General features: G+C 50.6%; 2 protein-coding genes, 1 long non-coding RNA gene and 1 other non-coding gene across 6 annotated transcripts; 2 read left to right on the top strand and 2 right to left on the bottom strand.

Annotated features, from left to right (window-relative positions):
* Positions 1–78884: 78884 nt before the first annotated feature.
* dlgap5 (discs, large (Drosophila) homolog-associated protein 5) lies at positions 78885–129219 on the bottom strand. Its single transcript, XM_072492172.1, has 18 exons — positions 128912–129219; positions 125969–126153; positions 119843–119953; positions 119472–119598; positions 111142–111216; positions 108842–108915; positions 106287–106585; positions 104648–104772; positions 104147–104243; positions 101800–101888; positions 99784–99944; positions 97862–97963; positions 96668–96887; positions 90884–91100; positions 89338–89380; positions 87106–87385; positions 82524–82618; positions 78885–80743 (listed from the first exon to the last, which is right to left on the bottom strand). Exons 1-18 carry the CDS (start codon positions 129120–129122, stop codon positions 80624–80626), a joined length of 2631 nt encoding a protein of 876 aa, XP_072348273.1. The 5' UTR covers positions 129123–129219; the 3' UTR covers positions 78885–80623.
* Positions 129220–188953: 59734 nt separating this feature from the next.
* Positions 188954–683230, top strand: LOC140403922 (protein phosphatase 1 regulatory subunit 29-like). Of its 3 annotated transcripts, XM_072492170.1 has the most exons (6): positions 188954–189170; positions 191696–191883; positions 437315–437493; positions 450622–450764; positions 556538–556599; positions 676441–683230. In XM_072492170.1, the coding sequence occupies exon 6, from the start codon at positions 676718–676720 to the stop codon at positions 679052–679054; it is 2337 nt and encodes a 778-aa protein (XP_072348271.1). In that variant the 5' UTR covers positions 188954–189170; positions 191696–191883; positions 437315–437493; positions 450622–450764; positions 556538–556599; positions 676441–676717; the 3' UTR covers positions 679055–683230. The 3 variants fall into 3 exon arrangements, with proteins under 3 accessions (XP_072348271.1, XP_072348269.1, XP_072348272.1); XM_072492168.1 differs by lacking the exon at positions 450622–450764; XM_072492171.1 differs by lacking the exons at positions 450622–450764; positions 556538–556599.
* LOC140403923 (uncharacterized) lies at positions 428411–461806 on the bottom strand. The gene is made up of 3 exons (XR_011938437.1): positions 461745–461806; positions 432290–432336; positions 428411–428639 (listed from the first exon to the last, which is right to left on the bottom strand). It is a non-coding gene; the product is annotated as an uncharacterized lncRNA (long non-coding RNA).
* A 201759-nt stretch (positions 683231–884989) lies between the features above and the next one.
* On the top strand, positions 884990–885071 carry trnas-gcu (transfer RNA serine (anticodon GCU)). Its single transcript has one exon. It is a non-coding gene; the product is annotated as a tRNA-Ser (tRNA).
* The last annotated feature ends 268362 nt before the right edge of the window (positions 885072–1153433 follow it).

The following is a 1153433-nucleotide window of genomic DNA, read 5'->3' as shown; positions in this document are numbered from 1 at the left end:
GAGCATCCCATTATTCTGGAACTGTGCCCTCTGCTCCTACATGTCCCCATGAGTGAAAAAACCTCCCAACATTGGAGGCTGGATGAGGTACTAGGAAGGCGATCAATGGGGGAGTAAATACTGGGGGTGTTGGATGGGTGGCATGAATAGCTTATAGATCCTACATACTCAAATGGCACAGAAAGAGGTCATTCAGCCCATCCTGCCTGTGTTAGCCCTTTGAAAGAGTTATCCAATTTACTCCCACTCTTCTCCACAGTGATGAGAAATGTTCCTTTTGAGATCTATTCGATGGCCTTTTGAGTTCCACAAAAATTTAATTCCACCATCTGCTGTAGTGGGATCCAAAGCCAGGGTCTCCAGAGCATGGTCCAGGGCCTCTGGATTACCAGTAACAATACCACTGCGCCAGTGCCTTCCCCATGTTCCATCCACGTGAGAGCACCATCGAGTGTTCAGCAGGGTAGAGGGGTCAATTACTGGGGGGGGGGCATAGGTTTAAGGTGCGAGGGGCAAAGTTTACAGGAGATGTACGAGGCAAGTTTTTTTACACAGAGGGTAGTGGGTGCCTGGAACTCGCTGCCGGAGAAGGTGGTGGAAGCAGGGACGATAGTGACGTTTAAGGAGCAGCATGACAAATACATGAGTAGGATGGGAATAGAGGGATACGGACCCCGGAAGTGTAGAAGATTTAGTTTAACGGGCAGCATGGTCGGCACAGGCTTGGAGGGCCGAAGGGCCTGTTCCTGTGCTGTACTTTTCTTTGTTCTTTGTCCTTCAGGAGCTGCACTGAAGCGTCAGCCGAGATTTGGGACTCAAAGCACAGACAGTCAGAAATGGAGCGTTCCATTGCTCCACCTGCCCAAGGGTAATGAAAAATGCTGGCGTAGCCAGCGACCCCACGTCCGATGAAAGAATGAAAAGAAACCCACCAGGTTGAAGAGTCAAAGGCCACAGTGCAGAGTAGAACATGAGGGGACAATGAGGAGATTGTGATTATTTGACACCGCGATTGGGTTGAAGATTATAGGATTGAGAAAGGAAGGTAAACGGGTGTTAGGCCAGGGGGGGAACAAATGAGCGAAAGTCGGAGCCAGTGCAAGGGATTTTAGGGGCACAATACCATAGTGGTTATGTTACTGGACCGAACAGGGCGCATGTGGTACAGTGGTTAGCACTGGGACTGCAGCGCTGAGGACCCGGGTTCGAATCCCGCCCTGGGTCATCCGTGTGGAATTTACACATTCTCCCCATGGTCTGCATGGGTTTCACCCCCGCAACCCAAAGATGTGCAGGTTAGGTGGATTGGCCATGCTAAATTGCCCCTTAATTGGAAAAGAAAAATAATTGGCTACTCTAAATTCTTTAAAAAATAGAAAAGAATGTTACTGGACCATAACTTAGAGGCTTGAACTAATCAATGCAGAGATAGGAGTTCAAATCCAACATAGGTAATTTAAAAACATATAACATAAAGGCTAGTCACAGTGATCATAAAACTACTAGATTGGGGTCAACTCATTTTGATTCACTCATTTCCCTTCGTGAAGGAAATCTGCCATCCTTACCTGGTCTGGACTCTGTTGTTTTATGTTATTTCGCCGTCGTCGGAATGGGAATGCTGGCTCCTGACTAGTGGTGCAGATCTGCACAGGGCTGCATAGTGGTCCTGGCTTCCCACACCTTTAAACAACGTCTGCCTCTTGCAGGGCAGTGTTTCTTTAAATGGGCGGTGCCACAGTTCGAACACGTCATGACGTCGGCGTCCTGATGCTCCGTGCGTCGTTGCACATGCGCAGTGCGGTTCTCAGACGTCTGCACCTGCGCAGTGCGGGTTTCGGCCGCTTCATTATCCCGTCCACATCACGCATGCGTCGGGCCCCGGGAAGAGCGCGCAAAATGGCCGCTTTCGTCAATGCTGAGGCGCTGCATCCGGGAGAGGGCCTGCACACTCTCCGCCTCGTGGGAGGCTAGTTTATCATTTTCTGCCGTTTTGTACTGGGAATAGCGATTTTTAGTGTGCTCATGCACTGTGCATGTTTCAATCGCGACTGGCAGGGTCATATGCTTGATCTTCAGTAACTGCTCTTCCAGACGATCAGAGTGAACTCCAAAAACGATTTGGTCTCTGATCATGGAGTCAGTGATATCACCGAGTTGCAGGATTGCGCCAGCAGTCTAAGGTTAGTTAAATAGGAGTTGAAGGCTTCGTCTTTACCTTGCAATCGCTGCTTGTATATGTAGCGCTCAAAGATTTTGTTGGTGTCCACCTCACAGTGGCTGTCAAACTTGTCCAGGATGGTCTGAAACTTTGACTTGTCCTGGTCTTCGGCGAAGTGAAAGGAGTTGAATATTTCCAAGGCGTGATCACCCGCTGTGGTGAGGAAAAGAGCTATCTTCCGTGCATCAGTCGCATTGAGGTCTGATGCTACGACGTAAAGCTGAAATTTCTGCTTGAATGTCCGCCAGTTGGCACTGAGATTGCCAGAGGTCCTGAGCTGGTGAGGAGCCGGAATCTCTTCCATTCTGCCAGGATACATTCGCTGGGCATCACGGATCTTGCTGAGTTGAACTAACTAGATTGAACAGACTCTGGTATCATGTTGTGTTATGTAATTTGGAACAACGCAAGCTGCCACTTGATGCAGTTTTGAGTAAAAGATGCTCCAGACTTTGAAGCGAGTTCAATGTGTTTTATTGAACTATTAGCACAGTTCTCAATGAGTTCGACTCTCTGCTAATCTAAATGTAGTAACTCAGTCTAACTGAACCAGCCTTGCTCTAAGCCACGTGCTGGGGTGTGATGCTGAGGATACCCCCTGTCTCACTCTGTAGATGTTGGTCTGTGGAAAGAGGTGGGGTGTGAGTGCCTCATCCCTTTTATAGTGAGATACCACCCCTGAGTGTCCTGACTGCTCATTGGTCGTGTCCTATTCTATGAGTTCATTAGCTGCATGGCTGCATATCATGACAGACTCTAGGTGTTATATGTGGTTGAGGGGGGCCACTTTTAGCTCAGCTAGGTGGGTAGCTGGTTCCTGATACCGAGCGGGTTCAACTCCCGTACCGGCTGAGGTTATTCATGTTAGTCCTTCTCAACCTCGCCTGAGGTGTGGCGACCCTCAGGTTAAATCACCACCAGTCAGCTCTCCCCCCTCAAAGGGGAAAGCAGCCTATGGTCCTCTGGGGCTTCACAATTTTTACAGATGCACCATAGAAAGCATCCTATCCAACTACGTCACAGCCTGGTTTGGCAACTGCTCGGACCAAGACCGTTAAGAAACTAAAGAGAGTCGTGAACACCGCCCAGTCCATCTCACAAACCCGCCTCCCATCCACTGACTCAGTCTACACCTCCCGCTGCCTGGGGAAAGCAGGCAGCATAATCAGAGACCCTTCCCAACGGGCTATTCTCTCTTCCAACCTCTTCTGTCGGGGCTGGTTTAGCACAGTGGGCTAAATAGCTGGCGTGTAAAGCAGACCAAGGCTGGCAGCGCGAGTTCAATTCCCGTAGCAGCCTCCCCGAACAGGCGCCGGATTGTGGCGACTAGGGGCTTTTCACAGCAATTTAATTTGAAGCCTACTTGTGACAATAAGCGATTTTCATTTCATTTCCATCGGGCAGGAGATACAACAATCTGAGAAACACGCACCACCAGACTCAAAAACAGCTTCTTCCCCGCTGTTGCACGGTAGCACAAGTGGATAGCACTGTGGCTTCACAGTGCCAGGGTCCCAGGGTCGATTCCCCGCTGGGTCACTGTCTGTGCGGAGTCTGCACATCCTCCCAGTGTCTGCGTGGGTTTCCTCCGGGTGCTCCGGTTTCCTCCCACAGTCCAAAGACGTGCAGGTCAGGTGGATTGGCCGTGATAAATTGCCCTTAGTGTCCAAAAATGTTAGGTGGGGTTATTGGGTTACGGGGATAGGGTGGAAGTGAGGGCTTAAGTGGGTCGGTGCAGACCCGATGGGCCGAATGGCCTCTACTGCACTGTATGTTCTATGTTCCCAGACTCCTAAACGACCCTCTTATGGACTGAACTGATCTCTCTAATCATCTTCTCTCCCAAGTAGCTCTACACCCAGTGTGCTTCACCCAATGCCTGTGTCTATGTATTTATATTGTGTATTTATCGTATGTCCTTTGTTTTTCTTGTATGGAACAATGTGCCTGGACTGTACGCGGAACAATACTTTTCACTGTACCTCGGTACACGTGACAATAAATCTAAATCTAAAGTGGTCGACTCTTAACCGCCCTTTGAAATGACCCTAGCAAATCACGCAGTTGCTGAACTGGTCAAATGGCAACCTATGTTGCTAGATTCCTGTCCCGGGCAACAAATGTTGGCTTTTCAGTGATGCTGTTATATTGTTCCACGAATGATTTAAAACAAAGTTGAATTAGGATGAGGTCATAGAATTTATGATCATAGAATTTACAGTGCAGAAGGAGGCCATTCGGCCCATCGAGTCTGCACCGGCTTGTGCAAGAGGTCTGGATTTCAATTTGTCTCCTCGCTCAATTCAAAAAATATATAATTTTCGAATTTTATTTTATTTTTATAAATTTGAGGACCCAATTATTTTTTTTTCCAATTAAAGGGGCAATTTAGCGTGGCCAATCCACCTACCCTGCGCAATCTTTGGGTTGTGGGGGCGAAACCCATGCAGACACGGGGAGAACATGCAAACTCCACACGGACAGCGACCCAGGGCCGGGATTGGAACCCGGGTCCTCAGCGCCGCAGTCCCAGATCATTTTTGAATTGAACACGTGACATTTTTCTACACGATGCTTGACAAAGTCGATGCCTGCCAGACTCGGAGCGGTTGTCTGGAGGTTTCCCTTGTGTGACTGAAGTACGGTGGCGACACAAATCAATTGGTCGTGTACTTATTAGTGGTAGAGGCCTGATGAACAGGCCTGCATTCCCCCCCCCCCCCCCCCCCCCCCCCCCCCCCCGATTCCTCATATTTCTGGGCAATAGTGTCCTTGTTTATGTTACCGCGATGGAGCTGGAGAAGCAAAGCTGGCAGGTCGTTAACTTTTTGTGTGCGCAGATTCATGGAGAAGGGGACATGAAGATTAACTCATAGACCTGGGAATTGGCACCTGAGCGATGACATAATTTAGGTCAAACTTGTTTTGCTCAGGTGTCGTAACCAAGGAGAGAGAGTGAGAGAGAGAAGAATCCACAAGTGGATTTACACAGCAGCGCTCACAGGTCTAAATATATTATATATATATAAAAACACAGAATAAAAATTACTTCAGCCCTCCCCTGAAGGGCCTGATCCCATAAGCACCCCACATCCTCTGGTATCTCATCCACGTGCCAAACACATTGGCAAGCTGTGCTCTACCACTAACGTCAACAACAACAACTCATACTAACGTGGTGCCTTTCACGAAATAGAACATCCCGAGCTACCCCCCCCCCCCCCCCCCCCCCCCCCCCCCCCCCCCCCCCCCCCCCCCCCCCCCCCCCCCCCCCCCCCCCCCCCCCCCCCACTCGCTGGCAACGAACAAGCCTCCATCTGTCATAATATACACCAGTATATCATGGTGCAGACACACACACTGATGGACACACAGCAAGACTAATCAACACACACAACACCGCAGCCAATCACCAGTTAGAGCACATTCACTATATAGACAGAGGGCATCAGTTTTCCCGCTCATTCGGGATGCAGCCTCTCAGAAGGACAGAGCTCACAGCTTACAACACAGATCTTCACCATGTGCTGTGTGCATAGACTGGTTAAGACAGGCATAGGTCTTTAGTTTAATCTAACATCGTGTTAACCCACAGTGAAAGTGTGTTCAACAGTTTCTAACTTAATAAAATAGTGTTGCACTATTTTAAGTGTTGGTGGCCTGTATGTGTTCCACGGATCCAGAGCACCCAACACATCACCATCTAGCCCAGAACCCCCCTCCTCCGAGCCCCGAAGGGTGAACTTAATCTTCACCAGCTTAAGGAATTCCGCAACGTCCCCCCACACCCTCGGTGGCTCCTCCGACCTCCACTCCAGTAGAGCTCATCGCCGGGTGATTAGCGTGGCAAAAGCCATTACATCAGCACCCCCACCCCTCCAACAAGTCCGGCAGCTCCGACATCCCAAAGATCGCCAGCAGAGGGCCCGGCGACATCTCCGACCCCCCACAATCTTCTATAATGTTTCAAACATCCAGCCCCAGCAATTGCAGACATGATGATTCGCAGCTCCCCCCTCCCCCACTCCCATCTCCTACCTCCGCAAAGAAACCACTCATCTGCACCCGCGTCATATGGGCCTTATGCACCACCTTGAACTGTACCAAGCTCATCCTGGCACAGGACGATGTTACATTGACCCAGTGCATCAGCTCATCCCCAAACCCCTCATCCCAATTCCATGCCCAGCTCCTCCTCCATCAGTGTTTGCCCGGTGCCCACCAGCCAATCGTAAATATCCGTGATCTCCCCATCCCCCCCAACACATCTGGCGGTAGCAACCTGTCCAGCAGAGTGCGCTCGGAACTGGGTGGTTTGCTGGGCCATTCCAGAGGGGCAGATAAGAGTCAGCCACACCTGTGGATATGGAGTCACATGTAGGCCAGACCAGGGTAAGGGCAGCAGGCTGCCTTCCCTAAAAGGGCGTGACTGAAACAAATGAGTTTTGACAATAATCGACAATGGTTTCATGGTCATCTGGATTTGTCATTTCAGATTGTAGTGGATTCTTTCATCAACCACCATGGTGGGCATTACCCCTGGTTTCTGGATGACTAGTCCAGTGACACCACCACCTCTCCTAGGGGATATTAGGCCAGGTGATCAAAAACATGGTCAATATGAGAGGAGAAGGGGCAGCACGGTGGCGCAGTGGATAGCAGTGCTGCCTCACGGCGCTGAGGTCCCAGGTTCGATCCCGGCTCTGGGTCACTGTCTGTGCGGAGTTTGCACATTCTCCCCGTGTCTGCGTGGGTTTCTCCCCCACAACCTAAAGGTGTGCCAGCTAGGTGGATTGGCCACGCTAGATTGCCCCTTAATTGGGAAAAAAAAAATTGGGTACTCTAAATTTATATTGAAAAAAAAAAGAGGTGTATATCACATGGTGGTGCAGACTCGATGGGCCGAATGGTCTATTTCTGCTCCTATGCCTTATGGTTTAGGGAGGGAATTCCGGAGCGGAGGGCCCACACAACTAAAGTCATGGCCAGCAATGATGAGGCGATTATAATCAGGGATGCAAGGGGCAGCGCGGTGGCGCAGTGGGTTAGCACTGCTGCCTCACGATGCCGAGGTCCCAGGTTCGACCCCGGCTCTGGGTCACTGTCAGTGTGGAGTTCGCACATTCTCCCCTTGTCTGCGTGGGTTTCGCCCCCACAACAGAAAGATGTGCAGGGTAGGTGGATTGGCCACGCTAAATTGCCCCTTAATTGGAAAAAAAACAACTTTTTAATTAAAAAAAGTAATCGGGGTGCACAAGAGATAATGGGCGGCACAGTGGTTAACACGGTTGCTTCACAGCGCCAGGGTCCCAGGTTCGATTCCCAGCTTGGGTCACTGCCTGTGCAGATTCTCGGAGGGTTTCGGGGCTGCAGGAGGTTGCAAAGACCCGAGTTCGATTCCGGCTTTGGGCAGCTGTGTGGAGTTTGCGCGTTCTCCCCGTGGTTTTCCTCCGGGTTCTCCGGTTTCCCCCCCACAGTCCAAAGATATTTTCAAATAAATTTAAGAGTACCCAATTAATTGTTTCCTAGAAAGGGGCAATTTAGCCTGGCCAATTCACCTAACCCGCACATCTTTAGGTTGTGGGGGTGAAACCCACGCAGACACTGGGAGAATGTGCAAACTCCACACAGATAGTGACCCAGAGCCGGGATCGAACCTGGGACCTCGGCGCCGTGAGGCTGCAATACTAACCCCGCAGTCCAAAGATGTGCAGGTTGGGTGGATTTGCCATGCCAAAAATTACCCTTTAGGTGTCCAATAATGTGCCGGTTAGGTGGGGAATAGGGCAGGGGAGTAGGCCTAGGTAGGGTGCTCTCTCGGAGGGTCGGTGCAGACTCAATGGGCCGAATGGCCTCCTTCTGCACTGCATGGAGCGGGAACCCTGGCTGATCTTGGTACAGTTTTGGTCTCCTTCTCTGAGGAAGGATGTTCTTGCTCTCGAGGGAGTGCAGCGAAGGTTTACCACACTGATTCCAGGGATGGCGGGACTGTCATATGAGGAGAGATTGACTAGGTTGGGATTGTTCTCGCTGGAGTTCAGAAGAATGAGGGGGGATCTTATAAAATTCTAACAGGACTGGACAGGGTAGATGCAGGGAAGATGTCCCTGATGGTGGGTGTGTCCAGAACCAGGGGTCACAATCTGAGGATTCAGGGTAAACCATTTCGGACAGAGATAAGGAGACACTTCTTCACACAAAGAGTGGTGAGCCTGTGGAATTCATTACCACAGGAAGTAGTTGATGCTAAAACTTTGAATATATTCAAGAGGCGGCTGGATATAGCACTTGGGGAGAATGGGATAAAAGGCTATGGGGAGAAAGCAGGATTAGGCTATTGAGTTGGATGATCAGCCATGATCGTGATGAATGGCGGAGCAGGCTCGAAGGGCTGAATGGCCTCCTCCTCCTCCTATCTTCAATGTATCTATGTATCTTTCTCTTCCGGCTTCTCACTCAGCTTCTGCGAATTGCTGTACTCACAAGTGGTGGCCTTGGCTGAGAACAGCTCAGGAAATAGTTAAGACGCATTTATAAAGTGCCATACCATGACCTCAGAACCTCACGGCCAATCCGGAGACACATTCTCTGTGGTCATATTGTCAGGCACGGCAACCAATCTGCGAGCAGCAAGATCTCACAAGCCACAATTGCCCCGTTTTTAAAAAAAAAAAGACAAATTTTCTCCCTGCGTTCAAGGAAAATTCAAATGCCCAGAAAGGTTCCCCATGGCAACCATTTATTAAAGGCTTATCTGCCCATTCCCGGGGCAGTCTCTCAGGAAATCTCAGTTCGGAGCCAATCCCATAACTCTCCAGAGTTTATTGGGTTCCTTGTGGTGAATGTATTATGCCAATAATCCACCATTGTATTTGTATCTGTGCTATGCTGTTGCCCTTGTGGGCTCCTCCTATGGGCCATTGTATGGCATTATCCATGGGGACCATGTTGGGGCCTGTATGGGCTCCGCTCATGACTCCTCCCCTTGAAGGAAGGTATAAAGAGCAGTCGACCTGTAGGCGGTTCTCAGTATTGGATCAGTCGCAGGCAGGCACTGTTCTAAGTTGATTAAAGCCACAGTTTACTTCTACTCCCGTCTCGAGTGAATTGATGGTCGCATCAATTTAATCAACTTAAACGCAACTATGGAATCGGCCCTCAAACCTGACCGACTGAAACTCGATCCGCAGGCCGCGGAGGCAAATTTTTTTTTTTTTCCGCACTGGCTCCGCTGCTTCAAGGCCGATCTCGCAGCCTCCTCCTCGCCTTCCGTCACCGACGAACAGAAGCTGAGCCTCCTCCACGCACGGGTGAGCATCGAATCCCTGTTCAACTCGACGAGGCCTCCTCCTACACAGATGCCCTCGCGATGCTCGAACGCCTCTATGTACGGCCCGTGAACGAGGTCTACGCGCGACACATCCTCACCACTCGCCGCCAGCGCCCCAGGGAATCGCTAGAAGACTACCTACGCGACCTCAAAGTACTCACACGCAGCTGCAACTACCAGGCCGTTACGGCCACTCAACATATGGAACTCGCCGTCCGAGACGTCTACGTGGCGAGAGTCCGGTCCAAATGCGTGAGACAGCGCCTACTCGAAAAGGGGGCCCTGGATCTGGATCAGACGGTAAAATTAGCATCCTCTCTGGAAGTAGCGTTCCAGAGCCTTAACGCGTTCCCGGCTGACCCCCTTGTGGACCCCCGACCAAAGACTACCCCAGGCCTGTGCCGCGCGGCCGCCCGCCCACCATGGGGGGCTACCCTGCTACTTCTGCGGCCAGTCACAACACCCCCGGCAGCACTGCCCGGCCCGTAACGTGAACTGCAGCAGCTGCGGGAGAAAAGGACATTTCGCCAAAGTCTGCCTGGCCAGGCCCAAGAACTCTAACTCACAGGCCCTATCCTCTGACTCACAGGCCCGCAGACCCCGCAGTGTGGCAGCGTGTCTGCCGACTCCGCCCCCTGTAGACGCATCATCAGCCTCGTGCTATCCGTGGGGGCAGCCATCTTCCAGCCCTCACAGCACGTGCGACTCACGGGGGCCGCCATCTTGGCCATCCTCCCCCACGCGGCCGGCCACGTGCGATCCATGGGGGACGCCATCTTGGATGCCATCTTCCTCACAGCCCGCCACGCTCGACCAACGGGGGCCGCCATCTTGGCCGCCATCTGCTACGCTGCTCGACGCGTATGATCAACAAGGGCAGCCAACGCGGAACCGCCCCAGCACCTCCGACCATGCCGGCTACCCGTAACTCAGCGCGGTCACCCTGGACCAGTCGCGACCCAAGCACCTCCGGAGCTCCATGATGACCGTCCGGGTAAACGGGCACGAGACGCCCTGCCTTTGCGACTCCGGGAGCACAGAGAGCTTCATTCACCCGGACATGGTAAGACGCTGTTTGCTCCCAATATTCCAGGCGCACCAAACCATCTCCCTCGCCTCCGGGTCGCACTAGGTGCAGGTCCGGGGGTGCACTACCGCAACCCTAGCAATGCAGGGCGCCGAGTACGCCAATTTTAAATTATGTGCTCCCAGACCTCTGCGCTCCTCTCCTATTGGGACTAGATGTCCAATGCAACCTCAGGAGCCTAACCCTGAAGTTCGGGGGCCCCTACTCCCACTCACCATATGCAGCCTCGCGACCCTAAAAGTCGACCTTCCCCCGCTCTTCGCAAACCTCACCGCCGACTGCAAACCAGTCGCCACCAGAAGCAGGCGGTATAGCTTACAGGACAGGACTTTTATCAGGTCCGAGGTCCAGCGACTCTTGCGGGAGGGAGTCATCGAGGCAGCAATAGCCCCTGGAGAGCGCAGGTGGTGGTCGTCAAGACCGGGGAAAAGAACCGGATGGTTGTAGATTACAGCCAAACCATTAACCGGTTTACGCAACTCGATGCGTACCCCCTTCCCCGGATTGCAGACATGGTAAACCAGATCGCACACTACCGGGTGTTCTCCACGGTGGATCTGAAGTCTGCGTACCATCAGCTCCCAATCCGGCTGGAGAACCGCAACTACACGGCTTTTGAGGCAGACGGCCGCCTTTTCCACTTCCTCCGGGTCCCCTTTGGCGTCACAAATGGCGTTTCGGTGTTCCAAAGAACAATGGACCGAATGGTGGACCGGTACGGGCTGCGGGCCACATTTCCGTACTTGGACAATGTCACCATCTGCGGCCATGATCAGCAGGACCACGATGCCAAACTCCACAGATTTCTCCAAACCGCCCAAACCCTAAACCTCACGTACTAAAAGGAGAAATGCGCTTTCCGCACAACCAGACTAGCCATCCTCGGCTACGTCGTGGTAAACGGGGTTCAAGGACCCTACCCTGACCGTTTGCGCCCCCTCCTGCAACTCCCCCTCCCCCACTGCCCCAAGGCCCTAAAGAGGTGCCTCGGGTTCTTTTCATATTATGCCCAGTGGGTCCCCAATTATGCGGACAAAGCCTGCCCACTAATCAAGGCCACCATCTTCCCACTAGCGACTGAGGCCCGCCAGGCCTTCAGCTGCATCGAGGCGGACATCACCAAAGCCGCGATGTGCGGGGTGGACGAGTCCGTTGCCTTCCAGGTGGAGAGCGATGCATCAGAGGTCACTCTCGCCGCTACCCTCAATCAGGCAGGCAGACCGGTAGCGTTTTTTTCGTGCATCCTCACCACCTCCGAAATTCGGCACTCCTTAGTCGAAAAAGAGGCCCAAGCCATCGTGCACTGGAGGCACTACCTCGCTGATAGGAGGTTTACCCTCTTCACCGACCAACGATCGGGAGCCTTCATGTCCGATAATACGCTGCGGGGCAAAATCAAGAACGATAAGATCTTGAGGTGGAGGATCGAACTCTCCACATATAATTACAATATAGTATATCGTCCTGGGAAGCTCAACGAGCCCCCAGATGCCCTGTCCACATGCGCCAGCGCGCAAGATGACCGACTACGGGCTATCCACGCTGACCTCTGCCACCCGGGGGTCACCCGGCTTATCCACTATATCAAGGCCCGCAACCTGTGCGGAGTGTAAACCGCACTTCTATCGACCGGATAAGGCAAAACCTGGTAAAGGCATCCCGGCCCTTTGGGCGCCTCAGTATCGATTTCAAAGGGCCCCTCCCCTCCAATAACCGCAATACATATTTCCTCAATATTATTGATGAGTTCTCCCGCTTCCCCTTTGCAATCCCCTGCCCCGACATGACCACGTCCACCGTCATTAAAGCCCTAAATAGTGTCTTCACCCTGTTTGGTTTCCCCAATTATGTTCCCAGTGACCGGGGCTCGTCGTTCATGAGCGATGAACTGCGTCAGTACCTGCCCAGTAAGGGCATCCCCTCGAGCAGGACTACCAGTTATAACCCCAGGGGAAACGGGCAGGTGGAGAGGGAGAACGCGGCGGTCTGGAAGACCGTCCTACTGACCCTGCGGTCCAGGAATCTCCCAGTTTCTCACTGGCAGGAGGTCCTCCCCGATGCGCTCCACTCTATTAGATCCCTACTTTGCATGGCCAGAAACGAGACCCCTCATGACCGCCTATTTGTTTTCCCTCGGAGATCCACCTCAGGGGCCTCGCTTCGGTCCTGGCTGAAGACACCGGGGCCCGTCCTACTCAGAAAACACGTCAGGAGCCACAAGTCCGATCCTCTGGTAGAGAGGGTCCAGCTCCTACACTCCAACCCCCAGTATGCTTATATCGAACACCCCGATGGCCGACAGGATACGGTCTCCCTCCGGTCGCCCGCCAGTTCCACCACCACCACCACCACCGCCGCCCCTCCACCATATCCCGCCCAACCTACCATGACCTGCGCCCCCGCCCCTATATGGCTCCCGCGCTCCCTCCCGCCCGCCATGCCCCCTTCATCGATCCACAGGAATGAAGCTCCAGAAGAGACGCTCCCCGAGTCCATGTCTGTACCCGCACTGGCGCCCTCACTACCGATGCCAGCACGGACGAGCTCAACACCCGGGCCAGCAACAATGCCAGAGCTTCGGCGATCACAGCGCACAATCCATGCGCTGGATCGGCTAAACGTATGAACCCGTCACCCCCGCCGGACGTCATTTTTTTTTTTTTTTTTTTTTTTTTATAAACAGGGGGTGAATGTGGTGAATCCACCATTGTATTTGTATCTGTGCTGTTGCCCTTGTATTCGTATCGGTGCTATGCTGTTGCCCTTGTGGGCTTCTCCTTTGGGCCATTGTATGCCATTATCCATAGAGGAACATGTTGGGGCCTGTATGGGCTCCGCCCACGGCTCCTCCCCTTGAAGGGAGGTATAGAGAGCAGTCAACCTGTAGGCAGTTCTCAGTATTGGATCAGTCGCAGGCAGGCACTGTTCTAAGTTGATTAAAGCCACAGTTTATTTATACTCATGTCTCGAGTGAATTGATGGTCGCATCATTCCTCCTGCTATGTTCACCTCCAGGCGCCGCCACCATGCCAAAGACAACATAACAAAAACTGCCACAGGGTTGAAAAGAATGGCGGGAGAAGGCCCAATCCCAAAATCTTTTTTCCCTGCCACGCTCACACCAAGGACAAATCACTGAGGCCAGAAACGAGTTAACACCGACGACATACAATGTGGTTTCTTTCGGACCTAAGTCCCTAAGTCACTGAATAGATGGGAGAATATTCACAGGAATTTGGGGAATAGGATTAATTGGATAGTTCTTTTCAAAAGCGACCATCAGTGCGATGGGCCAAGTGGCCTCCTCCTCCTCTATCATTCTGTTCTTCTTTGAGAAAGAAATAGCTTACATTTGTATAGCCCCTTTTGTGACCTGTGAACATCCCAAAAACATTTTTACAGCCAAACAGTGTAGGCACGATGGTGGTAATATAGAGAAAAATGTCAGCCAATCTGTGCACAGCAAGTTCCCACAAACAGCAACAAGATCATGGCCGAGCAATCTGTTCTTCGTTAGCACTGTTGGTCGTGGGGTACATATTGGTCGATACATCGGCAGGTCGGAGGCTTGGAATTCTGTGATGAGTAACTCACCTTCTTGATTTGTTATGTTGTAGGTGTAACATAAGCGGCTTCCTTGTGGTGCACTTGACAAAGGAAGGTTCAGACGTGGAGATAACTTCAAAACGTTTATTAAACTATTTACTCTTCTATTACTCGGGTTCGACACTACTGCTAATCCTACTATAGCTACCCAGACTGACTAACCAGTTGCTGCAATCCACGTGGTGGGTGTAATATTGAATCAGCCCGGTGTCTGTCCTCACTGACTGTCTCCACTGGAAAGAGGCAGATCACGTGTGTGGTGTCCTTTATATATGGGTTGGTGTAATGCCCCCCTGTGGTCGTGTCACCTCCGTGTGCATCGTTAATGTCCATTGGTCGGTCCTATCTACCTGATCTATTGGTTGAGTGTGTGTGTTTGATGTTTCTGGTGCTCCCTCTAGTGACTAGCTAGCCTACATTCATTTACATTGATGGACATCACAACACTCCTGACTCCCCAAAGCCTGTCTCCCCATCTACAAGGCACAGGTGAGGAGTGTGATGGAATATTCTCCACTTGCCTGGATGAGTGCAGCTCCAACAACATTCAAGAAGCTCGACACCGCTTGATTGGCACCCCATCCACCACCTTAAACATTCCCTCCGCCCACCATCGACGCACAGTGGCAGCCGAGTGTACCCTCTACAAGATGCACCGCAGGAACTCACCAAGGCTCCTCCAAGGTTATCTTCCAAACCCATTACCTCTACCCCCGGACCGGGCAGCAAGACGCACGGGGACACCACCACCTGCAAGTTCCCCTTCAAACCACTCACCATCCTGACCTGGAAATATAATCGGCCGTTCCTTCACTGTCGCTGGGTCAAAATCCTGGGACTCCCTCCCTAACAGCACTGTGGACGTACCTACACCACATGGACTGCAGCGGTTCAAGAAGGCCGCTCACCACCACTTTCTAAAGAGTATGGGCAATAAATGCTGGCTTAGCGACGCTCACATCCCAAGAATGAAGATGCAAATGAAAATCAGGAACTCCCACAAATCTTTTAAGATTGATTGAAAACTCAGTTCAGTCAGTATTTTTGCTTGCCGAGGCTATTAAGACTTAGACATCCACAGAGGGTAAATTAAGTAGTTGAGTAACAGTAATAATCGCTAGCCAAGCAATTGAGGGACCCAGTCCTGGGGACATGGGTTCAAATCCCACTATGGCCCCTGGTGGAACACAAGTTCACTAATAAAATCTTGAATCGAAAACTAATCTCAGTTATGGCGCCTGTAAAAACCCATCTGGTTCACTGGCGTTTTTTTTCAGGAAGGAAACCTGCCATCCTTTGCCCGGTCTGGCCTACATGTGACTCCCGACTCACAGCAACGTGATTCACTCTTCGTAGAATTTACAGTGCAGAGGGCAGCACGGTGGCGCAAGTGGTTAGCACGGTTGCCTCACGGTGCCGAGGTCCGATCCCGGCCCTGGGTCACTGTCCGTGTGGAGTTTGCACATTCTCTCCGTGTTTGCGTGGGTTTCGCCCCCATAACCCAAAAGATGTGCAGGGTAGGTGGATTGGCCACGCTAAATTGTCCCTTCATTGGAAAAAATGAATTGGATATTCTAAATTTAAAAAAAAGAATTTACAGTGCAGAAGGAGGCCATTTGGCCCATCGAGTCTGCACCTGCCCTTGGAAAGAGCACCCGTACTTAAGGCCACACCTCCAACCTATCCCCGTAACCCAGTAACCCCACCTATCTTGGAAATTAAGGGCTATTTAGCGTGGCCAATCCACCTAACCCGCACACCTTCAGACTGAGGGAGGAAACCGGAGCACCCGGAGGAAACCCCCGCAGACACGGGGAGAACTTGCAGACTCCGCACAGACAGTGACCCAAGCCGGGAATCGAACCTGGGACGCTGGGGCTGTGAAGCAACAGTGCTAACCACTGTGCTACCGTAGCCGCCCTCGACTCCCTCCCCTCTGAAATGGCCTCGCAAACCATTTAGTCCAAGGGTAGTTAGGGACGGGCAACAGATGCCAGCCTTGCCAGGGGTGCCTCGAAAGAAAATATAGTTCAGCCTTTGTAGTTCTCAATTTGTTGGAGGGACGGAATGACGCACATTCTGTATTCATGTCGGGTGGTCGTGGAAGGGCCTTAATGGGTGAACGTTGACCACAAGGCGCAACTGTGAAATTGACCTGGGTTTGGGCAAGCGGATTCCCAGGGAGAATCCCGTCCATTCAATTTTGATGCCCCTCCCTCACCTCCCTGCCTCAGATCGTCTCCCCTGGGGGTGAGGAATGGGGGGGGGGGGGGTTGGGGGTAGCCTAACATTCTGCCCGGTGACTTGGATCTGAACCCGGCGGTTTTTTTTGGCCACACTCCAGCCAAGCGCGGTCTCTTGCGCATTTTCCATTTCACACCGGACAGCGCGGGGACGCCGAGTTCACAAACCGTGCCATCTTTCTCCTTGACGTTGGTGGCGAACCTGGTTAAGGAGCTGGAGAGGCTGGGCAGCAGCCTGAACATGGTGGTGTGCCAGTAGATTGATGAGCCTCACATTGTGACACCTCTACCCAAGGCAAAAGGTGTCCCGTGATTCACAATGGGAGGTTGTTAGGTCATCTTGCCCTCGGCTATTACAGACTTTTGCCCTGCCACAGAGTTATATGCTTGCCTCGTGTGGGCGCACTGTTGGAACATAGCGGGCGTGGAATTTTCCTCCCCACGGGATCTCTTTGCTCTCTCCGATGTGGGATGCTAGCACCAATAATGGCTGGCATTCTAAGAATGAAGGAACACACATGCAGGCCAGTTAAGACCATAAGGAATAGGAACAGGAAGAGGCCAGTCAGCCATTTGAGCCTGCTCCGCCCTTTATTAAGATCATGGTTGATCCAACACTCATTAGATCCACTTTCCTACACTTAATTCCCCAACTGATTAAAAACCTATCGATCCAAGGGCCGCACGGTGGCACAGTGGTTCGCACTGTTGCCTCACGGCACCAAGGATCCGAGTTCAATCCCAGCCCCGGGTCACTGGAGTGTGCTAGTATCAGGTATTGCAGTACCCGAGAGGCTATAGACCATTGGGTAAGCCTAGCAGCTTACCATTGGCTGTTTGGTATGTGGCTCCGCCCTGACAGGCGGGGTATAAGAACAGTTGCCGTCCCAGCAGCCCTCATTCTGTACCGAAGCTGCTGGGGAACAGATCTAGTTATTTTTAAAAAAAAAATATATAGTTTTTTAACACAATTTTTCTCCCTTACAAACAATAACCCCCCCCCAGTAACAAAAAAAAAACCCGAAAAATCGCGCAGAGCAAGATATATACATGTCAAAATGATATATCTACACAGCTTTGTACACTGGCCCTCACCCGTACGTGCCAGTTTCCCCTAACCCTTCATGGTATCTCTTGCTCATCCACCCTCCCAGGCAGGCCCCCCTTTCCCTCCCCCTCCCCCCCTCCCAGGACGTCCCCCCCCGCCCCCCCCAAGGTGGCTGCTGCTGCTGACCGACCTTCCTCTAACGCTCCGCGAGAAAGTCTAGGAACGGTTGCCACCGCCTGTAGAACCCCTGCGCAGACCCTCTCAAGGCAAACTTTATCCTTTCCAACTTGAAAAACTCTGCCATATCATTTATCCAGGCCTCCAGGCTGGGGGGCTTCGCCTCCTTCCACATTAGCAAGATCCTTCGCCGGGCTACTAGGGACGCAAAGGCCAGAATGCCGGCCTCTTTCGCCTCCTGCACTCCCGGTTCGTCTACTACTCCAAATATTGCTAGCCCCCAGCTTGGCTTGACCCGGACTTTCACCACCTGAAATATTGCTCCCGCCACTCCTCTCCAGAACCCCTCCAGTGCCGGGAATGACCAAAACATATGGACATGGTTCGCCGGGCTCCCTGAGCACCTTCCACATCTGTCCTCTACCCCAAAGAACCTACTCAACCTCGCCCCCGTCAAGTGCGCTCTGTGGACCACCTTAAATTGTATCAGGCTGAGCCTGGCACATGAGGAGGAGGGAGTAACCCTACCTAGGGCATCAGCCCACAGACCTTCCTCGATCTCCTCCCCCAGCTCCTCCTCCCATTTACCCTTCAACTCTTCTACCAGCGCTTCCCCCTCTTCTTTCAACTCCTGGTGTATTTCCGACACCTTGCCCTCCCCGACCCATACACCCGAGATCACCCTATCTTGAACTTCTTGTGCCGGGAGCAACGAGAATTCCCTCACCTGTCGCCTCACAAAAGCCCTCACCTGCATATATCTAAAGGCATTTCCCGGGGGTAACTTGAACTTCTCCTCCAGTGCCCCTAGGCTCGCAAACGTCCCGTCGATGAACAGGTCCCCCATTCTTCCAATCCCCGCCCGATGCCAGCTCTGGAACCCCCCCGTCCATCTTCCCCGGGACAAACCGGTGGTTACCCCTGATCGGGGACCACACCGATGCTCCCATTGCACCCCGGTGCCGTCTCCACTGGCCCCAGGTCCTTAGCGTTGCCGCCACCACCGGGCTCGTGGTATACTTTGTCGGCGAGAGCGGCAGCGGTGCCATCACCAACGCCCCAGGCTCGTTCCTTTACAGGACGCCATCTCCATCCTCTTCCATGCCGTCCCCTCTCCCTCCATAACCCACTTGCGGATCATCGCCACATTTACTGCCCAGTAGTAGCTCCCCAGGTTTGGCAGCGCCAACCCTCCTCAGTCCCTACTGCGTTCCAGGAACCCTCTCCTTACTCTCGGGGTCTTATTCGCCCACACAAACCCCATAATACTCCTGCCTACTCTCTTAAAAAAGGCCTTAGTGATCACGATGGGAAGGCACTGAAACACAAACAGAAACCTCGGAAGGACCACCATTTTGACCGACTGCACTCTACCCGCCAGCGAGAGTGGTAACATGTCCCATCTTTTGAAATCCTCCTCCATTTGCTCCACCAACCTCGTCAGATTCAGTTTATGTAGGGTCCCCCAACTCCTGGCTATCTGGATCCCCAGATACCGAAAGCTCCCCTCCGCCCTCCTCAGCGGTAAGTCCCCTATCCCTCTTTCTTGGTCCCCCGCCTGTAATACAAAGAGCTCACTCTTCCCTACATTGAGCTTATAGCCCGAAAACTCCCCAAACTCCCTTAGAGTCTGCATGACCTCCACCATCCCCTCCATTGGATCCGCCACGTACAGCAACAGGTCATCCGCATATAGCGACACCCGATGCTCTTCTCCCCCTCGGACCACCCCCCTCCATTTATTAGACTCCCTCAATGACATGGCCAATGGTTTGATCGCCAATGCGAACAACAGGGGGGACAGGGGGCACCCCTGCCTCGTCCCTCGGTACAGTCGAAAGTACTCTGACCTCCGCCGATTCGTCACTACACTCGCCATCGGGGCTCTGTAAAGGAGCTTAACCCAGCTGATAAACCCTCCCTCGAACCCAAACCTATGCAACACCTCCCAGAGGTACTCCCACTCTACTCGGTCAAAGGCCTTCTCCGCGTCCATAGCTGCCACTATCTCCGTCTCTCCCTCCTCCGATGGCATCATTATCACGTTTAAGAGCCGCCGCACATTGGTGTTTAGTTGCCTGCCCTTTACAAATCCCGTCTGGTCCTCATGGATTACCCCCGGGACACAGTCCTCGATCCTCGTGGCCAGCACTTTTGCCAGCAACTTTGCATCCACATTGAGGAGCGAAATCGGCCTGTACGATCCACATTGCAGTGGATCCTTGTCCCGCTTTAGTATCAAAGAAATTGTCGCTTCTGACATTGTCGGGGGCAGGGTCCCCTCCTCTCTTGCCTCATTAAAGGTCCTCACCAGTAGCGGGACCAACAGGTCTGCGTACCTCCTGTAGAACTCCACCGGGAATCCGTCCGGTCCCGGGGCCTTCCCCGCCTACATGCTCCCCAAACTCCTTGCTCAGCTCCTCCAACCCAATTGGTGCCCCCAAACCAGCCACCTCTTGCTCCTCCACCCTCGGGAATCTCAGCTGATCTAGGAATCGTCTCATCCCCTCTTCCCCCGCTGGGGGCTGGGATCTGTACAGCTCTTCATAAAAGGCCTTGAATACCTTGTTTATTTTCGTCGCACTCCGAACCGTGGCTCCCCTTCCATCTTTGACTCCCCCTATTTCCCTCGCTGCCATCCTCTTACGGAGCTGGTGTGCCAGCATCCGACTAGCCTTTTCCCCATACTCGTAGGTCGCCCCCTGCGCTTTCCTCCACTGTGCCTCCGCCTTCCCTGTGGTCAACAGGTCAAACTCCGTCTGGAGCCGTCGTCCTTCCCCAAGTAATCTTTCCTCCGGAGCCTCTGCGTATCTCCTGTCCACTCTCAAAATCTCCCCCACTAACCTCTCCCTTTCCATACCCTCTGTCTTCTCCCTATGAGCCCTAATGGAAATGAGCTCTCCCCTGATCACCGCCTTCAACGCCTCCCATACCACCCCCACCCGCACCTCCCCATTGTCGTTGGCCTCCAAGTACCTTTCGATACACCCCCTCACCTTCCCACACCACCTCGTCCGCCAGCAGTCCCACATCCAGCCGCCACAACGGGCGTTGGTCCCTCTCCTCTCCCAGCTCCAGTTCCACCCAGTGCGGGGCATGGTCCGAAACGGCTATAGCCGAGTACTCCGTCCCCTCCACCCTCGGGATGAGCGCCCTACCCAGAACAAAGAAATCTATCCGGGAGTAGGCTTTGTGTACATGGGAGAAAAAAGAAAATTCTCTGGCCTGCGGCCTTGCAAACCGCCATGGGTCCACTCCCCCCATCTGATCCATAAACCCCCTAAGTACCTTGGCCGCCGTTAGCCTCTTTCCAGTCCTTCATTTGGAGCAGTCCAGTGCTGGATCCAACACTGTATTGAAGTCCCCACCCATTATCAGGCCTCCTATCTCCAGGTCCGGAATGCGCCCCAACATGCGCTTCATGAATCCTGCATCATCCCAGTTCGGGGCGTATACGTTTACCAACACCACCCACGTCCCTTGCAGCTTACCGCTCACCATTACATATCGCCCTCCATTGTCCGCTACAATAGTCTTGGCCTCAAATGACACCCGCTTTCCCACCAATATTGCCACCCCTCTATTCTTCGCGTCCAGTCCCGAGTGGAATACCTGTCCTACCCATCCCTTTCTTAACCTGACCTGGTCCACCACATTCAGATGTGTCTCTTGGAGCATGGCCACGTCTGCCTTCAGTCCCTTTAAGTGCGCGAACACTCGAGCCCTCTTCACCGGCCCATTCAGGCCCCTCCCATTCCACGTTATCAGCCGGATTGGAGGGGCTCTCACCCCCCCCCACGCCCCGCCGACTAGCCATCTCCTTTTCTGGGCCAGTCCCGTGTCCACGCCTCCCTCACCCTCCAGTCCCCCAGAGGGGGGACCCCCGTCCCGACCACCTCTTCTGTGTCCCATTCCCTTTCGGCCAGTGCAGCAGCAACCCTTTTTTTCCCCCCCTTCTACCCCCCCGCCCCCCGCTCCCCTCCCCTCCCCCCCGCTAGACCCCGTCTAGCTTTTTTGCTCCCCCATGTCACTCCCGTAAGTCAGCTGACGCCTGCTGACCCCGGCTTCCCCCGCCGTCCCATTGACCTCCCCGCGTGGGAGTCTCCTAATCAATATGCATTCCTTTGTTCCCCTTCACGCACGCGGGAAAAAAACCTGCGCTTTCCAAAGCCCGCTCCGCCCCCTCTGGCGCAGCTCCTGTCGCGGCCTTGTCTCTCTCCCCCAGCCCATGTAACATTTCCTGCGCGTGATTGACCCCCTATATACAACAACCATCACACTTCAAACCCCAAAACATCCCCCCCACCCTCACAAACCCTCAGTTAGAGTCCAACCTTTCGGCTTGTACAAAGGTCCACGCCTCTTCAGGCGTTTCGAAGTAATAGTGTTGGCCCTTGTATGTGACCCACACTCGCGCTGGCTGCAGCATTCCGAATTTCACTTCTTTCCAGTACAACGCCGCTTTGGCCCGGTTGAAACCCGCTCTCCGCTTTGCAACCTCCGTGCTCCAGTCCGGGTATATTCGGATCTCTGCATTGTCCCACTTACTGCTCCGCTCCTTCTTGGCCCATCTCAGGACCCACTCTCTGTCCGTGAACCGGTGGAGATCTAGTCTATTAAAGCCTTCAGTTATGATACAACCTCGTCTTTGCGTTTAATTGATCGTGCATCAATTTAATAGGCTACTCTTAAGGTGAAAGAATGGATCTCCGAATCAAGCCGGGGTGTCTACAACTCAGCCCCCACGCGGAGAACTCGGCGGCGATATTTAAGCACTGGCTGGCGTGCTTTAAAGGCTACCTCGAGACGGCCGGAGGCACCCCCTCAGGAGAACAGAAACTGCATCTCCTGCACTCGAGAGTAAGCCCTGGAATCTTCTCCCTCATCGAGGAGGCGGAGGACTATGATGATGCGATCGAACTGTTAAAGGGACATTATATATGCCCTGCAAACCAGGTCTACGCACGTCACCTGCTTGCAACTAGACGGCAAAGCCCCGGGGAAATCGCTGGAGGACGTCTACCGTGCACTACTGGTGCTGGGCAGAAACTGTGGCTGCCCGCAAGTTTCGGGCAGCGAGCACACAGAACTTCTAATCCGGGATGCATTCGTAGCAGGTATGAGCTCTTCAGAGATCCGCCAAAGACTTTTAGAAAAGGAGACCCTGGGACTGAGAGAAGCACGGGCCCTGGCAGGGCCCTGGATGTTGCCTCCAGAAACGCGCAGTCCTATGCGCCCGACCGCGCAGCGGCCCCCTGGGCTGCGTGGCATCCCTCAGCGGCAGCCCCACTGACCTTCCCCGTGTCCCCGCAGGCCTGCTTTGTAAGACGGCCCGCTAACTCCGTTGGGCCCCGTTGTTTCTTCTGCGGGCAGGTGAAGCACCCCCGCCAGCGCTGCCCAGCCCGCACCTCCACCTGCAAAGGGTGCGGCAAGCAGGGCCATTTTGTGGGGGTCTGCCAAGCACGGGCCGTGGCCGCGGTCTCCAACGACTCCGGACCGCCGCGGCAACCTTCCCTTTGGGCCCCAGGCGGCCAGCACTCACCGCCACCCCCCTATCCTAGGGCCACGTCCGACCCACGGGCACAGCCATCTTGCCCCTCGGACGACACGCTGGACGAATGGGCGCCGCCATTTTGTCCATCCCCGATCACCATGTGCGATCCATGGGAGACGCCGTTTTGGATGGGGCCCCCAGCGCGGCCAACTCCATGCTGCCCGATCACAGCCCACAACTGCTCCATCTGGCCTTGGTGACGCTGGACCAAAATCGACCTCGGACACTCGCGACTGCAACGACGACGGTGTTCATCAACGGCCACGAGAGGTTTTGCCTGATCGACTCTGGGAGCACGGAGAGCTTTATACACCCCGACACGGTAAGGCGTTGTTCACTTGTTACCCACCCTGTAAACCAAAGAATCTCCCTGGCACCGGGTCACACTCGGTGGAGATAAAGGGGTTCTGCCTAGCAAACCTCACTGTCCAAGGCAGGAGATTCAACAATTTCCGCCTTTATGTCCTGCCGCACCTCTGCGCGGCTACACTCCTGGGGTTGACTTCCAATGTAACTTGCAAAGCCTGACTTTTAAATTTGGCGGCCCTATAACCCCCCTTACTGTCTGCGGCCTCGCGACCCTTAAGGTCGACCCGCCTTCCCTGTTTGCGAACCTCACCCCGGATTGCAAACCCGTCACCACCAGGAGCAGACGGTACAGTGCCCAGGACCGGACCTTCATCAGGTCAGAGGTCCAAAGGCTACTGAGGGAAGGGGTCATTGAAGCTAGCAACAGTCCCTGGAGAGCTCAAGTAGTGGTGGTAAAGACCGGGGAGAAACATAGGATGGTCATTGAATACAGCCAGACCATCAACAGGTTTACGCAGCTGGATGCGTTACCCTCTTCCCCGCATATCCAACCTGGTAAACAGGATCGCGCAATATAAGGTCTTCTCCACAGTGGATCTCAAGTCCGCTTACCATCAGCTACCCCCCCGCACTAGTGACCGCAAGTACACTGCCTTCGAAGCAGATGGGCGGCTCTACCAATTTTTAAGGGTTCCCTTTGGTGTCACTAATGGGGTCTCGGTCTTCCAACGCGAGATGGACCGAATGGTTGACCGGTACGGCTTACGCACGACGTTCCCGTATCTTGATAACATCACCACCTGCGGCCATGACCAGCACGACCACGACACCAACCTCTGAAAATTTCGCCAGACCGCGAAAATCCTTAACTTAACGTACAATAAGGATAAATGCGTCTTTAGCACCGACCGCCTAGCCATTCTCGGCTACGTAGTGCAAAATGGAGTTATAGGCCCCGACCCTGAATGCATGGAGTTCCCCCTCCCTCACTGCTCCAAGGCCCTGAAGCGCTGCCTCGGGTTTTTCAGCTATTACGCACAGTGGGTCCCCAACTACGCAGACAAAGCCCGACCCCGAATCCAGTCCACAACCTTCCCCCAGTCGACGGAGGCCCGCCAGGACTTCTGCCGCATCAAAGCAGACATTGCAAAGGCTACGATGCGCGCCATCGATGAGTCCCTCCCCTTCCAGGTCGAGATCGACACGTCCGACGTAGCTCTGGCCGCCACTCTCAACCAAGCAGGCAGACCCGCGGCCTTCTTCTCCCGTACCCTCCATGCTTCCGAAATTCGCCATTCCTCGGTCGAAAAAGAGGCACAAGGCATAGTAGAAGCTGTGCGACACTGGAGGCATTACCTGGCCGGCAGGAGATTCACTCTCCTCACTGACCAACCGTCGGTGGCGTTCATGTTTGATAATGCACAACGGGGCAAGATAAAGAACGACAATATCTTACGGTGGAGGATAGAACTCTCCACCTACAACTACGAGATCTTGTACCGTCCTGGGAAACTAAACGAGCCCTCCAATGCCCTGTCCCGTGGCACGTGTGCCACCGCACAAGTGGACCGCCTCCGAGCCCTCCACGAGGACCTCTGCCACCTGGGGGTCACTCGCTTTTTCCACTTCATTAAGGCCCGCAACCTGCCCTACTCCATCGAGGAGGTCAGGGCAGCCACCAGGGACTGCCAAATCTGCGCAGAGTGCAAACCGCACTTCTACCGGCCAGAGAGGGCGCACCTGATAAAGGCTTCCCGTCCCTTTGAACGCCTCACTATGGACTTCAAAGGCCCCCTCCCCTCCACCGACCGCAACACGTACTTCCTGAACGTGATTGTCGAGTACTCCCGGTTCCCATTCGCCATCCCCTGCCCAGACATGACCACAACCACTGTCATCAAGGCCCTCCAGGGTATCTTTACACTGTTCGGTTTCCCCACGTACATACACAGTGATAGGGGGTCCTCCTTTATGAGCGATGAACTGCGTTAATTCCTGCTCAGCAAGGGCATCGCCTCAAGCAGGACGACCAGTTACAACCCCCGGGGAAATGGGCAGGTAGAGAGGGAGAACGGAACGGTCTGGAAGACCATCCTACTGGCCCTGCGGTCCAGGACTCTCCCCGTCTCCCGCTGGCAGGAAGTCCTCCCGGAGGCCCTCCATGCCATTCGGTCGCTGCTCTGCACAACTACCAATCTGACACCTCATGAACGTCTCCTCGTCTTCCCCAGGTAGTCCTCCTCCGGGACCTCGCTCCCAAACTGGCTAGCGACACCCGGACCCATCCTGCTTCGGAAGCACGTGCGGGCGCACAAGTCGGACCCGTTGGTCGAGAGGGTCCACCTGCTGCAAGCTAACCCCCAGTACGCCTACGTGGCGTTCCCTGACAGCTGGCAAGATACAGTCTCCCTCCAGGACCTGGCGCCCGCCGGAACCCAACGCGCACCCAAACCATTACCCCCCCCCCCCCCCCCACACAGCACCTCACTGGGGGGGGGGGGGGTTGGTGCACTCGCCGCTCCTACCTAGGCCATCCCACCCACCGACGCCCCCTGCAGGCACCCCCCTCTCGTGTCAACCGTTTGCTCCACCAGCGCCGTCTCGGGGTGACGAAGCTGCCATGGACGACGAAGCCACGCTCCCAGAGTCACAGACGCCCGGACCCCCACCAGAATCACCACAGAGGCTCAGACGATCCAGGAGGACGACCAGGCCACCCGACCGACTGATTGCTACACTGTAACTGTAAATGAACACTGACTGTATATATCTTCCACGCTTGTAAATACTCACGGTACCTCCATATCTGATCATACCATGTTAAATGCAATTGTAACCACTGGCCACCACCCCCGCTGGACTCTTTTTTAACAGGGGGTGAATGTGGTAGTATCAGGTATTGCAGTACCCGAGAGGCTGTAGACCATTGGGTAAGCCTAGCAGCTTACCATTGGCTGTTTGGTATGTGGCTCCGCCCTGACAGGCGGGATATAAGAACAGGTGCCGTCCCAGCAGCCCTCATTCTGTACCGAAGCTGCTGGGGAACAGATCTAGTCTATTAAAGCCTTCAGTTATGATACAACCTCGCCTTTGAGTTTAATTGATCGTGCATCATGGAGTTTGCACATTCTCCCCGTGTCTGCGTGGGTTTCCTCCGGGTGCTCCGATTTCCTCCCACAGTCCAAAGGTGCAAGGATAAGTGGAATGGCCGCGCAGGTTGGCTTACAGAGTTGGGGGGATAGGGTGGGGTGGAACAATGGACCTGGGTAGAGTGCTCTTTCGGAGGGTCGGTGCAGAGTCGATGGGCCGCATGGCCTTCTTTAGCACTATAGGGATTTTATGAAAACTGCACACCATTTTATAAATGCGGCCTCACTGGTATCTTACACAGTTGCCGTTAGCTAACCACAGTTAGCCCCTCGATTCAGTTCCTTCATTCAGTGGTTGATCTCCGACTTAATGCCACATAACCCACCACACATTTCAGAGAATCATAGAATTTACAGTGCAAAAGGAGACCATTCGGCCCATCGAGTCTGCACCAGTCCTTGGAAAGAGCACCCCACTTAAGCCCACGCCTCCACCCTATCCCCGTGACCCAACTTAACCTTTTTTTTTTACACCAAGGGCAATTTAGCACGGCCAATCCACCTAACCCGCACATCTTTGGACGGTGGGAGCTAACCACTGTGCTACCATGTTGCCCATTTGGTTGATAAAAAAATCTCTCAATCTCGTTACAATCACTGTGGGTTTAACTTTAAACCAAAATTGCCGAATGACCCACCCCCACCAACTGAAGGAATTAAGAACAAGATTGCACTTTTGGTAAGGTGGGAAGTGGTAGCATTGTGGTATTGTCACTGGGATATTCATCCAGCGACCCGGGATAATGGTCTGGGAACCTGGGTTCGGATCCCACCCTGGAAGAATTCCAATAAAAATCTGGAATTAAAAGTTTAATGAAGACCACAAAACGATTGTCGTAAAAACCCATCGGGTTCACCAATATCCTTTAGTGAAGGGAAGTTAATCTGCGGGATGGAGTTTAAGACTGCAATTATGCTGCAATTTTACAAGGTATTAGTGAGGCCACGCCTGGAGTATTGTGTTCAGTTTTGGTCTCCTTACTTGCGAAAAGACGTACTGGCACTGGAGGGTGTGCAGAGGAGATTCACTAGGTTAATCCCAGAGCTGAAGGAGTTGGATTACGAGGAGAGGTTGAGTAGACTGGGACTGTACTCATTGGAATTTAGAAGGATGAGGGGGGAATCTTACAGAAACATATAAAATTATGAAGGGAATAGATAGGATAGATGCGGGCAGGTTGTTTCCACTGGCGGATGAAAGCAGAACTTGGGGGCATAGCCTCAAAATAAGGGGAAGTAGATTTAGGACTGAGTTTAGGAGGAACTTCTTCACCCAAAGAGTTGTGAATCTATGGAATTCCTTGCCCAGTGAAGCAGTAGAGGCTCCTTCATTAAATGTTTTTAAGATAAAGATAGATAGTGTTTTGAAGAATAAAGGGATTAAGGGTTATGGTGTTTCGGGCTGGAAAGTGGAGCTGAGTCCTCAAAAGATCAGCCATGATCTCATTGAATGGTGGAGCAGGCTCGAGGGGCCAGATGGCCTACTCCTGCTCCTAGTTCTTATGTTCCTATGTTCTTACCCGAACCAACACAAAATTACACATGAATCAATAGGCAAATGATACTGCAAATAAAAATGTTAATTTAACTTTAAACAATCAGGATAACAAGGGTCATATGCATCCACAAGCATTTGCAACACCACCCCACGCACACATACTACATAGTTGCACAGTTATAATAATCTTTAATGTTGCAAGTAAGCTTACATTAACACTGCAATGAAGTTACTGTGAAAAGCCCCTAGTCGCCACACTCCGGCACCTGTTTGGGTACACAGAGGGAGAATTCAGAATGTCCAATTCACCTAACAAGCACGTCTTTCGGGACTCGTGGGAGGAAACCGGAGCACCCGGAGGAAACCCACGCAGACACAAGGACAACATGAAGACTCCACACAGACAGTGACCCAAGCCGGGAATCGAACCTGGGACCCTGGAGCTGTGAAGCAACAGTGCTAACCACTGTGCTAAAGGGCCGTCCCAAACAAAAATGGTGCAATGGCCGGGACCACAATAGGCTGTTATTTGTCCATGCAGGCAGCTCAGGAGTCCTATCCGACACCTGCTGTCACCTCTGAGTTTTTGCAATTCTCATCGGCAAGGCACACCACCATGCACCTTTTCTCTCTCTCTCTCTCTCAGTTCACGACATCCCCGATGGTGTAACTTTCCAGAGTTCCTTCCCAACCGGCCAACCAATCACACCTCAGTGCATGGTTTGGCTATTTCTGGGAGAACCTCCAGCTCTTTAGCATCAGAGTTGGTTACACAGTTTTCCAGGTTTTGGACCTTTTAAGCCAGCTCGCACATTGCCTCTAAGAGCTCCTGTCTCCTTTCCTGCCAAACACAAAAACTAACCTCTTCCTGGGAGTGAATTGTTTCTTTTCCTTACAAGAATTTTGTTTTGCTCTTTCTGTCTCCGTCCTCTTTGTGTCTGCAGCTGTGTCTTTACCTTCCAGCCCCTCTGCTCATAGCCCTCCTTTGTGACTGCCAAAACAACCTCGTTCTTAATTGCCTTCCTGTGGGTACTGCTTCCAGGTCAAGGGTCTCCTGGTCACATGGACCATTATTTCTTAATAGTCAAGCAAATTACTATTGGTCCCTTTATAACTGATTCAAGCTCTTAAATGTCCTCTTCAAATATTCTCAAAAACAATTACAGATTCCCAGATATTTTAAAGAAATTACACATTTCCCTTACTCTACTGCTTCCCAGTCAAAGGTCATTACAATCTCAGTTTTAAAACTAACACTTGATCTAACCTGAATTGTGTTTTGTAGAAGTTCTAAATCCCTTTGGGTGTAGAAGTCTTCATTTTACCCAGGAAGGTTCTTTTTATAAGTGTGATGATAAGTAGATTGTCATCTGTATCATCATCTGTATGTAAATAATAATATGTGTAACTGTTGCAGTTCCAGCATCCGACCACCAGGTGGTGGGAGTATGCAGACACGTGACCTGGACACACCATGTGTTCCAGCAGAAGGTGTTAGTTAGGAGTTTGTAGCAGTCGCATGTTAGAGTCGTTCTGTACTGAGGGCAGCACGGTGGCGCAGTGGTTAGCATTGCTACCTCATGGTGCCGAGGTGCCAGGTTCGATCCCGGCTCTGGGTCACTATCCGTGTGGAGTTTGCACATTCTCCCCGTGTTTGCGTGGGTTTTGCCCTCACAACCCAAACATGTGCAGGGTAGGGGGATTGGCCACGCTAAATTGCCTCTTAATTGGAGAAAATTGGGTGCTCTAAATTTAAAATAAAACAAAGTCTAGAACATAGAACATAGAACAATACAGCGCAGTACAGGCCCTTCGGCCCACGATGTTGCACCGAAACAAAAGCCATCTAACCTACACAATGCCATTATCATCCATATGTTTATCCAATAAATTTTTTAATGCCCTCAATGTTGGCGAGTTCACTACTGTAGCAGGTAGGGCATTCCACGGCCTCACTACTCTTTGCGTAAAGAACCTACCTCTGACCTCTGTCCTATATCTATTACCCCTCAGTTTAAAGTTATGTCCCCTCGTGCCAGCCATTTCCATCCGCGGGAGAAGGCTCTCACTGTCCACCCTATCCAGCCCCCGGATCATTTTGTATGCCTCTATTAAGTCTCCTCTTAACCTTCTTCTCTCCAACGAAAACAACCTCAAGTCCATCAGCCTTTCCTCATAAGATTTTCCCTCCATACCAGGCAACATCCTGGTAAATCTCCTCTGCACCCGCTCCAAAGCCTCCACGTCCTTCCTATAATGTGGTGACCAGAACTGTACGCAATATTCCAAATGCGGCCGTACCAGAGTCTGTACAGCTGCAACATGACCTCCCGACTCCGGAACTCAATCCCTCTACCAATAAAGGCCAACACTCCATAGGCCTTCTTCACAACCCTATCAACCTGGGTGGCAACTTTCAGGGATCTATGTACATGGACACCTAGATCCCTCTGCTCATCCACACTTCCAAGAACTTTACCATTAGCCAAATATTCCGCATTCCTGTTATTCCTTCCAAAGTGAATCACCTCACACTTCTCTACATTAAACTCCATTTGCCACCTCTCAGCCCAGCTCTGCAGCTTATCTATATCCCTCTGTAACCTGCTACTTCCTTCCACACTATCGACAACACCACCGACTTTAGTATCGTCTGCAAATTTACTCACCCACCCTTCTGCGCCTTCCTCTAGGTCATTGATAAAAATGACAAACAGCAACGGCCCCAGAACAGATCCTTGTGGTACTCCACTTGTGACTGTACTCCATTCTGAACATTTCCCATCAACCACCACCCTCTGTCTTCTTTCAGCTAGCCAATTTCTGATCCACATCTCTAAATCACCCTCAATCCCCAGCCTCCGTATTTTCTGCAATAGCCTACCGTGGGGAACCTTATCAAACGCTTTGCTGAAATCCATATACACCACATCAACTGCTCTACCCTCATCTACCTGTTCAGTCACCTTCTCAAAGAACTCAATAAGGTTTGTGAGGCATGACCTACCCTTCACAAAGCCATGCTGACTATCCCTGATCATATTATTCCTATCTAGATGATTATAAATCTTGTCTCTTATAATCCCCTCCAAGACTTTACCCACAACAGACGTGAGGCTCACCGGTCTATAGTTGCCGGGGTTGTCTCTGCTCCCCTTTTTGAACAAAGGGACCACATTTGCTGTCCTCCAGTCCTCTGGCACTATTCCTGTAGCCAATGATGACATAAAAATCAAAGCCAAAGGTCCAGCAATCTCTTCCCTGGCCTCCCAGAGAATCCTGGGATAAATCCCATCAGGTTCCGGGGAAATGTTCATTGTTCACACTGCAATATCAAGATTCAACATCAGCCCAATAAAAGAACATTACAATAAGGACGCAGCGAGTCTGAGTAAAATAACTTTGTTTTATTAACAATACGATATACACTGCCTGGTAGATCCCTACCGCGTTTCTCCCTGTATGGTCGGTGCCTTACTGGCGAAACCTTTGTACACCAGTCAATAGACGTCCCCTGCCCCTAGCGGGGGCGGGGGGCCCCATATTCCACAAGGACCACGAGGAAGTCAATCATTCCTACCCCATAGGTCCCGTGCAGGATATTACATTCCTCTCTCCCCCCCCCCCCCCCAAAGTCTGGAGACCCCCTCGACAACCAATGAGGAGGAACAGGTGGAGGACGTCGATCTCTCTTCGTTTCCGGCAAATCGTTATGTCCTTGATGCGTTGGTTCGGTCGGCGTATACTTCGCCGGTGAATGTCATCTGCAGCAGGGACGCCTTGGCAGATGATCGGCAGGATGGTGGCTGAACTGTCGAATCGGTAAGCATCTCCAGTTCAGAGTCGGAAGATACGACGTCGGGCATGTCGATGTCAAGAGAGACTGGAGGGCACATCCAGTGCTGGTTCGGGAATGGAGTCGGAGGATCCAGCACAGGTTTCTTCCGATGAACCTCAGGAGGGAGCAACCTCTATGAGGGAACGTGATCCAAAGGCCATCTCATTGGTTGACCCCAGACCCGAACTTGGTAAGGGACTGGTCCTGTCTGACGAACGACAATCGCGGAGAGACAGCGAGCACCGTTATTGAAGTCGCGTATGCACACCCTTGGAAACAGTACCCTACCTAGGCCCACACCTCCACCCAATCCCCGGAAGCCGACCTAACCGTTTTTTGGACACTAAGGGCAGTTTAGCATGGTCAATCCACCTACCCTGCACATCTTTGGATTGTGGGAGGAAACCCACACACACACGGGGAGAATGTGCAAACTCCGCACAGACAGTGACCCAGAGCCGGGAATCAAACCTGGGACCCTGCAGCTGTGAAGCAGCAGTGCTAACCACTGTGATACCTATGCTGTTTTGAACGAACACTGCGTCGTCAGGTGGGGAATGCCGAAGAGGTCGATGTCAAACTCGGCAGTGCCGTTGCAAATCTTTTTTAAAAATATATATATTTATTAAGAATTTTTAACAGAATTTCCAACCATATAAACAAACCCACCTCCCCCCGTAACAAAAAAGAAGAAAAAACTTGCATAGCAAGACATAAACATGGCAAATCAATATGATACAGAACTTTGTACATTGGATTCCTCCAGTACATATCAGTTTTCCGAATCGTTTATGTTTTTCTTGCTCAAATGCCCCCCTGAAGAACCCCCCTTCAATATCCCCCCCCCGAAAGAGATGTTCCCCCCCCCCCTCCCCCTCCCTGGGTTGCTGCTGCTGTCGACCGAACTCCATCTAACGCTCCGCGAGATGGTCTACGAACGGTTGCCACCGCCTGGAGAACCCCTGCGCAGACCCTCTCAGGGCAAGCTTTATCCTTTCCAACCTGAGAAACCCTGCCATGTCATTTATCCAGGCTTCCACACTGGGGGGCTTCGCATCTTTCCACACTAACAAGATCCTTCGCCAGGCTACTAGGGATGCAAAGGCCAGAATGCCGGCCTCTTTCGCCTCCTGCACTCACGGCTGGTCCGCTACTCCAAATAGTGCTAGCCCCCAGCTTGGCTTGACCTGGACTTTCACCACCTTAGATACTGTTCCCACCACTCCCCTCCAGAACCCCTCCAGTGCCGGACATGACCAAAACATATGGACATGGTTCGCCGGACTTCCTGAGCACCTCCCACATCTGTCCTCCACCCGAAAGAACCTACTCAGCCTCGCCCCCGTCATATGCGTTCTGTGAACTACCTTAAACTGTATCAGGCTGAGCCTGGCACACGAGGAAGAGGAATTAATCCTACTTAGGGCATCAGCCCATAGACCCTCCTCAATCTCCTCCCCCAGCTCCTCTTCCCATTTACCCTTCAGCTCCTCTACCAAAGCCTCCCCATCTTCTTTCATCTCCTGGTATATCGCCGACACCTTGCCCTCCCCGACCCATACGCCCAAAATCACCCCGTCTTGAATCCCCTGTGCCGGGAGCAGCGGGAATTCCCTCACCTGCCACCTCATTTGCATGTACCTGAAGGCATTTCCCGGGGGTAGTCCAAATTTCTCCTCCAGCGCCCCTAAGCTCGCAAACGTCCCATCGATGAACAGGTCCCCCATTCTTCTAATCCCTGCCCGATACCAGCTCTGAAACCCCCCGTCCATCCTTCCTGGGACAAACCGATGGTTATCTCTGATCGGGGACCACACCGAGGCTCCCATCGCGCCCCTATGTCGTCTCCACTGCCCCCAGATCTTTAGCGTTGCCGCCACCACCGGACTCGTGGTGTACCTTGTCGGCAAGAGCGGCAGCGGTGCCATCACCAGCGCCCCCAGATTCGTTCCTTTGCAGGACGCCATCTCCAGCCTCTTCCATGCCGCCCCCTCTCCCTCCATCACCCACTTACGGATCATCGCCACGTCGGCTGCCCAGTAGTAGCCACCCAGATTTGCAACGCCAGCTCTCTATCTCTACTACGCTCCAGGAACCCCCTCCTTACCCTTGGGGTCTTGCTCGCCCACACAAATCCCATAATGCTCCTGCCTACCCTCTTAAAAAAGGCCTTGGTAATCACAATTGGGAGGCATTGGAATACAAAAAGAAACCTCGGGAGGACCACCATTTTAATCGACTGTACCCTGCCCACTAGCGAGAGTGGCAACATGTCCCACTTTTAAAGTCCTCCTCCATCTGTTCCACCAGCCGCGTCAAATTAAGTTTGTGCAGTGACCCCCAGCTCCTGGCTACCTGGATCCCTAAGTATCGAAAGCTCCTTTCCGCCTTCCTCAACGGTAGGTCGTCTATCCCTCTTCCCTGATCCCCTGGCTGCACCACAAAGAGCTCACTCTTTCCCACGTTGAGCTTATAGCCCGAGAAGTCCCCAAATTCCCTTAGGATCTGCATGACCTCAACCATCCCCTCCACTGGATCCGCCACATACAGGAACAGGTCGTCTGCGTACAGCGACACTCGATGTTCATCTCCCTCTCAGACCACCCCCTTCCATTTCCCCGACTCCCTTAACGCCATGGCCAAAGGTTCAATTGCTAATGCAAACAGCAGGGGGGACAGGGGGCACCCCTGCCTCGTCCCTCGATACAGCCGGAAATACTCCGACCTCCACCGGTTCATGACCACACTTGCCACCGGGGCTCTATACAGGAGCTTGACCCAACTAATAAACCCTCCCCCGAACCCAAACCTCCTCAACACTTGAGATACTCCCACTCTACTACCGAGGCCTTCTCCGCGTCCATGGCTGCCACTATCTCCGCCTCTCCCTCCACCGACGGCATCATAATCACATTCAGTAGCCTCCGCACATTGGTATTTAGCTGCCTGCCCTTTACAAATCCCGTCTGGTCCTCGTGAATCACCCCCAGGACACAGTCCTCAATCCTCATAGCTAACACTTTTGCCAGCAACTTAGCATCTACGTTGAGGAGTGAGATTGGTCTATACGACCCGCATTGCAGTGGGTCCTGATCCCGCTTCAGGATCAAAGAGATTGTCGCCTCCGACATTGTCGGGGGCAGGGTCCCCCCCTCCCTTGCCTCATTGAAAGTCCTTACCAGCAACAGGGCTAACAGGTCTACATACTTCCTATAAAACTCCACCAGGAACCCATACGGTCCAGGGGCCTTCCCCGCCTGCATGCTCCCCAGTCCTTTAACCAGCTCCTCCACCCCAATTTGCGCCCCCAAACCAGCCACCTCCTGCTCCTCCACCCTCAGGAATCTCAGTTGGTCCAAGAATCGTCGCATCCCCTCTTTTCCCCCTGGGGGCTGGGACCTATACAGCTCCTCGAAGAAGGCCTTGAATGCCTCATTCATTTTCACCGCACTCCGCACCGTAGTTCCCCTTCCATCCTTGACTCCACCTATTTCCCTCTCTGCCATCCTCTTACAGAGCTGATGTGCCAGCATCCGGCTCGCTTTCTCCCCATATTCATACATCGCCCCCTGTGCCTTCCTCCACTGTGCCTCTGCCTTCCCTGTGGTCAACAGGTCAAACTCCGTCTGGAGACTTCGCCTCTCCCTGACTAGTCCCTCATCAGGGGCCTCTGCATATCTCCTGTCCACTCTGAAAATCTCCCCCACTAACCTCTCCCTTTCCCTGTCCTCTCTCTTCTCCCTATGAGCCCTGATGGAGATTAACTCTCCCCTAACCACCGCCTTCAGCGCCTCCCATACTACTCCCACCTGCACCTCCCCGTTGTCATTGGCCTCCAGATACCTTTCGATACACCCCCGCACCCTCCCGCACACTTCCTCGTCTGCCAGCAGTCCCACATCCAACCGCCACAGCGGGCGTTGGTCCCTCTCCTCCCCCAGCTCTAATTCCACCCAGTGCGGGGCGTGGTCTGAAATGGCTATGGCTGAATACTCCGTTCCCTCCACTTTCGAGATCAATGCCCTGCCCAGAACAAAGAAATCTATCCGGGAGTAGGCTTTGTGTACATGGGAGAAAAAAGAAAATTCTCTGGCCTGCGGCCTGGCAAATCTCCATGGATCTACTCCCCCCATCTGATCCATAAACCCCCTGAGCACCTTGGCCGCAGCCGGCCTCTTTACGGTCCTGGATCTGGAGCGATCCAGTGCTGGGTCCAACACCGTGTTGAAGTCCCCACCCATCATCAAACTTCCTACCTCCAAGTCCGGAATACGCCCCAACATACGTTTCATGAATCTAGCGTCGTCCCAATTCGGAGCGTATACATTTACCAATACCACCCCCGTCCCCTGCAACCTACCGCTCACCATCACTTATCGGCCCCCGTTGTCCACCACTATGTTCTTGGCCTCAAACGACACCCGCTTCCCCACCAGTATTGCCACCCCTCTATTCTTCGCATCCAGCCCCGAATGGAACACCTGTCCCACCCATCCCTTTCTTAACCTGACCTGATCTGCCACCTTCAGATGTGTCTCCTGAAGCATGACCACGTCTGCCTTCAGTCCCTTTAAGTGCGCGAAAACTCGGGCCCTCTTAACCGGCCCATTTAGGCCTCTCACATTCCACGTGATCAGCCGGATTGGGGGGCTACCCCCCCACCCCCCCCGGGGCTATCCCCCCCCCCCCTGCCGACTAGCCATCTCCTATTTTAGGCCAGGCCCGTGCCCGTGTCTCCCGCACCCTCCAGTCCCCCAGACGGGGAACACCTGCCCCGACCACCTCTTCCATTTTCAGTTCCCCCTCGGCCATTGCAGCAGCAACCCTAATTTCCCCCCCTCTCCCCCCCTCCCCACCTCCTGCTGACCCCGGCTTCCCCTTGACCCCCCCCGTGTGGAAATCCCTCCTCCTCCTTGCGCTCCTCCATCCCCCCCCTCCCCCGCGCTTTCATAAGCCAGCCCCGCCCCCTGTGGCGCAACTCCTGTTGCGGCCTTATCCTAATTCCCCCATCCCCGAGTCTCACCTCCCTCCAGCACCGATGCCCACATTCCTCACTGTCCCCCCATCAAAAACTCTTCCCCCATCCCCATCCATCGTCCCACCCGTAAAACATTCTTTACCCATATTTACAACCCTGTATACAGTCAACATCTCCCCCACTACCACAGCCCCTCAGTTCGAGTCCAATTTTTCCGTTTAGATAAAGGTCCAGGCCTCTTCTGGCGTTTCAAAATAGTGGTGTCGATCCTGATACGTGACCCACAGTCGCGCTGGCTGCAGCATTCCGAATCTCACCATTTTTTTATGCAGCACCGCCTTGGCCCGATTGAAGCCAGTTCTCCTCTTTGCCACCTCCGCGCTCCAGTCCTGGTAGACTCGGATCACCGCATTCTCCCATCTCCTGCCATCTTCTTGGTCGATCTCAGGACACTCTCTCTGTCCGCGAAACGATGGAACCTCCCCACTATCGCCCTTGGCGGCTCGCCGGCCTTGGGTCTCCTCGCCAGGACCCGGTGAGCCCCTCCTAGCTCCAGGGGGCTTGGGGAGGCCCCCGCACCCATCAGCGTATCGTATCAGGAGTATCGTGCTCACATACGCCCCAGCATCAGCCCCCTCCACTCCTTCGGGGAGACCCAGAATCCGGAGATTCTTCCTCCGCGACCTGTTCTCCAGGACTTCGAATCTCTCGGCCCACCGCTTGTGCAGCGCCTTGTGCGCCTCCATCTTCACCGCCAGGCCCAAGATCTCGTCCTTGTTCTCATTAGTTTTTTCCTTCACCTCTCGGAGCTCTATCGCCTGGGCCTTCTGGGTCGCCTTCAGCCCCTTGATTGCCAACAGCATTGGCGCCAGCACCTCCTTTTTCAGCTCCTCCACGCAGCGCCTGAGAAACTCCTGCTGGTCCGGCCCCCATGCTGCTCGATCTCCGCCCTCCGCCATCTTGTTTTCTCCCCCTCGTTCCTGCCGCTGCTCCAAAGCCTCTTTTTCCGTCCCTCCACTTCTAGTCCCCTCCATACACGACCGAAGGGGGACTTTACTGCACCTTCCCACACGGGATTAGATCAAAAAAGTTCCGTTGGGGCTCCTCCGGAGAGCCCAAAAGTCCGTTCTAGCGGGAGCTGCCTAAATGTGCGGCTTAGCTCCACATCGCCGCAGCTGGAAGTCTGCCGTTGCAAATCTTGGTTCCGGCTCACCTTTGCGCTGATGAGAATCAAACTCAATCAGGTATGAAGTGTACAACCCATTAACACTGCCTGGTGGATCCCTATCGGGTTCCTCTCTGTCTGGTTGGTGCCTTACTGTTAATAGAGATCCCCTGCCCTCAAAGGGGAGCCCGTACTCCCCAAGGATCATGGGAAAGATAATCATTCCCACCCCATAGGTCCCTTGCGGGATATTACAGTTCTCGTTTTTCCTCTATGCCGCCCATGGTCCGAGAGTTCACACACAATCACAGAACGGTCGAAGTTCTGAGGGAAAGAAGGAAGTACCTCTCACAGCCTCAGGATGTCCCCATGCGCTTTACAGCTCGTCAAGTATTTTTGAAGCATAATCATTGTAATGTAGGGAATGCATTCACTAATTTGCAAAGAGGAAGCACCAAGAAATGTTAACTTGGTGAGTTGTGGTTTTGCTAGTGATGGTTGAGGGATAGATATCAGCCTGGCGATTGCGAAGTCCGCTGCTCGTCTTTGCAATTAGAATCGTAGAATCCCTACAGTGCAGAAGGAGGCCATTCAGCCCATTTTCTCGGCGCCAACTCTCCAAGAGAGTACCCTACTCGGATCCACTCTACCAGCCACCCCGCTCTATCCCCTCAACCCAACCTGCACATCCCTGGACACTAAGGGGCAATTGATCATGGCCAATCCACCTAACCTGCACATCTTTGGATTGAGGGACGAAACCCACGCAGACACGGGGAGAACGTGCAAGCTCCGCAGAGTCAAGGCCGGAATTGAACCCGGGTCTCTGGCGTTGTGAGGCAGCAGTGCTAACCATAGATACATAGAAGATAGGAGCAGGAGGAGGCCTTTTGGCCCTTCGGGCCTGCTCCGCCATTCATCACGATCATGGCTGATCATCCAACTCAATAGCCTAATCCTGCTTTCTCCCCAGAGCCTTTGATCCCATTCTCCCCAAGTGCTGTATCCAGCCGCCTCCTGAATATATTCAAAGTTTTAGCATCAACTACTTCCTGTGGTAATGAATTCCACAGGCTCACCACTCTTTGTGTGAAGAAATGTCTCCTTATCTCTGTCCAAAATGGTTTACCCTGAATCCTCAGGCTGTGGCCCCTGGTTCTGGACACACCCACCATTGGTAACATCTTCCCTGCATCTACCCTGTCTAGTCCTGTTAGAATTTTATATGTCTCTATGAGATCCACCACCGTGCCTCCCTGCCACCCTATTAGCGCCCAGGAATATAGAGGTACCACAGGGATCAGTGCTGGGTCCTCTGCTATTTGTGATTTTTATCAATGACTTGGAGGAGGGGGCTGAAGGGTGGGTCAGTAAATTTGCTGATGACACCAAGATTGGTGGAGTAGTGGATGAGGTGGAGGGCTGTTGTGGGCTGCAAAGAGAAATTGATAGGATGCAGAGCTGGGCCGAAAAATGGCAGATGGCGTTTAACCCTGATAAGTGCGAGGTGATTCATTTTGGTAGGATAAATTTGAATGCAGATTACAGGGTCAATGGCAGGGTTCTGAGGAATGTGGAGGAGCAGAAAGATCTTGGGGTTCATGTCCACAGATCTCTGAAGGTTGCCACTTAAGTGGACAGAGCCGTGAAGAAGGCCTATAGTGTGTTAGCGTTTATTAACAGGGGGCTTGAGTTTAAGAGCCGTGGGGTTATGCTGCAACTGTACAGGACCCTGGTGAGACCACATTTGGAGTATTGTGTGCAGTTCTGGTCAACTCATTATAGGAAGGACGTGGAAGCATTGGAAAGGGTGCAAAGGAGATTTACCAGGATGCTGCCTGGATTGGAGGGTAGGTCTTATGAGGAAAGGTTGAGGGAGCTAGGGCTTTACTCATTGGAGTAAAGGAGGATGAGAGGCGACTTAATAGAGGTTTATAAGATGATGAGGGGGATAGATAGAGTGGACTTTCAGAGACTATTTCCTCGGGTGGATGTATCTGTTACAAGGGGGCATAACTATAAGGTTCAGGGTGGGAGATATAGGAGGGATGTCCGAGGTAGGTTCTTTACTCAGAGAGTGGTTAGGGTGTGGAATGGACTGCCTGCTGTGATAGTGGAGTCGGACACTTTAGAAACTTTCAAGCGGTTATTGGATAGGCACATGGAGCACACCAGAATGACAGGGAGTGGGATGGCTTGATCTTGGTTTCGGACAAAGCTCAGCACAACATCGAGGGCCGAAGGGCCTGTTCTGTGCTGTGCTGTTCTATGTTCTATGAATCTTTTACGCCCAGTTTAATGCCTCACCAGAAAAAAAGCACCTCCAACAGTGCAGGGCTGCCTCAGTACTGCCGCTGGAATGGCTGCCTGGACTTCGTATTCAGGTTTATGGAGTGAGTATTGAACCCTTTGTTTTTGGACTCAGATGATAATGTTACCCACACTTTGTTAAACTTTGGACTTCAGGATTTCAAACTCGTTTATGGGTGGGATCTGGACTTCCCTATAGCCAAAACCTTTCTGGAGATCTTCCAACCCAACTTCAAAAGGGCGGTCCCAAGGTACGTTAAGAAAACCAGCCCCTAAGATACAGATTTAAACAAAAGTGCTTTACAACAAAGCTTTTTTAAATTTAGAGTACCCAATTTTTTTTTTTCCAAATAAGATGCAATTTAGTGCGGCCAATCCACCTCACCTGCACATCTGTGGGTTGTGGGGCGAAACCCACGCAGACACGGGGAGAATGTGCAAACTCCACACGGACAGTGAGCCAGGGCCGGGATCGAACCCTGGTCCTCAGTGCCGTAGGCAACAGTGCTAACCACTGCGTCACCGCGACGCCCAACTTTACAATAAAGTTAACGGGTGAATCACGTCTAAAGGTGTTCAGATTAGGTGGAGTTATGGGGATAGGGTGGGGGAATGGGCCTAGGGAGGGTGCTCTTTCAGAGGGTCAGTGCAGACTCGATTGGGCCGGATGGCTCCCTTCTGCAGATTCTATGCAATGAATAAACACAGACTTCTAAAAGGGAAGTTAAGCACATAAATAGGCAATTGGCCAAGGGGCCTATTTTCATCTTGCAGTTTCTGTGTTGTTCTGGGAAGTTAATAGAATTCCGATGACCTGCAAATGTCTACTGGTGAGGAATCCCCAATAGGAATAAGGTCAGGGTCCGTGTGCTTTCGTAATCTTTCAGCGCACACACACACACACACAGATCAAGACACCGAAACAGTCACCTAGTCATAAACCACGTACATATAAAGACTTATTAATTCTGCAATTATAATCCGACAGAATTTAACACTGCTGTCTCACGGCGCCGAGGACCCGGGTCCGATCCCGGCCCCGGGTCACTGTCGAGTTTGCACATTCTCCCGTGTCTGCCTGGGTCTCACCCCCACAACCCAAAAGATGTGCAGGCTAGGTGGATTGGCCACGCTAAAATTCTCCCCGTGTCTGCGTGGGTCTCACCCCCACAACCCAAAGATGTGCAGGCTAGGTGGATTGGCCACGCTAAAACTGACCCCTTAATTGGAAAAAATATAATTGGGTACTCTAAATTTACTTTAAAAAATATAAAATAATCCTACAGAATTGACATGCACGTGCTACTTGCCTTTTCCCCCCAAAACAACTTTAATTCTATATGACTTGTTACCCAAATTCTTCATATTCTCGCTCCTTTTTAACTTTAATGTTTTAACTACTTGATTTTCTTTGGGACGTTCAAATACTTTCTTTTAAAAGTGTGTCCGTTCCAGGAACTGTGTGCATGTTTCCTTTTCCCGTCTCTCTGACGCTCTGATTTTTTTCTCTCCTCTTACTATCTGTCCCTCTCTCTCTCTCTCCTCTCATCCTTTGTCGCCCTCTCTCTTATTCACCCACACTCTCCCTATCCAATGCCCACATTTTCCCTCCATCTCATCCTCCTCCTTCTCCCTTTGTTACATCTCTTTCTTACTCACCCACGCTCTCCCTAACCCATGCACACATTTTCCTTCCTCTCTCTCTCGCCCCTCACAACCTTTGTTCCTCTCTCTTTTGTTCACCCACACCCTGTCTCTCCCACCTGTCATGATATTCAGGTAAACATCACGGTGCAAACATACATACACACTGATGGACAGATCAACAGACCAATCAATACACACACAACACCACAGCCAATCACAGGCAAGAGCATACACACTATAAAACGGGGAACACGACACTTCCCGCTCATTCCAGCAGGAGACAGCTCAGGGCACAGAGCTCACAGCAAGCCACTCAGACATTCACCATGTGCTGAGTGCCACTCCAAGATAATGTTAGGAATAGGTCCACAGATTCAAGGGTTATGATCGAACCACAATAACCAGTTTACCATTGTAAATATATGTTAGTAATAAAACTGAGTTGTACCATTCGCAACCGTGTTGGTTCGTCTGTGTAGCAGAGCACCCAACACAACATAGTACCAGGATTGGAACCCGGTAACTGTGAGACCTACCTACGCATTCTAACGAATCTGCCATCCTGCGCCATGGACACCGTCAGCCCGCCGCAGCCGCTCCAAATCGCTGGAAACCTCGGCGTCAATTGGAAGCTGTTCAAACAGCGCTTCCAGTTCTTCCTGGAAGCCACCGAAAGGGAGAGCGCTTCGGACACCAGGGAAATCGCCCTCCTCCTCTCCACGGCAGAGCAACACGCCATCCATGTCTACAACTCCCTGGTGTTCGCGGAAGGTGAGGACAAGACCAAGTACAAGACGGTCCTTCTCAAACTCGAGCAACACTTCAGCGTCGAGGTACATGAGAGCTTTGAGAGGTATCTCTTCCAGCAGCGCCTGCAGGGTAAGGATGAGACCTTGCAATCTTTCCTTACACACCTCCGTATCCTTGCGCAGTCCTGCGGTTACGACACCACCTCCGATTCAATGATTCGGGCCCAGATTGTTTTTGGGGTCGCCTGTGGCGCCCTACGCCAGCAGCTCCTCAAAATTAAAGGCCTCACCCTAGCCTCCGCCATCGAAGCCTGCGTCCTTCATGAAAACGCGACCAGCCGCTACGCCCAATTTCAAGCGGCCGAATCGGCGCGGCAGGGGTCCTACGCGGCCGAATCGGCAAGGCAGGAGTCCTACGAGGCCGAGCGGGTCCAAGCGATCGAGTTCCTCCCGGCCCGCAGCCTGGACGAGGGCGGCCATTTCGCGCCCTTTCCGCGGCCTCCCGCGTTTGTGCGCGCCAAAAAAGACGTCGACGCAGAGGGACGTGATGCGCAGGCGTGCCCGACGCAAGACCGAACTGCGCATGCGCGGTGGCGCAACGAACGGCATGACGTCACGACGTGCGGCAACTGTGGAGCCGCACATTTAAAGCGGCAATGTCCGGCAAAGAACCGACAATGCCTCCGCTGTGGCAAGATGGGCCACTATGCTGCCTGCTGTCGAGCAGCTCAACCTGCCAACGCTCCGCAATTCCGACAGCCTCGCAGGGACGTGCGGACCATTCAGCCTCCGTACTACGAGTCGTGCCCAGACGATATCCAAACCAGTGACACAGACGACCGGGACGCGTTCCGTGTTGCGGTCATTGACAGGAACCGGATGTCTCCAAGCAGGACCCACCAGCCGATGCCAGTGAACAGTGTCAATCCGGGTGATGAATGGTGTGCCACCCTAATGGTCAACCCGAATTTGTCGCCCACCTACTAGGCTGGACTTATGAGCCTGTTTGAACATTGAACTCACTGACGTATCATACCACTGTGCTAATATGTTTCTCATTTTTTCTCTTGTCGTTACAGGAGTTTGTTTTGACGTTTAATATTTCCACGTGTTTTGTTTATGGTACAACCTCGTTGCTATGTTGCACCTGACATCGCCCCTTGTATATAGTTTAGCCCCATGTACATGCTGTAGATATTGCACGCACACACATTCAGCTGCACTCAGTACACATCTCTATTTATTACCACATAGGCACATGTTCTTGTAAAAAAGGGGGATATCATGATATTCAGGTAAACATCATGGTGCAAACATACATACACACTGATGGACAGATCAACGGACCAATCAATACACACACAACATCACAGCCAATCACAGGCAAGAGCATACACACTATAAAACGGGGAACACGACACTTCCCGCTCATTCCAGCAGGAGACATCTCAGGGCACAGAGCTCACAGCAAGCCACTCAGACATTCACCATGTGCTGAGTGCTTCTCCAAGATAGTGTTAGGGCTAGGTCCACAGGTTAGAGGGTTATGAACGAACCACAGTAACCAGTTTACCATTGTTAATATTGTTCGTAATAAAACTGAGTTGTACTATCCGCAACCGTGTTGGTTCGTCTATGTAGCAGAACACCCAACACGACACCACCCAAACATTTTCCCTATTTTCTCCCTCCTCCTTCACCCTCTGTCACAGCTCTCTCTTACTCACCCACACTCTGTCCATCCCACACACACACACTTTCCCTCCCTCTCTCCCTCCCCATCACACTTCGACTCTTCTCTCTCTTGGTCACCCACACTCTCTCTATACTACATACACACATTCCCTCCCTCTCTCCCTCGCCCCTCAACCTTTGTCCCCCTCTTCCTCTTATTCGCCCACATGCTCTCTTTCGCCCACACACATATACACTCCCTCCCCCTCTCTATGTCTCTCTCACACTTCCTGCCATTACATCCTCAGATCTTTTTATCTATGACTCCTGTTCCAGTTTCCAACTGTGGTGAATGTATTCATCTAATGCATGTATGATACTGCAACCTATGACCTATGACCTGGAAGTGGTGATACGAGCTGCTTCCAGGTACTGTACTGTAACCCCGGTGGGCTCCGCCCCCACCGGGGCCATATATAGACCGGCCGCCTGTGGGCGGCATTCATCTGTACAACCGACTCTGGCTAGGCAAGTTCATGATTAATAAAGCCTAATGTTCACTCGCTTTCTCTGCCTCTCGGTGAATTGAAGGTATACCACCAACCTTCCTCCTTTTCCTGTGAGAAAGAGATGCACTGTGTTTTTTTTTAAAGACACCACAGTGTAGATGATTGTCTCCATATCTCCTCAATAATGTTGGGCAAGATGGGCTGCCTGCCAGCTATTTGGAAAGAGCTTGATTTTCATTCCATTCAAATCAGTGGAATGAGAACTAGCAGGTTCCCCAATGGATGATCCTCACAACCAGTTACTACCCAGGAAAGCAAAACGAAATCTATCCCATCATATTTAACATAGATTAACATAGAATTTACAGTGCAGAAGGAGGCCATTCGGCCCATCGAGACTGCACCGGCTCTTGGAAAGAGCACCCTACCCAAGGTCAACACCTCCACCCGATCCCCATAACCCAGTAACCCCACCCAACACTAAGGGCAATTTTGGACACTAAGGGCAATTTATCACGGCCAATCCACCTAACCTGCACATCTTTGGACTGTGGGAGGAAACAGGAGCACCCGGAGGAAATCCACGCAGACACGGGGAGGATGTGCAGACTCCGCACAGACAGTGGCCCAAGCCGGAATCGAACCTGGGACCCTGGAGCTGTGAAGCAATTGTGCTATCCACAATGCTACCGTGCTGCCCCTTTAAATTAAAAATAAATAAATACATGACCTTCCGCCTTATCTAGTTATCGGGGAACTCACAGGGCCGGGTCAGACCATTCGGCCCAGTTAGTAAATGCTCAACACAACCTCCTCCCACCATCTCTTCATCTAACCCTTTCTGCCTCTCTCTGACTTTCTCTCTCGCGCTGTGTAGCTGACTTGCAATTCAGGACAGAGTATGATCTGTATCAGCAAAAGAAAGGAAAATGCATATTCATTTCATAAATTGTGTTTCTACCTGAAATCATTCGAGTATTTCTAGCTGGCCCATTTCTAATTGCTCTTGACCCAGAAGCAAAGGAAAGAGAGAGGGCAGAGAAAGAAAAAAAGTGAGCCAATGACAAGACAAAAGAGATAATTTGAACTTCACAAATGGAATTGAAAGAGACAGAGTTGGAAAACCAAAGAGAATATCAACTTAAAATATTGGAGTTGAAGGCAGTAATTGAGGCGAGTTCAGAGGAAGGAATAGTGGTGATATTTTAAAAATACATTCAAGGTCTGCCAAGGTTTGAGAAGAAAGACATAGAAGCTTTTAAAAAAATCTAATTTGAGAAAGTAGCTAAACAATTGAAGTGGCCAAAAAACCACGTGGGTAATGTTGCTTCAAACAAAGTTGGTAGGTGGAGTTAGTGAAGTGTTTGCATAATTTTCAGAGGAGGTATCTAGGGATTATGATGAGGTGAGAAAAGCCATTTTAAGTGCACATGAACTAGTGCCAGAAAGTTTCAGTCTGAAGTTTAGAAATCTGGGCAGCATGGTGGCGCAGGGGTTAGCACTGCAGCCTCACGCGCCGAGGTTCCAGGTTCGATCACGGCTCTGGGTCACTGTCCGTGTGGAGTTTGCACATTCTCCCCGTGTTTGCATGGGTCTCGCCCCCACAACCCAAAAAGATGTGCAGGGTAGGTGGATTGGCCACGCCAAATTGCCCATTTGTTGGAAAACAATAAATTGGGTACTCTAAATTTATTTTAAAAATAAGACATTTAGAAATCTAAGGAAAGATCCAGGTCAGACTAATAGAATTTGAAAGAATCAAACTAAATAATTTTGATCGGTGGACGAGGGCATTGATAATAGGCCATAGGTATGAAACTCTTAAAGAAAGGGTTATTTTGGAGGGATTTAAAGAATCAATTCCTATAGTAGTGAGAACTCACGTGGAAGAACAAATGGTTAAAACTGCTAGAATGGCAGCAGAAATGGCAGATGATTTTGAATTAAGTTCAGAAATCAATGGTTTGGTTTTCGACATCAATTTCAATCTGTGAAGGATAGAAATTGTGAAATCCAGAGGTGGTCAATACAAAGGAGATCTAGTTGGAAATATTAAAGAGATTTTCCCTCAGGTTATAAAGGAAACTTATGAGGGTGGAAGAGGGATAAGAAAACTTAAATGTTTACATTGTATTAAGGTTGGACACAAAGTCACGGTGGTTGGTGGCTTAAGAAAAGTACGGGGACGACAGACTCTTTGAAACAGGATGAGTCAGTGTGGTATATTAAAGTGGGGAAAAATACAGCTGAAGAGGTGGAAAAGAATGTAAAGTCGGTTCAGAGGTTGGTTGGTAATAAGGTTTCAGATCATTTTAAAGATTTTATGTGTGAGAGTAAGGTTTATTCATGTGTACAGGGCAGAGGAGGAAAGGAAGTTAAGATCTTAAGAGCACAGGAGCAAGTCAATCTTCAATGGTGAGTGATAAGGAGACATGTTGTCCAGAAGGAGTATTGCCAGAACAGGTGGTAATATGTGGGATTACTGGTAAAGTGAGTAGTATTCCATTATATAAGGTCAGGTTAGAGAGTCTGGTGAAAAGTGGTGAAGTGGTGGTAGGAGTAATAGAGAAATTACCTTTTTCAGGAGTATAGTTTTCCCTGGGTAATGATATGGCTGGATCAGAGGTGGGAGTGATGCCTACTGTGGTTGAAAAGCCAGTGGAAAGTCAAACAACTGAGGTGTTGCGAGAAGCATATCCTGGGGGTTTCCAGATTGTGTGGTAACAAGATCACAAAGCCACAGGTTGAGACAGGAGAAGCATAAATCAAGGGGTAAAGATAGAAAGGCTGAGTTCAGTTATCAGAAACAGTCTTTTACTAAATGGTTGATAACGAACAAGAGCAGGTGGAGGATGAAGCTGATGTGGGCGGCTTGGTAGCACGGTGGTTAGCACTGTGCTTCACAACGCCAGGGGCCCGGGTTTGATTCCCGGCTTGGGTCACTGTCTGTGCGGAGTCTGCACGTTCTCCCCGTGTCTGCGTGGGTTTCCTCCGGGTGCTCCGGTTTCCTCCCACAAGTCCCGAAAGACGTGCTTGTTAGGTGAATTGGACATTCTGAATTCTCCCTCAGTGTACCCAAACAGGCGCTGGAATGTGGCGACTAGGGGCTTTTCACAGTAACTTCATTGTAGTGTTAATGTAAGCCTACTTGTGACACTAATAAAGATTATTAAATTATTATTATATCTTTAGTTCAGGAACATTGATAAAATTACAGCAGGGGGATTCAGACAAAGCAGTTGTATCGGAGAGCATCCACAGAAGTTGAATTTGAGTGTTATTACATTAGAAATAATATATTAATCAGGAACTGGAGAGCTTTACATATTCAAGCAGATAAGAAATGGGCAGAAGTTCATCAAGTTGTATTACTGGTGAGTTATAGTAAGCAAGTTTTGCAGGTAGCACATGAGGTTCCAGTCAATGAGGAGTAAGGAAAACTCAAGCAAAGACGCAAAAACACTTTTATTGGCCTGGGCTGCACAAGGACGTTGTTGAATTTTGCCGTTCATGTCACACATGTCAGGTAATAGAAAAGCCTCAAGGGGCAATCAAACCCTTTATGAAAATGAAAATGAAATGAAAATCGCTTATTGTCACAAGTAGGCTTCAATGAAGTTACTGTGAAAAGCCCCTAGTCGCCACATTCCGGCGCCTGTTCGGGGAGGCTGGTACGGGAATTGAACCCGCGCTGCTGGCCTGCTTTAAAAGCCAGCGATTTAGCTCTGTGCTAAACCAGCACCTCTGGCATTCTGGCATTTGAGGAACCTTTTATCTTTTACCCTTCCTTAGGCGAAAAGTGGGATTCAGTGTTTGGTGACCATAATGAAAATCGCTTATTGTCACAAGTAGGCTTCAATGAAGTTACTGTAATAAGCCCCTAGTCACCACATTCCGGCACCTGTTCGGGGAGGCTGGGATGTATCTACTAGATTTCTTTCTCTAAAATATAAATTTAGAGTATCCAATTCTTTTTTTCCCAATTAAGGGGCAATTTAGCGTGGTCAATCCACCCACCCTGCACATCTTTTGGGTTGTGGGGGTGAGACCCGCGCAAACACGGGAGAATGTGCAAACTCCACACGGGCAGTGACCCGGGGGCGGGATCGAACCCAGGTCCTTGGCGGTGTGAGGCAGCAGTGCTAACCGTTGCTCCACCGTGCTGCCCTGTGTCTACTAGATGTCTGCAGGCAATTCCATTACATTCTCATCTGTAATCACCTCCCTCTCTCTCGGTCTCTCCCTCATCTCTAATCACCTCTCTCTCTCCCTCTCTCTCTCTCTCTCTCTCAATGTCTCTTCATGATCAAAGTTTGGCCCAGCTAATAATTGCCTGAGATACACCACTCACCTGAGTTTATGTGTTGCTGTGGCGCAACATGTTGCCAGTTAATGACTGGATTGAGAATGCCACACGCTTAATTGACTATTTCTTTATGAAGCTACGATCAGAGAAGGAAAGACTTTGCATTTATATAGCAGCATTCACAGTCACAAAAGCACCCCAAGCTCTTTACAACCATTCTGATATATAGCCACTGTTGTGATGTAGCAAATGCTAATTTGTCCTTCACAATCTCCCACAAGTAGCGACACGACAGCGACCAGCTGGTCTGCTTTTCGGGCGCGGAATAAATATTGGCCAAGAGGCCAGAAATAGTGCCAGGGATCTGTTATATTGACCTGAGAGGGCAGACATACGAGAAATACAGCACCTCAGACAGTGCAGCTCTCCACTGGAGTGAACCCATAGGCTTCTTGACACAGAGGCAAGAGGACTAATCATAGAGTCATAGCCACATTAACACATCGTACCCAAAATTATGGCACTCACACATCCTGTAATGCACCTTTCCAGTCCGTGCGCCATAGAGAAACACAGTAATATTTCAGGTGGCAATTCATTCTGCGCATAATGTCAGATAATTGAAGACATTCCGATGGAATATAGAACCATAGGATTGTGACAGTGCAGGTGGAGGCCATTCGGGCCATTGCAACGACCCTCTGAAAGAGCACCCTACCTAGGCCCACTCCCCCGCCCCACCTCCACAACCCTGCACTCCTTTGGACTGTGGGAGGAAACCGGCGCACCCGGAGGAAACCCACCGTGCCAGCTCTGATGTCTAGCTTAAACATACTATTTAATATTCAGTCAGCCAATCAGTTTTCTCAGCAAGAAATACAGAACAGGCTGGAAATATGCATCCACAATCCATAGAGCGCGAGAGACAGGGTTTCACGTTGATTGTTTTTGAACCCGAAATATTAACTCCGTTTCTCTCCCCACAGATGCTGCCCGACCTGCTGGGAACAAAGAACAAAGAAAAATTACAGCACAGGAACAGGCCCTTCGGCCCTCCAAGCCTGCGCCGATCCAGATCCTCTATCTAAAACTATATTGAGGTTTGGAAACATTTTCAGGTTTTGTTTTCACCTGTAGGCTTTGGCCTTCGCACGAGCTTTCTCACTCACTCAAGGTACGCGGTTTTTGTCTTTCACCCATAACAGACTTCTTTTCTGATTTACATTACCTGTCCCATCGTCTTGAAACTCGGGGGGGGGGGGGGGGGGGGGGAACAGCTTCAAAGATTCCACTCTTTCCTTCCTGTTGGCCCGGGCTGGCAAACATCTAAACACAGAAGTGAGTGCCAAGCGACTGGAGTCATGAGCGGCATCGATAGTAAACTCCTCCCGGTGACTGGAAAAGCTAGTGTTGCATGCCAATCTAATTAGCTCAATGACAGCTGTGTTACCTTTGAGTCATAAGATTGTGGGTTCAAACCTCACCACAAGGTTTGAATTTGTAATGGAGTTGTGGAGTTGCACAGCACAGAAAAGGCTATGCACCGGTCAAAAACATCACGTAACTATTCTAATCCCATTTTCCGGCACTTGGCCCATCGCGTTGTGTGCCTTGGCATCGCAAGTGCACATCACATGGGGCGACACGGTGGCACCGTGGTTAGCGCTGCTGCCTCACAGCTCCAGAGTCCCGGGTTCAATTCCGGCCTCAGGTGACTGTGCGGAGTCTGCACGTTCTCCCCGTGTCTGCGTGGGTTTCCTCCAGGTGCTCTGGTTTCCTCCCACGGTCCAAAGATGTGCAGGATAGGTGGATTGGCCGCGCTAAATTGCCCCTTGGTGTCCAAACATTTAGGTGGGGTTACTGTGTTACGGCGATAGGGTGGAGGCGTGAGCTTAAGTAGGGCGCTCTTTCCAAGGGCCGGTGCAGACTCGATGGGCCGAATGGCCTCCTTCTGCACTGTGAACTCTATGATTCCAAATACATGTTACAAGGGTCTCTGCCTCCATCTTTCAGGCCAGACTCCCACCGCCACAGACAGTAGTGTAGTGGTAATGTCACAGGACTAGTCATCCAGTGGCACAGGCTAATGCTCTGGGACACAGGTTCACACCCAAAGAAGGTTCACTAGGTTGATCCCGGGAATGGAGGGATCTTCTAATTGTCATGTGAGAGTACCTTTAAGAAATGGGTGTCAGTACTGCAGTGATGTCAGAGAGTGGGTGGAGCTGGGCTGTCTGTCAGCTTTTCACTTTCGTTTTAGGTATTTGCTGCAGGGTGTGTTTTAGTTTCATTTTCAGAGCTGGATAGCTGCAGTCACAGCCAGAAGGTGGATGAATCTCTTTCTGTAATCTAAAGACTGTAAATCGATCCTGGTGATTTAAAACTAATAACAGTAGTGACTTTAACCTGATGTGCTTCTGGTAAAAGGTGTTTTAAGTCTTATGGATGTTAAAAGGAAAGTTTAAAGGATTACTTAGTGTTGTATTCTTTGGGGGTTGTATTTGAATTGATTGTTGCTAAGATGTTCACTGTATGTTTAAAAAAAGTTAACTTGAGTTCATAGAATAAACATTGTTTTGCTTTAAAAAATACTTTTCCATTTCTGCTGTACCACGCCTGTAGAGTGGGCCGTGTGCTCCCCATACCATAATCTAATAAAAGCTGCGGGTCAGGTGAACTCCGTGATTACACTTTTGGGTTCTCTAAACCCTGCCCCATAACATAATGAGGAGAGGTTGGGTTGGTTGGGCATGTACCCATTGGAGTTTAGAAGAATGAGAGGTGATCTTATTGGTTATCACTGTTGCTTCACAGCGCCAGGGTCCCGGGTTTGATTCCCGGCTTGGGTCACTGTCTGTGTGGAGTCTGCACGTTCTCTTCGTGTCTGTGTGGGTTTCCTCCGGGTGCTCCGGTTTCCTCCCACAAGTCCCGAAAAACGTGCTTGTTAGGTGAATTCGACAATCTGAATTCTCCCTCCGTGTACCCGAACAGGCGCCGGAATGTGGCAACGAGGGGCTTTTCGCAGTAACTTCATTGTAGTGTTAATGTAAGCCTACTTTGTATAATAATCTTTATTGTCACAAGTAGACTTAGATTAAATGAGTGGGAAAAGAGTTGCTCGTTTGTTTTGAACCTCAATTTCAATTGAACGGTGGAGGGGGAAAACTGGCATAGGCGAGTGATTTACGAGACAAACTTTAGGTTTTCGATGCTACTGGTGCGAACGAGGATGGCGGATTTGGTACGCAGTTCGCTGGTGGTGGGATTATCTACTCCTGCTGTTTGTCAATGGGACTTCCTGCTGAAGGCATCCTGCGGCCCCAGGAAATCCACGGGCAGGGGCTCACTGTCGGGGAGGGACCAGAGAATTCCGCTGCCGGCGTACAGCCAGAGAATCCCACCAACTGTCTTTGAAATGGGTGTACTTTGGGGAATAAGCTGAGAAGGATGGTTGGCCCAACTCGCTCTCTTCCTGCCTTGCCTGAAACTCCACGTGTGGTTATCAACCTCCAGCCAGAGGATCCTCATTGGAGTAGAACTTGGCTGCATATGGAAAACCTGCAAAGTTGGGAGACAAAAAAAATAATTGATCCAGCTCCATGCCCAAGCTACATTAGTGAGACCCTCCGGGCATCGATTGGGACCAGCAGCCTGTTTTCATATGCGGGAGATCCAGATTGGTCGCATCGAAACCTGCAAACTTTTTCTAACCACGCACCTTTGCAGACTACATGCGTGTCCTTTGTTTGTCTGTGCGTGTAGGTTGGGACAATTTAAAGAAAAGATAAACAGATCTTTTTCCAGATTACAATTGTGTGTTAACAGTTTCTTGCAACTTGTTATAAAGGGTCATCAATTGTTGAGTTTATTGAAAGAATCCTAATTAAAGTGTCTTTTATTCTGGGTACCAGAAGTGAAGGTAAACAATTGGCCATTTTGGCGAGCGAATTAAACTTTTCAACCAATGGTACGACCTGTGGGGCTAGATAATCCACACACACACCCCTATCCCGGTTGCAACAGTAACAGAGGGTGTTTACCTTTGCTCCCGATTCTCGCATCCTCTGATCCTGCCACACTTTTATTCCCATGCAAACAGCGAGGCCACATGGGCCAGTGTTCACCCAGATTATGGGTTTTTACACCCTTTTAAAGGCTGGGATACCACCTCGCCTGTTATTGCGGCACGGTAGCACAGTGGTTAGCATTATCGCTTCACAGCTCCAGGGTCCCAGGTTCGATTCCCGGCTTGGGTCACTGTCTGTGTGGAGTCTGCATGTTCACCCCGTGTGTGCGTGTGTTTCCTCCGGGTGCTCCGGTTTCCTCCCCCAGTCCAAAGACGTGCAGGTTAGGTGGATTGGCCATGATAAATTGCCCTTCGTGCTCACAGGGGTTGGGTGGGGTTGCTGGGTTATGGGTATGGGGCGGTGTTGTGGGCTTAGGTAGGGTGCTCTTTCCAAGGGCCGGTGCAGGCTCGATGGGCCGAATGGCCTCCTTCTGCACTGTAAATTCTATGTTCTATGATTGTAGGTTGAGTGCTGCCCCCCTCCCCCTCACACCCATCATTTAGTTAGCTTGTGCAAAGCCAGTAGTTGATCTTCTCCCAGTTTCCTTCCGGACTGATTATGGCCTATGCTGATGGCTCAGCAAGGGCTTCCACCACTGCCCTTCTCTTCCTTCTTCCTGGATTTCCACAGGCTTCTGGAACCAATGATACAATCACAGGTGGGCGACAAAGGTGAGCAACATGGGGAAAAACTTTCCATATAATCCCTACAGTGCAGCAGGAGGCCATTCGGCCCATTGAGCCTGCACCGACCCATGGGAAGAGCACCTTGTCAATTCCCACTCTCTTGCCCCATTCCTGTAACCCCATATAACTCTTTTTGGACACTTGGGTGGGGGGGGGGGGGGGGGGCAATTTTAGCATGGCCAATCCACCCAACCCTGCACATCTTTATGCAAATGAGTGGTTGTGGTTAGCACTGCTGCCTCACGGCCCCGAGGTCCCGGGTTCGATCCCGGCCCCCCTGTGCGTGTGGCGTTTGCACATTCTCCCGGTGTCTGCGTGTGTCTCACCCCCACAACCCAAAGATGTGCAGGGTAGGTGGATTGGCCACGCTAAATTGCCCCTTAATTGAACAAAAATAATTGAGTACGTAAAATTTGTAAAACAAATAAAAGCAATGAGTGGTTAGGGAGTGGAACACACGATAGTTGATATAGATTCAGTAGCAGCCTTTAAAAGGAAGCTGGAAAAATACGTGAAGGAGAACAAATGTAAGAGATTTGGGAGTGGGGGTGGGGGGTGGAGAGCAGGAAAGGAATGGAGGTAGACTAACCAGGCCGCCCTTCAAAAGGTGTGGTGCATTACTCTACAATTGTGAAAGTTACTGCAGGGTTGGTTTTCTTAAAACTTCAAAATATACCACCTCAGGTTTCTCAGCTTAGAATAAACAGTTTCCAACTGAAATATTATTTCCTGCACTGGAGTTAGTTAACATTCCAGCTGGGTTCTTTGGACTGTTGTTTGCGTGGTAACTTTTACTCCAAGTGAAAATAATGATAGCAGCGTGACTGGACATACACAAGGCAGCTGACTAGACTGTAGGAGGCTTTATTCTCTGTGCATGTCCCATTATGTAATATTTATATTTAAAACACGGTGGTCCAGATACAAACTGCACATTGAACACAATTGAACCAATTTTCCTTGGTTCCCCGACCCATAAAAAGGTTCACAATGTCCTCCCCCTCCCCACTTTTCAAATACAAATTTAGCATTAGTAATTGCTACATCCAGATATGCTTAGATTTTGTTCTTAACCATGATAACGTCCAGATCTGCAGACACCGGCCTCTCTCCTGGATTCCTAAAATTGATAGGAACAAGGTAACAACGGTTTACAATTTTACAGGCAAGTAACAGGATAAAAGGGCAGCACAGAGGGTTAGCCCTGCTGCCTCACGGCGCCGAGGTGCCAGGTTCGATCCTGGCTCTGGGTCACTGTCCGTGTGGAGTTTGCACATTCTCCCCGTGTCTGCGTGGGTTTCGCCCCCACAACCCAAAGATGTGCAGGGTAGGTGGATTGGCCACGCTAAATTGCCCCTTAATTGGGGAAATTAATTTGGTAGTCTACATTTATTTTTAAAACGTAAGAGGATGAAACAAATGACACACACGCACACACACACACACAAACCCCACCCAACACGAAGGGCAATTTTCACTAAGGGCAATTTAGCGTGGCCAACCCACCTAACCTGCACATCTTTGGACTGTGGGAGGAAACTGGAGCACCCGGAGGAAACCCACGCACACACGGGGAGAACGTGCAGACTCCGCACAGGCAGTGACCCAAGCTGGAATCGAACCTGGGACCCTGGAGCTGTGAAGCAACCATGCTACCGTGCTGCCCAAAATATTTTTAATTTTATTAGTGTCACAAGTAGGCTTACATTAGCACTGCAATGTTAAATCCCCTAGTCACCACACTCCGGTAGACTTGCCAAGGAAGTTGAGCCAAGAGGAAGATATTCACCCTCTGCTTAACACAAGCTTCTAATCAATAATTAATTGGGGGAAAGATAGTTCAAATAATAAGGGATCTCCCATTTAAGACGGAGATGAGAAGAATGTTCTTCTCTGAGGAATGTGCCTTTGGAGCTCTCTTCCCCAGAGTGATGAAAGCAGGGTCATAGAATTTACAGTGCAGAAGGAGGCCATTCGGCCCATCGAGTCTGCACCGGCTCTTGGAAAGGTCAACACCTCCATCCTATCCCCATAACCCAGTAACCCCACCCAACACTAAGGGCAATTTTGGACACTAAGGGCAATTTATCACGGCCAATCCACCTAACCTGCACATCTTTGGACTGTGGGAGGAAACCGGAGCACCCGGAGGAAACCCACGCACACACGGGGAGGATGTGTAGACTCCGCACAGACAGTGACCCAAGTCAATGAATATATTTTTTAAACATTTCTTTTTTCCAATTAAGGGGCAATTTATGATGGCCAATCCACCTACCCTGCACATCTTTGCGTTATGGGGGCGAAACCCACACAAATATGGGGACGAATGTGCAAACTCCACATGGACGAACATTTTTTGATAAATTTAGAGTACCCAATTATTTTTTTCCATTTAAGGGGCAATTTAGCGTGGCCAATCCACCTACCCTGCACATCTTTAGGGTTGTGGGGGTGAGATCCACGCAGACACGGGGCGAATGTGCAAACTCCACACGGACAGTGACCCGGGGCCGGAATCGAACCAGGGACCTCGGCTAACTGTGCTAACCACTGCGCCACCATGATGCCCTACAATTAATATTTTTAAAGTTAGAGGAAGATGTTGACTAACAAAGGAGCCAAAGGTCATTGAGGGTAGGTAGGGTGGATTGGAGGACACAATCAGATCAGCTTTGATCTTATTGACTGGCAGAGCAGGCTCGAGGGGTCAAATGGCCGACTGCACGATTGTAGATTGTTATGGGCCAGGGTTTAGAGAACCCCAAAGTGTATCACGGAGTTCACCTGACCCACAACTTTTAATAGATTGTGGTATGGGGAGCACACGGCCCACTCTACAGCTGTGGTACAGCAGAAATGGAAAAGTATTTTTTAAAGCAAAACAATGTTTATTCTATGAACTCAAGTTAACCTTTTTGGAACATACAGTGAACACCTTAGCAACCATCAATTAAAATACAACCCCCAAAGAATACAACACTAAGTAATCCTTTAAACTTTCCTTTTAACGTCCATAAGACTTAAAACACCTTTTATCAGAAGCACATCAGGTTAAAGTCACTACTGTCATTAGTTTTAAATCACCAGGATCGATTTTCAGTCTTTAGATTACAGAGAGAGATTCATACACCTTCTGGCTGTGACTGCAGCTATCCAGCTTTGAAAACGAAACTAAAACGCACCCTGCAGCAAACAGCCTAAAATGAAAGTAAAAAGCTGACAGACAGCCCAGCTCCACCCACTCTGACATCATTGCAGTGGTAAACACCCATTTCTTAAAGGTACTCACACTACAGATATTTATATACACACCCATTTATAAACACCCATTTCTTACAGGTAGATTTCTTAAAATCCATTTCTTAAAGGTACACTCACATGACAATATGCATGTGGAATTGTGTCCTGGGTTTAGATCGTCCCACGAGGGGAGACAATCTCCCAGCATCGACCCACTCAAGCCCCCTCAGGAATCTTGTTTCAATAAAACCACCTCTTCATCCTTCGAAACTCCAATGAGAGTAGGCCCAACCGGCTCACCCTTTCCTCAGAAAGACAATTCCTTCATCCCAGGAGTCAACCTAATGAACCTTCTCTGAATGACCGTCAATGAAAGCATATTCTTCCATAGGCAAGGAGACCAGCACAATACCCCAGGTGCAGTGTCACCCACTAAATTGCCCCTTAATTGGAAAACAAATAATTGGGTACTCTAAATTTATTAAAAAAACAAAGTATCTGGATGAGTACTTGACGTGTCATAACATTCAAGACAATGGGCCAAGTGCTGGCAAATGGGATTAGGTAGGCGGCTCAGGTGTCTTTCATGCGTTGCTGCAGATGCGATGGGCCGAATGGCCTCTTCTGCACTGTATCATTTGGTGAAAAGGGTGGCAGAAGTTTGGAACTCTGCAGAATCAGTTGTTAAAATAGTACGTTAGATTTTCTGTTAAGGTATTAAGGGGAGAAAGTAAAGGTTATGGAGTCGGGCCACAGATTAGCCAGAACCCAATTGAATGGTAGAAAAGGGTTGATGGGCTAAATTGCCAACTCCTGTTCCTATCGTTATCCTTGTCTGGCCAAAGCAGAGCAACACTTGCAGAGGCCAAGGCATGGACAAGTTTCACTCCCAGCTGAACTTTGTCCTTTAGAGTATGGCACAACCTAGAAAGTAGCAGCGTGGCTGTCTGTATTTGTATCAACAAGAGGTATTCTGGGCTCACGTCAATGAGCGGAAGGGGTCACATTGCTTCACTCTTTAATATCGATTGGTGCATACTTACGGGCTGGCAGAGTTGGTACATGGTTTACGTAATAGAATGTAATTACCAATCAGGGGTATGCCTAGATATGCAAACAGGAAGATTCAAATTTAGAATCATGGAATCTTAACAGTGCAGAAGGCCATATGGCGCATCGAGTGTGCACCGTACTGTTGCTAACTTTTGGTTAGTTCCATTGGTTCTGTTTTTTAACCTTTGCTCTCGAGTCGCCAGGCATCTTTATGATACCGCCACAAGGTTCAAGTTCAGGTAATGAGCAATAACTCAATACACCAATTAGTAAGATTCAAATCAAAGCACATTTATTTACAGTCAAATCTACTGATGCATAAACGCTACTTTCTAAGCTACTTCTACAACTAACAGGCCTATGCTTAGCTTCGGACTGGCCCACCAGGTCAGGGGAACAAATGGCCTTTCGTTCGGGTTCTGAGTCTGCGGGATTCAAAAGCTGGTACGGACTGGTAGCTAGGAGCGCCTATCTCATAGCGAGCGTTGACTTGTGACTTGCGGTCTTTTGGCGGCAGCTGAACAGGTCACTGTCAAGGGTCAGTTTGCGTTGCTGAGTCACCCTGTCAAGAAGGACGATTTGAACTTGGGGGTTTTACTTTATAGTCCCCAGGGGCTTCCCGCATTTCGGGGCAGACCCCGTACCTGGTTTCAAGTGATTGGACTGCGTTCCAATCGCTTGGTTCGATTTCTCCAATACTGGAGCGGTTCCCTGATCGTTGGGCGGTCTTTAGGTGTCCGTTAGCCTCTTCTGTGTTGGCTCCTGCTGGCGGCGAGGAGTCTGGCTTGGCCTTGTTTATCTCAAATGTTTCGATTGTTCCGGGGATCGCTCATTAGTATGTAGATGGCTGCTACATTATTATGCAGATGGCGGCTTGTATCGATGCTGTCTGGGCTTTTGCAGAGTTTAATACACAGTAAACTTGCACCTGCTAGTTTCTGCCTGTGTTGGCTGAATTTCCCTTCAGCCTTTGCGGTTCTCCATTTTACATCGGGAATTGGTCAACCCAGGTGGCTACACGCCCTTCTTGTGATCCTAACATGAAGCGGGAAGGATCACATAACTGCGTTGTTCTTCATTCCCTGACCCAGCGAGCACTCTGGTATGGCCTCGACATTGACCATAACTATGCAAGAAATTTTTAACTGACAATTCTGAGAGGCGCTATGTCAAACAGGGACATGCATTACAAAATAAGAAGATCGGTACCTCTAACTATCCTTAATAAACTACACTCACTCAAACATTCAATCACACTAACTTCCTAAACAATACACACAAAATCATAGCAGCATTATACACATTTTTCCTGGCTTGGCAGTCAAGCTCAGGATTGTACAATCGCTCATGCAACATTTCTTTATTCACAAAAAATGCAAACGAATGTTCTTTACTATAGATTGCGGGGGTCGGGGGTCTGGTCATATCGAAAATAGGGGATCTTATTCTATATACCGGGGTGTGAGCACGGTAGGCTCTCCTTCTCTATTTCCTCAGACGAATAGTCTGCACAATGCAGCAGAGTATGGCCAATACCAATAAGGATTCTATCAAGTAGGACAGGGAGTACCAGGTTATAAACCTGTCACACCAAGATGGTGTGGTGTCGCTTGTGATTAGGCTCTGGGTACTGTGGGGAAGTGAATCATTAACGGCTGGGGGGGTTGAGGTCAGGGGGTTCGCGTTCGCGCGCAACCAAATGTCCATTATCACGATGAACAATCCGGAGGATGTCCTCATGGTTCTTCTTCTTTCTCTTCTCTTCTGTTCTGGTCCTGGAGCTTCTGGAGTTCTGTGGGATCAGGCATAGTGTCTGTTACTATCTTGGTTTAATATCTCGTATGATAGCCTGTCTGTCCTTTAGTGCCAATTACTCCCTTTATAATTGGTCACTATGTGTGACTCCCTCATTTTATTTTCTTCCAAAAACCGAATTTCAGGACAGGACACACTTACAAATACTGAACCAGTGCGAGCCGTCTCGCAGACTGTGCGATTTACCATCCAAATGTTTGAGGATGTAAATAGCAGAGGGTTGGCAACCTAAGGGTTACCTGAAAGCAAAACAAAAATTTTGAATGAAATTTGCCGGAATGAGGTGCGTATGGGCCGCGACGGGTATGATTTGGATGGAGTCCCCGGGTAGGACGGCGACCAATGCCGTGTGTGCTCTACCCGAGCGTAGCTGACCAGAGGGGGTTCCCAGGCAGGGCGGGTCCCAATGCCGTTTCTCCACTGCCTGAGCAACCGACAAGAACGGGCAAGAAATGTAGCCATCGTGGGGGGCTGCCGTATTGGTTCTTCCTTCAAACCAGAAGGGCAGTTACGAACGGGGGTCTGTGTATCTATCGACAGACAAGTTCCTCTGAACTGGCGTCCGGGACAAACTAGTTTCTCCGACTGCCAGTGGGCGTCAGAAGGTGGTGGCGTGGGGCCGTGGAAATGTTTTTCCAGTCTAACATACAACATTAAACACGCTGCAGGTTCCATCAGAAAGGACACCGTTTCTCCCAAGCGGTTCCTTTTTAAAACATCATCTGGACACCTCAGTTATCAGTTGCGACAGGGTCGCAAAGGGGGTTCTCGTTTTGGGAGTCAGACTCAAAGTAGTCATCTTCTCCCGGATGCCAAACTCTCGAGTGTGTCAGGGCGGATAGGGCTGCTTGGTATGATCTGGGATCGCTCTCGTCATTCCGGACGAGTCTGTATGAGTTATCTCGGTGCCAAAAGGTGGTGTCTAGTTCTGTGGGGACGGAATCGGGTGTCGACATTGTAGGTCGGTGGTGGGGTTTGTTTAGGAACGTGATCATGAAGGGATCACTCGAATCGTGGTCAGATGCGCTGGGTGTGGGTCCTGTTGCATGGGGATAGTAGGGAGGCGTGCTGTGTCAGTGTCACAGTCGCTGTCGCTACTGCTGCAGTCTGTGGGCGGTCCGGGGCGGAGTGTATAGGTCAGGGGTGGAGTCGGGGTTGAGTCCGTGGCTGGGCTGGACGTGTTGGGGGAGGGTAGGGTTACGTTGGCTGTGGGCGGGTCTGCTGCGTCGAGCATGACGTGGTGTGCGTGGTTAGACTGTGTTCCATATGCCTTCAGCTGGTTGATGTGGAACCACGCAGTCTTTCCGTTGGGATACTTTATTTTGTAGACGGAAGGGCTTACTTTGTCCGCAATGGAGTACGGACCCGAATACTTAGGTGACAGGAATGTGCTGGGGTTGTATACGGAGAGCATGACTTGCTGTCCTACACTGAACTCCGTCGCATGCACCGTCTTATCGAAACAAGCCTTGCTCGGTTTCTTTCTTGTGCCCAATTTCACTGCGGCTGCTAGCTGAGGGGTTTTAACATTCTGTACCAGTTGTTCCACAGCTTTCTCGTGTGTGAGGGCCGTAACTTTGGGGCTGGTCAAGTCTAACCCTAATAAAAATTCTGTGCCTTTCATGGGGCGTCCGGTCATGAGAGTGTGGGGTGTAACCTGTGGATGTTGAAACTGTATTTTGCAAAAACATCAGCGCAAAAGGGAGGACTGAGTCCCAAGTGGTGTTATTTTGCTGGACTATTTTTCTGAGGGTGGATTTTAGGGTCCGATTCATGCGCTCCATGGTACCACTTGACTGGGGGTGGTATGCGATGTGGAATTTTTGGGTAATGCCAAATATCGTGAGAACGTTCTTCAGGACACATCCCGTAAAATGGGAACCTTGGTCGGATTCAATGCTGCGGGGGAGTTCCCATCTCGTAAAGATGTGGTGGGTTAAAATCTTGGCTGAGGTCTTTGCCGTGTTCTTTCTGGATGGGAATGCTTCCACCCATTTTGTAAACGTGTCTATCACCACGAGTACATATTTATAACCATTCCTGCAAGAGGCCAATGGTCCAATATAAATCAATCTTGAGGTTAGTCCAGGGGCCATTAACGGGTCGGGTGTGACTGAGCTGAGCCTTTTTGGCGTATCTGTCCGGGCTGTTCTGGGCACAGATAAGGCAATTCTCAATGTAGTGAGTTACATCGTCTTTTAAACTCGGCCACCAACAGAGCTGCCTGAGGTGGGCTGTAGTGGGATCGATTCCCTGATGTCCATGACCGTCATGGAACAAACAAATGAGCTGATTCCTGTCCTGTTCAGGAACCACATAAAGGGTGTCTTTTAACACCACACCGTCATGTGTGGTCAGGGCATTTTTAAACCTATCATAGGGTGCTGGATACTTTCCTTTTAAAATCTCCCTGAGATTACTGTCCTGCTTCTGGGCCTGCACTAAATCCTCGATATTAGTCTGCGAGACCTGAACTGCATTCACTGGTGCGCTTTCGGGGGGTGTCCAAAAATATCCGTGCCTGGAACCTGCTTTTGCCAGTGTGTCGGCTTTTACATTTCCAAGGGGGGAGGGGGGGGGGGGGGAAACGATGGTGGCTTTGAACTTTGACTATTCCAAAAGTCCTGTTCTGTGCTCGCTCTAAAATGTGACGGAGCAATGGGGCTGAAGGGAGGGGTTTTCCGTCTGCGGAAACAAATCCTCTTGCTTTCCACAGGGGCAGGAATTCCGTAAGGCTGTTGCAGACATAGAGGCTGTCCGAATATATGTCTGCTGGGCTGGGGAAGGAATCTGGGTGTTCCACTACGTATGCGATGGCCGCAAGTTCTGTCACCTGCGCGCCTACGTGTCCTGGAAGTTTTATTGCTATTTCTTCTAGGGCGTGTCCTCGACGTAAATACCGCATCCTGTTATGCGCTTCCCTTCTACTATTGTGGAAGATCCATCCACATATATCCTAATGGGTTCGCACGTGTCTGTGTGCTTGGGGCTCTGGGTTGAACTACCTATCTTTCTGGGGGGTGGTTTAGCAATAAAGGGGCCTGTGTTGTGGTGTGGAGAGATAATTTCACATTCATGGGGGGTTCCGGGGTACTGTAGGTTATCGGCTAAAAAAGTGTGGGTCTTTGTCCTTTTAACAGTGATATCCCGTCCCTGCAAAAGAAGGGTCCATCTGGCTGCTCTTATTTGACTGACTGCACCGTCCTGGAGTCGTCCGTCCAGTAAACGTTGGGTGGGGGTGTGTTCCATCAGGATTGTGATGGAGTTTAGTCCGGTAATGTAAGAAAAATACTGTACTGCCCAAAAAACTGCGAGCAGGTGCCTTTCACAGGCTGAAAATCCCTGCTCCACAGCATCTAAAACTCTGGAGGCGTAAGCCACGGGCCTTAACTGTTGGTGCCGTTCCTGAAGGAGCACGGCCGAAAGGGTGCAGTCTGTGCTAGCTATCTCTACAGCGTAAGGGGAAAGTGGGTCTGGAACTTGTAGTGCGGGGGCTGCTGTGAGTGCTCTTTTCAACGAGTCCACAGCATCCACATGCTGCGGAAGCCATTTGCAGGGGGCTCCTTTCTTTAGTAGGTCTGGGAGGGGTGCAGCCTTGCCGGCGAAACCGTCAATGTGGTTTTGGCAGTAGCCAACCAGTCCTAAAAACGCCGGGAGGGCTGAAACGTTCTGGGGAAGGGGCAATTTAGCGATCGAGTCAATCCTTTTATGCTTGATCTCGCGTTTACCGTGCGTGATAATTGTACCCAAATATATCACTTTGTTTTCCAAAATCTGGACCTTTTTGGGGTTTACTTTACATCCAATTGCTTGTAGGAGTTCCAGGAGTTCAGACAGAAGCTCGATGTGCTCTTCCTTGGTGTCTATCTGCAGTAGTAGGCTGTCTACGTACTGGACCAGACATCAGGGGCGAGTAAATTTGGCTAAACCATTTGTCAGCTGTCGGTGGAAAATGGAGGGGGAGTTGTGGAATCCTTGTGGAAGGCATGTCCACGTGTACTGTTGGTTTTTAAAGGTGAAGGCAAATTTGTACGGGCACGCCTTTGCCAATGGGATGGACCAGAATCCATTACTGATGTCCAAAACCGTAAAGTATCGGGAATTGAGTCCCTGCTTGAGCATGGTCTCGGGACTTGTGGTTACTGTGGGGGTTGCTGCGGGGGTAATTTTGTTGAGTTCCCAGTAATCGATGGTCAGTCGCCATGATCCATCGGGCTTTCTCACTGGCCAAATCAGGGCATTATTAGTGGAGGCTACTGATCTAAGTACGCCCTGTTCTAATAAGCTGTCGATAACTTTTGCGATTTCTCCCTCTGCCTCTTGGGGAAATCCATATTACTTTTGGGGTCTAGGGTCAGGTCCTGTGATTTGAACTGAACCAGTCATCCGGCCACAGTAGTGTTTGTGGGTCGCGAATGCTGTCCTGTTCTTTTGTAACACTGCCCTAAACTGCTTGTCCGTGCTAATCGTGGTCGGGTTAAACCAAAATTCGCCTACTGCGCTAATCTTGTTTGCATATTCTCCTATGGTGAGTGTTGCGGGGGCTCTTGCAGATTCTCCAGCCACATTGGTTGACTGGATCAAAGGACAGGTTGTGGGAATTCATAAAGTCTATGCCCAAAATGTGTTCTGCTGTGTGGCGCAGGTCGACTAAAACTACGGGGTGCTTGGTGGTGATGTTGCCGATTTGAATGGGTACAGGGGCTGTGATGTGTCCCTGCTGTGAGTGGCCTGTAAAGCCGCTGAGGGTGATGGTGGCTGTAGTGGGCCACGTGTCCTTTTGAAACATGGTGGAGGAATTTATTGTGGTGCGGGACCCTCCTGTGTCCCAGAGAAACTCGATGGGCTGTCCCTGTATTTGTGCTGCAACTACTGGTCGGCCGGACCTATCCCAAAGGGTGTCGCAGACCCAACTGGGGGAGCCCGAACACCGTCAATCCATTCAGGTCCATCTGATCTGAACGGGTGCTCACATTATGTATGGGCTCTGTCTTATTCTTATTCAGGGTGCCTGCCTGCTGGGCTCTCTGTGGCTTTCGTGGGGCATTGCATTCTCTTGCAAAGTGTCCCAACAGTCCACAGTTGTAACACTCCTGTGACTTTTGTGGGGAGCTGTTCTTGCCTTCATTTACCCATGCGGGGTTCTGGTGTGCCTTAACTACGTGTATGTCTGCTTCTGCCTGCTGTTCTTCGGGATTTTTAACTACGGGTTTGTTTTGTACAGACTGCTCCCAGGCACGGGACAATCTTTTTACGACCCATTTCTCATTGTGAGCCTCCTCTGAGGGATCATAATTCGCACAAGCTTTTTGTCCTGTTTCTGTGGCATGGGAGATAAGGGTCCATTTGGCCATGTTGTCTGGGGACAAATGGGCACGGTCTAAGTCTCCAAAAACTGCTGCAAAATGGATCCACAGGCATCCAGCAAACGCTGTGGGGTGCTCCGTTTTCTTTTGCCTGCACTTATTGAGGCCATCTACGGGGTCACCCCGGTTATACCCGATCGCGTCTGCGTTTCTGCAAGGGTGCCTCCTCCTACATTCTGTGGGTCAGGAAGGGCTGCTACGACCGAAGGGTCTAAACTCAAAACTGTGAGCTTCACGTGCTCTAGATCATCCAGGCCGTACATGGTCGCCTGCTGCTTTACTCTGGCAAAGAAATGGTGGGGGTCTGAGTTGGGGAGGAATGGTTTGATCTTATCGCACGCATCCCGTAATTGGATCACTGTTTTTTAAAAAAAATATGTTTTATTGAAATTTTTTTCCAAAACAACAATTTTTCCCCTCTTACAAAGCAAACGCAACAATAACAATACAGAAATTTTTAACAATACACAAGTAACAAAACCCCTTTATCTTTGACCTAAACTAAACTCCCCCCCCCCCCCCTCCCCCTGGGTTGCTGCTGCTGGTCATCTGTCTTCCCTCTAACGTTCCCCTAGGTAGTCGAGAAATGGCTGCCACCGCCTGGTGAACCCTTGAGCCGATCCTCTCAGGGCAAACTTTATCCGCTCCAGTTTAATGAACCCCGCCATATCATTTACCCAGGCCTCCAGTCCGGGGGGTTTCGCCTCCTTCCACATGAGTAGGATCCTGCGCCGGACTACTAGGGACGCAAAGGCCACAACGTCGGCCTCTTTCGCCTCCTGCACTCCCGGCTCTTCCGCAACTCCAAATAGAGCTAACCCCCAGCCTGGTTTGACCCGGGCCTTCACCACCTGCGAAATCACTCCCGTCACTCCCTTCCAGTGCCGGGCACGCCCAAAACATATGTGCGTGGTTTGCCGGGCTCCCGCCACACCTCCCACATTTGTCCTCCACTCCAAAGAACCTGCTCAATCTTGCTCCCGTTATGTGTGCTCTATGTAGCACCTTAAATTGAATCCGGCTAAGCCTGGCGCATGAGGAAGAGGAATTTACCCTGCTTAGGGCATCAGCCCACATACCCTCCTCTATCTCCTCCCCTAGTTCTTCTTCCCACTTTCTTTTTAGTTCGCCCACCGACTCCTCCCCCTCTTCCCTCATCTCTCGGTAAATCTCTGACACCTTGCCCTCTCCGACCCACACCCATGAAAGCACCCTGTCCTGTATCCCCTGTGTCGGGAGCAACGGAAATTCCCTCACCTGTTGTCTAGTAAACGCCCTCACCTGCATATATCTCAAGAAATTTCCCCGGGGCAACTTATACTTTTCCTCCAATGCTCCCAAGCTCGCAAAAGTCCCATCTATAAATAAATCTCCCACCCTCCTAATTCCCAACTGGTACCAGCTCTGAAATCCTCCATCCATTCTTCCTGGGGCGAACCTATGGTTATTCCTGATTGGGGACCCCACCAGGGCTCCCCGCACCCCTCTCTGTCGCCTCCACTGTCCCCAGATATTCAATGTTGCCGCCACCACCGGGTTTGTGGTAAACGTTTTAGGTGAGATCGGTAGCGGCGCCGTCACTAGCGCCTCTAAACTCGTCCCTTTACAGGACTTTCTCTCCAGTCTTTTCCACGCCGCTCCCTCACCCTCCATCATCCATTTACGTATCATTGCCACATTGGCGGCCCAATAGTAATCGCCCAAGTTCGGTAGTGCCAATCCTCCTCTGTCCCTACTACGCTGAAGGAACCCCCTCCTTACTCTCGGAACTTTCCCTGCCCACACGAAGCTCGTGATGCTCCTGTCTATTTTATTAAAAAAGGTCTTGGTGATTAGTATAGGGAGACATTGAAATACAAATAAGAACCTCGGGAGGACCATCATCTTAATTGCTTGCACCCTGCCCGCCAGCGATAGAGGCTGCATGTCCCACCTCTTGAAGTCCTCCTCCATTTGTTCTACCAACCGTGTCAGATTAAGTCTGTGCAAGGTTCCCCAACTCCTAGCGATCTGAATCCCCAGGTATTGGAAGTTTCTTTCCACTTTCCTTAGAGGCAAGCCTTCTATCTCTCTACTCTGGTCCCCTGGATGTATCACAAATAATTCACTCTTCCCCATGTTTAGCCTATACCCCGAATTGGATCACTGTTAAGGGGGTGGTGTACAGAAATTCCGTGTTGTCCGATGTGGCTGTGCAGTGGGTGGTTACTGGGTTCATTGGAGCCTGAACTATCTGCTCTGTGGGGGGTTGGGGCGCTTTTCTCTTCTGGGGCTTTCCCTGCGCACATGTTCCCTGAACATATCTCTGCGCTCTCATTTAACTCTTCCCAATCAGGGCCGTCTTCCTCATCTAACTGTGATCCAAAGGTTTCCTGGAATCCTTTTTGAACTGAAAGCAGAGATTGCAGTTCTGCAATCTGCTTCCGGCACTTTGCGTGGTCTAATGAACTTTGTCTTTGCTGCGTGGTGGCAGCATGGAGTGCTCTTAACGCTGCCTTCAGGTCACTACACTGCCTCTGCAATGCCTCTACCTGCTTCTCGGTTTCCTCTCGTACCAGGACTGCATGTTGCATGTCCTGATAGGCCTTTTCGTACTGGGACTGGAAGCTGCTTAGGTGCGCCAGACAAGACTGGTGTGCCCACTTGGCATCATCCACCTCAGTCTTTTGCTGCCAACTCCCTCCTCAACTCTACGTTCTCTCTTTCTACCTCACTGACATCGACCTTGCTCATTCGATGTATGCCTTCTCTCTCTTTCCAGAGCGTCCTAACAACCTCCTCTGTGCCTCGCAATTGTGCCAAACAGGACACTATTGCCATCGGCTTGCGAGCTTTTCCGAAGCTCTTCTTGTGAATCTCGCTCAGGTTCTCCTGCCAAGTATGTCCTATACTCCTGGGACCTGTTTCCTCATTGTTACAGAATTCTCTCCAAAAGGGGCCATCCTTTCCCTTTGATGTACTTCCAGATTTCCTCTTCCCAAACGGGACATTGTCCCACTCTACTGCTGCTGGTCGCTGCGACCACAAATTCTTCGGGGTTCATGAGGCGTTGCATTGCCTGCATTGCCACCTTTCCTCTGAATACTTTCTTAAAATTTGGAACAAGGGGTATTAAGGCGGTGCTGTAATTACGGGTACGGCTTTCGCTATTTTCCGGAATACAAACTCCCGACAGTTTTGTCGCAACAAAAAAGTCTATCAGTTTACCTTATCGCCCTGTTAGTTACGCATGCGTTTAACACACTTCCGAATTACGAGGATTGATCAGAACTGCTTGAACACGTGGTTTTCTGTTCCCAATTGGATCTTTAATTCAAATTTATGGGTTCTCCCGGAGTGGTGAAACCACTTCTAGATCGGGTACCGGCGGAGTCGCCAGTAATATGTTGCTAACTTTTGGTTGGTTCAATTGGCTCTGCTTTATAACCTTTGCTCTTGAGTCGCCAGGTATCTTTATGATACCGCCACAAGGTTAAAGTTCAAGTAATGATCAATAACTCAATACACCAATTTTTAAGATTCAAATCAAAGGACCCCGTACCTGGTTTCAAGTGAATGGACTTTGTTCCAATCACTTGGTTCGATTTCTCCAATACTGGAGCGGTTCCCTGATCAATGAACGGTCTTGAGGTGTCCGTTAGCCTCTTTTGTATTGGCTCCTGCTGGCGCTGAGGAGTCTGGCTTGGCCTAGTTTATCTCAAATGTTTTGATTGTTCCGGGGATCGCTCATTAGTATGTAGATGGCTGCTACATTATTATGCAGATGGCTGCTTGTATCGATACTGTCTGAGCTTTTGCAGAGTTTAATACACAGTAAACTTGTCCCTGCTAGTTTCTGCCTGTGTTGGCTGAATTTCCATTCAGCCTTTGCTGTTCTCCATTTTACGTCGGGAATTGGCCAACCCAGGTGGCTACAGTACTGAGGCCCACTCCCTTGCAACCTCACCAAACCGGTGGACACCAAGGGGCAATTTAGCACGGCCAATCCACCGAACCTGCACATCTTTGGACTGTGGGAGGAATCCGTAGCACCAGGAGGCAACCCACAGACACGGGGAGAACATGCAAACTCCACGCTGTCTCACAAAGCCAGAATCGAACTTGGGTGCCTGGCACTGTGAGGCAGCAGTTCTAACTCGTGCCCAACTCACTCACACTTTGCCCAACTCACTCACACTCCATTTAAAATAAATTGGTTGAATGCTCCATCTAAATGGAATTTACACAAGCAAAAAAAAAAAAACCAACAACTAAGTTTCCGAGGAAAATCCAAAAACATGGAACATAAGAACATAAGAACTAGGAGCAGGAGTAGGCCATCTGGCCCCTCGAGCCTGCTCCACAATTCAATGAGATCATGGCTGATCTTTTGTGGACTCAACTCCACTTTCCGGCCCGAACACCATAACCCTTAATTCTTCAAAAAACTATCTATCTTTATCTTTAAAACATTTAATGAAGGAGCCTCTACTGCTTCACTGGGCAAGGAATTCCATAGATACACAACCCTTTGGGTGAAGAAGTTCCTCCTAAACTCAGTCCTAAATCTACTTCCCCTTATTTTGAGGCTATGCCCCCTAGTTCTGCTTTAACCTGCCAGTGGAAACAACCTGCCCGCATCTATCCTATCTATTCCCTTCATAATTTTCTATGTTTCTATAAAATCCACCCTCATCCTTCTAAATTCCAACGAGTACAGTCCCAGTCTACTCAACCTCTCCTCGTAATCCAACCCCTTCAGCTCTGGGATTAACCTAGTGAATCTCCTCTGCACACCCTCCAGTGCCAGTACGTCCTTTAAGGAGACCAAAACTGAACACAATACTCCAGGTGTGGCCTCACTAACACCTTATACAATTACAGCACAACCTCCCTAGTCTTAAACCCAATCCCTCTAGCAATGAAGGACAAAATTCCATTTGCCTTCTTATTAACCTGTTGCACCTGTAAACCAACTTTTTGCGACTCATGCACTAGCACACCCAGGTCTCTCTGCACAGCAGCATGTTTTAATATTTTATCATTTAAATAATAATCCCTTTAAAAAAATATATATATTTTATTCAAATTTTTCAGTCAAACAAATACAGTACAAAATTCTCCTTTTGCAACTTTAAAACAATATAAATAATGATGATGACCGTTTTTTTTAAAGAATAAATAATATATTAACTAGACAGCAACTGCCAGCAACAAAAATAAAAACTAGCCAATATCCAAAATAATATAGTCACAAAAACCAATATAAATAACTCATACAAACACCTGTACAAAACCCCCGAGGGCCCGGATGGGCCCTCCCCTCCCCCCCTGGGTTGCTGCTGCTACCTTTCCCATTTCCCTTAGCGTTCTGCGAGATAGTCGAGGAACGGTTGCCACCGCCTGGTGAACCCTTGAGCCGAACCTCTTAGTGCGTATTTTATCCGCTCCAATTTTATAAACCCCGCCATGTCGTTTATCCAGGCCTCCACGCCTTGGGGTTTAGCTTCTTTCCACGTAAGTAATATCCTTCGCCGGGCTACTAGGGACGCAAAGGCTAAAACATCGGCCTCTCTCGCGTCCTGCACTCCCGGCTCGTCCGCAACCCCAAATATCGCCAACCCCCAGCCTGGCTCGACCCGGACCCCCACCACTCTTGAAAGCACATTCGCCACCCCCACCCAGAACCCATGCAGTACCGGGCATGACCAAAACATGTGGGTGTGGTTCGCTGGGCTACCTGCGCATCTCCCGCACCCATCCTCCACTCCAAAAATCTACTTAACCTTGCTCAAGTCATGTGTGCCCTATGTAGAACCTTGAATTGTATCAGGCTGAGCCTGGCACACGAGGACGAAGAGTTTACCCTACTTAAGGCATCTGTCCACAGCCCCTCCTCAATCTCCTCCCCTAGCTCCTCTTCCCATTTTCCCTTCAGCTCCTCCACCATAGTCTCCCCCTCGTCTCTCATTTCTCTGTATATATCTGACACCCTACCATCCCCCACCCATGCCCCCGAAATCACTCTGTCCTGAATCTCTTGCGCCGGGAGCCGCGGAAATTCCCTCACCTGTTGCCTCGCAAAAGCCCTCAGTTGCATATATCGAAATGCATTCCCCGGTGGCAACCCATATTTTTCTGTCAGTGCTCCCAGACTCACAAACGTCCCGCCTAGGAACAAATCCTTCAATTTCACAATCCCTGCTCTCTGCCAATTTTAAATCCCCCATCTATCTTCCCCGGGACGAACCTGTGGTTGTTCCTTATCGGGGACCTCGCCGAGGCACCCGTCACTCCCTTATGCCATCTCCACTGCCCCCAAATTTTCAGCGTTGCCACCACCACTGGACTTGTGGTGTATTTCTTCGGGGAGAACGGTAAAGGCGCCGTCGCTAATGCTTTTAGGCTGGTTCCCCTACAGGACGCCATCTCTAGTCTTTTCCACGCCGCTCCCTCCCCTTCCCCCATCCACTTGCATACCATTGATATGTTGGCGGCCCAATAATAGTCACTTCAACTCGGCAGTGCCAGTCCCCCCCCCCCCTATCCCTACTACGCTGCAGGAACCCCCTCTTCACTCTTGGGGTCTTCCCAGCCCACACAAAACTCAATGCTCTTATCCACTTTCTTGAAAAAGGCCTTTGTAATCATCACAGGGAGGCACTGGAACACAAAAAGAAACCGCGGAAGGACCACCATTTTAACCGCCTGCACCCTACCCGCCAGTGACAGGGGCACCATGTCCCATCTCCTAAAGTCCTCTTCCATCTGCTCCACCAATCTTACTAAATTAAGCTTATGCAAGGTTCCCCAGTTCCTGGCCATCTGGATCCCTAGGTACCGAAAATCCCTTGTTACTCTCCTCAATGGCAAATCATCTATTCCCCTGCCCTGTTCCCCAGGGTGCATCACAAACAGCTCACTCTTCCCCATATTCAATTTATATCCTGAAAATTCCCCAAACTCCCGGAGTGTCTGCATTATCTCGGGCATCCCCTCCACTGGGTCCGTGACATACAACAACAAATCATCCGCGTATAGTGACACCCGGTGCTCTTCTCCCCCCATAAGTACTCCCCTCCACTTCCTAGAGCCCCTCAGCGCTATGGCCAGTGGCTCAATTGCCAACGCAAACAGTAACGGGGACAGAGGACATCCCTGTCTTGTCCCTCTGTATAGACGGAAGTGGTCAGATCTCTGCCTATTTGTAATCACACTTGCCACCGGGGCCCTGTATAGAAGCTGAACCCATCCAATAAACCCCTCTCCAAATCCAAATGTCCTCAACACTTCCCACAGGTAATCCCACTCCACTCTATCAAATGCTTTCTCTGCATCCATCGCCACCACTATCTCTGCCTCCCCCTCCGGCGGGGGCATCATCATTACACCCAGCAGCCTCCGTATGTTAGTGTTCAATTGTCTTAATAATAATCCCTTTTGCTGTTATTCCTACCAAAGTGGATAACCTCACATTTGTCAACATTGTATTCCATCTGCCAGACCCTAGCCCATTCACTTAGCCTATCCAAATCCCTCTGCAGACTTCCAGTATCTTCTGCACTTTTTACTTTACCACTTATCTTAGTGTCGTCTGCAAACGTGGACACATTGCCCTTGGTCCCCAACTCCAAATCATCTATGTAAATTGTGAACAGTTGTGGGCCCAACACTGATCCCTGAGGGACACCACTAGCTACTGATTGCCAACCAGAGAAACACCCATTAATCCCCACTCTTTGCTTTCTATTAATTAACCAATCCTCTATCCATGCTACTACATTCCCCTTAATGCCATGCATCCTTATCTTATGCAACAACCTTTTGTGTGGCACCTTGTCAAAGGCTTTCTGGAAATCCAGATATACCACATCCATTGGCGCCCCGTTATCTACCGCACTGTTAATGTCCTCAAAAAATTCCACTAAATTAGTTAGGCACGACCTGCCCTTTATGAACCCATGCTGCATCTGTCCAATGGGACAATTTCCATCCAGATGCCTCGCTATTTCTTCCTTGATGATTCCATCAGGTCCAGACTAGTCTACCTTTACCCCCATTAGCTTGCCCATCACTACCTCCTTGGTGATAACAATCCTCTCAAGGTCCTCACCTGTCATAGCCTCATTTCCATCAGTCACTGGCATGTTATGTGTCTTCCACTGTGAAGACCAACCCAAAAAACCTGTTCAGTTCCTCAGCCATTTCCTCATCCCCCATTATTAAATCTCCCTTCTCATCCTCTAAAGGACCAATATTTACCTTAGCCACTCTTTTTTGTTTTATGTATTTGTAGAAACTGTCACTATCTGTTTTTATATTCTGAGCAAGTTTACTCTCAGAATCTATCTTACTCTTCTTTATAGCTTTTTTAGTAGCTTTCTGTTGCCCCCTAAAGAGTTCCCAGTCCTCTAATCTCCCACTAATCTTTGCCACTTTGTATGTTTTTTCCTTCAATTTGATACTCTCCCTTAATTCCTTAGATATCCATGGTCGATTTTCCCTCTTTTTACCATCCTTCCTTTTTGTTGGTGTAAACCTTTGCTGAGCACTGTGAAAAATCACTTGGAAGGTTCTCCACTGTTTCACCATAAAGTCTTTGCTCCCAGTCTACCTTAGCTAGTTCTTCTCTCATCCCACTGTAATCTCCTTTGTTTAAGCACAAAACACTAGTGCTTGATTTTACCTTCTCACCCTCCATGTGTATTTTAAATTCCACCATATTGTGATCGCTCCTTCCGAGAGGATCCCTAACTATGAGATCCTGAATCAATCCTGTCTCATTACACAGGACCAGATCTAGGACCGCTTGTTCCCTCATAGGTTCCATTACATACTGTTCTAGGAAACTATCGCGGATACATTCTATAAACTCCTCCTCAAGGCTGCCTTGACCGACCTGGTTAAACCAATCGACATGTAGATTAAAATCCCCCATGATAACTGCTGTACCATTTCTACATGCATCAGTTATTTCTTTGTTTATTGCCTGCCCCACCATAATGTTACTATTTGGTGGCCTATAGACTACTCCTATCAGTGACTTTTTCGCCTTACTATTCCTGATTTCCACCCAAATGGATTCAACCTTATCCTCCATAGCACCAATGTCATCCCTTACGATTGCCCGGATGTCATCCTTAAATAACAGAGCTACACCATCCACTCTGTCCTTCCGAATAGTTTGATGCCCTCGGATATTTAACTCCCAGTCGTGACCATCCTTTAACCATGTTTCAGTAATGGCCACTAAATCATAGTCATTCACGATGATTTGCGCCATCAACTCATTTACCTTATTCCGAACACTGACAAACTTTCAGTTTGGAAGTGGGTTGACTGTTGAGGTAGGGAGACTGAAATGGCCTGCCAAATCTTCTTTATTAAAACAGGAAAAAATTGAGACAAGGCCAAACGGTACAACACTAATTTTGCATTGGAGAAACAGGGTACCCTCCCCTCGGTACTAACATACGTGGAGGTGGGGGGGGGGGGGGGGGGGGGGGGAAGATACTCTGATTATTAAAACAGATCACAATACAATCCACTGCCAGGTAGATCCCGCCCACTGCGAGACCTTTTTCCAGGGCGAGGTGGACCGCCCGCTCAGCTCTTAAGACGATTGCGTTGCCATACACCTTCGAGGCTGCAACTATGGTCTAAGGGCCAACAACTTCGGCCACAGTACGGACACAGACCTCGATTGACATGGTGGGGTGGGCGTTAAGACTTTACCCCAAATTTTTGGGTCATGAGGGGACACGGTGACCTAGCCCCAGGAACAGTGGGGAGAGTGGAAGCGGTCATAATATCCACTTATATATATATACTACCACTATAAAGCCAGAGGGCACTAGGTTTCCCGCTCTCTCGGGACACAGCTACTGAGACAGTCAGAGTCCACGAGCTAGCAAGCAGAAACACCATGACGTAGCTAGTAAGTCTGGTCAGGCTACTACTAGTCTCGGCCCACAGCTGAATATGTACAGCAGTTCATCTAGTTGAATAAAACAGTGTTGGACCTTATCCTGTTAGACGTCTGTTTCTAACTTCCCTGCAGCGAGTGCAGTCCACATCAAACCAACCTAACACATCAGAAGCCACCACTCCCACATGGGTGGCTGTAAAGGGCTCCACCACCTGCATTGCTGTCATCCGGTCAGTGGTGGCCCGTAGGGGAGAAAGAGAGTAACTGAAGGGGAGGGGGAGGCACAGGAGGATGGGGAACAGAAAGGGGGGAGGGAGGAGCAGGAAGCTAAGGCACAAAAGGACAGGCCAGTGGCAAGGAAAGTCGAGCGGGCTGGTCCCCCAAAAGATCTTCAATCCAGCAGCGGGTGGGTGGGGGACAGGGCCTTCAGGCTAGCACAACAGTCCATGGATATTACTCCATCTCAGCACAATCGGCAGATGAAACATAAAGTCCAGATGCACCAACTTTCCTCTCTTTTTCGTCCAAGTGTTGCAGCCACCTCCTGTTTGCTGGGAGGCCTCAGGCCCTAGGGCTCTGCAGATGAAACAGGCAGCAAACAGTCCCAGCCCCTCCTCCTGCTGCAGAAATCAGAGAGGCAGGCATTGTGTAAATCCAGTCACAGGCTGGAGCTCTATGCAAGCCAGGCCAATCCTTAACCTGTGAAGGCAGCGTTCCCTCTCTTGCAGCTCCCTGGAACATCCATTGAGCTTCAGATAAAACAGGCCGCAGCAAATCTCTTCCCTCTCCAGGCAATTCAGCAGCAATCAGCACAGGAAACCGCAGCAGCTACAGCCACTCTAGGTGGATTGGCCATGCTAAATTGCCCCTTAGTATCCGATGGCTCGGTGGGGTTATGAGGATAGGGCCAGGGAGGGTGGGCCGAAGAAGGGTGCACTTTCAGAGGGTCGGTGCAGAATCAATGGGCTGAAGGGCACCTCTGTGTGCACTGTAGGGATTCTACATTCTCCAGAAACGAGAAGGCGGAGTGCTGACTGAATAGGTTTTCAAAATTATGAAGAGGCTCGACGGGAGATGTCTCTCTCTATCTCCCCTCCCCCCCCCCCCCCCCCCCAGAGCACATTCAAAACTTGGGGGGCAATTTTATTCCAACATTGGTGCATTTTGGGAGTAATTTAATCCAATAGTGATGCAGTCAAGGGAAAATGGGATAACTGAGGGAGAAAAGCAATAGAAGGAAAGGACAGCAGTCCTGGCAGCATTGACAGAGGGAAGAGTTCATGGTCCAGGCAGATGATCATTCAGAGTCCTGACAAAAGGTTGCCAACCACCAAGGTCAGCAGTTTCTCCCTCCACATGTGCGGTACAGTAGCACAGTGGTTAGCACTGTCGCTTCACAGCACCAGAGTCCCAGCTTGGGCCACTGTCAGTGCGGAGTCTGCACGTTCTCCCCATGTCTGCGTGGGTTTCCTCCGGGTGCTCCGGTTTCCTCCCGCAAGTCCCGAAAGACGTGCTGTTAAATGAATTGGACATTCTGAAATCTCAGTGTACCCGAACAGGCGCCGGAATGTGGAGACTATGGGATTTTCACAGTAACTTCATTACAGTGTTACTGTAAGCCTACTTGTAACACTAATAAAGATTATTAAAGACACTGCCTGAAATGTTTCCAGCATTATGTTATCATTTTCAGATTGATGGGGCACAATGAAGTAGGTGTGGGACAAGGCAGTTCAAACATAAACAGCAGTTCAGAACAATTGGGCCAAAGTTTAGCTTGCACGCTCAATTCAATGCAACACATCTGCAAAGTCAGTTTCAGGAGACAACGGGAACACTCTCACCCCAAGTCGAAGTTGATTTTAAAAAAAAAAATCAAACCTCAAAAAAACCGATCACCTAGTGAAGCAAATGTTACACAAACTTTGCAGCATTTAGAAATAGTTAGGCAACCTTAATTCAGGAAGACTTGAATGCCAGACTCAACAGCATTACAAAATGGTCAAATGTACTCCACTAATTTGTTGTGTTCATTTGTAGTCTTTCTTAAAAGGCTTCTGGTTTACCTACCTCAACCTGCCACCTAAAGTGATCATAGAATAGAATCATAGGAGTGCAGGAGGCCATTCGGTCCATCGAGTTTACCCCTACCCTCTGAAAAAGCACACAGCCTAGGCCCATTCCCCCCGCTATCCCCATAAATCTATAGCCCCATCTAACCTTTTGGGCACTAAGGGACAATTTCAAATGGTCAATCCACCTAACCTGCACTTCTGTGGACTGTGGGAGAATGCCGGAACAAACTCATGCAGACACTGGGAGAAAGTGCAAACTCCACACAGACAGTCGCACGAGGTTGGGACGGAGCCCTGGTCTTAATAGCCCTAGAGTGCAGAAATCTTAGAAACTCTGGCCATTTTCCAAGTTTGCCACCTTTCCACTGTCAAGCATCTGTGGCATTGCCTGGAGGTTCGAAGGGCTCGAGACCCCCCCCACCCAGGACACAAGCAAGTCCAAGGTCCCAGTCTGAGGCTGCTACACTACCCCTCACCTCAGGCAATACTCCATCTCCAAACTCACCATGCTGCTGAGAGACATTGCAGGTGGATCTGTCCCATTTGCCAACATAGTCGTTGTAGTGCTACGAAATAATTAATTGTGCACAAGTGAAATTTGAGTTCCTCAATAAGATATATTGCAATTAGGACAGCATGTGGCCCAGTGGTGAGCACTGGAACTACGGCGCTGAGGACCCGGGATCGGATCCCGGCCCTAGGTCACTGTCCATGTGGAGTTTGCACATTCTCCCCGTGTCTGCGTGGGTTTCACCCCCACAACCCAAAGATGTGCAGGTTAAGTGGCTTGGTCACTTAAATTGCCCTTAATTGGAAAAAAATAATAATTGGGTACTTGAAATTTATTTAAAAAAAGATATATTGCAATCGAACTTCATGCACTTCTGCACAAATTGCAAGACGATGGATGAAAAACAATCCCGTAAGCAACTGGGGAGATTAGAACTCAGACCGCCCCTCACCTGCAGTCATGCAGGTACAACAAACCTCCAGCAGCAAGTCAAATGGATGCTGGACAAAACACTTCTCGCTTACTGGATAAAACAAACACAATAAATTCAAGATTTCAAAGCCAACTCTTGCAACACACAAATTTAAGGCTTTTCTGGCAGAGCTCATTGCAGATCATCAAGATGTTTTAAAAAGAAGAGCACATAGGCAAGTCTTGTCCACGTCTCCTGGATTACATACGAATTCAAGGTTCCAGAAAGGATGACAAGACAATCCAACAGTGCCCAGCTCTGGGGCTGTTCAATTAAAAACACTTCCAAAACTGGAACTATGCAGTTTTATTTTGGGTCAATAGACATACAAAATTAATAATGTAGGCAAGAGGGTCCTCACCAATGTAATAAGAAATTGGTAACTGCATAATTTTCAACTTATCGTTTTTTAAATTTCTATACAGAAATAGTATAATAAACATCCATTGCATCTGCCACCGCTGGGATTAGCAAGTTAGGACAGCAGAGATGAAAAGAAGCATGTCACGTTGGTTTTAAACATGCAATCACTCAAAGGCATAACTTTCCAAATTGGGAAACAGACAGGGAATATGTACACATCACTCAAAAGTTTCAAGACGATAAAATCTTCCAGTACAGGAAGATAGTGTAGCAGTTTGGCAGGCTCAGTTTGGAGAACCTCGGTTTATTTATGGCCAAGGGATTGGATGGCACCTGCCGCGACACAGGATTTTTACCCTTGGTAAGGGCTGACAGCTTATAGTTCCAACAATAGCTTCAGCATCAATCAGGCAGATTTAATACTTCAGGAAGACTCGTACAAGTCCAGACTTTGATAAAACACTTTCATTTAAGGGCAATATCTTGTAATAACAAAAGGGGAGGTTAGTTAAAGTTCAAATTGAGTTGATAAGAATCACATCAATTATACTATGGATGGGTACTTGACAGGAGATGTGCTTGCAACTCAAGAAGCCTTGGTCACATTTGTAAATACGAACAAATGGCAGACATCAGACACTTTATGCGAGAGGGATCCTGAAGACAGCATTAAAAAAAAGTGCTCAGGCAGTCTGCTACACAGCTCACTTGCCTGAAAAGCACCCTTTCCAGAACTAGACTGCTCCTGAAATGGAGTTTGTTCAAAAACTGAATTGAATGGTAACTGTCAAGTGTTTGCGGGTTGTGCAATGATCCATATATTAATCTTAAAAAAAAAAAAAGCAGTGTTTCAGATGATTAAATTCACCAATTCCTCCAGCTCCCAGGATACCACACAAGTTTACCAATTTATTCAAACTTTCACGGAGCTATCAATGAAGTCTTCCACCCCATTTCTCTGGAGCTGTTCATTCAGTGCAGCTAAGGGTGGGTCACTGGCCTGCTGATGCCTTCAAAACCTGGATGAAGTGGCACTTGGGGCATGGGTGGCGAGGAGAAATTAACGGCTCCCACACTTGGCATTTTCTCCCTTCCTGCAAGTAACAGCCTGCCATTTGACAACGTAATTTGGAGGGCCTGTAGGGTGGGGACGGACAGGAATTAAACCTACAGCCCCACCACTCATGCACAATACTGCTTTCCTTTTATATCCTTCACATTTACTCGAGAATAATTCATGCATCCACACCCATCATAAAAAGGGACATGCCAATGTCAAAAAAGATTGATAAATGGAAAACTAACCAAGTCAGTGCATAAATGTCACTGAACGTTGACATATCGCCACCGCCCAATAGCAATAAACACTCCCTGAATTTTTAATGCCAGCAAGTGACCATAGAACAGCCAGAACAACTCTGTTGAGTTGGGGCCCCAAGAGAACGAAATTTGAAGCTTCATAGTCAATGGCATCAGGCACCAAATATGGCTTTGATCTTTGGCATTCAGTGCTTTTCTTCATTGAAGAGAAGATTCTCCATTCAGCTAGAGTTCATAATATTGCAATCAGTTATGAGGCATTTCGCGACAAGTCCTTCATGGTGTAGAAAGTGAAAGAAAGGGCAGTAGCTTCAATGGGCTTCCCCTCGCAGGTTTTCTAGTCTTCATTATTGAGGTGTTCCACTGGGACTGAATGACATCAAATCCTGAAGGGCTACTTGATGTGGAAGCACTCGCTGGTCTCCTCCCCCAACCATTGTTTCAAAGGGACTCATTGCTGTAAGTTTCTTAAAAACACAAAACAAAGTTATTAATTTTTTAAAAATACATTCACATTAGCCAAGTTAAAAATATCCAAAAAGGAGGAAATTCGAGACCCAAGAGCTTTAAAAGCAAAAGGCACCTGCAGTGGTAATCAAACTATAGGAACAATGCATATGGAGCAGAAAAAGGTCCACTCCACCATTCAAATGTCCCCCACTCCCCCAAAACTCCAAGTGAAAATCTTGCCTTGTAGAAGGGCGCAAGAACTAAAACTGCCTCAGCACACTGGCAATGAGTCACACATACTAATCACATTCCAACTTTAAAACAAACAGTTGAGCAATTTCAGGTAGGAGGGCAATTTTTCAAAACCTTCCTGGTCATCTCCAGGCTAGGGAGGGGGAAAGAGGAAGACTTCACAAAGCTGCAATCTACACCTCTGACACTCACCGCCATTTCAAATGCACTCAGGGGAATCCCATGCAAATATAGTCTGACTAAATAGTGAAAATCCACTTCCCAGGCTTGAAAAAAGGGTAACCTGGACGAGTTACTAAACTTGTTAACCATGACTATAAATATGGGAAAGAATCTTTAGGCAAACAACAAAGGATGGAATCGAAGCCAGGTCCCTGTGAAGTAACAGTGCTAACCACTGTTACCGTACTGCCCCGACACAAGGAGCAGATTCTTCACAGAATGGCGGCGCAGTAGTTAGCACTGCAGTCCAAAGATGTGCAGGTTAGGTAGATTGGCTATGCTAAATTGCCCTTCGTGTCCAAAAAAGGTTAGAAGGGTTTACGGGGATAAGGTGAAGGTGTGGGGAAAGGGTGGAGGTATGGGCTTAGGTAGGGTGCTCTTTCCAAGGGCTGCTGCAGACTAGATGGGCTGAATAGCCTCCTTCCGCACTGTAAATTCTATGAAATCCACTGCTGCCTTACGGCACCAAGGACGCGGGTTCGATCCCGGCTCTGGGTCACTGCCAGTGTGGAGTTTGCACATTCTTCCCGTGTTTGCGTGGGTTTCACCCCCACAACCCAAAGATGTGCAGGGTGGGTGGATTGGCCACGCCAAATTGCTCCTTAATTTGAAAAATGATTGCGTACTCTCAATTTTAAAAAAAAAACAAAGATGGGAAGAATATTGAAAGTATGGTAGGGGCAGCAAAGAAAGGAATAAAGATCATTCAGGCTCTCGGGTGGTTTTTGCCTTTGTTAGATCATAGCAGATTCGTATCTTACCCACCTTGATTCAGCAACTCAGAATTTAAAAAAAATAATCTATGCATCTTTTTTTCCCCCGACTCCCCCATCAGAGGAAATCTTCTATACTCGGGTAAACACAAGTCTAGTCTAACAATCGGTCCTCTTAATAGGAGCGAGCCAGAGATGATAAATCAGGTTGAATGTTGCGGAAACGGGATGAGATGAGCAAAAGTGTGATCCATGGTTGGAGTCACAAAGGCGATTCTGAAAACGGAGGGGTTTGGGAGGGAAAAGATAGTTATGGGTTGAATTGTGACAACACATTCAAGGATTTTAAGAGGAAATTATCTATGTGTCACATTGCATGAAGCCATCATTCACTCTAAGACGTAGCTTTAAGGAAAGGGAAGAATTCCGGAAGGATGGAAAACAGCAACAATCCAGGCCACTGACCGATACTCGATGACTGCTATCAGAGCAGCATTTGCCGAGATTTGAAGATGAGTCATCTACTGAATGCCTGGGCAGTGATGAGCAACAGTTGGGGGGGGGGAAAATAAAAAAATCAATTTAATTACTGCAGTGATCATTTCCTTACCACACTATGAAGAATAGTTCCTGCAGTCAATGAATCATTAAGTGAATTAAAGGATGGAGTCCCTCGTGTGGCTGAAATGGAACTAGAAGCGAGACCTAGGAAAGGACAAAGTGAACAAGAAATGAAGAGCAATATGAAGCAGAACGATAAAAGATATTCCGACTCCTAGTGGACACAGATGAAATGTTTCCCGTGAACACAGCAAACAACGAAGGAAGCAGAATTAGCTACATGTCACTGTTGCAGAAGGGCTGAATTAAAGCTGACAACCGATCTGACAGGTTCATTGAAGCACGGCAGGTTAATGAATTTCTTGGACGTTAAGGAGTCGAGTCAAGAAAGAAGTTAAAATTTATAATCCACATAGAGAGGTTTGTTACAACACAGAAGTGTTGCATTAGGGCCCAAGTAACATTCAATTACTGATGTTATAAAAAATTAAGTCTAGTGCCCACATTTTAAACAAAGCCGTAAATGAATCGAAAGGTCACAAAAGATAGTTTCAATCATCGTTGCAGGAGCTCCCAAGGGAATTGTCTAGGTATAACTATCTTTTATTTATTTTTTTTTTTTAATTTAGAGTACCCAATTCATTTTTTTTTCAATTAAGGGGCAATTTAGCGTGTTTGATCCACCTACCCTGCACATCTTTGGATTGTGGGGGCAAAATCCACGCAAACACGGGAAGAATGTGCAAACTCCACACGGACAGTGACCCAGAGCCAGGATTGAACCTGGGACCTCGGCGCCGTGAGACTGCAGTGCTACCACTGTGCCACCGTGCTGCCCTAAGGTACAACCATCTTCTAACTGCTTCAATGATCTTGCCTCCATCAAAAAAGGTCTGAAGCAGGGATATTTCACTGATGATTGCAATTCCTCATATACTCAAACAGTATGTACCATCATCAGCAAGACTTGGACAACATGCACGTTTGGGCTGATAAGTGACAAGGAACATCTGTGCCAGGCAATGACCATCTCCAACAAGAGAAATTAACCATCTTTTCTTGATGTTCAACAGCATTACCGTTGCTGAATCAACGACCAGGAACCTCCTGAGGGTTAGAACTTAACTGGACCAACCAGATAAAAACCATGGCTACAAGAGTAGATCAGAGGCTGGGAATTTTTCACAGGTGGAATACTCTCCACTTGCTGGATGAGCGCATTTCCAACAACAATCAAGAATCTCAGCACCATCCTAGACAAAGAGCTTAATAAGCACCTCAGATATCACCTTCATTCAAAACAATCCCCCCCCCCACCCAACAGATGGTGCAATGTACACCATTGACAAGACAGTGCAGCAAATCGGCAAGCTGTCTTGAATGCCACCTCCAGACCAGTGACCTCCAACACCTAGCAGAGTAGGGGCAGTGAATGCAAGAGAACACCACCACTTCCAAGCCACACACTACCCCGACCTTGGAAATACATCTCCTAAAAAAGCCATAAAGAAGAGTAAGGTAGACTATGAAAGTAAACTGGCTCAGAACATAAAAGCAGATAGTAAAAGCTTCTACAAATATACAAGACAAAAAAGAGTGGCTAAGGTAAATATTGGTCCTTTGGAAGATGAGAAGGGAGATTTAATAATAGGAGACGGGGAAATGGCTGAGGAGCTGAATAGGTTTTTTGGGTCAGTCTTCACAGTGGAGGACACAAATAACATGCCAGTGACTGATGGAAATAAGGATATGATAGGTGAGGACCTTGAGATGATTGTAATCACTAAGGAGGCAGTATTGGGCAAGCTAATGGGGCTAAAGGTAGACAAGTCTCCTGGCCCTGATGGGATGCATCCTAGAGTGCTAAAAGAGATGGCTAGGGAAATTGTAAACGCACTAGTGATAATTTATCAAAATTCACTAGACTCTGGGGTGGTCCCAGAGGATTGGAAAGTAGCAAACATGACACCACTGTTTAAAAAAGGTCAGCAGAAAGCAGGTAATTATAGGCCGGTAAGCTTAACTTCGGTTGTAGGGAAAATGCTAGAATCTATCATTAAGGAGGAAATAGCGGGGCACCTGGAGGGAAATTGTCCCATTGGGCAGACGCAGCATGGGTTCACAAAGGGTAGGTCGTGTCTGACTAATTTGGGAGAATTTTTTGAGGACGTTACCAGTGCAGTAGATAACGGGGAGCCAATGGATGTGGTATATCTGGATTTCCAGAAAACTTATGACAAGGTGCCACACAAAAGGTTGCTGCATAAACTAAAGAGGGATGGAGTTCAAGACTAGTGAGGTTATGCTGCAATTGTATAGGGTGTTGGTGAGGCCGCATCTGGAGTATTGTGTTCAGTTTTGGTCTCCTTACCTGAGAAAGGACATATTGGCACTGGAGGGAGTGCAGAGGAGATTCACTAGGTTGATCCCAGAGTTGAGGGGATTAGATTATGACGAGAGGTTGAATAGACTGGGACTGTACTCATTGGAGTTCAGAAGGATGCAGGGGGATCTTATTGAGACATAGAAAATTATGAAGGGAATAGATAGGATAGATGCGGGCAGGTTGTTTCCACTGGTCGGGGAAAGCAGAACTAGGGGGCATAGCCTCAAAATAAGGGGAGGTAGGTTAAGGACGGAGTGTAGGAGGAACTTCTTCACCCAAAGGGTTGTGAATCTCTGGAATTCCTTGCCCAGTGAAGCAGTTGAGGCTCCTTCTTTAAACATTAAGAAAAAGATAGATGCCTTTCTAAAGAATAAAGGGATTCGGGGATATGGTGTACGGGCCGGAGAGTGGAGCTGAGTCCACAAAGATCAGCCATGATCTCACTAAATGGCGGAGCAGGCTCGAGGGGCCAGATGGCCTACTCCTGTTCCTAGTTCTGATGTTCTTTTCCTTCATTGGCGTTAGGTCAGAAACCCAGAACTCCCTTTCCAACAGCCCTGAGTATGCCTACACAGCACTGCAATGATTCAAGACAGGGGCTCATCAAACCTTTCAAGGGCAATTAGGGATGGTCAACAAACATTGGCCTGGCCAGCAATGCTTGCATCCGATGAACGAAAAAGCCCTACTGGTATTTCAAACTCCTCCGGACCATCTTCAGTTATTGTTTACTGAGGCCGAGCTAAATACAGTTAGGCCTGGTCTGCCCGGAACCAACTGATCCAAGGGACAAAGGCTGAATTTCAATCTCAAATTCAAATGGCACAACGGTTTTTAAATTCGGAATTGGATTGTTTCTTCTCTGAAGGCACACTGGGCCAGCCAAAGTCCAATAAGATTACACATTCACTTCCTATGCTTAATTAAACACTGACTGGAGCTCAGTTGATAAGCACACCTAGAACAAGGCACAAAGGCATCAGACTAGGGAGGTGCAATGTTTAACCAATCCATATCTATGGAGCTGGCCATTGCTGGCCTTCACAAACAGAAAGTTTATGGTTTCTAAGGAAAGGGTGGGTATGGATATTAACTGGCTCAGGACTGGCCTCGGCTGTGGCATTACATTTGCCAGGAGCAAGAGACCCAGTCTAGAGCCATACTGGAAAAATGGACATTTAGTGCCAAAGAGGACCCATGAAACCGAAATCAGTTCCTAGAGGGAAGAAAGCATGACATCTACTGCCAAGCAAAACCATGAAGACCGACTTGTTAAAACTTGTTTGTGCTGTCAGACACCAAAAAAACTCAATTTTTAAATGTTATTAATTCACGGAAGGTGGGCGTCGCTGGCTAGGCTGGCATTTGCTGCCCACCGCAATTGTCCTCGAGAAGATGGTGGTGAGCCTTCTTGAACTGCCGTAGTCCATGTGGTGTAGATACACCCACAGTGCTGTTACGGAGAGAATTCTGACCCAGCAACAGTGAAGGAACGGCAGATATACTTCCAAGTCAAAACGGTGTATGGCTTGGAGGGGAACTTCCAGGTGGTGACGTCCCCCCCGTGTCTGCTGCCCTTGGTCCTTCTAGCTGGCAGTGATTGCAGGCTTGGAAGGTGCGGCCTAAGGAGCCTTGGTGAGTTCTTGCAACGGAAGTCTTCACCAGTGGGTGACCAACGTGGCGAATGGGACTCCACCCTGCCCTCTGTACTAGTCACCTGTTGTGTCAGGAACTTGAATCTCAAATAAATCTGAAATGCTAAATCTCATCCCAACAAATCTGGCTGGGATTCAGATTCAAATGAGATGCACAGATTGTGTTCATATTTTTATCAATTAGCCTTGAATATAGTTCTGCATCAGGTGAACAAGGTATTCTTCAAAAGCAGACTAAAAACAAAGGCTTAATCTGCAGTGACGATATTCATATATTCTGCAGAGAATAAAGCACAGCTGCAATAGTCAGTTACAACTTGTGTACACGAGGTTACTATTGTAAATAACTATGATCTACAGGCCAGGACTGTTGCAAATTTCAAGCCAACGTGACGCTGAATTTTTAACCTTTTAATAAGATCTTAACCCCTACAGTATAATGGACACGGCACCAGACACAGGACTTTCTAGATAGTGTTCAAATTAGATTCACAACCCCCCAAACTGCATTTTTATCTAAATAATTCTAGCCGTTTCTGTTTGACACACACCAACTCCCAGCTAGAGGAGCATGCAACAATTTCACTTACCCAAACTAATTCTCTGTTGAAGCATTTCCCCTTGTGGAATTGGGTGGGCACCAGTTGGCGAAGATCGCTCACTCACTGGACTCTTCATTTCCACATCCTCACAATCCAATGGAGGTGACGACAGCTCCGATATCCCAACACCAGGTGTATCATTTGTCTCAGTGCAAACGGGCTTGGCATCGCACCCATGATCATGAAGCGAAGGCTGTAGCACTTCTGACAAGTCACCGACACAGCTCCCGGGCTGGAAATACTTGGTAAAGTCCAATGAAGCATTCACCTAGGGCATACAAGACAAGGTCTTAGAAATGCAGCTCTTGAATTGCCCCAATTAACCTCTTCCAGATAGCAGACAGCTGTAGAACCAAAAATCAATACAAGAATAGCTTCCATCTCGCCCAGAATTTCCCATCTGAGCAACTTAATTTTCTCAAGCTTCAGGAATTCCACAAGATCCCCCAACCATGACGATATATTTTGGCGGATCAGATCTTTGGATTTTCATTCTAATAAAATTCACCTCCAGGCAATCAAGGCCACCAGATCAGCTCTTTTCCCTTCTAATAGTCCAGGCAATATTTCCACCTCCACAATTTTAGATGTTTTAAACACGGACGTCCAAAAACCTCACTAATCATGGACATGACCAGAACAAATGGCCGTGATTAGCTTGTTGAAATGAAATGAAAATCGCTTATTGTCACAAGTAGGTTTCAATGAAGTTACTGTGAAAAGCCCCTAGTTGCCACATTCCAGCACCTGTTCGGGGAGGCTGTTGCGGGAATTGAACCGTGCTGCTGGCCTGCTTTCAAAGCCAGCGATTTAGCCTAGTGTGCTAAACCAATCCCTGCTGGTTCTCTTTATCCCTCACATTTATCTTCTACCTCTGAAGAATCTTTGAAAATATTTTCCCCCAATTAAGAGGCAATTTAGCTTGGCCAGTCCACCTACCCTGAACAACTTTGGATTGTGGGGGTGAGACCCATGCAAACACGGACACTGACCCAGGGCCGGGATTGAACCCAGGTCCTCGGCACTAACCACTGCGCCACCTTGTTGCCATTTTGTGAAGAATCTGCTCATTCTGGTGATGGGGCAGTACGGTAGCACAGTGGTTAGCACGGTTACTTCACAGCAGCAGGGACCAGAGTACCATTCCCGGCTTGGGTCACTGTCTGTGTGGAGTCTGCACGTTCTCCCAGTCAGCTTCCTCCGGGTGCTCCGGTTTCTTCCCACGAGTCCTGAAAGACGGGCGGTTAGGTGAATTGGACTTTCTGAATTCTCCCTCCGTGTACCCGAACAGAAGATGAAGTATTGACTCGGTGTATAATTCTTGTCTCGATTTACAGATCTATTTGTTGCCAGCAGGTTAAAAAAAAAAAAAGGGGGGGGGGGGGGGGAGAAATGGTTTAATAGAAGAGGAAAAAAATCTCAAATTAGGAGGATTGTATTTTGTTTATTTTATTATTGATTTATATGTATATTCTTTATTTGAATAAAAATATTTAAAAACAAATCAATGAGATCAAACTGTAACAATTATGATAGATAGTTTTTGACGAATAAAGGGATTAAGGGTTGTGGTGTTTGGGCCGAAAAGTGGAGCAGAGTCCACAAAAGATCAGCCATGATCTCATTGAATGGCGGAGCAGGCTCGAGGGGCCAAATGGCCTACTCCTGCTCCTAGTTCTTATGTTCTTAATTAGGGCTGGATGAAGTGGTTTCATCTGAAAGAGGGTGTAATTCCACCTGTCCAAGGCAGAAATCATCCAGCGCTAGGCTCTTTAAACTTGTACAGATTTGTCCCATCCTTGCTCAGCAAGATACAAAGGACACCAGCCAATTGCTCTAAGTGTCTGCACTCTAAAGCTCCTTATTCTAATCCAATACCCACAATATATTCCCACCTCCCACATTCTTCCTTTCAAATTAATTATCAATCCAGGTTTCTATTTGAATGGCTTCTTGAATGACAAATCATTCCATGTCCTGGTATGATTTTTTTTTTCATTTGGCAAAAGGCTGGTTGTTTATGTTCCACATCCTCCATCTTTATGTAACCCCAGCCAAGAGTGAGCAACTTCCTCCCAGCCCTCTTCCAATATCAAACTTTCAAGTGGCAGTGGATTCTCACTCGCAGCATAGTTGACAATATGTTTGGCACTCGATTAAAATGAGAAAACTTTTTAAAAAGCTAGTTAAGAAATAAAGTCACCGATTATTTCACCCTACCTCTACAGGGCTCTTTCCAGGAGAAACAGCCTCTTGTGCAGTGCTAGGCAGAGAAAACGGTCATTAGTAATCACGCAAGGGGGGAGAAAAGAGTCATACATTGAACTAGCGAGGCAGCACATTTGCTCCATTTCACTTCCTTCTAATTTTCAGGATGTTCTTTAAACTATTCAGTGCTCTCTGCAGCTGAAAAGTTGAACTGTTGATGAACTACATACACAAATCTGCATCCTGCCACCGGGGAGCACAATTTAACAAAACAAGTGGTGGAAAGCGAACACGAGATGATCTCACTCAAAAATCAAAATATGAATGTTTGAGAGAGCCCTTATTTTTGTAATAGAAATTTAGAGTACCCAATTCAGTTTTTTCCAATTAAGGGGCAATTTAGGGTAGCCAATCCACCTAGCTTGCACATCTTTGGGTTGTGGGGGCGGAACCCACGCAGACACAGGGAGAATGTGCAAACTCCACACAGACAGTGACCCAGGGCCGGGATCGAACCTGGGACTTCGGCGCTGTGAGGCAGCAGTGCTAACCACTGTGCTGCCCCCGAGAAAGCCATTATTAACTAGGAGCAAATGTGATAACTATAGTTTAACAGTTTACGCATTAAAAAAAAAACTGAAAGAGCAGTGGACATAACAGCTATAAGAGAAAAATGCATCCATCACGCAGTACTGGTGAAGAGGGGTCCTCTGGTAACTAGATGTAAGCAATTAAGTTGTTCAGAGATCAATGAACCAAGTTTAACCAGACCAAAATATTGTTACCAGTTCCAGAGAGAATAAGCTATATTCCTGCAATTGTTACTTGAAACAAGAATAGCCTCCAAGCTATCCATTCATTCTAATTGAAGCTCACACAAAGGGTAAGAATACAACAGTCGGTTCAGTGTTTATTCACACCCCACACACACACACACACAGACGGCCCCTGCTTGGTGTGCTGTGCAATAGATGGACACAAGACATTCTCTGCAAAGGCCATTTGGATCATTTTGTTTAAAAGAAGCAAAGTCTTGAGAATACTTTCAGTACAAAGCAACCTTCACCTGTACCAAGTACTTAAAAATATATATAGTTTAAGAATAAATAGTACCCAGAGTTACTCATGCACATCCCTGGATGCCTCCATTCAATAGAATTTGATCTTTCAGACTGGTCATGAGCATGAGCCCAGGTATTATTGGTTTGGCTCCTACTGTTAGCCACCAGGCAATGGCTGAATTTTAAAAGAACATGTCACAGTGGAAAGATTAAAATTCACAAAAGCAAAGCAGTTTCATTAATGCAAATGATTGAAATTTTAGTAACACCAATGGAAGTCAAGATGATAGTACAACGTGTTTAGTTGAGATGGTAACTATCAGGAGTCAAGACTAAGGGAAGTTATACAGTCAGGCAAGTCATATTATGGCCCAGCATCACTTGTTGCCAGAGACCGACATAGTTCCAGAGACTGAAAATAAAAACCAGCATAAATATTAATCTCCAGTTTTAAAAAAAAATATAGAAACAAACTGCAGCAGCTAAGCAAGACTCACCTCTCTCCAGCCATGGAATGGTGAAAGCTTTTCATTGTTACAGGTGATTCAGTCTCTGACAAGACTTCCGAGGTCTCTCTTTCTGAAGTCTGTTGATCTGGGCTGTCATCTATACAGGGCACGGGAGGGGCAGCATTGCACACACCTCTTGCAGGGGGACAATGTTCTTTCTGCTGCTGCCTTGATGCCAGATTGATCACAGAAGTATTGGGAGATGCTGTACAAACATTAGTTAAAAAGGAGCCCATTTGACATCTCGGAAATACATCAGTCACTTCAAATCTCTACACAGCAAACAACTTGCATTCAAGACTAAAAACTTTGTTGCAAATTTGCTACTTGGAAAAACCGATACCATTCTTGTTTTGATATAGAGGTCCCAGAATGACGAGATCAGTGATGAGATTGATCTGATCTGCATTGGATATAGTTCCAGATGGAATTTCAGATCCTGTTCCAATTAATGAACATCTTTAAACATAGGAGATTGTTGATATCAACTGGTTCATTCAAGCGGATTTAAAGCACGTCAGAACTAGATAAGGCGGGGAGGGAAGGTTAGAGCCAGATTTAGTGGTTCGCAGTGCACATATCGGAGGCAATTTTCAATGAGTTGTTGATTTGGCTTGCTCATTTGGTATTAGTCCCAAAGTTATGAATCGAAAGTTTACAAACACAATTTTTCCTCTTCACCTTCTTTATCTGGTTTAGTTTGTTCAATATTAGTTACAGCTGCATGCTTGTGATAAGTTGGTTGGCTATTCCTCGGCATGAATGTATTTAGCGTTATTGTCATGTGACAGGATAAGTGAACTAAGAGGACAAGATCACATTCCATCATGGCAATCGGAATTCAGTTGAACTTTCTAATGCCCACTGACGTAGGAAATTTGCCATTCTAATCTGGTCTATATGCAACTCAGTCCCTCACCAGCCTAGTTAATAGGCCACACCAAGCTCACACCCCACTACATGGGGTGACGGTGGAGGGGAGGGGGGCACCCAGAACACTCACAAATCTCACTAATCTGCACGTGACCTGGACGTCACCACTGCCAAGGACCAGGCATTAAGCTCATTAAATATCCAAATCAGACCCCTTGATGTATGTAGATTCCCAGGTGCATGGCTATTTGCATCCAAAACACCCATGTTCCATCCAGTTGCATCGGGCTGTGAGCTCCCTCAGGTGCTAAAAAGAAAAAAAAGTGGCCACTCAAAAATGAATCATCCCTACTTTGAGGTAGCACCCATCGGCTGGTGATCTACAATAAGGTTCCTCCAGAATTGAAGCAGAAATACAACTGTATTTTGCTCACCTCTTAGAAGCTGCCGGAAGATTTATCCTACCTTGACTTTCATGGGTGTATAAAGAGCGGAGAGGGAGAGGGGAGAGAGAGAATTGAAAAAACCCGGTAAAGTGACGTCACACAAAACTGTGACCTGATTGGCTGAAAGGCCGACTGGGCTAAATTTGAATATCTGTGGAGTTACAGATTTAAATACTAGTTTTGATTTGACTTCGATTATTATTTTAAGTTGATTTGAATTAGTATTTTTTCCATTTGACTTAAATAACTTTAATTTGTTGTCAGATCAAGAGGGATAAATACTCAGTTTCTAAAAATAAAAGCTAATTAAATAGTATAGGGGGATTGGATTTAATCTGACACAAAAACATCTTTCTAAAGTTTAATTTCAAAGATTTAATTTAAAGGAATAAATCATGGCAGGACAACTCCAAGGCGTGGTCTGCTTCTCTTGCTCCATGCGGCAGACTGGGGAGGGTTCCAGTCCCCAGGGTCAGCATGGGTGCAGGAAGTGTCTCCAGTTACAGCTCCTGGAAGCTCAAGTTTCAGAGCTGGAGCTGGAGACACAGTGGAGCATCAGCGAGTATCGTGGATAGCACGTAGAGAGAGGTGGTCACACCGCAGAGAGGTGGTCACACCGCAGGCTCAGACTCCGCAGGCAGGAAGGGAATGGGTGATCACCAGACAGAGCAAGAGAGCGAGGCAGGAATCTCCTGTGGCCATTCCCTTGCAGAACAGATATACCGTTTTGGATACTGTTGAGTGGAATGGCCTCAGGGAAAAACAACAGCCAAACCTGTGGCACCACGGTTGGTTCTGCTGCAGAGGGGAGGAGTAATAAGTGTGACAGTGCAATAGTTATAGGGGACTAGACAGGCGTTTCTGTGGCCGCAAACGAGACTCCAGGATGGTATGTTGCCTCCCTGGTGCTAGGGTCAAGGATGTCTCGGAGTGGGTACAGGGCATTCTGGAGGTGGAGGGTTACACATCGGTACAAACGATATAGGTTTAAAAAAAAAAAAAAAAAGGGATGAGGTCCTAAAGGCAGAATACAGGGAACTAGGAAGCAAGTTAAGAAATCGGACTTCAAAAGGTAGTGATCTCAGGATTACTACCGGTGCCACGTGCTAGTCAGAGTAGAAATGACAGGATATATAGGATGAATACGTGGCTGAAGAGATGGTGTCAGGGGGAGGGTTTCAGATTCCTGGGGCTTTGGGACCGGTTCTGGGGGAAGTGGGACCTGTACAAACTGGACAGGTTACACCTGGGCAGGACTGGAACTGATGTCCTGGGGGTCTATTTGCTAGAGCACTTGGGGAGGGTTCAAACTAAAATGCCAGGGGGGTGGGTACATATGCAAGGAGTCAGAGAAAGAGGGAGGACAAAAGCAAAAGGTAGAAAAGTGAATAAGAAAAGTGATAGGTGTAGAAACCAAGGACAAAATTCAAACAGGGCAGCAGAGAAAAATATTGGGAGCAAGACAAGCATTGTGAAAAAGACAAACTTAAAGGCTCTGTGCCTTAATGCACGGAGCATTTGCAATAAAGTGGATGAACTAATCGTGCAGATGGATATAAATTGGTATGATATAATTGGGATTACGGAGACATGGCTGCAGGGTGAACAGGGATGGGAACTGAATGTCCCAGGGTTTTCAGTATTTAGGAAGGACAAGCATAAAAGAAAAGGTGGTGGCGTGACACTGCTGGTTAAAGAGGAAATTAACACAATAGTGAGATAGGATATTAGCTCTGACAATGCGGAATCTGTATGGGTGGAGTTGAGAAATACCAAGGGACACAAAACATTAGTGGGTGTCATATATAAACCCCCAAACTGCACTGGTGAGGTTGGGAATGGCACTGAACAAGAAATTAGTGATGCATGTGATAAGGGAATATTGGTGATCATGGGTGATTTTCACCTTCACATAGATTGGGCAAATCAAATTAGCCACAATGCCGTAGAGGAGGAATTCCTGGAGTGTATGCGGGATGGTTTTCTTGACCAATATGTGGAGGAACTAACTAGAGAGCTGGCCATCTTAGAAAGGGTACTGTGTAATGAGAAGGGAATTATTGCCAATCTGGGTTTATGAGACCCCTTGGGAATGAGCGACCATAAGATGCTAGAATTTTTTATCAAGATGGAGAGTGAAGTAGTTGATTCGGAGAGTAGGGTGCTGAATCTTAATAAAGGGAACTATGAGGATACGAGGCGCAAGTTGGCCTTGATAGATTGGGGAGAGTTACTTAAAGGGATGACAGTGGGTAGACAATGGCAAACATTCAAGGAACGCAGGGAGGAACTACAGCAACTGTTCATTCCTGTCTGGCACATAAGCAAAGGGGGTAAGAGGGCCAATCCATGGCTCACAAAAGGAAATTAGAAATTGTATCCGATCCAAGGAAGAAGCATACAGATTGGCCAAGAAAAATAATAGGTCTGAGGATTGGGAGCAGTTTAGAATTCAGCAAAGGAGGACGAAGGGATTGATTAAGAAGGGGAAAGTACAATACGAAAGGAAGCTTGCAGGGAACATAAAGACTGACACTAAGAGTTTCTACAGATGTGAAGAGAGAGAGATTGGTAAAGAGAAATGTAGGCCCACTGCAGACAGAAACAGGGGAATGCAAAATAAGGGACAAAGAAATGGCTGAGTAATTAAATACGTACTTTGGTTCTGTCTGCACAAATGAGGACACAAATCAAATCCCAGAAATGTTGGAGAATGAAAGGTTTAGAGAGAGGGAAGAACTGAGGGAGATCAACATTAGTAGAGAAATGGTGCTGGGAAAACTGATGGGATTGAAGGCGGATAAATCCCAAAGTGCTTAAGGAGGTGGCTCTGGAAATAGTGGATGCATTGGTGGGCATCTTCCAGGATTTTATAGACTCTAGAACTGTCCCTGCAGATTGGATGGTAGCGCACTTCACTCCGATATTCAAAAAGAGAGGTAGAGAGAAAGCAGGGAATTATAGACCAGTAAGCCTAACATCGGTAGTGGGGAAAATGCTTGAATCCATTATCAAGGACTTTATAGCGGAACATTTAGAAAGCAGTGGCAGGAAGTCAGAGTCAGCATTGATTTATGAAGGGAAAATCATGCTTGACAAATTTGTTGGAATTCTTTGAAGAGGTAACCAGTAGTCGACAAAGGGAGCCAGTCGATGTGGCATATTTGGACTTTCAGAATGCATTTGACAAAGTCCTGTATAAGAGATTTTGTGCAAAATTAAAGCGGATGGGATTGGGGGAAATGTATTGAGGTGGATAGAAAACTGGTTGGCAGAGAGGAAACAAAGAGTAGGGATTAATGGGCCCGTTTCAAATTGGCAGGCAGTAACCAGTGGGGTTCCACAGGGATCGGTGCTGGGACCCCAGCTATTCACAATATATATTAATGATTGGATGAGGGAACAAAATGTAAAATCTCGAAGTTTGCAGATGATACCAAATTAGGTGGGAGGGTGAATTGTTACGAGGATGCAGGGATCCTACAGCAAGATCTGGACAGGTTGGGCGAGTGGGCAAATCAATGGCAGATGCAGTATAATTTGGATAAGTGTGAGGTTATTCATTCCGGAAGCAAATACAGGAAGGCAGATTACTACCTGAATGGTTGTAAATTGGGAGGAGAGTGTGCAGCGTGACCTAGGTGTCCTTGTGCACCATTCGCTGAAGGTAAGCATGCAGGTGCAGCAGGTGGTAAAGAAGGCCAATGGTATGTTGGCCTTCATTGCAAGAGGTTTCGAGTATAGAAGCAGGGGTGTGGTGCTGCAATTGTACGGGGCCTTGGTGAGGCCACACCTGGAGTATTGTGTGCAGTTTTGGTCTCCTTCTCTGAGGAAGGATGTTCTTGCTCTCGAGGGAGTGCAGTGAAGGTTTACCAGACTGATTCCAGGGATGGCGGGACTGTCATATGAGAGAGATTGACTAGGTTGGGATTGTTCTCGCTGGAGTTCAGAAGAATGAGGGGGGAATCTCAGACTTATAAAATTCTAACAGGACTAGACAGGGTAGATGCAGGGAAGATGTTACCAATGATACCTGTCCAGAACCAGAGCGCACAGCCTGAGGATTCAGGGTAAACCATTTCGGACAGAGATAAGGAGACACTTCTTCACACAAAGAGTGGTGAGCCTGTGGAATTCATTACCACAGGAAGTAGTTGATGCTAAAACTTTGAATATATTCAAGAGGCGGCTGGATGTAGCACTTGGGGAGAATGGGATCAAAGGCTATGGGGAGAAAGCAGGATTAGGCTATTGAGTTGGATGATCAGCCATGATCGTGATGAATGGCGGAGCAGGCTCGAAGGACCAAAAGGCCTCCTCCTGCTCCTATCTTCTACGTATCTATGTATAAACAAGTTGGTTTTGTTGGCACTTCAAAAATTTTTTTTTTTTTTTTTTTTTTTAAATTGGGCACTTGCAGCCACTTAACTGGATTGCGTGGAATAAGTCTTACCAATAAAGCTTTTTGCAGGACTCTCCACTCTGAAGAATCCAGCATCAAATACAATAACGTTATCGTTTTGAGCTTCTTTACTACTGGAGCCGGTCATTTCCTGTTTCAGCTTGGCTTTCATAGATGCCTTCAAGGCCGCAAGACGGCTCTTCGGGGCAGTTGTAGTTTTGTTGGTTTTAATTACAAGGCCTTCTGTGGGTTTTGGGATGGCAACCTTTTTCTAAAAAAAAAAAAGAGAAGCTAGCAAACTTAGACAAAGCATGCCTGATCAGAACTACAAGAGATTTGCTACACTTTAAGGAGCTTATATGTTGCCACCTTAACCCCATCTCAAACTCAACAAGGCTTCTCAGACAACACCATCCAAACCCATGACCACTACCATATAGAAAGACAAGGGCAATAGACACATGGGAACACCACTACCTGGAAGATCCCCTCCAAAGCACTTGGAAATATATCGGCAGTTCCTTCACTGTTGCTGGATCAAAATCCAGGATCTCCCTCCCCAATAGCACTGCGGATGTAACTACACCTCAGGGACTGCAGCGGTTCAAGATGACAGCTCACCACCACCTTCTCAAGAAATTAAGAATGGGCAATAAATGCTGGCCGAGCCAGTGAAGCCCACATCCCCTTGAAAGGGGGAAAAATAAATAAAATCAGTGCTACGTGATGAAGCTACTTTAGAGATAAAACTACCAAAGGGTTCGCACATTTATTACAGGAATAAGACTGGAGTGTTATATTTAAACAGCTTCCTTCTAATGTCTGGCTGACTCCTCAAACTCCATTCTAACCTCTGCTTGGACACACACTATCTCTTTTAGAGGCTACTTCACCAAAGTGTGCTTGGCAACTTTTATATTCGTTGTACAATATTTAAAAATATATATATTTTACGAACACATTGATGTATAGAGGGTGTAAGCAGCTTAAAGAGGAGATTTCTAAAGAAAAGGATGAATTTACTGATTCGCAAGAGCAGTCATTGCTGGGTCCTGGTCTGATGATCAGGATACTGGTTTTGGGTACATACAAACTTGCCATACCATTACAATGTTTTGTCAAGTTGGATCAGTCGGGAGCGATCACCAATATCGTTTCTGCCCATTTAAAGACACTGCAGAATGAAGACCCAAGTGGCAGCCGTGCTGGGGGAGAGTGATCAATTCCCAATCTCTTGCCCCTTACCTTGACCACCTTTTTGGGCAATGATGGCAACACATTCTGCTCCTGCCAGTTATTCTCCTGGCGCTTCTTCAAACGCTCAAATTTTTTGTTCACATCTTCAACCTGGAGAAGGAACAAAGCCAGAAAGAACATATGAGGAACAGCAACAAAGGCAGCACACCAGGATCCCCAAGCCAATTGGGATATTGTATTCCAGTAGCATCTTTTAATGTTTATAAGGAGATTCCTTTTCCTGATTGATTCCTTTCTCTCCAGGTGGCGTTGGTTCCAGGCTCACACTCTGCGACTGTCAGTTGATCAGAAATTGAGGTTTCACCAGTCACTTTATAGTAGCTACCTGGTCTTTGATAACCCCTTCTGTTTTTTGTGTGCAAGCTGGCAAAGGAAAAAGATTACACACTTCTCCCATCACTACAACTGACTGAAACCTCAGAGCAAGCTAATGCAGTTTCCTCAAATTTGTTTCTGGCCAATCTCGAGTTAGCCTCATTTGCTGTCAGAAATCACTGGTTGACCCCCAGGCTGTGCTGAGCTAGTGGATCGCCGGGTCCAGTCTCTGTGCCTTGCGGAGCGGAAATGGGAAGCCACTGTGGATTGCTGCTGATGACTAACATGTGCATATGTATGAATGATGGGAAAGGATTTTGTCCAATTCCTCATCACTGGTTAGCACCGCTGCCTCACGGCGCCGAGGACCCAGGTTCGATCCAGGCCCCCTGTCGAGTTTGCACATTTCCCCAGTGTCTGCTCGGTCTCACCCCCACAAACCAAAATGGTGCAGGGAAAGATGAATTGGCCACCTAAATTGGAAAAAAAAAAAAAGAATTGGGTACTCTAAAATTTATTTATTTATTTTTTTAAAAATCTATCCCGGACTAAATATTCAGTGCCTTACTTCCTCCGCCTTCTCAGACAGTGTTCCAAAGTCATATAACACTCAAGGGAAAACATTTCTCCTAATTTCTGTTCTATAATGGTGATACAACAGTGCCCCCTAGTTCTGGAGTCACCCACAAGAAGAAACATCCTATCCACATCCACCTTGTCAAGACCATTCAGGACCTTGCCTACATCAATCAAGTCACTCCTCACTCGTCTAAGCTTCAATGGAAATAAGCCGTGTCTGTCAAACCTTTCCTCAGAAGACAGCGCACTCATTCCAGGTGTCAATCTAGTAAGCCTACTCTGAAGGAGACCAAAACTACATACAGTATTTGATATGTGGTCTCACCAACATCCTGTCGATGTGTTAGTCAGAAGGCATTGGAGGGTGGCTGTTGCTCATGAATCTATACGCCAAGCCAATCCCTTCAGGAAAGTATTGCAGAACGAGGGGAGTTAGGCGACACGGTAGTTAGCACTGTTGCGTCACAGTGCCAGGGTCCCAGGTTTGATTCCCAACTTGGGTCACTGTCTGTGCGGAGTCTGCACGTTCTCCCAATGTCTGCGTGGGTTTCCTCCGGGTGCTCCGGTTTCCTCCCACAAGTCCCGAAAGACGCGCTTGTTAGGTGAATTGGACATTCTGAATTCTTCCGCTGTGCACCCAAACAGGTGCCGGAGTGTGGCGACTAGGGGCTTTTCGCAGTAACTTCATTGCAGTGTTAATGTAAGCCTACTTGTGACACTAGGGTTTTGAAAAATCTAAATTTAGAGTATCCAATTAAAGGGCAATTTAGCATGGCCAACTCACTTATCCTGCACATCTTTTGGGGCTGTGGGGCGAGGCCCACGCAGATAAGGGGAGGATATGCAAACTCTGGGTCCTCCGTGCCCTGAGGCAGCAGTGCCAACCACTGCGCCATCGTGCCGCCCGAGAGGGTGGTATAGTTAATGCTCAGCAACCGATTAAAATCTACTATTTAGTTCGAACACTCGAAGGGAAAAATCAGTGAATGGTGCTCAATGAACCCTTTGGCTCGTACCTGAAAATAGACCATGTCCCAGAATCCTTCCAGATCCGTGCAGGTTACTTCCTTGTCGCTTGTCTTGAACTCACAGTTGTCAACAAGCCCGTTAAACTGTTTGAATCGCTCAGATATCAGAAGACGCGCTTGGCCCACAGTTGTGCGAACTAGGTCCTTAACTGGACAAAAATATAATTTTATGCAAAGCAGATTGTGTTTTGAGATGATCGCTTTAGTTGGGACATGTTGTTCAAAAGGAAAATAGGATAATTTATTTGGTCAATGGTGCCACACAGAGGAACTGTCAACTTTGATTATGGCAAGTTATTCACAGGAGCAAACGATTCAAATAGAACCTTAAGTTTACAGGGCTTTCGTCCAATTTTTGCTGACTGGGATGCACAAGTGAAAAGCCAGTACGTTGGGTGGAAACTACTTGCAGATTAAGTCCAGGAAAAACTACAATAAATCATAGAAACAGTAGCCCATCAAGCCAGCATTCGACAGGTCGCGACTGAAGGGATCCCAGCAAAAAATAGGGATCAAAAGGAACAAAGCCCTTTACAATGTCTGGAGTCTTTTTCCCCATACAAAAGGAAGATGGCTGCATTTGCCAGTGTTGCTCATGCACTAACTCTGGAGACGAGGGGGAAAAGAGGCAAAAAAGATCACCTTCTAGGAGGAAAGAACGAGAATTTTCATGAGATATTCCTGTATTTTAATTACCAAAAACTCTCAAAGCCCATCCCCTCTCTGGCAACAGGACAGTTTGGCCGATCAATTTTCTGTGCATCAAATGCCAAAGTGACCTTTTGGTTGGGACTGACCATTTGGTGCAGAGTAACTAATAGAATCCAATTATGCTGATTGCCGATTAAATTTAACTGACATCCAACCACAAGTTGAGACAGCAGACTTCAAAAAGACAGAGTTGCGTGGCAAATCACATCACCTGGCACATGTTCGGACTAGAAATTCACACACTTCACAGAAGATTTGCGAAAGACAAGCTCATCCAACGGTTCTGTCACTCGGAATGCAATTTTAAGAATACTGTGCAAGAATACTTTAGCCTTTTATGGCTTGATTAGAGATTCATTTCAAATGCCAACGAGTAGCATGTCGCACAGTGCCACCCAGTGGTTGCGAAAGGCGGGGAAATAATGGATGAATTTACCTGACATCAAGCCAAGAATATAAACATTAAAATTTAAGGGATATCAAATGAAAGCCCGAAATGTGATAAGCTTATTTTTCTGTATCGAATAAATTATAACATACAAATTTATGCTTTCCCTAATCTCTCCTGCCATCTGGAATGCAATAGTCAGCTCTGAAAAAAGATGTTTAATCATTTTTGCCTACATGTCAAAGGAACGCACATTAAAATTTAATAATAATTCTGCGTGGGTTTCCTCCCACAAGTCCCGAAAGACACACTCGTTAGGTTAATTGGACATTCTGGATTCTCCCTCAGTCTACCCGAACAGGCGTCGGAGTGTGGCGACGAGGGGATTTTCGCAGTAGTTTCATTGTTAATGTAAGGTGACTTGTGACACTAATAAAGATGATTAATATTATAATATAGTGTCACAAGTAGGCTTGTATTAACACTGCATTGAAACTGTGAAAATCACGTAGCCGCCACATTCCGGCGCCAGTTCGGGTACACAGAGGGAGAATTCAGAATGTCCAATTACCTAACAGCACGTCTTTCGGGATTTGTGGGAGGATACTGGAGCACCTGGACGAAACCCACGCTACCTACACAATTTATACAAATGATAAGCATTTGATGTTGTGTGTCACATTTAGCATGCTTAAAATCAGCAGCTTTCATTCTCATTAATATACTGACCCAGTGAGAAAGGTAATGCAGGAAGTACAAACAAGTCAGACTCATGAAATTTTAAACTGGAGCCTTTTTGTTGTGATATGAAATTGAAACCATAATCACTGCTAAAAATTACAGCCAACACCAGCTTGTGCAAATTACTTTAAGACAGTGGGACTTATTGAGAAAGTTCATCTTACCACCATCTGGAACCTCTTCAGAAGTAGCCCACCCCTCCCACTGCTGGCAGAGCCCAGTCAAACTCTCAGTCTCAGACACGACAATTCCTCTGCAAAAGAACACGTTCACATTTTAAAAAACATCCACCTCGTCTTTCCTAGGCGCCCAAGCTAATTCTGGTTCGGCATGGCACCCATTACAGTGCTACAAGCACTTGTTGACTTAAATTGTAAGAAACAAGATAATATTGTTGTACACGCACGCCTTCCAGTGTGGACGGCCCTTTAAAAACTATTAACCATGCTTACTTTTGTCCACCTAAATGCACTTTGAAAGGGGGTGTCCGGAGATGAGACCCCTTAAAACTAAATGGCTAGGATAACACTAGAATAGTTCTACATAAGTTAGTTTGAGGATTGAGACTAATCATAGAACGTATACCCAGTAATTATTACCTATTAAACATGTATTTTTAGAACATAGCAGTAACAAGTATTCAAACTCTTGTTAAAAGCAGTGGCCGCAATGCATGATGGAATTTAAGTTAGCTGACTTGTCCATGTTTTTAAGACAAACAGAAATAGTGTGGTCAGCAACAAGTCAGCTCAGTAAGCAAATCTCCGACCCCAGCATTCTGTTTCAGACAATCCATGGTGTAAAGAGGAACCAACTTCAACATCCTGCACCCAGACGAACAATGAGGTGGGCAGGAACTGGTTGAGATAAGTAACAGGGGAATGGCAGCAAAACAAAACATAACAGATAAAGCATCCTGGTAAACAGCAGGATGGAGTTAAATAGAGTTGATCCCAGGCATCATGCTGCTTAAAGTAAACTTCATTGGTCAATATAAAATTCACAGCTCCAAGGATTGGATCAAGTCCAACTGGGGTGGGCTATTGATTTTTGGAAAATTGTATAAATAGAAGTGTAGAGTGGTTTTGGCATTTATCCATATCACTCCCCTTCATATGTTGACCAATCTTGGAAAAATAAAGTCGTCTTAACCAGAGTTGGTGTCTGCAGGTCTTTGTGTTCAGCTGAGCTGTAACTAAGAGGGAGAAACCCCACGTAAAAGCCAGCTCAATACGCACGTCCTTGAAAACGCTCCTACACACTTCACAACAAAGATCACCGGATGGCCATCAGGGCTAGCCGATTTGTTCCTTGTATAAGCCGCCACATTGAGTCAGTTGCAGCAGCCCTACTGCAATCCAGTTCAGCTTCAACTGGGGCACAGGTTTATGGCTCATGTACATTCCAACTTAGAACCACCCAACAACTAGCAGAATGGAAAACTAATCCCACCACTTTTCATTCATTGGGATTTGCTGAATGTATTCCATTCGGATATCTATTAGCAGGTAATAAGAATTCATAAAATGCTCAGTTAAGCCAGACATTTCATTTTCAGACAACATAAAGGGATTTGCATCCTTGTTGCAACGCCATGAGGCACACAGGACTTCCACAGTCAATTGGCACTGCAGAAGAAAACAACCTTTTAAAAAGCCTGTTCACGGCTGATGGTAACCTTCTCAGATCTAAAGATCTGCTGCAAATATTTAAGCCCTGCAAATATATACGCTTTTTTAAAAGTACATATGAAGCAAGTAATGATGGCTTTGAGCTAGTACACAAGCAGCAGGCCAACCAGCATCTATTCACAGGCCTGTGTGCAACTTTTATTAAAAAAAGAAAACAAATCCAATTTGTGACTGATATTTTGGGCATACATTGAGACTATCCAAATCACCATCCTCCGACTGCCCTACAGAAAAGCAGAGACATAAATGCACGGCAGAATCAGACCCCCCCCCCCCCCCCCCCGCTGAAAAGGGAGGTTTAAAAAAAAAGTCAAAATAAATTCAGTCAAACCACTCAATTTGCAATAGGTCTCCTCTTGGTTTTTGGAATATGGAGGACGCTCATTAATAATTTTAAATTAAAAAAAAAAAATTGTCACAAGTAGGCTTACATTAACACTGAAATGAAGTTACTGTGAAAAGCCCCTAATCGCCACATTCCGATGCCTGTTCGGGTACACTGAGGGAGAATTCAGAATGTCCAATTTACCTAACAGCACGTCTTTCGGGAGGACAAACCGGAGGAAACCCACGCAGATACGGGGATAACGTGCGGACTCCGCACAGACAATGACCCAAGCTGGGAATTGACCCTGGGACCATGGCGTTAAGCGACAGTGTTAACCCGCCATTTTGCCTCCACATGGATGTCTTCTGACTGATATTAGAAAGATATGAAGTTAATCTTTGAAAATTAATTTGACAAGTTGAAATGATACATCTAGTTCAGCCTACTGCTTCAGTATCATTACTATATGCTAATATCAAACCTGTGGCAAACCTGAAATAAGCAACATCATGCACTGGTCCACTGACATCGGCTGTAGAGCTTGCTGAAGAGTCTTGGGGTTTGATAGGCCCTGGTATTTCTTCGATCACTAATGAAAGGGGGGAAAAAAAGGGAAAGATGTACAACAGTTAATGGAAAACAGACATGGGAATTGTCAATAAACAAACCCAGACACAATTTAAAATGACCAGATTAACTGTGGTAAAGACAAATAAGAGCAATTAAAAAAATATGGTTTTGGTTTAAATCAATAATTCCACGAATTTAGAAGACAAAGTTCGAGCAGTTGTTGAAAATTAAAGGCCAGTAGACTAATTTCTAAGTCCCTTGAGTAATAAACCTCAAATTTAATTGCGGCGTCTCATTCAGTCTTTAGTCAGCTCCATCATGCTCAAAGGATGCTGTAGGAGATTTTACAGCACGTATGACAGAAGCACAAGGATTATAGAATGAATTATTCACTTGTCTAGGCCCAGCAGAACGATTGCTTACCAGCACTAATAGTGTCTTCATTTTTTGCTTCAGGGAGACTTTCAGATTCAATTTCTGGTGCAAACTTATTTCTCCTCGTTCTGCTTTGCAAATTCTTTGTTGTGGAAGAGACAACATTACTTTTCCTGGACAAGGAAAGAGAAATCAAATTAAGCATTTCTGTTGGCAGGATCAGGACAGAGTATGAGAATTTAGGATTGAAGTCTGACTAAACTGGTAAAAAAAAAAAAGGCAGTCTCTAATCAATTGGATCAGATAAAACAACACTACTATGGATAGCCAGCAAATAGCAGGGCAGACTGCGTGGAAACATCAATATCTGCCACCCATACAGAATGTAATTAAGACATTAAAAGGATGTTTATGCAGGAATAAAGGGCAATAAGGTTTTAGAGAGGACAGCAAAAGGAAATGGACCAGAGATCGCTAACAAATTGGCACAGCTGGGTAGATGGTAGTGGAACAAAATACGGGAGCTTCGAATTGAAGGCAAACAGGGCAGCACGTGCAGTGGTTAGCACTGCTGCATCACGACGTCAAGGTCGCAGGTTCGATCCTGGCTTTGGGTTACTGCCCGTGTGGAGTTTGCACATTCTCCCTGTGTTTGCATGGGTTTCGCCCCCACAACCCAAAGATGTGCTGGTTAGGTGGATTGGCCAGGCTAAATTACCCCTCAATTGGAAAAAAATTATTGGGTACTCCAAATTTATTTAAAAACAAAAAGAATTGATGGCAAACATTACAAGTCTTTTGGGGGTTAATTCTTTTTGCCGTAACACCGGAGGTACCCACGGCAAAGCAACATTAACAGATGCTACTTTGCTGGCAATATTTTGATAGAGGGCCACCACACAAATGCAAACCCTAAAGAAATGCTAATTGCAAGATAATGAAATCATTGCTCAGCTCCTCCTCCTCATTCAATAAACACCCTCAAGCTTATTTCTGAACACAGCAAAAATCTTATAAAAGCCTTAATGCAATATGGCAATTTTAATTCCATCGTCCTCTCTGCTGCATGCAGGGTACAGCTCCACAAGCATTCTCCAGTACTTCACCCACATGGCACGCATTCACGTGCAAGAGAGAGTCTCGACGTGGAGTTCAGTCTATTTGACAACAGGGTGCACCCACAGCTGGACCCGATTTGCTCCTGCAAAACATACGCAATTCCAGCAGGGGAGACTGGACGCTGATCAGGAATTGCTAAAACCACAGCCAAAATTCCAGTACCTCATCCAAATTGGGCCGAGACCAAATAAGCCCAACTGCAAACCTAACAGCAATCAGTTAACTTGGCATGGATGGCCGAACCATGGCCCTTCGCCAGTGTGACATCACTATTTTGACTAAACTTGACAAACAAAAGGGAAGGAAAACAACAGGCAGCCTACGTCTCTCTCCCGATTGTTAGCCAGCACGCCCTAGTGGGACGACCTGTGGATGTTGTGCAAGAGGTTAGGATAGGACAAATATGGTTTAAATTGAAAAGAGCGTTTAACAAGGGTGTGCTATGTCGATTTGCTCAGTATGCTGGTCAAGGGTCATTAGCATACAGTAGAAACTGCAGAATTCTTACCACGGCAGGAGGAAGAAAAGTAAGAAACTGTTTACGTAGAGGCATAAAGTAATAACTTACAATTTATGGTCAACAGGACTCCAAGAACAAGGTCCAAAGAAATGATCGACACTGTGGGGGCTGAGTGGGGGAAATTTGAATTGGGGCAATCCCACCACAGGTGCAAAGGCATAGTTTTCAGGCGCAAAGGAGACTCTCTTGCTCACACGCCGAGTGTGCAGGACTGGTGGCATTTGATGCCCATCGTCATTTTCAGTAGGTGGAATCGGCTCCTCACAATTTTCTGGTTCATCTTTCTCACTGATGGCTTCCATTTCTGGTTCTTCACAAAGGACCGACTCCAGTTCATCAACGGCAACCTGCAAAACAAGTTTGATCAAAAACACTGAATACTTAAACATCACTTAACTGCCTTTAACTGAACTACTTTAGGCGAGGTGCAAGGTGACGGCAATACATTACAGTTTTATGGCACACATGCAGCGATGACTGAAATGTTGAATTGTCAAGGGACAGTTTATATTTTCCACATAACACAGACATTAAAATGCCAGTTCATTCATTCGCAACACAAGCAAATTACAACTGAACTATAGAGATTAATAATAATCAGCTTTATTAGTTCACAAGTAGGCTTACACTAACACTGCAATGAAGTTACTGGTAAATTCCCCTGTCGCCACACTCAAGCGCCTGTTCGGGTACACAGAGGGAGAATTCAGAATGTTCAATTCAGCTAACGAGCACGTCTTTCGGGACTTTTGCGGGAGGAAACTGGAGCACACGGAGGAAATCCACGCAGGCACGGGGGTTTCCTCGCACAAAAGTCCCAAAAGATGGGCTTGTTAGGTGAATTTAAAAAAAAAAGGATGTTGTTCTGGAACCAACACCATCCCAACAAGCTTTATCCATCCATATAACAATCCAGGAACTGGAGGCTCATCCTTCACCAACCAAGCAATATAGGGTTCCTTGGTCTTTTCCTTACCAGGACATGACGGTATCTCTATCTACATTGTTCAACATTTTAATCGTACTTTTTGTATGAAATATGAAAACTCAAAGCTTCTATTGAATGGAGGTAACTTGATCCACTGGCTTGCTCATTGACGTAACTGCAGCTGTGAAGCGAGGGGTTTGTCTGCTTATAAATGTAGAAAAGCACTTAATACAGGTTTCAGTCTCACTGAATTCTCAGTTGTGCACCCCCCCCCCCCCAACAACTTAAGCTATGCCAAGAAAGATTTGCGAACAGTATACGCATGCGGACAGTAACGTTATATAAATGCAGAAACAGTAACCAGGCGTACAACCCATTTTGCAAGATTTCTTGTATCATATGCTGGACCAACAAAATGGCCAGCTTAAGAGTGGCCCTTTCCCCCAATATCACAGTGTCATTGTTTCAGAGAATACCAAGGGCGCAAACAAACCAATTAGAATGACAAAGGGGGAGACATTCCATCTGGAATAAAAAGACAACATTCACCACGATAGAATGGATTTAAAAGCCACACAAAATTGCACATTGCTGGGTTTTTTTTAAAAACAAGAATGCTGTGTCAGCACACTGCCCCTAGAAAACAGTGCATGGGTTCGCCTATTGGCCGTTCTCATATAGAACAGGAGATACACTTGTATAAGAATACAAGAATAGGAGTGGACCATACATCTCTCAAGCCAGTCTGGTCATTAAATGTGAAGCATCAAACCCTTCGCGATAGAAAATTCCAAAGATTCATAACCCCTTTGGGTGAAGACGCTTGTCCTCAGTCCAAAATTCTCACCCCCTTATTGAGACTATGTTCTTGGTGTCTGAGTGTACCCAGTCACGATCCTTTAGAATCTTTAAAAAAAATAACTTTTAGAGTACCCACTTCATTTTTTCCAATTAAGAGACAATTTAGCATGGCCAATCCACCTAGCTTGCACATTTTTGGGGGCGAAACCCTCGCATACAAGGGGAGAATGTGCAAACTCCACACGGACAGTGACCCAGAGCTGGGATCGAACCTGGGACCTCGGTGACGTGAGGCCGCAGTGCTAACCCACTGCGCCTCCGTGCTGCCCTGATCCTTTAGAATCTTATGTTTCAACTAGATCACCTCAATTCTTCCCCAGAGGCCCAATTTACTCAAGCTGATCATAGATCAACCCCCTCACCCCAGGAACCAACCTAACAAAACTTCATAGTAAAACATCCATTGCCAAGTACATCCTTGCACAAATACAGAGGCCAAAACTGCGCACAGCCCTCCAGGTGTGGCATCGCTGTACAATGTTAGCAAGCCTTTTGCTCTTGTACCCAAATTCACTTGCAATGAATGGCAACATGCCATTTGCCTTCCTGATTGCTTGCTGTGCCTCTCCCTCCGAATATACATAAACTTGTGAATTAATCTATTTTCCGCCATGGGATGGTAGGCAAATTTTACTCCCGAGAGAAATTTTCAATTTTGAAAACAAAGACATCAGAATTGTTCGTGAAATATGGGTAATAGCACAATTGCAGTAAATTAAAAATTCAATTTTATACGGGAAAACAGAAATACTATTCCCAAAGAGTTTGATCTTGAAGGAATTGCAATTCCAGTGAAATATAGGGTAGTTCTCACCAGTTTGCAGTTAGATTTCTCCCATGATTTCCCTGGTTTCTTTGCTTTGTTTACAGCTGTTTGAGGCTTAGGGGCTAAATAAAAAAAATAAAGAAATTAGTCTTAAAAAAAAAACAAGAACACCAATTGTCAATCATAATCAAACTTGTCAACTGGCAGCCAGCACGCGAGTATAGAGTTCTTGACATCCAGACGTACAAATGGCAATTGGGCATCGAACTTCCCGTAACAGCCTCCCCGAACAGGCGCTGGAATGTAGCGACTAGGGGCTTTTCAGTGACATCATTTGAAGCCTACTTGTTACAATAAGCAATTTTCAGGTCATTCAAATTCACCTGCTGCTTCTGAATAAAAGTGGGATTGGGTATGAAGGGTTGTTCTTCCACTGGGCACTTATCTCCGAGTGAAACAGGATTCTCCTTCCTCAAGAGTAAATTCGAACCAGGCAATTTTACAAAAAGTGCAATTTGCACCATGTGGGGTCACTGGAAGTCTAACGTCATGGCCCAGTCATTTATGGACAACCACTTTAATATCTGGCTCCAATACTAGAATTTACAGTGTAGGAGGCTATTCGGCCCATCGAGTCTGCAGCGGCCCTTGGAAAGAGCATCCTACCCAAGCCCACACCCTATCCCCATAACCCCATCCAACCTTTTTGGACACCAAGGGCAATTTAGCATGGCTAATCCACCTAATCCACACATTTTTGGACTGTGGGAGGAAACCGGAGCACCCGCATGAAACCCACACAGACACGGGGAGAATGTGCAAACTCCGCACAGACAGTGACCCAAGCCGGGAATCGAACCTGGGACCCTGGAGTTGTGAAGCGACTGTGCTAACCACTATGCTACCATGTCCCCCTACCCCAGTGTGCTCTTGAACCCAGTGGCCTGGAGGAGGATTTCTAAACTTTATTTTAATTTTATTTTTTTAAATAAAAGGTACCAGTATATACAGCAGCACAATGGTTAGCACTGTTGCGTCACAGCACCAGGGACCCGGGTTCAATTCCCAGCTTGGGTCACTGTCTATGCGGAGTCTGCACAGTCTCCCGGTGTCTGAGTGGTTTCCTCCAGGTGCTCCGGTTTCCTCCCACAATTCCCAAAAGACGTGCCGTTAGGTGAATTGGACATTCTGAATTCTCCCGCTGTGTATCCAAACAGGCACCGGAGTGCAGCGACTAAGGGATTTTCACAACTTCATTGCAATGTTAATGTGAGCCTACTTGTAACATTAATAAAGATTTATTCCAATTAATATTTAAATTCTTCCGATGATAAAATGGTTGGTCAAAACTCTTCATCATACACATGAAAGATGAAATTGCAAAAAAATCTATTGTTATTTCTTCTCAACTCCTGTTCATCAAAAAAAAAAAAACCTGATGTAATGTATTATACATATCATGGGTTGCTTCCCGAAACCTACTATGGATTGCTTCCCAAACGGTATACACTGTTTTGAAGGGGGTATTTAATAGGAAAGCAAATGCAGCAGCTAAATTTTAAGCAGAATACCACCATTATTACTCGTGGATGTTAGGTGGGGTTACGGGGAAAGGGAGGGCGAGTGGATCTGGGTAGGGGGCCCCTTCAGAGGGTCGGTGCAGTCGATGGGCCGAATGAAATGAAAATCGCTTATTGTCACAAGTAGGCTTCAAATGAAGTTACTGTGAAAAGCCCCCAGTCACCACGTTCTGGCACCTGTTCGGGGAGGCTGGTACGGGAATTGAACCGTGCTGCTGGCCTGCTTTAATTGAGCCCAGTGTGCTAAACCAGCCCCTTATGGTCTCCTTCTGCACCGTAAAGATCTATAAAATCTAGTCACAAAGGCATCAGGAATGGGAAAAGACAACGTTGTGTCCATTTTTTCTTATTTACTGATGTGTTACAACCCAATTATAAAACTGCTCCAGATCCAGTTATCACAGCGTAGATTGAATATTTATCAAGCATGTAACTAATTTATCACTCCGGCACAGGGAGCTGAATGGGACCATTTACTGAAGCAACAGGACCCGAGCTGATAAAGATAAAAACAGGGCTATTTGCATTTGAGCCAGTGGCATTTGTTTTTAAGGCTGCTCAATTGCAGAAGGCACCCCAGTAAAAAAACTATGCTGGATAGTAACAGGATTCCCGAGCAGATTTTTTTTGCCCTCCCCTAACTTGGGATTCGCAAGAGGAAACTTTATTAACCCCACTACACAAGCTATCGGTTACCAGCTTTCGGTTCAACTGCTCATATTTAAGCAGCTGAGCCAGTGTGCACCATGGCTTACAAGTTGAACTTACCCTGTACAGGTTTCACAACTTTTGGTTCAGGCCGGCCTCTTGTATGTGTTGGTTTGACGGATGTAGCTGGGACACCTAGTATTTTTTTGGGGGGGGGGTGGGGGCGGAAAGAGGCGAAATGAAAGATCAGCTATTGTAATAACACGGCAACAGCAAATTCAAACATTTAAAAGGATAGAAAGTCCATAAGCTATAGCCTGGAGGGTATACCTTTATTGAAAAGACAATTTAAAACATTTCTAGCTTGCATTACAATGAATCACGACAAACATGTTGCGCAAAATACAAGAGCTTGAATGGAGATCAGGACACCAAGTCGAGGAACAGAACTCTAGAACAATATTTTAACATGTACTCTTCAGGAATCAAAATGGGTCACTGATGCACGATCAATAACTACTAAAACGAGGTTGTAGTACAACTGAAGGCTTTAATAAGCTACAAGTATTCCCCAGCAGCTCACGTACAGAATGAGGGCTGCTGGGACGGCCAGAGTTCTTATACCCTGTCTATCGGGGCGGAGCTACCATACTCTACAGCCAATGGTAAAACCCCTAGGTTTAACCAATGGTACTTCAGCCTCTCAGGTACCGTAATACCTGATAATACCAGTCACACTGGATCACAATTTACATTAAAAAGCTGCAGTTCTCAATTTTCTTAAAGGCAGTAAATTTTAAAATTCTGATTCTATTAAACATTAACGCTCGACAAGGGGCTTTAAAAAAAAAAAAGCTTTTAAGAGCTCTACTGTATTATTTATAAACCCAGTACCCTCGTAGATTTCAGGCACATGAATCAAGCCTGCTGCTAAACTGTGATCTGTAGCTATTTATTGACACCAGCATCATCTGAAACCTACAGCTGTGTTATTTGTTTTTATAAAAAGCTCCATCAGATAGCAGTTTTTCAACATAGTTCCAATTTTACCACTCTAACCGATTTGTCCCAAAATCTGCTTTCATAAACTAGTCCATATTCTGACGAAGCTCTAGGATAAACACCCCCCCCCCTCCCCGCCCTTCAACCCATGTTAATCTTCAAAGCATAGAATGATCCACCACTCGGCCCATCATGCCTGTCAGGTTTTAAAGAACCAATCAAGTTGATCACACCACCCCCTGCTCGCTCCTCATCCCGGCCCCCGCAAACGTTTTCATTCCAAGTCTTAGGATCTCTCAAACCTTCTCTTAACCGATTTCAGGGAGAGCCAATTCAACTTTTCTAGTTTTTGGATGCAACACCCGGTCCCAGTCTAGTAAATAATGTCTGTACCCTTGGGGCCTTGGCATCCTTCCTGAAAAGTGTAGTGCCCAGGCACAAACACCACACTTATTCAGGTCTTCTGGTTCTCAAGACGTGACCAATTAAAATTTTGCACTTATCCAGTTGAAACCTCGCTTCCCTCCTCCCCCAACATCCAGGCCTGGTCCTTTTGCTCTATCCTCACGTTGTTATCTCGCCAGCACATGTAAATTTCAGTACATCTAGTTTAATACTTCCTGCAGCATGTTTTAGAAATGCACAAAATGCTCTGTAATAGATCGAAAAAAGTAATCTCATTATGCTGTGCAATCCAATGTCCCATCCTTTCCGAACTGCAGCCACTGACTTGATATCCTAAGGGACTTTATCTACCATAACGCCACAATTGCTTTTCTGATCTTTTGGTCAACCCCTTTCCAACAAGAGCCTAAATATCTCCTCCAGTGGTGTTCACAGCGAATCCCACATGGCTCAGATGTTTTGCTTAACTGAATCTAATTCAAAGATCCACCAATGAGTTACAGTCCGACTCTCTTGGAACATCCACACTGCTCCGAAACTGCCACTCATTGCTAACTATAACCTTTATAATAAGAAGTCTTACAACACCAGGTCAAAGTCCAACAGGTTTGTTTCGATGTCACTAGCTTTCAGAGCGCTGCTCCGAATGAGCGGACATCGCGCGATAATCACCAGGCAGGAATGTTCCCTTCCAGTCGGGGAACACTTCAGCAGTCAAGGGCATTCAGCCTCTGATCTACAGGTAAGCATTCTCCAAGGCGGCCTTCAGGACGTGCGACAACGCAGAATCGCCGAGCAGAAGCTTATAGCCAAGTTCCGCACACATGAGTGCGGCCTCAACCGGGACCTGGGATTCATGTCGCATTTCATTCATCCCCCACCATCTGGCCTGCGAAATCCTACCAACTGTCCTGGCTTGACACAATTCACACCTCTTTAACCTGGGGTTACCCCATCTCTGGATCTGTAAAGATTTAATCACCTGCTAATGCTCGCATTCCAAGCATTGTCTGGCATCTTTGAATCTCTCTATATATTTGTTTCTGGAACATACCTCTGCATTCACCAGAGGAAGGAGCAGCGCTCCAAAAGCTAGCGACATCGAAACAAACCTGTTGGACTTTAACCTGGTGTTGTAAGACTTCATTACTGTGCTCACCCCAGTCCAACGCCGGCATCTCCACATTATAACCTTTATGCCCATGTCCACAATGACAAATCTTAGCACTTCTGACATTGGTGACACTGAACACAACACCCACCCCTCCTAATATGCGTCAGAATCTATTTATCACATTTTTCATTATGCTCGCTTTTCAACAGCCGTTGAGTTTTTCTCCTAATAGTGATCTGCGCTTTCCATTCGGATAGATACTCCTTGGTATCAAAATGCTTTTAATTTACCCGTATTAGCTTTCATTACTTGAGTCGTCAAATCGAGGCAGCACAGGGCGGCTCCTTCAATTCCTCACCAAGCAGCTGCATGAGAAAATCAGTTCCAAATCTTTCACATAAAATGTCGTTTTAGGTCTAAGCACTTTTGCCTGATCAATGCAGCCATTTTTTTTTTGCAGGATAACAAATATTAGGTAGTGTCTAAGAGCCATGGTCCTTTCAACCGTTGCATTTAGTTTGTTGCTTCCGTATAAAGAAAGAAAGTCGATAATGTTGGCCTAAGTCGTACTGCAGGATATAGTTTGCTTCCAGGGCTGCTTTCTAGGCGCTCAAAATAAAAGATTACTAGTTGGAGGTTAGTCAGTTAGATTAACCTCTTAATAGATTTTCTATCAGTTAGTTCATACTTCAATAGGTTTTCGATAGGTTGCATGTAAACACTTTTAGGCAGTTCCGTACAACACATTGGGACATTGCTAAATTTCAAAGTGCCAATCAGGTTTTCAAGACTGCTTTGTTAAAATGCTTCAGTTGGGTTGGAGATTCTGCAATAAAACAAGTGCCTGACCTCCAAATCATTTAGCGCTCACATGTATAACAAAAATTAATCTACAATAGCACTAAGATTCAGGGTGCCAAGCAATTAACAAATTATTTGTCTCCCCTCTACATTTTAATCCCGGTTAATCGGTTTTGGTTGGCCCCTTGCCAATTTCAGATATACAGAGCTCAATTTTGCAAAGCCACAGCCTGCGGCATAGTGGTTAGCCAGGGACCTGGGTTCAATTCCGACCTTGGGAGTGTGGAGTTTTCACTTTCTCCCCGGTTTCCTTCCACAGCACAAAAATGTGCTGGTTAGGTGCATTAGCCGGGCTAAATTTCCCATTAGTGTTCAGAGATGTGCAGGTTAGATGGGGTTAAAGGGATAGGATGGGAGTATGGGCTGACGTAGGGTGCTCCTTCAGGCGGTCTGTACAGATTTGATGGGCCAAATGGCCTTCTGCACTGCAGGGATTCTATGAATCCAAGGACACCTGGAAAATGGCCAATGCCATTTTGGGGCAGGCAACACTCAGGCCACTTTCAAGAGGGCAATATGCACCTTGCAAGCGTTAATAAGGGATCCAGTCCTCTGTTTTAAGGACTTTTCTCAGAAAATCAGAGCTCAGGCATTCCTGTCCTTGATGTGGCCAAACCAATTTTCCTTAAAAAGCAGCGGCTACCAAAAACAAAGCCCAAGTTTCAGTAAAAATATAATACAAAACAACATTTCAGTTTTTCCCCATACAGTTCTTGCGTGCAAGACTGGACAGACTGGACAAAGTCCACACGAATAAAAAGACAATTTTGCTGAATTATATACATTATTGATCTTTCAATAAGGGGACAAGATGTCACAATCAACAAGTTAAAGTTGCCATCTGAAAAGTCTCAATTCATCACGGAAGGGGACATAGTGATTTAGTGCCAGTCATTCAAAGCAATTAACAGGAGATCAGGATACCACTTTTGTTTAGCTCCTTGGTATTTTCTCTCAAATTTGGATTCCAAACGCAATTCCCAATTTACAATATCAAATCAGGATCAGATTAATCTCAAATTCCAACTATTTGATGCAATGAAACAGAAAACAGATAGACATAAGCAGTTTATGTACGCAACTAACAGACCAAATCAATTTCTGCATGGTCGATCATTTCTCTTCTCACTGGTCACTGCTGCCCCACTCAACCCCACCACAGATTTATTTACTTAAAGGTAGCAATCAAGATCCGAACGGTCTAGCAATCTATCCATTAGCCAGGAGTACCTAGGTGCAATCTCTGCTGAACTGACGGAATAGAATTTCTACAGTGCAGAAGGCCATTCGGCCCATTGAGTCTGCACTGACCCTCTGAAAGAGCACCCTCCCTAGGCCCACTCCCCTTCACTGTCCCCTAATCTAAACATTAAGGGCAATTTGCGTGGTCAATCCATCTCCGTACAGTCCCAGCCCCGCCACTATTTGCAGACTTGTACTCAATGTTGTATTGTACATACTGATGTGGAGATGCCGGTGTTGGACTGGGGTGGGCACAGTAAGAAGTCTTACAACACCAGGTTAAAGTCCAACAGGTTTGTTTTGAATCACTAGCTTTCGGAGCATTGCTCCTTCCTCAGGTGAATGGAGAGTTAGGTTCCAGAAACACACATACATACATACACATATACATACACATACAGACAATGTCAAAGATGCAATATGATACTTTGAATGAGAGTCTTTGCAAGTAATTTACCTGGTGTTTTAAGACTTCTTATTTTACATTGATAGCCAAGCCTGCTCACCTTTCAACAAAATTATGGCCTAAATTCTACTTTCCTGTCCGTCACCCATAACCCTCAATTCTCTTTCCTGATCAAAAAAATCTGTCTAACTAGGCCTTGAAGATATTCAATGACCCAGCCTCTGCAGCTTGCTGAGGGAGAGAATTCCAGATAACGACCCTCGGGAGGTATTTTCTCCCTACCTCAGTCTTAATTGGGGAGACCCCTTATTTTGAAATTGTGCCCCTTAGTTCGAGTTCCAGAAATGCAAGAGCCTCTCAGCATCTACCTTGTCAAGCTCCCTCAAGATCTTGGATGTTTCAATAAAGATCAATGAGTACAAGCCTAACCTGCTCAACCGGTTGTCAAAACAAATCCCCAAGCCCAGGAACCAGCCTAGGTGAGCCTTCTTTAAACGGTTTCCAATGCAAGTAAATCCCACTTTAATGGTGATCAAAACTACACAGTACTCCAGGTGCAGTCTCACCAACACCCGGGACAAATGCAGCAAAATGTCCCGATCTTTATACGCCCCCCCCACCCGCAATAACTGGCCAGCAATCCATTTGCCGTACATACATGCTGACTTTGATTCAAGAACACGGACATCCAGATCTCTTGCTCTTCATGTAAACATTCCATGTAAACATTACACTTTTCTATTCTTCCTGGCAAAATGGACAACTCCCATTTTCCCACATACTTCATCTGCCAATTTTGCTCATTCGCTTCACCTATCGGAATAACTTTATATCCTCCTCACAACTTGCTTTCCTACCTATCTTTGTATGATCAGCAAATTTGGCTACAAGGCTGAATTGTTCAAATCATTATTTTAGATCATAAATAAAGTGGAGGCCCCAGCATTATCCCTGCAGCAAACTCCTAGTTTGCCAACCTGAAAATGACCCATTTATCCCTATTGTTTCTTTTCATTAGCCAATCAACCCATGCTACTATATCACAACACGGGGCGCAGTGGTTAGCACTGGGACTACGGCGCTGAGGACCCCGGTTCAAATCCTGGCCCTGGGTCACTGTCCGTGTGGCGTTTGCACATTCTCCCAGTGTCTGTGTGGGTTTCACCTCCACAACCCAAGGGTGTATAGGTAAGGTGGATTGGCCACACTAAATTGCCCCTTAATTGGAAAAAAATATTACATCACAACACACACCATGAGCATTCATCGTATGCGACACCGTATCAAATGCCTTTTGGAAAGCCAATATATTACGTCTACTAGTTTGCCATTATCTATCTTGCTCGATGCCTCTTCAAAAAAATACAGATAAATTCGGCAAACATTATTTCCCTTTCACAAAATCATGATTGCAGCATTTCCCCCCCAATGACGGACGTTAGGCTAACTGGTCTATACCTTTTTACTTGATCTCCCTCCTTTCTTGAATAAAGGTTTTAAATTTCCAGCTTTCTAATCTCCTTGGGCCATTGGAAGATTACAACCAATGCATCCCTTATCTCTCGACCAACCAGGATGCAAGCCATCAGGCCCTGGGGACTTTGTAGCCTAAAGTAAGAGGATCATTATAATCAGCCTCAGTCCATTACCTTTGCTTCAGTGATAGTGAAAGTGTCCCCTGTGCAATAATTGGTGCCCAGGGACTAACAACAATAAAAGATTTATTGATAATACTGAGCAGCTCTTATGTGCAGTGTCTGCCCTTGCCCAGGGGAGAACGCCTGCCCTTCCCGACCGCTTTTGTATCCACATCATCTAAGCTTCCATATGACCACCCGGGCTACACATCCTTCCCATTTCCCTCTATGTTGTGTTCTTGGGATGTTTTGTGTGACTTCTACTATGAAACAGAAACGAAATACTTGCTCAAAGCCCCCATTTTCTGGTTTCCCTTCAATTCCACAGTCACAAGCGCTAAGGCCAAGGGGCTAATGCTCCTCTTACTTTCCTTTTTATGCACTTGTAGAATCTTTTACTGCCTGTTTTTATATTTCTTTTCTCTCAGTCTAATTTCTCCATTTAAGTCTTCCTTTGCTGTTTCCAAAACTTGCCCATTCTTCTGGGCTACCACTAATCTTTGCAGTTTTGTACATCTTTCAATTTGATACCATCCAAGGCTTCCTTAGTTAACCACAGATGGTGCATATTTATGGCACATTTATTAAGAGCCTTTTTTGGAGCTGCTGCCATGAAGCAATAGCTACCCAGGTCTGTTCCTGGCAGAGATTTATCGGGCTAAGATTCCTGCCTCTCAGCTCCAGTGGTGTTGGAAGCGGCAGTGGCTGACACTTTTTTTATTTAGTCTTGTCTTCAGCGTCATGGAGGATGTTGAAAGGGATAGGATTGGTCGTCGAGTTTCTGGTCAAAACAATTGGTGATGGTGCAGCCAAACATCACCTGCTGTCACTGGCTCCTTGACCTCCAATCACAAGTTCCCTGCTTCGTCCCCTCGATGCTCCTCCAATCAGAGTCTACAGGAGCAGCAAGAGCAGGCAGTAAGGAACCAGTATTGGAAGAGGTGGTGCGTCTAGCATGGAAAAGACATAAGCGAACACAGATTCCGTTTCCACCCCCATACCCATTGTTACTACAACTGCATTATTTTCTCCCCCACTGACGCTCATATTTTCGATTGCTCAGTCCCGAGGCTGCAGGGGTCAGAGTCATAATTAGAACAGAGGAATTCCAAAACTTAAATGTAGGAAATCTGCCAAAGAGCGGAAATTTCTCACCCCTGATTAAAGTAAGTGGATCATTATAATGCAAGCATCCTACTTGGCTCATTGATGCTGACACCAGGCACTTAAAATGCATCAGCTCAATTTATTCTAGTGCAGAAAGTAAGCATTAAGAGCTTCATAGTCACTGGATTTCTGCAGCATTTCATACAGAACTCGTCGTCAAGGGACAGTCAATTGCATCAGAAACTCAGTGTATTCTCCCTTTAATTCCAAGTCCAGAATACACAAGGCACCTCTCTACGTTTGTGCTGTTAAGCTAGTCTACCATACTCTATGTTCCCAAGGTGAAACATTTTAACGAGCTGAGCTTTTGGGATCCTCTTGGATTTGCAGAATCATGACAGTCCAGTTCATACATTCACCTAACTGCCATATTAAGCAGATAAACGTAAACTTTATTTACCTTTATTCAGTGGAGCTTGTATCTGTAAATCCCAGAGGCGGCCAGAAATTCTGCAGAACATTTCAGTTTACCTAGACAACATTGATTACTTAAAAATCAGAATCCTCTTCCCACTATAGTTCTTTGGATGCTAAACCTCTGTTCTTCCTCCAAAGGGAAAAAGTAAACCAACATCTCCAAACTATCGTCACGGTGTTATCAATGAAATAAAGTTACCTCTTTTCTCCCTTGCAGCTGGCACTTTGGGTCCTGCAGTTTGAATGGCTTGGTGCTGACTCCTTGTCCCAGTGGACATCGTGGAACCTCTTTGATTAGAAATCACACTGCTTTTGACAGGACCTACCTGCAACACAATAACAAGTTCAAACTTGGTAATTCATTGCTTTATAGATAACAAAACAAACATCCCCAGGGCAGTAGGCAATTTTGTTCCTTCAAAAAATGTTACTTACTGAAAAATAATCCATGATATGGAGATGCTTTGGCAACATTTGTTTACAACTAGCCAGGGAATTTCTAACTAAGCCATAATTTACTGCCATCGTAATTACTCAGGATACTACAGCCCTGCCTTTTGAAGTCATTACCTTTGCAGGGGCTGTGAATTTGGGTTCACTGGGTGTCTTTGTCACGAGCAGCTCTTGTTTCTTGGACATTGATCTCGTCACCCTCAACTCTGAGGCAGAAGGCACAACAGCCTAGAATTAAAAAAAGGAAGAACAATTACAGTTCACATATTGCTGCAGAGCAAGATGTATGCAATATAAAAGCAAATTACTGTGGATGCTGGAATCTGAAACCAAAGAGAAAATGCTGGAAAATCTCAAGCAGGTCTGGCAGCATCTGTAGGGAGAGAAAAGAGCTAACGTTTCGAGTCCAGATGACCCTTTGTCAAGATGTATTTAATATGCTTATTAAACCACTTTGGATAAGGTGCAAGTCACAAATTGCAAACTAAGTGTTTACCAAGTTCCTACGAATTTAACTAGAATGCTTTGAAACTCCAATCTATTTCTGCTTCCTCACTTGGAACTCAACTATAATTTTATAACTAGCAACATGCACCAGGCCTACAACCCACACATCGTGACAGATATTCTGCAAACCTGCAGAACTTCTGCAGTATCAGAGAAGCTGTCATCATCTCCCAGTTAGCACCTCTCAACTCATTCACATGTTCCATGATAGGAACAAGACAGTGGTTGGAGCTCCAAGATAGCATTGGTCTCAAATTCTCTTTCAGCCACCATCGGTCTTGTTCTATCTCCAAATTTCACCTAAAAAATGTTTGATGCACAAGATTTAAAACAGGAGGCGCTTACTTGGTCCACTCAGTCTTACAGCAATTAAACTAAATGCACTTCTTGTTCCCTCTGGCACTGTGCTTCCAATGTGACCCCATTTTAACAGTTAAAAATTGCCATGACTCATGGCAATGAGTCGTAACAGCCTCCCCGAACAGGCGCCGGAATGTGGCGACTAGGGGCTTTTCACAGTAACTTCATTTGAAGCCTACTTGTGACAATAAGCGATTTTCATTTCATTCATTCATTGACTGCAGGCACAAATTGTGTCTTCGGACAATTTCAGCCAAGCTCTCCACATTCCCTGATGACAGAAAACTATTCGCTCCACAGTAACGGCATAGCACGTCTCACCACCCAAACACACTGCTCTTGATTTGGTCAGCGATGCCTGTGAAATAACTGTTCGGTTATTCGCTCACTCAGTCAATGACTTGCACCAAGCCAGACAGACACATCCAGTCCACTTACCACAGGATTGGAGTCTGACAAGAAGGATTCTCAGATTGTTGCTGAAACGGCCCCTTAGCCAAAGGTCTGAGCAGATAAGCAAGCAACCCTGATTGTTAACTTTATTCATAAGTGACATTTGAACTGTATTGGGTCGCTTAATTGGAATATAGTGGCAGGTGTAGATAGGGAGTTTATTTTAAAAAAAAAGTAAAAATTTTTTTTTATAAGGTATTTGAAAATTTTATAACAGTAACAAAAACAATGACGTTGTATCAACATGGTAAAATAAACATTTCCTCCCCCCCCCCCACCCAGCCCAATCTTCACACACCTCAACCAAACAACAATCCCCCCCCCCCCCCCCCCCCCGCAGGAATACTGCATCTGATGACATTTTCCCCGAGAGAGTCGACGAACTGCTGCCACCTCCGGGAGAACCCCAATACTGACTCTCTTAAAGCAAACTTTATTTTTTCAAGACTGAGAACCCCAGCCATGTCACTAACCCCGGTCTCGACACTCAGGGGCTTCGAGTGCCTCCACATTAATAAGATCCGTCTCCGGGCTACCAGGGAGGCAAAGGCCAGGACGTCGGCCTTTTTCGCCCCCTGAAATCCCGGATCTTCCAACACTCCAAAAGATCACTACCTCTGAACTCGGCACCACCCATGTTTTTAGCACTGTGGACATTGCCTTAGCGAAACCCTGCCAAAACCCGCTAAGCTTCGGGCATGCCCAAAACATGTGGACATGATTTGCTGGGCTTCCTGCACATCTTGCACACCCATCCTCTACCCCGAAAAACTTGCTGATCCTAGCCAGTCATGTGTGCCCGGTGGACTACCTTAAATTGTATCAGGCTAAGTCTGGCGCAAAATGAGGTGCTATTGACCCTGCTTAGGGCATCCGCCCATAGACCCACCTTTATCTCTCCTCCTAGTTCGTCCTCCCACTTGCCCGCAAGCTCCTCCACCGGAGTTTCCTCCGCCTCCGAAAGCTCCTGTTAAATATCAGGTACCTTCCCCTCTCCCATTCAGGTACTGGAAACTACTCTATCCTGTATCCCCCGTGGCGGCAGCAACGGAAAGGCCGGCACTTTTCTCAGGAAGTCACGTACCTGCAAATACCGAAAACCATTCCCTGCTGGCAATTTAAATTTATCCTCCAAAGCATTCAAGCTGGGAAAGCTGCCATCTATAAATAGATCCCCCATCCTTCTAATTCCTGCCCTCTGCCAATTCCGGAACCCACCATCTAGCAGATAGGGAGTTAAGTGTTTCCACCCTCCTTTTATGCAGATAGGGAGTTAAGTGTTTCCACCCCCCTTTTATTTAAGAACTGTTTTAACTTATTTGGAAGGCTGTTGCTAATGTGAAATTGCATTTGGTTTTAACATAAAATGCACTTATTGGCCAGTGTTATCACTCCTATGGTTTAGGAGACTTGCATAGATTGTAAATTGTTGGAATGCTCGTCTGGGAGGTGAACACATATTGAGCATCAGTTTGGGAATTGCAGGTCTAGTATGATCTTGCTCAACCGCAAATCGGCATTTCATTTTTCTTCAAAAGCTATTGCCTGCCTCTGCTTGTACTCAAGAGTACTGGAAGCTCTCCATCTCCTGGTCAGTAAGGTCCCAGAGTAGAATGGGCTCAATGAATCCCAACTTTTATTTTTTGTTTAGAGACTTGGGTGAATGGAGTCACAGGCCTGCAAATAACCTTTTAACAAAATAATAAAGCATTTATTGAACAAGTATAATACGATACTCCTTCATCCTAGCTATACCTTTACAGGCATGAACAGCTCTGTAAGGATAACACAAGGTGCCCAATTTGACTTATACTTAATCTTAGTGGACCAATAGGAAAAATGTGGTCAGACACCGCCCACAGGATACACCTCCAGAATTTCACCCACTATCCACATTATGCGCGGGATCACCGCACAATCTCTCAGGTACCCAGCCACGCCAACAGAACACTACTGCCTCACCAGGCTTTATGAAAGCATCACCATCCTCAGGATCACCATGGATATCAGGTTTCTCGCTAGCTGACACCTTCAGGGTCTGCAACCCGCAGCCATGTTTTTAAACTGAGTTCCTCTCTGCCCCTTTCCGAAACGTCAGTGAGCAGTATCCATAGATATCCACACAGTGCAGGAGGCCATTCAACCCATCGAGTCCTCACCGAACCTCCGAAAAAGCACCTTACTTAGGCCCAATTAAGCATGGTCAAGCCACCTAACCTGCACATATCTGGACTGTGGGAGGAAACCCACACAGACATGGGGAAAAGGTTGCAATCAAACCCAGGTGCTTGAGGCAGCAATGCTAAAAGTACCAAATCCAGATCACAGTTATTTGTCCCTTCAACTTTAGCCTACCTGGGACATTCCTCTTTTCATTCTCTTCGTTGTGTATCTGGGATATGCTTTCTGTTCCTCTGTACTGTCCTGCCTGCACTGGGTAGTCTGTGGACTGCTTCTTGCCTCTGCGTTACCTGGATCCAAAAGTGCTGCTGCTTTTCAGTGCGCGTCTCTGGTAGTGGAGCAACAGCTTAGTTTTTTCTCACCCCCTGTAATTGCTTTGACATTTTAAAACTTTAATTATAACGCAGGCAAAGTTTAAAGCACTGGGGGGGGGGGGGGGGGGGGGGGGGCAACCTGCAGCCTGGGGGGAGGGGGCCATACAGCCCATCTAGGTTCCTTTGTTGACTGTTTTCCATGCGCAGTTGCCACATTCCACCAATTTCCCTCGGTGTAGTTTTTTTCCCCCTACCAGCATGACTGAAGTGATTGGCATGTAAAACAAGGGCAATGAAGTGTGGTGCATGCTGATTTCTCACAGCATTGACTTGGAGCAGTGTTCTCCCCGGTCCAAAGTATAAATACTTTTTTTGTTTTTACCATTTGAAGTGGATGACACTTCTATTAATATAGAAATGAAGCATTTTCGGTAACTCATGAAACATCTGCCATGTATTAAATGTGTTTAATCTTATTCACAGGGCCATGGCTCGTGAACGAGCTCCATTTCAATCTTGTGGCCCACTCAGATGAAGGACGGTCACTCATGTGGCCCACTTACTGTCCTATCAGTCATCCATCACTGGTTTAAAGTGAAACTAAAACCTTCAGACTTGCGGGCACTTTTGTTTAACATGCAGTTAAACTGAAGTTTGAATGTTTTCTTAATACACAAACAAAATTAAACTTGTACCGTATTTAAAAAATATATATCTAGAGTACCCAATTCATTTTTTCCAATTAGGCAATTTAGCGTGGCCAATCCAACTGCACATCTTTGGGTTGTGGGGCCGAAATCCACGCAAACACGGGGAGAGTGAGCAAACTCCACAGGGTCAGTGACCCAGAGCCAGGATCGAACCTGGGCCTCAGTGCTGTGAGGCAGCAGTGGTAACCACTGCGCCACCGTGCTGCCCTTAATTGTACCTTATTTCTATGCACAATACAAATTACTTAAACTATCTCTATTTCCACTCACCTGACACAACAGAATTTGACAGCACAGCTGCAGAGCTATGAACACAAGAACAAAAATGGGCAGGAATACCCCATTCAAGTGTGTTCTGTCATGGAATAAGGTCATGGCGATAGGCGGCCCAGAGGACCTGGGTTCGATCCCAGCCCCGAGTCACTGTCTGCGTGGAGTTTGCACATTCTCCCCGCGTCTCACCCCCACAACCAAAGATGTGCAGGCTAGGTCAACTGGCCACACTAAATTGCTCCTTAATTGGGAAAACAATTGGTTATTCTAAAATTTATATTTTAAAAAATAGTCATGGTTGAACTTCGATATCAACTCCGCTTTCACACTTTATGCCAATGTTGATGTTCCACAAAGACCTCACAGCCCAGTCCATCACACGAACCTGCCTCCCATCTACACCTCTTGCTGCCTGGGGAAAGCGGGCAGCATAATCAAAGACTCTTCCCACCCGGCTTACTCACTCTTCCAACTTCTTCCACCAGGCAGGAGATACAAAAGTTGGAGAACACACATGAACAGATTCAAAAACAGCTTCTTCTCCGCTGTTACCAGACTCCTAAACGACCCTCTTATGGACTGACCCGATGTAATACTTCACTCCTGTATACTTCCCTCAATGCCAGTGTCTATGTATTTCGTACCGTATTTTCTTTTTATTTTATTTTCATGTACTAAATGATCTGCTCGCAGAAAAACTTTTCACTGTACCTCGGTATACATGACAATAAACAAATCCATCCACTTCATCTCACCTCATCCTCTCCTGTAACTTGGCCTGAAGGAAATGTCCACAAATCAGCCCTCAATCCTGAAAGTCTACCATCAGTGTAACTCAAAAATAAACCTCTTTTCTCGCACTTATTTCGTCAGTTGTGGAAATGGTCCAACATATCTGGAGTCTTTTCTAACAACTTTTGAGTTCCTTATACCCAGTATCCAGAGGAAGCTGGCTGCTCTCTGGGTCTAGTGTCCTTTACATACGCACAATAGCTTATGACCCAACTACTGCACCGTGTAAACCAGCGGTTCCCAACCTTTTGCTTTATGTGGAACATGGAGTCATCAAAAGCTTTTACGGACCACAATGTAGACGTTCTGTAAGTTCTTTAAACACAGTCCACGGCCGATGGGAGTCAAACTTGTGTATTAACGGGCATTAAAAACAGCTATTTCTAATCATCTATGGAGCAGACACAAATACATGACAGATTGCATTACACAAGAAGACTTGTGAAGAAAATTACTTTTAAAAGAACAGAAGATCCATGAAGTGCCTGCAATGATCACCTGCAGTACTCTCGCAGACCACAGATTGGGAACCACTGGAGTAAACATATTTCTGACCATCTCCAGCTGGTAACAGATCAGCTTCTTATTTTCTTTTGCATAATCTCCACTCAGAACAGAAACAATGTCATGCAGAGCCATTACAAACACTATACCGTAGCTTTTGGTTTCACTGTATTTTGTGACTGAAACAGAGTCGCATCCGGTCTGTAAATCCCAACTTTGAAGACTTGCTTGGGTTTCTCACGCTCTGCCTTCAATTTCCGCAGTAACTTTTCCTCCTTATAACGCTGTAACATCTCCAAACGCTGTACCGGTTGTGGTGCGGCCCTCGAAGATTCTGAAACGGTCAGGAAGAACGGATGTTGATGGCAAAGGAAATGCCCTCCCCGACCCTCTTACCACACCTCCTCCCGCATCTCTTTCTCCCTTTAGCACCCTTGTATCCTCTCCCCCCATATCAAGCTTTCCCTCCCACAATATCATATCTCTCCCGTCCCCTCCCCCATATCCCTCCCGTCCCCTGCCCCATATCCCTCCCGTCCCCTCCCCCATATCCCTCCCTTCCCCTCCCCCATATCCCTCCCTTCCCCTCCCCCATATCCCTCCCTTCCCCTCCCCCATATCCCTCCCTTCCCCTCCCCCATATCCCTCCCTTCCCCTCCCCCATATCCCTCCCTTCCCCTCCCCCATATCCCTCCCTTCCCCTCCCCCATATCCCTCCCTTCCCCTCCCCCATATCCCTCCCTTCCCCTCCCCCATATCCCTCCCTTCCCCTCCCCCATATCCCTCCCTTCCCCTCCCCCATCATCTCTCCCTTCCCCCCATAAAATCCTCTCTCCCCCTCCCCCCCCCCCCCCCCCCCAATCTCACACCCTCACCCATCACAGCATCTCTCTCCCTCCCCCACCCATCTCTCCTACCCAGACCACCTCTCCCTCCCCCCATATCTCTGGGGCTGGTTTAGCACAGGGTTAAAGAGCTGGCTTTTAAAGCAGACCAGCAGCTCGGTTCAATTCCCGTACCAGCCTCCCCGAACAGGTGTCAGAATGTGGTGACTAGGGGCTTTTCACAGCAACTTCATTTGAAGCCTACTTGTGACAATAAGCAATCTTCATTTCATTTCTAGCATAAGATAAAGATGCATGGCATTAAGGAGAAAGTAGTAGCATGGATAGAGGATTGGTTAATTAATAGAAAGTAAAGAGTGGGGATTAATGGGTGTTTCTCTGGTTGGCAATCAGTAGCTAGTGGTGTCCCTCAGGGATCAGTGTTGGGCCCACAACTGTTCACAATTCACATAGATGATTTGGAGTTGGGGACCAAGGGCAATGTGTCCAAGTTTGCAGACGACACTAAGATAAGTGGTAAAGCAAAAAGTGCAGAGGATACTGGAAGTCTGCAGAGGGATTTGGATAGGCTAAGTGAATGGGCTAGGGTCTGGCAGATGGAATACAATGTTGACAAATGTGAGGTTATCCATTTTGGTAGGAATAACAGCAAAAGGGATTATTATTTAAATGACAAAATATTAAAACATGCTGCTGTGCAGACGGACCTGGGTGTGCTAGTAGTGCACGAGTCGCAAAAAGTTGGTTTGCAGGTGCAACAGGTGATTAAGAAGGCAAATGGAATTTTGTCCTTCATTGCTAGAGGGATGGAGTTTAAGACTATGGAGGTTATGCTGCAATTGTAGAAGGTGTTAGTGTGGCCACACCTGGAGTATTGTGTTCAGTTTTGGTCTCCTTACTTGAGAAAGGACATACTGGCACTGGAGGGTGTGCAGAGGAGATTCACTAGGTTAATCCCAGAGCTGAAGGGGTTGGATTAGGAGGAGAGGTTGAGTAGACTGGGACTGTACTCGTTGGAACTTAGAAGGATGAGGGGGGATCGTATAGAAACATAGAAAATTATGAAGGGAATAGATAGGATAGATGCGGGCAGGTTGTTTCCACTGGCAGGTGAAAGCAGAACTAGGGGGCATAGCCTCAAAATAAGGGGAAGTAGATTTAGGACTGAGTTTAGGAGGAACTTCTTCACCCAAAGGGTTGTGAATCTATGGAATTCCTTGCCCAGTGAAGCAGTAGAGGCTCCTTCATTAAATGTTTTTAAGATAAAGATAGACAGTTTTTTGAAGAATAAAGGGATTAAGGGTTATGGTGTTCAGGCCAGAAAGTGTAGCTGAGTCTACAAAAGATCAGCCATGATCTCATTGAATGGTGGAGAAGGCTCGAGGGGCCGGATGGCCTACTCCTGCTTCTAGTTCTTATGTTCTCCCTTCCCCCCATATCACATCTCTCTCCCTTCCCCCATATCATATCTCTCTCCCTTCCCCCATATCATATCTCTCTCCCTTCCCCCATATCATATCTCTCTCCCTTCCCCCATATCATATCTCTCTCCCTTCCCCCATATCATATCTCTCTCCCTTCCCCCATATCATATCTCTCTCCCTTCCCCCATATCATATCTCTCTCCCTTCCCCCATATCATAGCTCTCTCCCTTCCCCCATATCATAGCTCTCCCTTCCCCCATATCATAGCTCTCCCTTCCCCCATATCATAGCTCTCCCTTCCCCCATATCATATTTGGGCAGCACGGTAGCATAGTGGTTAGCATAATTGCTTCACAGCTCCAGGGTCCCAAAGACGTGCAGGTTAAGTGGATTGGCCATGCTAAATTGCCCTTAGTGTCCAAAATTGGCCTTAGGGTTGGTTGAGTGGGGTTACTGGGTTATGGGGATAGGGTGGTGTGGGCCGCGGTAGGGTGCTCTTTCCAAGAGCCGGTGCAGACTCGATGGGCCGAATGGCCTCCTTCTGCACTGTAAATTCTATGATATCTCTCCCTTCCCCATATCATCTCTCCCTCTCCCCATGTCTCGGGGGCTGGTTTAGCACAGGGTTAAAGAGCTGGCTTTTAAAGCAGGCCAGCAGCACGGTTCAATTTCCGTACCAGCCTCCCCGAACAGGTGCCGGAATGTGGTGACTAGGGGGCTTTTCACAGTAACTTCATTTGAAGCCTACTTGTGACAATTCATTTCATTTCTCCCTCCCCCACATATCATATCTCCCCCCCCCCCCCCCCCAGGGACACTCACTGAGCCGCCCGGGAATCTCGGCCTCCCCCTCGGCGGCGACTCCGGGGCCCAGTAGCGGCGCCTCCAGGCGGCGGCTCTTGCGGAGCTGCAGGTCGCGGTTCTCTTTCTGGCAGCGGGAGCGACTGCGGGCCTGCTTCACCCGCAGCGCCTGCACGTCGAGTCCGGCCGCCGCCTTATAGCGCTGGCTGAAGCGGCTGCCCAAGGGCTCCATGGCGGCGGTGAAGACACAGATCCGATGCAGATACCGATCCTGATCAGCCGCCGCTCCAGAACCTTCCAGTGCTCCCGAGCGTTAGCCGTTCAAATAACCCGCCCGCCCGCTGATTGGACCAGCCGCCCTCGTTCCGTCATAAATGGTCATGAAACGTCGCCATTGTTTGGCCGCGCCAGGTGATGGCCCCGCCCACTCGGTTTCAGCGCTCCAGTCCGATTGGTCCAGCCGACGTCAGAACGTGAGGACCGCCCCGCCCATTCCAAACCCCCGTTCCCCATTGGCGGCGGTGACATCGGCCGCGTCCAATCGCATCCCACGTCGAACCTCCGCTTCCCATTGGTGCAGCGGGTCACCTCAGGTCGAACGTCCATTCCCATTGGCGGAAATGAACGCCAGCAGCGTCCAATCGTGTCCCCCCCCCCTGCCTGCAGCGTCCATTCCCATTGGTGCAGCGGCGTTCCCAGCGCGTCGAATCGGGTCCCGCCTCGGGTCGGACGTCCGTTCCCATTGATGGATTTGAAGCTGGGAGCTGGGTTCTGATTGGTGGAATTCAAGGCGGGAGATTTGAATGGAAGGCCGGGCGCCATCTTCCCTGGCTCCACCAGGGGTGTGGGGTGGGGGGAGAGGGGGCACAGACCCCAATGTTGGGCCTCCCATTTCTTCCTTTTCCTCAGATTGCAATCATTTAGACAAGTGCTTGAAACGCCGTCTCGTACAAGGCTGCGGGCCAAGTGCTCTGGAAAATGGGGTTAGAATAGATGGGCGCTCGATGGCCGGTGTAGACACGATGGGCCTCTTTGCCCGCTGTTAAAAAAAACTCTTCGATGACTTTATCGTTATCACAGCCTCTGGTCACTGTCCGTGTGGGGTTGGCACATTCTCCCCCCATGGCCGGCACGGTAGCACAGTGGGTAGCACTGTGGCTTTACAGCTCCAGGGACCCGGGTTCGATTCCCGGCTGCGTCCCTGTCTGCACGTTCTCCCCGAGTCTGCGTGGTTTTCCTCCGGGTGCTCCGGTTTCCTCCCACATCCAAATAATAATAATCTTTATTATCACAAGCAGGCTTACATTAACAATGAAAAGACGTGCAGGTCAGGTGGATTGCTCATGAAAAATTGCCCTTAAGTGTCCAAAAATGTTAGGTGGGATTACGGGGATAGGGTGGAGGTGTGGGCTTAAGTCGGGTGCTTTTTCCAAGGGCCGGTGCAGACTCGATGGGCCGAATGGCCTCCTTCGGCACTGTAAATTCTATGATTCTTAATTCAGAAAAAAAAAGAATTGGCCACTTGGAATTTATTTTTAAAAAAAAGACTTCTCAGGGATGCATACAGGACAAATATCAGAAATTAGTCAGAGCAACAGAAACTACAACAGACATAAAAACAGAAAATGCTAGAAAAGCGCTGGCAGCATCTGAGAGAGAAACAGAGATAACCTTTTGAGTCCAATATGACTCTTCTTTGGAACTACAGTAGATATGATGGCTTCACACTATGAGGTCAGAGTATCACTGGTGGGCAAGAACAATGGATCTGGAATTGTCCTTTGCAATGGTCGAGTCTGAAATTCTGACGAGAAGGTGCCGAGCTTCAATATGCACCCTGACATTGTGTGATATGATTTACAAACTAGGAGGAAGCTAATCAGCAAGTAGACCTCTTGAGTTCAGAACTCATGATACGATCAAAAGATCAACATCTACGGGGGCCGTGTTTGGTCACCTTGGGCCTGCAGGAAACCCAGGTTGTATTTTACATGAGTCTATTGTATAACCATAATAGGACTCCGAGGGAGTAACAAACTTGCATTTGAACAACAGGCTTGAGCCGAAATCACAAGAAATAATTTACTTGCGTTTCACCAAACACTCGCCTTATGTCACGAGCAGCATCTTTGCTACCATTAACATTCCCTTTGTCTTGTGTCCATGACAATTTTGTCAATATCTCCTTAATTCCGACCTACTGCTGACCTGTTCAGATCCGCCTCTTCCACCCCCACCCCCCCCACTACATAATCACGTTTCTATCCACCTTCAGCTCTGAAGAGTGATAAGGACGTGAAACGTTAACTCTCTTTCTCACTCCACAGATACTGCCAGACCTGCTGAGTTTATCCAGTATTTTCTGTCTTTATTCCAGCAGTGTTTTGCTTTTATTGCGTGCCTGTGACAGGATTGGTACATGACATTGGCGGGTTCCTGGCAAGACCTGCATTCCGGCAGACCCTTGTGCTGGATTGGGACTTGGTAGTAGTCTAGTTGCAGGTGTGAGGAGTCTGTAGTTTTTGTAATGATATGCATATAGTCAGTATAGTGAAGGGTTAATAATTACATCTATGTGTAAATTAAACACTAGAGGGCATTACTAATTCACTGTATTTAAGACAGCCTCTCAAGGAATTCTGGGAGAAGCTGAAGAGATAGAGAGAGCAGAGTGAAAGTTAGTTAAAGATATATAGCACGAGGTCAAGTCATAGTGTAGTTAGTAGTTAGTGTGGTGAATGTATTTCACCTAATGCATGAGCTGTCTGTACTGTCTGTATAATGACGTGACCCATGACCTGGAAGTGATGATACGGGCTACTTTCAGATACTGTACTGGAACCCAGGTGGGCTCCGCCTCTGGCTCCACCCTCACCGGGGCCATATATAGTCCAGCACTCATTTGTACAGCCGACTCTGGCAGGCGAGTTCATGGATATTAAAGCCTAATGTTCACTCGTTCTCACGGTCTCACAGTGAATTGACGGTATAACAATTTAATATCCATCGACAGCATCATGGAAGCCGCTCTAAAGCCAGATGAGCTTGAACTCGACACGCGTGCGTCAGAAGCCAAGGAGATCTTCGAACATTGGCTTCGCTGCTTCGAGGCCTACCCCGACTCCTCCACAACGCCTCCCACTGAAACCCTCAAGCTGCGACTCCTCCATGCTCGGGTGAGCCATCGAATCTCCGTGATGATTGAGAAAGCGGCCACGTAGGAGGTGGTTGTCGCAATCCTCAAGGCGCATTTTGTGAAGCCTGTAAACGAGGTGTACGCCCGACATCTCCTCCCGACTCGCCGTCAATGCGCTGGGGAATCGCTAGATGAGTACCTGGAAAGACTGACCCTACTTGTGAGGAACTGCAGCTAACGGGATGTGACGGCGGAGGAACACATGCACCTACAGATACGGGACACCTACGTGGCCGGGGTCCGATCGAACTACATCAGCCAGCGCTTGCTAGAAAACGGGAGCACTGACCTGCGGGACACGGTAAAGCTAGCTACCTCGTTAGAGGTGGCCTACCAGAACCTCAGTGCGTTCCCCGCGGACCAGGCGAACCCCTAGTGGACACCATCGTCGCGACCCCCGTCGGACCCGACTATGTCGCGGGCCTGTGCCGCGCGGCTGCCAGTCCAGCCCGGGGAACCGCAGTGCTACTTCTGCGGTCAGGGTCAACACCTCCGGCAGAGTTGCCCAGCACAGTGACGTGCAGCAACTGTGGGAAAAAGATACACTTCGCCAGAGTCTGTCTGGGCCGACCTAAAGCCCAGAAATCGGACACTCACCAGGCCCGACCCGTGGACCCACAGGCCCGTAGACCCCGCAACGTGAACAAAGAACAAAGAACAAAGAAAGGTACAGCACAGGAACAGGCCCTTCGGCCCTCCAAGCCCATGCCGACCATGCTGCCCGACTAAACTAAAATCTTCTACACTTCCTGGGTCCGTATCCCTCTATTCCCATCCTATTCATGTATTTGTCAAGATGCCCCTTAAATGTCACTATCGTCCCTGCTTCCACCACCTCCTCCGGCAGCGAGTTCCAGGCACCCACTACCCTCTGTATAAAAAACTTGCCTCGTACATCTCCTCTAAACCTTGTCCCTCGCACCTTAAACCTATGCCCCCTAGTAATTTATCCCTCTACCCTGGCTATCCACTCTGTCTATGCCCCTCATAATTTTGTAGACCTCTATCAGGTCGCCCCTCAACCTCCGTCGTTCCAGTGAGAACAAACCGAGTTTATTGAATCGCTCCTCATAGCTAATGCCCTCCATACCAGGCAACATCTTGGTAAATCTCTTCTGCACCCTCTCTAAAGCCTCCACATCCTCCTGGTAGTGTGGCGACCAGAATTGAACACTATACTCCAAGTGTGGCCTAACTAAGGTTCTATACAGCTGCAACATGACTTGCCAATTCTTGTACTCAGTGCCCCGGCCAATGAAGGCAAGCATGCCGTATGCCTTCTTGACTACCTTCTCCACCTGTGTTGCCCCTTTCAGTGACCTGTGGACCTGTATACCTAGATCTCTCTGACTTTCAATACTCTTGAGGGTTCTACCATTCGCTGTATATTCCCTACCTGCATTAGACCTTCCAAAATGCATTACCTCACATTTGTCCGGATTAAACTCCATCTGCCATCTCTCCGCCCAAGTCTCCAAACAATCTAAATCCTGCTGTATCCTCTGACAGTCCTCATCGCTATCCACAATTCCACCAACCTTTGTGTCGTCTGCAAACTTACTAATCAGACCAGTTACATTTTCCTCCAAATCATTTATATATACTACGAACAGCAAAGGTCCCAGCACTGATCCCTGCGGAACACCACTAGTCACAGCCCTCCAATTAGAAAAGCACCCTTCCATTGCTACTCTCTGCCTTCTATGACCTAGCCAGTTCTGTATCCACCTTGCCAGCTCACCCCTGATCCCGTGTGACTTCACCTTTTGTACCAGTCTACCATGAGGGACCTTGTCAAAGGCCTTACTGAAGTCCATATAGACAACATCCACTGCCCTACCTGCATCAATCATCTTTGTGACATCTTCGAAAAACTCTATCAAGTTAGTGAGACACGACCTCCCCTTCACAAAACCGTGCTGCCTCTCACTAATACGTCCATTTGCTTCCAAATGGGAGTAGATCCTGTCTCGAAGAATTCTCTCCAGTAATTTCCCTACCACTGATGTAAGGCTCACCGGCCTGTAGTTCCCTGGATTATCCTTGCTACCCTTCTTAAACAAAGGAACAACATTGGCTATTCTCCTGGCCCGGAACGCCCCCTTCAGACACGTCATCAGCCTCGTGCGACTCATGGGGGCCGCCATCTTGCCTGCCGGCTCCAACACCGACCGACACGTGTGACCGATCGGGGCGGCCATCTTGGTCGCCATCTTCGACCCGGCCCGACACGTGCGACTCGTGGGGGCGGCCATCTTGGTCGCCACCTTCGACCCATCCCGACACGTGCGACTCATGGGGGCTGCCATTTTACGACCACGACTCCGCCGACCACGCTATCTACCCGCAGCTGGGCACACACAGTCACTCTCGACCAGTCTCAGCCGAAGCACTTGAAAAGCTCAATGATGGTCGTCCAGGTCAACGGGAAGAGACCCCCTGCCTTTTCGACTCCGGGAGCACGGAGAGCTTTGTTCACCCTGACACGGTAAGGCGCTGCTCCCTTCCCATATACCCCGCATCCCAAACCATCTCCCTTGCCTCCGGATCCCATTCGGTCCAAATCCGAGGGTACTGTATCGCTAACCTCGCGATGCAGGGCGCCGAGTACGCCAGTTTTAAGTTGTATGGCCTCCCTCACCTCTGCGTCCCCCCACTGCTTGGATTAGACTTCCAATGCAATCACCAAAGCCTGACCCTACAGTTCGGTGGACCCTTACCCACCCTCACGGTATGCAGCCTCGCGACCCTCAAGGTCCCCCCCTTCGCTCTTTGCGAACCTCAATCCTGACTGTAAGCCCATCGCCACCAGGAGCAGGCGGTACCGTTCCCAAGATATGGCTTTTATCAAGTCTTAGGTCCAGCGACTGTTGAGTGAAGGGATCATCGAGGCCAGCAACAGCCCCTGGAGAGCGCAAGTGGTGGTCGTCCAGACCGGGGAAAAGAACCGACTGGTTGTAGACTAAAGCCAGACTATTAACCGGTTCACGCAACTGGATGCGTACCCCCTCCCCCGCATTGCGGAGATGGTCAATCAGATTGCACAGTACCGCGTGTTCTCAATGGTCGATCTGAAGTCGGCCTACCACCAGCTCCCAATCTGCCTGGATGAACGCCACTTTACTGCTTTTGAAGCAGCCGGCCGACTCTTCCACTTCCTCAGGGTCCCCTTCGGCGGCACTAACGGAGTCTGAGTCTTTCAGAGAACGATGGACCGAATGGTGGACCAGTAAGGTTTGCGGGCTACATACCCGTACTTGGACAATGTCACCATCTGCGGCCATGATCAGCAGGACCATGGCACCAACCTTCAGAGGTTCCTCCAGGCCGCCCAATCCCTCAACATCACGTACAACAAAGAGAAGTGCGTTTTCCGCACTACACGACTGGCCATCCTCGGCAATGTCGTGGAGAACGGAGACCTAGGGCCCGACCCCGACCATATGCGCCCCCTCACGGAACTCCCCCCTCCCCACAGCATCAAGGCCCTCAAACGATGCCTGGGGCTGTTCTCCTACTATGTTCTCCAACAACTATGCGGACAAATCCCGCCCACTTATTCAAACCACCACTTTTCCCCTGACGGCTGAGGCCCGCTCGGCCTTCAGCTGCATCAAGGCCGACATCACCAAGGCCGCAATGCACGCGGTGGACGAGTCCGTCCCCTTTCAGGTAGAGAGTGATGCGTCAGACGTCGCCCTGGCCGCCACCCTCAACCAGGCGGGCAGGCCAGTAGCATTCTTCTCCAGGACCCTCCACGCTTCCGAAATCCGACACTCCTCGGTCGAGAAGGAAGCACAAGCAATATGGAAGCCGTGCGGCACTGGAGGCACTACCTAGCCGGTAGGAGGTTCACCGACCATCGGTCGGTCACCTTCATGTTTGACAACGTACAACGGGGCAAAATAAAAAATGACAAAATCCTGAGGTGGAGGATCGAACTCTCCACCTACAATTACGATATCAAATATCGTCCTGGGAAGCTCAACGAGCCCCCAGATGCCCTGTCCTGCGGCACATGCGCCAGCGCGCAAGATGACCGACTTCGGGCTATCCACAATGACCTCTGTCACCCGAGGGTCACCCGGCTTACCCACGTCATTAAGGCCCGCAATCTGCCCTTCCCCACCGAGGAGGTCAAGGCAATGACCAGGGACTGCCAGGTCTGCGCGGAGTACAAACCGCACTTCTACCGGCCAGACAAGGCCCGCCTGGTAAAGGCCTCCCGGCCCTTTGAGTGCCTAAGTATGGACTTCAAAGGGCCCCTCCCCTCCACCAACCGTAATATATACTTTCTAACCGTCGTCGACGAGTACTCCTGCTTCCCCTTCGCAGTCCCCTGCCCCGACATGACTTCGACCACTGTAATAAAGGCACTGCACAGCATCTTCACACTGTTTGGTTTCCCTGCTTACGTCCACAGCGACCGGGGCACATCATTCATGAGCGATGAGCTGCGTCAGTACCTGCTCAGCAAAGGCATTGCCTCGAGCAGGATTACGAGATATAACCCGCAGGGAACCGGGCAGGTGGAGAGGGAGAACGCGACGGTATGGAAGGCCGTCCTTCTGGCCCTCCGGTCTAGAAGTCTCCCCATCCCCCGCTGGCAGGAGGTCCTCCCTGACGCCCTCCACTCCATTAGATCACTCCTCTGCACAGCCACGACCGAGACCCCTCACGACCGCTTGTTTCTCTTCCCTAGGAAGTCCATCTCCGGGGTCTCGCTTCCACCTTGGCTGACAACTCCGGGACCTGTCCTTCTCCGGAGGCACATGAGGAGCCATGAACCTGACCTAGAGGGTCCAGCTGCTGCACGCCAACCCCCAGTACGCCTACATCGCGCACGAGGACGGACGGCACGATACGGTCTCCCTACGAGATCTGGTGCCAGCTGGTTTGCCTGCCAACGCGGCCCCCTCCCCGCTGCCTACAGCCAGCCCCTGCACCCCTTACGCCCCCCTGGGTCTCCTGTCTTGGCCCGTGCCGGCACTGCCGCCACCTGCCACCCCCTTGCCTACCCCCACCCCCAACCGTCTCCGACACGTTGACTGAGGCTCAAGCTCCAGACACAACGCCCCCGGAGTCACCATCGGCAATGACCGTGCCCGCCGCATCACCAGAGCTGAGGAGGTCTAAACGAACGATCCGGTCTCCAGACAGACTGAATCTCTAATGACCCCACGTCACCTCCGCTGGACTTGATTTTTTTAACAGGGGGTGAATGAGGTGAATGTATTTCACCTAATGCATGAGCTGTCTGTACTGTCTGTATAATGATGTGACCCATGACCTGGAAGTGATGATACGGGCTACTTCCAGGTACTGTACTGGAACCCCGGTGGGCTCCGCCTCTGGCTCCGCCCTCACTGGGACCATACATAGTCCGGCCACCTGTGGGTGGCACTCATTTGTACAGCCGACTCTGGCAGGCGAGTTCATGGATATTAAAGCCTAATGTTCACTTGTTCTCATGGCCTCACAGTGAATTGACGGTATAACAGTTAGATAGAATATTGAATACTGTAGTACAGATTCAATATCATTTGTAATCATCTATAACTCAGGAGAGTGTGCGAACCTCATTTAATTAATCGTGTAATAATAAATTAGTTTTGTTTCAATCTTTTGATTGGTGAATTCTTTGTCAACATCGGGTCATTCTGGAAGAAAAGACAGAGAATACAGCACATTACCAGCCGTGGTAATATAACAGTTATATCATTAGCTCCGGGGAATCTTTCTGCTTTTGAACAGCAATGGTAAAGTCTACTGACACGTTCTCCTTCCCGAGAGCTCTTTAGGATCTACGTGTCCAAATTCTGCCCTCTTAAGCAGCTCCGCCGCAGCTGTGCAGATGCTGTGAGCTCAGACACTTTCTCCCCAAGCCTTTCCGCCTCGCGACCTTTAAGATGCTCCTTAAAACCTGGCTCATTGACTATCAGCATCCTGGGGGATGCCATTGACCAGAAACTGAACTGGACCAACCATATAAATACTGTGGCTACCAGAGCAGGTCAAAGGCTAGGAATCCTACAGCGTGTAACTCACCTCCTGACTCCCCAAAGCCTGCCCACCACCCGGAAGGCACAAGTCAGGAGTGCGATGTGAAACTCTCCACTCGCCTGGATGAGTGCAGCTCCAACAACACTCAAGAAGCTCAACGCCATTCAGGACAAAACAGCCCACTTGAGTGGCAAACATTCACTCCCTCCACCACCAATGCACAGTGGCAGCCGTGTGCACCGTCTACAAGATGCACTGCCGGAGTTTACCAGGACTTTTTAGACAGCATCTTTCATAGAATCATAGAATTTACAGTGCAGAAGGAGACCATTCGGCCCATCGAGTCTGCACCGGCTCTTTGAAAGAGCACCCCACCCAAGGTCAACACCTCCACCCTATCCCCATAACCCAGTAACCCGACCCAACACTAAGGGCAATTTTGGACACTAATGGCAATTTAGCATGGCCAATCCACCTAACCTGCACATCTTTGGATTGTGGGAGAATACCGGAGCACCCGGAGGAAACCCACGCACACACGGGGAGGACGTGCAGACTACGCATAGACAGTGAACCAAGCCGGGAATCGAACCTGGGACCCTGGAGCTGTGAAGCAATTGTGCTAACCACTCTGCTACCGTGCTGCCCACTTTCGAACCCAAAGCTGCAATCATCTAGAAGAACAAGGGCAGCCGACATGTGGGAACACCACCAACTTGACGTTCCCCTCCAAGTCACTCACCATCCTGACTTGGAAATATATCTGCCGTTCCTTCACTGCCGTTGGGTCAAAATCCTGGAACTCCCTCCCTCACAGCACTGCGGGTGTACCTACACCACATGGACAGCAGCGGTTCAAGAAGGCGGCTCACCACCAGCTTCTCAAGGGGCAATTAAGTATGGGCAACAAATGCAGGCCTAGCTAGTGATGTGCACATCCCATAAGTGAATTAACAAAATTGAGTGCCACGTGGGACAAATTAAAGGAAGGGGGTGTCATCTGTATTGCCAAGCTGGGCCCACAGTTATTCGAGGCAAAGACCCAGGTTCAGAGATTTTAAGGAATCCCTGGAAATCCAAAAAGAACTATATAAATGCAAGTTCTCTCTCCTTCAAATGTTTGGATGAGAAGATCAGAGGTGACTATATTTGACGGAAACAGCAGATGGTGCCATTGCTTTACTTATGAGAAAGATGAGCCAGGTCTTAGAAGGGAATGTTTTCTAATGTTGTTTTCGATGCAGTGAAGACTGTTTATTTTTTAAACAATCTCCCATTTGACCTCAGATCTCATGTCTGCGTCACTCTAACGTCCAGGCTGCACTGGCATCAACAGCTAGGGTCCCGAGGACCCAGGTTCGATCCCAGCCCCGGGTCACTGTCCGTGTGGAGTTTACACATTCTTCCAGTGTATGCGCGGGCCTCACCCTCACAACCCAAAGATGTGCAGGGTCGGTCAATTGGCCATGCTAAATTGCCCCTTAATTGGAAGAAATCCCCCCCCCCCCCCAATTTTTTTTTAAACTGCTCGGGTCATTAACACATGTCTATGTCGAGGGGAAATTGTTATCCCCCACCTCAGCATATCCCGCAAAGGGAACACACTCTTAGAGTTCTTTGGATTACAAGGGTCAATGGCGCTAATGCAATGATTGAGGAATAGCTGCAGGCTGGAGAATAGTTAAACAAGAGGTAGACAGCAGTCCTTTAAAAAAAAATTCATCAATGGGATTTGGGCGTCAATTATTGCCCCGAAACTGAGTGATTTTCTGAGCTCACATGTAGGCCAGGCCAGGTAACGGCAGCAGATTTCCTTCCCGAAAAAAGACACTAGTGAAGCCAGATGGGATTTGACACATTCAACAATGGTTTTATCATATTCCAGGTGTCAAATTCCAATTTCACCATCTATCTTGGTGGGATTTAAACACAGACCATTATCCTGGGTCTTGGAATTGTTAATCCAGTGGTGATAACATTGCACCATCACCGCCCTTTTGTTCTCAGAGTAGAAGCTTTTTCAAACAAGATGCTTGAACATTCTGAACCACACTAAAACATAAAGCCATTCTTTAATTGGGAAGAATTGCTTACTCTCTGTAGCAATATTGTACAGAGAGTATTTACAGTGCAGAACGTGGCCATTCGGCCCCTCGAGTCTGCACCAGCCCTTGGAAAGAGCATCCTATTCAAGCCTACACCTCCACCCCATCCCCGCAACCCAATAACCCCATTGAACCTTTTGGACACTACGGGACAATTTAGCGTGGTCTATCCACCTAACCTGCACATCTTTGGACTGCGGGAGGAAACCGGAGCAGCCAGGAGAAACCCACGCAGACACGGGGAGAATGTGCAAACTCCGCACAGTCAGCCACCCAAGGTCTGAATTGAACCCGGGATCCTGGGGCTGTGAGGCAGCCGTGCTAACCACTGTGCACTTTGGAAACACAACTAAAGAGCTGGAAATCATTCCTATCTCCAAAAATCTGTGTTGTTTCATTCATATCGATATTTTACTTTACAGAAAAGAACATTCTGAGACACAGTACAGGGTGTACTCACTTGAAGTGGTGGTGGAAATTATTACTTTAATTGAAACCCCTTTAAATGTGAAGTATGGTTTCCCATTGGAATCATAGAATCCAAACAGTGAAGAAGGAGGCCATCTGGCCTGTCAAATCCAGACTGACCCTCTGAAAGAGCACCCTAACTCGGTCTATGTCCTCGCCCTATCTTTGCAACCTCGCACATCAATGCTAAAGCCAGAGTTAGGTTCCTGATGACAATTGTTTGGAGCAATGGTCCCCAAAGCGCTCCACCACCGGGGGTTTTTCCTTTTTTCATGCCTGGGTCTGTTGTAGACTCCCGATTAGGGATGGATTGCGGTGATTGGTCAACAATTCTATTATCATTACAGGAGGATAGAAAATGAAGCAGGCATATTTTTAATCATCCAGCAATTCCGATGTTCCAAAGTGACAACGTCAGTGGACTATAATATGACGTGACTTGATGTTCACCTGGGTTTCATTCAGTTCCACATGAATGGCACTTAATGAACCTCAAACTTGGAATGCAATGGAAAAATGCGTATCCCAATAGCCCATAATTTCCTCTCTCCAGCCGTTGACGTGGACTGAAAATAAGGAATGTGGGGTGTAGGCAGAAAAATGGGGATGAAGCCCAAGATCAGTGATGGCCGCAACGAATGGCGGAGCAGACCCTATTGGCCGTGGGGTCTACTCCTGCTCCTCGTTCTGGTGTTCAACACAGTGGACTTGGTGCGAGCCTGCCTTTCCACTTACACTGCATGCACCCCCCCACCTCCCTAACCCCCCAGGAACAAATTCAGGCTGAAAATTATTATATTACTATTTTGTAATATATATATAATTACTCTTTTTGTCTAGCCGAGTTGTTGAAATATAGGCGTAGTCTTCCAGTGATGACAAAATAATTGAATGAGCAATATTAAGACCATAAGACCATAAGACATAGGAGCGGAAGTAAGGCCATTCGGCCCATCGAGTCCACTCCACCATTCAATCATGGCTGATTTCAACTCCATTTACCCGCTCTCTCTCCATAGCCCTTAATTCCTTGAGAAATCAAGAATCTATCAACATCTGTCTTAAAGACACTCAACGTCCCGGCCTCCACCGCCCTCTGTGGCAATGAATTCCACAGACCCACCACTCTGGCTGAAGAAATTTCTCCTCATCTCTGTTCTAAAGCGACTCCCTTTTATTCTAAGGCTGTGCCCCCGGGTCCTAGTCTCCCCTGCTAATGGAAACAACTTCCCTACATCCACCCTTTCTAAGCCATTCATTATCTTGTAAGTTTCTATTAGATCTCCCCTCAACCTCCTAAACTCCAATGAATATAATCCCAGGATCCTCAGACGTTCATCGTATGTTAGGCCTACCATTCCTGGGATCATCCGTGTGAATCTCCGCTGGACCCGCTCCAGTGCCAGTATGTCCTTCCTGAGGTGTGGGGCCCAAAATTGCTCACAGTATTCTAAATGGGGCCTAACTAATGCTTTATAAAGCTTCAGAAGTACATCCCTGCTTTTATATTCCAAGCCTCTTGAGATGAATGACAACATTGCATTTGCTTTCTTAATTACGGACTCAACCTGCAAGTTTACCTTTAGAGAATCCTGGACTTTGCACTTCAGCATTATGAATTTTGTCACCGTTTAGAAAATAGTCCATGCCTCTATTCTTTTTTCCAAAGTGCAAGACCTCGCACTTGCCCACGTTGAATTTCATCAGCCATTTCTTGGACCACTCTCCTAAACTGTCTAAATCTTTCTGCAGCCTCCCCACCTCCTCCATACTACCTGCCCCTCCACCTATCTTTGTATCATCGGCAAACTTAGCCAGAATGCCCCTAGTCCCGTCATCTAGATCATTAATATATAAAGAGAACAGCTGTGGCCCCAACACTGAACCCTGCGGGACACCACTTGTCACCGGTTGCCATTCCAAAAAAGAACCCAACTCTCTGCCTTCTGCCTGACAGCCAATCGTCAATCCATGTTAGTACCTTGCCTCGAATACCATGGGCCCTTATTTTACTCAGCAGTCTCCCGTGAGGCACCTTATCAAAGGCCTTTTGGAAGTCAAGATAGATAACATCCATTGGCTCTCCTTGGTCTAACCTATTTGTTATCTCTTCAAAGAACTCTAACAGGTTTGTCAGGCACGACCTCCCCTTACTAAATCAATGCTGACTTGTCCTAATCCGACCCTGCACTTCCAAGAATTTAGAAATCTCATCCTTAACAATGGATTCTAGAATCTTGCCAACAACCGAGGTTAGGCTAATTGGCCTATAATTTTCCATCTTTTTCCTTGTTCCCTTCTTGAACAGGGGGGTTACAACAGCGATTTTCCAATCCTCTGGGACTTTCCCTGACTCCAGTGACTTTTGAAAGATCATAACTAACGCCTCCACTATTTCTTCAGCTATCTCTTTTAGAACTCTAGGTTGTAGCCCATCTGGGCCCGGAGATTTATCAATTTTTAGACCTCTTAGTTTCTCTAGCACTTTCTCCTTTGTGATGGCTACCATATTCAACTCTGCCCCCTGACTCTCCGGAATTGTTGGGATATTACTCATGTCTTCTACTGTGAAGACTGACGCAAGGTAAATAAACGAGTGAGTTCTTTTTACTTCAATACTAAACTAGCAAACAAACAAATAACTATAGATTAAATTATTAAATAAGACTAAGCTATATACTAAAATCTACAACTTCTCTCTCTAGCTGGTTTCCCTTCTGTACTCTCCACACTCCTAACACACTCTCCTTGAGGAAAGAACGGGAAAACCTTTTTATAGGTCTTGATAGTGTGGCCAGCTAGTGTTCATTTGCCTGTAATTGCTTAGCATTACTTGACCATGTATTAGTACATACAGAGATCACTACAAAGTTCACATCTCTTTCATCTTCCTGCCACTTCTGTTTGAGGGGCTTTCAAGAGATGGATAGAACATGGACGCTGCGATTGTTGTCCTTTGTGTTGAGTAGACGAGGGAGATTTTAATTCAAAATTGAAGGGCATGGATGGAGTTAACAAGGGGAAACTGAACTAGAGTGTAAATAAAGCGATGGTTCTAAGGAGTGATTTAATTGAGGCGTTCAAAATTCTGAAGGGTTTTGAAGGTGGAGAAACTTTCCACTGGCAGTAGATTGGTAAGCAGAAGACATAGAATTAAGACGACTGGCAAAGGAGCCAGAGGGGTATAACTTTTACACAGTGGCTTGTTATAGTCTGGAATGCATTGCCTGCAGGGGTTGTAGAAGCAGATTTAATAATAACTTCCGAAGAGGAAAAATGGTTGAAGGGAGAATATCTTGCAGGACTGTGGAGAAAGAGCAGGGTGTGGGTCTAATTGGACAGCTCTATTAAAGAGCTGGCACAGCTGAGGTGGGCTGAATGGCCTCCTACCATGCTGTAAGAATCTTCCCTCCACAACAGTCAACATTTTCATTCCTTTAGGTCAATGATGGGCAACCTAGACTAGTGAGTGGGCCACATGAGTGGCCTCTTTCGCCTCGGTGGGCCACAGGATTGAAACCGAGCTTGTTCACTAACCATGAGCCCTTGAATAAGATTGAATTGGGGCAGCACGGTGGCGCAGTGGTTAGCACTGCAACCTCATGGCTCCGAGGTCCCAGGTTTGATTCCAGCCCCGGGTCACTGTCCATGTGGAGTTTGCAAATTCTCCCCATGTTTGCGTGGGTTTCACCCCCACAACCCAAAGATGTGCAGGGTAGGTGGATTGGCCACGCTAAATTGCCCCTTAATTGGAAAAATGTATTTAGAATAAGATTGAATACATTTAATACATAAAGAATATTTCATAATTTGTTATAGACGATACTTAATTATTTATATATTGATACCAGTGTCATCAACTTCAAATGGTAAAAACAAACTAAATATTGACACTTTGGACACAGAGGGAGTGCACGGCTCTCACAGTCAATGTTGCGAGCAATCGGCACGCCCCTCACTTCACTCGCCCTCGCTTTACGCGCGAATCACTTCAGCCATACCGGCAGGAAAAAAAACCTACATGGCTAGGAATCAGCGGAATGTGGACCCTGCGCGTGGGCAACGGTCAACAAAATGTCTCGGGGGCCGCACTCGGAACCCAGATGGGCCGCGTGTGGCCTCTGCACTGTAGGTTGCCCATCACTGCTTTAGAGGGTCTGTCCTTTCTACATTCAGGCAGCCGTTATGCACAACAGAAGCATTATGACCTAGGAAACAGAGACGCACACTCTTGCTCATGTTAAGTCATTCCAGAACTTAAATTGCCTGAGATAAGAGATATCAAATTTGATTTTGAGTGTGAGGAGAGATTGTTATTTTTTTGTGTCCAGCATGTTAGAATTTACAGATTGGAGTTTATACACTCCGAATGCACTTCTATTTAACCCTTTCCCAGGAAATTTTGACCTTTTTTCTTTTAACGCCCGCCCGCCCCAACCATCCATTCACTCTCGGTCCTTCCAAACTACTGGATTTAGCACTTATTTTCGAACTTCCTGCTGGTGATTGCCCCTCTGACAGCACCTTTTGGGAATTTTCCACGGTTTTCCGACTGTTTGAAATAATATTTGAAAACTACGAGGTTGAAATTGGAGCTTTGTGATTTGGCCTGCAGAGACGGCATCATCGCCAGGGTTTTCACTTTTTAAAACTCCCGATTTCCATTTCCTGTCGTGTGTTTTTTAACGGCCATGTCTGTGAAGAAGGTGCCCACCAGCCACACATCCAAATTGTCACGCAGGACAATTGAATCCACCTCATCCTGTTTAAATTCAGCATCGCTTTCATCTTTAAGTTTGTTTCCGCAATTTTGATACTCCTTTTTCGTCAGTCCGCAAATCCTTGTCACTTTTCTTTCTCCCGCTCAGTTTGAGCTTTCTCTGATTATCTTTGAGCAAGAAGAACTGTTTCGCCCTTTTGAAGTTTTGATTTACATTCTGGAACACAAATCCTTCCTCACAGCTCTATGGTGTCGGTGTCGGCGGCAGCTGTGCCCCTTTTCTCGGAGCCCTTCTTTCCTTTGTTTCATCATTAGCTTCCAGTAAAGCTGCTATCGGCTTTGTCACACCTTGGCCATGTTTTCCCTGTATTTCTAATACAGACAGGTTCAATTCGTCTCCCACTGTCATTAACCCCGTTTCCAGTCTAATGCTCCAATGTCATGTTCAAATCAGCACACTGAGTTTCTGATTTTTTGGGACACATCTTTCATTGAAGCATTAATTTTCACAGCAGAGTTACAGGAAAGTATTGATTCTTTTAAGTCACTCGATTTTTCTGGTACAACGTCTGTTTCAACAGCCTGAGTGGGTACATCACCTCACCTTGGCTAGTTAGCTCAGTCTGGCCCTTGAAGTGGAGAAGGGATTTATCTGTCAAGGTTTCTGCTCTTAAGGCACTCCAGTAACTCTTACTGCTGTCTCTGCGTGTTTTTTAAATAATAATAATCTTTATTGTCACAAGTAGCACAGTGGGCTAAACAGCTGGTTTGTGATGCAGAACGAGGCCAGCAGCACGGGTTCAATTCCCGTACCGGCCTCCCCGAACAGGCGCCGGAATGTGGCGACTCGGGGCTTTTCACAGTAGCTTCATTGAAGCCTACTCGTGACAATAAACGATTATTATAAGTCGGCTTACATTAACACTGCAATGAAGTTACTGTTAAGCCCTTAGTCGCCACACTCCGGTGCCTGTTCGGGTACACGGAGGGAGAATTCAGAATGTCCAATTCACCTAACAAGCACGTCTTTCGGGCCATGTGGGAGGAAACCGGAGCACCCGGAGGAAACCCACGCAGACACGGGGAGAACGTGCAGTGTCCGCGCAGACAGTGACCCAAGCCGGGAATCGGACCTGGGACCCTGGCGCCTGTGAAGCAACAGTGCTAACCACTGTGATACCATGCCGTTTGGGTGCAATGCGTTAACGCGTCTCGGTTTGATGCACCCTTGATTAGATATCCCATTGAAGCCCCTGCACAGGTTTTCGCATGAAGCACGACCTCTTGGGTGAGGTACGGATCAGCTAATTGGCAAAGGAACCAGAGGGTAGATAATGAGCATCTTTAATTTATCCAGTTATTTATAACAATTTGGGATGCAATGTATGAAAGGGCAATGGAGGCCGACCCCACTATCAAAAGGGAATTGAAAGTTGAATAATTGACAGGCTTTGGAGAAAAAGCAGGGGAGAAGGACTAATTGGACAGTTCGTTGATAGAGCTGGGACTGGGATGACAGAATGAATAGCCTCCTATTCTGTATGATTCTATGATTTGCTAGTGAATGACTGGCACCATACTTGAACCTGTGTGTTCAGGAGCCAGAGGGGGGACTTGGGATGGACCTTTACAGTAGGCAGCCGTCATCTCCATAGCAACAGAATCAAAGCGACAACTCAAGGCGGGTTTAATCCTCCATTCCGAAGCAGGAAATGAGGTGACATGAAAATGGCAGAGGGAGATATCCAATAGATGGTGCTGTAGCCTTTAGGATGTGGGCTGTGTTTTGTTATCCAGCTTCTGTTATTTAAGCCGCGTGTGGTTTAAAAGCCATTCATCACCATGTGCCAAGTTAGTGCAAAGGAAAAAAGCAAAAAGATTTATTTGTCTAACTGAACCTCTACTCTCATGGAATCAGAAATCAATGGATATAAAAGCAACTAATAGCTTGTCCAAGCACAGAGGGAAACTCTGTCTAAGTATGTATCACCGAGCATACTTTCTGGCCAAAACAAAATGTTCAACATCTGCTTCAGGTGTGAGTAAAGGATGTCCCTTATTTTTCCTTATCCGATATGGTGACCACAGACTTCTTGTTTAAATTGCGCACACATTTCATGCCATACTGGTAGTACCAGCAGCTTGAAAAGCAGGTGCATCACAAACCAATTTTTAAGGCAACGTATGTTATGTTATTTCAATAAGTCAGTCGAATTTAGGCATGTTTTTAGAAAGCTGGCAGGGGCGATATAAAGACAATTAACTGGGTCGCACTGTTGCTTCACAGCTCCAGGGACCAGGGTTCGATTCCCGGCTTGGGTCACTGTCTGTGCGGAGTCTGCACGTTCTCCTCGTGCCTGTGTGAATTTCCTCCGGGTGCTCCGGTTTTCTCCCACAAGTCCCGAAGGACGTGCTTGTCAGGTAATTTGGACAATCTGAATTCTCCCTCTGTGTACCCGAACAGGTGCCGGAGTGTGGCGACTAGGGGCTTTTCACAATAACTTCATTGCAGTGTTAATGTAAGCCTACTTGTAAAAATAAAGATTATTTTTTTTTTAAATTAAAAATTATCAGTAAGGGTAATTAGCTTTAGGGTTGTTACTTGATTTGGATTTTTGTATTTATCTATTCATAAAATGTTCAATATAAATATTTTTTAAAAAGGGTAAGTGGGTCTCACCTCCAAGTTCTCCTCCGTCCTCCTCCAAGTCCTAACCTTGGGCGGCGCGGTGGCATGATGGTTAACACTGCTGCCTTACAGCGCCAGGGACCCAGGTTCAATTCCGGCCTGTGTGGAGATTGTGCATTCTCCCCGTGTCTGTGTGGGTTTCCTCTGGATGCTCCCTAACCCCGTAACCCCACACCTTTGGACACTAAGGGGCAATTCAGCATGGCCGATCCACCTAAACTGCACATCTTTGGTTGGTGGGAGGAAACCGGAGCACCCGGAGGAAACCCACGCAGACACGGGGAGAACGTGCAAACACCACACACACCTAAGGTCAGAATTGAACCTGGGCCCCTAGCACTGCAAGGCAGTAGTGCTAACCACTGGTAACCATGATGAAAAACCACTGGCAATCATGATGAAAAAACTTGGAAATGGAAATTATCTAAGGATGGCTGTTGAAGATTATAAGTGATGGGGCTGTGACTATTCCCTTTGGCAACTTTTTCTGTTGTGGGATTGTCCTTGGACAGAAAAGCTATTGATATGGTGTCTTGGAGACAAACGGTCTATGTCACTTGTGGGGATGGCTATCTCACATTTTGTCATTGCCAGAGGGTATGCTTCTGTCAACTCTAGCCCATCTATTGCATGTCTTCTAGAACCTTTCTCCCTCATTTGCTGCAATGATTCCCACGCCAAATCTTTCAGCGATGCGTGGCGAGCTAACTGGGTGCGACCAGGCTGCCGCTGGGAGAGATTCCAGAGCAGGATAGGGGTGAGGCCACAGAGGCATTTAAAGGTTGGCAACTGTCAGTAGTAACCAACGAAGAGGAATGGGAGCCAATGTGGACCACTGAGGACGCGGGCATCCGGAGATCGCCCATTGGTACGGGACGCGATACCGGCGGCAGAGTTTTACAGGAGCCAAATCACCCTTTCCCAAATTCACCATCAAGTACCTATTTTGCCAGGAGGTAAAGTTGAAAATGACCGGCCTGTTGGTGATTGTGGACTTTGATGAAATGCCCGTCCAGTATAGTAATCTATCTTCTGTTTCTAGATAATGAAAAATCTGATGTGTGTTCTCAGAACCCCCACTTCTTTCCATCTTATCTATACTTCCTCTCTGTCTAGCTACCGAGTTACACATTAATCCATCATGTGCCTATCTTTCACTCCATCTACCTCAATCTATCTCTCTATCCATCTTTCTATCTATCCATCCATTTGCCTGTGACAAAGCAGCAGATAGTTAAGCGTCAACTGCAGCTGATATTATGAGTGGAATTCAAATGCCTGGACATTTTTAATCTTTGACCTTTTATAGGCCTCACTTCTACATATTTAAGCTCGTGTTTCACCGGGGGAATAGTTGACGAACCTGGTTAACAAGGATAATCCAGCTGTGTCACTGTGTCAGTTATTCTGTAAAGACTGTACACAAAATATGCTACTTATGGATTAGCATTTTGTCTGATAAATAATGTATTTTTCATTAATAGTTGACGTTCCCACAGAGCCCAGGAGACTCACCGGCTCTGAGTCTCTCTCTGATATGCCTATTATAATGCAGTTCCCTATCAAATTTTGTTCCAGAGCTTTTGTGTATGGAGCGAGTCTGTGTAATAGGCCCTAGGCCCCTAAGTGCAGCTTGAAAAGAGTTAGAGAAACAGGTAGATAAAAGCAAATTACTGCAGATGCTGGAATCTGAAACAAAAACAGAAAATACTGGATAGTCCAAGAAGGTCTCTCTGAGGGTGGTGAACCTTTGGAATTCTCAGTCCCAGACGGCTGAGGAAGCCCAGTCATTGAGTATGTTCAAGGTAGAGACTGATACATTTATAGGCACTAAAGCATCAAGGGATATGGGGATAGTGTGGGGCGATGGCATTTGGGTAGATCAGCCATGATTTAATTGAATGGTGGAGCAGTATCGGGGGAGGGCCGAATGGCCTACTCCTGCTCCTATTTCCTATGGCCTCATTCTCTGCTTCTTCAGGACCAGTATGTGACTGGTTCTGGACCTCCGGCAGGGAATCAAGAGATGTGGGGGTTGGGTGGGGATGTGGAGTTGAGGTAGAAAATCAGCCAAGATCCTATTGGTTGGTGGACCAGGCCCGAAGGGCCGAGAATGGCGCCACTCTTTCTTATGGTGCTAATTAAGAGATAGCCCAGCCCAATTGTCCTGATTCCAGGGCATAGCACATCTGGAGTGTCCATTCATGGCCCAGGTGTAAGTAGAGACCAGCGTTTGCTATTTAGGGTTGGAGAGGGTGGGGGGAGGGGGGGGGGGCGGATTATTGCGAGGGCAGGGGGCATTTTTAGCATGGAGGGGAAATGAATCATTGGTTGATCGGTGGCGCTGGCTACCTCAAGGAAAATCACTTGCAGTGCTGATCCCAAATGGATGTTACGGCCCAAATACAGAGCCGAACACTTGCTTTAGGCATTGTAAAGGACGCATCTTGATTGTCCTCACCCAACATGGTGGGTGGTGCAGTTCCAACTGTAAACACGCACTTTCCCGGATAGGTATGGACTACGTGACCCAATTTTGAGGTCCATGATGTCTTCTTGTCGACAAGAAGATGGTCGTAGTGAATCTAGCCTGATGATGGAATGATTTATCCTGCCTGATGCTCAGTTGGCAGCTCATCTCTGAGTTGCAAGGCCCTGGGCCCTGGTCCCAATCCAGGACTTGAGCACAAATTTCAAGGCTGCCACTCTGGTGCAGTACCATGGGAGTGCTGCACTGCCAAAGGCACAGTCACTCGCGTGAGCTTGGGCCCACCTGCCTTCTTGGGTGAACGTGAAAGATCCCCTGGCACTGACCCAAAGAGGAGGTCAGCCTTCCCCAGTGTCCCGGCTAATATTGGCCCCTCAATCAACGTCACAAAAGCAGATGATCTCGTTGTTATCAAACTGTTGTTTGTGGGAGCTTGCTGTGCACAAATTAGCTGCCGTATCTCCTACATTCCAATAGTAACTACATGCCAAAGGTAATTCATTAGGTACTTTAAAAAAAAGAAATTTAGAGTACCCAATTCTTTTGTTTTCCAGTTAAGGGGCAATTTAGCGTGTGGCCAATCCACCTACCATGCACATCTTTTTGGGTTGTGGGGGTAAACCCACTCAGAGAATGTGCAAACTCCACATGGCCAGTGACCCGGGGCCGGGATCGAACCGGGTCCTCGGCGCCGTGAGGCAGCAGCGCTAACCACTGCGCCACCGTGCCGCCCCCAGTCGTAAAGTACTTTGAGGGGTTTGGTGGTTGTGAAAGGTGCTATATGTCATGTTAAGCACACTGAGATAACACGGGCTGCAACTGGATGCAGCTTTAACTGAAAGATACTCCAGACCTTGAAGTTAGTTCCATCTGATTTATTGAACCTGTCACACGGTGAACACAGTTCTCTATGAGTTTGACTCTCTGCTAACCTAAGTGTGATTACTCTGTCTGACTGAACCAGACTAGCTCTTAGCCACGTGCTGGAGGTGTGATACTGTACATACACCCCGACTCACTCTGTAGATGTTCATCAGTGGAAAGAGGCGGAGTGTGAGTGCCTTGTGTCTTTTATAGTGGGAAACCACCCCCAAGTTTTCTGCCTGCTGATTGGTTATGTCCTGTTCTCTGTGTTCATTAGCTGCCTGTCTGTATCTCATTATGTGCATGTCCGCATATCATAACACGATACAAATGCAAGTCCCTCACATACTTTTTTAACTCTTCTACTTTTCCTGTTCCCTCTTGTCGTTTTGTCCGCATCCTTGTTCCCCCGCCCCCCCCCCCCCCCCCCCCCCCCCCCCCACCCACCACACACACACACACACACACACACACACACGCACAAATGAATACTCAGGTTTTCAATCTGCTGAAACAGGCAACACAGAAGATCGAAACCAATACCTTTAACAGGCACCCTCCCTCCTCATGGCAGTCCGTATCATTTGTTTTTCCCTGTGAAGTTCATCACTGGCCTCTTTTTTTTAAACTCAGAGGAGAGTTTTGCCACCGATCAGAAACGGCTGTCAGAATCAGTCAGGATGGGATCACTAAAAATACACTCCATTCAGTCAGGGAATGTTGAAATATTAAACAGGAGAGATCAACTGCGTGGAAAGGTTTACTGATGCTCTTCAAGCAACTTTGTTCACCGAATAAACCATTGATTTTTTTTTTCACAGAATAAAAATGAACAACTCCATGTTGAGTCGCTGACGATGGCATTTCTGTTCCAACTTTTTTCCCTCCCCTCCTGTCGTGTTAAGTACACTGGTCTAACACTGGCTGCAACTGGATGCAGCTTAGATCAGAATGATATTCCAGACCTTGAAGTTAGTTCAATCAGGTTTATTGAACTAATAGCACAGTTAGCACAGTTCTCTGTGAGTTCGACTCTCTGCTAACTTAAGTGTGGTTACTCTGTCTGACTGAACCAGACTAGCTCTTAGCCATGTGGTGGAGGTGTAAGATTGTAACAACACCCTTGACTGACTCTCTAGAGGTTCATCAGTGGAAAGAGGCGGAGTGTGAGTGCCTCGTGTTTTTTATAGTCAGATCCCACCCCTGAGTGTCCTGCCTCCTTATTGGTCATGTCCTGTTCTCTGTGTCCATTAGCTGCTTGGTCGTATATCATTATGTGTGTATCTGCATATCATGACAGCCCCAACGGCTGGTTTGAATGTGGGCGCCACCATTACATTGGAATGGTTGGATTAGAGGGCAGCACGGCGGCACAGTGGTTAGCACTGCTGCCTCACGGCGGCAGGGACCCGGGTTTGATTCTGGCCTCGGGTGACTGTCTGCGTGGAGTTTGCACTTCCTCCCCGTGTCTGCGTGGGCTTCCTCCGGGTGCTCTGGTTTCCTCCCACAGTCCAAAGATGTGCAGGTTAGGGGGATTGGCCGTGTTAAATTGCCCCTTAGTGTCCAGGCATGTCCAGGTTGCCTTACAGAATTACGGGTATAGGGTGGAGTGGATCGGTGCAGACTCGATGGGCCAAATGACCTCCTTCTGCACTGTAGGGATTCTCTGATTCGCATTGAAAAGGAAAGCTAAATAAACATTTGAGGTAGAAAGGGATAGGGTATAGCAATAGAATGAGATGAAGAAGAATAGAAGGAATGTTGTGTTGAGCATTGACGTCAGCATGGACCAATTGGGCTGAATGGCCTTTTTGTGTGCTGTACCTTCGACGCAGTTCTATCAATAGAAACCTTGTGCTGTTTCGTGTGTATGCTTGCTTTCTGCTCATATGCTTTTCCCATTAGTCTTGCATCCCCATATCTTCATTTGACCCTTAGTCAAAGAGGAAGGGCACAAGGCCAGCTTGTCAGAGCTGGGTGCCACAGACCTGATTCCAAATCTCTTCCTGCACTTTGTGGCGAACTGAGGCAGACTTTCGTCCGTTTCTATAGCTAGTAATTCAAGGCACAGGTCACTAGGCTGTCGCCACGTGCTTATTACTTGAGGGGCGCCACTCCGTATCAAGCGTGGTTGACCAGGAGTCTCTCCCGTTCTGACCGCCAACCATTGGCGTGTTTGGAAGGATTTGCAGGTTGACGCTCAACCTATTTTGGCCGCGTTATGGACGCACCTTCCTCGGGCATCAAGTCCTGGGGTGGGACTCGAACCCGGTGCTTCTGGTTCAGAGGCAGGGGCGCTAACCCACTGCGCCACAAGACCACATGCCTGATACTTACCTTCAAATCTTCCTTCTCCCTGTTTGGTGCTGTCTCGCTCGCTTGGAAGTTCAGCGAAGCAGGGCTTTATCCTGCATTCAGCACTGGTCAGGGAATACTGGTGTGTTAAGGCCAGTGCAAGTGTTTAAATATCTAATATGTTCTTTGCACTGCAGGAACCCAAGCTATAATTGGGGCAGGAGGTATAAGCTCAGTGGGCAACACTTTTGCTTCTGTGCCCAGAAAGGTGGTGGGTTCAAGTCCCACTCCAAAGACACTTCACTACCAGGAGTAGCACGGTAGCATTGTGGATAGCACAATTGCTTCACAGCGCCAGGGTCCCAGGTTCGGTTCCCGGCTTGGGTCACTGGCTGCGCGGAGTCTGCACGTTCTCCCGTGTGTGCGTGGGTTTCCACTGGGTGCTCCGGTTTCCTCTCACAGTGTCCAAAGTGTCCAAAATTGCCCTTAGTGTTGGGTGGGGTTACTGGGTTATGCGGATAGGGTGGAGGTGTGGACCTTGGGTAGAGTGCTCTTTCCAAGAGCCGGTGCAGACTCGATGGGCTGAATGGCCTCCTTCTGCACTGTAAATTCTATGTAAGGAGTGAGAAAGGGTGCTAGGAGTGCTATCTTTCAGATGAGGTGTTGAACCAAGCCCCTGTTTCCCCTCTCTGGTGGACCTAAAAGACACCTTTGACTTTACAAAGAAAAACAACAGAGTTCTCCTTGCGGGTGTGCCCAATATTTTGCCTGCAGTCTAGGGGTGAAATCTTCCGTTCTCAGCGGAGCATCTCGCTCGCTACCTGATAAAGGTGGCTAGAAAACCGTGCTGACTCTGAGGGCGAAGGTCCGCCATATCTGCTGCTAATCCGGCAGTTAAGTAGACAGCAGCAGGCCTTCCTCCAGACTGAGGACCGTGGAAGGTGACTTCCTGCCAATCCAGAGGCCAGCAGCTCTTGCGCTCGGCAGCGCCATGGAGGAGGCTGTGGCTGGTGCCGGAACAGCATCACCCGGAGTCTAAGGATCGTGGAGTGACCCAGCAGAAAGATTGGTGCCATTTGTTGGCGAGGGGGAGGGGGGGTTGCTTCGCGGGGGGCATATGGGGCCGGCGGCAAGGGCAGCAGGGTGGCCGTCAGTGGCCACCCCTCTGCCCCATGTTCGTGCCTTTGACTATGCATAGATTAGTGCACACCAAACCACACCACCTACCCCATCCCCCCCTCATTCCAGCTGACACCCAGCCTGCATGGTTTTGCCAATCAGAGTCCACCTGCCTGGTTTGAATTTAGACAACAGCTTGGCAGTTGATTGTTCCCTGGTGTATTCTCTATGGCAACGCCTCGACCAGTCAAGAGTCCACTTGCCAACCAGTCAGCATATTCTTTTAATGCAGTGCAAATTGTTGTTCCCTTTGAGATTTTGTAATCATGCAAATTAGTCCTGCTGCATGCAAAGTAAAAAACTTTGACAGCATGTCTCTTTTTTCCAACAATACTCAAGTCCAAGCAACTGTAAGATTATTACCTTGTTGCTGTTTGTAGGACCCGTTTGTCTGGAAATTGGCAAGCATGTTTCCTGCGTTACAGCAGTAAGCATACTGCAAAAGTACTTAATTTTGTTTGCGAAAGGGGACATGGGGATAGGAGCAGACATGACGGGGTGTTTGGCCTGCTACTGCGCCGATTTATGATGTACCCACCGGCTGTGGAGTGCTTTGGGACAGGGCAGGCGCTACGGAAATGCAAGTCTGTGGGAATATTCAGCTTTTCATCCGAAATCTCACATTTTCTTATGTTTTGACAGAAAGAGGTTCAATGAAGCTTTCTGTGTAGGTTAAGTGCCAGATGACAGTGATAAATGGTGAATTAGCACATTGTGGAGTATTATAGCAATGGAAATGACTCTTAATAGTTACATATGGTGACTCTGTCTGTCTGCTCTTGTTATTCCAAAATACTCCTGGCTCTCCTCCTACAGTCTGCACTCCATAAAATTGAGCTCATTCAATAATCTGTTGTCCCACGTGTAATTCACACTTATTTTCCTGTCAGCTCTGTGCTTGACAACCGATATTGGCTTCCGAGTCAAGCAATGTTTTAATTTTCAAAATCTCATTCGTGTTTCCGGATCCCTACAGTACAGAATAAGGCCATTCGGCCCATCGAGACTGCGCCGACCCTCTGAAAGAGTACCCGACCTAGGCCCACTGACCGGTGACCCCACCTAACCTTTGGACACCAAGGGGTCATTTTAGCCTGGCCAATCCACCCAACCTGCACGTCTTTCGGACTGTGGGAAGAAACCGGAGCAACCCGGAGGAAATCCACGGCAACACCGGTGCAAAACCACCCCCATTCAAAAAAATGGCAAAGTGTGGGAAAATCTCGTCAGGAAACCTGCCTGTTTCTCTGAACGTGCCAGGATTGTGATAGAACCCTGATGCGTTACCATTTTGGGGGGGGGAAATCCGCCCATAGAGCTTTACAGCACAAAAAGAGGCCTTTCATAGAATCCCTACAGTACAGAAGGCGGCCATTCGGCCCATCATGTCTGCACCGACCTTCAGGTACTTAATCTTCGGCAGGTGGAGAAATTCCGAGAGGCCAGCGAGCCAGTCTGCAGCTGTGGGTGGTGCTGCCGATCGCCAGCCCAGCAGGATTCTCCGGCGTGCGATTAGGGAAGCGAGAGCAAGGGCGTCGGCCCCCTTCCCCAAGTGTAACGCTGGCCTCTCCGATACCCCGAAGAGTGCCACTATTGGGCATGGCTTCACCCTCACCCCCACAACCCTGGACATTGCCTCGGAGAAGGCCGTCCAGAACCCAGCCAGCTTGGGGCAAGCCCAAAACGTGTGGGTGTGGTTGGCCGGGCCCCTCTGGCACCTCTCACATTTACCCTCCACCTCCGGGAAGAACCTGCTCATTCGGGTTCTGGTCAGGTGCGCTCTGTGCACCACTTTGAGCTGCATTAGGCTCAGCCTTGCGCAGGAGGAGGTGGAGTTCACCCTGCTCAGTGCTTCGCTCCAGAGTCCCCACCCTACCTCTGTCCCCAGTTCGTCCTCCCATTTATGTCTGGTCCCGTCCAGTGGTGTTCGAGCTCTGTCCAGTAGCTGTCCGTATATTTTCCCACATAGCCCCCCCCTTCTCGCTGCTTGTGCCTATCAGGTCCTCTAGTAGTGTGCTTTCTGGGGCTTCCTCTCTTTGCGGAGGAAGTGTTTTGTTGGAGGTGTCTCAATTCATGTCCTTTTGCTAGTTTCCACTTCCTCGTCAGTTTGTCATCGACATGTTCTAATCCCAATTTACAGCACATGGTCCATACCATTTTGTAACCTGAGCATGTACCTTGGGTATTTATCCAATTCACTTTTGAACTCTACTGTTGAATCTGTATCCACCACCCTATCAGAGAGTATATTCCAAATGCCGATCAACCAATGCATTGATAAAAAAGATTTTCCCCCTATCGGTTATCAAACCCTTGGGCGTTTCTATATCTTAGGTCTTGTATAAGAATGAACACGAACAGGATATAATTGGATTTCATCGAAATGGAGAATGTAATGGAAGGAGAAGTGTGTATTTTTTCCTTTATTCTTTCCTGGGATGGGGCCTCCATTCCTAATTGCCCTTGACCTGAGCGGCCTGGGTCATTTCAGAGGGGGCAGTTAAGAGTCGGCCGCATTGCTGTGGGTCTGGAGTCACATGTAGGCCAGACCGGGTGAGGGTGGCAGATTTCCTTCCCTGAAGCGTCTTGATGAACCAGATGGGCCTTGACAGAAATCTTTGGATCCTCGCTGTCTTCAGGGGATGTCCCGGAGGACTGGAGAATAGCCAATGTTGTTCCTCTGTTTAAGAAGGGTGGCAGGGATAATCCCGGGAACTACAGGCCGGTGAGCCTTACTTCAGTGGTAGGGAAATTACTGGAGAGAATTCTTCGAGACAGGATCTACTCCCATTTGGAAGCAAATGGACGTATTAGTGAGAGGCAGCACGGTTTTGTGAAGGGGAGGTCGTGTCTCACTAACTTGATAGAGTTTTTCGAGGAGGTCACTAAGATGATTGATGCAGGTAGGGCAGTAGATGTTGTCTATATGGACTTCAGTAAGGCCTTTGACAAGGTCCCTCATGGTAGACTGGTACAAAAGGTGAAGTCACACGGGATCAGGGGTGAACTGGCAAGGTGGATACAGAACTGGCTAGGCCATAGAAGGCAGAGGGTAGCAATGGAGGGATGCTTTTCTAATTGGAGGGCTGTGACCAGTGGTGTTCCACAGGGATCAGTGCTGGGACCTTTGCTCTTTGTAGTATATATAAATGATTTGGAGGAAAATGTAACTGGTCTGATTAGTAAGTTTGCAGACGACACAAAGGTTGGTGGAATTGCGGATAGCGATGAGGACTGTCTGAGGATACAGCAGGATTTAGATTGTCTGGAGACTTGGGCGGAGAGATGGCAGATGGAGTTTAACCTGGACAAATGTGAGGTAATGCATTTTGGAAGGGCTAATGCAGGTAGGGAATATACAGTGAATGGTAGAACCCTCAAGAGTATTGAAAGTCAAAGAGATCTAGGAGTACAGGTCCACAGATCACTGAAAGGGGCTACACAGGTGGAGAAGGTAGTCAAGAAGGCATACGGCATGCTTGCCTTCATTGGCCGGGGCATTGAGTATAAGAATTGGCAAGTCATGTTGCAGCTGTATAGAACCTTAGTTAGGCCACACTTGGAGTATAGTGTTCAATTCTGGTCGCCACACTACCAGAAGGATGTGGAGGCTTTAGAGAGGGTGCAGAAGAGATTTACCAGAATGTTGCCTGGTATGGAGGGCATAAGCTATGAGGAGCGATTGAATAAACTCGGTTTGTTCTCACTGGAACGAAGGAGGTTGAGGGGCGACCTGATAGAGGTATACAAAATTATGAGGGGCATAGACAGAGTGGATAGTCAGAGGCTTTTCCCCAGGGTAGAGGGGTCAATTACTAGGGGGCATAGGTTTAAGGTGAGAGGGGCAAAGTTTAGAGTAGATGTACGAGGCAAGTTTTTTACGCAGAGGGTAGTGGGTGCCTGGAACTCACTACCGGAGGAGGTAGTGGAGGCAGGGACGATAGGGACATTTAAGGGGCATCTTGACAAATATATGAATAGGATGGGAATAGAAGGATACGGACCCAGGAAGTGTAGAAGATTGTAGTTTAGTCGGGCAGTATGGTCGGCACGGGCTTGGAGGGCCGAAGGGCCTGTTCCTGTGCTGTACATTTCTTTGTTCTTTGTTCTTTGTTCACCACAATCATTGTCAGTCAATCAATGATCGTTGTCATGGCCGCCCTTGTTGAGATTAGTTTCCTAGTCCAGGTTTAGTAATTGAATTTAAATTCCACCAGCTCCCAGTGATGGGATTTGAACCCATGTCCTCAGAGCATAACTTGCACCTCTAGTGTTGTGAAATGACCACTAGGCCACCATCTTGGAGTTTATGAAGTAACAACATTCTAACTCAGTGCCGAGAGGGCTTCCTTGTGCTTCATATGGCTAGGTATAGAGCCAACAACAGCAGTTTTACGTCAAGGTTGTCAAGCCAGGATATTACATCAGGAGACACGGTGCTATGGCGGCATGGTGACACAGTGGTTAGTAATAATAGTAATCTTTATTAGTGTCACAAGTAGGCTTAGATTAACACTTCAGTGAAGTTACTGTGAAAATCCCCTAGTCGCCACATTCCGGCGCCTGTTCGGGTACACGGAGGGAGAATTCAGAATGTCCAATTCACCTAACAAGCACGTCTTTTGGGACTTGTGGGAGGAAACCGGAGCACCCGGAAGAAACCCACGCACACACGGGGAGAACGTGCAGACTCCGCACAGACAGTGACCCAAGCCGGGAATTGAACCTGGGACCCTGGAGCTGTGAAGCCACAGTGCTACCCACTGTGCCACTGTGCCGCCCATTTCATTGTCTTTATATCACCCTGCCAGCTTTCTAAAAACAGTGCTAACCACTGTGCTACCATGTCGCCCTAGTACTGCTGTCTCACACTCCAGGGACCCGGGTTCAATTCTGACCTTTGGCGACTGTGGAGTTTGCACATTCTCCCAGTGTCTGTGTGGGTTTCCTCTGGTTTCCTTGCACAGTCCAAAAATGTGCAGGTTAGGTCGATTGACCATGTAAAATTGCCCCTTAACATCAAAAGATGTGCAGATTAGGTAGATTGCTCATTCTAAATTGCCCCTTAGTGTCCAGAGATGTGCAGGTTAGGTGGATTGGCCATGCTAAATTGCCCCTTAGTATCCAAAGATGTGCAGGTTAGATGGGGTTTCGGGACTGGGGTGGGGGAATGGGCATGGGTGGGGTGCTCTTTCAGAGGGTCGGTGCTGACTCGATGGGCCGAATGGCCTCCTTCTGCACTGAAGGAATTCTATGGTTCTATGGAGTGGAGGTTTGTATCACCATACCTGTTTCATATTTATGAGTTGGGCTTTGAGTCGTTATGTGTGCCATGACCACAATCGCACACAGGGGAGTTTTTGATTTTCCATTTGTGCTTCTTATATCCGCATCTGCCATGGTTTGTATGGATGTAGTTTAGGGACGTCCATGAACCTTGCAGGAGGGATCTCCTCTGTTGGGTTTTTCATGAGGTGTTTGATCGTAACGTCTTGTGAGAACCATTCATTTTTCCAAGCTTCAAAAGGACTTCAAGCAGAGGTGAGTGTCGATGGTGAGGTCTTGATGAACAGGGAGGCGAGAGGGCTAAAAGTAGGGAAAGCCGGAGTTCCCAGCCCATCACTATCCAGTGACCTTCGCTAGAGTGTTGAGTGAAGGAAAAAAATTGAGCGTTACTACGATTAGTCTCAAAGCCGGCAAACGCTGCCACGCCGCACGCGTGCAAAATGGTCTCGGGTAAACTAAGGGCGGGATTCTCCAGCTGTTCGCTGGCAGCGGGATTCTCTGGTCCCGTGGGCAGCGCACCCCCGCGCGTGGGTTTCCCGGCCACGTGGGCTGGTTTCAATGTGAAATCCCATTGACAAGCCGCGGGAATCCCGGGAGAATCACCGACAGCGAACGACGCTGCCAAATTCTCCGTCCTCGCCAGCAGCAGTAACGGGGGGAGGGGCGGGGACTCGCAAGGGAGAATCCTGTCCTAAACACCAAAGAGATGTTGAAAGTCAGGAACCACATCCCAACAAGTGTCAGCACTTTTAAGATGGAAGAGGAGAATATTGGTGGAGATAAAAGGTGAGGTTCTTAGGATCACAGGAAGCCACCCCATCAATCTCACTACCAATAGTGTTGTATTTTATGCAGTGTGTTGTGTTATTCACCCTGGGGTAACACGGACTGCAACTGGATGCAGTTGTACTGGAAAGCAGACACCAAACTGAGACGTTGGTTCAATACGATTTATTGAACTTCTGTAACAGTGCACACAGCTTTCTGTGGGTTGACACTCTACTACTCTAAGTGTACTAACTACAACTAACTAGACCAGACTAGCTCTGAGCCACGTGTAGAAGGTGCTAACTGATATATACACCCTGACTGTCACTACAGTTGTCGCCAGTGGAAAGAGGCGGAGTGCTGATGCCTCGTGTGTTTTATAGTAGGAGGCCCCCCTCTAGTGTTCTGTCTGGTGATTGGTTGTGTTCTGTCCTGTGTGTTGATTGGCTAACCTGGGTGTCTGTCACTGCCTGCCTTTACCTCATTATGTGCATGAGTGCATATTATGACACAGTGCATTTTCTGGCTGTAGACTTATGATTCACTAAGATAGAAAGTTTAGTTGGGAGGGAAAATCAGAGAAATTGGGGTTCTTTCCAAAGTTTAGAAAAAAAACAGAAGTGTTCAAAATTAAACAAAAATTGATTAAGCAAATCAAGAAATATTGGGCACGATTTAACTAGATGGGAACAAAGTCCCACAGCGAGCGCGGTGAGCCACGTGTTTCCCGGGGCTCACAGTGCAGATAGATCAACGCTATAAAACGTTACTCGGGTTAGATAGGGGGGACTCAGCGGGGAACGCAGAGCCGACGCCGTACATAGCCCCGTTTTGTGCTGTGAGGAGTTCTGCTTGCCGGAACTGCTCAGTGTAGCGAGAGACCGGGACGTCATTTTTAAATGGCGTCCGGCCTGAACTCAGTATGAGGGCCCCCCCCGCCCCCAACACCCGCACAGGGCACCCCCAGCCTGATCACCGCCATGCAGAAAATGCCAGCATGGCACCTTGGCAGTGCCCTTGCCAGCTGGCAGTGCCACCCAGGAATCTTGGTGGTGCCAGCTTGGCACCCAGGTGGCACTGCCAGGGTGCCAGGTGGCACCAGCAGTGCCAGGATACCACCCTGCCCAAAGGGCATGCACCTGGGGGCCTCCGATCCCCTGGGAGACTCCCACGAATGCCGTTCCATCTAGTTCCATTTGTGGAGACCAGTATTGAACGATGCCCGCCTGTGGTCCCCAGGACGCAGGGGATGGATCCCAGTGCCTCGGGAAACTGCATAGTACAGTGAGACTAGCTCGCTCTAATATGCAGATTTGCCAAAGAGTGATCCCGCCGACAAGGGTCACATCACGTTAGATCTCGCGAGGCATTGCAAGCCGAGTAGATCCCTGGAGCAAGGTCTCCTGGCTTCTATCGGCCATATGCGTCGGGGTGCGTGCCTTTTCGGGCGCAGTGTGACCATTTGGTCACGCCCATGGCTTCCATTGATCAATGAGCAAAACTGGAAGCATTTCTTTAAATATAAAGTGAGAGGCAGCTTTTAATTGCCCCATCATTGACGGGCCTTCAACAGCCTAGACCACCTTCAACTACCTAGACTCCAAACTCTGGAATTCCCTACCTAACCTTTTCCACTTCTCTCTCTCTCTCTTTGTTCTTTTTAAAAAATATATATTTTATTCAAAATTTTTGGCCAACCATAACAGTACATTGTGTATCTTTTACACAGTAATATAACAATATAGATAGCCATGGCCAGTTTTTTAAACAAGAAATAAATAATATATAAACAACATCAAAATTAAAAAACAAAACTAAATGGCAACTGCCTTGTCCCAAATAAATACTCTCCAAAAATACAATTCAGCCGTCCAGTATACAATTACCTATAACAACAACCTATACATATTATACTTTTACACTAACATCCCTGAGAGTCCTTCTGGTTCCTCCCCCCCCCCCCCCCCCCTCCCCTCCCTGGGTTGCTGCTACTGTCTTCTTCTTTTCCATTCCCTCTATCTTTCTATGAGGTATTCGACGAACGGTTGCCACCGCCTGGTGAACCCTTGAGCCGATCCCCTTAGGACGAACATAATCCGTTCCAGCTTTATAAACCCTGCCATGTCATTTATCCAGGTCTCCAGACCCGGGGGCTTGGCTTCCTTCCACATCAACAATATCCTGCGCCGGGCTACTAGGGACGCAAAGGCCAAAACATCAGCCTCTTTCGCCTCCTGCACTCCTGGCTCTTCTGCAACCCCGAATATAGCCAACCCCCAGCTTGGTTCGACCTGGACCCCCACCACCTTCGAAAGCACCTTTGTCACCCCCACCCAAAACCCCTGTAGTGCCGGACATGACCAGAACATGTGGGTGTGATTCGCTGGGCTTCTCGAGCATCTCGCACACCTATCCTCTACTCCAAAAAATTTACTGAGCTGTGCTCCAGTCATATGCGCCCTGTGTAACACCTTAAATTGTATCAGGCTTAGCCTGGCACACGAGGACGATGAGTTTACCCTACTTAGGGCATCAGCCCACAGCCCCTCCTCAATCTCCTCCCCCAGCTCTACCATAATCTCCCCCTCGTCCATCATTTCCCTATATATGTCTGATACCTTACCGTCCCCCACCCATGTCTTTGAGATCACTCTGTCCTGCACCTCCTGCGTCGGGAGCTGCGGGAATTCCCTCACCTGTTGCCTCGCAAAAGCCCTCAGTTGCATATACCGGAATGCATTCCCTTGGGGCAACCCATATTTTTCGATCAGCGCTCCCAGACTTGCAAACGTCCCATCTACAAACAGATCTCTCAATTGTGTTACTCCTGCTCTTTGCCATGTTCCAAATCCCCCATCCATCCTCCCCGGAGCAAACCTATGGTTATTTCTTATCGGGGACCACACCGAGGCTCCCGTCTTTCCCCTATGCCGTCTCCACTGCCCCCAAATTTTCAGAGTAGCCACCACCACCGGGCTTGTGGTGTATTTCTTCGGTGAGAACGGCAACGGCGCCGTCACCATAGCTTGTAGGCTAATCCCCCTGCAGGACGCCCTCTCCAATCTCTTCCACGCCGCTCCCTCCTCTTCTCCCATCCACTTACATACCATTGAGATATTGGCAGCCCAGTAGTACTCACTTAGGCTCGGTAGTGCCAGCCCCCCCCTATCCCTACTACGCTGCAAAAATCCCTTCCTCACTCTCGGGGTCTTCCCGGCCCACACAAAACTCATGATACTCTTCTCAATCCTTTTGAAAAAAGCCTTCGTGACCACCACCGGGAGGCACTGAAACACAAAGAGGAATCTCGGGAGGACCACCATTTTAACCGCCTGCACCCTTCCTGCCAGTGACAGGGATACCATGTCCCATCTCTTGAAGTCCTCCTCCATCTGTTCCACCAACCGCGTTAAATTTAACCTATGCAATGTATCCCAATTCTTGGCTATCTGGATCCCCAAGTAGCGAAAGTCCCTTGTTACCTTCCTCAGCGGTAAGTCCTCTATTTCTCTGCTCTGCTGCCCTGGATGCACCACAAACAACTCACTTTTCCCCATGTTCAGTTTATATCCTGAAAATTCTCCAAACTCCCCAAGTATCCGCATTATCTCTGGCATCCCCTCCGCCGGGTCCGCCACATACAACAACAAATCGTCCGCATACAGAGATACCCGGTGTTCTTCTCCTCCCCTGAGTACTCCCCTCCACTTCCTGGAACTCCTCAATGCTATTGCCAGGGGCTCAATCGCCAGTGCAAACAATAATGGGGACAGAGGACATCCCTGCCTCGTCCCTCTATGGAACCGAAAATACGCAGACCCCCGTCCATTCGTGACCACGCTCGCCATCGGGGCCCTATACAGCAGCTGTACCCATCTAATATACTCATCTCCAAAGCCAAATCTCCTCAACACTTCCCACAAATAATCCCACTCCACTCTATCAAATGCTTTCTTGGCATCCATCGCCACCACTATCTCCGCTTCCCCCTCTGGTGGGGGCATCATCATTACCCCTAGCAGCCTCCGTATATTCGTATTCAGCTGTCTCCCCTTCACAAACCCAGTTTGGTCCTCATGGACCACCCCCGGGACACAATCCTCTATCCTCATTGCCATTACCTTGGCCAGAATCTTAGCGTCTACGTTCAGGAGGGAAATAGGCCTATAGGACCCGCATTGCAGCGGGTCTTTTTCCTTCTTTAGGAGAAGCGATATCGTTGCCTCTGACATAGTCGAGGGCAGCTGTCCCCTTTCCCTCGCCTCGTTAAAAGTTCTCATCAGTAGTGGGGCGAGCAAGTCCACATATTTCCTGTAAAATTCAACTGGGAATCCATCCGGTCCCGGGGCCTTCCCCGCCTGCATGCTCCTAATTCCTTTCACTACTTCCTCCATTTCGATCTGTGCTCCCAGTCCCACCCTCTCCTGCTCCTCCACCTTAGGAAATTCCAGCTGATCCAGAAAGCACATCATTCTCTCCTTCCCATCCGGGGGCTGAGCTTCATATAATCTTTCATAGAATGCCTTGAACACTCCATTCTCTCTCTCCGCTCCCCGCTCCATCTCTCCCTCCTCATCCCTCACTCCCCCTAGTTCCCTCGCTGCTCCCCTTTTCCTCAATTGGTGGGCCAGCAACCTGCTCGCCTTCTCCCCATATTCGTACTGTACACCCTGTGCCTTCCTCCACTGTGCTTCTGCAGCACCCATTGTCAGCAAATCAAATTCTACGTGTAGCCTTTGCCTTTTCCTGTACAGTCCCTCCTCCGGTGCCTCCGCATATTGCCTGTCCACCCTCAGAAGTTCTTGCAGCAACCGCTCCCGTTCCCTACTCTCCTGCTTTCCTTTATGTGCCCTGATTGATATCAGCTCCCCTCTAACCACTGCCTTCAGCGCCTCCCACTCTTTGTTCTTTTAAGACACTCCTTAAAACCTACCTCTTGCACCCACCTAATATCCCCTTCTGTGGATCAGTGCCAAATTATATTTGATAACGCTCCTGTGAAGTGCCTTGCATGTCTTACTACGCTAAACGTTCTATATAAATGCGAATTGTTGTCGATATATCATGGAATGTCCCTACCAGAAAGCTTGGTGGCAGCAGAATCCTTAATAAACCTAAAAGGAAACCTGGCGGTGTATTTGAAGATGCATTTTGGGAAGTGTTTGGGGGAAAGAGGAGTGGACTGGGACTAATTGAATATGATTGTTGGAGAGCCAACACAAATGTGAAGGCTGAATAGGTTTGTTCGGGATCGTAAAAGAAACAATAATCTTTATTTGGTGGTATTTAGTTCAGCAACGAGATCACACCTGGCAAAGGTTAATGGAAACAATTGAAAGTACTGCAGAAGTCATCAAAGTAGGAGTACTAAGCTTGGATTAGTCATTAGGGGGAGGTGATGGCGTAGTGGTATTGTCACTGGCCTCAAGGCAATACTCTGGGGACCCCGAGTTCGAATCCGAATCCCACTAGGGCAGATGGTGGAAATTCAATCCAATAAATATCTGGAATTAAAAGTAATGATGACCAGGAAGCCATTGTCAATTAGAACATACAGTACAGAAGGAGGCCATTCGGCCCATTGTGTCTGCACTGACCCACTTAAGCCCTCACTTCCATCATAACCCTTCCTAGTCTTTTTGCTCACTAAGGGTAATTTATCAAGGCCAATCCACCTAACCTGCACGTCTTTGGACTGTGGGAGGAAACCAGAGGAGACACGGGGAGAATGTGCAAACTCCGCACAGATAGTGACCCAGCAGGGAATTGAACCTGGGACCCTGGTGCTATGAAGCCACAGTGCTAGACACTTGTGCTACCGTGCTGCCGTAATAAATTGTTGTAATAAACCCCCCCCTCCCCGGGTTCCTTTAGGGAAGGAAATCTGCCGTCCTCACCCGACCTGGCCGACATGTGACTCCAGACTCACAGCAATGTGGTTGACTCTTAAATGGCCCAGCAATTGTCTACAACTGCTGCAAATAAAAAGGAAAGAAGCTGAATGGGCCACAGCATTAGAAATGGCAAAGCCCTGCAACGTCCTCCTTACTAACATCTGGGGGCTCGGGCCAAAATTGGGAGAGCTGTCTCACAGACTAGTCAAGCAACAGCCTGACATAGTCATAGTCATAGGGCGACACGGTAGTACAGTGGTTAGCACTGTTGCTTCTCAACGCCAGAGTCCCAGGTTCCTGGCTTGGGTCGCTGTGCGGAGTCTGCACGTTCTCCCCGTGTCTGCGTGGGTTTCCTCCGGGTGCTCCGGTTTCCTCCCACAGTCCAAAGATGTGCAGGTTAGGTGAATTCGACATTCTGAATTCTCCCTCCGGAATGTGGCGCTGGCGGGACTCGGCTCCTTTCTTACTTGGTGCTGGCGCAAATGGTCCTGCCCCAGATTCCCAAATCAGGTCCTCTTCTTCCAGCTCAGTCAGGGCAGATGCACCCAAGGAGGATGGAAGTAGTGCTTCCAGGATGAGCTAGTAGCTGACCTGAAGAAATGCAAAGTTGGCATCAGCGTCCCGGGACACCGTTGCCGAGGTCAGAAGCAGATGGTGGCAGAGTCTGCGGGACGGATCCCAGCCTATTGAGACCAAACAACGACAAAATGGAGAGGAAAAGGGAGATCGGCGAAAGGAATGCCCCAAGATCCGAACGACTAACGCAACTACCAGACTCTCCAAGTGACAACAAACACCCGACATGCCATTGAGCCTGTGGATGCCAAATTGGCCTCATCAGCCATCTTTCAACTCATTGAAGACATTCATCCTCACTAGCGGGGATTAGCCTATAATAATATTAATATGAACATAAAGAAAGACCTTTATATCCTCTGCCTGAGCCATAGGCCATCAAAATTAGACCTTACCATGAAATACAGCACGGAGTGCAGCAGGCACGGTAGCACAGTGGTTAGCACTGTTGCTTCACAGCGCCAGGGACCCGGGTTCAACTCCCAGCTTGGGTCACTGTCTGTGCGGAGTCTGCACGTTCTTCCCGGGTCTGCATGGGTTTCCTCCGGGTGCTCCGGTTTCCTCCGACAAGTCCCGAAAGACGTGTTTCTTAGGTAAATTGGCCATTCTGAATTCTCCCTCTGTGTACCCGGACAGGCGCTGGAATGTGGCGACGAGGGGATTTTCACAGTAGCTTCATTGCAGCGTTAATGTAAGCCTACTTGTGACACTAATAAAAGATTATTATTATTAGCAGTATATTTGGCTCCTTTTCATCTGATCAAGAGGTAGAAGATTAAGCCTGGGCTGCTGCAGCAACTTGTAAAAAATGTGCACTTTTGAATAAGTCATGTGATCCACATAAGTTCCAGCAGAGACTATTATTGCGATTCAACGATTCTTACTATTTCCCCACGGTAACTCCATCTGCTTCTCTGCAGCATCTTAGCTGTTAGCATCAGTCACATACGCTTGGGTTCCCTGCACGATCTTCTCGGCCTACTCGAGCCACGGACGAGAATGCCGACGGTCCGTACCTTGTGTGGACAGCCATTCTCCCCGTGTCTGCGTGGGTTTCCTCCGGGTGCTCCGGTTTCCTCCCGCAAGTCCCGAAAGACGTGCTTGTTAGGACATTCTGAATTCTCCCTCCGTGTACCCAAACAGGCGCCAGAATGTGGCGACGAGGGGATTTTCACAGTAACTTCATTGTATTGTTAATGTAAGCCTAGTTGTGTGACAATAATAAAGATTATTATTATTACCTGGAGCAATAATTTCCTTTAATTAAAATTGCATCTTTATTGGACAGGCCCAATAACGATGAGGAACAGCTTAGTTCAATTTAGCTGGTGCAATTTTAATAATGTTCTTTTTATTATTCCATTTGATATTCCCACACTGATATTTATTGTAATTTATTAAAAATAAGTTAATTTAATGAAGTGGAGATTAATTTCAGCTGGGCTGACATGAGTTCAACTCTATATTGTTGAGGTAGCAATCTGTATTCTCACCTTCCTTTTCATCCAGTACTTATCTTTGCTCAGCGTTTGTTGCTATTCAGTAGTGGCTGCCTTAGTGGCAGCTACGTCTCTGAATCCACAGGTTGTGGGTTCAAGTGCTGCTTCCGCACGATAATCTACGCTGACATTTCACTGAGGGGTGTGATGCTCTGATGGATTCAACGGCAGGCAAGGGGCATTTGACGAGGAACGCCATGTTATGGGCCAGGGCTTAGAAACTTAGAATGTAGAATCCCTACAGTGCAGAAGGATGGCATTCGGCCCATCGAGTCTGCACCGACCCTCTGAGAGAACACCCTACGCAGGCCCACTCCTCCACCCTATCCCCATAACCCCACATTACCTGCACATCCCTGGACACTAAGGGGCAATATAGCACAGCCAATCCACCTAACCTGCACATCTTTAGACTGTGGGAGGAAACCGGAGTGCCCGGCGGAAACCCATGCAGACACGGGAAGAACGTGCAAACTCCGCACAGACATTCACCCGGCCCGAAGCTGGGTACCTGACGCTGTGAGGCAGCAGTGCTAACCACTGTGCCACCGTGCTGCCCACATATATATAAACATAACAAGAATTGGTATCAATTACAAAGATAGAAAACACTATCTATGTTTGTAACTCTTACTAAATTCCCCTTAGCTGTTCCAATTCAATAACAAAATCCAATAAACCAAAAACCTTTTCCGGGGCATGGCCCAACACACTGTGTTCTCACTTAAATGAGACTGATGCTGTCCCTGAGATTCTGATCCAGTTCCAACCAGCAGATTCAAACTCTTTCTGGAAAACATCATACAGTTTAAAGTTACCAAGGCAGTTTGCCGCACTCAAGTGCTTTTTTTCACTGGAACAGCTTTTAAAATGAAAAACAGGGAAAACTGCTTTTTTCCTTCTGCAGTCAAAAGCAACCAAACCCGAACTGAAACCCCCTCTCACCTCACAGCCACAGCCCAATGTGTTACAAGTCACACGATAAGAGACTAAGGGGGCGATTCTCCGAGCCCCGCGCGGGGCCGGAAAATCACCGCAACCGCGCCCCGACGCCGGCGCGCGATTCTTCGAGGTGCGGAGAATCGGTGCCATTTGCGCGTTTGGCGCGACGCCGGCCGCGGGCCGCTGGAATCGGCGGGGCCGCCGATTCTCCGGCCCGCATGGGCCGAGCGGCCACGCGGATACGACAGAGTCCCGCCGGCACCGTTCACCCCTGGTCGCTGCCGGCGGGAACTCTGCGCGAACGGTCGGGGGACGGCCTGTGGGGGGAGGAGGGGTCTCCGTCCCCAGGGAGTGCCTCTGATGCGGTCTGGCCCGCGATCGGGGCCCACCGATCGGCAGGCTGGCCTCTCCCCCCTGGGCCTACTTTTCTGCGCCGCCGGCCCCTGAACACCGACGGCATGTTGAGTCGGGGCCGGCGCGCTAAAGAAGTCCCCCGCGCATGCACAGGTTGGCGTGGCCCAACTGCGCATGCGTGGGTTGGCGCGGTGCCCATTTGGCACCGGGAAGGGAGGCTGGAGCGGCGTGTACCGCTCCAGCGCTGTTCTGGCCCCCTGTGGGGGACAGAATTGGTGGTCCCCGTGCCTGTTTCGCGCCGTCGTGAAACGTGACGGCGTTCACGACAGCGCGAACACTTGTGCTCCATTTGGGAGAATCGCCCCCATAAGCTTTCTTAAAGGGTCACTCACATGACACCCAAAAAATTGGTTTTCACGCAGGTGTGAATTTCCTGCGAGATGGTGTCCGCCACTGATGGATGGGGAAACCCGCTGGTGGTCAGCATGAATCTGCCCTGTGTCCTGCTAACGGGTTGCAAATGAAGGCCCGACCGTTATCCTCCCCCCCCCCCACCCCCCTGATTCTCCACGGCGCCAGAGAGAAAACATGCCCGGTCCAGAACACGCCTGGAACAAAATGACGTGCAGAAGACGGGACTTACCTAAAGAATGCCTCCGGAATTTGGAATGGAGTCCGCCAGTGACCCTGCAGCCCGAAACACCACAGGAGAGCGTGTGGGAGGGGGAACATACATCAGGTGCACCTTGCAGCCTCAATGTCATCAAAGACTTCCATATTCCAGCGTTTGAGTGCTCCTGGAGATCCATCTTATTTCTTCAACGGTTGGTCAGGGATGTCGGGCACCTTTTAAATGTGGCACTCAGATACGGCGGCGGCACGCGGGCGGCCAAGCCCACCTCACTATGAAACATGGCACTGAACCCCCGGATGCATAATTCATAGATTATCATAGAATTTACAGTGCAGAAGGAGGCCATTCGGCCCATCGAGTCTGCACTGGCTCTTGGAAAGAGCACCCTACCCAAGGTCAACACCTCCACCCTATCCCCATAACCCAGTAACCCCACCCAACAGTAAGGGCAATTTTGGACACTAAGGGCAATTTATCATGGCCAATCCACCTAACCCGCACATCTTTGGACTGTGGGAGGAAACCGGAGCACCCGGAGGAAACCCACGCACACACGGGGGAGGATGCTCCCGCACAGACAGTGACCCAAGCCAGAATTGAACCTGGGACCCTGGAGCTGTGAAGCAATTGGGCTATCCACAATGCTACCGTGCTGCCCCAAATTAATGAGGTGTTTGCAGAAACACGTGACTTGGTTTCCTGTTGGCCTACAGAACTGGGGAACACTCCCTGTTCTCGACGTAGGACTTTGTCCCAGATGGGAAAAAGTCATCTTTTGGGTGAGATGTTAAATTGGGGTCCTGCTCGCCCTCCTGGGGGACTGTGAAAGATCCCATGGCACTATTGGAAGACGAGCAGGGGACCTTTCTCATATGTCTGATGTAATTCATCGCTTCAAAAAAATTAACTGGCCGGTTATCACATCTTGTGATCGTAGGAGCTCAAACTCTGTGTAAACATGGCTGCCAGACGTCCTACATTGGAACGGCAATTAGGCTTCATTGTCTGGTGAGCACCTTGTGAGCTTGAGGAAGGCGCTGCATGAATTCAAGATTTTTAACCCCATACATGGCAATGTGGGGCTCCCCGTCAGGGTGGGAGACCACCAGTCATCCTGTCCAGAGTTAAGATGGGTTCCGGCTCTCGATTCCAGCTATACCCAGCTACAACTGGTTAGCAACCCAGTAGGCACTGCTGCCTGAAGGCGCCAGGAGCCCGGGTTCAATTCCGGGTGACTGTCCATGTGGAGTTTGCCCATTCTCCCGTATCTGCGTGGGTTTCGTCCGGGTGCTCCAGTTTCCCCCCACAGTCCAAAGATGAGCAGGTTAGGTGGATTGGCCGTGATAAATTGCCCCTTAGTGTCCAAAGATGTGCGGGTTGGATGGATTGGCCATGTTAAATGTCCTGGGATGTGTAGGTTAGGCTTCAGGGTTACGGGAATAGGGTGGGGGTGATCGGGGGAGTGAGCAGGGGTACGGCGCTCTTTTGGCGGGTTGGAGCAGACTCGATTGGCCGAATGGCCTCCTTGTGCATTGCAGGGATTCTATAGCGATCCTGGGGAAGTGAACCGCTGAAATTGTGGTGTAAATTCTTCCCTCATTGACCTCATTCTTTCTCGGGAGGCGGGTTTAGTCTGGCCACTCCATGTTGGCGACATCGTGCGCACAGCGGGAGGATTTCCACCGGTGGTGCTCTCCAGAGGAAATCCTTCCCGCTCTTTACAAAGTTCCCAACACAAAGAGGGCGATCCCTTCTGTGTGCAAAGAAATCGAGATCTGGGAGCAGAGGAAGGCCATTCGGCCCATCGAGCCTGATCTGCCAGTCAATGAGATCATGACCGGTCTGATGTGATCATCCTCAACTCCACTTTCCCGCCTTCTCCCCATAACCCTTGATCCCCTTACTGATTAAAAATCTGTCTCTCTCAGTCTTGAACATACTTAATGACCCAGCCGCTACAGCTCTCTGCGGTAAATAATTCCACAGATTCACTACCTTTTGAGAGTAGAAATCCCCTCTCACCTCTGTCTTCAATGGGCGACCCACTTACTCTGAGATTTGCCCCATGGTCCTTGACTCTCCCACAAGGGGAAAGAAAATCCCATCAATACCAGCAGAGAGTTCAATTCCAGCCAAGAGTTCTGTACCTGGAGAAAGTTCAGTACCAACAGAGAGTTCAGTACCAGCATAGAGTTCAGCGCCAGCAAAGCGTTCAATACGAGCGGAGAGTTCAATTCTAGCCGTGTTCAGTAGCAGTAGAGTTCAATTCCAGCAGCTAGTCCAATACCAGCAGAGAGTTCATTATCAGCAGAGAGTTCATTACCTGGAGAGAGTTCAGTATCTGGAGAGTGTTCAGTACCTGGAGAGAGTTCAGTATCTGGAGAGTGTTCAGTACCTGGAGAGAGTTCAGTACCTGGAGAGAGTTCAGTACTTGGAGAGAGTTCAGTTCTTGGAGAGAGTTCAGTACCTGGAGAGAGTTCAGTACCTGGAGAGAGTTCAGTACCTGGACAGAGATCAGTACTTGGAGAGAGTTCAGTACCTGGAGAGAGTTCAGTACCTGGAGAGAGTTCAGTACCTGGAGAGAGTTCAGTACTTGGAGAGAGTTCATTACCAGCACAGAGTTCAGTACCTGGAGAGTGTTCAGTACCTGGAGAGTGTTCAGTACCTGGAGAGAGTTCAGTACCTGGAGAGAGTTCAGTACTTGGAGAGAGTTCAGTACCTGGAGAGTGTTCAGTACCTGGAGAGAGTTCAGTACCTGGAGAGAGTTCAGTACTTGGAGAGAGTTCATTACCAGCACAGAGTTCAGTACCTGGAGAGAGTTCAGTACTTGGAGAGAGTTCAGTACCTGGAGAGAGTTCAGTACCTGGAGAGAGTTCAGTACTTGGAGAGAGTTTATTACCAGCACAGAGTTCAGTACCTGGAGAGAGTTCAGTACTTGGAGAGTGTTCAGTACCTGGAGAGAGTTCAGTACCTGGAGAGAGTTCAGTACCTGGAGAGAGTTCAGTATCTGGAGAGTGTTCAGTACCTGGAGAGAGTTCAGTACCTGGAGAGAGTTCAGTACCTGGAGAGAGTTCAGTATCTGGAGAGTGTTCAGTACCTGGAGAGAGTTCAGTACTTGGAGAGAGTTCAGTACCTGGAGAGAGTTCAGTACCTGGAGAGAGTTCAGTACCTGGAGAGAGTTCAGTATCTGGAGAGTGTTCAGTACCTGGAGAGAGTTCAGTACTTGGAGAGAGTTCCGTACCTGGAGAGAGTTCAGTACCTGGAGAGAGTTCAGTCCCTAGAGAGAGTTCAGTACCTGGAGAGTGTTCAGTACTTGGAGAGAGTTCAGTACCTGGAGAGAGTTCAGTACCTGGAGAGAGTTCAGTACCTGGAGAGAGTTCAGTACTTGGAGAGAGTTCAGTACCTGGAGAGAGTTCAGTACCTGGAGAGAGTTCAGTACTTGGAGAGAGTTCAGTCCCTGGAGAGAGTTCAGTCCCTGGAGAGAGTTCAGTACTTGGAGAGTGTTCAGTACCTGGAGAGAGTTCAGTACTTGGGGAGAGTTCAGTACCTGGACAGAGTTCAGTACCTGGAGAGAGTTCAGTACTTGGAGAGAGTTCAGTACCTGGAGAGAGTTCAGTACTTGGAGAGAGTTGAGTACCAGCAGAGAGTTCAGCAGTAGCACGTTTAATACCAGTAGAGAGTATAATACCAGCAGAGAGCTCGGTACCCCAGAGAGCTCAATACCATCAGTACCAGCAAAGAATTCTATACAAGCACAGCTCTGTACCAGCAGAGTTCAGTATCAGCAGAAAGTTCAATACCAGCAGAGTGTTCAGTATGAGCAGAGCGTTCAGTTCCAGCAGATAATTAATTGCCTGCAGAGAGTTCAGTACCAGCAGCGAGTTTCACCAGTTCTTCACCAGTATTGAGTTCAATACCAACAAAGAGTTCAACTCCAACAGAGGTCATTACCAGCAGAATTCATTACCAGCAGAGATATCACTACCAGCAGAGAGTTCAAGACCAGCACAGAGTTCAATACCAGCAGGGAGTTCAGCACCAGCAGAGTTTGATACCAGCAGAGAGTTCAGTATGACGAAAGAGTTCAGTACCAGCAGAGAGTTCGATACCAGCAGCGAGTTCTTTACCAGCAGAGAGTTCAAGAGCAGCAGAAAGTTCAATAGCAGCAGAAAGTTTAGTACCAGCAGATGTTTCAATACCAGCAGAGTTCATTACCAACCAAGAGTTCATTACTGGCAGAAAGTTCATTACCAGCAAGGAGTTACATACCAGCATAGAAGTCAGTACCAGCAGAGAGTTCAATACAACAGAGGGTTCAATACCAGTAGGGAGTTCAGTGCCAGCAGAAAGGTCAATACCAACAGAAATATCAGTGCTAGCAGAGAGTCAAATACTTGAACAGAGTCAAATATCAGGAGAGTTCAATACCAGCAGAGACCTCAATACCAGCAGAAGGTTCAATAGCAGCAGAGACCTCAATACCAGCAGAAAGTTCAATAGCAGCAAAGATCACTACCTGCAGAGACCTCAATTCCCGCAGAAAGTTCAATAGCAGCAGAGGTCAATACCAGCAGAGACCTCAATACCAGCAGAAAGTTCAATAGCAGCAGAGATCAATATCAGCAGAGACCTCAATACCAGCAGAAAGTTCAATACCTCAATACCAGCAGAGACCTCAATACCAGCAGAAAGTTCATTACCAGCAGAGACCTCAATACCAGCAGAAAGTTAAATACCAGCAGAGACCTCAATACCAGCAGTAAGTGCAATAGCAGCAGAGACCTCAATACCAGCAGAAAGTTCAATATCAGCAGAGATTAATACCAGCAGAGACCTCAATACCAGCAGAAAGTTCAATAGCAGCAGAGATCAATACCAGCAGAGTCCTCAATACCAACAGAAAGTTCAATACCAACAGAGACCTCAATACCAGCAGAAAGGTCAATACCTGCAGAGACCTCAATACCAGCAGACCTCAATACCAGCAGAAAGTTCAATAGCAGCAGAGATCAATACCAGCAGAGTCCTCAATACCAACAGAAAGTTCAATACCAACAGAGACCTCAATACCAGCAGAAAGGTCAATACCTGCAGAGACCTCAATACCAGCAGACCTCAATACCAGCAGAAAGTTCAATACCAGCAGAGACCTCAATACCAGCAGAAAGTTCAATACCAGCAGAGACCTCAATACCAGCAGAAAGTTCGACACCAGTGCAAGTCAATGATGAGTTCAGCATAGGTGCAGTGAAAACGGTGGGAAAATTATGTAACTGCTGCCCACCACGTTTTGCATGGATTTGTGGAGAACTCTCACACCACCAGGATCCCCCTCCCCCCCCCCCCCCCCAACCACCCCCCACCCCCGCTACCCCCCAATTGTACCCCCAACCCGCCCCAGTCCATGAGAGGCAGATATTAATTCTCTCCATTTTGGGTGCGGGAGCAACTTTGAAAAGGGAAAGGGTGATGATTTTATTTCCTAACCCGAGCTGTGAGAAGGCAGAAGAGTGAAGATTGACAAAACTGCTGCTGGGATGGCAACCTTCTCGGTTTTTCCACCGGGACAGAAACAATGCAATATAAGTGGCACTTAGAAACGTTCGCTCGGATGTGTAAAACGTTCCATGACAGCTTTCTGTCTGGGTAGGCCTTATTGGCATACTTAACTCATCCCGACTGCACTTTGCAGGTCATTTATAAATTATCACAATCGCAAAGCCAAGCGGAGTGTGCAAAGATATTGGGCCCCATTTGCAAGTAAATACAAGTAAGATATTATTTAAATAGAATTTGCAGCGTTAAGAAAGCTCACAATTTCTGAATTGTCAATATTATGTGAATGGAGGAGACTTAGGTTGTCTCATCTGGGTTAAGCTTCCTCATGTTTAAAAAAAAATGCTTATGGGATGCGGGCGTTGACGTCTGGGCCATCATTTATTGCCCATCCCTGAGGGTAATTAAGAGTCAGCCACGTAGGGCGGCACGGTGGCGCAGTGGTTAGCACTGTTGCCTCACAACACCCAGGACCCGGCCCTGGATCACCTTCCGTGTGGAGTTTGCACATTCTCCCCGTGTCTGCGTGGGTCTCACCCCCACAACCCAAACAGATGTGCTGGTTAGGTGGATTGGCCACACTAATTTGCCCCTTAATTGGAAAAATATATAATTGGGTACTCTAAATTTATAAAATAACAAGAGTCAACCACATTGCTGTGGATCTGGAGTCACTTGTAGGCCAGACCAGGTAAGGACGACAGATTTCCTTCCCTAAAGGACATTAGCGAACCAGATGGGTTTTTAACGACAATCGACAATGGTTTCATGGTTATCATTAGACTTTTAGAGGGTGGCATGTAGCGCAGTGGTTAGCACTGGGACTACGTCGTTGAGGACCCGGGTTCGAATCCCGGCCCTGGGTCACTGTCCGTGTGGAGTTTGCACATTCTCCCCGTGTCTGCGTGGGTTTCACCCCCACAACCCAAAGATGTGCAGGCTAGGTGGATTGGCCACGCTAAATTGCCCCTTAATTGGAAAAAAAAAAAATTGGGTACTCTGAATTTTTTTTAAAAATCATTAGACTTTAATTTCCAGATTTTTTCTTGAATTCAAATTTCACCATCTGCTGAGGTGGGTTTCGAACCAGACCATTACCTAAGGTCTCTAGATTACCAGTCCAGTGACAATACCACTACGCCACCGCCCCCACCTAATTCAAAATGGCTGCCGGCAGTTGTCAGAAAATGACGGATGTGCTATTGGCCCAGGCCGGGGTTGACAAGTTTAAACAATTTCCCTTGATTTTAGTCTCCCCTACTAGAGGAAATATCCTTCGGGTATCCAGCGTATCAAGTCACCATTTGGTGAAATACTCGCTGTGTTTCAGCAGGGGAGCAATATTGGCAGAAAATGGCAAACGTTCCATCTCTAGGTTTCTGAGTCTCACTCTGAGCTTTATTGATAGGGGCATAGGTCGTAAGAGGAAGTTGAACTTGTTTTAACCAATGGGTTCGGCCTTAGCTAGAGTATTGCGTCCAGTTCTGGGCGCCACACCTTTGGAAAGTGGTGAAGACGTTGGAGAGAGTGCAGAAAGGGTTCATGAAAATGGTTGAAGGGATGAGTCAGTCACGTAGATAGATTGGGAAAGTTGGGACTGTTCTCTTTGAAGAAGGTTGAGATTGATGGATGTATTTAAAATCATGAGGGGCCTGGACAGAGCAAATAAGGAAAAACAGAGGCATGTGAGTGGCCTCTCGTGAGCTTCGCTACGCTTAAGATGTCTCGTAAGATTCACCCGAACCTAGCGCGACGTCGCAATCTGGATCTCGCCCAGTGAGGGTGAGATCTAAATTAGCATATTTAAATAGTCCATATGGCTCATTTAAATATGCATATGCCGGTGCCCAGGAAGTAATGGCCCTCCCAGCGAGGGCTTGACCAGATGCCGTTTAGTACTGGCCCGCATAGATGTCGACCAGGCGTAATGGTACCTCGGGGGTTTCCCAGGCCATTAGAGACACCTGGGTGGCAGGGGACAGGGAACGGTGGCCCCCTGGCTCTCCCCCTGGCATCCGGGCGCCTGGGCACTGAGAGACTGGCACCTTGGCACTGCCAGGGTGCCCGTGTGACACTGCCAGAGTGGCACTGCCAAGGATTGAGGCCTGAGGGAGGCCATGCCCATGAAAGGGTGGGATGACAGAAGTTATGAAGGGTGGTAAGTGCATTGAAAGCACTAAGTGCTCACAAGCACTCAAGCGGGTGATTGCACTGCACTTACCTCTCTTTGATGTGGTCAATGTTTCCAAACATTGGGGTTTCACCACTTAGGCCACTGAACCATGAAGGGAGATGAATGAATCAAAGCTGCAGATGGGTTGTAGAAGCTGTCAATCACAGACCATTACTAGAAAGCTATGAATGGCTTGCAGCTGATGGATCTGTGGGAACCAGCTGCAGGGCAGGTCACTGCAGCTCACCTTCCATTAATGGACATGTGGAGCTTCAAGGTAAGTGTTACAGCTGTAATTCCTCACATTGCCCCTATCTGGATGATTGGATTTGTTTATTGTCACGTGTCACGAGGTACAGTGAAAAGTATTTTTCTGCGAGCAGCTCAAACAGATCACTAAGTACATGAAAGAATATAAAATAAAAAGAAAATACATAATAGGGCAACACCAGGTACACAATGTAAATACATAGACTCTGGCATTGGGTGAAGCATACAGGGGTGTAGTGTTAATGAGATCAGTCCATAAGAGGGTCGTTTAGGAGTCTGGTGACAGCTGTGTCTAGACAGATTCCAGACAGGGATCTCTTTACCAGAGGGGGGAGGGGCGGTCTCTGGGGGATGGGTCCCTGTGGGGGTTCCCTTTTGGCAGGGATCCCTGTGGGAGTCCCCCTAGTACAGCAGTCCCTGTTGGGGGTCCCTTTGGTCAGGCGGTCCGTGGGTGGTTCCCCTATTGCAGGGGTCTCTGGGGGGGTCTCCCTATTACAGGAGTCCCTGTGGGGATCTTCCTATTACAGGAGTCCCTGAGCCTCCCTATTACAGGGGTCTCTGGGTGGGGTCTCCATATTACAAGGGCCCCTGTGGGGGTCTCCCTATTACAGGGGTCCCTGAGTCTCCCGATTACAAGGGTTGTCTGGTTGAGGAGGAGTAAACAGGTAGTGCGTTATGGGGAGGGGGCCCTCGGTAGGGCTCGGATGTCCTCTGTCAGCATGGCCCTGCGTGCAGGACCTTGCATTGGGACAAGGGGGTCACTCCCCCCCTTTGCCCACCACGAGGTCTACCACACCAGGGCCACACTGGTAGAGACCACAAGTGCTCCATGCCATGTGATTCCTTGCCGCGGGGATTGGAGAATCACGGAGGCTGGAGCATTGGATGCCAGTCCCGTTAAATGGATGGAACTGGGTCACCAAGAACTATTTGCATTCATTTCCATGCTCCCGCTGGCGCGTGGCCGTGGACCTCGATCCCGTCGCCAGTGGGAGGTCGGAGCATGACGATTGGGTTGGCGCCCGCCGTCGTTCCCAATTTTGCCCCAATGCCGGATTTTCTGTCCCATCGGGGAATGCGATCCGGGCAGCCCAGGGCTGATAAGCCCACACACAATATTTTGGTCTCAGCTACTTCCTGTGATAGCGAATTCCCCCTCTCTGGCTGAAACAATTTCTCCTCATCTCAATCCTAAATGGTCTACCCCATATTGTCAGACTGTGACCCCTTCTGGACACCCCACCCCCCGCTTCACAGCACCAGGGTCCCAGGTTTGATTCCCGGCTTGGGTCACTGTCTGTGCGGAGTCTGCTCGTTCTCCCCGTGTCTGCGTGGGTTTCCTCCGGCTGCTCCGGTTTCCTCCCACAAGTCCCGAAAGATGTGCTGTTTGGTGATTTGGACATTCTGAATTCTCCCTCTGTGTACCCAAACAGGCGGCGGAGTATGGCGACGAGGGGATTTTCACAGTAAATTCAGTGCAGTGTTAATGTAAGCTTACTTGTGACAATAAAGATTATTATAAAAATAAAGATTATTATTACACGCTAGCTCTTGATTTTTAAAAAATCCTGTCATCTCCAGGAATTGGGGAGAAAGTGGTGGAGCGGTAAAGTCACTAGTAATCCTGAGACACAGGGTAATGTTCTGGGGACATGGGCTCAAATCACACCCAACAACTGAAGGAACTTAAATTCAATGAATAAAATATGGAATATAAAGCCAGCCTCAGTAATGTTGACCAGAGGGCAGCATGGTGGCGCAGTGGGAGTTTGCACATTCTCCCCGTGACTGCGTGGGTTTCACCCCCACAACCCAAAGAGGTCCATGGATTGGCCACGCTAAATTGCCCTTTAATTGGAAAAAAATAATTGTTGGTCTATAAATTTATTAAATAAAAAATTGTTGGAAATATCGATCTGGTTCACTAATGCGCCTTACGCGCTCCAGCCTACATGTGACTCCAGACCCGTGGAAATGTGGTTGACTCCGAACTGCCCTCTGAACAGACTCAGCACACCATGCAGAAGGGAAAAATCAGTTCGGACCAGTGGGCGGGATTCTCTCAGCCTGGGGCCGGGCCGGAGAATCCCCACAACTGGCGCGAATCGAGCCACGCACCCCCCCCCCCCCGACGCCGGGACGCGATTCGCCGCAGAACGGAGAATCGGCGCCATTGGCGCTGGCGTGGCTGGCACGGCGCCAGTCAAGCGGCTCCCCCGCCGATTCTCACCCCGGGATGGGCCGGGCGTCCATCGTAAAAAACCCGAGTTCCGCCGGCGCCGTTCACACCTGCTCTCTGCCTGCGGGACATCGGCGTGGAAGGATCCGGGGGCGGCCTGGTGTGGGGGAATGGGGGGTCCGACCCTGGGGGGGGGGGGTTTGCCTCCGTTGTGGCCTGGCCCGCGATCGGGGCCCACTGATCGGCGGGCCTGCCTCTCTGGCTGGGGTCCTCCTTTCTTCTGGGCCGGCCCCTGTAGCCCTGCGCCATGTTGCGTCAGGGCTGGCGCGTTGAAAGGAGCCACTGCGCATGCGCACATTGGCACCAGTGCCACTGCACATGCGCGGATCTTGCGGCACCCACTTCATGCCAGGATCAGCAGCTGGAGCGGCGTGGTCTGCTTCAGTGGCCTGCTGGCCCCCTGTAGCGCACGCCACCAAATGGCACGCCACCGAGAACCCCGTGGCTGGCCGTCTGGGAACCCCCACCCCTTATATTCCTTTTTTGCTGTTTTCTTTCCTTCTGGGCACTCAGTTCAAGGCAATTAGCGCTCGCCACTGTCTGTGTGGAGTTTGCACATTCTCCCCGTGTCTGTGTGGGGCGCACTCCCACAATCCAAAGATGCGCAGGGTAGGTGAATTGGCCACGCTAAATTGCTCCTTAATTGGAAAGAAAAAATGATTGGGCATTCTAAATATTTAAAAAAAATAGAGGTGGCTAGGTTCTTGATTAATCAGGGGTTACGGGGAATAGGCGGGAGAATGGGGATGAGAAACATATCAGCCGTGAACGAAAGGCAGGGCAGACTTGACGGGCCGAATAGCCTAATTTTAATCCTATATTTTATGAAGTTATGGTCTCAAAGAGATGTAGGGATGAGATTACAGAATAAAGCAGGTCATGGAGGGATTTCTAAGCAAGGATGAGAATTTTAAAATCAAGATGTTGCTTAACTGGGAGCCAATATTGGCCCAGGAGCTTAGGGGTGATGGGTGGACCTCATGTGAGTAAAGACAGGTCTATGGCACACTCATTTCAATCACATTCCCTACATTTCCCACGGAGCCGTCTTCTCTGTGCAAGTTCTCACCAGATTAACAAACTTTCATTGGCTCATTTCCGCTTGGTAGAGGAATAAGCATTTTGAAAGCCAACATAGGATAAATATTTTCATATCGGAACAATTTGCAGGGCTGTGAAAGAAGGAGCGACGTGCATTTATCGAGCAACTTTCATGAACTTTAAGATGTCCCAATTTACAGTCAATGAAGGACTTACCTTTTGAAGCATGAGCACTTTGTAATGTCGGAAAAGATCCGGGTAGTGGGATTAAATGGATAGTTCTTTCGAAGGGGCGTGGTGAACCAAACGGCCTCTTTTGGCACCGCAGGATTCAACTAGCATTCTCTACTTTCACGGCCTGGGGTGGCCATAGCGGATTGCCGGGTCCAGAGGTGGGTGTGCCGCTTATGTGGTGTGTCCCCCCCCCCCCCCCACCCCACCCACCCCCGGCTTTCAACTATTTGGTTGATTCGGTGGAAATACAGGTCGGCTGCTTCAAGGGCGGTATGGGCACTTCAGATATCATCGGTCAATATTCTGTCATTGCCGCTGATGGATTTCTGCGCTAAAATTGCATCCCTTGGGGATAACTGTGAATTCATCAAGAATGAAGTGGTGGTGGGGGGTTGGGAGGGGCGGGGGGTCCAGTATAGAAACATAGAAAATAGGAGCAAGATCAGGCCATTCGACCCTTCGAGCATGCTCCGCCATGCATTATGCTCATGGCTCATCACCCAACTCAAGCCCGTTTCCCCCCATATCCTTTGATCACCTTCGCCTTTTGGCCTCAATTACTTTCTATGGTAGCGAATACCACAGGTTGACCACTCTCTGGGTGAAGACCTTTCTCCTCACCTCTGTCCTAAATGGTCTATCCCGTATCCTCAGACTGTGACCCCTGGTTCTGGACACACCCACTGTCGGGAACAACCTTCTTTCATCTACCCTGTCCAGTCCTGTTCGAATTTTATCGGTTTCTATGAGATTCCCCCCTCAGCCTTCTGAACTTCAGCGAATAAAATCCTAACCGATTCAATCTCTCCTCATACGTCAGTCCCGCCATCCCAGAAATCAGTCTGGTAAACCTTCGCTGCACTCCCTCGAGAGCAAGAGCATCTTTCCTCGGGTAAGGAGACCAAAACTGCTCACAGTATTCAAGGCGTGGCCTCACCAAGGCCCTGTGTAATTGCAGCAAGGCACCCTGCTCCTGTACTCGAATCCTCTCGCTGTGAAGGCCAACATGCCATTTGCCTTCTTTACCGCCTGCCGCACCTGCACGCTTACCTTCAGCCAGGACACCCAGGTGCCACTGCGCATTCCCCTCTCCCAATTTATGCGGCCGATCCGACAACATCGCCCAGTTGATGCCATCCACCAAAATGAACAGTATTCCATTGGCCTTTCACGTTTCCAGGGAAAAAGTGGGAAGAGAGGAGGGATTTGAATTGGCCTCAGCACCCGTGATTCAGGGAGGAGAGGGAGATCCTGTTTGCCCATTTCCGGTCACGATCTAACAGCTTTTGCCGGGCAAGGACTTGAGATTGGAACGTGATTAGCTCCCAATGATCCCCACCCCCCCTCCTCCCACAGCACAGACATAGCTTGAAAACACTAATGGACGCGCACACGTGAAGCGTTTGGGAGATGGCACCCAAGGAGCAGTCTCCTAAAAGCAATCACGAGGAGAGGGGCCGAAGTGCCTCACTTCTTCACCTTCAACATCGTGCATTCTTTCACTGGCCCTGCTTTTGGTTTTCTGCAAAGCTAACTTCCATTTGACAGCTTGTCATGAATGCACACCAGCTAGATACAATGGCTACGAAATGTCACCTCAATGCCTTTAGCTTTTTAATGGTTGGAAAATTATGGGTTGGGAATGTGCAATTTTCTGATATTGCTGGATGTGTGTGTAGGTGCCAGGTGCACTGAAGGGGAAAATCCCGGCCTGCGTCTCTGAGAAGCAGTTCTATTGGCAAACCATGTAAAGAATCTATTTCAACACCTAGGCAGCCCCTAACAATTCCAGAACATTTGGATCTTTGCGTTGTGCGATTACCAATAATCTTACAAAGGACATAGAACATAGAGGGGGATAACAAAACTAGCAGCAAAGAAGTACACCCTTTCGTGTGACAACAGTTTGAAGCTTCAAATCTCTTATCATCCCACACAACCAGATCTCAAAATCAAGGGAACTGCAGAACGCAACTTTTCTCCTGCAGATAGGGTTAGATGAAGCAGGATGGGAGGAGGTGGTGTATGTTATATTCCAGGCAGCCAGGCGCTGAGGGATAGCATGCGAGCTAATTTTTGCACACTTTTATATGCATTTATTTACAGAGATACTCATTACAAACATGTTTCTTCTTCTTTGGCAGTTCTTTGGGATTGAGGCTGACTTCAACTCCCATTCTATTGGTTCTGAGATGGCGGATAAGTCCATGGTGTTATATTACCCTTTGTGGTAATATGTGGTGTTCTTTGTCTTTTCTTCCAGAATGATCCGATGTGTTGTTGACAAAGAATCCACCAATCAAAAGATTAAAACAAAACTAATTTATTGTAAAACTATTTATTAAATGAAGTTTTGCACACTCTACTGAGCTACAGTTGATAATTAAGTAATATTGAATCTGTCTAGCAGTGCTCAATAATCTAAATAGTCATTAACTATACTATGATCTAACCTCGTGTTAACTCTGTCTAATCTAATTTTCTCCTACTTGCTGTCACTATGCTTTCTCCTTCAGTTACTCCTTACACAATACCCAGAATTCCCTCAGGGTCTGATTTATATATAGAGAAGTGCTGGTGCCCTCTTGTGTTTGAATTACACAGAGATGTAATAATTAATCCTTCACTAACCTGACTATATACATATTACACATAGAAACATAGATAAAGAAGCATGTCATGTGAGATTATCTTTAAGAAATGGGTGTTTATAAATGGGTGTGTATATAAATATCTGTAGTGAGCGTACCTTTAAGAAATGGGTGTTTATAAATGGGTGTGTATATAAATATCTGTAGTGAGAGCACCTTTAAGAAATGGGTGTTTACTACTGTAGTGATGTCAGAGAGTGGGTGGAGCTGGGCTGTCTGTCAGCTTTTTACTTTCGTTTTTGAGCAGGCTGCAGGGTGTGTTTTAGCTTCGTTTTCAGAGCTGGATAGCTGCAGTCACAGCCAGAAGGTGTATGAATCTCCCTCTGTAATCTTTTTAAAAAATATATGTTTATTAAAGTTTTTTAACACAATTTTTCTCCCTTACAAACAATAACCCCCCCCCTTAACAAAAAAAAAACGAGAAATCGCGCAGAGCAAGATATATACATGGCAAAATGATATATTTACACAGCTTTGTACACTGGCCCTTACCCGTACGTATCAGTTTCCCCAACCCTTCATGTTATCTCTTGCTCATCCACCCTCCCAGGCAGTCCCCCATTCCCCCCCCCCTCCCAGGACGTCCCCTCCACCCCCCCCCCCAAGGTTGCTGCTGCTGCTGACCGACCTTCCTCTAACGCTCCGCGAGATAGTCTAGGAACGGTTGCCACCGCCTGTAGAACCCCTGCACAGACCCTCTCAAGGTGAACTTAATCCTCTCCAACTTTATGAACCCAGCCATATCATTTATCCAGGCCTCCAGGCTGGAGGGTTTCGCCTCCTTCCACATTAGCAAGATCCTTCACTGGGCTACTAGGGACGCAAAGGCCAGAATGCCGGACTCTTTCGCCTCCTGCACTCCCGGTTCGTCCACTACTCCAAATATTGCTAGCCCCCCAGCTTGCTTTACCCGGACTTTCACCACCTGAGATATTGCTCCCGCCACTCCTCTCCAGAACCCCTCCAGTGCTGGGCATGACCAAAACATATGGACATGGTTCGCCGGGCTCCCTGAGCACCTTCCACATCTGTCCTCTACCCCAAAGAACCTACTCAACCTCGCCCCCGTCAAGTGCGTTCTGTGGACCACCTTAAATTGTATTAGGCTGAGCCTGGCACACGATGAGGAGGAATTAACCCTACCTAGGGCATCAGCCCACAGACCTTCCTCGATCTCCTCCCCCAGCTCCTCCTCCCATTTACCCTTCAACTCTTCTACCAGCGCTACCCCTCTTCTTTCAACTCCTGGTGTATTTCCGACACCTTGCCCTCCCCGATCCATGCGCCCGAGATCACCCTGTCTTGAATTTCTTGTGCCGGGAGCAATGGGAATTCCCTCACCTGTCGCCTCACAAAAGCCCTCACCTGCATATATCTAAAGGCATTTCCCGGGGGTAACTCGAACTTCTCCTCCAGTGCCCCTAGGCTCGCAAACGTCCCGTCGATGAACAGGTCCCCCATTCTTCCAATTCCCGCCCGATGCCAGCTCTGGAACCCCCCGTCCATCTTCCCCGGGACAAACCAGTGGTTACCCCTGATCGGGGACCACACTGATGCTCCCATTGCACCCCGGTGCCGTCTCCACTGGCCCCAGATCCTTAGCGTTGCCGCCACCACCGGGCTCGTGGTATACTTTGTCGGCGAGAGCGGCAGCGGTGCCGTCACCAACGCCCCCAGGCACGTTCCTTTACAGGACTCCCTCTGTAATCTAAAGACTGGAAATCGATCCTGGTGATTTAGAACTAATAACAGTAGTGACTTTAACCTGATGTGCTTCTGGTAAAAGGTGTTTTAAGTCTTATGGATGTTAAAAGGAAAGCTTAAAGAATTACTTAGTGTTGTATTCTTTGGGGGTTGCATTTGAATTGATGGTTGCTGAGATGTTCACTGTATGTTTTAAAAGGTTAACTTGAGTTCATAGAATAAACATTGTTTTGCTTTAAAAAATACTTTTCCATTTCTGCTGTACCACACCTGTAGAGTGGGCCAAATGCTCCCCAATCTATTAAAAGTTGTGGGTCAGGTGAACTCCATGATACACCCTGGCCTATAGCAAGCAAGAGTAGTCCATTCGGCCCTTCTTGCCTGTTCCACCATTCAATATGATCACGGCTGATCCTTTATCTCAATTCGATACTTCTGCGCTCTCCCCATAACCCGTGACGCCTTTTGAGTCTAGGAATCTGTTTCCTTTGTAGGCATATTCAGTGACTCGGCCTCCACAGCCTTCTGTGATAGTGAATTCCACAGGTTCACCATCCTCTGATTGAAGAAGTCACTTCCCATCTCAGTCCTAAATGGCCTACTCTGTATCCTGAGGCCGTGACCCCTTCTTCCAGACCCCAACGCCCAACCAGAGGAAACAAGGTCCCTGTATCCGATCTGTCCAGCCTTATCAGAATTTTACGTTTCAATTAGATCCCCTCTCGTTCTTCTAAATTCCAGTCAATACAGGCTTGGTGGAACCAATCCCTCCTCATAGTCCAATACGCAATCTGCAGACTCTATCACATGCAGACCATGTGGTACGAAGTCCAACATGCACCTACTGACCCAACAACCATATTTTCAACCCGTTCCTACTTACAGGCTCATCTCCAGTTGATCCCACCTACTGTTAATATACAGTTAACAGACTAGTCCACTAGAGTTGAATGGCCTATTTCTATGAGGTACCTTCTATGCAATTCCAGTTCCCGTCTGCATGAGTTCCTAATCTTAACCGTATCCATCCAGATCCAGGGCGGCACGTTGGCAGAGTGGTTAACACTGCTGTCTACGGTGCTGAGGACCCGGGTTTGATTCTGACCCCAGGTCACTGTCCGCGTGCAGTTTGCACATTCTCCCCGTGTCTGCGTGGGTCTCACCCCCACAACCCAAAGATGTGCAGGTTAGGTGGATTGGCCACGCTAAATTGCCCCTTAATTGGGAACAAAATAATAATTGGGTACTCTAGATTTATGTTTCAAAATCCATCCATATCCAGAGTCAGACCGGGCTAGATCAAGGATGGACTGATGGCTTGAGCTCTGAATTATTCATGTCTCGGTGATAAAAAAAAGAATCACAAAGCTTAACTATCTCAACGGGATCGTGGAGCACAGTGGATAACGTTGGACTTGCAGCTTAATGCTGGGTGGCTTTGCACTGCAGATGTATCTGGGAATCCCTCGCAAAAACTAGACTGATTCGAAACTGCTTTGTTTGGAACCCACCCGGTCGCTGGGAGGTGCCAGGCGGGAGATTTGGGGAGACGGAACAATATGGCGGGGTTAATCAGCCTTGGGCTATTCCTGAAAGCCCCGGGCTCGAGGTCAGGGCAGAGGCCTGGAGGAAAGTTTTCACCCCCTCTTCCCGCCCCCCCCCTCCCCCCCCCAGCAAGACCACTCGGCCCATCGAGTCTGCGTTGGCCATCAAACACCAATCTCGTCTAATCCCATTATTCAGCCTTGTGTTGCTTGTCCAGAACAAGTGAAATGAAAATCGCTTATTGTCACAAGTAGTCTTCAAATGAAGTTACTGTGGAAAGCCCCTAGTCGCCACATTCCGGCGCCTGTTCACGGAGGCTGGTGCGGGAAGTAAAGACTTTCTCCCAGTTGTCATGGCTGGGGACATAATTATGGATGTAGATCTGTAACTACACGTTATGCATCTATTCCTTTCAATATTCCACACTGTTCCCCTTCAAGCTAGCTGTCTAGAAAAATCCTACTCCAGCTGGGAGCGACATGTTGCAGTGCTAAAAGCTGAACCTTTTTCAATCAAGCCAGCCTTGAATTAATCAGCTTCTTTCGAGTAGTAATAAAATTCCAGCCTGGTGCAGGAGCTCTGAGCATCAGCAGTGGGCTTCCCACCCTCTCTCTTCTTTTCCCTCTGTCTATGTGTGTGCGTTTGCTTGTGTGGATGTGTGTGTATACAAGAGAGGGAGTCAGTGTGAGAGAGGGAGAGAGCAAACCAGTCAGCGAGAGACTATGTGGGGTTAGCTGTCCACGCACACACACACACACCAACCCACGGCATTGCAGAACTCACAGCGGCTATTATCCATTTAATCCTCGAAATTTCACTGAAAGGGGATTTTTTTCCCCTTCACATATTGGCAAGTCGAGTCATCTGTGGTCCAACCTTGGAGCTGGAAGCAGCCTTTCTGTCTAAGGTATGGAACGTATTTACCCTTGCTGCCTGGGAAAGAGAAATCTCTATAATTCCTTATTTTTTGCTGTTGCATGCATTGGAAGTGTCTGTGTGTGTGAGAGGGGGAGAGAGAGACAAGCTGCAAGTTAGCTTTTTTTTGTAAAAGGGTGGGGGGGGGGGGGGGCGGAAGGATGGTTTGTGCTATCAAGGATCTGGTTTAAAAAATAATAATAAAAGCCTTCAGTCTTGGGTGAAGGGGAAATGGATTTTCAAAAAATATAACATATAGAGTAGGTAGCTTGAAGCAGAAATAGCAGAGCAATAAATTATCAGCTGGGAGAGGAGGTGTGGTGAACACAGAAAATAAAAGCAATATAAATGTGTGTCTATTATCTGATGTGAGATCTATTTGGTAACGCTGACTTATGCCTCAGTCAGTAGATTCACAGAGGCTTGCGTTGGTTGCTGGATTGTGTGGCACCCTAATGAAATTTGCAAGTCTTCAGCGCTTCCTGAAACTGAGTTACTGCACCTTAGCAAAGAAGTGATTTGTGTGTGTGCGTGTGTGTGTGAGAGACTTTGATTAAATGGAGCATGAGTATTATTACGTCGCATTGCCAGCAAAGTAAAAAAAAAAATCTCATAATACTTAATTCAGGGGCTTGACTGATGATTGCATGGGTGATATATATTGCAGCAATCTTTTACTTGGTAATGAAGGGGCATAGCCTTGCAATGAAACTGTGCATTGAAAAAGAAAACACTCGGATACATTGAGTTGGAATCTCCTGCACAGGGATCTTACATTTCTGACTCAATGCCTGGATGTAAGTTTCGGTAACAATGGATGAAATGACCCCCTGATCCACACAATGTCGAGATCCGCTGACATGTACTGTAACATGGGAAAGATGTGTGCTAATGATTCCTATTTTCAGTCATCCTGTTCCTGACAATAAGCCTTTGAATAGGTGATTGTGAAAATGGAACAATTGCTACCTTGGACTAAATAACAGTCTTTGCAATAGCCACACATCGCTGTATGCGGTAACGTTTAGCAAATGCTGTGGGTAGGCGATTGCGTGCATGGGCATATAACTACATACTGTTGCATATAGGAGATTGCATGTTTTGTCTAGAAATCTATCGTAAATCATAACTAGTTGGAGTAGGCAGAGGAAATGCTGGAGCGGGGATGATGGGGGAATATGTTCCAGAAGTCATGTGCAAAAAATAATATGAATGGGTGGGCAGTTAACCGGATGAGTGTATCAATGCATGTACACAAACAGGTTAAATGGAAAGTTTATGTAAAATTATTTTGACTTCAGGAACTCCTGCTGTTAGCATCCCTTGAGATATGGTGCGGGAGTCTTGTTGGCATTCTGCTTTGGTTACCAGATGTTGAAGGTCTCTGATCTGAGACTGTTAAACAAATTTGCAAAGCTGTACACGGCTGAATGAGGAGAGTCTTGATTTGAGCATTCTGATCTATAATGCATGAACTATGTGAATCAGACTGCATAGACATAACTATCTGTTTGTTTATACATGTACGTCTGTACCTCTATCTACTTTGGGATGTATAAATGATGGGCCTTAATGTATATTACAGATTGCCGCACAAACGTGTTAAGTGTGTGCCGTCTCAGATGTGTTCGGCATTATTTGCATTGGGTTTAGATTGTGTTAGATGTGATATATACAACACAGAATAGTTCTGCATATATTCTGTGACGCCTATCAGCCATCAATAAATATATGTGTATTAAAAATATCTGCTTGTCAGTTTGTTTCAAAGTCTATATGGCTACATAAATTATATCTATATTCATTGCAGTGCTAATGTAAGCCTACTTGTGACAATAAAGATGATTATATCTCTTATCTAACCATCATCTACCTCTGAGAATTACTTTTTAAAATCTTTCTATTTATCTATCTATCTATCACTCACTCACTCCATCTTTCTCTCATTCACTTTATCTATCTATCTATCTATCTTTCACTCACTCACTCTATCTTTCTCTCACTCATTTTATCTATCTATCTTTCTATCTATCTATCTTTCTCGCACTCACTCTTTCTTTCTCTCACTATCTATCTATCTATCCATCCATCCATCCATCCATCTATCTATCTATCTATCTATCTATCTATTTATCGATCTATCGATCTATCTATCTATCTATCTTTCACTCACTCTATCTCTCCATCTCGCTCTTTATCTAGTATATATCCGTTATCTATCTCTGTATCATTTGTATCCATATACATTTGTGTCAACCCACTTTTTTTTGCTGCATGTATCTAAATATATTCTCTCTCTCTATGCCTGTGTCCATTTATTTTTCTCTCCCTCCCTCTGTCTATTTCTATTCATCTATCTGTTTAAATCCCTTTCTCCCGCAAAATGCACGTACGTATCATCTTTCTAATTTGCTCTCCGTGTTGTACTGTTGTAACAGCTGAGTTGCTGTTGGGTGGGCAGGAGGTATGTGTCTCTGCGATTTCATCAATGTTTTGTAAAATGTATTTCTATCGCAGGGTTCGAACCCCAGCCCCTGGAACTGAGACTCAAGTGCATCCTACAAGGACCAACGAAAGGAAATCGAATACCTTGGTTTTTAATTCAACATAATAGACATTAAGAGGACCAGGGGATTTTATTCGGCTGGGATAGAAGAGGAAAAGTCCAAGGATATAATCGGTTTTGAACTGAAATCATCGAGACGGTAAGACATGTTTTCATATCTTATCCATGAGAACCCCTTCTCTGTGCTTTTTGTGCACAGATGTTTCCTTGTGAGTGAGGAAAGCATCAAAACACATCAAATACTGTTTTATTGCACAGGCGTTGATTAAAATGTCTTTTACTGATCACCTCTGGAGATGTAACATGCAGATAATGTGTGCCAGGGTTACAAGTTGACTGGAGATGCTCCTTCGTGGTGTGGCTTGAGATGAAGTTATGATTGGCTAGAACGGTGGGAAAGCACAATTTTTCTTCGAGCTTTGGACCCTCTTGAGTTACATCTGAGGCAAGAGTGCGAACTGAATTTCTTTTTGCTCCTTCATGTTAAAAAGAAATGACATTAACGCGACGCTATGGTTTAGCAAACGAATGCAGCATCTGCAGGCTTCAGAGGGGGCATCGGCAAGTATGGATTGTTCACAACTATGAGGGATTTTGATCGAGTTAAATAGGGAGGAGCTGTCTCCATTGGCTGCAGAGTTGGTCACCGAAGGACACATTTAGTTAACTGACCAAAGAACCAGGTAGGAGGAAAGATAGAAAGAGTTTATTTTAATGCATCGTAGTAATCTAGAACTCAATGACTGAAAACATGTTGGATTCAATAGGATGGTTTTGGATATATGCTTGAAAAGGACATATTTTCAGGGATACAAGGAGAGGACAGACGATTGGGATCAAGTGGATAGCTCTTTGGATGGGCTGAATGGTCTCCTTCAGTGTTGGAGGACCCCTTAACTGGGATCTGGAGATAGCTGCCTCTGTGTTTGGCTTTCGCTGTCATACCCTAGCTCATGTCTTTTAACTGCCTGCTTCTAATTGGGACGTCCCAGCAAAACAAGATCACTGCACATAAGCGCCTCAGTTCGGCCGAGATAGATTAACGCTGTAAATCATTTTGCACAACGGCGGAGAGTTGATGATTTCACAGTGCGGAAGGAGGCTATTCGGCCCATCGGGTCTGCACCGACCCTCTGAAAGAGCTCCCCACCTAGGCCCAATCCCCCGCCCTATCCCCGTAACCCCACCTAGGGGCAATTTAGCGTGGTCAATCCACCTAACCGCATCTTTGGACTGTGGGGAGGAAACCGGAGCACCCGGAGGAATCCCACGCAGACACGGGGAGAACGTGCAGACTCCGCACAGTCACCGGAGGTCGGAATTGAACCCGGGTCTCTGGCGCTGTGAGGCAGCGGTGCTAACCACTGTGCCACCGTGCCGCCCCTGATTTGCCCTGCTTGCCCCGATAGCCTTTGCAAAACTTGCAAACCACTTGTTCTGTGCTGGCGGAGGAACCAATGGCTGACTGAGCACCTCCACAGTCTTGCCTTCCAAACCTCCCTTGAACCCTCCCCCCTCCCTCCGAAGGAGCGTATCTCACTCACATCATTCCACTGGTCCACATGGCGCTTTCGCGAGGAACGGGGGGTCCCCGGGGACACGGAAAGCTTATTAACATGGGTTTAATTGGTTAAGCAAATGGGGGATAATAGGTGGCCGGCAATGATTTGCGAGGCAGCGGTTTAATTGAATAGTTCTGACTGTGACATCAACTCAATTGCTGCCTCAAACAGACTTGACAGATATTACTGAGGCTCTATCAAATATAGCTGTTGTTTACCAAGCCTTGGCATTTACATATTGTACCATTACATGGCAGGCGTGCTGGGTGTGGAAAGCAAAGAGTGTGACTTTCATGAAGGAAGCAGTGATAAGGACACCAGCAGCCCATCATTCCTTTAACTCCCGCATTAGTAAACTGCATTACTGTCTAATCCTACATATGTTATATGAGAGACACATTTGAGGATTACCTATCCTTTACAATGTGTAGACATGTACAGATTTCTTGTGGCATTCTGCTGTTTTCCTTTTTTCTGTGCTTTCTTGACCTGAGGGGTTTCATGGCAGACAGTGACAGTCAGCGCTCACTGGCGATGTGTTACATTGTCTCAGGAGCCAGAGAAGTTAGGTTTTAGCTGTATCGTCTTTCTCCCCCCCCCCCCCCCCCCCACCCTTCCTCCTCCCCCCCTTCCTCCTCCCCCTTTCCTCCTCCTTCCCCGTCTTACGTTGCACACAGCACAGTTCAGATCCTGCTGCTGTAAGCTGATCAGCCACACCGACTGTGGGGCAGCCATAGAATTCACAGCACAGCCACAGACCATTTGGCCCAACTAATTCTATCAATCCATAGAATCCCTACAGTGCCGAAGAAGGCCATTTGGCCCATCGCCTCTGCACCGACCTTCTGAAAGAGCACCCCCCACCACGCCCTAGGCCCACTCCCCCACCCTATCCCTGTAACCCCATCTAACCGTCACGTCTTTGGACACTAAGGGGCAATTTAGCACGGCCAATCCACGTAACCTGAACATCTTTGGACACGAAGGAGCAGTGCACGTCTCTGGACAGTGGGAGGAAGTCGGAGCACCCGGAGGAAACCCACGCAGACACAGCTAGAACATGCAAACTGGGCTAAGGGACAGATTGGAGGTTGGGGGCGATGGCTGCCTGTGGGCGGACCGGTGGAGGCACGGAGCATGGGCTGGTGGCGGGCCCAAAAAAGGGGATGGCTGATCGGCGGATTGGGTGGGGGGGGGGGGCAATGAGCCCCCCAACTAGGCTGATCACCTGGAATGTTCGAGGGTTAAATGGGCCGGTCAAGAGGACACATGTGTTCGCACACCTTAGGGGACTGAAGGCGGACGTGGTAATGTTGCAGGAGACGCACCTTAGAGTAACTGACCAGATTAGATTGAGGAAAGGCTGGGTCAGTCAGGTCTTTCACTCGGGACTAGACTCAAAGACTAGAGGGGTCACTATCCTGATCAATAAGCGGGTGGTGTTTGGGGCGGGTAGAATAGTCTCGGCTGTGGGAGTTCGGTACATTCTGGTCAGTGGGAAACTGGAGGGGGTGCAGGTGGTATTAGTAAATGTGTATGCGCCAAATTGGGATGAAGTGGAGTTTATAAAGAGGATGCTGGGGAAGATACCGGACCTGGACTTGCACAGGTTGGTCATGGGAGGGGACTTCAACACAGTTATTGACCCAGGCATGGACCGGTCAAGCTCTAAAACGGGCAGGGTGCCAGCAATGGCAAAGGAACTAAAAGGGTTCATGGAGCACATGGGGGGGGGTGGATCCATGGAGATTTGGGCAGCCGAGGGTGAAGGAGTTCTCCTTCTACTCACACGTGCATAAAGTGTACTCCCGGATTGATTTCTTTATTTTGAGCAGGGCCTTACTGGCAGGGGTGGTGGACACGGGGTACTCGGCGATCACAATCTCAGACCATGCTCCGCACTGGGTCGACCTGCAGGTTAGTAAAGACTTTAACCAGCGCCCGCACTGGAGGTTAGATGTGGGACTTTTGGCTGACGAAGGGGTGTGTGAGCGGCTGAGGAAATGTATTCAGAACTACCTGCAGGTCAACGACACGGGGGAAATTTCAGCAGCGGTGGTCTGGGAAGCACTGAAGGCGGTGGTCAGAGGGGAGCTGATCTCGATACGGGCCCATAGGGAGAAGGTGGACAGGGCAGAGACAGACCGACTGGTAAAGGAGATACTACAGATTGATAGGATGTATGCGGAGACCCCGGAGGCAGGGCTTTTAAGGGAACGGCAGAGGCTACAGGCGGAGTTTGGCTTGTTAACCACAGGGAGGGCGGTGGAGCAGCTGAGAAAGGCGAGGGGGGCGATCTAGGAGCATGGAGAGAAGGCTAGCAGAATGCTTGCACAGCAGCTCAGAAAGAGGGAGGCAGCCAGGGAGATAGGGAAAGTAAATGATGGAGATGGGAACCTGGTTGGAGATTCGGCAGGGATGAATAAGGCGTTTAGGGATTCCTACAGTAGGCTGTATAGGTCGGAACCCCCTACAGGGCCGGAGGGGATGAGGCACTTCTTGGAGGGGCTGAATTTCCCAAAGGTGGACGGGGAACTGGTAGAAGGGCTGGGGGCCCCGATTGGGTTGGAAGAGATAGTGGAGGGTCTGAAGGCTATGCAGTCGGGTAAAGCCCCGGGGCCGGACGGGTACCCAGTGGAGTTTTATAAAAGGTTCTCTGGGATATTGGGGCCGGTGTTGATGAGGATGTTCAATGAGGCAAGGGAAAGAGGGATGTTGCCCCCGACATTGTCACAGGCAACGATTTAGCTGATTCTGAAGCGGGACAAGAACCCGGAGCTGTGTGGGTCCTCCAGGCCGATATCCCTGTTGAATATGGATGCCAAAATGTAAGAAGGTTGTTAAATGTGATCATGATGCCCCCCGAAGGTAGGGAGGTGGAGGTAGTGATCGCAATGGATGCAGAAAAGGCTTTTGATCGGGTAGAATGGGATTATCTGTGGGAGGTACTGGGACGGTTCGGATTTGGGCGGGGCTTTATCGACTGGGTCAGGTTGCTGTATCAGGCTCCTGTGGCAAGCGTACGGACGAATAGGACTACATCGGACTATTTTAGACTGCACCGGAGGACGAGACAGGGTAGTCCCCTCTCCGCACTGTCGTTCGCGCTAGCTATAGAGCTGTTGGCAATTGGGGGGGGGAGAGAGAGAGAGTGAGAGAGAGGGGGTGGCACACAGAGTTTCGCTCGATGCAGATGATCTGCTTCTGTATGTATTGGACCCAATAGAGGGGATGGAAGAAATCATGCGGATTCTAGCGGAATCTGGCCGGTTTTCTGGGTATAAGCTAAATATGGGGAAAAGTGAGATGTTTGCGGTCCAGGCGAGGGGACAGGCGATTGGAGGAGCTGCCGTTTAGATTAGTAAGGGGAAGCTTTAGGTATCTAGGCATCCAAGTGGTGCGGGAATGGGACCGGCTGCGTAAATTAAATCTGGCCCGACTGGTAGACCAAATGAAGGACGATTTTCGGAGATGGGACGCTCTTCCGTTGTCACAGGCTGGAGGGTGCAGGCGATGAAGATGACGGTTCTCCCGCGATTCCTGTTTGTATTTCAGTGTCTCCCCATCTTTATTCCACGGTCCTTTTTTAAACGGGTCAACAAAGTGATCACGGGCTTTGTCTGGGCGGGCAAGACCCCGCGAGTAAGGAAGGTAATGCTTGAGCGGAGTCGGGGAGAGGGCGGGCTGGCGCTGCCAAATTTTAGTTACTATTACTGGGCGGCGAATATAGCCATGATCAGGAAGTGGGTGGTGGGGGTGGGGTCGGCATGGGAGCGTGTGAAGGCGGCTTCATGCAAGGGCACCAGTCTAGGGGCGTTGGTAACTGCGCCTCTGCCGTTCCCGCCGGCACGGTACTCCACCAGCCCCATGGTGGCGGCGGCCCGGAGAGTCTGGGGGCAATGGAGGAGACATGTGGGAGCAGAGGGAGCATCGGTCTGGTCCCCAATCTGTAATAATCACAGGTTTGCCCCGGGAAGTATGGATGGGGGGGTTCCGGATATGGCGGAGAGAAGGGATTGAAATGATGGGGGATATGTTTCTGAGGAGAGCTTTCCGAGTATGAGGGCGCTGGAGGAGAAGTTTGGGTTGGCGAGGGGAAACTAATTCAGGTATCTGCAGGTGCGGGACATCCTATGTAAACAGGTGTCAACCTTCCCTCTCCTACCGCTAAGGGGGATTCAGGACAGGGTAGTTTCCAGAGGGCGGGTAGGAGAAGGGAGCGTCTCTGACATTTACAAGGAACTTATGGGGTCAGAGGAGACGCAGACCGAGGAGCTGAAGCGCAAGTGGGAGGAGGAGCTGGGAGGAGAGATAGAGGATGGTCTATGGGCGGACGCGTTGAGTAGAGTCAACGCGTCCGCAACATGTGCCAGGCTCAGCCTGATACAATTCAAGGTCGTTTATCGGGCTCACATGACAGTGACCCGGATGAGCAGATTATTTGGGGTGGAAGACAGGTGCGCAAAATGTGTGGGAGGACCAGAGAACCATGTCCGCATGTTCTGGACATGTCCGAAGCTTAGGGGGTTTTGGCAGGGGTTTGCAGATGTCATGTCCACGGTGTTAAAAACAAGGGTGGCACTGAGTCCAGAGGTGGCGATTTTCGAGGTGTCGGAAGACCCGGGAATCCAGGAGGAGAAAGAGGCAGATGTTCTGGCCTTTGCTTCCCCGGTAGCCCGGAGACGGATACTATTGGGTTGGAGAGACTCAAAGCCCCGAAGTCGGAGACCTGGCCATCGGACATGGCTAGCTTTCTCTGTTTGGAGAAAATCAAGTTCGCCTTGAGAGGGTCACTGTTAGGGTTCACCCGGAGGTGGCAACCGTTCGTCGACTTCTTCGCGGAAAATTAATCGTCAGCAGAAGGGGGGGTGGGGGTTAGGTTAGCTTACAGTAGGGGGTTAATAAAGGTGGGACCTGTAAGGGAGGGAGACGGCTTTTGCACTTTGTTTATAGTTTCATGTACATTGTTTAATTTGTTGTTGTTATAATACCCAAAAAATACCACAATAAAATGTTTATTAAAAAAAAAAGAACATGCAAACTCCACACAGAATTTGAAATATTTTTTTTTATAACCGGCACATGATGTCAGACTGTTGATCTGTACGGCGCGATTCTGCAGCATTTCATGGGATTGAATTAATCATACAATCCCTACAGTGCAGAAGGAGGCCATTTGGTCCATCGGGTCTGCACCGACCCTGGGGTAGCATTGTGGCGCATTGGTTAGCACAGCTGCTCATGGCGCCAAGATCCCAGGTTCGATCCCGGCTCTGGGTCACTGTCCGTGTGGAGTTTGCACATTCTCCCCGTGTTTGCGTGGGTTTCACCCCCACAACCCAAAGATGTGCGGGGTAGGTGGATTGGCCATGCTAAATTGCCCCTTAATTGGAAAAAATGAATTGGGTACTGTAAATTTTTAAAAAAAGGAAAGAGCTCCCTACCCAGACCCACTCCCTCGCCCTCATCCCGTAACGCCACCTACCCTGCATATCTTTGGATGCCAAGGAGCAATTGTAGCATGGCCAATCCACCTAACCTGCACACTTTTGGACTGCGGGAGGAAACCGGAGCACTCGTAGGAAACCCATGCCGACAGGGGGGAGAACGTGCAAACTCCACACAGACAGTCACCCAAGGCTGGAATTGAACCCGGGTTCCTGGCGCTGTGAAACAGCAGTGCTAACCACTGTGACACCACGCCGCCCGGAATCGTTTGATTCCCTCGTTTGGATATCTAGCTTTCCCTGAAAGAACTTCATGCTATTTGCCATAACTACTTCTTGTGGTATTGAATTACACATTCTAAGCACTCTCTTGGTAAAGCTGAATCTGCTGTATTCCCTATTAGATATATTAGGGACTATGTTATAAGCTTTAGCCCATAGTTTTGAACTCCCTGACAAGTGAAGCATTTTCTCTCTCTCTACCTTATCAAACTCTATCATAATCTTCAAGCCCTCTTCAAGAATTGCTATGAATGGTTGTTTGGGTTGCACGGGAAGGGTCACAAGAGTTAGTTATCTGCATCCATCTCTCTGTGTGGCCTTTAGGAACATGGGGAACAGGCGTGAAGCCTTCAGCCTGTTCTGCCACTCGTTTCGATCATGGCCGATCTCCACATCAATTCCATGTATTCGCCCTATCCCCCTAACCCAGTGTTCTTCAAACTTTTTTTCCGGGCACCCACTTTTACCAACCGGCCAACCTTCGGGACCCAACCCAGCCGACCTTCGGGACCCAACCTGGCCGACCTGCGCGACCCACGCCGGCCAACCTTCGCAACCCACCATTTTCTCTTACCTTGTTTGCTGCTGATAAAAATGGAGAAAGTGGTTTTGGGTCCCTTTGGCCCTCGTACACGCTCCTCCAATGGAACCTGTTGGATGAAGGTGAAGCCTTCCTGTGTCGGAAAGTATGGAGTCTCCATTTGTTTTACATGTTCGTGGCCATTTTAAAGGCCGCTTGCAGCTGGCGTTATTAAAAGCCGGCTGCTGCGCGGGGATTTGCGCGATCGGGAAGGACGGCTCCGCGACCCTCCCGACACCCGCCCGTGACCCACCCGTGGGTCGTGCCCCCGAGTTTGAAGAACACTGCCCTAACCCCACCTAACCATTGGACACTATGGGGCAATTTAGCATGGCCAATCCACCCAGCCTGCACATCTTCGTGTCTTGCCTATTTTCCCACCAATGTTTCCTTTCAATATGCGGAGACACAGCTGACAGGTAAAACACCTCAGCGTAGGACATCATTTAGGTTGAAAATAGGGTTGCCAACCCTCCAGGATTGCCCAGGAGTTTCCAGGAATAAAAGGTGAATCTCCAGGACACTGCTGAGAGGAACCCAGAAGAAAAATCAGTGGGACTTTGCCTTATCTTTCAATTGTTAAGTTTATTAGTCATAAAAACATTGGAGATGTGGGGCTGGGGAAGGCATCTTTTCTGGTTAGGGCAATTGACGTTTGAAGGCCATGTGATGAAACCTCCAGGAATAGGTCCATCCAGAGTTGGCAACCCTAATTGAAAATATGGATACATTTGACCATGAAGTACCGATTTGACGACGTTAGACTTGGTTTTTGACTTGAGATTGCAGAAGTCTGAGGGAGTTAAGGGGTTGAGGAATTTAAATCATGGCAGCACAGTGGTTAGCACAGTTGCTTCGCAGGGTCCCAGGTTCGATTCCCCACTGGGTCACAGTCTGTGCGGGGTCTGCACATTCTCCCCGTGTCTGCGTGGGTTTCTTCCCCCAGTCCAAAGATGTGCAGGTGAGGTGGATTGGCCACGCTAAATTGCCCCCTGAGGGTCCAAAAAGGTTTGGTGAGGTTACTGGGTTAGGGGGATAGGGTGGGGAGGCGTGGGCTTAAGTAGGTTGCTCTTTCCAAGAGCCGGTGCAGACTCGATGGGCCGAATGGCCCTCTCCTGCACTGTAAATTCTATGATTCTATAAGATTATTGATAATAGTAATGTAAAACCAAGAGTGGGCCATCCCCCCCCTCACCCTCCCCCACATCGAACATGTTCTGCCATTCGATTAGGTGATGGGGTGTTCTGTATCTTAAACTTCACCCATACGCCTCGGGCGCAATTTTCCGGCCCTTCCCACCGGTGGGATCTTCCATCCTGCAGAAGGTGACACCCCCCCCCCCCCACTCCATGATGGCGAGTTCCCCGGTGGCAGGGCGGGCGCGCCAGGCAAAACGGCGTAGACATCGGCCAGAACGGAAGATCCCGCCAGCTGTCTCTGCTGCGGGTGGGGAATCCCCCCCATCAGTTCCATGGCCCCGAATAAAAATGAACATTAGTTTTGAATTTGGCAATTTACCTTCAGCCTCAGTCGCGTTTCTGGATTGGTTCCAGGTTGTCACTACCCTTTATATGGACAAGTGCTTCCTGGCATCATCCTCGAACAACGCTTACTTTAAGATTATGCCCCTTTGTTCTGGTCTTTTCCACCGGAGGAAATATTTTCTCTCTATCAACCCTTTCAAATCCTGTATTCATCATCTATCTAGGCACCAGTGGCTGGTTTAGCACAGAGCTAAATCGCTGGCTTTTAAAGCAGACCAAGGCAGGCCAGCAGCACGGTTCAATTCCCATACCAGCCTCACCGAATAGGCGCCGGAATGTGGCGACGAGGGGCTTTTCACAGTAACTTCATTGAAGCCTACTTGTGACAATAAGCGATTTTCATTTCACCATCCATCAGATCACCCCTTAATCTTCTGCATTCAAGGGGACACAAGTCTCGCCTATGCAATGCTATCAAACTGGTGGCAGAGTCGACTCAGGAGGCTGAATCTCTTGCCCTAACCCTCTCAGTAACCTCTTAGACTTTTAAAATCTACAGTCAAACCCAAAGCCTAACGTCGTTCAAAATCCTCCTGCACGAAAATAATACTGGGTACCGTGTTTGTGCGGAAGAAGTTGCAAGGCTTGTATTCCTTCGGTATAAGACCATTAGACATAGGAGCAGAATTAGGCCATTCGGCCCATCGAATCTGCTCCGCCATTCAATCATGGCTGATATTTTTCTCATTCCCATTCTCCGGCCGTCTCCCCATTACCCCTGATCCCCTTATTAATCAAGAACTCTGTCTTAAAAAGGCACTCAGTGATTTGGCCTCCACAGCCTTCTGCGGCAAAGAGTTCCACAGATTCACCACCCTCTGGCTGAAGAAATTCCTCCTCATCTCTGTTTTAAACGATCGTCCCTTCAGCCTGAGGCTGTGTCCTCTGGTTCTAGTTTCTCTTGCTAGTAGAAATGTCCTCTCCACTTCCACTCTATCCAGGCCTCGTAGTATCCTGTAAGTTTCAATGAGATCTCCCCTCATCCTTCTAAACTCCATCGAGTAGAGACCAAGAGTCCTCAACCGTTCCTCATAAGACAAGGGGCGGGATTCTCCGACTCCCCGCCGGGCCGGAGAATCGCCGGGGGGCGGTGTGAATCCTGCCTCGCCGCCGGCTGCTGGATTCTCAGGCGGCGTTTTTTGGCGAAGACGGGAATCGCGCTGCGCTGGTCGGGGGCCGTTGGCAGCCCCCCCCCCCCCCCCACGGCGATTCTCCGCCCCGCGATGGGCCGAAAGGCTGCCCGTTTTCGGCCAGTCCCGCCGGCGTATATTACACCAGGTCCGTACCGGCGGGACCTGCTCTGCGGGCGGCCTGCGGAGTCCTCGGAGGGGGCGCGGGGGAATCTGGCCCGGGGGGGGGGGGGGGGCCTAGCCCGCGATCGGGGCTCACCGATCCGTGGTCGGGCCTGTACCGTGGGGGCACTCTTTCCCTCCACGCCGGCCGGTGTAACGGTCTGCCACGGCCGTCGCGGAGAAGAACCCCCCTGCGCATGCGCTGCGATGACGCCGGTACACGCTGGCGCTCCCGCGCATGCGCCAACTCGCAGCAGCCGGCGGAGGCCCTTCGGCGCCGGTTGGCGCGGCGCAAAGCCCTTCGGCGTCGGCTGGCGTGGCGCCAACCCCGCCGGCCTAGCCCCTGAAGGTGTGGAGGACTCCGCACCTTCCGGGTGGCCCGATGCCGGAGTGGTTCAAGCCACTCCTCGGCGCCTGTACGGCCCGCCCCGCCGGATAGCGGAGAATCCCGTTATTCATTCTGGGAATCATTCTTGTGAACCTCCTCTGGACCCTTTCCAAGGTCAGCACATCCTCCCTTAGATACGGGGCCCAAAGCTGCTCACAATATTCTAAATGGGGTCTGACCAGAGCCTTATACAGCCTCAAAGGTACATCCCTGCTTTCGTATTCTAGCCCTCTCGACATGAATGCTAACATTGCATTTGCCTTCCTAACTGCCGACTGAACCTGCGCGTTAACCTTACGAGAATCCTGAACTAGGACTCCTAAGTCCCTTTGTGCTTCTAATTTCTGAAGCCTATTCCCATTTAGAAAATAGTCTATGCCTCTATTCTTCCTACCAAAGTGCACAACTTCACACTTTTCCACATTGTATTCCATCTGCCACTTCTTTTCCCACTCTCCTAGCCTCACCATAGAATTTACAGTGCAGAAGGAGGCCATTCGGCCCATCGAGTCTGCACCGGCTCTTGGAAAGAGCACCCTACCCAAGGTCAACACCTCCACCCTATCCCCATAACCCAGTAACCCCACCCAACACTAAGGGCAATTTTGGACACTAAGGGGCAATTTAGCGCGGCCAATCCACCTAACCTGCACATCTTTGGACTGTGGGAGGAAACCGGAGCACCCGGAGGAAACCCACGCACACACGGGGAGGATGTGCAGACTCCGCACAGACAGTGACCCAAGCCGGAATCAAACCTGGGACCCGGGAGCTGTGAAGCAATTGTGCTATCCACAGTGCTACCGTGCTGCCCAGATCTTTCTGCAGCCTCTCTGTTTCCTCAACACAACCTGTCCCTCTACAGATCTTTGTATCATCTGCAAACTTAGCAGCAGTGCCTTCAGTTCCTCCTTCCAGTTCGTTAATGTATATTGTGAATAGCTGTGGTCCCAACACTGACCCCTGCGGAACACCACTAGTCACCGGCTGCCATCCTGAAAAGGACCCCTTTATCCCCACTCTCTGCCTTCTGCCAGCCAGCCAATCCTTTATCCATACCCCTAACACCATAGGCTTTTATCTTATCCAGCAGCCTCTTGCACCTTGTCAAAGGGTCTTCTGGAAATCCAAATAGATCATGCCCATGTATACACACGATGTCTCTCTGTAGACACCGTGGGCACTCGCTCATCAATTAGTGCTCACAGTTGTATGTGCGTTCAAGCCTAATCTTTCTGCCTCATGCCTGTGCATGTAGTATTGCAATGGGGTGGTGCAGAGCTGATTAAAATGCATTTTCCTATCACCCTGCCTCACATAGTAGTAGATGCTCAATATGTAAACACTCCTGAGTTTAAGAATCTAGGTGGCATCCCTCAGTGATTTATTTCTCGGAACAGGGTGCACTGGCAGCTTGGCAAAAAGGCTCCATATCTGTGCTGTCAGTAGGGTTGTCTAAATGTCTCCATTTCCTCGGACTAGGGAAAGAAAATACCAATCAGGAATCCCGCTCCTGATTGCTGCCGAATGGCCCCTAACCTGGGTGTCATGGTGGAACAGTCGCTGAAGGTAGGCGTGCAGGTACAGCAGGCGGTGAGGAAAGCTAATGGCACGCTGGCCTCCATAGCGAGAGGATTTGAGTAAAGGAGTAGGAATGTCTTGCTGCAGTTAGACAGGGCCTTGGTGAGGCCACACCTTGAGTATGGTGTACAGTTCTGGTCTCCTAGTTTGAGGAAGGACATTCTTGCGATTGAGAGTGTCCAGCGAAGGTTCGCCAGACTAATTCCCGGGATGGCATATGAAGAAAGACTGGATCGACTGGGCTTGTACTCACTGGAGTTCAGAAGGAGAGGGGATCTCATAAAAACATATAAAATCCTGATGGGACAGGCTGGATGCGGGAAGAATGTTCCCGACATTTGGGACATCCAGGACTAGGGGCCACAGCCTAAGAATAAGGGGTAAGCCAATCAGGACGTAGAAGAGGAAGAACTTCTTCCCTCAGAGTGTTGTGGAATTCTCTACCACAGAAAGCTGTTGGGGCCAAGCCGTTGGATATATTCAAGAGGGAGCTGGACGTGGCCCTGCAGCTAAAGGGATACACCCACAGTGCCATTTCCAGAGTGGTTTGGTGCAACGGAACAGTTTGCTCGGCCATTTCAGAGGGCAGCTAAGAGTTATCCAGATGATTGAGGATCTGGAGTCACGTCTGGGCCAGACCGGATAGGAGTGGTAGGCATCCTTCGCAAGAGAGTCAACCAGATTATTTTTGTTTTCAGGAACCACCCGGTGGCTTGGCAAGCATTATTAACAGGTCTGGCATTTTACTCAAGATCGATGAATTAATTGAATTTCCCTGTAGTTGCCAAGGTGGGATTTGAACTCGTGCCTCTGGATTACTGGTCTAATAACATGACCTCTATGCTACCATTTCCCCTTGAAGCAAACAGCCTCTGCACATTCACTGTCTGGTTTTACACAAAGGGATTAAATGCTGGGTTGAGATACTGAGGCCAGTGGAGCCAGTGTAAAACCAACATCTTCAAAAGAGAAGGGTGGAAAATTGATGCATAAGACGAGACTGTGTAAATAAATATATATGTAGTGTATTAGAAAAAAAATTCATTGACTGGGAGTGCCTCAGAAGCCTGTAATTCAGTCTGGCACTGCTGATTGTGAGAGATTGCATGAATTTCAGACTTGTAGTTAATTACATCATCAGAACCCCTTGATTGAATTACAGCCTTGCAGTTGGCTCCGAGGTACCTGCAACTTGGAATATCGTACACACAGCGGAAATGAGAGAGGACACACAGCGGAGATGGGCTAAGGCATCAGATCCCTTCATGGCTTAGCAGGTTTCCGGTGCGCAGCTGGGTCAGACACAGTGGGGAGGTGCCCGGTTCAAACCGTGGGCTCTGCTGGGTCACCTAGCCTCAGCTGGGCTGCCGATAGGCAACCGTGGTTAGGAAACTTACGTTTGCGTGGCGCCAATGACGCTGGGAGATGCCGGCTTCAAGAGGGTAGCTCATGAACGCAATCGAAAACTGTATGAGGATAGGTGACGGGTCAGAGAGTTGGATTTAACAGGCATCATAAAGCTGGGCGAGAAATGAAAATCACTTATTGTCACAAGTAGACTTCAATGAAGTTACTGTGAAAAGCCCCTAGTCGCCACATTCCGGCGCCTGTTCGGGGAGGCTGGTATGGGAATTGAACCGTGCTGCTGGCCTGCCTTGGTCTGCTTTAAAAGCCAGCTATTTAGCCCAGTGTGCTAAACCAGCCCCTAAGAGAGTAGAGAGGTTTAGGCAGCTTAAGGTCGAAACAGCTGAAGGCACGGCTGCCAATGGTGGAAGTATTAGAAACAAGGGATGTGCAAGATGGTGGAGCATAAAGATCTTGTAGGCCTGAGGCCTGCAGGAGGTTACAGATCCCTGGTTTCCAGCTCATAAGTTATAGAATCTCTCCAGCGCAGGAAGAGGCCATTTTGCCCATCGGGTCTGCATCGACCCCTCGAAAGAGCACGCTGCCCAGGTCCACTCCCCCATCCAGCCCAACCCCGTAACCGAGCCTGCCCTAAGGGGCTATTTAGCACGGCCAATACACCTAACCTGCACAACTTTGGGAGGAAACCTGAGGAAACCCACGCAGTCACGGGGAGAACGTGCAAACCCTGCACAGATAGTGACCCAAGGCCGGAATTAAACCCGGGTCCCTGGCATTGTGAGGCAGCAACGCTAACCACTGTGCCACGTGTTCCCCTAGTGGAAGGAGGCTATTTGGCCCATTGAGCCCATGCTGGCTCGCTGCAGAGCGATACAGTCAGTCTCTTTTCGGCGCTCTCTTCCCGTATCCCTGCAAGTCCATTTCCCTTCAAATTGCCCATCCAATTTCCTTTTGTAATTATTGTCCTTCTTTATCGAGGGGTAGATGGGAATGTGGAACTCGAAACACAAACAGATTAGCTATGGCCTTATTGAATGGCGAAGCAGACTCGTGGGCCCGAATGGCCTAATCCTGCCTCTATTTCGCACGTTCGTCTGACTCCACTGCCACCACTGTCTAGACAGCAAGTTCCCAAGTCATTTCCACTCACTGTGTAAAAAATAGTCTTCCTCACATCCCCCATGTCCTCTTGCCCCCAACCTCCACCCGTGTCCCCCTATAGTCCTGGTACTATGAAACAGGGAACTTTCTTTGTCTACTTTATCTAAACCTGTCCCAATCCTGCGCACTACTATCAAGTAGAATTAAGTAGGTGAAACAGGATTAGGCTGTGGAAGGTTGAAAGCGTTGCGCAGTTCAATAGCTCGCTGACATTCACTGTCAAGGCTCATGTATAATGGGCTCCTGGTTGAAGTGATGGTGTGATCCTGGAAGTGTGGATTCAACTAAGGATCTGTGCCTTCGGGGGAGGAGAAAGTTAGCCGAAAGGTTGTGTAGCAGACACATAATGATGTGTTTCTAATTTAGTCAGTGACTTTCAAAAGAATAATGAATTCAAGTAAGACGGCAAGGCAGATAATTTTTGTTATACTCATTCATGGGATGTGGGAGTCACTGTCCAGGCCCAGTTTTTGATTCCCATCCCTAATTGCCCATTAGAAGGTGGTGGTGAGCTGCAATCTAGAACCGCTGCGGCCCCTGTGGTATAGCTATGTCCACAGTGCAGTTCAGGAGGGAGCTCCAGGATATCGGCCCAGCGACAGCGAAGGAACGCCCGATGTATTTCCAAGTCAGCATGGTGAGTGACCTGGAGGGGAACCTCCAGTTGGTGGCGGGGGGGTGCAGAGGCGATTCACCAGGATCTTGCCTGGGATGGAACATTTAAGCTATGAAGAGAGGTTGGGATGGGCTTGGGTTGTTTTCGCTGGGGCAGAGAAGACTGAGGGGCGGCCTGATCGAGGTGAACAAGATTATGAGGGGCATGGACAGGGTGGATAGGGAACAGCTGTTCCCCTTAGTTGAAGGGTCATTTACGAGGGGACACAAGTTCAAGATGTGGGGTAGGAGGATTAGGGGGAATTGAGGAAAATGTTTTTTAGCCAGAGGATGGTGATGGTCTGGAACGCCCTGCCTGGGAGGGTGCTAGAGGCGGGTTGCCTCACACCCTTTAAAAAGTACCTGGATGAGCACTTGGCGCGTCTTAATATTCAAGGCTATGAGCTGGCAAATGGGATGAGGTAGGCAGGTCAGGTGTCTTTCATGCATCAATGCAGACTCGATGGGCCGAAGGGTCTCTTCTGCCCTGTATTATTCTGTGATTCTGTTCCCATGAACCTGTTGGTGCAGCACATCTTGCAGATGGTGCACCTGGCTGCCACTGTGCATTGATGGTGGAGGGAGTGAATGTGTAAGGTGGTAGATGGGGTGTCCATCAACCTCAACTTGTCCAAAACTTAAAAGGAGCACGATGAGTTTGGGGGAATCGGCCTGGAATTTCTGTGGGAATTCTCTGGTGGGAAATTGATGGGAAGATGGGAAAACCAATGTCAGTGGTTAAAAATAACAGCCAAAGCCATTTCTTTGGGTTGCTATGGCTTCCCACCACGGTTACAGCAAGACATTGGGAGGCCTCCTCAGGGGCATTGTCCTTTTCAGTGAGGTGTAGGGTGAAGTCACCATTCTCTTTCTGGTGCACCTTGTAGACCGTACACACTGCTTCGTCTGTGGGTCGGTGCTGGTGGGAGTGAATGACGATGATGGTAGATGAGGTGCCAATCAAGCGGGGCTGCTTTGTCCTGGATGGTGCCGAGCCTCATTGAGTGTTGTTGGAGCTGCGCTCATCCAGGCAAGTGGGGAGTATTCCATCACACTCCTGACTTGTGCCTTGTTGATGGTGGACAGGCTTTGGGGAGTCAGGAAGTGAGATACTCGCCGCAGGATTCCCAGCCTCCGACCTGCTCTTGCAGCCACAGTATTTATATGGTTGGTCCAGTTTAGTTTCTGGTCAATGGTAACCCCCAGGATTTTGAGAGTGTCAGGCAGCACGGTAGCAGAGTGGTTAGCACAGTTGCTTCACAGCTCCAGGGTCCCAGGTTCGATTCCCGGCTTGGGTCACTGTCTGTGCGGAGTCTGCGCGTTCTCCCCGTGTCTGCGTGGGTTTCCTCCGGGTGCTCCGGTTTCCTCCCACAGTCCAAAGATGTGCAGGTTAGGTGGATTGGCCATGTTAAATTGCCCTTAGGTTAGGTGGGGTGACTGGTTTACGGGGATAAGGTGGAGGTGAGGGCTAAAGTAGGGTGCTCTTTCCAAGAGCCGGTGCAGACCTGATGGGCCGGATGGCCTCCTTCTGCTCTGTAAATTCTATGATCTATGATTCAACCATAGTAATGCCATTGAATGTCAAGGGCAGATGATTAGACTCATGAACGTGAGGTTTACCTGAGCAATCAGTAGCTCTCCAGCTATGCAGGAAGATATCTCGAGAGAAATCCTGTTCAGAATCAAACAAGGGGTTGGTTGCAACAACAGAAAATGTTAACCCTGGGCTGAGTTCACCAGCCCTTCCCATTGGTGGAATTCTTCCCGCCACAGCTGACCCCAACGCGGTCGAGAAATGCAAATCGCCACTGACCTCGACGGGACAGGTCTCGCTGCCAGCTGATGGCAAGCTGTGTGCGCTGGGGGAAAACTCGCCGCGGTGGAGGGGTGAGGGGTTGGAGAATTCCGCCCTCTGTTTCTCCCTCCACAGATTCTGCCACCGTACTGCAGTATTTTGCCTTGGTTGCATGAGGCTTTGGACGATGAGCAGCAAAAGTCGAACTGTGCGTTGAAAGCGCGTTCTGGAAGCAGCAGGAGGCGTGGCCAGTCATACCACCATAGAAATGACACATCACAGAAGGGGCCATTCGGCCCATCTTGCCTATCCTGCATGTGCCTGCATGGGCGGCACGGTAGCACAGTGGTCAGCACTGTTGCTTCACAACGGCAGGGTCCCAGGTCCGATTCCTGGCTTGGGTCACTGTCTGTGCGGAGTCTGCACGTTCTCCCCGTGTCTGCGCGCGTTTCCTCCGGGCGCTCCGGTTTCCTCCCACAAGTCCCGGTGAATTGGACATCCTGAATTCCCCCTCAGTGTACCCGAACAGGCGCCGGAATGTGGCGACTAGGGGCTTTTCACAGTAACTTCATTGCAGTGTTGTTGTGAGCCTACTTGTGACACTAACGATTATTATTATTATGTTGACTTGCAGAGCTGCTTTGATGAGGTCAGATCAGGAAACCACTTGCCCCAGATTCTTCTAGTGAATCATTTCTAACCTGGAAACCTGGTTGAAGGTTCGAGACTTTTAGTACAGGCCATCACGCAAAGAGTAGCTAATGGCTCCTTTCAGCCGAGGCCTGGCACTAGGCTAGTTACTTGCCATCTCCGTTCCAAATGAAGTGATGCATTGGAGACTGGGGAATTATAGCACACCGCAGCACAGCTTAAGGTGACTCAAGTTATCGAGACTGTGCTGGCTCTTTCGGACAGCAATCCTGTTAGTCCCATCCCCCACTCTTTTACTACAGCTGCGGGATTCTTGGTTTCTTCAAGTATTTATCCACTTCCCCTTTGAAGGCTACAATTGAATCTGTGACCATCAAACCCATCAGCTTAGTGTTGCCAACTGTGATTGAATGGGCTGGTTTAGCTCACTGGGCTAAATCGCTGGCTACCAAGGCAGGCCAGCAGCACGGTTCAATTGCTGTACCAGCATCCCCGAACAGGCGCCGGAATGTGGCGACTAGGGGCCTTTCACAGTAGCTTCATTGAAGACTACTTGTGACAATAAGCGATTTTCATTTCATTTTCAATTTATTCCTAGAGGTTTCATCACATGACTTGCCCCCAAGCCCCAGCCATTAGTCAGCCAACACACCCGTCCTTGTGACACACGGCCTTCCAACGCCAATCTGAAAGTAAAAGGACTCATTACCCATTTGGATGATGCTTGACTATCAACCAAGTAGATTTTTTTTGGAGGTCCATTTTCGATATTTATATATTGGTAAAGAGAAACGAACAAAAAAAAAAAATGTTTTTTAATGCTCCAATGGTTTTTCGCCAAGGTCACACACAAAGCAGTGTCCGTCGAGATTGATCTTCAATTCCTGGAGTCTGCAGGATAATCCCGGAGGGCTGGAATCCCTGGCCGCGATTCTCCGCTCTCGCGACTAAGTGCCCACGCCGTCGTGAACGCCGTCGAAATTCACGATGGCGCGAAACGGCCCCGATCTCGGCCGATTCAGGGCCCGAAAATGGGCTAGGATCGGGGCCGCGAGAAACTTGCGTGGGGGGGCGTGTCACGAAAGCAGCGTCGTCAGCGCGCGCCGGGCATTGGCGCCGCATAAAAGCGGCGCCGCGTCGTCCACCGCGTAACTGGCGTCACCCGCGCATGCGCGGTTGCCGTCCTCCCTGAGGCCGCCCCGCAAGAAGATGTCGGATGGATCTTGTGGAGCGCGGAGGAAAGGAGGCCCTCCCACCGATCGCGGGCCAGACCCCTTTTGAGTCCTACCCCGGTTAAGGAACCCCCCTCGCACCCCCACAAGCCGCCCCCCCCCAGCGTTCCCACGCTGTTCCCGCCGACAGCGACCAGGTGTGGATGGCGCCGGCGGGAAGCCGTCATTTTAGGCAGGCCGCTCGGCCCATCAGGGCCGGAGAATAGCGGGTGTAGCGGAGAATTGCCATTTTGGGTGTCCCGGGCGATTCTCCAGCCTGCGCCGCGCAGAACCTGACGGGGCCGTTACTCGCCGCTTGGGTGAATCGCGGGAGGGCGTCGGACCGGCGTCGCGGGGATAAATGGCGCGCCAGGCGATTCTCCCAACCGGCGCGGGAGCGGAGAATCGCGCCCCCTATATCAGACGGTACACTCCAAATCCTAAGCACTCGTTGCATAAGAACAAAGAACAAAGAACAAAGAAAAGTACAGCACAGGAACAGGCCCTTCAGCCCTCCAAGCCCGTGCCGACCATGCTGCCCGTTTAAACTAAAATCTTCTACATGTCCTGGGCCCGTATCCCTCTATTCCCATTCTATTCATGTATTTGTCAAGATGCCCCTTAAATGTCACTATCGTCCCTGCTTCCACCACCTCCTCCGGTAGCTAGTTCCAGGCACCCACGGCCCTCTGTGTAAAAAACTTGCCTCGTACATCTCCTCTAAACCTTGCCCCTCGCACCTTAAACCTATGCCCCCTAGTAATTGACCCCTCTACCCTGGGGAAAAGCCTCTGACTATCCACTCTGTCTATGCCCCTCATAATTTTGTAGACCTCTTATCAGGTCGCCCCTCAACCTCCGTCGTTCCAGTGAGAACAAACCGAGTTTATTCAACCTCCCCTCATAGCTAATGCCCTCCATACCAGGTAACATCCTGTTAAATCTCTTCTGCACCCTCTCTAAAGCCTCCACATCCTTCTGGTAGTGTGGCGACCAGAATTGAACACTCTACTCCAAGTGTGGCCATAGAAAGAGCTTTTTCTCATGCCGCCTCTGACGCCTTTGCCAATCGCTTCATATCTGTGCCATTTGGTTGCTGAGCCTTCAAATCCACTGGGAGACAGAGAAGTGTGGATAATCCCCTCCAAGAAAAAGATGAGATGGGCATATCGAGAGACAGAAGCCACTCGGATCAATAATCTAAACGCAGTGCTCATAAAAAAAAAAGTTTAATGCGAAGCTTGGCCTTCGAGGCTTCCCATCAATCAGCAAGTCTCAAAAACCCACCGCACTTGCATTTTCTGCTGTTATTTCTGATATCACAGAGCTGTCCAAACTGGTACTCAAAATGATGCATCATGAAATGCATTGCTATAGTAACAGGGTAGGCTACTCCAAGCTATTACCATAATCACCAGCGGTGATGTGCAAACCGGGACAGTTCTCCGAATCTCCCCAGGTTTGGCCACTTTCCCAGCACAATGGACCTCCATTCGCTCATTTCTTCATTTTTTAATGGAGGTGGGTCAAACTAAATGCCAGCTGGTACATTGCCCGAGCTTCCCAAGCTGGCATCAAGCAGGAGCAGAGAGCCCCACTTCAATTGGGTTGAATCAGGTTTGGCTGTGTTGCTTCAGCACAGATGGAAGCACAGGGCGGCACGGTACCACAGTGGTTAGCACTGCTGCTTCACAGCACCAGAGTCTCAGGTTCGATTCCCGGCTTGGGTCACTGTCTGTGCGGAGTCTGCACGTTTCCCCTGTGTCGACGTGGGTTTCCTCCGGGTGCTCCGGTTTCCTCCCACAAGTGCTGAAAGGTGTGCTGTTAGGTGAATTGGACATTCTGAACTCTCCCTCCATGTACCCGAACAGGCGCCGGAATGTGGCGACGAGGGGATTTTCACAGTAACTTCATTGCAATGTTAATGTAAGCCTACTCGTGACAATAAAGATTATTACTAATTACATTCAATGGCATAATAAAGATTATGATTACAAAAGAGCTTTAATGGTCAACTGTCCTTCATGACATTGAAGTCAAAGGTCTCTCCCTTCCCCCCGCACCCCCTCCCCGAGCAATCTCACGTCCGCATGGGGACTTTTAACCTTTTCATTGCAGTCAGGCTGTCAACATTGGACGAGTTTGACGAGATTGACTGCGGGGTTGAGAACCTTCAGCTGTGAGGATCGATTGGAGAGGTTGGGGCTCTTCCCCCTCGGAGAGAAGAAGGCTGAGAGGAGATTTGATAGAGATGCTCAAAATCATGAGGACGGGGGGGGGGGACGGGGGGGGGGGGGGGGGGGGGGGGGGCGGCGGACGGGGGGCTGCTGGACAGAGTAGACGGGGAGAAATTGTTCCCCCTCGCCAAAGGATCGAGAACGAGAGGGCGCAGATTGAAGATGATGAAAGGAGCAAAGGTGATGCGAGAACAAACGCTTTCACACAGCGAGTGGTTTGGCGTCTGGTGGGGGCCGCTTTAGCTCAGTTGGCTGGACGGCTGGTTTGTGATGCGGAGCGAGGCCAACAGCGCGGGTTCAATTCCCCGTACCGGCTGAGGTTATTCATGAAGGCCCCCGTCTTCTCAACCTTGCCCCTCGCCCGAGGTGTGGTGACCCTCAGGTTAAATCACCCCCAGTCAGCTCTCCCCCTCAAAGGGGAAAGCAGCCTATGGTCACCTGGAACTATGGTGACTTTACCTTACTTAGGTTGGGGTCCAGAATGCGCCGCCCGGAAGTGTGGTGGAGGCGGGTTCAATCGAGGCAGTGGAGAGGCCATTAGATGATTATTTGAATCGAAACAATGTGGAGGGGTTCGGGGAAAAAAGCAGGAGAATGGCACTGAATCATGATGCTCATTTGCAGAGCAAGTATGATGGGCCAAATGGCTTCCTTCTGCACTGTAACATTTCTGTGATTCAAATCTCAGGCGTGAGCATTTTATATTTGATGTGGTGTTCCTAAGACTTGGGCAAGACAAAAAATGTGTCTTCGAAACGGCAAGGCGGTCTGCCAAGTTAGCCACATGATGTTGCACAAGAACATAAGAAATTGGAGCCCTGCTAGCCTATTTGGCTCGGTGAAGCCGCTCTGACATTCAATGTGATCACAGCTGATCCTCTGCCTGAGCTGCACCTACGTGCCTGCTCCCATATCCCTGGATTCCCGTCGTCTTCAGAAATCTGTCGCTCTCTGTCTGGCCTGAACGTACTCAGGATCTGCGGCATCTCTCTGGGGCACAGAACCCTCCCAAAGGTTCACAACCCTTTAAGGTTGAAATGAAAAATGAAATGAAATGAAAATCGCTTATTGTCACGAGTAGTCTTCAATGAAGCTACTGTGAAAAGCCCCTAGTCGCCACATTCCGGCGCCTGTTCGGGGAGGCTGGTACGGGAATTGAATCGTGCTGCTGGCCTGCCTTGGTCTGCTTTAAAAGCCAGCGATTTAGCCCAGTGAGCTAAACCAGCCCCTGTTTCTCCTCCATCTCAACCCTCAGTGGCCAATTGACCCCTTATTCTAAAACGGTGCCCCCCACCCCCTAGTTCCAGCCTTCCCAGCCGGAGAAAGCATATCCCCGGCACCAAGGGTTGCCGACTCTCCGGGATGATCCTGGAGTCTCCAGCAATCGAAGGTTAATCTCCTACACGCTGCTGGCCCCTAGGAAAATCATGATTCCTTTTTCTAAAAATTGCTTTTAAGTTACTAAAATATTGATAAAAACAAGCTTGAGATGGCAGGGTGATTGGAGGTTGAAGCACACTTGACGGAATCTTTGAGCATATATTGAAACGGTGCCAGAGGATCTTTTAAGCCCACCTCAGAAGTGTTATGGGCGAGGCGTTTTCAGAACCCCAAAATGTATCATGGAGTTCAACCAACCTCCCCTTTAATGTATTTGTTGCTTTTGAAGCACAGTGCTTGTTCCCCAGGTGTGGTCTTGCAATTATGAACACGTGGTTTTTAACACAAAATAATGTTTATTCCATGAACTCAACTTAACCTTTTAAATAAACATTGGGTCACTTAACACCCCTTAGTTCAAAGATAATCCCGAAGATATTACAACACTAAATAATCCTTCAGTTATTCCTTTCAACATCCAAGAGACTTAACATCTTTAAACAGAAGCACATCAGGTTAAAGGCATTACTTTTGTGAGTTTAAATCACCCAAATGATCCAGAGATAGTCTTTCATGGCAGAGATCACAGCAGATCCAGCTCACTGCAAACACAGACACTCCCAAGCTCTATTTTTCAAAACTCGAACTAAACTGCAAAATGGCTGATCTGAAGCCCAGCTCCACCCACACTCTGACATCACTGCATTTCTTAAAGGTACATTGCTTAAACTTCCATTTCTTAAAGGCACTCTCACATGACAGAAGACACAGAACATTGGTTTGTGTCTCATCTGGAAGACATTTCTGACAATGCTGCCCTCCCTCAGTAGCGCACTGGAGTGTCAGTCTTCATTTTGGTGCTCAAAACAGTGTGATGATTTATCTCAGATTGCTACTCAAATCGGACCGAATATGTTGGCGTTTTTATTATTCTTCAGTGGGATGTGGCCGTCGCTGGCTGGGCCAGCATTATTATTGCCCATCCCTAATTGTCCCTTGAGAAGCTGGTGGTGAGCTGCCATCTTGAACCGTTGCTGTCCATGCGGTGTAGGTACACCCAGAGTGCTGTTAGGGAGGGTGTTCCAGGATTTCGATCCAGCGCCAATGAAGGAACGGCCGATGTACTTCCAAGTTGGGATGGTGCGTGGCTTGGAGGGGAACTTACCGGTGGTGGTATTCCCGTAGTTCCTCTTGTCCTTCCAGGTGGTAGAGGTCGGAGGTTTGGAAGGTGCTGTCGGAGGAGACTTGGCGAGTTGCTGCAGTGCGTCATGGCGATGGTATGCACTGCTGCCGCCATCCATCGGCGGTGGAGGGGGTGGATGTTGAAGGTGGTAGATGGAGTGCCAGCCAAATGAGCTGCATTGTCCTGGCTGGTGTTGATCTTTTTTTTTTAATTTAGAGGACACAATTCATTTTTTCCAATTAAGGGGCAATTTAACGTGGCCAATCCACCTACCCTGCACATCTTTGGGTTGTGGGGGCGAAACCAACAGAAACATGGGGAGAATGTGCAAATTCCACACGGACAGTGACCCAGAGCCGGGATCGAACCTGGGACCTCGGCGCCGTGAGGCAGCAATGCTAACCACTGCGCCACCGTGTTGCCCCCGGTGTTGACCTTCTTGAGTGTTCTCAGAGCCGCACTCAACCAGGCAAATGGAGGGTATTCCACCACACTCCTGACTTGGGTCTTGTAGAAAGACGGTGGCCACCTCTGCGGAGGCAGGAGGTGAGTTGTATCGCCTCATACCCAGAATTCATACTGGACAGCGTTCTTTCCTGCCCGACCCTCAAAGGCTTGACAATGGCCGCCTTGATGGTTTAACAGCAGTTAAGCAGTTCGTATCATGAAAGGAACTGGCTGACCTAGATAATCTCAAATAGTTAAGTGATACTGCTTAGAGTCATAGAGTCACAGAGGTTTACAGCATGAAAACTGGCCCTTCGGCCCAACTTGTCCATGCCGCCCAGTTTTCCCATATGCTTTTAAAAAGACAAAATTGTACCCGCCTCTACTACTGCCTTTGGCAGCTCGTTCCAGACACACTACCCTCTGTGTAAAAAAAATTGCCCCTCTGGACCCTTTTGTATTTCTCCCTTCTCACCTTAAACCTATGCCTTCTAGTTTTAGACACTCTTACTTTTGGGAAAAGCAGTTGACTATCTACCTTATCTATGCCTGTGGTAAACCACTGTAGTATATAACATGTGTATTGTGGTAAACTTACTGTATTACATGTAATGTGGTAAACCACTGCCTGATGGCTCAGCCTCCCCTCGGGCTCAGTATAAAGGTGGCAGGTCTCCGCCTCTGCCCCAGTTCGGGATCAGAGGCCAGGAGGCTTTCTGTTTAGTTTATTAAAGCCTCAGTTACCTTCGCTATTCGTCTTGTGTTCATTGATGGCACATCAATGCCCCTCATCGTCCTAGCCAATACCCGATACTACATGACTTAGCATGTAGCCAACATGAAAGCCATAGCTTCTACTCCCATTGTTCTGCTCAATAACGTATGTAAACTCAAAGACAAGTTTGATAATTATAGGAGTCAGGCAGATTCTAAGATCTTCACCATCTCGTCCAAATTCTCTCGCTCGTTCCATTGTGTGGTGGTATGTATTAGGGGTAGTAAGGTACAGGCACTGGGTCCTGGTTGGATCTGCCGCCTACTGGCTCCACCCAGCAAGGCGGAGTATAAGAGCCCGAGTTCTCCCAGCAGCCACATTCTGTAACTGAGCTGCTGGGGAACAAGTCTTGCTTAATAAAGCCTCGATTGACTTCATCACTTCTCGACTTGTGAGTAATTGTTGCGCTACACATTGCAACAGGACTTTCGTCACGTAATTAATACCATTAACTCCAGTGTTCCTCTGAACGTTCTCCTCTTGATCCTTTTGGGCTCCAAATATCTTACACGCTCTTTCTCCTAACTGCATCAAGCAACGACGAGTTGTTCTATTTACACCAGAGAACGGTTCAACTCCCTGTACTACCCTTCCCTCAACCAGATTTTATAACTCAGACTTGGCAGGATTTAAGTATGACTCCTTAATTCGTCTCATCTCTTTACAACCTTGATGGTGTCCAACATGCAGGGATTGACACTTCTTCCAGTTTTCAAATTAAAAAATGCAAATGTGCAGCTTTAAGGCGATGGATATCTAAGTTTCAGGAACAGGGGGCCGAGTGCAGCTTATTTGATTTTCCCTTTTCATTGCAGATGAGGTGATAATTTAGTAAGAATTAAATCTGCTTTCAAAAGTTTTAGTAAATCCCTGATCTTCGTTTCATGCCAGACGTTGACAGCGTCTTGAAAATGATGAATCTCCTTATTAAAATTACAGTGCTCAAATGGTTCACGATCTTAAATGTGAAACTTATTACAAAGTTTTTCTTTGCTTCAAGTGTGGTCTTCACTGGTGAGCACTTGGTTGGAGATTGAGGCAAGTTGTTCATATTAACTGTTCCATAGCAGGGGGGTCCTGTGAGTCTCTGAGCCAGGTGGTCGTGGCTCAAGAAACCAACCCAAGACTTGATGGCCAAGGAAGGAGGTGGCCAAGGGTCAACGTGCAAATTCTTCCAATATATGGCAGGAAAAGGACGCGAGATATTCCTGGGGTGGGATGTTAGGGATGACAAGTGATCGATGTCGATTGGCAGTGGGAGGGCGGGACTTCCATCTGACCTTTGACCTTCAACCCGGCCAGGCACCTGGAGTGGCCAGAGATGTCACTGCAGATCTCTGCCTGGGACTAAGTACCATGGGGCAGGAGGGTAAGGGGGTCGGGGAGGTGGAAGATTGCTCTGTGTCATGGGTGGGCAGGCCTGGGGGGGGAGGGGGGGCGGGGATGTGAGCGCCAGCATTCTTGGTGGTGGTGGGGGGGGGGGGGGGGGGGGGGGGGGGGAAGGGGGGGCCTGAAAGATGAATGGGTGGGTTTCCCGTTTCCCGCCCAAGGTCCTGCCTCCCCAATGTGAAATTGCGCCTAGGTTTGAGCGGGCGGGTTCTCGGGTGTAGGGGGAATGGGAAATCCCATCTCAGGGCAGCACGGTAGCACAGTGGTTAGCACAATTGCTTCACAGCTCCCGCGTCCCAGGTTCGATTCCCGGCTTGGGTCACTGTCTGTGCGGAGTCTGCACGTTCTCCCCGTGTGTGCGTGGGTTTTCCTCCGGGTGCTCCGGTTTCCTCGCACAGTCCAAAGCTGGATTGGCCATAATCAATTGTCCTTCGTGTCCAGAATTGCCCTTAGTGTTGGGTGGGGTTACAGGGTTATGGGGATAGGGTGGAGGTGTGGGCTTGGGTAGTGTGCTCTTTCCAAGAGCCGGTGCAGACTCGATGGGCCGAACGGCCTCCTTCTGCACTGTAAATTCTATGTTCTATTCAATTTTACCCTCCCCACCCCCCGCATCCCCCAACCTTAGAACCTGCCTTAGGGGGAGGGTCAATTACAGTCCCTGGTCAACCATGTGATAGAATCTATAGCAAAGTTACAGGGGCCAAAAGAGGCCATTCAATCCACCGTGTCTGTGCCGGCCAAAAAACAGAAACTCGCCGTTCCATTTAATCCCACTTTCCAGAATATTGGAGCCCCCACCACCATTCTCCATGGCTCCACATGCATGTAAAAGCACATGTTGCCACAGCAACCCAGACTCTCTGATTGATCTGTAACCTACCAGCATCGCCAAGATAACCTGGGTACAGAGCAACAGTGGTGATGCTACTGGACATGTGAACCTAATGATCTTAAGACTGAACTGAAGTCCCATCTTAGTTATTGGGTAAATTAAAATCAATTAATTAAACACATTTGGCATTAAAAAATCTGTAATGGTAACCATGAAACTAATGGAGTGTTTATAAAAACCTATTTGGTCCACGAATGACTTTTAAGGAAGGAATTTGATGTCATTACCTGGCTTGGCCTATATGTGACCACACAGAGCTACTCATAGAATCATAGAATTTACAGTGCAGAAGGAGGCCATTCAGCCCATCGAGTCTGCACCGGCCCTTGGAAAGTGCACCCTAACTCAAGCTCACTCTTCCACCCTGTCCCCGTAACCCAGTAACCCCACCTAGTGGCTTTCAAGAAGGTGACTCAAAGCCTTCCAACTCAAGGGCCTCGCCAGTGACGCATACATCTCACAGATGTGTGAAGAGGAAAGCCACTAGGAAGTGAATCTGAGTAAGTAAATGGGCATCCAGGCATGACCAAAATGAAAATGTTGGCCCGGAGTTATGTCTGGTGGCCAGGCCTCGACACCGATATTGAGAAGGTGGCCCAAAACTGCTCCATTTGCCAGGAGCATCAGAAGCTTCCGCCGGCCGCGCCCCTACATCACTGGGCACGCTTGCATGCAGATTTCGCAGGCCCTTTTCAAGGATCCATGTTCCTTCTACTAATTGACGCCCAGTCCAAATGGCTAGAGGTGCATAAGATGCAGGGGACAACGTCCTGCGCAACAATTGAAAAGATGCGTTTATCGTTTAGTACGCATGGCCTCCCCGAGGTGCTGGTCACGGATAACGGCACTCCATTCACGAGTGAGGAGTTTGCGAGGTTCACGAAGATGAACGGCATCCGCCATATCCGCACTGCCCCATACCACCCGGCTTCAAATGGGTTGGCAGAGCGCATAGTGCAGACATTCAAAAGAGGCCTAAAGAAGCAGTCTTCCGGATCAATGGACACGAGACTGGCTCGCTTTTTGTTTACGTACAGGACCACCCCCCATGCAGTGACTGGGGTAGCTCCCGCAGAACTCCTAATGGGCCGGAGACGTCGCACCCGCCTTCGTATGGTTTTCCCGGACATTGGCGCAAAAGTATACCGCACACAAGAACGGCAGGGACAGGGATTTTCTCGGCATCAGCCGATTCGGCAGTTTGCGCCCGGTGACCCAGTGTTCGTTCGGAATTTTGCTGGTGGTGCCCAATGGGTTCCTGGTGTAATCCTTCGCCAGACGTGCCCTATATCTTACCAAGTGCAAGCCCAGGGTCGTCTCCAGCGAAAACATGTAGACCACGTTCGGTCCAGAAGACCATCCCCATAAAAGATTCCCCGCCCCCGGAGCTCATTTCAACAGCCGCAGAGACCAGAGACAAGGGAAGGTAGTCCTCACAATCTCCCACTGGTGCCTCACTCGAAGCCTGCGCAGGTTGTTACGGGACCGAATGGAGATAGAGACGCTGACATGACGGAGGCAGCAGACTCTGACTCCGAGATGGAGACACAGGATGAATCAGAGGGGGAATCCTCGGGTCCACGGGCCGTGGATGTACAATCGCGCCGTTCATCACGGAAGCGCCGGTCTCCGTCTCGTTACACGCCGCCTGATCCAGCGCCGCGTGCAAATGGTGTCCGGCCTGCGGCCAAATGAGTCCGACACCCTCCTTCACCAGGGTCTTCGTGGATTCCTTGGACTTTGGGGGGGAGGGATGTTATAACCTGCCTACTTACCATTGGCTGGGGACTAATGACTATCCCACAATCCTGTGGGAGTATGAGCTTCCCGAATGAGGGGGGGGCGGAGAAACCACTAGTAAACTCCTAGTATAAATAAAGCTGGCCAGTTCAGGAACCAGCAGGAAGGAGTATGTAGCAAGGGAAGTTACTGCTACTGTTATGTATATATGTTATAGTAAATAAATGTTATTACTTTGTATCCTTAAAACTCATGCTGGATTCTTCGTGGCCCTTACAAAACAGTGCTAACCACTGTGCTATCGTGATAGATAGGTGCTTGATAGCCAGTGCTGACATGATGGGCCGAAAGGCCTCTTTCTGTGCCATTAGGGTCTATGACGACAAGGGATTTGCAGATATGCTGGAGAAGGTAACTCGACAGAGGCATTTCAAATCATGGAAGGCTTAAACAGAGTAATTAAGGAGTAATTTGAGTAATTTCCAATGGCTGAAGGGTTAGTAATCAGAGGGCACTGATTTAAGGTGAGTGGCAAATGAACCAGGGGATCCATGAGGGAAAATCTTTTTTTTTTTTGGTGATAAGTGGTTAAGATTGGAAGGCACGGGCCGATAGGGCGGTGAGTACAGATTCAACACAAGCTTTCCAAAGGGAATTGAATAAAGACTTGGAGGAGAAAAACAATTGCAGAGATATGGAGGAAGAACAGGGCAGTGGGACTAACTGGATTGTCTTCGAAAGAGCTGGCGTAGGCTCAATGGGCCGAATGGTTGGGTTGCCAAACCTCCAGGACTGGCCTGGCATCTCCAGGAATTGGAGATCAATCTCCAGGACACTGGTCTGGGGGAAAATGTTCGGGATATTAAAACTGATTTCTTCTTTTCCCATTTTACTTTGAACACCCTTCTTTACTGGAAATAAGAATATTGCAAATGGTGTGGAAAAGAATAAGTTACTCGGCCAACAGTCAAGCATCATTCAATTGGGTAATGGGTCCTTTTGCTATCCAGTTGGGTTGGGAAGGCCGTGTGTCACAGGGTGTTGACTGACTAATGGCTGGAGCAAGGAGGAAAGTCATGTGCTGAAGCCTCCAATCACAGTTGGTAAACCTGCCAAATTGTCTCTGCCTGTGTGGCACTATTTTTGGATGTTGGAACCAGGAGCTGGGGCTGTTTCCCTGTCTCTAATCTGCCCCCAAGGTGGCCTTGCGGCTCAGTGGGTTAACACCCCTGCCTCTGAGCCAGAAGGCCCGGGTTCCAATCCTACCCCAGGACTTGTTGGCCAAGGAAGGTGCGTCCATAACCCGGCCAAACAGGTGCGTCAGCCTGCAATTCCTTCCAAACACGCCAATGGCTTGCGTTAAGAGCGGGAGAGACTCCTGGTGAACCAAATGTGGAGCGGCGCCCCTCAAGCTATAAGCCCCCTGTCGACAGACTAGCGACCTGCCCCGGGAATTACTAGCTGTGGAAACAGATGAAAGTTAACCTTAAGGCACAGGGAGCAAATTGGATCAGGACTCCTTCCCCATGGTGGATAGTTACTGGTGAAATTTTAACTGGGGTGCCCCTTAACCCGCACGGAGACTGCTTCCAAAGTTCCGGGCCTGGATTCTCAAAAATGGGGCTATGTCCCCACACTGGCGTTTTACTCCAGACTTTCCTGAAAAAAATAGAGAGCAATTCACTTACCTGCAAGGGGCGAGCAGGGACCCGTCGTGAAGCTCGCAGTTTTGGCTGCGATTGCGGGCCCCCGCACTTCCGGTTCCGATTCCGCGCATGGCGGCGGCCCCCAGCAGCTGCGCCGAGCGCCATGGCGGACTCGGACCGCGGACCATCGGCAAGAAAGAAGGACCCCCCCCCGATCAGCCCTGTGCCGCTTCATCTGACCCGCCCGATCACTGCCCCGGCCGCCCATAAACCCCCCTCCCCCCAACCAGGGCGGCCGTGGACTGAGTCCCCCATGGCGCTCGGCGCGGGGGCGGCGCTGCACTCGATTCTCGCGTAAAAGTTGATTCTCCGCCCCCGCCTCAAACACAATTTCGGCATGGGGCTGCAGAGAATCCAGCCCCATGTTCCTGTTCAAAGTTCAAGGGCCACTTAAATGCCTTCCAGCTTCATAGGAGCTGCAGTAAGGGGCCAATAACTGCACCATCCACGTAAAAAAAAAGGAAAGGAACCACTGGGGGTTGGGGGGGGGGGGGGGTGGGGGGGGGGAGAGGGGGGTGATGGGAGGAGCTCATCTACTGGGGCCCCTTTGCAGCTACACAACGCCCATAAAGGGGGGGGGGCCTTTATGCCTGCCATAGACCATAGCTCCAGTGCCAGCCTCCAAGGAGTCGATCTGCTCTCAGTCTCAAATTTAACAAGGTTCTTAATGCCTCATGGGCCCGAATATGAATCTATAACAGTGTTAGCTTTCGTGTCCAAGGCACAGCATTCTGACTCTCTGCGCGTCGAGATTGAGGCAGCCATGGGTGTCCCGGTGAATTACGCAGCGCAATATTATTGTTTAATCAGTCAGAGCCAAGGACGGTTCAGTGAGCCTTGATTGAGGTGAAGGAGCCTTTGGGTTGATGTATTGGGGCTTTCCAGGGAGCGAGAGTTTCAGATGCCGGAGATGGCATTGTCAATTAAATCGGAAATGACAAAAAAAGAAAGATTTCCAAAGGCTGATTGCAAGGCTGATGATGAGAAGAAGATTGCCTGTAAGATGGCAAGTATTTTCTTGTATTCTGTCCAGGAGTTTGATAGAGGTGCTAGATAAGGGAACAGTGTTCAAGTCTTGAGACGCGGCAAATTCCTTTGTTGATATTCTAACAGAGATATCGACTAGTTTTGTCTAAGCTTCTTAACACCTCCATTATAACAGCACACCGAGGAGTTTATTGTAGATGCCTTAATACCACACAGCAATGGATTTTAAGAAGTTACCTGCCCGTCAGAATTTCAGAGACTTAAGACCCTGTACACTGAAGGATGAAAAGATGTCAAAGGATGAGGTTTGCGACACCCGTGGATGGTTTGGCAAGGAGTCAGCCGGATAAAGAATACAGTGTAAAGAAGTAACAGTAAGCAAATAGGGACTAACAGGCAGTTGAGCACACAGCGGTGGATAAACTCTGTCCCTGAATGTCATGTGAGAGTACCTTTAAGAAATGGTGTGTTTAAGAAAGGTACCTTTAAGAAATGTTTGGCTGCTCATGTTACTGCAGTGATGTCAGAATGTGGGTGGAGCTGAGCTCTGGTTCTGCTTTTTAGTTTCACTTTGAGAAAAGCTTGGGTGTGCCTGTCTTTTTGGTTTCGTTTTTCAGTGTGTTGCAGCTGAAGTCAGAAAACGCAGCTGTACTGTTGAGCTCTCTGACATGAACATGACATGACTATTTATTAATCATTTGGTGAATTCAGAATCATAAATGTTTTCAGTATTGAATGTAAACCCTGATGTGTTTAGAGGTTTGTTAAGTCTTTTGGATGGTAAAAGGACAGCATACAGGTTACTTAGCGTTGTACTCTTTGGGGGTTATCTTTGAATTAATGGTTGCTAAGATATTCACTGTTTGTTTTAAAAAGGTTAACTTGAGTTCATAGAATAAACATTGTTTTGTTTTTAAAAATACTTTTCCATTTCTGTTATACCGCACCTGTAGAGTGGGCCGTGTGCTCCTCCTACCACAATCGATTAAAAGTTGTGGGTCAGGTGAACTCCATGATACACTTTGGGATTCTCTAAACCCTGACCCATGACACTGAATGTCAACAACATCAAGAGAAACAACAGCAACCGTTTGGCAGTGCCGAACCTGACCATCAATAAAAAAGAGAGACGCGGTGCCAGGACCTTCCGTCTCGCGCTCATCAGGGCAAACGCAAGAATGTCAAATTCCGCAAACAAAAGGAATACCTTCAAGCCGTGCACTTTTTTTTTGTTTGGATTACCCGGGAGCTTGGGGAGCCTATAGTTTCCCCTGTTGCTTTCCTCCACAGCAACACCTTGGCCAATCAGAGCCGACCTGCCAAGCAACCTTTTCTCCTGTCGGATAAATTGTTGCAATTGTTTGAAATTTGGCATTCTTGCATCTGTCCGGGTGAGTGTAAGGTGAAAAACTTCAGCAACATGTCTCTCCGTCCCGTAACAACAACTTGTGTCTATTTATTTATGTAGCATTTTTTGACGTAATAAAATGTCCCACAGAAGCATTATAAAGCAAAATATGATACTGAGCCACAAAAGGAGATTAGGTCAGATTGGTAAGGATTGGGTAGGTTTTGAGGGCTGTCTTTAAGCAGGAGAGCGAAGTAGAGATTTGGAGATGAATTGGGAGAGTATTCCACGGGCTGGCACCCAGGTAATTGGAAACACGGCGACCAAAGCTGGAGTGCTTAAAATTGGGGAAGCTCCGCAGGCCAGTGTTGGTGGAGCACAGGCATCTTGGAGGAGGTTACAGGGATGGTGAGGGGGGGAGAGGGAGGTGGGCGAGGCTCAGAGAGGAGTTTGACAACAAGAACGGGATTTGAAAAATCAAGATGTTGCCTAACTGGCCACCAGGGGCAGCACAGTAGCATTGTGGATAGCACAATTGCTTCTCAGCTCCAGGGTCCCAGGTTCGATTCCGGCTTGGGTCACTGTCTGTGCGGAGTCTGCCCATCCTCCCCGTGTGTGCGTGGGTTTCCTCCGGGTGCTCCGGTTTCCTCCCACAGTCCAAAGATGTGCAGGTTAGGTGGATTGGCCATGATAAATTGCCCTTAGTGTCCAAAATTGCCCTTAGTGTTGGGTGGGGTTACTGCGTTATGGGGATAGGGTGGAGGTGTTGACCTTGGGTAGGGTGCTCTTTCCAAGAGCCGGTGCAGACTCGATGGGCCGAATGGCCTCCTTCTGCACTGTAAATTCTATGATCTATGATCTATGAGTGTAGGCCAGAGAGCAACAGGGGTGCGCCCTGAAAATGGGAGTGATAGTGCGCTGCAAGATATGCCAGTAATGTTTTCTCCTCGCCAACACAAGAATGTTAGCGTTATTGTCAGTTCTTGTGATGGTGTTGGGGGGGGGGGCGGGGGGGGGGGGGGGGGGGGGGGGGGGCGGCGGGGGGGGGGTGTGTGTGCCATGGATAAGGGTAGTCTATTGGTAGGGAGTGAGGTGCGGCCTTGCAATACCAATTGGAGAGCACTGGGCACCAATCTCTAGCTGAATTTTCATTTGGAGCACGCGTCCAGGCCACTGTCCTGTTCGCCTGTTTTTTTCTTTCTCAGGGCACTAAGTTTAATTATTCTCTTCACTCCTGATGAGTTGCGCCAACATCAGGACAAAACACAGCTTTTATTTCTGCATTTGGGCGGCACGGTAGCACAGTGGTTAGCACCGTTGCTTTACAACTCCAGCGTCCCAGGTTTGGTTCCCAGCTTGGGTCGGGGTCTGCATGTTCCCCCCGTGTCTGCGCGGGTTTCCTCCGGGTGCTCCGGTTTCCTCCCACAGTCCAAATATGTGCAGGTTCGGTGGATTGGCCATGCTAAATTGTCCTTAGTATCCAAAAAGGATAAGTTGGGTTACGGGGATAGGGTGGAGGCGTGGGCTTAGGTAGGGTGCGCTTTGCAAGGGCGGGTGCAGACTTGATGGGTCGAATGGCCTTCTTCTGCACGATAAATTCTATGATTCTATGATCAGAAGGTGTCCCATAAAAACACTGGATAACGGAAACTTCAATTCCTTTTTTAAAAGTAATTTTAAAATGCCCCATTCTTTTATTTCCGATTAAGGGACAATTTAGTTTGATCAATCCACCTACGCTGCACATCTTTGGGTTGTGGGGGTGTGTCTTTCATTGGCAAAGATGCCGCAAAGTGCCTCTCGGCCAATGAAATACTTTGGAAGTCGCTGTTGTAATGTGGGCAACTTCAGCAGCCAATTTGTGTTTAGCAAGCTCTCACAAGGTTGACTACAAATTAAAAGCAGATGCGAGCCGTTTGACCCCTCGAGCCTGCTCCACCACTCAGTAAAGGTCATGTCTGACCTGGTGGCCTGAATGTCACTTTCCTTCTTGCCCGCCATGACCCTGACTCTTCTGCCGATCGAAAATCTGTCTAACTCAGCCCTGAATACTGGCCCATCAACTCACTGTTCCCTGTTAAAATGAATTCCAAAGAATTTTCCAATTTTAAGCGCTCCACCTTTGGTAGCCATGTTTCCAGTTGCCTGAGGACTTTGGACTGTGGGAGGAAACCGGGGCACCCGGAGGAAACCCACGCAGACATGGGGAGATTGTTCAGCACAGACAGTGACCCGAGGCTGGAATGAAACCAGGTCCCTGCACTGGGAAGCACCAGTGCTAACCACCGTGCCGCCCTCAAAATTAACTTGGAAAACAAGTGGCTGATCCAAGATATTTTCAGAAAGGACACAGCCTGCTAGAACAAAAAGGGTCCTGGACAAATATTCCTTCCACGACAGACAATGGAATGCACAATGTTAACAGGATGGCGAGGGTGTCTACAAACACATGGCAAGCGTCAATACGAAAGAAGATTTTAAACTAAAAATAACAAGGACAGAAACATCGTAGAATCCCTACAGTGCAGAAGGAGGCCATTCAGCCCATCGGGTCTGCACTGGCCCCTTGGAAAGAGCACCCTACTTTCTATTTATAAATTTAGAGCACCCAATTATTTTTTCCCACAATTAATCAGCACATCTTTGGGTTTTGCGGGTGAAACCCATGCAGACACGGGGAGAATATGCAAACTCCACACAGACAGTGCCTCGGGGGGGGGGGGGGGGGGGTAGCAGCACGGTGGCGCAGTGATTAGCACTGCGCCTCACGGCGCCTGGGTCCCAGATTTGATCCTGGCTCTGGGTCACTGTCTGTGTGGAGTTTGATGAAGAAAGCACGTGTGAAAGTTGCCATGGAAAATAACACGGCCACCATATTTGGAAAAACCGTGGACTTACAACTTACACAGTTTGGACACAATTTAATGCGGATAAGTGTGAGGTTTTCCATTTTGGCCGAAGGCAAATTATTATCTAAATGAAAAGCAGATTCAAAATACGACTGGGCAGAGAGATCTGGGTGTCTTAGTTCATGAATCACAGAGAGTTGGTGTGCAGGTACAGCATGTAATTAAAAAGGCAAATGGGGCAGCACGGTGGCGCAGTGGGTTAGCACTGCTGCCTCACGGCGCCGAGGTCCCAGCATCGATCCGGCTCTGGGTCACTGTCCGTGTGGGGTTTGCACATTCTCCCCGGTGTTTGCGTGGGTTTCGCCCCCCACAACCCAAAAGATGTGCAGGGTAGGTGGATTGGCCCCGCTAAATTGCTCCCGAATTGGAAAAATGAATTGGTACTCTAAATTTATATTGCAACTGGAAATTTAGCATGTTTGCAAAAGGGCTGGAGTATAAAAGTAGAGAAGTGTTGTGTAATTGTATAGGGTGTTGTTGAGACCACACCTGGAGTATGGTGTCCAGTTTTGGTTTCCTTATTTGAGGAAGGATGTGGTGACATTGGAGGCAGTTCGGAGGAGATTCACCAGATTGATTCCGGGGATGAACGGGTTGACGTATGAGGGAGAGATTGAACAGTTTGGGCTCATACTCGCTGGAGTTTAGAAGGATGAGAGAGGGTCTGATCGAGGTATATAAAATACTAAATGGGATGATAAAGTAAACGTAGACCAATGCTCCCCCTGGTGGAGAAATCAAGAACAAGAGGTCACGGATATAGGCTGAGAGCTGTAGATTTAATAATAATAATAACAAATGTTTATTATTGTCACAAGTAAGCTCACATTAACACTGCAATGATGTTACTGTGAAAAGTCCCGAGTCGCCACACTCCCGCGCCTGTTTGGGTACACAGAGGGAGAATTCAGAATGTCCAATTCACCTAACAAGTATGTCTTTCGGGACTTGTGAGAGGAAACCGAGCACCCAGAGGAAACCCATGAGACATGCACAGACTCCGCTCAGACAGTGACCCGAAGCCGAAATCGAACCTGGGACCCCGGCGCTGTGAATCAACTGTGCTAACCACTGTGCTACGCTTAGAACTGAGATGAGGAGGAACTACTCCTCGCAGAGGGTGGTGAATTTGTTGGACTCGCTGCCCCATAGTGCTGCGGAATCTGCGTCATTAAATGGTTTCCATAAAGGGAGAAATATATTTTTGATTAAAAAAACGGGTTAAAGACATCAGGTGGGGAGGTGGATTTGAGACCGGGAAGAGATCAGCCATGATCTGATTGAATGGCTGAGCAGACTCGAAGGACCGAATTGCCCACTTCTGCTCCTAGTTCCTATGACATTATTGTATTCCGTTAATGAATCCTAATTTTTCTTGTAAAGAAATTAAGGAAGCACTGTGAGCATCAGAGAAAAGGAGTCTAGAAAACAAAATTGATTGTATTAAATTTGCATTGGCAATGTGCCCAACCATCTTACCAATGAGTAAAAATTTTGCTCAGGGATGTGTATACACCAAACCTATAAAACAGATAAGTGATAGATGTGATACATGTAAGAAATATAGAGGAACACCGTCACCACTCACAGTGTATGCCCTTCGCGACAGATTTTAATGAAGTTGTGGCTATGAATCTTAAGGTGTGGGATAAAGAAAAGAACATTTTCATTTTACACTTTGTAGACTTGACAGTGAGGTTCAGTCAGTTGCTGATTATACAGAGTAAAGAAAAGAAAGAATTCTGGAACAGTTAATGGGAAAATGGCTAGGGACTGACAAGGCACACTAACAAAGGTTCCTCACTGATAATGGGGGGGGAATTTGCTAACAATGAATTTCGGGATACGTGTGACAACATGAACATAATAGTTATGAATACAGCTGCAGAAAACCCATTTAGTAACGGTGTGTGTGAGAGAAGTCATGTTGTGATGGATGAAATGCTTTGAAAAATCGTGGCAGATAGGCCAAATTGTAAATCAACTTCGGCTTCAGCATGGGCTGCCCCTGCGAAGAATTCCCTGCAGATGGTTGGGGGCTACAGTCCATACAGCTGTATTTTTTTGAGAAATCCGCAAAATTCTTTTGGTCACAAATGATCACCCTCCAGCTTGGGAAGGGACTACGATTAGCTCGACCTTTTCTGAGCATTCATAATCATGACACGCAGAAAAGCATTCCTGAAAACAGAAATCTCAGAAAGAAGTTGGTGAGGTCTGAGGCACAATATACAGCCTTCAGAAATGATTTTTTTTAAACAGGGAGACATGGCATAGTAAAGAAGAGATGGTTTTAATTCGATGGGCCGAATGGCCTAATTCTGCTCCTATGGCTTCTTATGGTCTTATGGAAAGACCCAGGAAAGGTTATCGGTAAAACAGTCATTTCGCAGCATGGAAACCAGAGTGTTTGGGTACACTCGTCAAGATTAGTGCCTGCCGAAAAGGCGCCGGAATGTGGCGACTAGGGGCTTTTCACAGTAACTTCATTGAAGCCTACTTGTGACAATAAGCGATTTTCATTTCATTTCATTCATGTTACTATTTGGTGGCCTCTCGACTACCCCTATCAGTGACTTTTTCGCCTTCCTATTCCTGATTTCCACCCAGATGAATTCAACCTTATCCTCCATAGCATCGATGTCATCCCTTACTATTGCCCGGATATCATCCTTAAATAAGATAGACCATAGAACATACAGTGCAGAAGGAGGCCATTCGGCCCATCGAGTCTGCACCAACCCACTTAACCTTCACTTCCACCCTATCCCTGTAACCCAATAACCCCTCCAAAATTTTTTAGTCACTAAGGGCAATTTATCACGGCCAATCCACCTAACCTGCACATCTTTGGACTGTGGGAGGAAACCGGAGCACCCGGAGGAAGCACACGCACACACGGGGAGAACGTGCAGACTCCGCACAGACAGTGACCCAGCAGGGAATCGAACCTGGGACCCTGGCGCTGTGAAGACTCAGTGCTATCCACTTGTGCTACCGTGCTGCCCTAAAGAGCTCCACCACCTCCCTTACCATCCACACTGTCCTTCCGAATAGTTTGATAGCCTTGGATATTTAACTCCCAGTCGTGACCATCCTTTAACCATGTTTCAGTAATGGCCACTAAATCATAGTCATTTACCTTAGAATCATAGAAGTTTACAGCATGGAAACAGGCCCTTCGGCCCAACCAGTCCATGCCGCCCAGTTTTTTACCATTAAGCTAGTCCCAGTTGCCCGCACTTGGCCCATAACCCTCTATACCCATCTTACCCATGTAACCATCTAAATGCTTTTTGAAAGACACAATTGTACCCGCTTCTACTACTACCTCTGGCAGCCCATTCCAGACACTCACTACCCTCTGAGTGAAGAAATTGCCCCTCTGGGCCCTTCTGAATCTCTCCCCTCTCACCTTAAACCTATGCCCTCTAGTTTTAGACTCCCCTACCTTTGGGAAAAGATGTTGACTATCTACCTTATCTATGCCCCTCATTATTTTATAGATCTCTATAAGATCACCCCTAAGCCTCCTACGCTCCTTATTCCGAATGCTACGAGCATTCAGGTAAAGTACACTTATGTTGGCTTTTATACCTCTGTTTTGAATCTTAACACCTCGATCAGTAACCTCTCCTAAGTTATTTTTCCTCGTAACCTTTCTCCTAATTTTCCTTGTCGTTGAACCCATATCTTCATGTAACAACGTGCCGCATTGCTTTCCATTCATGTTTTTACTTCCCGTTTTATTCCTTTTAGTATTCCTGGTCCTATTCACTGAGCTCCCCTCAGTCACTGTACCTTGGACTGTCGCCCTTTTACATTTTTGACTATGGCTTCTCTGCCTTACACTTTCCCCCTTACTGCCTTTTGTTTCTGTCCCTGTTTTACTACCTTCCGACTTCCTGCATCGGTTCCCATCCGGCTGCCACATTAGTTTAAACCCTCCCCAACCACTCCAGCAAATAGGACAGCAGTTCCAGTCCTGCCCAGGTGTAACCCGTCCAGATTGTACAGGTCCCACGTCCCCCAGAGCCTGTCCCAATGCCCCAGGAACCTGAAACCCTCCCCGACGCCATCCCTTCAGCCACGCATTCATCCTATATATCCTGTCATTTCTACTCTGACTAGCACGTGGCACCGGTAGTAATCCTGAGATCACTACCTTCGAGGTCTGATTTCTTAACTTCCTTCCTAGCTCCCTGTATTCTGTTTTACGACCTCATCCTTTTTTTACCCATGTCGTTGGTACCGATGTGTAGCGCGACCACTGGCTGTTCACCCTCCCCCTTCAGAATGTCCTCTACCCATTCCGAGCCATCCTTGACCCCAGCACCAGGGAGGCAACATGCGGCCACAGAAACGCCTGTCTATTCCCCTTGCAATTGAATCCCCTATAACTATTGCCCTGTCACACTTATCCCCCCTCCCCTCTGCAGCAGAACCAACCGTGGTGCCACGAGTTTGGCTGTTGCTGCTTTCCCCTGAGAGGCTGTTCCCCTCAACAGTATCCAAAGCGGTATATCTGTTCTGCAGGGGAATGGCCACAGGAGATCCCTGCGCTACCTGCCTCGCTCTCTTGCTCTGGTGGCCACCCAGTCCCTTCCTGCCTGTGGAGCCTGAGCCTGCTGTGTGACCACCTCTCTATACGTGCTATCCACGATGCTCTCTGACTCGTGTATGCTCCACTGTGTCTCCAGCTCCAGCTCTGAAACTCAAGCTTCCAGGAGCTGTAACTGGAGACACTTCCTGCACCCATGCTGACCCTGGGGACTGGAACCATCCCCAGTCTGCCACATGGAGTGAGAGGAGCAGACCACGCCTTGGAGCTGTCCTGCCATGATTTATTCCTTTAAATTAAATTTTTGAAATAAAACTTTAGAAAGCTGTTTTTGTGTCTCTGCTCTGTTCCCTCTACTGTGTAACTGTGCTCTCTGCTGTGGAACTGTGCTCGCTGCTATGTAATTGTGCTCTCTGCTGTGTAACTGTTCTCTCTGTCATGGAACGGTGACTCTAAAAAAAATAAATTAGTGGACACAGATTACAAGTTTGCTGACTCAAAAGGGGTTATTGAATGTGCCGAGGAACCAAGGGCTGGATTGTCCGGTTTTGAGGCTATGTACGGAGGAAGTGTCTAGTTCTACGCTGAAAAACATTGGTGAGGCCCCAGCAGCGCCACGTAAAACACACGGCCTTTACGAAATAAACAGACGGGTCCGTGGCCGCACATCATGGTGATGACATGCAGCAGTCGTGCCATACAACGTGGCACCGGCCGCGTGCGGACCCGACCTGCCGGATAGTGCCCCCCCCCCCCCTTGACACCCCATCGCCAGCCCCGGACTACCTCCCACTAGTCTCCGCAGCCCTCACCGAAGCCCCCCCCCGGCCAGTGGCACGGCTCCCCCCCCCCCCCACCCCGACTGTGGCGGCGCTGGAAACAGTCCACAGCGGCCACGCCGGGTTCACGAAAACTGAGAGCACACGTGTCCCGCGCCGTCGGGAACTCGGCCCATCGGGGGCGAGCATCAGGGGGAGGGCCAACTATGATCCTAGCAAAGAAGGGTCCTATGTCATACACCGTACAGACGGACGATGAAAAAGTTTGGCGACAATCATGTCGGTCAGTTACCTGTTGCACAAAGTGAGTTTGCAGAAACTTCTCAAGAGTTTCCTACCTTGTAAAATCTAGGAAGTGATACTTAGGAACAGAGGCCAGAGACAGTGATGAGATCAGATTCCGTGTCTGAGGACTTTCCAATGTCTATAGTGACAGATACTGAAATAACTACCCAAGAAGCACCATCGACAGAAAGGAATGAGGACACTTCTGAAGTCGCAAGTAGCCAGGTTCAAGAACATCAAATTCTACCAAAAAGGAATAGGTGTCCCCCACAAGGACTGTCTTATTGAATTGTATATATGTACAGAAATAATGGGGAGAATTCTCTGACCCCCCGCCATGCGGAGAATCGGCGCCATCGGCAGCGGCGTGGTCGGCGCGGCGCCGGTCGGGGTATGCGCCGACTCTCCAGCCCGGGCCGGTGTGCCGATTCTCCAGGCCGGATAGGCCGAGCAGCCGTCCACAAAAAGCTGAGTCTCGCCGGCGCCGTTCTAACCTGCTCTGGGCCGGCCGTACCTCAGCGTTGAAGGGTCCAGGGGTGGCCTGTGGGGCCTCCGTAGTGGCCTGGCCCGCGATCGGGGCCCACCAATCGGCGGGCCTGCTTCTCTGCCCCCCCGGCCTCCTTTCCTCCGCGCCAACTAGCGCATGCGCAGTTGGGCCGGCACCAACTAGCGCATGCGCAGTGGCCTTCTTCCTGCGGCTCTTGTAGCCCTTCGCCATTTGGCATCGGGGCCGCTGCGGGGAAGAAGGCCACTGCGCATGCGCTAGTTGGCGCCGGCCCATGCGCGGACCCCTTGGCGCCGGGTTCAGGCCGGGATCGACAGCTGGAGTGGCGGAGGCCGCTCCAGCGCTGTCCTAGCCCCCTGTGGGCCACAGAATGGGGTCCCGGAACGGGTGCCGACGCCGGAGTAAAACACTCCCGTTTTTGGTCCGGCGTCAGCACTTAGCCGCCCGTTGGGAGAATCCCGCCCCTCATATTAGGGGGCCTGTTGTATAAATGTTAATTGTTGTTGTTTCACTAATGATGTCAAGTGGGAGGGGTAATATGTATCAGGGAATACATTCCTGCAGGTTCTGCATCATGTGATGTGTAGTGACATCAGCAGAGTGTTTGCTGAGGCTTTGAGCAAATCACCACTGTTGTTCGTTTTAGCCTTAGTTTATTTCATTCTTATTCTGTCCCCTTTGCTCATGAGTCGCCAGGTATCTTTCTGATACCGCCACGTGGTTCAAGTCCAAGTAATGATTAATAATGCAACACACCGCTTAGTAAGAGTTAAATCAACGCTCATTTATTATATACAGCAATAATTACTTATACAATAATCCTACTTCTGGACTACTACCTACCACTAAAGGCCAATACTTAACTTTGGAAATGGCCCACCAGGTCAGGGTAACGAATGGTCTTTCGAATTGGTTCTGGCCTGCGGGATTCAAAAGCTGGTATAAGTCGATAGTCAGGAGCGCCTATCTGGTAGCGATCGCTGGAGTAACACTTACAGTTTTCTTTGTCGAAGGGTCTCGAAGGTTGCGAGCAGGAGAAGAAGGGTCGATTTGAACTTGGCCCCTATTCTTATAGTCCCCAGGGGCTTCCCGCCTCTCGGGGCGGACCTTGTACCTGGTTCCAAGTGATTGGACTTGGCCCCAATCACTTGGTTCGATATGCTCCAATAATGGGGCGATTCCTTGATCGGGGGGGGTGGTCGTTTACCTTCCTTTGTGTCAGTCCCTGCTGGCGCCGAAAGGTCTGGGTCGGCTTTCAATTGCTAATTTGTAGCAATTGTTCCCGGGGATGGCTGATTACTATGCAGATGGCTTTGTTGTTGTGATGTTGATGGCTGCAGGTATCGGTCTGGGCTGACTTCCCCAGAGGCGAATACACTGTTTTACCTGCAGCTGTCCGTTTGAGTCCTGTTGGCTGATTTTCCCATCAGCCTCTTTCGTTTGCCATTTTAAATCGGGGTTTTGACCATTCTAATCGGGAAGCAGCCATTTTACGTGGCTACACCACCTTGATTGTTTGAGCAACACATTTAATAAACCTCTCATTGTGTTTTACAAGAATCCAGAGAGTGGGCACCTTTTGTCCTTGCGGGCAACAAAAAAAATATCCAGTGCAGACTCGATGGGTCAAGTGGCCTCCTTCTGCGCCGTAACATTTCTGCGATTCCGAGAATGAATACCAGCCCAAACTGCCCGATCTTTCCTCGTGTGGAATGAGGGCCTGCCAATCTGTTTTCAAGTGTGCACTCACATCTCTGTAATGGGCCTGGAATGCATCATCGGCTAACAGTATAAATATCCAACTTACACCTCCCCCGTTGCCAGGACTGGAACTACAAATCTGCTATTCCCCAGCCGCAAATCGGAAGAGCCACAGCGTTGGTAATGAAAATAACGGTTCTATAAAACAGGCATAGGAGACACATGATCAAAGGATTAACCCTTCCTCTTCTCGGTTGAAATGAAGTCTCTCGTTGGACAGTGTGAATATAATGTTGGAGATAGTGGAGATGTCTTGAGTACTGAGATCACAAAACATTGCCGCGATTCAGTGTGCTTCAAGAAACAGGGAGTTGTTTATTCATAGAGTATAATTTCAAGGGCAAAACTCCAATATTTCAGCATTCCCTAAAGGAATTATTTCCAGGACACACCCTTTGGTATGTGTTGAGTTGAATGTCAATTATAAAATTCTCATTAAGGATTATCAAATTGCGGTGTGTCCCAGCTGGGCTTTGTATTCTATAAATAAGGGAATTACTGAGGTTTCTGGTAATGCGTCGCTCTTAAGCGTTCTCCTCGAGGACCTGGGTTAGAATCTAGCCCAAAACATTTGGATGAAGGTCTTAGAACATGGAACATAGAACATTACAGCGCAGTACAGGCCCTTCGGCCCTCGATGTTGCGCCGACCTGTGAAACCACTCTAAAGCCCATCTACACTATTCCCTTATCGTCCATATGTCTATCCAATGACCATTTGAATGCCCTTAGTGTTGGCGAGTCCACTACTGTTGCAGGCAGGGCATTCCACGCCCTTACTACTCTCTGAGTAAAGAACCTACCTCTGACATCTGTCCTATATCTATCTTCCTCTTGTCCTTTGTTGCTCTCTCTGCTAACTGCAAGGTCCTGCATGAACTAATCTAGCTAGTGCCAATCCCAGTGGAGTCTGCAGCACTTGAGTTGACATCTATGAACAGTTAAGGCAGAAAACATTGCGTTTTCGTTTTATGAAAAATAGCAGAGAAATGCTTAAAGCAGATGAAAATGTGGCACAGCAGTGGGGCTAGTTTGGCGGTTGCTCCAGCATAGGGATCCCACAGATGAGATGATCGAATCATCTCCTTCCGTGGGGTGAACGTGCATTGATATTAAATTGCTAATCTCATTCAGCAAGCTTGCAAGGTGACCCAGTGTGGGAAATGCGTAGAATCCCGCACGGTAGGTGCGCTGTTATAATGCTGATGACTGAGGATCTTTGAAGGCACAGCGAGGGTGGGAAGCTTTAGTCTTTATCTGACCGTGTTTCCTCTGACTTGGCAGCCAGGGCTCAATTTCCGTTCCCAGTCCCTGAGCCCACTTTCAGTTGTAGCGCACCGCCCGAATGCCTGAGCCAACCCAGAGGGCAATTCTTGAGGAGGTGACCGATTAAGTAGCCTGTCTCTGGGAGCTCCATCACATTAATGGGGGGCCAATGGGGATTGGGGAGGGGGGAGGGGGTGGGAGGGCTTCTGAGGCTGGAGGACAAATTGGAGGCACCTCCATCACTGAAAGGTTGACAGCCCCATCGGCAGAGGTGGGAGTTGTCTATGCGAGCATAGAACATAGAACATAGAACATTACAGCGCAGTACAGGCCCTTCGGCCCTCGATGTTGCGCCGACTTTTGAAATCACTCTAAAGCCCATCTACACTATTCCCTTATCGTCCATATGTCTATCCAATGACCATATAAATGCCATTAATGTTGGCGAGTCCACTACTGTTGCAGGCAGGGCATTCCACGCCCTTACTACTCTCTGAGTAAAGAACCTACCTCTGACATCTGTCTTAGATCTATCTCCCCTCAATTTAAAGCTATGTCCCCTCGTGCTAGACATCACCCTCTGAGGAAAAAGGCTCTCACTGTCCACCCTATCTAATCCTCTGATTATTTTGTATGCCTCAATTAAGTCACCTCTTAACCTTCTTCTTTCTAACGAAAACAGCCTCAAGTCCCTCAGCCTTCCCTCATAAGATCTTCCCTCCAGACCAGGCAACATCCTGGTAAATCTCCTCTGCACCATTTCCAATGCTTCCACATCCTTCCTATAATGCGGCGACCAGAATTGCACGCAATACTCCAAATGCGGCCGCACCAGAGTGTTGTACAGCTGCAACATGACCTCTTGGCTCCGAAACTCAATCCCTCTACCAATAAAAGCTAACACACCGTACGCCTTCTTAACAACCCTCTCAACTTGGGTGGCAACGTTCAGGGATCTATGTACATGGACACCGAGATCTTTCTGCTCATCCACACTGCCAAGAATCTTACCATTAGCCCAGTACTCTGCCTTCCTGTTATTCCTTCCAAAATGAATTACTTCATATTTTTCTGCATTAAACTCCATTTGCCACCTCTCAGCCCAGCTCTGCAGCTTATCTATGCCCCTCTGTAACGTGTTACATCCTTCCGCACTGTCCACAAGGATGGGGGGGGGAGAAATAAAAAGTAGCAACATTGCAGAGGACAGCAGGTCCGCCAGACGCTGTTGTTGGCCCTCTGGCAATCGCAGCCTGGTGCAGGACAGAGGAATTCAACCAAGCATCGCTGGCTCATGGTCTCTCGGCAGGAGGCCACCTCAATTGAGCGGGCCGAGTTCCGGCCTCAGCGGCGGGGACCTGCCCGCAGTCTGATGAGTGCCCTCAATATGCAACTTATTTGGCCTCATTGACTACCCAAAGCTGGCGGGTAGATAGCCATCCCCGTCTCCCCCCCCCCCCCCCCCCCCCATCCCAACCCCTCCCCACAATGATCCAACCTCAATGATAGTTGTTGGGAGGCAGCAGGATGGCATTTCGGCTGCCCAGGGAAATCATGGCCTCGCCTGTATCCTTCACCACCTCGGCTTCCTGTCAATAATTCAGTCACAAATTCTTATAGAGGGAAGCTCTTTCTTGAAGGAATGCATTCCCAAGCATTCTTAACGAGCACAACATTTCACTGAAGCCAGAAAAAAATATATCCAAGGACTCTGCTTCACAACTGCTTCAACAAGGAGACAGATGCTTTCCGACAGGACAATTCCACATTGAGTTCAACTTGGATCCATGGTGTCGACTGAATTGACTAATGTGTGCCATTAGGCCGGACAGGCGGGAAACGATCGGCAGGTTCAGCAAGTTAAAAGCAAGTGACTGCGGACGCAGGAATGTGAAACAAAAACAGAACATGCTGGACAATCTCAGCATCTGTGGAGCGAGAACAGAGCTTAGGCCCGAGCCTGGATGAGCAGGTTCATCAAGCCTGCCTGACCTGATAGCCCGACCCATCATGGCTAAACTTCTCTTTATTCCCAACCCCAATCCCACAACAATGGAAAATCCTGGGAAGGGACGAAAAAATACACCAGAAAAAGACCCAGGACCAACATTGGGAAATATATTCTGGAAAATTTTGATCTCAGTAGATTTGGTGGATTGTACATAGGCTAAGGGGGTAACCTCTATGCTGCAATCTTTCTTAGTTAATGGTCCAGATACATTATTTTTAAAAGTCTTTCAGGGGATGTGGGGGCCACTGGTTAGCCCAGTGTTTATTGCCCATCCCTAATTGCCCTTGAGATGGTGGTGGTGAGCCGCCTTCTTGAACCCGCTGCAGTCCATGAGGTGTAGGTACACTCACAGTGTTGTTAGGGAGGGAGTTCCAGGATTTTGACCCCAGCGACAGTGAAAGAACAGTGATAGGCTTCCTAGTCGGGATGGCAAGTGGCTTGGAGGGGAACTTGGTGGTGTTTCCATGTATTTCTGCATTTGTCCTTTTGGGTGGTAGAGGTTGCAGGTTTGGAAAGTGCTGTCGAAGGAGCCTTGGTGAGTTGCTGCAGTGCATCTTGTAGGTACGGCTGTGTCAGTGGTGGAGCAAGTGAATATTAACAGTAGTGGATGAGGTGTCAATCAAACGGGCCTGCTAAGTCTTGGATGGCATCAAACTTCTTGAGTGTTGTTCGAGCTGCATTCTTCAAGGCAAGTGGTTGTTATTCCATCACACTCTTGACTTGTGCCTTGTTGATAGGGTCAGGCTTTGGGGCATCAGGAGGTGAATTACTCGCCACAGAATTCCCAACTTCCGACCTGCTCTTGTAGCTACAGTATTTATCTGATAGGTCCCATTAAGTTTCTGGTCAATGATTCTATCTATGATTCAATCTGGAATCAATCTATGATTCTATGAATGGTGACACTCAATATGTTGATAGTGGTGAATCCAATAATGGCAATGCTATTGATTGTAATTAGTAATAATCTTTATTGTCACAAGTAAGCTTACATTAACACTGCAATGACGTTACAGTGAAAATCTCCTAGTCGCCACATTCCGGCGCCTGTTCGGGTACACGGAGGGAGAATTCAGAATGTCCAATTCACCTAACAGCACATCCTTTGGGACTTGTGGGAGGAAACCGGAGCACCCGGAGGAAACCCACGCAGACACGGGGAGAACGTGCAGACTCCACACAGACAGTGACCCAAGCCGGGCATCGAACCTGGGACCTGGAGCTGTGAAGCAACAGTGCTACCCACTGTGCTACCGTGCTGCCCTATGTCAAGGGGAGATGGTCAGACTCTCCCTTGGAAATGGTCATTGCCTGTGACTTGTGTAGCACACTATGTGAAAGGACGTGACCCCCCCTCTCTATGTTACAATGGGGAATGAAATTTGCCATAGTCCCCGAGGGCCATAGGCTGCTCTCCCGAGGCTGAGAAGGCGGGTCCTTCATGTGTAGCATCAGCCAGTAGGCGAATTGAACCCGTGCTGTTGGCATTGCTCCGCATCACGAACCTGCCCTCCAACCAACTGAGCTAACCAATTGAAATAGTACATTCAAAATGTAGGCTCATGTATGAAAAATGATACCAGAAGAGAAAATGCTGGAAAATCTCATCAGGTCTGGCAGCATCTGTAAGGCGAGTACAGAGCTAACGTTTCAAGTCCAGATGACCCTTTGCCAAAGCCAAAATGCATAGAAAGTGGGAGGTATTTATACTGTGGAGTGAGGGAATGAAAGAGGAGTCATAGCCACATAAATCAAGGGAAAAGAGTGCCAATGACAGTCCCCAGGGAGAATAAAAGGTGTGAAAGGCCAAACAGCAGAGAAATTAAATTCAAAGGGTAAACTGTGACAGATGTAGATGTGGGGGGAGGGGGGGGGGCATGGGTGGGAGAGAGGTAAAATGAGAAAAAGGGGGGGAAAGGGGAAAGTAAAAATAAGAAAAGGTAAGGAAAGGGGGGATAAGGTAGGGGAAAGAGTTGGGGGGAAATATATATATAAAGAAAGACAAGAAAGAAATAAAAGGTAAAAGACAGTTAAAATGAAATGGAATGAAAACAATGGGGTTGAGGTGGGGTAGAGTGAATCATCTGAAGTTGTTGAATTGGATGTTGAGACCGGAAGTTGTGATGCTGTTCCTCCAGTTTGCGTTGAAATGAAATGAAAATCGCTTATTGTCACAAGTAGGCTTCAAATGAAGTTACTGTGAAAAGCCCCTAGTCGCCACATTCCGGCGCCTGTTCGGGGAGGCTGGTACGGGAATTGAACCGTGCTGCTGGCCTGCCTTGGTCTGCTTTAAAAGCCAGTGATTTAGCCCTGTGCGAAACCAGTCCTGAGCTTCACTGGAACCATTGCAGCAGGCCAAGGACCCGGGGAGCAGGGCCTTGTGTTAAAATGGCAAGCAACGGGAAGGTCAGGGTCCTGAATGCGCACAGACCTGAAGGTGCTCAGCAAAGCGATCACCCAGTGTGCGTTTGGTCTCTCCGATATAGAGGAAACCACATGGGGAGCAGCGAATACAATGGACCAAATTGAAAGAGGTGCAAGTGAAACGCTGCTTAACCTGGAATGAGTGTTTTGGGCCTGGGATGTCCGCAGTAACTTATGCGATGTGAAATGATCACTTGGCTGAGATGCTGGATGGCTGTCAACACCTAGGGAACCACACCCCGGCACGAACGCGTATAAAGAAAGTCCATCAGACATTTCGATCTCATCCATTCCTATCGCTGGCGCAAGCAACCAATACTGTTTGGCCTTCACACACCCTCCTGGATGAGCCAGAAACCTCAAAAAGAGAAAGAAAGGAGAGAACGGGAATGAAAAGCTGTCCCTGGGGTGGTAGTTGCAGACTGTATAATGAACGGTAATTATGGGCTTGCCCTCCATGGGTATTTGTTCAGCTCCGTTCTGCTAATGCGTGGGGACCGAGCGACATCGCCACATCCTGAGGTCGTGCACAGTGGGGCGAATTGCTCCTGTAAAACCAATAGCATGTTCTGCGTCTAACTGCAGCCGAACTTTATGGGAGTTCAATGATGGCTGACTGTTTTACAAGTGAATTGTTAGTGGTCAATAAAATAATGCATCAGGTAGAGCAGTTGAGAAAATAAAACCTTGGCGTGTTTCCTTTTACAGGCCCACATAATCCTCCATACCTATACAAGGTTTTGCATCTGTCAGATCTCACAATTGAGTTGCAGGCGAGTGCTTAATTTTTGTTTGAAAGTGTATCTTCACACACTGTTTTTACCCTGGGGGAATAGTGCAGGAAGGATTCCCGGCCTGTTAAACCGCTTTATGAATGCTCCTTCCATGACCAGCAAATCCTGGTGCTGGACTTAACCCTGGAGCTTCTAGTCCAGGGATAGGGAAGCTAGCATGGCACCACAGGATCTTCTATTGGGCTTGTTGATAACACTTCGCATTGTCGGGGTGTTTCCAGTGCAGTCAATAATGAAATCCAAATTCTTTACTTTCCCCTCTTGCTACTGGGTGCCTCATCATTGCTTAATTGTTTTATATTTCCTTTCCTAATCGGTTTTCCGTTTAATCTAGCTCACCAACCCTGCAATTAGATGAAGAATGTTTTGTTTTATTATGGACGTTCTAGCATAGGGCAGCATGGTGGCACAGTGGTTAGCACTGCTGTCTCAGGGCGTCGAGGTCCCAGGTTCAATCCCGGCTCTGGGTCACTGTCCGTGTGGAGTTTGCACATTCTCCCCGCGTCTGCGTGGGTTTCGTCCCCACAACCCCAAAAGATGTGCAGGGTAGGTGGATTGGCCACGCTAAATTGAACCTTAATTGGGAAAAAAATGAATTGGGTCCTCTAAATTAAAAAAAAAAATGGACGTTCTAGTATAAACCTCTGGCACATATAGTGATTTTTAAAATAAATATTTTTATTCCCCTCCTTTTTCGCATTTTCATCCAAATTTAAACCCACCAACAAACAAACAAACAATCAGGCACATATAGTGTTAATGTGGGACTGAGTACCGTCCACACAGTGATGTAAGAAAGCACATGACCCACACTGAGAGGTCCAGCTGTCGTGTCGGACAGAGCTGTGCGTAGAAGCAAGCATGGAGACAGCTCCTAGCTTGAAACCTTTCCTGCATATACGCACACAGTTCCTGCATTTAATCAATACTGTTATAATAATAATAAATATAACCCGCACAAGACCCACAGGGATGGATTAATTAGCCTCCACATGAGCCTCGTTGAATACAAGCTTCCCCCTGAGGGACGGGGGCCCATCAGCGGAGTATTCGGACTCCAGAATAAGAATCAGCCCAGATAAGAGCTGAGCATGTGTCGTCCCGGCTGGGACCTGTGTGTATTTGTTTAATAACCCTATCTATGCCCTTCTTGAAAACATACAACGTTTTGTCCTCAACTCCTTTCTTTGGTAGTTAACCTACTTACGGCTACAAGGATTTCATTAAGACTTACCGAACAATATCCAACACCCCACAACAGATGCCAGGAGGCCTGTCTTTACATAGAGAATGATCAATGGCTGAATCAGATTGCTTGGAAAAATTCAGGGGGCTGATTTAGCACAGGAGGGGGCTGGTTTAGCACAGGAGGGGGCTGGTTTAGCACAGGAGGGGGCTGGTTTAGCACAGGGCTAAATCATCGCTGGCTTTGAAAGCAGACCAAGGCAGGCCAACAGCACGTTCAATTCCCGTACCAGCCTCCACGAACAGGCGCCGGGTTGTGGCGACTAGGGGCTTTTCACAGTAACTTCATTTGAAGCCTACTTGTGACAATAAGCCACTTTCATTTTCATTTCATTTCATTCAATTGGTTCTGACCAGGAACCCAAACTGATTTGTAACACAGCAATTTAAAAAAAAATTGTTCATGGGACATGGGTTTCGCAGGCTTCACCGGTATTAATTGCCTGTCCTTAATTGCCATTGAGGGAGCAGTTAAGAGTCAACCACATTGCGGTGGGTCTGGAGTCACATGTAAGCCAGACCGGGTAAGGACGGCAGATTTCCTTCCCTAAAGAACATTAGTGAACCAGATGGGTTTCTACGACAATCGACAATGGTTTCCTGGTCATCATTGGACTTTTAATTCCATATTAAGGTTGGAATTCTGGAAAGATCAGGCTAAATGGGCTGAGGGCCTTTTCCGACCCAATCCATCTTCTTAGATGCTAATTGAAAGTATGTTACTCTAATTCTAGTCTTCTGAGTATCCCAGGTTTTTATTTCCATTGATGCCCATGCCTTAGACCCTAAGCTCTGAAATTCCCTCTCTGCCCATCCACCTCTTTTTCCACCTTTAAGAGTCTCTTTGACCAGATTTCTGGTCGTCCGCCCTCGTATCTCCTTTTGGGATTCAGTGTCAGGTTTTGTTCATCCTGCTCCTGTGAAGGGTCTTGGAGATGTTTTATGGCATTAAAGGTGCTATATAAATACCGGTTGTTGTTGTCTAAGGCAGGGTGTCCAGGTTTGTGGGTCACATAGACCAGGGCCGTGGGACTTCATAACACGCAGGATGGTGGAGTTGAGGCCAGGATGAGATCAGCCATGGATCATATTAAACGGTGGAGCTGGTTCGAGAGGCTAAATTGCCTCTTCCTGCCCCTGGTTCTGATGTTCTAAGAAAGAACTATTCAGTCTAATTCCACCCGCCAGCTCTTGTTCTGTAACCCTGTAGCTAACAACACCTCAAGCACAAATCTGGTGTCCTTGATTAATAAGGGGATCAGGGGTTATGGGGAGAAGGCAGGAGAATGGGGGTGAGGAAGTTTCTGCCATGATTGAATGGCGGGGCAGACCCGATGGGCCGAATGGCCTAATTCTGCTCCTTAGTCTCATGGTCTTCTGTGCAAAGTTTAAATAAATGTTCTCGTGCTGCCTCATGTTTCACGGCGCCAAGGTCCCTGGTTCGATCCCGGCTCTGGGTCACTGTCCGTGTGGAGTTTGCACTTTCTCCCCCTGTTTGCGTGGGTTTCGCCCCCACAACCCAAAGATGTGCAGGCTAGGTGGATTGGCCACGCTAAATTGCCCCTTAATTGGAAAAAATGAATTGGATACTCTAAATTTATTTTAAAAAAGAAATGGTGGAAGTTGCTAGATAAACTCAAGTTCTTTCTTGCCGTAAATGTCTCTCTGCTTCACTCACTCTCCAATTCCTTCTGTTACCCTCTCCGTGTTTGTCTTCCTCTCCTTCCGTTTCCCCTCTATTAGGTCCTATGCAAGTTCCTCGTTTACCTCTGCGTGTAACCTGCACAGATCCTATTGGGTAGGGACAGTTTGTTACCCCATGGACCTTGGGGAATACGAGCTCTTCCGATAAGGGGGCAGGGGCAGTTGTTAACTTCTCTGTTGTATAAACAGAGCTGGACAATTTTTAAATAATCTTTATTATTGTCACAAGTAGGCTTACGTTAACATTGCAATGAAGTTACTGTGAAAATCCCCGAGTCGTCACAAGGTCGCAGGAGTGTACCAGCAGGCAGGAAGGTGGTTTGAAGTGTGTCTACTTCAACGCCAGGAGCATCCGGAATAAAGTGGGTGAACTTGCAGCATGGGTTGGTACCTGGGACTTCGATGTTGTGGCCATTTCGGAGACATGGACAGAGCAGGGACAGGAATGGTTGTTGCAGGTTCCGGGGTTTAGATGTTTCAGTAAGCTCAGGGAAGGTGGTAAAAGAGGGGGAGGGGTGGCATTGTTAGTCAAGGACAGTATTACGGTGGCAGAAAGGACGTTTGATGAGGACTCATCTACTGAGGTAGTATGGGCTGAAGTTAGAAACAGGAAAGGAGAGGTCACCCTGTTGGGAGTTTTCTATAGGCCTCTGAAAAGTTCCAGAGATGTAGAGGAAAGGATTGCAAAGAGGATTCTGGATAGGAGCGAAAGTAACAGGGTAGTTGTTATGGGGGACTTTAACTTTCCAAATAGTGACTGGAAACGCTATAGTTCGAGTACTTTAGATGGGTCAATTTTTGCCCAATGTGTGCAGGAGGGTTTCCTGACACAGTATGTAGATAGGCCAACAAGAAGCGAGGCCACATTGGATTTGGTACTGGGTAATGAACCAGGCCAGGTGTTAGATTTGGAGGTAGGTGAACACTTTGGTGATAGTGACCACAATTTGGTTACGTTTACTTTAGCGATGGAAAGGGATAGGTATATACCGCAGGGCAAGAGTTATAGCTGGGTGAAAGGCAGTTATGATGCGATTAGGCAAGACTTAGGATGCATAGGATGGGGAAGGAAACTGTAGGGGATGGGCACAATTGAAATGTGGAGCTTGTTCAAGGGACAGCGACTGCGTGTCCTTGATAAGTATGTACCTGTCAGGTAGGGAGGAAGTGGTCGAGCGAGGGAACCGTAGTTTGCTAAAGTAGTTGAATCACTTGTCAAGAGAAAGAAGAAGGCTTATGTAAAGATGAGACGTGAAGGTTCAGTTAGGGCGCTTGAGAGTTACAAGTTAGCCAGGAAGGACCTAAAGAGAGAGCTAAGAAGAGCCAGGAGGGGACATGAGAAGTTCTTGGCAGGTAGGATCAAGGAAAACCCTAAAGCTTTCTATAGGTATGTCAGGAATAAAAGAATGACTAGGGTAAGAGTAGGGCCAGTCAAGGACAGTAGTGGGAAGTTGTGCTTGGAGTCAGAGGAGATAGGAGGGGTGCTAAATGAATATATTTAGTCAGTATTCACACAGGAAAAAGACAATGTTGTCGAGGGGAATACTGAGATACAGGCTACTAGACTAGACAGGATTGAGGTTCATAAGGAGGAGGTGTTAGCAATTCTGGAAAGTGTGAAAATAGATAAGTCCCCTGGGCCAGATGGGATTTATCCTAGGATTCTCTGGGAAGCAAGGGAGGAGATTGCAGAGCCTTTGGCTTTGATCTTTATGTGTTCATTGTCTACAGGAATAGTGCCAGAAGACTGGAAGATAGCAAATGTTGTCCCCTTGTTCAAGAAGGGGAGTAGAGACAACCCCGGTAACTATAGACCAGTGAACCTTACTTCTGTTGTGGGCAAAGTCTTGGAAAGGTTTATAAGAGATAGGATTTATAATCATCTAGAAAGGAATAGTTTGATTAGGGATAGTCAACATGGTTGTGTGAAGGGTAGGTTGTTCCTCACAAACTTTATTGAGTTCTTTGAGAAGGTGACCAAACAGGTGGATGAGGGTAAAGCAGTTGATGTGGTGTATATGGATTTCAGTAAAGCGTTTGATAAGGTTCCCCACGGTAGGCTATTGCAGAAAATACGGTGGCATGGAATTGAGGGTGATTTAGCGGTTTGGATCAGAAATTGGCTAGCTGTAAGAAGACAGAGGGTGGTGGTTGATGGGAAATGTTCAGCCTGGAGTTCAGTTACTAGTGGTGTACCACAAGGATCTGTTTTGGGGCCACTGCTGTTTGTTATTTTTATACATGACCTGGAGGAGGGCGTAGAAGGATGGGTGAGTACATTTGCGGATGATACTAAAGTCGGTGGAGTTGTGGACAGTGCGGAAGGATGTTGCAGGTTACAGAGGGACATAGATAAGCTGCAGAGCTGGGCTGAGAAGTGGCAAATGGAGTTTAATGCAGAAAAGTATGAGGTGATTCATTTTGGAAGGAGAGTACAGGAATACAGAGTACTGGGCTAATGGTAAGATTCTTGGTAGTGTGGAGGAGCAGAGAGATCTCGGTGTCCATGTACATAGATCCCTGAAAGTTGCCACCCAGGTTGATAGGGTTGTTAAGAAGACGTACAGTGTGTTAGCTTTGGGATTGAGTTTCGGAGCCATGATGTCATGTTGCAGCTGTACAAAACTCTGGTGCGGCCGCATTTGGAGTATTGCGTGCAGTTCTGGTCGCCGCATTATAGGAAGGATGTGGAAGCATTGGAAAGGGTGCAGAGGAGATTTACCAGGATGCGTCCTGGTATGGAGGGAAGATCTTATGAGGAAAGGCTGAGGAACTTGAGGCTGTTTTCGTTAGAGAGAAGAAGATCAAGAGGTGACTTAATAGAGGCATACAAGATGATCAGAGGATTAGATAGGGTGGACAGTGAGAGCCTTTTTCCTTGGATGGTGATGTCTAGCACGAGGGGACATAGCTTTAAATTGAGGGGAGATAGATATAGGACAGATGTCAGAGGTAGGTTCTTTACTCAGAGAGTAGTAAGGGCGTGGAATGCCCTGCCTGCAACAGTAGTGGACTCACCAACACTAAGGGCATTCAAATGGTTATTGGATAGACATATGGATGATAATGGAATAGTGTAGATGGGCTTTGGAGTGGTTTCACAGGTCGGCGCAACATCGAGGGCCGAAGGGCCTGTTCTGCGCTGTAATGTTCTATTATGACTGAGCAACTGAGGAAGTTCATAGTTCCATCTATTCTGTTTTCCTTTTTGTAAAACGCTCACGTCACCCGCTGTGATAGATTGTCTAAATCGTTCTCTCTCCCCTATCTCTCATCACTGCTCTCTGGAGGTTAACAACTTGTGCTTTCCATCTGCCAGTATATATCAAAATATTTAAACACCTCAAATGATCGCAGCCCCTAATCACAAAACTCACTCTGTCTCGCCAAACTCCCCCCCTCGGCTTCCCACTGTTTCTAGGATACGACAATATGGTGTTTGCAATATTCTTTAATGGGAGGGGTACACTCGGCAGTGAGAGCAGTAAATCCATCAAACGCATCAAGCAATCCAGCTTTTAAGAAAGGTGACTGCTAATTTTTCGGCAGCGGGAATCCGTCGAAATTGAAAGCACAATAATCTGGGGTTTTAATTGGTTTTAGGCTTCACATTCATTTCAAAATCGGCCTCAGGAAGATCAGTAGAACCATTACTTATCTCACATCCGATTGACTATTCAGCAACCGTTAAGATAGTTACGGAGGAAGCTTATTCTATCTCAGTAGCAACTTTCAACATGCACACCTTGCACTTTAGCCCTCGCATTCTGCCACATAGGAACATTTCTGTGTCACATTTAAGCTAATGCATAAGCGGAAAGACAGGAGGGAACGCTTTCTCTCTGAGAGGGAGATCTGATGATTTTAGAAACAGCTGCCAAACTACGGCACTCCTATCTCACTAATCAGCAGAGGCACCAACACCAAGGTACAATTATATCGCGCAGCTAACATAGCACAACGCCTCAAGGCGCTGAGCGAGAGTTTGTTATCAGCAATAAAATTTTTCTGACACCGTTACAGAAGGGGGCATCAGGACAGATGACCAAAAGCTCAGTCAGGGAGGTAGGTTTTAAGGAGTTTCGAGAGAAGGAGGGAAAAGGAAAGTTTCTGTGAGGGAATTCCAAAACTTTGGGGCGGGGCAGCCAAAGGAATGGCTGCCAATGGTGGAACCCCGACAGTGCAGAAGGACGTCATTTGGCCCATCGGACCCCCCTGAAAGAGCACCCTACCTAGGCCACTCCCCCCCCTATCCCCGTTACCCTACCTAATCCTTTAAAAAAAATAATAAGAGTACCCAATTAATTTTTTTTCCCCAATTAAGGGCCAATTTAGCGTGGCTAATCCACCTACCCTGCAAATCCTTTGGGTTGTGGGGGTGAAACACACGCAGATACGGGGAGAATGTGCAAACTCCACACAGTCAGTCGCCCGAGGCCAGAATTGAACCCGGGTCTCTGGAGCTGTGAGGCAGCAGTGCTGACCACTGTGCCACCTCCGGGTCTCTGGACTACGGGTTCAGTGAACAATACCATTGCGCAACCGCTTCTTCATACCTCTGACAAGTCCAACCCGCAGTAATCCTCTTCTTGCTTTTGACGCCTCCACCCTACATTCTCATTCATCACCTGTCATTTATACAGAATAGGATAATTCTGTGCAGACAGGACGGGCCGAATGGCTTCCTTCTGCACTGTAGAAATTCTATGTTTCTAGAAGGGGACCTTTCCGCCCTCCGTTTTTGTACAGACTCTTTGACGAAACTATCCCATTAATCCCATTTGCCCCCTGCCCTTTCTCAACAACCCTGAAAATCTTTTCCTTTTAAAACATTTGTCCAATTCATTTGAGCCCGCATTTTGCGACCCGTCTGGAGAAGGGCCACACGGACTCGAAACGTTAACGCTGTTTCTCGCTCCACAGATGCTGCCAGACCCACTGAGTTTATCCGGATTTCCTGTTTTTATTCCATATTTCCAGTATCCGCAGTTATTTTGCCTTTACTATCGGGACTTAGGGATATAGGAGCAGGAGTGGGCCATTCAGCCCTTCAAGCCTGCTCCACCGTCCAATAAGATGATGGCTGATCCAGTTGTGATCTCAACTCCACTTTGCCATCTGGCCCCTTGACTCCCTTGTCAATCACAAATCTGTCCAACTCTGTCTTGAAGGAATTCAATGATCCAGATTCTCCCAGCCCCGCGTCGGGCCGGAGAATCGCGGCAACCGCGCCATGCCGCCCTCACGCCGGCGCGCGATTCTCCGAGGTGCGGAGAATCGGCGACATTTGCGCCGGCGCGCTTGCCGCGGTGCCGGTCGCGGGCCGCCGTATGAGGCCAGGCCGCTGATTCCCCGGCCCGGTTGGGCCGAGCGGAAAAAGCCGAGTCCCGCCGGCGTCGTCCACACCTAGTTGCTGCCGGCGGGAACTCTGCGGGAAGGGTCGGGAGGCAGCCTGTGGGGGGGGGGGTCGGGGGGGTCTCCGTCCCCGGGTGGGGGCCTCCGATGGGGTCTGGCCTGCGATCGGGCCCCACCGATCGGCGGGCCGGCCTCTCCCCCCCCCCCCCCCCCCCCCCCGGGCCTACTTTGTTGCGTGTCCGGCCCCAGAACCCCTGCGCCATATTGCGTCGGGGCCGGCGTGTTCCGTAAAGCCACAGCGCATGCGCAGGTTGGCGCGTCGCCACTGTGCATGCGCGGGTTGGCGCCGCCCCCAGTGCGCGCCAGGAAGTGAGGCTGGAGCTGCTGAACCGCTCCAGCGCCGTGCTGGCCCCCCGTGGAGGCCAGAATCGCTAGTGCTTGCGCCCGTTTCGGCATTCCCGACGGGACGGACACTCTGTCCCATGATCGGAGAATCGCGCCCCCAATCTCCACAGCTTTCTGGGGAAGACACTTCCAAGGCCAAGTGACCCGCTCTTCTTTAAGCAGTGCTGTAGAATTTCCCATGTCCACCTCATAGGGTGGAAATGGACTCGATTTCCTGTTTCAGCAAAGAGCTCTTCCTCGGTGTAGGCCCACGTTCTGTGCTCCAGGCTCTGGGTGGCACCGTGATCTTTTGACTTTGGACTTAGAGACACAAGAACAGACACTTGAACGAAACATAATGTACTCTGCTAAAATGGAGCATGCATGGCGAAGCGTATCTGGATCTTACTGAAGTGCAGTAACCTGCGAGGGTATGGACCAGGTGCTGGAAAAGTGGGATTGAAATTAGCGGCTAATTTCTTTCTTCTGTTTTTTTTTGTCCAGCACAGACAAGATGGGCTGAATGGCCACCTTTTGCACCGTAATTTGTCTACGGTTAAGGCCAGAATGTCTAATTGCTATAGTACCTTCAGGTACATTAGCGATAAATTTATCTTAGGGACCTATTGAGGTCAGTGAGAGGCTGATGGAGATATCTGTGCCCCTCTGATTCTGGTCTCTTACCCCCCATGTTAGGCACGGTGGCACAGTGGTTAGCACTGCCGCCTCACTGTGCCAGCGACTTGTCTCTGTGGAGTTTGCACGTCCTTCCCGTGTCTGCGTGGGTTTCCTCCGGGCGCTCCGGTTTCCTCCCACAGTCCAAAGGTGTGCAGGTTAGGTGGATTGGCCGTGCTAAATAGCCCCTATAGTGTCCAAAAGTTTAGGCGGGGTTACAGGGATAGGTTGGAGGCGTGGGCTTAAGTAGGGTGGTCTGTCAGGCATGTCAGTGCAGACTCGATGGACCGAATGGCCTCTTTCTGCACAGTACATTCTATGATTCTAATGTCCTGGGGTCACGGGTTTAATCCCATCCTGGCAGACGGTGAAATTTGAAGATGACCATGAAATGATTGCCATGAAAGGCCCATCTGGCTTGCCAATGCCCTTCAGGTAAAGAAATCTGCTGCCCTTACCTGGTCTGGCCTACATGTGAGTCAATGTGGTTGAGCCTTAATTGCCCTCTTAAATAGCCTAACAAGTCATCCAGTTCGAGTGCAACTGGGTGGGGGGGGGGGTTGGGAAATAAATGCTAACACCCACATCCCACGCACACATTTTTTGAAAGAAAAGCAACGGCCTTTAATGAACTGAAATAAATTCAATGCGATTAAAGATTGCCCCAGGGTTTTTTTTTGTAATACATATTAGATCACGCTGGTGTTAAGAAAAAAAAAATCAATAGTCATAATGAACCTCTTTCAGAAAAATCAGTATTTTAAGAATCTCGTGAGCTGAGATCACACGTTGCGGTATCAGTGGAGAATGTGTCAGCACAGTGGAATTCCTCTGACTGCTCTTTTAATGGAAGCGTTGACCCATTTTGAATAAATAGGTTAGCACCTTTGTTAAACAGAAGTGGGTGGAGGAATTTCACAGAGGCGAGTTGAAGGTTTTGTTGACAAAAGTACGTTTTTTTTTCTCACATGCGCGGAAGCAAAATGGCGAGAGGCTGCGGACAACCTGCTCGGCTGCATCACCCACTGGCCAGTGCTTGAAACTGCCCCACAGAATCAGAATCTTGCAATAGTGGAGGAGGCCTTTTGGCCCATTGAGTCTGTGGTGGCTCATGCAAAGAACAATCATAGACTCACATAATTTACAGTGCAAGAGGAGGCCATTCGGCCCATCGGGTCTGCACCGGCCCTTGGAAAGAGCACCCTGTTTAAGCGCACACCTCCACTCTATCCCTGTAACCCAGTAACCCATTTTTTAGACATTAAGGGCAATTTAGCATGGCCAATCCACCTAACCCGCACATGTTTGGACTGTGGGAGGAAACCGGAGCACCCGGAGGAAACCCACGTAGACACGGGGAGAGCGTGCTGACTCCGCACACACAGTGACCCAAGCCGAGACTCGAACCTTGGGACCCTCTAGTTAGTCCTGCTTTTCCCATTCATCCCCCAATTTCTTTCTCCTTCAAGTATTTGTCCAATTCTCTTTTCGAAGGCTGCTCTTCCGTATCAGATGGTGCATTTCAAACCCGTGGAAAACGATTTTCCTCTTGCCCGCTGCAAGTTATTTGACTGGTCACATAAAATCCGCGGCCTCTGGCTATTGATCTCACAGCCGGTTCTCTTTTATTTTTATCCAAACCCGTTATGATTTTAAACAGCTCAATCAAATCTCCTCCGGGCCACGTTTCCATTGTTCCTGGCCTCTTTTGGATAGTGGTGGGTTAGTCTAGGGCGAAGGGTATAGAGCTGAGCACAATCCTCCCTCTACCGACGCCCACACAATCAGCAGCTTGGATTCCCCCCGCGCCCTCGGTTCAGAAGTACTCAGTCTGATTGTAGCACTGAGGCACGATCAATTGAACAAAGACTAGAGTTGGATACAACTGAGGCTTTATTGCTCTAAGATGTGTGGCCTCCCACAGCAGTTGGCAAAATGGCTGCTGAATGGAGGACACGCATATTTATACTCTGCCTACTGGGCGGAGCCAGCAGGCAGGGACTACCGGCGAACCTGTAGTACAAGTCCTACCTTACATCACCTAATACAGGTGCAACAGTAGTTTACCACAAGCACCTCGTGCAAAATTCTCCAGTATCGGCGCGATGTCCGCCGACCGGCGCCAAAAACGGCGCAAATCAGTCCGGCATCGCGCCGCCCCAAAGGTGCGGAATCCTCCGCATCTTGGGGGGCCGAGCCCTAACCTTGAGGGACTAGGCCCGTGCCGGACTAATTTCCGCCCCGCGGAAATGGCCTTTGGTGCCCCGCCAGCTGGCGTGGAAATGACACCTCTGGGAGGTGCATGCGCGGGAGCGTCAGCGGCCGCTCACGGCATCCCCGCGCATGCGCTGTGGAGGGAGTCTCTTCCGCCTCCGCCATGGTGGAGACCGTGGCGAAGGCGGAAAGAAAAGAGTGCCCCCACGGCACAGGCCTGCCCGCGGATCGGTGGGCCCCGATTGCGGGCCAGGCCACCATGGGGGCACCCCCCGGGGCCAGATCGCCCCGCGCCCCCCCCCCAGGACCCCGGAGCCCGCCCGCGCCACCTTGTCCCGCCGGTAAGAGAGGTGGTTTAATCCACGCCGGCGGGACAGGCATTCTAGCAGCGGGGGCGGGATTCACGCCAGCCCCCGGCGATTCTCCGACCCGGTGGGGGGTCGGAGAATCTCGCCCCTCCATTGTAGCGATGTTTGGATGATTTTAAAATGCGCTCATTTTTCATTTCCCCACCTGAATCTACAGCTTGGCTTAATTGACAACCCTGTCGTAATAGTTCTGACCTACTTTCTGGATTACCACACGAAGAACCCCCTCCCATTGGTGATGGGTGAGGTGAGCCATTTCTCTCAGTACCGTGAGTCATCTCAAACCTTTGCTCGAATTTTAGCCCTGGGGCTGAATTCTCTGTTTTTGGGACAGAAAAGCTGTCGTGAAAGGACCCCTGCAGGGGGCTAACAGGGACCCGGCGTAGATCTAGCAGCTTTGACGCAGATACGGGGCCCCCGCACTTCCGGGTCGGAGGCCGCGCATGCGCATGATGACGGCCTCCAGCGGCCATGCCGTGCTCCATAGCGGACTCAGACTGCGGAGCTGGACACTAAAAGTAGAACCCCCGAAGCTGATCGCCCACCCAAATATTGCCCGGCCGTGTATAAGGCCCCCACCCAGCCCTCCGATTGGCCCGCCCCTGACCAGGGCGGCCGCGGTCGTGAGTGGTCCACGCCGTCGGGATTTCGGCCGATCGGAGGCGGAGAATGGCGGAGCGGGTCTCCAGCAAAGGCCCCAGGTGGGTGCTCTGCGGCGCGGCGTACGCTTTTCGGGTCCCGCAGAATCGGGGGACCGGCGCTGGTCCTGATTCCGTGCCGGTCGCGATTTTTGCGTCGGGGTTTGGAGAATCCAGCCCACTCTCTAGAAAAGAAAGGGGGAAAAAAAGAAAAGCTTGCATTTAAATAGCACCTTTCGCGACCACTGAACGTCACTAAGTGCTATACAGCCAATTAAGTACTTTTTATATTTACTGGGGTGCATCCCTACTACTAGAGTCATAGATGTTTACAGCATGGAAACAGGCCCTTCGGCCCAGCTTGTCCATGCCACCCAGTTCCTATCACTAAGCTAGTCCCACTTGCCTGCATTGGTCCCATATCCCTCTATACCCACCCTGCCCAGGTAACTGTCTAACTGCTTTTTAAAGGACAAAGTTGTCCCCGCCTCTACCACTGCCTCTGGCAGCCCGTTCCAGATGCTCACCACCCTCTGTGTGAAGAAATGTCCCCTCTGGTCTCTTTTGTATCTCTCTCCTCTCTCACCTTAAACCTATACCCTCTAGTCCTAGGCTCCTCCACCTTTGGGAAAATATGTTGACTATCTACCTTATCTATGCTCCTCATTATTTAATAGTCACCCCTAAGCCTCCTATGCTCCAGGGAAAAAAGTCCCAGCCTATCCTGCCTCTCCTTATAACTCAGACCATCAAGTCCTGGTAGCATCCTCGTAAATCTCTTCTGAACTCTTTCTAGTTTAACAATAGCCTTCCTATAATAGGGTGAGCAGAACTGAACACAATATTCCATGTGTGGCCTTACCAATGTCTTGTACAACTTCAACAAGACGTCCCAACTCCTGTATTCAATATTCTGACCATTAACACCTAGCATGCTGACTGCCTTCTTCATCACCCTGTCCACCTGCGACTCCACCTTCAAGGAGCTATGAACTGTACCCCTAGATCTCGTTGTCCTGTAACTCTCCCTAACTAACTTCTCACTAACTCCAGTAGCTCTGGGTACAAGTCCCACTCCAGGACTTAATGGCCATGGAAGGTGCATTCAAAACTGGTTGACCATCAGCCGGGAAATCCTTCCAATGCATCCGATGGTCGGTGGGACGAGCCGGAGAGTTCCCTAGTCAACCATGCTGCAGAAAGCAATGGCAAATCACTGTAATACTCTGCCAGGCATAATCATGGACCTAAACAATGGTCGTCCTGATGCACGATCAATCACTCCTGAAGCGAGATTGTAGTCCAATTGAAGGCTTTAATGAACAAGTAGTTACCCCAGCAGCTCCGGTATAGAATGACTGCTGTGGGTGAAACACAGACTCTTATGCTCCGCCTGCTGGGCGGAACCGGCAGGCAGGTTCCACCACTCATACTACAGTATAAGGTACATCCCACCCAGGTACCGCGATACCCCTAATATAGCCTACCACACGTCCATGGTCACTAATGCCCGCTTAGGACAACGGTACCTGAGTGAGTGAGGGAGTCACTGTCATAATGTACAAAATATAGGAGCCACTTTGTGTTCAGGAAACTCCTGCAAGCAGAATAAATGGTCAGATAATGTGTTCTTTATGAGGTTGATTCCGGCATTGAGAAGATTGGCTTATGAGGAGAGACTGAGTTAACTGGGACTAGAGCATACAAAATACAGCACAGAACAGGCCCTTCGGCCCACGATGTTGTGCTAAACTTTTATCCTAGATTAAGAACAAATTAATCTACACCGCATAATTCTACCGTAATCCATGTACCTATCCAATAGCCGCTTGAAGGTCCCTAATGTTTCCGACTCAACTATGTCCACAGGCAGTGCATTCCATGCCCCCACTACTCTCTGGGTAAAGAACCTACCTCTGACATCCCCCCTATATCTTCCACCATTCACCTTGAATTTATGTCCCCTTGTAATGGTTTGTTCCACCTGGGGAAAAAGTCTCTGACTATCTACTCTATCTATCCCCCGATCATCTTATAAACCTCTATCAAGTAGCCCCTCATTCTTCTCCGTTCTAATGAGAAAAGGCCTAGCACCCGCAACCTTTCCTCGTAAGACCTACTCTCCATTCCAGGCAACATCCTGGTAAATCTTCTTTGCACCTTTTCCAAAACTTCCGCAAAATGAGGCGACCAGAACTGCACACAGAACTCCAAATGTGGCCTTACCAAGGTTTTGAACAGCTGCATCATCACCTCACGGCTCTTAAATTCAATCCCTCTGTTAATGAACGCTAGCACACCATAGGCCTTCTTCACAGCTCTATCCACTTGAGTGGCAACTTTCAAAGATGTATTTTAAAAAAAATATATATTTTATTCAAGATTTTTTTGGCCAAACATAACAGTACGTAGTGTTTCTTTTAAATAACAATAAAGCAATATAAATAACAGTGGCCAGTTTTAAACAAATAAATAAATAATATATGAACAGAAACAAAAACAAAACTAAATGGCAACTGCCTTGTCAAAAATAGATACTCTCCAAAGATACAATCCAACAGTCCAATATACATTATCTAAAACAAATGCCTATACATATACAATAACATCCCTGAGAGTCCATCCGATTCCTCCCCCCCTGGGTTGCTGCTGTTGTCTTCTTCTTTTCCATTCCCTCTATCTTTCTGTGAGGTAGTCGACGAACGGTTGCCACCGCCCGGTGAACCCTTGAGCCGAACCCCTTAGTACGAACTTAATCCGTTCTAACTTTATGAACCCTGCCATGTCGTTTATCCAGGTCTCCACACCCGGGGGTTTGGCTTCCTTCCACATTAACAATATCCTGCGCCGGGACGCAAAGGCCAAAACATCAGCCTCTCTCGCCTCCTGCACTCCCGGCTCTTCTGCAACCCCAAATATAGCCAACCCCCAGCTTGGTTCGACCTGGACCTCCACCACCTTCGAAAGCACATTTGCCACCCCCACCCAAAACCCCTGTAGTGCCGGGCATGACCAGAACATGTGGGTGTGATTCGCTGGGCTTCTCGAGCATCTCGCACACCTATCCTCTACCCCCAAAAATTTACCGAGCCGTGCTCCAGTCATATGCTCCCTGTGTAACACCTTAAATTGTATCAGGCTTAGCCTGGCACACGAGGACGATGAGTTTACCCTACATAGGGCATCAGCCCACAGCCCCTCCTCAATCTTCTCCCCCAGCTCTTCTTCCCATTTCCCTTTCAGCTCATCTACCATGATCTCCCCCTCGTCCCTCATTTCCCTATATATGTCCGACACCTTACCATCCCCCACCCATGTCTCTGAGATCACTCTATCCTGCACCTCCTGCGTCGGGAGCTGCGGGAATTCCCTCACCTGTTGCCTCGCGAAAGCCCTCAGTTGCATATACCGAAATGCATTCCCTTGGGGCAACCCATATTTTTCCGTCAGCGCACCCAGACTTGCAAACGTCCCATCTACAAACAGATCTCTCAATTGTGTTACTCCTGCTCTTTGCCATGTTCCAAATCCCCCATCCATTCTCCCCGGAACAAACCTATGGTTATTTCTTATCGGGGACCGCACCGAGGCTCCCGTCTTTCCCCGCTGCTCCCCTTTTCCTCAGTTGGTGGGCCAGCGCCTTCTCCCCATATTCGTACTGTACACCCTGTGCCTTCCTCCATTGTGCCTCTGCATTACCCGTAGTCAACAAGTCAAATTCTACATGTAGCCTTTGCCTTTCCCTGTACAGTCCCTCTTCCGGTGCCTCCGCATATTGTCTGTCCACCCTCAGAAGTTCTTTCAACAACCGCTCCCTTTCCCTACCCTCCTGCTTTCCTTTACGTGCCCTAATAGATATCAGCTCCCCTCTAACCACTGCCTTCAGCGCCTCCCAGACCACTCCCACCTGAACCTCCCCATTATCATTGAGTTCCAAGTACCTTTCAATACACCCCCTCACCCTTAAACACACACCCTCATCTGCCAATAATCCCATGTCCATTCTCCAGGGTGGAGGCTGTTCTTTTTCCTCCCCTATCTCCAGGTCCACCCAATGTGGAGCGTGATCCGAAATAGCTATAGCTGTGTACTCCGTCCCCGTCACCTTCGGGATCAGTGCCCTTCCCAAAACAAAAAAGTCTATCCGTGAATAAACTTTGTGGACATAGGAGAAAAACGAAAACTCGTTACTCCTAGGTCTACTAAATCTCCAGGGGTCTACTCCTCCCATCTGCTCCATAAAGTCCTTAAGCACCCTAGCTGCAGCCGGCCTCCTTCCGGTCCTGGACCTCGATCTGTCCAGCCCTGGGTCCAGCACCGTATTAAAATCTCCACCCATTACCAACTTCTCCACCTCTAGGTCCGGGATACGTCCTAACATACGCCTCATAACGTTGGCATCATCCCAGTTCGGGGCATATACGTTCACTAAGACCACAGCCTCGTGCATCTCTGTCTTCACCACCAGGCCCTGTATGTCGTCCTCATTCTCGGCAGCCTTTGCCTTCACGACCCAAAGCTCCTGCTCCTGGGTCTTTTGCTCCTCCTTTAGACCTTCAATCGCCTGTAATATCGGGGCCAACAGCTCCTTCTTCATCTCCTTTTTAAGTTCTTCCACACAACGCCGCAGGAACTCTTGTTGGTCAGGGCCCCATATTAAACTGCCTCCTTCCGACGCCATCTTGCTTTGTGCCTGCCTTCCTGGCCGCTGCTCTAGAGGATCCACCGCAATCCGGCCACTTTCCTCTCCTTTTTCCATCCGTGTCCAGAGGGGATTCCCTTCTGGTTTACCGCACAGTGTTTTTTGCCGTTAAAATTGCCGTTGGGGCTCCTATTAAGAGCCCAAAAGTCCTTTCCACCAGGAGCTGCCGAAACGTGCGACTTAGCTGGTCATCGCCGCACCCGGAAGTCCACTTTCAAAGATGTATGAACATAGACCCCAAGATCTCTCTGCTCCTCCACATTGCCAAGAACCCTACCGTTAACCCTGTATTCCGCATTCATATTTGTCCTTCCAAAATGGACAACCTCACACTTTTCAGGGTTAAACTCCATCTGCCACTTCTCAGCCCAGCTCTGCATCCTATCTATGTCTCTTTGCAGCCGACAACAGCCCTCCTCACTATCCACAACTCCACCAATCTTCGTATCGTCTGCACATTTACTGACCCACCCTTCAACTCCCTCATCCAAGTCATTAATGAAAATCACAAACAGCAGAGATCACTCATTGGAGTTTAGAATTTAGAAGAATGGGGGGGTGGGGGGGGAGGCGGGATTTGATAGAAACATAAAATTATGAAGGGAATAGTTAAGATAGAAGCACAGAGGTTGTTTCCACTGCCGGGTGAAACTAGAACCAGGGGGCATAGCCTCAAAATAAGGGGGAGCAGATTTAGGACTGAGTTGAGGAGGAACTTCTTCACCCAAAGGGTCGTGAATCTGTGGAATTCCCTGCCCAGTGAAGCAGTTGAGGCGACCTCATTGGAAGTTTTTAAGGCAAAGATAGATAGATTTTTGAACAGTAAAGGAATTAAGGGTTATGGTGAGTGGGCAGGTAAGTGGAGCTGAAGATCAGCCACGATCTTATGGAATGGCGGAGCAGGCTCGAGGGGACAGATGGCCGACTCCTGCTACTTGTTCTTATGTTCTTATGGTTGAAGGGATGAATATTGGCTGGGTCACACCCATGTACCTCTTCGAATTTGATTTTTATGCGGGGGTCTTTAAATTTATGAAGGGGCTCCAGAGGGCAGACGTAGAGAAGATGCTTGGCGAGGAGTCCAAACCCAGAGGATATCAATAAAAGATGGTCGCTAAAAAATCCAATAGTGAATTCTGGAAAAGCTTCTTTATCCAGGGAAGTGGAACCTGCCACCACGTGGAGTGGTTGAGGTGATCATGGAGACGTTTAAAGGGAAGCTGGAGAAGTACATGAGGTGAGATATTGTGGGGAGAGGCCCGGATGGAGCATGAACACGGCATGGACCAGTTGGGCTGAGTGGCCTGATTGATATTCTACCTAATTTCACTGTCGCTAGCCCATGGGAATGTGGGAATATCAAATGGAATTCTTCACATGAAAGGTAACAATGTTGAGGAACGTAGGACCAGGAGTGGGCCATTCAGCCCAACAGGCCTACTCCAGCATTCAATGAGATCATGGCTGATTGATTTGTCAGAAATCTATCAATCTCTGCTTTAAACACACTCAATGACTGAGCTTCCACAGCCCTCTGGGGTATAGGATTCCAAAGATTCAGAACCCTCCACGACAAGAAATTTCTCCTCAGCAGGCCCGAAGGAGCTGCCCCCTTATTTCGAAATTGTGCCCCTGGTTCCAGACTCCCCGACCAAGGGATACATTTTACCCGCATCTACCCTGTTTGTTCCTTTAAGTATTTTGTAGCTTTCAATGAGAGCACCGCTCATTCTTCAAACCTCTGGAGAATACAGGCCCAGTTTGCCCAATCGCTCTTCTCATCCCCGGAACAAGTTTGGTTGACCTCCGTTACACTCCCTCTCTCTCAATAATATCCTCTCTGAGGTAAGGGGGCCAAAAGCAAGACCTCACGGCCCCTGAACTCAAATCCTCTTGTGATGAAGGCGAACATTTCATTAGCCTTCTTCTTAATATCTTGCTGCCCCTGCATGCTAGCCTTCACTGACCTCTTATGGACCAGCTCCCTTTGTACATCCACACGTTCTAATTTCTTACCATTTAGGAAATACTGTGCACATCTGTTGCTTTCACCAACAGGAATATAAGAATAATCATCAGTCAAGATTATACTAATGCACTGTGGCGGTTTCGAGGTTTGAGAGATTTGGCGAAGAACAGCTGAGAATCGGATGGACTTATTTGAGTCTAATGTGGCCGTGTCCCATTTTTTTTTGTTGTAAATACTATCTTTTAATGGACATTTAAATCGATGTGCTTTTATCAGCAGAAAATGTTTTTCATGGTAATTTCCTCAAGGATGGAGGATATCTATTAGCCAGTTACCAGCTCAATAATTCCCTCAAGTAAATCCAGTTCCTTTGCAATTGTGGTTCGGTTATTGGAACGGGGGAAGAAAAATCTCATTGATAAGAGCAAACACTTGGAGGATGTTCAAAGGCAGAGAACTGTTGCGCTTTCCAGGAATTTGATTTACATCCATAAAGAACAGCTGTGTCTATCTCTTGGCCTTTCGTTGTGTCTCTAACTAGCACTCTTCTATAATTCATATGTCAAAGTCTAATCCATCAAAGTATTCAGCTCCACAGATAAATGCACGCATTCCACACTCCCAAGTTTACAGGCTTGTGGGAGAGGGAGCCTTTTCAGAGATAGGACTGCAATAATGTGACATGGGGATGATTACAAAATGGAAAAGTTATTACCTATCATAAGAGAAAGAGAAGGCCGGAGGTCTTCTCTCCGGCAAAGTCTAATGGGTGGACTGGTCGAGGCAGTTAAGATAATGAAAGCGTTTGCTAGCCCAGAAGTAGAGAATGTACTTTAAAATCTGCAGATCACAAATATATCGGGCTATCGGGCTGCATCACAGCCTGGTATGGCAACTGCTCGGCCCAGGACCGCAAGAAGCTTCAAAGAGTCGTGAACATCGCCCAGTCCATCACACAAACCTGCCTCCCATCCATTGACTCCATCTACACCTCCCACTGCCTGGGGAAAGTGGGCAGCATAATCAAAGACCCCTCCCACCCGGCTTACTCACTCTTCCAACTTCTTCCATCGGGCAGGAGATACAGAAGTCTGAGAACATGCACGAACAGACTCAAAAACAGCTTCTTCCCCACTGTCACCAGACTCCTAAATGACCCTCTTATGGACTGATTTCATTAACACTACACCCTGTATGCTTCATCCGATGCCAGTGCTTTTGTAGTTACATTGTATATGTTGTGTTGCCCTATTATGTATTTTCTTTTCTTCCCTTTTCTTCCCATGTATTTAATGATCTGTTGAGCTGCTCGCAGAAAAATACTTTTCACTGTACCTCGGTACACGTGACAATAAACAAATCCAATCCAATACAAGGTGTAATGATATGGCTATAGGTATGCCAGTGAAGGGTTAATTATTAAATTTCAATGTAACTCAAACACTAGAGGGCACCACCAATTCCCAGTATAAATATCAGACCTCCGGGAATGTTGGGTAGTAGTTATTGCTCAGTAGTGTGTGCAAACTTTATTTAATTAATCGTTATTCAATAAATTAGTTTTGCTTCAACCTAAAGATTGGTGGTTTCTTTATCATCAACTCATCAGACTACTCTGGATCAAAAGGCAAAGAATAACGATATATTACCACAAAATGTAATATAACATGGTACCAGGTGTGCCTACTGCAGCTATGATATGTATATAGGTATATGAAGGGTTAATTATTACATCTCAATGTAACTCAAACACTAGAGGTCACCACCAGTTCCCAGTATAAATAATAGACCTCAGGGAATGCTGGGCAGTTAGTGGAGAGTTAGCAGAGGAGACAGATTGATCACCACACGAGTAATTTGTTTAGATTAGAGAGAGAGTTAACACAAGGTCATTGTCATGATATTCAAACACACACATCATGATAGACACACCAACAGACAAATCAGAACACACAACACCACAACCAATGACAGAAAGATATAAAAGCACAGACACGACCCCCGGTGGTCAGTATTAGCTGCAGAGGAGGACCAGGACACATCTGCCACCAAACACACTCAGGGAGACAGCACATGCAGAGTATCCAGAACGAACTGTATTATAAGAGTTAAAATAAAATAGAGTTGTACCACATACAACTGTGTTGGCTCATCTGTGCACCAGAGCACCCAACACCACATGGTACAGGAGTGGATCGATACCTGCAGGCATACCTCAGTGTACAGAGACAACCAGCAGTGCCCAGGCAAAATGATAGAGCTCCCGGTTCCGCAGCCGCTCCAGTGCTACGGCGACCTCCGCGAAAACTGGCGGCGATTCCGGCAATGGTTCGAATTGTTCCTGGTGGCAGCTGAACTCCAAGACCTGGATGATAGCGAAAAAATTGAATTTCTCCTCACCATCGCCGGTGCAAGGGCAAGAGAAATATTCACAAGGTTCAGGTTCTTCAGGAGGCAGCAAAGGTACGATTACCAGGCAGTCCTGGACAAATTCTCCAAGTACTGTGAAGAAAACGCAATCCAATCGGCAAGTAAAGGTAAGAAAAGCTGCAGTACTCACCTCGTGGCTGGGATCCCGGAGCCCGAATTCCCAGAGGCCGAAATCCCGGGCCTGAGAGAGGGCTGGGTCGAGGTCGGCGGCCATCTTGCTAAAGGTATCACGCTAGCACAGTTGCGCGAGCAGTGCGCAGAACCGGAAGTATCGTTTGCGCATGCGCGAGATGCTGCGCATGCGCAGTCAAGAAAACGGCCATCGGTAAAGGAACAGCGATCTGAGCATGCGCAGTCGCTTCCTACGTGCTACATACCGAGCGTCAGGATGTCAGAGGCCCCAGACTGCACCAATTTAAAGGGGAAATGTCCCAAATCCAATTTAAAAGGGAAACGTCCCAAATCAAAAAAACAAAAATCTGTTAAAGCTGTAAAACAACCTTCCCTCACCTGGAATGACAGCACAGTGCCGCAAATTGACCCAGGAGATGAATTTGACCTCCGAAGAACCCTCCGACAAGCAGTTACCTACGCACAAGCCGATGATTCCGACCTCGAATACTTCGATGACGATCTTTACAGTGTTTCCGGACCTCGCGAGCCCAATGATAGCTCCGTGGTCCTATATGACTATGACTCGGACGAACCTTTCGTGTTGCACATTGGCGGCCCCCACATTGAATCCGACGCAGATGCGGATTCATTTTTCGGATTTGAGGATCTTCAATCCAGCAGATATGACGTTCCAACTTATCAGTACCGAATGATGCTGCAGCCTGACATTAACAGACAGGGAGCGGTGCAAGCACACGGAGAGCGCCCTGCTGCCACACAGAGCGTGGTCCACGTCCCGCTCAACGTTCCCGACTCTATGAAAGAAGACATGCAAGACTCCAGAGCGCAGTCCTCGCATGAACCAGAAGTGACTCCAGTGTCACAAGCCTCCACAGCAAGCTCGTGGACAGACTCCACAATTGCAGAAATGCAAGACTCCAGAGCGCAGTCCTTGCACGGACAAGAAGTGACTCCAGTGTCACAAGCTTCCACAGAGAGCTCGTGGACAGCCTCCACGATAGAAGCAACGCAAGACTCCAGGGCGCAGTCCTTGCACGAACAAGAAGTGACTCCAGTGTCACAAACCTCCACAGAGAGCTCGTGGACAGCCTCCACGATAGAAGCAACGCAAGACTCCAGAGCGCAGTCCTTGCACGAACAAGAAGTGACTCCAGTGTCACAAGCCTCCACAGAGAGCTCGTGGACAGCCTCCACGATAGAAGCAACGCAAGACTCCAATGTGCAGTCCTTGCAGGAACAAGACCATGAGGGTCTAGCAACCTCTCCTGACCAACCAGCGGCAGATGATGCAAGTCTGCCATGCTCACGTGAACAGCAAGAAGGCTATAACAGCCTACCATGCTCCACTACACAGCAGCATGACCATGAAGGTCTCTCATGCTACAATGAAGGGCACAGCGCTGATGACTGTTCAAGCCCAACTGAAGACAAGCCAAAGGAATCGCCTCGTCCAAGCCCGAAGAAAAAAGGTTTATGCGCTGACCTTCAGGATCATTATAGCCGAACAGAGATTAATAATGCTGCACGGCCACAGAAGGATGCTGAGGATTTGCTAAAGAAATTTATTGAATGTTTAACTTGCAAGGAGCAGACTGAGAATTGCCAGTGTTTTAGTACGGATCGAAAAAATGGACAAGACATTGATCCTCAGGTAATGGAAATAACACAACCTGAATCATATCTACAGCAGTCTCCCTTCAACACAACGCCGCAAAATCCCAACTTCGGAGACCAGCAGTTAGTCAGTAATGACTCTTCAAACCTTGAGGGGAACATTAATTGCGTTGAACCTATACACACTCCACTGATAAATGAGCAGAACATTGGAGCAAGAATCCTGAGGACACCGACATCGAGTAGCCAGATAACGAATTTAAAACCCACAGCAGTTTCAAGTGAACCAAGTGTGCTTTCCACTAATGGTGAAGATGCAGATAAGGTCGACCCGATTATCCATTGTACCACACTAACCCCAGTGATTAAGCAGTTATGTATGGGGAGTATAATGTGGGCAATTGAGAACAGTAAAAGAGAGACTGTGACCATGCCAGTCCCAGCAAAATCAGACCCAGAGACCATGAAGGCATGTACATTAGACAAAGATACATATGAGGTACCTGAGAAGAAAAGTGAAACGGAATGTTCTTTGGAAAATAGTACAATGTCGATAGAAACATTGGATCCTATATTCGAGACCATACATATGGGAGAATTTGGGGGTAATAAACAAGGTTCTGCAATGTCTGGGGGAAGATTTAAAATTCCAAAGAAGAAAAGCCCAAATGAAGGACAACGGCAAGACAATGACAGTCCACCGACATGGTGTGCACCACCAGATGAAAACTCTGACAATTTATCCAACCCTAGTGAACAGCAAGCTGCTAATGAGGATCTATCCACGGGATGTGAGACGAGTGACGACAGCATCCCACTTCCCATGCAAAAGGTGCAAGGTGACAGACCTCGCCTAGTGCGTACCGAGGCACTCGACGATCACGGTGGGACCACTGACGACTGCGGTGGCGGCGCACCGCTTCCACCCTCGATGGCTCGAGCCTCACCACTGGTTGGTGCATTCCTGCATGTTCCGACTCCAGAAGTGCAGCTTCAGGGAATCTCGGCTGCCTCCAGTGAACCTGTTGGGACTCCGGACGGGGGGCATCGACGGAAGGCAGACCGGACTCCAGATGGGGAGCAGCCAAGCGCCGACTCTGATTTGCGCACGCCAGACCTTGCTCCGGACGGGCGGTGTCGCGGCCTCGGTGATGGCACGCTCAGGGTGACGGCGGATGCCACGGCGACAGGGAATGGATCGCGTGGCAGTCCCACTGGGTCGGCAGTGGCAACCAGCACCGGCGGTCCAAGATGGACACACCAATTCGCGCCATCGCCAGACGTTGATGCGAGCAACAATTCTCTCTCCAAGGCGACATGCTTCGACGTTTCTCTGCGGAGTCGCCCTTCCGGCACAGCAGGTGGCCGGAACCAGCGTGCACGGTCTCGGCCAACTTCCACATCTGGCACAGTCATCGCCTTGCATGATATTAGTGATGGTGCTACTTCGATGGCAACGACCCATCGGCTACAAGATGCCGTCCACCACAAACATAAAAAGAAAAAAGACTCCACCTTGTTCCTGGCATGCAGGGCGGATGGATTGGTGCGTAGGCGCAATCAGCGAGCTTTGCGCCGCCTTCCACGCTCGCAACTGAACCGTACGCACACGCCGGATCCTCCACTGGTTCCCAAGGATGACTTCGTGGAGATGCCACGGATCATGCCCCTTCCATCGCCACCAGAACCAAACCACAGCCAAGGCACCACTAACAAAGATGTTGAATGTTATATTTGCACGAATGAAAACCCAAGCACTGCACGAAGTACAACAAATGGTAAAGTAGAGACTTCGGCAACGGCATCACCTCCAACAGTCCAAGGTGAACCAGTGTGACCCCAAATCTCCACAGCTGAACCGGCTTGAGGACCAGCCCATTCTTGAGGCGGTCACCCATTAGACTGGACTTATAACGCTGTTCATACGTTCAAAAAGTCAAACACTTCTGTATTATAACCTGTTGTTGTTTATTGTTCCAGATATTGTCTGACCGGACCAATGTTCAAGTTTTTTTTTTTCTCTCGCATCCAAGTTTTGTTATGGTACAACCTTGTTAGTGTGACGCACCCGACATCGCCCCATGTAAATAGTTACGTCATATACACACGCTGTACACAACACACACACACACACTCTTAGATGCACTCACGACACAATTATATTTATAACCACGTAGGCACATATCTTTGTAAAAAGGGGGGATGTCATGATATTCAAACACACACATCATGATAGACACACCAACAGACAAATCAGAACACACAACACCACAACCAATGACAGAAAGATATAAAAGCACAGACACGACCCCCGGTGGTCAGTATTAGCTGCAGAGGAGGACCAGGACACATCTGCCACCAAACACACTCAGGGAGACAGCACGTGCAGAGTATCCAGAACGAACTGTATTATAAGAGTTAAAATAAAATAGAGTTGTACCACATACAACTGTGTTGGCTCATCTGTGCACCAGAGCACCCAACACCACAGTCATAATTAGTTAATACTAGATTATAGATTACTGTTTAACAGATTTAACCTTACTTTATTAGTAGTTATTGCTCAGTAGTGTGAACTTTATTTAATTAATCGTTATTCAATAAATTAGTTTCGCTTCAATCAAAAGATTGGTAGTTTCTTTATCATCAACTCATCAGACTAAAGCAAGGCAAAGAATAATGACATATTACCACAGAGTGTAATTTTAAAAAATAAATAAATTTAGAGTATCCAATTCATATTTTCCAATTAAGGGGGAATTTAGCGTGACCAATCCACCTACCCTGCACATCTTTGGGTGGTGGGGGCGAAACCCACGCAAACACGGGGAGAATGTGCAAACTCCACACGGACAGTGACCCAGAGCCGGGATCGAACCTGAGACCTCGGCACCGTGAGGCAGCAGGGCTAACCCACTGCGCCACCGTGCCGCCCTCACAGAGTGTAATATTACAAGGTAGTCACTCCTCTCAGAGGGTGATGAGTCTTTGGAATACCTCTGCACAGCGCGGAGTGGAGGCTGTGCCATTGAGGGTGTGGTTAGACAGATTTTTGATCCACAAGGGAGTTATCGGCCGCGGGGCTTTCCGTCCGTTCACAGGAGTGGGATTTTCCGGTCCCCCCCCCACCCCGGGCAGTGAATGGGAGATTTGGACGAACGCCAAATTCTCCGCCCTTGCTGGCAGCGGTAGTGGGGCGGCCCCGCGACGGAGAATCCCAGCCAATGACAACAGTGCGTGCACCATATTATACAAGATGCACCGCATCAACTTAGGGGAACCTCTTGTTTGTCTCCAAGTCACACACAATCATGAATTGCACATATATCACTGCTCCCACTGTGTGCCGATGGTGGAGGGAGCGTATTTTTCAGGTGATGTATGGGGTGCCAATCAAGCAAGTAGCCTTTTGCCCTGGATGGGGGTCGAGCCTCTTGAGTGTTGTTGGAGCTGCGCTCATCGAGACAAGTAGAGAGTATTCCATCACAGTCCTGACTTGAGCCGTGTAGATTGCGGACACACTTTGGGAAGTCAGGAAGTGAGTTACTCGCCGCAGAATTCCCAGCCTCTGACCTGCACTTGTAGCTACAGTTTTTTATATGGCTGGTCTAATTAAAGTTTCTGATTAATAGTAACCCTCAGGATGTAGATAGTGGGGGCTAGTGATGGTAATGCCATTGAATGTCAAGAAAGGGAGGATGGTGCGAATCTCTTGTCCAGGGGTGGTGTTGAGGCCATAATCAGATCAGCAGTGGCCTTATTGAATGGCGGAGCAGGCTTGAGGGTTTGAGTGGTTACTCCTACTCCGAGAACCAGGGGCTACAGTCTGAGGATACAGGGTAGACCATTTAGGACAGAGATGAGGAGAAATTTCTTCTCCCAGAGAGTGGTCGACCTGTGGAATTCATTACCACAGGGAGTAGTTGAGTCCAAAACATTGTATGGTTTCAAGTAGCAGTGAGCTATAGCACTTAGGGCGAAGGGGATCATAGAATCATAGAATTTACAGTGCAGAAGGAAGCCATTCGGCCCATCGAGTCTGCACCAGCCCTTGGAAAGAACACCCCACTTAAGCCCCACACCTCCACCCTATCCTCGTAGCCCAGTCACCCCACCTAACCTTTTTGGACATGAAGGGCAATTTAGCCTGGCCAATCCACCTAACAAGCACACCTTTGGACTGTGGGAGGAAACCGGAGCACCCGGAGGAAACCCACGCAGACACGGGGAGGACGTGCAGACTCCGCACAGGCAGTGACCCAAGCCAGGAATCGAACCTGGGACCCTGGCGCAGTGAGGCAGCAGCGCTAACCACTGTCCTACCGTGCCGCCCACATGGATGAACGGAGATGGGGGAAAAGCGGGATTAGGCTATAGAGTTGGATGATCAGCCACGATCATAATGAACGGCGGAGCAGGCTCGAAGGGCCGAATGGCCTCCTCCTAATCCTAATTGTTCTATGTTTCTAATTCTTACGATCGCATGGTCTTAATAGTGAATTCAGGAGAAAGTTTTTTACATAAGGAGGGGTAAGAAAAGAAGGCAATACTCTGAGGGAGAAAGGAATAGGAGATTATGCTGATAGGATGGGACAATGGAAGGCAGGCGGAGGCGCACTAATGGATAAATAACATCAGAGATCTGTTTACTTTTTATTGATACATTCATGTGAGATTGATGTTGGAGGTATTTATTGTCCATCCCTAATTACCCTTGAGAAATTGAAAGCGAGTCACCATTAATCACTGCAGTCTACCCAGAGTGGTGTTAGGGAGCTGCAGGAATTTTTCATTCAGGAATTCTGGAGCAGCAGTGATATATGTGCAATTCATGATTGTGTGTGACTTGGAGACAAGCAAGAGGTTCCCCTTAGTTGATGCGGTGCATCTTGTATAATATGGTGCACGCACGGTTGACATTGGCCTGGATCGTCCTTCGCGGGGCCGCCCTACTACCGCTGCAAGGGCAGAGAGTTTGGCGCTTGTCCAAATCTACCATTCACTGCTGGGGGGGGTGAACCCGAGAATCCCGCTGCCGTGAACGAATGGAGAATCCCGTCCCACTGTGTGCGGATGGTGGGGGGAGCATATTTTTCAGGTGATGTATGGGGTGCCAATCAAGCAAGTAGCCTTTTGCCCTGGATGGGGGTCGAGCCTCTTGAGTGTTGTTGGAGCTGCGCTCATCGAGACAAGTAGAGAGTATTCCATCACAGTCCTGACTTGAGCCGTGTAGATTGCGGACACACTTTGGGAAGTCAGGAAGTGAGTTACTCGCCGCAGAATTCCCAGCCTCTGACCTGCTCTTGTAGCTACAGTTTTTTATATGGCTGGTCTAATTAAGTTTCTGGTTAAAAGTAACCCTCAGGATGTAGATAGTGGGGGCTAGTGATTGTAATCCCATTGAATGTCAAGGAAGGGGGGATGGTTAGGGGGGGGGGATTCTCCGAGCCCCGTGACGGGCCGGAGAATCGGCGCAACTGTCAAAGCCAATATTTTCCCGCTTCTGTGGTAGAAAAATTCAACACACTCGTTCAGACAGAATAACAAGCTTTATTTTCGAAAACAACTGCTTGCAGTAATGGCTGGAACTTGAAGTCAGAGGGCAGTCAACAAAACTGCTCAGTCTGTCACCATGGGCGAAATTCCCCTACCCGCCCCGCCACATTTCTGCCCCGACCGGCCGGCGGGAGTCTCCGTAACACCGGCCGGTCAATGGGGTTTCCCATTGTGGGGCAGCCCCACGCCGTCGGGAAACCCCCGGGCGCCGGCAAAACGGAGACTCCCGCCGGCGGAGAATGACGCCCAAGTTCCGCGCTATTCGCGGAGAATTAGCTCAATATTTATACATTAACTTTATCAACATTATGTGACAACAGTATGGTCAGGAGTTTGATTGTAAATACAAACGGAAGCAAAGACCAGACCATGTTTGGTCAGATCACTCATACCATTATTTAGTCCTTGGAGGGAACATTGAAAGGTCGGAATAGACTTGTTTCTTCCTGAACTTATCTTGTTTTAAATTCCTACGGCCCTGGGTTATGACGAGTTAGTTTTATCAGGAGTTGCCGAGGTCCGGTGTTTTGGAATGGCTCGACCTACGCTGATCTTTTCAGACTTCAAGTTATGCAGAGTTGGCCTACGGACATACTAGTCTGAAAATGGTTAGGGCAGCATTCTTTACACGGGCCTGGTGAGCTGGAATGAGTAGTTACAGTCTTTCTGGTATTGTATGAAACCTTTTGACCAGTCTTCCCATTGACCAGTTTTCCCATCATGCCATTATGTAATTTGTACCATACCACACAACGCGCCACAACACTCCGACGCCGGCGCGCGATTCTGTGAGGGGGCGGAGAATCGGCGCCATTTGCGGTGGCGCGCTTGGGGCGGCGCTGGCCTGGATGGGCCAAGTGGCCGCGCCGATACGACAGAGTCCCGCCGGCGCCGTTCACCCCTGGTCACTGCCGGTGGGAACTCTGCAGGAACGGTTGGGGGGCGGCCTGTTTGGGGGGGGGGGGGGGGGGGGGGGGCGGGAGGCGGGATGGACCCTCCGATGGGGTCTGGCCTGCGATCGAGGCCCATCGATCGGCGGGCCGGCCTCGCCCTCCCCCCCCCCCCCCCCCCCCCCCCCCGGGCCAACCTTCTGGCGCGGCCGGCCCCTGACCATCGACTCCATCTTGAGTCGGGGACGGCGCGCTAAAGAAGTCCCCTGCGCAGGTGCAGGATTGAGCTGGCCCAACTGCGCATGCGCGGGTTGGCTCGGCGCCCTTTGGCAACGCAAGAGGAGGCTGAAGCGGCATGAACCGCTCCAGCGCCGGGGGCCAGAATCGGATGTAACCGGGCCCCGTTTGCGCTGTCGTGAAACGCGTCGGCGTTCACGATGGCACGAACGCTTGGGACCAATATTGGAGAATCGAGCCCAGGATCTCTCTTGTTGGAGATGGTCATTGCATGGCACATGGGTAACACAAATGTTGCTTGCCACCTATCAATCTGAATGTTGTCCAGACCTTGCTCCATGGGGACATGAACTGCTTCCATTATTTGAGGGGTTTTGAATGGTACCTAACACTGTGCAACCATCAGCGAACAAACCATTTTCCTTTGTGCTCAGAATGAGTCAAACCTGTGGCAGCATTTCCCATTCCCATTCCCATTCCATTTCCCATTTCCCATTCCCATTCCCATTCCATTTCCCATTTCCCATTCCCATTGGCTTCCGTTTTGCCTGGGCCTGGGTCAAAGGTTGCCTTGACATCGCTGAAAACCACTCTCTTCCCATGTTGGAAATCAGCTCTTTTCCCCACGTTTGGACCAAATCTGTCATTGAGGTCAGGAGCAGAGTGACCTTGGAGTTGCCCAAGTGAAGCCTTGGTGAGCAAGTGAACAAATGCAATTTGGCGACACTGTTGATGATGCCTCTCAGGTTACCAATCCAGTAACATAGGCCAAAATGTTCCGTCTGTTCCCTCCGGTGGGATCTGCTGGTCCCACCAACGGGATCCATCCCCCACTGCGGGTTCTCTGGCGGCGGAGGGTGTGAACAACGGGAAAACCCTTTGACAGTGACAGGACTGGAAGATCCCATTGCCCGCCAAAGGCAGGCCGCCTCTGCCACCGTAAAACATGCCACAAGGTGGGGGGTAATGGTGGAAACTCTCGCCCACAACCACAATGTGACCAAAACACAGTTGTGCTGAATGGCATTGTTCTATCCTGTAACCTTGTTGGAATTCTCCAACTCACAGTCACTTTGTATATGATCCACAATAACTGCATGGGATTGACGAATTTGCCAAAAAGGCCTTTCATTTGTCTCTCCATATCCAGCTGATATATAATTCCCTTTAACTTTATATCTCATGTAGCCAAATAGAGAGGAGGACATCTGTGATCCTTTTTTAAACTTCTCTCTATATATTTCTTCTGGCCTCTTTATTTCTCATTTCCTATCTATTGAATAGCATTTATTTATTCTTCCATGATCTGCTGACAGTTCCAATGATTTTGGCAGTTCACGCATTTATGCACTTTTTACGCCCATTTAGGCCTCATTTTAACAATTCCAAAGCACATCTGTCCTCCCTCAAAGGGCATGTGACCTCCTCCAAAGATGCTTTGGGATCATACTGCCATCTGGGGCTATGGCGACTTTACTTCCCTTACCTCTACAAATCTACAAAGTTCAGACCTCCTCTTACTAGGCCTAACCTGCACACGCTGGGCCTCACATTCCTGGGATACAAAAATACGACGACAGTGGAGACACTTTTTTTCTGTATTCGTTCCTGGGGTGTGGGCCTCGCTGGCCGGGCCAGCATTTGTTGCCCATCCCTGAGAGGTTTTAAGAGCCAACCACATTGCTGTGGGTCTGGAGTCACATGTAGGCCAGACCAGGGTAAGGGCGGCAGAGTTCCTTCCCTAAAGGGGCATTAGTGAACCAGATGGGTTTTTACGACAATCGACAGTGGTCATCGTTACCGACTTTCTTTTTTAATTTCTGATTTTTAAAAATTGAATTCAGATTCCACTATCTGCCGTGGCAGGATTCGAAACCCGGGTCCCCAGAGCATTACCCTGGGTCTCTCAATTATCAGGCCAGTGACACTACCACTACACCACTGCCTCCCCTTCTGGTGATTTGAATGGACAGCTACCTACGTGACGCGCGAGCTGCCCATGTTCTCGCCTCGCGAAAATGCAAAGTGCTGTGTTCGGGGGTGCGGGGGGTGGGGGGGGGGGGGGGGGGGGGGGGCGGTGTTGGGATTTACGATTTTCTGACATTTTCACCACAGTGAAAAGGTTCTCCATCGTTTCAAAATTCCGGGCTGTGTCTTGCTGAGCAGGGAGTGTGGCGAGACATTTGTTGGTATATCTCTGCTCATTGACCTGATAAATCTGTTTACATTGTATCTGACTTGTGATAAATTATACTTGCATAAATATTTCTGACGAACTCTCTCTCTCTAGCTTCATCTCCAGCTACCGCTATGTGTCCAGTTGTTTGACTGTCTTCCAACTGTTTTTGTCACATACTGCATGTGTGAGTGTCCATGTGTGTGTGTTTCTGTTCATACCTGTGCACACCAAGAGATATATTGGGGTACATGCCCGTGTATATGTATTGTGTGTGTTTCTATGTGTGTGTGAGGGGATACTTATTTTTTAAAATAAATTTAAAGTACCTCATTTTGTTTTTCCAATTAAGGGGCAATTTAGCGTGGCCAATCCATCCACCCTGCACATCTTTGTGTTGTGGGGGCGAAACCCACGCAGACACGGGGAGAATGTGCAAACTCTACACAGACAGTGACCCGGGGCCGGGATCGAACCCGGGTCCTCGGCGCCATGAGGCAGCAGTGCTCCCTCCTGTGGGGGTACGTCTGTCTGTGTTTGAGTGTGTATTTGTCTGCTTGTGTGTGAGGATGCGTGTGAGAGTGTGTCTGTGCAAGTGTCTGTGAATGTGTGCTACTCGTGTTTGTTTGTGTGCACGCATGTGTGTCTGTTTGAAAGTCTCTGTTGTTCTCTGTGTGACAGTGTCTGTGTATTTGCCTTTGTGTGTGTGCATACGTCTGTGTGTGTGTGAGCGTGGTGTATTTTCATGTGTGTGTGAGAGTGTGGTGTATTTGCACGCGCGTGTGTGTGTGACCGTGGTGTATTTGCACACATGTGTGAGCGTGGTGTATTTGCACGTGTGTGTGAGCATGGTGTATTTGCATGTGTATGTGAGTGTGTTGTATTTGCGTGTGTGTGTTTAAATGTGATGTATTAGCATGTGTGTGTGTGTGTGTGAGCATGGTGTATTTGTGTGTGTGTGTGAGCATGGTGTATTTGTGTGTGTGTGAGCATGGTGTATTTGTGTGTGTGTGTGAGCATGGTGTATTTGCATGTGTGTGTGTGTGTGTGAGCATGGTGTATTTGCATCTTTGTGTGTGTGTGTGAGCATGGTGTATTTGCATGTTTGTGTGAGCGTGGTGTATTTGTGTGTGTGTGAGCGTGGTGTATTTGTGTGTGTGTGAGCATGGTGTATTTGTGTGTGTGTGCGTCTGTGTGTGAGCATGGTGTATTTGGGTGTGTGTGTGAGCATGGTGTATTTTTGTGTGTGGTATATTTGCGTGTGTGAGTGGGGTGTATTAGCATGTATGTGTATGTGAGCGTGGTGTATTTACATGTGTGTGTAAGCATGGTGTATTTGTGTGTGTGTGTGAGCATAGTGTATTTGTGTGAGTGTGTGTGTGTGTGAGCGTGGTGTATTTGCATGTGGGTGTGTGTGAGCGTGGTGTATTTGCATGTGGGTGTGTGTGAGGATGATGTATTTGCGTGTGTGTGTGAGCGTGGTGTATTTGCGTGTGTGTGTGTGAGGATGATGTATTTGCGTGTGGGTGTGCGTGTGTGTGGTGTATTTGCATGTGGGTGTGTGTGTGAGTGTGGTGTATTTGCGTGTGTGTGTGGAGCATGATGTATATGCATGTGTGTGTGAGCGTGGTGTATTTGTCTGTGTGTGTATGAACGTGGTGTTTTTGTCTGTGTGTGTGTGTGAGCGTTGTGTATTTGTCTGTGTGTGTGTGTGAACGTGGTGTATTTGTCTGTGTGTGTGTGTGAGCATTGTGTATTGGTATGTGTGTGAGTTTGTGGGTGCATATTTGACTGTGTGAATGTTTGCTTATATTCCTCTGCCTGTCTTTATACACCTGTTTTCTTTCCAGTGTGTGCCGAGCCCTGACTGGCTCTGTCTGTGTGTGACTGTTTCTGTCTGGCTCTGCCTGTGTGTCTTGCCTTGTCTGGCTCTGCCTGTGTGTGCCTAGTCCTGTCTGGCTCTGCCTGTGTGTGACTGTTTCAGTCTGGCTCTGCCCGTGTGTGACTGTTTCTGTCTGGCTCTGCCTGTGCGTGACTGTTTCTGTCTGGCTCTGCCTGTGTGTGACTGTTTCTGTCTGGCTCTGCCTGTGTGTGACTGTTTCAGTCTGGCTCTGCCTGTGTGTGACTGTTTCTGTCTGGCTCTGCCTGTGTGTGACTGTTTCAGTCTGGCTCTGCCTGTGCGTGACTGTTTCTGTCTGGCTCTGCCTGTGTGTGACTGTTTCTGTCTGGCTCTGATGTGTGTGCCTAGCCCTGCCTGGCTCTTCCTGTGTGAGACCGTTTCTGTCTGGCTCTGCCTGTGTGTGCCTTGCCCTGTCTGGCTCTGCCTTAGTGTGACTGTTTCTCTCTGGCTCTGCCTGTGTCTTACTGTTTCTGTCTGGCTCTACCTGTGTGTGTCTGTTTCTGTCTGGCTCTGATGTCTGTGCCTAGCCCTGTCTGGCTCTGCCTGTGTGTGACTGTTTCTGTCTGGCTCAGCCTGTGTGTGCCTGTTTCTGTCTGGCTCTGATGTCTGTGCCTAGCCCTGTCTGGCTCTGCCTGTTTCTGACTGTTTCTGTCTGGCTCTGCCTGTGTCTGACTGTTTCTGTCTGGCTCTGCCTGTGTGTGACTGTTTCTGTCGGGCGCTGCCTGTGTGTGTCTTTCCCCGTCTGGCTCTGGCTGTGTCTGACTGTTTCTGTCTGGCTCTGATGTGTGTGCCTAGCCCTGCCTGGCTCTTCCTGTGTGAGACCGTTTCTGTCTGGCTCTGCCTGTGTGTGCCTTGCCCTGTCTGGCTCTGCCTTAGTGTGACTGTTTCTCTCTGGCTCTGCCTGTGTCTTACTGTTTCTGTCTGGCTCTACCTGTGTGTGTCTGTTTCTGTCTGGCTCTGATGTCTGTGCCTAGCCCTGTCTGGCTCTGCCTGTGTGTGACTGTTTCTGTCTGGCTCAGCCTGTGTGTGCCTGTTTCTGTCTGGCTCTGATGTCTGTGCCTAGCCCTGTCTGGCTCTGCCTGTTTCTGACTGTTTCTGTCTGGCTCTGCCTGTGTCTGACTGTTTCTGTCTGGCTCTGCCTGTGTGTGACTGTTTCTGTCGGGCGCTGCCTGTGTGTGTCTTTCCCCGTCTGGCTCTGGCTGTGTCTGACTGTTTCTGTCTGGCTCTGCCTGTGTCTGTCTGGCTCTGCCTGTGTGTGGCTGTTTCTGTCTGGCTCTGCCTGTGTGTGTCTTTCCCTGTCTGGCTCTGGCTGTGAGTGAGTGTTTAGGTCTGGCTCTGCCTGTGTGTGATTGTTTCTGTCTGGCTCTGCCTGTGTCCGACTGTTTCTGTCTGGCTCTGCCTGTGTGTGCCGACCCCTGTCTGGCTCTGCCTGTGTCTACTTTTTCTGCCAACCCGATCAGCCTCTTGCCCAGAGAGCGGTCGGGAGAAGCTAGGACCATGGGAACTGGGAGCTGAGAACATAGAAAATACAGCACAGAACAGGCCCTTCGGCCCACGATGTTGTGCCGAACTTGGCGCCGGGTTCGATCCCGGCCCGGAATCACTGTCCGTGTGGAGTTTGCACATTCTCCCTGTGTCTGCATGGAATTCGCCGCCACAACACTAAGATGTGCAAGGGAGATGGATTGGCCACGCTAAATTGCCCCTTAATTGGAAAAAAAAAGAATGGGGTACTTTAAATTTATTTTAAAAAATAAGTATAAGTATCCCCTCACACATACATAGAAACACACACAATACATATACACGGGCATATACCCCAATATATCTCTTGGTGTGTGTGCACAGGTATGAACAGAAACACACACACATGGACACTCACACATGCAGTATGTGACAAAAACAGTTGGAAGACAGTCAAACAACTGGACACATAGCGGTAGCTGGAGATAAAGTTAGAGAGAGAGAGTTCGTCAGAAATATTTATGCAAATATAATTTATCAGATACAATGTAAACAGATTTAGCAGGTCCTGGAACTGAAAACGTGCAGCCCAGCAATAGGTTAAAACATCACATTCCGATATCAAATACAGTAATGCGTTTTCAGCAGCTCTCTGGAACACACTATTGATACAGAAATGGTGACATATTTACACTTCTGACTGATGCTTCGAACCACAACACTTTGCTTACGGATTGAGAATTCCCTGCTTCGAATTACACGGCTGGACTCAAATTCCTGTGAAACAAAACCCGTAATTGTGTTGCGAGCCTCGAGCCTTCAAACTAGACGGCCGACAGGGAGAGGGAAATGAGATAAATTCAGGCCTGGCAGAAGGTGCTGCGGGGACGGTGGAGCAGTTTATTCTGGACACTGCCAAAAAAAGCACCGGCCATCAGGAATTTCATTTTGCTTTTTCCCAGTTTTTCCAACTCCTTCCGTGGGAGGGTTGGAAACAGTCCGAAGCTCATACCTTTGCTGAAGTGACCAGGTGCCGCACCTTGACTAGTGCATGCTTTGTCAGGATTGGGTGGGGCATGTCGACAGAGAGGAGAAGGTGATCTGGGATCGGACGTGCACTTTTTGGCTATACGGATAGTCGCTTAGGGCTGACAACTGTGTTCAAATGTATTTCTTTTGAAAAAAAATTTAGAGCACCCAATTCGTTTTTTTCCAATTAAGGGGCAATTTAGCGTGTCCAATCCACCTACCTGGGACATCCTTTTGGGTTGTGGGGAGGGGAGGCCCACGCAGACAAGGGGAGAATGTGCAAACTCCACACAGACAGTGACCCGGGGCCGGGAGCGAACCCGGGTCCCTGACGTCGCGAGTCAGCAGTGCTAACCACTGCGCCACCCTGCTGCACTTTAAATGTATTCCTGAAGGGTTCATCACATGACTCGCCACCCCCCCCCCCCCCCCCCCTATGCTACAGCCATTAGTTGGCCAACATATCCATCCTTGTGACGTGTTATGGGCCAGGGTTTAGAGAATCCCAAAGTGTATCATGGAGTTCACCTGACCCACAACTTTTAATAGATTGTGGTATGGGGAGCACACGGCCCACTCTACAGGTGTGGTACAGCAGAAATGGAAAAGTATTTTTTAAAACAAAACAATGTTTATTCTATGAACTCAAGTTAACCTTTTTAAAACATACAGTGAACATCTTAGCAACCATCAATTCAAATACAACCCCCAAAGAATACAATACTAAGTAATCCTTTAAGCTTTCTTTTTAATATCCATAAGACTTAAAACACCTTTTACCAGAAGCACATCAGGTTAAAGTCACTACTGTTATTAGTTTTAAATCACCAGGATCGATTTACAGTCTTTAGATTAGAGAGAGAGATTCATACACCTTCTGGCTGTGACTGCAGCTATCCAGCTCTGAAAATGAAACTAAAACACACCCTGCAGCAAACAGCCTAAAACGAAAGAAAAAGCTGACAGACAGCCCAGCTCCACCCACTCTCTGACATCACTGCAGTGGTAAACACCGATTTCTTAAAGGTACTCTTACTACAGATATTTATATACACACCCATTTATAAACACCCATTTCGTAAAGGTACTCTTACATGACAGACGCCAGTCGGCAAGCAAAGAGACTCATTACGCAACTGTAAACAAAATCATTCCTGTGATGTGAATCTCACTAGCTAGGCCAGCATTTATTACCCATCCCTAATTCCACTTGGTTGTGGTAAGCCGCCTTCTTGACCCGCCGCAGTCCATGTTGCATAGGTACACCCACCGTGCTGTTGGGGAGGGAGTTCCAGGATTTCAACCCAGCGACAGGGAAGGATCGGCCGATGTATTTCCGAGTCACCATTCCCAGGGAATTGGATGATGCTTGGCTCTCTGTGCTACCGTGGGCCGCGTGGTAGCACAGTGGTTAGCACAGTTGCTTCACAGCGCCAGGGTCCCAGGTTCGATTCCTGGCTTGGGTCACTGTCTGTGCGGAGTACGCACGTTCTCCCCGTGTGTGCGTGGGTTTCCTCCGGGTGCTCCGGTTTCCTCCCACTGTGCGTCAAGGTCGGTTGAATATGCAGACGGGGGCATCCGGAAGGATCGCACCACCATGAGGGAGCCTGGCACCGGTGAGGAAGTGGGCAGGTGGTGGGTGGGGAGGAGGGGCGATGCGCCCCTCTGAAAATGTGAAGAAACGGGGTAGCACGGTAGCACAGTGGTTAGCACTGTTGCCTCACAGCGTCAGGGTCCCGGGTTCGATTCCGACTTCGGGTGACTGTCTGTGTGGAGTTTGCACGTTCTCCCCGTGTCTGCGTGGGTTTCCTCCGGGTGCTCCGGTTTCCTCCCACAAGTTCCGAAAGACGTGCTTGTTAGGTGAATTGGACATTCTGAATTCTCCCCCAGTGTACCTGAACAGGAGTGTGGCAACTAGGGGCTTTTCACAGTAACTTCATTGCAGTGAATTTTGTTTTGTTTTGTAAATTTAGAGTATCCAATTAAAGGGCAATTTATCGTGGCCAATCCACTTCACCTGCACATCTTTGGGTTGTGGAGGCGATACCCATGCAGACACGTGGAGAATGTGCAAACTCCACACGGACAGTGACCCAGAGCCAAAAGGTTAGGTGAGGTTGCAGGGATAGTGGACCTGGGTGCGGCGCCCTTTCGAAGGGCCAGTGTGAGCCAGATGGGCTGATAGGCTTCCTTCTGCATTGTAGGAATCCTACAGTTCTATAATTGGACTGAGACAAAGTCCAAAGAACGGGTTTGTTTTCTGGTTTCGAACGCGGGGCGGAGATCTGTCCCGTGCTAGTGTCCTCTACGTCCAACCAGGTCTCCAGTAGGCCTTCTGTCGCTGCTCGACCCCGCACTGCACCAAAAGTGAGGTGAAATCCACCCCATTCAAGTCCCAGTCCCTAAGCTTATCGCAAAGACACTCCACCCAGCAAAGCAATATAATACATTGATGTTTCTCACATGTCGACAAAACTGAAAGAACAAATAGAAAACAGAATTGAACACTAATTCCCCGCAGCTGCATTTTTTATAAGGGGTTCCAGCCTCCTTTAATATTCAGCCTAACTTCTTTGGGCTTCATCGGGAAATGGGTACGAGCTGATTCTGAAGCTAAACGGGAATTAATTTGTTTTTCTCCGAAAAAGAGGCATGCCCTCGCCTTTGTGGACGCATCTCCCTCTCTCAATCTCTCTCCAGCCTCAGAAAGCAAAATAAAAAGCATGCAGATTAAATCAATGTAGCTACCTCGCATAACGTAACAGCCAGATTTGTGGCGGCGTTTCTTTTGTTCACTTAAACCTTTCTTCCCCCCTCCCCCACACATCGCTAAACCACTGAGCCAAGGGGTTCTTTTTGTTGCGTTTTTTATAAAGGGTAGTGTTTTTATTATTAAAAGATAATGCAGCTTAGTGTATCCAGCTCTGGGTATTAAGCTCATTCTGGCTATCTGCACCGAAGGATTTGCATCAGAGGATATTAAAAAAAGAAAAGTGCTTGCTGAAGCATTCAGAGGAAAGAAAAAGCACAGTGTCAGGTGCCAAAGGAGAGGTTCGGCTGCCACAGTAGGTGTGTGTGTGTGTGTGTGTGGTTTGTGTGGTGTGTGTGTGTGGCATGTGTGGTGTGTGTGTGTGGCGTGTGTGTGTGTGATATGTGTGTGTTTGTGGCGTGTGGTGTGTGTGGCATGTGGTGTGTGTGTGTGGGGCGTGTGTGTGTGGTGTATGTGTGTGTGGCGTGTGTGGTGTGTGTGTGGGGGGGCGTGGTGTGTGTGGCATGTGGTGTGTGTGTGGGGCGTGTGTGTGTGGTGTATGTGTGTGTGGTGTGTGGTGTGTGTGTGGGGGGGGCGTGGGGTGTGTGAGTGGTGTGGCCTGTGTGTGGTGTGTGTGTGTGGGGGGGCGTGTGTGGTGTGTGTGTGTGTGTGGTGTGTGTGTGTGTGTGTGTGTGTGGCATGTGGTGTGTGTGGTGTGTGTGTGGAGTGACTGTGGTGTATGTGTGTGTGTGGTGTGTGTGTGGTGTGTGTGTGGCGTGTGGTGTGTGTGTGTGGTGTGGCGTGTGTGTGTGGTGCGTGTGTGGCGTGTGTGATGTGTGTGTATGTGTGACGTGTGTGTGGGGCATGTGTGTGGCCTGTGTGTGGTGTGTGTGCATGTGTGGCGTGTGTGTGTGGTGTGTGTGTGGTGTGTGTGTGTGTGTGTGGCGTGTCTGTGGTGTGTGTGTGGTGTGTGTGTGGCGTGTCTGTGGTGCGTGTGTGGCGTGTCTGGTGTGTGTGCGTGTGTGGCGTGTCTGGTGTGTGTGTGTGTGGTGTGTGTGTGGCCTGTGTGTGGTGTGTGTGTGTGTGTGGCGTGTGTGTGGTGTGTGTGGTGTGTGTGGCGTGTCTGTGGTGTGTGTGCGTGTGCGTGTGAGTGCATGATGCACCGCAGTACCTTTGCAATAATTTTTTTATTTTGGGCTCCGTGACACTTCCTACTCCGAATCTTCCGGCTGCAGAATTGACCACGGATTTTTGTTTTCAAGAACATTGGTTGCGTCGGGTGCCAAGCGCGGGTTGCCAAACCCCCCCTGGACTCGCCAGAAGTTGGAGATGAATCTGAGGCAAGCAGCAGCTGGGAGAGGGGAAAACAAAAATCGCAAGAGAGTTAAAGACAAATGTGTTTCTTTTCATTTTCTTTGAGTATTTTTTTATTTTATTGATTGTAAAGATATTGGAGAATGGGTAAGAGTGGGCAATAAAGGCTGATTTATTGGGCAGGGCACTCAAAAGCAGGAGGTCTTGTGCTGAAAACCCCAGGAATTTGTCCGACCAGATTCGGCCACTCGAGAGTCAGTGCGCTCGACGCTCTGGTAGTTTTGTACCCGTGGGACTGCTCGATATGGGCCCAAAAGAGAAGAAGGTACAAGGCTAGGGGGAAGAGAGTGGCAGATTGGGCACAATGGGTTGTGGTGTCTCATTCTGTGAGGTAAATATTTTTGTTGCACTGGCCTGAGCTGTAAGGAAGGAAGAAAGAAAGAACGCGCATTTAAGAACAAAGAACAAAGAAAAGTACAGCACAGGAACAGGCCCTTTGGCCCCCCAAGCCTGTGCCGACCATGCTGCCCCTTTAAACTAAAGTCTTCTACACTTCCTGGGTCCGTATCCCCCTATTCCCATCCTATTCATGTATTTGTCAAGATGCCCCTTAAATGTCACTATCGTCCCTGCTTCCACCACCTCCTCTGGCAGCGAGTTCCAGGCACCCACTACCCTCTGTGTAAAAAACTTGCTTCGTACATCTCCTCTAAACCTTGCCCCTCGCACGTTAAAGCTATGCCCCCTAATAATTGACCCCTCTGCCCTGGTAAAAAGCCTCTGACTATCCACTGTCTATGCCCCTCATAATTTTGTAGACCTCTATCAGTTCGCCCCTCAACCTCCGTCGTTCCAATGAGAACAAACCGAATTTATTCAACCGCTCCTCATAGCTAATGCCCTCCATACCAGGCAACACCCTGGTAAAGCTCTTCTGCACCCTCTCTAAAGCCTCCACATCCTGGTGGCGACCAGAATTGAACATTATACTCCAAGTGTGGCCTAACTAAGGTTCTGTACAGCTGCAACATGACTTGCCAATTCTTATACTCAATGCCCCGGCCAATGAAGGCAAGCATGCCGTATGCCTTCTTGACTACCTTCTCCACCTGTGTTGCCCCTTTCAGTGACCTGTGGACCTGTACACCTAGATCTCTCTGACTTTCAATACTCTTGAGGGTTCTACCATTCACTGTATATTCCCTACCTGCATTAGACCTTCCAAAATGCATTGCCTCACATTTGTTATATAGCAGCACACCCAGGTGGCACTGACAGGTCACACTTCAGTGACTGTAGGACGCTTTGAGTCATCCAGCGGCCATGGAGGGCGCTTGACAAATGCAAGTCGTTCTTTCTTCGCTGGGTCGGCTGCAGGGAGGGTAGGTTAAGGGAGGGAAGGTGTGCCACAGGTTTGAGATCCGAGTGCAGGCCAGGTGGCCGCGAGCCACCTTTTCTGCGTGTGCTGGAGGATTGTTAGTGTCTGGATGAGGATAAATATTCCGGATTTTGCCGTTTCAATTGGATTGTGGAGTTTTTATGAAAAAAAGTGCAGGATCAGGCTGTCATCAACTCTCGGAACTAATCTCCTGCCGATTGGTATTGGCTGCAGGCTCGCAAAGCAATGGGCTCAAACAATCATTTGAAGTTGACTCCTCTCAGCAGAGGTGGAGAGGGAGAGAAAATAAAAGAGAGAGAGAAAAGGGGAGAGAGAGAAAGAGACAGAGCGAAGCTTTCCGTCTGTGTGGGCCGAATTTAATGTGAGGCTGCAAAGATTGTATTTAATTCAAGAGATTGACACAAAACATTGGGCGGCACGGCGGTTAGCACTGCTGCCTCGCTGCGTCAGAGACCCGGATTCGATTCCAGCCTCGGGTGACTGTCTGTGTGGAGTTTGCACTTTCTCCCCCCTGTGTGCGTGGGTTTCCTCCGGGTGCTCCGGTTTCCTCCCATAGTCCAAAGATGTGCAGGTTAGGGGGATAGGGCCTTGATAAATTGTCCCTTAGTGTCACAAAGATGTGTGGGTTAGGTGGGGTTGTGGGGATAGGGCGTGCACCTGGGTGGGGTGCTCTTTCCAAGGTTCGATGCAGATTTGATGGGCCGAATGGCCTCCTTCTGCACCGCAGGGATTCTACGATTAGGCGGTCTTGTGGCGGGGTGGGGAGTATCCCTGCCTCCATGCCAGAAGCTCCAGGTTCAAGTCTCTCGTCGAGGGCGTGATGGCCGAGGAAGGAGATGAAACAGGTTGCGTATCGACCTGCAATTCCTTCCAACGTGTGACAATGGCGGGTGGTAGGGTGGCAGCGATTCCTGGTCGTTCCCTTGGTGAAACGAAAGTCGGAGCCTTGTCATGTGAGAGTATCTTTAAGAAATGGGTGTTTATAAATGGGTATGTATATAAATATCTGTAGTGAGAGTACCTTTAAGAAATGGGTGTTTACTACTGCAGTGATGGCTGCCTGTCAGCTTTTTACTTTCATTTTAGGCTGTTTGCTGCAGGGTGTGTTTTAGTTTCGTTTTCAGTGTTGGAGCTGAAGCCAGACAGAGCAGGTGTACTGTTGATCTCTCTGCCATGAAAGGCTATCTCTTGATCATTTGGTGAATTCAGAATTATTAATGTTTTCAGTCGTGACTTTAACCTGATATGCTTCTGATAAAGGTGTTGTTTTTCTGTCGTATGGATGTTAAAAAGGAAAGCTTAAAGGTTTACTTAGTGTTGTAATATTTGGGGGTTGTATTTGAATTAATGGTTGATAAGATGTTCACTGTATGTTTTAAAAAGGTTAACTTGAGTTCACAGAATAAACATTGTTTTGCTTTAAAAAATACTTTTCCATTTCTGCTGTACCACACCTGTAGAGTGGGCCGTGTGCTCCCCATACCACAATCTATTAAAAGTTGTGGGTCAGGTGAACTCCATGATACACTTTGGGGTTCTCTAAACCCTGACCCATAACAGCCTCGATCGTCACCATCCATGGCCCCAGGAGATGTGCAGCCAATCTCCTCGTCCAGCTGAAGTCCCTTTTTAAATATAGGGTGACCCAATCCTTTTTTTTTAGCATGGCCAATCTACCTACCCTGCACATGTTTGGTTTGTGGGGGTGAGACCCACTCAGACGCGGGGAGAATGCGCAAACTCCACACGCGGACGATGGTCCGGGTCCTCGACGGCGTGAGGCAGCAGTGCTAACCGCCGTGCCCAGGGTGGGAGGGGTGGGGGGGGGTGCGGTGCCACTAATGAGATCGGAAGGGCAGGAAAATATTGGCCAAAGATTTCCAATTTATTATCATTCAAACACTGTCACGGTGCACGGAAACCTGAAAGGCTGACCCCCCCCCCCCCCCCCCCCCCCCACATAGTATCCAGTAAAATCATTGTGTGAAAGCTGTGTGAATTATTAATAGTGATTCAATGGCATTTCAACTAAGACAGGCTCTTAAAATATTAAACGCTGTGCTAAATTGTGATCAAAATGTGACATTTTGACCGTGAAATTTAAAAAAAGGGTAATTAATGGCAGAGAAGGCCCCAGGGCCAAACCGGCCGACTTGCTTTCTTAATGTTCCTATACCCACATGTTACTAAGGAGCAGGTTGGGCTGCTTTGGGGACTTACCAGACATGTTATTGAACAGAAGCTTTACCACTCGTATAGTAATAGGATTTAATGCAGAGTACACATGGGTAACTGTCCTCCACTTACTATGTTTTGCAGGTGAAAAATAACCCTGCTCCCACTGGGAGACTGCAGTAGTTTAAGTCACCAGCTCAATTGACCTTTTGCTGTGTTGGATTGTTTAAATAGACTCTGTTTGCTGTTTGGTACAAAATAGACTCTGTTTCCTGTTTGGTGGTAAATAAACTCTGCTCGCTGTAAGTCCTGCATCTACCGCCGCCCAGCCCCACTCACCCCCACCTCACTCATTGGCTGTCTAGTGGCATCAAAAGAGACAAGAACCTTCCACTCTCGTTTCTGTCAATCTCTTCAAGCGGAGGTAGTTGTAGATGTCGGAACTGCTGCAGTAAAAGCAACTCTCCCTGAGGTGCCGTCATGGGGCCTTTTGCCTGCCTCACCTCGGTGAGTTTGGCAGCAGGCAGGGGGGGGGGGGGGGTGCATTTAATCAGGTGAGTAGCTGGCAGTCGAGATGGCACCACCCGGATTAAATTGATGGTGGGAAGGTCTGTGGAGGGCCTTTCTGCCCTGACGCAAATTGAGGCCCTTAGAATGGGCAATGAATGTCCCCTTAGGGGTCTCATCTCGCCGCTGCTCTATTCACCCAGTGGTGGGTGGGGGGGGGGGGGGCACATCATCCGAGAATCTTGAAAAGTAAACACTAGCGTGTTGGCTTATAGGGTTTTGGAGGGGGAGGGGGGGGTGTGGATGGGAGGAGGGCCTCTTTTAAAGTCACTCAGAGCCTGATCATGGGATCTGACATTGTGAACTGGGAGGGTGGGGGTGGGAAGGTGGGGGGTGCAGTAGGGAGCTGAGAGCCATCCCCCCCAGCCTCCCACGCTTGCTGCTGACGTCTTTCAGACCCCTCCCTCCGTAACTCCCAGCCTGCGACCCCCCCCCCTCTCCCTCATCTGTGCCTGAGTCCTTTGCCGACCCTGGGGCCTTGGGTGAGTGTCGTAGCAGCAGCCACTGCCTCAGCAGTTCTTAGTGGGTATGACTTGACTCCCCCCCCCCCCCCCTTCCCGGGGGGTGTCCTTCACCCTGGGGAAGGCCCACCTCTGCCCAGTTAAGTGCCTGATAGGTCGTGGGCCTTCCCGCAAAGAAGTGACACGGGACTCTTGCTGGCTCTCCAGTGGTTGGGCGAGACCCCAATCACCCCCATTAAATATCACCCCCAGTTACTGTCCGTGCGGAGTCTGCACGTTCTCCCCGTGTCTGCGTGGGTCTCCTCCGGGCGCTCCGGTTTCCTCCCACAAGCCCCAAAAGACGTGCTGTTAGGTGAATTGGACACTCTGAATTCTCCCTCTGTGTACCCGAACAGGCGCCAGAGTGTGGCGACCAGGGGATTTTCACAGTAACTTCATTGCAGTGTTAAGAGTAACATGGCCCATAAACAGTTGCTTCTCTTGGCCTCCCTATTCCGCCCCTCCCCCCTGCCCAAATCTTAAATCTGTGGATTTCAGTGCAATACTGAAGGGAGTGCGGCACTATTAAAGGGGCACTCCTTCAGATAAGTCCTGTTCTGTCTACTCAGGTGACTTAAAAGTAACCATGGCACTAGCCAGCCAGCACTCATACATGTCTGTGATGCTCTCTGTGGTGATTGTCCCTTTAAGGGCAGAGGAGGTTTGCCTGGCGTGAGGGACCAATTGGGACTGAGAGTGGGTAGCCCCAGGGGGTGGGGTCTTACCTTAGGCAGAAGAGGGCCAGAAGACTGCTGCAGGCGGTGGGGCTGCGGCGGGCAGCCGGGGCCCTACCGGCCTCTGTACAGTTCTTCCCCATTAATAAATAACCTTTGCCTTCCTGGCGAAGTCACTTAGCGTGCAATTATTCCACGCCCATTCTCTGATTCTAAGGCTGACGCCCCCGTGCAGTGCAGAGGGAGTGCTGCACTGTCACAGGCGTCGTCTTTCAGATGTGACGTGAACCCAAGGTCCTGTCTGCCCCCTCTCAGGGGCACGTAAAAGACCCCGCGGAGCAGGGGAGCTGTCCCCATGGTTCTAACCGATATTTATTCCTCGATCAACGTCATGAAAAGAGAGTCATTATCACATTGCTGTTTATGGGAACTTGCTGTGCACAAACTGGTCTGCTGTGTTTCCCACATTATTGGCTGCATTTCAACATGACTTAATTGGCTGTAAAGGCGCTCCCTGTATGTCAGTCTTGCTTTCTTTTTTTGTATGGTATTATAAGGGGCTAGTTTATGTCATGTGAGGGTACCTTTAAAAAATGGGTGTTTAGAAATGGGTGTGTATATAAATATCTGTAGTGAGAATACCTTTAAGAAATGAGTGTTTGCTACTGCAGTGATGTCAGAGAGTGGGTGGAGCTGGGCTATCTGTCAGCTTTTTACTTTCATTTTTGAGCAGGCTGCAGGGTGTGTTTTAGTTTCGTTTTCAGTGTTGGAGCTGAAACCAGACCAAGCAGGTGTACTGCTGTTCTCTCTGCCATCAAAAGACTATCTCTTGATCATTTGGTGAATTCAGAATGATAAATGTTCTCAGTTGTGACTTTAACCTCATGTGCTTCTGTTAAAAGGTGTTTCTTTTGTCTGTGTTATAACCTGCCTACTGACGATTGGCTGGGGACTAATGATTATCCCACAATCCTATGGGAGTATGAACTTCCCCAATGAGAGGGGCGGAGAAACTCCTACTATAAATAAGCTGGCCAGTCCAGGAACCAAGAGGAAGGAGAAGGTAGCAAGGGAAGTTACTGCTATGACTATGTATATATTGTTATAGTAAATAAACTTTATTATTTTGTATCCTTAAAACTCGTGCTGGATTCTTCGGGGCCTTTACAAAAGTCTGGATGTTGTTTGGGAAGTTATTAAGCATTACTTAGTGTTGTATCTTTGGGGGTTGTATTTGAATTAATGGTTGCTAAGATGTTCACTGTATGTTTTTAAAAGGTTAACTTGAGTTCATAGAATAAACATTGTTTTGCTTTAAAAAATACTTTTCCATTTCTGCTGTACCACACCTGTAGAGTGGGCCGTGTGCTCCCCATACCATAATCTAGTAAAAGTTGTGGGTCAGGTGAACTCCATGATACACTTTGGGGTTCTCTTAACCCTGGCCCATAACATTTAACACAGTGGGCTAAATGGCTGGCTTGCAATGCAGAACAATCATAATAATAATAATAATCACTTACTGTCGCAAGCAGGCTGTAATGTAGTTACTGTGAAAAGCCCCAAATCGCCACATTCCAGTGCCTGTTTGGGGAGGCCGGTACAGGAGTTGAACCTGCGCTGCTGGCCTTGTTCTGCATTACAAGCCAGCTGTTTAGCCCACTGTGCTACACCAACCACTATGCCAGCAGCGCAGGTTCAATTCCCGTACCGGCCTCTCCGAACAGGCGCCGTAATGTGGCGACTAGGGGCTTTTCACAGTAACTTCATTGAGGCCTACTTGTGACAATAAGCGATTATTATTATTATATTATTATTCAAAGGCGAGCAAGGCCCAAGCAACGTTGATCGTAACTAAAAACAGATTAACTGGCGGGATCTTGTTGCGTGCAAATCAGTTGCAAAAACAATAGTGCTTGCACAGTGCTGGGACTTCAGAAGTGACGCGTTGGCGATATCGTGCTTTGGCATGCGCACAGAACGCGAAGCTAGTTGCAGAAATGCAAGCTCTTTTTTCTTCTTCAACTCCCTCAATTCCTCCAAACCTGCTGTTGCTCCGTGATGGCCTCTTGACACACGCCGCCTGCAGCTCCCAACCGTTCCATGACCTTGGTGATAGATGAGGAGATGCCGGCGTTGGACTGGGGTGGGCACAGTAAGAAGTCTTACAACACCAGGGTAAAGTCCAACTTGTTTCGAATCACTAGCTTTCGGAGGGAGCACAGCTCCTCCATCAGGTGAGTCTCACCTGAGGAAGGAGCAGCGCTCTGAAAGCTAGTGTTTCGAAACAAACCTGTTGGACTTTAACCTAGTGTTGTCAGACTTCTTACTTGGTGATAGAAGCACTGAATCATTGCAGAGTGCAGCAGGGTGGGTGGCACGGTAGCACAGTGGTTAGCACTGTCGCTTCACAGCTCCAGGGTCCCAGGTTCGATTCCCGGCTTGGGTCACCGTCTGTGCGGAGTCTGCACGTTCTCCCCGTGTCTGCGTGGGTTTCCGCCGTTTGCTCCGGTCTCCACCCACAAGACCCCAAAGACGTGCTTGTTAGGTGAATTGGACATTCTGAATTCTCCCTCTGTGTACCCGAACAGGCGCCGGAGTGTGGTGACTAGGGGCTTTTCACAGTAACTTCATTGCAGTGTTAATGTAAGCCTACTTGTGACAATAAAGATTATTATACTGAAGGAGATCATCCAGCCTTGCCCCTTTACTGGGATTGCTCCACTTATAAACCCCCCCCTCGCCCCCCCCCCCCCCGCCCCGCCCCCCCTCCCCGCCCCGCCCCCCCTCCCTCCCTCCCCCGCCCCCGACACTTCACTATCACTAGTCCAAAAATGTGCAGGTTAGATGTATTGGGCCATGCTAAATTGCCCCTTAGGATGGAGTTGCAGGAATAGGGTGGGGGATTGAGTCTAGGTGGGGTGGTCTTGCGAAGGGTCGGTCCAGGGCCGATGGGCCGAATGGCCTCCTTCTGCACTGTCAGGATTCTCTGATTCTATGAGTATTCTAAAATTCCACCGTGGCACTTAGTGTCCAGTCCTGTTAACGTCTTCCACAATCATCCCTCGCCACCCCCTCCCCCCATCACCCTTGAGATTGACTTCAGCACCATTTGAAGTGAATGAGATTGATGCCAGGGTTTATAGTGCGAGCTGCCCTGAGTCAGCTCATGCGCCTCGAGATTAAAAAAAAATTAAATTTAATTACCTTCTCGGAGCATGTGCCGACTTTTAATTTCCAGTTCAAGTCCTGAGGAGATTCATATTGAGTGCTTCGCTCGGTCCGAGTCACATCTGCTTCATGATCCGAACCGAGACCAGAGGCACAGAGATAGGAGGTGACTCCATTATAATAACCTGGGGCAGCCATTCCCGTGTCGGAAGGTTTGATGGCCAGCTTGACGTCCTGGTTAATGTGTTCCCTTCACAACCCCAAACTTATTAACCCATTGAATAGAATCATCGAATAGTTCCAGCGCAGGAAAAGGCCACTCGGCCTGTCATGTCCGTACCGGCCCTCTGCGAGTGTAACCGAGCTTGTCCCAGTCCCCCTCTCGCCCCCCCCCCCCTCCCTTTCCCTGTAGTCCTGAACTTCATTCCTCCTCAGATAATTTTCCCTTTTGTAAGCCGCAATTCAATGCGCCTCCCTCGCACTCTCAGGCAGCGCATTCCCAGATCGTGGCCGCTCCCTGCGTACAAAGTTTAAAAAAAAAAAAATTTAGAATAGCCAATTATTTTTCTTTTCCAATTCAGGGGCAATTTAGCGTGGCCCAGCCACCTAACCAGCACATCTTTGGGTTGCGGGGGTGAAACCCGCGCAGACACGGGGAGAACGTGCAAACTCCACACGGACAGTGACCCAGGGCCGGGATTCGAACCTGGGTCCTCAGCGCCGCAGTCCCAGTGCTAACCACTATGCCAAATACAAAGTTGACATCACGTCACCTCTGGTTCTTTTGAAAAATCACCGTAAATCTGCGTCCTGTCCCTTCTGCCAATGGGAAGAACTCCTCTCAATCGACTCTGCCCGGACCCCTCATGAGTGTGAACACCTCCATCAGATCTCCTCTCGCCCTTCTTTTCTCTTCGATCTTCTGAACAGGCCTAGTTTCTCCGAATCTCCTCTCCGGAGCAATTCCTCATCGCTTGGACTGTTCTTGTGAATCTTTTCTGTGCCCTTACTGAAGCATTTGAATCCTTCCTCAAGTGGGGTGCTCAGAATTGCACACAAGTCTCTCGTTGAGGCTAGACCAGTGTTCTATATATCTTGACCATAAATTATTTGGTTTGTATTGTATCCCCCTACTTGTGAATTCAAGGATGCCCTTTTAACCATGTTCTCAGTGTCCCCTGAATAATTCAGGGGAAGGATTGATCAAAGAGTTAAAAATAATGGACCAACCCCATTACATGCACTGGAGTGTCAATCTGGAATATGCACTCAAATTAGACGAGGCAGTGTCATTGTGGTATCGCCACTGGTCCAGTAATGCAGAGACCCTGGGAAATCTGTGGATTCGAATCCCACCACAGCAGATGGTGAAATTTGAATTCAATAAAAATCTGGAATGAAAAAAGTCTGGTGATGAGCATTGTCGAATGCGGGAAAAAACCCATCTCGTTCACTAATGCCCCTTGGGGACGGAGGAAGTCTGCTGTCCTGACCCGGTCCGGCCTACATGTGGGGCGAGATTCTCCGACCCCCCGCCGGGTCGGGGAATCGCCGGGGGCGGGCGTGAATCCCGCCCCCGCTGGTTGCCGAATTCTCCGGCACCGGATATTCGGCGGGGGCGGGAATCGCGCCGTGCCGGTTGGCGGCCCCCCCCCCCCGCGATTCTCCGGCCCGGATGGGCCGAAGTCCCGCCGCTAAAATGCCTGTCCCGCTGGCGTAGATTAAACCACCTACCTTACCGGCGGGACAAGGTGGCGCGGGCGGGCTCCGGGGTCCTGGGGGGGCGCGGGGCGATCTGGCCCCGGGGGGTGCCCCCACGGTGGCCTGGCCCGCAATCGGGGCCCACCGATCCGCGGGCGGGCCTGTGCCGTGGGGGCACTCTTTCCCTTCCACCTTCGCCATGGTCTCCACCATGGCGGAGGCGGAAGAGACTCCCTCCACTGCGCATGCGCGGGAATGCCGTCAGCGGCCGCTAACGCTCCCGCGCATGCGCCGCCCGGAGATGTCATTTCCGCGCCAGCTGGCGGTGCACCAGAGGCCTTTTCCGCCAGCTGGCGGGGCGGAAATTCGTCCAGCGCGGGCCTAGCCCCCCAAGATGCGGAGCATTCCGCACCTTTGGGGCGGCGCGATGCCCGACTGATTTGCGCCGTTTTGGGCGCCAGTCGGCGGACATCGCGCCGATACCGGAGAATTTTGCCCGTGGTTCCAGATCCACAGCAACGTGGTTGAATCTTAAATGGCTTAGCAAGGTTAATTAGGGATGGCCATAAATGCTGGACCGGCCAGTGATGTGCACAATGAATATTAGAAGAAAAATCTACAGGATGTGACGACTAGGGCGGGACGGTGGTGCAGTGGTTAGCACTGCTGCCTCACAGCGCCTAGGTCCGGGGTTCAATTCCGGCCTTGAGTGACTGTCTCTGTCGAGTTTGCACTTTCTCCGCGTGTCTGCGTGGGTTTCCTCCAGGTTTTTTAATAATAATCTTCATTGCCAGGTAGGCTTACATTAACACTGCAATCTCCGGCAGCAGCGCACCCCTCCCCGATGAACTCAATGCATTCTATGCTCTGATCGAGCAGGAAACCAACAATCCGCTGTCGTGTGCCATAGCAGCCCATAACTCACCCATACCCACCATCACAGCTTCCGAAGTCAGATCGGCCTTCCTGAAAGTGAACCCTCGGACGGCGATGGGCCCGGACCGGATCCCTGGTCATGCACTCAGAGCCTGTGTGGATCAGCTGGCAGATGTGTTTGCGGACATCTTTAACCTGTCCTACTCCACTCCGAGATCGCCACCTCTTTCAAGGAGACCACCATCATACCGGTGTCAAAGAAGAACCAGGCAACGTGCCTCAATGACTACCGTCCGGTTGCCCTGACTTCAATCGTAATGAAGTGCTTCGAGAGGTTGGTCATGAAGCGCATCACCTCCATACTCCCAGAATGCCTTGATCCACTGCAATTCGCATACCGCTGCAACCGGTCCATATCAGACGCTATTCTCCTGGCCCTACACTCATCCCGAGAGCACCTCAACAACAAGGACTCCTACATTAGACTCCTATTTATTGACTACAGCTCTGCCTTCAACATAATCCCAGCCAACCTCATATCAAAGTTCCAAAACCTAGGACTTGGCCCCTCACTCTGCAACTGGATCCTCGACTTTCTGACCCACAGACCACAATCAGTAAGAATAAACAACAATGCCTCCTCCACAATTGTCCTCAATACCAGGGTCCCGCAAGGCTGCGTACTTAGCCCCCTACTCTACTCCCTGTACACACATGACTGCGTGGCAAAATTTGGTTCCAACCCCATCTACACGTTTGCTGACGATACGACCATAGTGGGCCGGATCTCGAATAACGACGAGTCAGAATACAGGAGGGAGATAGTGAACCTAGTGGACTTGCAGTAACAAGAATCTCTCCCTCAATGCCAGCAAAACTAAAGAGCTAGTCATTGACTTCAGGAAGCAAAGTATTGTACACACCCCTGTCAGCATCAACGGGGCCGAGGTGGAGATGGTCAGCAGTTTCAAATTCCTAGGGGTACACATCACCAAATATCTGTCTTGGTCGACGCTACCACCAAGAAAGCACAACAACGCCTATACTTCCTCAGGAAAGTAAGGAAATTCGGCATGTCCACATTAACTCTTACCAACTTTTACAGATGCAGATACAGTTTTGGTCTCCTTACTTGAGAAAGGACGTACTGGTACTGGAGGGTGTGCAGAGGAGATTCACTAGGTTAATCCCAGAGCTGAAGGGGTTGGATTACGAGGAGAGGTTGAGTAGACTGGGACTGTACTCGTTGGAATTTAGAAGGATGAGGGGGGATCTTATAGAAACATATAAGATTATGAAGGGAATAGATAGGATAGATGCGGGCAAGTTGTTTCCACTGGCGGGTGAAAGCAGAACTAGGGGGCATAGCCTCAAAATAAGGGGAAGTAGATTTAGGACTGAGTTTAGGAGGAACTTCTTCACCCAAAGGGTTGTAAATCTATGGAATTCCTTGCCCAGTGAAGCAGTAGAGGCTCCTTCATTAAATGTTTTTAAGATAAAGATAGATAGTTTTTTTGAAGAATAAAGGGATTAAGGGTTATGGTGTTCGGGCCGGAAAGTGGAGCTGAGTCCACAAAAGATCAGCCATGATCTCATTGAATGGTGGAGCAGGCTCGAGGGGCCAGATGGCCTACTCCTGCTCCTAGTTCTTATGTTCTTATGTTCTTATGTTCTATGCACCATAGAAAGCATCCTATCTGGCTGCATCACAGCCTCGTATGGCAACTGCTCGGCCCAGGACCGCAAGAAACCTCAGAGAGTCGTGAACACAGCCCAGTCCATCACACAAACCTGCCTCCCATCCATTGACTCCATCTACACCTCCCGCTGCCTGGGGAAAGCAGGCAACATAATCAAAGACCCCTCTCACCTGGCTTACTCACTCTTCCAACTTCTTCCATCGGGCAGGAGATACTGAAGTCTGAGAACACGCACGAACAGACTCAAAAACAGCTTCTTCCCCGCTGTTACCAGACTCCTAAATGACCCTCTTATGGACTGACCTCATTAACACTACACTCTGTATGCTTCATCCGATGCCGGTGTTATGTAGTTACATCGTGTACCTTGTGTTGCCCTATTATGTATTTTCTTTTATTTCCTTTTCTTTTCATGTTCCTAATGATTCTGTTGAGCATCTCGCAGAAAAATACTTTTCACTGTACCTCGGTACACGTGACAATAAACAAATCCAATCCAATCCAATCCAATGAAGTTACTGTGAAAAGCCCCTAGTCTCCACGCTCCGGTGCTGTTCGGGTACACAGAGGGAGAATTCACAATGTCCAGTTCACCTAATAGCATGTCCTGAAAGAAAAGCAGTACCTCTGACAGTGACGCACGCCCTCGGTCCTGCGCTTAACCCGTCAACCTTGAGTTTCATGCTCAATTCCTGGGGTGAGAATTGAACCCCAAATCTTCACCTTCAGAGGGGAGAGTGCTGCCAACTCAGCTAAGGTTGACATTTTGAGTTTTGGAGCATAGATTCATGTTTGAATTCTAAATAACTTCTCGTCGAGTAACTGCCAAGCATACTTATCACAGTTTTAAATATATTTATGCTCCGCAGCTCACTTAGGTATTCCATCTCGCACACTGACTGAATGCAACATTAACGTGGTGCCAGCAGGGGTGAAGGAGCATCATTCTCCTGCTTTTCAATTTCAGGAATAAGGGAAAAATCGAGGAGTTGAGTAGCTCCGAGGAAGAATCTTAGGGTAGGAGATGGCGCAATCGATTTTGACCTCAGCTGGTGGGGGCGGGGGGGGGGACCCCTTACCTGAGACCGTAGAATCACGGAGTCGCTACATGCAGAAGGAGGCCATTCAGCCGATCGAGTCTGCACCGACCCACTGAAAGAGCCCCCACGTCCCCACCCTATCCCCAAAACCCAGTAATCGATCCTCACCTTTTGGATACTAGGGGAAATTTGGCAATGGCCAATCCACCTAATCTGCGCATCTTTGGACTGTGGGAGGAAACCGGAGCACCCGGAGGAAACCCACGCAGATACTGGGGGAACGTGCAGACCCCGTACGGACAAGGCTGGAATTGAACCCTATCCCTAGTGCTGTGAGGTAGCAGTGCTAACCACTGTGTCATCGTGCCCCCTTAGTTTTCAACTTTCAGTCTCTACCCTGTCAAGCTCCTTCAGAATATTCCATGCTTCCAACCTCCAGAAGGTACAGGTCTATTCTATTCAGGGGCTGGTTTAGCACAGTGAGCTAAACTGTTGGCTTGTAATGCAGAACAAGACCAGCAGCGCGGGTTCAATTCCCGTACCGGCCTCCCCGAACAGGCGGCGGAATGTGGCAACTAGGGGCTTTTCACAGTAACTTTATTGAAGCCTCCTTGTGACAGTGAGCGATTATTATTATTCAATCTCTAATCATCAGATGACTCTCTCATCCCTGGAATTTGCTGCTAAATGAGTGTTTCTTGTAACTTACCCATGGATGCAGCACAGCTGTTAGAGGAATCTCTCCCTGACATGGGAGCACTGTTCGGATGTTGGACAGATTTAGACCCTGTAGAGAGTTCAGGGGAAAAGTGTCATAAGTCTGTTGTTGGCACGGTTACCAGATGTCTTTAAGGGAGTGCAGCAGGGCATCACCGGAAGGAAGTGTGTCATGCAAATCAGTCTTAGTTTCATTTTTGCTTTCAGCAGAGCACTTACGCATGCAGCTCTGCTGATGTGTCTTCAAGCATCCCATCCATGCATGTCTGCTCCCTTGTTCCATGTTCCCACCTGATCTAAAAGCAGGTAGGGGAGGGGTGTCAATTCAAGACAGTTTAAAAAGAGCAACTTGTAAACTCACTCCCAGTGAGTTCTCCCAGTGAGCCAGAGAGAAGACAGCCAGAGTGAGACAGCAAAGAGTGAGTTTGGGAATTGGAACCTAGGTGGGAATTGAATTGAATTGAATTGAATTGAATCAGTAAGGCAGCTCCTTTTAAATTTCAGGAGTTGAAATTAATTTAAATTAAGCTAGTATTGTGCAGTGTGGGTTAACAAGGGCTGCCCCATCCACTCACATAACTGGTTGGCAGTTAAGTGTCAGTCACTTAAATCTACCTTGATCTAAAATCAGGTGGGGGAGGGGAGTCAATTCAGGACAGTTTAAAAAGAGCCACTTGTAAACTCACTCCCAGTGAGTTCTCCCAGTGAGCCAGAGAAGAAAGAGCCAGGAGTGAGACAGCAAAGAGTGAGTTTGGGAATTTGAATCGAGGTGGGAATTGGAAGCTAGGTGGGGAGGAAGTGCTTTTCATCCCTGGTAAGTGACTGGTAAGTAGTGTTTCTGTTTTTCTGTTTCTTTTCATTGGTATATTTATTTATTTTTTCTTTGTTATTTTTTGTTGAAATTGTAGTTGTTGAAGTTAACCGAAGGTTTAAGACATGGCAGGAGATCTCAGACCCGTGTCATGCTCCTCGTGTGCGATGTGGGAGCTCAGGGACACGTCCACTGTCCCTGGCTCCTTCACGTGCAAGATGTGTGTCCAGTTGCAGCCCCTGTTAGACCACTTGACGGCTCTGGAGCTGCGGATGGACTCACTTTGGAGCATCCGCGATGCTGAGGACGTCGTGGATAGCACGTTTAGCGAGTTGGTCACACCGCAGGTGAAAGTTACTGAGGGAGATAGAAAATGGGTGACCAAAAGACAGAGCAAGAGTAGGAAGGCAGTGCAGGTGTCCTCTGCGGTCATCTGGCCTGCAAAACAGATATACCGCTTTGGATACTGTTGAGGGAGATGGCTCACCAGGGGAAGGCAGCAGCAGCCAGGTTCATGGCACCATGGCTGGCTCTGCTGCGCAGCTGGGCAGGAAGAAGAATGGCAGGGCTATAGTGATAGGGGGCTCAATTGTAAGGGGAATAGACAGGCGGTTCTGCGGACACAATCGAGACTCCAGGATGGTATGTTGCCTCCCTGGTGCAAGGGTCAAGGATGTCTTGGAGCGGCTGCTGGACACTCTGGGGGGGGGGGGGGGAGGGTGAACAGCCAGCTGCCGTGGTGCACATAGGCACCAACGATATAGTAAAAAATGGGACGAGGTCCTACAAGCTGAATTTAGGGAGCTAGGAGTTAAATTAAAAAGTAGGACCTCAAAGTTAGTAATCTCATGATTGCTACCAGTGCCACGAGCTAGTCAGAGTAGGAATGTCAGGATAGAGAGGATGAATACATGGCTCGAGAGATGGTGCAAGAGGGAGGGATTCAAATTCCTGGGACATTGGAACTGGTTCTGGGGAGGTGCGACCAGTACAAACCGGACGGTCTGCACCTGGGCAGGACTGGAACCGATGTCCTAGGGGGGTGTTTGCTAGAGCTGTTGGGGAGAGTTTAAACTAATGTGGCAGGGGGATGGGAACCGATGCAGGAAGTTGGAAGGTAGTAAAACAGGGACAGAAATAAAAGGCAGTAAGGGGGAAAGTGTAAGGCAGAGAAGCCATAGTCAAAAATCAAAAAGGGCGACAGTACAAGGTACAGTGACTGAGGGGAGCTCAGTGAATAGGACTAGGAATACTAAAAGAAATAAAACGGGAAGTGAAAACTTGAATGGTAAGCGACGCGGCAGGTTGTTACATGAAGATATGGGTTCGACGACAAGGAAAATTAGGAGAAAGGTTAAGAGGAAATATAACTTAGGAGAGGTTACTGATCGAGGTGTTAAGATTCAGAACAGAGGTAAAAAAGCCAACATAAGTGTATTTTACCTGAATGCTCGTAGTATTCGGAATAAGGTAAATGAGTTGATGGCGCAAATCATCGTGAATGACTATGATTTAGTGGCCATTACTGAAACATGGTTAAAGGATGGTCATGACTGGGAGTTAAATATCCAAGGGTATCAAACTTTTCGGAAGGACAGAGTGGATGGTAAGGGAGGTTGTGTAGCTCTGTTATTTAAGGATGACATCCGGGCAACAGTAAGGGATGACATTGGTGCTATGGAGGATAAGGTTGAATCCATTTGGGTGGAAATCAGGAATAGTAAGGCGAAAAAGTCACTGATAGGAGTAATCTATAGGCCACCAAATAGTAACATTATGGTGGGGCAGGCAATAAACAAAGAAATAACAGATGCATGTAGAAATGGTACAGCAGTTATCATGGGGGATTTTAATCTACATGTTGATTGGTTTAACCAGGTCGGTCAAGGCAGCCTTGAGGAGGAGTTTATAGAATGTATCCGCGATAGTTTCCTAGAACAGTATGTAATGGAACCTACGAGGGAACAAGCGGTCCTAGATCTGGACCTGTGTAATGAGACAGGATTGATTCAGGATCTCATAGTTAGGGATCCTCTTGGAAGGAGAGATCACAATATGGTGGAATTTAAAATACACATGGAGGGTGAGAAGGTAAAATCAAGCACTAGTGTTTTGTGCTTAAACAAAGTAGATTACAATGGGATGAGAGAAGAACTAGCTAAGGTAGGCTGGGAGCAAAGACTTTATAGTGAAACAGTTGAGGAATAGTGGAGAACCTTCCAAGTGATTTTTCACAGTACTCAGCAAAGGTTTATACCAACAAAAAGGAAGGACGGTAAAAAGAGGGAAAATCGACTGTGGATATCTAAGGAAATAAGGGAGAGTATCAAATTGAGGGAAAAAACATACAAAGTAGCAAAGATCAGTGGGAGACTAGAGGACTGGGAAATTTTTAGGGGGCAACAGAAAGCTACTAAAAAAGCTATAAAGAAGAGTAAGATAGATTATGAGAGTAAACTTGCTCAGAATATAAAAACAGATAGTAAAAGTTTCTACAAATACATAAAACAAAAAAGAGTGGCTAAGGTAAATATTGGTCCTTTAGAGGATGAGAAGGGAGATTTAATAATGGGAGATGAGGAAATGGCTGAGGAACTGAACAGGTTTTTTGGGTCGGTCTTCACAGTGGAAGACACAAATAACATGCCAGTGACTGATGGAAATGAGGCTATGACAGGTGAGGACCTTGAGACGATTGTTATCACCAAGGAGGTAGTGATGGGCAAGCTAATGGGGCTAAAGGTAGACAAGTCTCCTGGACCTGATGGAATGCATCCCAGAGTGCTAAAAGAGATGGCTAGGGAAATTGCAAATGCACTAGTGATAATTTACCAAAATTCACTCGACTCTGGGGTGGTCCCGGCGGATTGGAAATTAGCAAACGTGACACCACTGTTTAAAAAAGGAGGTAGGCAGAAAGCGGGTAATTATAGGCCAGTGAGCTTAACTTCGGTAGTAGGGAAGATGCTGGAATCTATCATCAAGGAAGAAATAGCGAGGCATCTGGATGGAAATTGTCCCATTGGACAGACGCAGCATGGGTTCATAAAGGGCAGGTCGTGCCTAACTAATTTAGTGGAATTTTTTGAGGACATTAACAGTGCGGTAGATAACGGGGCGCCAATGGATGTGGTATATCTGGATTTCCAGAAAGCCTTTGACAAGGTGCCACACAAAAGGTTGTTGCATAAGATAAAGATGCATGGCATTAAGGGGAAAGTAGTAGCCTGGATAGAGGATTGGTTAATTAATAGAAAGCAAAGAGTGGGGATTAATGGGTGTTTCTCTGGTTGGCAATCAATAGCTAGTGGTGTCCCTCAGGGATCAGTGTTGGGCCCACAACTGTTCACAATTTACATAGATGATTTGGAGTTGGGGACCAAGGGCAATGTGTCCAAGTTTGCAGACGACACTAAGATAAGTGGTAAAGCAAAAAGTGCAGAGGATACTGGAAGTCTGCAGAGGGATTTGGATAGGCTAAGTGAATGGGCTAGGGTCTGGCAAATGGAATACAATGTTGACAAATGTGAGGTTATCCATTTTGGTAGGAATAACAGCAAAAGGGATTATTATTTAAATGATAAAATATTAAAACATGCTGCTGTGCAGAGAGGACCTGGGTGTGCTAGTGCATGAGTCGCAAAAAGTTGGTTTTCAGGTGCAACAGGTGATTAAGAAGGCAAATGGAATTTTGTCCTTCATTGCTAGAGGGATGGAGTTTAAGACTAGGGAGGCTCTGCTGCAATTGTATAAGGTGTTAGTGAGGCCACACCTGGAGTATTGTGTTCAGTTTTGGTCTCCTTACTTGAGAAAGGACGTACTGGCACTGGAGGGTGTGCAGAGGAGATTCACTAGGTTAATCCCAGAGCTGAAGGGGTTGGATTACGAGGAGAGGTTGAGTAGACTGGGACTTTACTCATTGGAATTTAGAAGGATGAGGGGGGATCTTATAGAAACATATAAGATTATGAAGGGAATAGATAGGATAGATGCGGGCAGGTTGTTTCCACTGGCGGGTGAAAGCAGAACTAGGGGGCATAGCCTCAAAATAAGGGGAAGTAGATTTAGGACTGAGTTTAGGAGGAACTTCTTCACCCAAAGAGATGTGAATCTATGGAATTCCTTGCCCAGTGAAGCAGTAGAGGCTCCTTCATTAAATGCTTTTAAGATAAAGATAGATAGTTTTTTGAAGAATAAAGGGATTAAGGGTTATGGTGTTCGGGCCGGAAAGTGGAGCTGAGTCCACAAAAGATCAGCCATGATCTCATTGAATGGCGCAGCAGGCTCGAGGGGCCAGATGACCTACTCCTACTCCTAGTTCTTATGTTCTTATTAAATGAGCAGACAATGTGTTTCCCCAATCCCTGATGATGGGTTGGTACCTTGAGATCATTGACAAAACATGACAAGTACTGACTGCAGACCAGGCATTTTGGAAGTGTGGGCACTTCATTTCTCAGCAGGCTGATATATATCTCAGCTCTATGCGGAAATAACACTAGTTTCTCTCACGAGTTTTATTTACAATGCTTTGAAATGTCCGCTCCATTTTTCCAGTGCTGGCTTCCAGCTCTTTCCACAGTCAATTTGCTTTTCTCTAAGACCACACCCAGGCTTAACAAATCAAGAACAGTGAACGGATTCACATAATCAAACTCAAAACAGTTTAATGCTAGAAGCATCGGGGGGGGGGGGGGGGGGGAGGGGGGAGGACGGTAGCACAGTGGTTAGCACTGTTGCTTCACTGCGCCAGGGTCCCAGGTTCGATTCCGGCTTGGGTCACTGTCTGTGCGGAGTCTGCACATCCTCCCCGTGTGTGCGTGGGTTTCCTCCGGGCGCCCCGGTTTCCTCCCACAGTCCAAAGATGTGCAGGTTAGGTGGATTGGCCATGATAAATTGCCCTTAGTGTCCAAAAAAATTGCCCTTAGTGTTGGGTGGGGTTACTGGGTTCATGGGGATAGGGTGGAGGTGTTGACCTTGGGTAGGGTGCTCTTTCCACGAGCTGGTGCAGACTCGATGGGCCGAATGGCCTCCTTCTGCACTGTAAATTCTATGATTCTATGATTAATGTAAGCCTCCTTGTGACACTAATAAAGATTATTAAAAGCGACAAAGGGTGGAAAATGAAAACTGCCACACGAAGGGGTTACGTGAAATCCGAGCCTTGTTGCATTTGTTCTGACAACACTGACTGTACGGAACAGGAGTAAAAAGAATAATCCATTCGCCATCACTGACATTCATCATTATCAAGGAGCGTGAGAGCCACTAAGAAATGCATTAAAACTGTCTGGTATCGAGACTTGTTGGACAACTGTACTGATGATTTTGGAGATATCCACACAGGCAGTTGTTAGGATATATGAAAGGTGCGTGAACCAAGGCAAGGGAAAGGTTTTGCGTTGTAAATCTTACTGCGATTTCCCAGTCTTTTCTACAGCTTTCATGCCGAAAGCGGCATAATGCTGCGGATACTGGAGTTCCGAACATACGAAATAGGAGCGGGAGACGGCCACTCGGCCCCTCGAGCCTCCTCCACCGTTTAATAAGATCATGGTTAATCTCATAGAATCCCTACAGCGTACAAGGAGACCAGTCGGCCCATCGAGTCTGCGCTGGCCCTCTGAAAGAGCACCCTACCTAGGCCCAAGCCCTGCACTATTCCCGTAACCCCACCTCGCGCCAATTTAGCGTGGCCAATCCACCTAAACGTGCACATCTTTGAACTGTGGGAGGAAGCCAGAGCACCCGGAGGAAACCCGCGCAGACACGGGGAGAACGTTCAGACTCCGCACAGACAGCCACCTGAGGTCGGAATCGAACCGGGTCCCTGGCGCTGTGAGGCAGCAGTGCTAACCGCTGTGCCGCCGTGCCACCCCAGTTTGTGCTGGTTTCTGCATTCTCCATCCCCCCCCCCCCCCCCCCCCCCCCCCCAGCCCCTCCTCCACCTCCACCGCCTTCTGAGGCACAGAGTCGCACAGCCCTCGGAGAGAGAAAAATGTCCCCTCATCTCTGTCCCAAGAAGGGCAACCCCTAATTTCAAAAGAGGGTCCCCGAGTTCTGGAGTCCTTTCCACGTCCACATTGTCACGGACCGTCCAGGATCTAGTTTACTCCAGACAAGTCCTCAAATCTGTAATGGAAACACAAAAACCGAGCAGATTTGGCAGCCCCCGTGGAGAGTGACGGCGAGTTAATGTTTCGAGTCCGACATGACTTCTTCAGAACACCAAAGACCACTGAAGAAGGTGGTGAGTTTTTTTTCACTGCTTTCTCTTTTTATTGAATTTAGGTGGTGCCTTTAACACGTTGAAATGCCTGGATGTGCTCGCTGCTATCTGCCTCTCTCTCACACAGATGCCAGATGTTCTTGTGCTTTGCCTTCAAGGGTAATTAATTACCAGCTACAACCTGCTTGCATTCCGTTACCCTGGATTCAATTTTCTTTTACTTATTTTGCCTGATTGCTGTTTAATTAAATTTTAGTGTTTGGGAGCTGTAATCCTTCCCTTTTCCCTTTCACTTCTTAAATGTTTCCCGATAACCATCTTTCTGTTTTGAAGAACGCAGCCCGATTTGTTTACGCTGAAATCTTCACTCTCTTTCTCCACGCCTCTCTCCCTCTCTGATCGCGTGCCCTCTCTCTCTGTGGCTGTGCTACGTGTTAGGGTCCTTATTGCAATGGACTGGCTGGTGTCTCCATCTGCCACCAAGTGGGCACGATTCCATGGCCTCAATTTGCCACTAATTGAAGCCTAATTTTCAATCTCAACTGGAGAAACCGCAGAACAGATTGACATTTCTTGGGTCGGACATTTTAGTCAAAAAGAAAAACAGTCTGGATTTCATGAATGGGCGATGATAAGTGAAGACGGTTGCCAGTGGGCACACGGCTGGCACGTTTTCCAATGGGCACTGACACTGCCACCAGCTTACAATGTTCCTCGTCGTTGGTGCATAGATAGGTTGCCAGCCCTCCTCGATTGTCCAGGAATCTACCGAATCCGTAGAACCCTTACAGTGCAGAAGGAGGCCACTGGGTCCATCACGTCTGCTCTGAGTCTCCGATAGAGCACTCTACCTCGGCCCACTCCCCCCACCCTATCCCCGCAACCCATTCAATGGCCAATCCACTTAACCTGCACATCTTTGGACTGTGGGAGCACCCGGAGGAAACCCACTCAGGCACAAGAAGAACGTGCAAATTCCACACCGTCACCCAAGGCCAGAAACGAATCCTGGCCGCTGGCGCTGTGAGGCAGCTATGCCAACCACAGTGCCACCCATACTGTGCCAAATTAAAGCTTATCAGAGCTTTAATTTAGGAATTAAAGCTGGTGATGAATGTAGGAAATTGTGATATATATTGTATTATACATGTGTTGCAGTGATATTTTATACATCCTGGTTTAACATGCAGGCAGGCAGCATGGCTGCAAAAGATGCAATTAAGATATCGTAAAAGTGGCATATTCATTAGAATCATAATAATAATCATTTATTGTCACAAGTAGGCTTCAGTGAAGTTACTATGAAAAGCCCCTCGTCGCCACATTCTGGTGCCTGTTCGGGGAGGCTGTAACGGGAATTGAACCCACGCTGCTGGTCTTGTTTTCCATTGCAAGCCAGCTGTCTTAGCCCACTGTGCTAAACCAGCCCCTCTCTACAGTGCACAAGCAGGCCATTCGGTGCATCAAGTCTGCAACGACCCTCTGAAACAACACCCGACCTAGGCACACTCCCTGCCCTATCCCCATAAGCCCATTTAACTTATCATTGATTATAGCCATTTAATTGTTTACCTATATCGGGCTAATGGACTTTTGTTTATAGAAAGAAAGTTCCCTAGGGTGTAGATAATTGAGGGGCTGATTTAGGCTTAGACAGAGTCATAAGACAGTTAGTAGGATAGAGATGATGTAATTAACGGGAAGAGTCAGGTCTGTAGAAGGCACTTTCACTATTAATCTGCCAAAGGTAGAAGGACTTGCAGCTTGTGTCTGAAAGGGTTTCTCTCCTTTGTTGAAATCAACTCTCTACTCAGAGGACATCACATATCCCTGTGTTTGCTAACTTTATTTATAAGTGGCTTTTGACTAGCTTTGCTTAATTGGAGATAGAGAAGGTATCAGTTAAAGTGCTTCCTTCTTTTGTTAAGAATTGTTTAACTGTTAATTGTAAGCTATTTTCTGTGAGGTTAATGTTGTTGGTCCTGTGTTAAGAATAAAGTTTGTTTTAATGTAAGAGAACCCTGGGCGGGATTCTCCCATCGGGCGGCTAAGTACTGATTCCGGAGTTAAAACGGGAGTGTTTTACTCCGGCGTCGGCGCCTGTTCCGGGACCCCATTCTGCGACCCACAGGGGGCTAGCACTGCGCTGGAGCGGCCTCCGCCACTCCAGCTGTCGATCCCGGCCTGAACCCGGCACCGCGCGGTCCGCACATGCGCAGTTGGGCTGGCGCCAACTAGTGCATGCGCAGTGGCATTCTTCCCCGCGCCGGCCCTGACGTCAAATGGCGCAGGGCTACAGGAGCCGGCGCGGAGGAAAGGAGGCCAGGGGGCTGAGAGGCTGGCCCGCCGACCGGTGGGCCCCGATCGCGGGCCAGGACACTACGGAGGCCCCCCCCAGGGTCCCCCTCCTCCCCTCCCCACAGGCCGCCCCCGGCCCCTTCAACACCGAGATCCCGCCGGCTCAGAAGATGTTAGAACGGCGCCGGCGGGACCTCGGCTTTTTGACGACGGCCGCTCGGCCCATCTGGGCCGGAGAATCGGCGCGCCGGCCCTTGCCGGCCCGGGCTGGACAGTCGGCCCATACCCCGACCGGCGCCGCGCCAACCACGCCGGCGCCAATGGCGCCGATTCTCCGCACTGCGGAGAATTGCGTCCCGGCGTCGGGGCGGCGTGGCACGATTCACGTGGTGCCGTGCCGATTCTCCAATTCGACGGGGGTTCGGAGAATTCCGCCCCCTATTTGTCATTGGAATTACTCCTGGGGCGAAGTACCCTTTCCTTACAGTGTATAAATTGCAACATGTTTGAGGTTTCTCACCTAGTTTCCTAACATACATGGCGGTCTGGCCCAGCGTCCTAACAAGCTTAATATCCAGGTCACTGCTGTGAGCCACATCCAAGAGAGAAACCAGTGGCTGCAAAAGATGCAATTAAGGTGCCCTAAAAGTGGGATAATCATTAGAATCACAGAATCACGACAATGCAGAAGGAAGCCAATTAAATGTGGGAAGCTGGCGGCATATTGATAGTGTTATTGGACTCGCAACGTAGATGCCCAGGCCATTGCTCTGAGGACATAGGTTCAAATCTCTCCACGGCAGCTGGATTTAACCAGTAAAAATTTCAGTAATGGTGGTCATGAAGCTTTCAGAAATGTCGGTAAAAGCCCATTTCCTTAATACAATGTCTTTTAAGGCAAGGAAATCTGCCGTCCTTAGCTGGCCTGGGCTACACGTGACTCCAGAACCACAGCAATGTGGTTGACTCTACGGGAAGGGGATAGCAACCCTTCACACCAGCGTTTTGGAAGTGTTGGTATGAAGGGTTGCAAATCCGAACAGATGTGATAGGGCTGGAGACATTGGGAGGATGGAATAGATTAGTGTCCCCAGTCTCGAGGAGACAACACTGTGACTATACAGCAATTAGAGTATGCTAAATTGAAAGAAGGATACGTTAATTGTTGCTTCCCTTGGATTGTCCCAGCGACGGCAGTGAAGAAAGACACGAGTCAGTGTGGTGTGTGTGTTGGGAGGCGAGCCTACAGGTGGTGATGTTCCCATGTGTCGGCTGCCTTTGTTTAGTTTAGATTTATTTACAGTCTCTGAGTAGCATGGTAGCACAGTGGTTAGCACTGTTGCTTCACAGCTCCAGGGTCCCAGGTTCGATTCCCGGCTTGGGTCACTGTCTGTGCGGAGTCTGCACGTTCTCCCCGTGTCTGCGTGGGTTTCCTCCGGGCGCTCCGGTTTCCTCCCACAAGTCCCGAAAGACGTGCTGTTAGGTGAATTGGACATTCTGAATTCTCCCTCCGTGTACCCGAACAGGCGCCGGAGTGTGGCGACTAGGGGATTTCACAGTAACTTAATTGCAATGTTAATGTTAGCCTATTTGTGACAATAAGAAAGATAAGGGGTGGAATTCTCCGACTCCCTGCCGGGTCGGAGAATCGCCGGGGGGTGGCGTGAATCCCGCCCCTTCCGGCTGCCGAATTCTCCGGCGCCGGGGATTTGGTGGGGGCGGGAATCGCGCCGGTTGGCGGCCGCTGGCAATTGACCCCCGGCGATTCTCCGGTCCGCGATGGGCTGAGTGGCCGCCCGTTTTTTGCCGGTCCCGACGGTGTAAATTACAGTAGGTCCTTACCGGCGGGACCTGGAGGCGCGGGCGGCCTCTGGGGTCCTCGTGGGGGGGGGGGGGGTGGCGCGGGGGGATCTGGCCCCGGGAGTGCCCCCACGGTGGCCTGGCCTGCGATTGGGGCCCACCGATCTGCGGGCGGGCCTGTGCCGTGGGGGCACTCTATTGTTCCGCATCGGCTGCCGTGGCCCTCCGCGATGGCTGACGCGGAGAAGATCCCCCCTGCGCATGCGCTGGGATGACGCCAGCACACGCTGGCGCTCCCGCGTATGCGCCAACTCACGCCGGCTGGCAGAGGCCCTTTGGCGCCGGTTGGCGTGGTGCCAAGCCCCTTCCCCGTCTTCCGGCGCAAACCACTCCGGGGCCGGCCTCGCTCCTGAAGGTGAGGAGGATTCCGCACTTTTGGGGCGGCCCGACGCTGGAGTGGTTCACGCCACTCCTCGGCGTCGGGGCCCCCAGCCCCACCGGGTAGGGGAGAATCACGCCCAAGATATCGGCACCTGACTGAGATGAGCAATGGGGCTTTCCTTTCGGAGTGGAACGAGGGATGCTGTCACACCTGGGATGGGAAATAGAGTCGGTTTCGCTGACAGAGTTGGGGGACTCCTGCACTGAGATGAGGCTGCTTTTTCTTTCGGGGGAGAGCAGGAGGAACGTCGCTGCCGAGGCTGCGCGGGCTTAGAGGCCAGGGACGGGCGCGAACGATGAGGAAAAAGCCTTCCATTTGTCAGCCCTGTCGACCATCAGAAAAAAAGGGCACATAATGAATTAAAACTTTAAATTGAGGCGAGAGCTATATTTAATACTCCCTGGCCTCCACATTCTGCTGCTCCATTTCCTCCTGGCAGATTCTAACCTAATTCCGCAGACGTTTATCCATTTGCTCTTCCTACTTTTCGGCCACACACACAAGGAAACACCTTTCTCTGCCTCTGAGTCGCTGTCACTGTAGCTTCTTGACTGCACAATTTTCAGGAATTTCGGAAACTGTGGAAGATGGTGGCCTAAGTGGTAACGCCACCGGACTGGTAATCCAGTGGATCAGACCCTGCACACACACACACACACGCACACACGTGATTTACACTCAACGAATAGAAAAGCCTAGAATCGCTGATGAGTGTGAAGCTGTCGTTGAATGTAATGAAAAACCCACCTGGTTCACTAATGCGCTTTTTTTTCATAGAATTTACAGTGCAGAAGGAGGCCATTGGGCCCATCGAGTCTGCACCGGCCCTTTGAAAGAGCACCCCATTTATGCCCACGCTTCCAACCTATCCGCGTAACCCAGTAACCCCACCCAACCTGCACATCTTTGGACTGTGGTAGGAAACCGGAGCACCCGGAGGAAACCCACGCAGACACGGGGGAGAACGTGCAGACTCCACGTAGACGGTGACCCAAGCCAGGAATCGAACCTATTTAGGGAAGGAAATCTGCCGTCCTTACCCAGTCTGGCCTACACGTCACTCCACGACTGCCCCTCCGAAATGGCTCGGGCATGGTTCTGAATCCCACTGCTGCAGCTGGTGGAATTTTAAATTCGGTGAATAAAATCTGGCGGAAAGCCAGCCTCGGTAATGGTGACCAGGAAGCTACCATCCCAATATCGTAAAAAAAAACCCCATCTGGTTCACTGATGCCCTTGGTGTCAGGAAATCTGCCATCCTTACCTGGCCTGGCCATACTTACGATTGCAGACCCCTGATTGACTCTCATCTTCCCTTCCGAAACGGTTGCGCAAGCCACTCAGTTCAAAGGTCAACTAGGGATGGGCAACAAATGCTGGCCTTGTCCAGTGACGCCCACTTCTCATGAAAGAAGAGAGAGGGGAAAAACTTTGGCTGTCCTCATCAGATGCAAAAACCTGCATTCCTGATATCGGGAATGAGGAATTTTCGATACAAAGGAAACATTAGAGAAATTGGGCTAGTTCTCCTTAGAGAAGACCGAGAGGTGGCCTTATTGAGGTGTTCAAATTGTGAACAATTTTGACAGAACATAGAACAAGAACATAGAACATACAGTGCAGAAGGAGGTCATTCGGCCCATCGAGTCTGCACCGACCCACTTAAACCCTCACTTCCACCCTATCGCCCTAACCCAATAACCCCTCTTCACCTTTTTGGACATTAAGGGCAATTTAGCATGGCCAATCCACCAAACCTACACGTCTTTAGACTGTGGGAGGAAACCGGAGCACCCGGAGGAAACCCACGCAGACATGGGGAGGACGTGCAGACTCTGCACAGACAGTGACCCAGCGGGGAATCGAACCTGGGACCCTGGCTCTGTGAAGCCACAGTGCTAACCACTGTGCTACTGTGCTGGCAGGGTACATAAACAGGGATATTCTGTTTCTACTAATTGGCAAGTCAGTGAGTAGGGGTCACAATTTCAAGATGGTCAGCAAGAGAGTTAGGAGTGAGGTGGGCAGCACGGTGGAGCAGTGGGTTAGCCCTGCTGCCTCACGGCGCCGAGGTCCCAGGTTCGATCCCAGCCCTGGGCCACTGTCCGTGTGGGGATTGCACAATCTCCCCGTGTCTGCGTGGGTTTCGCCCCCACAACCCAAAGACGCGCAGGGTAGGTGGATTGGCCACGCTAAATTGCCCCTTAATTGGAAATAATGAATTGGGTACTCTAAATTTATTTTTTATAAAAGGAGTGAAATGAGGAGGAACTTCTTTAGAACCTTAGATTCACTACAGTGCAGGAGGAGGTCATTCGGTCCCTCCTAGAGCACCCTACCTAGGCCATCGCCTCCGCAACCCGGTAACCCCACCTGACGTTTTAGGGGGGGACTAAGGGACAATTTAACATGGTCAATCCACCTAACCTGCACACCTTTGGACTCAGAGAGTTGTTGGGATTTGGAGTGCGCTGCCTGGGAGAGTGGCAGAGACGGATTCCATCGGAGGTTTCAGAAGAGAGCTGGGTATGGATTTGAAAGTGATTAATTCAGAGGGCTGGGGAATGGGACTAGCGAGGTGGCTCTTTCGGGAGCTGGTGCAGACATGATGGGTTGAATGGCCTCCTTCTGTGCTGTAAAACTCCACGGTTGTGCGATCCTATTTTCTTCAAACAGCACCGCACACTCTTTAATAAGCTCGGTTTGACCATTTTGACTCAAAGATGCCTGTTTTTTTCCCAGTGCTGTCAGCCCGGGCTATGTGCTCTGGAGTAAGGTCTGAATGTACTACCTTCTGACTCGGAAACGAGCATGTGACCAACTAAGTCAATCTGACACTTGGATGTGTCCCCTCGAGAGAAAGAGAGGAGCTTGACTATAATAGCAGGACTATCAGGACTGAGAATGCAATATAAATTGAACAATGAACCTGAGGGTTCATACATAAGATTCGAAACTGGTGCACTAGCTATCCTTTTAATAAGAGATCTGTTGCTTGTCATCATCTTAAAATTAGCCATTAGTCACTTTGGTTGTGGATTCACAATCACTGAATACCAATGACAAAAAAGCAAAGGCATCCTTTTTCTTTCTGCGCTGTGCTGTCAACTTGCTCGGAGACATCCCACAGGAACAGTCTGTTACCTGTTCTTGTAGTTTGCTTTTGCAGAGTGCTGTTCCTTGTTCTGCTATTAGCACATTCTGCTATCTGACCTTTATGCCACCATTAGCATCTGCTTTAGTCTTTAACGTTACCTCTACCACTCTCTCTTTCTTGTGCCCATGACGTCCTCGTCCGATCTCTCCCGAGCTCCTGCCTTTTCCCCGATCCGTCTATTTCGGCCCACTTGCTCCAACCTCCTCTCCCCCAGCCCAACGGAATAAAAAACCCATCGCACTTCCACCTGAAGAGGAGTCATACGGACTCGAAACGTTAACCCTCTTTCACTCTCCACGGTTGCCGCCAGACCTACTAGGTTCGCCGAGCTTTAATTGTTTGTATTCCTCTGAAACAGTTCCCAGTTTTGCAACAGCCCCCCCCCTTCCCCCGCCAGCATGTCCCTCAACACCGTTGCATTCTGATTTACGGGCACGATTTTCCAGTCCCACCTGACTGGAAATTCCCGCCCGATGCCAACGGGCCTTCTTTCAATGGTTTGTTAAATTGTCCACCCCACCTGCGACACTTTCTGCGGTGGGCAGGTTTGGAAAATTTACCCCCACACTTTTATCGTCTTAGGGTGTGATTTCATAATACCCGCCCCCCCGCCCCCACCTCCCGCCCCTCAAACTTCGATTTCTGCGATTGGGGTCTTTAACCTCTGAGGCATGATCAATTTGACTGGAGACGAAGTTGAATCCAAACTGAGGCTTTATTAGTATCAGATGTGTGGCCTCCCACAGCAGCTGGCGAAATGGCTGCAAGCTGGACAACACGCATATTTATACCCCGCCTCCTGGGCGGAGCTAGCATGCAGGGGCCCAGGTGAACCTGTAGTGCAGGTTCTACCGTACAACCTCTAATATCAGAACACAGTGGTTTACCACAACTTCCACATCGCCTGAGCATTGGCAGCTCAATGTTGATGTCCTTCTCGGCCTTCTCCCGGGCTCTGTCTCCTTGATATTCCAAAAATGGCTTTCTTCACCCTTCAACAATAAGCTGCTGACAGTCTGTCATTTTCCTTGGCCCAGATAAACCACCATGGCTACAAATGCAGCTTTTGACGTTTGTGACCATCTCTCACAGAATTTCTGGGCCTAGCCAGGAAGCTATCTTAACTCTATCCTCATCCCTTATCCCCTCCACAGTCTGAAGCGAAAATAATACCTGGTGAATTTGCTCAAACCTCCCAGAATTCATACGTGGGGCAGTAACGTTTGATGGAACTGTGTACTATGCTTTGTTAATATTGTGTCCAAATTCTACTTTTTGAACGAACGAGGCTGTCTATCCCATTCTTTCAGTTTTCTTTAAAACATAGAACATAGAAAAATACAGCACAGAACAGGCCCTTCGGCCCACGATGTTGTGCCGAACCTTTGTCCTAGATTAATCATAGATTAACATTGAATTTACAGTGCAGAAGGAGGCCATTCGGCCCTTTGAGTCTGCACCGGCTCTTGGAAAGAGCACCCTACCCAAACTCAACACTTCCACCCAACACCAAGGGCAATTTGGACATTAAGGGCAATTTATCATTGGCCAATTCACCTAACCCGCACATCTTTGGACTGTGGGAGGAAACCGGAGCACCCGGAGGAAACCCACGCAGACACGGGGAGGACGTGCAGACTCCGCACAGACAGTGACCCAAGCCGGAATCGAACCTGGGACCCTGGAGCTGTGAAGCAATTGTGCTATCCACAATGCTACCGTGCTGCCCTTGAGAACAAATAAATCTACACTATCATTTTACTGTAATCCATATACCTATCCAATAGCTGCTTGAAGGTCCCTAATGTTTCCGACTCAACTACTTCCACAGGCAGTGCATTCCATGCCCCACTACTCTCTGGGTAAAGAACCTACCTCTGATATCCCTCCTATATCTTCCACCTTTCACCTTAAATTTATGTCCCCTTGTAATGGTTTGTTCCACCCGGGGAAAAAGTCTCTGACTGTCTACTCTATCTATTCCCCTGATCATCTTATAAACCTCTATCAAGTCGCCCCTCATCCTTCTCCGTTCTAATGAGAAAAGGCCTAGCACCCTCAACCTTTCCTCGTAAGACCTACTCTCCATTCCAGGCAACATCCTGGTAAATCTTCTTTGCACCTTTTCCAAAGCTTCCACATCCTTCCTAAAATGAGGCGACCAGAACTGTACACAGTACTCCAAATGTGGCCTTACCAAAGTTTTGTACAGCTGCATCATCACCTCACGGCTCTTAAATTCAATCCCTCTGTTAATGAACGCGAGCACACCATAGGCCTTCTTCACAGCTCTATCCACTTGAGTGGCAACTTTCAAAGATGTATGAACATAGACCCCAAGATCTCTCTGCTCCCCCACATTGCCAAGAACTCTACCGTTAACCCTGTATTCCGCATTCATATTTGTCCTTCCAAAATGGACAACCTCACACTTTTCAGGGTTAAACTCCATCTGCCACTTCTCAGCCCAGCTCTGCATCCTATCTATGTCTCTTTGCAGCCAACAACAGCCCTCCTTACTATCCACAGCTCCACCAATCTTCGTATCGTCTGCAAATTTACTGACCCACCCTTCAAAACCCTCATCCAAGTCATTAATGAAAATCACAAACAGCAGAGGACCCAGAACTGATATCTGCGGTACACCACTGGTAACTGGGATCCAGGCTGAATATTTGCCATCCACCACCACTCTCTGACTTCTATCGGTTAGCCAGTTCGTTATCCAACTGGCCAAATTTCCCACTTTCCCATGCCTCCTTACTTTCTGCATAAGCCTACCATGGGGAACTTTATCAAATGCTGTGTTAGAATGTGTTAAACAATGTGTTAAAAATGGAAACGTCCAAAACCCCTTCACTCTGGAGAACGTGCCTGCTCTTATTTGAAATAGTAGGAAGTCTGACAACACCGGGTTAAAGTCCAACAGGTTTGTTTCGAATCACTAGCTTTCGGAGCCCAGCTCCTTCCTCAGGTGAATCTCTTGAAATAGTGGGCGGGGTTTGCCGGCCGCTCCCCACCGGCATTGGGTCGGGGCCGGGAAGCGGCCCGTAGATCCCGCGAGAGGCCTCTTCCGGGTTTCATGGCAGTTTAAATGTGTGCAAGAGGAGTTTTATTCAATGCTTTAAAATGTCCGTTCTCATGCGTACAGCAGCTTGCCTCCAGTTTAGTTTATTTATTAAGTGACCACATCCAGGCCTAACTGATCGTACACAGTGAACAGTCAACAGTGAACAGACACACAGAATCAAACAATGAACAATTGAAGACTACACCCAGTTTGATGTCTCATCTGAAATATGCCATCTTCAAACTGTGTGAACATGTGTGTGCATGTGTATGCGCATGTATGTATGCGAGCAGGTGTGTAGGTCTGTGTACTCTGCGTGTGCATGTGCATGTATGTGTGTGGGCATGTGTATGTAGGTGTGCATACATGTGTATGTGTGTATGTGTGCATGTTGTGTATGCGTGAGTGGGTGTGTCTGTACGTGTGTGTGTAAGGTCAAGAATATCCATGTACATTTAGAGCAACAACTGATGTTCAATGAGTAGCAGTTACATATCAGCAACGATCGAATGGCGGTCAGACTCGATGGGCCGAATGGCCTAATTCTGCTCCTATATCTTATGGTCTTACTCAACCTCAGTGAGAATGCTGTGGTCTTAAGTCTTACTCCAGAGACTTGAGCGTAAAATCTAGACTGTCGAACTGGAGGCGAGCTACATTGCCAGGAGTGCATCTTTCTGATCTCCTTGCTTACTTAGTCAGATGTAAAAGATGGTGTGGGGCCACTTTCACGGTAGGCAGTGGAGCCCTCCCTAATTTCCTGGCCATTATTTATTCTTCAAACAGCATCCCCTAAACACAATACGTGGTCATTAGCACATTGCTGTTTGTGGGAGCTTCCTGTGCACCGATTGGCTGCCACGCTTCCTACATTCCAACAGTGGCTCCACTTCATAAGTGCTTTGGGGTCGTGAAAGATGCTATATAAATGCAAACATTTATTTTTAGCTTTCCTTACTACAATGCACCTATAATTAACACTGAATCAGTGTTCATTGATATGCTCATGATTCATCAGAGGTTATATTATTTTAGAATTTTAATATATTATATATTATTCCTCTTCTCTGTCATTATTATTGATGGATAAAATGGATCCTATTTTTAGTCTATGTGGAAACAATTCCTAATTGTGTTACTAAATAGGAATAACCTATATTTATAGAAGAAAATATCCTTAGAATAGAATCCCTACAGTAGAGAAGGAGCCCATTTGGCCCATCGGTTCCACCCCCCCGACCCTCTGAAAGAGCACCCTACCTAGGCCCATTCTCTTGCCCTATCCCCGCAACCCCACCTAACCTGGACACTAAGGGACAATTTTTTTGTAGCCTGGCCAATCCACCTAACCCACACATCTTTGGACTGTGGGAGGAAACCGGAGTACCCGGAGGTAACCCATGCAGGCAGGGGGAGGATGTGTGAACTCCACATGGACAGTCATCCGAGGGCGGAATCGAACCCGGAGCCCTGGCGCTGTGGGGCAGCAGTGCCAACCGCTGTGCCACTGTGCCGCCTCAGAATAGTTTTAATGGAGATTCCAGTGGGTAAAGGGCTGCTGTTTTCTTAATTAAATTGACAGACATTGCCTTGACGTTCCTTCTGTCATCTGTTTGATAGAATTAATTTAGTGCAGTGCTGAACCCTCGCAGCTTGCTTAATATGAAAATTATAAGTATCTTCACGACAGATGTCTGGTGCGTTAATTGAAATTGCACCTAACTTTTCATCAGAAGTATTGTAATTGCACAAAGGTAAAGCAAATAAGTTGACTAAAGACTCAATCAAAATTTAAAAAATTCACCTGAGGAAGGAGCTGTGCTCCGAAAGCTAGTGATTCAAAACAAACCTGTTGGACTTTAACAAAAGAGAAAATGCTGGAAAATCTCAGCAGGCCTGGCAGCATCGTAGGGAGAGAAAAGAGCTAACGTTTCGAGTCCAATGACTCTTTGTCAAAGCTCTTTTTTCTCCCTACAGATGCTGCCTGACCTGCTGAGATTTTCCAGCATTTTCTCTTTCGTTTCAGATTCCAGCATCCGCAGTAATTTGCTTTTATCCATTGTTGGACTTTAACCTGGTGTAGTAAAACTTCTTAAATAAAAAAAACCAATCTTCACTCCTTTTAGGCGTCAGAATTCAGTGGGTAAAGTCTTGATTAATATTCAAAGCCTCATCTGTGGGTGTGAAAGATGTGTGTGTGAGGTACCCTCAATAAAGACGCTTAGAGTGTGAACGGTAAAGAAGGCTTTATTAGACTAAGAACTATGCTAGAGCTGAGACATGTGTTAACTGCTGCACAGCCCACTAGGCAGCCCCTTATATATGGCTCACAGATGGGCGGAGCCAGAGGCGGAGTCCCCAGGGTTCCAAGCCCGGTCTTAAAGGGGACATCACCTTACATGATGACAAGGCAGTAACCGTTCATCACAGTGTGTATATGTGGGTTTGCATGTATGTAGATACACAAACTCACTCATTTGTACACAACACAAACACACACACACACACAGTCATCTCAGTCCATGGATATCACTGCTGGGCTTCATCAAGGGACTGTCCTAGGCCCAACCATCTTCAGCTGTTTCATCAATGATCTTCGTGGCGATGTTCGCTGATGACTGCACAATGTTCAACACCATTCACGATTCATCAGATACTGAAGCAGTCCGTGTCCAAATACAGCAAGACCTGGACAATAACCAGGCTTGGGCTGACAAGTGGCAAGTAACACTTGCACCACACAAGTGCCAGACAATGACCATCTCCTACAAGTGAGAATCTAACCACCGCCCCTTGACATTCAATGGCGTCACCATCATTGATTTCCCAACTATCAACATCCTGAGGATTACCATTGACTAGAAACTGAACTGGCCTAGCCATATAAATACTCTGGCGACGAGAGTAGGTCAGAGGCTAGGAATCCTGCAGCAGGTAACTCACCTCGACTCCACAAAGCCTGTCCACTATCTACAAGGCACAAGTCAGGAGTACAATGGAATACTCTCCACTTGCCTGGATGAGTGCAGCTCCAACAACACTCAAGAAGCTCGACACCATCCAGGACAAAGCAGCCCCGCTTGATTGGCACCCCTTCCACAAGCATTCAATCCCTTCAACACCGACGCACAGTGGCAGCCGTGTGTACCATCTACAAGATGCACTACAGTAACTCACCAAGGTCCTTCGACAGCACCTTCCAAACCCACGACCACGACCATTTAGAAGGACAAGGGCAGCAGATACATGGGGACACCACATCACCTGGAGGTTCCCCTCCAAGTCACTCACCACCCTGACTTGGAAATATATCGGCCGTTCCTTCACTGTCGCTGGGTCAAAATCCTGAAACTCCTTCCCTAACAGTACAGTGGGTGTACCTACAACACATGGACTGCAACCGTTCAAGAGGGCAACTCACCACCACCTACTCAAGGGCAATTAGACATGGGCCACAAATATTGGCCTAGCCAGCCCGTCCACATCCCCAAAAATGAATTAAAAAATTACTGAAGTACACAGTGAATTACTGAAGTGTAGCACAAGTGGCTAGCACTGTGGCTTCACAGCGCCAGGGTCCCAGGTTCGATTCCTCGCTGGGTCACTGTCTGTGCGGAGTCTGCACGTTCTCCCCGTGTGTGCGTGGGTTTCCTCCGGGTGCTCCGGTTTCCTCCCACAGTCCAAAGACGTGCAGGTTAGGTGGACTGGCCGTGCTAAATTGCCCTTAATGTCCAAAAGGTTAGGAGGGGTTATTGGGTTACGGGGATAGGGTGGAAGTGAGGGCTTAAATGGGTCGGTGCAGATTCGATGGGCCGAGTGGCCTCCTTCTGCACTGTATGTTCTATGTTCTATGTACGCGCGCACACACACGCATGCGTGCACACATACGTACACATACGCATATTACACTATTTTAAAGAGGATCAGGGAAGTTATCCTCGGTGTCCTAGTCAACATGTATCTCTAAACAAGCAACGCCAAAATTATCATTCTCACACCCCTATTTGTGGGAGCTTGCTGTGCAATAACTGGCTATAGTGACGACATCTCAAAGCTGCTTTATTGGCTGTCAAGCACTTTGGGACAGCTGGAGGTCACAAAAGGCGCTATATAAATGCAAGTCCCTGCTTTCACTAGGAGCAGGAGTAGGCCATTCGGCCTCTCCAGCCAGCTTTACCATTCAATTTGATCGTGGCTGATCTGTATTTTAGCCTCATCTACCTGCCTTGATTTTGTAACCCTTAATGCCACAACCTAAGTCTTAGTTGAAAAGCTTTCACCCGAGTCCCCAGTCTCAATAGTTGTTTGCGGGAGGGGCCTCCATGTCTCCCTAAATCTTTGTATGACAAGAAATGCTTCCTTTCGTTGCTCGTTGAATACCTAACTTTAACGTTAAAGGTGAGAGGTGACCTTATTGAGACGTATAGGATTCTCAGGGGGCTTGCTGAGAGGTTGTTTCCCCTTGTGGGAGAGTCTAGGGCCAGAGGGCTTAACCTCAGAGTAAGGGTTTGCCCATTGTTATGGGCCAGGGTTTAGAGAACCCCAAAGTGTATCACGGAGTTCACCTGACCCACAACTTTTACTAGATTGTGGTATGGGGAGCACACGGCCCACTCTACAGGTGTGGGACAGCAGAAATGGAAAAGTATTTTTTAAAGCAAAACAATGTTTATTCTATGAACTACAGTTAACCTTTTTAAAACATACAGTGAACATCTTTTTTTTAAAAAGTATTTTTATTAAGGTTTTGCAGAATTTTTCATAATAAAATAGTAGTAACAATTAGGGCAGCACGGTAGCCCTAATTGGAGCACAATTGCTTCACAGCTCCAGGGTCCCAGGTTCGATTCCCGGCTTGGGTCACTGTCTGTGCGGAGTCTGCACATCCTCCCCGTGTGTGCGTGGGTTTCCTCCGGGTGCTCCGGTTTCCTCCCACAGTCTAAAGATGTGCAGGTTAGGTGGATTGGCCATGATAAATTGCCCTTAGTGTCCAGAATTGCCCTTAGTGTTGGGTGGGGTTACTGGGTTATGGGGATGGGGTGGCGGTGTTGACCTTGGGTAGGGTGCTCTTTCCAAGAGCCGGTGCAGACTCGATGGGCAGAATGGCCTCCTTCTGCGCTGTAAATTCTATGATAATCTATGATAATAACAAAACGAACTAGAGTGAACATTAACATAGTGCAAAAAGAGAACATACAATAACAATTAAATAGACATTACCCCACTCGACGCAGTCTTCCCACACCATCCCAATGAAGCACTCACCCCCCCCCCAACCCCCCACCCCCTCCCCTACGGATTGCTGCTGCTGCTGACATTTTAATTTTCCCCGAGAAAGTCGACGAACGGCAGCCACCTCCGAGAGAACCCTAGCGTAGACCCTCTTAAGGCAAACGTTATTTTCTCGAGGCTGAGAAACACAGCAATGTCATTAACCCAAGTCTCTACACTCGGGGGCTTCGAGTCCCTCCACATTAATAAAATCCGTCTCCGGGCTACCAGGGAGGCAGAGGCCAAGACGTTGGTCTCTTTATACAGTGAACATCATAGCAACCATCAATTCAAATACAACCCCCAAAGACTACAAAACTAAGTAATCCTTTAAGCTTTCCTTTTAACATCCATACGACTTAAGAAAAACCCACCTCTAACAGAAGCACATCAGGTTAAAGTCACTACTGAAAACATTTATAATTCTGAATTCACCAAATGATCAAGAGATAGTCTTTTGATGGCAGAGGGAACAGCAGTACACCTGCTTGGTCTGGCTTCAGCTCCAACACTGAAAACGAAACTAAAACACACCCTGCAGCAAAAAGCCTAAAACAAAAGTAATATGCTGACAGACAGCCCAGCTCCACCCACTCTCTGACATCACTGCAGTAGTAAACACCCATTTCTTAAAGGTATTCTCACTACAGATATTTATATACACACACCCATTTATAAACACCCATTTCTTAAAGGTACTCTCACATCACACCAGTGGCTGGTTTAGCACAGGGCTAAAGAGCTGGCTTTTAAAGCAGACCAAGGCAGGCCAGCAGCACGGTTCAATTCCCATGCCAGCCTCCACAAACAGGTGCCAGAATGTGGCGACTAGTGGCTTTGCACAGTAACTTCATTTGAAGCCTACTTGTGACAGTAAGCGATTTTCATTCATTTTCATTTTCATTTCTGCTTCTACGTCTTATGGGTTCCCCCCCCCCCCCCCCCCCCCGCCCCACCCCTTGCCCTTGATTTGGACTCATCCACCAGAGGAAGCACTGGTTTAGCTTAGTGGGCTAGACAGCTGACTTGTAATGCACAACAAGGCCAGCAGTGCAGGTTCAATTCCCGTACCGGCCGAGAGAATTCTCAATTCTCCCTCAGTGACCCCGAACAGGCCCCGGAATGTGGCGACTAGGGGCTTTTCACAGTAACTTCGTTGCAGTGTTAATGTAAGTCTACTTGTGACAATAAAAGATTATTATTAAGTAGTTTCTCATCATCTACCCAGTCAAATCCTTTATTCATCTTAAACACCTCAATTAGATTGCCTCTTAATCCCCAATGCTTAAGGGAATACCAGCCTTATTTATATAACTTGTCATCATATAATTTAACCCTTTAAGTGAACAGAACATTTTTGTTTTTTCTGTATTGAAATGGTGCTGGAAACACTGAGCGGGAAGAGATAAGTTGTCAGACATCTGAAATGGATGCTAGAGCTGTTTTTTCGCAAAAGTAATCGGGAAAAGGGAGCAAAGTACAGAAGGTGGAATGTCAGATTGGTCAAGGACGGATTAGGGCGAGAGAAATTGCTTTAGCCTGAGGGGTAATATCACAGCCTGGCACACATCTGGTTGAAAAGAATCAAGGCCATTGGCCACAATCTGAGGTGGCCCTTCGTTGCCTGTCTCTTTGCTCTGCTGCGGTGCGTTGCTCCTGGCAACTGAGGCAGGATGGCCCTAACATTGGCCACGGGGAAGGTGAGGCCATCATCCAGAGGATAGAGGGGCAGGTCAGGCACGTGGAAAAACAAAATGGAAGCCGTTGACTGGCAATGCTAGAGGTTGCAATGGGTTCCATCTACTTCTTTTTGGAGCGCTGGACAGCTCCAATTTGCCCATTGTTAAGATGCACTGTAAATGCTCCTGAGAGACAGGTGGCTAAGACGCCAACTATATCACTATGTGCTAATAAGTAACACGTAACCGGGGGGGGGGGGGGGGGGCAACAGCGCCAATTCAATTCCCTGCACCGGCTGACGCTACTCATGAAGGCCCCTCGCCTGAGGTGTGGTGACCCTCAGGTTAAATCACCACCAGCCAGCTCTCCCCCCTCAAAAGGGAAATGCAGCCTTTGGTCATCTGGGACTACGGTCACTTTCCCTACTGACTAGCTGTGAGAGAAAACACAATCTACAAGCTCGCCAGCAATGCAAATAAATCAGGAGATCGCCTCCTTGGGTGTGTTGCAACAGCCCGACACAAGTTTTTAAAAGGATCCGGCAGCAACCATTGAAAAGCAGCATAGGGGGCTAAACACAAAAAGGTACTTTAATGAACGCCCTGTCAATCTCCTGTTGATAGGTGCGGGCTGGAGAAAATACATGATGACCGATTCCCTCCCTCAGTCCACTCAATATGCAACCACTGATTCTCGCACTGGTGAGGTTAGTTAAATAAAGGCTGCACGCACGACACATATACAATGACCCTTCAGCAATCCGAATACATCATGAGTACATCAACAGTGTGAACACATCAGGATGGGTCTGGGTGGAGTAAGTTAAGAGAAGCAGTTTCCAATGGCTGAAGGGTCGCTAACCAAAGGGCATTGTGGGCAACCCCGGGAAGTCCGACGGCGTGAGTGCGCTTCTGGCCAAGCGGAGGATCCCGCCGACGGAGAATCCCGCCCGTTGCCCGAGAGAGTGGCGGAGGCGGACTCAATCTAGGCCGTCGAAAGGAAATTGGGTAAAGACCTGAAGGAGAAGCATTGCAGAGATTTGGGAAATGAGCGGAACGGGATTCTCTTCTCTCTTCCAGGAGGAGTGGGCCTCGCTGGGCGGGTAGCCTTTGTTGCCCAGCCCTAATTGCCCTTGAACTGAATGGTTGAAGAGCTATGGAGAACGGGCAGGACGGTGGAGTTGAGGCCAGGATGAGCCATGATCGAATGGCGGAACAAGCTCGATGGGCCGGATGGCCTAATTCTGCTCCTATATCTTACGAACCTATGAACAGCTGCCATCGTGGGATTTGAACCCATGTCCATCTGGAGATCTGTATAATATCTTAGCCTGGCAAACATCAGGTTGAAAAGAATCAAGGCCATTACCACAATCTGAGCTGGTTAGAAGCCTGGGCCTCTAGATTACTGGCCCAGAGTTGCCACCATAGAATCATAGAATCCCTACAGTGCAGTAGGAGGTCATTCGGCCCATCGAGTCTGTACTGAACCTCTGAAAGAGCATGCCTACCTAGGCCCATCCCCCCTCCTATCCCCGTTACCCCACCTCACCTTTCGACACTAAGGGCAATCTATCATGGCCCATCCACCTAACCTGCACATCTTTGGGCTGTGGGAGGAACCCGGAGCGCCCGGAGGAAACCCGCGCAGACACAGGGGAGAACGTGCAGACTCTGCACAGACAGTGACCCAAGCCGGGAATTGAACCCCTGTCCCTGGCCCATCACCCCACGGCTCTTTGAACGAGCTGGGCCAGACTCGATGGGCTGAATGGCCTCCCTCCATGCTGTACTATTCTCAGACTCTAACATCTTACCAAATCTACAGTGCAGCTGAGCAACAATATATTCTGAGCTGCATGAGAACCGCGAAGTGCTGAATGCTAAAGTAATAAATTGTCAGCTTTGGCTCAATTCTGCTGCACACAAAAGGAAGTTGAAGTGACAGGAGTGTGAGCCATGCAGTATCAGATGTGAATAAATCATTACTTATTACCTCGAGTTTGCTCTACACACAAAGGATCATCACGATAAATGTACCAGCAACACAGTACAAGATGTGAAAGAGCTGTTGACTTTCATTGTGCTGTGGGCCACGGAGTTAGTGAGGAGTCATACATGAGTCACGTGGCACAAATGAATTGGCAGCCTTTGCTCTGAGCTCCTGCTCAATCTGATAAAACTGAAATGCAGCAACCCTGGCATCTTGCACTTCTCGCCTCACCAGATCTGGCCCGTGCCTTCAGCCACCTGGGCTCCTAGGCCTGAGCTTACTTCACCCTTGGCCACGCACACTCGGCGGGCCCAGCAGCGAAACGCCCCTCCAGGCCGGGCGGACGACCCCGGAGCGCTGGCCAATTAACGGGCAGCCCCTGCGAAATAGGCACTACGTTAGGCAGAGCGCTGTCGGGGAGGGTGGAAAGAAGGTGGGCGATGGGACGCATGGCTTGGGAGGGTGGTAGAGGCGGGTTGCCTCACATCCTTTAAAAAGTACCTGGATGAGCACTTGGCACGTCGTAACATTCGAGGCTATGGGCAGCACGGTAGCATTGTGGATAGCACAATTGCTTCACAGCTCCAGGGTCCCAGGTTCGATTCCGGCTTGGGTCACTGTCTGTGCGGAGTCTGCACATCCTCCCCGTGTCTGCGTGGGTTTCCTCCGGGTGCTCCGGTTTCCTCCCACAGTCCAAAGATTTGCAGGTTAGGTGGATTGGCCACGCTAAATTGCCCTTAGTGTCCACAATTGCCCTTAGTGTTTGGTGGGGTTACTGGGTTATAGGGATAGGGTGGAGGTGTTGACCTTGGGTAGGGTGCTCTTTCCAAGAGCCGGTGCAGACTCGATGGGCCGAATGGCCTCCTTCTGCACTGTAAATTCAATGATAAGTCCCGAAAGACGTGCTGTTAGGTGAATTGGACATTCTGAATTGGACATTCTCAAGTGCTGGCGAATGGGATTAGGATTGGCAGATCAGGTGCCTTTCATGTGGTGGTGCAGACCCGATGGGCTGAAGGGCCTTTACTGCTCTGTATTTTTCCGTGATTCTGTGGAAAGGGAGGGTGTGGGCTGCCGTTTCCATGGTGCTCCCTCGGGGGGACAGCACCTGCGGAGCTGCCCAAGGAGTTGCTGACCCGTGCAAATAAATATGTACGAAAAACTGCCAGGGGTGTGAAGTTAAAAACTCACCACTATTCCCCCTATACCAAAAAGGGTCGATATTCTAAATGGTGAACAGGGATTCTCACTCCCTGACTCCGATGCAGGCTTCGGTGGGTGCTATTCAGGTCAAACTATATTTTCAAGTTATCCCCCGGTATAACCCATACCTTCACCGAAGAATTTTACCTACTTACCCCTTAGTAGCATCGATATCCTGGGTCCTGCGTTGCTAAATAAGTAAAGTAGGCTAATAACCACTGTTTCAGGTTAAAACTTTTAAGTTATTTTATTATTATATTTTTTCTTTTAAAAGATGCAATTACTGTCTTTACAGAAAGGTGAAAAGATCTTGCTTCTGGATCCTTCTGGTTGGTTGAAGGGACCTTCAGGCCCAACTTGACAATCAATCTTCTTTAAAGTCTGGTCTTCTTTAGATGTATTCACTGTTCTGCTTGGTTGCTATGTCCTATCTTTCCCATGTACCGAGCTGTGAGAGCTGGCTCTGCTGGCTATCTCTGAGCTGACTCTGCCTACTCTTTAAATTCTAGTCTTCCTTACATGTATTAGCTGTCTTAGCTTGGCTGCTATGTCTTATCTTTCCCATGACCGAGCTGACTGTAAGCTGACTCTGCTTGCTTCTCTTGTTCCTTCTCTGCTTCTCTCTGAGTTCTGGTAGTTCCTGCTCTGGTCTCTGGGTTTATATTCTCTTTCTAACAGTTGTTACGTTTTTATGACTTTATTGTAAAAAGTATCTTTGATCTAAACTTTTCTAATACAACTAAGTATTCATTTTGACATGACTTCATCTCATAGATCTGATTACATTGTTTCCTTTGTGATGTTCAAAGTTCCTTTGTGATATTCAAAAATGCTTCGGTTTCAAGAGGGGTGTGAATTTTGGTTTGGTTCCTGTCATTTCTATAGTTTTATTTTCCAATTGTGTCCTCAACTCATAATTTTGACTTTGATTTTGGCTCTAAATTATGTTTCTTGTAGACTGATAGTCTCCAATTTTCTTTAATTTACCTGGTATTAGAAAAATTTCACACCTAGAATTGTCACCAAGTTCAACTGAACCTCATCCTTTCCTTTTCAGATGCTTACTGAGATAGTTAATTTCAATGAAGGTGTGAACCATTGTTTTTAGCTCCATACAAAAGTCCTGTTTGGGAGAAGGAATCTGCATTTTATGATCCTGCTCTTTGCAGCTGCTGTTAACCCTTCGTGGGATCTTTCCCTGTATCCTCTCATGTTTCTCACAGACCAGATATTGCCAGACTTCCATGTTTCAAATGACACATCTTTCCATATTTTCAATTACAGGTGACAAGGTAGCGCAATCGCACTCAGACCTCAGTCCCCAAATATATTTGCTGATTTTATTTGAGCCCTGACCATTCACCTTGCCCTGGACCTAGGATGCAGCCTGAACGTAAAGGCCGTCTTGCCAACTGTAAAGACAGGCGGGAACGGTAAAGGCAGGGCGGCAGTGTAGCACAGTGGTTAGCACAGTTGTTTCACAGGTTTGATTCCCGGCTTGGGTCGCTATCTGCGCGGAGTCCGCACGTTCTCCCCGTGTCTGCGCGGGTTTCCTCCGGACGCTCCGGTTTCCTCCCACAAGTCCCGAAAGACGTGCTTGTTAGATGAATTGGACATTCTGAATTCTCCCTCTGTGTACCAGAACAGGCGCCGGAGTGTGGCGACGAGGGGATATTCACAGTAACTTCATTGCAGTGTTAATGTAAGCCTACTTGTGACAATAAAGATTATTATTATAAAGAAAAGTAAAATTCCCTTTGATTGGCGTGAAAAATAATTTGATTAGGCCTCTTGAGTATTGGCGTGTGCGCGTCTGACCCTGGCGCACCGAAATATCGGCGACAAAAATAATCGCGCGAGTGTGTGATGATGTCAGGATACGTGCCGGTGTCGTCTCGTACGATTTCCCGAACGTCCGGACTGGGTGCGCACCCAAAATATGTAAATAAGGTTCTGGACCCAGAGTTTCTCACAGAATCTACGGCACGGAGGTAGGCCATTTGGCCCAACCTGATCAATGCCAACCGAAAAACCAATCTAAGCAAAACCCATTTGCCTGCATTTGGCCCAGATTCCCCCTCAACCTTTCCTATCCATGTATCTGCCCAAATGCCTTTGAAATGTTGTCAATGCCCCTGCCTCAACCACTTCCCCCAGCAGCTCATTCCGCATATGTACCACCCTCTGTGTAAAAACTTTGCTCCTCAGGTTCCCGTTAATTCTTTCCCCTCTTAACTTAAGCCCTCTAGTACTTGAGTGCATTCACCCTATCCATGCCTCTCATGATCTTATACACCTCTATAAGATCACCCCTCAGCCTCCTATGCTCTAAAGAAAAAAGTCCAACTTCTCCCGAGAACCCAGTCCCTTGAGTCTTGGCAACATCCTTGTAAATCTCTTCTGCACTCTCTCCAGTTAAATACCACCTTTCCTACAGCAAGGTGAGCAAAACTGAGCACAATACCCCAGGTGCGGCATCACCAACGTCCAGTACAGAAGGTAAGGGCTTCATACAACACTAGTAGGCAGGATACAACCAGGTTTATTTACTCTACCACAAATAATTCAATCACGCTACTCCCCACCCTGCAGGGTCACCCTCCCGGACCTGCTCCCAGGCAGGATTTTCTATCCTGTGAGGTTGCTCCCAATTAGGGCCCCTCCCAATCACTTGGCCAGTTCGTACTCCAAGGTGTAAGAGCGGAACCGTGGACCATATAGGGATTGGCCCCTGAGGGGGTCGTAACACCTTCCTTAACCTCTCCGCCTCTCTATCTCACCCTCCACCTTTATGATGCTTCTTAGAACCTCTTTCTAATATCTCCTGATGTGGCTCAGTGTCACGTTTTATCTGCCAACGCTGCTGTGAAGTGCTTCTGGCTGCCTGATTATGCTAAAAGCACCGTGTATTTTCATTACCCAATTTTTAATTCAGAAAATTGCACTTTTAGATATAGGGCAGCTCAGCACAGCTCAGGAAGTCTTACGGATTTACGCTACAGCCGTGTGTCTGGCGGAAAACCTGTGGTGGCAAATAAAACTAAGTGGGACGTATTCATCACAAACGTTCGGGAGGTCTAGTGTTGGCTGCAGTGCTAAATCCAAGGTGTGCGGCGGGATTCTCCAGTTTTCTCTGACGGCACGTACCCACCGGCCGCGGGATCCTCCGTCCCGGCAGCCGGCCAATGGGGCCTCCCCTTGTGGCCAACCCCACGCCGTCGGGAAATCCGCAGGCGCTGCCGGCTAAGCGAAGAATCCCGCCGACAGAGAATCCCGCCCAACAGATTTACGAATCAGAATTGCCGTCCTTTGGACGAGACGTTAAACTGAGGCCCCAACTGCCCGCTTAGGTCAACATAAAAGACCCCACAGAAGAAACGTCCAGAATACTGAAAGGCCTGGATTGAGTGGACGTGGAGAGGATGTTTCCACGAGTCGGAGAGTCGAGAACCCGAGGGCACAGCCTCAGACTAAAGAGAAGATCCTTTAAAACAGAGATGAGTAAGAATTTCTTCAGCCAGAGGGTGCTGAATGTGTGGAACTCTTTGCCGCAGAAGGTTGTGGAGGCCAATTCACTGAGTGTCTTTAAGACAGAGATAGATAGGTTCTTGATTAATAAGGGAATCAGGGATATGGGATGAGAAAAATATCAGCCATGATTGAAGGCGGAGCAGACGCGATGGGCCGAATGGCCTAATTCTACTCATGTCTTATGGTCTAAGATTGGTGGAGCACTTCTTATCATAGAATTTACAATGCAGAAGGAGGCCATTCGGCCCATCGAGTCTGCACCGGCTCCTGGAAAGAGCACCCTACCCAAGGTCAACACCTCCACCCTATCCCCATAACCCAGTAACCCCACCCAACACTAAGGGCAATTTTGGACACTAAGGGCAATTTATCATGGCCAATCCACCTAACTTGCACATCTTTGGACTGTGGGAGGAAACCGGAGCACCCGGAGGAAACCCACGCACACACGGGGAGGATGTGCAGACTCCGCACAGACAGTGACCCAAGCCGGAATCGAATCTGGGACCCTGGAGCTGTAAAGCAATTGTGCTATCCACAAGGCGACCGTGTTGCCTTCTGGTGCTTGGCAACCATTTATTCCTGAGCCAATGGTCTGCGGTGGCTCAACATCACCTTCTCAAAGGCAATTAGGGATGGGCAATAAAAATGCTGACCTTGCCAGCGACCACCCACATCCCCTGAAAGAATTTTTTAAAAATCACTTAAACCAGGCTTTATCTTGTTGCACTTTCTAGCTGCTCACCACGTGCAAATTGGCTGCCATGTTTTCTACTTTATAACAGTGACAGCACCTCGAGTAAGTGCTTCAATTACTGTAAAACCTGGGAGGTCTGAAAGAGGCCCATGAAAGCGTTCCCCTTGAAAAGAGAAGGTCACCTGGTTGTGGTTTTTCAAAAAGGCGGAAGGTTTTAATAGAATGGACAGTGAAAACCGCTTGCCCCGGCGAGTGGGTCAATAATCAGAGGTCACAGATTTTAAAATCATTGGCGAAAGATCTAGAGGGAAGATGAGGGGTGATTTAGTTTAAGAGAGTTGCTGCGATCTGGAATGCCCCATCTGAAAAGGTAGCGGGAGTTGATTCCATAAATAGTTTTACATTAGAGAGTTGGATAATTGAGGATGAGGAACTTATAGGTGTGAGGGCTGGAGGACTTTAGAAATATTAGGTTCTAAGTATTGAGCAATTTAAGGGTTGAAAGCCTGGGGTTAGGATTCGGGAATGTGTTTTTCAATCTGGGCTAATGGACCATGGTTTGACTGGGGAAGTCCCCGGGGAGTTAATGAGCTTTTCAGCTTGCAGCGATCATTTGTTTTTCAGTTTGGGGAGATGAGGTCATCGCTGGGTGGAGCCAAGGAAGGCAGAGAGATCTTTTGAAAAGCTTCAGAGAGGCCGTTTTTGGAGAAATCTTTGGAAGGAGGAGTTGAATTCTGATCTGCCTGACGCTGAGTCCAGAATTCCCCCACAGTAAGATAGATTGAGAGCTGTATGCTTCTTTTCTTGTTGTTTAATAGGAAATTAAGTCGTAGTGTTTAAGGGATAGTTGTAAGCTGTTCTTTTTGGGTGTGAGGTTAAAAAAGTTTAATATTGTATTGATAATAAAGTTTTGTTTTTTAAAAGTACCAAATCCCTATTTCTTCATGCACTAACTCCAGGAGTGAATCGTTCTTTCCGCACAATCTTACAAATAATCTAAAAGATTGATGTTTAGAGCCACTGGTGAGGTCTGGGATCATAATACTCGGTTACCAGCAAAATAAAAACATGGGGTGCGGGGCTAAGCACGATTGCTCCTTCCAAGAGCCAGCACACAGTACCGACAAGCCAAACGGCTGTATGTAAGTCTTTTTCGCAGTGTTAAGCTGCGCTCTCCATGCAGCTCAAGGTAAGCATTCTGCCCATTGCTTTTATTTCCCACCTCCTCTATTGATGGTATGGATCGCTGCCTGGGACTTGATTGTACGGATATCGCCCGTCGCCCATTCCCTTGCGTAGGTACCTGGGGCGCGATTCTCCGACCCCCCACCGGGTCGGAGAAACACCGGGCGTCGGCGTGAATCCCGCCCCCGCCGTGTCCCGAATTCTCCGCCACCAGAGATTCGGCGGGGGTGGGAATTGCGCTGTGCCGGTCGGCGGAAATCCCCCGCCTATTCTCCAGTCCGCGATGGGCCGAAGTCCTGCCGCTGTCAACCCACGCCAGCCGGCGTGGATTGAACCACCTTTCGAACGGCGGGGCAAGGCGGCGCGGGCGGGTTCCTGGGGGGGGGGTGCGGGCCGATCTGGCCCCGGAGGGTGCCCCCACAGTGGCCTGGCCCGCGATCGGGGCCCACCAATCGGCGGGCGGGCCTCTGCCGTGGGGGCACTCTTTTCCTTCCGACTCCGCCACGGTCTCCACTATGGCGGAGGCGGAAGAGACCCCCTCCACTGCGCATGCGCGGGGATGCCGTGAGCGGCCGCTGACGCTCCCGTGCATGCGCCACCCGGCAAAGTCATTTCCGCGCCAGCTGGCAGGGCATGAAAGGCCTTTCCCGCCAGCTGGCGGGGCGGAAATCAGTCCGGCGCGGGCCTAGCCCCTCAAGGTGAGGGCTCGGCCCCTCAAGTTGTGGAGAATTCCGCACCTTTGGGGCGGCGCGATGCCGGACTGATTCGCGCCATTTTTGGCGCCGGTCGGCGGACATCGCGCCGATTGCAGAGAATCCCACCCCTGTTTTTAATATCTGAGCCCAGACCAGCCCTCTCGGTTGATGAGGTGGGGTGGGGGAGTGGAGGCGGGTACTTGGGTGGGCACACAAGCGGGTCTGACGCTGCCCTCAGCACAAGCGCTGCGCGGCAATTCTCACTTGATAATGATAGTTTATAAAATTATTAGGGGTTTAGATAGGGTGAACAGTTGGTGGCTTTTTCCTGAAGGGCAGAATTGAAAAATACAAGGGGGCAAAAGTTCAAGGTAAGGGTGGAAAGGTTCAGTGGAGATGTGCAGGGAACGCTTTTTACACAGAGGGTGGTGGTGGCCTGGAATGCACGGCCAAGTGAGGTGGTTGAGGCAGATTAGCGACCTTTAAGACTTATCTGGATAGGCACATGAACAGACGGGGTATAGAAGGACACAGACGGTTGGTTTAGATAGGACACGTGATCGGCGCAGGCATGGAGGGCCGAAGGGCCTGTTCCCGTGCTGTATTGTTCTTTGTTCTTTGTATGAGCGCAATTTCAAGTCTTGGGTGATTGATCCATTTTCCATAGTCCTGGCTGTTTTAATTTATCCTAGGCCAGAGGCTGAATCTGCAGTTGACCACTTCCGAACGGCACAGTCCCACGCAGGCATTGTTCCTCCTGACAAAGGTGGAAGAGTTAGCATTGCATGCTCAAAATTCCACTTCAAAATGGCCAATTTGTATTCGGCGAGAATCCAAGTGCACCTTTACAACAGGGTTTTCGAGTGAATGTTGCCCTTTGGCAGCTGCTCATGGCGTCCAAACTGAAGTGAGTCTTGTTCAGTCGTAAATCAATTCCTATTTGCTGTGATTCCATTTCACAAACTTGTCCGTAAATTGACATCGAACTACTAACCTTGCCCCTGGGAGACCATATCAGGGTGGTTGACTTGGATCATTGAAATAGCAGGCTGGTGTAGCCCAGGCATATTTTGTCCCATTTGTTCATGGAATATCTTGCTGGCTGGTATGTATTAGGGGTATTAAGGTACCCTGTGATGCCGAGAGGCTATTGGCGGATAGACGCTGGGTCCCGATTGGATCAGCCGCCTGCTGGCTCCACCCAGTAAGGCGGAGTATAAGAGCCCAGGTTCTCCCAGCAGCCGCATTCTGTAACTGTGCTGCTGGGGAACAAGTCTGCGTAATAAAGCCATCGTTCGACTCCTGCTCATCTCGTCTCGTGAGTGATTGATTGTGCTACATTGCCCATCCCTAATTGCCTCTTGAGAAGGTGGTGGTGAGCCGCCTTCTTGAACCGCTGCTGTCCATGTGGTGTAGGTACACCCACAGTGCTGTTAGGGAGGGAATTCCAGGACTGTGGACCCAGCGGCAGTGAAGGAACGGCCGATATTGTTCCAAGTCGGGGGGGGGGGGGTGCGGCTTCCAGAGCAATTTGCAGGCGGTGGTGTTCCCATGCGTCTGCTGCCCTTGTCTTTCAAGGTGGTAGAGGTCGCAGGTTTGGAAGGTGCTGTTGAAGTGAGGTTTGGTGGGCTGCTACAGTAGATGGCACACACTGATGCTACCGTGTGCCAATGGACGAGTGAGTTAATTGCTTAAGGTGGTGGATGGGGTGCCAATCAAGTGGCCTGCTTTGTCCCGGATGGTGTTGAGCTACTCGAGTGCTGTTGGAGCTGTACTCCTCCAGGCAAGTGGGATATATTTCATCACACTCCAGCTTTGTATCTTGTCGATGGTGGACTGGCTTTGGGGAGTCAGGAGACGAACCACTGTTCGTAGAATTCCCAGCCCCTGTCCTGGTCAGTATTTATATGGCTGGTCCAGTTTCTGATCAATGCAAACCCCATGGCCGATGACATCTGAAAGATTTTGAGCTGCTCACTTTAAAATAGGGTTGAGTCTGTCCAGAAACATTTCCGTACAGCTCCGACAACTTGTATTTATGTAGCACCCTGCTTAACATAGTAAAATGTCCCAAAGCCCTTCACAGTATTACAAAGCAACAAGAAGATATTAGGACAAGTGGTCAGAGGGCTAGACTTTAAAAGGAGAAAGGTAGAGAGGTAGCTGCAGGAACACCGACCAATGGTAGAGGGGCTGGCACTGAAGAAGGGTCATGTGCGACTCAAATCATAACTCCGTTTCTCTCTCCACAGACGCTACCAGGCCTGCTGAGAGTTTCCAGCACTTTCCCCTTTCTATTTTATATTAATGGGGGGATTAATATTGGGGGTTGCTCATACAGACCAGAATTTGCAGTGCGCAGAAATCCAGGGTGATGCTAGAACATAGAATTTACAGTGCTGAAGGAGGCCATTCGGCCCATCAAGCCTGCACCGGCCCTTGGAAAGAGCACCCCATTTAAGCCCAGAACTCCACCCCATAACCACCAACCCCTTTGGGCACTAAGGGCAATTTACCATGGCCAATCCACCTAACCTGCACGTCTTTGGACTGAGGGAGGAACCGGAGCACCCTGAGGAAAACCACGCAGACACGGGGGGGGGGGGGGGGCATGCAGACTCCGCGTAGACAGTGACCCAAGACGGGAATCAAACCTGGGACTCTGGGGCTGTGAAGCGACAATGCTAACCACTGTGCTACCGTGCCGCCTAAGGCTAGAGTACCGAGGTAGGGATAAGTAACAAGGCCACCCAGTGGGGGGGGGGTCGAAAACATGGATGATAATTTCACGAATGATGCGTCGCTCAACCGGGAACTTAGGACAAGGAGCACAGAGGGGAGTGGGACGAGCTAGGACACGGGCAGCAGAGTTTTGAACAAAAATGTCCACGCATATGCACGGAGAGATTCTTACGCATGAGTACACATCACCGCCTCCCAGCACCCCCCTGCCCCCGATGTTTTTTTTCCCAATGACGGATGTGGCTCCCCATTGGTCGTCACCAGGATCGTCTGGTCCCGTTGAAATCAATTGCGTTGCTCACCAGCTGCACCATTGGGTAACCCACCACATGGGGGGGGGGGGGGGTCACCTTCGGCGGGACGTGAAAATCCCACCGGTGGTAGGGCCGGAAAATCCGGCCTAAAGTATGCTCACAGATGCTTTTTAAAAAAGGTTTAGAGTACCCAATTCATTTATTCCAATTAAGGGGCAATGTAGCATAGCCAATCCACCTAGCCTGCACATTTTTGGGTTGTGGGGGCGAAAGCCACACAAACACAGACAGTGACCCGGAGCCGGGATCGAACCTGGGGCCTCGGCACCGTGAGGATGCAGGGCTAACCCGTTGCGCCACCGTGCTGCCCCTCACAGGTACTGATAATAATGCACACACATTCATGCATGCACAGATTAGTGCCTGTTCCTGTGTATCGTTCTTAGGGTTTTGGCCAAGGGTGGTATCATGACCGGTACAGGCTTGGAGGGCCGAAGGGCCTGGTCCTGTGCTGTATTGTTCTTTGTTCACATGCAGGAGAAACAATTGAATGATCTATTAAGTCCTCAAGTAGAAATGAGGAAATGGTCCATTGTCAGAAGCTGGGGACAGCAGGAGATACGGTGTGAAAAGTCAAAGGAATTGGAAGATATATATAAGATACAGAGGTGTGTGTGTACGTGTGTGGGGAGGAAGACAAGCAGGGAAGGTAGCAGGAAAACTAAAAGTTCCACAAACTCTCCTGGCTCTGGGACATCTGAAAAGAAAAAGATGTGGGTCGACAGCGAGGGTTTGTACCACCCTGCCAGCACAGTACCAATGACTGAACCCTTCCTCAAACATCAAAGCGGCCTTCTCCAAAATCCCGCACAGCGCCAACACTAACTGCCAAAGAGAAAGAAGGTACAATAGTTAAGTTCTGTATTCTTAAAAGTCACTAGGAGGCCTCGTGGTGCGGTGGGTGGAACCCTTACCTCTGGGCTCAAGTCCCCACCAGGGCTTGTTGGTCACAGAAGGAGTGTCGGTGACAGACATTGTTCAACGGGCTGATAATCATCCCGCGAATCCTTCCGCCACTATTCCCCAAATGGCAAAATGCGAGTGTGACGATGTGCAGAGCAGCAGATTGAAGTTGCTTTGAAGGCCAGAGGGCTCCGGAGAGCCTTTCTCAGTTACAATTGTCTCTGGGCTTCACAAATGGTGACATGACCAGCTATGCACCGTGATAAACATTACATTTCTCATCAAAGTAGTTTCGTACAAGTTCGGAGAGCATATGCTTCCTTCAGCTGTCACAATTCAAAGCGTCAAAAGTGTGTTTAAAGCGAGAGTGACCATCATTTTGTAGTGTTTTGTCCCTGGGCTGGAGGCAGACAGTTTCCATAATGTAGGAAGTACCCCCAGGGCAGAAAGCAATTGAACTCCGCATGACCCACCTCCAGCGAATTAGGGGAAGCTGTTTCCACTGGCAGGATAAGTTTGTTACCAGACGACAAGGACTTATGATGTTTGGCAAAAGGGAAAATGAGGAGCATTCTTTTTTCTTTTACATAGCGAGTTGTGCTGAAATGTGCTGATGGAAAGGGTGTCAGAGGCAGATTCAATGGTAACAGTTAAAATAAATTGGATCAAAGGGGGGAGGGGGTGGCGATCCTGAAGGGTGGAAAAGAATTGCAAGATTCCTGGGGCGAAACAGGAGAGTGAGACTGATTAAATACGTCACTCAAAGAGCCTGCACAGTAAGATTCTCTTATTTAATTCTGGGCTGCTCAAATACATTGCACATACTTTTTCACAATGGAACAGAGTTTTTCACCTACTTAACGACACAGGAGGTCAGTACGTTTCTTGACTAACAAAAAGAGGAGTAGCCATATATTGACTATTGCTGAAAAAGACGCATGTTGTCGAAGCTTTCCATCTTGTGCTCATCAGGACAAATCGCAAAAATACCAAACCATGAAGGGAACAACAATTTATACTGCATGAGGAGAAGAAGAGCTGATTGGAGAATGCCGCCATGGCAATGCCTCTACCAATCAGAGTCCATTTGCCCAGCAAGCAGCACTCTCTTCCCGTGCAATATAAATTGCTGTTCCCATTACAATTTGGTGCTCTTTCGATTTGTCCTGATGAGTGCAAGACGGAAAGGTTCAGCAGCGTGTGAACTTTCTCAGCAACACTCAAGTTCTGTAGTACCAAACGCCTCGTTAGCAGTTTTTGGTCTTTCGTAGGCCTATGGAATCATCAGATTTTCAGTGCAAAGCCATTCTGCCCTTATTGATCGCGCTCATATCGGAGAAACCTACTCTAAACTGGTTTAGCTCAGTGGGCTAGACAGCTGGTTTGTGATGCAGAACAAGGCCAGCAGCGCGGGTTCAATTCCCGTACCAGTTTACCCGAACAGGCGCCGGAATGTGGCGACTAGTGGCTTTTGACAGTAACTTCATACTTGTGACAATAAAAGGTTATTATTATTATTTACAAACCCATTTTCCTGCTCATTTTTCATATTAATTGTGTTTAATTGTATGTAGTTGGTGGACATTAACTGGGGATTTACTTGTGCCTGGATGAATAGACATTTCCTTTGAAGACTGACAGACATGAAGGGATTTTGAATGCATCATCATCCCCAATAATTACATATTAATGTAAGTTTCCTTTAAAGGTTTTCTTTTCTTTACAGTGGGTTGATAGTGCCCCTTAATTGGTTTATGCGTGCAAAAATATTTTAGAAAGGGACTTCCCCTTTCAAATAGGGCACTTAATTAGTGTTAGGGTCAGAAAAGAGCTATAGATAGTCTTACGATCCTGGACCAGATACCAACATTTGCTATGATACGGGACAGAAACCCCACTGTTTTATTTAACTTGTAAGACTGTGAAGAAAGGATACTTCGCTCCAGGAGTGATTCCATGCACAAATAGGGATATGAAGTTTTAAAACAAACTTTATTGCAAACACAGTATTACTAACTTTGATATGAACAAAGACAAGAGCTTACAATGACCAGTTAAACAATGCTTAACAATACAATTAAACTTGTAATTAAATGACTCCTAACAATTAAATGACTCCTAACTGCTGTCTTTATCTCCACTCAAACAACACCCATCTCAGGTCACAATCCACTTTTAAACACAGTTAGCAGACTCAGGAATACTTGCTTAATAGAGATGTCTTGGATACCTTGCTTTAAGAAAGAGCGATCCTTCAGGAACCAGCTTGCAGATTCTTGCCTGTCCCAAACTACTGTTTAACCTGTCAGCCTTTGAGAAACTGCTCCTCTGCTGTTCAAAGGCAAATTTTTAACTCGCTGTTTGGAGAGAAGTTGTTCCTGTTCACAGACAGATCAAAAATCACTGTTTTCAGCGAAGCTGCTTGTCTGTTCTCATGCCAATCTAAAACTAATTTCAAAACTGAAAACTTAACACCTGACTGCTTCAGCCCCTGGTTCCTCCCATAAACTACATCATCTTACGGGTTCTCCGGGCCGCCAACCGTGTGTTCCTCGGTGGCATGCCCTCCCGGCAGCAGAATTCTCCTTTCCCAACACCTGCCAATGGCATTTCCCCCTGGGTGTGGGTGTGCTGCCGGCGTAACGGAGAATCCTGCCAGCAGAGACTCCTGCCCAATGTCTCTAATTATCTACTCCCCAGGGAATCTTCGTTTGATAAACAAAATTCCATGAGCCCAACTTTTACGAGGCTTTAATTGCACCGGTGTCTCCAAAAATCCTGTTGCCTTTCAAACCAGGATTTAAAAAAACCTGACTGCAGCACTTGCACACACTAACACAGGCTTTTAACCCTCCCTGCACCAAATACATATAATACAATGTATCTGAAATTCCTTCATTCATCTCAATAGTCACTGTAGTTGTTGGTTAGGGGGCACTTGCTTGTAATGTGTAACTCTGTACAATGCTGAGAATCTGTGTGGAGATTGGCTCCAGTTTTATCCTTCATCAACTGGCTCTCTAGAGTAAAACACTCATCACTAAATAATCCTTCTTTTATCCAACAGGATATTGTGGAATGGCAGGCTAGAGGGGCTGAAAGGCCTCCTCCTGTTCCCAGGGGCTGGGACCCCCATCCACCGGCAGGAACTTCTGGCCCTGCCGAAGGCGATTACTGCTAGCGGGTTCACTGGCAGCAGGACAGACGAACCACAAAAAAATGGCATAAACCTCAGCAGACTGGAAGTTCCCGGTGATGGCAAATGGAGAACAGCCTTCACTGCCGGTGAACGCACCACTGAATTGGGGGGTGGGGGAGGGGAGACTGAAAACCCTGCCCTACGTTCCTAGACTCATTTTAATTGCCTCTATTTTCAAATCACTCATAGGAATGCACTCTATGTTCTAATATCTATGCGTGAAAAATGGATTCTGCCTCTATTATGCATTGATGTTTCCTTGTTCCCAATTCGCGGACCATTGGAGACTGTCTTTCACCATTCATACTGTGAAACATTTTCACGAGAACCTTTTGTGCTCAATTATATTGAGCACTGGGATTTCAAATCTCATCATGACTCTATCTTCTGATTGTTGCCAACCTGTATCCAGTGAACCTGCCTCTTTTCAATGGGTCTAATACCTTCTCCGTACAAGACTTCCTAAAATGCTCCTATGTTCTTCCAAAATAATAATCTTTCTTGTCACAAGTAGTCGTACATTAACGCTGCAATGAAGTTACTGTGAACATCCCCTAGTCGCCACACTCCGGCGCCTGTTCGGGTACACAGAGGGAGAATTCAGAATGTCCAATTCACCTAACAAGCACGTTTTTCGCGACTTGTGGGAGGAAACCGGAGTGCATAAACATTTTGCAGCTGTACATTTAGCAATCTATCAAGAAGATAGCAAACATAATGCAGACACGGGGAGAAAGTGCAGACTCCACACAGATAGTGGCCCAAACCAGGAATCGAACCTGGGACCCTGGCGCTGTGCAGCGACAATGCTAACCACTGTGCTACCGTGCCACCCGACAGAGCTCCAACCAAAATCCATCATGCTAAATTACCCTCAGTGTCCAAAAAAAGGTTAGGTGGGGTTATTGGGTTATGTGGATAGTGTGGAGGCGTGGGCTGGGGTGCTCTTTCTAAGGGCCGGTGCAGACTCGATGGGCCGAATGGCCTCCTTCTGCCCTGTAAATTCTATGACATGACATGGCTATTAAATGCACAAGTTTCCATAAATGTAACAATGAGAAGTTTATGGATTTTATTTAACAATCTCCACTTCAAGTCCCATAGCTATAACTGTGTGAGCCGGGAATACACAGCCAGTCGCGAGAGAGAGTCTGCACATAATCGTCCATCACAGCTGTGGATGGGGCATTTTATATGCTGGAGTTAGCACCATTGGCAGACTCTTTCACCAGCTGTTCTAATCTAGTTCACTTCCTCTCTTATTTTCATGGTGTGTACATGGGTAGGGCCTTGCAAGAAGCAAAATAAATAACAATGATGCTGATCCTTCAAGTGAAAATTCCCTGTTAAAGCCAAAGAAGAACTCTTTACCTTCTCCAGAGGGCCAGCGTGATGGTTAGCCCCTTTGGCCTTTTGTCTTTCGTGCCCTGATTTCAATCCGAAGTCAGGCTGATTGGATAAGAGTGTCCCCCCCACCCCGTCTCCGAGCATCATTACGGCCGTCAATCGGGATCGGCCCTCAGGCGCTCTCAATACAGCGCCAGGTGTTCACGGGTCTGTAGCACAGAGCTGCCCAGATACAGGCAGCCTCCCACACCCCAACCCCAAGCCCAACGCCCCCCCTCCCCCTCACCCAAGGGAGGTCGCAAGGCTTTGTCACCACCTCAGAAAACTCGATCAAGTTAGTGAGGCACGACCTCCCCTTCACAAAATCATGCTGCCTATCACTAATGACTCCATTTGTTTCCAAATCCTGCCCCCGAGGATTCTCTCCAATAATTTACCTACGACCGACGTGAGGCTCACCGGCCTATAGTTTCCTGGATTATCCCAATACCTTTCTTTTGTTTGAAATTTAGAGTGCCCATTTCATTTTTTTCTCTTACCTTTCTTAAACAGCGGTACCACATTAGCCATTCTCCAGTCCTCTGGCATCTCACCGATAGCCAATGAGGATACAAAGATGTCAGTTAAGGCCCCAGCGATTTCCTCCCTTGCTTCCCTCAGTATTCTGGGGTAAACCCCATCCGGCCCAGGTGACGTATCTACCGTAATATTTTTTAAAAGACCCAATACCTCCTCCTGTTCGATGTCAACGTGACCCAGACGGTCCACACACCCTACCCAAGAATCATCTTCCACAAAGTTATTTTCTTTGGTGAACACTGATACAAAGTACACATTTAGTACCTCAGCCATTTCCTCTGGCTCAACACATAGATTCCCCCCACTGTCCTTAAGTAGTCCAATCCTTTCCCTGGTCCCCCGTTTGCTTTTTACATATGAATAAAAAGCTTTGGTATTCACCTTAATCCTATTTGCCAAGGACTTTTCATGACCCCTCCTAATTTCCCGCTTAAGTACCTCCCTACTTTCTGTATACTCTTCAAGGGTGTCAACTGTCCCCACCCTTCTGGACCGTGCATTGTGGGAGTTTCCATGGGTTTCCTCCGGGTGCTCTGGTTTCCTCCCACAGCCCAAAGGTTCGGTGGACTGACCATGCTAAATCGTCCCTTAGTGTCCGAATGGTTAGGTAGGGTTACTGGGATAGGATGGGATCGTGGGCCTGTGTAGGGTGCCCTTTCCAAGAGTCAGTGCAGACCCGATGGGCCGATTGGCGTCCTTCTGCACTGTAGGGATTCTATCTCAATTGCCTCCTTTTGTTGTTTCATTCTATGTCGGAATGTACTCTTTGTCCTGTTGTACCTCTTTCAGATAATTATGTGTTTTTTAAATACCCCATGTGAGTCATTCCTTCTAGGTATAAGCTGGTTCCTTTAACAGCCAGTAAAATACTTGCATCTTTCTCTCATGGGGTTCCTATAGAGAGAACGATTTCTCAGAGGGAGTACATTGCAGGACACATTTGGTCTGTATTGTTCACCCGATTCACAGATGTACTTTGATTAGACATTGTACATTTAGGGTTAATATTGGTTTATAGCCTGAAAAGTTTTAAGACACAGGTAATAGTTTTCTGCTATAATTGTGACCTTCGCTGACCTTGTGAGGTCATTAAGCTCCTTCCTGCACCAGAGAGAGTGGCCCCCATGGTTCGTCTGCAAGTTTTCACCCCATCAAGGGGGAATGGGCGGATAATTGTGGGCTGATCAACAAGAGATGTCCGATGTCCCCAGCTGAGTTGATTGAATATTGGCTATTAATAAAAGATTATTTAGCATTCCGTGCAATATTTAAAATGCAAAGTCTTTGCTGATGGCTTTATATAAAGCAATAATAATAGAGGCGGAGATCTCCAAGGGTGGGACAGGCAGTCATTCAAGAAGTCAAGCTCGGGACTGGAATGGCTAATCTAAAGTTTGACTGTCTTGAAATCTATTAAAAGTTGCATGAACACGGCGGAGGGCTGTGGTGGGGTGGGTGGCATTCTTCCTGTGCACGTGAGCTCCGAATCGTGACCGTATTTTCAGAGATAGGAGTCTTGCTACAGGGAAGGAAAGAGAGATTGGCAGCAAACTCATCCCGATCTTTACTCCCACTATGGCAATCACTGCCCTTCTCCATTCAGTAAGCGCATTCCCTGCGTTAAGCAATGAAGCATTGCAGAGATAGAGTCATAAAACACAAATAAAATTGGGATGGGGAGGAAGTCTGTAAAAAGACACAATATTTATCAATAAACTTCAGGGTACTGCCAATTGTGGCACTCAATCAAACAGAGTGTAAAGACCTTAGTTTCAATCTAAAAAAAATAAAATCCATTCTCAGGATATTACCCAGCCTTTATGGCTCATCCTTCGATGCCCTTGAGAAGGTGGTTTCAGCATCTTCGTCTCTTGCTATAATCTCTGCGGTGAAGGTACCCCTCACAGAGCCATTGAATAGACAGTTCCAGGATTTTGGCCCAGTGACAATTATGATGCTACGCACAAGGCAAGTTTGTACATAAATGTTATGCGCGACCTCTGACCATCACGTGACCCTGTGGTCTGGCAGTTGGGAGTAGGTCGTGCTGGGTGATAGACGTACTTGCAGTAGCTCCACAATAGTTTAGTGTTGGCTGTTTGTTATTTTATTTATCCTAGTTATCTTACCACACAGTTGTTCATAGAATCATAGAATTTACAGTGCAGAAGGAGGCCATTCGGCCCATCGAGTCTGCACCGTCCCTTGGAAAGAGCACCCCACTTAAGCCCACTCCTCCACCCTATCCCCGTAACCCAGTAACCCCACCTAACCTTATTGGACACTAAGGGCAATTTAGCATGGCGAATCCACCTAACCTGCACAGCTTTGGACTGTGGGCGGAAACCTGGGTTACTGAAGGAGAAATATCGAACTGTGTTCCTGCTCCTGACCCCTGTTTATTGAACTCTTGCTGGCAAATGCACAGACGGAATAAGGACACATTTGGGCGTGGCTATTTTGCTCTCCATGCTGCCTACCTGTGGTGGAGGCATGGACATAAAGAATGGCCCCGATCGCGGGCCAGGTCACTGTGGGAGCCCCCTGGGAGCCCCCCCCCACCTCCCCCCCCGGGGCTGGATCTCCCCGTGCACCCCCCCCCCCCGAGGACTCACCTAGCCAGCCTACAAGCCAGGCCCCGCCGTGAAGGACCATGTCCATTTCACGCTGGCGGGACTGGCCAGGAAACAACGGCCGCTCGGCCCACTAGGTCCCGGAGAATTGCCGGGGGGGCCGCTGTCAACGGTCGGAGGACCCGCGCCCTGGATGTTCATCTGATCGGGATGAATGGTCTGTCTTAGGAGAAAACGATAATCAGTTTGGACCTATATTGGAGTCACGGAGAATGAGAGTGGACCTTTTTGAAATATAATATTCTGAGCGGGTTTGCTGGATGGATACTGGGATGATGTTTCCCCTCGTGAGGGAGTCTAGAACTAGAGGGCACAGTTTACAAATGGGAGATCTACCATTTAAGATGGAGATGATGATAAATTTCTTCTCCCAGAGGGTCGTTGGTCTTTGCAATTCTCTACCCAGAGAGCAGTGGAGGCTGGACCATTGAACCTAAGGCTGAGTTAGACAGACATTTGATTGACAATGATAATCCTGCTCGGTACGAGAGGAATGGCAGATTTGGCATTTGGTGTAGGGCAGCACGGTAGTACAGTGGTTAGCACTGTTGCCTCATAGCGCCAGGGACCCGGGTTCGATTCCCGGCTTGGGTCGCTGTCTGTGCAGAGTCTGCACGTTCTCCCCGTGTCTGCGGGGGTTTCCTCCGGGTGCTCCGGTTTCCTCGCACAAGTCTCGAAAGATGTGCTTGTTAGATGAATTGGACATTCTGAATTCTCCCTCTGTGTACCCGAACAGACACCGGAATGTGGTGATGAGGGGATTTCCACAGTACCTTCATCGCAGTGTTAATGTAAGCCTACTTGTGACACTAATAAAGATTATTAATATTATTATGTACTCAGTTGGGTTGCCAACTATGTGAAGTTACCGCTTGTAGGATTATGATTGAACAGCAACTGAAACCTAAAAGGGGCAGACAGTCAGGTGGTAAGGTCACATCAGATTAACCATGATCTTATTGACTAGGGAGCAGGCTCAAGGGGCTGAATAGTTTACCCTTGCTCCTATTTCTTATGTTCTTATGGTGTTGATTCTCATTGCCTGAGCGCTGAGCGGTCCCGTGGTGTAAATATATAATCGCAAAGTAGAAGATAGGCCAACCCTAAGGTTTTCCAATGAGCATTAAAAGGCTGTCAAATTTCATTAAATATTCCTGATTTCCACCCAGGGTAACAAAGGGGTGAGACCAGACTAATCACTCTCCTTCTCCCCCGAGAGACGAAAGAGTTCCTCAAGTCTTTCTTCACCATCCTAATAAATGGTCCCTCTTGGTACATAACTAGGCCCGACCTAATAAAACTCTCATTGTATTATGCCACAGTGCGAAAATGAGACAAGCCTTCAAGCATAACAGTCTAAGCACGATTAGGGAGTTTTGCTTTCATCTTGTGATTTATGTGATTGGTGCAAGAAGGCTCCCGACACGAGAAACCTATCTAATGTGGTCTCAGTATAAATGAGAGCGGAAATCTCTATTCTAGAATGCCAGCACTCGTAACCTTGGAAGAAACCTATTGTGTGAATCTTGGCAGGGAAACAGATGCAATAATGTTCGGCATTTCAAATTGGATGAAGTGACGTTTGGTGCTTGCAGGTCATTCTAATAAGCGTTGGGTGGGTGGTGACGGCCAAGTTTTGGAGTGGGGGTGGAGGGGGTGGGGGGGGGGGGGTAGGGGGGAGAACTCATGTTCCCAGTCAGTCGGGATCATAACAGGGTATGTGGGACAATGCATCTGAGATTACATAGCGGAGAGCAAAATCCTTACTATTGTGTGCGTGAATACTTAAGCTATGTTGGGATGGAGCTGGGGGGGGGGGGGGGGGGGGCGGGTGCACAGGGCAGGGTGGAGTGGGGGGGGGGTTGCGGTGGTGCGAGGGGGGTGGGGGTGGGGGGGGGGGGGGTTAAGCGTCGAGGACAGGACATGTGCTCCTGAATAAGAGAGTAATTAAAAATGGGGTGCCGTGCTATTCGCATGTGTTGCACCATGTTGTGTATGCATTGCTCGCTCTTCCTAGTTACTGCCGTCTGTGATTCTATAGGAAAGATCATTACTTAAATTGAATAAAGCTCATCAGTACATCTTCATGAGTTATTAGGTAGCCTAATGACCATCCAAAAGACAATTATTCATAATGAAATGGGTTGCCTTTTTGCAGAGAAACAAAATGGAAAATCCCTCCTCGCCTACCTTGATCTTCCACACTTGATCAGGCGCTCCCAGTGGTGGGAACAATGGAACATCAGTCAGGAGCAGGCCATTCAGCCCCTCAAGCTTGTTGTGCCATTCGATGAGATCATGATTGACCTATACCTTAACTCCAAATACCTCCCCCGTTTCCGCATCCCTTCGTATTTAGGCTCGGAAAAGTTCATTGATCTGAGATTCGTAATTATTGAATTGAGATTGCGTCTCCTGCTTTCTGTGGGAGAACGTTGCACGTGTCTACCAACCTTTGACGGAAGAAATGTTACCTAACATCTCTCCTGAGCGGCTTGGCTTTGAATCATAGAATGCCTACAGCGCCCATCGAGTCTGCACTGACCCTCCAAAAGGGCACCCTACCTAGACCCACTTCCCCACCCTATCCCTGTAACCCCACCCAACCTTTGGACACTGACGGGGAATTTAGCATGGCCAATCCACCTGACCTGCACATCTTTGGACTGTGGGAGTGATGCAACCATCAATTCACTCGAAGACACGTGGAGAAGTAAACCGTGGTTTTAATCAGCTTAGAACTGTGCCTGCCTGCGACCGGTACAATACTGAAGGTGGCCCCGCAGGTCAGCTGCTCTTATACTTCCTCTAAAGGGGTAAAGCCATGGGCGGAGCCCGTGCATGCCCCAACATATCCCCCTGTGGGTGAAGCCACACAATGGCCCATAGGTGGAGCCCACAGGGTTAATATCATAACATAACATAATACAGTGCACTGGTGAATTATCGGTAATTATAAATTCACCACACGAGGAAACGGGAGCACCCGGAGGAAACCCAAACTGACATGGGGAGAATGTGCAAAGCCCATACAGGCAGTCACTCGAGGTGGGTATCGAAGCCAGTTCCCTGACGCTGAGGCAGCAGTGATAACCATTATGCCACCTGGCTGTGCCATTTAAGGTGATGTTCCTTTGGTGGACTTTTCCCAACAATCGGAACGGTTTATCTTTATCGACCCATTTAAATCTATTCAAGGCCATAAAATTCATCAAATCACCCCCTAACAATCTAGATTCCAGGGAATACAAAGCCAGATTATGAAATCTCTCCTCACCACCTTATCATAAGACCATGGGCGGCATCTCCGGTCTTGTCCGTGGCGGGACCTTTCGTGAGCGAGAACGGAAAATTTGGCGTTCCGGCGTTCCCTTTTGGTAGCACCGGAAAATCCCAGCTGCGAACAAGTATGGAAGAGTTTGGCCTGTAAGACCAAAAGACGCAGGAGCAGAAGTAGGCCATTTGGCCCATCGAGTCTGCTCCCCCATTCAAAGAGATCATGGCTGGTTTGACACAATCCTCAACTCCACTTACCCGCCTTATCCCCAGAAACTTTGACTCCTTTACTGATTAAAAATCTGTCCATCTCAGCCTTGAATATATTTAACGACCCGGCCTCTACAACCTTCTGCAGTAAAGAATTTCATTACCCTCCGAGAGAAGAAATTCCTCCTCATCCCTGTCTTAAATGGGTGACCCCTTACTCTGAGATTATGCCCTCTGATCCTCGACTCTCCCACAAGGGGAAACAACCTCTCAGCATCTACCCTCTCAAGTCCCCTGAGAATCCAATATGTCTCAATAAAGTCGCCTTTCATTCCTCTAAACTCCAGACCCAACCTACTCAACCTCTCCTCACAAGAAAATCCCGGGATCAACCGAGTGAAACTTCTTTGGACTACATCCAATGATGATATATCTTTCCTTAGGTAAGGGGACCAAAACTGTTCACAGGTATTCCAGATGTGGTCAGCTGACATATTGTCGAATCTGCTTTTTCTAAATCCAAGACATCCTTCCTAAGTGCAGTGTTCGAATCTGTACAAATCTTGTAAAATCTGAACTCGGGCTTCCGGATCATTAGTCCAGGCTTCTGGATTGCTAATAGGACAGAAAGATCAGGCGGCATGGCGGCACAGTGGTTAGCACTGCTGCCTCACAGCGCCGAGGACCCGGGTTCGATCCTGGCCCCGAGTCACTGTCCGTGTGGAGTTTGCACATCCTCCTTGTGTTCGTGTGGGTCTCACCCCTGCAACCCAGAAAGATGTGCTGAGTAGGTGGATAGGCCACGCTAAATTTCCCCTTAATTAAAAAAATAAGAAGAATGTGCGAGAAAAGCTCGGCAGGTCTGGCAGCATCTGTGGAGAAAAAGAAACAGAGTTGACGTTTTGAGTCCAACATGGTTCTTCTTCATAACCAAAATGTGGTCGGTTTAATGGGGAGGGGAGGATTAAGTGGAATGAAAGAGAAGGTCAGGATAGGTTAGAGGGTGGGGGAGCTTAAAAAACAAAGATGTTATGGAACACAAGGCAAGGGGGGGGGGGGGGTTGGCACTTGCAGTCGTAAAGAATCACAACATTGGTCCACGCAGGTATTAATAGCGGAATTCTCAATCCGAAAGCAAAACCACGAAGGCAAGATACAAATGGGCACTTTGGGGCAAATATTGTTTTAAATTTGTTATAACCTGCCTGCTCACCATTGGCTGGGGACTAATGACAATCCCACAATCCTGTGGGAGTATGAGCTTCCCCAATGAGGGGGGCGGAGAAATCATTAGCAGACTCCCTGTATAAATAAAGCTGGCCAGTTTGGAACCAGCAGGAAGGAGTAAGCAGGAAGCGAGGTTGCTGCTGTTGTATATGTATATGTTATTGTAAATAAATGTTATTTCTTTGTATCCTTGAAACTCGTACTGAATTCTTCATGGCCCTCACAAAACTGGCGACGAGGGTTAAAGTGAATAGCTGTCTACACTGCTGAAGCCACCTCCCTGGATTTTTGTTGGATACAGGTTGGAAGTTGTTTTCTATTCCACCATGCCTCTGTACGGACATCTGGATGTTTTTGATGCTGCGCTGGAAAGCTGGAACCAGTACGCACAACGGATGCGTTACTATTTCCGGGCAAACAATATCACCGAAAACGAGCGCCAGGGGTCATATTGCTCACCGCCTGCGGCCCGCATACGTTTGGGGTGATTAGGAGCCTTATGTACCCAGCTGCGCTGGACACCAAAACGTTTGATGAACTTGTGAATATAGTGGGGCAACATTTTAACCCAACCCCGTCCACGATAGTCCAATGTTACCGGTTTAATACCACTGAGAGGACCCCAGGGGACTCCCTTGCCGACTTTCTATCCAGGCTACGCAGGATTGCGGAGTACTGTGACTATGGTGAGACCTTGTCAGAAATGTTACGCGACCGTTTGGTTTGTGGTATTAACAATGCGGCCACCCAGAGAAAGTTGTTAGCTGAGCCAACATTGACTTTTCAACAGGCCATTCAAATAGTATTGTCCCGAGAGAGCGCAGAACGAGGAGTGCAGGAGCTACAGGGAATGGAGGTGCATGCCTTGGGGCGCAACCCCTTCCGTCCGAAACCGTCCCCCCGCACCGCTGCGGTACCTTGGGTGAGGCGACGTCCGGATCGACGCCACTGGCCGTCGGACATTCCTCCTTGAAGGGAGCCTTCTCCAGAATCAATGGATGAGGAGCCATGTCCGTGTCAGACTTGTAGGCGCCGTCCCCGTCGCGGACACCGGTCCTGGGGGTGCCAGAGGCGCCGTCATTCCGAACGAAACTGGGACCAGCCCAGGGGCCGTACCTTCCATGTGGATGAACCTGCGCCGACTACTCCTGAGGACATGGAGACGGAGGATGACTGCCTGCAGCTGCATTGTGTGGCAGCTCCCCGTGTGGCCCCCATTAAGGTGACAGCACGGGCCAATGGTCACCCGCTTGAGATGAAGTTGGACACTGGCGCAGCGGTCTCCGTGATCGCCCAGAGGACATTCGACCGCATCAAGCAGGGTTTACAGACCCTTACACCTTGCTCGAGAAGGTAGAAGGGGAGCTCACTCGTTTGGAGACTTTGGGTATTATCAGGCCCGTCCGTTTCACTGACTGGGCAGCACCAATTGTACCTGCAATGAAGCCAGATGCCACAGTTCGCTTGTGCGGCGACTATAAACTTACAGTGAATACGGCTTACCGACTCGACCGATATCCAATGCCTCGCATAGAGGATCTCTACGCGAAGCTTGCAGGCGGACTCTCGTTCACAAAATTAGATATGAATCACGCCTACCTACAGTTGGAGCTGGATCCTGCCTCCCGACCATATGTAACGATTAATACACACCGGGGCCTGTATGAATATACACGTTTGCCCTTTGGAGTATCCTCTGCCTGCGCTATTTTTCAACGCGTTATGGAGGGCATTTTGAGAGATTTACCGCGTGTCGCTGTCTACTTAGATGATGTTTTGTTCACAGGGACGTCGGAGAAGGAACATTTGGAAAGTCTGGAGGCTGTCCTTAGACGCTTTTTGGAGGCTGGAGTCCATTACGTCGCACAAAGTGCATTTCTCAGGTGAATGAAGTAATCTAGCTGGGTTATCGGGTGGACCGCGAAGGTTTGCACCCTGTCGCAGAGAAGGTGCGTGCGATTCAACAGGCCCCTGCCCCGACTGACACTTCGCATCATTGTTCTTTTCTCGGCCTCGTAAACTATTACGGTAAGTTCCTCCCCAATCTGACAACTACGCTGACCCCGTTGCATCTTCTGCTAAAGAAAAATCACCCCTTGGGTTTGGGGTCAGCCGCAAGAAACTGCTTTCCGGCGGGTAAAACAACAATTGTCGTCGTCTGGGTTACTAACCCACTATGATCTTGGAAAGCCTTTGCTCGTCTCATGGATATGGTATTGGGGCTGTCCTGTCCCACAAGATGGAGAACGGGGCCGTGCGGCCGATAGCTTTCGCCTCCCGTACATTGACTGCAGTGGAAAAAAGTACGCGCAGATCGAGAAGGAGGGCCTGGCAGTGGTCTTTGCGGTTAAACGTTTCCACCAGTATGTGTATAGCCGCCATTTCACTATCGTGACTGATCATAAGCCTCTGCTGGGACTTTTCAGAGAGGATAAGCCAATACCGCCCATTGCTTCCGCACGGATCCAGCGCTGGGCTTTGTTGCTCGCTGCATACGAGTATTCTCTGGAGCACAAACCAGGAACGCAGATAGCAAATGCCGACGCACTGAGCCGATTGCCTTTATCGACCAGCCCCATGTCGACCCCCATGACCGGTGAGGTGGTTGCAACCCTAAATTTTATGGACACCTTGCCTGTCACGGCATCACAGATCCGTGAGTGGACACAGACGGAGCCAGCCGTGTCAAAAGTTCGGCACATAGTCCTGTATGGTGGGCAGCATAGACAGCTCCCAGGCGAGTTGCGGGCATTTTCCTCCAAGCTGTCAGAATTCAGCGTGGAAGACGGCATCCTCTTGTGGGGGACGCGTGTGATTGTCCCGGAAAAAGGACAGGAGCTGATACTAAGAGACTTGCACAATGGGCATCCAGGTGTGACCAAAATGAAAATGTTGGCCCGGAGTTATGTCTGGTGGCCAGGCCTCGACACCGACATTGAGAAGGTGGCCCAAAACTGCTCCATTTGCCAGGAGTTTCAGAAGCTTCCGCCGGCCGCGCCCCTACATCACTGGGAATGGCCAGGGCGGCCTTGGGCATGCTTGCATGCAGATTTCGCAGGCCCTTTTCAAGGATCCATGTTCCTTTTATTAATCGACGCCCAGTCTAAATGGCTAGAGGTGCATAAGATGCTAGGCACAACGTCCTGCGCAACAATTGAGAAGATGCGTTTGTCTTTTAGTATGCATGGCCTCCCCGAGGTGCTGGTCACGGATAACGGCACTCCATTCACCAGTGAGGAGTTTGCGAGGTTCATGAAGATGAACGGCATACGCCATATCCGCACTGCCCCTTACCACCCGGCTTCAAATGGGTTGGCGGAGCGCGCAGTGCAGACATTCAAACGAGGCCTAAAGAAGCAGTCTTCCGGATCAATGGACACGAGACTGGCTCGCTTTTTGTTTACGTATAGGACCACCCCCATGCGATGACTGGGGTAGCTCCCGCAGAACTCCTGATGGGCCGGAGACTTCGCACCCGCCTTAGTATGGTTTTCCCGGATATTGGCGCAAACGTACGCCGCACACAAGAACGGCAGGGACAGGGATTTTCTCGGCATCGGCTGATTCGGCAGTTTGCGCCCGGTGACCCAGTGTTCGTTCGGAATTTTGCTGGTGGTGCCTAGTGGGTCCCTGGCGTAATCTTTCGCCAAACGGGCCCTATATCTTACCAGGTGCAAGCCCAGGGTCATCTCCAGCGCAAACATGTAGACCACGTTTGGCCCAGAAAACTATCCTTTCCAAAGATTCCCCGTCCCCGGAGCTCATTTCTACAGCCACAGAGACCAGAGACAATGGAAAGTAGTCCTCACAATCTTCCTCTGGTGCTTCACTCGAAGCCTGCGCAGATCGTTACAGAATGCCGTGGAGAGAGAGACGCTGAGATGACAGAGGCAGCAGACTCTGACTCCGAGATGGAGACACAGGACGCATCAGAGGGGAAATCCTCAGGCCCACGGGCCGTGGATGTACAACCGTTACGTCGTTCATCGCGGAAGCGCCGGTCTCCGTCTCGTTACACGCCACCCGATCCAGCACCTCGTGCAAATGGTGTCCAGCCTGCGGCAAAAAGAGTCCGACTCCCTCCTTCGCCAGGGTCTTCGGTGGATTCCTTGGACATTGGGGGGGGAGGGATATTATAACCTGCCTACTTACCATTGGCTGGGGACTAATGACAATCCCACAATCCTGTGGGAGTATGAGCTTCCCCAAAGAGGGGGGGGCGGAGAAATCATTAGCAGACTCCTGGTATAAATAAAGCTGGCCAGTTTGGAACCAGCAGGAAGGAGTAAGCAGCAAGTGAGGTTGGCAAGGCCCCCCCGGCAATTCTCTGAGCCCCGATGGGCCGAACGGCCGCCCGTTTCTGGCCAGTCCCGCCAACGTGAATTGGACATGGTCTCGCACAGTGGGACCTGGCTGGTAGGCCGGCTGGTGCGGTCCTCGGGGGTGCGCAGGGGGGTTCGGCCCCGGGTGAGGGGGGGCCACAGTGGCCTGGCCTGTGATCAGGGCTCACCAGTCTGCGGGCGGGCCTGTGCCATGGGAGCACACCTTCTTTCCGCACCGGCCTCTGTAGGGTTCTGCCGTGGCTGGCGTGGAGAAGACAACCCCGCGCATGCGCCAGAACACGCCGGCCGGTCTGCGCATGCGCGGAACCACGCCGGCGGTTCTGCGCATGCGCTAACTCGCGCCAACCGGCGCCAGCCTAGCCCCCGGAAGTGCGGAGGATTACGCAAATTCCGGTCGGCCCGACGCCAGAGTGGTTCGCGCCGGACTTTACGCTGGTGTTGGGCCATCGCGGGGATTCGGAAAATCCTGCTTGTGGTGTTGTTCTTCCAGCCTGCGTTGGGCTTCACTGGAACATGACAGCAGGCCTGTAACAGAACCACTAAGCCAGGTACAGTGAAAAGTATTTTTCTGCGAGCAGCTCAACAGATCATTAAGTACATGAAAAGGAAAGGAAATAAAAGAAAATACATAATAGGGCAACACAAGGTACACAATGTAACTACATAAGCACCGGCATCAGGTGAAGCATACAGGGGTGTAGTGTTGATGAGGTCAGTCCATAAGAGGGTTGTTTAGGAGTCTGGTAACAGCGGGAAAGAAGCTGCTTTTGAGTCTGTTCATGCGTGTTCTCAGAATTTTGTATCTCCTGCCCGATGGAAGAAGTTGGAAGAGTGAGTAGGCCGGGTGGGAGGGGTCTTTGATTATACTGCCCGCTTTCCCATGCAGCGGGAGGTGTAGATGGAGTCAATGGATGGGAGGAAGGTTTGTGTGATGGACTGGGCGGTGTTCACGACTCTCTGAAGTTTCTTGCGGTCCTGGGCCGAGCAGTTGCCATACCAGGCTGTGACGCTGCCAGATAGGGTGCTTTCTATGGTGCATCTGTAAAAGTTGGTAAGAGTTAATCTGGACATGCCGAATTTCCTTTGTTTCCTGAGGAAGTATAGGCGCTGTTGTGCTTTCTTGGTGGTAGCATCGACGTGAGTGGACGAGGACAAATTTTTGGAGATGTGTACCCATAGGAATTTGAAGCTGTTAACCATCTGTTAACCCTGTTAACCTGTTAATCCATTTGGGGCTGGTTTAGCACAGGGCTAAATCGCTGGCTTTGAAAGCTGACCAAGGCAGGCCAGCAGCACAGTTCAATTCCCGTACCAGCCTCCCCGGATAGGTGCTGGAATGTGGCAACGAGGGGCTTTTCACAATCACGTCATTTGAAGTCTACTTGTGACAATAAGTGATTTTCATTTCATTTCATTTCGTTTCATCTCCACCCCGGCCCCGTTGATGCTGACAGGGGTGTGTACAGTACTTTGCTTCCTGAAGTCAATGACCAGCTCTTTAGTTTTGCTGGTATTGAGGGAGAGATTGTTGGCGCTGCACCACTCCACCTGGTTCTCCATTGACACTGTCTGACCTACAACGGATTCCGAACATGTGCTGATTCCCAGCATGCACTGATTCTCTGCTCTTTAGTTGCCTTGGCAATGGGTTGCTTTCCTTCGGCAATGCTTTTTGAACACAGGGAAGAGATTTTTGACCTGCCGAACATGCTTGCACTTGTGAAGCAATACAAAACCTGCGGGCTATGAGTGTAAGTTAGTCTCCAAAAAAATCCATAGAAGAATTCATGAGCAATATCTTTACCCAGAGAGTGGGTAGATGTGGAAATTGCTATTACATGGAGGAGTTGAGGTGATTGGGGAAGATATCTTTAAGAGGAATCTGGATAAGAGGTATGAGAGGCTAAGGATTGAAGGGTTGTGTTAGATAGCATAAACTTAGCATTGGTTAGTTAATAAGTGACAATCAAATTGTTTTATAGATGTGCTGACAAGGGTGTGTATATATTTTCCATTTGTTCATTATTAGTGACAATATCTGCAAGGAAACATTGCCTGCTGTTCAAGCTGTACCCTGAGGTGTTTCGACATGAAGGTGTTCAATGGCGTTCTGACTTCCTGCATATCCTTGGTTTTCATTGATAGCCGTCATCGACCTAGGCCCTAAGCCCTGGAATTCTCGCCCTAAATCTCTTGACCTCACCCACCTCTATTAAGATTCTCCTTGTAGTGTTCAAAGGTTTAATTGATCTGTGCTTGATTATGAGAGTCCGGTAACTGATCTAAGCTTCCTGCGTTTGATTGGTTAAACCTAGGTGTTTATTCAGATGATAGTAAACAGGTATCATAGAACGGTACAGCGCGAATCAGGACCTTCGGCCCTCGATGTTGTGCCGAGCCATGTCCGAAACCAAGATCAAGCTATCCCACTCCCTGTCATTCTGGTGTGCTCCATGTGCCTATCCAATAACCGCTTGAAAGTTCCTAAAGTGTCCGACTCCACTATCACAGCAGGCAGTCCATTCCACACCCTAACCACTCTCTGGGTAAAGAACCTACCTCGGACATCCCTCCTATATCTCCCACCCTGAATCTTATAGTTATGCCCCCTTGTAACAGTTACATCCACCCGAGGAAATAGTCTCTGAACGTCCACTCTATCTATCCCCCTCATCATCTTATAAACCTCTATTAAGCCACCTCTCATCCTCCTTCGCTCCAAAGAGAAAAGCCCTAGCTCCCTCAACCTTTCCTCATAAGACCTATCCTGCAAACCAGGCAGCATCCTGGTAAATCTCCTTTGCACCCTTTCCAATGCTTCCACATCCTTCCTATAACGAGGTGACCAGAACTGCACACAATACTCCAAATGTGGTCTCACCAGGGCCATGTATAGTTGCAGCATAACCCCACGACTCTTAAACTCAAGCCCTCTGTTAATAAACGCTAACACACTATACGCCTTCTTCACGGCTCTATCCACTTGAGTAGCAACCTTCAGAGATCTGTGGACATGAATCCCAAGATCTCTCTGTTCCTCCACATTCCTCAGAACCCTGCCGTTGACCCTGTAATCCGCATTCAAGAAGTTATTAGCAGCTGTGCTTCAAAGCATGAATGGTTGCAGAAATGTTTTAAAACTCCTGTGAATAAACCTTTTGCACAGTCAGAAAGAAGTGTCATCTCCGCATGGCTCTCAGACAGATAGTGTGCACAGCACATCTTCAAACCGACCCTTTTTTTACCAAGCCCTGGTCTCCTGCCCTAATATCTCCTTACATGGCTAAATGTTCAATTCCACCTGTTAAACCTTCCAAGAAGTGTCTTGAGGATAGTTACCGTAGGTTGTTGTTGTACGTTCTGGCACCTGTGTTGGTCTGAACAGCCAACTGCCATTGTAACAATCTACCAGACGATAAGCGAGTTCTCCATGCCAACGTGAGTAAGGTGTCACATAAGTGTGAAGATGCAGTTTTTGTCTTGTTTAGGGTTTGGCACTTAACGTCAATGGCCTGTTCCAAATTGGGAGGGTGGTGGTGGTGGTGGTGGTGGTGGTGGTGGTGGGGGGGGGGGGTGGGGGGGAGCGAGGAGGGGGTGGACATAGGGGGAGAGAAATTGAACTCAATCCCACCTCTGATTAGGGTTGCCAATTCTGGCTGCATGAATCTCTGCCGGCTTCATCACGTGACCTCCCTCCTCCCACCCCCAACCCCTACCGATTGGCCACCATCATGCCCAGCCTCTTGACGCTCTGCCTTCACAGGCCAAATAAAACTCTTTGTCACTTGAAGAGAGGATTCTTGACTGTCAGCCGAACATCCCCTTCTTCCCCATCTCCAACGCTTCTATAATTCATCAGTTTTGGACAATACTTTCGATTTTCCACCTGGTCGTTGCCCCCAGGAATGTCCCGCAGGTCAAACCTCAGTCCCTGGGGACTCCATTCCCTGAGGGCTGAATTTCTTCCAGTGTTTGATAAATATTAACTACTTCGATCATGTGCTCCAATATGGTGTCAGCTGTGGCCCAAATAGGTAGCATGCATGTCGCCGAATCCATGGTTTGGGGTTCAAATCCCACCTGGGGGGCTGGAGCACAACTCTCAAGTCTGTAGCTTCAGTGCAGTACCGAAGGGGTGTAGCATTGTCAGGGGTGTCATCATGGCTGAGATCTCAATCCAAGGCCCCATCGGCTTACTTGTGATGGATGTAAGAGATCCCTTGGCACTATTTCAAAGAAACGCAGAGGAGTTAATCCTGGCCAATAGTGAACCCTCAATCAACATCACAGAAAACAGATTATCTGGTCATTACCAAGTAGTTGTTTGCGGGATCTTGCTGAGCACGAATTGATTGCTGTGTTTTCTACGTTACCATCGTAACTACACTTCATAAATGCCTAATCGGTTATAAAGCACTTTGAGATGTGTTGTGAAGGCAAATTGGATAAATGCAAGTCATTCATTTTTATATGATATTGTCCTGGTATCATTTGCAGCTGCCCCCTTGCACTTTGGCGATGATGTTTTGGCTGACATGCTACTTTAAGTTATGTCTGGTTGTTGCATAGTTAACAGGCAGGTTTTTAAAAAGTATATATTTTATTGAAATTTTTCAAACAGAAATTTTCCATTTTTACAACTTAATAAAGGAATATACATTAAACGTTATTTAAATAATATATTAAACTAACAACAAATGAAAAAAGAGATAAACCAAAAAGCAAATATCTACAACTGGCAAAAAACAAAAACACGGGATAATACTCCCCCCGCCCCCCCCCCCCACCCCCACGCCCCCCCCCCCCCCCCCCCCCCCCCCCCCCCCCCCCCCCACACCCCGGGTTGCTGCTGCTGTCTTTTCTGTTTTTCCATTATCGTTCCGCCCGATAGTCAAGGAACAGTTGCCACCGCCTGGTGAACCCCTGAGCCGATCCTCTTAATGCATATTTTATTCGTCCCAGTCTTATGAACCCTGCCATGTCGTTTATCCAGACCTCCACGCCCGGGGGCTTCGCTTCTTTCCACATGAGTAGAATCCTTCGCCGGGCTACTAGGGACGCAAAGGCCAGAACGTCGGCCTCTTTCGCCTCCTGCACTCTCGGTTCTTCTGCAACCCCAAATATAGCTAACCCCCAGCCTGGTTTGACCCGGACCCCCACCACCTTTGAAATCACTCTTGCCACACCCTCCCAGAACTCATGCAGTGTCGGACACGACCAGAACATGTGAGTGTGGTTCGCCGGGCTTCCTGAGCACCTTCCACATCTATCCTCCACCCCGAAAAACCTGCTCAGTCTTGCTCCCGTCATATGCGCTCTGTGTAGAACCTTAAATTGAATCAGGCTAAGCCTGGCACACGAGGACGAAGAATTTACCCTACTTAGGGCATCTGCCCACAGCCCCTCCTCGATCTCTTCCCCCAGCTCCTCTTCCCATTTTCCCTTCAGCTCCTCTACCATCGCCTCCCCCTCGTCTCTCATCTCCCTGTATATTTCGGGCACTTTACCTTCTCCAACCCATGCCCCCAAAATCACTCTATCCTGGATCCCTTGCGTCGGGAGCTGCGGAAATTCCCTCACCTGTTGCCTCGTAAATGCCCTCACTTGCATGTATCGGAAAGCATTCCCTGGTGGCAACTTATATTTTTCTTCCAATGCTCCCAGACTCGCAAACGTCCCGTCTACAAACAGGTCCTTCAGCTTCCTAATTCCTGCTCGCTGCCAACATTGAAATCCCCCATCCATCCTCCCCGGGACGAACCTGTGGTTATTCCTTATCGGGGACCACACCGAGGCACTCGTCACTCCCCTGTGTCGCCTCCACTGCCCCCAGATCTTCAAGGTCGCCACCACCACTGGATTTGTGGTGTACCTTTTCGGGGAGAACGGCAGCGGCGCCGTCACCAGCGCTTTTAGACTCTTTCCCTTACAGGAAGCCATCTGCAGCTTTTTCCACGCCGCAAATTCCTCTTCCCTCATCCACTTACAGACCATCGACACATTAGCGGCCCAATAGTAGTCACTCAGACTCGGCAGTGCCAATCCCCCTCTGTTCCTACTGCGCTGCAGGAACCCCCTCTTTACCCTCGGGGTCTTTCCCGCCCACACAAAGCCCATAATACTCCTATCTATTTTTTTGAAAAAGGCCTTTGTAATCAGGATGGGGCGGCACTGAAACACGAAAAGAAACCTCGGGAGGACCACCATTTTAACCGCTTGTACTCTGCCCGCCAATGACAGGGGCACCATATCCCACCTATTAAAGTCCTCCTCCATCTGCTCTACCAGTCGCGTCAGGTTAAGTTTATGTAGGGTTCCCCAGTTCCTGGCCACCTGAATCCCCAGGTATCGAACGTTCCTTGCCACTCTCCTCAGCGGCAGAGCATCTATCCCCCTGCCCTGTTCCCCGGGGTGCATCACAAAAAGCTCACTCTTTCCCATATTTAATTTGTATCCCGAGAACTCTCCAAACTCCCTGAGTATCTGCATTACCTCTGGCATCCCCTCTACTGGGTCCGCCACATATAGCAGTAAGTCATCTGCATATAGTGACACTCGATGTTCCTCTCCCCCTCTAAGCACCCCCCTCCACCTCTTAGAGTCCCTCAGCGCTATGGCCAATGGTTCAATTGCCAACGCGAACAGTAACGGGGACAGGGGTCACCCTTGTCTTGTACCCCTATGTAATCGAAAGTATCCCGATCTTTGCCTGTTTGTAACGACGCTTGCCACCGGGGCCCCGTACAAGAGTCTTACCCATCTAATGAACCCCTCCCCGAACCCAAATCTCTTCAGCACCTCCCACAGATAGTCCCACTCCACCCTATCGAATGCCTTCTCTGCATCCATCGCCACCACTATCTCTGCCTCCCCCTCCGGTGGGGGCATCATCATCACCCCCAGCAGCTTTCGTACATTGGCATTCAATTGTCTCCCCTTTACAAACCCTGTCTGGTCGTCATGTACCACCCCTGGGACGCACTCCTCTATCCTTGTCGCCATCACTTTGGTCAGCAGTTTGGCATCTACGTTTAGGAAGGAGATGGGCCTGTATGACCCGCACTGCAGCGGGTCTTTGTCTCGTTTCAGAATTAGCGATATCGTCGCCTCCGACATTGTCGGGGGTAATGTCCCCCTTTCCTTAGCCTCATTAAAGGTTCTCATCAAGAACGGGGCCAGCAGGTCCATATACTTCCTATAAAATTCCACCGGGAACCCGTCTGGTCCTGGGGCCTTCCCTGCTTGCATGTTCCCTATTCCTTTGATCACCTCATCCCCCTCAATCTGCGCCCCCAGACCTGCCACCTCCTGCCCCTCCACCTTCGGGAACTCTAGGTGATCCAAAAAGTGTATAATTCCTTCTTTCCCCTCCGGGGGTTGGGACTTGTACAGCCTCTCATAAAATGTCTTGAACACCTCGTTCACTTTCCCTACTCTCTGCTCCATCTTTCCCGTTTCATTCCTAACTCCTCCGATCTCTCTCGCCGCTCCCCTCTTCCGAAGTTGTTGGGCCAGCAGCCGGCTCGCCTTTTCCCCATATTCATATTGTATCCCCTGTGCCTTCCTCCACTGTGTCTCTGCCTCTCCCGTGGTCAGCAGGTCAAACTCCATCTGTAATCTTCGTCTCTCCCTGTATAGCCCTTCGCCTGGGGCCTCCGCATACTTATCCACCCTCAAAATTTCCCCCACTAATCTCTCTCTTTCTTTACCCTCTTGTTTCCCCTTGTGGGCTCTGATGGAAATCAGCTCTCCTCTAACCACTGCCTTCAGCGCTTCCCATACTACCCCCACCTGGACCTCCCCATCGTCATTGACCTCCAGGTATCTTTCGATACACCCCCTCACCCTTCCGCATACCCCCTCGTCTGCCAATAGTCCCATGTCCAATCGCCAGAGTGGGCGCTGCTCCCTTTCCTCTCCCAGTTCCAGATCCACCCAATGCCGGGCGTGGTCTGACACGGCTATAGCCGAGTACTCCGTTCCTGCCACCTTCGGGATCAGTGCCCTTCCCAAAACAAAAAAGGCTATCCGGGTGTATACCTTATGGACGTAGGAGAAAAAGGAAAACTCTTTACCCATCGGTCTAGCGAATCTCCATGGATCTACTCCCCCCATTTGTTCCATAAATCCCTTAAGCACCTTGGCTGCTGCCGGCCTTCTCCCGATCCTGGATCTCGACCGGTCCAACCCTGGGTCCAGCACTGTGTTGAAGTCCCCCCCCATTAACAAGTTTCCCACTTCCAGGTCCGGGATACGTCCCAGCATTCGCTTCATGAATCCCGCATCATCCCAGTTCGGGGCATATACGTTCACCAGCTCAACCGCCTCACCCTGCAATCTGCCACTCATCATCACATATCTGCCCCCACTATCCACCACTATGGTCTTAGCCTCGAACGATACACGTTTCCCCACCAGTATTGCCACCCCTCTGTTTTTCGCGTCCAACCCTGAGTGGAATACCTGTCCCACCCATCCTTTCCTTAGTCTAACCTGATCCGCCAACTTCAGGTGCGTCTCCTGGAGCATAACTACGTCCGCCTTCAGTCTCTTTAAGTGCGCAAACACCCTTGCCCTATTAATCGGCCCATTTAAACCTCTCACATTCCACGTGATCAGCCGAATTTGGGGGCCATTTACCCCCCCCCCGCCTCGTCGACTAGCCATCCCCTTTTTTAAGCCATCTCCTCACCCAGGCCCTCCCGTCCCGACCACCTCGTCTGTATCAGCTCACCCTTACCCCCAGCAGCAGCAACCCAGTTAATCCCCCCCCCTCCCCTCCCCCACTAGATCCCCCTCTAGCTTGATTGCTCCCCCATATTGCTTCCGGAAGTCAGCTAACTCTGGCTGACCTCGGCTTCCCCGTTCATTCTTTGACCTCCCTGCGTGTGAGGCTCCCTTACTTCCTGCGCCCCTTTTCCCACTATAATTTCCATAGCGCGGGAAAATACCCGCGCTTTCCTCTCGGCCCCGCCCCTAATGCCGCAGTTCCCTCATTCCCCTTCCCTGTCCCCTTTTCCACCGGCGCCCACATTTCTTCGTGTCCCCCCCATCGGGGGGAGAAATATTCCCTGTCCAACATTATTATACAGTAGCCCTCCCCTCTCCCCACTTTACATTTCTGTGCCACCACCTCGCTACCTCCCTCCGGACATCAATTTCTCAAGTCTAGTCCAATTTCTCATCCTGAATAAATGTCCATGCCTCCTCTGCCGTCTCGAAGTAGTGGTGTTTGCCCTGATGCGTGACCCACAGTCTCGCCGGCTGCAGCATCCCAAATTTGACTTTCTTCCTATGGAGCACCGCCTTGGCCCGGTTGAAACTCGCCCTCCTTCTCGCCACCTCCGCACTCCAGTCTTGATACACGCGTATCACCGCGTTCTCCCATTTGCTACTCCGTGTCTTCTTAGCCCAGCTCAGGACCATCTCTCTGTCCCTGTAGCGATGGAACTTCACCACCATTGCTCTTGGTGTTTCCCCTGCCTTTGGTCTTCTCACGAGGACCCGGTACGCTCCCTCCACTTCCAGGGGGCCCGTTGGGGCCTCAGCTCCCATTAGAGTATGGAGCATCGTACTCACATAAGCCCCAACATCAGCTCCCTCTGTTCCTTCGGGGGGACCTAAAATCCGTAAGTTCTTCCTCCTTGAGCTGTTCTCCAGGGCTTCCAGCCTTTCTATGCACCTCTTATGTAGTGCCTCGTGCGTCTCCGTTTTTACTACCAGGCCCTGTATCTCATCTTCGTTCTCGGCTGCCTTTGCCTTCACTCCACGGAGCTCCATCGCCTGGACCTTTTGTGTTTCCTTTAGTCCCTCGATTGCCAGTAACATCGGCGCCAGCACCTCTTTCTTGAGCTCCTCCACACATCGTCGGAGGAACTCCTGCTGTTCCGGGCCCCATACCATCTGGGCTCCCTCGGCCGCCATCTTCTCCCTTCTCTTCTCTGCCGCTGCTCCAAAGGATCCTCCGTAATCTGGCCGCTACTGCCGCTCCTTTCCATCCACCCCCGGGGGGACTGCTTCCTTTGTCACCTCACAGTGGGTTTGGCCAAAAAAAGTTCCCGTTGGGGCTCCCGATAAGAGCCCAAAAGTCCGTTGAAATGGGAGGTGCCTAAACGTGCGGCTTAGCGATGCATCGCCGCAACCGGAAGTGACAGGCAGGTTTTTAATGATGCCCTGACTTCCTTGGCACGGTAGTACAGTGGTTAGCACAGTTGCTTCACCGCTCCAGGGTCCTGGTTCAATTCCCGGCTTGGGTCACTGTCTATGCGGAGACTGTACGTTCTCCCTGTGTCTGTCTGCGTGGGTTTCCTCCGGGTGCTCCGGTTTCCTCCCACAGTCCAAAGGTGTGCAGGTTAGGTGGATTGGCCGTGATAAATTGCCCCTTAGTGACCAAAAAAAAAGGTTAGGAGGGGTTATTGGGTTATGGGGATAGGGTGGAAGTGAGGGCTTGGGTGGGTCGGTGCAGACTCGATGGGCCTAATGGCCTCCTTCTGCACTGTATGTTCTATGTTCTATACCACCATACGCACAAAGATTAGATACAAATCCAATTACAATTTATGTTTGTCCCAGTGGCTTTCCGTGGCAGGCCTGTGGGGTTTCTTAGACAAAATGAAAAATGAAATTAAATGAACAAGCGCCGGAATGTGGCGACTAGGGGCTTTTCACAGTAACTTCATTTGAAGCCTACTTGTGACAATAAGCGATTTTCATTTCATTTTTCTTTCATATCATAGAATTTACAGTGCAGAAGGAGGCCATTCGGCCCATCGAGTCTGTACCGGCTCTTGGAAAGAGCAGCCTACCCAAGGTCAACACCTCCACCCTAGCCCCATAACCCAGTAACCCCACCCAACACTAAGCGCAATTTTGGACACTAAGGGCAATTTATCATGGCCCCTCCACCTAACCTGCACATCTTTGGACTGTGGGAGGAAACCGGAGCACCCGGAGGAAACCCACGCACTTACGGGGAGGATGTGCAGACTCCGCACAGACAGTGACCCAAGCCGGAATCGAACCTGGGACCCTGGAGCTGTGAAGCAGTTGTGCTATCCACAATGCTACCGTGCTGCCCTCATCTTTGAAACCATTGCGTCTTTTTGTGAAACCCGGCCACAGCTAATTGCTATTGGGCTGATGCTTTCCAAATAAGATTGCTGACGTAAAGTTGCCCCTAACTTAGTCTGTCCGATTTCCAGTCCAATATATTTAAATGCACCGGAAGCCTGACTTCCGACCCTGAATTCTTTCCTCAAACCAGAGATTACAATAGCTTCAAAATCACTAGTCCCACCCCACAAAAAATCATCGACATGCATCATAAAGATGCCAGAAAGATTTCCTTTATATTGCCAGTAAAACATTGCCGGATCTGCTTTCAACTGGCAACAGCCTAACTGTTAGCTGCCTCTTTAGGAGGACGGAGAAAAATGTCTCTCTGGAGCTGATGCCCCTGCCAGAAGGCAGCTTTTATATCGAGAGATTTGCATTCCCATGCCTTTGTGGCTAATAGAGCAAAGAAGATTATTAAAATAACCTTTCCTGCCGTAGGTGAATTTCCCTTAAATCCTGATCTTCTAAGTTTTCTTCAAATCCCCTTGCCACAAGCCTGGCCTTTGCCTTATAAGTTCCACCCGGAAGAACCTTTTCCGTGCAAATCCATCTGTGGGATAGAGCTCTTTGTCCCCTATCCGGTACTTCCGTGTATACCCCAAATTCACTCCAACTATGCAGTTCTTGCTGTTTGGCATCTTTGATAACTTTTTCATCTAACTTATTGGAAGCCACCAAATCTCACGTGCATGTGGGCTCCTACTCCTATTAGTATTCGTAGTTTTCCTCATGTTCCGAGACCTTGATAAACTACGTCCCCCCTCCCACCTGGTATCTCGTTCTGTACTGCTACTGCTTGAACTTTCCCTTCTGCTGTGGGATGTCCTTTCAATAGTTCTCAACCTTTTCCTGCGGACCTGTTCACTATCCGATGTACTATCTGAACTGGTACTGCGTTTCTGCACCCTCCATTTTTGAACTTCTTGTTCCCAATCCATTGTCTTGACTTCCTCCCCTGAATGCTGTACATTCAACCAATGTTTATACCCTTCCCTGCTCTACTAATAACAGTTGCATCCTCCCATTGACTAGACCCTTCAAGCAAGTATGGCACTTTTGTACCAACTTTTGGCAGTTGGCCTTTTGGAAAAATGGCTTGTTCTAAATCATCAGAAGTGTTGTGTTCCTCTACAGAAACCCTGTCTATATCAGTTAATTGGTCCTCATAGTTCTGTAACACGTGCGTACCAGATGACTCTGGTTCCTCGTCATGTCTGTCTGCTCTGTCTAAATTTGAAAATTTGTAATCTGTACCCATTATCCTTGATGAATGTATCCTAACAGTTTGATTGCCATGTTGCAAAATAATTGTTTTGCCATCTATGCCTATGATCTTCCCTGGGCCTTTCCATTCATTAAAATTGTCTCTCTTATAGCATACTATGTCTCCTTGCTGAAAAATGGTATTTGATGGCCGTACATTATGCCTCAAAGCTCTGCAAATTCTTTCAGAGACTTCTGCTTCCAAAAAAGCTTTTCTACTGCTATGTAATGCATTTAAATGCTCAGCAAAGGCAGAGCTTATTGTAGTCCCTTCCCAAGCTGGAGGCTGGTCATCCAAAATGGATTGGAATTTTAGGATTCCCACCAAACACTAATTGATAGGGACTATAGCCCCCAACCATCTGCAATGAATTCTTTGCATGTACTGCCCATGCTAAAGCTGAATTTAGCTTGCAGTTGGTCTATCGGCCAAAACTTTCCGGAGCACGTCATCTATTACCGCATAGTTTCTTTCACACACACCATTACTAAATGGGCTTTCTGCAGCCGTATTCAGAACTGTGATATTCACTTTTTCACACATATCCCTAAACTCATCATTAGCAAATTCTCCCCCATTATCCGTAAGGAATCTTGCCGGTGGGCCCATTCCTGTCCCTATCTGTTTTTCCACGATTTGATCCAGAATTACTCTTTTTTCTTTACTTCGAACAATCGCTAATTGACTAAATCTGGTTGCTAAATCTACAAAATTAAAAATAAATATATTATTGGCATTATCCCAGATCTTAAGGTCCATGGCCACAATGTCATTAAAATCCCATGCCAAAGGTAGGGTTACTATCGGTCATGCTGGTGTCCTGGCTGGTGTCCTTCTGTACTTCCTACAAACTTCACAGCGATCACTAACCTGTTCTATTAGCTTAGTATAGTCGTCATCCCTTACCCCTGCATCCTATAATAAATTTTTCAGCCTCCGAGGAGGCGGATGTGCAAATTGCCTATGCAGTTTTAATACAACAAGCTTTTTATCAGCTAAAGTCCCATTTTCAACAGCCATTAACACATCCTTAACCACTCTACTTGAAATATTATTTGTCAGTAATGGAATACAATAGTGTCCCGACTGTGTAAATTGTAAGTCCACCGTCTTTCCAAAAACTGTTGCCTTATCTTGTTCCACATCCAGTTTCACGTGTGCTTTCTTCATCGACAGTCTGCTCAGATCCATGCTAATGAAATGATTCACTCGGGCAATATTGCAAGGGATCACCACTCTTTTTAGCGACTTCAGAGTATTATCATCCCCAAACCTGAAACTTGTGGAACTTTCAAATTCCTTAACCTTGTTACGATTTTCAGCATTCAAAGGGTCCAGGTAACATTTTAACCAGTCAATTCCACACACAGTCGATGTGCAGCCACTGTCCAATACAGCACAATTAAAAGATTCTGCAACCAACACCCTCATTACTGGTGTAAAACTGCTTGTCAATAGGACAATGCCTTCTTTCTGGTCACTACCTTTTTCCTCTTCTGACTCTTCCGTGTCATGTGTTGCTTCAAACACTCTATTTTAATGTGTTGGACAGTTGAAAGCATAATGGTTTTGAGAGTCACATCGAAAACATGGATTTATCATGCCCCGTGCATTTCTGGGGTTCATCTTCCTATTGTAGGTTCTAACTGGGTTTCTGTCTTCATAATTTAAGGGTCCCGATCTCCTTCTGTAGTCTTGGAACCTGTTCGTAGCCGTACGATTTCACCATCCTATTAGTAGTGTATCTTCCATATTCTGCTTTATTGCAGGCTGACCTATTTGAGTCATCAGAGCCATCGGAATCGAATGTTTCCCCGGAAACTTTTTTAAAGCTTCTGTCATCTGATCGAATAAGGTATCCTTTTCCGCAAACTGAACTCCTGTCAAAACCAGGAGCCTATCCATGTTGTTCACTCTAGCACAGTCAAGTAAATTAAAGTCCAACACAGACTGTGGAAATTCTAGGTTGTGTTTCTGCAGCCTTTTATAGAGTCTGCCAAATTCCATTATATAGTCTTCAATGGAGAAATCCTCTATTTTCCGGAACCTATCAAAATCCGACCGTGCTTCATATGCACTTAACAAGTCATCCTTCTTATAAATCTTATCCATATAACATAATAGAGTCTCCAGACCTTCTTCTGAGTCCAACTCTTCCAATTCCAGCTCAGAAAGCACTTTGTTTCGGATTTTACTGTCATAAGGTAGAGAAAGAGCCAATGCCATACCTTGTTTTCTCTTTCCCAAGGCAGTTATCCCTTAGGCCACATAACCACTGCACTTCTCCATTGGTCGTACGATCCCCTTTCAGAAAATAAGAGGGGGGGGTAGTCATATCCGGCCACCTTTATCCTAGATTCAGCCATATATCTTTGGGGTTTTTTTTCTTCTCACTCACTTCTTGGTTTGGTCTGGAAAAGTTGTATCTTTCAACCCTTCACATTTGGACAGCAACCATCCTCTGCCACCATTTGTTAGACGTTTAGCTGCTGTTGTCTAAAGAGTCAAAGGTTCTGCTCCTTTTCCACAAACACCTTTAATTTACTTCAACAGACTCTGCACAAAACTCTAACATCACATCACCTGACACAAAGGCCCCTTGAAGCCCCTTTACATATCCGTGTCAATTACTGGATACTTAACATAAATGATAGTAAGTGTTCCCCAACTAGAAGGGAACATTCCTGCCTATAGCCCCCAACCATCTGGCAGGAATGTTCCCTTCCAGTCAGGGAACATTTCAGCAGTCAAGGGCATTCAGCCTCTGATCTCCGGGTAAGCGTTATCCAAGGTGGCCTTCAGGACGCGCGACAACGCAGAATCGCCGAGCAGAAGCTTATAGCCAAATTCCGCACACATGAGTGCGGCCTCAACCGGGACCTGGGATTCATGTCGCATTACATTCATCCCCCACCATCTGGCCTGCGAAATCCTACCAACTGTCCTGGCTTGACACAATTCACACCTCTTTAACCTGGGGTTACCCCATCTCTGGATCTGTAAAGATTTAATCACCTGCTAATGCTCACATTCCAAGCATTGTCTGGCATCTTTGAATCTGTCTATATATATGTTTCTGGAACATACCTCTTCATTCACCTGAGGAAGGAGCAGCGCTCCGAAAGCTAGTGACATCGAAACAAACCTGTTGGACTTTAACCTGGTGTTGTAAGATTTCTTACTGTGCTCACCCCAGCCCAACGCCGGCATCTCCACATCATAACATAAATGAGACAACTAATTGGAATGCCTCTTAACCCATTACTTAACAACTGGTTCTCTGGATTGCTAGTCTAATGACATTGCCACTCTATACCATCAGCTCTCCATGATGACATCTAACCTCACCGCTAAACCTGTAGAAGTGTCAACAGTGTAGACACAGAACGTGATGACATACTGTGCCCATGTATGTCCTACGTAATCGAACCTATAAAAGATAAGCTCACTTGAACTCCTGAGGAACTTCAAACTAGTCTTACTTGAAGATAGCATATGTAGTCATTGCAAAGATGCTTGCAGGTTGCTAAGGAGCTTTCCCCACATGAGTAGTAATGTTATAATTGGTATCTATCTCACATGTGTCATAAGTAAGGCATTGTGTTTTAATATCTTCATTGACTTGATTTAATTATATGTTTCAATGTTTCCTGGTTTTTAAACATGCATTGGAGCTAAAGGGTGAATGGTAATACCCTATAACACCTCAACATGATAATATTCAACATAGGCGTGCTTGTTAGGTGAATTGGACATTCTGAATTCTCCCTCAGTGTACCTGAATAGGCGCCGGAGTGTGGCGACTAGGGGATTTTCACTGTAATTTCATTGTAGTGTGAATGTAAGCCTACTTATGACACTAATAAAGATTATTATTGCTCCATTTCCAAGGCCTGACACCTCTTGTTCAAGGTTCGACCTCACCTCATTGAGGCTGTTGGGGTTCCCAAAGTGAAGGGAAGGGATAGAAATGGTGCTAATCTAGACACCTCTAATTGTCCTATTGCTGTGAGGTTGACTCAGAAACAGGGCACCCATCTGTACTCTTCAGGAGCATTGCATGCGGCAGGGATCTAACGAAAAGAAGAACGAACAGTATAGAAACAAGAAAACAAAGGACAACTGATTTCAAGGCTAATGCTCTGGGTACAAGAGTTCAAATCCCGCCACGGCAGCAGGTAGTATTTAAATACAACTAATAAATAATGGAATTGAAAGCTCGTCTCAGTAATGGTGACCGTGAAATTATTGTGGTAAAAAAACATCTGGTTCACTAATGCCTCTTTAGCGGAGGAAATCTGCCATCCTTACCTGGTCTGTCCAACATGTGACTGCAAAGGACTGAAAGTGGGTTCAATGTGTTGGATAGTTATTGGTGTTCACATATCTGATCAAAAAAGGTCATTAAAAGACAGACTACTTGCGCTCATTTTCACCTTTGTACGGTGAACTTTACAACTCCAGAGACGAGTGCTAGAATGTAAGCCGTGAATGGCTTGTCTCTTCCCCGAGGACACGGATAATTTGTCACTTCTTTTTCTGTTTGGAAACAATATCTGAAGCCGAAAGAAGCCCCTCTGGTACCCTCATGAATATTCATCGATGAGGTTTCTCTGATATGCAAATTAAGGCACTTCACTCGACTAAACAGCCTCATTATCCACAGAGCTTGAGAGAAGAGATTAGACCGTCTAATAACAGTGGCACAATAATCCCAGGAGACGCTAATCACATTGTCACCAGAGTTGTATTTTTCTGAAGTGTACAATTAACTTCTTGCATTTTCTTGGAAGTCGCCGCGTTCCTTGGGGTCGCCTGGGGCCAAACCACAGTTTTTTCTCCCTGCCTGCGAAAGAATCTAAGCTCCGTCGTGAAGCGGGTTAGCGGGGTCCCTCATTAGGAGCCTTCAGAAGTTTCTGGAACCTTCTAAGTTTGCGTCCAGCAGAAGGGCAAGATCTTTAGCGCGCCAACATCTCGGACTGCAGCGGTCGAAGGAGGCACCTCACTCCCTTCCCATGGCAACCAGGAATGGACAATGATCTTGCCCTACCAGCTAAGCCCACAACCTGAGAACAAACAAGCAAATTAAAAGATTATGGAAGGAGATTGACAGGGGCTGGTCCATGTTTATTTTTTATTCTACCAGTGGGTTCAAATATCGAGGGGGTAAAGCTTAGAAATGCCCTTTTGTAATTTGGGAATCTATGCTCAATGGGCCAAGACCCACAGGAGGCACAGCAGCAAAGAAAATATATGGCATGGCGTGGGCCATTCAGTCCATCTTCTCTCCTCCTGCCCAGGGAAAGACCTATCCAGCCTGATCGCACTTGCTAGCTGTTGGTCCATTGTCCTGTCAGAAAATCCTGCCCTTGAAATTTACATAGCGAGGCGACCTGCCATTGGCTAGGGGGGGGGGAACCTTCCAGTCCTGCCACTGTCGATGCGGTTTCCTGTTGTTCACACACCCACGGTTGGCGGGGCTGGAGAACCCCGTCGGGGGGAACAGCCGTAAAATCCTGCCTTGTGCCCCTGGGTTATTGAAATCGCTGCTGAACGGCAGCATGGTGGCGCAGTGGGTTAGCCCTGCTGCCTCACGGCGCCGAGGTCCCAGGTTCGATCCCGGCTCTGGGTCACTGTCCATGTGGAGTTTGCACATTCTCCCCGTGTTTGCGTGGGTTTCGCCCCCACAACCCAAAGATGAGCAGGGTAGGTGGATTGGCCACACTAAATTGCCCCTTAATTGGAAAAAATGAATTGGGTACACTAAATTTATATTAAAAAAAAGAAATCGCTGCTGAGGCAAATACGGTCCACCCTATGAATTCCTTTCATGATTTTATTACACCGTAGACATATCTGGCATGAAAGAAGATAAGATAAATCAGGAAATGGTGACAAGGCGATGCCAAGAACATATTTCAAAAGCTTAAGGAACGAGGGATGAAGAAAACCACGTGTTTTTTAAAGATTTAGAGTACCCAATTCATTATTTCCAATTAAGGGGCAATTTAGCGTGGCCAATCCACCTACCCTGCACATCTTTTGGGTTCTGGGGGTGAGACCCGCGCAGACACGGGGAGAATGTGCAAACTCCACACGGACGGTGACCCAGAGCCGGGTCGAACCTGGGACCTCGGCACCGTGAGGCAGCACTGCACCACCGTGCCGCCCTTGAAGTAAACTATGTATGTGCGCAAAGTCTGGAGTTTTAACAATGTGTTGAGTGAAGAGTGGAGGGAGAGTTGTCGGCAGGACGCAGTACAAAAGGTTGGCGGATGGAGGTTGGTTAACAGTGAGAAGTGAGCGGGTTTCCAGTCAAGTTAGGAGTAAGAAAGAGAAGCCAGGTGGTATTTATGCATCTGAGTTGCAATAGACTTGTTTATGGAATGTAGAGTCTGGGGGATACGTTAATGAAGTGAGTTAAAATGGATCGTTCTTGCTAGACCGAGTAATGGTTTTTCCTATCACCAAATTATGCTAATCTATTCATTCCATTTGATTATTTCCAAGTCCACGATGAGTCTGTTGTGCGTTTTCGCAATGACGTACAACAAGGCGAATGTACAAAACTGTGACATTGAGGCAGGCCAGAAATCCTATTCTATCCCATATATCCGACAGGATGATGTTGGGAATTGAACAGATAATGTGCACGAGCCAGGTTGGGAGTCAATTTATGATGCCGCCAGTGGATTAGTCCATTGAATGCAGGGGAATTTGTTCTTGGGATATGGCTTCCACTGGCATTGGTGCATTTAGTACCCATTCCTTTACACCCCATCCCCACCTGATTAGTAGCTCCCGCATCTAGAGACACACTGTTAGGATTCCGGACGAGATCCAAATGTATGTTTGAAATCTAGAAGAGAAACCCCCAACAATTTTGCCATTTACAATCTGTGAGGAAACGATACCTCACGCCCAGGAATAATTCTGCTGACAAACAAATTTTAAAAAAATAAAAATAAACTTTATTCTTGACATGGGACCAACCACCCAGAAAATAGCTTACAATTAACAGTTAAACAATTCTTAACAATTAAAGATATACTTTAACTTCTAACTGTTACCCTTTTCTATCTCCAGTTAAGAAAGGCCCATTACAGGTCAAAAGCCACTTGTAAATAAAGTTAGCAAACACAGGGATACCCACTGTGCTCTGTGTAAAGAGTAGGAGGGAGACCCTTTCAGACACAACATTGCAGTGTTAAGGTAAGCTTACTTGTGACATTAAAGATTATATATAAAAAGTTCTTTTGTAGACTAAAAGCTAAACTGCCTGCTACATACCTGGCTCCTCCCATTAATTATATCATCTCTATCCCACTCATGACCATCTTATTAAGGCTAAGCACAACCCCCCAATTATCTAAATCCCAGGGAACCTTCTTTCTCAAAACAAAAGTCCATTAGCCCGAGATAGGTAAACAATTAAATGGTTATAATCAATGATGATCCTAGTTTTACAACATCGTAAGTGCACTGTTGCAGACACACTGCCTGCCTGTATGTTAAACCAAGATTTATAAAAATATTAACACAACAAAAAAAATAATGCAATACATGTAATAATTTCCTCACAACATGAGGAAGACTAAGTCCTCCATGCCCACAGCCAATGTCCTTTTGTCACTCTAACGTCGGTTGACTAGGTGGAGATCTCTGCCAACAATCTGGGCATTAAAAGCCAACCACGTATATCAGCAATTGAGTCACACATGGGTCATGCTAGGTAGGCGTGACATTTCTTTCGTCAAAAGGACATTAGTGGGGCAGCACGGTGGCGCAGTGGGTTAGCCCTGCAGCCTCACGGCGCCGAGGTCCCAGGCTCGATCCCGGTTCTGGGTCACTGTCCGTGTAGAGTTTGCTCATTCTCCCCGTGTTTGCGTGGGTTTCGCCCCCACAACCCAAAGATGTGCAGGCTAGGTGGATTGGCCATGCTAAATTGCCCCTTAATTGGAAAAAATGAATTGGATACACTAACTTTTAAAAAAAAGGACATTAGTGAACCAGTCGAGTTTCTTGTTATGGGCCAGGGTTTAGAGAACCCCAAAGTGTATCATGGAGTTCACCTGACCCACAACTTTTAATAGATTGTGGTATGGGGAGCACACGGCCCACTCTACAGGTGTGGTACAGTAGAAATGGAAAAGTATTTTTTAAAGCAAAACAATGTTTATTCTATGAACTCAAGTTGACCTTTTTAAAACATACAGTGAACATCTTAACAACCATCAATTCAAATACAACACCCAAAGAATACAACACTAAGTAATCCTTTAAGCTTTCCTTTTAACATCCATAAGACTTAAAACACCTTTTCCCAGAAGCACATTAGGTTTACATTCACTACTGAGAACATTTATAATTCTGAATTCACCAAATGATCAAGAGATAGTCTTTTGATGGCAGAGAGAATAGCAGTGCGCCTGCTTGGTCTGGTTTCAGCTCCAACACTGAAAACGGAACTAAAACACACCCTGCAGCAAACAGCCTAAAATGAAAGTAAAAAGCTGACAGACAGTCCAGCTCCATCCATTCTCTGACATCACTGCAGTATTAAACACCCATTTCTTAAAGGCCCTCTCACTCAGATATTTATATACACACCCATTTCTTAAAGGTACTCTCACATGACATTCTGTAACAGGGCTGCAACCGCCATGATTATTTTCCTGGCAAGAAATGTGAAGGTTTACCGTGCCTCACAATAGGGTCGTAAACTCAAAGCCTCTGAGTTGCTGACCCAAGTCCCATGAGCTCTCGACCAGCTTAATTCGAAACGGAGCGTTTTACACTTAATTTAGATCCGGCAACTAGATTTAACATGATGTACTGGGTGACTGAACAGAGGACGCCACAGGACCTGCCTGTCGGAATTTAGTATCATGCTTTGAAGATTTCATGTTTATCAACGGGCATTTTCCAACTCATTTAGAAGTTGAGGCTTTCTCGAGGCTGATGAAAGAAATCTAGGTGCCCCAAAAAGATGGCTGGACAATGAATGGGATTCAAAATGAGATCCAGTGGTTCTTCGCTGATCCCCCTCTTCACGTTTCTGATCTGTCAAGCCTCTTCTGAAACCTTCATCCCGCCAGTGGGGGCAGTACCTTCAGCTGTCTTGGGCCTAATCTCTGAAATTCGCTCCCTAGACCTCAGCACCTGTTTACCCTACCCACTCCTACTTTAAGACACATCTTAAAACCAACCTCTTTGACCAACCCTTTGCCCACGTATTGAGATCCGTCATAATTCCGTGTGTACCATCTACAAGATGCACCATTGAAGCTCACCAAAGGCTCCATAGGCGGCGCCTTCCAAACCCACGACCCCTGCCATCTAGAAAGACAAGAGCAGCAGGTAACTGGGAACCCCACCACCAGGAGGTTCCCCTCCAAGTCACTCACTGTCCTGACTTGGAAATATATCGGCCATTCCTTCACTGTCGCTGGGTCAAAATCATGAAATTCCCCCCCGCCCCCTAACAGCACTGTGGGTACCTACATCTCAGGGACTGCAGCCGCTCAAGAAGGCAGCTCATTACTGCCTTCTCAAGGGCAACTAGGGAGAGGCAAGTCAGCTGGCCAAGTCAGCGATGCCCACATCCCCTAAATGAATAATAAATAAATAAATCTCTTTGGGTGTCAAATTCCTTTTGCCAGTTCCACCCTGTTAAAGGTGCCATGTTTAATAAGGACATGGGGAGTCCACACTGAGTGAGAATAAAGACCTTTGGTTTATTTACAGTTACGCTAGATACAAGTCCTGGTAGTTGTGGATAGCACAATTGCTTCACAGCTCCAGGGTCCCAGGTTCGATTCCGGCTTGGGTCACTGTCTATGCGGAGTCTGCACGTTCTCCCCGTGTCTGCGTGGGTTTCCTCCGGGTGCTCCGGTTTCCTCCCACAGTCCAAAGATGTGCAGGTTAGGTGGATTGGCCATGATAAAATTGCCCTTCGTGTCCAAAATTGCCCTTCGTGTTGGGTGGGGTTACTGGGTTATGGGGATAGGGTGGAGGTGTTGACCTTGGGTAGGGTGCTCTTTCCAAGAGCCGGTGCAGACTCGATGGGCCGAATGTCCTCCTTCTGCACTGTAAATTCTATGATAATCTATGATAATCCCTACCCGATCTCTTCATGGTTGAGGAAGCCAACCATTCCCAGCCCGCAAGTCCCGTGCAGAATATGACACTATATCAATGCAATTTAATGTTCTTGTACCATGGGAAATAATTCATAAGATATTAGATTCAAACCTTTGGAAGCCACTGGGGAATATTTCATGCAGGCACAAATGTTCATCCTTCATGATTTGTGTGATTTTACAGCCTGCTCTATGTGCACAGATCTACCAGTAAGAGAGGCTGATGATTTGGCTATGGGCAAGTGTAAACACAAAGTATAATAACGCTCTGTTTTATAAGCTGCCTTTATCATGTCAAAACATTTCAGGAGGCTCACACGCCAAATTACTTTCGAAGCGCAGTCTTTGTTGTTATAACAACCTCAAGCTGAATTTCCATCTGGAAACTTTCTCCCCTCTTCTCTCCTTTCGGCTGGCTTTGTGCAATGTAAAATCCTGCTTGCAGCCTTTTGAATTTGACCCCCTCCAGCTTCGAACCTGAAGCTGGATTTCACGAGCTCTCTCGGTAAGGGCCTGCTAACTCAGCCTCCACCATCAGAGCAGCTGAATCCTGGCAAGCTCTTTTCTGATTCCCTTTCTTCTGATGGGGCGTGGGCATCGCTGGCAAGACCGGCATTTGTCGCCCATCCCATGTTTGGATTGGATTGGATTGGTTTATTGTCACGTGTACCGAGGTACAGGGAAAAGTATTTTTCTGCGAGCAGCTCAACAGATCAGTAAGTACATGAGAAGAAAAGGGAATAAAAGAAAATTCATAATAGGGCAACACAAGGTACACAATGTAACTAGATAAACACCGGCATCGGGTGAAGCATACAGGGGTGTTAGTGTTAATGAGGTCAGTCCATAAGAGGGTCGTTTAGGAGACTGGTGACAGTAGGGAAGAAACTAATTTTGAGTCTGTTCGTGCGTGTTCTCAGAGTTCTGTATCTCCTGCCCGATGGAAGAAGTTGGAAGAGTGAGTCAGCCGGGTGGGAGGGGTCTTTGATTATGCTGCCCGCTTTCCCCAGGCAGCGGGAGGTGTAGATGGAGTCAATGGATGGGAGGCAGGTGCGTGTGATGGACTGGGCTGTGTTCACGACTCTCTGAATAAGTTCCTTGCGGTCCTGGGCCGAGCAGTTGCCATACCAGGCTGTGATGCAGCCAGATAGGATGCTTTCTATGTTACCCCTGAACGGAATGACTCGCTCTGTCATTTCAGTGGGCGTTTTAATAGTCAACCACATTGCTGTGGACCTACATTCATTCACATGGAGGCCAGACCGGGTAAGGATGGCAGATTTCCCTTTCCCAAAGGGCATTAGTGAACCAGGTGTTTTTTACAGCAGTCGGTGATAGTTGTCACTGGACTAGTAATCCAGAGACCCAGCGGAAAGCTCTGGGGACCAGGATTCGAATCTCACCACGGCGGATGGTGAAATTTTAATTCAATCAAAATCTAGAATTAGAAGTCTAACGATGACCATGAAACCATTGTCGATTGTTGTAAAAACCCATTTGGTTCATCAAGGTCCTTTAGGGAAGGAAATCCGCCGTCCTTACCCGGGCTGACCTACATGTGACTCCAGACCCACAGCAAGAGGTTGACTCTTAAATGCCCTTTGAGATGACCCAGCAAACCACTCAGTTAGGGATGGGCAATGGTGGAGGGGGTCTTTTGGCACAGTGGGGTAGTGTCTCTGCCTCTGAGCCGGAAGCTCCGGGTTTGTGTCCCAACCCAGGATCTGATGGCCAAGGAAGGTGACTTCGTAATGCGGCCAAAGAGGTTGAGTATGCCAACTTGCAAATACGCCAATGGTTGGCAGTAAGCGTGGAAGCGACTCCTGGTCAGCCCGTTTGATGTGAAGATCGCCACTCAAGGTATAAGACTCTGGCGCCAGACTAGTGGCCTGTTCTGGAAATTACGAGCTGTGGAAACAGACCAAAGTCTGACTTAATGCCCCACTAGGTGCGGGAAGAGAATTGGTTTAGGGAATATGCTGGGCCCAGTCAGAGACGCCCTGGATGAATTAAAGAAAAAGTCACCATTACTGAGACTACGGGTGGGATTCTCCGACCCCCCGCCGGGTCGGAGAATCGCCGGGGGGCGGCGTGAATCCCGCCCCCGCTGGCCGCAGAATTCTCCGGCACCGAAAATACGGCGGGGGCGGGAATCGCGCCGCGCCGGTCGGCGGGCCCCCCCGGCGATTCTCCAGCCCGCGATAGGCCGAAGTCCTGCTGCTGTCATGCCAGTCCCGCCGGCGTGAATCAAACCACCTACTTTCCCGGCGGGACTGGCGGCGCGGGCAGGCTCCGGGGTCCTGGGGGGGGGGGGGGTGCGGGGCGATCTGGCCCCGGGGGGGGGTGCCCCCACACTGGCCTGATCCGCGATCAGGGCGCACCGATCCGCGGGCGGGCCTCTGCCGTGGGGGCACTCTTTTCCTTCCGCCTCGGCCACAGCCTCCGTGATGGCCGATGCGGAAGTGACCCCCCCCCTCCCCCTGCGCATGCGCGGGGATGACGTCAGCAGTCGCTGATGCTCCCGCTCATGCGCGGATTCCGCCGACCGGCGCAGTCGGTTCGGCCCCGGCTGGCGTGGTGCCAAAGGCCTTTCCCCAACCACTCCGGCGCGGGCCTAGCCCCTCAAGGTGAAGGTTTGGTCCCTAAAGGTGCGGAGAAATCCGCACCTATGGGGCCGCCCGACGCCGGAGTAGTTCCCGCCACTCCATCCCGCCGGGACCCCGCGCCCCGCCGGGGAGGGGAGAATCCCGGCCCATCTTTCTATTCCAGATTTATTGACTGTACTTAGTTCTGCCAGCTGTCGTGATGTGATTTGAACCTGTATTCTCTGGATTACTAATCCGACGTCATAACAGCACAACCATCTCTCCAGACCAGCAGTAGGAAACAGTGTTAATTCGCTCAACTAACGGTACGGTGGCACAGTGGTTAGCACTGCTGCCTCACAGTGCTAGGGACCCGGGTTTGATTCCAGCCTTGGGTGACTGTCCGTGTGGAGTTTGCACGTTCTCCCCCGTGTCTGCGTGGGATTCCTCTGGGCGCTCCAGTTCCCTCCCACAATCCATAGATTTGCAGGTTAGGTGGAGTGGCCATGATCAATGCGTGGAGTTGCGGGGGTAGGGCGGGGGGGAACAGGCGTAGGTATGCTCTTTCAGAGGGTAGGTGCAAACTCGATGGGCCAAATGGTCTCCTTCTGCACTGTAGGGATTCAGTGGATTCTATGACGACTGCACGGAAGACGTTTAATGGACCGAAAAATAATGACCTGTGTTGATATTGTGCCATTCACAACCTCAGAATGTCCCAAAGTGCTTTAGGATTGAAACACGGCAGCCAATCTGGGCACAGCAAAATCCCACAAAAAAGAAGTGTGGAAAATAAACAGACTTTAAAAAAAATTGGTTCATGGGTGTCGAGGCTGTGCCAGCAATTATTGCTCATCCCTAATTGCCCTTGAGGGGGCAGCTAAGAGTCAACCACTTTGCCAGACCAGGAGCCGGATTCTGCCGGCGGGAAGGAGAGGCGTGAACCACTCCGGCGTTGGGCCGCCCCAAAGGTGCGGAATCATCCGCACCTTCACGGGCTAGGCCTGCCCTGGAGTGCCCTGCCCCTCCAGCCGGCAGGAGAAGGGGCTTGGCGCCGCGCCAACCAGCACCGAAGGGCCTCCGCCGGCTGGCGCATGTTGGCGCATGCGCAGGGGTGCATGCGTGTGCTGGCGCAATCCCGGTGTATGCGGTGGAGGGTTCGTCCCCGCATCGGCCATCGCGGAGGAATAGAGTGCCCCCACGGCACAGGCCCGCCTGTGGATCGTTGGGTCCCGATTGCAGGCCAGGCCACCGTGGGGGCACCTCCCGGGGCCAGACCCCCCCCGCGCCCCCCCAAGAACCCCGGAGGCCGCCCGCGCAGCCAGGTCCCGCCGGTAAGGACCTACTCCAATTTACACCGGCGGGGCTGGCAAAAGACGGGCGGGACTTCGGCCCATCGCGGGCCGGAGATTTCGAGCGGCCCCCAGGGCCCATTGAGTCACGCCGGTCCCCGCCATTCTCCGAGGCGGGCGGCGCGATTCACGGCGGGACGATTTTTGGGGGGCCGGAGAATTCGGAGGACGGCGGGGACGGGAGTCACGCCGACCCCTGGCGATTCTCCAACCCGGCGGGGTGTCGGAGAATCCCGCCCCAGGTAAGGATGGCAGATTTCCTTCCCTAAAGGACATTAGTTGCCCAGATTTCATCGTTAGACTTTTAATTCCTGAGTCTTATTCAATTCAAATTTCACCGTCTGCAGTGGGGGGGATTTGAACCGGGGTCCCAACAGCATTGCTGTGGGCTACTAGTCCAGTGACCGCTCATCTGAAATGAAGGCATTTCCGACAGTGCTGCACTCCCTCGGGACTACACTGGACTGCGCTCGGGCTCCCTGAGTAAGACTCGAACCCAATACCTCCGGCCCACTGAGTCTCCGCTGGCAGAGGGTGGAAAAGGCAGAGAACCTGATGTTTAACAACCGGAATCAGAAAAATAAATGTCACATCTTCCTCCCAAATGACAGGGTTCATCACTGGCCAGATGCTTTGATAAATGCTTCTCCGACAAATGATCACGTTGTGGCTTGAGCAGTGTGTTACTGTGAAGTCAGAGTGTATTGCAAAGCTCACCATCAAACTCTCTGTTATCTTTGAGGAAACACCGATGATTGGTGCTATCCAGATGAAAGAAAGGAAAGTTGTGCAGTAACGTGCTCGGAGCTGCTTTCGTCCCCCGCTCCCTGTGACAGACAATCCAGCTCATACCCAGCAGGGGCAGAAAACAGATTACCATGAATTTAATCAATTCAAATAGCACCTTACTTTCTTTAAAAAAAAAATCTTTATTGTCACAAGTAGGCTTACATTGACTGCAATGAAGTTACTGTGAAAATCCCCTCGTCGCCACACTCCGGCGCCTGTTCGGGTACACTGAGGCAGAATTCAGAATGTCCAATTCACCTACCAGCCCGTCTTTCGGGACTTGTGGGAGGAAACCGGAGCACCCCGGAGGAAACCCACGCAGACACGGGAAGGACGTGCGGACTCCGCACAGACTGTGACGCAAGCCGGGAATTGAACCTGGGACCCTGGCACTGTGAAGCAACAGTGCTAACCACTGTGCTACCATGCCACCTATGCTTCCGGGCGCGCTGTGGTGGGGGGGCTGGGGGAATGCCGGCGATGATGGATGGAGTGGGTCTCGATCTCCATGGTGAGGGGAGGAGGGGCCTGCTCTTAACTTTGAGATCGGGACGCTATTTATCAACAGCACCTCTTATGCCCCCATCTTTAAACCCTGCCCCTCAAGAATGACAGCGCAATACACTCCCCCTGCTTTTTTGTTGACAAACTGCCAGAAGATCTGGAGGGAGAACTTGGCTGTCGGCGGTTTTTAGTCAGAATCTGACATGGGGGAGGCAGTGGCGCAGTGGTATTGTCGCTGTACTAGTAACCCAGAGACCCAGGTAATCCTCTGGGTACCTGGGTACCTGGGTTCAAATCCTACCACGGCAGATGGTGGAATTTGAATTCAATGAAAAGAAATCTGGAATTAAAAGTCTAAATGAGTCGATTGTTGTAAAAACCCATCTGGTTCACTAATGTCCTTTAGGGAAGGAAATTTCTCATCCTTACCTGTTCGAGCCTGCAGGTGACTCCAGACCCACAGCTCTTAAATGCCCTCAGGGCTGGGCAATAAATGCTGATCCAACCAGTGACGCCCACATCCCAACACTGAATTAAAAAAACATTTGCAATTTGGGGGAAAATTCCAACTTCTACAACTCCAAGTGCCAAAACAAAATGCACCTCCCCCTTAATTCTTTACCCCATTATCAGCTCTATCAAAACTCCTCGTCATTATTAACATGTCCACTAAATCTCCGCTAAACCTCTGCTCTAAGGAGAACAATCCCAGTTTCCCCCGTCCTTCAATGTAACCGAAACCCCTCTCCCCTGGTACTGTTCAAATACATCTCCAAAGTCTCCAATGAACTGTGTGGAATTCTTTTGCTTTGCTAACGTAATGGAGGGCCGTGCATCACCCATGATCATCACTAGAATTACACCATGGACTGCTAATTTCTCGGATTGGATTTCTGCCTTTGTCCCTTCCTGATTCCGTAGACTTCCGAAAATCGTGCAGGCAGAGGAAAAGTGTGGAATGACGAATCTGCTCTTCCCAAAGCTTTGTGTGTTTTCCATTGTTCGACAACAATGTTCCCCAAGGTAAATTTGCAACATCTCTAATTTGCTGCTCTTCTTCCCTGTGTTGCTCTCAGTTCCTGCTTCTTTCTCTTCTCTGCGTAGTAACCCATCTGACCTCCTTTTTTTTCTTCTCCCCATCATCCCACTTTTCCTCCATCCTCTCCCATCTGCCTCCTCTTTTTTTCCCTCCTTTCTTCTTTTCTCTCCAGTGTTCTGTCCTTTTCTCTCCTATATCCTCTTAACTCTCTCCTCTCCTTTCTCCTCTTCACTCTTCTCTTCAACCTCTCCTTTCTCCTCTTCTCTCTCTCCTCTCTTCATTCTCTCCCCTCCTTTCTCTTATTCAGTCTCTGCTCTCCTTTATCCCCTTCACGCTCTCCTCTTTCTTCCCTCCCAGCTCTCCCTTATCCTCGTCACTCTTTCCTTTCTCTCCGCTCCCCCCTCTCCTTTCTTTTCACTCTCTCTCTTCACCCTCTCCTCTTTTCTTTCCTCTCCTACTCTTTTCTCCTTCCTCTCCTCCATGGTTTTCTCTTTTCCTCTCCCCCTTTCCCCTTCATATCTTTTCCCACTCTTCTTTCTCCGATTCTCACATTCAGTCAGCGTTTTTCCGCCTTGCTTTGCCTCTCTTTTCTTTGTCGCTCTCGCTCGCTTGCCGCTTTTCTCCCTGCTGGTCTGAATAAACCCTCAGCAACATCTAGCAGTGTTTCATATGAAAAATAGAAAGCAGCAGAGCTGAATGATAAAGATAAGTTAATATGAACCTTCTCTCCCTGGCAGGTGCTTTAGGCCTCCTGTGCATTTCCAGCATTAATGGGTTTTATATCAGATTGCCAATATTTATAGTTTACTCTTTAGAAAGTTGTGATCTAATTGTGCAGAACTTTGATCTGACTGCAGTTTTAATACTGTGTATAGCTCTGCTTTTTTATGAAACAAGGGAGTTTTTTAAAAATAAACATTTTATTGAGGTATTTTTGGTATAACAACAGAATAGACAATGTACATGAAACTATAAACATAGTGCAAAAGCCGTCTCCCTCCCTGACAGGTCCCACCTTTATTAACCCCCTACTCTAAGCTAAACGAACCCCCTTCCCCTTCTGCTGACGATTAATTTTCCGCGAAGAAGTCGACGAACGGTTGCCACCTCCGGGCGAACCCTAACAGTGAACCTCTCAAGGCGAACTTGATTTTCTCCAAACAGAGAAAGCTAGCCATGTGCGATAGCCAGGTCTCCGACTTCGGGGGCTTTGAGTCCCTCCATACCAATAGTATCCGTCTCCGGGCTACCGGGGAAGCAAAGGCCAGACTGTCTGCCTCTTTCTCCTCCTGGATTCCCGGGTCTTCGGACACCCCGAAAATCGCCACCTCTGGACTCGGTGCCACCCTTGTTTTTAACACCGTGGACATGTGTCCGCAAACCCCTGCCAAAATCCCCTAAGCTTCGGACATGCCCAGAACATGCGGACATGGTTCGCTGGTCCTCCCGCACATGTTGCACACCTGTCTTCCACCCCAAAGAATCTGCTCATCCGGGCCGCTGTCATATGAGCCCGATAAACGACTTTGAATTGTATCAGGCTGAGCCTGGCACATGTTGCAGATGCTCCCTTCTCCTACCCACCCTCTGGAAACTACCCTGTCCTGAATCCCCCTTAGCGGTTGGAGTGGGAAGGTTGACACCTGTTTACGTAGGAAGTCCGCACCTGTAGATATCTGAATTTGTTTCCTCTCGCCAACCCAAACTTCTCCTCCAGCGCCCTCATACTTGGAAAGCTCTCCTCTATAAACATATCCCCCATCCTCTCAATCCCTGCTCTCCGCCATATCCGGAACCCACCATCCATACCTCCTGGGGCAAACCGGTGATTATTACAGATTGGGGACCAGACCGATGCTCCCTCTGCTCCCACATGTCTCCTCCATTGCCCCCAGACTTCAGGGCCGCCACCACCATGGGGCTGGTGGAGTACCGTGCCGGCGGGAACGGCAGAGGCGCAGTTACCAACGCCCCCAGACTGGTGCCCTTGCATGAAGCCGCCTCCATACGCTCCCATGACGACCCCTCCCCCACCACCCACCCACTTCCTGATCATGGCTATATTCGCCACCCAGTAATAGTAACTAAAATTTGGCAGCGCCAGCCCGCCCTCTCCCCGACTCTGCTCAAGCATTACCTTCCTTACCCGCGGGATCTTGCCCGCCCAGACAAAGCCCGTGATCACTTTGTTGACCCGTTTAAAAAAGGACCGCAGAATAAAGATGGGGAGACATTGAAACACGAACAGGAATCTCGGGAGGACCATCATCTTCACCGTCTGCACCCTCCCAGCTAATGACAAGGGGAGGGCGTCCCATCACCGAAAATCGTCCTTTATTTGGTCCACTAGTCGGACCAGATTTAATTTGTGCAGCCGGTCCCATTCCCGCGCCACTTGAATGCCTAGGTACCTAAAGCTTCCCCTTACTAATCTAAACGGCAGCTCCACCGATCGTCTCTCCTGTCCCCTCGCCTGGACCGCAAACATCTCACTTTTCCCCATATTTAGCTTATACCCCGAAAACCTGCCAATTTCCCCTGGAATCCTCATGATTTCTTCCATCCCCTCTATTGGGTCCAATACATACGGCAGCAGGTAGTCTGCATAGAGCGAGACTCTGTGCTCCCCCGCCCCCCCCGGGACTAGGCCCTTCCACACCCTTGAGGCTCTCAGAGCAATTGCCAACGGCTCTATAGCTAGCACTACAACAGTACGGAGAGGGGACCACCCTGTCTCGTCCCCCGGTGCAGTCTAAAATAGTCCGATGTTGTCCTATTCGTCCGTACGCTTGCCACGGGAGCCTGATACAGCAACCTGACCCAGCCAGTAAAGCCCCGCCGAATCCGAACCGTCCCAGTACCTCCCACAGATAATCCCATTCTACCCGATCAAAAACCTTTCTGCATCCATTGCGATCACTACCTCCACCTCCCTACCTTCCGGGGTACCATGATCACGTTTAACCTTCTTACATTGGCCACCAACAGCCTACCCTTAACAATCCCCGTCTGGTCCTCCCCAATAAAGTCCGGAACACAATCCTCAATCCTGGAGGACATAATTTTGGCCAGCAATTTGGCATCCACATTCGTCAGGGTTATCGGCCTGTAGGACCCTCACAGCTCCGGGTTCTTGTCCCGCTTCAGGATCAGCGAAATCGTGGCTTGTGACAATGTCGGGGGCAACACCCCTCTTTCCCTTGCCTCATTGAACATCCTCATCAACACCGGCCACAATATCCCAGAGAACCTTTTATAAAACTCCACTGGGTACCCGTCCGGCCCCGGGGCTTTACCCGACTGCATGGCCTTCAGACCCTCCACTATCTCTTAAACCCGATCGGGGCCCCCAGCCCTTCTACCCGCTCCCCGGCCCCGCTCAAAATAAAGAAATCAATCCGGGAGTACACTTTATGCACGTGTGAGTAGAAGGAGAACTTCTTCACCCTCGGCTGCCCAAATCTCCATGGATCCACCCCCCCCCCATGTGCTCCATGAACCCTTTTAGTTCCTTTGCCATTGCTGGCACCCTGCCCGTTTTAGAGCTTGACCGGTCCATGCCTGGGTCAATAACTGTGTTGAAGTCCCCTCCCATGACCAACCTGTGCGAGTCCAGGTCCGGTATCTTCCCCAGCATCCTCTTTATAAACTCCACTTCATCCAATTTGGCGCATACACATTTACTAATACCACCTGCACCCCCTCCAGTTTCCCACTGACCAGAATGTACCGAACTCCCACATCCAAGACTATTCTACCCGCCCCAAACACCACCCGCTTATTGATCAGGATAGTGACCCCTCGAGTCTAGTCCCGAGTGAAAGACCTGACTGACCCAGCCTTTCCTCAATCTAATCTGGTCAGTTACTCTAAGGTGCGTCTCCTGCAACATTACCACCTCCGCCTTCAGTCCCCTAAGATGCGCGAACACACGTGCCCTCTTGACCGGCCCATTTAACCCTCGATCATTCCAGGTGATCAGCCTAGTTGGGGGGCTCATTCCCCCACCCCCCCTCTCGCCGATCAACCATCCCTTTGTTTGGGCCCGCCTCCAGCCCATGCTCCGTGCCTCCACCGGCCCGCCCCCAGGCAGCCTCCGCCGCCATCCTCCTCTCTGTCCCTTAGCACAAGTCCCTCCCTCGTCAGCAGAACATTTTCCCTCCCCCCCCCACCAGTAACAACACTCTGTAACTCAACCCCTTTAATAAACCGAACATATGCACACCCCCCACTGCGCTTCCGTGAGCTAGCCCGCCCAGCTAACTTGGTGGCCCCCATCCCTGGCGCCGGATAGTCTCACACCTATTGTCCCCCCCCCCCCCCCCCCCGCTCACACAAACATACTCCAACATCAAACAATCCCCGCACAATTGCCCGACAGAAAAGCACCAAAATCTAAACAAGCACACCTCCATCCTCCAACAGTGCAAATGAAAACCTTAACTCACTCAGCTCTGCCACTGGTCCCAAATCAATACAGAAGGCATTACAAACAGCTTCCACAAAACGAAAAACGAGATACTTTTTTTAAAGAACAGAAAACAAAAACCATGAATGTTGCAGCAAAGTTCAAAAGTTCTCAGTCCACCACCAGCCCTTTCCTTTTCACAAAGTCCAGCGTGTCCTCAGGCGACTCGAAATAAAAGTGCTGTTCCTCGTGCGTGACCCAGAGACGGGACGGATACAACAGTCCGAACTTCACCTTTTTCTTAAAAAGGATCGACCTAATCTGGTTGAAGCCTGCTCTTCTCCTGGCCACCTCCACACTCAGGTCTTAGTAAACCTGCAGGATACTGTTGTCCCACTTACAGCTCTGTGTCTGCTTGGCCCACTGTAGAATGCGCTCCTTATCCAAGTACCTGTGGAATCTCACCACCATTGCCCTGGGGGGGTCTCCCGTTCGCGGCTTCCTCGCGAGTGCTCTGTGGGCCCTGTCCACCTCCAAGGGTCGGGAGAATGCCCCATCCCCCAGCAGCTTCTCAAACATGTCTGCGATGTTTGCCTCAGCGGCCGCTCCTTCGGACCCCTCCGGGAGCCCAACGATTCTCAAGTTCTGCCGGCAGGACCTATCCTCTAGGTCCTCCTCCTTCTCCAGGAGCTTCTTCTGCTGGTCTCTCAGCATCCCCACCTCCAACTCCACCGCAGTTTGATGTTCCTCCTGCTCAGCCAGCGCCTTCTCTACCTTCTGGATCGCCCGATCTTGGGCGTCCAATCTAAGCTCCAGCCGCTCAATTGACTCTTCCTGAACAACTTGCATCAGCTGCTCCGTTGACCGCTGGGTCGACAAACCAGGGGTCCGGTCCTCCGCCATGCTGTCTCCCGCTGCAGCTTCAACCCAAGCCTTCTCTGTCTTTCTGTTCCTGCCTTTATGAGCACTTCTAGTCATTCTCTCCATGCACCGATGTGGGAATTCAGTACACAATTGCCTCTGTCATCAGTTTTACAAATCAAGTCCGGTAGAAAATCGGGGGAAAAAGTCCAAAAGACCGACCTGAGCGGGAGCCACCAATTGTGCGACTTACTCCTTCATAGCCGCCACCGGAAGAAACAAGGGAGTTATTGAAGTGCTGGAGGCATCTCAATATCAGCTGTGTCTCGATGGTAGCTCCCCCATCCCCCGAGTTCTGGATCCAACAGAAAACAAATTTACATTGTGCCTTTCGCAACCTCAGAATGTCCCAAAGCGCTTTATCGCCGCAAGGTGCTTTGTTGAAGTGTGGTTCTTGTTGTTCTGTAGGAAATGCCATGATGTGGACTGGGGTGAGCACAGTAAGAAGTCTTACAACACCAAGTTAAAGTCCAACCTGTTTGTTTCGAATCACTAGCTTTCGGAGCACAGCTCCTTCCTCAGGTGAATGAAGAGGTAGGTTCCAGAAACATATATGTAGACAAATTCAAAGATGCAAGACGCAGGAAATGCAGATGTAGGAAATGCAGTCGTCAATTTTCGCTCAGCAAGATCCCACAAAGAGCCATGCGATAACAGCTAAATAACTTAGGCGGGAATTTCAACGCCCCCCCCCCCCGGCGGGCGGCATATTTTCGGAGGGCTGACGGCGGGAGTTTTCAGTCCCGCCAATATCTCTGGGGTTTTGCGTGCCCCGCTCCCTCCTCTGCCGGGGTAGTCACCACGGGGGCGGGGGGGGGCACCTTCGCAGACGGGAAGATTCCGCCGGCAGGAAGGGCCATTGTTTGGCCTTTGTTTTGCTGATGGTGGTTGAGAGACAGACATTGGTGAGGACGCTGGGGAAGATCTCTCCTGCTCTTCTATGAAACAAGGCCGCGGGATTTCTATGGCCGATGGAGAGGGCAGGCAGGGCCTTGGTTTAAAGGCTTCTGTGAAAGTTCGCAGGCCAACACTGCAGCACTCCCTCAGCCTGGATTTCGTACTGCAACCTCTGGAGTGCGGCCGAAACCCACAACCTATTATAATCTTTACTATTGTCGCGCAAGTATGCTTACATTAGCGGCTGGTTTAGCTCACTGGGCTAAATCGCTGGCTTTTAAAGCAGACCAAGGCAGGCCAGCAGCACGGTTCAATTCCCGTACCAGCCTCCCTGAACAGGCACCGGAATGTGGCGACTAGGGGCTTTTTCACAGTAACTTCATTGAAGCCTACTCGTGACAATAAGCAATTTTCATTTTCATTCATTAACACTGGAATGAAGTTACTGTGAAAATCCCCTAGTCGCCACATTCCGGCGCCTGTTCGGGTACACAGAGGGAGAATTCAGAATGTCCAATTAACCTAACCAGCACGTCTTTTGGGACTTGTGGGAGGAAACCGGAGCACCCGGAGGAAACCCACGCAAGACACGGGGAGAACGTGCAGACTCCACACAGACAGTGACCGCAAGCCGGGTATCGAACCCGGGACACTGGCGCCGTGAAGCAACAGTGCTAACCATTGTGCAACCATGCTGCCCTCCGGTTTCGGCGAGAGAACAACTGATTGAGCCACAGCTAAAACCTCGGATGGGATTTTCCACGTCGCTGGCGGCTGGGGAATATCCCATTGGTAGGAATGGCTGGAAAAATTTGGTGTATGGTCAGCTGCAAGCTGAACCTTGATGCATTGTGATACTCACTGACGCATCAATAATAACCTCCATTAATAGCCTGAAGACAAGCAAAAATTCAACACGTGCAAGGGATAAAAACAGGAGACCAGTAGTGGTCGTTTTTGAAATAACTGAGACTTAAGTAAACGGACTGCATGAAGATTATAAAACAAGCTTCATTTATTCCACTGGCATCAAAGCAGTTTTAACTCTCAAGAGAAATCTAATGGCAAGAAACAAATTATTTACATAAAATATTCTCTGCTGATGCTGTAGATCTGTTTAATTCGGGGTCTTGGCTCTTCAACCTGGCTCCTTAGCCACCTTGCGAGGCTTCAAGCTGCCCTTGCCCCCAGACACACTGTCACCTTCAAGTCCTGGCTTTGTCCTGGCTGATTTGACCCTTGCCTCATGGTCTCGAGCTCAGCTTCTCAAAGGCACTGTTCCCTGCAGGGAGGGCCTCACAGGGGCCAACCAGTTCCTATGCTTGGCGCTCTCCCCCAACATCGCCACCTGCTGCCAGAGGCCCTGTTACCACACCAAAACAATGGTGGGCAACTGATAGCTGGAGGATGTTTCACAAGTTGACTCCACTGTGCCCCCTAGTGAGAAGAACCTGCAACTACATGGTGACTGTTGACATAGCTATATTGAATGGGAAATGCTGAGATGCAATTGAAATTGTGAGCAGAATTTGTCACGTTAGTTTTGGTTTACAGATTTCGAACTGTGCAAGATTCCCAACCATACAACCGCATTTGGTGCACAGCCCCAAGAGAGCTGTAAGAATCCACAAACCACGTCAGAAAAAAAACCCAATGAAAGATAATGACATCATACGTAAGTGTTGTATTCACAAACAAGACGGGACCATGCAGGGTGTGACAATCATGGCACAAAGAGATAGCAAGCACAGATGTGGGTTCCAATGAAAGTGACGTGAGCGAAAGAGTTTCAGAGCAGTTTCAAATCCTGAACGAGGGGGGTAAATTAAATTCCTCTTCCGATGTAAAATGTGTCATTAATGACTCATCGCCACTCCTACCAATATGACGGAAGCACGCAGGATTGAATTGTAGAATATTTTTGATTGAAGAAGTCCGCTCCCCAGTGAGGGCTCGATAGGGAAATGTTCTAATGAGTAAAACTCTGAAGGCGGTGACACCAACATTTAATGATTATATTTGAGAAGGAAAAACAACATTAAAACGTCACCGCTCTCGCAATTCACCGGGCCACAGGCTAAAACTGGCTGTCTCACCAGACGCCTCAACTAATCTGAGAGGGTGCCTGAGGTCCAGCCTAGTAAACTAAATCCAATATTGCCTTCCCTTGCCAAATTGTAGCTGCCATTAACTCCACAAGTTAGTGCAGACTCCTTCCCTCCTCACTCTCAGTTACTGCTGTCGCTCACCCTCCCTCACTCCCTCAGTTACTGCTGTCAATCTCTATCCCTCACTCCTCCGTTAAAGTTGTCACTCTCACTCCCTCAGTTGATGCCGACACCCTCCCCCCTCCCTCAGTTAATTCTGTTACTTCTGCTCCCTCACGCCCTCATTTACCGCTGACACCCTCTTTCCCTGATTCCCTCAGTTACCGCTGACACCCTCCTCCCCTCACTCCCTCAGTTACCGCTGTCACCCTCCTTCCCTCACTCCCTCAGTTGCCGCTGACACCCTCTTTCCCTCACTCCCTCAGTTACCGCTGACACCCTCCTTCATCACTCCCTTAGTTACCTCTGACACCCTCCTCCCTCATTCCCTCAGTTACCGCTGACACCCTCCTTCCCTCACTCCCTCAGTTACCGCTGACACCCTCCTCCCGCATTCCCTCAGTTACCGCTGACACCCACCTTCCCTCACACCCTCATTTACCGCTGACACCCTCTTTCCCCGATTCCCTCAGTTACCGCTGACACCCTCCTCCCGCATTCCCTCAGTTACCGCTGACACCCTCCTCCCGCAATCCCTCAGTTACCGCTGACAACCTCCTTCCCTCACTCCCTCAGTTACCGCTGACACCCTCCTTCCCTCAGTTACCGCTGACACCCTCCTTCCCTCTCTCCCTCATTTACCGCTGACACCCTCCTTCCCTCACTCCCTCAGTTACCGCTGACACCCTCCTTCCCTCACTCCCTCAGTTACCTCTGACACTCTCCTCCCTCATTCCCTCAGTTACCGCTGACACCCTCCATCCCTCACACCCTCAGTTACCGCTGATACCCTCTTCCCTCACTCCCTCAGTTACCGCTGACACTCTCCTTCCCTAACTCCCTCATTTACCGCTGACACCCTCCTTCCCTCACTGCCTCAGTTACCACTGACACCCTCCTTCCCTCACTGCCTCAGTTACCTCTGACACCCTCCTCCCTCATTCCCTCAGTAACCGCTGACATCCTCCTCCCCTCACTCCCTCAGTTACCGCTGACACCCTCTTTCCCTCACTCCCTCAGTTACCACTGACACCCTCCTTCATCACTCCCTTAGTTACCTCTGACACCCTCCTCCCTCATTCCCTCAGTTACCGCTGACACCCTCCTTCCCTCACTCCCTCAGTTACCTCTGACACCCTCCTCCCTCATTCCCTCAGTTACCGCTGACACCCTCCTTCCCTCACTCCCTCAGTTACCGCTGACACCCTCCTCCCGCATTCCCTCAGTTACCGCTGACACCCTCCTTCCCTCACTCCCTCAGTTACCGCTGATACCCTCCTTCCCTCACTCCCTCAGTTACCACTGACACCCTCCCTCATTCCCTCAGTTACCGCTGACACCCTCCTTCCCTCACACCCTCAGTTACTGCTGACACCCTCTTTCCCTCACTCCCTCAGTTACCGCTGACACTCTCCTTCCCTCACTCCCTAATTTACCGCTGACACCCTCCTTCCCTCACTCCCTCAGTTACCTCTGACACCCTCCTCCCTCATTCCCTCAGTTACCGCTGACACCCTCTTTCCCTCACTCCCTCAGTTACCGCTGACACCCTCCTCCCCTCACTCCCTCAGTTACCGCTGACACCCTCCTTCATCACTCCCTTAGTTACCTCTGACACCCTCCTCCCTCATTCCCTCAGTTACCGCTGACACCCTCCTTCTCTCACTCCCTCAGTTACCGCTGACACCCTCCTCCCATGTTCCCTCAGTTACCGCTGACACCCTCCTACCCTCACTCCCCCAGTTACCGCTGACACCCTCCTCCCTCATTCCCTCAGTTACCGCTGACACCCTCCTCCCGCGTTCCCTCAGTTACCGCTGACACCCACCTTCCCTCACTCCCTCATTTACCGCTGACACCCTCTTTCCCTGATTCCCTCAGTTACCGCTGACACCCTCCTCCCGCATTCCCTCAGTTACCGCTGACACCCTCCTCCCGCATTCCCTCAGTTACCGCTGACACCCTCCTTCCCTCACTCCCTCAGTTACCGCTGACACCCTCCTTCCCTCACTCCCTCAGTTACCACTGACACCCTCCCTCATTCCCTCAGTTTCCTGCTGACACCCTCCTTCCCTCACTCCCTCAGTTACCGCTGACACCCTCCTTCCCTCACTCCCTCAGTTACCGCTGACACCCTCCTTCCTCAGTTGCTGCCATTTTAAAAGGCCGCCCTGACCTCGCGACCCCTCACCACGGCCTCCGGACCCTCCCCCAACGCTCCAGCTTACCCATTAGGGGGTCCTCGATCCCCTCCCCTCACCCTACCTCATATGGGCAGGACACCCCCCCGGGCCCGATCCCCGGCACGGGCAACCTTGGCGCTGCCAACCTCCCTCCCACACTCCCCCGCGAGATCCTATGAGATGTCCTGAGCATCATAAATCTCACATGAGGCTTCTTGCGGGAATTAATGGCCGTGTCGCGTCAGTCAGTCGGGGGCGATGAGGTCCTTCGGTCACGCCCATCATCTCGCAAGCCTACAAGCCTCCACCGACTGAGAGAGAAAAAAAAAATCTTCTCACCTCCGTCTGAAATGGGAGATCCCTTATCGTGAGGCGGTGACCCCTGGTTCTCGTCTTTCTCATGTTGGGAAACAACCGCTAAGCTTCCACTCCGTCAAGTCCCCTCAGGACTGTCACGATATTCAGGTAAACATCATAGCACAGATCAATGGACCAATCAACGCACACACAACACCACAGCCAATCACAGGCAAGAGCATACACAGTACAAAACAGGGAACACGACACTTCCTCAGCATTCCAGCAGGAGACAGCTCAGGGCACAGAGCTCACAGCAAGCCACTCAGGCATCCACCATGTGCTGAGTGCCACTACAAGATAGTATTAGGAATAGGTCCACAGATCCTAGGGTTATGATCGAACCTCAGTAACCAGTTTACCACTGTAAATAAATGTTAGCAATAAAACTGAGTTGTACCATTCGCAACCGTGTTGGTTCGTCTGTGGAGCAGAGCACCCAACACATCAAGGACCTTCACCTATCAGTCTTCCAAAGTCCACAAGAAGTAGAGCAGAAGGCCCCTAGCAACAGCCCCTCCACGTCCCACACCATGGACGGTCACTTAGCCTTGGGTCAAAATACCGGGGGGCTCTTTGCCTCCTGTGCACCGTCACCACACAGCCTGCAACGGGTTCAAGAAGGCGCCTCATCACCATCTCCTCGAGGGCAATTAGGGATGAGCGCCGAAATCTGGTATTACCAGTGATGCCCGCATCCTACGAATGGAGCAGAGCCAAGTGTTGGAGACATAGGCCAGGAATTTACATTCCCGCCCCCGCCCCCACCCCCCTGCAGCGGGGGGGTCGCCATTGGCTGCCGATGGGATCTTTCCATTCCCGCCGAAGTCAGTGGGCATTTGCCTAGCTCGCTGGCCACGCCGCCGGGGAACCCCACCCGGGGGAGGGGTTGACATGGGCGGGACCGGAACATTCTCCCAGCTGGGAAAGGGCCGGAAATTCCTGTCCGCTGTGCGGCCACGATGGATGAGTGATATTATGGGTCTGGAAGGATGGGTTTTCCAGGCTGGAGCGGAGATAATTGGAAGGCAACATTGTAGGGATGAATGAGATTGTAAAGGGTACTGTCGTGTTGTTCATCCTGGGGTAACACGGACTGCACACGTTGCAGTTAAATGATCAAGCATACACCAAACGTGGGCGTTGGTTCAATAGGATTTATTGAACTTCAGTAACGAAGCACACAGCTGCCTGTGGGTTGACTCTCTACTACTCTAAGTAAACTAACATTAACTATCTAGACCAGGCTAGCTCTGATCCACGTGTAGAAGGTGTTGAATGATTTGTACACCCTGACTGTCACTACAGTTATCACCAGTGGAAAGAGGCAGAGTGCTGATGCCTCGTGTGTTTTATCGTTGGAAGCCCCCCTCTGGTGTTCTGTCTGGTGATTGGTCATTTTCTGTTCTGTATGTTGATTGGCTCACCTGGGTGTCTGTCACTGCCTGCTTTTACCTCATGATGTGCATGGGTGCATATTATGACAGGTACGGGAAATGAATCCGCGGAATTACCGTGGGTTAAATCGCCAAGTCGGCAATCCTGTGACACTCTGGAAGCGCCATTCTCCGTACCTGTCACTGTGGCCTCTCCGGGACACACTGCCGCCTGCACCCAAATGAGACGAGCTGTGTGTCATTGGCAGTGTCCCCAAAAGAGAGCCGGGTGGAGGCTACGCAAACTCTTTCACGTGGGACCTTTCCAATCGACAGAGAGAGAGAGAGGGAGAGGGAGGACTGTCACACTACACATTTATGCAGTAAATTTTAAGCGGGCCACGACTGGAATTAAATGTGACTGAATTAATGAATACATAAAGAAGCAATTAAACTGTAATGGATCGGTGTGCTTTTAGTGAGTGTAAGCCTGGGACACGAACACAGGCGCCAACCTTGTAGTTATCGACATACCTGCTGCTGTGGACTGAATGGCAACAAGGCGGCTGCACTCCGAATTCTCGTCTGTCACCGCCGAGAAGGGCGCCTGGTCGTTGATTGGGGGAAGTGTGCCGTTGGCGGACGGTAGCGAACAAAGTTGGAGATTACATGGCGTGTGTACACCGATTGCCTGGTTGGGCCTGAAGGAGGCATTCTTGCACCTCTTGGCCCACAAGCAATGCTGTGAAGGCTCTTACCTCATGCACCCAGCTACCCCTGCCTTCTTTTACCTGCGGGGTTTCCCAATACCTGGGTCACCCAGCCGGCATGTCCATAGGGTTACAAACTGCAAGCAGGGGGGATGGAAGTGGGTTGAATTCAGTTTGAGCTTGATTTTCTTTTTGTACTTCAGGCCTGCCCCCAAAACCACCTGCTCCCGTTGACATTATCCCCTCTGTGCCGCACAGGTAGGCTAATTTAGGTCGAGGGTGAAAGAGTTTATTCCTGGAAAGTTACAGCGCAGAAGGAGGCCATTTATCGCCTTGTGTCTTTGAAAGAGTTATCCCATTTGTCCCACTCCCCAGCTCTTTCCCCATAGCCCTGCCAATTCCCGCTGTCTGCTTCTGCCACCCGCAGGGGCAGCAGATACCTGGGAACCCCACCACCTGGAGGTTCCCCCCCAAGTCACTCACCGCCCCGACTTGGAAATACATCGGCCGTTCCTTCACTGTCGCTGGGTCAAAATCCCGGAACTCCCTCCCTAACAGCACTGTGGGTGTACCTACACCACAGGGACTGCAGCGGGTTCTAGAAGGCAGCTCGCCTCCACCTTCTCGAGGGGCAATTAGAGATGGGCATCAAATGCTGAGCCTACCCAGCGATGCCCACATCCCATGCATGAATTATTTTTTAAAATAGCAGATTCACCAACGCCAGCTGTCGAAACTGAATTGGACAACGGACGGGAAAAGGGAAATACTCCCCCTTCCCTTCATGCAAATCCTGCAAAAAGAAAGAGGGACTGAATTCACTTGAGGTGTCGGTGTTTTTCCTGCAAACGGCACGAGACAGGCCTTTGAGAAGGCACCCAACTGGCCGACAGCAAGCATGCAGCTGTGATGAGGAAAGGGGTTAAGTTGCAGCTTTGATCTGATGGTGTTTACGAGCATTAAATTGAACATCATCGTCCCTGGTGCTTGGCGTGGAACAATCGGCTTCCGCCCCAGCTCCAGTTCAAAGGCAGCGCGAGGCCGGTTATGTCCCATTCTATTAGCGAGATCCCCCGGAACATTGTGCGATTCAAATGGCTTTTACTCAGGTTTACGTGACAGCTTCGCAGTGCTTATTTCGACATTACTTGGGAGTGGGTGGTAGGACGTTGCGGTATTAAGATCTCTGACGATGAGAGTCTGAATTCTCGCTCTACCTGTTGACACTCTCGGCCGCATTTAGATGGTGCTGGTGGTAAATAAAAGCAACAATCACAACAACCTCCTTTTATTTCGTTCCCTTAATGTCGATGTGTCAAGCTAGGCAGGTTTGGATTTATACAACATCTTTCATGACCTCAAGCCCTCCCGCCCCCCACTCCCCACCCCCACCCCAAAGAAAAGCACTTTACAGCCAATGAAGTACTTTTTGAAGAGTAGTTACCGTTAGGATGTAGGAAACACAGGCCCAAATTTTCGGGCCCGGTCTCGCCGGCAAGAACTCCGGCCCTGTCGAAGGCGATACCGTAAGACCATAAGACGTAGGAGCAGAATTTGGCCATTCGGCCCATCGAGTCTGCTCCCCCATTCAGTCATGGCTTTACCTCTCGTGGGATTTTGCGCCCCTGATTCGAACCTTGGACCTGCGGAGCGACAGTGCTAACCACTGTGCTACCGTGCGGGCCATGAATCCATGGAACGCTCTACCCCAGAGAGCGGCGAAGGCAGGATCGTTGAACATTTCTAAGACTGAGGGTAGATGGATTTGTGATTAGCAAGGGATCAAAGGTGTAAGGAGTTGGTGGAATGCAGCGCTGAGGCCACAATCAGATCGACCCTGATCTTATTAATGAATGGCGGTGCAGCCCCAAGGGGCCGAATGGCCTATTCCGGCTCCTAATTCATAGGTTCTTATGTACGTATGTGTACAAATAATACCACATGTTGGATGAAAGAGATTTAGCCTCAGTCGTAATGGTGTTCACAGGCCTAGGCTTTCCACTGTTACCTCCACGCCTGCTTTAACCCTCAATTTTAATTCCGTTATCGTCGAATGGGGAAAATTCGTTTTCATTTTCTTCATTTGAGGTGCTGTCCACCAAAGGCTGAACCGTAGCCCTCTGCTTGGGCCACAGCTGGAGCATCGCGACCAAACTTTAGGAAGGGTGCGAGGGCCCCTTGAGGGGATGCAGAGATTTACCAGAGTGGGCCCAGGGATGAGGGATTTTAGCCATGAGGTTGGGTTGGAGTATCTGGGGCTGTTCCCCTTGGAGCGAGGGAGATGGAGGGTCTAACCGAGGAGTTCAATGTTAGGACAGGATTGGGTTAGAGAGACAAAGAAAAGCTGTTCCCATTGGCTGATGGTACAAGGATTAATGAACACTGTTTAAAGTTTCGAGGGAGGGATACTGTGGGGGAAGAACCTATTTTACGCAGTGAGTGGCCATGGCCTATAACCCGCTGCCAACGAGGGTGGTGGAAGCAGAGACAATCAGTGGCGTCGGGACGAAATTGGATGGGCACGTGACGGAAATGCAGAGCTGCGGGAATAGAGCAGAGAAGAAGGACAGAATAGCCTCCTTGTGACCCAATGCGCGGGATCTTCCGGCCTCGCCAGCGGTGGGTATTGTTGAGGGCAGGATTTGAAAATTTGGAGAGCATCCAAAGGTCACTGGCACTGCCCGCTGGCGGGAATGGCCAAAATAAACGTGGCCCAATAATTGTCCATCCATCGAATGACTGCCCTGTGTTTGATGCAGAACTTTTCTCCTTTCCAATTCTTTTCCTCTAGAAACAAAGTCTGGTGCAAGTTTTTTTTTTGCAATGCTTTACTCATTTGGCACAACTCTTAGCGATTGATGTATTGGTAATCTGACATTCTTTTGTTCCTCCACCCCACCTAGACTGGCATCTTCCAAGTAATAAGTAACCTTCTTACAAAAATGTACAACCTCACATTTATCCACGTAGGACTTCTTTTGCCAATTCTGTCCTCCTGAAAATTGTTGCTTTCCTCGGCATTGACTAACCGCCTCCGCGTATGTACGAGGGTGGAGCACAAACTAGCTTAAAAGATATAGGGGTGGATTCTCCCTAGCCTGACACTGAAATCGTGTTCGGCAATCGAGCGGAGAATGGATTTATCGCGCCGAAATCGGGGCCGGTGCCGTTTGAAGGCGGTCCGCCATGCTCCGCCCCCTCCATACTGCCGTCATCGTGATGCGCGCCGTTTCAATGCCGTTGCCGTGTCATCGGCCGTCCTGCCCGCGATGCTCCGCCCCCAATGGGCCGAGCTCCCGAAGGCGCGGGACGCGTGTGGGAACCCGGCGTGACGGCTGCGGACTGTGTCCAGTGCCGCCGCACCCGGCCGGGATCCATGCTGCTGGCCGGGAGGGGCTTCAGCAAGGACTGGGGGGTACTGGTGGGGGGTTGCCAGGGGGTGGGCTGTGGGTTAGCGACTGATGGATTGGATTTGCGCGCATGGCCGGCGCCATGTTGTACGGCGTGACCATTGCAGGCCGTCAGCGTGATCCGGCCAGTTTCAGCGTGATCCGTGGGCGTTTCACCCGGCCCCGCTGCTAGCCCCTCACCAGTACCGGAATCGGTGAGGGGGTTCATGCCGATTTGGCGGTTGTGAAACACCACGGGTCTTACGCTGCCGTTTGCACTTGGCCGCTGAAACGGAGACTCCAGCCCACAAGGTGTCTATGGGTCGCAAAAGGCTAGTATGTAAGTACAGGAAGTAATTACCGAAGCTAGTAAAATGTTATTGTTTATTGCGACGTGAATTGAATACAGAAGTAGGGAGGTTATGCTTCAGTTGTACAGGGCATTGACGAGACCACATCTTGGCGCACTGTGTACAGCACTGGTGTCCCCTTCTTTAACAAAAGATGTAAATGCATTGGAGGTGATTCAGGGAAAGTTTACTAGACTAATACCAGGAATGGGAGGGATTGTCTTCTGAGGAAAGATTGGACAGGCTGGGCCTTTACCACTTTAGAAGAGTAAGAGGCAATTTGATCCAAACTTTGCGGGGTTGGATGTGGAGAGGATGTGGAAAGAGTTATTAGTATTTTTTTTCATAAGTTTAGAGTACCCAATTCTTTTTTTCCCCAAATAAGGGGCCAATCCACCCACCCTGCACATCTTTGGGTTGTGGGGGCGAGACCCACGCAGACACGGGGAGAATGCGCAGGCTCCACACGGACAGTGACCCGGAGCTGGGATCGAACCCGTGAGGCAGCAGCGCTAACCACTGCGCCACCCTGCCGCCAGTGGGAAGAATTGTTATCCCTTTTAATTATCCCTTGTAATTATCTCTTGTGGGAGTATCTAGAATTAGGCCTCACTGTTCAAAAGGTTGTTCATTTGAGGCAGAGATGAGGAGAATTCTTCTCTCAGAGGATGGTCCCTGTGACTCTCTGCCTCAAACGGCAGTGGAAGCAGAATGTTTGAATAAGTTTCTTATTTGTTTAAAATTTAGAGTACCCAATTCATTTTTTCCAATTAAGGGGCAATTTTGTAGCGTGGCCAATCCACCTAGCCTGCACATCTTTGGGTTGTGGGGGCGAAACCCACGCAAACACGGGGAGAACGTGCAAACTCCACACGGACAGCTCCACACGGAGCCGGGATCAAACCTGGGACCTCGGCGCCGTGAGGCAGCAGTGCTAACCCACTGCGTCACCGTGCTGCCCATGTTTGAATAATTTTAAGACAGGTGGATAGATTCTTGATTAACAAGTGGGGGAGAGGGTTGGTTATCGGGGGCAGGTATGAGGGGTTAACATAGAATATAGAACATAGAAAAATACAGCACAGAACAGGCACTTCGGCCCACGATGTTGTGCCAAACCTTTGTCCAAGATTAATCATAGATCATCATAGAATTTACAGTGCAGAAGGAGGCCATTCGGCCCATCGAGTCTGCACCGGCTCTTACAAAGAGCACCCAACCCAAGGTCAACACCTCCACCCGATCCCCACAACCCAGCAACCCCACCCAACACTAAGGGCAATTTTGGACACTAAGGGCAATTTATCATGGCCAATCCACCTAACCTGCACATCTTTGGACTGTGGGAGGAAACCCGAGCACCCGGAGGAAACCCGCGCACACACGGGGAGGATGTGCAGACTCCGCACAGACAGTGACCCAGGCCGGAATCGAACCTGGGACCCTGGAGCTGTGAAGCAATTGTGCTATCCACAGTGCTACCGTGCTGCCCGCGATCAGATCGGTTACAATCAGATCAGCCAGGATCTTATTGAATGGCGAAGTAGGCCCGAGGGGCCTAATACGTATGTCCGTAAATACAATATTCGTAACGGAAGCCGTTAAGCCGGGGATTTATCCAACAGGATGTTTCGGGGGGGTGTGCACCTGGCCAGCCTGCCTCCGCTGAGGCTTGCACTGAGGCATGCGAGAGCTCTGGTATGTCCTTGAACACACTCCATTTGAGGCAGCGAACCACTGTTGGGCCTCTTGTTAAGAAGCAATGGAGCTAAACTGTATTCTTGTCTGCCTGTTAGATTGCATCAGCATCATTGGCCTGAGGTGACAAAGTAACCCACTGGACACAAACCAGCATCCAAACAGAAATCAGCAGCGATTTAACCCTTTCAGCATCTGGTAAAGGAAAAGATCCTTAAGCAACAATTCCCCCTCGATTATCAGCGCAACATTTATGCTCTGGACGGAACCACCACACTGCAGACTTTGACGGACCTCACTCGCGTTCTTTTGCTCCTGGTGAGGGAGGAGGCGGAAGCTCGGGGGATTTATTGATTTCTTTTTCAAATACCACTTTGGACTGAATGCAGCTGCTTTGGAAACAGAACGGCCCTCAAGTGCTTTCACGCTGTGCGATTATTTGCAGCAACTGCTCTTTTGAAGGAAACCCAATTTCTCGTTTGCCCATCAGGCACCACAGGTGGTAGCACCCGTCTATTGTCACCCCCTTCTCTGCGGTCAGCAGTGTCCGGTTTCCCATCCAGCTTCCATTTATCATGTGCAAACCCTCTCACACACACACTCTCTCACACACACACACGCTCACACACACACACGCTCACACACCCACACACACACACACACTCTCACACACACACACACACAAACACTCATACACACTCACATACCCACACACACACTCTCACACACACACACAAACAAACACCTACATACCCACACACACACGCACACACACTCACACACGCACACACTCACACATACCCACACACACTCACACACACACACTCACGCACACACTCACACATACCCACACACACTCTCACACAAACACTCACACACACTCACATACCCACACACACACACACACTCTCACACACACACAAACACTCACACACACTCACATACCCACACACACATACACACTCTCACACACACAAACACACACACAAACACTCACACACGCTCACATACCCACACATACCCACACACACATACACACTCTCATATACACAAACACACACACAACCACATACCCACACACACACACACTCACACACACTCATACACCCACACATACCCACACACACACACACACTCAAACACACACACAAACACTCACACACACTCATGCACGCACACATACCCACACACACTCACACACACTCATACACGCACACATAACCACCCACACACACACACAAACACACACACTCACATGCCCACACACACACACACTCACACACACTCAGACACACTCACACACACCCACACACTCTCACACACACACAAACACTCACACACACTCATACACGCACACATAACCACCCACACACACACACAAACACACACACACTCACATGCCCACACACACACACACTCAGACACATGCACACACTCACACACACCCACACACTCTCACACACACACAAACACTCACACACACTCACATACCAACACACACACACACACACACTCTCACACACACACAAACACACACACACTCACACACACTCACATACCCACACACACACACATACCCACACACACACACACTCACATGCCCACACACACACACTCACACACACGCACACACTCACACATACCCACACACACACACACTCTCACACACACAAACACACACACACTCACACACACACACAAACACACACACTCACATGCCCACACACACACACTCACACTCACACACATGCACACACAAACACTCACACACACACACAAACACACATACCCACAAACACACACACACACTCTCACACACCCACAAACACTCACACACACTCACATGCCCACACACACACACTCACACACACACACACTCTCACACACACACAAACACTCACACACACTCACATACTCACACACACACACACACACACACAAACACACACACTCACATGCCCACACACACACACTCACACTCACACATACCCCCCCACACACACACATTCTCACACACACACAAACACTCACACACACTCACATGCCCACTCACACACACTCTCACACACACACACCCACACACACACACAAACACATACACACTCACATGCCCACTCACACACACACTCACACACACACACTCACACACACACTCACACACACACCCACACACACACACTCTCACAGACACACACACACAAACACACACACTCACATGCCCACACACACTCACACACACTCTCACACACACACAAACACTCACATGCCCACACACACACTCACACTCACACATACCCCCCCCACACACACACACTCTCACACACACAAACACTCACACACACTCACATACCCACACACACCCACACACACACACAAACACATACACACTCACATGCCCACACACACACACACTCACACACACTCACACACACACACACTCACACATACCAACCCACACACTCTCACACACACACACAGACACTCACACACACTCACATACCCACACACACACACACAAACACACACACACTCACACTCACACACACTCATGCACGCACACATACCCACACACACTCACACACACTCATACACGCACACATAACCACCCACACACACACACAAACACACACACTCACATGCCCACACACACACACACTCACACACACTCAGACACACTCACACACTCACACACACCCACACACTCTCACACACACACAAACACTCACACACACTCACATACCAACACACACACACACACACTCTCACACACACACAAACACACACACACTCACACACACTCACATACCCACACACACACACATACCCACACACACACACACTCACATGCCCACACACACACACTCACACACACGCACACACTCACACATACCCACACACACACACACTCTCACACACACAAACACACACACACTCACACACACACACAAACACACACACTCACATGCCCACACACACACACTCACACTCACACACATGCACACACAAACACTCACACACACACACAAACACACATACCCACAAACACACACACACACTCTCACACACCCACAAACACTCACACACACTCACATGCCCACACACACACACTCACACACACACACACTCTCACACACACACAAACACTCACACACACTCACATACTCACACACACACACACACACACACAAACACACACGCTCACATGCCCACACACACACACTCACACTCACACATACCCCCCCACACACACACATTCTCACACACACACAAACACTCACACACACTCACATGCCCACTCACACACACTCTCACACACACACACCCACACACACACACAAACACATACACACTCACATGCCCACTCACACACACACTCACACACACACACACTCACACACACACTCACACACACACCCACACACACACACTCTCACAGACACACACACACAAACACACACACTCACATGCCCACACACACTCACACACACTCTCACACACACACAAACACTCACATGCCCACACACACACTCACACTCACACATACCCCCCCCACACACACACACTCTCACACACACAAACACTCACACACACTCACATACCCACACACACCCACACACACACACAAACACATACACACTCACATGCCCACACACACACACACTCACACACACTCACACACACACACACTCACACATACCAACCCACACACTCTCACACACACACACAGACACTCACACACACTCACATACCCACACACACACACACAAACACACACACACTCACATGCCACACACACACACACACTCACACACGCACACATACCCACACACACACTCTCACACACACACAAACACTCACACACACTCACATACCCACACACACACACACACACACACACACTCGCATGCCCACACACACACACTCACACACACTCACACAGGCACACACTCACACATACCCACACACACACACACTCTCACACACACAGAAACACTCACACACACTCACATACCCACACACACACACACACACACTCATATTCCCACACACACACACTCACACACGCACACACTCACACATACCCACACACACACACACACACTCTCACACACACACAAACACTCAGACACACTCGCATACCCACCCACACACAAACACATACACACTCACATGCCCACAGACACACACACACTCTCACACACACACACTCACAGACCCACACACACACACACACTCACAGACCCACACACACACACACTCTCACACACACACAAACACTCACACACACTCACACACGCACACACTCACACATACCCACACACCCACACACACTCACATGCCCACACACACACTCACACACACACACAAACACTCACACACACTCACATACCCACACACACACACAAACACACACAAACACATACACACTCACATGCCCACACACACACACTCACACATACCCACACACACACACACACTCTCTCACACACACACAAACACTCACACACATTCACATACCCCCTCACACACACACACACAAACACACACACTCACATGCCCACACACACACACACACACACACACACGCATACCCCCCCCCCACACACACACTCTCACACAAACACTCACACACACTCACATATCCACACACACACACACACACTCTCACACACACACACAAACACTTACACACACTCACATACCCCCCCCCCCACACACACACACACAAACACACACACACTCACATGCCCACACACACACACACACACTCTCACACACACACACAAACACTCACACACACTCACATACCCCCCCCACACACACACACACAAACACACACACACTCACATGCCCACACACACACACACACACACTCACACACACACACATACCCCCCCCACACACACACACACTCTCACACAAACACTCACTCACATATCCACACACACACACACACACTCTCACACACACACACAAACACTCACACACACTCACATACCCACACACACACACACACACAAACACACACACACTCACATGCCCACACACACACACACACACACCCATACACACACACATACCCCCCCCACACACACACACTCTCACACAAACACTCACACACTCACATACCCACACACACAAACACACACACACTCACATGCCCACACACACACACACTCAGACACACACACATACCCCCCTCACACGCACACACACACACACACTCTCACACAAACACTCACACACACTCACATACCCACACACACACACTCACATACCCACACACACACATGCACACACTCACACATACCCCCCCACACACACACATACACTCTCACACAAACACTCACACACACTCACATACCCACACACACACACACACACACACACACTCACACACACACACTCACATACCCACACACACACACACACACTCACACATACCCACACACACACACACTCTCACACAAACACTCACACACACTCACATACCCACACCCAAACTACACAAATGCAACTCCTTCCCCCCCCCCCCTCCATGCTGCCCTCAGGTGAGGCTCTGGTCCGGAATTAGTACATTCACCCGTGGGGAAGAAAATTGAGGGTTTAAGTCCCACTCGGGCACTTGTGCACTGAGTGCAGGCTGATGTATTACCGCAACCACAATAGCAACACAACAACAACAACAACTCAGATTTACGTAGCATCTTTAAATGGTGTGAAACCCAGCAGGGTGCCTCACAGGGCGGTGATCAAAGAATGGAATCGTGGAGCCCTACAGTGCAGAAGGAGACCATTCGGCCCATCATGTCTGCACTGACCCGCTGAAAGAGTGCATTACCTAGGCCCACCCCCCACCCTATCCCCGTAACCCCACCCAACCTTTTGGACTCTACGGGGCAATTTCAGCACGGCCAACCCACCTGACCTGCGCATCTTTGGACTGTGGGAGGAAACCGGAGCACCCGGAGGAAACCCACGCTGACGAGGGGAGAAGGCGCAAGCTCCGCACAGACAGGCCCGAATCGAACCCGGGTCCCTGGCGCTGTGAGGCAGACGTGCTAACCACCGTGCCACCCTCGTCGCCACGGTGATCAAATAACATTTGACTTACGTAAGAAAATAAGAACATAAGAACTAGGAGCGGGAGTAGGCCATCTGGCCCCTCGAGCCTGCTCCACCATTCAATGAGGTCATGACTGATCTTTTGCGGACTCAGCTCCACTTTCAGCCCGAACACCATAACCCTTAATCCCTTTATTCTTCAAAAAATTATCTATCTTTATCTTAAAAACATTTAATGAAGGAGCCTCTGCTGAATGAATGAATGAATGAAAATCGATTATTGTCACAAGTAGGTTTCAAGGAAGTTACTGTGAAAAGCCCCTAGTCGCCACATTCCGGCACCTGTTCAGGGAGGCTGGTACGGGAATTGAACCGTGCTGCTGGCCTACCTTGGACTGCTTTAAAAGCCAGGGATTTAGCCCAGAGTGCTAAACCAGCCCTGCTTCACTGGGCAGGGAATTCCATAGATTCCCAACCCTTTGGGTGAAGAAGTTCCTCCTAAACTCAGTCCTAAATCTACTTCCCCTTATTTTGAGGCTATGCCCCCTAGTTCCGCTTTCACCCGCCAGTGGAAACAACCTGCCCGCATCTATCCTATCTATTCCCTTCATAATTTTATATGTTTCTGTAAGATCCCCCCTCATCCTTCTAAATTCCAACGAGTACAGTCCCAGTCTACTCAACCTCTCCTCGTAATCCAACCCCTTCAGCTCTGAGATTAACCTAGTGAATCTCCTCTGCACACCCTCCAGTGCCAGTACGTCCTTTCTCAGGTAAGGAGACCAAAACTGAACACAATACTCCAGGTGTGGCCTTGCTAACACCTTATGGGTGTCCCATAAGGAAACACGAGGAGAGTCAACCAGAAGCTTGGGGGCAAAAGGTACGTTTTAAGGACAGGGTTGAGGGAAGATAGAGGGGTGGACAGAATTAAGGAGGGGTGTTGCGGGCTTTGAGGCAGAACCGCCCGACGAGGGAGGGATTAAGTCCGGGAGTCCCAAGAGGACAGAATTGGAGGGATGCCCAGTCGGGCTGGGGGAAGTTAGCGAGATAGGGCAGGCCGTGGGGGGATTTGAAGACGAGGATGAAAATGTTAAAATGGAGGGAATGCCAGACTGGGAGCCAATGGGCGAGGCCTGGAGCGGTGAGCGAACGGGATTTGGTGCGAGTTGCGATGAGGGCGACAGAGTTTAGGAATGAGTCCAAATTTGGGCAGGGTGGATGATGGGAGGCGGGTCAGGAAAGCATCGGAATGGTCAAATTATTTGACGGCTGGATACGAGGCTGACATTCCAGCGCAGTACCAGAGAACAGAGAGAGAACATAGAACATACAGTGCAGTAGAGGCCATTCGGCCCATCCAGTCTGCATCGACCCACTTAAGCCCTCACTTCCACCCTATCCCCGTAACCCAATAACCCCGCCTAACCTTTTTGGTCACTAAGGACAATTTATCACGGCCTATCCACCTAACCTGCACATCTTTGGACTGTGGGAGGAAACCGGAGCACCCGGAGGAAACCGGGGCACCCGGAGGAAACCCACGCAGACACGGGGAGAACGTACAGACTCCGCACAGTCAGTGACCCAGCGGGGAATCGAACCTGGGACCCTGGCGCTGTGAAGCCACAGTGCTATCCACTTGTGCTACCGTGCTGCCCAACAGAACGGAACGGAACCGACAGAACGGAAGATGCATACGCGCATTTCCTGTAATGTTAGAGAACGCCCTACTGTATTGTGTCCTCCCCTTCCCAAAAACAATTTTAAATCACTTCTCAGCGCATCTGAAATGACTAAGTCACATCATCGCATATCAAGGACAAGAAAAGAGCTTCTCCAAAGAACATTCACTTTGGAAACAACTGTGAGCAAAAAAAAACCCACCCCCTGTAGTTAACAGTATATGAGAGATTGGTACCCTGCTGTGTTTTCAAGGTTTTAATCAGATTGAGGGCTTTCAGTTGACAGATAGTGCGTATTCTTTCTACTTGTGAGCTGTGATACATTGAAGTCCCTTGGGTATATTTCCTCGTTCTGACAATCTCTCAGCCATTGTTTCCTCCTTTCCTCACTAATTTCCATTGTGCGTTTCTTTTCTTTTGACACTCAGCAAGGTGACTGGAGTCAGTCAAGGAGAGTGGAAAATTTCTGGTGCAAAACGTCCGTGCCAATTCCTCCCAAGAGGGAGGTGGGTTAGTGATGGAGCCCTGAGCGCCCCCTTTTGCTCTACCCCCCCCCCCCCCACCCGCCCCCCCGCCCCCCACATGATGTGTTTTGACCCTGAGCTCAGGCAATCGAAACCCTTCCTCCCATGCGGCACGGTAGCACAGTGGTTAGCACTGTTGCTTCACAGTGCCAGGGCTCGATTCCCGGCTTGGGTCACTGTCTGTGCGGAGTCTGCACCTTCTCCCCGTGTGTGCGTGGGTTTCCTCCGGCTGCTCCGGTTTCCTCCCACAAGTCCCGACCCATTGCAGTGTTAATGTAAGCCTACTCGTGACAATAATAAAGATTATTATTATGATTGTTATACTTTGCAGCCGTGTGACTTCCCCCAGTTGCTGTATTATTAACCTCCGGAAACCTGCGGCACCTTACCGAGGGTTGACCACCCTGATGTGGGGCGGGGATGTGCCCTTCTGTGGGCATAAATGACCGCTCTCCCTGAGAGTTCTCCCAATAGCCCGAACGGCATTTAATCCTTAACCAACACCACCTAAAGAGATAAAATGTCAGGTCAACGTGTCGCTGTCTGTGGGGTCTTGCTGTGCGCTAATTAGATGCTCTGTGTGTTCATAGAATTTACAGTGCAGAAGGAGGCCATTCGGCCCATCGAGTCTGCACCCGGCTCTTGGAAAGAGCACCCTACCCAAGCCCACACCTGCACCCTATCCCCATAACCCAGTAACCCCACCCAACACTCAGGGCAATTTTGGGCACTAAGGGCAATTTATCATGGCCAATCCACCTAACCTGCACATCTTTGGACTGTGGGAGGAAACCGGAGCACCCGGAGGAAACCCACGCAGACACGGGGGAGGACGTGCAGACTCCGCACAGACAGTGACCCAAGCCGGGAATCGAACCTGGGACCCTGGAGCTGTGAAGCAATTGTGCTAACCACCCGTGCTACCGTGCTGCCCGTGTTACTACGTCACAGCTGTGACAACAATGAAGAACTCATCCATTGGTTGCAAAACCCTTTGAGATGTCACGTAGCCATGAGCGGTGCTATATAAATGTAAAGTTCTTTCCTTCCAAAACAAAAGTGACCCAAAATGCCTCACTTGGCTAATCCTCATTAAATGGCCGATGAACCAGGGATATCAGGAGGGGTGACTATAATAGTTTGGTGAAATCGGTATTAAGCATGGCCATCAAGGGAAGGAGGAGATGGAACAGCAGTGGGTTGTAGCGATGGAATTGCGACCATGGGGCCGAGATGGGTGAATCGTGCCAATAGTGGGTGACGGAGAGGCGATCTGGCAGGTATTCTGGCGAAACCACAAGCCAATGTAGGCTGGCAAGGTGATTGGCTTTGTGAGATTTTCCTTTTTGCTTTCACAGGAAGTGGGTGAATCTGGCTGGGCCTGCATCTGTTGCCCTTCCCTAATTGGCCTTGCAATGTCCGTTTCAGGTGGCATAAGACACAGGAGCAGAATTAGGCCACTCGGCCCATCGAGTCTGCTCCGCCATTCGATCATGGCTGATATGTTTCTCAGCCCCATTCTCCTGCCTTCTCTCCATAACCCCTGATCCCCTTACGAATCAGGAACCTACCTATCTCTGTCTTAAAGACACTCAGTGATTTGGCCTCCACAGCCTTCTGCGGCAAAGAGTTCCACAGATTCACCGCCCTCTGGCTGAAGAAAAGGTTCTAGTTTTCCCTCCAAGTGGAAACATCCTCTCCACGACCACTCTACCCAGGCCTCGCAGTATCCTGTAAGTTTTAATAAGATTCGCCCTCATCCTTCTAAACTCCAACGAGTGCAGAGTCAAGCACATTGCTGTGGCTCAGGGGTCATATGTAGGCCAGACCCAGTCAGGATGGCAGATTTCCTTCGAACCAGTTTACAACAATCAGAGATAGCTTTGCGATTCACCATTACTGAACTTTCCATTCCAGATTTCATCAATTCTGTTTGCCACAGGTTGGGGTTTGAACACATGTCCTCTGGATTACTAATCCGGTGACATTACCAGTACGTCCCCCTGTGGTGTGTGTGGTCGGATATGGGCAGTAGACTATTCGATGAGCTAAAGTTCACAGAAGGTGTGGGTTGGAAGATAGTAATAATAATCTTTATATTCACAAGTAGGCTTACATTAACACTGCACTGACGTTACTGTGAAAAGCCCCTAGTCGCCACACTCTGGCGCCTGTTCGGGTACACAGAGGGAGAATTCAGAATGTCCAAATTACCTAACAAGCACGTCTTTCGGGACTTGTGGGAGGAAACCGGAGCGCCCGGAGGAAACCCACGCAGACACGGGGAGAACGTGCAGACTCCGCACAGACAGTGACCCAGCGGGGAATTGAACCCGGGTCCCTGGCACTGTGAAGCCACAGTGCTAAGCACTGTGCTACCGTGCCTCCCAATAAGATAAGCCAATAGACAACTAGTCTAGTCATGCCCGAAAGTAATTTAGAAAGCTCAGGAGACCTGGGACGGTAGATTAAAAACGGCAATGTATTTTCTGCCAGATGAAAAGGCTGATTCAGCAGACAGCACATAGATCCCAACTGATCCCAACCTGGGCCGGCTTTTATGAGGTGATTTCCATGCGTCCCTACCTGATGGGCCTATATTTTCCACGAGCCCCACGGGGAGATCAATTGAGTCTTCCCCGTCAGTCTCGTGAGGGTTATCACTGGAATAGAAGCATGAATGAGGGTTTCAGGAGTTGGTGAAGTGAGACGGGTGTGGTACCCTCAATAACGACGCTTAGAGTGTAAACAGTAAAGAAGGCTTTAATAAACTAAGAACTAGACTAGTGCTGAGACATGTGCTAACAGCTGCACTGCCCACAAGGCGGCCCCTTATATACGGCTCCCAGATGGGCGGAGCCGGAGGCGGAGTTCCCCAAGGTTCCAAGCCCGGTCTTAAAGGGGACATCACCTTACATGATGACAAGGATACAGTGTTACAGTAACCGTTCATCACAACGGGATAGAGATGGGCGATGTTCCAGATGTAATCTTTGTGATAAAGAAGATTGGGTAGGGTACAGTGAGCTGTGCAGTGGTATTTATAGAGCAGTGCCCTTGCTGTGCTGTGACCTGAGTTTTATAACAGAGGGAGCACCAAGTACCACCTTCTGGGCTCCTTAACAATGTAACTATTTGGCATCCTGCAGATTTCATGACATTGCCTTGTAATTCAACGCAACTATAAATGGAACTATGCTTTCAAACACCTGAGTCATGTGTATTTAGTGCAAAGCAGAAATTGCTCAAACCTCCATTTAATTCTGTCAATTTGGACCAGTCGGGAGTGGGGGGGAGCCATTTCATACAATTATGGAATCCCAACAGTGCAAACGAAGGCCATTCGGCCCATCGACTCTACACTGACTCGTGGATAGAGCACCCTACCTAGTCCCACGTCCCACCCTATCACCGTCACCCAACCTAACCTTTTGGACACTAAGGGGAAATTTATCACGGCCAATCCACCTAACCTGCACGTCCTTGGTCCGTGGGAGGAAACCGGAGCACCCGGACGAAGCCCACACAGACATGGGGAGAACGTGCAGACTCCGCGCGGACAGTCACCTGAGGTCGGAATCAAACCCGGGTCCCTGGCGCTGTGAGGCAGCAATTCAGCCCACTGTCCCGCCGTGTTGCCGTGTTGAGGACTGCCCCCCAGAAGCAGCAACAATACTTCAAGAGTTCCAATATCTAAACAGCTCAAAGAATTTAAACAGCTTAGCATAGCTTTAGCGAGTGCAAGTCCTTGAAAGGCTGGCGATGAGCTGCCTTCTTGAACCGCGGCAGTGCGTTGCATTGACTGCTGTGACTCTGAGCAGCAGGCACTGTGTACAATGGGCACCTGACTCGATATTGCCAATCTTTTCTTAAATACTCTAAACTCGGGAACGTCATGCGCTCCGAAGAGGCCTCCAGCAAGCTTTGCCATTTCAGTTTTAGTCAGTGAGCGGTGTTAATTTAGTAAGAGATAATTGTAGGGAAATGTGCAACTCCAGTAGGCCTTGCTGTGATTAGGAAATTAGTTTAATTCGTGCTGGTGCTATTTTATCCCACATGGTGCATTCGTAGCTCTGCGGGCTGAGGCAATAGACATACCAGATCAAGCATAACCCCAAACCCTTTGTTTTGCAGCATCAGCGATCATTTGGCCATTGTGCATGGATATAATTTAGTAGGGGGGATTGGATAGGAATACATCCGCAAAGCCTTGGGTACCATTGAAAAATGTAGGTCCTAACATCAGTGGTGGTGCTATTTGTTGCCTAGTGGGCGGCACAGTCGCACAGTGGTTAGCACTGTTGCCTCACAGTGCCAGGGACCCTGGTTCGATTCCCGGCTCGGGTCCTGTCTGTGCGGAGTCTGCACGTCCTTCCCGTGTCTGCGTGGGTTTCCTCCGGGCGCTCCGGTTTCCTCCCACAAGTCGCGAAAGACGTGCTCGTTAGGTGAATTGGACATTCTGAATTCTCCATCTGTGCACCCGAACAGGCGCCAGAGTGTGGCGACGAGGGGATTTTCACAGTAACTTCATTGCAGTGTTTTTTAAAATAAATTTAGAGTACCCAATTCATTTTTTTCAATTAAGGGGCAATTTTAGCGTGGCCAATCCACCTACCCTGCACATCTTTGGGCTGTGGGGGGGGCGAAACCCATGCAGACACGGGGAGATTGTGCAAACTCCACACGGACAGTGACCCAGAGCCGGGATTGAACCTGGGACCTCGGCGCCGTGAGGCAGCAATGCTAACCACTGCGCCACCGTGCTGCCCTTTCATTGCAATGTTAATGTAAGCCTACTTGTGACACAAATAAAGATTATTATTGGTCTCTGCTCCCTAGTACTCCCTCCCTTCATCGTTTAAAAACCTTCTCAAACCCATCATTTCCTCAGAAGCTTCAATCGGCCCTCCATAATAATAATGGATTTTGCTTTTGCGATCCATGCACTGTGGGCACGGTTACTTCTGCAAAGGAAAGTGCAGGAAGGGTTGAGACATGTGTTACTTGTGCTATTTCTGGTTCACAATATGAATATGTATTAGATATGTTAATATCGTAGGTTAAAGCTGCATATAATCAACACGCATTTCATTGCATCCAAGTGCAATGGGAATTCTGGAACATGACAGAAAATCAATTAGAAATTTTAAAGAAGGTTTGACTCTTGTGGAGAGACACATTCCAGGTTTAACTCTTAAACCCTTGGATAAGTTTAATCTTATCATGTTAAGCATGTTAAGCTGCATTTAAATTCTGCCCCAGCATGAGTATACTTCCATCTCACAGCAACATGGGTTTGCAAAGTACCGTAGATGGCCTCTTTCGCCCCCGATTGCCTTAAGTCTTGATTTTATTCGGTAGGAAGGTCGTAATAGCTCCACTTGCTCAGACTGTGTCGAAATTGCAATCAGGACTCTGTCCCTCACCTATTTCTATAAATGTGGACTCTGGTTTCTGGCAAGGCAGCTAAACTCCCTGTCCAAAGCTGTCAGTGTTACAATCCCCACAGAAACCAATTATTTTTCAAAAAGGATGAATTTCTCAGCGAACAGATGGATATTGCCATGGGACCAGACTTTTACTGTACCAAACAAACTAAAATGGACTTCGATCAAACATTACCGGCGCGATCTCCTGGCTGCGTTGAGCCCGAACGGGAGCGTGACGAGGCCGATCGATGCCGAGAGAGGCCTCGGGCGGCATTCCTGGCAGCCAGTACTCCTCGCGAGATCTACCCAGATCTCGCCAGGCGCCGCAATCAGGATGTGGGCGGAACCAAGCCTCGCATGTCTCAATGGGTTTAAAACCGGCTTAGGTGTGCTGACCTGAGATCCATCGGGCTCCCGGCATCTACTGGCCTCCTCGGGGAGACCCCAGCCGGGGTCCACAAACGTGGAGCAGGAGGAACGGCGCTCTGGGGGGGTGGGGGGGGGGGTTTCCCGGGCCATCAGAGGCCCTCAGGTGGTCAGGGACCCGGCAGGGTGGGCTTTGTGTCACACTTCAGACATAAGTGTAGCAATACACAGTTAAGCCCTCAGTTATTCCCAACTTTCCAGCTGCCTCACTTCTACCTGGCACACCAGGCTGAAGGTGTCCTTCGAAAATCGGTCCACTCAGTCTGAGTCTTCCAGAACCGATTTCCATTTGTAAGGCCCACCTCGGTGACTCCGGGCCGAACTTTCATCGCTGAGTAGAAATTTTTCATGTTTAAAGGGCAGGGGATTTAAAAAACCTCAGATCATGCCACTTAAACCGACTTTATCTTCACGAGACTATGTCAACTCAATAAACTCATCCCACTGTGGGTTAAGGCCTCAGAAACAGGGAAAATGGTGTCTGTTTGAATTCAGCGCTGATTTCAAATGGCCTTGTTGAATTTGGGTTCCGTGAGTCACAACCCACTCCCTTCCTCCTGATGGCCAAAAGAGATGTTGGATTTTTGGGCGTGTCTTTAGGATCCAGGTCACACCCACCAATTGTAAAGGTCTCAAAAGTTGGCCTGACTTCATGAAAATATGGCTCACCTTGCTCCTTACATCTCCAAAAGTTCTGTCGGCCTTGCCCCCCTTCCTTTCCAACAGAAAACCAACTTTCACAAGCAGTCTTCTCAGTCATTAACACAAAAACAGTTCACCCTGCACTTCACAGCAGCATCTGCTGCTTCTTTACACTGCAGTGGTTCCTTTGTCTCTCTCTTTCTCTTTGTGTCTCTGCGTCTGTCTCTAAAAAGCATCCAACGCTGTTTCTGTTTCAAGGTGACAGAACTGTCACGTGATGTTCAACAGGCTTCAGTTTGGGTTTCTTTGTCCATGACAACCAGATCACATGGGCCTGTCTCCAGGCAGCATTCAGTATGACCTTTATCCCGCCCCCTATCCAAAACATTCTGTTTCACCTGAACCAAAGGGGACATTTTCGAACATAACCGTGTTGTAAAGTCCAACGTCCGTATCACCAGTAACACAGGGAACCGTGGCAACGGTGGGCAGGTAATGCGGCCAATTTCAATTGCCCACCTGCCCGGTTTCTGCCTGGCCGGGTTAAAGTCATCCTGGTGGTGTTGGCAATGCTGGAGGGTTGCACTCTTGCACGTCAGAGCTCTTTAAACGTTCATGCAGCTTCCTAAAAGACTAACTTAAAATTATATCAAAGGAATGCGATTGCTTTAAGCATGTGGACATTTTTTTTAGCGTATGTAGTTTAATGCCTCAGTTAATGCAACAGACAAAAAAAAAAAAATGTGCCTTAATATTTGGACAACCTAACTTTAAGAAGAAACAATATTTTTCAGTGTGTTAAATCTCGGCATTTTTTTAATTACTTCAACCACAATGAGTGCTGATTTTTTTTCACCTTCCGCTGGGGGAGGGGAGGGGTCATTCAGGCTATTTTTCATTGACCTCAATGGCGGAGACGAGCGTCCAATTGGACTCCGCTGTAGTCAAGCTCCTTCCATGCATTTCCAGTGGCTGAATAGCCACTTTAACCAATCAGGAGGTGACGAGGGAATGCCGCCGGGAAAGAAGCAACGGGTAATATGTGCAGCAGAGCAGGGCAGCCACTGGCACAGCTATTCTCCGATTTTGAAAAGAGCGCTTGGCAGAGCCACGGAGAATTGCTGGCACTCGCGTGCGGAATCTCCCTTTGAGGTCTGCAATCAGGCAGCTTTCTAAAATTCAAGTTTAGAAAAGTTGGCAGTGGCACCCCGTGTGGAGTTTGTATCAAAGATTAGATTGAAATCCCTTTGATTGTCGGACCTGTTCTCTGCTGAGACTGTAGCGATTTATTCAACATGAAAAACCTGGATTTTCTGATGAGTGAATGAAAGAAACAGCTGACCAGGGCATTGGCTTTTCTCTTTCAGCAGTTCGCTGTTCATCTGTATCTCGATTCACTCAGCTGTAACGCTCCTGAAATGATTAAATTGCAAGTGAGCGAAAGCAGTTAACAGTTTAAAGCACCAGGCTCTGAGATAGAAGAATTTTGTTCAGATTGCCCAGTCTCCTGTTCTCTCCCCAGCTCCCATTCCGCAGTCTTCATCTCCTACTGCATTCCCAATCCCGAGTATCCCGCTCTCCTCCCAGCTCCCATTCCACAGTCTTCATCCCCTACAGCATTCCCAATCCCGAGTCTCCCGCTCACTCCCCCAGCCCCCACTCCGCAGTCTTCATCTCCTACTGCATTCCCAATCCCGAGTATCCGGTCTCTTCCCCAGCTCCCATTCCCCAGTCTACATCTCCTACAGCATTCTCATTCCCGAGTCTCCCACTCTCCCTGGGCCTCCATTCTGCAGTCTTCATCTCCTACTGCATTCCCATTCCCGAGTTTCCGGTCTCTTCCCCAGCTCCCATTCCGCAGTCATCATCCCCAACTGCATTCCCATTCCTGAGTCTCCCGCTCTATCCCCCAGCCCCCATTCCGTAGTCTTCATCTCCTACAGCATTCCCATTCCCGAGTCTCCCGCTCTCCCCCCCAGCCCCCATTCCGCAGTCTTCATCTCCTACTGCATTCCTGTTCCAGAATCTCCCATTCTCCCCCCCAGCCCCCATTCCGCAGCCTTCATCTTCTACAGCATTCCCATTCCCGAGTCTCCCGTTCTCTTCCACCGTCTTCACCTCCGACTGATTTCCGAGTCTCCAGCTCTCTCCCCCAGCTCCCATTCCCCAGTCTTTAACTCCGACAGCATTCCCATTCCCGAGTCTCACGCTCTTTCCCCAACACCTCGGGGGCGATTCTCCGAGCCCTGCGCGGCCAGGAGAATCACCGCGACCACGCCCCGACGCCGGCGCGTGATTCTCCGAGGTGCGGAACCCTGCGGGAACGGTTTGGGGGGGGCGGCCTGTGGGCGGGGGGGGGGGGGGGGAGAGTGGGGCTCCGTCCCCAGGGGGGCTTCCGATGGTGTCTGGCCCGCGATCGGGGCCCACCGATCGGCGGGCCGACCTCTTTCCGCCCCCCCCCCCCCCCTCGGGCCTGCTTCCTGGTGCGGCCGGCCCCTGAACAATGACCCCATGTTGAGTCGGGGACAGTGCGACAAAGGAGTCCCCCGCGCATGCGCAGGATGGCGCGGCCCAACTGCGCATGCGCGTGTTGGCGCGGCGCCCAATTGGCGCCGCAAAAGGAAGCTGGAGCGACGCGAACACTTAGGCTCCATTTCGGAGAATCGCCCCCCTCATTCCACAGTCTTAATCTCCCAATGCACTCCCATTCCCGAGCCTCCCGCTCTCTTCCCATTCCGCAGTCTTCATCTCTCTCTTTTCCCGAGCCACCCCATTCCCCAATCGTCTTCTCTAAATAACCCCAATGTTGAGGCACCTTTCCATATTTCTATGCTTCCTGCACACCAGCTGCTAATTGGTGCCTGAGCAGAAGCTGGTGATTTTATGGAGGGGAGGGATGGTTGGGGACACATTCCATCGAGAGTTTTTGTGCAATGTTCTGTTTGGCTGACGGAGTCAGTGCTCGACGGAAGAGCAACTGATTTTAATGTCAACGCAGGTCAGATTGGGAAGCTTACAGAGAGAGCCCTCCTCTGACTGGTAACTGTCCGGCTATTGGCATCCGTATCTCGGCCCATCCGTTAATTACTCCGCCTCCGCTCACATGACAGTGGCCCGGCTGAGCAGATTCTTTGGGGTGGAAGACAGGTGCGCAAAATGTGTGGGAGGACCAGCGAACCACATGTTCTGGGCATGTCCGAAGCTGAGGGGATTTTGGCAGGGGTTTGCGGGCGTCATGTCCACGGTGTTAAAAACAAGGGTGGCGCTGAGTCCAGGGTGGCGATTTTTGGGGTGTGGGAAGACTCGGGAATCCAGGAGGAGAAAGAGGCAGACGTTCTGGCCTTTGCTTCCCCGGTAGCCCGAAGACGGATACTATTGGGTTGGAGGGACTCAAAGCCCCCGATGTGGGAGACCTGGCTATCGGACATGGCTAGCTTTCTCTGTTTGGAGAAAATCAAGTTCGCCTTGAGAGGGCCACTGTTAGGGTTCGCCCGGAGGTGGCAACCGTTCGTCGACTTCTTTGCGGGAAATTAATCGTCAGCAGAAGGGGGGGTGGGGGTTAGTTTAGCTGAGAGTAGGGGGTTAATAAAGGTGGGACCTGTAAGGGAGGGAGACGGCTTTTGCACTATGTTTATAGTTTCATGTACATTGTTTATTGTGTTGTTATAATACCAAAAAATACCTCAATAAAAAGTTTATTAAAAAAAAAATTACTCCGCCTCCGGCCTCCTGAACATTCGCAACTTTAATTCCTCCATCATTGGTAGCCCTGCCTTCAGCAACCTGGACTCGAACCTTTGGAATTCTCTCTCTGAACCCCTTCGCCTGACCACCTTGAGGATGCGTCCTAAAATCTACCTCCTTGAAACAACCTGTCCTCCTATCTCTTAATGTCAGTGTCACATTTTGTCTGGAAAAAGCCCCTGTGAAGGGGCGTCTCACAATGTTAAAGGCGCTATATAAACTGAAGCTGATGTTGCTGTTCAAACAGATTTTCTGTAAGTCTACACATTCACTTGAGGTTTGCACAGAGGCAAAAAAAAATACTTGATGACACAGTTCTCCTGCTAGGCTAAGAATTGAAAAGGAAAGAAAATCCCTTTTGTAGCGGCTTGATGGCCCATGACTTCATGTGGGATGCTATGTTTGTCACGAGGAGAAGATGCATAGAAATGGAATATTGAACATGGCCATAGCTGACACCCTTAATAATGTAGGTTCTAGCCTGCCACTTAGACACAAGAGAGGATCATCCAGACCGACACTCCAGTACTCCATTAAAAGAGAATATCAAATGATCTGTGTCTGAGGCAGTGACGGGCAACCCAGGCTGGTGAGTGGGCCTCAGGACTGAAATCGGGACTCGTTCACTAACCGTGACCCCATGAATAAGATTAAATACGTTTAATACACGCCAAATATTTCATAACTAGTCATGGAAAATGCTTAATCATTTATATATTGACGGAACTGTCATCAACTTCAAATGGTAAAAAAATAAATATTTACACTTTGGACACGGAGCGCACGGCTCTCACAGTCAATGATGTGAGCAATCGAGGGCAGCATGGCGGCGCAGTGGTTAGCACTGCTGCCTCAGGGCGCCGAGGTCCCAGGTTCGATTCCGGCCCTGGGCCACTGTCCGTGTGGAGTTTGCACATCCTCCCCGTGTTTGCGTGGGTTTCGCCCCCCACAACCCAAAAGATGTGCAGGCTAGGTGGATTGGCCACGCTAAATTGCCCCTTAATTGGAAAAAATGAATTGGATACTCTAAATTTATTCAACATTTTTAAAAATGTTGCGAGCAATCAGCACGCTCCTTGCCTCACTCGCCCTCGCTTTACGTGCGAATCACTTCAGTCATACCGGCAGGAAAAAAACCCGACACGGGCGGGAAGCAGCGCAGTGTGGCGACCCCGCCCGTGGGCAGCGGTCATCCAAATGTCCCGTGGGGGCTGCACCCGGAACCCAGGTGGGTCGCACGTGGCCCCCCCGGGGCTGCAGTTTGCCCACCACTAGTCTGAGGTACCAGCCCTTGGATGCGGCGTTAACCTGATGTCCTAATCTCATTCCATTGATTCATTCGGATGTCCCACGGCCTCATCTGAGGAAGATGAGGGAGTTCCCGGGGTGTCGGAGCCGGTGTTGCCCACCTCAGCAAGCGGCAGCTAAGGTACTGCTTGGACGAACAGACGATTTGCTTCATCGTTGTTCGTCGGACAAACATTTGTGCGCAAAACGACTCGCAATACATTCCAATACTGAAATGCAATGTGTGAAGTCCAATAAGACCTTTGGATGTGATAAAGTGCAGTGTAACTGGGCGGTATATTATTCTGAACTCTCTGTCACAGCTTTCAAACATCCAGAACTTTTGTGTGTGGGTTTCTGTGCGAGGTCTGATGAATAAGTGAATTGGCTTTTGGACTGGAGCACTTCAGTCTAACCTGCGATCCGTCAACCTTAAGCTCTTTGGAAATAATACGTTTGTGATTTTCTTTTTTTAAATCCACATTCTCACTTCGAGGTTTTTTTCCTCTCATTCAGCTGGGGGAAGTCCTGAGAGTGGGGCAGAACACTCTCTCCAATCCCTCTTGCCTGAATGATCAACTCGGAACAGAATTAAGCCTCTGCTTCCCACTCCGGCAAAGTGATTTAAATGTGACCTTAAAAGGGCAGCTTTCATATCGCTTGCCGTGCACTGACTCCTTCAGTCAACAACCATAATACGCTGCGTGAGTGGAGTGCACTTGGTTTCCATACCAGCTGATGTGAGAGAGAGAGACAGAGAGCACGGGCGGGGGGGGGGGGGGGGGGGGGAGGAGGGGGGGGGGGGAGGAGGGGGGGTGGGCGTTGGGGACGAGAATCTGGAAGAATGAGAGGATATCATCTTATTCGGAAGAATATAACAACTAACAAAGAATAAATAACGAAACAAGATACTTAAAGGAATAGACAGAGGTAGACGTGGATGGAGATGGATCCCTTGGTCGGGGACTCTAAACCAGGGCGGACAATTTTCAAAAGAAGGGGGAAGCCACTTGGGAACGAGATGAGGAGAAATCACTTTACGCGGATGATGCACTATCAATTACCACAAAGACGAGAGTAGTGGAATAGTCGAGGCTTTATTGAGCAAAGATGTTGTGCCTCCTGTAACTGGAACCAGAATGGCTGCAGCACCGACGAGCACACACTGATAAAACACGTTTTATCAGTGGCCCCCAATATCCTCTGGAACAATCCATGAAGTGAAAAGGAAGCCACTTCTGATATCCTGTCCCTCTGAAACAACGCATGGGGTAAAGAGGACGCCGGTTCTGCCATCCTGTCCCTAATGAACAATGAATGTTACGATGGGGAAAACAACTTAAAATTGACATAAAACCTTCGGTAAACAACAGGTGACAGGATTAGGCTCAATCATGGGTTGATCGCAATTTTATTGGATAAGTTTGAACATAACAGCTTCAGGGTTTGGATCGAGTCCGACGGGGGTGGGCTATTAATTTTCGGAAATTGTATAATTGATGTGTTTTTATCAGTGTTCAGCAGATCGATCTTGGCATTATCCAGGTCCATCTCTCGTGTACCCGAAACCAAGCTTGGGTTAATAAAGCCATCTTAACCAGGTTGTGTGTCTGTTCTGTTTATTAAGCTAAGGCCTAACAATGAGTGGCGAACCCCACGTTAAGGCTGGCTCAATACTCAGGCCTTCGAAAACGCTCCTACAGGCAGGGCAGAATTTTCCGGCCCCTCCCACTGGCAGAATTTTCCAGTCCTGCCGAGGTCAATGGACTTTTGCCCGGATTACCGCATTTCCCTCCCTCACTGTTAAATTCCGCCCATGGAATTAGTTACAGTAAAGACGTAGGCCATTCAGCCCCTCGAGCCCACATTGGCTCTCTGCGGAGAAATTCAGTCAGTCCCATTTCTCCATCCCCCCACCCTGCCCGCTGTCTCCCCATAGCCCAGCAAGTTTATTTCCTTCGAGCATCTGATCATGTTCCCTTTCGAAATCAATCGAGCAACTCTCCCTGCTCACTGACTCTGCATGTGCACACTACTATCTGTGTTGACGGGGTGTGGACTGCCTCTTTGGGCTGCTCCCGATCCCTGAGGGACGAGGTAGCCCGGGGAGGGAGGAGTGGGGTGCGAGAAAATGGCTCTGGGACTTGTGTGGGACACAAAGGGAATGAATGAGATGCGGCCCTTTACATTGTGAGAGCTCACTCTGATGCTTTCAACCATGCAACCCATCCTTTGCACTCCCCCTCATACCAAAGTCCCTCCTGCCCTTGGCACCATGTTTCAAAATACCTCGACCACCTACTGCGATTGGATGAGCTCCTTCATTCCAATGCGAATAGGCGTCAGCAATGATTTCACCATGGTGAGCCCCCGAGGGGGTCATCTCTTCCAGTGTCAGCAATGGGTTTGGACAGCCGTGTACTCCCGCAACGGTTAAATGCCATCTCCTCCCATCGAAGACAACACCTCCGTAAGCTTGCTGCTTCCCAGAAGGAACTCCTCACCTTTTATCGCCGACTGAGCCTGGCTTGCGGAGATGGGAAGTTTTCTGACTCCGCACCCCTGATTTGGGAGCCAAAATCCGGCCCTTTGTGCCCATTGACCGGGAGTATTGTTTGGTCTGTGCCGGACCGAGGCCCAGTAACTGAACCGTAGCCATATTCCCTTGACGCCTGCTCGATACCGTTGAGGATCCATTCCGCCTCGGGGCCTCATGTAATTATCCTTTATCTGCCATGTTTAGTATTATTCAAAGAGCAATAAAAGGGCCTTTCTACCATGTAATTTAACACAGGCCTTCAGAGCACCCCAGGCCTGCAGCGAACTCATTGTAGGCTCCATTCGCATTGGAATAAGAAATTCAAAACCGCCAGGCCAGTTTTATCCAAAACTAAATAGATTTGCTTTAATTAAAAACACTATATTAATGTGTCCTCTCTGTCGTTATTATTAAAAGATGAATAAATTAAATAAAAATGAAAATGTAGCTACCGAGAACCCCCTTGAGCTGTTTGGATCACAACTGCAATTATTAGAAAGGAAATGTTTGATGTTTAAAGCTGAGGAATTTGTTTCTGTGCATTCTTCTCCCCTTTTCAAATGAAAACTCCCGGACCAGAAGGATGGGCAATGTTTTCCGGCTCTTTCCACTCGTGGGATTTTCCGGCCTCACTGATAGCAACCTCTCCCGCCACCCTCCCCCCCCCATTGCGTGTTCCCCTGTGGAAATGGTGGTGACAGAGGCATACAGAGCCCTGTAGACATTGACGGGAGCAGAAGATGTCCAAGACTGAGATAGGCAGATGTTTAATCAGTAAAGGAATCGAGGGTTATGGGGATAAGGCGGGAAAGCGAAGTTGACGGTGATCACATCAGGTCAGTTGTGATCTCATTGAATGGCGGAGCAGACACGATGGGCCGAGTGGTCTGCTTCAGCTCCTACTACGTCTTACGGTCTTATCCCGTTGCCAGCCAATAGCGGGCCACCTCCGTCGTTGGAAAACGCATTGTGGGTGTGGCTGAAAGTTCCCACCCAACCACTCTTCCATTCGTCCACACAACGTTGTCTGCCCAGCCAATCCAGCTTCAATGCCGTACATTTACATCGTGCCTTTAATGTTCTAAAACGCCCCAGGATGCTTTGCAGGAGAATCATCAAAGAAGAAATTTTACACTGAGCCAATAAGAAGGTATTATTAGGACAGGTACCAAAGTCTTGCTCAAAGGAGGTAAGTTGAAAAGGAAAAGAGAGAGAAAGAGAGCGAGAGGCGGGCAGTCAGGGGGCTGCGCGGAGGAAGAGAGAGAGAGAGAGAGAGGCGGGCAGTCGGGAGGCTGCGTGGAGGAAGAGCGAGAGAGAGAGAGAGAAAGGCAAAGAGGTATGGGAAGGAACACCAGCACTTAAGGCCGAGACAGCTGATGGCATGGCAGCCAATGGTTAAGGGGTGAACATCAGGGATGAGAAAGGTGCCAGAATTGGAGGAGCGCAGATACCAGTGAGCGCTGAGGAGCTGGTGGAGGTTACAGAAACATGGAGGGGTAAGACTATAGAGGGACTTGTAAACAATATTGAGAAATTTAATATTAAGTCATTGTCAGACCACAAGCCAATTTTTAATTGTTTTATCAACATTGAACTATGATCCCGGACCAGTCCTCAGTTACTAGGAAAACGGACAGAAACCCCAATATTTTATTTAATTTAGAAAATTATGAGGAACGGATACTTTGCTCCAGGAGTTATTCCACGCACAAATAGGGATATGGAATATTAAGACAAACTTTAACTTCATACAAGAAAATAACTTACAATTACCTGTTAAACAATGCTTAACAATCACAATGAATTACTAACTCCGAACTGCTATCTTTTATCTCCACTCAAGCAAAACCCACCTCAGGTCAAAATCCACTTTAAATACAGTTAGACAGCCAGGAATACTTGCTGGAAAGAGATGTCTTGGGTAAACTACCTTGAGAGAGAGAGCTCCTTCAGGAACCAGTTCGCAGATTCTTGCCTGTGTCAAGCTACTGTTTAATTTCCAAGGATTTGGCAAAAAACTGCTTGTCCGTTCACATCCCCAATCTAAAATGGTTTCTTCAAGAAACTGAAACTCAGCTCCTGAATGCATCAGCCCCTGGCTCCTCCCAATAACTACATCATCTTACTAAAGCTAAACGTAACGGGCGCGATCTAACTAAAAGAAAATAGAGTCCTTTCTGGGTGGGATTGGGAACCCCGCTCGAGCCTGCTCCATCGTTCAATACGATCATGGCTGATCTCACCCTGGCCTTAACTCCACCGCCCTGTCCACTCTCCATAACCCTTCAACCCATTACTAATTAAAAATCTGTCTAACTCCTCGCTAGTCCCGTCATTCACTGCACTCTGGGGTAGCGAATTCCACAGATTCACGACCCTTTGGCAGTAGTTTCTCCTCATCTCTGTTTTAAATTTGCTACCTTTATCCTAAGATTATGACCTCTCGTTCTAGAATGCCCCACAGGAGGAAGCATCTGCTCCATGTCTACTTTATCCATACCTTTTATCATCTTGTATACTGTCAGGGATGGGGGGTGGGTGGGGGGGGGGGGGGGACTTCAACCCACAATTGTCTGATTTCATGGGTTGAAGTCTTAGCCTCTGAGCAATAGCCAACATGGCTGTTTAGGCAGCACGGTAGCATAGTGGTTAGCACAATTGCTTCACAGCTCCAGGATCCCAGGTTCGATTCCCGGCTTGGGTCACTGTCTGTGTGGAGTCTGCACGTTCTCCCCGTGTCTGCGTGGGTTTCCTACGGGTATTCCGGTTTCCTCCCACAGTCCAAAGATGTGCAGGTTAGGTGGATTGGCCATGATAAATTGCCCTTAGTGTCCAAAATTGCCCTTAGTGTTGGGTGGGGTTACTGGGTTATGGGGATAGGGTGGAGGTGTTGACCTTGGATAGGGTGCTCTTTCCAAGAGCCGGTGCAGACTTGACGGGCCGAATGGCCTCCTTCTGCACTGTAAATTCTATGGTAAATTCTATGCGCGAACCTCTAACATCCACAACAGTGGCCCAGAGTGAAGACTCAATAATACATTTGTGCAAAATGGCGGTTAGACCACTGTTTGAGTGCAGCGCGCAGTTTTGGGTGCGCCATCAGAGAAAGTGTCATAAAGCCACGGAGAGAGCATACAACACATGATGGTGATGATGGCGCACAATAGCTACGCGGAGAGGTTTGAAATCCTGGGATTTTCCTTTCCTACTGGAGCTGGGAAAGCTAAAATGAGAGTTGATAAGAGTTTTCTTTTCAAATACTGAAACATTTTGGAATGGTGAGAGAAGAAAAACATCTTCTTCCTTTGGTTTCCTGGGAGTGAACGATATACTCCATCAACTTCCAATTACCGCTGAGAGGGATAAGAACGCGATTAAGAGAAATGTCTTCATTGAGGAGTGTGTTGGAGGGCTGGATGCCTTGCCGCAAGATAAATAATCGAGACAGAGACCATTTCAGGGAACAAATGGGTAATTATTGGATTCCAACTCTCATCGTGCACCGAGTGGTGCACTTGAGCAGGCTTTTCCCTGTTTCCATAGCTAGTAATTCCCGGAACAGGGGCGGGATTCTCCGCAATCGGCGCGATGTCCGCCGACCGGCGCCAAAAACGGCGCGAATCAGTCCGGCATCGCACCGCCCCAAAGGTGCGGAATCCTCCGCATCTTGAGGGGCCGAGCCCTCACCTTGAGGGGCTAGGCCCGCGCCGGACTGATTTCCGCCCCGCCAGCTGGCGGGAAAGGCCTTTGGTGCCCCGCCAGCTGGCGCGAAACTGATTTTGCCGTGCGGCGCATGCGCGGGAGCGTCAGCAGCCGCTCTCACGGCATCTCCGCGCATGCGCAGTGGAGGGGGTCTCTTCCGCCTACGCCATAGTGGAGACCGTGGCGAAGGCGGAAAGAAAAGAGTGCCCCCACGGCACAGGCCCACCCGCGGATCGGTGGGCCCCGATCGCGGGCCAGGCCACCGTGGGGACAACCCCCGGGGCCAGATCGCTCCGTGCTCCCTCCAGGACCCCGGAGCCCGCCCGCGCCGCCTTGTCCCGCCGGTAAGAGAGATGGTTTGATTCTCGCCGGCGGGACAGACATTCCAGCAGCGGGGGGCCGAAGAATCGCCGGGGAGGGGGGGGTTGCCCGCCGACCGGTGCGGCGCGATTCCGACCCCCGCCGAATATCCAGTGCCGGAGAATTCGGCAACCGGCGGGGGCGGGATTCACGCCAGCCCCCGGCGATTCTACGACCGTCACCAGGGAGCTTAGAGTTTGAGGGAAACCACACATAGCTGCCCAGGAGTCTCTCCTGCCCGTAACACCAGTCATTGGCATGCTGGGACACTCAACCTCGTTTGGGTGCACCTTCCTTGATCATCACGTACTGGGGTGGGCCACCAACCCAGAGCTCTTGGCTCAGAGGCAGGGACGCGATCCACTGCCCCGCAGGACATCCAGGTAATTGTTTGATGCAGGGCAACATTTTTTAAAAATTCATTTACGGGATGTGGGTGTCGCTGGTTAGTTCCAGCATTTATTGCCCATCCCTAGTTGCCCTTCAAAAGGTGGTAGTGAGCTGTCTTCTTCAACCGCTGCAGTCCTTGAGGTGTAGGTACACCCACTGTGCTGTTAGGGAGGAAGTTCCAGGCTTTTGCCCCGACGACAGTGAAGGAACGTCCAATATATTTCCAAGTCGGAGTGGTGAGTGACTTGGAGGGGAGCCTCCTGGTGGTGGGGTTCCCAGGTATCTGCTGCCCTTGTCCATCTAGATGATAGTGGTCGTGGGTTTGGAATACAAGACCAAGGCAAAGAGAATGGAGCAGTGTTGGGCTGCTTCAGCAGAGAGCTGGCAAAGGTGCGATGGGCTGAATGGCCTTGCCAAACCGTTAACCGGAATGGTTTCATATGATCCCATTTGCTCAATTTGAGGGCTAGCTGTGTTTCACTTACCTAAACACCCAGGCTGCAAGACGTGTTGACAAATAGCGACCTTGATGTAGCAATAATCAATAGCTTTTGCTTGTAATAAGCCCACAGAGTCCGATTGTCTCGGCCTCGGTCGGCTCTTCCCTTTTTCCCATTACCAAATGTAGATGCGATGCTGGAGTAATTTATCGAGATGCAGAGAGCAAGGGCTGTCAGTCAGGGCAACATGCTGAGACGTACTGTGAAAAATCAAACTTGACATTGTGTGTAATTGGGCTGGTTTCAGCAGGCTCCGCTGAGCACACAGCTGAGCAAGAAAACGAGACATATCTAAAGACCTCACCCTCACGCACAGTCAGATCTTACTGGCAGACAGTCCACTTGTCCCACAGGCTGGACGTGACTGAACTTGGTATCAAACAAACCTTGACATTGGGCCACCTAAGGAGGTATCTGGGCGGATGACCGAAAGATGGGTCAAAGAGGTAGGTTTTACGTTGTGTTTTAAGCTGATACTGTGGTCGTTGGGCTTCGAGGTTTGTAATGTGTACCTCTAAATTAAAGCTGAACCGCCGGGGAACCTACTGTAGCACAGTGGGTAGCACTGTTGCCCTCACAGCGCCAGGGTCCCGGGTTCAATTCCCGGCTTGGGTCACTGTGCGGAGTCTGCACGTTCTCCCCGTGTCTGCGTGGGTTTCCTCCGGGTGCTCCGGTTTCCTCCCACAAGTCCTGAAACACGTGCTGTTAGGTAATTTGGCCATTCTGAATTCTCCCTCCCGTGTACCCGAACAGGCGCCAGAGTGTGGCGACCAGGGGATTTTCACAGTAACTTCATTGCAGTGTTAATGTAAGCCTACTTGTGACAATAAAGATTATTATTATTATCCTGCGTGGTGTGGGAAGGGGGAGATGTGGTCACCATTGACAGGGCCAGAAGATCTTGCCAGTGCGAATGTCTGGAGATCTCTGCCACTTATCTCCCATTTTGTCAATGTTCAATGACCTACTCATTTTCTTTACAGAGAAATTAAGCACAAAGTCCAGTAATTTGAATATTCTTTATTCCACAACTTTTATTTTTATTCTAAGGCATTCAAAATTGCAATTGTGCACACTGCAATAAATGTCGGGCAATTCTAGAAGTGGTTGGTCGTTCTAGATTTCTCTGCCGGTGTCGATGCCGCAACACATATCGACAGAAGATCAACAACGCGCCGAAAGATGGAGTAACACGTTACCCATTTCAGTAACCTGCCAACGAGGAAATCAATAGTCTTGCAGGCCACTTTGACATCTGATACTGTGAGGGTAACAGTCAGAAACACACTTGGAATGAGAAAGGCAACGATGAACAGACAGATGGCATGCAGTAAAAATGGAGAGAGAGCTAGATAAAAGCCACGTGAGAAAGGTGAAGAAAAAGACTGAAGCAAAGGTGATGGAGTGGAAGTCGAAGATGTGGAAACTCCTTTGGTCCTGTTTTTGAGGCTTGAAGTAGGCATTACCAATGAAGTGCTGAGCCCAACCAGGGAGCCTAGGGCAGCACGTTGGCACAGCGGTTAGCACCGCTGTCTCATGGCGCCAAGATCCCGGCTCTGGGTCGCTGTCCGTGTGGAGTTTGCACATTCTCCCCGTGTTTGCGTGGGTTTCGCCCCCACAACCCAAAGATGTGCAGGGTAGGTGGGTTGGCCACGCCAAATTGCCCCTTAATTGGAAAAAATGAATTGGGTGCTCCAAATTTTTTTTTTCAAAACAGGAAGTCTGAGATTAGAAGTTCTCCTCCAAGCCACTCAACATTCTGACTTGGAAATATATCGCCTTTCCTTCGTTGTCACTAGGCCAAAAAAACAGGTACCTGCACCACTGACTACAGTGGTTCAAGAAGGCCAGCTCACCACCACATTCTTTTAAAAAAAATTTAGAGTACCCAATTCATTTTTTCCAATTAAGGGGCAATTAACGTGGCCAATCCACCTACCCTGCACATCTTTGGGTTGTGGGGTCGAAACCCACGCAGACACGGGGAGAATGTGCAAACTCCACACGGACAGTGACCCAGAGCCGGGATCGAACCTGTGACCTCAACGCCGTGAGACAGCAGGTCTAACCCACCGCGCCACCGTGTTGCCCTCACCACCGCATTCTTAAGTGGCAATTAAGGATGGGCAGTAAGATTAGGCCTTGCTGGCGATGCCACATCCTTAAATACATTTTTAAAAGGGTGGAGTGAGAGGAAAATGTAGGGGGAAGAGTTGGCGTGGATATGGAGAGATTTTCTTATGTGGAGAGGTTGAGTAGGTTATTAGAGTTTAGAAGAATGAGAGGCAGCCTTATTATTTTTTAATTCATTTTTACAGGTGTGGCTTTGCAGGCCAGGCCAGCATCTATTGTCCATCACTAATCGCCCCTGAGAAGGTGGAGATGAGCTGCCTCCCTGAACTGCAGCAGTCTATGTGGTGTAGGTACACCTACTATATTAGGGAGGGCATTGGAGGATTTTGACCAGCGGCATTGAAGGAACGGATGATATATTTCGAAGTCAGGGTGGTGAGTGACTTGGAGGGGAGCCTCCAGGTGGTGGGCTTCCCAGGTATCTGCTGCTCTTCTCCTTCCAGATGGTAGTGGTCGTGGGTTTGGAAGGTGCTGCCTAAGGAACCTTGGTGAGCTCCTGCAGTGCATCTTACAAATGGTGCACACGGCTGCCACTGTGCTTCGGTGGTGGAGGTAGTGAATGTTTGTGGAAGGGGGAGTAATCAAGCGGGGCTGCTTTGCCCTGGATTTGCGTGGATTGCCCAATAACTGAGGAGTCACGAATAATGAACATCGTGTTTTCATTAGAACGACGGAGGTTGAGGGGCGACCTGATAGAGGTCTACATGATTATGAGAGGCATGGATAGAGTGGATGGGCAGGCACTCTTTCCCAGGGTGGAGGGGTCAGTCACCAGGGGGCACAGGTTTAAGGTCCGTGGGGCAAAGTTTAGAGGAGATGTTGTCATGTGAGAGTACCTTTAAGAAATGGGTGTTTATAAATGGATGTGTATATAAATATCTGTAGTGAGAGTACCTTTAAGAAATGGGTGTTTATTACTGCAGTGATGTCAGAGATTGGGTGGAGCTGGGCTGTCTGTCAGCTTTTTACTTTCGTTTTAGGCAGTTTGCTGCAGGGTATGTTCTAGTTTCGTTTTTAGAGCTGGATAGCTGCAGTCACAGCCAGAAGGTGTATGAATCTCTCTGTAATCTAAAGACTGTAAATCGATCCTGGTGATTTAAAACGAATAACAGTAGTGACTTTAACCTGATGTGCTTCTGGTAAAAGGTTTTTTTAAGTCTTATGGATGTTAAAAGGAAAGCTTAAAGGATTACTTAGTGTTGTATTCTTTGGGGGTTGTATTTGAATTAATGGTTGCTAAGATGTTCACTGTATGTTTTAAAAAAGTTAACTTGGGTTCATAGAATAAACATTGTTTTGCTTTAAAAAATACTTTTCCATTTCTGCTGTACCACACCTGTAGAGTGGGCCGTGTGCTCCCCATACCACAATCTAGTAAAAGTTGTGGGTCAGGTGAACTCCATGATACACTTTGGGGTTCTCTAAACCCTGGCCCATAACAATGTGCGTGGCAGGTTTTTTACACAGAGGGTGGTGAGCGTCTGGAACACATTGCCGGGGTGTTTGTGGAGGCAGATACATTAACGGCGTTCAGGAAGCATCACAACAAATACATAGGATGGGTATGGAGGGATACGGCACAAGGAAGGGCTGAGGGTTTTGGCCAAGGGTAGTATTGGAGAGGCATGGAGAGCCAAAGGACCTGTTCCTCTGCTGTATTGTTCTTTGTTCTTTGGCTGTATAACGCGGTGTCTCCACCTCTGCTGGGTCTGTCCTACCTGTTCACAGTAATGATTCCAGGGTAGAGAACTGTAGCAATGGGCATAGATTGGAGAGGTTGGGACTGTTTTCCTTGGAGAAGGGCAGGCAGAGGCGAGACTTGATAGAAACATTAGAGATCCCAAGGGATATGGACAGTGATGTCTACATCAGAAGGAGGCCATTCGCCCCTTCGGATCTGTACCGACCCTCTGAAAGACCACTCTACCTCGGCCCAAACCCCACACCATCTCTGTAACCCCCCCTCGGGCCAATTTAGCACAGCCAATCCACCTAACCTGCACATCTTTTGGACTGTAGGAGGAACCGGAGCATCCGGAACTGGGGCTGTTTAGCACAGGGCTAAATCGCTGGCTTTGAAAGCAGACCGAGGCAGGCCAGCAGCACGGCTCGATTCCCGTAACAGCCTCCCCGAACAGGCGCGGGAATGTGGCGACTAGGGGCTTTTCACAGTAACTTCATTTGAAGCCTACTTGTGACAATAAGCGATTTTCATTTCATTCATTCAAGCCCACGTAGACACGGGGAGAACGTGCAAACTCCACACAGACAGTCTCCCGAGGTCGGAATCGAATCTGGGTCCCTGGCGCTGTGTGGCAGCCGTGCTGCTTACTGATCCACCGTGTCGCCCCTAAAACCAGGGCATCACAAAATGTAAAAGGGAGGTGCCCGAATGCCCATGAACAGCTTTCACTCACTGTAAAAATAAAGCGATTCAGAAGAATATGTGTATCCTCCTCGGAAAATATACGGAGGCATTAGCAAAGCAGATTCTCAATTTTTGGTCCCAACGCTGAGAATGACAGCCTTGTGCTAATAAGCTATTAATCTTGGCCATGGCTGACACCAGAAGGTAGATAGAGAGAAACAGAGAGAGAGACAGATATGGGAAAGGTAAAGAAGAGGAGGCGATTTGGGAGGCAATTTTAGAACATAAGGCTTTGGCAGCTGACATCTCATCACTAGTGGCGAGGTGTGATCCAAATTACCATGGCTGTCACAGAATGTTGGCTGGTGTTTAGTTTAAAGGTATGTTATAGTAGTTGACGCTACACTCACTGTTCTATTCTTGTTGGGTCCCAGAGACCACTCCATTCTTTCTTTATCTGTGAAGACAGCAGATGGGACATTATGAGTACATAAGCACACTTATTCACTTGGGTATTGTGTTACCATTTCATGATCTATTAAACACTTGTACACAATCAGTGTGTATGGACATGTCGATGTAACATACGGTCCAAATAATAGAATGTATGATTAATATGGCAGCCTTCCAACCTCATCATGTCCAAAGTCATTGAAGGCTCATTCAATAATAATTCTCAGTTACTCTGGAGTCAGTCGTTATACTTGGCAACATCCCCGATCCTTTTCACTTCTTGCCCCCTCGAGTGTTGCATCTAAATATGTGAGCATCACGATTAAGGAAATGTGGCTTGTGGAATCATACAGCATGTAGGGAGGCCATTCAGTCCATCGTGTCAATGCTGGCCCATTGCAATCCATCCCATTCCCCTGATTCTTTGCCCATGGGGCGCGATTCTCCGAGCCCTGCGGCGGGCCGGAGGTTCGCCGCAACCGCGCCATGCCTCCCCGACGCCGGCGCGCGATTCTCCGAGGTGCGGAGAATCGGCACCATTTGCGCCGGCACGTTTGGCGCGGCGCCGGTCACGGGCCGCCGTCCGCGGCCGGGCCGCGGATTCACCGGCCTGGATGGGCCGAGCGGCCGTGCGGAAACGGCAGGGTCCCGACGCTCCGTTCACCCCTGGTCGCTGGCGGTGGGAACTCTGCGTGAAGGCTCGGGGGGGGGGGGGCGGCCTGTGGGGGGAGGGGAGGGGGTCTCTGACCCCGGGGGGGGGGTGGGCCTTCGATGGGGTCTGGCCCACGATCGGGGCCCATCGATCGGCGTGCCGGCCTCTCCCCTCCCCCGGGCCTACTATGTTGCGCAGCCAGACCCTGGACCCCTACGCCATGTTGCGTTGGGGCTGGCGCGCCGAAGCAGTCCCCCACGCATGCGCGGGTTGGCGCGGCACCCATTTGACACCGGGAAGGGAGGCTGGAGTGGCGTGAACTGCTCCAGCGCCGTGGAGGCCAGAATCGGTTGTCCACGCGCCCGTTTCGCACCGTCGTGAAACGCGACGGCGTTCACGACGGCGCGAACCCGTGGTCTCCATTTAGGAGAATCGCGCCCACAGTCTTTTTCAAGTATATTTCCAATTCCTTTTCGAAAGTTCCAATTGAATCTTCTTCCGCCATCCTTTCAGGTCGCGAGTCTCAGATTTAGCACATGGAAATCGATTCAATTTGAGTTTAGTGATATTTGGGAATCGATATAATAATATTTCTTCCCCATTTACTCTCCGTTTTAAGTCAGGGTAAATTTACCATTTTTCTATTTGTGTACAAATAATGCAAATGCTGCTATATTGGCCTGGTCAACCATTATCCCTCAACCAACATCACTGTGCCTAAAATATGCTGATTAGTTGGACCGACATTGGTAGGAAATAACATGTGCCGATTGTGGTCCCAGTATCAGTAAAAATTCCCCAACACAGTGCGACATGGTGGGGGAGCTGATCCAGCAGAGCTTCCCCATGATTTTGGGAAGTTGACTCTGATTGGCAGAGGAGTGGCCAAGAAGAGTGCACCAGGTGACTGACAGTTAACTGCCAAGTATTGGTTGAAATTTAAACCAGGTAGTTTGACTCCGTTGTCCAAATGTTGTCCACTCGTAGAATCACATCTAATGCTGGACACTATGTTTTGAGTTTTGCATGCCTGGGCTGACTGGGCATGGTCTCTACCTTGTCCATTGTGAATGGTAGCTGGGACATGCTGTTTGATCCAACAGCCTTTGAGACTTACGGCCTGCATGCCTAGCGTCGCAACGGCACTGAAATGATGAAACCTGTATGTTCTTCAGTACCCTACTTCTCCTTTAAATCTTTTCACGGGATGCGGGCATCGCTGACAGATCCGGCATCCGCTGCCCATCCCTCATTGCCCTTGAACTGTGCGACTGGTGAGGCCATTTCAGAGGGGCAGTTAAGAGTCAACCACATTGATGTGGGTCTGGAGTCACATGTTGGCCAGACCGGATAAGGGCGGCAGATTTCCTTCCCGAAGGGGGCCATTCGTGAATCAGATGGGTTTTTAATGACAATTTCCTGTTCACCCATTACCGAGACTCGCTTTCAATTCTCGCAAATAAGAATTGGTTCCCAATCGACTCACCTGCCGAAATAAAGGTTGAACAAACGCATTTCAGATTTATTATCCGGCATTTAAATTCCACCAGCTGCCGTGGTGGGAAATGAAATGAAGCCCTGTCCTTAGGGCATTAACCCCCTGGCCTCTGTTATGGGCCGAGGTTTAGAAAACTCCAAAGTATATCATGGAGTTCACCTGACCTACGACTGTCTATTGATTTTGGTCAGGATGAACACAAGGGCCTACCTTTCAGGTGTTAGTCAACAGAGGCCTTAAGCACTTTGAATCAGAAACAAAGCTTATTCTACAAATTTAGTTAACATTTTTATAAACACACACAGTAAGCATTTTTATCAACTAGAAACATAAATACCCCAGACAGCTACAGTACTCTATGTATAACCCTTAATAAATTCCCCCCCTTTAACTGTTCCAATTTAATAACAAGATCCCATAGACCAGGAAACTCTTTTCAAAGGTGTGGCCTAGCACACAGCACTCAAGACCTGGTTGGGATGCTCTTGTGTCCTTTCCAAAACAGCAGGTTCGACTTTCTTCCAGAGAACAATTATTTATTTTCAAGTTGTCAAGCAGTCTAGAAACAGCTTTTAAAATGCAGATAGAGAAACACTTCTTTTTTAACCCGCGCTGAACAAACCAATTCGAATTCAAAGCCAAAGTAAAACCCAGAGTCACAGCCCAGCTCCACCCACATATTGACATTACTGAAGCCATGTGATACGACAAAAACATTTCTTAAAGGGACCCTCCCCTAACACCTCGGAGTTACGAGTCCTGTGACATGACCACTCCGTAGCTGTCTGAAATATAGGGATGGCGTAAGGTTTGTAATTTTAATATAATTTTAATTTAACATTACTCAATTCCTTTAATACCCCGTCCACCATTTTCCTGTTACCTGTTCAATTTGTTTCTCTATTTTCATTGCTACATAGTGGTTACATGTTTGCACATTCTAAACCTGATAACTTAGTTGATCAATACACTGCAATTCAGCCTCCTGGCTGCAAATATGTTTCTTGAATAAAATATTATTTCGATTAGTATTATCATCACCAGACTGACTTCTGGGATGGCACCAAGGTCGACGAGGCCTGCATCCACTGGAATTTAGAAGAATGAGAGGGGATCTGATTGAAACATAAAGGGTGGGGTTCTCCGTCCCGCCAGCCCCGATTTCAGCGAGACTCTCCGTTCCCGCAGCCTGCCAATGGGGTTTCCCGGTTCTGGCCACCCCCAGGCCGTCGCAAAGTGGAAGATCCCGCCGACGGAGAATCCCGCAGATAAAATTCTGACCAGGCCGGACAAACTGGATGAAGGGATGTTGTTTGCTCTGGCTGGAGGAGGGGGTGTTAGGGGTGGGGGGGGGGGGGGGGGGGGATGTTGAACAAGGGATCACAGTGTCAGGATACGGGGTAGGCCATTTCGGACTGAGATGAGGAGATATTTCTTCACTCAGAGGGCGGTGAACCTGTGGAGTTTTCTACAACAGAAGGCTGTGGAGGCGCAGTCGCTGAATATATTGAAGAGGGAAATAGATAGATTTCTAGACTTTGAGGACGGGATTCTCCTTTCGCGGGAAAACCGGCGTGAAACACTCCGGCGTCAACAGCCCCCGAAATTGCGGATTCTCCGCACTTTCGGGGGCTAGGTGGACGGCGGAGGGGTTGGCGCCGCTTCAGCCGGTGCCGAAGGGACTGCGCGAGCTTGCGCATGCGCCAAAGGGCCGGCATGATCCCGCGCATGCGCGGTACCATCGGCGTATTCTGCCGCATGCGCAGGGGGTGTCTTCTCCGTGCCAGCCACGGCGGAGCCCTACAGGGGCTAGTGCGGAGGGAAGAAGTGCCTCCACGGCACAGGCCCGCCCGCAGATCGGTGGGCCCCGATCACGGGCCAGGCCACTTTGGGGACCCCTCCCCCCCCCCCCCCCACCGAGGTCGGATCCCCCCCTGCCAGATGCTGCCATGTGGGACATTGTCTAATCCACGCCGGCGGGTCTGGCCAAAAAACGACGGCCACTCGGCCCATCGGGGCCCGGAGAATTGCGGGGGGGGGGGGGGGGGGGGGGGAGGGGGCCCTGCCAATGGCCCCTGACCGGTGTGGCGTGAACCTTGCCCCCCGTCCGAAAACCAGCGCCGGAGAATACGGCTGTAAAGGCGTCAAGGGGTATGGGGAAATGGAGGGAGTACGGAGTTGAGATAAAGATGTATGTTTCTATCTGCTGAATGTGGGGCAGACCAGGAGAGAAACTCTATTGTTAAGGAAGCAGAGCCTCAGCATTTTTCTAAAACTACTGACAATTCTACAATGTTTCCAAAATTGCTCTGCAACTATATGATGAAAAGCATTTTCTTCGAGTGTACAAATTGTTGAATTTCCGACATTAAAGGAGTCGCAACATTCCAAACACTTCAAACAGAAGTACATGACTGGCTGTGAAGTATTGAGCGGCACTGCGGCACAAAGGTTTGCCAGGGACCCGGGTTCGATACCGGCCTTGGGTCACTGCCTGTGCGGAGTCTGCACGTCCTCCCCGTTTCTGCGTGGGTTTCCTCCGGGCGCTCCTGTTTCCTCCCACAGTCCAAAGTTGTGCAGGTTGGGTGGTTTGGAATGTTAAACTTTCCCCTTTGCGTTCAAAGATGTGCAGGTTAGGTAGGATTATGGGGATAGGGCGGTGGAGTGGGCCTGGGTTGGGGGCTCTTTCAGCGGGTAGGTGCAGGCCTGTTGGGCCGAATCATCTCCTTCTGCCTTGTAGGGATTCTGTGTAAAGAGTTTTGGGACGTCCTGCTGTTCGATATAAGTGCTTCCCTTTCATTCTTTCCATTTCTCCATTTTGTTCCTTTACAGTAACATCGCCGGCCAACATGGTTCTCTTCACGGCCTCTCTTCCAACTGTGTCTCATATGTTCTGTGGCATATCGTCAAAGCCCTTCATCGTGGCGGCACGTTGGCGGGAGGTCCTTGCCTGAGCAAACGGCCCTTCCTATTCCTCCGATCGGCTCTCCACCTGGAGCTCCATAACCCAGGTTAGTCAGGTTCACAACCAGCAGCCTGGAGGTACGCTGGGAGTAGCAACGTGTAATTTATACCGGTTGTTAGTTGCTGCAGAAATGTTAAAGCATCAGTTCCACGTGCATTGTTTCCTTGCCGATCCATGTTTATTCTGTGGAATCACCCATATTGCATTTATCTATTGTGATGACCGTGGGGTGCGGATAGTGGGAATCATTCAGAAGTCATAAAAATTTGCTTCTGTTCCAAACATCCGGGAGAACACTTGGTACCTCTGGCAACGGGGGTGCTAGTCCTTTCTGTAAATGGACATTGTATTGTAGAGATATTGGGCGGGATTCTCCGACCTGTCATGTGAGAGTACCTTTAAGAAATGGGTATTTATAAATGGGTGTGTATATAAATATCTGTAGTGAGAGGACCTTTAAGAAATGAGTGTTTATTACTGCAGTGATGTCAGAGAGTGGTGAAGCTGGGCTGTCTGTCAGCTTTTTACTTTCGTTTTAGGCTGTTTGCTGCAGGGTGTGTTTTGTTTAGTTTTCAGTGTTGGAGCTGAAGCCAGACCAAGCAGGCGCACTGCTGTTCTCTCTGCCATCAAAAGACTATCTCTTGATCATTTGGTGAATTCAGAATGATACATTTTCTCAGTAGTGAATGTAAACCTAATGTGCTTCCGGTAAAAGGTGATTTAAGTCTTATGGATGTTAAAAGGAAAGCTTAAAGGATTACTTAGTGTTGTATTCTTTGGGGGTTGTATTTGAATTGATGGTTGCTAAGATGTTCACTGTATGTTTTAAAAAGGCTAACTTGAGTTCATAGAATTAACATTGTTTTGCAGTGATGTCAGAGAGTGGGTGGAGCTGGGCTGTCTGTCAGCTTTTTACTTTTGTTTTAGGTTGTTTGCTGCAGGGTGTGTTTTAGTTTCATTTTCAGAGCTGTATAGCTGCAGTCACAGCCAGAAGGTGTATGAATCTCTCTCTGTAATCTAAAGACTGTAAATCGATCCTGGTGATTTAAAACTAATAACAGTAGTGACTTTAACCTGATGTGCTTCTGATAAAAGTTTTGTTTTTAAGTCGTATGGATGTTAAAAAGGAAAGCTTAAAGGATTACTTAGTATTGTGGTCTTTGGGGGTTGTATTTCAATTAATGGTTGCTAAGATGTTCACTGTATGTTTTAAAAAGGTTAACTTGCGTTCATAGAATAAACATTGTTTTGCTTTAAAAAATACTTTTCCATTTCTGCTGCACCACACCTGTAGAGTGGGTTGTGTGCTCTCCATACCACAATCTAGTAAAAGTTATGGGTCAGGTGAACTCCATGATACACTTTGGGGTTCTCTAAACTCTGGCCCATAACAAATTGGGGGCTCGAGGGGGATAAAAATCTATCTATGGGATTGGTTTTGTGAACTTAAAAACAGTGAGGGGTGAGCATATTGTGGGTGCTTTTCAGGTGTGGTATTTTAGTTTAAGTAGGGAGTGTGTTGTGGACAATGGCTCTTTCAGAGGCTCAGAAGTTTTTGGGGGTGGAGACAGTCACATGCAGTACCTTACGGGCAGAGACTAAAAGCAGACTGTTAGATTTGCCAAAAACATTGCAGTTAACATTACCTGACAAAATGCGAAAAGATGAGGTAATTATGGCGGTGGCTAAGCATTTAAAGTTACCTGGGATACAGTTTGACTCATTGGAAATAGCAAAAATTCAGCTGCAAATTAAACAAATGGAACATGAGAAAGAATTAAAGCAGCTTGAATACGAAAGAGAGAGAGAGGAAAAAGAAAGAGAAAGAGAAAGAGAGAGAGAGGAAAAAGAGAGAGAAGAAAGGAAAACAGAAAGAATAGCCCTAGCAGAATAAAAAGAAAGAGAAAGGGAGATACAGATCAGGGAAAAAGATAAAGAGAGAGAGCTTGAACTTCAGAAAATGGCCATGAAACATGACAGTCAGTTACAATTGGCAGACGTAAAGGGAAACGTACAGTTGGATGATAGTGATGAGGATAGCAATAAAGAGCGTCATTGTCGAAGGCTTGGTGGGGATCTATTTAAATATGTCCAAGCATTGTCAAGGTTTGATGAGAAGGAGGTAGAAGCCTTTTTCATTTTATTTGAGAAGGTGGCTAAACAAATGAAATGGCCACAGGACATGTGGGTATTACTGATTCAAACAAAGCTGGTAGATACAGCTAGTGAAGTGTTTGCATCACTACCGGAGGAGGTATCTGAGACGTATGAGGAGGTGAAAAAATCCATCTTAGGCGCATATGACCTAGTGCCTGAAGCCTAAAGACAAAGGTTGAGAAATTTAAGGATAGAATTTGGTCAAACATACATGGAGTTTGAAAGGATTTGTTGCCAGAAAAGGTGGTAATATGTGGAATTCAGGGTGAGAGGAGTAGTGTTCAATTATATAAGGTAAGGTTGGAATGTCCAGTAAAGAGCAGTGAAATGGTAGTTGGAGTAAAGGAGAAACTATCTTGTCCAGGAATACAGTTTACCTTGGGTAATGATATAGCTGGATCGCAGGTGGGAGTGATGCCTACTCTGGTTGATAAGCCAGTGGAAAATCAGACAACTGAAGTGTTGAAGGACGAATATCCTGGGATTTTTCCAGATTGTGTAGTAACAAGGTCGCAAAGTCACATGTTGAGACAAGAGGAGAAATCAAAGAGTGAAGATGAAGTTGAAGTGTAATTATCAGGAATGATTTTTGATCAGATGGGTGAAAAAGAACAAGAACAGGTGGAGGATGAGGCGGATATTTTTAGTTCAGGAAAATTGGCAGAGTTACAACAGAAAGGTGTAGAAATAAAACGGATGTATCAGAAAGCATACACGGAAGAGGAATCTGAGTGTATACCAGAGTGTTATTACCGTAAAAGTGATGTCTTGATGAGAAAATGGAGACCTTTACATATGCAGGCGGATGAAAAGTGGGCCCTTCTGGTCCCCACCCCCCACCCACCTCCTCCCACCTGATTGAAACTGACACGGGGGTTGGGGGAGTACTCGGCGAGGCACACGCTGACCTCTGACCCTCCCCACTCAGCTTTCTGGCATCAGCCAGGGCTCATCAGCTAGTGCTCGTGTTTCAGAGCCAGAAGGTCATGAATTCAAGCCCCACTCCAGAATTAAGTGTTAGATCTAGGCTGATGCTCCAGTCCAATAGTCAGAGAGCACTGCGTTGTCAGAAATTCAGTCCCTTGCTTGAGATATCAAACCAGGGCCCTGACTGCTCCCTCAGGTGGGAGTATATGATTCCACGGCATTACTTTGAAGAAGAGGAAGGGAATTTCTCCCAGTGTCCCAGACAATATCCCTCAAATGGTATATAATAACCAGTTATCAGGCCATTATCTCATCTCACTTTGTGGTTTGCTGCTGTTTTTCCTATATAAACAATTAGTTCACACCAAATGTACTACATCGATCGTATAGTACTTTGGGATGTCCTGAGGTGGTGAAAGGTGCTATATAAATGCAAGTTTATCCTTCTTCTCTGCATCAAGGGTTGTCTCACTGAACCACTGGTCAAAGTTGCTACCCTGAATAGAAACTTCCTTCCTTGGTGCAGTTGCTATGGCAACTGCATTCTTTAACTAGCTAAACTCTCCGCCGAGACTGAATGAAGACCGTTTATTCCTGAAAACCCTTTCTGTGTTCTTGACGTCTTCTCAACACTGGTGCCGTTTGTAAGAGCATCTTGTTTTAATGGCCGTTTCACCTGGTGTTATACCTAATGGTATTGATGAACATTCCTGGATTGCTTTTGAGTTCCTGACAGTTAACCATTGTGAAATGAACCCGACTTTACTTCAGCAATGTAACAGTGGTAAAAATCTCAACACGTCGCTCTTATTCAGTCACTCTAAGGCAGTGGCCCTCATAACAAGGTGCTAAAATAGCAACACAAAATGGCCGACTGACTTAAAATGGGCGTCAACATTGTGTCACAAACACGGCCATTTTGTTTTATTATAAATGCCCATCTATGTCAGATGATATGGGCCTGGGAAATTCGATTTGTGTCTAAAACGGATAGAGAGTCAGTGGGCCGTGACTCTGCCCTTCTTCCCTTGCTGTACAAAGGCTTTATCTAAACACGACAAGTGGGCTGCAGGCTGGTCCCAGGGACAGCGGAAGTGATTGTGGTTGGTTGGCTGCAGTATTTCCGTGGGCTCAGGTGGCGAACACCTGATTCTCTCTGGCCCACGTTTGGTTTTGAGAAAGCGAACAAGAGCATAAGGAAAAACAAAAAGGTTTAATAAACGCAAGCAAGCTCCCCAATGGGACTCCCGCAACCTTGGACCACATCTGGACAGGCATTTCTCTATCCGGGTTGATCCCACCCCTGGGGCTTATCTACAAACGGCCTCCAGCGGTCCCTTTAAGGATCATTGGTTAGGCTGCTCAACATCTGGTACAAGTCGACGCACAGCTGGGAGATCTGCACAGTGTATATGGGAAAGGTCTGATAGTATGTGCAGGGAAGAGCTGTTGGTTTATATACGGGAAGTTTGCTCATGTATACGGGGACCTCTGTTAATGTATGTGGGTGTAAAGATGCACTTTCACAGACGTCATTGATGAACAGAAAAAGGTATTTATTAATAAGAATTGTACAACAGCCTCGTGGCTGGGGCTAGTTCCCAAAATGTCTCCTGCCCAAGAGGACTTCACGCCCTCAGGTGATTCCCACACTGAGTCCCCATTGGCCCTCCCAGGCCACGTGACCCTTAATCAGCTGTGTTGCCCTTAAAGGGACAATCCCCATAATAGGGGAACTTTGTTTATGTATTTGGGGGGAACCGCTGTTAATGCGTATGGGCAAGATTTATTACTATTTATGAGGGAATATGTCAATGTATGGGGGAGGTTTGTTAATGGATTTGGGGGAAATTTATTGATGTATGTGGAAAAGTTTATTTTAATGTATTTGGGGCGATTCCCTGATGTACATGGGAGGGTACTGTTAATGTATTTGCAGGAGACCTTTTAATGTCTCGGGGCGGGGTCCGTTAATGTATCTGGGGAGGTTTGTTTATCGATATGGGAGGGTTGTGTTAATTTTTGAAAATTTTTTTAAGAGGGCCCAATTCATTTTTTCCCAATTAAGGGGCAATTTAGCGTGGTCAATCCACCTCCCCTACATATCTTTGGGTTGTGGGGGTGAAAGCCACACAAACATGGGGAGAATGTGTAAACTCCACACGGACCGTGACCCGGGGCCGGTATCGAACCTGGGACCTTGGCGGCGTGAGGCAGCAGTGCTAACCACTGCGCCATCGTGCCGCCCAGGTTGTATTAATTTAAGTGGGGGAGGCAACCAAGATCTCGCTGGCACAAATCCCGTTATGGTCCTCTCGCGAGATGTGGCGGCCGTAATGGGATTTGCGCCCACGGCTAAGGGACCCAAAAATTATGCACGAGGTCTTTCAGTGTGTGGAGGGGAGGTTTGTCAATGTATGTGGGGAAGGCTGTTCATGGGAGGTCAGTCTATATCTGGAAGTTAAGTCAGCATAAATGTATATGTGTGTCTCCAAGTTTTACCAATAAGTTTGTCTGACGTCTTGTTTACCCGACCTGTACACACAAATGTTTACCCGACCTGACTGTGCTCAGGTCGAGCATGTGTGATTAATCAACAACATGAGGCTCACGATTTAGGGATAGCTGGAAAATGTACTGTCGCCCATTAAAAAACTACATGGATGTGGGATGGAAAATAGGACAGAATTGTTTCTATTTATTAGTGTCATGTGTCCCTTATTTATAACGTGAATGTCTGGACCCCTGGGGTTTGGTGTTGGGTTGAGGTTGGAGGGGGGGGGGGGGGGCTGTGTGGGGGGCAAACACAGAGCGAAGAAAAAGCACTGAGCAGGGACCTGGTCGAAACGGAGAGAGAAGTGGGGCTGGCAGGCAAGTTACCCTGAGACATTCTCATCAATTTGTAGCACCTGGGGGAAGTGTCTATCGTCCTGTCTGAGAAGTCCCACTTCCCAGCCTTTGGCTAAGACCAAGTGTCAGGTCAAGCCCAAGATGAGGGGCTGCTGTGTTATGTGCTCTGGGATAACACAGGCTGCAACTCGATGCAGCTTTGACCAAAAGATACTCCAGACTTTGGAGTCAGTTCAATGTGATTTATTGAACCATCAGCACAGTTCTCTATGAGTTCGACTCTCCTGCTAATCTTGCTATAGTAACTCAGTCTAACTAACCAGTCTGCTCTAAGCCACGTGGTGGGTGTGATGCTTCTGATCTGCCCCTGTCCTTCTCTCCAAATGTTGCCTGTGGAAAGAGACAGAGCATGTGTGCCCTGTCCTTCTATATGGGTTGTGTAATGCCCCCTTGTGGTAGTGTCACCTCTGGGTGTCTTGACTGCCCATTGGTCATGTCCTATTCTATGTGTTCATTAACTGTATGTCTGCATGTCATGACGTCTCTGGTGCTCCCCCTAATGTTTACTCAGTTGTAGTGTATTTACATTAACCCTTTGTGTATATACGGTGATGCATATCACCACAGGGGCGACCCCTTTTTTGGTCAACTTGGATCTTGTATGTCTCTCTTGTGGAGACCATGGGTTGGATTAATTTAAATTTGATTTTGGTTTTTGGATAAGGTGGCACAGTGGTTAACACTGCTGCCTCTCAGCGCCAGTGACCAAGGTTAAATTCTGGCGTCGGGTGACTGTGTGGAGTTTGCACATTCTCCCCGTGCCGGCGTGGGTTTCCTCCCACATTCCAATGATATACAGGTTAAGTGGATTGGCCGTGATAAATTGCCCCTTAGAGTCCAGCGATGTACAGGTTAGGTTATGGCGGGGGCAGCACGGTGGCACAGTGCTCTCTTGGAGGGGTGGTGTTGACTTGATGGGCCGAATGGCCTCCTTCTGCACTGTACGGATTCTATATTCAACTATGCAACCTATGGTGCGAGGAATGATAGAAGATAAATTTCTTATAAGAACATTTAATAAAAAGTAACAAACTTTTTATTACTCGTGGAGGTTCCATGAGCTGCGGTAGATACATTTTTGAATGTGGCCAGTGTCAAACACAAGGGGCGGGATTCTCCTCTCCCACGCCGAAGTGGCCACGCCGTCGTGAACGCTGTCGAGGTTCACGACGGCGCGGAACGGCCCCGATCCCGACCGATTCAGGTCCCGAAAAAGGGCTAGGATCGGGGCCACGAGAACCTCGGGGGGGCGTTCCGCGAAGGCCGCGTCGTCACCGCGCGACGCCCGAGTGACGCGGCGCTGGTTCATAAATTGCGCGATCCGCGCACAGAGGACCTGGAGGAGAAGAGAGGAGATGGCTGAGCCCCGAAGAGCCGCACCGAGGTTCCGGGATACGGACCTGGACACCCTGGTGGATGAGGTGGAGCGGAGAAGGGACACCCTCTGCCCAAGACACGGGCATCGCCAGCCACCCAGCGCGGTGAGGCGCGGCTGGCGGGAGGTGGGCACTGCAGTCAGTGCTGTGGGGCAGACCCCCCGGACGGGGGAGCAGTGCCGCAAGAAGCTGCACGACCTCACCCGGGCTGCCAGGGTAAGTGCCATGAGGGTGCCCCCCCCGGGCACGATGGGGGGAAGTGGGGTGGGGGGGGGGGGGGGGTTGGGAGTGTTGGCGGGGACTGGGGCATCAGGGACGATGTTGGGGGGGTCAGGGGGGTTTGGGGGGGTCACGGTGCCCAACTATCTACTCGGCCCACATGAGCCCCGGAACCCCCCTGGAGCGAACCCACGGCGTGCTGTCTCCTGAACCAGCAACAATGTTGTCAATGTCTGCACGCCCTGATGATACCCGCCGAATGGTGATGCTTTATCCAACCCCCCCCAGGACAAGACAGCGCACAACCAGCGGGAGCGCATGAGAACCGGAGGGGGTTCTCCGGTCCTGCACCCCCTAACTCTTCACGAGCAGAGGGCCCTGGACCTCGCTGGGGGATCCGCCACCCGGGAGGTCGCGCCATGCCAGGTCGGAGGCGCAGAAGCAAGTGAGAGAACCCTGCATGTCCTCCCCACCCCCCCTCAACCCGTCATCGCCCCCTCACACTCTGGCCACTGCACCCCCGATCCCATCCCCCCTCACACTCTGGCCACTGCACCCCCGATCCCATCCCCCTCACACTCTGGCCACTGCACCCTCGATCCCATCCCCCCTCACACTCTGGCCACTGCACCCCCGACCCCATCCCCCCCTCACACTCTGGCCACTGCACCCCTGACCCCATCCCCCCCTCACACTCTGGCCACTGCACCCCAGATCCCACCCCCCCTCACACTCTGGCCACTGCACCCCTGACCCCATCCCCCCCTCACACTCTGGCCACTGCACCCCCGATCCCATCCCCCCTCACACTCTGGCCACTGCACCCCCGACCCCATCCCCCCCTCACACTCTAGCCACTGCACCCTTGACCCCATCCCCCCCTCACACTCTGGCCACTGCACCCCAGATCCCATCCCCCCTCACACTCTGGCCACTGCACCCCCGACCCCATCCCCCCCTCACACTCTGGCCACTGCACCCCCGACCCCATCCCCCCCTCACACTCTGGCCACTGCACCCCAGATCCCATCCCCCCTCACACTCTGGCCACTGCACCCCAGATCCCATCCCCCCTCACACTCTGGCCACTGCACCCCCGACCCCATCCCCCCCTCACACTCTGGCCACTGCACCCCCGACCCCATCCCCCCCTCACACTCTGGCCACTGCACCCCCGACCCCATCCCCCCCCTCACACTCTGGCCACTGCACCCCAGATCCCATCCCCCCTCACACTCTGGCCACTGCACCCCCGACCCCATCCCCCCCTCACACTCTGGCCACTGCACCCCCGACCCCATCCCCCCCCTCACACTCTGGCCACTGCACCCCAGATCCCATCCCCCCTCACACTCTGGCCACTGCACCCCAGATCCCATCGCCCCTCACACTGTGCACCCACCACCACCATACACCCGGGCCACCGTGTCTAACGAACCCCGAATCCGTTATGTTCCCCAGGGCCACCCGCCGAATATTCAGGGATGTCTCGCCCAGGAAGCAGCGCAACGCCACCCACCGCAACGGCACCCAGGGACGCACGCCAGAGGTTGGCAGTTGTTCGGACAGGAGGGCAGACCTCACAGTCTGGGACGCAGGACCGGGACGCTGAGACCTCCGGGACAGACATTAGTCAGGGGCACAGGGGGGACAGTAATGCCGAAGCCCACATCACGGCCACACACCCGCTGGATTGAACTGGAGGTCAAGACGACATGGCCCGCATGGAGCTTGCGCCGGGCCATGAGGGGGACCAGTACACACCAGACTTCTGGACGGATGATGACCTCGAGCTTGCGGCACTGCTGTCTCCCACACCATCCACCATCGCAGAGACACTCACCTCGGTTGGGCATATAAGTGATGAGGCTCCCGGGTCACGGTCTGGTGCGCACCCCACAGCCGAGCCGGTACAGCAGGTGGAGTTTGGAGCAGCCGAGGGGCTGGACGGTCGGAGGGCAGCCCAGGCCCAGCAACCAGCTGCCGCCCAGACGGTTCCCGGGTTCCTGGATGTAATTGACCCACCCGGACACCCGATGTGTATGGACACCCAGGGACTGAGTAACGGGATGAGGGCCATCTTCCAGGACCTGCACACGCAGCTGGAGGAGTCTATCCACGTCCAGGAGCAGGGAGTGCTGCCGATCATCGCAGCCACCCAGGCCGACACTGCACGGGTGGCGTCCGCGGTGTAGGCAATGGGTGAAGGGGTTTCGGCCATGGGTCAGGTGCTGCAAGGCGTTGGGCTTCACGTGCACGCGCCATCCATGGCCCAGGAGCGGGCTGCCCTCTCACAGGCAGCCATGCGCCAGAGCCAACATGACATTGCCGCCGCTCTCCGGGCCCTGGCCGAGTCTCACTATGCCTCGAGCGACATTCTGTCGCGGTACACCCTCGGCCTTGCTGGACGCCTGTGGCGCCCTGGCACCACCATCAGTGGATCCTCCTGCTCCTCCTCATCCTCCTCCCCCTCCCCCCCAAGCACTTCCTCTGCATTCCTCGCCGTCTGGCGGTCAATGTTCCCCTCGGCATCCCCCTGTACATTCGGGTCCTGAGCGCCTGCGGCCTGCGTGTCGACGACGGGTCACTCCGCGGCCATCCCCTCTGCTGCACCGGCAACCGCTGCATCCGCAGCCACTGTGGGGCGTCCGACTCTACGCTGCCGGATGGCAAACTCCAGAACTGCGGCTCCAACCACGGCAGTGAACATCGCTGTCTGGTTGGCAAACATGGTGACCTGTAGGAGGGTGGTGGGGGGCAGAGAAACGACATGTTACACGGAGGTTCTTCCACACCTCGCCAGCCGGGTTGCCTGGGATACCTGTGTGTCCCGGTGGCCTGGTCGCGCTGCAGACACGCAGCCAGCCTAACACCTGGTCACTGTCTGCGCCCAACGGTCACTTCACACCGTACTGCTCACCAGTGTGCCACTCGCCTGTGCCCATCAGCCACACACACCCTGCGGCCGTGTCCTCGTCACCGTCCTGCCATATCAGGGCGGCTGACGTGTGGCATCCGCGGATGGACGATAACATCCACACTCTCCCTCACCCCCCCCCGCCACCTGCACACTCTCCCTCATCACCCCCCTCCCACCTGCACACTCTCCCTCACCCCCCTCCCACCTGCACACTCTCCCTCACCCCCCTCCCACCTGCACACTCTCCCTCACCCCGCCTCCCACCTGCACACTCACCCCCCTCCCACCTGCACACTCTCCCTCACCCCCTCCCACCTGCACACTCTCCCTCACCCCCTCCCACCTGCACACTCTCCCTCACCCCCCTCCCACCTGCACACTCTCCCACACCCCCCCTCCCACCTGCACACTCTCCCTCACCCCCCTCCCACCTGCACACTCTCCCTCACCCCCTCCCACCTGCACACTCTCCCGCCCCCCCTCCCACCTGCACACTCTCCCACATCCCCCCCCCCCCAACCTGCACACTCTCACGCCCCCCCCTCCCAGCTGCACACTCTCACGCCCCCCCCTCCCACCTGCACACTCTCCCGCACCCCCCCCCCCACTTGCACACTCTCCCGCACCCCCCCCCCCCTTTGGCCGCAGTCCGCTCACCTCCTCCCTGCTCTGGCTGACGACTTTAAAATAGCAGGTGTGAATGGCGACGGCGTGAACTGGGGTCACGCCGTCGGGACTTCGGCCCATCCGGGCCTGAGAATAGCGGCGGTGCCGGAGAATCGCCGTTTTGGGTGTCTCGGGCGATTCTCCGGCCTGCGCCCCGCGAAACTCGACCGGGCCGTTCCCGCTGCTTAGGAGAATCGTGGGAGGGCGTCGGACCGGCGTCGCGGGAAATTCTGGCGGCCCAGGCGATTCTCCCAACCGGCGCGGGAGTGGAGAAGCGCGCCCAAGGCCACTGGGAACTGAACAGCTCCAAATACAAATAAACAATGTTGCACTTATATAGCACCCTTAGCATGGCATACTGGCCCAAGATGCTTCATTGGAGCATTATTTGACACCGAACCATGTAAGACGATATTAGACAACGGACTGATATGAAAACAAGGGTAAAACTGTTAGAATCGAGGCAGAAACACAGATAATGGGAGCAGGAGGAGGCCATTCGTCCCTTCAAGCCTTCTCTACCATTCGCTAAGATCATGGCTGATCATCCAACTCAAGAGCCTAACACTCCCCCCCACTTCCCCATCCTTTGATCCCCTTTGTCCCAAGTACTATATCTAACAGCTTCTTGAAAATGTTGTCCAGGTTGAAAATTCCTTATCCGGAATGCTTGGGGCCGAGTGTGCATCGAATTTCGGAATTTTTTGGATTTTGGAATTTACTGCGCGGATGAGACGCGCGTTAGGAACTGCGCATGTGGGAAACTTTGGGAACTGCGCATGTGGGAAACATTGGGAACTGCGCATGCGCGGAACGTTGGGAACTGCGCATGTGGGAAATTTTGTGAACTGCGCATGTGGGAAACGTTGGGAACTGCGCATGTGCGGAACGTTGGGAACTGCGCATGCGCGGAACGTTGGGAACTGCGCATGTGGGAAACGTTGGGAACTGCGCATGTGGGAAACATTGGGAACTGCGCATGTGCGGAACGTTGGGAACTGCACATGGGCGGTACGTTGGGAACTGCACATGTGCGGCGTGCTCTAAAAAATGTACGGATTTTGGAATTTTCCGGTTTTCGGAATTTCCAATGAGGGATGCTCAACCTGTAGAAACTTTAAAGAGACAGCACCTTCCCCGACTCTCTGAACATCCCAAAATTCTTCCGCATCGATAATTGCTTTTGAACTGTCGTTACTCTTGTTAGGTCACCAATTTGCAGCAGCCAATTTGAATACAGACAGCAAATAAACGTGTGACAAGATAAATGGTGATGTTGGTTGAGGGCAAAATGTTGGCCAGGCAGTAGGAGAATATTTTGACCATCATCGAATAGTCTCTTGGGACGCTTGAAGTCCAGAACATTCAAAAATTCCCATTTAATGTTTGAGTTGAAAGATTAGCTGAAGTGTCGGCACGGATGATACATCGCAGTTAAACAGGAACTATCCCCGGCCAGACCCGTCCTGCACTGACTATGCAACCCGCCAGGCAACTTACGCCAACATCTTTCCTCGCATCAAGAATATAGTCACATTACTGGAGAATAACATGGCGAAGACTACACAAGACTGTTCCTCCTCTGCCACAGCTCTGAGAGCGCAGAAGAATAATTCCCGACACATGATGATTGAAGAGCATGTGTCAAGAATGTTTCCATTAGTTCATTTTGATAAGGCATAGACTTACCTGAAGGGCAAGATGGATTCGTTTTTTGGACTGGTTACTTATTCAGTCAGGCAACTCAATAATATGTGCACTGTGAATGCACGGTTCAATTTGTTTTGGGAGCCACCCTTCGATCATGCGCGTTATGGCGTTTTCATGGAAGTTTGGTGTCCGGAATGAGCCTTTTGCCGATTTCTCAAGAAACTCAAAAAGCTTTCTGAACAGCCATTGATCTGGAGTTGCTGCGACGCTATGTCAGAGTATTGTTCCTGGATTTTAATTAATCACTTCAATTCTCTTATTGAACTGCATCCATTTAAATTAATTGCAGATTGCTGCCAGGTTGTGAAGCTGCTGGAACTGATGTAGATCTACTGAGGGTTGTTTTGGAGAGTCTTACCTCCGATAACAACCCGCTCTGAGAACGAACATTTCCACGCGCTGCTCTGCTGTAATGTCGAGTGTGCATATTAGGTAAGTGTTATTCTCAACGGAGGATTCCTGACAGGATTTATGTCTATAATAAGGGTGTAATAGGAATCGTGATATTTCTACTTGAAAGTAAGAGTATGGCCGCCTGGGAGTCATGTGACTGGGAAAGCAGCCCAGAAGTCCCGAGCTTAAATCACGGCGTCCTAAATTGTGAAATGGAATTCAATTAATCAGGTCATTTGTGTGCCGGCATTGGCATATCACTCTTAAAGCTGTTGAACCGCCATTAAATAAATGCAACTGACTTTCAGTGAGTGGAGCCTATTGCTCCTTCCCCTCTCTCCTGGGCAGTCCCTCGGGGTTGAGGATGACTTGCTTGCACTCCAGGGAGGTGGGTTCTCCGGTGGCTGAATAGTCCGATCCTGGATCTGCAGACTCTGCCACAGGTTTTGCAGGTGGTGTTTGAGGAGGTGGGTGGGACGCTCTGGATTCTGCGCTCTCCTTCCGCTGTTTATGCTTGGCCTCCGCGTGCTCCACCCTGCGACTCCTCGAGGTGGTTGGCGCCTTCCCGGATGCCTCTTCTCCAACCTGTGCGCGTACTGAGACAGGCAATTCCCACGTGTCGGTGGGGATGTTGCATTTATTTAGGGAAGTTTTCAGATGTCCTTGTCGCGTTTCCTCTGCCCTCCTGGTGATCGGCTGCCATTGCGGAGCTCGGAGTAGAGCACTGTGTCGGGCATGCGGGCAATGTGGTTATGATGGCGGTGCGACTTTCAGGTCCATTGCTGTTGGGGTTGTCCATAAGGGTCCTGACGTTCCAGGACCCGATAATCATTTGGATTGGGTGGGGTCGGGGTGGAAGATGCCTGTGCTTGGTCTCTTTTACCATGGGTGGTGGTTGCATACCAACCACTACACAATCCCAGCAGAGCGAGGTCTTGGCCCTTGGAGACAAGGCTTTGTTGTAGGACGGGGACTTACACACACTCATCATAAATTAAAGTCGCCAGAGTTCCTGATGCCGATAGGCCGATTTCCCTTTTGCGGTGGAGAGCTGACCGGTGGTGATTTAACCCGAGGATCACCACACCTCAGGCGAGGGGCAAGGGTGAATAACCTCAGCCGGTATGGGAATTGAACCCGTGTTGTTGGTGTTGTCCTACATCGCAAACTAGCTGTCCAGACAACTGAGCTAAACCGATATATTACCTCGCTGGTCTGCCCTACATGGGAATCCAGATTTCTGTGAGGACAACGGGTGATGGGAGGTAAATACTGTCCCCTTGGCCTTCCCCCCCCAAAAGGAAATTGGGGATTAAAATGATCTTGGTCCCACAGGCCCAGGAAGGTGTTGAGATGCACTGGTTAGAAGGTCTGCCTGGTTCTCTGGGACCTTGCCCCTGTGGTATTAGATGCTGTAAGGTCCACTAGCCCTCAACCCTCCCACCCTGCAATTCTCCCACATATCCCTTTGCCACCTCCCTGCTAACCCCCTAGGATCACTTCCTGGCTGGGCAGCACGGTAGCACAAGTGGCTAGCATTGTGGCTTCACAGCGCCAGGGTCCCAGGTTCGATTCCCCGCTGGGTCACTGTCTGTGCGGAGTCTGCACGTTCGCCCCTTGTCTGCGTGGGTTTCCTCCGGGTGCTCCGGTTTCCTCCCACAGTCCAAAGACGCGCAGGTTAGGTGGATTGGCCATGCTAAATTGCCCTTTGAGTCCAAAAAGGTTAGGTGGGGTTATTGGGTTACGGGGATAGGGTGGAAGTGAGGGCTGAAGTGGGTCGGTGCATACTCGATGGGCCGAATGGCCTCCATCTGCACTGTATCAGGCCCTGGGGATCTATCCGCCTTCAATTCCATCAATTTCCTCAATACCATTTCTCTATTAGTACCTATTTCCTTCAGTTCCTCCCTCTCACTAAACCCTGTGTTCTCCAAAATTTCTGATATGTTATTTACGTCCTTTTTTGGAGACAGAACCAAAGTATGTATTTAATTGGTCATTTATTTGTTCCCCATTATCCATTTCCTTATTTCTGACTGTAAGGGACCAACATTTGTCTTCACCAATCTTTTTCTCTTCACACACCGAAAGAAGCTTACTCTTGCACTCAATTTTCCCTTTCTTAATGAACCCTTTTGTTCTCCTTTGTTGAATTCTAAACTGCTCCCAATCCTCAAGTCTGTTCCTTTTTCTGGCAAATTTGTATGCCTCTTCCGTGAATCTAATACTATCTCTAATTTCCCTTGTAAGCCATGGTTTAGCCACCTTTCTCATTTTATTTTTGCGCCAAACAGGAATGAACAATTGTTGCAGTTCACCCATGCACTCTTTGAATGTTTGCCATTGCCTATCCATCTTTAGGTAACATTCCCCAATCCATCCCAGTCAACTTGCACCTCATACCATTGTAATTTCCTTTATTTAGATCTGGGACGCTAGTCTCAGAACCAATTAGGTCACTCTCCATCTGGATGAAGAATTCTACTATATTGTGGCCCCTCTTCCCCAAGGGACCTCACACAACTAAATGAGCAGCATGATAGCACAGTGGTTAGCACTGTTGTTTCACAGCGCCAGTGACCCGCGTTCCATTCCCGGCTTGGGTCACTGTCTGTGTGGAGTCTGCACGTTCTCCCCGTGTCTGCGTGGGTTTCCTCCGGGTGCTCCGGTTTCCTCCCACAAATCCCGAAAGACGTGCTTGTTAGGTGAATTGGACATTCTGAATTCTCCCTCAATGTACCCGAACAGGTGCCGGAGTGTGGCGACTAGGGGATTTTCACAGTAACTTCATTGCAGTGTTAATGTAAGCCTACTTGTGACACTAATAAAGATTATTATTATTGCCAATTATTCCTTTCTCATTACACAGTACTCCATCTAGGATGGCCTGTTCGCTAGTTGCTTCCTCGATGTATTGGTCCAGAGAACTACCCCGTATATATTCCAGGAATTCTACCGTATTTTTATAATAATAATCTTTATGGTCACAAGTAAGCTTACATTAATGCTGCAATGGAGTTACTGTGAAAATCCCCTATTCAGGCGCCTGTTCGGGTACACTGAGGGAGAATTCAGAATGTCCAAATTATCTAATAGCACGTCTTTCAGGACATGTGGGAGGAAACCGGAGTACCCGGAGGAAACCCACGCAGACACAGGGAGAACGTGCAAACTCCACACAGACAGTGACACCAGCCGGGAATCGAACCTGGGACCTTGGCGCTGTGAAGCCATATTGCTACCCCACTGCGCTACTGTGTTATTAATTTGATTTGCCCAATCTATGTGCAGATTAAAGTCACCCAGAATTTATTGATTATTGATGACTATTTTACTTTAAAGGTTATAAATGGGGGACAGCTGGGACACTGGGCATTTGGGGAGAGATCTATGGGACTGAACAAAGTCAATAAACACTATTAAGGAAAGCTCTGTGTCCTGGCTTCTTGCTTACCAACCATCATCGGGTACACTGAGGGAGAATTCAGAATGTCCAAATGATCTAATAGCACATCTTTCAGGACTTGTGGGAGGAAACCGGAGTACCCGGAGTTTCGGGAGCCGTTCGGAGGAGGAGGAGCAGTCTCTGTGTGAGTATAAAAACCTACTTTAACCCGGGGATCGCGGCCTAGTTTTGGGAGCCGTTCGGAAGAGGAGGAGCAGTCTCTGTGTGAGTATAAAAACCTACTTTAACCCGGGGATCGCGGCCTAGTTTCGGGAGCCGTTCGGAGGAGGAGGAGAAGTCTCTGTGTGAGTTTAAAAACCTACTTTAACCCGGGGATCGCGGCCTAGTTTCGGGAGCCGTTCGGAGGAGGAGGAACAGTCTCTGTGTGAGTATAAAAACCTACTTTAACCCGGGGATCGCGGCCTAGTTTCGGGAGCCGTTCGGAGGAGGAGGAGCAGTCTCTGTGTGGGTATAAAAACCTACTTTAACCCGGGGATCGAGGCCCAGTTTCGGGAGCCGTTCGGAGGAGGAGGAGCAGTCTCTGTGTGGGTATAAAAACCTACTTTAACCCGGGGATCGCGGCCTAGTTTCGGGAGCCGTTCGGAGGAGGAGGAACAGTCTCTGTGTGAGTATAAAAACCTACTTTAACCCGGGGATCGCGGCCTAGTTTCGGGAGCCGTTCAGAGGAGGAGGAGCAGTCTCTGTGTGGGTATAAAAACCTACTTTAACCCGGGGATCGAGGCCCAGTTTCGGGAGCCGTTCAGAGGAGGAGGTGCAGTCTCTGTGTGAGTATAAAATCCTACTTTAACCCGGGGATCGCGGCCTAGTTTCGGGAGCCGTTCGGAGGAGGAGGAACAGTCTCTGTGTGAGTATAAAAACCTACTTTAACCCAGGGATCGCAGACTAGTTTCGGGAGCCGTTCGGAGGAGGAAGAACAGTCTCTGTGTGAGTATAAAAACCTACTTTAACCCGGGGAACGCGGCCTAGATTCGGGAGCCGTTTTGAGCAGGAGGAGCAGTCTCTGTGTGAGTATAAAAACTTACTTTAACCCAGGGATCGCGGCCTAGTTTCGGGGGCCATTCGGAGGAGGAGGAGCAGTCTCTGTGTGAGTACAAAAACCTAACGGCAACTTCCTGTTTTCCACTTTTTTTTTTTCAAAAGTGACGTCAGAGGGAAGCTGTGATTTGATTGGTTGTTAGTAAATCTGCCCCAAATTTAAAAAAAACACAGCTAAACTCGTAAACTTAAATTAAACTAATTAATTAATTAGAGATGGCTGGTCAGATGATGTGCTTGAGCTGCTTGATGTGGGAGCTGGCAGATCCCATTGCGAGCTGCAGCGACCACATCTGCAGTAAGTGTTGGCTGCTCGAAGAGCTCCGGCTCAGAGTTGATGAGCTGGAGTCTGAGCTTCAAACACTGAGGCACATCCGGGAGGGGGAGACTTACCTGGACACTGTGTTTCAGGAGGCAGTCACACCTGTCAGAGTAAGTAGTTTAAATCCTGCCAGTGGCCGGGGACAGCAGGGTGTGACTGCAAGTCAGGCAGGTAAAGGGAACCAGCAGTCAGGAACTCAGGAGCCTCAGCCCTTGACCCTGTCCAACAGGTATGAGGCACTTGCTCCCTGTGTGGATGGCGAACAGGGCTGCAGGAAGGATGAGTCAGCTGACCAAGGCACCATGGTTCAGCAGGCCATTCAAGGGGAGGGTGTAAATAGGCAAGTTGTAGTTGTAGGGGTTTCTATTATCAGGGGGATAGATAGTATCCTTTGTGAGCAGGATAAAGAGTCCCGCATGGTATGTTGCCTGCCCGGTGCTAGGGTGCGGGACATCTCTGACCGGCTTGAAAGGATACTGGAGAGTGAGGGGGAGGGTCCAGTTGTTGTGGTCCATGTCGGTACCAACAACATAGGCAAGTCTAGGAAAGAGGACCTGTTTTAGAGATTACAAAGAGCTAGGATTCAAATTAAAAAACAGGTCCTCAAGAGTCATAATCTCCGGATTACTGCCCGAGCCATGTCCAAATTGGCATTGGGAGGCAAGAATAAGGGAAGTTAACACGTGGCTGAAAGAGTGGTGTGGGAAAGAGAGGCTCCTTTTCATGGGACACTGACATCAGTTTTGGGACAGGGGGACCTATACCGTTGGGATGGTCTCCACCTGAACTGAGCTGGGACCAGTGTTCTGGCGAAATAGGGTGGTCAATAGGACTTCAAACTAGAGATTGGGGGGGGGAAGGGAAAGTCAGGGAACCAAGAGGTGAAGTAATCAGTGGGAAGCGTAGCTGCTTAGGAATACAAAAAAGCACGAAAAGACAGAACTCAGGAGAGGTTACGATAGTCCCCATCTCACAAAATATGACATAGTGTATGGAAAGGCTCAGTAAACCAAGGTCCACCACACTAAGAAAACAAAAAGGGACGGTCAATAGAGAATTAAAGGTGCTATATTTAAATGCGCACAGTGTACAGAACAAGGTAGATGAGCTTGTGGCCCAGATTGTGACTGGCAGGTATGATGTGGTAGGCATCACAGAGATGTGGTTGCAGGGGGTTCAGGACTGGCATGTAAACATCCAGGGATTCACAACCTATCGAAAAGACAGACAGGTGGGCAGAGGGGGCGGGGTTGCCTTGTTAATTAGGAATAAAATTAAATCAATAGCACTAAACGACATAGGGTCAGATGATGTGGAGTCTGTGTGGGTAGAGTTGAGGAACCACAAAGGCAAAAAAAACATAATGGGAGTTATATACAGGCCTCCTAACAGTGGTCAGGACCAGGGGCACAAAATGCACCACGAAATAGAAAGGGCATGTCAGAAAGGTAAGGTCACAGTGATCATGGGGGACTTCAATATTCAGGTGGACTAGGTAAATAGTGGACCCAAAGAAAGGGAATTCATTGAATGTTTACAGGAGGGCTTTTTGGAACAGCTTGTGATGGAGCCCACGAGGGAACAGGCCATTCTGGACTTAGTGTTATGTAATGAGCCAGACTTGATAAAAGATCTTAAAAATTAAGGGAACACTTAGGAGGCAGTGATCATAATATGGTAGAATTCAGTCTGCAATTTGAAAGAAAGAAGGTAGAATCAGATGTAAAGGTGTTACAGTTAAATAAAGGTAACTACAGGGGCATGAGGGAGGAACTGACGAAAATTGACTGGGAGCAGAGCCTAGTGGGAAAGACCGTAGAACAGCAATGGCAGGAGTTTCTGGGAGTAATTGAGGACACAGTACAGAGGTTCATCCCAAAGAAAAGAAAGGTTATCAGAGGGGGGGGGGGGGGGGGGGGGGGGTAGGCAGACATGGCTGACAAAGAAGTCAGGGAATGCATCAAAGCAAAAGAGAAAGCCTATAATGTGGCAAAGAGTAGTGGGAAGTCAGAAGATTGGGAAGGCTACAAAAACAAACAGAGGATAACAAAGAGAGAAATAAGGAAGGAGAGGATCAAATATGAAGGTAGGCTAGCCAGTAACATTAGGAATGATAGTAAAAGTTTCTTTAAATACATTAAAAACAAACGGGAGGCAAAAGTAGACATTGGGCCGCTCCAAAATGACGCTGGTAATCTAGTGATGGGAGACAAGGAAATAGCTGAGGAACTAAATAAGTACTTTGCGTCAGTCTTCACAGTAGAAGACATGAGTAATATCCCAACAATTCCGGAGAGTCAGGGGGCAGAGTTGAATATGGTAGCCATCACTAAGGAGAACGTGCTAGAGAAACTAAGAGGTCTAAAAATTGATAAATCTCCGGGCCCAGATGGGCTACATCCTCGAGTTCTAAAGGAGATAGCTGAAGAAATAGTGGAGGCGTTAGTTATGATCTTTCAAAAGTCACTGGAGTCAGGGAAAGTCCCAGAGGATTGGAAAATCGCTGTTGTAAACCCCCTGTTCAAGAAGGGAACAAGAAAAATGATGGAAAATTATAGGCCAATTAGCCTAACCTCGGTTGTTGGCAAGATTCTAGAATCCATCGTTAAGGATGAGATTTCTAAATTCTTGGAAGTGCAGGGTCGGATTAGGACAAGTCAGCATGGATTTAGTAAGGGGAGGTCGTGCCTGACAAACCTGTTAGAGTTCTTTGAAGAGATAACAAATAGGTTAGACCAAGGAGAGCCAATGGATGTTATCTATCTTGACTTCCAAAAGGCCTTTGATAAGGTGCCTCACGGGAGACTGCTGAGCAAAATAAGGGCCCATGGTATTCGAGGCAAGGTACTAACATGGATTGACGATTGGCTGTCAGGCAGAAGGCAGAGAGTTGGGATAAAAGGTTCTTTTTCGGAATGGCAACCGGTGACGAGTGGTGTCCCGCAGGGTTCAGTGTTGGGGCCACAGCTGTTCTCTTTATATATTAACGATCTAGATGACGGGAATGGGGGAATTCTGGCTAAGTTTGCCGATGATACAAAGATAGGTGGAGGGGCAGGTAGTATTGCGGAGGTGGGAAGGCTGCAGAAAGATTTAGACAGTTTAGGAGAGTGGTCCAAGAAATGGCTGATGAAATTCAACGTGGGCAAGTGCGAGGTCTTGCACTTTGGAAAAAAGAATAGAGGCATGGACTATTTTCTAAACGGTGACAAAATTCATAATGCTGCAGTGCAAAGGGACTTGGGAGTCCTAGTCCAGGATTCTGTAAACGTAAACTTGCAGGTTGAGTCCGTAATTAAGAAAGCAAATGTAATGTTGTCATTTGTCTCAAGAGGCTTGGAATATAAAAGCAGGGATGTACTTCTGAAGCTTTCTAAAGCACTAGTTAGGCCCCATTTAGAATACTGTGAGCAATTTTGGGCCCCCACACCTCAGGAAGGACAGACTGGCACTGGAGCGGGTCCAGCGGAGATTCACACGGATGATCCCAGGAATGGTAGGCCTAACTTACGATGAACGTCTGAGGATCCTAGGATTATATTCATTGGAGTTTAGGAGGTTGAGGGGAGATCTAATAGAAACTTACAAGATAATGAATGGCTTAGATAGGGTGGACGTAGGGAAGTTGTTTCCATTAGCAGGGGAGACTAGGACCCGGGGGGGAACAGCCTTAGAATAAAAGGAAGTCACTTTAGAAAAGAGATGAGGAGAAATTTCTTCAGCCAGAGAGTGGTGGGTCTGTGGAATTCATTGCCACAGAGGGTGGTGGAGGCCGGGACGTTGGGTGTCTTTAAGACAGAAGTTGATAAATTCTTGATTTCTCGAGGAATTAAGGGCTATGGAGAGAGAGCGGGTAAATGGAGTTGAAATCAGCCATGATTGAATGGTGGAGTGGACTCGATGGGCCGAATGGCCTTACGTCCGCTCCTGTTTTATGGTCTTATCTTGGGCCCTGTTACTATCCAGCAGTGATCTGATTGAATGGTGAAGCAGACTCGAGGGATTGAGTGGCCAACACCTCTTTCTGTGTTCCTGATATGATGACCTATGAAGGAAGCCAACGTCCTTATCCATCATTGAAGTAGATCATGGAGACGTCTTTTTCCTGGCCAAATTTCGCCGGCTGGATCTTCCAGTCCTGCCGATGGTCAACCCCGCCATGGGTTTCCCAGCGGTGGGCGGTGCATAGAACGGGACACCCCGTTGACAGAGGCGGGCCCAGAAGATTCTGCTGCCGGCCAAAGGCGGGCTACCTTCGTCGGCCATGACACATGCCGTAGGGGTCGTGAAAATCCCGACCAATGTATCTGTTAAGTAAGCTTACTAATGGGCAGCACGGTGGCGCAGTGGTTAGCACTGCTGCCTCATGGCGCCGAGGTCCCGGGTTCGATCCCGGCTCTGGGTCACTGTCCGTGTGGAGTTTGCACATTCTCCCCATGTTTGCGTGGGTTTCGCCCCCACAACCCAAAGATGCGCAGGCTAGGTGGATTGGCCACACTAAATTGCCCCTTAATTGGAAAAAATGAATTGGGTACTCTAAATTTATTTTTTCAAAAGTAAGCTCACTAATTAAGTGCTCTAGATATTGGAGTTATTGATTTCAGTTTATACATTGTGCTGCTTAATGAATATTTACTGATCATTTTTAAAAATAAATATTTTATTAACTTTTTCAAAAATCTTCTAATACAAAAATTACATGACACATATTTAATTAACGTTTAACAATCCTTTCCTCAACCTGAAAACAAATTAATTAACTAACTACCCCCTCCCATTTTAGCTGCTGACTGAGGTTAATTCCTTAACGTGAGATATAAACGGATGCCATCTTTTATGAAACCCCTCATCGTTCCCTCTTAAACTGAATTTAACCTTCTCTGGGCTTGGAAACTCCATTAATTCTCCCAGCCATGTTGAGACACAGGGTGGAGAAACTGACCTCCAACCCTATAGGATATGCTTCCTCGCCATCAGCGAGGTAAAGGCTCAGACATGTGCCCCCGCCCCTGCCTGGAGCTCCGGCAAGTCCGACACCCTGAATATGGTTCCCGGGGGACATGGTTCTAGGTTCAACTGTAACACTGCCGACATGGTGGGGAAGAAGGTGTTCCAGAATTTCAGGCACGACCGAAACATGTGTCCTTTCTAATTATAATTCTGAAATTGATAATTTAATGAAGTCATTGACTTCAGGAAACAAAGTATTGTACACACCCCTGTCAGCATCAACGGGGCCGAGGTGGAAATGGTTAGCAGTTTCAAATTCCTAGGTGTGTACATCTCCAAAAATCTGTCCTGGTCCACCCACATCGACGCTACCACCAAGAAAGCACCGCAGCGCCTATACTTCCTCAGGACACTAAGGAAATTTGGCATGTCCACATTAACTCTTACCAACTTTTACAGATGCACCACAGAAAGCATCCTATCGGGCTGCAACACAGCCTGGTGTGGCAACTGCTCGGCCCAGGACCGCAAGAAACATCAGAGAGTCGTGAACACCGCCCAGTCCATCACACGAACCTGCCTCCCATCCATTGACTCCATCTACACCTCCCGCTGCCTGGGGAAAGCGGGCAGCATAATCAAAAAACCCTCCCACCCGGCTTACTCACTCTTCCAACTTCTTCCATCGGGCAGGAGATACAAAAGTCTGAGAACACGTACGAACAGACTCAAAAACAGCTTCTTCCCCGCTGTTACCAGACTCCTAAACGACCCTCTTATGGACTGACCTGATTAACGCTACACCTCTGTATGCTTCACCCGATGCCGGTGTTATGTAGTTACATTGTGTTGCCCTATTATGTATTTTCTTTTATTTCCTTTTATTTTCTTAATGATCTGTTGAGCTGCTCGCAGAAAAATACTTTTCACTGTACCTCGGTACACGTGACAATAAACAAAGAAAAAAACGAGGAAAAAAACGGAAGTAATTTGAAACATATTGCTGGGATTTCCCCTTCCATTCGAGACCTGCAACTTGAGGATTCACGCTCTTTAAGTTGCTACTTTTCGTTGCAGTCTCTCACAACTCTTCACACATTCTCCCTCCCTTCAGTTCTGTCGAAGAGCTAAAGGACTCAAAAATGTTTACTCTGCTTTCTCTCCGTACGGATGGTGCTGAGTTTTTCCCGCTTCAATCCTTGTCCCGGGATTCCTGCGTTAGTTCCTCCTGGAGCTGTGTACTCACGTGACTTAGAGGACGGACCGGCTGGAAAAACGTTGCACACTCTTGCCCCATTAGATCCAGTGGGACCGCGACCTCTCTCTGTCTCGTCTCCGGGCTAATCCCAGTTTCAGGGTTTCGCGGTCTGAATAATGCAAGCCGCTGAGCTAATATTGAGCCAAGCAGCAAAGACAATGGATGTTCTATAAGGCCGGGATGTATCAGCGAGTGTCAGACTAAGCGAGACAATGCACTCAAACAGTTCATGAGTATAGAACTGAACTTTCTCTTGTCACATTGTACATCTGAGCTCAGTAGAATGGTGTACAAAAGGGACTAAAGAGTTTAATTCAACACGATTGTATGACACTGGCTCTATGTGCTGCACTTCACACAAATAGATTCATTATACTGTATCTTACTCCCTTACTGTTTTCAGGAAATAGGTTTCTTTGACATGCTAATAACTTGCCATTCAGAGCACAGATAGAACTGGGAAACTGGACAATTCGAATCCAACTAATGCAGTGGAAAGAGAAAGAGGGATGAGCAAAAGGGCTTAATTAATAGATTCTGAATCATCTGCTGGCCTGCCGATGAATACATTCAGCATGGAACCTGGTGTTAGATGACGCCACCGCTGCTTAGGTGAGAGAATTTGCTCAAATATAACAAGTCTCCCTGATTTTTTTTTTTTTGAGATGATCTCACTCGTGTCTCTGTAAAGTTTTGCATTTTCAAATTTAGCTGCTTTGTGCTCGGGGCTTTCAACTTGGCCATCTACATTTGAAAAGGGGTGGTAGGACTGATTGGCCGGTTGGAGGCGATGCTCCCATTGACGGCTGCTTGGCAAATCGAAAGCCTGCAGTCCCTGCCTCTCCACTGAGCGGTCTGAGCAGGTGGAGGGTCAAGGTTTGGGGTTGCAGCATTGGAGCGCTGATTGCTGACAGCGATGGCTGACTTGCTTCTGGGCTGCATGGTGAGCACCGATCATAGAGTCGTAGAGGTTGACAGCATGGAAACAGGCCCTTCGGCCCAACTTGTCCATGCCGCCCAAAATCTACCACTATGCTGGTCCCAATTGCCCTCATTTGGCCCATATCCCTCTCTACCCATCTTACCCATATAACTGTCTAAATGCTTTTTGAAAGACAAAATTGTACCCGCCTCTACTAATGCCTCTGGCAGCTCATTCCAGACACCCACCACCCTCTGTGTGAAAAATCTGCCTCTCTGGACCCTTTTCTATCTCTCCTCTCTCACCTTAAACCATCTAGTTTTAGACTCCCATACCTTTGGGAAAAGATGTTGGCTAGCTACCTTATCTATGCCCCTCATTATTTTATAGTGCTCTATAAGATCACCCCTAAGCCTCCTATGCTCCAGGGAAAAAAGTCCCCGTCTGTCCAGCCTCTTCTTATAACTCAAATCATCCAGTCCCGGTAGCATCCTAGTAAATCTTTTCTGCACTCGTTCTAGTTTCATAATATCCTTTCTGTAATAGGGTGACCAGTATTTCAAGTGTGGCCTTACTAATGTTTTGTACAACTTCAACAAGACATCCCAACTCCTCTATTCAATGTCCTGACCAATAAAACCTAGCATGCTGACTGCCTTCTTCACCACCCTGTCCACCTGTGACTCCACCTTCAAGGAGCTATGAACCTGTGCCTCGAGATCGCTTTGTTCCCTAGATCTCTTTGTCACTCTCCCCAACACTCTACTATTAACTGAGTAGGTCTTGCCCCAATTTGATCTACCAAAATGCATCACCTCACAAATGTCGCTGCCATTTGTTATAGAGGGACTGTTTTTATTATGCTCGGACCTTGATTCCGCACTGAAGTAGATCCCAGCTGTTCCTGTCGGTCCTCACCCTGCTCTAGATTCTCCTCCATTGTTGGCTAGTGATCTTTGAACTGTCACCTCCCACCTGCATCACCCACCCAGACCTACCATTGACCGCACCCCGACTCCAAGGATCTGCATGGGGAAAATCGCCGGCAGTCCACCCACTGACACCCTGCCCGTCAAACAGCTCTTGGACAATCTCGCCTTCCACACCTGGGGCGGGATTCTCCCGCAACCAGCAGGGCGGGCGGTACCGGCTCCAAAGAGTGGCGTGAACCACTCCGGCGTCGGGCCGCCTGGATGGAGCGGAATCCTCCGCACTTCCGGGGGCTAGGCCGGCGCTGGAGTGATTGGCACCGTGCCAACCGGCGCCGAAGGGCTTCCGCCGGCCGGCGCGAGTTGGCGCATGTGCAGGAGCGCCAGCGTGGTCTGGCGCATGCGCAGAACCGCTGGAGTGATTCATGCGCATGCGCAGGGGGTTTCTTCTCCGCGCCAGCCATCGGGGAGCCTTACACAGGCCGGCGCGGAGGGAAAGAGCGCCCCCACGGCACAGGCCCGCCCACAGATCGGTGGGCCCACGATCGTGGGCCAGGCCACCGTGGGCCCCCCCTCCCCTGGCCCCCCGCCCCCCCCCCCCCCTCCCCGAGGACTCCACAGGCCGCCCTCAAAGCCAGGTCCCGCCGGTACGGACATTGTCTAATCCACTGGTCTAAAACGGGTGGCCACTCGGCCCATCGGGGCCCGGAGAATCGCCAGGGGGGCCACTGCCAACGGCCCCCGAACGGCGCGACGCGATCCCCGCCCCCGCTCAAAAACCGGCGCCGGAGAATTCGGCAGCCGGCATCGGAGCGGTGGGGCGGGATTCACACTGCTCCCCCCCCCCCCTCACCCGGCGATTCTCCGACCCGGCAGGGGGTCGGAGAATCCCGCCCCTGATCTCTAAACTAGGACGGTAGTTTATTACCTCTCCAAACTGACTGTATCCTATCTATGAATCATGTTTGTCCTATCATGGGATCGTCAACCTTAACTTTGGACCATTTACCTTCTTCCTATTCCGGTACTACGACCAGGACACAGTAATATCGAGTTTCCTCTGTGTCCATTTGTGCCTGCATTTGGATTTCTGTTCTGGATGTATGCCCCTTACTTCCCTCGCCTTGTCCCTTTCCCTCTTCACTCCTTTCCTCCATGCCTCCTTTTATTTCTTCCTTTTGACACCCTCTTCAAAATCCCTGTCCCCAACCTTCACCATTCCTACATCTTCTTGCCGTCTCAATCCCCCCCCCCCCCCCCCCCCCCCCCCCCCCCCCCCCCCCCCCCCCCCCCCAGCCCCCGGGCCTAAGTCCGCAACTTCCCTCTGTGCCTGTCTCAGAGTTCTTTGAATGGCCCTTCGCAGTACTCGTCCCGGCTCCCTACAAAGAGAATGTCCAGCTGTCTCCCCTCCGCTTTTGCCAACCTCCATTAGCATGTCCGCCGGGGCTAATCTTGCTGGTCTCCTTCTCACCCTGTTCGCTCCACCAACCACTGAGCCCATGGTCTGTGCCAACAGATGCACCATCGCTGCCCCTCTCCATTCCTCCTTCCAGAATGTTTGCTTGCTTGTGAACAAGGCCCTTGCCGATCTATGACCTTTTCCTGGATGATTGCATTGACATAATGACCTTCACAAGAACTTAGCTCATGGGTACAAAGCCTTGCCCTTACTGAAGGCTCCCTATATTTTCCACGTTCAGCACTTTCCAATTCACTGCAATTGTACTATGAGCCTGATCCCTAATCCTATCTTTATCCAACCTCTTCTCCTTCTTTAGCCACCTTTCCTTTAGAATCTTCATTCTGTTCTTCCTGTCCATATCCAAGCCATGTTTCTCACTGAGGTATTCTCACTATTTTCCTGTCTCGGCCTCTTCACCAAGAGACTTATCATCTTCTGCGACTTCAGCCTCCATGGCATGGCGGCACAGTGGTTAGCACTGCTGCCTCACAGCACCAGGGAGCCGGGTTCAATTCCAGCCTTGGGCGGCTGTAGGTGTGGAGTTTGCATGCACACCCTGTGCCTGCGTGGGTTTCCTTCGGGTGCTCCAATTTCCTCCCACAGTCCAAAGATGTGCAAGTTAGGTGCATTGGCCATGATCAATATGCGAGGTGATGGGTGAATGGACCTGGGCAGGGTGCTTTTTCAGAGGATCGGAGCCGACTCGATGGGCCGAATATGCCTACTGCATTGTAGGGATTCTATATCAACTCACTTTGCGCCCTCTGCTTCGTGTTCACTGCATTCCTGTCCTTCCTCTCGTCTTCAATCCCTCCTTTCATATGAAGTCTCCTATCCATATTCATTAAAAAAAAAAAAAAATTTAGAGTACCCAATTCATTTTTTCCAATTAAGGGGCAATTTAGCGTGGCCAATCCACCTACTCTGCACATTTTTGGGTTGTGGGGGCGAAACCCACGCAAACACGGGGAGAATGTGCAAACTCCACACGGACAGTGACCCAGAGCCGGGATCGAACCTGGGACCTCGGCGCAGTGAGAATGCAGTGCTACCACTACGCCACCGTGCTGCCCTCCTATCCATATTCATGACCACTCCCTTATCCCTGTCTTCTCAGGAGGCCTCTCTATACCCACTTCCTCAGACACATGAAATAGGAGCAGAAATAAGCCATCCAACCCATCAAGCTTGCACCGCCAGTCAATAAGATCATGGCCGATCTGTTCGTGTTGAATCTCATATTTGCCAATTAACCGAATAACCTTTTGATTCTCTTGCCCAACAAGAATCTATCTACCTTCACCCTCAAAATATTCAGTGAACCCCCTCCCTCCTCCACCGCCTTCTGAGGCGGAGAGTTCCAAAGTTGCGCAATCCTCTGAGAGAAAAATGCCCCCTCATCTTGGTACTAAAAGGGTGATCCCTAATTTTAATACAGTGCCCCCTAGATCTGGACTCCCCCACAAAAGGAAACACCCTTTCCACGTCCCGCTTCTCAAGACCGTTCAGGAGCAATCAAGTCACCCGCCCTCTAAACTCCAGTGGAAACAAGCCCAGTCTGTCCAAACTTTCCTCATAAGACAACCCGCTCATTCCAGCTATCAATCCAGTAAACCTCCTCTGAACCGCCACCGACGCATTTACATCCTTCCCTAAACAAGGAGGCCAAAACCCCTCCCAGTATTCCAGCTGTGGATTCACCAGTGACCCGCATAACCGAAGCATTACATCCTTACTTGAATGTTCAATTCCTCTCGTAAAAGGAGAAAGCCAGGTCGACTCACGAGCTACTCCAGTCTACTTTAAACAGTTGCCTCCACCTCCAACTTCAGATAAATTGCCAGATGTACAAATATTTGTGAAGAAAATATTGACAAGAAGACAGATCTTTGCGCTAGCCTGAGGGCCATGTTCGGGGTTTGAACAATCGGCAATGCCTGGTGACCCAAACACCGGTCCTAAAATGGGACAGTATGGCCTTGCTGATGAGGAGCAATGTTGAGGAATGTAATCTATTCAACCTACGAGCGTTTGCAGCATCCTAATGCAAGAACACCAAGAGAAACTTACACCTGCTGGATACGAGTAAAAAAGGATCCCATCAATATGCGCGGGCACCAGACTTTGCATTGGAGAACGATTTCTTGAGAGCATTACACAGTTAAGATGCACAAAGTGCTGTTTAACACAAGGCTACAAGAAAGGTACAGAACCCCATGCTGAGCTGGAACTACCTATCTGCAACTGAAAGGGCAGACGACAAAAGGCAATCAAACATCAGGACCAAATCAAATTGTGACAGAAGTGAAGGATGATGACCCCGTTCAAAAGTTGGAAAGCTGCACCCTTAAAGGATTTCTGGACACAAAATCAGCAACTGATCTCAAACTGCACCAGGTTTAGGGCTTACGGGATGAATCGATAAGGTTCTGATCTTCAGAAGCCACTTAGTTCTTCATAGATCGTAGAATTTACAGTGCAGAAGGAGGCCATTCGGCCCATCGAGTCTGCACTGGCCCTTGGAAAGAGCCTATCCCAGTAACCACACCTAACCATTTGGACACTAAGGGATAATTTATCACGGCCAGCCCACCTAACCCGCACATCTTTGGACTTGCGGGAGGAAACCGGAGCACCCGGAGGAAACCCACGCAGACACTGGGACAGCGTGCAGACTCCGCACAGACAGTGACCCAAGCCGGCAATCGAACCCGGGTCCCTGGCGCTGAGAAGCATCAGTGCTAACCACTGTGCCACCGTGCCTGAGCTCAGTACGCCAGCCGACAACCAAACTTACAAATGTGATCGCAGGCAACAGTTTTGATGTCTTAGATGAGGTCGCCCCAGCTAATGACCACAGCTTGCAAGCATCGCATTCAGAAGGCGTTCAGAAGGTTTGATAAAGCCCCTCGATTTTGGGGGCCTCATCGTTTAAGTGCTCCAACAATGCAATAAGAAAGGTACTCAAATGGCAGAAAACGCAGTGAAGCAAGACATCAACTTGGATAGCTAGCCCTGCATGTTTTTTGCAACGCAATTGTCGCCGAGTTGCAGAACAAAATCATCTCAGACCAGCTCATTGAAACCAAAGTAAAAATCAATAGCAACTCAAGAGGAATAAAAGATGGACCGTCCTTTAGATATCATGCAAAAAAATAAAAATAACAAGGTTTACGTGCGTTTTAAATTTATTTTAGATTTTGAGTTGAAAAATAAGGGATTTAATTTTTCAAGCTTCCCGAGATATAGGAAAGGTACCAGAGGATTGGAGAACGGTAATTGTGGTGTCAAGAAAGGATACAAGGCAGGTTTCACAATCACAGGCTTGTTGGTCCAAAATCACCTCAGGTTGTGGAATTATTGTTTTAAAAAATATTTTTATGCAAAGCATTTTCAGATTTTTTACAAAACACAATGCAGACAGTAAAATCCAGTAAAAAAAAAACCCAATGTCCCCCCCCCCCCCCCCCCCCTGCTGACCTTTACCATTCCTTAAAGAAGGCGATGAGCAGCCTCCATCTTGAAAATAACTCCTCCCCTGATCCCCTAACAGAAAATTAAAATTTTTTCCAAGTGCAGTAATTCCACCAAGTCCCCCGCTTTAGGCAGCTCCTGATCCCGTCACCTTACCAAGATCCGCTTCCGGGCTATCAGGAAGGCAATGGCCAACACATTGGCCTCTCTCTCCCGCATGCACTGCCAGATCCTTCGACACCCCGAATATCGCGCCACCCACGGGCTCAGAACCACCCTCACCCCCCCCACAAAACCTCCGACATGGTCCCCGAGGTTGTGGAATTCTGAATGGGAGAAAAAAAAAAAAATCAACAGGTCCTCGGAGAGGTTTGATTGATTAAGGAGAGCCAGCGTGGATTTGGAAAAGGCAGATTGAATTTTTTGAGACGGTTGATGAAGTCAGTGTAGTGGATGCTGTCTATATGGATTTTTAAGAAAGTGTTTAACATGGTACCAAATAAAAGGCCGGTTGACTAAATCTAGGCTTGTGGTATTGGTGGGGCAGTGTCCAACAATAAAATTATTGGATAAAACAATTGGCTTCAGGGCAGAAAGCATGGTAGATGGTTGTTTTATGGATTGGAGGATGGTAGACAATGGTTTCTACTAAGAGTCCCTGCTATGACCACTGTTGAATAATATTGTGTGTGCCTGCATGCAAGGCGCTTGCCCACTGTATGATGTATAGAGTCACACGGTATTAGACTCAGAAAGAACATTGAGTACAGAAGAAGGGAAGTTATGCTGAACCGTTATAAAGATCTAGTTGGACCTCAACGAGAGTGTTGTTTCCAGTTCTGGTCACCACACTGTAAGAAAGACGTGTATCTTTCCCCTTGAAGGGTAAGAGGAGATTTACCAGAATGATTCCAGGGATGGAGGAGTGGAGGTCAGTCCCAAAGGTTGGAGAAGCTGGGGTTGCTCTCCTTGGAGCAAAGGAGATTGAGGACAGATCTGATAGAGGTGTACACGACAATGACAGGTTTGGATAAGGTAGGAAAGAACAAACTCTCCCCATTCACTGATGGTACAAAGACAAGGGGGCACATTTAAGTTTTTCGGAAAAAGGGAGAATGTGAAGAAGACATTTTTTCAGGAAGCGTCGGTGTCCACCGGGGATCAGACAGAAAATTAACCACTTAACCTGCATAGGTTGAAAAGGCTTTGATTTCCCATCCACGATGAGGAAGAATTCTCTTAGCGCAAAACCTTTGCAGAGAGCAGTGAAGAGTTCAGGGCAGAAACCTCACCCTTTTTATGGGTCGTTACTGTGATAAGGCAGGTTTAAATTTCCAGTGTGAATATTAGTGAATGGGTGAATTAAAAAGAAAAATAGATTTCGAGTACCCAATTCTTTTTTTTCCAATTGACAGCCAATTTAGCGTGGTCAATTCATCTGCTCTGCACATCTTTGGGTTGTGGGGGTGATACCCACGCAGACACGGGAGAATGTGCAAACTCCACACGGACAGTGACCCGGGGCTGGGATCGAACCCGGGTCCTCGGTGCTGTGAGGCACCAGTGCTAACCAGTGCGCCACCATGCCGCCCAAGGGGTGGGTGGATGAAACCATAGAATTTACAGTGCAGAAGGAGGCCATTCAGCCCATCGAGTCTGCACCGGCCCTTGGAAAGATCACCCTACTTAAGCCCCACGCCTCCACCCTACCCCCCTTTATCCCCGTAACCCCACCTAACAATTTTTGGACACTAAGGGCAATTTGGAATGGCCAATCCACCTAACCTGCACATCTTTGGATTGTGGGAGGAAACCGGAGCACCCGGAGGAAACCCACGCACACACGGGGAGAACGTGCAGACTCCACACAGACGATGTCCCAAGCCAGGAATCGAACCTGGGACCCTGGAGCTGTGTAGCAACTGTGCTAACCACTATGTTATCATGCTGCCCTGAATGAGTGAATGTGCAGGGTGGACGCTGGGTGAGGATGTAATACTGCGCATTTCATACTGTACAAGCGCAGTCCTCAAACATCGCAAATATGGGAGACGTTTGAGTCTTTTTTTAACAGGTCCCCAAAATTCGAAACCATTGTCCATCCTGCTTGGGGTCTTTCCTTGTCTGGTGTAGCAAAATGACCTTAATAGCATCTTTTATATCCATTTCTTTCAATGGTGGACAGGATGTTATACCAAACCTCACTGACCTGTCCATGATAGCGTGAGAGCATGATAAGTTATAATCTGCCAAGTATCTGTTAAAAACCTCAGGATAAAGCTCACATGACATTGTCCATCTTCCTTCGACTTCCGCTCAGTAAATTACATTGTGTGAAAACCACATGTGATTGGCTTGGATAACTCGCGCAAGTTTCAACCGTCGAGCTGGCAAACGGTCATCAGGGTTGCTCATTGAAGAGGCCCATTGATTTCCGTTTAATCTGATCAAAGCCTCGTTTACATAGGCGCCTCCTTTCGCAACCGCCGGGGTTAGCATGGTGAGCGCGACAGGAAATGCTGAACAACCTCAGCAGGTCTGGCAGCATCTGTGGAGAGAGAAAGAGACAGACAGGGCGATTCACGCAAAAAATGACAAAGGGCGGGATTCTCTGGGGTCCCCGCCACGTGTTTCTTGGGGACGGCACAGCGGTCGCCAGCGATGGGATCGACTGGTCCCACCGCTGTCAATGGGATTCCCATTGAATCCAGAGAGGGTGTGAATCTGAGAACATGTGCTCCATTCGAAGCCCAGTGGGCATCCCGTTTAAGGGCTCACCTGCTATTCTCTGGGAATAACGGGAAGCTGGGTGCAGCAGTGGGGTGGGAGGAAGGGGAGGGGGGTGCTTGGAATTTCATCCAGAGTTAACGTTGCGAGTCTGTATGTCTCTCCTTCAGAGAGCTTGGCTATCATCAATTTTTGTAAAAACCCATCTGGTTCACCATTGTCCTTGAGGAAAGGAAATCTGCCGTCCGTACCCTGTCTGGACCCCATGTGACTCCAGACGCACAACATTGACTCTTAACTGCCCCCTCTCTGAAATGGCCCGAGCAAGCTGCTCAGTGCAAGGGCAATTAGGGATGGGCCACAAATTCTAACCCCGCCAGCGACTCCCACATCCCAGGCTGGATTCTCCAAAATTGGGGCTATGTCCCTACACCAGCGTAAAAACGCTGGCGTTTCACTCTCGACTTTCCTTAAAAAAGTCCAGAGTGATTCCCCTACCTGCAGGGGGCTGGCAGGACCCCGGAGTGCTTGTCGCAGCTCTGGCTGCGGATACGGGGCCCCGCACTTCCGGTCGGGAGTCCGCGCAGGCGCACGGCGGCCGCCCCATGCGGCATGGCGGACTCGTACTGCGGACCGTCATGAAATATGTAAGCCCCCCCGAGATCGCGCGCGATCGTGCCGCACGATCGCTCCCCTGCCCGTCCATGAGCCCCCCCCCCCCGGTGATCGATCCCCCCGCCCCCCACCAGGGCCGAGGTTCCTGATGGCCGATAGATGGGTAGAACCATGGCGTCGGGAACTCGGCCCGTTTTGCGTGGAGAATCCCGGTGGGGGGGCCCTCAGTCAATGGCCCCCTACCCGCGCTGTGTAGATCGCGCGCGAGCGACTCCTGAGCGATTCGCCGGTTGCGGCGCCGGTCCCGATTTCCGGCTAAACGGCCATCCCCCCCCCCCCCCCCCCCCCCCGGCGCCGAACCCGATTTCGGCGCCAAGGTTCGGAGAATCCAGCACCCCGGGCCATGTGCGAATAAAGTTTAAAACGAGGCTATGTAACTGTGCCTGTCATGATATTCAAACACACACATCATGATAGACACACCAACAGACAAATCAGAACACACAACACCACAACCAATCACAGACAAGGACAGGGACAGTATAAAAGGACAAACACGACACCTGGTGGCCAGTATTAGCTGGAGACCAGGACAAGGACAGACCTGTTACACTACACACTCAGGGAGACACAACGTGCAGAGTATCCAGACCGAATTGTATATAGAAGTTGAAATAAAATAGAGTTGTACCAAATACAACTGTGTTGGTTCATCTGTGCATCAGGGCACCCAACACCACATGGTACAGGAGTGGATCGATACCTGCCGGCATACCTCAGTGTACAGAGACAACCACCAGTACCCAGGCAAGATGTATTGGCTCCCGGTTCCGCAGCCGTTCCAGTGCCACGGCGATCTCCGCGAAAACTGGCGGCAATTCCGGCAAGCGTTTGAATTGTTCCTGGTGGCAGCTGAACTCAAAGACCTGGATGATAATGAAAAAATTGAATTTCTCCTCACCATCGCCGGTGCAAGAGCAAAAGAAATCTTCACAAGGTTCAGGTTCTTCAGGAGGCAACAAAGGTACGATTACCAGGCAGTCCTGGACAAATTCGCCAAGTACTGTGAGGAAAAGGCACTCCAATCGGCAAGTAAAGGTAAGAAAAGCGGCAGTACTCACCTCGTGGCTGGGATCCCGGAGGCCGAATTCCCAGAGGCCGAAATCCCGGGCCTGAGAGAGGGCTGGGTCGAGGTCGGTGGCCATCTTGCTAAAGGTATCACGCTAGCACAGTTGCGAGAGCAGTGCGCAGAACCAGAAATTTCGTTTGTGCATGCGCGAGAAGCTGCGCATGCGCAGTCAAGAAAACGGCCATCGGTAAAGGAACAGCGATCTGCGCATGCGCAGTCACTTCCTACGTGCTACATACCGAGCGTCAGGATGTCAGAGGCCCCAGACCGCACCAATTTAAAGGGGAAACGTCCCAAATCCAATTTAAAAGGGAAACGTCCCAAATCAAAAAAACAAAAATCTGTTCAAGCTGTAAAACAACCTTCCCTCACCTGGAATGACAGCACATTGCCGCAAATTGACCCAGGAGATGAATTTGACCTCCGAAGAACCCTGCAACAAGCAGTTACCTACGCACAAGCCGATGATTTCGACCTCGAATACTTCGATACCGATCTTTATATTTTTTCTGGACCTCGCGAGCCCAATGACAGCTCCATGGTCCTAGACGACTACGACTCGGACGAACCTTTCGTGTTGCACATTGGCGACCCCCACATTGAATCCGACGCAGATGCGGATTCATTTTTCGGATTTGAAGATCTTCAACCCAGCAGATATGACGTTCCAACTTATCAGTACCGGATGATGCCGCAGCCTGAAATTAACAGACAGGGAGCGGTGCAAGCACTCGGAGAGCGCCCTGCTGCCACACAGAGCGTGGTCCACGTCCCGCTCAACGTTCCCGACTCTATGAAAGAAGACATGCAAGACTCCAGAGCGCAGTCCTTGCATGAACAAGAAGTGACTCCAGAGTCACAAGCCTCCACAGCAAGCTTGTGGACAGACTCCACAATTGCAGAAACGCAAGACTCCAGAGCGCAGTCCTTGCACGAACAAGAAGTGACTCCAGTGTCACAAGCCTCCACAGAGAGCTCGTGGACAGCCTCCACGATAGAAGCAACGCTTGACTCCGATGCGCAGTCCTTGCAGGAACAAGACCATGAGGGTCTAGCAACCTCTCCTGACCAACCAGCGGCAGACGATGCAAGTCTGCCATGCTCACGTGAACAGCAAGAAGGCTATAACAGCCTACCATGCTCCACTGCACAGCAGCATGACCATGACGGTCTCTCATGCTACAATGAAGGGCACAGCGCTGATGACTGTTCAAGCCCAACTGAAGACAAGCCAAACGAATCACCTCTTCCAAGCCCGAAGAAAAAAGGTTTATGCGCTGACTTCAGGATCATTATAGCCGAACAGAGATTAATAATGCTGCACGGTCACAGAAGGATGCTGAGGATTTGCTAAAGAAATTACTTGTATGTTTAACTTGCAAGGAGCAGACTGAGAATTGCCAGTGTTTTAGTACGGATAAAAAAAATGGACAAGACATTGATCCTCAGGTAATGGAAATAACACAACCTGAATCATACCTACAGCAGGGACAAGTGTCTCCCTTCAACACAACACCGCAAAGTCCCAACTTCGGAGACCAGTAGTTAGTCAGTAATGACTCTTCAAACCTTGAGGGGAACATTAACTGCATTGAATCTATACACACTCCACTGATAAATGAGCAGAACATTGGAGCAAGAATCCTGAGGACACCGACATCGAGTAGTCAGATAAAGAACTTAAAACCCGCAGCAGTTTCAAGTGAACCAAGTGTGCTTTCCACTAATGGTGAAGATGCAGATAAGGTCGACCCGATTATCCATTGTACCACACTAACCCCAGTGATTAAGCAGTTATGTCTGGGGAGTATAATGTGGGCAATTGAGAACAGTAAAAGAGAGACTGTGACTATGCCAGTCCCAGCAAAATCAGACCCAGAGACTATGAAGGCATGTACATTAGACAAAGATACATATGAGGTAACTGAGAAGAAAATTGAAACGGAATGTTCTTTGGAACATAGTACAATGTCGAAAGAAACATTGGATCCTACATTTGAGGCCATACATATGGGAGAATTTGAGGGTAATAAACAAGGTTCTGCAATGTCTGGGGGAAGATTTAAAATTCCAAAGAAGAAAAGCCCAAATGAAGGACAACGGCAAGACAATGACAGTCCACCGCCATGGTTTGCACCACCAGATGAAAACTCTGACAATTTACCCAACCCTAGTGAACAGCAAGCTGCCAGTGAGGATCCATCCACGGGGTGTGAGACGAGTGACGGCGGCGTCCCACTTCCCATGCAGGGGGTGCAAAGCGACGGACCTCGCCTAGTGCGTACGGAGGCACTCGACGATCACGGTGGGACCACTGACAACTGCGGTGACACCGCACCACTTCCACCCTCGGTGGCTCGGGCCTCTCCACTGGTCGGTGCACTCCTGCATGTCCCGACTCCACAAGTGCAGCTTCACGAGGTCTCGGCTGCCTCTAGTGGGCCTGCTGGGACTCCGGACGGGGAGCATCGGCGGAAGACGGACCGGACTCCGGATGGGGAGCAGCCGGGCGCCGACTCTGGTTCGCGTACGCCAGACTTTGCTCCAGACGGGCAGTGTCGCGGCCTCGGTGGTGGCACGCTCAGGGTGACAGCGGATGCCACAGCGACGGGGAATGGATCACGTGACAGTCGCACTGGGTCAGCAATAACAACCAGCACCGACAGTCCAAGACGGATACACCAATTTACACCACAGCTATGTCCACACATTTGGTCCACACCGACAGTGCGGCCAATGACAGCTCATGCTGGACAGACCCAGTATTCCAGCCTGCAGCAGCCGGCAGTCTATGCAGCATGTTCTCAGACAGGCCAGCGCTGCGCATTGCCCACTGGTGGGGTCAAGACTGAAGGAGGAAAACCGCCAGTGCAGTCTGCACTACAGACTGGATGCCTTAGTTCCTGCCCAGGATTTGCTGCACCACAGCCTAGCCACATAGCGTTTTCCTGTCTGATGCGGGGTTCTAGTTTCACACCATCGCCGGACATTGATGCGAGCAGCAATTCTCTCTCCAAGGCGACATGCTTCGACGCTTCTCAGCGGAGTCGCCCTTCCGGCGCAGCATGTGGCCAGAGCCAGCGTGCACGGTCTCAGCCGACTTCAACATCTGGCACATTCATCGCCTTGCACGATATTAGTGATGGTGCCTCTTCGGTGTCAACGACCCATCGGCTACAAGGTGCCATTCAGCAGCACCACCACAAACATAAAAAGAAAAAAGACTCCACCTCGTTCCTGGTATGCATGGCGGGTGGATTGGTGCGTAGGCGCAATCAGCGAGCCTTGCGCCGCCTTCCACGCTCGCAACTGAACCGTACACACACGCCGGATCCTCCACTGGTTCCCAAGGATGACTTCGCGGAGCTGCCACGGATCATGCCCCTTCCATCGCCACCCGTGGCCAGGCTTGCACATCAGCTGGTGGTTCTTGACCCACCCTTGAGGCGGTCAACCCGAATTCGTCGCACACCTATTAGACTGGACTTATAACACTGTTCATACGTTTAAACGTTAAACACTACTGTATGGTAACCTGTTGTTGTTTTATCGTTCCAGATATCGTTTGACCGGACCACTATTCAAAGTTTTTTTGCATTCATGTTTTGTTATGGTACAACCTCGTTAGCATGATGCACCCGACATCACCCCATGTATATAGTTACGTCGTATGCACATGCTGTAAATAACACACACACACACACACTCTTAGATGCACACACGACACAATTATATTTATAACCAAGTAGGCACATATCTTTGTAAAAAGGGGGGATGTCATGATATTCAAACACACACATCATGATAGACACACCAACAGACAAATCAGAACACACAACACCACAACCAATCACAGACAAGGACAGGGACAGTATAAAAGGACAAACACGACACCTGGTGGCCAGTATTAGCTGGAGACCAGGACAAGGACAGACCTGTTACACTACACACTCAGGGAGACACAACGTGCAGAGTATCCAGACCGAATTGTATATAGAAGTTGAAATAAAATAGAGTTGTACCAAATACAACTGTGTTGGTTCATCTGTGCATCAGGGCACCCAACACCACACCTCCCTCCCTGATCCACAATCTCAGCAACCTCCAGCTCAAAGTGGATAGAGGCGCTCCTAAAAATGTGTGTGTGATTCTGAAATTCACCAGGAGCGCTCGAAACCAGCACATTTCACACCACACGGGTTGCAACTTGCCTGCCGTTATAATCCACTTAAACAAAATTCAAATCTGTACACCGTGCCTGTGAAGTCACACCCAGGGAGTCTCTTTTATTTCTCCAACTTGCTGTAGAATCGCATTGAGATGTATTTCTGGGCCTTGGCAACCTCAGCTATGCTATTTTAAGCACTTAGCCAATTGTAAATGCTTTCATATTAAATGAACCCAAAAACGAAGTGATTTTGATTTTTAAATGTGCATGTTCCAGACTAGCTTTCAGTACTGTGAAATCAGCTGGAATGTGTCCAGCTGGAATGAACGAAGACAGAGAATTGACAGGGAAAATAAAAAGATAGATTTCTGTGGTGCACTGTGGTATAATTAAGGCATCAAATCTCATTTGATGAAGGTTTAAAAAAAAATTCTGCTTGCTGACATCTAAGCTAGTTCCTCTAAGTAGTGTGCATGACGTGTTAGTTTAAGTTTCTCCGGAAGCCCAGGGAATGCGGTGGAAGGGGAAGAGGTTCGGAACCAGGATTTCTGGATCATTAAGGCTAATGTGCAGGTTCAGTCGGCAGTTAGGAAGGCAAATGCAATGTTAGCATTCATGTCGAGAGGGCGAGAATACAAGACCAGGGATGTACTTCTGAGGCTGTTTAAGGCTCTGGTCGGACCCCATTTGGGGAGTATTGTGAGCAGTTTTGGGCCCCGTATCTAAGGAAGGATGTGCCGGCCTTGGAAAGGGTCCAGAGGAGGTTCACAAGAATGATCCCTTGAATGAAGAGCTTGTCGTATGAGGAACGTTTGAGGACTCTGGGTCTGTACTCGGAGTTTATAAAGATGAGGAGGGATCTTATTGAAACCTACAGGATACTGAGAGGTCTGGATAGAATGGATGTGGAGAGGATGTTTCCACTTGAAAGAAAAACTAGAACCCGAGGGCACAGCCTCAGACTGACGGGACGATTCTTTAAAATAGAGATAGAACATAGAAAAATACAGCACAGAACAGGCCCTTCGGCCCACGATGTTGTGCCGAACCTTTGTCCTAGATTAATCATAGATTATCATTGAATTTACAGTACAGAAGGAGGCCATTCGGCCCACTGAGTCTGCATCGGCTCTCGGAAAGAGCACTGCACCCAAAGTCAACACCTCCACCCAACACTAAGGGCAATTTTGGACACTAAGGGCAATTTATCATGGCCAATCCACCTAACCTGCACATCTTTGGACTGTGGGAGGAAACCGGAGCACCCGGAGGAAACCCACGCAGACACGGGGAGGATGTGCAGACTCCGCACAGACAGTGACCCAAGCCGGAATCGAACCTGGGACCCTGGAGCTGTGAAGCAATTGTGCTATCCACAATGCTACCGTGCTGCCCTTAAGAACAAATAAATCTACACTATATCATTTTACAGTAATCCATGTATCTATCCAATAGCTGCTTGAAGGTCCCTAATGATTCCGACTCAACTACTTCCACAGGCAGTGCATTCCATGCCCCCACTACTCTCTGGGTAAAGAACCTACCTCTGACATCCCCCCTATATCTTCCACCATTCACCTTAAATTTATGTCCCCTTGAGGAGGAGGAATTTCTTCAGCCAGAGGGTGGTGAATCTGCGGAAAACTTTTGCCGCAGAAGGCTGTGGAAGCCAGGTCACCAAGTGTATTTAAGACAGAGATAGATAGGTTCTTGATTAATAAGGGGATCAGGGGTTATGGGAAGAAGGCAGGAGAACGGAGATGAAAAACATATCAGCCATGATTGAATGGCAGAGCAGACTCGATGGGCCGAATGGCCTAATTCTGGGCCTATGTCTTATAATCATCATCCATTGATCATCTAGTGGACATGTTGATGAAAGGTGTGCGTTACGTTGCCTGTGGAAAGCATGGGGTACAGTGGCCAAGGTTGTTGTGCAAATTCCGTGTTTTATACCAAATCATGTCAGAATTCCAGATCTGGAAGTTTCCCTTCCTCCCACATTTCTGATAGATCCTATTTTCACCATCAGGGGAAAGGGGACGGGATGTGATTTGCACACTGGGAGAAACACAGCAGAGCCATTTGTACTCAGTCCTGAGTTCAAACAGACTACAGTCGCTGAAGCAAGGTCTGTTTACTGCAGTGTGGAACATAACGGCTGCGATATTCCGCCCCAATGGATGTTTTGTTGGGTCACTAAATTTTCTGTTGCCCCACCCCTCATGAACAGTTGCACTGCGGGTGGGATCGGAAAATCTCGGCCGATGATTTTTTAGAGTCGCATGAACGCTTGTAAAAGATGGAGAAGCTGTCAAGTTTTTTAAATCCCCTGCCCTTTATTGTTTGAAAAAGTCCAGACTGCTACTGAGTTGAAAAAAATTAGTGCTTTCAGTTTCAGTGGTTGTTTGTTGACATAACTCTAAGGGTTATCATTGTAGTATTAGTGCTACACGACTATTTTTATAACCTATCATTGTCACAGTTGGGGGTCTGTAAATTATTAGTTTGATTGACAGCTCCCAGAGGTTATTAAGGGATTAGTTGTCTTTGATATATGAATACAATTTTATGAATACAATTTTGTTTATGAATACAATTTTGTCTTATTAGGAGATATTAAGTAGTTGAGGGGATTTAATTGTATTGAACGGGCTTTTATCAATAGAAGTGTTTTTTATATAGTGATGTCTGTAACAGATACTTTGAACTTTATTTTATTTCATCTCAGCATGGCTCTTGAGGTCTAATCAAGGGGGACACCGGGTGAGTTGACATGGATGGTGCAAGGGAAAAGGATGGTGGATAGGAGGTATGAATTGGAACGAGTTCACACCAAGTTGATAATTGGGATTATTGGGGGAATGGGGGTGGATGGGGGGAAATAGATTGACATGGAAAGTATGGGGTGGGTAGAGGGTTGGCATGGAAGGTATGAGGGGCCAGTGGGAGTGGGAGGCATGGGCACCATTTTCTGGCATGGATGGGGCATGGGGAGTGAGTGGTGTGATGAGGGGGTATGAGAACTATAGGGTCGAACTGCTTTTATTGTGACAGGTATGAGCAACAATGCGGGTCTTTACATCAGCCCGCCTCAGCACTCAGCCAGTCTTCATGGCTGGCCCCCGAAATGTTTCTGGGACGGCGGGTCCCACTCATAGAACATAGAACATACAGTGAAGAAGGAGGCCATTCGGCCCATTGAGTCTGCACCCTCACTTCCACCCTATCCCCGTAACCCAATAACCCCTCCTAACCTGGTCACTGAGGGCAATTTATCATGGCTAATCCACCTAACCTGCACGTCTTTGGACTGTGGGAGGAAACCGGAGCACCCGGAGGAAACCCACACAGACACGGGGAGAACGTGCAGACTCCGCACAGACAGTGACCCAGCGGGGAATCGAACCTGGGACCCTGGCACTGTGAAGCCACAGTGCTATCCACTTGTGCTACCGTGCTGACTCCAGCACGCATCTGCCACCCTGGGCTGAAATTCCGTCTTTCCTGAGGTGGCTCCGGTGAGTTGGAACATCGAAAACCTGGATCATTAGCTGTGGGAAGTGTAGTCGACATCGTCTGCGGGCAATGGCGTGTGGAATGTACGGGGTACGTCGTCTTAAGACTTCGGTTGCACAGTCTATGAACGTTGACGGCCGGTTTGGGTGTTAAAATAGATGAGGTGTATTGCAAAACATCATTCCTCCACTGTCCTGACTACAGGAATGTAGTGTTTGACTGCAATAAACCAGGCCGGAATAATGTGAGGCTGAATTCACATCCTGAAGTGCCTCGAAATGGCACAGCTGGATAATAGAGCCCTGGGCTTAGTGTTTCACCTTGTTAGTCATACATGAGAAGAAGTGACAATAGAATAGAATAGAATCCCTCCAGTGCAGAAGGAGGCCATTCGGCCCATCGAGTCTGCACCGACCCTTCGAAAGAGCACCATACCTGGGCCCAACCCCCCCGTCCTATTCCTGCAACCCCACCCTAAGGGGCAATTTGGCAGGGCCAATCCACCTGCACGTCTTTGGACTGTGGGAGGAAACCGGAGCACCCGGAGGAAACCCACACAGAGAGAAAGTGGGGAGAAAGTGCAAACTCCACACAGACTGTCCCCTGAGGTGGGAATCGAACCCACGACCCTGGCGCCGTGAGGCAGCAGTGCCACTGTGCCGCCATAGAACTCCGTCTCCAGGTTAGCAAAAAAGAGTTTTGGACGCACTATTGAACAGATCCATATCTAATCTTGCACAGGGTTAGTTCAACACTCACCCATTTTAAATCTTACAAGACCTTTCCCTTGTTGGTTTTATTCACCTCTCTTCGGAAAGTAGATAGTCTAGCGAGCTTCAATACAGTATAAATTGTACATGGTTGGCGGCGGGGAGTGATTCGGTGGATGTTTTCTCAATCTTGTTATGCTCTTATGAATAATATGATGCATGTCATGAGCAGATAGGAAATTGAAATTCAAATGAGGATCCAGGTTCAGCAGAATCAGTTTTACAGGCATGTTCTCATTTGCCCTCAGAGTAAAGACACCCTGCATCGAATTCCTTGATGAGCGATTGTTTGCAAGGGGAGAATTTAGTTTTTATTGAATCAGAGAGTCGTATAGCAGAGAAGGAAGCCATTCAGCCCATCGAGTCTGGTGCTGGCCCCTTCAAAGAGTAGTCCAGTTAACTCCCACTCCCTTCCTCCTTCCCCTACAGGTGTTATTCTCTTTTTGCTCTTTAAGTATTTATCCAATTCTCTTTTTCATTCATATTAAGCCAAGAACATAGAACATACAGTGCAGGAGGAGGCCATTTGGCCCATCAAGTCTGCACCGACCCACTTAAGCCCTCACTATCCCCGTAATCCAGTAACCCCTCCTAACCCTTTTGGTCACTAAGGGCAATTTATCACGGCCAATCCACCTACCTGCACATCTTTGGACTGTGGGAGGAAACCATAGCACTCGGAGGAAACCCACGCAGACACGGGGAGAACATGCAGACTCCACACAGACAGTGACCCAGCGGGGAATCGAACCTGGGACCCTGGCGCTGTGAAGCCACAGTGCTATCCACTTGTGCTACCCTGCTGCCAAATGGAAGTCCAAACTCTTACAAGGACAACAGCACATAGACGTTGTACCCACCTATAATTTTTTAAAACCATTTTCATATGTATTTTTGGAAAGTTTCTGTAATTTGAGCATGCATAATTAGGCCATAAGAAATTGGGATAGGAGGAGGCCATTCAGCCCTTCGAGCCTGCTCCGCCATTTGATAAGATCGTGGCTGATCTAACTCTCACTCAGCCCACTATCCTGCCTTCTCTCCGTTACCCTGAATTCCCCCACTGATTAAAAACCTATCGATCCCGGCCTTGAAAATGTCCGAGGACCCGGCCTCCACAGCTTCCTGGGGTGAAGAATTTCCAAAGATTCACCACTCTCTGAGGGAGGAACTTCTTCCTCAAATCCATCTGAAATGAGCTCCCCCTTATTCTGCCACTTTCCCCTCTGGTCCCACACTCTCCCATGAGTGGAAACATCCTCCCAAAATTGACCTTGTCGAACCCCCACAGAATCGTACATGTTTCAATCAATCACCTCATATTCTCCTGAACCCCAAGGAGTACAGGCCCAGCCTGTTTAATCTCTCCTCATATGACAATCCCTCCATACCCAGGATCATCCTAGTAAACCTCCTCTGCACTGCCTCCGGTGTTAATATATCTTTCCTTAAATGAGGGGACCAAAATTGTACACAGTATTGCAAATGTGGCCTCACTAGTAAGTCATGGCGTTGATCTGCCTCCATTACCGTGGCCATTCCTCAGATATGAACTTCAAAATTATTTTCAGCTTACCTGTTGGGGCCTGCTCACTTCCATTGCCCATGGAATCATTTGGAATCTGTTTGACACAGTGCCCAAATATTTCCAATTTAAAATAGCAATCCGGGGAGGCCTCGGACTCCTACTTGCGTATTGTAAGGGTCCACCACCCGAAACAGGCAGACACTTCTGGCACCGGGTGCTAGACCTCCCTTTTCAAAATGGCGCCCGTCGAATATTTTATTCTTTGTCTGGGTTAATGATGCTATAAGGCCACTGGCTCCATATCATGTCCTTGGCCACCTTGTTGAAGATGGAGGCAACAAGTTAAAGTTGGGGGACTCTTACCCGTGAACCAATGTCCCACCAGCGTGTGATACTTAGGAACTCCAATATAACGCCATATCTAGGGTGGGTTTCTCCCCGACCCGGCAGGGCGGGGGGTCCCGGTGGGATGGAGCGGCGTGAACCACTCCGGCATCGGGCCGCCCCTTAGGGGCCAAGCCCTCACCATGAGGGGCTAGCCCCGCGCCGGAGTGGTTGGCGCGCCGCCAGCCGGCGGGAAAGGCATTTGACCCCACGCCAGCCGGGAAATCACTTCTCTATTCATCACATCCCACTCTCTGGTGGCCACACATTCTGTGCTACAATCAGCCGGGAGCGTCAGCGGTTGCTGACATCATCGCTGCGCATGCGCAGGGGGGGGTGTCTCTTCCGCGTCGGTCACGGTGAAGACTGTGGCAGAGGCGGAGGGAAAAGAGTGCCCCCACGGCACAGGCCCGCCCGCGGAGCGGTGGGCCCCGATCGCGGGCTAGGCCACCGTGGGGGGACCCTAGGACCCCGGAGCCAGCCAAGGCGCCGCCTAGTCCCGCCGGGAAGAGATGTGGTTTGATCCTCGCCGGCGGGACAGGCATTCCAGCAGCGGGACTTCGGCCCATCGCGGGCCAGAGAATCGCCGGGGGGCTCACCGCCCGGCGCGGTGCGATTCGCTCCCCCGCCGAATATCCGGTGCCGGAGAATTCGGCAACCGGTGGGGGCGGGATTCACGCCAGCCCCCGCCGATTCTCCGACCCGGCGGGGGGTCGGAGAATCCCGCCCCATGTCACCACCCCACTGTGATTTAAATTTGCCAAATGTTTCCCAGTTTACCACATTTTTAAAATCCCTACCACTCCCTCTATCTACAGCAACGCCTGCATTTATAGAATCATTGTTACAATGGCACAAATGTAGGCCATTCAGCCCATCGAGTCTATGCTACCTCTCTGTAGAGCAGCCAAATTAGTCCCATTTCCCCCGCACTATCCCCTTAGCCCTGTTTATTTCCCTCAGGTGCCCATTCAATTTCATTCTAAAATCATTGACGTCTTTGCTTCCAGCACCATCAACAGGTAGACTAACAGAATGGGCCGACAAGTGGCAGATGGAGTTTAATACAGAGATGTGTGAGGCGATGCATTTTGAATGAGGGGAGAGGGAGAGGCGGCCCACGAGACATTTTGTTGACTGTTGCGCACGCGTGGGGTCGCCACATTCTCGTCCGTGTAGTTTTTTTTCCTGCCGGTATGGCTGAAGTGATTCGCACATAAAGCGAGGGCGAGTGAGGCGAGGAGCGTGCTGATTGCTCACAACATTGACTGTGAGAACCGTGCGCTCCCTCTGTGTCCAAAGTGTAGATATTTAGTTTGTTTTTACCATTTGAAGTTGATGACAGTTTTAAATGATGAAGCATTTTGTATAACTCGTTATGAAATATTCAGCGTGTATTAAATGTATTTAATCTTATTCATGGGGTCACGGTTAGTGAACGAGCCCCGATTTCAATCTTGCGGCCCCCTGAGATGAACGAGGGGCCATCATGCGACCAATCACCAGCCTGGGTTGCCCATCACTTAAGCTCCCCCTTAAATGAATTGATGCCGCTTATCTGAGCAACTCCTTGTGGTAACACGTTCCACAATCCCACTGCAGCTATGAAGATCGATCAATGGGTAAAAGGTGGATCGAGGAGGTGGGTGTTGAGGAGAGCCTGAAAGAAGGAGCAGGTAGAGAAGGAGATGTTCAGGGTTTTTCGGCCGAGGAGGCGGCTTGCCATTGGCCGTTGACGGGACCTCCCAGTCCCGCTGATGTCGCCAATGTTTTCCGTGGCTCATCCATCCTGCCGCCAGAGACCTTGCCGGGGTGGGGGGGGGGGGGGGGAGGGTTGCCGGGGGGACCGGAAGATCCCGCTACCAGGAAAGGGTGGAAAATTCCATCCGTAATTCCAGAACTAGGCTCTCTGGAATGCTGCCGGCTCATCAACGGTGTACATTAAGACAAGCCGCTGGCAGCACCTGAGTTTGGGCCCTTTAACGGGCCTTAACCTGGGCAAACCCTTACTTTCATCACAGCCCGTGGACAGGATGCGTGAAGGCAGTTGGAAAGAAACACAAGTGGTTTACTGAGGTGCAGAATGAAGGGCTGCCAATCAGTGGAGCCAGGCCCCATGCCATGAGAGAATCAAACTCAACAATGCTCGCAATCAGGCCTGTTTGCGCAGGCCTTGTTCGGCATATAGCATAGAGACAACCTGAGTGAAGTAAGTGCAGCAGCTTCAGGTGCAGTCATATCTCGAGTTACTGACAGCCACCCGCCTTTGTAACATTAGCTAAAGGGCACTGAAGCTCCTCGAGACACGAGAAGGTTTGCTTAATACCTGGTGAAGCTGCAGAGCCTGTGTATAAAAAGGGGGCGAGATTCTCCGATATTGAGGCCAAGTGTTTCACGATGGCGGGAACAAGGGGCGAGATTCTCCGACTCCCCACCGGGTCGTGAATCCCGCCCCCGCCGGTTGCCGAATTCTCCGGCACCGGATATTCGGCGGGGGCGGGAATCGCGTCGCGCCGGTTGGCGGCCCCCCCCCGCGATTCTCCGGCCCGGATGGCCGAAGTCCCGCTGCTAAAATGCCTGTCCCGCCGGCGTAGATTAAACCACCTACCTTACCGGCGGGACAAGGCGGCGTGGGCGGGCTCCGGGGTCCTGGGGGGGGGGGGCGCGGGGCGATCTGGCCCCGGGGGGCGCCCCCACGGTGGCCTGGCCCGCGATCGGGCCCCACCGATTGGCGGGCGGGCCTGTGCCGTGGGGGCACTCTTTTCCTTCCGCCTTCGCCACGATCTCCACCATGGCGGAGGTGGAAGAGACTCCCTCTACTGCGCATGCGCAGGAATGCTGTCAGCGGCCGCTAACGCTCCCGTGCATGCGCCGCCCGGAGATGTCATTTCTGCGCCAGCTGGCGGGGCACCAAAGGCCTTTTCCGCCAGCTGGCGGGGCGGAAATTCGTCCGGCGCAGGCCTAGCCCCTTAAGGTTGGGGCTCGGCCCCCCAAGATGCGGAGCATTCCGCACCTTTGGGGCGGCGCGATGCCCAACTGATTTGCGCCGTTTTGGGCCAGTCGGCGGACATCGCGCCGACACCAGAGAATTTCACCAAGGCCCGGGCACAACCTATTCTGGCCCCGGCCCCTCACCAACATGGCGCCAGGGTTCTGGAGCCGGCCGCGGAAGGAGGTAGGCCCGGGGGGGGGAGGGGGGGGGAGAGGCCGGCCCGCCGATTGGTGGGCCCCGATCGCGGGCCAGACCCCATCGGAGGCCCCCCCCGCCGGCGAAGGAGCCCCCCCAGCGTTCCCGCACTGTTCCCGCCGGCAGCGACCAGGGGTGAACGGCACCGGTGGGACTGTCATTTTTTTCTCCGGCCACTCGGCCCATCCGGGCCGGAGGATCGCCGCCCGTTGTTTGTGGCGATTCTCCGAGCAGCCCGTCGCGACTCTCGCGCCGCTGGTTTCAGGGTGGTGGGGGGGGGGGGGAGAATCGCGTGGGGCATCGGGGTGGCGTGGCGCAACTCGCGCGGCGCCCCGGCGATTCTCCCACCCAGCGAGGGGGGGAGAGAATACCGCCCAGGATAGGCCAAATCCATCGCCATAGTAATGGGGCAAAAGGCGGAGATAGGGTTAGCCGACCCAACCATGATAGGCATCGCTGGAATCGCCTGCAATAATGTTTTGCTAATGAATCTCACTCGATGGGCAGGTTTCACCGTCGGCGGGATCCTCCCTTTCGCCGGCAGCGCACTCACGCCCGTTGACTTCCCGACGGCGTTGGGATGAACCTCATTGGCCGGCTGCCAGGATGGAGAATCCCGCTGCCGGCGGAGGCGCGGGACAGAGAATCCCGCCCGATATCTTTCTCTTTCGGATACTGCCCAGTCCCCTCTACATGCTCGCTATTATTTTTCTTTTTGTGCCAATTTTTGAGTTTCCGTCCTCTGCCCTCTGAGGCAATGACGTCTTGCTGGAATGTGTTGGTCAACCTTAGTATCTCATCCAAGTGCGTGCCGTCAGGGGCTTATAGCTGGAGGGGCTTTATTGTCACGTGTTCCGCGGTACAGTGAAAAGTATTGTTCTACGTACAGACCAGGCAGATCGTTCCGTACATGACAAACATAGGACATACGATAAATACACAATGTAAATACATAGACACAGGCATCGGGTGACGTATACAGAATGTATTGCTACTCAATAGAGAAGATGTTTGGAGAGATCAGATCAGTCCACGAGAGGGTCATTCAGGAGTCTGGTAACAGCGGGGAAGAAGCTGTTTTTGAATCTGTTGTGCGTGTTCTCAGACTTTTGTATCTCCTGCCCGATGGAAGAGGCTGGAAGAGTGAGTAACCCGGGTGGGAGGGGTCTTTGATTATGCTGCCCAGTTTCCCCAAGGCAGTGGGAGGTGTAGACAGAGTCAATGGATGGGAGGCGGTTCGCGTGATGGACTGGGCTGTATTCACTCTCTTGTGGTTTCTTACGGTCTTGGGCCGAGCAGTTGCCATACCAGGCTATGATTAATTAGGCCGTGCTTGGCAAGTCCAACAAATACTCCTATTATTTTGGTGAACCAAATAATGTGAGGGATGCAGATCAGTGAGTACAGGCTAAAACTATTTGGCCAGATTTATTCAATAGGTTAAGACACACACAGAAGCTAAATGATACAACATAATAGCTAAAAAAAACAACTTCACATCAACCCACAAGGGGCTAACATGCTTTTTTAAGAATGTGTAAAGTCTGGTAAGCAATAGGGCTAGTGAATGAAACAGGTTGGGCTGTTGGTAAATTTTCCATATGCAATGTGGGACATGGACGTGTGACTCACAGTTTATCCACATGGATTTGTATTCCCTGCCAGGCCCAAAACTGAGCAGCCAGGGTTGTAATTTATACCATGGGATTAATTTAGACCCATTTCCTCGATGTAAACAAACAGGCTGAGAATTTGACAGATCTCGCAGCTTGAGAGGGGAGGTGCTAATGTCTGAATGCTCACTGTTCCCTTCACTCATCTCCTTCAATGGCTCAGCAAGTGGAATAGATCGAGTTTCTCTTCCTCGGTCTGTCACCCTGCTTTCGTTGACAATTCAAATCTACCACAAATCGTAACAAGGCACTGACTCAAGCAAAAGCAAGGCAGTTACTGCTATAGGCCGAACATCTGCCGTTATGGACCAATAGTGCTACCAGTTACATTAATTTGTCACCATTAATACAGATTATGGAGTCCTCCCAAAGATACAGCTGATTGTACCCATTTTGTAAGCTCGACACACAATCAAACATAAAAATGAAAATACAGAACTGTCCTCAATTCTCTTTGCGAGAGACTAATCTGAGGACTTAATTTTCTTTTGGCATAATGCTGGTTCAGCACCATGTATCGTTTATCTTCTGTGTATTGTTAACCTGTTGAGTAAATCCCACCTAATAGATTTAGCCTGTCCACCTTGGTTTTTCATCAACATATCTTCTGGTTATTAGAAGCAATGGGACAATGTCCTGGGCATTCAGTGAGCAATATTCAAAGCTAGGGTTTAATTGGTAAATTTTTGCACAATTATATATATTTGAACAAAGAACAAAGAAAAGTACAGCACAGGAACAGGCCCGTCGGCCCTGCGCCGACCATGCTGCCCGTCTAAACTAAAATCTACACTTCTGGGGTCCGTATCCCTCTATTCCCATCCTATTCATGTATTTGTCAAGTTGCCCCTTAAATGTCACTATCGTCCCTGCTTCCACCACCTCCTCCAGCAGCGAGTTCCAGGCACCCACTACCCTCTGTGTAAAAAACTTGCCTCGTACATCTACTCTAAACCTTTGCCCCTCGCACCTTAAACCTATGCCCCCTAGTAATTGACCCCTCTACCCTGGGAAAAAGTCTCTGACTATCCAAATGACTATTTTTCATATGGGAAATGAAGCAATTAACCTGCAATGGGATAAATGATCAGCTTAACCATTTTTAGCGTCATAGGGTGAGGGGTAATTGTTTTCTGTGCTGTTTCCGTCTACTTGAGGAGGCAGAGGGTGCGTTGATTCAGCTTCATATCCGAAAGGTGATGGACGGAATCTCGTGCTCTCTCCTGTGGCGGATTTGCTGGCGGTTGGATACTGAATCGGCAAGAGGGTGGTGCTTGGGGACCTCCCGCCCTATTTCACCCCGTTTAACTCTGTGGAAAGACGTACCATGGCCTTCCCGCCACCAGCGAGGCCCTTGATTGACCAATGAATGCCCGCCTTTAGGCCCTTGCGGGGTGGGGGAGGGGTGGGGTGTGTGGGGGGGAGATCCAGTAGAGAAACAAAGAAAATAGGAGCTGGATTAGGTTCATTCACCCTTCGAGCCCGCTCCGTCATGCATTTTGATATTGGCCGATCAACCAACTCAATCCCGCCTTCTCCCATATCCTTTGATCCCCTTTGCCGCAACTGATTTTCGAAATCACACAATTTTCTTGAAATCACACAATTTTTTGGCCTCAATGACATTCTACGGTAGCGAATACCACAGGTTGACCACTCTCTGGGTGAAGACATTCCTCCTGATCTCGGTCCTAAATGGTCTATCCCGTATCCTCAGACTGTGAGTGTAGTTCTGTGCGCACACTGTCGGGAACATCCTTCCTGCATCGACCCTGTCCAGTCCTGTTAGAATTTTATAGGTTTCTATGGGATCCCCCCTCAGTCTTCTGAACTCCAGCGAATACAATGCTAACCGACTCGATCTCTCCTCATACGTCGGTCCCGCCATCCCAGGTGTCAGTCTGGTAATCCTTCGCTGCACTCCCTCTACAGCAAGAGCATCCTTCCTCAGGTAAGGAGACCAAAACTGCTCACAGTATTCAAGGCGTGGCCTCACCAAGGCCATATATAATTGCAGCAAGGCACCCTGGGGTAGAGTCTCGGTGGTGCTGCCATTTGATAGGGCTGCAGCTCTCGGCAGGCGCGACCTCTGACCCCGGGTCCCTTGATCCCAGGGGTGGCTCGCTGACGGCCTGTTAAACGCATGCTTGCCTTCATAGGACGAGCTATCAAGTACAAAAGCTCGAAAATTATGTTACAATTAGAGAGAACGTTGGTTAGGCCACATTTGGAATACTGTGTCCAATTCTGGTCACCGCACTACCAGAAGGAGGCTTTGGAGAGAGTACAGAAAAGCTTTACCAGGAATTTGTCTGGTACGGAGGGTATTAGCTATGAGGAGAGATTGAATAAACTGGGATTGTTCTCTTCAGAGAGATGGAAGCTGAGGGGCGACCTGATAGAAGTTTATAAAATTATTAGGGGTAGAAATAGGGTGAACGGTTGGAGGCTTTTTCCCAGGGCGGAAGTGTCAATGACAAGGGGGCACAAGTTCAAGGACAGGTACGGTTGAGATGTGCGGGGAAAGTTTTTTGCACAGAGGGTGATGGTGGCCTGGAATGCACTGCCAAGTGAGGTGGAGGTAGATACGTTAGCGACCTTTAACACTTATCTGGATAGGCACAGGAACAGACGGGGTATGGAAGGATACAGGGGGTTGGTCTAGATAGGACACGTGATCGGCGCAGGCTTGGAGGGCCAAAGAGCCTGTTCCTGTATTGTTCTTTGTTTTTTGAATGGAGGGACTTTCGAAAAGAGAGGCAGTGTGCAGGTCTTGCCAGCTCTTCAGCAGGGAACTGAGACCCTCGTTGTGTACACAAGACTCCACCGAGTCTCTCTAACTGTGCGGTACTCTTCCGAACCCACCGAGCGAAATGTTTCAGTTTCAGTTTCTGCCCCTCCCTAGGCTGAGGGCAACAATCATTTAAATAATAATAATAATATAATAATCGCTTATTGTCACAAGTAGGCTTCAATGAAGTTACTGTGAAAAGCCCCTAGTCGCCACATTCCGGCGCCTGTTCGGGGAGGCCGGTACGGGAATTTGCATTTGCACCTTCTCCTATGGAAAAAAACTCAGCACTGGTAATCGGGGTCTTAAAGCAAGAGGAATCCTGCAACTCAATTCATCGTTTCGTTCCCTGAGGACATCCAATTTCTTACCTACACACGATTACACATTTATTCCTTTGTCGTGTTTGTGTTGTTCCTTGTACTTATAAGGTGGAGTGTGGATGATCAAAAAGTGTGTTGTCGCAGTTTTCCCCCTCTGCTTCGGCAAGGCAGTGAGGCAAAGGTTTCAATCTGGAGGCACCGACTAAGGTTCATAGCGTGTCTGCTCCTCTGCCTTCACAGGCCTGGGTGGCAATGTGGAGAAGCAGACCGATACCCGCTGAAATCGATACAAATATTAATGGGCGAGTTATATAACTGGTGGGCGATCTGCCAAGTTACCGTTAGAGGGGAAAAGTGGGACGTGATCCACAATGTTGTCTGAGCTCTTTCCGAGTGGCTGCCGCTTTAGACGGGTCCACTAACACGTTGGACGTGGGGCTGGATTTACTTCAGGACTGACAGCAACTCGGGTCTATCTCGCAGCAAGATAGTCGGAACTTTTTTCAAATATTTAAAGGAGAGAGTTTTAAATGCCTGAGCAGCATGATAGTTGCCACTGACAGTTCATTTTGCTAACTTTGTCGGGTCCAATGAACTTGACAGGAAATGTGCGCTTTCTACACACATTCATGCCTACCATTAACAATACCTTACCTCTCAAAATGTGCACGTGACCTCCCCCAAAAGGCACCTGACCTCTCCCACAGGTAACCTGTGACCATATCCACACCTCTCTAAAGTACCCCACAATGTTTATAATTGCTCCTACCAAGATCTTCCCCATTTCTGGAGAACGAAAGTCAGACATGACTGAAGACAGCTGATGTTTTGTATGGACATTCACGTGTATAAGGCAGCACAGTGGCGCAGTGGTTAGCACTGCTGTCCACAGCCCTGAGGTTCGATTCTGATCCTGGGTCACTGTCCGTGTGGAGTTTGCGCATACTCCCCGTGTCTGCGTGGGTTTCGTCCCCACAATCCATGTGGGCAGCACGGTGGCACATGTGGTGAGCACTGTGGCTTCACAGCGCCAGGGTTCCAGGTTCGGTTCCCCACTGGGTCACTGTCTGTGCGGAGTCTGCACGTTCTCCGTGTGTCCGCGTGGGTTTCCTCCGAGTGCTCTGGTTTCCTTCCACAGTCCAAAGATATGCAGGTAGGTGGATTGGCCATGATAAATTGCCCTTAGTGAACAAAAAGGTTAGGAGGGGTTATTGGGTTACGGGGATAGGGTGGAAGTGAGGGCTTAAGTGGGTCGGTGCAGACTCAATGAGCTGAATGGCTTCCTTCTGCACTGTATGTTCTATATTCTATGTTCTATAATCCTAAGGTGTGCAGGTTAGGTGGATTGGCCATGCTAAATTGCCGCTTAATTGGAAAAACATAATTGGTACACTAGATTTTTTTTAAAAAGGACATGCACGTGGATACACAAATCCCAACCTGGACCCATTCCCACGTTGGAGCTGGGTCTTCCAAATTTCAGCCTCTCCCATAGTTTTCGCAAAAATCTAAGCCGGACTGCAGCTCACAGAAAACAGAGTCTATTTAAAGAGTCTCTGAACATCAGCAATCATGACCGACACTGCAGTGAAGTCTCCCATTAAAAGTAAGGTTATTTCTCCAACCAAATGCAATGAGTAGAGGATAAATGACATTAATTCCATATGGAAAATCAATCCTGGTTACTTACTGAGAGTGAAAAGTTCAGGCATGATTGACAGATGGTTTAGCCAATCATCTTTAACCTGGCGTAGACTTGTTGGGCAGGTGTTTCGTGGAAGAGGTGGGACGGTCGAGTCAGGAAAGATCTCGACTCAGCAGCCCACCATATTTTAGTTCTGGGGAGTCCGAGGCTCGCCACCTCAGGGGGCAGGCAGATGATGGTGTCAGTAGGCTATCACACCTCCCTCCATTCACTGGGACATCGGACCAGTTATCATGATGTATTCCGGGGCCTCAAACTCTTCTTCACCTTTCATCTCTCCACCCATTCTGCATCCCCAGTGCCTTAATAACCTCCATGTCCCGTGTTTGCCCCTTGTACACTGCATGGCTCTTCTATGCTCCCTCATAATCTCCGTGCCTCTTCAATGTCATCTCATGTGCTCCTTCACTCTCAAATCCGCCATGCCCCCTCCTTGCCTCCTCCGATCTATCCTCCCCAGCCACTTACTCAGTATCCAGCAGGGACAGACCTCAGGATGTCTTTGAAATGGACATTAAAAAAAAACATTCTAACATTCGATATAGCTGTCATTCAAATACACTTCACATTGCGAAAAATTAATCTAATTTGTAAAAGCGATTTAATAAATTAAACCCTTCAAGTAGTCAACCTGTTGTAAAAATAGCAAACAGTTTTATTCACCATATCAAAAACAGATAATCATCATAGAATTTACAGTGCAGGAGGAGGCCATTCGGCCCATCGAGTCTGCACTGGCCCTTGGAAAGAGCACCCTATCTAAGCCCATATCTCCACACTATCCCCACACCTCCATCCTATCCCCGTAACCCCACCTAACCATTTTTGGACACCAAGGGTGATTTAGCGTGGCCAATCCACCTAACCTGCACATCTTTGGACTGTGGGAGGAAACCCACGCAAACACGGGGAGAACGTGCAGACAGTGACCCAAAGCCAGGAATTGAACCAGGGACCCTGGAGCTGTGAAGTAACTTGTGCTAATACATAGACACAGGCGGGTGAAGGACACCAAGTGTTTATGGACCCCTGTTTTAAAGTCTGATTTGAAAAGGGGCACCTCAAACAGTCCAGCACACTCGGTACCTCACTGCAGTGAGGGCCTAGATTTTGGACTCTCTAGTCCTTGGAAGTAGGCCGCGAACCCACAACCTGAGGCAAGTGTGCAGCCTGAGCCACCGCACCTGCCAAGCAGGGAGAAGCCCGCAGGTTGCGAGAGGTGCGGCGCAATTTCATGCTCTTCCTTGGTGTGGCAAGAGGGGCTGCTGCAGTTCAGAAGCATCCGCCTTTGCACATGAAACGCTTCAAGGCGCCAGGAAAGTGCTGACGACGTAACGTTAGGGAACGCTTTCCTTGCGGTTAAAATCTAAGGGAAACATTTCGGAAGTGGAAAAAGTTTCATAACCTCTTAAAACTATTAATTAACATGTGAACAAAGCTCCTGCTGGATAAATGGATCAATTTATTTGAGACTCAGGCAAGCACTCATCAAGCATAACACATACTTGGAAATGTAAACAATTGTGATCTTTATAATTGAGAAAACAGATGGTGTTTTTCTAAGCTACACCAGATGTCCTGTCAATCTGAGCAGCCCAGTTGGCTTTTGTTTCTTTAAGGGGAGGCTGCTGAAGATTTTGGACAATTTAAAATGGTTCTAGGCATTTAAACCACTTTAGATGATTAAACTAGAGAAACCAAGTAGAGTTTTATTCAGTTTTGAATGCATAGTAGTACTTTTGCAAATTGGAAAAGTACTCTAATGCATCTTAACACTTATACAATGTTGATCAATATAATGGACTAATTATCTTTACAGGTCAGAACCTTATGATTAATCACTGTGGTAAAAACATATCTAACTTGCAATACAGCTTCTAACTATTGAAACTGAATGAACAATTTATTTTCTTTGTATTTCTAAGCCTGCCAATTAAAATATTCCAGGAACAGGTGACTGTTTTTCTTGGTTCCCCACTTGGAACTGCTGTTCTCCCATGGTTCATGATTCCTCCAAGAAGACATGGACCATGTCTACTTACAGAAGGCCAGGGGTGAAGGGTTTTGGGGAATGGTTACAGTTTGAACTTCCCACCCAGCCAATGAAACTGGCAAGGACGGGAATGTGACTTGAAGGCTGACTGCCCACACACTGGCAAAGAATTGCCAGAAGCAGGAATATGGCGGGAATCCTGGAACCCGGTCCTTTCCGAGGCCCCTTCAGTTGGCCTGACTCAGCGAGAATCCAGACTGGTGTGTCATCAAATCCAAACACATGCGTGTCAGTACTGGCAATTAAGAACATAAGAACATAAGAACTAGGAGCAGGAGTAGGCCATCTGGCCCCTCAAGCCTGCTCCGCCATTCATGAGATCATGGCTGATCTTTTGTGGACTCAGCTCCACTTTCCGGCCCGAACACCATAACCCTTAATCCCTTTACTCTTCAAAAAACTATCTATCTTTATCTTAAAAATATTTAATGAAGGAGCCTCTACTGCTTCACTGGGCAAGGAATTCCAGGATTCACAACCCTTTGGGTGAAGAAGTTCCTCCTAAACTCAGTCCTAAATCTACTTCCCCTTATTTTGAGGCTATGCCCCCTAGTTCTGCTTTCACCCACCAGTGGAAACAACCTGCCCGCATCTATCCTATCTATTCCCTTCATAATTTTAGATGTTTCTATAAGATCCCCCCTCATCCTTCTAAATTCCAACGAGTATAGTCCCAGTCTACTCAACCTCTCCTCATAATCCAACCCCTTCAACTCTGAGATTAACCTAGTGAATCTCCTCTACACACCCTCCAGTGCCAGTACGTCCTTTCTCAAGTAAGAAGACCAAAACTGAACACAATACTCCAGGTGTGGCCTCACTAACACCTTATACAATTGCAGCATAACCTCCCTAGTCTTAAACTCCATCCCTCTAGCAATGAAGGACAAAATTCCATTTGCCTTCTTAAACACCTGTTGCACCTGTAAACCAACTTTTTGCGACTCATGCACTAGCACACCCAGGTCCCTCTGCACAGCAGCATGTTTTAATATGTTATCATTTGAATAATAATCCCTTTTGCTGTTATTCCTACCAAAATGGATAATCTCACATTTGTCAACATTGTATTCCATCTGCCAGACCCTAGCCCATTCACGTAGCCTATCCAAATCCCTCTGCAGACTTCCAGTATCCTCTGCACTTTTTGCTTTACCACTCACCTTAGTGTCTTCTGCAAACTTGGACACGTTGCCCTTGGTCCCCAACTCCAAATCATCTATGTAAATTGTGAACAATTGTGGACCCAACACTGATCCCTGAGGGACACCACTAGCTACTGATTGCCAACCAGAGAAACACCCATTAATCCCCACTCTTTGCTTTCTATTAATTAACCAATCCTCTATCCATGCTACTACTTTCCCCCTAATGCCATGCATCTTTATCTTATGCAGCAACCTTTTGTGTGGCACCTTGTCAAAAGCTTTCTGGAAATTCAGATATACCACATCCATTGGCTCCCCGTTATCTACCGCACTGGTAATGTCCTCAAAAAATTCCATCAAATTAGTTAGGCACGACCTACCCTTTATGAACCCATGCTGCATCTGCCCAATGGGACAATTTCCATCCAGATGCCTCGCTATTTATTCCTTGATGATAAATTCCAGCATCTTCCCTACTACCGAAGTTAAGCTAACTGGCCTATAATTACCCGCTTTCTACCTACCTCCTTTTTTAAACAGTGGTGTCACATTTGCTAATTTCCAATCCGCCGGGACCACCCCAGAGTCTAGTGAATTTTAGTAAATTATCACTAGTGCATTTGTAATTTCCCTAGCCATCTCTTTTAGCATTCTGGGATGCATTCCATCAGGGCCAGGAGACTTGTCTACCTTTAGCCCCATTAACTTGCCCATCACTACCTCCTTGGTGATAACAATCCTCTCAAGGTCCTCACCTGTCATAGCCTCATTTCCATCAATAACTGGCATGTTACTTGTGTCTTCCACTGTGAAGACCGACCCAAAAAACCTGTTCAGTTCCTCAGCCATTTCCTCATCCCCCATTATTAAATCTCCCTTCTCATCCTCTAAAGGACCAATATTTACCTTAGCCACTCTTTTTTGTTTTATATATTTGTAGAAACTTTTACTGTCTGTTTTTATATTCTGAGCAAGTTTACTCTCATAATCTATCTTACTCTTTACAGCTTTTTTAGTAGCTTTCTGTTGCCCCCTAAAGGTTTCCCAGTCCTCTAGTCTCCCACTAATCTTTGCTACTTTGTATGCTTTTTCCTTCAATTTGATACTCTCCCTTATTTCATTAGATATCCACGGTCGATTTTCCCTCCTTCTACCGTCCTTCCTTTTTGTTGGTATAAACCTTTGCTGAGCACTGTGAAAAATCGCTTGGAAAGTTCTCCACTGTTCCTCAACTGTTTCACCATAAAGTCTTTGCTCCCAGTCTACCTTAGCTAGTTCTTCTCTCATCCCATTGTAATCTCCTTTGTTTAAGCACAAAACACTAGTGTTTGATTTTACCTTCTCACCCTCCACAGGTATTTTAAATTCCACCATATTGTGATCGCTCCTTCCGAGAGGATCCATAACAATGAGATCCTGAATCAATCCTTATTGTACATCAGAGGGCACTATTTTCTGACTGGGTCGGCTGCCGGTTTTCTGCTTCATCTATATCAGTTCCCCTTGATTGAGTGGACAATCAATCCATTCTCATTTGAAATATAGATAGACGGACTCTGAGGAGAGTTAATGAGCGGGAAGATTCAGTTGGGTCAACCGATTTGGAAAAGGAAAAAAAAAAGACTTGCTGTTAAATAGCACCTTTCACGGCGTCAGGGCATCCCAAAGAATTTGCAACCAATGACGAGTTTCGGGATGTAGTCGCTGTTGCGATGTGGAAACGCAGTTGCCAGTTTGTACACAGCAAGATCCCATGAGCCCGGGAACCTCACAGTGACCAGATAATCTGTTTTCTGTGCTGTTGATTACGGAATTAATAATGGCCAGGACCCCGGTGGAGAACTCCCCTGTTCTTCTTTGAAATAGTGTCAAGGGACCTTTTTTTAAACCTCCACTGGAGAGGGCAGACGGTGCCTCGGTTTAACACTGCTGACCAAAGCTGGCACCTCCAGCCGTGCGGCAGTCCCTCTCTGCCCCACCGGAGTGCCAGGCTCCATTTTGTCCTTAATCCTCTGAGGTGGGACTTGAACCCACAACCTTCTGATTCACAGTGAGAGTCACTCAGCTGCGGACGACACCTTCCGGCGTTATTTCAGAGCCGACAGAAACTGTGAGCTGTCGGAGGCTGTTCACGTGTTCTGCTTGCTCCAAAATATATCTAAGTAATGAGTTAACTGTTCCGTTGGGAATTTCCAGGCGCCAGCAGCGTATCTTGTCGGCGGGAACACCCAGAAAATTCCGGATTTTGTGTGCATCTGACGAACATGCACGCACATTCCGTACATGTACATAGGTAATGAGTTACAAATTTAAACATCGCCTTTAAAATATGAATGAGTTGCAAAGTTTGTGAATTTGTGGCCTAAGTATGGCCCGGTAGCACAGTGGTTAGCACTGTCGCTTCACTGCTCCAGGGTCCCGGGCTCGATTCCCGGCTTGGGTCACTGCCTGTGCGGAGTCTGCACGCTCTCCCCGTGTCTGCGTGGGTTTCCTCCGGGTGCTCCGGTTTCCTCCCACAGTCCAAAATGTGCTAAATTGCCCTTGGTGTCCAAAAAGTTCAGGTGGGGTGACTGGGTTACGAGGGTAGGCTTAAGTAGGGTGTGGTTTCCAAGGGCCGGTGCAGACTCGATGGGCCGAGTGGCCTCCTTCTGCAAATTCTATTCATAAACCTTTCGTGGTTTATGGAGGCCAATGTATTTGCAGCTAAATTTGGATTCTGAAGGAACATTTAGCCTTTGCGGTCCAATTTCAGGAATTTATTATCAGATTGAAGAAGTTAAAAGTAATGAATTGCGTCGGTGAAAAGGTAACAGAGGCCACTGCAGTAATGAAGTTCTGATGCTGGAGGCTTTAATTTCCTCAGCCCGCTATTTTTAGCACAGTGATAAACATGCTCCCAGGCTCACTAAATACTTACATTTGATAGGCTTTTCGGCCTATTTTAATTCACCCATCCAGAAGCAAGCCCCCCCCCCCCCCCCAACCCCCCGTCGCTGCATCAAATCTGTTCTTAAATGATTCCTCAGCTGTTGTCTTCACTGCAGTATCTAGGATCAGACTCCTGTTTGTTGCGATCTCATTAGGCTGACAGACAATTGCGCTCAAGCGCTGAAAACAGTGTTTGAACTAGCTGGGGTGCCTAAAAACCACCAGGCCCATCGGTGGCGATGCCAGGAAAACAATCTTCACACACAAAAGCAGCAGAAACCTGGAACTCTCGCCCCTTCAAAAAGCTGCTGGGACTGGAGGTCGTATTGTAAACGTCGTAACGGAGATTGATAGTTTGTTGTTGGACAAGCGTATTAAGGGATTATGGAAGTGGGGGGGGGTGGATAAATGGAGTTAAGATACCGATTATCCATGATCTGACTTGCAATATGAGGATCTTCCATCGCAGTTAATGTGGGACTAATGAGCTAAAACTAAAGAGCTGGTCATTGACTTCAGGGAGCAAGTTACTGTCCACACCCCTGTCAGCATCAATGGGGCCGAGATGGAGATGGTTAGCAGTTACAAATTCCTATGGGTACACATCACCAAAAATCTGTCCTGGTCCACCCATGTCGACACTACGGCCAAGAAAGCACCGCAGCGCCTATACTTCCTCAGGAAACTAAGGAAATTCGGCATGTCCACATTAACTCTTATCAACTTTTACAGATGCACCATAGAAAGCATCCTATCGGGCTGCATCACAGCCTGGTATGGCAACTGCTCGGCCCAGGACCGCAAGAAACTACAGAGAGTCGTGAACACCGCCCAGTCCATCACACGAACCTGCCTCCCATCCATTGACTCCATCTACACCTCCCGCTGCCTGGGGAAAGTGGGCAGCATAATCAAAGACCCCTCCCACCCGGCTTACTCACTCTTCCAACTTCTTCCATCGGGCAGGAGATACAAAAGTCTGAGAAGACGCACAAACAGACTCAAAAACAGCTTCTTCCCCACTGTTACCAGACTTCTAAACGACCCTCTTATGGACTGACCTCATTAACACTACACCCCTGTATGCTTCACCCGATGCCGGTGTTATGTAGTTACATTGTGTACCTTGTGTTGCCCTATTATGTATTTTCTTTTCTTTTCATGGCCTTAATGATCTGTTGAGCTGCTCACAGAAAAATACTTTTCACTGTACCTCGGTACACATGACAACAAACAAATCCAATCCAATCCAATGTAGTAGCACCCACACAGTGATGTAAGACGGCACATGACCCACACCCAGGGTCAGGTGAGACGTTAGACTGAGCCATGTGCGCCAACCAGCATGGAGGCTGCTGATAGCTTTACCTTTTACCGTCTGTTTTTAAATTGCTCCAAGGATCAAGAAAGACTCGAGGTTAGTCATAAGTTAGGCATAAGAAAACAAACTCACCAAACGGTAACCAACACATGACAACCTGGAACAGGCTCCAAGGGCTGAATGGCCTACTCCTGTTCCAATATTCCTAACCGTACAAAATTCAAGGTCCTGTGATGCCTTTAGCGGGTAAAGTAAATATAACTTGGGGTGATCTTGCATTTACTGAATGACACATAATCGACGCCACCGCAAGATTTAATTTAAATGTATCGATGGACCATGTCATTTGAATGGTCTTATTAATGTTTATGGTGCCCATTCACAACGTCAAGAATAAGATGCCCTGGAGACCTGAAGTGTGGATGGATTCAACACTGACGTGAGACAGAAATGTTGCCTTTGTTAAGGCTGTAAAGTAACACAGACACGATTCAATTAAAAAAAAAATTAAACGATGCAGCCGATCTTCCGCTTGGTGCAGTAAATCCCTCTCTACGATGGTCTGAAATTCCTGGGGCTTCCCTCGCGGACGAGCGAAGGACTAAGGCCTACACCAGGGTCAAAATATAAACAGGACAGGGAACCTCGCAAGGCCGGATCCCGACAGACATTCCCATCCCTGCTGCTCCAGGCAGGCATCTTTCGCAGGCGGCCCAGAAGAAGTAGGCCTCACTCTATGCCTTATGATCTGAGCTGGGCCCCAAGAGCCAGTGAGTGACCTTTTGGCTCGAGCCCGACCAAGAAACAATCGTGTAGTTGATAGTGAGGAAGAAAACTGTAGACAGCAAGAGGATGTCAATGGGCGGGTCAGGTGAGCCGGAAAGTGGCAAATGGAATTCAATCTGGGTACCGTGTAAGTATGAGGTAGTGCTTTTCGGTTGAACAAACAAGGCAAACGAGTAGGGAACAAAATGTAAGGTTGCTGAGAACAAAGAACAAAGAGCATTACAGCACAGGAACAGGCCCTTCAGCCCTCCAAGCCTGTACCAGTCATGATAACCCTTGGCCAAAACCCTCAGCCCTTCCTAGTGCTGTATCCCTCTATCCCCAGCCGATCCATATATTTATCAAGATGCCTTTTGAACGTCATTAATGTATCTGCCTCCACAACCTCCTCTCGCAGCGCGTACCAGGCACTCACCACCCTCTGTGTAAAAAACCTGCCTCGCACATCTCCTCTAAACGTTGCCCCAAGGACCTTAAACCTATGCCCCCTGGTGACTGACCCCCTCCACCCTGGGAAAGAGTGCCTGCCCATCCGCTCTATCCATGTCCCTCATAATCTTGTAGACCTCTATCAGGTCGCCCCTCAACTTCTGTCGTTCTAATGAAAACAGTCTGAGTTTATTCAGCCTCTCCACAGTGTAGGGGAGCATAGGATCCTTGGAATGCACGTCCAAGGGGCTGTTTAGCACACTGGGCTAAATCGCTGGCTTTGAAAGCAGACCAAGGCAGGCCAGCAGCACGGTTCAATTCCCGTAACAGCCTCCCTGAACAGGCGCCGGAATGTGGCGACTAGGGGCTTTTCACAGTAACTTCATTTGAAGCCTACTTGTGACAATAAGTGATTTTCATTTTTTCATTTCATAGATCCCTCAAGCTAGCAGAACAGATGGCAAAGGAGGAGTTTGAAATCCTTTCCTTCATTGGCGAGGCACAGGTGTCTTTTCAGACCTATATAAAACACTAGTCGGACTGCAGCTCAAGTATTGTCCACAGTTCTGGTCACCACATTATATGGATGATGTGAGAGTGCACCTTCACAAGATTTACGAGGATGTTGCCAGGGATGGAGAGCTTTAGTTGTGAAGAGTATAGGCTGGGGTATGTTTGGAATTCAGCATCCTGAGTGATTTAATTGAGGTGTATAAAACTCTGAGTTAGTTAGATAGAGTGGAAAGGGAGGTTTTACTTCTGCTGACAGAGAGATCAATAACCAATAGGCATTTTCTTTATTTTTTTCATGGGATGTGCGTGTCACTGGGATTTAATGTAACAGATTTAATGTAACTGGTAGAAAGATTATGGCCGCGATTTAACTGAAGGGGAACAAAGTCCCGTAGCGGGCGTGTTTAGCCACGTGTTGTTCCCGGCGCGCGGAGGGAATGCTCTGTAATGCACCCCCCGGTCTGAGGGGGCCTCAGCGAGGACTGCGCATCCGAGGACCCCGTTTTCTGCATTGAGGAGCTCCACTTGCCTGAACTCCTCGGTGTAGCGAGAGATTGGGAGGCCATTTTTAAATCCCTGGAGCCCCCGATGCAACCCCCACCCCCACCCCGCCAACCCCCCCAAGCCCCAACTCACTATGAGGGAGTCCCCAGGCCCCCCGCATCTCCCCAACACCCACGCAAGGCACCCCCGGCCCAGTGGCTGCACAGGAAATGCCAGCTTGGCGCCCAGGTGGCGTCGCCAGCATGCCAGGTTGACAGTTTCCAGGGTTCTCAGGTGGCGCCGGCAGTGCTAGGGTACAACCTTGCCCAGGAGGGCATGTGTTAGATCTCGCGCCGCGTTGCGTTGCCGGGTAGATCCCAGGAGCGTGGTCTCTCAGCTATCGATATGGCCAAGTTGCATTGCAGCGCACTGCTTTTTAGCCGCAACATGGTTATTCGATCGCGTCTTATAGGTGAGTTCAGGACTCACCTTTTTTTTCAACCAGAGGGTGGTGGATTTCTGGAGCTGCCTGCCTGAAAGGGTTTGTAGACGCAGCAACCTCATTGGGGAAAAGACTTGAATATGCATTTGGAAAGCTGCAACCCAAAGTGGGATTAGGCTGAACAACCTTTTCTTTGACGTCAAGTTGCCGGCGTTGGACTGGGATGCTAGGGGCTGAATGGCCTAATCCTGCCCAGTAAACCTTTCTACGTCTTTTCCATGTTAAGTAGGAAGGTCGTGCGTCACAGGAATGGATGTGTAGGCTGATTAATGGCTGGAGCATGGGGGGGGGGGGTGGGGGGTCATGGGAAACCTCCAGGAACACATTTAATCACAGTTGGCAACCCCATTGGGGTGGTTTAGCTGGTTTAGCACACTGGGCTAAATAGCTGGGTTTTAAGGCAGGCCAGCAGCACGGTTCAATTCCCGTGCCAGCCTCCCCGAACAGGCGCCGGAATGTGGCGACTAGGGGCTTTTCGCAGTAACTTCATTTGAAGCCTACTTGTGACAATAAGCGATTTTCATTTCATTGTTGACATGTACATTAAAATATTGCAAAATATGTAGAAGATGGCAGTGGGTTTTTTTTTCAAAAGTCAGGCTCTAATATTCAAATCAATTCTCTTTGTGTCATTGAGTATTCCAAAGCAGCAACCTCATCATTCCAGAAGAGAAACTGGGTGAATTTCAAATACTTCCTTAGCTACACTGCTCTTATTTTTCATGGCAAATTATATTTCTCATCACTCCAATTTCTCTGCAGCAGTACCACACCATAAAATCTAGATTATACGTCACACATCTAATTGTTGCGAGCTATTTTACTTTCCCCCTTCTGATAGTTAAAGAAAACCATGTTATGGGATGTGGGTGTCAATGGCAGGGCCGGCATTTATTGCTCATCCCTAATTGTCCTTCATCATAGATCACAGAATTTACAGTGCAGAAGGAGGCCATTCAGCCCATCGAGTCTGCACCAGCTCTTGGAAAGAGCACCCTACCCAAGGTCAACACCTCCATCCTATCCCCATAGCCCAGTAACCCCACCCAACACTAAGGGCAATTTTGGACACTAAGGGCAATTGATCATGGCCAATCCACCTAACCTGCACATCTTTGGACTGTGGGAGGAAACCGGAGCACCCGGAGGAAACCCACGCACACACGGGGAGGATGTGCAGACTCCACACAGACCGTGACCCAAGCCGGAATCGAACCTGGGACCCTGGAGCTGTGAAGCGATTGTGATATCCACAACGCTACCGTGCTGCCCATGAATTGAATGAATTGAGTGGTTTGCTGGACCATTTCAGAGGGGCTGTTAAGAGTCAACCGCATGGCTGTGGTTCTGGAGTCACCTGTAGGCCAGGCCGGGTAAGGACGGCAGATTTCCTTCCCTCAAGCGACATGAGTGAACCAGATGGGATTTTAAAGCAGTCGTTTTGTGCGGTTACCTTTTGTAAGTTTTTTTTCTGTCCATTTGCAACAGGACCTGGACAATATCCAGGCTTGGGTTGGCAAGTAGCGTTCACAGCACGCAAGTGCCAGGCAGTGACCATCTCCATCCCGAGAGAATCTAACTATCGCCCCTCGACATTCAATGGCACAAGCATCACCGAATCCCCCACCATCAACATCCTGGGGGTTACCATTGACCAGAAATCGACCTGGACCAGCCATACAAATGCTGTGGCTACCAGAGCGGGTCAAGAGGCTGGGAATTCTGCGGCAAGTAAATCGCCTCCTAACTCCCCAGTCCCTGTCCACAAGGCACAAGTCAGGAGTGTGATGGAATACTCTCCATTTGCCTCGATGTGTTCAGCTCCAACAACACTCAAGAAGCTCGACACCATCCAGGACAGAGCAGCCCGCTTGATTGCTCCCCCTTCCACAAACATTCACTCTCTGTGCCACTAACGCACAGTGGTAGTCGTTTGTACTAACTACAGAATGCAATGCAGGAATTCACCGAGGTTCCTCGGGAAGCACCTTCCAAACCCACCACTGCCACCATCTAGAAGGACAAGGGCAGCAGACACATGGGAACACTACAACCCGTAAGTTTCCTTTCAAGCCACTCACCATCCTGATTTAGAAATGTAATAACCTTATTAGTGTCACAAGTAGGCTGACATTAACATTGCAATGAAGTTATCGTGAAAATCCCCTCGTCGCCACATTACGACGCCTGTTCGGGTACACCGAAGGAGAATTCAGAATGTCCAATTCACCTAACAGCACGTTTCTCGGGACATGGGTAAAGCAACAGTGTACTGTGCTACCATGCCAACCTTATCATTGGTCCTTCACTGTTGCTGGGCAGCACGGTAGCATAGTGGTTAGCACAGTTGCTACACAGCTCCAGGGTCCCAGGTTCGATTCCGGCTTGGGTCACTGTCTGTGCGGAGTCTGCACATCCTCCCCGTGTGTGCGTGGGTTTCCTCCGGGTGCTCCGGTTTCCTCCCACAGTCCAAAGATGTGCAGGTTAGGTGGATTGGCCATGATAAATTGCCCTTAGTGTCCAAAATTGCCCTTAGTGTTGGGTGGGGTCACTGGGTTATGGGGATAGGGTGGAGATGTTGACCTTGGGTAGGGTGCTCTTTCCAAGAGCCGGTGCAGACTCGATGGGCCGAATGGCCTCCTTCTGCACTGTAAATTCTATGATAATCTATGATAATCCTGGGCGGCACGGTAGCACAGTGGTTAGCACGGTTGCTTCATAGAGCCAGGGACCTGGGTTCGATTCCCTGCTTAGGTCACTGTCTGTGCAGAGTCTGCACGCTCTCCCCGTGTCTGCGTGGGTTTCCTCCGGCTGCCCCGGTTTCCTCCCACGGTCCAAAGATGCGCAGGTTAGGTGGATTGGCCGTGATAAATTGCCCCTTAGTGTCCAAAAGGTTAGGTGGGGTGAGGGTGGAGGCGTGGGTTTAAGTGGGGTGCTCTTTCCAAGGGCTGGTGCAAACCTGATGGGCCAAATGGTCTCACTCTGCACTGCATATTCTATGATCTATGATCTAACTCCCTCCCTAACAGCACTGTGGGTGTGCCTACACCACGTGGACAAGAGCAATTAGGGATGGGCAATGAATGTGGCCGAGCCAATGACTCCTACATCCCAAAAATTAACTTCACAAAAGGCACTGGGACTAGCTTTCAAATCCAGAGTTGTTAATTGAATTTAATTTCCACCAGTTGCCATGGTGACATACATGTTCCCTGGGGATTCAACTGGGTCGTTGGATTACTAGCCCAGTGCCAATATCATTATACAAGTATAATCCATGATAGTGTTGCTCCTTTACAAAGACAGGCCACAAACGTGATTTTTATCCTTGACTCAAACGCAAAGCTGACATGACAGGCAATCCCAGGAATGGGAGACTCCCGTTTTTACCGAGGGACTGGAAATGTTGGAATTGTTTCCGCTGGAGCAGAAGGTTAAGGGGAAATCAAAACAGAGGTGTTCAGAATTTTTGTTTTCCCAATTAAGGGGCAACTTAGCATGGCCAATCCACCTACCCTGCACACGCAGACACGGGGAGAATGCGCAAACGCCACACGGATGGTGAGCCGGGCCGGGTCCCCGGCGCCGTGAGGCAGCAGTGCTAACCACTGGGCCACCGAGTTCAGAGTTCTGAGTAAGTACGGGGAATCCGGCCGGGATTCTCTGGCCTTCCCCCCCCCCCCCCCCCACCCCCCTGCCCCACAGGGAGGTTCTCGGCAATGGGGGGAGGGCCACCATAGGCCGACGACGGGATCCTCTGCTCCCACCACTGCCAACGGGATTTCCCGTTTAATCCACCCCAATGACGCCGGTAAATCATCGGCGGGCCTGGAAGATCCCGCCGGCTTGTATAGCCGGAAGATCTTGCCCACTAAATTCTGGCGGAAGGATCAGTGTCACTGAACGATTACAATACAGAAGGAGCCCATGCAGCCCGTCATTTCCCTGCTGTCTGTCTATATGCCTCCCCCAAACTCTCAGGCTCTGTATTTGCTACTTTAAATAGATGTCCTGTGGTTCTGGTACTTCCCCCAAAGGAAAATGGCCATCCATCGCGCCACCTCCCAAATTTCACTCTTCCCGATGCCGGATCCCATCTCACAAAAATGTGTATCTTCGCACCCACACTTTTCTTTTACCCTTCGTGGGAGGATTCCTGAGCTGATTATCAGCCCGTTGAGCCACGTTGGATGGTCCTTCCGTGGTCAACGTGTCCTGGCGCTGGGCTCAACGCCGGGGCTTCCAGTCCAGCAGTGAGGACGGTGCCACTGCGCCGCAAGGCCTACTTCAGGGTCCCATGAGGAGGCGCCAAATGCCTGTGAACGAGGGAGCCCTCCTGGAAATCCATCGAGCAATCCCCAACCGGGCTGCTTGTCGGGCGTCACCCCTCCTCCCCCTCACTCATGGCAAGTCCCCTGACCGCGACGCTGAATGAATACCAACTGCATCCGTTGCCCACTTAAGGGTCCTCAATTGGCGGCGCAGGGTGGGTTAGGGGTGGGTGGGCGGTGGTGATAGTCTGTGAGATTTTCCACCCTGGACTTAATTGGGATAGAGCAGGGAAAATGATAGGGTCACTACCCAGCATCCCCCCTGCCTCGGATTCCACTTCGAAGGGAGGGGGAAGTAATTTCACTTCTCCCCCCCGCACCTACTCATGCATAAAGGCTGAGTTTTCTCCGTTCCCCTCGCTAGTCTGTGACTACAGCTTGAGGGGCGCAACTCCACATCAAGCTGGTTGACCAGGAGAGACTCTAATACACCTTTTGGCTGTGACTGCAGCTATCCAGCTCTGAAAACGAAACTAAAACACACCCTGCAGCAAACAGCCTAAAACGAAAGTAAAAGGCTGACAGACAGCCCAGCTCCACCCACTCTCTGACATCACTGCAGTGGTAAACACCCATTTCTTAAAGGTACTCTCACTACAGATATTTATATACACACCCATTTATAAACACCCATTTCTTAAAGGTAATCTTACATGACCGCACCTTACTTGGCCATCGAGTCCTGGGGTGGGCTGGCTCAGAGGCAGGGACGCTAACCCACTGCAGGAGGGCACTAAATTCTGCCCATTTTTGCATTGGTTGCTTTGAATGTGGGGCAGCTACTTTGTGGCGCACTGCTGCCTCACAGCGCCAGGGTCCCGGGTTCAATTCCGGCCTCGGGTGACCGTCTGTGCGGAGTCTGCACGTTCTCCCCGTGTCTACGTGGGTTTCCTCCGGGTGCTCCGGCCCCCCCCCCCACAGTCCAAAGATGTGCGGGTTAGGTGGATTGGCCAGGCTACATTGCCCCTTGGCGACCAATGGTTCGGTGGAATTACGGGGATAGGGCAGGAGAATGGGCCCGGGTAGAGTGCTCTTTCGGAGGGTCGGCGCAGACGCGATGGGCCGAATGACCTCCTCACGCACTGTCGGGATTTTACGGTTCAATCAATGCACTGCACGCACAGAAATGAAGGCTAGATAAAACTCCCGAGGAGAAATTTTAAATGGAGTTAATTGCAGACCTATTGTTGATCTAACAAGTTATATTGGAAAATTATTCGTAAGTGAATCTTTACAACCTGTCCACAGAATGAACGGAGAGCCAAAAAGGCATTGAGCGTTGCTATGGTTACATTTGTGATCATTTTGTTTTATCCTGGACACTCTTTCCAGTGCTATCAACATGAATTTATAATTAGGGTCTGATGGTATGTTTACATAAATTAATTATTAGAGGACCTGCAAGATTGAAACAAAATAATTATTACACAATTTAGGAAAAAAAAGTGCAGGTTTGATTGCATTTCTGGTGCCAAGATTTTCAAAGCTTAGACAAATATTTGGTACGACTTGTCTAAATGATCAGAGGCTTAAAAACAAATAGCAATCCACTTGAAAGATAAAAAGCACATGGGATGTATCTGAGACCAAGCATGAGGTAAATCATAGATTATCATAGAATTTACAGTGCAGAAGGAGGCCATTCGGCCCATCGAGTCTGCACCGGCTCTTGGAAAGAGTGCCCTACCCAAGGTCAACACCTCCACCCTATCCCCATAGCCCAGTAACCCCACCCAACACTAAGGGCAATTTTGGACACGAAGGGCAATTTATCATGTCCAATCCACCTAACCTGCACATCTTTGGACTGTGGGAGGAAACCGGAGCTCACGGAGGAAACCCACGCAGACACAGGGAGGATGTGCAGACTCCGCACAGACAGTGACCCAAGCCGGAATCGAACCTGGGACCCTGGAGCTGTGAAGCAATTGTGCTAACCACAATGCTACCGTGCTGCCCGAATCAGAAAGAACCAGAGCAAAGAGTATAAGGTCTGGGGTTTTGGGCCCAGAGTGAGAAACAGGCTTCAAAGATTCTAGTTTTTTTATTCAAGTAATCCGTAAAAATGTATATTTTACAAGACACAGCTCCAGTTTCTCCCCACAGTGCAAAGATGTGCAAGTTAGGTAGATTGGCCACTCTAAATTGCCCCTTAGTGTCCCCCCAAAAAAGTGTTAGGTGGGGTTACTGGGTTACGGGGATAGGGTGGAGGTGTGGGCTTAGGTAGGGCGCTCTTTCCAATGGCCGGTGCAGACTCGATGGGCCGAATGGCCTCCTTCTGCACTGTAAATTCTATGATTCAATGATATAGCTCCTATCATGTTCTCTGGACATCCCAAAGCCAGCAATGTATTCTAGAAGTAAGCCTGGTTTACATTACAATCCCAGACCAGACCCCCACAGTTGCTAGGATAATGGACAGAAACCCGAATATTTTGTTTTAATTTTGTTAGGCTGTGAGGAAAGGATACTTTGCTCCAGGAGTGATTTCACAGAAAATAGGGATATGATCGATTAAAGCAAAGTTTATTACTGACACAATTGAAATATCTTTAACAACGCTCAAGAAAAAGAGCTTACAATTACTCCATGAACAATGCCAATCAAGTGGCGACACGGTAGCACCGTGGTTAGCACTGTTGCTTCACAGCAGCAGGGGCCCGGGTTCGATTCCCGGCTCGGGTCACTATCTGCACGTTCTCCCCATGTCTGCATGGGTTTCCTCCGGGCGCTCCGGTTTCCTCCTGCCAAGTCCCAAAAGATGATTTGGACATTCAAAATTCCCCCTCAGTGTACCCGAACAGGCACCGGAGTGTGACGACGAGGGGATTTTCACAGTAACTTCATTGCAGTGTTAATGTAAGCCTACTTGTGACACTGATAAAGATTATTATTATTATAGTGGCACAGTAACCCTTAACTGCTAACTTCATTCCCACTCAGACAACAAGAAAAATCACCTCAGTTCTCAATCCACTTTAAATACCATTCAGCACACGGGAATATCTGCTTTACAGAGATGTTCCTTGTGAAAGAGAGATCACTTGAAACTGCTGTAAAGAAAAGACCTGAATTAGAGCAGTGCAGAAACTCTAGTTGTATTTCTCCAGAAGAGGCTTCTCAGCTCACCTCCTAATCCGACAAGTCTGAACGGCTTGGAAAAACTGCTAATCTGTCTACAGACATATCTTTAACTGAACTGCAGTGAGCGGAAAATGCTTGACTTCTGCTCATTTCTCCTTCTAACTCTCAACTGAGGCTCTACTTTCCTGCAAAGTGCTTGAAACCATAGCTCCTCCCACTAACTGCACGACCTCATCGAACTGAAATCTAATTAACTCCACAGGGAGTTCCCCTTAATCCAAACAAAACTGCATTAGCCCAGGCTTTTAACGGTGCCCTAATTGCACTTCTGACTCCCCAAACATACTTGCCTTTTGTACCAGGATTCTTTAAAACGTGACTGCAGCAGTCACACACACAAACCCAGGATTTTAATTCTTACTGCACCAAATATCTATAATACAATATATCTGAAAACCCTACATTCGTCACGTTTATATATAATGTATGGATACCCAGGAGTGAAGTACAGGCTGGAATCTAATCAAGTGTTTCAATGTTTTTTTATATACAATAATAGATACCTGGGAGTGAGTTACAAACTCCCGAGATCTTCCCCTTTTGCGGCTTAATGTCAAACTATGGTAATGCTTGTAAAGTACAGGCCATTTTACTACGTTGAAGTTGCTATGCAATTGTTCAGGTTGCAATGTAGGAAGTATGACAACCAATTTGCCCCACGGCAAATTTATTCATGGGATGTTGGCGTTGCTGGCTGGGACAGCATTTGTTGCCCATCCCTGCTGGCATTTAAGAGTTGGCCGCATTGTTATGGGTCTGGAGTCACATGTAGGCCAGACCGGGTAAGGACGACAGATTTCCTTCCCTAAAGGACATTAGTGAACCAGGTGGGTCTTTGCAACAATCAACAATGGATTCTCGGTCGTCATTGGGCTTTCAATTCCAGATTTTTATTGAATTCAGATTTCACCATCTGCCCGTGGTGGGATTCGAACCCGGGTCCCCAGAGCATTACCCTGGGTCTCTGGTTTACTAATCCAGTGACAATGCCACTAACGGCACCGTCTCGGGGTAGAAGCTGTTGGGTTGGTACGGTGCTGTGGAGAGAGCCTTGGCGACTTGCTGCAGTGAATCTTGTAGATGGCACACACGTCTGCCACTGTGCGCCAGCTGCCAGTTCACTGTTGGTAAATGGTGACTGTTGCCAATTGTTAACTCTAATATTATTGCGTTTTTGGTTCCAATTTTCCTAATGATTGTAGTGTAGCATGAACTGCCAGCTTCTCATTTGCAGAAAGTTGAATTGCATAATGTTTTCCCATCTGGGCATAAAGCCTTCGTGCAGTTTTATTTGATCTCACACCAGTGACACTCCAAACCAACAGGGGAATCTCCATTTTTGCGAAGGTATTTGTTGAGGATCGGGGTGGAGGTCAGCAGAGAGGTTGAGGGAAATGAAGATGAGGCTGAGAATGTATTCAAACAAGAAGTAGCTCAACACTCTTTCCTCTGAGAGTAAAGACCGTGAGTGGAAAGCCCCCGATGAAGGACTAAAGCCTATAATCCAGGCCGACAGTAGTGAGGGAGTGCTGCACAGTCAATGGCGCCAAATTTCAATTGAGATATCAAACCAAGTCCTTGACGGCCTGCTGTGGAGACGTTGAAGATCCATCGCCAATCAGGAAGAGAAGGCTGGTGTCCGGGCAAATAATTGCCCTTTTATCAACACTTTAGAACAGATTCTTCGGTCACTATTCATCTTGGGATCTTGTTGTGCGTACATTTGCCATTCACCTTCCCACATCCCAACGGAGACTGCCCTTCAAGGAATACTTAGACAGGAATGGAAAGCGTTGGAAAAACTCGGCCGGTCGGGCAGCATCTGTGGAGGGAGAAACAGGGGCAATGTTTCAGGATATTTCCCTTTTGTTCCCGCTTTCAACAGTATGGAACCCACCACATTTCTACCTCCCTTCAGTTCCGAAGCCAGGTCATTCGACTCGAAACTTTAACGGTGTTGCTCTCTCCACTGATTCTGCTGGACCCGCCGAGTCGGTGCTTTCTGCTTTTCTTTTTCATTTCAGTTTTCCAGCATCTGCAGTATTTTGCTTTCATTACGCACTTTGGGGTGTTTTTTGGACTGGGAGTGAGCATGTCTAAATGTGTCTCAGTTTTGTGAGGTCAGTTGGCCAGTACGTCGCCCAGCGCGCAGGAGTGAATCAGGTGGGACGGGATGAGCGTAAGCTGAGGTCCTCTTTTGCCACATAGCTGCCAAGCCCCGCCTTCAAAGCCGCTCGAGAGGCCCTGGGATGAGCCTCAGGAGTGGTTGCGACGCTTCCATTGGTTACCCTGCCGACCGATGGTCATTGCCTTCCGCCCTCAAACGGCCCGTTTGCCGAAGCACCGGATATGATCACTGAAGCAAAATGTGCAGAGATTAGTATCTGCAGACGGGGACGAGAAAGAATCAGAGGGAACATAAAAAATTAAAATGCAGCAAGGAAAAAAAATGAATGCCCATTAAATATCTACCTCAGGACAGCCTAAAGTGCTTTATAGTCAATCATGTGCCGTTGAATAGTCACTGCCATAATATAGGAAACTAAATGGGCAATTTTCTGCACAGCAAGCACCAACAGGCATTAATGCGATGATGAGCAGGTAATCTGCTTCAGCGATGTTGGCTAACGGATAAACAGTGACCCAGAGGGGACTCCCTCGGACACTTCTCCGAAACAGTGACGTGGGGTCTGTCCCCTCCAGACACGAGGACCGACGACGCATCTCCTCCGAAAGAAGCAACCGCTTTTGATATCAGCGAATGGATGCATAGCGCGCTCCGATGGCGATGCTGTGCCCATGGGTTGAAGGCTGTTTATTGGTAAGGTAGTCATTGCCCCCTCGACGCTGCGGGAGGCTCCGTGCTGGGCTGCAGACTTCCTCCAGAAAAACGACGGCACGGTCAGAGAATAATCAATAATTAATTTTCTCATTGTAGCTGGTGCTTTATGAAGTTTAATAATGCAGTTAGTAATTTACACAGTCAGTCCCCGATCTATGTGCAAGCAATAAACAGGACCCCGGTCGTCAGGTATTCTGCTAATGAAAAGTTATGGATTCTGAATTTGTTTTCTATGAAAGTTAATGAAAACGAAAGGGATGCCCTTTACATTAAAGGGCACACACTTGTTTTTACACAGGAATGGGACTTTGTGAAGTGGTATCAGTTCGTCACTGACCTAATGTCCTTCACCATAGACTGGTTTGCTATGTGTTGGAACATTAAAAACAGCATTGACAGTGAGTTGCGAGGAGAATGTCAGGAGTATCCACAATCTAGAATAGTATCAGAACTTGGGGCTGAATTCTCCATTTGGGAGACATGGGGCGCGATTCTCTGAAATGGAGACAGAGTGTTTGCGCCGTCGTGAACGCCGTCGAGGTTCACGACCGCGCGAAACGGCCCCTGTCCCGACCGATTCAGTGCCCGAAAATGGGCTAGGAGAGGCGCCGTGTCATTTACATGCGCCAGGCCTTTGCGCCGCTTAAAGGCGGCGCCGCATACATGACGCGGCCGGCGCCGCATAACTGGCATCACCCGCGCATGCGTCGTTGCCGTCCTCCCCGAGTCCGCCCCGCAAGAGGATGTCAGACGGATTTTGCGGGGGCTGCGGAAGAAAGGAGGTCCTCCTTCAGAGAGGCCTGCCCAACGATCGGTGGGCGCCGATCGCGGGCCAGACCCCATTTGAGGGCCCCCCCGCCCCCCGGTGCAGGATCCCCCCTCCCCCCCCCCCCCCCGCATGCCGCCCCCCCCCAGCGATCCCGCGCTGTTCCCGCCGGCAGCGACCAGGTGTGGACGGTGCCGGGGGGAACCCGCCGTTTTGGGCAGGCCGCTCGGCTCATCGGGCACTGAGAATCTTGGGGGTAATCGGCATTTTGGCATTCTCGGGCGATTCACTGGACCGCGCCGCGCAAAACGCGATTGTGCCGATCTGGCCGCTTCCATGAATCGCGGGAGGGCGTCGGACCGGCGTCGCGGGAAAATCTGGCGACCCCGGCGATTCTCCCAGCTAGCGCGGGAGCGGAGAATCGCGCCCTAAGTTCCCCATGCCGGCGTCAAAGCGGTGGTGTTTTACACCAGGAAAACTGGCGCAAAACAGCCACCGATTCCCCGTTTTGCTGGGGGCTAGCAGGGAGGCAGCGTCGTGCTCCCAGCTCTAGCTGCCGTTTCGGCCCTGAGCATTTCTGGATCCGTGGCCGCGCATGTGCACGGCAGCGGCCTGCAGTGGCCCCACCATGCTTCATGGCGGACACACCCCGCGGACCCGTACCGCAAAAATAATGCCCTCCTTTGGCCGCTCGCGCGCCCCGGACCGCCCGCCCACAGTGCCCCCAGCACTGAATGACGCCCCTCCTGTCCACGGATCGGCCCTCCCCCGACTGTGGCGGCGCTGGGCTGAGTATGCAGCTGCCAAGTCGAGTTCCAGGACGGTGTGAGCACACGTAACCCACGCCGTCGGGAACGCAGCCGGTCAGCGCCGGAGCATCGCGTCGTGGGCCTGAGGCTGTGGATACGGGGCGCGGTGTACTCCTAGAGTACGCTGCTTTTCAGGGGGCGGAGAATCCAAAAACCGCCGTCAAAACGGATTCTCTGCCCCGTCCATGGTTTGGACACAAAACAATACTTAGTCTGGAGGCCCAAGGAAGATAATGCGATGGTTTGGGAATGAAAGCAGGTAGAATATCATTCAAGGCCCTGTCCATAGGGATACAGGGAGCAAGAAGCCAAGGAAGACCAAAGAGCATTGGATGGGCAATATTGTGAGTAACCTATCACTGAAATGGATAGCAATGACTCAAGTGGCAAGGCTAGCCCAGGACAAACAATGGAGCGAATTGAACATCCCCATCATTGAGTTGACAGAGTACAAGGCATGTTGGCACATTGCCATCGTTTACTCCCTGTGAATCAGGGAAGATCTTGAGTCAATAAATATGAAAGTAAATTCCTGCGGGTGCTGGAATCTGAAACAAAACCAGAAAATGCTGGACAATCCCAGCAGGTTTAACAGCATTTGCGGAGGGAGAAGGGAGCTAACGTTTTGAGTCTTTGTCAAAGCTTTGGGTGGCAGTGGTTGGCACTGGTGCCTCACAGTGCCAGGGGCCCGGGTTTAAATCCAGCCTTGGGTAACTGTCTGTGCGGAGTCTGCACCTTCTCCCCGTGTGTGCGTGGGTTTCTTCCGGGTGCTCCGGTTTCCTCCCACAGTCCAAAGATGTGCAGCTTAGGTGGATTAGCCGTGTTAAATTGCCTCTTAGTGTCCAAAGATCCAAAGGTTAGATGGGAATAGGGTGGGGGTATTCTTTTGGAGGGTCGGTGCAGGCTCGATGGGCCGAATGGCCTCCTTCTGCACTGTAGGGATTTAATGGAAAATGATCCTTACTTAAAAAAAATTATAGTGTTCAGTGAGCTCAATTTGTTTAGCTGTGTGTTATGCATCCAAATATAGCTGAGCATGTAGCATTGTCCTCCGGAGGTACCCCTGCTACTTTCTGCAGAGCTCAGGAATCCTTGATCTTTCAACACGATAGGAGTCAGCCAGGGCTCAATGGGTACCATTCTTACCTCTGAGTCACAGAATTCTGCATTCACCTCCCACTCTGGAACGTGCATTTCAAAATCAAGGGTGAAATCTGAGTGTAAAACTGAGGGAGTGCTGCACTGTCGGCTGAGACGTTTCACAGAGGCTCTGGGCTTCCCTTTAACAGGTTAAAAAGATCTCGTGGCACTGTTTTGTTGAAGAGGAGGAGCGTTTTCCCTTTGTCCTGGCCAACATTTATCCCTCAGCTATAATAATAATAATCTTTATTAGTGTCACAAGTAGGCTTACATTAACGCTGCAATGAAGTTACTGTGAAAAGCCCCTAGTCGCCACATTCCGGCGCCTGTTCGGGTACACAGAGAGAGAATTCAGAATGCCCAATTCACCTAACAGCACGTCTTTCGGGACTTCTGGGAGGAAACCGGAGCACCCGGAGGAAACCCACGCAGACACGGGGAGGATGTGCAGACTCCGCACAGACAGCGACCCAAGCCGGGAATCCAACTCGGGTCCCTGGCGCTGTGAAGCAACAGTGCCAACCCCTGTGCCATTGTGCCGCTACAAGAAGACAGATCTGGTCATTGTCACGCCGCCCCTTAAAGGATCGTTTGGTTCCTCCACGACCTGCTGCGTTTTGCACCACGGTGCCGACGCTGCAAAATAATTATTTGGTTGGCTGAAAAGTGCTTTGGAAGAAAGGAAAAAGTCGAAACGAAACAGAAAATACCGGAAAGAAAACCCGGGAGCATCTGTGGAGTGAGGAACCAGAGTTAGCGGGCGGGATCCCCCCACCCGCGAGGTGTTTTGCGCGTTGCAGATTCTGCCCGCCGTCGGTCGGTGGACGAATATTCCGGTCCGGCCGCTGCCAACAGGGCTTCCTCATTGTTCGCGACCACCGATGCCGGGGGGGAAACCGTGGCATGGGCGCGCCATTGGCGGGACCGGATCATCCTGCCACTAGGAGGAGCCGGAACAATCTGCCCTCCATTTCCGTGTGAAAACCGCTCTATAAACGGACGGCTTTTACAGCGAGCGGATCTCTGCCGGTGCTCCTATTTCAATTAGTGGGACTAATATTATGTAAATTATAATCTAATAAGAGGGGAAATAGGTTGACACCTTGAGCAAAGCCTAAAGGCAATACTTTAATCCATTCTAAGTGATGGCAAAGCTCAGAGTTTAATCGTTTTGGATGTGGATTTAAGAAGATAATAACATTTTGAATATCAACTTCATATTTATCCCCAAGGTCTGTGGTAAACATTTATTTATTTTTTTATTTGGTGCTGTCACCCTTTTGCTGTTGAAAGTGGCGACTGGATTTACTTCAGAAACGTGTGGCCCACGATCTGTGCTGACAGCCCAGAGCCACAGGGTGTTCGGTCGCATTTGGATTATTTCTGAAGCACCGGAAGACTCCGCAGGCAAAAGTGGAGCCAACAACATTTCTTTGTCAAAAGGCCCCCCTTTTTAGGCGGAGACTTGGATGGGGGGAGGATGAAAAGCTGAAAAGGTGCGGGAGGGGCACAGGTGAGGGTCAGGATATTGGGGGGGTGTGGGGGCTGAACCTGGTTACTTTGGGATTTCGCTCAATTTATAAGCCAATTCCAGGGTTCGGCGGGGGGGGGGGTGAATGAGATGATGGTGAAATAATAATTCCAGAGGTGCTAGTAACCCATAAGCTAATGTTCTGGGGACATGGGTTCAATTCCCACCACGGCAGCTGGTGAGTTTTCCATTCAATTAATAAATGTGGAACATAAGGCACGGTGGTTAGCATTGTTGCTTCCCAGCCCCAGCGTCCGGGTTCGATTCCCGGCTTGGGCCACCGTCTGTTGCGCGGAGTCTGCACAAGCTCTCCCCGTGTCTGCCTGGGTTTCCTCCGGGTGCTCCGGTTTCCTCCCGCAGTCCAAAAGGTGTGCAGGTTAGGTGGATTGGCCGCGCTAAATTGCCCCTTAGTGTCCAAAAAGGTTAGGTGGGGGGTTACTGGGTTACAGGGATAGGGGTGGAGGAGTGAGCTTGGGTCAGGTGCTGACTCGATGGGCCAAATGGCCTCCTTCTCCACTGTAAATTCTATGATTTGTGTGATTCTATGATAAAGCTAGTCTTGTTAATGGTGGCATGACCATTTCCTGTGGTAGCAAGTCTCACATTCTCACCACTGAAGAAGCTGCTACATTTTACATTTACATATCTTTTATGTGGAGTATTTATATTTATTCATCAATCCTAACCTGGCCGTGCTACCGACTGTTTTCACTCTCTCTGACTGTGGTGTGGTCCGAATTATTATAGCCAGGGTTACATTAATTGTGCTCAATGACAGTAAGAAGTCAGTGTTGGACAGGCCGACCTTTCCGCACTGCGGCCCATAGCGCCAAAATTAGATCTGCGGTTTTCGAATGTGCCAACCGACCTTGCCTCCTGCAAGGTGACCTTTCACCTCCAGTTTCCAACTGCAAACTGTTGGTTGTGACCTTCCTCGCCTTCATTCTGCTGGCAGGAAGAATCAGAAAAAGAAGCTTACCTAAATGGCGAGGGATTGCCGAGCTCTGAGATGCTGAGGGACCTGGTTGTCCTAGTGCATGAATGGCCAAAGGCTGATTATACAGGCGCAGTAAGCGATTAGGAAGGCTAATAAAATGTTATTGTTCATTGTGAGGGGAATTGATTCCAAAAATTAGACGGTTATGCTTGCGTTGTACAGGGCATTGGTGAGACCACAGCTGGACTTTGTGTACAGCATTGACCTCCTTATTTAAGGAAAGATGTAAATGCGTTAGAAGCAGTTCAGAGAAGGTTTACTGGACTAATATCGAGAATGAACTGGTGCCTTATGAGGAAATGTTGCAGAAGGGAACTTTGATTCGACGAGAGTAAGAGGCGACTTGATTGAAATCTTTAAAATCCTGAGGGGGTATTAACAGCGTAAATGTGGGAGAATCTAAAACTAGCAATCGAAATGAAGAACAAAGAACAAAGAAAAGCATGGCACAGGAAAAGGCCCTTCGTCCCTCCAAGCCTGCACCGACCTTGCCGCCCGTCTGAACTAAAACCTTCTGCACTTCAGGGGTCCGTATCCCTCTATTCCCATCCTATTCATGTCTTTGTCAAGACGCCCCTTAAATGTCACTATCGTCCCTGCTTCCACCACCTCCTCCGGCTGCGAGTTCCAGGCACCCACTACCCTCTGTGTAAAAAACCTCCGTCAGACACCTCCTCTAAACTTTGCCCCTTGCACTTTCAACCTATGTCACCTAGTAATTGACTCTTCCACCCTGGGAAAAAAGCTTCTGATTATCCACCCTGTCTATGCCCCTCATAATTTTGTAGACCTCTATCAGGTCGTCTCTCAACCTTCGTCATTCCGGTGAGAACAAACTGAGTTTATACAACCTCTCCTCATAACTAATGCCCTCCATACCAGGCAGCATCCTGGTAAATCTCTTCTGCACCCTCTCCAAAGACGCCACATCCTTCTGGTAGTGTGGCAACCAGAATTGAACACTATACTCCAAGTGTGTCCTAACTAAGGTTCTATACAGCTGCAACATGACTTGCCAATTCTTATACTCAATGCCCCGGCCAATGAAGGCAAGCATGCCATATGCTTTCTTGACTACCTTCTCCACCTGTGTTGCCCCTTTCAGTGACCTGTGGACTTGTACACCCAGATCCCTCTGCCTGTCAATATCATAGAATCTACAGTGCAGAAGGAGGCCATTCGGCCCATCAAGTCTGCACCAGCCCTTGGAAAGAGCACCTTATTTAAACCCACGTCTCCACCATATCCCTGTAACCCAGTAACCCCACCTAACCTATTTGGACACTAAGGGGCAATTTAGCATGACCAATCCACCCCACCTAACCTGCACATCTTTGAGCTGTGGGAGGAAACCGGAGCACCCAGAGGAAACCCACACAGACCCGGGGAGAACATACAAAAACTCCACACAGGCAGTCACCCAAGCCCAGAATTGAACCCAGGTCCCTAGAGTTGTGAGGCAACAGTGCTAACCACTGTGCCACCCTGCCTCTTAAGGGTCACTGTTTAAAAATTATGGGTCACTGATTTAAGACAGAGATGAGGAGAAATGGGGCTGTTTAGCACAGGGCTAAATCGCTGGCTTTTAAAGCAGACCAAGGCAGGCCAGCAGCACGGTTCAATTCCCGTACCAGCCTCCCCGAACAGGTGCTGGAATGTGGCGACTAGGGGCTTTTCACAGCAACTTCATTTGAAGCCTACTTGTGACAATAAGCGATTTTCATTTTTTCCAAATGTTTTTATCTCTGAGTGTCGTGAGCCTCTGGAACTCTCGTCTTCAAAAGGCAGCGGAAGGGGAGTCTTTGAATAATTTTAAGGCCGAACTGGATAGATTCTTGGTTAAACGGGGGTGGTGGGGAGGGGGGGGGGGAGGCGGTGTTGGAGGGGCGGGGGGTGAAAAGTTATCGGGCGTTTGGTGGGAATGTGGGGGTTGGGGTTACACTCGGGTAATGGCGGAGCAGGCCCGAGGGGGCCGAGCGGCCTACTCCTGTCGCTAATTATGTATGCACGTGAGGTAATGGGTTGGGGGGGGGAGGCTGACCCTCCGTGTTCAACTCCACCCAAGAGCAGTAGCCCCTCGGTCGGAAGGTTGGCACCAGGAATCGGAGACTTCCATCGGGACAGCAAAAGCAAAGGAAGGCGGAGAGTCAAGAGGACAAAAAAAAAGGACTTGAAAAATTACAAAATATTTATTTCCCATCGATGTCACGGGCAGATGGAATGAAAGAAAGATTGAAATAAAAATGACAGGCTCCGCTGGAGGGATAGGAGAAGGATCAATTTGCAAAAAGTCAACTTCCAAAATATCATTTGTAAAAATACATACATTCTTTGGCTCCTGCCCATGTGTTGCGTGTGAATCAGATCTATTTTCAGAAGAATCCTGCCGTGCCGTGAATGAAGTTGATGAAATTCTGTTCGCTTTTTTTCTCTTGGAGGTGTTAATAGGTGTGACATTCCCTCCCACCTGTTTTATCTCCAAGATGGCGGAATGGGCAGAGTGCCATGTTGATCTCTTAGTCCCTTATTGTTCAGAGGAATTATCGAGAAAGGCTTGCTCTCTATTTTAACCCCCCGCAACGTGGCTCGCGACCCAGGAGGAATCCATTTGGCCGATTGTGTTCTGAAATAACTATCCAAATAATCGTACCACACGGCAATTTCCCCTTATCTTAATAAATTTTAAACCTTCAATTATTTGCCCATTTTCTCTTGAAAGCTACCTTTCAGGCAGTGTATTTTAGATAATCACAATCCGATGCATTAAATTCCCCTTATCTCCTCGCTGCCAAATATTTTAAATTTGTGTCTCTGGGGTCGCCTTCTGTCATTGGAAGCAGTTCCTTCCCAACTGTCCTATTGACATCCCTCATCATTTTGGGCACTACCGTTACAAGTCACCGTAACCGGACACTGGGGAGAACGTGAAAACTCCACACAGACAGTGACCCGGGGCCTGGATTGACCCCGGGCCCTCGGTGCTAACCACTGCGCCACCGAGCCGCCTTCCCCCGAGGAGAACAATGCCTAGCATCGCTTATTGATAAAATGCTTGCAGTCTGTAATACATTTCCTCTCAGAATGTTGATGGTCCTGTCAAGGCCGCATCTGTTGTCCATGATTTAGTGAGCTTCCTTGTGGACCAAAGGTTTAGACAAGTGAATAGCTTGGCAGGACCAACTCAGAGGGCATTAGGGGTTCGTGTGGCCTAGAATCACATTTTGACAAGACTGGATAAGGCTGACAGATGGTTTCCTGAAGGATCTAAACATTGTCCTACCTTCGTATGTTACTGAGGGAGTGTTGCATTGTCACAAGTCCTCTCTTGGTACAAGCGTTTGGAGCAGAAGTAGACCATTAAGCCTCTTAAGCTTGCTCCGCTATTTGATAAGAACATTGGTGATCTGATTGTGACCTCAACCACTTTCTTGTCTTCCTCCCATAGCCCGTGAGTCCCCTGTCAAAGAACACAGAATTAGGAACCAAAGGCACCATCTCTGGTCTGGACGCTCAATCCGTTGCTTAGGGGGCCTGTACTTTATCCATTAGGTCAATGGGCCTGCATTGCTTTCTTTGCTAATAACAGATCTTCTTTGTGAAAGGGAGCTTTCAGTTCTTCTTGTCAAATTCCATTCTCGATTAATACTATCAAAAACAAATTGACTAAACATTCACCCTAACTGCTGCTTGTGTGAGCTTCTTGTGCACATGTTGGCTGCTGCATTTGCCAACGTGGTAACATTGACAGCACTTTAGAAAATCATTCATTGGATGCAGAGCCGTGTGGGATGTCTTGGGAGCGTGTGTGGTGTTCTTTGTGTTGTTAAATGCAGGATGGTTGGCGTAGTGGTCACAAAGACCACAAAATAGCTTTAACTTGAACAAAGCTATAAATTTATTAACACTACTAATTTGGATTCGACACGTACTTGTAAATAAACACAGTTGATAATTAACATATAATCTACACTCACCTACAACTAATCTCTACACTATGATCTGCTCTTACTCACACTATCGTTCCTTCAGTCTATGCTCTGGCTAACTCTTTCACTTCTCTCCCCCACAAGCCTCAGCATCAATGTCTTATATACCTGTAACTCTAGCTCCCTCTAGTGGCTGATCTAGACATTTCATTAACACTTGCAGTTCTTACATTTATGATAATACCACAGCGTGGAAAGGTGCAAGGTAAATTGTCCTTCTTCAATCTTGGCAGTGAGGCAGGTTGGAGTTGCTGAGATTCCTGGAGCTTTGTAATTTTCTACCCCAGAGAGCCGTGTAGGCTGAATCATTGAATATATTCGAGGCTGAGTTGTACAACGACTTGAAATTTGGGATTTTTGGACACAAAGGGGCAATTTATCACGGCCAATCCACCTAACCTGCACATCTTTGGACTGTGGGAGGAACCCGGAGCACCCGGAGGAAACCCACACAGACATGGGGAGAAGGTGCAAAGTCCACACAGACAGTCACCCGAGGCCGGAATTGAACCCAGGACCCGGGCGCTGTGAGGCGGTAGTGCTAACCACTGTGCCACGTAAGCTGCTTGGAACTCGGGAAGTTTATTTCCAACGGAACTTTCAGATGGCATTCATTTCATTGAATTAATTCCCTTTCCTCATCAATTTTCATTATGTACATAGACTTAAATATATATATATATATGGAGCAATAGTAGATCAAACAAAAGCGATTGAGTTGATCCTGCTGTGTGGAGGGCTGCAGAATGATTATTGTAGCAACAACAGGTGTTGCTCCAGATACCGACAGACTGGAATGTACTGTCTGGTTGACAAAGGGATGATGTTTTCACTGGGAGATTAATTCTGCTCTATAATCATTGCAGGATTACTAGAAGTTACTCTGCAGGGGATTACTGGGACAGGACGCTGCTGTTAATACAACACCAATGTGGCGCCAGGGTATAATATCTGTGCTCGTCATCTATCTGTGAAAAATATTGAAATCCTGCGTGGGCAGAGCCCTTTCAGCCGGGGTTGGTGCTGAAGCTGCTCGTCAGGTCAGGAGGAACCCAGCCGCGGTCTCTGCTCCCATCCGCGGCTAACTTTACTGCAACCCGGACAGATCTTCTGCGGGAGGTTTTGTGGAGCATGGACCCTTTGGGCCAAATGGCCGACTTCTGGGCCGTAGATTCGATGTAGCTCGACGTGGCTTTGTCGGAGTTGATGGACACGATACAACTCCCGACTAGGGATACGACGAGGTCAGTAAATCTCATGAGAGGCCTTTACGACGCTCGTCACGCCTCACGAGATCTAACGAGCTATCGCAAGGCTCGGAGAGCTGGATCCTGCCTTGAATAGGCGGGATCCAGATTTGCAAATTGAAGTGAGTAGTTAGTCTCCCTTGGATATGGTGTTACCCAAGGCGTGGGATCTAACGGCCTCACCCCGGAGACCCCGAGCGGGCACCATTTAGCACCGGTTTCCACAAACGTGGACCAAGCGCACTGGCTCTTGGGGGGGTTCTCCCATACGTTCGGGGGCCCTGGGTGGTCGGCCTCTGGGCAGGGTGGTAGCCTGGCAATGCCAAGGTGGCCAAGTTGCACTGCTAGGCTAGCAGGGGCCCTGACAGGGTTCCAGGCCAGCAGTGCCAAGGTGCCTGGGTGGCAGCGTGCCAGGCATTGGGCCTGGGGGGTGCCCTGTCCGTATGAGGTGGGGTGCGGGGGGTGCTTGAGGACTCCCTGATTGGCACGTTGGGGTGTTGGGAGGGTCCGGAGGCTGCGATGGGGAGGGGTCCACAGATTGTGGCACCATTTAAAAATGGCTGATATCATTGGTGCAGGAAATGACCAATGCAGCGTGATGGTCCTCGCGAGGCCCAGAACTGAAGCAGAGTCCCGTTTAATTGTGGGTTCGCTTTTCGCACTAAAAGCGCAGGGACATGCACCGCTAAACGTGCCCAAAACTCTGTTTGATTTCCATTCAATCTCACCCTTGATTGGGGCCCGGACTCTGTTTTTCACTCCCCACGTTCCCCCTTCCTTAAAGCAACATTGGTCGTGGCAAAGGGGCGGGGTCTCGAAGTTCCCTGATCCTGTCGACTGGCAGAGGTTTGGTGTCCGGTATTTCCGAGGGAAATGAAGCTACACCGTGTCCTGGATGTCAGGATATGCAGACATGTAGATAATGATATACAGACAGGCAGCTAATGAACACAGAGAACAGGACATGACCAATGAGCAGGCAGGACACTCAGGGGTGGTATCTCACTATAAAAGGCACAAGGCACTCATACTCCGCGTCTTTCCACTGATGAACATCTACACAGTGAGTCAGGGTGTATGTACAGTATCACACCTCCAGCACGTGGCTAAGAGACAGAGTAACCACACTTAGGTTAGCAGAGAGTCAAACTCATAGAGAACTGTGCTAACTGTGCTACTGGTCCAATAAATCTAACTAACTTCAAGGTCTGGAGTACCTTTTGGTTAAAGCTGCATCCAATTGCAACCTGTGTTATCCCAGTGTACATAACACATTACTGGAAATCGCACAATGGCTTCGGCAAATGGAAGCATCTTTTTTCTGGCTGTATCGTAAGTTTAATGGTCTCCAGCATGTCAACCCTCTCGTCTGGGACGAAGAGTCTCAGCAAGTTCACTCTCTCCTGATGCTCGTAACGAACAGTGAATCTGAGGGAAAAGGTGGTGCGGGGTGGTGGGGGTAGATTTAATCGAACTCACCCAGCGGGAAATCAGCGGGATGTGACTGATCGGCCCCTGGCACACTTCGATACCCTGTCGGGTAAAAAAAATGACATCTCGGGGTCCGCGAAGCATCGCGAAGTGCAAACCCAGAGCATCTGTTATTCGCGGATGTTTGCTTAGTACATTGTGAGAGCCCCTTTCATGGAGGCTGGAGGCCCGGAGGCGCAGTGGGTTAGCATCCCTGCCTCTGAGCTAGAAACTGAGGGTTCAAGTCCCACCCCAGGACCCGATGGTCAAGGAAGGTGCGTTAATAACGCGGCCAAAACAGGTCGACTCCTGGTTCAGCCACTCTTGATGTGCAGCGGCGCCGCTCGAGCTATAAACCCCCTGGTGACAGACAAGCGACCTGTTCCGGGGATTACCCGCTGTGGACACAAACGAAAGTCTGCCTGAGGTGTGGAAAGAGAATTGGAATTGGCGAGACAACGGTACATGGCAGGTACGTGGCATGGATGCAGGCATATAACAGGGCCAAAGATATACGCAGCCGTCTTCTGCATTGTCTCTTGAATTGATGCTTTTCCTCACTGAGGTTATTAAAAATGAAACAGTGTTATGAAAGAATCAATATTTTATTAATGTGTTCTGTGTGTGTTTGACAGCTATTAAGTTTAAAACCCACAATTCTTGTTCTATCCAGTCAATTCCAATTCTGTAAGTAGCCCATTTGCCAAGCAATTCTACCCGGGGATAATCACTTAATAGGGATTCACACTGAAATACAGGGAGCTGTGTTCTGAAGGAACATCTGGCATCTTGTACATATTTCATTCAGGATTTTTGCATATTCTTGTCAGTGCATCTTGTAAAGACTTTGCTCTTCACACACATAGAAACATTCTGAAAAATAGAAGCAGGAGAAGACTATTCGGCCCTTCGAACCTGCTCTGCCATTCATGGGTGATCACCACGTTTAATACCCTGATCCTGCCTTCTCCCCACACCCCTTGATCCCTTTAGCCCCAAGAGCTGTATCTAATTACAGTGGCAGCCGTGTGTACCATGTACAAAATACATCGCAGCCTCAAGGCTCCTTTGGCAGCATAATAATAATAATAATAGCTTATTGTCACAAGTAGGCTTCGGTGAAGTTACTGTGAAGAGCCCCCCGTCGCCACATTCCGGCGACTGTTCGGGGAGGCCGGCACGGGAGCACCTTTCAATCCCGCGACATCAAACACCTCGAAGGCAGCAGATGCATGGGAACACCGCCACCTAGAAATTCCCCTCCAAGCCAGCATCGTACGCTTTCTTTATCGGATTGGATTTGTTTATTGTCACGCGTACCGAGGTACAGTGAAAAGTATTTTTCTGCGAGCAGCTCAACAAATCATTAAGTACATGAAAAGAAAAGGAAATAAAAGAAAATACATAATAGGGCAACACAAGGTACACAATGTAACTAGATAATCATAGAATCATAGAATTTACAGTGCAGAAGGAGGCCATTTGGCCCATCAAGTCTGCACTGGCTCTTAGAAAGAGCACCCTACCCAAGCCCACACTTCCACCCTATCCCTATTACCCCCACCTATCCCCATTACCTAGTAACCCCACCCAAAACTAAGTGCAATTTTGGACACTAAGGACAAATTAGCATGGCCAATCCACCTAACCTGCACATCTTTGGACTGTGGGAGGAAACCGGAGCACCTGGAGGAAACCCACGCACACACGGGGAGAACGTGCAGACTCCACACAGACAGTGACCCAAGCCAGGAATCGAACCTGGGACCCTGGAGCTGTGAAGCAATTGTGCTAACCGCAATGCTACCGTCCTGCCCAAGCACCGGCATCGGGTGAAGCATACAGGGGTGTAGTGTTAATGAGGTCAGTCCATAAGAGGGTCGTTTAGGAGTCTGGTGACAGCGGGGAATAAGCTGTTTTTGAGCCTGTTCGTGCGTGTTCTCAGACTTTTGTATCTCCTGCCCGATGGAAGAAGTTGGAAGAGTGAGTAAGCCGGGTGGGAGGGGTCTTTGATTATGCTGCCCGCTTTCCCCAGGCAGCGGGAGGTGTAGATGGATTCAATGGATGGGAGGCAGGTTCGTGTGATGGACTGGGCTGTGTTCACGACTCTCTGAAGTTTCTTGCGGTCCTGGGCCGAGCAGTTGCCATACCAGGCTGTGATGCATCCAGATAGGATGCTTTCTATGGTGCCTCTGTAAAAGTAGGTAAGAGTTAATGTGGACATGTCGAATTTCCTTAGTTTCCTGAGGAAGTATAGGCGCTGTTGTGCTTTCTTGGTGGTAGCGTCGACGTGGGTGGACCAGGACAGATTTTTGGAGATGTGTACCCCTAGGAATTTGAAACTAAGAGTCAAATCTCCCGTCATACTTTCCTGGGAGTGATAAACTCATTTGCTGACTCACTCTTACCATCCACCTACAAGGCACAAGTCAGGAGTGTGCTGGAATACTCTGCAGTTGCCTAGAGGAGGGCAGCTCCATCAACAAACCAAGGAACTTATCTTCGACTTCAGGAAGCATAGTCAGACACATCTACACCAATGGCTCCGAAGTGGAGATGGTCGATAGCTTTAAGTTCCTGGGGGTCACCATCACCAACAGTCTGTCCTGGTCTACTCACTTTGATGCAACAGTCAAGAAAGCCCGACAACGCTTCTACTTCCTACGGAAGCTAAAGAAATTCAGCATGTCTGCATCGACTCTCACAAACTTCTACAGATGTGCCATAGGGAGCATCCTATCCGGCTGCATCACAGCTTGGTATGGCAACTGCTCGGCCCAAGATCGCAAGAAACTGCAGAGTGTGGTGAACTCAGCCCAAACTTGCCACCCTCACGTTGATTCTGTCTACACCTCCCGCTGTCTCAGGAAGGCAGACAGCATTATCAGAGACCCCTCCCATCGGCTTTGCCTTCTTCCAGACCCTTCCATCAGGCAGAAGATACAGAAGTCTGAAGACTCACACATCCAGACATAGGAACAGCTTCTTCCCCACAGCTACCAGACTCCTCAACGACTCCCCCTTGGACTGATCTGTTCCCTGTAAGAACACTATTCACGGCGCCCTGTGCTGCTCTTGCTCATTGCTTGTTTGGCCCTTGTTCCACACTATAACCAATTACTTATAGTCGATTATTCTTTTTGTCTGCTGTGTACATTCCCTTGGCCGCAGAAAACTCCTTCTCACTGTACTTCGGTACATGTGGCAATAAATCAATCAATCAATCAAAAAAAAACACTTGAGAAACACGGAAGGATCCATGACAAAGCAGACTGCTTAATTGTTACCTTACTTACGACCGTGAACTTTTAATCCCTCCACCACCAGCTCGCCTTCTCAGCAGTTTGTACCATCCACGAGATCTGCTACACCAACCTGACAAGGCTTCTTCCAAATCTGGGACCTTACCACCTAGTAGACCGAGGAGAGCAGATGTGTATCAACGCCAAGTAACCCCCCCCCCCACCTCCAAGCCACACACTATTCCTGACTTGGAACTATATTAGGTTGGGCTGGTTTAGCACAGTGGGCTAAATAGCTGGCTTGTAAAGCAGACCAATGCCAGCAATGCCGGTTCAATTCCCGTACCAGCCTCCCCGAACAGGCGCCGGAATGTGGCGACTAGGGGCTTTTCACAGTCACTTCACTTGAAGCCTACTTGTGACAATAAGCGATTTTCATTTTCATTAATTAATCATTCCTGCACCGTTGCTGGTTTAGAAGCCTAGAGCTCTCCCCCGTGCAGCACTGTGGGCGTAGCTACATCGCAGACGGTTCAAGAAGGCGGCTCACCACTACCTTCTCAAGGGCAATTAGGGATGGGCAATTAATCCTGGTCTAGCCAGCATGGCTCATATTCCGCGAATGAATCAAAAACAAACCTCACCATGAACCTCTGACTGAACGGGAGCAATGCCCTGAGGGAACGGCTAATAAAAAAATTAATTATCTACAACTTTGAAATGAGTTCTGGATTAGTGACTTTGAAAGGCATAAAGAAACTTCCGACAAAGTAGAAAAAGACCCAGCCTGATTAGAGAATGGACTGCGGAATTGCTTGGTGAATTCCTTTGTGGCTGGTGGAGTGCTAATCCTTCTGGTGGACATTACTAATTCCCTTTCCAATAGCGTCATTATAGAACAAATACCCCAAAGTGCTTTATCGCCATTTAAGTGCTTTTGGAACGTAATTGCTGTTGTAAATTAGGAGATCCAACAGCCAATTTGAACACAGCAAGGTCCCACAGATATCAGGGTGATAATGAGCAGATAATCCGTCTCTAATTGATGTTGCCTGAGGGATAAATATTGATGAAGACACTGGATCAAGCATTGCTGCTCTTCTTCGAAATAGCGCCATGGGATCTTTGAGAAGAAAGGCAGCTGTCCAAAAGACAGCTCCTCCAATAGTGCGGCACCCCTTCGGCGGTGGTGGCATTCTTCACGTTAATCGAGTGTGTCCAAGCTGTAAATGACTTTGTCGGCTTCTGCGGATCGCCTCATGACTGGAGAGTCCGTTGTGAGGACGACATGGCTGTCGTTGCCATGGTTTGTAACGTCACTGGGCTCTAATTCCACTGATGCTCTGGGAATGTGGGCTCAAATCCCACCACGGCGGCCATTTTAAAATTAATGTGGCTAGGCCAGCATTTATTGCCCTTCCCTAATTGCCCTTGAGAAGGTGGTGGTGAGCTGCTTTCCTGAACCGCCGCAATCCCTGAGGTGTAGGTGCACCCACAGCGCTGTTAGGGAGGGAGTTCCAGGACTTTGACCCAGAGACAGTGAAGGAACAGCCGATATATAAGTCAGGATGGTGCGTGGCCTGGAGGGGAACTTGCAGATGGTGGTGTTCTCATTTGTATGCTGCCCTTATCCTTCTAGGTCGTAGTGGTCGTGGGTGGTGGTTGGTGGAATTTAAATTGAGATTGTTAAAATAGCTAACGGTGACAGTGAAACTATTATCAATTGGTCTAAAAACCCATCTGGTTCACTAATCCCCTTCAAAGAAGGAAATCTGCCATCCTTACCCGGTCTGGCCTACATGTGACCCCTAGACCCACAGCAATGTGGTTGACTCCTAACTGTCCTCTGAAAAGTCACAGCAAACCACTCAGTTCAAGGGCAATTAGGGATGGGCAACAATAACACGGCAGCACGGTAGCATTGTGGATCGCACAATTGCGTCACAGCTCCAGGGTCTCAGGTTCGATTCCTGGCTTGGGTCACTGTCTGTGCTGAATCTGCACATCCTCCCCGTGTGTGCGTGGGTCTCCTCCGGGTGCTCCGGTTTCCTCCCACAGTCCAAAGATGTGCAGGTTAGGTGGATTGGCCATGATAAATTGCCCTTAGTGTCCAAAATTGCCCTTAGTGTCCAAAATTGCCCTTAGTGTTGGATGGAGGTACTGGGTTATGGGGATAGGGTGGGGGGGTGGACCTTGGGTAGGGTGCTCTTTCCAAGAGCCGGTGCAGACTCGATGGGCCGAATGGCCTCCTTCTGCACTGTAAATTCTATGATCTATGAACACCCATATTCTGTGAAAGAATAAAGAAAAAAGAACTGGTTGTTCATATTGATGTTGGTGTTTGGTGTGGGGGGGGGGGATCTTCGACAGTTGTAGGGGCATTGGATGTTGTGCGGTTGGTATCGATGGTCACTGAGGTATGTTGAACCAACATTCACTGCCTGCCTCCACACTTGTGTCGTTTGTAGTAATCACCTTTGTTTGCCCTGAGACAGAGCCCCATAGAAGACACGCTTGGGGATTCTGTGGTCATCCATGCGGGAGACATGATCTGCCCGTCCAAATCCTTCAGTACTACATTAGGGTGACACGGTAGCGCAGTGGTCAGCCCTGTTGCTTCACAGCGCCAGGGACCCGGGTTCGATTCCCGGCTTGGGTCACTGTCTGTGCGGAGTCTGCACGTTCTCCCCGTGTCAGCGTGGGTTTCCTCCGGGTGCTCCGGTTTCCTTCCACAAGTCCCGAAAGACGTGCTTGTTAGGTAATTTGGACATTCTGAATTCTCCCTCTGTGTACCCGAACAGGCGCCGGAGTTTGGCGTTTAGGGGATTTTCACAGTAACTTCATTGCAGTGTTAATGTGAGCCTACTTCTTAATCGGGTGTCAGCGTTGGGATGAGCTCAAGTGAAAACAATGCTGGAAATACTCAGCAGGCCTGGCGGCAGCTGTGGAGGTTTAACGCTTCAGCTTGACAATGTTACGTAATAGGTTTAAGCAGGTGAAATGGGGCGAGGTGGAAAAAGAAGAAAATGGAAGGTCTGTCAGTTGACCAAAGAAGGGAGACATTAAATGGGGAGGTGGATGAGCAAAAGATGTGCAGGTTAGGTGGATTGGCCATGGTAAATTACCCTTTGGTGTCCAAAGCTGTGCAGGTTAGGTGGGGTTACGGGGATAGGGTGGGGGACTGGCCTGGTAGGGTGCTCTTTCGGAGGGGTCGGTGCAGAATGGCCTCCTTCTGCACTGTAGGGATTCTATGATTCTAATCTATGGGGTCATTGGTAATGCCACGGGGCTGGTAATCCAGCTTGTCCAGGCTAATGCTGTAGGGTCATGGGTTTGAATCCCACCACTGCAATTTAAATTCATATAAAGGTAGTCGATGATGACCATTGTGGTGTTCTTTGTGATGCTGTTGTCAGGATGGATGTCGTAGTGTTCACAAAGACGGCAGAAGCTAAGTTCATTAACTTAGAGGCGGCACAGTAGCACAGTGGTTAGCACTGTTGCTACACAGCTCCAGGGTTCGAGTTTGATTCCCAACTTGGGTCACTGTCTGTGCGGAGTCTGCACGTTCTCCCCGTGTGTGCGTGGGTTTCCTCCGGGTGCTCCGGTTTCCTCCCACGGTCCAAAGATGTGCAGGTTAGGTGGATTGGCCATGCTAAATTGCCCCTTAGTGTCCAAAAAGTTTAGGTTGGGTTACTGGGTTACGGGGATAGAGTGGAGGTGTGGGCTTAAGTGGGGTGCTCCTTTCAGGGGCTGGTGGAGATCCGATGGGCTGAATAGCCTCATTCTGCACTGTCAATTCTATGATGCTATGATTAACAAAGCTAACATTTATTTACACTACTTAAATTAAGCTCGACCACTTGGATTGGGTTGGATTGGATTTGTTTATTGTCACGTGTACCGAGGTACAGTGAAAAGTATTTTTCTGCGAGCAGCTCAACAGATCATTAAGTACATGAGAAGAAAAGGGAATAAAAGAAAATACATAATAGGGCAACACAACACTTACTCTATAATAAACAAGAATTATAGGAATCAACATTGTACTAACACTAGCCTCTACACTCTAACTCTAATTGTACTCTAGCCTCTCTAGATATTTCCTGTGCACTCTACTCCAGCCTTCACTCTCTCTCCCAGATGTCTGACAGTCAGTGCTTTATATAGTACTGCATCTAGCCCCATCTAGTGGTTAATTTTAACATGACACTAACTCTTTGTATACTGAACATTTCTATAATGTCACAAACATGGCCATGTCAACTTTCATCGATTGTCGTAAAAAAAAACACCTGGGTCACTGATGCCCCTTTTAGGGAAAGAAATCTGCCGTCCTTACCCGGTCTGGCCTACACGTGACTCCAGACCTGCAGAAATGTGGCTGACACTTAACAGCCCTCTGAAATGGCCGAGCGAGCCACTCAGCTCAAGGGCAATTAGGGATGGGCAACAAATGCTGGCCTAGGCCAGCGACGACCACATCTAACGAAAGATTGACGCAAATGATAAAAGGGTTGATGTGGCAGAGCCAGACGGAGTGCTAGATGGGTAAAGAAACAGGGCTTTAGCAGAGGGTTGAACAGTGAAACAAAAGACTGGGACATGCAAAGGATAGGAAACAAAATAGGGACAAAGATCACAGTCTGAAGTTGTCCAACTCAATGGTGAATAATCGAACAAAAGTGCTGATCCATCGTCCTTCACCCCCTGAAGGCCACAGATGTTTCTGGAACATGCTGAAGGGCCTATTCTATCTGATACCATCTGTAGAGTTTGAAGACATTCTGTTTCCCCCCCCCGACCCCCAGTGTTCTGCGATATATTCTGCGATGCGTTGGTTTGATCAACATAACCATTCAACCTCTTGGGTCGGACCGACACTACATGGTCCCAATACCTTTGAACCTTCTGGGCGATTCATGTTTCCCAATTTTCTGTGCTGGAGTGCACCAATGTTGCACTTTCAAAGCCGATGGCACCTCCTGGACACCGCTGACATGCTCTCCCTGTGCCAGCCGCTGACGTCTGCTCACCCCCTGGACAACATCGCTCATTGTTATCAGAAATTAATGAACTCGGGGCCATCTGGGTTTCCAGTAAGCTATTATACATGGCATCCTACGCAACCCAACCTGTGAACTAATCAACCCTGCTTATGCATGCAACAGATGGCGTGGCGATGTGAATTGGAATGTAGCATTCATTCAGGGCATTTTTGAAAACTTGCTATCTATTATTAATGAGTGCTCAGCCATGGCCAAACGCCACATTGAAAAACTAATAAAAAGGTTTGTTTTAAGTTCACATTCGATTTTTAAAATATTTAGAGCACCCAATTCATTTTTTCCGATTAAAGGGCAATTTAGCGCGGCCAATCCACCTAGCCTGCACATCTTTGGGTTGGGGGGGGCGATACCCACGCAGACAAGGGGAGAATGTGCAAACTCCACACAGACAGGGTCCTGGAGCCAAGATCGAACCTGGGACCTCAGCACCGTGAGGCAGCAGTGCTAACCACTGTGCCGCACCGTGCTGCCCTCAAGTTCACATTAGATTTTAATTGGTCCCTCCTTGCAAGAATGACAATGGGAACATGACAGTAGGCTGACCTGAACTTGTTCTTGGCAGATGGCTTAGGTTTAACTTGAGTCTTGGGGTTTTTTCAGCCCAAGTACTGTTTGCTGCTGACTGGAATGAATATTGCGAGTGCGAAGTGATACATCTTGGTTGGAAGAACACAGATGTGACTTGATTGAAGTTTGTAAGATATTGAACTGCCTGACTAGGTGGGCATGGAAAGGGTGTTTCCTCTTGTGCGGGAGTCCATAACTAGGGGCACTGTTTTAAAATTAGGGGTCGCCCTTTTAGGACAGAGATGAGGGGCGGGATTCTCCACCCAGCGGGGCGGGCGGTCCCGGCACCGAGGAGTGGCGTGAAGCACTCTGGCGTCGGTCTGCCCGGAAGGTACGGAATCCTCCGGTGCGGAAGGAGCTTGGCGCTGCGCCAACCGGTGCTGAAGGGCCTCTGCCAGCTGGCGGGAGTTGGCGCATGTGCAGGAGCACCAGCGTGTGCTGGCGTCATCCCAGCGCATGCACAGGGGGGTTCTTCTCCGCACTGGCCATCACGGAGGACCACAGTGGCCGGTGCGGAGGGAAAGAATGCCCCCACGGCACAGGTCCGCCCGCGAAGTGGTGGGCCCAGAACCCCCCACGCACCCCCCCGAGGACTCTGGAGGCCGCCCGCAGAGCCAGGTCCCTCCGGTAAGGACCAGGTCTAATTTACGCCGGCGGGACCGGCCTAAAACGGGCGGCCGCTCAGCCCATTGCAGGCCGGAGAATCGCCGGGGGAGGGGGGGCACTGCCAGTGACCGGCGCGGCGCGATTCCCGCCCCCGCCAAAACCCCGGCGCCGGAGAATTCGGCAGCAGGCGGGGGCAGGATTCATGCCGTACCCCGGCGATTCTCTGGCCCGGCGGGGGGGGGTCGGAGAATCCTGCCCAAGGAGAATTTTTCTCTCAGAGGGCTGTGCAAATTTCAACCCTTCTGCCTCAGAAGGGGGTAGAGGCGATCAATATTTTTAAGGCTAAGATCGATAGATTGTGGAGTCTGTGTGGGTAGAGTTGAGGAACCACAAAGGCAAAAAAAACATAATGGGAGTTATGTACAGGCCTCCTAACAGTGGTCAGGACCAGGGGCACAAAATGCACCACGAAATAGAAAGGGCATGTCAGAAAGGCAAGGTCACAGTGATCATGGGGGACTTCAATATGCAGGTGGACTGGGTAAATAATGTTGCCAGTGGACCCAAAGAAAGGGAATTCATTGAAGGTTTACAGGAGGGCTTTTTGGAACAGCTTGTGATGGAGCCCACGAGGGAACAGGCCATTCTGGACTAGTGTTATGTAATGAGCCAGACTTGATAAAAGATCTTAAAGTAAGGGAACACTTAGGAGGCAGTGATCATAATATGGTAGAATTCAGTCTGCAATTTGAAAGAAAGAAAGTAGAATCAGATGTAAAGGTGTTACAGTTAAATAAAGGTAACTACAGGGGCATGAGGGAGGAACTGACGAAAATCAACTGGGAGCAGAGCCTAGTGGGAAAGACAGTAGAACAGCAATGGCAGGAGTTTCTGGGAGTAATTGAGGACACAGTATAGAGGTTCATCCCAAAGACAAGAAAGGTTATCAGAGGGGGGATTAGGCAGCCATGGCTGACAAAGGAAGTCAGGGAATGCATCAAAGCAAAAGAGAAAGCCTATAATGTGGCAAAGAGTAGTGGGAAGTCAGAAGATTGGGAAGGCTACAAAAACAGAGGATAACAAAGACAGAAATAAGGAAGGAGAGGATCAAATATGAAGGTAGGCTAGCCAGTAACATTAGGAATGATAGTAAAAGTTTCTTTAAATACATTAAAAACAAACAGGAGGCAAAAGTAGACATTGGGCCACTTCAAAATGACGCTGGTAATCTAGTGATGGGAGACAAGGAAATAGCTGAGGAACGAAATAAGTACTTTGCGTCAGTCTTCACAGTAGAAGACATGAGTAATATCCCAACAATTCAGGAGAGTCAGGGGGCAGAGTTGAATATGGTAGCCATCACAAAGGAGAAAGTGCTAGAGAAACTAAGAGGTCTAAAAATTGATAAATCTCCGGGCCCAGATGGGCTACATCCTAGAGTTCTAAAGGAGATAGCTGAAGAAATAGTGGAGGCGTTAGTTATGATCTTTCAAAAGTCACTGGAGTCAGGGAAAGTCCCAGAAGATTGGAAAATCGCTGTTGTAACCCCCCTGTTCAAGAAGGGAACAAGAAAAAGCTGGAAAATTATAGGCCAATTAGCCTAACCTCGGTTGTTGGCAAGATTCTAGAATCCATTGTTAAGGATGAGATTTCTAAATTCTTGGAAGTGCAGGGTCGGATAAGGACAAGTCAGCATGAATTTAGGAAGGGGATGGCGTGCCTGACAAACCTGTTAGAGTTCTTTGAAGAGAGAACAAATAGGTTAGACCAAGGAGAGCCAATGGATGTTATCCATCTTGACTTCCAAAAGGCCTTTGATAAGGTGCCTCACGGGAGACTGCTGAGCAAAATAGGGGCCAATGTTATTCGAGGCAAGGTACTAACATGGATTGACGATTGGCTGTCAGGCAGAAGGCAGAGAGTTGGGATAAAAGGCTCTTTTTCGGAATGGCAACCGGTGACGAGTGGTGTCCCGCAGGGTTCAGCGTTGGGGCCACAGCTGTTCTCTTTATATATTAACGATCTAGATGACGGGACTGGGGGCGTTCTGGCTAAGTTTGCCGATGATACAAAGATAGGTGGAGGGGCAGGTAGTATTGAGGAGGTGGGGAGGCTGCAGAAAGATTTAGACAGTTTAGGAGAGTGGTCCAAGAAATGGCTGATGAAATTCAACGTGGGCAAGTGCGAGGTCTTGTACTTTGGAAAAAAGAATAGAGGCATGGACTATTTTCTAAACGGTGACAATATTCATAATGCTGCAGTGCAAAGGGACTTGGGAGTCCTAGTCCAGGATTCTGTAAACGTAAACTTGCAGGTTGAGTCCGTAATTAAGAAAGCAAATGCAATGTTGTCATTTATCTCAAGAGGCTTGGAATATAAAAGCAGTGATGTACTTCTGAAGCTTTCTAAAGCACTAGTTAGGCCCCATTTAGAACACTGAGGGCAATTTTGGGCCCCACACCTCAGGAAGGACATACTGGCACTGGAGCGGGTCCAGCGGAGATTCACACGGATGATCCCAGGAATGGTAGGCCTAACATACGATGAACGTCTGAAGATCCTGGGACTATATTCATTGGAGTTTAGGAGGTTGAGGGGAGATCTAATAGAAACTTACAAGATAATGAATGGCTTAGATCGGGTGGACGTAGGGAAGTTGTTTCCATTAGCAGGGGAGACTAGGACCCAGGTGGCACAGCCTTCGAATAAAAGGGAGTCACTTTAGAACAGAGATGAGGAGACATTTCTTCAGCCAGAGAGTGGTGGGTCTGTGGAATTCATTGCCACAGAGGGTGGTGGAGGCCGGGACGTTGAGTGTCTTTAAGACAGAAGTTGATAAATTCTTGATTTCTCGAGGAATTAAGGGATATGGAGAGAGAGCGGGTAAATGGAGTTGAAATCAGCCGTGATTGAATGGTGGAGTGGACTCGATGAGCCGAATGGCCTTACTTCCGCTCCTATGGCTTATGGTCTTATGGTCTTATTGTTGTGGGACAAGGGACTCAAAGGGTTATCGGGTTGGATGCGAATGAGGAACTCGAAACACAAACAGTCCAGATCAGCCATGGTCTTATCGAATGGTGGAGGAGGCTCGCGGGGCTGAATGGCCTACTTCTGCTCCCATTTTGGATGTCTAATGTGACAGAAGGTGGGGAGAATCTGTTCCCATTGGTGGAAAGCTTAGGAAGGAGAGGTCTGGAAGAAAGGTAGTTGGTGAAAGAAGCAATTGATACGCGCAGCGAGTGGCTAAGGCCTGGAATGCGTTACCTGTGAGCGTGGTGACAGGATTTTTGAAACACCTAAAACGGGATTCTCCATCAGCGAGATTCTCCGCCGGCAGAGCACTCATGCCCACGGGTTTCCTGACGGCGTGGGGGTTGCCCACAGTGGGAAACCCCATTGGCAGGCTGCCGGGGCGGAGGATCCAGCTGCCGGCGGGGGGGGGGGGGGGGGGGGGGGCGCTGTGCCAGAAAACGGGTCTGGCGGGACGGAGAAACCCGCCCCTATTCTTTCAGGGGATGTAGGCATCACTGGCAAGGCCAGCATTGGTTGCTCCTCCTTAATTGCCCTCGAACTGAGTGGCTTATGCCAGCCCATTTCAGAGGACTGTTAAAGGTCAACCCTATTGCACTGGGCCAGGAGTCACATGGGGGCCAGAGCAGGTAAGGATGGCAGACGTCCTTGCCGAAAGGGACATTAGTGAACCGGATGTGCTCATTAATGCCAATCCATGATAGTTTTGTGGTCACTGTTACTGAGGCGAGCTTTGTATTCCATATTTTATCAGCTGAATTTAAAGTTCACCTGCTCCCGAGGTGGGGTTTGAACCCACGTCCCCCGGGGCATTAAGCTGGATTTCGGGATTACGAGCCCCGAGACATTACCACTGCGCCACCAGTCTGATAAGGAAGAACATGTCGGATTACTGGGAGAAGGGGGGGGGGGGGGGGGGGGGTGGGAGGGAGGGGGAGGGAATGGTATTTGCTGCATTGCTCATTTGGAAAGCCACGATGGGCTGAATGGCCTCATTCTGTGCTGGAATCAAAATGAAAAAGGCCAAGAGTTGGTTGGTTTCGACGTGGTGGAGGTTAGTTGTTCAGTGGAGCAGGTCCAAGGACTTCCATTGCTGGGAGATGGCACATAACCCTAGCGTCTAAGATAACTCTATTCAGCTTAATGTACTGGCGTAGAACAATGGAAAGCTTGGTGGGCAGCATCTCAGCCTTATTTCAAAGATAAAAGCTTTCACTATAGCCCAAAATGCTTCACAGCTAATGACGTGCTCTTTTTTTAAGTGCTCCCATTGTTGTAATGTGGGAAGCACCGCTAATTTGTACAGCACGCACTAACAGCAAGGAGATAATTGACTGGCTAATCGCTCCGCAATGTTGGGCTGAGGGATAATTGTTGGTCAGGTTGCCAAGAAAAAGCCCCTGCTCTTCTGTGGAATGGTACCATTTGCTTTTCCTGAGAGGGCCACAGGCAGGGCCTCCAGCTGCGTTCTGTGCTCCCTCGGTGTCAGCCTGGGTTGCGTGCGGACGTCTACACAGTGAGCCTTAAATTGACGGCCATCGATTCAAAGGGTGAAAGTGTGCCATGGCTGATTTTCCTGAATTTGCATCTGTCTTTCCCAGGACGAGGACACTGCCCATGTCATGGTGAGCGAGGAGTTGGTTCAGACTCTTGGAAGGTATAAAATTGAAAGGAGGAGGGATTGGTCAAGGAGAACATTGCAATGCTGGAGAGAGAGGGGGCGAGATTCTCCGTCCTGCCACACCCGTTTTCCTGTGCAGGACACCCCCGCCGGCAGCGGGATTCTCCGTCCCGCCAACCGACCAATGGGGTTTCCCATCGTGGGCAGCCGCACACCGTCGGGAAATCCCCAGGCGCGGGGGCGCGACCAGAGCACCAGAGAATCCCGACAACGGAGACTCCAACCCAAGATGTCCCAAGAGGGAGGGCAGGGTGGGAAAGGACAGAATCTATTTGAGCAGAGCTAAGGGATGAACAAGGTGGAATTAAATTGTTCGGTGTAGTCTACAGGTCACCAATTAGTGGGTCAGATGTAAAGGAACAAGTTTGCAGAGAAATTACAGAGAACCGCAAGAATTATAGAATATTTATAATGGGGGACTTAATTATCCAAATATAGATTATGATAGAAAGGGAAGAGGGACAAGAGTCCCTGGATTATGTTTTGGAGAATTTTCCAAAGCAGTATGTTTCTAGTCCAGTGAGCAATGAGATGCTGCTGGATCTGGATTCTTGGGAATGAGGTGGGACAAGTAGATCAGGGGCAGGATTCTCCAATAATGGGGCTAAGTCCCCACGCCCGCGAGAAAACGGGCGCGAATTACTCTGGAAATTACTTTTTTTTCTAGAAAGTCCAGAGTGATTCTCCATTATTAAGGGGGCTGGCAGGGCCCTGGAGTGTTCCTCGCAGCTCCGGCCGCTGATATGGGGCCCTGCACTTTCGGCCGCGGGTCCACGCGACATGGCGGACCCACACAGCAGGCCGAAGAAGTAGGCCCCCCCCCCCCAGATCTGCGAGCCCACCGATCGGTGGCGCCCGATCGCGGGCCTGGCGGTCTTGGAGGCCCCCCCCCCCCCGGTGACGGATCCCCCCGCCCCCCCCCCCCCACCAGGACGGCCATCGCAGCCGCGACTCCGAGCTCCCGCCGGGTGGAACCATACGTTAACCACGCCGGCGGGGACTCGGCCGGTCCTCCTACGGAGAATCGCCACGGGGGCCTCTTTCAACTTCCCCCGACCGGCGCCACGTCGACCGTGCGCGCGCGACTGGCGCCGATTCTCCGCCCATGTGCCGAGCGCGATTGCGGCGCGGAAGCTCGGAGAATCCCGGCCCAGATGTCAGTAGGTAGATCGTTTAGGAAACAGCGATCATTGTATCATAAGGTTTAGATGGGCGATGGAAAAGGACAAATAATAATCCAGAACAAAAATAATCAACTGGGGAAAGGCCAATTTTCAGTGGCATAGGAATGGACCTGGCCCAGAAAAATTGGAATCAAAGGTTAACACGCATAACTGTAATGGAACAATGGGCTGCCTTCAAAAGAAGAGATAGCCCTGTCACAGTCAAGGTATATTCCCATGGGGGGAAAGGTATAAATTTATACCTTTTATATGTCTTTCAGAGGAAGGAGATGCTGCCGAGGTCATGATGAAGGAGGATGTGGTTCAGACATTTGAAGGGTTGCAAATGGAAAGGAGGAAGTACTGGATGGATTGCTTGTGATGAAAGCTGATCAGGCACCAGGACCAGTTGAGATGCATCCAACAATATTGTAATAAGCGAAGAATGAAAATTGAAGAAGCGCTGACCATAACTTTACAACCATCCTTAAACTCAGGGGTGGTGCCAGAGGTCTGGAGAATCGCAACTGTTCCAGGCCAGTCAGTCTAACCTCGGTGATGGGGAAACCTTTAGAAATGATCATTCGGAACAAAAATTCATAATCACTTGGGAAAATGTAGGTAAGTTAAGGAAAGCCAGCATGGATTTTTTCAGGGGCAATTCATGCTTAGCTAACTCACTTGAGTCATTTGATGAGGTAACAGAGAGCGGTGATGAGGGTAACATTGTTGATGAGGCGTACACGGACTTTTGATATCGAGCCACGCTCGTGACCAAAGTTAGAGCTCGTGGCATAAACGCGACAGCAGCAACATTGACTGAGTGACAGGAAGCAAGGGATAGCGACGAACAGTTGTTCTTTGAACTGGAGGAAGGTTTATAGTGGAACTCTCCAGGGATTGGTGGCAGAACCTCTGCTGTGAATGATCTAAATTTGGTGTACTGGACACAATTGCAAAATGTGTGCATGATGCAAAGCTTGGAAATATTGTGACCCATGAGGAGGATAGTGTCTTTGAACAGGCACGGGGCATTCTGAAGGGGGAGGGTGTTGAGGTCTTGGTACTTTGTGGTACCATTGACATAGGGAGAAAGAGGGATGAGGTCTTGCGTCAAGAATTCAGGGAGCTTGGCAGTAGAATAAAAAGCAGGACCACTCCTGTTGTAATCTCTGGATTATTCCCAGTGCCATGTGCGAGCGAGTACAGAGATAGGAGTACAGCGCAGATGAATGCGTGGCTTAAGAGTTGGTGCATGTTGTACCCTCAATAACCACGCTGGAGAGTAAAACGGTAAAGAAGACTTTAATAAGCTAAGAACTAGCCTGGTGCCTAGACGGGTGCTTACTGGGTGCTGCCTGCAAGGCTACCCCTTATATACGACTCCCAGGTGGGCGTAGCCAGAGGCGGAGTCCCCCAGGGTTCCAAGCCCGGTCTTAAAGGGGACATCACCTTACACGATGATAAGGGTACAATAGCCGTTCATCACAGTGCAGGAGGGACGGTTTTCCTTTCACGGGATGTGGGCGTCCAGCATTTGTTGCCCATCCCTAATTGCTGCTTGAGATGGTGGTGGTGAGCCACCATCTTGAACCATTGCATTCCATGTGGTGTCGGTGCACCCACAGTGCTGTGAGACAGGATTTTGACCCAGCGATTATATATTTGCAGGTCAGGATGGTAACTGACTTGGAGAGGGGAACTTGCAGGTGGTGGTGTTCCCATGATGTGTGGCTCCAACACCTCATGATCAAGTGACATTGAAACCCGTTAATTTGGACATGTGCCTGCATATACTCCTTGTGTTGAGGAGTAAGTTCCTGTCCAAGTAACTAACACACTGGGCTGGATTCTCCGTTTTGGAGACTAAGTCCCTTCGCTGTCGGGAAAACGGTGGTCTTTTAGCCAGGAAAACTGGCGTCAAAAGGCTACAGATTCCTCTGCAGGGACAAGCGGGAGGCCGTCATAGAGCTCGCAGCTCCAGCTACCGATACAGGCCCCAGCACTTCCGGGTCAGAGGTCGCGCCGTGCTCCATGGCGGACTCAGCTCGTGGACCTGGACCGCCAAAATAGTGCCCCGCATCGGCCGCTCGCGCGCCCTGGACTGCCCGCCCACATTGCCCCCAGCCCCGAATGAAGTCCCACCCTGCCCGCCGATCGGACCTCCCCCGACTGTGGAGGCCCCGGACTGAGTCTGCATCTGCAGTCACCTCGCGAGGATCCCGGACGGTGTGAGCACACGTAAGCCACGCGGTTGGGAATTCGGCCGATTGGGAAGCAGCATCGCGGGGTGGACCTCAGGCAACGGCTTGAGGCGGTGGATACTCGGTGCGGCAAACGCCACGAGGACCCCGATTTTCGGGGGAGCGGAGAATTTAAAAACCGACCTCGCTCCCGATTTCGTGCGCCAAAACTGGATTATCCGCCCTGTCGCCGAGAGCGATTTCGGCTTCGGGGAGCGGAGAATCCAACCCACTAGGCTGACTTGCAACCCTATCGTAAGGGCGTGGAATGCCCTGCCTGCAACTGTAGTGGACTTGCCAACACTAAGGGCATTCAAATGGTCATTGGATAGACATATGGACGATAAGGGAATAGTGTAGATGGGCTTTAGAGTGGTTTCACAGGTCGGCGCAACATCGAGGGCCGAAGGGCCTGTACTGCGCTGTAATGTTTTATGTTCTATTCCTTCAGTGTCGCCGGGTCGATATCCTATAACTCAAAGGCTAACAGCACTGAGGGCATACCTACAAATGCTGGCCTCGCCAGTGACGCCAACATCCCGCAAACGAATCATTGAAAGATAAAAAATTTCCCCTACTCCCACACGTGCTAATAGCACTTGGAAATAAGCAGTAAACATGCAACTGAAACAAAGTGGCTTTTGACATAAACTGGTTGAAAGCAAGCTGTAGTCAAGGTATTGTGCAACACAATTTTCACCTGTGGGAACAATTGAAGGATGAACTGCAGCTGTTGCCTGCGCACAGATTGACGTTTTATTCAAGCACAAATGTCTGGAGACAATCAGACATAGGAGCGTAGACAACAGGTGCAGGGGCTAGGCCAGTCGGCCTTGTCGAGTCTGCTCCGTCTTTCAAACAGATCATTGTCGACCATCTACCTCTTCCCCCATTTTTCCCAACTCTTCCCGTTTCTCCGCTTCAAAAGAAAACCTGCGTTTAACCAGGTGCCTTTCACAAGCAAAGGATGTCCCAGTGCTGGACGGCCAACAAAGTGCTTCTGAAGTGTGGTAGTTATTGTAACGCAGGAAGTGCCGCATAGTCAGGCTGACACGGTGACGCAGTGGTTAGCATTGCTGCCTCACGGCGCTGAGGACCCGGGTTCGATCCCGGCCTCGGGTCACTGTCCGTGTGGAGTTTGCACATACTCCCCTTGTCTGCTTGGGTCTCACCCCCACAACCTAAAGATGTGCAGGATAGGTGGATTGGCCACGCTAAATTGCCCTTTAATTGAAAAAAAATAATTGGGTACTCTAAATTAATAGCCAAACCTGCACACAGCAAGCTGCAATATGACAATAGCCGCCGAACATTCCCAAGACTTGTAAGAGTGTTAGTTTGAGACCGAAACCCAGCGAATAGCTCTCCAGTTGCGCGGTTGAGTTTTCTTGCCAGATCCTCTGGCACTCTGTGCACAAAGAATCCAAGGGCATGGGGGAAACAGGCATTGCGGACACCTGTCCCCCCCCCAACAGGAATTGGGGCACCTTCCCCCCCCACGTCAAGCATAGGGCACGCCGCCCCCCCCCACCCACCTCACAAGCATCAGATCTCCAATGGGGCTCCCCTTGGCACTGGCCTCTGACAATGCCACCCTTACTGAGCCAGTTTGGCACTGCCAAGTTGGGACTGCCAGTGGCAGTATGTCCGGGCATGTGCGTCAGCATCTGGAGCTATACTTACCTGTGTGCCCCCTGCATGGTCATTTATGGTCATTCCTCCCCCCCCCCCCCCAATTAAGGTGCAATTTAGCATGGCCAGACCCCCTACCCTGCACATCGTTTTGGGTTGTGGGGGGTGAGACCCACGCAGACTTGGGGAGAATGTGCAAACTCCACACGGAGAGTGACCCGGGCCAGGATCGAACCCGGGTCCTCGGCGCCGTGACGCAGCAGTGCTAACCGCCACCATGCCGCCCTCTGCTGGCATGGCCATCCCGACTGACTTTTGTTTTTGAAAACCAGTAATGATTCGCGCCAACGTGACGTCACGTCGGCTGGGAAGATGCGCTGAGGAGGGAAACAGTGGCGTCAAGTCTGCTAATTATAGTATAATCGATGCTAATATATGTGAATCAGGCTCGGGCCCTTCCTGGGAGGAAACCTCCCTGCGCCTCTTCAAAATCTTGTCCTCTGTCACACCCACTCAGGACGCTGCCTGGACCTCAGTCCCATCATCCTCAATTAAAAGGCAGTCTCGCCAGCAGTGCAGCCTCCCCTCAGCGCTGCGGCAGGAAGCCAATCGCGAATGGCATTTGACCCCCACGATCTTGTGCCTCAGAGGTCAGAGGGTCGATAACTGAACTGCAGGTGACACGTCAGATGCTCCCAAATATTCATCACTCCATCTATGGCGGTCCAGCCTTTAGCTGCCTCGATCCTAAGTTCGGGAATTCTTTTGGACCTCAGCCTATTCTTTTAAAAGCCTCCTTAAAAGCAACCTTTCTGATCACGCTTTCGGCTGCCTGACCTCCTATCTCCTCATATGGCCCGTTGTCAAGTTTTATCTGATAATGCTGGTATGAAGTGCGTTGGGATTACGATCAAAGGAGTATATAAGTCAACCTTTCACAGAGTCCAGCTCTCGATTAGAACTGGGCTATCGTTTGACACTGGAGCTTTGCACTGCAGATAAAGAAAATTCTCCAGAGGAACTTTAATAACATTGAAAATCAATGCCTCTCGAGACAGATCAAGTGGAAAATGATTAAAACACACTTAGAAATCAAGTAAGACCTTTCTGGGATTGGCCCTGGGTAATTTTTCCCATTTAGCACTTCTGATCAAATCTTTGCTCAGTGGACAGCAACACATCGAGAAATTGAGCGTTGACGCGAATCTGTCTCATTTGCAGCCCATAGCCGCTGGAACAACTCCAGTTCCTGATTTCACTCCACTTGGTCACCTCTCAGAGCATAGGGAACGTCAGCCATTCGACACATTCTGAATCTATCCCATCATTCAATTAGCTCCCTCGTCATATCTTAACTCCACCGACAGCCACCCCCTCCCACACACTCCTACCTGCGTTATGCATCTCTTAATGATAAAATAGATGCCCAACAGACATCTATCAATCTCAGTTAATTGCTTCGAAAAAAATAGAAAGAAACATTTGCGCTGCCCTTTTGTGTGACAGAATTGGGGGGACAAAAGTTTAAAATTCGTCACAGCATCGTCTCATCGCCTGGTCGGGCACGTTGAAGGCCTCAGGACTCTACGTTGAGTTTGACAACTTTAGATTTTGAGCTTTCGCCTCCATCTTAAACCTCCCCCCCCCCCCCCGCCCCCACGTTTATTCATATCCCACACATGTATTGCCTCAATGCAACCCTTGCACCCCCCCCCCCCACCTCCACCCACCTTCGCTTCCCCCTCTCACACACAGGGCCATCTGTCATTTGTTCTCAAAGTTGCCACTTCTTGTTGCAATCATCAACCAACTCCGATTGATAGATATTTGGTAGGCATTTGCGTATCATTGTGAGATATGTAACTAAGGGGGTCGGAGATATGATCTAATAGATTCAAAATATGTTGAATCTTGACCCAAGAGGCTACCATAATATTTATTCTTTTGCGGGATGTGAGCCGTTGGTTGTCTATCCCCAATTGCTCAGGTGGGCACAGGTCGGTCGGTGTTGCGGGAGTTGGGTGGGCACAGGTTGGTCGGTGTTGAGTGAAAATCCAGTCGGCAGGATGCCGGAAGGTTGAAAAGAACAGGGGAGGAGATAAAGCCAGCTCAGAAAGAGCGGGTAGGTGACGCCAAGGCCGGGTATGAAAGTCTGAGCAAGGGGAGGCTGAGGAAGATAAGGATTTCGACGATTTTGATGGCACAGAGAAGAATAACTAACAAGGGCGATTCTGCCAGGAAGCTTCACTTCAATGTGACAATAATGGAGGGAGCAAGTGTGTTTAACATGGTGTATTTAAAGGTGCAGTAAGAAGTCTTACAACACCAGGCTAAAGTTCAACAGGTTTGTTTCAAATTACTAGCTTTTGGAACGCTGCTGAGGAAGGAGCAGTGCTCCGAAAGCTAGTGATTTGAAACAAACCTGCTGGACTTTAACCTGGTGTTGTAAGACTTCTTACTGTGCTCACCCCAGTCCAACGCCGGCATCTCCACATCGTGGGTATTTAAAGGTGAGGAGGAACACGAGAGAATTTGCAGATAATGCACACCTTTTACGGGATCAACCGGTCACACTGCGCCCGAGAGCAGTGCGGCACAGCGCAACGCCACCGGTTAACGCCAGCACATCCCACTTCTGGGATCTATCCAGCTCGCCACGCCTCACGAGGTCTTACGTGATCTCCCAAGATGCCGCGATGTGAATCCTGCCCATTGTGGACAGGATCACTAAATCTGCCTATTAGAGCGAGACAGCGCGAGTAACCCCTTCGCCTCAGAGACCCCGGGTGAGCGCCGTCTCCACCAACAGAACCAGGCGGAACGGCACTCGTGGGGGTCTCCCAGAGGATTGGAGGCCCCCAGGTGCATGGTCTGTGGGCAGGGTGGTACCCTGGCACTGCTGATGCCACCTGGGCACCTTGGCAGTGCCATCCTGGCTGGGAGTTTTCTGGCCGTTGATTCCACTCTGCTGCGCTAACTTTACATGGCGAATATTCGGTACAGATCTACAGGCCATTGCTGAGGTTTATGCGCCACAGGAACCTTCTCCTGTACTACTTCATCTAACACTGTGAACATAGCCTTCAATTTCATTCCCCCTCAAGTACCTATCCAGCTCCCACTTAAATGCATCTATTATTAAAAATTATTCTGTGGGGTGTGGGCATCGATGGCAAGGCCGCCATTTTGTTGGCCAGCTCGAACTGCCCTTGAGAATGAGGTGGGCCACTTTTTTGAATGGTCTCGAGGGGAACTTGCGGGTGCTCGTGTTCCGTTCTCCTCGGTGGTGGACGTTGTCATAATATACAGACAGGCAGCCAATGAAGACAGAGAACAGGACATGACCAATGAGCAGCCAGGACACTCAGGGGTCGTATCTCACTGTAAAAGGCACGAGGCACTCACACTCTGCGTCTTTCCACTGATGAACATCTACAGAGTGAGTCAGGGTGTGTGTACAGTATCGCACCTCCAGCACGTGGCTAAGAGCTAGTCTGGTTCAGTCAGACAGAGTAACCACACTTAGGTTAGCAGAGTTTCGAACTCATAGAGAACTGTGCTAACTGTGCTACTGGTTCAATAAATCAGATTGAACTAACTTCAAGGTCTGGAGTATCTTTTGGTTAAAGCTGCATTCAGTTGCAGCTTGTGTTATCCCAGAGTACATAACATGACAGACGTCACCGGTTTGAAAGATGCTGTCAGAGGAAACCTGGTAAGTTGCTGCTCACCTCACTCTCGCCAGGTGGTAGCACGCTTCCTGGGGAAAGAAATTGCTTTTGAATCCTTTATTGAATTTATTGGTGACAATCGTATATTCTAATGATCCATAGTTTTAGACGCCTTTACAATCTCTGTATTTTAGTGTCTATACCTGCTCTATCGATCACTTTCGATAATCTTAAAGACCTGTATCAGGTTGTCCCCATAATCTTCTCTTGGGGAAAGGACCGCCAGGCTTTGGAATACTCGGGGCAGGATGTTTCCTGTTGGCTTCCGAACCCCGCCATCAGGTTCAAATGGGGGCCTGAACCCTACACTGGGTTCTCCCCACCCCGGTGATGAGTTCAGAGGCGCTGGTACATTTGACTAGGTGGGAGGGTGCTGAATGAGGACCTGTAGCCTTCCTGACTCCGCCTGATCAAATTCTGGATGAGTAGAGTGGTGGACTACTTAAGGGCCGCATCCCACCACTGCTGTTATTTAATCAGTGGCGGACGGAGGCACTCACCACCCAGAAAGGCAGCCTTGTTGGGTTTGCCGGCGGCCTTGTTGGGAGTGATGGAGATCGGAGTCGGGGGTTGGGGGTATTCCCTTGTTTATGTGGACACACTTCTCAATTGAAGGACCTGGCAACGGGAAAGGGGCTGGATGCTGAAATCCACCCCCAGCCCTTTCTTCTGAGCCCCCTCCTCCCGCCTTGTGACGACTCCCTGCCCGTGACCCCCGACCCGTTCATTTTCACCGATGTCCAGGGATTCCTGGCTGATCTCTCCCATAGGCTCGCGTGTAATAACGGCAATGGCCACTGTTCCCTTTGACGCTGCTGGGCCGATTTCCACTCCCTTGATTGGGTGGGAGGCCGAATGTTGCCTGATTACCTCGTCAGGCCTCGTGGAAAAAAGGCGACATAGCGTTTCCCCCAGTTATCCAACGGTCGCACTCCTGCGCACTGTTGACATTTTTCCCGTGTACTTTTTCCTCAACGTTTTTTGCTCATTTCCCCGTCAGCCTCCCTTAACAGCCTCCCCGAACAGGCGCCGGAATGTGGCGACTAGGGGCTTTTCACAGTAACTTCATTTGAAGCCTACTTGTGACAATAAGCGACTTGCATTTCATTTTCATTTCAAGGGTCCAGTAAGGACACCCGCCAAGTTGAAACGGCGAAGGAATGAGATTTTTGCCTTGATATTTCACAATATGATAAAAGAAAGACACAGAACTGTCAACATGGGGGAGCCATTAGGGCTGACAGCTGCAATCAAGAGTGACAAATACTCATTTGAAGGTTGGGCGCTGTGTTTATTTCTTTTTACAAGGTGACAGCTATCAAAATGGGCAACATTCTCAATCAATAAAAGTGATTGTCACTCCTAAAGGAAAAGGGGAGATTCTGAGGTGGCCTACTGAGATCGTCAGGGCTACGGAAAGAGCTTGACTAACCTGACCCGGGCAGACTATTCACTGAGACAAAGGTTTTTAATAGGAAGAGACTCCTGGCTTAAAATGCAGGAGGCTGGGTGAGTGAAGGGAGATTTACCCAGGCTTCAAAGGGTAGAAGGTGGGCTGTGATTTGGGTGAACCTAAGACCCAGGGCTCAATTCAACCAATTGGCAACTAAGCCCCATAGCGAGGGTGTTCAGCCGTGTGTTTCCTGGTGCTCGCTGTGTCGAGAAACACATTACGTTACGATACGACTTGCGTTGCGTAAGGGGCCTTAGCGGGGAATGCGCGGCCGAGGCCGCACGGAGCCTCGTTTTGTACACTGGGGACTCCACTTGCCAGAACATTCCAATGGCACCCCGATCTCCAAGCCCCCAATGTAACCCCCGACAACCCCCTCCCCAGCCCAAATACACTGTGGGAGGGTCTCCCCCCCCCCCCCTCCTCGCACCCCTCCCAACATCCACGCAGGGCACCCTGGCCCAGTCGCACGCATGTATAATTGCCAGCTTTGCGCTTTGAAAGTGCCAATCTGGCACCCCGTCAGTGCTCCTGCTAGGCTGACAGTGCCACTGGGCGACCCCCACGTGTGCCGTTCCGCCTGGTTCCCATTTTTGGGGAGTAGTGCCAAACGGCGCTCGCCCAAAGCCTCGGGTACTTTGGGAATCTGCACATTAGAGTAAGACTAGCTGCCTCGCTGTGTTGTGCAGATTTTCCAAAACGTCACTTGCCCAGAATGGGTGGGATTTACATTGCAACATTTCGTGAGATCGTGTCAGCAGGTGACAGTATGGTTGCCAGTACCGGGAGCGATGAAAACCAGGGATACACAAGAGGACAGAACTGACAAATACAGACAGCGCCATTTTAGATCACGGAAACAGGAGGCAGCCATTTTGGAATCGGGTAGGAAACACATGGGCAACCAAAAATGATTCTGTAGCTTCCTTCCTGTGCAGAGTGACCAACTGCCCCAGACTTTTAGGGACCGCCCCCCAACTGCCCCAGACTTTTAGGGACCGCCCCCCCCCCCTCATTATTGGGCCGGTTGCTAAGGGTGAGGCCGAGCTGGTGTTTTTTCCATATTAACAAGAATCTGAGAATTGACGGTGTAGAAGGAGGGCATTCGGCCCACTGGCCCTTGGAAAGAGCACCCTATTAAGCCCACACCTCCACCGTACCCCTGTAACCCAGTAACCCCACCTCAACTTTTTTGGACACGAATGGCCATTGATCATGGCCAATCCATCTAACCCGTACATCTTTGGAATATGGGAGGCACCTGGAGGAAACCCACGCAGACACGGGGAGAATGTACAGACTCCACACAGTCGCCCAAGGCGGGAATCGAACCTGCGACCCTGGTGCTGTGAAGCAACAGTGCTAACCACTATGCTACCGTGCCGCCCCCTGTTCTCTGACAGTATACCCCAACACCCCCCCCCCTCACATAAATGAGCTCAGAGGTCTGGTAGCATACCCCCTCCCCCCCACCCTCCACCCCCACCCCGCACAAGGCTCTTAAGTTCCCGCCAATACCAACGTGTCCCGTACATTTTTCACCAGAAGTCGATCGTCCTCTCCCTGTGTTCAACTCCAACACAATCCTGATAAAATTACACTTTATTGTCACTATCTGTTTCAAAGGGGCCATCTCTACGTTCAACAGTTGGCGAATGATTTTTGGTGCCTGGGTGCTTCAGTATTGCTGCCGTTTAATAAGGGGAATTTCCACGTTGCTAACCAAGTTAGAACCAGTTGCAATGTCCTTTGTGTCTGCTCGTTCAGATCCTTCATGTGCAAGGCTCTTTAAACCAGGTGTAGTGACAACAGTGTTGTTAAAAACTAGCTCGAAGATGCTGATCTTGAGGGACAGAGCGAGCGCGCACAATTGAAATATATGCCAAGTTATTTCCCCCAGAGAGCAACGGAAGGCGGGTCATCGAATAACTTTAAGGGTGAGCTCGATTGATTCTTGGCCGACACGCGAGGGACACACGGAAAAGTGGACTTGAGGCTATAGTCAGATGGGCCATAAATTTTTGTAAATGGTGGACTGGGCTCGAGGGGCGGAATGGCCTACTTCTGCTCCAACTTCGCATGTTTGCGTCTTCATAATTGGTGGGCTGGATTCTCCGTTTCAGCGGCGAAATGCCAGCTGGAACGGCGAATTTGCGGGCGTTTTGAGACAGCAAAATCGGCGCTGAACCTTCACCGATTCCGCGATCGGTGAGGAGCTAGCAACGGCACCGGGTGAAACTCCCGTCTCCTGTGCCAAATATGGCCGGAGGATGGCTGGTTCCCTGTGCATGGCGATGATCTGCAGCTGTCGCGCCGCACAACATGGTGCCGGCTGTGCGCGGACCACACCCGCCAAATATGGCCTCACAGGCCACCCCCTGGCCACCCCCCACCAGGCCCCCCAGCACACGCGGAAGCCCCCCCCCCCCCCGGATAGCGGCACGACACCCGGACGAGTGTGGCGGCGCTGGACACAGTCCGCAGTAGCCACCAGGCCGGGTTCCCGACCGCTCAGACCACACGTCAACCGCGCCGTCGGGAACTCGGCCCATCGGGGGCGGAGCATTGCTCGCACCGCGTGACGCGATGGTGCCATTTTGGAGGGGGCGGAGACTCGGAAACTGCCGTCAAACCGGTGCTACCCCCGATTTGGCCATCGCAAGGGATTCTCCACCCGATCGCCGATTACGATATCGGCATCGGGCAGGGGAGAATCCCGCCCGATGTAGCAAGCAGGGTTAATGCCTCTTGTCTAGTCCAGTAGAGCTAATGCGACCCCCCCCTCATGCTGTCAAATCCGGTGGTTTTCAGGCAGTCCTGAAAATATCAGCAATCCGCAGTTTGAACCAAAAGTAAAATATTTTCTCTTTTAGCGAAATGGAGTCGGACAAAAAGATTCAAAAGTTTGAACGTTCTCTGAAGGATTTGCCGTCAAATGGTAGACTTTAGTACGAGGTACATCCTAATAAGGCGACCACCCTCACCCGATATTGCCAAGAATGTTGATCGTTTTGTCCTACTCCATTTCTCTGAGGAATAAAATCTTCTTTTCCTCAAATTTCCTCTGTCAGCATCAACGGGGCCGAGGTGGAGATGGTTAGCAGTTTCAAGTTCCTTGGGGTACACATCACCAAGTATCTGTCCTGGTTCACCCACATCGACGCTACCACCAAGAAAGCACAACAGCGCCTTTACTTCCTCAGGAAACTACGGACATTCTCCATCCTGACTCTGACCAACTTTTACAGATGCACCATCGAAAGCATCCTATCGGGCTGCATCACAGCCTGGTATGGCAACTGCTCGACCCAAGACCGCAAGAAACTTCAGAGAGTCGTGAACACAGCCCAGTCCATCACACGAACCCGCCTCCCATCCATTGAATCCATCTACACCTCCCGCTGCCTGGGGAAAGCGGGCAGCATAATCAAAGACCCCCTCCCACCCGGCTTACTCACTCTTCCAACTTCTTCCATCGGGCAGGAGATATAGAAGTCTGAGAACATGCACGAACAGACTCAAAAACAGCTTCTTCCCCGCTGTCACCAGACTCCTAAACGACCCTCTTATGGACTGACCTGATTAATACTACACCCTGTATGCTTCATCCGATGCCAGTGCTTATGTATGATGTGGAGATGCCGGCGTTGGACTGGGGTGAGCACAGTACGAAGTCTTACAACACCAGGTTAAGGTCCAACAGGTTTGTTTCGATGTCACTAGCTTTCGGAGCGCTGCTCCTTCCTCAGGTAAATGAAGAGGTAGGTTCCAGAAACATAAAAATAGACAAAGTCGCATTCAAAGCATTGTCTTGCCTCTTTGACTTTGTCCATAGATATGTTTCTCTTCATGTACTGAATGATCTGTAGAGCAGCTCGCAGAAAAATACATTTCACTGCACCTCGGTACATGTGACAATAAACAAATCCAACTTGACAGCGTGAGGTATGAAAGTAGACAGAATAATTTTGGCCATGAACAATCTGAAGGAGCAGATTGGAGAAAACACAAAGGACATTGTGACCGGTTCTAACATTGTTATCAACGGCGAGATTCCCGTTATTAAACGGCGGCAACGGTAAAGGGTTTATAAATCATTTCCCATCCATTCCTGATGAGCATCAATGACTCTTTCTAGATATATGTCAACCAGGATGTTTCTCGAAGTATATTTTCCCGAACCTCTGTTCTATCGACGATATCTTAATGGATTGGTTTGACACGCTGATTTTATTTATGTGAGCTGATCTATTATGCAAGGGCTGTGTTTTATTTCCCCCCGCTCTTCTGCTGAATAGCAGCCTTGTTATTTGTTACAATGCTTGCCCCTTCATCTTGTTATCCTTCAGAGAAAGCGCTGTGCGCAGTTATACCTGTATGCACACGGTTCCTCTTCTGTGAGCCCCCAGAAAATTATCAGCTAAGTTGAAAAAGACCTCAAGAAGTCATAGATTTGCGTTTGTGTGCCACCTTCCCCAAGAAGCCTTGTGGCACAGCAGTGGTGCCCCTACTGCTGGGCCCGAAGCTCTGGGTTCGGGCCCAGCAGTAGGGACACCACTGCTGTGATAAATTGCCCTTAGTGTCCAAAAAGGTTAGGAGGGAATATTGAGTTATTGGGTTATGGGGATAGGGGGGAAGTGAGGGCTTAAGTGGGTCAGTGCAGACTCAATGGGCCGAATGGCCTCCTTCTGCACTGTATGTTCTATGTTCTCCTCCTGAACAGCTACTCCAGAGTTTTTGCCCCCACCGCCAGGCTGGGCACCTGCATAGCCTTCTCTTTTAGGGTGTCGCACCCATCCAGCCCATTAGGCCTGACTACCTGACCCTCGTCGCATCCCATCCCCCACCCGGCCCCATGTGGCCCGCAGCTGCAGTGGCCCCGCGTCCCCCCATGCCGGAGACATCAGAAAAACACAGCTCTGAAAGAACAGAGGCAGCAGACGTCAGGACCACTCACAACCGCGATCACCATCCCAGAAACACCCCCCACTGCCCGACTCCCCTATCCAACCCCGAGACCCCTCCCCTCTCTGGAGCTGGCCAGCAGGCTCAGTCCACTTGGACTCCCTGCTGCTAGGTGGCGCTAGTGGCGGTCAACGCCTTCCTCCTTCTCGGACGTCATGGCGCCTGGTTTCCATTTTCAAACAGCAGTAGTGATTTACGCCTGGTGGGTGGGTAAGTTCGATGAGGGCTGAAGTTGCGATGTTAACCCCTCACCAATTAACAATGGTATTAAAATCATGCAAATCTCGCCCTTCTAGGGTGTGCCTGATCGTATCATTGGGGAGGACCTGGGAAGATCACGTTCCGAAATCTTGCCGGCACAAATCCCGTTTTTGGCCTCTCGCGAGATTTAGCGGCCATCATGGGATTTGCGCCTTTGGCTACCATGCCCGCCAAATATTGCCCATGGTTTTAGTACATGGCGATGCCAATGGCCTGGGATACACAGAACTCACTGGGTGAAGGTGCAATGGCCCCTCACTTTTTGCTCGCAGGCCCACCTCACTCACCACAGGCCCACTCCATCTCCTTCCCTGCGAGCTCCAGGACCCTCTTCTCCAAAGGAGTCAGGACCCTGAGCTCGGGCGTCCCACCGCCCGCCTGGCCTCGCTCGCTCGCGGCGGTTGTGAGCAAGCCTATCCTGCAGGAACACAAAAGGGGATGATGTTAGTTGGCCGCCTGGCGGGTCAGATGTCGACGGAACCTGGCAGATGCGGGCACAGCGCGTGAGCAGGGAGGGGCTGTGGGGAGAGGAACCCCAGAGGTTGTCAGGAAGCTGGTGGGAGGTCGGGTGCTGGGGCCCTGCGAGGTGGCAGCACGCGGGGTCAAGGTTATATTCCGAGAGGTGACGGCAAGGTGGAGCAGAGAGGATACAGGGAGCACTTACCCTGGCAGAACGGAGTAGGTTGCGGCATTGCGCCCCCGGCCTCTTGTGGAGGGAACTGGTACTGACCAGTGCTGTGACCGCCATCCATGCGGGGTTTGTGATCGTGCTGGGGTGTCTCCTCCCAGGCGGAGGTTAGATGGTTCCCCTTCTCTCCTCTATGGCATCAAACAGGCAGGTGAGGGCCCCCTCCATGAAGCGAGGAGCAGGCTGCCATCCTCCTGGCTTGACTGTGAGCAAGTACTGTGGAGATAGACCTACCCAGATGACCCCCGGAGCGGTGAATCCGACACTCTGCGCCACAGGCGTGACGTTTTTCACACAGGGAATTTTTTTCCCCCCCAAAGTCCAGAAAAATTGCGGTCCGGATCCCGCCGTCGGGGTTGGCAGGATTCGGACCGGCTTCCGTGCTCCAACTGACCCTAGGCCAAAAATTGGGAAAATTCCGCCCAATATTCTGCTGCTTTGTGTTGGGTCTCCAGAGACACCTTCCAGTGGATTAGGCGGGCGTAAGGCACCACAGAGCGAGGCCCTCAGCCTGATGTAAGTCTCATGGTGCGGCACTGAGCAGACCACAGATATTTCCCAAGGGGAGGGTAGGAGAACTGGAAGGGTGGTCACGTTCCCATGAGCCTCCATTCTGGGCAGACTGATGCACCCAATGATGGAAGACTACTGCAGAGGAGATGATGAGAATGAAACGAAACATAACCCTTGCCCATCTTTGTGTGTTTCCCTCCAGATTCTCGGTCGTGACGGTGCAATTCCTGAGAGGGTCAGAACCAAGGTCTGCACGCGTAAACTGTGAGTACGAGTCACATACTCCAGATCTCTGATCCGTATGAGGTGAACCCGACGGATTCAGGGGACATTTCCTGTCCCAGCGGTTAGAATGTCGGAACTCATGAGCGCAGGAATGTTTGAGGGATTGGACGGACACGTTTAGTGGGAAGCTGGACAAGTTACACAAGGCAGAAAGGAATAAACGGACGTGCTGATACGGTCGAGGAGAAGTAGGATGGAAGGAGGTTTTTAAACACGAGCATGATGGGCCAAATGGCCTGTTTTTGTGTTGTACGTAATTCTATCTAATTCAGTGCTGGGCAACCCAGGCTGGTGAGTAGGCCGCATTAGAGGCCCTCCGTCATCTCAGGAGGCCGCAAGATTGAAATCGGGGCTCGTTCACCAACCGTGACCCCATGAATAAGATTAAATACATTTAATACATTCCCGATATTTCATGATGTGTTATAGAAAATGCTTAATCTTTTATCAATATCAATGGAACTGTCACCAACTTCAAATGGTAAAAACAAAAGGAATATTTACACTTTGGACACAGAGGGAGCGCACGGCTCTCACAGTCAATGTTGTGAGCAATCAGCACGCTCCTCGCCTCACTCGCCCTCGCTTTACGCGCGAATCGCTTCAGCCATACCGGTAGGAAAAATTTTTACGCGGACTGAAATCAGCGGAACGTGGCGACCCTGCGCGTGAGCAATGGCCAACAAAATTTCTGGTGGGCCGCACTCGGAATCCAGCTGGGCCACTTGTGGGCGCACCGAACATTTTGATATGCAAGATGGTAGGATTTGGTATTGTGGAAGGATGATGGCCATCTGCGATGGGTGGGAAGCTGTGATACAGGGACCAGCTACGTGCCCACTGATTGGGACATTTGTTGAGGGAGCCCCATCCGCAGCCACTCTTGTACCCACCTCAGTGGTTGGTTATAGTACAGAACAGCCCAGGAGCAGTGCAGAAGGTGTCAGGGCATGTTGAGAGAGCAGATAATAAAGCACATGGGGCTGGGTTCTCTGTTCCTGCGGCTAAGTGCCGACGCCAGCGGTGGACCCGTGGCTATTCACGACGGGAAAATCGGCGCGAACCCCTCACCGTTTCCGGTACCGGTGGGGAGTTAGCACCGGCGCCGCGTGAGGCTCTGACAGCACCAATGCCTAAGCTTCAGCTAACACAATCACTCTCTCAACCACTCCGCACCCTGGTGGTGCGTAGGTTAGACCTTTGTTGGTTTGTGTGGTTACTTATTCCTGGAACAGGTCGCCAGTCTGTCGCCGGGGTGTCTATTGCTTGAGGGGGATTACACTGCACAGTCACACCCATTCACAGGCAGGCAGACAAACCTAAGGGGCACGTTAGTCTGGCCAATTGATCTAACGTGGGAGGAAACCGGAGCACTCGATGAAGACCCACGGAGATGTGGGGCGAATGTGGAGACTCTGCACAGACGGACCCCTGGCCAGAATCAAACCCAGGTCTCTGGCGCTGTGAGGCAGCAGTGCTAACCACTGCGCCACCGTGCCGCCCCAACACAATCAGAATGCACTTATAAGGTTTATTTCACAAAGGTTTCATGCAAAACACGCTCCCATAGTCTGACCAAGACTCTCGACTGGGACCCCAGCCTTAACGTCCCCCGATACCTCCATTGCCTTTCGTGGCAAGTTCGAAAACCTTGGGCAGGATTCCCCGTCCCGCCAGCCCCGTTTTCCGTCGGGAAACCCGCGGGCGTGGGTGCGTTGCCGGCGAAGCGGAGCATCCCGCCGGTGGAGAATCCCGCAGCCCACGTCTCATCCAAAAGATGGCTGACCATGTTCTCCATGTTAAATCAGCGACTGCATTAAATTGGCTGTAAAACGCTTTGCGGTGTTTATATAAATGAAAGTCTTCTTTACGAGTAGTATTGAATAAATCTTTGAATTAATGTGTTGCACTGCACCCCCAATGGCACCGGCATCAGATTAATATTGCTACACTCTGCGATGTGGTACATTGGATATCAATTTACAGATGCTGTTAACAGAAACATAAGAGCAACCCATAACACAAATTAATTTCTAGGTACTGCCTCATTGAACTTAGCAAATTTCATAATGCAACATGTCAGCTTATGAAGTAGGAGCCATTCAGCCCCTTGCGCCTGCTCCGCCATTCAATAAAATGGTGGCTGATATGAATGTAACTTCAGCCCCACGTTCCTGATATCCCCCGATAAGCCTTCGCCCCCTTGTCAATCAAGAACCCATCTCGCTCTGCCTTAGAAGTAGTCAAAGACCCTGTCTCCATCACCTTTGAGGAAGAGAGGCCCAAAGACTCACTGCCCCCTGGGAGAAGAAATTCCTTCTCGTCTCTGTCTTGGGCAACACGGTAGCATGGCGGATAGCACTATTGCTCCACAGCGCTAGGGTCCCAGGTTCAATTCCCGGCTTGGGTCACTGTCTGTGCGGAGTCTGCACGTTCTCCCCTTGTCATAAGAACATAAGAACTAGGAACAGGAGTAGGCCATCTGGCCCCTCGAGCCTGCTCCGCCATTCAATGAGATCATGGCTGATCTTTGTGGACTCAGCTCCACTCTCCGGCCCGTACACCATATCCCCGAATCCCTTTATTCTTTAGAAAGGTATCTATCTTTTTCTTAAAAACGTTTAAAGAAGGAGCCTCAACTACTTCACTGGGCAAGGAATTCCAGAGATTCACAACCCTTTGGGTGAAGAAGTTCCTCCTAAACTCGGTCCTAAATCTACTTCCCCTTATTTTGAGGCTATGCCCCCTAGTTCTGCTTTCCCCGACCAGTGGAAACAACCTGCCCGCATCTATCCTATCTATTCCCTTCATAATTTTATATGTTTCAATAAGATCCCCCCGCATCCTTCTAAACTCCAATGAGTACAGTCCCAGTCTACTCAACCTCTCGTCATAATCTAATGCCCTCAACTCTGGGATCAACCTAGTGAATCTCCTCTGCACTCCCTCCAGTGCCAATATGTCCTTTCTCAGGTAAGGAAATTGTCTGCGTGAATTTGCTCCGGGTGCTCTGGTTTCCTCTCTCAAGTCCCGAAAGATGTGCTGCTAGGTGAATTGGACATTCTGAATTCTCCCTCTGTGTACCCGAACAGGTGCCGGAGTGTGGCGACTAGAGGATCTTCACAGTAGCTTCATTGCAGTGTTAATGTAAGCCTACTTGTGACAATAATGAAGATTATTATTATTAAATGAGCGACGCCTTATTTGTAAACGGTGACGCCTCGTTCTAGGGGTACAACAACGTCACCCCCTCAATGCTCTACCTCAAGTGCCAGCCTGGGATTTCGTATCCAAGTTCTGGAGTGGGGTGACCCCCATGGTCTTTGGCCTCAGATTCGTACGTCATCGCCAGGCCAACTGGCTTGGGCCTGAATCCTGGCTCCCTTTGCAGTGGGCCCGACAATGGCCGTTGAGTCAGACCTCAGCTGAGAAGAAAGGCTAATGATTGCCGATGCTCCGGGGTTCTATCGGGTATGCCCTACCAGGGGAAGTGTGGATGCCCTCATAACTCCCGCACACCTAATGGGTAATGAGCCTTCCACAATCCACGCCAACCAACTCTGTGGAGATATTACCGTCCATTTGACCCCTGGACAGATTTTCTTAATTTTTGCGCACTTGCCCAACATTGGCAAGCTCAAACGTGCCCATATCCAGTTGGGATATTGAGAGAGACCAAACTGTGGGCACCGTGCCATTGGTTTTCTGCCACGCAGCCAGAATTTCCCGAAGACTACAATTCCCAAGAACATATATTTCGCAAATTATCTCCATAATAGGAAACAGATACTCTGTTGAAACTTTATTTAACAGTTCTGAAGAGATAGATTTGTTTAACATGCATTGTGGCGTGAAATTTGAGAAGTACAATGAGGCAGGGACTACAAATTAATGTTTTTATGGGTTGCTCTTATGTTTCTGTTGACAGCATCTGTAAATTGATATCCGATGTACCACACATCACAGAGTGTCGTAACATTAATCTGGAGCCAATGCCATTGGGGGTACATGAAACAGATTAATTCAAGGATTTACTCAATGCCGCTTGCAAAGAATCATAGAATTTACAGAATTTACAGCACAGAAGGAGGTCATTCATCCCATCGAGTCTGCACCGGCCCATGGAAAGAGCACCCCGCTTAAGCCCAAGCCTCCACCCTATCCCCGTAACCAGTAACCCCACCCAACCTTTTCGACACTAAGGGGCCAAAACACCTAACCTGCACACTTTTGGACTGCGGGAGGAAACCGGAGCACCCGGAGGAAACCCACGCAGACACGGGGAGAACGTGCAAACTCCGCACAGACAGTCACCCGAGGCCCTGGAGTTGTGAGGCAGCAGTGCTAACCACTGTGCCGCATAATACTTAAACACCCCAAAATACTTTACAGCCAATTTAGTGTTTTAAAGTTGCAACCATGGCTGCCAAAATGGTTCCACAGATGCAGCATAAACTCAATGGGCCAAATGGCCTCCTTCTCGGCTCAACGGTTCCACATTGGTTTACCGATCTGTGTGGAAGATCTGCACCAGTGTCGATTGGTTAGAGGTTAACCAATCAAGAGAGGTGTTTTTCTCTTTCCCCGAGGCTAGCCCCCACTGATGCCAGTTTGCCACTCGTGTCCAAGGCTGATCATCGTGCGTGGGGGGGGGTTCTTTGAAATGGTGCCTGAGGATCTGTTATGTCCACCTGGGAAGACAGGTGGGGTCTTGGTTTGATGTCTCATCTGAAAAGCAGGCCCTCTGACAGTGCAGCACTGCCTCGGCGCTGCACTGCAGTGTCGGCCTGGATTATCCTGAGGTGAAACTCCCCCTTGTAAAATTGGTGCTCTGTGCGCCCTCAGCCGCGTGTTCCCCATTTACGCCTCTTATTCAAAGCGAGTCGCGTTGAATGGACAGCACGGCAGCATAGTGGCTAGCACAGTTGCCTCACAGCTCCAGGGTCCCAGGTTCGATTCCCGGCTTGGGTGACTGTCTGTACGGAGTCTGCACGTCCTCCCCGTGTGTGCGTGGGTTTCCTCCGGGTGCTCCGGTTTCCTCGCACAGTCCAAAGCTGTGCGGGTTAGGTGGATTGGCCGTGATCAATTGCCCTTAGTGTCCAAAAATTGTTAAGTGGGGGTTACTGGGTGATGGGGATGGGGTAGATACGTGGGCTTCAGTAGGGTGCTCTTTGTAAGGGCCGGTGCAGTCGCGATGGGCTGAATGGCCTCCTTCTGCACTGTAAATTCTATGATTCTATGGGCATGCATTTCTCGGCACCGAGCGTGCCGGGAAAAACGCAGCTAAGCTCGCGCGTTTGCGGACTTTGTTCCCTTTTGGGAAGATCGCGCCCTCATCTCCTTCTTGAATGCGCGACCCCTTATTTTAAAAAGCGACCCCTCGATCCTCCCACAAGAGGAAACATCCTCCCCACATCCACCCTGCCAAGTCCCCTCGGGATCTCACACGTTTCGATCAAGTCGCCTCTCGCTGTTCTAAACTCCAGCGGATATAAGCCCAGCCTGTCCAGCCTTTCCTCATCAGATAACCCACCCAATCCTGCTATTAGTGTAGCAAATCTTCCCTGAACTGCTTCCAACGCATTTACGTCCTTCCTTAGATAAGGAGACCAGCACACAGTACTGGAGATGTGGTTTTTCACTGAAGCATACCCTTGCGATACACAATAATATTCTATCAGCACTGTGACAGAACGACTGAACAAACCTGCACTTATTCAGCACCATCCATGACATTAGAACCTCCCAAATCACTTAGCCAGTTTTTACACAGCAAGCTCCCACAGACGGCAACATCCTATTGGCCGGATGATCTGCTTTTGAGTGTCGATCGAGGGACAGATGTTGGCTGGGATGCCAAAGAGGACTCCTTTTCCTCAGAATAGGACCATGGGATTGTCACATCCACCCGAGAGGGCAGAGAGGGCCTCGGTTTAACACCTCGACAGAAAAGCAGCGCCTCTGACACTGCAGCACTTCCTCAGTACGCAGAGGTGTTAGCCTAGGTTTTGTGCTCAAGTTACTCGAATGGGACATCCACCCACAACCTTCTGGCACAGAAGTACACGTGCTTACCCAGAGAGGCACAGCTGACACTCACTCACCTACCGAGGATATGGGCATTACCGAGGAGATCCGGCATGTCTCCCGCCCAAACTGTTATTTGTCTTGGTCACGGAGAGAAATGGTTCCCCAACGATCATGAAGAGATATCCCATCAATACCATAAGACCATTCCGCACCTTTGGGGCGGTGCGATGCCGGACTGATTTGCGCCGTTTTTGGCGCCGGTCGGCGGACATCGCGCCGATTGCGGAGAATCCCGCCCCTGGTTCTAGTTTTTCCTACACGTGGAAACATCCTCTCCACATCCACTCTGTCCAGCCCTCACAGTGTCCTGTAAGTTTCAATAAGTTCCCCCCTCATCCTTCCAAACTCCAACGAATACAGACCCAGAGTCCTCAAACGTTCCTCATACGACAAGTTGTACAACAACAACTTGTATTTGAGTAGCACCTTTAAACAAATAAAACAGTAAAATAAATGATGACACCAACGTACATAAGGAGAGCCTTAAAGGACAAACTCAAGGGTACAGGCAGAGAGGTTTAGGGAAGGAACTCTAGAGCTTCGGGCCTAGGTAGCTCAAGGCACGGCCGCCACTGATGGGGTGATCACGAGAGGATGCTCAAGATGCAAATTAGAGGAGTGCAGATGTTGATGGGAAGTCGTGGGGCAGGAGGAGATTGTGGAGGTTGGGAGGGGCCAGGCATTGGAGGGATTTGTATACAAGGATGAGAATCCTTAAGGTGAGGTTTGTTTAACTGGGAGCCAGTGAAGGTCAGTGTACACAGGGGTGATGGATGCATGGCATTTGGCATGAATTAGAACATAGGCAGCAGGTTTTTGGACGACCCTCAGGTTTAAGGATGCTGCAACACGGGAGGCTGGACAGGAGTGCGTTGGAATAATCCAGTGCAGAATGAACAGAGGGTGGAGAGCTGAGGCAAGTGAGGAGACTGTGTATGTTACGGAGGGGGAAATAGGCAATCCTAGTGATGACATGAGCATGTGGCTGCAAGCTCACCTCAGGGTCAAATCCGACACCGACAATTGCCCGGGAGAGGGATAGAATCAGCGGAGAGGGAGCGGAGTTTGTTGCAGGGGCCAAAGACCTCAGTCCTCCCAATATTTAACCGGAGGCAATATTGCCGTAAAACCCGAAGAGCTGGTATTGCACAGTTGGGCAGGTAAGCAAGCTTGCTTAAGATACTGAAATGCATTCGGAAACCATCCCCAATGTTGCTCATGGATGCGGGGACTCTGTCTTATCTGGTTAAAATTCTGACGTTAGGGCATCAAGGCGGCGCAGTGGTTAGCCTCACGGCGCCGAGGTCCCAGGTTCGATCCCGGCTCTGGGTCACTGTCCGTGTGGAGTTTGCACATTCTCCCCGCGTCTGCGTGGGTTTCACCCCCACATCCCAAAGATGTGCAGGGCAGGTGGATTGGCCACGCTAAATTGCCCCTTAATTGGAGAAAATGAACTGGGCGCTCTAAAATTATGTTTTGAAAAACAATTCAAGCGCCAAACCTTTCTTGGATCTCACACCTGACACATCCTCCTGTTGTGTTGGCTGCAGTACAGTTTCACCCTACATCAGAAATTCAGTCAGCTGATCACATCTCCCAGTGACACGTACTTATTTAACATCTGTTAATTTCCTGATATTCCCAACCTGTTTGAACTGCGGGCGTCACGCTAAACATGTACTTGCAAAGAATAAACAACTACAGGGCCAAGGGGAAAAATTAGGGGGGGGGTGGAATCACTTGAAAGCACATTTTAAAGTAATATGGGGCGAGGTTCTCCGACCCCCCGCCGGGTCGGAGAATCGCCGGGGCTGGCGTGAATCCCGCCCCCGCCGGTTGCCGAATTCTCCGGCGGGGGCGGGAATCGCGCCGCGCCGGTTAGCGGGGCACCCCCCCGCGATTCTCCAGCCCGGATGGGCCGAAGTCCCGCCGCTAAAATGCCTGTCCCGCCGGCGTAGATTAAACCACCTACCTTACCGGCGGGACAAGGCGGCGCGGGCGGGCTCCGGGGTCCTGGGGGGTGCCCCCACGGTGGCCTGGCCCGCGATTGGGGCCCACCGATCCGCGGGCGGGCCTGTGCCGTGGGGGCACTCTTTTCCTTCCGCCTTCGCCACGGTCTCCACCATGGCGCAGGCGGAAGAGACTCCCTCCACTGCGCATGCGCGGGATTGCCATCAGCGGCCGCTGACGCTCCCACGCATGCGCCGCCCGGAGATGCCATTTCCGCGCCAGCTGGCGGGGCACCAAAGACCTTTTCCGCCAGTTGGCGGGGCGGAAATTTGTCCGGCGCAGGCCTAGCCCCTTAAGGTTGGGGCTCGGCCCCCCAAGATGCGGAGCATTCCGCACCTTTGGGGCGGCGCGATGCCCGACTGATTTGCGCCGTTTTGGGTTCGCCCATGGTTCCAGGAAGGAGAAGGTTAAAGGACGACCCAATAGAGATATATAAAATTATTAAGTGTGTCATGATCTGTAGACTTGCCAGTGTGAATGATGCACTGCAGAACATCTATTTCTTTGCGGGTCAACAGTATAAGGGAGTCATTACTAAGTCCAATAAAGACGTCAAGCGAAGCTTCGCTACCAAGAGAATGTTCGAATTTTTTAAAGATTCATTCAAGGGGTGGGGGCATTGCTGGCTAGGCCAGCAGTTAGTTTCAATCCTTAATTGCCCATTAAAAAATGGTGGTGAGCTGCCTTCTTAAGCCGCTGCAATCCACGTGGGGTAGGTACAACCTCATCGCTGTTAGGGAGGGAGTTCCAGGATTTGGACCCAATGGAAGTGAACGAACGATGATATATTTTCAAATCAGGATAGTGTGCGGCCAGGAGGGGAACGTCCAGACTGCGGCGTCCCCATGTATTCGCTGCCCTTATATTCAGCCCTTTCCGCCACTTTATTTCACAGGGGAGGCAAATTGACGACCATTTCGAGGCCTGTCTACATCTTGACATTGCGGCTGGGCACACACGATGGCCTGGGTCCAGGTGTCTTTTCTGGTGGCAGGAAATTGATAAACTCATTGGCGAGTATTGTAACCCACGTCACCACAGTGCAGTGCCGACTCGCAGCCGAAAGGAGAATAAAGAAGGATCGAGGGTCTATGGGGCTGGCACTCACATGATGAGTGAGCTGCGCTCCCAAAGCTAATGATTTGAAACAAACCTGTTGGACTTTAATCTGGTCTTGTAAGACAACGTACTGTGCCCACCCCAGTCCAACGCTGGCATCTCCCCATCATGGCTTTAATGCTGAGGTTGAATTGAGCTCACAGGCTTAAGGGTGACTGTTGGGGATATTGGCGGAGAGTTCATCAACATAAATTGGTGACAAACCCCACTCAAAGATACAGGACTGGATTCTCTGTTTCTGAGGCTAAGTGCCAAGGCCAACGGAGAATCCGTGGTGCTCCACGACAGGAAAATGGGCGTGAGTCCCTCACCGATTGCAGTACTGGTGAGGGGCTAGCACCGGCGGCGCGTGGATCACCCACGGATCGCACGGAGAATCGCCGGGTCCCGGGCCGCGCATGCACCCCCACCGGTCACACTGGGAATCACGTCATCAGCCATGCTGGACCGCGTACCCGCCCAATAGGGCAGCACGGTAGCATGGTGGTTAGCATAATTGCTGCACAGCTCCAGGGTCCCAGGTTCGATTCCCGGCTTGGGTCACTGTCTGTGCGGAGTCTGCACATCCTCCCCGTGTGTGCGTGGGTTTCCTCCGGGTGCTCCGGTTTCCTCCCGCAGTCCAAAGATGTGCAGGTTAGGTGAATTGGCCATGCTAAAATAGCCCTTAGTGTCCAAAATTGCCCTTCGTGTTGGGTGGAGTTACTGGGTTTTGGGGATAGGGTGGAGGTGTGGGCTTGGGTAGGCTGTTCTTTCAAAGAGCCGGTGCAGACTCGATGGGCCGAATGGCCTCCTTCTGCACTGTAAATTCTATGATTCCAATCCGATCCCACAGCCCACCCCCTGGCCACCCCCACACCACTCCCCCCAGCCCTAACAGAAGCCCCCCGTCCAGCGGCACGGACCCCAGCCGGGTGTGGCCGCGCTGGACACCTTCCGCAGGTGGCACGCCAGGCTCACGACGGCTGGGGCCCCATGTGGCCCGCGCTGTTGGGAACTCGGCCCATCGGAGGCGGAGCATCGCGGGTGGGCCGACTGATGACGTGCCAACGACGTTGCGGCTATGAAACCCCCCGTAGGGAGGGGGCGGAGCATCGCAAACCGTCGTCAGTCCACCGCCTGCTCCAGTTCCTGCATCGGAAGCCATTCTCCGCCCGATCACCGTTCCCCATTTCGGTGTCGAGCTACGGAGAATCTCGCCCACGATGTTAGTCAGACCGGCTGAAAAAAAACTCCTGGCCATTATTGCTTCATAGGTTAATTAAAGCCAGTTGATTTGGCCAATGGCATTAACCTGTTACCATAAATCGCATGTTAATATTGATCAAGAAAATCATAGGGGGGAACATTTGGATGAGGAGAGGGGGGAACTAAATTTGGAAAAAATGCACTCAGGCAAGTTGAACAGAGATCTATCGGTCGCTAACTGATGTGTTCCTGCAGGAAAATCCATGTGCTGAAGGTGTTGGGTAATCCAGATTGCAAGGAATATCATCAAAAGGTATCAGCACTGGTACAAATACTCTTCTTGCATTCAGCAGCACGCTGGCGGTGTCACAAATGATTATCCCGTCAACCTCTATGTTTCAGAGTTAGCCAACGTTCACCCTGACCTACTGCAGTGATTTTGATTTGGTGGCGCTGAGTGCTTCGAGAGGACGATAATTAGCTTCCTCCTAGTAGCACCTGATTAAATGTTTAGGCAGGCAGTCGGAGCTGGGAACAGGCACAAACTGAAGAAACACACGTTCGTTCAAGAATGGCAGCACGGTAGCATAGTGGTTAGCACAATTGCTCCACAGCTCCAGAGTTCCAGGTTCGATTCAGGCTTGGGTCACTGTCTGTGAGGAGTCTGCACGTTCTCCCCGTGTCTGCGTGGGTTTCCTCCGGGTGCTCCGGTTTCCTCCTACAGTCCAAAGATGTGCAGGTTAGGTGGATTGGCCATGCTAAATTGCCCTTAGTGTCCAAAATTGCCCTTGGTGTTGGGTTGGGTTACTGGGTTATGGGGATAGGGTTGACCTTAAGTAGGGTGGTCTTTCCAAGAGCCGGTGCAGACTCGATGGGCCGAATGGCCTCCTTCTGCACTGTAAATTCTATGGTAATGGACAAACTCTCCTCAAAGCCAGATGCTGGAAATCCAATTTGCCCTACAGGGTTGAGGCTATTGAACTCCATCTTTTGAGGGATGCCGAATGTGAAAAAGGTGTTCCATAGATGCATACTGCCCAGAAGAATTGCCTACTTAGTCCCACTGCATCATCCTCTTGTCCACAGTACCCTACAATATTTTCATACCCATACATTTCTCCAATTTCCTTTTAAAATTTACAATTGAATCCGTCCCCACTTCCCTTTCAGCTAGTGCATTTATAATTGTCAAATCTTGCTGGCTAAAATAATCTTCTTTCATCCCGTCCTTTTATTGATTACCTTAAACCTGGTTCCGCTCCATTCCATTTGTGCTGTGTCTGTAATCACAGACTTAGTGCAGAAAGAGGCTATTCGGCCCATTGCGTCTGAATCGACCCTTGGGAAAAGCACCCCACTCAAGCCCTCGCCTCCACCCCATCTCCGCAACCCCAACCCAACCTTTTGGACACTAAGGGGCAATTTAGCGTGGCCAATCCATCAAACCTGCACACTTTTGGACTGTGGGAGGAAACCGGAGCGCCCGGAGGAAACCCACGCAGACACGGGGAGGACGTGCAGACTCCGCACAGACAGTGACCCGAGCCGGGAATCGAACCTGGGACCCTGGCGTGGCTAACCACTGTCCTAATGTACCGCCCATAAACAGGTCCTTGTCTCATCCTCCGCTGATGCTTCATCCTGAGCTAGTAGTAGTTTGTTACTGCCTTAGTTCCATTCTCTGGAGCAGGGTGGGAAAGGCACGTTACCAGAACGGGAATCAATCCTGCGCTGTTGGCATTCTTCTGAACCACACCTTCCGAATCTGGTCGCTGATTCTCTTAAGAACACAGTACGAAGTCTTACAACACCAGGTTAAAGTCCAACAGGTTTGTTTCGATGTCACTAGCTTTCGGAGCGCTGCTCCTTCCTCAGGTGAATGAAGAGGTATGTTCCAGAAACATATATATAGACAAATTCAAAGATGCCAGACAATGCTTGGAATGCGAGCATTAGCAGGTGATTAAATCTTTACAGATCCAGAGATGGGGTAACCCCAGGTTAAAGAGGTGTGAATTGTACCAAGCCAGGACAGTTGGTAGGATTTCGCAGGCCAGATGGTGGGGGATGAATGTAATGCGACATGAATCCCAGGTCCCGGTTGAGGCCGCACTCATGTGTGCGGAACTTGGCTATCAGTTTCTGCTCGGCGATTCTGCGTTGTCGCGCGTCCTGAAGGCCGTCTTGGAGAACGCTTACCCAGAGATCAGAGGCTGAATGCCCTTGACTGCTGAAGTGTTCCCCGACTGGAAGGGAACATTCCTGCCTGGCGATTGTCGCGCGGTGTCCGTTTATCCGTTGTCACAGCGTCTGCATGGTCTCGCATGGACATTAACCTGGTGTTGTAAGACTTCTTATTGTGCTCACCCCAGTCCAACGCCGGCATCTCCACATCATGGCCTCTTAAGAATGTAAGAAACAGGAGCAGGAGTAAACTATCTGACCCCTTGACCCTGCTCCGGAGTCAATTCCTCCTGCTCGTGGAAGGATTTTCACTTTATTTATTTGATTGAAATCCCTCATTATCTTGAACACCTCTTTTAAATCTCCCATTCATTGGAATGTGGCGACTAGGGGCTTTTGACAGTAACTTCAGGGGCTGTTTAGCACAGCGCTAAATTGCTGGCTTTGAAAGCAGACCAAGGCAGGCCAGCAGCACGGTTCAATTCCCGTACCAGCCTCCCCGAACAGGTGCCGGAATGTGGCGACTAGGGGCTTTTCACAGTAACTTCATTTGAAGCCTACTTGTGACAATAAGCGATTTTCATTTCATTTCTTCTTCCGCCACCTTCTCTGGAAGAGAGATCCTTTTTTGCAATTGAATCCTTTCCCACCTCCCTTTCAGCCAGTGCATTTCTAATCATCAAGTCTTGCTGACTAAAATAAACTTCTTTCATTTTCCGTCTGCTCCTTTTATTGATTACCTCAAACCGAGTTCCGCTTCATTCCACTCGTGCTCTCTGTAGGCAGGTCCGTTGATTCTTCGTCCTCAGCCAGTGGGGGTTTGTTATTGCTGTAATTCTCAAGACTCATGAGTCCCTGAGTGAAAAGGATTCTTGTCTCCATTTTAAATAGGATATTTTTAAACATTGTGACCCTCCCCTAGTTCGCGATTCTCCCGCAAGAAGAAACGTCCTCGCCACATCCACCCTGTCAATACCCCTCAGGATCTTACATGTTTCAATCAAGGCGCCTCTTACTCTTCTAAACTCCAGAAGATATAAGCCTACAACTTTTCCTCACAAAACAACCAGGTTGACAGACCCTTAGGCCGAATAGCAATGTAACGCAGAGTGAAAAATTCACACATAGGCTAAATAAACAGGTCAAGGAAGGTGTAAGAATCGAAAAAGACAGATAAATTGAGCAGGTAACGAGAGTTTGATGGGCAGGATATTGAAAGAAGGGTAATATGGGCGGCACGGTAGCACAGTGGTTAGCACAGTTGCTTCACAAAGCCAGGGTCCCAGGTTCGATTCCCGGCTTGGGTCACTGTCTGTGCGGAGTCTGCACGTTCTCCCCGTGTCTGCGTGGGTTTCCTCCGGGTGCTCCGGTTTCCTCCCACAAGCGCCGAAAGAGGTGCCTGTTAGGTGAATTGGACATTCTAAATTCTCCCTCAGTGTACCCGAACAGGCTCCGGAGTGTGGCGACTAGGGGCTTTTCACAGTAACTTCATTGCAGTGTTAATGTAAGCGTACTTGTGATAGTAATAAGGATTATTCTTATTAAAAGTTTCGAAGGCGCTAATTCGAACAGGGGCGGGGCGGGGCGGGGCGGGGGGGGGGGGCGGCGGCGGCGGGCGGGGGGTGGGGGGGTGGCATACATGTTCCTCGGTCTCCTGGCCAATATTTACCTCAATCATATCACAAAAACCAAATATTCGACCAATCTCTCACTTGTGGGAGTGCGCTATGAAGAGATTGGTTGCCAACATTACACCAGTGACCACAATTCACAGCTACTTCATTGGATGCAGGGTGCTTCGCGATATTCTGAGGTCATGAAAAGCATCGCACATTAAAGTCCTTCCTTTTATGGCACCAGAGAGCTTGACTAATTTGAAACGGGCTGCTTCCAGATGACGGCCTGATTGCTCCACTGAACCGGTGGCTGTTTCTGCCCCTTTGGAACCATGAGGCTCATTGTTACTGATGCCAAGGGCTTAAAACAACAAAATCAAATAGCAACCGTTGCGTCAGGACCAAGAAGTTTAAATAAATCTCCAAAATGAGCCAGAATAAATCCCTGGATCGCCGATTAAAATGATAGCAGATAAATACATGAGAAATAGCAGGGAAAGATCGGTTGTCCCATTGTATCTGACCCCTGTTGGCCCTGGTGCAACAGCTGCACACTATCATCCCTACCTCAGCAACTATCTTGGGTGAACTCCAGAATACTGTGCACAGGGTTTGCAGCACAGAAACAAGTGCGTACGGTTCAACATGTCTCTTACGGGGCACATGTTCCACCTTCAGCCCCCTGCCTATTTTTATTCGCCTCACCTTTCCAACGTGACTGGAAACTGGACATCTGCGAGGTGCTGCGGCCCGTCGGGATCAGCAGAATTGTGACCATTGCCATCAGGCCGGGGCGATCCGACCCCGGTTCAATAAAGAGGGAAGGAGTCCGTGCCGGGAGCCAGCCCCAGGTGTCAAGCTGGCGAAGCTACACCGCGCGCCACGCAACGGGAGCAGAGTGTGATGGACGGGGCTGACCGCTCCCACAACTCTGCAACCTTTCAGATACAAGCTCTTCAGCCTTGCCACGTCCAGTCGTGAATGGGGGCAGACAATTGAACAACAAACGGGAGGGGGAGGCCCCACAGATATCCCCGACCTCAATGATGGGGGAGCCCAGCGCAACTGTGCAAAAAGGCAAGGCTGAGGCATTTGTAACAACTTCAGGCGGAAATTCAGCCAAGCGGATGGTCCATCTCGGCCTCCTGTTGAGGACCCCACCGTAGACGCCTGTCATCAGCCAATTTGGTTCACTTGGTGTGATATCAAGAAATGATGGAAGGCAATGGATGCTGCAAGGAATATGGGCCCCAAAAATATTCCGGCAATAGCACTGAAGACTTGTGCTCCAGAACTATGTGTAGCCAAGCTGTCCCATTACAGCAACAACGTTGGCACCCATCCGGCAATGTGGAAAATTGCCAAGGTATGTCCTGTCCAAAAAAGCAGGACAAATCCAACCTGGCCAATTACTGTCCTATCAGTCTACTCTCAATCATCAGCAAAGTGATGGAAGGGGAGGAGGCATCAATGGCACTAACAAGAAGCACTTAGCAATAACCTGCTCACTGATGCTCAGTTTGGGCTCTGTCAGGGTCACTCAGCTCCTGACCTTGGTCCAAAGATGGACAAAACCACTGGATTCAAGAGATTAGGTGAGAGTGACTACAAGGCACCGTGGCACAGTGGTTAGCACTGCTGCCTCACAGCACCCAGGGGCCCGGGTTCAATTTCGGCCTCGGGTGACTGTGCGGAGTTTGCACGTTCTCCCCGTGTCTGCGTGGGTTTCCTCCGGGAGCTCCGGTTTCCTCCCACTGTCCAAAGAAATGGGGATGCTGGGTTATGGGGATAGGATGGAGGTGCGGGTTTAGGTAGGGTGCTCTTTCCAAGGGCCGGTGCAGATTCAATGGGCTGAATGGCCTTCTTCTGCACTGTAAATACTATGATTCTATAAAGTGCAGGTTAGGTGGATTGGCCATGCTAAATTGCCCTTAATGTCCACAATGTTAGGTTGGGTTATTGCGTTACGGAGATAGGGTGGCTGTGTAAGGTGCTCTTTCCAAGGGCCGGTGCAGACTCGATGGGCCGAATGGCCTTCTTCTGCACTGTAAATACTATGATTCTATGAAGTGCAGGTTAGGTGGATTGGCCATGCTAAATTGCCCTTAAAGTCCAGAATGTTAGGTTGGGTTATTGCGTTACGGAGATAGGGTGGAGGTGTGGGGTGCTCTTTCCAAGGGCCGGTGCAGACCCGATGGGCCGAATGGCCTCCTTCTGCACTGTAAATTCTATGGCAGCAGATGATTGAGGAGCCCTAGCAAAACTGGAGTTAATGGAAATCACTGGGAAAACTCTCCACTGTTTGGAGTCACGCCCAGTGCAAAGGAAGATGGCTGTAGTTGTTGGAAGTCAATAATCTCTGGTTTAGAGGGGCTGGTTTAGCACTGGGCTAAAGAGCTGGCTTTTAAAGCAGACCAAGGCAGGCCAGCAGCACGGTTCAATTCCCATACTAGCCTCCCCGAACAGGCGCCGGAATGTGGCGACTAGGGGCTTTTCACAGTAACTTCATTTGAAGCCTACTTGTGACAAGCGATTTTCATTTCATTTTCATCTCAGTTCCAGGGTCTCATTGCAGGAGTTCCTCAGGGTGGTGTTCTAGGTCCAAGCACCTTCAGCTACTTCATCAACCATCTTCCTTCCATAATAAGGTCAGAAGTGGGGATGTTTGTGGATGATCACACAATGTTCCGCTCCATTCGTCAGATACTGAAGCAATCTGTGAAATGAAATGAAATGAAAATCGCTTATTGTCACAAGTAGGCTTCAATGAAGTTACTGTGAAAAGCCCCTAGTCGCCACATTCCGGCGCCTGTTCGAGGAGGCTGTTATGGGAATTGAACCGTGCTGCAGGCCTGCCTTGGTCTGCTTTCAAAGCCAGCGATTTAGCCCTGTGCTAAACAGTGCCCATATGTTGCAAGACCAGGACAATTTCTGGGCTTGGTCTGATAAGTGACATGTAAGATTCACGCTGCACAACTATCAGACAATGACATATTGAGCAAAATAGAATCCAACCACCTTCCCTTGATATTCAATGGCAGTACTATTACTGAATTTCCCACTATCAACAACATCTTGGGAGTTATCATTGATCAGAAAATAAACTGGACCAGTCACATAAAACTGTGGCTACAAGGGCAGGTCAGAGGTTGGGAGTTCTGTGGCAGGTAACTCACTTCTTGATCCCCGCAAATCCAACCTGCCATCTACAAGGCACAAGTCAGGAGTGAGATGGGAGACTCTCCACTTGCCTGGATGAGTGCAGCTCCAACAACACTCAAGAAGCTCGACACCATCCATGACAAAGCAGCCCCGCTGGATTGGCACCCCACCCACCCCTTTTAACATCCACTCCCTCCATCACTGGCACATTGTGCAGCAGTGTGAACCAGCCACAAGGTTTCATAGATTTCATAGAATTGACAGTGCAGAAGGAGGCCATTCGGCCCATCGAGTCTGCACCGGCCCTTGGAACGGGCACCCTACCCAAGCCCACACCCCCACCCTATCCCCACAACCCAGCAACCCCACCCAAACCTTTTGGGACACTAAGGGGCAATTTAGCATGGCCAATCCAGCTAACCTGCACATCTTTGATGCACTGCATCGACTCTTTGAACAGCGGCTTCCATCCCGCGACCTCTACCATCGAGATGGACGAGGGCAGAAAATGTTTGTCGCGAAATGGTCCAAACCCAGGGAATACCTGAATGCACACTTGTAACCTGGGACCACGGTCAAATGTCTCCAGTCCTGTACATCCCAATATTGTGCGGGAATGCAACCTGGAGCGCAATCACTTGGGCCTTTTAATCGAACTTGTTACATCCCCCAGTAAGTTATTAAAAATTAATTGCCCATTACCACAGCCTTTGTTTCTCTGCCTTTCCAGCTCCATAACAATATCTATTATTCATTTTTATTTAAAGTGCACGGAAAAAGTGGCAACATCAGAAACAATCATGTTCAACTTCATGTCTGCCTCAGAAGTTACGAAGTCCTTCCCTTGAGAGGGGCACCAGCTAATGTGCTGATTTTGACCTGGTGACATTAATCTCTGTGTCTCTGATTATTGGCCCAGATTCAGCACAATTCAGATGCGGAGGAGAGAGGTTGAGTGGAACAGAAGATGTGTCAATGTTCAGTAGAACCACCAGTCGAAACAGGAAACAGCAGAGCAAGAGTTAGCATTTCGGGGTATTAGGTAGCGGTCGGAACATCTTCCAAAATAATATTTGAGGCATTGGAATATTCAGTCCCTCTGCCGCACTCATCCGTTTAATTAGCACATAATTAATCTGCACCTTAACTCCAGCTGTACGCTCCTCGGTTCTCTTCCCTTGCCTAACGAAGAAAAAAAAGTTGACCTATTTCATTTTCTTTTATTGTTCCCCCTTGCTCTAACCTCAAAAGTTTTTTTTTGTTGGGGGGGTGGGTAGAGTTCCAGATTTTTAATATCCTTTATGTGAAGACGTGCGCGGAGGGCGGCATGTGGCGCGGTGGTTAGCACTGGGACTGCGGCGCTGAGGACCCGGGCCCCAATCCTGGCCCTGGGTCACTGTCCGTGCGGAGTTTGCACATTCTCCCCATGTCTACGTGGGTCTCACCCTCACAACCCAAAGATGTGCTGGTGAGGTGGATTGGCCACGCTAAACTGCCCCTTAATTGGAAAAGAAAAATAATTGGCTACTCTAAATCTATTTGAAAAAGAAGCGCTCCCTGGCTTTACTCAAGAGTAGCCTAGCTCTAATGTTAAGGTTCTGTCCCCTTGTTCTGCACCCTGTCACCAGATGCAATAGTTTCTCTCCAACTACTCCTCAGCTCCTTTCAACGTCTTTTTCAAATGAGTGTTAGATCGAGCAGGAACCGAAAGGGAGACATTTAAAGAGGTACTTCTGGTGAAAGCAGGAAGAGAGGCAGAATGGTCGAGTGGTTTACGAGGAGGATTTTGGAAGAGGAACGTTACGGGCAAAATGTCAGTGGAGTTTAAGGGTTAGGGAAGATAATAATAATCTTTATTACTGTCTTACTGTCACAAGTAGGCTTACATTAACGGTGCAATGAAGTTACTGTGAAGTCGCCACACTCCGGCGCCTGTTCGGCTACACAGAGGGAGAATTTAGAATGTCCAATTCATCAAACAAGCACCTCTTTCGGGACTTGTGGGAGGAAACCGGAGCACCCGGAGGAAACCCACGCATACACGGGGAGAACGTGCAGTCTCCGCACAGACAGTGACCCAAGCCGGGAATCGAACCCGGGTCCCTGGCTCTGTGAAACAACAGTGCTAACCACTGTGCTACCGTGCCTCCCCTAGGCCGAGTTTTTATTAGCCCTCTGTAGACTGGCAAGAAGCACAAAGGGCTTATAAAATGGCCGGAAGGCTTTGGGAAGGAATCCCAACTTCCCCGGGATATTCCCATAAAAAAAGGACTGCAGCAGCCTGGGCTAACCAATTCAATTAACTTGGGAATTAACGGCCATTTGACCATGATGCAGAGAGTTTACATTGGCATGGCCCTCCGTCATTTGGGAAGACCACCAGGTATGATGAGGTAGCCTCTCAGTGACCTCTTGGTGGTTCGCTGGGGGGGGTGGTCACAGAGTCAGTGGGGTGGTGGTGGTGTAGCACTCATGGTTCGTAGAGTGGCAACACAACCCCCGCCAGTGGCGATAGCCGCTGCTCTGACCTCACCCCGCTGGAGGGTTCCCACGTGGGGCAGCACGGTAGCATAGTGATTAGCACAGTTGCCTCACAGCTCCAGGGTCCCAGGTTCGATTCCCGGCTTGGGTCACTGTCTGTGCGGAGTCTGCACGTTCTCCCCGTGTGTGCGTGGGTTTCCTCCGGGTGCTCCGGTTTCCTCCCACAGTCCAAAGATGTGCAGGTTAGGTGGATTGGCCATGATCAATTGCCCTTAGTGTCCAAAAAGGTTAAGTGGGGGTTACTGGATTACGGGGATAGGGTAGAGACATGGGCTAGAGTAGGGTGCTCTTTGTAAGGGCCGGTGCAGACTTGATGGGCCGAATGGCCTCCTGCTGCACTGTAAATTCTATAAATCTATGATTGTATCCCTGCGATCACTGGGGCCAGCAGCCACTTTTATCGGTGCTGCGATTGGCTGACGGCTCCGAGGGGCAGGCCACTGCTCTCAATTGGATGGTGCTCCCGCTCTCCGCCTGCGCCGTCTCGGGTCTTGTTTTGATCTCAGCAGTGAATCATAGAATTTACAGTGCAAAAGGAGGCCATTCAGCCTATCAAGTCTGCACCGGCCCTACTTCAGCCCACACCTCCATCCTATCCCCGTAACTCAGTACCCCCACCTTCCTTGAGGTACAATTCAACTCCTGCGAGTCAGAGAGGCAAATTCTGTGGTTGGCTCCGGTCCCTTTGAGTGAACTGGGGCCAGAGATTGAGAAGGGTTGTGGTACTGGAAAAGCATTTGGGAAGAAGAGATTCCAATGCACGAGACTGGACAGGAAGGGATTATTTGATTGAAATTCTCTAATCTTGAGAGTAGCCATTTGGTAGTACCGAATTTAAGTATTGTTGTAAAAAGAAACATCTCATCAAAGTTTTTTGCCTTGCACTCATCAGGAATTGACTGGTTGTCTTATGAGAAAGGGCTTGGCTTGCAGCTGCTCGAGTTTGGAAGAGTAATAGGCGATTTCATAGAATCATAGAATTTACAGTGCGGAAGGAGGCCATTCGACCCATCGAGTCTGCACTGGCCCTTACAAGGAGCCCCCTACCCAAGCCCACACCTCCACCCTATTCCCATAACCCAGAAACCCCACCCAACCGTTTTGGACACTGAGGGCAATTTAGCATGGCCAATCCACCTAACCTGCACATCTCTGGACTGTGGGAGGAAACGGGAGCACCCGGAGGAAACCCACGCAGGCACGGGGACAACGTGCAGACTTCGCACAGACAGTGACCCAAGCCGGGAATCGAACCTGGGTCCCTGGAGCTGTGAAGCAACTGTGCTAACCCCGATGCTACCGTGCTGCCCACTGAAACCTATAAGATTGAAACCTATAGATTGAAACCTGCAAGATCCCGAGGGGTCTTGACAGGGTGGACGTGGATAGGATGTTTCCTCTTGTCGGAGAATCTAGAACTGGGGGGTCACTGTTTAAAAGTAAGGGGTTACCCATCTAAGGCCGAGATGAGGAGAAATGTGTTTCTCTCGGAGGGTGGTGAATGACTGGAACTCTCTTCCGTCAAAGGCAGTGGTATCAGAGTCTTTGACTATTTTTAAGGCTAAGCGAGTAGATTCTTGATAAGCGAGGGGGAGAAAGGTTATCAGGGGTAGGTGGGAATGCGGAGTTGAGGATACAATCCGATCAGCCATGATCTTATTGAATGGGGAAGCAGGCCCGAGGGGCCGAGTGGCCTCCTCCTGCTCCTAATTCATATGCCTCTATCAGGATAACTCGCAAGGGATTTTCATCAGTAAAAGGGAACAACAGATTGTACTGCATGAGAAGAGACTGCTAAATGGCTGGCAAGTGGAATCTGATTGGTGGAGGCTTTGCATCATAGCATGCACCAGAGCATAGTTAACTGCCAAGCTTTTGTTCAAGTACAAAGTGGGCAGGTCGGCTCTGATTGGTCAAGGCATTTCCCTGGGGATCATGGGAGCGTTGGCTTGTTTCGAATGGATTTCCAGAAAGCGGCATTAATGGGACGGATCCTCGTTCATTTCGATCCTGTTCAACAGTTTTAACTCGGAGAGGGTTGGATTTATTAGATTTTTGTACAACAGGCAGTTGGGATTTTACAAGGTGGGACGATTGCTCAGCAGAATGCAAATACATTGGTTCTAAAATTGGCTTTGACGAAAGCATAAAAGAAGTGCCTCAATTTTGTTTCCGTTAGATGAAGCGGAAAGACTTGCATTTTTATAGCGCCTCTCTCCACAAGGTGCTCAGCGGCAAATGGAGTGATTTTTAAGTGTACGCACTGTTGCAATGCGGCAACCAATTTGCGCACAGCAAGATCCGCAAAACAGCACTCTGTTGATGACCAAATAATCTGCTTCACCTTGCGGGGGTGTCTAGAACTGGGGTACACAGTTTCAAAATCCGGGGCCTTCCATTTAAAACAGGTGAGGAGAATTTGTTTCCCCTCATAGGATCGTTTGCCTTTGGAATTTGCTTCCCCGGAGAGTAGTTAAGGCCGTTGAATTTGGTCAAGGCCGAGTTGGACAAGACTTCCGAACGACAAAGGAGTCAAGGTTCATGGGGGCAGATGGGAAACTGGAGTTGAGGCCACAATCATATCGGCCTCGATCTTATTGAATGGTGGAGCAGGCTCAAGGGCCCAAGAGCCTACTACTGGTCCTAATGGTCGTGCTCTTGGGTTCTTCTCTTTAGGTGTGGGATTGAGGAATGAATATAAGGCAAGACAGGGGATTAGATTCTCCGTTTCCCGCGCCGGTTTTGTCATCGGTGATCGGGCGGAGAATCCCTTTTTCACGATGGACTTGGGGGCGGCATCTGTTTACGGATGCTCCACCCACTTCCGAAACGGCGCACCCCATTGGGACGGCCTCAGGCCGTCACCTGAAGGCTCTCCCTCGATACCCCGCTCCCTATGGGCCGAGTTCACGATGGCGCGGGTGACGTGTGGTCCCAGCCGCGCGGGAACGCGGCGTGGCGGACTGTGTCCAGCACCGCCAGCGGTGCTGCTGGCCGGGGGGAGGGGGCGGGGGGGTACTTCGGCGACGGCCGGGGAGACTGGTGGGGGGGGGGGGGTCGGTGGCGAGGGGGTGTCCAGGGGGGGCACTATCTGGCAGGTCGGGTCCGTGCATGGCCGGCGCCACGCTGTACGGCATGACCGCTGCAGGCCGTCGCTGTGCGTACGCGCGGCCACGGTCCCGGCAATTCTCCAGTCGTTTATTTGGTGGAGGCCGGGCGTTTTACGTGGTGAGGCTGGTAACCCCTCCCCGATGGAGGATCGGTGAGGGTGTGGTCATGATTTTCCCCATTTAAAACGCTACGGATCCTCCGGACATAGCCTCAAAATCGGAGACTCTGGCCCCATGTGTCTGGGGGCAAAGCTGACATCTCGTCCGTGTCCTTTCTTGCTTCTTTTCAGTCTTTCTTTCTCCCTCCTATTCCCTCCTGTCTCCACGGTGCTAAATCTTACTGGCATTCAATTCCACAGGTGCTGATGATCAACCTCCCTCCCTCTCCGCTTCAACCCCCACCCCTGCCCACACCCTGTGCAAAACGGTAGCACAGTGGTTAGCACAGTTGCTTCAAAGCTCCCGGGTCCCAGGTTCGATTCCCGGCTTGGATCACTGTCTGTGCGGAGTCTCCACGTTCTCCCCGTGTCTGCGTGGGTTTCCTCCGGGTGCTCCGGCATCCTCCCACAGTCCAAAGATGTGCAGAATAGGTGGACTGGTCATACTAAATTGCCCTTAGTGTCCAAAACAAAAAGGTGAGGTGGGGTTAAGGGATAGGGTGAAGGTAGGGTGCCCTTTCCAAGGGCCGGCGCAAACTCGATGGGCCGAATGGCCTCCTTCTGCACTGTAGATTCTGTGAACATCACCCTTCCTCCCCTCAACCTATTGGGGAGAAAGCAGGATTAGGCTATTGAAAATGAAATGAAAATGAAAATTGCTTATTTTCACAAGTAGGCTTCAAATGAAGTTACTGTGAAAGGCCCCGAGCCGCCACATTCTGGCGCCTGTTCGGGGAGGCTGGTACGACTGGTACGGCTGCTACTATTGAGTTGGATGATCAGCCATGATTGTGATAAATGGCGGAGCAGGCTCGAAGGGCCTCCTCCTGCACCTATCTTCTATGTATCTATGTAACCTCAGCATTTTCAAGTGGCCCTTTCCTGTCTCACGGCCTAACCGGGGAGGGCTGCAGGGAAAACGTGCGACCGAGGGCAAACCTTACCAAGCCTATTGTCCCGAATCACCAGCAAGGTTCCCCAGTGATCAGGGACAGGAGGAATCCGAGCTGGATTTCACCCAAGTGCTTCCTCGGCAACTCAACACAAACCGGAAATTGAGCAGTCTGATTACACGGCGTAACCTTTTCCATTTGAGTTACTGGGGAATCGGTGGGGCGTGGAGGGGGTGGGGGAATGATTTAATTTGCATGACAACTGCATTTGGCTGATGCCAGCCCTATTTACAGAGACGGGAGGAATTTAAAGCCGTTTCCGAGAGCTTTGCTTTGACATTCAAAGCGGCTAGGCCTTAGCGGTTAGTAAATAATGAGATGCTCACCTGACCTTTCCAGATCAGCATTTAACAGATTAACATTTACAAAGGTGTGAAATATGGGCCATTGCCCTTTTTAAGCATAGATTGTGTCTGTAGCATTCCCAAACTGTCCACGTCAATTAGCTGGATTATTATACAATTAACAGGCCAGAGATTGGGACAAAGGGTTCAGCGGTTTCACATTTGGAAAAGGGTGTCCACCCTTGCTTCAGCTAAGATTACGGTTCATTGTAGCTTTTACATATTCAATAACGAAACAGCCCCGGGGTGAATATACTGCCCTCGTGGCTAATGGAATGTCTGGTAAGTATATCAAGCAGAACATTGTCAGAAACAATTTCTCACTGCCGCCTCCTCTCCTTTGGTGAAGTGTCTGAATAATCCCGACACTCGAAAAGACGATGTAACGGGCATGATTTTCCCACCATGTTGCGCCTGCCGCCGATCCCGTACCGCGGGTGCGTGGCGGGACAAGCCCAAAACGGGCGCCAAAGTGAGGCCGAAGCACCCGGCCCGCTACACCAGGCGTGATCTGGATCCAGATAGCCGTTAGGCCCGTTTAAATGTGCGCAGCCTGTTTGAGGCCGCATTCTCCCAATTCCCGGTGGTCACTGGCCGCAGCAGCCAAGCCCCATGCCAGCGCGAATTAGTACCGGTCTCCAAAAACGTAGACCAGATTTAATCGCTGGTCTGGTGGGGCTCGAAGGTCTTCGGAGCCCCCGGCTGGTTGGGAACAAGGCAGGGCAGTGCCCCTGGCACCCCAGTAGTGACACCCTGGCACCCTGGAAGTGCCAACTTGGCACTTCCCCACTGGCAGCTCCGTCATCGGAGCCATGGCGCCTCCCATGGTGCGGCGACGTCTCTGTGCAATGGCGGCCGCTAACTGGGAACTTAATTTGCCCCCAACTGGGAACCTGACTATTGAAATTACCTGCCCGTCTCTGTGCAGCAAGGTGATGATCACTTTCTCAGGCCGCCCATGGAGAACGTTCCGAGGAGCACTCATCAGGGAACTGATTGAATGGCGGAGCAGACTCGATGGGCCGAGTGGCCTAATTCTGCTTCTATGTCTTATGATAACTGTTCTGATGTGGTAACCCTCCCCGCTCCTCGGCATTTTCCTGTTTCCCATCCCCCACCACCAGGAAGATTCAGCACAACCTACTCAACGCTGGCTTGTCCACATGGCTAATCTGGTATTTGGATGGACAATGCGTTCTGTCAGGTTGTACACTTGCCAACAAAAGTAGGCGATCCATATTTGACAGCTTCCATGAAGTTAAATTTCCCAATTCCTTCGGCTTCTTTTACCCAGAGACGGGTGGGAATATGAAACTTGCTACCACAAGGAATGGTCTTTTGTTAAATCTCCATTTTGATGGGTTGTCGGCGTCGCTGGCCGGGCCAGCATCAGTGGCCCACCCCTCCTTGACCTTGAACTGAGTGGATTGCTGGGCCACTTCGGAGGGCATTTAAAAAATCAACCACATTGGTGATGTTCTGGAGTCACATACGGGCCAGACCCAGGTAAGGACGGCAGATTTCCTTCACGCAAGGGCATTAGTGAACCAATTAAGTTTTTATTTGAACAACAGTCGATGATACTTTCATTACTGGGTTGAGTTTAAATTCCATCAGTTGCCATGTCCGAAGATGTGGTGTGATTTGAACCCATGAGGTCCGAAAAGCATTGGCCTGGTCCTCTGGATCACCAGTAGCATCACCATCAAACATTAGCTCTTGTCGTGTAAGGGGTATGGGGGGGAAGGGGGGGGGAGAGTGCAATTAGGATACTGAGCAGGAGTTGGGAAAACAGTCGAGGTTAAGCGACTGAAGATAAGGCCAAACGGGCTTCCGTAGGAGAGCAGAAATGGAACAAGGTAGCGGCTTCCTCGCTAAAGGAGACTTTGGTCAATTTTCACCCTCCCTCACCCACGCCAATTCTAACGTCAGTGTATAACTTCAAAAGGATACAGACAGGCTGGTGGAGTGGGCAGATACGTGGCAGATGGAGTTCAATGTGGAGAAGTGGGAGGTGATGCATTTTCGTATGAAGAACGTGGAGAGACAATAAGGGGTACAATTCAGAAGGGGGTGCAGGAGCAGAGGGGCCTGGGTGTAAATGTACATAAATCATTGAATGTGACGGGACAGGTGGAGAGAGCAGTGCAGGGGGAGGGCAGCATGTAGCAGAGTGGTTAGCACAGTTGCTCCACAGCTCCAGGGTCCCAGGTTCGATTCCAGGCTTGGGTCACTGTCTGTGTGGAGTCTGCACGTTCTCCCCGTGTCTGCGTGGGTTTCCTCCGGGTGCTCCGGTTACCTCCCATTATCCAAAGACGGGCAGGTTAGGTGGATTGGCCATTCTAAAATTGCCCTTAGTGTCCAAAACGGTTAGGAGGGGCTACGGGGATAGGGTGGAAGTGAGGGCTTAAGTGGGCCGGTGCCGACTCGATGGGCCGAATGGCCTCCTTCTGTCTGCGTGGGTTTCCTCCGGGTGCTCCGGTTACCTCCCATTATCCAAAGACGGGCAGGTTAGGTGGATTGGCCATGTTAAAATTGCCCTTAGTGTCCAAAACGGTTAGGAGGGGCTACGGGGATAGGGTGGAAGTGAGGGCTTAAGTGGGCCGGTGCTGACTCGATGGGCCGAATGGCCTCCTTCTGCACGATATGTTCTAAAACACTTACAAAAGGGGTTGTTACGGGGATAAAGGGATAGTGTGGAGGCGTGGGGCTTAAGTAGGGTGCTCTTTCCAAGGGCCGGTGCAGACTTGATGGATTGAATGGCCTCCTTCTGCACTGTAAATTCTATGATAAAGCAAATAATATCCTGGGATTTATTAATAAGTACATAGAGAACAAGAGCAAAGAGGTTGAGCTGAACGTATACAAGAAACTAGCTAGACCTCAGCTGGAATATTGTGGACAGTTCTGGGCGCCACACTACAGGGAGGATGTGAACACATTGGAGAGAGAGCATAAGAGGTTTACAGGAATGGTTCCAGGGATGAGGAACTTCAGTTGTGAGGATTGATTGGAGAGGATGAACGTGTTGTCCGACTAATGGCTGAGATGTGGGGGGGGACACATGTGATGGAATCCCCAGGAATGCACTTAATCACAGTTGACAACTCTATCCGGAGCCCATCATATTCGATACAAATAAAGAAGTTGCAATATCAAAAACCTATTTCCTCATTCTCTGCTTCTTCTCAGCTAAGGCCGAGCATCTGATATCTGCAGACAAATAGGGAATGCCGGCAATACATGATGGGCGGGATTCTCCGGGATCCTCCCCGTCCGTGCGTTTCCCGACGGCACGCAGTTCGCTGACGACGGGATTCCCTCTTCCCGCCCTTTGTCAATAGGTTTTCCCATTGAAGCCAACCCCAAGCCTTTGGGAAACCCCCGGGCGGGGGTGCACTGCCCGGGGGAACAGAGAATCCCAACGGATGGAGATTTCCAGCCAATACCTTGAATTAGGAGCAGGAGGAGGCCACTCGGCCCCTCGAGCCTGCTCCGCCATTCAATAAGGCCATGGCCGATCTGATTGTAACCTCTCCCCCATATTCCCGCCTAACCCCCCTAACCTCCCACCCCCCCACGCCCCCCGGCTGGGATCTATCCAGCTTTGCCTTAAAAGTATTCAACGTCTCTGCTTCCACCGCCTTTTAAGGAAGGTATTTCCAGAGACTCACCACCCTCTGAGAGAAAACGTTTCTCCTCATCTCCGTGTTAAAAGGGCGACAGCTTATTTTTAAACAGCCTAGTTTTAGATTCATTTTGTGTGTCCTTTGTGCCCGAGGGCAGCACGGTAGCACAGTGGTTAGTACTATGTCTTCACAGCACCAGGGTCCCAGGTTCCATTCCCGGCTTGGGTCACTGTCTGTGCGGAGTCTGCACGTTCTCCCCGTGTCTGCGTGGGTTTCCTCCGGGTGCTCCGGTTTCCTCCCACAAGTCCCGAAAGACGTGCTTGTTAGGTGAATTGGACATTCTGAATTCTCCCTCTGTGTACCCGAACAGGCGCCGGAGTGTGGCGACTAGGGGCTTTTCACAGTAACTTCATTGCAGTGTTAATGTAAGCCTCCTTGTGACTATTGAGATATTAAAGTTTTTGAGTTTGTGTCCCACGCAAGGCTCAAGCATGAGAATCTACTGCATGCGAGGGAGCAATGGCACAAGAGTTAGCACTGTTGCCTCACGGCGGCAGGGACTCGGGTTCGTTTGTGGCCTTGGGCGACTGCGTGGAGAAGGGCAGCACGGTAGTACAGTGGTTAGCACAATTGCTTCACAGCTCTAGGGTCCCAGGTTCGATTCCCGGCTTGGGTCACTGTCTGTGCGGAGTCTGCACGTTCTCCCCGTGCCTGCGTGGGTTTCCTCCGGGTGCTCCGGTTTCCTCCCACAGTCCAAAGATGTGAAAGTTAGGTGGATTGGCTGTGCCAAATCGCCCCTTAGTCCCCGGAGATGTGCAGGTTAGGGTGGGGGAGTGGACCTAAGTAGAGTGCTCTTTCAGAGGGTCAGTGCAGGCTCGATGGGCTGAATGACCTCCTTCTGCACTGTAGGAATTTTATGGTTCGGATTGCACTGTGTCGGAAGTGTCATCTTTTTGATGTGCCATTAAACTGAGACCCCATCTCCGCATGAGTGGGCGTATAGATCTCATGGCACAACTTTGGAAAATAGAGTAGTGGAACTTTCCGTGGCATCTTGGAAAATATTTACCCTTCAGTAAACATCACACAAACAGATTGTTTGCTCATTATCATATGTTGTGTGTGTGGGAGTTTACTGTGTGCAAATTGCCTGCTGCATTTCCGACATTACAGCAGCAACAAAGGTAGTTCGCTACCTTAAAATATCGCAGTGAACACAATAAAGGGCAAGGAAGAGTTGGAGGTATAAATGGAGCAGGGAACATTCGCAGCTATCCCGAGGAAGAACGTGTAGTCGTGCAAGACAATAGGGAAGAGGTGAAAAGTTCCGGATGTTAAACAAAGTCCATCCCAGTGGGGTAGTGAAGAGTGTGGTAAACCACAGAATTGCATTATATGGCATTGTATTGTATTGTGCATGCCTGGGCTTGTCCAGGCTGGCTCCGCCTGTGGCTCCTCCCCTCGGGCTTATGTATAAAGGTGGCAAGTCTCCGACTCCGGACCCAGTTCGGGCCCAGAGGCAGGAGGCTTGCTGTTTAGTGTATTAAAGCCGCAGTTACGTTCATCACTCATCGTGTGTTATCGATGGTGTTTCAATTTAATACACTAAACTCCTAAACTCAAGCCTGATCGCTTGGATCTGGACCCACAAGCAGCCGACGCTACAGAAATGTTTGAACACTGGCTAAGCTGCTTCGAAGCTTACCTCGCATCCTTCAACAAAGACTTCACAGACCTCCAGAAGAAACAGGTCCTCCACGCACGGGTGAGCCCAAGAGTCTTTAACCTCATCAGGGACGTCCCCTCGTACGCGGAGGCATTAACGCTGCTAAAAGGACAATACGTGAAATCCGTTAACCAGGTATATGCCAGGCACCTCCTCACCACGAGACGGCAACGCCCTGGGGAATCACTCACCAAATTCCTGCATGCCTTGCGCATCCTCTGCCGGAACTGTGACTGCCGGGCGATATCGGCTACCCAGCACGCGGAGCTGCTGATCAGGGACGCTTATGTCGCAGGCATGAACACTAACTATATCAGGGAGCGGTTACGAGAAGGGGGGACACTCGGCCTCCCAGAGACAGTACAGCTCTCCAACTCACTGGAGGTGGCCTCCCAGAACCTGGGGGCCTACACCTCCGACCGTGCGGCACCCTCGTGGGCCTCGTAGGCGCAGCCATCAACAGACCCGGGTGCGACGTAAGCCTGCGCCGCGCAGCGGCCCGCCAACGGCGGAAGCCCGAGGTGCTACTTCTGCAGCCAGGGTATGCACCCCAGACAACGCTGCCTGGCACGGAACGCAACTTGTAACGGCTGTGGGAAGAAGGGCAACTTCGCGAAAGCCTGCCAGGTCCGATCCCCCCCTAAATCTTCCAGGCCCAGCAGCCTTAAAGTTCAGCAGACCCCTGCCCCCATCACCGCCTGTCGCCTCACGACCATTAAGGTCGCCCCACCCTCCCACTTCGCAAACTTCACCCCGGACTGTAAGCCCGTCGCTACCAGAAGCAGACACTACAGTGAACAGGACAGGGCCTTCATCAGGTCGGAGGTCCAGCGACTCCTGAGAGAGGGGATCATTGAGGCTAGTAACAGCCCCTGGAGAGCCCAAATGGTGGTCGTCAAGTCTGGGGAGAAGCATCGGATGGTCATCGATTACAGCCAGACCACTAACCGGTACACGCAGCTCGATGCGTACCCTCTCCCCTGCATATCTGACATGGTCAATCAGATTGCACAGTATCGAGTCTTCTCCACAGTCGACTTGAAGTCCGCGTACCACTAGCTCCTATCCACCTGGAGGACCGCCAATACACTGCCTTCAAGGCAGATGGCTGCCTCTACCACTTCCTCAGGGTCCCCTTTGGCGTTACCAATGGGAGGCAGGATTCTCCGTAATCGGCGCGATGTCCACCGACCGGCGCCAAAAACGGCGCGAATCAGTCCGGCATCGCGCCGCCCCGAAGGTGCGGAATTCTCCACATCGTGAGGGGCCGAGCCCTCACCTTGAGGGGCTAGGCCCATGCCGGACTGATTTCCGCCCCGCCAGCTGGCGGGAAAGGCCTTTGGTGCACCGCCAGCTGGCCCGGAAATGACTTTGCCGGGCGGCGCATGTGCGGGAGCGTCAGCGGCCGCTCACGGCATCCCCGCACATGCGCAGTGGAGGGGGTCTCTTCCGCCTCCGCCATAGTGGAGACCATGGCGAAGGCAGAAGGAAAAGAGTGCCCCCACGGCACAGGCCCGCTCGCGGATCGGTGGGCCCCGATCTCGGGCCAGGCCACCGTGGGAGCACCCCACGGGGCCAGATCGCCCCGCGCCCCCCCCAGGACCCCGGAGCCCGCCCGCGCCGCCGTTCCAAAGGTGGTTCAATCCACGCCGGCTGGCGTGGGTTGACAGCGGCGGGACTTCGGCCCATCGCGGACCGGAGAATCTACGGGGGATTCCCGCCGACTGACGCGGCACGATTCCCGCCCCCGCCGAATCACCGGTGGCGGAGAATTCGTGACATGGCGGGGGCGGGATTCACGCCGGCGCCCGGGGTCTTGGTCTTCCAAAGAGAAATGGACTGAATGGTTGCCCAGTACGGGCTGCGGGCCACGTTCCCGTACCTAGACAATGTCACCATCTGCGGCCATGACCAGCAGGACCATGACGAGAACCTCCGGCGCTTCCTCCACACCGCTAAACTCCTGAACCTAACCTACAATAGAGAGAAATTCGTCTTCCGCACAACCCGCCTAGCCATCCTCGGCTACGTCGTGGAACACGGAGTCCTAGGGCCAGACCCCTACTGCATGCGCCCCCTCATGGAACTCATCAGGAAATCCACATCCAGGGTCTCGCTTCCGTCCTGGCTGAAAGTCCCAGGGCCCGTCCTTCTCCGGCAGCATGCGAGGAGCCATAAAACCGACCCCCTCGTCGAGAAGGTCCTGCTCCTCCATACAGACCCACAATATGCCTACGTGGCACACCAGGACGGGCGGCAGGACACGGACTCCCTTTGGGATTTGGCACCTGCAGGTTCCCCAGCGACCACCACCACCACCACCCCACCCTACACCGTCTTCCCCCACCCCTGCCCACCTCCCTCACGAACTAACACCCACAGGTCCACCAGTGGCAAGCACTCCCTGGACCTCCGCCCATACACCGCACCCCCCCCCCCCCCCCCCCCCCCCCCCCTTCGCAGAAGTCAACATCTGGGTGAAGAAGAAGAAGTCAACACGCTCCCGGACGCGCAGGTCTCGACACCGGCGCCCACACCACAGCCGGGATTGAGGCGATCACCGCGGAAGGTCAAGGCCCCCAACAGACTTGACCTTTAAGACCACGTCAGCCCCGCCGGAATCTTTTTAAACAGGGGGTGAATGTGGTAAACCACAGTATTGCATTATATGGCATTGTATTGTGTTGTGCATGCCTGGGCTTGTCCAGGCTGGCTCCGCCTGTGGCTCCTCCCCTCGGGCTTCTGTATAAAGGTGGCAAGTCTCCGCCTCCAACCCGGTTCGGGTCCAGAGGCAGGAGGCTTGCTGTTTAGTGTATTAAAGCCTCAGTTACATTCATCACTCGTCGTGTGTTATTGATGGTGTATCAAAGAGGCAAATGGAAGTTTCAACAAATTAGCTGTATTAACCGCACTGTTTTAAAATGAGGGGTCGCCCCTTTTAGGATGGAGATGAGAAAAATTATTTCTCTCTCAGAGAGCTGTGCCACTTTGCAACTCTCTGCCCCAGAAGGCGGCGGAGGCCGGCGTGGGGGGGTCACTGAATATTTTTAAGGTGGAGGTAGATAGATTCTTGTTAGGCAAGGGGATCAAAGGTCGCCGGGGGTAGATGGGAAGGTGGAACTGGAAACACAAACCGATCAGCGGTGATCAGGGCGGCACGGTGGCACAGTGGTTAGCACTGTGGCTTCAGAGCGTCAGGGACCCGGGTTCGATTCCCGACTTGGATCACTGTCCGAGCGTAGTCTGCACGTTCTCCCCGTTTCTGGGTGGGTTTCCTCCGGGTGCTCCAGTTTCCTCCCACATGTCCCAAAAGACGTGCTTGTTAGGTGAATTGGACATTCTGAATTCTCCCTCTGTGTACCCGAACAGGCGCCGGAATGTGGTGACTAGGGGATTTTTACAGTAACTTGTGACAATAAAGATTATTATTATCTTATCAAATGGCAGATGCCCCGTTGCCCACAAGGATGGATGGGTATGGGGCAGGGTCACCTGGCAGGTTCACTCTCAACCTGTTTGGCCATGTTATGAACGCTGCTGCCTTGATGGTCGTCAAGTCCTGGGGCGGCACTTGGACCTGGAGCTGCTACCTCAGAGGTCGGGACCGTACCCCACTGCGCCACCAGACCTCCCTCTGAATGGGAATACCTGCTCTTTATTCTTATAATGGAAAGGGAAGGAAATGAAAGAGGAAATAAGGGAAAAGATTGTGAGGCAGCTCGCAGATTCAAGGAAAGATTGATCTGCTTTTACTTCGTGCCTTTGGTGACGTCAGGAATGCTTGGAAAACCAATGATGTGCTTAATGAGCGTTGCCAGTTTAGCTCAGTTGTCTGGGCGGCCGGTTCGTGATGCCGAGCGAGGCCAGCAGCGCGGGTTCAATTCCTGTACCGGCTGAGGTTATTCATGAAAGGCCCGCCCCCTCAACTTTGCCCCTCGCCCAAGTTGTGGTGACCCTCAGGTTAAAGCACCACCAGTCAGCTCTCCCCCCTCAAAGGGGAAAGCAGCCTACGGTCACCTGGGACTATGACGACTTTACCGTTGCCTACTTTAATGAGTGTTGCGATGTAAAAAGCGGGGCAACCAATTTGCCCACAGGAAACTCACACAGGAAGCAATGTGGTCACGTCAAGCTCAGCTGCTTTAGCGATGACGTTTGCTGAAGTCAATGTTCCGGCAGACGGGCCCCAGAGTGATGGAAACAGCTGCCAATGTCTCCATTCAACTTGGTCACAATGTCGGGCAAGCTGGAAGGCCCCCCCCCAGGTCTCAAATAAAAGCAAATTACTGCGGATGCTGGAATCTGAAACGAAAGAGAAAATGCTGGAAAATCTCAGCAGGTCAGGCAGCATCTGCAGGGAGAGAAAAGAAGCTCTTTTCTCTCCCTGCAGATGCTGCCAGACCTGCTGAGATTTTCCAGCATTTTCTCTCTCCCCCCCTAGGTCTCCATGGCTACTCCCAAAACCTTCAGCTCCGCCTACAATCGGACCTGGGCTGTGGGCGGTGGGGTGGGCTGGGCTGAGGGTGGGGGTGGGGGGGAAGGGGAGGACGCATTGAGGTATTATTAAAACATTCTGCTTCAAGGGATGGCCTGGGCTTCGCTGCACAAGCTCTTTAGCTTTCCTTAATTGGCTTCTCTCTGACAACTGGGTAGAATTGGTCTTAAAAGATAAAGAGTTGATATTGATTGTCAGGCACAATCAAGCTGAAACATTGCATCATCATTCAAACATCAATTACCTAATGCATCGGTGAACTGCAGATGGAGTATTCTGCTCCGAGATTTGGCATGGTTTATATATACATGTAAGGCACAGCAAATAGTCTCTATCCTGGTAATCGCCTGTTAGAGACTAGCTTAGATTACTGTTGAACCGTAGAACAAAGTCATTTTGGCCACCGTTGTCTCGCACAGTGGTTCGCACTGTTGCTTCACAGCTCCAGGGTCCCAGGTTCGATTCCCGGCTTGGGTCACCGTCTGTGCGGAGTCTGCACTTGCTCCCCGTGTCTGCGTGGGTTTCCTCCGGTGATCCGGTTGCCTCCCACAAGTCCCGAAAGACGTGCTGTTAGATGATTTGGACATTCTGAATTCTCCCTCTGTGTACCCGAACCGGCGCCGGAGTGTGGCGACGAGGAGAATCTCATAGTACCTTCATTGCAGTGTTAGTGCAAGCCTACCCGTGACAAAAAAGATTATTATTAATGAATTATTATTAATAATTACTGAAAGAGCCTTTCCAATTTGTCCCACTCCTCTGCCCCTTCCCCCCACACTGCTGAAAATGGTTTCCCCTTCAGATATTTACCTAATTCCATTTCGTCAGTCCCTGCCAAATCTGCTTCCGCCACCGCCGAGGAATGTCGGAGATAGGAGCAGGAGTAGGCCATTCAGCCCTTCGAGCCTGCCCCATCGCTCAGTAAGGCCATGGCTGGCCCGGTTGTGATCTCAGCACTTCCTTCCTGTCTGACCCGCCATCACCCTCGACTCCCTCGCCGATCGAAAACCCCGCCGAACTCATCCTTGATGAATTCGAGCCACCACTGCTCTTCCGCAGACCAATGACCCTCTGAAAGAATATATTTCTCCTCATCTCCGTCTGGAAGGGGACACCTCTCATTCTTAAATAAAAAAACAGAAAATGCTGGGATAAGCTTGCAGGTCTGGCAGCATCTGTGGAGAGAAACAGGATTTTTTTCTTTTTCTTTTAAGTTTTAGAGTACCCAATTCATTTTTTCCAATTAAGGGGCAATTTAGCGTGGCAATCCACCTAACCTGCACATCTTTGGGTTGTGGGGGCGAAACCCACGCAGACACGGGGAGAATGTGCAAACTCCACACGGACAGTGACCCAGAGCCGGGATCAAACCTGGGACCTCGGCGCGTGAGGCAACGGGGCTAACCCACTGTGCCACCTTGCTGCCCCGAGAGAAACAGGATTAACGTTGCGGATCTAAATCATCCTTCTGCTGAACTCTTATTCTTAAACTATGTTCCCTAGTTCAGTTTCGCTCAGACTCTTACATGTTTCAATAAGATCACCTCTCACCCTTTTAAACTTCAATGGATGTTTTCAGACAGTGCATTAACAACCCATTATGGATTGGAGAATATCTCCTCATCTACCCTCTGTCTTGTTTGGCAAATGTCTTTGTCTTCAGGTGACTGACCCTCTGCCATTAGAAACAGTTTCTCCTTGTCAGCTCTATCAAGACCATACATCTACCCTTAATATTCTCTCAGGAGACTAATACCGACTACTGGAGGTTGTCCAACTCATGGAAGTCCAGCACCATTCTAGTAAGTCTCTGGCCCTGTAAAGATTTGACTTCCTTCTGAAGCTGTACGGTAGCACAGTGGTTAGCACTGTCGCTTCACAGCGGCAGAGACCCGGACTCGATTCCCGGCTTGGGTCACTGCCTGTGTGGAGTCTGCACGTTCTCCCCGTGTCTGCGTGGGTTTCCTCCAGGCGCTCCGGTTTCCTCCCACAAGTCCCAAAGCTTGTGAGGTGAATTGGACATTGTGAATTTTCCCTCCTTGTACCCGAACAGGCGCCGGAGTGTGGCGACTAGGGGCTTTTTACAGCAACTTCATTGCAGTGTTAATGTAAGCCTACTTGTGACAAGAATAAAGATTATTATTATTCCAGACAGCAAAATAAATGCTCCTCCTCTTATTTCGCCATATGCTTTGGTGGGATTCGAACCTGGGTCTCCAAAGACTTAAGTCAGTATGATCATTTTCTTGGTGAGCAATGTAGAGGGAGTTCCACTCTGCATATGATCCATTCTTTACCTGATCTTGGAATGAGGAAGAGGCAGGTCGAGTTTTACTTTATTTTTAAACCATATTATAGCTGTCAGGGGAGGTGATAAAGGTTCATGGGTAGAGGGAGCATCCAACGCAGCCAACAGCTGACCCATGCCTGACAATAGGGGTGGCAGAGAAGGAGTTTCACTCTAGCATTGCTGAAAAAAGAGACATGCTGTCAAAACTTTTCATCTTGCACTCATCAGGGAAGATGCAAGAATACCAGATTTCAAAGGGGGCAATAATTTATACCGCATGAGAAGAGAGTGCTGATTGGTTGGTAAGTCAACTCTGATTGAACGAGGTATTCCCACGGAGAATGCATCAAGAAACTATTGTCGCCCAAGTCGGCTAACCACTGTGCTACCGTGCCGCTCCCGTAAGAGCAGGAGAGGTTCCTGGTCAGCCACACTGGATGTGAAGTGGAGTCCCTCAAGCTATAAGCCGCTGGTGACAGACAAGCAACTTTTCTGGGAATTACTAGCTACGGAAAGAGACAAAGGTCTGCCTCGGTGCGGCACTAGGTGTGGGAAGAGAATTAGAATGGAAAGCAATTTGAGGCACCCAGTGGTCACGGAAAACACTATTGGCTGGATTCTCCGTTTCTGTGGCTAAGTGCCGAACTACGTCGTGGGAACGGTTTTATGATACCAAAATTGGCGTCGAACCCTCACCGATTCTGGGACCGCTGAGGGGCTAGCAGCAGCCGGGTAGAACTCGCGGCTCAACAGCCGGAGGATGGCCGGGTCCGTGGTTGCGCATGTGCACGGGACGACCTTCAGCGGCCATGCCATACAACATGGCGCCAGCTGTGCACGAACCCCACCTGCCAAATATGACCCCCACTGGACAACCCCTTACCAGCCCCCCACCAGTACCCCCCCCCCCCCCCAGCCCTCGTGGAAACCCCCCTGACCAGCAGCATGGTTCCCGTCCGACTGCGGCGGCGGTGAACACAGTCCGCGGCCGCCACGCCGGGTTCCCGACCACTCACACCACACGTCAACCGCGCGGTCGGGAACTCGGCCCATCGGGGGCGGAGCATCAGCGGAGGGCGGGCAGGTGACGTGCTAACGCGGTTCCAACGGTGTGCGGCGCGATGATGCCATTTTGCAGTGGGCGGAGACCCGAAAACCGGTGTCAAACCGTCGCCGCCCCCGATTTGGCCGTCGGAAGGGATTCTCCACCGATCGCTGATTCCGATATCGGCGTCGGGGAACAGAGTGTACCGCCCCTCTATGTGTAAGCCTTTCCCTCCCTCCTGGAGCTTCACTGGGAGTGATCAATGCTGGCAAAGTGGTGAAGCATTCATTCAGTTATTGGTGACCTCTCTGACCTCAAATACCACTCTGCCCCCCCCCTACACCCCCCCCTACACCCACACCCACACCCCCCCTCCACACCCCCCACACCCCCTCACACTCTCCCCCACCCCCCCCACACCCCCACATCCCTCCCCACACCGCCCATACCACCCCACCCACATCCCTCCCCACACCCCCCCCACAACCCCCTCACACCCCCCTACACCCCCTCCCCTACACCCCCCTACCCCCCTACACTCCCCCCTACACCCCGCACCCTACACCCCCCCACCCACCACAAAGTGTGTAATCTTCATCATCATTTAAGTCCCTCATTCAAAGACTGAAACCCAATTTTTGCTGATGGGACTGGTAAGCTGTGACCCCTTCTTGTTAAGAAATCAAAAGAACATTTCTTTTGTAAATGAGCTTCTTGATGTGAAGATTACTGCTTTATTGTTTTACGAGGAAACCGCAGGCACAATTGCCTGGTGTTACGGATACAAACGGAGGTTGCCATGGTGACGCAAATTGACTCGATACGAATTCCATGCCTCCTCACCTTGGATTGGGCATGAGTTGGAGTGGTGGTGGGGGGGGGGGGGGGGGGGGGGGGGTGGGGAGGGCGAGCATGGCATCAGGTGGGGAGGAGGGCGCGAGGGATTAGGTGAAATATTCACAGATGGGCGCCAGCTCCAGTTTGAATTGAAGAATAAATGAATGATCCATCAACCACACCTTTGAAGCGTGCGATGTCTGTGAATGTAATTTCACTTGTGTGCCATTAGCTGGGAGGGCGGGGGTGTGAAATTGTACTAATAAGAGGCACTGAGCCACAAAACCGCTGCTGGATGCTGCGCGACACATCCTGACTCTTCGCTCGAGCAAAAACAAGATTGACAGCAACTTGCTTTTTCATGTGGCGCCTTTAATGGAGTGAAATTTCCCCAAACACCTCACTGGAACATCATCAGATCAAACATAGCCACACCAGGCAATATCAGACGTCTAGAAGCGGTGTCAAAGAGGTACGCTTTACGTTGCACCTCGGAGGCGGAGCGAGATGCGGAGAGATTTAGGGAGGGAATTCCAGAGTTTAGGCTCGAGGCCTAGAACGAGTCTCAGGATAAGGGGGAGAAAATCTAAAGCCGGGATGAGGAGAAATTACTTTTCCCAAAGGGTTGTGAATCTGTGGAATTGGCTACCCCAGAGTGCCAAGGTGGGTGCTGGGACAGGGAGTAAGTTTAAGGAGGAGCGAGACAGATTTTTAAATGGCAATGGGTTGAAGGGTTACGGAGAACGGGCAGGACGGGGGAGCTGAGGCCACGATGAGATCAGCCATGATCGTACTGAATGGCGGAGCAGGCTCGAGAGGCTAAATTGCCTAATTTTTGTGCTCCTAGTTCTTATGTTCTAAGAAAGAACTATTCTGTCTAATTCCACCTTCCAGCTTTTGCTCTGTAGCCCTGGAGGTAACAACACCTGAAGCACAAATCTGGCGTTCTTGTTTAATATGGGAATTTCTTGATCAATAAGGGGATCAGAGATTCATAGAATCATAGAATTTACAATGCAGGAGAAGGCAATTCCGCCCATCGAGTCTGCACCGGCCCTCGGAAAGAACACTCTACTTAAGCGCATGCTTCCATCCTATCCCCGTAACCCAGTCACCCCACCTAACCCTTTGAACAATAAGGGGCAATTTAGCACGGCCAATCCACCCAACCTGCACATCTTTGGACTGTGGGAGGAAACAGGAGCACCCGGAGGAAACCCACGCAGACACCGGGAGAACGTGCAAACTCCACACCGTCAGTCACCCGAGGCCGGAACTGAACCCGGGACACTGGCGCTGTGAGGCAGCAGTGCTGTGGTCCCAGGTTCGATCCCGGCTCTGGGTCACTGTCCGTGTGGAGTTTGCACATTCTCCCTGTGTTTGCGTGGGTTTTGCCCCCACAACCCAAAGATGTGCAGTGTAGGTGGATTGGCCACGCTAAAAAAAAACTACTCTTATCGACAATTAATCCCACTTCCTAGCATTTGGCCCATAGCTTTGAATGTTGCGACATTTCAAGTGCTCATCCAAGAACTTTTTTAAGATTGTGAGGTTTCCTGCCTGAACTACCCTCCCAGGCCGAGTATTCCTGATTCCCACCACCCTCTGGGTTAAAATGCTTTTCCTCAAATCCCCTCTGAACCTCCTGCCTTTCACTTTGAAATTATGCCCTCTCGTTATTGACCCTTCAGCTAAGGGGAATGGCTGCATCCTATCCACCCTGTCCAGGGCCCTCATAATCTTACACACCTCAATCAGGACCCCCCTCAGCCTCCTCTCATCCAAAGAAAACAACCTGATCTTCTCCACTCTCTCTTCGTAGCTCAAATGCTCCATCCCAGGCAACATCCTGGTGAATCTCCGCTGCATCCTCTCTGATGCAATCGCAACCCTCCCATAGTGCGGTGACCAGAACTGAACGCAATACTTCAGCTGGGGCCTATTGTACAGATCCAACGTAACCTCGGTACTCTTGTGATCTATGCCACCACTGATAAAAGCAAGTGTCCCATATGGCTTCTTAACTGCCCTATTAACCTCTCCTGCCGCCTTTAGGATTCTGCAGACAAGCACCCCAAGATCCCTCTGTCCCTCTGAGATTCCCAGTGCCCTGACAGTCATTGAGTACTCCCTTATCATGTTATCCTTCCAAAGTGCATTACCTCACATTTTTCTGGGTTAAATTCCACCTGCCACTGATGCAATCTGTCTTTGTCGTCTTGTAACCTAAGACCTTCTTCACTGTCAACCAAACAGCTAATCTTCATGTCATCTGCAAACTTACTTATCATGCCCCCCGCATTTTCTTTGATATCATTTATATGATCAGGGACCCAGCACAGATCCCTGTGGTACACCACTGGACACCAGCCTCCAGTCACACAAACAGCCTTCTGACACCGCCCTCTGTCTCCTATCCCGAAGCAACGTTTGGATCCAATTTACCATGTTACCCTGGATCCCATGTGCTTTTACATTCTGTATCAATCTCTCCCATGTGAGACCTTGTCCAAGGCTTTGTTGAAATCCATATAAACTAGATTAACTGGCGACACAGTGGCACCGTGGTTAGCACTGCTGTATCAAAGCGCCAGAGACCCAGGTTCGATTCCGACTGTCTGTATGGAGTTTGTGCATTCTCCCCGTGTCTGCGTGGGTTTCCCCCTGGGTGCTCTGGTTTCCTCCCACGGTCCAAAGATGTGGGGCGGTATTCTCCAACCCCGCGCTGGTTCGGAGAATCCCCCGGCGGGGCGGTGCAAACCCCCCCCCTCCACCGGCTGCCGTGTTCTCCGGCGCTGTTTTTCGGGCGGCGGCGGGATTCCGCCATGCCGCTTTGGGGCCCGTTGGCAGAGGTCCCCCCCGCCCCCCCCCCCCGGCAATTCTCCGGGCCCCGATGGGCCGAGCGGCCGTCCATTTTTGGCCAGTCCCGCCGGCGTGATCACTCCACTCACGCACTGGCAGGTGAGTATGCGTGGACGGTCCTCGGGGAGGCGCGGGGGGATCGACCCCGGGGGGGGGGGGGCCACGGTGGCCTGGCCCCCAATCGGAGCCCACCGATCTGCAGGCGGGCTTGTTCCGCTGGGGCACTTCTTCCTTCCGCGCCAGGCCCCTGTAGGGCTCCACCATATTGCCCGGGGGCCAGTGTGGAGAAGAGAACCCCCCCCCGCGCATACGCGAAAATATACCGGCCGGTCTGCGCATGCGCTGAATCACACCGGCCGTTCCGCGCATGCACGATCACGAGCCGTCCCCTCGCCATGCTGACTGTCGCTGATTAAACCTTGCCTTTCCAAGTGGAGATTGATCCCGTCCTTCAGGGTCATCTCCACTAGTTTCCCTACCACCGACGTGAGATTCACTTGTATTTCCCTGGCATATCGCTAACACCCCTCATGAACAATGGAACTATATTAGCTGTCCTCCAGTCCTCAGATACACACCCTGTGACCAGATTTGAGTCAGAGACCCTGGGCTGGATTCTCCGCCCCGCCATGCCCCATTTCTGCCCCCACCTGCCGGCGGGATTCTCCGTGACGCCGGCCGGTCAATGGGGCTTCCCATTGTGGGGCAGCCCCACGCCGTCGGGCAACCCCCGGGCTGCCGGCAACACGGAGCATCCCGCCGGCGGAGAATCCTGCTCCCTGTAATTTCCAACCTTGCCTCCCACAGCAGCCTGGGATACAACACATCTGGAACTGGGGATTTGTCCACTTGTCAGCCCATCAAAACCTTCAGTACCTCCTCACTTCCTATGACAAACTGTTTGAGAACCTCAGTCCCTCTGTCCGAATTCTGCACCTCCTTCCCCAAAGTGAATACAGATGTGAAGTACTCGTTTCTGACACCCGACCAATGTCACCAGGCTTGATGCACAGATTGCCCTCTTTGTCCCGAATGGGTCCTCCTCTTCCCGGTTATCCTCTTCCTCTTGATATACTTATGGAATATGTTGGGATTTTCCCTAATCTGGGGCGGGATTCTCCGATCCCCGGCGGGCCGGAGAATCGCCGGAGGGCGGCGTGAATCCCACCCCCGCCGGCTGCCGAATTCTCCGGCGCCGGGGTTTTGGCGGGGGCGGGAATCGCGCCCCTCCGGTTGGCGGCCGCTGGCAGCGGACCCCCCCCCCCCCGCGATTCTCCGGCCCGCGATGGGCCGAGCGGCCGCCCGTTTTAGGCCGTCCCACCAGCATAAATTAGACCTGGTACTTACCGGCGGGACCTGGCTCTGCGGGCGGCCTCTGGGGTCCTTGGGTGGGTGCGGGGGGATCTGGCCCCGGGGGGGTGCCCCCACGGTGGCCTGGCCCGCGAACGGGGCCCACTGATCCGCCGGCGGACCTGTGCCGTGGGGGCACTCTTTCCTTCCGCATCGGCTGCTGTGGACCTCCACCATGGCCGTTGCGGAGATGAACCCCCCTGCGCATGCGCTGGGATGACGCCAGCACACGCTGGCTCTCCTGCGCATGCGCCAACTCGCGCCGGCCGGCGGAGGCCCTTCCACTCCGGTTGGCGCGGCGCCAACCCCGCCGGCGCCGGTCTAGCCCCTGAAGGTGTGGAGCATTCCGCACCTTCCGGGCGGCCCGACTTCGGAGTGGTTCACGCCACTCCTCGGCGCCGGGACCGCCCGCCTCACCGGATAGGGGGGATTCCCGCCCCTGATCTGCCAGTGCTTTTCATGCCCACCTCTTTGTTCTTCTAATTGCATTTTTCTGTTCCTCCCCTGCAATTTCTATACTCTGTTGATTTTCTCCCTTTAGTACCTGTTAAAAGTTTCTCTTTTCCCTCCTATCCAGTCCGGAATATTCCTAGATACAGAGTATTCCGAGGAGGCCACAAGGATAAACATGGAGGGCTTTGGAAACAAATGAGAATTTTAAGATCTGCTTCAAAAGTTTATTCTCTCTTCTATAGTATAAAATAAAGACAGAAAATGCTGGATAAACTCAGCAGATCTGGGAGTATCTGTGGAGAGAGAAACGGAGTTGATGGGCACGATCCAACGACCATGCTGCTTCGGAAAGCCAGCTCACCCGGGATCTACCAACGCGATCTCGCGAGACGTTGCGATGAAAATCCCGCCCGTTGTGGGCGCGATCACTTTTTGGCAAATCTGCATATTACAGCGAGACCGTTAGCCTCACTTTAATGTGCAGATTCCCGAGGTAGCTGAGGCTTTGGGATTCATCCCTATTGCCTCAGGGATCTTGGGTGAGCGCCGTTCAACACTGGCCCCACAAGCACCGACTAGACGGAACGGCACTCGTGGAGGTCTCCCAGGGGTCCCCAGCTGCGAGTCCTTTGAGCAGGGTGATGCCCTCTGGCATTGCCAGCCTGGCACTGCCAAGGTGTATAGGTGACACTGCCAGCTGGTAGGGGTACTGCCAGGGAGCAAGGTTGGCTGGTGCCAAGCTGGCATTTTTTTGATCGCATGTGATTGGGTTGCGGGGTGCCCTGCATGAGTGCTGGGGCAGATTGGGGGGGGGGGGACTCGGTACTGGCCAAACGTGCTCGCAATGGGGACTTTGTTCCCCTTTGGGAGAATCACGGCCAACGTCTCAAGTCCGTAAGACTTTTCTTCAGGGCTAAAAGCTTTCAACGAAGAACAGTCTCGGGACATTAACCCTGTTCCTCTCTCCACAGACGCTGCCAGACCGGCTGGGCTTATCCGGCACTCTCTGGTTTTATTCCCAAATTTTCAGCATCCGCGGTATTTTCCTTTTCGTTTATTTTCACCCTCCCCCACTCAGAAGGTGCGTCCGCCAGCCCCGTGACAAAGCCATGCCCCACCTTCACCCCCACCCGACTAAAGAAATCTCTTTAAAACTCACTTTGACAGCACTTGGGTGACCCTTCGTCGCTCGCTCTCTTTTCTGAAAAAAAACAGGACCAAGAATTTCACCCTCCCCCAGACGCCATCTTGCCGCGGAGGACTGCTCGCTCTCTGTTCCAGCTTAAGTTGGCATATTTGCGAGTGTATTTGCAGAATGGGCTGCAACCGTGCTAAATATACGGTGTGTTTTGTTCCTTGAATGAAGTGCGCGTCTTTGCTTGGCGCCCAAGAAAATCATGCGTTATAAATCTGATTTCCAAGTATTGTTTAGCACAGTGAGGATGCAGTCTTTTTTAAAATCAATGTCTTTTGCCTTTACATGTCTTGTAGCCGGTGTAATTATACACTGTCACGCCACAGCAAAAACAGCAGCAGTCCATCCTTGATGTGGTTTTTTTTTAAGCTTTCTTTTTTTTTTGCGCAAGAATAGAGGGTACCTTCTGAGAGGTGGCAGATGCTGTGTAAAGCCCGCCACCGAGTGGCACAAAGGCTGCGCTCCTCACAGCGTCTGCGGCCGTGGGTGGAACCTATTGAGTGCCTCAACGGGCGGTTTGCTTTTCCGTCACCTGCCATTACTGCTGATGCGCCCGTCCCGCCCACTCCTAATCGACGACTGGGGGGGGGGGGCACTCCTAATCGACGACTGGGGCGGGGGGGGGGGGGCTGTCTCGGCCCACTTTCTTTCAATGTTTGACGTCCAGTTAAGGAGGGCGGGCGGAGTAGAAGGGGATGCAAGGGACAATGGGAGGGAATTCCGGAACATCCAGCTGGCAGCCTCGCCGGGATGGGTGAGCGATTCTGGAGAAGGAGACCTGAGGGGTTGGGGGGGGGGGGGGGGGGTGGGGAGGGGGCCGGTGGAAGAAATGTGGGGGGGGGGGGGGCGCACTCAGGAGAGTTTGCGAACTCGCTTTATGGACGCAAAGGCCAGATCTGTCAAGGGCCTCACTCTATTGGAGCTGTGACAATGCCATTTCAATCGCTCGCCGTTGACTCTTGACCTTTGGCCAAGAGGCCAAAGCTTTTTTCTGGGTTCCTGCCAGACTTGGTGGTGGTGATGGTGGTGGTGGGGAGGAGAGTGGGGAGGGGAGTGGGGAGGGGAGTGGGGTGGGGGGGGGGGGCAGAAAAATTCCAGTCCTGTCAGAAAATGGCAGTTGATTGAGGACTTCAATCTGTCAATCACCTGGCTGCCTCCATTGTGTGGGTTGCTGACTCTTGTGACAGCTCATAGAATCACAGAATTTACGGTGCACAAGGAGGCCATTCGGCTCATCGAGTCTACACCAGCCCCTGAAAGAGCACCCTACTTAAGCCCATGCTCCCACCCTATCCTCATAACCCAACCTAACCTTTGGACACTAAGGGGCAATTTAGCCTGACCAATCCACCTAACCTGCACATCTTTGGACTGTGGGAGGAATCCGGAGCACCCGGAGGAAACCCACGCACACACGGGGAGAACGTGCAGACTCCGCACAGACAGTCACCCGAGGCTGGAATTGAACCCGGGACACTGGCGCTGTGAGGCAGCAGTGCTAGCCACTGTGCCACCGTGCTGCCCTCGATCTGGGTAACTCATCAGGAGGCAGGGCCAGGCATCCATCCGCCCTCTCCCCTGCCCCCAGGCCCATCGCCGCCATACCGTGAGGATAGGGCTCAAGTAGGCCGTGATGTGCAAACGCAGATGGATTCATTCAAGCCAGATCGCAAGCCAGCCTGACACAGTGAAGGGGTGGTCAGGCGGCAGAGGGATAACGATGGGTTCGGGCAGGATCTGGAGTGTCGGAGAGGTGTGAGGTAGGGGCCGGAGGTCGACGGGGTCGGGGGCGTGGGGAGTGGGGTAGGGGAGGGGGAGTGGGGTAGGGGAGGGGGAGGGAGGCGGGGGAGGCTGCAAAGTACCTGCATGGAAAGGAAAGAAAGGTGGCATAAGCAAGTGAGATGGAGGAGAAAGAAGAGAGGAGTGCAAATTTGGAGAGTGAACCTGAGATAGACTCAGATCGAGAGGGCAAAATAAATATGGCAACGGGATAAAAAAAGAAAGCAGAATTTGTATTTACCACACACCTTTCACCACCACCAAATGTCTCAAATGGTTTAAAATTAAGTAACTTTTTTTTAAGTGCAGTCACTATTGTGGGGCGAAATTCTCCTACCCGCCCCGTCACATTTCTGCCCCGACCGGCCGGCGGGAGTCTCCGTAACACCGGCCGGTCAATGGGGTTTTTCATTGTGGGGCAGCCCCACGCCGTCGGGAAACCCCCGGGCGCCGGCAAAACGGAGACTCCCGCCGGCGGAGAATGACGCCCCTGATGTGGGAAAGGCTGCAGCAAAGTTGGGCACAGCAAGCTCCCACAATGCGATAACAACAATCTGTTTTTTGTGATCGCTGAGGGGATGAATATTACCCAGGACAACACGCCCCACTCCTGACGTTCTTCGAAATAGTGCCATGGGGCCCCATCACATCCACCCAGGCGGGGTCTTGGCTTAACGTCCCACCAAAAGACAGTACGGCATACCCCCGGCGCTGTGTTGGGGCGGCAGCCTTGCTTTTGGTGCCCTGGTCCTTGACCCGAGAACCATGTGGCTCCATTTTGAGTCCATCAGCTCTTCTTCAGAACTGGAGAGAGGTAGAAATGCCGTGGGTTATACAGTCGGCCCGGTAGCACAGAGGCTGGCACTGCTGCTTCACAACGGCAAGGACCCGGGTTTGATTCCCGGGTCACTGTCTGTGCGGATTCTGCACGTTCTCCCCCGTGTCTGTGTGGGGTTCCTCCGGGTGCTCCGGTTTCCTCCCACAAATCTCGAAAGGCGTGCTTGTTAGGTGAATTGGACATTCTGAATTCTCCCTCTGTGTACCCGAACAGGCGCCGGAGTGTGGCGACGAGGGGATTTTCACAGTAACTTCATTGCAGTGTTAATGGAAGCCTACATGTGACAATAATAACAATTATAGACGGGGAGGCAGGTGCAAAAGGTGGTGCACAATAGAAGGTCAGGGATAAGTGGGAGCTGAGAACTTGTTTCACATACAAGACAAAGGGAGCGTTAATGATATCATTACAGACTAGAGGAGGTGCTAACAGCGACATAAAAATAAGATAGCAGAACGTGTTAATCGCAAAACTCAATGACAGCAAGTGAAAGATGGCCCTGTGGGGTGGGGGTGGGGAGTGGGGGAAAGGTTGCATTGCAATGGAGTCACGGTGGAGGACTTGCCACCTTTGCTTAGCTGATGATGTCAGAGCTGCTGAGTTTATCCAGCAGTTTCTGTTTTTATTTCACATTTACAGCATCTGCAGTATTTTGCTTTTATCTTTAACGCCCCTGGGACATGAGTTCGAATCCCAGCATGGCAGCTGTAAATTCGAGTTTTATGATTCTGGAATATGAAGCTCACCTCTGAAATAGTGGCCATGTGACTATCACCATCACCAATTGTTGCAAACGCCCACCTGGTTCACTAGAAGGAAGCAAATCTGCCGGCCTTACCCGGTCTGGCCTGCATGTGACCCCGGACCCACGGCAGCCTTTTTGCCTCTGAAGTGCCCTCTGAAGCGGCCTGGCAGGCCCTCAGTTCTGAGGGCAGTTAGGGATGCCAGTATTGCCCACATCCCCTGACAGAATTTAAGGAAACGATGCCACGCTCCGGTTCCTTAGGCGAACCTGCTCATATGGAGTGCTGATCACGTGCCAACCTGCGTTGGGCGGCTTCAACATCTGTTAGGTTAAAATGGTGGCATGGTCCGACTCGACTGGGAACGCTGTGGGGCAGCTATTTCAACCATCCGTTAGCCCATTTCTGGCATACATACAAAAGGCACAACAGCACCTTTACTTCCTCAGGAAACTAAGGAAATTCGGCATGTCCACACTGACTCTGACCAACTTTTACAGATGCACCATAGAAAGCATCCTATCCGGCTGCATCACAGCCTGGTTTGGCAACTGCTCGGCCCAAGACCGCAAGAAACTGCAGAGAGTCGTGAACACCGCCCAGTCCATCACACGAACCTGCCTCCCATCCATTGACTCCATCTACACCTCCCGCTGCCTGGGGAAAGCGAGCAGCATAATCAAAGACCCCTCCCACCCACCTTACTCGCTCTTCCAACTTCTTCCATTGGGCAGGAGATTTAAAAAAGTTTGAAAAGATGCACAAACGGATTCCAAAATAGCTTCTTCCCCACTGTCACCAGACTCCTAAACGACCCTCTTATGGACTGACCTCACTAACACTACACCCCTGGATGCTTCACCCGATGCCGGTGTCTATGCAGTTACATTGTGGACCTTGTGTTGCCCGATTAAGAACTTTCTTTTCTTTTCACGTACTAAATGATCTGTTTGAGCTGCTCGCAGAAAAATACTTTTCACTGTACCTTGGTACAAGTCACAATAAACAAGTCCAGTATGGGTTGGGTGAAAATTGGGCCTACAATCTCTGGTTGGGTGCCAAGTGACTGTCCGTCTGCAATTGTGGAGATGGCTGTTAGTCATATATATATAATATATATTTACATATATATATGAGAGAAAACATCTTTAATAACCTAACAGATTTTCACATTCATACCTGTAAAATGGGAGAGCCCACCACTTGATATTTTTTCATTATATTGATTTGCGGCTGATCTCAATTCCAGTCCGCTGGAAACCAGCCAACATTGCAGACTGGCTAAATCATTCTGCAAAGTATTAAATCTAGCCTGCTATTGTGAAGCGTGGTACGTTATCTATGGAGAGCCCACAATCATCATTTTCCCAGTTCCTTCTAATCGATTGCATTTCTTCTTCATTTTATTACGGCTGCCAAGTGTCTCCATTTTTTACAATCGCGCTGTTGTCAGCAAAGGTCGGAATTCATTAGGAGGAAGCTTGCCGTATCTACTATTGGGAATTTGTTTTACCAAGCGTGGGCTTTTCTGCGTGTCAGAGTTGCGTGCGCACATGAATTGGAGCTTATGCCTTTGCCCACCTCAACTCTGTTCGCACAGTGCCCTTTGGTGCCCTGTTCACAACGTTGTGCTGGAAGGAGGCCAATCGGCCCATCGGGTCCTCACCGACCCTTCGAATGAGTGCGCTGCCCATTTGCGAGTGTCCGCCTCGCCCTAGCCCCGTACGCCCACCTAACCTGCACATCTTTGGACACGAATGGCAATTTATCATGACCAATCCATCCAACCCGCACATCTTTGTGGGGAGCAACCGGGGGAAACCCACTCAGACACGGGGACAACGTGCAAACTCCACACAGACAGTCACCTGAGGCCAGAATTCAACCCGGGTCCCTGGCGCCGTGAGGCAGCAGTGCTAACGACCAGGCCGCCGTGCCGCCCCAGGCACTTCACACCGGGGTATCCAGTACAAAAAGGTTGATACCGAGCGTCGCGACTCCCTGGGACTAGTGTCCGGTGAGCAACAGCCCCACTTGACCCAGAGTCTCAACACAAGTAAAACTAGATGTTACTTAAAATACCTGAGGACCTTGGCCGAGCCCCAGTAAACCGCAGTCACCAGTTTAGGAAATTTAACTCAAATAACCTTTTATTATTAAACAGCAACATAATTAAACTGACAAAAATGTAATTGGCTGCATAATACCCCATTTCCCAACCGCCCTTCCCAACTCGCCCCACTCTACACACACACACACACACACACACACACTTACATGGAACATAAAGGGCAAGGGTGGTGGAGAGGGAAGGAAAACGATGATAATGTAAATAGGATAAAGGATCTCCGATTCACAAGGATGGTTTCCAGTTAAAGTCTTTCAGGAGTTGAAGCTTTTGCTTTAGTGCTTTTTCTGCCTAAGCTTGAGAGGGTTTTCTCTGGCAACGGTGTCTACTTCTTTTGTAGACTCAAGACCATTTCAAGTACGCAGTAAAGATGTGCCAGGCACTCACTGGAACAATGAAGCAGTTGTTACATCAGCAGTGAGAGAGTGAGAGAGAAAGAGCTCCGACTCCTTTCGAGGTCTAATCACTTCTGCCCAGCTCTCTCAGAAGCATCCCGCACAAACCAATCAGTGGCTGTTGTCAGGCAGAACACTGTCCCTGGCCAACCCAGAGGTTGCCAGCCAGCCAATTGAACCGCCTTCCTCCAAAGCTGGTTCTTAAGATTCATTCCCCGCCGACGAGTCTATTTTCTCCTCTCCAAATAACAAACCCTGGAACACACTGTCCTGACCGGCAGGTGCCTCAGCTTAAGTCCACTGCTTAAGAGGGTTAAATCTAGGTCCATCCATGGTGGGAAGAGTGGAATGGGGCTACCTAAGGATTGGAGGAGTTTCAGAGATCTCGGAGGGTTATAGACCTTGAGGAGATTACTGGTGTTGGAATAGGCTTTTGAGGGATATCAACATGGCATCACCAGAAGGGAAGTGTACCATGTAACCCAGTCTCAGTTTCACTTTTGCTCTGAGCAAAGCACCCACACACGCACAGCTCTGATGTGTTAGACCTATGTATAACCGGTCTCATGTGCCCAGTCTTAATAAATGAACCCAAAACCCCATCCCTTATGAGAGATTAGAGCCTTGTGTCTTTTACAGCAAGTAAGCCCAAGGGATGATATAATTGTAATGATGGAATAACAGAGAAAGGAGATGAGGTCATGGGTGGAGGGGGAGGGTTCAAAATAAGGTTGAGATCAGGAGTCAGTGTAGATCAGTGACCAGAGCCGTGATAAGTGAAGAAGACTTGGTATATGTTTGGATACAATTAGCCGAGAGATGGACAAATACAAAAACATGCTATTGCTACCATTGCAACAAATTGGACTGTAGTCAAGCACCAGATGTGAACGATGCCAGAGGTAAGAAACAAAACGCTCCCGCGAAACAGCAGGGATGAAAGGTTGGCCCCATCGATAAAAGTCCAGTTCCTAACTCACTGCATTACTTCATTCTAAGAGCCAAAGGCCTGTGTACCTCCTGCTCTGCCTAGTTGCGGAGGAGAATGAACACAGTTTAATACACCGCACCACCCTAAAGGTGATCGTTGTCTAACCTCTTTCCCCAATGACCCCTCTCCTTCGGGCAGCACGGCAGCACAAGTGGCTTGCACTGTGGCTTCACAGCGCCAGGGTCCCAGGTTCGATTCCCGGCTTGGGTCACTGTCTGTGCAGAGTCTGCACGTTCTCCCCCGTGCCTGCGTGGGTTTCCTCCGGGTGCTCCGGTTTCCTCCCACAGTCCAAAGACGTGCAGGTTAGGTGGACTGGCCACGCTAAATTGCCCTTAGTGACCAAAAAAAAGGTTCGGAGGGGTTATTGGGTTACGGGGATCGGATGGAAGTGAGGGCTTAAATGGGTCGGTGCAGACTCGATGGGCCGAATGGCCTCCTTCTGCACTGTATGGTCTATGTATGCTTTTAATGCATTAGCACCGATCTGCCTCGTGCATGTCTCGTTGAGTACAAAATGGTAGCAATTCTCATTCAGCATGTAGGACACCTTCAGACACTTTCGCAGCTCTTGAGGATGTTCATTTAAAGAAAAATCAGATGCAATCTGTTTATATATATATGTATTTCCCCCCATTGAGGCCTGAACAAATTGACAGTTTCTTAGCCGCTGTACGCGGTGAATGAACTGTGAACAAGTTATTCGATTTTCGGTGGAACAGGAGGTTCAATTAGCTGGGAAACCACTATAGGAGCTCGTGGTAGAGTTTCGCTCAGCAAGCCCGAGCTGTGCAAGAACTCAGGTCTGGTGAATCCGAGCGAGGCTCAGGCAGAGTTTGAAAACAAAGGGAACGGCGTCACTTACCCGCGTGGAGGAAACTCCGCAGGTTGAGCGTTCCTAAATGTGTGGATCCCTGACTTAATGATGCATAACAAAAAAAAGGTAGGTTTCAAGTGTAAAGATTGGGATGGAGCCTTTTAAAGAGGCAGCAGTGTGAATCTGCCGTTGGTCACATTCCCAAATCACAGGGATGGGATCGTTGAACTGTCCAGCACCAGGGAGTAATTGCGCAACAGATGTGGGCGGCAGGGTGGCCCGGTGGTTAGCACCGCTGCCTCACAGCGCCAGGGATGAGGGTTCGATTCCGGCCTTGGGTGACTGACTGCGTGGAGTCTGCACATTCTCCCCCGTTTCCAACGGGTGCTCCGGTTTCCTCCCATTGTCCAAAAGATGTGCGGGTTAGGTGGATTGGCCGTGCTAAAATTGCCCCTTAGAATCCAAAGATATGCAGTTTAGGTAGGGTGACAGAGTTAGGGTGAGGGAGTGGGCCTCCTTTTTCAATGGATCGGTGCAGACTCAATGGGCCGAATGGCCTCCTTCTGCACTGTAGGGTTCTATGGATTCTAAGTGCCTGAATGCCGCTCAACTGGACCTTTTGAAATTTATTGGGTAGAATTCCTATGGCAACCCAGAACCAATTCTACCCCACCAAACCCTAACCTGCTCCATAAAGTTTCTGAGGGATTTATTTTTAATCTTTCTTGTCACAAGTAGGCTTACATTTACACTGCAATGAAGTTAGTGTGACAAGCCCCTAGTCGCCACATTCCGGCGCCTGTTCGGGCACACTGAGGGAGAATTCAGAATTCTCAGCTGGTACGGGAATTGAACCCACGCTGCTGGCCTTGTTCTGCATCACAAACCAGCTGTCTAGCCCACTGAGCTAAACCAGACCCATGATTGAAGAGCTGGCCTGCCCCTCTGCAGTGTCGAGGAAATTGTTGCCTCCCCAGCCGTCCTGGGCCGCCGGATAAGAGTGGTCCTAGGATGAATGTGCTAAATTGGGGGAAGGCTAATTATAACAATATTAGGCGGGAACTGAAGAACATAGATTGGGGGCGGATGTTTGAGGGCAAATCAACATCTGACATGTGGGAGGCTTTCAAGTGGCAGTTGAAAGGGATTCAGGACCGGCATGTTCCTGTGAGGAAGAAGGATAAATACGGCAATTTTCGGGAACCTTGGATGACGAGAGATATTGTAGGCCTCGTCAAAAAGAAAAAGGAGGCATTTATCAGGGCTAAAAGGCTGGGAACAGACGAAGCCTGCGTGGAATATAAGGAAAGTAGGAAGGAACTTAAGCAAGGAGTCAGGAGGGCTAGAAGGGGTCACGAAAAGTCATTGGCAAATAGGGTTAAGGAAAATCCCAAGGCTTTTTACACGTACATAAAAAGCAAAAGGGTGGCCAGGGAAAGGGTTGCCCCACTGAAGGATAGGCAAGGGAATCTATGTGTGGAGCCAGAGGAAATGGGCGAGGTACTAAATGAATACTTTGCATCAGTATTCACCAAAGAGAAGGAATTGGTAGATGTTGAGTCTGGAGAAGGGTGTGTAGATAGCCTGGGTCACATTGAGATCCAAAAAGAAGAGGTGTTGGGTGTCTTAAAAAATATTAAGGTAGATAAGTCCCCAGGGCCTGATAGGATCTACCCCAGAATACTGAAGGAGGCTGGAGAGGAAATTGCTGAGGCCTTGACGGAAATCTTTGGATCCTCGCTGTCTTCGGGGGATGTCCCGGAGGACTGGAGAATAGCCAATGTTGTTCCTCTGTTTAAGAAGGGTAGCAAGGATAATCCCGGGAACTACAGGCCGGTGAGCCTTACTTCAGTGGTAGGGAAATTACTGGAGAGAATTCTTCGAGACAGGATCTACTCTCATTTGGAAGCAAATGGACGTATTAGTGAGAGGCAGCACGGTTTTGTGAAGGGGAGGTCGTGTCTCACTAACTTGATAGAGTTTTTCGAGGAGGTAACTAAGATGATTGATGCAGGTAGGGCAGTGGATGTTGTCTATATGGACTTCAGTAAGGCCTTTGACAAGGTCCCTCATGGTAGACTAGTACAAAAGGTGAAGTCACACGGGATCAGGGGTGAGCTGGCAAGGTGGATACAGAACTGGCTAGGCCATAGAAGGCAGAGAGTAGCAATGGAAGGATGCTTTTCTAATTGGAGGGCTGTGACCAGTGGTGTTCCACAGGGATCAGTGCTGGGGCCTTTGCTCTTTGTAGTATATATAAATGATTTGGAGGAAAATGTAACTGGTCTGATTAGTAAGTTTGCAGACGACACAAAGGTTGGTGGAATTGCGGATAGCGATGAGGACTGTCGGAGGATACAGCAGGATTTAGATTATCATAGATTATCATAGAATTTACAGTGCAGAAGGAGGCCATTCGACCCATCGAGTCTGCACCGGCTCTTGGAAAGAGCACCCTACCCAAGGTCAACACCTCCGCCCTATCCCCATAACCCAGTAACCCCACCCAACACTAAGGGCAATTTTGGACACTAAGGGCAATTTATCATGGCCAATCCACCTAACCCGCACATCTTTGGACTGTGGGAGGAAACCGGAGCACCCGGAGGAAACCCACGCACACACGGGGAGGATGTGCAGACTCCGCACAGACAGTGACCCAAGCCGGAATCGAACCTGGGACCCTGGAACTGTGAAGCAATTGTGCTATCCACAAGGCTACCGTGCTGCCCTAGATTGTTTGGAGACTTGGGCGGAGAGATGGCAGATGGAGTTTAATCCGGACAAATGTGAGGTAATGCATTTTGGAAGGTCTAATGCAGGTAGGGAATATACGGTGAATGGTAGAACCCTCAAGAGTATTGAAAGTCAAAGAGATCTAGGAGTACAGGTCCACAGGTCACTGAAAGGGGCAACACAGGTCGAGAAGGTAGTCAAGAAGGCATACGGCATGCTTGCCTTCATTGGCCGGGGCATTGAGTATAAGAATTGGCAAGTCATGTTGCAGCTGTATAGAACCTTAGTTAGGCCACACTTGGAGTATAGTGTTCAATTCTGGTCGCCACACTACCAGAAGGATGTGGAGGCTTTAGAGAGGGTGCAGAAGAGATTTACCAGAATGTTGCCTGGTATGGAGGGCATTAGCTATGAGGAGCGGTTGAATAAACTCGGTTTGTTCTCACTGGAACGAAGGAGGTTGCGGGAGACCTGATAGAGGTATACAAAATTATATGGGGCATAGACAGAGTGGATAGTCAGAGGCTTTTCCCCAGGGTAGATGGGTCAATTACTAGGGGGCATAGGTTTAAGGTGAGAGGGGCAAGGTTTAGAGTAGATGTACGAGGCAAGTTTTTTACGCAGAGGGTAGTGGGTGCCTGGAACTCGCTACCGGAGGAGGTGGTGGAAGCAGGGACGATAGTGACATTTAAGGGGCATCTTGACAAATAAATGAATAGGATGGGAATAGAGGGATACGGACCCAGGAAGTGTAGAAGATTGTAGTTTAGTCGGGCAGCATGGTCGGCACGGGCTTGGAGGGCCGAAGGCCCTGTTCCTGTGCTGTACATTTCTTTGTTCTTTGTTCTTTGTTCTGGAAGCTGGGAAAATAGGATTAGGGATAGGCCATTCGTCCCTTCGAGTCTTCTCCGCCATTCAGAATGATCTTGGCTGATCCTCGATCCTTATCTCAGGCCTTGCTCTACAACATCCAATACCATTCTGTGTCTCAGCCTGACTACCTGGCTACCTTACCGTGGAAGTCAAAACACAGCCAAAAATCATGAACCCTCCCTGTCCATTCTTGCTGTCACGCTCGTGGGAATATACGGGCCATAAATTGGACTGATTTTTCCCATGACTCCAGAAATTGGACTGTGCGATCCCCTCCCCCAACCACATGACTACATTAACGCGAGAATTAGCTTCTGGTCTTAAAAGATTGTCATGATATGCAGACACGCAGATAATGATATACAGACAGGCACAGACAGGCAGCTAATGAACACAGAGAACAGGACATGACCAATGAGCAGGCAGGACACTCAGGGGTGGTATCTCACTATTAAAGGCACGAGGTACTCACACTCCACCTCTTTCCACCGAGAAACATCTACACAGTGAGTCAGGGTGTATGTACAGTATCACACCTCCAGCACGTGGCTAAGAGCTAGTCTGGTTCAGTCAGACAGAGTAACCACACTTAGGTTAGCAGAGAGTCAAACTCATAGAGAACTGTGCTAACTGTGCTACTGGTTCAATAAATCAGATTGAACTAACTTCAAGGTCTGGAGTATCTTTTGGTTAAAGCTGCATCCAGTTGCAGCCTGTGTTATCCCAGAGTACATAACATGACAGAGATGAGAGTGGGGAGAGCAGGAGAACTTACTGAGTCACCTTCACTGGGGTCTCAAAAGTACCCTGAGACGCAGCAGCCAAGGCGCAGACAGGAAATGGCCTCAGCAGCGCCACCTCCACTCCCGGGAATGGATTGCACCGTGACATGGGCATGGGCTGGTTACATTATAAATGTAGACATTGGAGTTACATGTGTAGACAGTGGAAAGGAATAAAGAGCAAGCTCAAAATGTCCTGCAACGCTTTAGGTGTGAGTGCGAAGTTGTGCCCCTTTTCCCAAAGATGTTGGATCAAGGTTGTTTTCACTACAAAGGTTTGCGATGTGTGAATTTCCTCGATCATTTACAGTGCTTCTAATTAACAAATTAATTAGCTAGCTAATTAACAAAGCTCTGCCAAGTGTAAAAACCAGCAAGTGCAAATTTCATGCATTCCCTCCCATTCTGAAATATACGCTCAAATTTAAGATCTCGAAGTCCGGTGTGTCATTGAGATGTTTTGTTTTTAATGTCTCCTCGTGAGACCTGACCTGAATTTTCAATACCTACGAACACCTTTTGATGTCATTTGTTTGACTGAGAAGTGGCCATTACAGTCCCACTTTCTTAGTAAACGTGCAAAAGTGCGCAAAACAATGTGCTTGGCCCACCATTGGCTGCTGGCGATGTCGTCCGCTCCCCCTGGTGTCTGTGGCACTTTGCGTGGCACACGCCCCATACCGCGGAAGATCCCGCAAATGGGCAAGGCTGGAAGACACCACCTGTTAACTCCACACCTTTATCCACAGAGGCAGCCAGAGCTGCTGATTATTTATTTATTTATTTATTCGTTCATGGGACATGGGCATCGCAGGCTGTGCCAGCATTTATTGCTCATCCCTAATTGCCCTTGAGTTAGCAGTTGAGAGTCAACCAGATTGCTGTAGGTCTGGAGTCACGTGTGGGCCAGACCGGGTAAGGACGGCAGATTTCCTTCCCTAAAGGATATTAGTGAACTAGATGGGTTTTTATGACAATCGACAATGGTTTCATGGTCATCGTTAGACTTTTAATTCCAGATTTTTATTGATTTCAAATTTCAAAATTAAGGGTCAGTTGGTAATGGGTTGAAGGGTTATGGAGGATGGGCAGGACGGTGGAGTTGAGGCCAGGATGGGATCAGCCATGATCACATTGAGGGTGTTAGGCTCGGGAGGCTAAATTGCTGACTTGTTCATGTGTTCCAGGGAGGAGATGCTCTTGCTGATTTTGAAATCCAGCCCTTGGCTTGTAACAGTGTAGGTAGCAGATAAGGAACAGATGAACCATGATAGAACGGAGCCTGGGCCCTTGCTTTACTAGTCCAGTGACAATACCACTACTCTATCGCCTCCCCGGTGATATCCGCCTTCATTTTAATTTTCAGACCTCGATTTGAAGTGAAGATGTCTAGCTCGCAAGACTTGACATTCCCGTTTGCTGCTGCCAAACTAGAAATTTATTTGAACCTCCTACTCTAGTATGAAGGAGCTACGCTCCGAGAGCTAGTGGTTCCAAATAAACCTGTTGGACCTTAACCTGGTGTTGTAAGACTGTGTGTGTGTGTTCTGGGGAGTCTGGTATCACAGGTGAGGATTTTCATAGCAGTTCCGTCATGATCTCATTGAATGGCGGAGCAGACTCGAAGGGCCGAATGGCCTCCTCCTGCTCCCCTTTCTTATGGGTTCACTGCGATTATTCTGGAACAATCCGTGGAAAATTTGATTCGTTAAGAGCGATGATGTGCGCAGGCTGCTGAGGAGAACCATAAACCGACCAAAGTTGACGAATACTCCGTTAGAAGCAAACCATCGCCTTTTTCCTGCTCCTCCCTAATGTCTCCCCAAACCGCCATCGATCGGTGCTAACCCAGCTTCGATGTTTGTGTAAGGGGTTGTCTTCAAGGACCTTGGAACAGTCAATTTTAGTTTTTTTTAAAAATTTACTTCGCTCTGTCATCTTCTAGTCACACATAATGGAAAATGCACTCCTTCTTGAGAAGCCAATAAAAAAATAAATAAAACCTCTCGCTCCTCAAAAGGTTAAGCTGCGGCAGCAAAGAGTTGAAGATTGCAGCTGGAAACAAATTGTACCAACAGCAAATGTGTTTTTATTTCAATAAAGGCCCGTGGCTCTGCATCTTCAATCGGAACCCGTCTCATTTCCTGGCCCGTGAAAAGACATTGCAATTCCCAGAATGGATTCCGGCCCTTTTTATCCTGGCTAACTTTGCCTCTGCCGTAAAAGAGGTCCTCACAGCAGCTAATGGGATGATGGGGGGCAAATTCTCAGCCGGGGAATATTTACTGAAGGAAAAAGATTCCATAACTGCTTCAAACAGGAAGAGCCGGAGCCCGACTGATTCTCCAACGTTTTCGCCAACTTCATCAATCCGATTTAGGGCCAGGAATAGGCCATTCAACCCCATGAGCCATCTTAGACAACTCAACCTGATCAACCCTTCATGAGTTCTACAGGGGCAGAATTAGGCCATTCGGCCCATTGAGTCTGCTCCGCCATTCTATCATGGCTGATGTGTTCCTCATCTGCTGCCATACAATGTTACAGGCCAAGGGCTGGATTGCAAAATCAGCTAGGGCACCTTCTCCCTGGAACACATGCCTAGGAGCGGGAGTCGGCAATTTAGCCTCCCGAGCCGAACGCCTTCAATGTGATCGTGGCTGACCCCATCCTGGCCTCAAGTCCACCGTCCTGCCCGTTCTCATAACCCTTCAACCCACTACCAATTAACCCTTAATTTTCTACACGCAATTAGAATCAAAGTTTTACCCTCCCCTCCAAAGTCAGATTCTGAGGCACTGGGGGAAGTGTAAAATTGAATAAAGGGGACTCCCCCCCCCCCCCACCTTCCCAGCCTCAAACTTTAGACTGGCGGCAGGTAGGGTGCAAAAGTGACACTTAAACTTTTCCCATCCCGGCTCCCTCAGAGTTGGGGCGCCCTCATCCCCAGAATGTTGAAGTTCGGGGAGCTCGCCCCGCCCCACCTTCCGGCATGCCCTCCCTCCCAGACGTCTCCTACACACCCGCCCCTGGGGACTTACCGACGGTCACCAGACTTAGTTCCAGGCAGAACGCAGCAGTACCGCCTCTGGCCACTGCAGCGCTGCGCCCGGCCGGTTTGAAGTGGCCGCCAATTCTACCCATCGAAAATTTCAGCCCAGAAGGAGACCATTCAGCCCATCGTATCTGTGTGGTTGAAAAAAAAAGAGCTATCCAGCCTAAACCCGCTTTCGTGCAGCTCTTGGTCTGTAGCCCTGTAGGTTGCGGCACTTGAGGTGCAAATCCACACCCTTTTTTAAATGTGGTGAGAGTTTCTGCCTTCACCATCCTTTTAGACAGTGACCACCCTCTGGGTTAAAAATATTCTCAACTCTGCAATTTCAGTCTCTGCCACCTGGCCATTGATCTCTTTGCTGAGGGGAAAAGGCCCTTCCTATCAACTCCATCTAGGCCCTTCATCATTTTATCCACTGCAAATTGAATCTCCCCTCAGCCTCCTCTGTTTCAAAAAAAACCAATCCCGGTCTATCCGATCTTTCCGTGTCCCTGGAATTCTCCACTCCCGGCAACGAATTTCCCCGGGGCCTCCCGAGCGTGATCCGACCTGCAATGCGATGAACCAGAATCATCTGTCACACTCCAGCTGCGGCCTAGCTCGTGTTTTATGTAGGCCTGGATTTGGCAAGGTCGGCAGCCGCCGGAATATTCCGGTTCAACGGAACATCAATGGACTTTTGGCCGTCCCCACCGCATCCCGGGCGGCAAGCCCCTCCACTGCGGGAGCGGACGATTCCGGCCTCGGTTTTAGCATAACATAAGAACTAGGAGCAGGAGTAGGCCATCTGGCCCCTCGAGCCTGCTCCGCCATTCAATGAGATCATGGCTGATCTTTTGTGGACTCAGCTCCACTTTCCCACCTGAACACCATAACCCTTTATTCCTTCATTCTTCAAAAAACTATCTATCTTTACCTTGAAAACATTTAATGAAGGAGCCTCAACTGCTTTATTGGGCAAGGAATTCCATAGATTCACAACCCTTTGGGTGAAGACGTTCCTCCTAAACTCAGTCCTAAATCTGCTTCCCCTTATTTTGAGGCTATGCCCCTTAGTTCTGCTTTCACCTGCCAGTGGAAACAACCTCCCCACATCTATCCTATCTATTCCCTTCATAATTTTATATGTATCTACGAGATCCCCCCCCCCCGCATCCTTCTAAATTCCAACGAGTACAGTCCCAGTCTACTCAACCTCTCCTCGTAATCCAACCCCCTCGACTCTGGGATTAACCTAGTGAATCTCCTCTGCACACCCTCCAGTGCCAGTACGTCCTTTCTCAGGTAAGGAGACCAAAACTGAACACAATACTCCAGGTGTGGCCTCACTAACACCTTATACAATTGCAGCATAACCTCCCTAGTCTTAAACTCCATCCCTCTAGCAATGAAGGACAAAATTCCATTTGCCTTCTTAATCACCTGTTGCACCTGTAAACCAACTTTTTGCGACTCATGCACTAGGACACCCAGGTCCCTCTGCACAGCAGCATGTTTTAATAGATAATAATCTCCCATCCCTCACATTCTCCGCCTCAGTTAACAAAGGAAAGTATTTGCTTGCCTTCCTTAACCACCTTATCTGCCGGCTCTGTTATGACCTCTACTTCAGAGATGTAAGTTACGTTAAAGAAAATATTATGGGCTAGAACTGTACACTCCAGGAGCAGCCGCGCATCCCAGCCCGGGTGTCTGGCGGTCCTCCGACTACCAGCACCTCGGACACTCCTGCTCCAGCTCCTCGTGCGAGTGTGATGTGCCCTTGAGAATTTGTTTCCCTTCAGTCCGGATGAAATTATCAATCGAACACCAAGTCACTTCAACGTACGTTTATTCACGGCCGGGGCTGCACCACTGTACTTCGGAGAGGTACAGCAGCAAGCCACAGTTAATACATCCGACAGTAGCTTATATACAATATATGACACTGTTTCTTTTCTGAGGACGGCCCCCTTAGGGGAGGCCTACATTACGGCATTCTGTTGCTCTCAGCTTAGTTATAGTTATCTTTAGAATTAGGAACCATTCCCAAGGCTGTATCTTGTTACTGCAAACTGTCTGGTGCAAAAGCAGAAGCGATTACAAAGCCTTGACATTCCAGTTTACACAAAGCTCTATTTGACATTCCATTTTCCCATCGAGCTCTATTCTATCTTGAGCCAAACTCTCACCCTCGCCATTGTGTATGCCTACTGAACCGATGCACTGCTGCCCACTGATGAGCCTGTATCCGCACTGGTGTTTGGTATTGAGAGAGAATCATAGAAGTTTACAGCATGGAAACAGGCGCTTCGGCCCAACCAGTCCATGCCGCCCAGTTTTTACCATTAAGCTAGTCCCAGTTGCCCGCACTTGGCCCATAACCCTCTATACCCATCTTACCCATGTAACTATCTAAATGTTTTTTAAAAGACACAATTGTACCCGCCTCTACTACTACCTCTGGCAGCCCATTCCAGACACTCACTACCCTCTGAGTGAAGAAATTGCCCCTCTGGGCCCTTCTGAATCTCTCCCCTCTCACCTTAAACCTATGCCCTCTAGTTTTAGACTCCCCTACCTTTGGGAAAAGATGTTGATTATCTACCTTATCTATGCTCCTCATTATTTTATAGACCCCTATAAGATCACCCCTAAGCCTCCTACGCTCCAAGGAAAAAAGTCCCAGTCTATCCAGCCTCTCCTTATAACTCAAACCATCAAGTCCCGGCAACATCCTAGTAAATCTTTTCTGCACTCTTTCCAGTTTAATAATATCCTTTCTATAATAGGGTGACCAGAACTGCACACAGTATTCCAAGTGTGGCCGTACCAATGTCTTGTACAACTTCAACAAGACGTCCCAACTCCTGTATTCAATGTTCTGACCAATGAAACCAAGCATGCCGAATGCCTTCTTCACCACCCTGCCCACCTGCGACTCCACCTTCAAGGAGCTATGAACATGGATGTGACATGGGTGCAACTGTCTGTGGGTTCCCCCCGGGCATCAAGGGAACATCCTCAGAGCCTCCCGGGCATCGCGAGGATGACGCATTTGAGCGAGGGAGAGAATATGTTAGATGATTGCATTGTACAAAGGGACTGTCCATACACGAAGGTTGCTTGCCAAAATGGACAACTGCCTCACTGAGGCACTAAAGCAGAGCAATGGGGACTCTTGATTTAAACTTTTCATTGCCGATTTTTAAAAGAATAATTCATGGGATGTGGGTGTTGCAGGCTGGGCTGGCACCTATTGCCCATCCCTAATTGCCCTTGAGGGGCTTGTTATGGGTCCGGGTTTACAGAACCTCAAAGTGTTTCATGGAGTTCAACCGACCCACAACTTTTAATAGATTGTGGTGTGGGAAGCACACCGCGTACTCTCCAGGTGTGATACAGCAGAAATGGACAAGTGGTTTTTATACCAAAACAATGTTTATTCTATGAACTAAAGTTAACCTTTTAAAAAGAAACATTGAATATCTTAACACCCACTACTGCAAAGATAATCCCCAAAACTACAACACTAAATAATCCTTCAAACTGTTCCTTTAAACATCCAAAAGACTTCAAACCTTCAAAAACAGACATGAGGTTACATTCAATATATTTATAGTCTTTGGATTTGCAGACATCAACAGACCAGCTCTGTTTCTTCCTGCAGCTCTCAGCACAACACACAGACACTCCCAGCGTTCTCCTCAAACTGAAACCAAAAGCAGAAGTGAGCTCATCTCCCCCACCCTCTGACATCACTTCAGTAATATGATCAGCGCAATTTCTTAAAGGTACATTGCTTAAACATCCATTTCTTAAAGGTACAGGCTGTTACGAGTCAACCACGTTGCTATGAATCTGTAGTCCGGACCATGTGTAGGCCGGACCAGGTAAGGACGGCAGATTTCCTCCCCTGAAGGGCATTGGAAACCAGATGGGTTTTTACGACAATCGATTCATAGTCAACACTAGACTTTGAAGGGCAGCACGGTGGCGCAGTTGTTAGCACTGCTGCCTCACGGTGCCGAGATCCCCGGTTCGATGCTGGTTTTGGGTCACTGTCCGTGTGGAGTTTGCACATTCTCCCCGTGTTTGCGTGGGTTTCACCCCCACAACCCAAAGATGTGGGGGGTAGGTGGATTGGCCACGCTAAATTGCCCCTTAATTGGAAAAAAAATGAATTGGGTAAATTTTAAAAAAAGCATTAGACTTTTAATTCCAGATTTTTATTGAATTCAAATTTCACCATCTGCAGTGGCGGGGTTTGAACCTGGGTCCCCAGAGCATTACTCTGGGTCTCTGGTTATACTAATCCAGTGACAATACCACCACACCCCACCACACCCCACCCCACCACACCACACCACACCACACCACACCACACCACACCACACCACACCACACCACACCACACCACACCACACCACACCACACCACACCACACCACACCACACCACACCACACCACACCACACCACACCACACCACACCACACCACACCACACCACACCACACCACCCCACACCACCCCACCACACCCCACCACCTCCCCTGCGATGCCGTGATCCTCTATTCCTCACACACTTCCCCAGCCTCTCAGCTGTCCACTGGACTCTTACCTCACTCCAAGACCCCTATCGCTCAGCGGCCTGTGGAGCACCCTTCACACTCACATTTCAGGCCCAGGGTGTCCATCTCACTTTGAAAGTACCCGCACCACCCATGCCCCAGCCACAGCACAAATGGCTTCTTTTCTCCTGTATGGCCAGAAGTGCATTCATTAGTGGACCCTCTACCTGCCACATCATACCAGCCTCGCCCTCCCCGCCCACACCACCACAAAGAGACCCGGATTGAGGTCCCGGTCAGAGTAGCGCACCTCGCCCTTCTATACACCCAAGGCAATTGGGCACATCGCCCACCCTTGGCCCGCTGAGGAATACGTGCCATTTGACACTCTGCATCTCACACCTCAGAGTCAAGAAAAACAGCCGCCCTCCAAGATATCGATACACCGTTCCATGCCAAGCCGGTACCCATCCTTGAGGAGCGCAGAAGATCACTGAAATATTCTTGGCACTGGATCCATATGCGACACGCAACATCATACCCGCTCACCTGGCAGCCACCCCCATCCAGCCTTCTTCGTTGGGTGGGCTGGCCTCCTCTTGCCCATTTCGCAGCGTGAGGATGTCATGCCCCGGGCACTCACTGCCTCCGCGAGAGTGCGCAGGCACTCATCAGGGAACCGGAGAGCAGAGTGCACACTGGCCTTGCTCTCCCGCCTGGTGTGCCCGGTGAGTGCTGAGGCCATAAGTCCTGCCAAGTAGAAAATCGTAGCTAGATAGCTCCTGAGGCTCCTCCCCAGCTCTTGGCAGCCTTCAGAGAGCTCTATTAAGGCCCCCTCTGGGTCCCACTGGAGCTGGTGTCCGTTACACTCCCCCCCCCCACTGGCAGCACTTACCCAATGCCTGGGCACGTGCCATGCTAGCTGGTTCTCAATTGGCCAACCAGTGTGAAATCGCACCCGGGTTGAGATTGTGGGCAGGATCAGATAATGCATCAACCTTTGGGCCCGCCAGTCGCCCTCTGCTACACAACGTGGGTAAGATTCAGGCCATGATCTTTTGTTTTCCCTACGTCCTCTCACCCTATGAGTAGCGTTTCTCATTGGCTGTTGCAAAGATGGAGTTAATTGCACCAACATGGGCTATTGCTTCCACGAGGAAACCCGCTGTCGTGATGTTGAAGTGACCAAGGTGACCTGGAATAGCACAAAAATCGACCTCGAAGTTTCTCCTGCAAAGAGAGGGTGCCCTGTACCTTTGAAGGGATGGGTATCTGACTCTGTGCTGAGTTTAGAGGCCCAATCTACACCAGACAGAGGTGCTGACAAATGCCATCAACAGAGAGGCGAGTGATTTAGAAAACAATCACGACAGGCGTCATTTTGTTTTGCTCGGTAAAATAATGCACCCTTGAATTTGTTTCATGGATTATTTAAGGACTTCCCACCGCACACCACTCACCCGCTGCCGGAAAGGGCCCAGAATCAAATTGCCGTGCCCACCTTATCGACAAATGTACCAAGCTGTGCAACAGAGATCCTGGCATGTCATGTGCTTGAAGCGGCCATCTTGGTACCTGCATTCAAACACTAATCCTAGACTGTGCGCCGAGGTTACTGAAGCCAGGCTTGAACCCAGGACCTTCTGATTCAAGAGGTGAGAGTGCCATCAGTAGGGCCAAGGTTGAGCTTTATGCTCCTGGATAACCCATTCTGATGTCGCTGACTGGGGCTTGATGGCCTCTTCCTGCCCATTGGTTTTGGGCAGCACGGTAGCATTGTGGATAGCACAATTGCTTCACAGCTCCAGGGTCCCAGGTTCAATTCCGGCTTGGGTCACTGTCTGTGCGGAGTCTGCACATCCTCCCCGTGTCTGTGTGGGTTTCCTTCGGGTGCTCCGGTTTCCTCCCACAGTCCAAAGATGTGCAGGTTAGGTGGATTGGCCATTATAAAATTGACCTTAGTGTCCAAAATTGCCCTTAGTGTTGGGTGGGGTTACTGGGTTATGGGGATAGGGTGGAGGTGTTGACCTTGGTTAGGGTGCTCTTTCCAAGAGCTGGTGCAGACTTGATGGGCCGAATGGCCTCCTTCTGCACTGTAAATTCTATGATCTATGATTAATGTAAGCCTACTTGTGACAATAAAAAAGATTATTATTATTTAAAAAACAATGGTTTTGACGAAGTCATCCAGACGGGAAACATTAGCTCCCTTCTCTCTACACAGGTCAGGTGGATTGGCCGTGATAAATTGCCCTTCGTGACCAAAAACGATTCGGAGGGGTTATTGGGTTACGGGGATAGGGTGGAAGTGAGGGCTTAAGTGGGTCGGTGCAGACTCGATGGGCCGAATGACCTCCTTCTGCACTGTATGTTCTGTGTACACAGATGCTGTCAAACCTGCTGAGATTAGCCAGTATTTTCTGTTTTTGTTTCTGATTCCAGCATCCGCAGTAATTTGCTTTTATTCACATTGGTTTTGTAGATGAGTTGACCAGAAAACAGGAGATCCCTCCTAGTCTTCTTTGAATAGTGCCCTGGGATCATTTTTTTCAATATTAATTCTTGGGTTGCGGGTGTGGGTGGCAAGGCGGGTATTTATTGCCCTTGAGAAGGTGGTGGTGTGACACCTTGTTGAACCGCTGCAATCCATGTGGTGTAGGTACACCCACAGTGCTGGTAGCGAGGGAATACCAGGCCTTTGACTCAGCGCCAGTGAAGAAACGGCGATATCTTTCCAAGTCACGACGTGTGGTTCGGAGGGGAACTTGCAAATGTTGGCGTTCCCTTGCGCCTGCCGCCCTTGCCCTTCTAGGTGGTAACGGTCATGAGTTTGGAAGGTGCTGCCAAAGGAGCCTGGGCGCGTTGCTGCAGTTCAACCTGGAGATGGGGCACACAGCAGCCACAGTGTGCCAGCGGTGGGGAAGAGCGAATGCGTGAGGTGGTGGATGGGGTGCCGATCGGGCCGCTGACGCCAACCCTAAGCTGGCCACGTTGGTTTGGCATCGCATCCAAAAGACACACCTCCAACAATGCAGCACTCCACATTGAGAGCCTTTTTTGGAGTCTTTACATCTGAAAGAAATAACAAAACCCGAAGTATTTATTGAGAGCAAACAAACAGAGCAGATGCTGTGGAGAAAATGGCTGAAGCTCTTTTTGTAAGAAGCTGCGAATACATTCTGATTTGCTTTCAGGAGGCAAGCCTACCTTTCGCGTGGGCGGAGGATATGCTTGGTGTGAAGATAAACTACCAGTGAAAACCATCACCAACACAAATAATGGATGAGAGAGAAACACAGCAGCTAACAGCTTTCACGATTACAGATTTTAATGGTGTCTCGGGTGTGAATGCTATCTGTCCTGTGAATTCATATTTCCTCGGTCGGAGTGAGATGGAGTGCCAACTCCTTCCATTCAGTTCAATAAAGATAAAAACAGAATGGAAGTGTGACAAGGGAGAGAGAGAGAGATAAGCGATTGATAAAGAACGAGAAACGAGAGTCAAAATAAAATTAGACAAAAGGGGAGCGTTGGGATGTGGAGAGGAAAAGAGAAATGGAACGATAGACAGAGTGGACGACGGAAAACATAAACGAAGGAGACAACTGGTGCTTAACTTAACCATCCCTGCTTTAGAAAGCAAATTTGGCACCCCTTTTTGATCGACAAAAAAACATTTCAGGTGATGTGTAATGTGCAGTGAATTGTAGAAGGATCCTAGAATGCCCTACAGTGCGGAAGGAGGCCATTCGGCTCATTGAGTCCGCTCCTATCCCCTGAAAGAGGGGCCCACTCCCCCACAATCCTGTGACCCCACCCACCCTTTGGACACTAAGGGTCAATTTAGCGCGGCCAATCCCCCTAACCTGCACGTCTTTGGACTGTGGGAGGAAACCCACGCAGACACGGGGAGAAAGTGCAAACTCCGCACAGACAGCGACCCGAGGCCGGAATTGAACCCGGCTCCCTGGCGCCGTGAGGCAGCAGTGCTAACCATGGTGCCACACCGTGCAGCGTTGATTCTAGTACTGGACACAGACCCCATGCAACCATTACATTGAGAGTATCCTTACTGACAGAAACCCATTGGAGGACAACTTACAGATAAGCCACTTCCCAATTGCACTGTCGTGGCGGGATAGACAGAAGGAAGTATTGTCTCCATCCATCTTTATTGGCAGCTAGTTGAAGATGGATCTGTTGACTGTCACTGAAGTGGATTACTGCTAATCTGGAGGCCAGAATGGACAGATAGTTCCATTGTGGTGGTCACAGGGAGATTTTTCTCTCTCTAACATTCAATGGCGTTCGCATCACTGAATTCCCCGCTATCAAAATCCTGGGAGTTACCATTGACCAGAAACAGAGCTAGACCAGCCATATAAATACTGTGGCTACAAGAGCAATTAGAGGTTAGGAATCCTGCGGAGAGTAACTCACCTCCTGACTCCCCAAAGTCTGTCCACCATCTACAAGGCACGAGTCAGGAGTGTGATGGAATACTCTCCTCTTTATTATGATCCCAAAGCAGACCCCACCAGTGCTCGGATAGAGGACCGAAACCCCAGTGTTTTCGTTTATCTGTAAGACGGTGTGGAAAGAATGATTCACTCCAGGAATGATTGCATGAAGAAATAGGGCTTCGATATTTTAAAAAACAAATCTTTATTATGAATACAATATTAACCTTTTTAACTGATCTCTCTTACAGTGGGGGAATTGTGGACTCAGCGTCAGGCAGATCAGAATTCCAACTCCTTCCAAAGTTTCTTTACAACCCCATCTCTAAAGCTTTTCAAAATGTCTCTTTGCCTTCCTTGGCTCCACCCAGCGATGACCTCATCTCCCCAAGCTGAAAAACAAGGATCTCTGCAGGCTGCAAAGCTCATTAACTCCCCGGGGACCTTCCCCGTCAAACCACAGTCCATTAGCCCAGACTGAAAAAGACATCCCTTTGTCAATTTCACCTTCTGGCTGCTAAACAGAATTATTAAAGAAAAAACATGACCACTGCGGTCAAACACACTCTAACCCCAGGCTTTTAACCCTTAAGTTTCCCAGTACTTAGAATCCAACATTCATATAATATAATAATCTTTATTGTCACAAGTAGGCTTACATTAACACAGCAATGATGTTACTGTGAAAATCCCCTCGCCGCCACATTCCGGCGCCTGTTCGGGTACACAGAGGGCGAATTCAGAATGTCCAATTCACCTAACAGCATGTCTTTCGGGACTTGTGGGAGGAAACCGGAGCACCCGGAGGAAACCCACGTAGACACGGGGAGAACGTGCAGACTCCTCACAGACAGTGACCCAAGCCGGGAATCGAACCTGGGACCCCGGCGCTGTGAAGCCATAGTGCTAACTACTATGCCACCGTGCTGCCCATGCGACCATTCCAAAAGCCTTCCAGTGGTCACACCTTGTCTGGATGAGTGCAGCTCCAACAACACTCCAGAAGCTCAACACCATCCTTGACAAAGCATCCCCGCTTGATGGACACCCCTTCCACAAACTTGCACTCCCTCCACCACCGGCACACAGTGGCAGCCGTGTGCACCATCTACAAGATGCACTGCAGGAGCTCACCAAGGCTCCTCAGGCAGCACCTTCCAAACCCACGGCCGCTACCATCTAGAAGGACAAGGGCAGCAGACACACGGGATCACCACCAACTGGAAGCTCCCCCCCCCCCCCCCCCCCTGCCCCCCCATCCCCCCACCCGAGTCACTCACCATCCTGACTCGGAAATATATTGGCTGTTCCTTCGCTGTCGCTGGGTCAACATCCTCGAGCTCCCTCACGAACAGCGCCGCAGGCGTACCTGCACCGCCGGACCTGCAGCGGTTCGAGAAGGCAGCTCACCACCACCTTCTCAAGGGGCAATTAGGGACGGGCAACAAATGCTGGGCCCGGCCAGCGACGCCTACATCCCACAAAGGAATTTGAAAAAAGTTAGAGATATTTTAGTTGAGCACCATTCCCTTTCAAGGAAGAATCTTCCAATCATATACTTGTGGGATATGTATTCACATCAGCTCGCGGTTAATCAGCGCTAATGATAATTTTTGTTCCACCCAAAGCAGACTGAAGCTCCTGCTCATAAGGTGCCACAGGTCATGAATACACATAACTTAATCAGCGAGGGATAATTGGGATATGATTATCCCCTATACTAGAAGTAAGGTGTGATTACGAGCAGCTTGTTCTGAATGTAATATAAGGACTGTTCCAAAAACTTTGACTGAGGGAAGGAGTAGAGAAAACAGCAAGGAGCAGATGGCGAGTGATAGGTGGCCTACGGCCAGATTTGTGTCCACAGCAAAGAAGGGGTGCATCGTTTTTCTTTCTTTTGGGGAGGGATGTGAGCCTGCGACAGAGATAGCCAATCAGCCTGCACGGCCGACGTCCCTGGAAGGTACCCAAACAGGCGTTAGTTAGGCACCTCATTGCCACATAGTGGGGTCCTTCCACCTCTGTCAGCAGGACTGAGGAGATCTCTATGACGTTGCCAATAGCGATATGGCAACGCTGTACCCCAGATGCTGACCCGATCTTGCACCCCCCCCCACACCCATTACAACAAGCGCCACGCCATCATTCTGGGTGGTACTGCGCCCGTCGAGATGAGAAACAGCCCACGTTTGGTTCCTGGCCGGGGGTAACCTTCGTTCACGGGGTGTGAGCATCTCTGACAAGGCCAGCACATCCTTCGCTCCATATTTGCCCTTGAGAAGGTGATGGTGAGCCGCCTTCTTCAATCGCTGCAGTCCATGTGGCGTAGGTGCACCCACGGTGCTGTTAGGGAGGGAGTCCCAGGATTTTGCCTCATAGGGATGCTGAGATATCGTTTCAAGCCTGGGTAGTGAGTGGCTTGGAGGAGAACTTGTCGGCGGTGGCAGGAACGCTATAGGCGAGCTTCATATTCTCAGCACGAGGGAGAGGGGGGGGGGGGATAACTGAATCTGATTGTTGGAATGTTCCGGTGCGTGTGCCCTGTCGGAGAGCAAGTTGAACTGAATTCTGAATCGTTGCCACTTGGGTGGATTCTGCTCGATGGAAATGGGCGTTGATAAATCAATCTGTAGACCGTCTGCTCCCATCAAACAGGCGTCCCGGTGTGGGCGGGAAGCTCGCTGGATTTACCCTTTTATTAATATAGTTCAGGATCGAGCTGGCTGGAGTGACAGACATGATAAGCAGTCAATGACCAGAGGCTGAGCTGGAGATGTATGAGCACAGTCTGCATAGCGGGGCTAAAAATAACCACGTCATTAATTCGCACAGTAAATAGCAATACCATCTTCTAAAATCGTACTTTTTACCATGAAGAGGTTTTGGAATTGAAATATCCCAGTAAGAGTTAATGTGACGCGACTTGCCAAAGGGCGGCACGGTAGCACAGTGGTTAGCACAGTTGCTTCACACCGCCAGGGATCCGGGTTCGATTCCCGGGTTAAGTCACTGTCTATCCGGAGTCTGCACGTTCTCTCCGTTTCTGCGTCGGTTTCCTCCAGGTGCTCCGCTTTCCTCCCACAAGTCGCAAAAGACGTGCTGTTCAGTAATTTGGACATTCTGAATTCTCCCTCTGTGTACCCGAACAGGCGCCGGAATGTGGCGACTAGGGGCTTTTCACAGTAACTTCATTGCAGTGTTAATGTAAGCCTACTTGTGACAATAATAAAGATTCTTATCATTGTTATTACCTGAAAGATGCTGGTTCCTTTTATAGATGGCAACTTTTACAACCTCGGGACTTGTCCCAAAGGACTTGACGCCAATCCTGGGGTACGGCCGCTGAGGGGCGGTCGGCCATTTGAGCAGAACAGGGTTCCGCAAACAGCAATAGCCAGATGGTTCTGTTATTTTTCGGCTGTTGGCTGAGGGATGAACATTGGCCAAGACACCACGAAGGTGCCCCTGCTCTACTTTAAATCTAGTGTTTGTTGGATCTTTTACACCCATCTGAGAGAGAGCAAGTGGCCTTCGGTTTCAAGACGGTCCCTCTGATAGTGCAGCATCCCTACATTTGCGGAATGCCAGCCTAGACTTTTCACTCCTATCTCTTGAGCAGGACTGGAATCCATTAGACATAGGAGCGGAATTAGGCCACTCGGCCCATCGAGTCTGCTCCGCCATTCAATCAGGGCTGATATTCTCTCATCCCCATTCTCCTGCCTTCTCCCCATAACCCCTGATCCCCTTATTAATCAAGAACCTATCTATCTCTGTCTTAAAGACACTCATAACCGTTTCTTGACAAAAGAATTATGAAAGAATATTCCGAAACATTTCGGGCGGGAATGTCCGTCGGTGGGATCCCCCGCCTTGCCGGCAGCGCACTCGCTAGATTTCCCGACGGCCGGCCACAATGGGAAACCCCATTGGCCGGCTGCCGGGACGGAGGATCGCGCTGCCAGCAGGGGCGAGCTGCGCCAAAGAAAACGGGTGCGGTGGGACGGAGAATCCCACCCTTCAAATTTAATATGACAGAAAATGCAATAAAATTCAACTTTTCCTCATTGAGATGTTCCACTCTGAGGTACGTCAAGAAATACACCCTTGATATTTACAATATACGTTCCGAGTCTGGCATACTACCGGAAGGTTCTACACAGTCTCCAGCCCTATGCTACTATCGCTGAAAGGCCTTAAGCACTGGCCTTTCCCCACTACATCGCTGCCAAGGTTGTCCCAGGGGTACTTGGAACTTGGAATGCGCCAGTCTGCAATACTCGGTAGGGTAGAGCTCTCTCCACTGGAAGAGCCGCCCGTCTCAGGCAGACCAGAGAGGGATTCTTTCACCAATTGGTGCGCGTCCCTGGGAACAACCCGTAGAATCCCGCGTTAAGGAGCTCCTCGAGATGAACCTCGACAAATATCACTGCATCTCTCTCCAGACCTTCTTTGCAAAGGCACCTTCCAGGAAGGAGGTGGACAGTGGCCTCTTCTTCACCACATTGAGGGCAATGTGCGGGGGCAGTGGGGGTGGGGGGGGGGGGGGGCTATAGAGGGGGGGAGATTGTGGACTTGCAAGAAGGATCTGACTGGTGTGGTGATATGCATCACTGTAAATACACAAGGGGTTAATATAAATACACTACAACTAAGTAAACACTAGAGGGAGTACCAGAGACATCATGACATGCAGACATACAGCTAATGAACACATAGAATAGGACACGACCAATGGGCAGTCGAGACACCCAGAGGTGACACTACCACAAGGTGGCATTACACAACCCATATATAAGGACAGGGCACACATGCTCTGCCTCTTTCCACAGGCGACACTTAGAGAGTAGGACAGGGGCATATCAGAAGCATTACACCCACCACGTGGCTTAGAGCAGACTGGTTAGTTAGACTGAGTTACTATAGCAAGATTAGCAGGAGAGTCGAACTCATAGAGAGATGTGCTAATGGTTCAATAAATCACATTGAACTTGTGTCTCGGTACTTGTCCGAAAGTCCTGTTGATCAGGAATTGCCGTCAAATGACTTTGACAATTTCCCTCAGGGAACTGTCCGACTGAACCACCATCTTCTTACCCCCCGCCACCCCCCCCCCCCCCCCCCACTCAATTTGTCCCAAGGCCTTCGGAGCGTTACATGCAGACCACTGCCAATGCGCAGAGTGGATAGGGCAAACCCTTAATCCATCTCACAGCTTTCTCCAAAAAACAATTCAAATTGAAGCCAATTCATGGTCTCCGCAAGAGAGACGGACAAGATCAAAGCTGAAAGGAAAAGGCTTCACACCTCATCTTGGGCTCAACCTGATGCTTTGATCTTAGCCAAAAGGGTGAGAAGCAAAGTGAGGGTGCGACCCACTGTGCCACGCACAACACCTAATGTAACGTACGTGTCCCTTCCATTGAAGGCAGCTTTTTTATGTCAGGCAAAGAGAATACGTACTAATTCAGGAATATTTTGAGCTGCTCATTTTCAGCCCCAGCAGCTCAGTTCCATGAAATGTATCCATTGCTTTTTGAAACACTTAATCAATGGAGAGTTTGTCAGAATGTTATGAGAGCTGAGTGAGCCCATTGTGGCTGACAGCTGGATGTGTGAATAATTACAGTCAGCCTTCAATCTTTCTCCGTGGAATTATTCCTGGTTCCTCGATCCCCCCCAGCTGTGCTGCATCTCAACCGTGCTCATTGCTACCCTTTCCACAGAACTTGTGGCGGGCGATTGGATCATTCCGCGATAAGCAACGGGCAGCACTCGGGAAAACTCCGTCTGAAACTTCCAGCACAGTCCGACTGATGTCGATCCGTGCCTCTGCGAGCTTATGCAGTGGGCAGCATTTGCTGACATGAACAGGGCTAGGCCACTCAGCCCGTCCAGTCTGTTCCGCCCTTCGGTTAGGATGTGGCCGTTCTGTGCCCCAGCTGCCACCTATTCACCTTGTTATGGGCCAGGGTTTAGAGAGCCCCGAAGTGCATCATAAAGTTCACCTGACCCACCTTTACCAGATTGTGGTATGGGGAGCACGCAGCCCACTCTACAGGTGTGGTACAGCAGAAATGGAAAAGTATTTTGTAAAGCAAAACAATGTTTATTCTATGAACTCAAGTTAACCTTTTTAAAACATACAGTGAACATCTTAGCCACCATTAATTCAAATACAACCCCCAAAGACTACAACACTAAGTAATCCTTTAAGCTTTCCTTTTTAACATCCATACAACTTAAAAACAAAACCTTTATCAGAAGCACATCAGGTTAAAGTCACTACTGAAAACATTTATAATTCTGAATTCACCAAATGATCAAGAGATAGTCTTTTGATGGCAGAGAGAACAGCAGTGCGCCTGCTTGGTCTGGCTTCAGCTCCAACTGAAAATTAAACTAAAACACACCCTGCAGCCTGCTCAAAAACGAAAGTAAAAAGCTGACAGACAGCCCAGCTCCACCCACTCTCTGACATCACTGCAGTAGTAAACACCTATTTCTTAAAGGTACTCTCACTACAGGTATTTACATACACACCCATTTGTAAACACCCATTTCTTAAAGATAGTCTCACATGACAACCTGAGGCCCACATCCCTGACGCAACAAAAATCTAATCACTCTCCGTCCTGGAATTTGCAGTTATCCTTCTCGGAATACCATCGGTGGTGTGTTACAGTTCACTCGGGGAGTCCAGGTTGGCGAGGCGACATGCACCTCCACATTCATGTTGTAGTCTGCCGCTATGGATAGCGATGGTAGAGACTGTAACGTTCTATCCATCACATGGCTGACTGGGGCTCTCTCCCACTCTTACAACCCGTCACTGGCATGTGTTGGAAGGACTTACAAGTTGTTACTCAACCTGTTTGGCCACTCTACGAACGCACCTTCCTTGGCTATCAAGTCCTGGGCTGGGACTTGAACCCGGAATTTCTGGGTCCCCAGTGTGGTGTTTGTCGTGTTAAGCACACTGAGATAACACGGGCTGCAACTGGATGCAGCTTTAACTGAAAGATACTCCAGACCTTGAAGTTAGTTCAATCTGATTTATTGAACCTGTCACACAGTTGGCACAGTTCTCTGTGAGTTCGACTCTCTGCTAACCTAAGCGTGGTTACTCTGTCTGACTGAACCAGACTAGCTCTTAGCCATGAGCTGGAGGTGTTATGTACACCCTGACTCACTCTGTAGATGTCCCCAGTGGAAAGAGGTGGAGTGTGAGTGCCTCGTGCTTTTTATAGTGGGAAACCACCCCTGGGTGTCCTGCCTGCTGATTGGTTATGTCCTGTTCTCTGTGTTCATTAGCTGCCTGTCTGTATCTCATTATGTGCATGTGTCCATATAATGACAGTGTTATTTATGATTCTTGTTCTCAGGATGGATGTTGTAGTGTTCACAAAGACCACTGAAGCTAAGTTCATTAACAAAGCTGACATTTATTTACACTACTTAATTAAGCTCGATGACGTACTCCTATAGGATCACAGACTCATAGAATTTACAGTGCAGAAGGAGGCCATTTGGCCGATCGAGTCTGCACCAGCTCTTAGAAAGAGCACCCTACCAAAGCCCACACCTCCACCCTATCCCCGTAACCCAGGAACCCTAGCTAACCTTTTTATTTTGGACACTAATGGCAATTTATCATGGCCAATCCACCTAACCTGCCCATCTTTGGAATGTGGGAGGAAACCGGAGCACCTGGAGGAAACTCACGCAGAGTACAGTAAACAATAATCGAGTCATCAACAACTATACTCAACTAACATTAGTCTCTACACTCTATCTATAACTGTACTCTGATCTCTCTCACTACTCCTATGCTCTCCTCTCCAGCCTTCTCCCAGAAGCCTGGGAGTTAGTACTTTATATAGTTCTGCATCTAGCTCCGTCTAGTGGTTAATTATGGTATGACATTAACCCTTTGTATTCTGAACATTTCCCATAATGTCACACCCAGAATCTGGGACACTACTCACTGCTCCAGAAGATCTCCTTGCCGAGGGCCTTCAGGGGCGCAGAATTCTAGATTTCCACCATGTGGAAAAAGTAATTTTCCTTCTGAAAGGGCTCAGTTCTAAGATGCTGTCCCTTTCTTCTTGATTTCCCCCCAGCGGACACGACGGTTTTTCTGTATCTGCCATTTCAAAGCCTTTCAATGCTTTAAACACCTCGATCAGATCATCTTAGAGGGGAAACAAGCCAGGTTTATGCATTTGACCTCAAAATTTATGGCAGTAGCATTCTTGATTGACATTTTTCCTTCAATTTTGACACCTTCATACGGGTATGGCTCCAATATCTCTTGGCAGTTGGCTCCGTCTTGTGTGCCCTCCTTCATCAAGCCCCACCACGTGAGGGGCAAACGAGAGGGCTTTGGGGAGCTGGTGCCAACAACAAAATGGTAACCGGTGGGAACTAGGGCCACAGAGGAGGTGGGCACCGGCGATTAGACTCGGGGGAGGGAGCCATTTTGATTGGCAAGATAAACAGTGGGCAGACTTTAAAAGCCGCCATTCTTTACACCTTGCTGTGGGTCTGGAGTCACACGTAGGCCAGACCAGGGTAAGGAGGGCAGATTTCCTTCCCTCAAGGGCATCAGTGAACCGGATGGGCTTTTACGCCAATCGTCTCACGGCGGTTTCTAATTCCACATTCCGATTGAATTCAAACCATGGAGGGAATTGAACCTGTGCATTACACCGGATCTCCAAATTGCTGGTCTAGCAACAATATACCACCACCTCAAGCGTTTATTGCTGTATCATGGAACGTGCCCGTCTTTGGCACTCGATCATGGAGAGTACCTTGGCATCGGAAGAACAGCAAGGCTCAGGCAGACCTAAGAATGTCCTTTACACGGAATAGCTGTCCACAAATATGACCGCAAAATATAACAAGAAGGGTGTTGGGGTGTGTTGGTAGGACTTTAAGCTCAGTAGAAGGCTCAACGAATAGAACAGACGTAAGTGCTTCACACAGTGAGTGTTTGAAGTGACCTGCCTGAGAAAGGCAATCGAGGTGGACGATATCAATGAGTTTTCGAAGGACCCGGACAAACCAACTGAAGGACATGTAGCGAGTCTGTTTTGGAACCCTGGGACCCCTGATGGATGAACATGACCATTTCCAGACGTCCCGCACATTTCCATGCTTCCCCCCCCCGCCCCCCTAAATAACAGATGCAAAACTATTTGACAGATGAGACAAGTAACTAACTGCATATTAACAAGATCGAAAATAGCCCAACTGAGGTTTTGCAGCAACAGACAGATTCTTCTGCACAGTAACTCCCAAAGATAAACAATTTCTTATTTATGCAACGCACATTTGGCATACATTAAATATCTTATTTACCAAAATTTAATCTTGATTGCATGCCATTCATCAGATAATGTATAATTACTCCAATGCGCCTAAATAGTAATTCAAGCAAACCTGCCTCTAATTCACCAATTTTAAACTCGCAGTCAAGGAGGAGATGTGCTACCAATGTAGTTTTGCAGGGATTAAGTACCGTCATTTAAATGTCAAGTGCTGAGCAAAAAATCTTCATTTAAACTCCTCTCACAAAGCTTAATGTGCTATCATAGCAATTACTGTGATTTTTTTTTTGATATGCTTTCGCAGTCCTCAACCTCTCCTCTTCCAAATCCTGTGTCAGGCGCCATTTAGCTGGCTGTGGGTTGATGTCCCTTCCTAGAGCATTAACGTCCGGCCTGGTTCTCTACAGTTCAGCGTTGAGGGAGCGTTGCACTGTCAGGGGTGCCGTCCTTCAGGTGAAACTTGATACCGAGGTCCTCTCGATGGATGAAAGATCACGTGGCACTACTTTGAGGGAGAACAGAGAAGCCCTGACTAATATTTACCCTTCAACCAATGTCCCTAAGACGTACAAGCTTGTAGAATCATAGTTATAGATTCATAGAATTCTATAGGGCGAAAAGAGGCCATTTGGCCCATCGTGTCAGCACCATTTACCTATTTTCTAGCCCTTGGTCCGTCGCCTTGCATACTATGGCGTTTCAAGTGCGCATCTTTTTAAAATTCATTGACAGGATGTGGGCGTTGCTGGTTAGGTCCAGCATTTATTACCCATCCCTAGTTGCCCTTCGGAAGGTGGTGGTGAGTTGCCATTTAGCACAGGGCTAAATCGCTGGCTTTGAAAGCAGCACGGTTCAATTCCCGTACCGGCCTCTCCGAACAGACGCCGGAATGTGGCGACTAGGGGCTTTTCACAGTAACTTCATTTGAAGCCTACTTGTGACAATGAGCGGTTTTCATTTCATTTCATTTTGAACGGCTGCAGTCCCAGAGGTGTAGGTACACCCACCGCGATGCAAGAGAGGGAGTTCCAGGATTTTGCCCCAGCGACAGTGAAGGAACGGCCGATATATTTCCAAGTCAGAGTCGTGCGTGACTTTGGAGGGGAACCTCCAGGTGGTGGGGTTCCCAGGTATCTGCTGCTCTTGCCCTTCTAGATGGTAGTGGTCGTGGGTTTGGAAGGTGCCCAAGGAACCCTGGCAAATTACTACAGCGCATCTTGTAGATGGTGCACACGGCTGCCTCTGTTCGTCGGTGGTGGAGGGTTGAATGTTTGTGGAAGGAGGAGCAATCAAGCGGGGCTGATTTGTCCAGGTAGTGCTTCTTAAATGGTTTCCCACCTCTACCATCCTTCCAGGCAGTGATTTCCAGATTCGCACCATCCTCTGATTGAAAACATTTTTCCTCAAATCCCCTCCAAATTTCCTTCCCCTTACCTTAAATCCAAGCCCCCTGGTTATTGAGCCCTCCGCGAAGGGGTAATTACGAGTCAACCACATTGCTGTGGTCTGGTCTGGAGTCACATGTAGACCAGAAATGCAGATTTCCTTCCCTAAAGGGGCATTAGAGAAGCAGGTGCGTTTTTACGGCAATTGTTTTATGGTCACTATTGCTGAGACTAGTTTTATATTCCAGATTTTATTAATTGAATTTAAATTGCGCAAGCTGCTATGGTGGGATTTGAACTCTTGTCCCCAAGAACATTCGCCTGGACTTCTGGATCACTGCTGTTTAGGGTTCCTTGCTGCGTGTGTAAAATGGCTGCTTAGTTTTCTAGATTTACAACAGTGGCCACACTTCACAAATACTTTACTGGCTGCATTTAGGACGTCTATAGAACCTATTTAAATGCAAGTCTTTCTTTGAAATGCGTAAGATTCTCAAGGGCTTGGCAGGGTGGATTCTGAGAGGTTTGCTTCCCCTGACTGAAGAATCTAGAAGTAGGAATCTTGGGGCTGAATTTTCCAACCCTTCCTTCCAGCAGGATCTTCCGGTCCTGCTGATAGTGACCGCCCCTGTAATGTTCTTGTCGGATGGCCTGATTTCTATTACAAGAACACTTGTAGCCAAAGCTATAAACGATTTATTAACATTAACTGTGGGTCAACTATATACAAAATAACAGATGAATAACAGTATGATCAGGCACAATGATCAGCTCTCCAGTCAGTCTGGGGTCACCTGTCTCTAACATTCACTTATATACCAATGAGACGCCGAGTGGTCAGTTGGTGAATTACAACAAAACCATGATATCACTACACCCCCCTCAACAGCAAGTTCCCCAGGGACACGGACGGCGAGCCACGCAAATTGCTGTAGAAATTCCTGAGACCAGCGGCCAACGGCGATCCACCTTCGCTATTGGAAAGCACACTGGCGGGGTGGGGGGAGTAAAATCCTGCCCTTGGTCTCAGAATAAGCGATCGGTCCTTTAGGACCGGGATGAGGAGACATTTCGCTCACTCAGGGGGTTGGAAATCTTTGGGATCCTCTGGAGTATCACTTGTGCAGGTTTGGTTACGGGGATAGGACGGGGGAGTGAGCCAGAGTAGGGCGGTCTTTCGGAGGATTGGTGCAAATCTGATGGGCCGAATGGCCTCCTTCCGCACTGTAGGAATTCTATGGTAGCGACAATTAATGGGTATATTCAAGATGGAGATCAATGGACCTTGTGCAGCCCAGGAATGAGGCGTGTGGTGATAGAATAGGGAAGTGGAGTGGAAAATGAGCCAAGATCTTACTGAATGGCTGGGAGTCTTGGGGGGGGGGGAGCTGAATGGCCTACTTCTCAAATTTCTTATGTTTTTGAGTCCTTTCTATGCAGTAAGGCCCCACAGATTCGCTCTGGTACCTTGCTCAATCTCGAGTCCAGAGTGCGAGTGTTGTCGGGTTATTCAAACACAAATGGATCACGGTCAAGACTGATCCTGGTGTCACCTGGATGCCCCTTTTCAGTGTGAGCGGCAACTGGTTCACCCTCTCCTAATCCAGGACGCCCAGGACAAATGCTGCTTTCCAACCGCTCCAGCGGCTGAGACCAACTAACTCAGTGTGGGCCCAAAGCCTTCTGCCTCAGTTCCACCACACTTGAAACCACCGAACCAGTGCTGTCAAGCTTTCGATTAGCCCATTCGGCCCATCGCTCCGCCCAAGAGCTATCCAAATGCTTCCGTTCTTTTTCCTTTTCCTTGCCCTTTCAATTGCAAAAGAAAACTCACCACTTCCCCGCAAAAGAAATCTGCTCTGGATTTTGCCTCTGTATTGCCCGTGGGAGGTGACTCCAGGCTCACACCCCATGTTCACACCGCAGGAGGCCAGCTTCAACCCTCTGGGTGGAGAGCTTTTCCTAACGTCCCCTCTAATCCTATCAACCATCTTAAATCTATGCCCTCTGGTGATTGATCCCTCAGCTAGGAGAAGCAAGTCTTTCCTGTCTTACCCTATCTAGATCCCTCATAATTTTGTCCACCTCAATTAGGTCACCTTTCAACCTCCTCTGTTCTAAGGAAAACAACCCTAGCCTATCCAATCTCTCCTCATCGTGTAACAATGGAACATCTTGGCATCCTAATTCCATCCGTGTACACTTATTACTGCGCCAACAATGCCTGGTTTGGCCTCATACATCAGATGGATAGCAGCTGTATACTCAAAGGCTTTCTATGCAATGAACATGGCTGTTGGGTCACGACCTGCTGGATCTTCATTTCTTCTAGTTGGTGGAATTGTGGATAGCGATGAGGACTGTCTGAGGATACAGCAGGATTTAGATTGTCTGGAGACTTGGGCGGAGAGATGGCAGATGGAGTTTAATCCGGACAAATGTGAGGTAATGCATTTTGGAAGGGCTAATGCAGGTAGGGAATATACAGTGAATGGTAGAACCCTCAAGAGTATTGAAAGTCAAAGAGATCTAGGAGTACAGGTCCACAGGTCATTGAAAGGGGCAACACAGGTGGAGAAGGTAGTCAAGAAGGCATACGGCATGCTTGCCTTCATTGGCCGGGGCATTGAGTATAAGAATTGGCAAGTCATGTTGCAGCTGTATAGAACCTTAGTTTGGCCACACTTGGAGTATAGTGTTCAATTCTGGTCGCCACACTACCAGAAGGATGTGGAGGCTTTAGAGAGGGTGCAGAAGAGATTTACCAGAATGTTGCCTGGTATGGAGGGCATAAGCTATGAGGAGCGATTAAATAAACTCGGTTTGTTCTCACTGGAACGACGGAGGTTGAGGGGCGACCTGATAGAGGTCTACAAAATTATGAGGGGCATAGACAGAGTGGATAGTCAGAGGCTTTTGCCCAGGGTAGAGGGGTCAATTACTAGGGGGCATAGGTTTAAGGTGAGAGGGGCAAGGTTTAGAGTAGATGTACGAGGCAAGTTTTTTACGCAGAGGGTAGTGGGTGCCTGGAACTCACTACCGGAGGAGGTAGTGGAAGCAGGGACGATAGGGACATTTAAGGGGCATCTTGACAAATATATGAATAGGATGGGAATAGAAGGATACGGACCCAGGAAGTGTAGAAGATTGTAGTTTAGTCGGGCAGTATGGTCGGCACGGGCTTGGAGGGCCGAAGGGCCTGTTCCTGTGCTGTACATTTCTTTGTTCTTTGTTCTTTGTTGTTCTTCGTGACAAGCGAGATGTGAAGATGGCGGACATTGACGCAGGCAACTGGAGACCGTTGCCGACAGGAGTGACGCCTGGACGTCTGTTTCACTGGAAGGGCATTGGAAGGAGAGAGCGGAATTGAAAACCTCAGCTGGCCAGCAAGAGGGCCCAGAGACACCCCCCCCCTCCCAACCCCCTAGCTGCTGGGGGGGGGGGGGGGTGGGCAGCAAATCCTGCACCTTCTCAGCCCACTGTCTCCGCCTGCAGTCAATGCGCAAGTGTCCACCATGAGGCCATATGGACTGAGGCCCCAAAGCATGCGATGCTCAACACCACCCAGGCCCAAACCATCGTTTCACGAGGCAGAGGGCCGCCAATTAAGAGATCCCAGGGCCCAACTCCTTCTCCACCTCCATTGGCGATGGGCAGTCAATGCTGGCCCAGCCAGCAACGCCCACATTCCAGGAATGAAGATTTTAAAAAGATGTTTGTTGTAAACATCAAACAAGCAAACCCCTCAGCAAAGTTCAGGCAGCCTCGGACCCACACTGCTGATCTTCAGGTTGAAAGTCAAACGTGACTGGACACCTTTTACTCTGATCCTCCGTGTCTGTCATCACTGTGTAATCCTCTCATCAACATGGGTGATGGTGTGCTCGATATTTGTCCTGCAATGGCCCATCTGTGTGAGCGATAATTAATTTTATATGTATTAGCATCACGCACGCTGTTAATCTAAATACTTTTAATCTGTTGGTCTGTATTCAGAGGCCAGGCCAATAGGACATTACGAATTCATCAGGAAAGATGCTTCAAAAACATTGCGTTCGGGCTTCAGAAATGGGAGTTGGAGGAAGTTAATTGATTGTGATCTTAATGGCCAGATAGGACATAAGAATTAAATCAAACGGAAGGCCAGATAAGCTCCAATGAAATCAAAATAAGAAATAAGTTGGGAAGGTAGAAGACAAGACGGAAAGGCCTGCATTTATATAGCGCCTTTGGGGACGCAGCCAATTATCCACTGTTGTATTCTGGTCACTCCCACCCAAGGAAACATCAGTAAATTTGTCCAAACTGGTTCTTGCATTTTTTGAGTTCCAATATTACTGATTTAATTTTTAAAAATTTAATTTAATAATCTTTATTATTGTCACAAGTAGGCTTACATTAACACTGCAATGAAGTTACTGCGCCTGTTCGGGTACACAGAGGAAAATTCAAAACGTCCAATTCACCCAACAAGCACGTCTTTCGGGACTTGTGGGAGGAAACTGGAGCACCCCGGAGGAAACCCACGCAGCTACAGGGAGAACGTGCTGACTCCATACAGGCAGTGACCTAAGCCGGGAATCGAACCTGGGAACCTGGAGCTGTGAATCATAGAATTTACAGTGCAGAAGGAGGCCATTTGGCCCATCGAGTCTGCACCTGCTCTTGGAAAGAGCATGCTACTTAAGCCTACATCTCCACCCTATCCCGTAACCCAGAAACCCCACCTAACCTAAGGGTAATTTAGCATGGCCTATCCCACCTAACCTGCACATCTTTGGACTGTGGGAGGAAACCGGAGCACCCGGAGGAAACCCACACACACACGGGGAGAACGTGCAGACTCCGCACAGACAGTGACCCAAGCCGGAATCGAACCTGGGACCCTGGAGCTGTGAAGCAACAGTGCTAACCACTGTGCGGCTGAGATTTGAAAATTCAGACCTGGTTTTCTCCTCACGGGAGAACGAAGCAGGCCACTTGTCTGACACCCCATTCACTGCCTTAAATGTTCTCTCCCTCCACCACCGATGCCAGTGCAACCATGTACCATCACAAAGATGCACTGCAGCATCTCACAGAGGCTCCTTCGACAGCACCTTCCAAACCCGTGAGCTCTGTCACCTAGAAGGACAAGGGCAGCAGATGCCGCCCGCCAGTTACCCTCCAAGCCACACATCCTGGCTTTGAAATCCTTCAGTATCTCTGTGTCAAGATTCTGGAACTCCCTTCCTAACAGCACAGTGGATGTACCTACACTTCAGGGACTGCATCAGTTCAGGAAGGCGTCGCTCCACCACCTTCACAAGGGGCAATTAGGGACAGGCAATAAATGCTGGTCTAGCCAGTGACGGCCACAACCCATGAATGAATAACAACGTTTCTAATGCAGGAAATGCCAATTTGTGCACAGCAAGCTCCCACAAACAGTGGTAAAATCCAGATAATTTTTTAGTGCTGTTATTTGAGGAATGGAAGTTGGCAAGTCTTCAAAATAGTGCCCTGGGATGTTTTAGGTTTACCTCAGAAGGCAGACAAGGCCTCGGCTTCACATCTCATCCCAAAGGTGGCATGCATCGTTAAGATAGCAACATTTTTCATTTCTACGTGTTGCATTTCTTCATTTTCTTTCTATCTTCATTCCGAACGTTCCTCCGTACAGTCTCCCGTGAGTGTGAAAGCAGATCGCAAATTACGGGTGGGATATTCCAGTCCCGCCCACTGCATCTTGGGCGGGACGGAACAGTTGACGGAACAACGAAAGGTCCGTTGGCTCCGGGTGAGAATTTCCAGTCCTGTGGTTGGAGGGACTACGGGCGTTGCCCCCCGGCGCGGATCTGGGAGCGGCAGTCAAATAGCGGGGAAGGCCAAACTCGAGATTCGAGTCGGGCGCGAGTCAGCTTACAATCTCATCAGCCCGCTCCAGAAGGCGAATTCCGGATCGCTCCCAAATATGGCGAGCATATCATTAATCCTCATTTGCATTCATTTCCATCTCATTAGTGAGATTGAAGTCTCCCGTGAATTAACCAGCTCCCCAGCAAGAAATTACGTGGGCGATGTTTAGTATTAAACGTGAAGCTGGCACAGTGGCTGCTGAGGGGAAGTGAGGAGGTGAGTGGCCATTTCCATTTCCTGGCACCCAGGGCACCAGAGCCCTAGTGTTTGTGGGGGTGGGGGGGAGCTTGTTTGTGGGGGCTGAAGCATTGCAGATCAGGGTCGCCCCTGGGCTGGGGGGGGGGGGGGGGGGAGAGCGGTGAGGGGCTTTGCGTCTGTGAGGCCTTCAAGCCATCTTTAAATATGTGGAGACCTATAACAAGGGCCGCACGGTAGCACAAGTGGGTAGCTCTGTGGCTTCACAGCGCCAGGGTGCCAGGTTTGATTCCCGGCTTGGGTCACTGGCTGTGCGGAGTCTGCACGTTCTCCCCGTGTCTGCGTGGGTTTCCTCCGGGTGCTCCGGTTTCCTCCCACAGTCCAAAGATGTGCAGGTTAGGTGGATTGACCATGCTAAATTTCCCTTTGTGTCCAAAAAGGGCTAAGAGGGATGATTGGGTTACCCGGGTTCGGGTGGAAGTGAGGGCTTAAGTGGGTCGGTGCAGACTCGATGGGCCGAATGGCCTACTTCTGCACTGTATATTCTATAACAGGGGCAACCACAACTACAGCCTGTCTGTCCTACCAAACACTTCCAGGACGGAGCCCTGTTCTTGGTTCTATGCTGAAGGTCATATAACTCCCTTTGACTGTGAGCAGCCTCTAGCTTCACAGCTGAAGGCTATTGCTGATGAGGAATTGATCCAGTTAGTTGTGAGAGGTCTTCACAGCTGTCAAGTGGTGCTGCAGGTTGTGTTTGCTACTTGCTCCTGCTGGTAACTACAAATATCCGAAGGCGGTGTGTTTTTTGCCGTTGCCTCTTTTGCGTCTGTGGCCTGGAGTAAGGAAAGGAAGGATGTAAGATGGCCACTGCTGCCGGTGCTGGAGAAGCGGAGGTGGTGCTTTTTCTCTCTTCTGGCGTGCTTTCTCAACGGTGAGTTTCCACCGTTGAGAGTCTACCAGTGGGAGCTGCGGAAGGGGGAGAGAGAGACGGCTTGATCCGAATGAACAACCTGATGAAGATGATGAAGAAATACTTTTGCACTGGACTTGTAAACCAGAGACCCAGAGTAATGCTCTGGGGTCCTGTGTTCGAATCCCACCACTGCAGATGGTGAAATTCGAATTCAATAAAAAAAGAATCTGGAATTGAAAGTCTAATGAAGACCATGAAACCATTGTCGATTGTCGTAAAAACCCATCTGGCTCACTAATGTCCTTTGGGAAATCTGCCATCCTTATAGGGGCAGCACGGTAGCCTTGTGGATAGCACAATTGCTTCACAGCTCCAGGTTCGATTCCAGCTTGGGTCACTGTCTGTGCGGAGTCTGCACATCCTCCCCGTGTGTGCCTGGGTTTCCTCCGGGTGCTCCGGTTTCCTCCCACAGTCCAAAGATGTGCAGGTTAGGTGGATTGGCCATGATAAATTGCCCTTAGTGTCCAAAATTGCCCTTAGTGTTGGGTTTGACACAACTGGCTTGATGGATGGCACTCTGAAAGAAGGCGGGAGAGATAAGGGGGAGGCTTGGGGGATTTGAGGGTCATGGGATGGAAAGCCTAATTGATGGTCGGTCTCTCTGCTTCTCCAATTCCTTACAAGTGTTGGGTGGGGTTGCTGGGTTATGGGGATAGGGTGGCGGTGTTGACCTTGGGTAGGGTGCTCTTTCCAAGAGCCGGTGCAGACTCGATGGGCCGAATGGCCTCCTTCTGCACTGTAAATTCTATGAAATTTCAATCAAACGTTGAAGTCTGAGCACTGTGCCAGAACTCTGGGAGTGTCAGCACCATAGAGCAGCATCCAAGAATCACTCACTAGCTGGACTTCAGCACTGGGGATATTCTCGCAACCAAAGGGTAAGTGTGTGGGTCAGGGGATTGCACTGGAGCACGGTCTCCCGTATGTTCCCGGCAGAGGTCGGGGGTCCAGGAGCTCCTGATGTGGCCGGGGGTGAGTGCAGAGCGGGGCTCTCCAACACAACTGGCTTGATGGATGGCACTCTGAAAGAAGGCGGGAGAGATAAGGGGGAGGCTTGGGGGATTTGAGGGTCATGGGATGGAAAGCCTAATTGATGGTCGGTCTCTCTGCTTCTCCAATTCCTTACAAGTGTAACAATACGGCTCAACGTGGAGGCTGCCATTGCCATGCTGGCGGTAGCCCTGGTGGCCAGGCGCCAGGGAAGGTGGAAGCAGCGGCGACGCAGGCTGGAGGCGGCACCCCATGAGCAGGGCGCCGCCGCACCGCCTGAAGACCCGGTCGCCTATCAGGCCGAGGAGGAACCCAGAGGAGGAGGACAGCGATGGCCCACGGTGTACAGGCGCCGTTGACCTTTCGATGTGCCGCAGGAGACTCCGTCTCAACAAGGTGGCAGTGTGGCACTTGTGCCACGTCCTGGCGGACTTGGCACCCCCGGGGAGGAGGGGGTGGGGGACACACCTGCTCCCAGCCGGGAAGGTCACCGCAGCCCTGAACGTTTGTGCAAACGGACCATTTCAGGGCTCGAGCGGGGACTTGTGTGGCATTTCCAAAAGTACAGCCCACAAGCGCGTCTATGAGGGGCACGGAGGGCATCTATGAGGCCAGTAATGGCGATAAGCTCATTTCTGGCACTAAATGCTGTTAAATACGGGTTGCCATCTCGCCAAAGCGACCGTTGAGAAACACCTCGCCAATCGTGCCCAAAATCTGCATTAAAATGCGCCCCAAATTTTAAATATTTAGCAAGATTTATTTACTGAAAAGTGAAAAATGTTTGGCATAATCTTTCAGGCAAAATATTGGTAAATTACGATTTTCAGGCTGTTTGAAACATGGTTTGGATAGGGGCTGGAGAGCCAGAGTAGACGATGAAGAGCTCTGATGGACTAAATGTATTTTATTATCATTCCACCCTTTTGAGTGCTGCCTCCAGGCCTATTTTCAATGTTGTCAAGTCACCGGCTGCTTGGAGAACATTCAAGAGGCCTGAAGTTCAAGAGGACTGAAGTACATAAGCAGGTGTTAAGATAGGTGACCAAAAACCTAGTCTATGGGTAGGTTTTAAGGAGCATTCACAGGGGGAGCGAGAGGCTGAGGGATTTTTAATGAGGGAATTTTTTCTATTATTCCTTCAAGGGATGTGGGCTTCACTGACTCTGCCAGCATTTATCGCCCATCCCTCATTGCCCTTGGGAAGGGCAATTCCTTATCGTAAGGTACATCATTCACTGAATAATGAGGAGGCGACCAGGTTCTGTGCTGTGAAATGAAGGTACAATGCGGGCAAGTCCCAAAGCACAATCAAAATGGATGCTCGTTTACCCACAATGCACTTTTATTGGGCTGATGTACCCTATCTGAGATGCTCGACAACTATTGGTTACTCGATTGCTTTCAAAATCTGCTATGACGGACAAACCAACACATACGTTCGGTTTAACGTGAGTACTGGACGATGGAGAGCCATACCTGTGCGCTAGGCCAGTTCTCAATTATGGACTCATTGCAAGACTGGACGGTTTCATGCCCGTTGTAACATGACCAACTGGCACCTGAGAATGGACGGGAGCGACAGCAGAGAGAACTAATTCAGAATAGATGGACTGTGCTGGCAATGGATGAGGCTGTAATTGAGATCAGATAGATTGTATTGATAGTGACGTTAGTAATTGAGCATAGAGAGGTTGTGTTGGCAACATGTGGAGATTAAAATTGATGACAAAGTGAAAGAGGGATCTGTAGTCCGGGATTTTTTCAACATACAGGGAGGAAGGAATGTCGGAGAAATGGAAGGTCATTCATCCCCTTGAGCCTATTCCACCATTCAACGAAATCATAAGACCATAAGACATAGGAGCGCAAGTAAGGCCATTCGGCCCATAGAGTCCACTCCACCATTCAATCATGGCTGATTTCAACTCCATTTACCCGCTCTCTCCATAGCCCTTAATTCCTCGAGAAATCAAAAATTTATCAACTTCTGTCTTAAAGACACTCAACATCCCGGCCTCCACCACCCTCTGTGGCAATGAATTCCACAGACCCACCACTCTCTGGCTGAAGAGATTTCTCCTCATCTCTGTTCTAAAGTGACTCCCTTTTATTCTAAGGCTGTGCCCCCGGGTCCTCGTCTCCCCTGCTAATGGAAACAACTTCCCTACGTCCACCCTATCTAAGTCATTCATTATCTTGTAAGTTTCTATTAGATCTCCCCTCAACCTCCTAAACTCCAATGAATATAATCCCAGGATCCTCAGACGTTCATCGTATGTTAGGCCTATCATGGCAGAATTGTCTACCTCAACGCCATTTTTCCTGCTCCATTCCCATATTCCCTGATGCCATTGGTATTCAGAAATGTATCCATCTCTGCCTTGAACATACTGAATGATAGAGCCTCCCCAGCCCTCTGATGTGGAGAATTCCAAAGATTCTCACCATCCAGTGAGTGAAGAAATTCCTCATTATCTCAGTCCCAAATGGCTTGCCCCAGGTTCTAAGACTGTGTCCCATGGTTCTGGAACCACCACCGATGGGAAATACCGTAGTCCGGCCCCCTTCTGAAGTTTCGATGAGACATGTCAGCGATGGAGATTTGCGTTATCCAGTTGTCCATCCTCAGCCTGAAATGTCCCCTTTGCGAGCAATGCACATGAGAAAATCTGAGACTGGGATACAATAGGCAGGGGAAGAGGCTCGTAGATCGCAGGCTGGATTTGGAGTACATAGGAGAATAGGGAGATAGAAAGGAGCTGTTCGCATTGCCTACGGGGTAAAGAACCAGAAGACGTGGATTTTAAATGTTGGCATGACACCCAGAGGCAACATAAAGAAAAAACATTTTTAGCAATGACCTGGGGTCAATTATGGTTTAAAATCAGAATTGGATAGCAGCTGAAGGTAAAGGCAATTGAAGCGCTCTGGGAAAAGGGAAGGGGGACTGGAACTAGCTAAATTGTGTTTGCAGAGAATTGGCTTGGGCTCTGTGGGCTGAATGGCCTCCTTCTGTGCTGTAATCACTCAATGAGTCCATTTCATTCTACGCTGTGAATGTCATAATAATAATCTTTATTAGTGTCGCAAGTAGGATGTTAACATCCGGAGCACCCGGAGGAAACCCACGCAGACACGGGAAGAACGTGCAGACTCTGCACAGATAATGACCCAAGCGGGAATCGAACCCGGGACCCTGCCGCTGTGAAGCAACCGTGCTAACCACTGTGCTACCGTGCCACATTGTGTCATTAGAAAGGCCAGAATGGCTGGATGGCTAATCACGCAGTGTGGAACTGTCTCTCAGTGATGGGCCACATTTCCCTTGGGTGGGTGATGAATGTGACTGTATTTTATCATAGAATTTACAGTGCAGAAGGAGGCCATTCGGCCCATTGAGTCTGCACCCTTGAAAGAGCACCCCACTTAAGCCCACATCTCCACCCTCAGCCCCAGAACCCAGAACCCCAACCTAACCTTTTTGGACACGAAGGGCAATTTAGCGTGGCCAATCCACCTAACATGCACATCTTTGGACTGCGGGAGGAAACCGGAGCACCCGGAGGAAACCCACGCAGACACGGGGAGAACGTGCAGACTCCGCACAGACAGTGACCCAAGCCAGGAATGGATCCTGGGACCCTGGAGCTGTGAAGCAACCTTGCTAACCACTGTGGTACCGAGCTGCCCACGGGAAGAAGTCTCAAGGGCTTATTTCTGTTGGATCTTCTGCCAATGCTACTTTGGACAATCAGCAGAAGCCCTGTGGCAAATCAACTCATGTGGTTTTCTTATGGCACATTTGCCCTGCTCAATACAGTTCCAAACTCTCCTGGAACTCCCTCCCTAACAGCACTGTGGATGTACCTACACCACATGGACAGCAGCGGTTCAAGAAGCTCACCACCACCTATCTTCAGTACAGTTCTGGCAATGTGAGGCCCGAATTGGGGGTGATCTGTATCAGGGACCTATCCATATTTGCTTCATTAAATCGGGGAACAACAAAGGAGAGGGGGGCCTGTAAAGAGAAAGTAACTGCGGACTGGTCACACACAAACAGACACACACACACACACACCCCACCACACACATCCCATCACACACACACCCCACCACACACACCCCATCACACACAAACACCTACACATACACACGCACATATACACACCCACACCTACACAAACAAAGGGCGGGAATCTCACGCAATCAGCGGGCGGCCCGTACCGGTGGCAAGATCGGCGTGAACCACTCCGGCGTCGGGCCGCCCGAAAGTTGTGGAATCCTCCACACTTCCGGGGGCTAGGCCGGCGCTGGTGGGGTTGGCGCCGCACCAACCGGCAGCGAAGGGCCTCCACCGGCCGGCGCGAGTTGGCATATGCGCAGACAGGACTGCCAGTGTGTTCTGGCGCATGCGCAGGGGGTTTCCTCTCCGCGCCGGCCATGGCGGAGCCTTACAGAGGCCGGCGCGGAGGGAAAGCGTGCCCCCACGGCACAGGCCTCCCCGCGGATCGGTGGGCCCCGATCGCGGGCCAGGCCACCGTGGGGGCCCAGCCCGCGCCCCCCCCCCCCGAGGACCCCGCTAACCGCCGTCCAAGCCGGGTCCCGCCGGTATGGACCATGTCCCTTTCACGCCGGCGGGCCGAAAACGGGCGGCCGCTCGGCCCATCTGGGGCACAGATACTTGCTGGGGGGGCCGCTGCCAACGGCCCCCGACCGGTGCGGTGCGATCCCCGCCCCCGCCCGAAAACTGCCACCGGAGAATTCGGCAGCCGCCATCGGAGCGGCGGGGTGGGATTCACGCCGCCCCGCCCCCCTGGCAATTCTCCGACCCGGCGGGGGAGTCGGAGGATCCCGCCCAAAATCAGAGTCGACCTGCCAAGTTTGAATTTAAGCAAAAGCTTGGAATTTAACTGCTCCCTGGTGCATTCTCCATAGTAATGCCTCTTCCAATCAGAATCCACTTGCCAACCAAGCACTCTCTTCTCCTCACGTGGTATAAATTCTTGTTCCCTCCAGATCTGGTATTCTTGCAAAGTTGGTACTTCCCACCCCTCGAAAAATAGTCATGTTATGTCCGACCAAGCAACTCTGTGCATTTATCAAACACTTTTCAGCATCTCATTGCGTCCCAATGCGCATATCGACAACGAGGTATTTTCTCAATTGTAATATCAGAGTGAAAGACAATGCGGTGATATCTGGCCATGTTGCGCCCGGCGCAAATCCCGCTATCTATGTCAATAAATTACAGTATAACCCTGAAAGGGGATTTGCACTGTGCGCCAAACAGTGCACGATGTTCCCGGGTCCTCACTGGGCATGGACTAAATTAGCATATTTAAAATCGAATTTCAATATTCAAAATTGGCTTCGGGCCAAATTCTCCCAGTTGCTGCAATTCGGCCGCCCTCTGGCACAACGAGGCAGCGGCAATTATCATAGAATTTCATAGAATTTACGGTGCAGAAGGAGGCCATTCGGCCCATCGAGTCTGCACCGGCTCTTGGAAAGAGCACCCTACCCAAGGTCAACACCTCCACCCTATCCCCATGACCCAGTAATCCCACCCAACACTAAGGGCAATTTATCATGGCCAATCCACCTAACCTGCACATCTTTGGACTGTGGGAGGAAACCGGAGCACCCGGAGGAAACCCACGCACACACGGGGAGGATGTGCAGACTCCACACAGACAGTGACCCAAGCCGGAATCGAACCTGGGACCCTGGAGCTGTGAAGCGATTGTGCTATCCACAATGCTACCGTGCTGCCCCTGAATCACGTCTGGTCTCTGTAAATGGTCCATACCAGGAATGGGGACTCAGAGGCTATTGTAGCCAATGGGTGGTCGGGGGGGGGGGGGGTGCCTGGGCACTGCCAGGGTGCCAGGGAGCAGTGCCAAGGAGCGGGGCCTGAACAGGGTGGGGCTGGAAAGGGGATGAGGCCTTGAATTGGACATGAGAATGAAGGGGGTGGGACATTTGGTGACCCCATAGCAGGGTGATGCTCACCTTGGTGGGGGGGGGGGGGCGCAGATACCAGCGATTGGGAGCTGCCTAATGCCGGCCAATGGGCAGGTCTTGCCGGCGATTGAGATGAGGTGGGGTCTTTGCTGCCGAGAAGGGGGAGTCAGGGGTCCGGAGCACTATTATGCGATCGGGGCACCCGATCTCCGAGGATCCGGCCTTTCCTTCCGGCACCTTTGGGTCCCGCACATCTAATGGTCGCTGAAAATCACCCCAGGCTCCCAAAAAAATGATTGAGCACAGGAAGGTTACATTCGGAATTCGCACCGGTTTTCACGCCCAAAATCACATGAGGGGCGCGAATCAAGCAGAATATTTCTAAGCGCCAGTTTGGGCCAGTTTGGCGGTGTGTTTCCTGTTGGCTCTTTGGGTGAGATCCAGACCGGTATTTCCCCCAAAATTGGTCATTTTTTGGGGCCAATGGGAGTTTCACCCCAGTCAAGCCCACACTTGGAAGTTTTTCCAGCAGTGGGTAGCTGAACCCGCCGGCAAGGCCGGCCCGTCAGAGATCAGGCTGCCATTTTGCAGACATGGGCATTACCCCCCCCCCCCCCCCCCCCCACAACACTCCATGTGAGGACACCCGCTCCCTTTTCAGGCCCATCCACTCCCCATTTCAAGCTCCTCCCCCCTTTCAGGACCCCCCCTCACCCACAACCTTGATTGATTGATTGATTGATTTGATTTATTGTCACATGTACCGAAGTACAGCGAAATGTATTTTTCTGCAGCCGAGGGAACGAACACAGTACGTACACAGTAGATAAAAGAATAATCAACAGAGAACATTGACAAATGGTACATCGACAAACAGTGATTGGTTACAGTGCGGAACAAGGGGCCAAACAAAGCAAATACATGAGCAAGAGCAGCATAGGGTGTCGTGAATAGTGTTCTTACAGGGAACAGATCAGTCCGAGGGGGAGTCGTTGAGGAGTCTAGTAGCTGTGGGGAAGAAGCTGTTCCTATGTCTGGATGTGCGGGTCTTCAGACTTCTGTACCTTCTGCCTGATGGAAGGGTCACATGAGGCCCTTCATACCCCCTCCCCCATCCTTCATAACCCGTCAACCCGCCTTTCAAGTGTGGCACTGCCTTGGTGCCCAGTTGGCACTATTAGGGTGCTAGAGGGAATGCCATTGGTTGTGTTCCGTGATCTTTGGTTTGCAATGATGCTACAGAACTGCTGGTGACATAGCCAGAACGATGATTTTTTAATGTTCACGTGGTAAGGTAATGATCAGAAACTCTCCTGGAACTACCCTTCGGTGCAATTGTCCTCTTGTACGCCTCCTTACAACCTTCTGCTGGTAGCCGAATGTCATCTGACTGATGTCTGATGCCACCTGCTGGTGGGAGGTTACACTGCTGAGTACATGTAATGTTATCCACAGGCATATCACCACACCATGGAGAGCCCCCATCCATGTGCTCAAATGGCCTTCGAGACCCCTGAGACCTCCGTTTGTGGAGACCAGCACTAATCGGTGTCTGGTTGAGGCCTCACTGGTGCGGTCGGTGACTCTCTGGTGCCGGAATGCGCCGTCAAGCTGGCCAGACATATTTAAATGAGCCACATATGATTATTTGGACCATGCCCAGTGATGGCATGATCAATATCGCGCCAGGCACCGCGGGTGAGGTGACTCATGTGAAGTTATGCGTCCGGATCCACACCGGTGGCAAGACGGTGGTAGAATCATGTCCTTAGTCATTTCTTGGGAGGATTCCACCCAATGATTTTAGTTCTGGGTGGTGAGGCCCATGGCTGACCTTCCTGCCCTGCTGCCAAATGAGACCCTTAAGAGGTCATTAAACGACCCCTTAAGGGCCGCATCCTGCCACTGTATTATCCCAGGGTGGGCATGACAGGGAAAGCACTGCGGCTAGCTTGTCACCTCTGGCGTTAGGGTGGGGGTGGGGAGTCCCTCGATCGCAATGATTCAATGCTTGACCGATAGATTGGACCTCGAGAAGGAGGGGCCCGCTGAGAGCTACCCCAACTGCCCTTGCTGCTGACCCCCTACATCCCCTCCCCAACTGTGTCGAAAAATCAAATCGATTAATTATTTGGAAGGGCTGGCTGTAAATCTTTAGATTCAGTGTCCTTTACCACAGAACCAATCCTTTCGAAAAATGTTACCAAACCTGGCCACCTGTTTCGTTACTAAGACCCTTTTGTTCCCAAATCTCACACTTTTAAAACGAATGAATTAAAGTGTTCAATGAAGCTGAGAAAACAGCCAATGTTATTTGACTGGCTGAAGTGTAAGAAGGCTTGTGTGGAGCAGAAGCACTAGCATAGGTCAGTTGGGCCGAATGGCCTGTTCCTGAGTCGTAATTATAGTTATCCTTTACCTCACAAACCCCCACCCTGGTGTTGCCCACGGTAGTAACATCACAGATATCAAGCAGTAAATCCTGGAGAACGGAGCGGAAGTTCTGGAGGTTTGGCAACCCTAGGCCTGAGGCCTAGTTGCACCTGGTCCTTGGGCTGAACTGTTTGGGTTCAGAGAATGTTCCAGAATGTTCCCCGAGCCCTGTTCACGCACCCCCCCCCCCCACCCCCTCGCTCAGCGGCTCAAATTAAATTCCAGAGAAAGGTTTTTCTTTCAAACATGTCACTGACCTGATAAAATTATAACTTCAAACACTGAACAGCCGAGAATAAGCGGCGGCAATAATAAGCGAGATATTAGCGGTCTGTGTTCAGGGTAATTGGAACCAATCAATTAAAACTGGAGCTGTACAACTTACTCATGGTAATGGTTCTGAAGAGTTGAAGAAAAGAATGCCAGTTAAGGAAGAGGTCGACCCAGGCAAAGGTTTATGCAAAAAAAATCCTAGCCTGGTTATAATTTATTTTCTTGAATGGTTCCCTGTTAGCCGAGAGAATGGCGATGCATTTAAAGGGATCTTCCTAGACAGATTGATTTTCGAGGAGTCTTTAGAAATATAAAATAATTAGGTATGCAGGTGTAATTTTATAGAGTAAGGGGGCGGGATTCTCCCTTCTGACGGCAGAGTGTTGACACCATCATAAAAACCGGAGAGTTTAACGACGGCGTCATCGGACCACTTTTAGGGAGATTCTCCGGTTGGGAGAATCGCCTGGGCCGCCAAAATTTCTCGTGACGCCGGTCCGATGCCCTCCCGCGATTCTCCCAAGCGGCGGGAACGGCTCCGTCGAGTTCCGCGGGCCGCAGGCCTGAGAATCGCCCGAGACAGCCAAAATGGCGATTCTCCGGCACCCCTGCTACTCTCAGGCCCGGATGGGCCGAGCGGCCACGCCAAAACGGCGGGTTCCCCCCCGGCGCCGTCCACACCTGGTCGCTGCAGTCAGGAACAGCGCGGGAATGCTGGGGGGCAGCCTGCGGGGGGGGGGGATCCTGCACCGGGGGGTACCACAAATGTGGGATGGCCCGCGATCGGTGCCCAACGATCGTCGGGCCGTCCTCTTTGAAGGAGGAACGCCTTCCTTCCGCAGCCCCGCAAGATCCGTCCGCCATCTTCTTGCGGGGCGGACTCGGAGAGGACAGCAACCACGCATGCGCGGGTGACGCCAGTTATGTGGCACCGGCCATGTCATGCACGTGGCGCCACATTTACGCGGCGACAAGGCCTGGTGCGTGTAGATGACGCCGTCCCGCTCCTAGCCCATTATCGGGCCCTGAATCGGTCGGGATAGGGGCCGTTTCGCGCCATCGTGAATCTCGACGGCATTCACGACGGCGTGGGCACTTCGGCGCGGGAGTGGAGAATCCCTGTTGCGATCCTCTGCCCTACAGGAGGCCAGCACGGCACTGGAGTGACTCACGCAACTCCAGCTGCCAATACCGGCGTCAAATGTGAGCCGCGGGTCTGCGCATGCGCGCTGTGACTGGCCCGAACTCGCGCATGCACGGTAGCTTCCTTGTCCGCGCCTCTAGGCTTGACGATTCCAATGCACTCAGGCCTGGTTTCCTGCATTCTACCCTCCACAAACCTGTCATCCAAAACTCTGCTGCCGCTGCCTTCGCTCGCACCACGTTCTGCTCCCCATCGCCCCTGCGCTCACAGGCCCACGTTGGCCCTTGATCAGGCAACAGCTGGAGTTTAAAATTCTCACCCTCGATTTCAAATCCCTCCCAGGGCCTCATGTCCCTGCCATCTCCTTCAGCCTCGCGACAAAAGGGGATCTTGAAACACACAAGATTCTGCAGGGACTCGGCAGGGTGAGTGGATGTTGGGAGGATGTTTCCACCGAGGGGCGACACCAGAATAGGGGACAGAGTTTAAAAACTGAAGGTCGCCCATATAGGGCGGATAGGAGAGGGAATTCCCCGAGCGAGTGCGTTTCGCCGCGTGCTTCCCGGCACCCGCAGTGCCCACAAACACATGGCCATTCATAACACCTCGCTTTGAATAAGGGGCCTGAATGGGGCACGCTCTGCCGAGGCCGCTCAAAGCCCTGGTTTTACAATGAGGAGCTCCGCTCGACCGGAACGCCCCATTGCGGCGAGAGATCGGGGCGCCATTTAAAAATGGTGTCCCAATCTCTGAGGCCCCAGAAAGAGAGAATCCCAACCTCTCCCCAGACCGAATGCAACATGGGGAGGGTCCCCCAGCCCCTCCCTCGCATCCCCAACACCCACGGTGGACAGCCCCGGCCCGATCGTGCATCCGCAAAAAATGCCAGCCTGACACAGTGTCAATGCCCCTGCCAGCTGGCAGCGCCACGTGGACACCTTGGCACTGTCAGGCGGGCACCCAGATGGCACTGCCAGGGTGCCCCGGTGGCACCAGCAATGCCGGGGCACCACCCTGCCCAAAGGGCATGCAGCGGGGGGTGGGGGGCCTCAGATACTCTGGGTGACCCCCATGAGTGCCATTCTGTCTGGTCCCCGTTTGTGGGGCTCATTACCAAACACGCTGGCCCGAAGTCCCCGGGGCGAAGGGATTGAACCCCAAAGCCTCAGGGGCTGGATTCGCCACTGACGGGATTCTCCGTTGCGCTGGCAGTGCACCCACGCCCGGTGATTTCCCGACAATGGGGAAACCCCATTGGCTGGCCGGCGGGACGTGAATCCTGCCCCAGGTATCTTGGGAATCTACCGGTTAGAGTAAGGCTCCAATATGCAGATCTGCTAAAAAGCGATCCCGCCCATTGTGCATGGGATTTCCCCTTGCAAGGTCTCGCGAGATTGCGTGAATCCCGCGAGGCGTCGCGAGCCGGGTAGATCCCGGGAAGGGTTCCCCCGGCCTTCACCTGTGCCGCAGTGAGCTGCTTTTCCGGCGCTGCGTGGCCCGAGGGCTTCGCCCGTTGTTTTTCTTTTCTCCCAGAGGGTCGTCAGCCTGTTGGGCTCTCCGGGCCGGACTCTCCGCGTGCCCCCCACATTGCTCCTGTTGATCCTGGGGCAGATTTGTGTTTGCTTGGCAGGATTTAAATGGGATGAGGAAGGTAGGTAGGTCAGATCAGGTGCAGACTCGATGGGCCGAAGGGCCTCTTTTGCACCGTGTGATTTTAAAAAAATAAGAATTGGAACCAAAGATCGTAAACAGCACCGTGGCAACTCAGTAGAACTGGCCAGAGGGGCTTCGTCGGAACTCAGTCTGAGGAATCCATTTTTTTGAAGTCGATCTTTCAGGTTCTGAGGCTGTGCCTCTGGTTCCTCAGGCTTGGGAGCACGAAGAGACTCTGTTAAGAGCAACGAGACTGGGCCCCTCCTAGCCCTTGTGCTCCAGTGTTTGACATAATTTGCGTTGTCCCCCCTCACCCCCGGGCCCGTCTTTTAAGGCTAATTAGTTTTACACAAAATGGCTGCCATGCCTGCTCAGAGGCGCAAGGTTTTCAACAGTAATTGCCCCAAGAAATGCGTCAGGACGTCTTAAAGGCTGTAATGGCGCCATATAAATGCAAGAGAGGAACTAAAATGTGAGAAAATTGAAGCAGGAAAAATACTGACCGGACGGCTTTACAAATTTAAATTCGAATAACAGCCAATCTGACTGCACAGTATAAACCGAGAGCTAATATGGTACAAACGGAACGCATGTAATTAGCAAGGATAAAAATTAGAGTTAATGCGTCCAGATTCCACCCCAGTCGGTGGATGGCAATGTGAAAAACTGTGCAGGTGCCTGTAAAATTCCCATCAAAGTGATTTTACTGTCAGCCCAGTTTGGGCAGCAGCATGTTTGAAACAATATTATGCTCATTTGTCAACAGCGTTTGTACCAGAATGTTAGTGGCTGTGTTAAATAAGCAAGTCTCAGAGGCACTGCCTAATGCAAATAGAAGGATAAAACATGCACAGATGTTATTTCTGTGTGGATCAGTGTTTTATTAACCTTAGCAGTGTTATGCCTGTCAAACAATGCATTATATCTCAGTGTCACATCTGGATAAACAGCATGTTTGATATTTCTGTGTATGTGATCGTGAGTGTGTGTGTGGGGGTGTGTTAGTGTGCCGTGTCTGTGTATGTTAGTGTGTGTGTTAGTGTGCATGTGTGTGTGTTTATTAGTGTGCGTGTGGTAGTGTCTGCATTCGTGTGTGTATGCATGTGTGTCAGTGTGCATGTGCCTGTGTTAGTGTATGTTAGTGTGTGTTTATGTATATTAGTGTATGTGTTAATGTGTGTGAGTGTGTGGTTGTGTTAGTGTCTGTGTTAGTGTGTATGTTGTTAGCATGTGTGTTAGTGTGTGTGTGTGTGTGTGGTTGTGTTAGTGTGTGTGTTAGTGTTTGTCTTTGTTAGTGTGTGATTGTTAGTGTGTATGTGTTAATGTGTTTGTTAGTTGTGTGTTTGTGTGTTAGAGTGTGTGTCTTTGTTAGTGTGTGTGTTTGTTAGTGTGTGTGTGGTTGTGTTAGTGTATGTGTTAGTGTGTGTGTGTGTTAGTGTATGTTAGCGTGTGTGTGTGTTAGTGTGTGTGTGAGTGTGTGTCTTTGCTAGTGTGTGTGTTAGTGTGTGTGTGTTAGTCTGTGTGTTAATGTGTGCCTTTGTCAGTGTGTGAGTATCTGTATCAGTGTGTAGCAGCATCGATCACACACGAGGCGAGACGTAGAGAACTTCAATCGAGGCTTTATTGAGCAGACTTGTTCAGACTCGTTCCCCAGCAGCTCAGTCACAGAATGCAGCTGCGGGGAGTTAACCGGGTTCTTATACCCCGCCTATCTGGGTGGAGCCCAATAGGCGGCAGATCCAATCGGGATCCAGCATCTGTCCTCCAATGGCTCCTCGGCATTCATGGTGTACCGTATTACCCCTAATACATACCACCACATTCTCCCCTTGTTAAAAAAGAACCCGGTGGGGTGGTGGGTGGTGGGTGGTAGGGGTTTACAGGGTCGGTGCCTTAACCATTGAACTATATACAACCATGCCGCTTTTACTGGGCCACCGAATTATTCACATTTTACCCGATTAGCAGCGTTAACTATTTACAACAATGCCGCTTTACTGGGCCACTGAATTATATACATCTTAAGTCGATTCGATGAGTCGAGATGGTGCTCTGGTCGCCCTTTCCGATCCTCTCAGCCCGGGTGGTGGTGGTGGTGCAGGCTCGGGTCCGGTCAACTCTGGGAGCATCGCGCTGTCCCCCTCTGTTTCCTTACCCCTGGATGGGCCTGGGAGGAGAACTGATCCCCCTGGGAAGGGGGTGGCTGTGGGGTGCACCGGCGGGAGTGAGGGGGAGGTGATTTGTGTTGGGGGGGGGGGGGGGGGAGCTCCGGCGGGTGCCAGGTCCCGCAGAGAGACCGTGTCCTGTCGGCCGTCTGGGAACGCCACATAGGCGTACTGCGGGTTAGCGTGGAGTAGATGTACCTTTTCCACCAGCGGGTCTGATTTGTACGCCCGCACATTTTTCCAGAGCAGGATGGGTCCCGGGGCTGCCAGCCAGGTCGGAAGTGACGTTCCAGAAGCGGACCTCCTAGAGAAGACAAGGAGGCGCTCGTGAGGCGTTTGGTTAGTGGTGGTACACAGCAGGGACTGGATAGAGTGAAGGGCATCCGGGAGGACTTCCTGCCAGCGGGAAGTTGGGAGACTCCTAGACTGTAGGGCCAGTAGGACGGTCTTCCAGACCGTTCCGTTCTCCCTCTCTACCTGCCCGTTCCCCTGGGGGTTGTAGCTGGTCGTCCTGCTCGAGGCTATGCCCTTGCTGAGCAGGAATTGACGCAGCTCGTCACTCATGAAGGAGGACCCCCAATCGCTATGGATGTAGGCGGGGAAACCGAACAGGGTAAAGATGGTGCCGAGGGCTTTAATGACCGTGGCCGCGGTCATGTCGGGGCAGGGGATAGTGAAGGGGAAGCGGGAGTATTCGTCAACGACGTTAAGAAAGTACGTGTTGCGATCGGTGGAGGGGAGGGGGCCTTTGAAGTCCAAACTGAGTCGTTCAAAGGGACGGGAAGCCTTTATCAGGTGCGCTCTATCTGGCCTGAAAAAATGCGGTTTGCATTCTGCGCAGATTTGGCAGTTCCTGGTGACTGTTCGGACGTCCTCGACGCTCGACGGAGTAAGGGAGGTTGTGGGCCTTTATGAAGTGGTAGAAACGAGTGACCCCCAGGTGGCAGAGGTCCTCGTGGAGGGCTTGGAGACGGTCCACTTGTGCGTTGGCACAAGTGCCGTGAGATAGGGCATCGGACGGCTCGTTCAGCTTTCCGGGACGGTACAAGATCTCATAATTGTAGGTGGAGAGTTCGATCCTCCGCCGCAGGATCTTGTCGTTCTTTATCTTGCCCCGCTCTGCATTATCGAACATGAAGGCTACCGACCGTTGGTCAGTGAGGAGAGTGAATCTCCTACCGGCCAGGTAATGCCTCCAATGTCGCACAGCTTCCACTATGGCTTGGGCCTCCTTTTCTACTGAGGAGTGGCGAATTTCTGAAGCGTGTAGGGTCCGGGAGAAAAAGGCCACGGGTCTGCCTGCTTGGTTGAGCGTGGCCGCCAGAGCTACGTCGCTCTCGACTTGGAAGGGGAGGGACTCGTCGATGGCGCGCATCGTGGCCTTTGCGATATCCGTTTTGATGCGGCTGAAGGCCTGGCGGGCCTCTGTCGACAGGGGAAAAGTAGTGGACTGGATTAGTGGGCGGGCCTTGTCTGCGTACTGGGGGACCCACTGGGCGTAATAAGAAAAGATGCCCAGGCAGCGTTTCAGGGCTTTGGTACAGTGGGAGAGAGGGAACTCCATGAGGGGGCGCATGCGTTTGGGGTCGGGGCCTATCACTCCATTACGCACTACGTAGCCAAGGATGGCTAGACGGTCGGTGCTAAACACGCATTTTTCCTCGTTGTAGGTGAGGTTGAGGGCGTTAGCGGTCTGGAGGAATTTGCGGAGGTTGGCGTCGTGGTCCTGCTGGTCGTGGCCGCAGATGGTGACGTTGTCAACATACGGGAATGTGGCCCGTAAACCGTGCTGGTCGACCATTTGGTCCATCTCCCGTTGGAAGACCGAGACTCCGTTCGTGACGCCGAATGGAACCCTTAAGAAGTGGTATAGCCGCCCGTCTGCTTCGAAGGCAGTGTACTTGCGGTCACCGGGGCGAATGGGGAGCTGGTGTAGGCGGACTTAAGGTCCACAGTGGAGAAGACCTTGTACTGTGCAATCCGATTGACCATGTCGGATATGCGGGGAAGAGGGTACGCATCTACCTGTTGATGGTCTGACTGTAGTCTACGACCATCCTTTGCTTCTCCCCTGTCTTCACTACTACCACCTGGGCTCTCCAGGGACTATTGCTGGCCTGGATTATGCCTTCCTGCAGCAGCCGCTGGACTTCAGACCTGATAAACGTCCGGTCCTGGGTTCTGTACCGTCTGCTCCTTGTGGCGACGGGTTTGCAATCCAGGGTGAGGTTCGCAAACAGGGAGGGCGGTTCGACCTTGAGTGTCGCGAGGCCGCAGATAGTCAGTGGGGGTATAGGGCCGCCGAATTTGAATGTTAAGCTCTGGAGGTTGCATTGGAAGTCCAACCCCAGGAGGGTGGGAGCGCAGAGGTGGGGAAGGACGTACAGCCGGTAATTTTTGAACTCTCTCCCCTGCACCGTTAGGTTTGCGATGCAGAACCCTTTGATTGCAACGGAGTGGGACCCCGCTGCCAGGAAATTTTTTGGGTGCTTGGCCGAATTACAAGGGAACAGCGTCTTACCGTGTCCGGGTGAATAAAACTCTCCGTGCTCCCCGAGTCGATCAAACACGGCGTCTCGTGCCCGTTCACCAGCACCTTTGTCGTTGTCGTCTGGAGCGTCCGGGGCCGTAACTGGTCGAGGGTCACCGATGCCAAACGTGGTTGGTGTATCAGATCGTTGTCTTCAGGCAGTGTGGAGCCGTCCACGCTGGGGTCCTTGCCTGTCAGCCAAGATGGTGGCGTCCATGGATCGCACGCGGTCGGGGGTGGACAAAATGGCCGCTCCCATGAGTCGCACGCAGCCGGTGGTGGACAAAATGACCGCTCCCATGGATTGCACGCGGCCCGTGGGTAGGAAGATGGCGGCGCCCGTCCCCCCCTCATGGTGTCCGGGGTCCAAAATGGCGGCGCCCGTTGGCCGCCCGTGGGTCGCTGGGGGGGTTGAGCCCGTGGTCCCATTTGTTCCCCGGAGATAGCGGCGACCCCACGGGACTGGCACACCGCTGCGTAGTGCCCCTTTTTACCGCAGCTTTTGCAGGTGGCCGAGCGGGCCGGGCAGTGCTGGCGGGGGGTGTTTTGGCTGCCCGCAAAAGTAGCAGCGGGGCCCCCCCGGGTGGTCTGGGATTCTGGCTGCGCACGCTTGCGGAGGGGTTGGTGTTGCCGGGGGGTCGGTCGCGGCGGGGGTCCACGGAGCCCAAGGGGCTGCAGCGCGGTCAGGGGCATAGACGCGGGCGTTTTGGGAGGCCACGTCGAGGGAGGTTGCAAGGGCCCGTACCTCTGTGAGTCCGAGAGAGTCTTTCTCTAAAAGTCTCTGGCGAATTTGCGACGATGCCAAACCTGCTACGTAAGCGTCTCTGATCAGGAGGTCCGTATGTTCGTTCGCCGTAACCGCTGGGCAGTTGCAGTTTCGTCCCAGGATCGTTAGAGCATTGAAGAAATCGTTGAGCGATTCCCCGGGGATTTGTCGTCTTGTCGCGAGCTGGTAGCGTGCGCAGACCTGGTTGACGGGCTTAATGTAGATCTCCTTCAGCAAGTTGAGCGCCGCTGGGAATTCTTCCGCGTCCTCGATGAGTGAGTAGATTTCGGGACACGCCCTGGAATGCAGGACCTGCATCTTCTGGTCTTCTGTTGGTCTGCCGGGGGCCGTTCGGAGGTATCCCTCAAAGCACGCCAGCCAGTGTTTAAACACCGATGTTGCGTTAGCTGCGTGGGGGCCGATTCATATTCCTTTTTAAGTCTGCTCAATAAATTGTAGCACCATCGATCACACACGAGGCGAGACGTAGAGAACTTCAATCGAGGCTTTATTGAGCAGACTTGTTCAGACTCGTTCCCCAGCAGCTCAGTCACAGAATGCAGCTGCGGGGATTAAACCCAGGTTCCTATACCCCGCCTATCTGGGTGGAGCCCAGTAGGCGGCGGATCCAATCGGGATCCAGCATCTGTCCTCCAATGGCTCCTCGGCATTCATGGTGTACCGTATTACCCCTAATACATACCACCACATGGTGTATGAGTGTGTGTCTATGTTAGTGTGTGTGTGTTTGTGTTAGTGTGTGTGTCTATGTTAGTGTGTGTGTCTGTGTTTGCTTGTGTTGCGTATTAAACCTGTGTAATGTAATCCATCACATATAACACAATAATATATTTACCTAAACCCAGTTTATTGAAGGGTCAGCTGTGTCTTACTGACTCTCGTTTGGTTTGTAAAGGGTAAGTCACGTCTGATAAACCTAATAGAATTTCTTGAAGAGGTGACTAAAGTGGTGGGCAGTCGACTGTCTATGAATATTGCTTATGTGGACTTCCAGAATGCCTTTGATAAAGTGCCCCACAAGAGACTGTGAGCTGAAGGTGGAGCTCATGGAACCGGAGGCAAATTATTGGCCTGGTTCGCAAAGTGGCTGAGTGGCAGGAGACGAAGAGTAGGGATGATCAGCATGTAGTTGAATCGGCAGGATGTGGTTATAGGTGTCCACAAGGATGTGTGTTGTGTTCCGCCTTTCACCCTATTTATTAATGACTTCAATGATGGGATAGAATATCCAAATTGCCGCTGCCGATTCTGACAGGTACAAGGGGAACAGGGGATGGAAACCTCCGGCCATTGGGGTTCCTTGGTCCTGCTGGGAGTGCGAGGAAGCATTGTTTCAGGCAGCGAGTGGTAATGACTTGGAACGCGCTCACTGAGCGTGACGGAAGCAGAGACGGCGAATGAGCAGAGGCTCTGGAAAATAAACCCACAGGCCCACAGGGAGAAAGTGGGGGAATGGGTCTGGATTGCTCTGGGGAGAGACAGTATCGATCCGAAGGATCGAGTGGCCTTCTCCTGTGCCATAATGACTCCATGACCCTAAGATAAGCGGCACTGTAAGCAATGTAGATGGAAATCTTAAATTACAGATATCGCTAGGTTAAGTGAATGGGAAAACTGTGACAATAAATATCCTGGGGGTTACCATTGATCAGAAACTAGCCATATTAATAAAGTGGCTACCAGCGCAGGTCAAAGGCTAGGAATCCTAGTGCGAGTAACTCACCTCCTGACCCCCCCCCAAAGCCTGTCCACCATCTACAAGGCAGAAGTCAGGGGTGTGATGGAATACTCTCCCCTTGCCTGGATGAGTGCAGCTCCAACAACACTCAAGAAGCTCACCACCACCCAGGATAAAGCAGTCCCGCTTGATTGCTCCCCCTTCCACATTCACTCCCTCCACCACCACCGACAAACAGTGGCAGCCGTGTGCACCATCTACAAGATGCACTGCAGTAACTCACCGAAGGTTCCTCAGACAGCACCTTCCAGATCCACGACCGCTACCATCTCGAAGGACAAGGGCAGCAGCAACCTGGGAACACCACCACCTGGAGGTTCCCCTCCAAGTCACTCACCACCCCGACTTGGAAATAAATCGGCCATTCCTCCACAGTCGTTGGGTCAAAATCCTGGAACTCCCTCCCTAACAGCACAGTGGGTGTACCTACACCTCAAGGGCTGCAGCGCTTCAAGAAGGCGGCTCACCACCACCTTTCCGAAGGGCAAGTAGGGATGGGCAATACATGCTGACCCACCAGCGATGCCCATGTCCCGTAAATGAATTTTTAATAAATCGATTTCAGTGTCAGCAAATTTGAGATCATCCACTTTGGGCCTTAAAACGATTAAACTTTCTAAACATGGTGTGATGAATGGTTACTGTACCCTTAATACCTTGTAGGTGATGCCCCTTTAAGAGCGGGTTTGGAACCCTGGGGGACTCCGCCTCCGGCTCCGCCCACTAGGGAGCCATATATAAGGTGGCGCCCTGTAGGTGGCACTCAGTAAGCACACAGCTCGGTCACTGGCTAGTTCTCTGCTTATTAAAATTAAAGCCTTCATTTACCATTCCACACTCTCGTGTCGTTATTGAGGGTACTACACATGGAAAATATAGAGTGGAGGCTCAAAGAGCTTTGTGGGCCCAAGTAGATAGACCATTAAAATGCTCATGGAATGCTGGCCTTTATATCTAAAGGACTTGAGTCCAAGCAGAACGAAGTAATGGGGGTGACATTTTGAGTCCAATATGACTCTTCCTCTGTTTTGGCGCAGTAAAAAAAAAAGGGTCCATGGCCACCTTGAATCCGATGCAGTTGGGCTGCACTACTGCCTGTGGGAAATCATTTGATGCAGGTCCCAAGCAGCTTCGACCATTGGAGCTTTCAGCGCAATGAGGTATGAGGCGCATGAGGAGTGATTGAGTCGGTTAGGATTATATTCGCTGGAGTTCAGAAGAATGAGGGGGGTGGATCTCATAGAAACATAAGAGACGTAACACCTTTAAACAGTATCACATCAGGTTAAAGGATATATATATATTTTGTCGAATGGCAGAGATATGTTAGCTCGGTTGCCTTCAGCTCCAGCAAAACAGCCAGGCACTTTTCAAACCTGCGAAACCAGCCAGGCACTTTTTAGCTGCTCTCAGCAAAACCAGCCAGGTTCTTTTCAAAACTGAAACTAAAAACCTGTAAAACACAGACTGCAAAATGGCTGAACTAAGCTGAGCTCCACCCACTCTCTGACATCACTGTTTTCTTACACATTGCTTACACATCCATTTCTTAAAGGCACTCTTGCATGACACCTCCCCCCACAAAAAAAATAAACCATCAACTTCAAGATTGTTCCATTTTTCACTTTTGCACCATCCACTAAGAAATGTACACAGTAAATATACCTTTTTGTTTTTAAAAAAAAACAATGCATGCGAACAGGTATAACAATATAGTCCATTTTTCTTTGCTCTTCTTCCTCCAACCGAAATCCTTCTCGATTGACAGTCTCTTTGAACAAATTCTCTGCACGATCCATCCATTCCTCTTTAGAATCAGATACTTTAGTTCAATCTGACCACAGAGTCCCTTGCAATTCTCCAATACAGGAGCATTGGTGATCACAGCTTTCAGGCAGTCAAATGCCTGTTGAAAGTCCACTGTCGATTGAAATTTTTTAGGTTTCTTTAGCAAGTCCATCAGTGGAGTAATCACGCCACAAAACTTTTGCACAACTGTTCGATCAAATTCATTCATGCTAGGAGATCGCATTATTTCCCTTCGCCTTGAGGATAACGGAAACTCCGCAAGGAAAGTGATTCGGGCTTCTCCAAATTCACTTTCGGCTAGGTTTATCACCAAACCCGCCACCCGAAGTCGATCGAAGAACTCCATACGATGCTTTAAATGTTCTTTCCATGTCTGGAAGTTGGAAATAAAAGCAGATTGTCCCACTTTCTCAATGCAATCCTTCAATGGTGGGACAGGATAAGAGTCCGTTCTTGTAACTGCATTCACCTTTCCATAGTCCACACACAACCGTTGGGTACCATCTGGTCTAGGTACCATCACTATGTGTGAGCTCCATTGGCTGCAACCCACTTCAATTATGCCATTTTTAAGCATACTCTCAATCTCTTTGTTAACCTGTGTCAATTTTAAAGGATTAAGTCTATATGGATGTTGTTTGATAGGAACAGCATTTCCCACATCGACATCATGTACTTCCCAATTTATCTCTACAAACTTGCCCATGTGATATCAATAACTCTTTCAGGTCAGTTTGTTTTTCCTCTGGAAGGTAACTTAACAATTCATCCCAATTTTTAAGAACATCCTCATTTTCCAATTTAATTTGAGGTATGTCAAATTCAAAGTCATCTGGATTTGGTTTGTCACTTTGAGTTAGAATCATTAAAACCTCCTTTTCCTCTCCTTCCCTTTCAAAGTACCTTTTAAGCATATTCACATGACACACTCGGTGAGTCTTCCTTCTATCTGGTGTTTTTACCACATCATTCACCTCACTTAATTTCCTTTCAATCTGATACGGTCCACAAAACCTAGCTTTTAAAGGCTCCCCTATCACTGGTAACAACACTAAAACTTTATCCCCACTGGCAAAACTACGAACTTTGGATTTCTTGTCCGCTACCCGTTTCATCACATTTTGAGCAACTTTCAAATGTTGTCTAGCCAATTCACCTGCTCTATTTAATTGTTCCCTAAAATGTGACACGTAATCCAATAGTGTAATTTCCGATTTCTCACCCACCAATTTCTCCTTAATCAATTTAAGTGGTCCTCTTACCTCATCACCAAAAATTAGTTCAAAAGGACTAAATTTGGTAGACTCATTAGGTGCATCCCTAATTGCAAACAATACGAATGGGATTCCTTTAGCCCAATCCTCTGGATAATCTTGTCTTTAATGTCTGATGCCACCTTTCTAATGCTCCCTGCGATTCTGGACGCAGTTGATTTAAATTGTTTTATACCTAAGCTATCCATAACGTCTTTGAATAGCTTTGAAGTAAAATTTGTTCCTTGATCCGATTGAATTTCAGTGGGTAGTCCATATCTAGTAAAGAATTTAAGTAACTCCTCCACAATCCTTTTAGCTGTAATATTACGTACTGGAATGGCCTCTGGAAACCTAGAAGACACATCCATTACAGTCAAAAGATATTGGGTGCGATTTTCCACTCCCACGCCGGTTGGGAGAATCGACTGGGCCGCCAAAATTTCCGGGGACGCCGGTCCGACGCCCTCCCGCGATTCTCCCAAGCGGCGGGAACGGCCCGGTCGAGTTTCGCAGGCCGCAGGCCGGAGAATCGCCGGAGACACCGAAAATGACGATTCTCCGGCACCCCCGCTATTCTGAGGCCCGGATGGGCCGAGCGGCCAGGCCAAAACGGCGGGTTCCCCCCGGCGCCGTCCACACCTGGTCGCTGCAGTCGTGGGCGGTGCGTGAACGCTGGGGGGGTGGCCTGTGGGGGGGCGAGGGGGGATCCTGCACCGGGCTTCACCTGGAATGTGGGGTGACCCGTGATCGGTACCCACCGATCGTCGGGCCGTCCTCTCTGAAGGAGGACCTCCTTCCGCGGCCCCGCAAGATCCATCCCCCATCTTCTTGCGGGGCGGATTTAGAGAGGACGGCAACCACGCATGCGCGGATGACGCCCATTATGTGGCGCCGGCCGCGTCATCTATGCGGCGCCACTTTTACGCGGGCGACAAGGCCTGGCGCGTGTAGATGACGCAGCCCCGATACTGGCCCATTGTCAGGGCCTGAATCGGTCAGGACCGGGGCCGTTCCGCGCCGTCGTGAACCTCGGCGGCGTTCACGACAGCGCGGCCACTTCGGCGTGGGAGTGGAGAATCCCGCCCATTGATTCCCACTTTTTGTTTTAGGAAGCGGTCCTACACAATCGATTAGGACCCTTGTAAAAGGTTCCTCAAATGCTGGAATGGGTATTAAGGGCGCTGGTTTTATCACTGCTTGAAGTTTCCCTATCACTTGACATGTGTGACATGATTGACAAAATTTAACTACATCTTTATGTAGTCCAAGCCAATAAAAATGTTTCTGGATTTTCGCTTGAGTTTTCCTTATTCCTAAATGACCCCCCACTAGTACCTCATGTGCAACTCGCAACACCTCCTTTCTATACCCTACCGGCAATATTATTTGATGAACTTCTGCCCACTTTTCATCCGCCTGCATATGTACAGGTCTCCATTTTCTCATCAAGACATCATTTTACGGTAATAACACTCTGGTATACTCTCAGATTCCTCTTCCGTATATGCTTTCTGATATATCCGTTTTATTTCTACATCTTTCTGTTGTAACTCCGCCAATTTTCCTGAACTAAAAATATCCGCCTCATCCTCCACCTGTTCTTGTTCTTTTTCAACCATCTGATCAAAAATCGTTTCTGATAATTGCACTTCAACTTCATCTTCACTCTTTGATTTCTCCTCTTGTCTTAACCTGTGACTTTGCGACCTTGTTACTACACAATCCGGAAAAATCCCAGGATATTCGTCCTTCACACTTCAGTTGACTGATATTCTAATGGCTTATCAACCACAGTAGGCGAACCAGCTATATCATTACCCAAGATAAACTGTATTCCTGGACAAGATAGTTTATCTATTACTCCTACTACCACTTCACCACTCTTCACTGGACTTTCCAACCTTACCTTATATAATGGAACGCTACTCCTCTCACCATGAATTCCACATATCACCACCTTTTCTGGCAACATTCTTCCCAAACTACATAATTCCTCATCTTTTATTATTAAAGATTGACTAGCCCCTGTATCTCTTAAAATTGTGACTTCTTTACCTGCTCCTCCTGATACACATGAGTAAACTTTACCCACACAAGTAAATTCTTGAAAGACAACTGGCACCTTCTTAACAATTACTTCTTGAACAGGCTGTACAATCGTTTGCACCTCCTTCGCTTCCCTTGGGCTTTCCTTTACCACTCTAACAAACCATAAGAACATAAGAAACATAAGAACATAAGAACATAAGAACTAGGAACAGGAGTAGGCCACCTGGCCCCTCGAGCCTGCTCCGCCATTTAATGAGATCATGGCTGATCTTTGTGGACTCAGCTCCACTCTCTGGCCCGTACACCATATCCCCGAATCCCTTTATTCTTTAGAAAGGCTTTTTCTTAAAAACGTTTAAAGAAGGAGCCTCAACTGCTTCACAGGGCAAGGAATTCCAGAGATTCACAACCCTTTGGGTGAAGAAGTTCCTCCTACACTCCGTCCTAAATCTACCTCCCTTTATTTTGAGGCTATGCCCCGAGTTCTGCTTTCCCCGACCAGTGGAAACAACCTGCCCGCGTCTATCCTATCTATTCCCTTCATAATTTTATATGTCTCAATAAGATCCCCCCACTGTCTTATCCTGTTTTACCACATCAGCCTTCCCAGTGCTTATCTTCAACCACCAACACTGTGACTTTACATGGCCTAGTTTATTACAGGGAAAACATCTGAAACTTTTCATTTCTTTTTCACCCTCCTGGATTTTTTTTTTCATCTGAGGTACACTCTCTTTCTGTCTCCCATCAGATCACCTTTACCTTTACCACTTGAGTATTTCTCATGTCCCTAGTTTCTATCCCTCACCGGCTGAAACTGATGTCAGAAACCAATCTTTGATTTATAAACTAATTCATAATCATCTGCCATTTCCGCTGCTAATCTCACAGTTTTAACCCTCTGCTCTTCCACATGAGTTCTCACTACATCAGGAATTGAATTTTTAAACTCCTCCAAAAGTATAATTTCTCTGAGAGCTTCATATGTTTGGTCTATTTTCAAAGTCCTTATCCACCTATCAATATTACTCTGTTTGAGCCTTTTAAACTCCATGTATGTTTGACCAAATTCTTTCCTTAAATTTCTAAACCTTTGTCTGTAAGCTTCAGGCACTAGCTCATACGCACTTAAGATGGATTTCTTCAAGTCCTCATACGTTCCAGATACCTCCTCCGGTAGTGATGCAAACACTTCACTAGCTCTACCTACCAGCTTTGTTTGAATCAGTAACACCCACATGTCCTGTGGCCATTTCATTTGTTTAGCCAACTTCTCAAATGAAATGAAAAAGGCTTCCGCTTCCTTCTCGTCAAACCTTGGCAATGCTTGGACATATTTAAATAGATTCCCACCAAGCCTTCAACTATGACGCTCTTTCTCACTATCCTCATCACTATCATCCAACTGTACGTTTCCCTTTACGTCTGCCAATTTTAACTGATTGTCATGTTTCATGGCCATTTTCTGAAGTTCAAACTTCTTTTTATCTTTTTGTTCTTCTAGGGCTATTCTTTCTTTTCTCCTTTCTTCTCTCTCCTTTTCTTTTTCCACTCTCTCTCTTTCTCTTTTTCCCCCCTCTCTCTCTCTTTTTCCTCTCTCACTCTCGTATTCCAGCTGCTTTAATTCTTTCTGATGTTCTATTTGTTTAATTTGCAACTGAATTTTTGTCATTTCAAGTCAAACTCTATCTCACGCAACTTTAAATGCTTAACCACCGCCATAATTACCTCATCTTTTCGCATTTTATCAGGTAAGGTTAACTGCAATGTTTTTGCCAAATCTAACAGTCTGCTTTTCGTTTCTGTCCGTAAAGTACTACGTGTGACATTCTCCACCCCCAAAAACTTCTGAGCCTCTGAAAGAGCCATTGTTCACAACACTCTCCCCACTTAAACTAAAATACCACACCGGAAAAGCAACAATCCTTCACTGTCTTTAAGTTCACAAAAGCTAATCCAATAGATAGACTTTTAACCCCCTCGAGCCCCCAATTGTTATGGGGCGAGGCGTTTTCAGAACCCCAAAATGTATCATGGAGTTCAACCTACCTCTCCCTTTAATGGATTTGTTGCTTTTCCGAGCACATGGCTTTTTCCCTAGGTGTGGGATTACAATTATGGACACGTGGGTTTTTAAACACAATACACTGTTTATTCCATGAACTCAACTTAACATCTTAAATAACCATTGGATCTCTTAACACCCCTTACTTCAAAGATAACTCAGAAAATATTGCAACAGTAAATACTTCCTTAAAATGTTCCTTCAAACTTCCAAGAGACTTAACACCTTTAAACAGTATCACATCAGGTTAAAGGATATATATATATATTTTGTAGAATGGCACAGATATATTAGCTCGGTTGCCTTCAGCTCCAGCAAAACAGCCAGGCACTTTTCAAACCTGCAAAACCATCCAGGCACTTTTTAACTGCTCTCAGCAAAACCAGTCAGGTTCTTTTCAAAACTGAAACTAAAAACCACAGACTGCAAAATGGCTGAACTGAGCTGAGCCCCACCCACTCTCTGACATCACTGTTTTCTTAAAGGTACATTGCTTACACATCCATTTCTTAAAGGCACTCTTGCATGACAGTGGGCACAGGTTACTGAGTTGGATGATTGTAACGAATGACGGGGCAGGATTGAAGGGCCGAATGGCCTCCTGCTCCCATGTTTCTATGTTTCTAATTGTTGAGGGCAGGCCAGTGCACTTTAAAGCCTTGTAATCTGCCAAGGAGCAGAAGTAGTTTGTAATATATGTTTCTATTGTTGGATATTAGAAATAAGGCATCGATTTAAGTGAGTTTAAACTTGTGTTTCTGTATAAAGAAGGTTAAAGCTCTAGTTAGATTCATGTCAGACAAAGGGGTTTGCATGTAGGGGGGTTTCAGTTCAAACTGTATTTCTATTGTACCGAGTGAGTGTATGATGGGAAAGATAAACACAAACTTGAGGAAATAATGAGATGTTTCTTAGCTACTCGGGGCCACTTTTAGAGAGAAGACCTTTTGAGTTTTAGTGTTTAACTGAATGCAAGCAGTTGGAGCTAGGAAGATAGAGAGTGAGCAGCTGCCAGAGCCCTGTTAGGAGCAAGAAAGCCTTACAATAGAGGAATAGGCAAGAACGCAAGTCCCAGAAACTAAGCGTCAGTTAGTTCTAGAAACTAGAGAATGCAGAGAGGTTTCCAAGAAGATTGAAGTAAAAAGGAACAGAGAGGAACTGCAATTGACAGGTTACTGTTTTTTGAAGTTAAAGTCAGACCTGGGAAGAGCAGAGCTGATGAGGTTGGCTGGAAACTGGCAATATATCCAAAGCACTCATAAGGGTTGCTGTCCTTATTTCCAGCCGTTGAAACAATAGTATTATGTTGGGGACTGAGTACTGAGAATTTGTATGGATGTTTGGATGCCTGTGGCAATTCAAGACAAAGGAATATTGAAAGGAGAGTGAGAAAAGCTGGAGGCGGAACATTGCTAAAACAGCTGAGCGAAAGCCTTATTTGAAAGGATAGTTGGGATACCTGGAAGTGGATCCTTGTTAAAACAGCTGGGGGAAAGCATTGCTTGAACGAATGTTTTAAAGCGTGTCTTTTTGAGAGTGGAGTCTGGAAACACTCGAGCGACAATCACCTGGGGAGAATTTGAAAAGAAATTCACAGAAGATCGATTGAGTAGCATCTGTCACTGGGTTTCAGAGTGGGGCGTTGTGTGGCCACAATTAGCCTGTTTGGACACAGGGACTGTGTGTTTCCTGAGAATATTATAGCATAAGATGTATCATGTAACCTGTGTTATACTTGAAATCAGCTCAGGTACCAACCTTTCAGGGACAATTAGCAATGGGCAATAAATGCTGGCATTACCAACGGCGCTCATATCCCCATAAACAATTTTTGAAAAATCCTTTGAATTAGATGACTAAAGGGTGATTTGATGAAAGTTTTCAAGGTAGTTAAGGGAAGTGATGTGGTTGATCGAGGGAAACTATATCCACTGGTTGTTGAGTCTAGGATTAGGGGGCATAGCCTAAAAATTAATAATAATAATCTTTATTAGTGCAACAACTAGGCTTACACTAACACTGCAATGACGTTACTGCGACAATCCCCTAGTCGCCACACTCCGGCGCCTGTTCGGGTACACTGAGGGAGAGTTCAGAATGTCCAATTCAGATTTGTGGGAGGGAACCAGAGTACCCGGAGGAAACCCACGCAGACACGGGGAGGACACGCAGACTCCCCACAGACAGTGACCCAAGCCGGGAATCGAACTCGGGTTCCTGGAGTTGTGAGGCAACAGTGCTAACCACTGGGCCACCATGCCGCCCATAAATTAGAGTTGGGCATTTCAGGAGTAAAATTAAGCAACACTTCTCCACACAAATGGTGACGGAAGTTTGGAATTCTCTGCAAATATGGCATTGATTCCAGATCAATTATTAATTCCGAAACTGAGATTGCTGGATTGATTGATGCCAAACATATTAAAGGATATCAGATGGCGATGAATGGGTGGATGTGCACAAGGGAATAAATGGGACTGGATTCTCCGGACTCCCAGCCGCATGTTTCCCAACAGCGAGGGACCACGCGCCATTCGCTTGCAGCGGAATTTTCTTATTCATAGATAGAGTCAACGATAGAGTCAACGATATTCTTATTGAAATCACCCCATGCTGCCAGGAAACCCACGGGTGGGGGAGTGCGCTCCCGATGGGACCAGAGCATCCCGCCGCCAGCGAACGGCCAGAGAATTCCGGCCATGGCCTCCGTCTGCTCCCAGGTTCCTACGAATTGACAGGTTGTGGGTTGAAGTCACGTTCCAGCAACCTGAGGATGGGCAGCACGGTAGCATAGTGGTTAGCACAATTGCTTCACAGCTCCAGGGTCCCAGGTTCGATTCCCGGCTTGGGTCACTGTCTGTGCGGAGTCTGCACGTTCTCCCCGTGTCTGCGTGGGTTTCCTCCGGGTGCTCCGGTTTCCTCCCACAGTCCAAAGATGTACAGATTAGGTGGATTGGCCATGATAAATTGCCCTTAGTGTCCAAAATTGCCCTTAGTGTTGGGTGGGGTTACTGGGTTATGGGGATAGGGTGGGGGTTTGGGCTTGGGTAGGGTGCTCTTTCCAAGAGCCGGTGCAGACTCGATGGGCCGAATGGCCTCCTTCTGCACTGTAAATGCTATGAAATCTATGAAATAGGTATACCAGTGCGGCACTAAGGGATTGCTGGATTGTTGGAGGCTCAGGTGAGGTGTTAAACTGAGGGTCCCATGTTTAGCACCACTGCCTCATGGTGCCGAGGTCCCAGGTTCGATACCCAGGCTCTGGGTCACTGTCCGCGTGGAGTTTGCACATTCTTCCCGTGTCCGCGTGGACCTTGTAATGATATGTGGACATGTAACCAATGGGTAATCAGAACTAGACATGTAACCAATGGGTAATCAGAACACCCAGCTGTGGGCATCACCACCAGAGGGCATTACACGACCACTTATAAAACACAACACTCACAGGCTCTCCGCCTCACTCACCCAGCAGAGACTGGAGGAGCAACAGGAGTGTAGCATAGATCTCAATCACGCCACCACATGGGGCTGAGATACAGTTTGGACAGCTAGTGAAGTTTACTGTGTTACTAGAGTTAGATCAGCAGAGTGTGGAACTCAACTAATAGCTTTGCCGTTGCTAAATAAATACTTTCAACTTACTTTGAGGACTGGAGTATCTTTCAACATTGTCTACGGTTAGTAGCGAGTTATGTTACTCAAATAGCATAACAATATAGACCTCACCCCCGCAACCCAAAGATGTGCAGGGTAGGTGGAACGGTCACGCGAAATTGCCCCTTAATTGGAACAAAGATTTGGTACTCTAAATTTTAAAAAATAACTGAGGGCCCCATCTTGCTCTCTCAGGTGGCATTAATCCAAAGAGAAGGTGATTCTCCCCAATGTCCTGACCAATCCTCAATTGACAATACGGATGTACTGAGCATAAACATGTGGCTGTTTGTGGGAGCTTGCTGTGCACAGATTTGCTGGCATGTCTCCCACATTACAGCCGTGGCGAGAGCTCATAAGTACCCCATTGGCTGTGAAGCACTTTACATCCTGCGACCATGAAAGGTGAGGTTAAAAATGCAATTCTTCAATTATTTAGTGTAAGTACTATAAAATATTAAATTTATAAACCTCAATGGTTTATTTCGTTAGTTACTTTAAACCCCACAACGTGCAATGATTTAAGTTGTAACAGTAGCAGCAGTTCAGCAGAATAAACCACTGCCTCCTATGTCTGATACACATGTCTTGTACTTATGGAGTCTATGGATGGGATTCGCCCTTTCGGGGACTAAGTCCTCACGCCCGCCGGAAAACGGGCGAGAATCACCCGTTTTCCAGGGGGCTAGCAAGACCCTGGTATGCGTCCCGCAGCTCTGGCTGCCGGCGGGGCCCTGTTGTACAGATTGCGCGGCCACGCATGCGCACGGCGGCCCACCTCGGCCCGGGCACCGCAGACATGGCGGAGCCACACAGAGAGCCCCCGCCGAGGAAGAAAGGTCGCATCCAGATCACGATGGCCCACCGATCAGTGGCCCCCGATCGCGGGCCAGCCCGTCGTCGAGGCTCCCCCCGGTGTCCGATCCCCACGCTCCCCCCACCATAACGCCCTCATCAGCTGCGACTCCGAGTTCCCGCCGGGTGGATCCACATTAGAACCACGCTGGCGGGAACTCGTCCGGTCGATCGCGGAGGATCGGCGGTGGGGGGGGGACGACACACACACCATTTCCAACGGCCCCCCGACCGACGCCGTGTCCATCGCACGCGTGTGAATGGTCGCCGGAGAATCGCATGCCGGCGTGGGAGCTTATTTTGGGTAATTCTTCACCCCCGCGCCGAGCGCGATTTCGGCGTGAAGGGTCAGAGAATCCCGCCCTATGTATATATATATACACCAGTTTATGGTTCCTCTATAACTGGTGAGCCCAGTTGAGACAGCCCTGTCTAAGTTACAGCTTGTGGGTCATATGCAAGTCCTTGACCCTCGCAGACAAATTGTTGCTTACATTTACCACCCGCTGGTTTCACCTGATGGAATTCTGCAAGCCTAGATCTTTCTTAAAGGCTTCTGTTGCATAGAATTACAGTATACAGTCAGGCCATTCAGTCCAAAAGGCCCTTACCAGTGTTTTTAAAATTTAATTGTTCATGGGTTGCGGACTTCGCGAGCATTTATCGGCCATATCGGAATCGAACCCGGGTCCCTGGCGCTGTGAAGCAACAGTGCTAACCAGTGTGCTACTGTGCCGCCCATATAGATAGATCGATTAGATCTATCGGTGTCATACCTGGTGTGTATGACCCTGGTATTAAGTGTTATTACCGTAGTACCGAAGTCCTAAATTAGAATTCCGTGGTTGAGTATGGGTTATGTATCGAAAAATTAGCTTGCATTTCTGTAGCACCTTTGATATCCTAGGGATGTCCCAAAGTGCTTACAACCGATGACGTGAATTATCAGTCCGTTTGCACACAGGAATGTTCCAGAAATAGCAGTACAATAATGCGAACTCATCCCGGTTTCGTCGTGTTCGAAAGAAAGACTTTCTGTGCCCCTTTTATTACACAAAGTGTCCCAAAGCACTTAACAGACAATCAAGTTCTTTTGAAGCGTAGTCACTGTTGTGATGTAGGACAAACGGCAACCAATTTGCACATAGCAAGGTCTCACAAACAGCAATTTAGAAATGTCTTACTGATGAGGAAGGGAAGAGAGACCAGTGTGCAGAATGCAATGCAACATATGAATTTGTAGGTAGTACAGGCTGAGGAGAAGGTGCAAAATTGAGGCGCGGTAGTGCCACCACTGGCAGGAACGCTTAATTACAATGTGACATGTTTACATAGGAATTTATTATGGATGTGCTCAAACTGGTGTGTGCGTGTGCCTGTCGCTGTGAGTGTGTGTGTATATATGTGTACGTACACGTGCAAAATAATCTCAATTTTCCAAAGAGTCTGTTACAAAGAAATTGTAGAATACAAGACCAGGGATGTACTTCGGAGGCTGTATAAGGCTCTGGTCAGATTCCATTTGGAGTATTGTGAGCAGTTTTGGGCTCCGTATCTAAGGAAGGATGTGCTGGCCTTGGAAAGGACCCAGAGGAGGTTCACAAGAATGATTCCTGGAATGAAGAGCTTGTCGTATGAGGAACGATTGAGGACTCTGGGTCTGTACTCGTTGGAGTTTAGAAGGATGAGGGGGGATCTTATTGAAATTTACAGGACTCTGCGAGGGCTGGATAGAGTGGACGTGGAGAGGACGTTTCCACTTGTAGGAAAAACTAGAAACAGAGGACACAGCCTCAGACTGAAGGGACGATCCTTTAAAACTGAGATGAGGAGGAATTTCTTCAGCCAGAGGGTGGTGAATCTGTGGAACTCTTTGCCGCAGAAGGCTGTGGAGGCCAAATCACTGAGTGTCTTTAAGACAGAGATAGATAGGTTCTTGATTAATAAGGGGATCAGGGGTAATGGGGACAAGACAGGAGAATGGGGATGAGAGAAATATCAGCCTTGATTGAATTGGCCGTCTGGCCTAATTCTGCTCCTATGTCTGACGGTCTTACAAATTAAAAATTATTATCTTATAAATTGCTTCATGCTGTTGAAAAGTGCAACGGTCGTTTTAATGAATTCTGTAATGTGCTGTCTTGTGTTTGTTGTTGCAGGAGTCTCTGACCATGGGTCACTTGAGGTTCAAAGGCGATCTTCTTACAAAGTTGGAATCGAGAGGCTGAACAGGTCTTGAATAGAGAGCGTGTGTTTGAACCGTCCCGTTTTCCAAAGTGAGGAGGCTCCTCTTTTCCGACCAGGTGCTTCCAGAGAGAGCAATGGAAGAAGAAATGGCTAGAACTGGGGTGCTGTTGCTGGTTATATTTGAAACTAACGGTAGCCACTAGTCACTCCTAGACTCGTCTCGAAAGTGAACTAAGCGCGTTCTGAACAATGTCCCCTATCGGCCTGTGGGCAGCGATTGTGCTATTGACTCAGCTGAGCAAGGTCTGTGGGGATTGTTGGCTGATCGAGGGGGAGAAAGGCTATGTCTGGCTGGCAATTTGCAGCCAGAACCAACCGCCTTATGAGGCCATCCCTCAACACATCAACAGCACCGTGCTGGACCTCCGTCTCAATGAGAACAAGCTCAAAATCCTCCTGTACAGTTCCCTTAGCCGTTTCGGCAACTTGACCGATCTAAACCTGACCAAGAACGAGATCAGCTACATTGAGGACGGTGCCTTCTTGGTTCAGTCAAACCTGCGAGTGCTGCAGCTGGGCTACAATAGGTTGACCAACCTCACGGAAAACATGCTGCGGGGTCTCACCAGGTTGGAGTATATGTACGTCCAGCACAACCTGATCGAGAGCATCTCGGTCAACAGTTTCTGGGAGTGCCCCAACCTCATCAGCATTGACCTGTCGGCCAACAAGTTGGCCAAATTGGACAGTAACACCTTCACCAGCCTCAGCGGCCTCATGGTGTGCGAGCTGGCGGGCAACCCTTTCAACTGCTCCTGCGAGCTGGTGGGGTTCTTGAATTGGCTCGCCGAGTTCAACAACGTGACGAGGACCTACGACCGGCTCCAGTGCGAGAGCCCCTCAGAATACGCCGGCTTTCCCCTCCTGAGCCCCAGACTCAGCAGCAGCCACAATGCCATCAGCCTCCTCGCCTCCTCGTGCCGGAACGGGGTGAAGGTGGTCCCGTTCTCCACCCCCATGGCCTCCAAGGATCCCGAAGCCTACTCTTCGGGCATCAACCCGGCGGAGTTCTCTTCCACCGAGCCCATTACGACCTATACCCTGGACAATTCAAACAGCCCCACCATCAAGCTGCACCACGTCACCATCACCGGGGCAACGCTGGTGGTTCAGATCCCCTCCCCCTACAGCCGAATGTACATTCTCGTTCAGTACAACAACAGTTACGTCTCCGACGTGACAAATCTGCGCAACCGGAAGGAATATATCAAGCTGGAGAAGCTGAAGGCTCACACAGATTATACCTTCTGTGTGGCTTCCATCCAGAAGTCGCAGAGGTTTAACCACACCTGCTTAACTTTTGCCACCAGGGGGCGGATGATAAGCCAACCCTCCAACTCTTCCACCACCACCCATTACATTATGACCATCCTGGGGTGCTTGTTTGGCATGGTCATCGTTCTGGGCGTGGTCTATTACTGCCTGCGCAAGAGGAGGATTCAAGAGGAGAAACAGAAGTCCATCAACGTGAAGAAAACCATCCTGGAGATGAGGTACGGGCCGGAGTCTGAGACCAGCAGCATGATTCACTCCATGCAAAAGTTCCACGAGCAGCCTATCTCCGTGTCCAGGATGTCCTCCCTCCCCTCTGTGTCAGGGGAGAAGGGCCAATTCAAGCCTTTGGACGTCAATGAGACCCCCAAAGCCACCAAGGGCAACTATATCGAGGTCCGCACGGGGGAGGGCACTGACCGCAAGGAGGAGGAAGCCAAACAGATGGACAACGGGGAAGGGTCCACAGCTGAAATCTCCACCATCGCCAAGGAGGTGGACAAGGTCAACCAGATTATCAATAACTGCATCGACGCTTTGAAGCTGGACTCTGCCGCTTTCATCGGCGCCGACTCGGAGATGTCCATCGACCGTCAGCTCACACCGAGCACCTCGTCCTCCCAGCTGGAGAGGCCGGGCTTGCTCTCGCCCACCTACAAGGAGGGGGCTGCGTATCCACTGCAGCGGCAGAGCAGCGTGGACACGGGCAGGAAACGATGCAGCGTGGCCTCCAGCAGCTCAGGCAAGAGCGCCCGCGTCTTCAGCCTCGACATTCCTGACCAGTCATCCAAGACGGAGGCAAAGTACATCGAGAAGAGCGTCCCCACCCCAACGCCTTTAAAGCGTCTTCCGCCAGTGGCCCAGGGAGAAGTCCATCGTCTGGAGGTACAGCAAACCTACCACTGCAGTGAACATCGACACTCCTTCCCTGCCTTGTACTATGAAGAACATGGGGACAGTATAAGCCAGAGGTCCACACTATTAAAGCCACTCTCCAGGTCCAAAAGGGACTCGGCCTACTCCCAGCTCTCCCCCCGGCACCAGTTTTCTGGATATTCCTCCAGCCCGGAGTATTCATCGGAAAGCAGTCACAAGATCTGGGAGAGGTTCCGCCCTTATAAAAAGCACCCTCGGGAGGAGGTGTACATGGCAGCTGGTCACGCCTTGCGAAAGAAAGTCCAGTTCGCCAAAGATGAAGACTTGCACGATATTTTAGATTATTGGAAAGGCGTGTCGGCCCAACAAAAGTTGTGACTGGGCTTGAGACTGGTTGACAAGTTTACAAAAAAAAAGCAAAAGGATTGAATGGGTCCTTTACATTTGTTAAACATTTATAACTTCTCATTTTATAAGCCACAGTCCAGATGACCGCGCACCCCTCCAAATGTTTCATCAATCACTTATTGCTTTTTTTTGAACACCCCGCCCCGCCCCACCTCAGCCTGCTCCTGATAATCCTTTTACCACATTTGACTTACCCCCAATTAGGTCAATGAATTGAGGAGTTTTTTTTTTAAACCTAAGATTGAGCATGGTCACAGTTCCGGGAATTGAATCAGGAAGAGTGTTTTTCTATTTTTTTCTCGAAAGGGGGAGGGGGTGGAGCGGGGAGAAGTCTATTCCTCTGGGTGGGAAAAATCCCGAATTCTCCGCCTCCCCAAGCCGCATGTTTCCCAGCGGCACACCGGCGCTGGCAGCGGGATTTTCCATTCCCGCCACTGGTCAATGGGATTTTTGTCTCCCCACCTCCCTCCCACCACCGCCCAATTGTAGGCACCCCCCCCCCCCCCCGAAGCCGCCGGGACACCCACGGGCGGGGGTGCATTGACGGCGGAACGGGGAATACCCTCTGGCGGAGAATTCGCCCCGTCGGGTGTCAGCCAATGAAACTGATCAAAGGTTCGGGAAATTATCTCAAATGTCTTTATCTTCTCTTGCTGGTAGCATTAGGGGCTTCTTATCATGTTCCCCTGGCTACTACTTTGACAGAGACATTAACCCACTGGATTAATAACTTGTTGAAGTAATGAATAACCATACTTGCCCATTCACCTCTCGTCCCACCAATATCGCCAACATTTGCTTTTTTAGTCTATTGGTTCTCAGTTCTTGGGGTGGATTTTTCCGTCGTTGTTTTGGCGTAGTTGGCCCGCCCACTATCGGCCCTGCCCAGTTTCTGATTTCCATATCCACAGCGGCCAAGCCACATCTCCAGTTCAACACCCAAAACTGTACATCGGCCCCACCCTCACTTAGCATTTCAGGCTATAGTTGACTGTAATATGTCCCAGGCACCACGTGAAACATTAGAGGCAATTTTAAGATGTAACCCACTCGTTGGACAATCACCAGAATTGAGTGCTACCCTCGTCTTAAATCCCATTCAATTTTACTCCCAATTGAAGTCAGCAGAGAGCATTATTGGACAGGTAATACTGACGATACAGCTATCCCATAGGTTCCCATCTGGCCAGTTATGTTGAAATAGCTCCCCCATGATCTTAGACAGTTTGTTGAGTATTTGGAGCATTCTTAAATCCAATTTCCCACCTCCCGTTCCCATACAGCATTGCAGTACTGCATAAAATCTATTAATGCCCGAATTGAAAGAGCCATTCACCTTCCAGAAAAATGTATCTCTCAAAAAACCTTAGCACAACACCTACCGTTGGACAAGCACTTAATGGTCTTGTTTCTCGATCCAACCTTAAGTCAGATGTTCATAAGCTGGAGGACCACTCTAGGACTTCAGCACACAGACCGATGCAGCACTGAGAGAGTGCTACATCGCTGGACTCTGAATGAAACGTCCCTTTGAGGTTCGATGTAAAGCTTCCTGTGGCATTACTTGAGGAAGTCCAGAATTGGTTCTAGATTTCTGGCCAATAGTTATCTCTGAAGCAAGGACACCAAACAGATTAACCGGGCAATCATCTCTTTGCAGTTTATCACCCCATTGCCATTATATTTGACAACGTAGAAACACTTTGAAAGCAATGAATTGACTACAAAGCACATTAAGACGGCACAAAAGGGGCTGTACACATACAAATTATTTCAAGCGTTTGTGCGATATTCATCTATTAACTATTACGTTCCAAATGTTGAGTGATAAATGGATCAATTCTTCTGTTAAGACATTGGATTATCACACAAGCTCCTTCAGTGGCTGCCCACTAATATTGCACAGTAAGAAGTCTTACAAAACCAGGTTAAAGTCCAACAGGTTTGTTTCGATGTCACTAGCTTTCGGAGCGCTGCGACAACGCAGAATCGCCGAGCAGAAACCTATAGCCAAGTTCCGCACACATGAGTGCGGCCTCAACTGGGACCTGGGATTCATGTCGCATTACATTCATCCCCCACCATCTGGCCTGCGAAATCCTACCAACTGTCCTGGCTTGATACAATTCACACCTCTTTAACCTGGGGTTACCCCCATCTCTGGATCTGTAAAGATTTAATCACCTGCTAATGCTCGTATTCCAAGCATTGTCTGGCATCTTTGAATCTGTCCATATATATGTTTCTGGAACATACCTCTTCATTCACCTGAGGAAGGAGCAGCGCTCCGAAAGCTAGTGACATCGAAACAAACCTGGTGGACTTTAACCTGGTTTTTGTAAGACTTCGTACTGTGCTCACCCCAGTCCAACGCCGGCATCTCCACATCATCACTAATATTGCAAGCAGTAATGCTGGGGCAAGATGTCCTTTGATGGTCTGGTAATACTTCAAAAGTTAAATCTGGAAGTTAGAGTCCCATGCCTCTGACACATTTGAGCAGAGGAAAGATTGGCATTTGAGACACTCTGCATTTTGAACTCACCTCATTTGCCACGTTTTCGTCCCCGTTCCTTTCACAATCAAATACTCCAGACCTGGATTCCCTTGGCCCACTCCTGGCAAGGGGCAGCGCCAGGCGGCCAAGAAGGGTATCCCTTCCAGATCCGAGTTTGGACTCTGCCAATGCGCTGATGCCGTTCACCTTGGCTCCCCGTAGTGGATGGCTCCATTTGGGTGCTGGTGGAGTGGGGTGGGGACTGGGGAAAAAAATGACATTCATCTCACCTCTAGGCAAGCCTATCTCCTATCACCCAATCAATTTGCAATACGCACCCCCCCTCACCTCGCCCCTTACAACCAATGAGAATGGTGGCAACCAATATTTTTATACTTGCAATTTTTCCCCCCGCTAATATTGTAATAAAATAATGAAGTTACTGCTAAATGCAATGTAAATATTGCTTTTTAAAAAAAATCACATATGTATATCATTTTGATGTTCAAATACCATTGAAGGTGTTAAATCCTCCTCATCACATGACTTGTCACTTCTTGGACACACTACAATGTCAAAGAGTCGAAGGCCTATAGGAAAATGGAAGACGTGAGGTAATCAATCTTTGGTGCAAGTGAAATAATCCAGGCCACATTGAGGGGCTGTGTTGGCTGTGACGATCTAAAATTAAATGGGAGGACTCAACCCAGACCCTAGTGGGCATGTGCCAAAGCTACCTCTTAGCCAGTGCTAACGGGTAGTTGGTTGGGAATCCCACTCAGATTGAATAATTGGCATGGGTGCAGAAAAGTGGCACAATGATAGGTCAGTGGAATGCTGGTGTAAAGTTGGGGTGACGCTGAATATTTGGGCAGGTATAAAGGGGGCTTTACTCTATGACCACACCTGCACTTGGGCATGTTTTGAGTCCGTCACTGGGCGCCAAAATGGGAAGTCTTCCACACTTCGGAATTACCATCTGTCATGTTGACCAGTCACGGGGAACCAAAGTGTATGGTTTGCTAAAACATTGTGCAGAAATGGATTGTGCCAACAAATGGAACCAACGCTATTTTGTTTCTGTGTGTTTGTTTTTTTTTGCAGAAACATGAATCTTTGTAGTCACTTTAATTTATCACATTGACCTCTCAAGATAATGTCAACCTCAACGCATCAGAGCCTAATACATTAGTCCAGGGCATGTTACACCTTCAATGCCCTTCGCCACCAGTAAGTCAACTTAAGAATCTTACTGTATGAATGACTTCAAGGCTGAGAAGTAGTGACTGAGGAAGGTGTTGAAGATTCTGTTTTGTTCTCAGGGTTTTGTGGGGGATACGACAAGAACTACAAGGACTTTGCTTTTGATTGCCACCAGGAATCTTCGATTGAATAATAATCCTCTGCCAAGCATTCACTACTTCCTGTGCTAAAATGACACCCTCCAGAAAGGAAAATTTATTATCAGATCAAACAGGGGGTTGTGTAACTTGCGTGGAAGCCTTGCCAATATTCGCCAATCAAGGTGGCCACCCATTTTGGAGAGCTGCAGTTGGCCCGGCAACAGCAGGCGCCATTTTCCTGGTGCTGGCAGGTTCCAATTTAACCTTTGCTTTAGAGATGCGTGGACACTTGGGCTGGACCATTCCTTCGCAGTTCCTTCAGTGTGGGGCGGGAGGGGGGGGTGACGAGGTGGGGAGCAATAGAAAATTTAAACCTGCCCAAAAGGAACGATTGTTATTTACAGGCCAAAGAGGAATTGGAAATCACGGATTATTTCCCAAGTTCAGGAAAGGGGGAAGAGAGATGAAGCGGACACCATCTAGGCACAGGTCCTGATGATGGTATCAATGAGGTCTCATTCTAGCACTCCTCATTTGTAGGAGCCCCCTGATGAAATGTTACCTTTCCCCCCCCCCCCCGCCCTGACCTTAATTAATCAAAGAACCTGCCATTGGGCAGCACAGTAGCATTGTGGATAGCACAATTGCTTCACAGCTCCAGGGTCCCAGGTTCAATTCCGGCTTGGGTCACTGTCTGTGTGTGGAGTCTGCACATCCTCCCCGTGTGTGCGTGGGTTTCCTCCGGGTGCCCCGGTTTCCTCCCACAGTCCAAAGATGTGCAGGTTAGGTGGATTGGCCATGATAAATTGCCCTTAGTGTCCAAAAATTGCCCTTAGTGTTGGGTGGGGTTACTGGGTTATGGGGATAGGGTGGAGGTGTTGACCTTGAGTAGGGTGCTCTTTCCAAGAGCCGGTGCAGACTCGATGGGCTGAATGGCGTCCTTCTGCACTGTAAATTCTATGAAACCTCTCAGTAACTGGTTGATTAACTTTGAAGGGCATTTGACGCTTTGCCCAGCTTGCATTGGTCGAGTGACCTTAATCGGTCCTTACAGCACCTTTTATCTGAGATGGTAAGCTAATTGCAGCACCCAATCCAAGTGCAGAGCCTGAACAGGGTTACTGTCAAATAGATTCAACGAAAAGGGTGGGATTTTCCACCGGCACCTCACCCCGGGCGTGTTTTGCAGAATTGGAGACAGCCCATCATTAGACGGTGGGATCTTTCGTTCCCTATCGTTCCCACCCTCTGCCGTCAGAGAACCCAGATCGTGGTGGTTGGCAGCACTGGAAAATCCCACCGGCAAGAAAGGCTGAAAATTCCTATCCCACCATCCTATTTTGCCTCCTCCCCAACATGGCCTCTTAGCACAAGGGGATAATTGCATCTGTTTAATAAAGAGCAGTATCCCTCCACGCTACATGAGATATTACTTTGAATCTTCAGACCCACCTTCCGCATGGCTTCATTTAGCTCAGCCCAGCCCTGGTGAATTGCTTTGTACTCCACAGAAAGACTGAACTTTAATATCAAGAGGTTACTGTTTCATAGTGACCAAAGAAGAATGTATTCTATGGATTTTCAGAAGATTTGCTTAGTAGCATTTCTATGAACCACACATCATTTTTTTGCTCTCACATAGCTGAATACCTTAACTGTTCAGAACACACTTCACGTTGATGAGCGTCAAACCAACACAGCACAATTGATATTCTAGAGCAGGAGAAGGATGGGTCACTTGTACAGAGGAGTAAGACCATAAGACGTAGGAGCAGAATTCGGCCACTCGGCCCATCGAGTCTGCTCCGCCATGCAATCATAGCTGATATTTTTCTCATCCCCATTCTCCTGCCTTCTCCCCATAACCCCTGATCCCCTTATTAATCAAGAACCTATCTATCTGTCTTAAAGACACTCAGTGACTTGGCCTCCACAGCCTTCTTCGGTAAAGAGCTCCACAGATTCACCACCCTCTGCCTGAAGAAATTCCTCCTAATCTCAGTTTTAAAGCACAGTCTGAGGCTGTGCCCTCGGGTTCTAGTTTTTCCTACTTGTGGAAACATCCTCTCTACGTCCACTCTATCTAGGTCTCTCAGTATCCTGTAAGTATCAATAAGATCCTCCCTCATCCTTCTAAACTCCAATGAGTACAGACCCAGAGTCTTCAACTGCTCCTCGTATGACAAGCTCTTCATTCCAGGGATCATTTTTGTGAATCTCCACTGGACCCTTTCCAAGGTCAGCACATCCTTCCTTAGATACGGGGCCCAAAACTGCGCACAATACTCCAAGTGAGGTCTGACCTGAGCCTTATAGAGCTCAGAAGTACATCTCTGCTCTTCTATTTTAGCCCTCTCAACATGAATGCTAACATTGCATTTGCCTTCCTAACTGCCGACTGAACCTGCACGTTAACCTTAAGAGAATCTTGAACTAGGACTCCCAAGTCCCTTTTCTTCTGATTTATTAAGCCTTTTCCCATTTAGAAAATAGTCTGTGCCTCCATTTGGCCTACCAACGTGCATAACCTCACACTTTTCCACATTGTATTCCATCTGCCACTTCTTTGCCCACTCTCCTAGCCTGTCCAATACCTTCTGCAGCCCCTTGCTTCCTCAATGCTACCTGTCCCTCTTACAGATCTTTGTATCATCTGCAAACTTAGCAACAATGCTCTCAGTTCCTTCTTCCAGATCGTTAATGTATATTGTGAAAAGTTGTGGTCCTAGCACAGACCCCTGAGGCACACCACTAGTCATCGGCTGCCATCCTGAAAAAGATCCCTTTATCCCCCACTCTCTTCCTTCTGCCAGTCAGCCAATCATCTATCCATGCCAGTATCGTACCCTTAATATCATGGGCTTTTAACTTATTCAACAGCCTCCTATACGACACCTTATCAAAGGCCTTCTGGAAATCTAAATATATCACGTCCACTGGTTGTCCTTTGTCTAACTTCCTTGTTACCTCCTAACATCACCCCACCAACATTTCCTGCTGACCTCAGACAGAAGACTAATATTGGCTGACTTTAGTTTGCTTGTACCTACCTGTAGGCTTCTTACACTAGGCTATGTACAACTACTGACATTAGTAGTCAATTAACATTGAACAGACTCACGTCTGATATTCCTTTATTTGCTATTTTTAACCCATAGGACCACAAATGTTTACAATGCAGAAGTAGGCCATTCTGCCTATTGCATCCTTGCTGACACTTTCCGAGAGCAACCCAAAACTATTCCCACTGCCCTGCACCGTTATGTACCTTTGTGTCTTCCACCATTTTGAATATTTGGCCAACAGGGCCTCCATTGCGTCTGCCTTGACTGCTCACTGGGGAAACAAAGTGTTATGAGTGTAAGAAGTTACCTTATGTTATATAAAACTCTGGGTGGGTTCATTTCGAGACTATACTCAGCTCTGGGCCTTAAGGATGGATATGTTGGCCACAGACAGCACAGATGCACAAGAATCATACCGGGGATAAAGGGTTAAATTATGAGGGTGGATTGCATAGAGTGGCTCATAATCCCTCAGGTGTGGAAGATGATCTAATGGAGGTGACAGGCTTTGACAGGAGAGATTGGGCGGAAGTAGTCCCTCTGTTGGGGTGGCCAGGGCAAAGGCCGTTCAAGGAGTGAAGTCACAAATGGGCGGGTTTCCTCCGGCCGTTTCCGCCAGCGGGATCTTCCAGTCCTGTCGCTGATGGCGACCCTGGAGGGCGCAAGCCACAGGAAACCCCCCATTGACAGCGGTGGGACTGGAAGATCTCAGTGGCGGTGGCCAAACACACGACAGGGTGGGGGGGGGAGGTTGGAATCCTGCTGAAAGAGAGCTAAAAATCTGAAACCCTCCATCCCAAAACAAATCCCTGTTGAGGCCAGGACTCAATTTCGAAACTTAGTTTGACAGATTGTTGTCAGGCAAAGGTGTTAAGATCTCCGGAATCAAGGGATGGACGGGATTATGACACACATCAGCCATATTCGAACAAATTGGGGAACAAGCTTGAGGGACTCTATAACCTCCCTCCTGTTCCTATGTGCTCTCCGGCACTCCATTCTATCCCCAAACAGCTCCCTGCTTCAATGGCCCTTGTATAACGGAGAACCACACCACAGACAAATGTTTAACTTGCCTAAGCAGTATTTTGTACAAGTGTACTTTCCCCTGTATCTGTGGCCCACTTATCAAATAAACAAGTAATGCCTGTATAAACATAGCACAAAACAAGGTCGCAAGAACACAATCTTTTTAAAATTATTTTCATGCGATGCGGGTGTCTCTGGCAAGGGTTGCCCATCCCTTATTGTCCTTGAAAAACTACAGGCCAGCCACCAATATCAGCTGGTCTACCAATATCAGGATAGGATCAATTTCCGATGTTTATTTTTGGTTCTTTCACACCAAAGGATAATTCCACGGTATCACATAAGATGTTCCCTGTGGATGATTGGATCTTTGCTGACTACAATTGGACTGTTGTCACCTGTCCTTTGGGGAGCACACAATTAGAATCATAGAATCATAGTTATAGCCATTCAGCCCATCTTACCCATGCCAGCCCTGGGTCACCCAGCTGCCCTTTTCTTTTATAAACTCAGAGTACCCAATTAATTTATTCCGATCAAAGGGCAATTTAGCGTGGCCAATCCACTTACCCTGCACATCTTTGGGTTGTGGGGGTGAAACCCACGCAGACATGGGGACAGGTGCCCTTTCTAATCCCACCTTCCTGTACCCTCTCCGTAGCCCTGTAGCTTACAGCACTTAAGGTGCGGATCCAGGTCTTTTTGAAAGATGTTAGGGTCTCTGCCTCCACCGCCAACTCGGGCAGCGAATTTCAGATACCCACTAGCCTCTTCCTCATGTCCCCTCTTCATCTCCTGCCTCTTACCTTGAGTCTTCAATTCTTCACGCACATTTGGACTCGTACCTCCAAACTCTTGATTTGTTTCTGGTGATTTTTTTTTCGGGGGGTGGGGTCATCCCCACGAAGGCCAAACTTTTTTGGGGGTTGTAGAGTAACTTCCACCATGTCAGCATCCAACATTCACAGTTCAGCTACTTTGATGGAGAGTAAAGCTCCCTTCACTCCCCTCTCCCCAACAATGTGCATCAGCCCCATCCCCAGAAGTGTTCGGGGGGGGGGGGGATTACAATTTTCACTGTAACATTAATATTTCAACCAATATCCTTCCTTTGCCCCCATTATTTTGTTCAAACACAAAAAAGTTTTTGATCTGCAATGTGAATATGCCCCCTGACGTTACACCTTTTAAGCGCCAGTTCAAAGCATCCGTTCATTATTTTTTCAAATGGCCTTGTGCATCGCCTGTGCATTTTTCTGCCATTCCTTGCTGGCCCCCTGTAGCTCTTAGCATCTTCCAGAATTCCAGAAGGAGCAGCCCCCCCAAAAAAACGGAAGAAAGTTTGCGTTATCTCCCTGGGTGTAACGGCAGCGACACAAATGGAAATGGACCCATGGTAATCCGAATCCTATTCTTAAAAGACGTTTTTAACCTCGGTCTTGTTCCAGTTGAATTCAGGCACCCACAAACCTACAAGAATAATCAAAATGTGAATTTTTTTTTTGTAACACAAAAGGCCGAGATTTTGGGCGGGAGGGGAAAGAAGGGGTCGGAATTTACTTTAAGACAAAAAAAAAATGACGAAGGAAAAAAATGTGCGCGCCAAGACTGAAACGTTTATTGCATGATTCAATGTATTTTCAGAGCGAGTATTGCTGTGTATGTGACTGTTCGTCAACTTTACTCATCGTGACAGACCGCTGTCTCCGTGCGTGCTTGAAGCTGAATAGAAAACAGGGATGAGCACGATTTTTTTTGTGTTTCTTTTTCTTTTTTGAAATAAATTTAGTGCACCCAATTCACTTTTTTCCAATTAAGGGGCAATTTAGCGTGTTCAATCCACCTATCCTGCACATCTTTGGGTTGTGGGAGCGAAACCCACGCAAACACTGTTCTTTATTTTTTTTAACAACAAGGGCCTGTCACGACCTGAACTGTATTTATTTTGCGCGGCCGAGAACGAGACGCCCGCAACCAGACCGTCGCTCCCGCGCTCGGCCATTTTCCGACGGCGCAATGTAACACAATGGCGGCACACTCGACATTCCTGTTGTGGTGCTGTCGCCCTTCGAGATTCTTGCCCCGGTTTATTTGCCCTTAGCCACGTTAGCCGCCCTTCCCAACTTTTGTTTTTCTGAGGGCACACGTTTTTAGTTATTCATACTATGGGTGATGGGCTGCTCAGTCCCTCTGGACAGGCAACTGAGCTTGTTGGCGAGTGAGAATTCGCGCTGGTGAAATATTGCAGGGACCTGGGCCCGACGAGGACTCAGACTGGAGTTGCCCTCATCCGCAAGGAGCCATGGAATCGACTCGCAATTGAGGCTAAACCATGTTTCAACCCTAGCGTGGACTGAGAATCATTCAGGAAGCCCGACTAATTGCTCCCATTCTTCACAAATAAGCAACTGTGGGTGGATTATAATCAACAGTGCAAATATTGTGAGTGTATCAATTCAAATCTTGCTTATAGTTGATGCAGTTATGAACAGATGCCCTCTTTTGGAGCCAGACAGTGAATATGGCATCTTCAGTGCCTGGAAGTTACACTTGAATAGGTACCATGTCCTCATTCCTGCATCTCACATCCTTGCTTGAATCAGTTGTTTTAAAATGGCCCATTTAAGACAAAAGAATAATTTGTGGGGATAATTACTGCGGAGGCTGGAATCTGAAACAGAAACAGCAGAAAATGCTGGACAATCTCAGCAGGTCTGGCAGCGTCTGTGGGGAGAGAAAAGGGAGCTCACGTCTCAAGTCTGGGTGACCCTTTGTCCAAGTTCTGGCAAAGAGCTTCTGCTTTCAGTCGCCCAGACTCCAAACGTTAGGTCTCTCCTCTCGCCACAGATGCTGTCAGACCAGCCGAGATTGTCCCCCTGTCTTCTTATTTTGAATCATTTATGGGATGCGGGTCTCGCTGACTAGGCCAGCACTTATTGCCAATCCCTCGTTGCCCAGGGAAACTTCGGGAAAGGAAAATAATTTGAATTCTCCAATAGTTTGTGGTTATTTTTCCACCCTCGAAGGAATCTTGCTTCTGTGTCTCTCATTCAGTGGAGTGGGGGGCGCGGGGAGGTCACCTTCTCAGGAAACCTTTCGACAATGTGATGCCAGTTATTCCTACCTTGAGTGAGTGATTCTTTCTTTTTATGAAGGCGTGCCCCTCCCCCCCCCCCCCCCCCCCCCACCTATGAGTTGGCCAAGAAAGGTAAAAACAATTCAGCACAAGGATAGCTGATGAGAAAACTGCTTGAGTGTTTGCAAAATGCCCGGAATCTATCGTTCAAATCGCAGGAGTGAATGGGAGTACGGGCAGTGTTATTTTTCAGAGGTTACAGTGTTCATCAGAACTTAATCCTTTAAGCTTTGAGACCTGTATACGGATTAAGTTCCAAGGGTTAGTATTGTGCGATGGAATGGTGATGTGTCTGTTTCCAATACAGATCAGGGAGAGGGACTATGAAATGAAATGAATATTGATTCCCTTTCTCTGATGGGGCCTAGCTAGAGGGGATCTGGGCCTTATCACAGAGAAAAAAAAATCTGTGATACATCATGTTCATCCTCCAACACCATGGAATGCGCATAGTGCAGCGATAATAATGGGTTGTTGACCAATCGTGGCAATCAATTAATCTATAAAGGGCCCAAATATGAGGTGAAGGAATCTCCAACTGGTGGGAAACTTGGGGAATCATAGAATCTTCAGACCCACAGTGCTAAAGGAGGCCATTCGGCACATCACGTCTGCACCGGCCCTCTGAAAGAGCACCCCACCTAGGTCCAATCCCCCACCCTATCCCCGTATCCCCAATAGGGGCACTTTAACATGTCCAATCCACCTAACCTGCACATCTTTGGACTGTGGGAGGAAACCGGAGCACCCGGAGGAAACCCACGCAGACGCGGGGAGAACGTGCAAACTCCGCACAGACAGTCACCTGGTGTAGGGACTGAACCGGGGTCTTTGGCGCTGTGAGGCAACAGAGCTGACCACTGTGCCACCGTGCCACCCAAGACCTGGATCCAAAGAACTCTGTTCCTCCCAAGCTCAGTACACAACATACCCCATATTTCACAGTGCTCAAATCCTAATATGTGCCATGTGGCAGAATGGGAAGCATCCCCTACCTCTGAGTTAGAAGCTCTGGGTTTGAGTCCTATATTGACACTGGATACTGCAGGAGATGTCTACTTGGTCCATCTATGTTGTCGGCACCAACTCAAATCCCCTTTCCCTCATGCTGTGCTACTTCTGTTTTTCAAATGTTCACCTATTCCCCTCTTAAATGTTGCGATTCCACTTCCTCATGTGTGGAAAGAATCTTCCTTTTTGCGGTTCTGGTACCACTGTTCAGTTAATTCAGTCCCCTTGATACTTATTCAGCAACCAACCCCGTCCTCTGTGTTCCCACCTACATTCTGTTGAAGGTCTGCTGCTTTTAAGGCTGGGATCAGCTCAGGGTGATTAGGGGGAAACGGTGACATGGTGGTAATGTGACTGAGCCAGAGGCCCAGGCCAATCCTCTGGGGTCATGGGTTCAAATCCCACCACAATAGCTGGTGGAATTCAAAGTTAATTAATAAAAGCTGGAATTATAAAGCTGGTCATTATAAGATAATAATCTTTATTGTCACAGGTAGGCTTACATTAACACTGCAATGAAGTTACTGTGAAAATCCCCTAGTCGCCACACTCCGGCACCTGTTCGGGTACACTGAGGGAGAATTCAGAATGTCCAATTCACCTAACAAGCACGTCTTTCGGGATTGGGGGAGGAAACCGGAGCACCCAGACGAAACCCACGCAAACACAAGGAGAACGTGCAGACTCCGCACAGACAGTGACCCCAAGCCAGGAATCGAACCTGGGACCCTGGCGCTGTGAAGCAACAATGCTAACCACTGTGTTACCGTGCCGACCACATTAGTAATGGTGACCATGGAACTGTCACTGATTGTTGTAAATAACCATCTGGTTCAGTCATGTCCCTTTAGGGAAGGAAATCTGCCGTCCTTACCCGGTCTGGCTTACATGTGACTCCAGACCCACAGCAATGTGGTCAATTCCTAACTTTTCTCCTCGCAATAAGGAATGGGCAACAGATGCCAGCCCAGCCATATCCCACGAAAGAATACATTTTAAAAATCCGAGTGAATTTATATATCTTTTCCACGGGTCACATTTTGTATATTGGGGAAGTGCAAAATGACACTTATTTTGACTGAGTCAATGTCTCGCAAGGATCACCACTCTTCCTTTTGTGTTCAATACATCTGTCTATAAAAGCGACAACACTATTTGTCCCCAACCTACAGCCATTTCCATATGATGACCAAGATTTGTGTATTTGGATTTCTAGAGAAAATGGCACAGCCCTAGAGACCCATTCATTCATATTCCCATTCAGTGCAAAATCATGGAATGCCTTACCAGAGGTAAACTGGGGGGGCGGGGGGGGGGGGGGATTATGGGTACTTCAATAACCTAGCAACCAGAATCACAGAATGCAACAGTACAGAAGAGGCCCTTCGGCCCATCGAGTCTGCACTGATGCATGAAAGACACCTGTCCACTTAATCCCACTTGCCAGCACTTGGCCCATAGCCTTAAGTGTTATCATAGAATTTACAGTGCAGAAGGAGGCCATTCGGCCCATCGAGTCTGCACCAGCTCTTGGGAAGAGCACCCTACCTAAGCCCACATCTCCACCCTATCCCCATAACCCAGTAACCCCACCCAACCCTAACCCTTAGTGTTGGGTGGAGGTGTTGACCTTGGGTGGGGTGCTCTTTTCAAGAGCCGGTGCAGACTCAATGGGCCGAATGTCCTCCTTCTGCACTTTAAATTCTATGATAATCTATGATTAATCTAGGACAAAGGTTCGGCACAACATCGTGGGCCGAAGGGCCTGTTCTGTGCTGTATTTTTCTATGTTCTATGTTCTAACACTAAGGGCAATTTTGAACACTAAGGGCAATTTAGCGTGGCCAATCTACCTAACTTGCACATCTTTGGACTGTGGGAGGAAACCGGAGCACCCGGAGGAAACCCACGCACACACGGGGAGAACGTGCAGACTCCGCACAGACAGTGACCCAAGCCGGAATCGAACCTGGGACCCTGGAGCTGTGAAGCAATTGTGCTAACCACCCGTGCTACCGTAATGACGTGCCAAGTACTCATCCAGGTACTTTCTAAAGGCTGTTAGGCATCCCGCCTCGACCACCCTCCTAGGCAGTGCATTCCAGACCGCCACCATTGTCTGGGTAAAAACGGGGGGGGGGCTAGCAGATAGGCAACGTCGAGCTCCGAGCTCTAGCTGCCGATCCGGCCTGGAGAGTTGCCAGGTTCTAGGCCGCACTTGCGCGCCATGCTTCATGGCGGATGCCGCTTGAGAACCCGGCCCACAAAAATAGTCCCCCCCCCCCCCCCCCCTTCGGCTGGCTCGCGAGCCCCGGACCGCCCCACCACAGTGCCTCCAGCCCTGAGTACGTCCCTCCTGCCTGCGGATCGGCCCTCCCCCGACTGTGGTGCCGCTGGACTGAGTCCGCAGCCGCCACGCTGAGTTCCCGACGGGTGAGGCCACACTCGACCCACACTGTCGGGAACTCGGCCGCTCGGGGTCGGAGCATCGCCGGGCGGGCCTTAGCCAACGCTCCCGTGGATACGGCGAGCGGCGGTACTTTGCGAGTGTGCCGCTTTTCAGGGGGTGGGGCATCATGAAAGCGGCGCCGCCCCCAATTTCGGCATCATTGGGGATTCTCCGCCCAGTCGCCGGAAGCGATTTCAGCGAGGGGTATCGGCAAATCCAGCCCCATATTCCCCCAAGAAATCGTTAATTTGTCTATCCCGGCCTGAAATATATTAAACGACGATGTATCCTCACCCTCTGGGATCAGGAATCCCATAAGATTGACAGCCCTTTGAGTGGAACAAATTTCTCCTCATCTCAGTCCTACAGGATAGGCCCCACATCCCGAGAGGGTGCCTGAGATGGCAGTCGTGGGTCCTTAACCTGTGGTTTTTTTTGGGTCGGTCTTCACAGTGGAAGACACAAATAACATGCCAGTGACTGATGGAAATGAGGCTATGACAGGTGAGGACCTTGAGAGGATTGTTATCACCAAGGAGGTAGTGATGGGCAAGCTAATGGGGCTAAAGGTAGAGCAGTCTCCTGGACCTGATGGAATGCATCCCAGAGTGCTAAAAGAGATGGCTAGGGAAATTGCAAATGCACTAGTGATAATTTACCAAAATTCACTAGACTCTGGGGTGGTCCCGGCGGATTAGAAATTAGCAAACGTGACACCACTGTCTAAAAAATGAGGTAGGCAGAAAGCGGGTGAGCCAGTGAGATTAAATTCGGTAGTAGGGAAGATGCTGGAATCTATCATCAAGGAAGAAATAGCGAGGCATCCGGATGGAAATTGTCCCATTGGGCAGAAGCAGCATGGGTCCTTAAAGGGCAGGTCGTGCCTAACTGATTTAGTGGAATTTTTTGAGGACATTACCAGTGCGGTAGATAACGGGGAGCCAATGGATGTGGTATACCTGGATTTCCAGAAAGCCTTTGACAAGGTGCCACACAAAAGGTTGCTGCATAAGATAAATATGCATGGAATTAAGGGGAAAGTAGTAGCATTGATAGAGGATTGGTTAATTAATAGAAAGCAACGAGTGGGGATTAATGGGTGTTTCTCTGGTTGGCAATCAGTAGCTAGTGGTGTCCCTCAGGGATCAATGTTGGGCCCACATTTGTTCACAATTTACATAGATGATTTGGAGTTGGGGACCAAGGGCAATGTGTCCAAATTTGCAGACAACACTAAGATGAGTGGTAAAGCAAAAAGTGCAGTGGATACTGGAAGTCTGCAGAGGGATTTGGATAGGTTAAGTGAATGGGCTCGGGTCTGGCAGATGGAATACAATGTTGACAAATGTGAGGTTATCCATTTTGGTAGGAATAACAGCAAAAGGGATTATTATTTAAATGATAAAATATTAAAACATGTTGTTGTGCAAAGAGACCTGGGTGTGCTAGTGCATGTGTTGCAAAAAGTTGGTTTACAGGTGCAGCAGGTGATTAAGAAGGCAAATGGAATTTTGTCCTTCATTGCTAGAGGGATGGAGTTTAAGACTAGGGAGGTTATGCTGCAATTGTATAAGGTGTTAGTGAGGCCACACTTGGAGTATTGTGTTCAGTTTTGTTCTCCTTACTTGAGAAAGGACGTACTGGCACTGGAGAATGTGCAGAGGAGATTCACTAGGTTAATCCCAGAGCTGAAGGGGTTGGATTACGAGGAGAGGTTGAGTAGACTGGGACTGTACTCGTTGGAATTTAGAAGGATGAGAGGGGATCTTATAGAAACATCTAAAATTATGAAGGGAATAGACAGGATAGATACGGGCAGGTGGAAAGCAAAACTGGGGGGGCATAATCTCAAAATAAGGGGAAGTAGATTTAGGGCTGAGTTTAGGAGGAACTTTTTCACCCAAAGGGTTGTGTACCTATGGAATTCCTTGCCCAGTGAAGCAGTAGAGGCTCCTTCATTAAATGTTTTCAAGATAAAGATAGATAGTTTTTTGAAGAGTAAAGGGATTAAGGGTTATGGTGTTCGGGCCGGAAAGTGGAGCTGAGTCCACAAAAGATCAGCCATGATCTCATTGAATGACGGAGCAGGCTCGAGGGGCCAGATGGCCTACTCCTGCTCCTAGTTCTTATGTTCTTATGTTCTGATGCACAATTGATTACACTCGAGACAAGGCAAGACATATCTAATCGGCTTTAATCAGCTAGAACTGTACCCAGCAGCTTCGATACAGAAAGTGAAGGCTGCTGGGACGGCATGGGTTCTTATACCCCGCCTCTCAGGGCGGGGCTATGTACATTAGCCAATGGTAGACTCCTAGGTCTAGCCAATGGTCATTCACCTCTCAGGTACTGCAATACCTGGCATTACCACATCTCATCTGAAAAGGTAGCCTCTCCGACGGTGCAGCGCCGCCCGCCTCAGTGCTGCACCGCATTGTCGGCCTAGGTCATGTGGTCAAATTGGGAGTCGGACGTGCACTCACAACTTTCTAACTCTGAACCGCTGAAGCAGGCCTCCCGCCAGAGGAATGGACGGGAAACTGGCTGAATGAGGAACCAATGGGTGCTCATGAAGAAAAAAGTTGTGCCGGGGCAGGAGGAAGGATTGGGTAAGGACACCTCAGGAATGGTTGTTGTCTACCTGTGACAGTCTGAACCTTTTGGATAAAACTAAGAAGGCAGAACAAAGGAGGATGCAATTTGATGCTGGCGGTCGTAAAGGAAGGAAAAACGAGTGAAGTATGTCGCAGCAGCCGAGATGAAGCTGAAAGATATATTCACGTCTTATTAAACCTAATGTTAAATTTATTCACCTAATGCAGAACAGCAAAATCAATAGGATGTTGTATGACATAATTGGTGCTGGGAAGGATTGCAACGCAGGGATAGTTTCTAAGTGTGGGGCAGGTTTATTTGCAAAGGTTTTCAAATATCTCTGCAGTCACAAAATGTCTGCACCCATGCTTGGAGCTTAGCTTCTACCAGCGTCACTTGTTTGCCCAAACTCTTGAGTCAACACCCAGGCTTAATTAATCAAGCACGGTTGTGGTGAATGTATTTCACCTAATGCATGAGCTGTCTGTACTGTCTGTATAATGATGTGACCCATGACCTGGAAGTGATGATACGGACTACTTCCAGGTACTGTACTGGAATCCCGGTGGGCTCCGCCCTCACCGGGGCCATATAGTCTGGCCACCTGTGGGTGGCACTCATTTGTACAGCCGACTCTGGCAGGCGAGTTCATGGATATTAAAGCCTAATGTTCATTCGTTCTCACGGTCTCACAGTGAATTGACGGTATAACAACGGTAAACATACATCACTTACCAGGCTTAGCTAATTGAGCACAGATCGATGGAACGGGGATCATGCTGTGCAGTGCTCTAGAAGGATTGCACCTGGAGCATCAGGTCCAAATCTAGTCTCCAAGAAACTGGGGAGAGTCGCTCCAGTGCTGGAGTCAGTGGAGGGGTGGGGGGGGGGGCAGAGTTACGGGACACCCATTAACGTCTTCGGGCTGGAAAGGAGGCATCCAAGAGGAGACAGTCTGGTGAAATTTAAGGGATGGATGGGAGAAGTCAATTTGTACTACTGACAGATACAAGCAAAAAACATAGGATCAAACTAATAAAAGATCATTCTAATGATCGACATCAAGAAACTTGTGGGGAATAATTGACATGCGGAATAGATTAACAGAGGGTGGGGTTGAAACCAAAAATCCTGTTGAATGATGGTTTGGAGTCGGTGGCTTCTTTCGCGGAGCAGTAGGACTTGTGAGTGTCATACGATAAGCTTTTCTGTACCACTGTGGGTAGGCAAGTGTATAGCGCACCAAAGTGATGAGCTGTACCATCCACTGAAGCATAGCGAATAGGTGGCTTGCCGCTTTGCAATGTTATTGATACAATTAAAGGATTAAAGTGTCTTAGACTGCAAGCATGTTGTTCAGCTGTCCCCTAAATGGGTCCGAATCATTAGATTCTCTTACAGCCTTGTTAGATGCTCGGTGTCTGTGACAGACAATTTGTCCAGCTTTGAGAATCGTTGCAGTGACTTTTTCTCTTAACAATCTCTTGGTTTTATGACAATTGGAAGAGCTTCATGTGATGTTTGCGGTGAGATGGTCCTCTTGATGTAAACCTGTTGTGACAAAGGGGGAGGTAGTGGCGTAGTGGTATTGTCACTGGACTAATGATCGAGATACCAAGGGTATTGCTCTGGGAGCCCAAGTTCGAATCCCACCACACCAGATTAGGGGCTGGTTTAGCAAAGGGCTAAATCGCTGGCTTTGAAAGCAGACCAAGGCAGGCCAGCAGCACGGTTCAATTCCCGTACCAGCCTCCCTGAAGAGGTGCCGGAATGTGGCGGAATGTGGCGGAATGTGGCGACTAGGGGTAACTTCATTTGAAACCTACTTGTGATAATAAGCGATTTTCATTTCATTTCAGATTGTCAAATTTAAATTCAAATTTAAAAAAAAACCTGGAGTTAAAAGTCTATTGGTGACCATGTTGTAAACATCCAATTGATTCACTCATGCCTCTTTCATAGAATCATAGAATTTACAGTGCAGAAGGAGGCCATTCGGCCCATTGAGTCTGCACCGGCTCTTGGAAAGAGAACCCTACTTAAGCCACACGCCTCCACCTTACCCCAGTAACCCAGAAACCCCATCTAACCTTTTTGGACACTAAGGGACAATTTAGCGTGGCCAATCCACCTAACCTGCCCATCTTTGGACTGCGGGAGGAATCCGGAGCACCCGGAGGAAACCCACGCAGACACGGGGAGGACGTGCAGACTCCACCCAGACAGCCACCCGAGGCCGGAACTGAACCGGGGACCCCGGAGCCACGAGGCAACAGTGCCAACCACAGCAGTGCTGACCACTGTGCCACCCTTTGTAAATCAAGCAGAGTGACATCTCTTTCGGGAAGGGCATGTGTCGGCATTACCTGGCCTGGTCTATATGTGACTCCAGACCCACAGCAATGTAAAATGCCCCCCTGAAATTGGCGAACCAGTTCAGGGGCAATTCGGGTGGGCAACAGATGCTGGCCCAGCCAGTGACATCCAAATCCCATGAGGAAATAAAGAAAAAACAGTGTTAGCGTTGCGGAATGGAGGGTTTTTCAGTTTGGGTGTTTGGTTATCAGGATCCAGCACGCCCACATTATAACATCTGGTTGGAGAACGGTGCACTCTCGACTCTTCCTCAGCACTGTACCTCAGCCAATACGTTCATCAGACTCTATTCCACCACAATGAGACATCTTCTCCTTATCCAGTGAATCCATTTTGCACTCCGACAGTGCCTGGAAGTTAATGGTAACGTTGTCCTCGGAGCAAAAGGCCATTCCATAGAACATACAGTGCAGAAGGAGGCCATTCGGCCCATCGAGTCTGCACCGGCCCACTTAAGCCCTCACTTCTATCCTATCCCCGTAACCCAATAACCCCTCCTAACCTTTTTATTTTGGACACTAGGGGCAATTTAGCGTGGCCAATCCACCTAACCTGCACTTCTTCAGAAGGAAACCGGAGCGCCAGGAGGAAACCCACGCAGACACGGGGAGAACGTGCGGACTCCGCACAGGCAGTGACCCAGCGGGGAATCGAACCTGGGACCCTGGCGCTGTGAAGCCACATTGCTACTTGTGCTGCCGTGCTGCCCACGAAGTAGATCGAGCCTGACCGACCATAGTTCAAATATTATCAAACTTATCAAGAAAAGCATTTGTTTAATTAAACGAGTGACAAAAATACCAATGGAACACGGGTCACAGCGCCAGGGACACGGGTTTAATTCCGGCCTCGGGTGGCTGTCTGTGTGGAGTTTGCACGTTCGTTCCGTGTCTGCGTGGGTTTCCTCCGGGTGCTCCCACAGTCAAAAGAGGTGCAGGTTAGGTGGATTGACCGTGCTAAACTTACCCCTAGTATCCAGAAATGTGCAGGTTAGGTGGGATTACGGGGATAGGTCAAGGGGAGTGGACTTTGGTAGGGTGCTCTTTGAGGGTCGGTGCAGGTTTGATGGGCCGAATGGCCTCCTTCTGCACTGTAGGGTTTCTACAGTTCTAATGCAGAGTTATTGTGTTGGAGGAGTCAGCTTTATTTGGATGAATAGGCCTCTTCTCATCCTTGATTTCTTTTTTCCCTTAAGTGTCTCAGATCTTAGGAATATTGGAGCGGAAGTAGGCCATTCAGCCCCTCTAGCCTGTTCTACCATTCTCTGACCTCACTCCATACATTGACCCTTGTTCCATATCCATCAATACTTTTGGTGAACAGGAATTAACCAATTTCAGATTTAAAAATTCCAAGTAATCTAGCGGACGCGGTTCCAAAGTTCTGCCGTTCTTCCTGCGTGGAAGTGCTTCCTAATTTAACTTCTGGAGTCTAATTTTCTAGACTCTCTCCACCTTGCCTAGGAATCCCCAACTCGTGGGAATAGTTCCTCTCCGCCTGCTCTCTCTGTCTCTTCTGACTATCCACCTCCCTTCAGACACTCCATTTACTGTTGGACTCATCTCACACGGTCACATGTCGAATGGAATGGACAGGAGCCCTTGGAATTAAAGCAGATTTTTGGGGGCGAATAAATATTCGCTCAAATGTTGGGCGGGATTCTCCAATCCCGCGGCAGAGTGTCCACGCTGTCGTAAACGCCGTTGCGTTTTTACGACATCGTGAACGGGCCACTCCCACGTCTAATTATGGCCCCGACTGGAGGGCCAGCACGCCGCTGGGGCGGTTCGCGGCGCTCCAGCTGCAGATCCCGGCGCGAACTGTGCGCCGCGGGATCCGCCCATGCGCAGTTGCACTGGCGCCAACGAGGACATGCGCAGTGGCTTCCTTCAACGCGCTGGCCCCGATGCAACATGGCGCAGGGCTACAGGGGCTGGCGAGTAGGAAAGGAGGCCCCCAGCCACAGGTGGGTCCCGATCGCGGGCCAGGCCACATCGGAGGCCCCCCCCCCCAGGTTTGGAACACCCCCTCCCCTCCACAGGCCGCCACCCGACCCTTACACGATGAGGTCCCGCCTGCCCAGAGCAGGTTAGAACGGTGCCGGCGGGACTCGACTCTTTTGCTACAGCCGCTTGGCCCATCTGGGCCAGGAAATCGGCGGGCCGGCCGTGTAGAGCAGCCCGTGACCGGCGCTGCGCCAACCACCCCGGCGCCAATGGCGCCGATTCTCTGCACTACGGAGAATCGCGTGCCGGCATCGGGGCGGCGTGGCCCCTTCGCGGGGATTCTCCGGCCCGGCGCAGGCCTGGGAGAATCCCGCCTGTTATCTCCACATTCGATGATCCATAAGTAATGGGGCGAAGGGGAAGGCTGCCGGATTGGGAGACCCACTATCCTCTGTTACTCTTAAATGGTTAATCTAAATAAAGATGAATTAGCTTAAATGCTCGTCTCGCATCAATTTACAGGTCCTCAAGAGCCCTTCTGATTTGTTTATACACATGAGACCGGACGGTAAATGTCAGCTGCGGTTCTGTCAGAAATACTTGTGCCTCGCGCCAAAAGGTAGTGGGTTCAAATCCCCCTTCAGGACATGAACAGAAAAATTACGGCCGTTGCTCCCGATGTACGACTGAGACAGTGCTACCCTGTCACAGGTGCTGCCCTTCGGATGTAAAGGATCCCATCCCGCTATTCCGAAGAGGAGTCATCCCAGATTTTCTGGGATCTTATGAGGGACGGCTGAGGGACTTGAGGCTGTTTTCGTTAGAGAAAAGAAGGTTAAGAGTTGACTTAATTGAGGCATACAAGATGATCAGAGGATTAGATAGGGTGGACAGTGAGAGCCTTTTTCCTCGGATGGTGATGTCTAGCACGAGGGGACATAGGTTTAAATTGAGGGGAGATAGATATAGGACAGATGTCAGAGGTAGGTTCTTTACTCAGAGAGTAGTAAGGGCGTGGAATGCCCTGCCTGCAACAGTAGTGGACTCGCCAACACTAAGGGCATTCAAATGATCTTTGGATAGACATATGGACGATAAGGGAATAGTGTAGATGGGCTTTAGAGTGGTTTCACAGGTCGGGGGCCGAAGGGCCTGTACTGCGCTGTACTGTTCTATGTTCTAAATATTTCTCCTTCAGTCAACATCACTAAAACAGATGCTCCGGTCATTATTACGTTGTTGTTGGTGAGATCGTGCTGTGTGAAACCAGCTGCCGTGTTTCCTACTTCACAAGAGTGACTGCAATTTAAAAATAAACACAGTGGATAGCACTGCTTCCTCCGAGCGTCAGGGACCCAAGTTCGATTCCCACCTCAGGTGGCTGTCTGTGAGGAGTCTGCACGTTCTCCCCGTGTCTGCGTGGGTTTCCTCCGGGTGCTCCAGTTTCCTCCCACTGTTCAAAGATGTGCTGGTTGGGTGAATTGGGCATTCTGAATTCTCCCTCCGTGTACCCGAACAGGCGCCGGAATGTGGCGACTAGGGGATTTTCACAGTAACGTCATTGCAGTGTTAATGTAAGCCTACTTGTGACACTAATAAAGGTTATTATTATTATTAATAATAAAAGGGAGATTATTACAGAAAGAAGTGCGATCTAATGGATGTAATATAATGGAATAAATGTGCCAGGAGCCACGCTGGTGGTGAAAAAGATGAAGAAGAGGGGGGTCAATAGGATTGTGGTGGTTGCACAGATTGATTTGACGAGGATGTCTCATTAAGTAGGCCTTGGCGGGGAAGTTGCCGAGGACAAGCCTGAAGAGGATGTGGGAACTTAGTTATTAGCGAAGCCATTCAAGGGGGTCCCCTCTTGGTTTTTTTATTTCCCTTTCCAAAAGTTGCCATCATCTGCAGTCTATTGTCGATGTTCAATAAGACACTCATGACGCCCAGTTCAAGCAGCTTCCCCATCTTTCCCGAAGCAAAGTTGGAGCACTCAACATCTTCAGCAGCAGAGTTAGCCTTCTTGTAGCCAACACCCCGAGTGCACTCTTTGTGTACGTCCTCCCTCCAACCCCAGGCCTCCCTTATCCTCCCCGCCCTGAAACCCCTTAAACTCACCTTGCCCTCTGGTCCCGGGACTTAGGTTCTGGCATTTTCTCGAATTTCCTCTGCAGCCCACTGCAGCTCCCCCCAATGGATGCACTGGAGAGCTGCCGGACAATCTATTTCACCAGCAGCTCTCCGAGCTGCAATTTCCCCCTGAATGAGGGGCAAAGTCCTACCTGCAGTCAACTGACGCTCCTTCAAGCATGAAATGGTCCTGGGGCACTCACGACCCTTCGGATGATGGGAAGGGAAGCTTTCAGACCTATATTTATTCCAGTAAACTCTTTCCCTCGGCAGAATCTGGAAAGATATTTTTGCCCACGGTAAAGCACTTTTAATTTGCTCATTAACTTTTATTGATCTTTCTAAACTCTCGAATACTTGCTGCTTGTTCCCTGCTGCCGATTTCATCCAATCATTTCTTGAATTGTCCTCTTTTTGGTTCCTGCATTGTCAGACACCGAATGTCAAAGAGACATCCCAAACTGACGTTCTCAAACTAACGTGACGCGTTTTCTCCTGTGTTTTAGTACGCCGATTGGGAATGATCGTGTTTCAGTTTGGAGAGAGCTGGCTGATGAGTGGTGCCGTCCTTTTTTTCACCTTCAAAGCGCTATATAAATGCAGGCCACGAGTGATGAATGTTTACAAATGCTTCACCCTGATAGGGCCCCTGTCCTTCGGGTAAGAACAATGGTGTTGGAGAACGTTGGCGCTCAGTTTGTGCTCCACTTTTGGCTTTGCTGTTGGCAAGGGTTAATTGTCTCAGGGCTTCTCCTGCTCTGTCACTCTAGGTTTTGATGGGTGTTTAACAGGGAACCCTGGTTATAAGGGTAGGCTTCCTCTGACATTACAGTGGCAGAACTGGAGTGCCCAAAGCACATTCACGCACAGATAATGGGCGCCTCTACATTGTGAGACACAGAAGCAAGTGGAAAAACAAATAATCTTTCATTTTTACACCCCAGCCCTCACCCCAGCCTTTTGGTGTCCCGATCACATCGTAGAAATCTTTAGTATTCCACTGAAAAACTACAGGGGGGGGGGGGGGCTTAGGCCTGATCGACTTGGTGTGATCCCCATTGTAAGCCGACACCGTTGTATCCTCACCAGGGTCACAAGGCCCCAAATTCTAGTCTGCAGCACGCCTCAGCAGGTCAACCGTCAGCTCGGCGAGGCGTGCATTCGAACCCAGCGAGCTCCGCCTCGGTTGAGTTGGGTGCAGAGGTGCTTCCTCCCAAGGACTTTTCACTGTGATCTCAGCATGGCCGCTCACGATGAACGTTCCACTCTCAGCTCATCCCTGTTTTCTGTTCCACACTCAGGCAGGGATTTTTCGCGTGATAAGTGTTTCACTTACGGGCTCTCTCTCTATCACCAACCTCGCCTCGTAGCCAACAAAAGTCCCAACAGATCTAGGGGTGACGGACTCTGATCGACCGGCGCAAACGATTGTGCTAATCTGTTGACATTGTTCAGTTGCTGAGGACACAGACCTTCGGCACCAAGTGTTTGGTGGTTCTTTGGACAAATGTCACCTGACCGAGGGAATTTTTCTTCATAGGTTCTTGTGATGAGGGTGTGTTGGAGGCAGGGCCGGTGTTTGGTACACATCCCCGGTTTCTGTTGTAAAACTGAGGGACCCACTCCCCTCCGCAGGGGGCAGTTAAGAGCCAGCTACCTTTCTGTGCGTCCGGATGCCAGACCAAGCAAGGAATGTTCCAGATTTGGTCAAAGTGCCACGGAAGGAGCTTGACCTTCATGTTCAGCTGGATTATTGATCCGGGCCCTCTGGATTGCATGCCCGGTAGCGTTAACCATTGCATGACAGTATGGGTGAGGTGGCGGGGGGAGGGGGGTGGGGGGGGGGGGGTGGGAGGGGGGGGGGGGGGAGGGGGGGCGGGGGGGGGGGGCGGGGTGGCACAGCGGCAGCGCCCTTCTCTCTGGGCCAGAAGCTCCGGGTTCAAGACCCACTTCAAGATGGCCGTGGGAAGTGTGTTCATAATGTGGCCTAGCAGGCTGATTAACAGCCTGACGATCCCTCCAATATGGAAGATGGTTAAGAGCTTGAAGGCAATGGCAAACCATTGCGGTACCTTGCCAAGCATCATCGTGGACCTATCCAATGGCAGTCCATGGTTGCCAATGTCCTTGCTAGGCGCCTGAAGGAAGGAGGGGTGCATAAGGTGAAGCAGGAGAGATGGAGAGAGGAGTTAGAGAGTTGAGCAAACCAGTCAAAAAAAAAAAGTGCATTCAGACATAAACTAGGCCAAGGAACCATTTGGAGTTCTACTGTCATGTTTAAAGTCTTGACTCTGTTAGCATGAAGTTGCGTGGGCAGAATTGCTGTCAGTTTACGTTTCTGTTCTGCGAGCGATTGTTCAATTACATGCTGCCGCAGCCAAGAGCAAATTTATTCGCTGTTGAATCTTTAAAATCGGGAGCACTTGAGGAGAGCCAGAGGTTTCCCATTGAACACACGAAACCCGCTGTTGAGATAGTCATCGAGGTTGTTCGGCTCCAGGTCCCTCCGTGGCTCGGTCGAGAAGTGCGGCCTCCACTGACGAGGTGACAACAAACCTCGAAGGGTTGCTGGTCATCTGGCGGGCCAGGTCACAGATTCACAGAATTGTTCCAGCCGCCGAAGGAGGCCATTCAGCCCATCAAGTCCGCACCGGCAACCTCAGCCGGTGACATCAAGTGGGTCACTGGAGGAGCCTGCCCCCCTTCCCCCGCCCCCCCCCCCCCCCCTCCCTCGATTGGGATTGGGAAGTGATTCACTATCCAAAGACCCCCCCACCCCCATCTCTCCCCTTAAAACCAAACTCCCCCCCCCCCCCCCCCCCCCCCCCACTTCCTCTGTTGAAGTGCTTGTTGGATCCCAAGGACTGGATGAGTCCCATTGCCAAGACAAAGAGCTGAATCTTCCTTGCTGAAAGAGCAGGATGGGATGCCTGGGGCTGGAATGGGAAAGGTTTCGGAGGATGGGGAGGGGCTCATTGGTGAGAAAGGCTGAGGGTCGCTCAATAACGACGAGAACCTTCCCAAGTCTGACTCAGCGCCCGCAGGAGAGGAGGGGAGCAGGTTTTAAAGCGAAAATGAAGAGCTTTGTCCCATGTTTCGACGGATAAGCTGGGAGGAGATCATTTCGAATTTGAGACAACGTTTGGCGGGCACCGTGCCCACTCTCTGCAGGCGCCCTGCTCATCGCAAAGGTTCATTGCCCGAGTCCTGACACACTCCCAGTGTGCAACATCCCATGCACCCACCTAGTAATGAAATGCCTGCCGCCCTGGCGGCAGAACATTCCGGAAACAGCCGAACCTCATTGCTCTGGCTCCGGTCTACCGAACGAAAGATCAGCTGACTGGAAAAAGACAGCAAATTTCATAGCCAGGGTTTTTACTGCGCTTGAGGAGAAAGCAACACTGACAAAGGCGAGGAAATACATCTGGAAAGGCACCTGGACAGCTCTTTTCTTCAACTATATCATCAGGAGTTAGAAAGCAGGGATCCAGATTCACCACCATGAAACAAGATGTAAACTTGTAAAGAATGAGATTAAGAATGGTTGCAATTCAGAAGATTTGCTGGTTGTAATAAAACAAATGATTTTGGAATGAACGTGTGCAGCAGGATCTGGAGATAATTCAGGCTCAGGATGATAAGTGGGTAACATTCACGTCGCACGAGTGCCAGGCAATGACCATCGCCAACAAGGGCAATCCAACCATCTACCCTTGACATTCAATGGCATCGCCACCACTATTAACATCCTGGGGGTTACCATTGATCAGAAACTGAACTAAACCAGTCGTATAAATAATGTGGCTACAAGAGTAGGCCAGAGGCTTGTGTGCTGAATAACATCTCCTGACTCCCCCGAAGCCTGTCCACCATCTACAAGGCACAAGCCTGGAGTGAGATGGGAGACTCTCCACTTGCCTGGATGAGCGCAGCTCCAGCAACACTCAAGAAGCTCGACACCATCCAGGATGGAGCAGTTCAGTTGATTGTCACCCCACCACCTTCAAAATTCACTCCCTCCACCACCGACACCCAGTGGCAGCCGTGTGTGACATCTACAGGCTGCTCTGCAGTAAATCACCAAGGCTGTTTCGACCGCACCTTCCGAACCCACGACCTCTACCAGCCAGAAGGACAAGGGCAGCAGATACATGGGAACACCGCCACTTGCAAGTTCCTCTCCAAGCCACTCTCCAACCTGACTAGGAACATCACCGTTCCTTCACTGCCGCTGGGTCAAAATCCGGGAACCCCCTCCCTAACAGCACTGAGGTGTACCTACGCCACACCAGCTGCAGCGGGTTCAAGAAGGCGGCTCACCACCACCATCTCAAGGGCAGTTAGGGATGGGCAACAAACGCTGGCCTGGCCAGCGACGCCCACATTGCATGTGTGAATAAATAAAAACAAAAAGCAAGCAATTTATACAGCATGCTCGCTGTAAAGAGATGAGTCTTTCAGATGGATAACTTTGCCAAGACCAAGTGGATTAATTTTATCGGACATGGGCTGCCTAGAGTGAGAAAATGAACAATGCCAGAATTTCTGTGGTCTTTGGACGTACAAACATTTTGAAATGTGCTTCATAAATGTTTTATCGCTGTTTGGGGAATACTGAACAGAGAAAACCTCCACAAGCATCTTTGCAATGTCGGTGTGCCCATCAGCTGGGTCATGCACCTTGGGCACAAATCCCGTTGCTTGAGAAGACCGGGCTCATTAGTATCACTCTCTGGTGCCCTGGCAGAGCCGCCAATATGCATTTTCCTGGAGGACGCGTCAAACCCACGTTCCAAACACAGCGCCTTCCGCTATCTCCAAAATGTTGAAAACTCATCATCAAAGCAGCTCCATGAAAGTTTAAAAAGCGGAACAATATTTTCAATGCCCCGTAACTGTTTGTTTTCTTCCCATTTATTGCTCACAACAGTGTCCGGGTGATTATTCCTCAATTCCTGGACATTCCTCTGCCTGGGGCCACTTTGGGTTGCCAAGGATACCAGGGCTTGAATGCCTGATAGTGAAGCCTTGGGCTTGTGGGGGAATGGTGGGGCGGGGGGGGGGGGGGGGGGGGGCTACAGGGAACAGGATACCAGTAATGTCTTTGGCTGCTGTCAGATGATCACATCATTTGAATAAATCGCAGGGCCTGATGAGAGCAGAATGCACGCACCCCGGCAACTCCATTTGCCCTGGCTCCTGCATGGAAGGGCGACGGCCATCTTGTAGGCCTCAGGCTTTCGGGCCTACTCATGTCCGCCATTGTACTGCTAGGACAATGGCCGACCGGGGTGAGTGGAGGGGGGGATTCATAGCCCCAGAAATCACTCCTTAGCAACACCGTTTCATGGTAATCGAAATAAACGTCATGCCGGAGTTTCTGCTCCACTTCAAAATCCTCGTTCTTCAAATCTAGATAACACACGTCTGAACTTTGTTCCCTTTCGGTGATTAGCTAGCGGGAACCAACTGGGGCACCGTAAAGGATGTGGATGCCATAATGACACTTTGACTGTTTCACCTCCCTATATCTAATATTTTTTATCGGGGAATGATACTGACTAGAGTTGGTGCTTTAGTGTTTCCGCTTCCACTGTTAAACATTGGCGACAGTTACCAGTCTTCCAAGTTTTCTTGCCCTGAAAGTGGCCGATCAAAATGGGAAGTGTCTTCTCTTAAGAGCTTCACTGTGAAATTCTTGCTGAAGGAAGCATTGCAGTCAAGAATAACATTGCTTCGAAAAGAAAATGGCCGTGCCACCCCCATCCCCCCTCCCCCACCACCCGCCGCCTGACCAGCCACATCTGGCCACCTTTGATTGGCTTACCGAACCAGCACAGTTGTCGAGGTAACAGGTAAGGATACCGCCGACCTATTCCCACCTACCCTGCAGGAAGACACGACAATGTAGAATGTACAAAGCTAATGGTCACGAGTCAGTCACGGAGAAACTTGAGAGCCCTTAAGTTAAGCACTCATTAAAATCCGGCCTCGAAAGCACTTAGACCAAACTAAGTCATGTATAACCGGTTGTGTATGGGTTTTTTTTTCTGTAAAAACAAAACACTCTCTTGTGTTTCACTTTGAACTGCAAGTAATCTTTCCTGAATTCTGTACTTAATAAATCTATTTCTATATTTGCAATAGATTTGCTATAAAACGTTACCAAATGAAATTGTCTCTTTGCTTTCTTAATCCGGCCGACATTTAAAGGCGATAGGGATCATTGAGTGATCGTACGCCGATAGAACATTGAAATGGAATTGAATGAAAGAGGTTGGGAAAGTTTTCCAATCACGTGATTGGTGAAGGAATAATATAATCGGATATTTAAATTAAAATAATTTACTGGAGCTACTCAACAAGTCAGGCATCTTCTGCGGAGAGAGAAGCTGTGTTAAGGTTTCAGATCGGTGACCTGGTATCATCTTACTGCCAAAAGTAAGAGTTGGTTCAACTCTCATTGCGGTCAGGAAGATCCCATCCACATTTCTGGGCCTCTCTCGGCCGAGCTGCAGGTGGAAATGCTGCACTTAGAACCGTAGAAACAGAGAAAAGTTACAACGCAGAAGGAGCCCGTTCGGCCCATCTTGTCCATGCCAGCCCCAGAACACCCAGGTGTCCTTTCTAATCCCACCTTTTTTTTTTATTCGTTCATGGGATGTGGGCGTCGCTGGCCGGGCCAGCATTTATTACCCTTCCCCGAGGGCATTTAAGAGTCAACCACATTGCTATGGGTCTGAAGTCACATGTAGCCCAGCCCGGGTAACGATGGCAAATTTCCTTCCCTAAAGGACATTTTATGGGCGGTACGGTAGCACAGTGGTTAGCACTGTTGCTTCACACGCCAGGGACCCAGGTTCGATTCCGGCCTCGGGTGACTGTCTGTGCGGAGTCTGCACGTTCTCCCTGTGTCTGAGTGGGTTTCCTCCGGGTGCTCCGGTTTCCTCCCACAAGTCCTGAAAGACGTGCTTGTTAGGTGAATTGGACATTCTGAATTCTCCCTCAGTGTACTCGAACAGGCGCCAGAGTGTGGCGACTAGGGGATTTTCACAGTAACTTCATTGCAGCGTTAATGTAAGCCTGCTTGTGACAATAAAGATTATTATTATTATTATTAATGAACCAGATGAGTTTTTATGACAATAATAATAATAACCTTTTATTGTCACAAGAATGAAATTACTGTGAAAAGCCCCTAGTCGCCACATTCTGGCGCCTCTTCGGGTAATTGAACCCGCGCTACTGGCCTTGCTCTGCATCACAAACCAGCTGTGTAGCCCACTGAGCTAAACCAGCCCAATTGACAATGGTTTCATTTTGATCGTCATTAGACACATAGGGGGCGATTCTCCGAGCCTCGCTCCGGGCCGGAGAATCGCCGCAACCATGCCACTACGCCCCGACACCAGCGCGCTATTCTCCGAGGTGCCGCAGGCCGCTGGAATCGGCGGGGCCGTCGATTCTCCGGCCCGGATGGGCCGAGTGGCCGCGCGGATACGACAGAGTCCCGCCGGCGCCGTTCACCCCGGTCGCTGCCGGCGGGAATCTGCGCGCAGGGCCGAGGGGCGGCCTGTGGGGCAGGGAAAAGCGATCCTTTGCTGGGGGGGGGGCCTTCGATGGGGTCTGGCCCGCGATCGGGGCCCACCAATCGGCGGGCAGGCCTGCCCCCCCCCCCCAGGCTTACTTTCCGGCAAGCCCATGAACACCGACGCCATGTTGAGACGGGGCCGGCGCGCAGAAGAAGTACCCGCGCATGCGCGGGTTGGCGCGGTGCCCATTTGGCGTTGGGAAGGGAGGCTGGTGCGGCGTGAACCTGTGGAGGACAGAATTCGTCGTAACCGGGCCCGTTTCGTGCCGTCGTGAAACGCGATGGCGTTCACGACAGCGCGTACACTTGGGCTCCTTTTGGGAGAAGCGCCCCCAAAGTTCCAGATTTTTAAATTGAGTTCAAAGTTCACCATCTGCCATGGTGGGATTCGAGCCTGGGTCCCCAGAGCACGAGTCTGAACCTCTGGATTACTAGTCCAGCGGCAATACCACTACGCCACTGCCTCCTCGTCCACTCAGTCCCTAGCCCTTGGTTTCAGGGCCTCTGTGTGAGGGAGGGAGCACGTCAGCCAGAATCCCTACTCCTGCACCCAATCTGCGGATCCCTCCCACACATTACGACCAGGGTTACGCATGATTGACGAGGATATCCACAGAAACAGACCGCTCTGCCCGGCCGGTCCATGCTAACACTTCTGTTTGACCATCCTGCTGCCCCTCCCCAATTAACGCCATCAGATTCTCCCTCAGATGTTCATCCAGCCTCCATTTGAATGTTCGTTCCTGTGGTAACAGTTTGCATGTTCTCCACACTCCCTGGTAAAGGCTGAAATGCATTGATCTTATGCAGGAGGCTTTGAAGGAAGGCCTCTCGGTCCCAGTGACGTCAGGATGTCGGACTCCATGGCTGGGTTGTGAGTAAAATAATCTACCTTACATTTGGCAACACAGTTGTTCTTCAGCGAGTTGAGCACACGTACAAATGACACGAATGGGACCCAGTGGTGTTTTCAAAAAATAATCAGTCTCGGTGCCTTATTATATTTCTTTATGATGCATAACTCGAAATGGGAAACAATTATTTCACAATTGCCGCCAGCTCTTTCAATAACAGCTGAAGTGTATTCACAAGGAATTCAACGTGTACGGCATCTGCTGTGGAATATTACCATCGGAGCATTGGCAGAATCCGGAGCGACCCATCTCGCTTGATTGGAATCCCTACCTCCACCTTAAATGCAACCACCCCGCCCCCATTATGGCCGTACCATCACTGTCCCATCTCAAGCATGCACGAGAGCAACTTAACCAAGGCTGATGTGGCCAGGTCCCCTAAACTACAGGGCAGGAGACATGCACCAGCAGCAAGACTTTTGGTGGGCATGGCTGGTTAATCTGGGGAGGGATAGTGCAGGGTACCCCGGGGGGAGGGACAGTGCAGGGTGTCCCGGGTAGCGATAGTGCAGGGTGTCCGGGGAGGGATAGTGCAGGGTCTCCCGGGGGGAGGGATAGTGCAGGGTGTCCCGGGGGGAGGGATAGTGCAGGGTGTCCCGGGGGGGAGGATAGTGCAGGGTGTCCCGGGGGGAGGTAAAGCAGGGTGTCCCGGGGGGATGGATAGTGCAGGGTGTCCCGGGGAGCGATAGTGCAGGGTGTCCCGGGGAGCGATAGTGCAGGGTGTCCGGGGAGGGATAGTGCAGGGTGTCCCGGGGGGAGGGATAGTGCAGGGTGTCCCGGGGAGCGATAGTGCAGGGTGTCCCGGGGAGCGATAGTGCAGGGTGTCCGGGGAGGGATAGTGCAGGGTGTCCCGGGGGGAGGGATAGTGAAGGGTGTCCCGGGGGCGGGATAGTGCAGGGTGTCCCGGGGGGGAGGGATAGTGCAGGGTGTTCTGGGGAGGGATAGTGCAGGGTGTCCCGGGTGGAGGGATAGTGCAGGGTGTCGGGGGGAGGGATAGTGCAGGGTATACCGGGGGGAGGGATAGTGCAGGATGTCCGGGGAGGGATAGTGCAGGGTGTCCCGGGGGGAGCGATAGTGCAGGGTGTCCCAGGGGGAGGGGTAGTGCAGGGCGTCCAGGGGTGCGATAGTGAAGAGTGTCCCGGGGGAGGGGTAGTGCAGGGTGTCCGGGGAGGGATAGTGCAGGGTGTCCCAGGGGGAGGGATAGTGCAGGGTGTCCCGGGGAGCGATAGTGCAGAGTGTCCCGGGGAGGGATAGTGCAGGGTGTCCCGGGGAGCGATAGTGCAGTGACCCGGGGAGGGATAGTGCAGGGTGTCCGCGGAGGGATAGTGCAGGGTGTCCGGGGAGGGAAAGTGTAGTGTGTCCGGTGAGGGAGGGTGCAGGGTGTCCCGGGGGGAGGGATAGTGCAGGGTGTCCCGGGGGGGGGGATAGTGCAGGGTGTCCGGGGAGGTATAGTGCAGGGTGTCCCAGGATGATGGATAGTGGAGGGTGTCCCGGGAGGAGGGACAGTGGAGGGTGGCCCGGGCAGGGATAGTGCAGGGTGTCCCGGGGGGGGAATGATAATGCAGGGTGTCCGGGGGGGAGGGATAGTGCAGGGTGTCTGGTGAGGGAGATTGCAGGGTGTCCCAGGGAGAGGGATAGTGTAGGGTGTCCCGGGAGGAGGGACAGTGGAGGGTGGCCCGGGCAGGGATAGTGCAGGGTGTCCCGGGGGGAGGGATAGTGCAGGATGTCCCGGGGGGAGGGATAGTGCAGGGTGTCCAGGGGGGAGGGATAGTGCAGGTTCTCCCGGGGGGAGGGATAGTGCAGGGTGTCCAGGAGGGAGGGATAGTGCAGGGTGTCCCGGGGGAGGGATAGTGCAGGGTGTCCCGGGGGGAGGGATAGTGCAGGGTGTCCCGGGGAAGGGTAGCGCAGGGCGTCCCATGGAGGGATAGTGCAGGGTGTCCCGGGGGGAGGGATAGTGCTGGGTGTCCCGGGGAGGGATAGTGCAGGGTGTCCCGGGGGGACGGATAGTGCAGGGTGTCCCGGGGGGAGGGATAGTGCAGGATGTCCCGGGGGGAGGGATAGTGCAGGGTGTCCATGGGGGAGGGATAGTGCAGGTTTTCCCAGGGGGAGGGATAGTGCAGGGTGTCCAAGGGGGAGGGAAAGTACAGGGTGACCCGGGGGAAGGGATAGTGCAGGGTGTCCCGGGGGGAGGGATAGTGCAGGGTGTCCCGGGGGGAGGGATAGTGCAGGGCGTCCCGGGAGGAGGGATAGTGCAGAGCGTCCCGGGGGGAGGGATAGTGCAGGGTGTCCGGGGGGAGGGATAGTGCAGGGTGTCCCGGGGAGGGATAGTGCAGGGTGTCCCGGGGAGGGATAGTGCAGGGCGTCCCTGGGGGAGGGATAGTGCAGGGTCTCCCGGGGGGAGGGATAGTGCAGGGTGTCCCGGGGGGAGGGATAGTGCAGGGTGTCCCGGGGGGAGGGATAGTGCAGGGCGTCCCGGGGGAGGGTTAGTTCCGGGTTTCGGGGGGAGGGATAGTGCAGGGTGTCCCAGGGGGAGGGATAGTGCCGGGTGTCGGGGGGAGCGATAGTGCAGGGTGTCCCGGGGGGAGGGATATTGCAGGGCGTCCCGGAGGGGGGGAGGGATAGTGCAGGGTGACTCGAGGAGGGATAGTGCAGGGTGACCCGGGGGGAGGGATAGTGCAGGGTGTCCGGGGGGATGCATAGTGCAGGTTGTCCCGGGGGAAGGATAGTGCAGGGCGTCCCGGTGGGAGGGATAGTGCAGGGTGTCCCGGGGGGTGGGATAGTGCATGGCGTCCCAGGGGGAGGGATAGTGCAGGGTGTCCCGGAGGGGGGGAGGGATAGTGCAGGGTGACTCGAGGAGGGATAGTGCAGGGTGACCCGGGGGGAGGGATAGTGCATGGAGTCCCGGGGGGAGGGATAGTGCAGGGTGTCCCAGGGGCCGGGATAGCGCAGGGTGTCCCGGGGGGAGGGATAGTGCAGGGTGTCCCAGGGGCAGGGATAGTGCAGGGTGTCCCAGGGGCAGGGATAGTGCAGGTTGCCCCGGGTAGCGATAGTGCAGAGTGTCCCGGGGAGGGTTGTGTAGGGTGTCCCGGGTGGAGTGATAGTGTAGGGTGTCCTGGGAGGGATAATGCATGGTGACAGGGAGGGACAGTGCAGGGTGTCCGGGGAGGGATAGTGCAGGGTGTCCCGGGGGAGAGATCGTGCAGGGTGTCCCGACGGGGAGGGATAGTGCAGGGTGTCCCGCGGGGAGGGATAGTGCAGGGTGTCCCGGGGGGGAGGGATAGTGCAGGGTGAACCGTGGGGAGGGATAGTGCAGGGTGTCCGGGGGGAGGGATAGTGCAGGGTGTCCCAGGGGAGAGATCGTGCAGGGTGTCCCGGGGGGAGGGATAATGCAGGGTGTCCCAGGAGGAGGGATAGTGCAGGGTGTCCCGGGGGGGAGGGATAGTGCAGGCTGTCCCAGGAGGAGGGATAGTGCAGGGTGTCCCGAGTGCAGGGATAGTGCAGAGTGTCTCGGGGGGGGGGGGGGGGGGAGGAATAGTGCAAGGTGTCCGGGGAGGGATAGTGCAGGGTGTCCCGGGCGGGAGGGATAGTGCAGGCTGTCCCAGGAGGAGGGATAGTGCAGGGTGTCCCGGGTGCAGGGATAGTGCAGAGTGTCTCGGGGGGGCGGGGGGGGGGGGGGGGGGGGGAGGAATAGTGCAAGGTGTCCGGGGAGGGATAGTGCAGGGTGTTCCGGTGGGGAGGGATAGTGCAAGGTATCCCACGGGGAGGGATAGTGCAGGGTGTCCCAGGAGGAGGGAAAGTGCAGAGTGTCCCGGGAGGAGGGATAGTGCAGGGTGTCTGGGGAGGGAGAGCGCAGGGTGTCCGGGGAGGGATAGTGCAGGGTGTCCCGGCGGGAGGGATAGTGCAGGGTGTCCCGGCGGGAGGGATAGTGCAGGGTGTCCGGGGAGGGATAGTGCAGGGTGTCCCGGGGGGAGGGATAGTGCATTGTGTCCCAGGAGGAGGGATAGTGCAGGGTGTCCCGGGGGGAGGGATAGTGCAGGGTGTCCCAGGAGGAGCGATAGTGCAGGGTGTCCCGGGGGGAGGGATAGTGCATGCTGTCCCGGGGGGAGGGACAGTGCAGGATATCCCGGGGGGAGGGATAGTGAATGGTGTCCCGGGGGGAGGGATAGTGCAGGGTGTCCGGGGGGGAGGGATAGTGCAGGGTGTCCCGGGGGGAGGGAGAGTGCAGGGTGTCCGGGGAGGGATAGTGCAGGGTGTCCCGGGGGGAGGGATAGTGCAGGATGTCCCGGGGTGAGGGATAGTGCAGGGTGTCCCGGGGGGAGGGATAGTGCAGGGTGTCCCGGGGGGAGGGATAGTGCAGGGCGTCCCGGTGGGAGGGATAGTGCAGGGTGTCCCAGGGGCAGGGATAGTACAGGGTGCCCCGGGTAGCGATAGTGCAGAGTGTCCCGGGGAGGGTTGTGTAGGGTGTCCTGGGGGGAGGGATAGTGAAGGGTGTCCAGGGAGGGATAATGCATGGTGACAGGGAGGGACAGTGCAGGGTGTCCGGGGAGGGATAGTGCAGGGTGTCCCGGGGGAGAGATCGTGCAGGGTGTCGCGGGGGGAGGGATAGTGCAGGGTGTCCCGCGGGGAGGGATAGTGCAGGGTGTCCGGGGGGAGGGATAGTGCAGGGTGTCCCGGGGGAGAGATCGTGCAGAGTGTCCCGGGGGGAGGTATAGTGCAGGGTGTCCCAGGAGGAGGGATAGTGCAGGGTGTCCCGGGGGGGAGGGATAGTGCAGGGTGTCCCAGGAGGAGGGATAGTACATGGTGTCCCGGGTGCAGGGATAGTGCAGGGTGTCCCGGGGAGGGATAGTGCAGGGCGTCCCGGGGGGAGGGATAGTGCAGGGTCTCCGGGGGGGAGGGAAAGTGCAGGGTGTCCCGGGGGGAGGGATAGTGCAGGGTGTCCCGGGGGGAGGGATAGTGCATGGTGTGCCGGGGGAGGGATAGTGCAGGATGTCCCGGGGGGAGGGATAGTGAATGGTGTCCCGGGGCGAGGGGTAGTGCAGGGTGTCAGGGGGGGAGGGATAGTGCAGGGTGTGCTGGGGGGAGGGATAGTGCAGGGTGTCCGGGGAGGGATAGTGCAGGGTGTCCCGGGGGGAGGGATAGTGCAGGATGTCCCGGGGTGAGGGATAGTGCAGGGTGTCCCGGGGGGAGGGATAGTGCAGGGCGTCCCGGGGGGAGGAATAGTGCAGGGTGTCCCGGGGGGAGGGATAGTGCAGGATGTCCCGGGGTGAGGGATAGTGCAGGGTGTCCCGGGGGGAGGGATAGTGCAGGGCGTCCCGGGTGGAGGGATAGTGCAGGGTGTCCCGGGGAGGGAGAGTGCAGGGTTTCCCGGGGAGGAGGGATAGTGCAGGGTTTCCCGGGGAGGAGGGATAGTGCAGGGTGTCCCGGGGGGTGGCATATTGCAGGGTGTCCGGGGGGGGAAGGATAGTGTAGGGTGTCCGGGGAGGGATAGTGCAGGGTGTCCCGGGCGGAGGGATAGTGCAGGGTGTCCCGGGGGGAGGGATAGTGCAGGGGGTCCCGGGAGGAGGGATAGTCCAGAGCGTCCCGGGGGGAGGGATAGTGCAGGGTGTCCGGGGGGAGGGATAGTGCAGGGTGTCCCGGGGAAGGATAGTGCAGGGTGTCCCGGGGGAGGGATACTGCAGGGTCTCCCGGGGGGTGGGATAGTGCAGGGTGTCCCGGGGGGAGGGATAGTGCAGGGCGTCCCGGGGGGTGGGATAGTGCAGGGTGTCCCGGGGAGGGATAGTGCAGGGTGTCCCGGGGTGGGATAGTGCAGGGTGTCCCGGGGGGAGGGATAGTGCAGGGTGTCCCGGGGGGAGGGATAGTGCAGGGCGTCCCGAGGGGAGGGATAGTGCAGGGACTCCCGGGGGCAGGGATAGTGCAGGGTGTCCCGGGAGGAGGGATAGTGCAGGGTGTCCCGGGGGGAGGGATAGTGCAGGGCGTCCCGGGGGAGGGATAGTTCCGGGTTTCGGGGGGAGGGATAGTACAGGGTGTCCCGGGGGGAGGGATAGTGCCGGGTGTCGGGGGAACGATAGTGCAGGGTGTCCCGGGGGGAGGGATAGTGCAGGGCGTCCCGGGAGTAGGTATAGTGCAGGGAGTACGGGGGGAGGGATAATGCAGGGCGTCCCGGGGGGAGGGATAGTGCAGGGTGTCCCAGGGGAGGGATAGTGCAGGGCGTCCCGGGGGGAGGGATAGTGCATGGCGTCCCGGGGGGAGGGATAGTGCCGGGTGTCCCGGAGGGGGGGGAGGGATAGTGCAGGGTGACCCGGGGAGGGATAGTGCAGGGTGTCCCGGGGGGAGGGATAGTGCAGGGAGTCCCGGGGGGAGGGATAGTGCAGGGTGTCCCAGGGGCCGGGATAGTGCAGGGTGCCCCGGGTAACGATAGTGCAGAGTGTCCCGGGGAAGGTTGTGTAGGGTGTCCCGGGTGGAGGGATAGTGTAGGGTGTCCTGGGAGGGATAATGCATGGTGACAGGGAGGGACAGTGCAGGGTGTCCCGGGGGGAGGGATAGTGCAGGGTGTCCCGCGGGGAGGGATAGTGCAGGGTGTCCTGGGGGGGAGGGATAGTGCAGGGTGAACCGTGGGGAGGGACAGTGCAGGGTGTCCGGGGGGAGGGATAGTGCAGGGTGTCCCAGGAGGAGGGATAGTGCAGGGTGTCCCGGGGGGGAGGGATAGTGCAGGGTGTATCAGGAGGAGGGATAGTGCAGGGTGTCCCGGGTGCAGGGATAGTGCAGAGTGTCTCCGGGGGTGGGGGAGGAATAGTGCAAGGTGTCCGGGGAGGGATAGTGCAGGTTGTTCCGGTGGGGAGGGATAGTGCAGGGTGTCCCAGGAGGAGGGATAGTGCAGAGTGTCCCGGCGGGAGGGTTAGTGCAGGGTGTCCGGGGAGGGATAGTGCAGGGTGTCCCAGGGGGAGGGACAGTGCAGGGTGTCCCGGGGGGAGCGATAGTGCAGGGTGTCCGGGGAGGGATAGTGCAGGGTGTCCCGGGGGGAGGGATAGTGCATTGTGTCCCAGGAGGAGGGATAGTGCAGGGTGTCCCGGGGGGAGGGATAGTGCATTGTGTCCCGGGGGGAGGGATAGTGCAGGGTGTCCTGGGGGAGGGATAGGGCAGGGTGCCCCAGGAGGAGCGATAGTGCAGGGTGTCCCGGGGGGAGGGATAGTGCATGGTGTCCCGGGGGGAGGGATAGTGCAGGATGTCCCGGGGGGAGGGATAGTGAATGGTGTCCCAGGGGGAGGGATAGGGCAGGGTGTCCGGGGGGGAGGGATAGTGCAGGGTGTCCCGGGGGGAGGGATAGTGCAGGGTGTCCGGGGAGGGATAGTGCAGGGTGTCCCGGGGGGGAGGGATAGTGCAGGATGTCCCGCGGTGAGGGATAGTGCAGGGTGTCCCGGGGCGAGGGATAGTGCAGGGTGTCCCGGGGGGAGGGATAGTGCAGGGCGTCCCGGGGGGAGGGATAGTGCAGGGTGTCCCGGTGGAGGGATAGTGCAGGGCGTCCCGGGGGGAGGGATAGTGCAGGGTGTCCCAGGGGCAGGGATAGTGCAGGGTGCCCCGGGTAGCGATAGTGCAGAGTGGCCCGGGGAGGGTTGTGTTGGGTGTCCCGGGGGGAGGGAAAGTGCAGAGTGTCCCGGGAGGAGGGATAGTGCAGGGTGTCTGGGGAGGGAGAGCGCAGGGTGTCCGGGGAGGGATAGTGCAGGGTGTCCCGGCGGGAGGGATAGTGCAGGGTGTCCCGGCGGGAGGGATAGTGCAGGGTGTCCGGGGAGGGATAGTGCAGGGTGTCCCGGGGGGAGGGATAGTGCATTGTGTCCCAGGAGGAGGGATAGTGCAGGGTGTCCCGGGGGGAGGGATAATACAGGGTGTCCCTGGAGGAGCGATAGTGCAGGGTGTCCCGGGGGGAGGGATAGTGCATGGTGTCCCGGGGGGAGGGACAGTGCAGGATATCCCGGGGGGAGGGAGAGTGAATGGTGTCCCGGGGGGAGGGATAGTGCAGGGTGTCCGGGGGGGAGGGATAGTGCAGGGTGTCCCGGGGGGAGGGAGAGTGCAGGGTGTCCGGGGAGGGATAGTGCAGGGTGTCCCGGGGGGAGGGATAGTGCAGGATGTCCCGGGGTGAGGGATAGTGCAGGGTGTCCCGGGGGGAGGGATAGTGCAGGGTGTCCCGGGGGGAGGGATAGTGCAGGGCGTCCCGGGGGGAGGGATAGTGCAGGGTGTCCCAGGGGCAGGGATAGTGCAGGGTGCCCCGGGTAGCGATAGTGCAGAGTGTCCCGGGGAGGGTTGTGTAGGGTGTCCTGGGGGGAGGGATAGTGAAGGGTGTCCAGGGAGGGATAATGCATGGTGACAGGGAGGGACAGTGCAGGGTGTCCGGGGAGGGATAGTGCAGGGTGTCCCGGGGGAGAGATCGTGCAGGGTGTCGCGGGGGGAGGGTTAGTGCAGGGTGTCCCGCGGGGAGGGATAGTGCAGGGTGTCCGGGGGGAGGGATAGTGCAGGGTGTCCCGGGGGAGAGATCGTGCAGAGTGTCCCGGGGGGAGGTATAGTGCAGGGTGTCCCAGGAGGAGGGATAGTGCAGGGTGTCCCGGGGGGGAGGGATAGTGCAGGGTGTCCCAGGAGGAGGGATAGTGCATGGTGTCCCGGGTGCAGGGATAGTGCAGGGTGTCCCGGGGAGGGATAGTGCAGGGCGTCCCGGGGGGAGGGATAGTGCAGGGTCTCCGGGGGGGAGGGATAGTGCAGGGTGTCCCGGGGGGAGGGATAGTGCAGGGTGTCCCGGGGGGAGGGATAGTGCATGGTGTGCCGGGGGGAGGGATAGTGCAGGATGTCCCGGGGGGAGGGATAGTGAATGGTGTCCCGGGGCGAGGGGGAGTGCAGGGTGTCAGGGGGGGAGGGATAGTGCAGGGTGTCCTGGGGGGAGGGATAGTGCAGGGTGTCCGGGGAGGGATAGTGCAGGGTGTCCCGTGGGGAGGGATAGTGCAGGATGTCCCGGGGTGAGGGATAGTGCAGGGTGTCCCGGGGGGAGGGATAGTGCAGCGCGTCCCGGGGGGAGGGATAGTGCAGGGTGTCCCGGGGGGAGGGATAGTGCAGGATGTCCCGGGGTGAGGGATAGTGCAGGGTGTCCCGGGGGGAGGGATAGTGCAGGGCGTCCCGGGTGGAGGGATAGTGCAGGGTGTCCCGGGGAGGGAGAGTGCAGGGTTTCCCGGGGAGGAGGGATAGTGCAGGGTTTCCCGGGGAGGAGGGATAGTGCAGGGTGTCCCGGGGGGTGGCATATTGCAGGGTGTCCGGGGGGGGAAGGATAGTGTAGGGTGTCCGGGGAGGGATAGTGCAGGGTGTCCCGGGCGGAGGGATAGTGCAGGGTGTCCCGGGGGGAGGGATAGTGCAGGGGGTCCCGGGAGGAGGGATAGTCCAGAGCGTCCCGGGGGGAGGGATAGTGCAGGGTGTCCGGGGGGAGGGATAGTGCAGGGTGTCCCGGGGAAGGATAGTGCAGGGTGTCCCGGGGGAGGGATACTGCAGGGTCTCCCGGGGGGTGGGATAGTGCAGGGTGTCCCGGGGGGAGGGATAGTGCAGGGCGTCCCGGGGGGTGGGATAGTGCAGGGTGTCCCGGGGAGGGATAGTGCAGGGTGTCCCGGGGTGGGATAGTGCAGGGTGTCCCGGGGGGAGGGATAGTGCAGGGTGTCCCGGGGGGAGGGATAGTGCAGGGCGTCCCGAGGGGAGGGATAGTGCAGGGACTCCCGGGGGCAGGGATAGTGCAGGGTGTCCCGGGAGGAGGGATAGTGCAGGGTGTCCCGGGGGGAGGGATAGTGCAGGGCGTCCCGGGGGAGGGATAGTTCCGGGTTTCGGGGGGAGGGATAGTACAGGGTGTCCCGGGGGGAGGGATAGTGCCGGGTGTCGGGGGAACGATAGTGCAGGGTGTCCCGGGGGGAGGGATAGTGCAGGGCATCCCGGGAGTAGGTATAGTGCAGGGAGTACGGGGGGAGGGATAATGCAGGGCGTCACGGGGGGAGGGATAGTGCAGGGTGTCCCAGGGGAGGGATAGTGCAGGGCGTCCCGGGGGGAGGGATAGTGCATGGCGTCCCGGGGGGAGGGATAGTGCCGGGTGTCCCGGAGGGGGGGGAGGGATAGTGCAGGGTGACCCGGGGAGGGATAGTGCAGGGTGTCCCGGGGGGAGGGATAGTGCAGGGAGTCCCGGGGGGAGGGATAGTGCAGGGTGTCCCAGGGGCCGGGATAGTGCAGGGTGCCCCGGGTAACGATAGTGCAGAGTGTCCCGGGGAAGGTTGTGTAGGGTGTCCCGGGTGGAGGGATAGTGTAGGGTGTCCTGGGAGGGATAATGCATGGTGACAGGGAGGGACAGTGCAGGGTGTCCCGGGGGGAGGGATAGTGCAGGGTGTCCCGCGGGGAGGGATAGTGCAGGGTGTCCTGGGGGGGAGGGATAGTGCAGGGTGAACCGTGGGGAGGGACAGTGCAGGGTGTCCGGGGGGAGGGATAGTGCAGGGTGTCCCAGGAGGAGGGATAGTGCAGGGTGTCCCGGGGGGGAGGGATAGTGCAGGGTGTCCCAGGAGGAGGGATAGTGCAGGGTGTCCCGGGTGCAGGGATAGTGCAGAGTGTCTCCGGGGGTGGGGGAGGAATAGTGCAAGGTGTCCGGGGAGGGATAGTGCAGGTTGTTCCGGTGGGGAGGGATAGTGCAGGGTGTCCCAGGAGGAGGGATAGTGCAGAGTGTCCCGGCGGGAGGGTTAGTGCAGGGTGTCCGGGGAGGGATAGTGCAGGGTGTCCCAGGGGGAGGGACAGTGCAGGGTGTCCCGGGGGGAGCGATAGTGCAGGGTGTCCGGGGAGGGATAGTGCAGGGTGTCCCGGGGGGAGGGATAGTGCATTGTGTCCCAGGAGGAGGGATAGTGCAGGGTGTCCCGGGGGGAGGGATAGTGCATTGTGTCCCGGGGGGAGGGATAGTGCAGGGTGTCCTGGGGGAGGGATAGGGCAGGGTGCCCCAGGAGGAGCGATAGTGCAGGGTGTCCCGGGGGGAGGGATAGTGCATGGTGTCCCGGGGGGAGGGATAGTGCAGGATGTCCCGGGGGGAGGGATAGTGAATGGTGTCCCAGGGGGAGGGATAGGGCAGGGTGTCCGGGGGGGAGGGATAGTGCAGGGTGTCCCGGGGGGAGGGATAGTGCAGGGTGTCCGGGGAGGGATAGTGCAGGGTGTCCCGGGGGGGAGGGATAGTGCAGGATGTCCCGCGGTGAGGGATAGTGCAGGGTGTCCCGGGGCGAGGGATAGTGCAGGGTGTCCCGGGGGGAGGGATAGTGCAGGGCGTCCCGGGGGGAGGGATAGTGCAGGGTGTCCCGGGGGAGGGATAGTGCAGGGCGTCCCGGGGGGAGGGATAGTGCAGGGTGTCCCAGGGGCAGGGATAGTGCAGGGTGCCCCGGGTAGCGATAGTGCAGAGTGGCCCGGGGAGGGTTGTGTTGGGCGTCCCGGGGGGAGGGATAGTGCAGGGTGTCCCGGGGGGAGGGATAGTGCAGGGCGTCCCGGGAGGAGGGATAGTGCAGAGCGTCCCGGGGGGAGGGATAATGCAGGTTGTCCGGGGGGAGGGATAGTGCAGGGTCTCCCGGGGCGAGGGATAGTGCAGGGTGTCCCGGGGGGAGGGATAGTGCAGGGTGTCCCGGGGGGAGGGATAGTGCAGGGCGTCCCGGGGGGAGGGATAGTTCCGGGTTTCTGGGGGAGGGATAGTGCAGGGTGTCCCGGGAAAGGGATAGTGCCGGGTGGCGGGGGGAGCGATAGTGCAGGGTGTCCCGGGGGGAGGGATTGTGCAGGGCGTCCTGGGAGTAGGGATAGTGCAGGGTGTCCGTGGGGGAGGGATAGTGCAGGGCGTCCCGGGGTGAGGGATAGTGCAGGGTGTCCCGGGGGGAGGGATACTGCAGGATGTCCTGGGGGGGGGATAGTCCAAGGTGTCCCAGGAGGAGCGATCATGCAGGGTGTCCCGGGGGGAGGGATAGTGCATGGTGTCCCGGGGGGAGGGATAGTGCAGGATGTCCCGGGGGGAGGGATAGTGCAGGGTGTCCGGGGAGGGATATTGCAGGGTGTCCCGGGGGGAGGGATAGTGCAGGATGTCCCGGGGTGAGGGATAGTGCAGGGTGTCCCGGGGGGAGGGATAGTGCAGGGTGTCCCGGGGGGAGGGATAGTGCAGGGCGTCCCGGGGGAGGGATAGTGCAGGGTGTCCCAGGGGCAGGGATAGTGCAGGGTGCCCCGGGTAGCGATAGTGCAGAGTGTCCCGGGGAGGGTTGTGTAGGGTGTCCTGGGGGGAGGGATAGTGAAGGGTGTCCATTGAGGGATAATGCATGGTGACAGGGAGGGACAGTGCAGGGTGTCCGGGGAGGGATAGTGCAGGGTGTCCCGGGGGAGAGATCGTGCAGGGTGTCGCGGGGGGAGGGATAGTGCAGGGTGTCCCGCGGGGAGGGATAGTGCAGGGTGTCCGGGGGGAGGGATAGTGCAGGGTGTCCCGGGGGAGAGATCGTGCAGAGTGTCCCGGGGGGAGGGATAGTGCAGAGTGTCTCGGGGGGTGGAGGAATAGTGCAAGGTGTCCCGCGGGGAGGGATAGTGCAGGGTGTTCCGGTGGGGAGGGATAGTGCAGGGTGCCCCAGGAGGAGGGATAGTGCAGAGTGTCCCGGGAGGAGGGATAGTGCAGGGTGTCTGGGGAGGGAGAGCGCAGGGTGTCCCGGGGGGAGGGATAGTGCAGGGTGTCCGGGGAGTGATAGTGCAGGGTGTCCCAGGGGGAGGGACAGTGCAGGGTGTCCCGGGGGGAGGGATAGTGCAGGGTGTCCGGGGAGGGATAGTGCAGGGTGTCCCGGGGGGAGGGATAGTGCAGGGTGTCCCAGGAGGAGGGATAGTGCAGGGTGTCCCGTGGGGAGAGATAGTGCAGTGTGTCCCGGGGGGAGGGATAGTGCAGGATGTCCTGGGGGAGGGATAGTCCAGGGTGGCCCAGGAGGAGCGATCATGCAGGGTGTCCCGGAGGGAGGGATAGTGCAGGATGTCCCGGGGGGAGGGATAGTGAATGGTGTCCCGGGGCGAGGGGTAGTGCAGGGTGTCAGGGGGGGAGGGATAGTGCAGGGTGTCCTGGGGGGAGGGATAGTGCAGGGTGTCCGGGGAGAGATAGTGCAGGGTGTCCCGGGGGGAGGGATAGTGCAGGATGTCCCGGGGTGAGGGATAGTGCAGGGTGTCCCGGGGGGAGGGATAGTGCAGGGTGTCACGGGGGGAGGGATAGTGCAGGGTGTCCGGGGAGGGATAGTGCAGGGCGTCCCGGGTGGAGGGATAGTGCAGGGTGTCCCGGAGAGGGAGAGTGCAGGGTTTCCCGGGGAGGAGGGATAGTGCAGGGTTTCCCGGGGAGGAGGGATAGTGCAGGGTGTCCCGGGGGGTGGGATATTGCAGGGTGTCCGGGGGGGAGGGATAGTGTAGGGTGTCCGGGGAGGGATAGTGCAGGGTGTCCCGGGGGGAGGGATAGTGCAGGGGGTCCCGGGAGGAGGGATAGTCCAGAGCGTCCCGGGGGGAGGGATAGTGCAGGGTGTCCGGGGGGAGGGATAGTGCAGGATGTCCCGGGGAGGGATAGTGCAGGGTGTCCCGGGGGAGGGATACTGCAGGGTCTCCCGGGGGGTGGGATAGTGCAGGGTGTCCCGGGGGGAGGGATAGTGCAGGGTGTCCCGGGGGGAGGGATAGTGCAGGGCGTCCCGGGGGAGGGATAGTGCAGGGTGTCCGGGGGGAGGGATAGTGCAGGGTGTCCCGGGGAGGGATAGTGCAGGGTGTCCCGGGGAGGGATAGTGCAGGGTGTCCCGGGGGGGAGGGATAGTGCAGGGTGTCCCGGGGGGAGGGATAGTGCAGGGCGTCCCGGGGGGAGGGATAGTGCAGGGTCTCCCGGGGGGAGGGATAGTGCAGGGTGTCCCGGGGGGAGGGATAGTGCAGGGTGTCCCGGGGGGAGGGATAGTGCAGGGCGTCCCGGGGGAGGGATAGTGCCGGGTGTCGGGGGGAGCGATAGTGCAGGGTGTCCCGGGGGGAGGGATAGTGCAGGGCGTCCCGGGAGTAGGTATAGTGCAGGGTGTACGGGGGGAGGGATAATGCAGGGCGTCCCGGGGGGAGGGATAGTGCAGGGTGTCCCAGGGGAGGGATAGTGCAGGGCGTCCCGGGGGGAGGGATAGTGCATGGCGTCCCGGGGGGAGGGATAGTGCAGGGTGTCCCGGGGGGAGGGATAGTGCAGGGCGTCCCGGGGGAGGGATAGTGCCGGGTGTCGGGGGGAGCGATAGTGCAGGGTGTCCCGGGGGGAGGGATAGTGCAGGGCGTCCCGGGAGTAGGTATAGTGCAGGGTGTACGGGGGGAGGGATAATGCAGGGCGTCCCGGGGGGAGGGATAGTGCAGGGTGTCCCAGGGGAGGGATAGTGCAGGGCGTCCCGGGGGGAGGGATAGTGCATGGCGTCCCGGGGGGAGGGATAGTGCAGGGTGTCCCGGAGGGGGGGAGGGATAGTGCATGGTGACCCGGGGAGGGATAGTGCAGGGTGTCCCGGGGGGAGGGATAGTGCAGGGAGTCCCGGGGGGAGGGATAGTGCAGGGTGTTCCAGGGGCCGGGATAGTGCAGGGTGCCCCGGGTAACGATAGTGCAGAGTGTCCCGGGGAAGGTTGTGTAGGGTGTCCCGGGTGGAGGGATAGTGTAGGGTGTCCTGGGAGGGATAATGCATGGTGACAGGGAGGGACAGTGCAGGGTGTCCCGGGGGGAGGGATAGTGCAGGGTGTCCCGCGGGGAGGGATAGTGCAGGGTGTCCTGGGGGGGAGGGATAGTGCAGGGTGAACCGTGGGGAGGGACAGTGCAGGGTGTCCGGGGGGAGGGATAGTGCAGGGTGTCCCGGGGGAGATTTTGTGCAGTGTGTCCCGGGGGGAGGGATAGTGCAGGGTGTCCCAGGAGGAGGGATAGTGCAGGGTGTCCCGGGGGGGAGGGATAGTGCAGGGTGTCCCAGGAGGAGGGATAGTACAGGGTGTCCTGGGTGCAGGGATAGTGCAGAGTGTCTCCGGGGGGGGGGAGGAATAGTGCAAGGTGTCCGGGGAGGGATAGTGCAGGTTGTTCCGGTGGGGAGGGATAGTGCAGGTTGTCCCAGGAGGAGGGATAGTGCAGGGTGTCCCGGGGGGAGGGATAGTGCAGGGCGTCCCGGGGGAGGGATAGTGCCGGGTGTCGGGGGGAGCGATAGTGCAGGGTGTCCCGGGGGGAGGGATAGTGCAGGGCGTCCCGGGAGTAGGTATAGTGCAGGGTGTACGGGGGGAGGGATAATGCAGGGCGTCCCGGGGGGAGGGATAGTGCAGGGTGTCCCAGGGGAGGGATAGTGCAGGGCCTCCCGGGGGGAGGGATAGTGCATGGCGTCCCGGGGGGAGGGATAGTGCAGGGTGTCCCGGGGGGAGGGATAGTGCAGGGAGTCCCGGGGGGAGGGATAGTGCAGGGTGTTCCAGGGGCCGGGATAGTGCAGGGTGCCCCGGGTAACGATAGTGCAGAGTGTCCCGGGGAAGGTTGTGTAGGGTGTCCCGGGTGGAGGGATAGTGTAGGGTGTCCTGGGAGGGATAATTCATGGTGACAGGGAGGGACAGTGCAGGGTGTCCCGGGGGGAGGGATAGTGCAGGGTGTCCCGCGGGGAGGGATAGTGCAGGGTGTCCTGGGGGGGAGGGATAGTGCAGGGTGAACCGTGGGGAGGGACAGTGCAGGGTGTCCGGGGGGAGGGATAGTGCAGGGTGTCCCGGGGGAGATTTTGTGCAGGGTGTCCCGGGGGGAGGGATAGTGCAGGGTGTCCCAGGAGGAGGGATAGTGCAGGGTGTCCCGGGGGGGAGGGATAGTGCAGGGTGTCCCAGGAGGAGGGATAGTACAGGGTGTCCCGGGTGCAGGGATAGTGCAGAGTGTCTCCGGGGGGGGGGGAGGAATAGTGCAAGGTGTCCGGGGAGGGATAGTGCAGGTTGTTCCGGTGGGGAGGGATAGTGCAGGGTGTCCCAGGAGGAGGGATAGTGCAGAGTGTCCCGGCGGGAGGGATAGTGCAGGGTGTCCGGGGAGGGATAGTGCAGGGTGTCGCAGGGGGAGGGACAGTGCAGGGTGTCCCGGGGGGAGGGATAGTGCAGGGTGTCCGGGGAGGGATAGTCCAGGGTGGCCCAGGAGGAGCGATCATGCAGGGTGTCCCGGAGGGAGGGATAGTGCAGGATGTCCCGGGGGGAGGGATAGTGAATGGTCTCCCGGAGGGAGGGATAGTGCAGGATGTCCCGGGGGGAGGGATAGTGAATGGTGTCCCGGGGCGAGGGGTAGTGCAGGGTGTCAGGGGGGGAGGGATAGTGCATTGTGTCCTGGGGGGAGGGATAGTGCAGGGTGTCCGGGGAGAGATAGTGCAGGGTGTCCCGGGGGGAGGGATAGTGCAGGATGTCCCGGGGTGAGGGATAGTGCAGGGTGTCCCGGGGGGAGGGATAGTGCAGGGTGTCACGGGGGGAGGGATAGTGCAGGGTGTCCGGGGAGGGATAGTGCAGGGCGTCCCGGGTGGAGGGATAGTGCAGGGTGTCCCGGGGAGGGAGAGTGCAGGGTTTCCCGGGGAGCAGGGATAGTGCAGGGTTTCCCGGGGAGGAGGGATAGTGCAGGGTGTCCCGGGGGGTGGGATATTGCAGGGTGTCCGGGGGGGGAGGGATAGTGTAGGGTGTCCGGGGAGGGATAGTGCAGGGTGTCCCGGGGGGAGGGATAGTGCAGGGGGTCCCGGGAGGAGGGATAGTCCAGAGCGTCCCGGGGGGAGGGATAGTGCAGGGTGTCCGGGGGGAGGGATAGTGCAGGGTGTCCCGGGGAGGGATAGTGCAGGGTGTCCCGGGGGAGGGATACTGCAGGGTCTCCCGGGGGGTGGGATAGTGCAGGGTGTCCCGGGGGGAGGGATAGTGCAGGGTGTCCCGGGGGGATGGATAGTGCAGGGCGTCCCGGGGGGAGGGATAGTGCAGGGTGTCCGGGGGGAGGGATAGTGCAGGGTGTCCCGGGGAGGGATAGTGCAGGGTGTCCCGGGGAGGGATAGTGCAGGGTGTCCCTGGGGGGAGGGATAGTGCAGGGTGTCCCGGGGGGAGGGATAGTGCAGGGCGTCCCGGGGAGAGGGATAGTGCAGGGTCTCCCGGGGGGAGGGATAGTGCAGGGTGTCCCGGGGGGAGGGATAGTGCAGGGTGTCCCGGGGGGAGGGATAGTGCAGGGCGTCCCGGGGGAGGGATAGTGCCGGGTGTCGGGGGCAGCGATAGTGCAGGGTGTCCCGGGGGGAGGGATAGTGCAGGGTGTCCCGGGGGGAGGGATAGTGCAGGGTGTCCCGGGGGGAGGGATAGTGCAGGGTGTCCCGGGGGGAGGGATAGTGCAGGGTGTCCCGGGGAGAGGGATAGTGCAGGGCGTCCCGGGAGTAGGTATAGTGCAGGGTGTACGGGGGGAGGGATAATGCAGGGCGTCCCGGGGGGAGGGATAGTGCAGGGTGTCCCAGGGGAGGGATAGTGCAGGGCGTCCCGGGGGGAGGGATAGTGCATGGCGTCCCGGGGGGAGGGATAGTGCAGGGTGTCCCGGAGGGGGGGAGGGATAGTGCATGGTGACCCGGGGAGGGATAGTGCAGGGTGTCCCGGGGGGAGGGATAGTGCAGGGAGTCCCGGGGGGAGGGATAGTGCAGGGTGTTCCAGGGGCCGGGATAGTGCAGGGTGCCCCGGGTAACGATAGTGCAGAGTGTCCCGGGGAAGGTTGTGTAGGGTGTCCCGGGTGGAGGGATAGTGTAGGGTGTCCTGGGAGGGATAATGCATGGTGACAGGGAGGGACAGTGCAGGGTGTCCCGGGGGGGAGGGATAGTGCAGGGTGTCCCAGGAGGAGGGATAGTACAGGGTGTCCCGGGTGCAGGGATAGTGCAGAGTGTCTCCGGGGGGGGGGGAGGAATAGTGCAAGGTGTCCGGGGAGGGATAGTGCAGGTTGTTCCGGTGGGGAGGGATAGTGCAGGGTGTCCCAGGAGGAGGGATAGTGCAGAGTGTCCCGGCGGGAGGGATAGTGCAGGGTGTCCGGGGAGGGATAGTGCAGGGTGTCGCAGGGGGAGGGACAGTGCAGGGTGTCCCGGGGGGAGGGATAGTGCAGGGTGTCCGGGGAGGGATAGTGCAGGGTGTCCCGGGGGGAGGGATAGTGCATTGTGTCCCGGGGGGAGGGATAGTGCAGGATGTCCTGGGGGAGGGATAGTCCAGGGTGGCCCATGAGGAGCGATCATGCAGGGTGTCCCGGAGGGAGGGATAGTGCAGGATGTCCCGGGGGGAGGGATAGTGAATGGTCTCCCGGAGGGAGGGATAGTGCAGGATGACCCGGGGGGAGGGATAGTGAATGGTGTCCCGGGGCGAGGGGTAGTGCAGGGTGTCAGGGGGGGAGGGATAGTGCAGGGTGTCCTGGGGGGAGGGATAGTGCAGGGTGTCCGGGAAGAGATAGTGCAGGGTGTCCCGGGGGGAGGGATAGTGCAGGATGCCCCGGGGTGAGGGATAGTGCAGGGTGTCCCGGGGGGAGGGATAGTGCAGGGTGTCACGGGGGGAGGGATAGTGCAGGGTGTCCGGGGAGGGATAGTGCAGGGCGTCCCGGGTGGAGGGATAGTGCAGGGTGTCCCGGGGAGGGAGAGTGCAGGGTTTCCCGGGGAGCAGGGATAGTGCAGGGTTTCCCGGGGAGGAGGGATAGTGCAGGGTGTCCCGGGGGGTGGGATATTGCAGGGTGTCCGGGGGGGGAGGGATAGTGTAGGGTGTCCGGGGAGGGATAGTGCAGGGTGTCCCGGGGGGAGGGATAGTGCAGGGGGTCCCGGGAGGAGGGATAGTCCAGAGCGTCCCGGGGGGAGGGATAGTGCAGGGTGTCCGGGGGGAGGGATAGTGCAGGGTGTCCCGGGGAGGGATAGTGCAGGGTGTCCCGGGGGAGGGATTCTGCAGGGTCTCCCGGGGGGTGGGATAGTGCAGGGTGTCCCGGGGGGAGGGATAGTGCAGGGTGTCCCGGGGGGAGGGATAGTGCAGGGCGTCCCGGGGGGAGGGATAGTGCAGGGTGTCCGGGGGGAGGGATAGTGCAGGGTGTCCCGGGGAGGGATAGTGCAGGGTGTCCCGGGGAGGGATAGTGCAGGGTGTCCCTGGGGGGAGGGATAGTGCAGGGTGTCCCGGGGGGAGGGATAGTGCAGGGCGTCCCGGGGAGAGGGATAGTGCAGGGTCTCCCGGGGGGAGGGATAGTGCAGGGTGTCCCGGGGGGAGGGATAGTGCAGGGTGTCCCGGGGGGAGGGATAGTGCAGGGTGTCCCAGGAGGAGGGATAGTGCAGAGTGTCCCGGCGGGAGGGATAGTGCAGGGTGTCCGGGGAGGGATAGTGCAGGGTGTCGCAGGGGGAGGGACAGTGCAGGGTGTCCCGGGGGGAGGGATAGTGCAGGGTGTCCGGGGAGGGATAGTGCAGGGTGTCCCGGGGGGAGGGATAGTGCATTGTGTCCCGGGGGGAGGGATAGTGCAGGATGTCCTGGGGGAGGGATAGTCCAGGGTGGCCCAGGAGGAGCGATCATGCAGGGTGTCCCGGAGGGAGGGATAGTGCAGGATGTCCCGGGGGGAGGGATAGTGAATGGTCTCCCGGAGGGAGGGATAGTGCAGGATGTCCCGGGGGGAGGGATAGTGAATGGTGTCCCGGGGCGAGGGGTAGTGCAGGGTGTCAGGGGGGGAGGGATAGTGCATTGTGTCCTGGGGGGAGGGATAGTGCAGGGTGTCCGGGGAGAGATAGTGCAGGGTGTCCCGGGGGGAGGGATAGTGCAGGATGTCCCGGGGTGAGGGATAGTGCAGGGTGTCCCGGGGGGAGGGATAGTGCAGGGTGTCACGGGGGGAGGGATAGTGCAGGGTGTCCGGGGAGGGATAGTGCAGGGCGTCCCGGGTGGAGGGATAGTGCAGGGTGTCCCGGGGAGGGAGAGTGCAGGGTTTCCCGGGGAGCAGGGATAGTGCAGGGTTTCCCGGGTAGGAGGGATAGTGCAGGGTGTCCCGGGGGGTGGGATATTGCAGGGTGTCCGGGGGGGGAGGGATAGTGTAGGGTGTCCGGGGAGGGATAGTGCAGGGTGTCCCGGGGGGAGGGATAGTGCAGGGGGTCCCGGGAGGAGGGATAGTCCAGAGCGTCCCGGGGGGAGGGATAGTGCAGGGTGTCCGGGGGGAGGGATAGTGCAGGGTGTCCCGGGGAGGGATAGTGCAGGGTGTCCCGGGGGAGGGATACTGCAGGGTCTCCCGGGGGGTGGGATAGTGCAGGGTGTCCCGGGGGGAGGGATAGTGCAGGGTGTCCCGGGGGGAGGGATAGTGCAGGGCGTCCCGGGGGGAGGGATAGTGCAGGGTGTCCGGGGGGAGGGATAGTGCAGGGTGTCCCGGGGAGGGATAGTGCAGGGTGTCCCGGGGAGGGATAGTGCAGGGTGTCCCTGGGGGGAGGGATAGTGCAGGGTGTCCCGGGGGGAGGGATAGTGCAGGGCGTCCCGGGGAGAGGGATAGTGCAGGGTCTCCCGGGGGGAGGGATAGTGCAGGGTGTCCCGGGGGGAGGGATAGTGCAGGGTGTCCCGGGGGGAGGGATAGTGCAGGGCGTCCCGGGGGAGGGATAGTGCCGGGTGTCGGGGGCAGCGATAGTGCAGGGTGTCCCGGGGGGAGGGATAGTGCAGGGTGTCCCGGGGGGGAGGGATAGTGCAGGGTGTCCCGGGGGGAGGGATAGTGCAGGGTGTCCCGGGGGGAGGGATAGTGCAGGGTGTCCCGGGGAGAGGGATAGTGCAGGGCGTCCCGGGAGTAGGTATAGTGCAGGGTGTACGGGGGGAGGGATAATGCAGGGCGTCCCGGGGGGAGGGATAGTGCAGGGTGTCCCAGGGGAGGGATAGTGCAGGGCGTCCCGGGGGGAGGGATAGTGCATGGCGTCCCGGGGGGAGGGATAGTGCAGGGTGTCCCGGAGGGTGGGAGGGATAGTGCATGGTGACCCGGGGAGGGATAGTGCAGGGTGTCCCGGGGGGAGGGATAGTGCAGGGAGTCCCGGGGGGAGGGATAGTGCAGGGTGTTCCAGGGGCCGGGATAGTGCAGGGTGCCCCGGGTAACGATAGTGCAGAGTGTCCCGGGGAAGGTTGTGTAGGGTGTCCCGGGTGGAGGGATAGTGTAGGGTGTCCTGGGAGGGATAATGCATGGTGACAGGGAGGGACAGTGCAGGGTGTCCCGGGGGGGAGGGATAGTGCAGGGTGTCCCAGGAGGAGGGATAGTACAGGGTGTCCCGGGTGCAGGGATAGTGCAGAGTGTCTCCGGGGGGGGGGGAGGAATAGTGCAAGGTGTCCGGGGAGGGATAGTGCAGGTTGTTCCGGTGGGGAGGGATAGTGCAGGGTGTCCCAGGAGGAGGGATAGTGCAGAGTGTCCCGGCGGGAGGGATAGTGCAGGGTGTCCGGGGAGGGATAGTGCAGGGTGTCGCAGGGGGAGGGACAGTGCAGGGTGTCCCGGGGGGAGGGATAGTGCAGGGTGTCCGGGGAGGGATAGTGCAGGGTGTCCCGGGGGGAGGGATAGTGCATTGTGTCCCGGGGGGAGGGATAGTGCAGGATGTCCTGGGGGAGGGATAGTCCAGGGTGGCCCATGAGGAGCGATCATGCAGGGTGTCCCGGAGGGAGGGATAGTGCAGGATGTCCCGGGGGGAGGGATAGTGAATGGTCTCCCGGAGGGAGGGATAGTGCAGGATGTCCCGGGGGGAGGGATAGTGAATGGTGTCCCGGGGCGAGGGGTAGTGCAGGGTGTCAGGGGGGGAGGGATAGTGCAGGGTGTCCTGGGGGGAGGGATAGTGCAGGGTGTCCGGGAAGAGATAGTGCAGGGTGTCCCGGGGGGAGGGATAGTGCAGGATGTCCCGGGGTGAGGGATAGTGCAGGGTGTCCCGGGGGGAGGGATAGTGCAGGGTGTCACGGGGGGAGGGATAGTGCAGGGTGTCCGGGGAGGGATAGTGCAGGGCGTCCCGGGTGGAGGGATAGTGCAGGGTGTCCCGGGGAGGGAGAGTGCAGAGTTTCCCGGGGAGCAGGGATAGTGCAGGGTTTCCCGGGGAGGAGGGATAGTGCAGGGTGTCCCGGGGGGTGGGATATTGCAGGGTGTCCGGGGGGGGAGGGATAGTGTAGGGTGTCCGGGGAGGGATAGTGCAGGGTGTCCCGGGGGGAGGGATAGTGCAGGGGGTCCCGGGAGGAGGGATAGTCCAGAGCGTCCCGGGGGGAGGGATAGTGCAGGGTGTCCGGGGGGAGGGATAGTGCAGGGTGTCCCGGGGAGGGATAGTGCAGGGTGTCCCGGGGGAGGGATTCTGCAGGGTCTCCCGGGGGGTGGGATAGTGCAGGGTGTCCCGGGGGGAGGGATAGTGCAGGGTGTCCCGGGGGGAGGGATAGTGCAGGGCGTCCCGGGGGGAGGGATAGTGCAGGGTGTCCGGGGGGAGGGATAGTGCAGGGTGTCCCGGGGAGGGATAGTGCAGGGTGTCCCGGGGAGGGATAGTGCAGGGTGTCCCTGGGGGGAGGGATAGTGCAGGGTGTCCCGGGGGGAGGGATAGTGCAGGGCGTCCCGGGGAGAGGGATAGTGCAGGGTCTCCCGGGGGGAGGGATAGTGCAGGGTGTCCCGGGGGGAGGGATAGTGCAGGGTGTCCCGGGGGGAGGGATAGTGCAGGGCGTCCCGGGGGAGGGATAGTGCCGGGTGTCGGGGGGAGCGATAGTGCAGGGTGTCCCGGGGAGAGGGATAGTGCAGGGCGTCCCGGGAGTAGGTATAGTGCAGGGTGTACGGGGGTAGGGATAATGCAGGGCGTCCCGGGGGGAGGGATAGTGCAGGGTGTCCCAGGGGAGGGATAGTGCAGGGCGTCCCGGGGGGAGGGATAGTGCATGGCGTCCCGGGGGGAAGGATAGTGCAGGGTGTCCCGGAGGGGGGGAGGGATAGTGCATGGTGACCCGGGGAGGGATAGTGCAGGGTGTCCCGGGGGGAGGGATAGTGCAGGGAGTCCCGGGGGGAGGGATAGTGCAGGGTGTTCCAGGGGCCGGGATAGTGCAGGGTGCCCCGGGTAACGATAGTGCAGAGTGTCCCGGGGAAGGTTGTGTAGGGTGTCCCGGGTGGAGGGATAGTGTAGGGTGTCCTGGGAGGGATAATGCATGGTGACAGGGAGGGACAGTGCAGGGTGTACCGGGGGGAGGGATAGTGCAGGGTGTCCCGCGGGGAGGGATAGTGCAGGGTGTCCTGGGGGGGAGGGATAGTGCAGGGTGAACCGTGGGGAGGGACAGTGCAGGGTGTCCGGGGGGAGGGATAGTGCAGGGTGTCCCGGGGGAGATTTTGTGCAGGGTGTCCCGGGGGGAGGGATAGTGCAGGGTGTCCCAGGAGGAGGGATAGTGCAGGGTGTCCCGGGGGGGAGGGATAGTGCAGGGTGTCCCAGGAGGAGGGATAGTACAGGGTGTCCCGGGTGCAGGGATAGTGCAGATTGTCTCCGCGGGGGGGAGGAATAGTGCAAGGTGTCCGGGGAGGGATAGTGCAGGTTGTTCCGGTGGGGAGGGATAGTGCAGGGTGTCCCAGGAGGAGGGATAGTGCAGAGTGTCCCGGCGGGAGGGATAGTGCAGGGTGTCCGGGGAGGGATAGTGCAGGGTGTCGCAGGGGGAGGGACAGTGCAGGGTGTCCCGGGGGGAGGGATAGTGCAGGGTGTCCGGGGAGGGATAGTGCAGGGTGTCCCGGGGGGAGGGATAGTGCATTGTGTCCCAGGAGGAGGGATAATGCAGGGTGTCCCGGGGGGAGGGATAGTGCATTGTGTCCTGGGGGGAGGAGTAGTGCAGGGTGTCCTGGGGGAGGGATAGTGCAGGGTGCCCCAGGAGGAGCGATAGTGCAGGGTGTCCCGGGGGGAGGGATAGTGAATGGTGTCCCGGGGGGAGGGGTAGTGCAGGGTCTCCCGGGGGGAGGGATAGTGCAGGGTGTTCCAGGGGCCGGGATAGTGCAGGGTGCCCCGGGTAACGATAGTGCAGAGTGTCCCGGGGAAGGTTGTGTAGGGTGTCCCGGGTGGAGGGATAGTGTAGGGTGTCCTGGGAGGGATAATGCATGGTGACAGGGAGGGACAGTGCAGGGTGTCCCGGGGGGGAGGGATAGTGCAGGGTGTCCCAGGAGGAGGGATAGTACAGGGTGTCCCGGGTGCAGGGATAGTGCAGAGTGTCTCCGGGGGGGGGGGAGGAATAGTGCAAGGTGTCCGGGGAGGGATAGTGCAGGTTGTTCCGGTGGGGAGGGATAGTGCAGGGTGTCCCAGGAGGAGGGATAGTGCAGAGTGTCCCGGCGGGAGGGATAGTGCAGGGTGTCCGGGGAGGGATAGTGCAGGGTGTCGCAGGGGGAGGGACAGTGCAGGGTGTCCCGGGGGGAGGGATAGTGCAGGGTGTCCGGGGAGGGATAGTGCAGGGTGTCCCGGGGGGAGGGATAGTGCATTGTGTCCCGGGGGGAGGGATAGTGCAGGATGTCCTGGGGGAGGGATAGTCCAGGGTGGCCCATGAGGAGCGATCATGCAGGGTGTCCCGGAGGGAGGGATAGTGCAGGATGTCCCGGGGGGAGGGATAGTGAATGGTCTCCCGGAGGGAGGGATAGTGCAGGATGACCCGGGGGGAGGGATAGTGAATGGTGTCCCGGGGCGAGGGGTAGTGCAGGGTGTCAGGGGGGGAGGGATAGTGCAGGGTGTCCTGGGGGGAGGGATAGTGCAGGGTGTCCGGGAAGAGATAGTGCAGGGTGTCCCGGGGGGAGGGATAGTGCAGGATGCCCCGGGGTGAGGGATAGTGCAGGGTGTCCCGGGGGGAGGGATAGTGCAGGGTGTCACGGGGGGAGGGATAGTGCAGGGTGTCCGGGGAGGGATAGTGCAGGGCGTCCCGGGTGGAGGGATAGTGCAGGGTGTCCCGGGGAGGGAGAGTGCAGGGTTTCCCGGGGAGCAGGGATAGTGCAGGGTTTCCCGGGGAGGAGGGATAGTGCAGGGTGTCCCGGGGGGTGGGATATTGCAGGGTGTCCGGGGGGGGAGGGATAGTGTAGGGTGTCCGGGGAGGGATAGTGCAGGGTGTCCCGGGGGGAGGGATAGTGCAGGGGGTCCCGGGAGGAGGGATAGTCCAGAGCGTCCCGGGGGGAGGGATAGTGCAGGGTGTCCGGGGGGAGGGATAGTGCAGGGTGTCCCGGGGAGGGATAGTGCAGGGTGTCCCGGGGGAGGGATTCTGCAGGGTCTCCCGGGGGGTGGGATAGTGCAGGGTGTCCCGGGGGGAGGGATAGTGCAGGGTGTCCCGGGGGGAGGGATAGTGCAGGGCGTCCCGGGGGGAGGGATAGTGCAGGGTGTCCGGGGGGAGGGATAGTGCAGGGTGTCCCGGGGAGGGATAGTGCAGGGTGTCCCGGGGAGGGATAGTGCAGGGTGTCCCTGGGGGGAGGGATAGTGCAGGGTGTCCCGGGGGGAGGGATAGTGCAGGGCGTCCCGGGGAGAGGGATAGTGCAGGGTCTCCCGGGGGGAGGGATAGTGCAGGGTGTCCCGGGGGGAGGGATAGTGCAGGGTGTCCCGGGGGGAGGGATAGTGCAGGGTGTCCCAGGAGGAGGGATAGTGCAGAGTGTCCCGGCGGGAGGGATAGTGCAGGGTGTCCGGGGAGGGATAGTGCAGGGTGTCGCAGGGGGAGGGACAGTGCAGGGTGTCCCGGGGGGAGGGATAGTGCAGGGTGTCCGGGGAGGGATAGTGCAGGGTGTCCCGGGGGGAGGGATAGTGCATTGTGTCCCGGGGGGAGGGATAGTGCAGGATGTCCTGGGGGAGGGATAGTCCAGGGTGGCCCAGGAGGAGCGATCATGCAGGGTGTCCCGGAGGGAGGGATAGTGCAGGATGTCCCGGGGGGAGGGATAGTGAATGGTCTCCCGGAGGGAGGGATAGTGCAGGATGTCCCGGGGGGAGGGATAGTGAATGGTGTCCCGGGGCGAGGGGTAGTGCAGGGTGTCAGGGGGGGAGGGATAGTGCATTGTGTCCTGGGGGGAGGGATAGTGCAGGGTGTCCGGGGAGAGATAGTGCAGGGTGTCCCGGGGGGAGGGATAGTGCAGGATGTCCCGGGGTGAGGGATAGTGCAGGGTGTCCCGGGGGGAGGGATAGTGCAGGGTGTCACGGGGGGAGGGATAGTGCAGGGTGTCCGGGGAGGGATAGTGCAGGGCGTCCCGGGTGGAGGGATAGTGCAGGGTGTCCCGGGGAGGGAGAGTGCAGGGTTTCCCGGGGAGCAGGGATAGTGCAGGGTTTCCCGGGTAGGAGGGATAGTGCAGGGTGTCCCGGGGGGTGGGATATTGCAGGGTGTCCGGGGGGGGAGGGATAGTGTAGGGTGTCCGGGGAGGGATAGTGCAGGGTGTCCCGGGGGGAGGGATAGTGCAGGGGGTCCCGGGAGGAGGGATAGTCCAGAGCGTCCCGGGGGGAGGGATAGTGCAGGGTGTCCGGGGGGAGGGATAGTGCAGGGTGTCCCGGGGAGGGATAGTGCAGGGTGTCCCGGGGGAGGGATACTGCAGGGTCTCCCGGGGGGTGGGATAATGCAGGGTGTCCCGGGGGGAGGGATAGTGCAGGGTGTCCCGGGGGGAGGGATAGTGCAGGGCGTCCCGGGGGGAGGGATAGTGCAGGGTGTCCGGGGGGAGGGATAGTGCAGGGTGTCCCGGGGAGGGATAGTGCAGGGTGTCCCGGGGAGGGATAGTGCAGGGTGTCCCTGGGGGGAGGGATAGTGCAGGGTGTCCCGGGGGGAGGGATAGTGCAGGGCGTCCCGGGGAGAGGGATAGTGCAGGGTCTCCCGGGGGGAGGGATAGTGCAGGGTGTCCCGGGGGGAGGGATAGTGCAGGGTGTCCCGGGGGGAGGGATAGTGCAGGGCGTCCCGGGGGAGGGATAGTGCCGGGTGTCGGGGGCAGCGATAGTGCAGGGTGTCCCGGGGGGAGGGATAGTGCAGGGTGTCCCGGGGGGGAGGGATAGTGCAGGGTGTCCCGGGGGGAGGGATAGTGCAGGGTGTCCCGGGGGGAGGGATAGTGCAGGGTGTCCCGGGGAGAGGGATAGTGCAGGGCGTCCCGGGAGTAGGTATAGTGCAGGGTGTACGGGGGGAGGGATAATGCAGGGCGTCCCGGGGGGAGGGATAGTGCAGGGTGTCCCAGGGGAGGGATAGTGCAGGGCGTCCCGGGGGGAGGGATAGTGCATGGCGTCCCGGGGGGAGGGATAGTGCAGGGTGTCCCGGAGGGTGGGAGGGATAGTGCATGGTGACCCGGGGAGGGATAGTGCAGGGTGTCCCGGGGGGAGGGATAGTGCAGGGAGTCCCGGGGGGAGGGATAGTGCAGGGTGTTCCAGGGGCCGGGATAGTGCAGGGTGCCCCGGGTAACGATAGTGCAGAGTGTCCCGGGGAAGGTTGTGTAGGGTGTCCCGGGTGGAGGGATAGTGTAGGGTGTCCTGGGAGGGATAATGCATGGTGACAGGGAGGGACAGTGCAGGGTGTCCCGGGGGGGAGGGATAGTGCAGGGTGTCCCAGGAGGAGGGATAGTACAGGGTGTCCCGGGTGCAGGGATAGTGCAGAGTGTCTCCGGGGGGGGGGGAGGAATAGTGCAAGGTGTCCGGGGAGGGATAGTGCAGGTTGTTCCGGTGGGGAGGGATAGTGCAGGGTGTCCCAGGAGGAGGGATAGTGCAGAGTGTCCCGGCGGGAGGGATAGTGCAGGGTGTCCGGGGAGGGATAGTGCAGGGTGTCGCAGGGGGAGGGACAGTGCAGGGTGTCCCGGGGGGAGGGATAGTGCAGGGTGTCCGGGGAGGGATAGTGCAGGGTGTCCCGGGGGGAGGGATAGTGCATTGTGTCCCGGGGGGAGGGATAGTGCAGGATGTCCTGGGGGAGGGATAGTCCAGGGTGGCCCATGAGGAGCGATCATGCAGGGTGTCCCGGAGGGAGGGATAGTGCAGGATGTCCCGGGGGGAGGGATAGTGAATGGTCTCCCGGAGGGAGGGATAGTGCAGGATGTCCCGGGGGGAGGGATAGTGAATGGTGTCCCGGGGCGAGGGGTAGTGCAGGGTGTCAGGGGGGGAGGGATAGTGCAGGGTGTCCTGGGGGGAGGGATAGTGCAGGGTGTCCGGGAAGAGATAGTGCAGGGTGTCCCGGGGGGAGGGATAGTGCAGGATGTCCCGGGGTGAGGGATAGTGCAGGGTGTCCCGGGGGGAGGGATAGTGCAGGGTGTCACGGGGGGAGGGATAGTGCAGGGTGTCCGGGGAGGGATAGTGCAGGGCGTCCCGGGTGGAGGGATAGTGCAGGGTGTCCCGGGGAGGGAGAGTGCAGGGTTTCCCGGGGAGCAGGGATAGTGCAGGGTTTCCCGGGGAGGAGGGATAGTGCAGGGTGTCCCGGGGGGTGGGATATTGCAGGGTGTCCGGGGGGGGAGGGATAGTGTAGGGTGTCCGGGGAGGGATAGTGCAGGGTGTCCCGGGGGGAGGGATAGTGCAGGGGGTCCCGGGAGGAGGGATAGTCCAGAGCGTCCCGGGGGGAGGGATAGTGCAGGGTGTCCGGGGGGAGGGATAGTGCAGGGTGTCCCGGGGAGGGATAGTGCAGGGTGTCCCGGGGGAGGGATTCTGCAGGGTCTCCCGGGGTGTGGGATAGTGCAGGGTGTCCCGGGGGGAGGGATAGTGCAGGGTGTCCCGGGGGGAGGGATAGTGCAGGGCGTCCCGGGGGGAGGGATAGTGCAGGGTGTCCGGGGGGAGGGATAGTGCAGGGTGTCCCGGGGAGGGATAGTGCAGGGTGTCCCGGGGAGGGACAGTGCAGGGTGTCCCTGGGGGGAGGGATAGTGCAGGGTGTCCCGGGGGGAGGGATAGTGCAGGGCGTCCCGGGGAGAGGGATAGTGCAGGGTCTCCCGGGGGGAGGGATAGTGCAGGGTGTCCCGGGGGGAGGGATAGTGCAGGGTGTCCCGGGGGGAGGGATAGTGCAGGGCGTCCCGGGGGAGGGATAGTGCCGGGTGTCGGGGGGAGCGATAGTGCAGGGTGTCCCGGGGAGAGGGATAGTGCAGGGCGTCCCGGGAGTAGGTATAGTGCAGGGTGTACGGGGGTAGGGATAATGCAGGGCGTCCCGGGGGGAGGGATAGTGCAGGGTGTCCCAGGGGAGGGATAGTGCAGGGCGTCCCGGGGGGAGGGATAGTGCATGGCGTCCCGGGGGGAAGGATAGTGCAGGGTGTCCCGGAGGGGGGGAGGGATAGTGCATGGTGACCCGGGGAGGGATAGTGCAGGGTGTCCCGGGGGGAGGGATAGTGCAGGGAGTCCCGGGGGGAGGGATAGTGCAGGGTGTTCCAGGGGCCGGGATAGTGCAGGGTGCCCCGGGTAACGATAGTGCAGAGTGTCCCGGGGAAGGTTGTGTAGGGTGTCCCGGGTGGAGGGATAGTGTAGGGTGTCCTGGGAGGGATAATGCATGGTGACAGGGAGGGACAGTGCAGGGTGTACCGGGGGGAGGGATAGTGCAGGGTGTCCCGCGGGGAGGGATAGTGCAGGGTGTCCTGGGGGGGAGGGATAGTGCAGGGTGAACCGTGGGGAGGGACAGTGCAGGGTGTCCGGGGGGAGGGATAGTGCAGGGTGTCCCGGGGGAGATTTTGTGCAGGGTGTCCCGGGGGGAGGGATAGTGCAGGGTGTCCCAGGAGGAGGGATAGTGCAGGGTGTCCCGGGGGGGAGGGATAGTGCAGGGTGTCCCAGGAGGAGGGATAGTACAGGGTGTCCCGGGTGCAGGGATAGTGCAGATTGTCTCCGCGGGGGGGAGGAATAGTGCAAGGTGTCCGGGGAGGGATAGTGCAGGTTGTTCCGGTGGGGAGGGATAGTGCAGGGTGTCCCAGGAGGAGGGATAGTGCAGAGTGTCCCGGCGGGAGGGATAGTGCAGGGTGTCCGGGGAGGGATAGTGCAGGGTGTCGCAGGGGGAGGGACAGTGCAGGGTGTCCCGGGGGGAGGGATAGTGCAGGGTGTCCGGGGAGGGATAGTGCAGGGTGTCCCGGGGGGAGGGATAGTGCATTGTGTCCCAGGAGGAGGGATAATGCAGGGTGTCCCGGGGGGAGGGATAGTGCATTGTGTCCTGGGGGGAGGAGTAGTGCAGGGTGTCCTGGGGGAGGGATAGTGCAGGGTGCCCCAGGAGGAGCGATAGTGCAGGGTGTCCCGGGGGGAGGGATAGTGAATGGTGTCCCGGGGGGAGGGGTAGTGCAGGGTGTCCGGGGGGGAGGGATAGTGCAGGGTGTCCCGGGGGGAGGGATAGTGCAGGGTGTCCGGGGAGGGATAGTGCAGGGTGTTCCGGGGGGGAGGGATAGTGCAGGGTGTCCCGGGGGGAGGGATAGTGCAGGGTGTCCCGGGGGGAGGGATAGTGCAGGGCGTCCCGGGGGGAGGGATAGTGCAGGGTGTCCCAGGGGCAGGGATAGTGCAGGGTGCCCCGGGTAGCGATAGTGCAGAGTGACCCGGGGAGGGTTGTGTAGGGTGTCCCGGGGGGAGGGATAGTGCAGGGTGTCCCGGGGGGAGGGATAGTGCAGGGCGTCCCGGGAGGAGGGATAGTGCAGAGCGTCCCGGGGGGAGGGATAGTGCAGGTTGTCCGGGGGGAGGGTTAGTGCAGGGTGTCCCGGGGAGGGATAGTGCAGGGTGTCCCGAGGGAGGGATACTGCAGGGTCTCCCGGGGGGACGGATAGTGCAGGGTGTCCCGGGGGGAGGGATAGCGCAGGGGGTCCAGGGGGGAGGGATAGTGCAGGGCGTCCCGGGGGGAGGGATAGTGCAGGGTGTCCGGGGGGAGGGATAGTGCAGGGTGTCCCGGGGAGGGATAGTGCAGGGTGTCCCGGGGAGGGATAGTGCTGGGCGTCCCGGGGGAGGGATAGTGCAGGGTCTCCCGGGGCGAGGGATAGTGCAGGGTGTCCCGGGGGGAGGGATAGTGCAGGGTGTCCCGGGGGGAAGGATAGTGCAGGGCGTCCTGGGGGAGGGATAGTTCCGGGTTTCTGGGGGAGGGATAGTGCAGGGTGTCCCGGGGGGAGGGATAGTGCCGGGTGTCGGGGGGAGCGATAGTGCAGGGTGTCCCGGGGGGAGGGATAGTGCAGGGCGTCCTGGGAGTAGGGATAGTGCAGGGTGTCCGGGGGGGAGGGATAGTGCAGGGCGTCCCGGGGTGAGGGATAGTGCAGGGTGTCCCGGGGAGGGATAGTGCAATGCGTCCCGGGGGGAGGGATAGTGCATGGCGTCCCGGGGGGAGGGATAGTGCAGGGTGTCCCGGAGGGCGGGAGGGAAAGTGCAGGGTGACCCGGGGAGGGATAGTGCAAGGTGTCCCGGGGGGAGTGATAGTGCAGGGAGTCCCGGGGGGAGGGATAGTGCAGGGTGTCCCAGGGGCAGGGATAGTGCAGGGTGCCCCGGGTAACGATAGTGCAGAGTGTCCCGGGGAAGGTTGTGTAGGGTGTGCCGGGTGGAGGGATAGTGTAGGGTGTCCTGGGAGGGACAATGCATGGTGACAGGGAGGGACAGTGCAGGGTGTCCCGGGGGAGAGATCGTGCTGGGTGTCCCGGGGGGAGGGATAGTGCAGGGTGTCCCGGGGGGGAGGGATAGTGCAGGGTGAACCGTGGGGAGGGATAGTGCAGGGTGTCCGGGGGGAGGGATAGTGCAGGGTGTCCCGGGGGAGAGATCGTGCAGGGTGTCCCGGGGGGAGGGATAGTGCAGGGTGTCCCAGGAGGAGGGATAGTGCAGGGTGTCCCGGGGGGGGAGGGATAGTGCAGGCTGTCCCAGGAGGAGGGATAGTGCAGGGTGTCCCGAGTGCAGGGATAGTGCAGAGTGTCTCGGGGGGGGGGGGAGGAATAGTGCAAGGTGTCGGGGAGGGACAGTGCAGGGTGTCCCGGGGGGAGGGATAGTGCAGGGTGTCCGGGGAGGGATAGTGCAGGGTGTCCCGGGGGGAGGGATAGTGCATTGTGTCCCAGGAGGAGGGATAATGCAGGGTGTCCCGGGGGGAGGGATAGTGCATTGTGTCCTGGGGGGAGGAGTAGTGCAGGGTGTCCTGGGGGAGGGATAGTGCAGGGTGCCCCAGGAGGAGCGATAGTGCAGGGTGTCCCGGGGGGAGGGATAGTGAATGGTGTCCCGGGGGGAGGGGTAGTGCAGGGTGTCCGGGGGGGAGGGATAGTGCAGGGTGTCCCGGGGGGAGGGATAGTGCAGGGTGTCCGGGGTGGGATAGTGCAGGGTGTTCCGGGGGGGAGGGATAGTGCAGGGTGTCCCGGGGGGAGGGATAGTGCAGGGTGTCCCGGGGGGAGGGATAGTGCAGGGCGTCCCGGGGGGAGGGATAGTGCAGGGTGTCCCAGGGGCAGGGATAGTGCAGGGTGCCCCGGGTAGCGATAGTGCAGAGTGACCCGGGGAGGGTTGTGTAGGGTGTCCCGGGGGGAGGGATAGTGCAGGGTGTCCCGGGGGGAGGGATAGTGCAGGGCGTCCCGGGAGGAGGGATAGTGCAGAGCGTCCCGGGGGGAGGGATAGTGCAGGTTGTCCGGGGGGAGGGTTAGTGCAGGGTGTCCCGGGGAGGGATAGTGCAGGGTGTCCCGAGGGAGGGATACTGCAGGGTCTCCCGGGGGGACGGATAGTGCAGGGTGTCCCGGGGGGAGGGATAGCGCAGGGGGTCCAGGGGGGAGGGATAGTGCAGGGCGTCCCGGGGGGAGGGATAGTGCAGGGTGTCCGGGGGGAGGGATAGTGCAGGGTGTCCCGGGGAGGGATAGTGCAGGGTGTCCCGGGGAGGGATAGTGCTGGGCGTCCCGGGGGAGGGATAGTGCAGGGTCTCCCGGGGCGAGGGATAGTGCAGGGTGTCCCGGGGGGAGGGATAGTGCAGGGTGTCCCGGGGGGAAGGATAGTGCAGGGCGTCCTGGGGGAGGGATAGTTCCGGGTTTCTGGGGGAGGGATAGTGCAGGGTGTCCCGGGGGGAGGGATAGTGCCGGGTGTCGGGGGGAGCGATAGTGCAGGGTGTCCCGGGGGGAGGGATAGTGCAGGGCGTCCTGGGAGTAGGGATAGTGCAGGGTGTCCGGGGGGGAGGGATAGTGCAGGGCGTCCCGGGGTGAGGGATAGTGCAGGGTGTCCCGGGGAGGGATAGTGCAATGCGTCCCGGGGGGAGGGATAGTGCATGGCGTCCCGGGGGGAGGGAAAGTGCAGGGTGTCCCGGAGGGCGGGAGGGAAAGTGCAGGGTGACCCGGGGAGGGATAGTGCAAGGTGTCCCGGGGGGAGTGATAGTGCAGGGAGTCCCGGGGGGAGGGATAGTGCAGGGTGTCCCAGGGGCAGGGATAGTGCAGGGTGCCCCGGGTAACGATAGTGCAGAGTGTCCCGGGGAAGGTTGTGTAGGGTGTGCCGGGTGGAGGGATAGTGTAGGGTGTCCTGGGAGGGACAATGCATGGTGACAGGGAGGGACAGTGCAGGGTGTCCCGGGGGAGAGATCGTGCTGGGTGTCCCGGGGGGAGGGATAGTGCAGGGTGTCCCGGGGGGGAGGGATAGTGCAGGGTGAACCGTGGGGAGGGATAGTGCAGGGTGTCCGGGGGGAGGGATAGTGCAGGGTGTCCCGGGGGAGAGATCGTGCAGGGTGTCCCGGGGGGAGGGATAGTGCAGGGTGTCCCAGGAGGAGGGATAGTGCAGGGTGTCCCGGGGGGGGAGGGATAGTGCAGGCTGTCCCAGGAGGAGGGATAGTGCAGGGTGTCCCGAGTGCAGGGATAGTGCAGAGTGTCTCGGGGGGGGGGGAGGAATAGTGCAAGGTGTCGGGGAGGGATAGTGCAGGGTGTTCCGGTGGGGAGGGATAGTGCAGGGTGTCTCAGGAGGAGGGATAGTGCAGAGTGTCCCGGGAGGAGGGATAGTGCAGGGTGTCCGGGGAGGGATAGTGCAGGGTGTCCCAGGGGGAGGGACAGTGCAGGGTGTCCCGGGGGGAGGGATAGTGCAGGGTGTCCGGGGAGGGATAGTGCAGGGTGTCCCAGGGGGAGGGACAGTTCAGGGTGTCCCGGGGGGAGGGATAGTGCAGGGTGTCCGGGGAGGGATATTGCAGGGTGTCCCGGGGGGAGGGATAGTGCAGGGTGTACTTGGGGAGGGATAGTGCAGGGTGTCCCAGGAGGAGCGATAGTGCAGGGTGTCCCGGGGGGAGGGATGGTGCATGGTGTCCGGGGGGGAGGGATAATGCAGGGTGTCCCGGGGGGAGGGATAGTGCAGTGTGTCCCGGGGGGAGGGATAGTGCAGGGTGTCCCTGGAGGAGGGATAGTGCAGGGTGTCCCGGGGGGAGGGATAGTGCAGAGTGTCCCGGGGGGAGGGATAGTGCAGGGTGTCCTTGGGGAGGGATAGTGCAGGGTGTCCCAGGAGGAGCGATAGTGCAGGGTGTCCCGGGGGGAGGGATAGTGCATGGTGTCCGGGGGGGAGGGATAATGCAGGGTGTCCGGGGAGGGATAGTGCAGGGTGTCCCGGGGGGAGGGATAGTACAGGATGTCCCGGGGTGAGGGATAGTGCAGGGTGACCCGGGGGGAGGGATAGTGCAGGGTGTCCCGGGGGGAGGGATAGTGAATGGTGTCCCGGGGGGAGGGGTAGTGCAGGGTGTCCGGGGGGGAGGGATAGTGCAGGGTGTCCCGGGGGGAGGGATAGTGCAGGGTGTCCGGGGAGGGATAGTGCAGGGTGTCCCGGGGGGGAGGGATAGTGCAGGATGTCCCGCGGTGAGGGATAGTGCAGGGTGTCCCGGGGGGAGGGATAGTGCAGGGTGTCCCGGGGGGAGGGATAGTGCAGGGCGTCCCGGGGGGAGGGATAGTGCAGGGTGTCCCAGGGGCAGGGATAGTGCAGGGTGCCCCGGGTAGCGATAGTGCAGAGTGACCCGGGGAGGGTTGTGTAGGGTGTCCCGGGGGGAGGGATAGTGCAGGGTGTCCCGGGGGGAGGGATAGTGCAGGGCGTCCCGGGAGGAGGGATAGTGCAGAGCGTCCCGGGGGGAGGGATAGTGCAGGTTGTCCGGGGGGAGGGTTAGTGCAGGGTGTCCCGGGGAGGGATAGTGCAGGGTGTCCCGAGGGAGGGATACTGCAGGGTCTCCCGGGGGGAGGGATAGTGCAGGGTGTCCCGGGGGGAGGGATAGCGCAGGGGGTCCAGGGGGGAGGGATAGTGCAGGGCGTCCCGGGAGGAGGGATAGTGCAGAGCGTCCCGGGGGGAGGGATAGTGCAGGTTGTCCGGGGGAGGGTTAGTGCAGGGTGTCCCGGGGAGGGATAGTGCAGGGTGTCCCGAGGGAGGGATACTGCAGGGTCTCCCGGGGGGAGGGATAGTGCAGGGTGTCCCGGGGGGAGGGATAGCGCAGGGGGTCCAGGGGGGAGGGATAGTGCAGGGCGTCCCGGGGGGAGGGATAGTGCAGGGTGTCCGGGGGGAGGGATAGTGCAGGGTGTCCCGGGGAGGGATAGTGCAGGGTGTCCCGGGGAGGGATAGTGCTGGGCGTCCCGGGGGGAGGGATAGTGCAGGGTCTCCCGGGGCGAGGGATAGTGCAGGGTGTCCCGGGGGGAGGGATAGTGCAGGGTGTCCCGGGGGGAAGGATAGTGCAGGGCGTCCTGGGGGAGGGATAGTTCCGGGTTTCTGGGGGAGGGATAGTGCAGGGCGTCCCGGGGTGAGGGATAGTGCTGGGTGTCCCGGGGAGGGATAGTGCAATGCGTCCCGGGGGGAGGGATAGTGCGTGGCGTCCCGGGGGGAGGGATAGTGCAGGGTGTCCCGGAGGGCGGGAGGGAAAGTGCAGGGTGACCCGGGGAGGGATAGTGCAAGGTGTCCCGGGGGGAGTGATAGTGCAGGGAGTCCCGGGGGGAGGGATAGTGCAGGGTGTCCCAGGGGCAGGGATAGTGCAGGGTGCCCCGGGTAACGATAGTGCAGAGTGTCCCGGGGAAGGTTATGTAGGGTGTCCCGGGTGGAGGGATAGTGTAGGGTGTCCTGGGAGGGATAATGCATGGTGACAGGGAGGGACAGTGCAGGGTGTCCGGGGAGGGATAGTGCAGGGTGTCCCGGGGGAGAGATCGTGCTGGGTGTCCCGGGGGGAGGGATAGTGCAGGGTGTCCCGGGGGGGAGGGATAGTGCAGGGTGAACCGTGGGGAGGGATAGTGCAGGGTGTCCGGGGGGAGGGATAGTGCAGGGTGTCCCGGGGGAGAGATCGTGCAGGGTGTCCCGGGGGGAGGGATAGTGCAGGGTGTCCCAGGAGAAGGGATAGTGCAGGGTGTCCCGGGGGGGGAGGGATAGTGCAGGCTGTCCCAGGAGGAGGGATAGTGCAGGGTGTCCCGAGTGCAGGGATAGTGCAGAATGTCTCGGGGGGGGGGGGAGGAATAGTGCAAGGTGTCCGGGGAGGGATAGTGCAGGGTGTTCCGGTGGGGAGGGATAGTGCAGGGTGTCTCAGGAGGAGGGATAGTGCAGAGTGTCCCGGGAGGAGGGATAGTGCAGGGTGTCCGGGGAGGGATAGTGCAGGGTGTCCCAGGGGGAGGGACAGTGCAGGGTGTCCCGGGGGGAGCGATAGTGCAGGGTGTCCGGGGAGGGATAGTGCAGGGTGTCCCAGGGGGAGGGACAGTTCAGGGTGTCCCGGGGGAGGGATAGTGCAGGGTGTCCGGGGAGGGATATTGCAGGGTGTCCCGGGGGGAGGGATAGTGCATTGTGTCCCTGGAGGAGGGATAGTGCAGGGTGTCCCGGGGGGAGGGATAGTGCAGTGTGTCCCGGGGGGAGGGATAGTGCAGGGTGTCCTTGGGGAGGGATAGTGCAGGGTGTCCCAGGAGGAGCGATAGTGCAGGGTGTCTCAGGAGGAGGGATAGTGCAGAGTGTCCCGGGAGGAGGGATAGTGCAGGGTGTCCGGGGAGGGATAGTGCAGGGTGTCCCAGGGGGAGGGACAGTGCAGGGTGACCCGGGGGGAGCGATAGTGCAGGGTGTCCGGGGAGGGATAGTGCAGCGTGTCCCAGGGGGAGGGACAGTTCAGGGTGTCCCGGGGGGAGGGATAGTGCAGGGTGTCCGGGGAGGGATATTGCAGGGTGTCCCGGGGGGAGGGATAGTGCATTGTGTCCCTGGAGGAGGGATAGTGCAGGGTGTCCCGGGGGGAGGGATAGTGCAGTGTGTCCCGGGGGGAGGGATAGTGCAGGGTGTCCTTGGGGAGGGATAGTGCAGGGTGTCCCAGGAGGAGCGATAGTGCAGGGTGTCCCGGGGGGAGGGATAGTGCATGGTGTCCGGGGGGGAGGGATAATGCAGGGTGTCCGGGGAGGGATAGTGCAGGGTCTCCCGGGGGGAGGGATAGTGCAGGATGTCCCGGGGTGAGGGATAGTGCAGGGTGACCCGGGGGGAGGGATAGTGCAGGGTGTCCCGGGGGAGGGATAGTGCAGGGCGTCCCGGGGGGAGGGATAGTGCAGGGTGTCCCAGGGGCAGGGATAGTGCAGGATGCCCCGGGGAGCGATAGTGCAGAGTGTCCCGGGGAGGGTTGTGTAGGGTGTCCCTGGGGGAGGGATAGTGTAGGGTGTCCAGGGAGGGATAATGCATGGTGACAGGGAGGGACAGTGCAGGGTGTCCGGGGAGGGATAGTGCAGGCTGTCCCGGGGGAGAGATCCTGCAGGGTGTCCCGGGGGGGGGGATAGTGCAGGGTGTCCGGCGGGGAGGGATAGTGCAGGGTGTCCCGGGGGGAGGGATAGTGCAGGGTGAACCGTGGGGAGGGATAGTGCAGGGTGTCCGGGGGGAGGGATAGTGCAGGGTGTCCCGGGGGAGAGATCGTGCAGAGTGTCCCGGGGGGAGGTATAGTGCAGGGTGTCCCAGGAGGAGGGATAGTGCAGGGTGTCCCGGGGGGGAGGGATAGTGCAGGGTGTCCCAGGAGGAGGGATAGTGCAGGGTGTCCCGGGTGCAGGGATAGTGCAGAGTGTCTCGGGGGGGGGGAGGAATAGTGCAAGGTGTCCCGCGGGGAGGGATAGTGCAGGGTGTTCCGGTGGGCAGGGATAGTGCAGGGTGCCCCAGGAGGAGGGATAGTGCAGAGTGTCCCGGGAGGAGGGATACTGCAGGGTGTCTGGGGAGGGAGAGCGCAGGGTATCCCGGGGGGAGGGATAGTGCAGGGTGTCCGGGGAGGGATAGTGCAGGGTGTCCCAGGGGGAGGGACAGTGCAGGGTGTCCCGGGGGGAGGGATAGTGCAGGGTGTCCGGGAAGGGATAGTGCAGGGTGTCCCGGGGGGAGGGATAGTGAAGGGTGTCCCAGGAGGAGGGATAGTGCAGGGTGTCCCGAGGGGAGGGATAGTGCAGTGTGTCCCGGGGGGAGGGATAGTCCAGGGTGTCCCGGGGGGAGGGATACTGCAGGATGTCCTGGGGGAGGGATAGTCCAGGGTGTCCCAGGAGGAACGATCATGCAGGGTGTCCCTGGGGGAGGGATAGTGCATGGTGTCCCGGGGAGAGGGATAGTGCAGGATGTCCCGGGGGAGGGATAGTGCAGGGTGTCCGGGGAGGGATAGTGCAGGGTGTCCCGGGGGGTGGGATAGTGCAGGATGTCCCGGGGCGAGGGATAGTGCAGGGTGTCCCGGGGGGAGGGATAGTGCAGGGTGTCCCGGGGGGAGGGATAGTGCAGGGCGTCCCGGGGGGAGGTATAGTGCAGGGTGTCCCAGGGGCAGGGATAGTGCAGGGTGCCCCGGGTAGCGATAGTGCAGAGTGTCCCGGGGAGGGTTGTGTAGGGTGTCCTGGGGGGAGGGATAGTGAAGGGTGTCCAGGGAGGGATAATGCATGGTGACAGGGAGGGACAGTGCAGGGTGTCCGGGGAGGGATAGTGCAGGGTGTCCCGGGGGAGAGATCGTGCAGGGTGTCGCGGGGGGAGGGATAGTGCAGGGTGTCACGCGGGGAAGGATAATGCAGGGTGTCCGGGGGGAGGGATAGTGCAGGGTGTCCCGGGGGAGAGATCGTGCAGAGTGTCCCGGGGGGAGGTATAGTGCAGGGTGTCCCAGGAGGAGGGATAGTGCAGGGTGTCCCGGGGGGGAGGGATAGTGCAGGGTGTCCCAGGAGGAGGGATAGTGCATGGTGTCCCGGGTGCAGGGATAGTGCAGAGTGTCTCGGGGGGTGGAGGAATAGTGCAAGGTGTCCCGCGGGGAGGGATAGTGCAGGGTGTTCCGGTGGGGAGGGATAGTGCAGGGTGTTCCGGTGGGGAGGGATAGTGCAGGGTTCCCCAGGAGGAGGGATAGTGCAGAGTGTCCCGGGAGGAGGGATAGTGCAGGGTGTCTGGGGAGGGAGAGCGCAGGGTGTCCCGGGGGGAGGGATAGTGCAGGGCGTCCGGGGAGGGATAGTGCAGGGTGTCCGGGGAGGGATAGTGCAGGGTGTCCCAGGGGGAGGGACAGTGCAGGGTGTCCCGGGGGGAGGGATAGTGCAGGGTGTCCGGGGAGGGATAGTGCAGGGTGTCCCGGGGGGAGGGATAGTGCAGGGTGTCCCAGGAGGTGGGATAGTGCAGGGTGTCCCGGGGGGAGGTATAGTGCAGTGTGTCCCGGGGGGAGGGATAGTGCAGGAGGGAGGGATAGTCCAGGGTGGCCCAGGAGGAGCGATCATGCAGGGTGTCCCGGGGGTAGGGATAGTGCATGGTGTGCCGGGAGGAGGGATAGTGCAGGATGTCCCAGGGGGAGGGATAGTGAATGGTGTCCCGGGGCGAGGGGTAGTGCAGGGTGTCAGGGCGGAAGGGATAGTGCAGGGTGTCCTGGGGGGAGGGATAGTGCAGGGTGTCCGGGGAGGGATAGTGCAGGGTGTCCCGGGGGGAGGAATAGTGCAGGATGTCCCGGGGTGAGGGATAGTGCAGGGTGTCCCGGGGGGAGCGATAGTGCAGGGTGTCACGGGGGGAGGGATAGTGCAGGGTGTCCGGGGAGGGATAGTGCAGGGCGTCCCGGGTGGAGGGATGGTGCACGGTGTCCCGGGGAGGGAGAGTGCAGGGTTTCCCGGGGAGGAGGGATAGTGCAGGGTTTCCCGGGGAGGAGGGATAGTGCAGGGTGTCCCGGGGGGTGGGATATTGCAGGGTGTCCGGGGGGGGAGGGATAGTGTAGGGTGTCCGGGGAGGGATAGTGCAGGGTGTTCCGGGCGGAGGGATAGTGCAGGGTGTCCCGGGGGGAGGGATAGTGCAGGGGGTCCCGGGAGGAGGGATAGTCCAGAGGGTCCCGGGGGGAGGGATAGTGCAGGGTGTCCGGGGGGAGGGATAGTGCAGGGTGTCCCGGGGAGGGATAGTGCAGGGTGTCCCGGGGGAGGGATACTGCAGGGTCTCCCGGGGGGTGGGATAGTGCAGGGTGTCCCGGGGGGAGGGATAGTGCAGGGTGTCCCGGGGGGAGTGTTAGTGCAGGGTGTCCCGGGGGGAGTGATAGTGCAGGGCGTCCCGGGGGGAGGGATAGTGCAGGGTCTCCCGGGGGGAGGGATAGTGCAGGGTGTCCCGGGGGGAGGGATAGTGCAGGGTGTCCCGGGGGGAGGGATAGTGCAGGGCGTCCCGGGGGAAGGATAGTTCCGGGTTTCGGGGGGAGGGATAGTGCAGGGTGTCCCGGGGGGAGGGATAGTGCCGGGTGTCGGGGGGAGCGATAGTGCAGGGTGTCCCGGGGGGAGGGATAGTGCAGGGGGTCCCGGGAGTAGGTATAGTGCAGGGTGTACGGGGGGAGGGATAATGCAGGGCGTCCCGGGGGGAGGGATAGTGCAGGGTGTCCCAGGGGAGGGATAGTGCAGGGCGTCCCGGGGGGAGGGATAGTGAATGGCGTCCCGGGGGGAAGGATAGTGCAGGGTGTCCCGGAGGGGGGGAGGGATAGTGCAGGGTGACCCGGGGAGGGATAGTGCAGGGTGTCCCGGGGGGAGGGATAGTGCAGGGAGTCCCGGGGGGAGGGATAGTGCAGGGTGTCCCAGGGGCCGGGATAGTGCAGGGTGCACCGGGTAACGATAGTGCAGAGTGTCCCGGGGAAGGTTGTGTAGGGTGTCCCGGGTGGAGGGATAGTGTAGGGTGTCCTGGGAGGGATAATGCATGGTGACAGGGAGGGACAGTGCAGGGTGTCCCGGGGGGAGGGATAGTGCAGGGTGTCCCGCGGGGAGGGATAGTGCAGGGTGTCCTGGGGGGGAGGGATAGTGCAGGGTGAGCCGTGGGGAGGGACAGTGCAGGGTGTCCGGGGGGAGGGATAGTGCAGGGTGTCCCGGGGGAGATTTCGTGCAGGGTGTCCCGGGGGGAGGGATAGTGCAGGGTGTCCCGGGGGGAGGGATAGTCCATTCTGTCCCAGGAGGAGGGATAGTGCAGGGTGTCCCGGGGGGAGGGATAGTGCAGTGTGTCCCGGGGGGAGGGATAGTGCAGGATGTCCTGGGGGAGGGATAGTGCAGGGTGTCCCAGGAGGAGCGATAGTGCAGGGTGTCCCGGGGCGAGGGATAGTGCATGGTGTCCCGGGGGGAGGGATAGTGCAGGATGTCCCGGCGGGAGGGATAGTGCAGGGTGTCCGGGGAGGGATAGTGCAGGGTGTCCGGGGGAGGAGGGATAGTGCAGGGTGTCCCGGGGGGAGGGATAGTGCAGGGTGTCCGGGGAGGGATAGTGCAGGGTGTCCCGGGGGGAGGGATAGTGCAGGGTGTCCCGGGGGGAGGGATAGTGCAGGATGTCCCGGGGTGAGGGATAGTGCAGGGTGTCCCGGGGGGAGGGATAGTGCAGGGTGTCCCGGGGGGAGGGATAGTGCAAGGCGTCCCGGGGGGAGGGATAGTGCAGGGTGTCCCAGGGGCAGGGCTAGTGCAGGGTGCCCCGGGTAGCGATAGTGCAGAGTGTCCCGGGTAGGGTTGTGTCGGGTGTCCCGGCGGGAGGGATAGTGTAGGGTGTCCAGGGAGGGATAATGCATGGTGACAGGGAGGGACAGTGCAGGGTGTCCGGGGAGGGATAGTGCAGGGTGTCCCAGGGGAGAGATCGTGCAGGGTGTCCCGGGGGGAGGGATAGTGCAGGGTGTCCCGCGGGGAGGGATAGTGCAGGGTGTCCCAGTGGGAGGGATAGTGCAGGGTGAACCGTGGGGAGGGATAGTGCAGGGTGTCCGGGGGGAGGGATAGTGCAGGGTGTCCGGGGGGAGGGATAGTGCAGGGTGTCCCGGGGGGGAGGGATAGTGCAGGGTGTCCCGCGGGGAGGGATAGTGCAGGGTGTTCCGGTGGGGAGGGATAGTGCAGGGTGCCCCAGGAGGAGGGATAGTGCAGTGTGTCCCGGGAGGAGGGATAGTGCAGGGTGTCTGGGGAGGGAGAGCGCAGGGTGTCCCGGGGGGAGGGATAGAGCAGGGTGTCCGGGGAGGGATAGTGCAGGGTGTCCCAGGGGGATGGACAGTGCAGGGTGTCCCGGGGGGAGGGATAGTGCAGGGTGTCCGGGGAGGGATAGTGATGGGTGTCCCGGGGGGAGGGATAGTGCAGGGTGTCCCAGGAGGAGGGATAGTGCAGGGTGTCCCGGGGGGAGGGATAGTGCAGTGTGTCCCGGGGGGAGGGATAGTGCAGGATGTTCTGGGGGAGGGATGGTCCAGGGTGTCCCAGGAGGAGCGATCATGCATTGTGTCCCGGGGGGAGGGATAGTGCATGGTGTCCCGGGGGGAGGGATAGTGCAGGATGTCCCGGGGGGAGGGATAGTGAATGGTGTCCCGGGGGGAGGGATAGTGCAGGGTGTCCCGGGGGGTGGGATAGTGCAGGGTGTCCGGGGAGGGATAGTGCAGGGTGTCCCGGGGGGAGGGATAGTGCAGGATGTCCCGGGGTGAGGGATAGTGCAGGGTGTCCCGGGGGGAGGGATAGTGCAGGGTGTCATGGGGGGAGGGATAGTGCAGGGTGTCCGGGGAGGGATAGTGCAGGGTGTCCCGGGTGGAGGGATAGTGCAGGGTGTCCCGGGGAGGCAGAGTGCAGGGTTTCCCGGGGAGGAGGGATAGTGCAGGGTGTCCCGGGGGCTCGGATATTGCAGGGTGACCGGGGGGGGAGGTATAGTGCAGGGTGTCCGGGGAGGGATAGTGCAGTGTGTCCCGGGGGGAGGGATAGTGCATGGTGTCCCCGGGGGGAGGGATAGTGCAGGGTGTCCCAGGAGGAGGGAAAGTGCTGGATGTCCCGAGGGAGGGATAGTGCAGGGTGTCCCGGGGGGAGGGATAGTGCAGGATGTCCCCGGGGTAAGGGATAGTGCAGGGTGTCCGGGGAGGGATAGTGCAGGGTGTCCCGGGTGGAGGGATCGTGCAGGGTGTCCCGGGGAGGGAGAGTGCAGGGTTTCCCGGGGGGGAGGGATAGTGCAGGGTGTCCCGGGGGGAGGTATAGTGCAGGGTGTGCGGGGGTGAGGGATAGTGCAGGGTGTCCCGGGGGGAGGGATAGTGCAGGGTGTCCGGGGAGGGATAGTGCAGGGTGTCCCGGGGGGGGGGGAGGGAGACTGCAAGGTGCCCCAGGGGGAGGGATAGTGCAGGGTGTCCGGGGAGGGATAGTGCAGGGTGTCCCGGGGGGGGGAGGGAGAGTGCAGGGTGTCCCGGGGGGAGGGATAGTGCTATGTGTCCGGGGAGGGATAGTGCAGGATGTCCCATGGAGAGATAGTGCAGGATATCCCGGGGGGATGGATAGTGAAGGGTGTCCGGGAGGGCGGTGGCACAGTGTTTAGCACAGTGTTTACCGCCAGGAACTTAGGTTAAATTGCAGCCTTCGTTGACTGTGTGGGTTTTGCACGTTCTCCCTGCGTCTGCGTGGGTTTCCTCCGGTTACCTCCCAACGTCCAAAAATGTGCAGGTTATGTGGATTGGCCATGATCAATGCACGGGTTACAGGGAGAGTGCGGGAAACTGCCTAGGTGGAGTGCTCTTTTGGAGGTTCGGTGCGGACGTGATAGGCAGAATGAGATCCTTCTACACTGTAGGGTTTTCATGTGAATCTACTATTTCGCTCGGAACTAATTGTCATGTTTAAATGTTTCTGGGGGAGGAGGGTTGGTTTAAACTGGTTTTGTTTTCACAGTTGCACTGGACTGATGCAAAAACAGAATCAATTTAAACCAACCCTTCGAGTATAAAAGGCAAGATCATGGGTGGGAGTTACCGCAAAATCATCGCCTGATTCGCGATGGCGGGAGGCGGCCTGCCATTGGCCATCGTCGAGATCGTCTGGCCCCGCTGTTGTCATCGGGGTTTCCTGTTGAATGCACCCGTCATCGCCGCGAAGCCCATGGCGGGGGTGTACCATCGGCGGGACCGGAAAATCCCCCGGCTTGAACAGCTGGAAAATTCTGGCCCAAAACTTCTGACCTTTCGAAATTCAAGGTTATTACCACCATCCGGGAAAACCGAAATCATTGGATTGTTCCATAGTCTTATCCCATCTTTAAGAGCCTCAAAACATTGGGTCTCATTATCCCTTCAGGATTAAGTTGCGGGGGGGGGGGCGGTGGGGAGACAGGCTACGTGGGGGCGGAGTGACCGTAAAATCTTGGCCCAGGTCCCGACTGTTTTCAATCAAGCTCTGAAATGCCAGTTTTGCCAGTTCCCAGTTAAAAGTGTCAGTACGGGTCAAGTTCTCTCTGTCAGCCACGCCGTCACTGCCCCCCACCATCTTCTTATTTCAACCTTGAGATAGGGGTGCCACCCAATGCTGGTTGGCCTTGACTCCATTGGAACTTCACCATTGCAGGGAAGGAACATTCAGAAGGCATTGATGACCCAGCTCTAACAGAGGGAGATTCGCCAAGTACTGGAGAGTCAACCTATTCACATATATTTACAAACACAACATGTGGCCATGTAACCACAGACTCCCCGGGCCAGATTCTCCGATTCGGAGGCAGTGCAGAGGATCTGTGGCGTTTTATGTGGAAAGGAATTGGCGCCGCCCCCTCACCGAAGCTGCGACCAGTGAGGAGCTAGCAGCCGCGCCACGTAAACCCCCCCCCCCGGCCTCGACAAAATAAACGGCCAGAGAGTGGCTGGGTCCGTGGCCGTGCATACGCAGTGCGGCGACCTGCAGCGGTCGTACCGTACCACATGGCGCCGGCCATGAGCGGCCGCGACCTGCCAGATAGTGACCCCCCCGGGGCACCCCTGCCCCCCCCCCCCGGCCAGCAGCACGGCTCCCGCCCGACTGTGGCGGCCCTGGACGCAGTCCGCAGCCGCCACGCCAGGTTCCCGCACGGCTGAGACCATGAGTGAACCGGGCCGTCGGGAACTCGGCCCATCGGGGATGGAGCATCGTGGGAGGGCCTTCAGGTGACGCGCTGAGGCCACCTCAACGGCGTACGGAGCGTGCCATAATGACACCTGTTCGGAGGGGCGGAGCACACGAAACCTGCGCCAAGCAGGCGCCGCCCCAGATTTCGGCGTCAAAAAGGATTCTCCGCCCGATCGGCGATTGCAGAATTGGCGTCGGGGAACGGAGAATCCCACCCATAGAATTTTACAGCATAGAAAGAGGCCATTCTCTCCATCATTTCTGTGCCGGCCATCAAGCACTTATCTATTCTTATCCCATTTTCCAGCACTTAGTCCGTAGCCTTGTATGCTAGGGCGCTTCAAATGCATATCTAAATGCTTCTTAAATGTTGTGAGGGCCCCTGTCTCTACCATTCCTTCAGGCAGCGAGTTCCAGATTCCCACCATCCTCTGGGTGAAAATGTTTTTCCTTAAGTCCCCCCAAATCACCAGGCACTTACCTTAAATCTAGGCACCGGGCTAGTGACCTCTCTACTAAGGGGAAAGTTCCTTCCTATCCACCCTATCCATGTCCCGCGTAATTTTGTACACCTCAATCAGGTCCCCCCTCAGCCTTCTCGACTCGAAGGAAAACAACTCCAGGATAAGCAGCCTATTCATAGCTGAAACGCTCCAGGCCAGGCAACATCCTGGTGAATCTCCTCTGCAACCTCTCTCGTGCAATCATATCCTTGTAAATCACATTACATTTAATTATGTTAGTGTTGTGACAGAAATCCTTGACTACAATCTGCTTAGCCCTTGACTACAGAATGCAACTCACAATTACATAAATACAATGGCTGCAAGAGCAGTCATAGAATCCCTACAGTGAATAAGCAGGCCATTCGGCCCATCAAGTCGACCCTTCGAAAGAGCACTCTACCTAGGCCCACTCCCCCGCTCTATCCCCATTAAGGCCATAACCCCACCTAACCTTCAGACACGACAAGACAATTTTGCATCGTCAATCCACCTAACCTGCACATCTTTGGAGTGTGGGAGGAAACCAGAGCACCCGGAGGAAACCCACGCAGACACGGGGAGAACGTGCAAACTCCACACAGACAGTCACCCAAGGTTGGAAGTGAATCCGGGTCCCTGGCACTGTGAGGCAGCCGTGCTAACCACTGTGCCACCATTCCCCAAGTCAGAAGGCTGGGCATTCTGTGGCAAGTAACTCATTTCCTGCATCACGAGGCTTGCCCACCATCAACAGGACAAGTCAGGAGTGCGATGGAATACTCGCCATTTGCCTGGGTGAGTGCAGCCCCAACAACACTCAAGAAGCTCGACACCACCCAGGACAAAACAGCCCGCTTGACTGGCACTCCACCCACCAGCTTAAACATTCACTCCCTCCACCACCATCACACAGTGGCAGCCGGTCACGATATTAACATCACCACCAATCCGTCCTGCTCCACCCATGTCAACGCTAAAGCGCCTAGACTTCCTCAGGAAAGTAAGGAAATTCACCAATTCCACATTGAAACTTACCAATTTTTACAGATGCACTATAAAAGGCATCCTACCGGGCTGCATCGCAGCCTGGTATGGCGACTGCTCGGCCCAAGATTGTAAGAAACTGCAGAGTCGTGAACACAGCCCAGTCCATCACGCAAACCCACCTCCCAACCATTGACTCTGTCTACACCTGCCGCTGCCTTGGGAAAGCGAGCAGCATAATCAAAGACCCCTCCCACCCGGGTTACTCACTCTACAAACCTCTTCCATCGGGCAAGAGATACAAATGTCTGAGAACACGCTCTAACAGGTTCAAAAACAGCTTCTTCCCCACTGTTACCAGACTCCTGAATGACCATCTTGTGGATTGAACTGATCTCTCCAAACATCTTCACTACTGAGTCGTGCCACACTCCGTAAGCTTCACCCGATGTCTGCGTATCTACATTGTGTATTTGTTGTAGTCCTATGTATTTCCATGTATGGAACGATCTGTCTGGACTGTACGCGGAACAATACTTTTCACTGTACCTCGGTACACGTAACAATAAACCCAAATCCAGATCCAAATATCGAAAATGGAGCAATTGCCAAGGCTTCTTCGTCAGTATCTTCATAACCTCTACCACCTCGATTAACAAAGGCAACAGATATATGGGAAGCCCATCACCTAGAGGTTCCCCTCCAAGGAACTCACCAGCCTGACTTGGAAATATATCGGCCGTTCCTTCGCTGTCACTTAGCCAAAATACTGGAACTCCCTCCCTAACAGCACTGTGGGTGTACCTGCACCACATGGACTGCAACGGTTCAAGAAGGCGGCGCATCACCACCTTCTCAAGGGCATGATATGGAGATGCCGGCATTGGACTGGGATGGGCACAGTAAGAAGTCTTCCAACACCAGGTTAGAGTCCAACAGGTTTGTTCTGAATCACTAGCTTTCGGAGTGCAGCCCCTTCACCTGATGAAGGAGCTACGCTCCGAAAGCTAGCGATTCGAAACAAACCCGTTGGACTTTAACCTGGTGCTGTAAGACTTCTGACTGTTCTTAAGGGCAAATAGAGATGGGCAACAAACATGCTGGCCTTGCCAGCAACTCCCACACCCCAAGAACATATAGAACAAAATACCTAGGTTATACCAGCCAGCCACAACAAAATGACCTCCCAGAGAAAGGTTGGTCGTTCAGTATGTGTCAATTGGCAGCACGGTAGCATTGTGGATAGCACAATTGCTTCACAGCTCCAGGGTCCCAGGTTCGATTCTGGCTTGGGTCACTGTCTGTGCGGAGTCTGCACATCCTCCCCGTGTGTGCCTGGGTTTCCTCCGGGTGCTCCGGTTTCCTCCCACAGCCCAAAGATGTGCAGGTTAGGTGGATTGGCCATGATAAATTGCCCTTAGTATCCAAAATTGCCCTTCGTGTTGGGTGGGGTTACTGGGTTATGGGGACAGGGTGCAGGTGTTGACCTTGGGTAGGGTGCTCTTTCCAAGAGCCGGTGCAGACTCGATGGGCCGAATGGCCTCCTTCTGCACTGTAAATTCTATGATAATCTATGATAATTGAGGGACAATTTTGTGAAGTGGAATCACTGCGAACAGGAATTGATTTAGGACTGAACAAAACTCACTTCAGTTTGGACACTTGGGCAGCTGGGCAAGAAACAACTTTCACTCGAAAATCCCGTTCACTTATTTCAAACAAATCCTTGCATGTGATGCCGACATCCAGTAAACAAATAAAAAAAAGCCCGTCTATTGTCCCTTCAAAAGCCACCAGTGAGAACATGGCAGACAATCTTTCTTTGAAGTTGCCCTTACACACAATGGGTGGGACTTTCCGGCCCCACCCACCATCAGAATCTTCCGTCCTGCCGAAAGTCAGTGGACTCTTGGCTGGGAGGTCGAATCTCCGGCAACGGGTCCCACCACGGTAGAGGGTGGAAAATCCCGGCCTAAATCCTAAAGGCGTAATTATTATAGAATTTACAGAGCAGAAGGAGGCCATTCGGCCCATCGAGCCTGCACCGGCTCTTGGAAAGAGCACCCTAACCAAGGTCAACACCTCTGCCCTATCCCCATAACCCAGTAACCCCACCCAACACTAAGGGCAATTTTGGACACTAAGGGCAATTTATCATGGCCAATCCACCTAACCTGCACATCTTTGGACTGTGGGAGGAAACCGGAGCACCCGGAGGAAACCCACGCAGACACGGGGAGGATGTGCAGACTCCGCACAGACAGTGCCCCAAGCCGGAATCGAACCTAGGACCCTGGAGCTGTGAAGAAATTGTGCTATCCACAATGCTACCGTGCTGCGCAGACAGATTATAATCCTCGGTGAAATCCACTCATCTCCTCTCTCTCTCACACACACACACACATTCTTTCCCCTCTTTCTATCTACCTCTCTCTCTCCTCCTCTGTCTCCTTCTCGCCCTCCACTTAAAACCTGTCGTACCCAAACCTTCCCTCTAAAGGCCTTAGTTGGGCACTGAGCGATACGGAACTGTAGATAGATATAGGCAATCCTGAGTCCTGAAGCAATTCAGTCAATTCAAGGGCCTCAAGCTGTTGAAAAATAAATCTATATTCGACATTAGGGAAGGTCTTCACACATGAAGACATTATCAGTTCATGGAATGGTCCCTCAGTGAAGTGCAAACCCCTGACAGCAAGCTGCATTTAATCAGCACCTTGATTGGTGTTAAACATCCCTAGCTGTTTCACCAGACAAACTTTGCACAAATCGAGCCTGCTCCACCATTCAATACAGTCAATGTTGATTGGGCACGTCAATGCCTTTTGCACCCACCAACTTCATTAGCACCCTTTTACGTAATGCATGGTGAAAGAGGTTGGTTTTATCGAAGGCTTTGAAGACGGACAGAGAGCAGGTGAGGGTCAGGGAGGGAATCATTTTAGCCCATGGGCAGCTGAACTAATGGCCGCCAGTCACGCCAATGCCCAGGTTGTAATTGGCGATGTGTCGAGACTTCAGAGGGTGGTAGGTCTAGAAGAGGTACAAGTAAATATATTGAGGGGCATGGGCATGGAGAGATGTGAAAGCAACGGCGTGAATTCTAAAACGGGCATAGCTGGACTGGGAGGTAACGCCGGTCAGCGCGCACTGGGGGTGACGGGTGAATGTGACATGGAGGGAGTCAGATCGCAAGCAACTGTGTTTTAAATGAGCTCAATTTTGGGAAGGGTGGAAGAGGCAGGCCGGACGGGAGTGCATTGGAATCGTCCAGTCGGAAGCTAATGAACTGGGAGACGCCACGTAGATACAATGAACGGGTTGTGATTTGTTTTTTTGGTGGTTGAGCAAGATTGACCGAATGATCTTCTTGCTTCCTTCACTAGTTTGCGATCTGCTGACAAATTCCACTTCATAAATCAAGCGTTATTTTGTTGTTTTTTTTCCACTCCACATGTTTGGAAATCCACACTGCCACATGCATAGCTCATTCCATGATTGCTGCATTCATGCTATCTCCCGATTGGAAATTAAATGCCTCATTCTATTATCCACATGAATTAGTGCCAATCGCATTCTGCAGAGCTCATCTGATTATAATCTATTGCAATTTGCAGTCCAATTTCAGCATTATTCGAACTGCCAGTGCATTGTTTTCATTTTAGTTACGGCGCAGGCCATTGTGGTTAATGGTGGGCGGCAGCAAACCCTGTCAAATTTTATCAAATCTTAAAGGGGGAGAGATCCGGATTAAGAATGGGACCTTGGCTTGGGTTCCCCTGAGGGCAACATTACAGATGAAAACTTATTCAGAAACTCCATCGCCTTCACCCCGCATCGTCCGCCCATTGTGCTTTGCCCCATGGTCGTCACTCTTAGTGCACACCATGGCTGAGTCTTCAGCCACTTATTCAGGAAGAAGCTGAGCTGGGCACATATGTTTCCTTTGATTTTCAGAGTGTCTTTTCTGAGGTGGGCTCCAATCAAAGTTAAAGAGGTCCACCCGAAGAATATAAGAAATTGTCAACACTCTACAGTTTGTATTTGTGCATTTAATATTATTAAAACCTGGGTTATAATGCTTACGTGTGGGTGTCGCGGTGGTGCAGTGGTTAGCACTGCTGCCTACGGCGCTGAGGACCCAGATACGATCCTGGCCCCAGGTCACTGTCTGTGGGGAGTTTGCACATTCGCCCCGTGTCTGCGTGGGTTTCACCCCCACAACCCAAAGGTGTGCAGGGTAGATGGATTGGCCATGTTAAGTTGCCCCTTAATTGGAAACAAAAATACTCGAAATTAATTGGGGAAAAAAATACTCTAGATGTATTAAAAACATAAATAAAATGCTTATAGTCAGTATGTCTCCTAGAGATGTGATTAAAAGTGAGGTAATCAGTGATTTTTCTAGGGGAAGTGTTTTGCTAATATATAGTAAAAGCCATTTTACCTGCTTGCACATAGAGAGCTAATGTAATGTGACAGTTTGAGCCTGATTAAACAAATCAAGGTACATCTTGTTATAAGATACAAAAGAGTGCTATGTGCTTTGGGTGCAGCTGGTATAGCTCACAGGAGGAACCAGGTCTGTCTGGGGAAAAGGCAGTTTTTTTCCAGGGCTCTAACCTTAGCAGAAGGTTTTCAGCTTTGTCCTAAAAGGTCTCTCTCTCCAAGGACTTGCACCAGAATAAGCAGGTAAAACCTGGTTGTTATCTTTACACTTAAGTGGTATTTGCAATATATGGATTGCTTAATTGGGATGTAGAGGCAGGTTTCACGAAGCAAGTTAAGGTGTTGTACCTGTTAACTGAAAAGCTATTTTGCTGTTCCGAATATGCTTAATTCTGTGTTCAAATTAAAGTTTGTTTTAATATAAAAGCTGTCTACTGGTCACTGTTATCACTCCTGCAGTACAGTAACACTTTTTGCAAAAACGACCGTAAGAAATAGGAACTGGAGTAGGCTGTTCGGCCCCTCGAGTCTGCTCCACCATTCAATAGGATCATGGCTGATAGTTGGGTTCTAGTCCGGGATCTTAACCAAAATTGAGGTTCTAGTCTGGACCCATAACAAAAGTGAGGGAGTTGACACCTGAATATGTCTGATGTAACTACTTATCTAATTATCAATCCAATATATACCACATTACATAAGATAAACGATAAATCTATCTACTTATCTACTTCCATCCATCCATCCATCCTTCCATCTATCCATCTATCAGTCTGTCTATCCATCTGTTTGTCTGTCTATTCTTCCACCCACCCACTTAGCCACCAACCTACTTACCTATCTGTCTTCCTCTCCATCGCTATCATGCTACCTTTTTTGTTCTTCATTCATGAATTTTGGACATTGTTATTAAGGCCAGTGGTTAGTGCCCATCCCTAATTGCCCTTCTGAAGGTAGTGGCGAGCTCCCTTCTTGAACTGTTGCAGTCCTTGTGGGGTAGACAGTGCTCTTAGGGAGGGAGTTCCAGGAGTTTAACCCAGCGACAGTGGAGAATTGGCGACAGGGTGAGCTGCAAGGGAGTGTACAGGTAGCCATCTTCTCAGTAGCCCGCTCTTCTTGCCCTTCTACCTGGTAGAGGTCGTAGGTTTGGGAGGCGCTGTTGAAGGAGACCTGGCGAGTTGCAGCGCATCCTGTAGCTGGTGCGCACTGCTGCCACTGGTGGTGCAGAGAGTGGGTGTTTGCGGAAGGGGTACTATTCAAGTGGGTTGCTTTATGCAGGCTGGGGTTAAGTCTTTTGAATGGTCCTTGAGCTGCAATCATCCAGGCAAGTGGAGACTATCCCATCATACTCCTGACTTATGCCTTGTAGTTGGCTGAAAGGCTTTGGGGAGTCAGGGGGTGAGTTACTCGCCTCTATCGATCTCCCACGCTCCACCCATTTGTCTGTCTTTCCATCTATCCAAGCCTGTGCTGCCTTTAGGGCAGCACGGTAGCACAAGTGTCTAGCACTGTGGCTTCACAGCGCCAGGGTCCCAGGTTCGATTCCCCGCTGGGCCACTGCCTCTGCGGAGTCTGCACGTTCTCCCCGTGTCTGCGTGGGTTTCCTCTGGGTGCTCCGGTTTCCTCCCACAGCCCAAAGACGTGCAGGTTAGGTGGATTGGCCATGATATATTGTCCTTAGAGGCCAAAAGGGTTAGGAGGGGTTATTGAGTTACGGGGATAGGGTGGAAGTGAGGGCTTAAGTGGGTCGGTGCAGACTCAATGGCCTCCTACTGCACTGTATGTTCTTTGTTCTGTGTCGTTATCGGTTAATCTGACTATCGTTGTCCATCATAGTACGTCTATTTATTTACCCATCTGTCTATCCCTGCCTACCTTTTTACATTAATTCATCTCTCTTGGTCTGTCCATCCATCTAAAATACAGTTCGGAATCTTTATTAAATGAGACAAGTATAAAATAATTAAACTTGAAGCCTCCACATCGAGCCAATGATGGGAAATTTGCCTTCAGGGCATTGTAGTAAGAAAAATAAGCAGTAACTGTTGCCGTGACAAACATGCAGTAAGTGCCTTAAGATAATTCCTTTATTGTTAAATCAGATTCGAACAGCAGAAGTACAATTCACAACAGCAGTGTTAAACGCTGGAAAATTGGTTTAGACTGAAAATTAGCATTTGCAAGGAGGAAAGTTGTCTAATAGAACAATGCCAGTTCCAGAACATTTACATCTGTCACAGTAATGCTCTTCAAATGCTACACAAAGTCGTTTGTAGCGAATCTCTGTCTTGTGGCATTTTTGCACGGTCGAATGGCATGGAATCCATTGTTCTCTATTCTCTTGCTGATGGGCATCAAAGTCTACCTCCAAGGGCATGTTCTGTGCCCTTTGCTGCCCTCGATGCTGCTCCAAGATTCCAATTGTGGCGTCTTGCCCGTGCTTCCGTCCTTTCCTTGGTTTTCATTGTCGGTGGCCCTGCCTTCCGCTGCCTGGGACACGGAGCTCTGCTCCTTGCCTTCAAATTCCTCCATGGCCTCACCTGGCTCCATCTCCGTGAGTCCCTGGCACTGGTTGCCCCTTCAAGGACAACCCAGCTGTGCAAGGTATATGCACGGATGGTGAGGTCTTTGTAGTTGAATGAACAGAATTGTTCATTAGGTAACTAAAACACTAAAGGGTTTCTATGATGTTTATTAAGATTACAGTTGAAGTGCGTCTTCAGCACAAACCGCTTAGCCATCGAGGGGCGAATCGCGGGGGGCTTTTTCAAACAGAGGTGCCGCTTCACCGAGGGCCAAGGTAGTGAGTGCAGGAGTGATGGGTGAAAGGCATGTGGCATGGGTAAAGACACAGGAAGCAGGGTTTTGGATGGCTTCCTACGGAGTAGATCGTTGAATAAACTCGGTTTGCTCTCACTGGAACGACAGAGGTTGAGGGGCGACCTGATAGAGGTCTACAAAATTATGAGGGGCATAGACAAAGTGGATAGTCAGAGGCTTTTCCCCAGGGTAGAGGGGTCAATTACTAGGAGGCATAGGTTTAAGGTGCGAGGGGCAAAGTTTAGAGTAGATGTACGAGGCAAGTTTTTTACACAGAGGGTAGTGGGTGCCTGGAACTCGCTGCCGGAGGAGGTGGTGGAAGCAAGGGCGATAGTGACGTTTAAGGGGCATCTTGACAAATACATGAATAGGATGGGAATAGAGAGCTACGGACCCAGGAAGTGTAGAAGATTTTAGTTTAGACGGGCAGAATGGTCGGCACAGGCTTGGAGGGCCGAAGGGCCTGTTCCTGTGCTGTACATTTCTTTGTTCTTTGTTCTTTGTGAGAGGCTGGCTGGGGATGGGTTGGAATAGTTAGGTCTTCCTCTCCCACTGCGCCATTTTGTGTGGTTCACCCATCCCGCTGCGGGGAAACTTGCCCCCGGGTGGGGGGTGATCACCTTTGTTCGGACCAGGAAATCCCACCCATTGCCTTAGCGCTGCATCAGGGAGTCCGTTTGGTTTTTCTGACATTTTCATCAGAGCCAGTTCTTCATTTCAATGTTTAAAATAAAGATTAAATTCTAAAAATGGACTTTCTCTAAAGCCAGGCTTCTGCATTTCTGGATCATGAGCATAATCGCCACATATGGCGATGTCTGTTAACTCCATTCTGTAAACGATGAGGGCAGTAGATTCCACAATAACTTTGTGGGGGGGGGGGGGGCAGGTAAATATTTGAAAAAGAAAAGCATTGAGAGAATATGGACAAAAAGGGTGATTTGAACATCTTGTCCTGTAAGCTATCACAGATATGATGGGCTGAATGTCCTCTGCTGTAAGAATCTGTCATTCTAAATTTATCAATCCTAATAAGACCATCAAAGAGAGAAAAAAGCTAGAATCACACCCAACCATTGATTAACTCCAACTCGCCCAGAATTTTACTGTGGGTGTTATGTCTGCGTCATAGTTCCACATATCCATCGCCTTTGTCCTTGATTGTCAGTGTCCATTGTCATCAGCGCATTGTGTGCAAAACCCTCACCCTCATTTTCGCATCTCCCCATGGTCACACTATGGCTTTCCTCTGCCCTCCTTCCCACCCCAAGTCCCAAAGCCCACCTTCCAACTCTCCCAGCTCCGTTGATCTTTGCTTGTTCCAACAGCTCCTCCTCTGTCGCTGTCGCCCACTGGGGTCCACTCACCTCCTCTTCCTTACCCCCACTTACCACTCACAACAGCCCCAGCTAAACACGCCTCTTGGGAGGCATTCTCCAGGCTTCTGTTTCCTCTTCAAGCCCATCCCTCAAGCCCCGAAGAGTGTCTTTCCGTCTGAAGGGTGCATTATGGTTTTAATTTGCTGTCTTGTGCCCTGGTGTCAGGGTGATGCAGATGGGTGAGGCAATAGGAAACAGAGGGAGACTCTCTTTTAAAAATATTGTTTCCAATTAAGGGGCAATTTAGCGTGGCCAATCCACCTACGCTGCACACCTTGGGGTTGTGGAGGTGAGACCCACGCAGACACGGGGAGAATGTGAAAGCTCCACACGGACAGTGACCCAGGGCCGAGATCGAACCCGGTCCTCGCGCCTTGCGCCTGCCGTGCTCACCACTGCGCCACCTCGCTGCGCACTGGGAGACTTGGCACGTGTACTAGCAAGTAGCCTGTAGTGGAACCCGAAAAAGTGTGAAAGCCCCCCTGAACACAACAGCAATCTTTAATAATTAAAGACCTTGGCATTATGGACGTTGACAAGTCTTACATTAGAACTGCATTCAAATACTCAGCAGATTTTTAAAATACAGAACAGTACCTTTGTAATTTGACATTACTGCCAAACCTTTCAAAGTAATTTCTCTCCCTGACACAGATCGGGCGAGTGTCTTGGCGGAGTGTTGTGATGTGCCTTTAAGGGATAGCAGCATGCCATTGTTGGAAAGGAAGCATGTCATGTGATCCAGTCTAAGTTTCACTTTGGCCGTGAGCAGGGCACAACACACAGCTCTGCTGCTGACGTCTTCAATTTGCTTTATCATTTTGTACTTGCTCTTTTGAGAGGAAACAATGAACAATAAAATTAGTTGACAGATAAGAGGGGTGATAGCCCTTGATGGGTTAGCACTGCTGCCTCACAGCACCAAGGATCCAGGTTCAATTATGACCTCGGGTGACTGTCTGTGTGGGGTTTGCTCATTCTCCCCCTGTCTGCGTGGGCTTCCTCCGGGCGCTCCGGTTTCCTCCCACAGTCCAAAGATGTGCTGTCAGGTGGATTGGCCGCGCTAAATTGCCCTTTAGTGTCAAGAGATATGCGGGTGAGGTAACAGGGGATAGGGCTGGTTGGGCAGGGGCGTGCGCCTGGGTAGGGTGCTCTTTCAGAGGGTCGGTGCAGACCCGATGGGTTGAATGGCCTCCTTCTGCACTGTAGGGGTCCGATGAGGTCAACCCTACATTGGAGTCTCCACCATGACTGCCCATCGCTGCAGACAGCAACATGCATAGGAAAGTGCACATTGCCATAGCAACTCAGAATCCTGGAATGAAAAGAAACACACTACCCACATGACGCTATTGAAATGCAACTCTTCAACCTCCCAACACCAGAATGTTATATGTCTTTCGAATGCAACTCTAATAGTATCACCGAGAAGCAGACAACATGTGGTTAATCTAAAAGCTGATAGGCAGCTCCAATAATGAATCAGTAATATTCGAGAGCGCGTGAGCGCTGTTCCATCCCCACAGCGAATTCCGTGCCATTCAATTACGCTGTGCATAGATAATATTAATTTCTAATGAATACTGGGCCATGGAATGAATGCTGGTAAACGGCTTGCTATCAAATTTGGTTCTTCGTGAAAGATGAACTTGTCATCAAGGAGCAAGTATATAGTCAGTTGGTGGATTCACTGATTGCACCTGCCTGTGGAAATCAATGCAAAATGATGACACTTCATTCGAGATGTCTGATAAATCACCAATAAAGCTCGGCGGAGTTCTTATTCATGCACCTCTGTGAAGGACGAGTCATACACTGTAATGTATTGTTTGATGCCTTGGATCGGCAGCACATTATAAAAGCAGCATGCTGGGAGGCCATTTGGCCCATGCCATCTGCACTAGCTCACTGAATTTGCTGCCCGCTGAGTGGCCGATTGGGCAGCACGGTGGCTCAGTGGTTAGCACTGCTGCCTCACAGCGCTGAGGGCCCGGGTTCAATCGCAGCCCGGGTCACTGTCCGTGTGGAGTTTGCACATTCCCCACGTGTCTGCGTGGGTTTCCTCCGGGTGCTCCGGTTTCCTCCCACAGTCCAAAGATACGCAGGTTAGGTGGATTGGCCGTGATAAATTGCCCTTAGTGTCCAAATGGTTAGGTGGGGTTGGGTTCAGGGGATAGGGTGGAGATGTGGGCTTAGGCAGGGAGCTCTTTCCAAGTGCCAGTGCAGACTTGGTGGGCTGAATGGCCTCCTTCTGCACTGTAAATTCTATGATTATATGATGTGCAAGGTAGGCGAATTGGCCAAATTAAATGACCCCTTAATTGGACACTTTAAATTTTTAAAAAAATTAAAATTAAAGATTTTTGCTGGTGTTATGGGGATAGGGTAGGAATGGGCCTAGGGAGGGTGCTCTTTCGGAGTGTGGGTGCAGACTCTGTCATAATATACACCAGTATATAATGGTGCAGACACACACTGATGGACACACAGTGGGACCAATCAACATACACAACACCGCAGCCAATCACCAGTGAGATCACACGCACTATAAAGACAGGGAGCATCAGAGTTCCCGCTCATTCGAGTTGCAGCTAGCTAGGAGCACAGAGCTCACAGCCTGCAACACAGACATTCACCATGTGCTGAGTGCATCAACTGGTTTGGACAAGGCAAAGGTCTTTAGTTAAAGCTGGTATTGTATTTACCCACAGTTCAAGTATGTTTAAATAGTTAACCTTTTAATAAAATAGTGTTGCACTACTTCAAGTGTTGGTGACCTGTATGTGATCCAGAACACCCAACACATCAGACTCGACAGGCCGAGTGGCCTCCTTCTGCTCTGTAGGGATTTTATGATTTGAATTCTATGAATTATATAGGAGAGTTTGTTGCTGAGTGGGTAATATTCTTTCTGGAATGCTCCAGACCTTTATGCCAACGGTCCCGTTGATCCGAATGGAGATTTCAATGTGTTGCCGGTCCCACTATGGGAAAACCGCAGCAGGGGAGGGGCTGGGAAATTCCGGCCACTGACTCTCAGTTTGAAGGTTGTGCATTCAAGTTTCACTCCATATCTTGAGCCCCAAAATAAAGGCTGATCCTGCCAGTGTGGTACTGAGAGAGTGCTGCACGTTCAGCTTATGGTGAAGTGTTAAACTCTGTAAAATGTGACTGCGCTGATCAGGCTAGTTATGGTTAACATGTGGCATAACTGGAGATCCATAAAAAGACTGTTGAGGTGACCATAAAAAAGGTGTCTGTTTCTTTAAATTCTTATTGAATGTGAAGCCAAAAGGAGCAAGACTTCACCTCAGTGATAAAATCATTGTCACTCCTCACTCAGTGTTGAAGATCATTGTCAATCTTCACACAGTGTTAAAGATCACTGTCAATCCGCTCTCAGTGTTAAAGATCATTGTCAATCTTCTCTCAGTGTTGAAGATCATTGTCAATTTTCACTCAGTGTTGAAGATCATTGTCAATCCTCTCTCAGTGTTAAAGATCATTGTCAATCTTCACTGAGTGTTGAAGATCATTGTCAATCCTCTCTCAGTGTTAAAGATCATTGTCAATCTTCACTCAGTGTTGATGATCAATGTCAATCTTCACTCAGTGTTGAAGATCATTGTCAGTCCTCTCTCAGTGTTAAAGATCATTGCCAATCTTCACTCAGTGTTGAAGATCATTGTCAATCCTCTCTCAGTGTTGAAGATCATTGTCAATCTTCACTCAGTGTTGAAGATCAATGTCAATCTTCACTCAGTGTAGAAGATCATTGTCAATCATCACTCAGTGTTAAAGATCATTGTCAATCCTCACTCAGTGTTGAAGATCATTGTCAATTTTCACTCAGTGTTGAAGATCATTGTCAATCTTCACTCAGTGTTGAAGATCATTGTCAATCTTCACTCAGTGTTGAAGATCATTGTCAATCTTCACTCAGTGTTGAAGATCATTGACAATCCTCTCTGTGTTGAAGATCATTGTCAATCTTCACTGAGTGTTGAAGATCATTGTCAATCCTCTCTCAGTGTTAAAGATCATTGTCAATCTTCACTCAGTGTTGATGATCATTCCCAGTCTTCACTCAGTGTTGAAGATCATTGGTAATTCTCCCTCAGTGTTGAAGATCATTCCCAGTCTTCACTCAATGTTGAAGATCATTGTCAAACCTCCCTCAGTATTGAAGATCATTGACAATCCTCTCTCAGTGTTAAAGATCATTGTCAATCTTCACTCAGTGTTGGAGATCATTGTTAATCTTCTCTCAGTGTTGAAAATCATTGTCAATCCTTTCTCAGTGTTAAAGATCATTGTCAATCTTCACTCAGTGTTGATGATCATTCCCAGTCTTCACTCAGTGTTGAAGATCATTGTCAATCCTCCCTCAGTATTGAAGATTATTGATAGTCCTCTCTTAGTGTTAAAGATCATTGTCAATCTTCACTCAGTGTTGAAAATCATTGTCAATCTTCCCTCAGTGTTGAAGATCATTCCCAGTCTTCACTCAATGTTGAAGATCATTGTCAATCCTCCCTCAGTGTTGAAGTTCATTGAAAATCTTCAATCAGTGTTGAAGATCATTGTCAATCTTCACTCAGTGTTGAAGATCGTTGTCAATCCTCCCTCAGTGTTGAAAATCATTCCCAATCTTCACTCAATGTTGAAGATCATTGTCAATCCTCCCTCAGTGTTGAAGATCATTGTCAATCTTCACTCTGTGTTGAAGATCAATGTCAATCTTCACTCAGTGTTGAAGATCGTTGTCAATCCTCCCTCAGTGTTGAAAATCATTCCCAATCTTCACTCAATGTTGAAGACCATTGTCAATCTTCACTCAGTGTTGAAGATCATTGTCAATCTTCACTCAGTGTTGAAAGTCATTGTCAATCTTCACTCAGTGTGGAAGATCAGTGTCAATCTTCACTCAGTGTTGAAGATCATTTCCAGTCTTCACTCAGTGTTAAAGTCCATTGTCAATCCTCACTCAGCCTAATCCCGATCGCTTGCTAAACCTTCCGGCAATCTCCTGGTCAGTTCGCTCCCTCAAAACTCTTGCCTTGTCTCACTCAAGATCCATTGCTTCCTGTTTTCCCCCTGAGCACTCCCCTCTCACGCTCTAAACACACTCCTCTCCCAGGACCTATCCAAGAGCTACCACCAATTATGCAGTGGTCTAAAATTGATACTGTATTTGTGTACCCACTGATGACCAGTGGGTATCTCATCATTGTGTAATGTTTAGGTGATCATGGTGATCATTGCGACAGTGAACTACCTCATTGTGATTTTGCTCAATTAATTCTGTAACTAAACTAGCAGTTATCATTATAAATGTCTGTTTTTCAACTGGAGACGAGTTGAAATAATGTCTTTTACTACAGAAAAACGTGCTTCAAAAATATATTTTCAAAGAAAACCAACTGATTTGTTATAGTTTTGGTTAAGCCTCTCTGTCATATTGTCGAACTTCTTCCTTCACTATCGAACTCTTGCTCTTCTTCCATTAATCCTTCTGCTGATCATTTGGGGCTCCAATCCTTCTGCATGGTTAGCATGCCCAAAGACCTCCTTTTGTAGTTTCCAATATTACTTAAAAGCACGTCTGTACCCAGTGAGGTATTGTCACTAATGGTGCTTGGTAAGGATTGTTTGCACTGACCACACATTTGACTAGGGACAAAGGGAAATATGAGGTGGTTTCCCACTGCTTTGCGCATGTGTGTTTGAAGGGAACACAAAGCTTCTCTCCAGAGGATGCTTCCTCCACCTGTTGTACTTTGAAGTCATAGCTCCTCTGCCTTTACCATTGTAGAAGCCATTGATTCCACCATTGGCCAACTCTCGTACAGGTGCCTGCCAGGTACTGTTGTAAGATGCCTTAAATGGATTGCAGCAGAGCATCACTAGAAGGGAAGTGTGTCATGCAATCCAGTTTTAGTTTCATTCTTGCTTTTCAGCTGAGCACATAGGCACATCTCTGCAGTTCTGATGTCTTTAAGCTTTATACCCTGTAAACCTGTTCACATGTGCCGCATCTCATTAAGTGAACCCACAATGTGTCTGCCCAATCCCTCATGAGTGATAATAATCTTTATTACTGTCACAAGGAAGGCTTATATTAGCACTGCAATGGAGTTACTGTAAAAATCCTCTAGTTGCCACACTCCGGCATCTGTTCGGGTGCACTGATGGAGAATTCAGAATGCCCAATTCACCTAACAAACACGTCTTTCGGGACTTGTGGGAGGAAACTGGAGCACCCGGAGGAAACCCATGCAGACAAGGGCAGACTCCACACAAACAGTGACCCAAGCCGGGTTTCGAACCTGTGACCCTGGCAATGTGAAGCAACAGTGCTACCCACTGTGCTACCGCGCTGCCCATGCGATGCTTGATCGATGCTTTCATGTGATTCTGAATTCATGACAGCTTCTACGGACCAGCTGAACCTGGGGCTCAGTTCTACGGATGAAGTAAATGAGATCCAAGGGCCAACTTTTTCTGGAACACGGTTCATTTCCTGAAACCCTCGATACCTGTTGGCAGGCCATTGCCAAGCAAGCTTTAGGCCAGGGAATCAGGGTTTAGTGAAGGCGGAGGTGAACAAGTTAATGATGGCTGGGCGAAGACTGACGGGCCGAGAGGCCTTATGGTTTCCTCATGACGGTCGCCATTGTCTCATTGCATCGTGGCCCTGTATTCGTTCAGATTCTTTGCCATCGGAATTTGTCTTTGAAACCGCGTTGGTGAAAAAAAAGTCACAATTCGCAGAGCGCAAATTGAGATGAGGATTGTCGTCAATTAGAATTAATTGGGATTAAAATAAATGGGATTTACAATTAAAAGGTAATTAGTTGGACCCAATGATATATTGGTTGTGACGCCTGTTTCACTGTTAAAAGAAAAATAATTGATGGCTGAGTGAGATTTCTCTTTGTATGAAAAATAGTTTGCCAAATTGGTTTCAGAGGGAATTTTCATTCCGAAGCTTTTCCTTCCAGTGAGAGCTTAATGTTTTAATGGTACTTTTTTTAGATTCATCCAGCTGTTGTGTTTCTAGTCTGCCTTTCTCTTTCTCGCTTCCTCTTTCTCATTTTCCCTCTCTCTCTCTCTGTCTCCCATCTTTTCCTTTCCTGAGGCGCTATAACTGTCATTGCTATCATTCCCAGCAGAGCTGGGCGGCACGGTAGCAGAGTGGCTTCACAGCACCAGAATCCCGGGTTCGATTCCCGGCTGGGGACATTGTCTGTGCGGAGTTTGCAAGTTCTCCCCGTGTCTACGTGGGTTTCCTCCGGGCGCTCTGGTTTCCTCCCTCATGTCCCGCAAGACGTGCTTGTGAAGCAAATTGGACATTTTGAATTCTCCCTCAATGTACCCGAAAGGGAGCTGGAATGTGGTGACTTGGGGGTTTTCACAGTAACTTCATTGCAGTGCTTCTGTAAGCCTACTTGTGACATTAGAATCATAAAATCGTAGAATTTACAGTGCAGAAGGAGGCAATTCGGCCCATCAAGTATGCACCGGCCCTTGGAAAGAGCACCTCACTTAAGCCCTCCACTCTGTCCTGGAGCCCAGTAGCCCCACCTAACCTTTTTGGACACGAAGGGCAATTTTTCATGGCCAATCTACCTAACCCGCGTATCTTTGGACTTGTGGGTGAAACCCACGCTGGCACGGGAAGAAACCCGGAGGAAACCCACGCAGACACGGGAAGAACGTGCAGACTCCGCACAGACAGTGATCCAAGCCGGGAATCGAATCTGGGACCCTGGAGCTGTGAAGCAACTGTGCTAACCACCGTGGAACCGTACTGCCCACTAATAAAGATTATTATTATTATTATTATTAATAACTTAGCTCAGACCAGGGCCTGTTTCTGGCCTCTCTTGATTTGAGTGCCAGCCTTCAGTTGAATTTAGATTCGAGGCGAGAGCCCCCCAATTGTTTAAGTTTGCTTTGTTAGACTCTCCCTTGGAATTGCGCCAACAATAAATTGGGTTTTAATGACACATTTAGTGCGGCAAATCACCACAAAGTGCTTCACGGAGAGTTATCAAACCGAATTTGACGAAGAGCCGCAATGGGAGATATTAGGACTGGCGCTGACCAAAGACTCGGTTAAAAAGAAAGATTTTAAAGGGTGCCTCAAGGGAGACAATAAGGCAGGGAGTGTTTAAGGAAGTGAAGTCCAGAGTTTTTTAGGACCTAGATAGCTGAAGATACAGCCATCAATGAGGAGCAATTAAAATTGGTGAAGCGATTTTGTCATAATATTCCGAGAGCACAGGAAATATACATTTTTATTCAGTTAAGGGATATGGGCTTGGTTGGCTGGGTCACCATTCATTGCCCATCACTAATAGTCCTTGAGAAGGTGATGGTAAGCTGGCTTCTTGAGCCGCTGCAGTCCATGTGGTGTAGGTACACCCGCAGTGCTGTTAGGGAGGGAGTTCCAGGATTTTGACCCAGCGACTATGAAGGCACGGCTAAATATATTTCCAAGTCAGTTTGGTGAGTGGCTTGGAGGGGAACCTCCAGGTTATGGTGTTCCCAGGTATCTGCTGCCCTTGTGCTTCCAGATGGTGGCGGTTGTGGGTTCGTAAGATGCTGCCTAAGATATCTTGGTGAGTTGGAACATGCAACATACAGTGCAGGAGGCCATTCGGCCCATCGAGTCTGCACCGACCCACTTAGGCCCTCAGTTCCACCCTATCCCAGTAACCCAATAACCCCTCCTAAGCTTTTTGGTCACTAAGAGCAATTTATCATGGCCAATCCACCTGACCTGCATGTCTTTGGACTGTGGGAGGAAACCGGAGCACCCGGAGGAAACCCACGCAGACACGGGGGAGAACGTGCAGACTCTGCACAGACAGTTGTTAAGTAATGGGTTAAGAGTTAAGTAATGCATTAAGAGACATTGCAATTAGTTGTCTCATTTCGTTTAAGTATCCAATGATTGACATTGATATGTAAAGGGGCTTCAGCTGGCCCTTGTGTCAGGTGGTGTGTTGTTAAGAGTTTTGTGCAGAGGCTGTGGAAGTGAAATAAATGGTGTTTGCTGAAAAGGAACAGGACTATTGGCTCTTCATACAACGGTAACTAAAATGTATAACACTGGTAGCAGAGGATGGTTGCTGTGCAAATGTGAAGGTTTGAAAGATACAACTTTTCCTGATCAAACCAAGGAGTGAGTGAGAAGGAAAAAAAAAAGATACATGGCTGAACCCAGGATAAAGGTGGCTGGATATGACTATCCCCCCTTAATTTCTGAAAGGGAATCGTACGACCAATGGAGAAGTGCAGTAGTTATGTGGACTAAGGTAACTGCCTTGGGAAAGAGAAAACAAGGCATGGCATTGGCTCTTTCTCTACCTTATGACAGTAAAATCCGAAACAAAGTGCTTTCTGAGCTGGAATTGGAAGAGTTAGACTCAGAAGAAAGTCTGGAGACTCTATTACAATATATGGATAAGATTTACAAGAAAGATGATTTATGAAGTGCGTATGAAGCATGGTCGGAATTTGATAAGTTCTGGAAAATAGAGGAATTCTCCATGGAAGACTATATAATGGAATTTGGAAGACGATATAAAAGGCTGCAGAAACACAACCTGGAATTTCCACAGTCTGTGTTGGCCTTTAAATTACTTGACTGTGCTAGAGTGAGCAACATGGATAGGTTCCTGGTTTTGACAGGAGTTCAGCTTACGGATGAGGATACCTTATTCGATCAGATGACAAAAGCTTTAAAGAAGTTTCTGGGGAAACATTCGATTCCGATAGCTCTGATGACTCAAATAGGTCAGTCTGCTATAAAGCAGAATATGGAAGATACACTACTAACAGGATGGCGAAATTGTACGGCTACGAACAGGGCCCAAGACTATAGAAGGAGATCGAGACAAGGAAATTATGAAGACAGAAACCCAGTTCGAACTTACAGTAGGAAGATGAATCCCAGAAATGCACGGGGCATGATAAATAGATGTTTTCGATGTGACTCTCAATACCATTATGTCTTCAACTGTCCAAAACGTTATGATAGAGTGTTTGAAGCGACACATGACACGGAAGAGTCAGGAGAGGAAAATGATAGTGTTCAGAGAGAAGACATTGTCCTATTAAGCAGTTTTACGCCAGTAATGAGGGTGTTGGTTGCAGAATCCTTCAATTGTGCTGTATTGGACAGTGGCTGCACATCTACTTTGTGTGGAATTGACTGGTTAAAATGTTACCTGGACTCCTTGAATGCTGAAAGTCGTAACAAGGTTAAGGAATTTGAAAGTTCCACAAGTTTCAGGTTTGGGGATGATAATACTCTGAAGTCGCTGAAAAGAGTGGTGATCCCTTGCAATATTGCCGGAGTGAATCATTTCATTAGTACGGATGTTGTATTAAGTGAGATACCTTTGCTTCTGAGCAGACCGTCAATGAAGAAAGCACACATGAAATTGGATATGGAACAGGATAAGGCAACAGTTTTTGGAAAGACGATGGACTTACAATTTACACAGTCGGGATAATATTGTATTCCATTACTGAAAAATAATATTTCAAGTAGAGTGGTTAAGGATGTGTTAATGGCAGTTGAAAATGGGACTTTCACTGATAAAAAGCTTGTTGTATTAAAACTGCATAGGCAATTTGCACATCCGCCTCCTCGGAGGCTGAAACATTTATTAAAGGATGCAGGGGTAAGGGATGAAGACTATACTAAACTGATAGAACAGGTTAGTGATTGCTGTGAAGTTTATAGGAAGTACAGAAGGACACCAGCACGACCGATAGTAACCCTACCTTTGGCCAGGGATTTTAACAACATTGTGGCTGTGGACCTTAAGATCTGGGATAAGGCCATTTTTCCGAAAGGACAACTACTAAAAGTTGGTACAAAGGTGACATACTTGCCTGAAGGGTCTAGTCAATGGAAGGATGCAATTGTTATTAGAGCAGGGAAGGCCACTGGAAAGTATAAACATTGGTTGAATGTACAGCATTCAGGCGAGGGAGTTAAGACAATGGATTGGGAACACAAAGTTCAAAAATGGAGGTCACAGGAACGCAGTGCCAGTTCAGATAGTACATCGGTTAGTGAACAGGTCCGCAAGAAAAAGGTCGAGAATTTTGAAAGGACATCCCACAGCAGATCGGAAAGATCAAGCAATAGCAATATATAACAAGTTACCAGGCGGGAGAGGGCACGTAGTTTATCAAGGTCTCGGAACATGAGTAAGACTACGAATACTAATAGGAGTAGAAGCCCACATGCACGAGAGATTTTTGTGGCTTCCAATAAATTATATGAAAAGTTATCAAAGATGCTAAACAGCAAGAACTGCATAGTTGGAGTGAATTTGAGGTATACACGGAAGTACCGGATAGAGGACAAAGAGCTCTGTCCCACAGATGGATTTGCACGGAAAAGGTTCTTCCGGATGGAACTTATAAGGCAAAGGCCAGGCTTGTGGCAAGGGGATTTGAAGAAAGCTTAGAAGATCAGGATTTAAGGGTAGATTCACCTACAGCAGGAAAGGGTAATTTTAAAGATCTTCTTTTAGCCACAAAGGCATGGGAATGCAAATCTATATATATGAAAGCTGCCTTCTTGCAGGGGCATCAGCTCCAGAGCGACATTTTTCTCCGTCCTCCTAAAGAAGCAGCTAACACAGAAGGGGTATTCTGGAAGTTGAACAAATGTGTATGTGGTTTAAATGTTGCATCTAGAGTCTGGTATTTTTTGGTAAGGTCAGTTTTGTTAAAGTTAGGTTGCTAACAGTTGAATTTAGATCCGGTAATGTTTTACTGGCACTATAAAGGGAACCTTTCTGGCATCTTTATGATTCATGTCAAATAATTTTTGTGGGGTGGGACTAGTGATTTTGAAGCTTTTGTAATCTCTGGTTTGAGGAAAGAATTCAGGGTCGGAAGTCAGGCTTCCGGTGCATTTAAATATATTGGACTGGAAATCGGACAGACTAAGTAAGGGGCACATTTACGTCAGTAATCTTATTTGGAAAGCATCAGCCCAATAGCAATTAGTCATGGCCGGGTTTTCACAAAAAGATGCAAGGTTTCAAAGATGGAAAAAGAGCAACTGCTAAGTTTAATTGGACAACTGAATTGGCTAGGTAGACAGACTAGACCGGACGTGAGTTTTGATGTCTTAGAGTTGAGTACAAAAATGAATGATCCCAAAGTGGAAGACATAATAAGAGCAAATAAAGCGTTTGGCCAAACTAAAAATGCAGGAGTGTGTTTTGAGGTTCCCGGTTTTAGGTGACCTTAGGCACTTGAAATTCATAGTTTATAGTGATGCGTCCTATACAAATCAAGCACAGGAGGTTTAATAATTTTCCTCTTGGGGAACAATGGTATATGTTGTCCTCTTGTGTGGGAAACAAAGAAAATAAGGAAAGTGGTCGAAAGCACTTTGGCTGCTGAGACGTTAAGCTTTGTAGAGGCGGTGGATATGGCCTTTTATATATCTCAGATATTGACAGAAATGTAACTTTTGGATATTGTTAATGAAGGGCGCCAGTTTCTGTGATTTTTTTTCCAAAAAAAAAGAATTTGAAAAAAAAGGGGGGGAAATTGCGTGTGTGTTTTTGAGTTTCCTTAAATTTTGTTTTCACCTAATTATTTTTTTCTCCAAGGAAGGGGAGACTTAAGTAATGGGTTAAGAGTTAAGTAATGCATTAAGAGACATTGCAATTAGTTGTCTCATTTAGTTTAAGTATCCAATGATTGACACTGATATGTAAAGGGGCTTCAGGTGGCCCTTGTGTCAGGTGGTGTGTTGTTAAGAGCTTTGTGCAGAGGCTGTGGAAGTGAAATAAATGGTGTTTGCTGAAAAGGAACAGGACTATTGGCTCTTCATACAACGGTAACGAAGATGTATAACAACAGTGACCCAAGCCAGGAATCGAACCTGGGACCCTGGCGCCGGGAAGCAACAGTGCTATCCACTTGTGCTACCATGCTGCCCTGTATCTGCGGTGCATCTTATAGATGGTCCACATGGCTGCATCAGTGGTGGAGGGAGTGAATGTTTGTGGAAGGCGTGCCAATCAAGCGGGGCTGCCATGTCCTGGATGGTATCTAGTCTCTTGAGTGTTGTCGGAGCTGCACTCATCCAGGAAAGTGGGACTATTCCATCACACGCATGACGTGTCCCTCGTAGATGTTGGGCAGGCTTTGGGGAGTTAGGAGGTGAGTTACTCAGCAGCCAATTCCCAGCCTTTGACCTGCACTGGTCTGGCCTACATGTGACTCCAGACCCACAGCAATGTTGTTGACTTTTAAATGCTCTCAGGGATCAGCAACCAATGCTGGCCCGGCCAACGACCCACACATCCCATGACCGAATTTAAAAAAAAAATTATATGGCTGGTCCAGTTCAGTTTCTGGTCAATGGTGTCCCCCAGGATGTCGATTGTTACACACCAGCTGAGAGATTGGACAAACAGGCCCCTCCTAAGCCTCTGCCAGGGCTGTTGTAAAGTCAACTACTGGGAAGTATTTGTAGGTACTAATAGTGACTGCACTTCTAAGCTTTTTGATTTATGATTAGAAAGTTTCCTCGACCCGCCTCTGTGTCCTACTGCTGATTTGATACTTGACCACGTAGTGTATCACGAGGGTGGACCCATCAGGGGCTGGCTCCCTCACAACGTTTTCCATAAGTGTTAAGAAACTCGAATACTGACGTTTAGTTTGGACGTTGGGAACTCTGGCTCTCGATGATGTTCAGGCGTCCTGCGCACGCTATAGACCGGAAATGGCTGCACACGTGCAGTTCATTTATTTTTCTGTGTTCTTCAGGCTGAGGACTGGTGTTGCGTGCCTTTATAGGAGGCAAGAAACAGAATGACGCAAAGAGGGAGGCGGTGGTGTAGTGGCATTGTCACTGGGCTCATAGTCCAGAGGCCCAGGGTAATGGCCTGAAGACCCAGGTTCGAATCCCAACACAGCAGGTGGTGGAATTTTAATCCAATATATGTAACGATGACCATGAAATCATTGACGCAAGAATCCACTTGGTTCACAAATGTCCATTACTGAAGGAAATCTGCCGTCCTTACCCGGTCGGGCTGGCATGTGACCCCAAACGCACAGCAATGTAACTGCCCCTCTGAAATGACCCAGCAAGCCACTCAGTTGAAGGGCAATTAGGGATGGGCAGTCAATGTTGGCCTTGTCCAGTGATGCCCACATACCCTGAATGCATTTTTAAAAAAAGTAGGTCAGGTAAGGTCATAGATCATAGAATTTACAGTGCAGAAGGAGGCCATTTGGCCCATCGAGTCTGCACCGGCCCTTGGAAAGAGCACCCTACTTAAGCCACGCTTCCACCCTAACCCCGTAATCAATGGAATAGGCAGAAAGGACCTTGATTCAATCTCCCATATAAAAAAGATATATACAATTCTGAGTAGGCTTGACAGACCACATACGGAAAGGCTGTTTCCCCCAGCTGGAGAGTCTAGATTTAGAGCTCCTAGTCAAGGTTAAGAGTTGACTATTTTGGAATGAGGTGAGGAAATATTTCTTCTCAAATTATTGTGAATCTTCGGCTGGTGAGTCACTGAGTATACTCAAGACTATCGATAGCGTGTCTAAAATTACAGGGAATGTGTAGCTGAGCCCAAGAGTCGGCAATAATATTCAATAACACATCGGCTCAAGGGGTCATATGGCCTACTCTACCTTCCTTTTCTCATGCTGTTATGATAGCATCTCTGAAGGTTGCATTGGGGTGTTGTGCTGAAGTCCTGGAGTGGCATCTGAAATCTCAGCCTTCTGACTCAGCAGCAAGGATGGAACAAATTATGTGGGTCTGATTTACAGCAGACAGGATTCTTTCAATTGCCAATTTCCCTTAACGCCTTAGATATTCAACCAAGTAAAATACGCTACACTAAAACAATTCAATATGGAAACCCAATCTTATCTTCTGACTCTATGATATTGGAACAGATAAAAGACTTACGAGTATTGCAGTGAAGCTTTTCCTTTTTCTTTCAAAGTGATATTGTGCAAAATTCAACAATATTGGGGTATTAAGGAATGGAACACCATTGTAAGAATGTGTCCCAGGGAGTAGGACAAAGGAGGAGGACAGGGAGATGTCCCAAGAAAGCTGTCTCAGTCCACGGATCAATGCCAGGGGATGGAAATAGTTCCCTTAAGTGAAGTTAAATAAAGGAGCAAAGAAATAGGCCCCAAATGTGAGAAAGGGAGTAGATCTTGAGCCAAGTGGGTGCGAGAGGAGCCCTGAAGATCCGAGGAGGCAACTGGGGGTTTATGGCTCCATACCACGGGCAGTTGGGGTAAAGGTGCCCATTTGGAGCACTGTTTGGTGTTTGGCACGGCCAAAGATCTGAGGAAATGGTGCCTAAACGGCGAAGATTGAGCATACTCGGAGATCCAGGTGGAAAGAATCTCAGCAGGTGAGCTGCCGAACCCTGCGAGGTGCGGCATTGTTGAAGATGTCCGACTGGGAGCGATAATTGAAGAGAATTCAAAGGCGAGATCTTCAAATGTGGAGGCTGGACACTCTTGTGCAGTCTCAGTCAGATTAACTGGCTCACAGTGTGACAAACGTCTGGGTAGGTTTCTGAGGAATCCATGGAATCGGGTTTGGTTACATTTGTGGTGAGGAGTGTTCGACCACAGTTCACCTGTTAATTCGTACGTTACCCATACTTACCCTGAATGTTAAGAATGCGAGATAGATTTTGTAAATTACTTAATCTTTCTGAACTTGCAGAGCAAAGTTGATTTATGTTTGTTCCAAACCCAAGGAATCTTGTGGATTTATTCACTTAGTAAGCATCTTGACACTCAAATCTCATCTACTTTAAACAAACATTATTGGTCCCTAATCGGATCATTGCCCAAGTCCTGGGGTCTGGGCAAGGATCATAACACTAAAAAGGAAGGCCCGAGTGGGATAACGTCACCTCATGTTGCAGTCTTGTGAATGAGGGAATCAGGTGCCCTAGATCCAGGGGAGATCTGGGCAGCATGGTAGCACAGTGTTAGCACTGTTGCTTCACAGCTCCAGGGTCCCAGGTTCGATTCCGGCCTCGGGAGACTGTGCGGAGTCTGCACGTTCTCCCCGTGTCTGCGTGGGTTTCCCCCGGGTGCTCCGGTTTCCTCCCACAGTCCAAAGATGCGCAGGTTAGGTGAATTGGCCGTGCTAAATTGGCCTTAGGGTCCAAAAAAAAAGGTTAGGTGGGGTTGCTGGGTTATGGGGATAGATTGGAAGTGTGGGCTTAGGTGGGGTGCCCTTTCCAAGGGCCGGTGCAGACTCGATGGGCCAAATGGCCTCCTTCTGCACTGTAAATTCTATGAGACTGAGGTACCTGTCCTCATGGGTGTTCAATGCTCATACATCGAGGCGGAACCCTTCAATAATTGAACACAGATTCTTAAAGTGAAATAAGTCCGCGGTAACGTACACTGTTTCCTTTTTATATCAACTCAGATAGATGTCCAGTCGATGTTTGGCAGTTTATCTGTTCTGTGAGAATAGTGAGTTTTTGGACTGGATGACTTCAGCTGGTACGGTGGCTGATGACTCTCTGGGCGCCTTCAAGAGGAATCTGGACTGTTGGCCGATGAAGAGATCCAATCTTAACAAAATCTGAAGAAAATCTCCTCACAGTTCTGTGACAGTGACCCCCACCCCACCCCCCCTCCCGGGCAGCATTTGCTGACCCTTTCTGCTGGCAGGATCTTCCAGTCCCGTCGAAGTTGAACCCCACCCCTCCGCAATGGGTTCCCCGGCGGTGGGGGCGGGCGAGCCATGCAAATGCCAATTCCAGTGGGACTGGTAGATCCCGACAACTGCCAATAGCTTGCTGCATCCACCATGGGAAAACGAGGGGTGGGGGTTGGGTGGGGGCGAGGTCTTGGTCCTTGTTCTACACTCTCCAGCCAAGGGAAACAGTCACTCAGTGTCCACTCTGTCAAACCTGATCTGTATCTGCTCTCATTCTAAACCCTGAAGACTATGGACCCATCCTACCCAGTTTCTCCTCAAGACGACAGTCCTCTCATCTGAAGGATTAACCTAACAAGCCTCTCCCTAAAGCAAGAATATCCTCCCTTAGGCACAGAAGCCAAAAGGAGAAGGTTATAACTGTGTGATTTTCCGGCAAGCCTTGGGGTATATTTTCCAGTGGCGGGGGCTCGCCATTGGTCGCTGGCAAGATTTTCCAGTCTGCCGAAGACTATGACGTTTCGCGTGGCTTGTCGGTCCCACCGTCGGAGTACCTGCGCGGGGCGGGGGGTCGCTTTCAGCGAGACCAGTCCTAAACCCCGCCCGGTGTTCCTTGTGACACATGGGACTGCCCCAACTGGACAAATATTTCAATGTCGCTTGTTCGCCTTGGCCAGCGCCCAAACCGGGAACGTAGTCGCAGAGTGCAAATGGAATTCTAACCGACGATTGGGAATGAGTTGCGGGCAGCTTATGGAAGCTGGAAGAAACATTCCCACAAACTGCCCCCAAATCCCGTCGGAGGAGGAAATCCCACTTCCTCCCAATGTTCGACACCTCTTGCTTTCAGCCTGAGGGTTAAACAAGTGTGACAGTTAAGTAAAGCACCCCTGGCTGATTACAGAGAGGGGGAAGGTGCCCTGGGTGTGGTACAAAGCGTGGGGAGTAATGGGTTCATTGCATGAAAACAGTTCTCCAAAGTGAACCTGCAGATTACGTGCGTTTTCTTCACCAGCCTGGCTGCCTCAGTCTAGCAGCTTGCAGTCCTTGGCCAGCAACCCAACCCATACTGGCGCCATTTACCAGCCTAATACTTAAGAAACTCGGATTGGATCTTCCAGCTTGGCACCTTGTCATGAAGCAGGTATGTTGGATTGGCAGCCCCTCAGAGAAACTGCAGCATTTGTAACTGTTTGTAACTGTAGAGGGACAGGCAGGTAGTATCGAGGAAGCAGGGGGGGCTGCAGAAGGACTTGTTCAGGCTAGGAGAGTGGGCAAAGAACTGGAAGATGGAATACAATGTGGAAAAGTGTGAGGTTATGCACTTTGGAAGGAGGAATGTTTTCTAAATGGGGAGGAGCTGAGGAAATCAGAAGCACAAGGGGACTTTAGCGTCCTTGTTCACGATTCTCTTAAGGATAACGTGCAGGTTCAGTTGGGAAGGCAAATGCAATGTCATTAGTGTTGAGAGGGCTAGAATGCAAGAGCAGGGATGTACTTTTGAGGCTATGTAAGGCTCTGGTCAGACCCCATTTGGAGTATTGTGAGCAGTTTTGGGCCCCGTATCTAAGGAAGGATGTGCAGGCCCTGGAAAGGGTCCAGAGAAGGTTCACAAGAATGATCCCTGGAATGAGGAGCTTGTCGTATTGTAACCATCTGGGGTGGCCACTTACAACAAGAAACATGGACGTTCGCAAAGCCTAAAGGGAAATGTGGACAATGGAAGATTCAGGCAGGCACAGAGCCTGAATGTATATTTGTGAGCAGAGAATCCAGACAGCATCGAAACCCCCGACCGATTAGCATTTTAATGACCTATCTCCATAAGACAAAAGACCGATACTCAGGTAACCGATACAATTCCAGACACATCGGCGCCACTCCCTTTACTCAGGAAGCATGAACAGCAAGGTCAATGACTGCTTAGGACACGCCCAGCCATCAAGGCACCCGCCCCTTTATTGGCTCAGATCGAAGGCAGTGATCGAGAACTGCCCAATTAATTGGGTCCAAACCTAAGGACCGCCCAAAAGAGCACGAAACCCCCCAAGGATAAAGAGAGACACTGCCATGTGTTTGATCTCTTTTGGATCGTGCGCTCCGGCAACGTCTATCTCCAACTGCAGCACCACGACCAGAAGCAAGTCCAAGTTCAACGCTCGCCACCAGACGAATGAGCCTAGCTGACCCGCAGTTACTTCTCCGGACCCAGCAGATCCAGATTTGAACAAAGGCCACTGTCCCTCTGACCTAAGCAGGGTGTCTGAAGTTAAGTACATGTTGTCATAGTTGTTAGGTGTAGTTTAGCTCGTAGTGTTTAAGTTGCATGTATAAGTTAATCTTGTGTGTAAATAGAATATTATTGACTTGAACTAACTAACTGGTTGTTGGGTCTTTGATCGATATCCGGTTGAACCTTGTAGTGGTATCATTGATACCTGGTGACTCTGAAAGCAATATAATATCGATATCTAGATAAAATGGCTGTGTTCCGATTAATCTGGTCAAAACCCAGTTTGAAATGGATAACCCGAAAGACTGCTGGGAAAAGCAGCTAACAAGACACAAGCAGGCAGCTGCAGACAGTATTGCATATTCGGCTCTGGGGAAGTTGGCCCAGATCGATACTCAGGGCTATCAACAGCCCATCAACCCAGGTATTTGCAGTTACATTCAGGACTGTTTGCAGCCCATCTATCCAGACATCTGCAGTTAAATCGGCTATCCCCGGGAACAATTGCAACATATTAGCAATTGAATACCGGGCCAGACCTGTCGGCGCCTGCAGTGGCCGAAACAAAGACAGGTGAACGACCACCCCCCGATCGAGGAATCGCCTCACCATTGGACACATCAACCCCAGGGATTGGGAACAAATCCAATCACTTGGGACTCAGGGTCAAGGGCCGCCCCGGGAGACGGGAAGCCCCTGGGCCCTATAAAAGTGAGGGGCCAAGTTCAGATCTCTCTCTCTCTCCTCTTCACCTGCTCGAGACCTTCGCAAGAACAGCAATCGGCAACTGTAAGTTTGAATCCAGCGATCGCTATCCGGTAGAGACACCTAGCCACCGACCTGTAGCAGCCTTTTGAATCCCGCGGGCCAGATCTGATTGGACAAGCCATTCGTTTCCCTGATCTGGTGGGCTCTTCCTAAGTTAAGTATTGGCCAGTAGTGATAGGTTTATTATATAGATAGTAGTATTAGTGTATTAATATTGCTTGTTGTATATAATAAATGACCGTTGTTTTAATCCTTACTAAGCGGTGTGCTGTGTTATTAATCATAACCTGAACTTGAACCACGTGGCGGTATCATAAAGATACCTGGCGACTCATGAGCAAAGGTGACGTAATCAGAGCAAACAGGCTAAGGTTAAAAAGAGCAACAACTGCCATATTTATAGCGAGTAAATATAGCAACAGTATGAGGAAAGGTTGAGGACTCTGGGTCTGTACTCGTTGGAGTTTAGAAGGATAGGGGGGATCTTATTGAAACTTACAATATACTGAGAGGCCTGGATAGAGTGGATGTGGAGAGGATATTTCCACTTGTAGGAAAAACTAGAACCAGGGGACGGAATCTCAGACTGAAGAGATGATCCTTTAAAACAGAGATGAGGAGGAATTTCTTCAGCCAGTGGGTGGTGAATCTGTGGAACTCTTTGCCGCAGAAGGCTGTGGAGGCCAAATCACTGAGTGTCTTTAAGACAGAGATAGATAGGTTCTTGATCAATAAGGGGATCAAGGGTTATGGGGAGAAGGCAGGAGAATGAGGATGAGAAAAATATCAGCCGTGATTGAATGGTGGAGCAGACTCGATGGGCCGAGTGGCCTAATTCTGCTCCTATGTCCTATGGTCTTATGGTAATTGTTTCCATTCAGACTATTGGGAGATGAAAATCAATCGCTTTCCATCGTGACAGCCGAACTTGAACGCAGTGTTATAATTTGGCACCCGCCCACCAGCTGAAAATCTACCCCTATCCTTAACATCCCATACGGCCTGTTCAGCCAGAAACCTCCTCCTTCTTCAGGTACCGTGACCCAGCAAGGGCACTGGCAACCATGGACTGCCATTGAATTAGTCCATGGTGATGCTTGGCAAAGTACTGTAGTGGTTTGCCGATGCAGTCTTGCTGAAAAGGAAATTCACACACTCCTCCCCCCCCTCCCCCCCCACATCTACCTCCTGCCATCAGGCCTATTGAAACGACGATACAAGCTGACCATCAACCTGTTTGGCCATGCTCTGAACCCGTCTTCTGTGTCCATCAATCCTGGACTGGGACTCAAACTCTGGACTTATTAGCTGTACCGAGGAGTCCAATTTCCTATCTCGACACGCAAGTCTGGTGTAGTGACAGGTCTGAATCTTGCTGAGTGAAGTGCAAGTCATTCGAATTTTAATGCTCAGTTTATGAGGTAGTTACTTATTTTTAAAAGTTTTCCAATTAAGGGGCAATTTAGCGCGGCCAATCCACCTACCCTGCACATCTTTGGGTTGTGGGGGTGAGACCCACGCAGACACGGGGAGAATGTGCAAACTCCACACGGACGGTGACCCGGGATTCAAACCCGTATCCTCGGCACCGTGAGGCAGCACTGCCGACCACGGCGTCGTCCAGGTGAGGTAGTTCCTGGGGCACGGCGGAAGGGCAGTGGATCCCAGACCTTGTTGCCACAGCGGCAACCCGGCTATCTGCTAAAATGTCCAGGTTATCCCCATTAGATGGACGAAGTTGGTGGGAAATACGAGAGGCACCCCAAACTCCGGCCTCTGACCTGTGACCTTTGGACTTTCGACCAACCAGCTAATTCCCTATTGGCGTCAAAGACGAACACGGCACAACTCACACCAAATGTTCCTTTCAGACGTGAAGATTACCTATATAAGATGTGGGTGGGGGGGGGGGGGGGGGGGGGCTGCGGATAGTAGCCAGTCTGCTGGGCGCTAAATCCAACTTCCTCATCAGGGCTTGTCCCTTTGTCAGTTAATCATTGTAATTATACTCGAGACCCGCGCACAATCTTTTCTTTTGTATCAGTAATCATTCTATGGTGGGCCGCACAGTGGTTAGCACTGTTGTTACACAGCGCCAGGGTCCCAGGTTCGATTCCCGGCTTGGGTCACTGTCTGTGCGGAGTCTGCACGTTCTCCCCGTGTCTGCGTGGGTTTCCTCCGGGTGCTCCGGTTTCCTCCCACAGTCCAAAGATGGGCAGGTTAGGTGGACTGGCCGTGCTAAATTGCCCTTAGTGACCGAAAAGGTTCGGATGGGTTATGGGGATAGGGTGGAAGTGAGGGCTTAAGTGGGTCGGTGCAGACTCGATGGGCCGAATGGCCTCCTTCTGCGCTGTATGTTCCAACTGAAGCATAACCTCCCTACTTTTGTATTCAATTCCCCTTGCTTTCGCTGATTCACTGAGTTCAAGGTGCTACATCAATGCAGGTTGCTGTTGTTAGCAAATCATGCATGATGCTGGGTATAATTGTTCCGTTTTGGCACCTGCAAACTTAACACATTCATGTGAAATTACTCAGCCCATTACGCTCTCAGGGAGAAAGAAAGAAATTGTCTCGTCATTATCTCTCAGAGGCTTCAAAACAGCGGAATTGAGTGGAACAACCCCTCCGACAAAAGCACAAACAAAAGGGATCCATGCAGACGGGTTAAGTGTTGCTGTGTAAATTTCCGGGTGCGACGCTCTTTAATAAGCAGTGTTTTCCCGAAAGACATGCTATTCGATCATTTAGACATTCTGAATTCTCCCTCTGCGTACCCAAACAGGGTAGTGAGGCTGTGAGGCTAGGGGCTTTTCACAGTAACTTCATTGCAGTGTTAATGTAAGCCTACTTGTGGCAATAAAGATTATTATTATTGAGCAAGGTGTGGTCCCGCTAACGATCAGTGTTCTCCTCTCCATCAGAACCCGGCCACTATTAATAACTGACTGATGGGGTCAAACGTTTCTTGTTCCCTATTCTCTCACATTCCCTTGGTTTGCCTAATGTAACACTCCTCACTAAGGCAGGCATTTTCAAAGTGGGGATCGTGACCTGCGGGTGGGTCGCGGTTCGGGGGTCGGGAGGGCCGTTGAGTCAACTTTCACGGGTTGCCTGATCGCGAGAATTAACGCGAAACAGCATCAGCAACCCCCCCTTTTAACAATGCCGACTGTGAGCGGCTTTACAAATGGTGGCCGCTACCAGCCGGCATTGTTAAAAGCCGGCTGCTCCGGCTGTTCCACGTGCCTGCTCATCAGTGCGCAAGCGGCCTGGGAGTGTTGGGAGGCTGAACCCGGGGTCAAAGTGCGTTTGCGGCATGCCGGCGGCTGACTGAGTTGTGATCACCGATGGTGAACAAGGCTATGACCTCGACGTGTTTTGCATCCCTAAACATTACTCAAAGGATCTGAAGAGAGTATATGGGGTGATTCTCCACTCCCGCGCCGGTTGGGAGAATCGCCTGGGCCGCCAAAATTTTCCGGGACGCCGGTCAGACGCCCTCCCGCGATTCTCCCAAGCGGCGGGAACGGCCCGGTCGAGTTCCACGGGCCGCAGGCCGGAGAATCGCCAGAGACACCCAAGGTGGCGATTCTCCGGCACCCCCGCTATTCTCAGGCCCGGATGGGCCGAGCGGCCAGGCCAAAATGGCGGGTTCCCCCCGGCGCCGTCCACACCCGGCCGCTGCCGTCGTGAGCGGTGCGTGAACGCTGGGGGGGGGGCAGCCTGCGGGGGGGGGGGGGCGAGGGGGGATCCTGCACTGGGGGGTACCTCAAATGTGGGGTGGCCCGCGATCGGTGCCCACCGATCGTCGGGCCGTCCTCTCTGAAGGAGGACCTCCTCCCTTCCGCGGCCCCGCAAGATCCGTCCGCCATCTTCTTGCGGGACGGACTTAGAGAGGACGGCAACCACGCATGCGCGGATTGGCGCCAGCCAACCCGCGCACGCGCGGATGAAATGAAATTAAAATGAAATGAAATGAAAATCGCTTATTGTCACAAGTAGGCTTCAAATGAAGTTACTGTGAAAAGCCCCTAGTCGCCACATTCCGGCGCCTGTTCGGGGAGGCTGGTAAGGGAATTGAACCGTGCTGCTGGCCTGCCTTGGTCTGCTTTCAAAGCCAGCAAATTAGCCTCGTGCTAAACCAGCCCCTTATGACGCCCGTTATGCGGCGCCGGCCGCGTCATCTATGCGGCGCCGTCTTTACGTGGGCGACAAGGCCTGGCGCATGTAGATGACGCGGCCCCGATCCTGGCCTATTGTCAGGGCCTGAATTGGTCGGGACCAGGGCCGTTTCGCGCCGTCGTGAACCTCAACAGCGTTCACGACGGCGCGGCCACTTCGGCGCGGGAGTGGAGAATCCCGCCCAATATTCCTCATGGGATAATCATGGACAGAACTGACTGTTTGGCAAGGGATACAATGAAAGCCATGGGAAACCATCATATCTCATCCTCTGTGTACTGTGTACTGAAGGGTGGCTATAAGTATTTTGCTGACATTTTGGACTATTAAAGCATTGACTCGAAACAGTGACCAGTCAATCCCAATGACTTCATCCGCTTGAAGAGTTACTGTAATGATCACTTAGCAGAGGAGCTCCCCAGAGTTTACAAACTGAGGTACGAAACCACGCTTTCCTCCTCGAGAAATTGTCCTCTCTGGCTGATTTGTTTGCTGATAAAACTTTGATGAACTATGTCCTACCTTGCAGACATCTTTTCAATTCTAAATGAACTGAACCTCAAATTGCAAGAGAGGAAGATGATTGCTTTTGTTACTGTGAGCAATCACAGCTTTCCAAAAGTCATTGGAAGTTTGGCAATTGCGAGTCCAAAGTCCAAATTACTGCATTGTTCCCACACTGCTACGACACATCGAAGACAACAGTATTAATAAGGAAACTGGCAATGGATTGGCAAGCCTGACTCCAAATGAAGCTGACTGAACTTCTGCGTTTCAGCTTTGACAGCACATTAAAAACACGGCACAAGTCAATGAAATGTCAGCATTCCGGAGAAGCGTCTGCAAGGAGCATCCGGAGCTGAGTAAAACAAGCATTTTGTTGCTTTTTTCCTTCACAACAGACATGGGGGAGGTTGAATGTTCCGTCTTCACAAAGATGAAGATGGCATAAAGGAACCGGCTGAATCCTGCACCCAATATGTGCATAGCCGTCTCCACCTGTGAAGCTGATTGGAGTGAGATCGAGAGGACCAAGCAGGCTGACCACTCGCATTAAAGGTAAGAGAAAATGATGGGTCGCAAAGGTCGGCCAGTTGGTAAAAATGGATCCCCGGAAAAAAGGTTTGAAAAACACTGCACTCAGGCGATCTATTATGCCAACGGTAAAGTTTACTCAGCATGTTCCTCTCCTCGCTAAGAGGTGATCACACATCATATCATACATTGCACATTAATGCTGCCTTTGCTCACAGTTGCGTTCCGTGTTAATATCTATGGTGGAGCCAATCTGACATTTAAAATATATACCAGTTTGACAAACGCTCAAAATATTCTCAAAACGGTCTCAAAATTCTCTCCACTCTTTCACAAATGGTTATGGACAATTAGCCTACTTACCAGTAGTCGAACACCAGTCGTCGATTTGGGTGACATATTATTTCCCGTTTTTTTTCCCGCTCTTTGGACTGATTTGTGGTGTTGCCCTGGGGCGAAGTTCTCTTTAGAAGTATGGTTGTCCAGGGCTGCAGTCAACTCTTAATGGCTTGGTGATGGTTATAACTGGTAGGTTTCCAATTCCAATCCATTAAAAAATTTTTTTTAGAGTAGCCAATTTTAGTTTTTCTAATTAAGGGGCAATATAGCGTGGCCAGTCCACCTAACCTGCACATCTTTTGGGTTGTGGGGGTGAAACCCACGCAAACACGGGGAGAATGTGCAAACTCTACATGGACAGTGACCCAGACCCGGGATTGAACCTGGGACCTCAGCGCCGTGAGGCAGCAGGGCTAACCCACTGCGCCACCGTGCTGTCCTTCCAATTCCAATCCTCTACTTCGTGTCGCATTGAGACAGATTTTCGCCTGGTTCCATAGCTAGTAATTCCCAGGACAGGTCGCGAGTCTGTCGCCAGAGGCTTATAGCTTGAGGGGCGTCGCTCTGCATCGAGCGTGGTTGACCAGGAGTCTCCCCCACTCTCACCGCCAGCCATTGGCGTGTTTGGAAGGATTTGCAGGTTGACTCACTCAACCTGTTTGGCCGCGTTATGAATGCACCTTCCTTGGTCAACACGTCCTGGGGTGGGAATCGAACCCGGAGCTTCTGGCACAGAGGGAGTGGTGCTAAACCACTGCATCACAAGACCAATAGATAAGTGCCCATGGTTAATTAGTTATTCATATCTAATGACCAACTCATGAAGATCATGGCATATAATGGTTGGTTTGTGTGTGACCCCATATGTCTTTTTGTGGCCGCCTTGACTACTATCAGTCTGCTGGATGGCCTGTGATCCCAACATGCCTTGTTGTGGTCACCTTGACTGATGTGTTGGGTGTTCTGGATCACAAACAGGTCACCAACATTGGAAGTGGTGCAACTCTATTTTATTATAAGGTTAACTATATTAACATACTTGAACTGTGGGTGAATGTAATACCAGCTTTAACTGTTGACCCTTGCCTAGTCCTAGCTAGGTGATGCACTCAGCGCATGGTGAATGTCTGTGTTGCAGGCTGTGAGCTCTGTGCTCTGAGCTGGCTGCTACTAGAATGAGCGGGAACTCTCCTGTCCCCTGTCTTTATAGTGCATGTGCTCTCACTGGTGATTGGCTGCGGTGATGTGTATGCTGATTGGTCCCACTGCATGTCCATCAGTGTGTGTGTCTGCACCATAATATACTGGTGTATATTATGACATTGACTACTATCAGTCTGCTGGACAGCCTGTGATCCCAACTTGCCTTGTTGTGGTCCTCTTGACTGCTATCAGTCTTCTACCTCAGACCCTCAGATCCTCCATTTTGTTTCAGTTCAGGTGAAAGGTTAAATTGCAGCTAGGATATAACTTGGGATCCAAAGAGAGAGTTTTTCTTTTTAAAGAGTATCTTCATGGGAATGGTGGAAGGATTCCTGAACTGATTAGCAGCCAATTGAAACGCGTTGTGAATGTTCCTTCCATGGTCAACATGTCCTGGTGTTGGACTTGAACCCAGATCTCTTGGTCCAGAGGCAGGGGAACGGCCCACTGTGCCACAAGACCTCCTACAGGGGAGAGGTGAAGTGATCTGATAGAGAGCACCCTAGCAATTCAGTATGGATTGTACCTACACTCCCTGATGCCTAGCGCTATACTGGAAGGCCCTCCAGAACGGTCCAAGCACCTGAACTGCATCTTCAGAATGCAGATGCACCGCTCCTGGTCCCGCCACGAGCGTCTTTGCAGCGGATTTCCGCGTCAGTCTGTGGCCTCCAGATAGGCATCACCAGCCACGACTGCAACGGGTAACCCCTGTCACCCAAGAGCCAACCCCTCACCCAAGGGTGCACCTTGAAGGTGTCAGGAACCGTCGAGTGTGCCAGGATGAAGGGGTCGTGCACACTGCCTGAGTGTCGGGTGCAGACGTGCATGATGTGCAGTTCACAGTCATACACCAGCTGCATGTTCATTGAGTGGAACCCCTTTGGGTTTGTGAAGCTTGATTTGTCATGGGCCGGTGCTCCGAGGGGGACATGCATCCCGTCGATCACCCCCTGGACCTGGGCCAACTCCACTGCCGGGAATCCGGGTGGGCTCAGTCCATATTCTGGCTGATTGTATTGCGCCGACCGGGCATATATGGTTTCCGTGACGACGCAGATGCACCTGTGCACCAAGGTCTGTGAGATAGGTCCCCACTCGGCACCTGGAAGGACCCCGTGGCGTAAAGGTTCGGGGCGACCGCCACCGTGACGGGCACCGGATGGTGTCACCCATTCGGCCGGTGTCACTCTGCCTAACCATGGGCCATGGTGGGCGGTCAGTGGGGTGTGCAGCTGCGGCCGTGGCGGCCCGTGCCTGGGCACCCCGACCCCATGGCCCATCCCCTGGTCACCCCACGTTACTCCTGCCCCCTACCCTGGCAGATGCCCCCCCCCCAGCTAGCCATACCAGCAGCAGGACCGGCAGTCGATGGTCACGCCTCTGGGAACATGTCCTACAGGGTCCCTCTCTCCCCCTCAGCCGCCACCGCGCCTCTTTCCAGATTTCGAAAACCACGAGTGAAACCCGCCGTCGGTAATTCCTCCTGGCAGAGGCGGAGCAACGCGGGAGCCGTGGAAAATACTGGGTCGGGTCCGTTAATGATGTGACAAAGGCGTTTACGGTGCGTGCAGAGGTAAACGCGTTCACGCCGCTGCCAAGGCACCGGACGCGTGGCATTCCGTCGGGCGCCCGGCACCGGTCACGGTTTTCAGCTCACGCACGATTTTCCGCCCTATCGCATTTCACGATTCCGGCGGCGTCCGGAGAATCCCGCCCACGGTGTTTTGGCCTTTCTGTGGTAGCGACCGATCACAGGCCGACCACTCACTGGGTGAAGAGATAATATCGCGAATTTAACTTTCCTTTCTAAAAATAAAAGCTGGGATCAGGCAAAAGTGATCAGAAAAATACCAGATTGCCTTAGTGGCTGAATGTCCTTCAGTGAAGGAAATCTGTTGTTCAAACCTGGATCGGTGCGACACGTGGACTCTCAACGAACCTCCGAAGAGGCCTTGCATCTCCTTCCTCACCAGGTACAACCAGGGATGAGTAATAAACGCCAGCCTTTTTGCCAGCATTGTCCGCAAGCTGAATCGAGCAATGAAAAAAAAAGCATTCAACTCAAGGGTAATAATCTCATTGAATGCTGTTTGCATCTAATCCGAGCTCCTCGCAATCACCGTGTTTGAAGCAGCCATGCCTCTGGGTCTGTGATGAGAACTGTTTCAGTGCAGGATGCAAATGAAATATGGCTGTGTCCTGCAGTCTCACCACTGTAATTAATTAGTTTTAGATTACTTTACAAGATGATTACAGTCGCAGTTAATAATATTTTGAGGATTTGTCAAATTGACATATGCTTTAAATGTCAGATTGACTCCGCCATATATATTAACTGAAATGTAACTGTGAGTAATGGCAGCATTACTGTGCAAACTCAATATAATATCATATGTGATTACCTCTTACGGAGGAGAGGAAAGTGCTGAGTAATCTTCACCGTCTGCAACAATAGCTCTCCTTTGTGAGTCGTAGCCTGTGTGTTGCCTTGGAAACAATGGCCTTGACCGTTACCAGCCCCCTGGGGATGGGTTGGGAGGTGGGGGAGGGGTTCCCTGACGGTAGCCAGCACGGTAGCCTTGTGGTTAGCACAATTGCTTCACAGCTCCAGGGTCCCAGGTTCGATTCCGGCTTGGGTCACTGTCTGTGCGGAGTCTGCACATCCTCCCCGTGTGTGCGTGGGTTTCCTCCGGGTGCTCCGGTTTCCTCCCACAGTCCAAGGATGTGCAGGTTAGGTGCATTGGCCATGATAAATTGCCCTTAGTGTCCAAAATTGCCCTTAGTGTTGGGTGGGGTTACTGGGTTATGGGGATAGGGTGGAGGTGTTGACCTTGGGTAGGGTGCTCTTTCCAAGAGCCGGTGCAGACTCGATGGGCCGAATGGCCTCCTTCTGCACTGTAAAATTCGATGAAAAATTCTATGAAAATGGGGCGGGGCTGGGCGGGGGCGGGGCGGGGGGGGGGGTCCTACTCCCACTCCCACTCCCACTGTAACTCTACCTTTAATGTCATGATCCCTTTAAGACCGGGTTTGGAACCCTGGGGGACTCCGCCTCCAGCTCCGCCCCCGCCAGGGAGCTATATATAAGGTAATGTTCAGTGGGCAGCGTGCAGTGAGCACACTTTTCGGCAGCTGTCTGGTTCTCTGCTGATTAAAGCCTTTGTATTACCAATCATCTCTCTCGAGTTGTAACTGAGGGTATCTCAGCCACCTCCATGCCAATTTGACAATGGCGGGGAAGGTTGCGGAGCGCCCACTCACCCAGGGGCCAAATGAAGGCCCCTCCTCACCTCCGCAGGCATTTAACCAGTGACTGGAGGCCCTCTGTTTTTGGGCACTATACCCCATAGGGGCTCGCTAGCGGGAGCTTAATTACTGTGACCCACACCAGGCCCGGGAGTTCCTGATGATCCCGGGCTGGAACAAGAGCGTTGGATGCCATGGCTGTTGCTATATTTCTGTTAAGTAATAAATGTTTGTTCAGCCAAGCCTGGCCTCCGCTGGAGCTATTACAGAAAAAATGTTGCAAATAAAACATTGCCTTCCACCCAGAGTCTGAACATATAGAACATAAGAACATAAGAACTAGGAGCAGGAGTAGGCCATCTGGCCCCTCGAGCCTGCTCCGCCATTCAATGGGATCATGGCTGATCTTTTGTGGACTCAGCTCCACTTTCCGGCTCGAACACCATAACCCTTAATCCCTTTATTCTTCAAAAAACTATCTATCTTTATCTTGAAAACATTTAATGAAGGAGCCTCTACTGCTTCACTGGGCAAGGAATTCCATAGATTCACAACCCTTTGGGTGAAGAAGTTCCTCCTAAACTCAGTCCTAAATCTACTTCCCCTTATTTTGAGGCTATGCCCCCTAGTTCTGCTTTCACCCGCCAGTGGAAACAACCTGCCCGCATCTATCCTATCTATTCCCTTCATAATCTTATATGTTTCTATAAGATCCCCCCTCATCCTTCTAAATTCCAACGAGTACAGTCCCAGTCTACTCAACATCTCCTCGTAATCCAACCCCTTCAGCTCTGGGATTAACCTAGTGAATCTCCTCTGCACACCCTCCAGTGCCAGTACGTCCTTTCTCAAGTAAGGAGACCAAAACTGAACACAATACTCCAGGTGTGGCCTCACTAACACCTTATACAATTGCAGCATAACCTCCCTAGTCTTAAACTCCATCCCTCTAGCAATGAAGGACAAAATTCCATTTGCCTTCTTAATCACCTGTTGCACCTGAAAACCAACTTTCTGCGACTCATGCACGAGCACACCCAGGTCTCTCTGCACAGCAGCATGTTTTAATATTTTATCATTTAAATAATAATCCCTTTTGCCGTTATTCTTACCAAAATGGATAACCTCACATTTGTCAACATTGTATTCCATCTGCCAGACCCTAGCCCATTCACTTAGCCTGTCCAAATCCCTCTGCAGACTTCCAGTATCCTCTGCACTTTTTGCTTTCCCACTTATCTTAGTGTCGTCTGCAAACTTGGACACATTGCCCTTGGTCCCCAACTCCAAATCATCTATGTAAATTGTGAACAGTTGTGGGCCCAACACTGATCCCTGAGGGACACCACTAGCTGCTGATTGCCAACCAGAGAAACACCCATTAATCCCCACTTTTTGCTTTCTATTAATTAACCAATCCTCTATCCATGCTCCTACTTTCCCCTTAATGCCATGCATCTTTATCTTATGCAACAACCTTTTGTGTGGCACCTTGTCAAAGGCTTTCTGGAAATCCAGACATACCACATCCATTGGCGCCCCGTTATCTACCGCACTGTTAATGTCCTCAAAAATTTTCACTAAATTAGTTAGGCACGACCTGCCATTTATGAACCCATGCTGCGTCTGTCCAATGGGACAATTTCCATCCAGATGCCTCGCTATTTCTTCCTTGATGATAGATTCCAGCATCTTCCCTACTACCGAAGTTAAGCTCACTGGCCTATAATTACCCACTTTCTGCCTACCTCCTTTTTTAAACAGTGGTGTCACGTTTGCTAATTTCCAATCCGCCGGGACCACCCCAGAGTCTAGTGAATTTTGGTAAGGAGCTCCCACCGGTTGACCCTTGCACATTAGGCATGGCTCAGTGGGCAGTCTCTGGTGTCTCAGACATAAGGTTGTCGGTTTGAGCCCTGCATTTATATTAGTGCATCTTCTGGTCTCAGGCACTTCACCACCAACAGATTAGCTGAGGAATTCAGTAACTGGTGTGACGCAGGGCAACGTGACAGCCGGTCAGTGCACAGCAAGCTTCCACGAACAAATGAGATAAATGAGCCGATAATCTGCTTTGTGAATGCTGTCTGAGGGGTAGATATTGACCAGGGCTCCGGGTAAACGCCCCTGCTCTTCTTCGAACATAGCTCAGGGATATGTGACACCAGCCTGACGGGCTGGCCAGACCTCATTTCAAATTGTTGCTGCAGTCGGTGTGGAAAGTGTTGCCAAGGATTCTAAACGGGACTGTAGGCTGTAAACAACATACGTGTACTCTGATGAATGCACAAAATTGGAATACATACTGTATTCTATATCTGTTGCTGTAAAGATTTTAAAAGCCCAGATTAAGGCATATATTTTTGCAATAATATTATTAAAGAACCTAGGTTATCCCGACTGTGGGTCGTTAAGCTGCAATTAAGGAGTGGTAAAAGGTGCGATCATGATTCATTCCAACTATTGGCAGCATGGTAGCACAGTGGGTAGCAATGCTGCTTCACAGCTCCAGGGTCCCAGATTCGATTCCCGGCTTGGGTCACTGTCTGTGTGGAGTCTACATGTTCTCCACATGTCTGCGTGGGTTTCCTCCGGTTGCTCCGGTTTCCTCTCACAAGTTCCGAAAGTTGTGCTGTTCGGGTATTCTGAATTCTCCCTCTGTGTACCTGAACAGGCACCGGAATGTGGTGACTAGGGGCTTTTTACAGTAATTTCATTGCAGTGTTAATGTAAGCCTACTTGTGACAATAAAGATTATTATTATTATTACTTGGTTAGAGATAAAGGGCTGATTGGATATTGTTATGAGTGTTGGAGATTCCCTGGAGAGTAGATAATTTATGAAGGGTTGTACTTAGTCCTAGCTCAGCAGGTCAAGTGACATCTTTGTTGGATACAGATGATGTAATTAATAGAAGGAGCCAGGTCTGTCCGTAGTTTTGCAGTTTGCCATAGGATTTGAGTTTGACAAGACAGAAGTACTTTAAGTTGAACTACAGTTTTGCCAAATGTTGCTCGATTGAGCAGAAGTGTACTGATTCTGTTCCTGAAAGGGCCTCTCTCTCCAAATATCTCTGCACAGCTAAGCAAGTAATCCATTTGTTACCATTATTTATAAGTGGCATTTGAACTGTACTAGGTTGCCAAATTGGAGTTAGTGGCAGGTTTGTTAGTGGTAGGAGTTCGTGGGCGGCACAGTAGCACAGTGGTTAGCACTGTTGCTTCACAGCACCAGGGTTCCAGGTTCGATTCCTGGCTTCAGTCAATGGCTGTGCGGAGTTTGCACGTTCTCCCAGTGACTGCCTGGGTCTCCTCCGGGTCCTCGGGTTTCCTCCCACAAGTCCTGAAAGACGTGCTTGTTAGGTGAATTGTACCCGAACAGGCGACGGAATGTGGCGACTAGGGGCTTTTCACAGTAACTTCATTGCAGTGTTAATGTAAGCCTACTTGTGACAATAATAAAGATTATTAGATTATTAGGTATAGATAGTAAGTTTAAGTTTTTCCTTTTGTTTAAGAACTGTTTAACTGATCAGTATAAAGCTATTTTCTTCAATTTTGATTCTGTGTTTAAATTAAAGTTTGTTTGAACATAAAAGATACCTATTAGTCAGAGTCATCATTCCTGGGGTGAAATATTCTTTCCTCACAGTTTAACAAATTTAAAATAATTGGTTGGGATTCTATTCCGGCATCCTAACAGAATTTATATAGGACCTCTCAAGGTGCTTTACAGCAGATGAAACATTTTTTGAAGTGTGGCCACTACTCTGGGAGTTGGGTAGGCACACTTGTCCAAGGTATGGGTCAGAATAGTACCAACAGCTGGCAGTTCAATCCCTGCTCTGGCCGAGGCGAGACTGGGGGGACCTGCCCCCTCTGCCAGCCCTCGAGAGTGGATGGCGATGACTAAAACTGCCAAGGAAAAGAGCTCATCAGCCGACAGTGTGGCAAGGGCCTATATTCAGGCCGAGCGCACACAATTTGGCAGTGCAATCATTGTTCGCTCCGTTGTAGGAAATGTTGCAGCCTAATCACTTACAGTAAGAATATATTCGTTGACTTCGGCGGGAGTGGAAGACCGCATCGGCGTGCAGTGGCGAATCGCCTTCACTGTCGGAAAACCCGCGGTGGGGTGGTTGAGGGGGGAGATGGCGGGTAGGGTGTTATATAGACAGAATCTGTCGAAATATGTGTTTCTGGAACATACCTCTTCATTCACCCGGGGAAGGAGCAGCGCTCCGAAAGCTAGTGACATCGAAACAAACCTGTTGGCCTTTCACCTGGTGCTGTAAGACTTCTGACTGTGAAATTAAATGGCATTGAAGCTGAGTAAATAACATATTTTTTTCTACTCCGCTGGAGGATTGAGGATTAAGCAGGTCAAGTCGTTGATGCAGAGCAGGAAGAGTCTATGACTGTTTAATCGCAGCTTCAATCACACTCTGAGTCACTGCATTATCTTGCTTGTCATCACCAGCTCTCAATGCATTGAGGCAGCTCAGGTTCAAAGGGCAGTGTAGCACTAACTCTATCTTACAGCTGACGCATTGGAAAGGATGACTGGTTGACATCACGCAATGTTAAGTCGACCTGACAGTGATACCTTGAGTGCCGTTCACAGCAGCCTCGACAAAGGCTCGATTTGATGTTTTCAAAAGATACATATTGGATCTTTTTTAAAAAGTGTGCATGAGGAGTGGTATTGTCGTCGAACTAGCGATCTGTAAACCCAGGATAATGCTCGGGGCTCAAATCCCGCCGTGGCAGATGGTGAAATTTGAAATCATGAAACATTTTTTTAAAATCTGGAATTAAGACACAAGAGCAGAATCAGGCTATTCGGCCCATCGAGTCTGCTTCATCATTCAATCATGGGTGATATGGTTCTCATCCCCATTCTCCTGCCTTCCTCATAACACCTCATCCCCTCATTAATCAAGAACCTATCTTAAAGACACTCAGTGATTTGGCCTCCACAGCCTTCTGCGGCAAAGAGTTCCACAGAATCACCACCCTCTGGCTGAAGAAATTCCTCCTCATCTCAGTTTTAAGGGATCGTCCCTTCAGCCTGAGGCTGTGGCCTCGGTTCTAGTTTTTCCGACTCGTGGAAACATCCTCCCACGTTCCTGTTGATGCTCATTGTTGTAAAAACTCATTCACTAATGCCCTTTAGGGAAGGAAATCTGCCGTCCTTACCCAGTCCAGCCTACATGTGACTCCAGACCCACAGCAAGTGGTTGACTCCTCACTGCCCCTCAAGGACAGCCTGCGACACCCCGTCCCAGAAATGAATTAAAAAAGAAACCAATGTGGATCTGGGATTCTTATTTTCTCCCAAGAAGCTTTGCTGGACTCCTTCTTGGTGTGGCTCATCCATCTCTCGTGCTCGTTTGGATTCCCCTGCATGGTTCAAGGTTTATACTTGCACACCTTTCCAAAGCGTCTCAGGTGGTTACAGTAACAATGCTGCACACCTGTATATGCGCACAGGGGTACAATCCTAACGAGGTGCTATGTGCCTGCTGACTTCTACCACACTCATTATTGAAGGTTGGATATTTGTACAAGTACATCACTATGGTGATATTTCTCGCCCCCTCACCCCCATTCCCGAACCGTCATCAAAATGGCTCCTTCCTAAGTGCATTGAGGCAGATTCTCGCTCGGTCTGTGCTGAGACTATGCGTGCCAGTGATACCCCTCACACGGCGCAGCGGGATATCCAGGATCTCTCCATGGGACTCGTCGAATACGAGCTTCCCCGCGAGTGGGCGGAGGCTCGCCCAGCTGGGCCTGATCACCAGGCTGTGTAATAGCCGGCCCGCACAGGGACCGGCATTCTGGTAGTCCCGACGGGGACTGATTGTGTGTGTGTGTGTGTGTTCTCCACCGTAGCAGCCATTTTCTATGACTACAATAAACTCACGTTTATTCATCCACAAGGAGGACCTCCTGAGTCTTCATAGTGCCCATCGCACTTACCAACCGCTAAGCAGCAGAAAGAGGTGAAGGGTCATTGACCTCAAGTTCAGGTCAGCTGTGATCGAACTGATTGGTGGAATAGGCTTTGCGGTGGGGTTGCTTGATCCTGTTTCCCTAATCCTGAGTCCCATAAACATGCTTTACGATTAAATAATACTCATCTTCATTCAGCTTTGAATTGTCTGACAAATATCCTGGGCTGGATTCTCCGTTATTGGGACTATGTCCCCACGCCAGCGTCAAAACTGTGGAGTTCCACGTCTGAAAAACTGGTGTGAAAGGGACACATATCCCTCGCCCTGCAGGGGGGTAGCAGGGACCCGGCGTAGATCTAGCAGCTTCTGCTGCAGATACGGGGCCCCCGCACTTCCGGGTCGGAGGCTGCGCATGCGTACGGCCTCCAGCGGCCGCGCCGTGCTCCATGGCGGGCTCGGACCGCGGAGCTGGACCCTGAAAGTGCACTCCCCGATCGGCCGCGCGCCCGACCCTGTCCGCCCGCACAAACACTTCCCGTCCGAGTATAAGGTCCCTGCACTCCGATCGGCCCACCCCCGACAAAAGCGACCGCGGACTGAGTCCGCAGCCGCCACGCGGGTATCCCGACCGGCTGGACCACATTAGATCCACGCCGTCGGGACTTCGGCCTTTCGGGGGCAGAGAATGGCGGAGCGGGCCTCTGGCAATGGCCCCAGGTAGGTGCGATACGGCGCGGCGTACTCTCCGAGTATGGCGCTTTTAGGGGCCCGCAGAATCGGGAAACCGGCACCGGTCCCGATTCCCTGCAGGAAAATGGATTCTCCGCCCCCGCGCATGCCGCGATTTCGTCTTCGGGGTGCGTAGAATCCAGCCCATCATGTGCCTTTGCTCTTTATGCTGCTTAATTAAAATTATTGACTCGTTCACTTCTCTCATGACAAAGGGCTCCAAATTATCGGAAGTGGACAGTTGATTATTGACGAACATCTTTTGAAACGGCCCAGAGCGCAACTCTACTGCGGATAATGTTAGATTTTGGCAGGAGGCCTATTGCCGCATCGTGGCTAGTGCCAATTCACTGATAGCATTACCCAATTAGACCCATTCCCGTTCCCTTTCGTGTGTTGCCCTGTAGTTTAACAGATGGCAATCCTACCTGAAGTTTGGGGGTTCAAATCCCACCAGGGCATTGTAGAGATTCTATGATTCCTATAAGAAAACTTATGGTCAATTGTCCTAATAATTCTTAATGTGACACTTGTTTGATAATGCTCCCTTGTCGTGCCTTGGAATGTGTTACTAGGTTAAAGGAGCTATATAAATGCAAATTGCAGTTGTTGCTATGAGTTGAGTAGTTGTCGCAGTTTCTGCTGTTTCTGCTGTTACCTTAACAATTGTAAACCTGGTTACCTTTTCAGTATTTCATCAGATTTTATCTGACCATGCATATTGAAAATCAATTATTTAACCATTGGTTCCTTGATGTTGGATCGATGTTTAGCTCAGTTGGCTAGACAGTGGGTTCATGATGCAGAGCGAGGCCAACAGCACTGGTTCAGTTCCTGCACCATAGAATACCTACAGTGCAGAAGGAGGCCATTCAGCCCATTGAGTCTGCACCAACCCTCTGAAAGAGGACCTTACCTAGGCCCTCTCCCCCACCATAACCCCACCTAACCTAATGAGGGGCGTGGATAGTCAACATCTTTTCCCAAAAGTAGGGGAGTCTAAAACTAGAGGGCGTAGGTTTAAGGTGAGAAGGGAGAGATACAAAAGGGTTCAGAGGGGCAATTTTTTCACACAGAAGGTGGTGAGTGGCTGGAACGAAGTGCTCGAGGCAGTAGTAGAGGCGGGTACAATTTTGTCTTTTAAAAAGCATTTAGGCAGTTATATGGGTAAGATGGGTATAGAGGGATATGGGCCAAATGAGGGCAAGTGGGACTAGCTCAGTGATAGAAACTGGGCAGCATGGACAAGCAGGGCCGAAGGGCCTGTTTCAATGTTGTAAACCTCTATGCCTCTATGACTCTAACCTGCACATTCTTGGACACCAAGGGGACATTTTATCATCTCCAATTTCAGCATGTCGAGGGCAGCACGGTGGTTAGCACAGTGCCAGGGACCGGGGTTCGATTCCTGGCTTGGGTCACTGTCAGTGCGGAGTCTGCACGTTCTCCCCGTGTGTGCGTGGGTTTCCTCCGGGTGCTCCGGTTTCCTCCCACAGTCCAAAGACGTGCAGGTTAGGTGGAGTAGCCATGGTAAATTGCAGTGTCCAATAGGTTAGGTGGGGTTTCTGGATTACAGGGATGGGGTGGAGGTGTGGACTTAAGTAGGGTGCTCTTTCCAAGGGCTGGTGAGACTCGATGGGCTGAATGGTCTCCTTCTGCACTTTAGGGATTCTATGATTCTATAAATCCACCTAACGTGCACATCTACCAGCTGACATTATTCATGAAGGCCCCGCCTTCTCAACCTTGCTCCTCACCTGAGGTGTGGTGACCCTCAGGTTAAATCACCGCCAGTCAGTTCTCCCCCCTCAAAGCAGCCTATGGTCATCTGGGACTCTGGTGACCTTTACTCCAAATCAAGTCACCTCTACTCTTCTAGACTCCAGAAGATACAAGAGGGGCAGTTACGAGGCAACCGCCTGTTGCCACGGGTCTGGAGTCACATATAGGCCAGACCGGGTAAGGACGGCAGATTTCCTTCCCTAAAGGGACATAGGTGAACCAGATGGGTTTTTTTTGTACAACTAACGATGAAAGCTTCAAGGAGCCTCGTTTTCGATTACAGGTTTCAGCAATTGAATTCATGGGGATTCCAGTTGCCATGGTGGGGATTCAAATCCACATTCCCAGAGAATCATGGAATCCCGACAGTGCAGAAGGAGGCCATTCGGCTCCATCGCCTTTGCACCCGCCCTCTGAAAGAGGCCCACTCCCCTGCCCTAACCCCATAACCCCAGTTAACCTGCACGTCCCTGGGCACTAAGGGGCAACTTAGCGTGGCCAACCCTTCTAACCTGCACATCCCTGGACACTAAGGGGCAATTTAGCGTAGCCAATCCACCAAACCTAAATATCTTCGGACTGTGGGAGGAAACCGGAGCACCCGGAGGAAACAAACGGAGACATGGGGAGAACGTGCAAACTCCACACGGACACAACGCCGGAATCTAACCCCAACACTGAGCGTCGCAGTGCTAACCACTATGCCACCGCGTCGCCCGCTGGGCCTCTGGATTACTCGTCCTGTGACAGAACCACTACGCCGAGGTCTCCCCAGTGGCCCAGGCAGGGGGACATCAGTTCGAACCCCACCACGGCAGCCGGGGGAGTTTCAAACCCTCAGCGAGCCAGACACCCATCAATGGTCCCAGATTTGTTAATTGTATTTGAATTCCTTGAGCTGCCTTGGTGGAATTTTGGATCCAGGTCGCCAGGGCGACAGGCTAGGCCTCTGGCTTCTGAGCTCAGTGATGTTGCCACTGCGTCAGCGTTTCTCAATCCTGTGGGACTGTTCACCAGAGGGAGGGAATGAGAAAGATCGAGGGGGACAAATAAATACCCAAGACACCTAATATATGACCTCCAAACATCTCACTCTCACTCTGTGCATCAATACAGAAACAATTCCAACTCCTCATTAATTTTCTCCTTTCCAATCATCTTGGTGCCTCTCAAATCATTCTAATGAGGCCCATCCTGATGCTAATCTTAAATTATGGAATTTGTGTCGGCTTCTCTGTTTCTGCAAAGCGTCTGTCCGAAGATCAGAAGTAATGAGTGATTTTAATTTCTCTGCAATTTAAGAATGCCACACGACAACAACTACATAAATAAACAGTCCATTTGTAGTTCTTTCACTGCTAATTAGAAATATTGTCTCAACCCATTGTGGCTCAATGAAATTTATCCTTTGCTAAACAGAAGTGTTAACAAACAAAGAAACAAAAAAAGGTACAGCGTAGGGACAGGCCCTTCGGCCCCCCAAGCCTGCGCCGACCATGCTGCCCGTCTAAACTAAAATCTTCTACACTTCCGGGGTCCGTATCCCTCTATTCCCATCCTATTCATGTATTTGTCAAGATGCCCCATAAATGTCACTATCGTCCCTGCTTCCACCACCTCCTCCGGCAGCGAGTTCCAGGCACCCACTACCCTCTGTGTAAAAAAACTTACCTCGTACATCTCTAAACTTTGCCCCTCGCATCTTATGGGCAGCATGGTAGCACAGTGGTTAGCACAATTGCTTCACAGCTCCAGGGTCCCATGTTCGATTCCGGCTCGGGTCACTGCCTGTGCGGAGTCTGCACATCCTCCCCGTGTGTGTGTGGGTTTTCTCCGGGTGCTCCGGTTTCCTCCCACAGTCCAAAGATGTGCAGGTTAGGTGGATTGGCCATGATAAATTGCCCTTTGTGTCCAAAATTGCCCTGAGTGTTGGGTGGGGTTACTGGGTTATGGGGATAGGGTGGAGGTGTGGACCTTGGGTAGGGTGCTCTTTCCAAGAGCTGGTGCAGACTCGATGGGCCGAATGGCCTCCTTCTGCACTGTATAATCTATGATTAAACCTATGTCCCCTAGTAATTGATCCCTCTACCCTGGGAAAAGTCTCTGACTATCCACTCAGTCTATGCCCCTCATAATTTTTTAGACCTCTATCAGGTCAGTATTTTCGCTGTTTTGGGGGACAATATGATCTGGACACACCCAGATTTGCCAAACTTGCGGCTAGAATTTTATCTTATTTGTTTGTGTTTACCGCCGTGGTCCTTTTGTTTCGTGAAATGCTGATTACCCACCAGCGAGCTGAACCCGCGTAGGCCATGGGGATGTTTTATTTGTCCATTATATGTGGGAACCATTGATTCCCCATCACGAGCTGCCCTCGAGCAGGTAATGGTGATTTAGCAGTACCCACAGTGCTGTTAGGGAGGGACTCACAGGGCATAGGGCAGCACGGTAGCATTGTGGATAGCACAATTGCTTCACAGCTCCAGGGTCCCAGGTTCGATTCCGGCTTGGGTCACTGTCTGTGCAGAGTCTGCACATCCTTCCCGTGTGTGCGTGGGTTTCCTCCGGGCACTCCGGTTTCCTCCCACAGTCCAAAGATGTGCATGTTAGGTGGATTGGCCATGATAAATTGCCCTTAGTGTCCAAAATTGCCCTTAGTGTTGGGTGGGGCTGCTGGGTTATGGGGATAGGGTGGAGGTGTTGACCTTGGGTAGGATGCTCTTTCCAGGGGCCGGTGCAGACTCGATGGGCCGAATGGCCTCCTTCTGCACTGTAGAGTCTATGATTCTATGATTTCACCCAGCGACAGCAAAGGAATGGCAATGGAGGGCAGGGTGTGTGTTTGTGATATCTGGTGACGAGACCAATTTCATTCTTGTTCACCTTTTCCAGTGCAGTTTGACATCACTGAGTGGCTTGCCAGTTTATTGCTGTGGCTCTGGAGTCACATCTATTCCTGACCAGGTAGAATTGGCAGATTTCCTTCCCCCAAAGAGCATGAGCTGGATTTCTCAATCTGCAAGTGCCAGGTCACCTTTAGACCTAGAATAATAATCTTTATTAGTGTCTCAAGCAGGCTTACATTAACACTGCAATGAAGTTACTGTGAAAAGCCCCTAGTCACCACACTCCGACGCCTGTTCGGGTACCCTGAGGGAGAATTCAGAAAGTCCAATTCACCTAACAAGCACGTCTTTCGGGACTTGTGAGAGGAAACCGGAGCGCCCGGAGGAAACCCACGCAGACACGGGGAGAACGTGCAGACTCCGCACAGACAGTGACCCAAGCCGGGAATCGAACCTGGGACCCTGCAGCTGTGAAGCAACAGTGCTAACCACTGTGCTACCGTGCCGCCCCAGGCAGTACAACACAATCTCCAAATATCATTCACGTTTTTCTGTAGATTGTCTATTATTCTGGCGGTGGGATCTAAAATCTTTGATAACTTGACAACAAAGTGGTGGGTTCATTAAGTATGGCAAGCATGCGTTTTTGTGCCTGGCGAATTTAATAGAGTTTTTTTTGAGAAAATGATGGAATGCATGGGTATTGAAAATACAATGAATGGTGTCTATAGATTTTTAGAAAGTGCTGTTATAGGGTTTGCATGACTGGGACCATCACCAATGTGCAAAAGCCATCATGAGTTGGAACAGTGTCAAGGGTAGACGATTTAGATCTTTTTCTAGTTATGAGTAATACTTTAAAAAAATAAATTTAGAGTACCCAATTCATCTTTTCCAATTAAGGGGCAATTTAGCATGTCCAATCCACCTACCCTGCCCATCATTTGCATTGTGGGGGGTGGGACCCATGCGGACACGGGGAGAATGTGGAAACTCCACACGGACGGTGACTCAGATTCAAACCTGGGACCTCGGCGCCTTGAGGCATCAGGGCTAACCCACTGCGCCACCGTGCTGCTCTAGCTATGAGTGATACTTATCCACAGCTTGTGACACACCACCTTGTGGCGAGGGAGAGGATCTCTGACACTGATGATTGCACAGCTAAAGAATCCCAAAGGTTGGCCTCGGGCCACGGAAAGCAGCGATCTAGATCGACAATCCCAGAGAGAAGTTGAGATTTCTAGTTGGCAAGAGAGTTACTCATCAAGTTCGAGCTCACACCACTACGCCATCTGGCACACACATAAAAAAGATCAGACAGCACAATATATTTCCTGTGATTGATTGTCAGATTTAAAACCTTGGGATAGGAAAGCAAATTTACTATTGTTCAGTGTGATTCACGAGTGTTGAATAAACATTCGACTATCTAATTGGAATATGCTGGTACATAGAGAGCATTGTTGTGCATCGCCTATGCATCAATTGTAGAGCAAGTGTGCTGTTGCTGCATACTTGACGAGGTGGTTGTTTTGTTGTGTGCATCGAGGGTTTTCTGCGCTTGTTCTCCGACACACATCCAAAAGGTAGCACCTCAGACAGAGCCGCACTCCCTCAGTATTACACACTGTCCTCGATTGCTGCATTCTCAAGTCCTGGACATCTGACGAGGTGGCATTGCTGCTACCAACTTCATTCCTTATCTTTTTTTTATTAGTGTCGCAAGTAGGCTTACATTAACACTACAATGAAGTCACTGTGAAAAGCCCCTAGTCGCCACACTCCGGCGCCTGTTCGGGTACACAGAGGGAGAATTCAGAAAGTCCAATTCACCTAACAAGCACGTCTTTCGGGACTTGTGGGAGGAAACCGGAGCACCCGGAGGAAACCCACACAGACACATGGAGAACGTGCAGACTCCGCACAGGCATGTTCCCAAGCCGGGAATCGAACCCAAGTCCCTGGCGCTGTGAAGCAACAGTGTGAACCACTGTGCAGCCCAACTGAACCATAGCTGACACGTGAACCTGGATTTTCGCAGAGGTGGAAGGATTCCAGAGTCTTCAAAAGATTCCAGGATTCCTGCCTCCATTGCCGACACCCCCAGTGCGGGATAAGGGTGCAGATAACAAGGCTGGGCCCTGCGCTCCCTCCTTGGCTGGCTCCATTGCGAGGGGTAGTCTTCTGCTAATCCCTCCACAATTTGTGGGGAGTCGGGTAAGCATCTCCCTGACCCGCGCCACAGAACTTCAGTATTGCTGGAAAATGAGACACGTGATCAAAGATATTCCTTTCTCCCGCATGTTTTAATCCAGTTTGTATCCTCAGCTGAAAGGACAGATTATCGTACTTGAACTCAGAACGCCTGTGATTCAGAATTTTAAAAAAAGATAAATTTTAGAGTACCCAATTCCTTTTTTCCAATTAAGGGGCAATTTAGCGCGGCCAATCCACCTAGCCTGCCCATCTTTGGGTTGTGGGGGCGAAACCCACGCAAACACGGGGAGAATGTGCAAACTCCACACGGACAGTGACCCAGAGCCGGGATCGAACCTGGGTCCTCGGCGCCGTCTGGCTGCAGTGCTAACCACTGTGCCACTGTGCTGCCCTCCCCCACCCTGTGATTCAGAAATGAGTGGTCCTCCAACTCTGTGAATTAGGGACAGCAGTGAGAGATCATCGTCATTCTCAAGTTCAAGATGTAGAATCAGATTGGGTCGAGATAATAGATAGAAACGTCAGAAGTCTCGTGTGGGATTAGTTTTAGGTCTCCCAACAGCGACAACACTGTCGGACAGACTGCGCAGGAAGACGTAAAGAGGGTTTGTCAGGAAAAGCACTGCAATAATCATTCTCGGCTCCGAGACATTGGACTGGAGACTGAGCTGCAGACACTGCGACGCATCATGGAGGCGAAATGTTACCTGGGTGATTTGTAACACGTAGGATAGGGTCTTCCGATTTGATCAGTGGTCAAGGACAGGAGGGTGTGACTGTGAGTGAGGCGCAGAAGGGGACCCAGAGGCTAGGGGTGCTGGAATGTCAGCCTCCAAAACTGTCCAATAGGTGTGAGGTCCTCTCAGCTTGTTTGGACGAGAGCGCGGGCTTCAGGGACAATAAGCAAACTGGCCATCTCACTGTGGCGCAGGAAGACATTCAAGTGTGGGGAGCAGAAAGGAATGTGGCGGTAGAAGGGGGTCAGTGTAGTGAGGGGAAGTGATGATGATCCCTGCAGCAATGAGTAAGAGTCTAGAAGGTTGTGTTGCCTATCTGGTGCTGGAGTTTGGGACTGTCATAATATCCACTCATGTAAATAATGAGATGCAGACAGGCAGTGATTGACACACAGGATAACCAATGAACACACACGACACATAACAACCAATCACCAGACAGGACACCACCACTATAAAGCACACAGGGCATTAAGACTCTGCCTCTCTCTATAGGACACAGCTACTGAGATTGTAAGAGTGCACAAGCCAGTGAGCACTACTACCATGAGGTAGAGAGTTAGTCTGGTCAAGCCAGTAGGAGGTTATCAGTTAGAGTGATAGAGTGTCAACTCACAGCAGACTATGTACAGCAATCAGGAAGTTCAATAAAACATCTCCTGTGTCAGAAGCCTGTTTCTAGTTTCACTGCATCCAGTTGCAGTCAACGTTGAACCAATTTACTAAACACATCAGGGTACCAAGGTGCTATTAATCCTAACAAACCTACCTCGAGTGCATCTGCAATGACCAGCGAGCAGCCATCCAGCGGCATGGAAAGGATCCAGCCTCCTTCGCAACTCCGGATCTCCGGCAACCTCGGCGCCAACTGGAAAGTCTTCAAACAAAAGTTCCTCCTGTACATCGAGGCCTCCGACCTCGAGGCAGCATCGGATGCCAGAAAGATTGCGCTGTTCCTGTCGACTGCGGGGGATCACGCCATCCACATCTAGAACTCGCTTACGTTTGCCGATGGCGAAGACAAGACAAAGTTCAAGACAGCTCTGCTGAAATTCGACAGCCACTGCGACATTGAGGTGAATGAGAGCTTTGAATGGTACATCTTCCAACAGAGGCTTCAGGGTAAGGATGAACCTTTTCAGTCCTTCTTGACCCATCTCCGCATCCTAGCGCATCATGTAATTATGACTCGCCGACTGATTCCATGATCCGGGATCAGATCATTTTCGGGGTCCAGTCCGACTCCCTGCGGGAGCAGCTCCTCAAAATCAAACAGTTGACCCTCTCCGACACCATTGAAACGTGCATTGTCCATGAGCATGCCAGAAATCGCTACTCCCGCACCAGGGTGGCAGAAACTGCAAAACTGGCCTCCCATGAGGCAGAAAGGGTGTAGGCCATAGTGAAAATGCAAGGCCTGAGCATCGAGGAGAGTGACCGTTTCACGCGCTTTTCTCGGATCCCCACGCATGCGCGCCACGACTGGGTGGACGATGAGGCCGAAGACCCTGAGGCGCATGCGCGAACGTCGGCCGACCGCACTGCGCATGCGCGGTGGCGCACAGAATGTGCTGATGTCAGCGACATGATGTGTCCGAATTGTGGCTCCGCCCATTTAAAGCGGCAATGTCCTGCCAAAGGCAGGCGATGTCTACAGTGTGGAAAGCCTGGCCACTACGCGGCCTTCTGCAGGTCCGCTCCACCGAACAACAGCCCGTGATCTTAGCTGTAGCGCACACGTGTCCGCTGCGTACAACAAGGCATGCAGGATTCTGATCCAGACAGCCCAACGGGCCCCGATGCTGACTGCCTCGAGTCTCCACATCGGGTGGGCATCATCACCTCACGCGGGTGCCTTTCGATCCTCCGTGTGGATACTGACGATGAGTGGTGTGCCGTCATCACGGTCAACCAGTCTCACATCCGATTTAAATTGGACACTGGCGCGTCTGCGAACCTCGTATCACAGTCGGACCTCGACAGCATCCGACACCAACCTAGCATTCTTCCACCAGCCCGCCATCTCCATGACTACAATGGTAAAACCATAGATGCCAGTGGGTCGTGTCAGCTAGGTGTCTCTCGCAAAGCAATCAAGGCGACATTGAGATTCGAGATCGTCTGGCCTGACAAGGCATCCCTGCTCGGTGCTTGCGCATGCAAACTCCTAAATCTGGTACAGCGAGCTCATGCCACGTCCTCGACACCGGCGACGGCCTTGCCCAATGCGAATCTCCAGGCTGAGATTGACGACATTCTCACACAATACCACAGTGTGTTTGATGGGATGGGCACGCTCCCATATCGCTACAAGATATTGCTCAAGCCGAATGCCACCCCAGTCATCCATGCACCACGCTGGGTGCTGGCTCCTCTCAGGGATCGTCTGAAAATGCAGCTACGAGAGCTCCAAGACCAGGGCATCATCTCAAAGGTCACGGAACCCACAGACTGGGTCAGCTCCATGGTCTGTGTCAAGAAACCCTGTGGCGAACTCTGCATTTGCATTGATCCCAAAGACCTGAATCGCAACATAATGCGAGAGCATTACCCCATCCCCAAGCATGAAAAATTGACCTGTGAGATGGCTCACGCCAAATTCTTTACCAAGCTGGACGCCTCCCGTGGCTTCTGGCAAATTCAGCTGGACAAGTCCAGTCGGAAGCTGTGCACTTTTAACACTTTGTTCGGCAGGTATTGCTACAACCGCCTGCCTTTTGGTATCATATCAGCTTCCGAAGTATTTCATCGCATAATGGAGCAAATGATGGAGGGCATCGAGGGGGTGCGCGTCGACGTGGACGACGTGATCATCTGGTCCACGACGCCCGAGGATCACATTGCTCGCCTCAGACAGGTTTTCCAGAGGATTCGTGAAAATGGCCTCCAGCTCAACAGGGCCATTTGGGTTTGGGCGGTCCGCTGTCAAGTTTTTAGGTGACCACATTTCACAGCAAGGTGTGCAACCTGACACCGACAAGGTGCTGGCAATCAATGCCATGAAGACACCAGAGGACAAAAAGGCGGCCCTCTGCTTCCTCGGGATGGTAAATTTTCTCGGAAAATTCACTCCCAACATGGCATCCGACACCACAGCCCTCCGGCATCTCGTTAAAAAGTCGACAGTGTTCCAGTGGCTTCCCGCACATCAATCGGAGTGGCTTGAGCTGAAGGCGAAGCTCACCACAGCCCCAGTACTGGCGTTCTTTGACCCAGCCAAGGATACCAAGATATCCACAGACGCAAGCCAGGATGGCATTGGGGCGGTGCTCTCCAGCGAGATGATTCCTTGTCCCGGGCTCCAGTGGCATATGCCTCCAGGGCCATGACTCCGACCGAACAACAGTATTCCCAGATCGAAAAGGAGTGTCTAGGTCTCCTGACAGGAATAGTCAAGTTTCATGACTACGTCTTCGGTCTGCCGAAGTTCACGGTGGAAACCGACCACAGGCCTTTAGTCCACATAAACCAGAAGGATTTAAATGACTTGACACCTCGGCTGCAGCGAATTCTTCTTCGTCTCCGCCGATATGACTTCGAACTCGTCTACACACCGGGCAAGGAGCTGATTGTCGCGGATGCCCTATCCCGATCCATCACCATGCCGTGTGAACTGGGCGACTTCATTCGCCACATCGAGGCACAGGTGCAGTTGTGTGCCAGCAACCTCCCAGCGACTGATGAACGAGTTGTCCAGATACGCGAAGAAACTGCAGCACGTGATGCAACACCTTGCCCATGGCTGGCAAAAGCGGCAGTGCCCCCAGTTCTTCAACGTTAAGGACGAGTTAACGGTTGTCGAGGGGATCCTTCTTAAACTAGATAGAATCGTCATTCCCCAAAGCATGCAAGCCATGGTGCTCGGACAGATCCATGAGGGTCACCTTGGGATCGAAATATGTCGACGCAGAGCTCGGCAGGCAGTCTGCTGGCCTGGCATCAGCCAGGACATTGCCAACACGGTCCTCAACTGCACAACATGCCAGAAGTTTCAACCAGCTCAGCCCAAGGAAACACTGCAACAGCACGAGATCATGACTTCTCCGTGGTCCAAGGTGGGGATAGACCTCTTTCACGTAAATGGGCGTGATTACGTGATCTTGGTCGACTACTTCTCCAGCTACCCGGAAGTGGTGAAACTGTCGAACCTCATGTCCAAGTCAGTGATTAAAGCCTGCAAAGAGACGTTTGCCAGGCACGGCATACCACTCACAGTAATGAGTGACAACGGCCCATGTTTCTACAGCCAAGAGTGGTCTGACTTTGCACGATCCTACCACTTCAGGGTAGTTATTATGGGAGACTTTAACTTTCCAAATATTGACTGGAAAAGATATAGTTTGAGTACATTAGATGGGTCGTTTTTTGTACAGTGTGTGCAGGAGGGTTTCCTGACACAGTTTGTTGACAGGCCAACAAGAGGCGAGGCCACATTGGATTTGGTTTTGGGTAATGAACCAGGCAAGGTGTTGGATTTGGAGGTAGCTGAGCACTTTGGGGACAGTGACCACAATTCGGTGACGTTTACGTTAAGGATGGAAAGGGATAAGTATACACCGCAGGGCAAGAGTTATAGCTGGGGGAAGGGAAATTATGATGCCATTAGACGTGACTTGAGGGGGATAAGGTGGAGAAGTAGGCTGCAAGTGTTGGGCACACTGGATAAGTGGGGCTTGTTCAAGGATCAGCTAATGCGTGTTCTTGATAAGTATGTACCGGTCAGGCAGGGAGGAAGGCGTCGAGCGAGGGAACCGTGGTTTACCAAAGAAGTGGAATCTCTTGTTAAGAGGAAGAAGGAGGCCTATGTGAAGATGAGGTGTGAAGTTTCAGTTGGGGCGATGGATAGTTACAAGGTAGCGAGGAAGGATCTAAAGAGAGAGCTAAGACGAGCAAGGAGGGGACATGAGAAGTATTTGGCAGGAAGGATCAAGGAAAACCCAAAAGCTTTCTATAGGTATGTCAGGAATAAGCGAATGACTAGGGAAAGAGTAGGACCAGTCAAGCACAGGGATGGGAAGTTGTGTGTAGAGTCTGAAGAGATACTAAATGAATATTTTTCGTCAGTATTCACTCAGGAAAAAGATAATGTTGTGGAGGAGAAAGCTGAGCTCCAGGTAAATAGATTAGATGGCATTGAGGTACGTAGGGAAGAGGTGTTGGCAATTCTGGACAGGCTGAAAATAGATAAGTCCCCGGGACCAGATGGGATTTATCCTAGGATTCTCTGGGAGGCCAGGGAAGAGATTGCTGGACCATTGGCTTTGATTTTTATGTCATCATTGGCTACAGGAATAGTGCCAGAGGACTGGAGGATAGCAAATGTGGTCCCTTTGTTCAAAAAGGGGAGCAGAGACAACCCCGGCAACTATAGACTGGTGAGCCTCACGTCTGTAGTGGGTAAAGTCTTGGAGGGGATTATAAGAGACAAGATTTATAATCATCTAGATAGGAATAATATGATCAGGGATAGTCAGCATGGCTTTGTGAAGGGTAGGTCATGCCTCACAAACCTTATCGAGTTCTTTGAGAAGGTGACTGAACAGGTAGACGAGGGTAGAGCAGTTGATGTGTTGTATATGGATTTCAGCAAAGCGTTTGATAAGGTTCCCCACAGTAGGCTATTGCAGAAAATACGGAGGCTGGGGATTGAGGGTGATTTAGAGATGTGGATCAGAAATTGGCTAGCTGAAAGAAGACAGAGGGTGGTGGTTGATGGGAAATGTTCAGAATGGAGTTCAGTCACAAGTGGAGTACCACAAGGATCTGTTCTGGGGCCGTTGCTGATTGTCATTTTTATCAATGACCTAGAGGAAGGCACAGAAGGGTGGGTGAGTAAATTTGCAGACGATACTAAAGTCGGTGGTGTTGTCGATAGTGTGGAAGGAAGTAGCAGGTTACAGAGGGATATAGATAAGCTGCAGAGCTGGGCTGAGTGGTGGCAAATGGAGTTTAATGTAGAGAAGTGTGAGGTGATTCACTTTGGAAGGAATAACAGGAATGTGGAATATTTGGCTAATGGAAAAGTTCTTGAAAGTGTGGATGAGCAGAGGGATCTCGGTGTCCATGTACATAGATCCCTGAAAGTTGCCACCCAGGTTGATAGGGTGGTGAAGAAGGCCTATGGAGTGTTGGCCTTTATTGGTAGAGGGATTGAGTTCCGGAGTCAGGAGGTCATGTTGCAGCTGTACAGAACTCTGGTACGGCCGCATTTGGAGTATTGCGTACAGATCTGGTCACCGCATTATAGGAAGGACGTGGAGGCTTTGGAGCGGGTGCAGAGGAGATTTACCAGGATGTTGCCTGGTATGGAGGGAAAATCTTATGAGGAAAGGCTGATGGACTTGAGGTTGTTTTCGTTGGAGAGAAGAAGGTTAAGAGGAGACTTAATAGAGGCATACAAAATGATTAGGGGGTTGGATAGGGTGGACAGTGAGAGCCTTCTCCCGCGGATGGAAATGGCTGGCACGAGGGGACATAACTTTAAACTGAGGGGTAATAGATATAGGACAGAGGTCAGAGGTAGGTTCTTTACGCAAAGAGTAGTGAGGCCGTGGAATGCCCTACCTGCTACAGTAGTGAACTCGCCAACATTGAGGGCATTTAAAAGTTTATTGGATAAACATATGGATGATAATGGTATAGTGTAGGTTAGATGGCTTTTGTTTCGGTGCAACATCGTGGGCCGAAGGGCCTGTACTGCGCTGTGTTGTTCTATGTTCAGTCACATCACATCCCATCCCCATTACCAGCAATCAAATGGGAAGACCAACACAGGGGTCCATATTGTCAAGCGGTTGCTGTGCAAGGCTGCAGACTCAGCCTCGGACTTCAACCTGACGCTGTTGGCATACAGGGCAACCCCTCTGTCGACTGGTTTGTCTCCGGCGCAGCTGCTCATGAACCGCAACCTGAGGATGACTATTCCAGCCATCCATGTTCCAGACCTTGACCGCCTCACGGTGCTGCAGAAAGTGCAGCGATCCAGGGACCAGCAGGAGATCACGTATGATGCTCATGCCAAGGATATACCTGCGCTGGCTCCAGACGATGGTGTTGGTGTCCAGTTGCCTGAGGGAGATTGGTTAGCCCCAGCTATTGTCGTCAGGCAGGCTGCCCCAGGTCCTTTGTTGTCCAAATGGCTGATGGCTCCATTCTATGGCGCAACAGGAGGGCACTCCGAAACGTTCCCTGCCCACCACCTGGCCGCTCTTCTCCGCATGTCATCATGCCTCCTCCGGACATCTCGCAACACTAGGCCACTGATCTGGCAGCGTTCCCGCCTCTCCATGAGGCCACCGACATGGCAGCAATCCCGCCTGTCCAAGTGCAGGCCCACCTCCACCTCTGAGACGATCGACATGAATTCGTCGCCCGCCACAAAGACTGAATCTATAGAATTAAATCTTGTAAATTTTGTTCAGTTTGCTCTCTATCTGCACGATAGACACCTTCCCATGTACATATGCGCATTCACTCACCTCTTGTATACAATCATGCATGTATATATATCGCCATGTTCCAAAATTTACTTCAAAAAGGGGAGATGTTATAATATCCACTCATGTATATAATGAGATGCAGAAAGGCAGTGATTGACACACCGGATAACCAATGAACACACACAACACATAACAACCAATCACCAGACAGGACACCACCACTATAAAGCACACAGGGCATTAAGACTCTGCCTCTCTCTACAGGACACAGCTCCTGAGATAGTAAGAGTGCACAAGCCACTGAGCACTACTACCATGAGGTAGAGAGTTAGTCTGGTCAAGCCAGTAGGAGGTTATCAGTTAGATCGATTGAGTGTCAACTCACAGCAGACTATGTACAGCAATCAGGAAGTTCAATAAAACAGTGTTGGACCATCTCCTGTGTCAGAAGCCTGTTTCTAGTTTCACTGCATCCAGTTGCAGTCAACGTTGAACCAACTTACTAAACACATCAGGGACTTCTGCTCAGGGCTGGAGAGGAACTTGCACTGAAGGGGGGAAGTGCAGGTAATGGGGTGGTGGGGTGGGATCCAGTTGTTATGGTTCATGTCTGCACCGTCGACATAGGTCGAACTAAGAAAGAGGTTCTGCATAGAGACTATGAGGAGCCAGGCACTAAATCGCAGAACCTTAAAGGTTGTAATGTCCAAAGATGTGCAGGTTAGGTGGATTGGCCGTGCTAGAAATTGCCCCTTAATGTACCAAGATGTGCAGGTTAGGTGGGGGTTACAGGGATAGGGCGGGGAAGTGGGGTAGAGTGCCCTTTTAGTGGGTCAGTGCACACTCGATGGGCTGAATAGCCTCCTGTTCTACTCCTAACATGCATGTTTGTATGTCTTAATGGAGAAGAGAGAGGTAGAGATGTTAGGGTTCTGCTATCTTACCCCGCAGCAAGGTAAATTTATTCAGTTGAACCTGTTGTCAGATTAAATACTGAACTGGAAGAATTTAGAAATTACCATAAGTATTTAAGTCAACCATGCTAGATATAGGCTTGGTCTGCTAACTTTAAGGGCTGCATGGTAGCACAGTGGGCAGCATGGTAGCACAGTGGGTAGCACTGTTGCTTCACAGCTCCAGGGTCCCAGGTTCAATTCCCGGCTTGGGTCACTGTCTGTGCGGAGTCTGCACGTTCTCCCCGTGCCTGCGTGGGTTTCCTCCAGGCGCTCCGGTTTCCTCCCACAAGCTCCGAAAGACATGCTGTTAGGTGAATTGGACATTCTGAATTCTCCCTCCGTGTACCCGAACAGGCGCCGGAGTGTGGCGACGAGGGGCTTTTCACAGTAACTTCATTGCAGTGTTAATGTAAGCCGACTTGTGACAATAAAGATTAGTAAAAAACCGGTCTGGCCTACATGTGACACCAGATCCACAGAAATGTGGTTGACTCTGAAATGCAATAGCAAGCCACTCTGTTCCAGGGCAGTTAGGGATGGCCAATAACTGCTGAAGGCCTTGTGGCGCAGTGGGTAACGTCTCCCCCTCAGAGCCGGAAATCCCAGGTTCGAGTCCCACCCCAGGACTTAATGGGAAAGGAAGGTGCGCCCATAACGCGGCCAAACAATAGGGTGTCAACCTGTAAATGCTTCCAAACACGCCAATGGCTGGCGGTCAGAGCGGGAGAGACTCCTGGTCAACCACACTTGATGCGGAGTGACCCCCCCCCCTCCCCCTCCAAGCTATAATCCCTAGGCAACAGACTAGCAACCTGTTCCAGGAATAACTAGGAAATAGATGAAAGTCTGTCTTACTGCATCACTAGGTGCAGGAAGCGAATTCCCAGCCAGTGTCGCCCACAGACACTATGAATGCATTTTTAAAAATTAACTCCATGAAGAGTTTACCTCTCTCAGGGCTCAGAAGGATATGAGGAAGAATCCTAAAAGAGTTGGGGTCCATAAGGTTTACAGAGTGAGTCTACAATATTTTTGAATGGTGACTTTTTAATACTTGGATTACACTTTAATAATATTTTCAATGCTACAGGGTATAATTGCAAGATAAACTAATGTATCTATGGATAAAAACAAAGTACAAACTTCGAGTCATAGAGGTCGACAGCACAGAAGAGGCCCTTTGGCCAATCACGTCTACACCAGTCAAAAACAGCCACGTCAGCTTTCATTTCTCGTCATCTGTTGCTCTTCTATTTCTCTCAGACTGTTTGGGGGCCTATACGACACTCCCAGCAATGTGCTTGCTCTTTTTTGCTTTTTAAGTTCTACCCACATGGCTTAATTTGAAGGACCTTCTAAGATGTTGTCCCTCCTTGCTGCTGTAATTGATTCCCTGATCAAAATTGTGACACCCCCTCCTCTTTCACCTCCTTCCTTGTCTCGGCTGCAAATCCAATATCTGGAATATTGAGCTGCCAATCCCTCTCTCAATCATGTCTCAGTGACAGCATTGACATTGTACCCCCATGTATTAATTTGTGCTGTCAACTCATCTGCATTGTTCGTCAGACTCATTGCACTAAAATAAATACCATCCAATCTTGCCAAACTGCCTTGTTGCCTTGCTGACTCACTTGCTGTCTCTTCTCATTTTAGCTGTGCATCTCCCCCTGCTGAACCTTCTTTCAGGATCCCACTCCCCTGCCAAGTTAGTTTAAACCCTCTCCAAAAGCACGAGGAAACCTCCCTGCCGGGACACTGGGCCCATTTTGGTTCAGGTGCAACTCGCCCGCCGTGTACAGGTCCCACCGGCCACAAAAATGGTCCCAATGTCCCAGGAATCTAAAGCCATCCTCCTGCACCATCTCTCCAGCCACGCATTCACCAGGACTAACCTCCGTTTTCTATACACAGCAGCACGTGACACCGGACGAAACCCAGAGATTACTATCTTCTGGGTCCTGTTTTTTAATCTACTTCTTAACTTGCAGGTTGCAGGACCGTATAACCTTTTCTGCCGATATCATTGGTATCAATACCTGTCTGTTTGCTTCCCCCTTTAGAATGTTGTGTATCCCTGACCCTGGCACCAGGAAGGCAACATCCCGGAGACGCTTTTACAGCCGCAGAAACGCCTGTCTGTTCCCCTTACAATTGAAGCCCTCACCATTATAGCCCTGATATTCTTCCTCCTCCTCTCTTGTGCAGAAGACCCCACCATGATACCATGAGGTTGGTGTAGTGATCTCTATGTGCATGTACATAAGGGGTTAATGTGTAATCAACAGCACCAGGTGATCACTAGAGGGCCGGACCAACAGGGGTATAAAAGCACCCGCATTGTGCCTCTCCCTCTCTTTTGGATGTACTGTGACCAGGGCAGGAGTATCAGATTAGCTCAGATGGTTAGTGTAGTTAAGCATAATTACTGTAGTTAGATCTTGTTGACCTTATCACTAGTATCAAAGTTAAAGTAAAGAACTCATGCAATTATTGTTATAGTTACTCAATAAACATTTTGTTACTAGTGGATGAATTTGAGTCTTCTTCATCGAGATTCAGAAGACCTCATCAGCAACCAAGGTTTGAGGAACACATATTACAGTCCGTAGTATATCAAAACTCACAAAGAAGTGTAATGAAAGTTGATACAGGAGTGTAATAAAAGAGTTGGCTGCCACTGCTTTCCCCTGCACGGTCATCTCCCCCAAAAGTATCCCAAAACTGGGGGGGTGATTCTCCTAGCCCCGCGCCGGAGAATCGCCGCAACCGTGCCACGACGCCCCGATGCCGGCGCACGATTCACCGAGGTGCGGAGAATCAGTACTATTTGCGGCGGGGCGTTTGGTGCGGCATCGGCCGCGGGCTGCTGGAATCGGCGGGGCCGCCGATTCTCCGGCCTGGATGGGCCGAGCGGCCACGCCGATACGACAGAGTCCCGCCGGCGCCGTTCACCCGTGGTCACTGCTGGCGGGAACTCTGCGCGAACGGTCGGGGGGGGGGGGGCGGCCTGTGGGGGGCAGAGGGGGGCTCAGTCCCTGGGGGCCTCCGATGGGGTCGTGGCCCACCGATCGGCGGGCCGGCCTCTCCCCCACCGGGCCTACTTACCGGCACCTGAACACCAATGCCATGTTGGTCGGGGCCGGCGCACTAAAGAAGTCCCTCGCACATGCGCGGGTTGGCGCGGCGCCCATTTGGCGCCGGGAAGGGAGGCTGGAGCGGCATGAACCGCTCCAGCGCCATGCTGGCCCCCTGTGGGGGCCAGAATCGGTCATCCCAGTGCCCGTTTCATGCCATCGTGAAACGCGACGGCGTTCACGACAGCGTGAACACTTGGCCTCCATTTGGGAGAATCGCCCCCGGTATATCTATTAGAAGGGGGGATGACCACAGGGCACTCCTGCCCTACCTTCCTTCCTCTACTCTGCCTGGTGTTCACCCATGCTCTTTCTGCCTATTCAATTTTCACCTGAGGTGTGACCCCATTGAACCTGCTATCAGGTTCAAGATTTGCTCAGCATGGCGGATCAATGAGACCACGCTCAGCTCCAGCTCTGAAATACGGTTAACCAGTGGCTGCAGGTGGAATTACTCACTGCCCATTTGATCGCCAGGGACAGCTGAAGCTTCCAAGATTTGCCACATAGCGCAGGAGGAGCATATCACGGGTGCAGGTTCTGCTGTTATTGCTACCCTTTACTCCCTTTTTAAACAAAAATTATGCTTCTACAAGAATACTATTAACTTATCTCTCTTACACTATCTTTACTTCCCTTACCCTAGTTTACTTATATCACTAATATTGTAATGATGCTGACTTTCACTTCTTGTGTTGTTTTCAGTTAATCCCTTCTTCCAAAAAAAACTTTTATAAATTATAACTTCTTCACTGTGACGCTGACTGCAAGGACACCGTTTCCAGACTGCTTCACTCTGATTCTGAATGCAAGGACACCATTCCCAGACTGCTTCACTGTGACGCTGACTGCAAGGACACCATTTGCAGACTGCTTCACTGTGATGCTGACTGCAAGGACACCGTTCCCAGACTGCTTCACTGCGATGCTGACTGCAAGGACACCGTTCCCAGACTGCTTCACTGTGATGCTGAATGCAAGGACACCATTCCCAGACTGCTTCACTGTGATGCTGACTGCAAGGACACCGTTCCCAGACTGCTTCACTGTTACGCTGACTGAGAGGATACCGTTCCCGGACTGCTTCACTGTGACGCTGACTGCAAGGACATCGTTCCCAGACTGCTTCACTATGATGCTAAATGCAAGGACACCATTCTCAGACTGCTTCACTGTGATGCTGACTGCAAGGACACCGTTCCCAGACTGCTTCACTGTTACGCTGACTGAGAGGATACCGTTCCCGGACTGCTTCACTGTGACGCTGACTGCAAGGACATCGTTCCCAGACTGCTTCACTATGATGCTAAATGCAAGGACACCGTTCCCAGACTGCTTCACTGTGATGCTGACTGCAAGGACACCGTTCCCAGACTGCTTCACTGTTACGCTGACTGAGAGGATACCGTTCCCGGACTGCTTCACTGTGACGCTGACTGCAAGGACATCGTTCCCAGACTGCTTCACTATGATGCTAAATGCAAGGACACCGTTCCCAGACTGCTTCACCGTTACACTGACTGAGAGGATACCGTTCCCGGACTGCTTCACTGTGCTGCTGACTGCAAGGACACCGTTCCCAGACTGCTTCATTGCGAAGCTGACTGCGAGGACACCGTTCCCAGACTGCTTCATTGTGATGCTGACGGCGAGGACACTGTTCCCAGACTGCTTCACTGTGACGCTGACTGCAAGGACACCGTTCCCAGACTGCTTCACTGTTACGCTGACTGAGAGGATACTGTTCCCGGACTGCTTCACTGTGATGCTGACTGCAAGGACACCATTTCCAGACTGCTTCATTGTGATGCTGACTGTGAGGACACCATTTGCAGACTGCTTCACTGTGACGCTGACTGCAAGGACACCATTTGCAGACTGCTTCACTGTGACGCTGACTGCAAGGACACCATTTGCAGACTGCTTCACTGTGATTCTGAATGCAAGGACACCATTCCCAGACTGCTTCACTGTGACGCTGACTGCAAGGACACCATTTGCAGACTGCTTCACTCTGATTCTGAATGCAAGGACACCATTCCCAGACTGCTTCACTGTGACGCTGACTGCAAGGACACCATTTGCAGACTGCTTCACTGTGACGCTGACTGCAAGGACACCGTTCCCAGACTGCTTCACTGTTACGCTGACTGAGAGGATACCGTTCCCGGACTGCTTCACTGTGCTGCTGACTGCAAGGACACCGTTCCCAGACTGTTTCATTGTGATGCTGACTGAGTGGATACCGTTCCCAGACATCTTCACTGTGATGCTGACTGAGAGGATACGGTTCCCGGACTGCTTCACTGTGACGCTGACTGCAAGGACACCGTTCCCAGACTGCTTCACTGTCACGCTGACTGCAAGGTCACTGTTCCCAGACTGCTTCACTCAGATGCTGACTGCAAGGTCACTGTTCCCAGACTGCTTCATTGTGATGCTGACTGCGAGGACACAATTTGCAGACTGCTTCACTGTGATGCTGACTGCAAGGACACCATTCCCAGACTGCTTCATTGTGATGCTGACTGCGAGGACACCGTTCCCAGACTGCTTCATTGTGACGCTGACTGAGAGGACACAATTTGCAGACTGCTTCACTGTGATGCTGACTGCAAGGACACCATTCCCAGCCTGCTTCATTGTGATGCTGACTGCGAGGACACCGTTCCCAGACTGCTTCACTGTGCTGCTGACTGCAAGGACACCATTCCCAGACTGCTTCACTGTGATGCTGACTGCGAGGACACCGTTCCCAGACTGCTTCACTGTGATGCTGACTGAAAGGATACCGTTCCGGGGCTGCTTCACTGTGATGCTGACTGCAAGGTCACTGTTCCCAGGCTTCTTCATTGTGACGCTGACTGCAAGGACACCGTTCCCAGACTGCTTCACTGTAATGCTGACTGCGAGGACACTGTTCCCAGACTGCTTCACTGTGACGCTGACTGCAAGGACACCGTTCCCAGACTGCTTCACTGTAATGCTGACTGCAAGGACACCATTCCCAGACTGCTTCACTGTGATGCTGACTGCGAGGACACCGTTCCCAGACTGCTTCACTGTGACGCTGACTGAAAGGATACCGTTCCGGGACTGCTTCACTGCGATGCTGACTGTGAGGACACCGTTCCCAGACTGCTTCACTGTAATGCTGACTGCAAGGACACCGTTCCCAGACTGCTTCACTCTGATGCTGACTGAGAGGATACCGTTCCAAGACTGCTTCACTGTGATGCTGACTGCGAGGACACCGTTCCCAGACTGTTTCACTGTGATGCAGTGAGGCGCCGTTCCCAGACTGCTTCACTGTGATGCTGACTGAGAGGATACCATTCCCGGACTGCTTCACTGTGATGCTGACTGCAAGCACACCGTTCCCAGACTGCTTCACTGTGATGCTGACTGCAAGCACACCGTTCCCAGACTGCTTCACTGTTACGCTGACTGCAAGGACACCGTTCCCAGACTGCTTCACTGTGATGCTGACTGCGAGGACACCGCTCCCAGACTGCTTCACTGTGATGCTGACTGCAAGCACACCGTTCCCAGACTGCTTCACTGTGATGCTGACTGCAAGCACACCATTCCCAGACTGCTTCACTGTGATGCTGACTGCAAGGACACCATTCCCAGACTGCTTCACTGTGATGCTGACTGTGAGGACACCGTTCCCAGACTGCTTCACTGTGATGCTGACTGCGAGGACACCATTCCCAGAGTGCTTCATTGTGCTGACTGCGCCCAGAAATTTAGGATTCAAATCCACTTCGAAATCGATGTTGGATATTCAAACAAGCAATGACTAGATTTTTATACTCACAATCGGAGGTATATCGTGCGGTTTTCTCCACGCCGTTGGGAAATCCGCGGACGTGAGTGCGCTGCCAGCCAAGCTGAGGATGCCACCGATGGAGAATCCATCCCCGTGTTTTTCCGCATATTTCCTGTTTCTCTGTCTGTAAAACCCTTTCTCAAGGCTTAATGTCTGCGTGCGTTTATGGGAAATTAATGTTGTCCCTCTCTCTCTACCGTTTGAAAATAATTTAAGCTGTGTTTTTAGCGGAACTAAATTTTTAAACTTTTCATTCACCGTGTCAAGAGTGTTAAATCCTCAACAGAGAGGTTCCGGTAAGGGAGTACAGGATTTGGTGCCAATACAGCACTGCCATATTCTGACCACAGAATCCAATTTATATTGAGGTTAATATTTACCACGATCTGACAGTGTTATTTGCTCATACCAAACAGCTCCTAATGTTTGGACATAAGTATGAATTACTATAGGCCCTCGAGGCTTTGTTATTACGGATTAAGCTGAAATACTTGATGGGTTTAAAGTACTTTCATCATTTAAGTATTTCAAAAGTAACAATGCGGATCATGTTATTTTCTTCACAGCACAAACAGGATGGTACTTAATGTAATATTTGTATGAAATTAATGTATATGCATGTATTAAGGAAATTAGAAAAATGGAACAGAGAATCCCTAGAGTACAGAAGGAGGTCATTTGGCCCATTGAGTCTGCCCCAACCCTCCGAAAGAGCACTCTAACCCAATACTACTCTCCTGCCCTATCCCCGTAACCTCGATCATTGATCATGGTCAGTCCACATTACTGCACATCTTTGGACACTAAAGGACAATTTAGCGTGGCCAACTCACCCAACCCTCTCATCTGGGGGAGGAAACCGGAGCACCCAGAGGAAATTCACGCAGACACGGGGAGAACGTGCAAACTCCACACAGAGTTACCCGAGGTCGGAATCAAACCCGGGTCCCTGGCGCTGTGAGGCAGCAGTGCTGACCACTGTGCCAACGTGCGCCGCCCAGAACGCCAGGACCCAGAATATTCTGGAAATGAAACGTGTTGTGGGAGGGCAGCGTGAAGGGTTTCTCTTTATTGGGGCCCCAGTTGCACATTTTACGCTTGCTTTTAATACCTTCAATATTCCTTCGCTTCCCAAAAGTGCTGTCTTTCTCATTTGGGCATGTTGCCACAACGACAATGGCCTTCGGGCACTTTGTAGACAGTGAAATACAGCAAACTGTCCAACACTGGAGGAATCACAGTCAAATCTGATCCTGTTCTGACCTGACATGAGCCTGTGTGCACACAGGTACACAATCACATGAGCACACAATCACACTCGTACATGCAAACATGCATAGACAAACTAGTATGAATGCACCAACAGTTCCACATGTCAACACGCGCACGCGCACACACACACGCACACACACACACACACGCACACACGAAGATGGGGAATTGGAATGAGACCTTGTCGCCAATTGCCTGACTCTTGGAGTGAAATCCTGCCCCACGTCTTGGAAAATACTCCCAGAATTTAGAGGAATTTCAAGCCAACTTGTTAACAGATCTGTTCATAGAATGATAGACTTTGCAGTGCAGAAGGAGGCCATGTGGCCCATCGAGTCTGCACCAGCCTTGGAACGGGCACCCTATCTAAGCCACAACTCCACCCTATACCCCGTAACCTAGGGCGGGGTTCTCCGACCCCCCGCCGGGTCGGAGAATCGCCGGGGGGCGGAGTGAATCCCGCCCCCGCCGGCTGCCGAATTCTCTGGTGCCGGGGTTTTGGCAAGGCCGGGGGCGGGAATCGCGCCAAGCCGGTCGGCGCCCGCTGGCAGCGCCCCCCCCCCCCCCCGGCGATTCTCCGGGCCGTGATGGGCCGAGTGGCCGCCCGTTTTTTTTGCCGGTCCTGCCGGCGTAAATTAGAGTAGGTCCTTACTGGCGGGACCTGGCAGCGCGGGCGGCCTCCGGGGTCCTCGGGGGGATCTGGCCCCGGGTGGTGCTGCCACGGTAGCCAGGCCCGCGATCGGGGCCCTCCAATCTGCGGGCGGGCCTGTGCCGTGGGGGCACTCTATTCCTCCGCGTCGTCTGCTATTCCTCCGCCCTGGCCGACGCGGGGATGAACCTTCTTGCGCATGCGCTGGGCACGCTGGCGCTCCTGCGCTTGCGCCAAATTGCGCTGGCCGGCAGAGGCCCTTCGGCACCGGTTGGCGTGTCGCCAAGCCCCTTCCCCGCCACTCCGGCGCGGCGCAAACCACTCCGGGGCCGGCCTAGCCCCTGAAGATGCGAAGGATTCCGCACCTTTGGGGAGGCCCGACGCCGGAGTGGTTCATGCCACTCCATCCCACCGGGACCCCCCACCCCGCCGGGTAGGGGAGAATCCCGTCCCTAGTAACCCCACCTAACCTTTTTGGACACTAAGGGCAATTTATCATGGCCGATCCACCTAACCTGCACATCTTCGGGCTGTGGGGGGAAACCGGAGCACCCGGAGGAAACCCACGCACACACGGGGAGAACGTGCAGACTCCGCACAGACAGTGACCCAAGCCGGGAATCGAACCTGGGACCCTGGAGCTGTGAAGCAACTGTGCTAACCACTGTGTGACCGTGCTACGGCACAAACCTTGAAGATCAGCTTCATTCGGGGAGGAAAGGGGCACAGTCCCTGCCGTGCATATTAATCCGAAGTTCCATTTACATCGACCAGGCCACACATCAACTTTGACCTTTAGTTTGCACAACAGGACAGGTCGCCTGCCTTCGCAAGATCTGCACCGGGAACCTCGTCAGGGATTTTCTCAGAAATTTCTTCTAAAATAGAGTTTTTCTTTAAAAAAATGTATTCGTGCATCGAATGTGCGTGTCACTGGCAAGGCCAGCATTTCTTGTCCTTCCCTGATCAAGGTCATAAGAAATAACAGCTGGGGTAGGCCATTCGGCCCATTGAACCTGCTGTGCCTTTCAATCAGATCATGGCTTGTCTGATTGGCCTCATAGCCACTTTCCTGCCTGCGGTCTGTAACCCTTGACCCCGTCGATCAAAGATCTGTCCGACTCAGACATGAATATTTTCCATGGCCCAGCCTCCTCTCTGCGTAAGAGAATTCTATACATTAACTACTACCGGAGAGAATATATATGTTTTAATAAGACCACCTATCATTTTTCTGAATTCTGATTGGTATCGGCCCTACCCGCTCAAGCTTTCCTCTTAAAACAATCCCTTCATTCCAGGAATCAGCTGAGTGGTCCTTCTCTGAGCTGCTTCTATAAGACCATAAGACATAAGCCATTCGGCCCCTTCGAATCTGCTCCTACATTCAATGAGATCATGCCTGGCCTGATATGATAACCCTCAGCTCCACTTTCCCGCCTTAATCCCATTACCCTTGATCCAATGCAAGTGTTTCCTCCCCTTGTTAAGGGGACCGAAACCCCACACAGTGCTCCACGTCCGGTCTCACCAACAGACTGTGCTGCTGCAACATGAGGTATCGGCCAGGCGTCTTCTTCAACAACAGAGTGATGGATTGGAACTGACAATGGAGTTAAACCATGTTCATCCAGACATTGGAACAGCTTCTTCCCCACAGCTACTAGACTCCTCAACGACTCTCCCTTGGAAGGATCTGTTCCCTGTAAGAACACTATTCACGACGCCCTATGCTGCTCTTGTTTGGCCCTCGTTCCACACTGTAACCAATCACTGTTTGTCGATGTACCATTTGTCAATGTACTCTGTTGATTATTCTTTTGTCTATTATGTATGTACTCTGTACGTTCTCTTGGCTGCAGAAAAATACTTTTCACTGTACTTCGGTACATGTGACAATAAATATCAATCAATCAATCAATACAGGAACAGTTGGAAGACAGATCTTTACTCCTTGACTCCTGGGTCCACACTGACTGAGGCCAGCGCTATCTCCCCATTGGCTAGGGTTCACGCGCTCCCACGCGATAGGACCTGGGCGGGTCACCTGACCCGTGAACGGGGCCGCTATACAACAAAGACTTTCCTACTTTTCTACTCGATCCCCCTGGCAACAAGGCCACCAATCCATTCGCCTTCCTAATTATTTGCTGTACCTGTATGTTAACCTTCTGCGATTCATGTACCAGGACACCCAGTTCCCCCCTGCATCGTCGTCTTCTGCAACATCTCGCCACCGAAATAATATCCTGTCTTTCCATATTTCCTGCCAAACTGGAGAACCTCACACTTCCCCCACACCTTTGCTCAACCCGCCTTTGCGGACTCTTTTGTGTTCTCTTTTCCTGACTTACAATCACAACTATCTTTGCAACATCGGCATATTTGGCCACAACAGAGTCGGCCCTTTCATCCAAGTCACTGAAACAGATGCTGACAATGCGGGACTTCAGGGGGGGGGGGGGGGGGGGGGCGTGTGTTAATGTTGAGGATGCCCAGGTCATCTCCCTCCCAACTGCACGCTATCCCGGTGGGTCTGGCATGCTGGCGGGACAAGGGCATGCCAGGCGTGGTGATGTTGGCGCCTGCACGGTATGACTCAGCGACTGTGATAACGCAGGCCGTCGCTTGACCAGTCTGTGGGACAGCTCACCCAATTTTGACGCGAGCGCCCAGATGTGAGGAAGGAGGGCTTTGCGGGGTCGACAGGGCTGGCTTTGCCGTTGTGGTTTCCGGCATCGAGGCCAATCGGTGGTCCGCTTTTGTTGCCGTTTTGGATTTTCTGTAGCAGCTTGGTAAAACTGAGTGGCTCTCGCGACCTGAGGGCTGTGTTGTGGGTCTGGAGTCACAGACCAGGGAAGGACAGCAGATTTCCTCTCCAGAGAAGACTCTATTGAACCAGGTGTTTTTTTCTGCTAGATAGCTGCCGATTTCACGTCACCATTACTGAGGTTAGCTTTCAACACCAGGGGCGGGATTCTCCGACCCCCTGCTGGGCCGGAGAATCGCCGGGGGGGGGGGGGGTGGCGTGAAACCCGCCCCGCTGCCGGCTGCCAGATTCTCCGCCGCCGGTTTTTCGGCGGGGGCGGGAATCGCGTCGCGCCGGTCGAGGGCCATTGGCAGTGGCCTCCCCCCAGCGATTCTCCGCTCCGTGATGGGCCGAGTGGCCGCCCGTTTTCGGCCCAGTCCCGCCGGCGTAAATATAACAAGGTCCATACCGGCGGGACCTGGCTCTGCGGGTGGCCTGCGGAGTCCGCGGGAGGGCGTGGGGGGATCTGGCCCTGGAGGGGCCCCCACGGTGGCCTGGCCCGCGATCGGGGCCTACCGATCTGCGGGCTGGCCTGTGCCGTGGGGCCGCTCTTTCCCTCCGCGCCGGCCGCTGTAACGATCCACCATGGCCGGCGCGGAGCAGAAACCCACTGCGCAGGCGCTGGGATCATGCCAGAACACGCTGGGGCTCCCGCACATGTGCCAACTCGCACCAGCTGGCGGAGGCCCTTCGGCGCCGGCCTAGCCCCTGAAGGGGACTACCAGTTGCCGTGGTTGGATTTGAACCCCTGCCCCAAAGTGCCCAGACTCTGGATTACTATCCCAGTGACTTTACCATTGCACCGCCGACGAGCACGTCTTCAATAGTTTCTTCAGGAATTACGTCAGGATTACCTCAGAGATCTTGCCTCGACTCACTCAGGTTGCCATCACTTCAAGTGAAATGAAATGAAATGAAAATTGCTTATTGTCGCAAATAGGCTTCAACTGAAGTGACTGTGAATAGCCCCTAGTCGCCACATTCCGGCACCTGTTCGTGGAGGCTGGTACGGGAATTGAACCGCGCTGCTGGCCTGCCTTGGTCTGCTTTAAAAGCTAGCTATTTAGCCCTGTGCTAAACCAGCCCCTAGTGGAAGATCATTGCAAACTCAGATGAAACCCAGAGATCAAGGTTTCTGTTGAAGTTACAGAGAATTTGCTGACGTGCTGTGAGGATGAATTGGACGTTCTGAATTCTCCCTCAATGTACCCGAACAGGCGCCGGAGTGAGGCGACTAGGGAATTTTCACAGTAACTTCATTGCAGTGTTAATGTAAGCCTACTTGTGACGCTAATAAAGATTATTATTATTTGTTCTGTGGAAGCTCCCAATTCATACACGTCTACAAGTTCTCCAACTATGTAATACCGCCACCAATTTCTCAAATCCTTAATAAACGAACCAAGGTTAACAATTCCTTTATGCGTGGTTGGTGCCTTGACGGTTATCTCGAAGTGAGCAGTAGGAGAGAGGAAAGACAACAGGGGACAGAAGTCAGAACGAGCGCGGTCAACAACAATGTTGTTTTGTCAGCAAGATTTATGTTGCAAAACCTCAACACTTGTAGAACTGGGAACAAAGGCAAGGAACTGGCTGAGCGCGGAGCCTGACATTAGATTGAAGCTCACCAGATTGGAACCAGACATCGCCTCATCGATGTCTCATTTTAACCATCTGCGTTCTTCCCCATTCACTCCGGTGGGATTTCGGTTTGTGGAGGCGAGTGAAAATGGGTGGTGGGGGGGGGGGGGGGGGGTAGGGCCTGTAGGCAGTTCGCAGACTCTCCTGTCCCGTGGAAGAAACGGTTTGAAAACCACCGTTCCAGGTAAAGGGGAGCGCTGAGGGAATTGGAGACCTTTCAAACCCCTCTTGTCAAGGGAAACAAAGGGGCTCCTTGGCAGAGGCAGAGATGTCAGGGGACGATCTATCGAACGGTCCATCAATTCGCTTCCCCAGAACAGGACCCAGCGACCACAGCTGGGATTAGGGAGCTCCTCCAGCGTTTTCGTGCCAGCAGCAGCGATGTCTCAGAGCTTTGCAAAGCCTTTGTCTTCCGTCAGTTCTCTCCGCTGGCACAGTGTCACGCGTCGCAAGAGTTGGCAGCGGATGGGAACCACGGGCGATGCTGAAGGAAAGCAATATGCCCACTGCGCCTAATTAGGCAGCAGATGAAGGGAGTCTTTTCTCTCCATTGTACAACTGCAAGGTTTGAGTTGAATGCAGCTCACACTCTCCCCTCCCTTCTTCCTCCGTCCTGCTGTCTCCTTGCTTCCGGCTTGTAAGAGGATCTGCTTGTTGAGACCTGAAGAATCGCTTCAATCCAAAGCTACACGTACTAGTAGCAGGTTCAATGATGCGTAAACTTTGTAGGTCGCTTGGACAATGATAAATAATTATGCCCTGGCGCACTTAACTGGAGGCTTTATTTGCTTCATGTCACCTCGTTCTACAGAATGATCTGGAGTTTCCACATGTCCCTGCTCAGCCAGCAACTGAATCTAGAAGGATCGAATCAAACCATTACAGCATTTCAAGCTGTGCGAGTTCACACCGATGAGTTTACGTGGGAGTATTCGTGACCATTTTCACCAACCCGACAGCCCGCCCCTCCCATGGCCCAGTCCCTGTTGCCTATTTTATATCTGGGAGCTGTGCAGAGATGACACTAGTTATTCCTGTAGAACAGGTCTTAGTCACAGGGCTTCAAAATGTCTGCTCCATGTTTGTAGCTCTTTCCACGGCAGGTTTGCCCAACCTTTCTGCAGGACGGGACAGATTTCATATTTTCAAAATCAAGGGGGCGGTGAGCGCATTTCGGACAGAGAACGCTTGGCACGGCATTAAACATGGACTTTTAAAATAATAATAATCTTTTATTGTCACAAGTATGAAGTTACTAGTCGTCACATTTCGGCTCCTGTTCGGGTAAGCTGGTACGGAAATTGAACCCACGTTGCTGGCATTACAAACCATCTGCCTAGCCCACTGAGCTAAACCAGATTATTCAAATTGTTGCGAATAGTGGCCTGTGGGCATGGGTGGACAGGCCTGTTCTGGAGCATTGTTTACTGTTCTCTGAGTTCACACCCAGGCTTGATCAATCGAGCATTGTGAGCATCAATAGTAAACAGGCTCACATAATCAAACATTGAACAATTGAACCATTGAACGCCACAGTCCCCTCTACTAAACTGGCTACACCGCCAACTTAGAAAGACAAGTCCCTGCCGATTGCGTTCGCTCAGGTGCATTGATCAGACAGTGCCCAGAATCTTGGGACCATCCATGCTCACGTCAATCCAATGCCAACCATCTGACCAGCCGTCAATAGAAGCTGCTGATCGGATCTGCCCTGTTACTGGGGCAACAGATTTCAAAAGTAAGCCCCAAGAGCATTAAATCTGTCAATTAGCATATCCTTTCGTTATCAACAGTTATCATCAGTAGAGGGCACGTATTCAAAATAATGGACAAGGGGAGGTGAAGTGAGGCGAGGAAAATGAATTTCACCTCGAGGGTCATGGGAGTCTGGAATGAACTTCCTGAGAGGGTGAGGGAGGCAGGTTCGATTGAGGATAGTCAAAAGGATTGCTGTCTGAAAAGAGAGAAGGTGCAAAGATACAGGGATAAGGCAGGGGAGTGGGACTAGGTCGAATGCTTTTTTTTTTTTGGAGACTCAATGGGCCGAATGGTCCCCTTCTGCACGGTTACGGTCCCAAATTCCAAATACCATTTAATTAACTGAGGACTGTGATGCTGGAGGATACACCATCAGGCCTATTAATCACGCTCACCGCTGCTCAATTATGCGGAATCATTAGGGACCTCGCATCTGGGGCATTTGCCAATGGGTTTGTGAGGAAACTTCGTGGGAACTTCACCTTGGGGAAGCTGATACAGTCTACCACATTCTGAGCGCGTTTTATCGATTTTGCCCCGAGGGCAAACGGCAGACAAGGTGCTAATCTGTCTGCAGGCAAAGTGCTAATCTGTCTGCAACACATTCCGAGCAATGTGCTAATCTATATGTAATACACTTCAGGCTGTATGTTACCACGCGTGTAAAACATTCCAAGCATACTGCATGTACAACATTTCAGACTAACCCAATAAATACATTGCACACACAACCCTGGATATAACATAAGGGCTGGTTTAGCACAGAGGGCTAAATAGCTGGCTTGCAATGCAAAACAATGCCAGCAGCGCTGGTTCAATTCCTGTACTGGCCTCCCCGAACAGGCGCCGGAATGTGGCGACTAGGGGCTTCAACTTCATTGAAGCCTGCTTGTGACAATAAGCTATTATTATTATTCTCGGGTGTCCTTTCTCTTGTACGTCATTCATAGCAAGCCATTTATTTTAACACTGTTTAAATCACATACGAGACCATGTATTTATTAAATGGGAAATTACCTATTTCAGGGGGTCCTCATAGTCGGGCCCACTCTTTGGAGGAATCTCGCTGTCGTGGCTTCCTTTTGAAAATGAACTGGACGGAAGGGCTACTCTCCCATATTTCGGAAAGTTTTGGCGACGATTGGGAGGAAATATTCTCAAGGGAATGCTTGTTAAACTTGATTCCATTTACGAATGACCGTTGCTATTTTTTACCCTGTCTGACAGCCTCCTCGGGGTTGGTAGCTTCACAGTTGAAAACACAAAAGGGCCAATTTTCATCTCAACAACCTTGATAGGTCGCTCTGTGTGAACAAGAGCAGACTCCACGAAGAGTTGGTGCAGGATCCTGTAATTACTGATAATTACTCGAATCAAAGCCATCTTCTCCACATGCACACAAACCACCCCCATGAGCAGACAGTCCAAAGATACCAATTACTGGCCAAGTTTGTTGACATAAACCGAGGTGAGATGGTAAATAGACAAAACTGTTTGAAATTTCAATACCAACGCTTGATAATTTACTCCGAGAAAGGCGGATAAATGTCCCTAGCATGGCAACCGGATATTTTCAGCTCTGTGCTGAGTCAATCTCAGGATCCTCCGAGGGGATGTATGCGGCTATTTACCTCATAGATTTTCGAGGTCGCCTTTCCGCGTCTGACTCAAGAGCTAAGAGACATCAGCACGTAAATGATGCTGCCGTCGCTCCAAGGACTACACTGTGGCACGGAGGCGCAGTGGTCAGCACTGCTGCCTTACAGCGCCGGAGTCCCGGGTTCGATTCCGACATCGCATCGGGCGACTTGTCTGTGTGGAGTTTGCGCGTTCTCTCTGGGCAGCAGGGTGGCACAGTGGTTAGCACCGTGGCTTCACAGTGCCAGGGTCCCGGGTTCAATTCCCTGCTGGGTCACTGTCTGTGCGGAGTCTGCACGTTCTCCCTGTGTCTGCGTGGTTTTCCTCCGGGTGCTCAGGTTTTCTCCCACAGTCCAAAGACATGCAGGTTAGGTGGATTGGCCGTGCTAAATTGCCCTTAGTGTCCAAAAACGGTGAGGACGGGTTATTGGGTTCGGGGGGATAGGGTTGAAGTGAGGGCTTAACTGGGTTGGTGCAGACTCGATGGGCCGAATGGCCTCCTTCTGTACTGTTCTATGTGGCTGCGTTGGTTTCCTCCGGTTGCTCCGGGTTTCCCCCCACATTCCAAAGATTGGGTGGATTTGCCATGCTAAATTGCCCCTAGGTGGTGTTACGGGGATAGAAACTTGGAAAATAGGTGCAGGAGTAGGCCATTCGGCCCTTCGAGCATGCATCACCATTCAATATGATCATGGCTGATCATGCAAGTTCAGTATCCCACTCCCGTTTTCTCTCCATAACCCCTTGACCCCTTTAGCAACAAAGGTCACTTCCAGTTCCACCTTGAATATATCCAACGAACCGGCCCCACCAGCTTTCTGTGGGAGAGAATTCCTCACGTTCGCAACACTCTGCGAGAAGAAGTTCTTCCTCATCTCAATCCTGAATGGCTTACCCCTTATTCTTAGGCTGTGGCCCCTAGTCCTGGACGTCCCAAACATCGGGAACATTCTTCCCGCATCTAGCCTGTCCAGTCCCCTCAGGAGTTTATATGTTTCTATGAGATCCCCTCTCATTCTTCTAAACTCCAGTGAGTACAAGCCCACTCCATCCGGCTTTTCTTCATATGTCAGTCAGGGTAGGAGACTCTTTCAGAGGATTGGTGCAGCTAGGACGGGCCGAATGGCCTCGTTCTGCACTGTAGGAACTCAATGATTTTTGGATGAGGTTAAAAGAACTGGGTGGGGGGGGTCACTGTTTAAAAATAAGGTGGGGCGATTTTAAACGGAGTTGAGGCGAATTTCTTTCTCTCAGAGGGTCGGAATGTTTGGAACTCTCTTCTTGAAAGGTGTTGGAATAAGAGGGCTGCATTCTCCCTTGCGGAGGCTACGTGCTGAGGCCAACGAAGGATCCGCGGTGTTCCACGGCGGGATGATCGTCGCGAAACCCTCACCGATTCCGGTACCGCGGGTTGCGTGGAAAATGGTCGCAGAATTGGCGGGACCCCGGGCTGCACATACGGCAGGGCTGAAAGGCTGCAGCCGCGCACGCCAACCCCCCCCCCCCCCCATAACGCGCCGGTAGCGCTGGCCATGCTGAATCGTGTCCCCACCCACCCCGACCCCACAGCCCACCTCATGGCCACCCCCCATCCCTCCCCCCCACCCCCCCCCCCAGCCCTTGCAGCAGCCCACCCGGCCAGCGGCACGGGTCCCGGCCGAGCGTGGCCGCGCTGGACGCAGTCCGCCGCCGGCACGCTGGGTTCCCGACCGCTGGGACCACACGTGGCTCGCGCTGTCGGGAACTCGGCCCATCGGAGACGGAGCATCGCGGGTGGGCCGGTTGATGACGCTCCAACGGGGTTGCGACTGCGCACGGCATGCGTCCCGATGGCGCTGATTGGGAGGGGGGTGGGGTCCTGAATATGGCGTCGCGAGCCATTCTCTGCCCATTCACAATTTCGGAGTCGCGCTCCTGAGAATCCCACCCAGAGCCTTTGAATATGTTTGAGGCAGAGCTAGATAAGATTCTTGCTAAGTGGGGGTGAGGGCTGGTGATAGTTTATTGGGGTTCGGCAGGATGAATGGAATTGAATAGATTCCCTACAGTGTGGAAGGAGGCCTCTTGCACCATCGAGTCTGCACCGGCCCTTGGACAGAGCACTCTAGTCAAGCCCATCGCCTCCACCCTATCCCTAGGAACCAACCTTTTTTTGGACACTAAGGACAATTTAGCACCACCAATCCACCTAACCTTCACATCTTTGTACGTAGGAGGAAACCCCAGCGCCCGGAGGAATCCCACGGAGACACGGGGAGAACGTGTAAACTCCACACCGACAGTCACGCGAGGCCGGAATTGGACCCAGGTCCCTGGCGCTGTGAGGCAGCAGTGCTAACCACTGCGCCACCATGCCGCCAGGTTGTGGATTTGGGGTTACTACCATCGTGTTATTAAACCGCCAAGCAGTCTGGTGGGGCTGAGCTGTCTACGCCTGCTCCCTTTTGTATGGTCTTCATCAAGGTCACCCCCAAACATCTCTACATATCCCTCATTGGCCATCTGTTCAACTGAGTGGTGTGCCAGGCCTTGTCACAGGGAGTTAAGAGTCAACCACGTTACTGTGGGTCTGGAGTCACCTGTAGGCCAGACCAGGTAAGGACAGCAGATTTCCTTCCCTAAGTGATGGCTTTTTACGACAATTGGTGATGGTTTCATGGTCACCGTTACTGAGACTAGCTTTCAACCCTAGATGTGATTTAATTGAATTTAAATTCCACCAGCTTCCATGCTGGGACGTGAACCCATGTTCTCCCAGATCATAAGCCTGGGCCTCGAGGTTACTAGTCTAGTGACACTACTAGTCTGACAAAGTGTCCAATGATTGATGTACTCTGATCAGAGACGCCGTTCGCCACCCACAAGGGCACAAGTTCACCCATTCAATCTTGATGGCTGAGATTGAGTATGCCAGCTGCTTAGAAAAGGGGGACGCTGAGTTGCATTCTGTGAGAGTTAGACTCGAGAATCTGTAATGCTGCTTCTGCTCAAAGTGGACCGTCGGGCCAACCACAGAGCCAAGCACGCAGAGGAAAATAGACACGCGGGCAAGCAGTGAACTAAAGATATTCATTGCTGATGTAGGTGAGGGGAACACGGTGTGGGTTAAGTATCGGACAGCGAGACAGACAGCTAAAGACAGGCGTCTGATTCGACAGTGCTGTTCTCCAGGGTAGTTGAGGTACCCTGAGAACTCCGGGCGGGATTCACCGGCCGTTCGCTGGCGGCGGGATGCTCTGATCCCGTCGACAGCGCACCCTGCCCACGGGTTTCCCAGCAGCGTGGGGTGGCTCCAATGGGAAATCCCGTTGACAAGCGTCGGGAGAAGAGAATCGCACCACCAGCAGATGGCGCTAGCAGCGGTAGTGGGGCGGACTCGCAATGGAGAATCCCGGCCTACAGGTTTGGCTGTAGTATTAACTGAAGCGAGCACAGTTAACTGGGGGGTTAAGCTACTAAACTGAAAGGGAACCTGAGCCTGGATTAGGGTCGGCAACTCTGATTAAATATATTCCTGGAGGCTTCATCACATGATTTCGGTCAACAACTACATCCTTCTGCCATTGGCGCCGATTGGTAAATGCAGCTCCAACAACACTCAAGTAGCTCGACACCATCCAGGACAAAACAGCCCGCTTGATTGGCACCCCATCCACAACTCCCTCTCCCACCACCGACGTACAGTGGCAGCCATTTTTGTACCATCTACAAGATGCACTGCAGGAACCCACAAATGTTCAAAGAACAAAGAACAAAGAAAAGTACAGCACAGGAACAGGCCCTTCAGCCCTCCAAGCCTGTGCCAACCATGCTGTCCATCTAAACTACAATCTTCTACACTTCCGGGGTCCGTATCCCTCTATTCCCATCCTATTCATGTATTTGTCAAGATGCCCTTTAAACGTCACTATCGTCCCTGCTTCCACCACCTCCTCCGGCAGCGAGTTCCAGGCACCCACTACCCTCTGTGTAAAAAAACTTGCCTCGTCCATCTCCTCTAAAACTTGCCCCTCGCACGTTAAACCTTTGCCCCCTAGTAATTGACTCCTCTACCCTGGGAAAAAGTCTCTGACTATCCACCCTGTCTATGCCCCTCATAATTTTGTAGACCTCTATCAGGTCGCCCCTCAACCTCCGTCATTCCAGTGAGAACAAGCCGCGTTTATTCAACCTCTTCTCATAGCTAATGCCTTCCATACCACGCAACATCCTGGTAAACCTCTTCTGCACCCTCTCTAAAGCCTCCACATCCTTCTGGTAGCATGGCGACCAGAATTGAACACTATACTCCAAGTGTGGCCTAACTAAGGATCTATACAGCTGCAACATGACTTGCCAAGTTTTATACTTAATGGCCCGGCCAATCAAGACAAGCATGCCTTATGCCTTCTTGACTACCTTCTCCACCTGTGTTGCCCCTTTTAGTGATCTGTGGACCTGTACACCTAGATCTCTTTGACTGTCAATACTCGTGAGTGTTCTACCATTCACTGTATATTCCCTACCTGCATTGACCTTCCAAAAGCAGCGCCTTCCAAACCCATGACCAGTACCATCTGGAAGGACAAGAACAGATACCTGGGAACTCCTCCACCTGGAGGTTCTCCTCCAAACCATCATGACTTGGAAATACATGGGTTATTCCTTCACTATCGCTCGGCCGAAATCCTGGAACTCCCTCCCTAACAGCACTATGGGTGTACCTACACTGCATGGACGACAGACATTCAGGAATCATAGAATTTACAGTGCAGAAGGAGGCCATTCATCCCATCGAGTCTGCACCGACCCTTGGAAAGAGCACCCTACTTAAGCCCCACGCCTCCACCCTATCCCCGTAACCCAGTAACCCCACCTAACCTTTTTGGACACGAAGGGCAAATTATCATGGTCAATCCACCTAACCTGCACATCTCTGGACTGTGGGAGGAAACTGGAGCACCCGGAGGAAACCCACGCACACACGGGGAGAACGTGCAGACTCCGCACAGACAGTGACCCAAGCCGGGAATCGAACCTGGGACCCTGGTGCTGTGAAGCAACTGTGCTGACCACTGTGCTGCCGTGCTGCCCAAGAGGGCGGCTCCCCACCATCTTCTCAAGGGCAATTAGGGATGGACAATGAATGCTGAGCTAGCCAGCTACACCCACATCCCATCAAACAAATTAAAAAATATAAATAATTGGGGCATTAAAAAACTTTGAACATTTCTCTTTGCCAGATATAAAAATACTGAAAATGGCGGGAGAAATGGTTGAAAGTCGAGCATCATCCAATTGGGCGATGAGTCTTCTTGCTTTCCGATTGGTGTAGGAAGCCATAAGTCACAATGACGGATGTGTTGGCCAACCAATGGCTGGCGCGTGGGGGCGAGTCGTGGTGGAATCTCCAGGAATACATTGAATCCCAGTTGGCAACCCATAATTGTTTTGGAAGGGAATGGGGAGAGAGGTTTAACACCAGATCACTCTCTGGTACATCGCTCTTGCTGCCAACAATGGTGGAACGGGAGAAGGAGACATCAGCAAACATTCATTTGGGTAAATAAACTGGCTTTGAAGAATGATTATTATCCTCAGTAACCATGTTAAATTCAATTAGACAGCACAATGGTTTACATTATCATCGCCAGTGTTTTCTTTTCTCTCATCCTTTTCTATTGACTTTCATATTTTCGGAATATTTGTATTTGGATTGCAAATATGGTTGAAGGGTTTGCTGGGTCCAATAACACGGAAACGTTAAGTTAACATCTGAAGATTCAGTCGCTGACCCCAGGATGCGTTGTTAAATGGGTCATTTGTTCCATGTAATTTAATTCACCCCCGTTTTCCTGTCAACTCGGCTGCCTTCAGCATGGCTGGCGCCCCAACCGAACGATAGCCTCGCGCGCACATGGTCAGGGAGTGTGGATTTTCATTCACAGGGGGAATGTGGGTGTCGCTGGTTAGGCCAACATTTATTACCCAATTGCCTTTGAGAAGGTGGTGGTGAGCTGCCTTCTTGGGCCACTGCAGACAGTGTTTTGTCAACGCGCCCACAGTGCTGTTAGTGGGGGGGGGGAGTTTCAGTATTTTGACTTGGCGCATGCAGTACGTAGCGTTCCTACCTCAGAGCCAGATGTTCCGGGTTTGAGTCCTAAACCAGGACTTGATGGCCAAGGAAGTGCGTTCATAACGCGGGCGAAACAGGCTGAGTGTCAACCAGCAAAATTCCTTGCGACACACACCAATGGGTGGCACGGTAGTCCAGTGGTTAGCACTGTTGCTTCACAGTGGCAGGGTCCCGGGTTCGATTCCCGGCTTGCGTTACTGTCTGTGCGGAGTCTGCACGTTCTCCCCGTGTCTGTGTGGGTTTCCTCCGGGTTGTTATAACCTGCCTACGTACCATTGGCTGGGGACTAATGACAATCCCACAGTCCTGTGGGAGTATGAGTTGCCCCAATAAGGGGGGCGGAGAAACCATTAGTAAACTCCTAGTATAAATAAAGCTGGCCAGTTTAGGAACCGGAGGAAGGAGTGTACAGCAAGGGAAGTTGCTGCTGCTGTTATATATATATGTTATTGTAAATAAATGTTATTACTCTGTATCCTGAAAACTCGTGCTGGATTCTTCGTGGCCCTCACAAAACTGGCGACGAAGGTTAAAGTGAATAGCTGTCTACACTGCTGAAGCCACCTCCCTGGATTTTTGTTGGATACAGGTTGGAAGCTATTATACCATGCCTCTGTATGGACGTTTGGATGTTTTTGATGCTGCGCTGGAAAGCTGGAACCAGTACACACAACGGATGCGTTACTATTTCCGGGCAAACAATATCACCGAAAACGAGCGCCAGGTGGTCATATTGCTCACCGCCTGCGGCCCGCATACGTTTGGGGTGATTAGGAGCCTTACGTACCCAGCTGCGCCGGACACCAAAACGTTTGATGAACTTGTGAATATAGTGGGGCAACATTTTAACCCAACCCCCTCCACGATAGTCCAGCGTTACCGGTTTAATACCGCTGAGAGAATCCCTGGAGAATCTCTTGCCGATTTTCTATCCAGGCTACGCAGGATTGCGGAGTACTGTGACTATGGTGAGACCTTGTCAGAAATGTTACGCGACCGTTTGGTTTGTGGTATTAACAATGCGGTCACCCAGAGAAAGTTGTTAGCTGAGCCAACATTGACTTTTCAACAGGCCATTCAAATAGTATTGTCCCGAGAGAGCGCAGAACGAGGAGTGCAGGAGCTACAGGGAATGGAAGTGCATGCCTTGGGGCGCAAACCCTTCCGTCCGAAAACGTCCCCCCGCAGTCCTGCGGTATCTTGGGCGAGGCAACGTCCGGACCGACGCCAGTGGCCGTCGGACATTCCTCCCCGCAGGGAGCCTTCTCCAGAACCAATGGATGAGGAGCCTTGTCCGTGTCAGACTTGTAGGCGCCGACCCCGTAGCAGACGGCGGTCCTGGGGGCCGTCGTTCCGACCAAAACTTGGACCAGCCCAGGGGCCATAACTGGGACCAGCCCAGAGGCCGTACCTTCCATGTGGATGAACCTGCGGCGACTACTCCTGAGGACGTGGAGACGGAGGACGACTGCCTGCAATTGCATTGTGTGGCAGCTCCCCATGTGGCCTCCATTAAGGTGACAGTACGGGTCAATGGCCACCCGCTTGAGATGGAGTTGGACACTGGCGCAGCGGTCTCCGTGATCGCCCAGAGGACATTCGACCGCATCAAGCAGGGTATACAGACCCTTACATTAACTGACTCACAGGCCAGGTTGGCCACCTACACGGGGGAACCACTGGACATTGCAGGAATTACAATGACCCCTGTTGTTTATGGACGCCAGGAGGGGCGTTTCCCACTTATCGTGGTGCGCGGCCATGGGCCCAGCCTGTTGTGTCGGGACTGGTTGCGCCATTTGCGGTTGCAATGGCAGCACATCCTCCAAACAGTTTCTGAAGGGTTGACTGAGGTGCTAGGACGATACCCAGATGTATTCCAGCCTGGTTTGGGGAAAATAAAAGGGGCCGTAGCCCGTATCCAAGTCGAACCAGGAGCCACGCCGCGCTATTTCCGGACGCGCCCGGTGCCTTATGCCTTGCTCGAGAAGGTAGAAGGGGAGCTCACTCATTTGGAGAGTTTGGGTATTATCAGGCCCGTCCATTTTGCTGACTGGGCAGCACCAATTGTACCTGTAATGAAGCCAGATGCCACAGTTCGCTTGTGTGGCGACTATAAACTTACAGTGAATACGGCTTCCCGACTCGACCGATATCCAATGCCTCGCATAGAGGATCTCTACGCGAAGCTTGCAGGTGGACTCTCGTTCACAAAATTAGATATGAGTCACGCCTACCTGCAGTTGGAGCTGGACCCTCCCTCCCGACCATATGTAACGATTAATACACACCGGGGCCTGTATGAATATACACGGTTGCCCTTTGGAGTATCCTCTGCCTGCGCAATTTTTCAACGTGTTATGGAGGGCATTTTGAGAGGTTTACCACATGTTGCTGTCTACTTAGATGACGTTTTGATTACAGGGACGTCGGAGCAGGAACATTTGGAAAATCTGGAGGCTGTCCTTAGACGCCTTTCGGAGGCTGGAGTCCGTTTACGTCGCACAAAGTGCGTATTTCAGGCAAAGGAAGTAGTCTACCTAGATTATCGGGTGGACCGCGAAGGTTTGCACCCCGTCGCAGAGAAGGTGCGTGCGATTCAACAGACCCACGCCCCGACTGACACTTCGCATCTTCGTTCTTTTCTCGGTCTCGTAAACTATTACGGGAAGTTCCTCCCCAATCTGGCAACTATGCTGGCCCCTTTGCACCTTCTGCTAAAGAAAAATCACACCTGGGTTTGGGGTCAGCCGCGAGAAACCGCTTTCCGGCAGGTAAAGCAACAATTGTCGTCGTCTGGGTTACTAACCCACTATGATCCTGGAAAGCCTTTGCTCGCCACATGTGATGCATCCCCGTATGGTATTGGGGCCGTCCTGTCCCACAAGATGGAGAACGGGGCCGAGCGACCGATAGCTTTCGCCTCCCGCACATTGACTGCAGCGGAGAAAAAGTACGCGCAGATCGAGAAGGAGGGCCTGGCAGTGGTTTTTGCGGTGAAACGCTTCCACCAGTACATGTATGGCCGCCATTTCACGATCGTGACTGATCATAAGCCTCTGCTGGGACTTTTCAGAGAGGATAAGCCAATACCACCCATTGCGTCCGCACGGATCCAGCGCTGGGCTTTGTTGCTTGCTGCATACGAGTATTCTCTGGAGCACAAACAAGGTACGCAGATAGCAAATGCCGACGCACTGAGCCGATTGCCTTTATCGACCGGCCCCATGTCGACCCCCACGACCGGTGAGGTGGTTGCAACCCTAAATTTTATGGACACCTTGCCTGTCATGGCATCACAGATCCGTGAGTGGACCCAGACGGAGCCAGTCCTGTCAAAGGTTCGGCACATAGTCCTATATGGTGGGCAGCATAGACAGCTCCCAGGCGAGTTGCGGGCATTTTCCTCCAAGCTGTCAGAATTCAGCGTGGAAGACGGCATCCTCTTGTGGGGGACGTGTCTGATTGTCCCGGAAAAAGGCCAGGAGCTGATACTAACAGACTTGCACAATGGGCATCCAGGTGTGACCAAAATGAAAATGTTGGCCCGGAGTTATGACTGGTGGCCAGGCCTCGACACCGACATTGAGAAGGTGGCCCAAAACTGCTCCATTTGCCAGGAGCATCAGAAGCTTCCGCCGGCCGCGCCCCTACATCACTGGGAATGGCCAGGGCGGCCTTGGGCACGCTTGCATGCAGATTTCGCAGGCCCTTTTCAGGGATCCATGTTCCTTCTATTAATTGATGCCCAGTCTAAATGGCTGGAGGTGCATAAGATGCTAGGCACAACGTCCTGCGCAACAATCGAGAAGATGCGTTTGTCGTTTAGTACGCCTGGCCTCCCCGAGGTGCTGGTCACGGATAACGGCACTCCATTCACGAGTGAGGAGTTTGCGAGGTTCACAAAGATGAACGGCATCCGCCATATCTGCACTGCCCCTTACCACCCGGCTTCAAATGGGTTGGCAGTGCAGACATTTAAAAGAGGCCTAAAGAAACAGTCTTCCGGATCAATGGACACGAGACTGGCTCGCTTTTTGTTTACGTATAGGACCACCTCCCATGCGGTGACTGGGGTAGCTCCCGCAGAACTCCTGATGGGCCGGAGACTTCGCACCCGCTTTAGTATGGTTTTCCTGGACATTGGCGCAAAAGTACGCCGCACACAAGAACGGCAGGGACAGGGATTTTCTCGGCATCGGCCGATTCGGCAGTTTGCGCCCATGTGACCCAGTGTTCGTTCGGAATTTTGCTGGTGGTGCCCAGTGGGTTCCTGGTGTAATCTTTCGCCAGACGTGCCCTATATCTTACCAGGTGCAAGCCCAGGGTCATCTCCAGCGCAAACATGTAGACCACGTTCGGTCCAGAAGACTATCCCCTCAAAAGATTCCCCGCCCCCGGAGCTCATTTCTACAGCCGCAGAGACCAGAGACAAGGGAAGGTAGTCCTCACAATCTTCCACTGGTGCCTCACTCGAAGCCTGCGCAGGTCGTTACAGAACCAAATGGAGATAGAGACGCTGACATGAGGGAGGCAGCAGACTCTGACTCCGAGATGGAGACACAGGATGAATCAGAGGAGGAATCCTCGGGTCCACGGGCCGTGGATGTACAACCGTTGCGCCGTTCATCACGGAAGCACCGGTCTCCGTCTCGTTACACGCCGCCTGATCCAGCGCCACATGCAAATGGTGTCCGGCCTGCGGCAAAACGAGTACAACGCCCTCCTTCGCCAGGGTCTTCGTTGGATTCCTTGGACTTTGGGGGGGAGGGATGTTATAACCTGCCTACTTACCATTGGCTGAGGACTAATGACAATCCCACAAAACTGTGGGAGTATGAGCTTCCCCAATGAGGGGGGGGCGGAGAAACCATTAGTAAACTCCTAGTATAAATAAAGCTGGCCAGTTTGGAACCAGCAGGAAGGAGCGTGCAGCAAGGGAAGTTGCTGCTGCTGTTATATATATATGTTATTGTAAATAAATGTTATTACTTTGTATCCTTAAAACTCGTACTGGATTCTTCGTGGCCCTCACAAAACGGGTGCTCCGGTTTCCTCCCGCAAGTCCCGAAAGACGTGCTTGTTAGGTGAATTGGACATTCTGGATTCTCCCTCAGTGTACCCGAACAGGCGCCAGAGTGTGGCGACTAGGGGATTTTCACAGTAACAAGTTCGGGTGGATTGGCCGCGCTAAATTGCCCTTTGTGTCCAAAAAGGTTAGGTGGGTTACTGGGTTATGGGGATAGGGTGGAGGTGTGGACTTGGGTGGGGTGTTGTTTGCAAGGGCCGGTGCAGACTCGATGGGCTGAAGGGTCTCCTTCTGCACTGTAAATTCTATGATCTATGATTTCAAGGCCTGATTTGTCCCGCGTACCTCTGATACTGTCAATGAAAGCTACCAGACCGTGACAATTATCATGCACGAGACAGCCACGCCCAACACGAACTTAACAAACAAGGAGCAAGAGTAGCACATTCAGTCCCTCCAGCTGCTCCACCATTTAATATGATCTTTGATAGCAACCTCAAATCTGCATCCGGCCAACCCCTGATAACCTATCACCCCCTTGCTTCCCGACGATCGATCCTTCTCTGTCTTAAAAAGATTCAAACACTGCCTCCACTGCCTTGCGAGGAAGAGAGTTCCCGAGAGTCACGACCCTCGGCGGGAAAACGTTTCACCTCATCTCTGTTTTAAAATGGGTGGCCACTTATTTTTATCGGAGGGTGTGCACAGGATTCATGAGCGGGTGTGACAGGTACAATAACAGTCTGTTGACAGTGATTAAGGAGTGTTACAGCAGGAAAGCTAATGAAACAGATTGGGACAGGAACAAGCGGATTTACTCTGATCTGAGGGACAGCTCGAGCGATACCTGTCAAAAACGCAGCACTGCTAAACTCAGCAACTTTGAGCACCACCTTGGCAAATTTGCTGCCGCAGGATTGACAACAGCTTGACAGGAGACAAACTAGTTTAGAGATTCTGAACTGGGATCCAAAATCCCATTAACCTTGACCCATCCTTACCCGGTGTCATAATATCCACTCATGTATATAATGAGATGCAGACAGGCAGTGATTGACACACAGGATGACCAGTAAGCACACAACACAGTGCAGCCAATCACCAGACAGGACACGACTACTATAAAACCAGAGGGCACTAGGTTTCCCGCTCTCTCGGGACCCAGCCACTGAGACAGACAGAGTCCACGAGCTAGCACAGTGCAAACACCATGCGGTAGCTAGTAAGTCTGGTCAGGCTAGTACAAGATCTCCAGTCAGTTCAGTGTAGTGTCGACCCACAGTTAAATATGTACGTTTGTTCTGTTGTTCAATAAAACCGTGTTGGATCTTCTACAGTGTTGGAGGTCTGTTTCTCGCATCGCTGCATCGAGTGCAGTCCACACTGAATCGACCTGCCTAACACATCACCCCCACAACCCAAAGATGTGTAGGGTCGGTGGCTTTCAGTGAACTCCCGGGGTGGGGTGCCCTTTTCTTTGGAACTTTCTGAGACATACAAACATAGGAATTAGGAGCAGGAGGTGGCCATTCAGCCCCTCGAGCCTGCTCCACCATTCAATGGGTCATGACTGATCTGAATGTAACTTCAACCTCACATTCCTGCCCACCCTCTGATAACCTTTCACTCCCTTGCTGGTCAAGAATCTATCTAGCTCCGTCCTAAAAATATTCCAAGACCCTGGTTCCACCACCTTTTGGAGAAGAGCTCCAGAGACTCACGACCCTCTGAGAGAAGAAATTTCTCCTCATCGCTGTCTTAAATGGGCGACCCATTATTTTTAAACAGTGACCCCCTCGTTCTAGATTCACCCACAAGAGGAAATATCCCCTCCGCATCCTCCCTGTCACTACCCCTCAGGGTCCCCTGCAGCATTCAGAACCCCTGCCCTCAGCCAATGCCCCCACCGCTCATCGAGGCCTGCCTGTCTGGCCCCGGAGCCCCCAGACCCTATTTGCTGTGTGTGATCCATCAATGAGTCCACCGCCTTCAGGTGCAGTACCAGCAGTGGCCAACACTCCCGGTGATGCTGCTGAGCTGCTGTTGGACAGGCAGCTCTTGGGGCTTGGCATCCATCTTTAATTGTGCGGCAGCCCCAAAGGCAGCCACTTGTTGATAAATATTGGTCAGGAAACCGCTGAGCACTCCCCGGCTCTTCTTTGTTGGAGCATCCACCAGAGAGTGCCTTTCTTTAGCATCTCCCCTGGAACGTTGGCACCTTCGACAATGTAGCCCTCCCTCAGCACTGCAGTGTCCGCCCAGGTATAGAGTGGGACCTAAACCCAGAACATTGTGAACTGGAGCCTGAGTGTTCTCAACATGGCTGACATCCCCTGAAGTTTTAGAAACTCCCTTATTTTAAAATGGATGCTTGCTTCCTGCCAGAGGCCCCCCACCCCCCCCTCCCACCTTCAAACCGAGAAATACGAGACCCCATCGGTAAGTGGTCTACAATTCCAACGGGTGGCACGGTAAGGCAGTGGTGAGCAGAGGGTACGGATTGCCCGCAATTGGCAAGAGCAGCAATGGAGGCAGAGGGGGGAAGCGCCTTCACGCAGCGAATGGTTAGGATCTGAAATGCCCTGCCTGGGAGCGTGGTGGGGGCAGGTTCAATCGAGACTCTCAAGAGGGAGTTGGAATATTCTCTGGCGGGAAAGAACGTGCAGCTTTATGGGGAGAGTTCGGGGGCGTGGCACCCGGCGCATTGCTCATTCAGAGAGCTGCCTCAAACATGGACGGACGAATGGCCTCCATTTTTAAATATTCATTTATGGGATGTGGGCATCGCTTGTCCTTGAAGGGAGCCAGCCACATTGCTGTAGGTCTGGAGTCACATGTGGGCCAGACCGGATAACGGCAGCAGATTTCCCTCCCTAAAAGACATTAGTGAACCAGATGGACTTTTGTGACAACCGTTCATGGTTGCATCTTGGAGAGTTTTGGGTCGATGTCCTTTCATTGGAACTGCAAATTACAAATGTCACTGGTTTTATGTAAGGATGGGTGCGGGGGTGGGGGGGTGGGTGGAGTTACTTAAACGGGCCAAATTTCTCCTCTCGTTAGCTGTCTGCAAACAGAAAGGTTTTTTAGATTTGGTCCCCGCCCCCCCCCCCTTTGTAAGCATTTTTGTTTTGGTTTGGTCCAGCATGGTGGAACAGTGGCTAGCATTGCTGCCTCATAGTGCCAGGGACCCCGGTTCGATTCCGGCCTTGGGTGACTTTGTGGAGTTTGCACGTTCTCCCCGTGTCTGCGTGGGCTTCCTCCGGGTGTTCCGTTTTTCTCCCGCAGTCAAAAGATGTGCAGGTTCGGTGGATTGGCCATGATCAATCGCAGGGTTATGGAGATAAGGTGGGGGAAATAGACCTCGGTAGAGTGCTCTTTCGGAGGGCCAGTGGAGACTCAATGGGCTGAATAGCCTCCTTCTGCTGCACTGTAGGAATTCTATGGATCTAATATTCTAATAATATTTCTGCAGCAAACTCAGGATAGGAGAACTCAATGGGTTAGTTTATATGCATACACTCAAATCGCAGGAAGAGGGTTACGACGTTGCCTCCGTGGCATTCATACAACAAAAGAGCATTAGAGAAAAGAAAGATTTACAGGGCCAAAGACCAGAGAGAAAAGAATGATTGTTTCACTTGGGTTCCAATGTCCTGAATCAAAGTCCAATGATGCATTCCTTCACGGCAGTCGGCAGGCTAAAAACCAATGCTGTATAATTCGCTTTCCCAGTGGAGTTGACGTTACACAATGAGATAGGAACACCGCGATGAATCAATGTTTCAGGCGATGGTACAGAATTTTCAGTGGAAGCCACGGCGATGGGGGCCACATATTCAAACCTGGGCAGAAAGCTCCTTTTCTGTGAGGCTGTTGTAGGATGGTAAACAGCAGACTGAGCCTGCAGTTCCACAGGCAATATTACTGATTTCACAAACAAGAGGTCCCTGTTACATGACTCCCACACCTTCACATCGGCTTTGACAAGGGCTGCCTATTCCTCGGTCTGGTTGCCAAGATTGTTAATTGTCCCAACCATTAAGAATGAAAAGGGCCATTGCAGGGTCCTTGTCCTCGTAGAGTAGAGTCCGGTTGGCCAGCCTGGGTTACGAAATACAGATGGACTTTGTATAGGTTTCTTTGATTTTGGTCTCTGCAGCCCACAGGTGGATCATTAGTGCCTCATCAGAGATAACGAGGGGCAAGTTTCCGCGACACTGCCAGATAGCTCCTTTTGTTCTGGGGTAACAAATAGACATAGATTCATCCATTTTATAAGATTTTTGTCCAGCTTTCAAAGTTTTAGCACCAGCCGTTACGAAAGAAATTAGTGTGAAGCCTTAGTCCCCTCACAGTTATTGAATTTGCCAAGAGATGGAATGACGTGTGACAGAAAATGTCCTTCTTGACATGACACATATTCAATCAAGACATGGATTCCACAGGCCAAATGACTCCCTGTAATAGCAAATATAAAAATTCTGTACAAGGGTCATTTAGACCCAAAAGATTAACTCTGTTTCTCGCTCCATTGACGCTGCCAGACCTGCTGAGTTTATCCCGCATTTTCTGGTTTTAGTTTAGACTTTCGCACTGCGCCATTTTTTACTTTTATCCCTGTAATTTTCGAAGTTGCTACCTATTGATTTAGCCATTCGGAGTTTGGAGAGGGAGTTTGTACCTGGAGATTGCAGAATCAAGTGACAGGCTAAAGTGCTTTGACGGTATCGGCAATAGTTCATTGATATGAATGAAAGGAACGATGGTCAAGGAAGGTTGTGCGTAAAAAGAGTCAACATCACAGTTTAATCGAGGTTCATAACACAGGGGTGTGGAGGGACTGCCAGCTGCTATTAAACAGGTTGGGTCTGCATTCCTTGGAGTTCAGAAGAATGTGAGGTTATAGGATTGAAACATGTACGATTCTGTGGGGGTTCGACAGGGTCAATGTTGGGAGGATGTTTCCACTGATGGGTGAATGTAGGGCCAGAGGGGAAAGTGGCAGAATAAGGGGGAGCTCATTTCAGACGGGTTTGAGGAAGAATTTCCTCCCTCAAAGAGAGGTGAATCCTTGGAATTCTTTACCCCAGGAAGCTCTGGAAGCCGAATCCTCGAACGTTTTCAAGGCCGAGATGGATAGGTTTTTAGGGGAATTAAGGATTATGGAAAGAAGGCAGGATCATAGAATTTACAGTGCAGAAGGAGGTCATTCGGCCCATCGAGTCTGCACCGGCCCTTGGAAAGAGCACCCCAATTAAACCCACACCTCCACCCTACCCCGTAACTCAGTAACCCCACCCAACCTTATTTTTTGGACACTAAGGGCAATTTAGCATGGCCAATCCACCTAACCTGCACATCTTTGGACTGTGGGAGGAAACAGGAGGAAACCCACGCACATGCGGGGGGGGAGAACGTGCAGACCCCGCACAGACAGTGACCCAGGCCAGGAATCGAACCTGGGACTGTGGAGCTGTGGAGCAACAGTGCTAACCACTGTACTACCGTGCTGCCCACAAAGAGTGGACTTAGTGAGTGTCAGGTAAGCCTTGATCTTATTAAATAGTGGGGCAGGATCAAAGGGCTGAATGGCCTCCTCCTGTTCCTATTTGTTCCGGTCTCTGTGTTGCATGTGGCCTGCTAGCAAGTGTGAAAATGTGGAGGATGCCTCCACCATTCATCCCAGTGACAGCTGCGCATTGGGCTGTGCCAGTCTGGTGAGAGATCATGTTCAGTTGCTGCGGAGACCAGCTTTAACGCTCAACACATCTATTACTGGAGTCACATTGATTAATAGCAGTGAAAAGCTGCAGGACGCTGGACCGACGCTGGCACAAATGGTTGCCAAGACGAACATCTCGCCATCCTGCGCTGTGTCCGTTTGCTTGCCAACGACTAACCCGGCAGTGGCGACAGTCCGTACCTCCCAGCAGGCGACTTAATCCTTCCGCTTTGCAGGGTTGATCAACTCATTTGCTTCAGGGGTTCTATCTTTGTTTTTAAGATTTATTCCGGCTCAGCTGTCAATCTGGTTTCCAGAATACATAACTCTCCCTTTGACAACTCTCTTGAATTGACTTAGTGTAATACACTTACAGTGCATTCTGAGGGACCATAAATGTCTTTAAAACCACTATATGTCAAAAGGTATTGATGGCACATCATTTATTTGTCTATTATATATGATAAAGTCTTAGGCCAGATCTGAGGCCTCATCTTCAAGTGAAAAAGCTTCAATAGCTATTTTGTTCTCCTTGAATGTACACGCATTCATCGAAATTGGCTATCTGGAGGTCCCTTGTTCAAAGTGCGTGATCGAGGGACTCAACATCGGGGAGGGGGAGGAGAGCCAAGCCCCTGCTCGTGCTGACCACGCTCATCCCTTGCAATCCCCTTCCTGCCATCACTCGTCCCGTGCTGGGGTCCCTCCTCGATCTGAGGCTTTGAGTGGGTGTCATACTGGCAGCAGCCACCACCTCCTCGATGGCGCTGCTGAGTACGGAAGAGCTGGCGGTCCCTGATTTGGGTTCCATATGCTGGGCGACGGCCCGCCGCCAAGTGACAGAGTGGCACACGCTGGCAGTGGGCCTTGCGGAGAAGAGGCGGCGCGGGATCTCTCCAGCTCTCTAGCTGATGGATGGGACTATCATTGCCTCCACAAGACTGCACCCAAGAGGTGCGATTTCCTGGACTGGTTTCGATCACCTGAGGGGGACAAAGAGGACATTTCCAGATTTTTCTTTAAATCTTTCCTTTGCTAGTCCTGAGTTTATCCTGGGGGTCTTTGCTTCTCTGAGGAGATTAGATGCCTGCAGCAGTGTAGAAGGTAGCTATCGTAATGCTCCACTCGTCAAGAGTGTGGTGTGGGTCTGTTAAACCAGCAGGGCTGCCTCTAGCCATGACTTCTGTGTATTCACATAGTAGCACAAGACCAATTATAGAGTTGAGCTATATAGAACAGTTCGGTGTCAGGTATAATCTCGGTGGTACGGTGGTTAGCACTGCTGCCTCTCAGCGCCAGAGACCCGGTTCGATTCCGGTCTCGGGTGACTGTGTGTGGAGTTTGCATGTTCTCCCCATGCCTGCGTGGGTTTCCTCCGGGTGCTCCGGTTTCCTTCCACAGTCCAAAAATGTGCAGGTTAGATGGATTGGCCATGATGAATTTCCCCATGGTGTCCAAAGGTAGGCAGGTTAGGTGGGGTTACGAGATAGCAGGGATAGGGCGGGAGTGTGGGCCTAGGTAGGCTGCTCATTCCCTGGGCCGGTGCAGACTGGATGAAGCCTCCTTCTGCACCGTAGCGATTCGATGGATATTTTGTGTGCCTTGAACTCCAGGAGATCTGCTCCCACGGTCATTTGCACATGAAATGAAATTAAAATCGCTTATTCTCACAAGTAGGCTTCAAATGAAGTTACTGTGAAAAGTCCCTAGTCGCCACATTCCGGCGCCTGTTCGGGGAGGCTGTTACGGGAATCGTATATGAATCAAGGGGGGGCGGGGTCCTACCAAAACAAGACATCCCTCTTCCTTTCTACTTCCTCCATCAAGAACTCTTGAGCAGAGCCCGTCAACCGAGGTCTCACCGAGCTGCACTAAGATCGGATTCAGTGGCCTTGGGCTAGGAGTTGTTAAAGGCACACTGGGCTAAATTGGACAACCTCCAAAAACCTCTGTGACAATCGTGATGGGTGATTAAGCTGCGACGGTGAATTCCTTTGCTTTGCCCGCTCACGTTGATGATCCCTGCGTCCAGCCAACGCTAACTGTCCAGTTTGTTGGCTTAAAGCATCGACGGGTGGGGCTGGTAGGGGAGTATTGCGAGTGGCCAGCACTGCATAAGGCTCACCTGCACCTCCGAGAGGGGAGCTGCATTGCGGCTGGAGAGGATATTGGGAGTCGTGTTGAAGAGAACCTTCCCTGGGAGTGAGTGAGGAATGGCAGGGGAGAGGAGAGAGTGGCTACCAAGGTTGATGGGTTCTGCTAAAGAGTTCTTGATGAAAGAAGTAGAAAGGAAGAGAGACGTCTTGTTTTTGTAGAACCACCCCCCCCCCCCCCCCGCCACGCCCCCTTGATTCATGTGCAAATGACAGTGGGAGCAGATCTCCTGGAGGCCTATGCAATAAATCAAGCCCCAAGGACCTGGGTCAATACATGTGAATGCATCTTCAAATGAGTGTTCTACCAATTGCACCATTAGCCTTACACATTGCTCAAATCGCCACATCCCCATCACCATGACTACCAGCCATCACCATCCAGGGCAAGGCAGTCCGCATGATTGACATCCCACCCAGATACTTCGACATTCACTCCCCCCCCCCCCCTGCCACCAACGCACAGCGGCAGCCGTGTGTACCGTCGACAAGATGCATCGCAGCGGCTCGCCAAGGCTCCTTCGGCTGCACCTTCCAAACCCACAGGTAGCCTTTGTCGCCTGGTCGCCACCTTTGCTTTGCTGTGATGGACAGTCGCAGAATTCGGGCGTGGTGATTTGGTACCAGGATATTAGACAATGAGATACCTGGTTCAGGTTTCGTGGTCACAAGCCAGTTGGACGTTGAGGATGTAGAACCCCTTGAAGTTCTGAGGTGAGCCCAGAAAGAAATGTGAGTACTTTTCTCTGGTAACAAAGAATTAAATCAGCTCTCAGTGAATAAAGTATGGTGGGCGCAGGTTCAGTCGAGGCCTTCAAGTGGACACTCAATGACTATTTGAATGGAAGAAAGGTGCAGGGGTATGGGAGGAAATGGCAGGGGAACGGCAGTAAGCCACGATGCTCGTTGGGAGGGCCGGTCAGACACAATGGGGCCGAATGGCCTCCTTCTGCGGCGTAACAATTCTGTGATTCCGTGATCAACTTTCATGGTCTTCGTCATGCGAGAGAAGATGGAAAGTCAAGACGTTGCAAATATCTCCAGCTCCAGCCCAGAAGGGGTCAGATGAATTAAAGTCCGTTTGCTCAGCAATTGGCGTTTGGCAATGGGTTGCTTGCCCAGCTCTATGGTGGCAGTTGTGGTTAACGGATTTCAGTGAGGGGGTACTTACCGAAGCAGAGGCATTCCATACGGTGCTCCTTCCTAATGTTCAGGCACCCTGAACATCCTGCGTGGCTATGACCTCCACTTTCTCCCCCTCCACCTCTTCCTCCCCCTTCCAGTAACGGGTCTTGCTCTGTGCTCCCTCTGTTCATTCACTAAGTCATGCTCTATTCCAAGGAATTTACTAACGCCCCCACATCAAGCAGCAACTGGCTTCTTCAGACGCCTTGCAGTCAGCAAAACCACCCTCAGTACCTGTCACACTCCCTGTGGATTTCTGCAGCTCAAAAACAATTAAAGAAAGCATTAACTCCTTCTAGAATCATAGCAGTAGCCTAAACAAATCAATCGGAAGGAAACCCGTAAGTCATTCATGACTCCTTAAAGTAGTGCTGTACGGGACAAGGGATGGGAGAGGGTCCTTCATTCTGCTGAACACGTGTTCAACTGTGCCAGATTAAGAGACGGCATCTGCTGGAATGCCAAGCTCAAAAATGGCATCAAATCACCACTGCACGTTGATTGGCGCAGTGATCTGCCTTCTCTGCATTCAACCTACGTATCCACACTGCGCACGCGCATGGATCTGAACCGGAATTGCGCTGTGCAGTTCACCCCAGAGGTGCGTGTATTCAATATGCTAAGATATTATTTCCCCTTGTGGGAGAGTCTAGGACCAGAGGGCATAATCTCAGAGTAAGGGAGTAGCCCATTGAACTCAGAGATGAGGAGAAATCTCTTCTCTCTGAGGGTCGGGAATCTGTGGAATTCTTTACCGCAGAGAGCTGTAGAGGCTAAGTTGTTTAGAATGTTCAAGGTGGAGGTAGACGGATTTTTAACCAGTGAGGGAATCTTTGTTGGTGGTGGGATTCCATTTATTGCTTTTTCGGGCAGCACGTTAGCTTAGTGGTTAGCGCAGTTGCTTCACAGCTCCAGGGTCCCAGGTTCGATTCCCGGCTTGGGTCACTGTCTGTGCGGAATCTGCACGTTCTCCCCGTGTGTGCGTGGGTTTCCTCCGGGTGCTCTGGTTTCCTCCCACAGTCCAAAGATGTGCGGGTTAGGTGGATTGGCCACGCTAAATTGCCCTTCGTGTCCAAAAGGGTTAAATGGGGGTTACTGGGTTACGGGGATAGGGTAAGCATGTGGACTTGAGTAGGGGGCTCTTTGTAAAGGCCAGTGCAGAATCGATGGGCCGAATGGCCTCCACCTGCACTGTAAATTCTATGAGATGCTGCCCGATCTGCTGAGCTTTTTCAGCATTTTCAGTTTACGTTTCAGATTTCCCGCAGCTGCAGTATTTTGCTTTTACCTTAGATCTATCTCTGATGCCTATTGGTCCTTGCTGTCGAGACTCGCCTTTGGAGTCACGAGGAAAGATACTCGGTGACCTTCAGGCCTGATGGAATCATCGGGGTAGGTTGGCGCCGTAAATTCTATGACGATGATCTATGAAAGGAGTGAAAGTTGCGAGGGGAATTGATTGAGGTGTTCACAGTCATGTGGGGGACTGGACAGGGTGGTTGGGGAAAAGCTCTTGCCATTGACAGAAGGGCCAGGAATCAGATGGCACGAAGTTATGGTGAATGGCAGCAGGACTGGTGGCAACTGAGGACAAGCTGTCGTATCCGACAGGACCTGAATCTGAGAATGGTGGAGGCAGATCCAATCTTGGCTTTCAAAAGAGAATTGGATAATTGAGGCCTGAGAGATGAAAACAAATGACAGGACCGTGGAGGGAATGCAGGGGTGTGGGACGAGCCGCGTTGCTCTTGCAGAGAGCCAGAATGGACGAAGTGCGGCCGAATAGAGTGGCGCGATGGCACAGTGGTTAGCACTGCTGCCTCACAGCGTCCGGGTTCGATCCAACCTTGAGTGACTGTCTGTGCGGAGTCTGCACATCCTCCCCGTGTCTGCGTGGGTTCCTCCGGGTGCTCCGGTTTCCTCCCACAGTCCAAAGATGTGCAGGTTAGGTGGATTGGCCATGCTAAAATTGCCCCTTAGTGTCCAAATGGTTAGGTGAGGTTACAGGAATAGAGCACGGAGATTGGGCCTTAGCAGGATGTTTTGTTTGACGGGTTGGTGCAAACTCGATGGGCCGAATGGCCTCCTTCTGCATTGCAGGGATTCTATGATCCGATGATCTGAATCCCTTAACGATTCTAGGAACCGGAGAGTTGGGGAAACAGAAGGGATTTCCGTTCCAGAGCCGGGGAACTGCAGAACGTTTAAGAAACTCCCTGGGTGAGACCGACAAAGGTGTGAACTGAAGAAACCACCCCACCTGAAGTGATGAGGTATGTCTGCTCGCTAACCGTTGCCACGACAACAGTCGGCTAATGCCTGTTGGCAGTGGGGAGTGTGTGTGTGTGTGTGGGGGGGGGGGGGCGGAGTGGCAGGAAATTGCCTGATGGACTCCAGAGACCGACAAAGGGTGATTAAAATAGAAATACACATCACAGTCGCTTAGGTTCAATATCTGGGACAGAATTCCAAATCGGAAGGCGCTGGGGCCTTGTGGCAATTAGCACTCGGATCGGCTCAAGGTCCATCCGATTTGGATGACGGGAAAGTCGGCGGAGACACGCTCGCGGGCACAGTCAACCGTGCACACCGGACGAACCGAAACATTAGAAAGCATCTGTGGTGTTCTTTGTGTTGTTTATTTCAGGATGGTTGGCATAGCGTTCACAAAGGCCACAGAATAGCTTTCACCTTAACAAAGCTCTGATTTTATTTACACGACTAAACTGGGATACGACACTTAGTCCTCAAGAATACACAACTGATCAATAACATCTAACCACACTCATCTACTCCTAATCTCACTACTGGTATACACTATAATCTAACCTTACTCACACTATTTGCTCTTATGCCCTTCACTAGCTACCTCCTGTATACACTCCTCCCCTAAGGTCTAGCATCACTGTTTTATATAGTTGTATCTGCAGCACCATATAGTGGCTACTCTCGACACTACATTAACTCTTGCAATGCTGATAGTAGTGATAATAAGAGGTCTTACAACACCAGGTTAATGGCCAACAGGCTTGTTTCGAATCACTCGCTTTCGGAGCACTGCTCCTTCATCACTCACCTTCGAAACAAACCTGGTGGACTTTAACCTGGTGTTGTAAGACCTCTTACTGGGCCCACCCCAGTCCAACGCCGGCATCTCCACATCACAGTTATGAGAATTCCACAGCGTCTTTCGCGATAGTGCCTTAAGTGCGAGCAAGATTGGATTAAGCGCATTTATCAATGTATTTGTCAGCAGCACTCTTTGCAAAATGCACATCAGGAGCACAGACCTATTTCAAAGTTGTCTCTTTTAGCACCCCCCTAACCCCTGATTCTTCTAATAGGCACTCGTGGCTTATTTCCCCCGAGGCTTGTTCAACGACAGCAGAGTGGCCGTGGGCTGTAAATTAAGTGGGCATTTGGGATGTTTGGGATGGTGGTGGGTGGTCCCCCCCCCCCCCCCCCCCCCCCCACCACCACCACCCCCTACCTCTAGCCCATAATTGAATCAGACAAGCAGAGATAGGCTGTGGGGCATCAGCTTGCCGTTGTGTTCAATTGGGATCGACACAGCTTCCAATGTTCCGGGTGAAATATTTCTACAGCTGTGCGAGTGCTCCAGTCAACTCCTGTCAGAGAGGGGTAACATAATGGGAACGTTGGGAAGAACCCGTGCCGGGTTGTAACATCGGTAGCCGGAGAGAGGATCGCGCATCAACCTCCACGGACATTGCCCAAAACTTGTGTAAAGAAACCCAGCTGGCTTTTTAAAACTTACGCACCCTCAAGAATCGATTGCTGCATCTGCTTTTATTGATTCGATGCATTGTATTTCGAACTGCAGACGTACCTAGTGAACAGTTCCCTTCGATTCAGTATTTATATATTTCATTCAGTGTTTCATATTTTTTAAGTTAATAATAATCTTTGCGGTTAGCTCTGCTGCCTCACGGCGCTGAGGTCCCAGGTTCGATTTTGGCTCTGGGTCACTGTCTGCGTGGAGTTTGCACATTCTCCCTGTGTTAGCGTGGGTTTCGTGGCCCCAAGATCATTCCTTGTCCGCATGGCTGATGGCTCCCCGCTACGGCGCAACAGACGGGCACTGCGCAGAGTTCCACGCCCGCTACCTGACCGGCGTGCCCCGCCGCCTACGATGCCTCCTCCGGACGGACCCTACCACGAGACCACCGATCTACCAGCAATCCTGCCGGTCCACGCGGCCACCGCGATGCCAGCGATCCCACCTCTCCAAGCGCAGGCGGTTCCTAATCCGCCTGTGCGGCGATCAACTAGAATTCGGCGCCCACCACAAAGACTAAATCTATAGACAGAGCTTTTGTACAATTTTGTGGCTTCACCAATTGGACCTCTGTAAATATCATTTTGTTTGCCATGTATCTACACTATCGCATCCTTCCTATGTATATATGTTCGTTTAGACACCTTTCTATATATAGTCAGGCACATATATATATGTTTTATGCTGGTTTAGCACAGGGCTAAATCGCTGGCTTTGAAAGCAGACCAAGGCAGGCCAGCAGCACGGTTTAATTCCCGTATCAGCCTCCCCGAACAGGCGCTGCAATGTGGCGACTAGGGGCTTTTCACAGTAACTTCATTTGAAGCCTACTTGTGACAATAAGCGATTATCATTATCATATGTCTGAGCATCCACACCTTAGTATTTATTTTTTTTAAAAGGGGGAGATGTCATAATATCCACGCATGTATATAATGAAGTGCAGACAGGCAGTGATTGACATACAGGATGACCAGTAAGCACACAACACAGTGCAGCCAATCGCCAGACAGGGGCAGCACGGTAGCCTTGTGAATAGCACAATTGCTTCACAGCTCCAGGGTCTCAGGTTCGATTCCGGCTTGGGTCACTGTCTGTGCGGAGTCTGCACATCCTCCCTGTGTGTGCGTGGGTTTCCTCCGGGTGCTCCGGTTTCCTCCCACAGTCCAAAGATGTGCAGGTTAGGTGGATTGGCCATGATAAATTGCCCTTAGTGTCCAAAACTGCCCTTAGTGTTGGGTGGGTTTACTGGGTTATGGGGATAGGGTGGCGGTATTGACCTTGGGTAGGGTGCTCTTTCCAAGAGCCGGTGCAGACTCGATGGGCCGAATGGCCTCCTTCTGCACTGTAAATTCTATGACAAATTCTATGACACTACCACTATAAAGCCAGAGGGCACTTGGTTTCCCGCTCTCTCGGGACCCAGCCACTGAGACAGTCAGAGTCCACGAGCTAGCACAGTGCAAACACCATGCGGTAGCTAGTAAGTCTGGTCAGGCTAGTACAAGGTCTCCAGTCAGTTCAGTGTAGTGTCGGCCCACAGTTAAATATGTACGTTTGTTCTGTTGTTCAATAAAACCGTTTTGGATCTTCTACAGTGTTGGAGGTCTGTTTCTCGCATCGCTGCATCGAGTGCAGTCCACACCGAACCAACCTGCCTAACACATCACCCCCACAACCCAAAGATGTGTAGGGTCCGTGGATTCGCCACGCCAAATTGCCCCTTAATCGGAAAATGAATTGGGTACTCTAAATTTATATTTAAAAATATTAAAAAATAATAAACTTTATTAGTGTCACAAGTAGGCTTACATTAACACTGCAATGAAGTTACTGTGAAAATCCCCTAGTCGCCACACTCCGGCGCCTGTTCGGGTACCCTGAGGGAGAATTCAGAACGTCCAATTCATCTAACAAGCACGTCTTTCGGGATTTGTGGGAGGAAACCGGAGCACCCGGTGGAAAGCCATGAAGACACGGGGAGAATGTGCAGACTCTGCATAGACAGTGACCCAAGCCGGGAATCAAACCCGGGACCCTGCCGCTGTGAAGCAACAGTGCTAACCACTGTGCTACCGTGCCACCCTTAATGTGATGAGGACAGCATAGAGCTTCAGACAAGTTGGTGGAATGGGCAGATAGGTGGAGATGGAGTTCAATACGGGGAAGTGGGAGGTGATGCATTTTGGAAGGAAGAACATGGACAGGCAGTATAATATAAGGGGTAAAACTTTGAAGGGTGTGCAGGAGCAGAGGGACTTGGGTGTTTGTGTGCAGAGATCATTGAAGGTGACAGGACAGGTGGGGAACGCAGTTAATAAAGCAAAAATATCCTGGGCTTTATTAATAGGGGCACAGAATACAAGAGCAAAGCGGTTGTGCTGAACATATATACAACACTAGTTAGATCTCAGCTGGAGTATTGTGCACAGTTCTAGGCACCAACTGTGCAGACCTAAAGTAGTCACTGACCCTCAAGGTCCAGGTCCCCCAGGAGCTGCCTGCCAAGGTCACCTCATGCTACATGGCGTGGAACTCAGTAGGCAGCCTCAACCTCAGCTGTGGACCCTGAGGAACCACTGAGATGTAGCGGGAGTGTGAGGAAAAGTAAGAATCTCATGCACCTAGTGGGCATGGGCATGGATGAACTAAGACACAAAAGGACACTATTGTATTGGCACACTTGTGTTAAAAATCACTTTGCTCAGCCGGAACCGCATCTTGTGCGGCTCAGGCAGCACACGCGTTGACACATGAGCCTTGTTGTATTGAGTCTGAGCGGGTGTTTGTGGCCTTCCGCACTGGCGTCATCAGCCACCACCTGAGTGGGCACGCCTTGTCCCCGAGGAGCCATCTCTCCAAAGGCTGCTCCCCCTCAAAACCGGCTGGAATCTGCGAGCGCCCCAAGATGTCATTGCCGTGGACGGCCCCCGGGAAACGGGCACACACCTGCATGATGTGCATCGTGTGGTCACAGACAATCTGGATGTTGAGGGATTTGTATCCCCCTTGTGGCTGACAAATGGTGGCCATGTCGCTCTGGGGAGCGCAGAGCCACGTGAGTACAGTCGATGACACCCCGCACCTGGGGCAAAGCCCATGGCCCTGGCGCCCTGGCTCACCTGGTCCGGGTCCAGGTTGATGTACATGTGAGCCCTCGCAAATAACGCATCTGTGACCGCCCTTATGTACTTGTGCGCACCTGGCTAGGAGATGCCACACAGGTCACCTGTGCAACCCTGGAAAGTGCCTCTGGCATAAACATTCAGAGTCGCAATGATGTTTAGGGCCACAGGCAATGGGTAACCTCCCAGTCCATGTGGTACCAACCCTCGCATCACCTTGTACAAGTGATCCATTGTCTCTCGGGTCAGACGCAATCCTTCCTGGCACTGAACCTTTGGCATCTGGAGGTGAGAGATTTGGGGTGCAATACCCGTAGCCGGTAGTGTCTCCTCTGAGTCCCCACCATCTGAGGCCCTGCTACCAGAAGAGCAATGTACCCAGCCTGCCCCTCCTCCGCAGGGCACTGGTCCTGGCCGCGTGCAGCGGCACGGCGATGTCGCTGTTACTGCTCGATCGCAATCAAAAGAATTGCCAGCTCGACTGGCTCCCTGATTCTCCCGGATCAGAAACTGAACAGAGGAGATCATTTATGTGTGCGATGAAGAATCTGGATAATGCCCTAATCCACAATACACCCATGTGCTTCTCCCCCCCTATGTGAGCGCCTTTCCAATGAGCCTCACCCCCTCCCCTGTTGCACAATCGCCTCTTCATCAAGGTGTCCCTCTCAACTCCACCTGAATGAAGCACCTTAACCCTTGAGCTCCTTCACAGGCAATGTGACTCCCCAAGGGTGAGGAGTAAGGGCAGTTGAGTTCATTTCATGGACTTGTGCTCTGACTTCGCGGGCGAACGAGATGCTGCCACCAGTCATCTCCTGATTGGGGTGACTGACGAGCGGCTTCAACATAATGCCGTGCATTGGGGGCCACATCTGTGTCACCTCTCTGTTACGGAGACGTGCGTATTAGCCTTGGAGCTCAATGCCTGGAGACGAGGCTTCCAATTAATCCGATCAACACAAATCACCAAGTGGATGAAATCAAATAAACTGAGGGACAAAGGAAAGGGGCAGGCCATTAAAGGGAAACTGCCTTAAACAAAAAGCGAATCACAAATGCAACTTCAGAAATATCAAATTAAAATGGTATTAAAGGGGTCAATAAGGCACCCCAACCCCTGCGGTGCCCACCAGGCATAGGAGTCCTCGAGGGTACCGGTGGACATTGCAAGCTCCACCTCCAGTGACACCCAGCCTTGAATGTAGCCATGGTAGAGGGGCAGACAGTAAGGTCACAATTGGGTGCCAACCAGTGGCACACTCATGCATTGTAATGCTGACTAAATTGGCATAATTGACTAATCAGGGAAGTGTCAGGGAGCTGATTAGGCAACCGGCTTCCCCCTGTGACAGGCGAGGCACACCTGATGCATGTGAAGATTACAATTTCCAGTCAACTTTATCTTGAGGGGCACCCTTAATTCCTCCAGCTCTCATGGGTTGACAATTGCTTCACAGCTCCAGGGTCCCAGGTTCAATTCCCGACTGGGTCACTGTCTGTGCGGAGTTTGCACGTTCTCCCCGCGTCTGCGTGGGTTTCCTCCGGGTGCTCCGGTTTCCTCCCACAGTCCAAAGATGTGCAGGTTAGGTGGATTGGCCATGATCAATTGTCCTTAGTGTTGGGTGGGGTTATGGGGCGAGGGTGGGAGTGTGGGCTTGGGGAGGGTGCTCTTTCGAAGAGCCGGTGCAGACTTGATGGGCCGAATGGCCTCCTTCTGCACTGTAAATTCTATAAATAAATTTTAAAAAATTAAGTGAACCTTCCAACTTGGACGGCCAGCCACCCAGACACTGATCCCTGACAGCCTGGTCTCTGTAACAAATTGCCTTGAACTTCCAGACATCTCATTCCTTATGGCTTCAAAGTATACCCTGAGTGGGGAGTGGGGGTGGGGGGGCTCTCTTTCTGGCTGCTGCATCTATCCTCCCCCCTGTGTGAGTGTCTTCAGCACTCTCGAGATTGGAAACCACCCCTTGTCTCTCACTCTGTCCATGCAGCCTGGCATCTCACAGGAGCATAAAGTGGGAACAATTGTTCTTGGGGAAATGCACAACAGTAATGTGGGGGATGTTTCAGGAGCACTTGCGGCGAGTGCTGGATAGTTTTGTCCCACTAAGGCGAGGAAGGAATGGTAAGGTGAAGGAGCCTTGGATGACAAGAGAAGTGGAGCTTCTAGCCAAGAGGAAGAAGGAAGCTTACGTAAGGTTGAGGAAGCAAGGATCTGGCACGGCTCTAGAGGGTTACAAGGTAGCCAGGAAGGAACTCAAAAATGGACTCTGGAGAGCTAGAAGGGGCCATGAAAAAGTCATGGCGGGAAGGATTAGGGAAAACCCCAAGGCGTTCTACACTTATGTGAGAAATAAGACGATGATCGAGTGAGTGTAGGGCCGATCAGGGATAGTGGAGAGAACTTGTGCCTAGAGTCTGAGGACATAGGGAAGGCCCTAAATGAATATTTTGCTTCAGTATCCACTAGAGAGAGGGACCTTGTTGCTCATGAGAACAATGTGAACCAGGTTAATAGACTCGAACAGGTTGATATCAAAAAGGAGGATGTGCTAGAAATGTTGAAAAGCATCAGGATAGATAAGTCCCCTGGTCCTGACGGGATATACCCAAGGTTACTACGGGAAGTGAGGGAGGAGATTGCTGCGCCATTGGCGATGATCTTTGCGTCCTCACTCTCCACTGGAGTAGTACCGGATAATTGGAGGGAGGCGAATGTTGTTCCCCTGTTCAAGAAAGGGAATTACAGACCCATCAGTCTTATGTCTGCGGTGAGCAAAATATTGGAAAGGATTCTGAGAGATAGGATTTATGATTATTTAGAAAAACATAGTTTGATTAAATATAGTCAGCATGACTTTGTGAGGGGCAGGTCATGCCTCACAAGCCTCATTGAATTCTTTGAGGATGTGACGAGGCACATTGATGAAGGTTGGGCAGTGGATGTGGTGTATATGGATTTCAGTAAGGCATTTGATAAGGTTCCCCATGGTAGGCTCATTCTGAAAGTTAGGAGGCAGATATAGGGAAATTTGGCTGTCTGGATGCAGAATTGGCTGGCCGAAAGAAGACAGCGAGTGGTAGTGCATGGAAAGTATTCCGCCTGGAGGCCAGTGACAAGTGGTGTCCCGCAGGGATCTGTTCTGGGACCTCTGCCCTTTGTGGTTTTTATAAATGACTTGGATGAGGAAGTGGAAGGAAGGGTGTACCCGAGCAGGCGCCGGAATGTGGCGACTAGGGGCTTTTCATAGTAACTTCATTTGAAGCCTACTTGTGACAATAAGCGATTTTCATTTCAGATGGAGTTCAACCTTGATAAATGAGAAGTGATTCATTTTAGAAGGTTGTATTTGAATGCTGAATAAAGGGTTAAAGGCAGGATTCTTGGAAGTGTGGAGGAACAGAGGGATCTTGGGGATCTTGGGCATGGGCATGGATGAACTAAGACACAAAAGGACACCATTGTATTGGCACACTTGTGTTAAAAATCACTTTGCTCAGCCGGAACCGCATCTTGTGCGGCTCAGGCAGCACACGCGTTGACACATGAGCCTTGTTGTATTGAGTCTGAGCGGGTGTTTGTGGCCTTCCGCACTGGCGTCATCAGCCACCACCTGAGTGGGCACGCCTTGTCTCCGAGGAGCCATCTCTCCAAAGGCTGCTCCCCCTCAAAACCGGCTGGAATCTGCGCGCGCCCCAAGATGTCATTGCCGTGGACGGCCCCTGGGAAACGGGCACACACCTGCATGATGTGCATCGTGTGGTCACAGACAATCTGGATGTTGAGGGATTTGTATCCCCCTTGTGGCTGACAAATGGTGGCCATGTCGCTCTGGGGAGCGCAGAGCCACGTGAGTACAGTCGATGACACCCCGCACCTGGGGCAAAGCCCATGGCCCTGGCGCCCTGGCTCACCTGGTCCGGGTCCAGGTTGATGTACATGTGAGCCCTCGCAAATAACGCATCTGTGACCGCCCTTATGTACTTGTGCGCACCTGGCTAGGAGATGCCACACAGATCACCTGTGCAACCCTGGAAAGTGCCTCTGGCATAAACATTCAGAGTGGCAATGATGTTTAGGGCCACAGGCAATGGGTAACCTCCCAGTCCATGTGGTACCAACCCTCGCATCACCTTGTACAAGTGATCCATTGTCTCTCGGGTCAGACGCAATCCTTCCCGGCACTGAACCTTTGGCATCTGGAGGTGAGAGGCTTGGGGTGCAATACCCGTAGCCGGTAGTGTCTCCTCTGAGTCCCCACCATCTGTGGCCCTGCTACCAGAAGAGCAATGTACCCAGCCTGCCCCTCCTCCGCAGGGCACTGGTCCTGGCCGCGTGCAGCGGCACGGCGATGTCGCTGTTACTGCTCGATCGCAATCAAAAGAATTGCCAGCTCGACTGGCTCCCTGATTCTCCCGGATCAGAAACTGAACAGAGGAGATCATTTATGTGTGCGATGAAGAATCTGGATAATGCCCTAATCCACAATACACCCATGTGCTTCTCCCCCCCTATGTGAGCGCCTTTCCAATGAGCCTCACCCCCTCCCCTGTTGCACAATCGCCTCTTCACCAAGGTGTCCCTCTCAACTCCACCTGAATGAAGCACCTTAACCCTTGAGCTCCTTCACAGGCAATGTGACTCCCCAAGGGTGAGGAGTAAGGGCAGTTGAGTTCATTTCATGGACTTGTGTTCTGACTTCGCGGGCGAACGAGATGCTGCCACCAGTCATCTCCTGATTGGGGTGACTGACGAGCGGCTTCAACATAATGCCGTGCATTGGGGGCCACATCTGTGTCACCTCTCTGTTACGGAGACGTGCGTATTAGCCTTGGAGCTCAATGCCTGGAGACGAGGCTTCCAATTAATCCGATCGACACAAATCACCAAGTGGATGAAATCAAATAAACTGAGGGACAAAGGAAAGGGGCAGGCCATTAAAGGGAAACTGCCTTAAACAAAAAGCGAATCACAAATGCAACTTCAGAAATATCAAATTAAAATGGTATTAAAGGGGTCAATAAGGCACCCCAACCCCTGCGGTGCCCACCAGGCATAGGAGTACTCGAGGGTGCCGGTGGACATTGCAAGCTCCACCTCCAGTGACACCCAGCCTTGAATGTAGCCATGGTAGAGGGGCAGACAGTAAGGTCACAATTGGGTGCCAACCAGTGGCACACTCATGCATTGTAATGCTGACTAAATTGGCATAATTGACTAATCAGGGAAGTGTCAGGGAGCTGATTAGGCAACCGGTTTCCCCCTGTGACAGGCGAGGCACGCCTGATGCATGTGAAGATTACAATTTCCAGTCAACTTTATCTTGAGGGGCACCCTTAATTCCTCCAGCTCTCATGGGTTGACAATTGCTTCACAGCTCCAGGGTCCCAGGTTCAATTCCCGACTGGGTCACTGTCTGTGTGGAGTCTGCACATTCTCCCCGTGTGTGCGTGGGTTTCCTCCGGGTGCTCCGGTTTCCTCCCACAGTCCAAAGATGTGCAGGTTAGGTGGATTGGCCGTGCTAAATTGTCCTTAGTGTTGGGTGGGGTTATGGGGCGAGGGTGGGAGTGTGGGCTTGGGAGGGTGCTCTTTCGAAGAGCCGGTGCAGGCTTGATGGGCCGAATGGCCTCCTTCTGCACTGTAAATTCTATAAATAAATTTTAAAAAATTAAGTGAACCTTCCAACTTGGACGGCCAGCCACCCAGACACTGATCCCTGACAGCCTGGCCTCTGTAACAAATTGCCTTGAACTTCCAGACATCTCATTCCTTATGGCTTCAAAGTGTACCCTGAGTGGGGAGTGGGGGGGGGGGGCTCTCTTTCTGGCTGCTGCACCTATCCTCCCCCCTGTGTCAGTGTCTTCAGCACTCTCGAGATTGGAAACCACCCCTTGTCTCTCACTCTGTCCATGCAGCCTGGCATCTCACAGGAGCATAAAGTGGGAACAATTGTTCTTGGGGAAATGCACAACAGTAATGTGGGGGATGTTTCAGGAGCACTTGCGGCGAGTGCTGGATAGTTTTGTCCCACTAAGGCGAGGAAGGAATGGTAAGGTGAAGGAGCCTTGGATGACAAGAGAAGTGGAGCTTCTAGCCAAGAGGAAGAAGGAAGCTTACGTAAGGTTGAGGAAGCAAGGATCTGGCACGGCTCTAGAGGGTTACAAGGTAGCCAGGAAGGAACTCAAAAATGGACTCCGGAGAGCTAGAAGGGGCCATGAAAAAGTCATGGCGGGAAGGATTAGGGAAAACCCCAAGGCGTTCTACACTTATGTGAGAAATAAGACGATGATCGAGTGAGTGTAGGGCCGATCAGGGATAGTGGAGAGAACTTGTGCCTAGAGTCTGAGGACATAGGGAAGGCCCTAAATGAATATTTTGCTTCAGTATCCACTAGAGAGAGGGACCTTGTTGCTCATGAGAACAATGTGAACCAGGTTAATAGACTCGAACAGGTTGATATCAAAAAGGAGGATGTGCTAGAAATGTTGAAAAGCATCAGGATAGATAAGTCCCCTGGTCCTGACGGGATATACCCAAGGTTACTACGGGAAGTGAGGGAGGAGATTGCTGCGCCATTGGCGATGATCTTTGCGTCCTCACTCTCCACTGGAGTAGTACCGGATGATTGGAGGGAGGCGAATGTTGTTCCCCTGTTCAAGAAAGGGAATTACAGACCCATCAGTCTTATGTCTGCGGTGAGCAAAATATTGGAAAGGATTCTGAGAGATAGGATTTATGACTATTTAGAAAAACATAGTTTGATTAAAGATAGTCAGCATGACTTTGTGAGGGGCAGGTCATGCCTCACAAGCCTCATTGAATTCTTTGAGGATGTGACGAGGCACATTGATGAAGGTTGGGCAGTGGATGTGGTGTATATGGATTTCAGTAAGGCATTTGATAAGGTTCCCCATGGTAGGCTCATTCTGAAAGTTAGGAGGCAGATATAGGGAAATTTGGCTGTCTGGATGCAGAATTGGCTGGCCGAAAGAAGACAGTGAGTGGTAGTGCATGGAAAGTATTCCGCCTGGAGGCCAGTGACCAGTGGTGTCCCGCAGGGATCTGTTCTGGGACCTCTGCCCTTTATGGTTTTTATAAATGACTTAGATGAGGAAGTGGAAGGAAGGGTGTACCCGAGCAGGCGCCGGAATGTGGCGACTCGGGGCTTTTCATAGTAACTTCATTTGAAGCCTACTTGTGACAATAAGCGATTTTCATTTCAGATGGAGTTCAACCTTGATAAATGAGAAGTGATTCATTTTAGAAGGTTGTATTTGAATGCTGATTAAAGGGTTAAAGGCAGGATTCTTGGAAGTGTGGAGGAACAGAGGGATCTTGGGGTCCACGTACATAGATCCCTCAAAGTTGCCACCCAGGTTGATAGTGTTGTTAAGAAGGAGTATGGTGTGTTGGCTTTCACTAACAGGGGGATTGAGTTTAAGAGCCGCGAGGTTTTGCTGCAGCTTTATAAAACTCTAGTTAGACCACACTTGGAATAGTGTGTCCAGTTCTGGTCACCTCATTATAGGAAGGATGTGGATGCTTTGGAGAGGGTACAGAGGAGATTTACCAGGATGCTGCCTGGAATGGAGGGCATGTCTTATGAAGTAAGGTTGAGGGAGCTAGGGCTTTTCTCACTGGAGCGAAGAAGGAAGAGAGGTGACTTGATAAAGGTGTACAAGGTGATGAGAGGCATGGATAGAGTGGATAGCCAGAGACTTTTCCCCAGGGCGGAAATGGCTGTCACGAGGGGGCATAATTTTAAAGCGATTGGAGGAAGGTATAGGAGAGATGTCAGAGGTCGGTTCTTTACACAGAGAGTGGTGGGTGTGTGGAATGCACTGCCAGCAGAGGTGGTGGAGTCAGAGTCATTAGGGACTGTGGTGTTGGGTGCTCTGGTGCACAGATGAGCCAACACAGTTGTATGTGGTACAACTCTATTTTATTTTAACTCTTATAATACAGTTCGTTCTGGATACTCTGCACGTGCTGTCTCCCTGAGTGTGTCGTGTAGTAGGTCTGTCCTGGTCCTCCTCTGCAGCTAATACTGACCACCGGGGGTCGTGTCTGTGCTTTTATATCTTTCTGTCATTGGTTGTGGTGTTGTGTGTTCTGATTTGTCTGTTGGTGTGTCTATCATGATGTGTGTGTTTGAATATCATGACATCCCCCCTTTTTACAAAGATATGTGCCTACGTGGTTATACATATAATTGTGTCGTGAGTGCATCTAAGAGTGTGTGTGTGTGTTGTGTACAGCGTGTGTATATGACGTAACTATTTACATGGGGCGATGTCGGGTGCGTCACACTAACAAGGTTGTACCATAACAAAACATGGACGCGAGAGGAAAAAAAAACTTGAACATTGGTCCGGTCAGACGACATCTGGAACAATAAACAACAACAGGTTATAATACAGAAGTGTTTGACTTTTTGAACGTATGAACAGCGTTATAAGTCCAGTCTAATGGGTGACCGCCTCAAGAATGGGCTGGTCCTCAAGCCGGTTCAGCTGTGGTGATTTGGGGTCACACTGGTTCACCTTGGACTGTTGGAGGTGATGCTGTTGCCGAAGTCTCTACTTTACCATTTGTTGTACTTCGTGCTGTGCTTGGTTTTTTCATTCGTGCAAATATAACATTCAACATCTTTGTTAGTGGTGCCTTGGCTGTGGTTTGGTTCTGGTGGCGATGGAAGGGGCATGATCCGTGGCATCTCCACAAAGTCATCCTTGGGAACCAGTGGAGGATCCGGCGTGTGCGTACGGTTCAGTTGCGAGCGTGGAAGGCGGCGCAAAGCTCGCTGATTGCGCCTACGCACCAATCCATCCGCCCTGCATGCCAGGAACAAGGTGGAGTCTTTTTTCTTTTTATGTTTGTGGTGGACGGCATCTTGTAGCCGATGGGTCGTTGCCATCGAAGTAGCACCATCACTAATATCATGCAAGGCGATGACTGTGCCAGATGTGGAAGTTGGCCGAGACCGTGCACGCTGGTTCCGGCCACCTGCTGTGCCGGAAGGGCGACTCCGCAGAGAAACGTCGAAGCATGTCGCCTTGGAGAGAGAATTGTTGCTCGCATCTACGTCTGGCGATGGCGCGAATTGGTGTGTCCATCTTGGACCGCCGGTGCTGGTTGCCACTGCCGACCCAGTGGGACTGCCACGCGATCCATTCCCTGTCGCCGTGGCATCCGCCGTCCCCCTGAGCGTGCCATCACCGAGGCCGCGACACCGCCCGTCCGGAGCAAGGTCTGGCGTGCGCAAATCAGAGTCGGCGCTTGGCTGCTCCCCATCTGGAGTCCGGTCTGCCTTCCGTCGATGCCCCCCGTCTGGAGTCCCAACAGGTTCACTGGAGGCAGCCGAGATTCCCTGAAGCTGCACTTCTGGAGTCGGAACATGCAGGAATGCACCAACCAGTGGAGAGGCTCGAGCCATCGAGGGTGGAAGCGGTGCGCCGCCACCGCAGTCGTCAGTGGTCCCACCGTGATCGTCGAGTGCCTCGGTACGCACTAGGCGAGGTCTGTCACCTTGCACCTTTTGCATGGGAAGTGGGATGCTGTCGTCACTCGTCTCACATCCCGTGGATAGATCCTCATTAGCAGCTTGCTGTTCACTAGGGTTGGGTAAATTGTCAGAGTTTTCATCTGGTGGTGCACATCATGTCGGTGGACTGTCATTGCCTTGCCGTTGTCCTTCATTTGGGCTTTTCTTCTTTGGAATTTTAAATCTTCCCCCAGACATTGCAGAACCTTGTTTATTACCCCCAATTTCTCCCATATGTATGGTCTCGAATATAGGATCCAATGTTTCTATCGACATTGTACTATTTTCCAAAGAACATTCCGTTTCACTTTTCTTCTCAGGTACCTCATATGTATCTTTGTCTAATGCACATGCCTTCATGGTCTCTGGGTCTGATTTTGCTGGGACTGGCATGGTCACAGTCTCTCTTTTACTGTTCTCAATTGCCCACATTATACTCCCCATACATAACTGCTTAATCACTGGGGTTAGTGTGGTACAATGGATAATCGGGTCGACCTTATCTGCATCTTCACCATTAGTGGAAAGCACACTTGGTTCACTTGAAACTGCTGTGGGTTTTAAATTCGTTATCTGGCAACTCGATGTCGGTGTCCTCAGGATTCTTGCTCCAATGTTCTGCTCATTTATCAGTGGAGTGTGTATAGGTTTAATGCAATTAATGTTCCCCTCAAGGTTTGAAGAGTCATTACTGACTAACTGCTGGTCTCCGAAGTTGGGACTTTGCGGCGTTGTGTTGAAGGGAGACATTTGTCCCTGCTGTAGATATGATTCAGGTTGTGTTATTTCCATTACCTGAGGATCAATGTCTTGTCCATTTTTTCAATCCGTACTAAAACACTGGCAATTCTCAGTCTGCTCCTTGCAAGTTAAACATTCAATTAATTTCTTTAGCAAATCCTCAGCATCCTTCTGTGACCGTGCAGCATTATTAATCTCTGTTCGGCTATAATGATCCTGAAGGTCAGCGCATAAACCTTTTTTCTTCGGGCTTGGACGAGGCGATTCCTTTGGCTTGTCTTCAGTTGGGCTTGAACAGTCTTCAGCGCTGTGCCCTTCATTGTAGCATGAGAGACCGTCATGGTCATGCTGCTGTGTAGTGGAGCATGGTAGGCTGTTATAGCCTTCTTGCTGTTCACGTGAGCATGGCAGACTTGCATCGTCTGCCGCTGGTTGGTCAGGAGAGGTTGCTAGACCCTCATGGTCTTGTTCCTGCAAGGACTGCACATTGGAGTCTTGCGTTGCTTCTATCGTGGAGGCTGTCCACGAGCTCTCTGTGGAGGCTTGTGACACTGGAGTCACTTCTTGTTCGTGCAAGGACTGCACTCTGGAGTCTTGCGTTGCTTCTATCGTGGAGGCTGTCCACGAGCTCTCTGTGGAGGCTTGTGACACTGGAGTCACTTCTTGTCCGTGCAAGGACTGCGCTCTGGAGTCTTGCATTTCTGCAATTGTGGAGTCTGTCCACGAGCTTGCTGTGGAGGCTTGTGACACTGGAGTCACTTCTGGTTCATGCGAGGACTGCGCTCTGGAGTCTTGCATGTCTTCTTTCATAGAGTCGGGAACGTTGAGCGGGACGTGGATCACGCTCTGTGTGGCAGCAGGGCGCTCTCCGTGTGCTTGCACCGCTCCCTGTCTGTTAATGTCAGGCTGCAGCATCATCCGGTACTGATAAGTTGGGACGTCATATCTGCTGGATTGAAGATCCTCAAATCCGAAAAATGAATCCGCATCTGCGTCGGATTCAATGTGGGGGCCGCCAATGTGCAACACGAAAGGTTCGTCCGAGTCATAGTCGTATAGGACCACGGAGCTATCATTGGGTTCGCGAGGTCCGGAAACACTGTAAAGATCGTCATCGAAGTATTCGAGGTCGGAATCATCGGCTTGTGCATAGGTAACTGCTTGTCGGAGGGTTCTTCGGAGGTCAAATTCATCTCCTGGGTCAATTTGCGGCAATGTGCTGTCATTCCAGGTGAGGGAAGGTTGTTTTACAGCTTTAACAGATTTTTGTTTTTTTGATTTGGGACGTTTCCCTTTTAAATTGGATTTGGGACGTTTCCCCTTTAAATTGGTGCAGTCTGGGGCCTCTGACATCCTGACGCTCGGTATGTAGCACGTAGGAAGCGACTGCGCATGCTCAGATCGCTGTTCCTTTACCGATGGCCGTTTTCTTGACTGCGCATGCGCAAACGAAACTTCCGGTCCTGCGCACTGCTCGCGCAACTGTGCTAACGTGATACCTTTAGCAAGATGGCCGCCGACCTCGACCCAACCCTCTCTCAGGCCCGGGATTTCGGCCACGAGGTGAGTACTGCAGCTTTTCTTACCTTTACTTGCCGATTGGATTGCGTTTTCTTCACAGTACTTGGAGAATTTGTCCAGGACTGCCTGGTAATCGTACCTTTGCTGCCTCCTGAAGAACCTGAACCTTGTGAATATTTCTCTTGCCCTTGCACCGGCGATGGTGAGGAGAAATTCAATTTTTTCGCTATCATCCAGGTCTTGGAGTTCAGCTGCCACCAGGAACAATTCGAACACTTGCCGGAATCGCCGCCAGTTTTCGCGGAGATCGCCGTGGCACTGGAGCGGCTGCGGAACCGGGAGCTCTATCATTTTGCCTGGGCACTGCTGGTTGTCTGTGTACACTGAGGTATGCTGGCAGGTATCGATCCACTCCTGTACCATGTGGTGTTGGGTGCTCTGGTGCACAGATGAGCCAACACAGTTGTATGTGGTACAACTCTATTTTATTTTAACTCTTATAATACAGTTCGTTCTGGATACTCTGCACGTGCTGTCTCCCTGAGTGTGTCGTGTAGTAGGTCTGTCCTGGTCCTCCTCTGCAGCTAATACTGACCACCGGGGGTCGCGTCTGTGCTTTTATATCTTTCTGTCATTGGTTGTGGTGTTGTGTGTTCTGATTTGTCTGTTGGTGTGTCTATCATGATGTGTGTGTTTGAATATCATGACAGGGACATTTAAGCGACTCTTGGACAGGCACATGGACAGCAGTAAATTGAAGGGGTGTAGGTTAGGTTGACCTTAGATTAGGATAAATGGTCTGCACAACATAGTGGGCTGAAGGGCCTGTACTGTGCTGTACTGTTCTATGTTCTATGTTCAGGACCCCACCCAAGGACCTCCCAGTCGCCCCCCCCACCCCCGTGCTGACACTGTGGATTTGCCCACTTCCAGCTACCACTCTAGAAGGGCAATCTCGCAGCGGAGATATCGTCACAAGTCCAGCAAAGAGGACGCGGAAGCGATGTCTGCTTACCAGCCGCCAGACCCCTTTACACCGAGAGACCCACAGCCATGGAAGGCCGCGAAGCCTGCGAGCGACCCCCACCTTCCGAGATGCCGAGACCGAACCTCCCCCTGACCGCCCCGAGCTGCACTTACCTGATGGAAAGGGATAAGTATACACCGCAGGGCAAGAGTTATCGCCGGGGGAAGGGCAATTATGATGCCATTAGACGTGACTTGGGGGGATAAGGTGGAGAAGTAGGCTGCAAGTGTTGGGCACACTGGATAAGTGGGGCTTGTTCAAGGATCAGCTACTGCGTGTTCTTGATAAGTATGTACCGGTCAGACAGGGAGGAAGGCGTCGAGCGAGAGAACCGTGGTTTACCAAGGAAGTGGAATCTCTTGTTAAGAGGAAGAAGAAGGCCTATGTGAAGATGAGGTGTGAAGTTTCAGTTGGGGCGATGGATAGTTACAAGGTAGCGAGGAAGGATCTAAAGAGAGAGCTAAGACGAGCAAGGAGGGGACATGAGAAGTATTTGGCAGGAAGGATCAAGGAAAACCCAAAAGCTTTCTATAGGTATGTCAGGAATAAGCGAATGACTAGGGAAAGAGTAGGACCAGTCAAGGACAGGGATGGGAAATTGTGTGTGGAGTCTGAAGAGATAGGCGAGATACTAAATGAATATTTTTCGTCAGTATTCACTCAGGAAAAAGATAATGTTGTGGAGGAGAATGCTGAGCCCCAGGCTAATAGAATAGATGGCATTGAGGTACGTAGGGAAGAGGTGTTGGCAATTCTGGACACGCTGAAAATAGATAAGTCCCCGGGACCTGATGGGATTTATCCTAGGATTCTCTGGGAGGCCAGGGAAGAGATTGCTGGACCTTTGGCTTTGATTTTTATGTCATCATTGGCTACAGGAATAGTGCCAGAGAACTGGAGGACAGCAAATGTGGTCCCTTTGTTCAAAAAGGGGAGCAGAGACAACCCCGGCAACTATAGACCGGTGAGCCTCACGTCTGTAGTGGGCAAAGTCTTGGAGGGGATTATAAGAGACAAGATTTATAATCATCTAGATAGGAATAATATGATCAGGGATAGTCAGCATGGCTTTGTGAAGGGTAGGTCATGCCTCACAAACCTTATTGAGTTCTTTGAGAAGGTGACTGAAGAGGTAGATGAGGGTAGAGTAGTTGATGTGGTGTATATGGATTTCAGCAAAGCGTTTGATAAGGTTCCCCACGGTAGGCTATTGCAGAAAATACGGAGGCTGGGGATTGAGGGTGATTTAGAGATGTGGATGAGAAATTGGCTAGCTGAAAGAAGACAGAGGGTGGTGGTTGATGGGAAATGTTCAGAATGGAGTACAGTCACAAGTGGAGTACCACAAGGATCTGTTCTGGGGCTGTTGCTATTTGTCATTTTTATCAATGACCTAGAGGAAGGCGCAGAAGGGTGGGTGAGTAAATTTGCAGACGATACTAAAGTCGGTGGTGTTGTCGATAGTGTGGAAGGATGTAGCAGGTTACAGAGGGATATAGATAAGCTGCAGAGCTGGGCTGAGAGGTGGCAAATGGAGTTTAATGTAGAGAAGTCTGAGGTGATTCACTTTGGAAGGAATAACAGGAATGCGGAATATTTGGCTAATGGTAAAGTTCTTGAAAGTGTGGATGAGCAGAGGGATCTAGGTGTCCATGTACATAGATCCCTGAAAGTTGCCACCCAGGTTGATAGGGTTGTGAAGAAGGCCTATGGAGTGTTGGCCTTTATTGGTAGAGGGATTGAGTTCCTGAGTCGGGAGGTCATGTTGCAGCTGTACAGAACTCTGGTACGGCCGCATTTGGAGTATTGCGTACAGTTCTGGTCACCGCATTATAGGAAGGACGTGGAGGCTTTGGAGCGGGTGCAGAGGAGATTTACCAGGATGTTGCCTGGTATGGAGGGAAAATCTTATGAGGAAAGGCTGATGGACTTGAGGTTGTTTTCGTTGGAGAGAAGAAGGTTAAGAGGAGACTTAATAGAGGCATACAAAATGATCAGGGGGTTGGATAGGGTGGACAGTGAGAGCCTTCTCCCGCGGATGGAAATGGCTGGCACGAGGGGACATAGCTTTAAACTGAGGGGTAATAGATATAGGACAGAGGTAGGTTCTTTACGCAAAGAGTAGTGAGGCTGTGGAATGCCCTACCTGCTACAGTAGTGAACTCGCCAACATTGAGGGCATTTAAAAGTTTATTGGATAAACATATGGATGATAATGGCATAGTGTAGGTTAGATGGCTTTTGTGTCGGTGCAACATCGTGGGCCGAAGGGCCTGTACTGCGCTGTATTGTTCTATGTTCTATGTTACCTGGGTCCCCACTTCGCTCTTCGCTGCCCCCTCTGCAATTGGTACCCTGGAGGGTGACGGTGACCTGAACGCCCATCTCCGATATCCCCTTCGGAGAGGAGGTCGCCATGTTCTCCTTGTTTGGGCAGTCGATTAATTTTCAGTGCTGTGGGAGGGCTTGCTAATGATACGCCAATGCATTTAAATGAGGTTTCCGCCCATCCTTGGCGGAATTCGCTGTTTGCCAACCGCCGATGGCCCTGGAAAATCAGAAATCCCATCGGTGAAAAGCACGTCCCCGATTCTCGCCATATTTTGTGCCCACATCGCCGTTCTTGCTGGCGGCTAATTTAGGCTGAAAATCGCCCCCATAGGCTATAGAATCAGAACATCGGTTAATGTTATGGGCAAGGAAAGGCGCATATCTTAGAATTAATTCCGATAGTGCAGAAGGAGGCTATTTGACCCATCGGGTCTGCACCGACCCTCCGAAAGAACACCCCACCTAGGCCCGCTCCCCCGCCCTATCCCCGTAACCCCATGACCACATCCAAACCTGCACATCTTTGGACTGTGGGAGGAAACCGGAGCACCTGGAGGAAACCCACGCAGACACGGGGAGAATGTGCAAACTCCACACAGACAGCCACCCGAGGCTGGAATTGAACCTGGATCTCTGACGCTGTGAAGCAGCAGTGCTAACCAATGTGTATCTTAACATACACGTGTAGCCAATTACTCACAGAATCCTGAGAGAAGCCAGATTCAACATAGAAACCCATTTTTCCTCTGCTGCCAATCTATCAATCCACCCAGGATCCACACCTTGCAAGCTTTGGCTTCACACAACCAGAGGTGTGTTGGATGATCAAGTACTCGACAAACACCCAGAGGAATGTCAAACAGACCAGGAGCAGGAGATGGCAAATCAAGGAAATGTATTGATTTCGTGGCCAGCAAGCTAACTGCAGCCCATTTATCACAGTATATGGTGGACGCATAATTAGCCCTCAGTTCTTGCCAGCGATCAGGAGAATATTTTCTTGGACCACCGAAAGCGTCGGAGAATTTCCGCAATTCCTTCTGCCGGTTCTCTCCAGGCTCATTAGAGGGCTGCAGCTTGTCAATGGAGCTGGACTGGAAAATTGTGTTGGACAGGCAAAGTTACTGAGTAGACTGTTAATTAATGCTTTCTTTCCAAGCAAAGACACTAAGGTGTAATCAGGCACAGAAATGATCAGGATTTGTACATGTGGCAGCAACATTAAATTGTGCATCAACCACATTAAACACGAGCATTCCAATATCTTATTATTATGCCTGGCATTGCTCAAGATGTGGAATGATACTCGTCTCTACGTATCAGTGCGAAGCGTTCCGAGAGATGCGAACAGCATAGAATAGGCGGAGGGTTGAGCAGAATGAGTCTTATTGCCAACTTCAGGTGACCCCCCCCCCTCATTATCCATTATCATTCCGGTATAATCTTTCCTCTTTCTTCATCGGTGAGTTTACCAAATTGGTCCTGAGCCAACAGGTGACTCCATTTGAGTCACAGTAGCTCTTGGAACCTTACTCATTAGGAGGTGGGTTGGAACATTCCAGAATGGTTGTCTGTCGGAGATTGCAGTCAGTACAAAGAGGCGCCGCACCTCCCGTCCCACAGGGCTGTGTTGGATTCTAACATAAACCGCAGGGATCTAACCCAGTACATTGCACAACCTCCTCCTTAAATATGTCTGTCATATTTGACAGTAGGGTAGGGGAACTCTACTGTGAGGATAAGGAAGATATTGAAGTGTAGTCAGAGCATTGAAGCCCATCTCCCTCGTACTCTGACTCTCCCATAGAAGCCCATCGTTCCATGGTGGTGAAGGGTTTTCAGGCAGCGGAGATAGCTCCTCATAGGGCAGCACGGTGGCGCAGCGGGTTAGCCCTGCTGCCTCACGCCGCTGAGGTCCCAGGTTCGATCCCGGCTCTGGTTCACTGTCCGTGTGGAGTTTGCACATTCTCCCCGTGTTTGCGTGGGTTTCGCCCCCACAACCCAAAAGATGTGCAGGTTAGGTGGATTGGCCACGCTAAATTGCCCCTTCATTGGAAAAAATGCATTGGGTACTCTAAATTTATATTAAAAAAAAGAGATAGCTCCTCATTGGAGGGTGGTGTGAAGGCAATGGCGTTTTCCATGGCTCGCCACCGGGGAACCCGTCAACCAACGGTGATCTGCCGTAGCAGCTGGAAAACCCGCCATGAGAAACCGGAAAATCTCGGCCTCAATTGAATCAGCCTCCACCACGCTCTCAGGCAATGCATTCCCGATCCCAACCACTCCCGGTTTTCCTCATGTCACCCTGTGAGTGGTGCTGGGTCAAAATACTCTCCACTTGCCTGGGTGAGCGTAGCTCCAATAACACTCTAGAAGCTCGATACCATCCAGGACAAAGCAGCCCCGCTTGATTGTTCCCCCTTCCACAAAAGTCAATCCACCCACTCCCGACGCACAGTGGCAGCCGTGTGCACCATCTGCCAGACGCACTGCAGGAATTCACCAAGGCTCCTTAGACAGCACCTGCCAAACCCACAACCTCTACTGCCTCGAAGAACAAGGGTAGCAGACACATGGGAACACCACCACCTACAAGTTCCTTCATTGTCACTGGGTCAAAAACCTGGGGCTCCCTCTCTGACAGCACTGTGGACTTCAGCGGTTTAAGAACAGGGCAGCACGGTAGCCTTGTGGATAGCACAATTGCTTCACAGCTCCAGGGTCCCAGGTTCGATTCCGGCTTGGGTCACTGTCTGTGCGGAGTCTGCACATCCTCCCCGTGTGTGTGTGGGTTTCCTCCGGGTGCTCCGGTTTCCTCCCACAGTCCAAAGATGTGCAGGTTAGGTGGATTGGCCATGATAAATTGCCCTTAGTGTCCAAAATTGCCCTTAGTGTTGGGTGGGGTTATGGGGATAGGGTGGCGGTGTTGACCTTGGGTAGGGTGCTCTTTCCAAGAGCCGGTGCAGACTCGATGGGCTGAATGGCCTCCTTCTGCACTGTAAATTCTATGAAGAAGGCGGATTACCACTGTGGTGATATGCATCACTGTATACAAGGGGTTAATGTAAATACACTACAACTAAGTAAACACTAGAGGGAGCACCGGAGATTTCATGACATACAGCTAATGAACACATAGAATAAGACACAACCAATGAGCAGTCAAGACACCCAGAGGTGGCAACCCATATAAAAGGACAGGGCACACATGCTCTGTCTCTTTCCACAGGCGACACTTAGAGAGGAGGACAGGGGCAGATCAGAAGCATCACACCCACCACGTGGCTTAGAGCAGACTGGATAGTTAGACTGAGTTACTATAGCAAGATTAGCAGGAGAGTCGAACTCATGGAGAACTGTGCTGATGGTTCAATAAATCACATTGAACTTACTTCAAAGTCTGGAGTATCTTTTGGTCAAAGCTGCATCGAGTTGCAGCCTGTGTTATCCCAGAGCACATAACATATCAACCACCACCCCCCTAAGGGAAACTAAGGATGGGCAATAAATACCAGCCTAGCCAGCGATGCCCGCATCTACATCCAGTAAATGAATAAATAATCCTGTCTTGTTACTGGATTTTACTGCCAATAATTCTCAGATTGTGCAATTATACCACAACCCAACTATTTCCACCCTTGACTGGATTAATTCAAGCTCGCTGATATGGAGAAGAGGTCCGGATATCTGTGCAAGCACACACTTTGTGTCCGCAACAGAGATTTTGGAAACAGTGGAATGGGATCTATGCAGGGAGAAGGTTATCCAGTGGTATAGCCACATGACCAGTAAGGCTCTGGGGAGCCGGGTTTGAACCCCACCATGGCAGATGGTAAAACGTGAAGTCAATCAAATTCTGTGGTTAAAGAGTGAGTATGAATCGATTGTTGTAAACCCTGGCTCGTTGTCGTCATTATCCAGTCTGGCCTACATTCGTCTCCAGACCTACAGCCCCAGGAAAGTGGCAGACTCTTAAATGGCCCAGCAGGTCAAGGGCATGGGCAATAAATGTTGGGCCACCCAGCGACCTCCGCACTCCATGAATGAAAATAGATCCATCTGTGTGGTACGGTGGGGTAGGATGGAGAAGAAGAGCCAAGAATAGGAGTAGCCTGAGGAGCAATAAGGATCAGCTATCTTACTGATAGCTGAGGGCTCCCTCAGAGACGAGGAGAAGAGCGAAGGATCATTTTGCAGGAAAGTGTATCCGCTTTGACTTTCCTTTGTGTCAGGCTGACAATGGGTAGCAGTCAGCCTCAGAATCGCAGGCGAAGAGGCAACCTTTACATCATGCTCTCTCGTCGTCCTGACCAACCACCACCGGTGGCCTATCTGCAGCCACCTGCCTCCGACCAACACACCGCCCCTCCCCTCCTTCTCTCTCCACCCCAACCCTCGCCCCTGACCCCACTGCCGTACAGAAAATGTAGAGGCGCATAGGGCCGTGAAATGAAACGTCAGTGCTAACTCTGCGAGGGAGCTGAGAGCAGGCACAGTGGGCTGAATGGGATTCCTGCTGGATCGCGGCATTCGACAACTCCATCCTAGTGCCACGGGGCAAGACTCCAGCAACTCTCCTGATTCGAAACGCCGCCTCAACTTTCTTTGTGTCTCACAATTCGATTCAATTTTAATGGCGGAGGGCGATACCCTGAACATCCGGGCCAATAATCGTTCCTCACGACGACAGCTCATTTGGTCGTGCTTGTGATGGGATCCTGCTGTGCACCTAAAATGGCTGCCGCGTTATCCGTATCACAGCGGTGATTGCGCTTCAAAAGAGTTTCAAATGGCGGAAATGTTTATTTTACTTCATTGGATGTCGCCCCTAATTGTCCTTGAGCGGTTTGCTCGGCCATTTCAGAGCGGTTAGCTCGGAGCCAACCACATTGCTGTGGGTCAGGAGTCACATGTAGGCCAGACCAGGGTAAGGGCGGCAGATTTCCTTCCCTAAAGGGGCATTAGCGACCCAGATGGGCTTTTACGACAATGGTTTCCTGGTCATCAGATTTTTATGGAAATTCATTTCCACCACCTGCCCCGGTGGGATTCGATCGCCAGCGCATTACCCGGGGTCACTGGATTACTAGTCCAGCAATAACACCACTGCGCCACCACCTCCCCTGTATCTCACTGTCCATCTTGGCCTTCAAGAGCACCTTCCACGTACTGAGAGAGATGCTGTATTGCTCCCGGAACAGTTACAGTGTAGATGGAACTCAAGGTTCAAACGCACCGAGGAATATTCTCCTTGTACATCTCCTGAAGGTGGCAAACTTAAGAGCTGCATATTCATATGTTGGAATCTGGGACTGATCTGCCGAAATTCGCAGCTGCGCTAAAGCAAGGACAATTCGATTTAGGTAGGGCCCACACTTGAGGTGCTCACGGCAGAGGTCCGCTCCCCCCCCCCCCCCCCCACCCATTTCCTCCCTCAGAGCTTCCCAGGTGAGGTTTGCACAGGAATTGCCCGGGAAGTTCAAATATCCAATGTGCGCTGCACTGGGAAACATTTGGAAATATAATCACAAATTATGGTTCCCTTCCAACTGTGTCACAGCGAGAGTCACCCAGAAAAGGTTAGGATTAAAACCACTGCTAGCTTCGGGGTAACTATTGCACTGACCCACATCAAGTCTTCCGTGAGATGCTCCCAGTCTCCCAATACAACCCCAACTACACTACCCATCAGGACCAACCTGAGTGCCGACAACCGCTAACCCCCAGGCCTTGCCCTCTGTCCTTCCATCCCCAGGCCCAACTCCAAACTACCCATTCACCACGAGGCTGGACCCCCCTTTCCTTCCCCCATCCTTCACCTCCCTCTGCTTCCAGGTGAAAGCCGTGGCTCCCCGGTCCACCAGCGCCCCCGCTCCCTCACTACTCCCCCCCCCCCCACCACCACTGCACAACTGGATCCAACCTCAGGCCTGATGTCTCATGGCTCCTTCGCACTACCTCCACGACCCTCACCTCCCATGCCCGTCGCACCTAACTCCTTCCCCCTCCAGGCCTGACTTCTCCCAAGCACCCCCCCCCCCCCGCAACCCAGATCTGACAACCCCTCTACCCCCCCAACCCCAGGCCTGACACTCTCAGCTCGAGCACCTACCCAGGGCTGACTACCCCTCTCCCCAGGTCTCGCCTGGCCTGAGTTGGAATCTTGGGCGAGATAGGATGGCCGCGATTTCCAGATCAGTAATATTGAACAAAATGTCAATCGGACTCTGTCGCCACTCCGTCGGAGGTTAAGGCCCATTGAGCTCTGATGTTTACTCATTGGCTGGGTTGACCAGTGGCAAGAGAAGAGAGCAACTGGGCATCAGGGACCTTGGCCACCATCCAGGATGATGAGGCTACAATGATGATGAGGGCAGCACGGTAGCATTGTGGATAGCACAATTGCTTCACAGCTCCAGGGTCCCAGGTTCGATTCCGGCTTGGGTCACTGTCTGTGCGGAGTCTGCACATCCTCCCCGTGTGTGCGTGGGTTTCCTCCGGGTGCTCCGGTTTCCTCCCACAGTCCAAAGATGTGCAGGTTAGGTGGATTGGCCATGATAAATTGCCCTTAGTGTCCAAAATTGCCCTTAGTGTTGGGTGGAGTTACTGGGTTATGAGGTTAGGGTGTAGGTGCTGACCTTGGGTAGGGTGCTCTTTCCAAGAGCCGGTGCAGACTCGATGGGCCGAATGGCTTCCTTCTGCACTGTAAATTCTATGATAATGCACATTGAGCTATTCGGCCAGAGAAGCAATGAAAATACTTGGAGGGCCCCAACCTAATCAGCCTCCAATATGGGATAGAGATAAAGGCAGTGCCGGTCTCGTGCAGGACAGCACCAGACTTAGAAGAAAGGCAGAAAGTCCTGTGTGGATATCACGCCTTCCAAATCCTCAGGATGTCCCCAAAGCATTTCGCTGCTGAGGAAATACTTCTGAAGGGCAGACAGTATTGTCGTGAATATCGATCTGTGCACAGGAAGTTCCAACAAGCAGCAATAAGATAAATGACCAGATCGTCGGTGTTCGTGATGTTGGTTGGGGGATGAATGCTGGTTTGGAGAACTCCACAGCTTTTCTTCAAATAGTGGCAGCGGGTCCCCGATTTCCCCGTGAGGGATTTGGCTTCATGTCTTATCTGAAAGATGGTACCTGTGACACCTGTGACATAGAGACGAGGTGGCCGAGTGGTTAAGGCGATGGACTGCTAATCCATTCAGCTTTGCACGCGTGGGTTTGAATCCCATCCTCGTCGGTCCACCGTTTTAAGGGGCTGTTTAGCACAGGGCTAAATCGCTGGCTTTGAAATCAGATCAAGGCAGGCCAGCAGCTCGGTTCAATTCCCTTAACAGCCTCCCCGAACAGGCCCCGGAATGTGGCGACTAGGGGCTTTTCACAGTAACTTCATTGAAGCCTACTTGTGCCAATAAGCGATTTTCATTTCATTTCATTTTCGTATGGGCATACGGATTAGGAGCAGGAGTGGGCCACTCGGCCCCTCGAGCCGGCTCCGCCGTTGAATAAGAAATTTTCACCCCTTTTGTTGTTCGGGAATCTTGTCCACCTCCGTTTCAAAAAGTATTCTAAGATTCTGCTTCCACTGTTTTTTGAGGAAGAGAGTTCCAGAGACTCTCAACTTTCTTGGGGAGAAAATGTCTCATCATCTCAGTCTTAAACGTGGCGACCCCTGACTTTTGAACAGTGACCCCCGAGTTCTGGATTCTCCAACAAGAGGAAACATCCTCTCCACACCCGCACTTCAAAACTCGTCAGGATCTTATATGTTTCAATCAAATCGCCTCTTACTCTTCAAAATTCCAATGGGTACAAGCTTGGCCTATCAAGCCTTTCCTCATCAGGCAGCACTTGGTCTTGTTCTTAAGTTTGCTACTTCTCCCCTGTTATGTGAGTGTACCTTTAAAAAGTGGGTGTTTATTACTGCAGTGATGTCAGAGAGTGGGTGGAGCTGGGCTGTCTGTCAGCTTTTTATTTTTGTTTTAGGCTGCTTGCTGCAGGGGGTGTTTTAGTTTCGTTTTCAGTGTTGGAGCTGAAGCCAGACCAAGCGGGTGTACTGTTGATCTCTCTGCCATGAAAAGACTATCCCTTGATCATTTGGTGAATTCAGAATTATAAATGTTCTGAGTAGTGACTTTAACCTGATGTACTTTTGTTCAAGATTATGTTTCTTGTAAGACTTCTGGATGTTAAAAGGACAGCGTATGCATTACTTAGTGTTGTATTCTTTGGGGGTTGTATTTGAATTGATGGTTGCTAAGATGTTCACTGTATGTTTTAAAAAGGTTAACTTGAGTTCATAGAATAAATATTGTTTTGCTTTAAAAAATACTTTTCCATTTCTGCTGTACCACACCTGTAGAGTGGGCCGTGTGCTCCCCATACCACAATCTATTAAAAGTTGTGGGTCAGGTGAACTCCATGATACACTTTGGGGTTCTCTAAACCCTGGCCCATAACACCCCCAACTCTCACTAATTACCGTTCCCCTCCCGTAACAGCCTCCCCGGACAGGCGCTGGAATGTGTAACTTTTCACAGTAACTTCATTTGAAGCCTACTTGTGACAATAAGCGATTTTCATTCATTTTTCATTCATTGTAAAACACCCAACATGTGTCCAATTCAGATACTTCAACCAGCTCCTTAATCAAAGTTTAACCCTGTGTCTTTATTTATGAGGAGAACAAAGTATGTACACAGATATAATGCAACACACTTTATTAAATATAGTTAACCCGTAAATTACCCACTCTCTACACAAGAAACACCCAGGATTCGACTATACTACCCGCAAAGGTGGTTTGGTAAACTGCAGATACGGTCCCTGAGTCCCTCTTTGCGAAGGTGATTCTCGCTGGCTGTTTCTTCCTTGCTTGCTTCCTTTCTTCCTTCCTGGTCTTGTCTGCTCTCGGTCGCCCTCCCGTCTCGAGTCTCCTCTTCGAGTCTTCACTCCCCAGATGTCCGGAATGCCTATTTTTATCCCCCTGTTGCCACCCACCTCCTTTTCCACCTGACCATGGCCTTCGGCCAATGGAGTCCCGGGAGGCAGGGTCTCGGCGCCCAATGGCCTGGCCGATGATCTGTTGACAGGGTACCTGAGCCCGCCCAGGGAGGAGCGATGACTGCTTGATGGGTTATCAGGAAGTGTGGACAATAGGCCAGTGCATCTCAAGTAGCAGGATCATTTTGTGATGGTTGATTAGGGTCTGCTCCAGACATGCTCCAGCAGGGAGTTCTGTATATTTGAATATTCAGATATTCTGCAGGCTTCTTGCTGGGGCAGACTGCGGTTTTAATTTGAAGTGCCCAATTCTTTAATTTATGAAATCCAATGTAATCAGATGTAAATTTGGCCCTGATTATATTACCACAACGTTTTCCCTCATTGCTTTAGCACAGTGGGCTAAACAGCTGACTTGCAATGCAGAACCATGATAATAATAATAATCACTTATTGTCACAAGTGGGCTTCAATGAAGTTACTGTGAAAAGCCCCTAGTCGCCACATTCCGGCGCCTATGCCAGCAGTGCGGGTTCGATTTCCGTACCGGTCTCCCCGAACAGGCGCCGGAATGTGGCGACGAGGGGCTTTTCACAGTAACTTCACTGAAACCTACTTGTGACAATAAGCGATTATTATTATTATTATTTAGATATAGAACATAGAACATTACTGCGCAGTACAGGCCATTCGGCCCTCGATGTTGCGTCGACCTGAGAAACCACTTTAAAGCCCATCTACACTATTCCCTTATCGTCTATATGTCTATCCAATGACCATTTGAATGCCCTTAGTGTTGGCGAGTCCACTACTGTTGCAGGCAGGGCATTCCACGCCCTTACTACTCTCTGAGTAAAGAACCTACCTCTGACATCTGACTTATATCTATCTCCCCTCAATTTAAAGCTATGTCCCCTCGTGCTAGACCTCACCATCCGAGGAAAAAGGCTCTCGCTGTCCACCCTATCCAATCCTCTGATCATCTTGTATGCCTCAATTAAGTCACCTCTTAACCTTCTTCTCTCTAACGAAAACAGCCTCAAGTCCCTCAGCCTTTCCTCATAAGATCTTCCCTCCGTACCAGGCAACATTCTGGTAAATCTCCTCTGCACCCTTTCCAATGCTTCCACATCCTTCCTATAATGCGGTGACCAGAATTGCACGCAATACTCCAAATGCGGCCGCACCAGAGTTTTGTACAACTGCAACATGACCGCATGGCTCCGAAACTCAATCCCTCTACCAATAAAAGCTAACACACCGTACGCCTTCTTAACAACCCTCTCAACCTGGGTGGCAACTTTCAGGGATCTATGTACATGGACACTGAGATCTCTCTGCTCATCCACACTGCCAAGAATCTTACCATTAGCCCAGTACTTTGTCTTCCTGTTATTCCTCCCAAAATGAATCACCTCACACTTTTCTGCATTAAACTCCATTTGCCACCTCTCAGCCCAGTGCTGCAGCTTATCTATGTCCCTCTGTAACTTGTAACACCCTTCCACACTGTCCACAACTCTACCAACTTTAGTGTAATCTGCAAATTTACTCACCCATCCTTCTACACCCTCCTCCAGGTCATTTATAAAAATGACAAACAGCAGTGACCCCAAAACAGATCCTTGTGGTACACCACTAGTAACTGGACTCCAGTCTGAACACTTCCCATCAACCACCACCCTTTATCTTCTTCCAGCTAGCTAATTTCTGATCCAAACTGCTAAATCTCCCTGAATCCCATGCCTCTGTATTTTCTGCAGTAGCCTACCATGGGGAACCTTATCAAACGCTTTACTGAAATCCATATACACCACATCAACTGCTTTACCCTCATCCACCTGTTTGGTCACCTTCTCAAAGAACTCAATAAGGTTTGTGAGGCACGACCTACCCTTCACAAAACCGTGTTGACTATCTCTAATCAAATTATTCCTTTCCAGATGATTATACACCCTATCTCTTATAAACCTTTCCAAGATTTTGCCCACAACAGAAGTAAGGCTCACTGGTCTATAGTTACCGGGGTTGTCTCTACTCCCCTTCTTGAACAAGGGGACAACATTTGCTATCCTCCAGTCTTCTGCCGCTATTCCTGTAGTCAAAGCTGACTTAAAGATCAAAGCCAAAGGCTCAGCAATCTCCTCCCTAGCTTCCGAGAGAACCCTAGGATAAATCCCATCCGGCCCAGGGGACATATCTATTTTCACACTTTCCAGAATTGCTAACACCTCCTCCTTATGAACTACAATCCCGCCTAGTCTAGTCGCCTGAATCTCAGTATTCTCCTCGACAACATTGTCTTTTTCCTGTGTGAATACTGACAAAAAATATTCATTTACACCTCTCCTATCTCCTCGGACTCCAAGCACAACTTCCCACTACTGTCCTTGACTGCCCCTACTCTTACCCTAGTCATTCTTTTATTCCTGACATATCTATAGAGAGCTTCAGGGTTATCCTTGATCCTACCTGCCAAAGACTCCTCATGTCCCCTCCTGGCTCTTCTTCGCTCTCTCTTTAGGTCCTTCCTAGCTAACCTGTAACTCTCGAACGCCCTAACTGAACCTTCATGTCTCATCTTTACATAAGTCTCCTTCTTCCCCTTGACAAGTGTTTCGACTGCTTTAGTAAACCACGGTTCCCTCGCTCGACCACTTCCTCCCTGCCTGACTGGTACATACTTATCAAGGACACGCAGTAGCTGTTCCTTGAACAAGCTCCACATTTCCATTGTGCCCATCCCCTGCAGTTTTGCTCTCCATCCTATGCATCCTAAGTCTTGCCTCATCGCATCATAATTGCCTTTCCCCCAGATATAACTCTTGCCCTGCGGTATATACCTATGCCTTTCCATCACTAAAGTAAATGTAATCGAATTGTAGTCACTATCATCAAAGTGCTCACCTACCTCCAAATCTAACATCTGTCCAGGTTCATTACCCAGTACCAAATCCAATACGGCCTCGCCTCTCGTTGGCCTATCTAAAGCGGTTGGCTTGAAGTTGGCACCGCTGTCAGTGCTGTGGGGCAGACCTCCCGGACCGGGGAGCAGTGTCGAAAGAAGCTGCACGACCTCACTCGGGCTGCCAGGGTAAGTGCCATGAGGGTACTCCCAGGCCCCCCCCCCCCCCCCGGCACGAGGTGGGGAAGTGGGGTGGGGGGAGTGGGGGAGGTCAGGGGGGGGTTGGGGGGTCAGGGGGGGTTGGTGGGTTCAGGGGGGGGTTGGGGAGTCAGGGGGGGTTGGGGCGTCGGGGGGGGGGGGTGGTGGGATGTCGGGGGGGGTGGTGGGGGTCAGGGTTGGTTTGGGGGGTCAGGGTGCACAACGATTTACTCGACCCATATGAGCCCCGGGACCCCCCTCACACCTCCCCCCTCACACTCATGCTACTGCACCCTCGATCCCCTCCCCTCCTCACACTGTGCACCCACCACCACCATACACCCGGGCCACCGTGTCTAACGAACCCCGAATCTTTATGTTCCCCAGGGCCACCCGCCGAATGTCCAGGGACGTCTCGGCCAAGAGACAGCGGAACATCGCCAACGTCAAGCGCACCCAGGGACGCACGCCAGAGGTTGGCAGTCGGTCGGCCAGGAGGGCCATCCTCTCAGTATGGGACGCAGGACCGGGACGCTCAGACCACAGAGACAATACTGAGGGACACAGGGCGGACACTGATGAAGAATCGCACATCACGGCCACACACTCCGTGGATTCACCTGGAGGTCAAGACGACATGGCCCGCATGCAGCCTGCACCGGGCCATGAGGGGGACCAGTACACACAAGACTTCCTAACGGATGATGACCTCGAGCTTGCGGCACTGCTGTCTCCCACACCATCCACCATCGCAGAGACACTCACCTCGGTTGGGCAGATAAGTGATGAGGCTCCCGGGTCATGGTCTGGTGCGCACCCCACAGCCGAGCCGGTACAGCAGGTGGAGTTTGGAGCAGCCGAGGGGCTGGACGGTAGGAGGGCAGCCCAGGCCCAGCAACCAGCTGCCGCCCAGACGGTTCCCGGGTTCCTGGATGTACTTGACCCACCCGGACAACCGATGCATGAGGACACCGAGGGACTGAATAACGGGATGAGGACCATCTTCCAGGACCTGCACACGCAGTTGGAGGAGTCCATCCGCGTTCAGGAGCAGGGAGTGGTGCCGATCATCGCAGCCACCCAGGCCGACACCGCAAGGGTGGCGTCCGCGGTGGAGGCAATGGGTGAAACGGTTTTGGCCATGGGTCAGGTTCTGCAAGGCGTTGGGCTTAACGTGTACGCGTCACCCATGGCCCAGGAGAGGGCTGCCCTCTCACAGGCAGCCATCTCACAGAGCCAACAGGACATTGCCGCCGCTCTCGGGGCCCTGGCCGAGTCTCACCATGCCATGGCCCGGTCCCAGCAAGCGATGGCACTGTCCCAGCAGTCAGTTGCGGAGAGCGTTGACCGCCTGACGCACGTGATGGATGGCGTCGCGCACTCACAGGTTGAGATAGCACAGTCCTTGGCAGGAATGTCGCACTCCCTGGGCTCCGTCTCTGCGAACATTTGGACCGTGGGTGATCCCGCTGCAGGCCTCCAGGACTGGCAGCGCCAGGTGTCGGTGGTGCGACACGGGTTGGCACGGGTGCAGGGCACAGTTTAGTTGTAGGGGGTAGGGCATCTATGTTAATCACACAAATAAACACACTGATGAATTTGACTTGTAAGACTCTGTGCTATGTCCGGTGCCAGGGGGCTCGGGAGAGTGCCCGATTGGCCTAGTGGTATACGAGCGGTTCAAGGTCTGTTCCAGATGTGCTGTCCCTTTCCCCCCTGCCTCCCATAATCGGACACCGTTGTCCTCGGTACACCGACGCCAGCCACCCCACGGGCATGTGGTGAAATATCCGTCACGAAGGCTCCGACCACCCGAGTTCATGGTTCAGCTATAGCCATGAGTCAGACCTCGGCTGGCGAATCTGAGCTCACAGCTCATCGCAGAGCGGGCGGTCATCATTCAACATGGCACTGATCACACCCGCTTACCCAATCATCACTGTTGTGCAATCCCGTACTGCCGCAATGGTACGGTGATGTGGAATTGGTGCCGTGAACGCGGTGCGGGGGGGGGGGGGGGGGGGTTGGGGGGGGGGGGGTGCTGTGTGGTGCCCGTGTACAGGAGTGATGGTGCAAGTGGCAGTGTTCAGCGAATCCCACCCCCGCAGTGCGTGAACTGTGCGGCCACCAACGCGTCGCGTGCCCGCTGTCCGCGGCGGTGCCGTCGCGCAGCCTCCTGGGCGTAACCAGCACCCGGGCAGTGTCTGTGTCCTGCGCCCCTCCCCCACCCTGATGCGCGCCATCATTCTCATCCTCCGCATCCTCCTCTTCCCCATCCCCCTGGTTTGCGTTGGCTCCGGTGCCGTCGGGTCCTCCCTCCGACTCCTCCCCCAGGGCATCTCCCCTCTGCATGGCAATGTTGTGCAGCGCACAGCAGACCACAACTATGCGACCGACCCTGTCGGGCCGGTACTGCAGGGCCCCTCCGGATCGGTCCAGGCATCTGAATCGCACCTTCAGCAGCCCGAAGCACCGCTCCACCACACCCCTGGTTGCTGCATGGGCCTCGTTGTATAGGCTCTCCGCGTTGGTGTGAGGCCTCCATATTGGCGTCAGCAGCCATGACCTCAACGGATAGCTCTTGTCGCCCAGCAACCAGCCCGTCAGCCGGGGGGGCATCCATCGAACATTGCGGGGATGAACGACTGTGCCAGAATGTAGGCGTCATGCACACTGCCGCGGTACCTTGCACACACGTGCATGATCTTCATGTGGGGGTCGCACACCACCTGAATGTTCATGGAGTATGCACCCTTTCTGTTCATGAACACTTCCCTGTTGTCTGCAGGCGGGCGCATGGGGACGTGCACACCATCGATGACACCCTGGACCATCGGTATCCCGGCCACCTTGGCGAATCCACGTGCCCGTGCTTCCTGCTGTGTTGGTCCTCAGGGAATTGAATGTACCTGTCCGCGATGGCGTACAAGGTGTCGGTGACGGCCCTGATGCACCTGTGGACCGATGCCTGTGATATCCCGGAGAGGTCCCCGCTCGGCGCCTGGAAGGAACCGGTCACAGAAACGTAGAGGGCCACCGTCACCTTGACGGAGACTGGTATCGCGTGTCCTCCACCAGTTCGAAGTGGTGCGAGGTGTGCCACGAGCTGGCATATATGTGCGACCATCTCCCTGCTGAACCGTAGTCTCCTGCATGTGATGTCCGTTCGGGCCTCGAACGACATTCTGTCACGGTACACCCTCGGCCTTGCTGGGCGCCTGTGGCGCGCTGGCACCACCATCAGTGGCTCCTCCTGCTCCACCTGCTCCTCCTCATCCTCCTCCTCCTCCCCCCCAAGCACTTCCTCTGCATTCCTCGCCGTCGGGGGGTCAATGTTCCCCTCGGCATCCCCCTGTACATTCGGGTCCTGAGCGCCTGCGGCCTGCGCGATGGCGATGGGCCACTCCGCGGCCATCCCCTCTGCTGCACCGGCAACCGCTGCATCTGCAGCCACTGTGGGCCGTCCGACTCTACGCTGCCGGATGGCAAACTCCAGAACTGCGGCTCCAACCACGGCAGTGAACATCGCTGTCTGGTTGGCAAACATGGTGACCTGCAGGAGGGTGGGGGGGGGCAGAGAAACGACATGTTACACGGAGGTTCTTCCCCACCTCGCCATCCGGGTTGCCTGGGATCCCTGTGTGTCCCGGTGGCCTGGTCGCGCTGCAGACACGCAGCCAGCCTAACACCTGGTCACTGTCTGCGCCCAACGGTCAGTTCACACCGTACTGCTCACCAGTGTGCCACTCGCCTGTGCCCATCAGCCACACACACCCTGCGGCCGTGTCCTCGTCACCGTCCTGCCATATCAGGGCGGCTGACATGTGGCATCCGCGGATGGACGATACCATCCACACTCTCCCACCCCCCCCCACCTGCACACTCACCCCCTCCCACCTGCACGCTCTCCCTCAACCCCCCTCCCACCTGCACACTCTCCCTCACCCCCCCCACCTGTACACTCTCCCGCCCCCCCTCCCACCTGCACTCCGCTCCCTCACCCCCCCCACTTGCACACTCTCCCTCACCCCTGTCACCTGCACACTCTCCCGCCCCCCCTCCATCTGCACACTCTCCCGCCCCCCCCTCCCACCTGCACACTCTCCCGCACCCCCTCCCACCTGCATACTCTCCCTCACCCCCCCCCACCTGCACACTCTCCCTCAACCCCCCCACCTGCACACTCTCCCTCACCCCTCCCACCTGCACTCCGCTCCCTCACCCCCCCACCTGCACAATCTCCCTCACCCCCCCTCCCACCTGCACTCCGCTCCCTCACCCCCTCCCACCTGCATACTCTCCCTCACCCCCCCCACCTGCACACTCTCCCACCCCCCCCACCTGCACACTCTCCCTCCCCCCTCCCACCTGCACACTCTCCCACCCCCCCCACCTGCACACTCTCCCTCACCCCCCTCCCACCTGCACTCCACTCCCTCACCCCCCTCCCACCTGCACTGCACTCCCTCACCCCCCTCCCACCTGCATTTTGCTCCCTCACCCCCCACCCACCTGCACTCCGCACCCTCACCCCCCTCCCACCTGCATTTTGCTCCCTCACCCCCCACCCACCTGCACTCCGCACCCCCCACCCACCTGCACTCCGCTCCCTCACCCCTCACCCACCTGCACTCCGCACCCTCACCCCCCACCCACCTGCACACTCTCCCTCACCCCCCACCCACCTGCACTCCGCTCCCTCACCCTCCCACCCACCTGCACTCCGCTCCCTCACTCCCCCACCTGCACTCCGCACCCTCACCCCCGCTCCCACCTGCACTCCACTCCCTCACCCCCCTCCCACCTGCACTCCGCACCCTCACCCCCGCTCCCACCTGCACACTCTCCCTCACCCCCCCACCTGCACTCCGCTCCCTCACCCCCTCCCACCTGCACTCCACTCCCTCACCCCCCTCCCACCTGCACTCCCCTCCCTCACCCCCCCACCTGCACTCCGCACCCTCACCCCCCCTCCCACCTGCACACTCTCCCTCACCCCCCTCCCACCTGCACTCGCTCCCTCACCCCCCTCCCACCTGCACTCGCTCCCTCACCCCCCTCCCACCTGCACACTCTCCCTCACCCCCCACCCATCTGCACACTCTCCCTCACCCCCCTCCCACCTGCACACTCTCCCTCACCCCCCACCCACCTGCACACTCTCCCTCACCCCCCACCCACCTGCAATCCGCTCCCTCACCCCCCTCCCACCTGCACTCCGCTCCCTCACCCCCCTCCCACCTGCACTCCCCTCCCTCACCCCCCTCCCACCTGCACTCCCCTCCCTCACCCCCCTCCCACCTGCACTCCCCTCCCTCACCCCCCACCCACCTGCAATCCGCTCCCTCACCCCCCTCCCACCTGCACTCCGCTCCCTCACCCCCCTCCCACCTGCACTCCCCTCCCTCACCCCCCACCCACCTGCAATCCGCTCCCTCACCCCCCTCCCACCTGCACTCCGCTCCCTCACCCTCCCACCCACCTGCACTCGCTCCCTCACCCCCCACCCACCTGCAATCCGCTCCCTCACCCCCCTCCCACCTGCACACTGTCCCTCATCCCCCCCACCTGCACACTCTCCCTCACCCCCCTCCCACCTGCACTCCGCTCCCTCACCCCCCACCCACCTGCACCCTCTCCCTCACCCCCCTCCCACCTGCACTCCGCTCCCTCACCCCTCACCCACCTGCACACTGTCCCTCATCCCCCCCACCTGCACACTCTCCCTCACCCCCCCCCACCTGCACTCCGCTCCCTCACCCCCCTCCCACCTGCACACTGTCCCTCATCCCCCCCACCTGCACACTCTCCCTCACCCCCCACCCACCTGCACACTCTCCCTCACCCCCCCACCTGCACTCCGCTCCCTCACCCCTCACCCACCTGCACACTGTCCCTCATCCCCCCCACCTGCACTCCGCTCCCTCACCCCCCTCCCACCTGCACTCCGCTCCCTCACCCTCCCACCCACCTGCACTCCGCTCCCTCACCCCCCTCCCACCTGCACTCCGCTCCCTCACCCCCTACCCACCTGCACTCCGCTCCCTCACCCTCCCACCCACCTGCACTCCGCTCCCTCAACCCACCCCCCCATCTGCACTCTGCTCCTTCAGCGGACTGCGCTGCACAGAACTCGATAGTGGCGATCTCGCCGCCTGGGTGCATCTCGGGAGGGCGTCGGACCGGCGTCGCGGGAAAAAATGGCGCTCCGGGCGATTCTCCCAAATGGCGCGGCAGCGGAGAATCATGCCCCATATTTTTGATCTCTTCTTTGAGATTTGCTGTCACTATTTCAGCAGAAAGAGAAAACAGTCCAAAGTGAGAATTACAATTGCCAATCATTTATTTCCTCGGGAGACCTTGCGAAGTCCAATAGGTCACAACCAATTTCCAGTTAGCTGATTCCCCGCTTCATCACCCTTAACCTCCCTGTTATGGATACAGCTACACGCTGAGTGAAGTTTGGCACTCACAGTTAGATACATAGACGTTTGGTAACGCAGAATTGGAGCGGTGCTTAAAAAAAGGGATATGCGTAGTCCGGCTGCGTATTGGTGTGTACCACAGAGGTCTAGATCCACGTGACAGGTTAAGATCTCCAACTAATGGGAGCTGACCGATATGTGAGTGGGAGAGGCAAAGAGAAATGTGAGACATCTACTCATCGGTGGGCAACCTCAGCACACTGGCCCCTTCCAGACCAATGTTGTTCTTTACTGGCCTGTGATGAATGGTTACTGCCTTATCATCATGTAAGGTGATGTCCCCTTTAAGACCGGGCTTGGAACCCTGGGGACTCCGCCTCTGGCTCCGCCCATCTGGGAGCCATACATAAAGGGCTGCCTCATGGTCTGCATAGCAGTCAGCTCTCGTCTCTAGCTGTAGTATAATTATTAGTCTAATAAAGCCTTCTTTACAGTTTAATCTCTAAGCATCATTATTGAGGGTACCTCATGGCCAATCACAAGTTCCAGCTTAGGCAGGGATCTGGGAGGGATGCACCGTCAAATTCATTCAGTACGTGAAAGGCAGGAAGCCGATTTCTCGCCAGAGCAAAGAGACAAAGAGGCAAAGAACGTAATGGGTTGTAGATTCTGGAAATTAGGCTGTCTGTTGGCCGGACGGATCCACCCCGAGTCCCAGTGTGATTCCAGAACTGGAGCTGGAAGATCCACAATTGACTAGATCTTCTTGGTCCAGTGCTGCAAGAGAAATTGCCGGGAGCAAAGGGGATCGTTATTTATCGCCTTCGGCATTCAACCATGTGAGCAGGGACGGTCTATTTAAGCTGCCAGAGAAAACTAGCTGCCTGCCCAAGCTGCTCAACGTGATCTCTTTCCATGACAACCTAATGAGTAAAGTCAGCTATGACGAGGCAACAATTTGAGATCCGCAGTGGTGTCAAGCAGAGTGGTGTTCTGTCACCAACGCTCTTTGGCATGTTCTTTGCTTTTCTGCTGTCAAGAGTTCATCCACAGAGGCTATCCACTTGCACATCAGAACCAGCGGAAAGTCGTTCAGCCTCGCTCGCCTGGGATCTAAGACAAAGACGCACCAGGTCCTCGTCAGAGGGTTGTTCTGCACTGACATTGCTGCATGAACATTCCATGCTGAGGAAAACCTTCAGCAGCAAGTGGACAGGGTCTCACACGCCTGTAAAGAGTTTGGGTTGACCATTCGCATCAGAAGAGCAAATGGCACGGTCCAAGATGTTGGCTTCCCGCCATCTATCAGCATTGACAATGTGATGTTGGAAGTTGTTGATAGCTTCACATATTTAAGCTCCACAATCACCACCAATCTGTCACTTGATGCTGAAATCAACATACATATCTGTGATAAATGTGGAAATCGATATATATATATTTATTTTATATCTGCAGCAGTAGGTTTTTTAAAAGCCTGGGTTAAGGTTCATATTTCTTGCAGTAATATTATCAGAGAAACTGACTGTGTGCCTATTAAAGTTGTAATTAAGAAGTTGTAAAAGGTGAGGTAACCATAGTTTCTAGCCATTTACTTGTTTACATATAGAGAAGTTAAGGACATCATCACAAAAGCTGTAGCTGTTCTGTCTATGCTGAGTAAGAGAGTGTGGATCAACTTGACTGAGCACACCAAATTGCGAATCTGTGAAGCCTGCATCCTCCGTGCACTCCTCGACAATGGTGAGATCAGGTCAACATAGGCTAGTGTGATTCATATAGGAATTTCAGATATATTGTTTTATATGTATTTGGTGCAGTCAGGGTTAAATCCTGGGTTAGTGTATGGCTGCTGAAGTAATATTTTTAACATTCTGGTCTGAAAGATAGCCAGGCTTTGTGGCTATAAAAGGGATATTAAAGCCTCATAAAAGTTGGGCTAATGGAATTTTTTTAATATAAAGAATGTTCCCTGGGGAGCAGATGATTTCCGGCATTGTCATTAGCTTCAAGAAGATGGTGTAGTCAATGGGAGGAGCCAGGGCTGAAGCTGTTTATCAATTCAGTTTAGATTGGGGATTTGAACAGGCAAACAGCTTTTTCCCAAATGCTGGTAAGTTAAACAGTGGTTTGACACATGCAAGACTCTGCAAGCTGGTTCCTGAAAGAACTCCCTCTCAAAGCGGTTTACCCAGACATATCTTTCCAGAAAGAATTCCTGGGTTGTCTTACTGTATTTAAAAGTGGATTTTGACCTGAGCTGGGTTTTGCTTGAGTGGAGATAAAAGATAGCAGTTCGGAGTTAGTGTTTCATTGTGATTGTTAAGCATTGTTTAACTGGTAATTATAAGGGGCTGGTTTAGCACACTGGGCTAAATCGCTGGCTTTTAAAGCAGACCAAAGCAGGCCAGCAGCACGGTTTGATTCCCGTACCAGCCTCCCCGAACAGGCGCCGGAATGTGGCGACTAGGGGCTTTTCACAGTAACTTCATTTGAAGCCTACTCGTGACAGTAAGCCATTTTCATAAGCTATCTTCTTGTAGGATGTTAAAGTTATTTTAATCCTGTGTTAATAACAAAGATTGTTTTAATGTACCATATTCGTATTTGTGCATGGAACCACTCCTGAAGCAAGTTATCTTTTCCTCACCATCTTACAAATTAAATTAAATATAGGGGTTTTTATGTGGTATCCTAGCAACTGTTGGGGTCTGGTCCGGGATTGTAATACTGAACAGAGGAAAAGGCTGAACAGTTCCCACTTTCACTGTCTCCTTGGCATCTCTTGGCAGGACAAGGTCACCAATTTAGAGGTTCGAAGTCTGCTAATTCCATCAGCTCACTGTCATTGCTAAACCAATGATGTCTGCGTTGGCCTGGCCACAGTCACCGAAAGGATAACGGCTGTGGCACCCAAAGACCTTCTGTGCAGCAAAGTGGCCCCTGAATCACACTCTCCTGGGCGTTCATACTGCAGCTACGAGGGAGACTCCAAGGACGGGATTCACCAGTCGGCGACGTTGAAATCGCTCCGCCCACGACCAGCCGAGTTCCCGGCGCCGTGGGTCTCTCATGGGAACTCGGCGTGGCGGCTGCAGGCTCAGTCCACCGCCGCCACAGTCGGGGGAGGGCCGATCCAAGGGCCGCGTGGTCTACGCTGCCTTCCTGCTAGCTCCCAGCTAAATGGAGGATCGGAGGCCATTTTGCACTGAATCTTCGGTCGTTAAAAAGCCACCGTTCCCACGCCAGCGTTGGGACATAGCCTGAGAATCGGAGAATCCTACCCCAAGTGAGATTGGCACTGACAACACGGAGACAGTCGCTGATGGCCATGACCTCTTGGAGGATGACTGTGTGGATGGTCATTGGAAAAGGCGGGCAGAAATTCAAAGCTCAGCTGGATGAGAGGAAGGTGGCCCGGAGAATACAGAAGCTGGCGAATCGTGCAGCTTCTCAAGTCCACCGTCTAAGTATTGGACTTAGTCACCGACAGAGGATGCTAATCTACGTCGGCAGGCGGGGCAGGATGAGCTTGCAAACTCCGTTTCAGACCCTTAAGAGTCCATTTTACAGCACAGTGCAATCAGCGTTCTATGTCTGTGTGTCTCCGGTTAAGATGTCTCCACTTTGGTGAAAGTCAGCATGGTAACTCGGCAACAGACAGCTGTGAAACATCTGCAGCCATTCCAAAGCGAGACTGATGCCTTAAGATTGAAGTTCAGCCCCCATTAATAAGAAAACAGCGCGCCCACCAGTGGCAAAGACAACCATTCACAGATATGACTGGAAGCAGCGACACTTCCCTCTGCTGCTACAAATGCTTGGCAACAGCAGCCTCTGAGTAATTGTCTATTTTTCTCCATTGCCGCCGCGAAACCCGAGAGACAGCAAAGAGCTGCAGAAGGAAAAAAAAAAGAGACAGATGCGAAATCCTGGGTTTCCACACGTTCCCCGGCTGCCGTGGCTGGCGGCCTGAGGGATTTATTGCATAATCACCCAGTTGCTCCAGAGGCTGCCACTTTCGGCTTCGCACAGTGTACCCAGTGACACGGAGCAGGGGGAATGGGCTGATTTATGAAGTCTGGTGCCGTTTGCGAGGAAGGAAAAGATTAAAAGTTTTACTGCCTAAGCTATGCGCGCAACATGTAAACAGACAGCCTGATTGAAGCGTTTACATTAGGCTGTAAGAAAATGCAGTTGAGACGAACACAAGAAACACAGCGACAGATAAGTAGGCTGGATGGCCCCTCGAGCTTTCTTCACATTATAAAGAGCAACAGTTAAGCTAGACAGAGACAAACTATTTCTGCAGAGGACTAGGGGGCATAGAACACAAGAACATAAGAACGAGGAGCCGGGGTGGGCAATCAGGCCATTCGAGCCCGCTCCACCGTTCAATATAATCATGGCATTGTGCCCCACAGGCCCTTCCACCCATAAGACCTTAAGACATAGGAGCAGAATTCGGCCACTCGGCCCATCGAGTCTGCTCCGCCATTCCATCATGGCTGATACGTTTCTCATCCCCATTCTCCTGCCTTCTCCCCGTTACCCCTGATCCCCTTATTAATCCAGAATCTATCTATCCCTGTCTTAAAGACACTCAGCGATTTGGCCCCTGCGGCAAAGAGCTCCACAGATACACCACTGAAGAAATTCCTCCTCATCTCTGTTTTAAAGGATTGTCCCTTCAGTCTGAGGCTGTGGCCTCGAGTTCTAGATTTTCCGACTAGCGGAACTATCCTCTCCACGTCTACTCTATCCAGGCCTCCAGTATCAATAAGATCCCCTCTCATCCTTCGAAACTCCAACGAGTACAGACCCAGAGTCCTCAACTGTTCCTCGTACGACAAGCTCTTCATTCCAGGGATCATTCTTGTGAACCTCCTCTGGACCCCCTCCAAGGCCAGCACATCCTTCCTTAGAAGGAATATTACAAATGGGGTCTGACCAGAGCCTCATACATACTCAACAGTATATCCCTGCTCTTGTAGTTTAGCCCTCTCAAAATAAATGTTATCATTGCGTTTGCCTTCCTAACTACCAACTGAACCTGCATGTTAACCTTAAGGGAATCCTGAACTGGGACTCCTAAGTCCTTTTGTGCTTCAGACTTCTGAAGTGTTTCCTCATTTATAAAATAGTCTATGCCTCCATTCTTCCCACCAACCTGCATAACCTCTCACTTTTTCACATTATATTCCATCTGCCACTTCTTTGCCCACTCTCCTAGCCTGTCCAAGTCCTTCTGCAGTCCCCCCCACTTCCTCAATATTACCTGTCCCTCTACACATCTTTGTAACATCTGCAAACTTAGCAACAGTGCCTTCAGTTCCTTTTTCCTGATCGTTAATATTTATCGCGAATAGTTGTGGTCCCAGCACAGACCACTGCGGAACACCACTAGCCACCGGCTGCCATCCCTAAAAAGACCTCTTTATCGCCACTCTCTGCCTTCTACAAGTCAGCCAATCCTTTATCCATGCCAGTACCCTGCCCCATCTTATTTAGCAGTATCCTGTACGGCATCTTATCAAAGGCCTTCTGGAAATCCAAATAGATCACGTCCACTGGCTAACCTTCTTGTTACCTTTGTCTAACCTTCTTGTTACCTCCTCAAAGAATTCTAACAGATTTAATAGGCATTACCCCCCCCCCCCCCCCCCTTGATGAAGCCTTGCTGACTCAGTCCTATTTTACCATGCACTTCTAAGTACTCCGTAATCTCATTCTTAATATTGGATCCAAAATCGTACCAAAGACCGAAGTCAGGCTTATAATTTTCTGTCTTCTGCCTCCCTCCCTTCTTAAACGGGTGTTACATTATCCATTTCCCAGTCCTCTGGGACCCTCCCTGACTCCAGTGACTCCTGAAAGTTCATCACCAATGCCTGCACAATCTCCTCCGTTATCTCCTTCAGAACGTTGGTGAGTAATCCAGCCGGCCTGGGTGATTTATCCACCTTCAGACCTTTCAGTTTCCCCAGCACCTTCTCCTTCGTGATGGCCACTATGCTCTCCTCTGCCCCCTGACTCTCTTGAAGTTCTGGTATGCCCCTGGTGTCTTCCACTGTGAAGACTAATGCAAAGTGCCTATTCAATTCTTATGCCATTTTTTTGTTCCCTATTACTACTTCTCCAGCCTCATTTTCCAGTGGTCCAATGTCTATTCTTGCCTATCTCTTACCTTTTATACATCGATAAAACTCTTCCCACCTTCTTTTATATTACTAGCTAGCTTACATATTTCATCTTCTCCCCCCTTATTGTTTTTTTAGTTGTCCTCTGCTTGCTTTGAAAAGCTTCCCAATCCTCTGGCTTCCCACTAACTCTCGCCACTTTGTGTACAATTTATTTTATGCTGCCCCTGACTTCCCTTATCAACCATGGTTGCCTTGTCCTCCCCTTTGCCTGTTTCCTCCTCCTTGGGATGAATCTCTATTGTGCCTCCCGAATAACCTCCAAAGGCCCCTGCCTGCCACTGCTGTTCCACCGTCCTCCCTGTTGAGCTCCCCTTACAATCACCCCTGCCCTTGCCTAGTCCTTCTCCCACAATGTCCTCCTTGTCTTCGTCTGCGATTCCTCACCTCGCACCCCAACCCCTGGTCGAATATGGGTACGTTGGAGTAGAGGGTTCATGAGCCCTGCAACACAGCGCTGTCCATAAAGACTAGCTCCACATGCAGCTGGAGGGCGTGCCCCAGCAGAGTGGCGCTCAGGAAAAAAAGGAGCGGCGCAGCATAGGAAGGCTGTGTATGTTGTACTGACCTCAAAGTCTCAAGTGAACTGAGGACCGTCTTGTGCACGTCACTCTTTTTCAAAATTTTGGCGCGGACGTGATTTCCCGCTGGCATGACGTGAGATTGGAAGGCCTGACAAGGATTTGGCATCAGCTGTTCCAATAAGTGTTCTTGAGATGCAAATGGTGCTCACCAGGCAGCGGGAGATGCGTTCAGCCAGTAACCCTTCACTGGGAGAATTGGAAAGTGTTTTTTGCGCTAGCTAGTTTCCGACTTTCTGAATTCTTTACTCCAACCCGCCCCCAAACCTGCCGCAGGCGGGATGGGAGAGAGTTCCACCCACAGAATAGTTACAGCACACAAAGTGACCATTTGACCCGTCACGTCCATGCCAGCTCGCCGTGCAAACGACTCACCTAGTCCCACTCCCTTGAACTCCGTCCATTCACTTCCAATACTGATCCATTTGAAGGACACAGTTGAGTCAACGAATGAACATAGAAAAAAAAAATAGAAAATACAGCACAGAACAGGCCCTTCGGCCCACGATGTTGTGCCAAACCTTTGTCCTAGGTTAATCATAGATTATCATTGAATTTACAGTGCAGAAGGAGGCCATTCGGCCCCTCGAGTCTGCACCGGCTCCTGGAAAGAGCACCCTACCCAAACTCAACACCTCCACCCAACACCAAGGGCAATTTTGGACATTAAGGGCAATTTATCATTGGACAATTCACCTAACCTGCACATCTTTGGACTGTGGGAGGAAACCGGAGCACCCAGAGGAAACCCACGCACACACGGGGAGGATGTGCAGACTCCGCACAGACAGTGACCCAAGCCGGAATCGAACCTGGGACCCTGGAGCTGTGAAGCAATTGTGCTATCCACAATGCTACCGTGCTGCCCTTTCTCCCCGTGCACAGGGGAGAACAACAGATGTAATCAGTTCATTTAACCCAATCAGTACATTAACTCTTGGGTAATAACTTAAGAATTATGAATATGCTACAGTTCCTCACATGAATGGACTGCCTTGCTCGTTTGACTTCCGCAATAATCCTCATGAGATCAATAAGGTTGATCCGATTGATTTCCCCGTGGGGCTCCTGGAATGCAAGCTCTCTCGTTGATGGGGTGGAGACCCAGTAGACACCTTCTGGTTTGTTGACTTAAAAAAAAAAATCCTTATTGTCACAAGTAGGCTTACATTAACACTGCAATGAAGTTACTGTGAAAAGCCCCTAGTCGCCACATTCTGGCGCCTGTGCGGGTACACGGAGGGAGAATTCAGAATGTGCAACCCACCTAATAGCACGTCTTTCGGGACTTGTGGCTGGAAACCAGAGCACCCGGAGGGAACCCACGCAGACACGGGGAGATGTGTAGACTCCACGCAGACAGTGAGCCAAGCCGGAAATCGAACCTGGGACCCTGGAGCTGTAAAGCAACAGTGCTAACCACTATGATACCGTGCCGCTCAAAAGCCGTGGCTCACAAGCAGATGGACCAGGGGACGGGCACAGAATGAAGACGTGACTGTTGCCAGGAGGCCAGGCGCTGACCGACATGTTGGGCGCACAGGTTTGCACTTCAGCGGGATGCTGAGGGGGTGGAATTCCCCGTGGCTGGGGTACATCTCTGAAAGTTGACATGCGGCCTCTGCACAGTGATGTGCGTGCTGCCAGGGGCACTGTGGGCGAGCCGGTAATCTTCTCGACACCGAGTGCTTGCTTCATTTGATTCTTTCGGGGAAGAGAAGATGGAACATATTTGGATCTCGGAGTACAAACCCTTGCTGATTACTCTTCTGTAACACCGGACTGGCAAGCTGGAAGATGTTGGGAATATCACCTGCTTCATCCCGGAGAGGAACCAGGTAGCTCATGACCCTGACGACCTTCACAGCTCATGACAATGCCACCCTTTCCCGATTCTCAGATTGCAGCTATGGGTTGCAGCAGGTGACAGTTTTCAATGTGGCAGACACATTCGGTTAAATCCTCTGGTCTCGCTCGCCACGGGAATTGCTGCAGGAGGGTCAGACAGTTTCACGGGCCATTGATAGGTCCATTGACCCCAGGGGGGATTTCCCGATCCTGGGGCAAGCATGAGTGAAAACTCCCACCCATTGTTCCTCAATGAGTTTGAGGTAGGAAAATTGTTCCTTGTATGACCCTGTGTGCAGCTTTTTCCGCTTCCTCCTCCCTCTTCTAGCAACCTGTTCCACTCTGTGTCACCTCTGTTTGTTCTTTGTCATGCTGTAGGCCACGTCCAAGAGCAAATGAAGTCATGAAAAAGCCCTTATAGGTGCACCATACCACTCCCGGTAGACTTCAGCGACTTGAAACAACTTTGAAGACCATCAAACACTTCCGCAATGACAGGAACAATCACTGGAAATCAACCGGCAACTAACTTGCAATTAATTGATGGATCCCTTCAGATAGTGCTGGTGGGGAGGGGCCTTCCCACTGATGATCATGTGTTCTTGTGCAAGAGTAAGAGAGTGCGTTAGCTGTGTTCATAAACGAAAGTGCTCGTGTCAAATGAACGTGACATCATGAGGTGATGGGTGTGGGAAGGTGGGATTAGAAAGGGAAGCCGGGTGTCCTCGGGCTGGCGTGGTCAAGATAGGAACATAGGAGCATAGGAATTAGGAGCAGAAGTAGGCAATCAGCCCTTCGCGCCTGCTCCGCCATTCAATCAGATGGGCCGAAGGGCCTCCTTTCGGGCCGCAACTTTTCTATGGGTCCATGGTTCTCTGATCCGTGCACTCTGCGTACCTCCACGTCTTCATTGCATGCGAAGACCCTCGCCAAATTGGCATCGGCCGTGGCTCAAACCACAAATCTGTGCAGCCGCGCGGCGGGCAGGCGGGCGCCATTTTGGAGGCAGGTCCGCGGCCCTGAGAAACCGGGCACCGGCAAGCCGGGTTTTGGGGCAGCGCCGATGGCTGAGTACACCTTCTGCCAGGCATGTTTGGATGATCGAGATTCTCCAACTCTCCATTCCCCGATCGTGATAAAAGCCAAGTCCCAGAAGAAAAGGAAGCAATCTTTTCAATTAGGCTAAAAAGGTCGGTGCAGCACGCCGCACAGAACAGGAAGATTGTTAGCCTAATGTCTTATTAGGGGAATTTTACTGGGTCTCTCAAAGAGCTTACAGACATTGAGATGGTGACAGCTGCTGACATTCTGCACAGTTACTCGCTGTTGAAAAGTCGGTTCCCTCAGTCTTCGCCGTTTATTTTACTTTTTGGAAGAGAAAAATAATCTTCACTCCCTGGCTCATCCCTGCTCTCCCGCCCCCCCCCCCCCACCCCCTGCCCCCCCCGCCCCCTGCCCCCCGCCCCTCCTCATTTTTCCTGATCACCCTGTCATCTTTCCAGATCCTCTCAGGCCCTCATCCTCTCCCTCTGTGTTTGAACAATGGGTTCACGTCCAGCTTCTCGGCGCAAACAGGGGACCGGTTAACCTTTGACGCCCCCTCCTCACCCACCCCCGCCCCTCACCCTACCGCCTGCACTGGAATAATGAGCGCCAATTCCAGAGCTCGCGTTCATATTTTGGTCTCCGCAAACAAAGCCTTGCTTCATACATTTTTACCCAGCTCATTAGTTTGTGTGAATTGCGACATGCTATGCACATCTGGGCCAATTAATGTTTCTGTGCAGGAACTGATGTCTGGCTCAATCTGTCCGGGCAATGGTGTATCTTAAGGTGGCAGAATTAAGAAGGGAATCAAAGCTCGCTGCGGATTTGTTTTCTCAAATTGCCGAACATCTGCCGTTGTCTCTATCTAGGAATCTCAGTGATAATCTATTGCTTCCTGCGGCTGCTTGGGTATTCCGGGCACACCGTGGGGCGCAATCAGAGTGAACAGGGCATATGGGCCCTTTCCCTGGCGCCTGGGGGAAATTAGTCATCTTTATTGTTGTCACAGGTGCTGCAATGGCGTTACTGTGAAAATCCCCTCGTCGCCACATTCCGCCGCCTGTTCGGGTACACAGAGGGAGAATTCAGAATGTCCAATTCACCTCACAAGCACATCTTCCGGGAATTCGCGACGGAATCCCTCATAAATCCCACCATGCAAAATTTGCCTGGCAAGGGCTAGTGAATCGCCATTGGTTTGTGCTCCAAGAGACCGGATGGAATGCTGGCCTTTATCTCAAGAGGGTTTGAGTACAGGAGTAGTGTGGTCTTGCTTCAATTCTATAGGAGTTTGGTGAGGCCGCACCTGGAGCTCTGTCTGCAGTTTTGATTCCCTTACCTCAGAAAGGACATTATTGCCATAGAGCCAGGCATTGTCAAACTCAGGGGCGAGACGCGCGGGTGGGTCGCGGGCAGGTGTCGGAAGGGATGCGGAGCCGTCCGTCGCAGCGCTCCCGATCGCGCAAATCTGTGCGCACAGCCACAGCAGCCGGTTGTTAATAATGCCGGCTGCGAGCGGCCTTCAAAATGGCCAGGAACAGATAAAAAAAATTTGCCCGCACTGCGCAAGCGTGCCCGATCATCGGCGCGCAACGATGATCGGGCACGCATGCGCAGTGGGCCGCATTTTTTTTATACGGTCGCAGACGTTTCTTTTCAAGTTCGGGGGGCCAAAGGGACCAAAGAGACAAAGGGACCATTGGGGCCAAAGGGACCCAAAACCATTTCCTCCATTTTTGTCAGTAACAAACAAGGTAAGAGAAAATGGTGGGTCGAGCAGGTCGGCCGGCGTGGGTCGCGAAGGCCAGCCAGCGTGGGTCGCAAAGGTCGGCCGGCGTGAGTCACGAAGGTCAGCCGACTTGGGTTTCGAAGGTCGGCTGGGTTGGATCCCGAAGGTTGGCCGGTTGGTAAAAATGGGTCCACGGAAAAAAAGTTTGAAAAACACTGCCATAGAGGAAGAGCATCGAAGGTTCACCAGACTTGTTCTGGGATGGCAGGACTGTCCCATGAAGAGAGATTGGGCAAACTGGGCCTGCATTCTCTCGAGTTTTGAAGAATGGGAGGTGATTTCACTGAAAACTACAAAATGCTTAAAAGGAATAGCCAGGGGTGGATGTAGGTGAGATGTTGCCCTGGGCTGGGGAGGGGGAGTCCAGAACCAGGGGACCCAATTTCAAAATAAGGGGGAAGCCACTTGGGACCGAGATGAGGAGAAATCTCTTTACACAGAGGGTTGGGAATCTTTGGAATTCTGTATCCCAGAGGGTTCCGGAAGCTCAGTCACTGAGTATATTTAAAGCAGAGGTTGATAGAGTTCTGATTGACAATAATGAAGAGGGTTATGGGGATAGTGTGAAGTGTCCGATTAGTCACGATCGTATTGAATGGCGGAGTAAGCTCGACGGGCTGAATGGCCTACTCCTGGTCCTGTGTACCTTCCAAACTGAACAATTACCCGCAAATGTTAGTCTTGAGTAGCTCAGTTGACTCCCAGCAGTTGCAGGCCTTTTGGCGAGAGGATTCCACATTTTCACTTAGCTATCCGTGAAAGGAAAAAGCTTCCTGCTTTCGCTCCTGTAGGAGCTCACCCTGCCCCCCCCCCCCTCCTCCCACCCCTCCTCCCCCCCTCCCCCCTCTCCTCCGCCACCCCCTCCCCCACCCCCCTGCTTGTTCTGGACACAAGTAAACATTTAGCTTTGATGCTGGTCGGCACAGCGGCACAGCAGTTAGCACTGCTGCCTCACAGCGCCAGGGACCCGGGTTCGACTCCAGCCTCGGGTGACTGTCTATGCGGAGTCTGCACGTTCTCCCCGTGTCTGCGTAGGTTTCCTCCGGTTTCCACCCGCAGCCCAAAGGTCTGTGGGCGAGGTGGATTGGCCGCGCCAAATTGCCCCTTAGTGTCCAAAGATGTGCAGGTTTTGTGGGGTTGTGGGGTGAGGGACGGGGATGGGGTCCTAGATGGGTTTCTCTTTCATAGAAAAGTACGGCACAGGAACAGGCCCTTCAGCCCTCCAAGCCTGCGCCGATCATGGTGCCCGTCTAAACTAAAACCTTCCGCACTTCCGGGGTCCATCTCCCTGCCTTCCCATCCTATTCATGCATTCGTCAAGATGCCTCTTAAACGGTGCTATGGTGTCTGCTTCCACCACCTCCTCCTGGCAGCGTGTTCCTGGCAGCGTGTTCCTGGCAGCGTGTTCCACCCTCTGTGTAAAAAAAACGTGCCTCGCACATCCCCTCCGAACTTTACCCCTCGCACCTTAAGGGTCGGTGGAGACCCGATGGGCCGAATGGCCTCATTCTGTACTGTATGTCACGTGTTCACCAACCTTGCTCCACTGCACAGGTGACGTGTTTGTCCTTTGTGTAGGATTTACATTGGTTCTTTGAAAACTTTCCATCGCTCGTAGATTTGCTCATTAAGTTCTCAGCTCACCGTGGGCAATTTGTTTATATATGAAAGGAGACGATAGATCTTCAATGCTGAGTTCCCTGGAAGGCTGGTTCATTAGGCAATATCCCTGACTCTGTTCATCACCGAAGCTATGCCGCTTCCCTCTGATGCCTTTGCCCCAACTTGAAACGGCAGAAATGAACAGAATGTAGGAGGGCCATAAATTTGGACTAATTTCCATGTTATCCGCTGCGTAGCGAGCAGTTAACAAGCCAAGTGGATGCCGCATCTGCACACTTATCATAAGCTGGAAGCACATGGCCAGACTTTCACGTTGCGCATGAATCCTGGGTTGCCTTTTCTGAATCAGTGCAAGTGGAGCAGGACAAAGTGAACTCCCGGAACTGGAAAGCCATTCCTACTGGGCCCACGGTGGTGGGGAGGGAGGCAGGTCTTCCACTGTGCTGCCGTTTGGTTTCAAGCCGTTTAAAGCTGAAGGTCGCCGAGGCATACACACCCCCTGTCTGCATCAATGGGGCTGAGGTGGAGATGGTTGACAGCTTCAAATTCCCAGGTGTGCACATCACCAACAATCTGTCCTGATCCACCCACATTGACTCTATGACCAAGAAAGCACAACAGCGCCTATACTTCCCCAGGCAAGTAAGGGAATTCTTCATGTCCACACTGACACTGACCAATGTTTTACAGATGCACCATAGAAAGCATCCTATCCGGCTGCATCACAGCCTGGTATGGCAACTGCGCGGCTCAAGATCGTAAGAAACTACAGAGAGTCGTGAACACAGCCCAGTCCATCACACGAACCCGCCTCCCATCCATTGACTCTGTCTACACCTCTCGCTGCCTTGGGAGAGCGGGCAGCATAATCAAAGACCTTTCCCACCCAAGTTATTCTCTTCCAACTTCTTCCATAGAATCATAGAAGGAATCTATTCGGCCCTTCGAGTCTGCACCGGCCCTTGGAAAGAACACACTACCCAAGCCCACAACATCACACTACCCCTGTAACCCAGTAACCCCACCCAACCTTTTTGGGCACTATGGGCAATTTAGCACGGCCAATCCACCGAACTCGCACACCTTTGGAATGTGGGAGGAAACCGGAGCATCCGGCGGAAACCCACGCAGTCACGGGGAGAACGTGCAGACTCCGCACAGACAGTGACCCAAGCCGGGAATCGAACCTGGGACCCTGGAGCTGGGAAGCACTGTGCTAACCACTATGCTACCGTGCTGCCCTACGGGTAAGCGATACAAAAGTCTGAGAACATCCACTAGCAGACTCAAAAACAGCTTCTTCCCGCTGTTACCAGACTCCTGAATCACCCCCTTATGGACTGAACTTTGAAAAAAAAATTTAGAGTACCCAATTTTTTTTTCCAATTAAGGGGCAATTTAGCGTGGCCAATCCACCTAGCCTGCGCATCTTTGGGTTGTGAGGGTGAGACCCACGCAGACACGGGGAGAACGTGTACCTCCCTCTTATGGACTGAACTGATCTCTTCACACCTCTTCTCTACTGAGTAGTACTACACTCCGTTTGCTTCACCCGATGTCAGTGCCTATGTATTTACATTCTGTTTTTGGCGTATGTCCTTTGTTTTTCATGTACGAAACGATCTATTGAACTGTACGCAGAACAATACTTTTCACTGTACCTTGGTACACGTGACAATAAATCAAATCCAATCCATCAGGAGAGGCTTCTCTTTATGATGGCTTGTCAATTACATTGTCAAGGTTTGTTAATGTTAATTACATTGTTAAAGTTAAAATAAATTGGTGACGGGTCTCCATTGTCTTTGGGCACGTATAAATGGGGCATAGCTGGGACACTGGTTTGAATGGGGGGGGGGGGGGTTGAGCTGTGAGACTGAACGAGTCAATAATCTCTCCTGATAAACAAAGATACAGACAATAAATGTAATGTAATATAAAATTGCAATCGTCCCAGGTGGCCATAGGATGCTTTCCCCTTTGAGGGGAGGGGGCGGGGGGGCTACTGACTGGCGGTGATTTAACCTGAGGGTCACCACACCTCAGGAGAGGGGCAAGGTTGAGAAGGTTGATGAATAACCTCAGCCGGGATGGGAATTGAATCCGCGTTGCTGTCCTTGCCCCTCATCGCAAGTCAGGCAACTGAACTGAATGATAATATGATGTTGAGTGACCCTTTGTACCTTTGACCTTGGCCGAAGAGTATTCTTTCACTCACATCCTTGCGTGCCTCTAATGCAAAGGCCTTTCCCCATCCATTGCAACTGACAGCAGTTGCTACCGTGGGCAGCACGGTAGCATTATGGATAGCACAATTGCTTCACAGCTCCAGGGTCCCAGGTTCGATTCCCGGCTTGGGTCACTGTCTGTGCGGAGTCTGCACATCCTCCCCGTGTGTGCGTGGGTTTCCTCCAGCTGCTCCGGTTTCCTCCCACAGTCCAAAGATGTGTGGGTTAGGTGGATTGGCCGTGCTAAATTGCCCATAGTGTCCAAAATTGCACTTATTGTTGGGTGGGGTTACTGGGTTATGGGTGGAGGTGTGGACCTTGGGTAGGGTGCTCTTTCCAAGAGCCCGTGCAGACTCGATGGGCCGAATGGCCTCCTGCTGCACTGTAAATTCTATGACGGTGGCATGTAAGGGTCATGGGTCCCTTGTTGGATACGTGCCTTTAGCACGAAAGAGAAAATGCTGGAAAATCTCAGCAGGTCTGGCAGCATCTGTAGGGGAGAGAAAAGAGCTAACGTTTCGAGTCCGATGACTCTTTGTCAAAGCTAACAGACAGAGAAAGTGGGAAATATTTATACTGTGGAGTGAGAATGAAAGATGAGTCATGGCCACAGAAACCCAGGGAAACCGGGTGCTAATGGCCACAGAAACCAAGGGGAAAGAGTGCTAATGGCAGTCCCCAGGGAGAACAAAAGATGTGAAAGGCCAAACAGCAGAGAAACTAACATCAGAGGATGAACTGTAGATGTGGGGGGAGGGAAAGGGGGAAGCAAAGAGGAGAAAGGTGGATAAGATTGGGGGGCGGGGGGGGAAATTAAATATATATTAAGAAAGTAAGAAATGGTGAAAGACAATTAAAGTGAAATGGGATGAAAACAAATGGGCCGAGGTAGGGTAGAGCTGATCATCTGAAGTTGTTGAATTCGATGTTTAGGCGTGCCTAACCGGAAGATGAGATGTTGTTCCTCCAGTTTGCGTTGAGCTTAACTGGAACATTGCAGCAGGCCAAGAACAGACATGTGGGCATGGGAGCAGGGTCTTTTGTTAAAATGGCAAGCAACAGGAAGGTCAGGGTCCTGAATGCGCACAGACCGAAGATGCTCAGCAAAGCGATCACCCAGTCTGCGTTTCGTCTCTCTGATACAGTAACTTCACAGTCCAAAGATGTGCAGGTTAGGTGGATTGGCCGTGATAAATTGCCCTTAGTGTCCAAAATTGCCCTTAGTATTGGGTGGGGTTGCTGGGTTATGGGGATAGGGTGGAGGTGTTGACCTTGGGTAGGGTGTTCTTTCCAAGAGCCGGTGCAGATTCGATGGGCTGAGTGGCCTCCTTCTGCACTGTAAATTCTATGATAATCTATGATAATCTATGATATAGAGGAGACCACATTGGGAGCAGCGAATGCAGTAGATCAAATTGGAAGAGATGCAAGTGAAACGCTGCTTAACCTGGAATGAGTGTTTTGAGCCTGGGATGTTAAGCATGGAACAGATAAAGGGGCTGATGTTACACCTTTTGCGATTGCATGGGAAGGTGTCATGGGTGATGGGAGAGGTACTGGGAATGGTGGAGGAGTGGGCTAGATTGTCTCGGAGGGAACGGTCTCTGCGGAATGCTGACAGAGGGAGTGATGGGAAGATGTGTTTGGTGGTGGCATCACGCTGGAGTTGGCGAAAATGGCGGAGGATTATGCTTTGCAGACGGAGGCTGGTGGGATGAAATGTGAGAACGAGGGGGACTCTATCCTTGTTCTGGGAGGGAGGGGAGGGGGCGAGGGAGGGAGGGGAGGGGGTGCCTGTGCCTTTAGCATGTCATCCTTACAGTTGCAACATGAAAGGTGAAGAAGAGTGCTTGTCGTGCCTCGAAAAGATCTGTGAGAGATGATCTACTTCCAAACGCCAGACCACTTCCCCAACATGAAGAAGTCTTAATCAGGGGGATGCAGGGACCTGTATAAATCCATTTTTAATCATGCATTAAAATTTCAAATGAGAGAACGAAAGGTGGCTTTGAACCTCTGCCAACGACGAATATTCATGGTTTTTTTTGAAGCTGCCAACTTCAATTTTCAGTCCTGCAGTCCAAATGTCAAAGTGCTGGGGTGCTAATGATTCCCTGCCCCGAGGTTCAATGTCCCTTGCTCGTGCCCTGATTGGTTGGTTGCAATAAGGCACTTAGAAACCAGAGCTTGTCTGGCATTGAGAGAAGGCAGTCGGCAAATGAACATTTGGATGAATAGATGGCATGAAACTATAATTAAATTAAAAGGATCTACCTCTGTGATGTATTCCGAAATGTGACAGAGACGGGCGGGATTCTCCGTGGCTGAAATTGGGATCGGCGATTGGGTGGAGAATGGATTCCGACGCCGGATTCGAGCCAGCGCCGGTTTGACCTGATGCTCTGCCCCCTCCAAATTGGCATCATTGGGATGTGCGCGCGCGCAGCCGCAGCGCCCTTGACGCGCCATCAGCCGATGGGCCGAGTTCCCGATGGTGTGGACCACGCGCGTTCCCGGCCGGCATGCCGGCTGCGGACAGTGTCCAGCGCCGCCACACTCCTCCGGGATCCGTGCCGCTGGCCGGGGGGTGGGGGGGGGGGGGGGGGAGGCTGCTGCTAGGGCTGGGGGGAGTGGTGGGGGGTGGCTAGGGGCTGGGCTGTGGGGTCGGGGTGGGCGGGTTAGGGTTCCAGCACAACTGGTGCCATGTTTTCTGGCGCGACCGGTGCAGCCCGGCAATTCTCTGGACACTTTCCGCGGGTGTTCCACCCTGCGCCGGTGCTAGCCCCTCGCTGGTACCGGAATCGGTGAGGGGTTCGCGCCAAATGTCCCGTTGTGAATCACCCTTGGATTCTCTGTTGGCGCCGGCATTTAGCTTCACAAACGGAGAATTCCGCCGACGGTCCCAAACTTGAGATCAGCAAGGAAAGAGCGTGGTGATGTTACATTGGGGACTGGGGCTGGTTTAGCACACTGGGCTAAATCGCTGGCTTTTAAAGCAGACCAAGGCAGGCCGGCAGCACGGTTCAATTCCCGTACCAGCCTCCCTGAACAGGCGCCGGAATGTGGCGACTAGGGGCTTTTCACAGTAACTTCATTTGAAGCCTACTTGTGACAATAAGCGATTTTCATTTCATTCTTCAATCTTCTTCTGTTACTTTCTGTAGACCCCTCCTTTGCTGTAACAAACAGACAAGCTTAGAACAATGTGGGCTTTGGACCATACGGCAACTGAATATCTGCACACAATAATCCACAGTAATGAAGGAGCTTTGATGTCCCATTGTCAAAGCTATCAAGCTGCCATTGAAACAGATGAGGGGGTGCTTAGCATCCTCCATCCAGGGTGTTTCTGGATGTTTTGTTACATCCAGGATGTTGCCTGGGCTGGGAGGGTTTTAACCATGAAGAGAGATTGGATAAACTGGAATTGTTTTCCTTGGAGCACAGGAGACTGAGGGGGGGACTGATTGAGATGCATAAAATTATGAGGGGCATAGGTAGACAGGAAGACAGGAAAAAACACTTCCCCGTGGTGGAAGTATCAATGACGGGTAGGTAGATTTAAGGTAAGAGTCAGGAGGTTTAGAAGCGATGTGAGGAAAAACTTTTTCACCCGGAGGGTGGTGGGAGTCTGTAACTCACTGGGGTGGTGGAGGCAGAGACCCTCATAACATTTAAGAAGTATTTAGGTGTGCACTTGTGATACCAAGGCATACAAGGCTATAGGCCAAGTGCTGGAAAATGGGATTAGAACACTCAGATGAAAGCAAATTACTGCGGATGCTGGAATCTGAAACCGAAAGAGAAAATGCTGGAAAATCTCAGCAGGTCTGGCAGCACCTGTATGGAGAGAAAAGAGCTAACGTTTCGAGTCCAGATGACCCTTTGTCAAAGTTAAAAGGCATAGAAAGTGGGAAATATTTATACTGTAGGGTGAGGGAATGAAAAGTCATAGCCACAGAAACCAAGGGAAAAGAGTGCCAATGGCTGTCCTCGGAGCGAATAAAAGGTGAGAAAGGCCAAATGGCAGTGAAACTAACATCAGAGGGTAAGCTGTGACAGATGTAGATGTGGGGGGAGGGGGGACATGGTGGGAGAGAGGTAAAATGAGAAAACGGGGGGAAGCAAAGGGGAGAAAAGGTAAGCGTGTATTACACACGGCACATCGTCACGTCAACAGATGCCAATACAACACCGGTGACCAGTCTAACCTTCCACGAGCATTAGCAAGGGATGGAAACAGATCGAGACAAGCTGTACACTGAGATGGAATCTTCTTTGACCAGCTAAGCGAATGAATGGCTACTGCGAGGCAACTGCCGACGGGATGATAGATGAAAATCTATCAAAGTCTGGCACAGTGTCACAGTGGTTAGCACTGCTGCCTCACAGTGCCAGGGAGCTGGGTTCAATTCAAAACCTGGGTGACTGTCTAAGTGGAGTTTGCACGTTCTCCCCACGTCTGTGTGGTCTTTCTCCGGGTGCTTCGGTTACCTCCCATTGTCCAAAAATGTGCATGTTAGGTGGATTGCCCATGCTAGATTGCTGCTTTGTGAGTAAGGACCCTCCTGTTAATCCTTGTTTTTCCCTTTTAATTTCTATTATTTTGCAATTTCAATTTTTGTACCTGGACAATTAATGGGACCTATGCCTTTAAGATGAACTGCAGCTTTAACTCAAGTGGCTGGCAAATTGAGTATTGACTTATGACTTCGGGCTAGAGCTTTTTTTCCCGGCCAGCAGATTCAAGGGAAATCAGTAATGACACATCTTGATGGATTTGGCTGTCGGAAAATGGACTACTTTGAATTGTCAGCCATTATCAATGGTCCCAATTGATTGGTTGGGATTTTCTCTGGAATGTTCCTTCCTGTATGGGACTGTTTTTGCTTTTACATATGTTTTGATCAGAAGCTGGAGGGTCACAGCCCTGATCTCTCTCTCTCTCATCTAATGGGTTCTTTCTGAAGATACAAAGTTTAGACCTTACTCTCTCCACAGCCAGATTTAACAGGCAGGGTCAGTTGTTTAAAATCCCTTTTTAAAATCTCGTGTGGAGAACTCTGTTCTTATCCCAGTCAGGCTGTTGGTCATTCTGGTGGAATTGGAAACAAGTAAGACATAAACAGGCCTGTGGCAGGCCTTTTGAGTTAAAGCCCAGGTTAATAAAAGTTAAAGTGGCTCCCCAGAGGAAATCCTACAGACTGGGAGGTCTGGCTGAATGTTCCTGCCAGAAGATCCTCATTTGCAATCCAGCCAGTGGCTTCAATTCCTAAGCATCCTGGGAGAGCAGCCTGCTACAACGATCTTGACATAGGAAGCAAGGACACTCATCTTTCATTGCATTTTAATTCCTAATAATTTTTACTGCTCCCCCTCCCTCTCTGTGTGTCTGTCTTGTGTGTGATTTGATAGAGAGTGGGATGCAAAAAAGGGAGGAGTATAGGTTAGCTGGCTATTATTCTGTTATAGCTATTGCATATTTCAAATTTGTTTGTTATAAATAAAGAGTTATTGTGTTCAACTTATAAGCCTGATGGCTATAACTTATTGAACAGTCAGCGGGCCAGAGATTCTGCAAATTTCACATGAATTATTGGTTCATTCACTTGTGTTGGAACACCAGGGGTGTGTGGGGTTCCAATCGACCACGCACAAGCTCAGGGTGGCGTAACAAGTGTCCAAAGAAGCGCAGGCTGGGTGGGGTCACGGGACCTGGATGGAGTGCTCTCTCGGAGGGTCGGGGCAGGCCCGAAGTGCCGAATGGCCTCCTTCTGCACTTGCAGGGATTCTATGGAAGCAGTGATGGACGAAAACAAAAGGAGCAAGTGGAAGTGAAGAACACGGGAGGTAAAGATTCAGAGGCAAAGGTAGAGAGTCGGGGAGTGCGGAGGTGGGTGATAGGGCGTGCGGCGGTGGGTGGTGAGAGGAGCGGTTGGTAGTGGTTATGCTGGCTGCAGCTGTCAGCATGCAGGTAAAAGATTGACCATACACGTGAAGGTAATGAGCGATCCTCAAATATAATATAGTCATGTTTCCATTTCAAATTCAATAATCCCTCAGATCTCTCGGCATTAATGTGCGCAAATGACAGCTGAAATAGAAGCATGTCACCACAACAGGAAGAAAAACCAGGGCCTTATATTTATTACAAACAGAACAGACACATTGAGGTGAATTTTTGGCTGTAATTCAATCCCGGAGCTGGAATGATGAGCATAAACATCTTCACTGTTGTGCTTTATTACAGAATCAGGGCTATGCAATTGGATTCCAACCTTCCAATGTATTCAGTGGTCGCTGATATTTTTCTTCCATTATACTCCTGCAGTGTTTAACTTCTGCTACTTATTTCCGTGGCTGGAGTCTGTTCAGCGTTTCTGCGTTAGCCGGGAGCCAATCTGACCTCTGGCAGTGTGAAGGCCGGGCGGAGAGGGGTGGCGCCCAGCTCTGGGGATTTGAGCACATAATCCAGGCTGTCACTTCAGAGCGCCGCCGAGGAAGTGCCGCACTGTTGGAGGTGCTGCCGTGCTGCTGAGCCAGCTGCCCGACCAGGAGCGAAAACGATCCGTGGCATCTTTTCAAAGAAGCACATAAGGAGTTCTCCCTGGTAACCTGGCCCAATATTTATCCCTCAATCAACAGCATTAAAGCAGATTATCACATCACTGACTGTAGGGGCTTGCGGCGTGCAAGTTGATTGCCGAGTTTGATACATCACAACATTGACAACACTTTAAAATTAATTTATTGGGCTATAAAGCGTTTTGGGATGTCTTGAGGCCCCTGGAAGGCTTTGCAAGTATGTTTTGCGTCAAGCGCATTGGGCATAATTATGTTCTCGTGGGCAAGTGTTCGCCATCTGATGTATCACTTATTAAAATTCATTATGGGATGTGGGCCAACGTTTATTGTCTGTCCCTAACTGCCCCTCAAATGAGTGGAATTTCAGAGTCAACCAGATTGCTGCGGGTCTGGAGTCACATGTAGGCCAGACCAGGGTAAGGACGGCAGATTTCCTTCCCTATAGGACATTAATGAACCAGATGGGTTTTCACAATAACACAAAAAAAATCATGGTCACCATTAGAGTTTTAGCTCCAGATTTCTTTTATTGAATTCAAACTTCGCCACCGGAATTGGTGGGATTTGAACCCAGGATCCCCAGCGTGATAAGCTAGGCCTCTGAGTGTCATGATATTCAGATAATCATCATGGTGCAAACACACATACACACTGATGGACAGATCAACGGACCAATCAACACACACGCAACATCACAGCCAATCACAAGCAAGGGCACACGCACTATAAAACGGGGAACACCACAGTTCCCGCTAATGCCAGCAGGAGACAGCTCAGGGCACAGAGCTCACAGCGTGCCACTCAGACATTCCCCATGTGCTGAGTGCCTCTCCAAGATAGTGTTCGGGCTGGGTCCACAGGTTAAAGGGTAATGAACGAACCACAGTAACAAGTTTATAGATGTTGTTATTGATAGTAATAAAACAGAGTTGTACCATCCGCAACCGTGTTGGTTCGTCTGTGTAGCAGAGCACCCAACACGACACTGAGTACTAGTCCAGTGACAATAACACGATGCTACCTCCCCTGCAAAATTGGATCTTTTAAAGAAGAAAGCTTCATGCAGGAATTATCAATTCTCAATGATACCATTTTACACAATGTTCTTGGCAACCCCAAAAGTCAGGAAGGGTGATGTGATATGTCGTAGACCAGAGGGTCAAGGAAATACTGCGAGAAAATTCGGCACCAGAAAAGTGGCATTAATCATCGAGTTATTTTCTTTATTTATTTGTCAATCCAAGGCAAGTTCTGGAGTAGACTTAATTGGCCCAAATCTTTCACATGAATAATAATCTTTATTAGTGTCACAAGTAGATTTACATTGACATTGCAATGAAGTTACTGTGAAAAACCCGTAGTCGCCACACTCCGGTGCCTGTTCGGGTACACTGAGGGAGAATTAAGATTGTCCAATTCACCCAACAAGCACGTCTTTCTGGACTTGTGGGAGGAAACCGGAGACCCGGAGGAAACCCACGCAGACACGGGGAGAACGTGCAGACTCCGCACAGACAGTGACCCCAGCCGGGAATCGAACCTGGGACCCTGCCGCTGTGAAGCAACAGTGCTACCCACTGTGCTACCATGCTGCCCAAAGTCCTGGATCTGAGGGAGATTTGGGCAGGGCCTTGGTTACATTTTAGGTGGCAGGTTAGGTCCCTCACATCTAAACGCCTCAGACCAGCGTCTCCAACTGACCCATTGGAGAATCTGGTTTGATCGATTCATCATGATCATGATTACTTGAAGCTAATTGCCTCAGCATCATTTTGTCGGTAATTAAAAATAATTCAAATGAGATCAAATATAAACTGGCCATTCCTTCCAATCTCAATCAGAAGAACATAAGAAATAGGGGAGGAGTAGACTATTCGGCCCATCGAGACTGTTCTACCGTTCGATACGATCATGGCTGTCAGAATATACACCAGTACATCATGGTGCAGACACACACTGATGGACACACAGTGGGACCAATCAACATACACAACACAGCAGCCAATCACCAGTGAGAGCACACGCACTATAAAGACAGGGGATATCAGAGTTCCCGCTCATTCGAGTAGCAGCTAGCTAGGAGCACAGAGCTCACAGCCTGCAACACAGACATTCACCACGGGCTGAGTGCATCGACTGGTTAGGACAAGGCAAAGGTCTTTAGTTAAAGCTGGTATCGTATTTATCCACAGTTCAAGTATGTTTAAATAGTTAACCTTTTAATAAAATAGTGTTGCACTACTTCAAGTGTTGGTGACCTGTATGTGATCCAGAACACCCAACACATCAATGGCTGATCTTGATTTTCAACTCCGTTTTCCCTCCCACTCTTCCCCATACCTCTTAATTACCTGGGAGACCTAAAGTCCGTCTATCCCAGTCCTAAATGTATTTAGTGATGCAGTGTCCACAACCCCCGGGGGTAGAAAATGCCAAAGATTCACAATGCTTCGAGTGAAGGAATCCCTCTTCATCTCAGTCCTAAATGATCGGCTGCCTTATCCCGAGACTGTATCCTCTATCAAACACCCTCCAGAATTTTGTAGGTTGCAATGAGATTGCAGCTCAATCCTCTGAACTCTCGAGAATATAAACCCAATTTTATGCAGCCTGTCATCATAGGACAACCCACTCATCCCAGGGATCAATTTAGTGAACCTTTGCTGTGCTGAATCACATCCCATGGGTGGGATTCTCCGGCCCGCCAAGCGGGTTTTCCTGGTCGGAGTGCCCTGGCCGGCAGCGGGAATCTCCGTTCCAACTACCTGCCAATGGGATTTACCAATGTGACCGCCTCACGCCGCCGGAGACCCCTCCGGCGTGGGCGAGCAGCCGGCGCAACAGAGAATCCCGCCACTGGAGATTCCCACCCCTTGGGCGGCATTCTCCGAGCCCCTGCGCCGAAATCGCGATCGGCGCGGGGACGGAGAATGGGCGCTGACACTGAAATCCGGCGTGCCGCCGCTCCCACGATTCTCCAGTCGCCGGTGAATGGCCGCGAATCACGTGCGCGCGGTCTCTGCGGCGCGGCTAGGGGGCCCTGAACAGAGGCCCCCGCGGCGATTCTCCGCCGAAAACCGTCCGAGTTCCGAAGGCGTGGTTCTAACCACGTTTTGCCTGTCGGGAACGACCAGTGGCGGCTGCGGCGTCAGTCCACGGCCGCCCTGGTGGGGGGCGGGGGGATCCTTCACCGGGTGGGGGGGGGGGCCTCACGGACGGCCAGGCTAGCGATCGGGGGAGGGGGCTACATTTCCGGGGCCGGTCTGCGGTGTGAGTCCGCCGAAAGCCGCCGCCGTGCGCATGCGCGGTCTCCCGACCGGAAGTGCAGGGCCCCGTATCGGCAGCCAGAGCTGTGAGGAGCACTCCGGGGTCCTACCAACCCCCTCCAGGTAGGAGAATCACTCTGAACTTTCTTCAGGAAAGCCCAGAGTGAAACGCCTGCGTTTTGACGCTGGATCACTCTGAACTTTCTTCAGGAAAGCCCAGAGTGAAACGCCTGCGTTTTGACGCTGGAGTGGCGACATAGCCCCATGATTGGAGAATCCCACCCCATACCTTTCTAGCACACCAGTGTACGAATTTAAGGGACATTTTATGTTCTCCGGTACGTCCATAATGACAATTTGTAAAATGTTTTTTTTTAAGTTGACATGCAGGACGCAATATACCTCTTGGAGAAAATATTTCTTGCACCATGAAGTTAGCATATAAATAAAAATGCTAATTTGATCCAATTTAGATATGCAAATTATGTTAATTAAAAATGGACTTTCATCTGTAACCCAAATGCAATTTCCTCCCCATAAGAAGCTTAAATTGGTATATTTATTATCCTGTCAGGGATAACATGAAAGGGTTGTTTTAATTGGGGTTCATTTACATAGGAAAATTAGCTGAATTACAGATATCGCTGGTAACCCAATTACGGTGTCGACTGCTTCACAGCCCCGCCCCAACTTCAGTTGTACGAAAAAGGTGGTGTGTAAAAAGATCACAGCTTCCATCTTTATCGGTGTAGGATTGAGAAAGGGGCGAGTCGGTTCACGGCCTTCGGTAAAGCTGCTTTTTGGAGAGCTGTCGGGCAAAGTCTGAATTGGGTTTGGCTGTCTTCTCTGCGCTCCCGATCTTGCTGCCCCTTTGGTGAGCAGTCTACTACCGTGGGGTGGATGAAATTGGATCGTCTGCTGGTCCCTTATCCGTCGACTGTCTCGGGTCATTAACGACTAGTTTCACTGAGGTTGAACTTTGCCCGTTAGCCTCCAGGCTCTAAGTGAAGGTCCATTTGGGTGTATATTAAAGGCTCAAACTAACCAATCGAATGCTTCTCCGTATATCTAAAAGGGGAGCAAGGAGGCAAACTCTGGGTTAGGAGGAACCTGGGATGTGACTTCTCAAGGGCTAGTGATCAAAATAGCTAATTATTTCCTGAAGTAAACCTGACTCTTGCTAGGTGATGATATCCCACCCCAGCTTGACCAAGACGTAGCTTGACCTTATCAATGATGCGTGGGATCATGCACTTGCTGAATGTGAAAGAGAGACGTGAACTTTGGCTGAGTGTATCATGGAGTTCACCTGACCCACAACTTTTAATAGATTGTGGTAGGGGGAGCACACGGCCCACTCTACAGGTGTGGGACAGCAGAATGGAAAAGTAATTTTTAAAACAAAACAATGTTTATTCTATGAACTCAAGTTAACCTTTTTGAAACATACAGTGAACATCTTAGCAACCATCAATTCAAAGACAACCCCCAAAGAATACAACACTAAGTAATCCTTTAAGATTTCCTTTTAACATCCATACGACTTAAAAAAACAAAACCTTTAACAGAAGCACATCAGGTTAAAGTCGCGACTGAAAACATTTATAATTCTGAATTCACCAAATGATCAAGAGATAGTGTTTCATGGCAGAGAGATCAACAGTACACCTGCTCTGTCTGGCTTCAGCTCCAACACTGAAAACGAAACCAAAACACACCCTGCAGCAAACAGCCTAAAACGAACGTAAAAAGCTGACAGACAGCCCAGCTCCACCCACACTCTGACATCACTGCAGTAGTAAACACCCATTTCTTAAAGGTACTCTCACTACAGATACTTATATACACACCCATTTATAAACACCTATTTCTTAAAGGTACTCTCACTACAGATATTTTTATACACATCCATTTATAAACACCCATTTCTTAAAGGTACTCTCACATGACAATACCTTTGGTGGAAATGAGGCAGAATGCCACCCCTCTATGAAACGGGGTTTCATCAAAAGCCCGTCGAAGAATAAGAAGAACCCAAAGGAAACGGTTCTTATTGAGCAATAACTTTGAGAGCAAGTTCGTACAATATAAGAGCAGATTGCGCTAGAGAGGGTGCAGAGGGGGTTCACCATGATGTTGCCTGGGCTGGAGCATTTCAGCAATCAAGGTAGGCCAGTTAGGCTGGGGTGTTTGCCTTAGAGCAGAGAAGGCTATGGGGGGATCTGATTAAGGTGTCCAGAATTATCAGGGACATAGATAGGGTGGACAGGATGGAACCTTTCCCCTCAGCCAAAGGGTCAATAACAAGGGGGCACAGATTTATGCTAATGGGCAGAGGATTTAGAGGGAATTTGAGGAAAATCCTTTTCACCCAGTGGGTGATGGGAACTCGCTGCCTGAAAGGGTGATAGAGGGGGGAACCCGCACAACATTTAAGAAGCATTTAGATGAGCACTGGGAACACGGTAGCACACAAGACTATGGACCAAGTGCTGGCAAATGGGATTAGAGTAGATAGGTGCTCGATGGTTGGCGCAGACTCGCTGGGCCGAAGGGCCTCTTTCTGTGCTCTAAAACTCTATTACTCCATTCAAGAAGTTACTATCTTAACTGTACGACCATAGACATATTTTGATGTATGATGTCTTGTCTAATATTTCCATCATAATTTCTTCCTATATGTCGCTTCTGGACAATCCAAACTCATCTTCTTGTGGAGGTCATAGAATCATAGAATGCCTACTGTGTAGAAGGAGGCCATTTGGCCCATCAAGTCTGCACCGACCCTTTGAATCAGCACTCTACCCATTTATACTCCCCCCTCCATCCCGCCCTATCCCCGTAACCCAGAACCGAACCCGCACATCCCTGGATATTAAGCGGCAATTCATCGTGGGCAATCCACCTCACCTGCGCATCTTTGGACTTGTGGCAGGAAACCGGAGCACCCGGGGGAAACCCACGCAGACACGGGGAGAACGTGCAGACTCCGCACAGACAGAGGCTGGAATCTAACCCGGGGCCCTGACGCTGTGAAGCAGCAGTGCTAACCACTGTGCCACCACCGCCCTAGTGCCCCTGTGTCTGCGTGGGTTTCCTCCGGGTGCTCCGGTTTCCTCCCGCAAGTCCCGAAAGACGTGCTGTTAGGTGAATTGGACATTCTGAATTCTCCCTCAGTGTACCCGAACAGGGGCCGGAGTGTGGTGACTCGGGGCTTTTCACAATAACTTCATTGCAGAGTTAATGTAAGCCTACTTGTGACAATAAACATTAATATTAAAAATTACATATCCCAGTGTCCTTCTTAAAACATGGGGCTGGATTCTCCGCACCCCGACACCAAAATCGCGTTCAGCGCCGGGGCGGAGAATCCAGTTTCATGCATGAAATTGGGATTGGCGCCGTTTCCGCGATTCTCCATCCCCTGAAAAGCGGAGTACTCGGGGAGTACACCGCCCCGAGTATCCACCACCTGCGGACATTGCTTGAGGTCCGCCCCGCTATTCTCTGCCCCCCAACGGCCGACGGCGTATTTCTAATGTGGTCGCACCGTCCGTGATACCTGCTTGGCGGCTGCGGACTCAGCCCGCGTCCGCCACAGTCTGGGGCGGGCTGATCGGAGGGTAGGGGGGCCGTCATTCAGGGCTTTAATTGTGCGGGCGGTCCGGGTCGGGTGAGCGGCCGCTCGGCGGCACGATTTCCGCGGTCCAGGTCCGCGGTCTGAGTCCACCATGGAGCACGGCGCGGCCGCTGGAGACCACCGCCGTGCGCATGCGCGGTCTCTGACACGGAAGTGCGGGGGTCCGTATCGGCAGCTGGAGCTGCGAGCTCCACGACTAGCTGCCTGCTCGCCCCCTGCAAGGCTGGGAATCTGAGGCCTTTGGACGCCAATTTTTCTGGCGTAAAAGACCACAGTTTTCACAACGGCGTGGGGACATAGTCCCTGAAACGGAGAACCAGCCCATGATGAGGGCTTCTGACTCCACCACCCTTTCCGTCGGTGAGTTCCAGTCAATAAAAACAAATTCTCCTCAACTCCCGTCTAATCCTTCTACCAATTACTTCAAATCTAAACCTTCTGGCTATTGGCGGCTCTGCTAACGGAAATAGTTGCTTCCCATCCACTCTATCCCGGCTCCTCATAACTCTGTACACCTCAAATCTCCCTGCAGCCCCCTCCGTTCTGAGGAGTGTCGTGTTAATCACCCTGGGGTAACACGGACTGCAACTGGATGCAGTTGTACTTGAAAGTAGACTCCAAACTGTGATGTTGGTTCAATACGCTTTATTGAACTTGTTAAGCAGTGCTGTGCGTTTGACACTCGACTAATCTAAGCGTGCTTGTTATAACTAACTAGACCAGACTAGCTGTGAGCCACGTGTAGAAGGTGCTAACTGATATATACACCCTGACTGTCACTACAGTTGTCACCAGTGGAAAGAGGCAGAGTGCTGATGCCTCGTGTGTTTTATAGTGCGAGATCACCTTCTAGTGTTCTGCCTGGTGATTGGTTGTGTTCTGTCCTGTGTGCTGATTGGCTGTACTGGGTGTCTGTCACTGCCTGTCTGTATCTCACTATGTGCATGAGTGCATATCATGACAAGGAGGTGGCTTCGACTGAGACTTTGTGATGACCTGGAGCCTTCCTCAACCTTAATAACGACAGCAAAACCGTACTGCTTCACCCAGCCGATCTAAAACAAAGGGAGATTTGGACTGAATTTAATTGGCTTCTCAATTCTCCTCACAACGCAAATGATAACCATTCTTTCAAATATAATGGCCCTGCAAAAAAATGAAGCCCAGCAGTTATTTTCATTATTAAACTCATAGATCATTTTTAATATCAGCTTTATTCTGGAGGAGATGGCCACAGATACTCATCATTAGCTGAACGGCTCGGTGACCTCCTTCCCACTTTGAGTCGGTGGGGGTGACGGAAAGAGAGCTGTGATTATCATAGAATTTACAGTGCAGAAGGAGGCCATTTGGCCCATCGAATCTGCACCAGCTCTTGGAAAGAGCACCCTACCCAAGGTCAACACCTCCACCCTATCCCCATAACCCAGTAACCCCACCCAACAATAAGGACCATTTTGGACACTAAGGGCAATTTACCATGGCCAATCCACCTAACCCGCACATCTTTGGACCGTGGGAGGAAACCGGAGCACCCGGAGGAAACCCACGCACACACGGGGAGGATGTGCAGACTCCACACAGACAGTGACCCAAGCCAGAATCGAACCTGGGACCCTGGAGCTGTGAAGCTATTGTGCTAACCACAATGCTGCCATGCTGCCCCTTTTTAAGAGGTGCAGGAGGTCCAATTTCCGGTTACACCCTCTGCCTGCTTGTTGAGTGAAACAGCTTCCACTTTTCTTTCTCAGGGTACCGAGCCGGAAGCAGGAGTCAGTGAAGGGGCGCGGTTGCCAGCCCCTCCTGGGTTGCCCCCAGAGTCTCCGAGAATGACAGAGTGATCTCCAGGAAGCGGCAGCTGCAAACATCTGGCAGAGCAACGCCAAAGGCAATCGAAGGAAATGATGAGTTTCCCTGTTCTTCGAACATTTTTGTTTATTAGATATAAAAATACTTGGGGACGCTTTGATTGTTTGAGGCGGGGGGGGGGGGGGGGCGGGGGGGGGGGCGGAGAGGGGAAGGTCACATGATGAAATCTCCAGTAACATGGCCAACTAGAGTTGGCAACTTTATGAGGTGATGTGATCGGAGATTTTGTCTGATTTTTCTTCTATTCCTGTCCTGGAGTGTGAGAGTCACCGGTGTATTGCCCATTCCTACTTGCGAGTGAAGAGGAGGCGGGGGGGGGGGAGTGGTGGGGCTGCCCTATTGAACCGATGAAGTCCATCTGATTGGTACACCCAGGGAGGGAGATCCAGGAATTTGATCCCGCAACAGTGAAGGAATGGCGATTTAATTCCAAGTCCGGGATGCCTTATGGCGCAGAGGGGAACCTTGCAGGTGGTGGTGTTCCCACCCGTCTGCTGCTCTTATCTTTCTCACCGGTAGAGGTCGCCGGTTTCGGAGGGAGCTGTTGAAGGAGCCTGGGTGAGTTGCCGCAACGCATCTTGCATGGGGTTCACATTGCTGCCACTGTGCGTCGGCGTTGGAGGGAGCCAATTCCTTAAGATGGATGACTGCTGAGCGAGTGTGCTGTATAGTCAGAGCTGCACTCATCCAGGCAAATGGGGAGTATTCCACCGCACTTCTGACTTGTGTCTTGTCGGTCCTGTCCTCCCAGGCCTCCCTGACAGAACAAGCAAGGGGAAAAGAACATGAACCAAGTCAGTCTTAACGGGCGGGATTTTTCATGCCATGTTTCGAGACAGTGGCGGAGTCGGCCCGCCATTGGCTGGGGTGGGATCTTCTGGTCCAGTCATTGCCAATGGGGTTTCCCGTTGTAGTGACTGCCCGCCATTGGGAAACCCTCGGCTGGGATTCGCCGTCAGTGGTTCCGGAAGATCCCGCCAGCGGGAAGGGCCGCAAAATTCCAGTCAGCCATTAATTAAACAAAGTTCCCCTTCCTGGGGCAATCTCGCTCTGATGAGATCAAATGCTTGCCAGAGAGTCCAAAGGGACTTGTTTTTTTTTCAACGATTAGCACACCACCGACTTCCTCATTATTTTGAAAGAGAAAAGGCTTCCTTTCTCCATCCTGAAAAGTTCTGATAGCCGAAAAGCTTCACGGGAACCGGTGAAGCCTCTCAGCTCATTTTGAAGGTTATTAATTATTTATCGCGTAAACTGCAGTTTAGAACTCTAATTGTACACCAGAAGCTTTGAGCTTGTCAATATTTCATGAGGAAAGTTCCGGCAAAAATTAATTGATTTTGACACCTCTCCGAAGCGGTGGGAGGGGAGAAGGAGGCCCATTGTTTAAAGAGACGGACCTCATGGAAATTCATTACCATCTTTCCCGAGTCTAAGACAATGCGAAGGATAGCATGTCCCAGAGTGCAGATTCAGTCTTGATTGGTGGTGGGGGTGGGGTGGCAGCGGGGTGGTAGTCTGGGGTACATGGAGGTGAAGGGTCATCTGGCCCAATGTGTAACACTCTTGTCCTTGTCTCTGTGTCAGAAGGTTCAAATCTCCCGCCAGCATTTTGCTCCTGGGATGTGGGTGTCATTGGCTGGGCAAGTATTTATTGTCCATCTCTAATTGCCCTTGAATTGAGTCTGCATTTCAGAGGGGCATTTAGAGTCACATTGCTGTGGATCTGGAGTCACATATAAGTCAGACCGGGTAAGGTCGGCAGATTTCCTTCCCTCAAGGACATTAGTGAACCAGATGGGTTTTTATAACAACCAGTGGTTTCAGTGTCATCATTAGACTTTTAATATTTGTTTGAATAAATTGAGAGTACCCAATTCATTTTTTCCAATTAAAGGGCAATTTAGCGTGGCCAATCCACCCACCCTGCACATCTTTGGGTTTGGGAGCGAAATCCACGCAAACACTGGGAGAATGTGCAAACTCCACACGGACAGGGACCCAGAGGCGGGATCGAACCTGGGACCTCAGCGCCGTGAGACAGCAGTGTTAGCCACTGCGCCACCGTGCTGCCTCATTATTAGACTTTTAATTGCAACATTTTTTGAATTCAAATTTCACCATCTGGGATTTGAATCAGGATCCCCAAGGCGGTACCCTGGGATTTCGGATTACTGGTCCAGTAACAACACCACAATGGCACCTCATCCTCCTTGAGCAAGTGTGGACAGGGTTTCAATAATTTTTTTGCGGGGGCGGGGGGGGGTTCGCCCAAGTATTCTGCTCAAGTCTGTAGTTCAGTGATGGGCAACCGAGGCTGTTGAATGGGCCGTTTGAGGGGCCCTACTTCATCTCAGGGGGCCGCAAGGTTGAAATTGGACTCGTTCGCTCACCGTGACCCCATGAATAAGATTATATACATTTAATACACGCTGAACATATAGAAAATGCGTTATAGAAAATGCTTAATCATTTATATATTAAGAGAACTGACACCGACTTCAAATGGTAAAAAAAAAATACTGGTCACCAAGTGTTAAGCAAACAAAGGTCGTTTTAAGGGATTTATATTTGAACTGGTAAACATTAGAAATAAGGTATAGTTTTAAGTGGGTTTAATTTAATGTTTCTGTGTCTGGGAAGGGTAAAATCTATAGTTAGATTCATGCTGGACAAAGGTGTTTGTATATGTGGGGGTTGGTTAAGTTTGAACTGTGTTTCTATTGTGCTTAGAGAGGGCTATGGTGTGAAGCATAAATAGGCCAACAGAAGTATGTGGCGTTGCTTAGCAACTTGGGCTTGTAAGGTAGAGAAGCTTTTGAGTTTTAGTTTACAAAATTTGATTGCAGTTGGAGATAGGTAGTGAGAGAGAAGGCAGCTTTCACAGTTCTCTAGAGGCAGTTGGCTTTAGAAGGCTAAAGAGGGAACATCTCTCAGCCTTGCTAGAAGAAAAGCCATACTATGGAGTAATGGCTAAGAAAACAGATGCTGGAAGCCTAAAGTCAGCTCGTTAAGGAAACTGGAGAAATGGAGAGAAATTTCAAAGAAGTCTGAAGAACCAAACAGAGGAAACTGAGAACTGGAACAGATTTCTGTTCAGCAAAGTCACAGAGGGTTGAAAAGGCATTGGATCCTTTGAGGTCAGAAAGGTATCTGCGGTAGTGGTAAGGTTTGTGAGAAATTACTACTGTTTGGGAGACATTATTTAATAATCTTTATTCTTGTCACAAGTAGGCTCACATTAACACTGCAATGAAGTTACTGTGAAAAGCCCCTAGTCGCCACATTCCGGCGCCTGTTCGGGTACACAGAGGGAGAATTCAGAATGTCCAATTAACCTAACAAGCAGGCCTTTCGGGAGTTGTGTGAGGAAACCGGAGCACCCGGAGGAAACCCAGGCAGACACGGGGGAGAACGTGCAGACTCCGCACAAGCAGTGACCAAAGCTGGGAATTGGTCCCTGGCGCTGTGAAACAACAGTGCTTACCACTGTGCTACCATGCCGCCCAGTCCTGTGACTCTGTTCCTCTACATTTTATTCAAAAAAGGTTATGGGGCGGGCTTCTCCGGTCCGCCAGCTGCCTTTTCCGGCGCGCCGTGCCCCCATCGGCAGCGGGATTCTCCATTCCGTTCTCCAGCCAACGGGGTTTCCCATTGCCGCCACCTCACGCCATCGGGAAACCTGTGGGCGTGGGTGCGCTGCCGGGGAACCGGAGGATCTCGCCGACAGAGAATTCCGGTGCCGGTCTTTTGAGTCAAGGTCCTGTTTTGGAATTTTCCCGTTGAGCTCTAACACCAACTGGGATTGTAACACCAGGAACACAGAGGAAAACGGTGGTCTCTGTTGATCTTGAAAACTCTGGATACCCTGACGTCGTTGATGCTGTCTCACTATGTCTGACTTTAGAATTAGGACCACTCTCTTTCTTTCTAGATCAGTAAATGTTTTTTGTTGTGGAAATCTTGATGTGAAATAGAGCTTGCTACTGTTGTGCATTTTTTTTTAAACCTCAGACACCCAACCTGACATCAAGTGGATGCAGAATAAACCACGACTGAAGGGTGTTCAAAATGGCTGCCCGGCTTCCCTGCATGATACCCCTGACTCCACTTCAAAAGTACTGCATTGACTGCAAAGCACTTTGGGATTTCCTGAGGTCATGAACGACACTATGTAAGTGCAGGTCGATGGTTCAAACATTGGGAGAATGCCTGTGTGACTTTCCTCTCTCCCACAACAGAGGGAAATAGTCAGCGGAGTCGTGTTTTGGCATGTTGAATAATCTGCCCGCTGGTGACTGGCGTGGATTGAGGTGGACACTGAAGGAGATTCAGGCTCATCTGCAACCTCACTCTGCTCCGTCAGTCCGCCTCGCATCCTTGGAGAGCGAAAAGTCAACGGGCAAGATTTTCCGACCTTACTCTTCCTTTGCGCAGTGGTTAGCACAGTTGCTTCACAGCGCCAGGGTCCCAGGGTCAATTCCCGGCTTGGGACACTGTCGGTGCGGAGTCTGCACGTTCTCCCCGTGTCTGCGAGGGCTTCCTCCGGGTGCCGGTCCGGTTTCCCCCCACAGTCCAAAGACGTGCAGATTAGGTGGATTGGCCATGCTGAATTGCCTTTAGTGCACAAAAAAGGTTAGACTGAGTTACGGGGATAGGGTGGAGGTGTGGGGTTTAAGTGGGGTGCTCTTTCCAAGGGCCGGTGCAGACTCGATGGGACCTCCTTCTGCACTGTAAATTCTATGTTCTAAGAAAACTCGGTTTGACTGGCTCCTTATTAAAAAGTTAAAACATTTGGATTGGGAAAAGGCTCTCAAATGGAACAGAAATGTTTGAAAAACCTAAGAGGCTGAGAAAAGGGGGAAACAGTTCACTCCTCCTGACCTGGACATAACAACAGTCACAGATTAAGTGGTCAGTCATTTAGGACTGAGATGAGGAGAAATTGCTTAACGTAGGTGAGAATACTTTCTACTCTGGAGGGGTGTGCATGCTCCATCGTTGACTATATTTAAGTCTGAGGTAGACAGAATTTTGGGCTCCCGGGGGATTAAGAGATACAGGGAGTGGGCGGGAAAAGTGATGTCCAGGCAGAAGATTAGCCGCGATCGGATATTGAACAGTGGAGCGGGTTCAAGGGGCCAATGGTGTACTCCTGCTCCTGTTTCTCAGGCTATGTCGATCATGTTTAACAAAGAAAAGCAACTCAAAATGTTATGCCGAGAGATAGAGAAAGGGCTCTGGAAGTATAGCGAGGGGAAGTTTGTGGGTGATGGGTCTGAAACTGTATTAATGTTTAACATGCACCTGCCACATCATCTCCCCGATATATCAGCAGAGACGCTGGTCTATACTTGTCGTTTATTTTTACCATATGGGTGATACTGGGAAGACTATTGTCCAGTGGTTTTCCGCTGTGGTCCTTGTCGGTACGGCATTTCAGCCGCAGGGAATTCCAGCAGTTTCCAATTCATGCAAATCTTTCCGTTAAAAATAATGGAAGGAGGACCATGTTAAACCTTGATATGGGTTTTCCTTGCAGCAAATTAGTATAAAAATCTGATTTTGTGGGAGACGCGGTGGACGCAAACGCCCATTGACCTCCGGCGGGAGTGGAAAACCCCGCAGTGGGCGGGGCTGGAAGGTCCCGCCTTCGTGGCAAGTCACAAGCTTGAAATGCCAACTCCGTTTCTCCCTCCAAAGAGAATAACAGATACTCGAGAATAATTAAATACAAAATAATGACTACTTCGACATAATTAAATAGCAAATAATGAATGCTCAGGATTCGTTAACAGGGAATTATGAACAGGTTGGAGTGATTTAATCGCGGATAATAGATGGTTGAAGGAAATTACACAGCATAATGAATACTTGAGCATGATTAACTCATGCTTGGGAGCAGCTAAATAGTGAATAATGGACACTTAGAGAAGAAAGAATACTTGCAAGGGAATCATATAATTTTATCCGCACCATCAGTCACCATGGTGAGTCTAGCGGGCAAAGTATTCCACTCATTATTGTGAGATAATTTACCAGATTGGCAAGTGAAGACGCTTGGCTTTGGCATCATAATGGAGGATCAGAGCCGTTTGTGGGGCAGTGCGTCCTTGTTATTCTGCGAGCTTCATCAACCGGCCTACAGTCAGGCAGTCAAACCTCTTTGAGCTCAGCGGCAGCAACATTGGCTGGGAAAGTCCACCCTCATTGGCTTGAGTGGAACATTCCAACTGAGGTGTTCCTTTTGATTGGGTTGTATCGTTATTTGCAAGCGATCAAGATGAAATGGGAATATAATGTTTTTTCACCACAGATAAGAAAAACCCATTAAACCATTAATGGTTATTGCCAGAGTGTAGGACATGATAGCTTCTATTAATCAAGGGTCATCTTGATCTTTTCGAGATCAGCAAGGTTTTCCCAGCTGATGGGTTATGTGATGAATATTGGGTAATCCAGCGCACAGTGCCAGGGCAGGACTGTGCCAGAGGCTGTGCCATGGTACCAGGGAACAATGCCATGGGGCAGTACTGGGGGCAGTGCCAGGGCCATGCCAGGGGACAGTGCCATGGGGCAGCACTGAGGGCCATGCCAGGGGGCAGTAATGGGGGCTGTGCCACGGGGCAGCACAGGGGGCACTGTCAGGGCCATGTCAGGGGACAGTGCCATGGGGCAGCACTGAAGGCCATGCCAGGGGGCAGTACTGGTGACTGTGCCAGGGGGCAGCGCTGGGGACCATTCCAGGGTAAGTGCTGGGGGCCATGCCAGAGGGCAGTGCCATTGTGCCGGGGCAATGCCAGGGCAGCATCAGGAGGCAGTGCTGAGGGCCCCGCTAAGTAGCTCCATTGAGGGGGGATTACCCTTTTCTGTGGGGGGGGGGGGGGGTTCCCCTTGTCTGTGGGGGAATGGGCGGCCTGTGGAGAGGGGGGTGTTGCCCTTGTGCATGAGGGAGGGGTCTCCATGTGCAGGGGGTGAGGGTGGTTCCTGTGTTTTTTCAATCGGGGATCCAAGTGTGCCCCGGTCTCGGGATTCCTTGCATTGCTGGCTTTTCCCAGTCCCGGCCCACCAGCGTGAGCGCCGAGGGCCACGCCTCCAATTTATTTCACACAGAGTGCCGCACAAAGGTGTCGAGAAAAGACGAGCGCGGAGCCGGAGAGCCGGTTTTCCCGCCTCAGCCAACATTGTGCGGAAAATTGAAAAATTCCGCTCACGATGCGCACAATGTTTAAATCCTGAGCGGATGGGGCGGGTTGAAAGCTGCACAGTTGTGGGGCGGGTGGGGGTGGGTGGGGGGGGGGGTGGGGGCTAGTATTCCTTGGGAAGGGAGAGTTAGGAAGGGTAGGAGATTGCGTGACTTAATTTCATCGCGCTATGAGGGCCGGAACTGACTGAACATGCGAATGACGCAAACCATTATCAATGTCCAAATCGGCCACCAGATTCCGGGGATTCGGGAAGATGCCGATATTGAAGAGAGATCTTAAATTGCGAATCTCCGCCAATCGTTGGGCCATTGACACTACTCTGGCATTTTCCACAACTTGCTGTTTAGCCACCCGATTGCTTTGAAGAATGTTTCCTAGATTTGTTTGTTAACAACCCCTTAAACACATCACAGAAAGTCACATCAGAACATAGAACATACAGTGCAGAAGGAGGCCATTCGGCCCATCGCATCTGCACCAACCCACTTAAGCCCTCACTTCTAACCTATCCCCCGTAACCCAACAACCCCTCCCAACCTTTTGGACACTAAGGGGCAATTTATCATGGCCAATCCACCTAACCTGCACACCTTTGGGCTGTGGGAGGAAACCGGGGCACCCGGAGGAAACCCACGCAGACACGGGGGAGAAGGTGCAGACTCCGCACCGACAGTGACCCAGCGGGGAATCGAACCTGGGACTCTGGCGCTGTGAAGCCATAGTGCTATCCACTTGTGCTACTGTGCTGCCCCCAGTGTTAGTGGTTAAGTGCGCTTGCCCCATTTCAACGATGCGATGGTTGTTAAATGCCACCATCAAAACCTCTGGCCCAGAATGGGAACAATTTAAACTGTAGATTCTCATTTCTTGTGCATTTATGCATGCCCTTTCCCATGTATGGAACGATTTGTCTGGACTGTACACAGAACAATACTTTTCACCATACCTCGGCACACAGGGAAATCATACAAATCCAATCCAATGTTGTTCTTGCGAATTTAAAAAAAAATTGATCATTAAATTTATATTTCTCTTTTCTCACTTCCCTTTTCTGACTCAACGGGTGGCATTTTTGGGAGGTGCCCATTGAGAGCCGCCCCCTTCCCTTACTGTCAGCCCCCCTTCCCTCTCCCCGTGACACCCTTCCTCCACCCTGACGACCGCATTACTGACCTGTGACCTGGGTTACCCCGCGATCCTGGGACTTGTTATTGAAAATATGGAAAGATGTGTCATATGAAACATGGAAGTCTGGCAATATCTGGTCTGAGAGAAACATGAGAGGATACAGGGAAAGATCCCACAAAGGGTTAACAGCAGCTACCAGGGAAGGATTGTAAAATGCAGATAGCCTTGGTCAAGCAGGCTTGGCAAACAAGACAAACAGGATTTTGAATGAAGCCAAAAACAATGGCTCACACCTTCATTGAAAGTAACTAACTTAGTAAACATCTGGAAAAGAATGGATGAGGTTCAGTTGAATTTGGTGAGAGTTCTAGGTGTGAAAATTTGCGAATACCAGGTAAATTAAAGAAAACTGGAGACTACCAGTCTACGAGAAACATAATTCAAAGCCAAAATCAAAGACAAAATTGAGCTGAGGACACAATTGGAAAATAAAACTATAGAAATGACAGGAATTAAAAGTAACACCTCTTGAAGTCAAAGCATTTTGAACATCACAAAGGAAACAATGTAATCAGATCTATGAGATGAAGTCATGTCAAAATGAATACTTAGTTGGATTAGATCAAAGATACTTTTTACAATCAAAGTTAATCAAGAGTTACTTTACAATAACGGCATAAAAACGTAACTGTTAGAAAGTGAATATAAACCTCGAGACCAGGGTAACGAGAACCAGAACTCAGCGGGAGAGAGAGAGAAGCAGAGAAGGAACAAGCAGCTAGAGTCAGATTACAGTCAGCTCGGTCATGGGAAAGAGACAGGGCAGAGCAGCCGAGCTAAAATAGCTAAGTACATCTAAGGAAGACTAGAATTTAAAAAGTAGGCAGAGTCAGCTCAGAGTCAGCTGAGAGACATCTTTCATATCTCGGTACATGGAAAAGATAGGACACAGCAACTGAGCTCATCAGCGAATACATCTAAAGAAGACCAGATTTTAAAAAGAAGATTGATTGTCAAGTTGGGCCTGAAGGTCCCTTCAACCAACCAGAAGGATCCAGAAGCAAGATCTTTTTACTTTTCTGTAAAGACAGTGATTGCATCTTTTAAAAAAAGAAAAAAATATGTAAGAATAAAATAACTTAAAAGTTTTAACCTGAAACAGTGGCTATTAGTCTACTTTACTTACTTAGCAATGCGGGACCCAGGATCGATGCTACTAAGTGGTAAGTAGATGAAACCTTCGGTGACGGCATGGGTTATATCGGGGGATAACTTGAAAACATAGTTTGACCTGAATAGCACCCACTGAAGCTTGCATCGGAGTCGGGGAGTGAGAATCCCTGATCACCATTTAGAATGTCGGCCCTTTTTGGTATAGGGGGACTTCTAAGAATAGTGGTGAGTTTTCAAAAACAGACTTCAGCGCCTGTCATTCCACCGCTAGCCACATCCTCCTCAGTGGCGCTGCCGAGCAAAAGAGCTGCTGGCCTCTGATTAGCCAGTCGCTCTCACTGGGCGGGATTCCTGTTCTTGATTCCAGGAGGAGGCATTGCGACTGCCCGATTAGCATGTGGGTTGGCGGGCCATTCCTAGAAGAGGCAGCGCGGGTCCCTTGCCAGCGCTCAGGCAACGCTCCCAATTCCACAAGATTCGGCCCCATTCACCGTCCCGCCACGCCAGATTTCTGGTTCAGCACGCTGGCATGCTCCGTTTCGCCGACTGGTAAATGGGGTTTCCCATTGTGGGGCAGCCCCACGCCGTCGGGAAATCCCCGGGCTGTCGGCAAAATGAAACATCCTGCTGGCGGAGAATCCAACCCCAGGTCTTTCTCTCTCTCTATGGACCTGATTTGTCTCAATGTCACCCTCCTCCTTCTTTGTTCCCCTGTTTATTTCTTGATCCTTAAACCTCGTTGGTTAAGGAAGGAGTTCTGTTGGTTCAGTGATTCATTGAAGCTTGTTTGTAAAGTAACTCTCGACTTGCTTGCATGCCAGCCTGGCACAGTTGACAACAGTAATCTGAGCTGACAATTGAGCTTCATGGTTGTCATTTCACTTTTCATTGAAAATTTCTATTGAATTCAGATTTCACCATCTGCCATGATGGGATTTGAACCCGGGTCCCAAGGGCATTACCCTGGGTCTCTGGATTACTTGTCCAGCGACAATACCACTGCACCACCACATCCTGGTTCTATTCAAATGATCATCTAATGCCATCTTGAACGCCTCGATTGAGCCTGCCTCCCCTACACTCCCAGGCCGTGCATTCCAGACCCAAAACACATGTTGTGTGAAAATGTTCGTTTCACATTTGATTTTTTTGAAATCTACTTTAGATTGGATTGGATTGGATTTGTTTATTGTCACGTGTACCGAGGTACAGTGAAAAGTATTTTTCTGCGAGCAGCTCAACAGATCATTAAATACATGAAAAGGAAATAAAAGAAAATACATAATAGGGCAACACAAGATACACAATGTAACTACATAAACACCGGCATCAGATGAAGCATACAGGGTGTAGCGTTAATGAAATCAGTCCACAAGAGGGTCATTTACGAGTCTGGTGACAGCGGGGAAGAAGCTGTTTTTGAATCTGTTCGTGCGTGTTCTCAGACTTCTGTATCTCCTGCCCGATGGAAGAAGTAGGAAGAGTGAGTCAGCCGGGTGGGGAGGGATATTTGATTATACTGCCCGCTTTCCCCAGGCAGCGGGAGGTGTAGATGTAGTCAATGGATGGGAGGCAGGTTCGTGTGATGGACTGGGCGGTGTTCACAACTCTCTGAGGTTTCTTGAAAATGAAAATCGCTTATTGTCACAAGTAGACTTCAATGAAGTTACTGTGAAAAGCCCCCAGTCGCCACATCCCGGCACCTGTTCGGGGAGGCTGTAACAGGAATTGAATCGTGCTGCTGGCCTGCTTTGGTCTGCTTTCAAAGCCAGCAATTTAGCCCTGTGCTAAACAGCCCCTGCATGCAGTCCTGGGCCGAGCAGTTGCCATAACAGGCTGTGATGCAGCCCGATAGGATGCTTTCTATGGTGCATCTGTAAAAGTTGGTGAAGGTTAATGTGGACATGACACATTTCCTTAATTTCCTGAGGAAGTATAGGCGCTGTTGTGCTTTCTTGGTGGTAGCGTCGACGTGGGTGGACAAGACAGATTTTTGGAGATGTGCACCCCTAGGAATTTGAAACTGCTAACCATCTCCACCTCAGCCCCTTTAAACCTGCGCCCTCTGATTCTTGATCCCTTTGTAGAGTTTTGCCCTGTCTACTCGCTCCAATTGTCATAAAAGCCCACATAGATATAAAGAAGGAGGTCATTCAGCCCATCCATTCTGCACCGACCCTCTGAAAGAGCACCCTACCCTGGCCCACTCCCTCGCCCCGTCTCCGTAACCCCACCGAACCGGCACATCTTTGGACTCTACGGGGCAATTTAGCATGGCCAATCCACCCCAACCTGCACATCTTTGGACTGTGGGAGGAAACGGGAGCACCCGGAGGAAACTTAAGCAGATACGGTGGGGGTAGAAATTGCAAATTCCACACGGACAGTCACCCGAGGCCGAAATCGAACCCGGGTCCCTCGCGCTGTGAGGCAAAAGTGCTGACCACCGTACCACTGTGCTGTCTGTCTCACTAATGCCCTCTAGGCCGACGTGTGAATCCAGATCCCCAGCAATATGGTTGACTCTGAGATTCCCTCTGAAATTGCCCAGCGAGCCACTCCGTTCGGGGGGGGGGGGGGATCCGTTGTGGATCTTGCTGTGCACAAACTAGCTGACATATTTCTGATGGGTGGCAGGGCAGCACAGTGGTTAGCAATGTTGCTTCACTGCCCCAGGGTCCCAGGTTCGATTCCTGGCTTGGGTCACTGTCTGTGCGGAGTCTGCACGTTCTCCCCGTGTCTGCGTGGGTTTCCTCCGGGTTCTCCGGTTTCCTCCCACAATCCAAAGATGTGCAGGTTAGGTGGATTGGCCACGCTAAATTGTCCCCTAGTGTCCAAAAAGGTTAAGTGGGGTTACTGGGTGACAGGGATAGGGTGGAGGCGTGGGGCTTAAGTAGGGTGCTCTTTCCAAGGTCCGGTGCAGACTTGATGGGCCGAATGGCCTCCTTCTGCACTGTAAATTCTATAAAAACAGTGGCTACGGCTCTGCAGTTCTACACTGGCTGTAAAGTGCTTTGGAAAGGTTGTAAGGTTGTGGTTGGCGCGATGCGAATGGATGTTGCTTCCATCTCTCCGTTCCAGCCGGAGCGCTGGGACGCGCGGAAACAGTTAGAGCTGAGCAGGACTGAACATTGTCAAACTTAAGGTTGCCGCGGGATGTCCCACTCCTGCAGGCTCCGGCCACATTTGGTGAAATTGCCCATTGCCAGCTGAGAGAGGAGCGAAGAAGAATGTTTGCAAGGGGTCTAAAAGTGCAATAAAACAGCCTTAGAGACTTGATGATAATGGCTATGGCATTTGTTGGGGTTTTGATTTAGTGGAGTGTGTTAGCTTTGTGACAGCACTCACTGGCCTCAAAGCTATTTATATTAACACACAGCAGAGTGGGGTTACTTGGAGTTATGCAACTACTATAAGACTATTTTTAATCAAAGCTTATCAAGTTGTTCAAGGACTCGGGCATATTGCAAAGCTCTTTCTTGTGGAGCGATTACACTTCTATATTTAAAGAGCATGCACGAACAAACAGTTTAGAGGGTGGGGGGGGGTAGATCCTCCCCCACCAACTCCAGTAACAAGAGTTTGAATTCTCCAAAGGCTATTCTTTGTCATGTTCTTATACCGATTTAAGCCCTCAAGCTTATTTGCTGTACAAGACGCAAGGCAGCAATCGCTCATCAGGGACCAGGTGAACAAGTTGTGCGTTCATTTATGAAAACTAGGCACATGAGAACGGTTATACACAGGTATAAAGCTCAAAGATATCAGAGCTGTGTGTGTGTGCTCTGCTCAAAGCAAAAGTGAAACTAAGACTGGATGCATGCTGGGGCTGGTTTAGCACAGGGCTAAATCGCTGGCTTTTAAAACAGACCAAGGCAGGCCAGCAGCACGGTTCAATTCCCGTACCAGCCTCCCTGAACAGGCGCCAGAATGTGGCGACGAGGGGCTTTTCACAGTAACTACATTAGAAGCTTTCTTGTGACAATGAGCGATTATCATTTCATTTCATTTAATGACACACCTCCCTTCTAGTGATGTGTCACAACCAGCATGGAGTTTACAGGGTGGCAACAATTAGAATCCCCGTTAATCCCGCCGAATATGAACTCCCCTGTTAAGGGGACGGGAACTCAGAAGCATGTACAATAATAATAATAACCTTTATTGTCACAAGTAGGCTTACATTAACACTGCAAAGAAGTTACTGTGAAAAGCCCCTAGTCGCCACATTCGCAACACCTGTTCGGGTACACGGAGGGAGAATTCAGAACGTCCAATTCACCTAACAAGCACGTCTTTCGGGACTTGTGGGAGGAAACAGGAGCGCCCGGAGGAAACCCACGCAGACACAGGGAGAACGTGCAGACTCCGCACAGACAATGACCCAAGCCGGGAATCGAACCTGGGACACTGGCGCTGTGAAGCAACAGCGCTAACCACTGTGCTACAGTGCCGCCCTAATTGTCACTTGTATAAAGTCATCCGGTTTTGCTACTGATGGGAAGTGATCAGACAGGGAACTTCCACGTTGTGTAAATAATACTTTGTTGAAATAAAACTTTGTTTCATCGAACTAATCGGTGTGGACTCTTTCGCAGTCTATAAAATGATGCCATGCTGATATCCCTTAAAGGCACATTACAAAGGTTTTACCCTGGAAGCTCTCAGACAGCTTCCCTGTCGCCTGAACACTTCTAATTTTTTTAATTTGGAGTACCCAATTCATTTTTTCCAATTAAGGGACAATGTATCGTGGCCAATCCACCTACCCTGCACATCTTTGGGTTGTGGGGGCGAAACCCACGCAAACACGGGGGGAATGTGCAAACTCCACACGGACAGTGACCCAGAGCCGGGATTGGACCTGGGACCTCGGCGCCGTGAGGCAGCAGTGCACACACTGAACCAGTGCCAACTCTGTGATAGGACGGCCCAATCAGTTCCGAAATAGGCCTGTTATGGGCCAAGGTTTAGAGAACCCCAAAGTGTATCATGGAGTTCACCTGACCCACAACTTTTACTAGATTGTGGTATGGGGAGCACACGGCCCACTCTACAGGTGTGGTACAGCAGAAATGGAAAAGTATTTTTTAAAGCAAAACACTGTTTATTCTATGAACTCAAGTTAACTTTTTGTAAACATACAGTGAACATCTTAGCAACCATCAATTCAAATACAACCCCCAAAGAATACAACACTAAGTAATCCTTTAAGCTATCCTTTTTAACATCCATACAACTTAAAAACAAAACTTTTATCAGAAGCACATCAGGTTAAAGTCACTACTGTTATTTGTTTTAAATCACCAGGATCGATTTATAGTCTTTAGATTACAGAGAGAGATTCATACACCTTCTGGCTGTGACTGCAGCTATCCAGCTCTGAAAACGAAACTAAAACACACCCAGCAGCAGCCTAAAACGAAAGTAAAAAGCTGACAGACAGCCCAGCTCCACCCACTCTCTGACATCACTGCAGTAGTAAACACCCATTTCTGAAAGATACTCTCACATGACAGGCCATTCGGCCCTTCAGGCCTGCTCTGCTATTCAGCAGGATGATGCCTGACCCTCTATCTCAATGTCATACTCCAGCGCTCTCCCCATACCCCTTGACAGCTTTAGAGTCTGGAAATCCATCGGCGGGATCCTCTGCTTCGCCCGCAGCACACTCACACCTGCGTATTTGCCCACGGCCTGGGGGTGCCCACAACGGGAACCCCATTGGTCGGCTGGTGGGAAGGAGGATCCCGCTGCCGGCAGGGGCACGGTGCACCGGAAAATGGGTGCGATGGGACGGAGAATCCCGCCCCCTAATTTTTTCTTTCCTTCTCAAACATGCTCATTGACCTGCCTTCTGTGGTCGAGAATTCCACAGGCTCCCCACCCTCAGATCGAAGAAGTCTCTCCTCATCTCAGTCCTAAATGGCCTACCTCATATCCTGAGACTGTGACCCCTTGTTCGAGACCATCCAGCCGGAGGAAACAACCATTTATTGTTCAGCCTCAGAGCTGTCCTTCCACTCAACCCAGTCTCCCAACCATCCCCTATTTGGATCCTCTTTGACTAAAATCCCCAAATCAATCAATTGAATTAGTAGGAGGGGTGAAAGCCTCTAGTGGGGCAAGATAACAAAAAAAGAAACAAAACTTCAAATGAAACGTGCAAAATAAAATCATAATATAATTCCCGAGGGTGATGATGCAACCCCGGTTGGCCTCAAATGTGCCAGTGGACACTGATGTGTTATGTACTCTGGGATAACACATGCTGCAACCCGATGCAGCTTTGACCAAAAGATACTCCAGACTTTGAAGTAAGTTCAATGTGATTTATTGAACCATCAGCACAGTTCTCTATGAATTCGACTCTCCTGCTAATCTTGCCATAGTAACTCAGTCTAACTAACCAGTCTGCTCTAAGCCACGTGGTGGGTGTGATGCTCCTGATCTGCCCCTGTCCTTCTCTCTAAGTGTCGCCTGTGGAAAGAGACAGAGCATGTGTGCCCTGTCCTTTTATATTTGTTGCCCCCTTGTGGTAGTGTCACCTCTGGGTGTCTTGACTGCCCATTGGTCGTGTCCTATTCTATGTGTTCATTAGCTGTATGTCTGCATGTCATGACATCTCCGGTGCTCCCTCTAGTGTTTCCTTAGTTGTAGTGTATTTACATTAACCCCTTGTGTATTTACAGTGATGCATATCACCAGAGACACTCTCCAAACCTCCTGCCCACGAATATAGCCATACTAGAGGGCCAGACACTTGGGTCGGATGCCCCCCCTTGACCGATCTGCTATTTATTTGGCATCAAAGACAACTAGACCCATCACCTGCTCCTCTTAGCCTGAACAATGTAATTGACAAGATACTAACACCACAGCCTTAAGAGCATTTTGCAACAGAGCCATTTGGATTTCCACCACCTATTATGTGCAGAAGAACTCGGTAACATCAACCCCAAAGCTAACTCTGGGCGAGATTCTCCGACCCGGGGAATCGCCGGGGGCTGGCGTGAATCCCGCCCCGCCGGTTGCCGAATTCTCCGGCACCGGATATTCGGTGGGGGCGGGAATTGCGCCGCGTCGGTTGGCGGGACCCCCCCCGCGATTCTCCGGCCCGGATGGACCGAAGTCCCGCTGCTAAAATGCCTGTCCCGCCGGCGTGGATTAAACCACCTACCTTACCGGCGGGACAAGGCGGCGCGGGCGGGGTCCGGGGTCCTGGGGGGGGGCGCGGGGCGATCTGGCCCCGGGGGGTGCCCCCACAGTGGCCTGGCCCGCGATCGGAGCCCACCGATCCGCGGGCGGGCCTGTGCCGTGAGGGCACTCTTTTCCTTCCGCCTTCGCCACGGTCTCCACCATGGTGGAGGCGGAAGAGACTCCCTCCACTGCGCATGCGCGGGAATGCCGTCAGCGGCCGCTAACGCTCCCGCGCACGTGCCGCCCGGAGATGTCATTTCCGCGCCAGCTGGCGGGGCACCAAAGGCCTTTTCTGCCAGCTGGCGGGGCGGAAATTAGTCCGGCGTGGGCCTAGCCCCTTAAGGTTAGGGCTCGGCCCCCCAAGATGCGGAGCATTCCGCACCTTTGGGGCGGCGCAATGCCCGACTGATTTGCGGAGTTTTGGGGGCCAGTCGGCGGACATTGCGCTGATATTTTCGGAGGATTTCGCCCTCTGTCTCAGAATGCTGTTCTGCCCCTTCTCTTTCCCACAGAATCCATAGAATTCTGACAGTGCAGAAGAAGGCCATTCGACCCGTCGGGTCTGCACCGGCCCTCCGAAAGAGCACCCCACCCAGGACCAATCCCTGCCCTATCCCCATAACTCCACGCATTGATCGTGGTCAAGCCATCTAAACTCCACGGGCAGGATTCTCCGAGCCTGCGCTGGGTCGGAGAATCGGCGGGGACTCGGGAAATTCCCGCCACGCCGCTCCGACCGGAGAATCGCCGCCAGTCCCACCTGTGCGGTCGCCGCGGCGCCGGTCGCACACCGCTGGAAGAGAGCCCCGCGGCGATTCTCTGTGGGCGACTGGCCAAACCCCCGCCGAGTCCCGCCGGCATGGTCCTAATCTTGGACCACCCGGCGGGAGCTTGGACCCACGGCTGTGGTGGATGCCCTGGTGGGGGAGGGGGGGGGGGGGGGGAATCTGACTCCGGCAGGGTCCTCCACGGGATCCAGGCCGCGATCGGGGGATTCCGATCGGCGGGCACACGCGGTATGGGGGGGGCCTACCATCTTCCACGCGGGCCCGCTGTATGTCTCCGACATGTTGCTCCGCGCCAGCGCGGAGACGGCAACCACGTGCATGCGCCGGGGCGGGAACGGCCACCGCGCGCATGCGCGGACGCACGCTGGCCGTGCAGAGCAGCGCGTAGCACTCCGACGTCCTGCTAGCTCCCTGAATACCGCTGGATTGCTGGGCCAGGAGACCCATTAATGCCGGCGTACACCACTCCGATGTTTACGCCGGCGTCAACACTTGGCCGGGATTTCGGAGAAGCCTGGCCCACATCTTTGGACTGTGGGAGGAAACTGGAGTAAACCCACTCAGACACGGGGAGAACGTGGAAACTCCACATAGACAGTCACCCAAGGCCAGAATTTGGCACTTACTTTGCACTTTTCTGTTTTTATTTTGGGCCTCCCAGAAATGTTTGCTTTCCTTTAAATCTCTGTCATTGCCCTCAATCTTCAATGACTTTGGTGTGGAGGCAACTATAAACAGCTTTGGTGCTCTTATCGAAGGAAAGATATACCGGCATTGGAGGGAGTCCAGAGAAGGTTCACCAGATTGATCCCGGGTATGGAGGAATTATCTTATGAGGAGCAGTTGAGTTTAGAAGAATGAGAGATAACCTTATTGAGACATATCGGATTCTCAGGGGGCCTTGACTGGGTAGATGCTGAGAGGTTGTTTCCCCTTGTGGGAGAGTCTAGGACCAGAGGACATCATCCAAGAATAAAGCATTGTCCATTTAAGACAGAGATGAGAAGGAATTTCTTCTCTAGGAAGGTAGTGAGTCTATGGAATTCTTTACCACAGAGAGCTGTAGAGGCTGGGTCGTTGAGTATGTTCAAGGCGGAGATAGACAGATTTTTAATCGGTAAGGGAATCAAGGGTCATTGGGATAAGGCGGGAAAGTGGAGTTGAGGATTATCATTTTGATGGGCCGAATGGCCTACTTCTGCTCCTACAACTTATGGTGCATGGTCTTATGGGATGTTTAAGGAGGAAATTTCAGAGCCTTGGGCCTTGACAGTCAAAGGCGCCATTGCCAATCGAGAAGTAGTTGAAATCAGGGTTTTCAAGAGGTCAGAATTGGAGAAGGCCAGAATGAGGTTTGTTGGGATTGGAGGTGGTTACACAGATAGGCTAACGAAGGAGTTTAAAACAAAGATACAGTTGATGACTTTGAGTCGGGGGGTAGCAGGGTGGCACAGTGGTTAGCACCGCTGCCTCATCGCACCAGGGGCTCGGGTTCAATTTCGGCCATGGGTGACTGCCTGCGTGGAGTTTGCACATTCTCCCCGTGTCTGCGTGGGTTTCCTCCGGGTGCTCCGGTTTCCTCCCACAAGCCCAAAGATGTGCAGGGTTGGGTGGATTGGCCGTGTTAAATTGTACCTTTAAAAAAGAAAGACTTGGGGGCGTCACTGTGGCGCAGTGGGTTAGCACTGCTGCCTCACGGCGCCAAGGAACCAGGTTCGATCCCGGCCCCGGGTCACTGTCCGTGTGGAGTTTGCACATTCTCCCCGTGTCTGCGTGGATCTCACCCCCCACAACCCAAAGATGTGCAGGGCAGGTGGATTGGCCACGCTAAATTGCCCCTTAATTGGAAAAATTAAAAAAATAACACCTTGGAGTGGAGACAAGCACCAACAAAAGTTCCACTCGAAGTGCGGTTAATAATTCTCTGAGCCCACGGAGAGCTCCAACAGAATCTGCCTCTTCATCAGAAAATCATCACAAGGAAAATATATGGAAATGCAACCACTTAACTGTGGCGAAATTCTATTTGAAGAGACATGGGGACAGTTAATACATTTTGGAAAAGTACATTGGCTCTTTAGCGGTAAAGGATGATAGGGCCAGAAAATTGGAAATTGCAGCATTATCTGAGGCCCTCTTTAACCAGACATACTCTTGCAGAAGAGTTACAGCACAGAAAGAGGACATTCGGCCAGCTGGATTATGCTGGTGTTCACGCTCCAGAATATCCTCCGTGGCTTTATCCTTCCTAAACCAGTCGGTGGAGTGTGAAAATAGACACTAAAGTCTCCTTGACAGTGCGTTTATTCATGGAATGCAGCTTCACGCTCAACAACCCAGTGTCCCAGCAGTCCCCCTGTACACTCTGTTGAGTACCAGTGAAATAAACAAATGGACAAATCAACTATTTAACTCATTGATAGTGTAATAACTCCCCCACGAGTCACACGGAGATGATGTGATTGATCGCCCCGTGGGTCACGTGCGATACGAGCTCCCTCGCTGAGGGACAGAGACCCAATGGCGGGGCTCGTTCCAACGGACCGAAAAAGCCGGCCAGGGTGGGAACCAACATCTTCGTATGGGCCCGGCCGGGACTGGATGCACTGCCCGCCACTTTGAGGCCTTTCATTTGTTTATCAAATAAACCACTGAGTTTAAATCCTTCTCGGGACTCCGGTGATTATAATAGACAGCCCCTTCAGAAAACCGGTCGCGGAATAACATGCTATTCCTTTCTCCCTGACGCATGTCTAACAGTCTGCATTTATATAGCCCCTCTCGCTTCCTCAGTGCTCTGCAGCCAATGACCTCCAGCGCTGAAGTGTCGGCGCTGTTACCCCGGCAACCGAGATGGGCCTCATCAAACTCCCACCCGTGGAGAGCGACGCGTTGGATGACCGTTGGGCAGGACTGGGTTTAACTCTCCGCCCCCTGCTCTTCCAATAGCAACTTGGCGACAAGGTCTGAGATGTTTTTGAAAAAGGGTTACCGACCAGAGGCTGGACCACCATTCTGAATTATTTATGCATTCATGTGCACCCCCCCCCCCCACCCCGGCCCACCCCCCTTCACAAATTCTAATAAAGGATTGCGAGAAAATGTAACCTCTTCTGACAATATCCCTCAGTGAACTAGAAATCCCAGCTAGCTTAGCAGTGGTGCTCAGATCTATTACAGCACAAAATGTGCATAAAAATAAATTGCGTCAGTACACCTTACATTTACTCCTATTAGCTGCAGCAGCTTGAACTAAGCATTACCTACAATTGCTGGCGTCTCACAGCATGGTAAACGTTCCTCAATAATTATGGAGGAATTGCTTTGTCGAAAACCCCCCTGAAAATTGCACTTTAATACAGTGTTCTTCATGACCTCTCGGGAGGTCTTGAAGCGCTTTGGAACCAATTAAGCGCTTTTGAAGTGCATTCACTGATGTAATGCTGGGACAGGGAGGGCAGTCATATTGCGCACAGCAAGATCCCACACCAGCAGTGAGGCAATTACCAGATAATCTGGGTTTTTTGTTGAGAGAAATTGGTTGAGGGATAAATATTGGCCAGGACACTGGGGAAAACCCGCTTGCTTTTTTTGCTGAAATAACGGCTGCGGGAGCATACATCTTACAGACTCGCGGTGGCACGGCACGGTGGCACAGCGGTTAGCACTGCTGCCTCACAGCACCAGGGAATCCGGGTTCAATTCCGACCTCGGCGACTGTTGGTGTGGAATTTGTGCGCTCTCCCCGTGTGTGCGTGGGTTTCCTCCGGGTGCTCCTGTTTCCTCCCACAGCCCAAAGATGTGCAGGTTAGGTGGATTGGCCGTGCTAAATTTCCCCTTTGTGTCCAAAAGGTTAGATTGGGTCACGGGGATAGGATGGGGCCGTGGGCCTTGGCGGAGTGCTCTTTTGGCAGGTCTGGCCAAACTCGATGGGCTGAATGGCCTCCTCCTGCTCTGTAATGATTCTACGAGATGTAGAGTGGATGTTTCCCCTTTTTGGACATTCCAGAATGAGAGGCCGCAGTTTTAGACTGAGGGGTGGCAGATTTAAAACAGAAATGAGGAGGAATTCCTTCACTCGTAGGGTGGCGAATCTCTGGAATTCTCTATCCGAGAGTGCAGTGGATGCCGGAACACTAAACAAATTTAAGGAGGAGGTGGATAGGTTTTTAAGTAGAAACGGGATGAAGGGTTATGGGGAGCAGGCAGGAAGGTGGAGATGAGGCCAAGGTGAGATCAGCCATGATCGTATTGAACGGCGGAGCAGGATCGAGGGGCTGAATGGCCTAATCCTGCTCCTGGTTCCTATGTTTATACATTCACAGGTGAGATGGGGTGGGGTTCTTGGTTTAACATCCAATCTGAAGAACAGTGTTCCCGAACCTGTCGAGCTCTGACATAGAATCATAGAATTTACAGTGTAGATGGAGGCCATTCGGCCCGTCGAGTCAGCACCCGCCCTTGGAAAGAGCATCCTACCTAAGCCCACACCGCCACCCTATCCCCGTAACCCCACCTAACTTTTTTTAAGACACTAAGGGCAATTTATCGTGGCCAATCCACCTAACGTGCACGTCTTTGGACTGCGGGAGGAAACCGGAGCACCCGGAGGAAACCCACGCAGACACGGGGGGGAACATGCAGACTCCGCGCAGACAGTGACCCAAGCCGGGAATCGAACCTGGGACCCTGGAGCTGTGAAGCAACTGTGCTAACCACTGTGCTACCGTGCCGGGCCTGACAGTTCATTCTTTACCTGATATCAGCACGTTCGATGGAATAACCCAATGACATTTTCTTTCCCCAGCCAGTCTTGGGCAGGGAACAGTTTTCAAATATGGCAATACTGAGCTATGTGGTGTGTCACTTGGATTAGTTCCAGGCTGCAATGGATAAACGCTAAGCTACACGGGCCTCATTAAGTTTTGGTGATTTGCAGTGACCAGTTTGGATGGTACAGTTGCATATTTATTGCGACACCGTACATCTTTAAATTGGTCGCATGCAACAACACAAAATACAAATTGGCCCTTTGTGAATAATAACATACATGAATTAAATATCGCCGACATACGTGAGGCTCGGAGAGAGGAGAGGAAAGAAAGTTTTGGAAAACATTGGAAGGTTATCCATTCTGGCTGATCCAGTGTGTGAGTCTCTCAGTGGCCCAGTCGTGAATTTACTTGCGATTTGCAGCCACGAGGTGGACAGTTTAATTTCTGGCCTGTGCGACGCCAGTTGATTTCAGTTTGAGTGTGGATAGGGGCAGTGTCGGGAGTCAGTTCCACCCCCTCCCCCGCCCACGCCAGCGCGGGGAAAGGTCCACAGGGCTCCTGGTTGACAGTCGCTGGTTTATGCCAGAGGTGGAGTGACGATCAGTGGCTGTTTTAGCTAAATCACTGGCTTTGAAAGCAGACCAAGGCAGGCCAGCAGCACGGTTCAATTCCCGTACCAGCCTCCCCGAACAGGCGCCGGAATGTGGCGACTAGGGGCTTTTCACAATAACTTTATTTGAAGCCTACTTGTGACAATAAGCGATTTTCATTTCATTCCATTTCATAGAATTTCATATCATAGAATTTACAGTGCAGAAGGAGGTCATTCGGCCCATCGAGTCTGCACCGGCTCTTGGAAAGAGCACCCTACCCAAGGTCAACACCTCCACCCTAGCCCCATAACCCAGTAACCCCACCCAACACTAAGGGCAATTTTGGACACTAAGGGCAATTTATCATGGCCAATCCACCTAACCTGCACAGCTTTGGACTGTGGGAGGAAACCGGAGCACCCGGAGGAAACCCACGCAGACACGGGGAGGATGTGCAGACTCCGCACAGACAGTGATCCAAGCCGGAATCGAACCTTTGCAAGTACAGAGTTTGCACCTTGCGGGTACCCCTTATTAGTTTATAATTACTTAAGGCTGTAACGAGGTCTGGGAAGGCGGTGGCGTAGTGGTATTGTCACCGGACGAGTAATCCAGAGACCCAGAGTGATGCTCTGGGGCCCTGGGTTTGAATCCCACCACGGCAGATGGTGGAATTTGAACTCAATAAAAATATGGAATGAAAAGTCTAATGATGACCGTGAAACCATTGCCGATAAAGCCCGTCTGGTTCACTAATGCCCTTTAGGAACTCTGCCATCCTTACCTGGTCTGGCCCGGCCTACATGTGATGCCAGCCCCACACAACGATGCGGTTGACTCTTAACTGCGCCCCATCCCACCCCACCGCCTCAGAAATGGCCCAGCACGTCACTCAGTTCAAGGGGCAATTAGGGATGGGGAACAATGCTGGCCTAGCCAGCGAGGCCCACATCCCAAGAATGAATAAAAAAACAAGTTGAGTTGGTGACACCGACTATCGGTTTGCTGGTGAGTCGGGAGTGGACTGACGGGGTAGTAATTGATTCAATCGGATTTGTCCTTTCTTTTACATGGGCACTTTTCCACATTGTTGGGGAGATGCCTGGGTCGCAGCTGTACTGGAACAAGCTTAGCTAGGAGCTCAGCTAGTTCTGGAGCACAGTCCTTCAGTAATACAGTCAGCGTACAGTCGGGGCCCAAAGCCTCTGCTATTTGGAGTGACCAGCCATTTCTTGATAACACTGCATTTCTTAAATGTTACACCTCCATCTCCAGTTCAAAAATCCACCATGACGTGTTGGAAGTACGAGTTGGTAACAAGCATTGCAAACATTTGCGGTGAAAGCAGAAAATACTGATAAACACAGCACGCCTTGCAGCATCTGCGGAGGGAGAAACAGAGGATGCGATTCTCCGTAACCCCCGCACCCGCTTTCTGGTGCGGTGCGCCCCCGCCGGCCAATGGGTTTTCCCGTTGTGGGCACGCCCCACGCCGTCGGGAAATCTGCGGGCGTGAGTGCGTTGCTGGCGAAACGGAGGATCCCGCTGTTGTGTTATCTACTGTGGGATAACACAGGCTGCAACTCGATGCAGCTTTGACCAAAGGATACTCCAAACGTTGAAGTAAGTTCAATGTGATTTATTGAACCAGTTCTCTATGAGTTCGACTCTCCTGCTAATCTTGCTATAGTAACTCAGTCTAACTAACCAGTCTGCTCTAAGCCACGTGGGGGGTGTGATGCTTCTGATCTGCCCCTGTCCTACTCTCTCAGTGTCGCCTGCAGAAAGAGACAGAGCATGTGTGCCCTGTCCTTATATATGGGCTGTGTAATGCCCCCTTGTGGTAGTGGCACCTCTGGGTGTCCTGACCGCGCATTGGTGGTGAGTTCATTAGCTGTATGTCTGCATGTCATGACGTCTCTGGTGCTCCCTCTAGTGTTTACTTAGTCGTAGTGTATTTACATTAACCCCTTGTGTATTTAAAGTGATGCACATCACCACACCCACCATTGGAGAATCCAGCCCAGAGTTAACATTTCGAGTACATATGTCCCTTTTGCAGAACTTAACAGGGGCAGAAATGTAATTAATTTTACACTTGTTTGTGTGTGTGGAGGTGGGGGGGGGGCGGGAGCGGAATGGAAAGTCAACGATAGGTCAGACTTAAGCATAGGTTGACAAAGATGTCACGCACGTCAAACAAAAGGGCTGTAAATGGAGCCATTAAGAACTGAAGAGTGTTAATAGTGGCAAAAGTAGGATAGCGGAATGTGTTACTGAACAACAAGGGACAGTGGCCACGTGGGGGAGGGGTGGGGTGTGTTGGGACAAGCCTGGAAACAAAAAGGTTAAGGGGGGGGGGGGGGGAGTCAAGACGGAGGTGAAAGTTCACAGCCTAAAGTTGTTGAACTCAATGTTGAGTCCAAATGCCGTGACGTGCCATATCGAAAAATGTTTGATGTTGTTTAATGAACAATCAGTAGGTTTCTTTGAAGTACAGATATGTAAGTATTGGTCATTCAGGTACTCGAATAAGGAACAGATACTTAGGTGTCCCAACCTGTTCAAGTTCTCGTAACTTGTCACCTTTCAACTGGAGAATCTCTAAAACGCTCCTGTCCTTCAGCTTTCTGCTTTTCCCTCTCTAGAACCAAACTCCAACTGATGGCCTGTGTTAAATCAGGGCTCGCGACCTGCAGACGCTTCCACAAGGCCCACACTTGCTGGTCGGTGAAACTGACAATCCATCCCCTTTGCCAATGAGATTTAAGGATGGAATAGAAATCAGAGCGACAAAAGAGAAGCACAGTGGATGAATTAGGTTGGACGAGGGGGCGACGCGGTGGTGCAGTGGTTAGCACTGCTGCCTCATGGCGCCGAGGACCCGGGTTCGACCCCGGCCCCGGGTCACTGTCCGCGTGGCGTTTGCACATTCTCCCCGTGTCTGCCCCCACAACCCAAAAGATGTGCAGGGCGGGTGGATTGGCCACGCTAAATTGCCCCTTCATTGGAAAAACACGAATTAGGTTGGACGAAATGCGGAAAGAGAAATAAAAAGAGGGAATGAAAGTTTGGAAATAAAAGAGATAGAAAAGAAAAATAAGAGACAAATTAAGTTCTGATGAAGAGTTATTGAAGCTCGAAACGTTAGCTCTGTCCTCTCCGAACAGATGCTGTCTGGCCTGCCGAGATGTTCCACCGTTTTCTGTTCCTGTTTAAGATTCCAGCATCCGCAGTAATTTGCTTTTTATTTTAAATTAAAATTGAAATTGGAACCTTTAAGAGCAATTTATTACCTGGAGGGCAGGTTCAAATCACGCGTCCATGTCCCACCGCAGCACAAAGCGGAAGTTATATTCAAGGAATAAACCTGGGGCGGGATTGTCCATTTCTGCGGCTAAGTGCCGGCTCGAACGGAGAATCTACAGGAGGTCTACGTGTACAAAATCTGCGTGAAACTCTCACTGATTCCGGTACTGGTGAGGGGCTAGCACCGGTGCCAATCAAAGCTCCCGCCTCCCGTGCCGAAAACGGCCGGAGAATAGCCGGTTCTGGGGCAAAACATGACGCTGGCCTTGTGCTGACCCCACCTGCAAACTGCGACCCCACAGCCCCCCACCACCTGGCCAGCCCCCACCAGTTCCCCCGGCCCTCACTGAAGCCCCCCGCCCCCCCACCCCGGCCAGTGGGACGGATCCGCAGCCACTACGCCGGGCCCACGATTTTCAGGGGGCGGAGAATACAAAAAACCCACGCCGCTCCCAATATTGGCGTCAAAACGGGTTCTCCGCCCCATCACCGAACACGGTTTCACCGTCGGGGAGCGGAGAACCCAGCCCCAGAGCTACGTGGATTATCCACGGCCTCAGGCCATTGTCTGGAACCCGCCCCGCGTGCTCTGTCCCTAACCGGCTGAGTTTCCGACACATGGTTGGGAGAGGGTCACTGGCAATGTTGTCCGCCCAGCTGCCCCGTGCCCAGGCCTTCTGCTAGGCAGTCCCCTCTGTCAGGCCGTCTACCAGGCAGGAAGCCAAGTGGACTAAATGATCGCGAGGCCCCGCCAGTTATGTTCGGCAGGGATGTACGCGATCCCGGGAATTCTGAGTTTCCCTCCCCACAAAACACCTTCCCTCGCCCGATCCCCCAACTGCCCTGTAAACATCAGGGGCACCGCGTTGCTTAAATGCCAACTGATAATTAGGTCCTTTAAGCCTGAACTGAACATGGAAACTCAATGAATTATGAAGTAAACGCAAAAGGATATTAGATTTGGGAACTTTCTGGGAAAGTTGGACAAACGAGAATCAATGGGCGTTTTGTACATGTAGACCTCCTGTAGATTCTCCGCCCCCTGAAGAAACGGAAGGGTTAATCTACCGCTGAGTGAGAGACATCTTCTGAGAACTACAGTCGGTGTGAAGGCTGATCATCTTGTCAAGGGACTCGACTTTCCAAAGAGAATGTCACTCAGGAAGCTCACTGAAGGACTGACTTGCTTATCCTCAATGGAGAAGAACCAATCCTTTCAATTGTTGGGGCCTCTCCGACTGTCATTTTCAACCTTAAATGGAATTGCAAAACCAGAGATAATCACATCAGCATCTGAGTGTGATGGTATCGTTTGTTAGGAAAAATGTCTGCACACAATTGAGCAGATTATCAATTGTCCTACAGAGTCAAGGACTCACATTGTTCTGGTCTGCTGGAGCGAGACTCAATAATTATTTTTTTCAGCCTAGAATATGAGAGATAAGCTCATTTACAGAGTCTTCTAATAAGCAATTTGATTGAAAAAAGTTATCTCTATCCTCACAGCTATTCAAATGTGGCAAGCCATGTTTTGTCTGTATTACAATTGGCTATTCAGATTTTGCCTCAATGTCTTATAATTGCTTTTTTATCCATATTGTAAAGTTTGCACCTGTGTACTTTAACACGACAAATCAAGAGCTTAGACATGTAACAAATTGAAGCGTTTTGTCTGCAATGCCAGCTGAAATAAAGGGTGGCATCACTTTTACATGGTTTTCATTTCCTCTTTCTTCACCAACTTTCTTTCCCTGCGACCTTGAAGACCTTCGGTTGTTTACAAGGGGAGATATTCCACCCCAAACCGGGATCTGATGGGGGTTCATAGAATCATAGAATCCCTACAGTGCGAAAGGAGACCATTCGGCCCATTGAATCTGCACCGACCCTCTGAAAGAGCATCCTACCCAGATCCACTCGCCCGCCCCATCCCCGTAGCCCCGCCTAAACTGCACATCCCCAGACACTAAGGGACAATTCATCAAGGCCAATCCACCTAACCTGCACATCTTTGGACTGTGGGAGTAAACCGGAGCACCCGGAGGAAACCCGCGCAGACACGGGGAGGACGTGCAGACTCCACACGGTCACCCGAGGTGGGAATCGAACCCGGATCCCTGGAGCTGTGAGGCGGCAGTGCTAACCGCTGTGCTACCGTACCGCCCCGAGATTCTGCTCCAAACCGGGATCCGATGGGGGATAATCCATTACAAGCTGGGGTATGATAATTATGAAGGACATAGATAGGGTGGATAGGAAGAAACATTTCCCCTTAGTAGAGGGGTCGATAACCAGGGCGGATAAATTTAAGGTAAGGGGCAGGAGATTTAGAGGCGATTTGAGGACAAACCTTTTCACCCAGTGGGTGACGGGAATCCAGAACTCGCCTGAAAGGGAGATAGAGGCGGGAGCCCTCACAACATATTAGAAGTATTTAGATGAGCGATTGAAACGCCGTAGCACACAAGGCAACGGACCGTAACAGCCTCCCCGAACAGGCGCCGGAATGTGGCGACTAGGGGCTTTTCACAGTAACTTCATTTGAAGCCTACTCGTGACACTACGCGATTTTCATTTCATTTTCAAGTGCTGGAAAATGGAATTGGAATAGATAAGTGCTTTATGGCTAGCACAGACACGAAGGACCAAAGAGCCTCTTTTCGTGCTGTCAAACTCTATGAATGGCGTCGACGGGATTTCTCATGGAATTGTGAGCCTCTTAATCAAAAGTTCTTTTCACCACATGAATCACGTCACGCTCTTGACAGCCTCACGCCGATTCACCGCTCATCCCAGGGAAGCATAATCACTGCAATCACCGGAGAGCTCCGTATTCTCCCCTCCCCAGGTCCATTGCCGGTGAGGTCCAGGAGAGGCCGGATGCCCTGTACCCGCACCCCAGGAAGCGGCCCACCAGCATGGTGACAGCCCCCCCCCCCTCCTCCCCCCGGGGTGGGCATTGCAGCTTTAGTCAATGCCAGCTCCCTGCGGAAGATTCCGGCAGCAGTTTCGAGTGTATTTGGCTTTCGAGGAAGCCTCTGACACTGCAATGGCTGCTGCTTTAAACACTTTTGTCTGAGGTAGCAGATGTTAGGGAAGGGTAGGTGAAAACGCAGTGATCTTTCACTGTACTGCCTGGACTTCTCTTCAGCTTTCAGGCAGGGCTGAATGATGGGGGTCTCTAATGGGGGGATCTGATGGGGGGGCTGGGGAGTGTCAGTAGGGGAGGGTCACCTTCGTGCATGTATGCTGTCGGGGGGGGTGAGGGGTGGCCAGTTATTCCCATAGTGTGGGGAGGACGTCCTTACTTGTCGGTGGGGGGGGGGGGGGGATTGGGGCAGGATTTGTATTCTGGTGGTGGGGGGGGGGGTGCCCAATGGACATTGGACGGTCACCTCAGTTATGCACTGACCGCCTTGACCCACCTCGGGGTCCATGGCATCAGGGCCACACTTGGGCAAACTTGCACCAAAACCCGCCCGAAGGGTTTCCCACAGTGGGGGTCGGTACACCAAGGGGCTGGGGGGAAGGCGGTGAATCGGGCTTCCAGCTTGTTAATTATATTGAGATGGGTGTAAATCACCAATTTGCACCTTACGGCCGGCACGGGGTGGCTGCATGCTGAGGCTGCCGGCAGGGGACCGGAACATCGCGACGGGGGTTTGGCACCCCGGCGCCAAACCTGTTTTTCAGGGAATACTTCATTGTCCACCCGATCGGGAATCCCGATCGCTGCATCAGGCAATGGACAACCCACCCCTCTGTTACAAACTGGGAGCGGGTGGCAAATATCCTACTGCAAATTGCGAGCCAATGGGAGATATTCCACTACAAACTGGGGCGTGATGGGGATATTCCACTACAGACTTGGATCTGATGGGAATATTTCATTACAAAGTGCGATCCAATGCAAAATATTCCATTACAAACTGGGATAAGATGGGAGATATTCCACTGGAAACTGGGGTCCAATGGGAGCTATTCCATTACAAACTGGGATCCAATGGGCGATATTCCATTGCCATCTGGGATCTGATGGGAATATTCTATTAGAATGTGCAATCCAATGGGAAATATTCCATTACAAACTGGGATAAGATGGGAGATATTCCATTGCAAAGTGGGATCCAATGACGGATTTCCATTACAAACTGGGATCTGAGTGGAGATATTCTATTACAACCGATGAGATATAGTGTTCTGTAAACTCGGATTTGCTGCGGATATTCCACTACAGACTGGGATCTGATGGGAATATCCCATTACAAAGTGCAATCCAATAGGAGGTATTCCATTACAACTGGGATAAAATCATAGAATTTACAGTGCAGAAGGAGGCCATTTGGCCCATCAAGTCTGCACCGGCTCTTGGAAAGAGCACCCTACGTAAGCCCATACCTCCACCCTAACCCCACACCTCCACCCTATTCCCGTAACCCCGCCTAGCCTTTTTTGGACTCTAAGGGCAATTTAGCATTGCGAATTCACCTAACCTGCACATCTTTGGACTGTGGGAGGAAACCAGAGCACCTGGAGGAAACCCACGCAGCCACGATGAGAATGTGCAGACTCCGCACACACAGTGACCCAAGTAGGAATCGAACCTGGGTCCCTGGAGCTGTGAAGCAACTGTGCTAACCACTGTGCTACCGTGCTGCCCTAAAATGGGAGATATTCCACTGGAAACTGGGATCCAATGGGAGATATTCCACTACAAACCGCGATTCGATAGGAGACGATCCGCTACCAGTTGAGGATCTCCTTTGCGAAGCTGAGGTATTCTGTTCCACCATCGGGACACAGCAATGCTGTCGTGTCTGGTACCCCACTGTGATGACCAACCTTCAGGAGAAGTTTGCAGGCTCCATGACCTGAACTTACAAAGAAATAAGGATCAATCAGGCAGGAATGATCTCCTTGGTTGGGGTTCGACCTGCATGATTGGGGAGGCCAGCCCAATCCCCTTTACCCATGGATGGTCAGAGAGTCTCCATTGATATGGGGGCAGGCGGTTGCTAGGGAGGGGCCGGTGGTTGGCCTGGGCCCACCTGCCCCATTGGGACCTCTCTTTGAATTCCCCAAACCGGCAGTTAGATTTCGGCTCCGGAGACCACGTTCCCCACATAACCATGGGGATTGGATCCCGAGGAAGTACGTGACAAACCCCTGTGCCCTCTCAGTCCATCTGTAAAGGCAGCTGAAAAGGACCTCGGGCGGCTCCGTCAACTGCCTGACACCAGCTATATTAAACCTGAAACATATAAAAGGGTGAAGAATCAAAAGCAATTTGCCGGGGATTTTGTGCCGTGTTCCCAGTCATTTCTTGAGTAAAGGAGGAAGGGAGAAAATTGAAATGCCAGCATTCTCGAGTAGAAACCTCGGTAATTATTCGCAGGGGCCAAGTGGCGTCACAGGCTGGATGACCCTTCACGTTTTAATCATCGACAGGCTCTGACAACCTGACGGTGAGGGATTGACAGTGCGATGCCTGTGCCGTTACAGGGGCCGCATAGATCCAACAAGTTCATGTTTCTTTAATGAGGTTCGACCTTTCACCCCGCAGATGCAGAGAACGCCAACTTTGATGTGTAGTTTGGTGATTTAATTCTTGAAATGTTGTCAGGCTTTCCCTTGACAAGGCCACACAGGATGCCCATGCGGTCAGCCCCGTATTAATTAAAAGCCTGGTCCCAAATAAGGCAAGCCTTGCTAGGCTATGATTAAACCGTGAAGGGTCATCAAATCCTTGTCACAGCTGAATAAAATGCTAGATTTAAGATGTATTTATTTCTCGAGAAACAGTGTAGCACAGTGAGCCTGGACATCATACTTTCTCCTTGAGATTTCTTTACCCTCTGTGTTAATTAAAATAGAAGAGAGCGATTTTTATACAAAGAAGTTACAGACATTCACCTGCACCGATGTTGGCAATCTCTCTTGTGGGCTGGATTCTTCGTCCTGGAGATTAAGTACTCTCGTTGGAGTAGAATCACTCCTGGTGTCCGTTGGCATTAGTAGCGGCACCCAGGGGCGATTCCCTCTCCTTTTCCATGCAAATTTATCCGTGGAGAAGAGCTTGCAGGATTCTTTAGGGATCCTGTTATCGGGCCGCCATTTTGAGCAGGTGCCCCAACATCAAGGTCAGCTGGCTGATCCCCCTCCCTCTCACATTGCCAAACCTACCCCCTCCTTCTCTCCGCTGACAAATGTGGTCAGCCTTCCCCCACCACCACGGAAATAATGGATCATCCACTCCGCCCCCCCCACAGCATGTTTACATGAGAATGACCCAACCCCCTTCCCGCCGACACTCCATCAAACTCCTCATCAGACCTCCCCACCAGACCTCCATCAGACCTTTAACAGAGCCCCCTCCCAATCAGACCCAGCATAGACCCCACATCAGATCCGTATCAGAGATCTCAAACAGATCAGGGACTCCTGTCTGGCAGCTGATGAGTAGTCCAGGCAAGAGGGGGAAAGCAAATCACTCCATTTTCACTTACCCTTTCTTAATATCTGCCTCAGACAGAAGTGTTTAAAGCAGCATGTGCTACAAGTGTCAGAGGCTTCCTCGAAAGCCCAGTACACGTCAATGGGCTTGAAATGCCTTGACAGCCTTTGAAATGCAAAACTTCCATTCAATTTCACACAACAGTACAATGCACTATCCAGTGACTGAGAGACAGACAGCTGCTGGGTGGATTGTTTATTGATCTTTCCCTTCACACTTGAATGCACTCCCATTACCCTGCTTTGATGTTAACCACAATGTTGAGAAACATTGCTATGATTGACAGCTCCTCACCACATCAAAAGCAGCTAAGTGCTTTGACTTCCACTTTTTCATGGCGGAGAGCATTGGGGGCTGGGGGTGGGGTTTGCATTGTGGGGGAGAGTGGGGCCTTCCAATGGACTTTGGGGAGCACCTCCATTATGCACAGGCCCCCTTGACGCACTGCACCAAGTCAGGATGGGGAGTGACTTGGAGGGGAACTTCCAGATGGTGGGGTTCCCAAGTGTCTGCTGCTCCTGTACTTCTAAATAGCAGTGGTCATGGGTCTGGAAGATGCTACCTAAGGAACCTTGGTGGTTCCCGTAGATGGTGCACATGGCTGCTACTATTCGATGATGGTGGAGGAATTGAATGTTTGCGGAAGGGTCACCAAAGAAGCAGGCTGCTTTGTCCTAGATGGTCTCCTCATCCAGGCAAATGGAAAGTATTCCATCACACTCCTGACTTGTGCCCTGTAGATGGTGGACAGGCCTCGGGGAGTCAGGAAGTGAATTACCCGTCACAGGATTCCTAGCCTTTGAACTGCTCTGGTAGCCACTGCACTTATATGGCTAGTCCAGTTCAGTTTCTGGTCAATGGTATCCCCCATAATGCTGATAGTGTTCAGAAAAGAACGGTAGTTTTAAGGGATTTCTATTTCTATTGATAGACATTAGAAATAAGGTATAATTTGAAGTATGTTTAATTGAATGTTTGTGCCTGGAAGGATAAAACTGCAGTTAGGTTAATGCTGGACAAAGGTGTTTGTACGTGTGGGAGTTGGTTTCAATTCCAACTGTGAATCTATTGTGCTTAGAGAGGGTTCTGGCGTGAAGAGTAAATAGAAGTAAGTCGTTGCTTAGCAGCAGGAGGCCACTTTCCAGAGGGAAAGATTTTCCTTTGCTCTTAGTTTTAACTGGAAGCCGGAGCAGTTGGAGTCAAGACACAAGGGAATGAACATAGAACCACAGAAAATAGAAACAGGAGGAGGCCATTCGGCCCTTTTAACCTGCTCCATCATTCATTATGATCATGGCTGATCATCCTACTCAATAGCCTGATTCAGCGATGGCAATGCTATTGAATGTCAAGGGGCGATGGTTAGATCCTCTCCTGTTGGAGATGGTCATTGCCTGGCACTTGTGTGGCAGGAATGTTACTTGCCACTTGTCAGCCCAAGCCTGGATATTGTCCAGGTCTTGCTGCATTTGGACATGGACTGTTTCAGTATCTGAGGGGTCACAAACGGTGCTGAACATTGTGCAGTCATCTGCAAACATCCCCACTTCTGACGTTATGGTGGGAGGAAGATCATTGATGAAGCAGCTGAAGGTGGCTGGGCCCAGGACACTACCCTGAGGAACACTTGCAGTGAAGCACTCCCTCAGCAGTGCACTGGAATATCAGTCAAATTCCAGTACTCAGGTCTTTGGAGTGGGGCACTGAACCCACAACGTCCTGTCTCAAAGACGAGGTGCCAACCACCGAGGCACAGCTGGCAAGCTGAACACTGTCACTAAACAGTGGGTCATTAATTTTGCTCACCTTGTGAGCATAAATAAATCATCTCCGTGGAGCCGACATTTTTATTAAGCTGGTCTCTTAATAAATCGGTTTATTATATTGCGATACCGCCATCAGAGATTCACACGCCACTGATTGGAAACGGCCCCTCCAAATATTAAGCCGCTCCCGGGCACCCTAGTTCCAATTTTTGAAAGCGAGTCCATCTCCCAAAGCAGCGCCGCACTAATATTACAGAAAATATACTCCTTATTGTTAATATACAGAGAAAGCGTTCATAACTGGACAAGTGAAAAGACAGAAAATTGGATGTCAGTTGGGCAGAAGTTAGATCTACTCGTAAGCCCCCCTGGGGTCCCGTCCTTACTCCTGCTCCAGAGGTGCCAAAAGCTGTTCGCATCATGGTAAATTCATAAGTCTGATATTAATAATACATTATTAATAAACCTCTGCCATGGCTTGACTCTTCTTTGTTAGTCTGAACAAGGCCCAGGGTCTTTAACGATCATTTCCTCGCCGAGATTGCCTAACTTATTATCTCATCTCAAAGTTACAAGCGTGTCAGTCCCATTATAGGGACGACACCCACCCTGTCCCCTCCACCCAGCTTGACTGGGTTTTCATCAGAACTCACCGCACCACCTCCCTCCCTACCTCACTCTTCGCCTCGCCACTCCTTTGTGTCTCTCTTTCAGACCTCCCTCCTATGATTAAGACGCCAAGCTTGACTTCACCTTGTGACAATTTCCGAAGTGACGTTGGGCAGATTTTATGCCGCAGCATAAGATGGTTCCGGATTAAATGTGATTTCCATTCTATCACAATTTACTGGGCTAAACATTGGACTGGCGATGTAAAGGCCGAACGATCTTCACGGCCAGGTGACCCCCTATCCACGGAGATGAAAATCTCCCCTCTTGTCTTCTCCGATAATAAGCACACTCAGATGTTTGACTCTGTTTTTTAAATATAGATTTCGAGTACCCAATTATTTTTTTTCCAAATAAGGGCCAATTTAGAGTAGCCAATCCTGCGCATCTCCAGGGCTGTAGGGGTGAGACCCACGCGGACACGGGGAAAATGTGCAAATTCCACACGGGCAGTGACCCGGGATCGAACCCGGGTCCTTGGAGCCTTGAGGCGGCAGTGCTAACCACTGCGCCACCATGCCGCCCAGGGTTTGACTTTGTCAAAGGTGCGACACAAATGCAGGTCAATGCTGTCAATACTGTTGTACATTTCACATAATTGCAGAGTTACACATGGTAACACAGTGGTTAGCACTGTTGCTTCACAGCGCCAGGGTCCCAGATTCGCTTCCCGGCTTGGGTCACTGTCTGGGCGGAGTCTGCACGTTCTCCCGTGTCTGCGTGGGTTTCCTCCGGGTGCTCCGGTTTCCTCCCACAAGTCCTGAAAGATGAGCTGTTAGGTGAATTAAACATTCTGATTTCTTCCTCTGTGTACCCGAACAGGCGCCGGAGTGTGGCAACTAAGGGGATTTTCACAGTAACTTCATTGCAATGTTAACGATAGCCAACTTGTGACAATAATAAAGATTGTTATTTATTATTTAGATGACACTGGCGCAGATGCGATGGGCCGAATGGCCTTTCCTGTGCTGACCCTATGAAACCGGTTTCTTATTGTGCAACGTGTTTACTCACAAGAATTTTAAATGGCTATACTGGTGCTCACAACTCAGCTTCCGGTAACCTCGCTGTGCTTATTTTGCTCTGAGTCCACACCCAGGCTCAACTGATCAAGCACAGTGAGCATAGATCAGTTAGCAGACCCACATAACCAAAACAGGACAATGGAACCATTCAACACTGCAGATATGAATTATAACGTGACGGCGTGCAGGTTGGCTTTGGAAGGCTGAGAAATGTATTTCAGCATAGCAAACTTCAGGAGTTATGTGAAGATGTTTTTCCGTGTAGAGACGTGCAGTCGAATGCAACAGTGTCCTCTCACATCTCAAACCCGAGCTTCAAACACATCAGAGCAAACTAACTCTTGCTCTCACTGTTGGCTGTCAGTGCTCTCAGATGAACTGAATTTGAAAAGACATCTCAGTTCCCATCCAAGAATCCACAGTGTAAATAGAGCAAGGATCCACGACTAATTGGCTCTCTGCTGTCAGACGGTCTATCAAGGTGGGAGACGCTGTTGTTAAGGTTGGGCAGGGTTGGCGATATGCTAAGTTTAGAAGTGGATGGGTGGGGGCTTGTGGGGTGGGGGATGGGGAGCACTGAATTCATAAGGGGGTGAACCAGGACGCCCTGGACGTCCTCAAGAGAAAATTCAAAGCCTTGCCTCAATCTCAATCATCTCCATTCGGACTATGCAATTTCCTGCTGCCTGCCGAGGGTCATTTACGGTGGTGCTGAGGAGGGCCATTGACAGCCTCACACCGCTCAACTCTTCTGTTTAATTGGAGCACCCCGAGAGTCAGCATGCTCTGCTGGGGCATGTGGCAATGGCTGATGGCTTTCTCAAGCTGGTAGAGAGTGCTCGAGAAGAGGACTTCAAGTTTAAGGAAGTGACGAAGAGATAGACTATTTCCACCGATTTGGTCAGATGACAATGACTGACCAATCTAAGATAATCGAGAAAGGGACGGCCAGCGATGGATATGGGTGGCAAGGCGGCACAGCGGTTAGCACTTCTGCCTCACAGTGCCAGGGAGCCGGGTTCGATTCCCGGCCTTGGGTGACTGGGTGTGCGGAGTCTGCCCGTTCTCCCTGTGTCTCCGTGGGTTTCCTCCGGGTGCTTTGGTTTCCTCCCACAGTTCAAAGACGTGCGGGTTGGGTAGATTGGCCGTGATAAAGTTGCCTCTTAGTGTCCAGGGGGTTAGGTAGGGTGATAGAGACAGGACAGGGGAGTGCATCTATGTAGGATGCTCTTTCAGAGGGTCCTTGCAGACCCGATGGGCTGAATGGCCTCCTCCTGCACTGTAGACATTCTTTGATTCTATTTTCTGAGGTCTATTGTCAGGCCTCAAAATGGACACCACACATGGAGTGTTGCCCCAAACCAGGATGGCCAAAGCTGGCCTACAATTGGACCTGGAGCAGCGGGTCTCGAAACTCTGCACCATGACTTGGCCGAGCTGCCAGCACCTATCACTTCTCCTTTGTGCTGCTCGCTTCCAAATCCAATAGCAACCCGTAACATGAAGGGACGTGGTCCTTGAAGGAAGGGCTAGGGATGGGTGGGGGTTGACCAACTGTCAAGTCGGGATGGATGTGATCAGGATCCTGAGGATTTCGGGCACAAGCACGCAGAATCGCAGACCAGGAATGTCCGCACCCCACACCCATGCCGGAGGCACTCTCCATTGGCCGATGGTAGGATCTTCCAGCCCCGTCGAGGTCTATGGCATCCTGCATGGACGGCCCGTCCCACCGCCGCCGGGGAACCCGCCTTCGGCGGGCCCGTGGGATCCCACTGGCTAGAAAGTCTGGAAAATCCCGCCCACGGAATCACAGATTTATTACGGCGCGGAAGGAGGCTATTTTGCTTCCTTCTCCTGTTTGCCCCTCAAAAAACATTCTTAACGTCTCTTCACGAAACTAGGCTTAGGTTATTTAGGCCATGGAGACCGCAGAAGGGTCCGGAGCGGAGCAGGCCCACCTCCGCGCCCAGGACGGAAAGAGACGAGGACCCCCATCTACATATGCAAGGAGCCTAAAACCACTTGTAGGCGGCGCCTGGAAAATGGCTCCATCCAATGTGGGGGCTTGCACATAAGGTTCAGACGCCCTTTTCACACAGTATGCCATGGGGTACTGATGTCGTGGGATCTTGCGCACCTAGCCGAGCATGAATGACCGAGCCTTGGTTTGACTTCTCAAGCTAAAGAATACAAGAAGCAAGATGCCAGAGCTGGAGGGTGCGGTGGGGGGTGATTTGTTATGTTGTAGGTGTAACATAAGCGGCTTCCTTGTGGTGCACTTGACAAAGGAAGGTTCAGACGTGGAGATATCTTCAACACGTTTATTAAACTATTCACACTTCTATTACTCGGGTTCGACACTACTGCTAATCCTACTATAGCTACCCAGACTGACTAACCAGTTGCTGCAATCCACGTGGTGGGTGTAATATTGAATCAGCCCGGTGTCTGTCCTCACTGACTGTCTCCACTGGAAAGAGGCAGATCATGTGTGTGGTGTCCTTTATATATGGGTTGGTGTAATGCCCCCCTGTGGTCGTGTCACTTCCTTGTGTATCGTGAATGTCTATTGGTCGTGTCCTATCTACTTGATCCATTGGTTGAGTGTGTGTGTGTGATATTTCTGGTGCTCACTCTAGTGTCTAGCTAGCCTACATGCATTTACATTGATGCACATCACCACAGTGGGAAGGAGGCCGTGTACGGCATGATTAGCAGAACTGTAGAAGAGTGAGGATGGATGAAACGGGCTCTGGAGAAAGGGGGAGGAGTTAGAAAAGTAAGTGCGCCGTTCGATATTTTACTCGGGGAGATCAGAGCTGCTCCGCGAAAACTTGCACTCGGGTAGTTGTCCACTTCGTCCTGGGCTCGGACCTAGGACAAGCGTCAAGACTGGCACTCCAGTGCGATGCTTTCAGAGAGGGGGCGGGCTTTTACCGACCCTTCCTGCCGGTTGGACATTTGGGTCCCGCCAAAAGCGGTCCCCCTCTCTCCCACCTTTCCCTGGCGAGTAGCGCAAATGGTCATTGACTGGAAGATCCCGCCGGCAGCCAATTGGCTCTGCCGCTGGAAAACCCACCAGGAGGGGGAGGGGCGAGATCCTGCCCCATGTCTGACCTCTAGCGTGGATTCAAAAGAAGAAGAACAGGGGAGTTATTCCCAGGTGCCCCGGCCATTAATGATCTCTAACCCAACATCATCCAAAACAGACTATCTGCTAATTATTGCTCATGGTTGCCTCAGTGGAAGCTTGCTTTGGACAAAGTGGCTGTGTTTCCTACGTTGCAACAGTCAGTGTACTGTACAGTGTGGGGGAAGACAGTGGCATGGCAATGTCACTGGTAACCCGGAGGCCCAGACGAATGCTCTGGGGCCAGAGGTTCCAATCCCAACCCCGCAGCTGGAGGAATTTAAATTCTGTCAATAAAATCTGGAATTGAAAAGCTCGTCCCAGTAACGGGGACCAGGAAACTATCTCCGATTGTTGTACCTGGTTTCTCCTGTTAACCTCTTCTTCCGAGACAGCGTTGTTCTCTGAATCACAGGGCTGTTAATGGCGTAAGTGGAGATCATTCAGCCCATCGTCTCTGCACCAGCTCCCCAAACGAACTTTGTAGCTTAGTGCCATTCGCCTGCCTTTTCTGCCCATACCGCTGTGTGGTGTTCTTTGTGTTGCTTAATTCAGGATGGTTGGCGTAGTGCTCACAAAGACCACAAAATGGCTTTAACTTGAAAAAAGCTATAAATTTATTAGCGCTACTAAATTGGATTCGACACGTAATCCTACATAATACACAGTTGGTTATGTCATGTGAGAGTACCTTTAAGAAATGGGTGCTTAAGAAATGTACCTTTAAGAAATGGGTGTTATTCGGTGATGTCAGAGTGTGGGTGGAGCTCGGCTGCCTGTCAGCTTTTTACTTTCGTTTTAGGCTGTTTGCTGCAGGATGTGTTTTAGTTTCGTTTTCAGTGTTGGAGCTGAAGCCAGACAGAGCAGGTGTACTGTTGATCTCTCTGCCATGAAAATACTATCTCTTGATCATTTGGTGAATTCAGAATCATAAATGTTCTCAGTAGTGAATGCAAACCTAATGTGCTTCTGTTTAAAAGGTGTTTCTTTTGTCTTCTGGATGTTGTTTGGGAAGTTATTAAGGATTACTTAGTGTTGTATTCTTTGGGGGTTGTATTTGAATTGATGGTTGCTAAGATGTTCACTGTATGTTTTAAAAAGTTTAACTTGAGTTCATAGAATAAACATTGTTTGGCTTTAAAAAATACTTTTCAATTTCTGCTGTATCACACCTGTAGGGTGGGCCGTGTGCTCCCCAGGCCACAATCTATTAAAAGTTGTGGGTCAGGTGAACTCCATGATACACTTTGGGGTTCTCTAAACCTTGGCCCATAACAGTTATTAACATATAAACTACATCGCCATCTAATCTTAATACTGTTATAAACTATAATCTGCTCTTACTCACACTATCAATACGTCTGTCCGTCTCTAGCTAACTCCTGCACTACTCTCTCCCATAAGGCTTAGCATCAATGCCTTATATACTTGTATCTGTAGCTCCCTCTAGTGGCTGCTCTAGACATTTCATTAACCCTTGCAGTTGTTACAGTTCTGATAATACCACACCCTGCACATTCAAAGAATTATCTGATGCCGCCTCAATTGCTTCGAATGGCCTTAATACCCTTCAGGGAAGATAATCTGCCATCCTTACCTGGCTACAGACCCCACAGCAATGTGATTCATTATTTGCTGCCCTCTGAAATGACATAGCAAGGCACTCATTTCAGGGGTAATTAGGGATGGGCAAGATAGACTGGCGTTGCCAGTGACGCCCACAATCCATTAAAGAATAAATAAAAGGGCAGCACGGTAGCACAGTGGCTATCACTGTTGCTTCACAGCGCCAGGGACCCGGGTTCGATTCCGGCTTGGGTTGCTGTCTGTGCGGAGTCTGCACGTTCTCCCCGTGTCTGCGTGGGTTTCCTCCAGTTTCGTCCCACAAGTCCCGAAAGACGTGCTTGTTGGGTGAATTGGACATTCTGAATTCGCCCTCTGTGTACCCGGACAGGCGCCGGAGTGTGGCGACTAGGGAATTTTCACAGTAACTTCATTGCCGTGTTAATGTAAGCCTACTTGTGACAATAATAAAGATTATTATTATTATTGCAAAGTAATCACCGGCTGTGAAGCACTTTGCGCCATCCAGTGTTTGTGAAGGTTGCGGCGTGAAAAGGTCAGTCCTTTTCCGTCGTAATGAAGCCAGAATGAGCTGTAAAAGCAAGGGCATGATTTTCCGATTCATCCAGCTGCTGGGATCTTCCGGGCCTGCCGAAGACCACCCTTCATCCCCTGTCCCCCCCCCCCCCCCCCCCCCCCCCAACCCGGTGACGGAAAGGGCAAACCACGCAAAATGTTGGCGACTTTGGCGGGGCTGGAAGGGCCATCCAGGGGCCCAATGGGAAGCTGCCTCTTCCGCCAGTTTGGATGATGAACGCAACAATGGTGTGCAACGTGAATTATTCACCCGACTGCTGCCAAGCGAAATGTATTTCCTTAATAAAGATGAACACAATAGGAGATATTTTGTCAACTCCCACCGGGTATCCACTGAAGTGACTGGGCCGACAAATGGTGAGCAAATGGGTTCAGCTGCAGTCCAGTGGGGACGAGGCGTATTATTTTATTGTTCTGCAGCCCTTATGAATTGTATCATCTCCTGTATGTACAGTAGGCGGGGGGGGGGGGGGGGGGGATCACAGACAGACCTGGCTGTTGAATTTTTCATCATTTTATTAGGAGGCATAGATCGCAGAGGAATGCCTGCTGCGATTCTCTGAATAATTCAGCGTTCTTGTTTCCGAGCTGGTCAGGCCCTTGAAGAAACAATAGTGAGGATGTTTGTTCACAAATGAATCATGTCTTTGATTGTCAGTCTATGAAACTGACAGGTGGAATGTAGATCGGAAAACGATGATAGCAACGGCAATCGCGATAAATTCTCATCGGATCATCATGGAGGAGGAAGGGTGTTCAGGCCATTTTTATTTAGCTAAGGGGAAACATTCCCTTCTTGTAGCATCCTTGAAGGGTGTCTCCTCAATAATTCTGGGGCGCTCATCTCCATTGTTGTTCTTTGAAGTCCATTTCACACATCGATCACTCTCTGAGTAAAAGAGTGGTGGAGGCGGGAACCCTCGCAACATTTAAAAAGCATTTAGACAAGCACTTGATACGCCATAGCGTACAAGGCTATGGTTCTAGTGACAGAAAATGGGATCAGAGTAGATAGGCAACCGATGGCTTGCGCAGACACCATCGGCGAAGGGAATCTTTCTGTGCTGTGTGGCTCTTTGACCCTATACCAGTGGTGGGCAACCTGGACCCGGGGGTCACATGCGGCCCACCTGGTTCTCAGTGGGTCCCACGAGACATTTTGTTGACCGTTGCCCACGCGCAGGGTCGCCACTCTCCGCTGATTTTCGTCCTTGTAGATTTTTTTTCCTGCCGGTATGGCTGAAGCGATTCGCGCGTAAAGCGAGGGCGAGGGAAGTGAGGAGCGTGCTGATTGCTCACAACATTGACTGTGAGAGCCGTGTGCTCCCTCTGTGGCCAAAGTGTAAATATTTATTTTATTAGTACCATTTGAACTTGGTGACATTTCTATGAATACATAAATAATGAAGCATTTTCTCTATCTTGTTATGAAATATTCAGCGTGTATTAAATGTCTTTAACGTATTCATGAGGTCACGGTTAGTGAATGTGCCCCGATTTCGAACTTGCGGCTATTGAGGTGAAGGAGGGCCCAGCATGCGGTCAATCACCCCGCTCGGTTGCTCATCACGCCTCTATGAAGACAAATTTCCTGATATTCCTAAATTTCATTTTTATAGAGATTTTATTTAACCTTATTCCTGATGGATTTCTTCTATAACCATAATACGGTGCATGGGATGTGGGGTGCGCTGGTATATCATCATTTATTGCCTCTGAGATAGGGGTGAACCTTCTTCCGGACAATTCACTTGCTCGGCCAGTAGAGGGCACTTCAGAGTCTTGCTTGGAGGTCTGGAGCCACTGAGGAGTCTCTCTATGGAGGAGTCCTCCCCTTTAAACCCGGGACTTGTGGAGGGTGTTGCGCACAGCAGTCCCATACAACCGTAGACTGCCTCAGTTCACGGACTCCAAAGAGGCCTGTTTATTTTGAGGCCTTGTGGAGTCCGTGGACCATGTGTATGTAAGCTGTCAAAGACTGCAGCCCTTTTTTTTATTTTTTGAAAAAACTTTTTGTTGCCGTTTTGTTTGCACTTCAGCCCCACGCTCCTGATCTACGGGCACCCGTTGCGGGTGGGGGGGGGGGGGGTGGTAAGGGAGGAGGGGGGTAGGGGGGGGGCGGGTAATGGGGGGGGGGGGAGGACCTCCTGCTCTTGGGCCTGGCCAAGCTTGCCATAAATAGGCCGAGGAATTCCCTTGTTAAAGTATCCTCCCTGTTCTCACTCAGCCATGGTAAAGCGTGTTGTCCCTCGTGACGTAAAGGTCTGTAGCTCTGGTGTGAACTTGGATGTTTAAGAAGTGAAACCCAGAATAGTTTGTGTTGCATCAGCTCCCCTTCCACCGGATCGACTTGTAGCACATCTTCGATGGCTTAGGTGGCTCAGGTTTCCATGCACCTTTGCATGATACAACTTTCCTCCCTGTCTACTCAACCTTTCCTGAAACCACTGTGGCCTTGGATGTTGGATCCACTTTAACTCATAGGATTCAACCATTGTTATGGGCCAGGGCTCAGAAACTCTAAAGTGTACTACGGAGTTCACCTGACCTACAATCTTTATGTTGAATTTGGCTAGGATGAGTACAAGAGCCTTCACTGCCGGTGTGATTCACCAGACTTCCGACACACTTTAATCAGAGATCATAGAATTTACAGTGCGGAAGGAGGCCATTCGGCCCATCGTGTCTGCACCGGCTCTTGGAAAGAGCACCCCACTTAAGCCCACACCTCCACCCTATCCCTGTAAGCCAGCAACCCCACCTAACCTAAGGGCAATTTATCATGGCCAATCCACCTAACCTGCACATCTTTGGACTGTGGGAGGTGTTATGGGTCAGGGTTTAGAGAACCCCAAAGTGTAACATGGAGTTCACCTGACCCACAACTTTTAATAGATTGTGGGATGGGGAGCACACGGCCCACTCTACAGGTGTGGTACAGCAGACATGGACCAGTGGTTTTTAAAACAAAACAATGTTTATTCTATGAACTCAAGTTAACCTTTCTAAAACAAACAGTGAACATGTTAGCAACCATTAATTCAAATACACCCCCCAAAGAATACAACACTAAGTAATCTGTATGCTGTCCTTTTACCATCCAAAAGACTTAACAAACCTCCAAACAGGAGCATATCAGGGTTTACATTCAAGACTGAAAACATTTATACTTCTTCTGAATTCACCAAATGATTAAGATATAGTCCTTCATGGCAGAGATCAACAGCAGTGCAGCTCACAGACACACCCAAGCTTTCTCAAACAGAAACTCAAAAAAAAGCAGAAGTGGAGCTCAGCTCCGCCCACACTCAGACATCATTCCAGTAACATGAGCAGCTCCATTTCTTCAAGGTACATTTCTTAAACACCCATTTCTTAAAGGGTACTCTCACATGACAGAGGAAACCCACGCAGACACGGGGAGAATGTGCAGGCTCCGCACAGACAGTGACCCAAGCGGGACTCGAACTTGGGACCTTGGCACTGTGAAGCCATAGTGCTAACCACTATGCTACTGTGCTTCTCAAAACAAGGTTTATCGTAAGAATATAGTTAACATATATATATATATATATATAAAAACACAGCAAGATTTTTTATCAATTACAAACATAATGACACCACACAGCTACAGTATTCTATGTATGTAACACTTAATGAATTCCCCCTTAACTGTTCCAATTCAATAACAAAATCCAATTAAACCAAAACCCCTTTTCAAGGGCGTGGCCCAACACACTGTATTCTCACTTGAATGGGACTTCCGGAAAGCAACTATATCTTTAAAGTTACCAAGGTAGTTAGCCACAACCAATGAGCTTTTTACTGGAACAGCTTTTAAAATGAAAACAGAGGAAAACAGGGAAAACACATCTTTCTCCTTCTGCAGTCCAAAGCAGTCAAACTGAAACTGAAACGTAAAATAAACCCTTCTCACCTGACAGCCACAGCCCAATGTGCTACAAGTCACATGATGAGACTAAATCTTTCTTAAAGGGTCACTCACATGACACTATGCTCCTGCTCTTTCCACTGTTCCACCTTTCACTGCCCATCGCCACAGCCTCCAGCTCTTGCACCTTATTCCGAGAATTCCTCCTCTAGATTTAATTCCTTTCCATGTTCCTGGCCTCCAGTTCCTGGGTGCTGTTGTGCAGATTGCTCAGATGGCCTCAGTGATCACCTTCTGCCCTGCTTTCCACCTTGTCAATCCCTATCCTCTCTTCCCCCACCTGCTGTTGCTCGCAGCTACTCCAACCAGGAGATCTGGCATGTTGATATGTCGCACTCATCTGTCTTATGCCATTCTCACACATCCACTGGAGCTCATCTGCAGCCGCTCAGTGGTGTCCGTCAGCCAACGACTCGTTGGTCAACCCCTCTTTCTGTCACCCCTCCACTTTGCCCTCTACAGGAGATCTCTTCAGCCTTTCAGCTCTGTTCAAATGGCCCGAATACTGGCATTTCCGTTACTGAATGTCACTTTTTCAAAGAGTTCTTCCTGCCCTTGCAATTTCAAACACCTCGTCATTTGTCTGACGGTCTGTGTCCCCGTGTCTGCGTGGATTTCCTCCGGGTGCCCCGGTTTCCTCCCACAGTCCAAAGACGTGCAGGTTAGGTGGATTGGCCGTGCTAAATTGCCCTTAGTGACCAAAACGGTTATGAGGGGTTCTTGGGTTACGGCGATAGGGTGGAAGTGAGGGCTTAAGTGGGTCGGTGCAGACTAGATGGGCCGAAAGGCCTCCTTCTGCATTGTATGCATGTTCTATGTATGTGCAATTTTAGGCCAATTAGTTTAAATGATTCAGGAAAGTTGCCTCAACATTCCTCAGAAGACTCTTTTACCCTACCCCTTTTTGATCTGAAAATGTGTCCAGCTGTTTACGTAGGCAATTAATATTTCTTTTTACACAGTTTAGAACGAGGCCATTCGGCCCATCGAGTCTGCACCAGCTCTTGGAAAGAGCACCCTACTTAAGCCTATGCCTCCAAAACACCAAACATGGCCACCAAAGGGCACGGTGACATCCTCACCCCCGCTATTTCTGACAGGGTTTCGAAAACCCCTGCCCAGGAATCCCCCCCCAACTTTGTGCACGCCCAAAACAAACGAGCGCAATTCGCCGGCCCCCTCCCACACCTCTCGCAAACATCCTCCACCTCCGGGAAAAACCCACTCATACGGGCCCGAGTCACATGGGCCCGATGCGCCACCTTAAACTGTGCAGTGCTCATCCTGGCACAGGATGAGGTCAAATCTGCCCAGGGCATAATTTCACGGCCCAGCTCGATTGCCAATTCCTCCCACCATTTCCACCTGATCTCCTCCATTGGCACCTTCTCCGTCTCCACAAACCACCTGTGAATGTCACTAATCCTCAACGCCCCCCCCCCCCCACCCCCCCCAAACCCCCCCCCACCCCAATCTCTCCTGAGTTAGCAATTTATCCAACAGCACACGCTTTGGCAGCTGAGGAAACGAGGGCATCTCCTCATGTGCATAATCCCCGACCTGAAAATATCGGAGTTTGCTCCCCCTCGCAACTTCCCCCGCAAATCCTCAAGTCTCGCAAACCTGCCCTCTACGAATATATCCCTAACCCTCTCTATCCCTTCCTTGCACCAGTCCCTCTACCAGTCTCATCCATCCCTCCTGGTATAAATCTGTGGTTCCCACGTATTGGGACCAGTACCAACATGCTCCCAACACCAAAGTGCCACCTCTGTAAATTCGTCCTCCGAATCCTCGGCATCTCACCTGCCCGAACAAATTCTGAAATTAATTTATCTATCCTACGAGAAAACACCTCAGGAAGGGATATTGGAATGGACTGAGCAACAAATAAGAACCTCGGCAGAAGGTTCATCTTCGTGGTCTGCTGCCTCCCCGTCAGGGCAACCCGCCTCGTTAAATCCCATCTGACCCCCTCCACCAGACAATCGTGCAGAGTTTGCATGTCCTCCCCGTGTGTGCGTGGGTTTCCTCCGGGTGCTCCGGTTTCCTCCCACAGCCCAAAGATGTGCAGGTTAGGTGGATTGGCCATGCTAAAAATTGCCCTTAGTGTCCAAAATTGCCCTTAAGTGTTGGGTGGGGTTACTGGGTTATGGGGATAGGGTGGAGGTGTGGACCTTGGGTAGGGTGCTCTTTCCAAGAGCCGGTGCAGACTCGATGGGCCGAATGGCCTCCTTCTGCACTGTAAATTCTATGAAAATTCTATGAATCAATCATGGCTGACCAGGAGCCTCTCCCGCTCTTACAGCCAGCCATTGGCGTGTTTGGAATTATTTTGCGGGTTGACACTCAACCTTGTTTTGGCCGCGTTATGAACACACCTTCCCTGATCACCATGTCCTGGGGTCGAACTCGAACCAGGGCTTTTGGCTCAGAGGCAGGGACGCTAACCCACTGCACCGCAAGGACTCCTCATCACCGATTAGGGATGGGCAATAAATGTTAACCTCGCCAACGACACTCACATCCCAACTAATATTTAAAATTTTAGAAGTATCTCAGAGAACTGACATGCCGCGCGGAACATCGCAATGCTCTCGACAGATGAAAGCGACTCAGATGGTAATGGTGTCAGGTCCCATAAGGCTGGTGAGAATCCCCGGTGACTTTATGCACCTCTTGCGCTGTTTTTTTTCTTCTGCAGACAGCCGCTGCCATGGCAACCGAGCTGGAATGATTAAAGTCAGCTTCCTCAATCAAAACGACCTCTCCGGGCTGGTGTGACAAGCGATGCCAAGGATGGGAGCGTTTCGGAATATCAAAAAAGAGTAGACGCTCCTTCAATCAATGCTTTATGGCCTGAGGTTGCTTGAAGTTTCGGATTCTCGTTTCCAGCATCTGTGTGATGGATGAGGATCGGATTCGACTGCCAGCTCCTCGCTGGCAATCCAGCCTTCCAGTCAGGAGTCGCTTCGAGATGTGCATGGATTCTGTCATGTGTAACATCTGCGACAGCAGGTCCTGTCCATTCCTACTGACAAAGATCGTTAGTTTGGAAACTTTTGAAACTCACCCCCCCCCCCCCCCTACTCCAACCCCCGTCCCCCCCCGGAGTGCCAACAACCTCAAAATAAAACAAAACATTAAACGTTGAAGAAAATTATTTCTGCAGTTTAAAATAACCTCTTGAAAATAACCTCTCTCTAAATGTCGGAAAGAGCAAGGGACTGATCATCGACTTCGGGAAGTGCAGCACGACACACACTCCCGTCTGTATAAATGGCTCCAAAGTGGAGATGGTCGATAGCTTTAAGTTCCTGGGGGTCACCATCACCAACAGTCTGTCCTGGTCCACTCATGTCGGTGCAACAGTCAAGAAAGCCCAACAACGTCTCTGCTTCCTACAGAAGCTAAAGAAATTTGGCATGTCTGCATCGACTCTCACAAACTTCTACAGATGTGCCACAGGGAGCATCCTATCCGGCTGCATCACAGCTTGGCATGGCAACTGCTCGGCCCAAGATCGCAAGAAACTGCAGAGTGTGGTGAACTCAGCCCAACGCATCACACAAGCTTGCCACCCTCCCATTGATTATGTCTACACCTCCCGCTGCCTCAGAAAGGCAGACAGCATTATCAGAGACCCCTCCCACCCAGGCATTGCCTTCTTCCAGACCCTTCCATCAGACAGAAGATACAGAAGTCTGAAGACCCGCACATCAAGACATAGGAATAGCTTCTTCCCCACAGCTACAAGACTCCTCAGCGACTCCCCCTCGGACTGGTCCCTGTTCCCTGTAAGAACATTATTCACGACGCCCTATGCTGCTCTTGCTCATGTATTTGCTTTGTTTGACCCCTTGTTCCGCACTGTAACCAATCACTGTTTGTCGATGTACCATTTGTCAATGTTCTCTGTTGATTATTCTTTGTGTCTACTATGTACGTACTGTGTACGTTCCCTCGGCCGCAGAAAAATACTTTTCACTGTACTTCGGTACATGTGACAATAAATCAAATCAAATCAAATGGGAAACTAGTGTGGTCTCCTTATCTGAGGAAGGGTGTTTTTGCTATGGAGGGAGTGCAGAGAAGGTTTACCGAGGTGATTCCTGGGTTGGCAGGAGCGACGCACGAGGAGAGGTCCAGTCGGTTTGGATTGTATTCGCTGGCGGTGGGAAGAATGAGGGGGGACCTCATAGCAACCCATAAAACCACTTTGCAATGAATGAGATACTTTTAAAATGCAGTCACTGTTGCAATGTCGTAAGCACAGCGGGCAAGTTGCATACAGCAATCTCCCACCAACAGCAGTTTAATAATGACCAGCAAATCTATCTCTGCGTTGTTGATTGAGGGATAAATATTGCTCAGGACGCAGAGGACAGCTCCCCTGTCTATTCTTCAATATAGTGCTACTCGACCTTTCACATCTGCCTGCCAGAGCAGACAGGGCATCTGTTTATCATCCCCATTATGTCAGCTCCACAGTCCAAAGACTCACGATAATCCTCAGGTGACAGCTTTCAATATCATAGAATTTACAGTGCAGAAGGAGGCCATTCGGCCCATCGAGTCTGCACCAGCTCTTGGAAAGAGCACCCTACCCAAGGTCCACACCTCCACCCTATCCCCATAACCCAGTAACCCCACCCAACACTAAGGGCAATTTTGGACACTAAGGGCAATTTATCATGACCAATCCACCTAACCTGCACATCTTTGGACTGTGGGAGGAAACCGGAGCACCCGGAGGAAACCCACGCACACACGGGGAGGATGTGCAGACTCCGCACAGACAGTGACCCAAGCCGGAATTGAACCTGGAACCCTGGAGCTGTGAAGCAATTATGCTATCCACAATGCTACCGTGCTGCCCCGCCAATATGTTTTGTCCATATTGGTCTTCATAGAATCCCTGCGGTGCAGAAGGAGGCCATTCGGCCCATCAAATCCACACCGACGCTCCGAAAGAGCATCCCACAAAGGCCCACTCCCTCGCTCCGTCCCCATTACCCCAGCCAACCTTTGGACACCAAAGGGCAATTTATCATGGCCAATCCACCTAACCTGCACGTCTTTGGACTGTGGGAGGAAACCGGAGCACCCGGAGGAAACCCACGCAGACACCTGGAGAACGTGCAGTCTCCACACAGACAGTGACCCAAGCCGGGAATCGAACCTGGGACCTTGGAGCTGTGAGGCAGCAGTGCTGACCACCTAAAATGGACCGGGCTTCGTGTCAGCAATGCCAGCATGCTTCGATGATTAAAGTCTATCCTCAGAGGTCTGTGTCACGCTGCCCAACTGGAATAGATGAGACCTTAAACAGCAAGGCATCGGGCGGAATTCTCCGGCCTTTCGCTGGATGCGTGTTTCCCGACGGTGTGGGCTGGTTTCAATGGAAGATCCCGTTGACAAGCGGCGAGAGTAGTGAATCCCGCCGCCAGCGAACGGCGCGGCCAAATTCTCTGTCCTCGCTGGCGGCGGCAGTGCGGCGGATTCGCAAGGGGGAATCCCAGCCCATCATAAAGGAACTTCTGTGGGACAAAACAGTTGCCTGACAAGCGCCCCATGTTTAGTATAGTCGGCAACACAGTTCCCGAACACTTAACAATTCACATCTGGCCTCTTGAGATAGGCGTCCTTCTGACCTCAGGTGTTGGGTGCAGATCATAGAGTTGTAGAGTTTTCCAGCACAGAAAGAGGCCCTTCGGCCCATCGTGTGTGTGCCGGCCATCAGGCACCTATCTATTCTAACCCTATTTTCCAGCACTTGGTCCGTAGCCTTGTGTGCTGTGACGTTTCAAGTGCTCAGCTAACTACTTCTTAACTGTTGTGAGGGTTCCCGCCTCTACCGCCCTTTCAGGCAGCGAGTTCCAGATTCCCATTACCCTGGATTGACTGAGATTGGATTTGTTTATTGTCACGTGTACCGAGGTACAGTGAAAAGTATTTTTCTGTGAGCAGCTCAACAGATCATTAAGTACATGGGAAGAAAAGGGAATAAAAGAAAATACATAATAGGGAAACACAAGATACACAATGTAACTACATAAGCACTGGCATCGGATGAAGCATACAGGGTGTAGTGTTAATGAGGTCAGTCCATAAGAGGGTCATTTAGGAGTCTGTGGGGAAGAAGCTGTTTTTGAATCTGTTCGTGCGTGTTCTCAGACTTCTGTATCTCCTGCCCGATGGAAGAAGTTGGAAGAGTGAGTATGCCGGGTGGGAGGGATCTTTGATTATGCTGCCCGCTGTCCCCAGGCAGCGGGAGGTGTAGATGGAGTCAATGGATGGGAGGCAGGTTCGTGTGATGGACTGGGCGGTGTTCACGACTCTCTGATGTTTCTTGCGGTCCTGGGCCGAACAGTTGCCATACCAGGCTGTGATGCAGCCGGATAGGATGCTTTCTATGGTGCATCTGTAAAAGTTGGTGAAAGTTAATGTGGACATGACAAATTTCCTTAGTTTCCTGAGGAAGTATAGGCGCTGTTGTGCTTTTTTGGTGGCAGCGTCGACATGGGTGGACCAGGACAGATTTTTGGAGATGTGCACCTCTAGGAATTTGAAACTGCTAACCATCTCCACCTCGGCCCCGTTGATGCTGACAGGGGTGAGTACAGTACTTTGCTTCCTGAAGTCAATCCTCTGGGTGAAAATGTTTTTCCTCAAATCCCCTGACCTTTATCTTAAATCTATTCTCCCTGGTTATTGACTCCCTCGAAGGGGAAATGTTCCTTCCTAACTACCCTATCTCTGACCCTTATAACCCTCAATCAGGTCCCCCCTCAGCCTTCATAGCATTATAGAATCTCTACAGTGCAGAAGGAAGCCATTTGGGCCATTGTGTCTGTACTCACCCTCTGAAAGAGTGCCCTACCCAGACCCAGTCCCCCACTCTATCCCTGTAACCCCACCTACTCTGCACAGCTTTGGACACTAAGGGGCAATTTATCATGGCCAATCCACCTAACCTGTACGTTTGTGGAGTGCGGGAGGAAACCGGAGCACCCGGAGGAAACCCACGCAGACACGGGGAGAACGTGCAAACTCCACACAGACAGTCAACCGAGGCCGGAATCGAACCCGGGTCCCTGGCACTGTGAGGCAGCAGTGCTAACCACTGTGCCGCCCCTCCTTTGCTCTAGGGAAACAGCCCCAGCCTGGCCAGCCTCGATTCATAGCTGAAAAGCTCCAGCCCAGGCAACATCCTGGTGATTCTCGGCTGCACCCTCGCGAGTGATACCACATCCTTATCGGGACACTGCTGCTGCTTGTAGCTATTCCTACCAGGGACCTGCTGCCGTGGTGTGTGGCGCTCGTCTGTCATACGTGCCCCTCACACATCTGCCATAGCTAGTGTTATAATCCACTGAGCAAAAGGAGGGATCAGGAACTAGTCTTTCCTTAACTTCGGTTTATTCATAAAACGGAGAACTCAAGGCAGAGATTTCCTTTCTTCCCCCCCGCCCCAAAACCACCACCTACACGGGTGAACCCCGGTTCTTATGTACACTTGAGAATAATGCCCTAATCCAGGCATTGTCAAACTCGAGGGTGCGACCCGCGGGTGGGTCGCGGGCGGGTGTCGGGAGGGTCACGGAGCCGTCCGTCGCGGCGCTCCCGATCGCGCAAATCTGCGCGCAACAGCCACAGCAGCCGGCTGTTAAGAAAGCCGGCTGCAAGCGGCCTTCAAAATGGCCACAACCCTGTAAAAAAAAATGCGGCTGCACTGCGCATGCGTGCCAGATCATCAGCGCACGTGCACAAAACTATGCGCATGCGCGGCGATGATCGGGCACGCATGCGCAGTGCGGTCGCTTTTTTAAAAAACGGCCGCAGCTTTTTGTTTTACAAGTTCGGGGTTTTTTAATTCATTTTATTCATTTATTTTATTCATTTAATTTTTATTTTTTTCATTTATTTTATTTTTTTGTTACAAGTTCGGGTTGGGATTTATTTGATAAAATTTTACAGGAAAAAAGTGCAGAACTTTGGACAGATGGAGACACCATACTTTCCGACACCGGAAGGCTTCACCTTCATCCGACAGGTTGCATTGGAGGAGCGTGTTCGAGGGCCAAAGGGACCCAAAACCATTTCCTCCATTTTTGTCAGCAGCAAACAAGGTAAGAGAGAATGATGGGTCGCGCAGGTCGGCCGGCGTGGGTCGCGCAGATCGGCCAGCGTGGGTCACGAAGGTCGGCCGGCGTGGGTCGCGAAGGTCGGCCGGGTTTGGTCCAGAAGGCTGGCCGGTTGGTAAAAATGGGTCCCCGGAAAAAAAGTTTGATGAACACTGCCCTAATCTTACCCCAGTTGATGACAGCCGCACTCATTTACAACTGGAGCATGCACTTCATTCCGGTAGGACTGTAGCATGAACAGCTTGTCTGCAAACATTCTGTGACGTTCGTCATTGAACTACGCCTCTTTCTGCTATCCTAAGGACGCACTATAAGGAGTTGGCAGACTTTGCATGAAGTGAGTGTGTTATCTGTATGTAATATTTCCTCTATTAGATCCGTAAGGGTAAACGCAAGTCTCTCAAACTCTTGTCTCTGACACACGTTTCTCCGTCAGTGTACAGACACGCGAGTTGAAAAGAAACCAACGCAGACAAACTCTCAATGTTACTCCGGTTCCCATCAGCCCCTTCCATCAATGGCAGCCATCATTAGATTCAGCTTGACAAACCTGTCAAAGTTTCTGCCAAGGGACTTGTTGAGCTTTTACAATGATATAATTTCACTGTCAAAGACACATCGCTCATGCGGGATTGTGTAAACATGTTTTGGGTTCATTTATTACTACTGGGCATATGAGAACAGTTATATATAGGTAGAGCTGCGTGTGTATATGTGTGTGTGTGCTCTGCTCAAAGCAAAAGTGTAACTGAGACTGGATCACATGATGCATTTCCTTTCCGGTGATGTCATGCTGATATCCTTTTCACGTACGTTACAGCAGGACTGGTGGCATGGTGGCACAGTTCTTAGCAGGGCCGCCTCACAGCACCAGGGACCCAGGTTCAATTCCGGCTTCGGGTGACTGTCTACGGGGAGTTTGCACTTTCTTGACGACGAGTCAGAATACAGGAGGGAGATAGAGAACCTAGTGGAGTGGTGCAACAACAACAATCTCTCCCTCAATGCCAGCAAAACTAAAGAGCTGGTCATTGACTTCAGGAAGCAAAGTACTGTACACACCCCTGTCTGTATCAACGGGGCCGAGGTGGAGAAGGTTGACTGGTTCAAATTCCTAGGGGTACACATCACCAAAGATCTGTCCTGGTCCACGCACATCGATGCTACCACCAAGACAGCGCAACAGCGCCTAAACTTTCTCAGGAAACTAAGGAAATTCGGCATGTCCACACTGACTCTTAACAACTTTACAGATGCACCATAGAAAGCATCCTATCGGGCTGCATCACAGCCTGGTATGACAACTGCTCGGCCCGAGACAGCAAGAAACGACAGAGAGTCGTGAACACCGCCCAGTCCATCACACGAACCCGCCTCCCATCCATTGACTCTATTTACACCTCCCGCTGCCTGGGGAAAGCGGGCAGCATAAACAAAGACCCCTCCCACCCGGATTACTCACTCTTCCAACTTCTTCCATCAGGCAGGAGATACAAAAGTCTGAGAACACGCATGAACAGACTCAAAAACAGCTTCTTCCCCATGTGGTGAGCCACATATGGCTACGGAAGTCTGTTGTATATATGTTCTACTGTTCTATTAGTCTTGTTAGCTCCACTGTTGTATAGACTTATTAGTTGTTGCTGTTGTACTGTTGGAATGTTATTATTGGTGCTGCTGTTGGCTCCGCCTGTGGCTCCGCCCAGCGGTGGAGGTATAAAGCCTGTTGACCTGGGTCAGCCCTGCAGTGCGGGAGGAGCTACAGGTTGGCACATATTTAGCTTATTAAAGCATTGGTTCACTGCTTCTCAACGTCCCGTCTGAATTGATGTCTATCACCCCACTGTTACCAGACTCCTAAACGACCCTCTATGGACTGACCGGATTAATACTACACTCCTGTATGCTTCACCCGATGCCCGTGTCTATGTATTTACATTGTGTACCTTGTGTTGCCCTATTATGTATTTTCTTTTCATGTACTAAATGATGTATTTGAGCTGCACGCAGAAAAATACTTTTCACTGTATCTCGGTACAAGTGACAATAAACAAATCCATTTCCCGTGTCTGCGTGGGTTTTCTCCGGGTGCTCCGGTTTCCTCCCACACGGCTAAAGAAATGCAGGTTCGGTGGATTGGCCTCGTTTAAATTGCCCCTGAGTGTCCAAAAAGGCAAGGTGGGGGTTACTGGGTTGCGGGGACAGGGTGGAGGTGTGGGCTTGGATTGGGTGCTCCTTCCAAGGTACGGTGCAGACTCGATGGGCTGAATGGCGTCCTTCTGCACTGTAGGGCTCCTATGGATTCTCTGATTTATGGTCATGAACTTCCTCAACCACGGGCCTAGCCCCCCCACAGCCCCCCCCCCCCCCCCCCAAGCTGGGGATGGAACCATCTCCATCAAGTGGTCATCCGAGCTAATTAGGTGATACGTACATTCCGAGATACATGTTAGGATATGTCCATGTCTAGATCGACGCCAGGAGGTCAACTGGGTCTCCCAGGGAACATGATGAAGGTGCCCGCATGGTTGAAAATGTGAGTTTATTTAACGGGCCTATTTTTGGATGGCTTTTAGCACCATCCTTTAACCCCTTTCCTGGGAAGAAATTCCTGTCTGGGGAGAAAAAGAGAACGAGAGAGACAATGGGTGGGATTCTCCAGTTCCCCAGCCGCCTATCTTTCGGTGGCATGCCGTTTGATAGCGACAGGATTCTATCTTGCCCGCCTCCTGCTCGTCAATGGGATTTCCCATCAACCACCCGTGGGAACGCTGTGGGCGTGGGTTTGCTGTCGGCGGGAAAGGTTAATTGCAACGGCTGGAAACTTCTGGCCACTGTCGCCCACAGTTACCTCACACACTGTCCTATTGTGAGGGTGACCGCCCCGATGGGCGGCACGGCAGCACAGTGGTTAGCACTGTTGCTTCACAGCGCCAGGATCCCAGGTTCGATTCCCGGCTTGGGTCACTGTCTGTGCGGAGTCTGCATGTTCTCCCCCCATGTCTGCGTGGGTTTCCTCCGGGTGCTCCGGTTTCCTCCCACAATTCCTGAAAGATGTGCTTGTTAGGTGAATTGGACATTCTGAATTCTGCCTCTGTGGACCTGAACAGGCGCTGGAGTGTGGCAACTAGGGGATTTTCACAGTAACTTCATTGCAGTGTTAATGTAAGCCTACTTGTGACAATAATAACGATTATAACTGGATAACTGCAGCCGAATAGTTCGGATCGTTGGATACTGAAGCAGGGCTCTCTTACAAGTTAGAAAAACTGGGCATGTGCATGACCAAAACCATTTGTTCCCCCAACCCCCTTCCCACCCCGAACCCCCCCCCCCCCCCCCCCCCCCCCCGTCCATCCCAAGGGTTCACAGTTTGATCTTTGTTGTACGTACCTGTTGAATGTTTCAAATTTCTCTCCAAATCCTAGCTCTGTGCCCTGCCCCCCGTCTGATTTAGCACTGATGCAAAGGTGGCACTGGTAATGTGACTGCCCAGAACGGGAAAGAGGACAATGATTAATATCTTTCCACAGAGAAAGGCTCCAAATATCTTTTCTGTCATTACCTCGCATGACATCTCAATATAATATAGTGAACCCTTGTTAAGTGTATGTGATTGCTGTACACTTATCTGTAATAAGGAGTGAAGATGAAGCTATAAAGTACAGAGCAGGTTTAAATTTAATCCTGTTTGGAGTGCAGTTTTATATATTTCTAATAAAAATAGCCTTCTGTAAGGAAACAATCTACTGAGGGCGATTTATAATGGGGGATAGCGGTGTGGTTTACTCAGCTCTCTATAGCTGACGAATAAAAAGAAAGTTAACTTTATTATGCATTTAAGCAAAATAGGCTTCCATGGGAGGAGGCAAATGAACCATTTGAACTTCTGGAAATCATCTGGAAGCTGAATCAATTGTTCGGATTCATTGCCAAGAGTAAAGTTGCTGCTTTCCCCTTTGAGGGGGGACAGCTGACTGGTGGTGATTAACCTGAGGGTCACCACAGCTCAGGTGAGGGGCAAATTTGAGAAGGTGGGACCTTCATGAATAACGTCAGCTGGTATGGATATTGAGCCCAATGTGGTAGGCCTCACCCTGCATTACAAACCAGCCATCCCGCCAACTGAGCTAAAGCAGCCTGCAGTAACCAGCTCCTCGCTCAGCCAGTGTAGAGGGCAGTGAAGAGTCAACCACATTGCTGTGGATCTGGATTCACATGTAGGCCAGAACAGGTATAGATGGCAGATTTCCTTCCCTAAAGAGAATTAGTGAACCAGATGTTTTTTATTTCGCACCCCCCCCCCCCCCGCCAACCCCCTCCCCCGCCCGACAGTCGACGATAGTTGTCACAGTCACTCCAACAGCTTTATGTTCCAGATTTATTACTTGTTTAAATTCCATCAGCTTTTTTCAAAAAATGTTATTCCTTTCTCAGAGTCAAGGTGGACAAGGCAAGTTCTTAATCCATCTCCCCTTGTTTGCTCCAAAAATCAAATCAGACTTACATTGAATCTAATTCGCAGTCTCCACAAAGAGACACACTGGACCAGCGGTGGACAACCTGTGGTCAGGGGGGGTCACATGATGCCAGTTGGGTTCCGAGTGCGGTCCCACAAGACATTTTGTTGACCGATGCCCACGTGTGGGGACACCACATTCCGCTGATTCCCGTCCGTGTCGTTTTTTTTTCCTGCCTGTATGGCTGATGTGATTCGCACGTAAAGCGAGGGCGAGTGAAGTGAAGAGCGTGCTGATTGCTCACAACATTGACTGTGAGAGCCGTGCGCTCCCTCTGCGTCCAAAGTGTACATATTTATTTTGTTTTTACCATTTGAAGTTGGTGGCGGTTCTATTATTATATGAACGATTAAGCATTTTCTGTAACTCATTATGAAATATTCAGGGAGTCTTAAATGTATTAAATCTTATTCATGGGGTCATGGTTAGTGAACGAGCCCCGATTTCATTCTTGCGGCCCCCTGAGATGAAGGAGGGCCCCTCATGCGGCCTGCTCACTAGGTTGGCCATCGCGGTACCAGATCGAAGCTGAACAGAACGAGCTTTACACCTGACCCCACTCTTGATTTTAGCCAAAAGGCCAAGCATGGTGGGGTTTGAGCCCACGTCTCCAGGATATTAGCCCAGTCCTCTAAATTGCAAGTCCCATAGTTGCTCCCATAACCCCGACCTGCTCAAGAGGTGCTGGCTCTCACGTGCGAACGGCCACTTGGGTGAAACTCCACGGGGCAATGTGGGTGGCCATTCAACCATTCCCAGCACGAGCAGCCCTTTTGAACAGGGCCAAGGGAATTAGAGCTAAATGTTGATGACTAACATGGCTGCTTACATTAAGATAGTGTCGACAGACCATGGAAAATTGCTTCCAAGCTAATCAGAGCCTTTCATTTGTGCCAGACATTAGTCATTAATTTAATGGCATTATGTCAACACCAGATGTTAGCAAATCCATAAATAGTCAATAATCTCACTGAAGCACTGACAACATAACGTGAATGTTGGGTAGACTTCATATATAAAGATAGCTGTAGATTCAAATCTTGCATATGTATATATTTATATATATTACACATATGTTTATATCTAAAAATGTGCTGATACATAAGAATTTTAATAATAATAATCTTTATTGTCGCAAGTAGGCTTACATTAACACTGCAATGAAGTTACTCTGAAAACTGGGATGCTTTAGCACAGGGCTAAATCGCTGGCTTTGAAAGCAGACCAAGGTAGACCAGCAGCACGGTTCAATTCCCGTACCAGCCTCCCCGAACAGGCGGCAGAATGTGGCGACTAGGGGCTTTTCACAGTAACTTCATTTGAAGCCTACTTGTGACAATAAGCGATTTTCAAAAGCCCCTAGTCGCCACACTCCGGCGCCTGTTCGGGTACACGGAGGGAGAATTCAGAATGTCCAATTCACTTAACAAGCGCGTCTTTCGGGACTTGTGGGAGGAAACCGGAGCGCCCGGAGGAAACCCACGCAGGCACGGGGAGAACGTGCAGACACCGCACAGACCCAAGTCGGGAATCGAACCTGGGATCTTGGCGCTGTGAAGCGACAGTGCTAACCACCGTGCTACTGTGCCGCCCACAACGTTGAACTCCGAGCCAGCCAGGGGTCGAACCTGGAATCTCCTGATTCATAGTCAGACGTGTTATCCATTGTGCCACTGAGCAGGATTGAATTCAAATGCAAAGGGTTAAGTCATAGAATGAAGCAGCACAGATGGAGGGCGTTCTGTCCATCATGCCTGTGCTATCCCATTGATAGAGCTATTGAATTCATTTCACTTCACTGCTTCTTTCTCATAGCGCTGTAAATTGCTTCCCCATTCCTTTCTGAAAGGCGTTAATTTGGAATCTACTTCCACCACTATTCCGAACAATGCAGTCAAAGTGATTCACGTTTGAACAGAGTTTCCTCATTTCATCTCTGCACTCTCTGTTGACTAACCCATCCACATGGTCTCTCAGGGAATCATGGGATAAGGGCGAGGGGTGCTGGAAAATTGGGTTGAAGCCCAAGATCCGCCATGATCGTATTGAATGGCGGAGCTGGTTCGACGGGCCGAATGGTCTACTCCTGCCCCCGTCTCTTGTGTTCACGTATTTCTCTTCCATTATAAAACCATTCACAATTTTAAACACCCCTATCAAAGCTCCTCAGAACCGTCTCCATTCTAAAGAGCACAAATCCACCTTCTTCAGCCTCTCCGCATACCCAAAGTGCCTTATGCCCGGTTCAGTCCAGTGAAATTTGTCTCCACCCTCTCCCGGGGCTTGACATCTTCCTTAAAATGATGAGAGTCGAACACATTTGTCCAACTTTATAAGCGTTTAGCAAAAGTGATGGAGTGTGACGGAATCCTCTCCACTTTGCCTGGATGAGCGCAGCTCCAGCAACACTCAAGAAGCTTCATGCCATCCATGCCATCCAGGGCAAAGTGGATTGGCACCCCCATCCACTACCTTAGACATTCACTCCCTCCGCCACCAACGCACAGTGGCAATAGTGGCAACAGCGTGCACCATCTACAAGATGCACTGCAGGAACTGACCAAGGCTCCTTCGAGAGCACCTTCCAAATCGGCAACCTCTTCCACCTTGAAGAATAAAGGCAGTGGACACAGAGCAAAACCATCACTTTCAAGTTTCGCTCCACGTCATATCCCAGACTGGTCTGGAACCACCACATTGCTGTTCCCTCACTGCGGTTGGATCAAATCCCTCCCTATCAGCACTATGGATGTACCTACGCCACATGACTGCAATGGCTCACCACCACCTTCTTGAGATGTGAGGGATATTGCCGGATTTGGCAGCACTGACGTCCAAAGAACTAATGTATATAAGAATTGTCGGTCATGCTTGGTACAGTGTTACTGCTATTTTCAATCTTTTTTATAAACCATCCCCCCCCAATACACAACACAAATTCACACACTCACTCACAAACACACACTCACTCACAAACACACGCTCACTCACAAACACACTCACTCATAAACAAACACTTATTCACAAACACACACTCACTCACAAACACACTCACTCATAAACAAACACTCACTCACAAACACACTCACTCACAAACACACTCACTCATAAACAAACACTCACTCACAAACACACACTCACTCACAAACACACTCACACATAAACAAACACTCACTCACAAACTCACACTCATTCACAAACACACACTCACTCACAAACACAAACTCACTCACAAACACACTCACTCATAAACAAACACTCACTCACAAACACACTCACTCATAAACAAACACACACTCACAAACACACACTCACTCACAAACACACTCACTCATAAACACACACTCACTCACGAACACACTCACTCATGAACTCACACTCACTCACAAACACACTCACTCATAAACACACTCACTCACAAACACACACTCACTCACAAACACACTCACTCACTCACAAACACACACTCTCACAAACACACTCACTCACTCACAAACACACACTCACTCACAAACACACTCACTCATATACAAACACTCACTCACAAACACACACTCACTCACAAACACACACTCATTCACAAACACACACTCACTGACAAACACACACTCACAAACAAACACACACTCACTCACAAACACACTCACTCATAAACAAACACTCACTCACAAACACACACTCACTCATATACAAACTCTCACTCACAAACACACACTCACTCACAAACACACACACTCATTCACAAACACACACTCACTGACAAACACACACTCATTCACAAACACACTCACTCGTCAACACACTCACTCACGAACACACACTCACTCACAAACACACACTCACTCACAAACACACTCACTCATAAACAAACACTCATTCACAAACACACTCACTCATAAACACACTCACAAACACACACTCAATCACAAACACACACTCACTCACTCACAAACACACACTCACTCGCAAACACAATCACTCGTATACAAACACTCACTCACAAACACACACTCACTCACAAACACACACTCATTCACAAACACACACTCACTGACAAACACACACTCACAAACAAACACACTCACTCACTCACAAACACACTCACTCATAAACACACACTCACTCACGAACACACTCACTCATAAACTCACACTCACTCACAAACACACTCACTTATAAACACACTCACTCACAAACACACACACTCATAAACACACACTCACTCACGAACACACTCACTCATAAACTCACACTCACTCACAAACACACTCACTCATAAACTCACACTCACTCACAAACACACACTCACTCACAAACACACTCACACATAAACACACACTCACTCACGAACACACTCACTCATAAACACACACTCACGAACACACTCACTCATAAACTCACACTCACTCACAAACATACTCACTCATAAACAAACACTCATAAACACACACTCACTCACAAACACACACTCACTCATAAACAAACACTCACTCACAAACACACTCACTCATAAACACACTCACTCACAAACACACACTCACTCACAAACACACACTCACTCACAAACACACTCACTCATATACAAACACTCACTCACAAACACACACTCACTCACAAACACACACACTCATTCACAAACACACACTCACTGACAAACACACACTCACAAACAAACACACACTCACTCACAAACACACTCACTCATAAACAAACACTCACTCACAAACACACACTCACTCATATACAAACTCTCACTCACAAACACACACTCACTCACAAACACACACACTCATTCACAAACACACACTCACTGACAAACACACACTCACAAACACACACTCACTCACAAACACACTCACTCATAAACAAACACTCACTCACAAACACACACTCACTCATATACAAACTCTCACTCACAAACACACACTCACTCACAAACACACACTCATTCACAAACACACACTCACTGACAAACACACACTCACAAACAAACACACTAACTCATAAACAAACACTTATTCACAAACACACACACACTCACAAACACACACTCACTCACAAACACACTCACTCATAAACAAACACTCACTCACAAACACACACTCACTCACAAACACACTCACTCATAAACTCACACTCACTCACAAACACACTCACTCATAAACTCACACTCACTCACAAACACACTCACTCATAAACACACACTCACTCACGAACACACTCACTCATAAACACACACTCACTCACAAACACACTCACTCATAAACACACACTCACTCACAAACACACACTCACTCACAAACACACTCACTCATAAACACACTCACTCACAAACACACACTCACTCACAAACACACTCACTCATAAGCAAACACTCACTCACAAACACACTCACTCATAAACACACTCACTCACAAACACACACTCACTCACAAACACACACTCACTCACTCACAAACACACACTCACTCACAAACACACTCACTCATATACAAACACTCACTCACAAACACACACTCACTCACAAACACACACTCATTCACAAAGACACACTCACTGGCCAACACACACTCACAAACAAACACACACTCACTCACAAACACGCTCACTCATAAACAAACACTCACTCACAAACACACACTCACTCATATACAAACTCTCACTCACAAACCCACACTCACTCACAAACACACACACTCATTCACAAACACACACTCACTGACAAACAGACACTCACAAACAAACACACACTCACTCATAAACAAACACTCACTCACAAACACACACTCACTCACAAACACACACTCATTCACAAACACACGTTCACTCACAAACACACTCACTCACAAACACACACTCACTCACACGTTCACTCACAAACACACTCACACATACACTCACAACACACACGCACAAACACACATTCACTCACAAACACACACTCACTCACATGTCACTCACAAACACACACTCACTCACAAATGCATACACACGTCATACACACACACACATTCTCACTCACACACACAAACACACCCACTCAAAGACACAGACTTGCTCACACAGAAACACACGCACTCATTCACACTCACATACACTCACCCACAAACACACTCGCTCACTCATGCACAAACATACACACACACTCACAAATGCAATCACTCACACTTGCTCACACACAAACCCACGCACACACTCATCCACATTCACAAACCCACAAACACTCTCACTCACACAAATACACACTCACACTCATTCATATTCACACATGCAAGCACACACACTCACACACTCATACACACACAATCATCCACACTGGGCTGGATTCACTGCTGGCGGGATGCTCCGTTTTGCCGGAAGCCCGGTGGTTTCCCGACGGCGTGGGGCTGCCCCGCAATGGGAAACCCCATTGACCAGCCAGCGTAACAGAGTATCCCGCCGGCAGGGTGAATCGGAAATGCGGCGCGGCGGGGAGCAGAATCCAGCCCACTGACTTACACAAATAAGCACACACTCACTCGCTCACAAGCAAACACACACACTCATTCATGCTCACACACACACATCATTAAGGCATTGGCATCTTATTGATAGCAGTGGGCTGGCGTGACTCCCAGCGAGACCGTATGAAGCCTTGCATGCTGCCTTTACGGGACAAGCCCAGGTGCTATGCCAGAGGCTGCTGCCATCAGCATCGGCTGCATCACAGTGCAGATTGGCAAGAGCCCTCACAGTGGGAAGAAGAGAGCTTTGTTTCAAATTTTTTTTAAAAAAGGCAGGCTTCTGATATCATGTGCAGAAAATAGCACCTTTGACATCTCCAGCAGATGGGAGCTGAAGTCTTGGCTGACAGGCGTAATGCAATGGGAGAGATAAGTACAGCGAGAGAGAGAGAGAGATGATGATAAAAGGTGAACTAGGCCCAGATGAAGCACGGCGACTGCGGGGGAATGTTTGTGGAGGATAATTGACTAAGATTGAATAATGGAGATGTGGTCATGGAAAAGCATTCTAAACTATTCGGTTTGCTTGGCAGAGCGACAAAACGTTCACCAAGTGGCAGAGAGATTGTTTTCGCGCCAGTTGTACCCGATCAGTGGAAAGGGCAGGGGCTTCTGGGGCTAACCACCAGTTCCCCATTCTGTGCTCTGCCTCGTCTCCCAATGTATATTCCATTTGATATTAAACAATCCACAATTATACATCAGCAGACGATTGCGGCATCAATTAGAACTTAGAACATACAATGCAGAAGGAGGCCATTCGGCCCATCGAGTCTGCACCGACCCACTTAAGCCCTCATTTCCACCCTATCCCCGAAACCCAATAACCCCGCCTAACCTTTTTGGACACTAAGGGCAATTTAACATGTCCAATCCACCGAATTATTATTATTAGGACTATTATCAAGCGAGCAGACTGCATTCGAGCGAGAGGTACAGATGGGAGTTTCAGTTTTCGACATCGGAATGATGACGGTTAAGGAATCGCAGGGGTTGACGTGTGTTATGGGCCAGGGTTTAGAGAACCCCAAAGTGTATTATGGAGTTCACCTGACCCACAACTTTTAATAGATTGTGGTATGGGGAGCACACGGCCCACTCTACAGGTGTGGTACAGCAGAAATGGAAAAGTATTTTTTAAAGCAAAATAATGTTTATTCTATGAACTCAAGTTAACCTTTTTAAAACATACAATGAACATCTTAGCAACCATCAATTCAAATACAACCCCCAAAGAATACAACACTAAGTAATCCTTAAGCTTTCCTTTTAACATCCAGAAGACTTACAAAAAACATAACCTTTAACAGAAACACATCAGGTTAAAGTCACTACTGAAAACATTTATAATTCTGAATTCACCAAATGATCAAGAGATAGTCTTTTCATGGCAGAGAGAACAGCAGTACACCTGCTTTGTCTGGCTTCAGCTCCAACACTTAAAAACGAAACCAATAAAAACACAGACACACCCAAGCTTTTCTCAAAGTGAAACTAAAAAGCAGAGCCAGAGCTCAGCTCCACCCACACTCTGACATCACTGCAGTAACATGAGCAGCCAAACATTTCTTAAAGTGACATTCTCATGACACATGTGCGATGACGTTTACAACTTGCCAAGGGTGGGGTCTTGCGCTTGCCCGAACCGTAGCGTGGCGGACAAGAACAATCGGGAGAAGGGGCGCGGAGGGGGACCTCGGAGGTCAAGGGAGAGTCCTTTTCAGAGGGGGAAGATGGGGTATCTGAGGGACGAAGCAAACCTGTCAGTATCGAACACTATTATAAAGGTAAGGGCACACAGTCTGGCTGTTACTCAGAATGGACACTTGGTTGAGCAATGGAACCGTAGAATTTCTGCAGTGCAGAATTCTTACAGTGCATGAGGAGGCCATTCGGCCCATCGAATCTGCACCGGCCCTCTGAAAGAGCCCACTCTCCCACCCAGTTCCTGGAACCCCATCTAACCTGCACATCCCTGGACACTAAGGGGCAATTTAGCGCGGCCAATTCACCTAACCCTGCACATCTTTGGACGGTGGGAGGAAACCGGAGCACCCGGAGGAAACCCACGCAGACATGGGGAAAAAGTGAAAACTCCACACGGACGGTCACCCAAGACTGGAATTGAACTGGGGTTGCTGGTGCTGTGAAGCAGCAGTGCTAACCACTGTGCCGCCGTAACTCCGTTATGAATGGATGAGCAATATCTCCGTCCGACAACCGCTGCCCCACACCTCTGAGATCCTCCACCGATCTCTTCCTTCTCCACTGGAATCTTCACCTCCTCTGACACCCCAACCTCTCCATGACCAATGGACCTGGCTTCAGATCGCAGGACACTTCCAGGATTTGTTCCGTTGCCTGACCGAGGAAAGGAAGGTTGGATGTCCCAGCGCCTCACTGACCTCACCCCTGCGCAATGTAACCTCTTCTCCGGCGAGGACAGAAGTTCTTTCATTAGAGTCCCCCCCCCCCACTCCACCCCTCACCAAGCGGGGACATTGCAGCCCTACCCCCACCACAAAGCCGCAGATTCACTTGCCTGTCACATTGCCGCACCTCACCCTGACAGACATACGAGGAAAGGTCTATCACAGCACGTGATTAAGTGCAACATCACGCTCTGCAGTTCATGCCCAGTAGCACCAACAAGTGCTGCCACCCTCAAAGACATCTGCCCAAGGTTGCAACTGGAATCAGTGCTCACCCTGGCGGAGCGCAGAAGGTCACTGAACCTTTCCCTGCAGGGGATCCATTCTGCAAACTATATTATGATGGATGTCCGGCCCTGCCACCTGCGCCCACGCCTTCGTTGTCACATGAGGCGGCCGGCCTCCTCTTGCCATCCTCTTGTGAAAGTTGCTCACTGTCTCGACAATATCTTCAGGCGCTGGTGCGAACAATGGCGGGGTTGGGGAGGGGAGGGGGGGGAGCAGACTGTCTCTGGGCATGCCCATCACGCCTGGCACTGGGCTGCGAGCAACGCTGACATTCTGGAGACAGGGGTTGCTCTCCCAATCTGGTCAAGTGTCAAAACAGTGCGACTCCCAAAGCAGCTCACTGAGGCTTTGAGTGCAGACCCCCACCCTCCCGGAAGCTCCATTCGAACCCGCCCTCCGCACCCCACTCCCTTAGTGGTGCCACCGCCCGCCCTCTTCCACAGTCGCACAGTGGCACTTTTACTTCACAGGTCCAGGGTCCCAGGTTCGATACCCGGCTTGGGTCACTGTCTGTGCGGAGTCTGCACATCCTCCCCGTGTCTGCGTGGGTTTCCTCCGGGTGCTCCGGTTTCCTCCCACAGTCCAAAGATGTGCAGGTTAGGTGGATTGGACATTCTGAATTCTCCCTCTGTGTGCCCGAACAGGCGCCAGAGTGTGGCGACGAGGGGATTTTCACAGTAACTTTGTTGCAGTGTTCATGTAAGCCTCCTTGTGACACTAACAAAGATTATTATTGTTATTCCGCCCCCGCCCCACCCGCTGCCCCCCCCGCCCCCCCTCCTCCCACGGCAGCGACGGGCTTGTCTCAGCTCGTGTTTCACAGTTAACTGCCGAGCCAGTGTGAAGCTGGAGCCGGGTTGGGGGGGAGGGGTGTGTGGTCAACAGTGGTGGGAGCGGATTTCCCATCCACATCCGGTCCCTCCAATCGCGCTCGTCCACCAGGCTGGAAGCTCGAGCCAATGTTTACAGAGCGACTAACTCTCACTGCTCTGCTTAATGACATTACACGATGCCTGATTAAGTAATTCTTCTGCGCAGAAATAATAATCCCTTTAATCGCATCGTCGCACGCATATTTTGGAACGCACCACTAACAAGCTGCGTTCTGAGTCGCGGAGCCTTCGTTTATTTTCTGGTAATTAACTGGCACCCGGCCAGACACCTACAAGCATATGCTCCAAAATTGAGGACCCTGAGGAAAAAAGGGCTGCGTGCGATGTGTGGTGAATAAGTCGGAGCATTGATGGCGGAGAGGGGTTCTCATAGGGTTGGGGAGGGTGTTTCAAGCAGGGCTGGAGGAAGGAGTTTATCACAGGGTTGGGGGGAGGGGGTTTCTCACAGGGTTGGCGGGAGGGGGTTTCTCACAGGGTTGGGGGAGGGGGTTTCTCACAGGGTTGGGGAGGGGGCTACTCAGGGTTGAAGGAAGGGGTTTCTCACAGGGTTGGCAGGAGGGGGTTTCTCACAGGGTTGGGGGGAGGGGGTTTCTCACAGGGTTGAGGGGGAGTGTGTTTCTCACAGGGTTGGGGATGGGGTTTCTCACAGGGTTGGCGGGAGGGGGTTTCTCACAGGGTTGGGAGGGGGCTACTCAGGGTTGAAGGAAGGGGTTTCTCACAGGGTTGGCAGGAGGGGGTTTCTCACAGGGTTGGGGGGAGGGGGTTTCTCACAGGGTTGGGGAGGGGGTTTCTCAGGGTTGGGGAGGGGGGTTCTCACAGGGTTGGGGAGGGGGCTACTCAGGGTTGAAGGAAGGGGTTTCTCACAGGGTTGGCAGGAGGGGGTTTCTCACAGGGTTGGGGGGAGTGTGTTTCTTACAGGGTTGGCAGGAGGGGGTTTCTCACAGGGTTGGGGGGAGAGGGTTTCTCACAGGGTTGAGGGGGAGTGTGTTTCTCACAGGGTTGGCAGGAGGGGGTTTCTCACAGGGTTGGGGGGAGAGGGTTTCTCACAGGGTTGGGGATGGGGTTTCTCACAGGGTTGGGGATGGGGTTTCTCACAGGGTTGGCAGGAGGGGGTTTCTCACAGGGTTGGGGGGGAGAGGGTTTCTCACAGGGTTGAGGGGGAGTGTGTTTCTCACAGGGTTGGGGATGGGGTTTCTCACAGGGTTGGCAGGAGGGGGTTTCTCACAGGGTTGGGTGGGGGGAGGGGATTTCTCTCAGGGTTGAGGGGAGGGGGTTTCTCACAGAGTTCAGGGGTGGGTTTTCACAGGTTGGGGAGAGGGTTTCTCACAGGGTTGGGGAGGGGGTTTCTCAGGGTTGGGGGAGGGGGGTTCTCACAGAGTTGGGGAGGGCTTTTCTCACAGGGTTGGGGAGGGGGTTTCTCACAGGGTTGGGGAGGGGGTTTCTCACAGGGTTGGGCGGGGGAGGGGGTTTCTCTCAGGGTTGAGGGGAGGGGGTTTCTCACAGAGTTCAGGGGTGGGTTTTCACAGGTTGGGGAGAGGGTTTCTCACAGGGTTGGGGAGGGGGTTTCTCAGGGTTGGGGGGAGGGGGGTTCTCACAGAGTTGGGGAGGGCCTTTCTCACAGGGTTGGGGAGGTTTTTTTCACAGGGTTGGGGGGAGGGGGTTTCTCACAGGGTTGGGGAGGGGGTTTCTCACAGGGTTGGGGAGGGGGTTTCTCACAGGGTTGGGGAGAGGGTTTCTCAGGGTCGGGGGAGGGGGTTTCTCTCAGGGTTGAGGGGAGGGGGTTTCTCACAGAGTTCAGGGGTGGGTTTTCACAGGTTGGGGAGAGGGTTTCTCACAGGGTTGGGGAGGGGGTTTCTCAGGGTTGGGGGAGGGGGGTTCTCACAGAGTTGGGGAGGGCTTTTCTCACAGGGTTGGGGAGGGGGTTTCTCACAGGGTTGGGGAGGGGGTTTCTCACAGGGTTGGGCGGGGGAGGGGGTTTCTCTCAGGGTTGAGGGGAGGGGGTTTCTCACAGAGTTCAGGGGTGGGTTTTCACAGGTTGGGGAGAGGGTTTCTCACAGGGTTGGGGAGGGGGTTTCTCAGGGTTGGGGGGAGGGGGGTTCTCACAGAGTTGGGGAGGGCCTTTCTCACAGGGTTGGGGAGGTTTTTTTCACAGGGTTGGGGGGAGGGGGTTTCTCACAGGGTTGGGGAGGGGGTTTCTCACAGGGTTGGGGAGAGGGTTTCTCAGGGTTGGGGGGAGGGGGGTTCTCACAGCATTGGGGAGGGGGTGTCTCACAGGGTTGGGAGGGGGTTTCTCACAGGGTTGGGGAGGGGGTTTCTCACAGGTTTGGGGAGGGGGTTTCTCACAGGGTTGGGGAGGGGGTTTCTCAGGGTTGGGGGAGGGGGTTTCTCAGGGTTGGGGGGAGGGGGTTTCTCACAGAGTTGGGGACGTTTTTTTCACAGGGTTGGGGGAGGGGGTTTCTCACAGGGTTGGGGAGGGGGTTTATCACAGCGTTGGGGAGGGGGTTTCTCAGGGTTGGGGAGGGGGTTTCTCACAGGGTTGGGGAGGGGGTATATCACAGCGTTGGGGAGGGGGTTTCTCAGGGTTGGGTCGGGCAGTGTTTCTCAAATGGATGGGCAAAGTATTCCCCACAAAGGGGTGGTGAGATAGAAACTCAACCCCCTCCTCATGGCATATGGATTAGAGGCAAAACTAATACATTCACAAAGCTCAAAAGAGCATGAATTTATTTAACTGATAAGGCCCAGGAAATCATTTACCGGAAACAACTGCAACTCTGAGAAAATGGATGGGTTTCGAATTGGTGAACGTCATTAACCTTTATGTCTGTATCGATAAGTGCAGTCGGAATTCAAACAGCAGCGCAAAAAAGTGACCAGAAAATCAGATTGAGGGCCAGGTGAACGAAAACAAAAACAGTTCGATTCTTCTTTGCTTGGATTATGGGAGGCCGGAATTTTTCGGTCTCCGACGCCAAAATCGCGTCCGGTGATCGGCCGGAAAATCCCCGTTTCCGCCAAAATCGTGGGCGGCGCCGCTTTGGTGACGCTCCTCCCCCTCTAAAGCAGCGTACTCCAGGAGTATGCCGCACGCTGTATCGACGGCCTCAGAACGTTGCCTGAGGCCCACCCCCCGATGCTCCGCCCCCCGACGGGCCGAGTTCCCGGCGGCGTGGGTCTCTCATGCTATGTTTTGGCCGGGAACTCGGCATGGCGGCTGCGGACTCAGTCCAGCGCCCCCACAGTCGGGGGAGGGCCAATCTGCGGGCAGGTGGGACTTTGTCAGGGGCTGGAGGCACTGTTGGGGAGTGGTCAGGGGCTCGCGAGCCGGCCAAAGGGGGGGGGGGCACTATTTTGCAGGCTGGGTCTGTGCGCGACCGGCGCCGTTTTGCACGGCGCAGACGCCGCAGTCCGCTGCTGTAGCGCCTGGGCAGCCACGGACCCGGCAATTCTCCGGCCGTCTCGGCAGCTAGAGCCGGGTGCTGTACGCCACCTTTCTGCTAGCCCCCATCCAAACGGAGGATCGGAGGCCGTTTTGCGCCAATCTTTCAGTCGGAAAATGCCACTGTTCCCACGCCAACGAGGGGCCATAGCCTCAGAATCGGAGAATCCTGCCCGGAATCTTTTAGGTAGAATTTACATTGAATTACAACTGGGCCTTGTAAGCCTGCATTGTTTATCTTCCACTAAGACTGTAGTCAATGTCCTCACCCAGTTTATATATCCCTCTGTCCTCTCTTCTCCGATTCCCTATCGAGATCTCTCTCAAACATTGGTACAGTCTCCGCTTCAATCACAATTCCAACTCCCTCTCCTAAATCTCTTACATTTAACCTTCCATTTCTGTGCACCTGGAGTGGGAAATGATGTACTGCCTTCACATTTAATCTGAAAACCATCAGCTCTGACAACGCAATGTTCCTTCAGTATTATTACCAAGTGTTAAACCTGGATTTTATATTCAAGTGTCTGGAGTAGGGCTTGAACCCAAGATCATCTATTTCAGAGGAGATGGTGCCAAGATTTAAACAAACCACATTTGTAACACAACCAGAACAGGATCTAACACAGTTTAATTCCCTCCTTAATTCTAATAATACGCATTCTTGTTGTAACACGATTGCCGGGATTCTCCATTGCGCGTCCGCCTCGTTACCGTTGCCAGCGGTAATGGAGAATTTGGCGTTCAGCCAGCCCTGTTGCAGTGAATGGAGAATCCCATCTGATATCAATGTTATTTTGTCCACAGCCTGCATCGTTCAATTTTTCTGTGTTTGATAATGTGCGTCCATTTACTATTGATGCTCACTGTGCTTGATTGGTTAAGCCTGGGTGTGGACTCAGAGAAAAGTAAGCACGTTGCAGAAAGAGCAGGAAAGCGAAGTCAAAGAATTGAGCCGATGTTTTAAAGTACTGTTGACAAAACATGTTGCATAGCAACCAGTATCATCTCTGCCCAGCTCCGAAATATCGAATTGACAACACAGCCAATGGTAGGAATTTTGTTAGGCGATTTCCACAGGGATGTGGGCTACGCTAGCTAGGCCAGCATCTATTGTCCACCCCGAATTGCTCTTGAGAAGGTGGCGGTGAGCTGCCTTCTTGAACCGCTGCAGCACATGTGCTATCGGCACACCCACAGAGCTGTGAGGGGGTAAGCTCCAGGTTTAAGTCCCAGTGACTGTGAAGGAACGGTGATATATTTCCAAGTCAGGATGTTGAGTGGTTTGGAGGGGACCTTCCAGGTGGCTGTGTATCTGCAGCCCTTGTTCTTCCTGATGGTAGCAGTTTTGTGGGTTTGCAAGGCGCTGCCAATGGAGGTTTAGTGAGATCCTTGGTTCCTCATCAGAATCTTCAACAAATTAACTGTAGAATAAGCTGGTATCAAACTGTTATGGGCCAGGGTTTAGAGAACCCCAAAGTGTATCATGGAGTTCACTCGAGCCACAACTTTTAATAGATTGTGGTATGGGGAGCACACGGCCCACTCTACAGGTGTGGGACAGCAGAAATGGAAAAGTATTTTTTTAAAGCAAAACAATGTTTATTCTATGAACTCAAGTTAACCTTTTTAAAACATACAGTGAACATCTTTCAATTCAAATGCAATCCCCAAAGAACACAACACTAAGTAATGATTAAGCTTTCCTTTTAACATCCATAAGACTTAAAACACCTTTTACCAGAAGCACATCAGTTTAAAGTCACTACTGTTATTAGTTTTAAATCACCAGGATCGATTTACAGTCTTTAGATTACAGTGAGAGATTCTAATACACCTTCTGGCTGTGACTGCAGCTATCCAGCTCTGAAAACGAAACTAAAACACACCCTGCAGCAAGCAGCCTAAAACGAAAGTGAAAAGCTGACAGACAGCCCAGCTCCACCCACTCTCTGACATCACTGCAGTAGTAAACACCCATTTCTTAAAGGTACTCTCACTACAGATATTTATATACACACCCATTTATAAACACCCATTTCTTAAAGGTACTCTCACATAACAAAACAAGCTAGGCATGTTCTCGCATGTAGACCAGTGATGGGTAACTTAGATTGGTGATTGGCCCTCCTTCATCTCAGAGGGCCATATTTTTGAAATTGGGGCTCGTTCACTAACCGTGACCCCATGAATAAGGTTAAATACATTTAATACACGCTGAATATTTCACATCTAGTTATAGAAATGCTTAAACATTTATATTTGAAGAGAATTGTCATCAGCTTCAAATGAATATTTATACTTTGGATGCAGAGGGAGTGCACGGCTCTCACAGTCAATGTCGTGAGCAATCAGCACGCTCCTCGCTTCACTCGCCCTCGCTTTACGCGCGAATCGCTTCAGCCATACCGGCAGGAAAAAAAATTACACGGGCGGAAATGTGGCGACCCTGCGTGTGGGCAACGGTCAGCCAAATGCCTCGTGGGGCAAACTCAGAACCCAGATAGGCGCACGTTGCCCCTGGGGCCGCAGATCGCCCACCACTGGTGTAGACTGTTTCGTGAGGTTGAGGACTGTTAAGAGGCTGAAACCAACGGCTCAAAATGCCAGAAAATATTTAACGGGACGGGATTTTTCCCTCATCGACAGGACCCGATGGTATTAACCCGCGACCAGGAAGTCCAGCTGCGGCTACTCCATCATTAAAATAATTGCGACATTGCGGCCTGATCCATTGTGGTATCAGAAATGCCCAAGTGCCAAACATAAAAGTTCAGCCTCCCCCGCCCAGCGAATATTTTCCACCGCTGAGTTTAATCTTTCCCGGCTTTGTTTATTTCCCTGTTCATTCTCCAAACAAAACAGATTAAATAGCCCTCAGCGCCTCAGAGCATAAAGAAGTCAGGCAAGGTTTCAAACGCAATTGGCTTCACTCTCTCAGACCGAGGGTGATATAACTGCACCCAGCGAAGCTGAATGACGCACCGTGACCCAATCACATTGTTGTCCATCTGGCATCGGGTACGGCAATAATGTCCCACAGCCAGTCAGTGGACCTGGTGAAGAAAAGAGAGGAAGAAAGGGAGGATTTTAATTTATAAATGGCCCTTTTGATAACTCCAGGACATCGCAGGCCATTTTACGATGAATAATTGCATTCAGCAGTTTCATAGAATCATAGAATCCCTACAGTGCAGAAAGAGGCCATTTACCCCTTCGGGCCTGCACGGCCCTCACGACCTCGGCCCATTCTCTGCCCCAGCCCCGTAACACCCCCACCTCGCCTGCACATCTTTGGACACCAAGGGACAATTTAGCATGGCCAATCCACCTAACCTGCACATCTTTGGACAGTGGGAGGAAACCGGAGCACCCGGAGGAAACCCACGCAGACACGGGGAGAACGTGCAGACTCCGCGCAGACGGTGACCCAAAGCCAGAATTGAACCCGGGCCCCTGGCGCTGTGAGGCAGCAGTGCTAACTGCGCCACCTTGCCATGGCTACCTGTTTGTGCTTATTCACCTCAGAGCATTGCGGAGATGACATTGGGTTCTAAGGCCAGCATGCTACACGGAGTGGAGCGGACGGGGGGGCATGGCATCCCCCATCACAAACAAGGTTGGCGTGAAGCTGTCTCGCCGCGAGCTAGCACCTCCTGCACCCATCGTACGCTGCGAACGGGCTAAACGGACCGCCCAGTGGGATTTACGCCATTCGCTGGGTGGTGGGGGCAGAGCGCCTACACCTCTGGATACGTGGTCCAATTGGATTGGCTCCAGCTGTCCCAGCAGCTCCAAGAGGGTATTAGTGGGCACTGCCGGAACTGCAAGCAGGCTCAAGAGGCAGGCCCATCGATCCCAGAACCAGGCGGGGGTTGGGGAAAAGTGTTGGGTTTCACAGAGCAGACGGGCAGGGAGAAAGGGGGAGGCACCATCCAAGGGGGCTGCCCCTCCCCTCTCGATGTGCAAAGGGCACCCCTTGTAGATAATCTGCCTGGGGGCAGCACGGTAGCATTGTGGATAGCACAATTGCTTCACAGCTCCAGGGTCCCAGGTTCAATTCCGGCTTGGATCACTGTCTGCGCGGAGTCTGCACATCCTCCCCGTGTGTGCGTGGGTTTCCTCCGGGTGCCCCGGTTTCCTCCCACAGTCCAAAGATGTGCAGGTTAGGTGGATTGGCCATGATAAATTGCCCTTAGTGTCCAAAAATTGCCCTTAGTGTTGGGTGGGGTTACTGGGTTATGGGGATAGGGTGGAGGTGTTGACCTTGGGTAGGGTGCTCTATCTAAGAGCCGGTGCAGACTCTATGGGCTGAATGGCCTCCTTCTGCACTGTAAATTCTATGATTCTATGATAATACCCCACCTGCCTTCCCATCTTTTCAGGGGTTCTTTAAACACAATTGCCTGCCCATTCCTGCTTGACTCCAATCATTTCACGGCCTGGGCAGTGTTATCGGGATCAATTGGCTTGTTAACAACCTCAATTGACCCTTGATTATTATTTAAATATGGCGGGTGGGCGGCCACTTTCGGCGCACCGGTCGCCACATTTCCGCCCGTGTCGTTTTTTTTCCTGCCGGTATGGCTGAAGCGATTCGCACGTAAAGCGAGGGGCATGCTGATTGCTCACGACATTGACTGTCCACCCACCCTATCATGGGGGTGAGCTCAGGGATGGGTGGAAGGGTGGTGGGGTTGGCACCCAATTTTACATGCCGCCCCCTTCCCCTGCCAAAAGCATTACCTGGTAGGGGCAGGTCAAATCCAACCCTAACTGTGAAATAGGTTTAACTTCAAGATTTTATGGAGGCCAGCATTGAATGGCGCTCGCCCGATGTAACCAATGCGAAGGGGGATAGAACCCAACGCCCTGGTTACCTCAGGGAACTGCATATTAGAGTGAGACTAGCTGTCTCTGGTTTACGAGTCAGTGACCACTATGCCCACCGCCTCCCCTAGATTGTTGTTCCTCCACTGTCGCCCGCATCCCGTAAAAATGAATTAAAAGAAAATATTCAAAGGGATTTAATTGGCTGGGAAGCGCTTTGCGACGTAGTGAGGTCATAAAGGGTGCTATATAAATGCAAGTCTTTTTATTCGAAATTTTCATAAAATCATCCTCTTTTCCTCTCTTTATAGTTAAACTTTGTGGCACAGAGGTAGGCGACCCGCCTCGGCTGCACCTGGCCGAGGCGAATGCTCCGCACCAGCCTCCTCCGCCCTCCACGTCCTATCGTCCCGTCCGCATTCCTTCTTTTCATTCAGATCTACAAAACATCCACCAAATCGAACTCAGTTTAATGTGAGCAGCTGAATTCATGCCACGCCGCCTAACAGCTGAAGAGTTCATTAAGATCAGTGCTGGGCAAGGGTGGGGGGGGGGGGGACCTGGCAATAGAATCGAAAACATCCGTTCGGCTTAGAAACCGTTGAATATTATTTTAATTAGGAAACCCCATTACCTCACAGATCCCAACGAGTTGCTGTTTGAAATTCATTACGAGGGTTTTGCACTTTCACAGGTGATCAAGCAAATCGTTTTTGGTTTGAGGATTTTCTTTCTTCGATCCCCGCCTCCTCTGATCTGGGCCATTGCCACTGAGATGCCCGAGTGCCATCTCACACCGTGGGTGGTGTTGAGGTTTTCGGCTGAGAAAATGTATCGCTGCCAAGCCTTAACCCGTGCCCGCGAAGGTAAAAAGGAACTGAGACTCGTGTGCGGCGTTGAGGGAGGGCTGCAATGCTGCACAGGGTGTCCAGCCCCAGGACAAGTGTGGGGAATTGTCCAATGGGTGAACAGAACGTTTTCTTGCTGAATAATGTGAAAGTGGGAAAGGTAGGCCCCATCGCAGTGTTGAAGTGAATGGCCAGCCACTGAAGATGTAATTAGACACGAGGGTGTCAGCTACTGTCGTGAGCGGACAGACCTACCGCTATCTCCAAGAAAGGGTGCGACCCATGAGGTTGAAGAGTACTAGATTGGCTACGTATACCCGAGAGGCTATATAAATAGTCGGGGTGGCCATGACCCCAGTGAGTTATAGACAGCAGTTATGCACAGCTACCTTTGATAGTGGTGACGAGCTAAGGACCAAGTTTAACGGGTCCAAGACATCAAGTTGAACTGGCGGGAAATCTTTAAGTTGAAAGAGGGGAGCCTGCCTGACGTCATGAAAAAACCCAAGATGTTTTCCAGGAGGAATTCAGAAAGATTGCAAGCAAAATTCTATGCGGACGCGGAGGCCACCCTGAGATTTTCTCGTGTAGTATCTGTGCCCTGCGCACTAGTAGAGAAGGTAGAGACAGAACTGAAAATATTGGAAGACTTGGGCATCATTAGGCCCATACAATTTGCAGAGTGGGCAGCAGCCATTGTGTCTGTAGTCAAACCAGACAAGGCCATACATACCTACGGAGATTACAAGCTTAAATCAGGCTGTGAAACTAGATAGATCCCCAAACTAGAGTATTAGGTTGGAAAGACCAAGGAACTGATCATCGACTTCAGGAAGCATAGCACGACATACACTCCCGTCTGCACCAATGTCTCTGAAGTGGAGATGGTCGATAGCTTTAAGTTCCTGGGGGTCACCATCACCAACAGTCTGTCCTGGTCCACTCACATTGATGCAACAATCAAGAAAGCCCAACAACGTCTCTACTTCCTACGGAAGCTAAAGAAATTTGGCATGTTTGCATCGACTCTCACAAACTTCTGCAGATGTGCGATAGAGAGCATCCTATCCAGCTGCATCACAGCCTGGTATGGCAACTGCTTGGTCCAAAATCGCAAGAAACTGCAGAGTGTGGTAAACTCAGCCCAACGCATCACACACTCTTGCCATCCTCCCATTGATTCTGTCTACACCTCCCGCTGTCTCAGGAAGGCAGACAGCATTATCAGAGACCCCTTCCACCAAGGGATTGCCCTCTTCCAGACCCTTCCATCAGGCAGAAGATACAGAAGTCTGAAGACCCGCACATCCAGACATAGGAACAGCTTCTTCCCCACAGCTACTAGACTCCTCAATGACTCTCCCTTGAACTGATCTGTTCCCTGTAAGAACACTATTAACGATGCCCTATGCTGCTCTTGCTCATGTATTTGCTTTGTTTGGCCCCTTGTTCCGCACTGTAACCAATCACTGTTTGTCGATGTACCATTTGTCAATGTTCTCTGTCGATTATTCTTTTGTCAACTATGTACGTACTGTGTACGTTCCCGCGGCCGCAGAAAAATACTTTTCACTGTACTTCGGTACATGTGACAATAAATCAAATCATAAAATCAAAAAATGATCATATGTGCCAAGTTGGCTGATGGTTTGACATATACCAAGGTGGATATGAGCCACACTTACCAACAGTTAGAACTGGACAATGCATCGAGAGAATATGTCGCCATAAACACACATAAAGTGTTATTCCATTGTTCAGGTCTACTGTTTGGGGTTTCATCAGATTGTGGCATCTTCCAGCGAACTATTGGGAGTTTGCCCAGGGCTTGCCCAGGGTTTTCATTTACTTGGAAGACGTTTTAATAATGGGTCTGTCATGATATCCATATTAACATATCATGGTGCAAACACACACACACACTGATTGACAGATCAACGGACCAATCAACACACACGCAACATCACAGCCAATCACCAGTGAGAGCACACGCACTATAAAACGGGGAACACCACAGTTCCCGCTCATACTACCAGGAGATAGCTCAGAGCACAGAGCTCACAGCGCGCCACTCAGACAGACACCATGTGCTGAGTGCCTCTCTAAGACAGTGCAAGGGCTGGGTCCACAGGTTAACTGGTAAAGTACGAACCACAGCCAGAAGTATACAGTAGATGTTATCAAGAATAATAAAACAGAGTTGTACCATCTACAACGGTGTTGGTTCGTTTGTATAGCGGAACACCCAACACGACAGGGTCCACTGAAGAGGAACGTCTGGTGGATTTGGACATCCATGAAGGATGAGGTGAGAGCAACTAAGAAGGCACCGGCCCCTAGAAACATCTCAGAACCCAGGGCGGAATTCTTCGATCGTCCGGAGTCCGGATTCGCTCTTCCCGCCAGCAGCGCACCCCCGCCCATGGGTTCCCCGCCATTCCCAGCAGTGTGGGGTGGCTTCAGCGGGAAATCCCATTGACAAGCGGCGGGAGGAGAGGTCCCACTGCCAACGAGCGCCGTGCCGCCGAGAAACACATGGCTGGGGGATGGGAGAATCCCGCCCCAGATCTTTCCGGGAGATGGTCAACTATAATAATAATAATAATTGCTTATTGTCACAAGTAGGCTTCAATGAAGTTACTGTGAAAAGCCCCTAGTCGCCACATTCCGGCGCCTGTTCGGGGAGACCGGTACGGGAATTGAACCCGCGCTGCTGGCATTGTTCTGCATTACAAGCCAGCTGCTTAACCCACTGTGCTAAACCAGCCCCCGATATCATGGGCGGTTCCTCCCAAATCTATCGACATTGCTAGCACCGTTGCTTGCGCTGTGAAAGAAGCTCCAGAGACGGTGTTGGAAAGCGCCACTGGAAGAGGCTTTTAACCAAGTTAAGCGGGCACTTCGGCCCTCATGCGTAATGGTCCATTTCGACCCCTGTGAGAAGATGGTACTTATATGCGATGAAACACCTTATGGGCTAAGGGCTGGGTTCTCCCATACAATAGAGGACGGGTCCGAGAGAACAATCGGGTCCTTATCAAGAACCCTTGGAAGGTGGATATTCGCAAAGAGAAAAACAAGGCCTGGCTATTGTCTATGGTATCAAGAAATGTAATCAATACATATACGGGAGCCATTTCACTATCATCACATAGTCAATGCTTAAGTTCTATTTCCAGAAAGCACACCACCTGTTCAAGTACCGGAAGAGCTTGAAATGGCCTTAACCCTTCTGGGTTCCTTTCTGTGACAGTGCAGCATATTAAATACTGGACTAATGGAGGCCCATTGTTAAACATACAATTCTGCATGGATGGTGGAATGAGAAAACTTAGGAGGAAACAAAGTCTTATCGGCTCAGGAAAGGTGAGCTTAGTTTCGAAGACGGCATCATCCTTTGGGGAACGCTAGTGGCCGTCCGCATACCCGACAGAGAATCACAAAGATACATAGATAACATAGAAAATCGGAGCAGGAGGAGGCCTTTTGGCCCTTCGAGCCTGCTCCGCCATTCATCACCATCATGGCTGATCATCCAACTCAATAGCCTAATCCTGCTTTCTCCCCATAGCCTTTGATCCCATTCTCCCCAAGTGCTATATCCAGCCACCTCTTGAATATATTCAAAGTTTTAGCATCAACTACTTCCTGTGGTAATGAATTCCACAGGCTCACCACTCTTTGTGTGAAGAAATGTCTCCTCATCTCTGTCCGAAATGGTTTACCCTGAATCCTCAGCCTGTGACCCCTGGGGCGAAATTCTCCGTTATCGGCGGAAAGTCCGCCGATCGGCGCAAAAAACGGCGCAAATCCCACTTGCGTCACGTCATAAAAATGGGCCGATAGTCTCCGGCCCGAAATGGGCTAGCAGCGACGTGACGGGATCCGCGCTTGCGCAATGGTTCACGCGCTGCACGACGTGATGGCTCATAAGGCCGCGCAGCTCCCCCCCACCCGACCGGAACACCCGACCGGAACACCCGACCGGAACACCCGACTGGATGGCTAGCCGTCGCTCAGCCCCGAGGTTCGAGTCACGCGATGTGGAGGCGCTCCTGGACGCGGTGGAGCAGAGGAGGGACGCCCTGTATCCCGGGCACGGCCGCAGAGTTGCCCCACGCCACAGCCGGCGTCTGTGGAGGGAAGTGGCAGAGGCCGTCACCGCTGTGGCCCTAACACCACGGACAGGCACCCAGTGCCACAAGAAGGTGAACGACCTCGTCAGAGCAGGCAGGGTGAGCCTCCCCCATATCCCCCATATCCCCCCGCCCCATATCCCCCCTCCCCCATATCCCCCCTCCCCCATATCCCCCCTCCCCCATACCCCCCTCCCCCATATCCCCCCCTCCCCCATATCCCCCCTCCCCCATATCCCCCCTCCCCCATACCCCCCTCCCCCATATCCCCCCTCCCCATATCCCCCCTCCCCCATATCCCCCCTCCCCCATATCCCCCCTCCCCCATACCCCCCATATCCCCCCTCCCCCATATCCCCCCTCCCCCATACCCCCCTCCCCCATATCCCCCCTTCCCCATATCCCCCCCATAAGGGCCCTGGAACTGGCTGGCGGACCTGAGGACCGGGAGGTTGCTGATGCAGAGGTCGGGGCCCCACGAGCAAGTGAGCCACCAACAGCCCGTCCCCATATCCCCCCTCCCCTATATCCCCCTCCCCCGTATCACCTGATCACTGCCTGATGTCTAACCATGCATGCTTCATTGTGTATCGCAGGACCAAACGTCCAGGCACCCATCCCCGCAGATGCACACCGCCCGCAGGATGCCCCTCGCACACCACGGGAGACGGAGAGACCCGCACCCTCCAGCATGCGACGCCCGCAGGATGCCCCTCGCACACCACAGGAGACGGAGAGACCCGGACCCTACAGCATGCGACGCCCGCAGGATGCCCCTCGGAGACCACGGGAGACGGAGAGACCCGGACCCTCCAGCATGCGACGCCCGCAGGATGCCCCTCGCACACCACGGGAGACGGAAAGACCCGGACCCTCCAGCATGCGACGCCCGCAGGATGCCCCTCGGAGACCACGGGAGACGGAGAGACCCGGACCCTCCAGCATGCGACGCCCGCAGGATGCCCCTCGCACACCACGGGAGACGGAGAGACCCGGACCCTCCAGCATGCGGCGCCCGCAGGATGCCCCTCGCACACCACGGGAGACGGAGAGACCTGGAGCAACAGGGAGACGACACCCCCGTCACGTGCGGGAGCGACCACCCAGCGATGAGGGGGGCAGCCACAGGCCCCCGTCACATCCGAGCCAGGACACCACTACCCAGGACACCACTACCCGGGACAGCACTACCCGGGACAGCACTACCAAGGACACCCCTACCCGGGAAGACGAAATACCGGACAGTGACTCAGAGTGGATGGTGGAGACGAACCCCCACCCCAAAGTGCCATGGACTCAGAGTGGGACGAAGAGCACGACACAACGCCACTGCTGTCACCAACACCCTCCACCATCGCAGAAACACTCACCACGGTTGGGCACTTTAGTGATGAGGCGTCTGGTACACTCACAAGTGCGCACAACACAGCCGTCCCGGTACAGCAGGTGGAGGTAGGAGCAGCAGAGAGACCGGGCGGTCGGAGGGCAGCCCAGGCCAAGCGAACATCTGCCGCCCAGATGGATCCCGGGTTCCTGCAGTTACCACACCCACCCATAGCCCCGATGCAACCACCGACCCGGAGACGAGTGAAGAGGGTGACGGGTGGCTTGCGGCGGCTGCGGTCGCAGGTGGAGGAGTCCACCCGCGTCCAGGAGCTGGGAGTGGTCCCGGTCATGCGTGCCACCCAGGCTGACACCGCACGGGTGGCGTCCGCGGTGGAGGCAATGGGTGCGACGGTGTCAGACATGGGGAACGGTTTGCGAGGCCTGGGGCTTTCCGTGCAGGCGGCGTCTGTGGCCCAGGAAATGGCTGCCCTCTCACAGGAGGCCATGAGCCAGTGCCAGCGCCAGATGGCAGAGGCGCTCAACGCCATAGCCCAGTCTCAGCAGGCCATGGCCCAGTCTCTGCAGGCCATGGCCCAGTCTCAGCAGGCCATCGCTGAGGGCATCGGCGCCAGTGGCCATGTGCGAGCCGGCGTCGCACTGTCACAGACAGGGTTCGACAACCCCCTGGGCTCCATGGCTGCAAACCTGCAGACCCCTGTCGATACCAGCACGGGCCTCCAGGACTGGCAGCGCCAGATGTCGGGGGCGCGTCGGATGGCCAGTCCGTTCGCATCCCCCACCCATGTAGAGGCCTGGGGGCCATCGGGCACCCTGAGGGAGGAGGAGGTGGCGTGGTCCGTCCCGGCTCCCTCTGTAGGGGAGGTCCCGGTACACCGCGACACCTCGGACTCCCCCCATTCCGTCCCAGGTGCATCGGGTGGGCAACGGGCAGGACAGGCTGGCAGCTCGCATCCCAGTCGCCCGGGCCGCAGCCTGGCCCATCTAGGCCAGGACGCCCCAGGAAACGGCCGCCAAAGGGATCCAGTGTCAGAGGGCAGGAATCACAGGAGTCCACCTCCAGTTCTGCTGTACCGTCTGGGGAACCACGTAGACGTAGTCAAAGGGCCCGTAAGGCCAAACAATTAGACACTGAGTAAGTTGGCACGGGTGCAGGGCACAGATGAGTTTTAGCGGCTAGGGCACGTGCATGAACTCCTTTGGTTATTAAAGTCAATGTTACACCTACCGAAGCTGCCTTTGTGCTCTGTCCAAAGTGTGCAGGCGTGTCATGTACGTTGAGCGCAAGTGTGTGTGTGACGGGTGGTCTTACCTCAGCCCCAGGTGAGTCTGCCCCCTTCCCCCTGGGCCGCCATCAACATCCCCCGGGCAGAGGACGGGACCGTGCGCTGCAGTGTCACAGCCGCATGCAGGGATGGTCCGGGTGGATGGTGGTACTGTGGCCATGGGTCAGACATAGTCCAACGATGTAGAGCCAGGAGCTCATCGCAGGGCGGGTTGTCATCATCCTCCATGGCCTGCGATAGACACGCGTCCACCCGCAACTGGGTGAGCCCGGCCCGTTGTGCCGCCGGTGGATCGGCAATTGGGGGGGGGGGTGGTGTGCATGCGGGTGGGGTGTGTGGGGTTGGGGATGGGGATGAGGGTGCTGGGTGGGTGGATGGGTGGGGGGTGTGGGTGGTCGGCTGTTGTCATGGTGTGCGGTCTGTGGCCATACTACCCGATTCCCACGCCCATCTAGTCAGTGAAGCGGGCGTCTATCAGTCTGTCCCGTGCCCGCTGGGCCAGCCGGTAACGGTGGACAGCCACCAGCCTGTGTCTACCCCGTCTGCCCTGACCATTGCCCCCATCCCCCTCATCTGGGGAGGACTGGGCCTCTTCCTGCTGCTCCTCCACTCCGCCCTCCTCTGCCTGCGGCACATCGCCCCTCTGCTGGGCTATGTTGTGCAGGACGCAGCACACCACAATGATGCGGCCGACCCTATCTGACCGATACTGGAGGGCGCCCCCAGAGAGGTCCAGGCACCTGAAACGCATCTTCAGCACGCCAAAGCACCTCTCGATCACTCCCCTTGTCGCTACATGGGCATCATTGTAGCGGTTCTCCGCCTCATTGCGTGGCCTCCGTATAGGCGTCATCAGCCACGATCGCAATGGGTAGCCCCTGTCGCCCAGCAACCAGCCCCTCAGCCGGGGATGGCGTCCCTCGTACATGCCGGGGATGGATGACCGCGACAACACGAATGAGTCGTGTACACTGCCTGGGTGACGGGCGCAGACGTGCAGGATCATCATGCGGTGGTCGCAGACCACCTGTACGTTCATCGAATAGGTCCCCTTCCTATTAGTGAACACGGCCCTGTTATCTGCAGGTGGCCGCACGGCGACGTGCATCCCATCAATCACGCCCTGGACCATGGGGAACCCGGCAACGGCAGAGAAGCCCACGGCCCGGGCATCTTGGCTGGCCCGGTCCACGGGGAAGCGGATGTAGCGGTGCGCCATGGCATAAAGGGCATCTGTCACTGCCCGGATGCACCGATGCACCGATGTCTGCGATATGCCGGACAGGTCCCCACTCGGTGCCTGGAATGACCCCGTTGCATAAAAGTTCAGGGCCACCGTAACCTTGACGGACACGGGGAGAGGGTGTCCCCCGCCAGTGCCACGCGGTGCCAGGTGTGCCAGCAGGTGGCAGATGTGTGCCACGGTTTCCCGGCTCATCCGGAGTCTCCTCCTGCATTCCCGGTCCGTGAGGTCCTGGTATGACTGCCGGGGCCGGTACACACGGGGCGCCCTCGGGTGCCTCCGTTGCCGTGGGGCCGCGACGTCCTCCTCCCCCTCCTCGTCCTGTCGGTCAGGTGTCCCTCCAGCCTGGGCGGCTGCCGCCTGCCCCTCTGCGGCAGCCTGCGCCGCCTCTCTGGCACGCTCCTCCTCCTCCTCCTCCTCCTCATCCAGGGCAACATAGACATGAGCGGCTGCCACCACGGCGGCCAACATCGCTGGATGGTCTGAAAACATGACGGCCTGGTGGGGGGGAGGGGAACGACGACATGTCATCATTGCCCATATCCCCTCCTCCCCCCAGCCAGGTGGCATGGACCGCATGGGTCCAACTGTTGGAGGCTGGCACCTGGCCAGGTGGACCAACTCATTTGCCCTCCCATCACCCACCCCAGCACGGACCCCTCCCCCAACCTCCACCCCATCACGGACACCCCCCCAACCTCCACCCCGGCACGGACCCCCTCCCCAACCTCCACCCCAGCACGGACCCCCCCCAACCCCCAACCTCCACCCCAGCACGGACCCCCCCACACCTCCACCCCGGCACGGACCCCCTCCCCAACCTCCACCACAGCACGGACCCCCCCCCCAACCTCCACCCCAGCACGGACCCCCCCCCAACCTCCACCCCGGCACGGAGCCCCCCCCAACCTCCACCCCGGCACGGACCCCCCCCCCCCAACCTCCACCCCGGCACGGACCCCCCCCCCAACCTCCACCCCGGCACGGACCCCCCCCCAAACCTCCACCCCGGCACGGACCCCCCCCCCAACCTCCACCCCGGCACGGACCCCCTCCCCAACCTCCACCCCAGCACGGACCCCCCCCAACCCCTAACCTCCACCCCAGCACGGACCCCCCCTCCCAACCTCCACCCCAGCACGGACCCCCCCCCAACCTCCACCCCAGCACGGACCCCCCCCCAACCTCCACCCCGGCACGGACCCCCCCCAACCTCCACCCCGGCACGGACCCCCTCCCCAACCTCCACCCCAGCACGGACCCCCCCCAACCCCCAACCTCCACCCCAGCACGGACCCCCCCCAACCCCCAACCCCCAACCTCCACCCCGGCACGGACCCCCTCCCGGCACTCCCCCGGAGCCCAGCCTACTCTAACCACCCCCCCCCCGCCGCACACACACACAAGCCGAGACACACGAGTGTGTGTCAGAGAGTGTGGGTCGGTCTCTGTGAGTGAGAGTATGTTTGTGTGTGTGTGTCAGAGAGTGTGGGTCGGTCTCTGTGAGTGAGAGAGTGTCTGTTTGTGTGTGTGTCAGAGAGTGTGGGTCGGTCTCTGTGAGTGAGAGTGTGTTTGTGTGTGTGTGTCAGAGAGTGTGGGTCGGTCTCTGTGAGTGAGAGAGTGTCTGTGTCAGAGAGTGTGGGTCGGTCTCTGTGAGTGAGAGAGTGTCTGTTTGTGTCTGTCAGAGAGTGTGGGTCGGTCTCTGTGAGTGAGAGAGTGTCTGTTTGTGTGTGTGTCAGAGAGTGTGGGTCGGTCTCTGTGAGTGAGAGTATGTTTGTGTGTGTGTGTGAGAGAGTGTGGGTCGGTCTCTGTGAGTGAGAGTATGTTGGTGTGTGTGTGTCAGAGAGTGTGGGTCAGTCTCTGTGAGTGAGAGAGTGTCTGTGTGTGTCAGAGAGTGTGGGTCGGTCTCTGTGAGTGAGAGAGTGTCTGTTTGTGTCTGTCAGAGAGTGTGGGTCGGTCTCTGTGAGTGAGAGAGTGTCTGTTTGTGTGTGTGTGTCAGAGAGTGTGGGTCAGTCTCTGTGAGTGAGAGAGTGTCTGTTTGTGTCTGTCAGAGAGTGTGGGTCGGTCTCTGTGAGTGAGAGAGTGTCTGTTTGTGTGTGTGTGTCAGAGAGTGTGGGTCGGTCTCTGTGAGTGAGAGAGAGTATGTTTGTGTGTGTGTGTCAGAGAGTGTGGGTCGGTCTCTGTGAGTGAAAGTGTGTCTGTTTGTGTGTGTGTCAGAGAGTGTGGGTCGGTCTCTGTGAGAGAGTGTCTGTTTGTGTGTGTGTGTCAGAGAGTGTGGGTCAGTCTCTGTGTGTGTCAGAGAGTGTGGGTCGGTCTCTGTGAGTGAGAGAGTGTCTGTTTGTGTGTGTGTCAGAGAGTGTGGGTCGGTCTCTGTGAGTGAGAGAGTGTCTGTTTGTGTGTGTGTCAGAGAGTGTGGCTCGGTCTCTGTGAGTGAGAGAGTGTCTGTTTGTGTGTGTGTGTCAGAGAGTGTGGGTCGGTCTCTGTGAGTGGGAGTGTGTCTGTGTGTGTGTCAGAGAGTGTGGGTCGGTCTCTGTGAGCGAGAGTATGTTTGTGTGTGTGTGTCAGAGAGTGTGGGTCGGTCTCTGTGAGTGGGAGTGTGTCTGTTTGTGTGTGTGTGTCAGAGAGTGTGGGTCGGTCTCTGTGAGTGAGAGAGTATCTGTTTGTGTGTGTGTGTCAGAGAGTGTGGGTCGGTCTCTGTGAGTGAGAGAGTGTCTGTTTGTGTGTGTGTCAGAGAGTGTGGGTCAGTCTCTGTGAGTGAGAGAGTGTCTGTTTGTGTGTGACAGAGAGTGTGGGTCGGTCTCTGTGAGTGAGAGTGTGTTTGTGTGTGTGTGTCAGAGAGTGTGGGTCGGTCTCTGTGAGTGAGAGAGTGTCTGTTTGTGTGTGTCAGAGAGTGTGGGTCGGTCTCTGTGAGTGAGAGAGTGTCTGTGTGTGTGTGTGTCAGAGAGTGTGGGTCGGTCTCTGTGAGTGAGAGAGTGTCTGTGTGTGTGTGACAGAGAGTGTGGGTCGGTCTCTGTGAGTGAGAGTGTGTTTGTGTGTGTGTGTCAGAGAGTGTGGGTCGGTCTCTGTGAGTGAGAGAGTGTCTGTGTGTGTGTGACAGAGAGTGTGGGTCGGTCTCTGTGAGTGAGAGTGTGTTTGTGTGTGTGTGTCAGAGAGTGTGGGTCGGTCTCTGTGAGTGAGAGTGTGTTTGTGTGTGTGTGTCAGAGGGTGTGGGTCAGGCTCTGTGAGTGAGAGAGTGTCTGTTTGTGTGTGTGTCAGAGAGTGTGGGTCAGGCTCTGTGAGTGAGAGTATGTTTGTGTGTGTGTGTCAGAGGGTGTGGGTCAGGCTCTGTGAGTGAGAGAGTGTCTGTTTGTGTGTGTGTCAGAGAGTGTGGGTCAGTCTCTGTGAGTGAGAGAGTGTCTGTTTGTGTGTGTGTCAGAGAGTGTGGGTCAGTCTCTGTGAGTGAGAGAGTGTCTGTTTGTGTGTGTGTCAGAGAGTGTGGGTCAGTCTCTGTGAGTGAGAATGTCTGGTTGTGTGTGTGTGTCAGAGAGTGTGGGTCGGTCTCTGTGAGTGAGAGAGTGTCTGTTTGTGTGTGTGTCAGAGAGTGTGGGTCAGTCTCTGTGAGTGAGAGAGTGTCTGTTTGTGTGTGTGTCAGAGGGTGTGGGTCAGGCTCTGTGAGTGAGAGAGTGTCTGTTTGTGTCTGTCAGAGAGTGTGGGTCGGTCTCTGTGAGTGAGAGAGTGTCTGTGTCAGAGAGTGTGGGTCGGTCTCTGTGAGTGAGAGAGTGTCTGTTTGTGTCTGTCAGAGAGTGTGGGTCGGTCTCTGTGAGTGAGAGAGTGTCTGTTTGTGTGTGTGTCAGAGAGTGTGGGTCGGTCTCTGTGAGTGAGAGTATGTTTGTGTGTGTGTGTGAGAGAGTGTGGGTCGGTCTCTGTGAGTGAGAGTATGTTGGTGTGTGTGTGTCAGAGAGTGTGGGTCAGTCTCTGTGAGTGAGAGAGTGTCTGTGTGTGTCAGAGAGTGTGGGTCGGTCTCTGTGAGTGAGAGAGTGTCTGTTTGTGTCTGTCAGAGAGTGTGGGTCGGTCTCTGTGAGTGAGAGAGTGTCTGTTTGTGTGTGTGTGTCAGAGAGTGTGGGTCAGTCTCTGTGAGTGAGAGAGTGTCTGTTTGTGTCTGTCAGAGAGTGTGGGTCGGTCTCTGTGAGTGAGAGAGTGTCTGTTTGTGTGTGTGTGTCAGAGAGTGTGGGTCGGTCTCTGTGAGTGAGAGAGAGTATGTTTGTGTGTGTGTGTCAGAGAGTGTGGGTCGGTCTCTGTGAGTGAAAGTGTGTCTGTTTGTGTGTGTGTCAGAGAGTGTGGGTCGGTCTCTGTGAGAGAGTGTCTGTTTGTGTGTGTGTGTCAGAGAGTGTGGGTCAGTCTCTGTGTGTGTCAGAGAGTGTGGGTCGGTCTCTGTGAGTGAGAGAGTGTCTGTTTGTGTGTGTGTCAGAGAGTGTGGGTCGGTCTCTGTGAGTGAGAGAGTGTCTGTTTGTGTGTGTGTCAGAGAGTGTGGGTCGGTCTCTGTGAGTGAGAGAGTGTCTGTTTGTGTGTGTGTGTCAGAGAGTGTGGGTCGGTCTCTGTGAGTGGGAGTGTGTCTGTTTGTGTGTGTGTCAGAGAGTGTGGGTCGGTCTCTGTGAGCGAGAGTATGTTTGTGTGTGTGTGTCAGAGAGTGTGGGTCGGTCTCTGTGAGTGGGAGTGTGTCTGTTTGTGTGTGTGTGTCAGAGAGTGTGGGTCGGTCTCTGTGAGTGAGAGAGTATCTGTTTGTGTGTGTGTGTCAGAGAGTGTGGGTCGGTCTCTGTGAGTGAGAGAGTGTCTGTTTGTGTGTGTGTCAGAGAGTGTGGGTCAGTCTCTGTGAGTGAGAGAGTGTCTGTTTGTGTGTGACAGAGAGTGTGGGTCGGTCTCTGTGAGTGAGAGTGTGTTTGTGTGTGTGTGTCAGAGAGTGTGGGTCGGTCTCTGTGAGTGAGAGAGTGTCTGTTTGTGTGTGTCAGAGAGTGTGGGTCGGTCTCTGTGAGTGAGAGTATGTTTGTGTGTGTGTGTCAGAGAGTGTGGGTCGGTCTCTGTGAGTGAGAGAGTGTCTGTTTGTGTGTGTGTCAGAGAGTGTGGGTCGGTCTCTGTGAGTGAGAGTGTGTTTGTGTGTGTGTGTCAGAGAGTGTGGGTCGGTCTCTGTGAGTGAGAGAGTGTCTGTGTCAGAGAGTGTGGGTCGGTCTCTGTGAGTGAGAGAGTGTCTGTTTGTGTCTGTCAGAGAGTGTGGGTCGGTCTCTGTGAGTGAGAGAGTGTCTGTGTGTGTGTGTCAGAGAGTGTGGGTCGGTCTCTGTGAGTGAGAGTATGTTTGTGTGTGTGTGTCAGAGAGTGTGGGTCGGTCTCTGTGAGTGAGAGAGTGTCTGTTTGTGTGTGTGTCAGAGAGTGTGGGTCGGTCTCTGTGAGTGAGAGTGTGTTTGTGTGTGTGTGTCAGAGAGTGTGGGTCGGTCTCTGTGAGTGAGAGAGTGTCTGTGTCAGAGAGTGTGGGTCGGTCTCTGTGAGTGAGAGAGTGTCTGTTTGTGTCTGTCAGAGAGTGTGGGTCGGTCTCTGTGAGTGAGAGAGTGTCTGTTTGTGTGTGTGTCAGAGAGTGTGGGTCGGTCTCTGTGAGTGAGAGTATGTTTGTGTGTGTGTGTGAGAGAGTGTGGGTCGGTCTCTGTGAGTGAGAGTATGTTGGTGTGTGTGTGTCAGAGAGTGTGGGTCAGTCTCTGTGAGTGAGAGAGTGTCTGTGTGTGTCAGAGAGTGTGGGTCGGTCTCTGTGAGTGAGAGAGTGTCTGTTTGTGTCTGTCAGAGAGTGTGGGTCGGTCTCTGTGAGTGAGAGAGTGTCTGTTTGTGTGTGTGTGTCAGAGAGTGTGGGTCAGTCTCTGTGAGTGAGAGAGTGTCTGTTTGTGTCTGTCAGAGAGTGTGGGTCGGTCTCTGTGAGTGAGAGAGTGTCTGTTTGTGTGTGTGTGTCAGAGAGTGTGGGTCGGTCTCTGTGAGTGAGAGAGAGTATGTTTGTGTGTGTGTGTCAGAGAGTGTGGGTCGGTCTCTGTGAGTGAAAGTGTGTCTGTTTGTGTGTGTGTCAGAGAGTGTGGGTCGGTCTCTGTGAGAGAGTGTCTGTTTGTGTGTGTGTGTCAGAGAGTGTGGGTCAGTCTCTGTGTGTGTCAGAGAGTGTGGGTCGGTCTCTGTGAGTGAGAGAGTGTCTGTTTGTGTGTGTGTCAGAGAGTGTGGGTCGGTCTCTGTGAGTGAGAGAGTGTCTGTTTGTGTGTGTGTCAGAGAGTGTGGCTCGGTCTCTGTGAGTGAGAGAGTGTCTGTTTGTGTGTGTGTGTCAGAGAGTGTGGGTCGGTCTCTGTGAGTGGGAGAGTGTCTGTTTGTGTGTGTCAGAGAGTGTGGTCGGTCTCTGTGAGTGAGAGAGTGTCTGTGTGTGTGTGTGTCAGAGAGTGTGGGTCGGTCTCTGTGAGTGAGAGAGTGTCTGTGTGTGTGTGACAGAGAGTGTGGGTCGGTCTCTGTGAGTGAGAGAGTGTCTGTTTGTGTGTGTCAGAGAGTGTGGTCGGTCTCTGTGAGTGAGAGAGTGTCTGTGTGTGTGTGTGTCAGAGAGTGTGGGTCGGTCTCTGTGAGTGAGAGAGTGTCTGTGTGTGTGTGACAGAGAGTGTGGGTCGGTCTCTGTGAGTGAGAGTGTGTTTGTGTGTGTGTGTCAGAGAGTGTGGGTCGGTCTCTGTGAGTGAGAGAGTGTCTGTGTGTGTGTGACAGAGAGTGTGGGTCGGTCTCTGTGAGTGAGAGTGTGTTTGTGTGTGTGTGTCAGAGAGTGTGGGTCGGTCTCTGTGAGTGAGAGTATGTTTGTGTGTGTGTGTCAGAGAGTGTGGGTCGGTCTCTGTGAGTGAGAGAGTATCTGTGTGTGTGTGTCAGAGAGTGTGGGTCGGTCTCTGTGAGTGAGAGAGTGTCTGTGTGTGTGTGTGTCAGAGAGTGTGGGTCGGTCTCTGTGAGTGAGAGAGTGTCTGTGTGTGTGTGTCAGAGAGTGTGGGTCGGTCTCTGTGAGTGAGAGAGTGTCTGTGTGTGTGTGTCAGAGAGTGTGGGTCGGTCTCTGTGTGTGTCAGAGTGTGGGTCGGTCTCTGTGAGTGAGAGTGTGTTTGTGTGTGTGTGTCAGAGGGTGTGGGTCAGGCTCTGTGAGTGAGAGAGTGTCTGTTTGTGTGTGTGTCAGAGAGTGTGGGTCAGGCTCTGTGAGTGAGAGTATGTTTGTGTGTGTGTGTCAGAGGGTGTGGGTCAGGCTCTGTGAGTGAGAGAGTGTCTGTTTGTGTGTGTGTCAGAGAGTGTGGGTCAGTCTCTGTGAGTGAGAGAGTGTCTGTTTGTGTGTGTGTCAGAGAGTGTGGGTCAGTCTCTTGAGTGAGAGAGTGTCTGTTTGTGTGTGTGTCAGAGAGTGTGGGTCAGTCTCTGTGAGTGAGAATGTCTGGTTGTGTGTGTGTGTCAGAGAGTGTGGGTCGGTCTCTGTGAGTGAGAGAGTGTCTGTTTGTGTGTGTGTCAGAGAGTGTGGGTCAGTCTCTGTGAGTGAGAGAGTGTCTGTTTGTGTGTGTGTCAGAGGGTGTGGGTCAGGCTCTGTGAGTGAGAGAGTGTCTGTTTGTGTCTGTCAGAGAGTGTGGGTCGGTCTCTGTGAGTGAGAGAGTGTCTGTGTCAGAGAGTGTGGGTCGGTCTCTGTGAGTGAGAGAGTGTCTGTTTGTGTCTGTCAGAGAGTGTGGGTCGGTCTCTGTGAGTGAGAGAGTGTCTGTTTGTGTGTGTGTCAGAGAGTGTGGGTCGGTCTCTGTGAGTGAGAGTATGTTTGTGTGTGTGTGTGAGAGAGTGTGGGTCGGTCTCTGTGAGTGAGAGTATGTTGGTGTGTGTGTGTCAGAGAGTGTGGGTCAGTCTCTGTGAGTGAGAGAGTGTCTGTGTGTGTCAGAGTGTGTGGGTCGGTCTCTGTGAGTGAGAGAGTGTCTGTTTGTGTCTGTCAGAGAGTGTGGGTCGGTCTCTGTGAGTGAGAGAGTGTCTGTTTGTGTGTGTGTGTCAGAGAGTGTGGGTCAGTCTCTGTGAGTGAGAGAGTGTCTGTTTGTGTCTGTCAGAGAGTGTGGGTCGGTCTCTGTGAGTGAGAGAGTGTCTGTTTGTGTGTGTGTGTCAGAGAGTGTGGGTCGGTCTCTGTGAGTGAGAGAGAGTATGTTTGTGTGTGTGTGTCAGAGAGTGTGGGTCGGTCTCTGTGAGTGAAAGTGTGTCTGTTTGTGTGTGTGTCAGAGAGTGTGGGTCGGTCTCTGTGAGAGAGTGTCTGTTTGTGTGTGTGTGTCAGAGAGTGTGGGTCAGTCTCTGTGTGTGTCAGAGAGTGTGGGTCGGTCTCTGTGAGTGAGAGAGTGTCTGTTTGTGTGTGTGTCAGAGAGTGTGGGTCGGTCTCTGTGAGTGAGAGAGTGTCTGTTTGTGTGTGTGTCAGAGAGTGTGGGTCGGTCTCTGTGAGTGAGAGAGTGTCTGTTTGTGTGTGTGTGTCAGAGAGTGTGGGTCGGTCTCTGTGAGTGGGAGTGTGTCTGTTTGTGTGTGTGTCAGAGAGTGTGGGTCGGTCTCTGTGAGCGAGAGTATGTTTGTGTGTGTGTGTCAGAGAGTGTGGGTCGGTCTCTGTGAGTGGGAGTGTGTCTGTTTGTGTGTGTGTGTCAGAGAGTGTGGGTCGGTCTCTGTGAGTGAGAGAGTATCTGTTTGTGTGTGTGTGTCAGAGAGTGTGGGTCGGTCTCTGTGAGTGAGAGAGTGTCTGTTTGTGTGTGTGTCAGAGAGTGTGGGTCAGTCTCTGTGAGTGAGAGAGTGTCTGTTTGTGTGTGACAGAGAGTGTGGGTCGGTCTCTGTGAGTGAGAGTGTGTTTGTGTGTGTGTGTCAGAGAGTGTGGGTCGGTCTCTGTGAGTGAGAGAGTGTCTGTTTGTGTGTGTCAGAGAGTGTGGGTCGGTCTCTGTGAGTGAGAGAGTGTCTGTGTGTGTGTGTGTCAGAGAGTGTGGGTCGGTCTCTGTGAGTGAGAGAGTGTCTGTGTGTGTGTGACAGAGAGTGTGGGTCGGTCTCTGTGAGTGAGAGTGTGTTTGTGTGTGTGTGTCAGAGAGTGTGGGTCGGTCTCTGTGAGTGAGAGAGTGTCTGTGTGTGTGTGACAGAGAGTGTGGGTCGGTCTCTGTGAGTGAGAGTGTGTTTGTGTGTGTGTGTCAGAGAGTGTGGGTCGGTCTCTGTGAGTGAGAGTATGTTTGTGTGTGTGTGTCAGAGAGTGTGGGTCGGTCTCTGTGAGTGAGAGAGTATCTGTGTGTGTGTGTGTGTGTCAGAGAGTGTGGGTCGGTCTCTGTGAGTGAGAGAGTGTCTGTGTGTGTGTGTCAGAGAGTGTGGGTCGGTCTCTGTGAGTGAGAGAGTGTCTGTGTGTGTGTGTCAGAGAGTGTGGGTCGGTCTCTGTGTGTGTCAGAGTGTGGGTCGGTCTCTGTGAGTGAGAGTGTGTTTGTGTGTGTGTGTCAGAGGGTGTGGGTCAGGCTCTGTGAGTGAGAGAGTGTCTGTTTGTGTGTGTGTCAGAGAGTGTGGGTCAGGCTCTGTGAGTGAGAGTATGTTTGTGTGTGTGTGTCAGAGGGTGTGGGTCAGGCTCTGTGAGTGAGAGAGTGTCTGTTTGTGTCTGTCAGAGAGTGTGGGTCGGTCTCTGTGAGTGAGAGAGTGTCTGTTTGTGTGTGTGTGTCAGAGAGTGTGGGTCGGTCTCTGTGAGTGAGAGAGAGTATGTTTGTGTGTGTGTGTCAGAGAGTGTGGGTCGGTCTCTGTGAGTGAAAGTGTGTCTGTTTGTGTGTGTGTCAGAGAGTGTGGGTCGGTCTCTGTGAGAGAGTGTCTGTTTGTGTGTGTGTGTCAGAGAGTGTGGGTCAGTCTCTGTGTGTGTCAGAGAGTGTGGGTCGGTCTCTGTGAGTGAGAGAGTGTCTGTTTGTGTGTGTGTCAGAGAGTGTGGGTCGGTCTCTGTGAGTGAGAGAGTGTCTGTTTGTGTGTGTGTCAGAGAGTGTGGGTCGGTCTCTGTGAGTGAGAGAGTGTCTGTTTGTGTGTGTGTGTCAGAGAGTGTGGGTCGGTCTCTGTGAGTGGGAGTGTGTCTGTTTGTGTGTGTGTCAGAGAGTGTGGGTCGGTCTCTGTGAGCGAGAGTATGTTTGTGTGTGTGTGTCAGAGAGTGTGGGTCGGTCTCTGTGAGTGGGAGTGTGTCTGTTTGTGTGTGTGTGTCAGAGAGTGTGGGTCGGTCTCTGTGAGTGAGAGAGTATCTGTTTGTGTGTGTGTGTCAGAGAGTGTGGGTCGGTCTCTGTGAGTGAGAGAGTGTCTGTTTGTGTGTGTGTCAGAGAGTGTGGGTCAGTCTCTGTGAGTGAGAGAGTGTCTGTTTGTGTGTGACAGAGAGTGTGGGTCGGTCTCTGTGAGTGAGAGTGTGTTTGTGTGTGTGTGTCAGAGAGTGTGGGTCGGTCTCTGTGAGTGAGAGAGTGTCTGTTTGTGTGTGTCAGAGAGTGTGGGTCGGTCTCTGTGAGTGAGAGAGTGTCTGTGTGTGTGTGTGTCAGAGAGTGTGGGTCGGTCTCTGTGAGTGAGAGAGTGTCTGTGTGTGTGTGACAGAGAGTGTGGGTCGGTCTCTGTGAGTGAGAGTGTGTTTGTGTGTGTGTGTCAGAGAGTGTGGGTCGGTCTCTGTGAGTGAGAGAGTGTCTGTGTGTGTGTGACAGAGAGTGTGGGTCGGTCTCTGTGAGTGAGAGTGTGTTTGTGTGTGTGTGTCAGAGAGTGTGGGTCGGTCTCTGTGAGTGAGAGTATGTTTGTGTGTGTGTGTCAGAGAGTGTGGGTCGGTCTCTGTGAGTGAGAGAGTATCTGTGTGTGTGTGTGTGTGTCAGAGAGTGTGGGTCGGTCTCTGTGAGTGAGAGAGTGTCTGTGTGTGTGTGTCAGAGAGTGTGGGTCGGTCTCTGTGAGTGAGAGAGTGTCTGTGTGTGTGTGTCAGAGAGTGTGGGTCGGTCTCTGTGTGTGTCAGAGTGTGGGTCGGTCTCTGTGAGTGAGAGTGTGTTTGTGTGTGTGTGTCAGAGGGTGTGGGTCAGGCTCTGTGAGTGAGAGAGTGTCTGTTTGTGTGTGTGTCAGAGAGTGTGGGTCAGGCTCTGTGAGTGAGAGTATGTTTGTGTGTGTGTGTCAGAGGGTGTGGGTCAGGCTCTGTGAGTGAGAGAGTGTCTGTTTGTGTGTGTGTCAGAGAGTGTGGGTCAGTCTCTGTGAGTGAGAGAGTGTCTGTTTGTGTGTGTGTCAGAGAGTGTGGGTCAGTCTCTGTGAGTGAGAGAGTGTCTGTTTGTGTGTGTGTCAGAGAGTGTGGGTCAGTCTCTGTGAGTGAGAATGTCTGGTTGTGTGTGTGTGTCAGAGAGTGTGGGTCGGTCTCTGTGAGTGAGAGAGTGTCTGTTTGTGTGTGTGTCAGAGAGTGTGGGTCAGTCTCTGTGAGTGAGAGAGTGTCTGTTTGTGTGTGTGTCAGAGGGTGTGGGTCAGGCTCTGTGAGTGAGAGAGTGTCTGTTTGTGTGTGTGTCAGAGAGTGTGGGTCAGTCTCTGTAAGTGAGAGAGTGTCTGTTTGTGTGTGTGTCAGAGAGTGTGGGTCAGTCTCTGTGAGTGAGAATGTCTGGTTGTGTGTGTGTGTCAGAGAGTGTGGGTCGGTCTCTGTGAGTGAGAGAGTGCCTGTTTGTGTGTGTGTCAGAGAGTGTGGGTCAGGCTCTGTGAGTGAGAGTATGTTTGTGTGTGTGTGTCAGAGGGTGTGGGTCACGCTCTGTGAGTGAGAGAGTGTCTGTTTGTGTGTGTGTCAAAGAGTGTGGGTCAGTCTCTGTGAGTGAGAGTGTGTCTGTTTGTGTGTGTGTCAGAGAGTGTGGGTCGGTCTCTGTGAGCGAGAGTATGTTTGTGTGTGTGTGTCAGAGAGTGTGGGTCGGTCTCTGTGAGTGAGAGAGTGTCTGTTTGTGTGTGTCAGAGAGTGTGGGTCAGTCTCTGTGAGTGAGAGTATGTTTGTGTGTGTGTGTCAGAGAGTGTGGGTCGGTCTCTGTGAGTGAGAGTATGTTTGTGTGTGTGTCAGAGAGTGTGGGTCGGTCTCTGTGAGCGAGAGTATGTTTGTGTGTGTGTGTCAGAGAGTGTGGGTCAGGCTCTGTGAGTGAGAGTATGTTTGTGTGTGTGTGTCAGAGAGTGTGGGTCAGGCTCTGTGAGTGAGAGAGTGTCTGTTTGTGTGTGTGTCAGAGAGTGTGGGTCGGTCTCTGTGAGCGAGAGTATGTTTGTGTGTGTGTGTCAGAGAGTGTGGGTCGGTCTCTGTGAGTGAGAGAGTGTCTGTCTGTGTGTGTCAGAGAGTGTGGGTCGGTCTCTGTGTGTGTCAGAGTGTGGGTCGGTCTCTGTGAGTGAGAGAGTGTCTGTTTGTGTGTGTGTGACAGAGAGTGTGGGTCGGTCTCTGTGAGCGAGAGAGTGTCTGTTTGTGTGTGTGTGTCAGAGAGTGTGGGTCGGTCTCTGTGAGTGAGAGAGTGTCTGTTTGTGTGTGTGTCAGAGAGTGTGGGTCGGTCTCTGTGAGTGAGAGTGTGTTTGTGTGTGTGTGTCAGAGAGTGTGGGTCAGGCTCTGTGAGTGAGAGTGTGTTTGTGTGTGTGTGTCAGAGAGTGTGGGTCAGGCTCTGTGAGTGAGAGTGTGTTTGTGTGTGTGTGTCAGAGAGTGTGGGTCGGTTTCTGTGAGTGAGAGAGTGTCTGTTTGTGTGTGTCAGAGAGTGTGGGTCGGTCTCTGTGAGCGAGAGTATGTTTGTGTGTGTGTGTCAGAGAGTGTGGGTCGGTTTCTGTGAGTGAGAGAGTGTCTGTTTGTGTGTGTCAGAGAGTGTGGGTCGGTCTCTGTGAGCGAGAGTATGTTTGTGTGTGTGTGTCAGAGAGTGTGGGTCGGTTTCTGTGAGTGAGAGAGTGTCTGTTTGTGTGTGTGTGTGTCAGAGAGTGTGGGTCGGTCTCTGTGAGTGAAAGTGTGTCTGTTTGTGTGTGTGTCAGAGAGTGTGGGTCGGTCTCTGTGAGTGAAAGTGTGTCTGTTTGTGTGTGTGTCAGAGAGTGTGGGTCGGTCTCTGTGAGTGAGAGTATGTTTGTGTGTGTGTGTCAGAGAGTGTGGGTCGGTCTCTGTGAGTGAGAGAGTGTCTGTTTGTGTGTGTGTGTCAGAGAGTGTGGGTCGGTCTCTGTGAGTGAGAGAGTGTCTGTTTGTGTGTGTGTCAGAGAGTGTGGGTCGGTCTCTGTGAGTGAGAGTGTGTTTGTGTGTGTGTGTCAGAGAGTGTGGTTCAGGCTCTGTGAGTGAGAGTGTGTTTGTGTGTGTGTGTCAGAGAGTGTGGGTCAGGCTCTGTGAGTGAGAGTGTGTTTGTGTGTGTGTGTCAGAGAGTGTGGGTCGGTTTCTGTGAGTGAGAGAGTGTCTGTTTGTGTGTGTCAGAGAGTGTGGGTCGGTCTCTGTGAGCGAGAGTATGTTTGTGTGTGTGTGTCAGAGAGTGTGGGTCGGTTTCTGTGAGTGAGAGAGTGTCTGTTTGTGTGTGTCAGAGAGTGTGGGTCGGTCTCTGTGAGCGAGAGTATGTTTGTGTGTGTGTGTCAGAGAGTGTGGGTCGGTTTCTGTGAGTGAGAGAGTGTCTGTTTGTGTGTGTGTGTGTCAGAGAGTGTGGGTCGGTCTCTGTGAGTGAGAGAGTGTCTGTTTGTGTGTGTGTCAGAGAGTGTGGGTCAGTCTCTGTGAGTGAGAGAGTGTCTGTTTGTGTGTGACAGAGAGTGTGGGTCGGTCTCTGTGAGTGAGAGTGTGTTTGTGTGTGTGTGTCAGAGAGTGTGGGTCGGTCTCTGTGAGTGAGAGAGTGTCTGTTTGTGTGTGTCAGAGAGTGTGGGTCGGTCTCTGTGAGTGAGAGAGTGTCTGTGTGTGTGTGTGTCAGAGAGTGTGGGTCGGTCTCTGTGAGTGAGAGAGTGTCTGTGTGTGTGTGACAGAGAGTGTGGGTCGGTCTCTGTGAGTGAGAGTGTGTTTGTGTGTGTGTGTCAGAGAGTGTGGGTCGGTCTCTGTGAGTGAGAGAGTGTCTGTGTGTGTGTGACAGAGAGTGTGGGTCGGTCTCTGTGAGTGAGAGTGTGTTTGTGTGTGTGTGTCAGAGAGTGTGGGTCGGTCTCTGTGAGTGAGAGTATGTTTGTGTGTGTGTGTCAGAGAGTGTGGGTCGGTCTCTGTGAGTGAGAGAGTATCTGTGTGTGTGTGTGTGTGTCAGAGAGTGTGGGTCGGTCTCTGTGAGTGAGAGAGTGTCTGTGTGTGTGTGTCAGAGAGTGTGGGTCGGTCTCTGTGAGTGAGAGAGTGTCTGTGTGTGTGTGTCAGAGAGTGTGGGTCGGTCTCTGTGTGTGTCAGAGTGTGGGTCGGTCTCTGTGAGTGAGAGTGTGTTTGTGTGTGTGTGTCAGAGGGTGTGGGTCAGGCTCTGTGAGTGAGAGAGTGTCTGTTTGTGTGTGTGTCAGAGAGTGTGGGTCAGGCTCTGTGAGTGAGAGTATGTTTGTGTGTGTGTGTCAGAGGGTGTGGGTCAGGCTCTGTGAGTGAGAGAGTGTCTGTTTGTGTGTGTGTCAGAGAGTGTGGGTCAGTCTCTGTGAGTGAGAGAGTGTCTGTTTGTGTGTGTGTCAGAGAGTGTGGGTCAGTCTCTGTGAGTGAGAGAGTGTCTGTTTGTGTGTGTGTCAGAGAGTGTGGGTCAGTCTCTGTGAGTGAGAATGTCTGGTTGTGTGTGTGTGTCAGAGAGTGTGGGTCGGTCTCTGTGAGTGAGAGAGTGTCTGTTTGTGTGTGTGTCAGAGAGTGTGGGTCAGTCTCTGTGAGTGAGAGAGTGTCTGTTTGTGTGTGTGTCAGAGGGTGTGGGTCAGGCTCTGTGAGTGAGAGAGTGTCTGTTTGTGTGTGTGTCAGAGAGTGTGGGTCAGTCTCTGTAAGTGAGAGAGTGTCTGTTTGTGTGTGTGTCAGAGAGTGTGGGTCAGTCTCTGTGAGTGAGAATGTCTGGTTGTGTGTGTGTGTCAGAGAGTGTGGGTCGGTCTCTGTGAGTGAGAGAGTGCCTGTTTGTGTGTGTGTCAGAGAGTGTGGGTCAGGCTCTGTGAGTGAGAGTATGTTTGTGTGTGTGTGTCAGAGGGTGTGGGTCACGCTCTGTGAGTGAGAGAGTGTCTGTTTGTGTGTGTGTCAAAGAGTGTGGGTCAGTCTCTGTGAGTGAGAGTGTGTCTGTTTGTGTGTGTGTCAGAGAGTGTGGGTCGGTCTCTGTGAGCGAGAGTATGTTTGTGTGTGTGTGTCAGAGAGTGTGGGTCGGTCTCTGTGAGTGAGAGAGTGTCTGTTTGTGTGTGTCAGAGAGTGTGGGTCAGTCTCTGTGAGTGAGAGTATGTTTGTGTGTGTGTGTCAGAGAGTGTGGGTCGGTCTCTGTGAGTGAGAGTATGTTTGTGTGTGTGTCAGAGAGTGTGGGTCGGTCTCTGTGAGCGAGAGTATGTTTGTGTGTGTGTGTCAGAGAGTGTGGGTCAGGCTCTGTGAGTGAGAGTATGTTTGTGTGTGTGTGTCAGAGAGTGTGGGTCAGGCTCTGTGAGTGAGAGAGTGTCTGTTTGTGTGTGTGTCAGAGAGTGTGGGTCGGTCTCTGTGAGCGAGAGTATGTTTGTGTGTGTGTGTCAGAGAGTGTGGGTCGGTCTCTGTGAGTGAGAGAGTGTCTGTCTGTGTGTGTCAGAGAGTGTGGGTCGGTCTCTGTGTGTGTCAGAGTGTGGGTCGGTCTCTGTGAGTGAGAGAGTGTCTGTTTGTGTGTGTGTGACAGAGAGTGTGGGTCGGTCTCTGTGAGCGAGAGAGTGTCTGTTTGTGTGTGTGTGTCAGAGAGTGTGGGTCGGTCTCTGTGAGTGAGAGAGTGTCTGTTTGTGTGTGTGTCAGAGAGTGTGGGTCGGTCTCTGTGAGTGAGAGTGTGTTTGTGTGTGTGTGTCAGAGAGTGTGGGTCAGGCTCTGTGAGTGAGAGTGTGTTTGTGTGTGTGTGTCAGAGAGTGTGGGTCAGGCTCTGTGAGTGAGAGTGTGTTTGTGTGTGTGTGTCAGAGAGTGTGGGTCGGTTTCTGTGAGTGAGAGAGTGTCTGTTTGTGTGTGTCAGAGAGTGTGGGTCGGTCTCTGTGAGCGAGAGTATGTTTGTGTGTGTGTGTCAGAGAGTGTGGGTCGGTTTCTGTGAGTGAGAGAGTGTCTGTTTGTGTGTGTCAGAGAGTGTGGGTCGGTCTCTGTGAGCGAGAGTATGTTTGTGTGTGTGTGTCAGAGAGTGTGGGTCGGTTTCTGTGAGTGAGAGAGTGTCTGTTTGTGTGTGTGTGTGTCAGAGAGTGTGGGTCGGTCTCTGTGAGTGAAAGTGTGTCTGTTTGTGTGTGTGTCAGAGAGTGTGGGTCGGTCTCTGTGAGTGAAAGTGTGTCTGTTTGTGTGTGTGTCAGAGAGTGTGGGTCGGTCTCTGTGAGTGAGAGTATGTTTGTGTGTGTGTGTCAGAGAGTGTGGGTCGGTCTCTGTGAGTGAGAGAGTGTCTGTTTGTGTGTGTGTGTCAGAGAGTGTGGGTCGGTCTCTGTGAGTGAGAGAGTGTCTGTTTGTGTGTGTGTCAGAGAGTGTGGGTCGGTCTCTGTGAGTGAGAGTGTGTTTGTGTGTGTGTGTCAGAGAGTGTGGGTCAGGCTCTGTGAGTGAGAGTGTGTTTGTGTGTGTGTGTCAGAGAGTGTGGGTCAGGCTCTGTGAGTGAGAGTGTGTTTGTGTGTGTGTGTCAGAGAGTGTGGGTCGGTTTCTGTGAGTGAGAGAGTGTCTGTTTGTGTGTGTCAGAGAGTGTGGGTCGGTCTCTGTGAGCGAGAGTATGTTTGTGTGTGTGTGTCAGAGAGTGTGGGTCGGTTTCTGTGAGTGAGAGAGTGTCTGTTTGTGTGTGTCAGAGAGTGTGGGTCGGTCTCTGTGAGCGAGAGTATGTTTGTGTGTGTGTGTCAGAGAGTGTGGGTCGGTTTCTGTGAGTGAGAGAGTGTCTGTTTGTGTGTGTGTGTGTCAGAGAGTGTGGGTCGGTCTCTGTGAGTGAAAGTGTGTCTGTTTGTGTGTGTGTCAGAGAGTGTGGGTCGGTCTCTGTGAGTGAAAGTGTGTCTGTTTGTGTGTGTGTCAGAGAGTGTGGGTCGGTCTCTGTGAGCGAGAGTATGTTTGTGTGTGTGTGTCAGAGAGTGTGGGTCGGTCTCTGTGAGTGAGAGAGTGTCTGTTTGTGTGTGTGTGTCAGAGAGTGTGGGTCGGTCTCTGTGAGTGAGAGAGTGTCTGTTTGTGTGTGTGTGTCAGAGAGTGTGGGTCGGTCTCTGTGAGCGAGAGTATGTTTGTGTGTGTGTGTCAGAGAGTGTGGGTCGGTCTCTGTGAGTGAGAGAGTGTCTGTGTGTGTCAGAGAGTGTGGGTCGGTCTCTGTGAGTGAGAGAGTGTCTGTTTGTGTTTGTGTCAGAGAGTGTGGGTCGGTCTCTGTGAGTGAGAGTGTGTTTGTGTCAGAGAGTGTGGGTCGGTCTCTGTGAGTGAGAGAGTGTCTGTTTGTGTCTGTCAGAGAGTGTGGGTCGGTCTCTGTGAGTGAGAGTGTGTTTGTGTGTGTGTGTCAGAGAGTGTGGGTCAGGCTCTGTGAGTGAGAGTATGTTTGTGTGTGTGTGTCAGAGGGTGTGGGTCAGGCTCTGTGAGTGAGAGAGTGTCTGTTTGTGTGTGTGTCAGAGAGTGTGGGTCGGTCTCTGTGAGTGAGAGTGTGTCTGTTTGTGTGTGTGTCAGAGAGTGTGGGTCAGTCTCTGTGAGAGAGTGTCTGTTTGTGTGTGTGTCAGAGAGTGTGGGTCGGTCTCTGTGAGTGAGTGTCCGTTTGTGTGTGTCAGAGAGTGTGGGTCGGTCTCTGTGAGTGAGAGTGTGTCTGTTTGTGTGTGTGTCAGAGAGTGTGGGTCGGTCTCTGTGAGTGAGAGTATGTTTGTGTGTGTGTGTCAGAGAGTGTGGGTCAGTCTCTGTGAGTGAGAGAGTGCCTGTGTGTGTGTGTCAGAGAGTGTGGGTCGGTCTCTGTGAGTGAGAGTATGTTGGTGTGTGTGTGTCAGAGAGTGTGGGTCAGTCTCTGTGAGTGAGAGTATGTTGGTGTGTGTGTGTCAGAGAGTGTGGGTCGGTCTCTTTGAGTGAGAGTATGTTGGTGTGTGTGTGTCAGAGAGTGTGGGTCAGTCTCTGTGAGTGAGAGTATGTTGGTGTGTGTGTGTCAGAGAGTGTGGGTCAGTCTCTGTGAGTGAGAGTATGTTTGTGTGTGTGTGTGAGAGTGTGGGTCGGTCTCTGTGAGTGAGAGAGTGTCTGTTTGTGTGTGTGTGTCAGAGAGTGTGGGTCGGTCTCTGTGAGTGAGAGAGTGTCTGTTTGTGTGTGTCAGAGAGTGTGGGTCGGTCTCTGTGAGTGAGTATCTGTTTGTGTGTGTGTGTCAGAGAGTGTGGGTCGGTCTCTGTGAGTGAGAGAGTGTCTTTTTGTGTGTGTGTCAGAGAGTGTGGGTCGGTCTCTGTGAGTGAGAGTGTGTTTGTGTGTGTGTGTCAGAGAGTGTGGGTCGGTCTCTGTGAGTGAGAGTGTGTTTGTGTGTGTGTGTCAGAGAGTGTGGGTCAGGCTCTGTGAGTGAGAGAGTGTCTGTTTGTGTGTGTCAGAGAGTGTGGGTCGGTCTCTGTGAGTGAGAGTGTGTCTGTTTGTGTGTGTCAGAGAGTGTGGGTCAGGCTCTGTGAGTGAGAGAGTGTCTGTTTGTGTGTGTCAGAGAGTGTGGGTCGGTCTCTGTGAGTGAGAGTATGTTTGTGTGTCAGAGAGTGTGGGTCGGTCTCTGTGAGTGAGAGTATGTTTGTGTGTGTGTGTCAGAGAGTGTGGGTCGGTCTCTGTGAGTGAGAGAGTGTCTGTTTGTGTGTGTGTCAGAGAGTGTGGGTCGGTCTCTGTGAGTGAGAGTGTGTTTGTGTCAGAGAGTGTGGGTCGGTCTCTGTGAGTGAGAGAGTGTCTGTTTGTGTCTGTCAGAGAGTGTGGGTCGGTCTCTGTGAGTGAGAGTGTGTTTGTGTGTGTGTGTCAGAGGGTGTGGGTCAGGCTCTGTGAGTGAGAGTATGTTTGTGTGTGTGTGTCAGAGAGTGTGGGTCAGGCTCTGTGAGTGAGAGTATGTTTGTGTGTGTGTGTCAGAAGGTGTGGGTCAGGCTCTGTGAGTGAGAGAGTGTCTGTTTGTGTGTGTGTCAGAGAGTGTGGGTCAGTCTCTGTGAGTGAGAGAGTGTCTGTTTGTGTGTGTGTCAGAGAGTGTGGGTCAGTCTCTGTGAGAGAGTGTCTGTTTGTGTGTGTGTCAGAGAGTGTGGGTCGGTCTCTGTGAGCGAGAGTATGTTTGTGTGTGTGTGTCAGAGAGTGTGGGTCGGTCTCTGTGAGTGAGAGAGTGTCTGTTTGTGTGTGTGTCAGAGAGTGTGGGTCAGTCTCTGTGAGTGAGAGTATGTTTGTGTGTGTGTGTCAGAGAGTGTGGGTCGGTCTCTGTGAGTGAGAGTATGTTGGTGTGTGTGTGTCAGAGAGTGTGGGTCAGTCTCTGTGAGTGAGAGTATGTTTGTGTGTGTGTGTGAGAGTGTGGGTCGGTCTCTGTGAGTGAGAGAGTGTCTGTTTGTGTGTGTGTGTCAGAGAGTGTGGGTCGGTCTCTGTGAGTGAGAGAGTGTCTGTTTGTGTGTGTCAGAGAGTGTGGGTCGGTCTCTGTGAGTGAGTGTCTGTTTGTGTGTGTGTGTCAGAGAGTGTGGGTCGGTCTCTGTGAGTGAGAGAGTGTCTGTTTGTGTGTGTGTCAGAGAGTGTGGGTCGGTCTCTGTGAGTGAGAGTGTGTTTGTGTGTGTGTGTCAGAGAGTGTGGGTCGGTCTCTGTGAGTGAGAGTGTGATTGTGTGTGTGTGTCAGAGAGTGTGGGTCAGGCCCTGTGAGTGAGAGAGTGTCTGTTTGTGTGTGTCAGAGAGTGTGGGTCGGTCTCTGTGAGTGAGAGTGTGTCTGTTTGTGTGTGTCAGAGAGTGTGGGTCAGGCTCTGTGAGTGAGAGAGTGTCTGTTTGTGTGTGTCAGAGAGTGTGGGTCGGTCTCTGTGAGTGAGAGTATGTTTGTGTGTGTGTGTCAGAGAGTGTGGGTCGGTCTCTGTGAGTGAGAGTATGTTTGTGTGTGTGTGTCAGAGAGTGTGGGTCGGTCTCTGTGAGTGAGAGAGTGTCTGTTTGTGTGTGTGTCAGAGAGTGTGGGTCGGTCTCTGTGAGTGAGAGTGTGTTTGTGTCAGAGAGTGTGGGTCGGTCTCTGTGAGTGAGAGAGTGTCTGTTTGTGTCTGTCAGAGAGTGTGGGTCGGTCTCTGTGAGTGAGAGTGTGTTTGTGTGTGTGTGTCAGAGGGTGTGGGTCAGGCTCTGTGAGTGAGAGTATGTTTGTGTGTGTGTGTCAGAGAGTGTGGGTCAGGCTCTGTGAGTGAGAGTATGTTTGTGTGTGTGTGTCAGAAGGTGTGGGTCAGGCTCTGTGAGTGAGAGAGTGTCTGTTTGTGTGTGTGTCAGAGAGTGTGGGTCAGTCTCTGTGAGTGAGAGAGTGTCTGTTTGTGTGTGTGTCAGAGAGTGTGGGTCAGTCTCTGTGAGAGAGTGTCTGTTTGTGTGTGTGTCAGAGAGTGTGGGTCGGTCTCTGTGAGCGAGAGTATGTTTGTGTGTGTGTGTCAGAGAGTGTGGGTCGGTCTCTGTGAGTGAGAGAGTGTCTGTTTGTGTGTGTGTCAGAGAGTGTGGGTCAGTCTCTGTGAGTGAGAGTATGTTTGTGTGTGTGTGTCAGAGAGTGTGGGTCGGTCTCTGTGAGTGAGAGAGTGTCTGTGTGTGTGTCAGAGAGTGTGGGTCAGTCTCTGTGAGTGAGAGTATGTTTGTGTGTGTGTGTCAGAGAGTGTGGGTCGGTCTCTGTGAGTGAGAGAGTGTCTGTTTGTGTGTGTGTCAGAGAGTGTGGGTCAGTCTCTGTGAGTGAGAGTATGTTTGTGTGTGTGTGTCAGAGAGTGTGGGTCGGTCTCTGTGTGTGTCAGAGAGTGTGGGTCAGTCTCTGTGAGAGAGTGTCTGTGTGTGTGTGTCAGAGAGTGTGGGTCGGTCTCTGTGAGTGAGAGTGTGTCTGTGTGTGTGTGTCAGAGAGTGTTGGTCGGTCTCTGTGAGTGAGAGTATGTTTGTGTGTGTGTGTCAGAGAGTGTGGGTCAGTCTCTGTGAGTGAGAGTGTGTCTGTTTGTGTGTGTGTCAGAGAGTGTGGGTCGGTCTCTGTGAGTGAGAGTATGTTTGTGTGTGTGTGTCAGAGAGTGTGGGTCAGTCTCTGTGAGTGAGAGTGTGTCTGTTTGTGTTGTGTTTCAGAGAGTGTGGGTCAGTCTCTGTGAGCGAGAGAGTGTCTGTTTGTGTGTGTGTGTCAGAGAGTGTGGGTCGGTCTCTGTGAGCGAGAGTATGTTTGTGTGTGTGTGTAAGAGAGTGTGGGTCAGGCTCTGTGAGTGAGAGTATGTTTGTGTGTGTGTCAGAGAGTGTGGGTCTGTCTCTGGGAGAGAGTGTCTCTTTGTGTGTGTGTCAGAGAGTGTGGGTCAGTCTCTGTGAGAGAGTGTCTGTTTGTGTGTGTGTGTCAGAGAGTGTGGGTCGGTCTCTGTGAGTGAGAGAGTGTCTGTTTGTGTGTGTGTGTCAGAGAGTGTGGGTTGGTCTCTGTGAGCGAGAGTATGTTTGTGTGTGTGTGTCAGAGAGTGTGGGTCAGGCTCTGTGAGAGAGAGTGTGTTTGTGTGTGTGTGTCAGAGAGTGTGGGTCGGTCTCTGTGAGTGAGAGAGTGTCTGTTTGTGTGTGTCAGAGAGTGTGGGTCGGTCTCTGTGAGCGAGAGTATGTTTGTGTGTGTGTGTCAGAGAGTGTGGGTCAGGCTCTGTGAGTGAGAGTATGTTTGTGTGTGTGTGTCAGAGAGTGTGGGTCAGGCTCTGTGAGTGAGAGAGTGTCTGTTTGTGTGTGTGTGTCAGAGAGTGTGGGTCGGTCTCTGTGAGAGAGTGTCTGTTTGTGTGTGTGTGTCAGAGAGTGTGGGTCGGTCTCTGTGAGTGAGAGAGTGTCTGTTTGTGTGTGTCAGAGAGTGTGGGTCAGTCTCTGTGAGAGAGTGTCTGTTTGTGTGTGTGTGTCAGAGAGTGTGGGTCAGGCTCTGTGAGTGAGAGTGTGTCTGTTTGTGTGTGTCAGAGAGTGTGGGTCAGTCTCTGTGAGTGAGAGAGTGTCTGTTTGTGTGTGTCAGAGAGTGTGGGTCGGTCTCTGTGAGCGAGAGTATGTTTGTGTGTGTGTGTCAGAGAGTGTGGGTCGGTTTCTGTGAGTGAGAGAGTGTCTGTTTGTGTGTGTCAGAGAGTGTGGGTCGGTCTCTGTGAGCGAGAGTATGTTTGTGTGTGTGTGTCAGAGAGTGTGGGTCGGTTTCTGTGAGTGAGAGAGTGTCTGTTTGTGTGTGTGTGTGTCAGAGAGTGTGGGTCGGTCTCTGTGAGTGAAAGTGTGTCTGTTTGTGTGTGTGTCAGAGAGTGTGGGTCGGTCTCTGTGAGTGAAAGTGTGTCTGTTTGTGTGTGTGTCAGAGAGTGTGGGTCGGTCTCTGTGAGTGAGAGTATGTTTGTGTGTGTGTGTCAGAGAGTGTGGGTCGGTCTCTGTGAGTGAGAGAGTGTCTGTTTGTGTGTGTGTGTCAGAGAGTGTGGGTCGGTCTCTGTGAGTGAGAGAGTGTCTGTTTGTGTGTGTGTCAGAGAGTGTGGGTCGGTCTCTGTGAGTGAGAGTGTGTTTGTGTGTGTGTGTCAGAGAGTGTGGTTCAGGCTCTGTGAGTGAGAGTGTGTTTGTGTGTGTGTGTCAGAGAGTGTGGGTCAGGCTCTGTGAGTGAGAGTGTGTTTGTGTGTGTGTGTCAGAGAGTGTGGGTCGGTTTCTGTGAGTGAGAGAGTGTCTGTTTGTGTGTGTCAGAGAGTGTGGGTCGGTCTCTGTGAGCGAGAGTATGTTTGTGTGTGTGTGTCAGAGAGTGTGGGTCGGTTTCTGTGAGTGAGAGAGTGTCTGTTTGTGTGTGTCAGAGAGTGTGGGTCGGTCTCTGTGAGCGAGAGTATGTTTGTGTGTGTGTGTCAGAGAGTGTGGGTCGGTTTCTGTGAGTGAGAGAGTGTCTGTTTGTGTGTGTGTGTGTCAGAGAGTGTGGGTCGGTCTCTGTGAGTGAGAGAGTGTCTGTTTGTGTGTGTGTCAGAGAGTGTGGGTCAGTCTCTGTGAGTGAGAGAGTGTCTGTTTGTGTGTGACAGAGAGTGTGGGTCGGTCTCTGTGAGTGAGAGTGTGTTTGTGTGTGTGTGTCAGAGAGTGTGGGTCGGTCTCTGTGAGTGAGAGAGTGTCTGTTTGTGTGTGTCAGAGAGTGTGGGTCGGTCTCTGTGAGTGAGAGAGTGTCTGTGTGTGTGTGTGTCAGAGAGTGTGGGTCGGTCTCTGTGAGTGAGAGAGTGTCTGTGTGTGTGTGACAGAGAGTGTGGGTCGGTCTCTGTGAGTGAGAGTGTGTTTGTGTGTGTGTGTCAGAGAGTGTGGGTCGGTCTCTGTGAGTGAGAGAGTGTCTGTGTGTGTGTGACAGAGAGTGTGGGTCGGTCTCTGTGAGTGAGAGTGTGTTTGTGTGTGTGTGTCAGAGAGTGTGGGTCGGTCTCTGTGAGTGAGAGTATGTTTGTGTGTGTGTGTCAGAGAGTGTGGGTCGGTCTCTGTGAGTGAGAGAGTATCTGTGTGTGTGTGTGAGTGTCAGAGAGTGTGGGTCGGTCTCTGTGAGTGAGAGAGTGTCTGTGTGTGTGTGTCAGAGAGTGTGGGTCGGTCTCTGTGAGTGAGAGAGTGTCTGTGTGTGTGTGTCAGAGAGTGTGGGTCGGTCTCTGTGTGTGTCAGAGTGTGGGTCGGTCTCTGTGAGTGAGAGTGTGTTTGTGTGTGTGTGTCAGAGGGTGTGGGTCAGGCTCTGTGAGTGAGAGAGTGTCTGTTTGTGTGTGTGTCAGAGAGTGTGGGTCAGGCTCTGTGAGTGAGAGTATGTTTGTGTGTGTGTGTCAGAGGGTGTGGGTCAGGCTCTGTGAGTGAGAGAGTGTCTGTTTGTGTGTGTGTCAGAGAGTGTGGGTCAGTCTCTGTGAGTGAGAGAGTGTCTGTTTGTGTGTGTGTCAGAGAGTGTGGGTCAGTCTCTGTGAGTGAGAGAGTGTCTGTTTGTGTGTGTGTCAGAGAGTGTGGGTCAGTCTCTGTGAGTGAGAATGTCTGGTTGTGTGTGTGTGTCAGAGAGTGTGGGTCGGTCTCTGTGAGTGAGAGAGTGTCTGTTTGTGTGTGTGTCAGAGAGTGTGGGTCAGTCTCTGTGAGTGAGAGAGTGTCTGTTTGTGTGTGTGTCAGAGGGTGTGGGTCAGGCTCTGTGAGTGAGAGAGTGTCTGTTTGTGTGTGTGTCAGAGAGTGTGGGTCAGTCTCTGTAAGTGAGAGAGTGTCTGTTTGTGTGTGTGTCAGAGAGTGTGGGTCAGTCTCTGTGAGTGAGAATGTCTGGTTGTGTGTGTGTGTCAGAGAGTGTGGGTCGGTCTCTGTGAGTGAGAGAGTGCCTGTTTGTGTGTGTGTCAGAGAGTGTGGGTCAGGCTCTGTGAGTGAGAGTATGTTTGTGTGTGTGTGTCAGAGGGTGTGGGTCACGCTCTGTGAGTGAGAGAGTGTCTGTTTGTGTGTGTGTCAAAGAGTGTGGGTCAGTCTCTGTGAGTGAGAGTGTGTCTGTTTGTGTGTGTGTCAGAGAGTGTGGGTCGGTCTCTGTGAGCGAGAGTATGTTTGTGTGTGTGTGTCAGAGAGTGTGGGTCGGTCTCTGTGAGTGAGAGAGTGTCTGTTTGTGTGTGTCAGAGAGTGTGGGTCAGTCTCTGTGAGTGAGAGTATGTTTGTGTGTGTGTGTCAGAGAGTGTGGGTCAGTCTCTGTGAGCGAGAGAGTGTCTGTTTGTGTGTGTGTGTCAGAGAGTGTGGGTCGGTCTCTGTGAGCGAGAGTATGTTTGTGTGTGTGTGTAAGAGAGTGTGGGTCAGGCTCTGTGAGTGAGAGTATGTTTGTGTGTGTGTCAGAGAGTGTGGGTCTGTCTCTGGGAGAGAGTGTCTCTTTGTGTGTGTGTCAGAGAGTGTGGGTCAGTCTCTGTGAGAGAGTGTCTGTTTGTGTGTGTGTGTCAGAGAGTGTGGGTCGGTCTCTGTGAGTGAGAGAGTGTCTGTTTGTGTGTGTGTGTCAGAGAGTGTGGGTTGGTCTCTGTGAGCGAGAGTATGTTTGTGTGTGTGTGTCAGAGAGTGTGGGTCAGGCTCTGTGAGAGAGAGTGTGTTTGTGTGTGTGTGTCAGAGAGTGTGGGTCGGTCTCTGTGAGTGAGAGAGTGTCTGTTTGTGTGTGTCAGAGAGTGTGGGTCGGTCTCTGTGAGCGAGAGTATGTTTGTGTGTGTGTGTCAGAGAGTGTGGGTCAGGCTCTGTGAGTGAGAGTATGTTTGTGTGTGTGTGTCAGAGAGTGTGGGTCAGGCTCTGTGAGTGAGAGAGTGTCTGTTTGTGTGTGTGTGTCAGAGAGTGTGGGTCGGTCTCTGTGAGAGAGTGTCTGTTTGTGTGTGTGTGTCAGAGAGTGTGGGTCGGTCTCTGTGAGTGAGAGAGTGTCTGTTTGTGTGTGTCAGAGAGTGTGGGTCAGTCTCTGTGAGAGAGTGTCTGTTTGTGTGTGTGTGTCAGAGAGTGTGGGTCAGGCTCTGTGAGTGAGAGTGTGTCTGTTTGTGTGTGTCAGAGAGTGTGGGTCAGTCTCTGTGAGTGAGAGAGTGTCTGTTTGTGTGTGTCAGAGAGTGTGGGTCGGTCTCTGTGAGCGAGAGTATGTTTGTGTGTGTGTGTCAGAGAGTGTGGGTCGGTTTCTGTGAGTGAGAGAGTGTCTGTTTGTGTGTGTCAGAGAGTGTGGGTCGGTCTCTGTGAGCGAGAGTATGTTTGTGTGTGTGTGTCAGAGAGTGTGGGTCGGTTTCTGTGAGTGAGAGAGTGTCTGTTTGTGTGTGTGTGTGTCAGAGAGTGTGGGTCGGTCTCTGTGAGTGAAAGTGTGTCTGTTTGTGTGTGTGTCAGAGAGTGTGGGTCGGTCTCTGTGAGTGAAAGTGTGTCTGTTTGTGTGTGTGTCAGAGAGTGTGGGTCGGTCTCTGTGAGTGAGAGTATGTTTGTGTGTGTGTGTCAGAGAGTGTGGGTCGGTCTCTGTGAGTGAGAGAGTGTCTGTTTGTGTGTGTGTGTCAGAGAGTGTGGGTCGGTCTCTGTGAGTGAGAGAGTGTCTGTTTGTGTGTGTGTCAGAGAGTGTGGGTCGGTCTCTGTGAGTGAGAGTGTGTTTGTGTGTGTGTGTCAGAGAGTGTGGTTCAGGCTCTGTGAGTGAGAGTGTGTTTGTGTGTGTGTGTCAGAGAGTGTGGGTCAGGCTCTGTGAGTGAGAGTGTGTTTGTGTGTGTGTGTCAGAGAGTGTGGGTCGGTTTCTGTGAGTGAGAGAGTGTCTGTTTGTGTGTGTCAGAGAGTGTGGGTCGGTCTCTGTGAGCGAGAGTATGTTTGTGTGTGTGTGTCAGAGAGTGTGGGTCGGTTTCTGTGAGTGAGAGAGTGTCTGTTTGTGTGTGTCAGAGAGTGTGGGTCGGTCTCTGTGAGCGAGAGTATGTTTGTGTGTGTGTGTCAGAGAGTGTGGGTCGGTTTCTGTGAGTGAGAGAGTGTCTGTTTGTGTGTGTGTGTGTCAGAGAGTGTGGGTCGGTCTCTGTGAGTGAGAGAGTGTCTGTTTGTGTGTGTGTCAGAGAGTGTGGGTCAGTCTCTGTGAGTGAGAGAGTGTCTGTTTGTGTGTGACAGAGAGTGTGGGTCGGTCTCTGTGAGTGAGAGTGTGTTTGTGTGTGTGTGTCAGAGAGTGTGGGTCGGTCTCTGTGAGTGAGAGAGTGTCTGTTTGTGTGTGTCAGAGAGAGTGGGTCGGTCTCTGTGAGTGAGAGAGTGTCTGTGTGTGTGTGTGTCAGAGAGTGTGGGTCGGTCTCTGTGAGTGAGAGAGTGTCTGTGTGTGTGTGACAGAGAGTGTGGGTCGGTCTCTGTGAGTGAGAGTGTGTTTGTGTGTGTGTGTCAGAGAGTGTGGGTCGGTCTCTGTGAGTGAGAGAGTGTCTGTGTGTGTGTGACAGAGAGTGTGGGTCGGTCTCTGTGAGTGAGAGTGTGTTTGTGTGTGTGTGTCAGAGAGTGTGGGTCGGTCTCTGTGAGTGAGAGTATGTTTGTGTGTGTGTGTCAGAGAGTGTGGGTCGGTCTCTGTGAGTGAGAGAGTATCTGTGTGTGTGTGTGAGTGTCAGAGAGTGTGGGTCGGTCTCTGTGAGTGAGAGAGTGTCTGTGTGTGTGTGTCAGAGAGTGTGGGTCGGTCTCTGTGAGTGAGAGAGTGTCTGTGTGTGTGTGTCAGAGAGTGTGGGTCGGTCTCTGTGTGTGTCAGAGTGTGGGTCGGTCTCTGTGAGTGAGAGTGTGTTTGTGTGTGTGTGTCAGAGGGTGTGGGTCAGGCTCTGTGAGTGAGAGAGTGTCTGTTTGTGTGTGTGTCAGAGAGTGTGGGTCAGGCTCTGTGAGTGAGAGTATGTTTGTGTGTGTGTGTCAGAGGGTGTGGGTCAGGCTCTGTGAGTGAGAGAGTGTCTGTTTGTGTGTGTGTCAGAGAGTGTGGGTCAGTCTCTGTGAGTGAGAGAGTGTCTGTTTGTGTGTGTGTCAGAGAGTGTGTGTCAGTCTCTGTGAGTGAGAGAGTGTCTGTTTGTGTGTGTGTCAGAGAGTGTGGGTCAGTCTCTGTGAGTGAGAATGTCTGGTTGTGTGTGTGTGTCAGAGAGTGTGGGTCGGTCTCTGTGAGTGAGAGAGTGTCTGTTTGTGTGTGTGTCAGAGAGTGTGGGTCAGTCTCTGTGAGTGAGAGAGTGTCTGTTTGTGTGTGTGTCAGAGGGTGTGGGTCAGGCTCTGTGAGTGAGAGAGTGTCTGTTTGTGTGTGTGTCAGAGAGTGTGGGTCAGTCTCTGTAAGTGAGAGAGTGTCTGTTTGTGTGTGTGTCAGAGAGTGTGGGTCAGTCTCTGTGAGTGAGAATGTCTGGTTGTGTGTGTGTGTCAGAGAGTGTGGGTCGGTCTCTGTGAGTGAGAGAGTGCCTGTTTGTGTGTGTGTCAGAGAGTGTGGGTCAGGCTCTGTGAGTGAGAGTATGTTTGTGTGTGTGTGTCAGAGGGTGTGGGTCACGCTCTGTGAGTGAGAGAGTGTCTGTTTGTGTGTGTGTCAAAGAGTGTGGGTCAGTCTCTGTGAGTGAGAGTGTGTCTGTTTGTGTGTGTGTCAGAGAGTGTGGGTCGGTCTCTGTGAGCGAGAGTATGTTTGTGTGTGTGTGTCAGAGAGTGTGGGTCGGTCTCTGTGAGTGAGAGAGTGTCTGTTTGTGTGTGTCAGAGAGTGTGGGTCAGTCTCTGTGAGTGAGAGTATGTTTGTGTGTGTGTGTCAGAGAGTGTGGGTCGGTCTCTGTGAGTGAGAGTATGTTTGTGTGTGTGTCAGAGAGTGTGGGTCGGTCTCTGTGAGCGAGAGTATGTTTGTGTGTGTGTGTCAGAGAGTGTGGGTCAGGCTCTGTGAGTGAGAGTATGTTTGTGTGTGTGTGTCAGAGAGTGTGGGTCAGGCTCTGTGAGTGAGAGAGTGTCTGTTTGTGTGTGTGTCAGAGAGTGTGGGTCGGTCTCTGTGAGCGAGAGTATGTTTGTGTGTGTGTGTCAGAGAGTGTGGGTCGGTCTCTGTGAGTGAGAGAGTGTCTGTCTGTGTGTGTCAGAGAGTGTGGGTCGGTCTCTGTGTGTGTCAGAGTGTGGGTCGGTCTCTGTGAGTGAGAGAGTGTCTGTTTGTGTGTGTGTGACAGAGAGTGTGGGTCGGTCTCTGTGAGCGAGAGAGTGTCTGTTTGTGTGTGTGTGTCAGAGAGTGTGGGTCGGTCTCTGTGAGTGAGAGAGTGTCTGTTTGTGTGTGTGTCAGAGAGTGTGGGTCGGTCTCTGTGAGTGAGAGTGTGTTTGTGTGTGTGTGTCAGAGAGTGTGGGTCAGGCTCTGTGAGTGAGAGTGTGTTTGTGTGTGTGTGTCAGAGAGTGTGGGTCAGGCTCTGTGAGTGAGAGTGTGTTTGTGTGTGTGTGTCAGAGAGTGTGGGTCGGTTTCTGTGAGTGAGAGAGTGTCTGTTTGTGTGTGTCAGAGAGTGTGGGTCGGTCTCTGTGAGCGAGAGTATGTTTGTGTGTGTGTGTCAGAGAGTGTGGGTCGGTTTCTGTGAGTGAGAGAGTGTCTGTTTGTGTGTGTCAGAGAGTGTGGGTCGGTCTCTGTGAGCGAGAGTATGTTTGTGTGTGTGTGTCAGAGAGTGTGGGTCGGTTTCTGTGAGTGAGAGAGTGTCTGTTTGTGTGTGTGTGTGTCAGAGAGTGTGGGTCGGTCTCTGTGAGTGAAAGTGTGTCTGTTTGTGTGTGTGTCAGAGAGTGTGGGTCGGTCTCTGTGAGTGAAAGTGTGTCTGTTTGTGTGTGTGTCAGAGAGTGTGGGTCGGTCTCTGTGAGTGAGAGTATGTTTGTGTGTGTGTGTCAGAGAGTGTGGGTCGGTCTCTGTGAGTGAGAGAGTGTCTGTTTGTGTGTGTGTGTCAGAGAGTGTGGGTCGGTCTCTGTGAGTGAGAGAGTGTCTGTTTGTGTGTGTGTCAGAGAGTGTGGGTCGGTCTCTGTGAGTGAGAGTGTGTTTGTGTGTGTGTGTCAGAGAGTGTGGGTCAGGCTCTGTGAGTGAGAGTGTGTTTGTGTGTGTGTGTCAGAGAGTGTGGGTCAGGCTCTGTGAGTGAGAGTGTGTTTGTGTGTGTGTGTCAGAGAGTGTGGGTCGGTTTCTGTGAGTGAGAGAGTGTCTGTTTGTGTGTGTCAGAGAGTGTGGGTCGGTCTCTGTGAGCGAGAGTATGTTTGTGTGTGTGTGTCAGAGAGTGTGGGTCGGTTTCTGTGAGTGAGAGAGTGTCTGTTTGTGTGTGTCAGAGAGTGTGGGTCGGTCTCTGTGAGCGAGAGTATGTTTGTGTGTGTGTGTCAGAGAGTGTGGGTCGGTTTCTGTGAGTGAGAGAGTGTCTGTTTGTGTGTGTGTGTGTCAGAGAGTGTGGGTCGGTCTCTGTGAGTGAAAGTGTGTCTGTTTGTGTGTGTGTCAGAGAGTGTGGGTCGGTCTCTGTGAGTGAAAGTGTGTCTGTTTGTGTGTGTGTCAGAGAGTGTGGGTCGGTCTCTGTGAGCGAGAGTATGTTTGTGTGTGTGTGTCAGAGAGTGTGGGTCGGTCTCTGTGAGTGAGAGAGTGTCTGTTTGTGTGTGTGTGTCAGAGAGTGTGGGTCGGTCTCTGTGAGTGAGAGAGTGTCTGTTTGTGTGTGTGTGTCAGAGAGTGTGGGTCGGTCTCTGTGAGCGAGAGTATGTTTGTGTGTGTGTGTCAGAGAGTGTGGGTCGGTCTCTGTGAGTGAGAGAGTGTCTGTGTGTGTCAGAGAGTGTGGGTCGGTCTCTGTGAGTGAGAGAGTGTCTGTTTGTGTTTGTGTCAGAGAGTGTGGGTCGGTCTCTGTGAGTGAGAGTGTGTTTGTGTCAGAGAGTGTGGGTCGGTCTCTGTGAGTGAGAGAGTGTCTGTTTGTGTCTGTCAGAGAGTGTGGGTCGGTCTCTGTGAGTGAGAGTGTGTTTGTGTGTGTGTGTCAGAGAGTGTGGGTCAGGCTCTGTGAGTGAGAGTATGTTTGTGTGTGTGTGTCAGAGGGTGTGGGTCAGGCTCTGTGAGTGAGAGAGTGTCTGTTTGTGTGTGTGTCAGAGAGTGTGGGTCGGTCTCTGTGAGTGAGAGTGTGTCTGTTTGTGTGTGTGTCAGAGAGTGTGGGTCAGTCTCTGTGAGAGAGTGTCTGTTTGTGTGTGTGTCAGAGAGTGTGGGTCGGTCTCTGTGAGTGAGTGTCCGTTTGTGTGTGTCAGAGAGTGTGGGTCGGTCTCTGTGAGTGAGAGTGTGTCTGTTTGTGTGTGTGTCAGAGAGTGTGGGTCGGTCTCTGTGAGTGAGAGTATGTTTGTGTGTGTGTGTCAGAGAGTGTGGGTCAGTCTCTGTGAGTGAGAGAGTGCCTGTGTGTGTGTGTCAGAGAGTGTGGGTCGGTCTCTGTGAGTGAGAGTATGTTGGTGTGTGTGTGTCAGAGAGTGTGGGTCAGTCTCTGTGAGTGAGAGTATGTTGGTGTGTGTGTGTCAGAGAGTGTGGGTCGGTCTCTTTGAGTGAGAGTATGTTGGTGTGTGTGTGTCAGAGAGTGTGGGTCAGTCTCTGTGAGTGAGAGTATGTTGGTGTGTGTGTGTCAGAGAGTGTGGGTCAGTCTCTGTGAGTGAGAGTATGTTTGTGTGTGTGTGTGAGAGTGTGGGTCGGTCTCTGTGAGTGAGAGAGTGTCTGTTTGTGTGTGTGTGTCAGAGAGTGTGGGTCGGTCTCTGTGAGTGAGAGAGTGTCTGTTTGTGTGTGTCAGAGAGTGTGGGTCGGTCTCTGTGAGTGAGTATCTGTTTGTGTGTGTGTGTCAGAGAGTGTGGGTCGGTCTCTGTGAGTGAGAGAGTGTCTTTTTGTGTGTGTGTCAGAGAGTGTGGGTCGGTCTCTGTGAGTGAGAGTGTGTTTGTGTGTGTGTGTCAGAGAGTGTGGGTCGGTCTCTGTGAGTGAGAGTGTGTTTGTGTGTGTGTGTCAGAGAGTGTGGGTCAGGCTCTGTGAGTGAGAGAGTGTCTGTTTGTGTGTGTCAGAGAGTGTGGGTCGGTCTCTGTGAGTGAGAGTGTGTCTGTTTGTGTGTGTCAGAGAGTGTGGGTCAGGCTCTGTGAGTGAGAGAGTGTCTGTTTGTGTGTGTCAGAGAGTGTGGGTCGGTCTCTGTGAGTGAGAGTATGTTTGTGTGTCAGAGAGTGTGGGTCGGTCTCTGTGAGTGAGAGTATGTTTGTGTGTGTGTGTCAGAGAGTGTGGGTCGGTCTCTGTGAGTGAGAGAGTGTCTGTTTGTGTGTGTGTCAGAGAGTGTGGGTCGGTCTCTGTGAGTGAGAGTGTGTTTGTGTCAGAGAGTGTGGGTCGGTCTCTGTGAGTGAGAGAGTGTCTGTTTGTGTCTGTCAGAGAGTGTGGGTCGGTCTCTGTGAGTGAGAGTGTGTTTGTGTGTGTGTGTCAGAGGGTGTGGGTCAGGCTCTGTGAGTGAGAGTATGTTTGTGTGTGTGTGTCAGAGAGTGTGGGTCAGGCTCTGTGAGTGAGAGTATGTTTGTGTGTGTGTGTCAGAAGGTGTGGGTCAGGCTCTGTGAGTGAGAGAGTGTCTGTTTGTGTGTGTGTCAGAGAGTGTGGGTCAGTCTCTGTGAGTGAGAGAGTGTCTGTTTGTGTGTGTGTCAGAGAGTGTGGGTCAGTCTCTGTGAGAGAGTGTCTGTTTGTGTGTGTGTCAGAGAGTGTGGGTCGGTCTCTGTGAGCGAGAGTATGTTTGTGTGTGTGTGTCAGAGAGTGTGGGTCGGTCTCTGTGAGTGAGAGAGTGTCTGTTTGTGTGTGTGTCAGAGAGTGTGGGTCAGTCTCTGTGAGTGAGAGTATGTTTGTGTGTGTGTGTCAGAGAGTGTGGGTCGGTCTCTGTGAGTGAGAGTATGTTGGTGTGTGTGTGTCAGAGAGTGTGGGTCAGTCTCTGTGAGTGAGAGTATGTTTGTGTGTGTGTGTGAGAGTGTGGGTCGGTCTCTGTGAGTGAGAGAGTGTCTGTTTGTGTGTGTGTGTCAGAGAGTGTGGGTCGGTCTCTGTGAGTGAGAGAGTGTCTGTTTGTGTGTGTCAGAGAGTGTGGGTCGGTCTCTGTGAGTGAGTGTCTGTTTGTGTGTGTGTGTCAGAGAGTGTGGGTCGGTCTCTGTGAGTGAGAGAGTGTCTGTTTGTGTGTGTGTCAGAGAGTGTGGGTCGGTCTCTGTGAGTGAGAGTGTGTTTGTGTGTGTGTGTCAGAGAGTGTGGGTCGGTCTCTGTGAGTGAGAGTGTGTTTGTGTGTGTGTGTCAGAGAGTGTGGGTCAGGCCCTGTGAGTGAGAGAGTGTCTGTTTGTGTGTGTCAGAGAGTGTGGGTCGGTCTCTGTGAGTGAGAGTGTGTCTGTTTGTGTGTGTCAGAGAGTGTGGGTCAGGCTCTGTGAGTGAGAGAGTGTCTGTTTGTGTGTGTCAGAGAGTGTGGGTCGGTCTCTGTGAGTGAGAGTATGTTTGTGTGTGTGTGTCAGAGAGTGTGGGTCGGTCTCTGTGAGTGAGAGTATGTTTGTGTGTGTGTGTCAGAGAGTGTGGGTCGGTCTCTGTGAGTGAGAGAGTGTCTGTTTGTGTGTGTGTCAGAGAGTGTGGGTCGGTCTCTGTGAGTGAGAGTGTGTTTGTGTCAGAGAGTGTGGGTCGGTCTCTGTGAGTGAGAGAGTGTCTGTTTGTGTCTGTCAGAGAGTGTGGGTCGGTCTCTGTGAGTGAGAGTGTGTTTGTGTGTGTGTGTCAGAGGGTGTGGGTCAGGCTCTGTGAGTGAGAGTATGTTTGTGTGTGTGTGTCAGAGAGTGTGGGTCAGGCTCTGTGAGTGAGAGTATGTTTGTGTGTGTGTGTCAGAAGGTGTGGGTCAGGCTCTGTGAGTGAGAGAGTGTCTGTTTGTGTGTGTGTCAGAGAGTGTGGGTCAGTCTCTGTGAGTGAGAGAGTGTCTGTTTGTGTGTGTGTCAGAGAGTGTGGGTCAGTCTCTGTGAGAGAGTGTCTGTTTGTGTGTGTGTCAGAGAGTGTGGGTCGGTCTCTGTGAGCGAGAGTATGTTTGTGTGTGTGTGTCAGAGAGTGTGGGTCGGTCTCTGTGAGTGAGAGAGTGTCTGTTTGTGTGTGTGTCAGAGAGTGTGGGTCAGTCTCTGTGAGTGAGAGTATGTTTGTGTGTGTGTGTCAGAGAGTGTGGGTCGGTCTCTGTGAGTGAGAGAGTGTCTGTGTGTGTGTCAGAGAGTGTGGGTCAGTCTCTGTGAGTGAGAGTATGTTTGTGTGTGTGTGTCAGAGAGTGTGGGTCGGTCTCTGTGAGTGAGAGAGTGTCTGTTTGTGTGTGTGTCAGAGAGTGTGGGTCAGTCTCTGTGAGTGAGAGTATGTTTGTGTGTGTGTGTCAGAGAGTGTGGGTCGGTCTCTGTGTGTGTCAGAGAGTGTGGGTCAGTCTCTGTGAGAGAGTGTCTGTGTGTGTGTGTCAGAGAGTGTGGGTCGGTCTCTGTGAGTGAGAGTGTGTCTGTGTGTGTGTGTCAGAGAGTGTTGGTCGGTCTCTGTGAGTGAGAGTATGTTTGTGTGTGTGTGTCAGAGAGTGTGGGTCAGTCTCTGTGAGTGAGAGTGTGTCTGTTTGTGTGTGTGTCAGAGAGTGTGGGTCGGTCTCTGTGAGTGAGAGTATGTTTGTGTGTGTGTGTCAGAGAGTGTGGGTCAGTCTCTGTGAGTGAGAGTGTGTCTGTTTGTGTGTGTGTCAGAGAGTGTGGGTCAGTCTCTGTGAGCGAGAGAGTGTCTGTTTGTGTGTGTGTGTCAGAGAGTGTGGGTCGGTCTCTGTGAGCGAGAGTATGTTTGTGTGTGTGTGTAAGAGAGTGTGGGTCAGGCTCTGTGAGTGAGAGTATGTTTGTGTGTGTGTCAGAGAGTGTGGGTCTGTCTCTGGGAGAGAGTGTCTCTTTGTGTGTGTGTCAGAGAGTGTGGGTCAGTCTCTGTGAGAGAGTGTCTGTTTGTGTGTGTGTGTCAGAGAGTGTGGGTCGGTCTCTGTGAGTGAGAGAGTGTCTGTTTGTGTGTGTGTGTCAGAGAGTGTGGGTTGGTCTCTGTGAGCGAGAGTATGTTTGTGTGTGTGTGTCAGAGAGTGTGGGTCAGGCTCTGTGAGAGAGAGTGTGTTTGTGTGTGTGTGTCAGAGAGTGTGGGTCGGTCTCTGTGAGTGAGAGAGTGTCTGTTTGTGTGTGTCAGAGAGTGTGGGTCGGTCTCTGTGAGCGAGAGTATGTTTGTGTGTGTGTGTCAGAGAGTGTGGGTCAGGCTCTGTGAGTGAGAGTATGTTTGTGTGTGTGTGTCAGAGAGTGTGGGTCAGGCTCTGTGAGTGAGAGAGTGTCTGTTTGTGTGTGTGTGTCAGAGAGTGTGGGTCGGTCTCTGTGAGAGAGTGTCTGTTTGTGTGTGTGTGTCAGAGAGTGTGGGTCGGTCTCTGTGAGTGAGAGAGTGTCTGTTTGTGTGTGTCAGAGAGTGTGGGTCAGTCTCTGTGAGAGAGTGTCTGTTTGTGTGTGTGTGTCAGAGAGTGTGGGTCAGGCTCTGTGAGTGAGAGTGTGTCTGTTTGTGTGTGTCAGAGAGTGTGGGTCAGTCTCTGTGAGTGAGAGAGTGTCTGTTTGTGTGTGTCAGAGAGTGTGGGTCGGTCTCTGTGAGCGAGAGTATGTTTGTGTGTGTGTGTCAGAGAGTGTGGGTCAGGCTCTGTGTGTGTCAGAGAGTGTGGGTCGGTCTCTGTGAGTGAGAGAGTGTCTGTTTGTGTGTGTGTCAGAGAGTGTGGGTCAGTCTCTGTGAGTGAGAATGTCTGGTTGTGTGTGTGTGTCAGAGAGTGTGGGTCGGTCTCTGTGAGTGAGAGTGTGTCTGTTTGTGTGTGTCAGAGAGTGTGGGTCGGTCTCTGTGTGTGTCAGAGAGTGTGGGTCGGTCTCTGTGAGTGAGAGTGTGTCTGTTTGTGTGTGTCAGAGAGTGTGGGTCGGTCTCTGTGTGGGTCGGAAGAGTGCTGCACTATTGGAGGAGCTTGTCTTACAGTTGAGAGATTCTCCGGCCCGGATGTGCCGTCACCAAAAAGCCGAGTCCCGCCGGTGCCGTTCTAACATCCTCTGGGCCGGCGGGATCTCGGTGTTGAAGGGACGGGGGCGGCTTGTGGGGGGGTGGGGGGGCTCCGTAGTGGCCTGGCCAGCGATCGGGGTCCACCGATCGGCGGGCCGGCCTGTCTGCCCCCCCGGCCTCCTTTCCTCCGCACCGGCTCCTGCAACCCGGCGCCATTTGGCGTCAGGACCGCCGCGGGGAAGTAGGCCACTGCGCATGTACTCGTTGGCGCCGGCCCAACTGCGCATGTGCTAGGAGGCCGCTCCAGCTTCGTCCTAGCCCCAGGTGAGCCGCAGAATGGGGTCCCGGAACGCGATCCGATGCCGGTGTAAAACACTCCCGTTTTTACTCCGGCGTCGACACTTAGCTGCCCGTTGGGAGAATCCCGCCCAATACTTTTCACGGGACCTCGGTACACGTGACAATAAATCAATTCCAATCCATTCCAACATAAACCTATATGTAGACAATATTGGAGTTTCAACAATGTTCTGTGTCTGTGACCAACAATGTATAAATAAGGTGAACATTTGTGATTTGACAGAGTGCTGCTGTATTAGACCCCTCGAAGATAGGCCTCACCCTGCTTGTTTGAAGAAATGATCCTGACCCGTACCCGAGTCTCGTGTGATCAGTTCGTAGGAGTCCACCTTTACAAAATAATGACCAGGCCCTCTTTCTTTCAGTGAAGTTGATTGAGGGATCAATATTGATCAATGACATGGTGGGGGTTGGGGTCGCGGGGGGCAGGGAGCGATGGTTGGGGGAGGGGGAAGTGTGGAATGGCTGCCCTTGTCTCTTTCAAAATAATGGCAAGGGGGGCTTTGGCATCCACGTGAGTGCACAGGTGGGACCCTCAGTTCAACCTCTCACCTGTAAGACAAGCTCCTTCAATAGTGCATCAATCTTCCTGTGCCCTGCAGAGTGTATGCCCAGTCCCTGGAATGGGATTAGAAGCCACAACCTTACCACTCACGGATACGCGAGCATCCTGGCTGATGTCATTCCCTCAACCACGCTAACTGAAGACACATAGTTAGCTCATTGTCTCATGGGAGATTATGGATGTTGACGATGGCTGGTTTGTGACATAACAACTCAATGGCCATTCAGTGCTGTTGTGCTGTGGAAAGCACTTAGAGGCATTTCGACAGGGTACAAATAGGCCCGTTTACCATCAAATTAGACAAACTGATTTTTGATGTAATCCCATTCCAGGCATTCTCTTGAAAGAAATGGTTAGCGAATCATTTCAATGGGTTTTTATCCTGGTTCATCAGCGAAAATCCAGCTTTAAATTGTGGAAAGGGAGGTGCGGATCCCGGGCTGGGACTCTCCATGTTGGGAGTTTCCTGGGCTCTGTCAGGACTCAGCGTTGACGTGTTGGCCGGTACGTTGAGTTAGATGAAGCCAACCAGCCTCTGGATCGGGAGAGTGTCTCTGTGTGAATAAGTGTGCGTGAGTGTTTGGAAGTGTTTCTGTGTGTGTGAGCGTGAGTGTGTAAGAGTGTCTCTGTGTGAGTGAGTGTGTGTGTGTGAATGTGTAAGAGTGTCTTTGTATAAGTGAGTGTGAGTGAATGCGAGTGAGTGTGTGCGTGTGTGTAAGAGTGTGAGTGAGGATGTGTGTAAATGTGTAAGAGTGTCTGTCAGTGAGTATGCGTGTGTGTGTGAAAGTGTATCTCTGTGTAAGTGAGTGTGTGTGAGTGTGTGGAAATGTTTCTGTGTGAGTGAATGAGTGTGTGTCTGTCTGGTGAGTGTATGTGAGGGTGTGTGATTGTGTGAGTGACTGTGGTGAGTGTGTGTTTGAGAGTGTGTGTGAGAATGTGTGTGAGTATCTGTGTGAGTGTATGTATGTGTATGTGTGTGAGTGTGTGTGCCTGTGTGTGAGACTGTGGGCACGATTTAACTGAAAAAAGAGGCCATTCTGGGTGGTATTAGAGGGGTTGTCCCCGGCACTTGTAGCGCCTCCTCACGTGAGCCTATCCCACTACGGTATTGCTGAAGGCTCCCCCACCTTCAGAGCCCTCCTTTCAATCCTCGCTCCTCTTTCATCACCTCCCTTTCAGGCCTCCCTTCATCCGCTCCACCATTCCTGACCTCCTTCTTACCTGGAGACGGGAGAATGTGGCCTCAAGCGGGCAGCGCAAATGAGCCTACGGACCATTTGAATATGGGGGCAGGATCCAGATCCAGATCGCGGCGGACGTGGCTAATCGGATACCGCACAAGTGATGGGCTGAGGGGGGCGGGTGGTTGAATCGAGGAACAGACATCTCCAAGAGGCTGCTACCCTTTTCCCTCGTGGTTGATGACACCCTGGTGAAGACAGGTGGGCTGGAGACAGCGATATGAGTGCGTGGGACTGGATTTTAAATATGGCGCTGGGACATTCAAACCCGTTAGCCGGCGGGCGGACGGACGAATCAACTATCAGGTGACTCGGAGGCCAACCCGCTGTGCACAATGCACGGGATCCCAAGCGCGGAATTTGGCGCGGGATCCCGCCGTTCCGGTCAGTGGGACCGGCGTCGCAGGAGTTGCCCGCCACCGTAAGTAATCTCAAAAACAGAGAATTCCGCGTTGAGATTTCGGCGAGAGGTGTGGGAGGATGCATGTAATTGGGATATCGACATGTTGGGGGGTGGGGAAGATTATAATCTTTATTAGTGTCACAAGTAGGCTTACATTCATGAAGTTACTGTGAAAATCCCCTCGTCGCCACATTCCGGCGCCAGTTCGGGTGCACTGAGGGAAAATTCAGAATGTCCAATTCACCCAACAAGCATGTCTTTCGGGACTTGTGGAAGGAAACCGGAGCACCCGGAGGAAACCCACGCAGACACGGGGGAGAACGTGCAGACTCCGCACACAGTGACCCAAGCCGGGAATCGAACCCGGGACCCTGGCGCTGTGAAGCCACAGTGCTAACCACTGTGCTGCCATGCCGCTGTTAGATGTAGATGTAGAGCGATGGTTGAACATCAGGGGTACATGACGCTGATGGAAAACCACATGATCGAGCAGTGGAGATCTGGATGAAGGAGACATTCCCAAACTCGTGCAGGGGTCCCGATATGTCGATAGAAGCTGTAAATAAAGAGTAATGGGTTTTAAGAAACCAACGTCTCGAGCAGCTTAACTTTGGGAGAATACTCGGGTCCCAGAGAACCCCATCTAGACCCCGAAGACACGAGGAAATGACAAAACTCACCACGCCTCTGAGACTTGGGGTAGTATAGCTTAGGCGACCAGTCCTTTGAAAGCAGCTTTCTGGAAATCTGTGACGGAAGAAGTTAGACACCAGGTGGTAACACAAGCTCCAATTTCCAGGTCTGTGCTCTGAGGGGAATGTAAATTCAATTAGGAGGAAGAGAAAAAAAAGAAAGGATTCGCAATTTTATGCTGCCTTTCATAGTCTAAAGATATCCCGAAGTGTTCCGGAGTCACGGATGTACTTTTGAAGTTTTGTCAATGCTGCAATACTGGGTATTTCAAACGTGTTCAAAGTCAAACGCAAGGCTCCGTGTATCAGAGGAAATTAAAAAACAGGCGTCGTTTTCAAAAAACCAAACCAGGAAGAGAAGCATCTTTGATCATCCTTCCTCCATTTGCTCCAACCTGCCACAATCTGGAATCGATTACCTGTTAAAGCTTTCAATGGACTTGAAGGAAGTCAGAAAGTCCTTAGAGTGTGTCATAATATACTCCAGTATATTATGGTGCAGACACACACACACACACACTCAGTGGGACCAATCAGCATGCACAACACCGCAGCCAATCACCAGTGAGAGCACACGCACTATAAAGACAGGGGACAGGAGAGTTCCCGCTCATTCTAGTAGCAGCCAGCTCGGAGCACAGAGCTCACAGCCTGCAACACAGACATTCACCATGTGCTGAGTGCATCACCTGGCTAGGACTAGGCAAGGGTCAACAGTTAAAGCTGGTATTGCATTTACGCACAGTTCAAGTATGTTAATATAGTTAACCTTATAAGAAAATAGAGTTGCACCACTTCCAGTGTTGGTGATCCAGAACACCCAACACATCATGGTACAAGGAGTGGTTGCATACTAACACTTCTGAGACCCACCTGCAACTAATCAGCATTCCAGCATCCTGAAGTATGGAGAACATCAACCCGCCGCCGCCGCTCCGCATCGCCGGCAATCTCGGGGTCAATTGGAAGGTTTTTAAACAGCGCTTCCAGCTCTCCCTCGAAGCCACGGACAGGGAGAACGCCTCGGACACTAGGAAGATTGCTCTGCTCCTCTCCACGGCCGGGCAACACGCCATCCACATCTTCAACTCCCTCACATTCGCAGACGACGAGGACAAGACAAAGTACAAGACGGTTCTCCTCAAATTCGATACCCACTTCAGCATAGAGGTCAATGAAAGCTTCGAAAAATACCTGTTCCAGCAGCGCTTGCAGGGTAAGGACGAGCCTTTTCAATCCTTTTGAACACACCTCCGCATCCTTGCGCAGTCCTGTGGCTACGGGCCCACCTCCGACTCCATGATACGCGACCAGATCGTGTCTGGTGTTCTGTCGGACCCCCTGCGTCAGCAGCTCCTCTAAATTAAGCAACTCACCCTAGCGACTGCCATTGAGACCTGTGTCCTGCATGAAAATGCCACCAGCCGGTACTCACACATACAGGCGGCTGAAACGGCGCGGCAAGGTCCCCACGAGGTGGAGCGGGTCCAAACAATTGAACACCTCCAAGGCTGCAGACTGGATGAGGGCGGCCATTTCGCGCCTCCCGCGCTTGTACGCGCCAAATGTGGGGACGGTGATGTGGAGGAACGTAATGCACAGGCGCGCACCACGCAGGACCGCACCACGCATGCGCAGTGGCGCAATGAGCGTACTGAGGTCACGACGTGCGGCAACTGTGGCTCCCCAAATTTAAAGCGGCAATGCCCCGCAAAATCGCGACAATGCCTACGATGTGGCTGACTTGGCCACTATGCTGCCTGCTGTCGAGCAGCTCAGCCTGCCAATTCACATCACTTCAGCCAGCCTCGCAGGAACATTCGGGCAATCCAACCCATGTTCACCGAGTCCGATTCCGACTTCCCGCAGATCAGTGACACCGAGGAAGCGAGGGAGCCTTTTCGAGTCACTGTTATAACAAAGAACAGGCTGTCCCCGAATCAAAACCACCAGCCGCTGTCGGTGCACAGCATTGATCCAGACGACGAATGGTGTGCCACCCTGACGGTCAACCAGAATTCTTCGCCCACCTCAGAGACTTGACTTATGAGTTTTACAATGTCGGACTCTTTGATCTGTTCTGTTATCCTGTTTCATCGTTCCAGTAGTTTGTATATAATGTTCATTTTGTTGTTGGTGTGACACCCTATTTCTCTGCACCAGGCACCTTCCCGTGTAAATACATTAGCCTCATGTACATAGTCATGTAAATAACACGCACACACATAGTCAGGTACATCCACTACACAATATTTATTGTCACGCAGGCACATGTTCTTTATATAAAAGGGGGGATGTCATAATATACACCAATATATCATGGTGCAGACACACACACACACTGATGGACATGCAGTGGGACCAATCAGCATACACAACACCCCGCAGCCAATCACCAGTGAGAGCACACAAACTATAAAGACAGGGGACAGGGGAGTTCACGCTCATTCTAGTAGCAGCCAGCTCGGAGCACAGAGCTCACAGCCTGCAACACAGACATTCACCATGTGCTGAGTGCCTCACCTGGTTAGGACTAGGCAAGCATCAACAGTTAAAGCTGGTATTGCATTCACCACAGTTCAAGTATGTTAATATAGTTAACCTTATAATAAAATAGAGTTGCATCACTTCTAGTGGTGGTGACCTGTTTGTGATCCAGAACATCCAACATATCAGAGTGGTTGAATGATACACCACAGAAGGAGGCCATTTGGCCACTTGAGCCTATGCTAGCTCGTTGAAAGATCTGTACAATGGGACCCAATCCTGGTGGCACTGCTGACCCTTACCCCTCCTGTGGCTGGCTCTAGCGTGTCAAGAACCCGGACCAGACCCCCAACGTTTGTTAGGATATCGAACAAGAACTCCAAATACTTTTTTTAAAAATATAAACTGTGCGGAAGGGGAACTTTGTTCCAGGAGTGATTCCACTGACAACTAAGGATCTTTTATGTCAAAACAAGCTTTATTATTAATAGAGGGTTAAACACATTAGCATCGCAGAAATTAGCTTCTCATCACCAGCCAGCGACACCCGCACCCCAGCAACGAATAAAGAAATGAAAGATTTCTAAATTGTATTTAAGGGTGATCACAGGACTTCCAAGTCTATGAGTCGGTGGTTCTCACACAAGGTTGGGGCAGCACGGTAGCACAGTGGTTAGAACTGTCGCTTCAGAACTGACCCAGGTTCGATTGCCGGCTTGGGTCACTGTCTGTGCGGAGTCTGCACGTTCTCCCCGTGTCTGCGTGGGTTTCCTCCGGGTGCTCCGGTTTCCTCCCACAAGCCCAAAGAAGTACAGGTTAGGTGGATTGGCCGTGCTAGATTGCCCTTAGTGACCAAAACGTTAGGAGGGGTTATTGGGTTACGGGGATAGGGTGGAAGTGAGGGCTTACGTGGGTCCGCGCAGACTCAATGGGCCGAATGGCCTCCTTCTGCACTGTATGTTCTATGTCCCGAAAAACGTGCTTGTTAGGTGAATTGGACATTCTGAATTCTCCGACAGTGTACCCGAACTGGTGCCGGAATGTGGCGACTAGGGGATTTCCGCAGTAACTTCATTGCAGCGTCAATGTAAGCCTACTTGTGACACTAATAAAGATTATTATTATCACTTTCATGAACATTTTCACGGGGAGGCGAGGGGGTGGGGGCTTCCACTGAGGAACCAGTGTTTCCCTCTTATCATTTCCAAGAGTTTTCAACTCGGTTTGTCACTTACTGGGTAACGTACTTCAGGGCAGAGTCAATAGTGAAAAATACACCGGAAATTACTCCCCTGGAGACCCAGTAGAAATCTCCAAGGTGAGTCCCCTCACCGTAATATTCGTGGCACAGGAATGGTGTCGGAATTCTTCCTGGTGAGAAAAGTGGCAGGAAAGCCACTTCCAACATTCCTCCCCCTTTAAATTACTTTTCCGCTTGTTAGGATACCGGACCAGGCCCCAATTATTTGCAATTTCGTAAAGCCGTGAAGAAAGGAAACTTCAATCCAAGAGTGATCCCACCTACCAATAGGTTAGTTAAATCAATAGGTTCCGTTAAATCAAACTTTATTTTTAACACAGTATTAACCACATTAACATCACAGCAATAGCTCTACAATTAACAGACAAACAGTTTTTAAATAAAAGGGAAAACCTGAACCTCTGCCCTACATCTACACTAAAAATATCCCAACTGAGCAAACCCAATACAGTTCAAATGTCACTTATAAATAAAGTTAGAAAACAGGTTTACTTGCGGGCCTCTGTGTGGAGACTTTTGGAGACCGATCCTTTCAAGAGCAGATCCAGTACACTTCTGTCTTGTCAGACCCTACTGCTCAACCTAACAGCATTTGGCAAAACGGTAAACTACAGACAGACCTGGCTTCTCCCATCAATTACATCATCAATATCCCACTAAGGTGTCCAATGACCTGCTTAGCTAGGACTAAATAAAATCCCTCAAATTATCTATTCACCAGGGGATCTTCTGAAATCAAAGCAATGTTTCACTAGCCATCTCTCTCTAAACAAGTAAAAGGTTAAAATCAATAATTACCTCACATTTTACAACACCTTAATTACAGATTTAATAGACACACTGCCTGCATGTATTTTAAACCAGAGGTTTTAATAACATCACTGCCCCAAATATGAAATATAATATATAACAATATTTACATTCATCACACTCCACATCATTCTAGAATTCACCCCACCAGCCCTTCCTCACATCATCTCCTAAACACCAGTCAAGCAGTGGTGCAGTGAATGGGATCTTCCTGGAATTATCCTGAAAATAGGCTTGGAATATGTTGCACCTTTGCATGGCACCTGGACATGTCAGGCCCACTTGTTAAATACGGAAGGGAGAATCTTCCATTGAAAATTTCTGAAGCTGCGGAATTCTTTTGGCGGGAGATGGTGCCATAGAACCAATGCCACTGGACCAATAACTCAGAAGCCCAGGCTTTGGGGACATGGGTTCAAATCCCACGCCTGCTGGTGAATTTTAAATTCAATTATTTCCGTGAGTGTTATTGGAGCTACGCTCACCCAGGCAAGTGGAGAGTATTTTGACCCAGCACCATTCACAGGGTGACATGAGGAAAACCGGGAGTGGTTGGGATCGGGAATGCATCGCCTGTGAACGTGGTGGAGGCTGATTCAATTGAGGCCGAGATTTTCCGGTTTCTCATGGCGGGTTTTCCAGCTGCTACGGCAGATCACCGTTGGTTGACGGGTTCCCCGGTGGCGAGCCATGGAAAACGCCATTGCCTTCACACCACCCGCCAATGAGGAGCTAGCTCTTTTTTTAAATATAAATTTAGAGTACCCAATGCATTTTTTCCAATGAAGGGGCAATTTAGCGCGGCCAATCCACCCACCCTGCACATCTTTTGGGTTGTGGGGGCAAAACCCACGCAACCACGGGGAGAATGTGCAAACTCCACACGGACGGTGACCGCGAGCCAGGAGCGAATCTGGGACCTCGGCGCCGTGAGGCAGCAGTGCATCATCGTGCTGCCCGAAAAATTAAATTCATAAATCCGGAATTGAAAGCTTGGCTCAGTAGTGGTGACCATGCCAACTATCATCGATTGTTGTATAAAGCCCCATCTGGCTTACTGATGCTCTTCAGCGAAGGAAATCTGCCGTCCTTATCATGGCCTGGCCCTGTGACTCCAGACCCCACAACAATGTGGTTGACTCTAAACGTTTGGTTCAAGGGCAATTAGGGATGGGCAACAAACGCTGGCTTTGCCAACTGCGCCCACATTCCCATGAGGCAATGAACAAAAAGAAACCCTGCCCCTACTAGCATTTGCCCTCCAGCTGAGCCACTGTTTCTTGACCACATTTACCCACATTAGACCTGAACATTCAGTTTCTTCAAACATCTACCCAACTTTGGCATTTGTTGAGGCGCTGGTGCCCAAGTCCATCAGGCCGGGGAGGATTATCCAGCAGGCTTCAGGCCCAATCTGCGGTCAGGAAGCCACACTCTCCGAAGAACAGTCACTCAAGGGAGAGGGCTCACCATCCTGGTTGAAGGTGGTGGGTGAGCTCTTGAAGGTCGAGGACCAAAGGAAAGCCCTTCAGCTTGATGGAAGCGGCAGGACGCCATGGCAGGAAGTAAGGGCGAGGATGCCGCCATTTTGAGGTGCCCTCTCTCCCACCTTCAAACCGAGAGAGACATTCAGGGTGAAAGGAAGTTCCCGCGGATGCAGAAACAAAAACAGAAAATGCTGGAAAATCGCAGGAGGCCTGACAGCGTCTGCGGAGAGAGAACAGAGACAACGTTTCGCGTCTGGGCGACTCTTCGTCAAGGCTGGTCACTGCTGTGGTGTGGTTGGTGGGGTGTGGGGATGCTCCGGTTTTCGCCCACAAGTCAAATGCTGGGCATTGTGGATTGGCCACGCTAAATTGCCCCTCAGTGACCAAAGGTTAAGTGGGGGTTAAGCGGATAGGGTGGAGGTGCTCTTTCAGGGGCCGGTGTAGACTCAATGGGCTGAATGGCCTCCTCCTGCACTGTAAATTCTGGAGGAACCGAAGTCGGCCTCCAACAATCTAACAATCAGCCTCAAGAGTCTTTTGGTGACCCCAACGGGTTACTTGACACGTGCAGGTGGGTAGCACTGTCGCCAACCTCCATCCCCCCAACCCCCCCACCCCACAATCCCACATATTTCCGGGAAAATTACCAGGCGGCAGGGTAGAGCCAGGCACGCTGGCTGGAAGCACAAAATTCCTCACCCACCCGCCTCCGTTCCTGAAACCTGGGCTGGGGCTGGGATCCGGCCACATGTGTCCTCCCATTGACCTCACAAACTTTGGCGTGATCGGACTGGAGGCGGGCTGCAGAAGGAGAGTGGACAAAGAAGTGGCAGATGGAATACAATGTGGAAAAGTGTGAGCTTATGCACTTTGGAAGGAGGAATGGAGGCATAGACTATTTTCTAAATGGGGAAATGCTTAGGAAATCAGAAGCACAAAGGGACTTGGGAGTCCTTGTTCATGATTCTCTTAAGGTTAACATGCAGGTTCAGTCGGCAGTTAGGAAGGCAAATGCAATGTTAGCATTCATGTCGAGAGGGCTGGAATACAAGAGCAGGGATGGACTTCTGAGGCTGTATAAGGCTCTGGTCAGACCCCATTTGGAGTATTGTGAGAAGTTTAGGGCCCCGTTTCTAAGGAATAATATCCTGGCCTTGGAAAGGGTCTGTACTTGGAGGTTAGAAGGATAAGGGGGGATCTTATTGAATCTTACAGGATACTGCGAGGCCTGGAAAGAGTGCACATGGAGAGAAGCTTTCCACTTGTCGGAAAAACTAGAAGCAGAGGACACAATCTCTCAGACGAAAGGGAAAGGAGGAATTTCTTCAGCCAGAAGGTGGTGAATCTGTGGAACTCTTTGCCGCAGAAGGCTGTGGAGGCCAAATCAATGAGTGTCTTTAAGACAGAGATAGATAGGTTCCTGATTAATAAGGGTATCAGGGGTTATGGGGAGGAGGCAGGAGAATGGGGGTGAGAAAAATATCAGCCATGATTGAATGGCGGAGCAGACTCGATGGGCCGAGTGGCCGAATTATGCTCCTATGTTTTATGGTCGAATGAACTGTGCCTCAGTTGGCACCATCCTGGCCCAGCCGTTGGACACCAGGGGCGGGATTCTCCGACCCCACGGCGGGAATCACGCCACGCCAGTCGGCGGGCCGACCCCCGCCGATTCTCCGGCCCGCGATGGGCTGAGGTCCCGCTGCTGGAATGCCTGTCTCGCCAGCGTGGATTAAACCACCTTTTGAACGTCGGGACAAGGCGGCGCGGGCAGGCTCCGGGGTCCTGGGGTCGATCTGGCCCCGAGGGGTGCCCCCACGGTGGCCTGGCCCGCGATCGGGGCCCACCGATCCACGGGCGGGCCTGTGCCGTGGGGGCACTCTTTTTCTTCCGCCATCGCCATGGTCTTCACTATGGCAGAGGCGGAAGAGACCCCCTCCCCTGCGCATGCGCGGGGATGACGTCAGCAGCCGCTGACGCTCCCGCGCATGCGTCGCCCGGCGAAGACCTTTCGGCCCTGGCTGGCGTGGCGCCAAAGGCCTTTCCCGCCAGCCGGCGGAGCGGAAACCACTCCGGCGCGGGCCTAGCCCCTCAAGGTGAGGGCTTGGCCCTGAAAGGTGCGGAGACGTCCGCATCTTTGGGGCAACCCGACGCCTGAGTGGTTCCCACCACTCCATCCCGCCGGAACCCCCCGCCCCGCCGGGTAGGGGAGAATCCCGCCTGAGGAAGCTCAACACCTCATTGCTCCAGAAGCCTAAATAATTCATAATTGTGTTTGAGTGCCAACAGCTTGTTTCGAATCTTCAAAACCAATTTGTACAAAGTTGAGAGCTTTCTTGCCCAACTCCCACTGCGCCACAACATCTGCTCCTTCGCATTTTTTTCACTTTTTGCAAAGCTTTGGGGTTTTAAAATTCCCATTACCGACGCTATGTAAATGCAGACTGTTATTGGGGCTGACATTACTTATGAAAGCCATAATGAGCATAATTAGTTGAAGTGACAGGCACAATGGAGATAAAATTTAACACAGAGAAGTGCTTGGTGATGTTTTTTGGTAAGGTGAGGCAGTAGACCTAAATGAAGCAAATGTTACAAAGCCATGGGGGTGTATGAAGACAAGCATTCGAAGGTGGCGGCACTGATTGGGAAGTCTGCTGCCCATGAGTATGGAGGCTCGAGGTGTAGAGTACAAAAGCTTGGAAGCTATGCTCAACCTTTCTAAATCACTGGTTAGGCCTTCAACAGGAGATAATCTAATCAGCTACCCATGATGTTCAATGGCATTACCATCGTTGAATCTCCCATCATCAATATGCTGGGGCTACTATTGGCCTGAAACTGAACGGGACCAGCCATATAAACATTGTGGCTACAAGAGCAGATCAAGAGTGGGAATTCTGTGGTGAGTAACTCACCTCTTGTCGCCCCAAATTTTGCCCACTATCTGCAAGGCACAAGTCAGGAGTGTGGTGGAATAGTCTCCACTTGCCTGGATGAGTGCAGCTCCAACAAAACCGACACCATCCAGGGCAAAGCAGCCCCGCTTGATTGGCCCCTTTTCCACTACCTGAAACTTTCATTCCCTCCATCACAGATGCACAGTGGCAGCCGAGTGCGCCATCAACAAGATGCACTGCAGCAACTCACCAACGCTCCTTCGACAGCACCTTCCAAACCCACAACCACTGCCATCTAGAAGGACAAGGGCAGCAGGTACCTGGGCACACTACCACCTGCAAGTTCCCCTCCAAACCCCTCACCATCTATGGTGTTCTTTGTGTTGCTTATTTCAAGATGGTTGGCGTTGTGTTCACAAAGACCACACAATAGCTTTAACTTAAACAAAACCTGGATTTTATTTACTCTACTAACTGGGATTCGACACTTAGCGCTTAAGAATACACAATTGATCAATAACATCTAACTACGCTCATCTACTGCTAATCTCACTACTGGTATAAACTATAATCTAACCTTACTCACAATATCTGCTCTACTGACCTTCACTAGCTACCTCCTGCACACACTCCTCCCCTTAGATCCAGCATCGCTGCTTTATATAATTGTATCTGTAGCTCCCTCTAGTGGCTATTCTCGCCACTACATTAATCCTTGCAATGCTGATAGTTCTGATAATACCACACCATCCTGACTTGGAAATGTGTCTGTTCCTTCATTGTCGCTGGGTCAAAATCCTGGAACTCTCTCCCTAACAGCACTGTGGGCGTACCTACACTTCAGGCACTAGAGTGGTTCAAGAAGGCAGCTCGTTACCCCCTTCTGATGGGATTTAAGGATGGACAATAAAAATGCTGGGCCTAGCCAGCGATGCCCACAACCTGCGAACGAGTAAAATAATGGTTGGAGAATGGCGTCCAATTGTGGGCACTACACCTTTGGAAAGGATGTTGCGAGAGCTCAGAGGATGTTTAGTAAAACGGTACCAGAGTTGAGGGCCTTCAGTGAGACGAGGGACTGGATGACTAGGATTGTCTTTCTTACAGCAGAGAAGGTTAAGGGTGGGATTTTCCTGCCCCCTGTGGCATACTTTCCGGTGGTGGAGACCATGGGGCTTTGCAGGCTCCGCAACCTCCGCCTCCAGGGGGCGCACTGCGGGATGGTTGTTTTATGGTAGGAGCGGAAGGTTCCGTTGGCGGAAAGGGCTGGAAAACTTCGGCCTCTGGGAAATTTTACTAGCACTCGAAAGTATGACGGGTTTTGAAAGAGTAAGAAAAGGAGACATTTTCTCCACTGGCAGATAGGTCAGAAATAAAGGACATAGATATAAGGCCATTGGGAAAAGAGCCAGAGGGAGATGAGAATTCTTTTTACAGAGTAAGTACTCATGATCTGAAATGTTCTGGCTGAAAGAGCAGCCAAAAGAATCGAAACTTTCAACAGGAAATTGGATAAGAACTTGAAGGGAAGGAAATTATTGGACAGTGGAGAAAGAGTGGGACTCATTGGGCAGCTCTTTCAAAGGGTTGGGAGATGCACAGTGGGCTGAATGGACTCCTTCTGTGCCTTAAGGTTCTCTGATAACCAAGTGGACTTCAGTCCATTCTCCAGCTTATTATGGCATTGTTACAGGACTGGTGTGCCTTGAAGGCAGAATGAGAGGCAACCTTATTGAAACATATGGGGGGGGCGATTCTCCCGAATGGAGCCCAAGTGTTTGCGCCATCGTGAATGCCGTCGTGTTTCGCGAAGGCGTGAAACGGGCATGGGGACGACCGATTCTGGCCCCACAGGGGACCAGCACGGCGCTGGAGCGGTTCATGCCGCTCCAGCCTCCTTTCCCGGTGCCAAATGGGCACCACGCCAAGCCACGCATGTGCAGTTGGGCCGCGCCAACCTGTGCATGCGCGGGGGACTTCTTTAGCGCGCCGGCCCCGACTCAACATGGGGTCGGTGTTCAGGGGCCGGTCGCGCAGGAAAGTAGGCCTGGCGGGGGGGGGGGGGGGGGGGGGGGGGGGGGGGAAGAGGCCAGCCCGCCGATTGACTGGCCCCGATCGCGGGCCAGACCCCATCGGAGGCCCCCCCCCCCCCCCGGGGACGGAGCCCCCCTCCACAGGCCGTCCGCCGACCGTTCGCGTAGAGTTCCCGCCGGCAGCGACCAGGGGTGAATGGGGCCAGCGGGGCTCCGTCATATTTGCGCGGCCGCTCAGCCCATCCAGGCAGGAGAATCGGCAGCCCCGCCGATTCCAGCGTCTCGCGGCCGGCGCCGCGCCTACCGCGCCGGCATAAATGGCGCTGATTCTCAGAGAATCGCGCGCTGACGTCGGGGCATCGTGCCGCGATTGCGGCGATTCTCTGGCCCGGCGCAGGGCTCGGAGAATCGTCCCCATAGGATTCTTGGGTGGGGGGGGGGTGGAGGTTGACAGAGTAGATGCTGAGAGGTTGTTTCCCCTTGTGGGAGAGTCTAGGACAGAGGGCATAACCTCAGAGTAAGAGATCGCACATTTAAGACAGAGATAAGGAGGAATCTCTGCTCTCAGAGGGTAGTGAATCTGTAGAATTCTTTCCCGCAGAGAGCTGCAGAGACTGGGTCGTTAAGTATGTTCAAGGCTGAGAGAGACAGATTTTTAATCGGCGAGGGAATCGAAGGCTGTTGGGCCAAGGACGGAAAGTGGAGTTGAGGATTGTCACATCAGATCAGTCGAGACCTCCTTCCGTGCCGGGCCACTGGAGGGCTCCGCCATATTGCCCGGGGGCCGGCGAGGAAAAGGGAACCCCCTTTCGCATTCTCGAAAATACGCTGGCCGGCCTGCGCATGCGTGGAAACACGCTGGCCGGTCCGCACGTGCTCGAGATCACGCCAGCCGTTCCGCGCATGCGTGAACCTGCGCTGCCACCGGCCGGGACGGCGCCAACCCCTCCGCCGTCCACCTAGCCCCTTAGACAGGCGAGAATTCCTCACCTTGGGGGGCTGTTGACGCCGGAGTCGTTGACGCCGGTTTTTCCGCTGGCGTGTGGACTTAGTCCCCAGAAGGGAGAATCCCGGCCTATATTTAAGGCTGAGATTCTTGATCAGTAAGGGAATCAAGGGTTACAGGGAAAGGGACGGAAAGTGGACACGAGAAATGTCGGACCAGCATGATTCTATGGAATGGTGGAGCAGGCTCAAAGGTCCGAATGTCCTCCTCCCATTCCTTTTCTTCTGGTTTTATGGATCAGACCCAACCTTATCAATGCCAGATACCAGCTAAGATTCAGTGGAAAGTGGCTCTCAATCCATCCATTGGGTGGATTAATTACAAATCTAAGCAACTCAAAGCCAGACAGTTCAAGAGGAGATACCTTTTTATCTCAATGTGTTGTGACATCTGTCAAAATATAGTAAATCCAAAATCACTGTTGGCTCCTTACGGCATTATTTTGTCCAATTCAGCTGGCAAATTTGTATGTTTACAGCTAAACCTCAAGTGTCGCATAACCACCAATTCCTCATTGTGCTCTTTATCTTCTGTTTTCAACCTGCTCCCTGAACCCCCGGGGCCAGGACGTCTTCGCAAGGATAGCGCCAAAGTGAATTCTAGATTTAGCTTCAGATTTATTGTTGCGTGTACCGAGGTACAGTGAAAAGACTTGTTCTGCGTATACTCCAAGCAGATCGTTCCCTACATGAAAAATATAGGACATACGACACATACACAATGTCAATACATAGACATCGGGTGAAGCATACTACTCAGTACTACTCAGGTACTCAGTACCACACGGTACTCAGGTACTGTGTGGTACTACTCAGTAGTAGTACTCAGTGGAGAAGATCTGTGGAGAAATCAGTTCAGTCTATCAGATCAGTGCAGACACTGAGAGGGTCATTCAGGAGTCTGGTAACAGTGGGGAAGAAGCTGTTTTTGAATCTATTGGTGCGTGCTGTCAAGCTTTCTTATCTTCTGCCCGATGGAAGAGGTTGGAAGAGTGAATAACCTGCTGGGAGGGGTCTTTGGTTACGCTGCCCGCTTTCCCCAAGGCAGCGGGAGGTGTAGATGGAGTCAATGGATGGGAGGCGGGTTTGTGTGATGGACTGGGCTGTGTTCACGACTCTCTGTAGCGTTTTACAGTCTTGGGCCGAGCAGTTGCCATACCAGGCTGTGATGCAGCCCGATAGGATGCTTTCCATGGAATATCAATAAAAATTGGTAAGAGTTGATGCGGATATGCCGAATTTCCTTAATTGCCTGAGAAAGTATAGGCGCTGTTGTGCTTTCTTGGTTGTAGCGTCGACATGGGTGGACCAGGACAGATTGTTGGTGATGTTTACGCCTGGGAATTTGAAGCTGTCAACCACCTCCACCTCGGCACCATTGATACAGACAGGGGCGTGGACGACACTTCGCTTCCTGAAGTCCATGGCCGGCTCCTTAGTATTGTTGACAGTAAGGGGGAGAATTCAGAAATGAACATAATAACCTTTATCTTTATTAGTGTCACATGTAGGCTTACATTGACGCTGCAATGAAGTTACTGTGAAAATCCCCTCGTCGCCACATTCCGGCGCCTGTTCGGGTACACAGAGGGAGAATTGAATGTCAAATTCACCTAACAAGCACATCTTTCGGGACTTGTGGGAGGAAACCGGAGCACCCGGAGGAAACCCAGGCAGACACGGGGAGAACGTGCAGACTCCGCACAGACAGTGACCCAAGCCGGGAGTCGAACCCGGGACCCTGGCGCTGTAAAGCCATAGTGCTAACCACTATGCTACCGTGCCGACATATAATGGTGGACCACCTTAAGGTTTGGCTCCTCAGACCTCGGCTGGAATATTGTGCACAGTTCTGGGCGCCACACTACAGGGAGGATGTGAACACATTGGAGAGAGAGCAGAAGAGGTTTACAAGAATGGATCCAGAGTTGAGAAACTTCAGTTGTGAGGATCGATTGGAGAGGTTGGGGATGTTCCCCTCGGAGAGAAGGAGGCTGAGAGGAGATTTGTTAGTAATGTTCAAAATCGCAAGGGGGCTGGACAGAGTAGACGGGGAGAAACTGTTCCCGCTCGTAAAAGGATCGAGAACGAGAGGGCGCAGATTTAAAATGATTTTGAAAAGCAACAAATGTAATTTGAGAAAAACTTTTTTCACACAGCGAGCGATTCTGGGTCTGTGATGCACTATCAATTACGACGAGACGAGAGTAGAATGTAATCGAAGCTTTATTACACAGAGATGTGTGGCCTCCTGACGAAATGGCTGCTGTTCGGAGAGCACACACATTTATACTCCACATACTGGGCGGAGCCAGCAGGCAGGGATCTACCCCCGTACCTGTAGTACAGGGGCCTTATCGTAATACCCATATATACAATATAATACAACAGTGGTGACTACCACATTCACCTCCTGTTACAAATGAGTCCAGCGGGGGTGGTGGAAAACTATATACATACAGATTGGTTTTAAAATTACAGAGAAGGTTACAAATTTAGACGATTGGGCACCTTGATCTCTCGTTGAGAGCGCCGCAGTGCCGGTGGCGACTCAGGCGTCGGCTTGGTCTTCGGTGACTCCGGGAGCGTGTCGAAATCCTCTTCATCCCCGGGTGGGAGCAAGGGGAGGACGGGTTGTCCTGGAGTGGGGGCTATGGTGGGGTGTGCTGGGGGGAGGGAGGGTGGCGCCGGGGCAGTGGGTGGGGACCCAGCTGGTGGCAGGTCCCTGAGGGAGACTGTGTGTTGGCGGCCATCGGGGTACGCTGCGTAGGCGTACTGCGGGTTTGCGTGGTGAAGCTGTACCCTCTCAACCAACGGGTCCGCCTTGTGGAGCCGCACGTGCTTGCGGAGGAGAACGGGTCCTGGAGCTGCCAGCCACGTTGAGAGCGAAACCCCGGAGGTGGACTTCCTGGGGAAGGCAAAGAGACGTTCATGGGGGGTTTCATTTGTCGCGGTGCACAGGAGTGACCGAATGGAGTGAAGTGCGTCGGGGAGGACCTCCTGCCAGTGGGAGGCCGGGAGATTTCTGGACCGTAGGGCCAGCTGGATGGCCCTCCAGACTGTCCCATTCTCCCTTGGATGGGTGCATGGCTAGCAGCAGCCACCTCTCTTGATGGTCCGGTCAGTGGTGCATGGCTGCCCGTCTCTCATTGGCTGGCAGCTCTCAGAGGAGTGGAATTCCTGCCCTCAGGGTCCTCGATCCTGCTTCTGTCTACCTGAGTGCCTGAGTGGCACTTAATGCAAATCTTCCCAAAGAGAGGTAATGTGGGATATCTCTGTGACTCTCCAACTGGTGAGCGAGATCTCAGTCGCCTGAAGTAAATACCGTCCTAGGAGTCCTTTCCAAGAGCCGGTGCAGACTCGATGGGCCAAATGGCCTCCTTCTGCACTGTAAATTCTATGATTCTACGTAGAAATGTTGGCATAAACCAGTTGTACCGAATGTATCTGTGTTACACATTCCATATAATTCTATATAAAAACCTATGTCGTTGAATGGAATTGAGCTTCCAATTGATATTTGTTGTGTTGTTGGTTCATTTGATGTCTCGTTGATGAGACTTGTATATGTCACTTTGCTGGTAGTCTTTAAATGTGTACAGATCCCAGTTACTACCAAGCATGGTGCTGCTGCCATGCAGGTTGGTTCCTTCTACACTCTTCTATGAGTCTATTACCAGGTGACTCTATACAGCATACCATGAGTGGTGCTAGTCTCCAGTCACACCGTAACCCTTGTTCTGCCAAGTGCTTTTACGTTACAATGGCATGCAGGCCCATGCAACATCATTCAAAATTGTCTGCTCGTATATCTTTCTCCCAGCACTTCACACCCATCATTGACGGCAAAAGTACTTGGGACTTCCTGATGCCGTGAAAGTTGCTATATAAATGCAAGCCTTGTCACCCTATTTGAGGAGAAGTTTAGCAAAGAGAAGTCCCAGTACCTGACTAGTTACCCAGTCGGGGTGGCATTGCCTCCTGCTTGATGTAGAGTCGGAAGTCTTCCACGTATTGAGGCCAGTATTCATCCATCATCTTGATAAAAACATAGATCCTTTCCAACCTGTAAGGTTGGACGGGCTGAGCTTTGCTGCCTCTGGTGTTTCGGGAACTCAGGGGTGACTTGATTGAAGTGTATAAGATTCTGAATGGTCTCAGCAAGGTGGATGTGGAACAAACATTTCCTCTTGTGGGTAAGGCCTGATGGATAGGGGCTGTTACGATGGCAACGAAGGACAAGGGGGATCATCAATAGAGCTCCCCGTGGGCATCATAGAAAATGAATTCCCCTGTTAAGCGGGCGGTAGGTGTCCCATTCGGAAATGTATGACGGGAGCTTCAAACCCACTGTTCCAACTCCACACAGACAGTCACCCAAGGCAAGAATCCAACTCGGGTTCCTGGCGCTATGCGGCATCAGTGCTGACCACTGTGCCACTGTGCCGCCCAACAGATTAGCCATTCTTACTGAATGGCAGAACGGGCTCGAGGAGCTGAATGGCCTACTTCCGCTCCGATCTCGTATGTTGTGCAACCTTGCTGTTGCGAAATGGCGCCAGCCAGGCAATATCATTTTAACCGCATGTGGTACCCTATGACAGTGCTTTTGAAACCTTTTTTCCCGGGACGCACTTTTGCCAACCGGCCGACCTTCAGGACCCACGCCGGCCGACCTTCACGGCGCACGCCACGTTCGCTTACCTTTAATGAGAAAGGTGAGCCTGCTTGGTCCTCACTATCTCGCTCCAATCAGGTTCACAGGAGCAGAGGGAAATGCGCACAACAGGTGCAGATTTTAGCCGGTTCCATTGTGTCGTCTTCATCTTTGTGAGAATGAAAAATCCAACCTCGCACATGTAGTCGTCATGAAAGGCAATAGCAACAAAATGCTTGTTTTACTCAGCACTGGACACTCCTGGGAGATGCAGCTCCAGAATACTGACAGCCTCGTGGACTTTTGGTGTGTTTTTCAAGAGCTATCACAGTTCAGCTGCAGCAGTGTAGTCTTTTAATTTGGAGTCAGCTGTAAGTTAATAACTGACACTGGGGTCTCAACCTCAAAAGGAATTTTTCACCCATCACTTCTCCTTCAAAATCTGAAGCTTCTCTCATTTGTCAGTACTTCTAACAGACATGCATGGGCTTTGCATCCTTAGTTACACTGGCACAATTGACAAAACCATACCGCAAGAAATAATCTTTATACTGCTTTGTTCCCGAGTTAAGTTTCTTCTTTGTAGGCTGTTAACCAGAGGCCCTGGAACTCGGGACAGAGATAACACTAGCCCTTCTCTGCCCTGCTCTGGACTCTCCTCAGCAGCTCTCTCCAGCAGGTTCAGATGTGCGAATCCTGGCCAGTAAATACTCCGCCTATTTGTGTCTCTGGCCGTCTCTTACATGTGAGAAAATGGTTTATCTTCGAGTCCTCTTGCCTTGCTTGCAAGTAGTTAGAAAACGGAAGGAGCTCACCTCTGTGATTTGGCGCCCAAACTAAGAGGCCATTTGATGTCAAGCGTACGCACAGGGCATATGGCCCACTCACTGCTGCTGCTTGTGAAATGAAAATCGCTTATTGTCACAAGTAGGCTTCAAATGAAGTTACTGTGAAAAGCCCCTAGTCGCCACATTCCGGCGCCTGTTCGGGGAGGCTGATACGGGAATTGAACCATGCTGCGGGCCGCCGTTCTCAATAATAATGCCGATAGTGCCCATTGGGCGCTTCTCCCAGGAACGGGGTCACCGTGGGAACGCCACCACTGATCGTTCCACGACCCTTCCAACACCCGCCCTCGACCCACACTTTGAAAAACCCTGCATAACGACATTTCCGACAGATGTGATCAAAATGCCCTTAAAACGCTGTTCTTAATGCCCGGATTGAATGGGTTAAGTCAGAATATTCACCAAAGAGAAGGAATTGGTAGATGTTGAGTCTGGAGAAGGGTGTGTAGATAGCCTGGGTCACATTGGGATCTAAAAAGACGAGGTGTTGCGCGTCTTGAAAAATATTAAGGTAGATAAGTCCCCAGGACCTGATGGGATCTACCCCAGAATACTGAAGGAGGCTAGAGAGGAAATTGCTGAGGTCTTAACAGAAATCTTTGGATCCTCACTATCTTCAGGTGATGTCCCGGGAGGACTGGAGAAGAGCTAATGTTGTTCCTTTGTTTAAGAAGGGTAGCAAGGATAATCCAGGGAACTACAGGCCGGTGAGCCTTACATCAGTGGTAGAGAAATTACTGGAGAGAATTCTTCGAGACAGGATCTACTGCCATTTGGAAGCAAATGGACGTATTAGCGAGAGGCAGCACGGTTTTGTGAAGGGGAGGTCGTGTCTCACTAACTTGATAGAGTTTTTCGAAGAGGTCACAAAGATGATTGATGCAGGTAGGGCAGTGGATGTTGTCTATATGGACTTCAGTAAGGCCTTTGACAAGGTCCCTCATGGCAGACTGGTACAAAAGGTGAAGTCACAAGGGATCAGGAGTGAGCTGGCAAGATGGATACAGAACTGGCTAGGTCATAGAAGACAGAGAGTAGCAATGAAAGGGTGCTTTTCTGATCGGAGGGCTGTGACTAGTGGTGTTCCACAGGGATCAGTGCTGGGACCTTTGCTGTTCATAGTATATATAAATGATTTGGAGGAAAATGTAACTGGTCTGATTAGTAAGTTTGCAGACGACACAAAGATTGGTGGAATTGCGGATAGCGATGAGGACTGTCAGAGGATACAGCAGGATTTAGATCTTTGGAGACTTGGACAGAGAGATGGCGGTGGAGTTTAATCCGGACAAATGTGAGGTAATGCATTTTGGAAGGTCTATTGCAGGTAGGGAATATACAGTGAATGGTAGAACCCTCAAGAGTCAGAGAGATCTAGGTGTACAGGTCCACAGGTCACTGAAAGGGACAACACAGGTGGAGAAGGTAGTCAAGAAGGCATGCAGCATGCTTGCCTTCATTGGCTGGGGCATTGAGTATAAGAATTGGCAAGTCATGTTGCAGCTGTATAGGACCTTAGTTAGGCCACACTTGGAGTATAGTGTTCAATTCTGGTTGCCACACTACCAGAAGGCTGTGGAGGCTTTAGAGAGGGTGCAGAAGAGATTTACCAGGATGTTGCCTGGTATGGAGGGCATTAGCTATGAGGAGCAGTTGAATAAACTCGGTTTGTTCTCATTGGAACGGCGGAGGTTGAGGGGCAACCTGATAGAGGTCTACAAAACTATGAGGGGCATAGACAGAGTGGATAGTCAGAGGCTTTTTCCCAGGGTAGAGGGGTCAATTACTAGGGGGCATAGGTTTAAGGTGCGAGGGGCAAGGTTTAGAGGAGATGTTCGAGGCAAGTCTTTTACTTGGGTAGTGGGTGCCTGGAACTCGCTGCCGGAGGAGGTGGTGGAAGCAGGGACGATAGTGACATTTAAGGGGCATCTTGACAAATACATGAATAGGATGGGAATAGAGGGATACGGACCCAGGAAGTGTAGAAGATTTTAGTTTAGACGGGCAGCATGGTCGGCACAGGCTTGGAGGGCCGAAGGGCCTGTTCCTGTGCTGTACTTTTCTTTGTTCTTTGGTCTTTGTTCTAATATTGCTGTCTGGGAACTTGCAATCACAACTGGCACATTAATCTCCATTGCCCTAACAATATTTTCAGATTTTTGGCATGACTTTTCAATAGGTCAATAGGGGTCAGAGAATAAGGAACAAGTAGCACATTTTTACCTGTAATAACTTCAGATTAAAAATTGTACCTTGACAAGCTGTCATATTCTGCAAACATTGATGTATGTCAATGGACCTGGGAATTATTCATCAGTACTTTTTAATTCTTTGGCACAGAAAGATATTACCAAGCCACGTTCTTCTCAGTTGGTTTGCCCCATCCCCCCCCCCCCCCCCCAACCCCCCCCCCCCCCCCTGCCCGCCTCCCCCGTCATATGAATGGCTCCCTTGCGACTTTTTAAAAATTCGTTCATGAGGGGCGGACGTCGCTAGCTAGGCCAGCATTTATTGCCCAGCCCTATTTGCCTTTGAGAAAGTGGTGGCCGTGTTATTTGTATGGAGCCCGGTTCCTGCCGTCGCTAATGCAGGTGGTGGTATTGGAGTGGTTGTTTCGGTCCTCGCGTTGGTATAATTAATGCATGGTTGGGTTTTCCTAAACGCAATCATCGCTTTGCTAATGTACAGCAACTAAAACACCAATTAAACTGAGTAGTCTGGGGAGGGGGTGGGGACGGGGTGGGGGGAAGATTTGGTTGCGGAGGAGGGGAGGTGGGGGGGTGGAATGTGGGGGGTTCTTTATCAAAGCTAAGCCAACCTGTAATTTTCTGCATCAGGTAACATCGCACTCGACATGCTCAGCAACTGAGGCGGGATTTAAATGCTGCTCGTTCAAAGGCACTCATTACCTGATTTATATTTCTATCTTTCTCCAGGCAACGGGACAGGGCCTACACTTGACCTCCTGCCAAACCCCACTCCGTCTCCCTGCCCTGCGAACCCCACCCTGTGACCCCCCCCCACCCCCCCACCCCCCCGTCCACCAAACCCGCCCGTAGATTGGCTCCCTTGGGTAGCCATGTCCTCGGGTGGGTGCGTTTCCAGTTTCAGCCACCATTCCCACTGGTGCTGTTGAGCAATGGCCTTGGCTTTAGCAGCTCTTGGCGAGGGCCGGGGGTGGGAGGGGGTGGCGGGGGGGGGGACAGTGGTGTGATATTTCCATTCCCCCATGAACCTTGATTCCTAGCCTTTGACCTGCTCTGGTAGTCATAGTATTTATACAGCTCGTCCAGTTCAGTATCTGGTCAGCTCCCAGGATGTTGATTGTGGGGGATTCAGTGCTAAAAATTCCATTGAATCTCAAGCGCCAATGGTTAGATCCTCTCTTGTTGTAGATAATTGTTGCCTGGCACCTGTGTGGTCAGCTGTTTAGCCCACTGTACTAAACCAGCCCTCTATGATGAATTGATGAAACAGCTGAAGATTGGTGGGCATAGGACACTATCCATTTAAAAAAAATAAACTTAGAGTATCCGATTTATTTTTTCCATTTGAGGGGCAATTTCGCATGGCCAATCCACCTACCCTGCACATCTTTTGGGTTGCGGGGGCGAAACCCACGCAAACACGGGGAGAATGTGCAAACTCCTCACGGACAGTGACCCAGAGCCGGGATCGAACCTGGGACCTTGGCGCCGTGTGGCAACCGTTCTAACCACCGCGCCACCGTGCTGTCCATCCAGGACACGACCCTGAGGGACTCTGACGGTGATGTCCTGGAGCTGGGGTGATTGACCTCCAACTACCACAACCAGATTTGTGCCAGATATGACTCAACCAATGGAGGGCTCCCCCCCGATTTCCATTGGCTCCTGTTTTGCTCGGGCTCCTTGATGCCACACTCGGTCAAATGCTGTCTTGATGTCAAGGGAAGTCGCTCTCACCTGTGATTAAATGTATTTCTGGAGGTGTAGTCACACGACTCAGCCCCATGCTCCAGCCATTAGTTGGCCAACACGTCCAGCCTTCCTCAGCCAATTGAAAAGCAAAAAGGTTAATTGCCCAATTGGATGATGCTTTTTCCCTCCAGTGGTGGGGAGAGGGTGGAATTGGGATCTCAGGGTAAAGGTCAGGGAGGGGTGAGCTGAAACTGGGGTTAAAAGGGCCCTGAGGCTCCTGATTGGGGCTCCCCCTCGCCCCCCACTCTTTCTGCCCGAGATTGAACTTTGTTCAGTTTCTTGTTCCCCCCCCCCCCCCGCCGGGCCCCCCGATCTCTCATTTGTGCGCCAGCTGAAAACCTAAGGCTGGATGGGGAAAAGTCATCAAGTAGCCATTAAATGGCCACTTAAGGGCCTTAACCGGGGCGAGGGTGAGCTTCCCTAGCCAGGTCCCCATCGCAAAAGCATGGCCAGGATGGGTTGAGCGGGAACCCTCGAGATAATCTCGTCCACCTCAGAAGAGGGGAAAAAAAACAATAAAACGGGGAAATCGGGATATTGGTCCGAACTGTTTCGTAGAGCGCCGGCGTAAATCAAACAAGGTCCTTACAGGCGGGACCTGGCTCTGCAGGCGGCCTGGGGAGTCCGCGGGGGCGGGTGGGGGGGATCTGGCTCGGGTGTGGGGGGGGGGGGGTGCCCACGGTGGCCTGGCCCGCGATCGGGGCCCACCGATCTGCGGGCGGGCCTGTGCCGTGGGGGCACTCTTGCCCTCCGCACCTGCCGCTGTAACGTTCCGCCATGGCCGGGGCGGAGAAGAACCCCCCTGCGCATGCGCTGGGATCACGCCAGAACACGCTGGCGCCCCCGCGCATGCGGCAATTCGCGCCGGCCGGCGGAGGCCCCTCGGTGCCGGTTGGCGCGGCGGAGGCCCCCGACGGCGCCGGCCTAGCCTCTGAAGGTGTGGAGGATTCCGCACCTTCCGGGTGGCCCGATGCCGGAGTGGTTCACGCCGCTCCTCGGCGCCGTTACGGCCCGCCCCGCCGGATAGCGGAGAATCCCGGCTCTCCGATGTGAAGCTTTCAGCAGAAGGCCTCATGGATGTTGAAAACGTGAATATTTTTATATTTTAATTAGCGCCGCCTGTCACAAACTAAGTCCAAAGGTTGTAAATTACGGGACTGCAGGTTTATGGGTGCGAGAGACTTGCACTTATATAGCGCCTTTCATCAACATCTGAGTAAGGAGTCGGCCACTCTACTTCCACCGCCTTCGCAGGAAGTGAGTTCCACAGGCTCACGAGTCTCTCAGAGAAATAATTTAGCCTCGCCTCCATTTTAAATGGGCCACCCCCTTATTTTTAAACAGTGATCCCCCAGTTCTAAACACTGCCACAAGAGAAAACATCCTCTGCACATCCACCCTGTCAACACCCCTCAGGATCGATCATGTCGCCTCTTACTCTTCACAACTCCAGCGGATACGAGCTCAATCTGTCCAACCTTTCCTCATCAGACAACCCGCCCATTCCAGGTATTACTCTGGCACAGCCATTTTCAAACTCAAGGTCACGTCCCACGGGTGAGTCAGGGGCGGGTGTCGGGAGGGCCGCGGGGACGTCGGTCGTGCCGTTCCCGATCGTGGGAAGAAGTGCCCCATGGCCGTGGCCGGCGTTTTAAAATGCAGCCCGTGACCGGCTTTCGGAATGCCGGCTGTCCCACGCATGCGTGCTGCCTCAGCAGTGCGCAGGCCCGGAGCCCAGCGAGGCAGACCGCCTCCTCCTTACATCAGTGCGCTGGCCCAGGAGTACATCCTTTTTAAAAATCGACGGCGTTTTCTCTCTAGTAGCGGCAGCAGAGAACAGGTCCCATACATTGATGTCACATGCTGTGGACGCGAGAGAGGTTCCTCAATTTTTTAGATGCCTGCAGTGCTGGTGAGAGCTGCCCAGGAGAGTCCAGGGGAGGACAAAGTAGTGCTGGTGTGAGCTGCCCAGGAGAGTCCAGGGGAGGACAAAGCAGTGCTGGTGAGAGCAGCTCAGGAGAGTCCAGGGGAGGACAAAGCAGTGCTGGTGTGAGCTGCCCAGGAGAGTCCAGGGGAGGACAAAGCAATGCTGGTGTGAGCTGCCCAGGAGAGTCCACGGGAGGACAAAGCAGTGCTGGTGAGAGCTGCGCAGGAGAGTCCACGGGAGGAGAAAGCAGTGCTGGTGAGAGCTGCCCAGGAGAGTCCACGGGAGGAGAAAGCAGTGCTGGTGAGAGCTGCCCAGGAGAGTCCAGGGGAGGACAAAGCAATGCTGGTGTGAGCTGCCCAGGAGAGTCCACAGGAGGACAAAGCAGTGCTGGTGTGAGCTGGTCAGCAGAGTCCACGGGAGGACAAAGCAATGCTGGTGTGAGCTGCCCAGGAGAGTCCAGGGGAGGACAAAGCAGTGCTGGTGTGAGCTGCCCAGGAGAGTCCACGGGAGGACAAAGCAGTGCTGGTGAGAGCTGCCCAGGAGAGTCCAGGGGAGGACAAAGCAGTGCTGGTGAGAGCTGCTCAGGAGAGCCCAGGGGAGGACAAAGCAGTGCTGGTGAGAGCTGCGCAGGAGAGTCCACGGGAGGACAAAGCAGTGCTGGTGAGAGCTGCGCAGGAGAGTCCACGGGAGGAGAAAGCAGTGCTGGTGTGAGCTGCCAAGGAGAGTCCACGGGAGGACAAAGCAGTGCTGGTGAGAGCTGCCCAGGAGAGTCCAGGGGAGGACAAAGCAATGCTGGTGTGAGCTGCCCAGGAGAGTCCACGGGAGGACAAAGCAGTGCTGGTGAGAGCTGCCCAGGAGAGTCCACGGGAGGACAAAGCAATGCTGGTGTGAGCTGCCCAGGAGAGTCCACGGGAGGACAAAGCAGTGCTGGTGAGAGCTGCCCAGGTGAGTCCACGGGAGGACAAAGCAGTGCTGGTGAGAGCTGCCCAGGAGAGTCCAGGGGAGGACAAAGCAGTGCTGGTGAGAGCAGCTCAGGAGAGTCCAGGGGAGGACAAAGCAGTGCTGGTGTGAGCTGCCCAGGAGAGTCCAGGGGAGGACAAAGCAATGCTGGTGTGAGCTGCCCAGGAGAGTCCACGGGAGGACAAAGCAGTGCTGGTGAGAGCTGCGCAGGAGAGTCCACGGGAGGAGAAAGCAGTGCTGGTGAGAGCTGCCCAGGAGAGTCCACGGGAGGAGAAAGCAGTGCTGGTGAGAGCTGCCCAGGAGAGTCCAGGGGAGGACAAAGCAATGCTGGTGTGAGCTGCCCAGGAGAGTCCACAGGAGGACAAAGCAGTGCTGGTGTGAGCTGGTCAGCAGAGTCCACGGGAGGACAAAGCAATGCTGGTGTGAGCTGCCCAGGAGAGTCCAGGGGAGGACAAAGCAGTGCTGGTGTGAGCTGCCCAGGAGAGTCCACGGGAGGACAAAGCAGTGCTGGTGTGAGCTGCCAAGGAGAGTCCACGGGAGGACAAAGCAGTGCTGGTGAGAGCTGCCCAGGAGAGTCCAGGGGAGGACAAAGCAATGCTGGTGTGAGCTGCCCAGGAGAGTCCACGGGAGGACAAAGCAGTGCTGGTGAGAGCTGCCCAGGAGAGTCCACGGGAGGACAAAGCAATGCTGGTGTGAGCTGCCCAGGAGAGTCCACGGGAGGACAAAGCAGTGCTGGTGAGAGCTGCCCAGGAGAGTCCACGGGAGGACAAAGCAGTGCTGGTGAGAGCTGCCCAGGAGAGTCCAGGGGAGGACAAAGCAGTGCTGGTGTGAGCTGCCCAGGAGAGTCCACAGGAGGACAAAGCAGTGCTGGTGTGAGCTGCCCAGGAGAGTCCACGGGAGGACAAAGCAGTGTTGGTGTGAGCTGTTCAGGAGGGTCCACCGGAGGACAAAGCCGTGCTGGTGAGAGCTGCCCAGGAGAGTCCAGGGGAGGACAAAGGAATGCTGATGTGAGCTGCCCAGGAACGTCCACGGGAGGACAAAGCAGTGCTGGTGTGAGCTGCCCAGGAGAGTCCACAGGAGGACAAAGCAGTGCTGGTGAGAGCTGCTCAGGAGAGTCCAGGGGAGGACAAAGCAGTGCTGGTGTGAGCTGCCCAGGAGGGTCCAGGGGAGGACAAAGCAGTGCTGGTGTGAGCTGCCCAGGAGAGTCCACGGGAGGACAAAGCAGTGCTGGTGTGAGCTCCAGGGACTCTGGTGATCAACCTATGAGGAAGAAGCTGAAATCAGGAACACAGCAGTATAAAGATGATTTCTTGAAGTATGCCTTTATTAATTGTGCCAATGCAAATCAGGATGCAAAGCTCATGTGTGTTATGCCCAGGGAAGTACCGGCAAATGAAAGTTAAAACCCTCAAAACTTCAAAGGCATATGAATATTCATGGCGAGTTCGAGGACAAACGTCTCGATTTTTTTTCAACGCATGGAGCGAGATCTTAAATCATCAGCTGAAGATCGTAGCAGAAATGTAACACTCAATGACAAAGCAAGTGAGATCGTGAGGACCAGGCAGGCTCACCTGTCACATTAAAGGAAAGCAAAAATGGTGGGTCGCAAAGGTCGGCCGGCGTGGGTCACGAATGATGGCCGGTTGTTCAAAATTGGCAAAAAGTTTGAAAAACACTGGTCTAATAACCCTCCACAATAATTGTTTCCAACACATTTATATCTTCCCTTAAATAAGGAGACCGATACTGTGCACAGTATTCCAGATGTGGGCAGGAATTCCCTTGTCCACTCACGCCGGTGGAAATCTCCGTTCCCGCTGCAGTCACAGAGTTTTGGCCGAGCGCCAAATTCTTCGTTCTCGCTGGTAGCGGGGGAGGGGCGAACTCGGCTCGGAGAATCTCGACCGTGGTCTCACCAGTACCCTGCACAACTCAGGCATAATCTCCCTCATTTCGTAATAGCCTCCTCAGGGTCATCCCTAAACACCTAAACAGGGCAGCACGGTAGCATTGTGGATAGCACAAATGCTTCACAGCTCCAGGGTCCCAGGTTCGATTCCGGCTTGGGTCACTGTCTGTGCGGAGTCTGCACATCCTCCCCGTGTGTGCGTGGGTTTCCTCCGGGTGCTCCGGTTTCCTCCCACAGTCCAAAGATGTGCGGGTTAGGTGGATTGGCCATGCTAAATTGCCCATAGTGTCCAAAATTGCCCTTAGTGTTAAGTGGGGTTACTGGGTTATGGGGATAGGGTGGAGGTGTGGACCTTGGGTAGGGTGCTCTTTCCAAGAGCCGGTGCAGACTCGATGGGCCGAATGGCCTCCTTCTGCACTGTAAATTCTATGACTCTATGACCTTGCAGTCAGTGAAATACTTGAGCAACGTCATCGCCATGGTAATGGAGGAACCGCGGCAGGCATTTTAAGCACAGCAAGCTCCCACAAACAGCAATGAGGTAAATGATCAGATAAGCTGCTGCTGACATTTAAATAAAAAGGAAATTTCTGGAAATGCTCAGCAGGTCAGAGAGCCGAAGAGGGAAACATTCCAGGTCGTTGACCTCCCATCCGAACTGGAAGTTGAAAAACAAAATACAGAAGCGGGAAAAAAGGGCTTGGAGGAAAGAACAAAAGGAAAGGTTTATCATGGAGTGGAAATTAAGTGTTGTCAAAATCGGTAGTATCGCGGGGTGCAATGTTCTTATAATGATATAAAGGCCCCAACGTCTCAGAAGGGATTGTGTGACCACGTTGGGTGTTTGTGGAATGTGGAAGCATCCTGTTCTGAGCTTCCACTACCATGAGTGTGAGGCCTGCCTGAGCTATTTTTTTTACCCGCCTCCCATTTATGTCTGTAATACATGGCAGAAGAGCAACTCCATTCCATGAGTGATCGACCAAAAGCAAGCCATGCTTAGTGGAGCCGCTGCACAGGATGAATTAATGATCACAGAAATAATGAGGAAAGGTAGAATCATAGGTTGCTCCAGCATGGAATTGGCTCCAATTTATCTGTTGTACCTGCGCCAACTCTTTGAAAGAGCTGTCCAGTTTAATCCCACACCATCGCTTCTTTGCCCAGAATTCTGCAAAATGTGTCTTCTTCAAGAAATGAGTGTAGAGAGCCCGTACCAATTGCTCAGATCCAGGGCCGATTGCAAAGCAAACTCCAATACGACGGAGAATCATTCACAATCAGAAGGCTAGTGCATCTCCTCATGGCCGTGCGTGTAAACTCCTGCGCTCACTGTGCAAGTGAAAAATTGCTTCCCATTTATTCCCTGGTGCACCTTTGGTGATAAGCATTCATCTGGCCCAGGTGTGTATGTGCGGAATAATCCCAGCAGTGAACAGAAGACTAATGACTTTCCCAAAGAGGGCCATTAATCTTCCCTGTTGGTTCAAATGAAATTCCACGAACAAAATCTCATAGCCCCAAACAACTCTCTCCCACTTAACTGATCTCAACTCTGCCTCATTATGTCGCTCAAACCCACCTCGCTTTAGAAACATCCCTTTGCCTGGGCGGCACGGTGGCACAGTGGTTAGCACCGTTGCCTCACAACGCCAGGGACTCCGGTTCGATTCCGACCTCAGGTAACTGTCTGTGTGGAGTTTGCACGATCGCCCTGTGTTTGCGTCGGTTTCCTCCGGGTGCTCCGGTCTACTCCCACAGTCCAAAGATGTGCAGGTCAGGTGGATTGGCCGTGCAAAATTGTCCCTTAGTGTGGGGTTGCAGGAATAGGACGGGGGATTGGGCCCAGGTAGTGTGGTCACTCAAAGGGTCAGTGCAGACTCCATGGGCCGAATTGCCTCCTTCTGCATTGTAGGGATTCTATGAACCCTAAGCCCTCGATGGATTGTACACAAGGTCACAACTTTGAGTGGAAATAAATTTCAAGGCTCACTCTTCCAATTGGAAGCTGCTATGCCTGAGTGTGTACTGTCAAGGTCTAGTCTGGAGTTCAGTCAAGCAGGCCAATTAGGCCTCAGGCCTGATTCACTCGCTTTGTGGTGAATTAGTCATTCTTAGCAGAGGCCTTACCTGAGTTAGGAAATGAAAGAACTTGCATTTCTATCGCACTTCTGTCAACCTCAGGACATCCCAAAATGTTTCACAGATAATACTTTTGGGGCAGAATTTTACCCTCCCTCTGAGGGTTCTGAGACAGGTGGGGAAGGTGGGGGGGGGGGGGGGGGGGGGTAAGTGGGTGGGTGCGGGAGGAGCACACAATTCAATGGACAGGATTCCTCCCCCGGGAACGTGCCCACCCAAAACCCAGGCATAATTTCTTTCTTGGACAGGGAAGTTGTTGGACGGGAAACCCACTCTTTCACCCATTGAGGCCCTTGGGCAGCACAGCAGCACAAGTGATTAGCACGGTGGCTTCACAGCGCCAGAGTCCCCGGTTCGATTCCCCGCTGGGTCACTGCCTGTGTGGAGTCTGCACGTTCTCCCCGTATCTGCGTGGGTTTCCTCCGGGTGCTCCGGTTTCCTCCCACAGTCCAAAGACGTGCAGGTCAGGTGGATTGGCCATGCTAAATTGCCCTTAGTGCCCAAAAAAGGTTAGGAGGGGTTATTGAGTTTTGGGGATAGGGTGGAAGTGAGGGCTTAAGTGGGTCGGTGCAGACTCGATGGGCAGAATAGCCTCCTTCTGCACTGTATATTCTATGTTCTATGTTAAGTGGCCACTTAATGGTCACTTAAGGGTCTTATCTCACCCAGCCTCAATTTATAGGCCGTCGGGTAGGGTGGAAAAGTGACATTTACTCTTTCAGCCATCTTAAGTGGGAAGGGGATGTGTTTCATTCTGAAGGCCTCTACAGAGTTGGGGTGCACTCCCCCTGAGACGTTGGAGCTCCAGGACCTCCCTCATCCCTGGCCTACCCTCTGACATGACGATCACCCCCACCCCCCACCTATGTCCCGCCCCTCCTACCCCCCACTGGCACCCCGTACCCTCCCGCTCCCAGGACCGCCGGGACTTACCTTATCAAAGGCCCGAGGCCTCAGTCCCAGGCAGAATGCGGCAGTACCACATCTGGCCACTGCAGCGCTGTGCTGGCCGGGTTGAAGAGCTGTCGGCCAAATTGACTCTAAATAATTGTAATAACCAATCACGAGGCACACAGGGAAACCATAATTGATCTCCCCGTAGGAATACGGTAATGGGTGGAGGCCCACTCAGCTGGGGCTCAGATGGAGCATAAAAAAACGCCCGAACTGGGACCGGCATATAGAACATAGAACATAGAACAATACAGCGCAGTACAGGCCCTTCGGCCCACGATGTTGCACCGAAACAAAAGCCATCTAACCTACACTATGCCATTATCATCCATATGTTTATCCAATAAACTTTTAAATGCCCTCAATGTTGGCGAGTTCACTACTGTAGCAGGTAGGGCATTCCACGGCCTCACTACTCTTTGCGTAAAGAACCTACCTCTGACCTCTGTCCTATATCTATTACCCCTCAGTTTAAAGTTATGTCCCCTCGTGCCAGCCATATCCATCCGCGGGAGAAGGCTCTCACTGTCCACCCTATCCAACCCCCTGATCATTTTGTATGCCTCTATTAAGTCTCCTCTTAACCTTCTTCTCTCCAACGAAAACAACCTCAAGTCCGTCAGCCTTTCCTCATAAGATTTTCCCTCCATACCAGGCAACATCCTGGTAAATCTCCTCTGCACCCGCTCCAAAGCCTCCACGTCCTTCCTATAATGCGGTGACCAGAACTGTACGCAATACTCCAAATGTGGCCGTACCAGAGTTCTGTACAGCTGCAACATGACCTCCCGACTCCGGAACTCAATCCCTCTACCAATAAAGGCCAACACTCCATAGGCCTTCTTCACAACCCTATCAACCTGGGTGGCAACTTTCAGGGATCTATGTACATGGACACCTAGATCCCTCTGCTCAGCCACACTTTCAAGAACTTTACCATTAGCCAAATATTCCGCATTCCTGTTATTCCTTCCAAAGTGAATCACCTCACACTTCTCTACATTAAACTCCATTTGCCACCTCTCAGCCCAGCTCTGCAGCTTATCTATATCCCTCTGTAACCTGCTACATCCTTCCACACTATCGACAACACCACCGACTTTAGTATCGTCTGCAAATTTACTCACCCACCCTTCTGCGCCTTCCTCTAGGTCATTGATAAAAATGACAAACAGCAACGGCCGCAGAACAGATCCTTGTGGTACTCCACTTGTGACTGTACTCCATTCTGAACATTTCCCATCAACCACCACCCTCTGTCTTCTTTCAGCTAGCCAATTTTTGATCCACATCTCTAAATCACCCTCAATCCCCAGCCTCCGTATTTTCTGCAATAGCCTACTGTGGGGAACCTTATCAAACGCTTTGCTGAAATCCATATACACCACATCAACTGCTCTACCCTCGTCGACCTGTTCAGTCACCTTCTCAAAGAACTCGATAAGGTTTGTGAGGCATGACCTACCCTTCACAAAGCCATGCTGACTATCCCTGATCATATTATTCCTATCTAGATGATTATAAATCTTGTCCCTTATAATCCCCTCCAAGACTTTACCCACTACAGACGTGAGGCTCACCGGTCTATAGTTGCCGGGGTTGTCTCTGCTCCCCTTTTTGAACAAAGGGACCACATTTGCTGTCCTCCAGTCCTCTGGCACTATTCCTGTAGCCAATGATGACATAAAAATCAAAGCCAAAGGTCCAGCAATCTCTTCCCTGGCCTCCCATAGAATCCTAGGAAAAATCCCATCAGGTCCCGGGGACTTATCTATTTTCAGCCTGTCCAGAATTGCCAACACCTCTTCCCTACGTACCTCAATGCCATCTATTCTATTAGCCTGGGGCTCAGCATTCTCCTCCACAACATTATCTTTTTCCTGAGTGAATACTGACGAAAAATATTCATTTAGTATCTCGCCTATCTCTTCAGACTCCACACACAATTTCCCATCCCTGTCCTTGACTGGTCCTACTCTTTCCCTAGTCATTCGCTTATTCCTGACATACCTATAGAAAGCTTTTGGGTTTTCCTTGATCCTTCCTGCCAAATACTTCTCATGTCCCCTCCTTGCTCGTCTTAGCTCTCTCTTTAGATCCTTCCTCGCTACCTTGTAACTATCCATCGCCCCAACCGAAACTTCACACTTCATCTTCACATAGGCCTTCTTCTTCCTCTTAACAAGAGATTCCACTTCCTTGGTAAACCACGGTTCCCTCGCTCGACGCCTTCCTCCCTGTCTGACCGGTACATACTTATCAAGAACACGCAGTAGCTGATCCTTGAACAAGCCCCACTTATCCAGTGTGCCCAACACTTGCAGCCTACTTCTCCACCTTATCCCCCCCCAAGTCACGTCTAATGGCATCATAATTGCCCTTCCCCCAGCTATAACTCTTGCCCTGCGGTGTATACTTATCCCTTTCCATCATTAACGTAAACGTCACCGAATTGTGGTCACTGTCCCCAAAGTGCTCTCCTACCTCCAAATCCAACACCTGGCCTGGTTCATTACCCAAAACCAAATCCAACGTGGCCTCGCCTCTTGGTGGCCTGTCAACATATTGTTTCAGGAAACCCTCCTGCACACACTGTACAAAAAACGACCCATCTATTGTACTCGAACTATATATTTTCCAGTCAATATTTGGAAAGTTAAAGTCTCCCATAATAACTACCCTGTTACTTTCGCTCATATCCAGAATCATCTTCGCCATCCTTTCCTCTACATCCCTAGAACTATTAGGAGGCCTATAAAAAACTCTCAACAGGGTGACCTCTCCTTTCCTGTTTCTAACTTCAGCCAATACTACCTCGGAAGAAGAGTCCCCATCTAGCATCCTCTCCGCCACCGTAATACTGCTCTTGACTAGCAGCGCCACACCTCCCCCTCTTTTGCCTCCTTCTCTGAGCTTACTAAAACACCTAAACCCCGGAACCTGCAACATCCATTCCTGTCCCTGCTCTATCCATGTCTCCGAAATGGCCACAACATCGAAGTCCCAGGTACCAACCCACGCTGCCAGTTCCCCTACCTTGTTTCGTATACTCCTGGCATTGAAGTAGACACACTTCAAACCACCTACCTGAACGCTGGCCCCCTCCTGCGACTTCAAATCTGTGCTCCTGACCTCTATACTCTCATTCTCCCTTACCCTAAAACTACAATCCAGGTTCCCATGCCCCTGCTGCATTAGTTTAAACCCCCCCAAAGAGCACTAACAAATCTCCCCCCCAGGATATTTGTGCCCCTCAGGTTCAGATGTAGACCATCCTGTCTGTAGAGGTCCCACCTTCCCCAGAAAGAGCCCCAGTTATCCAAAAATCTGAAACCCTCCCGCCTGCACCATCCCTGTAGCCACGTGTTTAAATGCTCTCTCTCCCTATTCCTCATCTCACTATCACGTGGCACGGGCAACAACCCAGAGATAACAACTCTGTTTGTTCTAGTTCTGAGCTTCCATCCTAGCTCCCTGAAAGCCTGCCTGACATCCTTGTCCCCTTTCCTACCTATGTCGTTGGTGCCAATGTGGACCACGACTTGGGGCTGCTCCCCCTCCCCCCTAAGGACCCGGAAAACACGATCCGAGACATCACGTACCCTTGCACCTGGGAGGCAACATACCAAACGTGAGTCTCTCACGCTCCCACAAAATCTCCTATCTGTGCCCCTGACTATAGAGTCCCCAATTACTAATGCTCTGCTCCTCTCCCCCCTTCCCTTCTGAGCAACAGGGACAGACTCCGTGCCAGAGGCCCGTACCCCATGGCTTACCCCTGGTAAGTCCCCCCCCCCCCACAAGTATCCAAAGCGGTATACTTGTTTCTCAGGGGAACGACCGCAGGGGATCCCTGCACTGACTGTTTTTTCCCAGTCCCTCTTACAGTTACCCACCTATCTCCAATCTTTGGTGTAACTAATTCCCTGAAGCTGCTATCTATGAACCCTTCTGCCTCCCGAATGATCCGAAGTTCTTCCAACTCCAGCTCCAGTTCCCTAACTCGGTCTTGGAGGAGCTGGAGATGGCAGCACTTCCTGCAGGTAAAATCAGCAGGGACACTAACTGCATCCCTCACCTCAAACATCCTGCAGGAGGAACATTGCACTCCCTTCCCTGCCATTCCTCTAACTTTCTACCAAGATCTGGCTAACAACTAAATTAAATTTTTATAAAAAATAATAATAATATAATAAAAATATGGTACTTACCTCAGACCAATGGGTTTTATTATTAGGTTAGAGGAGGAGGGCGGGTGGGAGACACTACACGTGTAGTGTCTCGGGTTTCCTCTCCACCAGAATTTATTGGTGAGGGTCTTCCCAGACGTCCGCGGGTCGACTTCCTGATCCCGCCTAAAAAACTAATTTAAAAAAAAAAAGAAAAATTCTCAGCTCCTGCTGAAATTGACTAACCAGCCAGCTCCACTCCCGCCGAAATCGACTGGCCTGCCCCTGCAAAGAGAAGTGCTTTTAAAGGTTGACTTACCTCCCAGCAACCTCCTTCCGCAATGCTCCCGCTGAAATTGACTAACCAGCCAGCTCCACTCCCGCCGAAATCGACTGGCCTGCCTCTGCAAAGAGAAGTGCTTTTAAAGGTTGACTTACCTCCCAGCAACTTCCTTCCGCAATGCTCCCGCTGAAATTGACTAACCAGCCAGCTCCACTCCCGCCGAAATCGACTGGCCTGCCTCTGCAAAGAGAAGTGCTTTTAAAGGTTGACTTACCTCCCAGCAACTTCCTTCCGCAATGCTCCCGCTGAAATTGACTAACTAGCTGCTCTCACGCCGCCGAAATCGACTGGCCTGCCCCTGCAAAGAGAAGTGCTTTTAAAGGTTGACTTACCTCCCAGCAACTTCCTTCCGCAATGCTCCCGCTGAAATTGACTAACCAGCTGCTCTCACGCCGCCGAAATCGACTGGCCTGCCCCTGCAAAGAGAAGTGCTTTTAAAGGTTGACTTACCTCCCAGCAACCTCCTTCCGCAATGCTCCCGCTGAAATTGACTAACCAGCTGCTCTCACGCCGCCGAAATCGGCATGTTGACTGTTGTCCCACCGAGGACTGTGAAGTGTGAATAGTTACTGCCGTGGGCAGACTTCACCTTCAGTTAAATAAATCCTTTGTCATTCCAAACTCTAGCTTCCAGGTCATTAAAATAACATAACCTGCCGAGTTAAAAGACCATAAGACCGTAAGACACAGCAGCAGAATTAGGCCACTCGGCCCATCGAGTCTGCTCCGCCATTCAATCATGGCTGATATTTTCCTCATCCCCATTCTCCTGCCTTCTCCCATAACCCCTGATCCCCTATCTAATCAAGAACCTATCTATCTCTGTCTTAAAGACACTCAGTGATTTGGCCTCCACAGCTTCTGCGGCAAAGAGTTCCACAGATTCACCACCCTCTGGCTGAAGAAATTCCTCCTCATCTCTGTTTTAAAGGATAGTCCCTTTAATCTGAGATTGTGCCCTCGTGTTCTACTTTTTCCTACAAGTGGAAACACCCTCTCCACGTCCACCCGATCCGGGCCTCGCAGTATCCTGTAAGTTATGTTAGGGAACTACATTAATACTGACTCTTGGAATGGAGAGCAATGATCAGTCGACATCCTCAAAATCCTATCCATGACGTCTAGTCACTATTATAATGTAGGGAGGATAGCAGCCAATTTGAGCTCAAGTTCCCACAAACAATAATGAAATAATGACTAAGTGTTATGTTTTCGCACTGATATTGTCTGAGGGATTGGTTAGCTGGGACCCAGTGCCGTGGGATCTTTTATGTCGCCCTGAGAGAGCAGATGAGGGCTGGCGCAAAAGGAATTGCCCCCCCCTCCCCCCCCCCCCCACTCCCAACAATGCAGCATCAGCCTAGATTTTGGTGGTCAAATCTCTGGGGTGGGATTTGAACCTATAGCTTTCCGACTCAGAAGCAAGGGGCGCCACCCACTGAGGCACAGCTGGCAGGGATACAGGACAGGGTAATGCAATGTGGCACCCGATCATTGTCCAATGATCCTCGTCTGGACAGGGAACCCAGGCAGACATCAGGCCAGGGCAGGATTGGCTCTCGTGCTCCAACCAATGGGTGGACTGTCAATGGCATCGCTCAATTGAGTCGGAAGGATAGCCAATGAGAGCGACTTCCTACCCCAGCCCGAATGATCGCCTCTGCAAGTGGAAGTAGGGACTATGAGGGAAGCGAGGGGTGGGAACATAGAACATAGAACATACAGTGCAGAAGGAGGCCATTCGGCTCATCGAGTTTGCACCGACCCACTTAAGCCCTCACTTCCACCCTATCCCCGTAACCCAATAACCCCTCCTAACCTTTTTGTTACTAAGGGCAATTTATCATGGCCAATCCACCTAACCTGCACACCTTTGGACTGTGGGAGGAAACCGGAGCACCCGGAGGAAACCCACGCACACACGGGGAGAACGTGTAGACTCTGCACAGACAGTGACGCAGTGGGGAATCGAATCTGGGACCCTGGCACTGTGAAGCCACAGTGCTATCCACTGTGCTACCGTGCTGCCCACAGAGATGGGTGTAAATTTAGAAGGCAGGGAAGCACTTACTGCACACGCGCAGTTGGATTGGATTGGATTGGATTTGTTTATTGTCACGTGTACCGAGGTACAGTGAAAAGTATTTTTCTGCGAGCAGCTCAACAGATCATTAAGTACATAGGAAGAGAAGGGAATAAAAGAAAATACATAATAGGGCAACACAACATATACAATGTAACTACATAAGCACTGGCATCGGATGAAGCATACAGGGTGTAGTGTTAATGAAATCAGTCCATAAGAGGGTCATTTAGGAGTCTGGTGACAGTGGGGAAGAAGCTTTTTTTGAGTCTGTTCGTGCGTGTTCTCAGACGCCTGTATCTCCCGCCCGATGGAAGAAGTTGGAAGAGTAAGTAAGTCGGGTGGGAGGGATCTTTGATTATGCTGCCCGCTTTCCCCAGGCAGCAGGAGGTGTAGATGGAGTCAATGGATGGGAGGCAAGTCCGTGTGATGGACTGGGCGGTGTTCACAACTCTCTGAAGTTTCTTGCGGTCCTGGGCCGAGCAGTTGCCATACCAGGCTGTGATGCAGCCCGATAGGATGCTTTCTATGGTGCATCGGTAAAAGTTGGTAAGGGTTAATGTGGACATGCCGAATTTCCTTAGTTTCCTGAGGAAGAATAGGCGCTGTTGTGCTTTCTTGGTGATAGCACGTGGGTGGACCAGGACAGATCTTTGGAGATGTGCACCCCTAGGAATTTGAAACTGCTAAACATCTCCACCTCAGCCACGTTGATGCTGACAGGGGTGTGTACAGTACTTTGCTTCCTGAAGTCAATGACCAGCTCTTTAGTTTTGCTGGCATTGAGGGACTCCACTAGGTTCTCTATCTCCCGCCTGTATTCGGACTCGTCATTATTCGAGATCCGGCCCACTATGATCGTATCGTCAGCAAACTTGTAGATGGAGTTGGAACCAAGTTTTGCCACTCAGTCGTGTGTGTACAGGGAGTAGAATAGGGGGCTAAGTACGCAGCCTTGCGGGGCCCCGGTGTTGAGGACTATTGTGGAGGAGGTGTTGTTGTTCATTCTTACTGATTGTGGTCTGTTGGTCGGAAAATCGAGGATCCAGTTGCAGAGTGGGGAGACAAGTCCTAGGTTTTGGAGCTTTGATATGAGCTTGGCTGGGATTATGGTGTTGAAGGCGGAGCTGGATGCTGTAGGCCATGAGATGTTGTAGGGCAATGCAGCCTGTGGTAAACGGATGGAGTGCAAAAACAAACTTGCTGGGGTCCCCGTACCCAGAATGCCGGCCTGCAGCCTATCAGAAAAAGTTGCCCATGATGGCCGCAGTGTCGGCCAAGTGTGCATTCATTCCTCGTCCCCACATTTTTCTGGTTGGCGGCAGGAGGTTGGGGTGCATTCGGAAATTCTCAATTGTTCCTCCGAGTGTGGAAGAATTGTGAATAAGCTATTAGTGTCGAGCTCAGTCAGAGAGCAACCGTACGAGAAGCAAAATATGCAAAGCGAGATCGGATGTATTAATGTTGTTCCTGAACACAGCCCTGCAGGTTATATTATTTAAATATATCACTGCTGTTCTGTCATTTATTATTATTCACAGACACTCACTCATGTCTGAGCAGTGGAAGACTTTGTGTTCCATCCGAAACAACCCGCCGGACTGTCTCGCTGAATCTTTTTTGATAGAGGAGTTTAGGGAGCGTCTCAGAAGTGCTGACTCTGACCTCTTCTGTGCAGCTTTTAATCGCGGTTTCACATCCTTCCAACCCTCCCGCCTGGGAAAAAACAAACATGTTTCAGGAGGCTGGCGAAAGAAGTGGGCAGGCCCTGGCGGAAATCTGAGGTTGAACTTTGATTGTCCTTCCGGCACGCCACCCGGGTAATTCCGCCAGCATTGTAGTGGAAAGGCTGTAAAGCAAGCCTGGTCTCGGGTGTACTAGGCCCTGACTTTGTGCAGCCATTTCCTGTGGCTTTATCTGGGCCAAAAGTGAGATGTGTCCTTAGTGATGTGCTCCCTGGAGTCACATGTAGGCCAGACCGGGTAAGGATGGCAGATTTCCTTCCCTACAAGACATTACTGAACCAGATGGGTTTTTACGACAGTCCACAATGGTTTCATGGTCATCGTTTTTAATACCAGATTTTTTCTACTCAATTCAAGGCCTTCCATGCCCAATGGGCCCATGGGGACTGCTGTGCTTTATTGACCCTTTAATCACATTTTGTTTTGATGCTTTAACCTTCCAGGGAAACCTGGCAGCAAACAAAAGGGACAGACAGTCGGCACGGATGACCCCCTTGACTGCACGCTGCCTGGACCGATTAATGACCATCTTGGTCAGTTCCAGAAGCAGGCCCACTAGGTGGTCCTCCTCCCTCCCTGTGCCGAGTATACGAAGATCAGGTGCATGGGGCGGAGGTCCGAGCAAAAGCATAAGTGATCAGCACTGTGGCTTCACAGCGCCAGGGTCCCAGGTTCGATTCGCTGCTGGGTCACTGTGCGGAGTCTGCACCTTCTCCCCGTGTCTGCGTGGATTTCCTCCGGGTGCTCCGGTTTCCTCCCACAGTCCAACGACGTGCAGGTTGGATGGATTGGCCGTGATAAATTTCCCTTAGTGATCAAAAAAGGTGAGGAAGCAAAATGTTCTTGTGAACAAGGGGTTTTTGGGTTAGGGGGATAGGGTGGAAGTGAGGGCTTAAGTGGGCCGGTGCAGACTCGATGGACCGAATGGCCTTACTTCTGTACTGTATGTTCTATGTTCAAAAGGAAAGCGTCAGATTTTTAGAGAACTGTGGTTGCTTTGTAAATTAGGTGTCCTCTCCCTCAAGGTCTAAAAGTCAGCACCTCCAACAGTACAGCACCCCCTCAGTGCTGAAACACAATGCCAGCTCAGATTGTCTCTGATGTGGGACTTGAACCCAACTTTCTAATTCAAAGGCAAGAGTCCCACTTCTCAACATTCAACTGGATAGAAATCGGATTTGTTTTCATTCCTGAATGGGATGTGAGTGTCGTTGGCTTGGCCTGCGTTTATTGCTGCGATAACCCTTGCGAGGATCATGGGGAACCACTCATCGATCTCCCCGCGGGCTGCGTAGAGTACGAGTTCCCATGGTAACGGGCGGAGGCCCACCCGATGGGGACTCGTTACCGAGCCCTTTAAATGCCGTCCCGGACATGGACCGGGTATTCTGTTAGTCCTGGGGTGGGACACAGATGCGGCTTTACTTTTGAGTTTGGAGTAAATCTGTTTATACATTCATCTTTGTGTCTCCTGGATCACAATTGCTCATCCCTAATTGCCCTTGAGGGGGCATTTAAGAATCAACCACATTGCTGTGGAGATCTCGGCCGGGATTCTCCAAAAACGCAGCTCAGTGTTGACGCCGGTGTAAACTCCGGAGTGTTTCATACCGGTGTCAACGGGCCACTTGGCCCGGCGATCCTGTTGCCCCCCAGGGGGCCAGCACGGCGCCAGATTGCTTCGCGCTGCTCCAGCTGCCGTCGGCAGCCCTGCACTGCCGGCTGCGGGTCCGCGCATGCGCGCGGCGGCCACTTCCGCAGCGGCGCCGCGCAACATGGCAGAGCCACACAGCGGGCCAACGCAGAAGCAGGTAGGCCCTCCCCCCCTAGTTGGCGTGCGCCCGCCGATCGGTGGCCCCGACCGCCGCGGAGGCCCTCCCCGGCCAGAATCACGTCCCGGCTTCGGACCCGATCTCGGGCCTGAGGCCCCATTCTCCGCCCCCCGCGCTGAGCGCCATTTCGGCGTGGAGGGTCGTGGAATCCCGGCCCTGGAGTTACATGTCTACCAGATCAGGTAAGGAGGGCAGATTTCCCTCCCGAAAAGACATTAGTGAACCAGATGGGTTTCTGCGACACCCCACGATGGTTTCATGGTCTCCATTAGACTTTTATTACCAGATTTGTTCTGCTCAATACAAATCTGACCAATTGACATAGTGGGATTCGAACCTGGCGTTCCTAGAGCACCACCCTGGGTCCCTGGAGTACTCGTCCAGTGACAACACCACTATGCCGCCGCCTCCCCGAATGTTAACCTTTTGAGTCCATACGCCTCTTCTTCAGCGAGACGTTAACTCTGTTTCTGTCTCCACAGATGCTGCCAGACCTGCTGAGTTTTCCCAGCATTTTCTGTTTTTATTTCCGCTTCCCCACTTTTTGCTTCAAAATGTAAAAATTTAAAAATGGCGTCCCGATCTCTCCCTGCTTGAGGACTTCCAGCGAGCAGAGCGTCTCAGTGCGGAAAAAGCGTATGAGTGCGGTCTCGGCCGCTGATGCCCCCGATCTACCCAAGTGGCTGTTCGATAGCGTTGGTGTTTCTTGGTGCTCCGAGTGCCAGGAAACACCCGGATAATTACTCTCCATGATTCTGTTCCCATTTGGGTAGATCGCGGCCCAAGTCCTCTTGTGATAAAGGCTAACATACCATTAACTTTCCGAACCGCTTGTGGTACCTCCGTGTTAGCCCTCAGTGACTACAACCACAGTCAAAATAACAACAGTAAAGTGGATTCAAATAGGGCCTTTGATGCAATAAAATATCCTGTGTTGGGTAGGCTGGGTCGATGTGGACTGCACTTGATGCAGTGTAGCAAGAGACAGACCTCCAGCACTTGATAAGATGCAACACGATTTTATTTAACATCTAAACTATTATACATGTTCAACTGTGGGTTGACACTATGCTGACTTGACTGGAGACCTGATACTAGCCTAACCAGACTTACTAGCTACCACATGGTGTTTGCAGTGGCCAGCTCACTAACTCTGACTGTCTCAGAGGCTGGGTCCCGGGAGAGCGGGAAAACTGGCGCCCTCTGGCTTTATAGTGGTCGTGTCCTGTCTGGTGATTGGCTGCTCTGTTCTGTGTGCTTACTGGTCATCCTGTGTGTCAATCACTGCCTGTCTGCACTCCATTAAATGCATAGATGTATATTATGACATATCCCAAGGTGCTTTCCAGGAGCACAGTATTGGGCACTGGTCCACATTCGGTGATGTTAGGGCAGATGGTCAAAACCTGGTCAAAAAGATAGGTTTTGAGGAATATCTTAAAGGAAGAGAGAGTGGCGACGGGATGGAAAGGTTCAGTGATGGGACTCCAGACCTTAGCAACTCGGCAGTTGAAGGATCATCTACCAGGTCACATGGGCAGAGCAGTGGCAAATGGAATTCAACCCAGACGAGTGTGAAGTAATGCACTCGGGGAGGGTTAACAAGGCAAAGGATTGCACTAGGAATGGTAGCGCCTTTGAAAGTGCTGACGATCAGAGGGACCTTGGAGTCCATATCTACAGATCCCTGAAGGTGGCAGGGCAGGTAGCTAAGGTGGTTGAGAAGGCATATGGGATACTTGCCTTTAGCCAAGGCACAGAACACAAGAACAGGGAGATCGGGCTGGAACTGTATAAAACACTGGTGAGGACACAACTGGAGTACTCGTGCAGTTCTGGTCATTATAGGAAGGATGTGATTATACTGGAGAGGGAGCAGGGGATTCACCAGGATTCTGCATGAGCTGGAAGGTGTGAACTATGAAGAAAGATTGGATAGGCTTGGGGCTGTTTTTCCAGGATGAGATGGGATCTGATAGAGGTGCATAAGATTATGAGGGGCATAGATAGTGTCATGTGAGAGTACCTTTAAAAAATGGATGTTTAAGCAATGTACCTTTAAGAAATGGAGCTGATCATATTACTGAAGTGATGTCAGAGGGTGAGGGGAGCTGAGCTCACTTCTGCTTTTTTGAGTTTCAGTTTGAGAAGGCAGCTGGGAGTGTCTTTGTGTTTTGCTGTGAGCTGCATGAAGAAACACAGAGCCGGTCTGTTGATTTCTGCAATCCAAAGACTATAAATATATTGAATGTAACCTAATGTGCTCCTATTTTTGAAGGTTTGAAGTCTTTTGGATGTTTAAAGGAACAGTTTGAATGATTATTTAGTGTTGTAGTCTTTTGAGGTTATCTTTGAAGTAATGGGTGTTAAGATATTCAATGTTTGTTTTTAAAAGGCTAACTTGAGTTCATAGAATAAACATTGTTTTGTTTTAAAAACCACTTGTCCATTTCTGCTGTATCACACCTGGAGAGTACGCCGTGTGCTTCCCACACCACAATCTATTAAAAGTTGTGGGTCGGTTGAACTCCATGAAACACTTTGGGGTTCTGTAAACCCGGACCCATAATAATAGAATGGATAGGATGGCATTTTTTCCATTTGGAGAGGGGTGCGGATTAAAGGTAAGAGATAGGAGGCTAAGGGGGGTGTTGAGGAGAAGTGTTTTCACCCAGAGGTTGGTGAGAGTCTGGAACTCACTGCCTGAAAGGGTGGTTGAGTCAGAAACTCTCTTCTCGTAACATTTTAGAAGTGTTTGGATATTCGCCTGCTCTGCGGTAACCTCTAGGGGCTATGGGCCAAGCACTGGAAAATGCAATTGGTGCTGCCAGATCTTTGTTGGGCCCGGACACGATGGGCCGAATGGCGTCCTTCTGCACCGGAACTATTCTGTGATTCTGTGATTGCAGCACCATTAACATGGTCAAACATCCCAAGGTGCTTTGCGAGAGTGTGGCCAAACAGGATTTCACCTTGAGCCACACAAACCGGGTTAACGGCAGGTGACCAAAAAACGAGGTCAAAAAGAAAGGTTTTAACAATCATAGAACATAGAAAAATACACAGCACAGAACAGGCCCTTCGGCCCACGATGTTGTGCCGAACCTTTGTCCTAGATTAATCATAGATTATCATAGAATTTACAGTGCAGAAGGAGGCCATTCGGCCCATCGAGTCTGCACCGGCTCTTGGAAAGAGCACCCTACCCAAGGTCAACACCTCCACCCTATCCCCATAACCCAGCAACCTCACCCAACACGAAGGGCAATTTTGGTCACGAAGGGCAATTTAGCATGGCCAATCCACCTAACCTGCACATCTTTGGACTGTGGGAGGAAACCGGAACACCCGGAGGAAACCCACGCACACACGGGCAGGATGTGCAGACTCCGCACAGACAGTGACCCAAGCCGGAATCGAACCTGGGACCCTGGAGCTGTGAAGCAATTGTGCTATCCACAATGCTACCGTGCTGCCCTTAATCATCTTCAACTGGAGAGACAGAGGGAGAGTGAGGGAGAGACGGAGAGGTTTAGGGCGGGAAGTCAAGAGCCTCGGGCCTCGACAGCTTATGGCCACCAATAGCCCACCGAAGCCCATTTTGGCTCAGAACAAAGATGTGTTGGAAGATGATAAGCACAATGCAATAAGACTACGGTTCACAGGGGTCTCTGAGTTGGGGAATCGTCTGCAACGATCGGCTCACTCGCGTGGACCTGAATTCCAAATAGCCGTTTCAGTTGCCCAAATTAAAAAACAGTGCTGAAAACAAAGTTTGTGTTGGTCAGTGAATGAGTACGGGAAAGTGCAAAGAGAGACGAATCTCGAGAGGCAATCATCAAAGTGCTCGTGACGCCGGGTTCAAGATCCACTGAAATCTCGTGGACCTCCGATAAACGTGGTCAAAAAGAAAGGAATAGGGCAGCACGGTAGCATTGTGGATAGCACAATTGCTTCACAGCTCCAGGGGTCCCAGGTTCGATTCCTGGCTTGGGTCACTGTCTGTGCGGAGTCTGCACATCCTCCCCGTGTGTGCGTGGGTTTCCTCCGGGTGCTCCGGTTTCCTCCCACAGTCCAAAGATGTGCAGGTTAGGTGGATTGGTCATGATAAATTGCCCTTAGTGTCCAAAGTTGCCCTTGGTGTTGGGTGGGGTTAGTGGGATATGGGGATAGGGTGGAGATGTTGACCTTGGGTAGGGTGCTCTTTCCAAGAGCCGGTGCAGACTCGATGGGCCGAATGGCCTCCTTCTGCACTGTAAATTCTATGATAATCTATGATAAACTGCCCCTGTGATCCGCAGTTACTGATGCGCACAGCTTGCTCATTGGAAATCCAATGGTACGGGGGCTGGTGAGGTGGGGGGAGAGGGAAAAAGGACCAGCTTCAAAGGATTTATTCGACAGCTCCAAATCATTCCAGCAGTCAGTCATCGACAAACGGCAGCGGCTCCACGTCTTTCTCTTTCGTTGAATGGACAGGACGGGCAGCCTGATTATCAGCGAGCCACATTGAGACGTCCCATTCGAGAACTCCAATAGGCTTCGCGCTGAGGGAGAGGGGAGCGTGACAGAGAAAAGAAATCTTCATCCATCTGTCTGTGACAGATTTGAAGCTAAGTCCCAGAGGTGAAAGAGCAACATTCAAACAAACCAAGCCACCTCGACCCGGAGGAAATTGCAATCTGATGAATGGGGGGACTGACATATTTCAATGCTTGTCTGTTGTCATCCCGGGTTCTATCTGCTCCTGTAAATGTTCCTGAAATTGGATTTTTTTTTTTGCCTACGATTTGAAATGGTTTATTTTGATACAGACCCAGAGCTATTTAATGCCCTATCTTCCCATCAGAGCAAGCTGCTGGTAATATTTTTCAGAGAGTCAGATTGAATATGGCAGATTTGTAGTCAAGTGTGCCCCTCTCTTTTCTCATCTCGCTGTTTCTGGTTTCCTTTGTTTTTTTTTTCTCCTCCTGCCTCTTCGCTGAAGGGTTGAACCTCCCCCACCTCCGCCACCCCCCACCCCCACACCCCGCCCCCCTCCCCACCCCCATCTCCCTCGGGAAGCAGTTCCTGTGCCAAACCACCAGTAGGTCAATCAAGGAGCCACGGAAGGAGTTCTAGTCAGTAACAATGATGAGGCATTAACATTAACACTGCAATGAAGTTACTGCGAAAAGCCCCTAGTCGCCACATTCCGGCGCCTGCTCGAGTACGCAGAGGGAGAATTCAGAATGTCCAATTTACCTAACAAGCACATCTTTCGGGACTTGCGGGAGGAAACCGGAGCACCCGGAGGAAACCCACGCAGACACGGGGAGAACGTGCAGGCTCCGCACAGACAGTGACCCGAGCCGGGAATCGAACCTGGGACCCTGGCGCAGTGAAGCAACAGTGCTAACCACTGTGCTACCGAAAACGGAAAGTGCCGCCGGGGTGAGGGGGCTGGGGGGATGGTCCGGCGGGCCTGGCAGAATCCGTGGAGAGAGAAACAGTGGGCCCTTCCTGCCGGCAATGTCTTCCAGTCCCGCCAAAGTCGACCCCCGCTCGCCTCGTCAACTCGCCCCACCACCATACCGCAGGGGGATCCCTAGCAGTGGGGCGACCGAGCGGTGCAAATTGCCATTGACATTGGCGGGTCTGGAGGATGCCACTGGTGGGGAAAGGGCTGGAAAATCCGCATGGTGGTGGAGCAGCGGGGTGGGGGGGGGGGGGGAGGGGTGAAGGGGATGGGCTGGAAAATTCCATCTTGAGTTTCTTCGGAACCCAAAGAAGAGTCACATTGTGCTCGAAACGTTAACTCTGTTCCTCTCTTTCCCCACAGCCGCAGCCAGACCCGCTGAGATTTTCCAACACTCTCTCTCCCCCTCTTTTCACCACTGAGCTGATCCCCGGGATGAAGGAGCTGTCTGGTGACTAGAGGCTGGGTAAAACCGGGCCTACATTGTCCGAAATTTAGAAGGGCGAGAGGCCATCGCACTGAAAACACACGCGGGTCAGAAGGGGCTTGACAAGGTAGCAGGCTTAGGGGTTGTTTCCGCTGGTCGGGATTGGCGGGAGTGGAGGGTGCGGGGGTGGGGGGGGGGGGGTGGCAAAGTCTCAGGTAAAAGGCCCCGATCATTTAGGACTCAGATGAGGAGAAAATGCTTCTTTCAAAGGGTTTGTGAATCTTTGGAATTATCTGACCCAGGGCATTGTGGGTAATCCACTGCTGACCACATTTAAGGTTGAGCACGACAGATCAGGGAGTGAGGGGGTAGGGGGAGAGGGTGGGAAAGCGGAGTCAAAGCCCAAGATCCACCATGAATACTGGAGCTGGTTCAATGGCCGTACAGTCCGCTTCTGCTCTTCCTACCCAACCGCCCCCTGACTCCAATAAGCCAATGACAAAGACACCAAATATCCAACCTCTACTGTGGTGGACATCAAAATTCGAACCCTCTTTATCTTCACACCACCTCCCCATTGAAGGTGACTCAGTGGCATTGCTGACATGAGGAGGGAAAGCAGGAGGGATGTGCAACTGGTGAAAATCGAATACCTTTATCCTTTTTGTCTGGTTTACTCTTTTACGGGACGTAGGCACCATTGAGCAAGGGCAGCATTTGTTGCTCATCCCCGGTTGCCCTTGGACTGAGTGGCTAGCTGGGTATGAAAGCTCAGGACATCCGAAAAGGTGATTCAAACGGAGGTTTCATTATAGCCAAAAGAGGAGGCGGCATGCAGCATCTAGGCCCCAACCGGGACTGCCGATCTTACCGGTCCCAATTCGGGCAGGCTATGATTCGATGAGCCACTGCTGATGGGTCTCCACCCCTCACCGCGGTAGCTCGTATTCCGTGGCCCCCACGGGAAGGGCAATCAGGTCATCTCCGTGTGTCTCGTGAGGGGTTATTACACTGGGCCACTTCAGAGGGGCAGTTAGGGGTTGATGTGTTGGGTACTCTGCTACACAGACAAACCAACACGGTTGCGAATGATACAACTCAGTTTTATTGCTAACATTTATTTACAGTGGTAAACTGGTTACTGAGGTTCGATCATAACCCTAAAATCTGTGGACCTACTCCTAATACTATCTTGTAGTGGCACATGGTGGATGTCTGAGTGGCTTGCTATGAGCTCTGTGCCCTGAGCTGTCTCCTGCTGGAATGCTCAGGAAGTGTCGTGTTCCCTGTTTTGTACTGTGTATGCTCTTGCCTGTGATTGGCTGTGGTGTTGTGTGTGTGTTGATTGGTCCGTTGATCTGTCCATCAGTATGTATGTGCTATGATGTTTACATGAATATCATGACAGGGGTCAAACCATTGCTCTGGGTCTGGTGTCACATGTAGACCAGACCAGGTGAGGACGGCAGATTTCCCTCCCTAAAGGACAGCGGTGAACCAGACTGGATTTTACGACAATTGTCAGTGGTATCACGGTCGCCATTACTGAGGCTAGCTTTTAATTCCAGATGTTCAAAATTAAAGTTAAAATCCAACAGAGGTTGGGGTGGGATTCGAACCCACGTTCCCCATGGCCTCAGAATAACTAATCCAGGCACATTACCACTACGCTGCCATATCTACTCATCACACTCCAGTGGTCAAGCACCATTGCCAAAAGCTAGACCGCTAATGAGATTGACCGTTAATTTGACGAGAAAGGCGAGGAGATTATTGTCATTTGTTGGCACACTGGATTTAATTGTGTCTCTGCTGCTTTGGAACTGGACCTTAAACTGTGCTCTCCCGCAAAGTGGCAAGGATGCTCGGAATACTAGGAGCAAGCACAGAGGAACAGAAAATGGCCATTCGGCCCACCGAGCAGTTGAACCACGGCTGGCCTGTCCCTCAGGATCATTTACTTGCCTATGTCCCCTACCCCATGTTCGTCACCATACTCTCAGAGGACCATTGGTTGCTTTCCCCTTTGAGGAGGGGGGGTGGGGGGGGGGGGGAAGGGGGGGGAGAGCTGGCTGGTGGCGGTTTAACCTGAGGGGTCACCGCACCTCAGGCGAGGGGGGCGAGGTTGAGAAGGCGGGGCCTTCATCAATAACCTCAGCCGCTCGGGGAATTGAACCCGCGCTGTGTGACATCACTGTGCGCATCACAAACCAGCCGTCCAGCCAACTGAGCTAACCGACCCCGCCCTTCCCAAGTAACCCTCACCCAACAAAAATCTTCCAATCTCAACCGACAAATTCCAATTGCCTTCCCTCCACATCTGCAACAATTGGAGAGTAAATGTCACCCTTTGAGTTAAAAAGTGCTTCCTGATTTCACCGCCACATGGGGTAACTCTAATTTTAAGATAGTTTCACCTTATGTAGCTTATCGAATCCAATTATTACACAGGGTTGGGACTCCACACGTCCTTCCCACTCCGCCCCCCAACCTCCGGTGAAAATGGCGGGGCTGGACCGACCAGCGCCTGGCTGGCTCGCCTCACAACTGGTTCACTGTCTTCAGCTGGCCTGAGGCAGGCCTTCCACCCCCATTGGAGGGGGAGACCCGTCTCCGAGTGCTGCCGAGCAATTGAATGGCTGAGAACCCGTGTGCCCTGGCAGCGCCACTAGTGGCGGTGGCCGTGGCTGGGACTGCAGGCAGTTCCTCAGGAGGAGAGAAACTGAGGAGCCCAGTTGGAGGTAAGTCTGGGCTCTTGCAGGGGCCAGGCTGGCAGGCCCTTCTAAGACAGGAAGGGAGGGTGGGGGAGGGTTTAACAAGGCAGTTGGAAGGATAAATAAGCCGGGTTTTATACAATACCCAGACGCAGCTGCGATTCTGGAAGCAGAATCTAATGGCTCAGACACTTAGCGATGGAGTCGCACACCCCCCACAGGTGTAATGCCAGTAGCGGCAGGAGGCCATTAATTGGTCCTAGAATCATAGAATTTACAGTGCAGAAGGAGGCCATTCAGCCCATCGAGTCTGCACCAGCCCTTGGAAAAAGCACCCTATTTAAACCCACACCTCCACCTTATCCCTGTAACCCAGTAACCCCACCTAACCTTTTTTGGACAGTAAGAGGCAATTTAGCGTGGTCAATCCACCTAACCCTGCACATCTTTGGACTGTGGTAGGAAACCGGAGCACCCGGAGGAATCCCACGCAGACACGGGGAGAACGTGCAGACTCCGCACAGACGGTGACCCAAGCCGGGAATCGAACCTGGGACCCTGGAGCTGTGAAGCAACAGTGCTAACCACTGTGCTACCGTGCCGCTCCCACTCAAGTCAGGGGTGCAATGGGATACTCTCCATTTGCCTGGATGAGTGCAGCTCCAACAACACTCAAGAAGCTCAACACCATCCAGGTCAAATCAGCCCCGCTTGATTGCTCCCCTTACACAAAAATCAATGCCCCCCCACCCCCATCACCATGGCAGCCGTGTGTACCATGATGCACTGCAGTAACTCACCAAGGTTCCTTCGACAGCACCTTCCAAACCAATGCTCATGACCATCTAGAATACAAGAGCAGCAGATACCTGGGAACCCCACCAACTGGAGGTTCCCCTCCAAGTCACACAATACCCTGACTTGGAAATATATCAGCCGTTCCTTCACTGTCGCTGGGTCAAAATCCTGGATCTCACTTCCTAACAGCACAGTGGGTGTACCTACACCACAGGGACTGCAGCGGTTCAAGAAGGCAGCTCCCTACTACCTTCTGAAGGGCAACAAGGGATGGGCAATAGATGCTGGGTCTTCCGAGCGATGCCTTCATCATGCGAATGAATTAAAAAAGTAAGGGTTTAATTGGCCCATTGCCGAGTGGATTGTCCTTCTTCATCAGGGGTAGTGGAGTATCCGGGAGGGCATGTCTCCACTGCCGTGGGGCCCCATTTAATATCCCATTCCTGCATCTGCCACCCCCCCCCCCCACCCCCCCCACCCCCCCCCCCCACCCCCCGACTCTGTCTGCCATTCCACAACCACATGGAGCTGAGTGTAAAATCCAGGACGTGTGGGGAAACAGTCACTCAGTTATGACCAATGGAGAGTCAGAGGACGGGGTCACTGCCCAATGAAGGCCCTGTGGGGCTGGCAAAGATTCTTGGCCTCCTGTGGGCCTTCTCTGACCATTTAAGGGAAGTGGTGGAGGGGTGGGGGGATGGGGGGGCACCTCAACATGGGAAAATGGTCTTTTCTGAGGATTGGCGGCCAGCTCTGAACACAGTGACCTTGGACGAGTCAATGGCCCCTGTAGAACTCAAGCGTCACTTCCTCCCCTTCAACTTCTGCTCGGGTTAAAGGCTCTTTGATTACTTTCGGCATTTAGTCATTTGTGTGGATGGAATATGGACACTTTAATCTCATTGCTCCTTCACAGTCAATATTCCAATTTGACGCCCTCGGAGCCAAAGTGGATGGCATTTGGCTGCATCCAGCACGTTCTGTCATTGGCTGATTCTGGTTCTGACTCATGGCCCACACCGCACGCAGCTTAGCGGAAACCAGGCGAAGGGGCAGATTTAAAATGAGGGCAGCTTCTTACCCCATGCATATCCTGAAGCTCCCTCGCTGCCCCCTTTCCCTTCCCCTTCCTCTACGCCCCACTAACTACAAGGGGATTATGCTTGATATGCAATTGTGCCAATTGTGTTTGCATTCTGAGAGAGTATTGTGGTGAATGTATTACTGCTACCATTCACCATTGTATTACATTACATTGTATTATGTTGGTGCCCTTGTGGGCTCTGCCTCTGGCTCCTCCCCCTCAGGGGAGGTATAGAGATCTGCAGCCTGTAGGCAGCACTCAGTACAGAGCAGTTGCAGGCAGGCACAGATCTAGCTGATTAAAACCACTGTTCCCTTCAACTCTCCGTCTCGTGTGAATTGATGGTCGCATCAAGTATGTTCAATTATAGTCAGCATCTAATCATTCCATTTTGTACATACTGAGGCCATTAAGGATCCTCATGGTGATTAATTGTAAACAGTTCTGTCTGTGTTACTAACTCAGGTAACTGACCACAATTGCTGAAGAGGGACTGTGAACCTCCTTATCTCCTAATCCTATTTACATAATCAAGAAGCTATGTGGACTTTGGTGGATCGTCAAAACTAATTCAGAATTTGAATATTGATGAAAAAAGCGACTTGTTGAGGCTTTTCATCTTGCCTTCATCAGGACAAATGCAAGAAAACCAAATTTCAAGCAATCACAATTTATACTACTGGGGAAGAGAGTGCTGATTGGTTGGTAAGTTGACTCTGAATTCCTCTGGAGCTTGGGGAGCCTACACTTGCCCCAATGTTTTCTCCATGGCAAAGTCTCGACCAATCAGAGTCCACCAGCCAGCCAATCAGCACCCTGTGGTGTAAATTGTGGTGATTGCTTGAAATTTGACATTCTTGTATTTGTCCTGACCAGGGCAAAATAAAAAGCTTCAACAACGTTTATCTTTTTTTTCAGGACAAACGTAATCATGTCGCGCCAAGGACACCCAGGCTCTGGGAACTGTGTGAAGGCGCGAGCTAAATGCTCCCGTCAGAGCGGAGAATGAGCCCATCACAATGAGCCTCACAGCGACACAGAAATAGGAGCAAGAGAAGACAGGGGTAGTCCTGTCAAGTGCTCTGCTGTCCGCGGTTGACAGGGAAGAGAAACCTGTATTGGCCTGTCACCTACTTCCTGGTTTGTGAAGTTTTATACCTTCTTCTATTCCCCAAATTGCCATGGGTTTTTCTGTCTCTCTGTCAACTTCTTTGTCAAGCCCAATTCAAGTTTGACATTGGTCAAAGTGATCTTCATATTTAATACAGGACCTCCCTTCCTTCTTGGGGTTTGGGGGGGGTGGGGGGGGGGGTGTTGGGGGATGCCTGTCTGTCCAGAAGATGCATGTTAAGATGGGGAGCATGGAGAAAGGAAGTGAGCTCGTATATATAAGTAACTCCCATTGTTTTACCCACTACCATCTTGAGTAACATTCACACCGCCCAAGCGCCACAAAATGACCTTCACCAACAAGAGAAAATCTAACCACTGCCCCTTGACATTCAATGGCATTTCCATCGCTGAATCCCCCCACTATCAACGCCTACTACTGACCACAAACTGAACTGGACTAGCCATATAAATACTGTGGCTGCAAGAGCAGGTCAGAGGCTAAGAATCCTGCAGTGGGTAACTCCCCTCCTGGCTCTCCAAAGCCTGTCCAACATCTACAAGGCACAATTCAGGAGTGTGAAAGAATACTCTCCATTTGCCTGGATGAGCGAATCAACAACACTTATGAAGTTTGATACCATCCACCACCTTAAACATTCACTCCCTCCCCCACCGACACATAGGAGCAGCCGTGTGTGCCACCCACACGATGCGCTGCAGGAACTCACCAAGGCTCCTTCAAAAGTACCTTCCAAATCTGCGACCTCTACCACCGAAAAGGACAAGGGCAGCAGATAAGTGGGAATGCTACCACTTGCAGGTTTCCCTCCAAGTCACTCACAATCCTGACTTGGAAATATATCGGCCTTTCCTTCACTGTCGCTGGGTCAAGATCCTGCAACTGCCTCCCTAACAGCACTGTGGGTGTACCTACACCACAGGGACTTCAGCCGTTCAAGAAGGTCACCACCGCCTTCTAACAATAATAATCTTTTTATTGTCACAAGTATGAAGTTACTGTGAAAAGCCCCTAGTCGCCACATTCCGGCGCCTGTTCGGGTGCACAGCGGGAGAGTTCAGAATTCTCAGCTGGTACGGGTATTGAACCCGCGCTGCTGGCCTTGTTCTGCATCACAAACCAGCTGTCTAGCCCACTGAGCTAAACCAGTCCTCAAGGAGTAATTAGGGGTGGGGCAAATGAACTCTGCCCGAGACAGTGGGACACACGCGAATGAATAAGTTGGAAACAAAATCCTCCTCGTGGCCCAGTTTCCACCAAGCATGACGGGGAAGTTAAATTCAGACCTAACCAACCAAGTCAGAAAGTGGACATTTTCCTGTGAAGAACTCCAGCGAGAGGGAGAGACGGGAGCGAGATAATTAAGTCTACAAATATCTCCCATTGTAGCATTCCTGCTTGTGAAGCTCTCCCATTAAGACTCTGATCTGAGACTCATTAAGGTGCTGAGATTCCGGTTTTCACTCTAAATCAGCTTGGTCTGTGGAACTTCCACTAATTGGAGCTTTCTCGCACATTTACACAGAGGAACCTTTGGTTACAATAAATTAACCAGCCAAATTCACAGGCCCCATGACATTTCCCAGGTTTCGCAATGTGAGTGAATAAGCGCTGAGATTGTAATAATATGCTGCCTCGCCTCTAGTAATAGGCACTTCAACACAAAATTCGCAGTTTGACAGAACAATGTGTGAAAGGCATCTATTTAATTTAATAAGCTGGGGTTTAATACAGAACCAGAAATAACATCACTGTATAAAAAAAAAATTATCTTATTGTTACAAGATGTGCCTTTTCTTCTCAAAGTCAGACAAATCAAAGGCAAGCTTCACCCGCTTGTCTCATTATGGCTTCACATGTTTTTCCTGTGAAACGGGGTTGATGTAATGTCTTCTGTCTGGTGTCTAGATGTTCTAGTCTTCCTCTCTTTTGAGGGAACACTCTGCTGCATTGTTCTATGAAGACTGATTACCCTCAGGTATCTCATCCAAGTGGCCACTCCCCAGGAGACAGGATGGAGATTTGCAGAATGTTACAGCGCAGACACATCCCACACATCTCCAAATATCAGCACAGCGCTGGATCCGTGTGCGCGTGGGGCTGCATCTGTGGGGTTTTGTGTGTGTGTGTGTGTGCGTGTGGTTGCATGTATGGTGTTGTGTCTAGGGGCTTTTCCCAGTAACTTCATTGAAGCCTACTTGTGACAATAAGCAATTATTATTATTATTATTATTGTGTCTGTGTTTGTGTGTGCGTGTGTGTGCATATGTGTGCGAGGTGGTGTGTGTTTTCTTTTTATAAATTTAAAGTACCCAAACGTTTTTTTTCCCAATTAAGGGCCAATCTAGCTACCCTGCGCATCTTCGGGTTATGGGGGTGACAGCCACGCAAACACGGGGAGAATGTGCAAACTCCACACGGACAGTGACCCGGGGCTGGGATTCGAACCTGGGACCTCGGTCCCACGGCACCACCTTGCCACGCTTTGTCTGTGTGAGGCTGTGTGTGTGTGTGAGGTTAAGTTTTATTATTGTCACAAGTAGGCTCACATTAACACTGCAATTAAGTTACTGTGAAAATCCCCTCGTCGCCACATTCCGGCGCCTGTTCGGGTACACAGATGGAGAATTCAGAATGTCCAATTCACCTAACAGCACGTCTTTCCGGACTTGTGGGAGGAAACCGGAGCATCCGGAGGAAACCCACGCAGACACGGGGAGAACGTGCAGACTCCGCACAGACAGTGACCCAAGCCAGGAATCGAACCCGGGTCCCTGGTGTGTGTTTGTGCGTGTGTTATATGTTTGAGGTTGTGTGTGTGTGCATATTTATGTGGTTGCGTATATGTATGTGAGTACTTGTGTGTTTGTGGTTGTATGTATACTGCCGTGTGCTGGTGTGAATGTAGTGTGTATCTATCTGTGTGTATGTGTGTGGTTGCGTGTATCTATGTGTGTGTATGTGTGTTTGTGGTTGGGTATATCTGCGTTAGTGTGCAGTACAGCAGAGTCAAACTGTGTTCTCACCCAACGTCCACATTGTGATCTATTGCTGTGAACCGCAGCGAGGCTGAGGTAAATATAATTGCATTTATGTGACGCCTCTCATGACCGCGGGACATCTCAAAGTTATTTACAACCAATGACGTACTTCTGAAATGCAGGGGTGGTAATGTGGGAAAGGCAGCAGCCAATCCTTACAGAGCAGTGTGGCACTGACCCAGCTAAACTGTTTTGCAATGTTGATTGAAAGATAGGTATTCCACATAGCACCACAGCATCTTTTTCAATCAACTGAGGCGGGATTTCACTTTAACACCCCGGGCGGGATTCCCCGACCCCCCCTGCCGGGTCGGAGAATCGCCGGGGGTCGGCGTGAATCCCGCCCCTGCCGGCCTCCGAATTCTCCCATCCCCCAAAAACCAGCGTGACGTGAGTCGCGCCGCCCGCCTCGGAGAATGGCGGGGTCCGGCGCGACTCAATGGGCCCCGGGCCCGCCCCAATTCTCCGGCCCGCGATGGACCGAAGTCCCGCCCGCCTGTAGCCAGTACCGCCAACAGGGAGTTGGTCCTTACCGGCGGGACCTGGCGGCGCAGGCGACCTCCGGGGTCATTGGGGAGTCGCGGAGGGATCTGGCCCCGGGATGTGCCCCCACGGTGGCCTGGCCCGCGGTCAGGGCCCACCGATCCATGGGCGGGCCTGTGCCGTGGGGGGGGGCACTCTATTCCTTCCGCACCGGAGGCCGTGGTTATCCGCCATTCCCGGTGCGGGAGTGACTCCATGTGCGCATGCGCGGGGGTCTCAGCAGACGCTGACGCTCCCGCGCATGCGCGGACCCACTGTGGAGTGGCGCAAACTGTTCCGGCGTCGTCCTAGCCCATGAAGGTGCGGAGGATGTGATTGTCACATGTGCCAAAGAACAGTGAAAAATATTTTTCTGCGGCTAAGGAAACGTGCATAGTAGACATTGAAGAATAGTAGATAGTTACAGTGGATGCGAAAAAGTACACAGTACATCGACAAATAAGTAATTGGTTACAGTGCGAAACAAAAGCCAAACAAAGCTAACACATGAGCAAGAGCAGCACAGGGCAGGCATTGTCAAACTCGGGGGCGCGACCCGCGGGTGGATCACGGATGGGTGTCGGGAGGGTCGCGGAGCCATCCGTCGCGGCGCTCCCGATCGCGCAAATCTGCGTGCAACGGCTGGCTGTTAATAATGCCGGCTGCAAGCGGCCTTCAAAATGGCCGCAAACATATAAAAAAAAAATGCAGCCGCTGTTTTTGTAAATGGTCGCAGCTTTTTGTTTTACAAGTTCAGGAGGGTGTTATTCATTTTATTCATTTATTTTATTCATTTAATTTTTATTTTTTATTAAAGTTTGGGGGGGTTTTATTTGATAAAATTTTACAGGAAAAAAATGCAGAACTTTGGACAGATGGAGACTCCATGCTTTCCGACACCGGGAGGCTTCACTGTCATCCATCTGGTTCCATTGGAGGAGCGTGTACGAGGGCCAAAGGGACCCAAAATCATTTCCTCCATTTTTTGTCAGCAGCAAACAAGGTAAGAGAAAATGGTGGGTCGGGCAGGTTGGCCGGCGTGGGTCGTGAAGGTCGGCCGGCATGGGTCGTCAAAGTCGGCTGGGTTGTGTCCCGAAGGTTGGCCGGTTGGTAAAAATGGGACCCCGGCTTTGGGCGTCGTGAATAGTGTTCTTATAGGGAACAGATCAGTCCGAGGGGGAGTCGTTGAGGAGTCTGGTAGCTGTGGGGAAGAAGCTGTTCCTATATCTGGATGTGCGGGTCTTCAGACTTCTGTATCTTCTGCCTGATGGAAGGGTCTGGAAGAGGGCAAAGCCTGGGTGGGAGGGGTCTCTGATAATATTGTCTGCCTTCCTGAGGCTGCGGGAGGTGTAGACAGAATCAATGGGAGGGTGGCAAGCTTGTGTGATGCGTTGGGCTGAGTTCACCACACTCTGCAGTTTCTTGCAATCTTGGGCCGAGCAGTTGCCATGCCAAGCTGTGATGCAGCTGGATAGGATGCTCCCTATGGCACATCTGTAGAAGTTTGTGAGAGTCGATGCAGATATGCTGAATTTCTTTAGCTTCGGTGGGAAGTAAAGACGTTGTCGGGCTTTCTTGACTGTTGCGTCAAAGCGAGTAGACCAGGACAGATTGTTGGTGATGGTGACCCCCAGGAACTTAAAGCTATCGACCATCTCCACTTTGGAGCCATTGATGTAGAGCGTCGTCCTACGCTCCAGAAGTCGATGATCAGTTCCTTTGTTTTGTTGACATTTAGAGAGAGGTTGTTTTCGGTACACCATGCAACCGAGTGATCTATCTCCCTTGACTACCCGGTCACACCTGAAGCTGGTCCTGTCCTCCATAACGTACCGATGGTGCATGGGTACCCTCACCGACATGATCCTGGCGCCGGTGAAACGCGCAGGAAAAGGAGGCAGCGGAGAAGGATTATAAATAATCGGAATGTTATTTATTAGTATTGAAAGGAATTAACTTCAGCTGACTGTACAAAGTGGAGCTCCTGCACTCGTCGACTAATCACAGCTCATTTCAACAAGACTTGAATTAACGACACAATGAGAAGTGTCGGAAGTGAAAGGCAGGAGGAGTCTGTATACAGTGAGGCCTTTAATTATCATGCCAAAAGTACTCTAAATTTTCATTAACATGAACAACACCATTCTCCAGTGACTGCCTGTCAAAGCAAACTTCATAATCGGTTCCATTTCACACCGTCAACTGTGAAACTGACATAAAGCTGTTGTGTTATTTACATTATAAAGAGGGGCTGAGCCGTTCTTTCAGGAACCCCCGCCAGGATTTTCAAGTCATCTTGATTTAGAAGAGTCACGTTTATTGAAGCCTTCTGGCTTAAATGTATGGAAGTTATATTTGAACACGTATATTAATGCCGGCAAGTAGACCCCATGTAGCCTTCTGCACAGTAGGTCAAAAAGGCACAGGACACTGTGCAGTTATAATACCATCTAGTGGCAGCTTTCCATAACTATAGCAAGTGGGGTCTGTTTACATGGGCCAGTCGCATTGTAAATGGATGCATACATGCAATGGTATTACTAAGTGTGAGCGTGAAAGAGTCTAAACAAACAATTTTGACAACAGGAGTTTAAATGTGTCAACAGGAATTACAACACTTTTAATCGTAAAGTCACCATAGTCCCAAATGACCATAGGCTGCTTTCTCCTTTGAAGGGAAAGAGCTGATTGGTGGGGATTTAACCCGAGGGCCACCACATCTCAAGCAAGGGCATGAAAGCGGGGCCTTCATGAATAACCTCAGCCGGCATGGGAATTGAACCCACGCTGTTGGCCTCACGGTGGCACAGTGGTTAGCACCGCTGCCAAACAGCTCCAGGGACCCGGGTTTGATTCCGGCCTCGGGTGACTGTCCATGTGGAGTTTGCATGTTCTCCCCGTGTGTGCGTGGGTTTCCTCCGGGTGCTCTGGTTTCCTCCCACAGTCTAAAGACGTGCAGGTTAGGTGGATTGGCCATCGGAATTGCCCATTAGTGTCCAAAATGTTAGATTAGGTTACGTGGTTCCGGGGATAGGGTGGAGGTGTGGGCTAAAGTAGGGTGCTCTTTACGAGGGCCGGTACAGACTTGATTGGCCCTCCTTCTGCACTGTAAATTCTCTGTTTCTATGCCTTTTCGCCGTAACCCCTTCGCATTATTTCGGTGGGTTTTTCTTGATCTTTCCGATGACACCAAGATTGGTGGAGCAGTGGATGAGGTGGAGGGCTGTTGTCAGCTGCAAAGGGACATTGATAGGATGCAGAGCTGGGCCGAAAAATGGCAGATGGAGTTTAACCCTGAGAAGTGCGAGGTGATTCGTTTTGGTGGGACAAATTTGAATGCAGATTACAGGGTCAACGGCAGGGTTCTGAGAAATGTGGAGGGACAGAAAGAACTTTTGGTTCATGTCTACAGGTCTCTGATGGTTGCCGCTCAAGTGGATAGAGCCGTGAAGAAGGCCTATAGTGTGTTAGCGTTCATTAACAGGGGCATTGAGTTTAAGAGCCGTGGGGTTATGCTGCAATTGTACAGGACCCTGGTGAGACCACATTTGGAGTATTGTGTGCAGTTCTGGTCACCTCATTATAGGAAGGATGTGGAAGCATTGGAAAGGGTGCAAAGGAGATTTACCAGGTTGCTGCCTGGTTTGGAGGGTAGGTTTTATGAGGAAAGGTTGAGGGAGCTAGGGCTTTTCTCATTGGAGCGAAGGAGGATGAGAGGCGATTTAATACAGGTTTATAAGATGATGAGAGGGATAGATAGAGTGGACATTCAGAGACTATTTCCTCAGGTGGATGTAGCTGTTACAAGGGGGCATAACTATAAGGTTCGGGGTGGGAGATATAGGAGGGATGTCCGAGGTAGGTTCTTTACTCAGAGAGTGGTTAGGGTGTGGAATGGACGGACACTTTAGGAACTTTCAAGCGGTTATTGGATAGACACATGGAGCACACCAGAATGACAGGGAGTGGGATAGCTTGATCTTGGTTTCGGACAAAGCTCGGCACAACATCGAGGGCCGAAGGGCCTGCCCTGTGCTGTACTGTTCTATGTTCTATGTTTTATGTTCACCCCTTCTGTCTCTCTGCTGTCTTCTCCAACCCCACAACCCGCCGATATTCGGGCCTCTTTCACATTCTGGGCTTTTGACACTGCCCCATTAGTGGGCATGATCTCCTGATGTCTGGGTGCTAGAATACCCTCCCTAAATCTGTCCAACTCTCTGGGTGCGGTTTAACCCACCACGTTGCGCCTGGCACAGATCTAGGCACAGCGGTTAAATAGCGGGAGAAGCCAAATTCTCTCTTTCCTCCTTTGAGGTGGCCCTTATCCAAGGTAATGTTACTGAAGTAGACAAAAGGTATCCTTTGTAATCATAGAGCCCCTATGGTTCAGAAGGTAGCCATTCGGCCCATCACCGATCCTCTGAAAGAGCACCCTGCCTCGGCCCACTTCCCCGTCCAATCCCTGGAACCCCATCACCCCACCTACCCCGCACATCTTTGGACTGTGGGAGGAAACCGGAGCACCCGGAGGAAACCCACGCAAACACGGGGAGAACGTGCAGACTCTGCACAGACAGTCACCCGAGGTTGGAATCGAACCCGGGTCCCTGGTGCTGTGAGGCAGCAGTGCTAACCACTGTGCCACCGTGCCGCCCCGACACAGGGAGATGGGGGGCGGAGTCAGGAGGGGGTGAATTTTCTATTTCTCTTTTTCCACGCTCCTGTGATCATATTGATTGAAAAACATTTGACTAATGTACTGTTGGTAAACTTGTTAATAAAATTGAGAGCATTGGCAATAATTCCTCTGCACGATGCATATTGTCCAGCTATTAACTCAGATAATAAATCACATCAAGTTTTTCCCTCCTAAGGTTTCTTTATTATTCTGTACAGTGTATATTAGTCAAGGGTCTTAAGAGCTACGGGGCTTGGGCATGTAAATAAAATCATCAGACATGCTCGAAATGAATGGCAGGTCAGACCCAAGATTGGAGTCTTCAACTCCAGATGCTATGTACTTACATTGCGACATAATGATGTGGCTGAAAGGCCACCTAAGATGGCACCCTGCAAAGGACGCTGGGAAATTTAGCCAAGTACAGAAAAAGCAGGCTGCAATCTGAATGAATATTGATGAGCAGGCTGCAGCCTGGACATCGCAATACACAGGAAAAAGGCCATCTCCAGGCCATCCAGGGAAAGTTCGTGTGAGTGAGAGCAGATCATAGTTAATGTTATAGTATAGAGTTTGGTAACAGATGAGTGCAGATTATATGTTTATTATCAACTGTGTATTATCTAGGAGTAATTGTTGAATTCAAACTAGTCGTGTTCATAAATTTATAGCTTTGTTCAAGTTAAAGCTATTTTGTGGTCTACGCTAACCAGCCAGAATTTAACAACACAAAAAACACCACGACACAGTCAATCACGAATTGTCCGCCAGGCACAATGGCACCTATATTGCTTATTTGAAAAGGCCTACGTGCCCCTAACACCCACAGACATGACCAGTGAGCGCACACCCCAAAATCGATGTGGCAGCCCCTGATTGGCCTTGACCGATCAGAGTGATCGAACCCCGATCAACTGATTGGCAATGACCCAGAGACCGCCCAGAAGGGTGGGAAATCCCGGAAGGTTAAAAGGTGCTGCACTACCTCGGAATCTCTCTCTGCCGCAGCCAGCGACAGCAACACAACAACGGTGATCTTCACCGGCCACCACAAGGAGGACCATCATCCCGGCAGTAGAAGGAAGACCAGAGCCAAAGTATCAGACCAGCCCGAGGCCCAAACATCGAGGATGACAGAAACCAGGGGCGAGATTCTCCGACCCTCCGCCGGGCCGGAGAATCGCCGGGGGCTGGCGTGAATCCCGCCCCCGCCGGTTGCCGAATTCTCCGGCACTGAAGGTTCGGCGGGGGCGGGAATCGTGCCGTGCCGGTTGGCGGGCCCCCCCCACCCCCTGTGATTCTCCGGCCCGGATGGGCCGAAGTCCCGCTGCTAGGATGCCTGTCCCGCCAGCGTGGATTGAACCACCAAGGTAACTACCTTACCGGCGGGACAAGGTGGCGCGGGTGGGCTCCGGGGTCCTGGGGGGGGGGGGGGCGTGGGGCGATCTGGCCCCGGGGGGTGCCTCCACGGTGGCCTGGCCCGCGATCAGGGCCCACCGATCCGCGGGCGGGCCTGTGCCATGGGGGCACTCTTTTCCTTCCGCCTTCGCCACGGTCTCCACCATGGCGGAGGCGGAAGAGACTCCATCCACAGCGCATGCACGGGGATGCCGTGAGCGGCCGCTAACGCTCCCGCACATGCGCCGCCCGGCAATGTCATTTCCCCGCCAGCTGGCGGGGCAACAAAGGCCTTTTCCGCCAGCTGGCGGGGCGGAAATTAGTCCGGCGCATGCCTAGCCCCTCAAGGTTGGGGCTCGGCCCCCTAAGATACGGAGGATTCCGCACCTTTGGGATGGCGCGATGCCCGACTGATTTGCGCTGTTTTTGGCGCCGGTCGGCGGACATCGCGCCGATACCGGAGAATTTCGCCCCAGATCACGGATAAAGGCCAATATCTGTTTGGGTGCTTGTCAGTCACTCAAAGTTAAGTCAAGGTTTGGTGTTGCACTTTAGCATTCGAGAGGATAACTTAAACTGCTAAGTGTGATTGATTGATGCTATCATTGTGTGTGTGTGAGTGTGAATAAAGACGATTGATTTAAAACGGAGTCGACTAGCAGACGACCGCATACGGATTAAAACCACTGTGCGTAACAGTGATAATGTTACTGGATTGTAATCCAAAGGCCTGGACTAATGCCCTGGAGACTTGAGCTCAAATCCCACCTTGGCGGCTGGTGGAATTTAAATTCGATTAATAAATCTGGAATTTAAAGCCGGCTCAGGTGACGGTGACCATCAATTGTCATTTAAAAAAAACATCAGGGGCTGGATTCTCCGACTTTCAGGCTATGTCCTGACTCCGGCGTTTTATGACCGAAAATTCGGCACAAAATGGCCACCGATCCTCCGTTTGATGGGGGCTAACAGGCAGGCAGTACAGAGCACCCGGTTCCAGCTGCCACGGCCGGAGAATTGCTGGGTCTGTGGTCGCGCATGCACACTGCGGCGGCCTGCAGCGGCCGGGCTGTGCAACATGGCGCCAGCCGCACACCGACCAGGCCTGCCAAATAGTGGCCGGGCTCGCCACCCCACCCCCCCCGACCACCCTCCAACAGTGCCCTCAGCCCCTGCCAAAGTCCCCCCTGCCCGTGGATCGCTCTGCCCCGACTGTGGCGGCGCTGAACTGAGTCCGCAGCCGCCACGCCGACTTCCAGACAAAGCATAAGACGCCGACGGGATCTGGGCCGGTCGGGGGCAGAGCATCGGGGGAGGGCTTCAGGTAACGTCCTGAGGCCGTCGATACGGCGTGCGGTGTACTCCTAGAGTATGCTACTTTGGAGGCCCCCCCCCCCGATTCAGTCGCAAACGGGGATTCTCCGTCCATTCAGCGGGATTCTCCGGACCCGCAGCGATGAATGGGAGATTCGGCTGAGTGCCAAATTCCTCGTCCTCGCGAGCAGCGGAGAATCCCGGCCTAGAATTCCTTATGAAAAAACAAGGCGGTGCAGAGAGTGATGAATCAATGGCTTACATTCAGAATAAAGGAGTGTGAGGGGAATGGGGGTAGATTGGTACATGAGAGTTTAAACAGAGTAGTGAGTTGGTGGGAAGTCTCTCCAGGAACAGTTGGAAAGATCCATTGACAAAAGTACAGAAGTTTGAAGTACCATTCTCCATTGTACTTGCATTAAGATCAACGCCCAAATCCCAAAAGCCTTTAAGTGCTTCTCAGAGAGAAGCTCATGGCTTTAACACGGATAATCGAGTCTGCATTAACCTAATGTGACAGTCATTAATTTATTCGTTAAATAGGCCGGAGATTTCACAGTTAATCTGATTTCTGTTTCCATCCCTTTCCTCATTTCTCCAATCGGGCCCTGCCCCCAGCTTCCTGTACACGTTCGTCCTGCCCTGCATTGAAAGCCCTGATTACACGCCATGTGCGAAGCCACATTTAAGTCACACCTACTTTGGACGCCCTCCCCAGAGGAAGTAGTTTCCATCGACTCCATCAACTGCTTTGATCAACTCAAACGGCACAAATATATCAACCTCTTCGTCTTTCATACCCAAGGGGAATACGCGCCTCGGGATATAGTCACTGCCACAATGAGTCCGGTCCGTGACTGCTCTTCCCAGTGTTTGCCAGTGTTATGGGCCAGGGTTTAGAAAACCCCAAAGTGTATCATGGAGTTCACCTGACCCACAACGTTTAATAGATTGTGGTTATGGGGAACACACGGGCCCACTCTGCAGGTGTAATACAACAGAAATCTACAGTACTTTTAAATTAAAACAGTGTTTATTTTTGAAACCAGTTAGCACTTTATAAACGCACAGTAAACATCTTAACACCTATCAACACAATAAATCCCCAAAGAATACAATACTCTATAGATAAAAGAACAAAGAACAAAGAAAAGTACAGCACAGGAACAGGCCCTTCGGCCCTCCAAGCCCGTGCCGACCATTCTGCCCGACTAAACTACAATATTCTACATTTCCTGGGTCCGTATCCCTCGATTCCCATCCTATTCTCCTATTCATGCATTTAAATAACCCTTAATAAATTTCCAAACAACATCCGGAAGACAAAAGGCCCTTTTTAACACAAAGATCAGGTTTAAATTCTCTACTGAGAGCAGTTATCACTTTGAAATCATCCAAATTTCTAATTGGAGGGCTGTGACCAGTGGTGTTCCACAGGGATCAGTGCTGAGACCTTTGCTGTTTGTAGTATATATATAAATGATTTGGAGGAAAATGTAACTGGTCTGATTAGTAAGTTTGCAGACGACACAAAGGTTGGTGGAATTGCGGATAGCGATGAGGACTGTCAGAGGATACAGCAGGATTTAGATTGTTTGGAGACTTGGGCAGAGAGATGGCAGATGGAGTTTAATCCAGACAAATGTGAGGTAATGCATTTTGGAAGGTCTAATGCAGGTAGGGAATATACAGTGAATGGTAGAACCCGCAAGAGTATTGAAAGTCAGAGAGATCTAGGAGTACAGGTCCACAGGTCACTGAAAGGGGAAACACAGGTGGAGAAGGTAGTCAAGAAGGCATACGGCATGCTTGCCTTCATTGGCCGGGGCATTGAGTATAAGAATTGGCAAGTCATGTTGCAGCTGTATAGAACCTTAGTTAGGCCACACTTGGAGTATAGTGTTCAATTCTGGTCGCCATGCTACCAGAAGGATGTGGAGGCTTTAGAGAGGGTGCAGAAGAGATTTACCAGGATGTTGCCTGGTATGGAGGGCATTAGCTATGAGGAGCGGTTGGATAAACTCGGTTTGTTCTCACTGGAACGACGGAGGTTGAGGGGCGACCTGATAGAGGTCTACAAAATTATGAGGGGCATAGACAGAGTGGATACTCAGAGGCTTTTCTCCGGGGTAGAGGGGTCAATTACTAGGGGGCATAGGTTTAAGGTGAGAGGGGCAAGGTTTAGAGTAGATGTACGAGGCAAGTTTTTTACACAGAGGGTAGTGGGTGCCTGGAACTCGCTACCGGAGGAGGTGGTGGAAGCAGGGACGACAGTGACATTTAAGGGGCATCTTGACAAATACATGAATAGGATGGGAATAGGGGGATATGGACCCAGGAAGTGTAGAAGATTGTAGTTTAGTCGGGCAGCATGGCCAGCACGGGCTTGGAGGGCCGAAGGGCCTGTTCCTGTGCTGTACATTTCTTTGTTCTTTGTTCTAAATGAACACTCTTTAGCTTGTAGAGAGATCCATGCACATCTGCTGGCTTTCACTGCAGCTCCTCTCTCTGAAAACGAAACTAGACACACCCACACTCTGACATTTCTTAAAGTGACATTCCCATGACACCAGCACAAAGTGAATGCTGGGTGGCAGGGCAGTTTTTTCATAAAACGATGGATTGTGAGGTTGAGTAATCAACAAAAGCTGTAAACCGTGACCATCTCTGAGCGACAGACTCCTCGGTCAGGATTTTATAACCCTGCCAAGGGTAGTGAGGCCATTATTCAATTCTATAGGAGACTGGTTAGGCCGCACCTGGAGTTCTGTGTGCCGCTTTTGTGCCCTTATCTCAGAAAGGGTATCATTGCCACCGAGGGAGTGTAACGAAGGTTCACCAGTCTTGTTCCGGGGATGGCGGGACTGCCTTATGAAGAGACATTGGGGAAACTGGGCTTGCGTTCTCTAGGGTTTCGAAGAGTGAGAGGTGATTGCATTGAATACTGCAAAATGCTTCAAGGAATGGGCAGGGTAGACGCGGGTGAGATGTTTCCCCTTGGTCGGGGAGTCTCGAACCAGGGGCGCATTTTCAAAATAAGAGGGACGCCACTTAGGACCGAGATGAGGAGAAATGTTTTGACACGGAGCGCTGTGAATCTTTGGAATTCTCTACCCCAGAGGGCTGTGGAAGCTCAGTTATTGAGTGTGTTTAAAGCAGAGATCGATAGATTTCTGATTAACAAGAACGGGTAATGGGGATAGTGTGGGGAATAAGTCATTGAAGTGTCCAAACAGCTCTGATCGTGTTGAATGGCAGAGCAGGCGCGATGGGCTGAATGGCCTACTCCTGTTCCTTTGTTCCTATATCTCCTGCTGGCAGATGCAGGGCCATTCAAATTGCCATTTACTTCGCCGGACCGTACTATCTCCCTGGTCAGGGGCGCGATTCTCCACTCCCGCGCCGGTTGGGAGAATCGCCTGGGCCGCCAGATTTTCCCGCGACGCCGGTCCGACGCCCTCCCGCGATTCTCCCAAGCGGCGGGAACGGCCCGGTCGAGTTCCGCGGGGTGCAGGCCGGAGAATCGCCCGAGGCACCCAAAACGGCGATTCTCCGGCACCCCCGCTATTCTCAGGGCCGGATGGGCCGAAGTCCCGACAGCGTGACCCCAGTTCACGCCGTCGCCGTCCACACCTGCTTTTTAAAGTCGTCAGCCTGTCGTGCTGGCTGACGCTGAGCAGGGAGGAGGTGAGCGGACTGTTCCGCAGCTCCCGGAGGCCGGGTCGGCTTACCCGAGAAGGCTGCGGCCAAAGGGGGGGGGTGCGGGAGAGTGTGCAAGTGGGAGGGGGGGGGGGTGGGAGAGTGTGCAGGTGGGAGGGGGGGGGGGTGGGAGAGTGTGCAGGTGGGAGGGGGGGGGGTGTGGGAGAGTGTGCAGGTGGGAGGGGGGGGGTGGGAGAGTGTGCAGGTGGGAGGGGGGGGGGTGGGAGAGTGTGCAGGTGGGAGGGGGTGTGGGAGAGTGTGCAGGTGGGAGGGGGGGGAGCGGAGTGCAGGTGGGAGGGGGGGTGTGGGAGAGTGTGCAGGTGGGAGGGGGGGGTGGGAGAGTGTGCAGGTGGGAGGGGGGGGTGGGAGAGTGTGCAGGTGGGAGGGGGGGGTGGGAGAGTGTGCAGGTGGGAGGGGGGGGAGCGGAGTGCAGGTGGGAGGGGGGGTGTGGGAGAGTGTGCAGGTGGGAGGGGGGGGTGTGGGAGAGTGTGCAGGTGGGGGTGGGTGCGGGAGAGTGTGCAGGTGGGAGGGGGGTGAGGGAGGGAGTGCAGGTGGGAGGGGGGTGAGGGAGGGAGTGCAGGTGGGAGGGGGGTGAGAGAGAGTGTGCAGGTTGGGGGGGGGGGTGAGGGAGAGTGTGGATGGTATCATCCATCCGCGGATGCCACACGTCAGCCGCCCTGATATGGCAGGACGGTGACGAGGACACGGCCGCAGGGTGTGTGTGGCTGATGGGCACAGGCGAGTGGCACACTGGTGAGCATTACGGTGTGAAGTGACCGTTGGGCGCAGACAGTGACCAGGTGTTAGGCTGGCTGCGTGTCTGCAGCGCGACCAGGCCACCGGGACACACAGGTATCCCAGGCAACCCGGATGGCGAGGTGTGGAAGAACCTCCGTGTAACATGTCGTTTCTCTGCCCCCCACCACCCTCCTGCAGGTCACCATGTATGCCAACCAGACAGCGATGTTCACTGCCGTGGTTGGAGCCGCAGTTCTGGAGTTTGCCATCCGGCAGCGTAGAGTCGGACGCCCCACAGTGGCTGCGGATGCAGCGGTTGCCGGTGCAGCAGAGGGGATGGCCGCGGAGTGGCCCATCACCATCGCGCAGGCCGCAGGCGCTCAGGACCCGAATGTACAGGGGGATGCCAAGGGGAACATTGACTCCCCGACGGCGAGGAATGCAGAGGAAGTGCTTGGGGGGAGCAGGTGGAGGAGAAGGAGGAGCAGGTGGAGCAGGAGGAGCCACTGATGGTGGTGCCAGCGCGCCACAGGCGTCCAGCAAGGCCGAGGGTTTACCGTGACAGAATGTCGTTCGAGGCCCGAACGGACATCACATGTAGGAGGAGACTATGGTTCAGCAGGGTGACGTTCGCACATATATGCCAGCTCGTGGTGCACCTCGCACCACGTGGAATGGGAGGAGGACACGCGATACCAGTCTCCGTCAAGGTGACGGTGGCCCTAAACTTTTATGCGACTGGTTCCTTCCAGGCGCCGAGCGGGGACCTATCCGGGATATCACAGGCATCGGTCCACAGGTGAATCAGGGCCGTCACCGACGCCTTGTACGCCATCGCAGACAGGTGCATTCAATTCCCCGAGGACCGAGCACAGCAGGAAGCACGGGCACGTGGATTCGCCAAGGTGGCCGGGATACCGATGGTCCAGGGTGTCATCGATGGTGTGCACGTCCCCATGCGCCCGCCTGCAGACAGCAGGGACGTGTTCATGAACAGGAAGGGCGCATACTCCATGAACTTTCAGGTGGTGTGCGACCCCCACATGAAGATCATGCACGTGTGTGCAAAGTACCCCGGCAGTGTGCATGACGCCTACATTCTGGCACAGTCGTTCATCCCCGCAATGTTCGATGGATGCCCCCCCGGCTGACGGGCTGGTTGCTGGGCGACAAGAGCTATCCGTTGAGGTCATGGCTGATGCCGCCAATATGGAGGCCTCACACCAACGCGGGGAGCCTATACAACGAGGCCCATGCAGCAACCAGGGGTGTGGTGGAGCGGTGCTTCGGGCTGCTGAAGGTGCGATTCAGATGCCTGGACCGATCAGGAGGGGCCCTGCAGTACCGGCCCGACAGGGTCGGTCGCATGGTTGTGGTCTGCTGTGCGCTGCACAACATTGCCATGCAGAGGGTAGATGCCCTGGGGGAGGAGCCGGAGGGAGGAGACGGCACCGACGCTCACGCAAACCAGGGGGAGGGGGAAGAGGAGGATGCGGAGGATGAGGATGATGGCGCGCATCAGGGTGGGGGGAGGGGCGCAGGACACAGACACTGCCCGGCTGCTCGTTACGTCCAGGAGGCTGCGCAACGGCACCCCCGCGGACAGCGGGCACGCCACGCGTTGGTGGCCGCATGGTTCACGCACTGTGGGGGTGGGATTTGCTGAACACTACCACTTGCACCGTCAGTCCTGCACACGGGCACCACACAGCACCCACCCCCCCAACCCCCACCCCCCCGCACCGCGTTCACGGCACCAATTCCACATCACCGTACCATTGCGGCACTACGGGATTGCACAACATTGATGATTGGGTAAGCGGGTGTGATCAGTGCCATGTTGAATGATGACCGCCCGCTCTGCGATGAGCTGTGAGCTCAGATTCGCCAGCCGAGGTCTGACTCATGGCTATAGCTGAACCATGAACTCGGGTGGTCGGAGCCTTCGTGACGGATATTTCACCACATGCCCGTGGGGTGGCTGGCGTCGGTGTACCGAGGACAACGGTGTCCGATTATGGGAGGCAGGGGGGGAAAGGGTCAGCACATCCGGAACAGATCTTGAATGGCTCGTATACCGCTAAGCCAATCGGGCAAAGTCAAATTTAACAGTGCGTTTATTCGTGTGGTTAACATAGGCGCCCTACCCATTACAACTAGACTGTGCCCTGCACCCGTGCCAACTTCTTATGTGCCTAACGACTTTGCCTTACGGGCCCTACCACTACGTCTAGGTGTGTTCTCAGATGGTACAGCAGGAGTGGAGGCGGACTGCTGAGAATCACGCCCTTCGACATGGCTCACCGTCAGCACGCGTTTCCTGGGGCGCCCGGCTTCGATGGGCCAGGCTGCTCTGCAGGCGTGCTGGAAGGCGTGGTACCACCCTGACCTGCCCGCTCCCCACCAGGTGTGCCAGGGACGGAACGGGGGGAGGCCGAGTGTACCGGGACGTCCCTTGATGGAGCTACCGGGATGGGCCCCAGAACCTCCTCCTCCCTCGGGGAGCCCGGTGGCCCCCGGGCCTCACTGTGGGACGGAGATGCGCGCGGAGACATGCCCCGTCGCACCACCGACACACTGCGGCATGTTTTGCGGCAGCGTAGGCGCCCCCTATTGGCTGGTGGAGTGATATACCCGCTTCACCGCTGTCAACGGGGAATCCTGTCGGCCGCACCCTCTGCCGCCAGGGACCCCGGGGGACCCTGCCAGCGGGAATGGCCGGAAAATCCAGTCCATTATTGCTATCCTACGGAGCGCCCTCGCCGCCTCAAAGGTGCGAGTGCGGCAACTTATATTTAGCTGCCGCCTTGGAGTTGCTCTGTGTTGCAAACTATGCTACACCCTCCTAACTTTGTGTTATAATCTGTGTTGCACACTCTGTTATATTCCATTTCAGAGGCTCTTTGTTCTGTATTATCTAATTGGAACCGAGTGGTATGAACCACATGCTATCTTTTAAATTAAAAACTCTCATTTTGATTGTACTTGCCCTGGGGACAACTACAGACGGAGTGGAATCATGTGACATGCATGATAATGAGCAAGCTCTCAGATTTATGTCACACCTCAGGGCGAAGGGAACTGATGGAAGTTTCGATATGTATTTTCTTCAGTGTATCACAGATGAATATGTATCTAAATTACTTGAATTTATAATGGTAATAATAATAATCTTTATTGTCACAAGTTGGCTTACATTAACACTGCAATGAAGTTACTGTGAAAATCCCCTCGTCGCCACACTGTTTGGTTTCATAGAAATCATAGAATTTACAGTGCCGAAGGAGGCCATTCAGCCCATCGAGTCTGCACCGGCCCTTGGAAATACCACCCTGCTTAAGCCCACACCCATAACCCAGTAACCCCACCCACCCTTTTTGGACACGAAGGGCAATTTAGCATGGCTAATCCTACCTGCACATCTTTGGACTGTGGGAGGAAACCGGAGCACCCGGATGAAACCCACGCACACACGGGGCGAACGTGCAGACTCCGCACAGACAGTGACCCAAGCCGGGAATCGAACCTGGGACCTGGAGCTGTGAAACAACTGTGCTAACCACTGTGCTACCGGGCTGCCCTCAGGGAGAATTCAGAATGTCCAATTCACCTAACAGCGTGTATTCCGGGACTTGTGGGAGGAAACTGGAGCATCCACGGGGGACACGCACAGACTCCGCACAGACAGCGACCCAAGCCGGGAATCGAACCTGGGACCTGGAGCTGTGAAGCAACAGTGCTAACCACTGTGCCACCTTGCTGCCCTAAGGGGCGGATTCTCCGTCCTGCTGCACCCGTTTTCTGGCGCGGTGCCTCCGTCCCAGCAGCCGGACAATGGGGTTTGCCATTGCGGGCACCCCCCACGCTGCCAGGAAATTCCCACAGACGGAGAATCCCGCCCAAGAAGTTTGGAATGCGCAATGGTGTCCCTAACCTTCACCATTGTAAATATATTTTGCATTTACGCCTCTCCCAGTCTCAATACCGAATGGCTAATCGATGGGTACCAAAAGACACCCCCCCACACCCGGAATTATCACCCGTCTTTTTCCCTCAATTCCATCCCATTTAATCTCACTCATTCCCATCGCAAATCCTGCTTCCGTCTTTCCCTTTCCCGCTCATCTTGCCTCCCGCGCCAATCTTTGGCACATCTTCTGATACGCGGTAGACGAAAGCGGATTCTACAAATCCCATGTTAAAGTGAAGCTAACCAGGTGAACATCACTTCAATACAGTTTGGAAACGGAGCGTTCCGATCGTCCACTGGCGGGGTGCGTTAGTTGAAGGGGGAAACGTAGTTCCGGCCAGATGACATTTTAAAGAGAATCAATGAGATGCAAATTTGGTTCCCGACCTGGATCAGCGGGAGGCCCGACCCGTCTTTAACCCGCATTCAAAGTCAAGGGAACAAAATTCCGAACTATTCTCCCGCCAAATTTAGGGGCACGCCTGCCACGATTCCCGCCGCGGAATGACCGTTTCGGTGGAGAATCTTTTGTCAGGCAAAAACCGTGATTGGTGCCCGGCGCCAATACATTTGCGATGCTCCAGTCCCCCGCTGACGTGGCATCGAGGTTAGTACCCTGCACCAACAGGTTGAACACCGGATTCTCCACAGTTCCATGATGGTCCGGCCCTTTCGGTCGGGATTGATGTCGGCGTGGGCTGGTGCAAGTATTTGCCACGTGACCGTGATGCAATGGAACTCGCGGCGATCCAATGGGATAAGTATATAAGGTAGGTGCCCCAAAGTCGATTGGAGGGTTCCCCTCCCCCCCCCAAAATGCAAATCCTGCCCACTCCAGGAGGTAAGTGCTTTCACTTCCTCCTTTGTTCAGCAGAAAGCAGTTAACTGCTTTTGATGTGGTCAGGAGCTGTCAATCATAGCTAGATGTTTATAAATATTATGGTTAGGTTCACAGCAGGCTACCTGAGATGCATTCAAGTGTGAAGGGCAATGGAAATAAACATAAGTAGACTTCTGGAAGCTGTCAATCACAGCCTACTAAAAGCTATTTCTCTTTGAAGTGAATAGAAACCTTGCAGATCAAAGGATCTGAGGGTATTTAATTCCTTGTGATGTGGTTTTGGCTTTCGCTGAAGTATCAGCTGCTGCTTTCTCAACAACTGTCGGCGGCAACAGATGTAAGGGACAGGTGAGTGAAAATACACAATTTCAACACTTTTCCTGGTCGATATGCGGACACCCATCACGGCATGGTTTTCAGAGTGGGCAGCACCCATCGTGCCAGTGTTGAAGCCAAACTGCAGGAGTTTGCCGCTCCTCGGATTATTCGGGCCTTTGATCCGATGCCGAGTTATCTTTCTCAATGTATCTGTGTCTCTCTGTCATGCACCCGCCCTGGCAGCACTGAGCCTCTGAAGTAGAAAAAGACCAGACCATTTCTGAATGATGCTGTATCTTGCTTTCCCAAGTCACGCACAAAATCTTGAACAGAGCCTCACTTTATTACTTCAGATCGCAGTTTTTGTCTGTCCTGAAGGTGTGATCTTATTTGATTACCACTTACACATCCTTAGGACTGACATTCCACGATGACCTTTTCGAAATCTGTTGTTTCTTTTTTTTTTACAGGCTGGCCTGCGGCTGGTAGAGCCTCTGAAAGTAATGCCAATCTTGTCCTCCCCCACCCCCCCCCCCCCCAACCAAACCTCAAGAATTGGGTTTGCAATCACTTCAGGGGAGTGAGGATAAAGGTTTCCTCGTGCTGCTGGCTACTGAGGGGACCCAAGTTAATAACATTCAGGCAACCTCAGCCTGGGTCCTGTGTCCCGGGCTGGGAGAGAAAAAGGCCTCTCTGTCCACTAATTGCCCTTATAATTCAAGAGAGCTCCCACCGACTGTCAAAAATGGAAATGTCACCGTGTATGCAGCAGCAGAGTTTGCTGTCAAGAGATTTAGCAAATTAGATTCTTGGCACAAGTCTTCTGCGTGTCGATTAATTAAAACTCACTCACTTTATATTCCAAGAGAAGGAAACGGGACTGGTGAAGATTCTGTAAACAAGGCCAGGCAGCCGTTCTTTGAAATGTGAGGGAAGGATTGCCACGAGTTTCGTTTCTATCAACAGATTGCGGCTCTGTTATCCTGGAGTTCCGGCATGTCAAAACCCAACTCCACTTTATGTCCTGCTCTGGACTCCACAGAACAATTATCATCCTTCATGCTTAGTTAGGCCTGACTAATCACTTCAACAGTCGGGCTATCTACCACCAAGCAGAGTGTCTCCTTCATCCATTTATGGGATGTGGGCGGCATTGGCTAGACCCAACATTTGTTGCCCATCCCTAATTGCCCTGGAGAAGGTGGCGGTGAGCCGCTTTCATGACCGCTGTCGTCATGTGGCGTAGGTACACCCACAGTGCTGTTAGGGAGGGTGTTACAGGATTTTGACCCAGCGACAGTGAAGGAACGGCCGATATGTTTCCAAGTTAGGATGGTGGTGTGGCCTGGAGAAGAATGGGCAGGTCTGAGTTTCCCATGGACTTGCTGGCCTTGTCCTCCTTGGTAGCGGTGGTGGGTTTGAAAGGTGCTGTTGAAGGAGCCTTGGTGAGTTGCTGCCATGCATCTTGTAGATGGTACACACGGCTGCTACGTGCATCGGTGGTGGAGGGCGTGAACGGTTAAGGTGGTGCATGGGGTGCCTGTTGTAGTGGAGGCGAAGTGACGAGAGAGAGTGCTAAATCACAGCGGTGATTTATCTAATGATCTCCATGTTTTCTCGTTTTGTGACCCTCTAGGTCGATGACTTGGACACTGGCCCAGACCTGGCAAAAAGCTCTCCCAGGTAGCCACTCTGGTCCTCCTACAAGGTTCTACATGTAAACTAAATCTTCCGTTTCAAGCGACCTTTTCCCCTTGGCTCCATCGTGATAAACTTTCTGTGACCTCACTGTCACCCTCACTGACAAATTTGCTGGGTCCCGAAGCGCCTGCCCAGTAACAAGCCAGGGTGAACCGATTGGTGGTACGTGGGGTAGTATTGTCCGGGAATCCGCGGAACAAAGCAGCAGTGTCCGTTTAGACTGTTTTTTCGTTGACGGGTTAAAAATGTGCACTTTTCTTTTGGTCGGCCCGCTTGAAGAGGGGCGGATGGGGGACTTCCGTACGAGCTGGATCCCATTGGACTGAATGAAGAATTGAAGCTCTTCAGCTGTGGAGGCGGCGCCATCATCTGAGACGGTCACCTCTGAGAGGCCGTGGCGCGGCGACGATTTGGTGCAGCTTGTCAACGGTGGCTGCCGCAGTCGGCGGACGCACGAGCTGGACATCCAACCGTTTTGAGCGGGCGTCTACCTCGATTAAAAACATCGTTCCCATCAAAGGGCCGGCAAAGACGATGTGGAGCCTCACACACGGTCGCCCAGGCCATCCCCGTAGGGTGCAGATTTGCTGCGGGTGGAAGGGTCTGCAAATTCAGACACTGCTCAGATGGGCCACTCTTCCCATCTCCTGGTCAATCTATGGCCACCAATACTAACCCCTGGCGAGCATCTTCATCTCATTTCAGCCAGTGGAAACCATCCTTCTTCCCCTTGACACCACAGGGTCTCTGTTGGTCCGAGTCTCCGTATGGACGGACGAAACAGGAAGAGTGTTGAGAAAATTCAGAGCGACCTCCTGTGGAGTGGGAGGCTCAGGTATTGCCCGGGGAAGTGTAAAACACCCTCAAAGCACCAGCATTTGATATTTGGGTACCCAGTCTGTACCCAGTTGGCGGCCAAGAGTAATGCCCATCTTTGCACTTTGACCGACGCTATTGGCGGGACCGGTCTATCTTCACGAAAGATGCCAAGTGACGGTTTGTGGTCCGAGACGATGGTGAAGAGTCAGCCATCAACATATTGACAAAATTTTTTAACGGCGTAAAGGACCACCTTTTCTTTGTCGATCTGAGAATATTTGCTTTCAGCATCTGACAGGGTTCTGGGCGTAAAGGAGACAGAGCTCTCCACCCCATCTTCCATCTTGTGCGAGAGTGCCACACCGATGCCATAAGGTGATGCATCACATAGGAACGTAGGAATTAGGAGCAGAAGTCTGCTCCACCATTCAATCAGATCAGGGCTGATCTCCTTCTGGTCTCAAATCCACCTCCCCAACTGTTGCCCAAATCCCTTTAACCCATTTTTATTATCAATAATTTATCTGTACCGTTCTTGGAACCATTTAATGACTCACACGTGACTATTATGGGTTTGTCTTGCTTGAAGTGGACCAGTAAGGTCGGTGACTGTAGAGCCTGTTTGAACGCTGGGAATCATCCAACATAGCAGCTCCTTCAGTAGTTGATGCAAGGGCACCAAAATGCGAGACAGATTGGGTAAGAATAATTGACCATTCCTAAAAAGGACTTAAATCCTGACATATTCCTTGGTTCAGGTACCTCATCCCTTCACATCATTCCTGAAACCTAAATATGTGACCTCATCGGCCTGAAACATTGCCTCCACAGGTTTTAGACACGTGTCGTCTGGCATTAATCTCCTTCCAAACTGGCTCTGTGTTCCTCTGGTGGTGCCCCCATCCCTAGAACATTGTTCTGATACACAACTTCCTTCGGAACTCCCTGCAAAAGACTCTCCATCGTGCGCTGAAATATAATGCAAACAGATTAAATACGAAAGGGCAAACTCGTATATTGGAATAAGCCTCGGGGATATTTGTGTTGACAAACTTTCTTGACTCATTCTCTAGTTGCTGGTATGCATGATTTAAATCTAATTTGGTGTACTTGAGGCTCCTGCTAACTTGGCATATAATTCCTCACTCCTGGGGATAGGATATTTATCGACTTTAGCCGCCCTGTTCACCGTCACCTCGTCATCACCATAGACTCAAGCTGTGCAGTTTGGCTTCAACACTGGCACGATTGGTGCTGCCCATTCTGAAAACTGTACTCATGATTTCTGCCTTGCAGATGGTGCACAGGCTTTGAGGTGTCAGGAGGTCTGTTATTTCCATCAGGATTCCTAACCACCGACCTGCTGTTGTAGCCGCAATAAATATATGGCTGATCGAATTCAGGTTTTGGTCAAAGGTAGCCTCCAAGGATGTTGTTCATGGGGGATTCAGTGATGGGTAATGCCACTGAATGTCAATGGGTGATGGTTAGTTTTTCTCTTGTTGGAGATGTCCATTGACTGGTGCTTAGGTGGTGCAATTGTTATTTGCCACTTATCATCCCAAAACTGAACATTGCCCAGGTCTTGCTCCATCTGGGAATGGATTTCTTCAGTAGCGGAGGAGTTGCAAACTTTGGCATTTCTCATCTTGTTTTGCAGGGAAAGTCGCTGAGGAAGAGGGTGGACACAACCTTGAGGAACCCCCACAGTGATTCCTGGGGCTGAGATAGTCTCCAAACAAACACAACCTCGCACACCCTTTGTGCTCGGTGCTAACATAACCAGCGGAGAGTTCCTGTCTGATTCTTACTGACTTCAATTTTGCTAGGACTCCTTGAAGCCACAGTGATCCTTGATGTCAAGGGCAGTCACTCTCACTCATCAGTTCAGCTCTTTAGTCCACGTTTGAGCCAAGTCTGTAATGAGGTCAGGAACTGAATGACCCAGCCCCAAACTGAACGTCAGTGAGCAGGTTATCGCTGAGTAAGTGTCGCTTCTCAATGAAACCCTCCGTCAATTTACTAGTGACCGAGAGTAGGCCAAAGGGGCATTCACTGGCCGGGAAGGATTTGTCCTGCTTTTTCTGAGTACGGGACATGTCTGGGCAATTGTCCACATTGCCGGGAAGATGCCAGTGTTGTAGCTGTACTGGAACAGCTTGGCTGGGGCTTGCGGCTAATTCTGGAGCACAAGTCTTCAGTGGTACAGCTGGGATACTGTCAGAGCCCTCGGCCTTTGCAGTATCCAGTGCGCTCAGCTGTTTCTCGATATCATGTGGAGTGAAGTGATTAGGGTGAGTGCTGATATGTATGATGCTGGGGGCCCGCAGGAGGAGATCGAGAAGAATCGCCCACTCAGCACTTCCAGCCAAGGGATGAATTGCAAATGAGGCGAAGGTTCCAACTGAGGGCGAGAGCAGTCAACCATGCTTCGGATTTTAGCGCGATGCTTTGTTAAGGGAAGATGGAAATCTGAAGGCCATTGCATGAGTGAGCGAACAGCAGGTTGCTGAACATCAGGCAGAGGAAGAAACGTTAATAGTTCAGGAATCTGAAGGAGCCCCGTTGATATTCTCCAACTCACCGAGAATGTGTCACCTCAGACTCGGCAGCAAGATGGTAATTACTGGTCAGGGGTTAACGCTGATTCCAATTTCTTGATACTACGGATAGTATTCCGCCCATTGGGCTGTCACCAGAACAAAATGGGCAGCGTACACTCTGTCAATGCTTTCAAATAGGCAAGGGCCACATTGAAAGGGATTTGGGAGTACTGGGACGGAGTTTCGTCCTCGTGGCTGATAACAGGGATTGGGAAAATCCCTGGCTGGGGCGAGAGTGCCCTCAAGGACAGGATTTGCATTGTGGAGGGTGAGAGGTGGGGTGCCACTTGCAATCGGGGCAGACGACCGGGGGGAAGGTTCTGAGGCAGACACGGTGGCTGGGGGGAAGGTTCGGAGGCAGACACGGTGGCTGGGGGGGGAAGGTTCGGAGGCAGACACGGTGGCTGGGGGGAAAGTTCGGAGGCAGACACAGTGGCTGGGGGGAAGGTTCTGAGGCAGACACGGTGGCTGGGAGGAAGGTTCGGAGGCAGACACGGTGGCTGGGGGGAAGGTTCGGAGGCAGACACGGTGGCTGGGGGGGAAGGTTCGGAGGCAGACACGGTGGCTGGGGGGAAGGTTCGGAGGCAGACACGGTGGCTGGGGGGGGAAGGTTCGGAGGCAGACACGGTGGCTGGGGGGAAGGTTCTGAGGCAGACGTGGTGGCTGGGGGGAAGGTTCGGAGGCAGATACGGTGGCTGGGGGGAAGGTTCGGAGGCAGACACGGTGGCTGGGGGGCAGGTTCGGAGGCAGACACGGTGGCTGCAGGATGTGGAGACGGGCTGGTTAGAAGGCCAACATCGGTGCTGTGGGTCATCGCCCCAGTTAAAATGAAAACGGAAAGACCATCACACCTCATACACCCTCCTCCCTCACATCCTCCCCATGTCCCATGTTACCTCATGCCGCCCTCCCACCCATTCCCCTATGGCCCCTCATGCCTCCCATGCCAATATTTCATGTCCATTCACCCACTATGTGCTGTATTTAACCACTAAGTGTGATAGTAATAGTAAGATGTGTGAAAAATATAGACGCAGTCATTGAGTGATATCTTTCCATTTTGTCAAAAGAAAATCCTTTTTACTCTAGTCCAGTAAATATGTTAATAATCCAGACTTCTTAAGTGCTTGCAACCTCTTGCAAGGTAGTCAAGAAGGCATACGGCATGCTTGCCTTCATTGGCCAGGGCATTGAGTATAAGAATTGGCAAGTCATGTTGCAGCTGTACAGAACCTTAGTTAGGCCACACTTGGAGTATAGTGTTCAATTCTGGTCGCCACACTACCAGAGGATGTGGAGGCTTTAGAGAGGGTGCAGAAGAGATTTACCAGGATGTTGCCTGGTATGGAGGCCATTAGCTACGAGGGGAGGTTGAATAAACTTGGTTTGTTCTCACTGGAACGAAGGAGGTTGAGGGGCGACCTGATAGAGGTCCACAAAATTATGAGGGGCATAGACGGAGTGGATAGTCAGAGACTTTTTCCCCAGGGTAGAAGGGCCAATTACTAGGGGGCATATGTTTAGGGTACGAGGAGCAAGGATTAGAGGAGATGTACGCGGCAAGTTTTTTACACAGAGGTCAGTGGGTGCCTGGAACTCACTGCCGGAGGAGGTGGTGGAAGCAGGGACGATAGTGACATTTAAGGGGCATCTTGACAAATACATGAATAGAATGGGAATAGAGGGATACGCATCCCAGAAGTGTAGAAGATTTTAGTTTAGACGGGCAACATGGTCGGCGCAGGCTTGGAGGGCCGAAGGGCCTGTTCGTACACTGTACTTTTCTTTGTTCTTTGTTTTTTGTTCTTTAGGTGTGTAAATGAGCATTGTGAAATTGACAGCACAGATCAGCGAACCAGAGATGTCAATTATGTTCCCTGGGGTTTCATTACCCAGGAAATATTCCTCAGGAAAAAAATCATCTGTCTCCAAATGACTCCTGCCAAACCCGACTCTCCTACACCCTCAATTCTGACCCTGAAACTATTCCCAACTCTCTGACTACCCCCGACACTTTGACTCTCCACTGATTCTCCCCCCTCAATCCTCTGGCTCCAACCACGACCCTCCAATTGCTGCCTTCCTCCCAAATCCTCTAGCCCCCTGGACTCCACCCGACCATTTGACTTCTCCTCCGACTGGACCTTACTACCCCACCACCCTGCCAAGTACCATCATGCCACCCTACCTACCCTGTCACCTTACCCACTTACCTCATTCACACTCAATCACGGAGATGATGAAAAGTTATATAAACACCCCAAAGCTTTTCAGTTTGTTCGGGAATGGAGACTGACGAAAATACAGCAGCTCGTGCTGTAAAGGGTGCGATTGGCTCCCTCTGCCTATCCTGCACTGTGACGAAGGGCTCCGCATTTCTGGTGATAACCCGGTTCGGAAGTCCAGGCCAGAGCTGCGGAGCATCATCTTAGTGTAAATAAATAGGAGTGACATTCTGACGATGGTGGTGGTTTCTGCTCGCCAGCAGATTCAGTCAGACATCTTCAGGTCTATGGCCAGTTCCAGTCACTGGGACTCAAGGGAGACATTCTAGGGTTGAAAGCAGGGCAGGTGTGATGACCACTGATGTTCAAAGAGTAGATTTTACCAGCCCCTTTGGGCAGGTGGGAAGGCTGGCAAAATGGCATGAGAAGATGTTGGGGGGCGGGGGGGGGGGGGGGGGGGGGGGCATGCCCATTGCCTTCCTAATACGGCAGGAAAGCTGGCAGATGGCCTGTCCGCCCTGTTTTTTCTCTCTCCGCTTGAGGTGAAGGGCATCAGAGGAAATGAGGTGGAAGACGGGATCAGACTATTGAGTTGGATGCTCATGATGAATGGCGGAGCAGGCCCGTATGGCCAAAAGGCCTCCTCCTGCTCTTATCTAGCTTTGACATAAGAATGTTCATCGAGTCTGTCTCCACCGCTCATCGGGGAACAAAGGTTCGCCACCCCTTGAGAGAAAGAGATTCTCCTAATAATAATAATCGCTTATTGTCACAAGTTGGCTTCAATGAAGTTATTGTGAAAAGCCCCCAGTCGCCAGATTCCGGCACCTGTTCAGGGAGGTCGGTACGGGAATTGAACCCGCGCTGTTGGCCTTGTTCTGTATTGCAAGCCAGCCGTTTAGCCCAATGTGCTAAACCCGTCCCTCATCTCCTTCTTAAATGGGAGATCCTTATTCTTTTCTAGTCTCCATTATGACGGGACTCTGTGGTTAGCTTGAGGTTTGTTTTCCCCATCCAAGCAGTTCTCACCGATTAGAGTGCAAGATCCGTGAATGGTGCCCTTCTCGCAGCCGCTGGTGAATTTTCAGGCGTAGAGTCAGGCATCTGATCAGGATCTTCCAGATTTTGGCTCCCAATAGCCTGGGGAATGGGGGCTACGGATTTGGGCCTCTGTGAGTGGACCATTCTCTCGAGGCCCTCAGGCATGGCCCTCAGAGACAGAGCCATGGCTTGGACTCCCTCACTCATGACTCGGACCCCCTGCCCCAGGTTTTCCACTGCGGCCGCCACCCTTGCGGTGTAGGCCTGGGTGCCACCCAACGCCTGTAACCGCTCGTGCGCCTGAGGCCTTTGGGACTCCTGCAAACGGCCTTCCGGTTGCTGGAATGTCGCTGAAAACCCCTCCTGGATTTCCAGGCTCTGCCACTGCATCTCCAGCAGCTCAGAGAGGCTCGGCATCTGGCTGTGGGCCAGCTGTTTCCTGGGATCCCGCAGACCTCCGACTGCTCGCTCCCTTGGAAGTTCCTGCCCCCACCTGGTGTGCGGTGCTCACCAGATAGTGACCCAGAAGCCTGCCCACTAATACGCCCGACCGAGGTGCGGGACGAAATCGCTCATGGGAGGTGGATGTCGCTGGTTGGGCCCAACATTTATTGCCCATCCCGGGGTCTCTGGATTACTAGTCCAGTGACAACACCACCTCGCCACCTCCTCTTTTCAGTCAGATAGAGAACCATGCGTGGAACGGGCTGTCAAGTAGAATCATGGAGACAAAGCTCGATCAGTTGGGAAGACAATTGATGCTCCAACAGTGGACATTTCCCCTCATTAAACGTGGCTGAACTCAGATAGACCAGATGCCTTTCTGAATTCATAATTACCTCGAGATCTTGGAGGTAAAACGGCAACCAACAACAGTCCCAAAAAAAGGGAGATGACATTTCGTACCTTCGAGGGAAAGTGCAGGAGTCAGACAGATTCTGCGGAAAGAAATTTGGTTGTGTAAACTGGTTTTATAAACAAGCAAACAACGAGAGAATTGGATTGCACACATAATGAACAGGATGGAGGAGATAATTAAAAAATACCTTTGTAAATATTAGAACAGGAATGACATACCAAGCAGAGATGTAAAAGAGAAGTAAATAGATTAAAAAGTCTGGTTCCGAGTATTTGCACATTTTAGATCTTTAATATTTTAAAATCTATTTCCTGGCCCCTTTTTGATCTTCCTCACACGCGCAAGGGGGCCTAACGCTTGGCTCGGGCGGCTGTGCCGAAAGCCTGCCAAGCTGATGATGTGTTGGGTGTTCTGGGTCGGGGGCGAGATTGTCCGGCCCCCCCGCCGGGTCGGAGAATCGCCGGGGGCTGGAGTGAATCCCGCCCCCGCCGGTTGCCAAATTCTCCGGCACCGATCTCGGGGCCCACCGATCCGCGGGCGGGCCTGTGCCGTGGGGGCACTCTTTTCCTTCCGCCTTCGCCACGGTCTCCACCATGGCGGAGGCGGAAGAGACTCCCTCCACAGCGCATGCATGGGGATGCCGTGAGCGGCCGCTAACGCTCCCGCGCATGCGCCGCCCGGAGATGTCATTTCCGTGCCAGCTGGCGGGGCACCAAAGGCCTTTTCCGCCAGCTGGCGGGGCGGAAATTAGTCCGGCGCGGGCCTAGCCCCTCAAGGTTGGGGCTCGGCCCCCCAAGATGCGGAGGATTCCGCACCTTTGGGGCGGCGCGATGCCCGACTGATTTGCGCCGTTTTTGGCGCCGGTCGGTGGACATTGCGCGGATACCGGAGAATTTCGCCCCACATACAGGTCACCAACGCTTGAAATAGTGCAACACTATTTTATTGAATCATTAACTGTTTAAACATACTTAGACTGTGGGTTAATACGATACTAGCTTTAACTAAAGACCTCTGCCTTGTCCTAACCAGTCGATGCACTGAGCACATGGTGAACGTCTGTGTTGCAGGCTGTGAGCTCTGTCCTCCTACCTAGCTGCAACTCGAATGAGTCGGGAACACTGATGCTCCCTGTCTTTATAGTGTGTGTGCTCTCACTGGTGATTGGCTGCGGTGTTGTGTATGTTGATTGGTCCCACTGTGTGTCCATCAGTGTGTGTCTGCACCACGATATCATGGTGTATATTATGACATCCCCCCTTTTATAAAAAATGTACCTGCGTGGCAATAAATAGTGCATGGTGAATGTTCCTGACTACGTGTGTGCAAAATATTTACAGGACTATGTACATAAAAGCTAAGCTATTTATATGGGAAGGTGCCTGGTGCAGAAAAAAACAGTGGGCGGGATTCTCCGTAATTGGTGGGATGTCCACCGAGCGGCACCAAAAACGGTGCAAATCAGTCCGGCATCGCGCCGCCCCAAAGGTGCGGAATTCTCCGCATCTTGAGGGGCCGAGCCCTCACCTTGAGCGGGCCTTTGGTGCCCCGCCAGCTGGCGCGGAAATGACTTTGCCGGGCGGCGTATGCACGGGAGCATCAGCGGCCGCTCACGGCACCCCCGCGCATGCGCAGTGGAGGGGGTCTCTTCCGCCTCCACCATAGTGGAGACCATGGCGAAGGTGGAAGGAAAAGAGTGCCCCCACGGCACAGGCCCGCCCGCGGATCGGTGGGCCCCGATCGCGGGCCAGGCCACCGTGGGGGCCCCTCCCGGGGCCAGATCGCCCCGCACACCCCCCAGGACCCCGGAGCCCGCCCGCGCCGCCTTGTCCTGCCGGTAAGAGAGATGGTTTGATTCTCGCCGGCGGGACAGGCATTCCAGCAGCGGGACTTCGGCCCATTGCGGCTGGAGAATCGCCGGTGGGGGGCCCGCCAACCGGCGCGGCGCGATTCCCACCCCCGCCGAATATCCGGTGCCGGGGAATTCGGCAACCGGCGGGGGCGGGATTCACGCCAGCCCCCGGCGATTCTCCGAGCCGGCGGGGGGTCGGAGAATCCCGCCCAGTGTGTCACAAGAATAACGAAATGAACACTATATACAAACCACTTGAATGATTAAACGGAAGAGCAGAACAAATCAGAAAGTTCCTAAGTCCACAAAGTTCACAAATTAAGTCTCTGAGGTGGGAGACGAATTCTGGTTGACCGCCTCAAGGGTGGGTCGGGAGCCGCCGGCTGAGGAGCGGGCTGGACTGCGTCAGAGTGAGGAGGATGCAGAGTGACCGGAATCTCCACATAGTCCAGGTCAGGGGCAACAGGAGGGCGTGGCACTGGTGGAGGATCACGTAGCGAGCGCGGAACGAGACAAAGGGCATGTCGATTGCGGCGCAGAATGGAGCCATCCGGTAGACGAACCAGGAACGAGCGGGGGGCCACCTGCTGAAGAACCACAGCGGTTGCAAACCAGCCACCATCCGGAAGATGGATGCAGACGCTTTCATCTGGAGCCAGAGCAGGGAGATCAGCTGCACGGGAGTCATGAGCCGCCTTGTGCTGTGCACGAGACAGTTGCATTGGTTGAAGGACCGGAACCTGGTTGAGGTCTAGGACATGAATGGACGGCACCGTCGTCCTCAGGGAGCGACCCATGAGCACCTGGGCTGGCGACAGGCCAGTGGACAGTGGGGCCGAGCGATAGGCCAGCAGGGCGAGGTAGAAGTCGGATCCCCCATCGGCAGCCTTGCAGAGGAGCCGTTTGACTATGTGGACGCCCTTCTCCGCTTTGCCGTTGGATTGGGGGTGCAGGGGACTGGATGTCACATGCACAAAGTTGTACCTCCTGGCAAAGTTGGACCATTCCTGGCTTGCGAAGCAGGGGCCATTGTCCGACATCACAGTGAGTGGGGCCGTGTCGAGCAAAGGTGTCCTTGCAGGCACGGATGACTGCAGACGATGTGATGTTGTGTAAACATACCACCTCTGGGTAGTTTGAAAAGTAGTCTACAATCAGAACATAGTCCCTGCCCAGCACGTGGAACAGGTCGATGCCGACCTTGGACCAAGGGGACGTGACCAACTCATGGGGCTGCAGGGTCTCATGTGGTTGGGCCGGCTGGAAGCGCTGACAAGTGGGGCAGTTGAGCACTGTGTTGGCTCTGTCGTCATTGATGCCGGGCCAGTACACTGCCTCTCGGGCACGTCGGCGGCACTTCACCACGCCAAGATGGCACTCGTGTAGCTGTTCCAAGACGAGCTGGCACATGCTGTGCGGGATGACAATGCGGTCCAGCTTCAGGAGGACACCATCGACTACCGCCAGATCGTCTCTGATGTTGTAGAACTGCGGGCATTGGCCCTTGAGCCACCCATCTGTTAGATGGCGCATGACACGCTGTAGCAAGGGGTCAGCCGCAGTCACGCGGCGAATTTGGATGAGGCGTTCATCCGTGGCAGGTAGATTGGAGGCCACGAAGGCCACATGGGCGTCAACCTGGCAGACGAATCCCGCTAGGTCACATGGAGTGTTGACAGCCCTGGAGAGAGCGTCGGCAATGATTAGGTCTTTGACCTGGGTGTATACCAGCTGGAAATCGTATCGCCGGAGCTTGAGCAGAATACGCTGGAGGCGAGGCGTCATGTCGTTCAAGTCTTTCTGTATTATATTGACCAGCGGGCGATGGTCGGTCTCGATGGTGAATTGAGGAAGACCGTACACATAATCATGAAACATGATGACACCGGTCAACATGCCCAGGCACTCCTTTTCTATCTGCACGTAGCGCTGTTCCATGGGGGTCATGGAGTGTGACACATATGCAACGGGGGCCCATGATGAGGCCTCATCGCGTTGCAGGAGCACTGCCCCAATGCCAGACTGGCTGGCATCGGTCGAAATTTCTGTCTCTTTCACTGGATCAAAAAAGGCCAATACCGGGGCGGTGGTGAGTTTGGTTTTGAGTTCGCTCCATTCGCGCTCATGGGCAGGAAGCCATTGGAAGTCTGTCGTCTTCCTGACCAGGTTCCTGAGAGCTGTGGTATGAGAGGCGAGGTTCGGGATGAACTTCCCTAGGAAGTTGACCATGCCCAGAAATCAGAGGACCGCCTTCTTGTCCTCTGGCGTTTTCATGGCTGTGATGGCAGCCACCTTGTCCGCATCCGGCCGCACACCCAACTGGGAGATGTGGTCCCCTAGGAACTTGAGTTCCGTCTGACCAAAGGAGCATTTGGCTCTGTTGAGGCGTAGGCCCTGCTCCCGTATGCGGCTGAACACGCGCTGGAGGCAACTGACATGCTCCTGCGGGGTGGTGGACCAAATGATTATGTCATCGACATAGATGCGAACACCTTCAGTGCCTTCCATCATTTGTTCCATGATCCTGTGGAACACTTCTGAAGCCGATATGATCCCAAATGGCATCCTGTTGTAACAATATCTGCCAAACGGGGTGTTAAAGGTACATAGTTTCCTGCTGGATTTGTCGAGCTGTATTTGCCAGAATCCTTTCGAGGCGACAAGTTTGGTGAAGAGCTTGGCGCGAGCCATCTCGCATGTGATCTCTTCGCGCTTGGGAATTGGATAATGCTCCCTCATGATATTGCGATTCAGATCCTTGGGATCAATGCAAATTCTCAGCTCGCCGGAAGGCTTTTTTACGCACACCATGGAACTGACCCAGTCGGTTGGTGCCGTAACTCTGGAGATCACTCCTTGGTCTTGGAGGTGGTGTAGCTGCTGCTTGAGGCGGTCCTTGAGGGGTGCTGGGACTCTGCGAGGTGCATGCACCACAGGCGTGGCGTTCTGTTTGAGTAGGATCTTGTAAGTATATGGGAGCGTGCCCATGCCTTCGAAGACGTCGCGGTGCTGTTCGATGATGGCGTCGAGTTGCGCCCTGAAGTCAGCATCCTCGAAGGCAGGCATGTCATCAGGAGAGAGTGAGTGAACTCTTTGAATGAGGTTCAACAGCTTGCACGTCTGTGCGCCAAGCAGGGAGTCCTTCGAGGAGCCCACAATCTCGAAAGGAAGGATGGCTTTCCGTGACTTGTGCGTCACTTCAAGTTGGCACGAGCCGGTAGCAGGAATGATGTTGCCATTGTAGTCCAATAGCTGGTAGGCCGATGGAAGGATGGCTGGTTTGACAAAAAGGCTTTGGAAAGCAGACCACGCCATGAGATTGGCGGAGGCACCAGTGTCCAGGCGGAATCGTATTTGGGACCGGTTGACCGTCAGTGTGGCACACCACTCATCGTCTGGATCGATGCTGTATACCGACAGCGGCTGGTGTCTTTGCTTCGGGGAGAGCCTGTTTTTCGTTACGACATCGACTCGAAAAGGCGCGTTCGGGTCCTCGGTGTCACTGCTGTGTGGGAGGTCCGCATCGGACTCGGTGACCGTGGGTTGAATTGCCCGAACATTCCTGCAAGGCTGGCTGAAGCGATGGGAGTTGGCAGGCTGAGCTGCTCGACAGAAGGCAGCATAGTGGCCAAGTCTTCCACATCGTAGACATTGTTGAAATTTTGCGGGGCATTGCCGCTTTAAATGGGCGGAGCCACAGTTGCCGCACGTCGTGACGTCAGCACGTTCGCTGCGCCACTGCGCATGCGCGGTGCGGTCGTGCGTGGTGCGCGCCTGTGCATTACGTTCCTCAACGGCGCTGTCCCCACGTTTGGTGCGTACAAACGCGGTAGTCCGTGAAAAGCGCGCGAAATGGCCGCCCTCATCCAGGCTGAGGCCCTGGAGGTGCTCAATCACTTGGACCCGCTCCGCCTCGTGGGGACCTTGCCGTGCCGTTTCAGCCGCTTGTATATGGGAATACCGACTTGTGGCGTTTTCATGTAAGACACAGGTCTCGATGGCGGTCGCTAGGGTGAGTTGCTTTACTTTGAGGAGCTGCTGACGTAGGGGGTCCGACTGAACACCAAAAACAATCTGGTCACGTATCATGGAGTCGGAGGTGGGCCCGTAGCTGCAAGATTGCGCAAGGATGCGGAGGTGCGTGAGAAATGATTGGAAATGTTCATCCTTACCCTGCAAACACTGCTGGAACACGTAGCGTTCGAAACTTTCATTCACCTTTACGCTGCAGTGAGTGTCAAACTTGAGGAGAACCATCTTGAACTTCGTCTTATCTTCACCATCTGCGAAGGTGAGAGAGTTGAAAATTTGGATGGCATGGTCCCCGGCTGTGGAGAGGAGAAGAGCAATCTTTCTGGTGTCCAAGGCGCCCTCCCTGTCCGTGGCTGCGAGGAAGAGCTGGAAGCGCTGTTTGAAAATCTTCCAGTTGGCCCCGAGGTTGCCGGCGATGCGGAGCGGCAGCGACGGGCTGATGTTGTCCATGCTGCAGGATGACGGAATGCTGGCAGAAGGCAGATCACTTGCAGGTAGGTCTAAGAAGTGCTAGTATCCCACCACTCCTGGTATCATGATGTGTTGGGTGTTCTGGATCACATACAGGTCACCAACCCTTGAAATAGTGCAACACTATTTTATTGAATCATTAACTGTTTAAACATACTTGGACTGTGGGTTAATATGATACTAGCTTTAACTAAAGACCTCTGCCTAGTCCTAACCAGTCGATGCACTCAGCACATGGTGAACGTCTGTGTTGCAGGCTGTGAGCTCTGTGCTCCTAGCTAGCTGCTACTCGAATGAGCGGGAACTCTGATGCCCCCTGTCTTTATAGTGTGTGTGCTCTCACTGGTGATTGGCTGCGGTGTTGTGTATGTTGATTGGTCCCACTGTGTGTCCATCAGTGTGTGTCTGCACCATGATATACAAGTGTATATTATGACAGCTGAGAAAAGCAAGGCTGAAAGGAGGTTAATTATAGAATCACGGGCAGCACGGTGGCACAGTGGTTAACACTGCAGCCTCACAGCGCTGAGGTCCCAGGTTCGATCCCGGCTCAGTGTCCGTGTGGTGCTTGCACATTCCCCCCCGTGTTTGCGTGGGTTTTGCCCCCACAACCCAAAGATGTGCAGGGTAGGTGGATTAAACACGCTAAATTGCCCCTTAATTGGAAAAAATGAAATGGGTACTCTAAAAAACATTTTTTAATTTTAAATTATAGAATCACGGAATGTACAGTGCAGAAGGAGGCCACTCGGCCCATCGAATCTGCACTGACCCACTGAAAAGGCACTCAACTTAAGCTCACGCCTCCACTCTATCACCGTAATTCAGTAACCGCACCTTACCTTTTGGACGCTAAGGGACAATTTAGCATGGCCAATCCACCTAACCTGCACATCTTTGGACCGGAGCACCCGGAGGAAACCCACGCAGACACACGGGCCTGGGCAGAGTAAGTCGGATGTGGAAACATCGAGAGTGATAGGGCAATGAGATTTAAAGTTCCTGGCAAGAAAAACAAAAATGATACAAGCGAAACACTCCCCCACCCCCCCCCCCCTCCCCCCCAGGTCTGGAACGCACTGCCCGCGGTGGAGGTAGGTTCAACCGAAGCATTCGGAAGGGAATTAGGCTGGTGTCTGGAAAGGAAGAATGTGCAGGGTTACTGGGGAGAAGGTTGGGAGAGCGGCACAAGGGGCATTCAGAGAGCCTGAGCGGCCATGATGGGCTGAATGGCCTCCTTGGGTGCTGTACCAATTCTGCGATTCAGGCCTTACCAAAATGGTTTTACCTGCAAACCAGACATTACTGCTCAGTATTGATCCCGTTAAATTTATACATTTAGGGTGGGTTCTGCCTGTCGTGTTGCGCCCAAAAAGCAGCATGGCATATGTCATGATATGCAGACATGCACAGAATGAAATACAGACAGGCAGCTAATGAACACAGAGAACAGGACATAACCAATCAGCAGGCAGAACACTCAGGGGTGGTTTCCCACTATAAAAGACACGAGGCACTCACATTCTGCGTCTTTCCACTGATTAACATCTACAGAGTGAGTCAGGGTGTATGTACAGTATCACACCTCCAGCACGTGGCTAAGAGCTAGTCTGGTTCAGTCAGACAGAGTAACCACACTTAGGTGAGCAGAGAGTCGAACTCATAGAGAACTGTGTTAACCGTGTGACAGGTTCAATAAATCAGATTGAACTAACTTCAAGGTCTGGAGTATCTTTCAGTTAAAGCTGCATCCAGTTGCAGCCCATGTTATCTCAGTGTGCTTAACACGACAGCGTAGTGCACCGTGACCGGTAGTTGCCTGGAGATCCAGGATCTAACGCGATTGAGAAGACATCGCGATGTGAATCCTGCCCATTGTGGACGGGATCACTTTCTGGCAAATCTGCATATTGATGTCAGACAGCTGTCTCGCTCTAATATACGTTCCCGAGATCTAACCAAGGTGTGGGATCTAACTCGCTCGCCTTGGAGATCTCGCGCGAGCGCCGTTCAGTGCTGGTCTCCATAAACGGGACTCGTGGGGGTCTCTCAGCGGATTGGAGGTCCCCAGATTCTTGCCCTCTGAGCAAGGTGGGACCCTTGAACTGCTGGTGAGTCTAGGCACCCTGGCAGTGACAACCTGGCACCCCAGAAGTGCCGCATGGGTGCCAGCCTGGCATTGCCAAGGTGTGCAGGTGGCACTGCCAGTGTGCCAGGCTGACACTGCCAAGGTGCGAAACTGGCATTATTGCACAGCGCTGATCGGGCCAGGGTATGCTCTGCACCAGTGTGGGGGGTGAGGGGGTGGGGGCGGGAACTTCCTTAGAGTGAGTTGGGGCTTGGGGGGGGGGGGTTCAGGAGTCGCATCGGGGGCTCGAAAGATCGGAAAAGAGATCTCTCGCTCTACTGAGGAGTTCCACCGATCAGAGCTCTTCATGGCAGGAAACAGGGCTAAGTGTGGCCTCGTCGGAAAGCTCCCCACTGAGGCCCCCTATCTACCTGGATGGGCATTACATCTCGCGTTCCGGGACTCTGGCCTTATTCGGGTAGGCCGCGACCTTAATGTTTTTCCATCCTACCACTTACACCACAAACATTTTCGTCATGGGATGGTGGCAATGCAAAGACACCGGCCGGGATTCTCCATCCCGAGTCTGCCCCGCCATCCCTGGCCAGTGAGGTGGAAGAATTCGGTGCTGGGCAGCGGGACCGGGCAATCCCGCTGCCGTGAATGGACGGAGAATCCTACCCACCATGCTCTCAAGAGCAACTAGTGATGGAAATGAAATGTCAACAATGCCAGCGATACGCACATCCCCAGAATCAATAAATGAAGAAAGTCTACGTTTTGGGCGAGATCTTTTGGCTGTTTGCGGTGGCGCCCCCACTGTGTTGGGAGAATCGGGATGGATTCAACGGAAAATCCCATTGACATCGGCAGGACCAGAAGACCCAACCGCTGGCCAATAGCGGGCTGCCTCCTGCCGCCGAGAGACATGACGGGGAAGAATTGGGAATCTCGCTCTGAGGATTATTTGAGCCACTCCTGCACTGTAAATTCTTTGATAATCTATGATTCCTCAGTATTTGTGGGTTGTGTCAGATTTCCCTGAAGGTTAGTTTATTTCTGTCGTCGAATGGTAGCACACGTGGCTCGCACTGTGCATTCACAGCGCCAGGGTCGCCGGTTCGATTCCCCGCTGGGTCACTGTCTGTGCGGAGTCTGCACGTTCTCCCCGTGTCTGCGTGGGTTTCCTCCGGGTGCTCCGGTTTCCTCCCACAGTCCAAAGACGTGCAGGTTAGGTGGATTGGCCGTGCTAAATTGCCCTTAGTGTCCAAAAAAGGTTAGAAGGGGTTATTGGGTTATGGGGATAGGGTGGAAGTGAGGGCTTAAGTGGGTCGATGCAGACTGTATGTTCAATGTATCTATATACACACGGTAGTCTCTCAGTTATTACAGGGCTTTGCGTTCCGTCTATGCTTCCCAATCATTTTCCATCGATTCAAAAGTGCTCGCCGATTCTTCCACAACAAACTTCATCAAATCCCACTTAATGACATTTGCTTTTGTGTGAGAGAGAATCAGTTTTCCATTTACTGTTTGGTTTATTTGCAGCTACCATTAAAAAGCAGATCATTCTTATAAGCTGTGCATGTAATAAATCAACAATTTTACTGCACTGGACTGAGTTAAACAACATCACATTAAATTTGTATACAACCTTTCATGTCGTGAAGTGCCCAGTGTGAACCCTCAGGTGTGTCCGAGAGTCATAGAGTGATAAAGTTTTACAGCACAGAGAGTGATCTTTCGGCTCATCATGTTACTTTTCACAGTAACTTCGTTGCAGTGTTGATGTAAGCCGACTTGAGACAATAAAGATTATTATTATTATTATTATTAATAAAGATTATTGTTATGTCTGTGTCAGGGTCCTTCCTGATGGTCCCCTTCTTTCTCCTTTCTTTCTTTTTTGCCGTTATCATTTTTGATCCATGGCTGCTTAATGGACATGCGTCTTTAAGTCAAGCAAAAGAGCGAATGAGGAAATTGAGAAGTTGCGACATGGTAGACGGTGCTGCCAGCTGTGGACAGCAAGACCCAGACTTCTCGGTTCCCGGGAAATAGGGTGCGACTTAGTTTGATTGATTGGCTGGCGCCCAATGAATTGGCCCAAAGGCCGTATTCTGCCCGGTGACAGGTGGCGATTGGATCCTGCCTGAATGGGGTGATTTCCGGGGTCCTATGGAAAGCAGAATTTGACCTGGGCACATCGGGACAAAGACCTGCTCGTTCTCCTCTCTCTTCCCTCACTCTCTCTCTCTCCAGAAAGCCTGTGATTTGATGTACTTCTGAACCTCCAGAGAACCTGAATGAATGAGTCTGCAGTGAAAACCATTACAGGCTGCAAACAGAGATCTGGATCTGAAAGATTACGTTGAAGAAAGGTCTGCTTAGGACAACCATCTGAAACAAATACTTTCATCCTTAGTGTCTTCACCCCCTTCTCCCCCTCTGTGTTTGTCTGTCGTGTGTGTATATAGAGAGTGGGAGAAAGTTAAAGTAAGGTATTAGGGATTAGTTAATAGTTACCCAGTTGTATTTGCAGCTTATTTCATTATAGTTCTTGGAGACATTTGAACGTCAGGACGAGAATTTTGACGTCGAGGTGTTCGAGGATATGGAGCCAATGTGGCTACCTGTGTGATGGGAGAGTGAGACTTCGGGTTGGATTTTCATTTAGATTTGGGGTGACTCGGAGGCCCTTTCAAAATGACGGGTGGGTCCCAATTACAAGATTCCCCACACTGTTCCTGAGTTTTACGATTTTCAGGAGTGCCATTTTGGGAGTGCATCATTGAAGAGAAAGGCATACCCTAGTCCTTTGTAATCTCCATGGAGTCAGGCCAGCTTTTCAAAGAGGCATGATTCACGGCACCCCAGAGGTATCATGAACCATCATCTGCGTGAGGGAACAATTCAGAAGGTATTTTCAAAAGCTCCTCCTCCTGGCCCCCTCATGCCAATGTGTGCCTCCAACGTGGACTAGGACATGACTATCCCTGCAATGGAGCTGGCAAAGTTAGGAGTGCAGGGTGTGGGTTTGCGACCCTGGCCCTTAAAAGGCACTCCCGAAAATCGGAAACCACAGGAACGGGGTCGGGAATCTCATAATTGCGACCCACCCGCCATGACCCCTCATGCCGCCCATGGTCAAGCTATGGGACTTCCTTACCCATTTGCCCACCATATGCTGTATAGAACCAAATAATTCTATAGCGGTAATAGGATGCAAAAAACAACTTTTTAAAAAGTAGTTCATTGGGAACTTTCCACTTCCTTCAAAAAATTAAAGTATCAATCATCTAGACCCATTAAATTACCAATGACTGAAAGTGAAAGCAGTTGAAACCCCATTATCGGATCACATCATACAATTGACAGCATAGATCAGGGAGCCAATGGTAACAATCAAGTAATATTTTATCTGGGGCTCAGGTGTTGCAAAAGGCTAAGAAGCCTCATTATGTATTCTTGTATCGAGGTGTGGCATAGCTTGGCATTGAAGCCATATGCAGCCAGAGGGGGTGGGTGGACGACATGATGTGACATGAAAGGTGGGCCTTTCTGTTTTTATTTACCCTGGACCATGACCAGACCACTGAACATCAAGCCATTATCTCCAACACCGTTAGCGACCTCATTTCTTCCGGATGCCTTCTCCCTACGGTTTCCAACCTCATAGTCTCCCAACCCTGGACAGCCCGCTTTTAGCTACTTCCCAAAATCCACAAAAAGGACTGTCCAGGCAGGCCCATTGTGTCAGCATGCTCTGGCCCCACCGAACTTATTTCCTCTTATCTTGACTCCAACCTCGCTCCTCTGGTCCATTCCCTCCCCACCTACATCCGGGATTCCTCTGATGCCCTGACTCATATTGACAGCTTCCAGTCCGCGGGCCCTAACCACCTCCTATTCACCATGGATGTGCAATCCCTCGACACCTCCATCCCACACCAGGATGGCCTGAGAGCTCTTCGCTTCTTTCTCGAAAAGAGGCCCGGACAATTCCCATCCACCACCACTCTCCTCCGCCTGGCTGGACTCGTTCTATCTCTCAACAACTTCTCCTTTAACTCATCTCACTTTCTCCAAATCAAAGGTGTAGCAATGGGTACCCGCATGGGTCCTAGCTACGCTTGCCTTTTTATGGGGTATGTGGAACATTCCTTGTTACAGGCCTATCCGGGCCCCCTCCCACAACTTCTTTACCGATACATTGATGACTATTTTGGTGCCGCGTCATGCTGTCGCCCGGACCTGGAAAAATTCATCAACTTCGCTTCCAGTTTCCACCCCTCCATCACTTTTACCTGGTCCATCTCAGATACTTCCCTTCCCTTCCTTGATCTTTCTGTCTCCATTTCCGGCAATAGACTATCCACTAATATCCACTACAAGCCCACTGACTCCCACAGCTATCTGGACTACAGCTCTTCGCACCCTACACCCTGTAAGGCCACCATCCCTTTCTCTCAACTCCTTCGCCTCCGTCGCATTTGTTCCGATGATGCCACTTTCCAAAATGGTGCTTCGAAAGTGTGTTCCTTCTTCCTCAACCGTGATTTCCCACCTAGAGTTGTGGACAGGGCCCTCAACAGTGTGCAGTCCATCTCCCGCTCCACTACCGTCGCCCCCCCCACTCCCTCCCAGAACAAGGATAGAGTCTCCCTCGTTCTCACATTTCATCCCACCAGCCTCCGTATGCAAAGCATAATCCTCTGCCATTTTCGCCAACTCCAGCGTGATGCCACCACCAAACACATCTTCCCATCACTCCCTCTGTCAGCATTCCGCAGAGACCATTCCCTCCGAGACAATCTAGTCCACTCCTCCACCATACCCAACACCTCTCCCATCACCCATGGCACCTTCCCATGCAATCGCAGAAGGTGTAACACCTGCCCCTTTACCTCTTCCATGCTTCACATCCCATGCCCCAAACACTCATTCCAGGTTAAGCAGCGTTTCACTTGCATCTCTTCCAATTTGATCTACTGCATTCGCTGCTCCCAGTGTGGTCTCCTCTATAATCGGAGAGACCAAACGCAGACTGGGTGATCGCTTTGCTGAGCATCTTCGGTCTGTGCGCATTCAGGACCCTGACCTTCCTGTTGCTTGCCATTTTAACAAAAGACCCTGCTCCCATGCCCACATGTTTGTTCTTGGCCTGCTGCAATGTTCCAGTGAAGCTCAACGCAAACTGGAGGAACAACATCTCATCTTCCGGTTAGGCATGCTACAGCTTTCCGGCCTGAACATCGAATTCAACAACATCAGATGATCAGCTCTACCCCACGTCGACACATTAGTTTTCATCCCATTTCATTTTAACTGTCTTTTCCCATTTCTTTCTTTCTTAATATATATTTAATTCCCCCCCCCCACCCCCCCCACCCCCAATCTTATCCACCTTTCCTTCACCTTTCTCCTGTTTGCTTCCCCCTTCCCCACCCCCACATCTACAGTTCATCCTCTGATGTTAGTTTCCTTGCTGTTTGACCTTTAACACCTTTTGTCCTCTCTGGGGACTGCCATTAGCACTCTTTCCCCTTGGGTCCTCTGGCCATTAGCACCCGGTTTTCCTGGGTTTCTGTGGCTATGACTCATCTTTCATTCTCACTCCACAGTATAAATATTTCCCACTTTCTCTAACTGTTAGCTTTGACAAAGAGTCACCGGACTCGAAACATTAGCTCTTTTCTCTCCCTACAGATGCTGCCAGACCTGCTGAGACTTTCCAGCATTTTCTCTTTCGTTTCAGATTCCAGCATCCGCAGTAATTTGCTTTGAAACATTTTTCCAGGTGGGCTGGCCTGACTTCAGCCCACACCTGTCCCCCAAATTCTGACAATGGAAACCTAGCTCTTTGGGCGCTTTCTCTTGAGGGGGACAATCAGACTGAACCTCGAGGTTGAAAATCCATTCTCTCAGTGTGTGTGTGAAGCTATGAGCAGTGGAACTTTCACAAGCTACGATTCATGGAGGGTAGAAGTTGAGTGACCAACTAGAATAGCTAAGTTAGGCGGTAACAAAAAGTACGGTCTAGGGTTCCAATATCAAAAAGCCTGAGACAGCACCCAAGATGGATGATTTTACAGAGGTGGTACAGATAGTTGTGGCGACCTTTTTAATTTATTCTTTCACAGGATACAAGTATTTCTCGCCAGGCCAGCATTTATTGCCCTTCCCTATTCACCCTCGTGAAGGTAGCGTTGAGTTGACTTTGTGAACCGCTGCAGTCCATGTGGTGTAGGTACAACCACAGTGCTCTCAGGGAGGGAGTTCCAGGATTTTTAACTCAGCGACAGTAAAGGAACAGCGATAGCAGGGTGTGTGGTTCGGAGGGGGGCCTCCAGGTGGTGGCGTTCCCAGGTCTCTGCAGCCCTTTGCCCTTCTAGGTGGCAGAGGTCACGGGTCTGGGAGGCGCGCTGTCGAAGGAGCCTTGGTCGGTTGCTTGATGGTGGAGGATACGGGGCCAGAAGCTGAGCTTTAGGCCAAATAGGATGGAAGGGCATCCTTGATCAATAAGGGGATCAGGGGTTCTGGGGAGAAGGCAGGAGAATGGGGATGAGAGACATACCAGCCATGATTGAATGGTGGAGCAGACTCGATGGGCCGAATGGACTAATTCTGCTCCTGTGTCTTATGACATTCCTCCGATTTCTGCTGAATGAGCGATAAGCTAACCGAGCAATGACAGTGGTTCAAAGCCAGGACTCCCACCCCCACCCCCCCCCCCCACCCCCCTCCTTCCCCCAGCCCCCCAATCGACCAACACTATCCCTGATAGCTAGGCCGGTGATCATCAAGAATAGAGGAACTGACAACTCAGCTCATCGCTATCGAGGGAATCTTACTATGCAGACAACAGCTGCCGCGCTGGTAGATGCAAAGTTGCCAAAGTTACCGGTGAGTTACTCTGAGGGGCTACGGAAGTGTGATAAAGTGCCGTTTGAATGTAAGGCTTTTTTCACATCTGAATTATAAATAACATGAACGCTCAGAATTCCCAGGTGTTGCATGAGGCGTGCTGATTTTTTTATTTTCCGGAGCTGTCAAAAGTTAAACCTCTCTCCTTTTGATCATTCCCCGTTTCATCTCCAGCTTTCATCACAGCCCCAGCTCTCTCTTCGCCTCTTCCTTTCTACCTGTCTGGGAACACGAGAGAAGGATGTGTCCGCTTGCGAGGAGATTCGAAACGAGACGCTGGGGACGCAAGTCGGCAGTCAGTGATCCCGGGTGGGAGCTCAGGAGAAACGTTCCCATCCAGACACCGGTCACAGTGTGGAAGTGGCAGCTCGGGTTCCCCCGGGCGGCACAGTGGTTAGCACTGCTGCCTCACGGTGCCAGGGACCCGGGTTCGATTCCCGCCTCGGGTGACTGGCTGTGTGGAGTTTGCTCGTCCTTCCCGTGTCTGCATGGGTTTCTTGCGGGTGCTCCGGTTTTCCCTCACAAAGATGAGTAGGTTAGATGGATTGGCCATGATCAATTACCCCGGCGACGTGCAAGTTAGGTTACAGTGATAGGGCGGGGTCAATGGGGAAATGGGCCTGGGTCGAATGCCCCTTCGGTGCAGACTTGATGGGCTGAATGGCCTCCTTCTGCAATGTAGGGATTCTGTGATTGAATTCATGATTAATTCCTCTCACTTTGCAATTGCCCTTGAAATGAATTTCCTTGATGGCAGATTATTTAAAGGGCTTGCCGTTTAGGCGGCCTGTTAGATGGCTTTCAGGTGAGCGAACATTGGTTGTGGCAATGCATTTAAGTGGGTTGTAGAAAAGTGTGTGGAAGTGGAGGGTGGGCTTGAGTAGGGGATAAACACCGGAATAGGCCAGCGTGGGTGCCGAAGGGCAGTGTAAGGACCCTTCCTGCTTGATCCTGTTTATTTCCCCTTTCTTTTAGTTTTGCCGTGACATTTTTGATCCATGGATGACTTGTGAACATGTGTCTTTAAGGAAAGCAGTGGCATGTCCTTTTAATTCAACCAGTAGAATCCAGAAAGGGCTTTGCTGGTTTGGATTAGACTTGTGGACTGACCAGTACCAATGACAGAGATTGGCTGAGTCTCTGTTTGATTGGTTTGGCCAACGACCAATGAATTGGCCTAAAAGGCTGAGTTCCGCCTGGTGACAGGTGGTGATTGGATCTGTCCCCACTGAAATGGTTCGGAGACCTAAGGAGCTTTCAGTTTTCGCCTTGGCAGCTAAGGGAGGAAATCTCTCTATTTCCCCACTCTGTTTCCTCCAGCAAAAGCCAGCTAGTTCTCACCAAATGCTCACTGTGGGAACCAGCCATCTCTGCAGAAAATACAGGTGCAAGCAGAATCCAGAATCTCAGAACTCCCTCTGCAGAACAGGCTGATGTGAAGCCAGGGAGCTTTGCTGGAAAAGCTGTGAGTAAGATATTGCTAACGGCAAGGAAGATCATTACAGGCTGTAGACCAGAGACTTTAATCCACATTCATACTGTGAAGGAAGTGCACAACAGAACTCATCATCTGAAACAAGGACTCTTATGCTTTGAACTTAATCCTTATTATTTTTACCCCTTTCCACCCCTCTGTGTTTGTCTGACTTGTGTGTGTGTGTGTGTGTGTGTGTGTGTGTAGGGGGGGTAGAGGGTGGGACAGTTAAAGGGTGAGTCACGTATTAGCTTGTCATGAAGTAGTTATATTTACTGGGTGTTTCATATTTGTTCTTGTTATAAATAAAGTAGCATGGTGGTTAACGCAGTCACTTCACAGCGCCAGGGTCCCAGGTTCGATTCCCAGCTTGGGTTACTGACTGCGCGGAGTCTGCACATTCCGTGTCTGCGTGCTTTTCCTCCGGGTGCTCCGGTTTCCTCCCACAAGTCCCAAAAGACGTGCTGTTAGGTGAATTGGACATTCTGAATTCTCCCTCCGTGTACCCGAACAGGCGCCAGAAGTCCAACTTGGGGTTTTTCATCGTAACTTCATTGCAGTGTTAATGGAAGCCGACTTGTGACATATTTTAAAAAAATGAATTTAGTGTACCCAATTAATTTTCTTTTCCAATTAAGGGGCAATTTAGCGTGGAGCCAAGCCAGCTACCCTGCCCATCTTTGAGTTGTGGGGACGAAACCCACACAAACACGGGGAGAATGTGCAAACTCCACACGGACAGTGACCCAGAGCGAGGATTGAACCTGGGACCTCGGCGCCAGGTCGGAGAATCGCCGGGGGGGGGGGGGGGGGGGGGGGGGAGGTGTGAATCCCGCCCCAGCCGACCGCCGAATACGCCAGAGATTCGGTGGGGGGGAGGGGAATCGCACCGCGCCGGTCGGCGGGCCCCCCCCCCCCGGCGATTCTCCGGCCCGCGATGGGCCGAAGTCCCGCTGCTGTCATGCCAGTCCTGCCGGCGGGAATGAAACCACCTCTCTTACCAGCGGGACTGGTGGCGCGGGCGGGCTCCAGGGTCCTGGGGGGCGATCTGGCCCCGGGGAGTGCCCCCACGGTGGCCTGGCCCGCGATTGGGGCCCACCATTCCGTGGGCGGCCCTGTGCCGTGGGGGCATCTTTTACTACGCATCGGCCGTGTAGGTCTCCGCGATGGCCGCTCCTGCGCATGCGCGGACTTCCGCCGACCGGCCCAGTCCCTTCGGCCCTGGCTGGCGTGGCACCAAATGCCTTCCACGCCAGCCGGCGGGATGGCAACCACTCCGGCGCGGGCCTAGCCCCTAAAGGTGAGGGTTTGGCCCCCTAAAGGTGCGGAGAAATCCGCACCTTTGGGGCGGCCCGACGCCGGAGTGATTCACGCCACTCCATCCCGCCGGGACCCCCCGCCCCGCTGGGTAGGGGAGAATCCCGCCCCTGGTGACTGCAATTATTGGTCAGCCAAGGGCCAAATATCTTGGGTACTTTTCGAAGAATTACTGATTAATTCGCCTGTGTTGTGCCTCTGGGGCCTGTGGGCCTGGAACTGATCGCGCGCTAGCCCAGACTGTCGTAACAACAGTCATGTCGGACTCGAACCGCCAACTTTGTTTCTCACTTCACACACACTGCCAGGCCTGCTGAGAGTTCTTCCAGCACTCTGCAAGGCCAGGATTTTCCGCCCTCGCTCCCCACGGTGGGGTTTACCCACAGTGGAGTGCCACTGGTGGGAACGTCCGGTCCTGCCAATGACAGAGCCGTCTTTGACCTGAATCTTGATTTCCGCTGCTGGGGAATGGGTCGCACAGGGTTGAGGTGGGGGGGGTTTGACCTTCCGGGACTGGAAAATCTCCGCTTGTGGGATGGGCCGGAAAATCTGACCCTCTGTTTTTATTTCAGATCTCCAGCATCTGCATTGCTTTGCTTTTATGATACTAGAAGAGACCATTTGGGCTGAATGGACTTGTTTCTGTGTTGTACATCCTCTGGAAATCTATGTTATTTTTAATTCAGTCTAATTTGAAACTCCTTAATTCAAACTAGTGGTTTAATTTTAAAAGAGTTTCTTGTGCTCTGTTTATAATTGGGATGGTGGCTGATCAATAAAAAAAATTGGAGATTGCATCAACAGGAGAGAGATTGGTTGGTCCGCGCTCTGATTATAGATTAGGTTTATGACTGAACAGCGCAGCTCTCAACATGAAAAGTAAATCATGGTGTTAAAAAAATACACCAGAAGCTGATTTTTATCAGACCTTTGGTGACAGGCTGGAAAGGGAGCCCAGAGTCTTCCATCCACCATTGCAGATTGTCATTGGTGCAGACCGCAGCCACTTAAGAGCCCAGTTAAGGGATAGTTTTCATCCCTTTGGCCATTCTATCTCTGGGAGAGGCTGTTACCATGCCTGGAGACCACCAGGCAAAGCCTGGCCACCTGCCAGTGGGTTCCCAGGCATGGGTCCTCCTTGATGGCACTCCATGGCTGAAAGAGGGTCGTCATGGTCACCTGGACAGCTACAATGCCGGCCTTTGAAGGTGGGACCTCCCTCCCTTGTCTCCCTGCAGCCCCCCCCCCCCCCCCCCCCCCCACCCTCCCATCCTTCCACCCCTGATCGCTGGGCCCTGCCTGTCTGGCCTTTGTTCTGTAAAATAACCTACCTAATCTTCAAGGTCACCTCAGCATTGAAGCTTGTCCTGCAATCCCAGCTATGGGCTACGCTACTGCTGGTGCTGTAGAGGCTGCTGAACTGCCAGCTCTCTAAATGGGATGGTGGCTCGGGGGAAGAGTAGGGGGGGAGGGTGGTGTGGGTCGCTGTCCTTAATTGGTCACCCCAGGGTCCACCAATCTGTTGGAATGAGGGCAGTTCCCACTCTTGCGCCCGGTGGCGACACCTTCGTCATAGTGGAGGTCAGAAAGATAGACTTGACCATCAAGCAATTTGTTTCCCTGGGACTCAGCTGTTTCAACAGTCTAATGGTATTCCCGATTCTCAGCCAAGCCTCATAATGCGGTCATGGGTTTGGGGAGGGGGTTGGGGGGTGGGCTTCAGGGGCTGTAGGGTAGGGTAGAGGAGGCACTAAATGACATGGATGGAGCTAATGGAGTGTAAGAATGGAGGGCCTTCCTGTTTTCATTATAAATTGGATGAAGCTCTACATCACCGGGTACAGTGGTACTTCACCAGTGCTGGATACGGTTCCTCCTGATAGAATGAGAAATGGTTGCTACAATGTGCATCAATGATTCATGCTGTCAGCTTCAATAGACCATCTGGAGCTGGCTTGGTTTACATTTGGGAAGCACTGACCTATTTATTTGATGTTTAAATATATCTGTGACCACAATGGCTAACAGGACGCGTATGGAACCAGGCTGCAAAGTCAGGTGACCTTTTCTGCCTCTCTGTGCTTTGCGTTCTCTCACACAATGTGACATTGGAAACCAGGCGACTTCAGAGATGTGGATTGTTCACCCAAGTTTCCTATAACAATGATGAATGATTCACACTCGTGCTGCATGATGTACTGCGTGCACAGTTTGATCCCCACGCCTTAAGAAAGCTGTGAAAAGAATGAATGCAGAGTTGAGGGATCTGAACTATAAATTTAGGTTGGAGAAGCTGGGATTGTCCTCCTAGGAGATTGACGGAAAGTTTGTTCCAGACTCCAACCATCTTCAGGGTGTTTTCTCACATCACTTGTCTTTTGACACACCTTCTATCGCTGGTGGAACCTCTAAAATTTCAAACAGTAGACTGCTATATTCACTGAGACATTGGTTAATCTTCGACCTCAACCCCACTCATTGGGAGGGATTCTCCGACCCCCCCCGGCCGGGTCGGAGAATCGCGGGGGGGCGGCGTGAATCCCGAACCCGCCGGTTGCCGAATTCTCTGGCACCGGATATTCGGCGGGGGCGGGAATCGCGCCACGCCGGTCGGCCAGCCCCCCCCCCCCCCCCCCACCCACCCCCCCGCCGATTATCCGGCCCGCCGAAGTGCCGCTGCTGGAATGCCAGTCCCGCCGGCGAGAATCAAACCACCTCTCTTACTGGCGGGACCAGGCGGCGCGGGCAGGGTCCTGGGGCGGGCGCGCAGGGTGATCTGGCCCCGGGGGGGTGCCCCCACGGTGGCCTAGCCCGCGATAGGGGCCCATCGATCCGCGGGCGGGCCTGTGCCGTGGGGGGCACTCTTTTCCCTCCGCCTCAGCCACCGCCTTCACCATGGCCGACGCGGAAGAGACACACCCCCCCCGCGCATGCGAGGGGATGATGTCAGCAGCCGCTGACGCACCCGCGCATGCGCGGACTTCCGCCTGCCGGCGAAGTCCTTTCGGCCATGGCAGGCGCGGCGCCAAAGGCCTTTCCCGCCGGACAGCGGCGCACCAACCACTCCAGCGCGGGCCTAGCCCCTCAAGGTGAAGGCTTGGCCCCTAAAGGTGCGGAGAAATCCGCACCTTTGGGGCGGCCCGACGATGGAGTGGTTCCCGCCACTCCATCCCGCCAGGACCCCCGCCTCGCCGGGTGGGGAGAGTCCCTTATTCCGATATCCACTGATCCCCTCACATACAAAAATCTATTGATGGTGTTTCTTCCGTTAC

Source organism: Scyliorhinus torazame, chromosome 29 (assembly GCF_047496885.1).
Source record: "Scyliorhinus torazame isolate Kashiwa2021f chromosome 29, sScyTor2.1, whole genome shotgun sequence".
Lineage (NCBI taxonomy): Eukaryota > Metazoa > Chordata > Chondrichthyes > Carcharhiniformes > Scyliorhinidae > Scyliorhinus > Scyliorhinus torazame.
This window is presented reverse-complemented; position numbering and strand designations above follow the sequence as displayed.

Excerpts from the sequence above, each read along its gene's own strand:
- dlgap5 (XM_072492172.1), bottom strand. The coding sequence starts at position 129,122 with ATGGAGCCCTTGGGCAGCCGCTTCAGCCAGCGCTATAAGGCGGCGGCC. Across the intron at positions 119,599-119,842 it reads AATTCACAGCCCCTGCAAAG|GTAGGTCCTGTCAAAAGCAG; the intron begins GTAATGACTTCA and ends ATTGTGTTGCAG. Across the intron at positions 89,381-90,883 it reads CATTCCATGGCTGGAGAGAG|CACTGCACAAGAGGCTGTTT; the intron begins GTGAGTCTTGCT and ends TTCTCTGCCTAG.
- LOC140403922 (XM_072492171.1), top strand. The coding sequence starts at position 676,718 with ATGTCCCCTATCGGCCTGTGGGCAGCGATTGTGCTATTGACTCAGCTG.